Here is a 1,153,433-nt window from a genome sequence, read left to right as displayed (position 1 = left end):
GGGGGAAAATGTCTTTCAGTGACTCAGAAACTGCCAAAGATACACTTCCTGTATGTCACACTTCATTGAGTTTCATCCCTCCCGGGCTCCTGGCCCAGAGCACCCTACCAACCTGATTTCTCTTCTTACCTGTCCCATCTTGAGTTCTGGGAGTTGCTGTCTGTAAGTGACCTCAGTCTCAAGGATAGCTCTGGAGACTTGGGGCTTTTGAAGAACTACTAACATTGGTTAATGCTTTCATTCACAAAGGGAAAATGGAATTTAATTAAAGCAGATTTTGTTCCTCTTGAAGATTGATTCATAGCAAATCTTCAGAGATTCAGGCTCATTGCTATGTTTTTACTTCTTAAACTTGGGAGCAGGGGATATAAGAAGAGACACTGTGAGAAAGTTCAAGAAATATTATTTTATTATCATTTGCTTAGGTTAAAAAACCTACCTAAATTCTAAGGAAAAAATGCCATGTATTAATCAGAAAACAGGCCTCCTGGGAACAACTGTGGAAAAGGCTGAAATAAAAGGGATGAAGAATGACAGTTTTATTCCAGATATGAATCTCAACACTTCTGAACACAGGAAATGCATAACATTACTGCAGGGCAACAAGACATAATAGCTTATTTATTTCATTGAGTTGAGAGAATCATAATTTTCTTTAAGCCTCAGAGCAAAGTATAATGTATTCTAGCTCTCAAGAATACTATTTAGAGAAGCCATAGGGCAGAAAACTATTTGAATGAGAATGGTGTCCTCTGCTTATGGGGCTGGTGGAAGTGGAGGGGCGGGATGGGGTTGGAGAATGCGGGAGTTTCTGATGATTCCTTGCTCTCCACCTCTCAGACCCCTTCTCTGCTCTGTGTCCCAGCAGCAGGTCATCTCCAGCCTCTAGCACCCTAACACCTTGCCCTCTAGCATCAGGTTGGGTCCAGCTAATGGAATACACCAGCAGGGGATTGGTAGGTGGAAGGAGAAAGAGGTCAGGGTATTTATACCTCCTCCTTATGCCTCTCTTCCTCCAAGGCAGTGGTTCTCAAAGAGTGGGCAATACACCAGAGCATCTGCATCCTCTAGGAGCTTGTTAGAAATGCGAGTTCTTGGCCTTGCTCTAAACCTTCTGGGGGACCCAGCAATCTGTAGTTTAACAAGTCCGCAAAGGTAATTTTGATGCTCTGTGAAATTTGGGAACCAGTGGTGTAGGGCCACGGCCCCTGGGGGGCAGAACTTTCTCTGCAGTCCTAGCTTTTACTAGATTCCAGTAATTTTGTCCCTTTTTTTTTTTTTGTCCCTTCAGGTCTAGGAATAGAAAGAGCTTATCATAGCGAGGCCTTTAGTAGCTCATAACCTCTTGTTGGTTCCTTGCCTGTTAATGCCTTTTTACGGTCTGTAGTTAAAGGTCTGAGTGTACTGCCTGTCTCCTGCTGGGAATGTGATTGATACACAGAGGCACCAACCGTGGGCAAAGGCTGGAAACCAAACTGTTCCTGGATAACAGTAGCATGGTCACATCAAGACAGCAGAGCACGTGCAGGAGCGAGCCTCTGCTGTGTGCCAGGCATGCATTCACTGAACACTCACAAACCTCCTCGAGGATGGTGTCTTCTGTGTTTTCTAATGATTACCTGAGCCAGACCCCAGGTAGCTCCTTGGTCATAAACTGGGCTGATTTCTCTTCCTGATTAAGGAGGCTTCTGAGAATCCTGCCCCCGAAGTCCTCACACAGGTCACACCACCCCTTAATCCATCATTTAAGTTGTTGTTAGGGGCTGGTGGGGGTATGGGGGGAACTGTAGGCCACTTATGGGCTGTGTATGACGTTGGGCAAGTTGTACGGCCTCTCTGAGCCTCAGGTTCCTCATCCGCAAACAAGGGTCTTAATGCCTGTTGTGTGGTGTGTCGGGAGGATTGCATGAGGGAACATGTATGGAGCGCCTGGAACCACACCTGGCTCAGAGTAGGAGTAAACCTGAGTGCCTCTGCCTTCCCAATAAAGGTGCACCGGGGGAGAGGATGTGATTGGTTGAGTGAATCAGGTCACACTTTTTAAATAGATGTTGGTCTGGGAGCATCATATCCCCCCAGAGGAGGCATTTCTAAGAGGTGGAATCCTCAGGAAGCCAAGAGGACTTTCCTTAGTTCTGAGGAGCTTGGTCAGTTCTTGAGGCTTCATATGAGGAAGTCAGGGCTGACCCCGGTATATACAGCTTGCTTGTCTTTTGAAGTAGGTGATGCTCTGGAACTTGCCCCTCGTCTGTCTCCTGTGCTCTTCCTGCCTCCCTAACACAGTGCTGACCAGAGGAGGGCAGTGCCTGAAGGGTATTTGGAGGAGGAGTGGGTTACTAGAGTTCTCCTAATGTGACTTTGCAAGCTTGGCTCCCTCTGCTTGCAGCAATCTCCATTCTCACCCAGGCCAACTCCTGCTAACTCCTACTCTCTCCACTCAGACATCATCCTACAGACCTGTTCCCTGGCTCCTGTTGCCTCAGGAGGAGTTAGCTGCCCCTTTTCCCAGCGCCCCCCAGTTGCAATCCTGTTGCCACAGTTCCTGTGGCTCTCAGATCTGTTTCCTCCCCAGGGGCAGGCATTTGTCTTGCTCATCTTCATGATGAACAAGGTCTAGCCCAGGACCTGGCTCACGGTGCAGCTCAGGGCTCCCAGATGGCCAGTGGTGCATTTAGGAACAAGCTGTGGGAGAGGACTTGCCTCACGTAGGCCTGCTCCATCTCCCATTCTTCCCTGGTTAAAGCATATACACATTTATTCCACAAGCATTGATGGAGTACGTGCTGCGTTCCATTTGCGTTGCTGGAGATGCAGGAGTGGATTGGCTTAAGTTCTCCCGAAGCCTGCAGGCTACTAGGGAGGATGGCTGTGTGCTCGATGACACTGATACACAGCAGAAGCCCCCGGTGGCCCAAGACAGTTGCTGAGCTACGGGATTAGAGGAAGAAGGGGAGACTCCTAATTGGGACCAGGGAAGACCTCCCACACAGGTTACCTTCCTGGTGACATACTGTCTTCCGAGCAGTTATAGCCTGTTTCTGATACCGCGATAGCTGCTGTGGGTGAGGTGGGGTGATAACACACAAGAAGCCCTATCCCGTGGTCCCTTTGCTTACCTTATCTCTGGGTTTCCGTCTTCTGTCACGGCTTCTTAAGAAACAATGCCCCTCCCCACCCCAGGAGATCTCCTAGAAATTTAAAACAAATGGGTTTCAGAAATCTAAATCTTTTAGAAATCTCTGTCAAATGGGGACCCATTTTTTTCCCCTGTGTTGATTTTTTTGTGTGGGCTTTAAAAAAATTTTCTTATTTTTATGCAATTTTTATAAGTTACTTTTCATTTACAGTTATTACAAAATATTGGCTGTATTTCCCATGTTGTACAATACATCCTGTTTTACCCCTAATAGTTTGTACCTCCCATACCCTCATCCCTGTATTGCCCCCCCCACTGGTAACCACTGGTTTCTTCTCTGTATCTGTGTCTGCTGCTTTTATGTTATATTCACTAGTTTGTTGTATTTTTTTTTAGATTCCACATATAAGTGATATCATAGAGTATTTATCTTTCTCTGTCTGACTTATTTCACTTAGCATAATGCCCTCCAACTCCCCCCCAGTTGCTATAGATGGCAAAATTTCACTCTTTTTTATGGCTGAGAAGTATTCCATTGTGTGTGTTCATATATATATGTACATCTTCTTTATCCATTCATCTGCTGTTGGACACTTAGGTTGTTTCCTTGTCTTGCCTATTGTAAATAATACTACTGTAAACATTGGGGTGAATACATATTTTCTTTTTTTTTAAATATATTTTTATTGAAGTATAGTCAGTTTACAATGTTATGTCAATTTCTAGTGTACAGCACAATGCTTCAGTCATGTAGGAACATATGTATATTTGTTTTCATATTCTTTTTAACCATAAGTTACTACAAGATACTGAATATTGCTCCCTGTGCTATATAGTATAAACTTGTTTCATGCATCATTTTGAATTAGTGTTTTTGATTTGTTTTTCGGATATATACCCAGAAGTGGAATTGATGGGTCATACAGTACTTCTATTTTTAGGTTTTTGAGAAACCTCCATACTGTTTTCCACCGTGGCTGCACTAATTTACATTTCCACCAATAGTGTAACAAGGTTCAAGTGGGGACCCATTTGATTGGCACAGTGACTAGAGGATCTGCTGGCAAAGTCAGTATGTGGTCAGGGATGCTAAACATCCTGCAAATCCCGGGACAGTCTGGCTCAGTGAAAATCTGTTGTAGATTGTACATGACTCTCAAGTGCCCTGCCTGACATTCAAGTAGGTAAAAAATTTGTTTATATAATGCTTTGAGCCTAAAACTTAATTCTGTTTTACATGTAAACACAAAAGTATTTTCTGCTTGATCTTAATAAACACTGAATCTTCCAGGGGTGCAACTATTGTGTAAATCAAAGAACAATGTACTTTATTTTGTTTGAAACTTTGCCAAATGTTGTTTAAGAGGTTGGAAATCATGTCACTGTCAGACTTGATGCCCGATTGAGCTTTCCATTATCAGTCTGCATTTACAACTGTTGCACTTGTATTTGTTTAAACCTTATTTTAAAATGCTAAAAGTAAAGAAAAAGTTGACAATATATGTGCTTTAAAGCAAATATCACGGAGATTACACCAAGTGCTGAGGAGAAATGGGCGGATGGTAAGAGGATACATAACTTGAGGATGGGAGCTCTTTTAGGTAAAGAAGTTAAGGAATCCTTTCTGTGGAAGAGATATGAGGTGAAAGGTGAAGGATGACAAAGAGCCAACCATGCAAAAGCCCTGAGGTTGCAATAGCTGGACATGTCCTAGGAACTGTCAGAATCCCCATGTAACTAGAGTACAGGTGAGCAAGGAAGGAGAGTGGCAGGGATGGAGGAGGCTTAAGAAGTGGATAAGGGCCTTGAAAGCACAGTAAGGATTTTATTCTCTGAGAATCATTGAGTGGTATGAAGCAGCAGATGGCATGGTTGAAATGATCTTTTAGAAAGATCAGGCTGCAGGCCTGAGCCAGGGAAAGCACAAGATGAGCCTGGGATATTTTTAGTGTCAGAAAGCACAAAAGGGGGGAAGGGTGCAGCTCAGTGGCAGAGACAGGACAAATCAATGGAATATGGGCTCCTAGACTGGATTCTGGAGCAGAAAAAGGACATTAATGGGACAACCGGCGGAGTTTAAATTTAAATAAGGTCTGTAGATCAGTTAACGGGATAGTACACATTTCTTGGTGTTGATGGTTAGTCTATGGTTATGTAAGATGCAGAAGCTTGGTGAAAAGTACAGGGGAACTCTTTGTACCATTTCTGCAAATTTCTTTAAGTATGAAATTATCATAAAACAGTAAGTTAGACACATAATAAATAAATACATTTTAAAAATCACACATTTGTGTGCGCACACACACACAATATTGGGTTGGTTGCTGTGTGAAGAATGGGTTACAGGGGCAAGAGTAGAGACAGGAAGACAAGTTAGGAAGCTTTTGCAGGTGAATGAAAGGTGATGGTGGCCTGGATGGGAGTAGTGGTGGTGGGGATGGGGACAAGTGGAAGATAAATGTTATATACACATACATGTTAAAATTGAGATGTAATTCACATACCATAAAATCCACCATTTCGAGGTGTGCAATCCAGTGGGTTTTAGTATATTCTCAAGGTGGAGCAACCATCACCACTATCTAATTCCAGAACATTTTCATCACCTGGGTAGAAACTGCATACCCTCCCAGTTCTCCCCTCCCCCAGCCCCTAGCAACCATTAATCTATTTTCCTTCTTTAGGGACTTGCCTATTTTGGACTTTTCACATGAATGGAATCATACTGTATGTGGCCTTTTTTTCTCTGGCTTTTTCACTATGCTTAACGTTTTCAAGGCTTATCAATGTTGTAGCATCCATCTGATACTTCATTCCTTTTTATGGTTAAATAACATTGCATAGATATACCATATTTTGTTTATCCATATATTAGTTGATGCACATGTAGATTGTTTTCACTTTTTGACTATTATGAATAATGCTGCTAGAAACATGAAGTTTTAGATTTGATAAAACCCAATATATCTATTTTTACTTTGGTTCCTTGTGCTTTTGGTGTTAAATCTAAGAAACTACTGCCTAATCTTAGGTCATAAGGATTTACCTTTGTGTTTCCTCCTAAGTGTTTAATAGTTTTAGTTCTTACATTTAGGTCTTTGGTCCATTTTGAGTTAACTTTTGTGTGGGTACAGATTCATTCTTTTTTGCGTGAATATCCATTTGTCCCAGCACTATTTACAAAAAAGACTGTCTTTTCCCCTTTGAATAGGTTTGGCGTCCTATAGATGTATGGGTTTATTTCTGGACTCTCAATTGTATACCATTGATATCTATCCATCAGTCTATCTATCTGTCTGTCTGTCTATTTATCAATTTTCTTACTCCAGTTACCACATTGTCTTGTTCACTATAGCTCTGTAGTAGATTTTCAAATAGGAAAGGGTGAATCCTCTAACTAAAATTTATATTTTAAACACGAAGTCAACAAGACTTGTTTATGGATTTGATGGGGAGTATGGAAATATCACAACCTTTGGGACTTTTGCAAACTGTGTCGGCTCTCTGGGGGTCACAGAAGATAAGCCACCTCCTCCAATGGATAATTATGGGGAGAGTCACCTTTCCCTGCAGCCAGTGTGGAGAAATCACACATCTCATTCCCCTGTTGTCTAGAGAGCTTAAAGGGAGAGAGTAAGTGCTCTGTAAATATCTACTGCTGCCCCGTGTTGTTGGAAAGCAATCACAGAGAACAATGCACGGTAGTTCTGTGTTGTGGATTTGTGTAGAGCTGCGCTGTTCAGCACAGTGTCACTGGCCATGTGTGGCTAAAAATGTGGCTGGTGCAGCTGAGGAACTGAGTTTTCATTTTATTGGATTACAACTGACATTTAAAAACTGAAACTTGACTCAGTTATTAGAAAATGTTTAGGTATGTTTAGAATAATTTGATATCTCATTAATAAGGTTATATTGATTACATGTTGAACTGGTAATATTTTGGATACATTGGATCAAGTAAGGTTACTTTATTAATATTGCCAGTTCTTTTTACTTTTTAAAATGAGGCTACTAGAATATTAAAAATTATATTCTGGCTTATGTTATATTTCTAGGACAGAGCTGCTCTCGATGTTTTAATGATGAGCCCCCAAGGCCATTTTCAACCACAAAGATCATCGCACAGACAAAGAACTGTAGTGACTTCCCCGTTGAGATTTAATGTTCCAATTAAATGGAGGTTATAAATGAGATTAATGGGAAAAACAAAGGCAAAGCCAGGCCTGGGTCTTGATGGAGTGTCAGAGGGTGACATGCCCACTTCTTCCTCTTTCTGTCCTTAAGTGCCCTCCCTGCTGGCTCTTGCTGCCTTTATATAGCTTCTCTTTTCTAAGGAAAAGGGGCAAAGCTCTGCAGTTTGCTCAGCCAGGACTTCTGGCCTCCCTTTTCCTTGTCTCCTCCCTGCCTTTCCTTCTCAAGGGCTCACAGCATTTTACTATACACATCACCCATCTTCTCTGGAGAAACGTAAGACAGACACTTAACTCTAAAGCAGGGGTTGGCAGACTTTTCTGGTAAAGGGTCAGAATAAATAATTTAGGCTTTGTGACCATAGTCTCTGACACAACCGTTCAATTCTGCGTAGAGCGAAAATAGCCACAGACGATGTGTAAACAAATATTAAGGGCTGTTTCACCCCAAAATTTTATTTATGGACACTGAAGTTAGAATTTCATATAATTTCCCCGTGTCATGAAATATTCTTTTTTTGATTGAAATATAGTCAGTTTACAGTGTTGTGTCCGTTTCTGGTGTACAGTATAATGTTTCTGTTATAGTCTTCTGATTTTTTTTTAAAACTCTTTCAAAATGCAAAATCCATTCTAAACTCAAGAGCAATATGAAAACAGCTGGGTAGGATTTGGTCCTTAGGTCTTGCTTTGCTGACCCTGCCCTAAAGTGTAAGTGAAGACTCAATGTAATGAACCACTCTTTTAAGAATATTGGGGCAGAAGGATCTTTTCATTCCTTTACTGTACAGCTCAGTCCCAGCTAATTGTAAGTACTCAGTACTTCAGCCAAGTGATCAAATTTTCAGGAGCCCTGTCCAGGTAGGGGGCTTAAACACTGAGGACCATCAGAAGACATGGACAGCAGAAGGGACTTCTGTGCAGTGATCGTCCTCAGGCTTGGGAGAGAAAGCTCCCTGCTCTGCATCTTGTACTGTGAAGGGTCTGCTCTGGCCCTGGGCTGACTTTACCCTCCGTAGGGGATGAAAAATCTACAGGGCAATGGGGACATGCTCACTTGAAGACTCACCCCTTCCTCCATGTTTCAGATACTTGGGACCCCATAATTCCCTGCCCAGATGACCTCAAGTCCACTTTTATGCTGGTATGGCCTCTGCCCTGGCCCATTCTCCCATGCAGAGACCACACTGCCAGTGTGCTCACACTTGGGCCAAGGATTTGCCAAGGGGCAGCTGTTTGCACAGGGTACAGGGGTGCTTGGAAGCATGGGCTAGGGCTTGTGTGTGCCGAGGTGAGCAGGGGCAGGGGCTAGGCCTGGGATAGAGGGCCAGGGATGGCTTCTTCTGTCTGGCTGTGTTAGGCATAAAATTCTAAACTTAAACCTGACTTTCCAGGTAATTTGTCATGGCAGCAAGATAAGCTATATTTTATTTTATTTTTATCTTATTTTTTAATTTTTTAAATAGACTTTATTCTTTTAGAGCAGTTTCAGGTTCACAACAGAACTGAGCAGAAAATACAGAGTAAGATAAGGTAAGCTATATTGAATATATATATATATATATATATATAATATACATATATATAATGAACAGTTTGTTAGTTTTACTTATAACAAATATTTAGACACATGTCTATGAGCCTCCATTTGTATCTTTACCCTAAATCCTGCAAATGTTAGGGTGGGCCTGCTTCTACAATTGATTTAACTTTGAAATGGAGGTGGAAGGTAGGTGGGAGTCAGTGGTAAAGCCTGTGGTAAAGCTGGCCTGTTCTTGCTGGGGCTCGTGAGAACCCATTGTGTGTATCTGTTCCCAACTCTATGTTCAGTGATGCCATGCTGGCAGCTTGGAGTTGGCCAAGGTGGGAGTATTTATACCATGAAAATGGCAAATGCCACAAATCAGAGTTTTTGGCTTGTTTGTTTTGAGAACTGGTTGCTAAATATTAACCAGCACATCACACACTGTGTAACTGCCCACTGTCTGTGACAGACGCTAGCTTGTCCCCCCTTGCCCCATATGGAGTTTCTCCTCATTTCCTATCTGAGGAGAGCAGACCTAGAGGGTTTCTCTTCTAGAGACATGTTTGGCAGAAAAGTGAGATTGAAGTTTACTGAATCATTCACTCTTTTCTCAGAGTTTCTGAAATAAACGAAGTTCCTGGTCGTCCAGAGCCACATGCTTGAGTAGTGCCAAGCTCTGATCCTTAGAGCAGCCCCTCTATAGAGGTCCCACTTCAACTGTTGCCACTGATTTTGCCACTAACAAGACACGAACATTCCCAGTCTCACACATGATGTTTGCAGAATACTTGTCAATTCAGATAAACATGTAAAATTTTCATGGTTAAAATTCAGGCACGTCCTGATTAGTCCTTAGATTCCATTCCCTGAACGTACCGGTAATAGCAAAAGCTAGTTTCTCCTCTTAGTTTCCACGCCTGCCCTCTGATGGTGAATTGAGAGAACTACAGGCAGATTTCTATGAATGCCGTAGATTCAGGGAGATAGGTTCACAAACTCAGCCACCTGCTGGACCAAGCAGGAAGTGCAGAAGAATGAAGAGGGTAGGATGTGAGAAGAATGGGGAGTTACGGGGTGTACTGGAGAACTCAGGCCCCATCTTAAAGGGAATGACCCTACTCACTCAGGGTTAAAGGCTACCACTAAGACTATGAGTCTAGACAGAGGTCACAGCCTAGAAGCCTACAGGTCCATATCTTTTGTTGGGCCTTCCCAGTGTTGAACCACGCAGTGTTTCAAAATAGTTGCATACATTAGAAGTTTTTTATTTACAGATTTTTGGTATTTATCTGAATATTTGGAGTTAAAGTCAAAAGCAAGTGGAGACTGGTCTTGAAATTTCCCTGAGCAGACAAAACCGGTCTAGTCATTAATTTAGCTTAATTACCAATTACTATGAAGACACCGCCTTCTCACTATATGAGCTGTTTTGTAACGGTATACCCTGGAGCCTCATTCCATGTTTGGTTTGAGTGCTCCCAGTTTGCAAGCTGTCTTTTTGGTGTTGTGCACAATAATTTTCTTTTTACACCAATTACTACTTCTGAGATTCGCTGGTTTTATTTTGGCTATTTCTGAGCCTTTGGCATGGACAATCTCAAGTTCATACTGCAACATGGCAACAATCTGGTAATACGACTATTAGAAAACCTTTGAAAATGGCAATGGACACTCAAAAGCAAGTTACTGTGATTTTCCCAAAGGAAGAATTATCTCTATGACATCCCCAACAGACAAGTTTTATGCTTTAGAAATCCCAGACATAGGGAATCCATTATTTTTTATTTGCTTTTAATTTTTTATTATATATTTCATACAAACAAAACCACACACACACACACACACACACACACACACACACTATAAGGTATGTAGAATAATAAACAGCCTTCTCTCCACCATCCATCTTAAGAATCGAACATTACCAGTGCTTTTGAAAGCCACCCATAGGGGGAGGGTATAGCTCAGTGGCAGAGTGCATGGTTAGCATACATGAGGTTCCGGGTTCAATCCCCAGTACCTCTATTAAAATAAGTAAATAAGTAGACAGATAAATAGATAGATAGATAAAACTACCTCCTCACTAAACAAATAAAAAAATTTTAAGAAAGCAAGCCACCTGTGTCCTATTCCATTTAAATCTGCTCTCTCCCCACTGAAGGTAGATACTATTGTTTTCTTTACCATTCCCTTACTAAACTTAGTGATTCTGAGAATTATACTAATAATTTTATTGTCACTTTGGATTTTTCTATGTAGAGAATCATTTCTTTTGAGAAAATTAACTTATTTGTTCCTTTCCAACCCCTCTATCTGCTTCTTTTTCTCCAGTTACTGTACTGATTAGGTTCTGTGATTCAATGTTGCTAAGAAGTGGTGATAGTAGGGGCATCCTTATTTTAGCCTTGATTTAAAACAAAGTTTTTGTTTCATTATGAACTGTAATGTTTGCTGCAGGTTTTGATAGTCATGCTTAGTTAAATAAATTCCCTTCTATTCCTAATTTGCTAAGGATAGCAGTTATGAATAGCTGTTGAACATGATCAATGAGCTTTTTCTGAAACTATTAAGGTGATAATATGTTTAACTTTTTATTACAGAACATACATAAAAATAAAGAGACTGTTATAAATAATCCTCATAACGTATCATCCAAATTCAACAGTGATCAATTTCCTGCCATTCTTTTTTTCTTTTGACACATATTTGCTATTTATTTTAACTAAAGTCTACACAAATATTTGACAGTTTTCGGGATCATTCATTGTTCTAAACAGAGAATTTTAGGGAAAAATATACATTATAATTAAACAAGTATTGATATCGTTTCACACATCATTTTTGGTAAAACATGGCTTAACATTATAATAAATTCAGCCATCTTTGACTTTTGACCAAGCTGAGTTTCCTTTGAACTTCCCCAGTTTTGTTCTGCTTTGTTTTTCTTACCATGTAGAGAAGGGAAATTTGCTGGAAATTGAAGTTGCTTGTTTATAATTATTCTCCCAGGTCTTATGGGGAGGCTAAGGATTTATATGTAATTAAACACATTCAATTGTAAGGAAATCTATAGCAGTCAATGTACAGAGTGTACAACTGTTATGAATTATGGTATTTCTTAAGTGAAACTTAAGTATCTATAAAGAAACATCGCAAAGGGGCATTGTATTGACATTTGTTTTGTATGCTATGGAATTCATCCTACCTCTGCTTTCACTCCTTTTTTTCTTTTGTGTGTGTGTGTGTGTGTGTGTTTGTATTTATGTATTTTTATTGACATATAGTCTGTTTACAGTGTTGTGTCAATTTCTGGTGTACAGCACAAACTTCAGTCATATATGAACATACATATATTCATTTTCATATTCTTTTTCACTATAAGTTACTACGATATTGAATATAGTTCCCTGTGATGTACAATATGAACTTGTTGTTTCCTGCCACTCTTGTACCATCTCTTCTCCCACTTTTTTCCTGAGTATTTGAAATTCCCTGGCATCATATCATTTAATGTGTAAATACAGTAGTGTGTGTACTTCTAACAGATAGGGACTTTTAAGAAGTGTAGCCATATACTCATGAATACCACCTCCCACCCCCGTAATAATAATTCTTCTGTGTCATCTAATATCCAGGCTGAGTTCAATTTTTCCTGTTTTTCCAAACTGTTATATTTTTATTGTTGGTTTATTTGAACCAAGATGCAAAAAGGCACACATTTAACTTGGTTAATATGTTCCTTAAATCTCTTATAGGCTGTAAAACTTTTCCATTTTTAAAAAAATGCTGTTTGATGAAGAAACTAAATTGTGGTTCTATAGAATTTCTTGCCTACTATATTTATCTGATTTAATTTCTGAACTGTTATTTACATGTTATTCCATCCCTTGTATTTCTGATAATCATTAGAACCAGAGACTTGAGTAGATTTAATATCTTCCTTTTCTTTTTCTTTTTCACAACAATTTTTTTCCCAATTTTTAAAAATTGAAGTATAGTTGGTTTACAATGTTGTATTAGTTTCTGGTGTACAGCATAGTGATTTGGTTATACATATATACATATTCTTTTCCATTACAGATTACTACAAACCATTGAATATAGTTCCTTGTGCTATACAGTAGGACCTTGTTGTTTATCTATTCTGTACATAGTAGTTTTTATCTGCCAAAAATGTTGAAAAATTTTAAATATTTATTTGGCAAAATTTCTCTATAGGCGGTGCTGTGTACTTCCTACTGCATCACATCGGGAGATACATAATTATCTGCTTGTCTCATTTTTGGTGATCTTGGTATCGATCAGCTGGTTCAGATGGAGTCAGCCTATAATCCATCCATTAGAAGTCTCCCATCTACCTTTTTCACTCGATGCTTTGGGCAGCCATTGTTGATCATTATCTGTATCTGTGATTTCATTAGAGATTGCAGAATAGTGATTTTCCAAGTCATTAAGTCTTCCTACATTTATCAGTTGTAATTTTCCCGTAAAGAAGAGTTTAATCAATTATTTGGTTACCCTGAAAAGGAGTCTTAATAGGAGAGGCAAAGTAAATGCTAGATTCTTTCTTTTTATGTGTCAGTTTCAGAATGAGTTGACATCCTGGCAACCTCCAAAGACATCCAATGGTGGCTTTATAAAGTTATCATTACAAATCAATGAATTTTTATGTATTTGTTGTGTTTTATAAAGTACATTTTTACATACTTGTTTCAATGTGTTGAAATAATAATAATTATTATTTTAATTGAAGTATAGTTGAATATTGTATTAGTTCCAGGCATGTAGCAAAGGAATTCAGTTATACACATATATTTTTTCAGATTATTTTCCATTATAGGTTATTAAAGATTTTTGAATATAGTTCCCTGTGCTATACAGTAAATCCTTGTTGCTTATCTATTTTATGTATAAATAGTTTGTATCTATTAATCCCATACTTCTAATTTATCCCTCCCCCTATCACTTTCCCCTTTGGTGACTGTAAGTTTGTTTTCTATGTCTGAGTCTGTTTCTGTTTTGTATATAGATTCATTTGTATTATTTCTTAGATTCCACTTATAAGTGATGTCGTATAATATTTGTCTTTCTCTGTCTGACTTACTTCACTTAGTATATTATTCTCTAGGTCCATCCATGTTATAGCAAATGACAATATTTCATTCTTAATTATTATTTGTGATGCTCAAATTATTCCATTTTTCACTAGTGGAAGCTCCTTCTAGTTGGTTCCAAGGTACCGAGGCCCCAGGCAATCATGTAATTATGCAAGGTTACTTTCCTTTAGAGGATGGCAGGGGTCTATTAGGCAGATTACCTAACTAGTCCTGACCAATTTCTGATTAATTGGTGTAAGATTCCATTTCTGGGAGAGCCAAAATGGTAATGAAGTCTTGGTTTGGTGACATGGAGCTTAGCATAAGCAACCCTATTTTGGTCCTGTTTTCTTATTTTTAATACCACAGCATAAGGTACATCCAGAGAAGTGTAGTTTCTACCCTATCTCAGCCCATCTCTTCTCTTGTTCCCCTTTTATAAGACCATTATTATTAGGTTTTGGTTTATCTGTTCTTTGCTGCAATGACTTCTGACACTAATCACCCAGAGTTCAGCCAGACTTCATGAGTGAAGACACAGTGTTCCACAGACTGGCCTCACTTCAGATACCAGCCAAAGCTGGGGGTTTACAGGGACCACCTTGCTTCTGAATAACTGGCTATAGATTTGAAATATTTGTTCCTGGAAAGTTTGGTAGAACTCACCTGTAAATCCATCTAGTCTGGCCTGTTGTTTAATTGTGGGGAAAATTTTGAACTGCTGACTTAGTTTCTTAAATGACTATACGTTGATTTAAATTTTCTAGTTGAGTCACTTTTATCAAGTTTGACTTTTCTGGAAATTTATTCATTTCATTTATATTTTAAAATTTACTGGTATAATATTATTCACAATATTATCTTATTCCTTTATTCTTTGAGTTTATTTAAAATTTTATTTTGGAATAAATTCAAACTTACAGAAAAATTATAGGAATTATACTAAAGAAATGTATTCTTTACTTAGATTTGCCCTTTGTTTTGTTTTGTTTTAGAATGTTCTTTTCTGGGGAGGAGTTAATTAGGTTTATTTCTTTGTTTTTTGGAGGAGGTATTGGGGATTGAACCCAGAACCTCCTGCATGCTGAGCATGTGCTCTACCACTTGAGCTACACCCTTCCCTCTTACCTACTGTTAATATATTGCCATATTTACTATAGCATTTCTCTTTCTCTCGTTAAAAAAACAAAATTCAGCTGAATAATTTTAAAGATCTAATTGACTTTATTCAACAGCTCATGAATTGGGCAGTATACCATCTAGTAAATAGAAGGGCACTCTGAGGGGATATACAAAATCAAAGGGTTTTATAAGCAGGAGGAGGGAGGGGCAGGGAGGCTATTAGCAAAAGAAAACAGAGAAATGTTTCCAGGTCATCTTCTGGACAAAGGGCAAGAGTCTGTCATACAGTTCATCTCTATTTCCTTTGAGGAGCTAGAGAGGTTGGTTTCATGCGACAGATAACCTCCTTGGTGCTGACCAGAAAATTCCAGACTGGCTGATTAAGATTACATCCCTGGTGAAGGTCAATACTGCAAGTAGGTCAAGTATTAAACCTAGGTTTGATATTGTGAGCTTTAGTGCAAGTGATACCCCCCCACCCTATTTTTTATTTTTTGATCCTGAATCATTTGAGACTAAGTTGAGGATATCATGTCCCTTCAAACCTTAGTACTTCAGTATTTATTTTCTGAGAATAAGGGCACTCTTTTACATAACCACAGGAAATTTAATGAATTCAGGAAATTTAGTATTTATCTAAGTGTTAGACAATTTGGTATTATCTAAAATACAGTTCACATTCTACTTTTGCTAGTTGTCCTAATAATGTCTTCTGTAGTGAAAGGGAGAATTTCTCACCCCAAAATATGCCTCTTTGGCATAAAGATCAATTTTAGGCTAATTACTTTAAGAAACAGCAGACATAGGAAAAGCTCTAAAAATGGAGTGGAAGTTACCCTTTTGTAAGAGACATTTACATTTATAAGAGAAATCTGCATTTGTAGGGGCAACTCCTTGTCTCTTTAGACCAGAAAGAGGATGACTCTAAATCTCAGGAAACTCTTATCAATAGAGAAAGCAATGATGTAAATCTGTATAACAACTTTATAATTGTCTACTGTGCTTTTCTTGGTCACCCCCATAAGTGGCCTCTCCCCTTCCCTGTCCCAATATATTGTTTTGTCTTTAGCTAGAGATGGTATTTAAGGAGTGGCTTGGGCCATTCCTTCAGGTGTTACTCAGTTTTCCTGGATATCTTCCATGTATACATGAAATATATATTATTAAAATTCTGTTTGTTTTTTGCCTGTTAATCTGTCTTTTACTACAGAGTGTCTTAGCCATGAACCTAGAAAGGTAGAGGGGAAAATAATTTTTCCTCCCTTGTGTTACACATTGCATGTAGTTGTCATTGTTCTTAGATTTCATTTAATCTTGAATAGTCTCTTGGAGAGTCCTTGGTCCTTTGTGAAATTTACATTTTGGAAAGGACAGGATGGTTGTTCTATACATGTCTCTCATGTTGAACTTGTCTCATGTTCCTTGTGGGAGATTTGAGTTATGTATTTTTTTTTTTTGTAGGATTACTACAAAATATTGTTTGCTTCTCATTGCATAACGTCATGAGTCAATTGATGATTTATTATCTTAACTTGGGTCACTTGGTTAAGGTGATGCCCAACAGTTTCCTCCTCTGTAAAGTAACTATTTTACTTTCTGTATTAAATAAGTAATTTGTGGGAGGTACTTTGAAAAAAATGGTGGCACTATCTTTTTCCTAATCAAACTTTCACACATGAGTTGCCTGCATCAATCATTACAATGATGCTTGCAAAAGTGATTTTTCTAACACGTTCATTTCTTCTATATTTATTAGTTGGCAGTCTCTTTAAGGAAGAGTGTTCCCTTCTCCAGTTATTTATCTTAGTCCTTTCAAATCTCAGCAGCACCCTTAGTTCTGTCTTCTTTTTAATTTGTAATATTGTTTATTTGTTCTTTCTCCTTTTCTGGTCCAATCTTGCTAGGATTTTATATATTTTATTACTTTTCAAAGAACCAACTTTTTGATTTGCTGACTGCCTTAGGTTTGGTTCCCTCAGAAGCAGACAATCTGTGGCTGGCAGATAATGGTGCCGGCTAATGTGCTTAGAACAGAAAAGGCAAACACATAATCAGAATATGTGTCATTTCTGAGTAAAGATGAGTTGTTGCCCCCTCCAGGGTAGAAGAGGTCTAAGATAATGAACTTGACACCAAATGACTGCTTATGTCCCTGAGGGATGGTACCATATCAAGGGCTCAGCATTGGCCTGTACTGCTGATGGTCAGGCATTCAGCAGTGGTGGTAGTTAGATCAGCCTTGGTGAGAGGCAGTGCATCATGTCAGACCACCATGACTAGTGCATTCATTTATGAAACTCTTTGCAAGGATCGAGGTGGCTGAGGACAGAAGCTCACTGCCATTCACTGGATGAGTCATCGTATCCATCTGTTTATTCAGTGCTTCTTCTGCTACTCATGCTCTCTGGAGAGCATTGATGTGGGACAGAAAGACCCACACAATATTTGCCTATTCCCTATCTCCAAACACATGCCTGGTTCTCACACATCCTCATTCCCACTCTTCCAGTCTTGATCCTTCCAGGCCCCTGACCAAGCAGCCAAACCATTTGCCATTACCTGGAAGTCTTTTTGTATCCTTATTTCAGGCCACTTCTTCCTCCACACAAGGTAGATGACTAATTGTACTTTAAATGCTGCCCTCCAGGAGGATTTTCCCTCACCACTCCTTCTCAGGGCCATTCTGTGTAGCAGCAGTTTATTATTATGTTTACCAACATACTGTGCTGACCTAACTATTATCAGGCCTTTTTTGTAGGAGTACTCTTGTGTCAATTGGTTACAGAGAAATCCCTCAGGGGCCATTGTTGTGGGCTGATGGTAAGGCACCAGTGTAAGAGAGGGAGGGTACCTGGCACCTGGACCACCTGTTCATACAATTTTCTTGTTTCCTCCATACTGGCTTGAGTCTGATTCCAAAAGCATTCTTCTCATTGTATGACAGACTGTAATTGTGCCTGCCTCAGCTTGCGATTTAGTGGATCTGAAAACTGCTCCAGTTTATTATGTTCTATGTTCAGACATTCAGTTTCTCTTGGGGTCCAGTAATGGGCCAGAAGCTGTTTTTTGAATGGCAAATGGTTCTGTACTGTAGCATGGCCTTGCTCCAGAACCTTAGGGGTCTGGGCTGCAACTCTCATCTAAAGTCTTGCCAGAGACTCCATACTAGCACAGATGCCTCTAGCATCATTGGATCTGCCAGACCATATGCCCAAGCATTAGGGCCACTTGTACTACAGCCTGAGTCTACTGCAACACTCCCTCTTGCTCTGGGCCCCACTCAAAACTGGCAGCCTTCCATATTACCTGAAATGGGTCAGGCAGTATTCCCAAGTGCAGTACATGCTCTCTCAAAACCCAAAACAAGTGTTGTTTCTTTCTTAGTGTCAGGTGACACAAAGCACAGTAACTGGTCCTGTCCTTTGGAGGAAATGTTTGGCATATTCTAGAACATGGACTCCTAAAAACCTCAGTAGCTAGGCAGGTTTCTCAACCTTTGTTAGGATTTGTCCCCCATTACCTGGTATAAATGCTTGTTTCCAGGATATTCAGAGTACTTGTCACTTCCTAGTTTCCATCTCCAATTAATGTGATCTCATCAATGTAATGGGCCAATCTGGAATGTAAAGAGGATCAAGATTCCTTCAAGTTATATTGTGACAGAGCAGGAGAGTTAATACAGCCTAAGAGCAAAACTGTAACTGTGCACTGCTGTCCATCCCAGGTGAATGGGAAGTGATTTGATCATCCTTCCTGATGGGACCAGATCAAAAGATGCATTTCAGGTACTGGAGGCTGTGTTCATCTGCTCTAAAAAAGATATTGTATCTGGCATAGAATCTGCAAATGTGGCTGCCTATAGTTAAGTTTATGTAGTCTACTATCACCCACTGTTATCCATCTGGTTTTGCAGGGATTACATCAATGAATTAAAGGGGCATATGTATCTTTAAGTCTTTGAGAATGGCACTCATTTCTGTTATCCTACCTGGCATATTTGGGACCCCGGTATCAGTGTCAGCTCACAACTTGTTTACAACAGCACTGTAAAGGTCTGGGTATCTCACTTGCCCCAGTGTACAGCTGCTCTGATAAGTGGCTGGAGGTCCCTTTGGGGGAAGAATTGGGAGAAATGCTACTATACTTAGTGAAAATTAATAAAGGAAACCTCAGCTAAACTTGGAATCGGGAAGGCCTGTAGGGAGAGCTCTCATGCCCTATCCCTCATTATCAGTTACCTCAACAGCAATCAGTTACCCCAACAGGAAGATGTCAGGTACTGACCCCAACAGGAAGAGTGGTACCTTGCACTACCAAACAGGAAGTGCAACTACTTTACTCCCCTAGCAGGAGGAAGGAAGGCTTTTTTCTTGCCCAGCAACAAGCCCAGCCAATGGAAACGGCCACAGTTCAGCCAATGAGAAACTGTCCTCACTTGAACTTTTACTTTCCTCCAATGTACTTTCTTTTTTTTTCCTTACTGACGACCTCTTTCTCTTGTTCCAAAAGCCTGTATGTTGGGTAACTCCCTGCAGCATCTCTCTGTTTGCCAGATGAGATGTTGCTTGATTCATGAGTCATTTAATAAAGCCAATTAGATCTTCAAATATAGTCAGTTAAATTTTGTCTTTTAACAGACTGTTGTGCAGACTTCTGTGGGATCTGGTCTCCCCTTTTATGGATGGGCTCTGGGTTTGAGCAGCATCTGCCTTCTCCTTAACGGTTTTTGCTCAGTTTTGGTTACACAGTCATCCCTTGGAATCTGCAAAGGATTGGTTCCAGGACTCCTGTGGACACCAAAATCCATGGATGCTCAAATCTCTTAGTCAACCCTCCATACCTATGGATTTTGCATCTGCAGGAAGGGAGGGTTGACTGTGCTAGTGAAGTGCAGATCCTTGTTATTAGTGGTTTTCTTAATTTGTCACCTAATATAACAAAGCCAGAAATCACACAATTACTTAGCTCTCCTCCTAAATCTTAGTTTACTCTAACATTAATCACTTTCATCTGTTTCTGTTCAGTATTTTAAATCTATTTTGTATTATTATGTTAACCCCTCATTATACATTATTTATTATTCTTTAATATAACTGATACTTATTTAGATTTACTGATATATTTCCTAATTTCTTTGCTCACCATTTCTTCCAGCACATCAGTCCTTCCTCCTGGGATCACTTCCCTTCTTCCTAAAATGCATCATTTGGAAATATTTTTGTGAAAATCTGTTGGGAATCTGAGTTATCACCATTTTTATTTGTCTGACAATACCTTCACCACCTTCTTTTCTTTTCATGAACTTTTATATTGAGTGATAACGTACATACAGTAAAGTGCACAATATTAAGTATACAGCTCATGGATTGTTTCCAAGGGCAGACACCCATCCAGCTCCCCAGAAGCCTCTCTCCTGTACTCTTCTGCTATTCCTCACCCCAAAGGTAACCATTTTTCTCACTTTTATCACCAATGAGTCATTTTGGCTGTTTTTTTTATATAAATGGAATCATCCATTAGATACCATTTTGTTTCTGGCCTCCTTCATTCAACATTTATGTCCATGAGATTCATCCGTGTGATGTGTAGCGGTGATTCACTTTCTGTTTTTATTCTTTTATTCTTTCCCTGAACAGTCAGCTGTTTTTTCGTGGGTCACTATTTCACCCAAGTCAGTCAACGCCCATCTTAAGACATGGCTCCAGGCTCCAAGTGGCCTGACTAACCCACAGACCAAGGGGATATTTTTGTCTGGAGTTGGACTCGGTGGTACCTGCTTCCACAGGGCATCCGTCTTCATCATGCCGATCCTCGTGTTGAGTTTGTGGACATTCAGCTCCTTTACAGGCAGATATTTTTTCCTTAAAAACTGCTGCCTCCTTTCTTTTGTTTCTGTAGACCTGAGTGTCTGTCTTTATATTTACTCTTGCTAAAATTCACCATTGGTTTTCTTTTTGGACCACCTTTTCTTCATGGGGAGAAGCACTGAGCCTTTACTTGAGTTCCAGCCTGGGATGGAGGAGGAGCCAAGAATCAGCGGAGTCAGGTGGGCTGGGTTCCAACTTCAGTGATGTCACACAGAGAGTGTCACTGAACTTTACTGAGTCTCAGCTCCTTTGTTTATCAAATCTAAACCCCAAGGGGGTCTGTCTTGTTAATCCCAGCATCCTTAGTGCCTGGCATAGTGTCTGACACATATTAGGTGCTCAGTAAATGCTAGTTGACTATATTTATGGATGAAGGTGTTACTGAAAACTCAGGTCTGGCTGCTCACTGCTTGAAAGCCAATACAAAGAGAGGCATATGTTGGTAGAAAGGAAAGTTTTTATTCTGAAGGCTGGTAAGGAGCAGGGAGAGTGGATTTCTGTCCAAAGGCGAACTCCCCCTCCCCTGACAATCAGTGGACAAGAGCTTTTAAAGGGGAGTTTCAGGGGTGTACAGGTGAAGGGAGGGGGCTGGCCGCAGAACAGCACAGTCAGCTCTGACCGTCATCTTGAAGTTAGTCATGTGGTGTCTGATCAGCATCACCTTGGTTGTTTTAAGTGCAGTTAATCTTCAGTTCCAGGGTCAGTTTGTTCCCATCTCTTTGAGGCCAGTTCTCAGAATTGTGCCAGTTTATGTCATGGCTACAGTCTGGTCATCATGTAATTAACTTCATCCACGTGCTGGGGGTTTCAGTATCTACAAGACAGCTCAAAGGATACGGCTCAGAATGTTATCTACAGCCCCTGAGGAGGAACTAAAGGTCTTTGACTTTGTTTAATGAATAAACTATTATTATTTTGTTTTGCTTGGCTGTTTCCCTTTGTTTCTGTATTTTCTTATTTCTCTGATTAAACTTATTCTTTGGCTAAAGTTTTTCTACAGACAAGAGACAGGGGGGACATGGGGTGGGGGTGGGGTCTGTCCTGGGAAGGCCCTATAGGGTCCTGCTCTGTTTCAAACGTGATAGCACATACTTGGCAGGGGTATTGTGAGGTTTAGATAAAATACATATCAAGTGCTTAATACAGGGGCTAGGGCATGGGCGGTACTCAATCACAGGCAGATATTCTCATCAGAAAATGATTGCCTAGGCCAAGGTGCCTTGAGGGTTTCTACATTTTCCAGGCTGAAAAAGAGCATAAACCGTCATTTTGGGTTCTGGTGGATTATCAGCCTTAAACTGCCACACAGTGCACCTTAACCATGCAGTCCCTCTCTACACAGGGTACATCTCGGTTGTCAAGCACTGTGCTATCCAACATGGTAGCCATTGGCCATGTGTGCCTATTTTAATTTAAATCAATTAAAATAAAAAACTCAGTTACTCAGTCACAATCACCACTCTGAATGCCCAGTAGCCACACGTAGCTGGTGCCTGGCATTTTGGACAGTGCTCACCTAGAACATTTCCATCGTTGCAGGAAGCTTCTGTTGGGTAGAGCTGGCTGGAGTCCATGGTGGCTGAAAGTAATGTGGTAGAGTGTGGGGCAGGACCATAAATTAGGAGCTGAAATATAACTGTGACTTGACAAGCTCCTGAACCTCAGAAGATGGAGAAGGAAGGACAAGTCCTTGGGACATTTTGGAGAAAGAATGAACTTTGCAGCAGGGTGAGGAAGGTGCACAGGCTCTGGAGGTTGGCAAGGTTGAAATCCTGGCTTCGTAGCTCTGCAGCTGTGGTGAGCAGCCGCTTAATGCCTCCAAGCCATTATCTTACTTGTAAAATGGCAGTAATAGCATCGACCTCACAAAGTGGTTGGGAGCATTAAATAAAGATGAATTGATTAAGTAGAAAGGCTTAGGACAAGGAGAGTCATGAGTAGGGCACAGATGGTAGTCGTGATGTTATTAAGGTTCTGGTTTGCAGTCTGGGGGAAGTGGTGTTGATGGATAGAAGCATCTCTCACTGCACATTTCCTTTCAGGACTACCCCCTCCTCCCCCTGCCCCCAGAAACTCCAGTGCCCTCTTTCTCCAGAGGCCCCAGTGCTGTAGACCTCTGTGTGGTCTCCCTGGCAAAGTCCCAAATATTGGACTCTTTTCCAGTCAATATCAAACTTCCCTCTCTTGGGTTACACTCCCAAATCTGCAAGATGACTTACAATAATCAAGTTTTAGGTTGGAAAAGACCAAAATAGTTATGATGTCCCCTCTCCCCTCAACATGATGCTTGAAGCCATTTGACTGTAAGATTATCTAGATAATTCTAATAATAACTTCCATTGCAGAAGTTCTTCTGTTTGCTAGGACTGTGTCAGCCACTTTGCATAAGCTGTCCTGTGGCCATATGTTGTCCCCTTTTCCCAGAGGAGGACACTGGGGTTCAGTGAGATGCAGAGAGTCGTTACCCCCTCAGAGGGTAAGACATCAAAGATTTCTTCAGCTTGGTCATTTCTCTGTTAGTTTTTGTTTGTTTGTTTGCTTTGTTTTATGCTGTTCCCTGTTTTCCCTGGAATTAGATGTCAGCAGGCTTCACAGGAAGTGTGACAAGAGGGACATCCTTGCTCATGAGGTAGCCAGGCTGAGGGTGAAGGCCATAGGGCAGATAGAGGGGCAGCCAACCTCCTGGGGTCTGTAAGGAAGGGGAAGAGCGAGCAGGGAGTGGTCCTGCTGGGGCACAGTGTGGGCTCTGTGCTCCCTCATGTCTTGGACCTGCAGGAGGAGGCTGACCTTCAGCACAGGCAGTGGAGGCAGTCCTTACAGGTCTTTATGCTTTACAGGTCACACGCTGTTTTTCCACCACCCTAATTCCAATTCTCGTTATATTTCTCTTTACACAATTGATATCTTTTATTCCCCTCACTACTGTGAGTAAGATATTATTTCCTTTGTGGATGTTAAAAACAAAGCTCAGAGGAGTGAAGTGATTTTTGCACATAGTAAGTGGTGGACCTGGGATTTGAACTCATGACTTTCATATGATGCTCTCCTGATTTTTGAATGAAATTCTGACAATATTTTTTCTATAATAAGTATTACTTTAATTCAGTCTTTTGTAACTTCAAGGAAGTTCCCTGTGCCTGTTAATACATCTTTTTTTTTAAATTGAAGTATAGTCAGTTTACAAAGTATCAATTTCCGGTGTACAGCATAATAGTTCAGTCATACATATATGTACATATATTCATTTTCATATTCTTTTTCATTATAGGTTACTACAAGATATCGACTATAGTTTCCAGTGCTATACATCTTTTTAAAGATTTTCATCTTTAACATTTGGTTGAGTTAGTGGCACTGGTAATCTTGCCAGCAGGTGGCGACACAAAACCAGTAACTCAGGATCCAGATCAGTGCTGTATCTTCGGCAGGGTGGCTGTCTGGCTTTATCTTGTGATTTCTGGGCTACAGGATTCTTCACCCCTGCTACCGGGGGGCTCACCTTGGTTTCCTAAGGTCCTCAGGACAAAGTCTTCACGCCTTAACCCTGTTCAGCCCTTCCTTGTCTGATGAGTGTCTGAGTCCCTGCTTCTTTTGCCCTCTTTCTGCTCCCTGCCTCCTGGCTTAATGCGCCTCACCCACCTTGCTCTTCCACATTCCTGGCCTTTGTTCTTGCTGATCACTCTGCCTGGAGGACCCCTTCCCTCTTCCCTCATCTGGCTGGTTAATTTCTTCTCATCCTTGGGGATACAGTGCAAAGCACGCCCAGAGGAGACCCTCTCTGGCAGCTCCTCCCCCAACCCACTCAGGCTGGGTGAGGCCTGGTCACCATGCATCTGCCTGTCCCAGCACTGGTGTCCCCAGGTCCTACTCTTTTCTGCTTGGCTGCCTTCCTCCGAGATAGCCCCCTTGAGGGTAGGCACTGTGTCTATCCATCTTGGTTTTTTCCTAGTGCCAGGCATGGAGAAGAAAATTGTTGATGGATAAATGAACAAATGAGTGTTAACGGAGAGGGCTAGTGACCTGTCCTGGGAAGTTCTGTCTTTGTGGAGCCCCAAAGGGCCAGATCACAGAGAGCCATGACCAGGGAGGGCGGCCCTCCCTGGCCTGCAGGGCAGGGTATTTGTGTTTCCTGTGTGGGGCATTTCTTGTTTCATCTTAACAGCCTCTTTGATTCTCCTTAAATACCTCCAAGGAAGGAGGCATTTTCTCAAGACACCAAAAAGAGTAATTTAAATAAGTGGAAGGAAAATGCATTTTAATTGTATTATTATACTAATTTATGTTTCCTGCCCCCCTCGAAAAAGTGCTTTTTCACAGTGTGGAAGCCCATTAGGACTGAGAGCTGAGACTAATTGTTTCAGATGGCTGCTGAGAGACAATGGGCTTTATTTTTATAGCTCTCAAAGCAGGTGGGTAAACAGGTCTGTTTCACTTCCTCTGCGAGGCCAGATCAAGGTTTCAGGACTCAAGGATCAGAGCTGCAGCGTCAGCCCTCCTAGCACTGTGTCTGGCACATAGTAGGTGCTCAAGAAGTCTTTGCTTAGTGGATACACAAGTGGATAATAGAGAGGGGTGGGGCTGGATGCAAGATGAGGATTCAAGGAGGTTGGGTCTCCTCCCAGTGAAGTTCCTTGGGTCCTGGTTGTAGGGAGAGGAGGAAATTAGCGCATCTGCTGGACTCCTGTGTGCAGCCACTGCCCGCTTCGTCTCTTAATTTTCACCCCATGAGGTGAGCCCAGTTTACAGATCAGCAAGTTGAGGTGCATACGCCTTAAATAACTTACCCGAGGTCTCAGTGTCAAAGAGGGTCAGAGTCAGGATGGGGACCTGGTGTGTGTGATTCCAGCCTTCAGGCTCTTTCCTCCTCCCAAGTCAGGCCCTTTTAAAGGATTAGCTACCACATGTTGAGCACCTACTATGTGCAAACACTAAATGAAGCATCTCTCTGTCTCTTCCTGGTGTCAAGTAATGGCACTAATCACTGTTAATAAGGATCCTCACAAAATCCTTTTGAAGGAGGCATTGTTGCTTCCATGGAGTAATAAAATGCAGATCCTGGTTGGTAGTTCTTGGTGAGGGGGTCTGAGATCCTGCGTGTCTATCAAGCTTGATTGTATGGGTCCGGGTAGCCCTGAATAGAGGGATGTAGGTAACAGAGCTGAGGTAGGACACCCTGCTGTTGAGAGCTCAGAGGCCTCTTGGTCCCCAAGTCAGGTCCCCCACCCTGTGGGTAGACCTCTGGGGCTGTGCTCTCATGGTGGTCAGGACATTGTGCATGGGGGCCAGCTGGGACCAGCTCAGGGTGCCTGGGCCAGGCCCATGTCTGGAGTGGACTCCAGGGCCCTCCCAGTGTGAGCTGGTGCTCCAGGCCAAGTCCATCCATCAACCCAACCAGCTTTTTTGTTTTTGTCTGGTGTTGTCTTCCATTATGTCACCATTGTTTGGTGTTTGGTAACATTTTTATTGAGATATAATTCACATACCATATAATTTATGCATCTAAACTGTACAAGTCAATGGTTTTTTTTTTTTAGTATATTCATGGAGTTGTGCAACTTTTTTTTGTATTTTTTAAAATTGAGGTATAGTTGGTATACAATATGTTACAGGTGTATAGTATAATGATTCACAAGTTAAAAATTTTTTTCTGTTTATACTTACTGTGAAATATTGACTATATTCCCCATGTTGTACAGCATATCTGTTAGAGCAGGCAGATAGCTAGATATGATGTCCTTGTAGCTTATTTTATACCTAATAGTTTGTGCCTCTTACTCCCCTATCCTACATTGCCCCTCCTCCCTTCCCTTCCCACTGGTCACCACTAGTTTGTTCTCTGTATCTGTGAGACCACAGTCGATTTTGGAACATTCTCATCACCCCCAAAAGAAATCCTACACCCTGTAGCTGTTATCTTCCAATCCTTCCAGCCCTAAGGAACCACTGTTCTATCTCTGCAGATTTACTTATTCTGGACATGTCATATAAGTGGAATTGTACATGATTTTTTGTGACTGGTTTCTTTAACGTAGCCCAATGTTCCCAAGGTTCACCCATGTTGTAGCACCAGTACTTCATTCTTCTTTAGGCTGGATAATGTTGCATTGTATGGATATATCACAAATGTCAGTTAATGGACATTGGGGTTGTTTCTACTTTTTAGTTGTTATGAATAATGCTGCTATGAACCTTTGCATTCAAGTTTTGTGTGGACATGTTTTCATTCTCTCGGATTTCTGGGTCAAATGATAATGCTATGTTTAATTTCTTGACAAACTGCCACACTGTTTTCCAAAATGGCTCCACCATTTGACATTCCCACCAGCCATGAATGAAGGTTCTGGTTTCCCTGAATCTTTGCCAACCCTTGCTGTCATCTGACTTTTTGATTCTGATCATCCTCTTGGCGTGAAGTGGATGTCATAGCATCTCAACTTTTGGGAGGTCAAAATAACCTTTTACTGTATCTGCCCTCCGGCTATGTTGATGTCCCCTTCTTTCCAGATGACAGTAGCTGTCCCCTTATCAACCTCTGGACCAGATTATACAACTTTTCAGCTACTTCTCGTTATTAGAATTGTCTCATTCTAGTATTCAAGACTAAATACTACTTGCTTAAAAAATGCAATATCATGTCTGTCTCAAGATTTTCTCTCCCTCCCAGAACTATGTCTCTAAATGTTATTTTTGGGGTGAGATGGCTGTGTCATCAGCCATTATACCCCGTCTTCTTTTCTGATCTACGTTCCGGCTTCTCTGCTGGGCAAATGAGAGGACACCTGTCTCCCCATCTGGTGGGAAGACTGCAGGTCTCTTGTGGTCAGTGCTGCTACTCCAGTCAATGCAACTGGCTCTTAGTGCCCTCTGTGTGGAGACCACCCAAATGAAGGCTGTCTTGAGGGGTGGTGTATTGCTGAGTTCTTCGGGGGGCCAGTCAGGGACCTCCTCACTGCACAGCTCTCTGATACTGGAGACCTGGCTCTGTCTGACGTCTTTTCCCAGCAACCTGAGACCCTGCGCAGGCAGCCCACTTCACAGCCCCTCCAGTCCAGTTCTCCATGTTGAATGTCCACTCTGAATGGAGTCCTCCCTTGATCTCACAGGGGAGGTGAGCTCTAGGGCTGGGATGGGAATAGCCTCTCTCTGGTCACTCCATGCCTCTACAGGCTGAGGACCCCATGCCTTTCATTCATTCCTCTTCCATCTCTTGGACGTTCTGAACTGAAAACAAGGTGGAATTTATCACCTTTTCTCCACAACTTTGGGCCTCAAAAGAAAAAGGAAAGAATCCCATGGTACCTGTGACTTCCTGTTGTGTGGGGCAGGGAGGAGGAGGGCTTCCGGTGCACCTGGCTGGGGTGAGGAAGAGCCTCTTCTCCAGAAACTTGGACTAGGCAAACAATCCAGGACCTCCACGGTTATAAATTCAAATGACATTCAAGTGGAAATGTATGAAAAGCGTTTCCAAGCTGTGAGTCATGAGGGTGGAAGCGGATGCAGAGCGTGGGTCTGGGGGGTTAAGAAAGCCCTCCAGAGCAGCCTCAGCACGTCATACCAGCACCTTCTCAGCACCTGCACCCCCAGCCTGGACAGGATCAGTTTGCCTTTGCTGTTGTCTATGCTGTTTCTCAGGGTCCCAGCACGGTGGCTAAGAGCACTGTAACCGGGTTCAGGCCGCTTGGCTTCCGATCCCTACTGTGGCTTTATTAGCTGTGCACCTGGAGAGAGTCGCTGAGCATTTCTAAGCTTTGGGGTCCCCATCTGTAAAATGGGAGTATTAATACTGTCTACCTCATAGGCTTGTGGGAACTAAACAAAAAAATGCATGTGTGTCTTAGTCTGTCAGGCTGCAATAAAGGAATACCATTGACTGGGTAGACAACAGAAATGTGCTTCTAACAGTTCTGGAGTCCAAAAGTCCACAGTCAGAGTGTTGGCAGATTAGATGTTTGGTGAGAGCTCTCCTACTGGTTCACAGATGGCCAGTTCTTACCATTTTTTTTTTAATGGAGGTTCTGGGGATTGAACTCAGGACCTTGTGCATGCTAAGCATGTGCTCTACCACTGAGCTATACCCTCCTCCCACCCCTTAGATGTCCATTTCTTGTGTCCTCACATGGCAGAAGGGGTAAGGGAGTTCTCTGGGGTCTCTTTTAAGGGCATTCATCCCATTCATGAGGGCTTCACCATCATGACCCAGTCACCTCCCCGTACCATCCTAATACCATCACACTGAGGGTTAGGATTTAACATTTGAGTTTTGGGAGGAAACAACCATTCAGGAGCAATGTGCCTTATTTGGAGTGTGTACAAATTAAGGACTCAGTTCTTCCTCCGCAACTCTAACACAATTTGCTCTCAATGAATAATTTAATATCTGAATTTAAAACAGTGCCTTCTCTAATTGCAGAATGAAAACTTATTTATTGGTATAGGGCAACCTGGTCAGCAGCGGAGGAGAGAGGCTGTGTGGAGGGGTATGAGGATTACCCTCAGAAGCTTCTCCGCCTGGCATCCTGTCTGCCTCTCCCTCCACCCACGACCTCTGCCCGATCACGTAGACACAGGGTGGAGTAGGGATGTGAGAGGAGGTCTTGTGCTTGAAGATGCCTGGTCCAGAGCTGTACTACAAAATTCAAATCTAGCTCGATTCAGGTGATAGACTAGGAACAAGAAGGAAATAGTTTTAAAAGCTCTTCAGTGTGTTAGGCCGAGAAAATAGTGAAAGCACTTTTGATTTTGTTTAAATTTATTATAAACTTCTTCAGAAGGAAAATCAAATTATAATTGTCCATTGCAAAAATGAAGACTGCTGGGGTTTTGTTTTGCAAAACCCAAAGAGGCAGGAAAAGAATTTTAAAATGTTCATTTTGACTTCATGTCTCAACATCTCCATTTATGATAAGTCATAAATATAGTTAATGATCTGTATCTCCTACTCTTATCAAGTTTTATGATGATTCCACAATTTTCTTAAATAAGTGTCACACTTAGACATCTATACAAACAGTGGGCTATCATTTAGATGAGTGGAGATAAGCTCTGTGACATGAAAATAACACGCAAGAGGGAATCTGGCCCCTAAAGACAGAGCAGAGGTAGTTGTGTCTCGTCTTAGTTGGCACCCTTCCCTTCTGTTAATCAACCAGCAAACCTAAAGCTCTTTGCTTAATTCAAGCCCTGAATATTCAGTTTTCTTATCATTTTACAGAAAGCATCTTAGTTTTAAAAGTACTTCTGGGGCCTAGGAAATGGTTCCATAGTTTCCTCTTAGAAAGCGCTGATTTTATTATTAGTGGCAGAGTTCTCACTTGTTGGATCTGCCTTGTCCTAGTACCATCCCAGGGGGCCATTGCAAGCTCTCCACAACCAGCGTGCAGCCCTCACTTCTGGAATCTGGGAGAGGGCACCTGAAGGATTCTGGCTGCTTTTCAACTAAGGCCTGGAGTCTCAGTTGCCTCAGTGACAAGACGAACAGTGCCTCCTGCATCCCCAGCCCTCTGTGGTTTATCCCCATGCCCACCTGCCTGCATTGCTTGGGGTAGCAGGCTTCTTTGTCATCTTCACTCTACAAGAGGGCAGGGAGTGAGGAATTATTCTCCAGCCTGTTGCCTGGGCCTGTCCTTTACCCCATACCTCAGCTTACCAGCTCCTTCTTGGCAGTGCCTGGCTCTGTCCCTATTCTTACTTACTTTTGTTTCTCTGCCCCTTGAAACAATTTGAGTTGATCCTGAGTCTCTCGTACCCCACTTACATGGCTGCTTATTGTCTCTGAAGCCACACACCCCTTTACCACGATATGGTTAATTATGAGTGTCTGGCCTCAAAGGGGACAGGTTCACCAAATGGACAATATTACTAACATCACATAGTTCATGTATAAAGCATTCTTGTGCTCTGTCTTTGTCCACACACACACACAATCTTAAAAATAAAATATTATAAATAAATGACAAATACAATAAGCCTAGTTGCTTTTTGTATTTTCTGTATCTGTTTAATTTCTTTCATCTTTAGTGGTTTTTTTTTTTCAATTTGTTTTCAAGTTGGGTCTGAAGTGGTAAACTCCGTCCTTGTTTGTTTGAAATAACTTCCCTGGGAAATACTAGTCTAGCTGAAATGGGTATTATAGGTTAACAGCTGTATCCTCTCAGCACTTATAAGATATTTTCCCATAGACTTTTGTCCTTCATTGAAGCTGTTGTTGAGATCGTACCAGTTTAATATTTTTTCCAAGTTTAATACTGTTTTGTAGGAACTCTGTTATTGTGAAGTCTCTATGAGTCTGGTTGTTATTACTTGGTTGGATGCTTGCCCTTGTCTCTTGCTGCTTGTAAGATTTTCTTGGGTGATATGTCTAGGTTTAGATTGATTTAGATTTATTTTCTTCACGCTCATTATGGTCCTTAAATCTGAGAAGCTTTCTCTTCATCAGTTCTGGAATTCTCAGCCATTATTTCTTATAATTTCTTCAAGTGTTACTTCCCTCATTTGTTCTGTCTTCTTCTGGAAATTATATTAGATAGAGATTAACACTATCATTTTAGCCTCAGCTCCCTCAAATGCTCTTTAATATTTTTACATCTTTCTATCTATTTGTGCCGAGTCCATGGAATATCCTCAAGTTCATCTCCCAGTTCATTACTTCTCTACTTCTCATTACTTGCCTAGGAGTATTTTGCTAAACCTGTCTTAAGTTTTTTAAACATTATTTCAATGGTTGAATTAAAAAAAAATCTTCATTGCAATGTAGTTCACATACCATACAATTCAGCCAATTAAAGTGTAGAATTCAAAGATTTTTTTTTGGTATAAATGGCTGAATTTTTAATGTCCAGGAATTGCATTTGCTTATTCAAGAAATTTGCCTGCTTAAAAAAATGCTTTGTTCTCCTCATATGATCCCAGTTCCTTTATTTTGTTTTATTATTTTAAACACATTTATTTATGATCTCTCTTATGTTGTCCTATTAGCTAAAGCTCCCTTGAGTGTAAGTATCCCTTTTTCCTCTTAAATTGTGTATGTTTGCTGACTCTCACTCAAGGTGGGTTTGTCCCTCATTTGCTTTTGAATTTTGAACTTATGTTCAGTGGACATCTATCTATTGGAATCATCCACAGTGGGGGATGAAATTGTGTCCTTCTACAATGGTTATTCATTTACTTCTGTCAGGGGCTCTAGGAATATTACCAGCTTTGTAACAGATTTCTGTGTTAATTCATCAACTTGGGATTTTTCTGAGATATACTGATAGTGTAAATTTAACTTTAAAGCTATGTGAAATATGGGGCTGTGATCATAAGTTCCCAGAGGACGATTTTTTTCCCCCATCCAGATCTCAGACAGAGGCATACAAGTGTCCTTTTTTTCCTCTCTGTACTTATGGGTAGATTTTCTTTTCCTAGTCTACACTGTCACCGAGAGTATAGTCCTTTGATGGTCCTGGCTTCATGTGGGCTTCTAAGTGTCATTTCCTTACTTTGCTTGGGCTGATGGTCTCATCTCACAGTGTCCCTAGATGAGCATTAAACCCAAATCCTGCATGTATTCACCAGAAGACATACAGGAGTGTTCATAGAAACTTTATTCATCATAGTTCCAAACGGGAAACAACTCACATGCCCATCAACAGTAGAACTGATAAACGAGAAGTGGATTTTTGTGATGGAATACTACACAGTAATGAAAAATAGCAAATTGCTGTTACATGTGACAACATGAATGAATGTTACATTCTGTTGAATAAAAGACCAAAAAAAGGACAGCCAATGTACGATTCCATTCTTACAGAATTTTAGAACAGGCAAAAGCTAATCTTTGGTGATGAGTCACAATAGTAGTTACACTTGAGGGGAGATACTGACTGAGTGGGGCATGAGGCAGCCTTCTGTGGAAATAGTCTAAATCCTGATCTGGGTGGAGGTTACATATGTAAAAATTCATTAAGCTCTGCACTTAAGAATTGCACATTTTACTATATGCTGATTATACCTCAATTAAAAAGTAAACAAACAAAAACTCAGATTCCCCAAAGTGGTCATAAGGTAGCAAACATGTTTGCCTCTCTGGTTTTGAGTTCCTTTGTATTTCTGGCCCTGGAAATTTCCTTTTCTTTTTTTGTGAGTTCAGTTGAGAAGATAAAAGGATATTTGTGATATGTTTCCCAGGATTCCTGCTGGTTCTTTGAGGATGGCTCACAAGAGGCCACCATCTTGCTGATCTAGAAGTCTTAGATCTCTTCTGTCTTAAATCACTTTTGCATGTAGCCGGTGCATCCAACAGAATATGACATACTTTTAGCATAGGTGTTTCTCTATCTAGTGTTCATGACAAATCACTTTGAGGTAGATTCGTGTTCAGGAAGAGCCCCTGGTGTGGGCCCTTGTAGTTATGTAAGTGTAAATCCTCCAGGACCTGGTAAAGGACAGAATAGGGCCTGATGTGGCCAATGGAGATGAGCCCTATCAATGTTCTTCTATTCAGAGGTGATGTGGGGAGAAGAGGTGTGCAAATTTGTATAGGGGCCAAGGAGTCTCCTGTGGGTACTGAGATATCGCCTCCATAGAGACATTCAGCTGTGTCAGACCTTCTCTGATGGATTGGGATGATCTAGTCTGAGTTCTTCCAGTAAGAAAACAGACATCCTCTGGGGACAGGTGGGGTCTAAAGGGTCATGGAGGGGCCATTTCTGACAGAGGGAGTGGCTGAGGCGAGAAGCCTTTTATGACATGGCCTCCTTTCCACTAGAGTTATACTTGAGGCCTGCTGTTGTGCGTGTGAGTGTAGCCTGAGTACCTGCAACATGAGAATCAAGCATGTGAGTCGTTATGGCCTGTACAGTGAACTGGAACCATGACAGCATTGCCTCTGTGGAGGACCAGTCGTTAACAGCAGTGCTGCAAGGCAGACAGACACTCAGTGACAGGTGACAACTTAGGCTTCCTTGTGGACAGATCAGACTTTCCAGTTCTCACTCCACCTGGACTTCAGAATTGGAGCTGAAACCCTTAGGTTGAATAAACTATAGAGCATGAAAAGTGAACTTACTCAACTTCCCAGCTTCCCTTGCAGCTAGGGGTGGTCAAGTGACTGAATTCTAGCCAATAGGAGAGCCAATATGATGTAGGCAGAATTCCCATCCCAAGTGAAAAGAAAAAAAATAGTTTTCACCCTTTGCTCTTCCTCCTTCTTCTTTCCTGGAGGCACAGCCACTGTCCTTTGAAAGGACAAGAATGAATCATAAACTAAGGATGCTGAGCCAGGAGCCTGGATCTTGGAGGACATACTTGAGCAGTGGTCCAGCCTTGGGCTGCCTAACTCTGGATTTCTTCTGATGGGAGGGAAACAGACCCTGTCTGTGTATGCCACAGTCAGTTGGGCTTCCAGTGTTTACAGTGGAACCCAATCTTAAGTGCCACTAGGGAGAGACCTAAGAGGGCAGATGCTGTATTGCTTACTAACAAAGGCTTGCAGCTGCTTGAGTGATTAATGGGGAAAATGAAAGAAACGTGCTCGTGTTTGTAACCTCAGTTGGTGATGTGGATCATGTGGTTTTTGGCATTATCTCATCATTCCCAAAATAGGACTATGACAGAAGCAAGGCAGATGCAAGCCACACTTGATACCCTTGGAGACTAGAGCCCAGAGATATTCAATGAGGGATTTTCTATTTATGAAAGTGATATAGGTTCATTGTATGAACAGTGGAAATTATAGCAAAGTGTAAAGAAGGAATTACTTGAAAATCCCTACTAAGGAACATTTTGATGCATTTGATGGTCCTCTTCCTTTGTGCAAGCACACATCCATACTCACATTTTTTGACTTTTTGTTTTCTTAAGTGACTTTCCAAAGATTGCACCAATCACCAGGTGGAGACCAAGAGGGATGCTGGGATTACAGTGTGCAGAACTCAGAACACCCATTTTGTTTCATAGGTAGCAGACTGTGGAGTAACTGCTTAGCTTCTGCTTTTCAAAGAAAGAGGAGAGAGGATGCAGATTTGGCCTGGAAAGGCCATTCAAGGACTTTGGTGAGGGAAGGGCTGCCCTCTTCTGTCTCCTCTGGTTCTCACTCAGAACTTTCTCCACTGTGACCTGTCCTTAGTGCAGCACAGTGACCTGTGCACAAAGATTGTCTTGTTCTCGGGGATGAGTCAGTGGTCAAGGTCTCTTGACAGGACTCAGAGGGATAGTCAGCATTCAGGGTGGGGACACCTGTATCCCTTCCTGCCAACTGGAGTCCAGGGGCCCCAGAAGGCTTGGAGGAGAAGGAAAGAGGAGGAAGAAAGAGATGTAGAAGGGGGCAGAAGAAGGAAGGAGAGAAAGGAATAACAGTAATGGAAAAGGCAGAGCTCAGTAGATCCAGATGGCTGGGTGTCTCCCATCCCTGCACAACCAGCCCTGCTCTCCTGGGCCTGTGTTTCTGTCCCCACATGGTATTAGCTAAACACACACAGATCTGGCCCCAGATTTTGTGTCTGTTTCTTACTGACTGTGACTTTGGCAAGTTCTTTAAATTCCTCGAGATTCTGTTCTCTTTTGTGTATCCTGGGATGACTGATGAGGGCACCAGAGCTGCTAGCTGGGGGTGGGGTGGTGGTAAGAATCTGACACTCGATTCTCCACAGAGCTGGATAGGGACACCTGGTGGGAAGCATGGAAGTGTGTCCTTGCTTTACTCAGATCTACGCAGGGGTGGTCTAATTGGCTGAGTTCTTCACTGATTCTGTCTTCTGACCTGCTTGGCATAATTCCCGTGGATGAAGGGATAAATCTCTCTACCACTCTCATTTCCATGCAAAGGTTGGTGGAGGAGAGAAGAAGGAAGACCAGCAGTTCAGATCCTCCCACAGTTCTTGCTGCTCAAAGGCAGGAGGCAGAGAGATAGGGGAACGTGGCTGGGCTCCCAGAACTCTGAAACACGCATCTCGGATGTTGCCATGACTCCCTCTCTCTCTTCATCTCTTGTTATTTCTTTTCTTGGCTCCTCTTTGTAAAGAGGCTTGTTTCCCTGCCTGCAAAATGACTTTCTTCACTTGCTGAAACATGGTAGCCAGCACCTCCAGAGAGTTACATGTTACAGCCTCAGTGACCGGAGGGGCTGACCTGATCACCTTTCTGGTCCCAATTCCAAAAATCCTAGCAAAGGGTCTCTGGCTGAGTGTGGATTTGACGACCACATCTTGACCAATCACCTGGGGTCATGTAAGAACTCTGCAGCTCCCCCAGGATACATATGGATGGATAGGGGAGCGGGGATTTAGAATAAAACGTGCTGGGAGGAAATTCTACAAGTGTCCACCAGGGGAATTCACATGTGAAGAGTGTTTTGAAGGAAAGGTGGGAGCCTCCAGAGAAAAATGGACAGTGAGAAACCCCCAGAGGCTCCTGAACAAAGGATATGATGAGCAGGGATGTCTGGTTGTCAGTGTTTTTTTTTTTTTTTTTTAACCTTTGTATTATTTGAGTTATTAATTTAGATACATGCATATATATGTATTTTTTACTGAGGTGTAGTTGATATACAATATTATATATGTTTTAGGTTTACAACATATAGATTCACAATTTTTAAAGGTTATACTCCATTTATAGTTATTATAAAATATTAGCCATATTCTTTGTGTTGTACAATATATCCTTGTAGCTTATTTATTTCGTATGTAGTAGTTTGTACCTTTTAATCCCCCTGATAGTCAATCTGAAGCTGTTTGCTTTGCTGGCATGGAAAACTACTCTGAATCCCCAGATGTACTGCAAAGCCTGCCACACACTTTGTAATGCCTTTTTGTGAGTGATTTGGGTGAAATGCAAGGATCTGCGTTTTATATCTTGCTTGGTGCCCAGCAGATGGGGGAGTTAAGTTGCAGGTGGTGGGTGTGGTGAGGTGAGTCTGTTTGGAACTGGAATTTTGCCTCAAGAATGTGAACACCCTAGGAATTTTTTAAAATCTTGAAAATAGCATTAGGTTTTCCACACAATGAGGGGAGCTGCTTAAGCCAACTTTAAGTATCAGTAAATACTAGGGATTTCAGCTGATGTTTGTATTAGTGTGCAAAATGGGGGTAGACCCTATATCACAAATGAGAAATAAATGATGGGATACAAATACAGAGCTCAGTGTTCGATGAACATGCAGTAAACAATAGTTCCTGCCTCCCTCACTCGTCTCATTGCCAGTGTTCAGGGACATGATTTTAAATGCTTCCTGGGATTTACTTTTGTGCAAAAGAAAATAGTTTTGAAAGGGTAATGTTTTTTGGAGATAGACAGACCTAGATTTTCATTCAATTTTACCTCTCACTCTTTGAGTAGCTTCTGCAATTTGCTTAACCTCTCAGACAGCAGTTTCTGCATCTGCATCGTGGGGGTAATGGTGCTCACCTCAGGGCAAGGGTGTAAAGTTAGGTGAGAGAAGGCATAAAAAAACCCCCAGTGCCCGATGCACACTTTGGTTCATGCTAAACAGTGATTCACCCACTTCCTGTGTGTCTCATTTCTTTAATTTTGACACAAACTCCTTGAGGGCAAAAGCCATGTTTAGTAGTAACATTTGTCTTTCTAAGATACTATAGCATTTGCAAAGTTTTTTTCAGCCCACAATTCTCATTTGATTCTCATAATGGTCTTGTGAAGCAGGCAGAACAGAATTTTTTCTCCCACTTTAAGGAGAAGCTGACTGAGATGTGCTTAGCACAGAGCCTGGCGCACGTCAGATGCTTAATGTTTGTTGTGTAAATGCTGAATGAGTTCCGCGTGTGTAGACACTCTGATGACTTACTGAATCCATCCATTTGTTTATTCATTCAGCAGACACTTATTGAGCACATACTATTGTGTATCTGTGAACAACAACAAAAATCCTTGCCCTCGTGGTGCTCACCTTGTAGGGAAAGGAATGAATAAAGTAGGACCAAATGGACTGAGAAGAAGAGGAGTTGCTGCTTAGATACCAGTTGCTATCGGCTGAATGCTTGTGTTCCCTCAAAATTCATATGTTGCAGCTTTATCCCCACTATGATGGTTTAGGAGATGGGGGGCTTTGGTGATTCAGTTATAAGGATGGAGCCTTCATGAATGGGATTAGTGCCCTTATAAAAGAAACCCCTGCTCCTTCTGCCCTGCGAGGACACAGAGAGAAATGGCTACTGAACCAGGAAAAGAGCTCTCACCAGACGACAAATCTGCTGGCACCTTGATCTTGGACTTCCCAGCCTCCAGAACCGTGAGAAGTAAATGTTTATTGTTCAGGGTGCTCAATCTATGGTAGGTTGTTATAGTGTCCTGAAAGGACTAAGACACCAGTCCTGAATATTTTCTTTCTGACCTTTGAAAAAGGAATAGTTGTAGAACTTTAGAATGACAGATGTAGAAAGGACCTCGCGGAACAGCTAGTCCTATGGAATACACTTTTTTAAAGCCTGAGAACACGGTGTTCAAATGAGAACTTACTCCAGACAGCCAATTTATAAAGCAGATAAAAGAAATGCTTCTTTTATCTCTCTCCAGTTCCTTAAAAATGCTCTTTGCCCATGAATCTCTGTCCAACTGCTATTTCACTTCTCCACTTGCCTCACAAAACTTGAAAGGGTGTGTCCACATTCTGTCTCCACGCTCTGGGCTCCCACTTGCTCTCCAGCCACCCCTGTCCGGATGTTACCCTTATCCTCCATCAAAACTGCTCTTGGCAAAGTTCTCCAACACCTCCGTCTGGCCAGATTCAGTGCACTCTTCTGTTCACGTTGTTCTTGACCTCTCAGCAGCTTGGACACACTGCCTCCTCTTCCTCGAAACACTCTCCCCTTTGCTGTCTGTACAGTCATTCTCTCCCACTTTCCCTCCTATTTGTCTGATCATCTTCTTCCATCTCTTTGTTGGCTCTCCTCTTCCATCTCTGTGTCCTGAGTTTCCTATGACTGCGTCTTAGGTCTTCTCATTTATCCCCGTAGTCACTCCCTAAGTAATCTCATTGATGCCCTCACTTTTAAATCTCTTCTATATTTCGATATATTCTAAATTTCTATCGCTGGCCCAAATTTCTGATGAACCCCACACTTAAATATCCAAATGCCTGCTTAACATTTTGCTATCTCATAGTCAGCTCAAAATTAGTTACAAAGCTGCGCTCTCTGTCTCCGTCATATTCAGATACTTTAGCTCCAGTGCGCCCTCTCTCAGTAAATGGCCCCACCATTCAGCCACCTACTCTGGGCAGGGACTCCCCTGTGATTCTTCCCTCTCCCTCAAACCACAAGCCCTGCCTTTTTCCTCCTCCCAAATGCCTTTCTCGTCTTTCCAGTTTTTCCATTCCCACTGCAGCTGCTATAATTTCAGCCACATCAACTTTTGCTGGATTACTACAGTCGAAGCCTTGGAGCTGTTGAGAACAAAGCTAGTGAAGTGGAAATGAGGCTGAGTGTGAGGGAGACCTGATGGTGACCCCGTCATGGGCAGCTCACTGAGCACGCTCAGTCCTGGAATGACCGATCACATTAGCTCACTATCCCAGACACTTCCCGTCCTTGACACACACCCTCACGGAAATCTCGGATATCGAGAAGCAAGCTTCTTCTGGATGAGTGTTAAAATCTTCTAGTTCATTATTATTTTTTTTTTCTTTGAGCTGCTGGGAGACCTTCTTCTTCATTACCAGTGTCACACAGAGAGCTAGTATGCCGCGGGCTTTGATCTAAAACTGTTGAATGTGAAAGCAGCTGCTTTTGCTGAGCAGTCTCACCCTGGGTCTCAGGAGAACACAATTGGATAATGAAATGCAAATGGTTTGACCAGGGCTCTGGGGATGAAGGATGCCCTGCCTCAGCAAACAGCAGCTGTCTAAAGCCTGCTCTTCAAGACTTCTCTGAATGGTCTTTCCTGTCTCCAGCCGCCCGCTCCCAGCTGTTCCAAGCATCTGAGAACTCGAGTGTCCACAGGAACTTGAATTTTTTCCCTCATTGCTACCTGGGTTTAAGCCATCACTGGCATCTCACTTTCTCATTATGTCCGTCCCCTTTGCGGTGGCTCAGGAGTGCCCAGTGCCTCCTAGCCCCCCCCGCCCCCACCGGTAATTGCCGCTCCAGTGACTGACTTATGTCTTCCAAGCTCCAGTTCCTCATCCTCTCTAACCAGTCATCTAGTCTCAGCAGCCTTCTGTCACACTGAGCACTACCAGCTCTAAGGAAGAGTCATTCTGCCACCTCCCCAGTTCTTCATCCAGCCTCTTTATTTCTTGCAGCGCCCCATCCTTCTGTCCTAATCCCACTCTCTGACCTTCAGATTCATCTTGACCCTTCTCTTTAACTCGCTTTGCAAATCCAGACAGTCACCAGTCCTGGTGATTTATTGATTGATGGTTTCATCCAACCCAATTACCAAAGACTCTCAGGCAGGTCTTTTGTAGGTGCCAGGGAGACAGCAAATAGAGTTGCTGTCTCCTGGTCTGTTGGTTGGACCACTGAGGCAGAACAGCTGTGCCTCTCATCCAAGGCCAGATTAAAGCTCCCTAAACTGCTTTTTTTTTTTTGTTCATTTCGCTCCTCTGGGAAAAATCCATCATGGCTGTCAGTTGTCTGTAGAGTGAAGTCCAAGTTTAGTCTGGAGCTATGCTGTCCAGTGTGGCAGTCACTGGCCACGTGTAGCTACTGGGCACCTAAGATGTGTCCACTCTGAATTGAGATGTGTGGTAAGTGTACAATACATACAGAATTTCAAAGACCTAGCACAAAAGAAAGAAAATAAGACCATGAAATGCCTCATTAGGTTTTTAATTAATGATGTTAAAATTATGTTTTGAATATGTAGAGTTAAATAAAGAATGAATTATGTTGATAATGTTTACTTAAATTTTTTAATGGGGCTGTTAGAAAATCTAACATTAATATGTGGCTTGCATTGTATTTTTATTGTCAGCACAGGTCCTAAATATAAAGTTTCCCATAATCTGCCTCCTACTGACTTAACATATTATTTCCTGTTATCTTCACAATAAGCAGAGGTGGTTCATATCTTTACACTGTTTTACTGATGAGAAGACTGAGGTTCAGAGAGGAATGAGGGACTAGAAATGGATGTGAAGGTCAGCACTTTAGGTCCCACAAGCCTCAGGAGAGCCCTGCGTAGCATCACATCCATGATTCCTGCATGCCACTGTCCTGTTGTCCCCCATCCTCCGTTCCCCGGTAGACAAGATATGGAAGCGGAACAGTGAAATCATGAAAGCCGTGACTGGACAGACCTGACGCTGGAGGACTGACTGTAATTATGTACACAGAATCCTGTGTTAGGTGAGCTTAAGAAGAGAATCTAGTTGAGGTCCATCTGTTGTGGGTATCACTTGGTTAAACCCCCACTGTGAGTGGCCACCATTGTGAACAAACAAAGTAAGCTTTGATCTTAACCCAAGCTGGAGGTCTTTGGTGGCTGATTTCTTTGGCTTTGTTTCAGAAGCTTCCGGCAGCTACCACCAGGGGGAGCAGCCGAGCCGGTCGAGAGTGGTCCCAGGGGTTGCAGGAGGCAGGGGGAAGCAAGACTGCGCAGCTTGGGAGGATCTCCTGACAAGCAGAGGACTTGTTGCAGTAAACCAGCTGTTAGGAGGTGGAGCTGGGATCCCAACCTCAGTGTCTATGCTGGATTCTAACCACCACACCGCACTGCCTCCCAGAGGACACCTCACACCTTCTGTGAAGCTTTGTGTCAAGGATACTTCTGTTCACGCCATGGGGCTCTGTGTACATCAGGGAGTTTAAGTTTTACCTGAAGACGCGAGGAGCCATTGGAGAGTTCTGAGCAGGGGAGTCAGGTAGGGAGATGTATAGCCAGAGTCTAAACAAGAAATTAAGCATGCCTGGAACAAGTTTGGAACAGGCCTGCCAAAAGCCCGTTTGCATGATGCCTTTGGAGGTTGTTGAACAAATTTGTCTAAGAAAGAAGGAGCCAGCATGCTGAGCTGTGCCCTTGGCGTCTGGAAGAATAGAGTAATTCCTGTCCATCAAGTTCTCTCTCACTCATTCCAGGGGAGATGCAGTGCCTGGCAAGCCTACTTGTGTTGAGTTGGTTGTCAGATGCCCAGCAAAGGACGGCTGGCAGGTAGCTGGGGGATGTGTGCGGGGCAGCAGTGGTGTCTGCCAGTAGTCAGCTACCTCTGGCGTTGGAGGGCACAGATACAGCCCCTGGGAGAACCACACTGGGTGAGGGGAACTGCAAGGGACTGGAGTTTCTGTACGAGCAGGCCGGGGTGGACAGGAGCCAGTGAAGGTTGAGGCATATCTGTTCATGCGGTTCCATCTGCCCCCACAGGCCCAGGGAATTGGAGGATGTGGGGTTTCCTGTGCTTGGAGCACCCTTAGTTGTTTACTGATGTCTGGGAGTGGTGGGAAGGGAGCGTGGCTCCTCAGTGTGTCTGGTGGCTAATTTCCTCTAGAAACCTGTGGAGAGATTCATAGTGGTTCTAGGAGTTGCTCAGGGAGCCTTTCAGGGCCTTTTTCCCTTTCTCTGATCACTGGGCAGCTTCTCAGCTTTGACAGATATGTGTATTCAAAGAACCGCCTCTTTGGAATTAATCTCTGAATTTGCCTTGTATCAGAGGCCCTGGCTCCCTCTGTTGTATGAGCATCTTGGTGGCACAGCTCCCAGGAACTGATAAATGCTAGCCAGGGCCTAACAGCTTCATAGTTAACTGAGTGTAACTTTTGTTTGTTTGTTTCATCTGAGACAAAAATGGAGTGGCATTGGGCGGTACTAACTCGGTGATGTGTGTCTTTGTTCTCTTTGTTAAGGAGGCTCCCATCCAGTCTCTCACCCACCCAACCACTCGCTCCAAACACTTTGGCTTATCTCTAGGGGCTGGTGGAGAGCGAGTAATGCTGGTTACTCTTCTCTAGTCCATCTTTGAACTGGAAACACTTAGAGCAGACAGAGATCTCTGAGACCCTCTGGTCCTATACCCATACATTTGGAGAAACAGGTTCTGGGAGGGGACGTGACCTGTGTAATGGAGAGCTCCTAGCAGGGGCTGGGGCCAGGGCTCAGGTGGGTGCTCATTGGCCCCCTATATAGGCATTTGGCTCATAGAGGGATATCTGGACCCCTTCTGACCTGCCTTAGTGAGTCTTGGTCCTGCATTCCATTTGACTCCTTTTTTTCTTTTTCTTCCGGTGGTGGAAGGAGGAAATTGGGTTTGTTTGTTTGTTTATTTTAGAGGAGGTACTGGGGATTGAACCCAAGACCTCGTACATGCTAAGCATGCACTCTGGCACTTTGAGCTATACCCTCCCCCCTCATTTGACTCTTGTCACCAGGGCAAGCATCACAGTGACATGGGAAAGGCTCTGCCCTGGGCATCAGGGTTGCTGGGCTCCAGACCTCTCTGCATCTCACCGGGCTGAGTGGCCTGGGCCACACTGTCTGATACCAGCCCTGTACTTTCGTTGCTGCTTTACAGAGTTTGGATAAGATGTCTCTTGAGTGTGAAACACAAAAAGTCCCAAATGATCCAAAGCTTGCACGCACTAATTAATATGTGCTTTCTTGGCCAGTTTGGTTTGCTGTGACGGAGTCCCACAGATGGGGAGTCTTAAACAACGGATACTTATTTTTCACAGTTCTGGCAAGTTCACGGTCAGGGTGCTGGCAGATTTGATTCCTGGGGAGAGCCCTCTTCCTGGCTTGCAGGCAGCTCTGTTCTCACATAGTGGAGAGAGGGAGTTCTGGTCTCTCTTCTTCTTATAAGGACACTTCTCCTATCGTGGGGGCGCTACTCTCGTGACCTCGTTTAAACTTTACCTCCCAGAGGCCCCATCTCCAGATGCCATCACATTGGGGATGGATTTCAACATATGAACTTTGAGGGAATACAGACATTTAGTCCATAACGCATGCATTCATAAGGCAATTGTTAAGACCCACTGTGTGCTCAGCACAAGGAATATAGAGATGGAAGATGTGCTCCCTCTCTGCAGGGAGTTTCCAGGGGAACAGGCGACAGCCATGGAAATGGCATCATCTCACTTGGCCAATATGTGGGTTTCCTGAGCCCAGCTGGGGGCCAAGAAAGAAGGCATGGTGCCTCAGGGTAGAGATCTGAGGGGCAGGAGACAGACTCAGAAACCCTCTCTTCTTGCCTGCTGACCAAAGGGGTCTGAGATGCACAGGGGGAATTAGTTTCTGTCTCTCAAAGACACCTGGGAAGATGCAAATGCTGTGGGGAGGGGACATTTTAATTTTTGTCAGCCATCAATATTGAGTACCCGGAAGCAGCAAGGGGAAGGGAGCCAGGGCTGAGGTTGGGCTCAGAGGGAGGTTGGATACAGGAGAATATCCCGTGCTGACCACCTTGCTGGGAGAGTAAGTGCATCGTTTCCCACTTCCATGGGACAGGCTGTTTCCTCCACACTTTCCCCACTCTCTCTCTTCTCTTTCTCCCCTTTCTCATTTACAAACCTTTTCTGTGGAAGGAAGTCATTTTTTGAAAAGAACCTATGATGTGGATTCACCCAGTTCTCCTGACTGGTCATTACACTCCACCATTTTTACCCTCAAATGATTTTAACTTTGTTCCGTGAACTGTCAACCTCATTTTCTCTTCCTCTTAAGGATTTAGCTAGTGTTGAATCAAGGCGCACTCACTGGGCCACCTGCTGTGACAGGGTGCTGCAATTCTTTTGGTGTTAGTCTGTCATATAATTGAGAATGTAAGATTAAATATAAATCACACATTCAATATTAGGCTAAAAGTATATTGTTCCCATCCCCCTGACTTACTACATTCCTTTATTATACCTCTCTCTTGCTTATTGGGAAGCCAGTGTGAGTGATTCCACTATTTTCATAACATTTTGATGATTCCCCAAACACCTAAAGTGGTGCTGTTTACCTGGGTAATAGCGCTGCAGTATCCCCACTTTCGAGTTCTGTATTATTGCTATTTTTAGTTACAGCTTTATTGAGGTGTAATTCGCATACCATATAACTCACTCAGAAGTGCACAGTTCTGCGACTTTTAGTATATTCACAGATTTGTGCACCCATTACCATAGTCAGTTTTAGAACATCTTCCTCACCACAAAAAGAAACCTCACATCCATTAGCAGTCACCCATTAGTAACCCCCTCATCCCCTGGCAAGGATGAAACTACTTTCTGCATACCTTGGACATTTCATATAAATGGAATCATACAGTATGTGATCTTTTGTGACTGGCTTTTTTCACTTACCTTAATGTTTTCAAGGTTCATCCATGTATCAGTATTTAATTTCTTTTTATTACTTTTACTATTCCATTGCATGGAGACACCACATTTTATTTATCCATTCACCAGCTGATGGACATTTGGTCATTTACACTTTCTGACTGTTATCTACAAAGCTGTTGTTAATATTTGCATACAAGTTTGATATGAACATATGTTTTCAGTTCTCTTGGGGATATACTAGGAGTGAGCTGCTGGGTCATATGGTAACTCTGTGTTTAACCTTTCAAGGAACTGCCAGACTGTTTTCCAAAGTGGTTGCACCATTTTACATTCCCTCAGTGTGAGGGTTCTGATTCTCTGATTTCACTGTTTATCTTTTTGATTTTAGCTATCTTAGTGCATATGAACTGGTATCTCACTGTGGTTTAGATTTGAATTTCCCTGATGGCTAATGATGCCAAACTGTTTTCTTATGCTTATTAGCTACTGTTGTATATTCTTTGATGAAGTGTCTATTGATATTTTTGGTCCATTTAGGATTTTTTTCTTTTTGTTGTTGAATTAGAGAGATATATATCTATCTTCTAGATACACGTCTCTTGTCAGATATGTAATTTGCAATATTTTTCTCCCATTCTGTGAGGTTTTTTACTTTCTTGGTAGTGTTCTTTGAATCACAATTTTTATTTTTAATTTATCTTTTCTTTGTTGCTTGTGCATTTGTTTTTTTTCTAAGAAATCATTGCCTAATCCAGGGTCATAAAGATTTACGCCTTTGTTTTCTTGTAAGACTTTAATAGTTTTAGCTCTTACATGTAGGTCTTTGATACAATTTGAGTTAATATTTGCATAAGGGGTGAAGTAGGAGTTAAAAGAACTAACTTTGGAATTTATTTTTTAGGTCTGGTTTTATCTTTTTAAATTTAATTTCAGTTTTTTAATCTTTAATAACCTGACTTTTTGCTTTCTTTACATTTCTTTTGTTTTTTATTTTTAAAAATTTTACATGAGACCCTTAATTCATTTACTTTGATTTTTATAGTCTATTTGTGTAATAATTTGAATATTTGATTATTGCTCTGAGTGCTATTTTATTTCTGTCACTTAAGTGCTGAGCTATAAAGACTATACATTTTTGTTTTCTAGAAATTCTGAAAATTCGGTTTTCATTTCCTCTTTGAATCAGGGGTTAAGAGTTAAATTCTTTTTTTCCACATCTCTTGTTTTCTGATATTGCTCTTAATTTCTAGTTTTGTCATGCTGTGATCAGAGAATATTGTCTGTTTCTTTCTACGTGTTAGAGATGTGTTACTCTCAAATGATTTTAACTTTGTTGTTCAGGGACATCTCAATCCCATTTTCTTTCCCCCTTGAGAATCATCTCTAGCCTTGAGGATTAAATCTAAGCTCACTCCTTGGGCCACCTTCTGTGACAAGGAAGCAAAATTATTTTAGTATTAGCTTGAGTCATGTAATGGAGAATGTAAGATTTTTAAAAAATCAGTCTTTTTGTGATTCAAATTCTGGTTGGTACTCATGTGTATTCCAAGAGCATTCCAGGGTATATATATATCAATCTTACTGCACATTTATGTTATTTAGGTCATCTATATACTGATTTAATATTTTTATCTACTTGATCTGTCATAGATTGAGAGAGGAACTAAAATTGCCCTACCACTTTTTTTTTTAAACATGTTTCTCCTTGCAGGTGCTGTAAGTACTGTTTCTTGATGCTGCTTCCGTGTGTCTTGCTGTGTAGATATTCGTAACTTACATATTCACTGTGAGCTGCACCCTTTAGCCTTATAAACAGCACTTTCCTTTGTATTGTTTAATGCCTTATGCTCTGAACTTTAACCTCGTCTGATATTTAGGTTATGTCTTCTACTTGTTGTTTGTTTTTTCCTGTTATACCTTGGCCCATTCTTTTATTTTCAGCTGTTCTGAATCACTTTGTTTTTGTGTATCCCTTGTATATAACTTGGAGTGTAGCTTTGCTTTCTTATCTTATGTGAAATATATTTTTAAACAGATAAGTCAATTTACATTTATTAATGTGACAAATATTAATATTAAATTTCTTACGGTGTATTATTTTATGCTATGTTTCGCTTATACTGTTTATCAGCAAGTTGTTACAAAATGAATTTCCTTTGTTTTAAATGAACAATTGCATTTCTGATATTCAGCAGGATTTGTGTTTTTGATCTCATGGTTACCTTTGTAATAGCTTTCTATAAGATTGCGAGTGCTCTGTTTCTCTGGACATAATTGATTGGTTCTTTTGTATGAATAATGATAAAATTAATATGCTTCGTGTTCCTACCCTCTCTTCCTTCAACCACTCTTAGTTATCTTAGTGTATACCACTGTCTTGTAAAGTGTTTACACATAATTACTTGGTTTTTCAGCTTTGAATCATATTCTTTGGCCCCCACGAGTACAAGTGCCACAAGCTGCAAACTTACTCTGCTTTTTGTCTTCCCTACCCCTTCCCCTTTCCATTTTTTATTACTTGTATCATTTATACAAGACGTATAACATTTCAATTCTGTCACTTCAATCTCCAGCTTTGTTTAATTAATTAATTTTTATTTTTTATTGAGGTATTGACACATAGCATTATATTAGTTTCAGGGGTACAACATAATGATACGTTACTTGTAAATACTGCAAAAGGATCCCTGCACTCGATCTAGTTAACATCCGATGTTTAGTCTTAATTTTGCGGTTGTGGTACGTAGCGCTCTTCACTTGCTCTTTTGCTGTGGTTTGTTTCCTCCATGATCTTCTGGTTGGCTGATGATTGATCTCTTGTAGATTCCTCAGGAAGGGTTCATGGGACAATATTCCATAAGGTCTAAGATTTCAAAACTGTCAGCTTTGTTTGCTTTTGGAAGGACATTCTTTGCTGGGTATAAAAACCCTTGGCACACAAGTCCTCTCTGGCTATCCTGCAGATGATAACTGTGTTAACTTCCTGTTTTAAATGTGGCTTTGGAGACATCTGAGACCTGTCTGCATTTCTCCCCGTTTAAAAGCTTATCTCTTTGCCTGGATGCCAAGGGGACACTTTCCCTTCCTTCACACCCTGCTCCCTCACTTTCCCCTTCTGCTCTCCTGCCTCTCCTCTTCCTCTCTCTTTTTCATGCTCCAGCCCTGCAGGATATGTCTCATGGCTGACTGTTTTCATTCAGTTTTTCCTAGTCCATGGAATACCCTTCTGATATGGAGAGTCAGGTCTTCTTTTATTTATTCAGTTTCATCGCTTCTGTTTTCTTCCTTATGGACTCTGATTTTGTGTATGATGGATCTCCTTTGTCTGCCACAGCTATCATCCCCTTTGAGTCTATCTTTATTTCACTGAATCTCGGTTGTGTTTCTTGTATCTGTCCTTTATATCCTTTCATGGCTTTTCTACAGTGTATAGTCTCTCTTGTAAACTTTCCAATTTCATTTTCATTTTTCTGACGGCTTTTTAAACTTTTTGTCAATCACTTTACAGAGTTCTGCTAGCTTGCAGTTCATTTCCTCCTGTTTTCTTGCCATGACTTCCCTGAATTCTGTCATTTCCATTTTGTGGTATTCTTTTAGAGGGATGGTTGCTTTATTAATTTTTAAAATACCATGGTGAAATATTTATGTACTTTTTTTTTTGCTTTACAGCAACATTTTTTTGATGAATATTGTTTATATGTTGGTAAATTTTACTGCTCTTTAAGTTTTTACCTTATGTTAACTTTGTACAAATGTGATGCTAGTTCATCTTAAAAAATTGCTTATCATTAAATGTGTTGTTTTTTAGTTCCAGCTATTTACATATGGTGTCTGATACAGTGCTTCGCAAATCAAAGCTTTCTCTTTCTTTGTTCTTCCTGAAAAAAGACTGACTGATGTTAATACAGTTTGACTGTGCCATCCTTTGTGTGGCCTCCCTTCCTCTCTGAACCCCCAGGGGAACCCTCCTGTGCTCTCTGCTTCCCTCAGTGCCTGCATCTGGCTGCAAATAAGGTGGTGGCTCACATACTTTGTGGTCAGTTGCCTGCCTTGAGGAGTTTTATTTCCTCTGACACTTTTAAGATCTGCCATCATTAAGTTCTCTTACAACTTGAATTTTCTTTTTCCCTCCTTTCTTCCCATGTGGTTTCTGTCTGATTTCAGTCACTTTTGTCAACCCTTAAGCATTTTTTTGGAGTGGGCAGATTATATTTGGCTTCTAGTTTCACTGAAAATGGAATTTGTGGATTAAAAAAAACTCCTTGCTCCTTTCACATGATTTTATGGAGAGGGTGGACAAATAAGCTGAACTAGGCAGCCGTGTTCATACTAGAAGCCCTTACAATAACTTTAAGGTTGTCTCCCATCACGGGTTTTTCTGGTTGTGAAACACTGGAGAACTGAGGTCTGCGAGCCTTTGGAAGAGTCCCCTCCTCTGTTCCCGACTTAAGCAGGAGAGGTGATTACAGATTTTTAAAAAAATCTCATGACCTTGGCTATCCAGTAAGTTAAGGAACACATCCTTTTAGCTAAATCTGAGTTAACACTTCAAGCACTAGAATTTTCCACTTGAGCCATTTTAGAAGGAAATCTTTCTAAATACTGACATACTTCTTAGAACTTAAAGAACCTACTTTATGTAGATGATTGGATACTAGGGGTTCCTATGACTATATTGTAGTGAAACATGGTTATTCCATTGAAGGAGTGTATGGGGTTGGCTTCTGTAAGAAGAGGCTCCATAATGTATGTTTGGAGTTTTTGTCATACATAGTACCCCCTCCCCCTTTATTTCTGGTGAGTCAATTTTCTATAGATGCCCTTTCTTGTAGCTGTTACTGTGTTTGCCTGTTATAATCCTTCTTCTTTGAATTTGATGAAGGCTCAGCCTTCAGACAACAAAGATTGCTGGAATTACATGTAAAGTAAAAGTAAATTCACTTTGGGTGTGACATGAGGGATTCCCATGAGTGAAGTGACACTCAGTGCACAGACCTGGTAACATCTGCTTTAGTTGCTTGCGGGCACCCTGCCTAGACGAAGAGAATCCCCATGGCAACAGCTCATCAAAATGGCAGGTGTAACAGTGAAGAACACACTGCAGCTAAATAGGCAGATGCTTAGGCTACGTGGGAAGGTCATTTGACCAGATTATGCCAGGTAGTTTGTGTGTGTAGCTACTGCTGGGACCAAAGTTTGTTTGCTGACATTTGGCAGGGACATAAAACAAAAGGGAAAGGAAGCTGAATAGTTACATTTCTGGCACATCAGGTCTTTCTGTGGCTTTGATTTCGTATAGGCTTAGTGATTCTGTTGTCATTGAACATTGTAATTCAGAACACCACTGCCATATAGTCTCTTTTCTCTGGAAATGCCACAGAAAAGCTAAAGAAAACATTTGCCGTAGCATTCTGTTACCTTGCAGAGAAGGGTGTTTTTGTGTTCTCAGTGCCCTGTTGTCCCAGCGCTGGGGGAGGGGCGATGTTTGCTATGCAGGCCAAGTGCGCAGGGAAGGTTCTAAAGTTGTTAAGTGCAAGCTGCAAGATTCTAAGATTAATTGTGCTTCACTCTCCAGTGAGATTGGTGTATTATAAATCATAGAGGCATATCCCATCAATCTGGTGTCTGGATGCAGGGAACATGATAACCCCTAACTCAGCAGAAACATACCTTCCATCCATTACAGCTTCTCTCCTGGAATGAACCATGCGCGCCTAAGATAGGGCCAGGGCAACAGACAGCATTTTAAAGACATCTTTGAGATACTTCCCTTCTTTTACAACAGGGAAACCATTTCTATGGCTCCTTGGTTTTATTCTACCATAACTTTATAGGAGACAGTTTTAAAGAAGTATTTTCTGGCTTAGTTTTGTTCAGCCCTTGGGTAAGTTCTCTGAGAGGTTCAAAAGAGAAAAAAATAATATGATCCCTACCTTTGATGAGCCACTGTTTAGTTATGGAGAAAAACCATATTAATTCTGACTATGTGATGTTAATGCTAATTGCTAATCTAGTACTTACTAGCATACCAGTGGAATATACTCAGAAATTATTCATAGAACATATTTCAGAATAAATGCTGACAAGATCAGAGAAAGGAGAGATACGTATTGGCTGGACTAGTCAAGGTCCTTAGAGAAGGTAGGCCTGTGCTGGGTCTTGTCCGTGGGAAGGCATTAGTGGGGTAAGACAGGCTGCATGTCCCAGTGTGAGGGTACGGACTGCAAGAGAGAGTAAGGTTAAATAGGCGGTGATGAGCCCAAGAAGAGGCTTGCAGGTGGCCAGCAGAACCACAGCACATGCAAGTCTCTTGCTCTGCATCTCTTTGCCCTTCCACATTCCCTCCATTATCAGAGTCAACTCCATCCTATTTGGAGCACCCGGCCTAGAGGAAGAGAATTCCCAGGGGAACGTCTCATCAGCATGGCAGATGGAAAAGTGACTGCACTACAGCTAGACAGGCAGCTGCTGTGGGCTACATTCGAAGGTCTTTGGACCAGACTATGCCAGCTTGGTTGTGTGTGTAGATGCTGCTAAGGCCGAAGTTAGTTTGCTGGCACTTGGCAGGGACATTAAACAAGACTTCCCCACTTCTTCCCTCTTCTCTCCCTCCTTCCCATCCTCCTTTCTTATTATGAATATTTCAGGCTTATCACTCTGTCCCTGCTCCTTTTAATGCACCCTCTTCCTTGATGTCAAGCTCAGTCCCTCAGCTTCAAGGCCATGGCCACACTCTGCTCATTCTACTTGATTCATCTACTCATTCAACAAGTGCTTACTGAGAGTTCCATATGCATCTTCAGAAAATATACAATCTTACAAAGAAGACAATTAAGACACAATTATAATATGTGACAACTACCTTGACATGAGAATGCTATGGGAGCAGATGGCAAGAGTACTTAATTTTATTAAGGGGAGGAAGGTGTCAGAAAAGAAGTGACATAAAAACTGAGAACTAAAAGTATGAGTGGTGATATTCTAAACTCTCCCTAGAGCTGTTGGGTACCCTGTCTGATCTGGGGAGCTGCCAGGCACTTAAGTTCTTAGTTGCCTTTGGTGGCCACCACCATCACACACAGGAAATGAATTGTTTATTTTATTAATAAATATTTCTTGAACAATTCTATGGTCTAAACAGTGTCCTAGACTCTGTAAACCAAACAGCTGTAAACAAAACGAGCAAAGGACCTGATCTCTTAGAGCTTACATTCCAGCAAGGATGAGCAGACAATGAAAAAAGAAATAAAAATAACATGATATTTTGGGTGTTATGGAAAAAGAAGAAACAGAGTCAGATGATACAGTGTAGGTACTTGTGTATGTGTGTGAGTATGTACTATTTTAAATAGGTTAGTTGGGGCTTTCTGTTAAGGTGATATTTAAGCCAGAACTGATGAATTGAAGGAGAGAGTCTGCTGGGGTGGTGGGATGCGGAGTGAGGGGGGGACAGCATTCTGCGCAGAGGGAGCAATAACTAGCGCAGAGTCTTCCTGGAGGATGTGTGCTAGGCGTGTTGCGTTGGGGAAACTATAGAAAGACCAGATGAAAAAAAAGAAAAGAAAAGAAAAGAAAAACCAGGTGACGAGAGCTCTAGGAAGAGAGTGGAGGTGGATGAGGTTGTGAAGGTATCTATGGGCCTGATAAGGTAGGGTCTTGTCCCATGTAAGATTTACATTTAAGAGGATCCCTTTGGCTGCGGTGTGGAGATCCGACAGTAGAGTAGCAAGAGTGGAAATGGGAGATCAGGTGGGAGCCTGCTGCAATGGTCCAGGCAGGAGATGACAGCAGCTGGCCACGGTGGAAGAGGGAGAGTGGTGGGATTCCGAGTACTCCTAAAAGGTAGACCTGACAGCTTTGCTGCTGATTTGGATGGGCGTGTGAGAGAAGAAAGGGATCAATGATGACTCCTCGGATTTTGGTAAACTGGATTTGCCATTAACTGGGACGGGTAAGACCACAGAAGAACAGGTTTAGGGGAGCAAAGATATGTTAAGTTTGTTATGCCTGGCCACCATCCAAGTGGAGATTTTATGTAGGCAGATTGTTCTACAATATCAAGGGAGAGTTTGGGAAGTTGTCATTTAAAGCCATGAGACAGGTTGGGATCACCAAGTGGGTGATCCTAGAAAGAGAAGAAAATGAGGTCTGAGAGCTGAGCCTTAGCGGGGACTCGATTGTTTAGAGGCTGAAGAGATAGGAAAGATACAGCAAGAGATGAAGAGGGAGCAGCCGACCAGGCAGAATAGCCAAGGAGCCTGTGCTGCCCAAGTAAAGAAAGAGTTTCAAACAGGATGGAGTGACCACCTCTGTCAGACGCTGCAGAGAAGTCCGTGGAGATGGGGTCCAGAGGTCACTGGGGAGGGCAGCGGGTGTGATGGAGTGGTGGGGGCAAAGGCCTGATGGAGTGGGCTCAAGAGAGGATGAGAGGAGGAAAGTGGAAACAGTGACTAGAGTCAGCTCTTTCATGGAATTTTGCTGCAAAGGTGTGGGGGCAGAGAAATGAGGCTGGGGGGACGTGGGGTCAAGAGAGGATATTTCCAAGTGGGAGAAAAGCATCAAGTTTGTGTGCTTGTGGAAATGATCCAGTAGAGAGGAAAAATGATGATTCAGGAGAGTGTCGACCTCAGGAGCAATGTTGAGCAGGTGGGAGGGTGTGGAATCCAGCAACCAATGGACAGGAGCAGGGGCAGCTCGTTCCTGCAGCAGGGGGGCAGGTCAGTTGGGGGCTGGGCGGGGGGGGGTGAATTCTCTTCTGATAGCCTTTGTTTTCTCAGTGAAATGAGAAGCTGAATTCTCTGCTGAGAGTGAGGATGGGGAAGAGATGTCAGAGGTGTGGGGAGAGAGGAGAAGAGGAGGTGGCTGTCTAGGAGACTGGGAGAGCATGGACTGGGGCAGGATACGTGACTGTGTGGCAGCACTGAGGGCCCCCTTGAGGGAGATAGTTATGAAATAAAAAAATGGCCCAGGCAGAATGGGTCAGGACAGCATTTAACTGGGTGAATCAGATCTTGGGCTTATTAAACCTTTGCAGTGGACATTTTTGAAGAAAGTTTCTCAAGGTGGTATATACTCAGCAGGTGACCGACCCCTGGCCACAGCCCTGCAAGCCAGGCACAGGCTAAGGGGACTTCACATGGGCAGGCAGGACCCCAAATGATGGCCATGCAGGATGATCACGTGATTCCTCTCTACTTCCTTTTACTATTGGTGGATGCATGCTGGAAGATTATGGGAAAGTCACACAAGCCTTGTGAAGTTTGTTAAGATTGACACATAGGGATTTGGGGCAGAGATATACCAGCTGACACATGGGAGGTCTTCAGTGCACAAGGAGGGAGCCAGGCAGAGAGACTGCATGGTCAAAAGCTTCGTGGGGAAGCATGGAGGGAAATGGGCACTGAGGACCTGGAAGTTGTTTGAAAATGCTGGATTGTAGGTGCCCCAGACAGCTGTCCTCCTCACTGTCTTCCATCCTGCCATGCTTATTTCAACCTTTAGTCCATGCTGGCTTCCCTGCCAGGAATGCCTTTCATCTCTCGGGGTCGTTGGGTTGTACAACTCCAGGGGGTGCCATTAACATTGTCCTTTATGTTTCCTTACTGAGTCAGCTCAACCTCTGTCTCTTCTAGGACAGTCCCTTTGGCTCCAAGCCACACTCACTCTCCTTTCTGTGAATTCCTATATCTAGAGGGTAGGGTTGCCAGATTTAGCTAACAAAAACACAGAATGTCAGTTAAATATGACACGGGACATACTTATACTAAAAAGTTATTAATTGTTTATCTGAAATTCAAGTATAACTAGGCATCCTGCATTTTATCTGGCAACCCAACCAGAATGGAAAACACATGGTTAAGCATTCATTCAACCAACCTTTGTAGAGATGGAACTTGCCCTCTACTGGGACTGGAGAGAGTAAAGCATCCAGCCTGGACCCTGCCCTCTGGGCTAGGAGGCACCAAACATGTATTAGGTCACCAGCCAAGTAGGGTCTCAGAAAACACATTGCAAAAGGTTCAGGTTGAATAACTGCTCCAGAATTTTGCAATCATAATATCTAAAGAAAAGCTATTTTAATTTCAGTATATATGAAAATGTTGTGACTTATTTTCACTTAGTACTATAATTTTTAATTTTAATGACATATAGTTATGGAGGCATCTGTATCTGTTCAATGCTTTGGACATCACAAAGTGTCCATTAAGACTTGTCTGCCTGCGAGCAGTTTGTCATTTGCTATTATCATCTTCACCATCATTGCCTTTAGCATTGATCAGAAGTGGCAGTTGCTGTGCAGAGGCAGGGTGACCCGGGCTGGGAATGTGTACCCCTGCTGTGCCTTTTACTACCTGTGAGATCTCGGGAAGACACGTGATCTCTGTGCCAGTTTGCCCATCTGTACGATGAGATACAATACTAATATGGACCTCAGAGGATTGGTGAGAAGATTGAAGAGTTAAAAACCTGTGAAATGCTTGGAACAGTGCTTAGGGCATATGTCCTAGATAAATGTGGATTAATATAACTTAAAAATTATTGAAACACATAAGCGGGGAGGGGCAGAGTACTCCTGAATTGTGAAGTGACTCTCTTGGCATTGGTCTTTATTTTCCTTTAAACCTCCTTGAAGGTGAGAATCACTCTTGCCCCACCCTGCTATGTTGTATCCAACCCTCCCCTCCTCTCAGCTGCCCCTACACTGGTTTGGTAGAGGCTCTGAAAATATTTGTGGGTGGGTCTATTAACGCTATTGGCAGCCTAAAGAAATGGTAATGACATTCATGGGTGATGTTTCTCCAAGGTCACTGAGTTCCAAGATACTCTAAGTCCCTATAATTTCGCCATTCCTGATTTATTTGTGAAAACCAAGGCAAACGTATTTAATTTAGGGCATCCCAGGTGAACTTTATAGGTACCCTAGGAATGACAGCAAGTTGGAAACTCATTTACCATTCACATCCAAGTATACGCTAGTTTACAAGAATAAGTTTCAGTTGATGAAGTATTTAATAAATGGCCAACATTGTTTTAACCATTTATCACCCATTATCTAACTGAATTCCCCAAACCTCTCCGAGAGTTAGGTATTATTAACCCCACGTTACACACAAGGAAGTGGAGGTATGGAGCAGATAAGAAATTGCCTAAAGTCACCTAAATAATAATTAGTTGACACTGAATTCAAGTTCAGGATTGTCAAATTTCAAAGCCCGTGTTCAAAATGAATAAGCATATTTTTCAACCTAAAAAGCTCGTGGAGAGCAGAGAAGAGGCCTGAGACCATTCATTCACTCATTCATTCATTCGTTTGTATGTTCATTCCAGTGTGGAGCTTGCAGAGGGGTGAAGGACAAGGCCCTGCCCTCGAGAAGGTCACAGTCACACAGAGCTGGGTACAGAGACTATGGTAAGTGCTCTAGCAGAGGCAGGGCAGTGTGAAGTGCCAGGGTCACACAAAAGAGGCAGAGCTAATGGTGCCTAAGAATGGGTGGTGGCTGGGGAAGGCATGGGGGAGGAGGCGCCATTTTGCTGGACTGTGCAGACTGAGTCCGAGGAGAGTGCTTATTTAGGTCTCACTCGGGATTTAAGATTTGCAATTAATGCCACATCATAAGGAAACAAGTATTTTTGAAAGTCTGCTTGGTACAAAGTCCTGTGCTAGGCATTTTTATGGATAGAAGTTAGCTTCTGGACAGCCATCTCAGGTAGGTACCCTAATCTCTGTTATACAGGTAAAGAAACTGAGGCTCAGAGTGGTTGAGATTTGCCCAAAGTGGGAAGTTATTACTTATTCAACAAATTCAGTTATCTGTTTATTCATTTACCAAGCATTAGTTGAACACCTGCTTCAGGTGATGTGGTTGGTGCTGAATAACAATGGTGAACCAAGGAGGGCCAGACGCCCCCATGGAGATACTGTCCTGTGGGGGAGACAGACATGAACTAACTCTCTATACATGTTTTCCATTTGTATGGAAAACAATACATCCTTTGAAAAGAAGTTTGGAGAGAGTGATTGGAGAACCCCTAGGACAATTTAGCTTGTCCTCCACCTCTCCACATGCATGCTTGTGCCCAGGTTTCAGGGGGAAGGTACCCTCAGTCAAAACCCCCAGTGCAGCTCCACTGAGCACACAGGACTGCTGTGCCCTGTGTCTGCAGGGAGCATCACAGGGAACCTGAGGAGACAGGAGCACATGGTGGGCTCTGAAGGGTGACTGAGGAGACATTCACGTGCCCGTGTGAGACACCCTTGGGGGTGCTGGGAAGGGAGGTTGGATGGCTACAGTTGTGAAGGGGAGAAAAATCTGCCCTGAGAAATGCAGTTTTGTGCTCTAATTCTGATAATAATTTTACTTTTGTTTTTTACAAAGGTCAGCGTTAGGGCGAGCTGGGCCGCCATGTTGATTCATACCATGGTACCCCGAGTGTGCAGAGTATGTCCTTGTGGCCACGTGCTGGTTCTGGGTGGGTGTGGTGCAGGACGTGCAACATGGTGGGGAGCGACTGGGGAAAGCACTGGGCATCAGGAAGGCTCAAGGACAGACTCAGTATTCCCTAAGACCAACTTTTTCCCCTTACCACTTTGAGAAGGGCTGATGCCGAGAGGCGTGTTATTCAGAGTGATGATTTCATCATCAGTTTTAGGTTTTGATGCAAACAACAGAAACAGAGCCTGTCTAATGTAACTAATTGATTGAGAAATCTCGATTCACTGAGATATAAACATTAAGTGTTTTATTTCATCCAACTATACCTGTGATTCTCAAAGTTTAACATGCATATGAATCACCTGAGGCTCATGTAAAATGCAGACTCTGGTTTAGCAGGTTTGGGCTAAGAGCAGAAATTCTGCTTTCCTGACAAGCCAATGCTGCCAGTCTGTGGACCACACTTGGAGTGTCAAAGAAATCTACTTTATGGAATGCCCCTTGCCCCTTTGTGGTTCTGGAAACATGGTCTTTGTCTTATTCTAACACTCTGCAACACTTGCAGGTTCTACTCATTCTGAAAGTCAAAGCTTTTCCTCCTATTCATTATTTAAAAAACTTAAGAATTTGTTGGACTCAAACTTTCAGGACAAATTCTTCTCTCTCTCCAATGTAGGCTAGAGCTGTGGCTCTGCCTTCTTAGATTGGGGAGAAGGTGTGAGGTCTGGTCCTGAGGTTACCCCCTTTTCCTGCAAGTGCATCTCATCAGGAGTCTGGAGACAGGGAGTTGAGGTGAAGTGAAGGCTCTCTCCTTCGCTTCCTCCAGAGGAGGCGCAGGGTCACAGACGTACTCCGCTTCAGGTGGGCTCCAGCCATCACTGGGGGCCTTTGCTGGTTTCTCCATGATGATGCTGTGTGGGGTTTTGAGGCAGTGTTCACCGTGGCCCCTCCATCTCTTGGGAACATGACAGAGGGGCAGGCTCACCTCCCTTTGGCTCCTGGAGGTATATCCCAGCGACCCTTTCTCCGGGCTGGGGATCTCTGCTCCTCCTCGTTCGACAGACAGCCTTTCTCCAGGCTGGGCATCCTCTCACGTGGCCCTGAAACCACCTATTCCTGTGGATCATCTGTGTCTGGTGCTGGGTCCTGGCTGTGGGGGTGCTTTAGGGGAGTGGCCATTCTCGCTTCTCCCACTCATGCAGAAACCCTTCGAGGGGATATGGTACTTGGGTCTGATGTCAGGCCATTGGGCATCCCACAGCAGCGGCCCAGGACTAGGTGGGAAGTGGGCTGAGGCTCCTCATAAAACTCCACCTGTCCCCCTCCATGCCTGGAAGCCAGTCTCTCCCCTCTGCTTCCGGGAACCACCACTCTTGAAATTCGATCAACCCTTCTGACTTAAGGCTTGTGCTTCTCTTTGGAAGCTTTTTGTCCCAGATGAGCCCCTCGCAGGGAAAAGAGGGGAAGGAAGAGGTGAGTCTCACAATACAGTCCTCACCATGTCCGCGCTGATGGCTTTCTCTTGCAGGTGGCCCACAGTGGGCTGGATATTTGGACGTAAGTCTCTCCATAGCCTAAGTCACTGCGTTGTACCGAGTAGTGATGCTCCCTGCCTCCTGGTTCCCCGTGGGCAGAGTCCTGGCTGCTGGGCAGAGCAGCTCACCGAGGAAGGCATTTTTGACACCCCCAGGTGTTTGGGGCTGTCAGCTGTGCTCATGCCACAGGATCTGGCCTCCTGCTTGTCACCATCGTCCCTCAACAGGAAACTCTCACACATTCATCCAGAGAGACCGCAAACCTGAGCCATTAAAAAGCAGACAGGTCTTTGTATTTGTGAAAGCTCCTAATTACTATTTCATGGAGAAAGGATTAATAAAACATCATGCAATTAGCTGCTTCCCTTCAGCAGTCACATCTCATTAAGGGCGGCACAAGGCAGCCCACAGGACTCCTGAGCAAGCAGCTGGCTCCAGCCCTGGCTTGCAGGGCAGGCCTGCTGGTTCAGGGGAGCGACAGCCCTGCTTCTGCCTTGTCTGGAGAAGCATTTTCTCCGGTAAGTGATGTGGTAAATGGGCTTGGCCCTCAGCAGGACAGCTTTCGGCAGCCAAACCTTTATCTGTATCTCAAAATCTTCCCTTTGTTTACTCATTTATTCATGTACTGTCTTCTGTATGCTAGGTGCTGGGCTCGGTGCTGGGAAAGGAGCAGTGGTCAGTTATCTCCACTTACAAAGCCCCTGCCCAATCCCATCAAAGACTCTGCTCTTCCCTCCACACCCCTTCCTGTCTGGCGCGCCCCACATTCCTCCTGCCCTGCTGCTCCCCCCGCTTGGCTCTCATCTTCCATCCCGTGGCAACCCCGACAGGTTCATTCCACACTTTGCGCCTTTTCTCTCGTCCTGTCGGGAGCCCCATCCGAGGCTTCCTTCCTTGGACCCCAAAGCTGTACAAAGAGAACCACCCCCGCCCCCCAACTTCATGGAGAACAACTTGGAAAAGGCACTGATGGGGACCATTAGAACCCGGTTTTAACGTCTCCTTCTTACCCGGGCTAAGAAAAATCACCTGAACCTGTCCTTTCTTGCCTGAGTCTTTGTTTCCTCTTCAGTCATATTTTCTTTTCTCTGGAGTAGAATGGTTAGGAGAGGAAAATATGTTTGAATGTGAATCTCGGGTCCTACGAGGGTAGCAGGTAGCCTCGGGCAGGTGCCCACGCTGTGGGAAGGAGAGGACGGTACCGACCGCACGGTGTGGCGGAAGGATGCACGATCTACACTTTGTGGAAGGGGAGCCGCGATGGTTACAGTCTGGGTAGTGCTGGGTAGGCCCCATCCAAAGGTGCTTGGCTGAGTGGTCAGCGCTCAGCCCCTAGGGGACAGGTCTATCCCCTGATGCAGGGCACTGGCATTTTTCTGCATCTTGTTGCCATCTTTAAATGGTGACACTGTCTCTGCTTCCAGCCTGATATCCCTGTGTTAGGCTGTGGCCTTGGTCTGGGTTCAGCATGTTGATATGGTCCCGAGCCCCAGGGACAGGAGCAGACAGCACCTTCTGACTCCATCTGACTGCATCAGCTCCTCCCGAGAAGGCTGTGGTGGCGATGAAGCCCAATTAGACATGTGGAATCAAGAGCATCGGGCTGCAGTGTCACGCCTGGCAGCCTCATGGTCCATCCATGTGTCAGGCCACCTTCTCTGAGCCCTGTAGGCTGGAGGCAAGAAAACAGGGCTTCAGTGACAGCATCTTCAGAGCCAAGTGACAGAGAAGGGGATGCACTCATAGCTTGGTTTGATCAACACTTACAGGCAGTTTGGATCGCTGTAAAATGAACAGATTAGGAAATGCAATTATCTGGATGATTGCTTCTGTTCACTAGCCTCCTTCACCTCTGTGGATGAGAGAGAGAAGGAGGGGGAGAGGGAGAGCAGGGCGAAGAGGGAGGGGGAGGGGAGAGAGAGGGGGGAATCAGGAAGGTTGATTTGATTTAGACTAGGCTGTGGTGGTCTCACAAGAAGATGGAGAGTTTGAGCTCTGTGCCCCTACCCCAGCCTAGCACAGGTGGAATCATGCAAAATGATTGAAAGCAGATGAGTTTGTTGGGAAAGTCATTGAAGGTCATGGTTGTGGACGCTGTTGCTGCCTAGCCCAAATCTTTTTCATGTTGGTGCCATCTCCCAGTTTCTGAGTGTTTGCTACTAATAGCTCACGGCTGTCCCCTTTTTCTAAAGAGCTGTCCTTGTCCAAATTAAGCCACTGTGCCTGAAAAACCACATGCCCTCCCCAACCCCCCAAGTCAATGGCTGACAGTCACAGGAGGCAGTCCACTTTGCCCCAGGGTGGGACCAGCTGTGGTACAACTAGTGGCCCTGAACTTATCTGAAGTCTCAAGCTTAGACCACATCCCTACTCAGTTCCTCCCTCTGCCTCATCCTGCTTTCCCCAGCTCTGTTCTTTGAGAGCATTCCCCCAATATATCACTAGAACAAGAATCTCCATCTTAGGCTTTGCTGGGGAACCCGACCTATGCAGTCATTGTGCACAGGGCTGTGAAAACCTAGTGCTGGGACATGGGGCAGGAGGCTCTGCAATGGTTCAGGCATAAGTTGATAAGATCCTGACAAGGTAAAGTGCAATGAAATGAGAGAGGAAGAGAGGGATGCCAGAGACGTCAGGGTGGAAGGTCTACCAGGATCCCATGTCTGCCTGGGTAAGGAGGGGAAGGAGGGGGCACACGTGACTGATATTTCAAGTGGAGGTGAGTGAGGGCACATGTGGTGATGCCACTGGTTAATGGAAGGAAGAATGTTCACTTTGTCCTTTCCTATCTCTGGCTCACATCTCCCATCCTCCCTGGGCCTGTGTCTGCAGTGGCTGCTCCTGCTGGTCCTCCTCCTGGACTTGCTTTGGATGCACAGTTGTACCCTGCACGGCTGTCTCCATTCCTCACGTGCGCCACGTCTCTCCAACCAGGTGGTCATCTCTGCGGGTTCAAGGACTGTGCTTTTCTGTGCAGAACTCCATGTATGCTTTTCATATATAAAGGGAATAAGGAGATGTTTGTTGATTAATTGCTAGATTAGCTCTTAAATTTCCTCAGAACCTTGGTGAGTCCTCCCTGGCCTGGCTGAGGTTTTCACAGCTATAATGTCAGGACCTGTAGACCCTGGTTTCTGGACCATCGATTTAGTTCTATTTCTTCTCAACTTTATTGTGAAATAATTTATTTAAGATAAACCACATTCATTGAAAGTGTATGATTCAGTGAGTTTTATTCGTTATTTACATTCATAAAACCACTATCGTAATCAAGACAAAAAGCATTTTCATCATATTCCTGCCTCTTTGCATCCATCCCCCTTTATCCCTGGCCTCATGCAATCACTGATCTTTTTTTTTTTTTTTTTTTTTTTGGTCACTTAGAGAATAGTTTGTATTTTACAAAAATGGAATCAGGTAGTATGTGTTCTTTTGTGTTTGGCTTCTTTCACTCAGCATAGTGTTTTGAGAATCATTCATGTTGTTGAGTGTATTAGCAGTCCATTCCTTTTTAAAAAAAATTACACTTTTACTTTTGAGATAATTGTAGAGCCACATGCAGTTGTAAGAAATAGTACAGAGAGAGCCTGTGTGCCTTTTACCCAGTTTCCCCCAGTGGTCACATCTTACAAAAATATAGTACACCATCACCAACAGGATAGTGACATTAATAGTCATCACAGGATGGTAGTCTCTCCTGTTGCCTTTGCTAGCCACACCCCCTTCCCTCTCACCGCCACCCCCATTTTAACCCCTAGCAACCACTAATCTGTTTTCCATATGTATAATATTGTTGTTTTCAGAATGTTGTATTAATGGAATTATTTATACAATAGTATGTAACCTTTTGGGGGTGCTTAAAAAAAAAGGACTTTATTTTTTAAAGCAATTGTAGGTTCACAGCAAAATTGAGTGGAAGGTAAGAGATTTCTCATATACTCCCTGACCTCACACAAGGATATTCTCCCACAACATCCCCCACAGAGTGGTACTTTGTTACAACTGATGAACTTGTGTTGACACATCTTAATCACCCATGGTCCATAGTTTACGTGGGGGTTCACTCTTGGTGTTGTATATTCTCTGGGTTTGGATAAATGTATAATAACATCTTTCCACCATTATAGTATCATACAGGGTAGTTTCATTCTCCTTAAATCCTCTGTACTCTGCGTATTCATCTGCCACTCCCCTCTAACCCCTGGCAAACACTGATCTTTTTACTGTCTCCATAGATTGGCCTTTTCCAGAATGTCATATAGTTGGAATCATACAGTATGTAGCCATTCTGGATTGGCTTTTGTATGGTAAGAGCATGTTTTGTTTTTTAAGAAACTGCTAAACTTTCAGTTAGAGGGGACAAATTCATATCCAAAATACATATCTAGTCCAGCGAGAACATGTTGCTACCTGCTCCATGACGAAATGGGTGCAATGTAATGAACTTGCCACTAGGTGGCTGTCTAATCCCCTTAGGGAATTGTGCCACACTAGGGGCTTGGGGTTGGGCTCCGCTGTTGGTGAGTTAGACTTGCAGTGGTAGCCGTAGCTTGGTGAGCCTTAGTGAGGGGAAGTTCGTGTTGTTGAGCCTGTGTATAGCTGTCATCCCTTCCAACACGCCCACTTCGTACATCATCTGTAGAGCAAACATTGTGGTGACTGATAGGCACGGAACATTTCTTGTCCATGTTGTGAATGAAGAATCTCCCCTGTAGGAGATGTCCTTGGGTGAGCATTCACCAAGAATATCTTTCCATTCTGTGCCCATTCATTCCCACGTCTTTCACAAAATTGAGTACATTTTAGGTCACTATTTCTTTAAATATTTTTTTTCTGCACCAGTCTCTTCTAATTCTGGCACTCCAGTGTCACAAATGTTAGACCTTCTGGTGTTTTTCCATGGGTTCTTGAGGCTGTACTCATTTTAAAAATCTTTTATTTCCTTCGTTGTTTGGGTCAGATAATTTCTCCTGATCTGTGTTTAAGTTTGCTGACTCTTTCCCCTGTCATCTCTATTTGGCTTTTGAGCTCATTCATTGACCTCTAAATTTCACATATTCGTATTCTCCTTTTTTGTTCTCAAATTTTCATTATAAAAATAGTTTTTATTTTTCTGCTGATGATGTCTACCTTTCCATTTATTTCTAGAGTGTTTACCTTTACCTCATGGTGCATGTTTATTTTAGTTCTTTTGAAGTATTTGTCTGATGATTCCAACATCTGGATCATCTCAGAATTGACATCTGTTGATTGTATTTTCTCTTAAGAATTGGTCACATTGCCCTGATTTTTTGTGTGCTGAGTACTTTGAAACATTATGTTGTAAATCTTTGGGTCCTGTTAAATTCTCTGCAGAATGTTGATTTTATAGTTTTAGCAGGCAATCTGATTGGGTTCACACTTCAAGTTTTTTCTTCTGTCTGTGGCAGTGGTTCCAGTGTTAATCTGAGTTTCAAAGTCTTTGTTATGCTGCTTTGGATCTGTTCCACACATGTCCTGATATGGGGCATGGGCAGTCTATGATATTGTAGTTCAGATTTCAGTCTTGGCTCTGACGCCTTGGGTTGATCTTGTGCATGGGCAACTTAGAGGTGATCGTGGGGCTTGTGATGGAATAAAGGAATCCCCTCTCCAGCCCTCTCCTCTCTAAAATTTCCTCCACACTCTTTTAGCTCCCAGGAGCCCCTTTCCCAGGCTCTCTGCTCTGGTTTTCTCTCATGTGTTTTAGGATCCCTGTCTGCTGCAAAGCTCTGCAGTGGCACTGCCTTCTGGTCAAAGTCAGAAGATAAAAGAGGGAAAAACTAGAGAACTCTTCCCTTGATATGGATCACTGTTTAGGTGTTGATTCCCTTCCCTAATCTACTTACTTTGTTAACTTTTCAGGGTCTGCGAGTAGTTGCCTTTTATACTTTGTCTGAATTTTTAGTTGTAACCAGTGGGAGAGAAGGTTGGGGTGGACTTAATTCATATTGGCTGGCACTGGAATTTCCAGGCAGTTGTGTCTTTAGAGATATTGCTAGGGCATTGGAGTATGCTGCCCAAGAGTTGAGTGTCTTTATTTGTGATTCTGAGCTAGTGAACAGAACAAGCTAGTGAGAGGGACCTAGAGAGAGTGTGTCACAGAGAAATAGAGGGGACTGATTTCCACAGAAGGCTAGAAGTGACTTTCTTTTTATTTTTTTCCCTGCCGAAGTAGGTATTTTATTTTATTTATTTTTATTGAAGTATAGATGATGTATGTTATTTTCAAGTGTACAATATAGTGACCTGACAATCAAATGCATTATAAAATAATCACCATGACAAGTCCAGTAACCATCTGTCCCCATCCAAATTATTACAGCATTACTGACAATATTTCTTATGCTATATATTTCATCCCCATAACTTATTTATTCCATAACTGGTGGTTTGTACCTCTTCTTAATCCTCTTCACCTATTTCATCCAACCCCTCACCTCTCTCCTTTCTGGCAATGACCAGTTTGCTCTCTGTATCTATGAGTCTGTTTCTGTTTTGTTTTGTTTGTGTTTTTGTTTTTTATATTCCACATGTAAGTGAGATCATATGATATTTATCTTTCTGTATTACTTATTTCACTTAGCATAGTACCCTCTAGGTCAATCCATGTGCCCTAAATGGCAAGATTTCATTATTTTTTATGATTGAGTAATGTTCCATTGTATATATATACCACATCTTTTTTATCCATTCACTGTTGGTGGACACTTAGGTTGCTTCCATCTCTTGGCTATTGTAAATAATGCTGCAGTGAACATAGGGGTTCATATATGTTTTCAAATTAGTGGTTTTTTTTTTTTCTTTTTAGTAACTACCCAGAGGTGGAATTCCTGGATTGTTTGGAAGTTCTATTTTTAAATTTTTGAGGAAACTTCATACTGTTTTCCATAGTAGCTACACCAATTTGCTCTCCCACCAACAGAGCATGAGGGTTCTCTTTTCTCTACATCCTTGCTAACACTTGTTTTTTCTTATCTTTTGGGTGATAGATATTCTGACAGGTGTGAGGTTATATATCATTGTGGTTTGATTTGCATTTCTCTGGTGATTATTGATGTTGGGCATCTTTTTATATGTCTGTTGGCCATCTGCATTTCTTCTTTGGAGAAATGTCTATTTATGTCTCCTGCTTATTTTTTAATTGGATTGTTAGTGTTTTTTTTTTGATATTAAATTGTGTGATTTCTTTATATAATTTGCATATTAACCCCTTATCAAATATATCATTTGCAAATATTTTCTCCCATTCAGTAAGTTGCCTTTTTGTTTTGTTGATGGTTTCCTTTGCTGTGCAAGAGTTTTTAGTTTGATGTAGTCTCATTTGTTTATTTTTGCTTTCATTGCCCTTGCCTGAAGAGACAGATCCCCCCAAAATATTGCCAAGAATGATATCAAAGAGTGTACTGCCTGTTTTTTTCTAGGAGTTTTATGGTTTCAGGTCTTACATTTAAGTCTAATCTATTTTGAGTTTATTTTTGTCTATTATGTAAGAAAATGCTCTAGTTTGATTCTTCTGCATGTAGCTGTCCAGTTTTCTTAGTATCATTTATTAAAGAGGCTATCTTTTCCCCATTGTATATTCTTGCCTCCTTTGTTGAAGAGTAATTGACTATATAAGTGTGGGTTTATTTTTGGGCTTTCTATTGTATTCCATTAATCTGTGTGTCTGTTTTTGTGCCAATAGCATACTGTTTTGATTACTGTAGCTTTGTAGTGTAGTTGGAAATGATACTTCCAGCTTGTTCTTCTTTTTCAAGATTGCTTTGGCTAGATAGAGTCTTCTGTGGGTCTGTACAAATTTTAGGATTATTTGTTCTAGTTTTATGGGGTCTTTAGCTGTATCCCTCTGAATAGGTCCTGAAACTTCTGGTATGGGCATATATGATATTTCCTTTTTATAAGAGCAGGTAGCATGAATAATTTTAAATTCTTGTCCTTAAGTAAGATAGGTCAAAACCATTGGACTCTAGCTTGGAGGGTTTGCTGCATATCCACACTGGGGAGGGAGAACATTATTCTCATTTTCCTGTTTAAAGCGCCTTTGTTTAGCAATCTTATTTATTTAATCTTTTGATACTCATGTAGTTTTAATTGAAAGGAATTTGTGTTTGACTTCTGCTCCTTGACAGAAATAAAGAAAAATATTAAAGAGAAATGTGTTTTTTTTGACTCCCAAATAAGGCAAAAGGAAGTTGCAATTGGAGTTTGCCTTGAACCCACAATTTTTGCCCTTCCCCCAACTAATACACAGAATCATAACATTCAAGTCTGCCTTTTCCTGAGACAGTTTGCTTGGGCCTGTGGGGATTCAGCTGTAAGTTGCAGGCAATCCCTTTTTTACTGGCTTCAGTCAGTGAGGGAGAAATGTCAGAGCTGGAGTCAAAGACTTTTACATAAGGGAATACTCTGCTAGTTAGGGAAATGTTTGTGCAGAATGCAATCTTATTGCAAGATATTGCTTGGATTTTGTTTTTGACAGATTTAATAGGCATGTGAGACCCCTTGGCCAATCTCTGTCACCTAGGGTTTTGAAAACTTTCATTTTATCCTAATTAAAAATAATTGAAGTACCATTTAGTCCAGGGAGAGGGGCATCCTCAGGGTTGGTGGACCCTAAAGCATTAGACATATCTAAGCCTCACAAACTTTCATCCTTTCCCTGGGGTCCCTAATGAGGCAACGCTTTCTTGTGGTAATCTTTTTCACTGAGGTCTCAAGCTTAAGGAAGAGCCATAATGAGTGTTTGGAGGAGGAAGTTAAGAAAAACTGTATCCATGCCTTTTTTTCTGACTAGACTAAGCAGCTTACTAATTAGGGTCCCTGGACAGCATGGCTCAAGCCATTTGGCACAGTCTTACCTATAGATTAAATCCCACCTTTACCCCCAAATAAAAGCCAGAGTGCCAACCAGGGGGCCAGTACTGGGAGGGGGCTTCTTGTAGTGGTCTAGGGTGTCCTGAGTCAAAGCCAAAATCAACACCAAGACCATGGGGCCTCTCAGTGTTTATTTCCCTTTCTGTTTGTCATGGTTGTGGCTATAGAATTTGTTGTAAATAAACAACATTTTGAACCTGTAGCTTTCCTCATTTTATAGCTATAAGTATTACTCTAAAATATTTTATTATAAAAATAAAATGTGCTGAACGGTTAAAAAAAAAAAGCACAACTTGGAATGCACAAAAAGAAGGACATAAAAATGCACGAGTAATTGGACCACCCCAAGATAACCATGATTGGTATCTTGGTGAATTCCCTTCCTGGTATTTTGGTTGTAAATAAACAGTTGTTGAACTTGTATTTCAAGTGAGCTGACCAGGTGGTGGCTAGGTGTGAATCACATTAGCCAGGTGAGCCACCGTCTAGAGCAGAGACCTCCAGCTGGAGTGGTGATTAGAGAAAACTTCAGGCGCATTTGCCCTCAGTAGACACTTGGTTGGTGGTCCGACCTTATTTTGTCATCACCTTTGGCATGGAACACCTGATACTATTTGGACACCAGATCTGGGAAAGTAAATCCAGAATGACCCCATTAATAGAATAGCTCTATTTCTTGTGCACATCTAAGGAGGCTCACTTTCAAGTCAATGTCATTACAGTCACTCAGTGGGGGAGCATAATTCTCCAAGAATCTTCTGCCTTAAGACCTTATTACAATGATGGGTGTAAAGAAATATCCATGAGACTTGCACATCAGAGGATAACAAGAACCCCAAACCATGACGTGTCCAATGAACTGTTTAATTGGAAAGGATTTTATCGGAGACAGTGGCTGCCCTCCTGACTCTCCAACTATGATGGGAAACTATGGCGTGTCGGTCATCATCAGCGCTGCCCACAAAATGGCAGAATGAAATCATATAAATGCAAATTATGCTGTAATTAAAGAGGAAAGAGGCAAGAAGCAAAAACATTTAGCTGAGCATGGCCTTCAGAGTCCTCTGTTGCCTTTGGGAGTCCAGGAAGGCTCTGAGGGTTTGCTTTGAGATCATCCCCTTATGCGATTATCAGGGCAGGAGGTTAATGAAGAGAACTGCGGCAGTGGTTTTGAGGGAGCCAGCACAACATCATTTCAGGCTGACAGTTGCTGGGGGTGTCAGACTGATGGGATGCTGACCCCTCCTGTAGGGACAAGGGTGGGCTCCCTGTTATCTACTGTGTCTCCCCACCGCTGTCTGCCTTCCAGGGACCTAGCACTGGGGCTGATGGAAAAGGGAGAAAGGACAGGTGTGTTCTTCACATGGGGAGGCAGTGCTGACTATTTTCATGGGCTGTAATGACATCTATTTCTTAATTTAGTTTTTCAATAGTTATAAAATTCAATACTAAAACAAAATAAAATAAAACAAGCAAAACTCCCCTTTTCCACCTTTAGTCCCCTCCCAGTCCCCCCTGCCCTCCAACCTCAACCACAGGAACTGCTGTTATTAGATTTCTGGATGTCCTTCTGGAGTACTTTTGTGATTATATGTGCAAACACTAATATGTACACCAATTTTCCTCCATGTTTATGTGGAAGGTAACATGCTGTATTTTATACCTTGCTCTTTTCATTTAATATGTCATGAGCCCTTTCCATCCCAGTCCATAGAAAGTATCTCTTTCCTTTTCTACAGCAGCATATCGCTCCTTGGGTGTACCATGCTCACTGATCCTGGATTCATGAACATTTAGTTTAGTTCCATTTTTGCTACTACAAACACATGCCATTGTTTGATATGTCTGCTTTCCGTTGGGCTCTGAGCTCCACGACGACTGTGTCCCAGGCCTTATTCATAAAACATAAAATAGTCTCTAACACATAGTGAGCTCTCAGTAAATGTGAGTAGGATTCAGTTAAATCGAACACCAAAGAATCCATAGAGGCAGCCAGGGTGAACACGGCTGTCAGCCTGCCCACTGGGGTGATTTTGGTAGGCCTGGTAAGACCTTCCTTTCCTCCCCCACTCAACTCCAGATCTTTTCAGGGTCTCTGGATGATACCAGGAATCCCTGTATTCCTTTCATCCTGTTAGCTTCCTGCCCTCACTTGTTAAAGAGCAAAAGCCCCACCCTGGTGTTTGCCAGTCACTGACTTCTCCCTGGGGTCTTTAGACCTCCCCCCCTCCTGTCCACATCACACATTCTGACCATTTACCAAGCAGAGGGACAGACACCTACAACCAAGTCAAGTCATAAGTGACTTTCATTCATGCTGCCAGGTGGTCACTTTTCTGGTTGGTCCAGGGCCCCAGAACATAGACTCTGGACTCAAATCCCAGTTCTGCCACTTGCTAGTGTCTGTGGCATTGGGCAAGTCACTTCATCTCTGTGCCTTCATTTCTTTATCTGTGAGAGAGATACTTACCCTCATACCTACCTCACAGGGTTGTTAAGGGGATCAGTGAGCTGATGTATGTGGAGGACCTATGACAGCACCTGGCAGGCAGTCAGTGCTATGTAAGAGTTTGCTATCATTGTTACTGGCCCTCAGGGCAGGCAGGGGAGTAGGGGGCTGCTCTCTGCTCTAAGTCCCTGCTAGCACTCCTGGGCTCACCTCTGGGGAGGAGTGGCATGCTCCTTCCTGCTTTCCTGGGGCAGAAATTTTGGGTCACTAGTGATATCCAAGTGACACGTGTTCCTACCTCCTTTGTCACAAAGGAGGACTGCTTGCATGGACTTAACTGGTATGGCACTCTCCTTTCCTGTGCTGCATCTGCCTTGTTGGTCTCCTGGGAGTGAGCACACGGATCTTTGATGAGTTTTGCTTAAGAGCAATAAAAAGTAGCCACAGCCTATTAATTTCATCACTTTCCAAGTTAGAAGGAAAAACCATGCTATGATGATAGCATAGGGTCCCATAGGGAGATTTGATTGATGGTTTCCTGGGATGGGGAGGCAGAGGTGGTAAGATACATTCCATCAATTTCTTCTTTTTTTTTTTTTCCCAACTGAATTGACTGCTCATCTCTTTCTCTTCTTTTTCTTTTTGTTGGGGAGGGGGGTTAGGGGCGAGTGTAAATTAGGTTTATTTGTTTATTTAGTTGCGGTACTGGGGATTGAATCCAGGACCTCGTGCATGCTAAGCACTCACTCTACCACTAAGCAATACCCTCCCCATTCCATCAACTTTTTATAAAGCTGATGGTAAGAGAGACAAAAGATGTAAAAGATGCAGGCCTTGTTCCCCATGAGTTCTGATGTTTGCAGTGTGTGAAACAGCAAGAGCTAAGCATAGGCCATGTGAAACCAAGGCCAGTGGCCCCAGAATCCCTGCTGGGTTTCTGGCTACTTAACCATGTGTATTCCCTGAACGTAGGGTCCTCTGAACATAGAAGCATATTTCAATGCCTCTGTACCTTTGCTCTGAGTTTGACCTGGAATTCCTTTGCCTCCTTTGCTGGCTAACTTCTGTGTTTCTTTTGAGATTCAGTTCAGGTATCTCTTCTTCTGGGAATCACTCCTTGTGAGCTAATTGTCTCTCCTCTGTGCTCCCAGAATGCCCATGCTTGGCTCTATAAATGGAATGAAAACATTTTTCAGGATTACTTATACAGGTACCTGTCTGGTTTCCCATGCCATGTAGCACCCATTGTTTAAAGAAAGAGGAACAAGCTATCCTTATTGGGAATTGTATAGGTGCACATGGGTAGACCTTCTGCAATGCCTTCCAGACTTTCTAACAAGTGTCACTTGGGTTCTTGCTAAAATATAGATTCCTAGGCTCACTACAGAGATGATTCAGTTGATCTGGGGTTATGTATGGGAATCTGTTGTTTTACTTTGGGCCACAGGAGATTCTTATACTCTGGCTAGTCTGGGCAAGATTTGCAGAATAGTTAAGAGCTTAGGCTCTGGTCAGACTTGAATTTGAATCTAGACTCTTTTACTTATTAGCTGTATGACACTGGACAAGTTACTTTACCTGTCTAAACAGCATTCTTCTCATCAGCTAAACAGGGATTATAGTAGCACGTACCTCAAAAGATTGTTATCAGTTTAAGTGAGGAAATGGATGGGAAATAATTAGCACAGCCCCTACACGTAACACATTCTACAAGTAACAGCTTGTTTAATCCTCAGAATGACAATAAGTAGTAGGCATTATTGCATTTATCCTCATTTTGCAGATGAGAAAACTGATACACAGACAGGCTAAGAAGCTATCCAAGGTCACACAAGCAGTGAGTGGCAGAGCTAGGCTTAACATCCAAGCAGTTTCTGCTGCAGTGGCCCGTGACAGGCTTGGTGACCACCAACATTGGGAGTGAATGGAGTGAGGCTTTAGGATACAGATCTTCCATATGTGTTGACCCTTTCCTTATAATGAGTTGGGAACCTTAATGTAATAGGTAATCTATTAGGACTACAAGGTTTTCCTTAAAGACTGAAAGAGATAAATTTAGAATGGAAAAAGGCCTTTATGGACTGGAAGAAATTCAAGGAACTCATTGTTTTAGGCCAGTAATAGGAATAGTCTTAAAAGAAGTAAAATCCCACAGTAACAGACCTCTGAGAGGCCACTGAGGGTGAGTTTTGGTTGAGGTATTGGCATCATTGTGTGTGACCAAATTTCTCAGCACATGAACTTTCCTGTCATGACATCAGCCTTCTGATTTCTAGGGTTATATCCTTTCTGCTCATGTGAACTGAGCAACAGTGTCTGAGAACCTTCACCTAAGACCAATTCCAGAGTTTTCCTTGGTAATGGAAGTGGGAAGGATAAGATGGAAAAGGATGTATACAAAATTTTGCAGCAGAAATGAACAGGACAGAGGTTTTTGCTTTTGATTGGAATGGTAAAGGATGAAAAAGACGTTCACTATCACTATTAAAGAAGTCATCTGCTAAGCCACAGAATCATTCATATCTTTAAAGCTGTCAAAGAGCTGTGAGTGCAAAAAAATTTAAAAGAACTCAACTCCAGAGAGATCAGTTCTTTCCAGGTGAGCAAAGGACAGAGGAAGCTTTCAAACCTGGGGTCAGTTGCTGAGGTTGGGGCATTACTTGGCATATAATAAAACATTATGAGACACATGAAGAAGCAGAAGAATGTGAATAACAGACAAAAGAAAAAACAGTCAGTAGAAACAGACCAACAAGTGGCTCAGAGGTCAGAATTAGCAGATAGGAACTTCAAAATAGCTATAGCAAATATGTTAAAGAAGCTACAGGAAAAGATACATACAGTGAGTAAAGAGATGGGAGAATTTCAGAGAAGATGTAAAAATTATAAAAGAACCAAGTGGAAATGCTAAAATTAAAAAAAAAAATCTGAGAAACTCTTAACTGGACGGAACAACAGATTGGCACACAGCTGAAGAAAGGACTAATGAATATGAAGACATGTGAGTAAAAAGTCATCTGAACAGAAGCAGAGTTTCAAAGGGTAGAAAAATATTTAAACAGAGACTCAGTGAAATGTGAGGTAGCAGCGAGTGGTCTAAAGTACATGTAATTGCAGTTCCAGAAGGAAAGGAGAAAGAATAAGGCAGAAAAATATTTTGAAGAAGTGTTGACTGAAAAAATTTTAAAGTTGTTAAAAACAAAAACTCTCAAATCCAGGAAACTCAGCAAACTCTAAGCAAGATAGATAAAAGGAAAATCATTCTCAGACACATCATTGTCAAACTGCTGAAAAGTGAAGATAAAGAAAAAATCTTGAGGTATCTAGAGAAAGATGATTCAGTATATACAGGACAACAATGATCCAAAACTGTTGCACTGCTCAAAACGCTAAAGGGAATTCTTTAGGCTGAAGGAAAAGGAGACTAGATAGAAACTCAGATATTCAGAAAGGAATGAAAAACATTAGAATGGTAAACCTGAAAGAGGAAAAACCATTTTCCTCTTAATTAAAAGAATAGTTATGACAATTTAAAGTAAATTTATTAGCTCACGATTTTGTAGGTTTGAAGTCCAGCCTGGCTCAGATGGATTCTCTTCCTGGGGCCTCACAAGGCCAAAATCCAGGTGTTGGTTGGGCTGAGCTTGTATTTGGAAGCCTAGGAGAGAATCTACTTCTCAGCTCACATGGTTTGTTTGTGAAATTCAGTTTCTTGCAGTTGTAAGACTGAGGCCCCTATTTCTTTGCTGGCTGTCAGTTCCTAAAAGCTGTCCTTGGTACTTGGCCCTCTCCATTTTAGAGGGAGCAATGGTGCATTAAATTCCTCCTCTCACTACATATCTCTTTCCCCCTCTTTTGCCAGATAACACACTCTGTTTTTTAAAAGACTCATCTGATTGGGTCAAGCCCACCTGGATAATCTCTGTATCTTAAAGTGAACTGACTTGGAACTTTAATTACACCTGCAAAATCTCTTCACAGCAGTACCTGGATTAGTTTTTGATTTAGTAATTGGGGGATGGAAATCCTGGGGGGACCATGTTTAAAATCTGCCTACCTCAGTAGATAAACAGACCTGTATTGTTGCGAGGTTTCTACAATTTACCTGAAATGGTATGATGTTAACTCTAAGTAGACTGAAAAATTAAGGATGTGTATTGTAATCCCTATAACAAACACTAAAAAATATAATTAAAAGAGACATGGTTAGAAAGCCAAAGAAAAATTCTAAAAATTATTAAATTAATCCAAAATAAAGCAGGAAAGGAGGAGCAGAGGAAAAATAAACAGAGGACAGAAACAGAAATCACATAAAAATTGTTAATCACTATTCAAAAATAAAATGAATGAATTGATACATACAACAACATGGATAAATCTTTAAATTCACCCAGAATAATCCTCAAAAAAGAGTGCATACTGTGAATCTTTATTTTCTATTTATATCTCTGTCCATCTGTAAAATCCTATTTATATGAAGTACTAAAGTACCAAGCTGAATCTGAGTGGAAAAAAATAAGCAGTTGTTGCCTTGGTGGGAAAGGGACAGGGACTTAACTGGAAGGGCATAAGGAAATTCTCCTGGGTGATAGTTATGTTATGTCTCTTGAAAGAGATTTGAGTTGAATGTGTGTATGTATGTCAGATTCATCAGATGGTACACTTAAGATTTGTGAGTTTTACCTTTTAGGTAAAATTTTTAGAAAAAAGTAAATTAATATTGACTGTAATTATGATTCATATACTAAAGTATTTAGGGTGAAGTTTACTGATTCCTGCAACTTACTTGTATAAAAAATAAGGTGAATGATGGATAGATAGAGAGATAGTAAATATATAATAAAACAATTATAATCAAATCAATTGTAGAAGCCAGGTAGTGAATATATGGTATAATTTTTTCAAATTTCCTGTACATTGAAAGATTTTATAATGAAAAATTGGTAGAAATGAAGGTGAAACAAAATATTTTCAGATAAAAGCTGAGAAAATTTATTGCTAGCAGACCTACATTATAATATATGCTAAGAAAGTTTTTCAGGTGGAAGGGAAACGATACCAGGTGAAAATTTGAATCTCTAAGGAGGAAAGAAGAATACTGGAAATAGTAAATAGCACATACTGTTTTTCTTTATTATCTATGTTCCTTAAAGCCAATTGACTGTTTGAAGCAAAAGTGATAAATATATTGTGGCATTTAAAATATATATAGAAGTGAAATATACAACACCAATAGTACAAAGTCAGGAGGGTGTGTAAAGAGAATTATACTTTGTAAATTTCTTTATTTTAAAGAAAGTGGTGTAATATTAATTCCAGACAGACTATGATCAGGATACATATTTTAATTATGAGAGCAACCACAAAACATAAACAAAAAGAGTTATAAGTTAAATAGCCAATGGATGGAATGTAGAACTGAAAAATGCTTGATGAACCCGAATGAAAGGAGGAAAAGAGGAAGAAAGAATAGAGTAGATAAGTAGAAAAAAAGAATTACATTAAATGTAAATGGCCTAAACATACTGTTTAAAAGGCAGAGATTCTCAGGCCAGATAAGAAAGCAAGACCTAAATTTATGCTTTTTAAAAAATACACGCTTGAAATACAAAGACACAAGCAGGTTAAAGTAGAAGGAAGGAAAATATATGCCATGCAAATACTAAGCATAAGAAAACTAGTGTGGGTATATTCCTATCCCATAAAGAGCATTACCAGAAATAAAACAGATCATTTCATAGTGAGAAGCTGCATTTTGGTTTAAACATCTCTAACAAGGATTCTGAATTTCAGTCAGAATATTTGCCTAAATCAGCTGCTTTGTGTTTGAGTTCTGCATTTTTTATTTCTCTTCCTTCCACATCTCATCTAACTCCTTCCTCTCTAATGTCATTAATTTGTTATGAAGTACTTTTACCATTTTTATTTCTTGAAAAACTAATTTGCAAACATAAAATAAAAATTTAATTAATTGCCTGTTGTTTCATTCTTGTAACAATACATCTGCTTTCTTTTTATCTTGTCCCTCTGTGGTCCTGATAGCATGGATACAATTTTGTGTTCTGGTCATTCTCTTAAACCAGTAAAACACCTTGTTTATGTTGCATATAATTACAGCAAGGTTTATCAAACTTGGTGCGCTTGATATTTTCCACTTTTTTGGATATTGGATATTTCCAATTTTCAAAAAAATTGATCATTATTTGTTGTGGGGAGCTGTCCTGTGCATTGTAGGTAGCTTAGTAGCACCTCTGACCTCTAATCGGTAGATTCCAGTAGACCCCAACTTTCTAGTTGTGACAGTCAAAAATGTCTTGAGACATTGCCAAAAGTTCCCTGGGAGGTTAAAAATAACCACTAAATTCAGGGAGTCATTTTTATTCACTGCCTAACATTATATACATTTAGTTAAAGACTCATACTTCGCCAAAATATTTCCTATTAATGGACATCTATATTATTTCCAACATTTTGCCTTTCTAATTTGCACTACAAGAGGCATGCTCGTGGCCCTTTCTTTCTTCTAGGCTGTTTATTTCCTTTAGGGTAAATCCCTGGGAGTGAGGTGAGTGGGTTCAAGGGCATTTTGCTTTTGAGGATTGGAGGACAAGAGTGATCCTTAGAATGATCGAAAGCTGGGGCTTTCCATGGTTTCATGCCCTGAATTAGTCCCTTGCCAATATAAATCACCAGAATCATTTAGAACCCATCTGTGTCACTGAGAAAGGTGCTAGGTGACTTATACACTTTGGTGCGGGGTCGACAAGTTAGTTATCTGAGCTATAAATTACTACAATGATCCATAAATCAGATCTGTATTATATAAATCAAAAGACACAGACGTACGATGGGAATTTAAGAATACTAATTTATAAAACGCATTATGATAGATTGGACCATGCAATAAAGGAAAACGGTGGCACATCCATCAGTGCCTCCTCACCCGAGGAGATATTAGATGCCCAGACTGGCAGCAAGGGTGCCAGGAAGTAAAGTCGAGAGACTCTGCGTGAAAGAGGAGTAGGGGAAAATGTTAGTGGTTCCTGCAGAACAAAGAGATTGCCGATGTATATTTTAACTTTCAAGAAACTTCTAAAGTGCAGTTTTTCATTTCTGTATTTTTTTTTCCCTTCAGAGTGTCTAGTACCATTGGATTAGGGGTTGAAACCTGAGTTTAGAAAGTAGCCAAGCTTTTCCTTGCCTCTGTGTGTGCTGCTGCTCCAGCCTGGAATTCCCTCCGGAGAGTTCTCTTTCTTCTTCACTTATATTCATCCTCTGGTTCTCAGTTTAAATATCCTTTCCTCTGGAATACCTTCCCCTACACCCCCTACTGGATCAGGTCATCCTGTCAAGGGCTCCGGTTGCTCCCAGCCTCCTCATTGCTAATGTCTCCATTCCCATCCATTGTTCATGTGCACGGTTGCTTTCCTTCACTAGAGCATAAGTTCCAGAAGGAAAACAGTGTCTCGTCCTCCGCCGTATCTCCAGCGCCTAGTGCATTGCCACAGATGACACAAGCTAGTGTTGCTGGAATAAATGAATGACAGGGGAAAGGAAGGTCCCACAGCTATAGGCTCGGGGCTGGGAGATGCTGTCTCTGGCAGATTCTGGGTCAGTGATGCGTAGGGTAGTATTTTCTAAACTTCCTCACCTGTTTTATGAGAACATATTAAATATTCTAACAAAAAGAATGTTTGTGGGCAGGTAAGTTTAAAAAAGTTGCATATTTCATCCCCATTAGGAGAGTTAAGATGCTCACCATCATAAGAAAGTCTCTGCAGAGTCTTCTTGTTAAAAATGTTATATATTGTTTCACTGGGGTCAAGGTTTCCAAACAGTTGTGAGTTTTGCTGGACCCAATCACCAGCCCCTGATCAAAACAGATTTCTTAGGTGTTTCATGGGCTCCCCAACCTGGACAAGGTGATGCCAGGGACATAGGCTACACACTCCTTTCCCACCAAGAGATTGTGTCTTGTTGGGGATACACATACTTACCTACTGGAATCTTAGTCTGAACTCTCTGGGATACAAAGCAAAAATTTATTTTTTTTCCAACTACAGCCTTTAAACCTGTCTGTCTCTTTTCCCTTCTCACCTCTTGATGACAGTTCCCACAGACCCTGTGATCTTATGTTCCCTTTGGCCATGGGAACAGTCATCTTGACAGTCGAGACTCACGTTCAGACAGCAGCAAGTCCTTTCTGGTCAAGTCATCGCATCAGCCTCCTTCCCATCCAAAGCCTCTCCTTGCCCAGCTCAGCTGTGACCTGTGACTGAGGTCTTCCTTCATTCACTCTTTTTTTTTTCCTAATATATTTTCTTTTTTCAGATAGTGAAAGTTTTTTGGTTTTGTTTGTTTGTTTGTTTAATATTTAAAACCAGGATTGAACCCAGAACCTCGTGCATGGTAGGCACACACTCTACTACTGAGCTACATCCACCCCCCCCATTCACTCTTCATCTTCACCTCTGCTGGGGTGGGCAGGAGGAAGGGGGATTAAAGACAAGGGCCACAGCCTTTTTGCTTACTGGGTCTGCAGTTGTGGTCCCTTCTCGGCTCATAGGGGCTGGCCTTATATGGTCTCCAGGGACATGCTGGCTTTCTTGCAGGTAAATATGTGGACTTTTCTGAAGTCCCTCAGGAGGGAACACCTCACTGCCCAGGTCCCTGACCTCTTGTGATGCTCCTGCCCCCGACAGGCTCTTCCTGGTGGAGCCCCTTGCCCCAGCAGCCTGCCCCCTGGGGTGGTGCCAGCCCATTTCCTTCCATGGCACTGGCTTGGCCCATGGGAGGGGCATCCCTGTCCCTCCAAACTCTGTGGCTCTCTCACCTCATGGGGCTGTTGGGGGCTGCTCTGCTTAGCCCCCCACCTTCAGAGTTCTCCATGTGACTCCCAAGAGACTGGCCCCTCTCTCCCAAAGTCCAGGCAAACCATGGCCATGCCTCCCACAGACCTTCTCACCCCTTCTCCCCACCTTCTCACCAGGGCAGGCTGGAGAAAGATGTCCCGGCTCCCTTTCGACCATACCCTCCACCTTTCCAACTGGTGCCCAAGAGCCCTTCTCACCTGGCTCGGTCAGACCGGAACACCCACATCCCTCTTCACAGCCATTTCGTGCAAGGACTCCCACTCCCATCCTGACCGCCTTTGACCTTCTAGGCTGTGTATATGGAGGTGGGGTGGAGTGCTGGGATCTGGCTTTTAGGACCACTAGGTCGTTTCTTAACAAGCACCTTGGGGCTTTCTTCATAATTAGGTGCACTTAACACTGAGGATCCTCAGCCGTGGGGCTGTGATTCTGAGCTATAAGCGTAACATCTCATTTATCCTTCTGTTCATTCCCAGATGGATGGGTGGCATCAGACCGCACATGACAATGGACTTGGCTGAGGGTCTTTGCTCAAGGGATGTCCAGAGACAGGACAGGACCACAGATCTGGGTGACCAGGGACATTTCCTGAGGGAATTGGGGCCTGATCTGAGCCTCAAAGGATTTTTTTTTAACTTAAAAAATTACATTATCAAAGTTATATATGCTTCTTATAAAAAAATAACCACAAGATAAAATAAAACTCCCTTTCCTCCAGTCTCACTTTCCCAGGATAACCTCTCATAACAGTTAGCTCTGTATTGCCCCAGGCCTTTTAAAATGTATATATAAACACACACATGTGAACCACAAATAAAGCACAAGATTCATTTTCTTTAAGATCATCCCATGTGTCCTGGCTGGAAGGATTTTGAACAGCCATCCATCAGTCATCTGTGTGTAGCTGAGCCTTGGTGTGACACTGTGATAGTCACCAAAGGCAAGGAGATAAGACAGGCTAGCCAGGCTTGGAGAAACAGGGCTGCTGGGTATGGCTGTGCTGCCTGTGCTCGGTCCAAGGGCACCTGCCTGTGTCCTGTTCCCCAAGCACGTGTCCTGGCTGCGTGCATCCCCGGAAGGGGCCCTGGAGGGAGGGATGCCCTTTCCTGATTACAAAAAAGGCACTGGCTCCCTGAGAAAGGTCCAGGTTACCAGTGGAGCCAGAGATGGGAACAGACCACTCTAATGCTGGAGCAAGGCTGGAGGGGGACCCAAGGCCATGTGGGTGGGTGTACCAAGGGAGCATGAGCTGTGAGGCTGGGGACCTCCAGGGACTCAGAAGAACACTTAGCTCCTGCCTCTGGGAGCTGACAGTTTACCTGGGGTGGAACTCACGCACCTGAGATACATGGAAACAAATTGACCAAACAGACAGTGATGACGTGTTGGAGTGTGCAGTACAGTTGGTATTGTAGACCTCAGGCTTCTGAGGGGTGACACGCTCATCCAGGCTTTCTGATGGTCTGTGTTCCTCCTCTGCTCAAAACCCTTCACTGGTCTGTCTCCCATCACTTTCAGGAGAAAGAAAACCCAAACTTCTTTGCAGGGCACATAAGGGGGGCCCTTTGAGACCCAAACCCTGCCCATCACTCCAGCCCCGTTTCCTGGTCCTTGGGTGTTCCAGGACCCTCCACTCACATGGAGCCTCTCAGAGTCCCTGAAAGCACCCTGCCCTCAGAGCTCTGCTGTCTCTTGGCCTTGGCACACGCTGGTCTCTGTCTGGATGCTCTTCTGTGCCCCCCACTGCCCCTCCGTCTGTCTGGCTAACTCTTACTTGGTTCCTAACTATGGTGATGTCCATGGGGTTTGGGATTTCCTCCTTACAAAACACTGTGGATTTTTCTTTTAGTTTAAGTGGAATTAGGATCAGCCCAGCTGGTGACATACTTTCTCCTCTTCTGCCATTCATCCCTAAAACTTCCTGGCAGACAGAGAGGAGAAAGGAGGTCCAGATAACCCAGCATGGGTCTCAGAGAGGGAGGCTTGCAGGAAGACATATTGAGCCTTTGTCCAAATTAAGCTTTACAGGCAGCGACAAACCATTACACGCTCTGTTGAGGTAGAAAATGGCATTTTTCTTTAAGCTCCGTTATGTTTGAAAGTTATTTGAATAATAGTATACTCGTACATCCAGATCAACTCCTGGTTAGAATAACTCTATGCTTTTGCAACATAGCCTTCGCTGACACACATTTTTAATCTTGGTGGAATATCATTCCATCTGCTGACACCATTCAGTTTCAGTGTTCATTTGTAGCTGGAATTAACATCAATGAGCTCCTAATTGTGTTTTTGTGAATCAAAGCCTAGGAAAAAAACTTTAAAATTTTGCCTAGAAAAGAAAATAGACTTCTTATACATACAGTGTTTTCTGGGTAGCCTGGAAAGCCTGAGATTGCTTCGATCAGCTGAGCAGGTTAGGCTATTTGTGCCAGTGTTTGCTACGAGTGATGGATAGATTTTCCTTCCTGGGCATCGAGGATGGTGGATGATGAAAAATGGTGACCCCGCTGCTGGCCCAGGACCCTTCCTTCTGCCCTGCTGCACCCATCTCCTGCCTTGGGAAGTCCACCAGGTGAGACCGTTGTAATGGCTGCTCCAACCCAAACAGTGAAGACCTATCAGGGGAGCTACCTATTTGTATCCAATTGTGTTAACTTCCCATGAATGTGCTTTTTTCTGCTCTGCTCTTAACTTCCTTTGATGGATGATATAAGAAACTGATAGGCAAAGCCCTCCATGGTATTTATTGTAGCTTGTTGGTGAGGGTATTGTCCACTAAATCAGGGGACCTTGTTTGAAGAGCTGTATGAGAAATTTAAAGCTTGAGTACAAGAAAGGCATTGTTTCATCTGGAAGACTACTATGCTTTATTTTTCAAGGACAGATTCAATTTTGTAATTGATTGTCTTGCTTTGGCTGCCAGGAAACTCAGAGTCATATTTGTAGTCCAATTTTTGACCAGTAAATAACCCTGTGAACCCCATATTTATGTATGCCGTCCTTTGATTCATCTTTCTATTTTATTTCTACTTCTTTTCTGATTTTATTTGATGTATATTTATATTCATATCTCCAGCTCTGGCCCCTTCTATCAAGCATACAGAATGAGTAGGACCCAATAGTGTGCTAGCAGGAGATAAGTATTTATATGCATTAATTTTTTTCTACCACTGTCTGATCAGATCTGCTCTGTGGATTATCCTTTCTTGCACCTTGATGAAATCACTGTGAAGTTCCATAATTTTTCTTGTCACTTTGAGGGAAAAATATCTTTTGTTCACTTTCAATCACAAGAACTGTCTCATCTTAATAGTGACAATGTTCACTCCAGGAACGTAACCAAACTTCAGAACTTTCTTCCAGGTTAACCTTCTCCAGCTTTGAGCTCACTTTTAGACAGGAACCTTGTCATAGAGTTATGGACGGGGGGGTGGGGGGGTGGGGGGGGTGCAGTCAGCATCTCCTTTACCCTGAATTGCTCTTCTAACCACCCCTACCCTCTTCCTCATATTGCCTCTTGCTCCTTTTGAGTTGGATGGAAGATAAATGGCAGGGAAGCCCTTACCTGGCTGAGGTTGCCTTGTCCTGAGATAGAAAGCAGTCTTGGTCTTTCCAATACGACCCATTCCACTTCCATAATGAAGCCCAGGGATTGAGATAAAACACATTTCTCTGCCCTGCTGTTGGTGAAGGGCAGTTTGCTTCTAGGCCACTCCAAGCAAAATCCCTCATACTCTTCTTTAGACCAAGGTGTTTCACCTGTCTCTGTCACATACTAAAAGCACAGGGCAAACTCTCCACATGGTTCCTGCAGTTTCTTTTTTGGATCTTCTTGACTTTATAATTTGGATGTAGGCACTCAAAGAGGAACCTAGGAGGGTTTGGTGAAGGGTCTATGGACCCAGATACCAGCATGATGTCCCGAAGAGAGCAGGGGAGGCAGTGGTGGACTTGTGAATGATTGGCTGCTGGACAGATGTGGTGGCTAAGAGGAACCAGCCATAACCAGATGTAGGTGTGTTATGGGTGGAATTGTGTCTCCTCAAAAGATATGTAGTAACCCTCAGTATTCTGTGAATGTGACCTTAATTGGGCGACATTAATTGGGAATGGGGTCTTTATAGATGAATCAAGTTAAGATGAGGTCATCAGGGTGGGCCCTAATCCAGTATGACTGAAGACAGAGAGACAAATCCAGATCGAGAGCGGATAATGCCAGGTGAAGATGGAGGCAGAGACTGGAGCAATGCATCTACAAGCCAAGGAACACCAAGGATTGCTGACAACCACCAGAAACTAGGAGAAAAGCACGGGACATGTTCTCTCTCGAGCCCCCAGTGGGAGCCAGACCTGGCGACATCTTGATTTAGACGTCCATTCTCCAGAACTGTGACAGAATACGTTTCTGTTCTTTTAAGTCAGCCGTCTCTGGTAATCTGTTATGGCGGCCCTAGGGAACCCACACAGGGTGGGGTGGAAGAATTCCTTCAGCTCTGTTCTCCTGACTTCTCTCATGATGGTGTCTCTCACTGGACAGACCACTCCCCACCCCAAACCCCCAGCAGCCAGAGAGCAAAGGAGGGGCCCCGCAGTCACCAGTGGCCAGCCTCGGGGCACAGGGCAGGGCTGGGAGTGGAGGGAGTGTGGTTCTAGGTGGAGAATAAACACAGCCGGCCCTGCCTCTGGCTTCCATCTTGTTCAAGTTCAGAGTCAGGGGTGGCAGGGGATCAATCCCAAGGGCACTAGAGAAACAGCTGCCTTGACAATTCTTTTCTGCCCTTTGAATTTGGTTCTTTTGTGAACACAAGAAGCTGCATCTGGGATCAGAAGTTGGCTTTGCCAGGAGAATAATGTTATAAACAGGTGAGGAGCGCTAAGTACATGCTGAGGAAGGCGAGATGTGCAGGCTAAGAGGCTGGGGAACAATGAACACAAAATGCTGTTCAACCTTATTTGTAAGCCGGCAAACTCAAGTCAAAACAGCACCTAGATGAATCAATCGTCACCCTTTGGGTTGGCTGGCTCCCAGGGCCGGTAGCACTGGGGGAAGGCTGGTCCTTCACTGCTGCTTGCAGGGCTGGCTGTGGATTCCGTGAGGTGTAAAGACCCAGCACAGTGCTGGCACATAGTAGGTGCTCGGTGAATATGATTTCCTCTCTTCCTGCTCAGCCCTTTTCCCCACCTCCCCTGACTGGCGTTGTAAATAGGACATTGAACACTCAAGGTGCACCATCCGTGTGTCAGTGCGTCCGTGATGCGCAATGTTTACCTGGACTGAGGGAAACCCTTGTTGCTTTCACACCGCATGCCCTCGGCAGTACCTACTTCTGGGGCAGAGTGAGCACTGTCAGGGGAAACCTGACCAGATTCCATCACACGGGTCTCAAGGGAAGTGGAAGAGTGGAGTGAGGGCTGAGAGTTAAGAACAACATTTGCACTTGGTGACAGCTGCATCAGAATTGTAGTCCCGCTGTGGGAGCCCATAAAATTTTGGTAAGTGTAACTGCAGTGGGTGCTCCGCTCATACCTCTTCAGTTGCTTTCACCATGTCCACCTGTGCCAGCCTGACGGCCAGGAGCCAGCACCTGCGTCTTTCTTGGGGTTACCCTTGGCCTACCGGAGCCTCCTGTGTCCCTGTGCACTGCTGGCTGGAAGTGCTTATGAATTAACTTCCCCTGGGGTCAGCTCTTAACCAGCGCTGGTGAATACTGAAGCAGGAGTCTTCCAGCCCCATGGAGCTTTGGCCTGGATAATTCTGAGCCATATTTTTGTGTCGTTTTTCAGAGTTTTCCCATGAGATTATGTTTTTTTTGGGGGGGGGTTGTTAGGTTTATTTATTTATGTTGATAGAGGGACTAGGAATTGAACTCAGGACCTTGTGCATGCCTAGCACACACTCTACCACTGAGCTATGCCCTCCTCCTCCCGTGAGATGAAACTTTAGTCTTCTCTTGTGATTGTTGGCTTTAATAATGTGCCTTTACTCACGGCCTTCCCCTCCCGTCACTACTAGCCCTCTCTGCTACCCTGTTCCTTGTACTTCCTCTGCATGGTTTGTCCTCCAACGCTTGGCTCAGGGTCTGCTTCTGGGACAATCCAAACTAAGACAGATGGTAGGCTTGGCCTCCTGAGTCTGTGCCCTTCATATGCTGCCCCTTCGGGGAGTCAGGGATCAGGCTAACTTTGGCCACTTGCTTCTTGCTTTTTGTGCTGACTCATCACCAAAACTGCATTGCTCACCCCCAACCTCAACATAATGAAAACGTGTATCTAGTACTTGTTATGCGCCAGGCACTATTCTAAGCATGTGAACTAACTCATTAAATCCTTAGAAGCCCTACGGAGTAAGTAGGTGTGACTGTGGGCTCCAATGAAGAGACCTAAAAACACAGGGCAAGCTAGTGGGGCTCCAAGCCAGTCTTGTGACTTCAGATTGTGCTTTTCCCACTGTACACTCACAGTATATGAAGTGTGCTCTGAGCTTTCCTGAGAATCTGGAGTATAGTCACTGAGTCCTTTTGTGGAGGTTATTGGCCATCCATGGAGGGGTTGAGGGATAAAAGATAAGGGAAGGTGTTAAGATTGAATGTTTTGTGTTTCCTCAAACTCATATGTTGAAGCTCTAACACTCAGTATGATGGTATTTAATGGTGGGGCCTTTGGGAGGTAACTGGATTTAGGTATTTCGAGGTCATGAGGGTGGGGCCTCTGTGATGGGATTCCTGTCCTTACAAGAAGAGGAAGGACCAGAGCTCTGGCTCTTTCCACCGTGTGAGGAAACAGCGAGAAGCTGGCCATCTGTAATCCAGGAAGAGGCTCTCACCAGGAACCAGATCTGCCAGCACCTTGACCTTGGTCTTAGCCTCCAGATCTGTGAGGAAAAAAATGTCTGTTGTTTAAGCCACTCAGTGCATGATACTTTGTTAGAGCAGCCTGAACCAAGACAGAAGGGAAGAGCCAGCCAAGAGACTATATGAAAGATAAAGGGTGCTGAGAGGGAGTAAATTCCAGCACTTAAATATCCATGGGTCTCTTAGCTGCCAGGATGGGTCATGGGGTAAGGTGGCCAAGGTTTGACAACTCTGGGCTTTGGAGAAGAGGGTCATAGAAAAACCTCTCAAGAGGATCAAGTAAAGATTTCTCCAAGGCTTCCTGCATCTCATGCATTCATGGTGGTTCTGGGTGTCTGGGGCCTCTGAAGGGTCCAGAAGTAGAGTTAACCCCCTGAGCCACCACTGAGCACTGAAAGGAGGACCACCAAACCAGCTCCCTCTCTCAGGCACATTCCATTCTGCAGAGCCAGCAGAGCTACCAGTATCTTCCTGATACTGCTGGGAAGGAAGACCTGAGAATTTTCTAGCAAGGGTTGGTAGCCGTACATTATGAACAAGTAAGTACTGTTACTAGTCTCGTTGAACAATAGTGGAAAAGGGGGAACTTAGAGATAAAGTAACTTAGGAAGATGACACAGTAAGTGAAGGAGCCAGATTTCAAACCCAGGATCTGTATCCTGAGCCCTCTTTTGTAACTACCACACCATTCAGTACCCTTCCTAGGGTGGTACCTGCTCTACTGTTTTGTGTCAAGTGTATTTGCCACTATCCTGATTTTTATGTAAGTGAATATAAAAATAAGCATAAAGGTTTGGGAAGATGCAGATGGCCAAGTGAAGAGGGAGGCTAAATGGGCAGAGGTCTCTAAAGTCCTCATCCCCTTTCAACCAAGAAATTCCACATTTATATGTAGTATGTGTATGTTCTCCATAGGATACCACTGGGGTGGGGGCTGTTTGGGAACCACCCACATGGTAGGAGATGACTAGATTTGTATTTTAAGACCGAGTGGACTGAAAAGCAGAGATAGATTTTGGGGGTGAGGGTGTTGGGAGAAGGAGGATCATTAAGAGGCCGTTGGAAGAGCAGAAGATGGTGGTAGCTTGGAGCAGGGACTGGGGAAATGCAGAGAGAAGCTGGTGGATTTAAGACCTATTTTGGAATCATCAAAAGCAGAAAGTTTCATTTAAAAAAAGTGCTCCTTTGGGTCATTCTTGGCAACGTCGATATCCTCATGAATGGTCTATTCCATGCTCTGCCCCTCAGAGCCTTAGTCTCCAGACCTCAAGAAGCCTTCATCTCCTCTCCACTTGAGCCGTCTATTCCAATAGCCATCCCAAAGGCCGCACCCTTCTCACCATGTGGATCACCTCCACTCTGACATCCCCAGCTGTCATTATACTCTGACCATTGCTCTCACTGGGTTCCTCCCACAGCATCTGCTCCTTGTCCTCATTGAGATTCCTATGCCCTTGATCATTCTAATTCCTTTCTGTTTTCACCCTTCATTTTGTCACTTCCTTCTCCATCTGCCTTGGGGTCTATCACTTCCATATCTCTCTTGCTAAGATCTTCCCTCCCTTTATATCTATCCTTCATGACCATTCACACAGTGAATACCTTCCATGCTGGATCAGTCTGACTATCTACCTTCTCCAGTCCGTTGCTGGGCACTTGGCAGCCAGTACTGGTAGGCACAATTATACAACTGTGCTGATGGGGCCACCAGAAACTCATAGTTTGTGACTTGAGTTAGGTGCTCAACCCTGCATGGAAAGTTCATGTTTCCTTGGTAGTGCTCCCCTCTCTTCCTCTTCGAAGGTCATTCACACTTTCTCCTCTCTCTTCAAACCCTCCATGTCAATACCTTTCCCTTCACCCTTGAGAGCTGACTTGGACTCTCACTGAGCTGAGAAAGTAGATGCTCAGAAGAGGGTATTTGCTCTACCTCCCCAAACTACCTGCATGTCCACTCAGATTTGCCTTCTTCCTTCTGGTCTCACAGGAGAAATCTCTCTCTTCTGGCGTGGGGGCCACTTGCTCCAGCTAGGTCTCAAATTTCCTCTCCTGATGTTTGTACATTCTGTTCCCACTAGTTGACCATCACATTCTTCTCATCTTGGAAGGGTCCTTTGATCATCCTCAGCCCTCTGTTTGCCTCATTAGCTGGCAAGCTCCCTTATCGGTCGCCCTATTTTTAAGGTTCCCCAGCCCGTACGTTATATGACTTAAGAGCTCAAGGCATGAAGCCAATGGGGAGCCAGGGCTTGGTGAGAATTGGGCCTTTCCAGAACCCCCCACCCCATTTCGCTCATGCACTGTGTTGGCCCTGGCTAAATTTCTACAAGGTGCATCTTAGAAACCTGGGCACCTGAGGAGAAATTGAGTTCTGTGAATTGTCATCAACATTGACCTTGAAAATAATATCCAGTAAGAAGCCAAGAGGATTTATCTCTCAGTTTCAATCCTGTGAACTTCAGCTGGGGAATTGTGTTTAGAGAGCTGGTTCTTCATAAGCCTATTACAAAAATAATACAGCTACATAATTGCAGGGGGAAAATGAAATTTTATCCTCTTTCTGTGATGGCCTGGAGGGAAAAAGGAAGAACACAGAAAATTTTCTGCTTAGGAAAAATAACCAGAACCTCCCCCAAATGCTATGCAATTTAGTTGTGAGGTGCTTTGGGTTAAAAAGAGTCTATTTATCTTAAGCCCCTAAAGAAACATCTTCATGGAGAGATTATTCCATCGAAATTTATTTTACGGAATTATTTAAAGAACATTTGTCTTTACCACCCATTAATCAGATTTCATTTGATCTTCCTTTGATTGCTCTTTAGTTATGGGTAATTATTTTAAGACTGCTGATTGCCTGCTATAAAGGATTGGTTTTTTATGTTATAAAAACTGTTCAAATGAATGATCTATTCGCCTGAACACTGTTGGGGAGGACTGGGAAAGTTCTGGGAGGCAAATCGCTTTGAAGTCGATGGGGCTTTGTCCGGGCTGTGACAGAGAATAATGAAAACAGAGCAGCTCTTGAGGTTTGCTTCAGCGGTGGAAGGTTCCTCAGGTGTGGCTGGGGTTTTAAAGGCTGCAGCGGATTGGATGGAATCTCTGGAGATGGGCTTTGGGGGAGGCCCGAAGCCACTGCTGGCTGGAGAGGGCACCATACCTCCTACACCATGGGCTTCTCCGGGCTCCATGAAGAGCTCCAGTGGAAGGACGAATCCTTTCCCATCCCCAGTGCTTTTCCTCTGGTGGGAATCATGCCTCACATTTTCCCAAGTCCAACATCAAGGCAGACCTCAAATGTAAGCAGGCAAGATGGAGGGGACAGGCACAGGGAGAACCCAGCCAGTGTAGACAGTGGTAAGTCCTTAGTTGATGTGAATGGATGTGGTGCTGGGACTTTGGACAGTTCACCCAAATGCTCCAAGTCTCAGTTTGCTGACCTGTGCAATGGGGGAAGTAAGAATACTTGCACCTCATAGGGTTGTCGTGAGGAATCCAGACGATGCACGTAAAGCATTGGGTCCAGTGCATGGCCCATAAAAGGCACTCGCCATATGTCATTATTGTGAGGATCTGGTAAATGGGTTAATAATTGCCACCTCAGGTTGTTGTCATGATTAAATAATGTAACTTAGATGAATAACTTATAGTGTTGGACACACAACAAACACTCCATATAGGGTAGTCATTAATGTGAATACTAGTAACTGTGTCTGAGCAGGAATCTGATCAGGTCCCTGCCCACCTTCCTGAGCTCTCCTCCATCCCCTCTCTTTTTCATTCGTGGCCCTCCAGCCATGCTGGCTTCCATCTGTTCCCCCAAGTGTCCAAACCCATTCCCTCCCCTGTATTTGCACTGAGTAGCTCCTCCTTATCACTCAGGTCTCATGTCTAAAGTTATCTCTGCAGAAAGGCCTCCCTTACCCTCCCCAAGTGCAGGAGCCTCTCCTCCCCACCACAACCACTGTCCACCCTGTATGATGCAACACAGGCCAACATTTATTCAGTTATTCTCTCTCCCTTCCCTCTGGACTGGAAGTTCCACAAGAACGGGGGTCTCTCTGTCCACTGCTGTTCGCAGGGCACAGGACAAGGTCCGGCACAGATTAGGTGCTCAGAAAATACCTTCCCCAGCTTCAGTCTGTCAAAGGCCCTTTAAGGAGGCCCCATGGGGGGGATTCAGTTTGGAGTCAGCATCTTGGAGCCTTGAAAATGCTTAGTGTTCTCTGGAATAGGCGACTTAAGGAACAACACTAGATGCTAAGAACATTATGGGAAAATATTCCCTTCCCTCCAGGAAAACAGAAGCTGAATCTATAGCCTTGGCTACGTACAAAAGGGGGTTCTGTCTCCTAGGAGGGAGGTGGTGGCAGTAAGGTCCTCCTGCGGTACCCTACTTTCCAGGAGGATGGGAGAGCAAGACCCACTTACTTCCTAAGGATAAGTGCTGGGGACAGAGCTGCACACAGCCACACCATGGGGTGACCTCCAGCCAGGAGTCTGGGTCCCACGCCTGGGCTCCCTCATTGGGGAAGGGCGGTGGGAAAGGGGTAGAAACCCTACCACATCTGTGGAAGGGCAGTGCGTAGTTCCTGGAAGTGATTCAGCCCAGAAGATATGAATGGCCTCAGGGATAACACAGAAGGTATGGGAGAAGCAGGAGAAAAGGGGCAGTGGTGGTGGGGGGGGCAGACATGGTTAAAACAGAAAGAGCAGGGAGCAGCAGGCTGAATTTCAGTGTCTAACAGGTGTCGGAAATCCATCCATCCGTCCATCCATCCATCCATCCATCCAATTACTTCTCCCTCTCCCCTCTTTCCCTCCCTCCTTCTTTCTTGTCTTTCCCTTTTCCCTTTTTCTGTTCAGAAATCATCAAAGAGCAAGTCACCAGCTGGTTGCTGGGGCCACAAAGTAGTGCCCAATCCAAACTCTTAATTAAGTCACAAATTAGGGAGGGGGAGACAAGCTAGAGGGTAAGATACATTTCTAAAAAAAATTTAAAGGTGCTTTTTTTTTTTTCTAAGTAAAGGGTGCTTTTTTCTTCAAGTTCAAAAAAAATCAATACGTTTATAAATTGTTCTATAAACACTGGTGCCCATCAGTCATGCCTCTGCTGGCAGGCTGTCCTAGGGCTGCAGGCACATACACGCCCCCTCCTACTCCTGCCTGCTGAGGTGCATGTGCTGAGACCTGCCTGTCTTCCATCCTGCAGCAGCTGGCTGAATCAGGGTCCTTGAGGCTGCTGGGACTGGAAGCGCATCTCCCAGAGCAGTGAGGAGGCAAGAAAATGATGTCAGGAGAAGCCTGAGGTGCAGTTGGAACCGGGCACAGCTGCACACACAAGGGTGAGCCGGGGGTGTGTGCAAAGCTTGGCTGTACCCGTGGAGGGGTTAAGTCAGGGGTGGCTCGTGGGTGCTGTCCTGGGACCCACGTGGCGGGGGGTTCTGTGCACTCACAGGAAAGTGAGTATATGTGTAGCTCTCAATGGCATTCCTTACACGTGGTGCCCTGGTACAGGGCACAGCTGGACATCTGTAAATAGCAGCCCTGCAGACAAGTGAAGACGCATTGATGTCCACAACATGATGTACTAAGAGGTGAGCGCGAGGCCGGGGGCCTCTGGGTTCTGTGAAGAGCTTCTTGGACTGCTAGGGATGACTCCAGTTCTCTCCTTCAGCCCCCAGACCCCCACTCTGCCCCGCCTGCCTTTGTCTGCTCCTCGCCTTCCTGGCCTGTAGGAGTGGGGCCCTGGCTCTGGCCTAGTGGTTCCTCAACTCCGGAAAGGCCCCTCAACTCCTTGTGCCCCGTCCGTGGACAGGAAGCATCACACAGCTGCTCCTGCTCAGGCCTGGACACCCTGACCCCAGGTGGGCCCCGGGAGCCCAGCAAGGAGGGAGCAGCAGGGCCTGCGCCCCCAGCAGACTCCCTGTGGTTCTCCTTATGTGCTGCCTGAGGAGGCGATCGCCGCCTCCTGGAGGGACCGATGGTCTTGGGACTTGACGTGGGACAAGCTGGAATCGATGGCGTGAGCAGAACGTGGTGATTTAATAACCCTCACGCAGTAGATTGTGCCAGCACCTGCATCAACCAGCACATCACAGAACCAGCTCTTGAGGGATTCTGGAGTCATCTGTGTTTGATTTATAAAAGTTTACCTTGAAGGATGGCTTTGGGCTGGCAGTGGATTGCTGCTGCTGGATTATCTTAATGTCTTCTTGGAGAAACTTGGTGCAGGTTTTTCTTCCTGCTAGTAAGACTCTCATGTCTATTTATCTACCTGCCCAGGAGTAAAAATTCAACACTGCCAGGGCACACTGTCCTTGATGGAGAAAACCCTGTCTTTCCTGAGACGTACGCATGTGCGGTCCGGGCTGCTGGCGCATCCCTGGCGCTCTGTCTGGACTGGAGCGCAAGTCGGGCAGCTCCCCCGTGTTTGCCGTGGCTGTCTGCTGGGGACTCCGGGGTCTTCACGGCTGACGGAGATTCAATTGCATGAGCCCTCTTTCCACCCACACATCAGGGCTTGCTATTTTCTAACCCTTTCAAACAGTAGTTTAATCCGCACAGGCACGTATATCAGAAAGTGGAATTGGGTAGTGGGAAAAAACCAAACCAAACCCTAAACGTGGATTCTGACGCTGAGACCGAGGTTTGAGTCCTGGAAGTATTCGCCCTGGTAGCTGTGTGGTCATTGCAGTAGACAGAATAATGGCCCTTTAAAGAATCTATATTCTAATTCCTGGAACCTCTGCATATGTTACCTCACAGGGCAGAAGACACTTTGTAGGTGTGATTGAGAATCTTGAGGTGGGGAAATTATCTTGGATGGTCTGGGCGGGCCCAAAGTCATCACAAGCATCCTTGTAAGAGGGTTGTAGAGTCAGAAGGAGATGTGATGATGGAAGCAGGGGAGAGAGAGAGAGAGAGACAGAGACCCAGAGAGAAAGAGACAGAACGAGAGAGGGACAGAGAGAGAGATCACACTGGAAGATGTTACTCTTCAAATGTGACACATTGGAAGATGAGCCAAGGGCTGCAGGAAGCCATTAAAAGCTGGGAAAGGCAAGGAAAAGGATCCCCCTTAGAGCCTCTGAGGGAACGTGGCCTTGCTGACACCTTGATTTTAGCTTACGGAAACCCATGTAGACCCTCTGACCTCCACAACTGCACAATAATCCATGTGTGTAGTTTTCAGCCGCTGTTTGTGGTACTCTGTTATGGCAGCAACAGGAAGCTGACCCTGGCCTGCTGCTTCCCTCTCTTAGTTCCCATTAGCTCATTTCTGTTAGAAGAGAAGGCAGGCTGGCAACTCCTTTCCCGTAAGGTTGCTGTGTGGGTGAATGAAGCCATGAGTTAGCGGAGGTCAGGGAGGTGGGGAAAGGGGAGAAGGAAGCGGGGGGAGGCCTTTGGCATCAGCACTTTGGGTAGCGCTTCTCACATTGTAGGTGCTGAAGGGCCCTCTCCCCCACTTTTTAATAAATTTCAATCCATTGTGGATCAATACTTTTATAAAATACAATAAAATGATCATTAGAAAAAATGAAATAGAAGACATACAAAATCCAAGCCTCACTCTTTTATTATTAAATTCAGCAGTCCTAAATGTGTTCTGCATAGTTGCTCTAAAAGTTTCTCAACACTCTCACTTTCTGTCCTCGTGTCACTTTCTGTCCTCATGTCACTTTCTGTGGGTGGGGAACAGACAGTTGGTGCTCGGTCCCTGCCCACTCTCTGAGCCTGCTGTTATCTGGAGGTGAGGATAAGTTGCAGCCAAGGCCTGGGGCAGTCAGACTGCTTTACAGATGAGGTGATGGTCAGAGTGAGTTTTGAGGTTTGAGGAGGGATTTATCAAGAAGAAAAGAGCAAAGACAGAGCAGAGGGAACAGCATTTTGAAGGGCACAGAGGTGAGGAGAGCATCGGATCTCAAACATGAATTTATTTGCTGGTGTCTTTGAAGGATAGCAGGCTGAAATTTTTTTTGATATGCATTTTTTTAGACTTTTTATTTTTTATTGAAGTATAATTGATTTACAGTGTGTTAGTTTTAAGGGTACAGCAAAGTGATTCAGTTACACATACATATATATATGTGTGTGTGTATATATATATATATATATATATATATATGTATGTGTGTGTGTGTATATATATATATATATATATATATATATTCTTTTTCAGATTCTTTTCCATTATGAGTTATTACAAGATACTGAGTGTAGTTCCCTGTGCTATACAGTAGGACATTATTGGTTATCTATTTTATATATAGTAGTGTGTATACGTTAGTCCCAGACTCCTAATTTATCCCTCCCCTCCCTTCCCCTTTGGTAACTGTAGTTTGTTTTCTATGTTCGTGGGTCTATTTCTATTTTGTAAATAAGTTCATTTGTATCTTTTTTTTTTTAGATTCCACATATAAACTATGTCATATGACATTTATCTTTGTCTGACTTACTTCATTTAGAATGATAATCTCTAGGTCCACCTGTGTCGCCAGCAGGCTGAAATTGACCTGTTCTGGGACCTTGATAAAGAGGAGATTACAGCATGGTACAGTGTTAATGATGGGGACATGACCTCTCAGCTTAAAGCCTCTCAGAAACTTCCCCCTGCCCTTGGGGTCAAGTGACAGCTCTCACTGGACCTCTGGTGCTGCCCCTTGATCCATCCTCACCTGCACCAACCCTGTGCTCCAGGCCCACGGGACTCCCTGCCCATGCTTCCAGGAAAAACCTTCCCCAGGACCGTGTCATGGTGTTCTGCCTTTTCCTTGCCTGCCTCCGAACTCTACCTGCCCTTCTGGTCTTAGCTTGAACATTTCCTCGGGGGACCTTCTCTTACCTCCCAGCCTTTGTCTGTTACAGGTTTCAGTGAGCGCCTAAGGCAGGGTTTTGCCTGTCTCAGTGCTCCATGAGTATCTAGGGGTTGAACGAATAAACACGCTGTATTTCTCTCTCCCTGGCACCTACCACAGTTCCAGTGAAAATTTTTATGTACTTTTCTGTTTAATGTTAATATTCCCACTAAACTATAACTCTGTGAGGTTAGGGATCATGTCGTTTCACCCTTCACAATGCCTGGCACACAGCAGATGCTCAGATACACATTGAATGAATATGTGAGTGTTGACTGAGAGCATGAATGATGGGAGTTGGGTGGGATTGATGGGTAAGCCCCAGGGGAAGAGTTTGATTGTCTTCCTTGCAGTTGCCTGAGGGTGGGGGCACCAAACGCTGACAGTCAGAGGGCTCCCTCACCCTAAAGTCTCCTGCTGTAGTCAATGGTGAGACCCAATGATCACAAGAAATGAAGGAGGTGAATGTGAGGTGAAGATAGCATTTTCTAGAGAAACAAAGTCATATCTTTTGCAATGCACCCAACTTATTCATGCTGAAGGATTTTATTTTAGGAATGTCTTGGACATTTTCTTCAGATAGCCATAGAACAACCACATTTGCTAAGGCTCTGTTCTATAATAGTAAAACAGCAAGTAAACAAAACCCACAATAAAAATCAATAATAGCAACAAAACAACCAAACAACCCAACTGTGCAAAACAATTAAGCTCCTTTTGTAACAACCCTCTCCTGGGACACGTGTTACACGGAGGAGCCGGTTCTCGCATCTATTAAGTGCTCTATATATGATAGTGGATGTGACTTGTTTTCTTAGATGCAGACGGCATTCCATGGTCTTCTTGACTTGGCGGGATCTGTGGTTTCTTGGAGCAGATTTAAGAGCTGTAGGTCCTTGGGGAGATGGGGTTGAGTTGGGATTGCAACTGTGTGATGTGCCTGGCTTGATGAGACGTGCCATGATGGGTATGAAGACCGAGGAGGAGCACCTGGCCACCTCCCAGGTGTCCCCCTGAAGCTGTCTGCTCTGGCTTTCCAGATGGAAGGTAGACTTCCAGCCAAGAGTGCACAGTGACAGCCTCTTCCTCTGTTTAGCGATAAGCATGGCTTCCTTGGAGTGAGAATTCTCAGGTGCAGTGGGCAGTCTTCTCTTTTGAGCCTCCATGGTCTTTAAGACAAGGTCAGCACTCGGTTGTGCCCTTTAAAGACTTACTGACAGGTGATTCCCTGTAGACACCAGTTCATAATCCCGGAGAGGAAAAATGATCTTGTGGAAAGAAGCTAACAGGTAGGGAGTGGGGAGAGCTGGGATCTAGTCCTGGATCCATGATCTCTCTGGGCCTCCATGGATCTCACGCACGGAGCTGATTTCCTGGGGTTGTGAGAATCAGCTGAGTTGATGGCCATGGCTCTGGGGAGGAAAGTCCCAAAGTCCTTACAGGTAAAGGTGGCTCACTGGTTGTGTGGGCGGCATGCATGACACTGTCCATCACCGCGACATGAATCTGGTCGTTGACAGGAGTTTTGCTTTCTGATCTGAGACCTTTATGTAGAAAAAGGAGTGCCTTCTTTGGAGTCATAGAAACTTGAGTGTAATTTTCTGCTTTTACATATTTGAGTGCTGACTATCTGCTAGGTACCATGTTAAGCACTTTACTTTATCTCATATAATTCTTACAATAGCCTGATGAGTTGATTTGCCCAAGATCACCAAGGGGGTATGTACTGGCTTAGAGAGGGCAGCTCAATGATAAAGAGTTGGGCTCTGAAGTGGGACTAGCTGGGGTTATGTCCCTGATCTGCAGCTGTGTGATCCTGAACAAGGAGTTATTTTCTCTGTCAGAGTTCCAGTTTTCCCATCTGTAAATTGAAGGACTGAGAGCCAAAGGGCCTTTCCCAGACTGGCCCGGCAATGTGTCAGGACACTTGGTTGACCTGAAGGGGTTAAGGCCCTATTTCCTCTTATTGGCAGCATTGATATGATTTGATTTGATTTGATTAAAAAATTTTAAATTGTGGTAAAATACACATAATGTAAAATTTACCATCTTAACTATTTTTTTTTTAGTGTGGGAGTTCTTCATATGTGATTTTATTTATTGGACTTTCTTGCAGTCCAAACCAAATTTATCTGAATCTGAAAGTAAAGAAACCTTCATTTCTCCAAGTGTCATAAAACAATTTCACATTTTCTGTACAAGGATTATCTCATTTAGTCTTTTTAAAAATTTTTAAACTTTTTTATTGAAGTATAGTTGATTTTTAATGCTGTGTTAGTTTCTGGAGTACAGCAAAGTGATTTAGTTATATATATTCTTTTCCATTATAGTTTATTACAGGGTATTGAATATAGTTCCCTATGCTATACAGTAAATCCTTATTGTGGATGAGATCTCAGTATCTGAATGACATATTCTGTACCCTCTGGGTGGCCTGGTTGTCTGCCCTTTGACATCAACCAGATCTTCTTCCTGTCTTTTGCCAAAAGACACTTTGATTTGACCCAAGTTTATGAGCTTTGACTTAGACCAGACTGGAGGCTAGGTACTAGGAACCAGAGATTCATTCATTCATTCCACAAATATTTGCTGAGCACCTACTGGGTTTCAGTCATTAAACCAGATTCTGAAATTTCCAAGATAAATAAGACTCAGTTCCTTTCAGGTTGCTAGTACTCAGTGGGGAGACAGACACAAAAGACACCCATAATGGTTAACTTTGTGTGTCAACTTGACCTGAGCACAGGGTGCCTGACATCTGGCCAAAGATCATTCTGGGTGTTTCTGTTAGTGTGTTTCTGAATGAGATTAACATTTGAATTAGTAGTCGGGGTAAAGCAGGGTGCCCTCCCTAATACGGGTGGGGCTTGTTTAATCAGTTGAAGATCTGGAAAAGGATGAGGGAGAGGAAACTCTTCCTGCCTGATTTTGAGTGAGACATTTTTTTTCCCTGTCTTTGGACTTAAACTGACACATCAGCTCTTCCTAGATATTGAGCCTGATGGCTTTTGGACTAGAACTTTCACCATCTGCTCCCCTGTTCTTTGGCCTTTGTGCTTAGACTGAAACTACACCACTGACTCTCCTGGGTCTCCAGCTTGCCAACTGTAAATCTTAGGACTTGTCAGCCTCCAAATGACATGGGCCAATTTCTAGCAATAAATTTCTCCCTCTCTTTCTCTTTTCCTACACACACACACCATTGATTTTATTTCTCTGGGAACCCTGACTAATACAGCACAATTATAGAGTGATCAGCATGGAGGTCTATATGCTCTGTCACAAAGAATCTACCAAGACAGGAAAGTGGACCTTTGATCCCATTGTTTGGGAGTCCTGGGGGCACATGAACCCCTCCCCAGCACCAGGGCAGGCTGCCATTCTGGGGCCTTGACTTCCATAGGGTCCAAAGCTTTGAGGGGTCCTGGCAGATGCACGGAATTGTTCATTCAGCAATTGTGCATCCAGCATCCTTTATGGGATGGACCTTTTCCTAGGAATACAGTCATGAAGAATGCAGATGTACAAGTCTCCCCTCTTCTGGGGCTTATGGTACAGCAGGGATGGGAGAGGAGACAGTAAGGAAGTAATGACATTGCGTGAAGACAATTAGGCATCGTGTTGGCTTCTTGAGGCAGTAACATTAAGTAAGAAGCGTATTCCAAGCAGAGGGAAGAGCAAAGGTGAGTGCAGAAAGGGGGATGATGGGGCTGGGGCTGGTGAGCACGACAGGGTGGTCTTCGGTGAGACTGGAGGGCTGGGCTGGGGCCCCAGCAGATGGGGCCTAGAGACCATGGAAAAGAGCTTAGACTTACTCCAGGTGGGAAGACGACTCTTTGGAGGGTCTCGAGTAGGGGACATTGTGATCTGATTTATCATGGAAGCCAGCACCCCTCTGTTCCGGTTGTCCAGGTGAGAGTTGATGGTGGCCCGGGCTGGGGTGGTGGCAGAGAGCAGAGATAGGCGTGGGAGGCGGGGTATATTTTGGAGGCCGAGGCAACAGGCATTGCTGATGAATTTGCAGGGAGGGGTACAGAAGAAAGGGATTCAGGAAAGATGCCCTGATTTACTAGGAAGTAGTGGTCTGGCGATCTCTGAGTCCAGCAGAGGCCCGAGCCTGGGGTCAGCAATGTCACCTGCCACAGAGAGGTCAAGGCCAGCAGGTTTTGAGCTGAGGCCTTTCTGGCCACTCTCTTCAACTCACCTGAGCATGGGGTTAATGCTCTCTAACCTTGTCCTTAGTGGTCCCCCTAGCTGGCCAGAGCTATCTCCTAAGCACTTCAGGTCACTCAGGAAACACAGGCTACCCCCTGCTTCTCTCATCTTCAGGCCCGCCTCCCATTCACGGCACCCCTGCCTCCCAGGACCCCTCCCAGGGCAGGGATGCTTCTCAGTCTGGGCCTCTCGGGAGCCGGGCAGAGGCCACTGCATGCCTCTGGGTGAGCGTGGGCAGGCGGCGGCTGCCCCCTCAGCGTGCCAGGCTCCCACTTATGCCCCGTTCGTGCCTGGAAGGCCCTCTCCTGAGAACTAATCTTGCTCATTCTTAGAGCCTTTATTTGACAGCCTTTCCTACCTCAGGCCTCTTCTCTGAATGCCCACAGCCCCTTGGTTAAAGTTAATTGTTTCTTTCCTTGAGGGTCAGCCTTCATGAGTCGGCGAATTCTTTGAGGGCAGGGACCATGTCTCACTCACATTCCCAGTCTCCGGCCCAGCGGGCTCAGTCCCTGTTTGGATTGAAGCAGCCTATGAATCCATCACCGGCCACAGCAGCAATGGGCTGGGGAGAGAAACTGGCCTTTTCCGGGAGTGTCTGGCTTCTCTTCCACAGACTTCACACACCGGCAGGACGATCATCGTAGACTCCAGCTGTATTTTCATTTCCCTAACTAAGAAGATCTACTTTTGAGTTCAGGTTGTAAATGAGGTGCTGTGATTGTTTCTGGTATAAAAGACCAAAATTTGCTTAAACTTAAGTGATCAGTATTCTGCTTTTCTGACCTGTTTGGCATTAGGTTCAAAGCAGGACACATCAGACGTTCTGGTGAGACAGGCTCGATGTTGGGCTCAAATTCAAATCTACTCACACTAATGGGAAAAACTCTGGAGGCTTTAATCACAGCCTGTGATTCAGTCTGATTGACAGTGTTTCCATTTTTTAAACTCCCTGTTTTTCATGTGGAATGAATGACTCCTTTTTCATTTTGCTTCTGTAATAGGAAATGTTCTCATTGTGGAGGGAAATCTCTACAAGCAGCCCATTAAATAGTAAAATGTTACTGCTGCACCTGAGTGGGATTATCATCCACGGTCCCCAGGGGGGCCGTACTGGGGGGGGGGTTGCCCAAGTTGCTGAGCTTGGAGGCACCTTGTTCATCATTTGGGGGATCATGCATTCAACATCAGGGTCCTTCCTCTCCTCCCCAAAACCTTGGTCTGGATGTCAGCTCTGGAAACTCCACTCTGTCGCCTTCAGGTGAAAAAGGACTTGGTTGGAAGCATCTCGGGGTGTGTTGCTGAATCCAGCCTCTGAGGTAAAGCCAGGCAGCAGGACCAAAGCTGGCCCGACGGTGGTTCCAACCTGGGAGTCTTTTCTCTGTGTCCCTTCTTCAGGCTCCTGTCTTTACCCTTCTGTTCAGCTGCTATCCGTCCTTCTCTGTTTCCCAGTTCTCATGGTGGGACCTGGTCATCACTGCTAGCTCCCAAATTTGTGGGCTACATACTAGCCACCCAGAGGTAGCCTGACCTCTTTCCCAAATGCAGTGCCCTCCCCTGAACCATCCACGGTAAACAGGGGGTGGTCAAGTCATCAGGTGGAGCTTCTACCACAACCCTATGGATGGTGGACGGAGTGGGGAGGGTCAGTTCCTAGAAAAGCAACAGCAGGAAGATAATCCAGTAGTCGTCTGCCATATGGAATTCAAGTTCTGACAATGAAACCCATAAACATCTGCTTATGACAAAGGGGTTGTGATTCTATATAAAGCGGTGAGGAGACCCAAGCCCCTGGCTCTTGCCGCCTCATTCAGAGAGTTTGTGTTGTTGATTTAGTCTTGGTAGGGTGGGAATGGGTGGGTGCCACCCCTCTCCCCAAACGTGGTTCCCCTTCCCTCCTCAGACTAGCTCCTCACTCAGTACCATCCACCACGAACCAGGAGCTCCCAGCCACACTGATGAAGCTGCTGTGTCTCATAAACCTTGTTTCTGTGCATTAGCATAGCCCCCAGCACCCCCACCTTACAGAGGTGGAACTGAGGCTCACAGAGGGAGGGGCCTGTGAAGGTCACATAGGTAACGAAGAAGGGGAACTGGGCAGGCAGTCCCATGTTAGTGGTTCTAAAGTTTATTTTGTAACATGCACTAATAACACCATCTCAAGACCAGGTTGTTAGCAAGGAGAAAACAGAGAAAGAGTCGACAAGAAAATGAGCCCATGGTGGGAAAGGATGCAGAAGTGCACGGCTGGACCAGACAGGATTCCTGGCCACGAGGACCTCAGACGGGCTTATAACCCAGTGAACGTCTTGCAGAAGCTCGTGGCCCTCCTCTGAATGTTGTGAACTTCAGGTCCCCTTGTCACCCAGGTTCCTGGGCCTTGGGGTGCTTCCTCCATGTGACCTAGCCTTGACCCAGACGTGAAAACACATTGTTTTTCTTAGGTTACAACACCCTGAGCCTAAGTAAAACCTAGTCACACACAGTTTTCTTTCATGTAAACATACTAGCCTTCCTTGAGGATTTGGAAGGGGGTAGAAGGTAAGTTTCCAGCCCAAGATCCAGATAGTCTAAGGTTTGACATTTGTCACTCCCACTCTGATGTATGGTGACCACACCAAGGACATTTCCACACACTCTCCCATGGAGTCCCCTAGCCTCTCACCATCTGCAGAACTCCCCCCTCCCTTTTTCCTGCTCTCAAGTTTCAGAGTCAAACACCGGGTTCTCCATTTTCTTCTGCCGAGTAGTTGCTGCATGCAAATCCTCTCCTTCTCCCCAGCCCGTTTCCCAGTCCCTGGGTAGAATCAGGCCTCTACCCATCGAGAGCTCCCCTCCCCCCGCCCCTGTCCCTGTCTCCCAGGTCCAACCTTGCCTGTCCACCTGGAGCTGCAGCTGCTGTTTGCAGGCGCTCCCATCAGTGTCTGCTGTTGGAAGTCATTTTTCTCTGACAACACAGCACTAGTTGGCTCTCCCTGCCTAGAGCCTCTAGGAGCAGCCATCCTTGAGAGAGGGAAGGCATTTCCTGCAAGTGAAGCAGCCAAGAAAAAAATGCAGTGGCAGGATGGAGCACGGATGTCCAAGGAACAGTGGGGAGAGGGGCAGAGCATGGGGTTGGAGGAGGGCGGTGGAGGAGGAGGCAGGGCTCTTCCAGCCTGGGAGAGGGCTTTTTGTTTCCTCTAAAAAAAAGACAAACAAACTTATTTACAAAACAGAAACAGACTCACAGACATAGAAAACAAACTTATGGTTACCAGGTTGGGGGAAGGGGGTGGGAAGGGATAAATTGGGAGTTAGAGATTTGCAGATACTAGCTAATATATATATAAAATAGATAAACAACAAGTTCATACTGTATAGCACATGGAACTGTATTCAATATCTTGTAGTAACTTATGGTGAAAAAGAATATGAAAACCCAATATGTGTATGTTCCTATATGTCTGAAGCACTGTGCTGTACACCAGAAATTGACACAACATTGTAAACTGACTGTACTTCAATAAAAATACATTAAAACAAAACAAAACAAAACTCTTCCAAATAGAGATCCTTATGGCCACAAGGTGGAACTATTGTTCTGGCCAAAGACCACAGAGCCTGTTGGCAGGACCACATTGCTTGCAACTTTGAGTAGCATCCGAACTCCTCCAACCTATCTGTCAGACTCTAATCTCAACATAGTGATATATTCTAATCCTGTAACAAGGGGCTTAACAGCACCACTGTAGCTAATTTGAATTGAGAAAATCTGTTTCAGAAAGCAAGTTCCAAGACAAGTCCCTCCCTCAGCTGGCTGAGAAGGTAGGAGCAGGTTCTGCACAGGCTGGTGGATATGCCTGCGGGCTGAGCCGCTCACACAGAACTGCAGCATTCCCCGAGCCCCCAGCCCCCGTGCACCATCTTGGTGGCTGTCACAGAGGCAGCTGGGGACAGATGGAGGAAGGGTCCTCGACCTAAATGCTCATCACTCCTTCCCTTTGCACCAAGCTCTTGGTGTCAGACACCCTTCTACTCTTCTTCTCATCCTACCTTTCTTCAAAGACCAGTTCTCAAAGAGTCCTTTTGTGTGCCTCCTGCCCACAAGGACTCCTCTGAATTCTGGAAGCTCTTCTGACTCAGCGAACACTGGATGACTGGGACCCACCTTTTCCTGTAACCTGTTGTTTCTTTTTCTTTTTTTTTTTATTTTTAACATTTTTTATTGATTTATAATCATTTTACAATGTTGTGTCAAATTCCAGTGTAGAGCACAATTTTTCAATCATACATGAACATATATATATTCATTGTCACATTTTTTTCTCTGTGAGCTACTGTAAGATCTTGTGTATATTTCCCTGTGCTATACAGTATAATCTTGTTTATCTATTTTACAATTTTGAAATCCCATCTATCCCTTCCCATCCTCCAGCCCCTTGGCAACCACAAGTTTGTATTCTATGTCTATGAGTCTGTTTCTGTTTTGTATTTGTGCTTTGTTTGTTTGTTTTGGTTTTTGGTTTTTTTTAGATTCCACATATGAGTGATCTCATATGGTATTTTTCTTTCTCTTTCTGGCTTACTTCACTTAGAATGACATTCTCCAGGAGCATCCATGTTGCTGCAAATGGCGTTATGTTGTCGGTTTTTATGGCTGAGTAGTATTCCATTGTATAAATATACCACATCTTCTTTATCCAGACAGTTCTCAAAGATTCCCTTTGTGTCCCTCCTGCCCCAAGGACTTCTCTGAATTCTGGAAGCTTTTCTGACTCAGTGAACACTGGATGACTGGGACCCACCTTCTCCTGTGACCTGTTGTTTCTTGACTCCACATTGAGGTGGTAATTCCCTTGGGGCCACACTCCAGACTCAAGCTTGTTTCCTTCCCACAATAAGGACTTGGTTGATATTTGCGGATGTTGAAGAGTGAAGTAAAACATTACTCCCATATTCAAGGAGCTGGGAGATGTTTAATAGTAAAACATAAAAAGAGCGAGTTCTGTGGGCCATTACTCTTTTTGTTTTCCTTTTTCAATTAGAATTATTATAGTTTGAGTGCAAGTATACATTATATTTCATGTAAATATGTATATAAAATATACTGCACGTATTTTTTAGTTTACATATATGTACTGATCATTGTTTCTAAGAACAGTTTAGAGCTTTAGCTTTTTAAACTTACATAGTTATCAAAGGAGTAAAGCCAACCACAAAGAATCAACAGAATGCAGTAATCCAATCATAAAGGACAGTCAAATGTGCTTACACATATTCAAGAAATCAGTCATCTAAGTTATAAACAATAAGTAGTTCGTTTGTGTCCTTTTTTTTTTTTTGCGATTCCACATATAAATGATATCGTATGGCATTTTTTTCTCTTTCTGTGTGGGCCATTACTCTTGTGCTAAGATAGCTATAGACTGCAATCTTAGATCATAATCTATAAACCAGCAATGTGACTTTGTATTAATACTATTATAAATAACATTAGGAACAGGTGCATATATTGAGTTCCTGATATGTAGCAGTCACTGTGCTAGGCCTTTTACGTATGTACTTCATTAACTTTTCCCAATAATCTCAGAGGCATTATTTCCAGTTTCCACATGAGAAAAAGTAAGGTTCAGGAAGATTGCTACCTGCTCCAGTTTCTAAGTCAGTGCTGGCCAAGCTCTGTGGGGTTGACTAAAGTGTTGGAAAACTTAAGTCACTTTCCTGGGCTCTTGTCCAGAGGGACTGGGCCCCACAGTCCCTATGGGACTCACAGGGACTCGTATGCTGGGGTCATGCGTGGCTACACTTAATCAGATCTGACTCTCGAAGGACCCCCCTGCCCCCGCCCCCGGGCACAGAAAGCATCATGGCTGGAGGAGTGGCCTGGTGGAGGCCAGAACAGTGCATCTTGGGGACCTTGATTGATGTGAATCCCTCAGACTGCCCTTCAGTAAGAACCAGACGAGGCCCAAAGGGTAATGCACATGCCCAGCAGCATGTGTGCAAAGGTGTCTCATTGCCTACTTGGTATGATCTAGGGGCCACCAGGGAGACCTCCCTGCTGCCAGGTATCTCCCTCTCTGGCCTGTTATGATGCCCCAGATGTCGCCATTAGTTCTTATTTCCTTTAAGTTTGAAATGTTTTTCAGTCTCTCAACATCTGCTATGATCTGTCATACCTGACAAAGGATGAATTGAGAGCCATTTAGGGGGAGGGTGGGTGCTTGGAAGTGACAGGAGGCTGAAGGCAGCTTTGGTTTACTGCTTTTATGGCCAGGCATGAGGACCACAGGCAGGCAGAAGGTCACTGACAGAGCCTTTGTAAGGCAGGAGAACCCTGCTTTTGGATTTGGACCACAGAATCTTCAGGACTTTGCTTTTCACCCATTCTCAATCCCCTGGCTCCGCAAGGCTGTCACTCCTGCAGCTGGAGTTCCAGATACAATGATTTGTTAGACAAGCATGGCAGGTGTTGCTGGTGATCAGAGATGGAGGGGAGGAAGACAAGTGTTCTCCAGAATCTTCATTCAGCTGAAGATGCCTGCAATGGAAATGCATTTTCTAGGGTAGAGAAGTCTCTGGCTTAACACAGTATTTCCTTGTTGGAAAAAATGCTAAGAGGGCCTCACTGGCTGCCTGCATGAGCAGAAGGAAGCCCCCAATTGGTCTCTGATGCTGGAAATTCCTTTTGCAGATGGTAAGGCCTTTCATCTACTATTAAAAATTAGGCTCAGACCGCATACCTTGGCAGAGTAAACTGATACCCTTTTCCCCTGAGAGTCCATTACTCTGGAGGAGGGGCGGGAGAGGACTGAAATGTGAGGTCGCTGAGCACCTGGGGAGAGCAGGCAGGTGGGGCGAGGCAGGCTGGGGTGTCAGGGATGTCTTTCACTCGCTGGTTTCATGAGTGCACTGTGGGTTGGTTACACAGGTCTGAAGTGTGTGCATGTGACTGACTAGGTGGTAGCCTTGACTGTTGAGTAGCTTTCTGGGTTACTTTTCTAGAGTGGCTCCAAACTTGGTTGGCTTTGTTTGGATTTAGAAAGTCCCCAAAGATACCCAGGCCCTAATCCCTGGAATCTGTAAATGTCACCTTACGCAGAAAAAGGGATTTTGCAGCTATGAGTCAGTTAAGGATCTTAAGATGGGGAAGTGATCCTGGATTATTCAGGTGGCCCCCACATGTAATCACAAGTTTCCTTCAAAGAGGAAGGGGGAGGGAGACTTGGCTATAGACAAAGAGGAGAAGGCCACGTGATGGAAGCAGAGGGAGGCAGGTCAGAGAGAGAAGATGCTGGCTTTGAGGATGAAGGAAGGGGCCGTGAGCCAAGGAGTGCAGCTGTAGAGGCTGGAAGAGGCCAGAGCAGGGATTCTCCCTAGAGTCTCTGGGAGGTACGTGCCCTGCCAACACCTGGGTTTTGGCCAGTGAGATCGTTTTTGACTTCTGACCTCCAGAACTATAAGAGAATAAATGCGTGTGGTAGTGTGGTTTTAAGCCACCAAATTTGTGCTATTTTTGTTACAGTGTCGCAGGAAGCTAATACACCGGCGGAGGTGAGAATTTGCATCCCTGGGATCCTGGCCCTTCGGGGGCTTTCAGTTTAGGAGGTGAGATGAGACCCACAGGAATCTGTGGACACTCACCAGGCACCATATGTTCTCCAGCCCCCTTAGCAGTGGAGTGGAGCCGTAGATGGGCTGAGGCTCAGAGACACGAGTCTGAGGCTGGTGTCACCATCTGTCATCTGCTCGACTTTGAGAGCATTACCTGAACCCTTGAATTCCAGTGGCAGTAAATGGAGCTAAGAATGCTGGCTGCTGTGAACACTGAATGAAGTTAGGGCTGCAGGGACATCATGGTGACTGGCCTCAGTGCCTGGCCCATTAGTCTTCCATCCTCAGCCTTCTCCCCACATGTACACAGGGCATTGATGTTCTGAGTACCAGGGGAAATGACTGCAAGTTAGTAACCCACTGAATTCTAGGCTTTTGGGAAAAAAAACCCCCATCATTTTACAGATGGGGAAACTGATGCTCAGAGAAATTCCTGGCTGTAGCTCCGGCCCTGCCAATCGAGGGCTCCTGACCGCTAGTAAGATGTTCTGTGGTGTCAACTAATGCTCCTTCCCGCCTTGTCAGTCACAAAACCCATGACAACTTCTTTGGCCTTTAGCTCTCCTCCCTCCCATAGGCACAGAATGAGAAATAAAAAAAGATTGTTCTTTTTGTTTTAAATTGAAATATAGTTGATTTACAATGTTGTATTAGTTTCAGGCCTACAGCAAAGTGATTCAGTTATACATGTAAACATATATGTATATTCTTGTTCAGATTCTTTGCCAGTATAGGTTATTACAAGATATCAAGTATAGTTCCCTGTGCCACACAGTGGGTCCTTGTTGTTTATTTTATATGGAGTAGTGAGTATGTGTTAATCTGAAACTCCTAATTTATCCCTCCTCCCCTTCCCCTTTGGTAACCACAGTTTGTTTTTCATGTCTTTGAATCTATTTCTGGTTTGTAAATAAGTTTGTATCTTTTTTTTTTTTAGATTCCACATATAAGTGATATCATATGATTTTTGTCTTTTTCTGTCTGACTGACTTCGCTTAGTGTGATAATCTCTAGGTCCATCCACATTGCTGCAGATGGCATTGTTTCATTCTAAGAAAGATTGTTCTTAGATGAGCGTGGCATGGGCTTTGCTGACATTAGGTAAGTGGATCTGGACCCTTAGTGATGCAATCTACTGTAGCATAAGAAATAATGGCATCTAAAATCAGGCTCTGATGAGGCTGAAAAGGGCAAGTGCTTCATTTTCCTTGACTACAGTTGAGTTCCTTTATGCAGACACAAAAACCAAGCCCTAAAGGATCCAAACTAGTGTGTGTAGCGTATAGGTGCAGATGTGACTGAGAGGGTGCGAGTGAGCACGTGTGTGCTGTGCCTGTGTGAGCTGGTGTGGGTCCCTGGTCCTCTGTTAGCTTGGACCAGGGAGCCTCAGAAAGCAGAGCCCAAGATAAGGGTTTGGTGCAGGGAGCTTATTCTGGCAGGTGATTCCAGGGAACAGGAGTGGGGAACTGGGAGAAGTGAAACAGAGAAGGTAGGAACGCCAATCCAAGGGCGTGTCATCAAGCTGATCACTGCTGTGCGCAGCGGGCTCAAGCCTGCTGGGACCCTCAGTGAAGGGTGCAGGATGCTCCTGGGGCTGGTCCATCAAGGGTGGGAGAGGGATTCATTGTCGGTATCAACAGCCTTTGCCCTCTCACCTGGCTAACGCTGCGGAGGGGCTGACCACGTGGCCATGCATGGTTCCCAGGCAGGGGCAGCAAGTCTGGGGGCAGGAGAGGGAGACGCACAGCTGGGGAGGCAGGTGCTGGCAGCTGGTGGCTGCCGTCATGGGGGCAGTAAATGGGCAGGCAGAGAGGATGGGAGGTGAAGCTCAAGACGTGGGTGACATTTCTTCCTCCCAGAATGTTCTTCTGTGTTGATGTTGAAACCTCAATTCTGTGTTGTTATTAAAATCATCTGCCATACATGAGAGACCACAAGTAGAGACCAGCTGGGTTTTGTCCAGGGAAATGTTTAGAACCTTTCTGAGCTAATTGACGTATCAAGTGGGTGACACTGAGCAAGAATCTGTGATGCGTCATGCCCTGTGCTAGAAAAAAGATGAGATGAATACAACATGAGTTCCTCTCCTTAAGAAGATACCACAGCTGAGGGGGTGGTGCTGGCTGGTGACAACTGAGGGGGGTTAAAATTTCAGCCCCTCAGTGGTTAGCTGTGAACCTGGGGCATCACTCGATGGTAAACTGCTTAGCATAGTCCCTGGCACGTTTTACGTACTTAAAATGGTGCTGATAAGAAGCTTAGTTTCAAGTGGGAGGATGTTGGTACAGAGGTGATGCCTGTGCATGTTCTGAGTGCAGTCTCTGTTTAAGGAAGCAGAGTGAGGGGTAAGTGAAGGCTTCCTAGGGAAGGCTATGTGAAGGTAAATATTTGAAATGATCATATAGAAAAAGATGATAGAACTTGAGTATCTTAATATAAAATGCAGTCAAAGCAATGGAGAAACCATTAAAAGTAGCAGGAAGTTCAGTCTGCGTGCTTATGTTACTTTGAAAGAGGTTACAGGAAAGAAGGTTTGAGAAAACAGACAGACCATGTTTCTAGATGGGAGGAGACGATCTTTTAGGGATGGAGGTTGTCCTCAAATTATTGTGTAAATTCAATAATTCACATTCATCGTTAGCGGGAGACTAGTGGCTCCTTCATTATTGGACAGAAATCGGCAGAATCTACCGTATCACACCTTCTGACCCAGCAATTCCGTTTTGGGGAGTCTGTCCTCCAGCAACACTTAACCGAGCACAAACATGTCCAAGTTTCACTGCATTAGTTTGTGTTGGTTGAAAATTGGAAATCATCTGACATCCTTCAGTAGGGGATGATTATATTATGAACACAGTGTAATGGCAAACGAGACTTCTGTCAGTCTGTGTGTGTGACGGGGAGGTTTTCCGAGTCTGAGGATGCTAGGTACAGCAGGCTTCCGGTTGTGTAGAAAGCAGCACGTGCGTGTGGATGAAGAAATGGGTCTGGAATGTCACCCATCTCCCCGGGAACCAGGGCAAGATTAAAGAGGGACTTAATTTTTTTCAAAGAAGGGAATACTGTGTTTGCTAATGTTAAACCAAGGTGAAAAGGAGTAAACAGATATACTTTCTTTATGGAATCGTCTCAGTACAATTTTTTGATATATAATTGTTCTGAAATTTGACTCTGAAGTGACACTCCTAATTTCGTGAAAATAGCCTAGTCATCAAGTAAAAGCCTAAATGAGGGTATTCATGTCTATTTTTCCTGACTTATGGCTCAGTATTTAAAATATAGCTTTTGGTCTTGATCATTGAATATTGATTTTTCCATTTTCTTATACTTTTAGATTAATTTCCCTATTCATGTAAAAATCAATGGCTGACTTACTAAAATTTTATGTTCTTTATTTATTCCTTGATTCCCTGTAATTTTTTTCCCTTTTACATAAATAATACTTGAATATGTTCTTGATTTTCACATTTCACTTTCCAGCCCTCTGTGCAGGTTGAGTTCGTTACTTCTGAGTTATGCCATGACATCTGCGTGTCATTGTCTTGGCTGATGAAATCTGTACTCAGATTTTGGGGCATTGATGCAAAAGGTTCCCCGCACTGTGCTCAGAGTCCCTGGTGTTCCCATAGGGCCACCTCAGGGAGGGTGTTCAGGGGCGCTCCTGCCTCCGTCTTCCCTTTCTTTCTGCCATCTCCTCTAGGGTCACACCCTCCTGGAGAGCCTGCCGGTCAACCTTGAAATCTTGTGCAGCCCAGCGGGGAACTTAGAGCTTTCGGAGTCCTCCAGGGGCCCCCCACCAGACAAGCAAATCTCTTTTTCTAGCATCAACAGCATTTCCTAGCTGTCATGGTATCAATCTCTTCTGCAGGAGAAGAGGAGGTAGAAAGAAAAGAAAGTCAAGAAAGGCAAAGCAAACATCCTTGTGCCACAGCTGATGAGAATGTAAAGCAAAGAGGAGAAGGCCTGTCATATGGAAGAGGAGGATGTGTGGTCCAGGCAGAGAAGATGGTTAGAGAGAAGGAATGATTTGGGGAGGCTGTGAACTAACCAGGGGACCCCCTTCTCACCCCACCTCTGCCTGCCTCAGCAAACGCTTCAACGAACGCCTCTCCAGGACCTTGTCAAAGATTGTAGATCTGGATAGCACAGAATTTCTCTTTCCCTCAGTTTCTTCATCTATGAAATGGGCTAAGGCTCGTGCACATCTCATAGGATTCCTGTGAAGATCTAATGAGTTGACGTTTGTAACGTGTTTAGAACAGGGCCCAGTGAGCTGTGAGGGCTGTATAAGTGTATTAGTATGATGAGCAACCTATTGCCTTTAATTTTTTTTTTTTTTTTTGCTTTTCCTTACAGATGAGTTATCTGTTTTTAAATTTTCTTTAGAAAATTTTCTTCCCCATTCATGGGGAGAAAAGAACCTGTCGATTTTGTACATTTAAACAACAAAGTGGTTTTATTTCAGAAACAGTCCCTATCATCCTGTCCTGGCCAAGTTTTTTGGTATTTGCTTTTCAGCTGGGTTCATCTGATAAAAGGTTGGCTGGCCTCTGGGTACTTGTTCTTTTTGCTGGCATTTCCTCTTGTTGGAGAATCAGTGGTGGCCCCGTGGAACCTGTTGAGAAAACTTTGTAGTGTGGAGAGCAGCGATGCCTTAGGTCCCAAATTCCCCACAATGTCCAGCCCCCTGCCTGGGCCCTGGGCAGACCTGGGTAGGTAGGGTGATGCAGAAGTGTAGGCTGCCAGCAGGGTAGGCAGATAGACAGGCCCCACGATGGGACCTTTCATGGTTAGCATTGCCGATTGCTCGAGTGTGAAGACCCTCCACTGCGGCCAATTTCAGATGGCCAACGTGAGGTCCCCGAACGCAGAGCCGGGAGAGGATGATGCCGGTGGTGTGAAGCGGCTTGCAGGCTGAGGTGAGCCGACTGGGGCCCACCACTGCCTGCCCGGGAAGGACATGGATGGAACAGAAGAACCCTTACTCCCATAGCAAAGGGGCTGGGTAGGGCTGGTAAGGTCAGGAATTTTCCTGTGGGGATTTCTTTCCAAGCAGGGAATGTTGAAAGAACCAGAAGAGAATTAACATTTGCTGAGCATCTCCTGAGTACTTTCCGACATGCTTTGCAGACATGATCTCATTTGATCTTTGTGATGACATTGTGAGTCAGCCACCGTCAACCCCATTTTCATATGAGGAGACAGAGACCCAGAGCCTTAAGTAACTTGCCCAAGGTGACGCAGTGGCAGAGCAGGATTGAAACAGTGCCGGTGAAAGCATAATGACTCCTGGGATTGAAAGCGGCGGAGAATGATGCTAATGAAGAAATTATAGGTAATTCCCTATGGGTGAATCCATTTTCATTTCACTCCATCACTCTGACATAGAAATCATGGATTTAAGACTTGGGAGGAACCTTGATTTAGCTTAACCCCTCATCAAACAGATAAGGAAATTGAGCTAAAACAGCTAAAATAGGGATAGTAGGAAGATGGTCTGTGCTCTTGGAAGAAAGATCCTACCCCCCAGGGCAAGAGGCAAGGGCATCAGTGCCCTAATTTGGGAAGAACAGAGTGATTCCTGGAACTGGGATTGTAAATAAGCCCATGGGAGGATGTCTTCTTTCTTCTCCATGGGGCCTTCCCATGGACTCCAGGGACGTGGACCCAAACCCAGAAGGGGGACACTGCTCGAGGATGCTGATGGCTTCACACCTGCAGGCCGCCCTCCAGCCGGGCACGTGCCCCACGGTCTCCATCCGAGGAGGGCTGCCTTCGTGAACAGTCCCTGGCATTGTGGCACTTCCCGGTGTGGCTTCACTTCCGTGCAGAGGAGGTGGGGAAAGCTCTGGCCCTCCCCTCACATTTCAGCCTTTGTTTATTAGGGAGGAGCTGAGGGGGGACATCTCAAACCTGCTGTCCATCCTGCTTTGATTTCCTCTGTGAATCTGATTGCTTAGCACCTGGGTCCAATGGGGCCGTGTTACTAGGGGCAGGTCTCCATGCCTTCAGCCTGTAGGTGTGCTTCCCCGTCTGTCCTGTGTCCAGGGACAGTGGGCTCCCTCTCTCGGTGGCCCACAGAGAAGCTCACCTGGGCGGAGCTGAGCCTACTCCCTCAGCTTCGGGCCACACTGCCTTTCTTCCACTCCAGATGGTTAAGTGGGTGAGATCGTCCTGATGGTGGAGGCATAAAATAGGTGCTTGGTTGAGATGAATAGACTAGTTTTGTCCCTACCATACTGTCTTGTGGGGATGTTGCATATATGCCCATAAATCTGCTGTTGTGCTACATGCGGTTCATTCACACTCATTCCTTTATGCGCCGATCAGCTGGTATTCACGTGCCAGGATGGCTGAACTCTGAAAGATTTGGTGGCAGAGCTTTTCACTTTTCTCTTACCTCCTCTGCAGGCTGTGACTCACACCTGGTTATGTGGGAGTACTTGGCAAAGAGTTATGGGGTCCCTTGCAGTTCACCCCAGGGGGTGGCCTCAAAGTCCCAGTTACAGGTTCTGAATCTGAGGTGCCGGATCACGTGTACTTCGCCCCTCACCCGCTGCAGGCATTAGATTGGACTATGAATCTCTGGGATTTCAGAAGATTCAGGTTTAATGACCCAGCTCTGGCTCATATCTATAAAAGTCAGGGAACCTTAGCGAAGCCAGTCGGCGCAGCAGGCTGGGAGACCCATGGAGAAATGGGGGCTCAGAACAGCAGTGGGAGGAGGGATGTTGGAGAGGAAAGAAGGACCCAGAGCAGGGCTGCCTCTGCTCCTGGCAGACCCTGAGGTCTGAGCTAATGCAGCAGCAGAGGGGCAGGCGAGCCGGGCCTCAGTGGTGGTGGGCCTCACTGTCTCCGTGGGCAGAGCTGGGGGCTTTACTGGATGGAGCCGGAAGCCATTTCCCTTTGCAGTGAGAGGGTAACTCGACCAAGTGGAAAGGAGAGGGGAATTATCAGCATGTGAAGTCCTTTGTTTGTTTGTTTCTTTCTTTCTTTCCTTCTTTCATTTGTTTTTTTTTCTTTCTTTCTTTCTAAAAAATTTGTAAGTGTTTTTTTAAATTAAAAAAAAATTTTTTTCTTAATGGAGTTACTGGAGATTGAACCCAGGACCTTGTGTGTGCTAAGCATGTGCTCTACCACTGAGCTCTACCCTCCCGCACCAAACCCTCAGCTTCTCAATGCAGAATATCCAGGAAACGGTTGCCTGGGGGCATCCCCGCAGTTCATCCTGATGTGAGGAGGGCCACGGGCTCGGAAGCCCACATTCCTGGGTTCACGCTCTGGCCTGGCCACTTTGTGGTTTTATGACCTTGGGAAAACACATAATCTCTCTGAACCTCAGTTACCTTTTCTTAAAAATGCGGGCAAGAACACCCCTGTAGGGTTGTTGTGAGGACTGTATAGGGTGGTACTTTTGAAAGGCCTGGCACAGAGCAGGCACTTGATAAATACTGATCTTCCTCTTCCATTCTTAATTCGCATTTATTTCTGTGGTAACTGGTCCCAAAGATGGCACCTGGTAAGCCAGGCTTCCTGGCAAGCCACGTCTTGCCTCTGGGCTGGCTTGGGACTAGCTCTTGGCCAGCAGAATGCAGTGGAGGTGCTGCTGTGTGATTTCCAAGGCTAGGTTACTAGAAGCTGAAATTTTGCTGCTTCCCCTGGGTCTCCTAGAAGCCTTGCTTTTGGGGTGTGGCTTCTCAGAACCCAGCTGCCCTCATTCTGTGGAGGGGGTGTGGGTAGGAGTTCGGGTTGACAGCCCTGGCGGCACTCCTAGGTGATGACCCGCATCAATCGCCAGCCATGCGAGCCTGCAGATGGCTCCCACCCTGGCCTCTGCCTGGGGACCCCAAGTGAGAGGCATTTCATCAACTCATCCAACCAAGAGAATGAATGAATGAATGAATGAATGAATGGGTTTGATTTGGTTTTGTTTTAAGCACTATGTTTTGCACTGGTTTGTTAAGCAGGAATAAATAACGGAAACCATCAAGCTCTAACACTGATCATTGTGTGGAAATTCGATCGTGGCTGATTTGTTTCTCTGGGTTAGATATTAAACTATCTGGAATTCTTTTAGCATGCAAGGTCCATCTTACTCCGAGTTTTACTGGGTTTAGGGTGCAGCATAGCCTGAAGCCTTGGCCATGTGGGGGAGGGAAGGGGACAGGCGGAGAGGACAGCCTGTGGATTCAAGTTGGGGGTCAAGTTTGGGGGTCAGAATGTGGCCCAGGTGGCCTGGTTCAGTTCTCAGGCTCAAGGAGGCAGCACCTTCTGCGTCACGAGTCCCTGTAGTGAGACCAATGCTGTCCAGCTGTGGTGTTAGCCCGTTTTCCTCATAGCCCTGTGAAGCAGATGTGATCTCACCCATTTTCTAGGTGAATAAACAGAGGCTCAGAGATGTGGAGATGTGACTTCACCCAAGTTCACAGAGCCAATGAGAGCAGGGTCAGGCTTTGGGTACATTTCTGCCAGAATCCAAAGCCAAGTCTTTTTAAGCTGAGACTTGGAGCATCCTTCTGGGGATAGTTCTTCCCCTATTCCACGATCTGCCCTTTAACACCAGAGACCTACCATGCACGTCTGGGTGGTGAAGGAGGGGCAGTTTCCCCTGAAGGGCCATAACCAAGGCCTGCTGTCCATCGCTTCAGAGGCCTGTGGTCCCAGAGCCAGGTCAAGGGCCCTCCCTCTGCTAAACTTCCAACCTAGTGCAAGCTGTCATTCTCCCCAGAACCCCGAGTTTCCCAGCAAGGCAGACCCAGGTCCACACAGGGGCAGGTGCCCTTGGGGCAGTTGGCTGGGGGCCGGGACTCCTGCCTCACTGTGGAGGCTCCGTCCACCGCCTTCACATGCGGCCCACTGCTGTCACCGGGATCCCATGCCGAGTCTGGGCCACTTCACCGACAAGGGAAATGAACTTGGAGAAGTTTAAAGCGGGAAATGTCTGGACACTTCCTCTCCCCAAGATAGAGATTTACATTTCCCTGCTAGCGGGCTCTCGGTGTGCCTGCTTTATCTTGAAAAAAACTGATAAAATGTGTTTCAGCCCAAACAGCTTTCAGACTAAACCTACTATCAGATGGCCTGCTGATCACTCCTCGTCCACCTGCCCAGCTTTCTGTGGAGACGGCATCTCCCTTAAATTATGGCCCAACCTCCTTCTCTGCAGTCAGGCCTATGGGCTGGGTCAGACTCGGGAAAGCTGCGGGTCACTGTGGGCAGAGCGAAGGGCCTGGCTCCCCCAGGGGCAGGGGCGGTGGCTGCCCTGTGCTGTGGGCTGCCATGTGGGTAGGGGAGCTGAGAGTCGCTGTGGAACGACGCCTCATGGGGAAGGCATGGTCCAGGTGCTGTGAATGTGAACATCGCTTCCTTTAATTCTCATGACAGCTCTGTAAGGTATTATTATCTCTGTTTATGGGGCTGGAAATTGAGGCTCAGAGATGTTAAGTGACTAAGATTCTCTTCATTCATTCACTCAGCAACTCTTTCCCATCTCAGTTGCGGTTCCCTTGAAGCAGAGCCTGATGCAGGGATCTGGGCACATGTGAGGCAGTGACGGGATGCTCTCAGGAGAATCACAGCTGCAAGTGGGGGAAGCAGCACAGTCTGGGGAAAGGGCTGAGCCAGGATGTGCTCTCAGGTGTAGTCTTGCCTTGGCCTGAACCACTGAGGGGACTCTGAAGCCTAAAGAGCACTGCAGAGTTGCCCTCCTTGAGAAAAGGGGGCTGAGCTCTTGCATCCTTGTGTCAGCTGGTCACTGCCCCCTGAGGGTGGTAGCACCACCTCCTAGTGTCCCGGGGTGAGGCACTCCTGCCATCCCAAGGCCACTCTCTGGGGATGGTCATGTGTGTAGTAGGCTCTTGATGCCAGCCAGTTCTTGCAGCAGGAGCTGGACGCCGGTGTGACTGACACTGGACGGTGACCTCACTTTGCCCAGGACTGAAGGGTTCCCAGGATGCAGGAATTTCAGGGCTAAAACCTCGGAGGTCCTGGGCAGTCTGGCACTGTGATACACTCTCCCTGGCAGCAGAGGGCTCCCAGTGGGCACCAACCATGCCTTCTGCATTGACTGAGGGTGATGTGTAAAAACTCTTCTTGGTAATGAGGAGGTAGTGGTCAGTGGTGAAAAGACATGGTTCCTGCCCTCAGGAGCCCAGAGCCTGGTTGGGGAGACCACAAAGATGACAGTGGCTGCCTGGAGTGGAAGGAAACATGGAGGGCTCAGGAAAGGAAGGGTGGAGTCTAGGAAGGAGGACAGACTGGGTTTCCCAGAGGAGGTGATACCCGGTAAGAATCTGAAAGCTAAGAGGAACTTAGCTAGGTGAAGAAGCTGGGAGAGCAAAGGAAAGGTGATATTCTACTAATGGAAGTTTCAGGTATAAAGATAGAAACCCAACTTAACTACAGAAAAAATGTGGGCTATCCAAGGGTGGACCTGGGGATGCTTCGGGTGTTAGTTACCTAATGTTGAGAAACAAATTTCCCCAACACTTAGTGACTTGAAACAACAAACATTTATTATCTCACAGTTTGTGACGGTCAGGATTTTAGTAGGGGCTTAGGTGGGTGGTCCTGGCTTCAGGTGTCTCATGCGGTTGCAGAAAAGACATTGGCTGGGGCATCCAGAGTCTTGCCAGGGCTGAAAGTTCCACTTCTGCAGTGGCTCACTTGCATGGCTATTGGCAAGGGTTGTCAGTTCCTCTCTGGCTATTGGCAAGAGGCCTTAGTTCCTGACCACATGGGTCTTTCTTTAGGGCTGCTTGAATGTCCTCTGATGTGGCAGCTGGCTTCTACCAAAGCAAATGATCTAAAAGAGAGCAAGACAGAAGCCACAGTGCCTTTACGACCTACCCTCAAAAATCTCACTCTAATTTCTACCGCGTTCTATTTATTAGAAATGACTCACTAAATCCAACCCATCCACAATTCCCCAGTTAGGCTCCCATCCCTGGGAGGACTGTCAAATCATTTGTGCACGTATTTTGTTTTATTATTATTTTTTAATGCTTTTCCTTTTTTTTTTTAATTGAAGTACCATCAGTTACAATGTGTCAGTTTCTGGTGTACAGCACAATGTCCCAGTCACGCATATACATACATATATTCGTTTTCACATTTTTTTCATTAAAGGTTATTATAAGATATTGAACATATTTCCCTGCGCTATACAGCAGAAACTTTTTAAAAATCTGTTTTTATATATAGTGGCTAACATTTGTAAATTTCAAACTCCCAAATTTATCCCTTCCCACCCCTTTTCCCCAGTAACCATAAGATTGTTTACTATGTCTGCAAGTCTGTATCTGTTTTGTAGCTGAGTTCATGGTGTCCTTTTTTTTCCTTTTTCTTTAGATTCCACATATGAGTGATATCATATGGTATTTTTATTTCTCTTTCTGGCTTACTTCACTTAAAATGATGATCTCTAGGTCCATCCATTGCTGCAAATGGCATCATTTTATTCTTTTTTATGGCTGAGTAGTATTCCATTGTATAAATATACCACAACTTCTTTATCCAGACATATTTTAAACTCACCACACTAGGTCCAACTGGATCCAGGGATGAAAATGAGGTTTGCCATTCTTTCCTTTTCCCTTTCCCTCCCTCCTTCCTTCCTTCCTTCCTTTCTTCCTTCCTTCTCTCTCTCTCTCTTTTCTTTTTTCCTTTTCTACTTTAGCCCCGCCAGCTGACAGATCTCTAGAGGCAGGAGGAAAGGATAGCTTCTGGCAGCCCCTGGTGAACATTCCTCTAGCTTCCTGGCCAAAGAGATAATAAGACTCACTCCTCTTCCTCTTCACTTAATAAAATCACAAGGGAAGGCTCTGATTTGCCTTATTTGGATAACTTGGCTATACCAGGACCAATCTTAATTCCAAGGGAAAGCTGTTCTCTGATTGGCTGAGCCTGAGTCACACGCTCATTCTTGTCTGGAAGGACTGAGTCTTGCAATCATTGTTTTCACGAGAATCACATGATAATTCCGAGGGAGGAAAGATCCACCCAGACCATGATTTCCATTAAATGTGATGGAGGCAAAGGGGACAGCTCCTGGAAAGGTGACAGATAAAGAATGTGGTATTTCCTGCCCAGCCAATTTGTGCATGTGAATTAGAATGTTGGTTGGTGACGAGGGCGCTGGAGGTAGAAGTAATAGGTGAAGCTAATGAGCCAAGAGTATGATGAAGGGAGACTTCCCATGCCACACCAAGGAACCAAAATCTACCTTGAAGCAAATGGCATTAAAACTAGTATATGACTTGATCACATCTATTGTAGAAATATTGCCCTGGCTATAATTCAGAGGCTGGATTACAGGAGGCTGATTGGAGACAAGAATACTGGTTCAGAAACCATTTCAGTGACACAGAGGGAAAAATCATTTTAATAAGAATATTTAATGTCATCACACAAGGTGGAATTTTAGTTACTCTTGTTGGGTGACTGGGAGATTACTGGACAGGAGACTTTCCCTAGCCCTTTTCACCAAAATATATGTTAGAAATGCTTTGGTTACTCCTGTTAAACCCTTTCCTTCTGTCCCTCATTTACTTAATCAGTGTTTATAAGGCACTTACACAAGTCAATGATTAAGCCAAAGGAATGAATTTCTAATGATAAATATCAGGCATCTTGGCAGATTGGTAGGGGAGATATTTTGGGATAAGAAGGATACCTATCTCCTTGTTCCATGAACAAAACTGTTTCATCCCATAATAATTAAATGTAAGGGATCACTGCTTTTCACATCTCTTCTTCACTGCACCTTCACAGCATTTACTGGCCATGTCCTCCTACAGGACTACAAGGGCCTGGCTATATGAGTGTGACCATCAGTGAAGAGCCTGTGACTTCAACACCAGTCATAGGTTTGCGGAGCTGGGCCAAATAACACCACCAGCAGTAGCCAGAATAGCAGTTTTGAAAGTTCCAGGCACTATTCTAAGTGTTCTATACGTATTATCTTGTTTGTTTCTCAAAACAGCTCCAAAATGTAAGTACTGTTAACAGTTGTCATTTTGCAGCTGGGAAAACTGAGGCTCAAAGAAGTTGAGTAAATTGTCCACAGTCACATGCTAGAAAGTGGCAGTTTTGAGCCCAGGTATCATGATTCCAACTGCACTGCTCTCTCCACTCTGCTGACTTTGGTTAACACACCACAGTCTGGGTCCACAACATGACCCTCTGGGAGGAGACTCATTAGTGTGGGCTGCATGTGGCATCTCCGTGGGTTCTATGGAGCTGGCAGATGGATACTATTGTGAACTCCCCCCACCTCCCCCCACCCATGGGGAACATTTTGTTCTCCATGTGTCTCCAGGGAAGGTCAGGATTTCAACCGCTGTCACTCCCCTGGGAAATAACTTGCAAGAAATAGCAAAGAAAAACTTGGCAACAAAAATGCAGCATATTAGAGCAGGAGAATACAGCATAACAGCAGGCGTTTTCTCTCTGCATCTTCATACAGGTGCTTTGCATTGAGAAGGGGCTCTGAAAGCATCCTTGAGCAGAATCTTGGGAAAATCCAGTCCAAGTTTGGTCATTAGGAATGCAGTTCTCCAATACTGATTTTCCTTCTCCTGGGCATGGCAAGGTCAAAGTTGCACACAGCTGCCCCTTTGAGGTCAGGTGTGGCCATATGATATGAACTGGTGAGTAGAATGAGAGTGGAGTTGACGTATCTCAATTTGAGTGGAAGCCGTGCTCCCTCCCTTTGTCGCTGGGCTGGCAAGGCTGCAGGTGGCGCAAGCTCTGTCAGCCTGGGGCTCAGAGCAGCAAAGCCCAGCCCACCTGTGTGCAGGGAGGGAGATAAACACTTTTCTTAAGCCATTGATTTTTGGAGTTGTTGGTTACTAGATCACAACCTGGCATGTCATGACTGATACATCACATCTCTCTGTTCCCTTGCTGAAGGAATTACCTTGGGTCTCTAATTGAACTTGATCTAAGGGACAGATAATGCTTTAGAGACTGCTGTAGCTGGATTTGAGATGGGCCCATTGTTGACCTCAAAGTCACGCTAATCAAAGTAGATTAAAAATAAAAAATTGAAATGAGGATCATAATGGCCCTTGATAGATGTGTGGAAATTGAATTTTTCTAAGACCTTCTACATCTATCATAATTTTTACCCAGGATAACAACAAAAACAATATGTGACAGATTCTATTTTTCAATATCTACCATCCCATTTGCTCTTCTGCAATGTGACCTTGGCTACTTTGACCAAAAGAATAAATTCAGTGGAAGTTATGCTGTGCCAGTTCTGGGAGTATCTCTTAATTAACTGCCTCTTGCCTGCTGTGTTTAGGCTCTGAGATGAGTTACCATGTGGGGAAGGATGGGAGGGGAGGAGGGAGAGAGAGAGAGAGAGAGATTGGGAGAGAGATTAAGAAGTATTATTGTGCCAGATATGTGAGAAGCATTGTAAAACTGGATTCTCCAGCCCCAGAGACCCCAGCTGATGCCAGGTAGGGTTAAGATGAAACACTCAGCTGGATCCTTCCCCAGATCCTTAACCCACATAATCATGAGCAAGATGGATGGTTGTTTTAGCCACTACGTTTTGCAGTGGTGGTATACAGCACTAGGTAACTAAAACATAAAAGCAACAGTAAAACCTGGAGGTGGGTAAGGTGTGGCTTACTTCCTTATTTTAAAGATAAGGGAACTGATGCTCGGTTACAACCACTCCTTTCCTTGGGACCACAGTGCTGCTTGGTGGAAGAGGACGGATTAGAACACACACGTTCTGATGATCAACCGAGCTCAGGGTTTTTCCGCAACAAGAGACATCCTGGCCCACAGGGTACTTGGGGTGTATCTTTCAAAGGATCGACATGAGAGGGAAATGAAGCCCAGAGACACTGTGGGCCTTGCTCAAGGTCACATGGGAAGTCTGGGCCACTGACCAGACAAGAACCCCCCATCTTCTAACTCTAGGGTCCAGTTCTCTGCCCTACAGGGTTCTGGTTTCTCTATTATCTGAAAGAAGAGCCAAATTGCTGGAACAATTAAAATGTGTCTTGTTGCCTTTGTTTCTTGGTAATATTCTGTAAAAGCAAATGATAATTCTCAGGGGAATGTTAAATAAAAAGCTATAAAAGTATCTCATTGCCACAGGCTGAACATTTGAAGGGAAATTTGCTGAGCGTGAGCCGTATCGTTAGAGCCAAGGGAACTGAGGAGAGGAGGGAGTGGTTCCCGCTGCAGGGACTCCCGCCCGACAGACAGCCTCGCTCAGACCCACCCCTGGCTGTTTGTCTTCTCGAAATAGAAAGAAAAAGATAAATATCTCAGTGACTTGCTTAATATAGAATATTTAATACTTATATATATCATAATTTATATATTACAGTTTCTAGAAAGGTGTAACCATTTTACCGAATGGTTTAAAGCCCCACTATTGTCTTCAGTATATTCTGTCAAATCTCCTTCTGTCCCTGTAATGTTACCTCTAGAAGATAGTAACTTCAGGTGTTAAAAGGTCTGGTCAATTCTGAATGCAAACTCATCTCACATCTCCCTGCTCTCTTCCTTTCAGGTTAGAATGAGCCCAGCTTCGGGCTCTCCTGTGGGAAAGGGGGGTATGATGACCTTTTCTCTCTTCCTCTCTGTCCTTCCGCATCCCTGCTGCTGGCCCCGGCTCCCTCGACTTCTGCCCCCAAAGCTATACCCACAGCCTTGTCCTGGTGGATTTCCCCACCTGGCAGACACTACTTTTGAATACGATTCCATTAGATTGCCTCAACCCACTAAGCAGATTTGTTTTTGGGCTCAGATTTGTTTCATGTGCATTCCTTCAGGGACATACCGGGAGGCAGCTTTCCTGGGGAATTACAGACGTACAAGAGAACAAACCAAACCATGCATGCACACTTCAAACCTCTGCTTATACCATGTCGACTAGTATCTCATTGACCAGAGTAAGTCCCACGACTGAGTTCAACTCCAGAGGTAGGGAGGTAGGTAGACTATGCTCACCATGGGGTCAAAACAAGTCACATGACCAAGCCCCAAATCAACGGGATGGGAAAGAACACTTCCATGGAGATGGCTGATTGGAGGGAATATTCGCTAATAGAAATATAGTTCACCACAGTCATTAAGATGGGATTCAGTTTCTGCAACTCAGCTTCTAGCTGGAGAGCAAACTGCCAGACCTCCTTCTTGCAAGCATCCTCCATCTCTCTGAGGGATTCTCTTCTTCCTGCCTTGAGCAGGTCACACCTCCCCCTCCACGGCAGAGGAAGGGAGGAGACCAGTTCTCTAATCCTACTTAATGTTTAATGAACTCTCTTTGAATGACTCATCTCCATTATATTCAGGGTGGAGTAGTGGATACTGGACTGGTTCTGCTGTCTTTCAGCAAGTCTTGCATGGCTGTGTCTAGGATTTCTCTTTGGAATTGTTATATATGTGTCTCCTTTTGTTCTCAGCTTTGGAGCTTCAGCCAACCAAAGGAAAAGTCCAATTAACTAGTCTCTTTCCACAGAATTATGCTATACTTCCTCTCAGATGATCTGTTTCTTTTTTCCCCCTTAACACCAATCAGCGGACACCTTTCCATGCCAGCACATAAACACTTCTCTCATTCCTTTTAATGACCTTAGAGTATTTTAAATTATGGAGCTATCATTATTTAAATACTCAAGCTCTTAAATGTAGCCATTTAGTTTGTTTTTATTGTTTGGTTATTTTGAACAGCTTTGCAATAAGTATCCCTGACATGCATCTTTATACACTTGTTTATTTCCACAAAATATATTTCTAATAGTGGGATTGCTGAATTAGCAATAAACTCCAAAAAATGATTTTTATTTTTTCATGGAGAAATTAAAATGTAGCATAACATTTCCATACAACATTTCTTTACAACCCCTGTTGCAGAAGGCATTACTCTTTTCAGTTTTTGTAGACTGGCAATTCTGATGTGAAAGCGGAAAGTCCTGATGGTAAATCTGATTTAGAGTTTGGAAGATAAAGGCAAGAAAAACGCTTCATTTGCCACCTTTCCTTCCTCTAAATTTTGTTGTACACACACTGACCAACAGTGCTAGACTGAAGGAGTGTCTTAAGGTCAAAGAAGAGACCAGTCTTGGGGGTTTCTAGTTCTTAGCAGGGAGTCCAGAATCTTTGTAGCAGCAGCGTTTGGTGTTTTCTGAACCAAAATAACCTGCCAAATGCAGGACTGACAAGGAGGACGTTCAAATAAACAGCCACTTAATGGGATGGGCAAGCTATAGATCATGACTGACCCAGACTCCCTGATTTCATCACATACATCACGGAACATAAACTCTTATACTGAATGGTAATAAAAGGTAATATCTCAGCTTCTGTTTTTCTTTGTTATTAGAGTAATACCATTAACATTGTAATAACTTTAAAATACTTTCAACTTATTTCTTTTCCGATTATCAAAGAAATATATTCTCTTTTGAAAGTAGAATAAAAGTGTAAAGATGAAGGAAAAGATTTACCCCATAATCCCACCACCTAGATGTTTATAGAATAAACGCTGGTGTTTGGGCTCTGACTTCAGGATTATTGCCTTGTCTGCTGAAATGGAGTATCACCCCCTGGTGGAAGCTTTGTGAATTGCGGGTCATGCAGGTGATCAATCATTTACTAAGCAAGAAACGGAGAAAAGAAAGTGATAGATTTGTTCACCTTTATTTCAAGACAAACGCTCTTGGAAGATTCAGTAAGAGGTGGGGAGACAGAATGGAAGAAGCACAGGCTTGGAATCAGAGGAGAAACACAAATATGATGGAGGAAGCTTCAAAAAAAGTTTCGTTCATTTATTCAACTCTCTTGCCGTGAAGCATCTCTTCTTGTTACTATTAAGTTTCTTCATATTTTCATTGGCTGAAGTATAGTAAGTTGAAGAAAATGTAAACCCACTGTTTTGATTGAGTAGCCGTTTGGGAGTGAATTGAAAGGTCGGCTCCCCCATTTGAAAATTTGAAAAACAGGTGAAGCTATTTAATTTTTCTGACTTTGGTTTCTATGACTTTAAGAGAGCAAGATGAAAGAAAAAGAAACAAAAACAAATAAACAAACCCAACCTAAACCTTTCTCTCTTTGTATGAGAGTCTAGGTACGGAGAACTGGCAAAGTGGCTGTGAGGAGAGTTTGTGACCCGAGGCCCCGAGAAATGGGATTTATTTGCAGGAGCTAAAAAAGGGGCCCTTGGATGTGGCATGATCCTCTTCTGTTTAAATGGTGCTCTAAAAGGTTTCCGCTTTAATTGTATTGGTCGCCACAGGAGGCCAAATGCTCAGGCATTGCCTTGGCAACCCTCTGTCACAGATGGGGGCCAGGGAAGGGCAGCTGGACCGCAGCAGGAATTTCTGACCTTGTCAAGTTTGAGGGTCTCCCTAAATGTCAAGCTATTTCTGGTGCCTCCACAGGTTGGTGATTGTGCTTTCTGAAGCCCTTTGTATATTGCATTTATTCCTTGCCACTGCAGCTTCAAGTCTGAAAAGTGCAAGCTCGCGCGTGGGATGGGTGCTGCTGTTTCCTCAGGCTGTGCTCACTGCTTGGGAAGCACGCCAATTCCCTGGGGTCTTTGGTTGCTCTGTAGCCCAACACTGGGCCTTGCTAGGCCAGGAGATCTCTGTCAGCTGTTCACAGTGGCGATGGTGGCAGGCTCCCCAAGACTGTCCTGGGAAAAAGTGCAAAGAAGCAATTTCACCCTCATCTCAGTGCAAAATTAAAAAGCTCAGAGATTGGCCTTTGAACCTGGAGCCCCCGGACTCCTGCAGGCCAGGACACGGAGGTGGGATTAGGGGCTGCCGAGCTGCATTGAAATCCTGTGCGAAATCTTGTGTGTATGTGCTTTTTGCCAAGGTCTGTCGTCCTCTAGATTCTCAAAGACAGTCTAGTAATTTGGAAAGACTTCAGAACTGCTCTGCCTTACAAGAGGCAGGTCACGTTAAGACAGCTGAATAAAATGATGACCATTGTGTGGATTTTCATTGCAATTGTAGGAACAAATCCCAATTCCTGGGCATCTGCCATGGTCTAGTGCTGTGCTTGAGACCATGGGGACGTATTCTCACTCTTTCCCCCTTGGTCATGACCATCCTTCCCAGTGGGTGGTATACAGTCTTCTTTCCCTGAGTGAAGCTCTGAGGCTCAGAAAGTGTCAACACCTTGACAGGGTCCTGCAGAGATAGAATGGCAGAGACGGGACAGGGACCCAGGTCTGGTACCTCGATGATGGTGTCTCTCTGGGGAATCATCCTGGGAAGGTGACATTGCTCAGATGTGGGTTTTTTTTTTTAAACAAAAATACAGGAGAACAAATCCACATTTTTATTTATTTGCTTTTCAATAAATTTAAATCCTTGAGGTGAAACCGCATCACACGGATTCTGGGTCCAATGGCCTTGGCAGGAATGTTGATGAAGAGATACAAAAGGAGAGGTCAGGGAAGGTCCTGAGTTCAGGAGCTTCTGTCCCTGTGGAATTGGGGTGCAGCCCCTCCCAGTACATGGATGTATTCACGAGCCCAGAAACTCCTAGAACCTGGGATTTCCAGGGTTTCATCACGGAGGCATGACTGATTGTTAACTCATGTCCAGACCCTCTCCCCTCTCTGAAGGGTGGGGGCTGGGGATGAAAATTCCAAGTTTCCAATCATGACTTAAGTTTGTGGTGACCAACCGCCACTGAGGAGCCACTTAGGAGCCCACCTAGAATCATCTCATTAGAACAGAAGATGTGCCTAATGCTCCTATCACTTAGGAGATGACAAGGGCTTTCGGAGCGCTGCGTCGGGAACCAGGACCAGAGGCTCCATGTTAGAACAAAGGATCCTCCTAGCACTCCTATTTACAAGGGTTTTATTAATTTTTGTGTGTGTGTTTGTGTGTGGAGGAAGGTAATTAGGTTTATTTATTTATTTTTAATAGAGGAACTGGGGATTGAACCCAGGAACTTCTGCAGGCTGTACCCTCCCCCTCCTACAAGGGTTCTGGAAGCTCTGTGTCAGGAACCAAGGGCAGAGACCAATACATACACTTTGTTTCATTTCACACTCGTCCAGCTTCTGCACCTTCGTCAGTGCTGTTCTCCTGCCTACAATGCCCACTCCTCGCTTCTCTGCTCCCTTAATTCCCTTCAAATTTCATGACCCCAGGGATGGTCCACTCCTGCCATGGAGCCTGGTCTGGACACAGAGCCCACGTAGGAGTGGACTTGGCTTTCTCCCACCGCCTCACGTGTGGATGCCCGTGGAAGGCAGAGCCTCCTCAGTTCGCTCCACGTGCCCAGGCCCAGGCTGGTGCAGCCCTTGGTCAGTTTTTATGGAGTGAATGTATTGTCCACTTTGGTGCTCGGAGAGAAACTTCCTATGCCTAGGTTTTATTGAGATGAAAGACTTCCTTTATCTTGATTTTCTTGGAAGGAAAAAAAAATCAAAGAAATAAACCCTGAAACAGCTACAGTTTTATATAGAAAGCATTATTTCTGAGAGAAATGATTTTTTTTTCCTTCCTGAAGGAAAATTTAGAAATTGTAGCTCCTGGTGGAATTAAAGGAATGAAAATGAAGTCATGCATAGATTCATGGCATCTGAAGAACTCTGTTTGGGACTCTATTTTGCTAACTTCTACAGTTTGGGATAAAAAATTCAAGCTTATGGGCCCAGTTCAGCTTTGCAGTCACCCATATCCCTTGGGCTTCTCCCCAAATTGCATTTTTTTTCCCTTAGATTCAGTCAATTATTTGCCTTGGAGCAGATTTGCTTTTCTGAGAATTTCTGCACAACGTGACTCTTCCAGTGGTTTGCTGGCAAAGAAACCCTTTGATTTCAACCCAAAATGTCTTCACAGATCATTTGGAAACCAGAGTGACAGGGAGATATCTCGCCTCATCCCTTCCATCATGTCAGCCCCTCCTAATTTATCCTTCCTCCCCCTTTTCCTTTTGGTAACTGTAAGTTTGTTTTCTACGTCTTTGAGTCTATTTCTGTTTTGTAAATGAGTTCATTTGTCTTATTTTTTTTGATCCCACATATAAGTGATATCATGTGATATTTCTTTCTCTTTCTGACTTACTTCATTTAGTATCATAATCTCTAGGTCCAACCATGTTACTGCAAATGGCATTATTCCTTTCTTTTTTATGGCTGAGTATTATTCCTTGTATGTATTCCTTTATATATATATATATAATATACATATATACCACATCTACTTTATCGATTTATCTGTTGATGGACATTTAAGAACCGTGCCTCTTTGATCTAGCCCTTCGCATCTCAAGGCAAGTCCCTATTGGTTCAGGAAGTTTTCACTGACCTTGGAATGGCTAACATCCGAAGCAGTGAGTGTGGAGTGTGTGTGTGCATGTGACACAGCCGGGTGAGTGCGCCTGGGTACTGGTGCTGCTTGCAGCAGGAAGACATGGCAGTGGGCAGAATAGGGATACTTGTGTGTATCAGTGCTCCTACCACTTTGGGATGCATCTTATCTCTTTATTCCCTGTGTATACCCTGTTATTTATCTGGGAGTAGAGCGGCTGTCAAAATGATACCATTAGTTTAAATGATACCCTATTTTCCCATGTACCCCATTTCTCATTATCTTCCAAAGCAAAAAGGTGAGATACAGTGCATATGGTAAACTCAGTATTTAACAACTCAAACCATGAGCATTTTCTGTGCCCGGTTCCTCCTTCATTCCTGTCTCCCCGCCCTTTTGCAAGCCATCCTCGTGGTGGCTTTTCCTCTGGCCTGTGCCTTATCCAATTCCTGCCCATTCTTCAAAGGCTCATTCTGGTCCTATGACAGCCAGGAACCATCTTCCAACAACTCAGGCCACCATCTAGTGGGCCCCAAATGCTTGCTGGTCTGGGAAAGGGCTGTTCCCCACGATCACTCAGAGGCTTTTAGAAAACACCAATGTCCAGGGTCCTGTGCCTCATAATCTGATCAGTAGCTCTAGGGTGGCACCTGGGCATCTGTATTTTTAGAAAACTCCACAGGTGATTCCAATGCTCACTTAGGGGCGGGGGCCCATAGCTCCAGAGGCAAAGGGTTATATTCAGTGTCCGGCTGCTTTCTGGTTGGCCTTGTGGTCAGGAAGCCACTGAAGACAGGAACTGGCTTCATGTCTCTCTGGTCTGCCCTGAAGAGCCTAGCTGAGTTTGGGACAATCGATCTCAGGAGTGTCCTAGAAAAATCACAGAGTCACATCCACTGATGACTCTCGAGTTTGTGTCCCCAGCCCAGGCTTATCCTTTGGGTCCTACTCTTACATAACTCTGCCAAGTATTAAGCTGGTGTCTTGCAGCCCCAATCCCTTCTTTCTGGTCTTGGTCGCTGATGCTGAGGCTGGGGCTCTGCAGACAGCGTTCCCTTTCCTTTCCCCCCTCCTTTCCCTTCCCTTCCCTTCCCTTTTCCTTTGGCCAGCTGGCTCCGCTAGGCTCTGCTAGCAGAGGCACCAGAGGAAGCCCCAGACTGGAAGCCTGGGAGGGGAAAAGAAAAGAGCCTCTTTCCGCCTTGCTCCTTCTTCTGGGCGGCATCACTGCAGCAGTGGTCCGTCCTAGGCTATGGCAGTTTGGCCATTGCTATCAGCGTTCAGCTTTCTTCCCCTCCACTCCTAGAACCGACCCCTGAAACACTGCCAGAGACACCAGCACCAGCCTGGCAGTGACTCTTGCTCAGAGATCTGGGTCCCAGCTCAGCAGGGCTCCTCCTCTGAACCTCTGGTTCTGTAAACCCCAACCTCTTCCCTTCATTCCCCCCGTCTCAGGGGTGACAGTGGCTCCTGGGATGATAGTTGCCACCTCTGTGTTATCCCAGTGTCCCTTTTCTGTCCTCAGTCCTCCAGCATCTGTTGAACCAATCCTGTATTGAGTTCTCGCTGGTAAAATGACTGGTGTGGTTTCCGTTTTCCGGACTGAATCAGACTGATACAACCCCCACCTGCCACTAACTGATTCCACTCACTAGTGCCTCAGGCATCTTCAGTCATCCAAGGCAGAGCTCTGATGTTTCCCCAAAACTCGTCTATTCTCCCCGTTTGGATCTATCATCCACCCCCAGCGCTCAGTCCAGAATCTTTGACACCATCCTGATTATTCTCTCCTGCTCACCCCGACACACCCCACTGGTCAGAAAGGCTCTTGATTCACCCTTGCATCTGTGCCCCCAGCCCGGGTACCACACTTGTGCTAATCATCCTCTTGTCTTTTCACTTGGCTCCCCACAACACACTTCCCACACGGAACCAAAAACTATACTACTCAAATATAAAGAGGGTTGTGCCTGGCTTACAGCTTCCTGAGATGCATGCCCTCTGTGATGGCCCACAAGTTCTGCCAAGGCCATTTACCCACCCTTCTCTCCACCTTGTTTCCTGCAATCCAGCCCCTGGGCTGTGTTCCTGTTTTTTTGTTTTTTTTTTTCCTGCCTCAGGGCCTTGGCACCTGCTGCTGCTCTGTTTGAAATGCTTTCCCCCTCTGCTTGTCACATGGCTGCTTCCTCCCCATTCTTAAGGAGACAGCTTTAAATTCACCTCTCTCAGGGAGCCCTTTACTGACAGCCTCTGTCCGTTTGGGTGGTTATAGCAAAGTATCACAGACTGGGTGTCTTATAACAACAGAAATTTATTTCCCACAGTTCTAGAGGCTGGAAATGCAAGATCAGGATGCCAGCCTGGTCAGGTTCTGGTCAGCCCTTGTCTGGGGTGTGGAAAGGGAGTGAGCTAGCTCTCCGACCTCATCTTGTAAGAGCACTAATCCCACTCACAAGGGCCCCACCCTCAAAACATAATACCTCCCAAGGCCAACCTCCAAATACCATCACGTTGGGATTAGGGTTTCAGCATATGCATTTGGGAGGACACAGCATTCAGTCCACTGCACCTTCTTTAGAATTGATCCCTCCCAGCTCCATGCCCCTTTCCTTCCCAGCACTTTTCACCATGTCCAGTCATCTATATATTGTCTTTATCAGTCTTCTTCATTAGACTGTAAAATATGTGGGGCAGGGACCATGTCTGTTTAATTCCCCACTGTGTTCCCATAACCTTGCACCTAAGTCTCATTATAGACGCGTTAAATGAAGGAATCTAGAGTGAATATCAAATAGAAAGAGAGAAAGAAAGAAAGAAAGAAAGAAAGAAAGAAAGAAAGAAAGAAAGAAAGAAAGAAAGAAAGAAAGAAAGGAAGAAAGAAGGGAAGAAAGAAGAGGGGAGGTACAAAAAACTACCATTTCCACCTATTTATGGGACAGGGAACTATATTCAATATCTTATAATAACCTATACTGGAAAAGAATCTGAAAAAGAATCTGAAAAAGAATATGTATTTATCTGAATCACTTTGCTATATAGCTGAACTAACACAACATTATAAATAAATAAAAAGTTGTTTTGAAAAAAATAAAATAAGATGCATTTGAAGAATAAAAAAAGGAAACTATATTTATTTAGCTGGCAACTTCACTAATATTCTACAAGCTGTTTTCAAGTAGACACTGCCACTCGTTATCTGTTCCTGCAGACATAGACCCTTCGCTAAAGGAAGACAGGTAGGGATGTTGAAATATGTAGACACACAGAGAGATGACGGCTCAACATCGTGGTGTATTTATGAATATACCAACATAGTATGTTTATGAATCTGTTGGTTATAGTTGGCATATATACATTTATGTACTACTATGCACATATGTGTTTGCACTTTATAAAACTTCATCCTCTTTGGCAGCATTTGTAACTTTGTAACATGCTTTCACGTGTATCACTCATTTGAATCTGACAACAAATCTCAGAAGCAGGGAAAGCAGCATTATTCTCATTTTATTAAAGATCCATTATAAAATATCTAGTCAAACCATATCCCATATCATCCTATAGACAAAGAAGCTGACACCCAGAGTAAAAGAGGGACTTGCTCAAGGTCACACAGTGAGCCAGTGAAGAGCTGGTGTTAAACCAGATCCGTAACTCCCTTTTTATATCTCAGGAAGGGCCCTGGGAAGGGGCACTCTGTGAATCATAACCTCAGAGACCAAATGACATGCAGGGGTTTCTGCACCAGTAAGAAGTCCCATCTTGCATTTCGAAGAACAGCTCAGCTACTGGTTAAGTGGACCTCTCGGAGAATCTCACCAACTGTCTTGGTCGCTGAATGCAAATTGACATGTTCTCTAGAGAGGCAAGATCCAAGATCAGGGTGCTGGGGCTTCTCTGATTCTTTTTTTTTTTTTTTAACATTTTTTTATTGATTTATAATCATTTTACAATATTGTGTCAAATTCCAGTGTTCAGCACAATTTTTCAGTCATACATGGACATATACACACTCATTGTCACATTTTTTTCTCTGTGAGCTACCGTAAGATTTTGTGTATATTTCCCTGTGCTATACAGTATAATCTTGTTTATCTATTCTACAATTTTGAAATCCCAGTCTATCCCTTCCCACCCTCCGCCCCCCTGGCAACCACAAGTCTGTATTCTATGTCTATGAGTCTATTTGCAGCAACATGGATGCTCCTGGAGAATGTCATTCTAAGTGAAGTAAGCCAGAAAGAGAAAGAAAAATACCATATGAGATTGCTCATATGTGTAATCTAAAAAATAAAAATAAAAACAAAAACAAACAAACAAACAAAAAAACCAAAGCGTAAATACAGGACAGAAATAGATTCTCTGATTCTTCTGATTCTGTCATCCTTCTTGGCTCTGTGAGCAGGTGTGATCATTGTAATGCAAATTTTGTATCATTTTTTTTTAGTTTAATTTCATTTTAGTTTAGCCGTAGTAAAATCCCTGCTGGCATGTCATTTAATTTGCTCCCCGTGCTAATGATGATTCTGAAGCCTTTTACAGAAATGATTATATGGTAATACCAAATCTGATGGTGGATTCAAGCCATCATTTACAGTAATAGGATCATCACGAAGCTCCCTTGGGTATTCCTTCTTATAATACTGTCGGGGGGCGGGGCAGGAATCTGCTTGGCTTCATCTCACATTATTAGAAGATCTTCACTAGGGACCTCTCACAGGGAAAGGGCCTCTTCTGGCTCTGATGCTGAGCCTCTGGGCAAAATAAAGGGTTGCAAAGACATAGTCCTATGCATGAAGCGAGATGGGCCGGCCACACCTGCCAGCGGGACAGCTCATGAAAAGGATAGGATTAGAGGAGGTGGAGACCACTGACCGCCTGGCCCTTTCCATGCCCTCTCCCGCTTCTGTGTGTAGACCCTCATCATGCAAACTGGCACATGGTGGGTGGGGCTCATAGAGGGGTCATTCTGTTTGTCTTCTGGGGTAGTTCCTCTGTCCCTGGGACTAACGTGCACGGAGGTTCCCTAAGCCAGCCACTGGGACAGAATGAATGAGATGCCGTCTCTGCCCTAAAGACTGGGGACTAATGAGAGCTCCTGAGCATCATGGCCGGAAGAGATGTCTCTATGGGGGATGGGAGGGGGAGGGGGAGGGGGCTCTTAGTGAGAACCCAGGGGAGAAAGGAGGGATCACTCCCACCTGGAGAATCAGCAAAGGCTCCCAGAAGAGTGGTTGAGCTGGGTCTTAAAAGACCAGTGGTGTTTTCTAGGCAGCAGAGGGTCATTCCAGGCAGATGGGTCCTTGTCAGGCAGGAAACTCTGGGGCTTCACTTTGTCTGAAGGGCCTGGCCAACTACAGGGAGGCTGGAGCTGACACACGACTCCGCCATTCTTTCGGGCATTGCTTCAGAGGACCATAGCGGGGGCCTCCCCTCAGGCATTCTACTGCCCCTCCTTTGCTCTGGGGACTCGACGGAGTGAGGAGAACAGGAAGTGCTCTCATTCTCTGTGGCTCAGAGGCAGACCTCGACCATGGGGTTAAAGTTATGGGAAGGCAAGTTCAGGCTCAGTCATTAGGAGGAACATTCTAACAATGCTGGCCTTTTACTGTTAAAACAGACTGCACGGTGGGGGCATGAGCTCCCCATCCATCTGTGACGTGCCCCAACACCGACTGCTAGTTAGACCAGGGTAAAAGCACACACCCGGGGGCCTGACGGCAAAGAGAGTGCCCCTCTGTTTTAATCAACACCGTGGCATACAAAACACCTCAGAATTCCGAGCCGAGGGTGAGGCCTCAGCTAATGGAACAGAGCAACTGGCTGACAGTTCTGCATCTTAGTTTCAATTTAATGAACAAACAGCAAGCCACAACATCAGGCATCTCCTTTTATTAGCTCTTAGCAGACTCCTGCTGAAATGGCTCAGAGGTCCCGGGAACATCGTCTACAACCTCCTTGAAGACCGTGGTGAGAAAAATACATATACGTACGTGTGTGTCTGTATCTGCCTATTCTGTGGTGTGTCTCTGAGGCTGCTGCCTGCTCTGCGGCGGCTCAGAAGCGTTTCTGGAGGGCGGTCTGGATATTCTTCAGCAGGCCCCACTTAGCCCGGTTCTTCCCTCGCCCGTCCGGTGTCACCACCTGCAACAGAAGCAGAGAGCCATGGCACCAGCCACAGGGAGACAGCAGCTCCGGGGAGCCTGCCCCTGCTGCGGGCCGGACACCACACATCATCTCCTTTGTGTCTCATGTCGACCACCTCGGGGGCAGGGGCTGTTGACCCCATTTTATAGATGGAGAACCTGAGGCTCAGAAGGACAGGGCAGCTTTCCTAAAGTCCCACAGCTAATATGTGGTGGGGTTGGAATTTCACAGAAAAGGTCCCACTTCCCTAAGGCAGCTCATGGGACTGAGTGCTGATGACTATGTTAGGGTTGTGACCCCAGGTGGGCTTCACCAGAGAGTAGCCCCCGGGGCCTCCCCCAGGCCCTGGAAGTTGCTTCTGGCACAGCTCTTATTGTGTGTAGATTTCAGCTAGTGTGTTTGATTTTCTTACCAGACTGTGAGCACCTTGACTGGGGTGTAGGGGAAATGACAGTCTTTCATCTCTGTAATTCCAACATTATGGTAAAGACAAATTTCTTAGAAAAGTGAATGAAAGGTAAATAGAACCATAGTTTATACACCTGCCATTTGTTTCTCTTTGCGGCTTCATACTATCCCTGATCACAGTGAATAGTCAGTGCTACCTAGAACAGGCAGGTTGCAATGGGTAGCAGGACCCTCCTAGAAGTCGCACCAGCTCAGCTTAGATGTGGATCTCCACGCCTTACCTGGAAGGTGGTGGATTTCCCCACATCTCAGGTCTGCCAGCATTCCTGTTCCCTCCAATACACATTACTGAGGAGGAATTTAGGGACTGAGGTTGAGATCCAGGTATGTAAGACAGCTGCCTAGAGCAGTGAGCTCTGTCTAGATGAATCAGGCAGGACTTCGTAGGGCAGATGGGGTGGGGATGCAGTTTGGATGATGAAGAACAATGTTTGTACAAAGTCTCTATGCACAAAGCTTCTAACTTTTAATGTTTGTATTCAAAGAGAAAGGGCAAAAAATAGACACATATTACTATTATGCTCTCTAGTTTTACTAAATTTATTTTTAGTTTTAGAGAAAACAGGGCTTCATGCAAGGTAGAGATCATGTTTTATGTATGACATTGCTGGATAAAAATGGAAATAGCACATAGAGATAACCCTGGCAAGGGTGATATAAATGTGTAAGATGTACACCCAGAGCTATCGGGGGCAATGAGGAAGGGATAACAGTGTTGTGCCGGGTTGGAAATTGACTCATAAAAATAGAGATTAAAGTTCTGCTTTAAAGTATAGGCAGGATCTCCAGAGGTAAAGACTGAGTGAAACATGTGAATGGGGCAGTGGGGATTGAGGTATCTATGAACAAGAGGATCAGACTGAAACAGGACAGAAGAAACAGAGAGCAGAACTTGAGATACCAAAGAAATTGAAATGGGAGTTCTAAATCCCCTTCCCTGTCCAAAAAGCTGAGATGGTTTTCCAAATGAATTCTAACAAACTTGTAAGAAAGAGTTGTTCTAGAAAATAGGACAAGAGCAATAGTTTCCTAGCTCATTTTATCAAGCTAGTAAAATACTGATTCCAGAACCAGATAAAAACAATAGAAGCAAAGGTCTGCTTCATGTTATGATCATAGATGCAATAATCCAAAATAAAATGAGCTAACTAAAACCAAGAATATTAAAACATACTACATCATGCTCACATAGGGTTTATTCCATGAATGCAAATAGAGTTTAACATCAGAAAAATCAATGTAATTTATTTCATTAATGCCTAAAGGAGAAAAATCATGATTATCTCAAATAATACAAAAAATCCATAAGGTTGCATAAGTTCTCAGAAATTTAGTAGAAGGAAGTTTCCTTAATTTAATAAGGATTATACATCAGAAAAACTAGATTAAAAAATTATCATAGCTCAATGGGGAAACATTAGGATCAGGAATAAGAAAAGGATATCAACTCTCACAGCCACCATTTTTGTAGCACCAGTAGCCCTGGCCAAAGCTATAAGGAAAGAAAAAGAAAGAGAGGTTCAAGAATTGTAAGAAAAGAGATGAAACTGTCATTATTTATAGATGAAAGGATCACGTGCCCAGAAAACCAAGCAGAATCAACAGAGAGACTCTCAGAATAGCTGAGTTTATTGAGATTGCTGGAATCAAAATTAACCTATGAACACCAGTCGTTCTTATTCTAAACCAGCAATACATTAGAAAATATAATAAAATATAAAATAACGTTAATAATATCAACTAAGTTTGTAAAATGCCTGGTTTAACTAGGAACCTAGAGTGCCTCTATGAGAAGGACTTAAAAGACCTAGTAAAGCACACAGGAGATGATCTGAGTAAAAGCCAGACATATTCCAAAAACGTTGTCTCCAAATTAGAAACTCAGTGCCTCAGTGTCTGGAATTTTTTAAAGGAATTCCACTTACTTACTCCAAAATTTACAGGAGGGAATACATTTCTATGATTAAATAAACCTTAAAAAAGAAAGAGGGGTAATGGGTAGGCTTACCTTAGCAGTTCATTAAGACATAGCACAAAGCTGAGGTTAAACAACAATAAAACTGGTGTGGTTTTGACATAAGAACAGACAGACCAGTGGGCTACAACAGAGCTTAGAGACACACCCCTAAATATATAGCAATTTAATACAAGGTCAGAGTGGCACCTTTATTATATTCTAACGGAGAGGACACTGCTTGGGAGATGATGTTGGGAAAACCTACCCACTAGATGGCCAAAAAAGTCCATCTCTACTTAGCACTACATACAAAGGCAGACTCTGGATGGATTTAAGTTCTAAATTTGAAGGTGAAACTAAAGTTTATGAAAGAATATGTGGAAGATTATCTCTGTGATCTAAGCCTAAGGAAGGACTTTTTAAACAAAACTTTTAGAGGTAAAACCATGAAAAAAAAATAAACTGATGGCTTTGATCACATCAAAATTGAAGCCTTCTCCTATTTCATGAAGTACATGATGAACAAAGTTAACAGACAAATGTCAGAATAGAGACGATATTAGCGATGTCTAAAACCATTATCTAGAATATATAAGGTCATTCTGCAAATCTCCTAGAAAAAGAAAAATGCAATTGAAAAATGGGCAAAAGATATTTAGCAGGCTATTTACAGAAGAGAAAAATCCTGAAAACTAACAAGCATATGAAATGAAATTTTAAACAATGAGGAGATAGCCCTTTATACCTGTTGGGCTAGCGAAAAAGTAGAAAGCTGGATCATGCCAAATGCAGGCAGGGCTGAGGATAGAGGCCCTCATTCGTTCCTTATGTAAGTGTACACGCATGCAGTCAGAACAAGCACGCACACACTCTGCCACCCAGCAGTTTCACTCATGGTATGTATCTGACGAGGGCTAACCTGTGTCCTCCCAAAATTCAAGTGCTGAAATCCTATTCCCAGTACTTCAGAATGGACCTTTAAAGAGGTGATTAAGTTAAAATCAGGTCATTAGGGTGGGCCCCAATCCAACCTGTCTGTTGTCCTTATAAGAAGAGGAAATTTGGACACAGAGAGACACAACAGAGATGCGCTCGGGTGAGAAATAGCCATGCGAGGACACAGGGAATAGGCAGACGTTTGCAAGCCAAGGGGAGAGGCCTCAAAAGAAAGCAGACCCACAATACCTTGATCTTGGACTCCTGGCCTCCAAACCTGTGAGAAAACAAATGTTTGTTGTTCAAGCTGCCTACTCTGTAGCATCTTGATGGGCAGCCCTAGCAAACTAACACAGTGTCCCAGAGAGATTCCCACACACCTCCCACCCACAAAATGTCATGAGTGAGGCATTCACTGCAGCATTATTGGAGGTCACGTGGGTGTCCACACTGGCTGAGCAGACAGGTAAAATGTGGCGGGCAGATGCACGCTGGAAAGGATGAGGCGGCATTAGGAGTAAGGGACCACATGTGCCTAACAACATGGATGGATCATAAAAACGCAGTGTTCAGGGAAAGCAGATAAGACATAAAGTAAGTTATGTAACACAATACTATTGGTGAGGATTAATTATCACATTCAAAATGATACATACTATGTAGGAACACATAAAAGCAACACGATACAAATAAAACATACTAGACTGGAGACCTAGGGAGGAATGCTCACAAAGGAGGACAAACATATAGCCACAAAAAGGGCCTTGCATAGACCAATGTTGGTCATTAGTCAGACCTGAGGTGTCTAATTCAACCTTCAGTGTATGAGGTCCAGCTTGAGCTTAAATTATATTCACTCCAGGGTTCAAACCTACCTACAGGGCAAGTAGGAAGGCACCTAGGGTTCTACTTACATGAAGGATCAAGGAGCCCTTTGGAAAAGAATGAATTCTAAGGAGTGAGAGAGAATGCAAGCCATTTTGATTTTGTTTCAGGGCAGGGGGTCACTGTGAGTTTGTGGGTGGGTGTCCAGTTAGGTGTGTGGTAGTTATTCTGAATGTAGAATAGTGTCGGTCACTCAGATGGTCCTCTAACCCCAACCCCTGAAGATGCATGTCTCTGACTAAGGCAGAGTGTCTGCAGTAGGGACAGAATTAAAACCAGTAGGGGGATTTCATGAAACCATGGTAAGATGCCTGAGCAGGAAGGGGGCGCAGCTGCAGATGCTCAGGGTAGCTGGCAAGACTACTTCCAGAGCACACGTGAGACACACCCTTGGGCGGTGGGACCCAGTACAGATGGAGAAGGAATTTGAGAGGATGGGTGGGGGGCAAGGCTTGGTGCATTTCCTGAAGAGCTATAGAGAAAGACCCAGAATGGTACCAGTTTGTGACTATTCTGGGGCCTGAATATTTACCTCCAGATCTGCTGTACCCTGGGACATCTGGTTTATAAATTGTGGTAGGCAGAATCATGGCCCCCCAAAGATGTCCATGTCCTAATCCCAGGAACCTGTGAATACGTTATGTTACATGGCAGAGGGGAATTAAGTTGCTAGTCAGCTGCCTTTAAGATAGGGAGAGTCTTCCGAGTCATCAGATGGACCCAATGTAGTCACAAGAGTCCTTCCGAGTGGAACAGGGAGGCCGAAGAGAACCAAGGAGATGACGGTGTGAGGACTCAGCCTAATGCTGCTGGCTTTGAACACGGAGGAAGAGGCCATGAGCCAAGGAACACGGGCAGCTGCTTGAAGCAGGGAAAGGCAAGGGAATGAATTTCCCCCCTACGGCCTCCACAAAGAACACAGCTTTGCTCACACCCTGGATTTCTGATCTCCAGAATTGTAAGATAGTAAATCAGTTTGTATTGTTTAAGCTACTAATATGTTACAGCAGCAAAAGGAAACCAATGCACAGATGGAAAGTTAGATTTGACGTGGGAAGCCTTCCTGGCAGTTAGTGGAGATTTAAAGTCAAAAGGAGAACATTGAAGTCAGGAAGCTATTTTCAGAAATAGCTGGGGACGATGGCCAGCAGGTACACTGAGGACTAGAGGAAGAGCAGGAGGAGAAACTGAGGCCACAAGGTATGTGATTTGCCTAAAAACACATTTCTCCATTCCTTCCAAAATATCAGTGAGGCTCTTGGATGTTAGAAGCTCTTAGCTGGAGACCGGGAGGCAAGAGGGGTGAGTGAGGCCAGCAGGATGCCTGTCCTCACTGACCGTGCTGCCTAGTGAGGTTGGGGCTTGGACCCAAGTACCCCCGCCCAAGTCTGCTGCCCTTCCCAATGCATGATCTTGCCTCTCAAAAAAAAAAAAAAAAAAAAAAAGTCCCACTCTCACTGATACTGGCTTTGACAGTTCTCCCAGAGTGTGGTGTCAGGTCTGCAAGGCTGAGCCCACCCACCCTGCCCAGTTCTTAGCTGCATCTGATTATGGTGCAGGGGACAAAGAGCTCCTGCCTTAGATGAGACCTAGGCAGGTCAGTCAACAACTTCAGGTTACATGAGGCCAGACACCTTCCCTCTCTGAGCCTCAGTTTCCTCATCTGTAAAATGGAGGCAATAACGCCCTGCCTTCCGAGAGGCTGGGATGATCAGTGACACTGAATATACAGTGTCTGACACAGAGTCTGCCTTCAGTAAATGGGACCTTTAAAAAATGTTAAAGTTAATTTTCATGCTCTGTGTATTTTACTTCAAATGAAATCCCTTAAAAAAATCAACAAGCCACAGACTATGAAAATCAAACAGAAATGGTATTATTTTACTGCCTTTCCAAGAAAGTCTGTAAGATGGAAATATTGCATTTTGGATAAGAAATGATCCTGTTGTCTCATCATTGCATTTTAAATGAAACCTTTCAGGAATACCTACGTACAACGGATGCCAAAGGAAAAATATTTCGATTTTATAGGAAAGCGCTAAAGTCATTACTTTTATGAAGCTTTATAAATGTCATTCAGACACACCATCTTATTTTCATTTGCTATTGAAGCCTTTACTTATGCAAATCATGACAAATGTTAAGGAAAGCTGAGTTTCCTCTGGAATGCTAATATCATCACAAAGAGGGAGGAAGAATTACTTCTGAAGGAAAAATCTATATTGCAGCTCTGGGAGTCAGATAAAAATGAAGCTTCCAGAAAACCTCATTAATTAGTGCTCTGCTCATTTAGAAATTGTGTTAAAAAGCAAAGAAACTGGAATGAGTTTCCTTCCCTTATAGGGAGGGCAAACTAATCGCATAAACACAATTTCAGGGGGAATGTTATTTCTTGATTGACTGTAAAAAACACTTAACAGCTTTCAGGCATCTTATAGTACTTTGTAGTCATTAATTTTATTTATCAGTTTATTTCTTCACTCTTTAATTCAGCCATTTATTCATATATTCATTTGTTTGGTCACATTTTCACTCATGTATTCATTCAATAACCATTAAGAACCTGCTATATGCACAGTGCTGTGGTAAGCACTGTGGGAGAAAGAAAGATGAATTGGACACAAATTTTGTTTTCAAGGAGTTCAGAGTTAAACAGAGATGATAACATATTCACCTGAGAAAGGCTGACATACGTCAGTGTCTTGTAGACACCATTCTTGCCCCTAGCATCTAAAAATGACGTAAGATACAAATAAAAAAATTAGTAACAACACTGGGTACCCTTCATGGGCAAGACGTTTCTGAGGAATTTCTAAAAAATGAGACGGCAGATGGAATTAGATTGAAGGAAGAATCCATAGTCAAAAGGACATGCTGCCAAACATGGGAGCACCTGTGGGTGGTCCAGGCTCTGCAGAGAAGGGTAGCAACAGGAACTGGGCTCTGGGGTAACTGACTGCCCAGGTACCTGGCTGGGTCTAACAGGAGGAGCAGCCAGGTGGCTCTCTCATTCCACTTCCTTCCCATGTGAGCGTCTGGCCCCCGGGGAGGAGGAGGGAGTGCACGGGGTGCTGGGCCCCAGAAGCAGAGCATCAGGATGGAGTGGAGAGCCCCACCCTCACAGACCACCAGCACTATCCTGCCCCTCCCTACCCCTGCTTCCCTTTATCACTAGAGGCAGCAGCCAATTAGAGTCTCTTCTGCAGACATCTGAGCAGAGCCAAAGAATGTTAAGCTAGTCAGACTGTGTTGGTTACACAGAGGTTGGGCCAAGAACCTCCCAAACCACACACAAGCTGGATTTAGGGGAGGTAGAAATGATGCGCTAGCTGAAAATGGTGCAGAGTCAGAGAGAGGCAGAGATGGAAGGAGGGGGTGTGGGAGAGAAAGAGAGGGAGGGAGTAGAGAGAGAGACGTTGACTGAGAGACTGAGAGAAACTGATGGCCTTCCCGCCTTCTTGGGTATCAGATGGATGTCCCGTCTGGAAGCGGTCTCATGAGACTCCCCTCTCTCTGTAGCATAAATTTACCTTTTCAAAAGCTGAAATGAATGGGCTTATTCTCTTTACTTCTAAAGAATCCCCGATTAAGACATAATCTACTCTGATTCCTAAGAACACACCATCATGGTTGTACAGTAAGATAGCTCTGGACAGTCTTGATATTTTTCTTCCCTTTCTCCTTTGAATATGAAGAAAATTATACACATGAATGTACATCCCCTGGGGATATAAAGAAGAATCAGCCTTGCATCACAAAGAAGACCAGGATAATCTTGTCCCTTCTTTTTTTGGAGTCCATCCTGACTTGCTCAGTGGTTATTCCTTGACTTTCAGCTAAACAACAAATACATTTTTCTTAATATAAGTCTGTCCTAAATATTTCATGGGACATACTAACACTAAAAAACTCTTCATTGTATTTGTCTTGAATTCATATTTGTTAACTCTGATGCCCTCTCCTTGCTGTGAGTCATCATTGAGGCTAATACTTAATTCTGTTTTTGTCCTTCTCACATCACAATTATTTGTTTACTAGACCTCAAAGTCTAGTAAACAAATAATAATAAATAAAACAAATAAAAAATAAAATAGCTCCTTGAAGGCAAGAATTCCGCTGAACCTTTACATCTTAATACAATACCTGGCACAAATGTTTTTGGAATCAAACTGAACTGACGATTTTCAGGCCTCATTTGCAAAGTTGGTTGAGGCCAGGGACCCTGTCTTTGGCTCTGAGTTAACAAGCTTTCTGGGATTAGGGGAGAAGTCATATGGTGGGTTCCATGATCTTGTGATCATCCTAACAGAGCTGCATCCAGAGCTGATCAAGAAAATGTGTCTAAGAAACAGCACGCACGGTACCTTGCAGACGTCACTCCATTGTCCAGGACCATTATCATTGATGGCTCTCACTTTAAACAGATACTCAGTGTTGGGGGTCAGGTTGTGCAGCTCCAGACTCTGCTGCATTATGTCCCGAATTTGTCCACAGAGCTCTGTCCTCACATTGTTAGGAGGGGAATTAATGAGTTCGTAGAATTCCATCTCAAAAGAGTCCACGTCTTCTGTTGGGCACGTCCAGTAAACCTAGGAAGAAATGGATGTGTCACTGGGGTACGAGCACACACCATTCAGCTTTCTTCCCCATGAAGATCTGTGTCATGACTATCTGTGAGGTGAGTTCAAACTGACTCATCCCCTCTAGCTGCTGAAGACTTTGAGTTGGACCTTGTGTGGTCTTAAAAGGCAGCATGATAAGGCCTGACCTGATGCTTGCAATGAGTTTCAAAAACAGAAGAATGCTCCTCTGGCTTCTGTTCCTGTCCATCAACATGGAGGTTCCCGCTGTCTTCCTGACACCATTGACCAAAGTGGCTGCCATTTATTGAACAGCTATTATGCAGCACATTCTGTGTCAGACAACTCATTTGGTCCTTACAGCTCCCTGGATGGAGGATTTTCTTATCCCGTTTTACAGTCTAGGCTCAGAAATTTCCATTGAGCAATTCCAATGGAACCACAGACTACTAGAGGTTGGAAAGTGTATCTATTTCAACCTTCTATTTTATACACAAGGAAGTAAGAGTCCCAAAGAGGTGAAATGACTTATCCAAGTGATGGAGAATATATGTTCACACTCAAAGCATAAAATGTCACCTCTTGGGAAAAGATAAATTAACAAGTGTCAATTGGCAGATTGTGCCTGCCATATAAATATTTTATAGTAATTACATTTTGAAACAGATGTTGAATGCTTTATTTAAATTTTAATACATTTAAATGATATTTTGTATAAAATTAATTTATAATTACTCTTATAAATATATAAAAGTTAAAGTTTGTATGGATTTATATAATTTATACTTATTTTACATATTTATACTTTCAAAACTTTATACATTTGTATGACTTATGAATAAAAATTAACATTTTTTTCCTGATTATCAAAACATACTCATTTAAAAATATATACTTGGAAAATACAAAATAAAAGGGAAGGAAGAAAATAAATACCGCTTACAATCCCACAATTCAGGTAATAATGCATTATTTGTTTCCAATTTTGGAATACACACACACACACACACACACACACACACACACACACACACACACACACACATATATATAATTTGGGTTATATTGCTTTGATTCCTGCTTTATTTCAGTTATTACATTTTATTTATTTCTCTATATCATTAAAGATTCAGTAAAGCACCATTTTAATAACTGCCCAATAACTGATTTACTCTTTCTATAGTTGAGCATTTAAGTTGTTTCTAATTCCACACTCTAATAAATAATGGTGCAACGAACACTTTTGGGCATGAATCTTCATTTGAATTTTTAATCACTTCCTTAGGAAAGATTTTTAGAAATAAAATAAAATTTTTATAAAAAACTCTTTAGGATTTTTAAGATATATAACGACAAGTTTAAGACTAACTTTAAGAATATTTCCTAGGCTAAAAGAGGGCTGTTAGTCAGCCAAAACTTGAGAGAGATGCCAAAACAAATTTCATCTTCTGTATCACTGAGCACTATGATTCCTGTGAGAATTCTGTCCCATGATCCTGAAATTGGGGTCAATGATATTTGTACATCAGATACCGCTGTTGGGCAGTAGGTTTGGTTGTTCTATCTTGAGAGTCAATGACTTGACTGGGTTTTCTGTGTAGGCTCCTTTCTTGAGCTCATCAAGGGACCATTAATAGGTGGCATAAGGTGACTGTTCTCCAAGCCCAAGTATAGAGCACATATCACCAGTCCTTCCCCCAGAGCAAAATCCTGCCCACTTCCCAAGAAGTCCGAGTTGTGTGGAGATAAGACCTAATGCCATTCCTGAGATAATGTCACATATACTGCAGGCCTGGCTGATCTGGAATCATTTGGAAATGTTGTGAGTGTCTGTTATGTGAACAGCAGTGTCTTTGTGGTGTTTGACAGCCTATGGGAGGGCATGTTCTACCTTGCAACACAACGTAATTCTTGGAGTTAATTATAGATGCCAAAACATAGATTATGATGCTTTGAGAGAAAATAAAAGTAAGGCTTGGTCAGTGTCTGCCTTTCATTTTCTTATTTTTAGACCTTTGATACTGATGTGTGGTTTGCAGCCTGCCAGTGATGCCAACACCTGGAAGTTTGTTAGAAGTGCAGAATCTCAGGCCCCGGTGAGACCCACTGAAGCAGAATCTGCATTTTGACAAGATCCCCAGGTGCATAATGTTTGAGAACCACTAGTATAAGCTTTCAGGATGCTAAAAGTCTTTGTGAGTGTTCTCAGACCATCGAGGCAAAAGATGGGATCCACTGCTTGGATGCAGGCCAAGAGCTGGCTTGGGGGATGTTACTATAGGGAACCCCAAAAGGACGAAAGAGATGCTCTAATAGAATATTTTTTCTCCTCTCTGTGAACTTTAATAAACCATTCTATAAACAATTCAATTTAGGTTGAGTTGGATTTGAAAGGAATGTTAAGGGAAGGGCCATTTGGTTATGTTAGGTCAAGAAGGTCAAGGAAGAGTCATATTCGCTGATGCTGAGTGAAGGCAGCTGTAGAGGTCTGTAAGAGAGCCACACCCCTTCACACCCCAAAAAAGCTGAATCTTGGGAGATAAGAATTGGAATTCCACTGAGGACTATCCTAATCTTTCCAAATCATGATGAGTCTGGATATTTTCTCTAGAAAAAGTAGCAATTTAGAAGAATCACAACTGATAAATAATGGAGCCTGCATTTCTAATTCCAGTTTCTGTGCTCTGTCTACTGCTACAGACTTCCTTTTGGGAAATATTACCCTCTCCAGGAGTCTCCTCAAATTAATTTCGTTCCCAAATTGTGTTCTCTTTCAAGAGAGAAGCTGCCTTTGAAGTGGAGTTGGGGCTTTCAGATGTATTTCTGTCTATGAGTTAAATACATTATTTAGTTTATGCCAATCTTGGGCAACTTAAGATTTCAGAAATGTACCCCTTTGGAATGGGCTGACCACAAAGAGTCCAGAGAAACAGATCTGAATGACCAGACCCTAGAGGTCAAAGAAGTAAGTGCAGTCTTTCCCAACTACCTACCTCCATAGCCCACACCCTCCCATCTTCCCCACGGGGCCCAGAGCCTTTCTTACCTTGGCAGCTCTTGGATACACCAGAGTCTGGTAGATAACAATTGGGCCTGGGGTCTTCACAGAGCCATCATTGAATGAGTACCAGTTGTGGAAGCTGCCACTGTTCTGCATAGGCTGGCTTTCTACCCCTGCGCTCCAGTAAGTGTAGAGGCCGTCTGTGGGTTTGGCAGGTGAGGCCGACTGGGCTCGCCCATAGGCCTCTAGACCCATCTTGGTCTTCTCACAGCCGGGGGCACTGAAGGACAACAGGGAGGAGCTTCGCTGGTATATCTGCTGGTTGCCGAAGCTGTGGGCGCTGAAAGTGACCTTCCTGGCGATCATCATTTCTGAGTGCAGGGGGTAGGGGGATGGCAGGGAGTCCCCCGAGGAGCACACCTTCTTGGGTCCTGTGGGGAAGAGCTCATGGATGGCATTGGAGAGCTCAGCAAAGTCCAGGGGCATGCAGCTCAGGGAGTGTAGCCGGAGCTGCGGGTCGGGCCTGTAGGTGCTCTGGATGCCGTCCTCGATCTGGTCCACCAGGATCTTGGCTGACTGCAGGAACGCCACTTGGCCCGTCTCCTTCAGCGCTTCCTTGGAGTAGGCGATCAGGCCATCCATCTCGTTCACTTTCAGGGTGGTGACGTACACGTATTTTTCAATCTCCTTCTGCCGGGACACTTCCAGGTTCTCTATCTGCTCCATGATGGACTTCTCTTTCTCCTGGAGAATGCTGCGCAGCTTGAGAAATCCAGTTCTGATCTCTTTTCGCTTTACCTCCTTGTCAGCTTTGAAGCTATTTTTTAAAATGTTGAATTCCATGAGGTCATTATCAATTTCGTATCTGACTGCAAAACAACCAAGTCAGTTATTTCAGTTAAATGTTTCATTTCCCTACATGTCACAGCCAGTGGCAAACTGGGGCAAACTAACTTGGGATCCAAAGATGTGGGTGGAAGGGAGGGAGGCCGCTCGTAGCTGGGCTGAAAGATGCAAGCATAGGTTTATAAAGTGAACGTGGCCTTGTTCCATACACCCCTCTCTTCCCCTGGTCTAATACCTCCCTCAGATATAACAGTCATCCTTCCCTGGCATACTTTATCTTGTAACAGTAATTCCTGTTGTGGCCTTGCGTCTAAAGTTGGAAGTTCAAGGCCACCCTGGATATTAGTTTCCACCAGACTTCATTTGTCAGCAAATTGGACTTGAGAAGAGATGATGTCACAAAGTGATGGGTTATCCCTGTGTGAAAGCTAAGCTTTGGCAGGGGTGGGAGAAAGAACTAAATTTCTGATGACTATTTCTAAATGTCCTCTTGCCTCCTTCACCAAAACCCAGCCGGTGATAACAGCGGCAAGTCAGCCAAGTTCCCCTTCTCTGGGACTGCTCTTTGACACGTACTTTAAAAAAAAAAAAAAAGAATCACATGGGAGCTTTTGAAAAACCCTCACTACTTAGCTTGTACTTCTGTGGGGATGGGATTCAGGCATCAGTTGCTAGTCAAGCTCCCCACTAGTCCCATTGAGCACCTGAGGTTGACACTGCAGCTTTAAACACCAACCCAAACTGAGTCTTCCCTCCAGGGCCCAGAGTTCCTCAAAGTGTCTTCTCAGATCACCTGCTTTTGAATTACGTGGAGATCTGTTAACAGTGCAGATTTCTAGCCCTTCCCCAGAAAGTGAATTGAATTCTTAAGAGCAAGTTTGAACCCTGGTTAAAAAAATTTTTTTTTTAACAAGAATGGACCAGCTAAATTCTTTGCCTATATCTGAATGGATATGCCATGAAGATGGCTCCTTCCCTACTGCTGGGCCCTCTGGAATTTGTACTGATGTCCCCTCACCCTGAATCAAACTTCAATGTCTGGCTTTTAGGTGTCCTGGACTTTGAGAAAACTATCCTAGGTTTCTCCTGTGTTAAAGACCCAGGCTTCCTAGGGTTGCCCGGAGCCCCCAGAAGGCTGCAGGCAACAGCCCCTTCCCCATGCTGAGGCTCTGGAGAATCCAGCCAAGCTCAGGCCATGGGTCCTCCCTTAAGAAAACCCTCTAGGAACCAGTGGGGCCTCCACTGGCCTGGCAATGTGGCTCCTGTAGGTTTTCTTCAATATAGGGGCTTCCTGGTGGTGTTCCCAAACTGAATAAATATCAACTGACAAATAAAGTTCCCAGGTTTGGGGCAATTGAGAATCAGTGTTTTCCTGAAATATTCATGCTGGTGAGAGGTCCTGGGGGACGTAGCCTCTGACCCATCTCTGTGTCCCATGGGACCTTTCTGTGCAGCTCAGGGACAGCTGCCCCTTTGTCATCTGTTCAGGCATGTCTGTATGGACACTAAACTATCTGACACGGGGGAGGCTGGGCTGATCTGGTGCACTTTGGTCACGTGACTCTAGGCCACCACTTAGAGCAATATCCTAAGCGGCGGTGGTGGTGTTATTTTTCAGTCTCTCTGTCTTCAGATTCTGGTCATTGTTTAACAGAGTAAGTTGTCAAATGAATGTTGTGGAACTAACATGGGCTTTAGAGTCAGAGAGACTGAGTCAGCCATTTACTAAAGGCCTTGTGCCAGTTACTTCTTGGAATCCCAGTTGTCTTATCCATAGAGGGAATTTTAATACCTGTACTGTAAAATTATTGAGCAGATTAGACATAATTCTTCTAAAAGGCCTAGGGCTATTCCCAGGGGCAAAGAGCCTAAAAGGATCTCTGAGATCCTCGAGTCTAACCCAGTGGATATATATACCCAGAAATTAGTTGGCTCCTTTCTGAACCCTGTAAAACATTGTTGCACTGGGTTCCATTATGGAAACTTGGGTCAGTTTCCCTTATAGAATCTACAACTGTATGGTATGTAGCCCATATAAAATAACCATGAGCACACGTGCAGAGGAAAAACAAGCTGTTGACTAGAACATTATTGGCTATTTCTGAGTTTTCTCATTATTATGTATTTGTTACTAGTTTATTTACTTTGTTGTTTGCAACTCTGGGGAAAAATCAGTTGGGGAAAATCTTAAACTGAGGTAACGTTCAACAGTGACTTAATTCCTTCCCCCTGCAAAATGGGAAGATACTGAAGAAATCCAACTTTAGTAGCAAAACACCTTAGAAAGGCTCAAAGAACTTAGGAATATAATAGGATCAAACTCTTCATTCTCCAAAGGGGAAAATGAGGACCAATGTCATAAAGATGATAACTGAGATTATGGAATCTTCATCTACTCATTATGTGCTAAGATAGTTTTTTGCATGCTCCACAGAGTAACTCATTTAATCCGTACAACCACCCAGTGAGGGAGTTACTACTCTTGTCTCCATTTTATAGATGAGAAAACTAAGGCACAGGGAGCTTAAGTGGCTGGTGGAAATTGCCAGGTGTGGATACCAGGCCACCGACTTGTGGCCTCGCTCAGTGTCTCCCAGGGCTTGGACGGTTCCACCAGGTGGAGGTAAGGCTCTCACTAAACAGAATGCCCCAAACTACCTTCCCCATCAGTTCAGGGCTGGGAGTTGTGGAGGGAGAGAAAGGGACCCCGACCTGCTTTGAACTTGGCAATGGCGCTGAAGAGCGCGGCGGCCCTCTCAGAGCAGGCATCGATGAGGCTGACGGTGTCATGGCCATTGTGGAAGGAGGTCTTGCAGAAGGTGCAGAGCAACTCGTTGTCATTCCGACAGTACTCGATGATGCGGCTGGACGGGTGGTGGATGCAGATCTTCTCGTCCTGGTCCTCGGTGCTGGTGTCCACGAACACGTGGTCCTGCATGGCCACGTCCGAGTGGAAGGTCTTGAGGCACTCGTTGCACAGGTTGAGGCGGCAGGTGATGCAGCGCTTGTAGGCGATGCGCTGGCTGCGGCAGACCTGGCAGACGATGGGCCCGCTGGTGCGGTCGAAGCGCCACTTGAGGTAGCCGTGCTGCTGCATGTAGCGCTTGGTGAGGCGGCCGCGCAGGTAGTTCTCGGGCAGCTGCATCTTGTGGCTGTAGGGCATGCAGTGCGAGCGGCTGCACACGGGGCAGATGAGGATGAAAAAGTTCTCGGTGACCTCGGCGTGTTTCTGCAGCTGCCGCAGGCACTTCTCGCACAGGCTGTGGTAGCAGGGCAGCATGAAGGAGTGCAGGCGCAGCCGGCTGCAGATGGGACACGACAAGTGGCTGACCAGGTTGCTGTTCGCCGGCATCACCTTCACCTCTTCCAGCTGCGTGTCGCTGCTCCCAATGCGCAGAGCCGTCTTGGAGCTGAAAAGGGAAGCAAATACGGGACTTAAGGAGGCAGGCCCCGTTTCTCCCTCTGAAAGGAGCCTCACTGCGGAGTGACACGGCGGAGCGATACAGCGGAGTGATGCGGCTGAGCGTGGGCTGTGCCGCGCGGAGGAGCACGGGCTGCCCCATCGCCGCCATCTTTTAGCTGGGCGACCTCGGGTAAGTTCATTAACCTCTCTCTGCCTGTCTCCTGATTTTAAAATTCGTGCTCACCTGGTAGAGTTTCTTGAGAGGACGAAAACTGAATTGAATGCCTGCAAGGCCTTAGAGCGTTCTCTCCAATATGTTAAGTGCTATACAACTACTTGTTATTTTCGAGCAAAAGAAAAACAGCCGGGACTGGCTCAGCACAGTCAGCTGGGTTTTGGGGTTCTTTTGTCCACCAATAATATCACAGAACCCCCACAGTGGACAAGGACATTCTGGGACTGTGGTGCAGCAAAGCAGAAACAAGACCACTTCATGACCTTTGAACTGAGACCAAGGCAGGAACCTTCGCCAATCGCGAAAGTGACCAGATATCCCCTGTCCTGGTTAAAGGGGGTGATTGTTGCTTTTCACCAATTACAGCATTAGGCTCCACTTTGTTCTTCCTACCTTACAGGCTAGATATGTTTAGATACCCAATAGAAGATTTTCCCCTATGTCCTCACCTAACATGAGCCTACATTTTATTATAACTTATTGATGCCTTTTTACCAAGATACCTCACACTTGTCCATGGTGTATATTCTCAGTGGTTGCAGTGGGCTAATAAATCCAATCTCCTCCAATGACAGGCGTTTTCTTGCTGGGTTTTGCCTAGAGGGTGCTGACGTCATCATTATTATAGTATGTGGAATGAAATACAGAAGAAAATGGGTAAAGTGTTCTTCTCAGGACACCAGGAAGTCTTTCCCGGAGACAAGCCTAGAACCCGTGTGTTCTGACCACCAGACCACTAGGTAAGGCTTAAGGGGCTGGACTCTAGGGGCAGGTTGCACACGATGGAATGCACCACTTTCGAAATACACGTTTGAGATAAGTTTCTTCACCTCTGTCATCCTCGTTTCCTCATCTGTAAATCAGAGCTCTCAATACTACTTCCTTCATGAGACTTTTATAGTTTCCATGAGATAACCCATGATAAGTGCTTAACTGCTGGAACATAAATAATAAGCATTCAATAAATAGCCACTGTAACGACTTCCCTCTGCTCCTAGCCCGCCCGTGTTCATAGTAGAGGAAAATGATGGTCAAGTTTGTGAGAAGCGTGTGCTTCTACTGTGTGTGTGTGTATTCAACCTTTGTTTATCTGATATCTGAGGCTGATTTCATATATTGTAAGAACTATGGATGAAGTAAATGCTTGCATATAGAATTTGAGTGTGTGTCCTGAGAAGCCACAATCAGGGCAAAAGCAGTTTATGAAAATAAATGAATTAGCCATGAGGATGGAGGTATAAAAAGATACACAGTTTGTGACTATTCACGTCTCTTCTCCTCTGTTTGTATTAGGATGTCTGGGCGCTGAGTTGACATTGTAACTGTGTTCTCTTTTGCTTTTGCCTTCTTACGGTCCCTAAATGGCCCCAGTTCCTTCCTTATTCCCTTGGCCAAGGACCCAGGTCTCAGAGCCCAGACAGTCAAAAATCAAGGTTAAGATCTTGAGGCCAAGACCTCAAGTCAAGAGTGCTGCTCAGACATGCTGGAGTGCAGTGGCCCTATAGTGACAGTGCCCCTTGTGGAATCTCAGGCACCTGGAAAACTCATCCCTTAGAGATTTGGATGCTGGTGTCCAGGCCGGCCAGCCTCAATGTTCTCAGCCTCATTCCTTGTCTGCTCTCTCAGCCTCTGATTTCTCCTGCCAGGGCCCCGCAGGGGTCACCTGGACGGACAGGGCAGTTGTAAACGTGTTAGCTGAATGGACTTCTCTAGTTCGATAAGGTGGGACTCTGAGAATCAGGGTATTGTATAAAGGGAGACAGCATGAGAAATCAGAAAGCAGGGAGGGAGGAGTTGTGGGGTAAAGAGAAAGAGAGAGCAGGGCGATTGGACAGGTGTTAATGGCCCAGGGACCTGGGGTGGAGATGTAAAAGGAAGGCAGAAAAAGAGATGAGTAAGGTGAAGAGTGATGCATGAAATCAGAGTGAGGCAGGATGTGCAAGAGGCTGAGCAGGATGCAGTGTTGAGAACAGGGGAGGCAGTGCTTCAGAAACCAGGAGAGAGACCATATGGAAGATGAGCCTCAGGGTACCTTGTGCCAACCTCCTGGCACTTGCAGTAATATCTCTGATCATCATCTGAAAGTCTGAGGCTTGCACCCTGGTATTCAGTGGCCATGGTTCCATGCCAAAACAGTTACCAGGCCCAGTAGCCTTTCCTTCTTAAGACAACTGGCCTCTGCTCCTCTGCACAGCGACTGCCTCCTCCCAAATTTAGGCCTGTTATCCTTGTACTTGGGTTCCTCTTGTATCACCTGGCAAGCCCTAGCTTTCCTCCTTGTTCCCTCCAGGCCATTCTGCACTTTAGAATTGCTTGGGGGCAAGAGAGGGTTTTACAATTCTAATGTCCAGATCATACCCCAGACCAATAAAATCAGAATGTCAGGTGATGTGGGCTAGGCGTCAGTCGTTTAAAAATACCCAGGTGATTCTAATGCAAAACAAAGTTTGGGAGCTGCTGGCCTAAGCATCTCTCAGAGCACCCATGTCATCCCTCCCCTGTTGAGATGGGCTTGGTGACTCTCCATTGCTGATGCGCAGAAAACGGGGCAGTGGAGAGGAGAGAGGAGTGTGAGTGTGGATGCTACTCGGCTGCACCTGAGAACTTCTGGACTTGCATCCATTACCCCTGGCTTCTCTATTCATGCAAACATCGCAAGAGGTCTGTGAGTGAGGATAACCTTTATTAACCATCTGCTAAGTGCTGAACCACACAAGAGATCATATTCTTCCCCTGAACTCACTGAACCTTTGCTCGCAGAATTGTTTTTCCAGCCTGGAAAGGCTTCCAAGCTGCCTTTCATTTTTCTGCCCCTCCAAACGCTGTCATCTTAGAACGCTGAGCTTTTCTGGTCTTCCCCCTGGAAGTTTGCCTCTGCTAGTCCAGACTTCCCTCACATGTGGCAATAAAGAGACCACCTTAGTCAGAGCAGGAGGAGCATACACAGTGCCTGGCACAGAGAGTTATTGCCCTAAGTGAGTAACTGAGACCCTCAGTGCCATGACTTCTGGGTGGGAACCAAGAGAAGGCTGGCAGGAGTTCACAGCCATCTGGGAACTGTTATACAGGCCATGGGGGCAAAAGCAGCCTGTAGAAGTTGTTGCTTTTCTAATAAGTGTTGCAGATATCAAGAGTCCAGAGGAAGAGGAAGAGCAATTTATATATATATATTTTTATCACATAACAGATTTCAAAGTTATATGAATCCTCATACCCACTGAATCATTACAGGTACCACACTCTCCATATTGCAGGACAGCATTTTAAAGTTAAGCACACAGACTCTGGGTTCAGATTCTGACTGCATCTTACTAGCTCTGTGATCCTGGGCATCTCAACCTCTCAAAAGCTCAGCTTCCTCACTGGTATCGTGGGCATGGGGTGAGGGTTACTTGGAGTCGTGCATGTGGTACCTGGCAAATTGCTGACGTGCTAAGTATGAGCTATTATTATTTTGTAGAGGTGAGAGAGGTGGGGGTTCAGGGGAGTGCCACACTCGCTCACAGCTCCGGGAGCTTGGATTTGGAACTCAGGTCTATACTGGTTAGTGGCTGTTTAGGACACATGCTTAATTGCTGCAAAATTCTTTTTTTTTTTTCACAGTTGAAGTAAATTTTATTACTACATTTTAAACACAAACAAAAACAAGTATTTAAAATAATAATAACACCATTGACTATATGCTTTTATTACTACATCAAGTGCAAAACAGATTATAGAACTTTTTAGTTCTTTTTTTCCTCTTGGTTTTATTGAGATATAATATAGCCCTGTATACGTTTAAGGTCTGCAGCATAATGTTTTGGTTTACAAATATCATGAAGTGATTATCACGGTAAGTTTAGTGGATACCCCTCATCTCGTATAGATACAGAATTAAAGAAATAGAAAAAATTAATTAAAAAATAAAAAATTTTCTCTCATGCTAACAACTCTTAGGATTTAGTCTCTTAACTCTCATGCAGAACCTACAGCAGTGTCAGCTATCTTTGTCATGGGGTACATGGCATCTCTAGTCTCTGTCTGTCTTATAACTGGAAGTGTGTGCCTTTGCCTGCCTTTATCCAGTTCCCCTCCTCCCACCCTCTGCCACAAATCTGGTCTTTTCCCATGAGTTGGTTTATTTATTTGTTTTTGAAGTAGAATTTACCTACAACACTATGTTAGTTCCTGTTGCAGAACACAGAGATTTGATGTTTCTGTACATTTTGAAAACGATCACCACGATGTCTAGTTACCATCTGTCACCATACAGTGACTATGCGATGTCTTTGCATGGGGACGTTGTAGCTAGACTTAATTGCTACCGAATCCTTGGCCTCCTTTTTTCAGATAGAGAAATGGACCCAGGGTGGGGGCGCTGGCCTGCCCTGCCCCCACCGGCGGCAGAGCCCCTAGTTTTCCTGAGCCGCCCTGGCCCGTGTGGGGCGCGCGGCACTTACGAGGTGCGGATGCTCTTGAGGCGGCCCCTGCGGAAGGTGATGGTGGCGTTGCGGCAGCAGCGGCTCTCATAGTAGTAGCACTCGAGGTTGCTGCTGGCCGTGCAGCAGCACTTACAGTTGGGGTCATTGGCCCAGGAGCAGCAGCACCAGTGACAGTTGGGGTTCTCGGAGCAGGTGCAGTGGCAGCACTGGCAGTTCCGCTCATCCTTGTAAGGGCAGGGGAAGCAAGTGCAGTTCCGCTCGGAGGTGAAGAGGAACTTGCAGCACAGACAGGAGCATAGTCGAGGACAGCATCTCTGCCATGTACAACATGGAGAGCAGACACACATGGCGGTCTCCATGGCGCCTACATGATGGACACCCGCCCGCTGGGGCCCTTGATGCCTCCTCTACCCGAATCCTGCTGTCCCTTCTCCTGTGGAGGGGTCCCTCCTCCCCCTGATGAAGCCGTCAGCTTGGAGGTGGCAAGAGGTTGGCTGTTATGAGGCCTTCACAGGTGGTGTCTCTGCTAGGAAGCTCATGGGCTGGCATTTACATAGATCAGCCTGAAGCCATTTGCTTATGTCACAATCCCTGTCTCCCCACCATATCCCACCATACTGGGTCGGAGGGAGGGTAGGATCTGGGGGGTGGTGGCAGGTGGGCTGATAGATACTCCATGTTTCTGCAGGAGTGTCAGTGCAAAGAGCATCCTAGAAGTTTAGCTGTGCCTGGTCACTTCAGGTTATGGGGTGGATTTCAGAAGCTCTTTCTCTTTGCTTGGTGCTTTCCCTGCAACTTGGGCAAGTTGATTTCAGGGTATGTCTGAAAGGCCTGGGTGTAAATTAATTGGAAAAGTGGACATGATGTTCTTCTTCTTGGGCTTTTTTTTTTTTTTTTTTTTTTGCATTAGTACAACTCTTAAGCTGATGAACAAAGCACAGTGTTTACAAATAATAATGCCATATATAAAAGGAATTACTATTTGGAGAAAGAAATAAAGGGAAAGAGAGATATAGGTTTTTTAAGGCAGTTTTTAGTAGTCATTGAGTTTGTCCGTTACTGCATAGTCACTGCTGATTTTCACAAGGCTTCAGGCATTAGTCATTGACTATTTCTTGGCATTTTTTGCAGCCTCCTGAGGTTTGGGTGAGGCTCAAGCTCCATTTCCTCCCACCTTCCCACCTCCCCTCCCATCCCACTGTATCCCTTTTATCAAGAGGCTGGAACTCTACATGAGCATCTTTAACTCTTCTTTCAGTGCATGCTCAGTATGTCTAGAAATGACCTTCTATTTCAGGGCAGAATTTTGCTTTCTATTTTGTACAGCTTGCAAAGCTTAAAAGAACAGACATTTCATAATCATACCATAATATGGCATAAACACTGTCTTATTTTTTTCCAAAAAGAAGCAGAAGTGGGAGCTGATTTTGGCTGCAGGAATTTATTGCCTAATATATTATCTTTCCCTATGATTATCACCTTTATAATAAGAAAGAACATTTGCTGAGTGCTAACTGTTCCAGCCACATGTTGGTTTTAGATCCCTACAAATGAAAATTCTGGATTGTAGGCTTAAGTGCTTTATTTATTTATTTATTTATTTGTAATTACTAAATTGCTTACTTAAATAAATATGCCGTTTCATACTGACACCAATGCTGTATGAGAGACACTTCCCCGCCACATGTTTTTCCAAACTGAGTTTTATTGAGATTATTCTCTATTCTGCATGCACAGAGTTTTTTGAGTTTCATTCCTGAATGTATTTTCATCATTAATCTGTGCAAGTCTTCCTCTTTTTAAAAAAAATTAAAATTTTTATTGAGATATAGTCACTAACCATTAAACTTACTGTTTTAAAGTGAATAATTCAGTGGTTTTTAGTGTGTTCACAAGATGGTGGAACTCTCACCACTATCTAATTCCAGAACATTTTCATCACTCCAGAAAGCCATCTGTACTCAGTAGCTGTCACTCTCTATACTTCTTCCCCACAGCCCCTGGCAACTATTAATTGACTTTCTGTGTCTATAGATTGTCTATTCTGGACATTTCATATAAATGGAATTATATAATATGTAGTCTTTTGAATCTGGTTTGTTTCACTTAGCATAATGTTTTCAAGGTTCGTGCATGCATCAATATTTTGCTTTTTTATGGCTGAATAATATTGTATGGATATACCTCATTTTGTTTCTCCATTATCCATTGATGAACATTTGGATTGTTTCCACTTTTTGGCTAATATGAATGATGTTGCTGTGAACATTTGTGTACAAGCTATTGTTTGAACACATGTTTTAAATTCTCTTGAGTATATACCTAGGAGTGGAATTGCTGGGTCACATGGTAGCTCTGTTTAACTTTTTGAGGAAATGCCAGACTGTTTCTGAAACAGCTGCACCATTTTACATTTTTGCATTCCTACCAACAATGTTATGAGGGTTACAGTTTCTCGACATCCTTACCAAAACTTGTTTTTTAGAAAAAAATTATTAGAGCCATCTAATAAGTGGTTTAGACTTGAATTTCCCTGAAGACTAAGGATGTTGAGAACCTTTTGATGTGCTTATTGACCATTTATAGATCTTCTTTGGAGAAATGTCTATTGGAATGCTTTGTCCATTTAAAAATTGAGTTATATGTCTTTTTTATTGTTGAGTTGTAAAGTGCTTTGTATAATATGGAAACTACACCCTTATCAGATATATCATTGGCAAATATTTTTTTCCATTCTGTGGTTAGTCCTTTCACTTTTTTTTGACAGTGTCCTTTGAAATACAAAAATTTTAATTTTGATGAAATCGATTTATCTATATTTTTGTTGTTATTGCTTGCTATGTTGGTGTCATTTAAGAAACCTTTGCCTAATCCAGGATCGTGGAGATTTATACCTGTGTTCTCTCCTAATACTTTATAGTTTGAGCTATTAGATCTTTGATCCATTTTTAATTTTTTTTATTTCATGTGAGAAAATCAGTTGATTGTAGATGTATAGCTTACTACTAGACTCTATTCTAGTCCTTTGATCTACATATCTATTCTTCTGTCAAACACAGTATCTTCATACTACAGCTTTGTAGTAATTTTTAAAATTTGGGAATGTGTGTTCTCTACTTTTTTTCTTATAAAGTGTATCTTGGACATTCTGAGCCTCTTGTATTTCAATATAACTTTTAGGATCAGCTCTTCTGTTTTTTCACAAAAGGCCATTAGAATCGTAATAGGGGTTGCATTAAATCTATAAATCATGTTGGGGAGTATGCTATCTTAACAGTATTAAGTTTTCCAATCCATGAGCAAAAGATACCCTTCCATTTATTTAGGTCTTTTAAAATTTATGTCAATAATGTTTTTTAATTTTCAGTGCACAAATCTGGCACTTCTATGGTTAAATTTATTCCTAAATTTGTTTTTTTGGATACTGTTGTAAAAAAACGTTTCTTATTATTTTTTGAATTATTCATTGTTGGTATATAGAAATATAACTGATTTTGCTATATTGGTCTTTTATCCTGCAACTTTGATGAACTCATTATTAGCTCTAAGCTTTTTTTTAATTTTAAAAGGAGGTAGATATATGCATATAAAAGGGTGTATGTATGTATACATACATATATACATATATATAAAACTTTATGTAATCTGTGAATAGAGATCCTTTTATATGATTTTGTTTTTCTTTGGATATGACACCAAAAGAACAGGCAACAAAAGCAGAAATAGACAAATGGGACTACACCAAACTAAAAAGCTTCTGCACAGCAAAGTAAACAGTCAATAGAGTGAAGAAGCAATCTATGAAATGGGAGAAAATATTTGCAAGCCGTATATTTGATAAGGGGTTAATTTCTAAAGTATCTGAAGAACTTGTACAACTCAAGAGCAAAAAACCAGATAATCCAACTATAAAATGGGCAAAAGACCTGAATAGACATTTTTTTTTTCAAAGAAGACATACAAATGGTCTACAGGTACACAGAAAGGTGCTCAGCATCACTGATTATCAGGGAAAGGCAAATTAAATCCACAATGAGATGTCACCTTACATCGGTTAGAATGGTTGTTGTCGAAAAGACAAGAGATAACAACTGTTGTGTAGGACGTGGTGAAAGTGTACAGCACTGTTGATGGGAATGCAAAATGATATAGCCACTGGGGAAACAGTATGGAAGTTGCTAAAAAAACTAAAAATAGAACACATGATCCAGAAATCCCACTTCTAGATTTATGGCTGAAGGAAATTAAATCAGTATCTTGAAGAGATGTCTGCAATCCCATGTTCACTGCAGCATTATTCACAATAGTCAAGATGTGGAAACAACTTAAGTGCCCATCGACAGATGAGTGGATAAAGAAAATGTCATACACACACACAGACACGCAAACCCCCCCACACTGACTCTCACAATGGAATAGCATTCAGCCATAAAAAAGGAAATCCTGCCATTTGTGTAACAACATGGGCAAATCTTCAGGACATTATGCTAAGTGAAATAAGAGACAGAGAAGAATAGTTATTGTATGATTTCACTTATATGTGGAATCTAAAAAAAAAAGACCAAGTCATAGAAAACAGCAGAATAGTGGTTTCCAGGGACTGGGGTGGGGTGGGGGATATGGGCAGATGTTGACTAGGAGTACAACTTCTTTTTATGAGATGTATAAGTTCTGGGGCTCTAATGTAGAGTATAGTGACTATAGTTAATAATGTTGTATTATATACTTGAAATTTGCTAAGAGAGTAGATCTCTAACATTCTCATCACACCAAAGATTATGGGTGTATTAATTAACTGGATTATAGTCATCATTTCACAGTTTTTATGTGTATCAAGTCATCACGTTGTATACTTCAAAAATACTCAATTTTACTTCTCAATTATTCCTCAGTGTAGTTGGATAAAAAAACAAATTCAACATACAAAAATCAATGACCTTCATATAAACAAACAAAAACAGATGTAAAAGTAAAGAATACCCAATTTACATTCACAAACACAAGCAAAAAACAAAGAAAATACATAGATATAAACTTGACCAGGAAAGTTCAAAGCCTCTATCAGGAAAGCTCTAAAACACCCTTGAAAGATTTAAATATAGACTTGAGCAAAAGGAAATATGTACCATAATTATGAATAGGAAAACAGCATCACAAAGATGCCAGTTTCCCTAAGTTAATTAACAAATTCAAAGCAATTCTAATAAAGATATCAGATTTCTTTCTGAAGCTAGGAATGTTGATTATATTGTTTATTTGAAAGAACAAATAAGCAAGAACAGCCAGGAAAACTCTGATGGAGAATAGACATAAAGAGGTCTACTTGTACTAAATATTTTAAAGATATTTTAAGGCCTCTATAATTGAAACAGTATTAGTGCTGATGAAGAAATTGACTGACACTGAAAGAGAAATAGAAAAATCCAAATAGACCAAATTGCATGTAGAAATTTAATATGTACCGGAGGTACCATCTCAGGTCAATGGGGAAAAGACAAGGTATTTAAAATATGTGGTTAGGAGGACTGGATAGTCTTATGTAAAAATATAAAATTGAATCCATTCCTCACATCAAAGTAAATGCTGAATGGATCAGAGATTTAAATGTGGTGAAAAATGAAGTTATACAAATATTAAAAGAAAATATGAATTAATAGTGTTATAACTTGGGAGTGGGGAAAACCTTCCTGAATGTGACAAAAATGAACAAGCAACAAAGGAAAAAAATTGATAAATGTGATTCCATGAATAAAAATATTTTAAAGGATTAAAAGAAAATACAAACAAAAAAATAAAACAAAATCCCCGCAAAAATACCAAACCCATCAACCATGAGCAAAATAGAAAGACAATGACAGATTGAAAACAATGTGTAACCTATGGGCAAAGATTTGATACCCTAAACATCTAAAGAGCTTCTAAAAATTTTAGATGGAAAATATCGTTTCCTTCAGAAAAATGAGCTAAAAATATAAAGTTTATAGAAAAAATGTTAATAGCCTTTAATTATATATAAAATTTCTTACTTTTGCTCATAATAAGTGAAATGCAAAGTAAGTCAACACTGAGATACCATTTCCATCCATCAGGTTACCAGAATCCCCAGAAATTGAGAACATACTCTCTTAGCAAAGCTCTTGGGGGAACAGGAGCTCTCAAATATTATTGGTGGGAATGGTATAAATGACACGGACACTGTGGAGGGGAATTGGACATAACTCTCAAAATTAAATTTACCTCTTGACTCAGCAATTCCAGTTCTAAGACTCTCTCCCAAAGATATACTGACAAAAATACAAAAAAGATTCGTTCACGGTGTTATTACAGCACTATTTGTAATAGCACAAAAATGTCCATCAACAGGGAACTGATTATAAAATAAAATACATCCACACAATGGTGTCTAATGCAGTTACATAAAAAAATAAGGAAGACTTCGGTTGACTGTTTCAAAATGATTTCTAAAATATATTATTGAGTGCAAAATCCAGGTGTAGAAATGTACATATAATATGCTACCATTCATCTCAGAAAAGGCCTTAAGTCATTGGGTTATCTTGATATATGAGACAGAAAGAAAAACCCAAAGTTTAGATTTCAGGGAAATCTAGGGACGAAGTTGAGGGGGACTGTATATCTTAGTTTATAGGGCTGATTTAGAAACCACTTAAATACTTTACATAATTATAAAACAAAATTAAACTAAAAAGAGAAATCCTAAAACTTAAGGCGAAAAGAAAAAAACAACCTGTGACTTGAGTTGGTGGCACAACCATACAAAGAGGAATTGTTTTAAGTTAGTTTAAAACATGGTAATTTGATTGTCCATCCCTAGTGGGTTTTATCCCCAAGTAGAAACAAAACAAAACAAAACAAACAAAAAGAAATCTTATATTCTTTCAGTAATCCTGCTGTTAATGATCTTGTTGATATTGTCATTCTGGAAGTGTTGTGTGTATATTTTTCAATAAAATAAATGAGGAATTATGTTGATGTTAATGAGAATCACAATTTTGGGCATGGGAGAAACACAGATGGATGACTGCTAAAGTTAAGAAAATGTGGTATTCCTGATTTGAATTAAAAATATCAGTATCAACTCATGATGTATTTTACCTGAAAAAAATGTTTTTTAACTCTAACCACTGAAAAGGCCCAGAAATCATGACTTACCCAGTAATAGTGAGCCCCTTGTCTCCTAGACTGTGGTGTCTGAGTATCAGCAAAAAGAACCAGGGCTCTTGGGAGAAATGGGGGATCCCAGGTCTAGGGCAGGAAAGGTACAAGACAAATGTGGGTTTAGATCTACATTTTTCAAAACTCAACAGTTTATTTAGCTTTGCTAGAGGATATAGGACAAAAAGAAGAGCATGCCAGGGAGGGGTGGGGCAGGTGTGATGGCTCAGGTGTGCAGGAATGAGACCAAATGTGTGCATTTGGTGATGCTGTGGTGCACCGCCCAGGTGTCCTTGTAAGGACTGAGAGAGTTGTTCCTTCAGTTGTCTGGACTGTTGGTGACTCACAGTTCACACCTGAATCTTTCTCTGGGAATTTCTGTCAGTGGAGGGGAGCTGCCTTGCCCAAGATTACACTTATTCAGGGAGCAGTTCTGCCAAAATCGGGACTACTTTAAAGGGCCATCCAAGCTACTGAGGAAGTCCTACTGGATTGGCTGAGGTTTACAATTACAACTGTATTGTAGTTTAGCTTTTCCAGCTGCACCGTCCTTTTCCCCTCACTCCCAGAGAGCCCTTCCCGGTAAACCTCTTGTGCATAAATCTCCATCTCATAGTCTGTTTCCTGGGAAATCCAGCCCACGTGAATGGGTGTGGGAGTCATTAGGGCTTATAAGTTCCATTCCCCATATAAGCCAGTATGTTTTATTTCCTCCCACGGGAATAGCTTCCAGGGGTCCCAGCAAGGGACATGCACAGTTACAAGAATGCACTGCATTCAGAGAAGCTCAAACCATGCATCTCTGCCTAGATATTTATAGTTAATTCACAGTCCTCCCAGGCCAGGTGTAGTTTACTAATTGGAAGTCATTTTTATCACAAGCAGTGTTGCCTGGTAACACGGTCGACATTTCACCTTTATTATGTTTCCAGGGGAACAGAGAAAGAAAGTTAAGGTCATTTTTTCCCCATGGAGAAAGAATGCATTTGTTAATCCTTTATTTACATTTAAAAACCTATGAATTTATAAAGATGCAAAACAAATATCCCCAAACCACTCATTTAGAGGATACTAGGAAACTAACTTGTTATTTTGAAACCTGGTAAATAAAAGGAGAGAATAATTTGTCTAGACTTTGTATGAACTGTGCTTCAAGACAATGAGTTGTTAAGGGTAATTTTCTCTGATAGATGTATCCCAGCTGATAAATGAAGAAGGATGGGATTGAGATAGCATCCGTTTGCAGCTCCTACTGAAGAGATAAATCGAGGCAGTGTCATTAGGGACTGCTCAGGGTGCCAAAGAGAGACAGCCAGACATGGTGAGGCCCGGATGGAAGTGTGCAGCCCCACCTGTAAAGCATTCTTGCAAAAGTTCTTACCTGTATCTGATCTGACTTCTAGCTCTGAGTACCAGTTGTTGGGGACAGTTGATATTGTGGTGAAGCAGTTTGCAAAATGCAGACTGTGGAAAACTGTACAGTACGAATGACCTGGTTTCTTCAACAAAGATATTGCAAGGGAGACATACACACATACACAGCTATAAAGGGGGAAATTTGTAAATTAAAAGAGATCTAAGACACTTATTGACCAATTCAAATGTTGAATCTTATTAAGATCCTGATTTGAACAAACTGTAAAACTATTTATGATTCAGTGGAAGGATTTGAACACTGCCTGAGATTGGATGGTAAGAAGAAATGATTACTTTTTCAGGTTTGATAATGTTATTGTGGTTATGTTATTTAAGAGGGTCCTCAGCTTTCAGAGATACAGATAAATACGTTTATAGATTAAGTGATAAAGTATCTAGTCCCCCCACCTCCCAAATAATCTAGATTGTGGGGAAGTGGGTAAGGGGTAAAATGAAATCAGATTGGCCATGACTTGATAACTGCTGAAGCTGGGTGATAGGTTTATGGGGATTCATTGTACTATTTCCATTACTTTTTATGTTTGAAATTTTTCTTGATAATAGGTAGAAGTATATATACATTTTCTTTTTAATGTAATCATCTTACTCCTGGGATTCTATTGGTAGATATTATCTACCTAAGGATGTTTAATATAGCAACACCAACAAAAGAAAAAATCCTGGAAAAAAATGGAATAACTAACAATGACATATGGTTAAATAAATTGTGATACCAAACAGTCATTAAAAAGAATGATTTAGAGCCAAATCAGTTCACCTGGAGGTGTTTTCAGGAATATTGTTGAATGAGAAGAGCAAGATGCACACATGAATGTATAAGATCTCAGTTTTTGGGGGGGGGTGGGGAGTGGAAAGAGGCAGAAACTCTCTATGTGCATATTTATCTACTATGTGTATATGAGTGGGGTTCAGCGGGGTGTGAACCTGAGTTCTTTGGGGTGTTTTGGGTGGAGAGGGGAGAGATGAGGCTGCTGAAAAACTCTGGTAACATTAAGAGGAAGCTGTGATGTGGTCCGTGTCTGCTGGCAGGGTGAGCTCTGTGGGTGGAGTGCGGGCTGTAGGGTTAGGCTGTGTTTTGGTCCAGCTTTGCCATTTACCAGTAGAGTCACCGTGAGAGTTTGGCAATGTATGTGGAACACATCCTGTGTGCCCAGGTGTCCTAGGATCTTGTGAGATGGCCGTGAAGATGCTGCTACTGCCCCTCGGAAGCTGCTGTGCTAATGAGGGAAGGAGGAAGGTCAAGATGCCCAAGTGTTTTAGGCACAGGTTGCTATGGGCGTAATGCTTGACTTTTATGAACCTCAGTTTCCTTATCCATAAAATGGGATTATAATGACATCTGCTTCACAGGGTTACTATGAGGGTTAAACATATGCACCATAAAGTTAACTGCACCCTCTTGGGCCACACTCTTTTCACTGTAAGGCCCTAGCAACCTGCTGTTATTGTTTCCAGGGGCAGGAAGACCAGTGCTGAGAGTCTGTAAGCAAGGGAGGGGTATTGTCCAGGGAGAGTCAGTCTGAGAGCTAAGACAGAAAAGTGAGGTAGAATTTGATGGTTTCTTGAGAACACAGAAGAAGGGAGATAAATGTGTTTCATTTATTCCTTTACTTGAAGGAATTCACTTAATGCTTACTATGTTATACATCGGTGAACAAAACAGACCAAGATCTGGGCCCTTTCAGAGGTAATCCAGAAAAGGGAGACAGACAAGAGACATTAAAGGAATAAATGAGTAAATTATGTGATACATTAATGTTCCATGGAAAAGAGGGAAAGCCAAGCAGGGAAAGTTTATTAGTTAGCTAGGGCTGCTGTAACAAAGTATCCCAGACTGGGTGGCATGAATAACAGAAATGGTTGTCTCACAGGTCTGGGATCAAGGCCATGTTCCCTCTGCAGGTTCTAGGGGAGGATCTGTTCCAGGCACCTCTCCTGGCTTCTGTTAGTTCCTTGGCTTGTGGCAGCTTAACTTCAGTCTTTACATAGCATCCTCCCTCTATGCATGTTTGTCTCAGTGTCCAAAATTACCCTTTTTATAAGGACACCAGGTGTATTGGATTAGGGGCCACCCTACTCCAGTATGGCCTCATCTTAACTAATTACATTGGCAATTACTCAATTTCCAAATAAGGTCACATTTGGATCTACTGGGGATTAGGACTTCAACATGACTTTACATAGTGGGAAAGGAGATTGAAGTGCCCAAGGGGGTGGGCAGCCTGCGGTGTTAAACAGGGAGACTTTTTGAGAAGGGGACATTGGAGAGAAGGCTTGAAGGAAGTAGGGAGTGGGCCACGTGGATATCTGGAGAAGAGTACCCCAGGGAGAGGGGACAACCAGTGTAAAGGCACCTTGGCAGGAGTGTACTTGAGATTTTCCAGGAGCAACAGGAAGGCAGTGTGGCTGCAGCAGAGAGTGTGCAGGGGTGAACCAGGAGGTGAGGTCCGGTGGGATCAGGCCCAGATCGTGAGGCCCTTGAAGGCTCGTGAAGGACTTGGGCTTTTACTTGAAGCATAACTCTCGGTGGTTCTGGGCAGTGTGGCTATGACGATAGGACACTGTGGATAGGTGGGGAGGCAGTTGGGAAGCCATGACTGTGATCCTGGTGCGAGATGACTGAGACAGGGGAGAGTTGTTGAAACAATGTCCTGAGTAGAGAAGTGGAGATGCGTCTGGTGCAAAAGTAGAGGGATTGGCATGGGTATTGGGTCTTGGTACATATGTATAATTTAAATACTTTTCCCTTATTGCATATTTAAAGAATCTAATAAAGTACATGGTGGACAGAAGTCTCTCAATAACAGTTAGTTTCTCTTTCCTCTCCCTTCCATCCAGAGTCTGGCCTCTTCTGTGCTCACTCTACTGTTCTCCATTCCCCATCACTCATCTAGATCTCTGTTGGTTCTTTTATATATAAATATATATATAAAATAAATAAATAAATATTCTCGCTAAACGGAGGCACTGAAGATTGAACCCAGGACCCTGTGCATGCCAAGCACGTGCCTTACCACTGAGCTATACCCCCACCCCCCTCTATTGGTTCTTAAAGAGTGTGAGCTGGTATTGGTTTAAAGAAATGTTTTGAATGGTCTTCTGATGAATCCTAGGTTTTGGAGGCAGTACCCTAGGGGTCTTATGAGGGTGAAGAAAATAAAAGAAATCCTAAATGGTATGAAGAACTCCCAGGTATGAGGAACTTCCAGGTATCCCATTCCCCCTGCCCCTTCTCCATTCCCCATTTCATCCAGAAAATTCAGTAACTATGGTTTGTATAGAAAGGCTGATTAAAGAATTTTATTTAAAAGCAAGAAGATTCCTGCTTCTTAAAAATAATCCATTAGGTCTTGAAGTGTGTCTCCTGTTTGAGATATTTTAAAACCCTCTAAAACCAAAGAAATGAATCTCTAATGGTGAAATTTTAAATCTTGGTTCTGCTTTTTTATTACAGATAGATTTTCTGACTTCATCAAATAATAATGATGATAATAATGATAGCTAATATTAGTTAAGGGCTAAACTTGCCCTTATTTAAAATTCTGCTGAGGAATTATAAAGAATGGAGCTATTCATAGTCAAAATCATAGACTCATGAAGCCATTCACATTGGACCTTGGATAGCTCTTAACAATATTCTAGTTTTGACCCTCTCATTTTATTAACAAGTAACTGAAAGAAATATTGACCTGGTCAAGGTCATCCAAGAACAGCTGTGTCTAGAATCCAAGTTACCTATGTCCCAGGTCCCCAATTTTCCCATTACATCCTACTGGAAGGCAGGTGTCCTCAGACTAGGATAAGGAGTGCCATATCACAGCTGTTGAAACAAAGGGTAGACAGGAAATGTGTACTGAAGACGTTTGATGTGACATTTATCGTCCCTGGGAGTTCAGGTTTATAAGCTTCTCCACATTTAAGAGCCTTTTATAGTCTCTAATTGCTCATTTGTCTGATGTTACAAAAACAGTCTCCACAGATACAAACTGACAGGTAAATAGCTTGTTGAGAATTTAGTTAAAATGATAAACTAACATAATGCATCTTCTCTTGAGAGAATTATCAAAAGCACAGGATTGCAATACACTGTGTAGTAATATTTCTTCTGTAGTCATTATTGGCTGTGGCCTCCTAATTTTCTCAAGGAATATTTCATTACTTGATCCATGAACTACTGCACTATAAATAAACCTGCCAGTTCTCGTGGGGACAAGTGGATCAGAGCAACCTGGTGAAGGGTGAAAAAGAAAGTTTGGGGGTTGGCCAGATCTGGGTGTGGGTCCTGCCCCTGCCTCTTAGATCTGCCTTACTGGGGTAAGCACTTTAGCTCTTGATGCCTCAACTTCCTCTTTGGTAAAATGGGAATTATAATAATATCTACCTCATAGGCTGGTTGTGGGGATTAAGGGAGTAGAGTCTAGAGGGCATCTTGTGCATGCCTGGCTGTGGTAGGTGCTAAATAGTAAACCACCACTGGCAGGCAGAACCGAGATGTGCCTTGCAGGCCAAGTGTCACCCCTGGACCAGTGGCATCAGCACACCTCAGTTTGGGGGCTTTGGGGTCAGTCTGGTTGGGTTCAAATTTCAGTGTGGTTGCTAATTAGCTGTGTCGCTTTGGATGAAATCACTTTCTCAAAGTTGAGCAGTTTGTTCATCTGTGAAATGGGAAGGATGACCACAGGAGTACCTGCATTAGGGGTCATTTTTATATATCACTGAGTTGCTGCAGAGTCTCTCACCACACCTGGCTTGCAAGGAGTCACTATTAGGATTTTTTAGAGACTGCCATCCAGAAGCAGCAAGCCTGTGGTAAATAAAACTAATGTGGCATTTTAGGATAAAGAAAGATTTCTGTGCGCCTGCCTCAAAGCATAGTATTAGCTGGATCTTTGGTTTCCAGACCACAACCTACCACCCATTTGTCTCAGTACTAAATCTTATTAGTAATTTAGTACATTTTGGGAGCCTTTGGGGAAGAGGTGGGGAGAGGAGAGGAGAGGGCTGGCAGTTGGCTTGGGGCATACAATGAGAGACTCATACCAGCAGGACTGGAAGGGACTTCAGTGGTCCAGAAACACTCCCCCAACATCCCGGACTCAGTCTCCCTCAGCTTCTCCTCGTAGTCCCCTGGTGTCCGGGAGATTCTTCCTTCTGCCCGAGGAAGCCCGTTTCAGTTCAGTTTGGGAGCTCTCTAGTTGTTGGGATGCTCTTGAGTTGCGTTACTATGTAGCAAGGCTCAAGGAAACAGAGTCAATTTGGAACTGCTATAGACCGAATGTTTGTGTCCTCACCCATATCCATGTGTTGAAACCTAATCTCCAGTGTGATGGTATTTGAAGGTGGAGTCTTTGGGAGGTGATTAGGTTATGAGAGTGGAGCTCTCATGAATGGGATTACTGCCCTTAAAAAAGAGACCTCAAAGAACTCCTTGCCCCTTCTGCCACGTGAGGACACAGCAAAAGGCTGTTGTTGCTAAATGCGGAATGGATCCTCAGCAGATCCAAACTGTGTGCCTTAATCTTGGACTTCCCATCCTGCAGAGCTGTGACAGATAAATGTTTGTTGTTTAAACCTCTCTGACTGTGACATTTTTGTTATAGCAGGATGAATGGACTAAAACGGGAACTGTATCTCAGGGTTGGAAACTAGGTTCTTCAATGTATTGCTTTCTTCTTATGAAATCATTTTGGTTGATTTTTATTCATTAACCAATTTTGGAGACATTTAGACTCCCAAATTGTGAGTCGCATTTTTTTTTTCTATGACATATACACATGCTTAATTTGCAATAAAAGGTTTTTTGAATTCCACATGAAAAAAAGTAGTTTCTTGATTGAATTAAGTAAACAACCTATTTACTTTGTATTAGCTCCAAGCTATACTCAAAACCTCAGGTTTCCGTTGTGCTAATTATATGAAAGAGGACATTAACCTTATTATTCAGAACCCTCATTCTGTGACAGCCCTGAGTTAGCTTAACAATAACTGGTCTATGTCATTTACTGGAACTATCTATCTAAATCCTTGCCAGTCCTGCAAAACCTGTCTTTATTGGGTAGAGAGGACTCAATACTTGGGTTCCAGGCATTGATATTTGTGTCTGTGTGATTGCTCACTCTGCATTTTGTACCCATTTTTAGAGGTCCATCCACATACTTTCCTCCAAGATCTCCTGGTCACAAGTTCTTTTCCTTCCAAACACTGACCAGTATTAGCCAAACCATTAGCCACTGCCTGTGAATCAGTGTAGGCTCTAACATTCTGTAAGGGGATTCGTCAGGCATCTTTCTGCCTGATCTAGAGTGTTTGCAGCTATATAGATAATTTTAATTCTTTGGTAGATTTTCAACCTCTTTCCTTCCAAGGGATGCTTGATCAATTACCCATTGCCAAAAGTCCCCTAGAGTCAGAACATTGGTTACCACCTCATCTCAGTTTTCCAGTATGGTGATTACAGCAACCTTACTTCTGGTGATTCAGTTCTACCACTTGGCCTCTCTGCTGCTTCCAGGTCCTGTTATTTCCATTAAAATAATGGAACTATTAAAATGCCAGTGGTATTGTACATCCAATGTTAAATTTATTCCTAAAGGATGTTTGCTGACTGCGTTGTAATTGAAAATTTTAATTTCATTTTCCAGTTGTTTTCTTCTGTACTTGATTTTAGTATATTGAATTTGTATGCTATGAACTTGCTAAATTCACTTATCAATTTCATTGTAGATGTCTTAAGATTTTCTACACAATCACGTCATCTGTGCATAAATATTTTACTTTTTTCTTTTCATTTTTTTTCTTTCTTACTGGACTGGCTGTGACTTCTAGTGCAATGTTGAACAGAGGTCATGATAGTGGACATGCTTGCCTTGTTTTCAATCTTAGGGGGAGCACGTATTCCATCTTTTTCCCTTGAAAGTGACGTTGACTGTAGTTTTGCTGATGCTGGCTGTAGTTTTTCATTATATTCCTTTTATGAGTTCCTTCTGTTCCTTGTTTAAAAATTATTAATGGATGTTATTTCATCAAATAATTTTCTGTTTTTATTGAGACAATCAAATAGTATTCTTTAAAGATTCTTTTTTTCTTTTTAAAATATATTTATTTTAATTGAAATAGAATCACTTTACAATGTTGTGTCAGTTTCTGGTGTACAGCATAATGTTTCAGTCATACATATACATACATAACATACCTTTCCGTACTCTTTTTTCATTATAGGTTACTACATGATATTGAATACAGTTGCCTGTGATACATACTATGAATTTGTTGTTTGTCTATTTTATATATGGTAGTTAGTATCTGCAAATCTCCAACTCACGTTTTATCCTTCCCACCCTCTCTCTTCCCAGTTAAAAAATTTTTCCTAATTCACAAATAAGACCATCTGTCCTTTGAGTTTTCTTTGCAGGAAATTTTTTTTTTTATTACAAATTCAGTGTGTCTAATAGTTACAGGGCTATTCGTATTCTATATTAAATCTTGTCAGTTTTGGTAGGTTGTGTTTCTAAAAGAATTTATCTATTTTTTCTAATTCGTTGATTACATTGGCATAGTATTCATAATCTCTTATTTTTTAGTATTTACAAGATCTGTAATGATATTTGTGCTTCAATTTCTGATATGGTAATTTGCATTTGAGTCTTTTCTTGTCATTCTTAGTAGGGAATTTTAAATTTATTACTATTAAAAAACCAGCTCTTGGTTTTATTGATGTTCTTTATTATTTGTTTTCCATTTATTGATTTCTATTCTTATTTCTTGTTGTATCTTTCTTTCGAGTTGCTTTAGCTTAATTTGCTTGTCTTTTTCTAGCTTCTTAAGGAATCTTAGATTATTCATTTTAAAACTTTCATTTCTAATAATAGCATTTGAAGCTCTAACTTCCTAATAATCACTTCTTCAGCTATATCCCATGAATGTTATCTTGTATTTTCATTATTATTCAGTTTTTTAAACATTTTTTATTGAGTTATAGTCATTTTACAATGTTGTGTCAAGTTCCAGTGTAGAGCACAATTTTTCAATTATACATGAACATACATATGTTCATTGTCACATTTTTTTCACTGTAAGCTACCACAAGATCTTGTATATATTTCCCTGTGCTATACAGTATAATCTTGTTTATCTATTCTGCATATGCCTGTCAGTATCTACAAATTTTGAAATCCCAGTCTGTTCCTTCCCACCCCCTGCCCCCTTGGCAACCACAAGTTTGTATTCTAGGTCTTATGAGTCTGTTTCTGTTTTGTATTTATGTTCTTTTTTTTTTTTTCGATTCCACATATGAGCAATCTCATATGGTATTTTTCTTTCTCTTTCTGGCTTACTTTACTTAGAATGACATTCTCCAGGGACGTCCATGTTGCTGCAAATGGCATTATGTTGTCGGTTTTTATGGCTGAATAGTATTCCACTGTATAAATATACCACCTCTTCTTTATCCAGTCATCTCTTGATGGACATTTAGGCTGTTTCCATGTCTTGGCTATTGTAAATAGTGCTGCTATGAACACTGTGCAGGTGTCTTTTTGAAGTAGGATTCCTTCTGGATATATACCCACGAGCAGGATTCCTGGGTCATATGGTAAGTCTATTCCTAGTCTTTTGAGGAATCTCCATACTGTTTTCCACAGTGGCTGCACCAAACTGCCTTCCCACCAGCAGTGTAGGAGGGTTCCCTTTTCTCCACAGCCTGTCTAGCATTTGTCATTTGTGGACTTTTGAATGATGACCATTCTGACTGTGTGAGGTGATGCATCATTGTAGTTTTGATTTGCATTTCTCTGATAATTAGTGATATTGAGCATTTTTTCATGTGCTTATTGATCATTTGTACTTCTTCCTTGGAGGATTGCTTGTTTAGGTCTTCTGCACATTTTTGGATTAGGTTGTTTGTTTTTTTTTCTTATTAAGTTGTATAAGCTGCTTATATATTCTGGAGATCAAGCCTTTGTTGGTTTCATCATTTGCAAAAATTTTCTCCCATTCCGTAGGTTGTCTTTTTGTTTTACTTAAGGTTTCCTTTGCTGTGCAGAAGCTTGCAGGTTTAATTAGATCCCATTTATTTATTCTTGCTTTTATTTCTATTGGTTGGGTAGACTGCCCTAGGAGAACATTTTTGAGATGTATGTCAGATAATGTTTTGCCTATATTTTCTTCTAGGAGGTTTATTGTATCTTGTCTTATGTTTAAGTCTTTGATCCATTTTGAGTTTATTTTTGTGTATGGTGTAAGGGAGTGTTCTAGCTTCATTGATTTACATGCTGCTGTCCAGTTTTCCCAACACCATTTGCTGAAGAGACTGTCTTTATTCCATTGTATATTCTTGCCTCCTTTGTCAAAGATTAGTTGACCAAAAGTTTGTGGGTTCATTTCTGGACTCTCTATTCTGTTCCATTGGTCCATGTGTCTGTTTTTGTACCAATACCATGCTGTCTTGATTACTATAGTTCTATAGTATTGTCTGAAGTCTGGGAGAGTTATTCCTCCAGCCTCTTTCTTTTTCTTCGGTAATGTTTTGGCAATTCTAGGTCTTTTGTGGTTCCATATAAATTTTATTATGATTTCTTCTAGTTCTGTGAAATATGTCCTGGGTAATTGGATAGGGATTGCATTAAATCTGTAGATTGCCTTGGCCAGTGTGACCATTTTGACAATATTGATTCTTCCAATCCAAGAGCATGGGATATCTTTCCATTTTTTAAAGTCTTCTTTAATTTCCTTAATCTGTGTTTTATAGTTCTCCATGTGTAAGTCTTTCACCTCCTTGGTTAGATTTATTCCTAGGTATTTTATTACTTTGGTTGCTATTTTAAAGGGGATTGTTTCTTTACTTTCTTTTCCTGTTGATTCATCGTTAGTGTAAAGAAATGCAACTGATTTTTGTATGTTAATCTGCTACCTTGCTGAATTCTTCGATTATTTCCAGTAGTTTTTGTGTGGACCTTTTGGGGTTTTCTATATATAGTATCATGTCATCTGCATATAGTGACACTTTTATCTCTTCTTTTCCAATTTGGATCCCTTTTATTTCTCTCTTGCCTGACTGCTGTGGCTAGGACTTCCAAGACTATGTTGGATAGGAGTAGTGATAGTGGGCAACATATGGTCTTGATTGGAGAACATCCCATGTGAGTTCTTCACATGTCTTGTGAATATTGATTAGTCCAAGGCACTTTATAATATTCTTATTATCTGCATTTTTAGTGATTTTTTGGACTATTTCTTCTATAAATTACTCAGAGAGCTGTGTTAAAAATCCCCAACTATGATTATGTTTTAATCTATTTATTTCTTTAGTTCTGTCAGATTTTGCCTTATTTTTGAAGCTCAAATGTTAGGTACATACACATATATGATGGTTATTAGTTCCTAATTAATTGATTCTTTTATCATAATGATAGCCCTCTTTATTTCTATAATAGGTATTTTTAAATACATGATTCTGTCTTACATGAATTAACCACCATTTTTTTTTTTTATGTTCAGTATTTGGTGGAGTGTCTTTTTGCTTTTAACTTATTTTTCCCTTATGTTTAAAGTACATCTCATGTTAACAGCATATAGTTGGTTCTTGCTTTTTTATTCAGTCTGACAACCATTGACTTTTTAAAAGTTGAAGTATAGTTGATGTATAATGTTATGTAAGTTACAGGTGTACAATATAGTGGTTCACAATTTTTAAAGGTCACACTCCATTTATAGTTATTACAAAATATTGGCTATATTCCTTAGTATATATTATACAGTATATCCTTGTAGCTAATAGTTTGTACCTCACACCACAGAGTACCAAGAGTTACAACTGATGCATCCTCTGCTCATGTAGTACATGGATGGATGCTGTAGGACCCAGACAAGGGGCACCTCCCCAATCTAGTCTTTCTGAGGAGGTGACACAGGCAACATATAGCCTACATAGAAGATAGCCAGGCAAGTGGCAAGGAATATATGGGCACTCAAGACAAAGAGAATGCAGTGATCCCAGGCACAGGGATGGGTATTTATATGTCACAAAGAAGGTAGTTGAGTTTCAAAGGAGTGAAATAATAAGCCCAAGGTAACAGACAGTAGGTAGTAGAATCAAGATTTGAATCCAGGTCTTTCAGACTCCAAAGTCTGTTCTCCGCCCACTCCACTGTACCACTTACCCAAATACCATTTTCCCCTCAGTGATGTCCCGTTTCCTCATCCTCTTCATGATTTATGTGCCTGGTTATCCCACTTTCTTCTCTAGTGACAAAGCTTTTTGGTTCACACAGGAGCAAATGACTGACAGCAGTTTAAAGTCTGAGCTATTTTCTCTTCAAAGAGATCTGTATTTTAATGGGATTAGAGTCAGAAGCTAAAAGAATACAAGTCCAGCAGTGGGATTCCATTCCTTGTTTAGAGAAAGGAGTTTGGGGTCACGTAGGGGTCTTGTCAAAGCCTGAGAAGTTTCACCACTTGAAATGAGCTGAAGACTAACCTCACTCTTGGCATCATTATTTTCTCTGGTTTTCTATTCTTGGTGCTCCTTGGCTTACAGTAAATCCTGGCTCCTTTGTCCAACCCATCTCTTCTGTGACTGAAGCCACAGAAGAGCCCTGGACCTCTGGGGGGAAGGTGGGCTTCAGTGGGTGAGAACAACACTTTACTCAGTTTACAATTTTCTAAAGCTGAACCTGCTAGTTTGTTTCTTCATTTCCAGGTCTTGTGAGAACTCCTTTTTCTTCAAGTCCTGGGCCTTCCCAGTCTGAAAGTGAGGTGGGAAGCCCCATAAAAAGACCAGCAGGACCCCCAAGCAGGGCCACTCCTCTCCTGCCAGCACCATCCGGTTCCCTGGCCCAGAGGCTCTATCTCACTTTTTGCTTCTATCTCACTCTTTGCCTCTGAAACGGCTTACTTACCCCTAAAATTCTATTGGTTCCCTGAGCTCATTTCTGATTCATTATTTCCTTCACTCCTGATTGGTTATTACTCTCACTTCTGATTGGTCCATTTGTAGTACTTCATTTGCATGGAGCTCACTCCTGATTGGTTATCTCTCTCACTCCTGATGGGTCTATTTCTACAAACCTTGTTCCTGGTTGGTCAACTTTTGTTATACTTTACTTACATATGATGTTGCATTGTATAAACTGTCAGCCTATAAAGGTCTATGTAAACCCACAGACGGTGTCCAGAGCTTGGAGTGTTAACTCCTCTGGGCCCGCTGGCGTAGTAAACCTGAGTTCTCCAACTCTCCGAGTGCTGTTTGGTCTCTCGCCCGGTTCCAGGTTGCTGTCACAACTGAGCTGAAACACCGAGCTATAACACCGAGCTGTAACACATTTTTCCGCAACAAAAGTAGTTTTGAGTTGCCAAGGATGCTTAACTTATCGGTGTCAGGAGGAAGCCAGCGTCTTCGTGCCGTGGACCTCAAGCTCTGCATGAGTCTCTTTCATAAATTCGTGCTGCCTTTTCCAGCCCACACCCTCACATCCTTTTGAGGTGAGAGGCACTCTGAGGTCCTGAATCTGATCGTTCCCTTCTTCTGCAATGTGGAGGTGCATTTTTTTTATGTTTATAATCATTTAACAGATGTTCTAAACATACCTTTCACTGGGTTCCATGTGCATTTCAGGATGATGGAAGCTGAGGAGTCACCCACCAGGCAACTACGTGATTACTTGCAGTTTCCAGAAACCTGGGTACCAACCAGGAAGACTCCATAGGGAGCAATATGATCACTTAGCTAAAGAGGTTCTTTGCGAGTCTTACTCTCCTCCTAAGGACCTTCTCCAGGGTATGGATGCTCAGGTTGGGAGAAGGGAGTAGGGAGGTCCCATTGTACCTGTGCAGAGAGGCGTGCTGAGAACCCCACACTTCAGATGTAGTTTTGATGACGTGCAGGCCCAGGCCTACTAAAGACCTTCCTTTAGGTTTTGTCTATTCTCTGTTTCAGGAAGACAAGTGGCCTTGTCAAGAATCTAGTCAATGAGTGCCTTCTTGCTCACAGGCATTTTATTTTGTGGCTCAGCCTTTCATGAGCTCTGCTCCTTCGACATTGATAGGCAGTTGCATATTTACACTGGAGATTCCAAATTCCAGTGATTGTTGTTTTGAAACCCAGGGATTTCCTGACACTTGACATGAATTATTCTTGACTTTCCTTCTGTGCCCATTCATTCTGTCAGTCTAGCAGACACCACTCACACAACCTTGGGAAGTTAGGGTGTGGCTAGGATGTGCTAAGCTACCTTAGGAAATGTAGAAATACAGGTTCTTTGTTACGTCACTCAGTTTACACTTTTACCTTCACTGAATGTATTTTTCAGACTTAAAAGTAGGGTACATGGTGGGGTACTCAGGATTTTTTGTTTGGTTTGGTTTTGAAATAAAAGAATGCCTAGTCATAACCTGCTTAATCAGAAAAAAGAAAAAGGAAACTTTGTCTCATTTAACTGAACCAACCAGAGTTATAGATGGTTTCAGGCACAGCTGGATTTAAAGATTCAAACAGTGTTGTGTAAGATTCAGTTTCTCGCATCTCAGCTCTGCCTTTCTGTCTTGGCTGTAGTCTCAGGTAACATGATGGTGGCAATAACTCTCAAACTCTTTCCTCCTTACAGTTTAAATCCAGAAATGGAGACACTTGTCTCTCTCCCAGAAGCTCCAGGAGCATCTTGTATCTTACTGGGTCTGGGTGGGTCAAGCCAGTTGCTGTGGCCGGAGGAACACAGCGTACTGACCGGGTTAGCCTAAACTTATGTGTGTTCACCCCTGAGCTGGGCGTGGGCTGTGCCTACTCAGAGCACGTGGACTGGGTGTGGGAAGGGGTGGTTCCCCAGAGAAAGACGGAGATGGGTTACCAGCACGATGGGAAACGGATAGTAGGGGGCAAAAGCTACAGATATTCACCACACCTGATCTGAGCAAGAATTTTTGACCTTCCAGGCAAAACCAGATTAGAAGTATGATGCCAGTGTATGGTCATTTCTGGAACATATTTTTTTGTGTAATGACAAGCCTGTCCCAGCATATCAGTGACTTGTGGTCACTGAACTGTTATCTTAATCCTTCTGGTCTTGATAATTATTTGGTAATACCTCCCAGGGGAGACCAACAGAGAGAAAACAGCGTCTCACCCAGTCTAGATATTGTTGGCAATTTTAAGAAAGATTGTTTTGAAAACCTATTTATTATGTGTGCTGAGACCCTATAAATTGCTTTCAACATTTTCCAGAGATGTGTGAAGTGCTCTGAAGGCTGCCAACAAAATGTCAAGTTAGCCCACTGACAGAGAAGGGAAGAGAAGTCTTTGGAAAAGGCATTACTCTTTCCCATTAGCTTTCATTCCGTCTGAATCTGAGCGGCTGACCTGAGGAAGGAGGTAGGAGAGAATAAAGGGATGAAATGCTGAGTAAGCCCTTTACTAATGGTTTCAGTGGGAGAGATGCCACCTTCATCACTGTGATTCTAAGGGAAACACGCATAGCTTCAAAGATACTTGTGTGTCTCTGCTTGCAGAGCAGAACTTTATAGTATGGTAAAGAGACTGCAGCACAAATTTTTGGGGGCATCTTTTATTAACAAACCAAGCTAACCAACTGATTCCCCCAACGCTCATCAGATTTCCAAGAAGACAAGCAAAATTATTAATCATGAAATATTAATTATTACCATTGCTCATATTTTAGAGGGAACACAGGACAGCAAACTTGTCCCAGGACAGTGATCTGATAGTGTTGAGGAGAGAGAAATGTGCTGCATATACCAGAAAACAGGGCAGTGGGAGGAATGGATATGGGTGGGTAGAAGCCATTCAGTTTGGGAGCTTCTCTGAGAAACTTCCATTCCAGGAGAGGAAGGGTCTCAGTAGAGGGAGGGTCTCTGGTAGAGGGAGGCTAGAGGAAGTATTTGGGCAAACTCATTACAGGTGAAACTCAGGTGAGGGAAGTCATTACAACAGCGCCAGGAGTGGCAACGGAGGACACACAACTAACTCCCTCACTTCTTCAGGGGATGGAGAAGCTCAGGATGGGCCTCTTCTGTTGTCAGTGTGGAGAGGCTTCCTTTGTGAGTTCAGTGGAATCAAAATGAGAGGAGTTTGTGGTGGCACTGGATTTTAAGCTATTTTAGGAATGTGCAAATGGTTCATGATGCTGGGGTATAATTATGAACATCAGCAAAGTAACACCTCTGAAGAGACAGGATTGACAGTGCAACAGATCACCTGAACTGTGTAGTTTGACAGTTTGTAGCTTTGGATCTAATCAAGGACACGGCTGCTTTTTTTCCTAATCTGTGGAAGGGCTCCATGGAAGCACCTGGGATCCCATGTCTGTCCCTTACTAGTCTGTCTCAGGGGCTTAAATTTCATTTAAAACTGAAACTTTTTTATTTTTTGTCTGTAAGATGCAGGTTCCTGGGCTTTGTTGATCATATGCTTCAACTCAAGGCATGCTATTGTTTCTTGTTTGGTGCATGGACCCTCTTTCATTTATTTTATTTCTGTTTTTCTCTTTTATCCCACAAGTCCACTTTGAGAATATTTTATATGCATCCATTCAATCCCCCTTCCATGTGTTTATTCAGATAAATCTCTTCTTAAAAAATGAATAGTGTGGTGTGTTTTAATTTATGTCAGTGGCTCTGTGCTATAGATCTCACTTTGTGGTTTACTTTTTCTAGTCAATATGTTTCATAGATTTATTCATATTGCTGTGTTAAAATCAAATCTATTACTTCCTCCTTCTGCATAGCATTTTATCATAGGTAGGTTCCACCATTATTTATCCAGAGGGACAGTTAGGTTGCTTTCTTCTCTTTGCTGTCACAAATAAATGAGTGGTAAACATATTTGCATATTTCTCCTTATACGTGGATTCGTGTAAGAGTTTCTTCCAGAAAAGCATCAAGGTATGGGGCTGCTGCTTGTCACTCAGACCTGCCAGATTGCCCTCAAACATAGTAGCACCAGCTACTCCTCCCAGACAGGCACTAGATAGTAATGGCTTAATTTTTGTCAATAATTGGGTGTTTTTGGGGGGGAAGGGAATGTAGGTTTATTTATTTCTTTTAATGGAGGTACTGGGGATTGAACCCAGGACCTCATGCATGCTAAGCATGTGCTCTACCACTGAGCTACACCCTCCCCCCTCAATAACTGGGTGTTTTATCGTGGCATCAACTCTTGTGTTCCACTGAGAGGGAAGCAACCAGAACTTGTGGTTGTTGAGATCACTGGGTAAGACGTGGTGTTTTCTTATTTTAAAGTGTAATTCTCTGGTTACCAGTGAGATTGAGAATTTCTTCTCTTCAGCAGTTTGGGGTTCCCTTCTTGTGATTTTACCTATATCGTTTGTCTGTATTTTTTAGGTTTCTTACCGTTTTATTGCTCTATCATATGATAGAGAAAATAAGGGAGAGGGTATGCGTAAACCACCATTTGTTTAACAATTGTCGTATTGACGTATGGTCATTTCCAGTTTAGGATAAAGCAGCAGGCTGGTTTGTTATGTTAAATATCTCAATATAATTTACCATAGTAACAAACACAAAAAAATTATTCATCATAATAGGTACAGAAAAAAACATTTGACAAAATTACAACACATGATAAAAACATTTAGAAAACTGGGAATAAATGGAATTTTCTAAACATGATAGAGAACTTAATGAAAAAAAACTAACATCATACTCAGTGGTGAGAGATTGAATGGTTTCCCCCCTAAGTTTGGGAAACAAAGGAAGCATGACCACTCTTACCATGTCTTTTTAACGTACTAGAAGTCAGAGCCAGTACAATAAGGCAGAAAGAGAAATAAGAAGCACACAGACTGGGAAAGAAGTAAAACTGTCTTTATTCACAGATAAACATAATTCTCTCCATAGAAAATGTTAAGAAATCTATTTTTAAAAACTATTAAACTACTAAGTGATTTTATAGGCTTACAGGACACAAGGTCAACATACAAGAATAAATTGCATTTCTATGTATTAGCAACAAAAGTATCAGAAGTGAAGTAAAAAATGCTATTTAAAATAGCATTAAAAACAAAATTATTTAGGGAAAATATGAAATAGCGAGGGGAAAATTAAAAAAAAACAAAATCTGTGTATACTGAATATATTTTCAGCTATGCTGAAAAATTATTGCTGGGAAAACATTTGGAAGACTTAAGAGACTTCTAGTTTCTGGTTCTGCATGTAAGGAGCTTAGAAGTCACCATTCCATCCTAACAACAAGCAAAAAGGTGAACAGACTGAAAAACCAACCACTCTTCTTGAATCAGTAAGAGAGGAAAGGAGTCAAAGCAAACTGCTGCCCCCAAGATTGAAGAGATAGGGGGATGCAGGGCATCATGCCTCACTGGAGCAGAGACCCACGAGCAGAAGCTGCCAAGGAAACCAGTGCTGAGCTAGGAAGATTCCAACTGTAACTGACTAATTGCTGGAGGCTCAGTGTGGACAAGTCTGTGAGTTAGAAACTCTAGAAGAACCGAGTCGTAGGGGGAACCTCGAAATATTGTGAGATTTACTTCCAGGAGCTTGACCAGCTTCCCACAGTAACTATCAGAGAAAATTTCCTTGTGTTTCCTGGAGGAGGAGGGGAAAGGAAACTATTCTGAAATCTGCCAGAGCGTTCTGTTCTTCTTACCAAGGCTTGCACTCAGGGGAAAGTATTTAACCAGAGCTTAAGCTGCTGGGGTGTTTTCAGAGTTTTACTGACTTGGGGGAAGAAATCACAAAGTCAGGCTAGTTCTAGCCCATCCTGTCCCACGTAAGTGGGGAGAAAAAAGCTGAGAAACTCTTTTGATGTTCACAGTCCAGAGATACAGCCTCCCTAAAAGACTGAGACCTAATTATGGGACCACAAAACACTTCCCCTTCCCCCACACCTTCACACCACATCACTAAACGCCTGTTTACTAGAGTTCCTTCTACCCAGTAAATCATGTCCTGTTATCAGGAAAAAGAATCACAAGGCATACAAAAAGGACAAAAAACACAATTTGAAGAGAAAGAGCCAGCCTCAGAACCAGGCATGGCAGGGATGTTGGAATGATCAGACTGGGAATTTAAAACAACTATGACCAATGTACTAAGGGCTCTAATGGAAAAAGTAGATAGCATTAAAGAACAATGGGCCATGTATGCAGAGACGGAAATCCTAAGAAAGAGCCAAAAATAAATGCCAGAGATTAAAACCACTGCAACAAAATGTAGGATGCCTTTGACAGGCTTATTAGTAGACTGGACACGACCGAGGAAAGAATCTCTGAGCTAGAGGATATGTCAATAGAATCCCTGAAAACTGAAAAGCAAAGAGAAGAAAACCTGGAAAAGACAGAACAGAATATCCAAGGACTCCGGGACAACTACAAAAGGTGTAGCATATGTGTAGTGGGAATACTTGAAAGAGAAGAGAAGAGGGAACATAAAGAGATATTTGAAACAATAATGACCAGAATTTCCCCAGATTCATGTCAGACACCAAACCATAGATCCAGAAAGCTCAGAGAACAAAATTACACGTCGACATACCATTTTCAAACTATCCCCCCCCCAAAAAAAAATCATGAAAAATATCCTGAAAGAAGCCAGAGGGCGGAAAAAAATGTTACCTATAGAGGAACATAGACAAGGAATTACATCTAACTTCTCAGAAGCCATGAAAGAAATAAGAGAGTGGAGAGAAATATTTAAAGTATTGAGAAAAAACCCACCAAACTAGAATTTTGTACCCTGTGAAATTATCCTGCAAAAATGAAGAAGAAATTAAGCCCTTCTCAGACAAATAAAAATTAGTAGAATTTGTAGCCAGTAGTAGACCTACCTTGCAAGAAATGTTAAAAGAAGTTCTTAGAGAGAATACACATAATATAGATCAGTAGCTTGGGTCTACATAAAGTAAGGAGGAGTGTTGAAGAAGGAATACATGAAGGTAAAATAAAAACTTTTATTTTTCTTATTCTTAATATAATAGGTAACAGTTTATGTGAAGTAATACCAACAATATATTTGATTATATATGTTTATGTATGTATCTTATGTGTATATATATGCTTACATATGCTTTAAAAAGACATAAGGAATAGTAGATCTGAAGACCCAATATTGTTAAGATATCAGTTCTCCTGAAATTGATCTATAGATCCAAAAAATCCCAATTGAAATCCTAGCAGGTGCTTTACAGCTTCTTTGAGAAACCGATTGTACAATTTTTATAGAAATGCAAGGAACCTAGAATAGGTTCCTAAATTCCATCTGGTGAAGGCTTAGTGGGCCCAAGAGGAGTTTAAGGAAGTGAAAGGAAAAATAATAATGTTGCTGTGGTGGGGAGAGGACAGGGATCAGGCCAGGCCAGCACCTGCTTCTCTGATTTGGGCTTTCCCTCTTTTGATGGACTAACTGATTCAGTCATGGCTGGCTGAGCACTTTTCAGAACCCTCTGTGATCCAGCAGGGCTCCATTGGGGACTCCCATTGGTCCCTCATTTCAAGATTCTCACAGCCTAGGACGAAAGGCAGACATGGGCACAGATAATGATCATATTGCATTTGGCAGGTGCTATGATGGAAAGATATATTCAGGGGAGCACAGGGGCTGGGACTCTTGTACCGTAACACGTTTGCCTATTAAATGCGGGTACTAACAATAGCAGCCTCCCAAGATCATTGTGAGAAATTAACAAAATACCTAAAAAACCTTTTCAAACCATACATTGTGCATGTGTTATCATGAAGCTGCGTTATCATGAAGCTGCGTTCACAGCATGTTTCTGATCTCTACTAGACCCGGCTGGCTTAAGGCCCATCGTTACCAAATGGAATATGGCTACTATCTGGATAAACTAATCGTAGTAATAGCTACCAGGTGCTATGCAAAAGTTATACAATTTAATCCTCATAAACATCATGCAGGATCTGTACCACTAGCCCCATTTTACCAAGGAGAAAAGCGAGGTTCCTGAAAGTTATAGACTTGTCAAGTCTCCCAGCCAGTGAGCTTTGACTGGTGCAAAGGGCAGTTAGGAAGGCAGGACACTGTGTCTTTTTTTCCTCTTAATTAGTCGTATCTTGTCTTGGTTACCCTCGTGTTGTCATCAAAGATCACAAACCCAAATGCCTTCAGGAGCCAGGTAGGTAAGTGATGTCGAAGAGGGAGACAGCTAGGTGTCAGACTGTTATAAAGGATGGAGTCACGGGGAACACGCCCCATCTAAAGGACCAGCAGCTTCTCAGCTCCAGCCAAGATCTGCCAAGCAGAGGGGGCAGCTCCATGGGGCCAGCTCCTGTGATTTCCCAACAGAAGCAGAAATCTGAATTTAAAGGGAATCTTAAAAGTGAACTATCCTGATTTCTAATTGTTAGTTTGAAAATTAAAAACAATTTTTTTGTGGGCCTAACTAAACATGCTGTGGGTTAGATTTGGCCCCGAGTTTTGCAACATCTGGTCTATATAATTTTCTTTTAATCTAAGATTAAGAACCAAAAAAGGAATTTTGCCATATGCTGTATTCAAAGATCTGGAATAGTGGATTGAATTTTTGAAGAACATGCTACTTTAAACCATCTTAGCTGGTGTATTAGTCAGGATTTTCCAGAGAAACAGAACCAATAGGATGTATGTATATATATGTGTGTGAGTGTGTGTGTGTGTGTGTGTGTGTGTGTGTGTGTGTGTGTACTTATATATATGGAAAGAGAGATTGAGAGAGATCTTTATTTTAAGGAATTGGCTCATATGATTATGGAGACTCAGAGAAGAACCTATGTTTCAGTTCAAGTCTGAAGGCCATCTGCTGCAGGATTCCTTCTTGCTGGGAAAGGTCAGTCTTTTGTTCCATGCTGGCCTTCAACTGATTGGATGAGGCCCACCGCACCATAGAGGACATTGTGCTTTACTCAGAGTTGACTGATTTAAATGTTACCCTCATCCAAAAACACTCTCACCAAAATATACAGGATGATATTTGGCCAGATATCTGGGTACCATGGCCCAGCCAAGCTGACACAAAATTAACCATCACAGTTGGTAACATGGATAAAGGAGAAGCAATTTTGACAGATAGGGTGGGGCTTCCTTTGAGGTCTGGAGCAGGGATTGATTTGGGCTGTGATCAGCTCTCTTACATTTAGGAACTATGTTCCATACAAGTTGTCTTTAGCACATGACCCGAAAAAAACCTAGGAAGCTGGGAAACAGGGATGACAGAGTGTCATCTAAATGCCTCTGCAGCCTCAATACAATACCTTTCAAGGGAAAGTCTGAAGTCCAGCGTTTGCTGCTACTTGGAACAACTTCATTAATCTATATAGGCCTCAAGGTTAAAACCCAAGAAGCTGAAGAAATTGAAGGCTAATACTTCGGAGTCACTGAGTTCCTGCAAGTCTGTTGGAGATGCTTGGCCAGTGGACAGAATGCTTTGATTTGCATGTGTATTATAAGCCAAAGAATCCTTCATTTATTAATTCAGTCTTCAAATGGAAAAAGTAGTTGCCTGGAGAGGTACAGTGATGTGGGAGGGCAAGTCACAGGGCCAGGTTTGGACCCAACCACTAGTGCTCAGAATCTGAGCTGTGTCCCTGTGTGCAGTGTGCAGTGTGCAGATGTCTCTGCTAGATTAGGGACAGGGGCCTGTGCTGAGGGGTTGGAGGTCCAGCTTCCAGCTCTGACCAGTTTCTTAGGTGTTGGGGACATGCAGCAACCGCTCTGGCCCTCAGCATCCTCATCTCATAAATAGGAGATTTTCCTGAGCTTATGTCTGTACAGTTTTGGCTACATACTCTTTGATGGCCTTCTCATATGTCAATAATTTTGTAATACTGTTTACACAGTGAATAAATAGTAATTTAGTCTTTCCTCTAGCATGGTTGATCCAGATTTGCTTTTTAATGCTGACAATTTTAGAAATATTTCTTTCGGTTGAAGGCTTCATTTTTGGAAACATCATGTAAATTTTTAGGGTTGTTGTCACAATTGGGAAATCCAGTTTTTTTTTTTCATATATGTCTCATCTAATGACATATATGCTTAAATATTTTTGCATAATATCACAAAATTGGACAGTTTGGTCCTTTATGAAATTTCTACATTGTTTGAGGCATCTTTTTTAATGTTGTCTTCTTTAATATTTCAAAGAGTTTTACTAAGTCAAATTGATATGCCCTTAGAGGAATTGACTAAAGCATCCTTAAAATGCTTAAAAATAGACAAAAGAGAAAAATAATGAAAAAATGCTTTAAAGGAGCTGCGCAGACTGCATTGACTGTGAAGAGCTATACATGTGCTAGATCCCTGCCTACCAAAGATGCTCGTTCAGGGGGCTTGCCTGCCTTGGTCAGCTGTGGCTGGCTTGATGGGAGAAGCTACATGGCTAAACTGTGCTCTGTGCTCCAATCTGAGTGCTTCAGAGGCTTCCGTGGGTGACTAGGGAATTGGATCTCTGTGACCTAATGCCTGCCTATCCTTTGGCTCTAACACCGTAGAAATGGTATTGAGGGTGGGAGCAAGAAAGAGCTTGCAGTAGGGTCCTGTATCCCGGAGTTCTGTTTGGAAATGCTTCTCTTTACCAACTCGTACACTTCTGTGTTATGGAAACAATGCTTAGTATACTGAATGTATTTCTCTTTTTTGCTTTAAATGTTTGGAAGCTCCTATCAAACCAGGTGACCTTATGTGGTAGGGTACAGCTCAGTGGTAGAGCGCTTGCTTAGCATGCACGAGGTCCTGGGTTCAATCCCCAGTACCTCCATTAAAATAAGTAAGTAAATAAATAAACCTAAATATCCACCCCTGCAACAAAACAAAACAAAAAGTTTGCAAAACCAGGTGACCTTAATAAATATGAAGGACTCTGTGATGTATATTTTTAGGAATTTTGGCTTCAGTGCTTTATGCTAATAGTAGCTAATCAATTTCTCATTTTTGTCTATTTTATACAGATTTGAAAGGTACCACAAATCCTATTTAGAAAAGTAATAGAGGTATGAATAAAAGAAGGATGAGGTTTTGGAGAGAGAATGGTTGACATGGAATTGAACAAGAGGGGCTATGAATAAAAAAGCTGAGGTCATGAGGGAGATGGGTTTATAATATTGAAGAAACGTGGAAAATGGAATTGGGGAGGAATAGAAAGTTACAGGCAGGATCAAGATCGAGAGGTATTATTAGCAAAGGCAGTGCGCTGAGACAGGAGCAGTGAGGATGGCTCAGGAAGAGCGAGGGGCGCGCCCAGCAAACCCAGGGCAGTCTGATTGTCACATCTTGTTTAGTTAGGAATCTTTCTTTTTTTTTTTTTTTGGTCTGGGTATTTTAAGGATTTTTCACTTTATCTTTTTCACGATAATATGCCTACTTTTTTGGATTAATTTGTGTTTATCTTGCTTTGTGTTCAGAGCAAACTTTTAATTTGCAAACTTACGTGTCTCTTAAATCCTGGGAGCATTCTACTTTTCTCTCTCAAATATTACTTCTTCATTACCCTCCATGTCTCTTAACTGCTCTGATAATTATCTCTGTTAGGTTATTCTCCAGGTCATTTTCTCTGAGAATCCTTTTTATTTTTCTTTTTGAAATTGCAGTTGAAATACAACATTATATCAGTTTTAGGTGTAAATATAGTGATTCAACATTTATATACATTATATATTGATGACCGCAATAAGTCTAATAACCATCTGTCACCATACAAAGTTATTACAATATTATTGAATATATTCTCTATGCTGTAATACATCCCCATGACTTATTTATTTTCCCTCTGAGTCAGTTCCTATATTGTGCCCAGTGTAGAGTGTACTTATATGGAGTTTATTTCAATAAATATATATTTAGGTTTCAAGATTTCAAATTTGTTTTTCAATGGTTTACTATTATTTTAACTTCTGCCTGACTTTACCTCATAATTTCTATCCCTTTTATTGATATTTCTTGTCACTGAGGCTTCTAAACATTTATTTAAATTCATTGTCAGGCCATCTATAATTTTACTTTCATCTGGAATGAATTCATGTTTAATTATTCATTAGTTTGTTTTGTTTTCTGTCTTGTATTGCATTTGATTTCCTCGTGTGTTTTGGAATTTCTGTTTGCAGACTCATCTTAAGAGGGAGGTCTTGTCCCATCTCCTGTGCACACACACACATACCCTATTTCATTTGTGTGAATTCATACCCTATCGCATACCCTAGGATGCATTTGACTTCATGTAAGAGGAGATCCAAACAACATTGGTTAAGCCATATGACATTTATTATTTACTTCAGAAGTACAGAGGCTGGGTGGTCCAGGGTTCACTGAGTGGTCCAGCAATATCAGGATTCCAGGTCATCTCCTTTTCCTCAATAGATGCAAGAGGCTGTTTCAACTTCAGACATCCTGTCTTTGCACAGTAACATCCCAGGTGGGATGGGAGATGTAGACAGAAAATGAAAACTTTTTCCCATGAGTGCTTTATTTGGAAGAAACTTTTTCCTAAGAGTCCTGAGCAGTGAGCTGGCTCGGGTCACTTACATGGTGTTAACACATATACTTCCCACTCAATCTGTAAGAATGAAACCCTCAGACATCCCAGACTAACCCAGAGTTTAGCAGGACAGCAGTTCTAGCTTCTACTTACTGCTTTGGATTTCTCTTCTGTTTCACACTGATAGAGTCATCCCGATTTTGAACGTGGCTATGGTTTTAGCAGTTTCTTTTTATATTTCATCTGTCATTATTGAATGCTAAGATTGGAGGGAAAAAAGAAGGCTCACAATTCTACCTTGATCCAAGTCCCACTCTTCTTTCTGTTTTAAATTATGGGATGGAAACATGTGTTGGGTATGTGATCAAATTCACACAACTTTAATGGAGATAAAGTTTACTTGATTGGAAGGATGTGGGCTGGAGGGGTAAGGAGGGGGCCAGCTTGTGTAACCCTTCTGGATGTGTGAGGCACAGGTGAAGCTCAGAACAAGACACAAGCAAAGAGCCTCCACAACATACTTACTTGAAAGAGGATATAGCTCAGTGGTAGAGCTCATGCTTAACATACATGAGGTCTTAGGTTCAATCCCCAGAACCTCCAATAAAAAAAAAGATACTTACCTGGAAAGGACACTGCTGCTTATTCAGCTTATTAATACTTGAGGGCAGAGTTTGAGTCCAGATATACTTTCCATGTGAACCTAAACTCCAGAACCAGCCACCAAAGCCAGAATTTTTGTTCCTTAAAACTTGAATTAGCTACACTATGGCAGTTGTGGAGAGTATTGATATTTAGTCTAGGTTAATTTTCATTGGAATGTGATTTACTCTTTGGAAATGACAGGGGTCAGATATCAACCCTTGACCCATAAATCCTTCTTCCCTGCCCAAGGGGGTCTTCATATCTACTGCACAAGGCCTAGGGTGGGGAGAGGGTTGGCAGGTGGAGGGAACTGGAGGGTCTCTTCTGTAACTTTCCCCTGGGAGGACATCTTTTACAGATTAAGTTAAAACAGCAAGCAAATAACACTTTCAGTTTTACCTGCACTGATTTGTTTATTATTGGCTTTCCTAGACTGGCTGGGCCAGATCAGGAACAGAGGTAGGGTCGTTTCAAAGACTTTCTTTCAAAGGTCTTATTCTCAGAACTCATTTTCCCCTCTTTCTCTCAAAGGAAAAAAAAAGGTAGCTCTGTATAGTTTATTTACTAGCAGCTTTTCCAAGGGGATTGAAGTTCAGCATTTCAAAGACCTTGTTTTCAGGATTTTTTTCTTTCTACTTTTTTTTTTTTCCCCCAAAGATAAAAGGTTAGATCTATACAGTTTACTAATGAAGCTTTTCTAAGGAGACTTGAGGGCAGCTTCTGATAGGGCTCTCTGAAGTGTCCATTGCTGGAATTTTCCCAGCTCCTGGTCTGCTGTGTTCAGGCAGACGGGCTTCGGCTGCGACTTTGCGGGACTGCACCTGCCATCTCTTTACTCCGTCCTCACAACCTGGGCTCCAGCTTCACAGCCGCTCAGCTTCTGACTGCTGCTCAGGCCCCAGCTCAGAGTCTGACCATTTCCACCTTCATGTTCACATCCTGCTGGCCTTGGGGCTGGTTTGGGACCAGCCAAGGGCTGCCTCGGCCCCACACCTCCTCCTCTGTGAGCTCAGTGTGGCACGCCCCGCCTCCTCGCCCCGCCAGCTGGGACTACGCCTTTGAAGCCATCTCTGCGGGATCTGACTCTCTGATGAGTTGAACCACAGCCCAAAGCTCTAAGGCTCTGTCTCCTGCTGCACCTCATCATCTCCCAGCCTTCCCACTTCCCTTGCCCACTTGTTAGGAGTTCCTGAGGTCTGCAGCCCCTCCGCTGCTGCTCAGGTGAGGGGATGTTTGTGCTCATGCATGTAAACGACAGACCTCACACAGATGGTGGGGAAAACAAACCGGCAGTTTACTTTGCTTTAAGGATGTAGGTACAGGAGGGTAAGAAGTGGCATGTCAGGGTTCTGCAACCACAAGAGTGTCTTTGTCAGAGCAGGGAGCCTGCTGTAGTTTAGGGCAGGGGTTTACGAAATACAGATCATGGGCCAAATTCAGCTTGCCACCTGTTCTCGTAAATGACTGTGATACAGGAAAATGGGGCACGAGAGGATGGTTGTGTCCCACATCTCCTGTGAATCCCTGGGACATGCCCCCGCCAAATGAGAGTCCTTGGCTTTTCACAGGAAAGAATTCAAGACCATGTCATAATTATGTAAAAGTATATTTATTCAGAGATGCACATTCCACAGACAGTGTAGGCCGCCTCTGAAGGCCAGAGAAGCCATGAGGCATGGGGGGTGTTTAGTTTAAAGTGAAAATAGATACACATTCCATAGAGTGTGGGCTATCTCAGAAGGAGAGAGAGAGAGACAGAGAGTGAGAGGCTGTGGAGCGTGGTGGTGTTAGGTTTTATGGGTTTGGTAACTTCATATGCTAACAAGTAGGAGGATTATTCCAGCTACTTTGGGGAAGGGGCTGGGACTCGCAGGAATTGGACCACCATGCACTTTCTTGACCTTTTATGGTCAACCTTGGAGCTGTAATGGCACCTGTGAGTGTGTCATTCACCATGCTAATGTATTACAGTGAGCGTCTAATGAAACTCAAAGTCTACTGGGAGTCAGATCTTCAATTGCTGTGTCATTCCTTTAATGGCTGTGCCCTACCCCCTTTCCTCTGTCTCAGCTGAACCACAGCCCCAGGCATTTATTTACTTGTGTCTTTCACTACTTTCACACCCACGTCAAATAGTTGCAACAGAGATCATATGGCTCACATTTACTATCTGACCCTTTGCACCAAAAGTTTGCCAACTGCTTGTCTTCAGTCTGTTGAGAAGAAACTTGAGGCTTCCACCAAAGCCATGAGAGATTCAGGAAGGCTTCTGGAAGGCCGTCTGGCACCGCATGGTAAGTAAGTGTTCTGGATGTGTGAGGCATGAGTGATGCTTGGCCGTGTACCAAGATAAATCCAACTGCGTGTAACTCTGCCTGTGTACGACAGCCTGAGTGAGGTTCCTGGTTTACGTGTGCCCACCGATCCCCTCTAAGGGATGTTATGTTCATAGGAAAGGACAGAACTAAAGAAGGTACTGTAATATTAGGAACAAAAATATTTGTGATTACTTGCATCTTTGTGAAGGTTTTGGGGTGTTACAGTATTTGCCTGGTGACACCATACTAGATATAAATATAATATCTATAATATATTCTATTATAATATGTTATATAATTATGTCAGATATAATGATATGATACCACATGATGATTAGGTATTATATAATTATATAAAAACTACATTCTATAATTAATATAATACATATTTTATATAACATAATAAATATCAAAGGCCATAAATCTTTTGACTACTCATCCAAACCCATTTGCATGAGCTCAAACCCCCTTGCTGACCTCAAGGTCAAGGAGCACAGCAGAGCTGTGGGCTGCCAGAGTCTGAGACAATTTACCAAAGCCACCAGCTCGGGAGAATGAGCTGTGCCTTCCTCCTTGTTGGGGTTTCTGCTCATTCATCCCCGGCCGGGGTGGAACAGCTGAGGCAACACGGTGCACAAAACTGGTGGTTTATTTACACTGGGCGACCACACCAGCGGGAGTGTCACCAGGTCTATGGTACCTAAGAAGTTCCTGAGCACGCAGATTCAGGACACAGTTTTCCTTTACAACCCAAGACTGTTCTCCACGATTGTGGTGTAGCCCTCAGACGGTGAAGAAAATTTACTTGAAGCTTGAAAATAAGGCCAAAATGTAGGATGTTCTTTTAATAGCTAACAGGCTCAACCAAGGATTACTTAATTATTTACAAGACTGTTCCTGTGTTTGACCTTGCTATTTACTCTTTGTTAGGGTGGAGACATGGCAAAATTGCATGCTGACTTGTAATCCTGTGTGATGGAGGACTGCTCCCCCCTCCCAAATTGTGGTTTTATTGCTATGAAAACAGTAACTAGTTTTAGATCTGTCATAGCAATTGTCTTTAAAAAAATTTTTTCCCCCTAGCAATCTCATTTCCAGCACTCTTTTTTAAAAAGCCTTATTGCTGATGGACTATACAAACCCTGTTCTTCACATACTCTTGGAAGCAGCTCTACCATTTTACTGGCGTGTAGTTATGGTGAAAGGCATGCCCAAGCCTGTAATTTCAAGCCCCTCCTCCCTTAATGCACTCTTAACATCCCACTGGCCAGAGCAAATCTCATCAAACAAGTATCTAACCTATTATGATGGTTAATTTTATGTATCAACTCCACTGGGCCTTGAGATGCCCAGATTGCTGGTTACACATGGTTTCTGGATGTGTCGACGAGGGTGTTTCTGGATGAGTGTAGCTTCTGAATTGGAGGCCTCCTGTAAAGCAGGTGGCTCTTCCCCCAGTGTGAGTGGGCATCATCCAATCTGTCAAGGGCCTGAATAGAGCAGAAAGGTGCAGGAGGGTTGAGTCCTCTCTCTGCTTGACTGTTGGAGCTGGATGATGATCTTCTGCCCTGGGGCCCCTGGTTCTCAGACCTTTAGGCTGGAACTATAACCTACACCATTGGCTCTCAGGCTCATAGGCTTTTGAACTACACCGCTGGTCTTCCTGGCTTCTCCAGGTTGCTGATGGCCGACTGTGGGACATCTCAGCCTCCGTAATTGCATGAGCCAGTATCATACATCTATCTGGATCTCTGTCAGTATCTGGATCTGTATCTTTCTATATGTCTCCTATTGGATCTGCTTCTCTGGAGAACACTAATATACCTACCACAGGGGATAAACTGGGCATTTCATTAGCAGAACTCATTGCAGTGCACTCATAGATTGTCAGATTCTTAGAACAAATAAAAATGATCACATACGATATAAAATATAAAAGCAGGCAAACTGGTTTCTGAGCAAAAGTGCTGACTGCAAATTGCACCCCCATGAATGCGTATCACAGACTTTGTTGGAGCATATTGGAGATAGTAAGTAAATCCAACCAATTCAAACACTGTAATTCTATAATCCTGCACTAGTATCATGTACAGACATTTCCTTTTTTTTTTAAAGAGTGCCGATTGTCACAACTTGGTGGGTAAACAGATATAGCTGATAAAAGCATGTTCATAAAAGGCCAAGGTTACACCCATTGCAAAAACAACTAAGACGGTGAAGAAAATTTGAATTAGAGGTGGGAGACTCTACAGCCCACGGGGCCAATCTAGCCCACCCCCTAGTTTTGTAAATAAAATTTTATTGGAACACTGTTCTGAGCATTCCTTAACATGTGCTCTCATGACTGCTTTTGTGTGACAAGGGTATGGTTGAATATTTGCAGTGGAGACACAGGGCCTACAAAATCTAAAATGTTTACCCTTTGGTCCCCTATAGGAAACATTTGCTGACCTTTGATCTAGCATAACACAGGTGTGATTTTTGCCTCTTCTTGAGCTGCCTCTGGATATACCTCGGTCTGTACACCAGCAAGGAAACAGCAAGGTCAGCACGGCAAACATCGCTAACCCGCCAGCCCCAGAGAACCAGAGCCGCCTCGGAGCTGTGGGGACAGTGGCTGCTAGGGGACCTGTTGAAAGCTTCTCCCTCCCTGCTCGTTTTCGGGCTTTCTAGAAAAAACAAATTCTGAAGGGAAAAATGTTCTGGGTCTCATCATCCCTCAAAGACTGAAAGGTTTACCTCTCTCATACACCTTGAGCAGAAAACAAGAGATATTTATTTGAAACATGGAAAACTCAATTTGCAGCAGTAGCTACAGTCACGTGCGGTGTCAGGCTGCTCTCTCCCCACTGACATTGCCAGGATTAAAAATAGCCGTTCTGTTTGTCCTTCAGCCCTGTATCGAACCAGAGCCTCTGAGCTGAGTTCTCCTTAGCTTCATGCTTAATGAAGCATAATTTGTATTAATAGCAGCTATTAAATCTAGAGTGCTTAATAAGAATTTAGAGAGGAGGTCCTGAGTCACCAGGCTCCTGAGACACGATCCCCAGAGAGCTGAGCTCAGGCTAGGATGCTGGTGGTGATGAGTCTTGGAGCTGGTGAGGTGAAGCAGCTATGGGCCAGCAGGAGAGAAATAAGGCTCCAGTCTCTCAAATCTCCCATCAGCTGTGGGTTTTCTCAGGTCCCAGGTCCTGTGTGGTGGTCCCTCCATCAGACAGCAGCTGCATTCTAGAACTTGGCGATTTTACAGACCTGCATTCAGATTTGGGTTCTGCTGTGTTGCCTGGCTCTGGTCTCTTAACCTCTCTGAACCTTATTTTTTTGGTTTTTTTTTAACCTGAGAAATCGAGATGATTGAATGGGAATAATATAATAGAATGGGAGTTGCTATGAAGAATAATAGGGAAAGACAGATAGAAATGAAGATTTGATGCTGCTTCTGTACCTCTCTGTTTTCCCATCCTTCTTTAAAACCAGCTCCATCTGAAATGTCACATGGAAGTATTTCTGTAGAAAATGAGTGTGGGAAGCAAAATAGCTCCTTTTTAGACTTGCTTTTGCAAACATTTCCTTACTTGGCCAGCCTTCCATCCATTAACACGCGTTGTGTTTGTATTTTCACTGTTGTAAATCCCCTGCTCAAAGGTGTGTGTCCCTGTGCCCACCACCTCCTGCCCCCTTGAGCTCCTTGAAGGCAGTAGGAGGAGAATATGGTCCTTCCCATCTTGGACCCTCCTGGCATTGCCTTAGCACAGGGTCTGGTCCCAAGTAGGTGCGGTTGCTGTCATCACTGTTACTGTACAATTAAGAAAACCATGTTAAGCACAGGGTCTAAGTGTCCTTTGTAATATTATTACAAGCTGTTTGCCCTTGGGCAAATCACTTAGTCCATCTGGGCCTCAATTTCCACATCTGCAATATGAGGTGGATAATAGTACAACTTCCCAGGTTGTTGAGATGATTAATTACAAAAAAAATAAAGCATTTAGGTTGTGCTAGTGCCCTGTCAGGGTTATTGTTTCACTAGAGGTGCCGCATAGTTATTTCTATCAGAGCAGAAAAGGCTGGGGAGCCTTCAGTATGTAGTTTTTTCTGATAGATGCATGCTCGATATGAATGTCCTTTCCTGCCCTGGCTGTGGGGTTGGTCCACAAGGTGGAGGCCTGGTTCCCAGCCCAGCTTTTGCTCAGCCCTTGGGTAGGTGGGAGAAAGCAGCAGAATGGGAACCTTCAAAGGAATGATCAAGTTGGCAGCCTCCCTTCAGAAGGCAGTGATTGAAGCAAGTCATTGCAACAGTGTCCCGGGGCCATTTACAAGTACCCAGGAGAAAACGCCTTTAACAGTCTTCTGAAGCCCTGACGCAGGAGGAATCGTAACAGCTCTGGGCTTGGACTCAGGCAGCCAAGAGGAAAACGGCTGTGAAGACCTGGCCAGATGGGAGCCTGAGCATCCTCCCTGAGCAGCCCTTTCTGAGGCGCCCACAGTAGAAGAGGAGGAGGCTGCTCGCTGCTCTGCTGTTTTAGAGATCAGTGAGAAGCTCTCAGTTTCACGAACCTATAACTGTCCACCAAGTGGGAACATGCTCTAGGGGATTGTATTTCAGGGGATTATTTATTTCTGTAACGTTAGCGTAACTTCAATGACCCAATCACAGAGATGGGACTCTGCTAGACCTTGTAGACTGTGGAGTGCAGGCTGCTTCTGCAGGGTTGATGAGCTGGCAGGAGTCTTGGCAGATCACCCAGCTCCAGATAATTCAGCCCTTGGGACAAGAAGGGATTCCACATTTGCAGAGGAATAAACTGTGGCAAGACTTGGGGAGTCACAGGGGTAGGGAAGTAGTAATAGAACCAGCTTACAAGCTTGTGCTTCTTTTCTTCACTGGGCAAGTGCTGAGGTGCCAGGCACAAGCTAAGACAGTGGATATGAGGCAGGCTGGGACCTGGGACCTGGGACCCAGGACCCTTCAATGCAGTGCTTGCACTTGGACAAACATCTCCTTGAGCAACAGAATACAAAGAAACTGTAAGAGACTAAATATAACTGTATGCATGCTGCAGCACGAGTCCCACTAAAGCCTTGCCAGAATTCCTCGTTTGGCCTCTTATCAATTTTTATTTTTATTGAAGTATAGTTGATTTACAATGTTGTGTTAATTTCTGTTGCATAGTGATCCAGTTACACACACACATACAGACACATATATTCTTTTTCAATATAGGTTGTTCCAAAATATTGAATGTAGTTCCCTGTGCTATACAGTAGAATTTTGTTGTTTATCTATTTTATATATAGTAGTTTGTATTTTCTTATCCAAGACTCCTAATTCATCCCTCCCAACCCCTTTCCCCTTGTAACCATAGGTTTGTTTTCTATGTGTGTGAGTCTCTTTCTGTTTTGTAAATAAATTCATTTATGTTATTTTTTTTTAGATTCTATATGTAAGTGGTATCATAACGATACCTGTCTTTGTCTGTCTTACTTCACTTAGTATGACAATCTTTAGGTCTATCCATGTTGCTGCAAATGGCATTATTAAATTCTTTTTCATGGCTGAGTAGTATTCCATTGTATAAATATACCACAACTTCTTTATCCAGTCATCTGTCAATGGACATTTAGGTTGTTTCCGTGTCTTGGCTATTGTAAATAGTGCTGCTGTGAACATTGGGGTTCATGTATCTTTTTGAGTTAGAATTTTCTCTGGATATGTGCCCAGGAGTGGGGTTGCTGGATCATAGGGTAACTTTATTTTTAATTTTTAAAGCAATCTCCATGTTGTTTTCTATAGTGGCTGCACCAAATTACAGTCCCACCAAAAAAAGTCCAAGGATCCAGGTCAGTATTAAGGGGGTTCCCCCATCAGAGAGTGGACTCAACTTCTGCTTGCTCTTTATTGATCATGACTACAAAATGAGTAGATATTTACTTACAATAAGAAAGAAATTATATCAAATTTCATATGTTTAAAAGCTGACAAGACCAGAAAAATAATATTGTGCTTGAATCAACAGTCAGACACAGCTCTATAACTGTGTTAATATTTTACTAACTTATTTTGATAACTTATTCTTTGATCATCTCTTCATGTGGTAACAATTTTATGTTATCTTCTAGGGAGGGCAGAGAGATGTTTCAGTCATTCCTTTTGCATAGTTTGTCCAAAATTGCTTTGTATTATTTGTAGATGAGGAAAGTTTCTTTCATCCTCATGTATCTTCAGAGTAATGTGAGAATTGTAAATCTGGAAAAAACTTCTCTCTCCAGTATGTAGATCATATATTCTTTTCTTCTTGCTCTTTTGTTTCTTGTTTGGTAGTGTCTGATTCTCATAATCTCTTTCATCTCTCCTGTTGTTTCATTATCTATACTTTTTAGCTAATATGATTCCTTCCTTATCTTCGCCTGGATGAGCAGCATTTTAGTCTAGTGTGATGTAAGAGGTTTAGACATTTGGAAGCCTTTATTAGTCTGTTGTTCAGTTGATATTTTTGGCTTCCCCTAGGATAATTTCCTCCTGTCGTATTTTAGTTTTAGAATGATCATTAATTCTGAAAATTATACAAAATTGATCTACAATTAAGAATTATACAAAGGAAATTCACATATCCTTTTGAATGCCAGTACTTTGTATTCAATTGCATAACTGTGAAATCACAATTCACAAAACACACAATTACGAAATTTCAACAGACAGATTTCTTCAGATCATTTTCCTGCATCAGTGGTAATTTGTATACAGTTTTATCTGAAACTTCCAGATTTTTTGGAGGACAAATTGCATCAGCTGCACTCAGCTATGTCCTGATACATGGGGCATTTAAAACACGCTATTTCCCACACAGACATATTCTCTGTTTGCAGTATTGCTACAGGTTTGTGCTCTATAGCATAAGAATCATGATCAAGTTTACTGTTCCAGAGATATGGATGTACGTACAGTCCAGGGACGCACAAGTAGTTTGAGCTGAAGCTCAGAGTATCAGGAGAGGAGTGGAGAGAAAAGAGCCTCAATAAAGACGCAGAGATGTGGTCACAAAGGGCCTGGAGTACCATGCTAAAAGGACTCTGCCCTGGCTGATGGGGAAGCCAAAGCGGCAGGTGAGATCTGCTTTTTGAAAGTTCACTTGAAGCCATGTTGAATTAGATAGGAGTGGGGGTAATTAAGATGGGAGCTGGTGCAGCAGTATGGCTAAGAGTAGCTGTCTGTGAGAAGAGAGAAGGTCCAGATATTGGGGGAAAAATAAGAAATAGAGAAAAAAAGGACTGCATGAATGGAGATTTTCAGGGATCATGCTTCAGGTGTCTGGGTTGGTGTGATGTTGAGAGAGGGGACAGAGGAAGAGAAGCAGGTTTGTTGGGGAGGGATAAGCTGTTTGAGGTTCTGGCAGGACATCTCAGTGCCGATGTGCCGTGAAGGGGACCAGATGCATCCATGGTGCTGGAGAGGGATCTGCCATAGAAGAGACTTTTGGAAGTCAGTGAAGCCACAGGCATGCACGAGCTCTTCAAAGGAGAGAGCATGACATGGAAAGAGTTGAGGACATAGCACCAAACTGTGAAATGTAACACTGAAGGCAAGAAGTGGAGGAATATGCATAGGACATGGTGAAGAAATGGTCAAAATGTAGAAGGCAGATCAGTCTCCAGGGACGTTTTCCTAAATTTGGGCATGATCCTAGAACAGGCTAGGATCAGACAGAGCTTCCAAGGAACCTCTGATTGTTGGGGAAGCCTCCAAAATGGCAAGCATGATTTCCTTTTTACAGTTCCAGGTAATTTTTCCACTTTGGCATCATCTGGCTATTGTAGTAGTAATTTGAAGGAGAAAACAACTTCCACTTTATTTTAATTTTTCCTCAGGGGGACTGGAGGAAATATAAAACCATTGGGTTCTCAGTATTTGAGATAGATATTCCATGCAATTAGTAGAGAATGTAGACAAATACAAGATAATTGATTTTGTGTTGCATTCTATTTAGATGAATACAGTTATTCCTTCTTTCAGTTAGTTACCCAGAATAATGCTATGTAGCTTAACACAAGAAAGGCTTATTTCCCACTCATACTTCATGTCCACCATGGGCCAGTGGGAGTTCTGCTCCACACGGTTACTTGGGATCCAGGCTGACAGAGTCTACCATCTTGAAGCTACACCATCTAGAACATTTGGCTTCTGCAGTCACTTTAGCAGGGAAGAAGAGAGCTGATTTGTCATGTGCTGGCTTTCCAGTGCTTTGCCCTAGAAGCAATATGAACCGCTTTGATTCACAGCCCTGATTCGTGCAGCCCCATCTAACTGCATGGGCTTTAGGAATGCAGAGGAGTACATCTCTACAGTATGGTGCCCAGTACCTGTCTCTGCCCGTGCTCAACACTGTACTCATCCGAAGTCCCCAGAGTGAATTTATGTCATGAAATACAAGCAAAACAATAATAAAATACCTGACAATTGATATTAACAAGTATCAGTGAAACACTTTTATTGAAAATTGTCTAGACAAATATAAATGGAAATGCATCTATGTGTGGTTTCACTGGTAGCAATTTACTTTTTAAAAACCCTCATTGTTTAGATGTTGACATATACTTGTAACATTATGACACTGATACTACGTTTATATATTTTCCAGTATTAACTTAATTAAGAGTAGCTAGAGTATTTTTTACTATGGTTGTTTTTATATGAAGATAAGTATAGGAAATTCAAAAAATTATAGTCATGAAAAGTCTTAGCTATTTTGCCTTTGCTGTAAAACCTAATCTCTGTATGATTTAAATGTGCCATGATATGTTTCTATCTTTGCTTTCTGTAGTAAGTGCTCAAATACTACAGAGATAAAACACACAGTCACTTGTAAAGAATTGAGTGCCAACAAAAACTTAATTCACCAATAGATTTTCTTTTCATCTCAATTTATAAGAAAATTATTAGATTATGAAATGTTAGATTTCCCTGTTTTATTTTCCAGTATATTTGGAACTAAAAGCACTCAATACAAAGTTCCCAAGTTTGGGATTCCCAGTTATTTGGAGAAGATAAAGCTCATATGTAAGATTTTTTTTTTTTTTTTTTAAGAAAAGTCAAGGGATATATTCATTTCCTTTTCTTGTCCTGGACACCACCATTTCGTAGGCCAAGATTGAAAGTAACACTTTTTCTTCATTTTTTAAAAAAGCAGTTTTTAGCCTTGTGTAAAGAAAAATACTCTCCGTTTCCCCTTTACTCAAACACTCACCATACTTCTGACAACAGATAAGTGGGTTTTCCACGCAGCAAGCAACTTTCTGTGACACCAGTTGGATGTCCTTTAATTCACTTCAATTCTGACACAGTCTACCTGGATTCAGCATCAGAGCCACAAATTAAGGGTTCAGTTCCATGAGACTGCCCCACTTCAGGCGTCGAACGCAAAGTCTCAGGTTGTGGCCTGTACTTCTGACTGATCGGGCAGAAACTGGGATTCTCACAACCCCTTCCTTGGGCCCCATAATTTGCTGGAATGGCACACAGAACTCAGGGAAACACTTCTGTTCACTGGTTTATTATAAGGAATATAACTATAAAGGATGTAAATGAAAAGATACAGGGTCTGGAAGGATCCTGAACATAGGAGCTCCTATCCCCATGGGGTTAGGGTGTGCTCCCCTCCCGGCATATTAGAGGTGTTTACCAACCCAGAAGCTCTCTGAAGCTCATACTATTGGGACTTTTATGGAGGCTTCATCACATAGGCAAGATCAATCATTAACTCAGTCTCCAGCCTCTCTCCCCTTCCCAGAAGATAGGGATGGGGTGGGGTTAAAAGTTCCAAGCATCTAATCACAGCATGATCTCTCTGGTGACTGGCCCTCATCCTGGAGCCCACCAAGAGTCACCTCATTAGAACAAAAGACACTCCTGTATCCCAGGAAATATCAAGGGTCTTAGGAGCCCTATGTCAGGAACCAGGGGCAGAGACCAATATATATATATATTGGTCTCTATTATTTTTTCTATTATTTCACACCTTGAAGAAATTATATTATTTTATGTTTATCTTAAGCTCATCTTATTATATCTCAAAATAATTTTGGAATGTTACCAGTTTTCATAGCATATAAATCACTTTCTTATTGAAAGGTTATATTTAAAAATAAAATTAGTAATTAAAACGAATTTAATTATAATAACATCTTATTTTTTGATTTGAATTTACCTTGAAATTTATAGAAGTTATTTGCAGCTCTTTATAAACACTTGCATATATGTCATTTTTTTTTTCTGGTCAGAACATATTTATTTCTGAAGAAGACATTTTAAAAGAAGTTTTTAAAAAACAATTTTATAAATGGGGTTTTAGATTTTCAATTACGTTTTTTATATTGGATATTTAAGAAACATCTTTACTTACCAGATAATTTCTCTCTCTCTTTCTCACTCTTTCTCTCTGAGACTTCCAATGTATGAATATCATTTTTAAAGCTATAAATTACTTTACAGAATATTTGTATAAATTTATAGAACCCTAAGTTCACCACTCTTCTTTCTAAAGACCAAAGTCTTCATATTTGAAAATGAGAAGAAAGATGAATATATGGTATCAGGAATCCATTTGTTTGCAAATAAGAGAAACCCAACAAACTTCGGCTTAACAGCTAATTGGGGTGGGGAAGAGGCGGGAGGGGTCCAGGATGTTACTCTGGCTTAGCGAAGCCGCCAGGAGCCCTTTGCATCTCCCTGCAGTGTCACCCTCAGCACGCCTACCTTCTGCCTCCGGCTTATTGTCAGATGGTTACGAGGTGGCTGCTGCTCCTTCCTGTCCTCTCATCCATGTTCCTGGCAGGAATAAGGAAGAAGAGGGAGGGCAAAGGCTACCTCCTAACAAAGCCTTGCCTTTCAATTCAGGCAAGAACATCTCCCTCAGCGTCTCCCACCTACTTATTGGCCAGAGCTGAGTGAAGTGGCCAGGCTTAGCTGCAAGGGCACCAGGAGACTCGTAGCTGTAACTGTTCTGTTCATAAGCAGGAAGTGGGAATAGATACTGAACAGGCCATTATCAGGGTTTGCTGAAATCACCTGGGTTAAAATAAAGGCACTTATGTATTTAAATACTTAACATGTACATGTTTATTTGACAAGTGGATGAGTAACACTCAACATTATTTGTAATTGGCCTCCCTTTACGATTTCCTTCCTGTAAAGAGCATCTTCTCAGAGCATTTCTCAGCTCCATTCTTATAACCTTCTGTGTCTGACACCTGGGCATTTACCCCTTTTTTGTTTTTAAATAAAAGGATCTTTGGTTATTTTAAAAATAAAGTGAGGAGGACTCTTTTGGTTAATTCATGAGCTAACCAAGCCAACGGAAACCTAAGTAAGGAAATGCTAGAAGCTTTAACACACAAACCAAATGTATATGATTACCAGACTGTGATATGCCACATTTCCCAGCTTTCTTCTACAGTGTGCTCTGATTCCTTTTGAACTTGCCTCACGTAAAGTCCAGGGCAAGTGTTCCTGATCAGCGGGCATCTCTGCCTTAAGTGGCCCATCTGCTGGTCCTGCCGTCATTGACCATTGCTCCCAAGGATACACGTTGACCTGTGCCCAAAGTCAGTAGGGAAAGAGCCTGGAGGACTGACTGTTTATAGGAAGTTTCTAAGGTCAGGCTTGGAGTGACTGCTGTCACTTCCATGCACGTGCCATTGGCTAGAATGTCATCACAGGACCACGCCCAGTGTAGCCCTGTAGCAAGGAGGAGGCCTGGGAATTGCTCGCCAGGAAGAAAAGCAAGGGAATTTGAGAAAGAGAGAGCTGGTCCCCGCCATGCGGCTGGTTTGGCTGTTCAGCAATTACCCTGGGGCCAGTCCTAGTTGAATCTGGTAATCAGAGGTTGGTGGGGCTGTATTTCTCCTCTCCACAGTTTTACTGCAGAAGAACAGCAGAAACATGTTCTAAATTCAATTCTGAGAAAGGTACAAGAAGTCACAAAACAGTTGCACGAACTCTGCTTGTAGACAAGGAAGTCCTCACTCCATCCTGAGTGACTGCTATGAATGCCTTGAATGAAAGGTTCACTCCCGGGCAGACCCAAAGCTATTCAAGGCATTCTGATCGTAGGACCAGCCAGCTATAAAGCTGGGGGATGGATGGATGTGGGGGCTCCCAGGGCCAGTGGAGCTCCAGACCCCAGTGTTAGTCTGATGGAAGCAGGCTGCCATGATTGCTTTTTTCTTGTTCTTAATACAAGAGCCATGGAGACCCCAGCCATCTCTGCAGGCAACCACATATCCTGAACCACCCCGCATTTCATCAATTCAAATTATTTTATTGTTATTATTAGTGGTAGTACTAATCTGGACCTCAGGTGGAAGAAACTTGACTCAGTGAACCCTTCATGTCATGCTGTCATCATTGGTCTTTGTTCAAGGCCCCCTTCCCGCTCCTGCTCTGTCCTCCCTTGCATGGGTAATCCATGTCATGTAGGTTCTTTTATCTGTAGGTGTTCTTGAAAAAGTGTATAGTTTTGTGTCCATCCCTTGTTAATTTATATTGATTCTATTGGGCTACAGATCTCACTCTGTGACTTTTTTTTTCCTTTCATTATCACTGCTTTTATATGATCTACTCATGTTCCTATGTGTGTTAGGTTGGATTTCTCAGGAAACAGACTCTGAGATAGAGATTAGCATGAAGGAAGTTTACTGGGAATGTTCTGTGCTTCAGGATCAACCCCGGAGAGAGAGGGAGGGGACGAGGGAGAGAAGCAGGACTGGGCAGTGGCAGAAACTGCCCTGTAATGCGGATGACAGGGACCTCATAGGGAGCCCTGGAGCTGGGGCAGCCAGTGTTGTCCTGATTTAGGGCAATGGGCCTGGCTTCAAGGCATCAACCATTTATTGGACATGGGCTTCCCTGGAACTGTGACTGGGGTGAGGACTTGCTCTGACTGAGAGCAATTCTTGGAGAGGGGTGTAGGTAAGAGCTCAGTGGCCAACAGTTCCGGGGGCTGGAGGAATAATGCTTCCGTTCTGACGGGGTGGGGAGCACACACTACTACCTGCTACTCAACGCCTTAAGTCCCATCTTCTGTTTCTCAGCCCTGCTTCACATCCCACTGCGTTTACTTACATGTCTTTAGATGGCCTCAACTCCTGGGTACCACAGATGATGTTGCAACAAACATCCCACTTACCTGGTGGATCCAAGAGAGCTTCTCTGCGGATTGTCAGAATGGAGGCCTGGGTCCTGGGTGGTGGAGCTGCTTGCTCTCCAGAGGGGCTGTCTCTGCCTGTGTTCCCACCAGCGGTGCACGAGGGTGTTTGGGCTCCAGTAACTTTTGATACTATCCAGCTCTCTAATTTTTGCCAGTTTGATATCTGATTTTGGTTCAAATTTGCATTTCTATCAGTGCTAATGGGTTTGAGAATATTTTTATATGCATTTTAGCCACTTGAGTTTCCTCTTCTTTGAATTGTCTGTTCATATTCTTTGTCCATTTTCCTCTTGGGTTCTGAAAAATATTTATGATCTTTCTTTAGTTAGTAAACAAACCTCCTGTATAGATTTTAATACTGATATCTAAAGAATTTAAACACCCCTCCCTGGAGTGCAGATTCCTGTTCAGAATATTTCCAGTGTTAACCATTCTTTCTCTCTCTGTTTCTCTCTGTCGCACACACACACACAAACACGCACACACACACAATGCTGTTTATTATGAAGTATTTTTGAAGAAATTATCGCTTCAATTATGATTATATAACAATTGTCTAGTTATTTTTAACTGAGGATTTCTTTGGCATAGCTGATTATGTGTGTTTTTTTTTTAATGCCTACTATTAATCCTTTGACATCTAAATCTACAAAAACTTATAATATTTTCTGCCATTTTGGGGCTAGAACTCATCTTACAGTCAGTGGAATCTATAAAGGAGCCGAGGGGTAGAAAGGCTGATTTTCTTACTTCTCCCTCCCTCCCTCCCTCCTAATGTCCCTCCCTTTCTCCTCTCTCTTTCTCAGGTGTATTAGTCAAAACAAGAGTCCTGGAAGCCCTGAGTTCTATGACTTTGGAGATGTTTTTAAGGTGCATGATTTTGTCTAAAACAGAATAGCCCATTTGAGGGAAATGCTTTTCATCCAGAAGAATATAAATCCCTCATAGCCATGTGATGTGCACACGAGCTGTGCCACCATCCTGGGCGCGCACGTCCCAGGCCTCTCCTTCCATACCTCCCCTCTCTCCCGGGACAGAAACGCCCTCAGGCTGGTCTGCTTTAGCTTTCCCTGGGGGAAGTTTATGTCAGTGGAAGGTTACATTCACACCGACCTATGTCGAATATACAGTTTCACTGTGTACAGACTGAATCCTCCTGGGGTCCTTACTGCAGAAACCCAGGTTGCCATCCAGATGGGCTGAAGGTGCGGAATGAGCGTGTTACCCTACCCTCGGGAAAATTCAGAGGTTCCACACCAGCTAGCGCACAGTTCCGAAACTGGTACCTTAAGTTTATTTTCTCAGCTAGAAGCGGCTATTCTTCAATGCACTTCATTGACACCACCTTTATCCTTGTGCCTGGATACCATATTTCCTCTTGTGTGAAGGAGTTGGGGAACACTGGCAGCACAGCTGGTGTAGGTAAGCTAGACATGCAGCCAAGTTGCCCATCTCTGAAAACCCTCGCAAGAGTTCCTGGTGGTGCGCAGACTGTCCCACTGCCCCTCTGTCAGACCCGCTCTAAGCCTGAGATACCTGATAGTGAAAGAAGCCTGTTTCAGAATCTGCTAGAACCAGACTGTTTTCTGGAGGGGGGAGCGGTGAGGGGAGGAGGTAATTAGGTTTGTTTGTTTTTTGTTTATACAGGCACTGGGGGTTGAACCCAGGACCTCCTGCATGCTAAGCATGCGCTCTACTTCTGGCCCCCTCCCTCCCCCCGCGCCCCCCACCCCCACCCCCGACTTTCATGCTAACTATCCAGCTATTGTTGAGAGATGGAGAAGCACCAGCGGGCCTTTTTAATCAAAGTGCTCTCCCGCCTAGTGACAGAGTTGACATATTTTTGTAAAGTGAAGAGTTACTTTATCATTTATTCACAGAAGGAAATGAGACAATGCAGTTTTTCAATTTTCAAGCAGGTCATGTCTGAGAGGGCTTGCCGCTGTCCATCGCCAGGGTTGCAGATAAATAGCCACTTTTTCAGAAAGCAGCCTGCTCCTTGAGATCACTGCAGGATCCCCAGCCACCTTACCCCATGCTGAGCTAAGTCTGATGGGCACGTGGATGAGTTCTGGACTGCAGGATTTCGCACAGGAGGAGTGGTGAGGGTGTGTCTGTTATAAGTAAGTAGGTGGTGGCCAGCTGATTAACCATATCATGAGCCATGCAGCGGTTTCACTCTGTCTTGAGGTTATAGGAGTCTCTTGGTGGATTTTGAGCAACGGGAGTAGCATAATCTTAATGGACAAAATCTGAGCCCATTTGGATTAGAGAAGCCCCGTGCCTACTCTACTCACTGACTCTCCATCAGGGTGTGCATCCTGGCTGAGATGTGGTGTTTCAGGAAGTGGAACCACAGGGAGTTTTGGAGTGAGTCCTAGGGGAGGAAATGGAGAGAGAAAAGCAAGATGGAAAGCCTTCCAGATCCTCAGCCCATATCTGTGCTCAGGCCTCGGTTCATTTCTGCTGGGGAAGGCACTACTGGGAGGTGTTTCTGGAAGCTCAGATTCTCTCATCTTCCCAATGTTCATAAATGTCTGCTGCCTTCAATTACCTAAAGGTTAACTTCCTCATTTGCAGCTAAGAACCTTGACCAGTACACTTCCCATTTCTGCCTCTTCTATCAACTTAATCATCACTTCTTTAGGGAATATTTGGCCTTCTGATGATGGCAATTCACTCTATTATAGATACTCTTAGCTCCAGAGGTACCTCCTTTGCAGTGCTTGTAAGTGCAATTGTATCCTTATCTATGGGGTGATTTAATAATTATTTCTGTCCTCCACTCGACTAGACACTGAGCAAAGGTGGGGAGCTGGTATTGCTGTTGACCCGGTGCCTTGCACAGTGTATGGCTCACAAGAGGCACTGAGTAAGGACTGTGGAACATCTTTGGGCAACGAATAGACAAATGAATGAATGAAGACTCCAGGTTGCTCTCAGGATCATCACAGATTCCAGGACACAGAGGTCAACAGAGACCTGGGGGATGACTTGCTGGCGTTATTGCTCTGGGAGAGGAGACCCATTTGCCCTTGTTTCTAAGTTTGTATTTCCACATGGTTTGCTCTCCTGTTGACTTTTAGACTCTCCCTGGTTTATATGATTTTTTAGCACGCATTTTATTTTTGGAACTGTAGTTGTCCGACCAGGATTTCACAGTACCTATCTGCTGTGTGCTTTGGGATTGGTTGTAGCCCAAGGCACTAAAAAGGAAAACAGTATTTGTCACTGGGCTCTGGAACCGGCACACTTATGTTGTTTCTTCAAAGGCAGCGTTTCACTCTTGAAGGCTGGTTATTTCCTAGCCATGTGGGCAGACGCTTGGTTCAGTAGCACAAGCACCGTGTTCAGAATCCCACATCGGTGAGGCTCTGCCGCTCACCAGCTGTATGACCTTGACAGGAGACAATCTCTCTTGAACTCAGTTCCTTTATTTATAAAATGAAGATGAAGATGTTCTCCACAAGGGACAGCTGGCAGGATTAAGTTAGAAAAGGCCAGTGAAGGAAGTGCCTGGCCAAAGCAAGCGTCTCCCTGCTCTTTCCCCTTCCCCTCTTTCTGAAAACCCCACATTGAGGAGATAACAAGGAGGCCACCCATGGAGAGTGTTGTCCAGGCTGGACCCCAGAACCGCTGAATGAGTGAGTGAGTGAGTGAGTGGATGAAGGAAGGACTGGATGAATGGGGAGGGGGGACACTATGACTAGTGGGTATTGGTCGTAGCTGTGTTGACACTGATTATTTAGTGAATGCCTAAAGGACTGGGCATGGTGGCAGACTCTTTATGGAAATTATCTCATTTAATTATCACAAGAGTCCTTTAAGAAAGGTACCATGATCACCATTTCATGAATGAGGAAGTGAGAGCTCAGGGAGATGCTCACGTAACAGTGGAACCGTGACTAGTAAGTGGTTTTACAAGGCATCGTGAGAATGTGTGTGTGCATAGGGGTATGTGCAGGTGTGTGTAGTGTTTAACTTCATCCCAAGAAAGTGGTAGGCGCTTATGACTTGATTGTGCAGCTATTAAGTGACTGTAATCATTTGTGGTAATTAAAAGGGGAAAGGCAGATAAAGTGAAGAGTAGAACAGGAATAATGGTTTGACAATGTGACCTTGAAGAAGGGAACTCAAGGTCAATTCACAGAAGTCTTCTGGGGCTACCTTCCTGGCTTTTAGAGAGGAGAGAACTGGGCTGAAGGCCCTGACTGAGGTCAGAGGACTGTGTCTGTAGAACTTGGGAGCCAAGGCCGAGGGCCTATGTCCAGCAAAGGTACTGGTGAAGTTCACAGGCACGTAGGGAAGTCTTTGCAATGTGACCAATGTGTGTTAGCACCCAATCTTGCCCTCATAAAGTTCTCCAAGTAGCTCTGTGGTTGTAATTATGCTGGGACCCACTTTGGGACTGATATATGAGTTAAAAGCACCAGTTTGAGCCTGGGCAATCCTGAACTTGGGCATCACGTTGCCTCAGATAATTCACTTAGCCTTTTTGCACTTTGTAAATGGAGATATAAATCTAATAAAAATTTTGTGAGGTTAAAATAAAATAATGCATCTAAAGCACATCACAGTTCCAGGCACCTAGTTAGTACTTAATAAAATACATGTATTAATAGTGATTCCCCTGACAAAATTTGTTAAAAGGGAAAAGATTTTTAGATTTTAACATTTCTTAAACATTTTAAGATCATGACAGAGACCCAGAGAGGCTCTTTGGAAGGTTTGTCCCTTGGTTTGCTTTGCTAAATGTTCTGGCCCCAGCTGGATGGGATGGACCCAGAGTGAGTTTCAAGCCAGGCTGTTAACTCAGTGAATAACCAGCAGAGAGGAGAAGGTTTCCCGGGGATGCCATGCGCCGCCCATGGTACTCGGCTTGGAAGACAACGTTGGACCCTTTATCTTTTCCACTTCCCTTTGGCAACCCAGCCTCTCAGTGTGCAGGACAGCAGCCAGCTCCAGCCTGTAGGTGTCACCACTCTGCTGGCCAGTCACTGAGGGCATCACACCCACGCTCTGGCGCCCTCTGTCTGGGGCCGTCTCTGCATGCTTGGGCGCCACCGCTTTTCTTGGCCTTGGAAGATGGCTGAACCTCTGAGGTCTTGCCTTTGTGCCCAAGATCATGGGGAGACAAACCGGAAACTGAAGGCGTGATACTAAGTGGGCCGTTGGACTGGATGGGCCTAGAGCGAAATGGAGCAGGGTCTCAGAAGTGTCACGCCTAGGATGAAGTTAACTGCTTGGTTCGAGAGGGTTCTTCTGGAAGAGGCACTAACAAAGTGCCTTTAAAAAAAGACATTAAAAACCATTCATTTTTATTAATTAATGTATATTAAGTACACATATATTCTAAATAAAGCCTTTCAAAGTCCACTGTATGATCCCCAATCAAAATACAGATTACAAGCATTCAGAAACATTCTTGTTCTTCTGATACAAGGATACAAGAATTGTGGTTTCTATAGCTTACAAAACTGAGGCTGATCATTTAGTAAACATGGACGTAAATTAATTTTATGACCTTTTAGTGAAAGGTTACCTATACTTTTCTTGGATATCTGTGAAAAGATTTATTTTTTAACCATATCAACTAATATTCATGACTTCTATCTATTGCTGTTATGAAGATACATCATGACTTTAATAAACTACAAGCTTTTTATCCTTAAAAAGAGGCTCCAGGTTCTTATCTCAGACTGAGGCGAACATTTCCCAAAGTGAATGCTGGTCACAAGGATGCTTTATGAGGTCAAGTGTACCATAGTCAGATCAGCCTGAGAAACACTCTTTTCCTATATTCTCTTCTAGATGGTTCCCAACGCATGTTCTGAAAATTCCTGGCCCACCCAAGTTCATGGGTGAAGGTGCTCCTGGGTTGCTCTTGGTAGCCGACCTGTGAACAGTGGTGTGCCAGAGCTGGCTGGAAAAAGCCCGCTGGCAGCATGTCTTCCCAACTCGGAGTTCACTGACGTCACATTGGTGGCTTAAAATCAGCCATGTGGGAGTATTTCCATCCTGGGAATCAGCAAATGCTACAAATTAGACCTCCTCCCCCCAAAGCTGCTTGTTAGCCATTCACTAAGGCACCGCTGCCCAGCAGCCTGCTCCCCCTGGTCATGCCTTTGAATACCGACGTGGCTGACCTCTGCTCCTCTCAGCTCTGCTCCCTCTGCCGCCCTCGCAGTGCCGTTTGTGAGCAGCCAGGACCCACAGGACCAAACCATCTGAATCCAGGGTGTTATGATCATCTCGCTTTTATGATTAGTCAGGCTCACCTGGTCCACACTCATACAGTCTAGGGCAGAGGTCACAAAACGGCCACCTGTGCGCTGAAGTCAGCCTGCTGGTTCGTTTTTGGGGGAGTCCACACGGCATTTGGTAAAACATATGAATTAGTTGCCAGGATTTAAAATCTGGTAGATTTCACATGAAAACCCGGGATTTCTGACTGTGTTGAAAGACAAATCAGAAGATCTGGCAAATAATGGGCAAACATCCTTGCACTGAAACACTTGGCTGGGGCAGCTGCCCCCCTGGACTTGCCTGCGTTTTTCTTTTCACCCAAAGCCCCATCCAGGTAGCTGTGCTCACTTACACTACCCGCTTTACCTCCGTGGGCATTCGAGTTCGGCTTAGAGCAAGCCTTGTGCCCTGTTCCTCCCACCGCCCGCTTGGGGCACTTCACAGCAGGGCAGGCCCTGCTCCAGGAAGATGGTAGGACTACATTCCACTGGGGAAATCAGGGATGGCACCCCTGATCAAGAGCTCTGGAGCTCAGGAGTGGAACTTCCTATGAGAGAGAAGACTTCCAGGGTCTCAGGTACGAGAGGAGGGAGGCATTCCAGGTAGCAGGGCCAGTAGAGCAAAAGCATGGCGATGGGAGTGTTCACCACGTGCTTTGGGAATACCAAGACCTAGGATTCATGCCAAGCAGTGGAGCAATGTAAGGGTGAACATCTACACCCTTATGTTGCTACCTGGGCCGGGCCATTGAGCATCTTGGATTTGAGGTTGAATTCAGTTCAGTTGCATAAATTCTCTCTGACCCCTTTGTATCCCAGGTTCTCCACTAGAGCATGAACACAGGTATGATTAAGATGAAACCTCTGCCCGGCACTTTTATCAATAGTTTGGTCATTTATAACTTCGTTTTGGTTGGTGTTTGTTACTTTTTGCCATGGACCTAATGTAAAACCCTATATTCAAACCTGATAAACCAGGACTTTTCCAGGTTAAAGAATCTAGCTCATTTGCTCCAAGGGGCTGGGGAATCCCTGAGATCCAGGGGCCTTGTATGTGAACGGTGAGTTCCTGAAAGTCTCTGGAGGCTGTCAGCCTGGAAGGGCACCTCCCAGAGGAGCTTCCGCCTTGTAGTGGGCACAGAGCCAGAGAGGGAGGCCGGGAGAAGGCCACTATGGAGGCTGAGTGATGAGGGGATGCTTTTGAAAGAGAGGAGAGGGAAGAGGCACAGAAAGAAAATGAAGAATCTATTTATCGGACAGCAAGAACATGAGCCTGATTGTTTGGGGAAGAAGGGAATGGTGAGACCTGTCAGGGATCTGCTATGCTGGGCTCCAGAGAAAGCCAAGGATATGTGTGTGTGTGTGTGTGTGTGTGTGTGTGTATGTGTGTGTGTGTGTGTGTGTGTGTGTGTGTGTGTGTGTGTAAGTTATCAAGGTGAAGACGGAAAGACCCCCAGACAAAGACTTCTTGGGCTGCCTCTCGCCTCTCTGAGAAATGATAGAAAAAATATAGTTCTGTGTGATAAACATGCTGTCTTAACATCAGGCAGAACAACCCCTCTTCCAGTGTGAAGGATCTGCCTTTGGGAGACGATCATGATGAACTGCCTGAAGTAGAAGAGTGGGCGTGGGTTTTGGCTGGAAACCAGTGAATGAAGAAAACATGACAAAGCTTCTCTTCAAAGAGAAAAAGAAGGGAGTTTTTTTTTTTTTTTTTTTTTTTTTTTTTACCTCCGAGATGGGGACAGATGAGCAGGGGGAGGGAAGGAAAGGGTAGAGAGGGCAGGCAGAGGGCCCGCGGCAGGGGAGGGGAGCCAGAGGAGTTTAAATAATGACAACACCTATATGTGGCGTTTGCTGTGTGCCATGCACTGCTATCCCCTCCATGACCCCAGAGCTTCCAAGGATACTTTGAATTTTCCCTACTTCTCCCTGGAAGCAAAAGGTAAAACTTAACCCCTGGATGGGTCCAATATGAATCAAGAGGGAATAGAAGCTGTATCTGCAGCTCACAGATGCCCAGGGCAGTGCTTGGATCTCCACTCGCTTTGGATGGGGAGGCAGCCCATCTTCAGTGGGCTTCAGGGGCAAGGTGGCCCCGGGTGGCACCTGGGTGTGGGGGAAGGCCAGTGTGGAAGAGCAGGAAGGAACAGGTGAGGAGAGAGACCTGTGCTCAGTGGCCCCACCCTCCACAGTGCCCCCAGCTCCTCCAGGTGTCATCTTCTTCATCTTAATTAAAATCACACACATCGTACGTGCTCAGTAAATGCATTAGGATTGCCTTTATATCGGTCTCCAGCAACAGTGCTGCTGAGTTCAGCCCCGGGGGTAACAGGATGCCCTGATGGAGGCCTGAGAGGGGTCAGTTTGCCATGCCACCACTTCTCACATCCTTCATCCCTCTCTTCTCCTTGCATGGGTTTAGGACAGAGCCCCAGAGAATATTGACCCAGCCGAAGCTGTTCTTGGTGTCTCACCTCATCAAATAGTCTGAAAGAATAAAAAACTCTCCAAGGTCGACTTTACTGTGAAATTCTAAAATCGTATTTATTCACCAATTCACCGGAAGTGCCGTAATGACCACCAACATGAATTGGTTTGTAGGCATTTACAGGCCAAGGCTGAAAATAAATATCTGTGTTAAATCAGCATTTAACACATTACTTGGAAACCGCAAGAATCTTAGTTGTTAGAAATTTACAGTTTGTGATTCAAAGATGGGTAAGATCACAGTCATGGCAAGAAGCCCAGCAGATTCCTATGATGGTCACCTTCTTCCTATAGCTTTATATACATACAGGTTCTTGGTGCCGCTCACTCTGTCAGCCTGGAGTGGCTGGGACAGCACAATCAGGCAGGGGAGGGGTGCTGAGAGAGGGTAGGGGGAGGTGAAAGGGCATTTTCTCTGCATCCCTGTGACTGGGCAACCTCGTTTGTTGAGCAAGATGACAGTGTGCTCTCCTGCAATTAGATTCAACATCCTGTAAATGTACCCCATCCTTCTAATGAGAGAGTCCAGAGTTTGCGTTGTATCACACTCACACACACACAGTAGTATCTTTAGCAAATAAACACATTTTCTGAATTAAAGGAACTCACTCTGTGGCAACTGGAAGATCTCAGAAATCTGACACGTGTCAGGTGCACACTGGCCCACCTGCGGAGATGCAGTTGGCCGCCGCCAGAGGCGTTCTGGCCAGCCCAGCAGTAACTGCCCAGACAGTAACAGTGATCGAAGGTGATTCCATAAAATGACACTGCTGGTCCTTTGTCCGTAGTGTCAACACTGCAGAGATTTTGAGGAGAGAAAGCTCACCGGACCTTTCCCCTTGTCACTGAGGTTGAGTAGCTGGGAATAAACAGCCATCTAAGGCTCTAAACGGTGGTGACAGCTCCTGATAAGAGAGAAGGGAAAGTCTGGGAGAAGAAATCGCTAGACCTTTTGGACCAGCTGAGCCCCAGATCTGTACATTTATTTCCAAGACTGCCTAAAGTTGGCCAAGTTCAACAGCACTTCACCGAGGGTTCAGGAAACGGCAGAAGCCGTAGGAGGGGGGCCCCCAGCCCTGTTCCCTGTAGAAATAGCTTGCTGGGAGGTTTAACAGATACAGTTTAAGTGGTACCAATTCACTGAATGCAACATCCCACCACTGATCACCACCAGAGAGCCAGTCCCAGGACCTGCGGTTGGCTGAACTCAGCACTGAAGCTGTGAATTCACAAAGGCTTCTCCTCAGCCGATTGTGATGATCTACCGGGGGTGGGGGTGTGTGTGTGGCTGACCTGCTTCTCTGCAGCTCATTTCACTTGGGGTATAGTGACATGACTGGGTGTCTACCTAGAGGTGACAAGCTGGACCTTCAGTTTCTCAGTGCTTCCAAGTTCCTACTATGTGCCAGGCACTCTTCCCAGTGCTTTGAGGGCTAGAAGTAAACAAGAAGAAAAAGTGTAACATCCAAACCAGTGCTTGCGAGGAATTTAAAATGTGCCAGGACCATAGACATCTTCATTCTCTGTCTCACTTATTTCTGTATTATAGATATGTATGTGACACCTATATTTAGCTGTCCTTAGCTGCTTGTCTCTGATCATTTATATTTAGCACATTAATTTTCCAAATGCATGTCCCACCAAATCATTCTGGCCCTTGCCTTACTGACATTGCAATGTCCTGGCCAATAACATAACACACCCACTTTCATACCTACTGACTTCTTTGAAAACAGGCCATTTCTTTTCCAAACCCACCGTCTGTTTTTTTCAATCTCCTTTCAAGCCTGCCCAGCTCAGGCCACCAACAACCCGTTCCGGAAGCCACTGAGCTCAGGTGGATTGATCCATCACCACTGGTTCACTCAAGAACTGAAGTCACCTTCAAAGAGCTCTGACTTTGGAAGCTATTGATTTGCCTGCCTCTGTGGTCACATGACCAGACTCACCCATAGTCGGCTGACACCTGGATACAGCTCTCAACACAGAACAGTCCTCTGGCTTCCCAAGTGAGGGCTGCCCCTATTACTGTCCCTCCTACCCAGCCTCACCTCTTCCCTCTCCAACTCTGAGTCACCTTTCCCCTCAGTCTCTTCTCTTGCTTTTTAAGTGATCAGCCCTGGGTACCAGGTCTAGCTTCCTGACCTCCAAAAAGCTTCTGCTCTATTTCCACCACTTGAAATTGACTAGTGAAGGCGGGCATGACCTCTTCCGAACCTCACATGTCAGCATTCCCTCTGTAGCCGTGTAAGGGAGCTGGGCGTGGGGGGTGGGCTCCGGATCCTCGATTTCCCTGTCGACAAGGACCAATGCAGTTTTGTCTCTGGGGGTGGATGTGCACTTTATGTTCACATCTGTGGCCCCCAGGCATGAGCGGGACCCTCATCACAGTGCTGTTAAAGAACCCTTCCCAAGGGTCGGTGTTTCCTCATCCCCTTCACTGCCTTTTCCATCGGGGGCTGGTGCCTGTAGCTGAGACGTGTGGTCGATTCTCTGCTTCTGCAAATAGACACAATCTGTGGGCTCGTTTCTCTGATAGCTGTTTCCTTTGGGGAAAAGAACCCTCCACATTTGTGTGTGCGCGTGTGTGTCCCATTTCTGTTCTGAAATGCTCAGGAAAAAGGGTCTGGGCAGAAGATAAAAGCGAACAGACATTAGAGCCGACGTGTTTCTGTTGCCTGTGATTAATACACACCGTCTGCATTTTTGCTCTTCTCACGTCTGTTGCCCTCTTTTCATTAGTCTGTTGGGAACTGAGCTTCATCTTGATGAATCTCCTCTGCACTGAATCTGATAAAAGAGACTGGAGAGCAGCACAGGGCTGGGGGTGCCAGCAGAGCGGGGCTCCCTCTTCTCAGCTGGGACGCTGCCTGTGACCTCTGCGGTGGAGCACATGGGCTCACCGATGCCCACCTGCGCCTGCTCCTGGCCTAGGGGCTCGTTTTACTGGTTGTAGCTGGGAGAGGGTCCCTCTCCAAACAACCTCACTCTCTTCTTTTTCCACTGGGGGCAGCAAGAGTATTGTACTGCTGCACTTCCACTCCTCCTGCAGCTGGTTTTATAAAAGACCTCAACTTCTCCATTAAGAGAAAAGATAGAAGCTGTCTTCCTCCATTGGAGCATCCTAATTTTTCAACCCCCACGTGTTCATGGAGGTTAAGTGATCTCTGGTGTTCCATTTACTTCAGCATTTAGGGAGCGCGTGCTGTGGGCCAGGCGCTGTGCTGGACACCCAGGGTGCTGTGATAGGTGAGCTACTCTTCTTGGCTTCGGGAGGAGGCCTCTGACAGCACAGGAGGCAAGAGTTGGGGCCTAGCTTCACACAATGATGTTTTCCAGGGTCCTGGTCAGACACCCAGTCAGGGGCCTGGGAAGTGAGGGCTGTGGTCCTTTTCACTCAACTGCAAGTTCCCACGGAGTGGAACCCTGACTCTGGAGATGTGTCACCCCGGTGGTCCAGAGGTACCAGCTCCTCCCTGCTCCTCAGAATGGGAGGAACTAGCCCGTGTTGGGACACGGTTCTCTTGTTTCTGACAAGCGTTAAGTGGTTGGTGTGTCCTGCCCAGTGACACACTGTGTCTCACCTGTGCCCAGGTTTCCCAGCTAGCACGCCCCCTTATGCACTCACTTTACACAGAGCTCCTCACCCTGAGTCCGTAACGTGTCCCTGTCCTGCTTGACTGGACACAGGTCCGGGCCTGTCAGCGAGAACGAAGCCCACCCTGTTTCCAGAACAAAGGCCTCTCCATCCCCTTTCTGCCATCCCATTCCTTGTCCTTTGGTCCCACAGAAGCATTTGTGCTAAGTGACTAACCTTAGGGAAACACATAAAATTGCCTTAAGGTCTTGGGAGAGAAGTGCTTCAGAAGATAATTTACAAAGAGAGGCCAGGCTGTAAAGAAGAGCTCTTCTGGATCTAAGGGACTTGAAGAAACCTTGGCCTTACCCGCCGGGGTCTGTCCGGTTCTCCCCACTCTGTCTCCCCAGCACGCAGCTGGCCAGCCTTAGTTGTTCTTGTTAGTTGATTCTAATCTATTAGAGGTGAGTTATTCCCGATATGATCTTTGTGGTCTCAGGAGACTGCATTTAATCAGAAGACCTTTTCCAAGCTGGGCTGGAGATACAGGTGTGTCCTGTAGGGCATTTGGGAGGACTCAGCCAGGAGAGGACCAGGATGTATCTGGTCAGGAGGCGACTGGAGTTTGTAGGAACTGAAAAGCAGGTGCTGGATCACCCAGGACATATTTCTGGGCTCCTTTCCAGCCCATTTCTCCTCTGTGCTTCCACCCCAAGGCCCAGCACCCCAGTCCTCTGACTCCCGGTCTCAGAAATCCTTATATGAGAACAGATTCTGTACCCCACAGCTAGGTGTAAATGATTGATAGGACACCAACTAGTTCCTTCCAAAGATTTGTAGACCTTCACAGAGTTTAAGCCATAGATCAAAAAGCAAAATCAATCTTGGACCTCAGGGATCAGGTTGATGGAGAAAAAGGGCACTGGTGGAGCCTGGCACCTTTGTGGGTCTTAGAAATTTGAGGGCCAAGACACTGTCTCTAGGAAGGCTGCAGGTTTGTTTCTGGTTTTGGTTTTCTACTTTCAGGAACATCCAGAGTGAGTTACTGCCCTTTCAAGAAAAGCCATTCATTCCCCCATCCAGTTTAGTGCCTGCATTGTGACGCTGCGGGCCCCATCCCATTACAAATGGAGCGATGCTGCAGTAACCTGGCAACGCCCTTAAATGACCTGGCTCTGCTCTCTCCCGTGCCCCGGGCGGCTCCACCGGCATCGAGGCTGTGTGGAGACCAGTCCTCCTGAAGCTGCAGGGCCACTGCTGCAGGTCAATTGCCTCCTCTTAAAATACAGCCATGGAAGAGGCTGCTCACTTTATAGGAGCCTGGAAGATGGCCTCCCAAAGGATGTGTGGCCTCACTCCAGCTTCTCCGGGGCTGTGTCTTTCTCCAGGATGATCCAGAACAGACCAGCAGGAAGTGGCTCATGCCCGAGAGAAGGAGTGGAATTGGGACTAGGACCAGGGTTCCCTGAAACCACTGCTTCAGGGAGTGTGGGTGGGAGCCTGGAGGGCCTGGGAGTTGGGTGGGGCAGTCTGCTTTTGCCCGCTCTCATCATGACACAATTATTTTTGATTATGTCTTGTTAACAGTCATCTCCTCCCAATGCCAGCTTAAATCCTGCTCCTCATCCTCTACATCAGCAGTTCTCAGACTCTGGACCCCGCCCAAAGTTCCTGGTTCAGCAGGTCATAGGTGGGGCCCGAGAATTTGCATTTCTCACTTGTCTCCAGGTGATGCGGCTGCTCTGGTCCAAGGACACTTGAGAAGCTGGGCTCCACAGGGTCGGGTGTGAATCTGCGGCAGGTCCTCCAGAGTCAGCCCTTCCTCCCTCTTCAGCTCCGACCCAGGGCCTCCCAGGGGTTCTTTTTACATCAGGCTGTCCTGTGGCTGTGGGCCTTGGCTCATGTTGGCCCCTGGACCTGGGTTACCCTTTCTAACTTCCGACGTCTGGCTGTCTGTTGTTTATAATTAAGAACTTGCTTTGGCTGGTTTCCACTGAATCTCAGCCATCCGCCATGTTATTTCTGCCCACTAGGCAGGGTGATGGGCTTCTATCTACAAGGGAACTGGGGTGGAATGAGAAACATGTAGAGAAGCATTGCCTGCTTCCCTAGAGATCTCTCCACGTGGCCTCAGAAATGTGTGGCAGGGCTCCCAGAATCACACCTACCACCTGACTTAGAGCAGAGAGCTGCCCAATGAAGTTATCCCCCCACTCCCAACCCCAGACTTCTGCCCCCACAGTCCTGACTGCTCATGGACAGCCTCCAACAGGGCAAAGGAAACATCCCAGCAGCTTGCAAGACCAGGAGATATTCACGGGCAGGGCCACGTCTCATCCATCCTCCCTCTCCTGTTCCTGGCACGAGGCCTGGTACACCACGGGCGCTGAGCAAGGGTTTGCTGCATTCCATGGAACAGAGCTGCAAACACAGAATCCCATCTGTTCACGAATGGCATACAGGGGGTGTCTGATTGCTTTCTGGGGCGCTGGTGGTGGTAACATTTTCTGTCTCTTTTTGTCTCTCCGGGAGAGCCAAGTTTGGCTTCTAACCCATAGCCCTTAGCAAGCCAACTCTTCTTTCCAGTTGGTGCCAAAGGAAAACTAGAGCCAGATCTATAAAGAAGGCGCAGAATGAATTTATAAAGTAAAGCAAATCAAAGCAGGGAAATGAAGGTGCTGGAGTAGACTTCAAAACTTTCATTACACATTTCCCTTGCCTACAGCTGGACAACAGAAAGTGGTTACATGAAAATTAAATTGTGCCCAGGGCTTTGGCTTGTCAGCCTCGATAAATGTCCGATGCAGATAGAGGATGGTGGAGTATCTATAGCCTACCAGAGCACATCGCAGGAGGCTTTCGGGATCCCCCAAAGGCCTCAGAATGATCTTACCTGAGAAGCATCTACTTTGCACCAAATTCTTTCAAAGGATTAGACCAGCTCCCTTACTTTTTTTTTTCTTGGTAAAATCGATTTGGTTAATTTAAATGAGGGAATGGTTAAAAAGAAAGTCCTCTTCTTCCTCTGGCTAACGTTGAATCGCATGGCCAAGGAGATTGCTAATTTTGAAGTATGCGGGGTCGGGCTTTCTACTGATTACGTTGCTATCGATTCAAACAGTCACAAGTCTTTATGATCATTTTTAGAGCAGCGGCATGAGCAGGACTGAATGGAAATCAGTCTGAGATAATGAACGTTCCTGCTTAGAAATCATTACGGGCTGAGGTATTGGGGGCCAGTGTGAGCCCTGGGAGCTGGCCCTCAGCTCAGTGGCGTTTGTGCTCAGTGATCAGCCAGTTCCTCGACCCAAGGCTTTTAGCTCTTGAAGAATGCTTGCCTGCATTTGAGTCAATTCAGCAAGGGACAAAGATTTTGGGGGGTTTTGTTTCTGTTTTCCACTTTGAACATAGATTTTTAAAACAGTTTAATTAAGCACTGTGGAGTTGTTTGCTGTTCATTTGGGAGGCAAAGACCACTGGGTTGTGGATGAGCGGGCCTACGGTAGTAATCTGCTTTCCCTTGTCAGATAGAAGGCTGCTTTCCACGCATGCATGGTTGAGAGGTGCAAACTGTAGCCCACAGGCCAGCTCTGGTCGGCTGCTAGTTTTTGTAAGTCCTGTGGGCTCAGAAAGGTTTCTCTGTTTTTAAATGCCTGAAAATAAAAATCAGAAGAATAATAACATTTTGTGACATGTGACAATAATCTGAATTTGAATTGCCTGCTTTTTTTAAGTGGTCATGAATAAAGTTTTGAGGGGATGCAGCCATACCCATTTATTTAAGTATATTGTCTGCGGCTGGTTTCATGCTGCAGTGGTCAAGTCAAATACTTGCAAGAGACCACGTGGTCTGCAAAGGCCCTCTGCAGGTGAAGTTTGCCAGTCCCTGAGCCCTGCCATATGTGTAGGAATGGAGGACGCTGCCTTCCCTCCAGGAGCCCTCTCCCTGCAGAGTCCGGGGCCACCGGGCACAGCCCTTGCTACATGCAAAGAAGTGTGGGCTAAGCCCTGCTTGATAGGATGATTGCTTACGTTCAAGAAAGAGCTAGTGAAATCAGAACCCACTGACATCACATTTTTGGTAACTAGATGAATTGGGGCGTTGCTCAGATTTATAGCATTTGATTAAGCCTACAAGAATACACTTGTAGTATTTCTTTAAGACAGATAACCAACTAGCTGATTGCTTTCCTCCACTAGGGCAACTCATTCTGTCCTGATCTTCTCCATCTCCTCCTCCTCTTTCTCTTCCTCCCGGTCACCTGAGTCATGTGAGAGATTTCAGCCTATCTATTTCAGCCTGCAGAGAGCAGGATCTGGTCATCCACTTGGCAAGATAAGCAATGGTCTGGCCTGCGGCCAAACCGATCAGCTGTGCCTCCCGGGTACAAATCTGCATCTGCTGCTGCTGCTGTCTAGGTGAGAGACCACTGGGTATCTGGCCATGTGGGGAATTTTGGTTCCCAGATACCAGCAGATGGAGCCTGGAAAACATTGGGCTGATTAATGACGTTTTTCACCTGTGGTTAGAATCCCCGCTAGAGAGCAAGTGACATTACTCACTGCTCACCTGGAGGCTCCCCCAAAGCTTCTGCTACTTGTGCATCACCGCCCCTTCTTGTTCTCACCCACAGTGATGAGGAGGCTGTTGGAACACTCTACGTGCCCACTGACCCAGCAGCAACATTTCAAGTGCTTCGTCCTCGGGGCTGGCATGCAGAGTGACCACCCTGGCAGGAGCTGATGGGGAGGGCTCTGACTTGACTCCGTTGTCTCTCTATGTATGAGTCCAGTCACAAATGAGGCAACTCTGCTGTCCTGGCCACATGCCACTGCCACCTGCTCCCTACCCCCTCCAAACCCCCACAACATAAAATGATTTCACATGCCCCAAACAGCTCACTCAGCCGTGACTGTGATGCAGCCGTCGGAGGCAGCAGAGGGCTCGAGGACCACTTCCCATGCCCAGCCAAACCGAAAGAAAGACCTAGCAGAAGAAAAATCTCTCATGCATACCAGACTTAAATATTTTAAATCAAAATCCAACTCAAAAAGAATTGGCTTTTAAACATATAAAGAAAATATTCATTTTACTGCCATAATTTTGGGAGAATTCTGGATTTTGATTTAAAATATTTAAGTCAGTCTAAATGACTGAAGAATCTCTTTTTATTTAACTAAGGGGATTGTGAGGACTAAAAATTCAAGATTTTCTCCTTGTAAATGTGCAGACACAGCCTGAGAGAAAAGAGCTATTTGATTGGGAAAATTCACAAAAGTGTCTATTTCCATTCAATGGATATGAAACCCCAAACTTCAGCTGGTGTTTTTTCTTAAGAAGGGGAAAGTAAGAGCATGGGTTGGGATTGTGAACAGATCCCCTTTCTTCCTGTGACCTCTCCTCTCTCTCCCTCAGCATCTGTCTCTTGTATAATTTCTATGCCTGATCGTTTCTCCTCGGCAACTAGCAAGTCCCCTTGCCCACAGCTGCTGGTAGAGCGCTTAGCACATAGTAGGTCTTCAGCAATACCTGTGAGCTGCATGAATAGGAAAGTAGGTAGATTCAGGCTGGTGGGCCCTGGGCCAGGAGTGGATGGTGGGGAGTCTGGTCTTGTCTATACCTTGGAATGACTCTGATCAAGATGTTGAATCTTTAGCCTCAGTTGACTCATCATAACAGTAGATGTCCCAGCTACCTCACGGGATTATTGTGAGGCTCAAAGGAACGAATGGGGCAAATAACACTTCAGGTGATGGAAAAAGCTGCACAAGGTGGTCTCCTCGAATCAGAAGGCTGCAAAGGCCTGTCGTGGATGCTCATTTGGTGGAGATCAGACCAGAGGACATTGACAGCAGTCCCCCTGCTTAAGGTCTCACTGATTCAGTGACTCAGGGAGTAGAATGAACTGATTCTGAACTTTCTTTTGAATCTGAATGCCTGGGACCAGCTCTGTGCCTGTGTGGAGCCAATGTGGGAGGGGCTCGGACAGACCATACATCCTGAGGACAAAGCCCAAGACATTCGAAACAAAGATGTTCTTGGCGCCTCATGGGAGCCCTATAGTGGCCCTAATTCTTGCCTGCTATTCTCTTGACCACAAAAGACCACAGACCAGTTACCATAGCAACAATTCTCCTCCCGAAGTATCCATGTTAAGATGGAGATGGAAAAGATTTCCTTACTAAAAAAGAAGAAAGGAAGGAAAGAAGGAAGGAAGGAAGGAAAGAAGGAAGAAAGGAAGAAACTAGGTTTTTGGATATATTTACCCTCCACTCAAAGCATTGCTCCTTTTATGAGAAGAGGAAGCTGTTATGGCAAATATGCTTCTAATGTCTAGCAGTTAAATCTCCAAACTCATTATCTTAGACTCGTCGAAGTTCACACTTATTTCGATACATCCGAGAGGAATGTATCTTCTCAAGAAGCAAAACTGTGAAACGGGGGATGAAAGACCCAGCCTTGTCAGCCCCGGAACCGCCCTCTGGTCCTGGGGACACCCAGCCATCCCTGTCACCCAGTCTGCCACGGAGCCTGGCCGTGTCATGCCATCAGCCTCTCCTTCTGATCCCTGGCTGTCAGTTTGTCAGGGCTACGGCCCTGGGCAGCGTCTGTGTGGAGTGCTTCCTGGCCCCCGTGGTGTCATGGGGTGGGAGCCCCCAGCAGGGCAGCCACACGGGTCTCAGCCGCTGCCAGGAAGGCAGGTTCTCAGAGAGCTTTGGCCAGAACCAGGCCCTGCTGTAGCCAAGGACCTAGTCTTGGTTTTGGACTTTTCATATAAGCTTCTGTGGCCTCAGAAAGACAAAGGGAAAGGCTCTCCAAGATGGGAGAGTGCGTGCGTGAGTGTGTGTGCGTGCGTGCATGTGTGCGTGTGTGTGTGTATAGCCCACGTGAACCTTCCCCTGTAAACAGGTCTGCCTTGGTAAGGTCATTCTTTTGAAGTGCTGAGGATGTGGACCTGCGTGTGTGGAGTCTGACCACCCTGCCTGTAGGAAGCAGCCTGGAGAGCCAGGTAAGGAGGACCTGGCGGTCTGTGGGGAGAGGTGACTGAGTCAGGTGCACACACAGTGGGTTGGAACCTAAGGGCCTGGGAATGTGGAGCCTGGGCAGGCGAGCGACAGAAAGGCTGACCTTCTCCCCCGCAGGGAGGAGCGAAGGCAGAACTCCACAGATCTGCTGCCACGATGCTGGGTGAGCCCAGGGCAGGAGAAGTGGGGGCTACAGGACGAAGTCCACCCTGAAGTCCCCACCGATGCTGCCGCTGGGCTTCTTGGAACCACCCCAGGGCTGGGACACGGGGTATGCCCACGGCATTAAGGGTGGGCCCCAGGACACTGGGGAGGGCCTGCCCAGACCTGTCACAGAAATCAGAGGCGATTATGTGATAGACAGACATCGGGGTGGGGCTTACAAAAGGGACAGGTGGGTGGGCGCAGACGCCGGGCACTAGTAGGGGAGGGTGGAGTCGTCCCACTCCAGCTGGGCTTGCCTGGCTCCGCTCTGCCCGCGTCTGCCCCTGCCCACCCCTTCCTCCTCCTCCTCCTCGTCGCTGTCGTCAGAGTCGCTGCTACCGGAGCTCACGTCTTCCTCTACTTCCTCCTCCTCCTCCTCAGTCTCCTCGTCCCCACGCCCTGGGGCTCCGTGTTTCTGGATGTCAGGGAGAGAAGGGGGGCGTTCATCAGGGGCCAAGCAGGGGCCACTTGGGAGTTTATGCTTCTCCCCCATGAAGGAAACATTTAGGGCCCCGGGGAACTCCTTCCCTTAATGCTAAGCCCTTGGGCCGGGAGATGGGCTTTCTGGAAGAGAAGTCCTCCAGTGAGAGACAAATCAGAGGGCTAAGGACAGAGAAAAGAAATAGCAAATTCCAAGACACGAACTTAAGGCAAATTGCTGTGTTTTAAATACTGGATATTGAAGCCATCCCCATCCATCATCCAGTGGGCCTCTCAGGCCAAGGCTTTGTTCTCTGGCATTTCTGGAACCTGTCTATATGGCACTTTCCCAGCCTTAAGTGAGTTGCTTCTCAGTGAGGGAAAAGGCATTTAAGCTTGTCCCCTTTTCCAGGGGGAGAATGACATCTTTGGGGAGCAGAAGGTCTTCTCAGCCAAGACTCAAGTGTGCTGCCCCTCAGATTATTCCTTTGGGAAGCACACAGTTCATGGTCCTCATTTTGCATACCTGTTCCTCACCCCCGACTTATGTCCTTAAACTCTTCTTCATGCTTTTCCAGTCCCTTCCCCTCACGCCAGCTTTCTGATGATTCCGGCCAAATCGTATTTCTGGATTTATGTTTTGAGTCGATGAATCAGCCATAAAAGATGTGTGCCCACGCTTGGCTGCGTGCCCTCTGTGGAGTGTTTTCTCTTCTACCTTTGCCTCCCCCAAATCCTACCCATTCTTCAAGGCCTCCCTTAGGTAACAAGAAATCTTCCCCAGACACTCCAGCCCCAAAGGCTCTCCCTGCTCCTGCTTCCCTGACCTCTGGCATCACCAGGTGAGCCCTCAGTAGGCACACTCTGGCCAGGTACACAGACCACTCCAAGCACCACAATCTTGCTTCCCACACCCAAGGCTCAGCAGTTTGAGGGTGGAAATTCTGGAGTCCCCACAGTGGTGTGCTCAGCACTATACCTACAGCAGAGGGTGGGAGGAACTGAGATGCCTCCACATGCTGGCTCTGAAATGGGAGCATGGGGCCAGGTGAGGGCTGGGGATTGGCTGGGATAATCTTCTTGTCATTCCTCAGTGGCGCCTCCTGCTGGCCAATGTCCCTTTGCTTTCCTGGTCCTGCCCCTACTTACCCCAGCACCCATGGGCGGACCAAAGGGCAAGATGGAAGTGGCTTTCTTGATATTTGTATGTCCAGATCAGGGGTCTTGGACACTCATGGGTGGATCTGGGCGGCTGGTGGCTAACTGGGAAGATAAGAACTTTGGAATCAGACAGCCATGAGTTTGGATATCGGTGCTGCCACTACCAGCTACATAAGTTTGAACACATTACTTTCCCTCTCTGAGCTGGCCCTGCCTTGGTACATGAGGGTGGTGACTCCCACTTCACAGGTTGCTGAGAAGATCAAATGAGGTGGTGTATACTGAGCATCCTGGGCGGCCTGGCATAATGGGGGCTCAAGAAATGGCACGTGTTACTTCTGTATTTTTGTATTAACCTATCCTGAGCCTTTAAGTGAGCTCCGCACGCAGACGGAGCAAAGCCATCTCATTTATACTGTTAGTTAATCAAAAATTCAATAGCGAGTCCCTAAGTGTGAGTCAGCTCTGAGCTAAATCCAACGGGGGAGGCAAGGGACAGACACCACATGGCTGCTTGACTTAAGAAATGTTTGGTTCTGTTTGTTGGGTGAGAGCAATTCACACATTTTTAATCTGTGAATGCAGTTGGTGGGAAAGAATGATCCATTCAGGTTGAGAGGGCTAGAGGAGCCCAGGGGAGGGAGGGAAGGAGCGGTGGGGCTGGGCTAGCTGGGCAGGGCTTCCGGCACAGGAAGGATGGAGCCAAGTGGAGGAGAGGCATCCCGTGTCAAGCTCCCAGCCCCTGCGGGAGGATCACCTCCATGGGGTTGACTGTGATAGTGAGCGCAGAGTCGTCCCAATCCATCTCGGCTTCCTTGGCAGCCTCAGCCTCCTGGGTGAAGTGCTGGTGGGCGATCCGGACCCGGTACACTCCCATGGCCACGACAAACACTAGCATGCACACGGAGATGATGATGACCACTGTGGCGATGCTTGGGACCACTGGAACGAGAAAGGAATTCACATGATGTGGTGAGCAAAGGACTCGCTCACTTGGGATGGAGCATGCATGAAACATCCACGTGTAGGTTAACATCTGCCCTACACTTCCCAGCTGGAGAACTCTGGGTCAGCGCCTTCCTCTGTCGGGGCTCCACTCTTGTCACCTATATAATAGACTTAATCGTTCCTATCCCATGGGTAGTTGTGAGTAAATGAAATCATCTATGTGAATTTCCCCAAAGGCACATAGTAGGTGCTCAATAAATGCACAATTTTTATCTCTTGCTTTTTTCATCAAAGTATGAAAAGCTTTGCCCCTCTCACTCCCCCCTCCACAAGAGTTCCCTCCACTCCTCCGAGAACCAGGAACTGTGAAGTCCAGTCAGGACAGACAGAAGTGCCTGCCAGACAGTAAGACAACATGGCAAGTGCTGGAACAGAAGTAAAGGTAGGAGGCTGCCATACGGTGCATATGAGTGTGTGAGCATCTGTGAGGGGTTCGGCTCCGTACAGCATGGAGCTTTGAGTCGGGCCTAAAACGACTTGCAAAATTTTACCCCAGCCCTTTGTACGACCATCTGTTATTATGTACTGCCTGTAACTTCCCATGGACTTGACTGGCTCCCTCCCTAGGCTGTGATTGCCTCAGAGCCAGGCTTGCCTGGCACCTCCCTCAGTCCTGGGCCCCTATGGCTCCTGCACCCTAATTGTTTAGTGGATGGTCTTGAGTCACAGTGACCATCTGACGTCCTGAGGTCCCTCCTTCCAGGTGACCTACCTGAACTACGCTGGATGTTACTCTGGGATTCGGGGTGGTGGACCGACTGGAGGAAGGGTGGCTGCACGATAAGGTGGCTGACGTGTTCCTTGTCTGAGACTCTGACCTCATGGAGGACGCCAACCTGGGAAGAGCAGGGAGAGGTGCCGTTGACCGGGAGCGGCAGGGGGACCCGTGGCGGCAATCCTCCTGCATAAATGAGGGAAGGAATGGGTGAGCCGGGGCTTCCCTTGCAACCTCAGGGCTCACTCACCTCCACGTTGAACTCATTGCTGGTGTAGCGCCCGTTGAGTTCCGAGCACTTGATCCTGAACCGCCGGGCCTCGAGGGCAGCCGGACGCCAGTTGCGGTAGCGGATGTGATGCAGCACCTGCTCATAGCGGCTCATGGAGCCCACACCTGTGCCAAGAGACCACACCTGCCATAAGAAGGCAGAAGAGGAGGAGGGGAAACAGGCTGCTGGGGCTTGTGGGTCTCCTGAATTCGGCCAGGGCGAGAGCTCAAGGTGTTTAGACAATACGCCGAGGCAGAAGTCCTAAGGAGCCAGTTAAACTGATGCACAGAATTTTCACATAGATTGAGCTCTGACCAGGATGTTTGGCCTCAATCTGCCAAATGTTGCTGTAGTACTAGCTGAGATCAAACATAAGAGCAGGCATCCACTTCGTTTCTACAGACGATTTGCCCAGGAGTGGAACAGAAGCCAAGTCCTCAGGATGCAGGAACAGCTCACCAAAAGAGGGGCTAGAGGCCCATGCTTCGAGGTCAACGGTTCCCTCCTGACCCACCTCCATGGGAGATGGGGCTGCCGTCACACTCCTGATGCCCTGGGTGCGACCACAACGAGAGAGGACCACCGGGTGGAGGGCTGAGCACGGCCTTACCATAGATGGAGTAGCCCGCGGTGGAGTTGGTGGCGTCCAGGTGTCGCTGGTGGAGCTCACTGTGGTTGAGCTCCAGGCACTCCTGTCTTGGGTCCAAGTCCCCTCCCAGCACTAAAATGTCACAGAAATCTAAGTTGTGAAGCATTTCTTCTAAAACTGCTGATCTGGGGGCTGCGGGAAGACAGACACGTGGGAAATGCAGGCGTGAGGACAGCTCAGATGGTGGCCCTGGTCCATCCTCCTCCTCCTGTGTGATTGCACCCCAGGTTCAGGGGGAGTCAGGAGAAGAGGCTGTGCGACCCCAAATATCACCTCCACTGCTGGGATGGGTGTGCAGGCATGGGCGGCATGGTTTGTGTGAAAAACGTGAACAGAGTGGTCAGAAGATGTAAATCTGAATACCAGCGCTGCTATGAGAAGCCATATAGTATTCGAGACGCTCCCTACCCATCGATTCCCTCATCCAGACAGAGGTCAAGGGTATTGGGAGGATGGAAAACAGGCCCGTTAACAGGTGCTCAACAAGCAATAGCTCTCATTTGGGACCAGAAATGAGCGCTCTCCTAGCTTTCCCCACGTCGGAGTGGTCTGTGCATCTGTCGCCCGAGCAGACCCTGAGCTTCTCAAGGGCAGAAGTGCCCTTTTAATGACCGACTCCTCAGTATCTGACCCAGGGGCTGGCCTGGAGCAGTATCACTCCACATTGCTCAAGCGGAGCTGCATAGTTGACATAATTAAAGAATTATGTAAATTCGTTGGTCTAGTTGGCAAGCTGTTGGTTAGTCTAGCTGTCCTTGCCTAATATAATGACCCCAAATTTCCCAAAGGAATATCTGAGTATTTGAATGCTGGCCAGATTGGCAGTCCTAAATTAAAATCCTACCTTAAAATAAAAATGACTGGTGTTTATGGGGTCCTTGTGATGTGCCAGGCACACAGCAACTGAAACCCTAACAGACAGATACCACAGAGGGTGCTATCATTACTCCGTTTTACTGATGGGGGAGTGGAAGGTCCGAGGGGTGGGGTGGGTTGCCGAGGGTTACGCAGACAGCAGCGGAGGACCTGGGACAGCAACCATGACTTTCTGATTCCACAGTGTGTGAAATCTCAACCTCTGGGCCAGTGGTCTTCAAACGGATCTTCCAGCCCTTTATTAAAACATTTGTGAACTGAGATCATAGACATAAGTATATTTATTTATAAAGTGGACGGGTGTATTTTGTGCATAACAAAACATTTATGAAAGCAGAAATTTAAAAAGGATTGACAAAAGATGAGAGCCCTTTTAAATAATTATTTTATTTCGTTCAAGTTTTTAGTGATACCAAAAATATTTTTTGCTCTCACTAGAGATAGGTTGTGATAAATAATTTTGTGTGCTTAATTTTTAAAAGCTTGCCAATGTCAATGGCTTTGTGCATTATTGGCAAAATCTGAGAGCACATTAGTATACAATGAACCAGATCTGTCATTAATAATGGTGTATTCAAATGGCCTGGTAGTTTCTGAGTTTTTCGGAGTCATATTCTTGTCAAGTCAGGTTGGGTCATCCTTGCTCCCATGTCCCGAAGTGGCTGACTGATTACTCACACAGGGACAGGGCATGTCAACCCTACCATTTTCCCCTTATTCTCTCTTGCTTACGTCATGGGCAATGTCTTCTACCTGCAGTTCCCCTGATTCCCACTGGGCTGAGGGGGCTGTACCGGGCTCAGGGACACAGAGGCAAATCCACCATAGCTGAGCCCTGGAGAAGCTCCTGGTCTGGTTTAATAAGCAGATAATCACCACCGAGGGCCAGCCAGTGTGTGTTACAGGGAGCGCTGGTGTGGTTGGAGGTATACAGTACCAGTCTGGGGCCAGGGGGACTGGGGGACAATTCCTTCTGGAGGAATTGTTGAAAGTAGATTTCTGTCAGCAATAATGGGGAACGAGATGGAGAGGGACCTTCCTGGCAGAGGGGAGAGCGTGAGCAAGGGTGTAAACTAACACAGAAGTGTGAGGGAGAGAGGGGTCTGCACGTCATTGGTGCTGAAACAGCCCAAAGAGTGAGTCAACGGGGGGAGGGCAGAAGATGATGCTGGAGAGGGTCCCTGGTGCCAAAAGCCATCAGCCTGCTTGTTGAAGTTTAGAATAATCTTCACGCATCATGATGATGATTCTAACAACGATAAGAGTAAAAATTTAAAAATACCGATAATAGCTCTGGACCCTTGGCTGTGTACATGCACCTCTCACAAACAGAAGGTGACATATGAACCCAGATAATTGCTTATCCCTGAGTTGTCTGTATACTGATGTCTGCCCTCACAAATCCAGACGCTCTCAGCTCTGGCCTCAATCCCCGCAGTTAGAGGCCCTTCCTTTTTCTGTCTGACTTTAGCCACAAATGCGGGAAAGAGGGACAATGACACGACCTAGTGCACTTTGGAGTGTGACTGGGAGACCTCCCTGCCCGGACAGGTGCAACAACACCACCTTGCCGGGCACCCCAGTCGCTGGGGACCAGCGTGGTTCAAGGCAGTGGGTGATTAGGATTATTACAGAAGCAGCCCACAGGGACTCAGGCCCCTGGGCACAGCACATCATTAGCAGCTGCTTTTGGAGGCGGAGAGGGAGAGTGAATGTATTGGTTTAGAGGAGGCAGCAAAGGACAGTTCTCAAACTGGTATTCTGCCATGGATTTGGGCCCCAGGTTTGACCACCCTCCTTCTTTAGCCTTCCGTCCCTCTCCCCCAGGCCAGCTGAATATCCTGTAGCTTTCAGTGTGACTGTATTTCTTCCTGGCAGATAATTCGAATTACTTTTACTGAACAGCCCTCTCCCCAGTCAAACTGTTGGAAAGAACAGCTGTCAAGTTTCCTGAGAGTTGAGGGTAACATTACCGCATGAGACTTTTACAATGTGTATATTGAGACGCAGCTGTATTTTTTCCCTAGTGCTTCTGTAGCTTTTCTTCTGATTATCCAGATAATGCATGCTCACTCTAGAACATATTGCAGTTGTACAAAAGTGAAGGGGAGCAGAAACAAATTGGCTCCTTCCCTGCTCCTCAAAGAATATCACTGTTAGCATTAAGTATGTTTACTTCCTGGCATTTTTCTATGTTTTTTTTTTTCTTTCCAGAATTGAGATCACTCTTCGTGGAGATACTCTGTAATTTGCTTTTCGTTTTTTTTTTTTTTCTAACTTACCATTTAGCATAAGTGCCTTCGCTCCAAGATCGTCTCTTTTACATGGGCGTACTGCCGTTTGCTAAGCCACTCGCTCCCTTCTATTATACATCTGCCTTGTTTGCAGGAGTTTTTGTTCTGCCATTATAAATTACCCTGCTATGGTGAATGAGACTGTTATCCTGAAGTGTGATGTGTCAAGAATCATACTTTATGGAGAAACTTAAGGCCCTCCCCGCCGCCCCGCTCAGCAGGCACCTGTACCTGTGGTCTTCAAGTCACCTGGGGCCTCGGCTTTGGCGATGGTGCTCACGATCTTGATGTCGGGGAAGAGGATCACCCCTCTGGCGCTTTCAAACTGGGCAGCAGGCCTCCAGAAGCGGTCCGTGCCACGGAGGGTGATCTGGGGCTCGATGGCCTGCAGCACCATCACGTAGGCGTCCACGTCGGGGATGCTGATGCACACGTCTTCTCCAAAGCACCTGGGAAAACAGCAGTCACTGAAGAGCAAACCCTGGAATCATCCGTCATCCAGCTGTGGACAAGGAACATCCAGCCGCCTCTAGTCCTCAATGAGACATCCTGGCTGCCCAGGAGTCTCTGAGGATGTCAACAGACATTCAAATTTAAAGCCATGCTGTAGTATAACTACTAGTAATCTAGGGACTTAAAAAGATTGGCTTCTGGGAGAAGTAGGAATTTTCTATACTAGCAACACTAACCATTAAATCTTTCATTATCCTTTAACAGAGTCATCAATGGCCATGTTAATTAGACAGCCACTGCTTGCTATGTGCATAATGATTTGGTAAACAAATTGTTGTCTCACCGGTGAGTTACAGCCATCTGACTCAGTGAGACCCAGGGCTAAACTCTCCTGCCGCAGCAGAGTGTGTGTTCTCTCTCTGTGATGGTGTCACCCAAGTGCACCTGTGCCAGGTTTGCCAGCGGACTGCTACTGTGATCACGCTCTTTTTTCCTCATACACTGCCACAAAAGTATCTGGGAGGCAGAATGGTGTGACAACAAGAGCAAAGCCTGGGAAGTTAGACAAACTAGGGTCCACGCCTGGCTCTGCCACTCCTGGGCTGGGAGGCTCTGGGCACAGTGCTTGACTCCTGTGAAACTCAGTCTCTTCATCTATACCGTGGGGATGACCATAGTTAATTACCTTATAATAGAAAGGCTTAAACACAGATGACACACAGAAAAGAAGTTGCTCCAGGGCCTGCATCTCGGTTCAAACTCAGTGAGTGTTGACAAGTCTGATGCTTTCCTCAGACCTCATCAGGCATGTGTATCACTGGAACGCTCTGCTGGTCATTTAGACCGAAGACCAAGGCTACAATGGAGAGCCCTAGGGTCTAGATGGATGCTCTGGGAATGATGGGTGTACTCCAGCTTGTGGCAGCCATCAACTTGCATCCCTTGGCAAAGTCCCTGGAGGAAGGGTAGGCTGTGGGGACTCCACACCAAGCCACTCCGTCCTCTTCTCCAGGCTTGGTGAGGTGTGGAAGTAGTGGTAAGCTCCTGCTCCCAGCTTCCTTTGGCCTTTACGGCACCAGCCTCACCATTTATAGAGGACAGCCCTCCCCTTCCTAGTTTATGGACACCTGGTCCCCAAGCTGGAGGCTGGTCAGTCTGGAGACTCAGTCTGGTCCCTCTTCTTCACTGCAGTATGGAGCTGAGCTGGAAGTGTCTCCTCTCTACTGCAGGCTCCCAGGGGTGGCCTTTAGTGTGGAGGTGGGAGCACTTTCTGCATCACTAGAGGTACTGAATATAATTGCTATCTGTGGGTTTTATCCTGGCATCTGTCCCAGGCCCCAGCAACATGGCAGTCAGCAGACCCACCTTTCCTGTCCTTGTTCCTGTCTTTCTGGGTCCTTTTTCTGGCTCCAGGTGCCAGTGACTCCCTTTCTGCTTCTCAGGAATTTTTCTGGGGACCCCTTCCTAGCAGCCATCCCAGGCAGATGTTTGGCTGAGAAACTATTTGATAGGCCAATAAAGGAGTTATCAAAAGGTCGCAGTGATTGTCTGATCTCTTTAATTTAACCCTGATCCTTGGAGACTATCCATGCCCTCCCTTTCTCTTGCATACTCATAGTATTTAGGAGCTCTATCAATGTTCGGTTGGTTAATTTAATTTAATTTAATTAATAAACATTTGCTAAGTTTGATACTATATGTAGAAAACCTTAAAGATGCTACCAAAACACTATTAGAACTAATAAATGAGTTCAGTAAATTTTGGGATACAAAATTAATATACAGAAATCTGTTGAATTTTTATACACTGATAACAAATTATCAGAAAGAGAAATTAAGAAAACCCATTTACAATTGCATCAAAAAGAATAAATTACCTAGGAATGAATCTAATCAAGGAGGTAGAAGACCTGTACTTGGAAAACTATGAGACATTGATGAAAGAAATTAAAGACATTACAAACAACCGGAAAGATATATCATGTTAATGGATTGGAAGATTAATATTGTTAAAATGACCATAGTACTGAAGGCAATCTATAGATTCAATGCAATCCCCACCAAAATGCCAATGGCATTTTTCACTGAACTAGAATAAATCTGAAATTTGTATGGAACCATAAAAGTCCTCAAATAGCCAAAACAATCTTGAGAAAAATCAAAGCTGAAGGTACCATACTCCTTGACTTCAGACTATGCTACAAAGCTAGAGTAATCCAAACAGTATGGTACTGGCACAAAAACAGACACATAGATTAGTGGAACAGAATAGAGAGCCTGGAACTAAACCCATGCATATACAATCAATTAATTTATGACAAAATAAACAAGAATATACAATGCAGAAAAGACAGCTTCTTCAATAAATGATGCTGGGGAAACTGGACAGCTACATCCAAAAGAATCAATCTGGATTACTTTCTCACAGTATATACAAAAATAGCCCCAAATCAATTAACAAGTTAATTGTAAGACCTGAAACCATAAAATCCCTAGGAGAAAACATAGGCAGTATGCACTTTGACATCGGTCTTAGCAATATATATATACATATATATATGATCTGTCTTCTTAGGCAAGGGAAACAAAAGCAAAAATAAACACAAGGAACTACATCCAACTCAAAAGTTTTTGTACAGTGAAGGAAACTATCAATGGTATAAAAAGGCAGCCCAATGACTGAGAGAAGAGATTTGCAGATGACCTATATAGTAAGGGATTGATATCCAAAATACACAAAGAACTCATACAACTCAATGTCAAAAAACAGCCAACCCAATTAAAAGATGGGCAAAGGACATGAATAAACATTTTCCCAAAGAAGACATACAGATGGCCAACAGACACATAAAAAGATGTTCAGCATCACTAATGGGAATCAAAACCACAATGAGGCACCACTTCACCCCTGTCAGAAAGACTAACATCAAAAAGAAAACAAATAACAAGTGTTGGCAAAGGTGTGGAGAAAGGGAAACCCCAATGCACTGTTGGTGGGAAGGTAAACTGGTGCAGCCACTATGCAGAACAGCATGGAAGTTCCTCAAAAAATTAAAAATAGAACTGCCATATAATCCAGCAAATTCACTTCTGGGTATTTACCTGCAGAAAATAAAAACATTAATTTGATAAGATACAGGAAAACATTAATTTGATAAGATACCAATGTTCACTGCAGCATTATTTACATTAGGCAAGATACGGAAGTAACCTAACTGTCCAAGGATAGATGGATGATTGTGGGGTGTGTGTGTGTGTGTGTCACACACACAATAGAATATTACTCAGTCATAAGAAAAAAATGAAATCTGGCAATTTGCAACAAAATGGATAGATCTAGAGGGTGTTATGCTAAGTGAAACATGTCAGAAAAAGACTGTGATTTCACTTATATGTGGAATCTAAAAAACGAAACAAAAACAGACTCATAGATACACAGAGCAAATAGGTGATTGCCAGAAGGGAGGGGGATGGGGGTGGGTGAAATAGGTGAAGGAGATTAAGCAGTAAAGACCTCCAGTTATAAAATAAAAACTCCACAGGGATGTAGTATAGTGTAAGGAATATGATCAATAATGTAGTGACTGTATGGGGACAGATGGTTACCAGACTTACCATGATGATCATTTCATAATGTGTGCAAATGTCACATCACTACGAAGTATACCTGAAACTAACATGATATTGTATGTCAGCTATATTTCATGTGGAAAAAAATAGAAGAAAACAAAAGTAGACCACAAATCCATTGGGACGTCCTCACAGGGACAATGGAGAAGCTGCCAACAGTTGAAGAAGAGGTGAATCCTGTTTTGCAAGAGAACATTCCCCAGGGATCATCCCCAACGCCTTGGCTGGGACCCAGGCTGACCAGCATCTACTCACTGGACTTTGGAAGAGACTTTCAAGCGCCGCACACCTGCGGTTGGGAACTGCCTGGAGTTGATGTAGGAGACCTTCTGGAGGGCATGGTTGATGTTCCCAATGTCGTCACCTTCCATCACCAGGACGGACTGCGAGGGGTTGAAATGATACTGGAAGACAGAAAGGGGTATCATAGGAGCAAATGATCAGTGACATAAGCAGTCCCATGGAGCCCCTCCATCTCCATGAAAAGGCCACCAAGGCCAGCACAGGTATCTCCAAGGCACCTGCAAGTGCAGCATCTGTGTGCCCAGATGACTGTTTCAACCCCTCAAGCAATCCCTGCTTGAGGGGGTGACTGGTGGGCTTCGGGATCCTCCTCTGTAAGATTCCCAGGAATTATAAACTCCTGGTAATACCAACCTGAGCCACAGGATGGAATTCTGAATTCGCATCCTCTGGGCTACTGTGGGGTCCTGCCCAGAAGCTTTCAGCCCTTGGACTGCCCACCCCCTCAGCTGACACCCTGGAAACTTAGGGCTTTGGTTCCTTTTGCTGTCTTGTCTTTGGTCTTGAACTGCTCCTTCATTCACCGTGCACTCCACTTCCTGACTCCTGACCCAATTTTTAACATCCAACCTTAAAGCTCATTTTTCAGTTAATGGCTTTCCTTCTCTTAGCTCTGATTCTCAGTCTTGCCCGCTTGTTGCTAAACTCTGGTTTCCCATAGGTTTTCCTCACTTGCTGTTTTTACACCTGCCGGCTGTCTTAGTTTTGTTACCTATGCACCGCATCCTGAGTCCCTGCTACCCCGTGCTTGGTGAAGGCCCGGGGACTACGATGCTCCCCACTGAGTCACCTGGGTCCCCAAACCAGATAAACTAGATACAGACTTCTCTCCCATGATGTTCCCAGTAGTTACTCTTTGAATGGCGCATGGAGAATCGCGTTTGCACTGCTCTGAGTTACTGACCTTGACACACTTCTAAGAATTATTAGGAACTGCTATCAATAAAATGTCAGGAACTTATGTGTGGATTCAGGTTATGCATCCAATACTCATGTCATGGGAAAGAGAGACACGGATACATTTTTATGTAGCTACTTGCCAACAATTATTTATTTTTTTTGAATAACACGTGTACATGGTTCAGCTATATATGTGTGCTAGTGTCCACCCCATTCTTCTCTCCTGTTGAACTAATTTCCCCAATCCCATTCCACAAGTAATCACTGTTCCATTAATTTCTAGTGACAGATTACATTATTGTTCATAATTAGTTGCTCCCTTCCTACCCTCACCCAGTGAGAGGCTTATACATGTCTGCACTCTTGTCAACAGGCTCGATCACGTGACTTCTGTACCTTTCCCTGCAGGGTATACATTTTTGCCCTGTTGCATTCAACAGCGGTCATGTGACTTGCCAACAAAATGGGGACAGAATTATTGTTTGGTTCATAACCATGTGGGAGATTTAACAGCCAGTTCATAGTTTGCCATGTCACTTTCCCTCTCATGAAACATGCAAAGCCTGGGTCTCACAGTGAAGGGGTTATGGGTAAGAGCTGCCACCAAACTATGGTTACCAGGGGGAAAGGGGGAGGGGGAGGGGGAGGGATAGATTAAGAGTTTGAGATTAACAGATACATATTACTATATATTAGAACAGATAAACAACAAGGACCTACTATGTAGCACAAGGAACTATATTCAATTTATTATAATGAGCCATAATGGAAAAGAAACTGAAAATACATATATGTACATACCTATATGTATAACTGAATCGCTTTGCTGTACTCCTGAAACTAACACAGTAAACTGACTACACTTCAATAAAAAATAAGAATTAAAAAAACACATAATGAGAAAAAGAGCTGCAGCCAATCTTTAATGACTTGAAGTGTTATCAATAAAAAAAAATTTCTGTATAATCTACAGAAATTTTAAAGTCATTTGTTACTGCAGCATAACCTCACCTATCCTGACAGTTGCTACTTAAGCATTTTATGAATATATAATCAATAAATATAGATTCCCATTTTTCTCCTTTCTTACAGCAAAGATAGCTTATTACATACTATACTGTACTTTGCTTTTTTCCATTTAGCTTGTGTCTTGGAGATCTTTTCTTTTTTTTTTTAAAGTTGTATGATACAATTTAACATTAAATCAATTATTTAACCAGTCTCCTAATATGAAGACTTGGGTTGTTTCCAATCTTCTACTAATAATGCTTCAATGAATAACCTGTACATATAATATTTCATTAACATTTCATAAATGTGTAAATGTATCTGTAGAATAAAGCCCTACAAGTGAAATTGTTAGGTCAAAGAGTGTATGCCCTTTAAATTTTGACAAATGTTGCCAAATTTCTCATTGCTAGGGATTACATCAATATATACTCCCTCTCACAGTGTATGATAAAGCTTCTTTTCTCAAGACCTCAACAACAGAGCATGCTATCAAACTTTGGGATTTTTGTCAATCTGACAGGTGATAATACTATCTTAATGTAGTTTTATTTTACATTTCTCTTTCCATGAAGTAGGTTGAGTATGCTTTCAAGAGTTTAAGAAAAAATCTATCTATATTGGCTTTTCTCTGCTATGACTCAGATGTCTTTATAAGAGTTCCTTGTTCTGTGTCTGGACCCTATCAGGAGGTGGGTGTCTCACGAGCACTGTGGTGCCATTGTCCCATGTAATAATCCCTTGTATTGTGGCCCTTAGTCAACTTTTAGCTCAATCTTTGTCTCTCTTAACTATCATGTGAGCATTTCACTGTTACCTCTTCCAAGCCTCCCCAGTTTCCCTCACTTAGGTCCCCAATGAGCTCCTACAGTGCTTATGCAATGGTAGTATAATTATTACAGTGCAGTGACCATGAACTCCCTGAGGACAGGGGCTCCAACTCTTATCCCTGAATCCCAGAACTTCATCCTAGGGCTCTGGAAGCCCCTGTTTGATGAATGACTGAGTGGTCCCCCAGCCCACATTTTACTCAGTATCATCTCCTGTTATTCCCCCAAAGGACTCTTTCTTTCAGTCATGTCTTTTCAGTCAAGCTTTGGTGTGAGTCATTATCAGTGCTCACAAAACCCTGTTCTCCTGTCCTTCCTAGGCTTCCTGGAGATAACGTATCCACATGGTTCAACTATATATGTGTGCTAAGTGTCCACGCCATTTTCCAGCTGCCTTGATCTACCTGTGGGTGGGTCATGTGGCTGCATCCAGCCAATGGGATATGAGAGGAAGTGATACTGGTGCTCTAGGCTGAAGCAGTGAAGGGCCCTGCTGGACACACCACCCTTTTTTCTTTGCCCTAGTGGTCTGTGGCATTCCTCACTTCCCCAGCTTAGTGTGAGAGAGAAATAAACTTGTAAGCATTAAGCAATAGACATTTTGGGGTCATTGGCTATTGCAATTGCTTGGACCACTGGAAGAATTCAACCTTTCCTTCCTGGGCATGAGTCTCACTTCCCCAAATCTATGTAGCATCTCTGAAAGGCTGTGTGGACTGCCACAACCCAGTCCCAGCACAAGCTACAGAGTACGGCTTTGGACAATTTCCTTTCTCTTTCTGGACTTTATTTCCTCATTTAAAATAACGGAGATATTAATATCTACCTGTCTGGAGCTTAAATGAGATAATGTATATAAAGTCTCTAGCACTTAAAAAGGTGTTCAATCTATAATCGCTTTTATTATCACTCTTAATAATGTAATTACTTCTGCGCCAAGTCTTTGCCTGTGCTGGGAACACTGCCTTGGCTGTTCTTCTTTCCCTGCAGTTCAGTTCCCTCCTGTCCTCAAAGCCGAAGCAGGGTCTCTCTGAGCTGTGACGTCTGGTCACAAGCACTGTCCCCCGCGCTGGATTCAGGAGCCCCTGGGCACATGCACAGGTGATGCCACAGTCGGCCTCTGGTTGGCTTAGCTTCTCTCCTGCTGTGGCTGACTCACTAGCTAAGCATGTCTGTCTGTCTGCCCCCTCCCCCAATAGATTGTGAGGAGCCTGAGGACAGCATTACCACGGGGTCCAGCACATGACAAGCATGAGGTAAGATGGTGCCCCCTGCCGAGAAGGCCGATCTCTGAGCTCTGCATGAGGGCTGAACAGAAAAACCAAGCGGTTCTCCCAGAGGGACTGATTGGCAGCAAGCCGTGGCATGCCCACTGCAGCCCCTAGGGAGAGGATGGGTTAGAGAATGTGTCGGATCTGTAGTGAATACCCTAGTCTGCTTGCCAGAGCATCCCCAAATGGCCACAGTGCTTGAGGTGAGCACTGGCTTAGCCATCAATATAGTACCTGCAGGATCAATAAAATCCTTCACTAAAGTAGGTTTTGTTTGTATGGTTGTTTTTTTTGTGTGTGTGTGTGTAGCGGGGCATCGACTGACGGTCGGTCTCTGGTATTGCAGGATACAGGGTGGTACTGGCATGACCACAGGGGCAGGAGATGGCTTCCTGGGGACCTGGCAAAGGGTGACAGTATTCATTCTCCCTGGGAAGCCACCACAGTGGTTCCTTTCTCTGAGCCAAGAAGCAGTTAGACAGATGGCCTTTGCAGAATGGTCAGCACTGTTGGAGGGTCGGCCAATGTCGCCAGCCACCTACCAGGCTGAGACATCGGTGAGGCCCCTGCCCAAGGCCCTGGCTTGTTCTTCGAGGACCAGCTGGCTATGTCACCCCAGGCCCCTTGCCCTTCCTTTGGACACCTGCTAGCCCCTCTGGGCTGGGCCAGATGAAGATTTGCCACAATAGAGGCTCTTCTGTCACAACTGTCACCCAGGCTTACTTTTCAAAAAAGAAGTGGCAGCAGCAATGCCAAGTGCAAGGTCAGCCCAGCAGGAGAAGGGAACTGTGATTTGTTGAGAGCCTGTTTTCTAGGGGAGATCTGTACCTATATCCATCTGTATGCATATATATCATCTATATCTTTATCTGCACATCTGTCTATGTGAATGCATATCTTTGCTATATCTGATATATAAATATATATGAGGATGTATAAAAATATATATAATTCAATTCTTACATAACTACAAAGTAATATTAAGTCCTTTTTACACATGAGGGAACTGGGGCTTAAAAGATTAAAGTATGTTGCCCAAGGTCACCCAACTCATACACATCCGTACTGTGCTTTGAACCTAGGAGTGTTTTGTTCCCAGTGTCTTGCTCTTTCCCACCCTTTCCGCACCGTGGAGGTTGGCGGGGATCGTCCTATAAAAATCAGAAGTGGGCATTCCTCAGGAATGTGGCTGTTCCACCACGTCTGGTGTGGATACATAACCATAACCACCTGGACCATTTAATGACTCCAGACGTGCTGGAGAAGTATCCAGAAATACGCAGGACCCAGGGGGAAACAAGGGAGAAGAGGACCTCGTGTGGGGCCCTGTGAGGGGGTGCAACGCTTCTGCAGTCATGAGAGGCCCTCAGTTCTCTGCACCAGCCAGAGAGGATGGAGAAGGCCAGGAGCCAGTGGAGAAACTGCTAGTCATCATTCAAAAACGAAATGAGGGCTAGAGGAGGGAGGCGGGGGAGGAAGTGGTTTTAACAGTATTCAAGAATGCCTTCTCATCTGAGTTGCTAGCACAGAGGAAAGAGCATAGACTTATTTTGGACAAGTCCCTGGGCCCCGATCTCCTTATTTCTGAAATGGGGTCATGATATTTAATTCGTTGTGAGGAGTGGGGATAATGAACTTAAAATAGCCCCCAGTGGGTGCACCGCAAATTGTGTGTCTTATCATTAACTTCTCACTCTGCGGTCTGGTTCTTGCCAGCCGCGCCCTCAGGATGGAAAAGGATCATTTGCAGAGCCTGGTTATGAGCAGGTGGTATCCTAAAAAGTCAGATTAGCTTCCTCCACCCCCCACCGCTTTCGGGGCCACTTGATTTCGCGCTTCCTCTTTCACAGGCTAGGACTGCTATGTAGGAATTGCTGTGGTTCTTAATTTATAATTCTAAGAACGTGTGGCTTTTCAGTTCAGCATCTTTGGTTTATTTGTTCTATAGGGCTTGGAATCCTGAAGCTGTGGCCCCGTGAGATGGTCCAGGGCAGAGGAGATCCATTTAGAGACAGGGGGCAAATCCAGAATCAGATAGGGGAGGGTTAGAAGGACAAATTTCTGCATCGCTGGTGTGGCAAAACACTAAGGAAACAGTACAAACAGTAGGTCAAGGACCAAACCTCAGGCTCTGCTCGTGACGGTATCTGTATAAAATGTGCCAAGAGGGGCTTCCGTGGGCCAGCTGCCATGAAAAAGACTGGTGGAAAGCCCGCCTTTCCAATAGAGACAGTGTTGTGAGTTTCCTTCAGTGACAGGTGGTTAGCTATTGAGAGTACCTGGGTGTATGTAGGTGTGTGTATGTGTGTGTATGTTTGTGCATGTGTGTGTGTTTCACGCATGTTAAACAAGGCTCTGGAAAGCCATTCTTGCTTTACCCTGACTTTGTAATCCTCTCATCTTCCCCATCTGACCCAGGCTCCATTCGGAACCCCACAGCTGTCTAGATCATGCTCCCTTGCAATGGAGCCCTTTAATGCTGCTTGTTGCCAACAGAAAACAAAACAAAACAAAACAAAACAGTAAACACCTAGACATTAACAAGGCCCTGGACATGGCTTTTGCCTCCTGCCTCTCTGGTCACACTTTCTACTTTTCCTTCTGCAGTTTGGGCACTTGTCACACTGGCCTTCTGCCTAGAGTGACTGCCTTGCCCTGACCCCCGCCACTGCCTGTCTTCTTGCTGGTTGGTTCTTACCCTGAAACATTCTGCTCAGACTCTGCCTCCTCCAAAGAGCCTTCCCTGAACTACTGTTCCCCAGGTTCTGAAGCTCTGAACTGACTGGGTTCACATTCTGGCTCCATTCATTACCATCTTTGGGATCCTTGGCAAGTTTCCTTTCTTTTCCAGGCTTCAATTCCTCATGAGCAAAATGGGAATATTCATGGTCCTTTTATCATAGGGTTGTTCTGGGGCTTAAATGAGTTAAACTCTTAGAACACTTTTAGAACAGTGCCTGGCACGTGGGAGACTCTCAGTAAATGTTCATGCTCGTAATCATTGTAGCAGTTACTGCGCTGGATTACAGGCATCTGCTTGGGCCACTGGGTTCCCCAAAGACAATAAGCCTGGAATATTCATTCTGTGCCCCTCTACTCAGCCCAGAACTGAATTACATGGCTGTCCATGGAATGTATGTGGAAGTGATTGTGACTTAAAGAAAAGCATGATGTGTCCAGATCACTGGCCCCTCCAAGGCTACCCAAGGTCAGAGCCCCACAAGCTTCTGACAGCATAAACAAGAGGGCTCTCTGTTGGAGGGGTGACTCCCCATCCTGGGGCTGGGGCTGGGGCAGGGAGGCAGGGGGAGCTCCATGGGCAGCACTGAGTGTGGACGGGAGGCGGTGGGAAACCTCTGTTCTGGTCATTCCCTCCTTGGGAAAACTTCACAGCCGCTGGACCCTCACGGGTCTGTCCAGTGTTCCTGGAGGCAGAGGGTGGGCCGCCCTGACTTCCAGAGAGGAGGCCTCGGGGCTGCCTGTTCTCGGTGGGGTCCACGATGATTGAGCGGAGGCTGCAGCGATGCTTACCTTGCTCTTTGCTCAGGACCCCGAGGCCTTGGTCCAGGTGAGGCCAGAGCCATCCCTGCCAGTCAGGGAGGTGCTTGATGAGGCCATCACCCACATCCTGCCCCCTCCAGAGGAGCTTTTCTCAAAATGTAGCTTGGATTCCCTTGGATGACTGGAATATTTTTATTTTGCATGGATGATAAAAATAATAAATCCGCTCATAGTCCCTTTGACTGCAGACACTGCCTGGAGCCCAGTCTGTGCCTCAGTGTCACCACGTCAGACCCAGGGACCTCCGCATCTGCTTTCTAATTCCACCCTACCCCGGGTTGGTCTTTTCTGATTAGCATTTTCCACGGTCCAAACTTTTAATTCTACTTTTTTGTATTTGTGAAATGTGTTCTTGGGCGCTACTTCAATTCCTTTAGGCCAGTAGACAACAGATCACCCTCCCAACCCAGGAAAAAAAATGAAATATAACAGCTCCCTCCAGGTAGACACTGAGCACGTGCCTGCTTTTGTGCACTGAACTCATTATACACAAGGGCTTCATCTGGGAATTTGAGGAGATGCACAAGTCTGTCGTGGAGTCACAGTCACGAATCTCCCTGCTGTAGCAGCACCTGTGTGGTGGTACCAGCCTTGTGCGACGTGGCGGGAAATGACTCCACTGCCAGGAGGCCACTGGGCGCTGGGCAGCCACTGACTCATGAAGCAACGTCTGACTGGGGGCCATGCCGGCTCCTTCCTTACCTTTATTCCTTGGCCCAGGCTCTCCAGGGAGTTGATATCCAGCCCTTCCTTGCAGGCCTGCAGGCAGGAAATCACCTTCTGACTGTCCATTTTCCCCGGACGGATGGTGAGGCTGGCCAGGCTGCCGTGGAAGAATTGAGCAAAGCGCGGTTTGGTGACTTCTCCTCCTACAAGACAGAGACACACCATTATTTGCCCTGCGGAGACTGGGTGGGAAACACCACTTCCAGGCGCCATCTGGTGGGAGGCAAGAACACAGTGGCTGCGTCCCCTAGACCCGAGCTTCTCCTTGCAGAGCTGCGGGGCCAGAATCTCAAGAGGATGTTATTTGCCGCCAAGACCTTGGCACTCCCCAGCTGCACCCATTTAGGAATCTGGGCTTCTTGAATTTTAAAACATTTACTTTCAGAGGCACAAACTGTCTTAGAAGACAGGGAGGGCCTACAGGGTAAAAGCAGGAGAGAGAAAGACGCTACCAGTGCTGAAAGCTGTGCTGTGTGCCACGCTGACTGCTGGGGACTTCATCTGAGTGAGCCTGCAAAGAAGGGGTCATTGTTTCCAAGGGACAGATGATGAGGAACCCTGGGACTCAGAAAGGTTGAGGGACTTGCCTCAGGACACACAGCTAAAAGCAGAGCTGGGGCTCTAGTCCAGGTCTGTCTGGCTGTAGAGCTGGCATTTGCTCTCTTGTATTCCTCTGAGGGGCTGGCATGCAGTTGAGGGGACCTGGAAACGCCATGTCCGTGGGCTCTGGCTCTCTCGTGGTGAGTTGATTTTACATCCACTCAAATTCAGGTTCTTTGTCATGCAAGGGCTTCCTCGATTCTGTTCTACCTTGGACTTTCTTCTTATCTCCTTCTCATCAGCAGTTTTCTACTGTTCGCTCTGCTGGCTGAGCTGAGTCTGTCTGAGCCCGACTTGGCTTTTCCGCTTGTGAAATTGTTCGACGTGACTCCTGTGGCAAGGCCAGACTGAAAGCCACCTCCTCTCATTTTCTCCCTCATTTACTTAAAATAAAAGCTCCCCCAAGGTCCACTGGATGCCTCACCTCCACCAGGAGGCCTTCCCCACTGACTTTATGAGCACAGACCCCTTCCATCCCTGGGCAGCCTACGTCGTCAATCCTAGCCTTGATCTTGCACTTCTGTTTGTACAGAGAGGTATACAGGGAAGATGGACCTGGGTGGAACTCTAGCTTTGCTAATCCCCTGGAGGGGTTTTGGAGCCTCTCTGAGCCTCTGCTTGCTTGTAGGGGACACTCCTGGGTCTTGCCTCCTTGCTTTCCTGGCTCTTAGCAGCTTCCCCAGTGGCCAGCTCCCACGGGCACAGCCGGCACCTACCCCTGCAGTGTGCTGCATGAGAACCCCACCCCGTGAACCACTTTCCCCAGCATCCTGGAGGGCAGTTTTCTGGCAGGTTCTGCCAAAGTAAAAACAACTGTGACTTCTCTGCTCTTCAGTGAGCCACACTGTGTCGACTAAGTCTGGACCCCAGCCTGGGGGGCAGAGGGCTCTCCATGGGGTGCTCTGTTTCAGCTTTGGGGGAGAAGATGTTCCTGACTCTGCATTCCTATAGTCTTCTGAGTTCCCCTGATTTAGTCACTAATCCTTTATTATCCCAATCCTCTGTGATAGTATTGTTTTATATTTCCTTGTTTAAATTACTGTTGTTTCTCTCTCCTGATTGGGTCCAGAACTGATACACCCTCTATGTTTGCACACACACCTTTGCTCACACCCATTCCTCCTCACACTGAGATACCAGATCAAGCAGATCCCACTGGTCCTTCGAGGGCCCTTAAGCACCCTGCCCACTGTTCCTTCTTCCTGCCCTGAGCCTTGGAAAGAAGATAGTTTTTTTTAAAGTGCCCCTCACAACTTGGCATTGTTGGGTGATGGTTTACATGTATGTGTTTTCTGTCTTCAGTAGCCTAGAATGGGTGATACTCAACCTTGGCTGCATATTTTAATCACTGGGGGAGTCTTTAAAAAATAAACTGATCCTGGTGCTGGCTGGGTCCCACGCAGAGAGATTGTGACCTAACTGGTCTGGGGAGTTTTAAGAACTCCTTTGGGTGAATCAAACATGAAGTCAAGGTGAAGAACCCCTAGGCTGTGAAATTTCTAGCCAGGCTTCTGCATACTCCTTACGTGATCTCTCTCCTTTACGACAGACACCTGCAGGTTTAGCTTGCCTCTCTTTGCAGGCTGCTGGAATTTATTTGTTGAAGTCTGTCTGCTGCATGGCAGGGAGCACACATGCATGATTCATTTCAGTGAAGACAATACTGAGCAGGTATTAGGGGCTGAGGGCTGCCCCAGGCATCTTGCATAAGCTGGCTCATTTATCCCTCTCAACAATGCCGGCCCCTGCCCCTGTGTCATGGGACATCCTCCACCCTGCCTGGCACACAGCAGACACTTCATAACTGTTTGCTGAATTGTAGGAGATGATCCAGCAGAGTCGTGGACACTGTGTCTCTGACATCTACCTCACTCCTGCCTTCTTGCAAGGCAGCCCTGAGGTTTGGGGGGGTTGACCTGAGTTCCAGGGATGGACTCTATTTAGTCAAAGCTAATGAGGTGATCCTGTCTCCAGGGCTCCAGTGACTGAAGCAGCCATGGACTTGGGACCCCGTACCAGGATGAAGTCACCCGGCACCTGGCATCCAAAAAGCCACAGGGGTTGGTCCAGGGATAATCATGAGACCAAATTCAGGCCGATGAAATGAGCGGAGAAATTGACATGCAGCCTCTGGGAAAAGAGCTTCTATTTTCTCTGTAGAAAGTTTCTGGAACCTACTCTTGCTCTCTTTCCCTGGAGACCATTATGTGAAGGTAGAAGGCTCGGGGCTGTGGTAGTCACCCTGCAAGCAGACCGAGGACGACCGGGCAATGCCTGGAGGAGGGCGGGGCCAGGGGAGCACAGCTGGCTGAGCGACCCCTGAGTGGCCGGCCTCCCTGCTTTCCAGCGGGACATCCTCAGCTGTGGGAGCCAATCAGCCACCTTTACGGTTCAAGTCGTTTTGCCTCACACTGTTGTTACTTGCCCTTCAAAGCATCCTCACATGGAAGAAATAAAAGGAGAAGGCTCTATGGAAGTGCTCAGTCCACAGATGTGGCTTCGAGAGGTAATCTGAGGTTGCCATGGCTTTGGGTAGCCAATATGGAACCTTTGGATTTTGGCCTTTAAAGCCCTCATGGTTAAGGTGCCTCTCACAGCCATTAGCATGCTCCTACTCTAGCAAATGGACACTCCAGCTGACCTGCAATAAGAAGGGTGTGAGCCTGGGTCTGGATGGTGGAGCTGCCACCCTCCAGGGCATCCTGGTGCTCATCTCTCCCATGCCTGGTCCCCGACTTAGAGCAGGAGATCCAACAACAACTCTCATTTGCTGGGCTTGAACTATGAGCCCAGCACTGTGTCATGCCCTCAACATACGCCATCTTACTGAATCTTCATCAAACACTTAGGAGGTAGGTACTTACTCTCTAGTAACAGAAGAGCAAACTCAGGCTTAGGGATAAGAAAGTGACCAAGGCACACGAGTATGAAGTAGTGCAATGTGCGCTTCTGCAGAGTGAGGGCGTCCATCCGTGCCCAGGACCTGCTGGGCATCTGAGTGGTCCTGGGCAGCCCAGCCTAGAGCCCAGCTGAGAGGGGCCACTGTGTTCTGTGGTCCAGGCCCTTTCAGCTGCTCCCTCAGCAGCTCCACCCTTAAAGGCCACACCTTATGACTCTCCCGGATGCCGGGATGTTTTCCTACACACTCTTTTCGCTCAGCAGAACATCTATATTTTGTATTTTTGACTCAGGAATTCCAGATCTGTGACACCCTCTATTCGCGATGCAGCTCCAGGGAAGAAATTCAATTAGCATTTTGCAATAGGAGGCCAGCAAAGATTTGAAATATATTTGCACTAGAAGTGGTTGTGATGCAGGATTTAGAAAAATAATGGAAATCTCTTTCTTTTAATATCTAGGATGTCTGCGTATGCCACACGGCTCCTCTGTTAACTTTCAGACATACACATGCTCACAAATTATTTTAGGTAAAAAAAAAAAAAAAAAAACAACCACCATGATTTCTAACACAAAGAACCTTCTCTAAATATTTGCAAACACAATTTTGGATTCCTGAGGCTAGATCTGTGCACATTTTTAAAGTGTTTGCTGTATGCCTAGCCTTCTGTTTGATTCAATTGATCGTTAAGATGTGGACCGTGCTCTTCAGGAGTTTACATTTAGTTGGTAGAATAAAATATAGACATTGGAAAAGTAAAATAAAAATGTAAGAGTAAATTGCCAGTACAATAGTATTTTAAGGCAGTGCCTGATTAATTTCCAAAACGAATGATACAGATAATATGTCCTATTGATCAAAGGGGAAAAAATAATAGCCATGATTTACTAGGTCCTTAAAACCTGGCAAATTCTTTCATATGCTATTTAATTTAATGTGTAAGTGGCAGGATCATACTTTTGAGATCTTAACTTCTCCTCTTACCCTCCGTTTAAACACCTCTGGCTTGTGCTCATTGCCGTGAGGGTTGTGATGGGGGGAGAGCAGATGGGGCTTGAAGCCAGTCTCTTCCTTAGTTTTCTTTCCAGAATCCTAAACCTTTAGGAGGGTGGGGAGGATGTGGGTATCTTCACCATGTGGGGAAAACATCGAGGAAGAAAACCTGGCTTCCCCTAGCTTAGGAAGTGATACCCCAGACTGGAGGGGAGGGTGACAGAGAAAAGGTTGGGGAATCAGATGACAGAGATGCAGAATGAGGGCACCTGAAGCCTGCCGTCTGGGCTGAGTCCTGGAAGGGGTGTGTGATGCCGGGCAGAATGCCAGCCTGGCACATCTGGACAGATGGACCATGGATGGTCCTATACAGAGCATGAAATGCAGCAGAGGTATTTCTGTGCCCCTAAGGCAAGGAAATACTGACTGCACTGATGGCTCTGAAGGACCATTAATGACTAAAGAGGTGAGCACCATTTCAGTGGAAAGATGACTGGAGGCCCCCTCAAAACCCTAGCACCATATACACCCCCCAGAAATCAGCTGGCACTCTAAAGAAATGGGAGAATTCCACATTTGCTGGGGTTAATCTCTCCACTCAGATGGAGGAGGAGCTTGACATGAAACTGAGATGGATGTGGAAAAACTACTTGTTAAAAGCTACTTTTGTGAATGCAGATTCTCACCTGCTAAATGTCCAACTCTTTTTCACAGATGATGTTTTCAAAGTTGGATGACCTGCCCAAGGCCCCACAGGCAGAAACGCGCGAAGCCCAAATTCAAATGCAGGTCTTGTTTGCTCCCAAGCCTTTGACCTGCAAGCCATACAATGAGATGTGGCTGGGAGGGTTCAAGGAGGCGTTCTTGCAGGATGTCAAAACTGGGCTGCTTCATAAAGATGGGAGCAGGTTGGGACTGACACAGCGCTGGGGGAGAATGTCCAATTATCCTGGGTTGTGTAGACATGGAACTCCCAATGATTTGTGTCAAGATTGCTGGGGAACACAGTTGTCTTGCAAAATAACAGTATTTGGCAAATGTGGTTTAACGTAGCCTGTGTTATTCTGAGCCTAAATTTGCATTGGGAATAAATCCTCCCTCAGCTTTCTTTCCACTGAGAGGTGGGGCCCACTCACTATACACATAGCTTTCAAGTCAATAATGTTCACTTTCCTTTGAGAAAAGATCTGTGTTGTGTGAATGTACTAAGTCTCTTCCCTTTGCAAAGTGAGTGCGGGATGCTGCTGGTCTCCCCCCCCCGCCCCCCGCTGTCATTCTCACAGCTATTTAGTCTGAAAAACACATGGAAAGGAGTGGGGGCCACATTCCCTCTGGCCTGAGTTGGATGCTGCTCTGTGCCTGGCTTGCTGATGGGGACGCCCCTCAGTAAACACAATTTCATGGATGGCTGGGTATCAGTTTTGAGCAATGCAAATGGTGAGACTGTCTGAAATCTTGCTTTCTCTCATTTCTTCATTTCAGTGATGGAGACACCCACGGAAAGCAAAGACTGAGTGAAATATGTAATAGACCCCCATTGGCTGTGCCTTTAAAACTGGCCACCACCGAACCCCAGGGGGGTGAGCTACGGTTGCAGGGACTGGTGGACAAGGATGCTCAGCCACCAGGGCTGGTCCTGACACATTCTCAGCAGGCTACCTCTACCCTTCAGTTTTTACATATTTATCTCTCCAGCTTTTCCTAAAGATGTTTACATGGCATGTTCTAAGTGAGCAAAACATATGACTGATGGGATGACCCCAAAAGTCAGTACTCTGGAGTTGGGGACTGAAATTCATCAAGCTAGAAGGGCCTTCATATGTCACCCAGAACGGCCCCTCCATTCTCCAGGAGAACAGAGGCAAGACACTGTCTTCATTCTTTTTTGAGTGGGGGAGGTAATTAGGTTTATTTACTTAGAGGAGGTAATGGGGCTTGAACCCAGGACCTTGTGCCTGCTAAGCATGCACTCTACCACTGAGCTACACTCTCCCCTGACACTGTCTTCAAAGACCCAGAGCAGATAAGCAGCAGCAGCAAGGGTCTGGAATTCTCCTCTGACTCCAAACTCAGCCCTCCCGTTAAACCATGATGCTCAGCAGGCTGGTGGTTATCTTTGGCCTCAGCATGATTTTGTCTGATCAGTGAGAAAAATGCCCCGGGAATTTGGGCAAATGATTTGACCCCAGATTCCAGAATCCTCTGGTCTTTTTTATTGGCTGTGAAAGGCCATCTGGCTTTACATGTCTCTAGAAGCAGAGGTAGTGTATCAGTGTCATTAAGGTTGAGGGCTCTGGGTGGCACAGACCTGGGGGCACATCAGGGGTCTCGGTGACCCTTACCAAGACACCTATCTTCTCTGAGTCTCAGTTTCCTCATCTGCAAAATGGGGATGATAATCACACCCATTCCGCAGGGTTGTTAAAGAGAAGACAAGCCAGAGCCCAGCACAGGAACTCAAAACTGGCAGCTAGTTCTGGTGACAGCAAGAACCAAGGAGATCTGAGATGGGATGACGTCATGTGAGTTTGCTCTGTCTCTTTCTTCAGTGGCCTCTTTCTTTTTTTTTCTTTCCCCGGTATATCCCTCAGAGAAACTAAAATGATACTGTTTTTGCTCTAAGACCCTTCTCAAATTTTCTAATGAATATAATTTTCAGAATAAAATTCAAAGTTAAAATTATAATTCAGTTATATTGTGTTTTCACATATAAATCAGTGAATCTTAAAGCTGATTTCATCTGTGTTGTCTTTAAACCAATATATCCTCATGTTAAATTAACACCAGGGCTTAGAATCATCTTTTCTGGATTCTTTAATACAGATAATGCTAAGAGACACCCTGTGTCAGATCATGAACCATATATGCCTTTGTCCAGACAGATTCAAAAATGGGATATAATTCAACAAACATTAATTATTGACCTTCTCTGGGACACAGAGTAGGGGGGATGGGAGAGGAGGGGAGGAGACTCTTTGAGAGCAGATAGTCTTTGCCTTCTGCAAACTCATGCCCTAGTCGGGGATGGAGGCCTGCATTCATAACTCCAATGAGAGGTTTCCCAAACACTGCCCCAGGAACACTGTTTCACAACGAGTGAGTTCTATAGTGAAATAAGATTGAGAAATGAGTTAAGGAACGCCAAACTGACTGTTTTCTTGGTGGGCTTTTGAGAGCTTTTAATAAGTGAATGTGCACTGTGACTCTCCAGTGTGGTGCTGTGAGGATGCTTTATGCGGCTTCCCGAACTTGACCTTGGCCTGACGGTGGGAGAGGCATCCCGTGGGACTGAGCTTCATGAAGTCTCCTTGGGGAACACCACTCGCATAGAAGGCAGACTACACTAGCACGTGCCTGCTTCTCTCAGCAGCAGAGACCCCAGGGATGCAGAATAATTTCAACACAGACTTTATTAAGAGAATTTATACTAAATTAGACCAAGCTTATTAAGTGAAGGCACGTACTCCAAGTCTCTGCACTAATTTAATGTCTGGCAAAAAAAAAAAAAAAAAATGACCTGAAAAAGTACAGCAGATCTCAGGACCACATGTGATTTCAGTTTCCCTCTGTCTGAGGATCAGATGCTGTTGATTCCTGTAACCCTCAGGCTTATTTCTGCTTTTCTATTCTTTTTTTTTTTTTTGACCATTCCTATTCTTTGCTTTGGATCCTCTCAAAAGCCACAAATGGGGGTTCTGTGTCTGTCCCTTAATGGGTTCTAATTTTTAGAACCATCCCCTTCTCAACTTGCTGCAGCTTTATTTGGTAAGTAGAGGGTAGGACTGAGCGAGACCAGGAGCTAGGGTAGAAAGACCTAGCTCCCAAGACCAGGCGGACGCCACTGCCAGGAGCAGGCGAGGCTGCACACTCTGGCAAGGCCAAGGTCCAGAGCACCAGAGGAGAGTCCCCAGCAGAGGCAGGGATGAGGCGGTCGCTGGAGACGGAGCCAGGTAAGGAAGCCTGTGACAAGCTCCACCAAGAGCAGGTGAGGCTCAGGCAGGGAGCAGGGCAGCTCCTTCTTGGGTGAGTATCTCATGCTTCTTCAAACATGTTTAGCCAACTCTTGCCCCGATAGCATATGAAATAGGTAAAACAGAGCTGCCCTGATTATAGTGTTGGGGGAGAGGTGTCCTGGTGTGTCATCTGCTGGGGCATCTCCCTGAAGTCCCGGGCACATCCTAGGGCCCTGGTCTGCCACCATCAGCAGCCTTCCTGACTCACTTCCACAACAGCTGGGTTACAGGCCCTGGGTAAGCTGGGCCCCGTGTAGAGGTCCAGGGGCAAAGATGTGAGTGTATAATTTTTTATCATATATGAGTGGAACTTGAGGTTTTGTTGTTAGAAATGGATGAGTAGGAACTCTAAGGAAAAGGACAAATTAATTAGGCTTTTAAATGATCTTATCCCATGGCATGACCCAGAGAGAGACAAAGGACCTGGTCTTTGTCTAAAGGTAGCAGTTTGAGTCAGCACAGACTGAGCTTGGCCATGAGAGAGGGTCTGATTCCACCCTGAGAACATTGCCACTGAGCACAGAGGTGATGGCAAGGCGGTGTGCATCGGTCACATAAAGGAAGGAGGACTCTTTTGAGATGCAAGGTCCATCCTGACTTCAGCTGTTCTCTAGAACGAAGATACTTGCCTGCTCTAGGCAGTACTGGCAACGTTTCTTACGTGTAAATGAAGTCTCAATATTCTTCTTTTAATTACTGGAAAAAAATACCAATGAAAATGAAATTCCACTGATTACTTTGGCTTTCAGATTCACTAAGTGGACACGGTAGGCTAACTGGGGCTGCAGAGCACTGCCCAGCAACAGTGCTGGAGCCAGTTCCCAGCAAGCAGCTGCCGTCACATCATTTTCTATCCCCATTGTTAAACCGCAATTGGAAATTTCACAAATGGGAACGAGTTCCCTTGCCAACCTCCAAAACTCCCTGCCATTACAGGCCCAAAGGCAATTAGAGGTTCACACAGCGGGCTTATAATATGTATACAAGTGGACTTTGGCGGGTTTAGAAACATACTGAGAGGAGGGCTGCACTGTAGACCATCAATTTCACAGCACCATGTTCGACTGAAAGGCCTTCTGATCTGTCCTTCCAAGACAAAAACATGGCTCCAGGGAGGATGTAAATATTCAGGAGACTCCAAGCTCCTGACAAGGCAGCATGGCATCCTATGGTCTGGTGTCAACTCCTTTTCTCAGCCTCCTCCCCACTCTTTCCACTGGTCCAAGTACCTTCCAGCAATGGGGCACCCCGAGCATGCCTATGTCACGCTTCTCTGCCATGCCATACGCTGTTGCCTTCCTTATCTTCCTAGTGAACTCTTACTCATCCCAGAAAGCCCAATTTAAAAGATTTGTAAAGGATTTTCTCCTATGCTGAAAATTCACCAGTGGGTTGCAGAGTGTGTGTGGTATTTTGATTCCAGACTTGTCAGATATCTCAGAAGGTAAAGGGTTTATAATGTTTGTTTCAATACACATCAGCTCCTGCCTTTTCCCAAACACATAATCACATTGACAAGATGACCAACTAACTGGCAGTAGGGGCAGTGAGGCACAGTGGAAGGAGAACAGGCTTTGAAGAGCTGGGGTTGGGCAGATCTGACTGGGATACCTTGGGTGGGCTACCTCACCTCTCAGAGTCTCTGTTTCTTTTCTACTAGTTGGGACCACTAGTGCTTTTTTACCCCATGGATGTAAAGGGCCTCCTTGCAACACTGGCTCTTAAAGTTCTCTCCAGGAAATGATATGAAGAACTTCCACTCACATTTAATTGTTGAAGCAAGTTATGTGACCACACTCTACTCCAGTAAAGAGTGGTCCTAGCATCTGTCTTGGAAGAGGACAGAAACACTCGAACTCCCCAGTAGCCATTCTTTCTCCCACACTCTTTTAAAATAAATATATGCTTTAGTTTAAAAAGCATTTTTGTGGAATTTCTTTTTAATACATTGTAATCATATATAATATTAGAGCTTCTATTTATAAAGTGACAAGGCCATCTTCAGTTGTGGCTTAGGGGGATACTGGAGAAGGAGACACCCCCCCAGAGAACGGCATCAAGGGCCACAAAGAGGCCCCCCCACCCTAGGGTAGGGGGCCTTATAGCATCTGCCCAGAGGGATTTCAGGGTTGCTGTGAACCAAAGATTGTTGTGTTTCTCTAATTCTTCCTTTTACCTAGTAGAAATACTTTTTGCTTATTCTGCCTCATTCCACTGTGTGTGTGTGTGTGTGTGTGTGTGTGTGTGTGCACATATGTATGGAGAGGATGATGGTTGTGGTGGTAGCAAATACTTCTTCCTGTTAGGGTACAGGTTTCCAGATCAAGTGGAGCCACATCTGGGCCTGACAGAGAGCCTCCTGTGCATCTCAAGCCTGATGAAGAGAGCCTCAGGAATCATTCAGGGAACAGGTACACTGGGCTTGGAGCCAGTAACAGGTGGGACTTTTGGGTTGCCTCATTTACAGAAGTGTGGTTGCATTTTTGATGTGGAAAGGGCAGTCAAGCAAATATTGTTGACTAAGTGGATAGACCATGGTGTTCATCAATGTTGTTTACACAGTCGTTTTCAGTTTTTTTCCCAGACGCATGGTAGATTTCACTTCCTGGTCTTGTTGGAGTTAGGTGTGCCCATATGACTTGCTTTGGCCAATAAAATGTGAGTAGAGATGATTGGTGTCACTTGTAGGTGGAAGCTTTAAGGGCTCGGGCACCATCCATCACATTTTTGTTTCCTTCTTTCTCAGTATCCAGCAATGTGGCTGCTCTGTCTTCTTGGGAAGAGCAGAGAGGAGCCCCCATTTTTTGTACTGAATATGAAGTGAGAATTCTTTGAAGTAACTGAGATATGGGGCTTGATTGTCACTGCAGCACAAACTAGCCTATTCTAACTATTCAAATAGATCAATTTGATTCTTCTAAAATCACTTTTTATTTTGGTGGGACTGTTCTACCCAGTTGGCATGTAACTGGAAAACAGTGGTTCCAGCTGGCCTTCTAGAGTTGGGGGCAGTTTTCCATTGCCGACTGGGGTGACAGGGATCTAGAGGTGATCTCTGAGAGTCTCTAGGAAAGAGTCATGGTAATGTTCATGGTGAGATCAGGACTAGGGACTCCTTATCTCACAGGCAGTATTCAAGCTATATTTCAAATAGCTACAGGCTGGCTGTGGTGTCCAGCTGGGACACTGAGCCACACGAGAGGGCCTTCACTCTTGCACAGCTGTGTTCGGTGATTAATGATTCCTGTGCAGCCTTGGAGTCTGTGCCTTGCTACACTAATTAGTTTCATAGACTCTCATCGGATGACACAGTCTTCCTTTCCTGATATCCTGAAGAATTCTGCAATACTGAGGAAACTCTCATCAAGTTCTACTGAAATGTTTGATAAACCTTTTAATATTGTGTGACATACGTCAGATTTCATGTAGGTGACTTCTGCTCAAAAATACACTCTCTTCTGTTGCCCCACAACTGCTTTATTTTCTTCCTGGGTTCTGCGTCCCCAGTGCTCCCACGGCTGCACTATAGGCACTCCTTTCCATCTTCTCTTGCATGGAGCTGCCCAGAACGCTTTCTTTGTCCCAACCCAGAGGGGTCCGTGTCTCCCCTAGTTTACCCTTCAGTCTGCTGGTCCTTTGCAGGCATATTCTTCTAGCCTACCTCTTCCCTCAGCCCCCTATGGTGAAAGGTCAAGGTCACAGATCTTACTAACTTCCAAGGAATCCATCAACACAAGGTTGGGTCATCTCAAAGTGTGAATCTGCTTATTTGGGGAGCATTTTACTTCCCCTCTGCTCTCTCCTTGGTACTTCAAAGCACCCCAGCCATTAGGGGAGCAAAAACAAAGATGCCAACAGATCTGAGTGGGGGAACAGAAAGGTTATATGCATACACAGAGAGCTTGTTTTCCTGTTTCCAAAGAGGTCATTAATCTGGGTCTGGGGACTGGAGGAGAAGCAGCAGCAGAGGAAATGAGATGGGAGCAGAAGCCTTCGAGTGAAAAGGCAATGAGGAGCCTCTGTCCCTGAGGAGCAGGGAAGGGGCTCAGAGCTGAGCCAAATTTGAGAGTGGCCTCCTATGGCCTGGCGCCTATGGACAATCCACCCTCCATAGCTCACATTTTTGTGAGCTCCCGGAACAGAGGGTTGGGGTTCTGAACAATTTGTTGGGGATAAAAGGAGATCTTTGGCTCCTGACCAGTGTGAGTGATCAGCTACATAAGTTAAATAAGGTCCCAGAACAATAAAAGGCATTAGCAACTCAGAGATAAACGTGAAATTGCTCATGTTGATCTAAAATAAAAATCTGGTCTCCAGCCAAGTGCGTAACTATTATGCAAGCTTAGTGCCTGGATTAGTCCTTGTTTCCATGTCTTGTTTTATTACTAAGGGCTAGCAGATTTTCTTGGCTGATTCTGTACGAATTGCTTTGCCCTTTTCTCTGTCAGTCCCTTTCATGGACTGTCCACAGATGGGCCAGGGAGAAGGGTGTGACTTAGGGTTACCTTGCCAACAAGCGCCGACCGTCAGTTGCATGGCTATGTGAGATGGATGAATGGGCCAATCGTTGGTCACCAGGTATGGTTCATATGTTGCTCCATCCATGTATAAGGTAACCACAGGAAACTCCACATTGATGACATAGTAATGCCATTCTTTGTCACAAATCTAGTGAAAAGAAAGAGAAGCAATACTTAAAATTGAATAGGCAATGAAATACCAAACAGACTTTTCTAATTATGAAAGGGAGGAGACATTTGGGGGTCAACAGTTTTTATTGCAAAGAACTCAATGAACACAATGGTTGATGGGCACTGAGGTTATAGCAGCTCACATGAAACATGATGGGGCAAACCAGCGGGTAGAGGAACACCTGAGAATCCGATCATTAGGCAAATATTTGACTAAGGGCAGATTATCTTGGTCCCATAATTACCAGCTGTCTAGGCTGGCAAGTGCTTGGTGGACAGGTGGGAATGTCAGCTTAAATTTGCTCTGTAGGAAACTTTTCTTAGTTCTTTAATAGAGAAACAGTTAAATTGAAATGCTTTCTCTAAGTTTGGGGAGAGATGGAGCTATGAAAAGAAAGATGCTAGTTTGAAAGTAGAAATGATGAAGACAAAGAAGAGGAGGAGGAAAGGAAAGAGAAAGAAGCAAAAGGGAAAGATGAAAAAAAAATGGAGTTAGAAGGGAGTAAGAGGGAAAGCATGAAGATGGGAAGGGGAAGAATGATGAGGTTCAGAAGAGTAGGAACCCCCAGTTCTTTTGTCTCTATATTAAGCTTGTCCCAGGACCTGCTGTGGTCTCAAGCTCCCTTCAACTCAAGCCAAAGCAATTCTGAGAGACACAGTCATCCCAAGAGGACTCATCTTCATCCCTCCTTGGAGTCCCTGGGGAGGCAGACGAGGACCACAAATGGGTCCTCCTGGCTGGACTCAGTGAAGAGCACTGTTACACACGTGTTCCCTCACAACTTTGCACCTAAGATTACTAGTCTTGGACCTGGGAACTAAAATCTAACCTTAATGGATGGAGACATTGGGGCCAGGATAAAGTCACAATTTCTGACCTCAAGATACTGAACTCCCATGGCATTATCCAAAATAGAAGCCAATATGGTACATCTTGGGAGAGGAGATGGGAAACATAAAAGGTGGCAAGGCTGGAGAACAGCGCCCCCTCTCTCCGATCCCCTAAGCAAGTGTCTTGGATGTCACGTGAGACACTCTCTCCTCCAGACTCCCCCTCCCTCAAATCCCACTGCACCCTGCGGCATCCACATCGGACATGTCTCTCATCGGTGTCCTCTGGTCTCCACTGCCCCCGCCCTGTGTGGCAGCGGAGACAGATGAGTTCTGCATGCAGGTGACCCCCAGGTGAGGACATCAGAGCCCTCCCAACAGCCCACTCAGGATTCAATGTGCTGATTCTCATGAACAGGTAACACCAACGGGGATGCTAAATGAGCTTTTCCCTTTCATTTTGGAGTAAGATTTTTTCCCCTTAATGTTCTTTTTATATTGTCCTGTCTCATGTCTCAGAAAATTGCTCCTTTTGCAGCCCATTAACCTGATAAAGCCTGATGAATACTTTAGGGGCCCTTGGAAGGTAAGCAGGAGGGGTCAAGGCAAATGTCTCCAGAATCCAGTTACACTCCTCTGAGTGGACAGCTCAGTGCCTGTTACATCTCACTAGAGGCCCTAACCTGACTTACACCCCTTCTTGCTCGATGCCTGAGACTGGATGCTGGGCTGGGTGCTGGCTCTTGGGATGGGTCTGTGACCCAGGTGAGGCTGGCCAGGGGTGTAGGTGTGGAATAAAGGAAGAGCTGGAGACAGAGTCCAGGGGTCACTAAGGAGAAGAGTGGGAACTAAGGAGAGTTTTGAATGGGGAAGCATCCAATCTAAGGAGCCCCAGTGCACCCTGGACTAGGGGTTTCTAATCAGGGATGGCCAGTCAGAACAATCCGGGGATATTCTCTGAGATATCAGGAAACCTCTGGCCGGTCCCAGGATGGAGAGGGAGCGGGTGACAGTGCCGTGACCCTGTTCACACCCTAGGTCTTTTGAAACATAGACAGAGCATGAGAGTCAACTAAGCAGCACCAGGGGCTCCCCCGTCCAGACCACCATCCCCACCCTTCCAGGGGCCGTCCTCTCGGGCCTGACTGCCAGGCTGACTCCATGTGCTGGCCGACTCTCCAGCCCTCCATGTCTGCCAAAGCCGGATGGTCCTCTGTTTTGCTTTCTTTCACAACACTTACAGCATTTTTGGACAGTACGAGACAGTTCCAAGGAAGAAGTAAAATCAGTCCATAACTCAGCAGAAGCAGCAACCCCTGTCAACGTTACAGTCTTTCCTGGAGCATCCTCCCCCCCAGCCCCCAGCTTTCCTGAAGCCTGCTCCACAGACAGCAGCCCTTGTGATGTCCCGCACAAAAACAGTGACACTGAACACTAAGCCTTGGTTTTTGTTCCTGTTTTTCGATTTCCCATTTCATCCCAAGCATATCCAAGGCTTCCGGCAGCCTCAAAGTATATGCCTATAAGAACTTTTCAACATTTTTGGAAAATGGAATTTTTCTATTTACAGCATCACTAATAAACATCCTGTGAGACTACAGCTGGGAAAGGTCTATTTGGATTACACTGTACATACGACTTAAAAGTCTGCTTGTTTCACTTAATATCAGAATTCAAATGCCTTTACCAACTTCACTGTAGATGGCTGTACAATATGGATACACTATACTATACTGTATATTATAATTAATTATTACCAGGCACTAATTGTGCACCAGCAATTGTAACTGACACTGTGATGAATTTCTTTTTGCATAAATATTTATCTGCATTTCTGATTGTATCCTAGGAAGAGATTCCTAGAGTGGAATTATCGGGTCAAAGGTTGGAGGTATTTTGAAGGCTCCTGACACATTTTGTCAAATTTTTTCCTGCAATAGTTTGTTCTTATTTATACCCCTGCCTGCAGAGTAGGAGAGTGCTTGCGCCCTGTACCCTTACTACATTGAGTATTAAAAAAAAAAAAGGAAAGAAAAGAAAAGAAAAGAAAAAGAAAATCCTGGCAATTTGAAAGGGGAATACATTTTGCCTATTTTAATATGGGTCACAAAAGATGGTAAGGTGTACATTTTCCGAGGTCAGAAGGCAGGGCCTTCTGGGAGTGGGGAGCAGCCTGGGCTGACTCAGAGGTGGAAAAGATGGGGAGCTTCCCCAGAGAGCTTTAACAGGGCATCCAAACCGGCTTTCAGCCGAGACTAGGCTTAAGCCTGCAGATTTCTCACACCCAGTAATCTATGAAGCAGCTGAAGGAAATGCCTAATTAGGGTTTCATAAATGTGGGTCTATGGCCAGGAAGAGCCCCGCAGTAGCCCTTGGCTACAAATGCGGGGACAAACTGTAACTGAGAAATGATCAAGCCAGGAGGCAGCAAAAATAAATGTGTCAAGGCAATGGCTCCACAATGAAGGAAGGAAATTAGGCAAAGTGACCTTTTCTGGGGAGAGAGAGGAACTTTAATTCCTGGCCGTTGGTGAATCACTGGGGCGCCCAGCTGGCATCAGGCATATCCAATGCTACCCCAGAGATGATGCCCAAGGCCTCAGCTGGACTGAAGATGCTTTGCCCTCTGGAAACCTGCAGGTGTGTTCCCAACGGGGCTGCCACAGCTGCCATTTGGTTGGCGAGTGAATCAGAGACAGAGGCCCAGGGACCAATGTTGAAGGAGGGTTGGGAGCAGGGACAATGCCAAGGAGGTCTGAGTTGGGAGCAGGCTGGTGAGGGAGTCAGGAGCTAGGGAAGCCTCCTATGAGGGTACAGGAGAAGATCAGGCTGCCCACGAGTTGGTCCAGATGTCCTGTAGAGGGCCACCCTGGATGTTCTGAGCTGGTATTCCCAGGACATTTTTGAACGCAGTTATGCAGTGTGACATACATTTACCTACGAACCAACGTACTAGGGAGCATGCTGGGAGCTGCACAGGATGAAGAACTTATCAGATATGTGCTTTGCCTTCAAGATTTTCAATCCAAAGTGTGGTTGGGGGAGGGGTTAGGTATCAATGTAGAAGACTTGAATGCACTGGGAACTGAGGTAAGTCTTACAGACCAGGCGCAAAGCACTGTGAGCTCCCAGGGAGTGGGGAGCTGACTTCGGATGGGAGAAGTGGATATTTTGGGTGGGTAGAACTGTTAAGAGTTCATTAGGAATGGGTAGCAAGGAAAACATTTCAGGCAAATGGAGTTGAAACCTTTTATTCTTTCATTCATCTGTCCTTTTCATGGCCAAGGAAGGTCCTAGGTTTGGGGCAAACGGAGAGTCCCTCATTCACTCACTGCTACAGACATGTACCAAATGCACACCCTGTTTTGTGAACAAAAGAAAGCATCTGTCCTCGTGGAGCTTCCAGTCCAGACACAGAATCAACAGAAAGGCTCATAGCAGGTTGTGACTCACGCCCACAGACCTGTGCCAGGTGATGCGGTGGAGGGGAGCAGGGTGTCTGATTGCACTGGGAGGAGGGAAGGAAAAAAGACACCGCACTGGGAGGGGCCATGGTGGTTTGGGGAAGGTGAGGAGAGGGAGATGAGGCTGTGAGGATAGTTTGGAATGGAGGTCCGGAGGCCTGAGGGCTTGGATAGCCTTTCTTCTGTGGGCAGCATGAGGTATGGGCATTTGGGGGCCGGAGGAGGGTGGTAGCTATAGCAACCACCCGTCATGAAAAATGCTTCTCAATTTTAAAGCAGCTTTTCCTATTCCTTATACTGTTTAGTCCTCACTGCAACCCTGTAAAGCAGGAGGGCCAGTTCTGTCTTAGGCACCTCTAGAAAAGGGAAAGAGATACTGTGGCTGCTAATCTCAAGGAGTTTATACTGGGAGTTAGGTGCACCACCCCCTACTCCCCATGGTGAGCGTCCACGCTAGGCCTCTTGTCTTTCCATCCCACACACAACCAGTGGCTCAGAGTCACACGCTCACTGCCAAATCAGGATCCTGAGCAGACACTGGTCTCCTGAGTGATGGCTTCACAGATCGGATGGCTCCTGAATGGCCCACTAAGTGTTCTACAGACACTTCAAACTCATCACGTCCAGGATTGAGCTCTATGCCCCCCAGCTCCTGCCTCACTTGTTCCCTTGCCTGTGTTTCCTGCCTCAGCAAATGCTCCCTCCTCCGATCTGCTTGCTGTCCAAGCCGGGACACAAGGCATCGCTTTAGACTTGCTCCCCCTTTCCATCCCTCCAGCTAAGTTACAGCCACGTCCTGATGATGCAATGCTGCTGCTCTCATCCACTCTCCCCTCACTCCTACTCACAATGTTACAATATGGACCAGAGAAGGGAAAGACTGAGAAATGTGTCTGGGACAGGTTATTGTAAGACGGAAAACATTTCAGCAGGGGAGAGGTTCCAGTGTATCAGGGGAAGGGTGAGAAAGCCCTGGTATGAGTGTGGGTCGGACAGGGAGGGGCTGCCCTGGGGCTGAGATGGCCACAGAAGGCAGTGGGCAGGGCAGCCAAGGCGGGGGCGGAGGGCGTCCATGCAAGCGGAGCCTAGGTCATGGCTTGGGTGGTCACACCTGCTTTAGGAATTTCTGGGAACTCATATTCTGGACTTTGGTAAAAATAATTAAAGCCCCCTAAACCTTAACGCCTTCATTTGTAGAGTGAAGACAGTCATAGAATCTGCATCATAGGGTTATTGTGTGACTCAAGATAAAACAAAGCATCTACGATGCTTAGAGCAGATTTTCAGCCTGAGCAGATATGGAAACTCCTTTCCTTTTCCAAAGACATTGAGATGCTGCATAAAAACAATCACAAAACAGAACAAAAGTAAGAGAGCTAGAAAGGCCCAGCCTATCAGCCGTGGTTTCAAAGCCCATGGGAGGAATGACTCAGAGAAAACTCGAGCTGGCATGTCTGCATAAAGCCTGGGACTATTTGAAGCCTGGGCCCTGGGACCCCTGCCGCCATTGACCTAGGAATGCAGGGAGGAAGCCAGCCGGCCACTCTGGAGCAAGTGTCCCCTGAGGTGTTACATCCCTAAGCCTGCTCTGAGCACATGCATGGGCTCCAAGTCCACAGCCCACATGGGGTGGAAATCCAAACTCAGACGCTATCTTAAAATGGCATCGGCCTTCAGCAAAGACATACTCCAAACCTCTGGACAAAGATGTGCCCACAGCCCGGGGCACGAGCAGGACAATCCCTGCCAGAGGCGAGCTCAGCGTGAAAACTTACAAAAGGAAGAGGAAACCATCCTTTGCGTGTGTGAGGAAAAGCAGACAAGACATACGATTGAACCCGCATTCCAGGAACGAGAGGAAAGGGAGCAACTGGAGGGGGTAGGGGAAGGCAAGTTTGACAAAGAACCAACTAGAAATTCCAGACGTAAAAGACATAAAATAAAAATAAACCAAGAGAACTGACAAGAGAGTTAGTGAATTGGAAGAGAGATGAGGTTAGAGCAAAATGAAAAATCTGATAAAGCAGCTACTGAGAGAGATGGGTTCCATGCACAATGGAAGGGTGTATATTCCAACCAACGTCTGGTCAGACGTGCGTGGCCAGAGGTGAGGCTGGAGAGAGGAGGCTGGGATCCTGAGACGTTCGTACCCCATGCTAAGGAGTCTTACTTTAGTGCCTTCTGTTCTAGAAAGCCATTCTTTACTTCAACAGCTTTCTCACGTGTTAAATTCAGGTAACAGTGGATACAGAGACCTACATAAGCCCCTGGCCCACAGGACATATTTGGAGGGTAGGTCAAAACAACTTTGTTCCCTGAAATCCAGAGCTATTGAACCAGGAAGGTTAAAACCATGCAAATCAGGGTCATGCCGCGGACTTGCATAGGCCCTTTGGCCTCAGGCCACTGTTTCAGAACGTTTGAAAGAGAAGTTTTGGTTAGGGCCAAAATCCACCTCATGCCACAAGCAAAGATGCCAGTCTTATTTGCAAATCTGTTTAAGATCTCCCCGGGCGGTCGTCGGCACTTCTGAACTGGCCGGGAGAAGCACGGTGTGTTTTCCGCGGAAGGTGGTTATGACAGCTCAGAAAGCACCCGCTGGGCCTTCTGTCAGAAAGCGATTGCTGAGTCAGGGAGCGCAGCACAGGGGAGCAGGGAACATGAAAGGCAGCCTGTGTCAGAGGGACCACCCCCTTTTTGCAATTTGGTTGAGGAACATTTGGGCAGATCCTCCAAACCAGCCTGGAAAACCGTCCTTGCCTTTTGTGCTTGGAGAGTGTAAATCAAGAATTGCTAACCATAGTTGGTTTTCTATGTCTGTGGGTCTGCTTTTGGTTTGTATATAGAATTGGCACCTTTTTTTTTTTTTTTTTTTAAGATTCCCCTATGGTTACCAAAGGGGAAAGCGTGGGGAGGTATAAAGTAGGGGTTGGGGATTATCAGACACAAGTTACTATATATAAAATAGATACACAGCAAGGACCTACTGTAGCACAGGGAGCTATATTCAATTTCCTGTAATAACATATAATAGAAAAGAATCTGAGAAGGGAAAAAAATATATATATGCATATGTATAACTGAATCACTTTGCTCTCTACCTGAAACAAACATTATATATCAACTACGCTTCAATAAAAAATTAAAAAAAAGAGAGAATTGCTTGCATTTAAGATTTAAACTCATCCGTGGGAAGAGAAACACACCTTTATTATGCACTGATGATCTGCCTGGTACCCTGGCACCATGCTATATGGTTTTTGCCTTCGGAATTAGCTTACTGGACCAGCTGGTTTATTCGTTGCCACCGCACTCCTGCATGACACCCTGGGAAGATCACTTAACTTCTAGGACTTCCCGACAATCTCATTTTCATGTATGAAAAAGTCTGTCCAGGCCAAAGCCCAGCCTGGGGCTGATCTTCAAATTCTGCAGATTTGGGGGCTGACACAGGAGCTAGCGATTAGGGCAGGAAAACCTGTTCTCAATGAAGTGGGGACTGCACAGGAGTGAGGAAGAGGGGTGGGACCAGCCAGCGGAGATGCGGCCCCTCATTAACCATCACTGGGGAAAATTATCCTCCTTAGATTTCTTCCCAACTGAACTTTCTAGAATGCTGTCCTGCAAAAGGTACCATGAAAAATGGCGTCCAGGAACAAGAATGCTTTGGCAAAGCCTCATTTCACACAGTAAAACAGATTCTCTTAGCAGGATGACTCAGAGCAGCGCTTCTCCACGTGCAGTCCCTGGACCAATAGCATCAGCATCACCGAGTGTTATAAACGGAATGTCTGTATCCCCTCGAGAATCACACGTGGAAGGCCTAACCCCTGATGTGATGGCGTTTGCAGGAGACACCTCTAGGAGATAATTAGGTTTAGATGAGGTCATGAGGGTGGGGCCCCCACGGTAGGATTAGCGTCCTTATTAGAAAACGGAGAAAGACCAGAGCCCCCTCCTTTTCTCTCTGCCCTGAGAAGACACAGGGAGAGGGCAGCCACCTGCAGCCTGGGCAGTGGGCCTTCGCCAGGACCAGATCTGCAGGCACCTTGATCTTGGGCTTCCTAGCCTCCAGAACTGTGAGAAAATAAGCACCTGTTGTTGAGACGGCAGGTCTACGGTATTTTGTTACAGCAGCCTGAGCTAAGGCACTTGGGAACTTGTTAGACATGCAGATTCTCGGGCTCCACCCCAGACTCACTGAACAGAAACTGGGAGTGGGACCTGGCAGCCTGTGTTTTAACAGGCCCTCCAGGTGATTTGGACAAGTGAAGTCTGAAAACCTCTCACTCAGAGAACTTAATATGCTGATGTGGGGAGAGAAGAGCCAGGTTGTCAAAATTTCTGACCGCGTTTATTTTGTTTTCTTGTACGGCACCTATGAACATCACTTGGAACAAAAAAATCTCAGATGACACATGCTGTGAGATTCATTCAGTTCATTCAACACATGTTGATGGAGTGCCCACTATGCCCCAGACATTTCCTGGTTATTGGGAACATGAGAGTGAATAAAACAGGAAGATTTCCAGTGCCTTCCCACTGTCCACCATATGCCATTGCCTCACCCCACCCCCACGTCCCCCCCCGCCTCTCCTGAAGCTCCCCCTCCTCTGATCACACGTCCCTCTAGCACCCCGCCTTGAGTACTAGGACTCCCTTGTGCCCCCAAAACAAAAAGCCCTTAAGCTTTTTCTCTCCTCCCCATTTTTTTTTTTTTTTTTTGCTTTCAGGACGTGACATGGAATTCATCTGCAGATAACTTCCTCCTGAATTTCCTGAACAGCTGACATCTGTCAGGGACCCAGGGGTGCAGACTGGAGCCTTGGAGGCACGGCCTGCTTGTTGTAGGTTGTAAGCACCCGTGTCCAGAGCGAGTTTCATATTTTCACAGGCTGGGAAGCACATGTCTTCCATTTGACAATTAGGAAAGAGACAATTTCTCCTCTGGGGTTCTTCCCCTGATCACAGTCAACTGCCCAAAGACCGAGCATATCGCTCGGCTCAAAAAAGGAGCTGTCTTGAAAGCGAGTCACTTTAGGAGGAGCTTGAGGTGGTTAGAGGCCTGTCCTGTGAGTGTGACCCCTTCCCACGGAAGACTTCGAGTTTCTCAAGGTTCAATATAAGGGAAAGGATGGCCACTTCACAATTAGCATTTACAGACTGAATGAAAGAATGAATGAAGGAATGAATGAATGATGACAGTGAAGGCCAGCAACAGTGGGAACGGTTCCTCTAGAAAAGGGGGACATAAATCCGGCTCTGGAAACTGCAGCAGGCTGGTGGGGATGAGGCCGTATCTGGGTCAAATCCTTGAAATTCTGGGGACCTCTCCAGGCTGGCAGTCCAAGAGGAAGAGTTGAGAAGGTCCAGCGGACATGGAGGATTCTGGATAGAAGATGGGAGCCTTATGGGGTGAAGGAAGGAGGGTGGAGGTCATCAGATATGGGTGAGTCCAAGTAAGATCCTGGCCAGAAAAGGGCCCATGCCTTTTGTGAGGCTTCCCACTGGCCTCTGGCTTCAACGTCCATCCTGGGGACATCGCACCTCCTAGCAGTCCCAGTGGGAGGCAGCGGCTTTGCGGTGAGCCAGCTCAGGGGAAGTTTCTGCTCTGCCCTCTTACCTGGACTGGGACCTGCAGCAAGTTTCTTAGACTTGCTGAGTGCCAGTTTCTTCATCTGTGCAATGCACAGAACACTTGTGTCACAGGAAGATTTGATTATTTATTCCATGGAAATTTATTGATAGTAATTATGGGTCAGGCATGATGCTAGGTGTGGAGTGTATAAAGTGAGCAAAAATAGACACAGTTCCTTCCCTAGGAAAAGGAAATGCTCACATAAATAAATGCAGCATTATATCTGAGAGAAATCCCACGAAGGGGACTTACAAGATGCCATATTGTTGCTGGAACTTGGGGCCAGCTGGCTGCTCAAAAGCCAGTACAAAGAGAGGCATGTGTAGGTAGAAAAGAAATTTTGCTTTATTCCAGAGGCTGGCATCCAGAGTGGGTAGGGGGAGGGCAGACTCCTGTCCAAAGGCCAATTCCCTCTCCCCTGACAATCAGGGCCAAGAGCTTTTAAAGGGGAGTTTCAGGGATGTACAGGTGGAGGGAGGGGGCTCCACGCAGAATGGCACAGTCAACTCTGACCGTCATCTTGAAGTTAGCCACGTGGTGTCTGATCAGCATCATCTTGGTTAATCTTGGTTCAGTGCAGTTAATCTTCAGTTCCAGGGTCGGTTTGTTCCTTCTCTCTGAGGCCAGTTCTTAGAATTGTGGCAGATTATGTCATGGCTGTGGTCTCGTCTCATGTAGTTAAGTTCTTCCACCTGCTGGGGGTTTCAGTATCTACAAGACGGCTCAAAGGCTCAGAATAGTATCTATAGCCAGTGAGGAGGAACTAAAGGTCCTTGACTTTGTTTAATGACTAAACTACTATCATTGTTTTTTGTTTGATCGTTTCCCTTTGTTTCTGTATCTTCTTATTTCTCTGATTAAACTTCTTCTTCGACTCAAGTTTTTCTACAGACAGAAGGCAGGTGGAGGGCATGGCAGTGAGGGGTTGGGGTGTCTGTGCTGGAGAGGCCCCATAGGGTCTGGGTTTTGTTCCATTTCAATATGAGCCCATAACTGGGAGGTTTGCCTGGTCATGGAGATTGGACTTGATGGTGAAGGAAAGGGGGCAGGTGAGGGGGCCCGTGGGGATAAGGACATCAAGGCAGAGGGAGCGGCACAGGCAGTGGCCCTGTGGCTGGGGCTCAGAGCGGGAGGAGAGGGCGTGTGCCGCGGTGGCCAGAGAACCTGGCGAAGCAGCCGCTGTGGAAGCGTCCATCTCTGCCCTTCCCCCAACACATCCTCGGGTTGCCCCAAACTCCTTGCCCCCAGATTAGCCTCCTTGTCTCCTCACTCTGGGCTCTATGCTGCCCCAGATCCGTGGGGATGCCCATTCTTCACCAAGTGCCCACTAGTCAGCCCCACCTCAAGAGGGGTTACAGCAAGTTCAAGGCCAAGGCTCTGCAGCCAGGCTGATTGGACCGCTTTCTGGCTATGTGAGAGCACAGGGCGACAGGCAAGTCACATGCCCTCTGTGTGCCTCAGGGTCTTCGTCTATAAAACAGAAATGATAGCAATAGTAACCACTTCATGAGTAAGTACCTCGCTTATGTGACTTAGTACATCTAAAACACTTGGAACAGCGCCTTAAAAAAAGTAGGTGTCACTATTGGTGTTTGCCTGCCCCTCATTACCCTCAGCTGCTTCCACTGCTCCTGGCATGAGCTCTCTGCCCTCCCCGCACTCGGTCCAGGACGTGCCCAAAAGTCCTTGTGCTGCCTTGCCCCTCACCCCACGACCTGGGCTACTCTGTGCCAGCCCACAGCATCCCCGCCCTCCTCCACCCTCCCAAGTCCCCCTCAACATTCAAGGCACATCTGTCATTCCACATTTTCTAGTAGCTGCATTAAAAAACTAAAAGAGAAAAAAGAGAATGAACTTTAATAAAAGGCTCTGTTTAATCAGATATATCCATTCATCATTGCAACATGTACTCAATATTAAAACTTAGTAAGATATTTTATGTTCTACCTTTCTTACTAAGCCTTTGGCATTCATTGTGTATGTTGTACTAAGAGCATATTTCAGTTCAGACAAGCCATGTTTCAAGCACTCCACCATCACAGATGGCTGGTGGCTATGCCTGTTGGTCAGGCCAGCCCTTGATTCTGAGATCCGTGAGGGCAAGGACCACAGGTGTCTCCATGTGCACCGTAGGTTCTTGGTAAATGCGGACTGTGTAAGTCAAAGTAGGGATGGATGGGTGAACAGCTGTCATGCTCTACAAAGCCCTGTCTGCTCTCCCCTGAGTCCTCTTCCTCTGGTACTAGGCATACAACCTTTCAGCCATGACCTATGGGTACCAAATCCTGGGTACCAAGTGCCCAGCAACCTTTCCAAAGAGAAGGTGAGGAATGCACTTACATGACCTGGCGGCCCAGAGAGCACTGTAAGGAGGGATGTGCGAAGGAGAGACAGGTGGTGAAGATTCAAGGAAGACAGGCCACAATCTAGGGAGCCCTCAGCCCCCTGCCTTCAGGCAGAGGAGACATAGACAGAAGGAGGGAGGTGTCTCCCAAAGGGGCTCTCAGTCTCTTAGGGACTCGGCAGGAGAAGCAAGGATTGGCAGGAGGAATGGAGGGAGGGAGTACTTTGGGGCAAAAATGTTTCTTTCTCTGCTTAATTTCTCCTCTTGCTACTTATCAGCAGATAAATAGCTGTGAGCTGTCCCACATCACTCTCTCCAGCCTCAGGGAGGCTGACATTTGGGGGCAGTTGCAGAAGAGTGGGTGGGAGGGTCCCCTTCAGGGACCAGCCTTCGGGTCCAGAGAGCACCGGGGACTCGTTCAAGGTGAAACAGCCTGTTAATAGCAGGGCTGGAGAAAGAACTCCTGTTTCCTCGTGCTTTTGGATGTTATCTCTCGGCAAAGATGAGGATCGTAGGCTCTTTGAAGAGGACCCTAATATACAGGCTGCCGAGACGCAGCTAACTCTTCGTGTATTTGAAGAAAATTAATTTTTCATTCTACCACTATTCTACCAAAATTCTTATTGAGGCTGGCTATCTGTAAATACACAGTCTGACTCCCCCTTGCAAGTTTAAAAAAGAAAAGGTGGAACCTCAGTGGGTATCTTTAGAGAAGTAGAATTATAATTTAGTTGACCTATATCTTGGTGCTGGTGAATAAATCGCCCTTGAATGATTCAAATAATAAGTTTGGCCCTCTTTGGAAAATTGAGCTGACCACGGATGGAAGTGGTTAAGTGTTTCCATCTCCAAATACACAGCATATGCCAGCGTGTCTTGCATCTCAAATCTCGCAGGGTTGTCCTCAGGTGTTGTGGGAGCAGCAACTTGGGTTAACAAACTTTGATATTGTAGTGATTGCTTTTACCAAATCATATTCTCACCTTTGTGTATTCTCACCTTTATGTAAACACGTAAGAAAGGTATAATCAAAACCAATGCTTTCTATATTTGTCATTATACTGCTACTTCAAAGAAAAACGTCTAAGAGCATAAGACACAAAACTCGCAATTCCAGTCACCACCTTATCTATGGAACTGAGCTCAGTTGCCTTGAAGCTGCTTTGCTAGCAGGAATCTGCTACGAACTGTCTCCTTGCTGTAAAAAGCAGAGATATGCTTTGTTCGCTTTGCTTAGTTCGAGGTCATAGACTCAGGGCTGCTTGTGCTTATATAAAACCATAACTCGTCCGCTGCCCTAACCGGCAGGACATGCTTCGCTCATCAGGCGCAGGTGGATTGTGTAGGCTGCTCCTGCTCACAGAAGACTGTGACTTAGCCCTTAGCTGGGGACAGCTGGGCTGCTTCACATGCTTAGACGATTTCTGATCATTGTATGGAGACTCTGTGGTGGTCTGGGTTTTCATTATCAATTATTCGGAACACTGTAACCTTGCTCATGATTGTTTGAGGTTTAAAATAACCATCTGTACTATCAATATTGTAACCTTCTCTCTAAGTATAAATTAAGATTATAATGTTCCCGTTTTTCACGAACTGAAACTGCTGACCTGCATCCCTGCACGTATACCATGCCCCTTACTCATTTCAGTGACATATTTCACTTCGACTCTTTGTTTGACTATTCTCAATAAATACAAGAGCTCTGGAGGAGCTCGGGGAGGCGGTCTCCGGCTCCCTCTCACTCTCTTGACCTAATAAAGTCTTGAATAATCTCGTTCTGCTGCACTGGGACTTGCTGGACAAAACCTACGATGACCAGAACCCACAGGTACTGGCTCCATAAACAAGGCTCTGTGTGGCTAACCTGTCTTGCCTTCCACCACGTGCCCGCCTGCTGAGTGTCAGCGGTGCAGCTGAGACGAGTGTGCCTTCCACATGGAGCGGCTGGGTCTCGGCACAGACCCTCCGCCACGCGGGCTCCCCACACTGACCTTGCTCTGGTGGCATTCGCAGTACCTGATTATAATGAAAGGCTATCAGCGGGCTTTGGCCACACGCATCCCATGGTTGCCCCCATCCTAGCCACACGGGGATCACTTGGTCCTCCCCATCCCACTCTCCCGCAGAGATTTCTGGGGAGAGACAGGCTGATTTGCATATCACAGGGGCCTCCAGGGAAGGCATGTGAACAGGTTGCCTCTGCCTGGAATTCCATGAAAAGAAATTGGGTACTTTGTTTGAACAGTCAGTCCATTCAGCTTGGGAGAATTTGTAGAAATCTTTAGGGAACAGTTATGGTTTTAAATCCATTAGCACCTCCAAGATCTTAAGCCCAGCCAGTCAGGGAGATTGGCCCTGGGGAGTTTTCTGGGTTTTGGTCCCTACAAAGCTTTGGGAACAGATCCAGCAGTACCTCTTCTCCCTCCCCAGACCCCCTGCCCTGCCCCCGAAACACCCAAACAAGCATAAAAACCTGCCGGCACCAACCTTCCCTCGCTCTTGAGAGAAGGCCGGTGCGCTGACCAGCTCTACACCCAGGTTAGTTACTTGGCGTGGATTTCCAAGTGCAAAGCACCTGCTAGGTCCAAGCTTCAGTCTGATTGTAGCTGTCAGAAAATCCAACAGGGCCTCCACATTAGCTGAGAGAAGTGTGGCTCATTCATCCTGACTTCCATCCAAGCTACATTGTTCGAAGCCAAAGTTTGACAAAGCCTTCTAACAAAACTGGGAGGGCCTAAGTCCCCGACTCCACATTGGCCTTTGTGTTAGGCTGCTAGGGATGCTGCGCGGAAGGACCGCCCACTAGTGGCCTAAAACAGTAAGAACTATTGGCCTCACAGTTCTGCAGGCTAGAAGTCTGAGACCAAGGTGTCCGTGGGGTTGGTCCTTCTTAGGGTTCCAAGGGAGAATTGGCTCCATGCCTCTGAGTTTAGGAAGCCATGGGCACTCATGGGCTCACAGACGCATCCTCCCAATCCCCTGTCTTCACATGGCTGTCTTCTTATAAGGACACCAGTCATATTGGCTTAGAGGCCACCCTACTCCAGTATGACCTCATCTCAACTAATTCCATTTGCAACAACCTTATTTGCAAATAAGGTCACATTCTGAGGTACTGGAGGTTAGGACTTTACCGTCTGCTTTGGTGGGACCCAAATCAATCCATAACAGCTTTCCTACCATGTTCCCAAAGTGCACGGTGAGGGACAGAAGGCCTTCACAGCATTCCATCCTGTCACCCACCAGGACAGCAACAGCAAGTGGCTATACAGGTCACCACTGGTTTTTTGTATGAGGAAAGAAGATTCTTTGAATCCTGTATAATAATGGTGAGCTGTGAGAGGTTATAGCTGTTCAGGGAGTGTACATAAAAGGGGAATGCCTAATTAAATAATTTAATCCCACTAAAAGGTATGTACACTGTAGTCATTAATTCATCCATTCATTCATTCATCTATTCAATCAATATGCATGCAGCCTGCCATGTGCTAGGCACCCTGCCTCGTGTGGAAGAGGCTGAGGTCCTGCTGGTGAGCCGGAGCCTTGGCTCTGCTGGGCCAGGTCTCTGAGGCTCCCTCTCCAGCAATCTGGCAGAAGCGGGAAGATGCTCAGCCTTAAGATCACTTCCTAGAGCATTTATTCTTATGCCTGAGTGTGAGATAATAAGAAACATATGTGTGTATATATAATATATATAACATACTATATATGATATAAAATATATAATATAATATTACATAATATAAAATATAATACATATAACATTATATAATACAAATATATAATTTAATTATATAATATAACTATAATATACGATAGTAAGAAACCTATGTATATATCATATGCCATATTATATAATATATAATATGGTGTATAGTATGTATTATATAACATAACATAATATATTACATAATAATAATAAATATATATATATAAGATTGGGCTTAACCTCTGGTTCCTGACCTTAAATTTTTTGTAAATAGGGGTGCTAGGAGAATCTTTTGTTCTAACATTTAGCCTTTGACCCCAATTCCTGACACAGAGCTCCCAAGACCCTGAGTCAATCTCCTGAGTGGTAGAAGCATCTGACCCCAAGCTCATAAACCCCTTGGAATCTGCTGTGTGATAGAAATGAGGAAAGTGGGCTCCTGGATGAGCGCCAGTCACCAGAAAGGCCAAGCCACCACTGAAGGCTTGGAACTTTAGTCCTACCCACCGTTCTCCAGGTAGGAGAGAGGGGAGAGGGACTGGAGATAGAGTTAAGGATCTATCATGCCTGTGTGGTGAAACCGTCATAAAAATCTCAGTAGAATGGGGTTCAGGGAACTTCTGGGTTGGGGAACACTTCTGTGTACTTGGAGGGTAACACCCCAGTTCCATGAAGACAGAAGCTCCCGTGTGGGCCACTCTGGACCTCGCCCTACGTATCTCTTCATCTGGCTGCTCGTCTGTATCCTTTATTTGTGTATTTTATTACATAATAAACTGGTAAACCTGAGTAAGTGTTCCCCTGAATTCTGTGAGCTGGCCCAGCAAATGATCAAATCCAAGGAGGGGGCCATGGGAACCTCCGATGTGTGGCCGAGCTGGACAGAAGCGGTGGGCGACCTGGGGACCTACGACTTGTGACTGGCATCTGAAGTGGGGGCAGTCTCATGCGAGGGAGCCCCTAATCTCCGGGGTCTGTGCTAACTCCAGTTAGCATCAGAATTGAACTGAATTGTCGGACACCCAGCTGGTGTTGGAGAAAATTGCTTGGTGTGGAAAGATGAAAAAACAAACAAAAAAAACAACACACCTGGGATCAGAAGAGCTGTGCATGTGGTACAGGGTGAGAGTAAAGGAGAAACATGCAGGAGAGATTTCTACACTAAGGGTCTAAGGGAGGTTTTGCAACTCTCTGGTAAGGGGAGGGGGCTGAAGAGAGGGAGAGAAGACTGAGGGCAGCAGGCTCTCCCAGGTCCTCGCGGCCTGCAGGCTGCCTTGCCTCTCCTGTGGCTCTCCCTTGGAGATCCCGGATAAAAGCAACTCTACCCGATGCCACGTATGACCCTGGGCCCTCAGTCCTTGTGTGAGGGGGACATTCTCCTTCCAAACCTGCTAATATAGCTGGGTCACGAAAAGGTCTTTTTCCCTCTGTCCCAAACTCTTGGATGAACTTTTTGTTTTCTTTTTAAGGAACTTCCTTAATAAATTGCATTTCCCACAAAATCCTGGGAGACAGACACATTTAAGTCACCCCCAAAATGTAGGCAGAATACCGGCCCCTATGGATATCTAAACCCTAAGCCCTGAGATCTGTGACTGTGTTACTTTCCATTGCAAAGGGACTTTTCAGAGGTGATTAAGTGAAGGGTTTTGAGATGAGAAATTGGCCTGGGTTATCTAGATAAACCTAATGTAATCTCCAGGGTCCTTGTAGTAAGTTAAGGGAGGTAGGAGAGTCAGAGCTTTCAGGATGAAGTGGAGGTCTGTGTGCTGTGACCGCTGACTTTAAAGGCAGAGGAAGGGGCTGTGAGCCAAGGAATGAGGTCAGCCTCCAGCAGCTGGGAAGGGCAAGGAAACCCATTCTCCCCTAGAGCTTTCCGAAAGAGCACAGCCCTTCCAACACCTTGATTTCAGCCCAGATTTCAGACTTCTATAAGATAATCTCCAAACCGCAAGATAATAAATATGTGTTGTTTGATGCTATGGAGTGTGTGGCAACTTGTAAAGTAACAATAGGAAACAAACACAACCATCTCACCCAACTCGTAATCCCTGCTTCTCCAAACACACGGGTTTCCTCACTGTTGTCTCCTCGCACTAGGCTCCATTCTGGCACCCCACTTTCGTTGCTCACCCCTCCTTCCCCTCCTTTTCCCACCCGGGTTGGCCCGCCCAGGCCAGCTCCCACCCCTCCACACCCCACTCCCCACACGGCTCCCACCTCCCCACCCCAGTCCCCAAATCCTCCGCTAATACCAGGCACAGCGGCTGTGACCTGTGAATCCCTTTAATATTTTGAAGAGTGCTTCTCATCACGTGTAACCAATGACCACTTTAGACAACAAACAAACAAGAATCTCATCTACCTAAAGACATTTAAACGGGTGAGGCTGGCCACACACAACACGGCTGGAGACCTATGGAATCTCCCCAAAGCCACGTTTCCCCACGAGCTCCATGCTGTGTAATAGGGGCTTGTTTTCCTGAAATGCCCGCGGATGCCTTCTGCATGGAAATGGCACGCAGGGATGTGGAGAGCCCGGCGGCTGGCGCTGGTCCACCCCTTATGTGCACACAGGTCTCTGCACCTCCAACTGCTCCTTCTGTCCAAGAGGTGTTCATTTGCTCCCAGTCCTTCCGTTTGGAGGTGTGGAATTGGTTGGCCTTGGTTCCAGGCAGTGCTAAGCCGAAAAGGCGTGCTTTTCGACATCTCTGAAATGTCTCCCCAGGGAAATGTGCACTTTGAAGGCTCCCACTTCGTCATCCTGCCATCACCACTGACCCCCATTATGTGAGTAGCGCCCTCTCTCACCCACTTTGTGCCACTTGCTGGGCTAAGAACTTTGCATGCGGTGCCTTATTCCGTTCTCCCAACAACTCTTGGAGACAGTACTATTATTCTTCTCATTTTCCAGATCCATGGAGGCTCAGAGGGGTTAAGTAACTTGCCCAAGGTCACACAGTGAGTTTGTCTAGAGCCAGGCTGGAAAGCCTCGCTGAGCAAAGTGTGAGCCGTCAGTCAGCAGCAGCCTCTGCTAGAAACTAGAATCCCCGACCCCACCCCAACCTCCTGAAGCAGAATCTGCATCCTAACAAGATTAAAGCTGAGAAGCTCTGCTCTAAACCACTATGTGGTACTATCACTCAAGAAAGAAAAAACAACCAGTGATTGGATATGAATTTGAATAGTGGGTCTGGTAGGGATTCTTGCAGGACAAGGGGAAGTGGGCACTGTGGGATGCTGGAGGGCCTTGGAGAGGAGGTGAGGCTGCCTCAGGAAGCACCTCTTTTCCTCCCTAAACACTGAGCTGCGGGGCGCCTTCCTCCCTGCACCTAGCCCCCAGGCCGGGCAGGGGTGGGCTGCTCCTACAGGCCGGGGGAGAACTGACAGCCGCTGTTTGTCCTTGCATGCGTGGTAGCTGCGGGCTGAAGACATGCGAAGGCTGTTAAGACTGTAAGAGTGATGGGGACTGCTCTTGCTAACACCTCTGTCTGGACTGCGTTTTCAGACCCCTAGCTGAAGGAGAAAAGGATAGAAATTCAAGCAAGCTAGCTACAGAGAAGGAGAGAGGGGGGGGGGGGGAGAGAGAGAGAGAGAGAGAGAGAGAGAGAGAGAGAGAGAGAGAGAACACAAGCGAGGCGGGGGAGGGGATGGATTGCTCTGGGAGGGGAGGTGCCTTGTGCAGCAAATGTGCTGCTTGCAGGGCTGGTTTTCTCCAAACCAGACTCACTCCATTAGGCAGGGCAGGGGGTCCTCTCCACCCGCCAACACTCACCTAGAAGTGAGGGGAGCCAGGCTGGTACTCAACGACCACCATTACTGCTTTTAAACGCATCCATTTAGATCTCATTTATGTATTGATACCCACATCTTTCTTCATCAGATTTAGGATTAATTTGTTTTAATAATAGATGCTTAATAACCATCATTAATGGTAACAGCACTCATCATTTTCCATTAATGAAATAAAACCTTATCATTTTCAAAGAACTCGCAATCTTATCCCACTTTCTCCTCAGAGTCCCTGGGAGGACGAATGGGGGAGTGTTACGTGCGTTCTGCAAATAAGAAAAGTCAGGCCTGCGGAGGCACCCCGATTCCATCAGAGGTAGTTTATGAGGGGGAAGGGAACACCTGATTCTAGAAGGCATGGCTTCCTTGGTGTTTCCTCCCACGCACTAAACACACATGCGGCCGAATCAGCAGCAGCAACACTAGTCCAATGCAGGCAGAGAAATGGCAGACCCCCTCCCTCCACTGATTCAGGACTGGTGACCCCAGTTCTGCAGCCTCTGAACACAGGTCATGTTGTAGATTCAGGACTGGAGACTCCTGCTTGGATGGTTTGCTTTGGTTCCCTGGTGAGATCCCCGTATCTATTATGAAGTTTCTCTCTCCTTCACCAGTGGAAGCGTATTCCTAATTTTTAAATATGCTTTTCTTCTGTGGTCATCCACACATGTATACATGCTGCTTGGTTTGTTTTCTCAACTCCCCGATATATTTTCTGTGTCCTTAAACCATTACCAGTGAGGCTGGTTTGGGGACCAGCCCCTGATAGTCAATGAGAAGAAAGGCCTTAGTGTCATGCTGGGTGGAAGGAGGGGATATTTATGACCAGAATCCTTGGGGATCATGGGCTGACTTTGAATTCCTGAACCCCAACTTGGGGGCCCCTAACCTGGACCTTCCTGGCTCCCCATGCAGTATCCTGATATCCACACCTTGCCCTCTTCTCAATGAGAACATTTGCCTTTTTTTTTTTTTTTTTACAGGAGTCTTAGGTATGTGGACCCCATGAATGAAGAGGGATGGAACTTCAGGCACCTGACAGGCTGATCGGAGACACTCCCTGAGAAATATCTGGAGATGGAGGGGTAGTACCCTTCCCCACACTGAAGGTGCTCCTGCCAGTGAGCAGAGCTGTCTGGCACAAAGACCAGCTCCCTACCCGACCCCTCCACCATCTCTAAATGCTGCTCCAGCCACCCAAGCTGTAGGGCAACTCTGCCCCAGTTTGTGGGGCTGGTATCCTCCCACGTGCTTGGCTGACCATTTAATTACAGGGTCCAACCAAACTGATTACACTTTTGGGACCTTGCAGACATCAGGTAATTAAAGGCCACCTCACTGCTGAGCTCTGGAGAGGGAGAGTCTTCTCAGTGCCATCAGTACACGGGGCTGTCCATCATGCAGTGAAAAGGAAACCTTGAGACCAAGGGAATTAAAAAAGAGAAACATCTGGAGATGGCAGACTCCCTAAGGGCTCAGTATTGGGTTGACATTTTCAAAGTCAGAGAGGTAGTACATAATTTTTTTTTCTAGCAAAATCCATCATCACAGAAATCCAGTTTTGTCATCAGATTATATGACTGAGCCACAGCTGGTAAGAGCTGAGTTACATGAAGATTAACAACATAAACCAGCTAGTGCAGTGTTGGGCACATAGTAAGTGCTCAATAAATGGTTATTATTATTATATGATCATTGTTAAGTATTTGAGTTAGTGCAAAAACATTCATCAAATGCCCACAGTGTCAGGCACAGCACTCAGCATTGGGGACTCTGAGGAATGCTGTCCTTGTAGGTTCTTGGGATTTTCAATGACAAATGGAACCAAGGCTGAGAGGAGATGCTTCCAGAACCCAAGCCTTACACATGGTATGAGATGTGAGTTGAAGGCCACCTGCTGGTGTGAGAAGAGGCGATGACAACGGCCTGGCGGCTGCACTGGGTCAGCCTCAAGCACCCACGTTAGCCACTCTTGGGGGGACAGAGGAGGGCGGCCCCAAGGCTATGACTCTTACTGGAGAGACTGGATTAGTGCACAGCAAAGATTGTTGAGTTGTATTTATACCCTGGCCCATCCTGAAGCAGACTGTGTGTGGCTTATGAGGATAAAAGTCAATACTTAAAAAATCAGTCAGAAAACAGGAAGAAGCCATGGAAGGGAGAATGTGGGAAGGAGAGCCTGTCCGACACCTCCCTGGGCCACCTCAGGTCTCAGCACCTTCTCTGCAGGAGGCAGGGAGGGTCACGACCACACTTGGTTCCAGCTGCCACTGTGGCAAGTACATCTCTGCATGGTCCGCCCAGCTGCTGCCCAGTGACGGGCTTCTCAAGCCGCAGCCCAGCAGCCCCTCAGCCTGCCGGGGGCTCCCCAGCCACCTCTGAGCCCTGAGACACAGCAGGACTCCTGTCACCCACACATACTGGGGTGTGAACGCTCCTGGGGCAACTGGGAGACGGGTGTCAGTGGACAAGTTCTTCTCCCTTTCTCTCCTCACATAAGACACGGTGGTCAGTTATTCATAGTTAATAACTACTTTGGAAGAGCAATCAGCCGAACTTGGTCACAAGCAGTGCCCAAGCTTGGGAACGCCACCTCTTTATGTATCTTCCTCATCCCCCGCCTCACGCTCCCCTCCCTCTCATCTCCCTGGGCTTAGCCTCCTTACTGTAAAGGAGACACTCATCAGTTTTGGCCCCAGGCTTGGCTTTCTAGGACACCAGCTAAGACAGAAAGTTAAGATGAAGCTTTGGAGGGAGTCTCTGTGGTTTGTCCCCTAAATGTGTGCTGAAAGGGTCTACATTCCTTAGCAGAAGGGCTGCCAGCTTGTTCCACACTTTATAGACGCCGATGCTCTGAGCCAGCATGAGTCGTGTTGCTGTATCCCGCCCAGCAAATGAAGCAGAGCTCCCTCTTAGTGTGTCCAGACACTAGTCTTTCTTGTGGGTTCCCAAAAGGAGACGTCATGTGATGTAGAGATCACTGTTCTCAACATCACCCTTTCTTAATCCAATAGTGAGTTCAGGAGGCTGGTTCTTACAACACCCTTCAACGTGGTCTGAAAGTTTAACATCAAGGTCTACTCCAGTAAGCACACGGAGCTAGCAAGACGGTGTAGTGCACAATTGCCAACAAGGGCTTTGAAGTGGCACGGGCTTAGGTGTGATTTCCAGATCTGCCACTGACCACCTGCATGACCCGGGGCCAATTAAACTCCCTAAGCCTCAGTCTTCTTCATCTGTAAAATGGGTTATGGTAAGGACAAATAAGATAATGCATAAAACCTGCTCAATTCAACACTCAGCACACAGTAAGTAGTCAGTAGAAATTGCTATTGATAAAACTGTTCTGAGAGGGGCCCTGGGATGAAGTCCAGGTACAATGTGGTTCTCAGATGGTCTGTCTTAATTCAAGGGGTAAGTGGAGTGGATTTTGAGTTGTAGATCCCATTTTTTCCCCAAATAATCATACAAACAACCATATATTTTAAATTGTGAAATGCTTGGAAGGAATTGCTTAGGAAGGGACAGAGTTTTAATAGGGGGTTCTGTAGTCTAGGAGTTTGGAGAAGGCTTGTTGAAAAGCCTAGGACCATGCCTCCCTCCCCCGACTGGTGTGACGGACAATGTGATTCACAGCTGTGGGCAAGGGCAGCCTTCACGGATGGTTGGCCCCTCAGCTGCCTCAGGAGGCAGTGCGCTGTAGTGGAAAGAACACAGGTTTGTAGGGAGACCAACTAAGGGGCTGTGTGGCTTAAAACCAGCCACTTCACTGCTCTGAGCCTCAGGTCTCCCATCTGTGAAATGGGGGTAATGGTTCTTCTTTGCAGACTGTTGTGACGATTAAAAGAGTGAATGTAGGCAAAGCACCTGGAGCAGATCCCAACACAGAAAGGCTCAGTAACGTTCAGTCCTTCAAACCCCTTCTTCCTCCTGTGGAATTACGACCAGGTACTGTCATCTAGCCCCCGGTATGACACAGCAGGGGTTTTGCCAAGCATGTCTTTGTGACCCCACAGAAGCCAGCTTAATGACTAGTATAAAGCAGGTAGACACAGTAGGCACTGCTCACAACATATCTGACTGAAGAAGCAAACTTGTCACATTGCCCTTAGGGTCCACGGCTAATGCTACAGCTGTAAGAACAGCACGACTGAGATTCCACACAAACCCTGTAATGCATGCAAATGATTCTCCACCATCCTAAATAATAACACAGATTTAATTAAAAACACTTTGAAACATCCTTTCAAAGCCTCCCTCCATCCCTCTGTTCCTTTATCAGACTCTCAATTTGCTGACTAGAGTGTGATTTTTGCTGAAACCTTTGAATGGCAAATCACATTTTCATCCCAAAGTGTCAGAGATAAAGCCATGTAACAGAATAAGATAATGAAAGGCCAAAGAGGTAAACCCAGCCTGGAGTGCAGCAGGAAGACATAAGCGGGCCCGTGATGTTCATGGGCTTCTTTTTTGTTTTTTTTTCTTTTGCTGATTAAACCAAAGGTCTTTGCTGTAAATTAGAACCATGTTCTCCTGAAATATTAATCTATATTTCAAGTTAAAAAAAAAAAGTCCATGGTTGATTATAACAATTCAAACTGCCGGTGAGTGTCCTTGGTCAAGATGAGCAGGAATCAAACTTTTTGTGGAACATTCCTTACATGGTGGGAGGCGCCTACCTCCCGTGGGAGCAGAGTTTACCTACAGACTTCTGACCTCCTCTCATCTATGTTCATTTCAGCCATCCACCCACCCACTCATCCATCCATCCACCCACCCACCCATCCATCTAGCCACCCACTCATCCATCCATCCATCTACCCACCCACCCATTTATCCATCTACCTACCCATCCATATAGTCACCTAGTCACCCACCCATCCACCCACCCACTCATCCATCCATCCTTGCATCGTGCATATACTCACTAAGCCCCTACTATGAGCCAAGTGCTGCTTCAGTTTTAGGGACACAGCAAGAAATAAGACAGATGAAGTTCCTGCCCTCATGAAGAGAGACTACATAATTACATAAACACATAGTTACACAGTTTAAACCAGGGTTGTCCATATTCATATTCATTCAACCAAATTTCCTCCAGCAAAGTGCAAAAGGCTGATATCCTGGTTGCTGAGGGAGCAACCATGTTTTCCTGGGAGGGTAAGGGCCCTCTCTGATTTAGCCCTGCAGTCTCAGTTTCTAGCACGAAACCCAGAACACAGTACACACTCAGGAAAAGTGTGTTCAACAAGAGAATGTACTCTGGGGCTACTCAAGGACAGAGACACCGTCTTATCTGCCTCTGCATAGAACACTCTAGATAGGTCTTAATTCATTCAACTAGCATTTTCTGAGACCCATTCATCTCCCAAATATTGAACATGTGTTTAGTGAACATACGCATGTGTTTCTGCTGGGCAGACCACTAGGAATGAAAGTCTGGGAGTACCAGGAGAGCTGCTAGGACAGAGCAGGGGATGGCTGGCAAACAGTTTTCCAAAGTGGTTGTACCAACTGACATTCTCAAGCAGTACCAAAGAGTTCCAGCTGTTTTACATTCCTGCCAAATCTTGGTTTTGTCTCCCCCGCCTTTTCTTCTCTCTTTTCTTTCTCTTACTATAACTCACTGTGGATTTAATTTGCAGTTCCCTGATGTCTAATGATGTTGAGTCCCTTTTCAAGTGTCTACTGGCCATTTGGATAACTTCTGTGAAGCACTTGTGTGCGTGTTCTGGGGGTCTAGGGTTTCTGTCTGCCTTGTTCACTGTGGGCCCTCAGGCTCCAGAAAACTCCTGCCACATACCAGGTGCGCCAAGGATGTATCTGTTAAATAACTGTGCAAGTTCACATAACTTTTCTACTTTCATTTTCTTCATATTTTTAAAAGTCAGCTCATTATTGCTTAAATAAACTGACTTAAAAAGTAATTTATATCATTTCATAGCTCTGAAATCATGGTTGTAAATTGCAAATTACACTTTGGCTCTTAAACATTAAAATAAATGGGCAACAATTTTTAAAAACTCCATTCGTGTATTGCTAATTTCTCCCCCTTAATGCCACTGATGATACTCTAATATCTCCCAAATGAAATGAGCTGATTCCCATGACACATGTAAGTGCCCTTACACGTTGGCTGTGACTAGCTTTCCTCACACCAGCTCCATGTGAACCACACCCGGGGCAAGGGTGGACCGTGTGCTCAGGAACTGTGTGTCAGTCAGGCAGGGGGACTGCTGTCCCTGGGATGTCTTTAAAAAGACGGCCAAGGCCAGGGAGCAGACTGGACTGAAGACTGGAGGGGCCAGACGAGTGAGACCCGTGGAGACACAGAAAGACAAATTAACACTTAATTCTGGTTGTGATGTAAAGCATGTTTTTCAAGATTTTAAGTGACCAATTGTGCTTTACTCTATGGATAAAAAGCCTTGAGTCTATTAGGGATAAATGGCTTGCAGGGGATTGAGACTGTGCTCAAATCTTATTAGACGAACAGGCTTTAAATGTTCTGCCTCTCTCCCTAGATAAGTGGCTGTTAGATAGAGTACAGAGATGGTGCAGCCTCCGGTAATAAAGTGTAACGAGGAAGCCTTCTCAGCTTCTTTAACTGACCACGTGTGAGCCTGCCCTGATGTCACAGCCAGGAAGGCTGGGCTGTGGGACCTTTGCAAGATGTGGGGTCTGCCCCATGGTGACTGAGGGGGTGAAGACATTGCCCTTAAGTGAAAGATGGAAAATCACAGAATCCTGTTCTCAGAAGCCAAGTCTGCTCAGGACATAGTCTTAGGGGATGTGCCACATTCTGAAGTGGTCCAGGGCAGTTTAAGCAGTGAGGATGAATGACAGCCTTCTCTGTGGCTCAGCCTTAGGGACCTGGAGTGAAAGTCAGTGGGAAATCCCTAGGTTGTGGGTCAAATGATTCTGCACCGTTGCCCATTAGCTGCTTCTTCTAGGGATGAGTGTGTGACACACAGGCATTGAAGGGCACTTGTGTCCAGCCCTGGCACCAGGAGGAAGGGATCCTTCCTTCGTAAGGAGATTTAAAAGCTGCCTCCCATCTCCGTGGAGATGGAGACAGGCACAGAGGAGAGTAACTGATATGGACCCCATCCGGTCCACAGAGCAGAGACCTAGGCTACCATGCCCTCCAATGGGCTCAGCAGGAGAAGGAAGCAAAGACTTGAAGCTTTCACATCTCTGGGCTGCATGAGTCAGTGCTTAAGCAAATGTGAGAACCTCTGCAATGGGAACAGGAATTGAGAAACCCCAGGGTAGCCTGTGGTGCCCAGGGAAGGCGCCGGTCAGACCGAGAGGGAGGCAGAAAGCTACACTTCATGCAATGTGCTGTGTCACCACATTTAGTCCTCCCAACCCTATGGAGGGTTATTTTATCCCCATTTTACAGATGGGGAAACCGAGACACCATGAAGGTATTAACTTTCTCAAGTTTACACATGGGAGAGCTGGGATTCAAACCCAGGAAGTCAAGTTCCAAAATCTAAACACTTATCCACAAAGCCAAGCTACCATTCACAGCCAAGTCCATGAGAGGGCACAGTCTCTTGTTTTCATAAAGACTGGAATTCCAGAATCCTCCAGGGTGCTTTCAAACTGGTTAAGCCAAGCCTCTGATCTCTAGTATGGGCAAAGCAAAGTAAAAATAAGGACAATGATAAAACAATATCATTTATTATCATCTGGCATGAATCAGGGGCTCTATGCAGATATCTAATGCTCATTAACCCATTTTTCAAATGAGGACATGGGAGTGTGGAGGGCTTAAGTAATATTCCTAAGTTCCCACTGCTAAAGGATGGCCACAGTGAGATGTGAACCTGAGGTTTTCTGCTCAAACACCACGCTCTCACTTCTGTGTGCTTCCTTCTGCCCTCTGAGGCCATGCATCTTCTCCAAGTGAAACGCACACACAACTGGTCTTCCTCTTTCAGGCGCCCTGGGAAGGTCAAGCCTCATCTGCCACCCGAGCAAGTGGCTGCAGGCAGACGCACACCTGCCCTGCAGCATTCACGTGACGTCCCCTCACTCTGCTTGTGTTCTTATTAAAACAGAAAGCTGTATTACCATGCTGTTTTACTTGGTAAAAATTTTAACGTTTATCATTTGTGCTTTTCTGTTGCCAACCCCTTCAACTCCTGGCCTGCCCAGCCCACTGCCATAGACATACCAGTCGTATCCGTCAGGGAACCTAGATACACGACTTTCCTGGCGAAAGAGTGTAGGTTTGGTTCAGTTCTCAGCTCTTCTATTTACTAGCCAGTTGATGAGGGCAAGTTGTTCTATTTCCTGTCTAAGCCTCAGTTACCTCCCATCTGAGTAATGGGACAATACTCAACTCTAAGCTCCTTCAGGACCAGGATAGAACTTCACTCACTGCTGCAGCACCTGGCAATGTACCCCGCACACAGCAGCCTTCCCTCAACACATGCTGCTTCCTTTTAAAGTTGCTTTTTTTATTCTACCATAAAACAAGATGCTGAAAGGCATACAAAACAAGCTTAGAGCTTAATTCTAGACTGAATTTCCTTCCAGCCACTGACTAGGCTGAGAAAGAACTTTACAGCTCCCAGGAGCCCATCCTGGGTCCCACCACAGTCACAACCCCTTTCCTCCTCCCGAGAGGATCCAATGCCCTGACTTTTACAGTCTTCACTTCTACAGTTTTATCACTCAAATCTGTATCCCTAGACACTGCATTTTAGTTTTTCCCATAAAGAACCTAATCTGTTACTCTTTAAAGTCCTTTTTAATCTATAGATTTCTCCTCCATTGCTTTCTTTTCCCACAGTTTATCTGCTGAAGAACGTGGGACATTTGACCTGTGGAATTTCCCAGTCTGGATTTTGTTAATTGCACACCCACACGCAGTTCAAAATGTTGCTCTGTCCCAGCATTTCCTGCCAATAGGCAACCAGATTCAGGCTCATCTCGCTCATTTTCCACCTCAAACTTGGAATTAGCTATTTCTTCAAGAAAACCTAGTTTCTCCTAATGCAAATGATAATACTAAGTTCACAATCTGGATAATGAGAGCAGAGACCCCCCAAAGTTCTGATCACCAGATCACTGCCTGATAGGGAGTAACTGCTGAAAAAAAATATGTGTTAAATGAACTTAGAAGTAGAGAGCACTTATTCTACCTACAGTTTACCATCTATCTATCATCTGTCTACCGACTTATTTAACCATATGTCTATGGTGAGGTGCTGGCCCTACACCACACTTCCGTGGGTCAAGTGTTGTGCTGCCATTCTCCTCACCAACCTTCCTTTACAGTCATTATACCATTTAATCCTCACGACCACCCGTGAGGTGCTTACAGTTATCCTCATTTCACAGAACTGAGGCTCAGAGAAGTGAAGTGACTCACCAAGGTCACACAGCTAATAAAGGCAGAGCTCAACCACACACTCAAGTCTGACAGACTCCAAAGTCTGCATGCCTTTCACTGCTCCTCCATGGATATTTTCCCCCAAAATGCATTTGTTCATTTGAAACTTTAATCTCAGTTGAGATTTGCTATAATTCAGAGAGTGAATAAATGCCTGACTTCACGGGGCCGAGTGTAGACACAGCCTGGCTTTGCACTCTGCCTGTGAAAGAATCTTTTCTTTCCTTATTTTCTTTTTGGTTCCCAATGTGACATGTTTTTTTTTGCTAGATATGCAGAGGGATATTTTGAATATTCTGGGATAAGCCTGAAGGTATATTTTACTCTTGGTTTGTGAGGCTCATTTTATTCATATGTTTACAGATGTAAAAAAAGTGGATGATATCAGATACTTCTTCAACTTATTTAAGTCTCAGTTCACATGTATATGCCAATTATGGGCTCATGTTTGGTTTGAGTCTAGATAACAGGTCTAAGGGTTTCTCTTTGCTTTGTGCCCACAGAGCTAAAGCCTCATTGCCCCCTTATATTTGTGATGGGAATGAAATCTTTGTTGTGCTTGATGGAAGGGTATGTGACCCTTTTAATAGAAGCAGACCACATTACAAAGCTGAAACTGAGCTCTGTTTCCAGGGCAACCTAAATAGAAGGACAAAGGGTGCAATCTAACATTTCATGTAATATCACAAAGGCAGATATTAGATTTTGCTATTGGGAGAGGAAAGAGTTCTCTTTCCCACGAGCACATGGAAAGTTACCACTTACTCACCAAAGAGAAGAAGGCAATGAACCCATGGGGTCAAGCACAGGAATGGCTCTAGCACTGTCCTGTCTTCATCTTGGGCAATGGAGTCAGGACAGTGTTAGGAGGAATAATTTATCCCTCCTGATAAAGAGGAGGGAAGGCCAAATATGTCTGCACCTTGAATTAGCCTGGAAGATTGTAAGGAAATTGACTGCAGAGCCTCCGCCAGTCTGTTCTTGGAAGCTGGTGTGGCTCTTGATGGCAAAATGGCCACAAGACCTGGAAGGGAGAGATGAGGACTCAAAGTAACGCCAAGGACCTTTGGGAGACTCCGGATGCAAAAGAGGGATCGTTTCTGAGATCTTTGTGGACACCCCAGTTCATAAATACCACTTATAATTTCCGATTTAACCTCTCACTTGTGGCTAAAATCGTGACTTTTTCAGACCTCTGCACTTTACTCACTTGCATGACCAGCAGAGACAATTTGAACGAAGAGTGACGTTTCTGCTTAAAAAAAGAAAAAAGGACACTTATTCGATCCTATGGATGCTGATTATCAGAAGACACACCCAGGCCTCTAGGCTCTGATGGGTCTCAGATACACAGCTGTAAAATGCACCCGAGTTTGTTTTAATCAGGTATGGTAAGGTACACACACGAAGGAAGAAGTTTTTATACCATGATCCCTAGAAACGGGAGGCATGGCGTACCCTGCAGGGCCACACACGGAGCACCAGGGATGGTCAGGAGGCAGAGAGGGTGAGAGGAACTGCAGGTGAGAGGCTTCTTTGTGGCTTTTGCAGGAAGAAATGAGAGAAGCAAGGATAGCAATCCGAACAAGTTTAATATTGGGTGGCTAGAGTATGCTCAGTGGGCTCTGGGCTATAAGGGTGGTTCCTAGTTGTCCAGTATCGGCCCTGGAATACTTTTTAGAGCAGGTGGATAGTGTCCTGATCTGCAGGAGTCCAATCAAGGGACACAGGTTGGGGTATGGACTCAGGATTGGTTGGCTTTCATAGAAAAGCTGTGCTGGCAGGCAAGTCATTTAGTAGCTCTAGGAATGAACTAACTTTGGGAGAGGCAATTCCTCCCTGAGTCCACAAGGCCCCAGAACCTCAAAGCATCAAAATACAGGAGAAAAACCTATGGCTGATACACACAGAGACAAGGCTGACACCCGTGCTTGTAGCCGCGAGAGCAGCCAAGTCCACCTTGCTCTGTATCCCCACACTCCTAGGTCATTTTCCAAATCCCTTAAAATTACTCCTGCTGGTTTTCTTCTGTACTTTCTGAAAACCTCAGAATTTTCTCTCTAGGCCCTCTACAACCATGTATCATGGTAAGCAAACAACATATTTTTTTAAATATTGTGCTCAATTCCAATTCAGGGTTGGGAGATCAGATTGGGCCCCCCTTCATCATTCATACCACCTCCTGAGCACCCTCCTTAAGCACGGTCTAAAAATCCCAGGTTCAATTTCTCCATTCCTGTTGTGACCCATGCACCATCAACTATTCTTTTCCATTGTCACCACCTTTGTCCATTTGTTTGTCTGCTTCAAGAAATCCATAACATCCCAAGCTTGTATTTTTTTGTGAGCCTCCCTTTAATCTCATGGTATCCACTTTAAAGTAGGCCTTCCTTCATATGCAGCTTTAGCTTATCAAAGTACACTTAGAGCTAACATTACAACACTTTTGAGAACCATGCAACAGTATAACTCCATTCACCTCCCTCACCATTTGTTCCATTGTGTTTATGTATTTTACATCCATGTGCATAGTAAGCCCACAACACACTGCTGTAATTGTTGCACTAAAAGCCATGGTCATTTAAAGAAATTAAGAAGGAAGGAAAGGTGGTCTTTTATATTTACTGCCATATTTGCCATTTCTAGTTCTCTTTTTTCCTTCCCATAGATGTTTTTCCATCTAGTACCATTTCCTTTCTATCCTGAAAACCTGCTTTGTCATCCCATTGTCTTTGGGGCTCCTTCATTACCAGTAAAATATCTGCTGCAATCCATACTGTTGTTCTCTCGTATGAAATTTTCCTTTTCTTTTTCTCTGTATGCTGTCAAATTTTTCTCTTCGTTTTTCACTTTCAGTAGGTTGAGGACAATGTGATTAGGTGTGATTTTCTTTGTATTTATCCAGTTTGGAGCTTTCTTATCTTAATCAAACTTTAAAATACTGTTCTGCACCACATTTTGAAAATTTTTTGAACTTCTTTTTAATTAATTCTTTTATGGTCCATTCACTTACTCTTGTCCTTTGGTCCTTTTGAGACCTTTCTCCTCCTCTCTCCCTCCTCCCTCTCTGGTTCTGATTTTAAGAAATTCTTCTCCTCTCCTCTTTGTTTTTCACATTGTACAATTGCTTTTGATCTCTCTTCCTCTTCATTGACTCTCTCTTCTTCTATCTCCAACCTGCTGCTAAATCCACCCTTTCACTTTCCATGTTAGATTTTACATTTCTTTGCTAGTATTCCCTATCTGTTCACTCACTGTGACAATATTTACCTTAAAGCTTTAAAACACTTAAAATAACTGCTTTAAAATTACTTTCTGCAAATTCCATTATGTCTGTCATCTCAGAGTCTGTTTCTCTTGAATGATTTTACTCTGGACCTTAGGCCACATTTTCCTGTTTCCTCGCATGTCTAGTAATTTATATTTCATACTGAGAACTGTAGATTGTACATAGAAGGAACTCTGGATTCTGTTCTTACTCTGAGATTGTTGATTTTTATTAAATTACTGGATTAATTACAAAGGTATCATTACTATTTAACTTCAAGATAATTAAATTACCTTGTACCTGTAAAGTTTGGTTTTATACTACATAAGGGTATTTCTGTTTGGGTTTACTCTTAATCATGGACAAGTCCCTTAATCCTGACATATAATCTTTATTTTTAATATGTGTCTCTTCTGATATTTCATTGGAAAACTCTAGGTCTTTACTTAGTCCTTCTAACTTGGAGGAATTCCAAACTTTGTTTCATTTGCAGAAGACAGTAGTTAAAAATCTCTGATTCACTTTTTCATCTTTCTTGCTATTGCTTTTCACTGGTTTTCCAAATTCTCCTCCATGTGTACACAGTTTAGTGGTCAGCCAAGGATTTCAGGGAAGTTTATAGTTAGAGTTTGAGATCTTTACCTGTATATCCCCCTCTTTCTGGTATTAAACTTCCAGGAACTCCAGCATTGATGAACTTCATCCTATAACACCTGAGACTCAAAGAACTATGGCTTGCTTTCTTTGTTCCTTCTTTCTTTCTTTCTTCCCTTCATTTTTTTTACATTTTTCTTTACCTTTTTTTTCAATTCTTATTTTTAATATCTTTATTGAATAGCTTTATCTGTGAAGTTTATTTTATATGTCATAAAAGTCACTCATTATAAGTGTACAAATCAATAATTTTTTAATAAATTTATAGACTTGTGAAACAATATCACAATCTGGTTTTAGAACACTTCCATCACCCCAGTATGGCTGTGCTCATTTACAGTTGACTCCTACTCTGACCTTAGCCCTAGGAAACTACTGATCTGTTTTCTGTCTCAAAATTGCCTTTTGTGGACAGTTCATGTAAATAAAGTCATGGAATATGTAGTCTTTGTCATCTAGTTTTTAGCCTAATGTTCTTGAAATTCATCCATGTTGTGTAAATCAACAGGTTATTCCTTTGCGTTGCTGAACAGCATTCCAAGTATGGATACACAATAGATTATTTATCCATTCACCTATTAAAGAACATCTTGGATTTGTTTTGTTTTATTTTGGAAGCTTTTTTCCAATGTTCCCCAGATGATACTTACATAGCCAGATGCTACTTGTAGGTCTATGGACCAGTGTTTGGGAATCACAGTGAAGAAGATCAGAATATGACATTCAGGTAAGGACTCATTTTTAAAATTTAAGAAGAACTTTTTGGATACATATTTGTGTTAGACACTGTGTTAAAGATTAAAGAGATGAATAAGACATGAGATCCCAGTGTAGTGGAAAAAAATGAACCAACAAACAAATAAGTGTAATAAAGTGTGGAAAATGATGTGATAAAATTCTGGAGCCCACATGGAGTTAAGGTCAATTCTCTATGGGAGAAGGAATAACAGGAAAGTCTTTTTCAAGGATGTGAGCCTTGAGTCTTGAAAGAAGGTCTTGAAAGATGAACAGGTAATCGGCCAGTCAGTTAGTGGAAATAATTTGACTGCTCATGACACATTCTCTTTTATTCTTAAAAGCCAGATAGGGGCATACAAAGTGTTGTCGAATCAGCCTGTGCCTCAGAATTGTATGGAAGAAAATTATTCCTATGAGTGTCTGCTGAGATCAACGGATGGAGAAATATGGTGAAAACTTGGCAGATATCCCATTCTGCCAAGCTATGTAAATACTTCTCAACAAGATAAACACATAATGGAAAAGAACATGAAGCTTTGGAGAATGGTGGACTTGATCCAACACCTTAGGCAAATTACTTAATCTGTCACAGCCTCAATTTCAGTATCTATAAAATGGAGTGAAGAAATAACTTCAAAAGTAACTGTGCAATTTAGACTTAATGTATGCAAATCAATGAATTTAGGGATTGGCACACAATAACCTCCAAAAAATAGTAGTTTTCCTTCTTTTCCTCACATATAATGTTATTGACTGTTTGCTTTTCTTGCACCTAAGGCTACAAGAAGTTAATGCAATCACAAGGCTTATTTGTTTACCTTTTGATTCCAATTTCCATTGTTTCAAGAAAGCTACCATCTTCTAAGTAACCAAGGGATGCAGTTGCTGTCTCATAATGAGGTCTTGCTTCCTTCTAAATATGCATTAATTGTCAAGGTGATGGAGGAGGTTCATTACTTAAAAGCATAATTAAAGGGCACTTTCTTTAGCTAAACTAATGAGCAGAAAGTGCAGCAATATTTGCATGTTTACACATTAAGGATGGAAACAGATGACTCATAGGAGAATGGGAGGAAGGCGGGAAGATAAGGCAAATTAATCTCACTGCCCAGGGCCTCTAGGGTTACTGCTTTGCAAGATGTCCTCAGCGAAGTGGTCTTCCGCAGGAAATCAGCTCCACTGACTTCTCTTGTTTTAGGGGATGAACAGCCCTCTCGCCACTGCACCTCAGGAACAGGCTGATGCTTATTTCAAAAGACGCTAAAACATGACTCCTGATAAGCTGAGCTTGGAATCTGTTTCTCACTGGACATCCATGTCCTGTTCTAAACATTCGGGTATCAGCAAGGATATTGATCCACTCTTGTCACCTCGTGTATTCACTAAGGTAAATTCTCCCAAGTCAATAACAGCACTTTTCACTCTTTAGGTGTGTATGTGCTTTGAGGTCATATTCAAGGTCCTTCCATTTACTAGACAAGATGTAGTAAGCACCCCAATCTGCCTCCTATTTGTCATCCTTAACCTGGTTGTTATGCCTGAACTGCAAGACTTTTGTTAGAATTAAAAGAAAGTGTCTGGCACAAAGTAAGAATGGAAATAATGTTCAGTTCAATTCTCCTCACTATACAGGGAATTCACAGTGATCAGTGTCTCTGCCTCGTGTCTCCTAAATGAGGGGGTTAGCATTAGAATGTGTGATTTTATATTAGGCTTCAATTTTGCCAATTTCTTGTCTTTCTACACTGTGAAAGTGACAGAGAGAAAAAATATATTTCACGTAACAAATGCAGACACTTGGGTTTGATGCCAAGGAGGAGTCTCCTTCCCCTCCCATTGGCACTCAAATCCCCAAAGCAGTCTAGAAAGACAGGAGCAAGGCACAGCCAGTGTGGTGACCGAGTTAAAGCTGCTTCCACTGGGACCACCTCAAGACTTGAGCATCTTATTAGTGAAACAGTGATTCGATTTACTAAGTATTTATAATTGTGTTGACATTGTTTTCTTCTTTTTAACAGTAAAATGAGAGACACTGGTTTTAAATATGTATTACAGGATGCCTACTGGAAAAAAAAAAGTGCATGTGTTGCCTCTGGGCAGATGTACAGGCTAAGACACAAATAATGATTTCACGGGAGCAAAAGGAATTACTTAGCAGATGCTCATTTGGGAAAAAGAAAACAGAGAGGAGCCAGGGCTGCCAGCACAGGGAGAAAGGTTAGAACAATCAGCATCTTTGATTTGTTTAAATCTACCAGTGGCAGAGCCTTCTCTTTCAAGTCAGAATGAGAGAGCGGGAGAAGCCAGTGAAATTGCAACAGAGAATGATATTCCTGCAGCTCTCTCTTCACCAGGAGTCTGGATTCTCCCTTAGCACAGGCTTTTCAGAAGAAAAAGTAAGGAAGATCCTTTGAGTAATAATGGAAGTCCAACAGAGACTTGAGAAGCCAGCTCTTCAAGCAAATGTCTCAGGACGTATTGATAAGCAAGGCTCGGGAAACCCTCAGTGGGTTTGTGGAAACTATGCCCCCAGTATGACACAAATGGAATTATCTATTTGTCATGGGATATATTTTTTTATTGAAGTATAATTAATTTACAGTGTTGTGTTAGTTTTTATATTCAATAGCTTGTCATAACCTATAATGAAAAAGAATATGGAAAAGAATACATGTATATGTATAACCGAATCGCTGTGCGTCACGCATGAAACTAGCACGACACCGTCGTGGGGTCTTACTGCTGGTTAGGTATGTGATCAGCCGCACTCACAGCCAGCAGCACTCATCTGTACCTCGCTAAACCTCTCTTTCTTCCCTTTACTCTCTGCACTTTTGTCTCTTGGCAGTTTCCCCCTTTTAGTCATGGGCCTGCCCCTGGAACTCTACAGGAGGCCCTTTCTTCTCAATAATAGTAGCAGTGGCTGTTTGCTAACTGCACACTGTAGATCAAAAACTCTGCCTGTGCTCTTGGGGCAAATCAGAACAGAGGGTTCATTGTGTGCTGGTTCCAGGGAGGAGGAAAGAGGAAGTGGGAGTGAGAGTCAGGGAAGGAGAACGAATCAGTACAAGGGGGAGGTTGTCAACGTCATGGCTGCGGCAGGGGCGTGTGGGGCGGGGAGGGGGTGTGGAGGGGGCTGGCTTCCCCCAGGACTCCTGAGAGGAGTACAAGGGGGAGCTGCCCAGAAATGCTCCCCACCTCCATGCCCATTGGCTGCTCCCGTGCCCTCTGGGTGAGGGGCGCTCCCAGGGCAGTCAGGCTGCTGCTCCTGGACTGTGCTCCCTGGAGCCAGCAGACTCCTCTTGCCTAGAAGCAAGCCCTGGGGCAGAAAGCTGAGAGCCCAGTGAGGTGTGAACTCGAGGGGAGACCTTCCAGTGAAGCAGCTTCTGTGCTTCAGGGGAAGGACAGGTATTATCTAGAGAATCTCATTCGCATATCCACTTGGTCAATTTTGAAGCTTCCAGGTGAGGCTCTGTCAAGAGAAAGAGGATTTTCTAAGTTGGTGTTAGCATTTTCAGAACCAAGCATAAAGGATTCAGTGTTTCTTCCCTAAAGGCAGAGAGCGATCTTTTCCACTTACCATGGCTGGTGATGGGGCTCGCACCACCTTCGGCTGGAAAAAGAATATGTCTTAGGGAAGAGGGAAAGGCTAAATCTGCCCCCTGGGATCCTAGACCAGAGGCTTGTGAGGAGGGAGTCTTGGTGAAAAGCAGAGCAGGCAGTGATGGGAGGTGCCAGAATTAGTGCCTCTTGCGCCCTCCCTCCTAGGGCCACATCTCCTTGGGAAGCGGCTGTGTAGAGATTGAAGCAGAGGTTCCCCATGCTGGGGTACAAAAGAGTCTCTGATCCATTCTGGAAATCTTGGCCCAGGGTCACCTCAGAACCATGTAGGGAGGAGGCAGCCTGAGGCAGCTCCAGGCCTCCCCAAGGCTCATGAATGATGTCTGTATTTCCTATTGCTGCTGTAAGAAATAATCTCCAACTTTGTGGCATAAAACAACACAGATTTCTTATCTTACAGGTTTGGAGGTCAAAAATCTGAAATGAGTCTTGCTGGGCTGCAGTCAACGTGTCGGCCGGGCTGCCTTCCTTGTGAAGACTGGAATGGGCAAGCTGTTTCTTCCTCTTTGTTTCCAGCTCATAGAGGCCCCCAGGCTGCCATTCTTTGACTGGTGGCCCCATATCACTCTGACCTCTGCTTCCTGTCACATCTTCTCTGACCCTAACCCTCCTGCCTCCCTCCGATAAGGACCCTTGTAGTTACACTGGATCCACCTGGATAACCCAGGGTAATCTCCCCAGATTAGGATCTTTAATTTAATCACATCTGTCAAGACCCTTTGCCATGTAAGGTGACATAGGCACAGATTTCAGGGATTCGGAGGTGGACATCTTTGGAGTTCATTGGTCTGTCTACCACAGATGGCTGGCTGGGGACCCTGAGGAACCCAGGTGAGGTGTTGGGGTGTGGAGGTCACCAGTCAGCAGAGATGGGACAGGATGAAAGGCTGTCAGGGATGGAGCTTTGAGGTGGAGGGAACACGGCTCAGGCAATGGGTGAAGTGGTGGGTTTTGGTATGCTGGTGCATTCTCTCAAGACAACAGACTGACCATGGGGCTGACCATGGCAGCAGTCACATTTCCAGAGAGCAAGAAATCCAATCACTGCCTAGTCCCGACCTGAGAGGACTGAGGGTGTCCTAGGTTGGTCTGAAGACCCTGCTCTGCCAACACCATGAAGCCACAGAAGCCACCTCTCTCCAAATGTCTAGAAGCTCTTGGACACGGAAGAGGCAGGGAGAGGGACTCTGAGAGAAGTAGGGGCTTGTCAGGGGCCCTTACATATTACAGAGAAATGCAGAAGTGAGAGTCACTGTATTTCTGACTCTCCCCACATCCATTTTCCATTCAGAAAAACTCTGCAAGTTGGCATCTTAGAAAAAGTCATTTGGGATTCTGCGTAAAGGAGAGGCAAAAGAGGTTCCTGAGATTCTGCCACCCCTCTGTGTGGGACACATGTTCCTAAAGGAAGGCAGGTCTCGCTGAAGGCCGGTGTACAGGGCAGCACGGTGAGCGGGGTGGCATCACTGTGTTAGGAGAAACACGGCCAGCACATCCAAGAGTTAGTCTTGAACTGCGGAATTAGAGTACTGACAATGCCTAATTATTTTGCTCACTAAGAGGACTGGTCTGGACTGGACTGACCATTCTCCAATTAACTCCTCGGCGCTTGGCTATAACAGTGATTGAAAGAACCCATCTGACTCCCGGTGTGGCTGGAAGAGCAGATCCGGGTAAGCTGATTTCCATCATTCTAACACGCTTTCCTCATCAGGAATAAAGGATTTAGCCTCTTCCAGGAGCTTGAGGATTCTGTGCAAGTAGAAGGGACTTAATGGGCAAAAGCGTTGGCCTGACAAATGTGAGTATTTGGCTCAAATCCTGGCTCTGCCATTTGCTTCTGGGGGAGCGTGGGCCTGTGACTTACTCTCTCCTTTCTGTGGGGGGAAGGAAGACCACCCGGGGAAGGGCCCCTGCTCCACTCGTGCCCGTCCTTCCCTCTGGGTGTGGTGAGGGGCCACCGCGGACCAGACCTGCTCCCTGCTCCCTTGCCACTGGGCATCCAGCATCCTTCACGGGGTGGGGAGCAGGGGGCTGGGACAGGAAGGGCTTAGAAAGGACAAGAGGGCCTCACTGAAGAAGAGCCACACTTCTCACACGGTCTTGTTATGGTGTGGCTTTCCTGTGTCCCCATGATAGTGGGGTTTTCTTTGTTTTGTTTTGTTTTGTTTTGTTTTTGTTTTTTATCAGCGACCAGAGTATAAAGAACAGAACATTTGTTTGGTCTGATGATGTATGTTTTTAAATGAGAAAATCTTAAAAAGTGGAAGATCTCCTATAAAAACCCGATTTCCCACTTCTGAACACTTGGAAGTGCAGCATCAGGTCTGGATTCAGGGTGGCCTGGGGTGGCGTGGTGCTGAGTCTGAACGAGAATCCGCCTCACCCAGCCAGGCAGCCGCACTCACTTCGGCTGCTTCTCCCGTCCATAATTATTAGAGTTTGAGACTCTCGCAGGAGAATGCTCCCCAGGGCCCCCAAACTAGGGGGCCATGGGCTCCTGGGGCTCCTGGGGCAGGGTCGTTTGTGTCTTTCTTCTCTTGCCCTGGTGAGAAGTTACAGGTTCTGGCTCAGAAAAGGCACTGGTCAGCAGGCTGGATCTCACTTCCGCTCCCTATGCTCCTGGAGATTTTTCAGAGACGCCTTCTTTCCCTTGTCAGAGCTTGGGGTGCCTGTCCTCTTGCCGGTCCTTTAAGGCTGTCACATCAGCTGTGTCTTCCAATCCGTGAACATGCTAGAAAACATCAGCGGGTCCCCCTCCCAGCACCAGCAAGTCCAAAGGGAAGATCATTAGAATTCGTGATGCTGAGTCAACCATATCCAGATAATATTAAAGTCGGGAGGGGCTGCCAATTAATAAACCTTTCCTGTGTGAGCTGGCAGCTGGGCCTTCTCCTCCGCTCCTGTCTGGGTTTGCACATGACTTAACCGCAGGCTTGAGGGATTTGCATTAGCAGATCATAAGTAAATACCTCATTAAAACAACAATCTCCTCACTGTTACGATCCCTTTTCAAGAGGTGCACTGGATTGCCGGGGCATTTCTTGGGGTTGCCCGGAAATGGATTTTGGAAATGGATTTACCCGGCAGACCGTGTGCCCTGGCAAAGGCCTTCTGAGGTGTGGGGCAGAGGGGTGGGGCTTTGGAGGCACGCAGCTCCTCTGTGACAACCGTCACACCCCCGGGGCACACACCTGAAGTGCGATGTGGTGCCATCCCGCCTGTCAGGCCCTAGTTTCTCTGCATGCAAGCCATATCTGTCAGGTGCTAGATCTGCTGGCTGTGCAGAGAGGAAGGGGGAGACCCTGATTCACTCTCAGTCCCTGCTACTGGCCCCATCTAAGCAGCCTGGTCCCATTTGCTTAAATGATGCATTTTATGAACATCATACTAGCATTCCTTACATTTATATCACTAAAATTCTCAGTCTTCTATTGTGTAACAAAACGCTTTGATTGTGGCCCATTCTTCTGGGAATAAATTACCAACTCAATAACATGCTGTAAAAAGCTTCCTGGTATTTAATTCCTACCTGCTCCTCTACACTGGGGTCCTAACACCTGCTAAAACCATATACAAGCTCCTGAGTCCCTGTCTTTGGAAGCAGAAGACTTTCACTTTAGTCTCCTTCGCCTCCTGAGTCTCAAAAAAGCTGGCTCAAGAGTGAATGATTAGGAGTAAACCAGAAAGAGAAAGAAAAATACCATATGATAATACCATATATGTGGAATCTAAAAAAAAAAAAAAAAAAGAAAGATAAAAAGGATACTATGAACTCATCTACAAAACAGAAATAGACTTGCAGACATAGTAAACAATCTTATGGTTACTGGGGAAAAGGGGTGGGAAAGGATAAATTTGGGAGCTTGAGATTTGCAAATGCCAGCCACTATGTATAAAAATAGATAAAAACCAAATTGCTTCTGTATAGCACAGGGAACTATATTCAATATCTTATAGTAACCTTTAATAAAAAAGAATATGAAAACGAATATATACATGTATATGTATATGTATGACTGGGACATTGCGCTGTTCACCAGAAATTGACACACTGTAACTGACAATACTTGAATTAAAAATTTTTTTTTTTAAAGAGTGAATGATCAGGGAAGGTGAAGATGTAGAAACAAAGACTAGCGATTGGCCTGGGAAACTGAAAACAATTGAGACTCTGAACCAGCCACAGAGCATAGTCACCGAACTCCCAGTTTCCTGAAAGACCTAGATAAAAGTCTGACACACATTCCTAAGTTGCTTTTACAGGAGTCAGATCCCCCAGATGAAAACTGCTGACCAAAAGCATGCAGACCCCAGACTGGTTGAAACCAGAAGATTGGTGATACTTGAAATTTCACCTTGAGGCAAACCAATCTGAAAATTGTGCACAAGCTGATCACGCATCCTAAAGACCCCTCCCCCTGCCTTTAAAAACCTTTCCCTGAAAGCCTTCCAGGGGTTCAGGTCTTTTGAGCATGAACTGCCCATTCTCCTGTTTGGTGCCCTGCAATAAACGCTGCACTTTCTTTCACCACAACCAGGTGTCAGTAGACTGGCCTTACTGCACGTGGGTGAGTGGACCCAAGTCCATGCTCAGTAACACTGTCGAAGTCTTCCCTTTCCACCCCATCTTGTGCCCTGACACACGGAAAGCTGACAGTCCCTTGAAGATGGCCCTCCTGCCCGTTCTCTGCCTGCTTGGCTGCCTGGCTCCACACCTCCGGGCCCTCTCATCCCCTCCCAGAGGCTTTCCCAGGCCCTTACCCTTCGGCCTATGGCAGGTGGCCCTGGAATGGGCTCCCACTGCCTCCACCCGACCCCCCACCTTCTGCCCCAACACATATCACATAGGATTGTCTGACTATGTGTTTGTCTGTCCCATGATTGCAGATACGCCCAGAGAGCAGAGGTTTTATCTTAGCTGCTGATCCCTGGTACCCAGCACAGAGCTTTGCACATAGTTTGTGATCAGGATAAATGAGGTTCAAGTTGTGGTCAGGATAAATGAGGTTCCATCAGGCAGTATGCATACAGAATATGTATTATGCTTCTGGAATCCCTGAAGTGGGCCAGGAATTTTAATACACACCGTACATTAGACTGGCTTGAGCCCTTTCTGGCCAAGGCCAGAAAGTTTTGTAATAGTTACAAAGGTACTGGTGGTAAATTCAGCAAGATCTTTGCTATAATACAAGAAGATCAAAGCTGAACGTTTGAGATCCAGAGAGTAAAAAAATGACAAAATTTTAGAATTTTAAAATGCTCCCTAAAAATGAATCAAAAGATCAATTAATCACCAGGAGGTCTTAAAAGATCTCTGATTTTTCTTCTCTTCTTCCTTTTTTTCCCTTGCTCACTTCATCTCTCCTTTCTTTTGATCTCAGCACCCGTTCATTGTCATGCAAACATTTACTGGGTACCAACTGTGTGCCCAGGACTGTCATGTGCATTGAGGAGTTGGAGAAAGTAGGACCCAGTCCTGCCCTCCAGGACCTCAGCACAAAGTGAGCAGGAAGGCAGGACAAATGGGTAACCAGGGTACAGTAAGTACTGGGATGGACTCTGCATGGAGTGTGGGGAGCACAGGGGAGAGGCAGACTACTCAGGGAGTGATCCAGGATGGTTTCCTGAAGGAGGAGGCTTTATCAGGTATCCCCAGTTTGGGGATTAAGTGATTTATACCCGAGAAACTTCTGGTTAAGTTTCTGTCTACACAGGAAGCTGAATAGGGGACAGAGGAATCTGGGCTGCCCTATATATACCACTGGATTGCTAGCATGAATGTGGTGGAGGTTTCCTACATCCTAGCCCCTGTGGCTCCTTCCAGAAGGAGGGCAACTGTCCAAGTGAGCTGGCGCTTCTGATCATCAACAGGCAGCCTTTACAATTTTTAAAACTTAATTCCTTTAGTAGAGGAATGCTATAGACTGAATTATGTCCCCACAAAACGCTCATGTTGAAGCCCTAACCCCAACAAGGCTCTATTTGGAGACAGGGCCTCTAGGAGGTAATGAAGGTTAAATGAGGTCCTAAGGGTGAGGCCCTAACCCAATAGGGCTTGTGCCTTATAAGAAGAGAAAAAGGCACCCAAGCTTGCTCTCTCCATCACGTGAGGACACAGTGAGAAGGTCAATGTCTACAGCCAGGAACAGGGCCCTCACTGGGGGCTGGAATTGGCCAGCACCCTGATCTTGGATTCCCAGCCTCTAGAACTGTGGGAAATAAATGTCTCTTGTTTAAGCCACTTGGTTATGGCAAACCAAGCTAAGACAAGGAAGACAGGGCTTAAACAAAGTGAAGATGTGACAATTTCATAAAGTTTCATTTATGAAGACCATAAACATTTTGCTTGTTGCATAATTCTGATCTCTAAATTAAAATTTTTCAATTTAAAGATGAAACCATTTCAAATTTTCATTAGCACGCTCGCCAAAGATGCAGCATAGCATAATGGAAAAGGCAGGTCCTAGGCATGATTTGCTGTGTGATCGTGTGTAAGTTACTGGGCTGTGGTCTCCGGCTTCATATCATCCACCAGGCAGGACTGGGGCTGAGGGGAGGGTGAGCCCACTCACACAGACTGCCTGGCACAGAGCAGGCATCCAGGAATGGTAGTAAATGAGACCAGAGTAGTTTGGAAGGCACTCAGTGACTCTCAGTCCCTCCTTAAATTCACCACGTTGGGAACAGATTTCAGAAGCCATAGATTCACTGTATCTTTATCTGCAGAACCAGAATTCCTTCTTCCCCTCTTTTACATTCCAAACCCTGTGACTTCATTTGCCTGCATCACTGCTTCTCAATCCCATCTTAGAAAATGCTGCAGGGCATCTATAAGGATCTCAGCCAGTGTCGCAATGTTTTTATTAAAAACCCACACACTCTGGAATTTATTTTAATTTACCTCAATTCATGTTATATATTTTAAAACATCCCATCTAAGCCATATGGCACTTTAAAAGGTAGCTGAAAGATTGCTGGGAAATCAAAGAAACAATGTCAAGATAACATAATTTCTGCAAGACCCAGAATTCCTAATTCAGAGGAACATATATTGATCTGGATGCCACGTTTCCCAAACCCCAGGGTCCATGAGGGTCAGATTTACTGGGAACGGACTAGGCAGTTGCCCCTAGGCTTCCTCAAACACCTTTCCCATCAGCCTGGCTTCCTTGACCTTGTCACATTGCCTGATGTTCCACCATTGAGACATTCCCTGAGGTTAATGAATCTCTCTTTTAAAGAGCACATGTCTATTCTTCTGCATGGAGGAAAGAGGGTAGCAATCATTCTCAACTCAGCGGAAATGAGTTCGTTCTGGCAAGCTTCCAGTAACACATGCTGAGATCAACCCTACTGGGGGCCTGGGGGCTTAAGTGGTAAAGGGGGATGGTGGGGTAGACACAGGTAATGGGCAGAGAGAAGGGAAAAGATTGTGAAATATTCAGCTCTAGATGAGGTGAGGCAGGTAGCACACACAGGGGCTCTTGGAGAGAGAAAAGAAGACTGAGGGTCCTAGAAGCTCTCAGAATATGGATTGGGTAGAAAGAAAACAAAAAGAGATGCTGGGGCCCCAAGCAGTAGAATGAGCATCGCTTCATCTGCTTCATTAAGCAGGACCCGTTCTCCAACTCTCTTCTCTGCCTGCTGCTGCTCTCCCTTTAGAAAACGTAAAACCACTGAACAAAATTGGCGCAGCCCTCCTCAAATCTAAGCAGGGGCCAACCCTTGGCTTGCTGCACTGATGCTTCTTCAGTGGCACAGCCACCCAGAGAAGTGCCACCTCCCCACAATCTCAGCGCAGCACAGCTCTCGAAACAGACACTTCAAAGCTTTTGATTCAGACTAGACACTTCATCTGTCATTGACAAGTGCGACACAGTGGCCCTTGTGATCACAAGCCATGATGCTCTGGAGTGAGTCATAGATTTTCCCACTTCGGAAAAGAGCAGGCACTGCTCACAGGGCACTGGGTCACTGTTGACTTCAAAGTCCTCGGGCCCCTGTTCTCAATCTGTGTCACCAAAAGAGAGGCTGCACTGTCACCCAAAGGAGATAGTAGGGCCTCAGAGAGAAGACACGGAGCATTTATGACATAAAGATCATAAACTGGAGCAGGGGATCAAGAGGGTCGTTTTCCCAGCAGCTCCACGCGGAGCAAGTCGACCAAATGCATGCAGGCTGGCAGGTCCACTGATGGGGGTATCATCCCAGCAGGGAAGCATGGCCCTCCCCACCTTCTACTGGGCTTTAAGGAGGCAGTGTCCATCCTGACTTTAAGATGCTGTGTGTCTCCCTGAGCTGATTTTCCCCTAAACCAGTAAGTGACCAGAACCTTGAGGTGCCCACCCACTGCCATGACCACTGGACCACACGCCCATCACTGCACCACACCCCCATCACTGCACGGAGGTGAGCGGCGGCAGGCGCGCGGTAGGGTTCCTACCTGGTCCAGCTTCCAGTGGAACTCCGCAGGGCGGAAGGTGTCAGCCTGGTCGAAATCCTTGCGCAAGAGAAAGACGAGGCGGCAGTTGTGCACGTACAGGGCATAGTGATGCCGGTTCATTTCTGAAAAGCAGAGAGAAAATTTGAAGGGAGGCAGAATCCCTTTGCCAGTCTCCACCAGAAGAGACTTCCCACTCCATCATGTTGTGCACCTCAAAGGCCAAACAGGCATTCTAGTTTCCTCTTTTACAACTGGATCTAATGAATGTTCTAGAACACTCATGGTGGAGCTCTCTGAAATGGAAGAGGATGATTCAAGAAAGTTCAAAGAAAAACTTCTGCTGAGAAGCCATCTGGGCTTTAAATACCAACCTAACTTAGATACTGCATCAGGCCCTGGTTCGCAGGCTCTTTGTGTGTGCGTGTGTGTGCGTGTGTGTGCGCGTGCATATGCTTCTGGGAGGGTCAAGGGGCCTCTCTGACAATCACATCAGCCACTTTAGGTCCTGTAACATAGTTGGCTTCTCCCAGAGTTCTGGACTTTTATTTCATCAGGCTTGACAGTGATAACCACAAAGCACATTTCCTTCTTTACCTAATCTGTGTTCAGCTGAGGGGAGCTGCCTTACTTTTAGTTGCTGGGAGGAGGGGACAAATTGATTTTTTTCAGCATTGGATATAGCTCCCTGACTTTCCAAAGTAAGGAATAAATACCTCTTTCCCCATACACAGACAACAGATGGGGACTTTTTCTCCCCTTATTAAAAAAAAAAAAAAACCCAAACCAAAGAAACAAAAATTGCCTTTCCTACTTAGAAAATCTCATAGGTCCCAATCATGATGTCCTGTAAGCACAAGACAGCAGCCACTGGGAGGGGAGGAGCAGCTAGTTGACCAGTACCCAGAGAAGTCACGTTGAATACACAGTAGCACACAGCGAAATCTAACACGAAGCACATGTTCCATAAATATTGGGTGAATGAGCCGGTGACCAGGTACAGCAGAAAAAGCATGGGCCCTAGATCCAGACAGACTTGGATGCTGAGCGCTGTATCTCTGGATGATGCTGGGAAAGTTATTTCGCCTCTCAGCTTCCTGAACTGCATCATGACGAGGATGCTGGATTATCCTAATATCTCATGAGAATGGGATATTGTGACTAAGTCTTGTATGTTTTGCACAAACCTTGCTCGTGAGTGGGAGGGATCAACACCAATCCCACTTCGAGGCACGGGCTCTGATTGGCTTCGGCCAAATAGGCTCACGTAAACCCTCCTGCCACAGTGACTGGTTTGGGACCCAGGCCCGAGCCCAGGAGTGCAGGCCATTCTGGCCTTGGGCCTTCTGCCAAGAAAGTGACTCAGTTCAGGCCGATGACTCTGGAGCTTTTCTGAATGGTTCTGGGGAAGAACTCTATTTCAGCAGGAAGCAAATAGAAGAGACTCCCCCCTCTCTCTAGAAGCTGTAGTATATAACTGGGAGCCGCTGCAGTCATATTTACTAACATGAAACTGATATAATATATATATATGGTGGCAGATCTGAAAAATTGTAGAGAAAAGGCTCTAAGACCTTGATCACTCTTTACCTGGAGCTGTCATAGCTCTGGACATTTTTAGTTATAAGAACCCCACATTCCCTTTATTATTTTTGTTCTAATCATCTGATATCAGTTTGATCTGTATTTCCTGTTCCTTGTAACTGAAAGCATCTTAATTGATACAATGAGGAAATGTGTGTAAAGCATCTGCCCAGAGCAGATGCTCAACGACTGTTAGTTATTATAAGGACTATTACACTGCCTCGTGACCATGACAACATAACTAAGTAGTGTCAGATGCTGTTTTCACAAAAGCATCATGTTCTTCAAGATGCAAGGAAAAGATGGAAGGAAGGAGAGTGGTCAGTTGCCAAGTATGGCAGGGTTGGCCAAGGCCAATGTTCAGGTGACCACTCAGCCTTTGCATTGATGAAACACCCGGGTCTGGTTATGGAGGTTTTGCTAAATATTTCCAGTCTCCCTCACTATTGCCTAATTGATTCCCTATAGTTTCTGTTGATAACTGTCAGGAAGATATAGAGAGAAGACTTCTCCCTTTTAGTTTCCTTTGGAGTCAGGAGAAGTTGTGGTGAGGAGGCAGAGGAAGAATGAAAGGACAAGGGGGGAGGGTATAGCTCAAGTTGTAGAGGGCATGCTTAGCATGCATGAGGTCCTGGGTTCAATCCCCAGTACCTCTTCTAAGAATAAATCAATGAATACACCTTAATACCTCCCCCTACCAAAAAAAAAAAAAATAGAATGAGAAGACAGACCTCATGAGACATCTTGAGCATCTTCTGGCCTCCCTCCCCTGTCTTCTGTTAGCTGGATGCCTGTGGTCATCACCCACACCAGAGTAACTGGTTCTTCATTGGGCTGGTGACACGATACGCTCAGGAATCAGCTCCGCTTCTTTTCCTGTCCTTCAGTGTTGTCCCTGGCAGCTCCCCTCTCTCTCTTAGCCCAAGTCTCAGGCAGATTCTAAAGTCTTCCAGTCACTTGCAGATATTAAACTAGTCTGGAAGGGTTCTCCCCAAATTAAATACTAGTGTCTTATCAGTTAAAAGATCTCCCCTCTTCTCCACTCAGCCTTGACCCATGGCTTGGTGGCCACTGGTGGAGAAAGGATGAGGAAGGTTTGTTCTTTACTCCTTTCGTTCCTCAGTCTCACCCCCCAACCTCCTCCCAGCTCCAGTCATGGTCAGAGGCAGAGGAAGGCAGATAAGAAGAAAAGAGCCATTAGAGTTTGTCATTTTCCCAGGAATGTCAAATGTCCTCTGCCACAGTGGTGTCTATGTACAGGCTCCTTCATGAGTGCATTGGCTGACTTTTGGAGAGGCTCTGCAGAGACCACTCATGGCCACAGAAATGGGTCTGGGCCCTTGTAAAATATATTTTCAGCCCTTTCCTCCTCCCCTTACCACCCTCAACCCCCGCACCCTCAGTAAAAAAGGATCTGTTATAATCTTTACATAGGAATTGATCTGATAAGTGACACAGTCCCTTTCAGGATGGCTGGGACATGTGCCAGCTCCAGTCCCACGTGGTTGGCTCTTGCCCCTCCACACATCGTGTGAATGATTTTTTTACTAGTCGGCATTTCACGTTTCCCTTCAGCTCCTGCTTTCTCAGTAATTTCTCTTCCCCTACATCTGCTTCTCCTGCCAGGTCCCCCCTTCCTGGCATGCAGCCCTCTTGGTTCTAACCTTGACCATTTCTGAACACCCATTTGATTCACAGGAATAAGAATGGAAACAACTGTGTTCTGCCAAACTGTAGTAGGGCACCCCTTCCCCCTGCCGCCCCCTCCCCTCACCCCACCATTGAGGCAGCCCCCATCAGCCTCTTGGCTTCAGACTCACTGGGCAAGAGTCAGGCCCAGCTTTCACGTACCCTAAACTCCTGGGACATAAGTCAGACCTCCCCAGAGCTCTCCTGCACCAGTCTGGAGCGGATCTAAGAGTGTTTGCAGCTCAGCCCACAGGCAGCTGGGAGTGAGGTTCCCACCTCCTCTCTACCTCAGACAACCTCAGTCCCTCTGAGTGGTCTTCCGGGCAGCTCTGGAAACGTGGGAGCACCCCCTCCTTTCCCAGCAGGCTGGGGGACCAGGCTGGCACCTCTGCCTTTATCACTTGGTGGTTGCCGGACCAGGCTGGCCCCTTTCTCTTGGAAATCACTGTATCAAAGTAGCTAGCACTGCACGTGGTACGTACCATTCAGTGCTCTCAGATGAAACTCAGAGATCGCAAGAGGGCTGTGTGCCAGGAAGTGGGGATCCCACAGGAGGAACAGATGTGTGTGGGGAGAGGAGTTTCTGAGAGTGGGCAGGAAGGAACATCACTCACACCAGGAAAGAAGAGATAAGGGCTAACAAAGGTGGGCTTGGAGGGGGCACAAGTGCCCCATGCAGCATCCTTGCGGTAGAGCCATCGCTATGTTTATGTTGGTTATGTTCACCTAACCTTGTTTCCTTTGCTCCTAGACACACAGCTTAACTCATATCACTGTTTCCCTCATGGTTAGGTGGGGACTAGTGATCAAATTCTGGCCAAAAAGGTGTGACTGGGTGAGGCATGGAGCTTTCTGGTCTAGCTAATAAAACCCTTCAGTGTTCAAGTGTCTATTCTAACTTTTGTTCTGTGGTTGAAAATGGCAGAGACAAATGATGGAAGGATCTTGGGTCCCTGAACGTCTGAGCAAAGCTGAGCATCCTTATCCCCTAGCCCCACCTGGGGCTGCCAGACAATGGCACGTGAAAAAAAAACAAAAAACAAAAAAACTGATGAAAGAGTGTTAGTCACCGAGACAGTTTTTTGTGGTGGTGGTGGTGATAGTGGCTTTCTTTCTTACTTTTTTTTAAAACTACAATTAGCCCTTGATGGCTAATCAATTCTGTTATCCAACTATTTATAAATTACTTCATAAGAGGCCAGCATTGGTAAGTTTTACTTAGTGGACAAGACCAAAACCAGTGCAATCTTCACCAAGGGCGATTTGGTAATAGCCAATCAACAGCCTTCCTAACATTTATATTCTTTGACGCAGTAACTCAGCTTCTGGTCAGGAAATAATCAGAAATATCCATACAAGAATGCCTACTAGGTGTTTACAAGACTGCCTATTGCAGCATTGTTTCATTTGCATTTAAAAGGAGACAATCTAAATGCCTAACAAAAGTGAGCCAGTTAAATAAAGGATAATAAAGTCTCATGACAAAAGACGGTCACGTAATTCATATTTTTAAGAGTATTTTATCACATAGAGAAATGATCTGGATACATGTAATGTTACTTAAGAGAAACATAACAATAGTATCACATGTGTCATAAACAATAGATTAAAATTGTAAGGACAATCTACATACACATGGAAATAAAAATAAGATTTCTTTTTTTTTTTAAATAAGATTTCATTCGGTAGTGAAATACACAAACTGTTATCAGAAAATATCTCCAAATATTAGGATTTTAGGTGGTGTGTGTATTCTTTTATTTCTTTGTGTGTTTTTTAGGTTGCCTGCTTTAAACACGGGTTGCTTTTATAACTTGAAAAAAATGTTTCTGATATATAAAAGCCCTAATTAAGCTTTAACTTATTCCTGATAATTTTTTATTTAGGATAAGGAGATATTTATAGGTATTTTTTTTTAAGTCAGAGGAATTAGAGAAAAATCTTCCCCATCTTTTTTTGTGCCAATGCTGAGCCGATTTGCAAGTGTTACTTTATGCTGAGGCCAAAGTGGAACAGAGCCAGGTCTTGCTTGTTTCAGGTGCCCAGGTTGGTGTTGGGGGCGCTGTTCTGATGGAAGTGAGGCATCATCGTCTAAGGTGGAGTTTTCAGCCGTGACTGCACAAAAGAATCCCCCAGACTCTGACTTACTGAGCTGGGGCGGGGCACTGGCATCTGGGTATTTTCACAGGGTCACCACGTTGTTCTAGTGCACAGCAGGGTTCAAAGCCGCTGATCCAGTAGCACGAGCCTGGAATGCGAGCTAGAGGACTAAGCCTGGAATGCGGGCTAGAGGACCTGGCCTGTTTCTTTGGTAATCGCTTGTGTTTTCCTGGGCCAGTCGGTCAATCTTTCACATTCTAATTTCCTCCTCTGTAAGACGGAACCTTTATATTGGTCTGACCTGCCTCCCAGGGGTATTTGATACATTTCCGAAAGGACTACATGTGTGTGACCGCTAACACCAGCTGGGGCCGCTTTGCGTTTTCGTATGTTTGCTGCTAAGCCTTGTCTCCTTGATGCTGGCTCTTGGATCACGATGGGAGCGTCCCGCCAGGCACTGCAAAGATGGAGCCACAGAGTGATTTCTGGGGTCCTGGACTGAGCTCTGAACCCAGTCCCAAACCTCAGGGAGGTCTGCAGGGTCCTTCCTGTATGAAGGACCCAGGAAATCAATCCTTGGCCCTGGCTCTGACATAGACTTGCCGTGTGACTAGGAAAAGCAAGGCAATTCCCTCTGTCTCGGTTTCTACATCCGGAAAATACATTAACATTTATTTCAAAGATTGATTGAAACAGGAGGATAATGTGGAATAAAACCAGGAATAATAATAATAACAACATCGGGTAGATTAGTGGAGCATTGGTTTTATATCTGATGCTAAGTGATTTCATACATTATTTCATGTGTATTTCCCCCATTTTATATATGGGGAAACTGAGTCTCAGTGAGATTAGCAATTCCTCCAAAGCCACATCTTAAATAGTGGCAAAGCGGAGATGCGAACTTCGGCTGTCCAGCAGCGGAGCTGAGCCGTCAGCCTTTCTTCTATCCTGTCTTCTCACTGCAGTATCTGCTGTGGTGATCATTTATTTGGAGGTTTAACAAGAGTAGCATTTGAAATGGGAAATTGTGGAATTATAATTTAAGAGAATTGTAAAAATCTGCATAAGATGTCAGAGTATTTGTGTGTGTGTGTGTGTGTGTGTGTGTGTGTGTGTGTGTGTGTGTTTGCCTGTGGGGTGTAGTGGGCAGAGTGTAGGGTTGGAGTTAGCTGGATCTCAGCTTACATTCCAATCTTGTACTTGCTGGTGATAACTTGGGACTAGTTACTTATCTGTGCTCTCAGGGATGTTTCCTTATCCTTAAGACAGGAAATAACAATGCCTTGATAAAACTGTAGAGATGTGAGGCATTGTTTGAAATAGGAAGAACTAACGCATATTGTACTTCCTGTGTGCCAGGTACTGTTCTAAAACCCTATCCCTGCATTAAGTCATTTGATCCTGATAAAAACCCTACGAGGTAGGCAATTCTGTAATGTCTGATATAGGAAAGTGAGGCCCAGAGAAGTTAACCAACTTGCCCAAGGTCACACAGCCAATAAGTGTGTGTGTTGGGGGAGTGCTTTTAACCACAAAGCTGTTATCAACTTTAAAAAAAATGCACAACATGAGAGCTGCGAGTTGAGTTTCATTGGGGGCAAAATGAGGACTATAGTTTGGGAGAAAGCTTCTCAGCTCTGAGGAACTGCTCCAAAGAGAGGAGGGGAGGTATATATATATATATGATTTTAGTAAAGGCGGGGATACATGCAGTCAAGCACACATTTTGGCAGAAGGTTGCTGCTAGTCACGAGGAGCAGATGTCTGTTAATGATTTTAGTGCTTTTCTAGACACGAGAAAATGCAAGAATTTGGGCTCATAAAATCTTCTGAAAGTATCTAACTATGTGAAGGTCTGTTCTGCCAGTTTTCCCAGAGCACAGAGGGCCTCATTCCTGATCTCCGCCCCGAGCTCCTTTCAGGGTGTGTTAAAGTCAGTGACTGCAGCGAACGGCTCGTGACTTCATTCTCGTAGAGGCAGATGGTGAGTGACGATTTTCAGCTGGCACCGTGACCTGCCTTACACAGGCTCGCATGCTGAAAATGCCTAGCAAAGCTTAGCTATCATTGCTACACACGGCAGTGATTTTCAGGCTACTGTGGTAGATGAGCAGGACACTTTTTGTCGAAAATAAACTTTTGGAAATCTATATATAAATACAGTGAAGACGGAGCGGCTTTACTTGAAGTAAGGATGAAGCCTCCTCCCCCGCCCCCACCTCACATAGAGCAGCCCCAAGGTACTTCTGGGGAGGCTGGGGTTCTGAAGCATCCAGCCTGAAAATCACCAATCCTAGCTTTTGCGTTCTTTGTGTCTGAGCCTCTACCCCTGTCTCTTGGTCCTGCTGTTCCCCAAGCCCAGAAAATCAAAAGCCAGAAAACCAGAGACCAGAATATTTTCCCAGGGCTCCTCTCAAGCTCCTGCTTTTGTCCCATGCCCTCAGTGGCCGTGGCCATGCCCAACCTGCTGGGACATAATGGGAAGCTGCCAGGAGGGCTGGATGCGAGACTCACCAGTTTTATCCGAGTTGCAGAGGATGGTTTCCTTCTCCGCTCTCACGCCAGTGCTAGGGCCGTGCTTCATCCACATGGTGATGGTGAACTGGTCCGTCAGGTTCTTGGGCACAACCCCGTCCGGGATCTTCGCGCCCTGCCTGCCGTCAAATTTGAAGATCATCTCGCTGCTGTCCACCAGCAGTCCTGCAGTCCAGTTGGTGGCTGCGCTGGGGGACGGCAAGAGGTCGATGATGCCAGATGAGGCTCCTGTGGGGGATGCGGACAGAAAGAACAAAGGGTCATTCCTCCAGGGTGGCTGTCCTCACCTGTCTTCTGCTCCTGGGTCACAATGAACTGCTAGGTGTACTTAACACAGAACTAGGTGCTCAACCCTGAGCTCGGTGACTTGTGAAAAAGAGGATTAAATACCATCATTGCCCAAGTTGCTTATGATCGGCCTGGGGAGGCATCAGTAACTTATAGACAAGAGAGCTGCATGGGGCAGGACAGTACAATTAGCTACGGTGCAAGAAAAAAGTGCTGGAGGGATTTAGAGAAATGAGATTACCCTGGAGGCTTTGATAAGCGGGCCAGGGTTTGATTTGGATCAATGGATTCATTCATGTGCTCATCCATCCATTAACCTGTCAGCCATTTTCTGAGCACCGGCCAGGTGCCAAGACCCCTGCTGGGCACCGGTGAGGTAAAGATGAATCAGTGCAGTCCCTGACCTGGGGGAGCTCAGACCCAACAAACTGACAGACAGCGGGGATGCACTGTGATCAGGGCTGTGGTTGGGGAAAGTTCTAGGTCCGGATCCCAGGAGAAGGAGTGTGAGTCACTTTGCACTCACCACACTTTTTTCAAACCATCTGTTTAGGCCAAAGTGTACAGTGGTTGAGAACATGGGTTCTGAAGTCAGCAGAACTTGAATTTGATGCCTGGAGGCAGCCTGACTTGCTGGCCTTGTGACTGTGTGACTGTGACCAGTGACTTCACCTTTCCGACTCCTCAGCCCCTTCTCTGCTGTCTACCTCCCCCAGTTTTGTGGGGCCCGAGTGAGAGACCGCACCAGCGCTTGCCACACGGTGAACGGGGCTCACTCCGTGTTCCCCATAACTTTGTCACCATTACTACAGTTGTTATTTTTCCTGCTACCACGGTGATTCCAGGCTAAGATGTGAGCACTTTTACCTGAAGCAGTGGGAGTGTCATAGGCAGATCTATGCCTTGGGGGAGTCACACCAACAGCTTTGTGGAGAGTGGGGCTGTGGTGAACAGGAGCAGCTGGCCCAGGAGACAGGACAGCCCAGCTGGGAGGGTCTTTGGGCCACATGCACTGAAGTTCTGGTGCTACCAGCGGAGTTCTCCACATCCTTAGGGAGTCTAAGTTCTCCACATCCTCTACAGGGCTCGGCTGCTCAAGGGAGGAGAATGGCTAGGGGCTTCCTGATGCCAGGGAATAAGAACCAGGGAGTCCAAGGTGTGCCCGGTGCCGCGGGCCAAGTGTGTGGGGGCTCCCTCACGGCAGTGCCCTGACCAGGCGGCCATAAGTGGGTTTAATGGACAGCGGTGTGTGAATTACCTGCCATTGGTCAGGGATTGCTGGCCTTCTGAATTCTGTATATCAGAGCCTCAGCTCACCGAGAGACTACGATCCAAAGTCACCCACCACAAACATCTCCTACAGTTTAAACGACCCTTAAAAATCCCTTAAGAAGGTGCCATATTGGAAACCAATGTACGTCTTTGAAAATGTTTCCAGATTTCCCTCTAGCCTTGGTACAAATGCCCATTGGTTTGCAGTTGGAGGTTGGCTGTGTGATAAATATATATCCTTAGAACCAGATGCTCTGCTTAGCACTGTGAGAGGCTCGCCCTGGGAGAGGCCTCCAGGAACTGCAGTGTCTGAGAGGGTGGGAGACTCTGGTCTCTTAGATCGTGGTCACCCTGCAGCCTATGCTCATCCAGGGGAAGTGTGGGCAGTGCTGACTGCATTATTTACATGCATTTTTCTCGGGGTTTTTCCTGGTAGCATGCCTGACACATAGGGGGCACTTCAGTAATGTTTATAACTACCTTTCCTTCTACCCAGTGTCTCCAAGAGAGGCTTCTGGCCACCTACCCAGTGCTCACATGGGCCTAACCATCCAGCCTCTAGCCCATGCCCTGCACCTCTCATCAATATTTACTTGTTCTCATCCGATGCTCCTGGAGCTTTATTTGATAACCGTTTTACTTATCTGATAAGCTAATTCACACTAATGGTTTAATTACTAACAAAGCCTGAAGAGTAATCACCCTCCAGAGGCATTTGAAAGAATCTATCAAGGTGGTAGCAGGTAGAGATCTGAGGGTGGTTTGGGAGTGGGAGATACATGGTCTTTGGAATAAGTTCATCTTCCCAGAATCCCCGAGAACAATGTGGCCTGGCAACAGCTTCTTTGACCCATAAGTGAATTGCCTCTGACACCGGGGTTTGTCCAGCATGACAACAGCCAGTGATTAGGGCACACACAAAGTGTGTGTCTGTTCCTGAAATTTTAGGTGGCCAGAGAGATGCAACTGAGCACACAGGACTCCTGACTTCTAGCTCAAGCTAATGCTGCCAACACGCTCCAGCAGAGCCCAGTACATAGGTGACTGGCGGCTGCTGAGGCCAGCTTCTCCACCACACAGAGCAGACAGGCCCGCACACGGCAGAATCAGGGCAGCCTTGACAGGCTCAGAACTTCACCCCTTGAGGGTCCTTTTTGACTATGGACCTTGCTGTTGTTAAGGAGCAAATGTTCTTATAGAATTCACACTGCAATTAACACCTCAGACTAGTGAAGGAGCTGATTGAAAATTTCCTTCAAAACAAGCCTGGATGGAGGGAGAGAGGCAAGTACCAGTGGGAGGTGATGGAGAGAAGACATAAGGAGGTTAGGAGGCAAAAATGGTTACATTTCATTCAAGGCCATCCTTGGTCAGGGTTATTTGATGCACACATATTTATGGAGCTTTATTTTTCAGCGTAACAGACCATTATTATTATTTTCCTTGGAACATTTTATTGGGCACTGAGTGAGCGCCAGACCCGAATTAAGTACTTCAATGTTTTTTCTTAGTTACTTATGTGTGGTGAATACTATTATGATTCCAATTTACAGATAAGAAACCTGAGGCTCAGTGAACCCAGAATCACAACCAGCCAGTGAGTAGATCCGTCATCAGGACTTGCGAGCTTCAAAGCCCACAACGCCCACTGCACCACCTCAATCAACCTGGAGGGAGATCTTGCAACCTCCTGCACATTTTGCAAATATGGAGACTGAGGGTCAGATAGGGGAGACTTGACCAAGGTCACATAGCCACAAACCAGCTAGAGGCAAGCGCTGCTCTCAGACACCCAGTAGTGTTCTTTCTACCACACAGTAGAGTGTGCTGCCCAGCCCAGCCCAGTTCCCAGGACCCCGCCTCCCTGTACAGCTGGCTCTCCACAGAGAGGCATGTTGAAGACAGCATGTGCCCTGGCAAGGCCATCGATGTGAAGTTCCCATGTCTTCCCTGGTGAGGGGAGCGGCATGCCACCCTGCCCAGCCTACAGATGTTGCCTCCCGGAAAGCATCACGCTACATTTAACCAGATGGTGCAGACATCCCCAGACTTAACAGATTGTATTTCATTTTTTGGTGCACTTAAATAAACTGAGAGAGATTTACTTTCTCCCCAAGTTCTCTCTTCTCCCCAAGGGATGCCGTGGAAAACAGTGGGTAAACAGGATGCATAATTCGCAAAGATGATGAGGCATCGTCTGTACATCACAGCGTATCTCAGACATCCTTTGGAATCCTCGTGAAGGTCCCTGGGACCCACCAGGCTGTTGGGAGTTCACACTGGTCTGGAGCACGGCAGCTGCGGCTGGAGTGGAGGGGGCTCAGAACCAAAGGTGAGGTCTGATTGAGGTCCCTGAGCCCTATTAGGATGGGGAAACCTCTGTGAACCAGCAAGTAGATAAAGACAGAGGTGAATGAGGCAGATTTCAGAACACACTGGGGTGGGAGAGCCCCCATGGAGCCTTGGGGCAGTGGCCACTGCCTGGACTTCTTAATTGCAGGGTTTGCATTCTGCTCTGGATGGCCCTGGTGAGGGCAAAGAGTCCTGAGCACTTCACGGGGGTCCTTGGCAATGGTGACAGACAGGGAGCCTCAGTTGTGCCTCCTCATCGTCCACTGTGGGGCATGGGAAGGGAGGGGGAGAAGGGGAGGGTCTCCGGGGAGAGGAACCATGGTCTTCAAGGACACAAGCCTCATTCTGTAGCATATTCTTACGATTAGCAATAGCAACTCCACATTATTTCATTAAATGTTTCTGTAATGTCTAAGCCACACCAGGCACTGTGGTGAGAATGCAGCAGTGAACTAGACAGAAATGAGACCTGGCTGAAAGTCTCTTATTTTTGGTGGGTGGAACAGTTCACTGATAGAGAGTCTCAGGGGAAGCCAGGGACAAAGGAAGCCTCTTGACAAAGGCCATACTTGAACCACATGACGATAGGAAGCACTCTGTTTTCAGCATGCCTCTCTGACCCACTGATTGTACTAGGCCATGTGACTTGCTCTGACCAGTGAAATGTGAGTGCAAGTGACCTGTGTCATCTTAGGGCAGAAGCTTTATGAGCCAGTCCATGGTTCACTACGGGTCTTTTCTTTTCTTTTAAACACTTTTTTTTTATTGAGTTATAGTCATTTTACAATGTTGTGCACCATGGGTCTTTTCCATCTGTCATGAGATCAATAACATTCTAGATAGAGGCTGTTCTGTCAGCCTGGATTCCAGCGGAAAACCAATGGAACAGAGCCGCATTCAACCCAAGAAGGAATGGTAGGAATGATAAATAAACCTTTGTTATTTTAAGCCAAGAGATTTTGGGGTCATTTGTTACTGCAGCATAACTTGCCTTATCCTGACTCATAATCCATGTAAGTGATTGACATCAGCAGCTAAAATTCCCATTTCTCTATCTGCATGTGGAGGACTTTCTGATGTCCTTTAAGGAGCTCACACTCTGCTGATCCTACCAACAGACTATCATTCCATTTCTGGGATCCTAGACAAGAGGGACTCCTCCAAGGGCTTGGCACGTCCAGGTGAAGCAAGCTGGGCTTTGGCTGAGGGTGCTCAGCCAAGCTCTTGGGGCAGGGCAATGGATACCCAGTTGCTGACCAGTCAGGGCAAGCCCACCACAGGCAGACAGCTTCTCCCTAGAACAGGAGGGCATGCTGTGTGGTAGCTGCTTAACTGGCCTCAAAGAAATCAGCATATCCAGGGAGAAGCCCACTGCTCACTGTCATCATCCATGGGTCGGGGTGGGCAGCCCTTGCTGATGTATAAGCAGTGATTTAATCGGATTCCCAACAGGTGTGCACTGCTTTTCTTAAAGTCAGAGGCCCATTTCAGCTCTTGGAGAATGGATGGGGGACAGACTATGACTGAGGGACTGATACTGGTTCCCCCAGAAACTCCAGCAATTTAGGAGCATCTTGGAGGAACTGCTGGTGGCTTCCTGTAGTTGAGGAATATATACCGAGGGTATAAAAGCCTTTGACTGGGATTCTCAGTGAGGAAGAGCTCTGTTAGGCTCCACAGTGTAGGAGAAAACCACAGACTTAACTTTTTTTTTTAAAAAAGATATTTGTCTTCCCCAGGAGACTGAATTGTTAAGTGGTCTTATTAACTTCTAGATACCCTAAAGAGTTAGAGTATTTGGATACGTTGAATGAATAAACCCACGAATGAATGAATGAATGAATGAATCCTCTACGAAAACCTCCTGGCCTCACAAGTGTATAAATCCCGAGAATGAATTACTGTCTGGCAACCTGAACTGGTCTAACAGATCAAGTCCTTGATTTAACAGCACGCTAATGCTCTGGCCTTTCCTTCAACAAGACATGTCCTTGGAGTTCTTGACTCCACATATAAAGCATCTGATCCAGGCATCATATGGGAGGGGCCAGCCAGCTGCTAGGAGCCTGTGAGCCCTGGGAGGGCAGCCCTGGCCTTGGGGCTTTGAAGGACATGTATGTCACAAACTGTTTTGCTATTTATTGTAATATGCAGTGACTCAAGGGCATCGAAGCAGGCTTTTTCTTGGGCTGTGGTTAACGTCAAATTTAATTTGGCCAAGAGGTCTCATCGGGGCTCCATTGTGCATTTCATACTCAAGGCTGTTCTGTGACACTTCACTTCGGGAAGGCCTAGGACTGAGATGGCTGAGCCCTTCATCTTGAATCTCTGAATCCAGAGGAAGTGGTTAGTAGCTTTTCAACTGCCCTGGGAGGCCTGGCTTCATGTAAAGCAAGGGCAGAGGGGCACCACGTTAGGCTAAGCCTGATCCTACAAGCTGAAAGGGACCCGGGTTCAGGGCCCTGCATCGTCTTTGTTTCAAGGTGGAATGACAGTGTCTCAGCGTACAAACCTCAGGCAGCGATATGCCCGGTGTCCAGCGCTTCACTGGAAACAGAGAAGCTATTTCTGGTGCTGCTGCACCTGCCAGGTATTTCCCGACAGTAGGCTTTGCCGGGCTATTGTCTGACACCCCCTTACACAGGATTCCGTCACTGCTCTTCCTGGAGCGATGTTGCAAGAGGAGGAAGCAAGCATGCAGTGAGAGGACATCCACAAGGCGCCTCTGGGAGACACCTTTGCCTGGGTCACTGCACAACTGCAGTGTCACAGAAGAGACACCACAAAGGCACCAGAAAGCATCCCAAGACTGCTCCAACCGGTGAGCACAGAAGGAAGGAGAATATTGATTGATGGGAAGGGTTTGGACCAGTGCAGGAGAGAGAGATTCTATTGGGAAGGAAACACAAAACAAAGGCTTAGGGATGAGAATGAGCTGGGGGCGAGGACGATCTGGAGTACCCTGGCCAAGGAGAGGCAGCGCAGCGGGAAGAAATGGGCTGTAAGGAGGGATCAGCGGGATGGCGGTGGGTCCCCAGGAGGGTGGAGACTCGGGCTAGAACTGGGTGCCCACTTCGGGATGTTCCCCAGGTACCTGTCATCATTGTCCCCTAGATCTTCTCCTGCCCTGAATTTCTAGTTGTGGTTGGTGGCACTCTTGTCCAGTTAGATGCTCACCTTACAGTCTCCTAAGATTCCTTCTTTTTCACTGCTGACAGCTAATCAATTACTGCCTCTTGCTGATTTTGCCTTCTAAATCTGTCTTAAATTCATCCCTACTGCCACTCCCCTGGTTCAGAAATCATTATCTCTTGCTTAGACTATGGCAATAACATCCTAATTGGTCTCCCCGTTTCCATCCAAAGTCAATAAAGATTTGTAGAATGAAAAATGCATGAATGCTGCGGCTTCAAGTGTCATGGCAGTTCCCGAGCTGGGTAACTGCACCAGCAACTTGCCGACCATCCACTGCAAACACACAGAAGCTCAGAAGCTCGGGCAGAACCTAAGGGGCCCCGCAGGAGTCAGGAATTACAACCCAGACTCCGCTTTCCTTCGAAGCGATCCAGCCTGCGGTTCCCTCCTGGTCTGGAGAGAGCACAGAGCCTGACGAGCCGCCTTGTCCAGAAGCCGACTCCAGCACCGGATGTACGTGTCTCACTCGTTTGCTTCTGCCCTTTCTTCCTGAACTTTCCCTCAGTGGATTCAAGATTCAGACTCCTAATATGGAGACAGAAGTGGTCCTACCTGTCAGCCTCACTCAGACAGAGTTCCCAGAAGTGCGGCGGGCGGGTGCCACTGCTGCGAAGGTGACCAGAAAGATGCTCAGACTTCTCTTAACAAAGAGTCACTCCCAGCACTTGATAAGCTCACCTCTCGAGGGGAAGCCGCCTTCCTGACTGAATTAACCTGCCTTCCTGCCAGGCGAGGCTGGTAGCCCAGAAGGGATGAGCTTTGTTAGCAACCAGATGCAATTTTGCTCCAAAGTTTCTTCCCTCAGAAAATCCTTCTCGCTCCCCATTTCTCCTTGTCTCTTCCCAGCAATATTTGAAATCAAATCACAAGGGTGCGCCCTTGGGCCCATCTGTCTTTAACAAGCTGATTCCATCATCCCCTTCCAACCTGGAGGAGTTTCAGAAATGACTGTAGCCCATGGTTGCGTGAGGTTGAGCTGATTTATAATTCAGGTGCACAGGGAACGAAATGGGATATTCATTCAAAGTAAGATATTGTCTGAGATGGCTTCTCAGCACGCGGAGTGGAGGAGAGGACCAGAGGCGATTTTCTCAAGACTGCGGGCCCCTGATACCCATTTTCGCAAGAGCCATTTGGAATATAGAGGTTGTGATGCCTTCCCCGATCTATGGCAACATTCTGGAGAAGCCTGCATCCCCACAGGCCCTCCTGGCCAGCCTGGTGATATGATAAATGGGACATGGTGATACCCAAGCAGGGTGTACGTCACATTCAGTTCTAAAATTGTCACTTGGTCCTTTGGGCAGGAGTAGTGTGGGTGAAGGTGTGTGTGTGCGTGTGCGTGCGTGCATGCGTGTGTGTGTGTGTGTGATGCTAGATGGTGTGCTCAGGAACCTCCTTTTCCTTTTGTGGAGATGGAGTGACCCCCAAGTACAAGCCTGGTCTGAAAGTAAGCCCTTTCCTAGCTCCTCACAGCTCGGCTAGAGAGCCAGGGCGAGTGCCTGAGTATCCATGGACAGAACAGGGAAGAAATGAAGTGTATGCAGGTGAGGGGGAAGGAGGCCCATCAGCTCATCCGCAGTCTGGTTTACCACGCCCGTGGGCCGTCCCCACTGTGCCGGGTGTCTTAGTCCACAGCTGACGTGGGAGGTTTACGTTCTAGCTCCAGAGGCCTGGTCCGGCAGCATCCCAGATCTGAGCTAAATAGCCCTTCCTCCCCCTAGACCTGCCTTACCATCTGGCTCTGTCGCTTTCTCTGTGTGACCTTGGACAAGTCCTTCTTCCTCTCTGGACCTCAAAATTTTCCATCTTTAAAACTGGATGGAGGCACCCTTCTTAGCGTGGATGGAGGGGATGAAACAGGGTGCACGTGGAGTCTGGCAGGGTGCAGGCAGGGTGTAGGCAAAAGCTAAGCTTTCCTGGGTTGCACCCTCCACCAGCCAGTCTCCCGGTTCCAGCCTGCTCCTTTCTTGGGGCGCCATCTCACAGCCAGTGGACAGCCAGCTCTCTGCCCCCTACGTAAACCCTTCACTTACCCACCTTGCCCTCACCCCCAGCTCTTCTCTGACATGGGCAGCCAGGCGTGTGACCTGAGTGTCCCACGGAGCCCCCAGCTTGGTTTAATGCTTCGCTGTTGGCTGTCTTATATTTCTTGGTCATTTCTGAACAAGGGTCCGGCCCTTCCACGGGTACTAAGTAGTCTGCACGTCCGGCAGCTGGCCCTGTGGGGAGGAGACCCACCTCTCCCCGCATGGCTGATGCTACCCTGGGCAGGCACCTTTCTATAAACCAGCGCAAGGGAAGGGAGCCCATGCCAGGTGCTCCTCAACACAAGGCGTCACAGATCGCTACTTTACTGATGAGGAGTAAGGGCTTTGTGATGTCCCTTGCCCACAGCCATACGGCTGGTAAATGGAGTCTGATCAGGAGTGTCTGATGCCAAGTGCTGCGCCCTCTGACCTTTTACCCATAACGAGTAATTTAACACTCATCCAGGAGTTACACAGACCAGTGCAGGGGGGAGAGGCTGATTCTTCCATAATGTAAGAAGATATGCTTTGTGTATATTATTTAAAAGCAATTCATTGAGAGAAATTCCAGCAGGAAAAAAACCTACCACATAATTTCTGAAGGGATTTCTCCGAGTAGGTCTCCCGGTCACAGCCCTTCCCGATGTAGTTGGTCTGCAGCTCAGTGGTGATCTGGATGGAGGACACGGCCCCGTCGCATGTCTCCAGGTGGATGTCAGGAAACAGGGGGATGCTCCCCGAGCCCGGCTGGTACTCAATCCTCTTGGTCCAGTCTGAGCGAACAAGGAAAGGATGACGGTAGGTCAGGTGCAGCCGGTCCTGTGGTCATACTTGTTTTGGACACGTGAATTTGTTCCAACACAATGGGTAAGTGAGGGAACAGTTTGAGGGTAATGGGAACTTCTCATTTGTTTAGGCAAGGTTTTCTCCTTGGGAAATATCATGTGAATGCAGAAACCTGCACCCAGCTGAGCTGAGCCAGGTAGGAATGTATAAAACAACCACATGTTCAGACCAAACATCTATCAGTAACAGGTTCACCGTGTGTGATGAGCCACCTGCCCCCCACAGCCACCTGCAGTTATCACATTCCGTCCCATTCAGAAAATCCCCTTAGTAACCCATAATGAGAAAGAATATGAAAAGGAATATATATATGGATGACTGCTGTGCACCAGAAATTGATGCGACATTGGAAACAGACTGTCCTTCAACAAAAAACAAATAAACAAACAAATAAATATTGACATTAAAAAAAAAGAAAGAAAAGAAAAAGAGAGCCCTCATCACGATAATTGCGCCTGTTGCAATCCTGTTCACTTCTGAAAGCAAACCTCCGGTCTCTTCACGGTCAAGTGCTGCATTTATGGTAGCACTTACGTATCTCTTAACCATTTAACCCGTGTAAAACTGCGCCAGTGTTCTCTCACTCTCTCTCTCTCCCTCACGCATCATTGATGATGCTTTTGAGGGTTGAGCCCCTCGCCTCATTTTCCCCATTTTGTCCAGCAAGGTGAGTTTTAGGAACACATACATCTTGTCACAAAACAAAAGAGGACACGGTAGTTCAGGATTACATGAGGCCACGAGGTGAGGTGCAAGGATTCTTTCCCAAACATGAAGGACTGTGACCTACTTAAGTAAGGTTGGTGGTCTTATCCCTGCTTTTTAGCGGAAAAATAATTTAGAGATGATAAGACGTTGGAGATGAATAAAAGCACAATCGAAATGGCACCACACAAAACGGAGCAACCAACAAAAATGAACACTGAGAGCGTGTATGCGTGAATTTATTGAAACAACAACAGCAGAGGTTGAAAGTCAGAGCGCGTCAAGGCAACGGCATGGTGACTGGTAACGGTGCTGGCTGGCAAGAACAAATGCCTGAGAGGTCCGTGCCACCCCGAGCCATCGGTTTGAATCACCAAGGAACATGAGCTGTGGGTACTATTAGTTTATGACTCTCGAACATGTGTCACATAGAACATTGCTAGATGGAATCCTTTTGCTGAAGGAGAAATGAAAAGCTGTGGAACTGCCTGTCCTCACCTATGAGAAACTCAGAAAGTCCCGCATTTATGGTCAGTCTGCAGCCACCAGGGGGCTCCCCACAGATGCCCTGTGGGCCACTGGCCATCACCTTGAACAAACCAGTGGAGCGGAGGGGCTGGGCTTAGGGACTGCCAGATGGCTTCGTTCAGTGAGCAACCATTTGTTTGGGGTTTCTGTGTACTAGGCGCTCCTTGGAGCATCACACAGGGCAGTAGAGGAGTCAGGAATGGTCCCTGCCTTGTGCAGCCCAAGCCGTCCTATCAGAAAAGATAAGTACCCTGAAGGGAAGAGCGGTGACTGAGAGGGACTCTTTAGATGGAGACAGCTTCTGTCTGAGCTGAGGCCTGAGCATCACAGATGATGCCCGTGGAGAGACTCAGAGAGGCTTATTCACGTGATTCAGCAACGATCTTGGCCTGACTCTGTCAGGGCTGAAAGTTCAGGTCAGTGAAGGTCTCCACACCTCTCATATCTCATCAGCCAAGTAGGGACCACAGTGCTAACCTTTCAGTGTTGGGATGAGGACTGATCAGATGCAACAATGTGGGTCTGGCAGCAGTAGGGCTCCCATCGAAGTTGTTCCTTCCCCAGACAGGAAGGGGGATGGCCAGTCCACAGAGGGCAACATCCCCCTGCACTGTGACCCTGCCATGCTGCAGATAACCACGTCACCTGGGTTTAGTTCTGAACCCTGATGTTAACCAGCCTCCCTTTAAGGGGTGTCTCAGAGCATGCCGTGAACAAAGATTGCACACCATGTTGTGAAGTTCATCACCAGGGAACTTGCCAGGGGAGGATGTTTAGGTGACAGTGGCTGCAAGTGAATACACTCAATTACATGTTCATCCTCAGAGCTCCCAGGATCTGTGTCTGGAATGGTCCATCACCTCCTGGAGGATGAGATCATGGAACTGCTATGGCCCACGCTCCAGAGGCCCCAAGTTCAATCTAAAGGACACATCACTGGAGGACAGGAGGGCTTTTTGTCAGGTGTATCTGAAAGTCACAGTGCTGTAAGCAGCTGTCCACACATGACTAGTCTTGTTGTGCCCAAGTTACAAAATGTTTCATGTCACCATGCACCTGATCATGCCATTTCTTCTGTATGGAGTTCCTTTTCTATCCCTTTCTGTCTGTCACCTCTTCCATGCAGCCTTCCAGGATTTCTCCAGTCTGGGTAGAAACCCTCTTCTGTGCCCTCACAGCATCCTTGACATTAGACTACAGCCTTAGACTCCAAGCTTATAGTTACTCTGAATCTCCATCATTCTGCACAATGCCTGGCACAGAGGAGATGCTCACTAGATAGTGGTAAAAAGTGTGAATGAATCCTACAAGATATCATCTTGGAATTAATTATTCATTTGTGTGCCTGCTTAGCCCTCTAACTTGGAACTCTTTAAAGGCGAGGATTGTGTTTATTTTTGATCCCTCCACCCCTGGATCTGAGCAAAGCAAATCTTTGCCAGGTGGGCCTGGGGAGTCCCAGAGACCTAACTTTGATTATGGCCATGACAGCCCTTCTTGAGTCACAGACAGAGCCCGTAGCCTCTTTGCAGCTTCTCTGGTACTGCCCCTCTCTGCCCCTACCCTCAGTCCTGCAGAACCATCCATCCCAAGAGCAGCCCACCACATGTTTGGTTCTCTTTGTTCTCAGCAAGGCAATTGGTACAGAATTGATAATAGAGGAATCTCTTCCCAATAACAAGACATGGTAGCAAGGAGGAGGCCTTTTTCCTTCCCCTCCTCACTCCTCTCTCTCTGAAGCCTTTTTCTTTAGAGATGCAGACCAAAAAAAAAAAAAAAAAAAAAGCAGAGAAGATGGTTTTATTTGGGGGGGGGGGGTGCTTGGTGCCCTCCACCACCAATTCTTGAGTCTGTCCTTCTGTTGGCGGGTAAGAAGTCTCCCACAGCACCTCCTTCTAGAAGCCTCCTCTGTTGGAGAAACCCAAGACGTCCTTGGTTAGATTCCCTTCATTCTGTGGAGCCTGCGGGCATCTCTTTCTCATCCAGCTATTTTAGAGGTTATCACTGACCTCCAGTCAGTGAGAAGAAATTCCACCTCAAGTCCCTTTTAGAAGGAGTGTAAATAAAGAATCAAACAAGTAGCGGAGGGAAAGCCCGTGGAGGTACAGCGCTAGCAGAGTTTTCATTCCTTTCGCCACCTCTGGTTGTGGGGGCAAGGCCCTCTCCGGGGAGTAATTAGGCACAAAACAGTTTTAAGAACATCACGCCTGCCAGTTGCTTCAGTCACCTCATGAGGCTTATTGTTGATGGTTTGTGAAGAGCAGGCAAAATTGCAACCATAGAGTGAAAGAAATCAATGACGCTTTCAGAGTGTAGCATCCTTGAGAGAGTGAGAGGCTCACACACACATCTTTCATTTTCCAAGAAGGAGCTGGCATGGGGATTTAAAGAGCAAACTGCAAGTCGTCCAATTCAGTTTTTGCCACAGGAAATACGTATTCCTCTTCATTTCCTTGAGGGTTGGATGGCCCAAAGAGCCTCAGCTTTCTCTTCTGTAAAGGTCGTATCTACCACCCAGAGTCGGATGGATTAAATGCCCAGTCTTTTCAGCCCCAAACACAAGGGACATGTTCAATAGATAGGTTATTATAAATTATCATCTATTCAATACCATTTATTACAAGAAATAGGAGGATGTGCAATTATTAAGCATCTACAAGGTGCTAAAAACTTTTATACCTGTTCCTTCATTGAATCCTCCCAGCGACCCAGTGGGGGGTTACTATGTGAGTGGGTGTTACTATCTTAATTGTGCAGATGAGAAAACCATGGCTGAGAGCTGGTGTGACTTGCCCAAGGCCACCCGGCCCTTTTACAATAGCTCCTCCATGATTCTGAGGCTTTGCCAGAACTGAGAATGGTGATTTTCACAGATTCATTTGTGAGCATGCAATTTACACAGGCATAGAAAAAATAAACAGATGATAATCTCTGATGTTGACAAAGGATCAAGGAGTGCTGTCAGTTTCATCACTGCTTGACCTCGAGGGCTGGTCATGGGGGCCGAGGTGTTGTTCTGACACTGAAGACTGGGAAGACCTGGACTTGAATCTGCTCTCCCCCAGATGTGGGTCACGTGACCTTTGCAAAGCAGTTGTCATCTCCGGGCCTCCACTGCCTCACCTGTAGCTTTGAGACAGTTACGCCTCCTCACGGGCTTGTCGTGAGCATTTAAGGGGAAGGGCCCAACACAATCACCTTCCCGCTGAAGCCTCATGGTAGAAATATCTTACTTCTTGTTTCACAAGCTTTCTAAATTTCTCTGAACTGCCCTGCTTGGAAACGAAATCTTTTCAATTTATAATGGGTCTAGGATTAATTTAAGAATTGTGTTTCAATTTCTTTTTAAAAGAAGAGAAAAAAAGTCAACTGCCTGTTGTTTTAATAATCAGGCTCAGTGACCCCCACACATATTTCTGAAAAGACTAACCCGGGAATGCCTTCAGGAATCAAATTCCTTCTCCGTGGATTGGGGATTTAGAAACATGATGATTGTATTATAACTCTTGCTGAATTTGGGAAACATATATTTTCTTATCAGGAGACTATTAGCCACTTGGAATGCTTTTATTAGACGCCTGGAGGTGGAAAAAAGCTAATCTGAGACTTCTAGACAGCTCAGGTTTGAGGGCTCTTCTAATCCAAGACACTCAGTTCCGTTGTTCCAACTCTGCTCTCAGAAGTGATGCAGGGGGATGAAAGAGAAAGATACAGGTGTGTCAGAGCACTCTTCCTTCCTTAAACTGTGCATGTTCAGGGGCTTCCGGTGCTTCCTGGTCTCAGCTTTTAGCAGCTGAAGAAGCATCAGTTTCTCTAAGAAATCGCTGGATTCATATGAGATGAATGACTGGATGTGGGGATACTGGGAGTGGGAGGGCTAGAAGGAGGTCCCCCTGATCAGGGAGTGTTCAGGCAGCTGACATTCTAACCTATCTTTGCAGGCATCCACCACCTGATATCTTTTAACCACCTGGACTTTCTCCTAGAGATGGGCGACTTTGATTTGGGTACCAAAGGACTTCTTTTCCTACCAGGAGAAGTTAGGGAGGTACCTATGCTTAACGGGGAGCATCTTTATCTCCACTGATCATCCAGGGCATCTGAGTTGGGGATGGGTGAAGAGGCAGAGATGGGTTGGAGGGGTAAGTGAAGGTCAGATGATAAATGCTGGCTAAGAGGTTTGGGTGTCATCTTAGGGCATGAAAGATCCAGACTGTGCTTTGGAAAGGTCATTTGGCAGCTGGATTAGGCCTGGGGTTCATTTTCAGAACACCAGGACACACCTGATTGTCACTTCTTAATCAATCCACACGAAGGTCATCTCTGACAGGGTCACATGGTAAGGAATTAACTTCAATTTAATTGAACTAAATTCAAGAGTCTTAACTCTTTAGCTGGACAGGCTCAGGTTTGAACCCTGATGCTTCCACTTCTTAGCTGTGTGGCCTTGGGGAAATCACAGAACTTCTCTGAGCTTTGTTTTCTCATCTGTAGAATGAAGATAACCCAAAGCTAACTTTCAGAGTTGCTTTGGGAATCAGAGAAAAGGTACCCAAAGCACCAGGAACAGAAGGCCACTGCTGCAACTACTATCATCAGACTTGTATCATTCTTACTATTATTCTAGATGCCATGTATTTACTGAGCACCTATTATATGCCAGACAGAGCCCTAGGCATGGAAGGCAGAGAAGTGTGACTCATAACCTCTAACTCAATGGCGCTGATGGTCAGGGCAGTGGCAGACACACAGCCAGCTTGAAGGCAGGCAGAGGGACAAAACGCAGACCCCAGAGAACAAAGAGGAAGAGGTAAGTTATATCGACTAGGGGCAATCACAGGAGGCTTCCTGGGGGAAGTGACCAGGGCTTTGTTTTAATATAGGTTGTATTAATTATTTAAGTGTGAAAGACCAAAAGATCAGGGTATTATTGTCATTGAAAAGAGGATATTATTGCCCCTTGGCATGTGGATGCCCACAGTCTGCACTTTTTTTTGGCAAAAAAAACTCCACACCACACTATTTCAACTTTATTCACAAGTCCCAAAGAGAGGCGACCCCACACTACTGGGAGCATATGGAGAAGCACTGGGGTCAAGAGCCTTTACTGTGGTTTCCATGGGACAGAAGAGGCTGGGCAGGGTAAGCAGCCTCAGCACTGTCCAGTTGGTATAATTGCAGTGACCTCTGCGGCAGTGGGGTGATTAGGCAGGTGAATGGTGGCAGGGTTGTGTGAGCCCGCCCAATAAAAGACGGATGGGGTTGCGGATTCTGAATGGCTTGGTTTGCATTTGAAAGGCAGAAGTGTAAGCTGTTGCTCTCTCTAGGCGTTGGCTAAGCCTGAGAAGGGCAGGCCGTCCAGGCTCAGCAAGGCCCCAGGTGTCAGAGCATCAGGACACAGACAGCAGGAGGCATGGCTAACACAGCACTGTTAGAAGGAGGGGCTTGTGGGGCCAGAGAGAACCCCAGGGTGTCTCCTCATGGCCTTGGAGCTGGACAACGTTAGAGGGCTATTTAGATGGAAAATGATGTGAATAGTGTCCCCTACTCAGCAGCCTGGCAGCGCTCAGAAAGTGTAGACAAATGTGAGGCTGGGGGTGGGTCTCTAGCAGGCCAGGTAGGAGGTGGGCCAGAAGGGAACTCTGGGGCCAGGTTACAAGGGACATGAGTGCTGGGCCAGGGAGTGGGCTTTGTGTAAAAGGGAGTGACAGGAGCCAACTTCTGAGACTCGCCTTCCGTCTCCTCTCCCCACGCAGCTCCTAGAGTGAATTCCTCAGGATCTCAGCCTGACTGTGGGTAGGGCCATGACGACAGTCAAGACGACAGAGTATAGAGATGAGGGTTGAGACCTCAGAGCCCTGCCTCCTCTGCTCACCAGCTAGTGCACCTCAATTTCCTCATCTGTAAAATGGGGAGAAATGACAACTGCATCTCAAGGGGATGGTGTGAAGATTAGGTAAGTTGCTCTGTGCAGTAGAGCCAGAACTCAGGCCAGGACTGTGTGACTCCAAAGCCAACCCCTTAAAAGGATTCCTTGCTTTTCTGAATTCATTTTCTTTTTACATTTCTTCTACCGCTTTTGTGGGCCTACGACCGTGGGGTGGGACATTCAGCAGGAAGGAGGCGGGAGGTGGTGAGGAGTCAGAGGCTAGGCATCCAGTCCTGGTTCCAAGACCAGCTTCAGGCAGAGAAGGGCCTCATTCTTGGTTTAACATCGCTGTCTTGAACATCTTAATAAATTTAAAGCAAGAGGCTTTTCATTTTCATTTTGAACTGAAGACCCACAAATTACATAGCTGCCTTTCCCAATGAGCAACCTTGGGCATGTTCCTTCATGGTTATGAGCCTCAGTTTCTTCATGTGTAGAATGGGAATATTCATTAACTACCCGCAAAGGGAGGAGCCTAGGCTTCAGTGTCAGACCCAGGTGTGAATCCCTGCTCTGCCACTCAGTACCATGTACTGGAAGCCAGTCAGTGCCTTCCCCTCCTGGGTTTACACACACAAACACTGGTGATGTTAGCACCTACTTCAGAGCAGGGATAGGGTTTAGCTCAGATAACAGACGCAAACCACTCAGCCTGTGTCCTACACGTAAAAGACACATCTATTTTTCAGCATTAAATTACATGGCTTTCCCTTCCCCAGTGAAAAAAATTACACGCAGGCACATTTTAAAAGGAAACAAAACACAAACTCTCTGAACTCAGTTACAAATATAAGGAATCCTCTCCCTTTTTTATTTCTGACCCCTTGCCATTGACTGTATTTCATCTTCACAAGAGTTGCCTTTTAATTCTTGCTGAAAAGAGAGATCTTAATTAACTACAAAAGAGAAAGAGGGAGAGAGAATTATAACCCCAGGCCCAGATCAGACTGTACAAGTCAGGTCAGCCCTCTGCCTGGTGCTCAGTCCCTCTCCTTCCAGAGGCTGGTCCTTCTCTTCCTCCAGGTGCCACCCCACACCTGGCCATCTGGGCCTCACCTTGATGACGAGTCCCCTGCCTCCACCCAACCCCTGCCTGGCCTTCCCTCCCAAGAATTATTTACTTATTTGTTTATTGTCCATTCCATCTCTGGAGCATAATTTGTACATCACTCTGCAGGGCCTGGCACATAATAGTTGCTCAATAAATATCTATGAAATGAGTGAGTGATTAGATGTATGAAAATTCACATACACACACACACACACACACACACACACAATCACTCCACTTTTGGCTTCTAAAGGTGAAGAAGGTGATCACTGGGAACCCAGGGTGCCTGGACTGCCAGGCATTAGTATGGGAAGAGTTCAAGAAGTGGCTGCTCTGTGTGTGTGTGTGTGTGTGTGTGTGTGTGTGTGTGTGCACATATGTACAACCCTCAGCCTCACTTTGAGCATCTGCAGGCAAGTGTGTATGATGATAAAATTGCATTTATCTGTGACTCCAATTTTGGAAACCGCCATTTATTTGCAACCTTTTTAGTCTCCTGAAAGTCTCAATAAATGTCAGATGAAACAACCAGTAATTTGTCCTCAAATTTTGTTCTGCCTGTGAAGTTCGCTCCAGATTCCTGATGACAGAAGGGGTTTAATTTTGCCCCAAATCACCACCGTGAATACTGACTCCTCGGCCTGAGCAAACCCTCCCACCTTCACCTGGGCGATTTCGGAGTTGTGCATGTGGGTGGACACGTTCAGGCCTTATTCTAGGAGCACGTGGGAGACGGCAGACAGTTTCCTGCCCAACAGCTTCCCACAAAGCCCAAGGCTTCTATCATCCCCTTCTCCCTGCCCTGTCACTGTCGACCAGGAGACCCAGTGCCACCAGGTGAGGACCATGTAAAGATGGCTTGCTGGTCAGACTAACTGGAAAGATAATCCAAGACTAAACTGTTTGACTTTGTGGAGGGGAAAGACCAGGGCAAGGATGGGCTCTGGAACAACGCTCCTCACTGTGGCCGGCAGACCGGTGGGGTCTCTGAACTGCCTGTTACAAGCCTGCCGTGAGCTACATATAGAAATCAGAGTAGCATTTAGAAACCTTTCTAGCAATTTGACAGAGTAATTTTATATTTGTTGAATCTAATAATGCTTTAAACATTGGCTTATATTTTGAATGTCTTGGCTATTTATTGCATTTTTCTTGAAATTTGTTTCTACTATATTTTTACAAAATCATGGTCCATGACTGATTGGGAAAATACTGGTCCTTTACCACAAATGATTTGAGAAGCACTGCTCTAGATTAATAATCTATTTCCTAAAACTTACATCCAGAGGCTTCAAATCTGGAAGGCATGACTTTAGAGCACTGTAACATTTTACCCTATATATCCACAGGGCCATTAAAGCCTTCTGCTTCTGAATTTTAGATGATTCCCAAGATCAAACTCTCTTCCCTCTAGTCTTCTGGCCATCATCACTTCTCACCTGGACCAATCACTATGACAACTTCCTACCTTACCTCCCTCTGTCCTTCTAATCTACAGTGGTCACCATTGCCCCATGGCAACACATCTAATTCCTTTTCCAGGAAGTCCTCCAAGATTGCTCCAACCTAGACTGCGCTCTCTCCTCCCCAGTTCACAGGTCTTGCAATCTACATCATCTATGTGGGGCTCACACTGTGCTCCCCAAATTCCTGTCTATAGACAGATGTAGAGTCAGGGCCAGCCGCAGGAGAATCGTCTGTAAAACTTCTCAAAGCACTAATTTCTGAGCTCTACCTTGGGAGATTCCAGTAGAAGATTTTGAGGAGGGTGGCCCTGGAAACTGTCATTTTAACCAACACCCTCCCCCCCAAATAAATGATCTGGTTGCATGTACAGACTTGGAAACCATCAGCCCAAACAAGATTGGGTATTAAACTCCCACTCCTTCTCCCACCCCACTCGTGAGTGCCGGCAATCAGGGGAGGGGGCCGAGAAGGGATTTCTGCTCCCTACGCAGGATGCTCAGTTTGCTGCCTGAAAACTGACCCAGCAGGGTAGGACTTCACACCAAATGAGCTTAGAAACTTTCTTTCGAGGTCAGACGAGATAGGGCACGTTCAGGTGGTAGTGCCGTAGAATTCTTCACGTTGTGCAGGACTCAGCGCGGGCTGCATTCCCAGAAGAACCGCAGAGGCAGGAACAGGGTCCTCCGTGGAGAGACAGCCACTTCCCGTTGTGGGGCATTAGGTTGTACCTCCTGACTGTGCCCTCCTCCCAGTGAGAGTAGTTCACATCCCTCCCCGGTGACTGCGGGCTTGGCCGTGTGTCTGGCTTTGAGCAGTAGACTAAACTATTCATTCACTTCTGTGATCTGTGATTGTTTTTCATCTGCAACATTCAAAATCCTGTACCCCATCTGCACCCACCATCACCAATTCCACAAGAGCAAGGACGGTGTCTGTTTTGTTCAGTTTTTAAATCTCCAGTGCCTGGTGCAGTTCCTGGAATATCACAGGTTCTCATTAAATGTCTGGGGAATAAATGACAAGGATGCTTCTGGAAGATGCCTGTGCCCAGGTTCTGGGCTCCAGGAATTCCCCCTGGCCTTCTTGCTCTGATCAGACTTTCCTCCTGTTGCCTCCCTCGTGGATTTTCCTGCTTGTTCCAGGGAACTGAAGATGAATTGAATTGAAGACCTTGTTGCTGTTCCGCAGAACTGGGTTTGGAATTCACTCTGTGTGCTGCCTGTCCAGGGCCTGCAGATTCACACACAGCCCTTGGGTGAGTTCTGCTCTGCCCCCATGCCTGGCCCAAGCCCCTGGACATGGCACCCCGATCTGGCCAGGCCCTGTCCATCCAAGAGCTACGAGGGGGTCCATTCACTTCAGCTTGGTTGTCTGATGCTGGGAGCACCTTAGTTTTCCAACAAGCCTCTGAGCCTGCTGGTGTGGGCACCACCTCTTTAAAGCCTGGGCCTCCGCTTTCACCCTGGCTCCTCGCTCTCTGGCGCTGTCAGGGTAGCAGCCCGGGGTGGGGAGAGATATCCTTCACACAGCTGGGGGCAGCGTGAGCCATCACAGACCATTAGAGAGATGATGTATCTCGGGCCTCAAAATGCCCATACACTTTGGCTCAGGTAATACACTCCTGAGAAAGCAATCCAAAATACAGACAAAGATGTTTGCACAGATACTCACTGATGCACAAAAAAGAAAAACAGAACCAAGCTAAAACCAGACAGTCATAGCATCTTATCTCACTGCAAGGACCCAGTCAAACACATCTGGTCTTACTGGAGGGAAAGTTCTGCTGCTGCTGAAAGGGTGGTGAGGTTTTGATGACAATACAATGTGGCACAAAGTTAAGTGAAAAAACCACAAAATTCAAATGACTCTGGATGAAGGGAGAAAAGTATCCTCCGATATTGATCATATTGCATGACTTGGATCATGGGGAATTTTTATTGTGATAAGTATCCTTTAGAAAATTATTTTCAAATTGAGCATAAAACACTTTATAATTTAAAAAAAAATGTTTACTTTTAAAAGTCATGGTGGCCCGGTTGCTCCTTATTGCACAGAACCTGTGAATGTTGCCTGAGAACCATCCTTCTCCCATGCCTGCTGGTACCCACCCGGGCAGGCAGACAAACTGCCTCTTCCCTTTGCCACAAAGGGCTCCTGTTGGCATGTCTGAGTCTCACCCACACACAGTACGGTGTCTTGTCTTCGGTAATGAGGGGTGTTATAGATCCACGGGGGCTGAGAGCCTGAGAAGCAAAAATCTTGGTGGCTGGGACGACATGCTGTCACTATTTGCTTCTGGGCCTGGAACCTGGAAGAAGGGAGGCGATTCAGCCCACGTGAGGCTGTCGTCAGCCAAGCCTCCCAGCAGGTGGGTGGGTCCCGCTCCTCTCCAATGTTCTGCCTGTGTGCCACTGGCTTCCATCACCCAGGGATGCAGTCTTGGGCCGGAGACACACCGCCACTGAGAGACGCAGAGGGACTCCTGGCCTCTGGCAAATGCCTCGTTACTGACACAAGGCTAAACAAACAACCTACTTGTCTCAAACTGTGGCTGAAAATGGTCATATTTAACTCAAAATACTAACCTCCACCAACCAGGTTATCAGAAATTCGTCATCCTCAGAGTGGACTGGTTTCTAGAGGCCCCAGACAGGTTTCCCACATTAACCCACCATCTGATAGGGTAGCCTCAGGCCCCACAGTCCACAAAGGCCCCCTGAGCTTCCGCTTCACCCAGTGCCCATGTGCCTGTTGCTCCAGTGGGAGGCCTTGCCCTGCCCCGCCTGACCAGGGAAACCAGCCTCCTGGATGAAGGTACCAATTGCGGATGCTCTGAAGGCCCCCAGACCACAGTGGCTGAGGTTGGCTGGGCTCCATGGAAGGGATGGAGAAGGGACCCTCCCTGCTGAGGCCCACCGTGCTCCTCTGGGCCAGGTGACCTCTGGTTACGCCCACTGCCTTACGTACGGAATCTCTCTGGAAAGTTCTGTCTACTTAATTCACTGTCCGCATTGAAAAACTTACGGCATCTGCCATGAAAACAAGCAAGGCAACGTTCACTAGTCCATCTGCCTCCGCTGAGTTTTCTCCACTCCCTTCTCTGAAACTCAGACTCTTGTCTCCTGTCAGCCATAAAGCAAAAGATGCTGAGCAGGACACGGGACGCAAACTGCTGGCTGGAAGCTCAGTGCTACTGTGTCTCTGAAGCCTTTCCACAGGGTCAGGTCCCTCTGCTCTCTGCTCTCCCAGCCCCTGGATCCTCTGGTCGCAGCCCTGACTTCCCTGGATTGGAATCATGTATTCAGGAGCCGGTCACCTGTTGGCCCTCACCGAGTGGCTCCAGATTACGGTCCCCCAGGGCTCAGCGCCCACCTGACACAGAGTAGGCCCTGGGGGGGTGGGTGGGAATGGAAGCTTTGAGAGCCTGTCTTCTGTGCTGGCACCACGGCTGTCCCTCTGCGTGGTTCGAGTGGGGTCAGTGCTCCAGGCCCCCGGTCCTGGCATTTCCAGGGACATGATAGCCCCATAGTGCGAATGCAGGGCTGACTCCAGCCTGTCGCTCCATCCACCAAGAGCCATGTGATGTGGATGTGGGGAGGAGGGGCACTATTCTGCCCACTTCAGTGTTGAAGATGAGCATGGCAAAGGGAGGTGGGTGGCTCACAGTGTCACATTCATCACGAGAAAGCAAGTGTCTGGCTGACGTGCAGATGACGACACTGGTGTCTCGGGTGACTCCACTCAGGAGTGCAGAGAGCGAGAAGGTAACCACCATTTAATGGACTCTTGGCTGGGCCGCTTATCTGTGTTATCAGTCTGCATGGCATCCGTCTGAGGAAGGGAGCAGTAGGAGGACCATTTCACAGATGGGGCAACTGAGGCTGTGACCTGCCTAAAGTCACATGGCCAGCAAATGGCACCGAAAAGCTGGCCTGACTCCTAAATCCAATTTAGAGGCTTCTGTTTCTTCTCCTTAGTTTCCCTCATTGGTCCCACGTAATTGTTCCTGTATGCCAGGCACAGTTCTGCTCAGGACAACCATCTGAGACAGGTACTGTGAAAAGCCTCATTTTGCAGAAGCCATATCTGAGGGCCCAGAGAGGTAAGTGGCCTGCCCCATGTCCCTGAGCCAAGGCGTGACTGGAACCGGATTTGAACCCTGATCTTTCTGGCTTTGGAACCAGCTCTCTGAAGCCCCACTCTCTGTTGACTCCCCACAGGGAGAAATTATAGCCTCCTGCAAATATAAACTTAAAAGAACTGTGGAAGAGGGAGTAGGCTGATGCCCTGTGGCTCCAGGGCAGACCCAGGTCCACGGAAAGATGGAGGAGAGCCTGGGGTTCTGACTCTAGAGAACTGATACCAGCTGTGGTTCTGCGTTTCAGCACCTGTGCCTCCTTGGGCAAGCGTGTCCCCTTCTCAGTCATCTAAGAAGGCGGAGAGACGGCCCTGCCACTCTGAACAGAGGCAGGCACCAGCAGTCAGTTTGTGTGGCAGGAGTGGTACCCACTCCTGCCATGATCCCACAAGCTACCATCCTCTCTCGTGGTGCCCTTTTTCTCAGTGACACGTTTTCTTTATAACAAGAGGGAAGCGTTCTAACTGCAGGATTTTCCCCCAAACAGCTTTCCTCTAATGATCTCACCAGGAGGCCAGTGTCCTCCTTTGCTCTGAGACCCACTGCAATAAATGAACAGGAGCCCCATGTCTGCAGGCAGGCAGGACTGGGGTGGCCGGCTGGTCCTGGCTGTTACCAGCTGCGTGGCAAGTGTCTTAACCTCCGTGTCTTTATTTGCAAAATAGGAAAATGACAGCTTTCAGGGTGTGGTGAAGAGTAAGTGAGTACACGAGCACCTCAGACAGGGCTTGGCACACAGGAGATGCTCGGGCAGCACTGACTGTTACTGTGGCTGAGTGCTGTTTGGGATGAGCTTGGTCCTCCCACGCCCCTCCCCTATGAGGGCTGAGGTTATGGACCCAGAAACCTCAGGGCCCATTTCACCCCAGGCTCACATGCAGCCACAGGGGAGCCACAGGGCTTCATTGTGGACGCGTTTACCCTGCAGGTCTTTAAGTGCATTAAGAGCCACCGAGTAGGTAGATCAGCATCCTGCTCAGAGCCATTGGCTGCACCTTAATGATCGACTGGGTCAGCGATGTCACAACAGGCTGTTTTTCATGGAGCAGAGCCCCATGAGGCCTCGCCGGAACTGCGGATGCTCGCCTGGCAGACGGGAGCTGACCCGAGAGCAGCTGCCCTGGGTCATGGCCACGGGTGTTAGTGGAATTCAATTACTGGGGTTGGGTATGTGTGCGGGGGAAGCTCCACTGTGATTTTTAATACTGGAACAAAGAGAATTAAAAAGAGCTGCTGTTCATCGGGCCATGCCCTGTATGGATCTGAGGGCGGCGAGGCACCCGCAGTCTTTCATTTCCTCCTCACTTGGGGGAGCTGGGCCAGGCAGGAGCCACTTTCCCGAGGCTGCAGACTGGGTCGGAGCCGAGTTGGGACTTGGCCTGCGTTCTCAGCCCCCAAGACTCTGCTCTTCCCACTCCAGCCCAGTTTCCTGTTGGTCCCAGTCTTAGGCTCCAAAATCAAGGACGTGATGCTCAAGCCACACAGCCTTTCCCAGTTCCATGGATCTCAGGGTGTGTGTGCGTGTGCGCGTGTGTGCATGCGTGTGTGTGTGTGTGCGCGCGTGTGTGTGCGCGTGTGTGTGTTCCTTTGTATGGCAGTGCCTATTTTACCAATGTTGATCATAACACTATTTGCACAACAATTTAAATTTTGCAAAGCACTTCCACACAGAGAGAGTCTCCTATGGTCTTCTTAGCAATCCTATAAAATAATTAGGCCAAGGATCGTGATTCTTGCTTTACCATTGAGGAAACCCAAGCTCAGCCAAGGAAGCGGTTTCAGCAAAGCCTGTGACCATATCATGGCGAAGCTAAGTGCTGATTCGAGCCCTTCTCAGCCCCACCCAGCTCCATCTTCACTGGTTTGTACCTGACTCCTGCACCTCTGGGCCCCCGCCACCTTCCCCAGTGCTGGAGTCAGAGCCCTACCTGGGAAAGTTGTGGGGAGGAATCAGAGGAAGGATGAAGGAGGAGAGGAAGGTGGAGAATGGGGACACTGGGAGGAGAGAATTCTGATAAAGAGGAGAGTCAAGAGGACAGGAGGAGAATGAGGGAAGGGCCCAGGGGACAAAGGACCTGAGCCCCTGGGAGGAACCTCAAATAAAGACAGGTTCTGTCCTGTTGATAGAAGGATAGATGCTGGGTGATTTCACATTCATTTTTCTCTTACAGGAGAAGGTGGTCTTCCTGCTCTGGTGTGAGGAGACTGGCATCTTTGGGTCTGAAGCAGAGCACCCAGGTCCCAGGCTCACATTGGGTTTCTCTTGTCTGTGAGATCACCAGAAGCAACTTTAGGTTCAGACACATAGTGTCCTAGAGATGGACAGTCTGCAAGGGCTGATTTTCAAATGAGTGGTAATCTCAAGGGGACAGTGCACTAGACCAGGGTCAATCAAGGTCTGGGCGACGGATGGAGGAGACAGAGGAAGAATACTGGGCATCTTTTAGGCGCTACCTATATGTTGCTTCATTGAACTCCAGCTACCCTTTCAAGGTAAGTCTCATCACCATTTTGTAGGTAAGGTGCTGGAGAGGTTAAATATGTTTCCTAAGAGCACACAGGTTGTGTTGCTTCTGAAGAGCTTTCCGAGATGCCTTTTTATAAAGCTGGTTATGTTTCCCTTTGGAAATTACCCAACCTCCTTGTTCTACCCTCCTTCCTCATGACACCGCAGTGCCCTCTGGGATAGACCGATATGAATTTGAATTCCATATCTGCCATTTACTAGCTGTGAGGTTCTGGGCAAGTCACTCAATCTCTCTTGGTCTCGGTTTTCCTCAAAATGGGCTAGAATTGCTTCTCTCACAGGGTCATTCCTGTCCCCTGTGTGGTGAACCTTGCTTTGGACTTTCATACTCTTTTGCCTCTGCCTAAATGTGTCCATTTGATGTTCCACTTTTTTCTAGGTTGTCCTAGGTACTCTGATAAACTACTCCCCACTAAGCTGTCCATGGACAATAATAGCTTCATGCAAGTGTCAGCAAATATTTTCTGGGAAGGGCCAGACAATAAATATTTAGGCGTTGAGGGCCATCTGGTTTCTAAGAAACAACTCAGCTCTGTCGTTATAGTGTGGAACCTGCCATGATATAATATATAAATGAATGAGTGTGTTGTGTGCCAAAAAGGCCTTTTATTTATGGGCACTAAAATGTGAATCTCATGTAATTTTCATGTACCACAAAATATTACTCATCTTTTGATTTTTTCCGACCATTTAAGGTGTACAAACCACTTTGTAGCTCACATTTTCACAAAAACAGGCCAACTAGATTTGGCTTATGGGCCACACTTTGCTGACCCTTGCCTTAACAGTGACTCCTCAAAGAGGCATTTGCAATTTAAGTGGGGATTTTCCTGTTAAAGAAGAAAATCACAGGCACAAAATGGTGTCACTTGTGCTAAAGCCCATGATACTAAACCTGCATTTAATACCTGACCTGATTGCAGTTTCAACCTTCCCCAGAAATGTAATCTTAATCGACCAGTCTGGACTTTTCTAGTCAGCACCAAGGAGGTCATCTGCCATGCGGGCCCTCTCCATCCCCTCAAGGGATGACCTGGCCTGGAACCAGTCTTTCTATTCTTTTGCTAATAACTTCCTTGCCCCACCCTCCTATAAAAAATCCTCAATTTTGTACAGCCCCTCAGAGCACCTGTCTATTTGGTAGATGGAAGGCTGCCTGAATCATGAATTACTGAATAAAGTCAATTAGATCTTCACATTTACTCAGCTGAATCATTTTCTAACAGATTTGGTGGCAGCGGTGGGATTGAAGCAAACCTCCAATGGCACTTGAGGACAACAGGAAACACAGGCGTGATGCCCCATGAGCACTTCTGAGTTCACTGCTGTTCTCACTGGTTCCAAGGGCCATTGGTAAGTTCCTCCCAGTGTGAGCACCATCCTCTTTGCTTTCAAGCTCCCTATATAATTGGCTTTCCTTTACAGGGCAGGTCAGCTTGAACTGGTAAATGATTCTGCCCAGAGCCAATTGAGCTGACAGATGATCCTGCCCAGAGCCAACCCCTTAGACGTTCAGGCTGCAATTTCCAGATTTTTTTAATAGAAACCCCCAGCCCTTGATTCTGTTCCCAGATTCGACATTGGGAACTGATGAAGGCTTAGTGTGCCATTCCCCATTTGTTTGGAATCCTCCCCCAGATTCCACGTTGGGAACTGTTGGTGGCAGCTGCGGCTCTCCATTTTGTTTGGAATCAGTCCTCAGTCCTCATTCCGTGGGGTTTGCTGGTTCAATCCTTTCCCCAGTCCAGGGCTCCGTGGGAATTGGTGCTGGTGCATGCTAGGATGAAGTAACATCTCTCGGTTACTGCCGATATGTTAAGGTGCACGTGCTTGTCTTGTTTTGTGTAGAGAAAGGCCAATCATTGCTAATGAGATCCTCTATATCCAAAACTTGAATGCAGCACCTTCCAGAACACCTCCTTATTTTATGTCTCAGAAACTGTGATTCCAGAAGCTGTCAGCATTGACAAAAATGGCAAGATCTTGCTAAGCTTGTTTTGTGTCCTGAGAGCTTGGCTTGATAGCCATCAGATTGGGAGTCCCACAATATGGGCAAGTAAAAATGTGAGTTACACTCCATTTGTGGCTAGACGTGGCTGGATAGAACTATGGGTTAAACTCCATTTGCAGCCAGGGACCTACCAAACTGCTGTCAGCCTTCAGAAGAGTTACAATGGCCATTATGAGGAATAGTCCAAATAGATAAGATCACTTAAAGAGTGTACTTAAAAGCAAGGGCTCCCAAATCATACAAACAGGATGGGATACCTATTTTAATTAGTATGCAGAAGTCTTCAAAAGTGTTCCAAATTCCAGGACAGCTTCATTGAAAGATTTATTGCAAAAGCCTAATGAAAAAAAATTAAAGACATAAAAGGCATCTAAAACAAAAGCTACAACCCAACTTTTGGGGGAATTGGAAACAACTGTCTTTGTCTTGCAAAGCTCTGCAGGGCCAAAGGTACGACTCTAGAAGCTCAAAGTTCACCTGCCTCCTTCCCCCCAACTCCCAATTCTTACCTATTTCTCCTAAACCTAGCCTATTTCTCTCAAAATACTTTAAAAAAAAAAATCAGGATATTGGAAACAGAATTGTCCTGCACTTAATCTGTGCCTTTGTGATGTAAATTTCCTACCTCATCTTCCTTAGGACCAAAGAGCCATTCTTTGAAATGCAAACATAATAGAGGAGCTTCTCACCAGGAAAAAAAGAGAGAGAGAGAGAGAGAGAGCCCGTGAAGAGGTATTTGGAAATTGGGCTAAGGAGAAATCTTACAAATCTTTTCCACTAATAAAAGTTCTCTGCAGCTACATGTTCGTGTGTGTCGATATTTGTATGTTGTAGATGTGTTATGTTTCTCCACCTTCGGAGGGTATTGCCAAAGTTAATTTGTGAAAAAGCTCTGTTTAGTTGCTTTACAGGCCAGCACTTGTATGGACTGGGCATTCTAAAGTTCTCACAAATATAACAGAATCTAACTCAAATACTTTTCAAGTTCATGTGATTTGGGATAATCCTCAGTAAATAAAAGCTAGTTTAAGTTTGTTGGTTACATTAAAACAGACATGTTTTTAAGGTCATTGCCACTGAATATAATACAGGTAAACAACTTTTATTCTACCAGGGTTTCCTAGTCAAATTCATATTTCTCTGTTGCAAAATTTGTCAGCAAGAAATAAAATAACTTAGAATGATGGCTGATTTTGTCTAATGTCTCACGCGGTTTGCACAGGTAATTCAGGCATAACTGATGGCAGCAGGTAATTTAGATAGATGTAAATGGGATAAGAATTTATGTATCAACTTTTCAGCAGCAATTATATCTTACGGTATATGTACTTAAAAATAGCCTCCAAAGCTTTTTGGTAACTTGAACCTTTTGCGTTTTCTTAAGTTAAAAGACAGAAATGTATTCAATATCTAGCTCATTTATAAATTAGGAAGTTGTGAAACATTCATTACAGAGCATAGGTATGTCTACTTTTGGCTTCCTCTTGCAGAGAAGCTCAAGATAAATTTGGCTCTATTATTAAACATGTTTTGTGTCACAGTGGAAGATTATACTTTGAAGAAACACACATTTCTAGAGCTTATGAAAGGTATTCATAAATTTGTCAATCTAAAAAAAATGCTAGTTTGACATGTGGTTCACATTTGCTTACATCTTAGTTTTCACTAGAAATTAAGATTTTTAAAGGTTAAGGATTCTAATTAACATGTGTAATTAAAGCTATTAGTAATAATAAGGGACACAACTTTGCATGCAAGGGAAGTAGGATGTGTTTCTTGGTTAAGAAAAGAGATGAGGGATGGAAATGCATTCTAGTTAAGGGAAATGAGAGTAATTTTATCTAAACTAGAACTTCTGGTGGTGAAGGACAAATGAAATGTATACAAAAAGTTGAAGAGAGAGAAAAAGAGGAAATTTTACCTTGTGTAATCAAGCTGGCTAAAATTGAATTGATATGATAAGAGTGTTAAAAATACACTTTAATATCAGTAATATACTTATGTAAACCTAAAACTTGGGTTTCCTTCATCTGCTAAAATGACAAAGGAGATTCTCTTCCCACAAGTGCTAAAAACCTGACTGACCCCTGGGTTGAGCAAGTAAATGCAGGGGAAAAAAATCCACCCCTGATTAGAAATAAATACAAATGAGATATAATCAGAAATCTCTCCTTTACTCATGGAGACATTGAAGATTCTTTTGCAAAAGCACTAGCTACCCAGCAAGGATTCTTAGACTCTCTGGTCAAGGCTGTTCTTGATGATGAAATAGTCCTCAATTATCGTTTAGCCGAGCAAGGTGTCTGCTGTGGCCAACACCACCTGCTCTACCTAGATTGAAACTCAGTTACCGAACAAGCCATTTAGCTTTAAAGGGTATCTCCTTCAGTGGGGTCTTCGATTGCTTTGGGTCTTGGGGACCACAGCTCTGAAGTGCACTCTGAACATTTAGAAGTTTCCTGCTTATTATAATTGTAACAGTAACCCTGGTGCATCATATTCTCTCAAAAGCCTTAAATGTATGTTTGCAGTCGCTAACCGCCAAGCAAATGATCTCCCTAAGACTAGAATATCAGGGAAAAAAAAACGAAGAGAATGATAGATTTAAGGATTATGAGCCTAGAACCACTCTGTGAATGTCACAGGGATTAAGCAAAAACCTGATGACTTGCGGCTACCACACCAACCCTCAGCAAAGCCTCCAGAACTGTGGACAAGCAGTAGGCGAGAGTGGTGTTAATGCCTCAAGGTTTGATCACATCTCTCAGTTTGGTAGAAAGTTTGGCCAACAGAGGGGACTTGTAAAAGAGAAAACCACAGGCCCGAAAGGGCACTACTTGTGCTAAAGTCCAGGATACCAAACCTGGACTTAATACCTGACCTAAATGGGGCTTTGGCCTTCCCCAGGGGTGTAATCCTTAATTAATTAATATGGAAGTGAGACAGGAAGGGGGCAGGGCACAGCCATTCAAGGACTAACACAGCAATTAACACCAGAATGGTGAAAGGTTCAACCCTCAGTAGGCCTTGAGGCTCAAGATGGTGGGAGATTTGACTTCCAGCAGGCCTTGAGCTTCGTTATATGCTCACTGTAACATATTAGCATGGTGAATAACACGCCCACAGGAGCCATGGCAGTCCCAAGGCTAGCCACAAAAGGTCAAAGGGTGGGAAATGGCCAACTTCCTGAGGATCCCAGCCCCTTCCCCAGGCTAGTTAGACTGGTCCTTCCACTTATTAGCATATGGAGCCACTGATCCCATAAAAACTGGCAACATGACACCTCGTGGCCACCCTCTCTCCCTTCGGAGATGGCCCACACTGTCTATGGAGTGTGTACCTACTTCTGCTCTAATCTGGGCACCCAACCCCCACACCCACTTTTCTCTTGCCTTTCGACGTATCTCTCTAAATAAATCTACCTTTACTCAGCAGTGGCTCGCTCTTGAATGCTTTCCTGTGTGAAGCCAAGGACCCACGCTTGGCGGGGCACATCCCAGGGGCTCAACTGAAGCCTGGGACACAGCCCTCCTCACGCCCCATGTCAGTTTTCCTGCATCAGAACTATAGTTGATTTACAATATTATCTTAGTTTCAAGTGTACAACACAGTCGGGGATGTGATCTTAATCAGCCAGTCTGGAATTTTCTGGTTGGCCCCAATGAGGTCTCCTGTCACCTGGGCTCTCAATGCCCCTCAAAGGAAGAAGAGATCACTTGCATGGTAGACCCCTGCCCTTCCCCACAAAGGTGACCTGGCCTGGAACATCCTTTCTTTTCTTTTGCTAATAACTTCCTTGCCCCCACCCTCCTTCTATAAACACCCTCCATTTTGTACAACTTCTTGGAATTCCAGGTGGAATGCTGCCCCATTCATGAATTACTGAATAAAGCCTATTAGATCTTCAAACTTACTACGTTGAATTTTGTTTTTTTTTTTTAAACAATCCTTTAGAACAAAAAGTTGGTACCCCAATGATGGAATCTTGCACACACTGGCAGGACAGCAAAGGAGGAAACTGAGGGCAAGGAGCCATCCTTTACCATCTTTCTGTCAATAATTGATCTGACTTTTGGAAGGAGCAGAATGAAGCCGGCTGACCCCTGGGGCCTGGGCTTTTTTTGTCCCTGGCAGGGTGGCAGGCAAGTGGACAGCTGCAGAGGGGATGGGACATGGATACTTGACAAGGCTTAGCAGGGGTCTCTTCTGCCCCACACCTCCCTGACTGCCAACTTTGTCCCTTACGGGGCGGGGCTGGGGGAGGGTCTCATGGGACTGGCCTGAAAAATCTAACCTCCTTTGCTGCCTAGTACTTTGAACTGGTTTTGGAATAAATACATGACTTCAGATACTTTTCCAGAAATGCTCCACTTAGTACCCTCAGGAATATTCAGCTTTTTCAGCTGATCTCCCTGCCCCAATTTCTGCATCCCGGTCACCATCTATCTGGTTTGCCAAGCAGCCCTTCTTGTTCGAGATCCCCCTCACCACGCCAGGGCATGAAAGCCTCGGGGCTCCCCACTGCCCTTGGGGTACCACAGGAGGCCTCCCTCCTGGTCTGGTCCCCATTGGCCTGTCCAGTTTTCTCCCCCATGCCCTGGCCACATCATGCTCTCTCCCACCTTCCTGACAGCTGCTCCCTAGTCTGGAATACTCTTCTCGGAGCCAGAACAATTATCCTTCAAGATTTAGCCCAGTACTTCTCCCATAAGGCCCCTGAGAGGTTAAGTGTCTCTCCTTTGTGTCCACAGGGTTCCCTCCACCAGCACTAGCATCCTCCACGTTGCCATCATCTCCTGCTATACTATGAGTCCTGGTAGGTCGTTTTTCCTCTGTATCCCCAGCCTTCAGCACACAGGGGGCCTTCAGTAAAGGGTGAATGAATTCACTCCAGAGTATGTCCCACCATGTAATGTGTATGTCAACTTCAGTTATCTCACAATGCAAAAAACTAAGGGAAAATTAATCTCACCCAGCAGCTTTCAGGCTGCTTTTCAACATGAAAATCTTGGATACACCCTAGTTGTACAGTGATATTTTCTGTGTGACCTTCTTATTCCAAGGGAAAGCCGTGGGCCAGGAACTTCCAGACCCACTCCAGACTTACTAAGTTAGAATCTGGGTTTTCCAAAGCCTGCCAGGTGCTCAGGTGCACATTCAGATTCGAGAAGCACTCCACTAAAAGACACCCACTTCCTTCCTAATGAAGGTTTGATGTGTGGCATGGTGGAAACACCAAGGCAATTTGACACACCTGGAGAATTATTCAAGCCCGAAAGAACAGAGCTGGAATGGTTCATTATGTGGCTGCATCTCTGTTTCTTTCCAGAGTAAATAGGACACCTTGCTGTGAAGGTAAAAGGAGCAGGAATTGGGCCTGAGGGGGAAATTCGGGGAGCTGGCAGTGTGGGGTGCACTGATGCTGGGTGGGGTGTAATTGACCATGCTGGGATCACGCTCAGGGATGAGGTGGGCACTCGGAGATGGGATTCTGTTGGGGGCTGGAGTCTGGAAAGCGGATTTGATATGGAAACTTCAGATCCAGAATGGCAGGCTGTCTGGTCAGCAACATGTCTGGGAAAGACACGGGAAGGGCCAGCAGGAGAGTCCGCAGCAGTTCTGTCTGGAGGGGAACTGTTTCGCTTAAAGGGAGAGTGACAGACTGAACTTTGGGGTCTCAGCTGGCAGAAGCAGGTGAGAAATACTGAGAAATACCAAATCTGACTTGCAACAATGAAAGGGAAAATGTACTACATAAGTGTGGTGCAGACAATGTTTTCAGCTTGACACATAGAAAGAGCTGGGCCAAGGGTTTATAAAGACCAATAAAGGAAGGGATAAAGAAAAAAAATAAAAATTTTTTGAAAAGGAAGGGATAAAGAGGGATATGTTTCTCAATATAACATATAACATAACGTAAAAACTACACAAACAAAAACCTCAAACCAGCAACTGAATTGCAAACGCTGCTCTAGAACGCGGTGAGTGGCCCCTGTAAGGACGGGACCGCAGTGCCATATCTGACTGTGTCCACCACTGTTACTGCCCTGTGCCCCTGAGAGCCTCTGAGGCCGCTGCATCCTCTGTGGTGCTCTGATCCATGGATGGACACAGATTCTTCCCAAAGTCCTCAGAGTACACGCCGCCCAGGCGTGGCCATGTATAACCCCTTGGCAGGAGGGAAACGGACACTAAGAACACAGCAAATCCAGATGCCCAGCATGAAAGGCACAAGCTCTTCTTTAGCACGTGACCTGCCGCAGGTGCGCCTTTATCCTGGTTCCTGACAGAGTCTTCCATCCCATCTCCAAGAATAAGATACCACGAGTGCTCAGAGCTCAGGACAAAATAGAGTTAGTCCTCCCTTCCACTCACACGGGCCTAGTGGGTGCTTTGAGGACCATCTTCTTCTCTGAGCAGCTGAGAAAGGGAGTGACTTTCCCTTAGGTAAATCTCCTCCTACCCCTGCGGAGTATTCACCTGACCGCCTATTCAGAATCACAATCTCAGAATGCACTGGAGAAGACAAGACTCATGTCAGAGCAGGATGCATGTGCCTGGTACCCTGGGGTCATTTTCCGGATGCAAAACCTTCCTCCCCTTGCTGCCAGCTGAGCCTCTGATAAACCCGGCTCTGCCACTGATGAGTGATGGTGGTAGGCAAGTTTATGCTTAGGTGAAGGACAGAAAGTTCAGTGAATGCCAAGGGCTGTGAGAAGTATGGTTCTGCCCAGGGGTGGGGAGTTGGGGGGGCATATCATTTCTAGGAAGACAAGATTCAGCCACAGAAAAAAAGACAGAGAATGAAATAGCATAGCCTGAGTAGATGATGCCTTGGCCAAGGTCTGAAAGGCAGGTGGCAGCAGAGCCAGGGTGTGGATGTCCTTTGTGTGCAGCTCAGTATGGCCAGCATCACCTTGGCAGAAGCTGCAGTCCTGCACTCCTGGAAGGGGCTATTGTGATGGAAAATAGGGCCAATGCCCAGAGCATCACTGGAGTCTGGGAACAGTCCCTGGTCGGGCCCTGGGAAAGAAGGGAGGGCTGTAGCTGTGAGCAGGGTCCTTTGCTCCTCCAGGACAGCTCCCTGGGGAGAGGTTGGCTGCAGCAAGGGCTGGAGACGGTGCTGATTGGGAGGGAGCACTCCAGTGGGGCAGGAAGCTCCTGAGCGTGATGGATTGCTTTCACTCTGCTGCAATCCCCTCCTGCCTGGAGGGAAATGACTTAGAACAGGTACAAGATTTTGAACTGCCAAACTGCGCTTACTTGCTGACTCCTGTTGCTTGTGAGAAGCCAGCTAGGGGAGAAGCCTCTGTTCTCCTGGGCAATTCTGCCTGGCACGTGCCTGTAGACCCCCATTCACAGCTGGGTCTGAGGGTTTGGGGATCACTGTAGGTTGGAAATCTTCACTGCCAATCCTCCCCTCCCCCCAACCCCTCCAAGCTTGCTCCCTGTTTCTCCCCAGTCCCCACTCCCTCTGCAAGCCACATCGGCTTCCTGAGATTGTTCACCATGTCCCAAATGGCCTCACCTCTCCCTGCTTCCCTCCCATTCTTCACCCCACATCTGCTTCAAGAAGAGCCAACCCTGTCCCTTAGGAACCTGATGGCCTCTCCCAGAAAGGGACAGCCTGCTTTATCTGCAGTTAGCAAAAACAAAAACAAAAAACGAAACTCAGTAAAACGTGGCTCACTCCAGTTTGCTCTACAAAGCTGGGGGAGGGTGGCGGACAGGAGACACATCTAGGACCAGTGGTTATGCTCTTCCATGGAGAAAGGTGCCTGCCCAGCTCTGAGGCTGCAGCCTTGGCTGGAGTAGAAGATAGAACAGGACCTGAGATGGATTGGTCAGAGGTGGGGGTTACCCAAGTGGAGGAGTAAAGTGGACCAGTATGGTGCAAGGAGGGGAAATTCCTCTCTAGGTCTGGGAGTGGGGACAGGAATGCCAGGAAGGCACTTTGACCATCACCACACATATCAGAGAACCCAAGGGACCTGGTTGTGATCTGAAAGCCTGCTGGGACGATGGCCGGGGAGAGAGACCTGGCTGTCTACAAGAAGTGAGCTGGAGGGAGGAGGGATGTGACGCACAATCCAGTGTCAGCTTCTGCCACCCAAGGCTGGCCGACTTAGGCAGGGAGCCACCCTACAGTAGTTGGTCCTGATGTTACATGTGCTTTGACTGACACCATGAACTGATGCAGGGAGTTGCTGCTTCCCTCTTGTCTTTGTTACACAGAAAGGTACATTTTTCACCGTTCGTTTGTCTATTCAACACCTGCCCGTCACCTGCACTGTGCCTGGCCCTGGACTGGGCGCTGGAGACACACCAACAAATGGACAGCAGCCTTGCCTTTAGAAGCTCACTAGCTAGAGCTGAAAATAGCACCAGACCCCGAGTTAGAGGCTCCACGCATCTTCACACACAGAATGAAACATTATTATCATGTTTTCCTTTGCATATATTTAACACTGAAACAAATACAAACTCCCTTAGGAAATTACATTTAAATGCAGGTACAGAAAAGTGGTCTTGAATCTGAGGTGCCTCATTTATCAAAGACAAAAAAGATTGGGATCATTCTCCAGGTATGGCTGTGTGTTTGTGAGCACGTTCCATGCTTAGAAAGGTTTTATATTCTTTCCAGGCTTTCTTTTCAAAAGCTATGCTTTCATTGGGGCCAGTCGTTACAGGTTAAAATAAAACAAGGTGAGTTCTTTACTCCCATAGCTTTTCATTCACCCATCTGCTCATCCATCCATCCATTCATTCAATGACTATTTCTTAAGTACCGACTACTGGGGCTGGACGTGTGCTAAGCCTGAGAAATTCAGTGGTGAACAAGAGAGACAGAATCCTACCTTCAGGGGCCTTAGGGTCTGGTGAATTACACTCACCAGACTTCAGGCTCCCCACGGTTGGGAACGCACAGTTCCCCACTCTGGCTTGTTCCTTTTCCTCTGTCTCTTGCTTGATCCTAAATAGACTGATATGTCTTGTACATCTGACCTGTGTCTCCTCTTCTGAGCATTTCATCTAGTCTACTTTGTTCAAAGGCGTACGATTCTGGCTCACCCCAGAGGTGCATTTAATTACCCCCTCCCATCTTCCCAGTTGAAAGATTAAGGAAGATAAAATTGTGCAGGGGACAGCCTGAGGGCAGTGACCCAGGCGGGACCTCAGGTGTCCTTGCTTTGCACCACAAGGTCCTGCCAGTCTGGCCCTGATGAACCGCGTTAGGAATGAATGCCTGACTAAAAGGTAACCATTCATAATCTGACCAGTGACCTATACAGCATCAGTCTTCCCGACATGACCATGAATGACCAACACAGCTGATCACGCCCTCTCCAGGGGAGTTTAAAAATGAAAGATGCAGGGAGAGAAAGAAAGAGAGAGAGAGAAAGAGGTAGAATATAACAAGGACCCTAAAGCTTCAACAGGGGCCCTGAAGCTTAAAGACATACTAAGGGAAGGCAGGAGACAGAAACCACAGAGGGAGAAGTCCGCGGGGCACCATGAGTTATGAGTAAGCAGAAGCTGGCAGCAACATCAACGTGTGAAGCAGAACCTGGAGCAGCAGAGCAACCAAAATGGTGGCACAGAGATAACTACAGCCTCCCTGCTCCACCACCAGGACTAGTGATGCCACCACTAAAGCTCCTGTTACTCCATGCACCATCCAGTCCTGTGAGCTGCATCTCTGCAGCTGGCCCTGCCCTTCTCATTTCCCTTCAGCTCAGTGCCACTCCTCCATCATCTAAGGGTAGCCAGAACCTTCTGCCTTTGCATCCTAAAAGATCTCAACTAGCAAAAAAAACCCCATCTCCATCTAAGGCCATTGCTTCTTAGGGCCAACATTTTAGAAACCCCCTTATGCAGAGGCTGGATTCTGGATGTCCAGCCTCTGCCTGTATACCCTCTGTGCAAGCCCAAGGGCCAAGACAACCTTCCCCAGGTGTTGAGCAATGATCAAAAGCTGAAGTGGACCAGCAGGACAGGGTACCTTTACATAAAGTGAACAAGCATGCTGGCACTTTCTCCTGAGAGCCGTGGGGTAATTACTATTGATTCAAAGATGTCATGAGATTTGAGAAAGGATGCATTGAACGCACTGAGCATGTGTGTCCAATGAATCGCCTTGGACATTCGCAGCTGTAAAATGGGGGTAATATATCAGCGAGGAGCTGTGAGAATAAACAGGCTACTCTATTTCTTGCAGCAGAGTGACTGCACTTTAAAAACTCCTCCAGTTGTGTGATGCAATGATTTGAGGGCAGGTCCAGCCACTCCCATACACCCAGCCAGCCAAGCTGCCTTCACTCTACAGGACTGACAAGAGCAGGCCTACCTTGCCAGCCGGGCTTGCAAACTGGCTTCACATCCACCTGCACCAGGGTGTCCTGAGCTGCGGGCTTCTGTCCACAGTCGTAGGCGGTCACCAGGATCTCATACTGGTGTTGCTTGTCATAGCTCAGTTTCTCCGTGTTCCTGATGTTGCCTGAGGACATGGGGACATTGAAAATCATTTCAGATCAAGTAAACCACATTGCAGTGCTTCAGAATCCCTTCTGCATGCCTCCAACCTTCACCAGAACAAAATGCCCCCTTCCTCTAACTCTTTGTGAAAACAAGGGCAAGTAGGGGTACTGGCTGGATTCATGCCAGCTGTGGAATGGAACAGCCAGGGGATTCTGAGCACACATCTGCAATCCAACTGGTTGTGCTTCTAAGGACAGAGTTGTCAGAAAACAACCCTAAAGTGCGCCCACATGGCTGAGTCCCAGATGTAGGGTGCCCGGCGCTCATTCACACGAAATCTCTGGGAAAAAGATGGAATTCAGAAATGTCCTGACGCTTCTTTTTAAAAAAACATCTGGGCTCATCGCCAGGAATGTTCACTGCCTCTTCTCACATTATTTTGCTACCAAACAGGAAGTAAAATTGATAAGAAAATGTGTGACTTCCCTTCTGAAAGCCACACAGAATAACAGATGTCTTGCCCTGGCGGCAAAGACATTTTTCTTCTCCAAGAGAGACCAGACATTGTTTCTGAGCCATTTGTGTGTTTTTGTTCCCGGGGGTTCGATATTATGATTCTGAAATAAACATCTGACAATCAACGAGTGAAATTTTAATTGACTGTTTTTGCTGAAATATAATTTTGCTGTCAAAAAATGAATCAAGGCCTGACGTGTGTTTTATACTTTTTGATTCCCAGAGATAAAAATCTTCCTTTTCTATATATAGATACTCTATATTATATACAATATGAGATATTTTACATATATATTTATTGAGATTACATAGGGATATAGAGATTATATATTAAGGGATTTCTATGATGTAACTAGAAAAATAGATACTTAATGAAGGTGTATACAGCTGACCCTTAAACAGGACTGGTTTGAAATATGCAAGTTCAATTTTATGCAGAGTTTTTTTTTGATAATGATCATAGTTGTTGTTGGTTGAATCTGGGGATGCAGAGGAACCATGGACATGAGGGCCCCACTATACATTATACATGATTTTAGGAAAGTCTTCCTTTGTCGAGAATGATTTCATTCTTGCTTTTTTTCCCCAGTGGTGGAGCTGACAGCAAATTAGAACTCAAATGGTATTATCATCCTTTACCAGAAGTGAAACCAAGAAAATGGAAATTAAAAAAAAAAAAAATCAACAAGCAAATAAAGACAACAGGGGGTGGCTGACTCAGATTTATGTTTATATTTCATCAAAACTAAAGGAAAACTCCCTAATGACTCCTAAGTATTTTAAAGGTGGGAAAAGTTGAGCCACTCATCATTCAATATTAGTAGAACAGTACTCAGTACTGGGCCATGAGCAGGTGCTTGGAGCATCTGTGAAGGTGCGGAGGGGGCGGGCTCAGAGATGAGTGGTAGTGAGGGGAGGGTGTACAGAGTTTCCCAAGACATTGTACCAAGAATTAGACTCACTTATCCTGCTATTGCTCTGGACTGTTTCTAAAAATGTAACTGTAATCACAGATTTGAAGTCAAGTTTCTTTTAGCAAAGCCAATCAAGTTGTGGTATATTTATATAATGGAATACTACTCAGTCATAAAAAATGAAATAATGCCATTTGCAGCAACACGGACAGACCTAGAGATTATCATTCTAAGTGAAGTAAGCCAGAAAGAGAAAGAAAAATACCCTATGATATCACTCATATGTGGAATCTTAAAAAAAAAAGAGGAAGGAAAAAAAGGACACGATAAACTCACTTACAAAACAGAAACAGACTCGCAGACATAGTAAACAATCTTATGGTTACCAGAGAAAGGGGCTGGGAAGGGATAATGGGAGTTTGAGATTTGCAAATGTTAGCCATTATATATAAAAATAGATTTTTAAAAATTTCTTCTATATAGCACAGGGAACTATGTTCAATACCTTAACCTTTAATGAAAAAGAATATGAAAACGAATATATGCATGTATACGCAAGACTGGGACATTGTGCTGTACACCAGGAATTGACACATTGTAACTGACTATATTTCAATTAAAAAAAAAAGAATCTCTGAATAAAAATAGGTTTGCTGTCTCTTTGGCCTTGTGGCTGGTGTGCAGAATCCCTTTCCTTTTTCTCCAAATATTTGTTTCCATCTCAGCTTGGTGCCCCATGCAGGTCTGGAACGGCTCAGGATGGAGTTGGTAACATTCCCTGTGGGTTCCGTTAACAAACTTGTTTGTGGTTACAGCCATCACAGGGGAAGACTTCTGTCAGGCAGAAGCACTGTCAATAACCATGAGAAGTCCTGTCTCAGCAACACGGAATTGAATTTTGAATAAAAAGGTTTAACTTTCTCTTTCTTTGAAGCTAAATGGCTCTCAAAAGGTATACCTCTTAGAAGAGGGTGGCTCAGAGTTTACAATCTGTGTGACGTTAAGCAGACCAAACACTATTGATTGTGGTAGAAAAGCACATGAGCCTGCAATCCTTGGCTCAATTTGCTGCAGCTCCACTCCTGTAACAAGTCTTAATGAAATTGTCTGCGAAACTAATTTACTTTCTCCACCACCACCGACTTCATGCATGGGAGAATGGGTTTCAGAGCACAGAATTTGAAGTGTTAGGTAAAATTGAGAGTATAATATTGTTGCCCGCAGTTATATGAGGGGGAGGCTCATGTTTGGATAAATCACCCATCTAAAAAATTTTTGAAAGATCGGAAAAAGCCATTGGTTTTGCTTTTTGTTGCAATTGTATTATTTCCCCCCACATTTGAATGATTTGTCCTTGTAATGCCTTCTCAGGAGACCTGAGTCCACAGTTAGCTCAGGCAAGTTCCGTTCCCTGGACTTACTTCTCTGTTCCCAATTCTCAAAGAAGTATCAGCACCTACTTTGTGTAAGAAACTCAAGTGGGGCGGGGGGTGCAACGAGACAACATGCTGACCTGCACCCTCCTTCTGATGGAACTGAAATGGGAGAGGCCCTTTTGGAAAGCTACGCAGGCCGGGCACTTTGCAACTCTTCAAACCTTTTGAGCATGCAAGTCCACATCTAAAAATCGACCCCCGGAAAATGATAGAAATTGCAGACAAAGGTGCAAATAGGTTCACCTAAGCATTATTTATTACACTGAAAAACAGTAAAGAAACTGGATGCCCCAGAGCAAGAGACAAGCTGAGCATGAATCGGTGCTTAGGTGGAACACGGCTGAGCACTAACGGTGGTCAGGATGAAGCATTTCTACGGATAGAAAAAAAATCCACATAATCGAGTGTTAAGTGAAAAAGGGAAGATAAAGAAAAGCAAGGAAAGCGTGGCCTTATGTTTGTTTAAAAACTCCACAGAAAAAGTGCAGGCAAAACAGTGGTGGTTATCTTTGGTGGGGTGACAGGTGACTTACTTCCTTCTCAGTGCCTTTCTAGGCTTCTCAAGTTTCCCACAAAAGGCCTGTATTACTTTGTGATTCAGATGGAAGAGAAGTGCTTTCATTTACTTGGAGAATAAGCAGACTTGAGGACACACGTTACCCACAGGCGTCCAGGGTCCGTTACTCACCTGGGCAGCCTGCCCACGGAGAGGGCTCAGTGGAGGCTGCGTGAAATTAGTGACTGCTTGGATGGCAGAAAGGTCTGCCGAGTGGAGACTGGGCATCACTGGGAGCCCTCTGCTCCCTCCGTGGCCGTTCCCACACCTGGCTGGGTGCCTTTGGGCACCGACACTCTGGTGACTGCTTTGTTTGCAGTATGTTGCCCTCTTACACAGGCATGAGATTTAATTCCCAATTTACAAGGAGGATCTAAGGCCAGGTTTAAGTAACTTTGTCAAAGATATCTCCCCACCCCGCCCCACACACACAGTGGTGGGCATAAGATTAAGACACAACCTTGTATTTTTGACCTTAAATATCAGTGCCATGCTTTCCCGTCAGACGCCGCTGAGCACAGTGATAACATCACTGGTGGAAAAACCTTGGGGCCAACACTCAGGGGATCTGGCTCCAGTCCCCACTCTGCCACTGTGCGGACTGTATGGCCAGCTCTTTATGCTCTGGGAATCAGTTTTTCCATCAATTCAATAGATGTGAGGATCTAGGCCCTACCGATCTCAGGGATATCAGCTGAGTGCTAGAAAATGGGGACCCAGAAGCCACCTGAAATGGATCCAAAACTTCCCAAGAGGGGATCAATGCCACCAGTTCAGTTACCTGCTCATGATTTCAGCCTGGAACTCTATGGGGAGTGAATAGCCGTCATGTCCTGGTCACCCAGGTGGATGGAACACTCTATATGCCAAGGGCCCTGTGGACATCCTCCCAGGTACTGCCTCACCCTGAGGCCTCGGCACCCCACAATGGGGCAGAGACTGTCACTGCCATGGTTCACAGGGGAGGAAGTCAAGGGAAGGGAGGCCAAGGACCTCTGGTTGGAAGCGGCTGAATCTTGTGTCAAGATGGGTCAAGCTGACTCCGTGTCCCGTCCCCTAGCCTCCTGATGCCCTGCTCCCCTTACTTCCCCCACAAGCAGGGAGCCTGGCAGTGGGGAGGGGCCAGAGGCCATCTACCGAAAGTCATGGGGCCTGAATGACTGGACCCCCAACTCAGCAGTGCTTTTTGTGATGTGCACGCAAATAACTTCTTCAAGGACCTGGGAAGGTCGCCCAGAGAAGTGATGGATAAGGGCCAACTGGGAAGCTCATTAGAATGAAAACCGCTTCTGCGTCTGCCCTTAGGTCCTGCCTTCATTACTGGGAGAACTGCTTTGTAAACCTCATGGTCGGGGCCCACGCTCCCTGGGAGTTTCCTCTGCATCTCCTGTTGTAAACCAGTGTTGGAGGCACAGGCCTGGCAAAGGATCATGACTCACTTTTAATGAGACAGCTAGGGAAATAAATTGGCATATATTTAGTGAAATGGCTCATCAAGGTGAGTAATTATCTTCCTGACCTGGGCAGTTTACCCTCGGATGAAGGAATTTGCATCTCATTCCTCCGGGGGCTGTGGCTCTCCAGACTAAGGCAGGAGGCCAAGGGGACCACTGGTCATAGACACCTCCTCCTGTCCAGGCTCGCTCTTTGGCAAGGACTTGTCACTCCCCAGATTCCAAAGCTCCTGTGGACATAGACTGCACAGCTGATCATAGGGGATCAGAAACATACAATGCAGGTGTTTCATCTTTTGTTGATTCGGGGGCGTGTGTGTGTGTGTGTGTGTGTGTGTGTGTGAGATGTGTGTCTCTGTGGTGGGGACAGGCCAGCCACTTCACAAGGCCTGCGGGAAAAGCTATAGGGAGCAGTTCTGATAGGCTCTCTACTAATTGAAATTACTGCTTCTTAGTCCTGAACCAAACTTTAATTAAAGTCCAGTATTTTTTCCTTTATGTTCCTGTGCATTGATTTTGTGTCCTACACAATTAGCATTTAGTGATGTCCAGGTGTGTTACTGTCATGCACCATGTGTTTTAGCCTCTTACAAGGAAACTCCCTTTTTAATGTTTTGTCTGTTTTATGAATATTGCTTTCATCTTCCAAGACAGATTGTAAACTCCTTTAGGTCAGGGATGAGGATGTCTCCTTGGTTTCCATCCTGTGGAATCTGCTGCAGATCTCAGGATGCAGGAAGACTCCGTCTTAGGGTAAGTTTCTCCCTGATCTCAACATCAAGAAGCATGGGAAGCACCAAAGATTTGTGAGCAAGTGACTGAGGGTACTTCCCTTTAGGCATTGGCTACCAGGAGGCTCAGGGTTAACACCACGCTTAATTTAACCCTGGTTCATGGCATGCTTTGTGCACCAAACCCGCCCTGGATGCTGCCTGACTTCCTACTTTTTCTTTTCACTAGATGGTAAGCTCCATGTGGGCAGGGCCATATCTGTTTTGACTTCCCCTCTATCTTCACTCCCAGTCCCCAGCACTGTGCCCAGCATCACTTAAACCTTTATGGAGTAGATGGACTTGAGCTTTTGCAACTTTTGCACTTTTGCACAGTACTTAAATCCTCTTTGAAACAAAGGGAGTGCAATATACATATACTCACATACTCATGCTAATAATGAAACAATATACTTGGCAAATAATTATCATTTGATTAATATCAAGTTATTGAGAATTATAGTTAAAGTGGGATGGGTTGATTGGAACTCTGGCTGTGGTGTTTATACTACAATGAGTTTTTAAATAATGGTGATGGGGAAATATCTCAATGGCTTTCTAGGACTGTTTTCAGTTCAGCAAGTTCAATTTGAGATCAAAGTGTGGTAGGAGGGTTTTTCATTCTTCACTCTCACTGGGGTAGAAATTCTTAAAAAATGTTGAGAAAAGCTTTAAAAATTCCTAAATGGAGCTATAGCTTAGAAGATGTTTCAGAAATCTCCACCTTCTCTTTCAGCATCTCTTTGTCTGGGAGCAGTCAGCAGATTGTGGTGGTGGGGGATGATCTTACCACTTGTGATATAGGAAACTCAGATTTGGCTGAGTTGACAGCATGGCTCACATCTGGATGGCAACAGGAAAATTCTACCCAAAACCCCACCCATCTTCAATACCTAGATGCGTGGCACTGTGAGTTCTAGAGAATATTCACTGGGTAGGTTTCCAAGGTACTGTGGAGTGTGTTAGATAGGCCTGGGGTGCTGATTCTGTAAGGTCATCCCTTCTAGTGCAAGAGTGAGTTCTGGGAGACATAGCCCAGATCAGGGGTGGCAAGGGAGACATCACTTGTCCAGTACATTCAGAGTCCACACTCGGCCTTCAGTCTGGGAGCAGTGGCGCCATTTCCCTGCCCCCACCCACCAGGGTCCTCTCAGGACACTCACCGTTTCTGTCGATGGCAAAAGGCACATCAGTGGTGACAATTTCGTAGTTGCAGATCTGACTGTACTGGGGGGAGCAGTCCTCGTCGACGGCCTCCACCTGCAGGATGCTGTCGTAGATCTTGCCCTCCGTCACGACGGCCCTGTAGGCTGGCTCTTTGAAGGCAGGAGCGAACTCATTGACGTCCTTCACCTGGATATGGACCACAGCCCTGGGAGCATGCGCAGGAAAGAAGTGGTGGTAAGGAAAGAATCACACCATCTTCCCACACCCCTAATGGGCACTGACTCGGTTTCTAAGGATTAGGGAGTGGAGAAACCACAAGCCAGTTGGGCGGCTGTGGTCTGAGTGCTCTGTCCTCCCTCCCATGGAGACCCCTCCACCTATCCGTGCCCCATTCTCTGAGATGAGCCCACCCCAGAGAGATGCCTCCCCTTCTTCGACCTTCCTTGTCACCTGGCTTTAGGCAACAAATTGCCTCCAGATCAGCTCCCTGTTCCTCTTTCACTCCTCGCCTACTCATTCACTCCTCCATCCAGCAAGAACCGAACCGCTCTTACTCTGGGCTAGGTGCTGAGCCAAACTCTATATGGGAGAGGGTTACAACCCAAAATGAAAGTGCTGTGACATAGAGAAGCAGGTGGCCTGGCAATGACCCCGGGGGCAAAGGCCCCAACCAGGTCTGCAGGGATGGGCTGGCTCATGGAAGGCTTCCTGGAGGAAGTGACACCTGAACTCAGTCCTGATGGTAAAATAGGAGTATCTTCACATGACACAGAGGGGTAGAGTATTCCAGGTGTAGAAAGTGGCCCAGGCTGATGCTGGCAGGGCCTGGCAAGCAGTCGGGCAGGCTACAGCAGCCTGGTATGACCACTGGGCATGCATATCTAAAGAGCAGCATGTGAACGGAGATGAGCGGGCAAGCGGGGAGGGGTCCATGGAGCTCAGTCAGGCTACTCACTTGTGCGACTTCTTCCAGGCCGTCTCCCGGGGCCCCGCACCGCAGTCATAGGCCTGGATGATGAACGTGTACTCCTTCTGCAGCTCACAGTCTATGGGGCTCTTGGCGCGGAGCCGGCCCTCTCCTGATGTCTTGTTGAGCACCACAGCCTCGAAGGGCAGCTCCTGGCCATGGATCTTGAATGCGCAAATTTCCCCTGCAGAAGGATGGAGTACAGACAGGGGGATCTTGAGAACTGCCAGACTGAACAGAGAGCTTCGAATGGACCCGATTTGCAAACCCAACATCCCCAGGCCATCTCTTTCACGTAGACAACCATCAAACCAGAAGTGGCCTCCGGAGACCCAGAACGACATGTTCATTTCCTGGATGGTAAAATCGAAATGTCACCATCAGGTGTACCCGGCAGGAAAAAGAGGGAGTTATTATGTAGGGGAGCTGGCTGGTTATCCCAGTTTGCCACTTTCCCTAGCAGGTTTCCTGATTGCCCTCTAGCCAGGCTGAGATTAAGGAATTTGCCCCCAGTGAAAAGCCAAATCACTGCAGAGGAAAAGAGAAAAAGGCCAAAGCTTTTCACGGTCTTTTGATAGAGCATGACAGCATCCTTGCTACTTCAAAGTGTGCTCTGTGAAGCAGCAGCCTGGGCATCCCCTGGGAGCTTGCTAGGAATACAGACTCCCAGGTCCCGCCCACACCGCCTGAGGTGGGATCTGCATCTTAACGGGGTCCCCAGGTGATCTGTTTGCTCAGTGGGTGCAAGCAGCCCTGCTCTGCTCTGTCCTTTACTCCTGGTTTACACCCCACTTCGCTGCAGCCCCCTCCCCCTGTGCTCCCCCCAACCCCATTCATGTCTCTCACCCACCACTTCTCTGTGCAGAGGGGGATGCCACTCAGAGTTGCTACTTTCTCTCCAAACAGTTGGGGGTGAGTCTATGTGAGTTCCAGAGTCCCCGCAGAGCCTGAAAAGCTTAAAGGGCCAGACATGTGAAATGAATGCATCTCTCTCCCTCACCTGGGTTGATGTGTATTATAACAATTTCTCTGCATTCAAATGAAAAGTCTATGAAAATATGTTCTTTTTCTCAACTGTTGGATGTTTATTTCTTGAACCCCAATGGTAAACCCTGTAGTACGTGCCCTGGGAAGAATTGAGACACATTGTTTTCCTGGGTTGAGGGAGCTTACAGACTTGTTGGGGAGACGATGGGTAGATGTCCAGAAAGATCATTCATGGTGCAAAGGGGTGATGTGGGCAGCAGGGGTTCAGCTATAGGCAGTGGGGGAGTGAAACTCAGGCCAAGGGCCTGAGTCACGTTGTTCCAGGTTCACCACTTACTCACTGATTCAGTCAAATTATATTGACTCTCCAGGTTTTAATTGTCACCTGTGAAGAGGCCCAGAAGATGGCATTGTGCAGACAATGTCTACCTGATACGCCCCAACCCTGGTCTGACACTGCCCCCGCTGCACTGCTGGGACCAGGGTGAGGTGTCTACAGAGTACAGTTCAGGGGGTCCTCATTCTCAAGGTGACCAGGCACCTGCCCAGCTGTTCCAAAGAATGACCACCGTGAGGAGAAAGGAGGACATGACTGCATGCCACTCTGGGTCAGGCATCAAGCTTTGTACCTCCACCCACATGGTCTCATTTAATCTTCACAACAAACCTGCAAGGCAGATGTTTTATACCAATTTGTACAGATTTAAAAAAAAAAAAAGTATCAGAGGCGTTATTACTTGCTCAAGGTCACAGAGTTAAAGTTGGCATAAAAACCCCGGGTGTAATTGACTCCTAACTCCATGTCCCTCCCCTGCTGCACCATCTCCAAGCAGCCTCAGAACGTATAAGGGGCCCACCCCGGGGACTGCTTCCAGGAGCATTCAGTATTTCCGCTCAAGTCTCGCTCGAGAGAGAAAGCCCCCATTTTACATATAGGAAGTGTGTCCTGATCTTTTACTAACAATGTTTTCTGAGATGGTCAATCAATACCAATTTTACCTTTAGGCTTTTGTTTTTTATTATTTCATCGATCCTCAGTTTCATTATGAACACTCCATTTTCACTACATCCCCTCCTGGCCATTTCTCAAATGTGGTTGAGGAATTATGGACAAGACAGCCAGGCTGTGGGCCAGGCTCTAACAAGAAGGCTGGTTCTCGTTCTGCCGCCGCTGCTCAGGGCTGTCTGTACAGCCTCTCGGACACGGCTAGCTCTGCAGCCTTCAGGGCAGGGGAACGGCTTTCATCCCATCCTCAAGTTTCCTTTCTGCTCTGAATTGGCTGGGGTTGAGGGCATGAACTTCTGAAGTGCCTGCCTCATGATTCTATCCCGAGATCAATGCCGATATGGGAATATTAGCAGCGAAGGTGTTCAGACTGGTTCTGGGGTGTTCTCTCGAGGTCCCTAAGATTGCCGTGATTCTAAGACGAGCCAGGCCATTTCTTTTTGAAGAATCCGGTTAAACCAAAAGTAAATGAGGGTTATTTTTCTGTTGGAGACATTTGATCACCACTAAAGCAATTCTCAAGACTCAGAAATCCTGAACAAGAGGAAAGGAGAGGAAAAAAAGAAAAGGAAAAGGAGGAAGGAGAAGAGGAAACACCAGAGGAGGGTGAGCTAAAGTAAAACTTAGGGCGACATATTTTTATTAAGCTAAATCCAGCTCAATCAACTCAACAGTACCAGTATTCTTCGAGAGTAGAATAAATGTGAGGTGATGTGCTGGGGCCAGAAACACAAAGGAAATGACCTGGATTCCTCAAGACATAAGGATACCCAATCCTCGAGTGTTCATTACCGTCTAGAAGAGACAGTGAAATGAACAAGGGGATGCCATGCTCACTTGGTTTGCACCAGCTCAAACTGAGATCAGATCTAGTCCCTGTGAATAAAAACTAGAGCACACGTCACCTTTATTTATTCCAGCTCTTCACCTGACACTTGTGTTCTAGTTGAAAAAGAATCCGTTCGTTTATTCACCCATTCACTCACCTTATAAATATTTATTAGGGACTATGGGCCCAGCACTGGTGAAACAGTGATGAACAAAATCGACCCAGTCCTGGCCTATGAGCTGCTGACCGTCCAGTGGGGGAGGGAAGTAAGCAGTCAATCACCCACCTTCATGAAGGATGGCAACTGTGTTACTTAACGTGGAGGGAGGGCTACTTGGTATGAGGAGAATTTCAACCTGGTCAGGCAGGGTGGGGAGGTCTAACCTCAGGATGTGATGGCTGAGCTGAGATCACAGGAAGAGACAGAGGGAGACATCCAGGTCCCGCGGGAAGGAACTGAGGGGTAGCACACCATAGTGCCCTCCAGCAGGAAGGGACAAGGGACTACAGAGGCCTGTGTGGCAGGAGTAGAGACAATGGAGCAGGACCAGCTTTATGGATGCGCAACCAGGGAGCCACATGGAACCTCGTGCTCAAGAGGGCTCTGCTGTCGTCATGTTGAAATTCTTAATAATTTCATCTTTGAACTTGGGTTTTGTAAATGAAGTCCGATGGGACAATGGAACATGTCCTGGGCATAGGAGTTGGGTGTAATATGCACGCCTCCCTGTTCCTCGCTCCCCGTTTACACCTAGTGTTCAGGATATGTCAAGAGCACAGCACTCCTGTGGACCCGGGGTGTGGGGGAGGTCAGAGGGACTCCGTGAGAAGCACGTGACTTCCACGACTGAGTAATTGAGTAAGCGGGGAGCTGACAGCCCTGACAGAGGCTACCTGTCCTGTTTGAACCAAACTGTTTTGAACACAGAAAAAAGGTAAGGGGGTCTAAAGAATCATGATCAACCAACCAAAGAACCTCGTCGTATCCTTTCTTACTCATGTTACTTCTCTGTAGTAGCCAGCCACCTGTGCTGAAAACAGACAGAGAGGAAAAGGAAAGATAAAACCACCCATCCTGCCTTTTCTTTTTGCACCGTCCTTACTATCAGCAAGCTAAAGGCAGAGAACATTGGTAGAAGATGCGCGTGTCAGGAAGTGAAATGGAAACAGTTGAGTACGGTTTGTGTGGCATTCTCGATGCTTTGGTAAAAAATTAAATGCATATGCATACGTGAGCTATGGCGACATGCAAATTCTGTCGTTTTCAGAGATTCTGCACAGCACTTAATGGCTCCTCTACTTGCACTGAAAACTGGCATTGCATGGTATACAGATAAATGGTAAAATCCCTGCTAATAATTAAAAATTTTAGTTTTTCTTTACTTAGAATGACATAAAATAGCAAATGAAAAACACAGCAAGTTGAGAGAGAGATGACAGAGGAAATGTCTTGGTATGGGGTCTGGAGGAGGAAGGAGATTTCAAACTTGCAGTTCCCAGCGTCCGTGTGTGACACATTTGGCTGTCTCGATTTTTCGTGAGGACTGTCACTAGAATTTGTGATTACTAGTAAAGCACTGCAGTGGGAGGGTGATGTACTTAAAAGTAAATGACCAGACCTAATAGTTTCCATATAAAAATATCACTTTTAAAATCTTGTTCTCCAATCTGCTTTTACGGGTGGGAGAGCTGGTGTGCCAGGGACTAGGTACGGGGGTACAATGCACAGTGCACCTGCACTCTGGACCAGTACCAGGCTCTGAGGGGAAATGGGGCCAGTAGCATCTCACAGTGGCTGTGGCTTAAGATCGTGGCTTCACTATGAGCCCCCTTGACGGGCCAGACCTGCAGTGGTCCCAGCCCCTCAGTCACCCGTCTCTATCTCACAATTACCTTTTCCTCTGTAGTAACGCATCTCCCGACCCACCTGCAGAAACTGGTGTAATTGTCTCTACATTCCTCCCCTAGAATTGTGGAGGAAATGAATGACATTGATGAATGAATGAACGAAATTGACTTTGAGAATGTGTCTTGTTCCTACCCTTGAACAACAGACTGTGTTGATTCTATTTGTCAGATTAGGAAACTGAGTCTCAGAGAGATTAAGTGGTTCACTCAAGGTCGCTTTGATAGGAAGGCACAGATCGAGGACTGGTATCTAGACTCTTTGAATCTAAATCCAGGGCCTTCTTTGTTCTTTCGTGTGGCTCATCACTGTGATGTTCTAAGAGAGGGGTTCTCAGAGTGTGGTCTGTAGACCCCTGACATCCCCAAGACCCTTTCTGTGGGTCCACAGAGTCAGAGTTATCATCATCTTAACATTAAGCTGTTATTTGCCCCTTTCATTGCGTTGATCTTTGCACTGATGGTATAAAAGCAACAATGACTGGAAGGGCTGGTGCCTTTATATTCTACGCGACATACAGTCACAGTAAAAATAGAGAAAGAAGTAAGGCCAGTTTCACTTGAGAGAGGCTTTAATGATGCAGTAAACGTTACCAGTTTTATTAAAGCTCAATCCTTGAGTACATATATTTTCATACTTTGTGACAAAATAAAAAATACACATAAAGCATCGTTGTGTAGCAAATGTATGCTGGTTTGTCTCTAGGCAAAGCATTTGTGTCATTTAAGTTGAGTGGGAGCTGTGCTAGGACCTTTTTGTAGGGGATGCTGTTTTTACTTGAAAGAGCGATTGACAGACAAACTACGTTTATTCAAACTTGAGTGTGTGGCAGACATTCTTTTAAAGTAAGCCTGTCAACTTGAAGGAAAAGAACTAGTAGTATTTGTTGCCAGTGATACATTTGAGACTTCAGTTTTGGAAAATCTGTGTCTGCCACAGCGAGTCTGACAATGTACCAAGGCTTTAAATACTTTCCCGATGAGATGAGTCATGATATTAATGAACGTGACTGTTTGATATTGTATAATGAAATAGGTGAACTTCTGAAAGATCTGCTTAACAATAAATTGGTATCTTCCAAATGATTAATGCATACAGTTATGCAGAACATATGGGTAACAGATTCATTCAAAGTGTGAAATGGATCAATGGATTTTGATGTAAGAGTGGAGAATAAGTTTATCAATGTGCTTTCAGATTGTTGTAGCTAAACTTTAAGAAACGATTACTTATGGAGTTCTTGTGTCGTATCAGAGAAGGATAGCTGAAATTATCTGAAAAACTTAAAAGATTCCTCCTTTTTCCAATGATACACCTGGGGGAGGCTGTATTTTTTATTCACCTACTTTGACCTAAACAACATATCACAACAGATTGAGGGCAGAGAAGCTATGAGGTTCTAGCTGTCCTCTGTTAGACACTGAAGAGATTACAAAAGTGTACATAATGCCACTCTTCATACTAATTTTGTCTCGGAAAATTATTTTTGGTTAAATTACGTGATATGTAACATGTAGTGAATTTACTATGGTGATTTTAAAATAAATTAATAAATAAGCATTTGCAAGTTTCTCAGTTTTACTTTCTAACACAGTAAATATTGATGGATAGCACCCACCTAGCCAAAAGCTCTTGAGGGTCCTTAAGAATGTTTAAGAGCATAAAGGGGTCATGAAACCCAAAAGCTTATAATATAGTTTCCACCCAGATCATGATTCCATACCCTGTCCCTGATACTCGAAATCACCCATCACCTCTCAGAATACTTCCAATCTCAGAGCAACACAATTTTCTCTGTATCGCACAGCTGGGGCATTTGTGGTGCGGGTAACTAGGCAGAGTTTGATGTCCACAGAGTGCTGGGGTCTGGGAACTTCATTTCCGCATCTGCATCCAAGCACGGATGCTTCACATCTGGCTCTGGAGTCAGACTGGACTTGAATTCTACCTCTATCAACTAGCTGTGGGACCTTGGGAAACTCACTTATCTCTCCACTTCTACTTTTTCATCCACAAAATGGGGTGATACTGTAATAGTTACCTCATAGTATTATTGACTGTTGAGATTAAATGAGCCTATACATGCAAAGCACTTATCAATGCCTGGCATGAAGTTAAGTACTATGTAAGCATTAGCTCTTATCATTGCCATTATATTGAAGAAAACTCACATACTTCTGGCAAACTCCCTCTCATGTGTGAGAATGGAAGAGGCCGAATGTGGAGATCATTTCACCACCAGAAATATTTTGAACGTATGTCACATGCGTCATTAAAAACCAGCCTGGCTCCTCGAAGTACCTTACACTTCAGCCACGCTTACACATCTTTATTTTCCTGACTATCGTTGCCTAAAGACCGCATCTTGTGCGTTTACAAAGTCTCGGCCAGTACTGCCTCATGGGTAGAGCTTTTGGGGGGCAGGGGTGTTGTCTGTCTGTTTGACTTTGCTCCTCACAGTGAGCAGAGGTTGCTGATGGCCATTATTGGGCTAGAGTCAAGGGTACAAATCAGTCTTATATACCAAGAACCATGAAATGAATGTAGCTTCCCCTTGAGAAAAACTCTATCCCAAGCTGCAGCTAGTCTTGTTGGAGCCAACAGCGGGCCAGGTTCTTGACTCCAGGTTTGAGGAAAATGATAGGTCTTGTAAAGGCTTCTCCACCAGATTGGTGAGGTCCTTCCAGAGGGAGGGTGGTACCACCTGCTCTCAGCTGCACACCCTGTCCTCCCAGCACACACACCTGCAGGCAGTGAACACTGAGCACACCGCCGGAGGGCTGGGCAGGTGAGTTTCTTAAAGTGTACACCTCTGCATGGAGTCCTCTCTAGTCACTTCGGGTGCAATATAATGGGAAAGGGCAAATGTAAGTCACATCAAGAGGTAATCATGTCCACAATATCAAATTAGGGCTGAACTGAGAAATCAATATTTACAAAAAAAAAAAAATTGATTTTAAGCCCCCCCACTTCAGTTAAAAACTTGAACCTCTAAAAGTAGAAAGTAAAGGGAAATATTCAATGGAGCGTCCTTGAACTTGGCTGCTCCGTCATGTGTCTGGATGCCAGGGAGATCTCAGACAGGCCAATCAAGGCAAGCAAATGGCCTTGGTCTGAGTCCCAGCTCTGCTCTTCTCAGCTGTATGACCCTGGGCAGCTCCCAAGTTCCTTTTCATTACAACTGGGATATAGCCATGCCTAATCCCCAAAGTACCGTGAGGCCACAATGACACACTAAATGTGGAAGAACTTTGGAAAACGTAAAGGTCTATCTACTTTGTATTATTGCAATGATAATAAATCCTGCCGGCGAGTTACTAGATGCATATTGGCAATGTACTTTTTTCTGTTAGAAACCAAAGTGGGGGGTGGGGGTGTTACCATTTATAGCTTTCTGTCTACTTAGTACTGAGTAAAAATAAAACATACTCTTTGATTTAAAAAGTTGTTTTCCTGAAGCTTTGTGCTGAGATCAAAAACCCCTCCTTTTGGAAGATTAACATAGCACGGTTACTTTGTTGCTTAAAAAAATCCCCAATGAAGACAAAGCATGTTATTTCTTCTTTGGTGACATTTGTTGAAACAATAAATGACGTAGCAACTAAAGTATATGCTGAGAGATCTGGAGAGGTCCCCAGGGCTCAGCTGGTCCCAACGGGATCAAAAAAAGCCTGAAGAGATGTTGGGAGGTCATTTGGTCTGGCTGGGGCCCACGGTCTGGAAGTGAAGGACTCCAGGTATAAAAATGTGCTGTGTTCATTATTCTCTCAGCAAACCTTCCCGGGGCATAAAAAAAAATAGTAAGAAGAAAATGAATATATAATTAATAAAATTATAAATTAATTAATTTATTAATATGTAATTAATAAAATTCACTGTAGCTCACATTTATTGGGCATTTACAATGAAGCAGACATTTATTTAGGGCTACAGTGAAAACAAGTAGCTTGCTTCGCTGTATGCGGTGACATGCCTGGCCAGGGGTGGGTGGTTTGGATGAACCAGAGATCAGCTCTGTCTTCGTGGAGCAGAGAAGGAGGCAGATGCACAGAGCTGAGTCAATACAGTACTGCCTGCCAAGGCTGCAGTAGGTGTCTGTTTGGGGGGTTGTGATGATGGACCAGTCAAACTCGCTCCTAAATCCTTCCAGAATCAGTTGTGGCTGTCCTGTAGCCAACACAGAGGAATGCTGTAGCTGCAAGGAAGAAAGTCTTTCAGCTTAAATAACTGCTGAGATGAGACCATGTCCTCTGAATACTACCCTTTCTCTTTTTCTTTTTTATTCAAGATAGTCAGTTTACAATGTTGGGTTGATTTCTGGTGTACAGCATAATGTTTTAGTCATTCATATACATACATATATTCCTTTTCATGTTCTTTTTCATTGGAGGTTACTACAAGATATTGAATATAGTTCCCTGTGCTATACAGTAGAAACTTGTTGTTTATCTATTTTATATATAGTAGTTAGTATTTGCAAATCTCAAACTCCCAATTTACCCCTTCCCACATCCTTTCCCCCTGGTAACCACAGATTTGTTTTCTATGTCTCTGAGTCTGTCTCTGTTTTGTAAATAAGTTCATTTGTGTCCTTTTTCTTCTTTTTTATAGATTTCACATAAAAGTGGTATCATATGGTATTTTTCTTTCTCTTTCTGGCTCACTTCACAGTCTCCAGATCCATTCATGTTCCTGCAAATGACATTATTTTATTCTTTTTTATGGCTGAGTAGTATTCCATTGTGCAGGCATGTGTGTGTGTGTGTGTGTGTATCTCACAACTTCTTTCTTCATGTCTTTCTCTTTACAATAGTGTTTCATGCTTCTATTCATAGCAGGAGGGTAGTATAGGTCAGAGCCTAAGAATCACATAAACCTCGATTCAAACCTTGATTCTTCACTTGTCTTCTCTGAAACTTTAATAAAGTTCATCTTTTCCACACTTCCGTTTGCCCATTTTTGAAATGGGGACAAAGCCATCTCCCTGTGGTCATCATATTATAATCAGAGTGGTACTTTTTTCTTTCTTAAACTGAGAATTTGCTATGGCATCAACTGGGTTGAGTGATTTGTGTAAAGCTCTATAATTTAACTCTCACCATAGCTGTATGAGGCAGTCAGCAGAAAGTGATGGCAGGCCAGACCAGATGGGCTCTTTCCTACTTCCACTGTTGTGCCCTTGCTAGTGTCAGTGACTTCCAGCCCTCCTGCTGACCTCACTGGTTGGTCCTGAGGTGTCCATCATTCTGCTTAGGTGTGCAGGGGATAGGAGAAGGAGGGAGCAAGGAAACTGCACTGACCAGGACAGTGATGGTGTCTTTAATATTTGACAAAAGAGTGCTTTAAACCCTGTGTCTCAAAAATTACTGGCCCAGATACAATTATCAGATGGGGATAAATACCTGGCACACTGCCAAGCAGGAACGGGGACCTGTCAAATAGGGGTAGAGAATCTGATTAAAAAATGAAGGTGTAAACTGACTATACTTCAACTAAAAAAAAAAAAAAGCTCTGAAATAAAAAAACAAAACAAAACAAAACAAAACAATTACAACACAAAATAACAAGGATTTACTGTATAGCACAGGAATCATATTCAATATCTTATAATAAACTATAATGAGAAAGAATGGAAAAAATGATACATATATATACATATATATGTATAACTGAATCAGTTGGCACCTGAAACTAACACAATATTCTAAATCAATTGTCCTTCATTAAGAAAAAGAGAAAACATTATAACACGCACACATACACACAAACACACACACACACAAATAAAGGGGTCTTGTTTGCCCATAGCTGTTGGATACAGGTGAGGCAGATCCACTTCTCAGTCATTACCTGGAATCTAGCTCAGCTAACTCCTTCCTGTCTTTTAGGGGGAAATGACAGATGTCGAAGCTTCCTGGAGAGTGAAAAAGTCCCAAACAAATATACTGGCCCTTTACTGCTGTCCCATTACCTCCATCGACAAAAGTGCTGAAAGAATCTGCTTCCTGCAGGGAGGGAATCTTACTAGGTGCTGAGGTCCCCAGAAGCCTAAGACTCTGTCCTTACTCTCCTGGAGCTCTCAACTGGGTCTCAGAAATAGAAGCTACACATTGGATCAAATAACTAAAGGTGTTTGAGTTTAATGAGTTCTCAAGATACAGGGGCTGAATAGTGCGGCCTCCTCAATTAACCATGACTATTCACCTAGAGTCGGTATCAATCAAGCTGACAGCTAAACCCTTTGGAATCTCTTCCTGTCCCTTTTTTCTCCATGTCCAGAGGTCTCTTATACAGCATCAAGACTGAACCAGTCAGAGGTTTAAACCCAGTTTTTTTTTTTAATTTGTTTTTTTCCTCTACTTTATTCTGAATTCTTCTCATCTACAGTGTTTTACGGACTTGGATAGACACGGAATGAAAGTTTCTCTTCAAAGAATGACATGTTGAATGCTCTGCCTTGTACTTTTCAATGTGTAAGTTATTACCCACAGTGTGATTCTTGAATGCTTGAAATGTGGCTGGTAGGGCCAAGGAACTGGATTTTTAATTTGATCTAATTTTTATCATTTTAAATGCAAATTTAAGGGCAGATACGCAATACAGTTACTGGAAAATTTGTTAAGTCTGGCTGGATATGAATTGAAAAGACTTTTAAAAATGAAAAATAGAATGTAAAATTTCTCCTTGATAATTTCCTATTTGATAAAATATTGAAATGATAATGTTGGCTATTTTGGGTTATATAACATATACTAATAAAAATCAATTTCACCTGTTTCTTTTTACTTTTTGAGTGAGGCTACTAGAAAATATATTTTATACATGTGCTTTAACTCTGTTTCTGTTAGACACTTATGCACTACATTATTAATAACATTAATAATGATTATTAATATTAATAATACATGAACATCATTAAAGGCTAATTTTCCCCTAGAAACAAACATAAAGTAGAGAGGATGCATTCCACACTAACTATAGAATTGTTCTGATTTAATGCTGATTTTTATTTCTTAGCATGATTCCTAACGTTTAGGAGAAGGCTCCCTCTTAAAAAACAGCCCATCTTTGGATGATTAAGCCAAATTTAGCTCAAGTTCCCAAAGTGCTGATTGTCAGGCTCTGAATTAGATTTGTCTCTTAATGACTGCTTGGATGGCATTGATATTATAGGACAAAAAATATCTTGAAATTTTAATGACATTGAATATTTAAATACTAGCCCACTGGTCACACTACAAATTGAGATGTATGTGCTGACAAATGGCTTTTATTAATTACCAGCTAAGGTAGAAGTCTTTTGGCAATAGGATTCCAATTTAGAATCACTTAATCACCAGAACTGAAAATGTGTAATCCTTTATAAAGAAAATGTTATCTTTATGAAAGAAATTTAATATTACATTAGTGTTATGTTAATAATAAAATAATAATTTTTAAAAATAATAATTATATATTGCATACCATCACATCACGTCAATATACTTATTGTTCTTTTTCTCCCATCCAAGTACTAACCAGGCCTGACCCTGCTTAGCTTTGGAGATCAGATGAGCTCGGGCACATTCAGGGTGGTATGGCCATAGATTAACTGTTCTTTTTCTAATGAGAATAATTCAGATTCACACAAAATGTAATGCACTGTGCTTATTTCCTTACAAATGGAGGATAGAAAACTTGAGGTTGTAACAGGTACAAGGAAAAGGACCTGGGGGTTCTGCTTCTGCAGGGGATGAGCAGGCTCCTAACACACAGACTCTTTCACAGTAACACCCATATCCTTGGAAAATACCACCCCTCGCTCAGAAGAAAAAGAAAAAGAAAAAGAAAAAGAAAAAGAAAAAGAAAAAAAACCCTAAGGATCTAGAGAGTGATTAAAAATAGGCAGATTTTTGGAGGGGAGTAGAAAATTAGAGGAAGCTACTAGCACTGGGCAACTTTTCTGTTTATAAATCATTTTTTAAAAAATTGTGGCAAAATACATATAAATAAAATTTAATATCTTAACCATTTTTTCAGTGTGCATTTCAGTATTACTAAGTACATCCATGAATTTTCTGTTTTGCTTCTTTGCCTTGAGGGCAGCTGTGGCCCTGGTGGGGCAGTGAGGTTAAAACTGATAGAAAGCCGGTTGTATCTCTGGCCAGGGACACAGGACTGCTGGAGTGTGAGGGAGGAATCTTACAGAGGAGTGAGCCAGGGAAATGGAAGCCCAAACTCTATGTTTAGACTCTAGGTTGGCCCCAGAATGATGCACGTGGGGGACAGACTGAAAGCCGTCTACACGGAGATCTGAACTGCTCTCCACAGCAGGCAAGAGAGAGTTTATAGTTTGGGTTGAGTTAATTGCCTATTGAAGCAAAACATCAATGATTTTTGAAGGGGCACAATAATCCAGAGTTTTCTCAATATACCATTCAAAACGTCCAGGATGCGATCCAAACTTACTTGCTACATAAACAATCAGGAAAATGTGACCCTTTCTCAAAAACAGGGGCCCACCTCAAGAGACCTCAGATACTTGCACTCTCAAACAAATATATTAAAAATGTTCTTACAAGGTGTGTAAGGCTATAAAAGAAAATATACTTGTAATGAATAAAAAGATATAAATTACATCAGACAAATAAAGAAAAAAGAATCAAGTACAAATAACTAAAAGGGATAATATTTGAAATAAAATATTCACTGGATGGACTTAATGGTAGAATGCAGATGACAGAAGGACAGGTCAGTGAATGTAGGACAGATCAATGAAAAAGAAGCCAATCTGAAGAAAAGAGAGAACAAAGATTGAAAGGGAACAAACAGAGCTTTTGTGACCTGTGAGAAATCTGAAGTAGAAAGAGAAAAAATACTAGAGAGAAATATAACCTCAGGGACCTGCAGGTTGATATTAAAAAGTCCAACATAGCAGGTAATTGGGGTCACAGGAAAGAGGAGAGAGGGAGAATGAGGCAAAAATAATATTCAGAGAAATAATGGCTGAAAACTTTCCACATTTGGTCAATGACAGATACTTACATGTTCAAGTAGCCAGGAAAGGACATTTTACAACTATAAAAGGCAGAGATAGTGATCATAAAAGCATATGTACCTAATTAGAGATCCTCAAAACACATGAAGCAAAAATGGACAGAATTAAATGGAGAAACAGACAACTCCACAACCACAGTAGGAGAATTTCAGTAACTGCTAGAACAAGGTAAAAAACGATCCATAAAGTCATAGGTAATTTAAACAACACTATCAACCACTTTGCCCTAAGTGATATTTATACAGCAATACATCTAACTGCAGGACACACATTCACTGCGGCCTCACATGACAAGTTTACAAAGACCATCTGCTGACCATACAATGACCCAATCGATGAAGAGGGCTAAATCCTCGCGTCCCTTCTCTGACCGCAGTGGGATTAACTTGGAAACCACTAACATTTAATAACAAGGGATCTAGAGAAATCCCAGATATTAGGAAATTAAACAAAGCACATTTAAACAGTATACGAATCAAAGAAGAAATGGAAAGGGATATTAGTAAATAACTGGAACAGAAGATAATACAAAAACAACATATCAAAATGTGTGGGGATGCAGATAAATCATTGTTTAGAAAGAAATTTATAGCCTATGTGCATATACTATAAAAGAAAAAGATCTAATATCAAGAAGCTAGGAAAAGAAGAGTAAGGTAAATCGAAAGTAAATATATTTTTAAAACCCTGTTGGTTATGATCATATTTAAATCAAATATTAATTTGACATTTTTATGAAAACATCTTCCCATAAAGAAAACTCCAGTCCTAGATTGTTTCATTAGTAAATTCTATCACACATCCAAAGAAGAAATCACACCAATCTACATAACTGGTTTTTAGAAAACAGAGGAGGAGGTAACACTTTCTCTTTTAAATAGGCTGGTGTTAACCTAATACCAAAACCGGACACAGACATTAACAGACATTATAAGTAAAGGAAATTACAGACCTCTACCTGTCGTGAACATAGAGACAAAAATTCTTTACAATATACTAGCAAATGTAGTCCAACTTTATAAAAAGGATTATGATGAAGTAGAACTTAAACCAGAAATGCAAGATTCAATCAGTGTAATTCACCACATTGACAGGATAAAGGAGAAAAACCGCATGGTCATTTCAAGAGACATAAAAAAGAATTTGCCAAAATTCAGCATCCATACATAATAAAATCTCCCAGGAGACTAGAAATAGAGGAAATTGGTTCAAACTGCTAAAGGTTATCTATGGTAAACCCACAGTTATCATCCTACAAACGCTGAAGTATCAAATCCTTCCTTCCTAAAATCAGGAACAAGGTGGGAGGCCTCCTCCTACCACTTAATAGTTCTTGAGTGCTGCTTATGTGCCAGGTACGGTGCCAGTGGCTTTAGAGCCACTCTTGGTGCAAGCAGAAATGCGAGGACTGGAGCACAGAGAGGTTAGGAAACTTCCTCAGCATCACGGAGTAACCATAATCGAACATTTGCATTCAGATCTCCCTGACTTGAGAGATCACCTCCGATCACAACTGTCTTCCCAGCAGTATAATAATCACTGTTAACTATTATAGGAATCTAGAGGTGGGGGAAAGCCTCTGTGTCTGGCTTCTTCACACTTTCCCCTCCCACAGGTTGAGAGGCAAAAATAACTGCTCACACTCGTCCACCAGGGACAAAGCAGACGCAGGCTAAAAGGTAAGTGGTTTCCAGGAGACGCTCGAGAGAGCTGTCGCCTGATTCACACATCTCCATCAAAGACGCCACGCTATCAATCAACAGCAATATTCAAATTACAATGGTATTTTGCTACTAAAAGTGAGTCTAATTTGCTCATTTTCATTATTTAGAGGCAGTTAATTAAAAACGCAGCCGATATTTATTTTTCTCCCTTCACATCAACAGTGATTTCTTGCTGCCGTGCTTTCCCAGCATTACAGTTTTATGACCTGACGCAGCCTATAGTGGATTTCTTATGGTTGTGTCTCCCATTATTTTAATTTCAAGCAAGACATTAAACTGCTGTAAGAATTCAGCCATCGTTGGTGAAGCGTGAGGAACAACTGTGGTGCACATCTTAATGAAAGAGCTGGCTTATACACCAGGAAATAGACCTTGGTCCCTTCTACTAGGAGAGTGGGGGTGGTTTGGCTTTGGGGCAAGCAAAGGATTGATGGCAAGTGTTATACTGGCCAGAAACCGACAAGCTTAATCCTAAGCGCATTGAGCAGTTTCATTATCACCTGATGATGGAGAAGGAATTGCTGTGCCAAAAAGTGGCCCATGTCTGCTGTGATGTTTCTAACAAAGCTAATGTCATCTTTCTTAAAAGTCATGCTAACTTTGCAATTCATGCTATAAAATATCTAAGTATCTTTGAATATGAAATTATTGTTGTTTATCCTTGCATCTTTGAGTAGAATTAACATTCTGAGAAAATACATCATGCTCATCGGCGACTCCATACCTGCTTGGCGAGGGCTCCTTCAGGTAGAGAGAAGCCCTGCTCTGAAACTGCTGTTTGAAGGTCAGAATTTCAGGAAGCCAAATGGCACCTAATGCATGAGAATTTTCATCCGGAAATTAAGGAGGAGCAGAAAACACCCTAACAAGCAGGCTTTTGCTGTTTATCTGCAAACAGGAAATGGTGGCAACAGAAAAGCTTGCCAGCTGCTCAACTGAGAGGTTAGCATGCAGCTGATAGTAACACCAGCAGCCTTTGTCCCTAAGAAAATGAGTCATCCTAGTTGCTCTTGTCAGCTAACAAAGAACTCTCCCTTATGCGTAGCTATCGGGAGAACTCCTACACAAACTTCAAAACACAGTTGTAAGCATTATTTCTGTTGAGAAGCCTACTCTGGCTTCTCAAGCTGAGATGGGCACCACCTCCTTGGCACCCTCTCCAATGCCCCATGCTTCTCTGCCTCCCTCCCCTTTTCCTCCTGCATTGTCAATTGTTTCCACACATCCTTTTTCCCTTTAGAGCTCTCAGAGGCAAGAATCTGTACTTGTCTTCCTGACTCTACTGCCTGGCTTAAGGCCTGACTTAATATAGGTGTTCAGGGAATGTTTGTTGGATGTCAAAGTCTCAACAAATTCAAAGGAAGAATGGTATGATGGTTAAAACCAGAGTCTTTGGAATCAGAATGACTTGGCTTCAAGCACCAGCTCCAGCATTCCTCACTCTGTGAACATGACCAAAATGCATTAACTTCTCCAGATGTCAATCTTTTCATCCACACAATGGGAATAATAACAGATTCTACTATATTGGGCCACTGTGGAGGATAAATCAACAAGGCAAAGTGCATAAAGCACTTTGCATGATGCTGGCGTGGAGAAAGTACATGGTGAGTGTTGCTAATTGCTGACATCAGTGGTAGTGCCTTCATGCTGAAGCCGAAACTTATCTTCTGATTTTGACCTCCCAGGAGAGAAAGAGCCTCAGACAAGGTCAGCATCTGATGTCAGAAAGATTCCAGCGAGGCCATCACGAGGACCCTGTCTCCAGGTTTCTCTTTGCCAGTTGTCAAGTCTCCTCCTCCTTCAACCAGTCATTTCAAGGTCTGCTGAGCTTCTGCCCCAGGCCCCAGCATGCTTCTGAGGCTCCGTGCTGTGGGCCATCTCTGGTGGGCTGCTGTCCCAGGTGCCAGGGCTCCCCTAATGTCTGATGCCCGCCCTGAGCTCACCCCGTGGCTTACTTCTTCTGAGCTGGATACACTGCTCCATCCTTCCCAAATTTACCGCTGGGCACTGAGCACACATGACCTCACTTTACCCACAACCCCACCACCAGTAAGTATTCACTCCATTTGACAGATGAATCAACCGAGGTGCAGAGCAGCTGAATGACCTGTTCAAGGTCACAGTGGGATCTGACCTTGGGCTTCGGTGCTCAGACTCTCCACCAAGCTGCTTCCTGGATGGCATGGCCTCTGAAATTGATAAACAACGGCAGGTGTACGAGGCCACACATTATACCTCTTGACAAGTTTTGCCCATAACCCATACCTTGTACTGAAGTTCTCAAATGTTCGAGTGGGGAACCCCAAAGGGGCAGAGGCATATTTTAAGTGTTTAATTTAAGTTAAGGCAAGTGTCAGGAAAATCCATATTTCCAGCTGCAGAAGAAAGAGAAATGGCAGCCCGATCAATATTACAGAAGTATATGGACTCTTTTACTGCTCTATCAATGCCTGGAGCTAATAAGTCAGCCTCTCAGGGGACAGCTTCCTAGTCTAAAACCAAAGTTCAGAGGCTGCTGCCTGTCAGGCACGACTCCAGCTTTCATTCTGATCAAGGTGAGTGGGAAACCAAGGGTCTTCTTACACGAGGACCAGACGACCCCCGGGGCACCTCTCATCAAGACCAGGGCGGCTCGGCTGTTAACAAGCACATCCGACGTGGTCATCAATAGCGTCTGCGAAGCCCCCACAGAAGGCAGGCAGGGAGATTAAAATGTTCAATCAAACTCAGAAGAGAAATTTGAAAATCAATTTGAGGTTCCTGAGGAACAGGCCAGGGAGGATAATTAAGACTCATAACTCCCAACTTCAGCTGCTTCTGTTTCTAATTCTGGGGCAAAATAAAACCACCATTTTCCAAGGAATCAGAGGGAGCAGGGATGCAGTGGTAGGTCCTGGCGTGCTCCCCAGGCTGAGAGCCACGGTGGTGGCCAAGGCGTCCCCAGTTCACAGACAGGACGTGCACCCCAGTGAACCAGCGTTTCAGCAAGCTGACTTGAAAGGATTCTCTCATTTCCTTTCCATGTTCCCTTTTTTTCCCTGGCAATGGAAAGCTGATGCAAATGCGAAAGGTTGGCTGCTTCCAAGTTTACAGTAAATAACTTGAAAGAGCTGTAGATTGCCTGGGTCCTGGGTGTCAGGAGCTAATGCATTCTAAATGTAACCCATTTCCAGCACAGCCAAACTCTGCTTTGACATTTTCCTGTGCAGCACAGGGATATTTGTTTTATCGGTGCTTTGCTATGGCTCTAATTTGCCTATTGTGATTCACACAGACCAGCAATGCTAATCGGATGCTTCATTTCCCCCTTGGGCAAATGCAAGATCAACTACAGCTTCATGATCCATCTCCCTATATGATAAATACCCTTGTGCTTCTTCTTACTCTCCATGCAAAACATACGTAGGTGCAGTTTACTTTTTAAGCTACTGAGCAATAGAAAGAGAGGGGGAATTCCTCTCTATGTAGGGCGTATTTGTAGAAGACTCAGGAGAACTTAATTCCCTGGCTCCCAGCAGCAAAGGTCACATAATTATACTATCTCCCATGAGATCCAAAATTTTGCATACCCCAGAAAACAATTGACAGAAGGAGTCATTTCTGCAGCTACTCAGAATTGCCTGTTTTTATCGATTAGGAAGTCTGCATCACACATTTTCACACAAATTTATCAGCAGTAGTTTTTCATCCCACTCTTGCTTGGCGAACGGCATTTGGCCTAGAATTTCCATGATAAACTTAGAGTTCAACTACTTATATATTTTGTCACCTGTTATTCTCCCAGACAATCATTCTCATGCATGGGATATTATGAATAATTAACGAGCATCTATTATATGCCAGACACTGCAGAGGAGGCAAAGGAAACAGAACTGTAAGCTGACATCTTCCTAGGAAGAGGAGCACATAGCAACACGAGGTTTTAGACCAAAGAAAGATTCAGAGCTTTTACTCTACTGTTTTTCAGCCTCAGTTTTTCAAGGACCGCCTTCATGATTTTGGCTATAATCCATGAAGACTTATAACATTTTTCCTTCATTATTTGAACTAGATTTGCTTGTTTTTACCTCAACTTATTTATAAAGAAGATCTTTACTACTACTGTAGTTCGAAAAACAACACAATAGTTCACTGTTTAGGTACTATTTCCGGTTGGACAGTGTTACCCTCACAGTCAGAAGACAGACATGTGTCCATGTAATTAATATAGAGTATGGTAAGTACAACGGAGAGAGGAGCTAGCCTTCTTTAGGGCTAGTGGAAGACTTCCTGGAGGAGGGGACATCTACGTGGGGCTTGGAAGGATGATTAGGAGTTCATTAGGAAGACAAGAAAAACTTTCATATTCCCTTGTTGTCTTCCTTGTGATTCTGGCACCAGCAAAAATGTCTTGGTGTTGATTTACCTGCTGTCCTCTCTGGAACAATGGAGAGACAGTAAATTGCTGACTGTCTAACATGGACATCAAAGTTGATTTGCACCAGCAAACCTTTCAAACTGCTTAGGCAGTTGGAGTTACATGGTCTGATTATGTCTTTAATGAAACAACTCTACAGTGTTGTCTGTTCTCACACTCAGCATCTCTCATTTGTTTTGATTGTTATGATTGATTTTAAAGACCACATTGTTGGCTACTCTTACTTCCTCCAGTTTGTGATTCTCTGTTAGAGTCAGAAGCCCAATCTCTCTAGCTTGCCACGAATGTCGCAGATCTCAAAGTGCACTGAGTTGAATGATGCCTGGAAATTTGGATGTGGTGACATCCCTGAGCTGGAGAATCCAATTCTTGGTCACTTGATTGTCATATAGGGGAAAATCCCCCAAACCTTTTAGTTGGATTTCCTTCATTGCTCCTCCTTAGGGCACAGAATCATCTCCCATTTCACAGAATAGGAAGAGGCTGAGGTGCAGCAGAGTTGTGTGATTTCCAAGGCTACACACTTACTGGGTGGCTGAGTCAGCTGTAGACACTGCTGAAGGTTGAATTGTGTCCTCCCCACTCCCCGCCACCTCCACCAAAAAAAAAAAAAAGCAAGTTGAAGTCCTAACTTCAGATGGGAACCGGATTTGTCACTAGAGTCTTTCATCAAGTTACAATGATGTCATTAGGATGGACTCCAATCTAATATGACGGTGTCCTTATAAAAAGGGGAGAATTTGAGGTGGAGACAGACATGCCCAGAAGGAAGACGATGTGAACACACAGGGAGAAGAGGACCATGTGACTGAAGTGTGTATCCACAAGCCAAGGAAAAGACTGGCAGGTGGAAGAGACAAGAATCCTCCCCCAGAGCCTTCAGAGTGAGTGTGTCCTGCTGACACCAGACTTCAGATGGCCAACCTCCAGAACCATGAGACAGCAAGTTTCTGTTGTTATAAGCCACCCAGCTTGCGGCATTTTGCCCTTGGAAACTAATACAGAAACCAAACCTGAGGCTGAGACATTCTGCTTCCTAAGCTGCAAATCCCATGGACACATTTGTCCTCGGCTGCCTTTCAAGTCCACTTGGTCCTGTGCAGGAGCCATGGGGAGGCAGAGGGAGAGAAGGTCCCGGAAAGATACGCAATCCAGCTATGGATTGTCACTGATGTGTCCTGTTCGGCTCCACCAGCCCCCCGTGAGCAGGCGGGGTTCCAGCACCCAGTGCACTCAGCCTGAGCTTGTTATATAAATGAGGAACTATGCCTCAGAGACAGTGGGGCATGGACAGGGGGCAGTTTTGGGCAGGGGATGGGAGCCTGAGTTCAGCAGGACAGACTCTCCAGAGTTGGCTGAAGGTGCTTAACTGTGCTTCATGCCTCCGACCAGATTTTTCTCCAGAGGAAATGAAAATAATTTTGTCAGTGTTTCCTAAATTTGGAGAAATTGCAAACTTGAAAAAAGAAATTGTCAAGTACTTCAATAAAAGGGCTATACATAAACTTGTTATTTCATTGTTATGTGTTGGCCCTTGAAGGGGCCGATCTGATAAGCATCCAGTTTGCACCTGCCTGGACAAGCCTCGGAACATGCTGGACACAGCTTTTGCTCTTCTCAGGAAACAGGGCCAGGCCACTTCAGGGACCCTCCTGACCCTCCACTGGGGACTCTCAATGGGGGTTCATTCTGATGGGTTTGCCTGGCTCTGTGTCAGGCACGCACTCCCAGGTGCTCCTCACAGACATTTCTGGCTGATCTCAAAGCCCAGAACTGTTAGAGGGGGCTCCATGGTCAGTTACATAGACCACTGTCTGGGCAGGGTCACTGAACAGGCACAAGATGGCTCTCATTCCAACAAACATAGACCTGGTGGTGCTTACAATTCTATCAGTAGACTCCATTTCTTTAGGCTGGTATCTCTTGGTTTTATTTTTGTTTCATTTTAAATTTTATCTTTATGCTTGGTGGATAAAATTTAGAAATATAATAAAGAATGGTAATCCTAATTCTGGAAAGCAATCAACAGTAACTTTGACTTTCTTTTGGTAAATGTTTTTTAAACAGTAGAGATTATGTTTTATGTACAGTTCTGTATCCTGTATCTTTGTTTCATATTATGAGAGCATTTTCCTAGCATATTAAAGACTCCTTTGCAGGCATTACTTTTCATGGCTGCATAATAGTCCATCATACAGATATGGTAAGCATATGAACCTGTATCCAAATGGTTGAAATATAGGTTGTTTCCAAGTTCTTACAACCGTAAATAGTACTGGATACACAGTTTGATATCTTTGAAAAATATCATTGGCAAAGTGATGAATTCTAGGAAGTGGAAATACTGAGTCAAAGGGCATGGCTATTTTAAAATTTCTGCTTATGTTTCACTATTTTAATTAGAAAAGCAGCCTCCCAGCCCCCTTCCAGTAGAAGAATGCATTTTATCACCAACATTCCACTACTCCAACATCAGCCTCCTAGGAAACACAGCCAGCCTTTCCATTTGTGGGGTGGACTCTGGCTGAATGACTGTACCCCCAGCAAGACTCAGCCAATGAGCTACTCTGAAGTCACTGTCCTCCTCTTCTCTGGGATGGGTTGTCTTTGGTATCCTGGGAACACATCCCTCTCAATGTGGTCCAGAGATTGCCTGCTTGTTTTTTAACCAGGCTGGTACCTGAGACAGTTGGTGAGAAACATCAGGCTCCTGCCTGCTAGATAAGGTGGTCTCAGCTCCGGCTGGTAGACACCCAGCAGCAACTAAAGGGAAAAGTGACTCATCTTTGCCTCTTTATTTCCCCAGAATGTGGGGCCTTTTGGGGATTTTCAGTTAGCACTTCTCCCTCTAGAAGGTAGGGTGGGAATGTAGTGGGATGCAGCAGAATGAGCTCTTGCAGGGGAAGCCAGCTGCTGAGCTAAGGCTGACAGCCAGCAAAGACTGCTGAAAACTTCAGGCCTCCAGCATATCTCAGCAGGTAGCCAGCAGGCTCAGGCTGATTTACAACACACTGATTGCAATGGGGAGGGAGCTGGGGAAGGGTAATGCCATCTATAAGTGAGCATACACTATACATCAAACACTGGATGTGACATTTCACGCATATCCACACACTTAATTCTGTCTACACTCTCGACAGATAATTATTTTATCAAATTTTGGAAAAAATGAAACTGGAGCTCAGAGAGGTTATGTAACTCACCCAAAGCCACACAGCCAGGGAGTGACTCTCAGCCTTCAGACACAATCTGTCTGATTCCCATGCTCCTGTGCCTTCTGGGTACCAGCCTCTAAGGAAGGCCTTCTTGGTGGAGCCTCAAGGCTTCCCTGCTGCCTTCCCCAAAGCCAGATTCATATGGATGATGGGGTCCATGTGCCCTTGAGAAAGTCTAGGTCTCAGGTCTCAGGTCTCGTATAGCCGCAATAATCAATAAATAGATTATCCATCTACGTAGATACGTAGATATTACCTAGGGTCATTGCATTTCAACCTCTACCTTTCCGAGTTCCAGCAGGGAACGCTTAGTCTTTGGAAAGACTCCATGAAGTCAGGAAGGTTGTAGGCACTAGCCGTACAGGCTAAGTATGTACGGTGTCTGGAACAAAATAGATAATAGATATGTACAAATAATAGTTCTCTTTCTCCATTAGGGCCTGGTGGCTTTGCAGTTCATTCATCAGATGCTGACTGAGCACCTACTATATGCCATCCAGGGTGATTCCTGCATGGATCTGCTACCAGGAGAAAGAAATAACGGCATGCTCACAGCAAGACATATTCTTTCCCTCAAGTGTACCTGGCAGGAGTGTGGTTCTTGTTAGCTTTAAGACCTCCTCAAGAAATGTTTTTAGAAGAATGAGCCCAAACCCAGCTCATGGAATTTTTTCATCATGCTTCCTTCCAAGGAGTCTTATGAAATAAGACTACAAATAACATGGTGGCTTATTTCAATTAAATCGAGAGAGACACTGCTCTCCTGCTGGGAAAGCTTACCAAATGTCCTGGGATGGACAGCACAAGTCCTCACAAGGATAGTATAAAATGTTTTGAGAAAGGACAACTTTATTCCTGCACTTAAATGCAAAATCCATATAGTTTAGCTCTCTGGAGGGGGATTTGGAATTTTGGCCAGTTGTCTACTGGGTTATTCAACTAAGTATTGAATTGAATACTTAGTTGAATAAAGAAGAGGTAGAGGGATGATGGAGAAAGGGGGCGGAGATGTGGGAGGAGACTGTGATGCTGCAGAGAGATCATTTGGAGGGAGAAGAGCATCCGGCCTCTCTCCCTTCCCTCCATCATGGCCCTTGGGTTGGGAACCTACTGGCTGCAGCGCAGAAAGTCCAGCCTTGAGTATACTTGCTGTCATTCCAATGGCGGAAGCAGGAGGAGATGGAGTGAAAGATGGAAGCTGCAAACTGAGCCAAGCTGGAGTGCCGCATCAGATCCGCCCTTCCTGGTATTTGGAATGAAGTGACGGTGACTGAGTCAGTTGGATGGCGGTAGACTCTGGACGCTAAGGCATGCAAACTTGAGCTGGGTAGTTAGGCTGGGCCTTGGGAAAGCAGACCTCGACTACTCAGAGAAAGAGAGGAGCAGAGGGGGAGAAACAAGGGACCCCAGAGTGAGAGGCAGATGGAGAATGTAGTTGTTGATGGTAAGTTTCTGTGTCTAAGGAGGCCTGAATATCTTTGATTTCTCTGGTAGGTGCCTGTACCTGCCAATAAGCCATCACCTATGGAGACAGCATGAGTGACTTGCTGTTTCTGGCCACCCCAGATGTCCTTTCTGAGACACCGGACAACCCTCCCAACTGGTTCCTTCATGACTTTGCCTCAAACTTGCCATTTGGTAATTAAAGAGCATAAAAGACAATCAAGTAACAGTAGGCTTTCAAGAACAGCAAAAGAAGATGAATCAAGGCAAAAGCCATTAAAAACAGCTTGAAAGGCAAATAACAAGGCTAAAATAAAAACGAACAACATAAAACTCAGGCTCAAAATAAAAGTTGAATATGATGAGAGAACTAGTTGATAAAATACAAGCCAGGGATAGAGGTACAAGGGAGATAAAAAGTCATTAAATCGTACATCAACTGAGAACAATTAAAATACAAGAAACAACAGAGCAAAGTGAATACTGAAAGAATATAATCTACAAACAATAAAACTAGGATAATCGGGCAATAAAACAAAATGGATAAGAAGATAGGGCTCATCTGGGCCCAGGGCATACACCAAAGCCTTGTGTCTCCAGCGAACAAAGACCTTTGGGGCCTCTCCAGCCAAGTTAGTTGCCGCGGGGGCACTGTCTTCTTCCCACAGAAAGGGGTCCCCCAGCAAACGTCATCTGGCCAGAGAGCCCCAGGGTCAGAGCAGGATGTTCGTCTTCTCCTTTTCCCTTTTTCCCCTCTCTCTTTCCACATGTGCCTCCTCCCCATGCCGGCGTCTTCAATGCCCCAAGTGAAGTCTGAAACAGAGCAGCCGCTCTCCAACAGTCCCTCGACTGCATTTCATAAGCCGCAAAGACCAGGGCCGGTTCATGCATTCTGTGAGAATCTAAACGTCAAGATCCAGAACTGCCAGAGGTGGCGAAAAAGGAGCCCTTGTGCACCGTTGGTGGGAATGGAAACTGGTGCAGCCACTATGGAAAACAGTATGGAGGTTCCTCAGAAAATGAAAAATGGAACTTCCATATAAGCCAGCAATACCACTTCTGGGTAGTTTTCCAAAGAAAACAAAAACATGAATTTGAAAAGATATATGCACCCCTATGTTCTTGCAGCATTATTTGCAATAGCCAAGATATTTAAGCAACCTAAGTGTCCATCAATAGATAAATGGATAAAGAAGATGTATGATATAATATATATAATATTCCACTTTATATATATATATTCATATATACATATGAATATTACTCAGCCATAAAAAAGAACAAAATCTTTCCATTTGTGACAGCATGAATGGGCCAGGCGGGTACCCGGCTAAGTCAAGTAAGTCAGACAGAGAAAGACAAATACCATATGATGTCATTAATATGTGGACTTTAAAAAACAAAATGAAAAACATAAAACAGAAACAGACTCACAGATAAAGAGAACAAAGGTGGTTTGCAGAAGGGAGAGAGGTGGCGGGGCATGAGTGAACTAGGTGAAGGAGATTAAGAGGTACAAACTTTCAGATGCAGAATAAATGCATCACAGGTATGAAATGTACCGTGTGGGGAGGACAATAACTAACTGCATAAAATCTTTGTATGGTAGCAGATGGTAACTAGACTTATTGTGGTGATCATTTTGTAATGTTTAGAAATATTGAATCTCTATTTTGTGCACCTGAAGCTAATATAGTGTTGTAGGTCAATTATACTTCAATTAAAAAAGAAAGATTGAGAACTACCACCCTGGCTCCTAGATGTGCAGAAGGGGATAGAAGGCTAAAAGCCTTGTCTGGCTGAAGTTCTACAAAAGGCTCTGGGTTGGACTGCTATGGCCAGAGGAAATCACTGGGGCAACAGAGTTGTCCGTGAGCAGCTGGCCTCGTTCTCCCAACCCTCACCTGGGAACTGAAAAGGGTCTGGCAGCTAGCCTCAGTCAGGAGTTACTGACATGTATTCTGATACTATCAAGGAGTTATCAGGGAGCTCCCAGCATGATCAAAGGGAATGGGCACCTGACTATGAAAATTATTGGTTCCATTTATTTAAGGGTTATTTGGGGGTAGCGGGGAGGGATGAATTAGGAGACTGAGATTAGCAGATACTAACTACTATATATAAAATGGATAAACAACAAGGTCCTATGGTACAGCACAGGGAACTCTATTCAAAACCTTGTAATAACCTATAACAAAAAAATACGAAAAGGAATATGTATATATATAAGTATGACTGAATCACTATGCTCTACACAAGAAACTAACACAATATTGTAAATCAATTGTACTTTGATTAAAAAAAAAGAATACAGAATACATTTTAAAAAAGTTATCAGGTCACTTAGGTTTTCCATTCTTTCTTTCATCAGTTTGAAAAGCTTTATAAGAAATTTGTTTACATCAGTTAAATTTTCAAATTTACTGTCATAGTCGTTTTTAATACCATTGATTATCATTTACCATCTGATGTCCTCTCTTTTCATTCTTGCCAAAGATTATGTCTTCTTTCTTTTTAACTTGATCAACCTTAATAGAGGTTTATCAGTCTTATCAGTGTTTTCAAAGAACCGGCAAATCCAAAGACTGGCAATTAATGAAATAACCAAGAAAAAGAATAGAGAGGCTCATTTGGGCAAAAAAAAAAAAGGTATCCATAAAAGACAGCAAACAACACATGAGAAGTAGGCTAACGCTACAAGTGTGTTTAGTGAGTCCCCTGGGAGATCACTCTGTGACGACACACCAGGCAGAATGGGAAACTTCAGGTGGGTTGTGATGAACGGCAGTATTTGCACAGTCTAAGGAGCAGGAGGAGAACGAGGAGGAGGAGCAGGAGGAGGGAAAGGTCTAAGCAAAGGCCTGGAACAGACAGGTTGATTGACTGGGTTTCACTTGTAGGATTTAAGTTTCCAGAGTTACAGAGCAAATAAGGGCCAGATCACAAAGGGCTATGATGTGAGAGCCAGTGGGCAGGGGTTTGTGGCACATCCTGAAGGTGTCTGGCGGATGAAGGATGCAGTGGGTCCTCCCTATAGGAGGAAGAGCAGAGGGGAAAGCAGCTGGACAGGGAGACCGTTAGCAGGCAGTGGAGGCTGTCCAGGCCCAGAGACGGGGTCCAGCAGCGGGAAGGCTGCAGAGAAGATGGAGGGAAGGGTCTAGAGCCCCAGCAGTCAGGAAGGGAAAAGAGCTGGGGTGGGGGGTCCAGCAGCGGGAAGGCTGCAGAGAAGATGGAGGGAAGGGTCTAGAGCCCCAGCAGTCAGGAAGGGAAAAGAGCTGGGGGCGTGGGAGATACCCAGTCCACGAGGGAGGGCTCCAGAGACTTCTAGAAGGGATGAGTGGCCCCTTGTAGGGCTCCCGTGCTGACGGGGAGCCTCCAGCCTCTTTGCTCTGACCCCTTTCCCGCCTGCAGATTGGGAAGACAGACTCCACCTCGTTGTTCAAAGAGGCGATTACATCTTCCCGACGCTGCTGCTGTCAGAGCCTTGCACGCAATGGTGTATGTAGGTCAGAGTGATTGCTCCTTCGCCCTAACATCAAATTCACTCCCTCCTGAGCCAACAGTCCTGACTGCCTGTGCCTTGAGAGCTTAGAGAGCTCTTTTCCCTAAAGACGGGCTCCCCACCCTGGCTGCGCCGCCCACAGCCTGAAACAAAAAGGAAGTGAGAGATGCTTTCTGAGCTCTCAGTCTCTGATTCCCCTGCTCAACGTGACAGACAGCACGTAAGGGAGCAGCACTCAGAACGGACCTTTTGCGGGAGCGCAGCGAAGCAGAAAGCTGATCATTTTCCATTTGAAAATGTAGTTGCTAACACTGTCTATGCTTTTATGCCTGGCGGTCACTCTAGGAGTAGGGAGGGGAAGAGGTCATATTCCCTGATGGCTGCGCTAAACTTCTCCCAAGAAAAAGGAACAACAGTTCTAAAATTCCAATGAGATCATCTCTCATATTATCAAAATTCAAATAGTGTTATGACCACATCTGCTAGAGTTCTGCATTTTTTAAGTGGATATTGTACACACTCATATTTCCTTTTATGGCTACCTATGTTAGAAAATTGCTGAGTTAAAACAGGTTTCTTAACTGCATGACTTCTCAGAGCCTTTAATATGCTAATTTGTATTGTGGATTTCCAAGAGACCTGGTGTTCCCCAGACCACGCATTCTCAGAACCACCTTTTTGCAGAGCATCTCATGAAACTGGAGCTTCACGGGGAACCTTTAGGGAAGATTGGATATCATCCTGGAAACTATGAGGAGCATGATGGCTGGGGACAAAGGCATGTGTGTTTACGTGTGGAATTCCAGGCAGAGCAATAGTAATTTGAGTTCCTGTTATTCCCTCCCCACTCTGGATTTCCCGGGCTGGGGACATCCCCACCTGCTGCACCCTCTTCTCCAGATTCATCCTGCACCCTTGCAGCTGCTCCTGCTCCACTCAGATCCCCCGTTTACAAACTCTGCTGACGTGCAGCAGTCACCCTCTCGGGCCACCCAAGGCCCACCACAGAGCAGCAGTGTATTACAAGAGCTCCATGTCAGCCCAGGAAGGGTGAGATGGATGTCACGGGTGTCCATCTAGAGTTAGAAGAGGACAGCATGCACACTGACCGGCAGTGCCACTGTTTAATGTGAAGCTCCCTGGCCCCAGGTTGGCTGAGCATATGATACTCAGCCAAGGTACCAGAACTGTTTTGATGGAGAAACCTCCAAATGAATGAATGTGCAGCCCTAGGCGAGTCCTATAATCTACTGAGTTACAGTTATTCAGCTGACAGTAAAGGTAGAATTTCCTTCTCAGGCTTTCTTTAGGAAGGATCACATTGGGTGATGGACGTTGAGGCTCTAGTCTGAGCTTAGACTGGACTCGACATGCTGAGATGTAGGAGGCCCACTGGAGGGCAGGTATCGGGGATGCTTTGCAAGAAGGTTCCAGGGCAGCCTCTTGGCAGCCCCCATGCAAGTCAGGCTTGGATACTGTATTTGTTTGCCCAGGTTGTACCACAAACTGGGTGACTTAAACAACAGAAATTTAGTCTCGCCATTCTGGAAGCTAGATGGCTGACAGCAAGATGTTGGCAGAGTTGGTTTCTTCTGAGGATTGTGAGAGAGACTCTGCCCATCCCTCTCTCTGAGCTTTTGCTGCTTTGAGGGCATCACCCCATCTCTGCCTTCACCTTCATGTGGTGTTCTCCCTGTGCGCATGTCTGTGTCCGAAGTTCCCCTTCTTATAAGGACACCAGTCCTATTGGACTAGGGGCTCACCCTACTCCAGTATGGCCTCATCTTAACTCATCATATCAGCAAAGGCCCTATCCCCACATAAGCCACTGAGGGACTAGGAATTAGGGCTTCAGTAAAAGCATTTTGGAGGGGCACAATTCAACACCATCGGGGGAAATGTGGGATGACCCCGTAAGTTCATACAACACCTGGGAACTGCAGCACTTGGCGTGGTCTGCAGCCTGCACCCTGCCGGTGCTGCCGACAGCCTGCATGTTGTGAACATGTACGTTGATGGTATGTTACCAGTTACTGGTGTGGAAGTCCCATTCACACCAAAGATTGACGAGGCCTGGGGAAACTAGCTTATGTACAAAATGCCTGACATGTGTCTGGTCCTTAGTGTGTGACTGTGCTTTTTCTCCCACCCCATAACTCCCCATGTTCCAGCTGAGCAAGTTTTCTTCTGAATCCTCTGTAGATTTGGGGGGGGGGGTAATTAGGTTTGTTTGTTTGTTTATTTATTTATTTTTAGAGGAGGTACTGGGGATTGAACCCAGAATCTTGCACATGCTAAGCATGTGCTCTATCACTTGAACTATATCCTCCTTTACTATACATTTTTTTGCAGCAACCTTCCAGAGCCAGGTCTCCCAGACCCAGCCACTCCTGATTTCAAAGCTCAACCCACATACTTCCTGTGGCTGAACCCCTTTGCTTCCCAAACCCCTGTCAGATCGCTGCCTCCAAAGGTACCTTCTGGGACTCCTAGAGGGACCACTGTGCCTGGCCCCCTCTATCTTTTAGCAGCCTCGGTGCCAGGGGAATTGCGGGGTGAAATATGTCACCTCTGAGAAGTGAGAAAATTCCTGCAGAAGGTGTTTGCCAGAAAGACAGCAAAAGGTGTTGTTTTCACTTAGCAGGTGTTTAAATTTTTATGAGACGCACAGACTTGTGGAGATCACTAACTTTCAGATGGGTGTTTGAGATCTAGAGTCACCACACTTTCCCCGCCAAGTCGCTGGAGGTGGTCTGGTACATGTGTTTGGTTGGACTGGAATGGTACTGGGGTTCTGGTGGAAGAAATAGCATGCGTTTACAGGTCCAGCATGGCCCTGGCTGGGAGCAGGCATCAGAAAAAGTCATTCAGCTCCCAGAAATCAACTCAGCTTTGAAATGTGTATTTATTCTTCTGTAAGCGTTAATGACACTCTTTTTTCAGCTATGTGTCCTTCCCGCTTGAGCTCGACTCCAGACAGCCCAGGGTGAAGGCATGCTAAATAAATACATTTCTCTCAGGCTAGTGGAGTTATACAGGGATCTCTTTTTTTTTCTTCAAACCTAACGCAACAACCATATTCTAGAACTACAAAATTGGTACCAAGCCAGGTCATAAGTTTTCCATGACAGTTCCTTCCCTCCCTTTCTGCTTTCCTCCCATAAGCGTACACTGGGCACCTGCCATGTGCCAGGCACTGTGTTGGGTGAAGGATACAGAGCAAGCACCAAGGTCTGGTGGGGCAGGCAGAGCCCCCAGACTTTCAATCCAGGATTGTATTTCCGTCCCCTGATTATTGACCTTAAGAAGTCAGACTTCCTTGAGACCAGCGATTCTCCACCTTGACTGCCCGTAAGAATCACCAGGGGAGATTTTATCTACCCTGGTCCCAGGCCTCCCCTGAGAGCAGCTGAATCAGACTGCATTTTAACACGGAGCCAGGGCCACCCAAGGGCCCCTTTAGATAATCTGTTCACACATCCTGTCCCTGTCACTCACCTTGGTTAGTTCCCATGACCGACAGGGGTGTTTCTGGACAAGATATGGAAGTCAACCCTCCTGGAAGACATGATCCCACAATCCTAGGGCAGTCATCCTTATTCATTCCCAGGGTAAGTATGCAATTTCACATTTTGACACACGAGACACACCGGTAACATAAAATGACCCCCAGAAACGACTTACAGGGGCCAGGTGCTACTCAGGTGAGGCATGTGTGTCCATCTACATACAGCCTTGATCTTCCACCATCTGCAGTTGAGGATTTCAACTCCTGGTAACACCAGGCTGGGTAACAGAAGTGATGAAGCAGGCCGAGTTTACGGATGACTGGCGGCAATGGGAGTTTGGCCACGGGAGCGCAGATGCTGGGTCCAAAGTGGGTGGGCTCCCACAGACTGTGGCCAAGCAGAAGTTGAGGACCCAGGTCAGCATCTTCGGATGCTTTTGCGGGTTTTTATGAGAAATCTCCAGATTTTCAAATATTAAAAGCCAATCGATTTTTTAATATATTAAAAACAAGCAAGCAGGGTGAGGGGATAGCTCAGTGGTAGAGCGCATGCCTAGCATGCCTGAGGTCCTGGGTTCAATCCCTAGCACCTTCAGTAAAAAAAAATGAGTAACCTAATTACCTCCCCTCAAAAATGATGAATAAAAAATAAATACTTTTTTTAAAAGATGGACAAAACAATTAAAAAATAAAATAAATTAAAAAAAAAGCAAAAAAACACAGTGGGCAATGCAAGTCAGAAGTCAGACACGTGAGCAGATTCGGTTTCCGGACCAAAAGGACAGCAAGTGCACTGGCCAAGCAGGGCCCTGTCCATGAGCAGGCTGTCCGTGGTGAATCACCGCTGTTAGCTTCTTCTGGCCCCAGGTTTAATCAGTGATGTTAGCGGCAGGAAAGCCTGTTACGTAGTGTCCCTCTGCTGCCTGCTATGAAATGCAGGTATGAGGTTCACGGAGACCCGTGACATGCAGATCTCTCCCACTGACTCGGTGCTGACTTATAATGGCAGCAGGTGAATGTTACAATAGACAGCCAAAGAGGAAGCGATAACAGGTGAAGTGCCTAGAATCCAACTGATGGATTTGCTAATTCTTCTTCCTCATCTCAGCGACTGGCCTTAGATGCTGCCGGGTAACAGAGCAGCCAGGACCTCACCAGAAATTCATTCGTTTACTTAAAAACCACTGTTACACAACCTCTGCTTGAGGCGGACACTGTGACCCAGGAGGGATGGTGGTCCTGGCCCTCAAGGTCCACACTGTCCTAGAGGAGGAAGATAACTGTCCTTTTAAACGCCTCCATCGTGAGCTGGCTGTGAGGGAGGCGGGCTAACCCGGTTATGGTAGAGGAAAGCTTCATCTCTCTTTCTTTCTAACTACTTTTTCAGATTGTTTTCATTAAAAGGTTGTATGGGACACTGGAAGAAAATCAATGAATGATGGAGCTATTAAAAAATCTGAAATTTTCTCAGCACACGAATAGCAGGCAGTGGACACTCGGGAGAGAGGGCAACTTCTCTGCTCTCTCGGTCCAGGCAAGACAGAGGGAGGGAGGGCAGAGGCAGAACTTACAGACCTGGGTCTGTCTGGGTGCTGGTATGGCTTTTTGGGCCCAGATAGGAGTAATGACATCCCTGGGCACGCGCTGTGTCCAAGTCCTGCACTCAGACCTGACAAGCTGACCTAATTCACTGAACATCCTAGGAGGTGGTTACACCATTCCAGTTTGACAAATAAGGAGGGTGAGTTTCCCGGGGCAACGCATTTACTAAGTGATAGAGCCAGGGTTGGGGTGAGAACTTCAGGAGTTTTGTGCATTAAAAATTTAAAAAGGCACTCACAACCTTCCCAATCCAAAATATAAATAACACAAAACGTTGACACAAAACTAATGCAGATGATGGAAGTCAAATAGTTCCTAAGTTTTATAATTCTGAAGTTCTGGGGGCATTTCTCTGAAGGGGACCTTTTCTCCCTTTTGTGTGTCCCCCTCCTTTGCTGGTGCCTAAAGCACCCCTCAGTGTCCCTGCTGGGTCACCCGGCCCTAGGTGAGAAGGCTGGAATCTGGGTGGTGGGCTAGGCACCCATGATCTTATCCACCAGGCTCACTGCCAGGCCACCACGGCAAGCACTCCTTTGAGTGCAGGGTGGCCTAGAATATTTCTGCCTGGCTGCGAGTGACCACAGCAGTCATGTGAGTTTGGCATTGCCTTCCCTCCTGCAGACCCTGCCCAGGCCCCACTCACCATGGGCATTTTCTACTCCAGACACCCAACCTTTGACATCATGATGGCTCAGTAATTCAGGATCACCCAAAGTGGGTGATGCTCTTTCTGAAGAATCATCAGAAGGTCAGTTGTAGCTACGTCACAATGCCTACGTCATTCATTACACTTCATCTCATCACATGAGCATTTTATCACCTCACACCATCACAAGAAGGAGGGTGAGTATAGTACAGTAAGATATTTTGAGAGAGAGAGAGATAGAGACCATATTCACATAACTTTCATTACAGTATATTGTTATAATTGTTCTATTTCATTATGAGTTATTTTTGTCACTCATATTATGCCTAATTTATAGATCAAACTTTACATATACTCTGCATTCAAAGCCTTTATCAAACTTATGATTTGCAAATAATTTCTCAAAGTCTATGGCCTGTCTTTTCATATTCTTAATGATGTCTTTTGAAGCACAGAAGTTTTTAATTTTGATGAAGTCCAATTTATCCATTTTTTTCCATGGGTCATGCTTCTAGTGTCATATCTAAGAATTCCTTGCCCAGTTTAAGTTCATGAAGAATTTCTCCTGATTTCGTCTAAAGGTTGATAGTTTTACCTCTTACATTTAAGTTAATTAGTGATCTATTTTGACTTAAGTTTTAGTGTATATTGTGAAGTTAGCCTATATTCATCATTTTGCATGAAGATATCCAACTTTCCTAGCACCATCTGCTGAAGAGACAACCTTTTCCCCCACTGAATTAACATGGTGTCTGTGTTGAAAATCACTTGATACAAATGTAAGGGCTTATTTCCAGACTCTCAATTTTGTTCCATTGACTTATATTCCTACCCTCCCATCAATTCCACCCCTACAACTCCAGCTTTGATTACTGTAGATTTAGGATAAGTTTTGAAATCACAAAGTCTAGGTCTTCCAACTCTGTTCTTCCTTTTCAAAATTGTTTTGGCTATTCTGGGTCCTTTGCATTTCCAGGACTAGCTTGTCAATTTCTGCAGAAACGTCTGCTGAAATTTTGAAAGGGATTACACTGAATACATGGACCATTTGTGGAGAATTGTCACTATAATAATAGTGATCTCCCAATCCATGAACTTGGAATATCTTTCCATTTATTTAGATATTTCTTATTTTCTTCTCATCAATATTTTTTATAATTTTCAGTGAACAAATCTAGCACTCCTTTTGTTAAATTTGTTCCTAGGCATTTTATTATTTTTGATGCTATTTAAATGGACTTGTTCTCTTAATTTCATTTTTGGATTGTTCATTGCTAGTATATAAAAATACAATTGATTTTTTATATTGATCGTGTATCTGTGACTTGCTAAACTTGCTCATTAGTTCTAATAGAACTTTATTGATTCTGTAGGGTTTTCTACATCCAGGTTCATGTCGTCTGTATATAAAGACGATTTTTACTTCTTTTCCAATCAGAATGTCTTTAATATCTTTTTGTTGTTGTTGTCTTATTTAATAGACTTAGAAACATCAGTTCAATGTTTCATAGAAGTACTGAGAAGTGGACATTCTTACCTTACTTCTATTTTATGGGGAAAGCTTTCAGTCTTTCATCATTAAATATAATATTAGCTGTAGATTTTGTGTGTGTGTGAATTTCCTTTATTTGGTCCAAGAAGTTTCTCTATTTTTAGTTCGAGTGGGTGTTGAATTTTTTTTCACATGCTTTTTTGATATCTATTAAGATGGTCATATGATTTTTGTCCTTGCTAATTTTGCCCATTCTAAAAAGATGGTGTAGGGCTTTCTCACTCCCTCCTCTTCGGAGATGGCCCACACTCTGTCTATGGAGTGTGTATCTACTTTTACTTTAACCTGAGCACCCTACCCCCTACACCTCATGGCCTTTCTATTGCCTTCTGAAACAGCCTACACTCTATGCAGTATGTATATCTCTAAATAAATATAACTTTACTCAAAAATAAATAAATAAATAAATACATAAATAAATAAATAAAAAGATGGTGCAGTACATTAATTGATTTTTGTTTGTTAACCTGGCCTTTGATTCCTCAGACAAATTCCACTTGATCATGATGTACAATCTTTTTAGTATATTACTGTATTTGATTTGTCAGTATTTTGAGAATTTTTGCATCTATGTTCACAAGAGACGTCGGTCTGTAGTCTTCTAACGATGTCTTTATTTGACTTTGGTACCAGGATAATACTGGCCTCATAAAATGAATTAGGTAATTCCTCCTCCTTTAGTTCCTGAAGCGTTTGTGAAGGATTGGTGTTATTTCTTCTTTAAATATGTGACAGAATTCACCTGGGCTTTCTTTGTGGGAAGATTTTTAATTATTAATTCAGTTTATTTGCTTGTTATAAGTCTATCCAGACTTTCTATGTCTTTTTGAGCCAGTTTTCATTATATCTTTTTAGGGATTTTTTCCCCCATCATTGAAGTTGTCTAGTTTATTAGCACAAACTTGTTTACAATATTCCCCCAGTTTGTTGTTTGGTTTTGGTCAATTTTTAGCGCCTGGAAATAATGGGATATATATATATATATATATATATATATATATATGCACATAAATAAATGTTTTATTGTCCTTTTTTGAGGAGAGTGTTTACCAAGCTCCTCACTCCACTATTCCATAAGTCACACCCTTCTCTCCTGGCTCTGATACCATATCCTCATTTCTCAGTGGAGGACTTGGTGTGGGTGACTACGTCAAACATCTGAGTTTCTATTCAAATGTCAGCTCCTCTGAGAGGCCTCTCCTGGTCACTCTCCTCTCAAATGCCTCTTCACCTCCCCCTCCCCCCAGCACTTATGATCACTCAGCCAGCTGTAATTTACCCCAGCACTAATCACTGTCAGAATTTATTCTATTTATTTGGTCATTTTCTAGTTGTTTGAGGTCTGTTTTTTGCTCCATGCCTCCTGCAAGCCTCCCTGCCCAAACATCCGTGCCAGGAGATCAGAGGCTGCCCTCAACTCTACCTCCAGCGGCACAGCACATTGAGGAGCCTGACAGACACCTGCTGATGCATGCGGGGATGGAGGAATAAAGAAAGGATGGGCTACGGGAGGAGGAAGGCTTCAGACCTGGGCCACTTGATTTCCAGACCCTGGTTTTCTGGTCCTCTGTTCTTCCTTCCTAAATTATAAATATGTTCCCAGGGAATGGGGAAAACTAATGTGCACAGAGCTGTACTGACCAGGAGAGGTATTAGACATTTACTGCACATTTTTAAGCCTCCCTTGCAGTTAGGTTGGGGCCAAGTGACTAGTTCTGGCCAGTAGAACAGAACTGGAAGTGAGCATGTTCTAGCTCGACGGTCATAACTCAGAAAGAAGATAGGTATTTAAAGATGAGGCAGCCGAGTGACCAGAGGTTAAGCAATGTGACTAGACTCACCCAACCAATAAGAAGCGAAGCCAGCCTTCTTTTTAAACCTAGTTTAGTTTGAGACCCTTCTGCATTTTCATTATTTCAAGCAACCTACATGGGAGTAATTATGTCATTAAGTTATTATAAACAATTAACACCATAAATGGTTTATTGTGAGTTAGGCAGAGAGTCAAAAGCCCCATTTCTTCTTCCTTTTCCTTCCTTAATGTGAATACACATAATGTTTAGCATCAGCACAGCCCTGGCTAACTATCAAAATGATTTTTACAGTGACTTAATTAAAATTTAGGACAGAAGAGCTAGTTGAGTGCAGAAATGGCTTCATTAGATGATGTTCGTGGTTTACATTTAAGCCTCTGCTTGGGCACTTCAAATGCTTTTGTTCATTCACTCAATCACTTACTCACTCACCCACCAAACATTTTTTCTGGTTTGACTTCCTCAATCAGGGGATGCAGAGATGAGGACACTCAGCCTCTTCCCTGAAGGGCTGAGTCCAGAGGTTGAGCGGAAAGAACAATGGGCTGCTTTTTCCCACAAACACTGGCAGATAAACAGACATCTCCCGCCTCTGCATGAATTCTCAGGGCCGCATTCACAGCCGATGTAGTGGGGTGACTGCAGACTTGGAGATGACATCTTTGATTGACATGATCGTTGCTCTTGGCTAGATGCCTGGATGTCAGGTTTGATGGCCAGCGCTGCCTGGGAGGGCCATTTGGCTGCAGCCTCTGCACTTGGGTTTTTTCCTGCCTCCTGGGGACTGCCTCCGTGTGTGCCTGCGCAGGGAGCCCCACTACACCCGGACTCACTGCATCAGCGCCTACAAAACCAAGGGCCTGACCAACGAACTTCTCCCTTCCCAGGTACACAGCATCTGTGGCATTTAAAACCACCCATGCCAGCCCCAGACTAACAGGGAAATACGGAGTTGGGGGATTGGAGTGAGGGCGTGGGAGGTGAAGGTGGCGGATTGATACCTCTTCTTCTTAAAAAGCTTTAGGGCACAGCAACCAGCTGTCAGGTATGGGAACTAGAATAATATTAGTCTAGAATAATCTTTTGGGTCCCTTCCAGCTCTGTTTCAAGGTTCGAATATGCGAGACATGATCTAAGAAAAGGTCACAGTCTCGAATCATTTCCATGGCTGAAGGGCATTCCTAAAGCCCTGCCTTTGGTATTGCCTTCTGTTTTCCTAAGTGCTTTCATATTCATTAAGGGAATGATCTTAAATACTAATAATACAGGAAGATAGGTTATTTTTAGGCACTTTACAGATGAAAAATTTAACAGATTAAAACATTGCCCTCAAAAGGACAGTTCAGAGTCTCTTCTAAGGTCACCAGTTGTTTAGCCACATACTGGGACCAGAACCCAGCCAGGCCATGGGCCCCCAGCCCAGAGCAGGCTCTAGGAGCTCTCATTGCTCCTTAAATCCAGGAAGCTTTTGGAAAGTTTTACCAAGAGGAGGTAGAAGGCGTTGGCCATGTCTCCCCGACATTGTGAGAGACCGGGGAGCCAGGCTTCACAGGATCCGGAGTGGAGAAGCACCTTTGATGGGCCACCTTCTGACTCAGCACGGGGAGCTCCTGTGGTCTGATGCCAGCCGTCAGGTCTGATGGGGAACCAAAGACATCTTAACCCCGATGCCAATGTGGCAAGAGCAGCCTCCCTCAGCGTCAGCCTGGCTCATGCAGTAACAGGAAGAGACATTCTCTCTAGGGCACTTCATACTTAACCCCTTGCTACTGGCTAATGGGCTGTCAGCATCCATAAAAAAAAGCCGTCATTTCTGCCATGTAATCCAGAAATGCATTATACTTTCCTCAGTATTAAGTCACCAAGGCTGGTCAGCTCAGTCCTGGATTTAATGGCTCAGACAGCGAAGTCAGAGCTCCTGGGGCACCCTGGTGACCCTTGGCCAGGCTGAAAATGATGACCCCAAACCACAGTCCTCTGTGTTCTACATGATACAGTTCAGGTCCCAAATATCCCCTTTTCCAGATCTCATTCTAAAGGCACGTGGAGAAAGTACAAAATGAGATTGAGCACAGAATCTCCACTAAGCTCTGACCCCTGCAGGCAGCATCTTTCACTGCCTCTTCTCTGCTCCAGTTCTGGGTCCTCTTGACTCCCTCACATAAAGGGAACATCTTGGGTCAACCAGGCAATAATAAACAACTCTGTGCCTGGGGGATCCATACCCCAGGCACACAGCCCAATCTAAAGCCAGGAAGGCTTCTTGGAGATGTCCAAGCAGCAGGAATGACACAGGAGGTACTCCATGATGACTGGCAGGGATGGGAGGAGTCATGCAGCTGTATGACATCCTCTTGGTGAAGCCTTGCCCTGCTCCTGCAGGTGTCCATGGACTTTCCTGCTGTCTTTAGGACAGGATGAGTTATCTCATATCACTGCAGCGTCCAGGGTGGGATGACAGGCCAGCCCCAACTAGGACCTGAAATTCTCATACCCGAGGGAGGCAGGGTAATATATGTGGGGTCTTCTGGGCCACCCCCAGGACTGGGCCTCAGGAGTCTCTGGGGTTCTGGGGCTCTGTGCTCAGACCAGATCTGCTCTCTTTTAGGTCCTTCTGGTTTTGCCAGAACCTTCTGAGCCCTGAGAACATCTGTCAGAGTGCGCAGGAGGGTTGGCAGGGCCCTTTCTTGCCACATTCATCTTCAGTCAAGGGCTGTCGTGACTGTAAGCAGTGGGATGCCCTGGGAAGTTGGAGCCATTGTCATGGAGACGCTGGCCCACCACACTCCAAAGAAGGTTCTCCACCTTTCCATCCACAGCTAGACTTCTGGAGAGCTGCTCCACTGGGGTGTGAGGAAAGAGGGGCACTCCAGGCTGTGGCAGCCTCTCCCGGCAGGCCTCTGTGTGTCTGCCCTCACATCTGTGCATCTGGACATGAGAGTGACTGTGTCCACGGGAAAGCGTGTCTGGAGTGCGAGCCCATGGAGGTGGCGCTGATGTTGCTGGTTTGGGCCAGCGTTCAGACACGTAGGGTCAGGTAATCTTTCTGGCCCCACTGGCAGGGCAGTCTGTAACCATCTGATGTAATATCGGTCAGAGAGTAACCAATGCTGCCACTTTAGAAGATGCATGTGACTGAGTGAATTTAACTGGTAACATTTCAAGCAATTTAACAAAAACGAAGATCCGTTAGACACCTACTACATTCCTGTCTCTCTGCTAGGAACTTTAACATCAGATATCTCATTTCATCTCCATTGTCCAGATTAAAGTGCAGGGAGAGAGTTGCCCAAAACCCCACAGCTACTACGTGGCTGATCTGAGGTCTAAGCCTGGATCCGTTTTGCTTCGTACTGACTGTGTGGCCTGGGCCATGTTCCTCTGTAAGCTTGCTTCCTTGTGGACTGAAACAGCCCATGTAATGTGGCTTACAGAGTAACTGGCACCCAGTTGGTGTTAATTTCCAATTTCCTGTCCTCTTTTCATCGTGTGAAATGATAATGGGGACATTAGTGCAAAATGATTTAAAGTTTTCTTTTTAATGGTGGACAACTGCTTTCCTAGGTATTACCAATCTCGGATCCATAGGGAAGAGCCTTCGATCTTGCCTTAGCTCATGGGGAGTTTTGTCAGTTGCAGAGGCTTTGGGTCAAGCATTCCTTCAGGGACCTGCTTTGTGGATCCACTCCTGAGCTGTCCATGGGGAGCGACCTCTGGCTCTGCAGACTCCCAGCTCACTTCCTGCTCCCTCTGGTGATGGTTTATATCCATGTTCGTCTTCTCTTTCAATTCCCATATTTATTGAGGTATGGGTCCAAAGCAGTTTGGGCTGCTGGCCACCATCTCTTCTCCAGAGGAGCTCACAGTCAGTAGGAGAAACAAATGATCAGAATTCAGCATGGCAGGTCCTGGAGGACCAGGCACTGAGAAGGGTGGGAGGGGCCCGCAGGACCCAGAAAGACTTCTGGAAGGACACGGTGATGTCCGAGCTATATCTTCACTAACGCGCATTTTATTAGATGCTCAAAAAATATTTATGATCACCTTTTCATTCATTCTTAGTCAAAGACAAAAGACATTTGAGACGGCAACAAACAGATGTTCACCTACTGAGGAAATAAGTGTAGCCCTCAAGTGAAATAAAACCTCTCCTTGTAACAGTCTGGATACGACCTTCCATCCCCGCTCTTCCTGGGAGGAGGAGGGGCTGCTAGTGGGAGACAGGAAGTGGGGCCACCCCAGCCTGCCTTCTGTCCCCTGCATCACGCATCATACTAGGCCAGGCAACCTCTCATCCCTCCAGCCCACAGGGTACAGACAACACCCTCCTTCTCCAAGACACTTCTGAGGCTGCACCAACCCACACTGACCCTTCACCCCGGAAACTTGGCAGCACCTCCTGGATGCCCCAGCATTGTGTCTGATGAACCCACACTGTTGACAGCTTCCTGCCTACTGACCCATTCACTCCTGTGCTAAATGCTAAGTGGATTTTCTCATTTTGCAACCATTCTCTGAGATTGATATTAGTATTCCCATTTTACAGATGCAGAAAGAGAGGCTCAGATCATCAAAACAAGCATGTGAAACAGCAGACGAATTCCCTGAGTCAACCTATTGACTTAGGAGAGTGAAGTTTCATCTTTAAGTTTAAAAAAAATAAATAAGAGGTGTCTGTTTTCAAATTAAAAGTGCCATTCTAAGAAAGGTAAGCTTTATAAGCACACAGTTTAGTAGCAAAACCACTCCTTTGTGTAGAGCTCCTCAGACTTAAGTGTTAGTGGATCTGCTTTTCCCCCCACCCCTTTAACGGAGATACTGGGGATTGAACCCAGGATGTCGTGCATGCCAAGCACACGCTCTCCTACTGAGCTATACCCCCAGCTCCCTGATCTGCATCTCTGATAACATGATGAGAGTCGAGTGTGCATCCTCTCCCTGCTAACTCACTCGGGATCTCACAAAGACAGGCGGCGAGCAGGCCTGTGCTCCCTCAGACACCTTCCAGAGTGTGGCTGGAGCATGTGACGGGGTCTGAAGAGACACGCACCCTGAGGAGCACCTGCTGGGGAGCAGGCCACCTGTGCAGAGGGTCAGGGGCCCTCTTCTGGAAGTGCAGCCTAGCGAGGGTCAAAGGGAGGATGCTGAGGAAGATGAGCCAGGGGAAGTGGTGAGAAAGCAAAGTCTCTCTGTGAGTCTCTCTCTCACTGAAGGGAGTGAAAAGGGGTGACTTTATGAGCTTGAGTCCCACCAACCATGGGCTACTCCAGATTCACCCCTTCCATGTGCCTGTAGTCACAGCACAGGCTGGAGCTGCATGGTTTGGAAGTGGACGCTCACAGGGTCTCAGGAGATGCCTGAGTGGCTGGGTGGGGTGAGGGAGTCAGGGGGGACTGTGCAATGGGCAGAAATCCTCTTCACCCAGCAGTGCCACTTAAAGTGCTAGGACAGTGGCCAGTGTGGGCCAATTTGAGTGCAATCACAAATGAAGTAACACAGAAATGAGCTGACACGTTACGAAGGATGGCAACATGGTGGATGGAAAGGTGCACTGACTGACAAAGGCTGTGAAATGTCTGCATAACTAAAGGGCATCAAGTGCCTGTAACCACATAAGGTATAAAATCGTACAAAGACAGGTAGGCAAACACTCCCAGATGGACGTCCAGTGTCCAGTGGGGCCCGAAGTTCTGCCCCAATCCGTGCAGCTAGGGTGACATCATCACGTGGAGGCTGGGCACTGTCAGGTGTGGGAAGGTCCACTTGCCATTTTCAAGAGGGTCTTTCCTAACTGTTTCCAGCCTCATCTCCTTCCTCTCTCCTAGACAGCATGGCTGTGTGCCCAGCTACTTTCTAAATACAAGGAGCCACTGCAGATCAAGCCAGCATACTCCCGAGTGGTCGTGTGTGATGGATGAACAGGAGACTGATGGCCCAGGCTGACCACTTCCCAGGAGGCTCAGGCTTCAGATCCACCTTAGGTCCACTCTTGGAGGTCAGAGTCTGCAGTCTTAGGTGGACTCAGGGCTCGCAGCTGTCCCTCTGGGCTGGCTAACCAGGCAGCCGGTTTGTTTGAATCCAGGCAAAGATGGACAGCACTGTGTGACAGCTGTATCATTACTCTGACAGTATTATTATTGAGAAGTGAAAAAGAGATACATAAATGGCCCAGAGTAAACACTTTACCATCATTATTTATTAATGTTTCATTGTGGCCATTGAGTAAGCTTGAAGGCTGCTAACAGAGTGCAGATATTACTAGCCACCTGAGTGAGACGGAGGCAGCTCCCTGAAGAGAAGGGGCGTGGCTGAGGATGCAGAGAGGTTGGGTGGAGAGAGATGAATTCCTCAGCTCTGAAGGAGATAATTGATCCCAATTAGAAAAAAAATCTAATCATAGGTACAATTTTAGAGTGGCTGTGAGTAAGCATGGGACACTGCTGACAGGACCGTAAGTGAACGGGGCTGCTGTATTTCTTGGAGACTCTCTTAGGGCCTTAATGAATGGGAAGGAATCACTCAATTAGCACATTCATTGTCAGAATGCAAATGTGGCTGCTAACCTAGGAGCTTTGCTAAAAGTACAGGAACTGTGTCTTTGTTTAAAAGGTAATTGTATATATATATACCAGTTAGCGTCTACAAATCTCGAACTCCCGATTTATCCCTTCCATATAAAATAGATAAACCAGTTTATACTGTATAGCACAGGGAACTATATTTGGTATCTTGTAGTAGCTTACAGTGAAAAAGAATATGAAAAGGAATATATGTATATTCATGTATGACTGAAGCATTGTGCTATACACCAGAAATTGACACAACATTGTAAACTGACTGTACTCAAAAAAAAAAAAAAAAAAAAAAAAAAAAAGATTAAAAAAAGGTAATTGTCCCCAGAGCCCTTGCTGTTTATAAACTGCTATTGGGGATGGCGGTGAGGAGGTTCTGAGGAGGTTCTAAGGAGTTTCGGGAAACCCTGGGCCTCAGAGCCCAGCTGCATATTGAAGGGAAAGATTGAGTCGGTCTTAAGACCAAACCTCAGATACCAAAGACCTTAAATGGTAAGAAAAGGAGCAATAGGACTTTTCATGACGCCTTCATGATCCCAGCACCCACCCTTTCCAACAAAGGATTGTGGATTCAACTGTAGCCCTAGGACCTCCCATTGGCTTTGATTAGTAAAGAATATTAATGATGATTTCACAATGAAAAGCTATCACTTGTGGAGTCCTGGGAAAGCATCATCTCTTTTAACCGTCACAGCAGCCCTCGGGTGGGTCCAGTATTATCCTTGTGTTTGAAGCAGGAAAACTGAGGTTTAGTGAGATTAGCTCAGCCCTTGCAGCTCACTCATTGGGGTTAGAACCAGGTCTGGCTCACTTTCTCGCCCAGGTGTATTACTCAGGTACACATACTGCTACAGGTAAAACAATGGCTGATTTCCGCCCTTAATTTACCCAGCTTTATTCCTCTTCATGCAGCTCACACATTGGTGCGCCACGAATTTTTGCTTGCTTATAGCTCCCCAGATGCAATGTGTGAGCTCACGTCCAATGCCTTCGCACTTGCTGCTTCCTTTACTTGAAATTAAGAAAAAAAAAAAAGCCAAAATTTGGAAATAAACAATGAGTATGTGACCCTTTAAGGTCTTGCTGGAGTAGACGCTGCAGCTTGTGGACCAAATCTAGCTAACCACTTGCTTTTGTAAATAAAGTTTTATTGAAACACAGCCACATATTTTGAAACATGGGTGAAGGCAGATTTTGTGCTGTGACAGCAGAACTGAGTGGTTATCATAGACACCTTATGGCCCACGAGGTCTGAAATGTTTACTATCTGGGCCTTTATAAGTATAGTCTGCTGACCCCTGCTTGAGGGGGACTTGGCTGTTTCTATTTTTAGAAATGTTTACTATTGATTAGGACCCCTGTGTTTTTCCTCCTGCTTACTATTGATTAGAACCCAGAAATTTGTATTCTGTAAAGGTTAGAGGTTAACATGTAGAAAACATCAGTTTTCTGATAAGGAAGAGAGGTTGGTAGAAAAGAATCTTAAACGTTATAGTTTCATTGCCCTGCAGGAGTCACCCAGCTTTGCAGCTAATTTATCTGTCTCTTCTCAGCATTCCTTTTTGTCCCACAGACTAGGTAAAATCCCAGTTCTCACAGTCTCTTTTGTGCTGGTCTTGTCATCTTGCTGCTTCCTTCATTGAAAAGTTAAATGAAACTGCTACGTTCTCTCTCTCTCTCTCCCTTCTTATTTTAAGAAATGTATTTTGACAAGCTCTTCCATCCACTTCTAATTATGTTTCAATACTTAAATACTTCTCTGAGTTGTCCCTGTCTCTGGACAGTCTTCCCTCATCCCATCCTGGTTACTGGCCCCTCTCTCTGCCCTTTAAGCATCCTCGGTACCATTTCCCCAGCACTAATTCTCTTAGGTTGGGAGTGAAACAATAGAGTTAAGGTTGGGCCAATAGGACTAAGCTTTCTGTGGAGTCTGAGAGAAGAAACTGCTCAGGTGTTGGCAGAAGAGGGTGGGTGGGGATAGGCGTTGACAGGTCCAGGATTTGTGAAACACCTGATTGGTCTTTTGATAACTTTACTCAATGACTTTTTCCACCTCAAGCAGCTAATCTCTAACTCAGCAGAACTACTGAGAGCCCCAGGCTTCAGTAACCTGGAGGCCAATGCAGAAAGTCATTGATTACCTGGATCAAAGAAGAAACCAAAGTAAGTGCCTCATTCTGTGCCTACCATCCGCAAAAGGCTAACATGAACTTGAAAGTATCCTGGGAAAGTATCTGGGAAGAGAGAACCCAAGAAGTTTCTAGCAAGCAAGGATTAAATGGGTAAATGGAACAGAATCACACACAGCACCCGCTGTCACCACTTTGAGACAGTGCTATATCACCGAGACGCTCATTATTTAATGTGTCCTTAGGTCTTTTAGAAATATAAAACACGTGGAGGGGCTCTCACAAGTCACACCCATTCCTACCACGCGTCCCATTTTCTGCATTAGATCTGGTCCCTCCCAACGGGACTTTGAGGAACCCAACAGCCACAGCAAAACTTTGTGCTGAGCGTCGAAATCTGTAGCTGGCTTTAGCTTCCACATAATACTGCATTTGCAAGTTCGTTTCGCATGAGTGAAACTCCCCTAGCTGTTACTACCTTCTAACATGAGTGTAGGTTTCTAACAGGTAGTGTTGTTGGCATCGCTAAAGAAAGGTTTGCTTTTCTGAGATGCGCACCTTTCAGCTCTCCAAAGTTATTAACTTTCTTCCTGTCCACCCCCACCCTAAGCTGCCACCAAGCCAAGAGGCAGAGCCACACTTGCTATTGCAGCCAGCTCACTTTCCCTGGGGATTGCAAGGTGCATGTGTGTAGAAAGAGGTTCATTATCCCTCAGTCGCTGCCTGACTCTTGGCTCTCCTTCCTAGACTTCTGGCAAAGTTTCAGAAACTGTCATCGAACTGACGCTCTCAGTCTTATGGGAGACGTCAGTGAGGTGAGAGGCAGGGACAGTCAGAGAAGGCTTTGGAGAGAGATTCTGAGATGCAGGATGCTTGTCTGTGATGGATGGGAAGACGTGGGACTGCTCACTCCTCCTTACCCTATGTATCTGTAGAGTCTGGTTAGAGAGAGAAATGTGTGCATGGAACCAAGGTGGGAGAGTAGCAAGCAGAGGGGACATGAGTACTTGCTGCTTCAACTCTGGGTCCTGTTGTCTTGCAATTAGTTTCAAACACCTCTCCTTTCAAACGTCTGAGCAACCATTTCAAAGACTTCAGTCTCCAAGATTTCAGATCTGGCCATTCCCGGTCCTCACAGCACAGTCACTACTGCCGCCAGAGATGGGATGCCCACAGGAGTGCCACCCACTATCTCCCTGGTGAATCTATGGAATTACACAACAAGCGACCAACAAATGTTTCTTGAATTAATAAATGGATTATTCCAATTGCAAGAGGCTTTTCATTTGACAGAAGGGAACGTGGGCTTTCTTCTCCACGTTGAATTCCTTCAATGCATGCTAAAAGTAATTAGATTCAGACCCAGTGATAAATTAGAGCGTGTGTTTGTGGAGCAGAGTGAGGAAAACGCAGTCAGCCACAATCACGGCTGACGATCAGTCTCGGCAAAGTCACTGGGAGCCTATTTGTGCCGTGGTGGGGAGGAGGTGGTCTGGGGTAGCCTGGCTGGAGTTCTGGGACACAGGGAATTTCCCTGTGTGTGTGTGTGACTGACACAGTGGAATCTTTTTTTTTTTTTAAATAGAGGTACTGGGGACCCAGGACCTCATGCATGCTGAGCACGCACTCTACCACTGAGCTGTAACCTCCCCTCGACAGTGGACTCTTTAGAGGAGTTCACTCCAGCATAGGTCATTCAGCAGCAGAGCTGGCCTCTTGTATCAGGCACATTAGGCCAAGATGTGTGGTGTGACTTTGAACCTAATATAAAGGCCATCCTGTCCCCCATCTGCTATTGTGGCTATGGCCAGCCTTCTTGTTAACAGAAGTCTTCCATTTCTCAGAGAAATTTCAAACTCTGATTCTCTGAGAGAAAGAAAACAGCAAAAGTCATGCTGAGATGGAAATGACTAATGGCGCATCTTTTCTTTATTTCTTTTTTTAATTCTTTTTTTTTTTATTGAAGTGTAGTCGATTTACAATGTTAGTTTCAGGTATGCAGCAAAGTGATTCAGTTATACACTCTATGTATGTGTGTGTGTATACACACACACACGTAAATACATAAAGACAGAGAGACGTATATTTTCAGGTTCTTTTTCATTACAGTTCATTATAAGAACACAGCACATCCTTTCTTGATGCTTGGCTGGCAGGAGAGGTACGCCAACTGACACAGACACAGGGACAGACGGGGGAGAGTGCAAGGCAATTGTAGATGGTCTTTGCTGATTGACCCTAAGTAGGCGCATGCATATAAAGGTGACCAGAGAAGGGACAAGCCCTTTTCATTTGAAACAGAAGTTTTAAAAGTTAAAATTTTTGCTTTGGGCTCCAGTGCTCCAGAAATGAAATGACAAAGTGCAGTTCTACCTATCCAAGCCTGTGGGATTAGACTGAATGATTTCACTCCCGCCCGCCCGAGAGTTTGAAGCCAAAGGACTACAGCTACATCTCATTTTGGTAACTCTACCATTTCAAGAGGAATTTTCTAAGGGCCAGGGCTTTATAACTTGACCAGAATTGGTTCACTTTGCAAGTATAGGAGGTGGACCCATTACACAACCCCTGTGCCATGCTCTTCCTTTCTACCCAAGTGACAGTCAATGCTAATTCATCACAGCACCCTCTGTTCTGAGTTAATATTAAGCATCAGAATCCTTCTCAACCCAGCTCTCCACGCTGCCAGAATGAGTTGATCAGACTTGGCTCTTGGGTCAAAAGCCATTTTTTTTTTTTCCTTCATCAAAAGAAATGAAGAGGTTCCACACAGAAATTCTTCAAAAGTTCCACCTCTATGCTTTTTTTTCCCTGAAGAAGCAATTCTGTATAAGGCATTCTAGTAGAGATGCAATAGATCTATGAGCTTTTGATGAAAACTGCTGTGAAAACAAGCACCTACAACTAACCCCTTTAACAACAATTCCTGAGAGGCAGATCGAAGGAGATGTTACCTGGAGATCATAAAAGTCTATTTGCTATGACTGCTAACTCTCCTTTGCTTTAAGAGGAGAAATGATTCACTGAGGTCTTATCTACACAGAGCTCCAGCCATGCTCAGCGATAAAGAGGGGTAGAAATCTGTGTTTTAGTGATTAATCGGATGTTTGCTTCACCAAAAACCAGAGGAACCATGACGAGATAATAAATCCATTCCAGGTGACTCACCTTTGCTCACTCTCTGGTTTGAGACTCCAGGAAAATGACTGGAGCCCACCAATATGGTGGACTCTGAGGCACCATCTTGTAAATAGCATGAGACCAAACCACACTGGGCTCAAGATTTTGCAAAACCTCCTTGGGATCTTCAACCCCCTCAGATTGCGTGTCACTGAAATGACTTAATCTCTCCTATTCAACAAGGAAAACTTCAATAGCAAAATGGGGTTTGTTTTTGATTTGGTTTTTAGTCTACTAGGAGACTCCAAATAAGACATTCTACTCAATGTTTCCATCAATGGTGTTTTGTAAGAAAAGTAACAAGAAAATGAGTCTGTTCAAAACATGTATGTATGATTCTCAGAAGAAAACAGAATCTGAGCTCCCTTCAAGAAAATGAAACAAAACTTTAGTAAAGCTGTGAAACCCCTCCCAGGAGAGAAAGGTTGTAAAAAATGACGTTAGGTAAGATATTCTTCCCATGTTTACTATGTATTAGAAGAAAAGAAAATATGGTGGCCTAAGGGACTAGTACAGGGAATCTGTGCCACTACCTTAGTCAGGTTAAGTGGGTTGGTAGATGCAGAGACCCAATATTAACCATTATTTCAGATTCTGGATCATCTTCCGAGGGCCATAAGCATTTCATTATCTATTACCCGTCATCCTCACAGCCACATTCAAGGTTGTCATTATCTCAGTTTTGCAGATGAGCACCATAAAATGCTGCAGGATAAAGTGATTGGCTAAGAGTCATTGGGGAAAGTGAGAGAATGACTGTATAAAGATACTCAAAGAAAATTTTCAGCCCCAGTTTGAGATAAGTAGGGACTGAAAAGGGCTCAGTTCAGAATTTCTGCATATTTGACTCTTGTTCCTAAACTTACTTAATTCTCTTAATTCAAACCTACAAGCTTATTGAATAACTCCTCCATGCCAAGCACTGGTGCTAGCAGGGGATACTGCCTAGAAGATCTGAATGGGCAGAACTGGGAACATGGGCAGGCAAAGCACAGCATGGGGCTGTGGATACATAGAGGGGATCGAACGGGAGCAGCCAGCAGACAGGGTCACTGAAAACAACAGGGAGGTGCACCTGCCCCATAAGCTGTTGTAACAACTCCCTGTAGCCTGTCTTGAAACGAGAATACCCAAAAGAACTTGTTCTGGCTATTATATGCAAGGTAGCTGCATGGACTTGGCTAATAGGAAATTCTAAACTTGAATAAACAATGTGGTATCTTGTCTATGACAGCCAACTCACACATGGAATAAACAACTTTGAGATGGTGAGACTCATCTGAATATTTGCACACCTAGGGAAATTAGAAATGGCACAAGAAGAGAGAGCAGGGTTTGGGGCTCTGCCATTCCCTGCCATCTCTCATATTCTGTGTATTGATTTGGAAGAGGCTTTTTGAACGTCTCCACTTACTTCTTTGGATGAAGACCCAACCTGGGAAGCCATGCGTGGTTTCAGAAGGCTGAGATGATGGGCTGTGATAGCTCAGAGTACCATACTGAACCGGCAAACACAGATAATTGAGTTACCTGCAAATTGATCATAGTGAAAGGCTTTGGATTTCTTTAAATGAGGAGCAGCTGTGACTTTAAAGTACCGTCCGGCAAACATATTCATTCCCATTTGCAGCCCTGTTCTGAAGAATCTGAAGTGGGTTGAAAGCAGCCTGCATGTCTGTCCCCTCCACCCTCCTTATTGCATCTGGAAAATTCCAAACGGAGATGAGTGGCAGCCACATATGTTGCTGTCTTTAACTACATGCATGGCTTTCTGCTCCACATTCCCAGCCCCACCCCCTTTGCTGAGAAAATCAACACAGGAACACTAATGACAAATCAGTGACAGATCCTGCATAAAACAGCCTGTATCTACCCATTGCCTCCTTGCCTCGAATCCTCCAAGACTACTACGTGGGGAGAAAACTGGCAGCTAATCAGACCTACTCCTCATCTGAGTCAAGACAGGAGGTAACAAATTCAAAACGGGCAAGTGAGGATCTGATGCCCTCCAGAACAGAACCTAAGCCATGGTCTACACTGATTTCCCAGTCTCCACATGCCTCAGAAGCAGATGGCATTTGTTGGACACACTCAGATGTGCCCAGACAGCTCAGATGGGTTCATTCCAAATGGTCCTCCCACTTGGACAAGTCGAAACCCCAGTTCTATCTGTGCTTCCCCAGAGCTGTCAGTGTAGAGATATCACAACCCCCTCACCTAATGCCACAAACACGGCATGCATTTGCTCTTCAAAACCTTTGAGCCTGTGCTGCATGCCAAGGAAAGAATGGTGCTGGGATGCACCCGGTACTCATGGTATGGTGGGGGTGACAGAGACCAACAGACACATCCACTTGGTGTAGTATGTGCAGAATGTTATAGGAACCTAGATGAGAGTCCAGGAACCTAAGTGTGTTATCAGGGAAGATGTCTCAGAGGAGGTGGCTCCTGCCTGGAATCTCAAAATGTAAGTATGAAAGAATGAGCCAGGGAGTGTGGTAATTTGACCTCCAAGGGTCAGGTCCAGCGGATGGTTTACCAAAGGCCCAGAGGCCAGAAAGAGCATGACACTTGTAAAAGAAGTACTGGGTGAGCTAGATTAGATCACTGCTCAGGAAATATTCAAGCACTCTCCCCCTGCCTCCATGGAGGAGTCTACTGGTATGTATCTTGACTTTGGGCAGAAAACATGACTTGTTTTGGCCATTGGTATGTTATTAGACATGATGTAAGCAGAGGCTTAAAATACACTTGCGCAGTCAAATTTACTCTTTTGGGCTCCTGACTTTTGCAATAAGAACATATTTCAGGCCCAACAATGAGATATGCGTAGAGCAGACCTGAACCTTATCTCATCTGAGCTCAACTCAAATCAGCCAAACTCTGGATGATGACAGACAAGTAAGTAGTAAATAAATGCTTATTTTTGTATGCCAACAAGAAGTGGGCTAGCTTGTTATGCAGCATTACTGAAAACATAGCAGACTGATACCCCAGGCAAGGCAAAGAATGGGAATGAGGCCGGAGAAGCAAGAATATGCTAATCATAACCAACTGGAAATGAACACAGCAGAGAAACAAAGGAAGCAAGAAGCAGCCCTGAGACTTGAGGGCAGGGTCTGCCTTCTTTTGGATGGTCATCCATGCCTGACACTTAGCATATGTCTGAGCACATAGCAGTAAAGACAATAGAATGATCAAACCAGTGAGTCTTCGGCCAGGAACAAACAACGCGCTGCACATACATGAGTGATGATAGACTTCTTGTAGCAAGGGCTCAAAACTATCACAGGCAAAAATTTAGCTATATAGCTATGCCACAGCCTAGAAACTCAAGTTAACAGAATAATCATATGAACTTATTCAGTGTAACCAGAATTTGCATGAGGATTAAAGAGGAGCAAAACTTCATCTATTCATATTTTATCTAGAACTTCCAGGCTCAAAGAAAATCTCACAATCCACTAAAATAACAATACTGAATATAATAAAATACCCAGTCACTGAGATCAGAAACATTTATTCAGTAAACTCTTATTAAGAAGTCAGTGTCTGTACTACACATTTGTAGATAGAGTCTGGAAGACACAAGTTGACTTCTTAAGACAGTCTCTCAAAAGCAAAGATTTATGTGAAATCTTATTTCAAGTACATCAGTCCCCAAATTCTTTATTGAGCTAACCTCATAGTAACCAATGCTGTGGTTTTGCCTTAAAAATAGCATTTACAACTTCTAGAATTGAGACTTCTAGAATTGAGAACCAAAAGGTTCTCAGAGTCACTGGAGATATTCATAGGGAATAAAACAAAGAAAACCCCAGTATCATCCTTTTCTAGCAGACTTATAGGGTAATTTCAACTCAGTCTCTTTGATTATGGGGGAGCCTCTGTGGTGAATGGGAGCAGAGAGCCTCAGAAAAGAGAGTCAGGTGTCAGGACCCAGGGGATGGGGTGAGGGAAACATACTCCACAGAAAGACAAGTCAGGGAGGGACTGGGGCAGTGACCACAGCAAGAGCTCCTACCCGGGTGTTCTTTGTACAATGTGACTTCGACACTCCTCCCATTCGGGAGTGCTTCTGACCAGAGTGGAGGCTTTGTCTTGTTGAGTTCCAAAGCTTGGTCATAAAAGACAACCTAGTTTCCACCAGGTTCTCTTGTCACCTTTGGCAGCCCGAGACACCACGTTATCATATGCGTGCCCTGAGGCCACCATGTTGTGAGGAAGCCCAGAACACATGGAGAGGCCATGAGTAGATGTTCTGGCCACAGCCCCAGATTAGTTCTAGATGACAGCCAGCATCACCTGCCGGGCATGTGAGAGAAGACAGCTTTGGATGATTCTGAGCCCCGGGTGTCAAGTCCCTCCCAACCTTCGAATCTTCCGACTGAGGGCCTCAGACATCAAGGACAGGGATGAGCCATCTCTGCTGTGCCCCTCCTAAAGTCCACAGAATCCAGAAATGGTTGCTGCTTTACTGCACCGAGTTTGGGGTGCTTTGTTACACAGCAACAGGTAACTGGAACAGGAACAGTGATGGAGACTGCCTCCCAGGTTTCCCCTTCCACCCTCTTCAGTTAACAGCTAGCAAGTCATCCTCCCTACACAGGAAGTGCCTGTATCTACCAGTCCTCAAGCAGGAACACAAGCATATCCCAGGGTGTCCCTGTGTTCCACTGTACAGTCCCTAGACAGATACCCATCCCTACAGAATAGCTGAGGGTGGTTTCCCCTCAGGGGACACGGGCCAATGTATCTTAAGTGCTCAGGACAGTCTCTACAGCAAAGAATGATTCTGTCCACAGTGTCGATGGTGCCGAGGTGGAGAAGCTCTGTGTTAGACAAGAGAAGCCACTCAGAGCTGTGAAATTTGCTGAGAACGTTCCACATCACAGAGAAATGCTGCCTAGGCCAGGAAGACAGGCTAAGACAAGGCATGATCGAAGACTCTTTTCTTCTCTTTTAGGTGTTAAATAAAAGAAGCGCCACCCCCAGGCCACCCATCCCAGGATACTCAGTCCCCGCGATGACATTTCTGAGCCTTGCCTTCTGCACCAGCCTCCCTTTAAAGCAGAGCAATTAGACCCCTGCTCTCAGACTCACTCTGGAGATCTGTTTCTTTTGAAAAGCAGAGAAACAAACAAAACCCCCGGAAAAACAAGGATGGCTGCTGTGGGTGGCCAAAAAACTATTACCATAGGAAAAAGCTGTCTGATTTCAAAGCATCACTCTCGTTCGCTGCTTTGACAAAAAGCCAAGGACAAGAGGAGGACTCATCGATTCCCACTGAGAATAGGACACAATGTGCCCAGCCTGGCAAAGGGGGCTGGGGGTTTTTGAGAGGACAGAGGTGTGAAACAGATTGTCTTCCAAGCTACAGGGGTGTTTTCAGGTGGCTAGATGAGAACTTCTCCTTCAGCAAGATTTATGCCCTTGCCCTGTCTACCTTGGGCAGCAAGGATAAAATGCGGTGGAAAGTCCTCTTCACTTTTACAGTGAGGGCCAGGCTCCTGGCTGATTTATGGGCCTGCTCGTGTGGCACCATTGGAAGCTGCGCTGCCTGATACACCCTCCATAAGGCCAGAGGTGGGGGCTGAGGTCGAGTCACACTTAGCAGGGACCACGGCTCTAACCAGACCAACCACCTGCAGAGACTTCTGGAGGAGCCCTGTGCCGTCACGTGAAAATCAAGCCAAAACAACATAGAAAGAAAGGACAAAAGTCTGATAAGACTGTCCACTTTTTTTTTCCAAATGAAAATATCTTTTTTCCCCTCCTTGATTATCAAAGTTGATATTCATAGAAAGAAAAAGAAAACTTCAGATAATACAGAACAATAAATAAAAGAGTCTAGTATGGGAAAGGGGGATGGGTAGAGATAACAACATTTATGGTGGAGAAACCTGACTATCATGACCTAAGCCTGGTGACCAAGGTCAACATCTAGAGCTGCAAGTCAAGTTGACTGCATGTGCCCTTCATGTGATGTGATGGAAACAGTCCTCGACTTCTGTGATCTTCCTCCCCAGAACTCATAGCCCCAGACTAATCATGAGAAAACCCTGAGACAAATCCCAATCAAGGGACATTCTTCAGCATGCCTGATCAGTATAGCTCAAAGCTGTCAAGGGTCATCAAAAACAAGGGCAGGCTGAGATGCAGTCCCGGCCAAGAGGAACCTGAGGAGACAGGAGGACCGAATGGAATGAGATATGCTGGATGGGGTCCTAGGACCAGAAAAGGACAAGAGGGAAACAGTAAGAAAATCTGAATAAAGTGTGGAATCAATATTGGTTCATTAATTGTCACAAATGTACCATATTAATGTGAGATGTTAATGATAAGAGAAAATGAGAATTGGCTGTAGGGGAATTCTCTGTACTATCATTTGAAAATTTTCTGTAAATCTAAAACTACTCTAAAAAACAAAGTTTATTAAAAAACAAAAAGGAAATGAAAATCCTTTATAATTGCACCTTCCAGACAAAACAACTGTTAATACTATGCTTTATAGACTTCTCTTTGCATATACAAATCATTCCATATATATATAGTTATTACTTTCATTTTAACTTTTTTACAAAAATTGGGGTCGTTCTATAAGCTTTTAACCCCATTTATTCACTCTCTGGCGCTCATTTGCAAATCTAGTCCGCGTGGATTATTACAATGTTCCATATGCAGACGGAGGTGAAATATATGTGAGAAGTACATTAGAGCTCTTTAAAGTCAGGTCTGCTTCCCAAGTTAGCTTGGGCCAAGAGGAAATGCATGCTTTAGAAAGACATCTGCTGGGCAAGGACTTGTTTCAATAAGATCATAAAGGGGCACATTTGACCTAAATCTGAGGGAGTCGGGGAAGAACCCTGGTGGTCTTTTATGCACCGCTCATTTCACAATAACCATCTCTGTTAATTCCCATGGAAACTCTGCAAGGTCAACCTGGTTGCCCAGAGGAAGCTAGGGGACCCTTGTACCCTGCCCAAGGCCATACAGTTTGTAAGTGGTGGGGCCAGTGTCTGAACCAAGTCCAACCCCAAAACTTGGGCTCTGCCTCCTGCATAATGCAGTGCTGTGGCTTGGACCAGGTCTAACTTCCAGAGATTAGGAAACTAAGGCCAGATGGGTGTACGGCCAACTATAGTGCAGCTGCCAGCATAATGTCCGTTAAGTAACATATCCTCCAAGTGCTTGTTTTGAATAGTTTGGAGACCTGAGTAGTATAGGGGTTCTACTCTATGTGTGCCTTGGGGAACCACAGGGCACATGCAATTCAGCTAAGGATGAAAACTTCTAAGCCTCTATTTCAAGTCCCCTGTGGCTCTGAGGAGGCACAATGCAAAGATTTATGGGCCGCGGTCCCAAGGATCTCATTCAGTAGGTTTAGTTTATGACCTGGGAATTGGTATCTTTTTAAAGTTCCCCAGATGATGCTGACGTGCGCCAGATTTGGAAATCACTGAGCCGTATGGTCCCTTCCAGCTTTAAGATTCTGGGAGCAACTGATTAGCAAACTACATGCCTGTAATTACTCTTCATCTCACTGTCATTCCAAAGGGTCTCTTCTGGTCATCTTGGTACCTTGTCCTTGGAGAAGGGGGAAGGAGAGAGGGTGAGCACCATAGTTATCAGTGTTCTTCTTTTCTCTAAACAGAACATTGGTCAGGGCTCTTCTTGGGATTTCAAAAAAGCACCAATAGTCCAAATGGAAAAAAAGCATCCTTGAGATGCTTCAATTCAGACAAGGTACCACATGGTACAGACAAGGTACCAACGTTCCAAGGGTCACATTCAAACCCGGACTGCCCACCTCAAACCCATACTCGACCACTGTCCAAGAAGCAGATGGTGTGGTGCTGCTGGTCACGGCTGCTGACACGGGGCAGCTCTGCTGAGAGAAGCCACTGCATAGTGTGACCCACCCCCCCCTCTTCTAATAGAGCAGCATATGTGGGTCTGTATCAGGCGGCCAGAACCCTCATCTCTGCCCCCACCTCGTTAGCTAAGAGCCTGCAATGCCCACCCTACTATCTGTTTGGATAAAGCAGACAAGCACCATGCACACAAGAATAAGAGAGCATCTGGCCAGGCTGAGGATGGGGAGGATGCTGCACCTGGACACTGAGAACCTTCAAGCCTGGAGGAAGAATGGTCCACACTTCCCTCGTCTGTTCTACAAGGTGTGTGTTCTCCCAGGGTCCCGGGCGGGAAAAGCCCCTCAGAAACTAGTGCCAGGCCTGTGCAGTAAAGTGCACCAACACATCCTTCTAGGTCCCCTCAAACAAGAGCTCTCCGATGAGCCTTACAGTTCCTAAGGTGCACTTATCATGAAAGCCGCCTCTTGCTGTGCGCCCCCTAGGGGCCAGGAGTGGAACTGGACTGTTACATGCATTGCCATGGTCCATCCTGGCTAACACCCTTGTGGAAGAGATGATATTATTTCTGCTTTATATGTGAGTCTCAGAGGGACTAAAATACTTGCTCCATTGGCAGAGCTGGGACATAAACCCAGGTGTGAGCAGGGTTGGCTCCTGGAGGACCTGTGGCATGGCCATGTTATGGATGGAGTTTTATTCTAAGCTACGGGCTCACATGGCACTAGGTTTGCACTGCAAATAGATTCCTCGGGCTAATGTGTGAAGAGAATGAAGTGGGCACATACGGAAACCCATCACTGAGTCCTGAAGGGAAAGAGACAGCAGTTAGAGAAGTGGGAGGAAAACCAGGATGCTCACTCTTGCTACTCCAAGGCCTGCAGATCTACGACCCTACCTGACAAAGTTATTTCAGTGGAAACAGGAGGACACTGTTTATCAAAGTGCAAACCATGGACCCTGCATCAGAATCACTACAGTCACTACAGGGGCTCTTAAAATTCAGATTCCTGGGCTCCATTTCAGATTTGCTAAATCAGAAGCTCTGGGCTGGGCACAGAGAGCTTAGAAATCCACATAATCGAGAATGTAGGGTTAAGGACTCAGGCCCTGGAGTCAGAGTGCCTGAGTTTTCATTCCACTTCTGTCACTTCAGTGAGTCCAGGAAAGCTACCTGCTGTCTGTAAAACGAGTCTCTTGCTCGTATCCACCTCACATAGAAAAGATCAGTTAACACATATAAGCCCCTTACACTAGTTTGACACCAAGAGTAAGAGCTCAATTAGTGTCCAACAACCTCTGAAAAGGATAATGCAAATGAAACGTCAGCTGGTGGAGGCTCAGGCTCTGTTCACCCCCAGCAGAGACGCTTTCTTCATGGGCTTGTCCTGGGCTCAAGATCTCAGAGTGAAGAGGATTATATTCTCCATCTCAGGTGCAGGCAGTCCCACCCCTGAATGTACCTCCATCAGTGGAGGCAGCCAACATATTCATTTTCCCCACGCAGATTCAGACACAAGGGCAGCATCTCAGCTATTTCGGGTTGATTGTGTTCCCCTCAAAGATGTTGAAGGGTCCTAACCCCTGGTATCTGTGAATGTGAGTGACCTCATTTGGAAATAGGGTCTTTTCAGATGCTCAAGTTAAAGTGAGGTCATTAGGATGGGCCCTAGTCCAACATGACTGTGTCCTTAATAAAAGGGGAAATTTGGACACAGAGTTAGACATGTACAGAGGGAAGATGATGTGAAGGTACAGGGAGACCACCATCTACAAACCAAGGAATGCCTGAGGCCACCAGAAACCAGGGAAAGACTTAGAACAGATTCTCCTACACAGCCTTCAACAGGAACCCACCTGCCAACCCCTTGATTTCAGGCTCCTCATCTCCAGAACTGAGAGACAGTAAATTTCTGTTGTTTATGTCATTTGGTCTGTGTTTGTTATAGCGGCCCTTGGAAATGAACCCATCTGCCAGCACAGTCTGGGCAGCCCCTGCGCCTTAGAGGTAAATGTAGAGCTGAGTGACAGCTCCCACAGAAACAGCCCCACGTTCCTGAATTTGGATCCTGGATCTGGCCTGCTGAGCCCCAACGGGCAACGGCCCCTTCCGGAGACAGCAACGTTGCTGCTGATTGGGAAGAGGCAGCTGCCCCACGCTGTCCTTAGAGGTTCATCTCCAAGAGGGTGGTGGAGGCTGACAATTGCCGGGATCACTAGCCCCTTCCTCACCCGTGAGGCTGTACAATTTGGTTCATGATGACAGGGTGCACTTAGCAACCCCCTGAGCCCACTGTCCAGAGAATGTTGCCGATTGAAGCCTCTGGCAGCAGGTTCTCTGCTGTGCAGTTCACACAGGGCAGTGGGAACTGTCCTGTAAAGAAAACACAAATCTCCCCCTGCCCAGGACCTCAGCTTCTAATACACTGGAAGCAGTTGGCTTTTAGCAAAATCTTGGCATGCCTGCACTGGCTCTGACAGGCTGATGAAAGCTGGGGTGGCTGTGCACTTGGCAGAGAGTCCATTCCCAACCCCACCCCATTAGGCAGGGGGCTCTGTGTCTAAGAATCCAAGCCCTGAGTGGTGGGAGAGCTCCGCCATTCTGCGGGGCTTGTCCACAATTCTGGGGATGCCCAGGGGAGGCCTGTGCACAGGCGGAGCCTGGCAAACTAGAAAGAAGGAAGGCCAAGCCCCTAGAGTGATGCTCAAGACCCTTCCTGACTGGTCTCCAGCTGCAGCCCGGTCTCACCTCCCTCCTCCCCTCAAACCCCAGGCTCCAGAGAGGCTGAACAATGGATTATGCCCAGACTCAAATTCTGTCTCCTTCGTGTACCTGCTTTGGGAGCTTGGATATGATACTGAGCCTCAGTTTCTACCTCTGTAAAATGGGGAGACAAATATCTACTCTTTCTGATTCTTATGCCATGTGCCAAACACACAGCCAGCACTCGGGAGCAGCTGTTATTGGCCATCATAAACTCAGGCATAGTGACCTAATCCAACAGCATTCAACCTGCAGATAACTCGGCTGACTGACAACAGAATTCCCAATATCAAAAAGCAGCAACTGACTCTCTGTGGCTTCCAAAGGCCCAACCATGACACTGTGGAAGAGGAAAGAGTAGTTTTCCAGAATCTAGTGTCTAACTTAGACTCTGGTGTGACCTGGAGCTGCAATTCTGAGGGAGGGGGAGGGGTTCTGAGAGCAGTAAAGACACTTATACCCTCCTGAACACATCCAGCCCTCCTGGATGCTCAGGCCCTGCCCCCGCCTGCCCACGAGGCAGCGATGTCTGGTAACAATGATGGCACATTCCTGAGGCTCTGGGGGAAAGAAAAGGTTGACTTCCAGGGACAGCTTCCCAGAATGCTGGCTTGGTTTTATGCTTGCCTGCCAGCAGATTCCCACACTTTCCCTCCAACTTCTGTCTGTTGTTGACATTCAGCCCAAAAGCAAGGCTCCTCTCCCCTGCCACCTACTGGTTCCTCTTCCCCTTCAGCAAACGCTTTACCCAACCTGTAAGACTCCTCTTAAATGCTACCTCCTCTGGGAACCTTTCTGGATTCCTCTGGATGATTCAGTGACCGCCTCTCTTGGCCCTTCATTCTGTCACTGAGCAGAATATACTGCACTTGCTTTCAGCGCAGGCCTCCCCATGTGGCTTCGAGGCAGGGCCCTTGTCCTTCCATTCTTGCCTCCACAGCCTAGCCCTGGGCCTGGCACAGAGCAAGTCTTCAGCAAATGCCATCATGCACTCACTGAATGAACGTGGAATAGTAAACGTATGAGTAACACAGAGCAGAGACTTTCAGTGGGGTGGTGACAAAACAAATGAGGCCACCACGCTGTTTTTGCATATTCATATTTTAGAGCTGCTGCACTCCCTCCATTTATTCAGGTCACAACCACAAGGATGAGTCATTTCTCAGAGGCTGGGGCTGATGACTGCTTTTGCTCATTCTATAAAGCCTTTCTGGAATGGGTGATAAGCAATGACTTCAGATACTGCTTGTTCCCTTTGGGGTAGCCTGGGATGTTTTTCCCAATGCACCTTTGTATGCAAGGTCTCCATCAGGGTGTGACACCCTCCAGGGAGAGGAGCACCTTCATCTGGCAGATGAAGAAACCGAGACCCAAGAAGTTCAGCCTCTAGACTCAAGGGCACGTGGTGAGCCAAGATAAAGCTGACGTGATGCTTTGACCCCCACCTTCTTCTGTTCCACTATCCACAACTCCTGTCTGCCCATCCTTGATCAAAGTGACACATCCAGACATAAAATCCATGTGTAATTTTTGTCTGATCTGCTCATAACAGCCTCAACAGCAGACTGACTTTGGAGTTGCAAGGACTTCTGCGGCCAGTATTTCTGTCTCAACAACTGTGTAGATGATCTGGTCTAGTGAACTCACCAATCATATCTCTGATTATCAGCTCAGGCTTTCCTTATCTTTCCCTCAGTAATACTCATAATAAAATTTCAATTTAACTCAGCAGAAAAGTATTATTATATGTCTCCTCTCTGCTCAATACTGTTAGTCACTGTAATGAAACAGAACGAGTGACGGGGAGAGACATAGTGTGATTGGGGTTCAAGGTGGTGGTGGAGAATTCCACTGGGTGAGAAGGCAAGGGACTGGATAGTGTGAGAGAGAAACCCAGGGATGGCACGAGTAAACTGTACTCAGACCATGGGGGTGGGGGCCGTTGGGAGAGCTTACAGGCGATGCTAAGGCCTTTGGGTTTTATTTCCTGGACAGTGCACGGCTGTGAAATCATAGCACCACATAACGTTCGAGCTGGGAGGACTAGGAAATGATCTGGTCTTCTCATCCATTTTACAGATAGACACATTGAGGCCCAGGGATGGAATGTGACTTGCCAAAAGTCATATGTAGAATAACTGACAAAGAATGTGCAGATTCAGAGCTCTGATTCAAGAGGTCCTCACTGGTGGCAGCATGGAAGTAGATTAACCCATGTAGAGAAGGATGCGTTGGATGCTGCTGTCACATCTTGGCATAGAGCTCATGTATTTACAGAAAGGGAAGCTGAGAGAAGTGGAAAGAGGCCCATAAAGGACGGGCAGGTGGAGAGGAACCAGCTGACATCTGATGAACTCCATATGGGGTCACCCTCAGGGTCAGGCTCTGCACCAGCCACCCTGGATTAACTCCTTTAATTGTCTAAACAGCTCAGTGAGGGAAGGACTATGAACTTCCTTGAGGAGGAGAATTGAGGTTCAGAGAAGTTTGATAACTTGCCTGAGCTTGAACCTGGCTTTCACTAAATGTCACTAAGACAGAAAGATCCCCAAGCTCTTTCTGCTTAACCGAGCCTCCTGAAATTTTACAGGTACTGCTAAGATCTTGTGCAAACAAATAGGGATGGAACCTCTCCACCCAGCCCACTGCCAACCCCCTGCCTGCCTCTTTTCTTGCTCCTGTCTCATGCCTAGTTCTGGAAGAAGAGCAAGGAGACACTTCCTGTAGACTTTCTCACCAGAAAAGACAATGAAATCCCCCCCAGGAGATGTGCAGACCAGAACACCCAGTGTGTGAAAGGGATGGGGACTGGTAGACATATCAAGCCTCTGACCTTCCTGACTCACCACCTTCCAAGCTGAGAAGACCAAGTCCACAAGCACGACATTTCTCATCCCCTCACTACAGCCCAGTGTGCATCCCGGCCCAATGAACTCCGACTCCTCATGGCTTCCCATCCAAGATTTTGGGGAAAAATCAATTGAATTTCTTCTATCTGCAAAATATAAGCAAGGGTGAAGCTGTTGCTGAGGACATTTCTTGTCTCCTCCTCCTTGAACTTGCCCTTCTGTCTTGGAATGCCCTCCACATCTCCCACCCTCCACCTTGACCTAGTGTTAAGACAGCTTGGGTTATCTGTCACTGACTCTGCCCTAGGCTGTGGGAGGGTCCCCTCGTGCTCCCAGAGCCTCTGTGCATTCCTCTGTCCCTGGACCCACCCATTAACCGTTCTATCTCTGTCTGCCTATTTGTCCCTCCCCAGGATAGGGGTTGGATCGCTTCAGATCTGCAGACTCAGGGTCAAGCCCATGATTAGAAAACATGGAATACATTCTTGAAGAATAAACATATGAAGACATGAACAGATAGACGAATCCCAATAAGTACTGTAGTGATCTTGGAAGCTTCCTAGAATGAGGGAAAGCTTGAAGAACAAACACTGGAGAACGTGGGAGGAACCTTAAGGTGAAGAGTGAGGGGGAAAGTCAGCATTAGCCAAGGAAAGATGCAGAAATAAAAACGTCATATGGGGCATGGGAGAGAGACTGCCTTGGCTAACATGTTAGGTTGGCAGATAAAAGTAGTCAGACATAGGGCAGAGTCCCTAGTGACTGAGGACCACAGCTGGCCTGTAGGACACCTCTGTGTGAAATGGAAAATGGTACCTTCTTAGTGAAGATGCCAACCCAGAACCACAGGGCCTGGAGAATGAATGGTCAATATCTTTGTGTTAAAAAACACGAGCCTTTTATTTTGGTGGATGCAGCCCAGCCCTTGAGGGTGTGGCCCGGTGAGCAGGACAAGGGCCAAATTTCAAACTTCTGCCTTAGGTGTCCTTGTGCAATGCCCGACCTACACAACCGTACACAGTGGCCTGACCTTGACAGTCTAGGTAAAAACAAGAAGCACAACTGAAGCCAATTCTTTTCCTAGAACCTGACTTTTTGAGCTACTTGGTCTTTTTGTAGTTCCCAAGCCTCAAAGTTCCTTCTTTTTCCAGAAATCTTCCCCATCCTGTGAGCTTGTGTTTTGACGTGGGGCACCCTGAAAGCAGAGCCTGAGACAAGGACTTGGGCCAAGGAATTTACTTGGGAGATGTCTCAGAAAGGCAGAGTGAGGAGGCAAGGAAAGCAAGACAAGGAAACTTGGAAAGGTGCAGAATTGGGCTAATTATTGCTGTGGGCAAAAACGGGGCTTGATCCATCTGGATACCCTTTGGTCTCTGCCCTATGTCTGACTACTTTTATCTGCCAACCTAACATGTTAGCCAAGGCAGTCTCTCTCCCATGCCCCATATGACAAATCATGCAGGATGCACGTCGAGATTGTCCTTCTAAAGTACAAGCCACTGGGAGGTTTACTGACCCCTCCACCCTCCACCTCCCATTGTGGGTGGTTATTACTGGGAACATGACCTTTCCCACACTTCTGGGGAGTGCCTGAGTGTGAGGTGAGGGCCGCAGTGGATGTGCAGATTCTGACAGCATGCACTGAATCATCTATTGTGACTGCACTGAAACCAGATAGACTGAGGGGGCAGGACATAGGGCACAAAAAGTATCTGCCTCAGAGTATCCTTAGGTCAAATCAGAAACTGGGAATCCTCCCTCTACTTGAAGACGTGAGGAAGAGGAGCAGCCCCTCTGCCCTCTCTCTCCCAGGAGAAGCCAAAAATGTCAGGTGCAGACCTGGCTCTCTGCCATTCATTTCCTGCAGCATCCAGCATCATGGGACCCTAAGAAAGGCAGCCTGTAGCCATGAACAATAAAGATGCAAGTACTCACGAGAACTCGGGGCCAGGCAGGGTTCTCAGGACTATTCCTCCCTGAAGAGGGGAAGAAAAAGGCACCAGCTTGCCTCTGGCCCTTGGGTAACATTAAATTACTTACATTTAATATTTTATGGCAGGTGTAATGATATAAGCTTCATTCTTCAGCATCCATTAGAAATGAAGGAACATTTATATTTTAGTGGCACCAGGCCATAGATTCCCCAATGCCTGCTTTTCTGGGGCCATGCCATGAATACAGGAAGCAGATGAGAAGACATCGATCAGAGCTTGAATCTTAACCCCATAAATATGACCTGAAGTGCTTACTCCTATAAAATCAAAGGAAGAGGCCGATTTTTTATGAGGTTGGGCTGAATTTCTTTTCTAATTCAAGGGGTATCACATGTATTTATAAGCCCAAATCACAATCCTTTTAGGAAAGGATTGAAGATTGTTCTGTGAATACCGAGTACTTAGCATAGAACACAGACATGGAAAGGAAGTATGAAGCAGGGGGCTGGCTGGCCATGAGATCCCTGGACCAGCCATTTCTGCCATGTCAAGCAGAAAGTCATAAAGTCAAAAGATATAAAAGATACCTCACACCCACTAGGATGGTCACTATTACAAACCCCCCAGAACCTAGAATATAAGAAGTGCTATGAGAATGTAGAGAAATTGGAACCCTTCTGCACTGTTGGTAGGAATGTAAAATGGTGCAGCTTCTCATAAAAACAGTCTTGTGGGTCCTCAAGAAATTAAAAATAGAATTACCATATGATACAGCAACTCCACTTCTGGGTATGTACCCAAAATAATTGAAAGCAAGGACTCAAAGAGATATTTGTACATTCATGTTCATAGCACTATTCACAGTAGCCAAAAGGTGGAAGTAACCCAAATGTTCATCAGTGGATGAATGGATAAACAAAATTTGGTAGACACATGCATTGGAATATTATTCAGACTTAAACAAGAAGGAAATTCTAACATGTGCTACAGTGTGGAGGAAACTTAGGAATGTTATGCTAAGTCAAATAAGCCAGTCACAAAAGGACAAATATTACATTATCTAGAGTACTGAAAATCCTAGAGTCAGAAAGTAGAATAGTGGTTGCCCAGGGCTGGGAGAAGGAGGGAATGAGGAGCTAAATTGTTTAATGGGTACAGAGTTTCAGCTTTGCAAGATGAAAAGAGTTTTAGAGATGGATGGTGTGATGGTTGCACAACAGTGTGAATGTCCTTAATATTACTGAACTGTGCACTTAAAAATGGTTCAGATAGTAAATATTATGTTATGTATAGTTTATCATAGTTAAACATTTTTAAAAAGATAGATATAGGAGAGGAGATAAAGATGGCGGAGTGGGGGGATGTGGAGCTCACCTCCCCTCATGAATATATCAAAATACATTTATGTGTGGAGCGATTCTTGCTAAAAATAAGTCAGAAAGTCTTATCTACAACTAAGACTGTATAGAATGATCTACACAAAGTTGGGTAGTAAGAGAGGATAAATGATCAGATCAGGACCCTGATCCCTAATAGGGGATACAGAGAAGGAAGGGGATATAACAGTCTTGGAGATCTTCCTTGGGGAGTGAAGGGTTTGAACCATATAGTGGGCACCCCAGCCCTGGGATCTAACACTGGGAAGATGAGTCCTCTTAGTTGGTTGAAAAACCAGTGGGCCTTACTGGAGGGCTGTAAGAAACCAAGACTGCTCAGGAAGAGTGTGCACACACACTGGCTTAAGGTGGAGGAAGCAGACTGAAAATGGCCTGGGGTTCTGGACAGTTTCCTGAGACTGCCCCAGTATGCACCCCAGCCTGCATGGGGTACCTACTCCAGCCCCTCTTGCTTTGGTGAAGCTCTACACTAGGGCAAAGGCTGTCATTGCCAAAGAGAGTGCACGCTTGGGGAGACGAAATCAGCTTGGACTTGGCCCTGCATCTGAATGGGGTGAGGCTGGCTGTTGCTGGTGAGTGCTTAGAAGCAGTAAATTGTAAACAAACTGGGGCTCTTACTGGCTTTCTGGGACTGTCCCAGCCAAAACCTCGACCTGCATCCTCCAGTAGGGTGAAGGTGCCATTGTTGGGGGTGGAGGGAGATTGCACAATTAGAGGGAATGGCACTGGCTTAGACCTGACCCTCATGGCTTCAGCACCTTGGATGCTACCCTTGCCTCCAATAGGTTGGCGACAGCCATTAAGCATAGGAGAAGCCCCAGCTCACACCTCATGCTGGCTCTAGCCCCTCCATCTCCAGCCCTACCTCCCACCAAGGTGGTAGCCGCCAGCACACTCGGAGGAAATATGTGATCTATGCTCATTTCAGATCCAGCTCACCCAACAAAGCTAATGGGCACACAAAGACTGCACTGTGATAATCCCACACAAGGATGCATCTTTGAGATCAGGACAAGTAACTGTTTCACGCAACTTCATAGAGGCAGAGAAAATCAAACAAAATGAGAAGACAGAGCAATTTGTTTCAAATGAAAGAACAAGAAAAAAAAAACCTGAAAAAAACAACTAATGGAACAGAGTAAATAATTTACCACATAAAGAATTCAAAGCATTAGTAATAAGAATGCTAACTGAACTTGGTAAAAGAATAGATGAACACAGCAAAAATTTTGACAAGGAGCCAGAAAATGTAAAAAAAAAAAATCAGTTATAACAGAAGAATACAATAACTGAAACGAAAACATACTAGAAGGAATTAACAACAGACTAGGTGACACAGGAGAATGCATAAGCAATCCAGGAGATAAAATAATGGAAATCACCCACTCAGAACAGCAGAAAGAAAAGCAAATTTAAAAATAAGGCTAGTTTAAGGGGCCTCTGGGACAATATCAAGCATACTAACATTTGCACTGTAAAGGTCCCGGAAGAAGAGAGAGAAAGGGGTAGAAATGTATTTGATGAAATTATGGCTGAAAACTTCCTGAACCTGATGAAGAAAATAGATTTCCAGGTTCAAGAAGCACAGGGAGTCCTACACAAGATGAACCCAAAGAGACTCACACCTGGAATATAATTAAAATGGGAAAATTATAGAGAGAATTTTAAAGGTGGTAAGAGAAAAACAGAGTCACATACAAAGGACCCCCATAAGGCTATCAGCTGATTCTTCTGAAGAAACTTTATAAGCTAGAAGGGAGTGGAATATATATTTAAAGATTTGAAAGGGAAAAGCTTACAACAATGAAAAGTTAGCATTCAGAATTGAAGGAGACATAAAGAACATCTCAGACAAGCAAAAACCAAAAGAATTCATTAATGTTAAACGACATTAAAAGAAATGTTAAACAGTCTTCTCTCAGTGGAAAAGAAGAGGCTACAACAAGAAGTAAGAATTTATAAGAATGGAAAAATTCTACTAATAAAGGCAAACATATGGGAAAGGCTGTGGGTCAACCTTAAATAGGCAAATACAAAGATTAAAAGACAAAAATTGTAAAATCAACTATAACTACAATAATCAGCTAAGGGACAGACAAAAAGATGTAAAATCTGACATGAAAAACACAAAATGTGGAGGAAGGGAGTAATAAATGTATATCTTACATATATCATTTAGAATGTGTTTGAACTTAAATGACAATCAGTTTAAAACAAGTAGATATAGTTACAAATCACCAGATGTGAACCCCATGGTAACTACAAATCAAAAACCCACAATAGCTACACAAACTAGAGAGAAAGGAACACAAGTATACCACTAAAGGAAATCATCAAACCACTAGGGGGAAAAAAAAAACTGAAAAAAAAAAAAAAAAAGAAGAAAAGAACAGAGAAGAACTACAAAAACAACCAGAAAACAATTAACAAAGTGGCACTAAGTACATACCTACCCATAATGACTTTAAATGTCAATGGACTAAATGCTCCAACCAAAAGACACAGGGTGGCTGATTGGATTAAAACCCCCAGAAAACCAAGACCAATGTATATGCTGCCTACAAAGGACTCATTTCAGATCTAAAGACACACATAGACTGAAAGTGAGAGAATAGAAAAAAAAATTTCATACAAATGGAAGCAAAAAGAAAGCTGGAGAAGCAATACTCATACCAGATAAAGTAGACTTTAAAACAAAGTCTATAATAAAAGACAAAGAAGGGCATTATATAACAATATAGGGATCAATAAAAGAAGAGGATATAACACTCATTAATACATAGACACCTATTGTATATAAAACAAATATTAACAGACATAAAAGGGGAAATTGACAATAATACAATAATAGTAGGGGACTTTCAACACTCCACTTACATCAGTGGGCAAATGATGCAGACAGAAAATCAATAAGGAAACAGTAGCCTTAAATGATATATTAGACCAGGTGGACTTAATAGATATCTACAGGACATCCCACCCAGGAGCAGCAGAATACACATTTGTTTCAAGTGCACGTGGAATATTCTCCTGGATAGTTCACATGCTAGGACACAAAGTAAGTCTCAACTTAGTTAAGAGAATAGAAACTATATCAAGCATTTTTTTTTTCTCCTGACCACAACAGTAAGGAAGTAGAAATCAATTACAGGAATAAAAAATGGAAAAACACAAACACATGGAGACTAAACAACATGCTACTAAAAAAAAAAGTATCAATGGAGAAATCAGAAAATACCTTGAGACAAATTAAAATAAAAACACAACTTGCCAAAATCTATGAGACAAAGCAAAAACTGTTCTAAGAGGGAAGTTATAGTGATACAGGTCTACTTCAAGAAATAAGAAAAATTTCAAATAAACACCTAATCCATCACCTAACAGAATTAGAAAAAAAGAAAGGAAAAAAAAAAAGCACAAAGTCAGCAAAATGAAGGAAATAATGAAGATCAGAGAGGAAATAAATAAAATAGAGACCAAAAACAATAGAAAAGAGCAATGAAACAAAGATATTTCAAGATAACTGCTGTTCATGGATTAGAAGAATTAATATTGTTAAAATGTCCATACTACCCGAAGCAATCTACATATTTAATGTAATCTCTATCAAGATATCCATGACATATTTCACAGTACTAAGACAAATAATCCTACAATGTATATAGGAACACAAAAGACTTGAATAGCTAAAGCAATCTTGAGAAAAAAGAAGAAAGCTGGAGTTATCATGCTCCCTGAATTCACACTACACCTCAAATTTACAGCCATCCAACCAGTATAGTGCTGATACAAAAACAAGCACATAGATCAATGGAATGGTATAGAGAGCCTAGAAACAATTCATAGACATATGGTCAATTAATCTATGACAAAAGAGGCAAAGATAGACATGGGGAAAAGATAGCCTTTTAAATAAGTGGTGCTGGGAAAATTGGACAGCTACATGTAAAAGGATTAAATTAGAATGTTTCTCACACTGTATCAAAAAAAAAAAAGTAAAAATGGATTAAAGACCTAAATGTAAGACTGGAAAACATAAAACTCTTAGAAGAAAACATAGGCAGAACACTCTTTCACATAAGTTGTAGCATTATTTTTAAAATTAGTCTCCTCAGGCAAAAGAAACAAAAGCAAAAATAAACAAATGGGACCTAATTAAACTTAAAAGCTTCTACACAGCAAAGAAAACCATTGACAAAACAAAAAGACAACCTACTTAATGGGAGAAAATATTTGCAAATGATGTGTCCAATTAATCCAAAATATATAAATAGCTCATATAAGTCAATATAATAAAAACAAACAACCCAATTGAAAAATGGGCTGAAAACCCAAACAGACACTCTTCTAAAGAGGACATACAGGTGATCGATAGGCACATGAACAGATGCTCAACACTGCTAATAATCAGAGAAATGAAAATCAAAACCACAGTGGGATATCATCCACACCTGTCAGAATGGCTATCATCAAAAAGACCACAAACAACAAATGTTGGCAAGGCTATAGAGAAATGGAACCCTAGTACACTATTGACAGGAATGGAAACTGGTGCAGCCATTATGGAAAACAGCATGGAGGTTCCTCAGAAAAATAAAAGTAGAACTACAGTATGATCAAGCAATTCCACTCCTGGGTATGTATCTGAAGAAAACAAAAACACTAACTCTTAAAGATACATGCACTCCATTGTTCATAGCAGGATTATTTACAATAGTCAAGATATGGAAGAAACTTAAGTGTCCAGTGGTTACTTAGTGGTTATCAGTAGGGAGAAGAAAGGGTGATGGGAAAATAGGAGTAGGGGGCTAAGAAATCTAAGAGATACAAACTACTATGTATGAAATAAATAAGATACAAGAGTATACTCTACAGCACAGGGGAAATAGCCAATATTTTTATAATAACTTTAAATGCAGTATAATCTTTAAAAATATTCAATCACTATGTTATACATCTGAAACTAATATAATATTGCAAATCAATTCTACTTTACTCAAACAAATAAATAAAAGATATAGATGATAGAAAAAGTTCTTGTAGACAATCTATTTCAACCCACTGATGATACAACTGGGAGAACCTGAGGCCCAAAGAACACAGGTGACTTGATTAAAATCACACATCAAATTGATGGAGGACTCAAGACTAGAATTTAGATCCTGACTCTCAATTCATACCCTTCTAACAATCCCGTATGAACTTGCTTCATAATAAAGCACTGTGCAAAGTGTCAATGAGAAGTTTATGGACCACTTACTAGATGCCAAGCACTATTCTGAGGTCTTGAATGCTTACAACAACCCTGTGAGGAAAAAAACTATTATTTCAATTTTACTCGTGAAGAAACTGAGGCAGGGCAAGGTTAGATAAAGCTACCTGGTGACAGAGCTAGAGTTTGAACCTAGACTGTTCAAATCCAGAGTCCACTGTCTTAGCCATTCTACTTCTATACCACTTCTCATTAGAATTCCTCATATCCTGTATTTCAAGGAAGCCTCCCCAACTACAAACAATATAAAGAGCTGTACTGTGAGGAAGTGTCTTAGTTCTCTTCTATCCATCATGCGTGTGCTGAGCTCCCTAGAGTTCCTAGTTTAGGCAAATCTGTGAGAAACAGAAGAGTGAAAATCATTGGAAAATAGCCAACATATATGATTCCCCCCAAATCACAGATGTTTTACAATCCAATGAGAAGGTCACTGAAAAAGGAGTCTGTGTTGGGGAAGCTCAGTGAAACTTCTCAGTAGAGGATGAGTCTGCCCTGAGTTTTAAAGAATGAACAGGACTTGGCTTAAGAGTATGAAGGTATGGTCTATGTTCCTAATATCTGATGTGCAGTCCCATACTGGGAACTATGGGCAAGATAAAAACATAGATGCCATTTATTTACTTTTCAGGATGCCAGGAAATATCTGTTTGCACTGGTTTGGTTGGAAACAGGGTCCATCTCCTGAAACTTTCTAGTTAAGGGCTAGAGAAGACCCCTAATTCCTTTCTGAAGAAGTTAAAATAGTTGCAAGGCCAGTGTAAGTGAAAATTAGCCACAATGAGTGCCCAGAAAAATTGATAAACAATCCTCCTGTGATTCCCATGGGCTTCTGGGACTCCCTCAGAGTACTGAGATTGAAGTTCAATTGGCCTGAGGTGCTGGGACTCCAGGTCTCCCACCCCCATAGCTTAGATTTTAATCACTTTACATTTTATGTTTCTAAGTACAATTTCACTAAACAAAGAAGCCTGTGACTAAATCTATCTAAAAAACTACACTAAGAAATTAACATGCTACACTGAATTCTCAGATCCTACAGTATTCTATGGATTGGTAAGTAAACTAACATTTGTTGAGTGCACGGTACTAATTTCAATTAATCCTCACAAAAACACTAGGGGGTAGGTTTTATAGACATGCCCATTTTATAGATTAGAAATCTGAGGTGAAACAAAGGTGGAGGGACTGCCCAAGACCATGCAGCTGTTTATCAGTAGAGCCAATAAATGAACAGAGAGCTGTCTGACCCCAAAGCCCAGATTCCCTCAAGTACACCAAGAAACTTGTCCAAAGTTTTCCCTGACTCAATCTTGTGAAGTTTAAGGTGAGGCATGAGGGAGGTCTAGCTATCAGAACTCAGAAGACTTATACCCAAAATTTGAGATCAGCAGCACACAGATTCTATGTGAATTCAAAGAGGCTTTCAGCCCCTCTCCCGAATGAAGTTACCTCATAAATTGCCCCTGTTACCATCTGTTACCATAGTGCATGGTAAAGCATCAGATTTTGACTGGGTACCAGAATGCCTGGTTTCAATTCTAATGATTCTCAGTTTCCCCTGTAAGAATGAGCCCTGGCTCATTCAGGGATGAGACAAGATAAACTCATCCTCTTTGTGATGTGCCTTGTGGTATTGCTTTAATGATACTGACCTGTTTGCCAAGAGCTACATACACAATCACTTTAATGAGGTATTATTTTTTCTATGCAATAGATAATCTTGTTTGACTGCATTTGTAGTTATTCTTCAGGGCAAACACTTTGTATTAATCTTAGCAATGATGGATAAAATATCATGTGTAAAATATTTCGCATCCAGAAAGTCAACCTTTCACTCTTAAAATTGATGTCTAAAGCAAATATGGTTGTAGAGAGCACTTTGGAGAAATGTCACACCAAATTGCACAGGTCACTGAGAGAGTTTTGCCTGAAGGTGCAGAGGCAAAAGGAAGCTGCAGATTCTAACAAGGATCTAAGCTTTCATTTCTTTGGTCCCTCAAAATTGGCATACGGTCACGGCCTTCAGTACCACGGACAGCACCATGGCATATTCTGCCTGAATAAAGCTGGCAGATGGTCAGAAAGGGTGGCAGCTTTTGGAGAATTCTGTCTCTCAGGCTCTTGACTCCTCCCCAGAATCTGCCATGTATTATTAACATGCAAATTCCCAAATTCCTTAGCTAATCAGAGCCGATTTTCTTCTGAAAATGAAGAAAAGCTGGGATGATGAAATGATACCGTGTATGGGAAATGCTCGACAGAGTCTAGGTTCTCTGTTCCTCAGTCTCATGGAAGATTTAGGTCATTCACAGCCTGAGATGATGGCAACAGCCAATGGAAACATGGTCTCTGGAAGCTTTAGGCACAACACTTGCAATATTGTGAAGATCTTGCCTTTTGGGACCTATTTCCTCCTCTTGTCTTTCCTCTCCAACTTCACATCTAGAAGCTTTCCTTTCTGATGGTCAGCTACTAATCCATGAGATGCTCTGACAGTAACATAAAGCTTTATCTATCCCAGGGTAAAAGCATTGTTTGGGGAGCCTTAAGAAATGAGGGGCTATTCAAGTCTCAAAAGAGTAAAGCAATGACGGTGGCATTTCAGGTACGGTACCAAGCAGCAGGGGAGAATCTGAAGATGATGTGTAGGGGGTGGAATTCTGACATACCTAGTGTTTGTTACAATGCATTAAAATGGTACTTCTTTCCATGGCTAACAGTTCATTGTGGGGTAGGACTGTAAGGAGGAAAAGTACACATTTTGTTTCTTAAAAGCTTTGATCCAGTAATAAGTTATGGGCCAGGCATCTGGGGAAGGAGGGTTCTTCATGAGCAGTTCACCCAGGGTGAACTGCACTGTCCACTTAGATATCAAACTGGTTCTCAGAAATGAGCTCTTTCTGATCCATCTCATCAAACTTCTTGTCTTGGTGACAGCTTCATCTCTTTAATCTCCTTGTAATCAAAATAAATGTCTTAATAAAGATGCATGCCAATCCTCTTTAATGTGTCACAGATATTAACTGTGGTTTCCCAAGTTTTCAGCATTTTCATGACACATTTGCAGCCCCAGAAGCAACTTCTAACCTGCATTTCTGTGGTCACCATCATCACAATATCACTTCGAGTTTATATAACCTGTTCTCAGGGCAAAGAGGTCCTCTCCCTCATCTCTCACTTGTTTCAATAAATCTGTTAAAAATGCATGAGATGCAGAGACTTTCCCACACAGTCTGGGCTGCCTTTTCACATTGATTTGGACAGAATAAAGAGATATAAATATACATGCAGATCCATGCCAAGAAAGCATTCTCTGTGGTCAGGCTAAGCGCCATTATTTTTTAAAATTCTTTCTTTCTCTGTTTAAAGAATAAACAGGTGAATTATAGAAATTTTGAACATTGTAGGGGAAAAAAAAAGAAAATTAATCAATCAGGCTTCCACATTCTAGAAAAATCACTGTCAACATTTTGGTCTGATTCCTTCCAGAGGATTTTTTCCTATACATATTTTTATTTTATATATATGTTTACATTCATTAGTGAGAACAATGTGTTATGTATACATTTTTATTCTACTATACATTACATAGAATTTTTATATGTCATCTAACATCATTAATACTTCAGAATTAGAGGGGTGCATTATTTATTATTAAACCACTCCTCTATTGTTAAATAATTACCTTGTTTCCTTTTCTTTCTATTAGAAATTATACCACAGTTGACAGCTTTCTACGCAAAGGATAAATATTGTAAGCATGAAGTTTTTTGAATAACTGAGAGCTCCATTAACTGTTTTTGATGAGTACCAACACTTTAGTGGAAGCCTAATGTGTGCACAGTTCTTTTCCACATGGTATGGGAGAGATTTGACAGTGTGAAATCATGTCCCTAGCTTTGAGGCTTATTTGAAGATGGATGGCCAAGGCTTTATCTGGCTGCTCCTCAGAGATCGACATATTTTCCTTGTTGGTAGGTTTCCTAGTCTTTAGATATGAGGAGGACATACCCTTATGGGTATGGCCTGTGAACATTGTTGAGTGGGGATGTGATGCTGGAAAATGCTGCAGCCACCTTTGAAGAAAAGCAAAGGACCACTCTTAGGTTGGAAGCCAACACTGGACCTTGGATGTTTGGTGATATCATTGAGTTGATACCCAATTCAACTTGGTGCTGTCCTGACCCCGGAACTTCTTATTACATGAAAAATATATTTGCCTCCTCCTAGATTTTTTCTAATTGAGTTGAACTTCTTATTAAGTGCAGCTGAAAGCATCCTTACTGATAAAATAAAATCAACACCTGTCATAACGATGGCGACCATTTCTGAACTTATTTTGCAAACTTCACCTTTAATTGAACAATAATTCTCTTCACTGAACAGATAAAGAGACTGAATATCAGAGAAGCTATGCAACTTGCCCCAAATCACAGAGCTGGGATTTGAATCCATATTCGTGTGAGTCTGGAGCCTTGTTGATGGAGAGCTCAGAGAAGTGAGGACCATCAAGCAGGTTGTTCACGAGGGTGAAGAGGAAGCAGGCAGGTTTTCCTGAGCTTCTGTGCCCTTTGTTGAAATGTGCATGTGTGGAATTCACTGCTTCATAAAATATTTTTGCATCTATTTATTTATTTTATCCTCCCCCAGATATCCTGTGGAAGAGGAGACAGGTCTACTTAGGTTTAAGCGCTCCTGTCCCAAGGCACAATGCTAGCCGGTTTCAGGGGCTGCACAGGCAGCTAAGTTCCCTGACCAGTGAGTGGTCCAGACCCCCCTCCACTAGAGCCCACTGCTGGGGAAGACTGCTCAAGGGAAGAATCCCATCCCCCTTCCTGGTTTTCTCTCTTTAGTACCCACCATTTTTTTTCAAGCACAGTATCTACCCTGTGGCGCTATTAACAAATATAATACATCAGAGAGAGAATTACAAATATTTATGGCTGTAATAACTTCCCACCCAAAAAAGGGGCATGGATCAGATCACTAGAAGAAAATCAACCCAGCATGAGGTGTGCTTTTCATTTCTTCCTTAGATTTGAATTCAGAGAGTGTGCATGGTTTTCTAGGGGACAGAAACTTCGGGCTCAGGGAAATAAGACTTGGCCTGACAGGGGTGCTGATTTGCAAATAGGGGATTTAGTTTTTGATTCACTGATTCCATCAGAACTTTGTAACCCAGACATCCCTTAGAGGTTTTCCGACCGGGACACAGAGATTCCAAGAGTGACAGCATTTTGGTGGATGAATGAATTTGAGATACACTTTGCCTGCTCTCTTACACGCTCTGTGTCTTTCAAAACATGCATTTGGGAAAATCTTTTTGTTAGTTTGCTTTTAAGGTTCAACAAGAAGTAATAAGAGGGTTCACCCTCAAAGACTCATTTCACTGCTCTAGAAAATTTCCCTTTCTCCACCCTCAGGCTGGCTTGGGGCTCCTCCTCCACTCTCCTGCAATCCCTGGAGATGATCCCCACTTGGCATCTGCCACTCTGCATCCCAATTGGCTGTCTTCTCATCCATCTCTCCCACAAGACTCTGAAGTCCTTTAAGCGGAAACTGTACTTTGCTTGTGTCTGTGTTGCCAGCCCCCAGCATGGAGCTTGCCACGGGGACAGGTGCTCAACATATTCTTTACTCCATCACTCCTGAAGGACGCACAGGAGCATGACTCAGTCTGGGTTCACATGTCAGTGTTCAGGCTGGAGAGTTGGAGCCAGGCTCTCTCAGCCTGATGGAGGCAACAATGTAAGGCACAGTCCAGGGTAGCCTCACCTCTCCCCAGCACTAAATTTTTGTCCCTTTCTCCTCATCATAAAGTCCTTGTTCGTTCTGGGAACTTACCCCTGACTAAGGGTATTACCCACGTGGAGGTAGGGTCTACCCAGCTCTCAGGGACACTGCCAGCCTGACTTCATGTGGCCAGGCCTGAGGTGTCCACTTAATGCAGACAGTGTGCCCTGGAACATAGAACACCTGCATCTGAAATCACCAAATCAATTCATCACCCCATCATTTTCCAGCAAGCCCATCACACTCTCTTTCTTTCCTTTGAGAGAAGGTGATAGAGCTGTTAATTTCATTCTTGGACCCATGACTGGGACTCTGTTTCCTGTGTTTCCTCTTAGCTGGTTTCCCCATTCTCTACCTGGAAACTACAAACGAGGGTGAATTCTGACAAGGTTCCCCCCAGTACCAGATCTGTGATGCTCTCCAGGTCGGAGGTTGTCCTGGCAACCCTGTTCTTCTGCCTGTCCTCAGGATCACTTGGCTAGCTTGCACCGTGCGGGGCTCCTACAGGGAACCCAATAATAAGAACTGTCAGAGCAGCTGGGCTGAGGAAAGATGTGATGCATGGTTGCCTGTGGTCAGACCTGGGACGTACATCACGCTCTGAGATGACACTTCAGATGAGAGTGCATTTCATGGCGGGACAAGGACGTTTGTTTAGCGTTCAGAGACGGTTGGGAATGCACTTGCAATAAAGTATAAAAGCCATAAAGTAGCAGCCAAGTGTTTGCAGTGAGAGTGGCCTTTTCTCAGAGGGGAAGTGGCTGAGTTGCCACTTCTCCAAAGCATCAGCGTAGCGCTGTGCCCAGGGCATGTTTCAAAAGAGCAAAGCGATTAGTATTTGAAACAGATAGAAATTCCTAGAAGGGTTTGTGCCTTTGCTTATTACTAAAGTGATCTACAATCACGCTAAGGTGCAAGCTCAGAACTTCCCATGTGTCAGCTCTTTAGTCTTCGTGACAAACCTCAATCGTGGTCCTGTGGTGGATACACTTGTGGACTGCCTTCCCAGCTTCCTTCTCCTCACCCTCCTTCCTAATTAGATCCTGATTTGATGTGTAGCCAGGTTGCCCACAGGGGCAGCCTGGTTACTTAAGCAGCAAATCAGTGCATGGCATTTCTCTGGCCATTGTCCCTCGCCTGGGAGGGGACTCATGACCATGACCAAGACAGACAACCTAAGGACACATGGGGCATGGTTGGGGAACTGACTCTCTCTCTCTTGCTCTCCTATGGGGTGAGAACAGCCCTAGTTGCCACTGGCAGCCACCTTGTGGTATCAGGGAACCACCCATAGCATGATACCCATGCTGAGGACAGCAGAGCCGAGGGACAGGAGACAGGGTCCCTGATACCACCACTGAGCTGCTGGTTCTGTCCCCTCCACCTCCAGGCTTCCTATAGTGTGAAACAAGACATTTCCTTAATTCCTGACTCAAGGTGAGGTAGAATTACTCCTGCACTTGGAAAAGCCCTCATTGATCGAGGACTATTATTATTCTCATTTTGCTGATAAAGAAGCTGAGGCTGTTAACTTTCCTAAGGTCACATAGCTAGTAAACAGTGTGAAATCCAAAAATAATTTGACTCCAAAGTCCAGACTCTTAATGACTGTTACATATGGGCTCTTAGAATAAAATGTGAAAATTTTACAGTGCACCTTTATTGAAAGGAAGAAAAGTATGTTAAGTCAATCTTGTTCCCCCATCCCTCCTGCCTGCCAAGAAATCAGAGCATAAACTGTTTTGCAGGGAGAGTTGCTTTTAAAAACTTTTTTAAAGTTCACATCTTCCACTTTATTCTTTTTCCCATTTCCTCCTCAGCTAGGTACAGAGCAGGCACTCAGTATGTGTTTGTTAAATGACATACCTCAGCTACCCCAAGTAGGGAATGGTGGCTCCGAGGGGGGCCTTGGTCCATGGATTCTCTTTTGCATCAACAGTAATTCCCTGCAACTCCAGCATGTGGAGACATTCATGCCAGTGTGAAGAACATGTTCAGCTTTCAGCAGTAGCAACGTTGTCACAATTAATCCTTAATATGTAGGTCACAGCCCGAGGCCTGAGGGGGCCCTTGATAATCTCCTAGGAATGGGCATCCCGGAGGGGCTGTTCAGTAACTGCTCTGCCCTGCTGGGTACCATTCGTCGGTTTCTGCAGAAACCCAGCACCCTGACACCATCCTTTTTGGAAAACATGGATTTCTGATCCACCTCCTCTGCCTCTGCTGAAACTGACCCCACCCTCCGCTCTCCCCCAACACGTTTGGGTGTCATCTCGCCACTTAGCCTCGAAGCCCTCTCCTTGCCCCTTCTGTCAAATGGCCTTGGCAGGTCACTGGCCCACATGTCTGCTTCTGTCCAAGGCACCTGGGATTTGCCTGAGAAGCACCATTCCCAGGAGACTTCCTGAGAGATGACACAGCACATGTGTTAAGGGCCTGGCCTCGGGAGCCAGTCCACAAGGCTCTATCACTCACAAAGTGAGTGACCTTGGAGAGGTCACTTCATTTCCCTGTGGCTCGCTGTCCTCATGTAATACAGGAGTTGTAACAGCCCCTGCCCCCTGTAGCTAATATGCACTGCCCACGGTCACGATGTAATGAGCTGCCCAGCTCTGGAGGGTGTTACCGGCGTGCACAGCCTGCATAGAAGCACCAAGTGGTCCTGACTCGCATGTGGCAAGCAGTTAATATATGTTTCATATTATTTATCAGTATTACTTTTATTAATGAAACTCCCTGGGATCCTCCCTGCCACCCACATCATCCCAGTGGCCCTGGCTGCCATGCCCCTGCAGAAGCGGACAGAGTGGGCGCGAGTCCCTCAGTGTTGTGTCTGGCATGGATTGTTCTGTCACCGCGCGGGTGCCGTCTCCAGAAGCCCTGATCACAAGAGGAACAAAACTGCCAGGCTTCCTAGGGAGCTAACAAGCCTGGCACTAAGTGTGAGGGAGGACACAGCTGCATCTTTAATAAAAATTTCAGCATTTCTCATTTTTCTAACAACTGAACATTGAGTCGGGTATCCTTAACAAGCCCTCAGAGTACCCGGGGGACGAGTTAGTTTCCAAGGCATCACATACGCTGTCTCACTGGAGCCTTGGAGTCCCCGAGAGAAAATCAAGGCAGAGAGATTTCCTATTTCGCATGTGAGGAAAAGACAAACCCTGAAGCAGTCGTGACTCCTGACATAGCAGGTCACTGGCAGGTCTGATACTGGAATTAGGAGCCTGAGGCCACAGGGCTGTGGGCTCCTCCACGTGGACTGGGGCAGGCTGGCTGGGAGGCTTCCAGCAGATGTCTCTGGCCTGTGAAGCCTCAACCCTCAGTTCCAGTTGCATCAGATACTGACTGGTATATATAAGACAGATAAACAAGTTCATATTGTATAGCACAGTATTCGATATCTTGTAGTAGCTTATGGTGAAAAAGAATATGAAAACGAATATATGTATGTATATGTATGACTGAAGCATTGTGCTGTACACCAGAAATTGACACAACATTGTAAACTGACTATACTTCAATTAAAAAAAAAAAAGATTAAAAAAAAAAGGAAAGAAAAGAAAAAAAAAGAAAACCATGAAGCTGCGGCATCCCTTCACTGAGGTGACTTATTAGACGCACCCTCCCAGAAGACTCCTTAAACTTTACCACCTGCTCTTGCCAAGGATGATGCAAAGAGCAACCATCCTGTTGATAATTGAGCCATCTGGTCCACTCAACACTTCTTTGGGATAATCCATGGAGATTGTTTTGTTTGTTTATTTCGTAAAGACTCGGCTTCATTACAAAGAAGCATTGTTCACAGAGGAGCTACTAATGGGGGAAATCACCCAAACTCTCACGTGGAAACACCTCTGATAATTCACTTTATCATGACTGTGACTAACAGGAAGAACTTATTTTCTTGGTTTCCTCGAGTTATCTCTAAAGGGAGACAATTTTCCCCTCGGCATGCTGGCAGCCTCCTCTGCATTATTCTGTGGCGGTCTTTATTTGCATTCACAGTGAGTTCAAAACTTGGAGTAGTTTGATGAGATTAGTATGAGGTGTCTCTTCAAAAGTTGAGTGGTATAACAATTTAGCGATGCCTCCACTATGTGAAATGAAATATTAACTTCCCAAATGCAGTGACAGATGGGAACATCATTCCCCTCCCAGGCAGTGACAGCTTTGGATCATACATCCTTGCCACCCCTGGGAAATGCGTGAGCCCCTCTGTCAATCAGTTCCCCAACCGGCATTCACTGAGCCCCTGCTTGTGGCCCATGCAGCTCTGGGAGACCTGAGACATAGTCCCCAGCGTTAGGGAGCTGACACTTTAGCAGAACTAACCAATGATGAAAATGATGAGCGATGGAGAGGTAAAATGGGAGGCACAGACACCAGGAGATGTTGAAAAAAGAAGACAGTGTGGGTTGAAGGAGAGGGTCCCTGGGAAAGACATTAAGTCACTCCAAGAGCATAGGCATCATTGAAACAGACACACAGACATAGTAAACAAACTTAAGGTTACCGAGGGGAAAGGGAGTGGGAAGGGATAAGGGATAAATTGGCAGTTCAAGATTTGCAGATACTAACTATTATATATAAGATAGATAAAAAACAAATCTCTTGCATGTAGCACAGGGAACTATCTATCTTCAGTATCTTGTAGTAACCTATGATGAAAAAGGACATATAGTACATATATGTATGACTGAAATATGCTGTACACCAGAAATTGACACACTGTAACTGACTATACTTCAATTAAAAAAAAAAATGCTACTTGCATCATACCTGGGGCCTGACACAGGCTGTTGAACTTGATCACAGCTCTGTAAGTCTGAGGCTCACCCAACCTCAAACAGCTGTCACTACTGCAGCTGGCATGGCCTTGGTTCCCCTTCAGGACCTAAGATTTGGGGTCATGAATCAGGCCGGGTGAGAACCCATTCCCCACTGCTGCTCTTGGAAAGGGCTTCTCTCCTCAACAGCACTGCTCATATTGACTTGTAATCGTATGTTAATTTGTCTGTCCCCAGACAGGGCTGTGAGGCTCATGGCTGGGTTTCATGTATCACCACACCCTTGGCACCTCAGCACAGAGCCTGACACACAGCTGGAACTCAGCAAGTGTTCAGGAATGGGGTAAGTGAGTCAAAAGATGTCCAAATCCTCTAGAGCTGGGGTAGCCTGCACGCCCCTTTGCAAGCCTATCCTGTCTCTTTCTCCCTCTGCCAAGCCCCCCTCCTCCCTAGCCCATTGCCTTTATGAGATAGAAAGCATCCTGGAGACAGTGATTAGACACTCTCCACTTTGGATCCTGTCTGCCCTCCACCCCAGACCCTGTACCATGCTGAGGCCATGGTGCAGCCTCTGAAAACTGACTTGGGTTTTGACTTTGCTGAAAGACAGCAGCTCTGACTTGAGACTTCAGCTCAGATGGATGCAGCAGCTGGGTCCCCCGGAAGGCAAGTTGCGAGGAGGAGCCCCCCCCCATTCAGAAACCCCCTCTCTGGATCCTCCCCAGGATGCTGGAAACTTTTAATTGCCCTTTACTAACTGAACACCAGTTTGACAGCTAAAGGACAAGTTTGATAACTTAACGAGGACTAAAGCAAGGGAACTATGGATGGTCTGACATTTGGCACACTCAAAAGGCAAAAAAGCAGTGACGGCTAACCGTAGCCACGTGAACAAATAAACGTTTTCATTGCCTACTAATTAAAATGGCAAATACAATCAAATCCAATTAACGCAGATTGGTCTGTGGGGCTTTAAATCAGAGGAGCCCGGCTGATTGTTCTGGAGTCACCCATCAGGCCTGACGTGACTTCTCCCAGGCACATCCTCTTGGCAGGCACCTTTCCCAGTTACCGGATTCATGATCGGCTGGGAAATCACAGGGGTGATTCATAGCTGGACTTTTGCAGGGGCCTGTTTCAAGGGTTTCACTCACGTAGTTCAGGGAAGGCTTTCCCGGCTTCTGAACCTGGCTGGTGCCTGTGGTGGTTCTGGGGTCCGAGGCAGGATCAGGGTGATAGTGAAGCCTGACCCCTTCCCCCTGGTCTCCCTGCCTTCCCTTGTCAACAGTGCCTTTTCCCGGCCACATCCTGCCCTCAGCAGGAGGAGCGTGCAACTTTCGGGCCACCTTACTCTTCCCTTGGCCTGGGCTGGAAAGTGCGGTAACTCTCTCGTCTGACTGAGGTGCACAGAAACTTAGTTCAATGACAGGTCCCTGAAGGATATTTTGCCTTGTGCAAGAGGGTGGCCGTGAGTGAGCAGAGACCCTGCCCTGAGGAGCACAGGTGTGTTTACTTTGGGGAGACAGACATTGTCAGAGGAAGTTACTCCAGTGTCCCTAGGGGCCAGGTCTGGCACGAAAGCAAGACGTGGGCCTAGTGTAAGAAAAATAGGGAGGGGGGTACTATGGCAGACGGGAGAGCAAAAGCTCTGCCTAAGTGGGTGGCCACTACTAACTCAAAATCATGGCTTCCTGTCGGGGATATGTGCCCCAGTTCCTAGACGTGCTGGGTTTACTCAACAGTTAGAAATCCAGCCAGAAAGAGAAAGAAAAATATCATATGATATCACTTCCATGTGGAAAATAAAACAAAGACACAAATGAACTCATTTACAAAACAGAAACAGACAGAGAACACAAAATTACAGTTACTAGGGAAGAAAGGAGGTGGAAAGGGATAAATTGGGAGCCCGAGATTTGCAGATACATAATACTATATATAAAATAGATAAATGGCAAGGACCTACTGTATAGCACAGGGAACTATATTCAATACCTTGTAGCAACCTATAATGACTAAGGAATGTATGTATGTATATGTATGACTGAAACATTATACTGTACACTAGAAATTGATGCAACATGTAAACTGACTCTACTTCAATAAAAAAAAATAGAAAAAAAGGAGTTTCTTCAAAAAGGGTCTTCATATGATTTAAAAAAAAAAGGTTAGAAAACCAGATCTTTAGGCAAGAATCTCTGGGTTTTTTTGTTTGTTTAGTTTTTCTAAATTAGCTTATTAAACAACACCTACAACACTGGAACATGGAAGCTTGGGCTCCTGCAGGGTAGCTCGGAGGCAGAGAGGAGAGCATCCCCTCCCCGCCACGGGCAGTCCTGGGAGAGCTCAGAGAACAGCCACGTGGGTTAGGTCTCCGCAACAAGCAGCTCTTCTCCAGATTAAGGAGGCGAGCACAGGGAGGCGGCATAAGAAAGAACACCTGCAAAGGGCACATGGTTCCAAGGGATAACCTACTCCCTGCCCCACCCCAGGGGTCTTGCCTGTGAACAGCCACCCCAGGAGCAATGCCAAGGCAGCAGCTAAGGGAACCTCTGAGCCAGGAAGCTGCTGGCTTTTCTTGAATGGTGAACAAGTTCAGGGCTTTGAATTAAACTCATAGGTTTCCTTTTTTTGCCCAGCCTCTCCTAAAAGCTTGGCTTTGAGGATAGCTATTTAATTCTTCTGCAGAATGCACCTCATGGCACGGTGGCAGGTATTCCATGAGACCATACACAGGAAATGACCAGGAACTGTCACCGGGTGATGTGTGCCCTACAGGCGACGGCATTGATTGCTGTCAAAACTGCCAGTGGTCCAAAGCATTCCCTTTCCTTGAACCAGGCTGTACCGTACACTGTAGTCCCTTGGCCCTGTGGCCATGCAAGGACTGGATGGAGGTGGCTCAAAGGACCAAGGGGGTGACCTCAGAAGGTGGGTCCTGTTTCTGCTCCCATTTTGAGCTGCTCTCCATATTCCCAAACTGGCAGAGGTCAACTTCCAAAAGGCCTGAGGGCCAGCGGCAGAGAAAAGCGGCAGTGAATCTCCTGTGATTTGGAGATGGGGGCATTGTACTTTGTGTCCCCAAACCGTTATGATGTCTAGACTTTCAACCAATGACACACTTCACGTTGTGCGTCTAGGAGTCTCTGAGTAGCTGGTACCAATGCACTTGAAAACTATAAAAGCCTCCCTGTCAATCTCTGAGTCATCTCACTCCTGGAATCATCCTGCCCCTTTGCTACAACTTTATAACCCATTTGTGCTTCTTCTAAAGCACTGACCGCAGCTGCTGCCTCCTCCAGGCGTTCTCAGTTCGCCTCTGCTCTCAGCCTCTCTCAGCGGTAATTTGTCATATAATTCAAAATGACACTGTGCTCCACTGAACTGTCATCTCTTCTGTGGAGTTTTAGTGAGGTCCCTCCCCTGGCAGAGAGGATCTGGCCTCCCCATAGGGCCCAGGGGCTGCACTGGAGAACGGGGAAGGAGCATGGACTTCTGAGTTAGAAATCCCAGCATACACCGCTCCCCTACCATGCTACCCTGAGCCTCGGTTTCCTTAGCTGTAAAAAGAATGAACAGTCCCTCATTTGCAGGGCTATTGTGAAGATTAAGCAAAGAGAAATGCATAATGCATGCCGTCTGACATATAAAGGGAGTCAGTGACAAGCCGTAAAATGATTTGTTGCTCTTGTTTTTCTGCCTCTTCTGCTGGAGGACAAGTTTCCAGATAGTGGTAACTGTGACTGATTCATCCATCTTTATAACCCCAGCGCCTACCCCATTATTAGATACACTCAATGTAATTGCCTGCACTCTTTCCCCCAGAGGACTTGCATTGCTTCTTTCAAATGTTTTCTTTATGTTAAAAAAAATTAACACATGTACCAATAACAATACCAATAACATAAAATAGAAGTTGCCTGTGATTAGGGTGGAGACCTTTGGGGAGAAGAGAACAAATAATCCAACTGCTGCAAATGTCAACCCTTAAGAGATTTTGCTCTCAATTTTTAAAACAAATGCAAATTCCCAGCTCTCTTTCTTCCATGGACCTGTTGTCAGACTCTAAGACCAAAGCAAACCAAATGGAGTTCCTCTGAAAACCCCTCCCCCATTTTTCCCTTGACCCCAATTAATTACAATTTCATTCACTGGGGACTGCAACTTACTGGCTTATCCTGCCTCTTGACAATGCTCACAACGTGAGAGGAGGAGAGCCCCAGAAGGTGTTCAGCTTTCATAGTTCTCATTATTTGAAAATAGAGCCTGGGATTGTCTTGCATGCCTCCAATATAGAGCGATGGCTTCAAACAAGCTTACGGTTCAAACCTAAAGAAAGAGTTGTAGACCGAAGGTGATAACCAGGGCTGTCAAAACAGTTTGCCTATTTCCCTGGGGGAAAATGACTTGAAAGGAAAATGAAGAGGAGGAAAGTCAAACTCCTCACATGCAGCAGGGATACAGCAGGTCAGGGGTCCAGCACGGAGAAGAGAGTGGCTGAGCGACAGCTCCCCTCCAGGCCAGCTGGAAGGAGGAAGGTCACAGTGCCTAGAACACACCGCCCGTCAGAAGGGAGGAAACTGTATATTTCTGTGTAAATGGGATCCCGATTTGTAAAGTAATGCCCACCAAGCGATCTGAAACCATCTCCTTGTTAGCAAAACTAGCACAGAGCAAACAGCTAGCAGAGGATCTCAGATTCCCATCCTAATGAAACTTTTGGCCTTCTAATTAAAAATAAATGTCTACCTTGCTTCCAAGCATTCGGGGAAGACAGGCACAGACTGCAGGGGAGAAAGCAAAGCGCCGTGGGTCCGGGTGAACCGCAGAAAGCAGAACCAGGCTTAATTGGATTACCTCTAATTAGGTGCCTCTAATGAGAACTGGAGAACATTAAGGAAGCATGTGCAGAGAAGTAACTGGAATAATCTTCATAATTGGAAATACGACTTTAGATAAGGCTTTTCATTCCCTGGGTGGTTTGTTAGGACAAACTTCTCTTCCCATCCACCCAGAGCCCAGGATCTGGGCCCCGTGTCTGGGCAGAAATCCTGGCCCATGCTCACTAGCTGTGGGTCTTGGGCAAGTTCCTTAACTCCCTGTGTCTCTCTTTCCTCATCAGCTGGATGCAAATGATTAAAATAGCGCTTACCTCATAGGGTTCTCACGGGGCTGGTACGAGTTATTACATATAAAACCCTTAGGATCCTGTCTAGAATGTAGTAAGGATTCAAAAACCTTGACTGTTGTTATAATGCACATTTCACTCACCCTCTATTTATTCAAACAGCCAGACCAGCGAGGGCCTGTGTACCAGCCCGAGAGTTCGCTGACGGCTTTAGAGTGAACGGCCAGATGTGGGTTTCATAAATGTATCTCTGGCTGCAGCACTGCTTTTAATGGGATGGGACCAGGCGGGAGACAAAGAGAAAAGCTGGGAGACCTGTCTAGCAGTTCAGGGGACAGATGTTCAGGCCTGAGCTCCCGCAGCTCTAGCAGTCAGGGGAGGAAGGCCAAGTTAGAAGGAGGAGGAAGTGGTGCAGGAGGAGGAGGGGGAAAGAGAACATGGAAGGTTAGAACCCCCAGACCAGACCTTCCCTGGGGGTGGGAGAGGGAGGTCAGGGCAGAGGGGGCCCGCAGGACGACCGTGCCACAAACAGCAACAGTCAGAAGCTTCAGTCCTGCTCAAACTCCCAGGCTTCTGTCCTGGAAGAATTGGGTACGTCTGTTTGCATGTGCGTGGTGGGAGGGGAAGCGAGCAGAACCCAGGCCTGAGAAAATGGCAGGACAGGGCCAAGTGTCAAAGCACTATGCAGACATTCAGAATGCTGAGGCCCCAGAGTAAGGGGAGGGAGAAAAGGGCCTAAGGAAGGACTTCGTCACCAGGGGATAATTTCTGGTAGGGCATGTGGGTGATTCCTGTGGCTGCCTGGCTCCTGCAGCTGTGACCAGAAACCCTTGACTGATCATGGGGGGACCCTAGTCTGCCCGACAGGTCTGCTGGAATCCCCAGGCCTTGCATCCGTCCTCTGGCCTGCCTACCTTGCCACCAGCTAGGCCCTGCTCAGGAGAGGACCAGCCCTCCACAGTATTGTGACATCTCTGGTAAGACTAGTCCTCAGAGCTCTGCCCCACCCGACTCCACCCACCAAGGTCCTCTGGGCCACCCCACCTCCTTGCCCTCTTCAGACACCCAGTATCCAGGGTCTTCTGCTGTCTGAAACAGCCCCAAAGCCAGTTCACAAGTGCAGACGGCAGTCCTGCTCAGGGCCTGCCAGGCTTGTGTAACCTGGTGCTGCCTCTCACCAGCCCCACTTGGGACCACCCTCCTGTGGAAGAAGCAGGCGGACCAGACATCCTCCTGGTACCTATATGTCCTGAGCATCTTGCCATCCTGGGCCCTTCACAGATGTGTCCATTGCCGCCCTGCCCCCACCTCCTACTCAGGTTTCAGTTTGGGCCTAAATGGGCCTTTCTCAGAGAAGCCTACCCTTGGAGCCTCGGTTATAGGCTCCCAGTACCTGGTACTTGGCAAGATTACAACTCAAATCATCAGTTGCTACTATATATAAAATAGATAAACAGCAAGGTCCTACTGTATAGCACAGGGGACTATATCCAATACCTTGTAATAGCTTATAATGAAAAAGAATATGAAAAGGAACATACACATGTATAACGAAATCACTGTGCTGTACACCAGAAACTAACACGACATTGCAAACACACTATACTTCAGTAAAAACAAACAAACAAATAATAAGTTGCTTAAGCATGGGCTTGGTGTCTGACTCTTTTACCCGACTCTAAGTTCAAGGAGAGCAGGGACCAGGCTGTATCCCTGGTGCTTAAAATAGAGCCAAGCACATAGCATGTGCTCAATTCATATTTGTTGAATAGACATGAATGAATAACCAATGTAACCATGGCTCAAAGATCACACAGCCAGTCAAAGGTAAATCAGGATGCAAACCATCTAATCTGCTTATGCTTGGGGCCAATCTAGTTAGGAACTTCTTTTCTGTGGAGAATTTACCCTTAGATCTGCATGGGGGTGGTACTTAGGGAACCAGAGTGATGGGAGAGGGAGACTGGGGATCTGACATGAATGCTGATTTTCTGAGAAGACTAGGTGGCTCAACATAAAACTGGAGTGAGGATCGTGCTTCTGAAATGTTAAACGCTGTTTAATAATTTGGTGCCGTGTGATGAGGAGTTTCTGTCAACACGGAACATGCGGCACTCCAGCTGGTGGAGAAATGAGCAGGGCGGTTTTGAAAAATTCGCCAGGTCCCTTGGGAAAGGCCAACTCATCCGATGTTAACACCTCACACAATGATGTGGGATCGCGTTCGTTCACTGCAAAAATGTGCTTGCTGGAATTCACTAGGTAGGCTCTCCCAGAGGAGATGCAGGCTCCTCCAACACCACCACATTTAATTATCAGAATGCAGCGTGCGTTCCTGGAGGGATAGCGGAGGATTTATACCCATCGGGCTCATTTATGGCGAAGCTATGACGTGCTGGCCCTGTGCAGGCATCCTTCACCCACTTTTCCTTTCTTAGTGTCGGGCAGCGCTCTCTGAATGGGTGATCCTGACCGATGTGGTGGTAAGTGACTTGCCTGGGCCCCTGAGGCCCTCTGTCTCGAGCCCGTGCTCCTTCTCCAGTTCTGTCTGATCTGGTTCCTGACTTGATATTGGTGCTGTCAGTGTTCCAGAACTGAGGGGTCTGTAGCCTTCCACTGATGCCAAAAGCTGACTCCATGTGAATGGCCACCCCCGGCATATTTTTCCAAAAGGCCCAAGATGGAGTTGACAGGCTCAAAGTTCAGTAAATGTGGGGGGGTGTCTATCATGGGGGTCCTTTGGTCCACTCCTCACCTTTAAGAACAGCCTCCTGTTGAGGCTTGGTGTTTGGTCTGCATAGTTCTACCTGCAGACGGTGTTAAAGGAATCCAACAGACTTCAAAGCAAGCCTTCACCATATGACTCTAACTGTTCAATGTAAACGTTTAAATGCACCATGGTGTTTCTAATTGGCTTGGCATTGCTCTATTTTTCAATATACCAGAAGCTTCAAAAAGTAGAAATGGCTGAGACCCCTCTGCTCCCACGAACAAAATGCACAAACTAGGGTCTGGCCATTTTAGGGAAGTTGATCTCAGTGAGACAGAGGGGATGTTGGGAAGGATGAAGAAACAAGACACAATGAACTGATTTTAAAAAACAAGCATTCAGTCAACAAACATTTAACAGGCACTCACCCCGTGCCTGGCCCGGAATCAGGCGTGGTCCCATGGATGTGACTCAGCACGACTGAGCACTCACTGTATACCCCACACCATATGCCAGATCCTGAGGGGACTATTTAAAGACAATTTTTCTCTTTGTACAGCATGGGGGAAGTAAGGCATGGACGTGGGGTTGTCAGAGGCACAGTCTATGCCCTGCCAAAGGGTCAGGGAAACACAGGGGGCAGGTGTCCCCAAGAGGAAGAGCAAGTAAGGCAGGAGGAGGGGCAGTGCTGCATCCTGCGGGCTGGGTCACGATTGGCTCGTTGGAGAGGACTGGGGAGGTGTCCCCAGGCTGAAGGATTCTGAGTGATTTAGTGTTGCTGGTGTAGAAATAACAGAAATGAAAAAGTAAATTAACAACAACAAAAAATAAAAAATAAAAATGGATCCCAGAACACCAGAAATCTGATGGGGGCGAAACAAAGTGCCCTGAGTAAGTAGAAAACCACTTCAGCGACTGAGACATACATTTGCTGGAAAATAGGACTGGGAGTCTGGAACAGGCAGAGTGACCCGAGAAAACCCAGCCCCTGAAGCAGAGCAAGAGTAGCGCACAGATGGGGAGGGGGCCACAAATGTGCAGGGCAGGCATTGTTCTCCACACACTCGTCTCCTCTCACCCTCCAGTCCTGCAAAGCACATTCTGCTGTTTGTGTCCATTTGACAGAGGTGGAAATGGAGACTCATAGTTTCAGCAATTTGCCGGAGACCACTGAGATGTGGAATCAGGAGCCGTGGTGATGAGCCGTGGGCAGTAAACCCTGTGGCTCTCTTCCCTGAACGTGCTGCTGTCCTCTTAGAGGTGTGAGGCTGTGGAGAAGAACTCTATCTTCTAATGGGGGAGGTCATGGTGAGTGTTTGTAAAAAGAGAAACAATTAGAACAGGAGCAATTCTCCACAGTGTGTGGGTCATTGATTCAGACAATTGCTGAGCGCCGGCTGTGGGTCCAGGGGTGTCCCGGGTGCTCTGTGTTCATCACTACCACGATGGGAGTCCCATGAAACCAAGGCGGTGCACAGAACGCGTGCTGTGAGAGTGTTCAGCAAGGGCAATGGCGGGGAGACTGGGTCTTGAAAGATGACTAGGATCTGGATTTGCGTAGGAAGGAGGAGAACTTGCTGTGGTGGGGAAGGGGCAGCACCAGCAGCTGCCGGCGGTGGGTACGACTGCTGTCGATGTCATCCATTCTTAGTCAAAGCAGAGAGATGGACACTTCAAAACACCATTCCCTCACTGATTGTGGAAGTAACATATGCTCACTGCAAAAATCTTTGGAAGTACAGAGAAGAATAAAGAAAAATCTAAAAGGTCATCCATCAGTTTTTGGTGTCTATCCTGCCAGGCTTTTAAAAAACAAAAACCAAAAAAAATAATCCATGATCAGACTGTACATACAATCCCCTGGCTTGCTTTTTTTAACTTAACAAAATATTGGAAGTATTTCATTCTCCTAAAATATTTTCCAAGAATCTGGGTTTCCATGGCTGCACAGGCTTGATTTGGGGCCTCCAGTATTCTTCTTTGGCCCTGCAAGCATGTCGCCCTGCACTGGCTGATGAGGACGTGGCACCTGGAACGGCGGGGCTGGTTCACCAAAGCCTCCTCTGGCTCCTCCTGGGGCACTTCCCAAGGGCCCGCTCACTGTTGCACCATGACCCTGCTCCTGACCGTGATCCCCGTCCCTTCTCATCCTAGGGTATCTGGCCCACCCAGGGGTGATATAAAGCGAACTAGAGGAAGAGTCTACTTTCCTTTCCAAGAGCCCTGAAATGCCTTCACCCCACCACACTTGCAAACACAGTGAGCAAAGGATTTTAGCAGATATTCTCTAAGGAAGATAGAGTTTAAAGGGACCTGGTTCAGGTTTCTGGAAGTATTAAGAGATGTGATTTCTAATTGAATTCCTATTAGATATGAGTGTATCAGGCTATTACTATACAAATAAAGCCCCTCTGACCCTGTCTTGTGCAGTGACAGGTTGAACCCATTTACAAGGTCCTCAGCACAGAGCAGAGGCTTCCTGGTGATCAGTACCGGAAGTGGGAAGGAAGGGGGCATCTCACCATGTGTGTGTGTGTGTTTGTGTGTGTGCATGCATGTATGTGTGTGTGCCTGACAGCTCACCTGATTCTGTCTTCCAGGGAGAAGTGGAGAGCTATTATTCATAGCTTACTACCTACATGACATGCAGGGTATTAGGCACTTGATACAGATAATTTTTCTTTGGATTTATAACAATAGGCACAGAAAGAACATTGTCAGCTTTTCTTACGGAAGGAGGCAGAGAAGTTGAGCCTCTTGTCCACCTACATAGATGACACACCTACGAAGTCGTAGGGTTGGGGTGGGGACTCAGATCTGCCTGTATGCAAAGGTGGCTTTCTTTCCATAACACACTCCTCCCCCTGCGCTGGCTCAAGAAGGTTAGAGGCCTCCTCCGTCTCCATCCATCCCAGCCCCAGAGAGCCAGAAGCTGCGTCCAAACTTCTAACAGGGGCTCAGGTCAGAGCCCCACCATCAGCAAAGGACTCCATTTGAAACTGGACCCAGCATTTTGGAAGATGATCCAGGATGAAGAAAGAAACATGAAGGGCTTTGAGGTTAGCCACGGTTAGCAGAAGATTCAAAGCAATGAAGTTTCATGCAGTTACAGTCTGGAGTTATTTAATCTTCCCACTGTCAAGTTCTGCGGTAATCCCCTCACTCACACATATCCTTTTCTGAGTATTACATATGTCGGCCTTTTTATCCATACAATTCCCCTAATGAGTAGGGTTTCAGATCACCATTTCAAAGATAAAGAAAAGGAGCCTCAGAGAAAGAAGTAACTCACTTAAAATCGAAGAGAAAAAGAGGCATGTACTGCTGTGGACTTCATTTTCCCCAAGATTCTGGGTTCTTACAGTGCCAAGTCCACAAGTCCTCCCTGGGAAGGTGACCCCATGTAAGACCAGAGCAGGGTTCTTGGCTGTGGCTGGTCTTCTCACCTGTGCAGCCAGAGGGGTTGACACCTCCTAGGACACAGGAGTGGTGCTGCCTCCTTTGAAACATCTTGGGTCCTGAAGCCAGGTTGCAATGGTCAAGGGCCAGGCTGGGAGCCTGAGCGGCCTCTTTAGGCTCATGTTTGCTCTGACAGCGTTTGCAGACATCTCCAGAGACCTACTTTGTCTGCCCCAATTGACTTTCAACTGAAATTTTAAAATTTGGAAGTAAATGTGTTTTGTAGAAAGCTCTGTGGTGGGAGGATGTTATTATAATTACACTTAGAAAAAATCCTGGAAGATTATTTAGAGATTATCCCTCTTTCATAAGTGAAAAATTGTCCAAAGGTGCTAAATGACTTGTCAAAAATGGCAAGGCTGGGTGACAGCAGAGCTAAGACCGGAGCTTTCTTTTGGATTCAAGTCAGTGAAATAATTGAGCATCTACCATGTACTCAGTGTCTTACCAGGCACATGGGAGAAGAAGATGCCAGACTCTGCATATGAGGGAGCACAGCTGATCTCTGGTTCCCCAAGCCTAATGGTGTACTTGGCACCAAAAATGCACTTAAGAAATATCTGCTGAACCTAAATGTCCATCAACAGATGGCTGGATAAAGAAGATGTGGTGTACACACGCGCGCACACACACACACACACACACACACACACACACACACACACACACACAATGGAATATTACTCAGCCATAAAAAGGAATGAAATAATGCCAGTTGCAGCAACATGGATGGACCTAGAGACTATCATATTAAGTGAAGTAAGTCACAAAGACAAATACATGATATCACTTATACATGGAATCCAAAAAAATGATACAAATCTTTTTACAAACCAAAAACAGACTCACAGACATAGAAAACAAACTATGGTTACCAAAGGGGAGGGATAAATTAGGAGTTTGGGATTAACAGATACACATTATGATATATAAAATAGATAAGCAGCAAGGACCTACTACATAGCACAAAGAACTATATTCAATTTCTTGTAATAACATATAATGGAAAAGATTCTGAAAAAAATTTATGTATGTATATGTATAACTGAATCACTTTGCTGTACAACTGAAACTAACACTGTAAATCAACTGCACTTCAATAAAAAGCAAAATTAAAAAGAAGAAAAATCTTTTTTAGAGAAAAAAAAGAAATATCTGCTGAATGAATAGCTGAACTCAGATGTTCACACTCTTGTTTCCTTTTGTGAACATTTAGATCCTAAACTGCCTCCCTGAGGCCTTAATCTGTCCAAGAATGCCTCTGATTTTCCTGTCATCATTGCCCCTGTGCTCACTTGCATCCCCAGCAAGGTGGCATACTCTTCAAGGGCGGAGACCCTCACCTTGCTCTTGCCTCCCCTGCTGTGTGCATTGCAGGGCTGGCCACAGCTCAGGGACTCAGCAATGGCTGAGGAATCACAGTCCTGCACCATCTGTGGGACTGACAGCCTCACTAAGGCAGGCACTCACTTGGCTCACACCAGAATGCTAGCATCCTCATTTGAAACCTAGCCCACCTGGCTCCACACTGTGCCCACACCATCCCCCGCACAAGCCCCCATTTCCACCCCCTTCCACCACCACCCGGCCTCCCATAAGGGAACACTCCCTAGTCTGCTCTACACACCTGCCTGGCCCCCCAGCTGGATGGGGGGGCACAGTGGGGGCACACTTTCTACCTCTGATCACCCCAACATCTAGATCAGGTTTTTCACGTGGCAGGTGCTCAGTAAGCTTGTGTTAAACACAGAAAACATTGTGGCCACATGTCTCTGGCTTGTTTTCAGGGAAGGTTTGCTGGCCTTTGAGGGTAAACACTTTGAAGACCATATTTTTCAAAGAGCTCCTATGCGAACCCAGAATTAATAAGCATCTAAATTACAAATCTCACCATGTAGAACAAATTGGATTTCTTTTCATTAATAGCAAGGAAGCAGAAAACAAGCCCAATCCCAAGGGAGCCAAAGGAATACTGTTATTCACTGTTTTCTCTGGCATCCTTTTTTCCACCTCTGAACCCATCTTTATTCAATTATGTAGCTTATAAATATGGCCCCTGGATGTCAGCACAGCTAACAAGTGGTCTCCAGCGTCAGGGGCCTTCTGACAGCTCACCCAGCCTTGCAATAACAGAGTCATGGCTCTCAGTATGGGATTCTTTCTTTCCTTTTTTTCCCCTCTCTCTCTTTTGGAGGTGGGGGAAAAAAGCCAACAACAAAACTAGCAAAAGCCACCCAAGCCTCAAATGATCACAATGTTCCAAACATTAAGATGTGGGCCTAGTGGCTTTTTAATCAAATAAATGTAAATTTTGTTCTATATAACAGCATCGAAACTCTGTTACGGATGAAAAACAAAGGCCAGTCCACACATAGGACTGCCTTGTTACAAATATATTTGCTTTAAGAACAGGCCTCTTTTGCGCTCTGAGCAGGCCAATAGCAAAGGCTCTTCTCCAAACAATTACTGTAAGAGTTGGAGGAAATTCTACCTCTGTGCTAGGGTGGCTCCTGGGCATTTCCCATTTGCCCTACTGGGCAGGGGGCGAAGGTCACCTCCAGGAAAAGCACTTGGTCCCCTGCCTGCACAGCGAAAGCCCAGTGCCTAGCAAGTTAGCCCATCATACATCCTTGAGCTTCTTGTCTCCAAAACAGAAATTCTCAAAGTACTATCCAGGGATGCCTGGGGTTCCCTGTGACCCTTTAGAGGAAGAACCCATGAACTCAAAACTGCTGTCTTTTTTTTTTTCCTCTTTTTTTAGAATTGAAGTATAGTTGATTTACAATGCTGTGTTAGTTTCAGGTGTACAGCATGGGGATTCATTTACACATATATATGTATATGTATATACACACACAAATTATAGGTTACTACAAGATACTGGATTAGTTTCCTGTGCTGTACAGTGGGCCCTTGTTGTGTATCTATTTTATATACTTTTTACATACAGCAGTCAAAACTAGTTTCATGATTTCATAAAGATATTTTTATCTTTTTCACTTTTATTAACTCATGAGTATGCAGTGGAATTTTACAAAAGCCACAGAAGGTATAAAATCATAACACATCGAATGAAAAAGCAGCGATGAGAATGCTGCTGTCTTCTATTAAGCTGGATCTTAAAGAGATTCGCCATAATGTAAGGCAGTGTCACTCTTCCCGCAGGATTCACTTTGTTTTAGACAATGCAGTTGTTGTTAGAAAAGATCTTATTATTAAAAAAAAAAAGAAAAGATGTTATTTATGTTAACACATAATAGGTTGATTATTGTTGAATTAATAAATAATTCTAAAATATGTGAGTCAAGTGTTTTTTAATTTTTTTCTAATACACAAAACATATGTAGAGTTTATTTACATCATACCTTCATAACTTTTCAACTATCTTTCATTTTTTTGCCTTTTTTCCAACATATTCCCCATCCCGTTTTTTTTAAAGCAATACTGCATTATTCATTTTAAAACTTTTTGTTTTCCTCTTTTCTATCTTGGGAACTACTACTTATTCTTAAAAGTCCAGTTCAGATATAAGTCAGTGCCTTAAAGTAGCGCCTATCTGTAAATGCAGTAGACCTATTACAGAACCTGCATGAGTAAGTTCTTGGGGTCCTTGATAATTTTAAAGAGTATAAAGAGGTCCCAGGGTCAAAGAGCATGAGGGCCCCTGTCCATGAATCCCCCTCTGCTCTGCATGGGCCTGCTCAGCTCCTACTCATCCTGCAGACCCATTTCCAACACAGCTGCTCTGGAAAAGCCACTTCAGGGCCCCCACGCCGCAGGCGAGCCGCGGCTGGCCTCTACAATCACATCGATTACCTAATACTGCATTCATAGATTTCCTAGTCTGTACTTCCCAATGCCCTCTCTGCAAGGCAGAACTGGGGGATTTTCATTCCTGTGTTCTTGGTACTCAGAAAAAAATCTAGTAAATGCTAAAGGAAGGAAGAAAGGGAGGCAGGCGAGAGAGCCCTTGTAGGGATCTGGGTCTGAATCAACACCAAAGATCCAGTAAGGCCCATAAAACTCTCAACCGCAATATTTCACCGAGAGCCTAATCTTGGCGCAGCCCTGTGTCAAGGTCTATGTTTCTATATATGATGCATAAAGATACCTTGATGTATTTACTAAACTGTTGATTTGGGGGCCCTCTCCCCAGAGAGAATCAGCAAATCCTACAGAGCTGGGGAGGGATGGAGGGGTGGCGGGAGGGGGCTGTTTTCTGGGCAGTAGCTCCCAGTGAGGAAGCCAAAACTGTAGTTTTCTGAGCAACAAGAGGAAACACTTGCAAGTTGTTCGCAATTTGGAAGTCCTATCAAAAGGCAAGGCTGTACACAATACCGTCATCCCATGTAGCATGCTTCCAACCACGAACAGAATCATTATCATCACAGAAGAGGAGACAGAAAACTTTCCCTGACAACTCCAGCATGCAAGTTTGCATAATTCCTACCAAGTTCTAGAATCGCAAATGTCCGTGTAGACCAAATTAGAGGGAAATTGCCAGTGTGAAGGAACATGGCAACGGTCGACAGAGACAGACTTCTCTGCAAGCCACATTCCAGTCCTCATACAAGCAGCGTCCTTCATGACACAGCGAGGTGGGATGTAGGGCGGCGTGGGGCCCAGACAAAGCTCTAAGGCTGACACAAAGGCACAGTGAGAGAAGACAAGGAAGGGGATCTAGACAGGGCCTGTTTGCACACACCTCCCTATACCTGGCTCAGGGTCTCATCACTTCTCTGATGAGCAAGAATAGTAGGTAATACAAGTCCAACATGACAGGTGGACTTAAAGGTGAATGCTTTCTGTGAATTAGTATGCAGTTACCTACATACATGCCTGCTATGATTACAATAGTGGTTTAGTAAACAGAGTAGAATTTACTGTATAATGTAGTTTCATTATAAACGAATCCTTCAAACAAATGTTTTGATTAAGGACTCCTGTAGGTTTGGTTAAGGAAGAGGGGGTGCCTATGTCATTACTCAAGTCAGGATTTGGGGAGCAGGTGGCTGTCCAGAGACACAGCCCCTTCCAATGATGTGGCTGCCAAGATAGGGCCTGTTCCCACTCGATGAAGCCATGTACTACAGTTATTGGAAACTTTGTCCTGGAGTAATTTAGGAGGGCTTCCTGCAGGAGGAAGCATTTGACACTGGCTATTAGGGACCTGCAGTGTTAGACTGAGTGGAGGGGAAAAAGTGGGTACCTCAGCCTCTGGAGAGTCTGGGCAGTCGTGAGGTGCTGAGGCCAAGGAGGAGGGGGAAGGTTGGAGGCCAACCTTGAACTGGGTGTTTACCATGTGTCCATGGTGGGGCACTTCAGAGTCTCTTTATTATAAAGGGACTGCAGATATTTCTGTCCAGCTCATGGCCAGGTCTCACATCCCCAGCCCAACTTGTGTTTAGGCTGGAAGTGCCTCCCTCACCTCTTCAAATCTCTTTGTCCCCCCAGCCTGGCTCTGATGCCCTGCCTCTCCTCATGCTGACCAGCTGGGTGTTTGCCCTCCTGCCCCTTCACTCCAACTGCAGCTCTTTGGGTCACACCTTATAGTCTGGATCACCCCATGGCCACCCCGCTGTTGTCCCAACAGACAATGGACGTTGTCAGGAAGTACATTGCCCTTGGCCAGTCCAATAAAGGTTTCCTGAATGAATGAATCAAGAGCTGAATGGGTCTCCTTGTGTGATCCTGGACGAGCGATTTTCCCTCCCTGGGCTTTGTCCTCCCCATCCAGGGAAACTGGAGGTTGACTGTGGCCTCCCCAGTGGGAGGTAGGCAGGTGTCCAGCCAGAGCTTCTTGATTTCTGAGTGCTTCCTGCTCCTTCAGCACAGTCTGACCCTGGCACAAAGCCTCCTCACCCCACCAGATACAGCACAAGCAGCTTCTCCCTGCTGACCTCTCTGCAGCCCCTCCATGTCCTCAGCATTTCTTACTCCAGTGCACTACAGCTATGCGTTTCTAAGCTTGTATCTTTCTTTAGATGACAAGATCCTTGAGGGTTCATAGGCCAATGTAAATTACAGGTATTTTTATCATTACTGTTATTGTTAGCTTTCATTTACTGGGCACCATATTCCAGGCATTGTGCTAAAGACATTTACATAGATGATTTCCTTAACTATTTACAACAATCCAGTTAGCTAATATATGTATTTTACAGGTGAACCACTCTGTGCCCATTTTAAAGATGAGAAAACTGAGGCTCCGAGATGTTAAGTGGATCCCAAGGTCACATGGCATGGATGAGGCAGGGCCAGGAACTGTGTGCAGACCTGTCTAAATAAAAGCCAGAACTTTAATGACTATTCTTTACATTATCCCACCCTCGAGCATGAGGCTAGCACAGAATATATGCTTAGTAAATTGTTGGTAATGGATGAATGAATGAATGACCATTAGATGGAGCCATCATTATTCAACTTGAGAGCCCGACATACTATCCTCTACGCTCAGGGAAAGATGATTCACATAGAGTCACATCGCTTCTCTGGGCCTCAGTTTCGCCATCTAGTGACTAGTCATAACACTATATGTTGGGGGTGGCCCCTCAGGCCAAGCTCAGCACTGTGCCCACTTTTGTGCAGCGTGCAAGCTAAGAATGGTTTCTATATTTTTAAATGAAAAATGTGAAAATGACTGTAAGCTTTCAAGAAAATGGTTGCTCAGTTTTGCTCTTTGCCCTGCAAAGCCTAAAAATATTTACTATCTAGCCCTTTACTGAAAAAAGTTTGCAAAGCCCTTCTCCTCTGTAGTAATTGCTTCATACTTCATTGTGAGAATCAAATGAATGCTGTTGGAGGAAATCTTCTGAAAAGGAAGTTGCAGAAGCAAAGGCACTCATATGAATAATAACTATTAATAACGACTGACTAAGTTACAGTTTCAATGCTGGAGGTGGCCACCTTTCGCAAGTCCTTTGCGCCTGTTTAAAAACCATGGGCGTGAGAGTCCATCTCCCTCAGCTCTCTGAGTGTCCGTGTGATTTCTGTGCAAGACTGATTCTTAAAGTCAATTCAGGGATCACTTCAAAGACTGAGGCTGACTGACTAAATTCCAAACTGGCCAAAATAGTTGGCAAACAATCAAATCAGAGGAGCCCAAATGTTTCCTAGTTAGTCAATATATTAGTAAGAAGTTAATTACTCTAAATAATGCCCAGAGAACTCCGCATAGAGGAACAGTTGGGGGGTGGGGGAGGTGTCTAAATTTCACCTGAAGGAATTGGAACTCTCCTGAGTTCCAGCCCTTGTCTGTCCATCCATCTGTCTGTCTGCCCAGCAGACTGGCAGCTCCTGCTGGCTACATCCCATCTTGATTCTGCGTCTCTCCTGAACCTCTGGTTCTAAATTTGAACATTAACTCAAATGACCCCTTTTTTCCCTACCTAACAGGGCAGTTATGAGGAACTAATGAAAAAATGGATGTGACAGTGTAGCCTTTGCCATGATCAGAAATAATACAACACAGCCCTCCCAAGAGAGATGGTCAGAGCCAGAAACCATAAAGACAATATTGGTAGATCTGACTTTATTGATTCAACATTCAACTAATACATATTTATGTGTCAGGTACACATAAAAATTCACAAACTTCTATAGGGAAAACAAACGTAAATGTCAAATAAATTTTTTAAATGTTTGCATTGTATATGACAGACAAAGGGTTGGTATCATTAATTTATAAAGAGCTCTTACAAACCAGTTAGAAAATGATGGGCATCCCAATTAAATTATGGAAGAGTGTGAATTAGACAATCCATAAAAAAATAAGACAAGCGAGCCGTAAACATCTGAAAACATCAGCCTTCCTAGTAACCAAAGCAATGCAAATTGAAATGGCAACAGGGTGTCATAGTCCATTCCAGCAATGAGGCAAGAAAAAAGTGCCCGATGTGGGCGGAGGCACGAGGGGATGGTGCGAATGTAAATTAGCTCAAACTTCCCAGAGGGCAACTTACCGGGATGTATCAACGTCTTCAATCTACATGCCCTGCCTCTACCAACTTTCCCACAGGATGGTTTTTAGGGAAATGACACTGCGGTTCTAAAGATTCTAAAGATCACCTTCAAGAATAAACAAGTGAAGACAGCCAGGGGACTTCAGAATAGGTCTTTCCAGATCCGAAGACAGTTAAAGGTAGAAAGCTGTGGGACGGAGGCACAAGAATAGATAAATGGATCAGGAGAGGAGCATGGAGAATTCATAAACAAATCTGGTAGAAAAGCTGCCCTGGAAATGAGGGTAGGAGAGAAGCAGAGATGACTATTCAACAGAGAACGGTTGGAGCAGTTGTGTAACTCTTCAGGGGTAAAAAAAAGCTAAATCGTTACATTATTTTTTTAAACCAAAATAAATTTCAGGTAGATCAAAGATCTATATGTAAATAATACAAGTACCTAAATATTGAACAAAAATGTGGGTAAATCCTTTTATAATTTTTTACAAGCTTTTCTGTAAAGGAGAAACTATGATAAAATTAAAAGATAAATTTAAAAGCTAGGGGGGATATTTTAACTTATGTGATGGATAAAAGGCTAACATCCCTAATATACAAACCGATTCCAAAGCCATAAGGAAGAGTTTAATACCTTCCCCCCAAAATGGACAGAGAGCACAAATAGGCAATTTGCAGGGAAAATATAAATAGTCAATAAACACATGAAAATGTGATCATAGGCACATTCTTGCTTATGATAAATTAAATATAAAGGAAGACAAGGTATTTTTTCCTAGAAAATTGGCAAAACAATATATACAAAGCTAAGTATTGATAGAAAATTTTAAAGAGAAGGGAGGAAAGGAGAGAGAAGATGAATGCTCACTGGTGGCAGGGTTTGATACACTCACACTTCGTGGATGGGGATGAAAACCGGTCCCCAGCCTCATGGAGTCCCTGCTTCCCCATTGGTTAAAAGTGAAAATGACAATAGCTACCCGCAAGCGCTATTCCTAGTTGAAATATATGGCACTGAAAGTACTCTGTGATTTTATAAAGCACAGGGCATATACCTTATTGGGCACAGCTCACTCAGCCACCCTGTGAATGATAGATCTTTAGTCTCATCCTGATGATGAAATTGAGCCTGAGAGAGGTTAAGTAACTTGCTTAATGTCACTTGACTAAGAAAGACTGAAAAATGGATTTACATCCGAGTCTTTGGACTCTGCATCCTGCCTGATTCTCTTCTCTGCACAGCACCTGTTCTAACAGGCAGTCAGGAATGCTGGGGCAAGAAGAGGTCAAGGCTGCAGCATGTGGGCAGAAGTGTCTATTGGTTCATTCCTCAACAAAGGTTTGTGAAGGAGTTGGTGCATGGCCAGCTCAGGCCACAGTTGTGCTCAATAATGTTCTTGCACGCAGTGGGGCTCTATTTCAGTGGGGCAGATAGAAAAGAAACAAATATCAACGGCATAGCTAACTGGGTGAATCAGACGAGGCTTCATTGAGGAGGAGATGTTTGGGCTAAGATGCTCACAATGGTGTGGAAGCAGAGGAAAGCCGTGAATCCCAGGGACGGAGCAGCAAGTGTAAAGACCCAGTCTGTTGGAGGAACGGAGAGAGGCCACAGGGTGTGTTTCCCAAGCAAGGGCAAGAGCAGTGGGAGAAGGGGGACAATGTGGCCGTGGATGTGGATGGGCAGGGAAGACTTAGCGATGATCGTGAGTCTCAGTGGTTGGGAGCTCCTGCTGCAGATGGAGAGGACTGGGGAACGACCATCTGAGGTAGGAGGAGGGGACAGGGCTCTGCTTTTGACATTGGATTCAAGGTGCTGGTGAGACGGGGGAGCAGAGATGACAAGTAACCAGGGGAACATGCAGGCCTGGGGGTCACGAGAGGTCTGGCTTGGAGAGGGTGGACAGGTAAAAACAGTGCATAAAAGACTCTCCAGTATTTGGCTATCTAGTGGAAGAAGGGGAGGCCACAAAGGGACTGAGGAGGAACTTTCCAGTGACAGCATGGAATCCCAGAGTCCAAGGAAGTGTCTCAAAAAGGAGAGGGCAGTGATTATTGATTGATGTGAGGTCCAGCGGGGAGCAGACAGGGGAGACTGCATCTGATTGAACTTCATGCCTAGTGCTAGTGACCTTGACAAAAGCAATTTCAGCTGCACGTTAGGGAGGGAGGACATGTGGGAGGGAGTGAGGAGTAATAAGGTGAGGCGGTGGGGCATGAATGCAGGCAACTTGCTGGAGATTAGTAACGGCTAACCAGCAGTGCAAACCCATCCTGGGGCAGGCCCTTTCAGATTCACTGATTCAATTTTTCAACAACCTTCTAGGATGATTATTCATCATAGCCCCCTTTTATAGATGAGGAGACTGGGGTGTAGAGAGTTGAACAGAGATGGCTGGAAAGGGTGGAAGAGATCTTTGGATGCAGCTGAAGGTAAAGATAGGGATTTAATGTTTTGCTTTTCCCTTAATATCAGGTAGTTGAGACTGTGTGCTGATGGGAGTGGTCCCTTAGCAAGGGGCATGAAAAAAGTACCTCTGCAGGACTGGCCCTGAGAGGAACGAGGTCTCACCTCCACTGAAGGCTGGGAAGGTGAGGGAGCTGTCTCCTGATGGCTTCTATTTTCACGATGACATGTGGAGCAGGGTCAACAGCTAGAGGAGTAAAGACTAAAGGTGGTTTGAGGACGGAGGAGAAAGTGTGGATCGAGCACACTTGCATTATGCATGCTACTCTCCAAAGTGGAGGGTGAGCCTGGACCCTGCCAGGATCTCAGTAGGGCAAGAGCCTTCCCTGCACCATTGGTTGGCTGCACTATGGTTGGATGTGTTTGGGTCTGTTTCCTGCCATGGACCAGGAACTTCTGAGAAGGAGACATAGGGATGCCCCTTTCTTCCCTCCTCCTCCTCCTCCTCATTTGCAACAATCTCCACCTGTCCTTCAACCTCACCTCAAATGCCAGCCCTCCAAAAGCACAGAACTGGTTTTCTGCGGTCCAAGTCAAAGAACTCCTCTGGCTGGATGCTCTGCCGCACCTTGCAGACATGTCCTGCTGTAGTAGTGTGCTCAGCTATGGGAAGCTCTGTGAAGGCAGGACTCTATTCTCTTGGTCACCTCAAAAGCTCCCTCCATTACCGGGCCCCCAGGTCCCGACCTGGGGCCGACTGCAGTGCCTGAACCGTGGGGAATGGCTCGGTAAATGACTGCAAGATGAACTCAATCCCATTCCAAACCAGACTCAAAAAAATTCCTGAAGTGGGAGTTCTGAGACAATTCCAGAATCCGTCATTATCTTAAACATGCAAAAAGATCATGAAAGCTTCTTCCGATGCCTACTGGCAAAATTAGAGCACTGGAGGGACTTTTGATCTTTACTTCTCCACCTTTTACATAAAGTCTGGTTTTAAAAGCCTTAAAAACGTCTGTTCAGCATCTAGTAGTCTGGGCAAAGAGGCTTCAGAGACTATTTTACATGCCTCACAAGCCCTGTTTCTAAGCCGAAAAGACAACTTCGCCTGACTCAGTATGAAAATTTGTCATCATTTAGCATATAGGAGATCCTGATAAAATCCTATGTTTTCGGTCCTTAAATCTTTCTGATGTATAAGAAACTGACACATGAGACTGTTGATGGGATTATGTTTTTTAGTTCATGAGCACGTTGGCAGGGATGTGAATCTAGAAAGGTATGCTGTCCTCATACAGGTGTGTCTTTTAGTGCATGCACGTGCTCATTTGTACATTCATTCATTCTTCATTCAAAAAATGTCACCTAGGATAAGCCAGTCTTGTCTGTTAAAGAAGGAAGGGAGTAAAGGTTTGATCAGGTGTTTGATCTTGACTCTGAAGGCAGTGAGGAGTTATGAGAGGGTTTGAAATAGGATAGAGGACTGGTCAGCATTGTGCCACAGCTGGGATTATGCTATGAAATTAGGCTATGATCTCTGTATGTGCTATTCCTTCAGCTTAAGTTTTTGACCAGTTGCAAACAGATATTAACTAGGTACCTGAAGAAAGACCTCAGTTTCTAAAAGTACAACTCAGTGATTGCCAATAAACTTTGAAATCAGATTCTGAACCAGGCTTTTTGGGTTTGGATCCCAGCATCTCTCTTTCCTAGCTGTGTGACCCTCAACAAGTAACTAAACTGTCCTGTGTCTCAGTTTCCCCATCTATATAATGGGCATGATACCACAACTCATCTCACAGAGTTCTGAAGAATACAGGATTGAAAGCAGGTAAAGCCTTTGGAACCATGCCCAGCACACAGTAAACACTTGGTTTGGCTATCTTGGGGCCACTGTGTGTTGGGTCATGTGGGCACAAAGGGAATTACTATGGTCCTCCTCCTGAAGAAGCAACCAGTGGGGATCCCAGAGAACTTGAGCAGTGTGATCAAGGCACTAGTGCAATAGTGGCAGCATGGCCCAGGTGAGGAGGAGCAGGTGAGGGGGAGGAGAGGTGTCTGGGGAGGCTCCAGGGGTGGGGGAGTTTATGAAGGATGTATACAAAGAACCCAGCTATTCAGGGGGCTGTGGAGAATGCCCTGGCCTGCTCAGAAGTGACTGCATTTTCCCCACTAATAGATTAATTCATTAGTGCCCAAGCCTAGTTCACGGTCATTTTCATATAAATCCCTTGGACGGAGTTAATAGGACCTTCCAGGGCATTGATGATGGCATTGCAAGCGATAATTAGTCAATGCTGTTGGTGGGGAGCAGGAGCTGCTAACTGGAGCCTAGTGAGAAGAAGGGAAATCAAAACAATCGATCAGCATTTCCTCAATCCAATACACGAACCTCAGAAATGAGATTCTGGACTGGGGAGGCTGAATTCCACGAAAAACCTCAGGGAATCCGAATACCCTGATCCATTGCGCTTTTTCTCAGCCAGCACTGAAGACTCTTCCAAAACATTCTGGAAATGGTGTTCAGTGATTGCAATAGAATCTTGTTCCAAAGAGCTGGGTCTCTGAGAGGACCCTAGGGAGTTGGTGTGATCATCATTTCTTACCGCTGGGGGTCTTGGGTGAGAAGGGGAAAGGCCAGGAGAATGAGTTGGCTGTGCATTGATTTTGACATATGTCCGGAAGTAGAGACCTCCCTCCATCTCTTCCTTTCTCTCGCCCTCCTTCCTTCTGCCTTTCTTTCCACTCTTCTTTCTTTCCTCAAATTTTCACTTCTGTTTTTGTTTACATGATTTGTGTTCATGATTAAACATTCAAAGATGACAGTAGGTATATAGACGACACGTAATTTGCCCACATCCATTAATGACCTTCCTGTTTCCTGTTCTGCTGACCGCTTTTCACATGAAGGTTATGCCTTGTCTACTGAGAAGAGGAAATGATTAGTAACCAGCTGTTGGGTTAAAAATTTGGGCTAAAGCCACCTTGGTAATCATAAGGAAGGATACCCCCTTCCCCTGCCGATCCATACCTATTCTGAAAGATGAGATGCCAAGTCTTTGAAGGTTTTGGAAGTGCTGTTTGGCTCAATGGTTCATTCCTATCCTCCTGAGCACTGGGGATGCTCTCACAATGGGAATCCAGACATTCCTTTGTATCCACTTTTCTCCCTGTGCATCTTGCACTGTACTCAACCCCTAATCTCATCCCCTGGAATCAACAAGCCTTTGTCTCGGGCTTGGCTTTCTGGGGCAGGGATGGGAGGTGAGGGTGGCAGGCCAGGACAGGGAGCTGCCTGGATGGAGATCATCCTGATTCCAGCTGTCCGCTGGGCCCCAGCTCTGTCCATCCCTCTGTACCCAATGTCCGGCCGAGATGGCTAAGCTTGTGCTGGGCTGCCGGCAGCCCGGCAAACACAGACTATTGACCAAGGAAAGTCTTCACACTGAGAAATGTGACCTGAAGTTTGCTGGAGAACAGACACTCTGGAATGAACCATTTTGGACAGATGTTTGCATTGACTTTGAGAGGATTTGTGCTGCTGGAGCACCTCTTTCCACAGAACGTGGGCACACCTGGGAGGAGCAGCTCTTGAGCTGGGAAATTCACAGTGACAACAGACACCCCTGATTTGAGAACTTGATCCCCACAACCCTCGGCAGTGGGTGAATAATACGATTTTCTTGGGAAAAAAATCACTCAGATTGTTTTTGTCTCCATCTATATTATACAGGTGGAACAGCCCTACAATTGCTGTTACCTTAAAGACTGGTTAAAGGTGATGGTGTCTTGATGTGTTTTCAATTCAGTTCAATTTGACAAGCATTTAGTGAATAATTATTGTATGCCTAATATATGCTTTTTAGCTCAACAATAAATTAGAAGCCCAATCTATTCTTTCATTCAAAAAAATCTGATAGCATTTAGATTTTATTAGACATAATTCTTCATTTTGACAAAAACCTGACTGGTTTTCATATATCATTACTGCATCTTTGGTAGAGGCTTGATTTCAACAATAAATATCTTACTGCTTTCTCTTAAAAAAAAAAAAAGATATGTTCTTTTGGTTGACAATTTTATTTGATCAATAATTGCATCAATTCCTGCCAAAAGAACATACAAGTTGCCCAAGGTGAAACTTACCAGCTTCCAATTTTTAATTAGCCTGTACTTCCTTTACAGTTGGAGCTTCTAACAGAGAATTAGAGCAAAGAAACCCACGGAAGAAAGGCAAGTCATGCAGAAAATGCCAATATTAATTTCCTAAACAAGTCATAACTTAAATGTTACCTACCCAGCTCCCAGCCCTCAGCTTTAAAGAAAGGAGCAATCAAAAGAAACTGATTGGGCAGGGAACATTATCAATTAATGAGAGAAGTTAAAAGGGAAAAAGAATGTGTTACATAAATTGGAAAAACAAATTTCAACAGAGGCTTGCTATTTTCAATCTGAGGAGAAATGACTTTTCTGTTTCGACTCACGCACCTTTGTCTGTGACTGAGTGACCCAGAGCAAAGCAGAGACCCTGCTGTGGCTGGGAGCTGGGAGGGGGCCCCAGGGCCAGGCGGAGGAGGCCCGGGTGCAGGTCTGGCTCTGCCATCTGGGAGATTCGTGCCCATCTCCCACTCTCTCTTGAAGTCCTTATTCCTCCTTCAAAAATTGAGGGTAATGCCATCAGCCCACTGAGCCCACAGGCTCACGGAAGAGACCAGATAAGATCTGGGGCAGAAAGTGAGGCAGGAATCACCTGTCAGGAAAAATAGAAACTCTGTGTGGATGTGGGTGTGGGTGCACGCATGTGTGTGTGCACATGCGGTGCACATGGGTGACTGTACGGGTGTACAGTATCCATGTATGGGTGAATGTAACCTAATAAAGTACATAGACTGTGGCTCTCAGAAAGATGGAGGAATGCATGAAAATGATAAACAGCAACTTCCTGCTGTGAAATCTGGAAGAGCTGGTCAGAGAGGAGCACACAGGGCTTCACCGGAACTGGTGATGTTTTATTTCTTAAGCTGGATGGTAGGAAAACAGTGCTTTCCTGTATTAGTCTTTGGAACTATGTTTTATAAAATAAATCTATTTCTCTATCTCTCTATCCACCTACCTATCAATCATATCTATCTATCTAAAGAACAAAGAGATAAACCTCCACTTGCGTTAGGAAAATAGATCTAACACAGGGACTTAGGGATGGTACCTAATCCCCAGCTCTGCTGATCATTTCTGTATGTCATTTCTGGGGGAGATAACAGCTCAGTTTTAGGGGAGGAAATCATTTTGAAGAGTGATCATCACTTTCCCCCTGGACACAGCAACTCAGAAGACTCTTTTGCAAAGGAACCCCGCCTCAGCTTGGTGAGGATGGGTTCCAAATGATAAGAGTCGAGATGCCTGAAATGTTAAAGTAATACACAGCTGAACACCAGGACAGTGAGAGAAGTGTGACTCCCTTTTAACTCAGACCTAGTTGCAAAATTCAGTTCCTCTGGCCACCCGCTCTGGGAACTTCAGCAAATCACCACACCACCCTGTAAGTTGGTTTCCTCGGTGTGCACAGGATAGTAATAACCCTCCAAGCAGATGGAGACCACACATGGAGAAGGAGACAGGGGAGAAGAAGGAATTTTGGACAAAAAAAAAAAAAAAAGAAAAAGAAAAAAAGGTCACAGGCAAGGTTCTTTGGTCCATAGAGTGTTTTAAAAAATTGAATTAGTTATCCATATTTTATACTTGGAAGATTTCACAAGCAGCCCCAGTTTCCAGCTTCTTGAAAAATCAAAAGTTCTTTGTCACCCATGCTGAAGGAAGCTACAGTTCTGTGGGCCCCACACGCTCCTCGGCTCACCCCAGCCCCCGCGGGCCCACTGCAACCACTGCGCCACCTGTCTGCACTTGCGCACTTGGAGAGAGGCTCTCTGTGATGCTTGGGGGAATGTGTATGAGGGGCTTGCTCAGCAATGCACCCCCACCATCCTTTGCCAACTGGGATATACAGTTTCCGGCTGGTGTGCTGATTACTGCCTATGCAATCCCACTGTTGAGCAGATTTCTCTGGGGTTGGGATGGCCAGTTGCCTGCTTCCTGTAGGAAGCATCCCTGTCCCCACGCCCCTGTTCTCTCTGGACCAGTTAGCTAATCCGATGCAGCGGCTTGTGCGTAGAGGGCTGGTGGATGAGGGGGAGGACAGTGCCTCTAAGGCTGGAGTGTCATTGGTTTTGTGTTCCCCTTCCTGCTTGTGGATTCCAGGCTCAGCTCTGGCTGCCTCTGAGATAGCTTCTTTTCTAATCTTGATCAGAAGACTCCCTCTGAGATGCTCCATTCCTCACTCCCAATCTCAAAACGTGCACTTCGAATCAGCTGTGGATTACAGAATTGTACTATCAAGCTTTTAAAATCAAAGACCCTTTTCCCATAAAATCTTGAGGAGTGGACTGTGAATGGGGGCCTGGGAGCATTTCTCAGAGTAAACTGATTGGGTAACTGAAAATGTTCCCCTTCCCCTTCTCCTAATGTTTCTGATTAGGAGAGACAGGCAAACGAGCGGTGACTGCAGAACCCCAAGCCCTGCGCCACCTGCAGTGGGCAGCTCCCGAGATACTCTTTCTCTACACCAGTTACCCTGAGACGGATGTGATCAGGGTGAGCTTAATGTGTTTGTTTTATGTTTTCATTTCTGAAACCTCCTCAGAGTCCACAAGCTCACTGAGGGCAGGAACAGCATCCCGCTGGTCCCTCCCACAGTGCCTGCCACATTCTTGGCATGGAATCAATATTTATTAAAAAGAAAAAAATTTGTGCCTATATAGTCCAGTATTCAAGGCAGCCATATGTATTTATTTAAGAATTCACTGAAAAGCACTTACAAGTTTCCTATTCTATAGGAATTGCTCTTTGCATGGGATTTTAAATATTTAAATACACCCCCACCTTGTGAGGCTGTATCTACCACACACCTGGACTCACACTCACACTTCGACCTTGAGCCTTGGAAGGGACCTTAGGGAAACTCTAAACCACGGCCACCATGCTCTCCGTGGCGTCCAGGACAGACACTGCTAGTCAATTACGTCAGTCATGTCACCCTTTCTTACTGAGTCCAGATCCTACCTCCATATCCTTCTCAGTACACCCTCCTGGAAGACTCTACCAATAATTTTAATTAACGGGCTTTTCAATGAATGAAAGTTATTTACCATCCCAAATCAAGTTCGGTGAACCAAAGCCCTCGTTTTACCAAGACTGGGGCAATCCCAGACAGGTTAGGTCACGAACACCAATTCTCCAAGCTCCCCCGACGCAGCCCTGGCTCTCCCCGCACCAGTGCACCTCACCTGCATCCCCCAGGTGTGTCACTGCAGGTGAAGTCAGTATAAAGTGGCCTGCCCACAGCCCACATTCCATCACAGCCCACTGGGAGATGCTCCAGTTCTATGCTCGAAATGACTGAGCAGAAATGCAAGTCTCTCCTGAGCTGTCTCAGCGTCCGTCCAAGGAGAGTTCATCCATAATGTACAGCAAAGCATTCTGAACATTCTCTTTCTCACAGGCTGTTTCCCAATTACTTTCCTCACCCTCCTAACTCAAAAATCCTCCAGCACCGGCCTTCCCCACCTCTGGCCAGCTCCTCTGCTGGTGCCTTCCGGGGGATATCACCTACTCTCTGCCATCAGCCATTGTACGCCCTTTTCAATACAAATAAATCCAGACCCTCAATTTTCTCACTTACCTATTACTGTGGTTCTGCTCCAAAAAGCTCAGGACCTGATGTGACTGAGTCAGCATCCCACTAACAGGGCAGGGGATGGGTAGAGAACGTGGATATCAAACTGGGAATATTTCTTTCTGTTTGCACACATGTTATTACATACAGTTCAGGAATCTCAGGATATCGCCTCCTTTGGACATTCCTTCTTCCTTGCTAATACTTCCCTTTCTTTGAGAGAGGACATGAGTACTTTAGTTTGATGTCCTCACGACTCCCTGAGCTCACTTCACTGGTTCAACCCCAGGCGGGGCTGCAGGCACAGAGGTGAACAGAGTAGGGACCTGGCTCTGGGAGCAGACAGACTGCCTGGGGTCTGCAAGAATGTGCAGCAAGCCCCAGGATGGGTTAACTCTTGGGGGATGGCCTGCTGTGCTCCGGCAAGGCCTGCTCTCCTCTGGGGACAAGTCAGGAGGGCACTGCTGGGTGTGGATCTCCAGGGGAAGGAGGCCTGATCATCACAACAAAGGTATTTGAAGGAGCAACAGGTAGGACTATTTGCCCATTGTTTCCCCTCCTTTGTTCCTTTGGCAGCAACTTTACTGATCATGTGCTGTCTACCTGGCATCTGCTAGGTGCTAGGGACACAGGGATATATAACCTTGAGAGGCTCAACTCCACTGCAGTTAAGCAGATGCCACCTGCTCTCCTGAATTTGCCCATATCGGGCCTGAGCAGAGACAGGGTGGCATTGCTACAGTGATCAGGGAGGCAAGTCAGTGACTTGGCAGAGCAAATCAGGGGTTTCCTGAGAGCACGGCCATCTGCCCACACCCATCATGACAGCTCTGTCCTCTTCTGTGCATCTCCTGGCCCATCTCCTAGGAGTACATGCTGGATGGTCTCTTCTCAAAGAACCAGCGCCATTGGCAGCTCCAGCCCATGGACACGAGCCTGGTCACCCAGCAGTGACCTGACCACCGTCCCCATGCCCTGAGCTCTGACACTGAGTCCACAGCAGCTGGCAGGAGCCCTGTCTGCAGCCCTGGGCTCCTCCCTGTCCTCCCCCAGTCAGGGGTCCCCTATAGACATCTGAATAGGGGAGCCCTGCAGGGAACGAGCTCAGGGCACGTAAAATACCATCAGGATGAGCCTCACAGACACAACGTCGTGGGAAAGGAGCCAGCCCCAAGTGTACCTACTGTGTGATTCTATTTCTATTAAGGCTGGCAACAGGCAAACTGACCCATGTGATAAAAATCAGAAGAGTCATTACCCTGGGGATGGGAGGCAAAAGGGGTCTTTCTGGGATGCTGGAAATGTTTCAGACCTTTATCTCTATAGTAGCTACATGCTTATGCAGATGTGTAAAACATAATCCTTTACACCATACACAAAAATAAACTCAAAATGGATCAAAGACTTAAACATAAGACAAGATACAATAAACCTCCTAGAAGAAAATATAGGCAAAACATTATCTGACATACATCTCAAAAATATTCTCCTAGAACAGTCTACCCAAGAAATAGAAATAAAAGCAAGAGTAAACAAATGGGACCTAATGAAACTTACAAGCATCTGCACAACAAAGGAAACCTTAAGTAAAACAAAAAGAGAACCTATGGAATGGGAGAAAATTTTTGCAAATGCAACTGACAAAGGCTTGATCTCCAGAATATATAAGCAGCTCATACGACTTAATAAGAAAAAAAACAAACAACCCAATCCAAAAATGGGCAGAAGACCTAAACAAGAAATTCTCCAAGGAAGACATACAAATGATCAATAGGCACATGAAAAAATGCTCAATATCACTAATTATCAGAGAAATGCAAATCAAAACTACAATGAGGTATCACCTCACATCAGTCAGAATGGCCATCATTCAAAAATCCACAAATGACAAATGCTGGAGAGGCTATGGAGAAAAGGGAACCCTCCTACACTGCTGATAGGAATGCAGTTTGGTGCAGCCACTGTGGAAAACAGTATGGAGATTCCTCAAAAGACTAGGAATAGACTTACCGTATGACCCAGGAATCCCACTCCTGGGCATATATCCAGAAGGAACCCTACTTCAAAAAGACACCTGCACCCCAATGTTCATAGCAGCACTATTTACAATAGCTAAGACATGGAAACAGCCTAAATGTCCATCAACAGATGACTGGATAAAGAAGCTGTGGTATATTTATACAATGGAATACTACTCAGCCATAAAAACCAACAACATAACGCCATTTGCAGCAACATGGATGCTCCTGGAGAATGCCATTCTAAGTGAAGTAAGCCAGAAAGAGAAAGAAAAATACCATATGAGATCGCTCATATGTGGAATCTAAAAAAAAAAACAAAAAAAACAAAAAACAAACAAACAAACAAAGCATAAATACAAAACAGAAATAGACTCACAGACATAGAATACAAACTTGTGGTTGCCAAGGGGGTAGGGGGTGGGAAGAGATAGACTGGGATTTCAAAATTGTAGAATAGATAAACAAGATTATACTGTATAGCACAGGGAAATATATACAAGATCTTATGGTAGCTCACAGAGAAAAAAATGTGACAATGAATATATATATGTTCATGTATAACTGAAAAATTGTGCTCTACATTGGAATTTGATACAACATTGTAAAATGATTATAAATCAATAAAAAATGTTTAAAAAAAACCCAAAAAACAAAGCATAATCCTCTGTGTCTGTAAGATGAGTGAACTTTCTATCAATTATACCTCAATTGAAAAAAAACGCCTTTCAGGTTGTTAGCAGAGAGGTCACTGTAAATATTCGCAGATAAGCATCATGGAGTCAGTGGAGCTCCTGGCACTGCTCTGTGCCGTGCTCCGTATGGGGTCCCAGACAGTGATAAGGAGGCTCAGGGCCGATCCTTGCAAAGCTCGCGACTGGCCGGGAGTCAGCCGTGTGCCACTGGGAGAGGAGGCAGCCACAGGCCAGTCCTGCAGGGCGAGCAGCTATCAGCCCTGAAGGAGGAGAGTCAGGGTTTCGGAGGTGAGGGGTGGCCTGAGAGTAGGCGAGGGGAGGTGAGGGGTTTGCATGGAGGCCAGAGCTCTGAGAGGGAGGGAGGCAGGAAGGACAGAGCCCAGACCTAATAGTAACACCTGTGAGCACCTGAGTCGGCTCCACTTTTCTAACCCATTCTTCAGGCCAAGACTATCCAGGGATCTGGAGAATGACTTACTATAATCCAATTCAAGTCCATCTTGAATACCAATTAGTGCAGAAGCTCAGGGAAGGGCCATCTCAAACTACCCAGAGCACGCTCTCCACCTTATTTCAGCCTCCGCCTTATGTCAGCAGGCCACAGACAGGTCAGCAGGGGCCAGATTTCCAGTGGGGCTGGCCTCAGACCTGATGTCTCCCAGCACTGGCAGGGACAGCCTTGGCTGCTTGTTTAAGATGCAAGTCAATCCTTCCTCTGAAAGCACCGTTGTCACAGCCAACAAAGAATTATGACTTGTCTACAAGTATTGTTTATTTCCTCTTTCAATAAAGCCTCATGGAACACAGATATTCCTTCATTTCCATTTCTATTAATTGCAGTGTCTTTGAGGTGAATAATAAGGCTGGGCAATCAATAGTAATGATGGAACCACTGAACACAAACAATATCTCCTCCACAGTCTCTCCTCCAGCATCTATCTCTTTTATTAAGTAGCAAAGGGTATTATTATTTTTTTTAAAGTACACCGGTAGGGGAAACAAATCTACAAATGATTATTTAAAAAAATTAACCAGTGGTATAATTCAATTATGCAGCATGCAATGCAGGAAAGTTCTCTTAATTACAATGGAATTGAACAGAACATTCCTCAGCCTTAACCTTGTTATTTTTCAAGGTGAGCTATTACTAACTCAATTCAAGGATGGCTTTCAATAGTGTTTCTCTGCAGCAGCCAGCCATCTGCAGAACTAACTATTCAGAAGGAATGTGTCTCAGATTGGATGCAGCTGGTGATGGATGGAGGATAAACAGATGACTGGATACCGGGTGAAAGGCAAGGGCGTGGGCTCTGTGGCTGGACCCACCTCACCACTGGAACAGAGCCAGTGACCTTGGGGGAAGCAGCTTAGCTCCTCAGACCTGCCACTGGCCTTGTCACTCCTCCCTTGCAGAGTGCCATACCTGAGATCGCAGGCACCTGCACTGACCTTAATGATGCTTCCGCACATATTCCCCTGGCCCACATCTGAGTTCACCTGCAGCTCCATGGACAGTTCAGTGTATGTTGACAGCTTCTCACCCCAAGGGCCAGCATCTCCCTGCTTCTCTGCCTGAGGGCTTTCTCTGGTGCCACGATAGCTTGCTCAGTGGCTTAAGAGGGGAAGCCCAGAAGTGCAGATCCCCAGAGACAACGCTCAACCGATGAGGGACTTGTGTCGATAAATACTCCAGTCTCTCCATCCTCAGGTGCACGTTCTCATGATACCAGAGACCACCCTGATCTGCTAGGGGCTGAGGGGATTCCCAGGGTGCTGGACTTCCGGTGCTAACACAGGGGCAGGCTGGCAGCCTGGATGCTTGGTCTTCCTAATTATCTCTGAGGGCCCCCAGGGGTAGAGCCCAGCTGGCCACAGCAGGAGCCCATGCTCGATGCTCCATTCACTAGCTTTCCTCCCTTCTGTCCCATGTTCCCCTCTCTTGTACTTGAGTTTCCTGGGGTCACCACCGCAATAAATCACCTACATCCTTGTCTCAGGGGAAACCCAGACTGAGGTCACACTCAGCTGCAAAGTGGTTCTCTTCCCTCCACTCTTGCTCTTTCATTCACTCCAGACCCTTTCGTGTAACTAGGCTGAGTGTGGGCTTGTTGAGTGAGCTGGGAGGATGTGGTAATAAAACCGTGGAGGACAGGCTGCCTGCTGGAAGTTGAGAGTCCCAGGGCCTTCTTGCTGGGCATGCTGAGGGGACCCACATCCCACCACATCCTCAGGGACCTGTGAATGGTTCCAGTGCTGTCAGCTGGCCCGTTCTCCAGGCACGAGGGCCAGCTTCCACCCTGGACATCCCCACTGTTCCTATGCCCGTGGAGCTACGCTGGGTGGGGAAGAGAAAGGTGCATCCTTGCTCTCTGAGTGGAATAGGAAAGACAGGTCCCTGGTTTATATCCAGGTTCTTGGCCCTGCGGCCGAGCCTCCCTTGTCTCTGGTCTCTAGTTCCCTAGCACCGGCCGCAGCCCCTGAATGTTGGCTTATGGGTCCCCCTGCTTATGTCCTCCCTTGGCCTCACTAACTCCTTCCCTTCAAAACTAAGTGTAAGCCCATATCATCCAGGAAGCTCCCCTCAAATGGTCACAGCCCACACCGACCTCAATCTCCCCACAATTATCTGCACCACTTTCTATGTACCCACTGTGGTTTGTGTGCTGCTCTGCTGTGTCCCCTGCTAGAGGTGCATGCCAAAAGGGGGCAGGATCCGAGCAGGAGGCAGTGGACTGCACGGGGCACAACGGAGAGCTCAGAACCTGCTGTGAGGGGACGGTTCACTCAGGACATGAGTCAGGTGGTCTCCTGAGAAAGAGACCCTAAAATGCAGGTTCTTGTGTAAGTGATTCATTCAGACATCCTCCCAAGGGAGACCTGTAAGGATGTGGGGTTGGCCAGACAGGGGAGGGAGGAAGTCAGGGAAGGATGAGATTTTAGACAGAGTCCCACTGGGGTGGCTTCCCTTGGATCCTGCTGCAGGGCTCTGGAGGGTAAAATACAGCTCAGAACTGTCCTGACCTGAGGCAAGAGGGCTGGACTTTCATATGTCGTTGGACAGTCACTGGTTCAGGTTGCCCTGGGGCGAGGTGTATGGATTCCTCAGGCACTTCCATCTCCCTACTGACAGCAGAGAGCTTCTGGGAGCTGACCACTGAGAGCCGAAGCCAAGGAAGGTCCCTGCTGCCCACTCTGGCTACTTGGGCACACGAGCCTCCACGCTCTACACGAGTGGCTGCCTCACAGAGGGAAGTATCTGGAACGTCCCCAGTTCCCAGCCTAAATTCTTTTTTAAATTGAAGTATGGTCAGTTACAATGCATCAATTTCTGGTGTACAGCACAATGTCCCCGTCATGCATATACATATATTCTTTTTCATATTCTTTTTCATTAAGGGTTATTAAGGTATGGAATATAGTTCCCTGTGCTATGTAGAAGAAATTTATTTTTTAAATCTATTTTTATATATAGTGGCTAACATTTGCAAATCTCAAACCAGCCTAAATTCTGACCCACCTGCCCTAGCTCATCCTGCCCTCCGCTTTGCCATCCCTGCCTGTCCTTTGCCCTCCGACCCCTGATAGTTTTGGCTCCTCAAATCTGATAAGACTGCAGTCTCAAAGGCCCAGACCTCTGACTTGCCTCCTTGAAGGTGAGCACACTCCTCCCTGAGTGAGCAACTTCTGGTGGCTCTGGGAACTGTCCACGCTGCATCCCATCCCAGGACCTGGGTGCAGAGGTGCCTGACGGACACACCCTGGCTCAACTCTCGCAACATCCTGGCTATCCAGGCATTTCAGAACAGGTGAATCTACCTCTGTCCGCCTTTCTGTCCTATTGCTGTGTGGAGATGCTGGCCCATGCTTGGCAGTTTTACAGAGTCATTCCTAATACGGCCAATTGACACGAATGATTACTATCGAAATTGGTTGAATGGACAGAGCTGGGGTGGTGCCAGGCTGACGCTGGGAGCTGACTCAGCCTCCCTCACAGGCAGTAGGAGCTGTGTCTAGGTTACTTTGGGTCAGAGTTCTCATTGCTCAGGAGAAGCAGAGCCAAAGCCCTTTGTCCCCGTGATGTTCCATATCTAGGAGGACAGCCTCGTGTTAACCTGCTCGGCTTCTCCTTGGTGCACATACGGTTTGTGCTCTGACTTGTCCATGAGGGGCCTGCGGGAGGGGCCCAGAGGCTCCTGAGCTGTGTGTGTTCAGCTCCACGTCAACCAGCAAGTGCTGCACGACAAGGGTCCCCAAGATGAGGTGTGTGGGCCGCTCTTACCAGCTCCGACCCTGCAGACAGAGGGGGCTGCACTACAGCCTCCGCTCGGCACATGTCCCCGGAGTGTCCCTGGTCTCACTTCCGTGAGTTCAACCATCAGATATCCCCTGAGGCTTGGTGGGCTGCCCCAGTCCTGACTCCTTTTGGAATTAATCCAGACCCCTGCGCTGATGGGAGAGAGTGGGGCGGCTACATCGTATTTACAAAACACCTTCCTATAATGAAATAGTCAGACTTCAATGTGTGGTCAGAGCCAATGCTCTGACGCCACCGCCAGGAGTCAGGAGAGTGGGAGAGTTATCCCGAGGGATGGCTTCCATGCTTTCCAAGGAGGGCCTGGCTGGGGTGCGGACAGGAACCCCACAGTGACGGTCTGTTAGGAACTGACTTGACACCAGGCCTGGGGCCCCAGCATGGCAGCTCATTTAATTCTCATGACAGCATGCACAGATTTTTTCCCTCTGCTCCTTAATATTGTTATCCCTACTTGTTTATAAAATAAATTTATAAAAATATCATCTGTATTTCTATGTGATATCATAAAAATATGAATTTTGGAGTCATCCCAAGACCCCATATACCTGCAAGGCTTCTGTTCCCTCAGCCATAACATTGCTGTGAAAGTTAATTGAATTAACATGAGTCTAGGACCTTCCAGCATCATGGGTGATCGAGATTTTTAAGGAAATGAGAGAAGTGAGTATATTTTCCAACCAGCAGGAGTTCAAAGATGGGGAGTTTGATTTCAAAAGTACAGTCAATGAACTTATTTACAAAACAGAAACAGACTCACAGACACAGAAAGCAAACTTATGGTTACCAGAGGGGGAAGAGGTGGGGAGGGATAAATTAGGCATTCAAGATTTGCAGGTACTAACTACTGTGTATAAAATAGATAAACAAGGTCCTACTGTATAGCACAGGGAAGTATATTCAATATCCTCTAATAACCTATAATGAAGCAGAATATGAAAAGAAATATATATTTATAACTGAATCACTATGCTGTACGCTGGAAACTAACACAACATTGTAAATCGACTATACTTCAGTTAAAAATTTAAAAACAAACAAAGGTACATTCATTGTTTAGGAAGTATGCCCTCAAAATGTGAGCTCATTCCCTCGTCTTGGGGATGCCTTGTCCTCACAGAATATGTCATGCATGACAGTGGACTGAGAGATGCAAGGAAGACGTGGGAGTGGGGGGGGTGAACCCCAAAGAACTGGGTCCGTGTGTATAAGAGGTTTTCCCTCAGGTTCCCCAAACTGAACCAAGACCGAAAGGAACATTGCCCATCACAACCTTTCTAAAACATTCTATGATTTTCCCATCTAGTCATCAGCACCATGACATGCAAAAAACTGAATATTGCACTTGAAATAGTTATTCCGATTATAATGATCGTATTGATTGGCCATCGTGTTCTGGGACAGCACACCCCTTCCCCTACAGGATCTGATTCCTTTGTATGCTCACCCCAAGAGGTCTTAATTGCTGAGATTATTCATGCCCTATGCATATTGATTCAATTGTCACTGTTTCAGATCAGAGGGGAGGATACTGAGGCCAGCAACATTAGGTAACTCCCCCAAGGTCACTCAGCTAGACTTGGAGGAGCTGGGATGTGACTCTGGATTTAACTTGCTCTAAAACCTCTTAAGTTTTCTTTTCCCACATCACTCCACAGGCTTCTTTGGATCTAGGTGTGAGCAAAACAAAAGCAGGGTAGCACTGTGCTAGCAGCATAAGGGGCCAGGAAAGGAGGTTGGAAAATGAAGAGTCTCTTTCTGTTTGTACTTTTAGTCCAGAAGCTAAGTGTTCACCGGTTTGAGTAAACACATCTCACCTCAGCTGGGAACCCACCCACACTCATGTGTTGGCATTACACCGGCACGCTGAGTTTGAATTTCACAAGCTTTCCTTCTTTTGAAACTAGTCAGGCCTAGGGAGCAGCTTCATATATGACTAAACAAGCAGATCTTTTGATGAAATAAGTGGTCAACCTGGAGGGGAGGCGAGCAGGCAGAAGCACCCCCAGCGACCTGCCACTTGCCCCTTCTTGCTCGGACATCAGCTGGCATCCGGGCTTCTGTCCTCTTGAGTGTCCAGGGCCCTGGTGAGCAGAGGTCACCTCCGAGAGATTCGGGGATAAATGATTACAGAAGGCAATGGCGCTCTAAATCCATATGACTGGGGGCAATGGTGCACCGCGCCATCAGCTGTTTGGTGAGCCAGTGCAAAGTGATTATACTGCTCCCCGGGAAGGAAATCACCCAGAGATGCTGGGAAAGAATTATCTGGCATGGGGATGTTACAGAGCCATTTCTCTTAAATTATGACTTTGGTGCAAGACTATCTGATGGTGCTAAACTGTCTCCGTGCTGGGATGAGAGGTCAAAGGCAGACGTCTTACTGGGTCTATTGGAGAGGCATGACACTGGGGAAGGAGTTATAAGCTCTCCCTTGGGACCACTCTGGACTGCAGTTTCCAGAACTGTGCTATTGATGGCCAGGTGATCATGCAAGTGCTTTTCAAGTAAAGTGAAGCTCCAACCATTCTGAAGGCCATAATGAGATCATCTGGAAATGCTGAGTGTTTTCGTGGTACCTGCCACCTCTGGACCAGGGTTTTCAATCATAGATCCACAGACCCATGAGATGGACAAGGTGAATCCCTGCACCACTCGAGCATCCCTGCCCCTCCTACACTCACACAACCTGGCCTCACAGTGGAGGGTCATGTTCTTTACCACCCAATGTGTGAGTCATTTGGGTGGAGGACACTGGGGTTGATACAGAATTGACAGAGGGTCACATGTGTACTTCCATTCTTCGATTTGGAATTCTGTCCTCACAACCAGACCACAGATGCATCCCAGGCAAGGATCTTGTCTCATTTTGCCACAAGGATGGATGACAGAGAAAATGGTGGCTGCCATTTTCTGTTTAGCCTCCTCCTTCCTGTGGACACCCCCAGGCAGAGTGGAGCCAGGTGCCTCTGGGTGCGAGTTCAGCTCTGGCATGAACTCTTACCCTTGACTGCTCTGAGTCTCCATCTCCTCCATCTCCTCACCTGTGTCAGGTGGCTCCAGTACTGCAGGTCAGTGACTGAGGCAATGAATGAACAGACTCTAGTAGAGGCCACAAAGTTTGTCCTTTCAGCAAATGAGGGCCATTAAATCCTCACTTGCTAGACATCTAAGCAGTTCTAGAATTTTCTCTTTTCCAGTTTTCTTAGCACGTTTATCTGTGAAGATGAGCTTAATAACTTGCACCGCATACATTGGCTTATCAAGTTGGGCTCATCCCAGGGGCATAAGGATGGTTCAACATACACAAATCAGTCAACGTGATACACCACATCAAGAGAAAGGACAAAAACCACATGATCATCTCAATAGATGCAGAAAAAGCATTTGATAAAATTCAACACCCATTTATGATAAAAACTCTAACCAAAGTGGGTATAGAGGGAACATATCTCAACATAGTAAAAGCTATTCATGACAAATCTACAGCCAGCATAATACTCAATGGTGAAAAGCCAAAAGCCTTCCCACTAAAATCTGGAACAAGACAAGGATGCTCACTCTCACCACTTCCATTCAGTACTGGAAGTCCTAGCCATAGCAATTAGACAAGAAAAAGAAATAAAAGAAATCCAAATTGGAAGAGAAGAGGTAAAACTGTCATTATATGTGGATGACATGATGCTATATATAGAATACCCTAAAGGCTCCACACAAAAACTCCTGGAGCTAATAAAAGAATTCGGCAAGGTAGCAGGACACAAGATTGACATACAGAAATCAGTGGCATTTCTTTACAGAAATCAGTGGCATTTCTTTACACCAACAATGAAATATCAGAAAAGGAAAGTAAAGAAACAATCACTTTTAAAATTGCATCCAAAAATAAAATACTTAGGAATAAATCTTACAAAGGAAGTGAAAGACTTACATGCAGAGTACTACAAAACATTGATTAAGAAAATTAAAGATGACTTAAAGAAATGGAAAGATACGTTCTTGGATTGGAAGAATTAATATTGTTAGAATGGTCATACTACCCAAACAATCTACAGATTTAATGTGATCTGTATCAAATTATCCAGGATGTTTTTCACGGAACTAGAACAAATAATCCTAAAATTTATATGGAGTCATGAAAGACTCAGAATTGCCAAGGCTTTGAGGTTTAAATGTGCCCCTGTCTGCAAAGATAGGGGCCCAGTAAGGAGCATTTACTTGAGAAACCATCCAGCATTTCCTCCCCTTTGTTCTCCATCTTTCTATCTTCACCAATTTGAACTCATCAAGTCATCACAAAACCCCTCTGAGATACGTACATTTATTATTGCCATTTTACAAATGAAGAAACGGAGACTCAGAGAGGTTAAGTAACTTTCATGGGATCACACAGCTAGTGAGTGATAGGGCTGGGATATGAGTGCAGGAGTAAGCCCCCCTCTCTTAACACTACCCCAAGTTCCCATGCGGCCAGAAGCTCACTAGGGACACAGGTCAGGAGATGCATGTCATCTGGTCCTAATTTCCTACCACACTTGGTCTGATATTCTATCGGTTAAAGAATTGCACTTATGCACACAGAATTTAACTCAACAATAACGAAAACTTTCCCTTCCAGCAGGGTCCACTATTTAATTACCTCCATTTCTGTGAACGCGCTGCAGGCTTGGGCCACTCTGCCCCGCAAGAGTGTCGATCATTAGATTCCCGTTAATTAATACGGAGTTTAATCTTCTTTGATTACAAACATTGATTGTTGCTGATCTTTCAGCCATCCCTGCCAGCGGGTATGTACTGAGTTCCAAAATATTCAGGCACCATCATGCCAGGAGAAAGGTGAAATAAAACATTACGCTGGGTTTATGGTCAATTTAATTAATGCAAATGCTGAGCTCGGTTCATTTCGCCCAATAATGCTTTCCAATCAAGCTATTGGGAACCAACATTTCTTGACTGTTTATTTTCTATGTCCTTTAAACAAAATTCTTTCTGCAAAAACTACACAAATTATGGCCTAAAGGACACTGGTAAGTTGTATCCAGTTCTATGACTCCATGGAAAACTTGCCCCTTGACTAAAATCTTGAAAACAAAGATAAGGATCTCTTGGCAAAGAGAGTAAATCTGTGAACCCGCAGGGCTGATGGTAGAAGGTGGGTGTGAGTGTGAGGGAGAGACAGAGAGAGTTGAGGGGGAGGGAAAGAGAGAGAGAAAAACAGAGAAGCAAGAAGAGAAGAGGTTGGCGAATGTAAGGTTGACTTACTAGCAGATTTGTAAAGATTTCCCTGGTCAATTAATCAATAGGCAGATCGCTACTGAATAACAATATTTAACATCTGTGTAGAGCCTTCTACGGCCCAGGGCGCCAGCACACACATTAACACACAAACAACAATCAAGGTAGGTACATATTATGGTTTCCATCCTGCACATATAGACAATGAGACTCTGAGAGGTCACATGGGCTGCTTAAGGTTACACAGCATCAAAGTCAGGACATGGGCTGTGTGCTTCTAGCCCACTGCCACCAGGGTGCTGTGTACAGTTGTGCAGGCTGCACACTGCACAAGAGTACTTGGGTTCCCAGGCTAAGTCAACAGTATAGCTGGGGACAGACTCAGTCAGAAGACTGGACTCCTCACAATTTTCATGACACCTCCGTTTGCCAAGCCACATGCCTGTGGGTGGCATCTGTCCAGAAGAGATGTCATTCTCTAAAGTGCCCCAAAGTGCCTCATAGAGTAGCCAGTCCAATCTGCCCATGCCCATCAGGTCTATCTCAGTGCCCGTAACACTGAAATGTGCACATGTTTCTCTACATGCACTCCCTGAGCTTCCTGAGGGGGAGAACAGAACTTCGCTCATCTCTGTGCCTCCAGCGCCCAGCACGGGATTTGTAAACACAGACGAAAGACTGGTCAAAGGACCTAGGGAATAAATGCACGAATGCATGTCCAGTGCCCCTTTCACTGCACATTCACTGCACAGCCCTCTGCTAGGTGATCCCCACTTCCTCTGCAGACTCAGAGCCCCAGATCCCTCCCTGTTGGGTCTAAGGTCATTGTGCTCTTACTAAACAGTAAGCTCTGTGAGGGCAGCTTCAAGGCATACTGCCGATAAGCCTTTTCCGTACAAAGCTCAAACCTTGGCATTACATATTATTTCCCTCCCCTTTCCTCTGCCTCCAATTCATTCCTCATTCGTATGTAATCTGTTTCTTAAAGACAAATGATATGCAGATGTGACAGGAACTAATGGATGTCAATATGGGTTTAATTTCATTTCACAGACTCAATCAGCGTCCAAGAAGAGCTATGCCTTCCAGGAATCCAGTCTTCTGAGATGCTCTCTCGAGGCCTTTATCCACATAATTCTGTCCCAATGCTGAGGCTTGGGAGCCACATCAGAATTCTTATTCTTTCAAAGCTCAGTGCAGTATGAAGCTGAGGTACCAAAAAGATGGCAAAGCTGTTCCTTAGGCCAATCAAACCAGAAATCACTGAGGTTTTCCCCTGTGCTTTCAAAAGCTTGCTAGTCTACAAGCCCAGGGTATGGCCGACCACCCAGATTCCTGCCTGAAGGAAGCAGCACAGGGGTCTTAAGCGGCTTGCACCTCGGGAATGTAGGTACCATCCCATCTGGCAAAGGATGTGTCCACCCACCGTCAACTTCCTTTGGTAATTGCCCTTGCTTGACTTTTTCTGTTTCAGCGAGATGTAGCTTTTCTGCCTGACCATCATTGTCTCTTTAATACCTACAGGCTTTCATCTTGCTCTGAAACCCAGAAATGTACAGCAGCCCTGGGGATTGGAACCTGTGGATAGAGATGGTGAGGCCAGGGCAGAGGCATTCTTCATCAGAGAACACTTACAGAGCAGCATGGGCCTGGGTCTGCTCCAAATCTCATTTATGTAGAATTGCTGCTTAGATAGCATTCCTCCTTCTTAAGAAAGGATCTGAGGTTTCTAGAGAGTAACACATGCTCAGAAGAGCCTTGGTGAGCTGACAAGGGGACCCAAGTGTTGTAACATCAGGAAAGTACACAATCCTCCGACTACACACTCAGCTTAATGGGCCTAGGAGGTACCTGGTCCATCCTCCACCCTGCCAAGATTTCCAGGTATAGTTGGTTTCCAAATGTTGCAGCTCTAATCCAGGAATGAAAAACAAGGGTCTCACAATTCCTGATTCTCTCCACTTGCATGCATGGTAGACACTGCTAATTGATCATGATGCTGTTCCCTACTGAGCCCATGTCAGCCTTGGAATTCTCTCCAACCAATGCTCCAGACAATAAGTAACAATCAGAGTTGGCACATGAAAAGCCACAGCTCTCTTCATGGTCTCCACAGAGCTAAAGACAAATCAGTGTAACACCCACAGCCAAGCAGAACAACCATGGACCTACGAACTGGGTCTACTTACACTCAGTGTGAAGGACGATCACTTGTTAGACTAACCAACAGCCTATGCGGTGACCCTTAGCCCAATACTAAATTGTCAGAGCTTTAATTGCCTGCCACAAACCAGACAGATGAAACGAAAACATAGCAGTGGAAATCCGGACACATTTTCATGTATTCAGCCTCCACTCAAGGCAGAACAATGTACATAAAAGAAATGATGAGTTTGAGCAATCAGTATGTAAACAGGGTACCAACAGATACATGTCTGAATTGCTCTCCAGGAGCTGAGAACAGGGAATGTTCCTTAGGCATTATGCACACATGTGGGCAAAGCCAAGCATTTCTTACACTTATAAGAAGACCAAAACTACTTTCTTATAAATGAACTCAATACCTTTCCAAGTTTGCTGTGGTTGTTTTGGATCTCACTGTTAGGTTTCGATGTCCAATGTTGTCTTTCTCCCTCCCTCCCTCCCTTCCTTCCCCCCTCCTTTCCTCCCTTCCTTCCTTCCCCTCTCCTTCCCTCCTTCCCCTCTCCTTCCCTCCTCTCTTCCGCCCATTTACACTTCTATTGGTTCCATTCACCTATAAGATTAAGAATTTAGGGGCATCTGCTCAGGGAGCCCCACTTTCTCTTTGGTCCCTCTGGAGACGGGGAAAATTAAAGGAGAAAAGGCTTGGGGGTGGGGGGGGCGGGGCAGCAAGCCAATACTAGGGACAGAGAGAGGGATCAGACAGTAGGATGATGGATAAAGGCACCCTCAGCAATCCAGCACCCCTGGGTCTGGCATTAGGCTCTTGAAGGGTGTCTGGTGTGGTCCTGGAAGGTTTCTTTGGAATGCCCATGAATCTCAGTGGGTCTGTTGTAGCCGGCTGAGCAGGGGCAATACAATATTGATGTCTGTGCCAGCCATGCCCACCTAGCCAGGGGCCCAGGAACCCCAGAGCCTAGTTTTCCCAGCGCAGCAGTGCTTTCTGAATTGATTGCTGTGGACCACAGGAGGGAAACTCAGATGGGCACAGATGCCCGTCTAATTTTCCTGAGCCTCTAACCCTGACGATCTCTTTGATGTGTAACATTCTTGCTGACTTACAAACTTCCCTCCTCAGAGCTCTGTGTGGGAGTGGGAAGCATGAAGAAAATCTAGTCCTTACCTACAAAACCCAAAACACTGATGGTTTTTTTTTCTTCCAGAGAAAACTGGCTTTTATTTCGTATCTGCAGCAGGAGACTCACTTTTAAAAGTGAGTGCCGATGGAAAGTACATTCAAACTGCACTTAATCACTCTCAACGGGGACAGGCTAGCCCAAGCAATTGCCTTTTTTTGGGGGGGACAAAAGCTTGTTTTCTTGACGGTTGGTTTCCAGGGCCTTGGGTGGCCCACACACAGCTTACAACTTTGACCCCCTGGAGACGGTGTGGTGCCCCTGCTTCTCTGAGCCCTGTCGGCTCTGCTGAGAAGCTGTTAGTTCACATTTTCTTTTTCATACTACTGTCTGAGCCTTCGGAGGGGACACTGGCCTAGGGCTCCTCCTCTGGGCTGCCTCAGCCCTTGTGAGCATCAGCAGCAGAGAGCATCTCCAGCCTGGAGCTGTCTCTGCTTCCAGATCTGTCCCCCAGCAAGGAAGGCTAGTGCAGAATCATGGTTGAGGGCCTGAGAGTCTTCAGCTCCACCCTTTGGACCTGATTCCTGGCTGTGCAAGTTGTCTAACTTCAGGTACTTCTTCTAAAAAGTGACATTAATAACAGTACCTCCTCATAGAGTCACTGTGGGGATGAAATGGACTACAAATGTGCTCGACGATGCCCAGCATACACCCAGCACTCTCTAAGTGTTGGGGGTGGAGAGGCAGGAATCAAAGATATGACCTCCTCGGGGGCAGGGCTTTCAGCCACCTCTGTGATCTCAGTATCAAGTCTTGTAATAGAAAAGAACAAATCTGACTCCATATTAGATCTGTTCCTTTGACTTTAACCCTGTGCTCTGTTTCCTGGGCTTAGTCTTGTTGATTCTTCACATTTTGTAAAAGAACGTTGCCTAGAGCCTTAAGTATACAGGACAGCATATTCTCAAGGCTCTGACCTTTAAGGGTCTTAACACTTTCCATTCATATAAAGATAAGTTGCAGAATAGAAAATAATGTTTGTTTTGTTGGGGGTTTATAGGGACACCATGATCTGACCCACATGGACAGCTGCAAGAACAAAGGATTCCAAGAACAAATAATTTCTACACCAAGAAGTTTGCAACAACCAAGCACACCCCCTCCCCTTTTTAGTATAAAAGGAGCCTGAATTCTGACTTGGGGAAGATGGTTCTCCAGGACACTAATCTGCCATCTTTTCTATCCACCAGCTTTCAGAATAAAGTTGCTATTCCTTGCCCCAACACCTTGTCTCCTGATTTACTGGCCTGTCGTGCGGCGAGCAGGACAAGTTTGGATTTGGTAACAGTCTGACACAGAGAAGGCTCTCAATAAGCGTGTGTGGAAGCATGCCCGTACGCTCAGGTCTGTCCCACTGGCTGCTTTCCCTGTGAACAGCCATTGTTGAACGAGAATCACCAGTTCTTCCGTCGCCTGCAAAATCTCTGACAAGTTCTTACTTTCTTCTCTTTCTGTCTGATGATCCTGGGGTGCTTCCCTAACAGGCTAGAGAGGATCTCTTGCTGGCAGGTCAATGGAAGGCAGTGCAAGGAAATCATTCTCGAAGGGGATCATCATCAACCGTAGTTGATTCTCACTATTTGCAGGAGTTATAGTCACCACAAATACTGAATTGGTAAATACTGAATCATTGTCCTCAGGGGAAACCCAGGGTTAGGTTCCTGAGATTCTCTGGTTATAACATTTTCATCCACTGATAAATATGTAAACTTGTTTTAGATATGTTTTGGCCAGACACCTTATTTAATATATTGACATTGTTAATCATTGATTAATATTGACCTCATGGCCAACAGCACTAGACCTTGTACCTCAAAGAAGTTCATCCAACAAAAGTGTTTTGTCTATAAGGCACATCACAGCTGCCTTGTGTTTAAGAGCACTAGACAGCATTTCAACACCATGCTTGGAGGCCATTTTAAATAGCAGAACCACCAACAAAAAGCACACACACACACAAAACCCCAAAAAACTCCACAGCACTAAATCGACCATGAAAAGGAAACATGTTTACAGGATGAGCTGAAACAAGAAGGCAGAGCATTGCCTTGTTCTGCCTGAGCTGGAAACGAGTGCATTGGGCAACTCAAATTTTTGTCACTTTGCACACACTACAAATGGCCATGAAAGCACTTTGAGTATTGATGTTGGGATTGCAAATACTTTTTAGCAAGTAGGTGAACTCACAAATATGGAATCTGTGTGAATGATGAGGATAGACTATATATGATCATAAAATATGGAAGGAAAATGCTCAGTTTGGCATTTGTAACAAATGCCTGTAAACTGTGGCTTCAAGTGTTCTCAGGCTGTCAAGTTCAGCTTTAAATTTTCTTCTAGTGATGTTTCTCTTTCTTAGAATCATCAGTGAATAGATAATATGAATGTTTCATTGTTCTAATAAGGGATGGAAAGAGGTGTCTTTCTTCATCTCAAAGGCCAGCCCCACCACTCACATGCTGAGTCTGGTCACCATTTGCCTCCATCCCAGCCATCAGCCCCTCGTGCTGCCACGTTATATGTTTTTCATACTTTGCTGGATCATTTCCAATGGCAAATAAACATGCACAGAAACAGAGTATATATATAAACACAATTATCCCACAAAATTTTGACTATAATCTCCATTTTATAAATCAAGAAACCGAACCTCAGAGAGGTTAAGAAACTTACTGAGGTCACAAAGCTAATCAGGCAGAACAAGGCAACTCTCAACGCTACAGTTTTTATATAACATGATGTTAATTAGCTTGGGTGTAGGGTTGACCTTGAGAAAATACTCAATATCAATGAAAACCAGCAGCGCAAGCTCTAAAGACGTTCTGATGGCTAAGATGAGCCATAAAAGATACATGGAATTAATACACAATTACCAAAGGGATTGACCCAAATGTGAGTCAATAGTATGGCATAGACACCACATTTGTGAGGTTATTCATTTACTGCCAAGGACACGTCTGCATGTTGCTTAGTGCTTCCCTACATAAACAGTCATGGTGTTACATGCATATCATGACTTTCATCAATGAGAAAGCCGATACTGTGAGCAGGTTTTGAAAATAAAGATAATTACACAGAAGACCCTTCTTAAGCACTCCTTGTCATCAGACAGCTTCTAGTAATCACATGGCAAATGTCAGAATAATGGAAATTTCCAGCATTCTGTTAAAACCCAAAGAGGTCTTGCACCCCATAGAAAACTCAAAGCTCAAAGATATTAAGATGGAAGTTTCCACAAAAGACATTAACAGAATTTTTTAAAAAAATGATGAATAGAGAGGAAGTAATGGAATTTAACTGTAAGTAGAAAAATTCATCCTCACTTCAGGTTTGAAAAGAACACATACCACAGCAGCGAATGGGAAATGACAAACTTCCCATCAGAAACATGACTTTTCATTCTCATTGTGGTGCATTTACAGCTTTTCCAAGGATTTGACTAAAGAGGGACAGACGAGGAAAAAAGGAAAAGACAAATGAATTGGAAATGACCTCATCTATTATCTATGGAGAAAATAATGCCTTCCCAAAGCTGGGCCATGGATTAGCTGTCAAATAAAAAACCTGTATATAAATACTTGACCTTAGCACACAGCATTAAAGTAATTTCAGCTACATACATCCATGGGGAAGTCCCTGCTTAGGTGGAATAAGCAAGTGGGTAGAAGACAGAGGTCTCCCACTGGCCTTTCTTTTCCTGATCTCAAGCTCTGTTTAAATAACTTTACCAAAGGGAGCCTGACACAATAAAAGGAGGCTGGAAACTATGAACAGAGAATGTGTAAAAGAAGAAATTAAAAATGTGGTTAAGCTCCATCCATACTTAAAGAATAACAAATTAAAACAAAGATGAGATCATTTTGTGACCAACAAAGGGAAAAATATATAATAATATCCAGTGCTGGCAGAATCTGTGAAAGGGAGAGCACCTGAACACTGTGAGTGCGAACGAGAAATGACAAATCTGGAAAGAACACACGTGGAGAGTCTTAGAAATGTATGTGTCCTTTGATCCAGCAATTTGTCTACTGGGACTTCATCTGAAGGAAAGAATCTGAAATGGAGGGTGATATTTCGGCACAAAAGTGATGACTGTAATACTCTTAAAAATATTTATGTTTATATCTGCAAAGATTTGGAAACCATTTACGTGCTCAACAGCAGGAGGGTTGTTAATTAAATTGTGACATGTCTATATGTCAGAACAGTTTGCAGCCATTTAAGAACACATTTTCAAGACATTTTTAATGGCTTGGGAATATTTAATATTATATGGGAAAATCATTTTGTACATAGAATGTGATCTCATAGCAAACACACACACACACACACACACACACACACACACACACACACACACACTGCCACACACAAAGCACTGGAAAGAAATAGGCTGTAACACCAACAGTGCTGGCCAGCCCATGCCAGCGAGACAACCAGCGATTTTAATTTTCTTCTTCATAAACAACTGAGCAATAACAGATTTAAAATACAAGAAGATATTCTCATGACACTTATGATCTATAGTAAATCCTTCCTATCATTTCTCCAAGTAACATAAGGCCTTTCTCATTACACAGGCAGACCATGTTACTGTTGATTATGTCTCGTCCACTGGATCATGGTTTTGTACTTATCACCTCAACACCTTCCCCCATTAAATCATTTTCATCCCCTAAGTGATCCCCCAAGACTCTTCCTGCAGTGTGCACTGAGGCCTATGTTCTGGAGCATATGCTGAACTCTTATAGAGCCTTTCCTTAGTTTGATGCATCTTTAGTTTCAAAGTTTGAAACTGATCCTCTACAGCCTTTGTCAGCGATTTGAATTAGGGAACATTGAATTCAGTTTCATGAATACATTCATTTATTTCAAAAATATTTACTAAGCACCCACTCCATGCCTTTCTACATCACACATATTGCTCTCAAAAGCTCCCTGTGCATTAAGCTCATCACCCCAGCCACACCCGGGAGTGTGAAGTCCAACTTCCTGTACAGAGCATGGAGTTAGGCATAGAGCAAAAACATGCCTGGTGTGTGCTTGCTTGGAGAGACATCCACTTTCTACATCAGAATGCAAATTAAAAGCTAACAAACAGTGCATTACAAATGTCATGCAATGGCTCTGATATTTTAGTTAATGCTATTTATTTGGCTGGTTTTCTGTTGGACTGGATGGAATAGAAGCCTTAAACAATCAAAAATTTTTAACAGAGCGCAGCCAAATTCTAAAAAGAAGCACTGCTAAGTCCTTAGAAACACTTCTTTCCTAGAATGTCAGATCCAACACATGTTCTTCTAGGATGTAAAACAGGGAAGACAGAGAATGGACAGTCCAACCTAAAACTCTTACTGAGGGATGCCAAGGCAAATAACCACTTCTGTGCTCCTACTTGGGCCCCAGCAGAGTGATGGCACTTTCTCATTTCATGTCATTTCATCTGCACAAATAACCCAGTGATACTGATGTGATGATACTCTTTTGACTGAGCTCAGAGAGGTGAAGTGTCAGACTTCCATTCACATGTTGGAACAGGTTGCAACCATTCCAGTACATATTTCCCTTTAGGAACCAGTTTGATCGTGAATTAAAAACAGCATCCTGAAGCAAGATGGAGGAGTAGAAGGACACTTGTAGCTCACCCTCTCCCACAAATTCACCAAAACTCACATCTACGGACCTACTCAGCCAACCAGAGCACCTGCTGAACTCCAAAAGAACATCGCCCTTGTCAAAAGACAAAGACGCCAAAAATCTGGTAGGAGAAAAGGAAAAAAGAAGGAAGAAAAAGCAAAACAGTGCAGGACCAATTCCGTGGGGAGGGAGCGGCAAAGGAAGACTGGTGCTCGTTCGCTGGGTCTCCCCTCTCCAACAGAGAGGCCAGCGGGACGGTGGGAGAGACTCCGAGGCTCAGATCTGCCCTGAGCACCCCTTGACTGACAGAACTGAGTTAAATGGGCACAAAGGGTCCCTGTGACACCCAGCCCAAGACGCGAGCCAGCAGCTGCGGATGGGACAGGCCGCCCGAGCCAGGTGGAGGATGGGGGTGGCTGCATTGAGGCAGCCCTGGGGGCCTGCAGGGTGCTGCGCACTGTGGCTGGGAGGAGATACGGAGCAGAACAACCTCAGTCCCCCATAAATTGCGAAAAAAGCAAAGCAACACAGCTGGTGTGCCCTGGGGGGAGGGGCGCCATAGCCTTTGTCTCCTCAGACCTGCACCGCCATTACTGGTGCTTCTTGCGAGAAGAGATGCGGGGTGCAGCCACAGCCACCATCTCCTCCTGTGCAGCACCCGGGCAAGGGCAGGGCTGGGGCTGAGCCCTGAATCCGCGCCCGGGGGCTCAGCAACCTCCTGGGCAGGACTGAGACTTGTTTACAGCCCAAGGCAGACAAGATCTTTCTGCCCTGGCACCTCAGAGAACTCGCACTGCCAAGACAAACAAGAAGCTGAGATTTGGCACAGAGCAGGGTGGGGCCGTTCCATGGTCTTCCATGTACCCGCCTTTGGAGTGCTGACCCAAGGTGGAGTCGGCAGCTGCATAGAGCAGTGGAGCAACCGGCGCCTGGAGAGGGCAGGTAGCCACTCGCCTTCCTGGCAGGAATGCAGCACCTGACCATGGTGTTGGGATGGGGCGTGACCTGCTAGCCAACAGCCACTGGGAGCAGCACAGACGAGGGTGCCAACAGAGGGCCTCAGGAAACAGCAAGCTGAGTTGGCGAAATAGGGCGAAGGCACAAAGACCTCTCAATAAAATCATTAAGAGCACACCACCTCCAGGAGAACTAGATAACTGATACTCCTTAAGCCACAGTGCCAGAGAGATATGAGCAATATGAAGAAGCAGAAGAACCACTCCCAATTAAAAGATCAAGAGAAATCCCCTGAAAGCATGATCAAGGAAATAGAAATTGATGGCCTACTAGATCAAGATTTCAAAAAAGGAGTGATCAAAGTACTGAAGGAACTAAAAGAAATAGTGTTTAGAGATATAAAATATGTCAAAAATGAAATAGAAGCTATAAAGAAGAAACAAGTAGAATTAGTAAACTCATTTGCTGAGATGAGAGATGACCTAAAGGCTGTACAAAGCAGGCTAGCTAATGCAGAGGAAAGAATAAGTGACCTAGAAGACAGGACAACAGAAAGCACCCAATCAGAACAGCTGAGAGAAAAACAAATAAAAAACAATGAAAACAATATAAGGGGCCTATGGGATAATATAAAGCATGCCAATCTACGCATAACAGGGGGTCCAGAAGGGGAAGAAAGAACAAAGGGGATTGAAAAGGTATTTGAAGAAATCATGACTGAAGACTTCCCAAACCCAAAGAAGGAATCAGATATCCAAGTACAGGAGGCTCAGAGGGTCCCGAACAGGAAGAACCCAAACAGACTCACACCAAGACATATCATAATCAAGATGGCCAGAGTCAAGGATAAAGAAATGATCCTAAAGGCAGCAAGAGAAAAACAAAGAGTGAGTTACAAGGGAACTCCCATAAGGCTTTCAGCTGATTTCTCTACACAAACACTACAGGCCAGAAGGGAGTGGCAAGATATATTCAAAGTCCTGAATGAAAAAAAGATGCAGCCTAGGATACTTTATCCAGCAAGGCTATCCTTTAGAATAGAAGGAGAGGTAAAGAACTTCACAGACAAGCAAAAACTAAGAGTTTAGCAACACTAAACCCATGCTAAAAGAAATATTGACAGGCCTACTCTAAATAGAAAAGAAGCAAGATGCTACAAAAATGAGAAACTCACAACTGGAAAGGAGATAACTGCCATGAATTACAAAAAGAATAAACACAAAATTGTAAAAGAAGACATCTAAATCATTAAGAGTGGGAGAGGGAAACAAGGAAAGCCACTGTGGAAAACAGTATGGATATTCCTCAAAAGACTAGGAATAGACTTACCATATGACCCAGGAATCCCACTCTTGGGCATATATCCAGAAGGAACCCTACTTCAAAGACACCTGCACCCCAATGTTCATAGCAGTGCTATTTACAATAGCCAAGACATGGAAACAGCCTAAATATCCATCAACAGATGACTGAATAAAGAAGATGTGGTATATTTATACGGTGGAATACTATTCAGCCACAAAAACTGACAACAGCCACAAAAAACGACAACATAATGCCATTTGCAGCAACATGGATGTCATTCTAAGTGAAATAAGCCAGAAAGAGAGAGAAAACTACCATATGAGATCACTCATATGAGGAATCTAAAAAAAAAAAAAAAATACAGAACAGAAACAGACTCATAGACACAGAATACAAACTTGTGGTTGCCAAGGGGGCGGGGGGTGGGAAGGGACAGACTGGGATTTTAAAATGCAGAATAGATAAACAAGATTATACTGTATAGCACAGGGAAATATATGCAAGATCTTGTGGTAGCTCATAGCGAAAAAAAATGTGACAATGAATATATATATGTTCATGTATAACTGAAACATTGTGCTCTACGCTAGAATTTGACACAACATTGTAAAATGACTATTACTCAATAAAAAAATGTAATAAAAAAAACCAGCATCCTTATGGCTGCTTTTTGGAGCAGCATGGGGCAAAATGAAGTTTAAGGTCCACCTTCCTTGAAAAAGGGGTAGATACCTGCATTTTTGAAATGAGAGGTCCCAGTGCCTAGGATAGGACTGGGCAAGGAGGCTCTTGTGGATATATTTGGGGAAAGGTCTCTCTTGTCTTCAGCCGTTATACCAAGGGTTAACTTTGACCTAGAAAAAGACTTGTCATCTCATAAGACATCACATCAGCAAAATGTGGAGAAAGGGAATATTTGAGTTGGCAGAGATCTGACTCATATGCACTGAAATCAGGTTTCCAGATTCAGACTTTAAGAATCTTAAAGGTTTCCAAATGTCCAAATGTCCTGGGTTCTCTGGCTCCAGTAATTTCTGTTCTTCAAGTTTGTGCTGTAGTTGAAAAAAGAGGAGTCAAATCCCTGGTTATGTGTCAAGTTTCTGAGAACCAATAAGCACATGGCCAGTGAGAGCTGAACATTTCTATGTCCCAGTTTTCTCACGATAAACTGGGGATAATGGTCTCTGCCTCATTCACAAGGATGACATGAGGACCACATGGGATCTATCTGAAGGCTCTTCATAAACTTAGAGACATGAAAATACTCTATGTTCTTAAGCTATTTTAAATCACAGTCTTTGCAATTTTATGAATGACAAGGATCTGCTTCCCATAAAAATGTACAAATGCACACATACAAAAATTGTAACCACAATTACTTCAGACAGTTCACGGAATTCCTGCAGCCACGATGAGTCCTAGATTGAGAACCTTTCTTGTAAATTAGTTATGGGAAACTCTCATAAAATTCCTCCTCGTGGGGCCCAAGAGCTCATCACCCCTTTATACAATAATTTTTCCTTCTTGCAGGAAGCCAAGAAGATTATTCCCACCTCTTAAACAAGGTTTCCAAGGATCTGCATCTCTTCTCAAAGTTGTCACATATTTGTCACAAGTGGTGAGAACACAGGAAGTCTACAAATACCTTGTGAAGAGTCCCTCCTTACTCATTTTAGGATTTCTAGAAAAGAGTGGAGAGAGATGTGCCCAAACTGAGTAAGGGACCCACAATTTCTTCCCCAAGGATAGTTCCAAAGGAGGTGGAACAAGGCTCCCTGACTGCTGTGAAAAGTTACCCAGCTGCCCCCAGCAAAGGCCTACCCATGCCTCTGAGCAGAACTGACAGCCTACTGCCAACACCAAGCATGGGGGCTCTGATCCCAGAAGTGTCGATCACTCAGTCAAGGATTCCCACATCTGTCAGGGAGACGACATGGCAACAGTTGTGTCTAGATGATGCCTTACCCATGAGAAAATAATGAAGACTGAAACCCTGGGTAGGTCCTTGTCTTCCAGGATCCTGAACTTTCTACCTCCTTGTAATGAAAAGAATTCAGCTGAGGTCTGTCCTGGAGAAAGGAGCCATCCCGTGTTCTGGCTGATCTGACAACAGCCTCTCCACTTCCTGGTCCTGGCCGTGTTCTCTCTTAGTCCGTACACCCTTCCCTGGGAGGAAAGGCTGGAATGCTGCGCTATCAGAGGCCCCTGCTCACACTCTCCCTGCCCACGCTGCGCTCTTTTGAAATTTTTAAGTGAGTTATAAAAGAGCAATTATACACATCTGATTATGTAACATCATAAACAAATGTAGCTGCTGCCAACACTAATTAGGAACATCAACTTCTCAGGCGCCACGTACATGGCGCCCTTGAGCTCAGAGAGGCTGACAACAGGCTTCCTGGGTGTGGGGACAGCTCCTGTACCCATGGAGGTAACCCCTGTGCTGCGCCCTCTCAGCCACTGAGGAACCTGGCAGCGGCCACAGCCGAGTTCAAGTGCTGAACTTGACTAGCCCCCATCTTACTCCCACGTTTTGCCCATGATCAAGACTTGCCGACTCTGTCTTTGCAACTGTAACTTTGTCATCTCCCATCTGTCTTTTGCTCTTTATCCCTCTGCCTTGACCTTGGGTAGGGCTCCCACTGACCCTTGCCTGGTGGACCTGGACTGTACAGGGAGTAGGAAGGATCTCAGCGATCAAACTCGCATGTGTGTGAAAAGTCTGAGGCAGGAATGCACATCTGGCCAACAGTGAGATAGTTTAGACTGGGGCTGGGGGGAGAGCCAGGGATTGATGTTAACCTGGCACGGTGGCCTGGTCTCCCTGGCTCCCCCAGAGACACATGGCCAGCAGATCCAGCCATCACTGGCTTTCATACAATGGGCTGGGTCAAGGCTGAAGAGATGCCTGCTGGCTTCCTCAGCTGCCTACATATCCCTTCAAGTCTCTGAGCCCCCATTGCTACTCCCTTGAACAGCACAAGTCATCAGCTCAACAAGACACATCTGGGCAACACACTGTCCTAACTTGCTTACACCTTCTAGAATTGTGTTCCTCCTTCTCACAATCCTCTGCAGGCATGCTTCTCAAACTTGCACGTAATCCAGATGACCCAGAGAGCTTAATAAGCAGATTCTGACTCAGTAGGTCTGGGTGGGGCTGAGGCGCCGCATTTCCAACAAGCCCCCAGGTGAAGCCAGTGTTGCTGGTCTGTGGACCACACTTTGACTAGTGAGGGTCTCTGAGCACTGGTTTGGGATCTCCGGCAAGAGTGGACCCCTCACATCTTTACTCAGGATGGGTTTCAAGCCTTGGGTTCCATTCTAGAAGTTGCTCTGTCTTTTCCCCCACAGTCCACTACGCCTTCCTCTTAGTCTCCTTGTCTCTGATCCACTCTCATCCATCCCTGCTCCTCTCGATTCTGTTTCCAAGGTTTTCTTTACATATAAAAGCCATGTCTCATTCCCTTGCTTAAGATTCTTCCATACCTCTCCACTGTGTTTAGAAACCATTTTCTTAGTGTGGCATCTGGGGCTCATTATAACCTAGGCTGGGGGCCCCCACTGTGTTCTACATTGAAACCTCCTCTTTCCAGCCTCCCCATCTCCACCAGAGCAACTCTTACTCCTTCCCAGCACATCTCCACTGCCTCAGAGTGCTACGTCTGTTCCTTCGTGTTGTCTGCTTACTTCTTTGTTTCCCTCACTTGACAGAGCTCCATGAATGCGGGAGCTGGGTGTCCTTTCCATCAGGTACACAGGGTACTGTTGACAGCACAGATCACGGGGCTTGGCTCAAAGAAGGTGCTCAGTAACTCTTTGAGGAGGGAGGGAGGAAAGAAGGAAGGAAGGGAGGGAGGGAGGGAGCAGCTGTCCTTGGTGCCTTTCCCCTTGCCGCCTAGTCAGCAGGTGTCAGTCACCAGGCTAGAGTAAAGACGTTATCTCCAAATTTCATGAAACATTTTTAGCTTTTCCTGCCAAAACTTTAAAGAAAGCAAATTAGGTCTTCAGACTCCTAGTCGCAAAATAGTCATTTAATAACTAGGCAAATGACCAAAGCATTGAAGCAGGTCCTGAATAAATAATAGAGGCCAATGCAAATTTTAATGGAAGAATAATACTTAGGATTATTCTTTCTAAAAAAATTTTTATAAATGTCAAACTCAATGGCCTTGCCCCAGAGGAGATGCCAAATTTTAGAACTGAGATCGAGGAAGTTATCTTCTGGTAATGTCACTCATTTATTCCTTCCTTCCCTCCTTCTCTAGACAGCGCCTGAGTGCCTACCAAGCTGGACTCAGAGAAAGCCAGCCAGAAAAGAAGTGGCACTGGCACTCACAGAGGGGACCACACACCCACACATCCCCGCACGTGTGCAGCCCGCAGGAGTCACAGCCAACAGATTCCTGGCACAAATGCCACAGTGTGGACACCGTCTGCCACCCCGAGAACCAGTCAGTGGGGAAAAGGCTCTTCTCGGAATTCGGCTGCTTTAAGAAATCTTTTATAATTCCATATTGTCAGCTCTGGATTTATTAAAGGTCACCAAAAAAGTAACATTCTTTTCCACTGAAAAACCAGGCTTTGAATTAAGGTCTGCCTAAAACCACATTTCACATTAATGAAGACTATATTATGAAAATAGATTTGAATTTTAGTGTTTTACCCTCAAGTTTGGGGGGAAAAAAGTGATTAAAGAGAAGGCTTTCCTTTCTTTTCTCCCACTGTGTGGGTTTTCACACCCATTCGGCCTAATTATCCCTGGCTGGGGGCCCATCCCGCGGCAGCTGAGTGCAGCCTGGCTCTCCCCGTGCGGAGGGAGGAGAGTCTGGCTGCAGCCCCAGGGGCGGAGGCACTTGCGGGGACGGCGGCTCTGGTGCCCCTCCAGGGATGCCCAGAACAAGCAGCACTACATCAAATGATTATGTAAATTTGACTTCTAAAATGTAATTAAAATAGATTTTCCTCATTTTTTCCCTATGAAAACTTCATGAAGCATGAGACATAGCCGCCCAAGAAGGCACAGCCAAACAGTTGTGAGTCCCAGCTGGAACAGTCTGACATGGAAATACTCAAACCACTGACCCCCTCCCTGCCTCTGCCACCATCAGAGTTTGGAGTGCTCTCTGGAGGGCCCTGGAGAAGTGCAGGCTCCTGGAAAGCAGAACCAGATCTGGCTCACTCAGTGTTCCCAGATCCTGGTACAGGGCTGGGCACTGCATGGGCTGAGTGAACGTATGGTGGGGGAACGCATGATCACTCAGACACGTTTGTTGCCCACATTGAGTGTCTGGTTGCCAGATCATGTCTCTCTTCCCTGTATGTTGTCTGTTAGTCTTGTGTTTTTTTTATATCAAATTTTTAATTTAATTTGTTATTTTTAATTTTTTATTGAAGTGTAGTTAATTTACCATGTTAGTGTCAGGTGTCCAGCAAAGTGGTTCAGTTTGCACGTGCGTACTATATGTTTTTTCTTTTCAGATTCTTTTCCATTAGACGTTATTACAAGAAATTGAATATAGCTCCCTGCGCTATACACTAGGTCCTTCCGTTAGACTTGTTTTGATATATCCCACCAAGAGCACAGACTATTCCCACGTTTCTAATAAAAAAAAAAAAATGAAGCAGGCTCTTTGCTAAGCCAACTTCGTTGATCTCTGAAAATCGATCGCTGTTCGCTTGATCCAGAAAATCCCACAAAATCATGAAAATCAAGAGGTTCAAATGTTTGTGGCCACTCTACAAACACCCATGTAATTGCCCAGGCCATTAGGTTGCATATCCGATAAGCCACTAAGTATATGAAAGATGCCATTCTGCCTCTGAATGGTGGAGCTGGTGGATGCATCCAAGTGAAACAGTGGGGCTGGACACAGAGTCATTGGCCCAAAGGAGTGCTGTTTTTTGCTGCACATGCTTAAAAATGCAGAGTAATGATAAACTTAAGGGTTTGGATAAAGATTCTCTGGCCATTGAGCACATCCAGGTGAACAAAGCCACTGTGTTTATCGAACTAGTGGTCGGATTATCTCTACATGAGCTCCGCCTGTCACATTAAGATGATCTTAACTAAAGAAGAACAGAGTTCCTAAACCCCAAAAGGAGGTTGCATACAAGAAAAAGATCCCCCAGAAGAAACTGCAGAAACAAAAACTTGTAGCCCAGAAATAAATTCAGCATAAAATAAATGCAAATAAAAGTTTAAAAAAGATTAAGCAGGTACCTTTTGAAAGGGGTTGTTACTATTTCTTAAATTGACATGATTCCTGGCCAGCGTCAGAGGTCACACTGCTATCTTTCTGGACTCCTCCTGCCGGCTGCAGGCCATAAGCAAGGATGAGTGGCCGGGTTGGTACTGATGCTGCTGCCAGACTGTTAGCCTGCTGCATGAGGCTCTCTGGTGACTGCCCTAACCTTCTGCTTTTCCAAGCCCCTCCCTGATATCTCTAACCTCCTGCACTCCCAAGCTCTCTTAGCTGGGACCCATGAGTTAAGGCAGTTTCCAAGAATGCTGAGTGAAATGAGGATATCTAGGCTTTACTACATAATAGAGGAAAGAAAATAGGCTTTCATGTCAGACCACCTGCGGCACAGAGTAACTCTTCCCTTAAGAACCCCCAAAGCCTTAATTTTCTCATCTATAAAATGGAGCTAATAATGCCCTAATGTTTGAAAGACAATTAAATTGGATAAAATCTGCAAAGTGCCAACACTGTATCTGGAATATTATAGGTGCCCAACATTGAAGTCATTTGCTGTTACCTCCCTAGCCCAGGTCATGTCAGTGAGTTAGATCAGAATCCACAACCCTTGACTCCCCCAGACCATTTCCTCCTGAGAGTTCCAGCCCTCAGAGTAATTTGGTGCCAGATAAGCCCCCTGTAGCACGGTTGCTCAACCCTCAGCCTTGCTAGACTTTGCAGACAACTGGCTGGGCACGTGGACTGAATGTTCTTGTGTGAGCTGTAGGGCAACTGCTCTGGCTAAAACATCTGTCTGCATCAATTTATCTTCCTCTAAGCTCAGATTTTCAGCCTGGCTTGTTTGTACAGAGAAATAACTTTGGAGGCAGGACAGTCTCTCTTATGGTTCTGTCTGTTGAAGTAACATCTTAACAGAAGTAGGGCTTGACTTGCACCAAGCCGGCGGGCATCTCAGCTCCTCTGTGGCTCCAGGAGTTGTAGGCACGTGCTTAGGAGAAGCAGGGAGAGAGGGAGGGACTGTGGCTGGTAGCAAGGAATCAAAGACCCCACAGAAAAACTCCTCCTCCAGGCCCCCTCTCTCTTTCCACAGATACGTGGTGGCTAATTTTGTATGTCACCTTGACCAGCCACGGGGTTTCCAGATTAAACATTATTTCTGGGTGTGTCTGCGAGGATGCTTTCAGATGAGATGGGCATTTGAACTGGTGGACTTAGTACAGTAGATTGCCTTCCCCAGCGTGGGTGGGCCTCACCCAACCCTTTAGGATCCGAATAGACCAAAAGGCAGAGGAAGAATGAAGTCATCCCTCTTTTTTCCTGCCTCACTGCTGAGCTGGGACGTCTCACCTCATCCTCTCCGACCCTTGGACCGGGATTTATGCCGCTAGCGCCTCTGGCCCTCAGACTTTCAGACTTGGACCAAATGAAACCACCAGCTTTCCTGGGTCTTCAGCTCACAGGCAGCAGATGCTAGGACTTCTCAGCCTCCACCTCTGCAAGAACCAATTCACACGCACACACGCGCATGCACACACACACACACACACACAGGTTCTCTTTCTCTGGAGAACCCTGACTAATACAGACACTGGGCTAAAAAGGTGGGAATGCCTAAAGTGTCAGTGCTAAGAAGTCCCCTAGAAAGCATCTGATCCACATCCCTTCTCAAAGTCGGGCCCCCGGAGGCCCAAGGTAGGAAGGTGATTTGTCCTGGGTCAACAGTCGCTTGGTGGGCATGGGAGGACCGAGATGGAAACCTGACTTCCAAATCTGCGGAGCGTAGTTCCTTCTATCTCCTGTGCGTAGACAAACATTTTAGAATAAAATATGAATTCCTTCATATTTTTGAAGACTATATTCCTATTCCTCAGTTGGAGGAATTCTAGAGGGATGCCTTTTGGTCACATGCATATCCTGCCCCAGGGTGAACAGGTGGGATGGCTGTAGTTGGACCTCAGTCCCTAGAGATGTGTGATTACCGAGCACCTGCGTGCCCCCCGTGCTTCAGCCCCTGCCTCATATCCTAGCACTTCAGCCACGCCTCTTCTGATGCTGACAGGTGCCTTCCCAGGTGCTACCGCTCCAAGTTCTCAGAGCGAGTCTCCCACGTGCCCGAGAGCAAGGCCACTGAACACGTCGCGGTCCAGTGGAGGCCGGCTGCCCGCAGCATTTGAGGAAGATCCTTATTCTCCTCCACCTCTGCCCAAACAAGCCACCTCCCCCTCCTTCTCCTCTTCCCCTGGGCTTGGGGCTGCTGCCACTCTGCGGACCCAGCCACGGATGCCTGCAGGAATCAGGATAAGGTGCCTTATTCCTGATGGGTGGCACCCCCTGTGGGGGCCCCTGGGCAGTACAGCTTGTGTCCCCACTTCAAAATGGCCCCTTCAGCATCCCCTACACCCTGTTCTCATGGGGGATGTCAAATCAAATGCTTTGTGCTGGCCAGAGAATGGACATCATCGCCTCTCATCTCCTCCCAGACACCCACAGACAGGTCTCTGAAGTTCACTTCTCACCTGCCCATTAATTTGTGCCTTCAGATGCCTGGGAGGTAGAGGCTCTGAAATGTGCTGACGTCTGGAATCCCCTACTGCTCATATATCCTGTTTGATTAGAAATGTGATTTCAATCCTGGCAGCATGTTAGGATCACCTAAGAGAGATTTTTAAGGAGTCCCGATGCCCGGCCCAATATGGGATTAACTAGATCAGAGTCTCTGAGGGTGTGGCCTAGGAATCAGCATATCTGCGAAACTCTGGAAGGCAGGAGAATTGGTCCCGTAGGGTACTAACTGGGCTGGGGCATGGGGGAGCCTGGGGAGTGCTGGGGCTGCTCTATGTCTTCACCTCCTGCCACATAATGGGGACAAAGTGCTGTCTAGGGGGGAGCTGAGGGGCGGAGGTGTCTCCCAGTCCATGTACCCCACAGCCCTCCACACACCGAAATGCCTGCACGTCCCACTCAAATGATACCCTTTCAAAAAAACAAGCAAGCACACCGAAAACCATCAGGAGGGGATGACTGCAGCAAAGGGAATCAATCCCATCATTTTGTTTTACTTTAGGGATTCTGGTGTTCCGGATTCTCATGCTTTTTTTTAAATGAGAGAATGTGTCTAACACGTGGGTTTGAAGTTGATATTTTTTGAGGCTTAGGAAAAAAAGTGACAACACAAATGTAGTTCCATGCACTGTAAGGATGCAGGGCTTTCCAAAGGTCACCTCTTGTCTGTAGGGTGACAAGGAGGGACATGAGCCATTGAGTTTGCCTGGAACTAGTTTCCCAGGGTGCAGGACTTTTACTGCTAAAACTCAGAAAGTCTTAAGAAAACCTAACAAGTTGATCACCTTACTAAGAGTTCGGTCCTAACTGCTGAGTGGCTGGGTTCTCAACATGGCCACGAAGGAGATGGTGGGGTTAAGAGTGGACTCTCATGGAACAGAAATCACAGACAGCCAAGTCATGGCTCCAAGGTGTAGGTCAAGGACCTTTCATGACCTTTAGCTCACTTTTCTGAAAACCAACCAGAATCTCAGTAGCATTTATCCCTGATTAGAAGAGGAATCTTCATAAGCCCACCACGGTGGATGTGTTCCCCACCTTATGCTTTCTGCTATCAGTGCATGACTATGGTCCCCAGGTATTTGGCACCAAGAATCTTGATGGTTTTTTCATCCATCAGTATGCATAGTCCTCACAATAACTGAAAAATAGCATTATTATTCCCATTTTAATAACCCCAGGATTGGATCCCATCTGGATCCTACCTGAATTTACAGCCCATGCCATTTTTACTTTGTTTGCTGCCTCTCAGAGACAAGTATATATCCCCCAGGACCTAAGCAGCTCCCCTGGAGAGCTGCTAAGGAGCCCAACACCGCCTCCTAGAATTCCTCCAGATTTGCCAGCCTATCTGCCCAGAGGTGCACCTGTCATTCTCCACCTAGCTCCTCCTTGGACTGATTTATCAGTTTGAGAGTCCCCATTTTTATTGAGATTTCAATAAAACAATAATAATAATAATAATAATAATAATAATAATAATAATAATAATAATAATATCATCATTATCATCACAAAAATACCACCAACAGCAGTGCTAAGTGCACTTACTGTGTGCTCGGCATCTTGCAATGCATTTTACAACATGTTTCATGGAATCCTCCTTCTCTGAGGTGGGTATCATGCCCAGTGTTCAGCTGAGGAAACCCAGGCTTAGAGAGATGAAATACACCATCAAGGTGTGCACAGCTACCTGGTGGTATGGCTGGGTTTCAATTAACATGAGTCTGATTCCTTCTCCTGGCTCAGACAGGTAGGGATGGGCAGGTAGGGCATCTGGAATGATGCTTTGAACACATGGCAGCAAAAGTTCCCCCAGGAGCAACTGCCCACTCAGAACCACAATTATTTACCAGGAAGATCCTCTGATTGAAGGGGCAGGAGGTGCATTCAATTAACATTTCATGCAGAGTCAAAATTCATGACTCTCCTGGGGAAAATAATAAAACGTCACCTTAATCATAATTAAAAATGATACTCAGCTTCCGTCTGATATGCATCTAAATCTATTTCAGTGTTATTAGTGTGGAAACAGATTCTCCATCAGTGTCATTCCTGGCTCATAAATAAACTAAAGTTAAAGCAAAATAAATTTTAAGTTGGAAATATCAACGTAAACGCATTTTTACAAGTTGTCTTATTTACAGTCACAGATTCACAGTTTATTGATTGCAAACTTAAAAAAAATAGCTACACATATCTGTACTGCATAATAAGAAGACTTTAAGTAAATAAGAATATGGCAGATACACATGCCCTCAGGAGGTGCCATCAGCTGTGCATTGGAGCAGGACCCTCGCTCTACAGCAACCTCCCTCAGTTCCAGGAGAACGGCAATTAAGTGGGAGTTCACAAAGGGTGAGGCCACTGTTCAAAGCCATCAATGATCCCTGAAGTCAGGAAGTGTGGCACTTCCTGAATCAGAGGGAGACCATGTCCCTGCAGAGCTGCACAGCCTCTGGAGAAGGATCGAAATATATATTCTAACCAAGGACATCTTCAACTCCAACTGCTGTCAGTCGTTACATTTCCCTTTTTGGAAGTTACTTGTCTCTGGTGCATGGCATTGTGTTTCCCCCAAGGTTTGGAAGCCCTCGACCAGTCCGGTATACTGGACCCTCTCCCTGCACTGCCCTCCCCTCTCCTTGTCAACCTGGTGACCTCACTGTTATCCTTCCAAAACCCATCACACTGGTAAAGAATTCAACATTCCTCTTCCTTTGTGACCTTCAACCCTCCTATATCCATTGTTCATTCCACGTATCCACAGATGGGCTACTTCTTTATTTAAATACCTGTCTCTCCTTCAAGCCTTTGAGCTTCTAGAGGAGGTAGCTGAGTTTCCTGCATGTCTGTATTCACCCCGCCTAGCACAGTGCCTGGCACAGAAGTGATTACCTATATGTTTTACTGCTTTCGATTAGAACTAAATTGATGGACACAGAAAACGAATTTATGGTTACTAAAGGGAAAAGGGGGGAGGGATAAATTAGGAGTTTGGGATTAGCAGATACAGACTACTATAAACAGAATAGATAAACAACAAGGTCCTACTGTACAGCACAGGGAACTATATTCAGTAGCCTGTAATAACCTATAATGAAAAAGAATATGAAAAGGGATATATACATATATATGAATCACTATTCTGTACACCAGAAACTAACACAACATTGTAAGTCAACTATACTTCAATTAAAAAAAAAGAACTAAATTGATGGGATATATTTTACCCTGGAACTTACATGTATTTGACTGTCTCACAGGCATACTTAAATCCAGTAATTTATTCATTCAACAGACATTCTCTAAATACTCACTATGTCCTCAGCCTTGAGGACTAAAAGCCAAGTACAAAACATTTTGCCAGCCTTTAACGTGTGGTTGTCAGGTTAGGAGACAAATGACACGCATAGTAGGACAACTAGATCGGAGCTTCCCAAAGTGTGTTCTGAAAACCCAAGATGCTCTGTGAGGAAGGGGATCCATGGTGAAGTCAGTGTGGGAATTCTCACAGCCCTGCTTCCTGGGGCACCGCGCCGGATGTCAGCACAGCCCAGGTCTCAAAAGTCCTGCAGCAAGACACACCATTGCATTTTTAAAACCCTGACATTTCAGAATTTATTGGGCCACAGAACTATTTAAAATACAAGAGAAAATAAACATTCTGTAGGAGCAAGGAGAACAAATCACAATTTATATCAAATCAAAACTACCATGAGGTATCACCTCACACTGGTCAGAATGCCCATCATCAAAAAGTCTACAAGAAATAAATGCTGGAGAGGGTGCAGAGAAAAGAGAATTTCCCTACACTGTTGGTGGTAACGTAAATTTGTGGAGTCTCTATGGAGGACAGTATGGAGGTACTTGAAAAACTAAAAATAGAGTTACCGCATGATCCAGCAACACCAATCCTGGATCCAGAAAAGACAAAAACTCTAATTTGAAAAGATACATGGACCCCCAATGTTCACACCAGCACTATTTACAACAGCCAAGACATGGCAGCAACCTAAGTGTCCATTGACAGATGACTGGATAAAGAAGATGTGACATATATAATGGAATATTACTCAGCCATAAAAAGAATGAAATAATGCCAACTGCAGCAACATGAATGGATCTAGAGATTATCATACTAAGTGAAGTAGGTCAGACAGAGAAAGACAAATATATGCTATCACTTATAGGTGGAGCCTAAAAAAATGATACAAATGAGTTTACTTACAAATCAGAGACAGACTCACAGACACAGAAAACAAACATGGTTACCCAAGGATAAAGGGGCAGGGTGATAAACTAGGAATTTTGGATTAACAGATACATACTACTACGTATAAAATAGATAAACAACAGGGACCTACTGTATAGCACAGAGAACCAAATTCAATATCTTGTAATAAGCTATAATAGAAAAGAATCTGAAAAAGAATAGATGTATGTATAACTGAGTCACTTTTCTGTGCACCTGAAATATTATAAATCTACTACACCTCATTAAAAAGTTACAAAAATGCCTAATGAAATACAAACGCAAATAAAAAAGAAAATCTGTTTGGGAAGGAGGAGTTGAATAGAACCAGCTTCTCCTTCAGATAAGTGAGGCCTTGGTCCTGGGGGAAGGCCTTCCTTTATTTTCTTGCTGCAGTTAAATTTGCATCAATAAAATTGCATTAAGCAGCTACGTGTGCCAGGCACGTGCTTAGGGGCCAGGGCTACAGAGACAGCCAGACACTGGACCGAGTGTGAAGCCTGTGCCTGGTGCTGTGAGTATGTGTATGCGTGTGTGAGAAAGTCTGTGTGACTGTGTGTATGTTTATGTGAGTGTGTATGTGTGTGACGCCTAAGGCAGGGACCCTGCCCACAAAGCGTAGCCCACTAGTTAGATGTAGAATAAAGGAAAGAAAGGAGAGATGGCCCTTCCTGGCAGTGTGGGGTGGGGTCGCCTACGATAAAGAGTCCTGTACGGCTGTGATGTGAGCACAAAACCCAGCCCCTGTTGGGCAGCCCCACTCTGCAGCCATTTCATCCCCTGCCACATCCGTCAGGCATGTGCTCCCACAGGGCCACCCCCAGGTGTCGGCAGTGCTGGGAAGTCAGGTGTGTGGCTATATAATTCCTCCCTGAGGACTCTGCTGCTCTGGGCCACAGCCGAGTTCAGACGCTCATGCTTCTCCCTGACGGGCAACACAGACCACTTGCCTCTCCCCTCTTGGGAGCCCCAGCATTTTGACAGACAGATCTGGCACCTTATAGGAGAGAGAGGCTGCAGGGTGGGTAGGAGAGACGTGGGCCTAGGCCTGGGCTGCACCAAGGAGGGCCCAGGTGTGCTCTGAGTTTTAGCAGGGCTGGGTGTGGTCCCAGCTCCGAAACATGCTGGCAAAGGAGACTTGCTCTGAATCTGCTTTCTCGCCTGTCAGGCAAGGAGATCAGCTTTAAGCATGTGCCTCTCAAACACTGACGTGCTTATGAATCACTTGGATGTTATCTTAAGATGTAGACTGACTCAGTACATCTGGGGACCTGAGATTCTGCACATCCATAAACTCCCGGGTGATGCTGTTGCTGCTGGTCTGTGGACCACTCATTGAGAAGCAAGACTTTAAGCTCCCTTTCCTCTCCCAGAGTCTACAGTCCTAGTTCTAAGCACTCTCTGTAAAGGCTAAGACCATGGAACCCATGGAGGCCTTGCACGTATACAGTGGAGATCATTACCTGTGTGTCTCAGCCACACACAGCCCAAATGGGGGACTTTTAATCTGTACTGACAAGCAAATGGGGAACAAACAGGTTATCCACACAGGATGCACTACTTTGCAGTCAGCACACATATGTACATGTGCCACATGTCCTCTGTCTTCTCCACCCTGTGTTCACCAAAACCTCCCTCCATCCTTTAATTGCAGACAGATGAGAGCATCCTTACCCAGGATGCTTGAGGACATCTTCACGACCTGCTTGTGGGAAGCACTGCACTAGCTGATAGTTCACCCATTGATGGTCTTCCTTCTAAAGTCTGGGTCAAAATATGGAGTACCACCATGCGCCTCTGGAGACTGAGCAATCCCACCCTGAGTTTGGAAGGGAAGACAAGGCACACTGCTGTTCCGGTCCAGCCTTGGGGACTTTGTTGCATCTGCCGCCCATGTCGCTAGCCCTGTGCTGCTCTCTAACATGATGGAGATGGGCTGGGACCCGACAAGTCCTCTGCCTCCAGAGCGTGGTTTAGAAAATGGAACTGAAGCAGTCAGCAAGCATGTGCTTCTGAGGATCAAGGAAGGAAGAAAGCACAATGAGCTGCAGAGGCTTGGCAAGGGTTCTAGATGAATCAGAGCTAAACAACGAGTCAGGGAGAAGAGAAAGAAGGGGATGTTGATAAAAAACAAAAACACAAAAAATACAGATAACCCTGGCAGTGTATGTGTACTCCTGCGTGAGTCCAGGATGGGGAGACATGGGTCAGTTCCGACGCTTCATGCAGGAGGGATGGTAGTGATGCAATCTTCCTCCGGGAGGGAATCGCCTGGGGAACAAGCACTTCTCCTCCACAGGCTGCTGGGCAGTGAAGACTCCGTCAGGCCCCAGCGCCTCTGTGAATGCCAGTCATGGCAGCCTGGGGAGTGGGAGTCGTGTCCTCTCATAAAGCCCAGAGCCCCGTGAGCTCTCGCGGCTTGTAAGTTTCCCTGTGGGATGGTGATGGCTGAGTGTCAAAACCCCTCCAGGTCCATAAAAACCCTGTAGTTTCCAGCCAAGTGGGAAGACACCGTGGAGGAGAATGAGTCTCTGTCTCATGTAGAGAAAAGTTCACTTCCCTGGTTTCTGGGAGGCCAGAGTACAGAGAATGGACATTTGGAATACGGCATGCCAGGCTTCCAAAATGTAAACTAGATTTAAGAAATACTGAGAGTAGTACTTCTCAGAAACTCAGAATTTGGCCCACGGTGGACTCATGGTCACCTTTTCCAAGATTGTATTTCAAATATTCCTAATATTTCTGCTCATGTGTCCATAGACAGGTTTTCCTGGAAACTATTAAAGATGCATCTTAAAATGACAACATTTTTCTCAAGGAAACTTTCACCGATTCCTGGAACAGGCCAAGTTCCCCCATTTTTATGTATTCATAATATACTATACAGGTCCTCTCTTCTGTAGCACATAAGGGAGCTGTGTTAAGTGTCACACTGCTTGCTGAAGGCCTGTCCTCCTTTCTGATAGCAGGACTCCATCTGTCTTGTTCACTGATATATCCCCAGATCCCAGCACAGTTCCTGACCACAATAAGCACCCAATCAAAATCTGCTAAGCAAGTGAACGACAGACTGAATGCATGCACAGTCTAATGACTTGTGCCAGAAGAGTCTAGGACAGTAGGATTAGGGCAAGATGCCTAAGAACAGTTATAGGACGTTAATATCAAGATAGGAACTATGTGCAGGATCAGCTCCCTCCTCAGTCCATCCCTAAATGTTTATTCTAAGGAACAGATCTGAATGAGTGGCCTGGACTACAGGCCAGAGTCAGTGGATGCATAGATCCATTCTCCTCTCCTGCATCCATGGCAGATACTAGAATTTAAGTCCTCACAGAACACTTACTTGCTGAACATGGACAAGGTCTGAGAATATTTCACAGTAGAGCATTCCCAGTGGTCACTCCCCATTGCTTGGAGATGGCAGGAGATATAAAACCTATTTACTACCCTAACCGTAGGCGACAGGGATGGACAGGCACAATTTGACAAAATGGATATAAGTCACACCATGAGAGAGTACTCTTAATATTCCCTTTTAAAAAAACTATCTTGCTAAAAATATGGAGAGGCAGAACACTTAGAATGATAACTTACAAATCATAATTTCTACAGCTGGTGTCATGCATTATCATTTCTCATGTTCTGTTACATTGTCAGCAGTTACAATTCCTCATCTCCTAGGATGTCAGTACATTAGAACCTCACGAGGGGGGATGAATACCACTTCCCCTACTCTGAGCCTCCTAGATGATGGTCAACAAGTCATGCAGGAAGAGGAAGCTTCTTTGATGGAGAGGGTGAGCATAGAGGTAGGGAACCTAGTAATGCCACATACAACTTTGGCTTCCTCTTTTACCCCAGCTTCAGAACTCCCCTTACCCCACGGTCAGTCTTTGTTGCTTCAGTCACTAAGCTGGCTCTCTAGCTCTCTATTCGGCTGCTTTGCTAAGAGCCAAGTTAAGGATCATTGACCACGAGCAAAGGCCCCACCTCCTGGCCTGCTGGACGTGTGTCAGCACACTGGCAGTATAAGTGAGACTCATGTGTGTATTATTTGACATCTGTATAAATGTTATCTGCCCTTTCAACAAACTTGTCACGTTCGTATTACTGCACTGTCATTTTTAGCTGAGGAAATGAAGCTCAGGGAGGGCATGTAACTTAGGCAAGTTCTCATAAATATTATAGCTCAGTGGGGCTCAAGTCTTATCTTTTTGTTTCTAAATCTTGTCCTTTTCCCACAATGTCACACAGTCTCCAGTGCTTATTTTCTTTGTTCATGATAATTTGCTCTGTAGGTGCTACCATAAAAAGAGCAGGACATCCTGGTACGATTAAGGTGGAGCTCTATAGTCAGGCTGAGGCCAGGGATTGGAGAAATGCGAAGTCCAGAGGTAAGTGCACAGACGGAATATCTGTGCCTGGAAAAGGTAAAGATGTATCCTATTCTGTGGAGTGAGATTCTACAAGATAGGAAATATTTTTCTTTTATAAATGTTTATATGTGTGTGTGTGTGTGTGTATACACATATATAATACATATATAATTTCATCTCTTCTAAGAATATTTTTCCATATTTCACCATCATTGAAACCAGGACTATAATGAATTGTAATTACATTGATATCATTGATTATAATCAATGAATCAAAGGCATCTCTCAGTTTCTGGCCAGGCTGGAGCCATGATGTAGTTGTCATTGCCAGTGTGGACACATCAAAATTTGCAGAATGGCTTTTAGCACTTGGAGAAAGTCCTGGACACAGTAATGGAGCACTTTTTAAAAATGCTGCATTAGCAATGGTCTAACAGCACACAGGATAATATTGCATGGAAAACCTGGGGACTGGACAACCCTGAATCACAGGTGATTAGAAAATTCAGCCTGTAAATATGAAGATAATTTGAAGACACTTCAACCATTCAGTTCTATCTATGCTATGTTATCACCTTGTAATATGCGTGGGAGTGATGACAGTCTTCTGCTTGTCTTAAAAAAGTATGTTATTAAGTATAAAATAAGACTTTTTTTCCTAAGTGTTAAGAAAACACGTGTCATAATTTAGCTGGCAGTGCTTTTCCTTTCTTAGTGGTACAAATGATGGTGCATCTTACATTTGATGGCATCTTGGCATCAATAAACACAGCCCAATAAATACAGCTCACGTACGTGTTGTGTGTGTATTCATATGTGCATGCGTCTATTCTGCAACCTTAAAGGAAAATTGAGTTGTAGGTCTGAATTGAATTAAAATCGTGACATTATCTCATTTTGGTTTTCATGCCACCAGCCACCCTGCCTCATCCTTACAGCCAGTATTTGGGGAGACTGGTGGCAAAAACAAATTATTAAGGCCTTCCTGCAACCCTGATGTGGCAAAGATTGCTCAGATAGATGATGAGGGGCAGAGTACATTTAAGAAATGTACAGACATGTTTTTCCATGTGTCATGTGATTTCTCCCCCCAAATGAACGCTTTCAGTTCAGTTGGGTGATCTGACTTCCCTTTGCGATCCACATACATTGTACTTTACAGCATGAATGCTAAGTTAAAACTCTGGAATTCAAGTCCCTTCTTGCCTTAGTCATTCTATTATTTCAATGCATCACAAATTTCTTTGTAGCTAAACCCAAGGCTCTCAGGCATTCTTGAAATAGCCCTTTTAAAGCTGACATTTTTTAATCACCCCTAACTCAGATGAAAATGGTTTTGACATGGTGTTCTGAGAAGGCACAGCACTTAATAGCAAACACTTCTCATGTATTGAGCAGGATTAGTCAGCCTAATTCTAAAAAAGATGTCATAATGAGTATGCTGCAATAGCTGTTTTAAAACTTGGGCCAAATTTTTTTTTCCTTTTAATGTCTTGGAACAAAAAGGGAAAGTTCCACTTCTGAAAATGAAGAGAAATCTCTTATTACCAATTACAAAATATGATGCGAGAAAAATGGATGAGGTTCAGACTGCTTATTTCTTTTTCCTAGTAAAAGTAAAATATATCAAAAGTAGTTGCTTCTGGACTGTATGGATTTTTTGTTTACACTCTGTGCAGAAAATATGCTTAAAATAGACCACAGAGAAATCTACCTAGCTGAAAACCATGCATAATTCAGCATAGAGAGTGAACTATAATCCCTTTACTCTGATTGGGTAAATGGTTTGTGCTCTGAAAACAGGAATTTTTCCAGATAGCAGGGAAAAGTCAGATTATATTTCTCTTCAGTACAAGAACCTGTCACAAATGGAGGCTCTGGCAATCTATCCTGTTGCCGCAAAGGGTCAAGAGAAATGTCTTCAGTCCTCAGATCTGAGACAGGATGCAAACACAGCGTTGGGACTGATGCTTGGAGAAGCACCCATGCTTAGCTCTAACCACATGCACAAGAATGGGCCTGTTCCTTTGAATGCTGGATGGATTTGTGTAAAAACACACGTTGATTTCCTTCTTCTGTAATTGGGAAATCCCAAATTATCATTTGTAAGGATTTTGACTTGATTGACAGATAGACATTTAAGACAGTAGAACTTAGAATTCAAGAACACAACTTCAAGTTTCTGGCTCCTCCAATTGTTAACCATGAGAGCTTGGGCAAATTCCTCAACCTCTTGGTGTCTCAGTTTCACCATCTATGAAACAAGGATAAAAATAATATCTAATAGGACTTCCACTCCCCACCAGGATGGAAAAATAGGAACCTACTGCTTTTAAAAACCAGGACGCTGGGAGAATGTAGAAAATAATGGCTTTCAGATATTGTACAACAGGAGGCACAGCCCAGTGATCTCCGAGAGAAGAAAAATATGAGAAAACTACCAAGGCTGGGGAAAGAACTGCTGAAACAAGGCAGGCAGAACAATCCCTGGAGCTCACACAGTGCTAGGAATAGTCTGTGTTCCCACCACTCAGTGAGGAAAAACCTTGTAACGCATGAGGCACGGAAGAACGCCTCAGGAGTGAGGACAAATTACCCCTAGACTGACAGCTGATCTGATCCCACCTAATGATGCTTAAAAGCAAGGTTTAAAAAGCTAAGACTGATTCCAAGTAATTTAACTGCATTCCAGAATGAAGTCCCAAAATACTTAAAGGTATAAAAAAAAATCCCACAACTCGACACCATAAAATTCACAAGGTCCAGTATCCAATAACATTTGCCAGGCATCCAAAATCAGAAAAATACATAAGGATTATAACTAGTTGATAAAAACAGACTCAGAAGTGGCGCAGATGATAAAACTAGTAGTCAAGGATGTTAAAACAACTGTTACAAATATATTTCATATGTTTAACAAGTGAAAGAAAAGAAAGCATTGGCAGATAAGGAAAATTAGATGGATAGATAGATAGATAGACAGAGGTATACTATTACAGCTATTTTCCTACCTATAATAGATCTTCTAGAGATAAATTAAAAATACTATCTGAGGTTTAAAACATACTGAATGGGATTAACATTAGATTAAGCTCTGTAGGAGCAAGAGTAGTAAAATTGAAGGCACAAGAACAGGAACTATCCAAAATGAAAAAAAGAGAGAAAAAAGATTGAAAATGAACAGAGCATCAGTGTGCTATGGGGCAATATAAAGCAGCCTAATATACACATATAATTTTAATCCCAGAAAAATGGAAGAGGAGATATGAAAAATGTTTGATGAAATAACGGTTGTAAACTTAACAAATTTGATGAAAAGCATAAACCCACAAAAAGCTCAATGAACCTCAAACAGAAGAAATGAAGAAAACACATAAGGCACATCTTGCTGAAACCAGTATGGAAAAGTAAAACATTTTAATTAGTCAGAAAAAAAAAAGATAAATTATACATAGAAACAAAGATAACTTTGACAGCAGACTTCTCATCAGAAACAATAGTAATAAGAAGATGGTTGAGCATCAACTTTAAAGTAAAGTTTTAAAAAAAAAAGGAGTTAGTTCAAGGCTGTGTTAAGGTTTACAGGAGGCAATGTTTTTATCTTTAAATCTTTAGACTAGCCAAAATAGGTACTATTTAAATATTTGGTAAATTAAAACAAAATAGAACAGTTGTACGCTTCCTTTCCCAAACGACCCCAGAATTTTAGGTATGTGGAGAGACCCTTAGAAATCATCAAATCCAAATCAATGATTTATAGAATTGATCCCTGAGGCGCACAGTGAGGATGACCTTCGGCCAAGGGCACACGATGAGCTGCGGGCAGAGGCATCACCGGACGCCAGCAGCTCATGGGCCCTCTTGACATCACCTGCCACAGTCATGATCGACGAGCAACTCCTGGATGTTTTCCAGCTTCATTCCCACTGTTGGTCTTCACTGCCACCTCCTCTTCATAGCTGTGGCTTTTCTCTAGAAATTGTTTTTCTCAGAATTTGTTTTTCCCAAGCATTTTTTTTTTTCATTCCCTTCCTTCCAGTAAATAAAGTGTATTCACCTTCTTTAATCATTTCACTCAAAGCAGGGTGTAAGCCTTGGAGAAGGCAAGGACCGCACTCACTTACAGTTTGGGAAGTCATTGTTCTACTCACTAGAAGGGGGCTTTGGACCCCCAAAGATGTTCTAATTCTTCCCTTTGGGGCCCCTGCCTCTCCCAGCTCCACTGGCAAAACAGCGCTGGAGCCTGTTGGCACAGAAAAGATAGACACAATGGTTCCTTACCACAGCACAGTGGAAAGGTAAGACCAGCCCTCTGTCAGTCACAGCAAACTACAAGATTAATTAAAGCCACTCAGACCAACAGGTGGGTCCCCAGAACTGCATGACACTGGACAGATCTTAGGCCCTGATTTATCACTTACCAATGTGTTCAGTAAACATGCATTTAAATGTCTCTTCGAACAGACTGGTCCATTTCTGCTCCCAGAAGCACTTGGGTGGTCCTCTATCACTACCTTTCTTCTTGGGGTTGGTGCGGGAGGTTGTAACATGCTAATCTGGAAAGTCTTCAGGAAAAGGAAAGGGCAGAAAGAGCTGATGTGGGGCTGTCAGGACCCCCATCTGGCCCTCAGAGGCCAGTCACTGGGAGCAGCACTGCTGTCTGGGGCAATGAACATTAATCAGCCCATGTGCCCAGTTATGTGCAAAGAGCCATGTGTTAACAGCATGGAGGAAAAAATGAATATATTTTGAACCTACTATGTGCAAGAAGCATTTATTAAATTATGGTTAATCCTCACAACAACCTTGAAAGGTAAATATTATTCTTATCTTGTAGTTGACAAAATTGAGGGTTGAAGAGGTTGAAGAAGTCTTACAGATAAATGAAGGCTGAGGAGACGAGTCTCCTTTACAGTGCCATTGTCTGTCCTGCGGCCTCATGAGCTCTGGGAAAGGGGACAGCACTGTGGGTGGGGACCACAGTCATAGGTGGCTTCCTGCAGGAAGTGGCACAGTGGCTGGTCTTTGAGAAACAGGCTGAGAGGAGGCATGAGAGAATGTGAGCTTAGGGGAACATCATGTTAAAGCAAAAGTGCAAGAATGATCAGGGCAATGTGCAGGGCATACCTGCTCCGGTTCACATCATTGAGCAGAAAGATGAGGACACAAGGTGGATGACAACAGAATGGATGAAGGGTGCCAGCCTTGAATGTCTCATATGGGTGCTGAGATATACAGAAGCTATCATGGAATAAGAAAGTTTTAGGAATCTGGATGTTCCTAGATAGGTAGGCTACCTTTGGAGAAGGAACCCCCAAATCCAGATCTCCTTGGAATTTCTTGCTACAGGGAACACAACTGAACAAGATCATAACAGCTAACATTTATTAAGCATTTTGAATAAACCAAATACTGTGGTAAGAGCTTTCCATGTCCCATCTACTCCCCACTATAACCTTGGTAGTTGGATGTTGCTTTCATGGAGCACATTTCACAGAGGAGGAAACTGAAGCCCAGAGGGTTGAGTACCTTACCTGCTCCAGGTCACACTATTGAGCAGTGAGCCAGCTGTCAGCATGGGCAGTGAGATTCCCGAACCTGTGCTCCGTGTCCTCACAGCTCAAAGTGTGGGCTGCAGAGCAGTGCATGGGCCTCACCTGGGAGCAGTAACACTTGTTATTTGAAGATCTTTTCCTTAATGAATATGAAAGTACTTAGAAAAACATAAAGCATTATCACAGGGAAGGTATTAGGAATGCCTTTCAGCCATGGAAATTGGATTTAAGACCATGACCCTTTCTTGGGTTATGCCTTGCTTATTTGATTCTCAGCACAGACCTGAATGGGCCCAGATGCTCTAAAGCAGACATAAGCTCTAAAGCAGACATCAGCAAACCTTTTTTATTTTTTTTTTGTTAAAGGACAAGGGAGTAAATATTTTAGGCTTTGCAGGCCATATGGTCTCTGTCATGACTACTCAACTGTGCCACTGTGGCATGAAAGCAGTCATAAACAGCACTCCACAAACGAGGGTGGCTGAGTTCCAATAAAACTTTATTTACAAAAACAGATGGTGAGCAAAATTTGGCCTCAGGCTATAGTTTGTCATCCCTATTTTAGAGCACCGAATATTACCCTCTGAAAGAAGGGAGAGGAAGGTGAGGAAATATGTTTTAAGGTGAAGGAACTTTCTACTAACCACCTGGATGCAAGACATCTCCATGAGGGCAAGAAATCTTTGGATTCTGGGTGTCTGGGAGGAACATCACAACCACTAGCAGGGTGGAGAAGATATCAGACTGTTTATGGCAGGAGACTTTTTGCCCCTTTATATCAAACCTTGGTTGGATGAGCTCTATAGAGTGGAAGGAAATGTCAGTTAGCATCCATCAATTCTTTTTTATTCATTTATCTATACAGCATGACTATTATAAGCCACATAGTATAAATAAACACAGGATAAATTGTGCACTGTCCCTGTTCTCACAGAGTTCATAGCCCAATGGCGGAGGAAGATGTAAACAGGCAGCCCACTCATGTGGTCCAAGCTAGCATGGAGATAGCCACAGAGCACTGCATGAGCTTGGAGGAGTGCACCTTACCCAGACCAGGAGAAGGGGATCAGAGAAGCTTTCTGGAAGAAGGTAAGCCTCTGTTGATACTTGAAGGCTTGCAGGATGTAGAGTCAACTAAGTGAAGGAAGAGGGGCAGAGTGAACAATTTGCAAAGGCTAGAGGCAGGAGGAAGCACAGGAGCAGTCTGAGTGTGGAACCAGACAATGAGTCTGAAAAGGGAATGGGGGTCATGGGTGAGAGAGACTCTGGGGCCAGATTATCAAAGACCTGTGCACCATCTGAAGGAGGTGGGCTCCATTCTTAGGGCCATGAGGTCCATTGAAGCCTTTTATATCGTAAAGAAGTAATGCCTGGATTTCTGTTTTGAGAATCTAGAGAAATTTTACTAAGGTTTCACAACAGAGAATGGATGGACTGGCGGAGAGTGCTGGGGATAGGGTGCAATACAGAGGAGAGGTTAATCAGGAAGCTTGGGCAGTGACAGGGGTCAGAGAGGAGGGGCTAGTATTAGAAGGAAGAACTATACAAGGGGAGCAGATAAAGCTTAGTAAGTGTTGAACTGTCAGTGGCAACAGAGAGTGAAAGACACTCAAGTTTCTTCGGAGCAACTAGGTGGATGTTGGTATCACTTACTACAACATTCAGTACAGTAGGAAGGTCAGGTTTGGAGGAGAGGTAGTGATATCTGCTTTTGACTCTGAGTGTCTGTGGAACTGACCAGTGAAGATGTTCAGTAGGTACATATATGGGATTGGAACTTAGGGGAAAGAAATGAGCAGAAGGTAGGTATTTGAACATCAGCCTGCAGAGATTGTGATCAAAGGCATGGCAGAGAGGAGATCACACAAAGAGAGTGCATTGAATGAGAGCAGAAGACCTAGGAGGGATCCCAAGGGAGGAATGATTAGAGTCAGGAGACCATGAGGGAGAAGGGAAAGGACACCCATGATGAGGGCAAGAGGACCAGGAGCGAGTGGCATAACATTCTTGTCAAGGATGGTACGTGGATTATCTCCGCTATTGCTTCCAACGCCCGTATGGCTGGGTCTGATCATTTTTATTTTACAGATAAGAGAACTGGGAATCCAAGGGGGAAAGTAACTTGACTAAGTTTGCAGTAAGATTTGAAGGTGGGATTGAAACAAGTTTGTCTTTTAATTTGAAGCTTATGTACTTCTATCCCACCAAGTTACACTACAGCTTTCAATAATAAAACAAATGACATTTATTTGTATGTACTTTGCTTTAGACACTGTTATAAACATTTAAAGTATTTTCACTCATTTACCTCTCATGATAATCCAATGATACCCAGCACCAACCATCCAGGACCATTATTATCCTCATTTTTCAAATAAGAAAACTGAACCACAAATTTGCCCAAGGTCACACAGCTAGAGAATGGCAGATCTGGAATTTGAACATAGGAAGTCTGACTCTCAAGTCTGTGCTCCTAACCACTACACTACACAACTTGAATCAATCTGAAACCTTTCATTCAGCAAAGGCTAACGGAGTGACTGTATCATCCCAGGCCCTGTGTTTGATGTTGCGGTTCAAAAATGTGCTCAAACATTACAATTCCTACCCAGATGGATCTTACAGTCTGGTACCTCCTAGAATTGATTCTCAGTTTTATCTAAAATAGACTAACAATGAAGAGACAATAGAATTGAGTGACAGAATGTGGAGGAAACTTGAGTTGGGGACCAGTTGAGAGAAATTCAGGCTTTTATTGAATACCTCAGTGTGCAGTACCTTTCTAGATCTGAGATGAGCTATAATGGGTAAACTAGTTTAAGGGCACAGTCACTTAGGGATATTTCAGACTTGTTTTGACCTAAATTTGTCTTCCTTTGTGTTTTCCTGTAGAACGTATTTTTGTGATGATTAATTCACTGCTCATGAGATGGTCTGAACTTTTTTTTTTAATCATGATGCTTTTTTCAATCCCTCTTTTGTGACAGGAATAGATTTAGGCATTTAGAGTTTAGGAGGTTGGGATTTTTGAAATCATGGAGTGCTGGATGATAGAGAGTGTGGACTAAGAATGATGCTGGCTGTATCAGTAAACAAAGGATGCTGCAGCCATCAAGCCATCAGCCACTGCAGCCACCTCCCAAATGGTGCACCCTGAGGGGACTAAGGATAGGATAGAATAGGATACTGGTCCTAGATGGCTAACATGTATATCAAAGGAATGATTTCAATGAGTCCAGATTTTTGCATCTTCCCATACACAGAAAAGTCCTTACAAAAAAAAGTGTTAAATTTCTTAACTTGAGATACTTTGTTTTCCTTAATTAACAGTAATCTTTTGATGTTCTGACTACCTGGTGTTTGCTGCAAAAACTCATATATCCTGGCTCCTCCCTTACCTCTTCTGAACAGTCCCTCAGAGCTATCTGAGAGGCTATCTCCTGGGCTTGAAGTCCTCAGAAAGTCTGCCAAATAAAAGATAATTCTAAACTTTTAGGTTATGCATTACTTTTTTCAGTCAACAGGAGGATGTTAACAACTCTGAAGACAGGAGGGGAGTGTTTACTTCAAGTGGGAAGGACTCTTGGGTGACATCACCCAAGATAGTGGGAGCCTCCCAAAAGAAGCCAAGAACTTTATTGCTTCTTAATAATGGTCCCTTCTATCTCTTGATAGTATCTCCCTTCCTAATACTCACCATAGGATTTGATTTTTAGGGAGATGAGAAAGGTCTGAATTAGGAGGGGTCTACTATAGATGTTTCATTGTGGAGAAACAGAAGTTGACTTACAAAAATTAACAAGCAATTCTCCAAGGAAGAAATACAAATGATCAATAGGCACATGAAAAAATGCTCAATATCACTAATTATCAGAGAAATGCAAATCAAAACTACAATGAGGTATCACCTCACACCAGTCAGAATGGCCATCATTCAAAAATCCACAAATGACAAATGCTGGAGAGGCTGTGGAGAAAAGGGAACCCTCCTACACTGCTGGTGGGAATGCAGTTTGGTGCAGCCACTGTGGAAAACAGTATGGAGATTCCTCAAAAGACTAGGAATAGACTTACCGTATGACCCAGGAATCCCACTCCTGGGCATAAATCCAGAAGGAACCCTACTTCAAAATGACACCTGCACCCCAATGTTCATAGCAGCACTATTTACAATAGCCAAGACATGGAAACAGCCTAAATGTCCATCAACAGATGACTGGATAAAGAAGCTGTGGTATACAACAAACAAAATAGAAATACAGAATATCATATGAGAATATTATGAAAAACTATATGGAACCAAACTGGATAACCTAGAGGAGATGGACAAGTTTCTGGAAACATACTGTCCACCAAAACTGAATCAAGAAGAATCTGAACACTTGAACAATCTGATCACTAGAAAGGAAATAGAAATAGCAATTAAAAACCTCCCTACAAATAAAAGTCCAGGACCGGACAGCTTCACTGGGGAGTTCTACCAAACATACAAAGAAAAACTCATACCAGTCCTTCTCCAACTCTTCCAGACAATTGAAAAGGAAGGAATACTCCCAAACTCATTCTATGAAGCCACCATCACCCTGATACCAAAACCAGGCAAAGACACTACAAAAAAAGAGAATTATAGGGCAATATCACTGATGAACATAGACGCCAAAATCCTCACCAAAATTTTAGCAAATAGAATCCAACAACACATAAAAAAGATTATACATCATGACCAAGTGGGGTTCATCCCAGGGACACAAGGCTGGTTCAACATACGCAAATCAATCAATGTAATACATCACATCAACAAGAGAAAGGACAAAAACCACATGATCATCTCAATCGATGCAGAAAAAGCATTTGATAAAATTCAACACCCATTTATGATAAAAACTCTCGCCAAAGTGGGTATAGAGGGAACATATCTCAACATAATAAAAGCTATATATGACAAACCTACAGCCAGCATAGTACTCAACGGTGAAAAACTCAAAAGCTTCCCACTAAAATCTGGGACAAGACAAGGATGCCCACTATCACCACTCCTATTCAACATAGTCCTGGAAATCCTAGCCACAGCAGTCAGGCAAGAGAAAGAAATAAAAGGGATCCAAATTGGAAAAGAAGAGGTAAAAGTGTCATTATATGCTGATGACATGTTACTATATATAGAAAACCCCAAAAGGTCCACACAAAAGCTACTAGAGCTGATCGAAGAATTCAGCAAGGTAGCAGGTTACAAAATTAACGTTCAAAAATCAGTTGCATTTCTTTACACTAACGATAAATCAACAGAAGAAGAAAGTAAAGAAACAATCCCCTTTAAAATAGCACCCAAAGTAATAAAATATCTGGGAATAAATCTAACCAAGGAGGTGAAAGAATTATACACAGAAAACTATAAACCATTGATGAAGGAAATTAAAGAAGACTTTAAAAAATGGAAAGATATTCCATGCTCTTGGATTGGAAGAATCAATATTGTTAAAATGGTCACACTGCCCAAGGCAATCTACAGATTTAATGCAATCCCTATCCAATTACCCAGGACATATTTCACAGAACTAGAACAAATCATAATAAAATTTATATGGAACCATCAAAGACCTAGAATTGCCAAAGCATTACTGAAGAGAAAGAAAGAGGCTGGAGGAATAACTCTCCCAGACTTCAGACAATACTATAGAGCTACAGTCATCAAGACAGCATGGTATTGGTACCAAAACAGACATATAGACCAATGGAACAGAATAGAGAGCCCAGAAATGAACCCAAAAACTTTTGGTCAACTCATCTTCGACAAAGGATGCAAGAATATACAATGGAATAAAGACAGTCTCTTCAGCAAATGGTGTTGGGAAAACTGGACAGCAGCATGTAAAACAATGAAGCTAGAACACTCCCTTACACCATATACAAAAATCAACTCAAAATGGATTAAAGACTTAAACATAAGACAAGATACAATAAACCTCCTAGAGGAAAACATAGGCAAAACATTATCTGACATACATTTAAAAAATTTTCTCCTAGAAGAAATAAAAGCAAGAATAAACAAATGGGACCTAATGAAACTTACAAGCTTCTGCACAGCAAAGGAAACCAGAAGTAAAACAAGAAGAAAACCTACAGAATGGGAGAAAATTTTTGCAAGTGAAACCGACAAAGGCTTGATCTCCAGAATATATAAGCAGCTCATATGACTCAATAAGAAAAAAATAAACAACCCAATCCAAAAATGGGCAGAAGACCTAAACAAGCAATTCTCCAAGGAAGACATACAAATGATCAAAAAGCACATGAAAAAATGCTCAATATCACTAATTATCAGAGAAATGCAAATCAAAACTACAATGAGGTATCACCTCACACCAGTCAGAATGGCCATCATTCAAAAATCCACAAATGACAAATGCTGGAGAGGCTGTGGAGAAAGGGGAACCCTCCTACACTGCTGGTGGGAATGCAGTTTGGTGCAGCCACTATGGAAAACAGTGTGGAGATTCCTCAAAAGACTAGGAATAGACTTACCATATGACCCAGAAATCCCACTCCTGGGCTTGTATCCAGAAGGAAATCTACTTCAGGATGACACCTGCACCCCAATGTTCATAGCAGCACTATTTACAATAGCCAAAACATGGAAACAGCCTAAATGTCCATGAACAGGTGACTGGATAAAGAAGAGGTGGTATATTTATACAATGGAATACTACTCAGCCATAAAAACCGACAACATAATGCCATTTGCAGCAACATGGATGTTCCTGGAGAATGTCATTCTAAGTGAAGTAAGCCAGAAAGAGAAAGAAAAATACCATATGAGATCGCTCATATGTGGAATCTAAAACAAACAAACAAACAAAACATAAATACAAAACAGAAACAGACTCATAGACATAGAATACAAACTTGTGGCTGCCAAGGGGCCGGGGGTGGGAAGGGACAGACTGGGATTTCAAAATGTAGAACAGATAAACAAGATTATACTGTATAGCACAGGGAAATATATACAAGATGTTGTGGTAGCTCACAGAGAAAAAAAATGTGACAATGAATATATATATATATTCATGTATAACTGAAAAATTGTGCTCTACATTGGAATTTGACACAACATTGTAAAATGATTATAAATCAATAAAAATGTTAAAAAAATTGACAAAAATTGAATCTTTCCCTTCTTTATTAAAAACCAAGTTTGACCTATCTCATTGCCTTTAGGAATTCCCAAACTGACCTGCCAATGAAGTCTCCTGAGAAACTATAAGGCTCCTTGTCCACATCACCTGAGACTCCAGGGAGACTACAATATCCTGAGGGTGGTTTGGGAGGGATTCCCTTACCGATATGCAAGGGCAGTTTCTGAAATGGCTGTATTTACTGTTTGCGGCATGCTTCTGGGACTAGACCAGCTCTATTCATTGAGGGTATTATAGGTAGGTCTAAAATACCCACAGGTTTGACATATTCATTTGCACTTGGGCTACCTGCTTGTTGGATGACCCTATACCACTATGTGTAACTTTCCCAGGAAATACATTTACTTCATGTCACTGCTGTCAGGATATATTGCTCCATACATCAGAAATCAATGCCAAAAGTAACTCCTGCCCCTGTTCACTGAGGCCTGATATTTCATCAGTGCCCCATCCATCCATCCATCCATCTATCCATCCCAGTCATCAAGAACACTGGATGCGTGTTTACTTTACTGAGCCTTACCCTGTGGGTAAGGAGATGAATCAGACACATAATTCAAGCTGCTCACAGACTATTAGAGAAGACAGATGGGAAAGCAATAATTTCAATATAGCGTGATAGATTCTATAAAAGTTGTATATCAAAAAAAATTGACTGAGCTCCCATCTCACGTCCTATTCAGAGTGACAATCATGAGAGAGAGCACAAGTATGAGAGAACTAGCCAGCAGAAGTCTATGTCTATGTCCCCCTAAGGCAGAAAGAAATTCTTCATTGTTAGAGCTTTACTTTTTAGTGAGCAAGAGCTTAATCTGCTTTTGTAAGAGAAGATCTTAATAAGGAAAAGGCTGGAAAGCTGGGTCTACAGGATCCCTAGAGGAATCTGTGGCGACGGCAATAGTGGGTATGTATTTCAAGGGGACTAGAGAGAGCATGGCCACTTCCCCACTTCCTCCTTCATTTCCTTGTTTACCTACTTCTTCACCTGCCTGAATCATCTTCAGCTCTCTTGAATAACCATATGAGGAGCACAAGTATGCTTTTGCTTTATTAAAGAAAGACAACTCAGGATGTTAGAGAACAAGATGGTGAAATGGGAACCCTCCTTTACCATGAAGACACTGATCCAGCAACAGTACATGAATGAATTCCCTTTGTGAGAAAACCAGAAGCCGGTTAGAAGGATCCTGCAGCCCAAGTGAGTGCAAAACCAGCTATTATAACTCCAAGATGTTTTATGTATGCCCCATGGTAACCACAAAGAAAATACCTACAGAGGATACACAAAAGAAAATGAGAAAGGAATCAAAGCATGTCCCTACAAAAAATCAACAAAACACAAAGGAAGATTGCAAAAGAAAAACAGAGGGACAAAGTTGTTATAAGACAGACAGAAAAACAATGAAGAAAATAGCAAGTCCTTCCCTATTAGTAATTACTTTAAATGTAAATGATTTAAACTCCCTAATATAAAGCCATAGAATGGCTGAATGGTTTAAAAACAAAACAAAACAAATAAGATCCCATTATATGCTGTTTACAAGAGATTCACTTTAGATTTAAGGACCCATAGAGGCTGAAAATGAAAGGATGGAAAAAGATATTCCACATAAATGTCAATCAAAAGAGAGCAAGGATGGCCATACTTCCATCAGACAAAATAGACTTTACATCAAAACTGTCACAAGAGATAAAGAAGGACATTATATAATGATAAAAGGGCAATTCATAGAGAGGATATAACAATTATAAATATATATGAACCCAAAAACAGAGCACTCAAATATATGAAGCAAACATTGACAGAATTGAAGGAAGAAATAGACAGTAAGACAATAATAGTAGGAGACTTCAATACCCTCCTTTAGATAATGAATAGAACATCCAGACAGAAGATCAATAAAGAAACAGCAGACTCGAACAACATTATAGACCAAGGGGGGCCTAACACACATATAAAGAACACTCCATCCAACAGAAGCAGATTACATATTCTCAAATGCACACAAAACATTCTCCAGGATATATTGTTTTATATCATAAAAAGTCTTAACAAATTTAAGAAGACTGAAGTCATACCAAGTATCTTTTCTGACCACAATGTAATAAAACTAGAAATCAATAGTAGAAGACTGAATAATTCACAAATATGTGGAAAGTAAACAACACACTCTTAAACAACCAGTGGGCCAAAGAAGAGAAAAGGAAGATTAGAAAATATCTTGAGACAAGCGAAAATAAAAACACAGCACACAAAAACATACAAGATGCAGCAAAAGCCGTCCTAACAGGGAAGGTTGTAATAGTAAACACATAACATTAAAAAAAGAAGAAAAGTCTCATATAAACAACAGAAATTTACATTTCAAGGGACTAGAAAAAGAAGACTAAGCCCAAAGCTAGAAGACAGAAGGAAATATTAGAGATCAGTACAGAAATAAATGAAATAAAAAATAGAAAGGCAATAGAAAAAAAATCAATGAAACTGAGAGTTGGCTTTTTGAAAAGATCAACAAAACTGACAAACCTTTAGCTAGACTAAGAAGAAAAAAGACTCAAACAAAATTTGAAAGAGGAGATATTTCAACGGATGCCACAGAAATAAAACAAACAATAAGAGACTGCTATAAATAAGTATGCATCCAAAATGGGATAGCCTAGAAGAAATAGATAAATTTATAGAAACATACAACCTACCAAGACTGAATTATGAAGACCTAGATAACATAAACAGACCTGTGTAGTAAGGAGATTGAACCAGTAATCAAAAACCTCCCAATAAACAAAATCACAAGATGGCTTCACTCGAGAATTCTCCCAAACGTTTAAAGAAGAATTTATGCCAATCCTTCTCAAACGTTTCCAAAAATTGAAAAAGACGGAACACTTCCAAACTCATTTTTTGAGGCTAGCATTATCCTGATATGAAAGTCAGACAAAGACACTACAAGAAAAGAAAACTACAGGCCAATATCTCTGATGAATATAAATGCAAAAATCCTCAACAATATACTGGCAAATTGAATTCAGCAACACATTAAAAAGATCATACACGAAACCCAAGAGAGATTTATCCTGGGATGCAGGGATGTTTCAACACATTAAAGTCAATAGATGAGATACCACTTTAACAGAATGAAGTATAAAAAAAATCACATGAATCGTCTCAATAGATGCAGGAAAAGCATTTGAAAAAATTCAACATCTTTTCATGGTAAAACACTCAACAAACTAGGAATAGAAGGAAATTACTCAACATAATAAAGGCCATATATGAAAATACCACAACTAACATCATAATCAAAGGCAAAAAACCTGACAGCTTCTTCTCTAAGATCAGGAGCAAGACAAGGATGCCCACTCTCACCACTTCTATTCAGTGCAGTATTGGAAGTCCTAGCCAGGGCAATTAGGTAAGAAAAGTGAATAAAAGGCATCCAAAGCTGATAGGCAGAAGTAGAATCGTCCCTATTTGCAAACAGCATGGTCTTATGTATAGAAAGCCCTAATTATTCCACAAAAGACTGTTAGAATTAATAAACAAATTCAGTAAATTTGCAGGATACAAATCAATATGCAAATATCATTTGTGTTTCTATACACTAACAATAAACTATCTGAAAAGAAAATTGAGTAAACAATCCCATTTACGATAGCACCAAAAAGAATAAAATGCTGAGGAGTTAATTGAGGAAGTGAAAGATTGGAACACTAAAAACAACAAAACACTGATGAGAGAAAGTAAGGAAGACACAAACAAATGGAAAGACATCCGGTATTCATGGATTGGAAGACTTACTATTAAAATGTCTATACTATTTAGGCAATCTGTGGATTCAATACAGTCTCTATTAAAATTTCAATTTTTTTTTTTTGCAAAAATAGAAAAAAGTCCTAAAATTCATATGGAACCATAAAAGACCCTGAATAGTCAAAATAATCTTGAGAAAGAAGAAAAAGCTGGAAGCTTCACACTTCCTGACTTCAAAGCATTATGATGCTACAGCAATCAAAATTGAATTGTACTATCATAAAGACAGATATATATATAGGGAGAGAGACAGAGCCGATAAATAGGGAGTGAAACAGAAGAAAGAGCCCAGAAATAACTTATGCATATGTAATCAAAGGATCTTTGACAAGGGTGCCAAGACTAGAAAATAGGGAAAGAATAGTCTCTTCAACAAATGGTGCTGGAAAAACTGGATATCCACATGCACTCACAAATAATTGGACCCTTACCTTACACAATAAACAAAATCAACTCAAAATGTATTAAAAACTTAAACATAAGACCAGAAATTATAAAACTCCTAGAAGAAAATGTAGGGGAATAGCTTCACAACACGGCTCTTCACAATGATTTCTCACATACAACACCAAAAGCACAGGCAACAAAAGAAAAGTTAGACAAGTAGGACTACCCTAAACTAAAAAGCTTTTGTGTGGCAAAGGAAACAATCAGCAGAGTGAAAGGTAACCTATGGAAACTGGGTCATGTGGCCGCTAGAATGTGGAGAGGTGACATCTCAGACCCTTCAATAGCTCCAGCCTGTGAGTGGCTGAGTTCGAACAGAGATACCGAGTGGACCAGTGGACCATTGCTGGACTTTATTACTTTGATTATGAAGCAAGAGCATGCCCATTGTTGGCAGGCAGTTGGAACTCAATTTTGACCAATTGTCTTTATACATTTACAAATACACATTATCATGATTTGCTCCTATATGCATCTTTAGCTCCTGGGTACCCTGGGTAGCTGGCTCCTGCCTGGGGCTATCCAGATACCTGCACTCCTGGAACTCATGCCAAGGTTCATGGCTCTGCTCTGCAGAATTCATCCTGCACAGCTCCACGGTGGGGCTGAGGCCTCCTTCTCTGGCTATTGGGAGGACCAAGGAGAAGCCTCTATGATCTGAACCCCCAGTGTCTTGCCTCAGGGACCTCCTTCCTTCCTCCTTTACATACAGAATGGGCGCGTGTTCTTCTCTCTATGCAGGGAGACACATGGTCTGCTTTGATGTTGAGCACTGTGTACTTGAATCTTGTCCTCTACCTGTTCTCCATTAGCCCATTGCTCTCATTTCCAATGTTTTTTCAACATATCATGATGAAAATTTTTGAACATGGAAAAAAGTTGAAAGAACTGTACAGTGGATATCCACAGTCATTTGTACAATACCCAACTGTACCCTGAATCCACCTTCATCACATATCTACACATCTATCTCATCATCAATCCATCTTATTTTCTAATGTACTCTTTTTACTTATTTTTGCCTTTTTTCAAAATTGAAGTATAGTCAGTTTAAAACATTGTGTCAATTCCTGGCATACAGCATAATGTTTGAGTCATACATATACATGTATATATTCCAATGTGCTTTTTAAATTAAGCTTTCTATTTTGAGATAATTATAGATTCACATGCAGTTGTAAGAAATCATGTGTACTCTCTACTGAGTTTTTCCCAATAATAGCACCTTGCAAAACTATAGTATAATATCACAACCAGGATACTGACAAAGATTCTACAGGCAAGATATAGAACCTTTCCAGCACCACAAGGATCCCTCATGTGACCCTTTTATAGCCATAACTGCCGTCTTCCTTTCCTCACCTCCTCCTTAATCCCTGGCAACCACTAAGGTGCTCTCCATTTCAATAATTTTGCAATTCAAAAATGTTATATAAATGGAATCATGCAGTTGTAGCCTTCTGGGATTGGCTTTTTCACTCAGCATCATGCTCTGGAGACTCAGTTAAGTGTCTACAGTTCATTCCCAACGTGTTTCCAAAGACATTTTCACACCCAGGGGAAGTTCTTCATGAGCTTGTGTCAATATCAGTCAATAAAATCCCTTGCAATGTTGTGGAAGGAAACATATTCTTTAGAGTCTTTCCTTTTTGAAAACAACCACCTTATGGAGGTTTTGACACTTTGCGATATTGGTCACAAAGGTTTTGAAAAGTTTTCATTGTGATTTTTGTGTGTGAGAACTTGAAAAGGGAATAAAAATGTCAGTGGCCATATTCATCTTGCATAAAATATTTGAACTTCATGCTGCTCTAAAAGAATAAATTGTCTCTGTAATAAGACATGGGTAATTAAACAAGCAAGAGAAGCAATTGGTGTAGCTGGAGTTGAACAGAAGCAGTCCAACTGAAGTAATGTAATCACACCCTAGGAACCCGGGGAGGGGGTATGCCTGGGAGAGGTGACTAGTTTATGCTTCTTTATATAATGTATAGGGGAAGTGTAATTTAATTTGCAAACAGCAATCTTTAGAAATCAATTAGGAGTTTATTCCAAAGAGAGCAAACACCAGTCAGTGATTTGTAGACTTCTCTACAAGAGGAGGGACGTTTAGCATTTAGTTCTCAAGTCTTGCCCTCCACCTCTTGCAAGGACTGACTCCTGGTGGGGTGGGGTAAGGATGTGGTGAGGCCACAAGGAGAGGAGTCCCTCTTTGCAAGTAGCCCTTGTTCGGGCTCCTTGGTGGAAGAACATACCCTGGTACTTCTCACTATAGTGTGGACTTGCTTTTTCAGTCGTCTTGAGTCAGCATTTTCCTTCATGTCTCACTCAGAACATAGAAAACAGGCAGTCAGCCTAATAGGAATTAGCAGGTAAAGATTTCACAGTCATGTGAGTTTGGGGAATGCTGGTTTAATCAAAGTTAAGCAGGCATCTTTACCTCAGGACTGCTCAGACCCTCTGATATGAGACTGCACAGGAGATCTACAGATTATTATAAGCAAGAGTATACAGATTATTATAAGCAAGAGTATACAGTTATAATGACCGATTATAAGATTATAATCAGGTTTTTTTTTTTAACTTATGTGACCAAAGGGCTTAGTTTTCTCGTGAAGCTTCACCCAGACAAAAGTGCTCTGGGTCCCACTCTGAGCAGGGCTGACCTGCTTGGCTCTGACTGTGGGGCCTGTTGCATATGAACACAAAAAGATACTCTCCACGCTGGGGGAAGGGGGCTTCCCATTGTGTTCTCCAGTGTATCTCCACTCCCTAGGACACTGCCTGGCTCTTAAGACAGTGCTCATGGAATGCTGGTTGAATGACTAAAAATAATAACCGTTATCGCTTAAAGTCCAGGAATTATGGTAAACTTTTTTCACGTATTATCTCTTTTAACTCTCAGAACAGAAAGAGAAGTATCATATGATATCATTTATATGTGAAATGTAAAAAATGATATAAATGAACTTATTTACCAAACAGAAACAGACTCAGCATAGAAAACAAACTTATGGTTACCAAAGGGGAAAAGGGGGGAAGGGATAAACTAGGAGTTTGGGATTGGCAGACACAGACTACTATATATAAAAGAGATAAACAGCAAGGTCCTACTGTATAGCACAGGGAACCATATTCAATATCTTGTAATAAACTATGATGGAAAAGAATCTAAAAAAGATATGTATGTAACTGAGTCCATTTGCTGCACACTGGAAACAAACACAACATTGTAAACCGACTATACTTCAATCTAAAAAAAAAAAAAAAAAGCAACCCTGATATGGAGAACTAGGTCTCAATTACTCCCTTCTATAGATGAGAAAACTGAGGGTTATGATGGTTCAATAATCTGCCCAAGTTCACACAGATAGGAAGGGGCAGGCAGGCGTTGAATCCAGGTTATATGACCCCACAGCCCACACTGGTAACTGTTCCTCTGCATTGCTTCTAGGAAGGAACAGATACATAAAGAAATGAATATACAAAACCCATCCAGGTATCACTCACAGGAAGGGAGCTAGCCCAAGTGGCCCCGCCAAAACACCCCACTCTTCTGAGCTAACTCCTCCGTGGCAGTGGCCTTCCAGAGTCCTCAGGGACAACACACATTTCCGGAACCTTTCTGGCTGCAGAGACTGGCACACATGCCGGTGAGAACTGCATCATCATCAAGAACCAAAGTCACTGGAAATTCTTGGTTTGACCTTCATTTAGTTACATGTGGTTCTCTTCAAAAGAGTCCACACTGAAGAAAAGGGAACCCTCCTACACTTTAGGTGAGACTATAGTTTGGTGGAGCCATTATGGAAAACAGTACAGAGATTCCTTAAAAACCTGAAAACAGACTTACCCTATGATCCAACAGTCCCACTTCTGGGTATATATCTGGAGAGAACTCTAATTCAAAAAGATACAGGCACCCCCATGTTCATAGCAGCACTATTTACAATAGCCAAGACGTGGAAACAACTTAAATGTCCATCAACAGATGACTGGATAAAGAAACTGTGGTATATTTATACAATGGAATACTACTCAGCCATAAAAAATAAAATAATGCCATTTGCATCAACATGGATGGATCTAGATATCATCATACTAAGTGAAGTTAGACAAAGACAAATATACATATACATGGAATTTTTAAAAAAAGATACAAATGAACTTATTTACAAAACAGAGACAGAATCACAGACATAGAAAACAAACATGGTTATGGGGAGGAGAAAGGTGGGGAGGGAGAAATTAGGAGTTCAGGATTTGCAGATATACACTACTATATAAAAATAGATAAACAGCAAGGTCCTACCGTATAGCACAAGGAACTATATTCAAGACATTGTAAAGGTCTATAATGAAAAAGCATATGAAAAGGAATATGTGTATATATATATATGTGTGTAACTGAATCACTATGCTGTACACCAGAAATTAACACAATATTGTAAATCGACTATACTTCAGTTAAAAAAAAAGAGTTCACACTGAACACTGAGGCATTTGGAATCAAAGAGTCATGGGAACACAGGTTACAGGGTCGGGGATGAAGGCCTTGGAAGCAATTAAATAATCACTAAGGCTTCCAAACAGGATTAGGAGTATTTATTTTAGCATAGTAGATGGACCCAGGAGAGAAGATGGCTCAACCTCTCGACGATCCCAGGATGTCTACGGGGCACTTCCTTGCGGCCCCATGGCAGACAGGGCATAATGAGCTCACCCAGGAAGGTGGGCGCTGATGAGGTAAAAAGCCAAGCACCGAGAGGCATTCTGCGGAGGATTCCTCTTTGGAGTTGGGAAGTGCCTCTCTCAGAGAGTGCTGAGTTAGTGCCCCAGTACTCAAGGGTCCCTTCAGCTGTCCAAAGGCCAGCCCAGGTGGTGGTGGGGGGGCTCACTTTTGCTTCATCCTGTTGATGGCTTCTCCATGCATCTTATGTTGACTCCAGGTAAGAAGTCAGCTCTGACCCAGGGAGAGATGGCCATTTGGGTGAGTAAGACTTTTCTTGGTCAACCTGACTGCAACTCAGCAGTGGACAGTGGTTAAGAAGAAAGATTTTCAAGCCAGACTCCCTGAGCTTGATTCTTAACCCTGCTACTTCTTAAGTGTGTCTGCTTTGAGTAAGTTATTTCCTTTCTCTGGGTCTCGGTGTTCCCATCTCTACAACTGGGATAAAAACAGCCGCATCTCTTAAGATTAATCTCGGCAAGGATGAATACAAAAGCGATGTGAGGCAGTTACATGTAAGATCTGGTATGTGAGTGTTGGCCACAGCCATTGTCATTCCAGGTCTACATTTCCTATCCAAAATCTCTGAAGCCAAATGAGAAACAAAATTCAGATTTTTCTGGTGTTTAGGAAGGTAACATGATGTACCCAATTTATATTATGTTGCACTTCCTGTGGGATTGAGGGCAGTATCTTACCAATGAAACATGTTAACATTTCTGTAGCTAAATATAGAAACATTTACATTAAGTGAGATAAATAAATATTATAAATACCTTTATATCATTTTAGTAGGATTTTTCCATCCAATGAGTTTTGGCATCAAACTTATGAAATGACTTCCAGTTTTCAAAGCTCTGTTGGGTTTCGGATAAAGATGGGTTGACTTGTCTCCCCGGTACTACTGCAATGGCTTGCCAGTCTAAACCAGTCATGGCCCCTGCTTAACAGTTGGTCCCCTGGACAGAGTGCTTCCTCTGAGTCATGTGGGCAGCCTGATGCAGTCATGGACCAACACGGGGGATGTAGTGAAAAGTGGTTCAAGAAATATCTTCTCAAGGCTCTGAAGTCCAGAGACGTGCTGGCAGCTGAGCAAGGCTGGGTGGGCTTCACATCCGTCCACTCACTTAGTAAACATTTACTGTGGACCTATGGTGTGCCAGGCCCCCTATGGCCAGAAGTCCACAGAGTCACAATGATCTAGAGTTGACAAGTGATGGCACACTTGGAGCCAGGCCAAGTGTTGTGCTGTGCACTTGACCTGTTCAGCAGACCGGATTCCTCCTTCCCTCCCTCCTGAGGCCTATGGAGGCTGCCCTGACTCTTTACCCAGGCCCAGGATTCCAGCTCTTAAAGTCTGAGAAATAACCCCTATAGGTTTCCTCATGCTCCATGAAAGAATATTTATCCTCAGCCCATAAAAGCATCAAGCAGGGTTACCTGCCAGCCCTAACGTTAGCTAGACTGGGACGCAGCTGCTCACTTGTCAGCATCTGCTCCCCCAAACTACGTGAAAATGCCACCAAGATGTCATTCTTTGCAGTAGAAGACTGAATGGACCAAGACCTGCCTATCCAGGACCACTTATTAAGCCTGCCCAGGGAGGCCTGGAGTCCTTGGGCCGTCATTGTGTTAAACAGAGGCCCAGAAGGTGGGCTTCTCCCCTGGGACCTCCTGTGGATATGGGGATCAGTGCCCACCCAGCATTGTGTCCTCCCCTCCTGAGCACAATCCTGTCATTCAAGACGTGCTCTGAGTTCTAGCTGCTGAGGAAGGAGCAGAAGAGGGGAGAGCCCACGGGAGACACTAAAGGCTGTGCTTGCGATCACAGTGACCTCCAGAATGGCCCTATTTTGGAGCCCCGAACTGTCCTGCTGTTTACTCTTAACTTCTGAAACTGATGCTACTTTGCTGTATCACACATAAGGGAACTGGGAAGTGGAGAGGGAAAGCAATGACCATGGTGGCCTAGGCTGTGATCCGGATCTACGAGAGACCCAGGCTTTAGACAAGAGACACAAGCCGGCATCCTTACACTCTGAGCCCCACGCTACTGGAGGCAGTGCACGCTGCTAAGATCAGAGGCACAAAAGGTCCTGTAATAGTGAAATACTTCCTGAGCCACCAACCTGGCTAAAGCCTTTTCTCATGAAAAGCACGAGCCAAACTGCACAACATTGTAAATCAACCATACTTCAATTAAAAAAAAAAAGAATGACCCAACCTGAAGACACAGCACTATCCACTGAAGAAACAAGCAGGGGAGAGGGTGCCCCGCTCCAGAATGTCCTGTCCAGGCCCTGTGAATGGTCTGGCCTTGCAGTGAAGATGGACACAACAAAATTTTAAAACGAATAAAAATAATAAAGTTGTGAGCTGTCTACCTTTTACTCCAAACTCTAACCTTGAATACACAATGGTCTGATTATATTTTTGCTTTTTTAAGAAGAAGACTCACTAGTCAGGTAAACATAGGCACACAGTCTTCTGTGTGTCTTGCTGGCCTTCTGGTTTTCACATCATCCTTGGTGTGTTCAGTGCGGTGAGGCAGCCTCTCGGTGTTGCACCGACTTCAGGGCACTGATAAATCCGAGTTTGGGGAGCTGCAGGGCAGGGGTCCCAGACCTGGCTGCTCTGTGAGTCTTGTAGACCCTGGATCCTAAGTCTCACCCAGGTGCCAGCCAACCTTCAGCACAGTTCAACATCAACCTCCTGCGGGGTGTAGGTGTCACTGGAATTCCCACGGTCTGCTAGTATTGGAATGAGACCCTCAGGGGCTCCAAATCTAGCCTCCTGGCATTCCATGTCTCAAGCATTTGCCCACATTCTGATGGGTTGTTTAGTTCTTAGCTGTAGACATACTCTGAGGAGTGTCTAGAGTGATACTTGAGAATTGAAGTCATAGGCAAATACTTAAGGATGGTAATCGTGAGCTTAAATTTACTATGCTTCTGAGTATCTATCATGTTTCAAGCCCATAAGAGCCCTCAAATGATATTATTAATTCATTCTTTCAGTAATAGAAAACACTTTTCAGCAACTGGTAAAGGCCCAACATTGTAGAGGTACAAAGAACGAGGCTGGGCCTGTGGTTTCTGCTTTCTCTTTTAACTGAAGAATAGTTGATTTACAATGTTGTGTTAATGTCTGGTGTACAGCATAGTGATTCAGATATGTATATATATTCCTTTTCATTGTAGGTCATTACAAAATATTGATTATAGTTCCCTGTGCTATACAGTAAGACCTTGTTATTTATCTATTTTATATATAATAGTTAGTTATCTACAAATGCCAAACTCCCAATTTATCCCTTCCCATCCTCTTTCTCCCCTAGTAACCAAGTCTATCTCTGTTTTGTAAATAAGTTCATTTGTGTCATTTTTTTAAAATATTCTGCATATAGGTGATAATAATGTGGTATTTTTCTCTCTCTTTTTGGCTCACTTCATTTAGTATAACAATCTCCTGGTCTATTCATGTTGCTGCAAATGACATTATGTTATTCTTTTTTATGGTTGAGTAGTATTCCACCATAAAAATATACCACAATTTTTTTATCCAGTCTTCTGTTGACAGACATTTAGGCTGTTTCCATGTCTTGGCTATTGTAAATAGTGCTGCTATGAACATTGGGGTGTGAGTGCTTTTTAGAACTATAGTTTCCTCTGGATATACACCCAGGAGTAGGATTGCTGGATCATAGGGTGAGCCTATTTCCAGTTTTTTAAGGAATCATCATACTGTTTTCCATAATGGCTGCACCAAACTACATTCTCACCAGCAGTGTAGGAGGGTTCCTTTTTCCCGACATCCTCTCCAGCATTTATGGTTTGTGGAGTTTTTAATGATGGCCATTCTGACTGGTGTGAAGTGACCCACGGTTTCTGCTTTGATGGGTTGTAACTTTGAAGTCAGACCCAGTATCGCATTAGGCTCATGTGTGTCCAGAGCCTGGCTAACTCCTCAACTGCCCCCTACTCTCCATCTGCTCTCAGTCTGGTCCCCTTACAGACCCTAACCAGCCAGTGCCTCTGTTTACTTTCTGCCCTTCCTGGCCCCAAGGGCCAAATCTATTAATGCCGATAATAATACTGAATTCACCGGCTGGTTTTGAGGAGCCAAGGATACAGTGGAGGTGAACGTGCTGGGCATGCAGTCCTGGGCACCCAGAGGCATCTGTAAATATCATTCTTTTCCCCTTCCCTGGATGGAAACTGCCTCATCTCCATCACAAATCAGCACAAAATGATACTTGGTCTTGTTCTGTTCTTCCTCTTCTCTGAGTTCATGCATCAACTTTTGCTTTTGGATTTTCAATTAGCTGGAAAGCCTTATGGAAGCAGGCACCAGTGCTGCTCATGTGTCTTTGTGATGTATTTCTACTGAAGACATTTCTACAGAGCTGAATGGAAATGGCTCTTGGCAAATTTGCCTCTGAATCTTCATGAGTGATGGAGTTAATGGTAATAGACAAGGGAGGGGTGCCTGCTATTTTTCCTGGGCAAGGAGGCTTGGTTCCAAAGCTAAAGACATCTAGACCAATTTAAAGCTCGAATTGGAAACTGTAAACTAATAACCATGGGGCTCAGGTGGGAAGACCACAGGCCAGATTCCACAAGTGGTCCTGATAATGTCCACAGTTCTGTTCTCCCAGGAAACCTGCGCTCCCTGCTCCCACCAGTGGTATAGGCTAGTGACCAACTACATCGTGACACTGAGGTACAGTATGATGAGCATGGTGAGATGGCGCCTGGAAGGTGGGTCCACCAGGGGGCGCTGTGGGCAGGCAAGCCTGAAGGCCTCTAAAGACTCCTGCGATAGGACTAAGGACTCCTACGACAAGGTCTGTGCCTGTGCGGTGCTTAAAGCTGAACTGATGCAGTTGACTTTTTTCATCTGGATGTTATTTTCCTGGAGGCGGGGAAACCCTGAGAGGCAGGATACCACAGCGTCCAGAGCCCGACTGCCTGGTTCTAACACTAACAGATGTTGACAACATATCTGAGCGCTCTTGTCTTCCATTCTCCTATCTACAGAATGAGGGCAATAAAAGTGCACGCTTCCCCGGGTTGGAGTGATGCAGGATGAGTAAATATGGCCAAAGCTCTCGAACAGTGTGGAGCACAGAGTAAGTGGGAGGAGTGATAGTGACGATGCCATCTTTCGGAGACATTCCTATATCCCACTGCCTGACATGGCATGTCTCCAGGGAGGTGTTGAGGTCAGCCAGGAAGCTTGGGAGAAGCCAGGCTTCCAAGCAGGTGCCTTCTTGCTGGCTGACTTCACCAAATAGATGTGTGGGAGCCCGGCTGCCCTGGTGCCAGAGCTGGGTATACTGGCCAGTCTGGAAGCCTGGGCGCTGCTTTGCCATCAAGGCATCACAGAGCTCCTTTCAGCAGTATTACCAGTCTCCAGGACACCAAGCTAGGACTTGCTCTGAATGAGGAGTGTGCAGCTCCATAAAACATGAGAAAACACATCAAGAAAGAGAATCCTAGAAACCAGATCGTTCTGAGATAAAAAGCCACCTTGTTTTCTTAAGGAGCTCTGAACTCTCTGAATTAAGGAACTGTGGTTTGAAAGGTTACCTGTGGGAATCCTGGAGCTTTTAAAGCTCTGAGCTTTAATTAAAACTCACTCATGTGCAACTAATGTGTGAGCGCAGAGGTCCCCTGCGTGTTCGCTGGGAAGGCCGGCCAGAGAAGGGCTTTGATGAGACGAGATGCTCCCAAGTCCTTGGCACGCATGGGAGGCCTGTGGGCCCCTGTCCATTCCCACTCTTTAGGAAAGGCTGTGCACAGCACTCTTCAAGGATGAATGCACCTGGGCACCTGAGCATCCATCATTCCTGCCGTTCATGTATGGTGGTTGCTGTGCTGGCACCCAGATGGGTCAGCGCATGGTTGGAGTTGACACTCTAATAATATTTATTTTTATTTTGATTTTTAAAATTAAAAAAAAAAAGATCCATGCACCATCTACCATAATCTTGTGTGTGACCCAAACTCTGCCAATTGGGGTGTCTTGCTTTATTCCTCTCTTTTCACTCCATCACCTCTGCTCATGTTGTTCACTGAGATGGTTCAAATGATTATACCATTTAATCCTGCCTCACACGACCGTGCTTGTGAAGGCTGTTTCTATGTCCCTGTCCCACTGGGGACTCCACATACTCCGTTATTAGAAACAAACTCAAGTCATCATTTTCCTCAGTGGATCCACCCCAAACACTATCTTTGCTCCAGGATTCAGGGGGCTTGGGGTATTTTGTAAAGTGGCCACCTGCCTTGAAACCTTTGGGGAGAAAGCTCCTAGGGGCTAAATTTGACCTACCCAGGGTTTTAAAAATTGTGAACTGGTTGCTGGTTTTTAAAATTCAGGAATGTTTTATGCATCAACTCAGACTCCTCTCAAAAATCAGGAGAGCTAGCAATCTGGGTCAACAATCCAACCAGGCAACAACTGCTGGGCCCTGCTTTCAGTCAGAGCAGGCCCTCTCCAGCTCACCCCGATCCCAGTGCCCTGCTAGCTTATACTCTGTCTCCTCACTCGTGTTCACATCCTGTTTGGTACTGGGGTGGGTCTCTCCAACTCAAAAAGTAAGCACCAAATAAGTGAGCAAAGGTTTCTGAGTGCCTGGATTGCACTGAGAGCATCACCCCAGATCCCTAACGGCTTTGCAGCTAAGAGGATGCGTGAGGTTGCATCTGTGCTTACATAGCATGGATGAATACAGGCCAAACAGTAGCGAGTGCAATGAATCTGGAGAGTTTTGCTTCCAAATACTGGAATCTCTCAGCTGATAGGGGTGGCCATTTTTCCGACAAGAGCTGGGAAATTTCTGCTGATAGGAGCTTCAGTACATAGACATGTTTTCCAAAATAATAACTGTTATGTTTCTTATCAACATTTATTTAATTTTGCTTTTTCAAAATTTTTATAAATTTTTTAATTAAAGTATAGTCAGTTTACAATGTTGCATCAATTTCTGGGGTACAGCACAATGCTTCAGTCATACATGAACATACATGTATTCGTTTTCATATTCTTTTTCACCATAAGTTACTACAAGATATTGAATATGGTTTCCTGTGCTATATAGTATGAACTTGTTTATCTATTTTGTACCTATTAGACAATATCTATTTAGTTTTGCTTTTATTTCCTGATTTCCAGCTCCCTTGATGAGCTCTTGAAAAATGACCACAGGTCCTCTTCCTGGTCATCCCTCTGCTGGGGCAGATAGAAAGTGGATTAGTTCACATGTGCTGAGTCATTTATTAAGACTTTGGGGAAGATCTGCTTCCAGGGCCACACGAGTTGCTATGTGCTTTGGAGCTGAAGCAGAATATGGTTTGGTTTCATCCTTCCTTTCTGCTTTAGAGAACTTTTAAAATTTGAAAGCATAATTTCCAAGCTTCCTCTGCACTTGACATTTCTTAGTTTCATTTTCTAATCCAACAGTGAACTTGCTTTCTAAGACAAATACAGTTTTTTTTTTTCCTCTACAAGCAGCTGACTGGGAGAAAGCAAAGGTGAGAGAAGGATATCAGAAGAAATATGTCATGTGCCACCTACAAGTCCAAGGGCCACAACCCTCTCTCAAGACATCAACCATTTCTATTCCTTCCAGATCTTGAAAAGGTGCAGAAAATATCATAATCACATTGCAGAGCAAGGTTTATTTTTCTTTTTTGTATTTTCCTATTTTTAAAAAATTTTTGCATGTACAAAGTAATTAACAAAACTGTTTTTTAATGGTGATGATTGAATGATGGTCAGTCTTTCTTGGATCTCAGTAAACCATGGAAAAGGTACCACTGTGGACCTGAATGAGGATGGAGTCTTAACTAAAAAAGTCAGTTCTCAGGGCAAGTTGTAAATCTTCTCCATGGACAGCCATCCTTGGGCAAAGTGGCTTAGTTTGCCTGGTCAAATTATTTTTGACAGAAGAAAGCATCCCCAGCCTTGGCGCAGAATTGAGTTTAGAAGAGTGAAATCACAACCTGTCCTTTTTAAAGGAACCTTTTCTCTGAGGACATAGAAACCAAACTGGCAGCTGTAACAGACCCTCTGCTCCAGCTAGAGCCAGCTCCTGGGGAATTGTGAAGTCAGCCAACTCTGACTTACACATCCCCTCCTTCCTTTGTAACCTGGTAATTAAGAAATTGCCCCCTGGAGTCAAACTGTTGGGATGCAAATCATGGCTTGACCATTTACTAGCAGTGTGACCTTGGGCAAATTACTTAACTTCTCTGGACCATGATTTCCTGACAGCACCTCCTGCATGGGTTTTTGTAAAGATTAAATGAGTTGGCACATGTAAATAAAGCCTTTATAATGAAGCCTGGCACATGGTAAACTCTTAAATGTGTCAAATTATCTGTCGATGTCCTTTCTTACACTCCACCGTCAGTTGGTTACTCAGATTTTCTGACCTGGTGTTGGATTCATTGTCTGGGCATATCCCTCCCACTTCACTCCCATTACCATCAAAATTTAATATCTGCATGGAACGTTGAAATTTATAAGATGCTCTTACAGCCTAAACCTCACATACGCTTCATCTCAACCTGGGGTATCATCCTCGTTCTGCCTGGCTGTCTTGGACAACTTAGCATCACTTTCTTTCCTCTATGTTTTGTCCTGTATCACAGTCCTGGGAACTAGATTTCCTAGAATTCTAACAAGCGGTTGACAGATTTCTATCTTTGTGAGAGTATCAGTAGAGAAAGGCACACCTGGGAGAGTTTGAAGGTGGAGGAGAAGCAGAGCCCTATTGCTCCTGAAGCCGTAGGGCAGCCACGCAGGCTCTCCAGCAGAGAGCAGATGGATGGAGTGATGCCAGAAGCACTGGGCATCCTCCGCTGGCACTGTGATTCCTGACTTCCTGAATGCTAGTGATGGCTTTCCCCCTCCTTCACCCTGCAGCTTCTCTAAAGACCTTATATCCTCTAATCCCCTCTATGAAATCCCTTCCTTTTGGAAATTGAGTGTTTCCCATTTTCCTGACCAAACCCAGACTGATGTACCTGCTTTACATTAGATAACACATATTAAGTATATACTACATACCCAGCACTGCTTTAAGCTTTTCATACAAATTACCTATTAAATCATACAACAATGCAGTTTGAAAAGCAGTGCTATTTTCCTGATTTTTCAAATATAAAAAAGTGGGGCACAGAGAGGTCACACTGCTTCTGCATGATTATTACTAAGCTCTCCTGACTCTTAGCGTACAGCATGTTTACTCTGTGCCTGGCATTGTTCTGAACGCCTACCTGAACAGTGGGTCTCAGGTTTCCCAAGGTAACACAGGTAGTTAAAAGCCAAGCAGGGATCTGTATGCCTTCCCACATCCAGTGTTTCTTTCTCTCAAACCTCTGATACCTCTTGCATGGAGACAACTTTATCAAGGTGATAAGGGCTGATAAACCATTATGGTTAAAGGCTAAGTTCTGCAGCTAAGAACGAGTGGCCTGCCTCCTGTTCTACATGGTCCTTAGATTTTTGTCATGGAAATGGTTTTATTCAAAAAAAATGTGCCTGTAATGGCGAGTCTGGAGGCCCAGGGAGAGTTTGTTATTGTCATACAAGGAAGAAGTCAGGGGAAATGAGAGAAGGAGAGAGGGAGTGAATGTGTAAGAGGGGTGAAGAGTAAGGGGAGGACGAGGTCAGAGGAGGAAGAGGGAGGAAGAAGGAAGGCAAAGTGATGGGCAGCTTTTCTGAACATCATGCCTACTAGCCACACAGAAGAGCCAGGGCAGAGAAGAGCATCTTCCTACTCCCTATTACTACCAGGGGATCCAAGTCCCCGTCCCTGCAAGGGCTAAGTGCAGTCACTAAAATATTCATCCCTCTGCCCTAGATTTACATCATAATGTGCAACCCATAAGTGTTAGTTATTTTGGTTGCTTGATAAAACTTTGATACATTCTGATTAACACACATATAATAAATAGTCTAATTTATTACATTGTATAAAGACTTACAAAATATATGGCGTCTGTGCTTTTTCAAAGTGTAAGAAAACAGATAAGGCTTCAGACAGTCAATGAAAGATGGCTTTCATTAAGTTATGCAGTTATTGAATTTCTCTCCCTGTGCTGTACTCTCCCTGGTCTCAAAGCTGTCTGCCACATGAGCAATCACTTGGGGTGGGAATTCTTCCTCAATCTCTGGATGTGATCCTTGAAAATACGACTTGAATAATTGGGAAATTCTTTATTGAAGGCCTGCAAGCAATGACGATAGGTGAGATAGAGGTCAGAGGAGCTGGTAAATGTTGTGCCGAGGCTATATGGAGAGGATGCCAACTTTGCCTCCCTGGGGCAGCTTGAAGCTAAAGAATATTAATCACCTACCCTGTGCTGGGCACTTTGAAAACCCTTTGGTTGGCATGTTAATCCTTCCTTTTTTTTTTTTTAAATAATAGATGAGAAGGTTAAGGCTTGGACAACATTATCTAAGACAGACTTAGAATGGTTGTTTTTGGGGATGCCTTAAAGTCATTGTTCTACATTTTAGATTAGAACCATAAACCAAGCTGCCAGGCCAAATGAACTCTCCAGATCATTGAATTTTGAATGGATTGGCTCAAGGATGGGAATTAAACCTAGACCTTCAACCTCCTCTGGGGTCTGTGAGTTCCCTCTGTTCTCATATTCTTCTGGTAAATCCTCTTCTGTTTCAGTTAGCAGGATCTGTTTCTGTTGCTTGCAACCAAAGCATTCTGGCTAATACAGAACAGGACTGGGTTTAAGCCCTGATCTTCGTGAAGCCAACAATAACTCTTGAAGTGAAGGGAATGAGACTCTCCCCTCCTGCTCATCCCACTAGGGACCCTATATTCACATCACGAGGTCAGACCTTGGACTAGGTGGACAAGAGTAGACGAGGCATTCTCCTGGACCAAACAGAGAACAGCTATGCCCCAGGACAGTGCACCTGTCCCGTATTCAGGGCAGCTCTGGGTCTGCCTGCCTAAGCCCAAGGGGCCAGGTGCTCCTCACCTTACCCTGATAAGAATCAGCAGGCATCCCTAATCCCTAGTTTCCTTATAATTGGCTTCCTGCACAGCTCACACCAAGCAAAATGGTCTGGGGGAGAGATTATGCTCTCTGTCCCCTTGGTGCACTGGCCTTTTTTTTCTAAGGGCACTCAGCATCCTCTTGTTGCCCTCTGTGCCTGCCCAGATCTGCATTCCAGGAGAACAGGTCTCACGCAAGGTCATCCCAGTGCCCATTCCCAGTCTGATCCAAATCTACTCCTGCCTCCTCTTTCCTTGGGGCCAGAAGCTAAGCAGATACTAGACATTAACAGAAGTATGGTGGTAAGATAAAGGGAGAGGACTATCCCATGGAGCCCAGGGATGGTCAGGCTTTATCTAGTGTGCTGCATGCCCTCCTAAGAGTGACACTTTGAGAGAGGATTTTCCAAACTGGGTGCATTAGGAGGCTGCCTGATGTTCATAGGGTCTAGAAACCAAATGCAAAGACTCTGACAAAAGATTAAGAAGAATTGTTAATGGGAGACACGCCAGTTCCCATCACACATTCACAGGGCAAGTGTGGGGAGGAGGAGAAGGTATACTTTGTGGTTGAGTTTCCCGTGGACAAAAGTAGGAAAGAAGGGTGGGAATTAAAAGGGGGAAGATTTTGGTTCACTGTGGGAACAAATGCTCTAATTAGGGTTGCCTTCCCTGGTACTAAGCATTCTGTTCCTTTAAGTATCTGAGCAAGGGAGAGAGAGGTCAGCACACGGATACTGTTGGAAGGACTCCAGGCTCCAGAGGAGAAGACACGATCATGTGGTCCCTAAAGTCCCTCTCTCTTGAACATTCCAGGATTATAGTGTACTTAACTGTTGATGGACAATGGGGGAGTAACTAAATAAACTGTTCTATCCACATTCAGAAATCTTGACAAACTCTAAAAAGAATGAATCAGAGCTAAGTGTGCTAACACAGGACCAAATTTACAACCTATTGTAAATTTGAAAAAGCAAGCTGCAAAGAGGTATTTCCATATAACATAGTACATTTTGGAGGGTATGTGGGTACATGAATACAAACATGCAAACACACACACACACGCAGAGGTCAGGAAAAATAACACAAAATATAGGGGAGGAGCCTGGGACTGGAACTGGTTGTAAGAGAGTTTAGCCTCATTCACCATGTTTCTCTTCTTTCTTCTTTTTATTTGTTTAAACAAGGAGACTATATTAATGTGCTGCTTCTGGTATTAAAAATGAAAGGAAAAGTGCTGATGGTTATGAGGCTATTTCTCCCTGGTAGGGAATCTGAAGTTTAATGTTGACTGATGGTTGATTCATTCATTCATCGATAGCCTTTGAGTGCCCCCTGTGCACCCTCACTGTAAGGAGACGGGGTGGTGGAAAGACAGACAGAGTTCTCCCCCTTAAAGTGGGGGTAGAGGAACCAACCGGGGACTGCAATAGAGCAGAGTGTGAGGAGCACACAGTCCAGGCAGGAAGCATCAGGAGAAGCTTCCCAGAGCCCGAGGGCTGAGGCCAGGGGCGGGGGATCTTAGAGTCGGGGATGAGAATTCTCGGCACAAGCCGTGTAGAAGGGTGGCCTATTTGAGAACATGAAACAAGTGTGTTATAGCTGCTGGGGTGGTGGGGGGTGGGAGGGACAGAGATAGATGAAGCTAAAGATAGAGGCAGAAGGCAGATCCTAGAAGGACTTAGGGGTCATGTTCCAGAGTTTAGACTTCAGCCTAAATCCGTAGGGAGTCATTGAAAAATTATAAGCAGATGAGAGGTTAACTTCAGGCTAGTTAAAGGAAGTTTCCGGGCTGGGTGGCTCTGGGTGGTCTTCAGAACACCACACATAAGCTTTCTACTTCCATACACCACAGTTCTGATTTCAAAGAGGCACAACCGAATCAACTTGTAATTATCTATATGCAGATGAATTGCTTTGTGGATTACCTGTGGCAAATGAAAAATGTTAACCCGTAACTAATGTTCCATTCTTGCACAGGACACTGTTGGCTGCCTTCCCATCCTCAGTCACCAACTCCCCTAGGCCTGCAAACTCATTTTAATGCTGGATGGAGCCAAACCAAATCCAGAAGGAAAATCTCTGTGGAAAATGATGAAAATAATGCATAAGAAAGCCAAATGTAAATGGCAGCTCATTCAGGGAACCACACACAGCAGGGACCCATTCGTTCCTGACAACTCCAATGTCCACAGCTGAGTCCCAGCAGCCATAGGAAGGGGGCTGGGGAAGGGGAAGGGAAGGGGCTTGGCCATTGGTGGGACTACACCTGAGTCCTGTCTCCTCACTGGGTCCCTGATGTTTGGCAGGTCACTTCATCCCTGGGCATCAGTCTCTTCATCTGGTATCTAACATGGATGACACAGGGAAAGGCTATGCAGGTTTAGGGTCAAGCATGGTGAGACTGGAAATCAAGCACAGTCAAAACTGCACTTGAAAAATAGAACAACGGACCCTTAAGTCCTCTTTGAATTGTGAACACCAGACACTTGGAAGCCTCAAAGTTTCCATTTATTTTATTTTTTCTTTTTCATTCCCCATATTTTCCTGATTCACTGAAGGTGAAGGTCTGGCTTAAAAGGCTGAGGGAGAGATGGGAGCAGGGTGAGGGGCAGGGGATGCAGAGGTGAGATCCATGGAGGCTTCTCCCGCACTCTCCACACCAGCTCGGCCCCACTGTACCACTGTAACTACCACAACTGCCTAAATGGTTTTTGTTGTGGGGGTTAAATAGATAGATATGAATTACCCAGTGTCTATCATGTGGTTTGGGGCCTCCCCTTCTGTCTACTGGTCATGGGTAATTGACAACAGATTGCTCAGCCCTGGAACCAATCACTCTAGAATGGATCGTACATAATAGAGCTGAAAGTTTCTTTAAAATAATCTCAACTAAATTGCTGAATTTATGGAGGAGGAAACTGAGGCCGGGGAGGGTAATGAGCTACCAGAGCCGCGCTGCTAGTGTGTGGCAGGGCTGGGACGGGGTCCCCACCCTCCTGACAGTCCTCATCTCCTTCCGTCCACCACAGGTAGCGTCCACAGGAGCCTGGCTCTTGTCTGTGCAGGGAATGAAGCAAAGCCCTCCAGTCCTAAGCTCACAAAAACTTTTCTTAAAAATCATGCTCTCCTAAACGTGGCGAGCAGAGTCTTTGTTTACTACTGATCAAACACTCGGGTGTAGGAGATGGGGTATTATGAATTCAGAGACTTGGGACTTCCTCGGAAGCTGAGGAGAGGCTGCATTATCCTTGGTTTTGTGGAGAAAAAATACTGCAAACCATATCAGTAAACAAAGAATGCTGAAACCAAGTCATCAGTGGCTGCCACACCCTCCACCCCCCAAGGCAAAGAAGACAAGCCTGCAGCCCGGCCTCTGCAGCCACTCACAATGGTGCACTCTGAGAGGACTCAGAATAAGAAAGGACAGGATACTGGCCCTAGAGAGCCAGGTGCTTGTCAAAGGAATGAATTCAATGAGCCTGAATGTTTCCTCCCTTCCATACATAGAAAAGCACTAAATTCTTTAACTTGAGATGTCTGGTTTTCTTCAGTTAACAAGTAATCTTTTAATGTTCTAACTACCTGGTCTTTGTTGTAAAACTCCTATATGTCTTGGTCCCTCCCCTACCTCCCCTACCTCTTCGGAGCAGTCTGAGAGCAATCTGGGAGGCTGTCATCCAGGGCTGAGTCCTCAGAATGGTCCAGTAAATAAAACATAACTCAACTTTTAGGTTGTGCATTTATTTCAGTTGACAGCTTCTTAAGTATTTGTGATAAACCTTCCCTGTCCCCAAATTCTACCCCAATTATTATAAATAGGTCTGTTCTGCAGATTTCTATAAAAACCCTCCTCCCTCCTCCCTCAAGCCCAAGCATGGGCAGAACCCGCCAAGATCTACCCAGGATAAACCATCTGGGCAAGTGCCCTCCCCTCTCGGGAATGGTGCAAAGGTTGGTCAGGACACAGGTGGCTTCCCTGTGATGAGGAGGTATTCAACAAAAGAGAAGCAGCTTGATGTTTTCTTGAGCCTCCATGGCCTCAGCTCAGGCTGGTGCCTGACTTCCCTGAGGATTACAAGAGCAAAACTGAAAATTTCTCTCAGACTTCAAGAGTCTGTATTCCAGGAGGGAATCCTCTTTCCTGCTGGGTGTGTGTCATGTCGGATGACTGGCCCACTGATGCCAAACACCCGCCTGGAAGTGTGTGATCCTGCCAGATGTTTCTTTGCATCCAGCTGTAAAGCAACTTGAACACTGCATCTCTGGTTTGAGAGCCGCATCCTTGCAAACATATTCTGATCATTCACGGGATGTGGGAATCGGTGGATTTAGGAAGCGTAAGGTTGGGGCTTTAGTGTCAGGCAAACAGGGTAAGTCCTGGCCCTCCACTGACACAACCTGCAAGTTCCTTGTGCCCCAATTCCTCCTTTGTGAAACGGGAACAACCGCAGCAGCCTCCCAGAGTCATCACACAGGTGTGGTGATGCAGGTAAGCCTCCTCATAAATGAAGGTGACACGGGGGTGTGCAGTGAGGAGCAGATTTTCTCAGAGGAGACAGCGAAGGTTCTATCTTGTTCACCACTGTATCCCCAGCCCTTAGCCCAGGGCAGGTGCTTGATACACATGAATAAGGAGAGAATGAATGAGAACCTGAATGGCCTCTGATTTGCAGCCTTGTAGGTACTTAGCAAAGGCCTTGACTACACTTGTAGCAAGAACTTGATTAATTAAGGCTCCAACTTACACTTAATAAGTCAGAACCACTTCAGAGATGAACCACTGCAAAGCCGTCTTCCACCAGCACCTGAACTAAGAGTTCACTCCCTCTCATCCTACTGGCCTCTTTGTGCCACCTGTCCTTTCCAGCTTCTAGCCCACAGCGGGGAGTGGGGTGCAGGGGCCCTGTTACCTTCTCAGCCACTAAATACCAGGCGTTCTCCTCACTCCCTCCCCTAGAGAGCTGCAGGTTCAGATAGCAATGTAGATGCCACTGCACGAGGATCCACACTCTGGAAGGGTCCGTGGTGAGCAGCAGCTGATGCAGCCTCCCTTGGTGCCTCGCGGCAGTACGTACAAAGGCACAGCAAGGACCACCACTCACACGAGCACCAAAATCTGGCTCTGGTAGTTAACCTACTGCCAGAATTGAGGGGAAAATGCTATCTCCCATCAACAAAATGAAAATGAAAAAAATCCACTCATGGCCACCAAAGCTTCTGAGGCTGAAAGGAAGCAAACCTGTTGACCTGAGAGACCATTCATCCCCTTACATACTCTGCGATCCAGAAGTCAGTACTGACCCAAATACTGAGCCATCTTTTTCCTCCTAAACAGGTCCTGGTTTGATCAGGCAAAATGCTGACCTCCAAGCAACATCCCCAACTCTCCATCCCCACTCCTGCTGACAACAATCAAGATACACACATCATGGCTTTTATTCTATAGATAGTCCCTAAATTTCAAAAATCTGAGAGCAAATGGATGTGGAGGACATGAAATGGCAGTGACATGTTTTTCCTAAATACATGGTTTTCATAAGAAGTTGCTGTAATGGTGACCAAGATATGAAGAAACTCAGAGGCTTTTCAAATGGAGAATTGTCATTTTCTATCCATTGTATCCTTTCAGAGTGTAAAATCACCAGAAGGTGATAGTGGGCATTATTAATAACAATAGATAAGATTAACTGAATCCTTTCGTGCCAGGCATGGTTACAAGCTCTCCATGACTATTGATTCATTGTATTCTCCCAGTTACCTGCTGAAAAGTACAGAGAAGTTACACAGCTCACTTAAAGTCACAAGGCCTTTAGATGCAGAACTAGGTTAAAAGACAACAAATAACGTGAAAACCCAACAGAATTCATTAAAACGAGATGAGTGAAATAAAAAAGGATCACAACAGAACTCAAAAATGCAGCATCAGAATGAAAATTTGCATTGGTAGCACACAAAAGCAAAATGAACACAGGAAAACTGAGTCAGTGATGAAAAAGTAAAATAAGATGTCTAAGAAGGCAGGTAAATGCGAAAGTAACAAATGACAATATCAGAACACGTAATACGCACAGAAGGCAGAGATTCTAATCACCATCTGTATTTGTGGGGAACAGGATCAGTAAACAAAGCTATTGTAAATATCTCTTATTTCTCTTGGTAAAATTTTAAAAAAGGAAAAAAAAGCTAAAATCAAACAATTAAAAAAGATTAATCATAATTGTAAGATTAAAAGATCTTATCATATTCCATAAAAAGAAAGTCAATGGGAAAAAACCCTTTTCCTAGATATACCTAGCTAAATTAACTAATTAACTAATAATTGTATTAAGGATGAATACATTTATTAAGACAATTAGTAAAATAATTTTACTCATAAAAAATTAAGTTAGAATCTCACCTCCAATCCCACATCAAAACAACTTTCAAATACAGGTATTCCTGCTTCTCAAAAGTTTACTTTATGTTTCTTTGTTTTTTCCAAAGACCTACATTAGTACCTGTTTTCACTAACTGAAAGAAATCCAAAGAGGATTTTCCCTTTAAAAAAAAAAAAAGATGAAAAGCAAAAATAGCGTTGGGTGCTTGTTTTGCAGCAAGCCATTAAGCACCCCAACCAGAATGGTGCTGCCAGGCTCCTCCCCAGAAACTACACCCAGCATCTCAACATCAGGACTCCATGGCTTTGAACTGTGTCTGTGAGCATGTGTGCTTTGTCCTGATTTATTCTGTGCATCCGCTAGCAAGATGTGGCCTCAGGTAATTGCTCTTTGCTTTATGCCATTTCAGCTTATGAAAGGCTTCATAGGAACGCTCTACTTTTGGATTGCGGGGGACACCTGTAGAGTTAATTTAAAATGAGCCACGTATAACCTTAAGGAAAAAAAACTTCATTAGTATTATTTGCATTTTTGGATGAAGAACCTTTTTCTTTTTGCTTAGAGCATAAAGTAATGGGAAAAAATCACAAAAGAAAACATCAATGGATTTGACTAATACAGTTTAAAATTTATACCCAAAACAACCTAATCAAAATTTGAAAGCACAAGAGAGTAATATTTCTTACCAAAAAATGTAGTAATGGATTACTATTAAAAAGAGGAAACTAGAGATAGATATTTTGCATTTTAATTGGGAAGCAATAATCACTTCAATTACAAATATATGTGAGTATAAAACGTACAAAACAAAAAACATATACCCATAAACATTTTGGAAATGTTCACATTTCCCAGTAATTGACAAAATGCAAAATAAAAGGTGGCTGCAGTTTTGATTATTAAGTGAGCAAAACAAAGGATAGAGCAGTTGGTTTTTAACTGCTGGTAAGTCAGTTCCTTTCTGGAAGCCATTTCTGCACTGGGTACCAAGAATGCTAACAGTGTATACATTGGACCCGTCAATTCAACTCCTAGGAATGTACCTCTCTCACCAATAAAACAAGTACGTGAGGGAATATACAGGAAGACTTCACCAACCCCAAGATGCTCCACGACCCTGTTCTAGATTATTTTAAAAATTGCCATCAACATCAGTCCTCATGGGTGTTTTGACTTTCTGAATTTGTGGAGCACGTTCCCAAATGTCATCTTATTTAATTTTTGAAACAACTCCCTGAGGAAGGCATTATTATCATTATCCCCGCTTGAAGACACTGGAAGACAAAAATGGACAGGTCAATGTAGCCTGATTTAAAGGTCACAGAAAGTTATCTCTTTTGGCTGAAATCATGCCACCAAGACACGAAAACATGACAGAATGGGAAGGGTGGATCATCTAGACCAACTCCTTTCTCTTACAAGTTAAAGAGTTGGCATATAGAGAGGGGAAGATTCTTACTGAGGTTCACGTGGTGATTGAGGAACACTCTCTTGCACTAACTCATTGTAAAGCACAAACATTCCAGGGAAGGAAGACCTGCTCTCAAACTCTTCTCTTTGCTGTTTGTTAGCTTATTAGCTAAAACACAGGCACCTGAGATGTTGGAAGTGGGACATGTGATGTGTCAGTTGTGATGGAGAAATAGGAAGTTAGGGAAAATCTGAAAAAAGTCCCACACTCACCAGGTAGGGCTCTGGTCACACAGTGATCCTGGGGATAGGTTCAGAAGTAGGAACAGGAGAAAGAGAGAACCAATCCCAGCTGCCTACTGTACTGCTCAGGCCAGGATAGGCTCTGCTATCTCCTGGCACAAGGAATTCCTGGTTCAGGCAGCTGTGTTAAGGACCACATCTACCTTTTCAGGCCAACCAGGCGCCTAGGACCCCTGAGATTTCTCAGGAAGGACCCCGGACAGCGCTCCACTGGCATTCTATAGAGAAAAACCAATCAGACCTTCCTTGAACAGAGATCCTAACCAGGAATGTACAGGAGAGTCCACGAGGAGCTTCCCTGGGAGATTCTAACCCTGGTTTCAGCCTCTCTCCTCGGCTGCTCTGAATCCACTTGGTAGTACGTTTATCAGATACTTCACTATTTAAAAGGAGAAGCCCAGACGAGTTGGTTTGGGGAGCTTTTTCAGGTCTGCAAAATAAGAATTGGGTTTGACTTTTATGTGTCAGGTGTCTTCATATTTGACAAGAGCAGATGGATATTAACGAAGCCAGAACCCACCTGGAGCCTTTCAAGATCATTTCCTGCTGGCTGGGGCCGCGATTCCTCCATCAGCTCCTTTAGGGCTACTTTGCCAAATCCCTGCCCTGCCACTCATTCTCAGCTTCCGCCTTGGCCTCTGCTCCCAGAATGGGGGAGGCCAGCCCCAGCTGCAGAGTGTACCTTTCCCTCCAGACCTCTGCCTCCAGCTGAGCCCAGGTGTTCACTCTAGAGAAGGGGAAGATGTCCTGTGGGTCCCCTCCCTGCCTCTCTCAACTCCCTGACTCCACTACCTGATAACCTGCCCTCCCTCCTCCCTCCCATCCCCCTGTAGTAAACAGACTAATTTGGAATTGTTTACAGCTATGGATCTCAGCAGCAGTATTTCCACAGGCAATTTGTTACTAATAAAAGCAAACGTTCTGAAGTTTGTGAATGATTTCCTCTTTACTTTTTTTAAATAGGAGCAGATTCAAGGTTATATTGGTAATAAAATCTCTTATTCTTGTGCATTCTGGTGCATTGTCTTCAGGGATGGAAGACGGAGCTTCTAGTCCCCAGGGGCACAGTGCATACTCCACCCACCCTGTGCGGTGCCCTGGGGCTGATCCGTGGGCACTGCTGATTTGGAGCTTTGTGAGGCTTGGCTGTTTGCACTGCTCAGGGATTAAGAGCTCCTTAGGGCAGGGACCTTGCCTTATTGTCCTCTGGGCTCCAGCCCCACACACAGTGCCTGCATATTGTAGGTGCTCAGTCATGGTGGAGTGGCAGAAGGCGGTGTTTTGACTGATGAGCTTGTTGACTAACTGAGATCTGCATCGTGAACATGTGTAGAATGTGGCTGTGTGGGGTCAGGTCTGAGCAGCAACGATACCCAATCCTCAGTCTCCTCATCCCGGCTCTGTGGATTTCCTCACCTTGTCAGCTTTCCAACCTCAATTTAATGTCTCTGATAGACTCACCTTTTGTGACCCAGGAGGTGCTTAGAATTGTCTTTCTCTGAACCCCATTTCATGATTCGGCTAATCTGGTCAGAGAACATTTATGGGATGTTCAGGTGCTCGGTAAGCATGTCCTGCCCTCTGGCCTACACTGAGCGCTCCTCATGGGTGGGCATGTCTTCTGCCTCTGCATATATTCCCCCCTTCCAGCATCGAGGACTACCTGTGAGCTCCATCAGCAATTTGAACTGAGTTGAAACACACAGGGGCATGATGATAAAGAAATTTTAAAAATTTGGCTGTCAGAGGGACCTGGGTTCAGATCACAACAAATCCCTTCAGATGCTGTGTGATCTTTGGCAATTTACATAACCTCTCTGACTCTCACTTTTCTCAACTTTAAGATGCGCACAATAGAGCATCCATTACAATGACAAGTCGTGCCCTTGTTAAGGTCAGGAAGAACCACATCTTAGAGAAACTGCCCACCTTTTTTTTCACTTGAATCCTGATTCCTCCACTCCCCACCATGTTTTGAGTCCCTAAGAGTCATTAGCAGGTCAGTAGTGCCATGAGGCCACCAATGCATTGTCATTAGGGACTGCCAGTCCTTTCCAATGGCCTCACAGAACCAGAACAGGGACAGGCAAGCCTAACCAGCCACCAGCAGCACTGCAGCCTGGCTGCCTGGGGGCAGTGACCAGGGCGACAGGCCCCCTGGCCACCGCAGGGACCTCAAGGTGGCTCATGTTGCCCTTCAGATGTTGGGGAGGGGGCTCTCAGCACATCCGGCTCCCCGAGGAAGAGACATTTGCACATACCTGGAGTGACAGATATGCTAAGCATCACACTTACCCTTAGTTCCAGATCCTTTGCCCCCACCCCCAAGTTCTGCCCAGGCGCCTCGTTAACGGCAACCAGCCAGCCAAGGAATGTGCCTTTCCCCAAATTAACACACAACCACACAAACACACGTGCAAGTAATTCTAAGAGCTAGTTCACCAAGAAGTCATGATGTGCCAGACACTGTTTTCCATGTACTCATTCATTAATACTTCCCTCAAGTCTGAGACATAGGTATCGTGAGGATGAGGAAAGGGAGGCACAGAGAGATCAGGAACCTGTGCAAGGGCCAGATGATGGCCCATCAGTCCAGCCTCTCTAAGCCATCGTGTCTTCCGCAATGGTCCCACACACCAACAGCCACCATGCGTAGACCCCTGCCACATTCCAGAAGCTATTTTAGATGTTACGATTTCTATACTCTGAAAGGGGAAATTGAAATTTTGAAAAGTTAAGTGACTTACCCAAGATCACACAGGCAGAAAGTGACTATAAGGCCGAGCCTTGCTAACATGCACTGCATCCCAAAAGACACTTTCCTTTGGAGAATGGGGAGCAGAAGGAAAGGGAGCTCCACGGAGAGTAACTGAAAAGGAAGCCTCCTTATAGGGTGATCCTCGCTGGGTCCGAGACCTGGAAGAGACACCTTTCTCTCCTGTCTTTGTTCCGTCCTCCAGCACCTGTCAGTTAGGTCGAACCTGGGAGTTTATTTCCTTCCCACATTAAGTTCAGGTTCCACGTTAAGTAAAATCCTTGTGGCCTTGACCTGTTGCTCCTCCTCCTCGTCTTCCTCCTCCGCCTTTGAGCCTAATGCTATTATTACCATCCCTGGAACCTCTCCAAGACAAGCACTGCCAAGAGAAGCCATTGTCTTGTCAGGAAAGTCCATTAAGGCTGTCAGGCTCCCTAACAAATCAATCAGGCACCAAGAGGTCTTTCAAAATGGTATCATTTGCTATTCAGGCAGAAACAGATAACTATGCCGGGTGAGCAGCAGAGGCACGGGCCTTGGGCCAAGTGGCACCGTGGCCTCAAGAAAAGAGCTGACATTCTCCACCAACAAATAGCGTGGGGTGTGCTTCCTTCTCCCATATTAAACAAAACAAAACAGCCCTTTTCTTGACTCCCCCTTTCCCATCAGCTAGTATCCCATTGGTAATTGTCTGTGTCTCGTTCTCAACTCTCTGGGATGTGAGCTTTACTAGGGCACAGAACTCTTTTTGGTTTGCTGATTTGTATCCTAAGCTTTTAGAACAGAGCTTAGCACATAGTAGGTGCTATTTTTGCATTAATAATTAGTCTTTCCCACCACCAAACTTTATTGCATATTCACAGTTAACCCTGGTAGCTGTCAAGACGTGCCACTTAGATCTCCCACGCCATCCAGTCCCATCAAAAACCTTCCTGGCCCCCCGCTGAGTACAAACTCCCAGGCCGGCAGTGAATGTGCCCCACATTTTTGTCCCCTTGCTCTGTCCTCGCTGTGACTCCCACCTCCTCCGTACACGAGGCCTGTGTGCCGGGAAAAGGGACTGACCGCATCTTTCTCCCACTGGGTCGCTGCTCCTGGCTTCCCTTCTTTTGAATGAAGCCTCTGGGACCCAACTGTCTCTCACTGGCCATTTCAAGAATCCCTTCCCACACCAATACTGCACTGAGGCCACACTGGTCTTGAAAGGCCACAGTGGACTTGACAGTGCCTCTCATGTCAGCTAACTCACTGAGTAAATGTTTAGAGATATTCACTTCAGGCAACAAGAAGAGGACTTTAAAGCCATTTATCTACTTTTCACTTAACAGATGTTTTTGCTCTGTTCAAGGAGCGGGGACCTAGAGGCAAGTAGGTTACCCTCCCCAACTTCAGGGCGGTGCCAGTTGGGAGACGAGAGAGCTGCATGAACAAACAGTTCCAAGGTCATGCTATCAAGGTCCTGTCAAGGGAAGCATTGGGTGATATGTCAGTAGGATGGGGGGAGGGGCTGGGAAGGCTGAGAGAGGAGGGGGCTGAGCCAAGGTCTAAAGATAGGGGAGGGGTTGGAGAGAAGGGGTAGCCTCCTAGAGCAGAGACCAGTGAGGGACAGACTCAGTAATGTTTGTTCAATTCAAGTCAATCTTTTATTTGGAGGTACTGGGGATTGAACCCAGGACCGCATGCATGCTAAGCAAAGGCTTTACCACTGAGCTGTATCCTCCCCTTCAAGTCAATCTTTGTGAAAACTTCTGTCTTTGATGCTCTTGCAAACATTTCATGATATACACACAATGCTTTCATTAACTAAAGAAAAACTCAGATGCCTTAGAACTAGACATGCTTTTTGAAACTAATAGCAGGATCTTGGATTTCAAAACAGCCTTTTTAACATTTCCAGATGATTTCATATCCGTGATACATTTGAGTTTTTGTTTCTCACATCTGTCTTGTAGATATAAAGAACATGGCATTAGCACTCCCATTTCACAGATTTGGAAATAAACTTGGGAATGTTGTATGGCTTGCTAACATACACAAGCTGTTTTAAACACCGATCCCTTCTCTCCCCCTCCTAAGACTTTCTGCTCCATTGGGAGGTCATTTCCCAGAGTCTAAGGATGAAGTAGTTTAGGGGCTCCATGCAGCCCTTAAAACCTATTGAAATTTGCCAAGCATTTTTCAGGGCATTAAGTTCTGTATCTTTCATTATATATCACAGGGACTGAGATTTTAAAATGTGTACAAAACCACTGCATCATACGACAACTAAGGCCACTTAGGAAAAACAGACATCTTGGCTTTCATGATGTCCTTGACCAAGGACAAACTTGGAACTGGTTTATACAGCTCCTACCTAGAACAAAGTTTCTGGGGGAAGCAGCATGAGGCTACGTGTATAGTACAGACTCCTCTGAGCTGAACTGCCTTCATGCCTGCACTAAAGGTCTCCTAGGAAGTACCTGAAAATAGCCACCAGCTGCTCTGATTCTAGCATAGCTAATGCCCTCCAACCAGAATTTGAACTCTATTTGTGCACAGTGTTTGGGTTCAGTGCCACTAAATTTAAAAGACCTTAGCAATGTCTAACACCCACCGTCTGATTTGGGTTAAATATCATTAAAGTCTAATGAAGTGATTGCTAGAGGGGAGCTCTACTGAGGCCACCTGACGGCCAGATGCACGCACTAGTCTGTTCATCCCAGTGGGTCTTTGGAGGACAACCTCAGAGAACATCAGATTCACCTGCGGTGCTTATTAGCTGTCTAGCTGTCCAGAGCTAGACCCACTGAGCCCATCTCTGGGAAGGCCAGCTGCAGGCAAGTGTGGGGACGCTGGGATGGAAGGAGACTGGGAGGAAGGATGTCCAGTGTGTCCCAATCATCCCAGGTGACAATAACCACCTGGGCAGGGGCCTGAGAGGCTCCAAGTTTGACAAGCACCCAGCCAGTAGGAAGCACTGATTTATTTGGTAGTTTCCGAATCTGGCCCTACATCAGAATTGCCTAGAAAGTCTCAAAACAATTCTGATCCCCAGATCCACTTCAGAACAACTGAGTTGAATTCTTTAGGGATGAAACCCGTGACTGTGATTTTTAGATTCGTGGGTGATTCTGATGTTCGGGCAAAGAAGAGGATGATCAGAGAAGTGTTGCTCTGACAGAGTAACTCTGGACATCCACAAAGACCACATGACTTGTATGTGGTGGATTGATTTCTCACCTCTGGGCCTGTCGCCCTTGTGGGGATTTGAGAGAAAGCGGGGTAGTCAGCACTCAGACGGAAGATGAGTAGATGATACATCCCTGCACACGTGGGTTCCGATCAGGCCTTGGAGAACCAGACCTGGGCACCAGAATCAGACCTATGAGGGTGCAGACTGTACCTGGCAAGTCATCTGAAGGCCCTGTTTATTCATCTCTAAAGTGGAGATAATATTAATTTCAGCCTAATGAGATTGTTCAGAGCAGGGATGGGCACATTACACCCAAGGGCTAAATTCAGCCATCCAGTTTTTATTTTTTTTCATAGTCTGCAGACTAAGAATGGCTCTTATATCTTTAAATAGTTACATTTTAAATTATTATGTTAAGATGTTACCTCTTGACTTGCAAAGCCTAAATTATTTACTATCGGGCCTTATTGTAAGAAAGTTTGCTGACCCCAGGTTTAGAGGGTTAAAAGAAATAATCTATGTGAAGTGCCTAGCATATATTACACGTTATTAACTTTCCAAGAGCTTTTGGGATCTGAGATCATCCTTTTCCAGCAGCCAGAACGAAAGCAGGGACAGCAGTCCTACAGCCACAAGAAGCTGAATTCTGCCAACAACCAGGGGTCCTGGAGGAAGATCCCCAGCTCCAGGTGAGAATGCAGCCCTGTTGACACCTTGGCTTCTGCTGGGTGAGACCCTGAGCAGAGGACCCAGCCACACTGTGCCCAGTCTCCTGATTCTCCAAAACTGCTATTATAAAACAGATTTTGTTTTAAGCCACTGAATGTGTGGCACTTTGTTAAGCAGCACGAGAAAACTCAGACAAGCCTTCAGACACCAAAAAGCTGACCATTCTTTCCAGGAAAAGGCACCCCGACTTTCCCCTCATGCTCTATAAGTCACCCACCTACTTTTTTGGGTTATTCTTTTTTTTCAATTAAAAAATTTTTTTTTTATTGAAGTGTATTTGATTTACAATGTTAGTTCCAGGTGTACAGCGAAGTAATTCAGTTACACTTTGTTAGACATATACATACATATATATTTTTTCTTTTCAGATTCTTTTCCATTATATGTTATTATAAGACATTGAATACAATTCTCTATGCTATGCAGTAGGTCCTTGTTGTTTATCTATTTTATATATGGTAACATGGGTCTGTTCCCTGCATCATCTTTCAGATTCCCTGCAATCCATGGAGGCCTATGTGACTATCCCTTGCCCTCAGGGAGTTTGTAGTCCTTGGAACACAGGCCCTTGGGAGTGCCACTCGGCTGTGCATGAATCTGTCCACTCCTGGGGCTCGGGGCAAGGGATGTTGACATGAACAAGCCAAAGCTCCTGACTTCAATGTGTGGCTAGTTCAAGTAGAGCAGGGTATGGGAATGCCTTCAAGGCAGCATACAGGGAGCATGAGAGAGAACGGTTCTGGGTCTGTTATGCTTAGCAGTGTCCACTGAGGCCTTTGTGTGCCTGACACTCTGCTCTGCTCTGATGATGCGAAGTAATTCAGCTCGCAAGCAGCTCACCCAGTCCTGGGACTCTGGTCCAGCCTCACAGCATCTACATCTTCAGCAGTGCCATTTACCTTCAACCCAGCTCTAACATGCCTCCCATCAAGAGATTGCCAGGTCCTTTAAGGCAGGAACTGAATCATGCCCATGCCTACATTCCACCCCATGACTCACAGAGAGGTGAGAATTTAATTTACCAATTTAATTTACTAATTCTCAAGGCCCTCTTCTCGAAAATGTAAGCAAATTCCTAAGCAAATTTCCACCTGTTTTCCTTCCACTGACCTTCACAAAAGCATGGGCATTGAATCTTCAATACACTGAAGGTCTGTTCTCCACAATTATAAAACAGTGACATTAAATCCTCATAAAATAAACACAAGTGAAGTGGATGAAAGGTTTAATCCTTTGCCAAAGGTGTGGGTTAATCCATGTGCATGTAGGTGTGTGTGTGTGGTGTGTGATATGTTGGCAAAAGCAGTCATTTTTGGCCTTTGAGTAATTTTTTTCCTTTGACCTCCACTGGCTGGCTGAGCCAGTCGAGGAGAACGGAGTCACAGTAAGGCTTCTGTACTCTGCCCATGCCGAGAGCTCAGCTGCTCCTGTGGCTGCCAGGATCTGTGTGCCCTTAATACAAATAATCATTAGTAGCACAAAAATCTTAGTCCCACTTTAGCTGATCTGCCTTCCCCAAAGGCACCAATACACCATGAAATATGTACCTGGCCAGCTCATGGAGACACAATCATTGGCTGGTCCAGGATGGGCAACTTCATTACGGTAAGAAGTCAAAATTAAACAGGACCATCAGCTAAGCCCCAGATACAAGGTGAAGACATTTCCACGCTACATAGTGTGTTGACACTATTCAACAACTCTCCCTTTTTTTGCCCGAAGTCTCAGTACATTTTATAGACATTTTCGAGACCACTTCAAGGGCCACAAATGAAATTCTAAAGCTTCTCAGGATCAGCAGGGTGTGAAAGCTGGAAAATACCTCAGCAATAATCCAGTCTCACTGCCTATCTTCTTGATTTACACATGAGAAAACTGAGGCTTAAAGACAGAAGGTCATTTTTCTAAAGTTACATTCTGAACTAGATGCAAAATAGAAACTAAAACTGAAGACTTCAGCCTCCCAGACCAGAGTTTCTCATTCTCGACACTACTGATGTTTGGGGTCAGGTAGTTGTTCGATGTGGGGAGCTGTCATGTGTACCATAGGATGTTTAGCAGTATCCATGGTCTCTACCCACTAGATGCCATAGAAACCCCCCACCCTACTAAGGAAAATCAAAAAAAGTCTCCGAACATTGTTGACTGTCTTCTAGGGGGCAAAAATCACCCCTTTTAAGAACCAGTGACCTGAATGAATAATGCCAGTCTATGTGAATTCTGGCTCTAAGAAGTACCTGGTTGTGTGATCTCAGCAAGTCCCTTAACCTTTCTGAGCCTGAGTCTCCTTATCTTTAAAGTAAAAATAGTGCCAGCTTTATAAGCTCACGTGATTGGTGAATATAAATGAAGTTACGTATGGAAGTCCATCGTAAAGTACCAGGCACACAGTAGGCGGGCAGTGGCTATTATTTTTAAATCATTTTTCTGAGATGTGATAGTTTGATGCCAGTCTATTTCCAGCAAACTCTTTCTCCTCGCTGCAGTTTGCTGGAAATGCCACTGAACAATCATTTCATAGTGGGGACGGCTACCTTGGCAGCAGTGAGCTGAGCCGGTGGCCTTCTCACATTTGGAGGAAAGAGGAGGGGTGCCTGAAAGTCAGACAGGGCTGTCCTGGTTGTGCAGGAAGACAAACTATGTGCTGTTTGTTTGTTTTTGTCATGTCTTTAAGCCTCCTTATCTCCAGCTGCAGGATTCGGCAAAATAAAATTCAATTAGTTATTTATCATCCTTTTCCTAGCTGAGTAAGTCAACTCCTTTTATTGCTGAAACTCATAAAAAATGTGGAATTGCAAAGACCTCTGAAGATTTCAAGGTTTTGAGATGGAAAGGCCTTAGCATAAGAGGGGAGAAGTAATTTTTTTCATAACAAAATAACCATGCTGCTGTTGTGATCACAGATAATGTTCAGATATGAACATAAACAGAAAGTTCAGTGCTGGGGTTTACAAACTTTGGCTTCACCACGAAATCTGCATGTGCAGAAACAATACCGTACAATACTTGAGAGTGGGACAGCTTTTGCTGTTCAGGCTGCCTCTCCCTGCTTCCATCCCATCACAGGTGTTTATGCTGGTTGGGATTTCAGGGGACTTGAAGACACATAAGCGTCTTCAGAGTCAGGACTGATCATCTCATATCCACCCTGATAACCACAGGGTCAAAGGAATGTGTGCTGGTGACTTCTTGGGTTCACCCCTGTCTCCTTTCTACCCTGGAGAATGGCAGTGGTTCCCATTCCACTCCAGCCCCTGCTTTGACCAAGCAAGTGTGTGCTGAGATAGCTGCCCTTGACCTTCACTCCCATCTCCAGGATCTGTCCATCCACACAATGACATCTCATGCCCCAACCCTACATCCAGATGTCAGCCCCCCAATTTCCTTGGCTTTTGTTAGTGTGACTCTGATTTTTTTTTCCCCAAACCATCATGAGGTTTGGGAGAGCTCTGCTGTCTCTGATCATGGCCAGCTTCCAGGTCAGGGTTCCAGGTCAGGGGACTCTGATGTAGCTAGGAGGCACCTGTTGTCTTTCATCTGTCATGGGAGCCAGTGGCGCTGCCCTGAGGTATTCCTCTTAGATGATGTGAAAGATGACTTTGGATTCCTTAGGAAGTCCACTAGGACTAACCATCAGAAAGACAGCCCAACTAAGGAGCTTCGCAAAGAGTCACATCTATTCCTGAAAATCTATTCTCCATCATGATACCCACCATAGAAGGGTGTGTTTTGTTTGTTCATGTAAGCTCCGCACTGAGAAGTCCTTATCTGTCTCATTCCTGTAATTCACACATAATAGACACTCAAAAATTTTTTTGTAAATGAATAAACGAACAAATGTGGGATAGGGCAAACATCCTCTTAGGCAGTGTGCAGACCTCCAAGTGTACTAAACCCACAGTCCTTCATCCCTCATTGCCTGGGTAGCTTAAACCAGAGGTCATAAGCTGGTGGCCTGGGGCAAAATTCAGCCACCAGTGTTGTTACATCCATAGATTGTCCACACACGTGCTTTATAGATGAAACTGAATTATTCACGTTTTAAAAAAAAAATTGGAAATTTCACACAAAGTTCTGGATTTCTGGCTCCTTTTGGAAAATGGCAAGACCTAAGTAGACTTGGGGTTACATTTATAAATGAAAAAAATTAGACTTTTACCTATTCTTCCCACTAAACACAACTATAAACCCTGGAGAAGATGTAAGACAAACATAGGAAGACTCTGATAGTTGGACAGAAGAAGGCAAGCCAGTTAGGGAGCTCAGGACCTGAGAAACGGCACAGTGGTTAAGTTCCCTGGGTTTTCTTTCTGTCTCATATGTTTCTAAACTCAGAGCCAAAGAATGCTGCAACTCAGAAATGCCAACAGACACAGCAAAGAAACAGCAAAACCCCAAACAAAAGGACCAGAAAAAGAGCTGCCTAGCAAAACAGATACCTTTCAGATAATTGCTACGCTACTCAGATAAACATTACCTAAAAAGCTGTGACCTCACACAGCGCCACAGAAGCCTGAGTAGGGATCCTAGACCTCCATTCTCATGAGGCTGTAATGAGGTATCCCAACATCCTGGCTGAAGTGCTATCACAGAAGATCAAGTAGGAGTGGAGATTTCATCCCCAACAGCCAGTAATGAGGACCATCCTACCATGTCAGTGAAGACTATCTGGGGAGCCTGGGCGGCCACCTCCAGGCGGCAGTAATGAGGAGCCCTCCCCATCCCCACTGGGGCGGTGTCAGGAGAGGCTTAGGAGAAAGTCAGGACTTTCACCACTGCCCGGCTATAATAAGGCCATCTGCACTGCAGTATCACTGGAGACCACGTGGGAAACTGGAATCCTCACTCCAATCCAGCAGTAATGAGAAAGCCCCCCTCAGGTATCAATGAATGCCAAGTAGAGAACCTCGGCCTCCAGCTGGCAGTAAGGAAGTGGTGCCCCGCCTTTCCTTGCTGGAACAGTGTTAGAAAGGACCAATTAAAACAGATGGTTTAAATAAGATCTAGAGTCTCAGAGACTAATATAAAATTTGTCAGGTTTCAATAGAAAAATCACTCATTATACCAAAAACTAAGATCTCAAACTAAATGAAAAACAGAGCATCAGTAGATGGCACTGCTATTATAAAAGGGATAAGAGAATTACCTGACAAAGATTTTAAAGCAGTCATGATAAAAACACTTGAATGGTCAACTGTGAACATGTATGAATCAAAATAAAATAGAGAGCCTAGGCAAGGAATTAGGAAACTTCAGTAAAGAAACAGAAGTTATAAAGAACCAAATGGAAATTTCAGAAGGGAAAAACACAATGACTTAAACTAAAAGCTTAGTGAATGAACTTGTCAGCACAATGGAGGAAACAATCAGTGCACTAGAAGAGAGAAAAACTGAAATACCCAATCTGAGCAACAGAGGGAAAATTAACTAAAAAGAGAGAGAGAGCAAGAGAGAGAGTGCCAAGGAGCTTCAGAGACCTGTGGGACTATAACAAAAGATCTAACATTCATGTCATTGGAGTCCTAGACAAGAAGAAAAAGAGAGCAGTGCTGAAATAATATTCAAAAAGCAATTTCATTCTAAGTGAGGTAGGCCAGACAGAGAAAGAAAAATACCATATGATATTGCTTATATGTGGAATCTAAACAAAAAAAGGACACAAATGAACTTATCTACAAAATGGAAACAGCCTCACAGACATAGAGAACAAACTTATGGTTACTTACCAGGGGTTTAAGGGGGTTGGAAGGGATAAATTTGGAATTCAAAAATTGCACCTCTTGGGGAGTGATGGAAATGTTAGCTATCTTGATTGTCATGGTGGTTTCATGGGTGTATACATCTATCAAAATTCATCAAATTGTACATCTGAAATATGTGTAGTTTACTGCACAGGAACCATACCACAATAAAGATGTTTTTAAAAATGGCTGAAAACTCCCCCTTTTGACAAGAGACACAAATCTATAGATTTAAGAAGTTGAGTGAATGTCAAACAGGATAAACTCAAAGAAGTTCAAGCCAAGGTGACATAATTAAACTGAAAATATGAGACAGAAAAAAAATACTGAAAACAACCAGTAAAACACTTTACCTACAGGGGGAAAGCAGTTAGAATTATGGCATTTTTAACCAGAAACCAAGGCAGTCAAAAGAAAGAAGCATAATATTTTTCAAGTGCTTAAAGAAAATAATTTTCAACCGATAACTCTATACCCAGGAAAAATATGCTTCATGAATGAAGGGAAAATCAAGGCATTGAAAGGTGAAGGAAAACTGAGAAAATTGGTCTTAGAAGACCTATTCTGAAAGAATAGCTAAAGGAAGTTTTTGAAACAGAAAAGAAACTGTAAAAGAAAATTTGGAACATGAGGGAAATAGAAAGAACATGATAAACAAAAATACAGGTAAATATGGGTCCTTTCTTCCCCTCCTGATTTTGCTAAATTACATTTGACAATTGAAGTAAAAATCATAATGCTGTCTGATGTCTAGATGCATGTAGAAAAAATGTTTCAGACAATTGTAAACAGGGGAGCATAAAGGGACATAAATGGAGATAAGGAAGGTTTCAACATGTTATTTGAGCTGACAAAATAATGACACCAGTAGACTGGTAAGTTATGTGTATATAACATCCAGAGCAACCACTGAAAATTTATACAAAAAGATACACTCAAAAACACTATTGATAAATCAAAATGAATTCTGAAACATATTCAAGTAACTAACTGGAAGGCAGGACAAAGACAACAGAAATACAAAAAAAAAAATGAGGGAACACAGAAAACAAATAAAATGGCAGACTTAAACCCTAATAATATCAATAATTACATTAAATGTAAATGGTTTGAATATACCAATTAAAAGACAGGTTGGCAGAGTAAATTAAAAACAAGACCTAACATGTCTATGAGAAACTTACTTCAAATATAATGAAAAAATGAAGACTGAAAGTAAAATCACAGAAAAAGCTATAGCATGCAAACACTAATCAAAAGGAAGCAGAGTGGCTATATTAATATCAGATAAAGTAAACTTAAGAGCAACAAAAATTACTGGAGGCAGAGAGTGACACTATATAATGATTAAACGGTCAAACCACCAAGAAGACATAGCAATTATAAATGTATATGCACTAGACAACAGAGCTGCAAGATAATGTGAAGCAAAAACTGATAAATCTGAAAGAAAAAAATAGAGAAGTTCATAATTATAGTTGAAGTTTTCAACAGCCCTATCTCCACAATTGAAAGAACTGGACAGAAAATCAGATAGGATATAGAAAAAAATCAACAACACTGTCAAACAACAGAATCCAATTGACATTTTTAGAACACTTCACTCAACAATAGCAGAATGTATGTTCCTTTCAGTTGCCCAGAGAACATATACAGAGATAGATCCTGAGCCACAAAAAAGCCTCAAAAAATGGAAAAGAATTGAAATCATGCAAAATTTGCTTTCCAACCACAAAGGAACCAAAATAGAAACTAACAATGGAAAGATAACAGAAAAATCTCCAATCATTTGGAAATTTAGCAACGTACTTCTAAACAATTCATGGCTCAAAGAGGAGGTATCAATGGAAGTATTAGTTATACATTGAACTAATATACTAAACTAAATACTATGCATCAAAATTTGTAGGGCATAGGTAAAGCCGTGCTGAGAGGAAAATAGATAACATTTAATGCATTCATTAGAAAGGGGAAGACACCTCAAATCAATCATCTCTGCTCTTACTTCAAAAGCCGAGCTAAAGAATAGAAAAACAAACCTAAACAAGTCGGTGAAGGAAATAATAAAGACAGAAACAAAAATCAATAAAATTAAAAAAATAGAAAAACAACAGAGAAAAATCAGTGAAATAAGGAGTCGGTTCTTCAAAAAGGTCAATAAAATTGGCAAAACTCTAGCAAGTCTGACAGGGAAAACAGAGTAAAGACATAAATTTTCAGCATCAAGAAGGAAATAGTATCATTACAGGTCCTTGCAGATAGGAGTCGGTTTTAGCCTCTACACTGTGCAACGCAGGCAGCATGAGATTTCTCTGAACACCAGCATCCCCCATCCCTACCCTCACACTGCTTAGCAGTAGGTTGTAAGCCACTTGGTCCTTTCAACTCAAATCAGCACATATTTACTGAGAACCTCTAAGCTAGATTGTGCGCCAGGACATAAGGATGAACAAGCCCACTCTGGCACAAGGATCAGACAATAAAAGAGATTGCATTGAAAGTGCAGCAGAATCTGGGCTAAGCCCAGGAGCAAATATGTCCAAAGCAATAAGAGAAGATAATAGGTCAATTTAAACATGTGATGTAATATCATTCTGTCATTCATTCTTTCCACAGAATTTAACTCAATACCTACTCAGTGTTAGGTGCCAGGGACACAGAATGGATTCAGACACAATCAATCAAGACCAGTAAAAAGGCAGGCTCATGAACAGACAATCACAGCCCATTGTGGCAAGTGCCGTGGCACAGGAGATAATGGCATGAGTTGGGGGCCATGAGGATGCCACTCAGAAGATAAGAGTCTATTTCACATGATGTAGGAGTCCTGGCAGGGGCTGGAGGGTGGAGGTATAAACCCAATATGGGGCATGTGGAATAATATGGCCCCTCTCACCATTCCCTTGCTATCTTGCTATCTGGCTATCTGGCTGCACACACTGAACTGCATTTGGCTCAGGACCTTAATTTTTTTTTAAACATTTTTTTTTATTGAGTTATAGTCATTTTACATTTTTGTGTCAAATTCCAGTGTAGAGCACAATTTTTCAGTTATACATGAACATACATATATTCATTGTCAGGACCTTAATTTTTAAATTAAGTTCAGACATTTAGAGTCATGTCTGATGGAGTGGATGTGGGCATCTCATGGGGTGAGCGGGGAGGCCCAGCAGAAACCAGACAGCAGGCAGGAATACGTGAGCTTGTGAGAGGAAAGAAAAACATTACAAATGAGAAAGAACTCAGATGGCAGAGGGCAGAATCAGCAGCAGGGGCTTGAATGGAAGGTTAGGTACCACAGCATGGCTCTGGCCTGCTTGTGAACCCATCCCACATACCTAAACCTTGGGAGCACCCATCCATTTCCAGGAAGGGAGGAGTTTGTGGTAAATTGGAAAAAAACTGTAAACACTAGGACTCCAAGCAATGTTTCTTTGGAAAAATCCCAGAGCAAGAGTGGGCCAGAAGAGGAGAAAGACCATTTCCTCCTGGGCTAGGAGAGAGGTGATGAAGGGAGATGAGGAAGCCTGGATCAGTGCCCTACCCTATGGGCTGTCAGCATCATGGTGGACCTGAGGACAGCATTGGAGTAACAAGCATCCATGGGTGGGCAGTGATGGAGCGCCCACTGGTAGAGACTGAGATGGACTACACCCCATCTGGTACGGCCAGCCTACCACATGTGACGCTGGGACCAGCACCTGGCAGCCCAGAGCAGGAGCTACAGGCAATGGGGAACAGAGCCAAAAGGGATGGCCCAAGGATCACCAAGGTGGAGGGAAAGCAGAGGGACAGGCTGCAGTGAGTGTTATATCTGGCATTTTACCTCTTTAGGACTCAAAGAGAGACACAAAAAAGGAAAGGGCCAAGGGGTGCTCCTGGGCGTTGGATTTGGGTTTTCATCTTGTAACCCCACAGCAAAATGGGCCAGGAAGGGGCTTTGTGGATATGCCACACTTTCCAAATTATTTTTTTCTCTGACCTTGAAAATTTGAAATTTTGAAAGAATGTGCAGAAAGAATTCCTGCCACACTTTTCTACTAAACAAACAAACAAACAAACAAAAACTAAGTACCATATTTTAATGAAGTCCACAGTCACCCCAGCCGACCATTGCCAGAGTTATCATTTGCCATGGCACTGAGCTGGAACTTAGATAAATAATAATAATTTTTAAAGTTTGTAGATCATATTGAACTTGGCTTAATAGGCCCTCTCTCCAAACCCCTGAAAGGATGGCTCATAAAAAACTAATTAGTTTATACAGACTGTCAAGGTTCATGGGGGACAGCTGGCCTTTGATGCCTCATCTGTGATTACAGGCAGCTACAAGATAATAAAATGGAGCTCTGAACTCACGCCAAGGTATTCGGTGATCTCAAGCTGGACACTGTGCCAACTAGAAGAACTAAACTATAAATGACTGTTTGTACTCCTGTTCTTTGGTTTGGAATCTCAAAACAAGCTAGACATTGAGGACTTGCATTCATAGGCCCCAAATTCCTATTAAAGTAAAACTGCTGACCTTACAAATTCGTGTTCATAATTAATATTTTTGATGGGGCCCGATTGCAGGCCTATTCAATATGGCTACTGTCATAAGCCTCAGACACAGCTTCTAGAGAGGGGATCTGAATCAATATTAACTTTTCTAAGCTTGGCTATTATACAGTCCAATTACTGACAGTTGGAGCTGGTTTTCGGTTATCACTGATTTACCGTGATGATCACTGGTTATGGCTTTTTAAGAGGATTTCTTCAGGGTTTTCAACTTCCCAGTTCATTCATCTCTATGCTGTCCCCTTATGTGAATCTCCCTGGGCTCTGTTCGCTCCCATTGATCTCCATAGAGAAAAACCACATTGACAGGTGGGTTTTAGTTGGCTTCTTTGGTTACCAGGGACAGAGATATACTATGTCATCTCAGGACAGAGAGTAGAGACACAAGTGCAGCAGGACACCAGGACACCAGGACACCAGGACTGCTTGAGAACTGAGCCCACAGTTCACATCAGGGGCCAGTTAGACCCTGTCCCCTCTGGGCACATCTGTCTCTTTCTGGGACCAGCTGCCTCCTCTCAGTCAGCTGACCAAGCATTCATACTGTGATCTGCTTGTGTCATAGAAGCTTTATCTGCAACTTCCATCCTCTGACATGGCCCCTCAGTACTCAAACTGGAAGCCAGTCGGCCTACATGTTTTTCTTCTAACCAAGTAGCAAGTCACAAGCTGTAACTAGCTGGCTTATTGGCCACCTGGAGTCAGGTGCCCACCCCTCGTCCAACCATAGTCAAGCAAGGAGGCTGGGTCACATGGCCTGGAATTTGGCCACCAGGGACAGTGATATGAAAGTACCATAAACATGTTAGCATCAAACTTGTCAATAAAGTTGTAGATTGGGAGTCTTCTATGCCCTGGGATGTCTTTGAGCTTAGAGCTTAATGGGTGCCTGTGCCTTCTGAATCATTTCTTCAGCCTTCAGAAACAAAGGCTTTGTTTTTGTTTTTTTGTGTGTGTTTCCTGATTTATTATATAAAGAGCCCCTGACTTTGGAGTTAGGTTTGGCCCATTGTCTTTGGGTGAAGCTGGACAGAGTTGGGGACACCAATGTGGAGATAAATGAAGCTAAGAGTATCCCAGGGACTGAGGCCAGGACTTTGACCTCGGGGGCACTGTGCCCACTCCAGCTGAGTTATGGGATGGAGCAGAACTGAATGACGGCAAAAAAGAACAGTGGTTAACAGGGAGCAGCAGAGTACAGTTGACTGGGGAGCCCTCCTACAAAACAAAATCACCCTCAAAATGGGGGAACTTGGCAGTATTTTTCTGGCAGGAATATCAGGATTGCTACAGGCAAGTCCAGTGACTGCTGTTTGCCTCCCATTTCCCCCCTTTTTGAATCAGAGTTTATTGAGGTTTCTGTTTCCCTGGAGGGTGTGTGGGTGAAGAAAACTTATCTTTCTGGTTTACAGGTCTCTGGATCATGAGGAGCTGCATCCAGGCCTGATGAAGATCACAAAATCTTGGTCTTCGATGCCATGACTGGATACCACTTTTGGGAGTCCTAGGATGAGGTGAGTATTTTGCATGAGGAAGGGATGTGAATAATTGTGGCCCAAGAGCAGTGACAGAATGACAGCACTGATGACCCTAACTTGTCACCTCTCTGTGCCCTTTGGTATTCTGCTCCTACTCTGGGCTTGGCCGTGCGACTTGTTTAGCCAGTAGGATAGTAACAAACTCATCCCAAGTGACTGCTTGCAAAAATCTTTGTATATTTCTGAGCTTAAAAGTTTCTCTGCATTCAGCATTGGAATGTATATGCTCTGGCTAGCTTGCTGACGTGCCTGAGCTAGTACATGGGGGAGAATGGTGCCATCCCAGCCAAGGCCACTCTAGACCAGTCAGCCTACAGCCTACCTGCCAGCTGCCTGTGGACACCTGAATGAGATCAGCTAAGACTGATCCAGATTAGCAGACTACCCAATAGGTAGACTCATGAGAAAGAATTAATGGCTCTTGTTTGATGCTCCTAAGTTTCATAGCATTTGTTGCACAGCAGTACTTAACTGAGACATCAATGTCACCATTTGGAATTACAATTTCATCATTACTTCTGTGTTTTGAGCAAATTATACAATCCGGTTTAACTTCAGTCTTTCCTTCTGTAAAATAGGGATGATGAGAATGTCTTTTTCAGCAGGTTATTGTAAAAATTAAATGATGTAGTGTGTGTAAAATACCCACTACAGTGCCTAGTATGTAGTATGTGCTCAATAAATGTTAATTTCATACAATAAACTGCACCTTTTGAAAAAGTGCAATTCAGTGACTTTTGACATATGAATATACTTATGGAATCAACACCATGATCATGATATAGAGTATATCCATCACCTCCAAAAGATTTCTCCTTCCCTTCTGCTGTCAGTCCCTGTCCCTTGTGTAGCTTTGGGCAACCACTGATCTGCTTTCTGTTGCTCCACATTAGTTTGCATTTTCTAGAATTTTGTTGCAATGTTTTGTCTGTCTTCCTGCACTCAGCATTTGGAGATTCATCCACACTGTTGCATGTATCAGTAGTTCCTTCCTTTTTATTGCTGAGTGGCATTTCGCCATAGGGGTATATCACATTTTTAATTCATTGACTTGTTGATGGACTCTTTTTTTTTTTTTCCAGTTCTTGGTTGTCATGAATAAAGCTCTGTGAATATTTATGTACACACTTAAAAAATGTTCATTTTAAGTATTGTGTGCAAGTTGTTACCTATACAAGGATATATGATCAAGGGGACAATCAAGGGCTGAAATCCACCCTTTCTCCACTTGCCAAGCCACGTGCTCTGGTGCAGGACAGTGTCTGTCTGAAAGACGGGGCAGCTGTTTCTAATGGGCACAGTTACCATACGGACTGGCAGCAGCCCTTCTACTATTATTCATTTTATTGTTCACTTTTCATTTTCATTTACTATAGTATTGTCTTTAATTCAAAATCCCAGGAGACTTGAAACTCCTACTTTCAAGGATTTCTCTCAAACTCTCTCCAAGGGCCAGCCCTCAAATTTTCCAACCTGGGACTCCACATGCCCACTGTTGGGGTGACTCACTTGTTCTACTTTACTGGGACCTTCTCAGTTTGGGTACTGAAAGGAAACTCTTAGTCCTAGGTAAACCAGCATGATTTTCCTCCCTCAGTGTCCCTTACTCTTCATCTTATTGATGGAGAAGGCCGCAAGTATCCACTGATTCCCCCTTAAACATTAGTGTTACCTGGAGCACGACTTCACCAGAGTCTTCTCATTGAGAAGGTCAGAGTCACTAGTGAATAGCTTCCTACCTCCAGTCAGACCATGAAGCCCAGTCCCTGTTGTGGGTTAACAGGGACCCTCACCATCTTCTTTCTTCTTGACTGACCACCCCTTGCTACTGAGCTCCTTCCCCTGTACCCTGGCTCTAGCCCCTCCTCCAGCCATCCTCAGGGGCATCCCCTTAGTGCCCGCCTCTGACCGCTCAGTCCAGGAGGAGCCTGTGTGACCACACTCACAGGGTCTCCAGCTGTTGCCAAGGAACCCCGTCCACCCAGGCTTCCATGGAGAGGCCTGGGACTCCAGGATTAAGGATAGAACGTGATGGAGATGTGAACAGTAGAATCTTCCAGATGAGATGGACCATCCTAAATTTACCAAAGCTGAGCTGCCACGCAGCAGAACTACACATGGCCTGCAACAGGAGAGAAATTAAAACCACCACCAATGACAAAAGGCTGCATGGTAGGGAATACACGGACAGACATCTTCAGGAACACTAAGAGCCAGTTTGGGGTGGAAAAAGAAAGAGCATAATTAATGAGAACAAAGATCTGGGAGGATCTGTTACAGCTAAGAGAAAAAATTCAGGGCAAAGTCCCCAAACTTGTGGGCAGCAGAGAACCAGAGATGCTCCTTATGCTCCCTCCAGCAGAGCAGCTCCACCCAGGAAAGGCGTGGAAGGAGAGGTGCTCTATTCTAAGCAAGGCGAGGCCTTTGTGCCCCAGGCTCTCGGAGCCCCAGGATTATGTGATGGCCCTTGTCCGCCCTAGTAGAGCTGAGATCTGCCTTCTGAGCTGCTTGGCCCTCAGCAGACAGGAGGGAGATATAAAACACGGGAAAGGGGAAAATTAGAGCGAATGCAGTGCCCATGAAGGGATAACCAAGAAAGGACCCCAAATATGTCCCCAATTCCATAGCAATCACGGTCAAGGCTGATAGCTGCCAAGCCGGCAGAAGAAAGAGAAGCAAGGAGCAGAGATAATCAGCACTTTAATTCCAGAGTGATGGATACATCAGGCCTTTCTCTCTTCCACTCTTCCTGGCAGACCCTCAGCACCAGCGGAATCAGGACCATAGCTGCTGCTGGGAACCACAAATGTCCCTTTTCGTTGTCATCCTCTCAGAAATCACAAGCATCGACCAGACCAGCTATTCTGGCTTATTTACTGGTTGCTGTGCCCTCACCCCTCAATTTTTTTTCAAGAGTTCTCAAATCACATCTTGCCTACAGCTGGAAATCCTTAGATCACAGACGCTATAGTGAGGGGGAGAATTCGCCACAGGGATGGAGGCATGAAACTTGCAAAGATGGGGACAGAGGGCTCTGCCACAGGCTGTACACAGGTGTGGGAGTCCAGTCCAGGCCTCACTTCCCTGTCTAATCTGAACCCTGACATCTGCTCAAAAATTGGGCCATCACAGATCATATCAGCAAAAACATTTGACAACACAATCTCAGTCTGTCACTGAAAATAGAACACATCTGTTTTTTCTCAATTCACTATCTATGAACTAAACCATAAACATAAAATCCTGACTCCTATGTTTATAGCAAAAGGTATTTCAAGCAAAGTTGCCCAAGGCAGTGTTATTTTTTTTTAAATGGGAAAACATTGTAAACAACTCAAAGATGCAAAAACAGTAGAATGGTTAAGCAAACCATGATATGGTTATATGATATATAGTTCTGCCTACACTGAAGTATTATTTTTGAGTATGTTTCAATCCACTTGGAAAACGTTCTGTGAAGAGAAAAAACACGAAGACTCTGAACTGTGCATACTATGATCCAAATGAATAAGAACCATGTATCTATATATGAATTTTAAAAGTCTAGCAGTGTGGGTAATTTTAGCAGTGTGGGTAATTCTGTTTTATTCTTTATTCTTTTTAGTAATTTTCACATGTACTTGAATGAATGCTTGTCCATCTCTTTCTGCTTCCTGTTTATTCTAGATTTGGACTCTGTGAGGTCCAAGGCATAGCCCACATTGCAGATTCCAGAGCTCAGTCCAAACCCCATTCTTTGCAGGGACTGCCACACACTGACCTCTGGCTGACGCCAAGTTTATGCACAGAGAGCAGCACGGGACACCAGCCTCTGGTCCTCAGGAATGACCACATCCTCAACACAACTTGGGACATAAAGGCACATCTATGGTGAGGCTAATATCGATGGCTCTCTGCTGCCAGGACCAGAGCCCAGAGAGCCATGGGGCAGGGCAGACTGAAGATGGCTCTGTCCAGTGTGGGAGAGCCTGAGGCTGCTGGATGGGGCAGTGAGGCCCGAAGGTAGCTGTTCCACAGTGTCCCACGTGGTATTCAGCCAAAGACCTCTTGTGGGGTTTGCCGCTACCATAAACTACCTAAATATGTATTTACTTACATATTTTTCTTGAAATTGGGGTTAAAAAAAACTTCAGTGAATTTACTTAAAAAGAAATCTGAAAAGCCAGTAATACATGCCTGAAATAGAGCGTAACCTAAATAAAATACAAACAGAATGTTATTAAAATTCTAGCTAGATGCTGTTGCCTATGGAGAGCTAGGAGATAGAGCTTGCTCCGTCTTTGTCCAAAAGAGATATTAGCAAGTGTTTGAGAGGTGCTGAAGACATCTTGAGCCTCCCAAACTGTACCTTTCTCCTTGACATAATCAGAAAGATTTGAAAAAAGAACTTCAAAGGGATGTGACTTAGCTTTCTTTAACACTATGTCCAGGTCCCATGGAAATCTTCTACTGCAAAAGAGATCAATCTCACACACTGCACAACCGACAGAGGGGAAAGAAGGCAGGACTTGGAGTCAGTCTGAGGGTCTGACATTGAGTGACAGGGCTGGTCCATCCTCAGCTTGGTAACCTGGAAGAGTTACTTAATTTCTCTAAGTCTCAATGCCCTTATTTGCAAGACAGAAGCATAATAGCTGACCTACTTGTTCCACAGGGTTGGTGTGAAGCTTGGCTGTAATTTTGTGTGTGTAGCACCTGGCACACATATGTGTCTGTGTGTGTGTGTGCATGTTTATAACAAAAGGGCACACAGCTCGCAGCAATCTAAAAGTATATCCTGCAACGAATAGGTTACTCCACAGGAATAAGTGATAGGTAGAATGTAAGGACATTTATTTCCAACTAATATTTACAGAGTTCTGCACGATTCACAACTCCTTTCCCCTGCATTGTTTAACTGATTGCCCCCACACTGCCACATAACCAGTCTAGGCAACATAGCTTGATGGTGAGTGATGGCATCAAGCCTTTAGAACAAACTCCAAACTTACCCTTCTCCTTTCTTTAACATCATTGTCACAGATTGTAATCACACCCTTGTAGTCAGCCTCAAATGAATAAAACGCTTCGGGCTTATTGACGCTAATGAGAAGTAGTATTATTCTGATTACTCTCATTACTACCATTGCCAGTATTGTCAGGACTGTGATCTACTGGACATCTCTTGGCTGCCAGTCTTCTTCTTTTTTTTATTGAAGTATAGTCAGTTACAATGTGTCAATTTCTGGTGTACAGCATAATGTCCCAGTCATGCGTGTGTGTGTGTGTATGTGTATATATACACACACACATGCATACATACACATACATACACATATATATTCATTTTCATATTCTTTTTCATTAAAATTTATTACAATATATTGAATATGGTTCCCTGTGTTATACAGAAGAAATTTGGTTTTTTATCTATTTTTATATGCTGTTAACATTTGCAAATCTCTTTACGTTAGGATCTTATTTAATCCATATATTAACCCAGGAGTAGGTACTGTGTTTACCCCCATTTTAAATGAGACCCCTCAAAGGAGCTGAGTATGTTATCTGAGACCATAGAGCTGGTCAGTGGAGAGCCTAACTGTGAAACCATGTGTGTCTGCCCAGAGCCTGAGACACTTCACAACCAGGGTTCCCTTCCTGCCATAAGATGCCAGTGCTGTACAAGCCCCGGGGGAGGGTCTGTGCCACTGGGAAGCTGTGGGGCCCAAAGCATGAACAAAGGCCCTGGGCGGGTCCAAACACAAGCAGGCAGATAGATGGGCAGAGGCCAAGCAGAATAAAGAGGACCAAGGGAGATAACCACAGAAGGAAAAATGCCTTCTGCAACAACCAGCTAATCAAACCAGGCCAAATCATGTCCCAGGCAATTTTCAGGGCAGCCTTCAGAGGGTCACCCAGGCTGAGAAGCCAGCCAATTATGCCTGATCATTCTCTGCAGCCCTGTCCTTACAAAAGACAAGTCCAGACTGGCCCAATGTAGACAAATGAGCAGTACTATTACCTCTGAAAGGCAATCTAATTCCTTTCAAATTTAGAAGTCTCCACTGTTTCCTAACAGGCCTCCGTGGGGCTCAAGTAGAAATTAATAAGCTCACGGCATGCTCAGCTTGCTTTCCTTTTTGTTTTTTTTGCCTTGCACTGGACAGGATTTTCATTATGACTCAAGGATTTTTATGCATCTGATTCTCCAAGAAGATCATGTCTGCTGGGCTCAGACACCAGGCTGAGAGCTGAATCAGGTCTAATGGACCTGACTGAGGTGGGAGGGAGGTTTCACTGACTGAGAGTCAGCATGTGTACTAATCAGCTGGGGCAGGGATCAAAGGGAAATATCACAGGGAACGAGAACTCCCAGCAAGGAGGAAAAGCCCTGGGCTCCAATCCCAGCCCTGAGGATGTCCTGCTCTGGGACACCAAGCAATTGTCTCGGGCTCCCTGCGAGTTAGTTATCTCCTCTATGAAAGAAGCAGAGAGAAGGGTCACGGAAAGGAAATTAGAATTTTTGAAACTTCTACTGTCTCTTGAATCACTGAGACATGCATCCTAGACATTCTTTAATCAATACAACAACCCTGGAAACCTTATATATTATTTCACAAACAAAGGGAGTGAGACTACTGTAACTGGTGATTCCATCTTATGGCCATGAAACCACACCATGAATGAGCCATATGGGGCCAGGGAATGAGAGACTCGTGTGACTGCCACTGCAAACCCATACGATTTTTCTGGAAAGCAATTTAACATGTTTCAGGAACATTAACATAGCTGACCAATTAATTCGAATTCTGAAATCCATCCAAATGATAGACTCAGAAATACAGACACATGTTATAATAAAGTAAGCTACTAGGATATATTGTACAACACAGAGAATAGAGCCAATATTTTATATCTATAAGTGGAGTCTAACCTTTAGAAGTTGTAAATCACTGCATTGAACATCATCTATATGTCAATCAAAAAAAAATGAAATAGACAGATTTCCCATCATTTCATACCTGTTAGAATGCCCAGCATCAAGAAGAGATAACAAGCATTGCAGGATGTGGAGAAAAGAGAATTCTTGTGTACAAACACTATGGAAAACAGTATGTGAAGTTTCCTTAAAAAATTAAAAATAGAACTACCATACAATCCAGCAGTCTCACTTCTGGATATATATCTGAAGGAAATGAAATCAGGATCTTGAAGAGATATCCACACTCCCACGCTTAAAGCAGCATTATTTACAATGGCCAAGATACGGAAACTACCTAAGTGTCTGTTCATAGATGAATGGATAAAGAAGATACATATACATATACATACATACATACATACAAACATACATATATATATATATATATATAATATTATTCAACCACGAGAAAGAAGGAAATCCTGCCATTTGTGACAACATGGAGGGACCTTGAGGGCAGCATGCTAAGTGAAATAAGTTAGAGAATGACAAATACTGTGTGATATCACTTACACGTGGAATGTAAAAGAGCTGAATTCATAGAAACAGAGTAGAATGGTGGTTACCAGGGGTTGGGGGTGGGGAAATGGGAGATGTTAATCGGAGGGTACAAACTTCCAGTTATACAAGTTGGGGGACTCTAAAGTACAGTATGGTGATTATAGTTAATAATACTATAATTGAAATACAGTATTACAATTGAATACTGAACTTGACAATTGCTAAGAGAGTAGACCTTAAATGTCCTCACCTCAAAAAAGAAGTGGTAATTATGTGAGGAGACGGAGCTGTTAGCTAACATTATGTGGTGGTAATCATTTTGCAGTACACAAGTGCATCCAGTCAACACGTTGTGTACCTTAAACACAATTTTATATGTCAATCATATCTGAATAAAGCTGGAAAAAATAAAGGAATGGTAAACTATGGAATATTCATTGAATAGGAAATCATGCAACCATTTAATCAGTTGCAGAACAGCAATAAAATGGTGTATATTCATTAAGTCAGTGGGGAAAAATAAGTTATAGTATTGACTATGGACTGGGATCACAATTGTTGGATAAAAACAGAGCAGAAAAATGACTGGAATGAAATACACTAAAATATTGACAGAGGCTCTCTCTAGGGGTAGGAAATTCTCACATTTTCCATATTAAACACATAATTATCATAATCAGGAGATATACCATAAAACCTATTTCATATCCCTGAATTTTGTATTTCTATGCAAAATGCAATCATGATTTTATTTAAATGAATGATATTTTATGTAGAAATTCTTCTTAAAAATTTTTTTCAAGGAGGGCAATCACAAGAGAAACAGGACAGAACAAAAGTGATGTGAATGGAACCATGCCCCAGGAAGCTTATAGCTCAACTCATAGGCTGAGTTGGAAATAAAGACCCCTGGGACAAGGGTGGGAAAACTGACACACGATGCCAGAGCAGTTGATAAGGGGGGACCAAAAGCTGCAGTTGACTTCGAAAAGCGATGGAGCCGGCAGATAGAAATTTTTCAATTTTATGAGAATGATAGGGATCTGAAATAAATCTTCAGTATTTTCTTTTTAAGATAAATGTTTTAAAATAAATGCCTGCAGCATGGATGGATGGCTAGTGCCTGTGTCCTGTCTTGGGGCTGATGATAAATAACACTGAGAAAAATAGCTTTGACCATTCTAAAAAGCATCTTTAGTTTTTACTCTTAAGAGCTTGGAAGATTATATTTTGATACATTAAGCTAGATTTCTTTTTTAATGCACTTGCAAATATCAAGAGGAGTATAGAAACTGTCTTCAGATAGAAACAACTACTCAGGGCTTTGCTTAAAAGCAAACCTTAGTTTCAAAAGGTGTCAGAAAAGTCTGTGGTCACATCTAATGGTCAGAATACAAATTCAAGTTTGAAAGTATTTTATGAATTTATAATTTAAGCAAATCCTTCAGGTGAAATTATTAATTGTCCTTCAGGCTGACAACCAAGTAATTGCTTATAAATCCACACTTTCAAATATCAGATTTCCTTGAAATTATTTTTCCATTTTGGTCTTTACATTAAGGAGTTTATAACTTTACCGTAGAACAGCTTATTCAACAGCCTTAGGTTCCAAGTTCATTACTGGATGAGAACAAGTCTACTCTGAGGCAGACATGATCAATAATCAGACACATCCCTCATCTTTTAAAGTGTTAGCCTCACTACACTACTGTGACTTAATGGCATCCGTTTACTTCCCATTTGATATGTCACTAATTTTTTCTCTGACGTTTCAAAGATGGGTCACACACTCAGATGGAAAGATGAATAAAGGACCCATGTGATGGAAGGACCTTTGCTATGAGAGAGGGGCTGACGGAAGCCAGGACTCAGCTCTGTATTTTAGATCGAATTCATCAAGATAAACCAGAATCCTACAATTTTATGCCAAATCTCCCAACTTCTAAATGTTGTCTCTGTTTCATTTTTTTAAAGCACACAGTACAAGCCAATCCAAGCATTTCCATGACCTGAACATTTTTGCTAGTGTTTATTTTAAAATCTCATTTCCAGGAGGTTGGTGAGAATTGCTGATTAACCCCAATATGGTTTAGTTATGTCCAAGAAGGGGATGAGCTGGAATATTCCTGGACTGGGAAAGAAGGTCTGGGGAAGACACTTCGTCTTTTGTGGAAAAGACAGCATGGGATTTACACTGCCAAGTGGCATTAGGATGAGCTGGGACCCCCGAGGATGGCTGGAAGATGTATGGAAATGTCCCCACTCTAAACACTATGGAAGTCACATTAAGGTACCCTTGGTGGTTATGACTCTACATAAAATAAAGATAAAGCCTTCTTCTGAGAGTCAAGAGTAGTTCCCTCATGCTCTGCAAGAATGCTTACGGGTTTATCTTCACATAAGGCTGAAATTCCCCATTTAACCCCGCTCCTTACTTTTATAATGTACTGTAATGGAAAAAAGGCCTTCACAGAGCTTATCTCTTAGAAGTATCAAAGAGCCAATTTTTTTCTGTCCAAGTAGCTCATAACGTAGCAGACAAACTGTCAGAAAAGATAGACTTCATCATGGTGAAAACCTCAGCCTGGCACCCATCTATCATAAAGCAATCTTCCAGAAATCTTGAAAACCTTCATTAAATTTCCTGTCTTTCTCCTGACAGTTATAAAATGCTAACAATATTACTCATGATACAGGCATCTTCAGAAATTCTTTGTCCGATCCCTCCTCCCCCTGCCATCACCCATCCCCTTTTCTTCGCCAAAATCTATGGAAACATGAGACATAGCCATCTTCTTTGCGCATCCCTCCTAGGACCTGGCCCTTGCAGGAGGTTGGAGGAGGGAGACGTGTAGTCTTGAAGACAAAGATAAGGCTCTCTAGCCACAAGCTGCAAGGGCAAAATGGCACTGCCTCCAGATTCCTCCTCCCAAAGCTGCACCCACTTCGAAGCTTAAGGGCATGACCCTGTCCCACCCTTAGCAAATAACATTTGATCCTTTTTCTTTCCCTTTTCTCTTGTCCATCTACAAAGTTACAACTTCTCACCTGTCCATGATATGTGGGTAGTGGGGACAGTGGGTCACACATCTCATGTCTATGGATCATTTTTCTAGAGAGAAAATTCCCCTACGGACCTTGCTGGCTCAACTTTTCCAATTCCAGGGACCACTTCAGCGATATACCATCTCTCAAAAGAAGAAGATATAAGGGTCTCGCATTGGAAGCAACACCAAGGAGAAAAACCTTAGGGTGATATAGAAACCACACCAGCAATCAGGAGAGGCGTACAGCTTTGAGATCACAGGCTGATCTGTGAGAGACACAGGTGGTGGCAATAGCAATAAAGCCCATCCCTGGGCTTCAAGACGGTTTCCCAACACATCTCCCAAGTGAGCGGAGCCCAACCACGTGGAGCCATCACCTTACCTGCAAAAGGAACCGGTGCATCTTTATCCAGGGCGACCAACGGTGGGTCCAAAATGACCGTGTCATTGTTCTCCGTGATGACTCCATGATACGAAGTCTCAATCCATGGTTTGTGCTTGTTCACTAGAAAACAATGGGAAAAAAAAAAAAAAAACAGAAAGATTGACTTTGAAGATCATCATTTGAATAACTAATCCATAACGATATTATTAATATTGTACATTTGCACACCCATAGGCTCTCATCCAACCTCACATGAGGGATATAGAGTACGTTCATCCTATTTCACACCCAGGGTGGCTTCAGAGATGTGCTCAGAGAGGTTCAACAATTCACTCAAGGCGCACAGAAAGTAAGGGCGGCGCTAGGACTCAGTTACACTTTTAGTTCTAAGACCGTGGCTCTCTCACCTTACCAAAATCCCATTATTTCTATTTCTTGATGCCCAATATCAAGAGATATTTTTAAGACATCAATCAAAAGCTTTAATTCTCAACTGCTACCATCTATTAATAGATGTTTCAGAGTTAAAGCCTCTTATCAATCAACAAACTAGCAGACTGCCGCTGTGTGCTGGGATTTCTGACCTCAGCCTAATCTGATCCATCATTAGGAGCTGTTACCGCATTTTATATACAGATACACATGTAAGGACCAATATATGTGGAAGCGTACAACAAATGTTTGAATATTTTCTGATCATTTAAGGTTGTGTCTGTCTAAATGGTCTAGATTATCTAGTATTTTAAGTTGCTCTTCAATAATTTGACCAGCTGAACAATATACTATATAATGTACAATTAATACACTTAAAATGCATATCAAATATATGTTACTAGTTTAAGCGTGTCCCCGAAAAAAAGATTTGGAGTCCTAACCTCCTGAATCTTGGAATGTGACCTTATCTGAAGATAGGGTCTTTATAGAAGTAATCAAGTTAAAATGAGGTCATTAGGGTTGGCCCTAATCCAAAATGACTGGTGTCCTCATAAAAAGGGGAAATTTGGACACAGAGACAGACATACACACAAGGAGAAGGTTGTGCTGCCACAAGCCAAGGAACCACCAAGAGCTATAAGACAGACCTTCAGAGCAAGCATGGTCCTGCTGACAATTCGACCTCAGACTTTTGGCTTCCAGAACTGTGAGACAGTAAGTTTCTGTTGTTCTAAGCCACCCAGTTTGTGGTACTTTGTTAGAAGCAAATGAATACAAGATAATGTAAAGTCAGTCAGTACCAAGACTTGTGCCAGGATTGGTGTAAGAGTCCCATGTGACGATCTGATCTGGTGAATACCCTATTCCTGTCAATTCCACCTATGTAAATAGCTACATGGCCTCCGGATTGGTCTTCCAGTAAGAAGTCTTGTCCCCACTCCAGTCCATCCTCAACACTGGCATTAAGAGTGATTTTTCTAAAATATTAATCTAATTCTTCCACTGTGAGCTCCTTGGTTTGCCTTTTTATTCCCCCACATATCCTCACAGAAGTCTGGGTGCAGAGTAGTTAGCAACCAAACAACAGATAAGAGGGAGCCCTAGAGCAATCAGAGGTGTCCCAGTGCCAATCCTCACACTTGGCTTCACAGTTTCAGAGATGTTGTCACATACGTGATGCTCCCCACTGCAACTTGCAAAGTAAGTGTGATCATTATGAAAATGATAAAAGAAACTACTTTCACAAGGTGTGACTTCCCCAAGATGGCCACAAGGTTAACAACTAATCATTGTGAAAACCAAAACCTTTTTCATACACTGTGATATTCAAAAAGTGCACACACACATAATACATGTTATGTACATTATACTACATAACTCACATTATAATATATTTTATATACACAATGCATGTGACATATTTTTTCAATAGCCATGGCAAAACAAGAGTTTATACACAGATTTAAGAACAGCTCAGTTGCAGCTTTCCCCTTCCCACTCCATCACGCTTCAAAATGTCAGTGAAGAGCTGTTCCAGGATTGGTGGTGGGCTCCACCTGGGCTGCCATTTTGCTCTCTGTCTCCCATTCCACAGCAACCACGAACTAACTGAGAGGCAGTTTAGTGGGGCAGGGACATATGCATTGCTGTTCTCAGGTCTTGGCTTCTGAGACCTATTCTGGTGATTGAATCACACCCAGGGCAGAGAGCTGCTCTGCCTAGAGCAGGTATTAACGGGCTGCAGGCGCATCCATGCTCACTTGTTGGCATTCAAACCAGTGCTTCATTATGGACTGTGGAAGAATTACAGCCACTCTGGGCTGTCCCCACACTCCTGTGCTCTTTTATTAGCCATCAACACAAATGCAATGTAAATAATTTGCAACTGTTGGGAGAAACAATTAATCTTTTTTTTCCCTTTAATTAAACCTAGGGGCCTATTCAATTAGAAATGTGTACAGAGGATATGCCAGGAACTCATCTAGTGTTTCAGATTCATGTGCCACTTGGCTCAGTGGCAGACAACGGAATCTAGAGTCACAGCGCTGGACTTCAGTGTCTTGGCCACTTCAGGGCTGGTCCTATACGAGTCAGCTGGCCTCAGTATCTCAACTCTGCCACCTGTAAAATGGGGAAGAAGGGGTTGCCATGGGGTTGTCGTGTCATTCAGATGTCCTGGTCAGAGCACATAGCCTCTGACATTTCATTACCCAGACTCACCCCCTGCTCTCTGGGCAGTAACAGTGTCTGAAGGAGAAGTGCTTTGTTGCCCCTAAAGTTGAGAAGTCAAGATTTCTCCCTCATTAGTGGGGATGGGTTTATTTCCTTCTACCCACAGGCCTGCCTCCCTTTTCTCCTCTCTATTACTACTACAGTTAGTTGAGTACTTATTGCATATTAGGCATTTGAAATACATTAATTAATCCTCCCAACAAACCCACCAGATTAGACTTTGTATCTCATTGTGCAGGTGAGGAACTGAGTCTCAGAGGGGTTTAGATGCACCCTTTTTGGAAAATAAGATGGTTCATATCCCTAAAATTTCTTCATTTCTCTCCCACTTTTTAACTTTCTTTAGATCTATCTCAAGTTTTGTTTTGTCAAGGTTGATAAACATTTGCATTTTGATGAGTAATTAACTTAAAAACTAAATCTTTGCTTTGAGTATAGATCAGATCCTCAGGGTTGCAAACTAATGACTTACACTGACATAATTTTGACCATGAGGATACCATTCATGGCTGAGCCAAGTATTGTGTCAAGGATTACTTTTCCTTCTTAGTGGTCCAACAGTCATTTCAAGAACACCATTCCTTGTATTCAAACCAATTGGATTCTTGATTCTTTCATACCATCTAAAAGCTGAATCATACTCCATTTTTACTTGCATCATATATGGAACTAGCCTTCTTTGTATATTATTTGTTTTCTGAACTTAATGATTGTCTTTTGATTTCCGTTGAGTAATGAAACATAGGACTTCTTCCTCACATCCCAACAATATTATAGCTTTTTAATCATTCCATCTATTACTCATTCTTTATTTGTAAAGTGGAGATACTTACTTCATAGGAATATTGTGAAAACTGTGTGATCATTTAGGCAAATCTACTACCCCTGATGTGACAAGGCATTCAAGTACCCTTAAGTCCCCCTAGCTCATCATGCTTCTGAGTGGTTGAAGTGTGGCCTTACACTCTCAGGGGATGCAGCCCAGCTTCACTCATTCAACAAGTATTTATGGAGTACCTAAAAACATAGTCTGAGCATTGGCATTAAAAGGGGGTTAAAATGTCCCTGAAAAAAGCATTTGACAAAATTCAACATCCATTCACAATTAAAACTATCAGTGAATGAGGAGTAGAAGGAAACTTCCCCAATCAGACAAAGAACTTTTATAAAAAATCTATAGCTAACATCATACTTAGTGACTAAAGAGTGAATTTTTTCCTACTCAGATTGGAAATGAAAAAGTAAAATTGTCTTTATTTGCAGAGAACATGATCATCAATAAGCAAATTCTATGAAATCTACAAAAGTACTACTAGAACTAATAAATAATTTTATTTATTATCTATGTGTAGAAAGTCAATATATAAGAATCAATTGTATTTCTATGTTCTAGAAATAAATAATTGGAAATTTAAATTTTAAGATATTAATATATCTTGAAAAAGCATGAAACATTTAGGAATGACTTTCACAAAATACATGCAAGATCTGTACACTGAAAACTCTTAAGATATTGCTGAGAGAATTTAATGAAGACCTGGAGAGGTCTTAGTGGAGAGATAGACACTTTTCATGATTTGGTAGGTTCTATATGGTTAAAATACGAATTTTCCTTTAATCAATCTATAGCATTAATGCAACCCAAGTCAAAATAATAGCAAAACTGTTTAAATGGATAAGCTAATTCTAAAATTTGTATGAAAATGAAAAAGACCTGATATAGCTAAGACAATTCTGAAAAAGAAGAGCAAAGTTTGAGGACTTATACTACCTGATGGTAAGACTTGTTGTAAAGCTACACTAATCAGGATAGTATAATATTAACATAAAGATAGACATATAGATCAATAGAAAGAATGAGAGTGTAGAAATAGACACACAAAGAAATGGTCAATTCATTTCTGACAAAGGTTCCAAGATAATTCAATGGGGGGAAAATAGTCCTTTCATTTAATGCTGCTGGAAAAATTGGATATACATATTTAAAAAGAAAAACTTCAATCTTACTGCACATCATACACAAAAAAAGGTCTCTAAATAGATCATAGTCCTAAATGTAGGAGTTAAGATTATAAACCCTTTAAAAGAAAGCATAGGGAAAAAAAACCCTGAGTAGTTAGGCAAGGATTTATTAGAAAAGACCAAAAGAGCATGAACCATAAAAGATAAAGTTGATTCATCAAACTTTACAAAAATTATAAATTTCTATTCTCAGAAAACATTCCTAAGAAAATATTTTTTAAAAGCCACAGACTGGGAGAAAGTTTTCAAAAACATATAGAGGAATTGTTCCTCAAAAGACTAAAAATAGAATTATCATATGACCCAGCAATCCCACTCCTGGGCATATAATCAGAAGGAACCCTAATTCAAAAAGACACCTGCACCCCCAATATTCATAGCAGCACTATTTACAATAGCCAAGACATGGAAACAACCTAAATGTCCATCAACAGATGACTGGATAAAGAAGTTGTGATATATTTATACAATGGAATACTATTCAGCCATAAAAATGACAACATAATGCCATTTGTAGCAAAAGGGATGTCCCTGGAAAATGTCATTCTATGTGAAGTAAGTCAGAAAGAGAAAGAAAAATACCATATGATATCACTCAATATGTGAAACCTTAAAAAAAAAAAGACAAATGAACTTAAGTATAGAAGAGAAACAGACTCACAGACATAGAATACAAACTTGTAGTTACCAGGGGGTAGGGGGTTGGGAAGGGACATACTGTGAGTTTGAGATTTGTACATGCTGACAGGTATAAATAGAATAGGTAAACAGGTTTATACTGTATAGCACAGGAAAATATATTCAAGATCTTATAGTAACTCATGGTGAAAAAGAATATGAAAATGAATATATGTATATTCATGTATGACTGAAAAATTGTGCTATACACCAGAAATTGACACATTGTAAACTGACTATCTCTATAAAAAATTTTAAAATAAAAAATAAAATAAATAAATACTAAAAATATATATAAAGAACTCTTGCAACACAAAAAGACAATTTGTTAAAAAAAAAAGGAAAAATTTGAACACACCCTTCACTAAAATGAATATATGAGAATAAATAAGGACAAGAAAAAGTGTTCAACATTAATCGTTGTGGGAGACGTATAAATTAAAACCACTGTGGGATATTACCAAATCACCGCTAGAATGGACAAAATAAGACTGACAATACCAAGTTCTAATGAAGATGTGAAGCAACTGAAAGTCTCATCTATTGCGGGTAAGAATGTAAAATGATACAGTCACTTCAGAAACAGTAATTTCTTTTAAAATGACTCAGCAATTCCATTCCTAGGTTTTACCCAAGAGAAATGAAAACATAAATTACACAAAAATACTTGTAGGTAAATGTTCATAGAATCTTTATTCAGAATAGTGCCAAAGTGGAATGGCCATTGACCAGTGAATAGATAAACAAATTGCAGTATATCCATATAATGGACACCTACTCAGCAATGAAAAGAAATCAACAACTGATCCGTACAACAGAATGGATGCAGCTCCAAAGTATTTCACTGGTGAAGTGAAAGAAGTCAGACACAAAGGACTATATGCTCTTTGCTATTTGGGGTCGGGGGATAGCTCAAGTGGTAGAGCACATGCTTAGCATGCATGAGGTCCAGGGTTCAATCCCCGGGATCTCTATTTAAATAAATAGATTAAAAAAACCCCAAAAACTAGATGCTGTTTGATGCCATTCATATGACATTCAAGAAACTGTCAAAGTTGAAGGATGGATAACCGGTCAGGAATTGCTAGGGTCTGGGGCTAAGATGCCGTTTGCTTGCAAAAGGGCACAAGGGAACTTTCTGGGATGATGGGACTGTTCTGTATCTTGATGGTGGTGATGGTTACACCTCCATGTGCCTTTGCTAAAATTTACCAATCTGCACATTTAAAAAGAGTGAATTGTATTGTGTGTAAATTATACTTCAATAAATATGGGACAAGGACCAAGTCCTCATCCTCAAGGGATTCTCAGGCTAGATCCCCAATTCTAGGGATCCATGAGAACCAGTATAGTAAGAGGCAGGCAAGAAGAGGAAAAGCGGAGTTCTATGGAAAATGATGAGAAGCACCAACCCAGCCATGGTAATCCAGGACTGCTTCCTGGAGAAAGGAGTTTCTAAGTCATGAGCAGTAGGAATTAAACAGGGATACAAGATACGGAGGGTCCCAGGCAGAGGAACACTGTCCCACAATCAAAGCATCTGGAACTCCATGGGGGGAATGGGAATAGTTAGGTTTGGTTAGAGAACATAGTTTGAAGTGCAAGGCCAGCCAAGGGGCTGGACTGATGGGTATCTTCTACATCAACCAGGGAGTATTGGCTTGTACAGAATCATCCAGGAGCCGCTTCCAAACCCTGGCTTCAAAAGACACTAGAGAACCATCACCTTTTCAGAAAGAAGCAATAGGTGTTGATGCTTGTGGCTTGGCTGTAATTTCTTATTTAATCTCTTCCCTTCCCTGTCAAATGTTTTGTCTTTTTGTTCCAATAGACCGAGGCCAATCAGCTCATACTTTGCTCCATTTGGTTGTAACTTTAGAAGAACTGATTTTTATCAGTTCTTCACAAGATAATGTCCATGTTTACTGTAAAATTCCTCTCGAGGCTGAGCTGTCTCATCATGCCCTCTTAGGACTGCTTCTTGACTCCATCTTGTCTCCTTTCCATGATGTTTCAGCATCTGGAAAATGCCTGTGTCTTTGCACTCATATAGAAGAAACACCAGTGTGTGATATTTCTGCTCCATTTACAGAGAAATTAGGTCTTGCCACCCAATGCGCCTTTAACTAGAACACAGATGTGAGCACTCCTTGGTTCTCTTTGCTTCCACTTACGAAAAAAATGCATTAACACTCAATCCTAGCAGCAGGGACAAGTGGCTGATGACTCACCCTTTCAATCTTTCTGCTTACATCCTACAGTTGACCCTCTGGCCATTGCTAGCTCCTCAAGCCTCAGAACTCCAATACTTCTTCCCGGATAAAAGTGAGTCTTGAGTAGAAATGTACCATACTGATTGCAAAATGCTCCAGTGAGGTTAACTACACCCTAGTGAACAGGTCATTCTAGCTGTCAGACTGTTCTTTTGCCTGTCATGGCCAATTTCCCCTCCTGACTCAATCCTCTGGTAGAGCTACCGAGACCAGGGTGGACATCCAACTCCTGGGGGAAATCCATACGTGGAGCAGGCTGGGCCAATTGATTGGATCCTTGAGCTTTGATTTAAGAGGCCCACAAACTACAATGATTTGGAGGTGGGCACTTGAGCTGAAAGTTCAGAAGCAGTTGGGGCTGGCGTTCATGCAACGATCAGGCAACGCTGAGGAGGGAGTAGGAAGCTATTAAAACCAGAGAAAGCTAATCTGCCAGGAGACAGAGGATTTTGAAGCCAGCATGCAGAGAGAAGAAAAGCACCCCGAGCAGCTATGGAGGATACAGAGGCTGGCCCCCACCCCTGTTCTCTAGTCCAGACCCTGCTCACCCTTCCCAGCCTTGCCAGCCTGCCATGGGGTGTCTGGGGCTGCCAAGTGAAGCCTTTCAGTAGTTCTTCCCCCAACCACCATTTTTGCAAATTTGTACTAGTTTGAGTGGATGTCTGTTCTTGCAATAAAATGATTCCTAACTACAATAATTGTAATAGCATTCTTTAAAGTATTTTTATTCCCTGTTTGGGAGTGCAGGTGAGATAGGATCCAGGTCTATGTGGAGGTAAGCCTGCCTAAGGGCAAGTCTGGTCCTTTGCTTGCCTGCCTCCCAACCACAAGACCAACAAAGCCACCCAAAGACCCCAGTCCCCTCCATCACCCAGGCCTTTGCGCTCATTGTGCTATCTACCCTTCTCCTCACACTCCCTTCTCCTGGCTCCTGCCTATTCATCCTTTCAGATGCAGCCCCAGCCCCACCTCCTCCAGTGGTCCTCCTCTGCACCCCTCATCACCCTCCACTGCCGGCTCTCATGCTATAGGTCCACTGTGTTGCCATTAGCTGTTTCCTTGTCCTTCCTTCCCCCTCTTCCGGGAGAGGGAGCACCCTAGTCACAATGATGCCCACAGGTCCTGACAGAGTGCCTCATGGATAAATGAGGTGATCACACCTTTGCCTTGCTGGCACTTTCAGTGCCTTGCTGGCACTTTCAATTAGCAGCGCTTTGATTCCTATGAGCAGATATTCCTACATCACCCAAATAGAAAGAGGGCGTGCCTCACAAAACAGAGGGTGACATTTGCCATCACTTAATTAGAGGCAATATATATATCTCTTGCTAGAAGTACCAATTAGAGAGTTTTAAATGCAAATCCCATGTGTGTGACTCACACATGCAAAGATTCACAGAAGATGAGGGTTACATTATATTGTTTTAATTGGGTTGAAAAAGCATTTCAGGAAAAAGCTGGCTGAATCATTAATCCTTAACTTCATGATGGCTGCTTTCAGTGAGGGTGGACCAGGGCTTACCTTCCCTCCTCCCTCCTTTCCTGCTATCCATCTATCTATCCATTTATCTACCATTCCTTTTTTTTTTTTTTTTAATTTCCTTCCATCTGCCATTTTCCAACCAAAAATACTCAATTGTTTAGAGTGTGGGTTCTCTCAAAGTCATTAACTCAATTTCCCCAGCCTGGGGTGAACCATATGCCATTATCCCATTGGGTACTGGCACGTGGGCCAGGAGCAAGGCTACAAAAAAACTGTGCACTGGGGTATTGTGTAATCTTACAGAAGTGAGATTTTTCTGTTGTCTCTACACAAGCTTTCCAGATAAAGCCAACTGCCCAAAGCTTGCCTTAAGACAGACCCCGAGATTAGGTGCAAGGGGTACTAGGTTTAATGTAATAGTTCTGACACTGTGTAACCAACAAGGCATCTTGGCCAAGTCTTTAAATCTTCCCAGACCCCTGCTCACTCTCCTTTAGAAAATGGAGTAATACCAACCCCACAGAGTTACTAGGAGGAAGATAAAATGGGATTCTGAGTCAGAGCTGACTCAGTGCTGATGAGCACTGCATGTGTCCCCAGTAAAGGCCCTTGGTTTGATTCTGAATCTCAACACCCAGAGCCCGTGGTCAGGACCCAGCTGGGACCCAGTGTGCCCCAGATAGACAGTGCCCAAGTCATGCAAGGAATCTATTGGTGGGCTGGGAAAATCAGATTAAGTCTGTGAAAAAGACTGGGAGCCAAAATCTTTTAGAATAGAAGAGGGAAAAACGACTGTGATGGTTTAATGCTCCCATTCAGTTGCTAGAGCCAACTTTTTTCCACACAAAATGCCTAACCTACTGAACAACATTATTGGACTGAAGTGTGCACTAAATTGTTATATCTGTAATTCCCCAAGATTGTTATGACTTCAATATCTCATCCTTCACTGCATTTTAAACATCTTTAACCCCCTAAAACCAGCTGGTAACTTACTTCGGAATTTAGGCAACTAGATGTAATTGTTCACAATTCTTTCTGCAATTGCAACCACAACCACGACGTAGCTAATCAGGAACTGCCACTCCTGAGGGTCTACTGTGTGGTGGTCTCTACGGTTGTGATCGCATTAACTTTTCACAACTGCCCCCGTGGGAAGGTTAGGTGGGCTCCATTTCCTCATAGAGGTCATGGAGGCTCAGGGAGCTTCAGGAAATCATACAAGGTCATGGTCTTTTATGGAAGAAGTGAGGTTCCCACCCGACTGGGTCATTCCTCCCCCTAATCAGAGATCAGTGGAGTAGCACACATTTGCTTCCATCTCCTGTAGGTCAAGCCTTGGACTGAGTGCTCTGAGTGGGCACAGGGAGACCAGAGAGCCAAGATTGAACCAACTGGAGAACAGTCAGAGTTCTCAAGGGGAACAGAACCAAAGGAGAGAGACACAGACATAGACATAGACATGGACATATATGTATGTATATATGTGTGTGTGTCTGTAAATATATATAAAAGGAATTGGCTCACACCATTGTGAGGGCTGGCTAATCTGAAATCTGTAGGGCAGCCCTGCAATTTGGAAGCTCAGGAAGGAGTTTGATGCTGCAGTCTTGAGGTAGAATTTCTTCTTTTCTGGGAAAACTCCCTTTTGCTCTTTATTAAAACCTTTCAACTGATTGGGTGAAGCCCACTCACATTATTGAGGGTAATCTCCCTTACCTAAAGTCAGCCGCCTGCAGATGTTAACCACATCTCCAAAATGCCTTCACAGCAATACCTAGATTAGTGTTGAATAACTAGATACTACAACCTAGATAAACGGACACATAAAACTAACCATCACACTCACTGGAGAATTTTTTTAAATGCTATATTCAAAATGAGTGAGAAGATTGGATGTGACAGTATGAATTCCTTTTAACTTCAGACAGAAACACCAAGCTTTTGTTTCTTTACTGGCAAACTAAGAAATAAAGCCTTCGTGGCTTTTGCTATCAACTTTGTTTGACAGGGTAGCAAATGCACGATACATTTTTATTGCAAATTCCATTTCATGCCTTAGATCCCCAGATGTACAGAACAATGAGTGGCAATTATCTGGTTTACAGTAAATTCACTGCAAAAGGCTCACCTGCTTCTTAAGGCTTCGAGAAGAAAGCACTGGCAGGCCAATTTCACTTCTTATTTATATGGACTGCTTTCTGCATTTCTCCAGCTCTGGCTTCTTCTTGGGAGGTTGTGGGATATCAGAGGTAGAGGGTAGGCAAGGAAAGCCTCCCCTCCACTAGCACCAAACACACAATCATAATAAAGCTGTAATCCGAATACCCGGCATCACCCTCCTGATCAGCCCTGAGTATCAGGGTATCAGACAAGACGGTTCCATTTCCATTCAAATGGAATTGACTGCACCCCCACCTGCTCCGCTCAGCTCAGCTTAGGCACCACTGACTCAGGGAAGCCTTCTCCAACCCTCCTTCCTCCCCTCCCCTAAAGACATCCCCTGGGCTGAATCAGGTCTCTCTCCTTGTCCTCCCACAGCCCCCTGCCTATCCTTAGCCCATCAAGGACAAAACTGGGCCGTACATATCTTTTCAGTCTTTTCATTATCAGATGGTGGGCAAAGATGCCGCGTCTTTCATGCCTGTATCTCTAACCCTAGCACAACAGCTCTCAAAGTATGTCCCAGGAACCCTCTGGAGTCCCTGAGACCCTTTGAGAGTTTCACAAGGTCAAACTTATTTTCATGAAAGTACTAAGATACTCTGCTTTCTTGGTTCTCATTCTCTCTAGAGGAGTTTTCCCGAGGCTATATGAGAGGTACCACCATAGACTGACTCCAGAAACAGACATGAGAATTCAGCTGTCTTCTATTAAGCCAGACATTTGCAAAAATGTAAAACAATGGCACTCTCCTCATTATTTTAAAATTTTGGATACCATAGTTATTTTTAATTAAAAAGTATGTTATTTTTGTCAATATGTGACAGATTTCTTATTATTCTTCACTGAATTAATAAATATATATTAGATTTTGTCATTAATGCAATAAATGGCAATAGATATTATCCACAAAAACAAAAGCTCAGAGGTCACTAACAATATTTAAGGGCGGTAAATTGTTTTGAGACGGAAAAGTTTGCTGTGTGACCTGGCAAAGAACTATAGTACGCTCTATTCATATAGGAATAAAGAGAAAAGGTGCAAGCAGAGGAACAGAGTGGAGAGAGAACAGAGAGGCAGAGCTGAGGGAGAAAAGAAAGGATGTCTGAAGTCGTCAAGGCCAGGCTCACAGAATCAATGCTTAGCTTCAGCTCAGTTGGGGGAAGTCCATCAACGCAGTGAGAAGATCAGCCCTTTCTCTGGTTCTGGTTGTGACAGAAAAGCTGCTGGTTGACCGAGTAGCCAGCACACCAATTGTTGTGTTAGCATATAGGTAACAGGGCCTGTGACTTTTCTGGAAAAAGGAAGAGGAGCATCCTCTCATGCTGTAGGAACTTGAGTGCACGCTGTCAAGAGAATAATCGTCTGAAATCACACTCCTTATATCACTTGCAACCTGGTTGGAGGAAACGCCATAAAAAGAAACAAACTTCATAAATCATTCCTGCAAAAGGCACCAGAGGTTAAAAGCATCGTGATGAATTTCTGAAATAAATCTGGACTCGGAATTTTCTGAGTGTTTGGCAGGCAACTATTGTATCTCAACAGAGGAATCATGATCTTGACAATTTTAGAGGGTAAATCCATGCTTAAGGGATCAATTTCTCCTAGAGGTAAATAGAACAGGTATTTGGCAGCTGGAAGAGTCAGTGCATTAGGCATCCTTCCCCCACTCCACTGCCAAATGCATGGGATCCCTGATCTGACAATCTAAGCACTCTGGAGCCTGGCACGTGGCAGGTGCTCAACAAGTGTGGTTAGAAGATCAGTGAATAAATATGCTCTTATTGCTTGTGTCAATGATCTGTAAAGACCTATATAGAGTGAATCCTCCCCAAATATAAATTCTCTTAACCGATTTCTGGTTTGGACACATTTACTTCTGAATAACTCTGGTTGATCAAGAGAATGTTGGTCTCCACATATACTAACACTACTTCTGGGGATTACTGAACAAGGAAGAAACAAAGGAATAAAAAGAAGAGGATGGATGGACAGATAGATAAAGGAAACAGATAAAGGAAACTGGCAGGAGATAAACACCTGCCTGAAACCATTCAGCCTGGAAAGAGAATTCCATGGATTTCCATGGAACTGAAAAGGTCCCAGGAGGAAAAGTGCCTCCTGACTCATGGAATCAGATTGTCACAGGACATTTGGTGGGGAACAAGACATGCATATTATCTGTAACAGAGCACACAAATGTACTAGCAATTAACTGATTTAGGGTTGGGAAAGTCTAAAAGATTCTTATGAGCACAGAAAGATAAATGGAATTAATTGTGCAGAGCTCATTACATTAAATTTAAGATGGGTACCGTGCTATTGATAGTGTATTATTTGGTGCGCTGCATATTAGTGAAAGTGGAGATATTTACAAAAACTGTTACATGTTAATTCTCAGTATCATTTTCTCATTTCTTTTTTTTTAAATGAGGATTGAATTTCTCAACAGTGATGCCTCCTCCCATTGTGCATTTCCAAGAATTCAATCCACATCACAAAGGGCATGGGCAAGACCTCCCCTGCTGTCCCGCTGGCATCTGGTAGGATTAATATAGCCTTTGTCCCTTTGAGGTTAGCAAGGTGTGCTAGCCCAGGTTCTTCAAGAAGCAGATAACAAGACCCAGGCTGGGATTAAACGTGCAAGAATTTTACAAGGGAAAATGCAGATTAGACCTTGGTGCAAATGTAATTCCAGGAGAGAGAAAGAAAAGGTTGGGTAAAAAAGCTTCAAACTGTCATGCAGTCCACGTGGGTCTCTACAAAGCCAAAGCCCTCAGGCCTCCTCAAACTCAAGTCAGCAGTCAGAGCAGTCCCCTGTCCCCCAGGAGCGAGTCTGCCTTGGTGCCCCCAGGACCCCCATACTCCACAGGAACAGCCCGTGGAACGTATGGTCTCCGAGCCCAGATGTTTCAAGTCCCAGCCCCTGGCTTTGTGAGAAAGAAGGGCAAGGATGTTCAGTGTTTGAATCTGAATTACCTGCTCTTTTTTTAAAGATGAGTCCCTGACCGGGTATAACCTTCCATCCCCATTCAAATGCTCAGGGAACGCTCACCTCTGCCTGCCACTTGGGAACAGGAAGCAACTTTGGATTTCCTCCCTGGACTTGCTCCTCACCTCAAGGGCACCATCTCAGAAAACGGCACCAATATTACTGCTGAAGCAAAAACCTCAGGAGGCAGCTTGATTCCTGCTTTTTCCAAACCAACAGTCCTTTCCCATCCACACAATCCATCACAGCTTCTGTCATTTCTACATCAACAGAGTAGAATGCAGCTGCCTTCCACCTGCCAACATCCTACCTCCAGCCAATACCATCTCTTGCCTGAACCCTTGGAAGAACCCTCAAAATTGCCTTACTGTTTTCTCCTACAATCCCTTTTCCACAGAGCTTCTGGAGTGATGGTTTCAAAAACAAAATCTGATCATAAAGCTGGCGGTGGCCATTTCTGCTTAGACCCTCTCAAGGTGGCCCGCCATGCTTAGAATAAAGTTCAAATTTCTTCTCATAGTCTATAAGGCCCCCTCCTGACTCATCTCCCACCACTTCCATCCCCCATGCCCCAGTCACACTGGTTTCCTTTTTATTCCTCAAATTCACCGAACTGAGTCCTACCTGAGGTCCTCGCACTAACTGTTCCACTGTGTGGAATGCCTTTCCCCTGTGGCATGACTACTTGCTTCTCATCACTCGACCCTCGGCTCAGACTTCAGATCCCTTTCTTGAAGACCTCATCTCAACTCTCCCTGCCCCCATAACCCAGCTTCTCTTCTTTTCATCACAGTGATCACACCCGAAATGACCTTTCGTAAGTCTTGACTCAGTAATTGTGTCTCTGGCTCCTCCAAATGGAAGCCCTGTCTGTTCTGTCCGTCACCATTTCTCCAGGGCTGAGACAGTGCCAGGCCCATGGTAGGCACCCATAACACATACATGTTCAATCAGTGAGTGGGCTGGCACCCAACGTGACTGTGAGCGAGCTCAGGGAAGTGTCTCTCTGGCATTCGGCCCCTCTTTTAGAGCCCTTTCCTGGCTCAGCTCAGCTTCCTCTGGAAGCCTCACTCCCAGACGCTGCTCTTGCTCCCCTCCCCGGGCTGCCATCGCAGCCCCCTGCTCGGCCTCCCCACTGCCCCCCGGGCAGCCAAGGTGAATGATGCTCAGACTCTTTCTATGTCAAGTTTCTCATTTTCATCCAAAGAGAATCTCAGAGCCCCTAAGGCCTTTTAACTTCAAAAGGATGGAGCTCTCAGAGAAGGAGAGCAGGGGCAAGGTGACGATTTTTAAGAATGGCTTCTTTGATTCACCTGTGCCTTGATTTCCTTTTTAACCCTGACCCCCAAACACTGGGGTGCACCAGCCCTCATAGCTCTTTCCACAGCACCCACTGCTTGAGCTGACGGAGACCACTGAGCAGGGCTCGCCCCATCACCGAAGGGGCAGCCCTGCTCCGCCCTATGGCTGAGCAGCATGCCAAAGCCCCCAGCCAGAGCTCTGGCCACATTCCCACCACAGGTAGGTGGCGCCAGCTCTGAGGAGTGACACAATCAAGGGCAGAGCACTCCCCCGCTTCTGAGGAGCATGACTTTAGATTGTAACTGCCTGGCAGCCCCTTGTCGTCCCTGTGCCAATGGGTGCACCTGCTCCTCCACCCCTACATCTCTATAAAGCAGCCTCTGTCTGCACGGTCTGAGCAACAGGGTCCAGATTTAAAGCTGAGAGGAGCCATGCAGGTACCAGAGTGCCAGGAACCGCTTTCAACAGTGGAGGCTGAAACGTCGTCTCCTCTACAGGAGTCTAACAAGCCTCACACCATGTCCTGGCACGCAACTCTGAAACCCTCCCAAACCAAGCTCTGGGAGACGCCGTGCACACCAGGCAGGCTCCCAAGCTCCGCAGCCAGTGCGGCCCCGGTCACAGGTGGGTCAGGCTTCTTGGGGAACATTCGAGTTGAAGTCAGTGTCCGGGAGGCCAGTCCTTGGCCCCAGGGCCTGTCTCTAGGGTTTGGACATGCCAGGCTCTCTTTTAGTATCTCTTGGATTCGTGAAGCATTTATGCTTGGATGGATATGCAGATTGTCTCCAACTCCACTGAGCATGGAGCAGGAGAAAACGGGATTTCCCACAACGCAAGGGAAGGGAACTAGCTGTAAAGCGTAGCCTTATGATGTGAGGGCTGCTTCATCCTGGGGGTTGAAAGGGACAGGAGTTTCATCTCCCTGAAAATAACTTTCAAAAGGGCTTCCACCCACACACGGGGCCGGACTAATGGAATGTTAACACCAATGGCCCGTGCATACCGTGTAATCCCACTAGCAACGGTTTTATTCAATAAATGTGTATTTAATAGAGTCACTTGTAAGTGGGAGGAATGATGCTAGGTGTTGGAGGTACAGCACTAAGCAATCACACTGGTTATTAAAGTGGGACCAGTGCTGAGACGGGGAAGTGTGAGGTCCTATGAGGATGACCTTTCTGAGGCTGTTGGAGGGACCAGTCTTCAAAAGTGACAGGTGAGCTGGGACCTGACAGCTGAGAGAGACTGAAGAATGTTCCCAGGAGAGAGAAATGCATGGGGAAAAACTCGGAGAGAGGCACAGCGTGGTCCATTTGAGAAGGAACTACAAAGAGACAAGGAAGTGTGTGTGCAGAGGAAGACAAGGGACGGCCTCTGCTGGGAGAAGCTCCCAGTAACATAAGAAAATGAGAACAGGATTCAGAATTCTAACGCTGTGATTGGGTAGCTCAGATGTAATTTTGTAGGAACTTCAGAGGAAGGGGAGGTCGATAATGACCTTCAGGAGGTCAGGGCTGGACCACAGCTGGGTCTTGCATGATAAGCTGGTTAGACAGAGAGATGAAGGAAGGTCAAAAACCTGGGTATCCACCTCCACGTCTCCCTTCTATCTCATCTGTTAGTACACTTTTACCATATATATTGTATAGAACGACCCTCATAGAAACATCTCCTGTGTCTGCTTTCCATCCCCACTGCAGGCCACTGCCCTGGAGTGTTACAACTGTCTCTCGTGTTGTACCCACCAAGGCATCCTCTCTACTGCAGACAGGGTGGCCTGTAAAATTCAGGTTGGATCACACCACCCCTGTCCCTTCCTTCTAGGATCACACTCCCTAGCCTGGCACACGAGCCTCTCATTGTGATCTCCACTTGCCTCTGACACCCTGAGCTACTTCCCATTTCCTGGGTGAGACCTGTTCTCCCTCCAGCCCTGCCCTCACTCCAGCCCTGCCTGAGCCCAGAGCTTCTCTCCCACCCATTCCCAGGGTCTCTGGGGGATCCATGACTCTTCCTACATGACCTTATTTCATGGACCAAGAGTCTCCCCAAGCTCCACACTTTCCTGCTGCAACCACTCATGTGTCTCTTCCACACACACTTAGAAGAGAACCCTCCTGAAGCTACTTAAATCTGTAAATGACTGTCCTCTAGAAGTTTGTCGTTCCATCTGATCTTCTGAGGTCAAGCAGCTAAATGTTGCTGAAGCATTTTTTGAGCACCTGCTCTGTTTCCAGGCCCATGTCAGCCACCAAGAGAGGCACAGGGGCAGGCATGGACCTTGTGTGGATCACAGTCTAATGTCATGACATCACTGCAAGCAAGGAAGCCCTTTCTAAGGTGCAGGAGCCACCATGTAAAGCTAGGTCAGTGTTGTGCATTTGACTCTGCTGTTGCCATTCTTTGGTTGTCATCAAGGTTTTCCACGGGTGGAGCAGCTATCCTATGTGCCAGGAACTGTACCAGGTTGTGGCAGGTGGGGCTCCCTGGGAAGCAGACACTAAGGCAGAGTTTTAGTGTGCAGGATGTTTTGTTCGGTGTGGCCCTGGGATCACAGCTGTGGATGAGAAAAAACAGAAGGAAGAAGGGCAGAGGGAGAAGTTAGCAGGGCCCATGAGCCCTGGCAATGCTTTAGAATGTGAATGGCCCTTTCCCCACTGTCTTGGGTTGAGCTGAGATGGACAGGCCTTCACTCTCTTGCATTCATCAGGCACTGGATGGGAGCCACCCCAGGGAGGGATTTAACTTCGGGCAATGTGACTCTTTACAGCTGAGGCAGGGCCTGAAGGGGCTGACTGCTGACAGCTATTTCTCCCAACGGTTCTCCCAGCACCTGGGGTAACAAGTACTTTACTGAAGGGGGATCTGAGTGGAACATCTCAGGGTTCACCACACAGCTGTGTTCCATGTCTCACCTTGGAAATCCACAACAACTCAAGAAGTAGATATCACATCCATTTTACAGATGAGAAGCTGAGGCATAGAGAGAATATCTCTTGACCAAAGTTCTACAGTTGGATTTGAACTCAGTTCTGATTTCACAGCTTATGCTTCTGTTACCGTGCAATGTTCATTCCTCCCTAACAAGTGGGTAGGGGCTCAAAGTACGCCCCCTCCCCTATGCCAGCCTGGGCATACAGTGGACCATTAGTATAGCCTCCTCACTGAAATAACCAGGAGGACAGAAGCAGAAGCAGTACATTCAAGTCAGTCCAGACATACGTGGAGCGGACCACCATGTCTGCTCATCTGTACCTCTGTTGTGGGGACGGGGTCTCATCTAAGCCACATTCAGGACCCCAGAAGTCGGTACCAAGACCTGGACTCATGGGTGAGGTTGTCCAACTTAAAGAAAAATACAGGAAGCCCAGTTAAGTTTGAGTTTCAGATAGATAACAAACAATTGGTTTAGCATCAGTATGTCCATGAAATATCTGGGACACGCTTCTACTAAAAAGCCATTTGCTTTTTATCTAACATTCAAATTAACTTTGCCCAGTATTTGACCTGTTAACCTTACTTACGGGTGAAGTGGGAGGCATCCCCCTATCCTTGAGATGATTTCAGTGATACGAAAGCTTCCTCAGACCAAGCTCTCTTCCAACCTGAAATCCATTTTCCTGCACCCATAGTCTTTCATTGCACAGTCAAAGCTAATGCACCCCTGGGAGAGGGGACCCATGAGCTACACTCATTCACCCTCGAGGTATCACTGAGAGCAGGTGTCGGGGCACACACACAAGAGAACGCAGATGGGAAGGAGGGAAGCCAGGAGTGGGCATCACTCGGGTGAAGGGCTCAGGATAAGAGAAGAGGTTGATGGTGTGCGGGGCAGCCTAGGGAGCATCTCCATTTTTCTCAGTTGGGCTCCCTGAGCAGAGGTCCCAGTCTTTTAGGATTGTTCAACGGTTCCATAGGCTGTCCTCTCTCTAGCTTGGTACTCTAGCTTCTCTCTCACAATAAACCCCTGCCCACCAGCAACCAGCTGCACCCATGGCCTGCTTAGGGGCCACCAAGAGTCCTATGGCCTGACACAGTCCCCATGGCACCTGACACAGACCCGGGTGATGCAAACCCCCCGGCTTCTGGCTCAGCATCTCCCCATCCTGCCCTTGGCCTAGAACTTGATGTTTCTTAGCAGTTCTGTGATAAAGAAACCGTGTGTAGACAATCAAAAATGCCATCGCAAGTGACCTGAACATCTTTCTTTTCTTCCAACTTTCCAGACAAGCCATTCCCTTTTATTATCCAGAGATTCATAAAAATGCGTAAGTGAAGGCAACAGCTTAAATAGTTTTCTTTTAGGAGTTTGGCACTAAGTGTATTAAATGAATTCCCTCAGTCTTTGGACAAGAAGCCATTAGATATGGACTATTACTTGCATTATCATTACATTAGAGGGTCATTATGAAAAATAAAAGTTCTAATCAGCATGAACATTTATAAATTGTCACGATGGGGAATATGCCAGGCCGGGCTGTCTCAAATATCCAGACTAACCACAGTGAATAATGACTTTGAACAAAAAGAGGTTGAACACAAAGAACCACTGTAACAAATCCCACTCAAAGTTGTTAGTAATTAAAGGCTTTAAGAAAAAGGGGGAGGTCCACCCACACCTCTCCAGCTAAGCAAGAGAGAGTTCTCTCAGCTCTCCTTGGTGACTTGTGACAACACTCATTGTCTTTACCCTCCTACCTAGCCTCCAGCTAGAAGAAGCAGACCCTACGTGATCCTCATAAGGTCCCAGGCAGCCCCGGGGTCCCTCAGAGGTAGCTCAGGGCCCACCGTGGGCAGTAAGGTGAGCAGTGTAGTGGGTTCTCCACCTCTCTTTAGCCTTGTCCTTTCTCAGTCATCTGTTTGTTTCTAATATGATCCTCTTTACAAGTCCTAGATGATTCTAGAATGAGCTACATTTACTGCCCCTAACACAGGATGATTTCAAAGGGACCAAGCCACCCACTTGCTGCAGGAGCCCTTGTCACATCCACGGGAAGTCTGGGTCAATCCTAGGGACCAGACATGGGGGAGGGTCCTTGACCAAAGGCTGGATGCAGTGGGTTGGCCAGAGTGGCCAGAAACAGACTGCATGAGTGGGCAAGGGGCAAACCATGCAAGCAATTGGGCCAAGGATCCCTTGGAGAAGCTGAACCGTTCCTGGATGTGATGGCTCTCTAAAAGGAGGGGGGGGTCTGCATTTGTGACTACAGGCAAGGAACCAGGTGGCCCTGAGACAGGAGGGTCTTCTTTGAAGGCTTTGCCTTCAGGACTCCTTCCACCCTCCTCTGGAACATCGATTTCCCAGGGTGAGTAACCCCTTCTCCAGGGCACCTACTGGTCCTTTCCAGACTCCTATTTGAGTATACAGAATTTTGAAGTAGGGTTCCTTCTGGATATATGCCCAGGAGCGGGATTCCCAGGTCATACGGTAAGTCTATTCCTAGTCTTTTGAGGAATCTCCATACTGTTTTCCACAGTGGCTGCACCAAACTGCATTCCCACCAGCAGTGTAGGAGGGCTCCCTTTTCTCCACAGCCTCTCCAGGATTTGTCATTTGTGGACTTTTGAATGATGGCCATTCTGACTGGTGTGAGGTGATACCTCATTGTAGTTCTGATTTGCATTTCTCTGATAATTAGTGATATTGAGCATTTTTTTCATGTGTCTATTGATCATTTGTATGTCTTCCTAGGAGAATTGCTTGTTTAATAGTCTTTTTGACTTCCTTGTTTCCATCTATTAGACTGTGGCCTCTGCTAGGGAGGGGAGCATCCAGATGCCCTCACTCATCCATCCATCCATCCATCTATCTGTCCAGTAGCTCATTCAATCATGACTTCACCCATCAGATTCCAGTCAACAAGCTCCTTTCATAGGGCCATGTGCTTACCTTGTCTCTATTCATGCAGCACCTGAAACAGAGCCTGGCACACAGTAGGTACTAAGTAAGTGTTGATCAGTAAGTGCATAGGTGGCTGAGGACTTGTTTGGCAAAGGGGGCTGCATTCCCAGGTGGCCCAATTGCTGGAGGGATGGAGGAGATGGAAGAGGATGCTGGCACTGTGGTTAAAGTCTCAGATTCCAGACTGATGTAAAATCATCCCAACTGACTAGCCACATCTCCCTCTCTGGTCCCTCCCAGCACACAGAAACTCATTTATTCCCAGCACCACTACTCTTTTGGATTAAGACATTTTCTTCTGTGTGCTGCCAGTGAAATGTCTCCTAGATTTCTTTTGCCACTTTGAAGGTGCAATGCAATTCCTTTCGAATTTTCGTTTCCCCCAATTGCACTTCCTCTGAATGACCCACCCCCTTTATTTAGCAAAACCTCAAGGAAACTCTGAGGAGGAGAAGTACTCTCCATTTGTCTCGGCAGCACTGCCTACTCCACGAAACCCTTTCATTTCATTTCCCTGGGCGCTGGGGCTCAACTTCTTGCCTTGTCTGAGCTATCTCGTCCTTTTCAACGCTTTGCTGAGCTTTTGCAATTTCTACAATACGCTTTTCCTAATAAAAACAACCTGTGTTGCACATTGCATTTTAATGACAGTTAAATTCCTCCTCCCTTAGTGCGTTCAGCAACTTTAGGGCAGCCCAGCTATTGTAAGTTATTATATGCTTAGTTGAACTTATTGCATTCTACTTGTCTCCAGTTTTGTTTATTTTCTCTTCTGTCATGGATTCTGTGTTCCTTGGTATATTCTTTTCAAAAGGCTTTCTAAGCCAGCAGGGGTCACAGGGAATTATACCTCACAGGGAAGTGACCAGTGGGCTCAGGGGGTCCTGGGGAAAAGTCTTCCCAGAGTCTGCAGTATGGCTCCAAGCACTCTGGCATTACATGTCCAAGTCCCTCCAACCAATTCTTAGAAACAAAGCAGGCTTCTTGCGTAAAAGCGTTTGGAAATGGCAGGCCGTCATGAAGGCTGGGCAATCTCATTCACGGGCAATGATTTTCATTGGACAGAATGTTCTGTAATGCCATCTGTCCCACATGGGTGGGATGTGTCAGAAAGATCATTCTGCCAGCTCCAGGAATTATATTCTTCGAACCTAAGAAACCCTCCTGTGTTTGGAAGAGGCCCTGGAATCTTGCCTGGAACTTGTTTAACTGCAGAAGGCTGAACAGAGCACACAGACGAAGCTGAAAATGTGTCAGAATTTGCCACCGGGGCTCTGCGGCTAGGGGGCTGGGGGCTGGGGCAGCCCCTGGTAAGGTGCTGTTTGAGTAGGAGAGTGGCTAGTGGAAAGCAAAGTTACACACACATCAGCATCTGCTGTGACAGTGAGAGAGATTTCCGCTACGTAGCTCCTTGGGAGCTTATGTACTTATTCCAGTGATTCAGCCTTGCTGGAACCATTTGGAGAGCTTCTCTCTGAGAACTGCCTTGCGAAGCTATGATCCTTTCAGCAAATGCTCTGTGCAGCCTGGATTTGCTGTGCAGAGCACCTGACCCATGCCATGGATTTCTCCTAGAGACCCCATGTCTTTAGGAATCATTTTCTCTTTCATACGGATCAGGAGACATTCAGCTCAGAGACACTGAGGATGTCCTCATGCCTCCTCGGCTCCTGTGGGTCAGGAAGGAATCTGAAATCAAGGCTGTCTCATGTCATAGCCTGAACTCTTCCCAACTACTCACGCTTCTTTCTGACTGTCAAGAGTTCTGAATAAACATTTCCTGAGGTGACACCACGTGCTGGATGCTCTGCTGGAGGCCAGGTTACAGACATTTAATAAAGATGTAGCCTCTGATCTAAAAAGAAATCACAGTGTAGGGAACAAGGCCGTAACTCAATTCTTCCAAGATGACAAAACTGCCAAGGAGTGGACAAGGAGCAGCAGGGTGCAGGGGCAGGAAATTGGGGGAAAATTGGAGGTTCACAACCTCATTCATGGAAGATGCAAGTTGAAATGACTCTTCAAGGATGACAAGGAGTTATCCAGCCCCAAAAGAAAGGGAAGTTGTTTCAGACAAAAAAAAAAAAAAAAAAAAAAAAAATCACACGCAAAGGCCCAGAGGCAGGCGAACATGCAGCCTGTTGCGTGAACAAAAATGGTTTAGTGCAATGCAAGGTAGTGTGGTTTTAAACCCCAAGTAGCGTGGGGCTCAGGATGAAACAGGAGCCCAGTGCATCTTCCTTATCTGTTATTATTCAGCCTTAAAAAAAAAGGAAAATCCTGCTATTTGTGATACCACGAATGAATCTGGTAGACATTATGCTAAGTGAAATAAGCCAGTTACAGAAGGGCAAATCCTGCATGATTCTACTTATATAAAGTATCTAAATTAGTTAAACTCGTAGAAGGAAAACATAGAATGGTGGGTGCAAGGGGCTGCAAGGAAGGGGAATGGAGAATTGTTTTTCAGTGGGGAGAAAATTTCTGTTACGCAAGATGAGTACGTTTCAGATTGTACAACATAATACCTAGAGTTAACAAAACAGGATTGCACACTTTAAAACATGTTGAGGATGGATCTCGTGTTAAGCATTCTTACCACCCCCCCAAAAAAGAAACCCACAAAAGAACACAGAATAGATACATTTAGTACCTTGGTTGTGATGATGGTATCATGGGGGTGGGTGTAGGCATATGTCCAAACTCTTCAGATGTATAATTAAATGCGTGCAATTATTTCTCTTTTTTCTCTTTTTTTAATGGAGATACTGGGGATTGAACCCAGGAACTTGTGTATGCTAAGCATGCGCTCTACCACTGAGCTATAGCCATCTCCACCATGTGCAATTTTTTTTGTATATCAGTTATATCTCAATTAAGCTTAAAGAAATAAAAGAGCTTAGCATCACTAACTTTCAGAACAAAGAGCACTTTGAGCCTAATCTGGCCAACCTGAGTGCATGAATTTGGGATTTGGGGTTTTCTGGATTCTGAAAACAATTTTTCTTCTAAAAGAAAAGAGAAGACATTTTAAGTACTTTCAATGTAATCTGAGTAAGTGTGCCATCTTTTAAGGGGACGACTTTTACATCATTTTACATCATTTTAACGTCAACCTGATTTGGAGGTCTGCTCACATTGACAAGAGTCAGATTTCTCTCCAGCCCTCACAATGTTTACCTGCCATCAGCATGACCTGTGAAAGCATCAGTTCTCAAGCAAGTCGGCCAACAGCGTAGTGACAAACATCCAAGCCCCTTAATCCTCCATCGGACTGAGTTCCACGCCTTTCACATGAGTAGGGAAGCTCTCGCTAACACATCTCGCTCCCAAGCCTCAGCCTGAAAAGAACGGTCTTGGAGGCTTCTGTTAATTGTATCTGGCTGGAGCACTGAGGAGCCCGTTCAGCTCAAAAAGACATCTATTAAGTTGTCAGCCCTGATATCATTTGTCTTAACAGTGTTTAGGATCTACCAAGCGGAAGCTGACAGACGGCACAAAATCACCCTGGGAGGGAGACCACATGCTAATTAGCACAGTGCCCTCCACGTGCCTTCACAGGGTGGGGAAGCCGGCATCATAACACGTCTTTCTGCACGCTTCCTGCAGAGTTTTCCAGCAAGGAAGAGATTGGGAGTTGGCTGTCAGAGCCTCCTAAATGCCTATACAAATGATTAGGCAGGCTTTCTGACTGGAGTCTGTCCTGCACTGCGTGGTGGTGGGTATAGCCAGCACTCAGAAACATCTTCCCCAAACTGACAGAATGGGGTGAAATACAGAGAGAGTGAGCCATGGAGCTCTAGAAAATGCTCTTCAATCCAGGGCCCGGGAAGGCTTAGCAAGGCTGGTTCTAGACTGAACAGAGGTACTGAGAACCACTGTAGTGAAAGAGAAACAGAAGGGCATTCCATGAAAGAACTGGGTCTACCTGGCAAAAATGTCTGCACTCATATCCACGAAGGCTGTCATCAATCTGGTGATTATTATCATTATAACAGCAGCTGCTGTTTTGGGTTTCTAACCAACATGCCAGGCACTTGTTAGATGCTGTACACACAGTATCTTTTTTTTTTTTATTGAAGTATAGTCAGTTTACAATGTTGTGTCAATTGTGTACAGCACAATGCTTCAGTCATGGAGTAACATACATACATTCGTTTTCATATTCTTTTTCACCATAAGTTACTACAAGATATTGAATATAGTTCCCTATGCTATACAGTACGAACTTGTTGCTTATCTATTTTATGTATATTAGTATCTGCAAATCTCAAACTTTCAATTTATCCCACATTAATTTAATTCACAGCAGCTCAACAGTCTTGTTGCAAAGAGGGGATTATTATCTTTGTCAGACAGATGAAAAAATGGGGCTCTTGAGAGCTCACTGGTCACAATGTCAGCAAAGACTTTAAGGTTGTAGAGTTTAAAGTTGCCTGCAACATCCCAGTGCCCTTTCAAATGTATCATCACCTCTGATGTCCCATGAGGTGAATGGGACAAGTTTTATTATTCCCATTTTACTGCTGGGTTATGCTGAAGCCCAAAGAGATAAGGTACACATTACCTGAGATCACCATGGGCTAAACCAAGATCAGGCTGCTACCTCCTGCCCCTCAGGACTTCTCTCTAGGTCACACAGGGATCCAACAGCATTAGGCCAGTCATTATTTGAGTCAAAATGTCCAGACGCAAAACAGAATAATTCTCCACACATGAAAGGGGGTTTGGAAATGAAAAAAAAAAAAAAAAAACCTATCACAGAAATTCAAGTGTATCACTTGGTCAGTCACAATACTTCCTTGACTTTATGGAACCTGAGAGTCTCTGGCATGTGGTGTGGGTTTGGTTGGGGGTACCCAGCTCTGCACAATTCCTCGGCTTTTGTCAAGGACATCCAGCTGCCTCATACCCCTGGGGCAGGGCGTTCTCACTAGGAGGTCTTCCCCAGCCTGGGCAGCCTCAACGGGCCTATGGTCCTTGAGCCTCAACTCAGGTTGAGGGTCCTCTGCCAGCAGCCTTCATGCTCTCAGATGTCCCTTGTCCCCAGCAACTACCTCCATCCATACTGATGGCATTATCAATGAAACCATGAACTGTGTCTTCAGTGTCCACACACAGGAAGTAACATGAACGAGGTTGGGATGCTATCACACCTAGATGCCAAGATTTACTAAAGGATGTGTACCCCTAACCTATCTACCTCCTCAGGCAAATCACACAAGACTCTATTAGCCAGACAAATGAGGCAATGGAGGCCAAGAAGAATGAAGCAAGCTGTCCAAAACCTCAGGGTTATCAGGTGGGCTTCTGAACCTGGGGCCCATCTTGTTCTACCCCCAGGGACCAGCTCTTCTGTGCTTTGGTTTCTCCATTGATCAAGGGAGGCAAGGTTGGAAACTACTTAGGACCAGACCTCCTTCTTGGGGTAAGCACGGCTCTTGGAGCAACAGAACTCACACCAGGGAGTCCAGAGAAGGTCCTTTGTGACAGCAGAGCTGGATGGAGCATAGATGCTGCTCCTCACCCCCAGGGGGTGCAGGTGGGGCCCCGTCAGCTGTGCACTGAGTATATGCTATGTGAGGGGCACTTGCCAGGTCTGAGAAGGGCAGTAGACTTTTGGGACCGTACAGACACTCTAGCCTGGCAACCATCTCCAGGAGGTCCTGGGGGATTCTGTTAGCAGGCCAGAGGCTTGTCCCATGCCCATGTGTTATTACTACCATTATTCTCCTAAGACAGGCAGCTTCCTGGAAACTCAAACATAGTGACTTCCAGAAGACACAGCCATAGCCATGTCCCTCTAAAGCAGCCCTGGGATGAGCCTGTCCCTGTCACTCATGATGTGTCTTCCCCGGGGAAGCCCCAGTGTGGTCCCTGGCACTGTCCAGTTCTGCTGATGGCAAACAGGGTCCACCTGGTCAAAGCACAAGGCAGAGCATGACCGCGTGGCAGAGAGGGACCCCAGCATCAGGACTGCCCCGGAGGCATGAGGCAGGATTTGGGACACAGTCCAGGAACCAGGAATTAAACTGGAGCAGAGACCCCATGTCCTCGCAGGCTCACTCTAAGACCGAAGTCACAACTGAAGTGGGGGGTGGAACCCAGAACCCTGTGTCTTTCAAGGATCACTTTGCCTCTTCTTTCTCCAAGAGCTTTTCCTGACCCCTGCAGCCCACAGCCCTCCTCGCCTCTGGCCAGCTCCGCAGGAGATGTTCTGTGGAAAGGAGCCTTTGGGCCCTGGGTCACCGGCCATCTCCTACTGCTGTTGCCTTGCTGCATATCTAGAGTGGCCCTCTGAGTTTCCTTCCTTGATGGAGACCATGAGAAGGTTTGAAGTGAATTAGGGAGGGGTCTCTTGTCACTTCCACGGTACCTGGAACATGGTTGAGATTATTGCAGGAACCCAATGATTGCCTGTCAGGAGGCAGAGTGGTCCATGGAGAGCGGCGGGTTTGGGAGTCAGGCAGTCCTGAGTTCAATTCCTGACCTTGCCACATAAAAGGTGTGCCTCTTAACCAGTTGCTCAGCTCTCTAAGCTCTCTGAAATGGAGGTGGTCATGCCTACTCATGGAGTTTTGGGAGATTCGAGGTAAATAAAAAAAATCTAAGCTGCCTAGACCAGAGGTTCTCAAAGTGTGGTCCTTGGTGATGCAATACATCACTGGGGAACTTGTCAGAAATGTAAATGCTTAACCCTACCTGAAGCCCACTGACTCAGAACCCTGGGGACCGCACCCAGCCACCTGGGTTATAGCAAGTCCTTCGGGTAATTTTGATGCACCTAAAAATTTAAGAACCTTTTTTAGGTACTCCGTAAACAGTCTGTCCCCAGCCAGAGATGAAGGAATGACCTTCATCTGTACTGACTTTCAGATACAGAGCTGAAGTAAGAAAGTGGCCAGTGGCCAAAGCAGTCATGACACAACCCTGATCATTTGGGACAAGTCATTGGGTACAGGAAAAGAGTGTGATTCCAGTGACTTAAACATGAGTCAAGAGTACGTCCAATTTGATCTAATCCAATAAGAATGTGAGTGGTTGCTATTACACAGAGTAATGAACTCGCCTTAAAAGCAGGCACTCAGTTCATGCTGACAAAGTTAGAGCCAGTTAAATATGGCTGCCACGTGTATTTCTTTAGATCTGCTTCCCCCCAAAGCAGAAGTTTTCACCCTTTGCCACACAGTAGAATCACCTGAGGAGTTTTGAAAAGTACAGATGCCCAGGCTGTATCCCCAGCCAATCACTTCAACATTTCTGGGAGGTGGTGAGACCCATGCATGAGTAGTTTTGAAAACTCCCCAAGTGATTGCAATGTGCGGTGCAAGCTGCAAACCACTGAACCAGGTGGGTCAGCCTGCGATGCTGGTGACCCGCAGGCAGGTAGAAAGCAGAGGCCAGCCCTTCGTCTTCCTCATCCCCACCCCTCCATCCTCTTGGTCACCACTCTCAGGTAACAGACTCAGCCATTCTCACTGCAGAGGCAGTAAGTCATGAGTTGGAAGAAGTCACTTGGACTTTGGAGATGGGAAGGGCAAATGTTATTAGCTCAATTTTCTGAATTAAAATAAACATCACCCCTGGGAGACGTGCTCAGCAGTTTGCCTGAGTTGCAGGGTCGTCAGAACTGAGCTGGGACTTGACCCCTGGCCGTGGTCTTCTACATCCCAGGAGTCCACTCTACCATGACATGCTCTCTCCCACCTCCCACCTAGAAAGCTGCCAATAAACTAAGCACCGACTACGTGGTAGACATGACATCATCCCTAATCCTCAGTAACCACACTGCCGGAAAAGGTACGATTATTTATATTCTATAAAGAGAAAATCCAGGTGTAGGAAAGTAATGAACTTGCCCAATATCATACTGATAGTAAATGATGGAGCTGAAATTGAACCTGGATCTTTTTCGTTCTAACTACAGTGCTCTTTCCACTGTAACACACTGCCTTTCTGGGAGAGAGGACATGAGAAAATGGAAACACAACCTCTCAAAATGGACTTGATTTGGAGCCATTACAACAAAGAACCAGAATGAGGCACAACTATTTTTCTTCTCTTGCACATCCCTCTACCTTTTCTACAAGTCCTGGATGAACCAGGGGCAGAGAAAGACCTCAGGTGGCCATACTGACCTTGGTGAGAGTTGAGGGTAGCCTAAGGATTGAATGGTTCAAAGAGAGAGCCATTCAGAGCAAGTGTCCACGTGCTCCCAGGAGTTGCCAAGCCCTGGGACAAGGTGTTGACACATCTTCCAATGCCCCACAAGGTGAACTTATTGTACAGGTTCAAGGTTCAGACTGAGGTTCCACCTCTCCCTGGCTTCACTCAGCCTTGATCTTGGCACGCCATACACCCTCTACCCCCAGCCATGCTGCCTCAAGGCATTTGGATGGTGCACCCACCTCAGGGGATTCTGACCCAGGAAGGATGGTCCACCTAAGCAATGTCCCTGTGCCTGCAAGGGGTCCCCACTTTGCTGGACAAGAGCCAGACAGGTGGTCTAACACAGCAAAGACTCCACGGCAAACAGCACAGCTGGGCTTTCAGGAGAAATCTGCTATCTGCCATTTGGGGTATTTGCAATATTCACAACTCAAGCCTTACTGTATCATGTGAGACTTTTGTCCCTGTGGAGAGTTGTCAGGTCTCAGGAAATTAGGCAGAAAAAAGTAATTTAGGGGAAGGAGAGCTGCTGGCTGGGGAACTCTTTACGGAAGAGCCCGTCACTTGCTGCACTGGCCACTGGACTTTGCATTCGTATGTGCATATGTCCTATGTGTGTGTCCTTTCCGTGGGACTTCTGTTAAGCAAGAAAATTGACAAGCAAATTCTGGTAATAGAGAAAACAGAAGGATTTTGAATCACACAGACCCGGATTTGAATTCCAGCCCTGACATGGCACAGCTTACACAATCAGTCCTTATCTATTCCTCATCTGCAGGGCAGGGAATGGGGAGGCAGAGACTCCTCTACAGAAGTTGTCTGCCTCATGGGGCTGGATGGGAATTCAGTGAGGAAAGACCAAGGCTGTGCTTTGTAAACAGCAAAGCTTTATGTAAATATTAGCAGAGTTGTAATAACAGCTACCATTATTATGACTCCTGGTGATTTACAGTATGGCAAGCCACACACGTTCAAATCACACCATGCTTGCCCTAACATATTACAAACCCTGTGCTAGGTACAGTCTTGGCCATCAAGACCCTATGGTCTAGGAGGAAGAGGTTCCCAGCCAGAGGACACTGAGTAGGGGTTGCTAAAGTAGTGGGAAAGGAGCATAGGGAACACAGGTTCCAGAAGAGGGGCACCTAGTTTAGGCTGTGGTCCAAGAAGGCTTCATGGAGGAGGTGACCGTTGAGCTTTGCCCGGGAGGAGGTATAAAAGCGATGCAAGTTGGGAGGCTGCGGATGGTGGGAACTTTCCAAGCAAGCAGAGAAAGAGCGTGCACAGTGAAACAGAGAGAAGAACAAGTATACTACATTTGGGGCTTCAGTAATTTGATATCTGCAAAGGTCCCCAGCTCTGTGCCTAAGTGATTTCATATCACTGGGCTCCTGAGCCCTGTTGAGGCTGGGACAGGAGGAAGATGAATTTTCCCTTGCCCCTGATTACAGAGCTAGCCCTCATCAATGATTCTTTCTTCAGAATAAATCAATGTACCCCCAGTACCTAGCCCAAATACCGACACATTGTTGGTTCTCAATAAATATTTGTTGAATAAATGCATCTTCAATGTCCAATAGAATCTAAATGTAGCAGGCTGTGATTATGATGAAAAATAACCAGAGAGTATCAAACAGTCCTACATTTTTTATAGCCATTTCATTTATAAACTGATTTCAGCTAACCCTTCAGTGATCAGCCATATTTTCTGCCACCCAATCTCCACAATCCATATCTGACATTAAACCCAGCTACCCTGGTTCTCTCCACCCACAACTCCCCCTCCTCAAAGAGCAGAGTAAGAAAAGCAGTCATGTATCAACCACCTGCTCCCCGCCAGGACTCTGCTCACAGGGTTCCCTAAGTTTTCCCAACCAATTCCCCCACCAACCCTTCAGGGCAATTGAGAGTCACCACGTTTTACAGATGGACACACTGAAGCTCCGAGAGGCCAAGTGATTCTCCTAAAGACACAGCTGGGGAATAAATACCGATTCACAATTCCAGCGCAAGTCCCATCGCGTACCCCCTGTCATCTTATTTCCCGCATATAACAATTCCCTCAAGATAAATACCATTGTCCCCATTTGACAGATGTGGATCTTGTCGTTCAGAAAGGTTAAGTAACTTGCTCTAAGGCATAGCTATTAAATTGTGGCATTAGGTCAGCCTAACTCCAAAGGCTGTTCTCTTACCTCGATACCCTTCTGGTGCCAACTACAAACACAGCAAGACTCGAGGGGGAGATCTGTCTATTTTCAATAGGAACCTAAGATCCTATTGGGGCTTGATGGCTAAGGGTGATATATATTTTTAATTACTAGAGCTCTGTTATCCATCCAAATCATTTCAGGGAAGCTTGGATGACAGGCATAGTCAGCCTCACTACTTAATAAAGCACTGAAGGAACTGCTCATTAAGAATGACAGTGACCCTCACTCTGCCTTCCTGGATCTAAAGCCTTCAAATCTTCTTAAGTCCAAGATAAATAATGACTAACCCATATTGATGATCCAAGATAGAGACCTAAATCTCCCAAGCTTATGCCTGCATTCACCAGCGCTCTCAGGGTGAAGAGCAGAAACATAACTTGGTTTAGGGTTATAAGATTTTAGATATTAGGGTTTAAGCCAGATTCCTAAAATGCAGGGGCTCCACACAGGAAGAGACTCAAAGAACACAGGCCATTTCTTTTACAAGCTGATACATACTCCACCAGGTTAACACATCCATTTGTCAAAAAGCCAGATCTCACTGTTCCACATGTGACTGTGGCTGCTGTGCCATGGCTCTGCTCTCAGGGTACAATAAGGCAGTGCCACAGGCTGTCTATATGGTCCTGTAATATCTGCTTTCATTTCTCCCTTTCAGATCCCTTTCTTTGATGTTCCCAGAAGTTTAGGGATCATGACTCTCTCCCACCCGAACTCATCTATGTTTAGAGAATGTGAGATGACAAACAACATCAGAAAGGACACGTCAGGTCAACCTAATTCTCCATTCAACTTCAGATCCCACCACTGAGGATGGCCACGAGGATTACACTGTAGAAAAGTGAGATGGAAACTCTCCAGGGTTTCCCAAGTGTGTACCACAAGGGAGGGGAGGAGTGTGATTAGGGACATCAAAAAGGTTTCAGAATCCGTAAGTTTGGGAAACACTGAATGAAACAAAATTAAACAAGTAACTACAGATCTCAGTCTTTTATATGCAAATAGGCATTGCATAACTCCAAAGGATGACTATGATACCTGGTATATCTCTAACAGATCTGATCCTTTTAAAAGCATCATCTTAGACTGTTGTTATTACAGGGAATACCTTCTTGGAAATGCTGTCTAAACCTCTTTCGAACCCATTTCTGTTTGCAAAATGCTCACATCCTGGGACAAGACATTCTACGTGTTCTCCATTCTAAAGTGTCCTTATATACATCTTTCAACCTTCTCTTTACAACCCAGCTTGGGAAACTGGCCATCATCTAGGGGTTTGCTGCATGTATTTATGTGTTTTAGAGCTCTTGATGAATATGATGTTCCCTGATGGATTAGTGGAATGACAGTGCATGCATCTTGGGCACTAAGTGACAGCCGCTCCCTCCCTCTCCCCTCCTTGCCCCAGCCCAGCTCCGCAATGATGATCTGCATTGTCTGGTGTGTTGCTTGCTGGCCTCCACACTGCAGTGGGAGAAATCCATAAAGACGATGTTCAGCAAGTATCAAACTATCTTCTCCTAAGCTGAAGCCCAAGTGATAATTCCCTCTGCCTGATTAAAGACCCAAGATTTCTCAGGTTTAGCAGAGGCCAGGTTTCTGTGAATACATTATTTTAAAGGGAATATTTTGATTCAGCTCTCCAGACCTTTTGGGTGGTCTTATGAGTCCCGTGCATGGTTGCTTTTCCCAAGAAAAGCCTGGGGTGGTGGCTGGGACTGTGCTGATTCACAGAGATGAGCCCTGCTGTCTGATGTTGGTCAGAGACCAGAAAGCCATCCAAGCAGGAGACAGGCAGACTCGGGCTGTGAGAGCTCTGTAACTCTAGTGGAAAGACTTCTACAACCAGAAGGGAAACAGCCAGCTCAGAGTACAAGCATACAAGCAAGAGGGAAAAACAAAGGCATCTTCAGTGCTCACCACTAGATGATAACTTGAGGAAAGTGAGATTCAGAGGCAGCTGGCTTATATCCTGGAGCCATCACAAGTAAGTGATGGAGATGGGGCTCTGAGCCAGGTTAATTTTGAGTCAGTAGCTCCTTCCACTCTAACTGCAACCAGCTACCCAAGGACCAAAGCTCTGATGGGGTATCCATCAAAGCTTTGACCTCCTAGGGTCCAAATTGCAGCCAAAAGTGCCCTATGGCCTCCACAGTGGGCTGTGGTTATTCTAGTAAGGACAGACACTATTCCCTCATTTCCAGGGAGAATAACCCAGGTTTTCTATGCTGCACTGAATGCCTTGCCTGGAGTATCTGTATTCCTACCTCCTAAGCTTTTTCAGTACCATGCAGTATGTTTGGCCTCCCAGTAACATCTGTGTATGTTCTCCAACCTGGCAGTGAAGGCAGGCTCCTACCTGCTCCACCTTTGCCACTTTCCAGGGGTCAACCTTCAGGTGTTGTGGAGTAACCTGGGCCTTTCAAAACATGATCTTGGACATGCTTCTACCCAGTCCCTGGTTATTGATTTACTAAGTATCAGTTGCCTCCAGATCTCTCTGGAAAAACCTTGACTATAAACACAGTGGCCTATGCATGGATGCATGGATCAAGACCTTGTCTGTGATTCCACTGAAGAATCAGAAATCTATGTGGTTTCCAGGTCAGCAGATAGATGCTGGCTCCATTAAGCAAACGTTTTAAGAATGTATCCCATCTCCATTTTAAAATCCTTTAAAATGATGACAAAAGTCTACCGTGTTCCAAAGACACTGAACATACCTTTCAATACAGATGTTCAAAATAGGACATCCCTCGGGGGCACTAAGGGGCTTTGCTGTCCACCTGTAAGGACACGAATGCAATTACAAGGGACTAATTCTTTTCTAGCTGTTGAGTTGAGTTGCTCTTGTAAGAACTGTTTTGATGTCTTTTGCTATTAATAATGTATTTCAACTTTAAAAAAATATAAAAATGTTTTAAAAGAACTCACTTCTCCGGAGCACCTATTTTGGGCTATACTTTCACGTGTCATCTCATTCAATCCACATGACACCCCATTGTGCTCAACATCCAGCCAGGAAACTGAGTTTCAGACACACTAAACAACTGCCCAAACCTAGGGAGAGATAGATCTAGGACCAGAAATTGGGTCTACCAAAGCCCACCGCCAGCCCGGGCACTTTTCCTGCCCTATGCTTCCTCTCCTCTATACTGGAGAATTATTTTTCCTTCTTTTCCTGCATAGGGAGATGAAGTTGGTTTACAAGGTATTTTTAGATGATTTATGCATACCTGTATTAGCTTGGGAAAAAAAAAAGAAGGAAGGAACATATGGATCTATTTATTACTCACTTTCAAATACAGTAAAAAAAAAATAATTATTTAATAAGTGCTACCAGTAAAAATTCTAGAAATCAGAGGGAGGCATTTCCCCTTAAAGTGAGGAGTCTTTTACATTCTTTCCTTCTGTTAAACTTCAACCAACATGATGAGTTATGCGAGCCCGCCATGCAGAATAGCGATATGTATCATAATGGCAGCTCTCCATGTGAGCTACCTATCAGAAACCTTAATGTAATTGCCAGACTGAATCTTAATTCATTTCTGAGAGAAGCTTATTACTTTGGGGGTGTTGGATCACCTGCTTTTAAATCACACACAAGTATAGCCGCAATGATCTATTTAGTCTTCAATGTTTTAAACGTTTCTGCCTATGTCTACATTAATTCCCCATCTGCTAGCCAATTCAGACAAGACACTGGGAAATCATAGGGCAATTTTAGGGCTCTCTCTGTGCCAGTGTTCTTACCTCTGTGTTTTCCCTTCCAGTTTGTCCTCTTCTACACAAATGATAGAGTGAGCTTCCTAAAATACAAAACTGCCTGGACCACATCCTGCACAAAATGTACCTCATCAACAGGACACAAGGCCTCTCACCACCCAGCTGCCGCCTGCCCCTCTCCCCTCACCTCACACCTCCACCACCTTTAAGCAGGAGCAGAATTAAAGACAACACTGGAAGTAGTTAACATCAGACTAGAAATCACGAAAGGGAGCCAGGCCTGCCTGTTGCCTCTAAGGGGCTAGGTATATTCTGGCTGTGAGCCACAAACCTGATAACTTCTCTTAGAATACAGAAAGAAAGGACAAGAGGGCAAAATTTAAGATGGAGACAAGGATAAATACAGATGACAAGCATCAAACATACATGTAACTTGTCTTCCAGAAGAAAACACCAGTACCGTATCTCTGCAGAAGCAACAAATAAAGATGTAAAAAAAGAAAACATTCACTGAGCCCAAAAACGACCTAAGAGGATCAGTCCATTAAAAAACAAACAGTTCCTTGAAGAAACTCGCTCTTAGCAACCCGAGAAAATTTGGATTTGAAAGGACAAAATATGGTCCAAATAAGTACCCGAGAAAAACTTACAAAATGAATTTGCTGCCAAAGAAAGACAGTCAGGTGTCCCAGACGTCTCCTCTGGGACATTGCCAGTCCCAGATCTACCAAGTTGTGAGGGACAAAGTGGTTGTGACCCCACCGAGAAAGAGTAGCCACGTTGTGCTTCATGTATGAAGGAAATGGAAAGATTGCCTTTGGTCCATAAAGGCTCAGAAAGCCTGCCCTTGGTGTACGCTTCCCTGGAAAGATGGTCCATGGAAATGAACTTAGTCCAGTCAAATCAATGAGAAGTAGAGGGGGAGGTATAGCTCAGAGGCAGAGCACATGCTTAGCATGCATGAGGCCCTGGGTTCTTTCCCCAGTACCTCCATTAAATAAACAAACAAACAAACAAATTAATTAATTAATTAACCCCCCCAAAAAAATCAATGAGAAGTAAAATTGAGAGCTCAAGAATAGGGAGCTATGGTGTAAAAGGACTGTTTGTGCTAAAAACATTTAAACATGGGATCCAAACATTGCTTTCAATTGGGCTACAAAACTGCAAATGCCAAAACTTCTTGTGAACAAGGATACAAAATATAAAATCTGCATCTACCCACAGAAGAGTCTGGGCTTCCCTCGTCTCCTGTAGGCTGGGTCAGGACCCCTCCTCCCAGCCCTGTGCTTCCCTCTCTCTGACAGCATCATCCCCCATCATGCTTTAAATTTGTTTCCTATTTTCTTGGCCATTAGAAGAACATGAGCGCCTAAAAAGCAGGAGCTATTTTATTTGTGTCCCCCTCACTAACCCCGGCAATGTGGCATAGAGTTTGCAACTGTGAATGTTTATTGAAAGAATGAATAGGGAAAGACAAGAATGTTTATTCATTTTACCCCAGGCAACCTTCCCTAAGGACATGATCTCTGATTCCTGGCAGGGCTTTAGTGAGGGTTTCATGGTATGTGCATCTAATACCTCCTCTAACCATCAGCGGAGCTTCCCTCAATGTCGCCCTAAAAAAGCAGTGAGGTGCTCCTCACAGGGCAAGCCACACAGTGGCTGTGTTAGAGTGTAGGTGCAGGGGCCCGCCAGATGCTGTGGTGCTCTCCAGCACCCTGGGAGTCTGTTACTGCCACTCCTAGGAGACGAAAACAGCTCACAGGGGTTGTGTGATATTTCCAAGTGCTCATCGTGAGGGGCGCAAGGGAGCTGACTGTGCCTCTCTGGCTATGAAGTCCCTGCTCTCCCTCCATCTCTTGCCCTGGTCCTCCTCTCAAAATCCGTGTTAGACACGATCACATTATGACACACAGGACTTTTATCTCCTGAATGTCAGTGCGCCAGACCCGGCCTCGGTACCCCCGGGCGCCTCTCTCTGGCTGTTCTGTATGCTGGCGAATTTGTGTTCACTGTACATTAGGCAGCTGAGTTTACCAGGAGAACACGGCGTCCCCTTGATGAATGGGGTCCAAGTTGCATTTACATGAGAGCGGGCTTCCTACGTGCGATAAGGGGCTGGGCGATGCATCACTCGCTGTGCCGGCATGCACAAGTCAGGAGTGATGAATGGGGCTCCAACATGAAGGGCTCCGGAATGCTGCCGAGCTTCAGTGCACCAGGCCCGGCTGACGTGGTGCCTGATTAGGGGTTCCAGAACGCCAACCCGCTCAAGATTCAGTCATTCATACATTCCCTCCGCTTGTCAGCAATTGACTGAGCACCTTGTCGGAGCCAGTACTTGCTAGATGCTGCAGACAGACAAGGAAGCTATAGTCCTTACTCACTAATAATGAAAGCATCAATTATTGAGCATCTACTATGTACCAGACACTGCATGTGCCTCATCTCCTTGAATCTTCACCACTTCCCTGTGATGTAGCTACAGTCCCTCGTTTAAAGAATGGGAAAACTAAGACCAAGGAGGAATCTAACAAAGTGACATAAATGAACTTATTTACAAAACAGAAGGAAACTCACAAACATAGAAAACAAACTTGTGGTTACCAAGGGGGCAAAGGGGGAGGGAGGGATAAATTGGGAGTTTGGGATTGGCAGATACAAATGTACAGAACAGATAAACAATAAGGTCCTACTATAGCACAGGGACCTATAGTCAATGGTTTGTACTAACCTGTAATGAAAAAGAATATGTGTGTGTGTGTGTGTGTCTGTGTGTGTGTATATATTTATGTATATGATTGAATCACCATGCTACAAACTAGAAACAAATACAGCATTGTAAATCAACTCTACTTCAATTTTTTTAAATGTTATAAAAGTTAAAAAATCAGACCAAGAAAGGTTAACTAAATATCCCAAGTCATCACAGCTAATTAGAGGGAAAAAACTGGTTTGTGAACTCAGGTCCACTGACTCCAGGGGTTCTCGCTAGTAGTTCTTCTGCAGAGATGCAGACAACCATAGCTATGGACAAGAAATACCTAGAATGTGGCAGGCATTATGCATGCTTTGTCCATCTTTATTTTCATGACAATCTCATGAGGTAGATATTATTTTCCCAATTTTTCAAATGAGGAAACTAGGGCTGAAAGAGGTTAAGACATTTGATGGAGGGCACACAGGTTGTTAAGAGGTTGGAAACTATATGCTAGAATCACAAATTCTCCCAAAAGCCTCACTATGCTGCCAAGGGAGTGGCTAGGAGAGCTGTTTACAGGCTTTTGGTCTACGAAGTGAATACCTCTGAATAAATACCTTCACCAAATGTGACCCTTACACAGTGGCACAAGTTCCACCTTAAAGAGTGGTAGGAATCCAGTTTTAATAATGTATTGTCACCATGGAGGAGGCTAGGAAGGGGCATACCAAATCTCTCTGTGCTAATTTTACTTCTTTTAAGTCTATAATTAGTTCAAAAGAAAAGTTTTTTTTTTTAAGTGGTAGAAATCAATTCAATTTGATAAACACTAAACACTCAAATTGGAATCAGCTCCATGCTGCTGTCAGGGGAAAATGACATGAACACTTGGTTTCTAAAATCACAAGTTTTTAGCTATAATAAGATTCACAGCCCCTAAGATGTAATGACTTTACGTTCTCAAACCTCCTAACTGCAGAAACACTTACTATCTACTTTTCCCGCTGATAATTTAACTATGCACTGTGTCTGCATTTCTAATTATCTAGTGCGTTAATGTCACATGATCCACTCAGCCCATCTCTTTCCCCTGACAAGGTCCCTGGGCTGGACATCTTCCTCCTCGCCTCCACGTGGACCTTCCCCTCTCTGCTAAGTGCTCCAGGAGGCAAATGGACCATGTTAGTGAGCTCCTGTGCCCACCCTCCTGTGGTTGGGTTCAGCAATGGGAGTCACTGCAGGGGCTGAGGAAGGGAAGGGAGGGGTTGGGGTATTTACTGCCCCCACAATCTCTCCTTATGTCCCTGCAATGTGGCCCAGTCCCTCCACTGAAAGGAAGAGCACAGGTCCTGTGTGGAGACCCTCCCTGCCCAGTTTTACCTTCAAGTTTCATAATCAGTCCCTCCCCTTCAGGCCTCAGGGTGGTCACGTGCCCCGCCCTGTCTAGACCAGGGAACCACACTATCTCTTGTTGTTCACAACATCCTGCTCACACTTTTGTAAATAATCCCTTTATTAGCCTTTTTCCGAACTACCTAATTTGAATGTGCCATCTGTTTCCTGCCAGGATGCTGTCTGATGCCAACTTTGAGAGCAGAAATCATATTTCATGCATTGTTTCACGAATTACTGTATCAACCACAGAGCAGAGTCAGGCCCACAGTGGATGGGAAATGCCTGATTGGATATCTCCTTCCTCGCCTAAAAGTTGGACTTACGGGAAATTTATTTAAATTGTTTTTTTTGCAAATGGAATTCTGTTTTAATTGGGAGAGCTCAATGTTTCCTAATCTATTTTGGGGACATGGATCTCTTTTAAAAAATGTGATGAAAGCTACAGACCTTCAACCTAGAAAAACATATGAATGCATGTTTTTGCAAATGCTTGCATAAATTTGCAGACAGTTCATAAACCCCTGCAAATGTATCTATTATTTATTAAAGCAAAGATCCTGTTGGAATGTGTATACTTTGCTTCCTAATTTGAAGACACAGTCAATTCTAAATGCTTTATCATCATCATCATCATCATCATCATCATCATTATTATTAAATTGGGGATGGCACTTGGATTTACAAGTCAGTGTGGTATTCCCAGGATCTGGGGTAAAACACAAAAATTCTAGACTCTTTTAAATGACAGAAGAGAAAAATGACTACAGGAACACTTAGACAGCCCTTACTCTGTGCACTGTCCTAACTGCTTTATGATTACTAACTCATTTAATGTCCACAATAACTCAATAGGCAGTCCTGTTCTTATTCTATCCTAGTCTCCTCAAGCTGTTGAGATTAGCCTGGCTCTTTCCATCCCAAAGAATCAGGGAAGTCACTTCTTGACTAGGAAATTAGACTCGGAAAGGGTCAGAGTGCCTGACAGTGGCCCTCTCTTCCTACTTCCAAAGCACTCGGTTTTTAGCATTGTCACTCCACTCAGCCATCTGCCTTATAGTCCCTTGTGTGTGCACTGCCCCCGCCAGCACACCAGTGGTTTTCAATATCTTTCCCATGGTGATGTCCTTGACCCAGAATATAGATCACAGGGTGTTAGTAACAATAATTAAACCTGGAGTGTTTTGAGACCTTACTAGGTACTAGACCAGCCCTGTCCTAAGAGTTTTATAGACACTTTAGTTATTACACTTTAGTTATTCCTCATGACAATTCTATCATTAGGAGTTTTATTATTCCCATGTTACAGACGAGGAAGCAGATGCTTGCAGAGGTTAAGCAATTTTGACTGGGTCAAATGGCTAGGAAGTCCTGGACCTGGGATTTGAACCCTGGCAGGTTTCCCCCAGATTATTACTGCCTTCTAGGGTTGAAATGTTGCTGTGGGGCACTCCCACTATCCTAGCTCACTGGTTCTAAAATCATCCTAATTTCCCCCTCTCAAGAATACATCCTGGTATTAAAATGAGGAAGAGTGACACTATTGTGATAACCTTGAATGGGCTCTGAATTTTTTGAATTCAACTATTTGCTATTTGCATTATTTTAACTATTGCCAGGAACACATAACTTGCACCTTCTGACAAATGCCAGCCTACTTGTCTGTCTTCACGCGATGTCAGGGATCCACTACATTGAGGATCTAGATATGGCCATCTCTGTGTCCCCAGCACAACTGAGGCTCCCAACATTTAAATGTATGCATGCAAGTGTACATGAATGAATAACATTGGAAAGGATGACCCTCAAGTCTTAAAGGCCAGGTAATAAGAAAAAAAAATTGCAAAAGGATTGGGAGGAGAAGCAAGTGATAAGGATACTGTACTAGCCATTTCTCCCCTCATGCCACCCAATATCCCTTCCTGATCCTCAAACCCATCTGCCAGTCCCTGTAGAACTCAGAGAATATCAAAAGCAAACACCTCAGTCACTCACTTAGGGCTCAACTTTGGATTGTTCCTTCCCCTTCCTATTCTAATGGAAACCCTGAAGCCCTTCAGGGCATTCATTTAGGATTTTCTAGTGGTAGAGACTAATTTTTCACAGGTGGAAGTGGGCAGGTGCCTTTTGGATCCCCACAGCCACTTCCAAGCCCTGTCGATGCCTTCTTCATTCAAAACCTCCGGCTCTTTTGAAGCATATCATCACACTGCTGTGATCTGTCAACTTCCTAGTCATCCTGCACCCTGCCATTCACCAATGACTTCAGGCCTGCTTCCCTGTCTTCATCTGGGGGGACCTGAACATCCATGATAATAATCTCTCCATAACCATGGCCTCTGAGCTCCTTGTCCTCCTACACCCAGTCTTTTTTCTCCTCCCATCTTGGGCATCTAATCCTAAGGCCATACATCATCACCAATTACTGAACTAACTACAAAATTTCTATTTATCATCCATTCTGACTATCACCTCCCAACTCTTCTGCTTATACACTCTGGTACAAATGCACTAACGATTCTTTAACCTTACAGGGCCTTACATTGACTGCACTGACCCTGCCACTTTGCTGCTGTCAACCATGTCTCCATGTCCTTATTTCCATCCTTATTCTGCTTCGAGTCCATTACCCAGCACTGTAATCCCTCCCTTGCACACCTCCCTGCTTAACTGTCTTGGCTCTCTCTCCTTCCTTCTCTCCTCCTCCCTTACTTCAATCCCCGTTTAACCCAAATATCTGTCTTTTCACACCCTGCACCCATGTAAATGTGTCAGAAAACATCAAGTAAATGGTGCTGGCTGGAGCCTATATATGTGAATTCAAATTTCCAGTGGTTGATCAGCACCATGGACAGTGCCACGCCATTTCCCCAGTAAATTCACTGTCTCACTCCCCATCTAATCATTCCACACCTTCCTCTCTCTGCTTAAAACTCCAATACTCCTTCCCCACTCCTAACTCTCAGTTGGTAACTTCACCTCATATTTCATAAAGAAAGCATGAAATCAGGGAACTGCTTCATATTCCCACCCCTAAATTCTCCAGCTCACAGGCATCTGTTCTCATGTACTCTGCTTCCCCTCCTATTACAGTACAAACCTCTCTACTCCTAAGGTCCACCCCCCTCCTTATGCCTTATACCTGTCCTCCTTGCCCACTCAAGGCCTTTTCTCCTGCAACTTCTCTTGTCTCCTGAATAGTTAACTTTGTTCTCACCATAAACATGCCTTGACATTGACTCTCTAAAACATTCCCCACCCTACAATTCCCTCCCTTCAGCCACTGGCCCATTTCCACGTACCTGTTCACTGCAACCTTTCTCAAGAGAGTTGACAACACTCGTGATTCCCACTTCTTCCCCCTCATCCTCCCTCCAACCACCCCAGCGGGGCTCTGTACCCACTGCTCCACTGAGGCCACTCCTCCATGGTCACAAGTCACCTCTGTCTGGCTAAATCTAATGGTCAGTTCTCCAGACTCATCTTATTCAGCCTCAGAGTAGATGACACTGGTTTTCTGAAATCATTTTCTCCTCTAGGTCTCTATGTCACCACACTCTCTTGGGATTCCTCCTACCTCAGGGCTTCTATCCCTGTCTCTTTGGCTGATTCCTGCCTCCTGAACTCAGTGTTGGCCAAGAGCTTGGTCCTCGGCCCTGCTCTCTATGGGCTCTCACTTTCTGCGTGTTCTCATCCTGCAGTAAAACGTTACGTTCTAAATGCTGATGATGACACCATTTCATCCCAGGCCTTAGTTTTCCCCTGAGCTTCAGATTTGAACATTCAACTGCAAACTCTGTCAGCATCTCCACTTGGATGTCTCACGGGGCATCTCAACATACTCAGCACTAGACCCCTGATTGCCTCCCCCAAATCTGCCCCTTACCCAGTCTTCCTCATCACAGTTATTGGCACCACTGTCCACTCAGTTGATCAGTCCAAACCCTGGGGAGTCATCCTTAAGTCTTTTTTCCTGCTGCCTACACATCTCATTCATCAGTGAAGCCTGTGGCTCTACCCTCCTATTTTTCCACTAATTCATCCACTTCTTACTACCTCTGCTGACTACTTTTCCCCTAGTACAAGTCACTATCATCCTTTGCCTGGGCTACTGTGGTGGAGAGCATCTGATCTCCCTGCTTCCATCACTGTCCATTACAGTTCACCCTTCTGCAGCAGTCTGCTTATAACCCTGGCAGCTTTGTATGGGGACATTAAAGATCAGCTATAGTGAGGCCTTCCCAGATTTGATCCTGGCTTTCCTCTCCATCTCATTGCCCACCCATCCCCAAACACCGAGCAGCCATGCAAGCCTTGTTTCTCAATACACTGAATGAGATTTTACCCAGGGTCTTTGCATGTGCTGTTCCTTCTGCCTGGGATACTTTTCCTTTATCTTTTCACAGTTGTTATCCTAGCATTCAGATTTCAGCTCAAGTGCCATCTCCTCAGAGAGACCCTCCCTGACCACCCACTCCTGGTGGCTCTCTTCTCCATTTATTTATTTTCTCTACAGCACTTAACAAACACTTATAATGCACTTACCATGCTCTGGGCACTACTTTAAGTGCATTACAATATCAACACATTTAAACCTCATACTAACCACATACTATTAATTTTATTATTATCACCATCTTACAGATGAAGAAACTGAAGCACAGAGAAATTAAGTAACCTGCCCAAGATCCTATATCTGGCACATGTCAGGGCCCAAATTAGCACTCTAGTGAAGGCATTGGAGTGTCTGCTTTCCAGGGGTCTGCTTGGTGAGGGATAATGCAGAGGTGAAGTCATTAGCATAGAAGTGAAGTGGTCTGATGTGCCCTAGGCTAGGAAGAGAAGGCATTCTAAAACCCACTGTGTGAACTTAAGTGAGCCCACCTCTCTGGGAGGGTCCGTTTCTTTATCAGTGAAATGAGGACTCTGGACTTGATGACTTCATGGGTCTTCCAACCAGAACCGTGATTGTTTGGTGGGTTTGACATAAATGGGTGGATGATCTGGGAGCCTAACTCAGGGGCTGTAGGTACTACCAGTACCACCACCACTGCGACCACTAATACTACTTATAAGATGATGATGGTGACATCTGCTAGGTTTTCTTGAATGTTTCCTGCAGTGGCCCTCTGCTTCATGGGCTCATCTAATCCCCACTACTGCCCTGTAAATTACCCTCGTTTTATAGAAAAGACAAGTGAGACTCAGAGAAGTTAACAAAATCACCCCAGGTCACACAACCCAGAATTGGTCAAGCTGGATTTTGAACAAGGTAGACCAGACCCCTCCCTTCCCCATCCAAATTCCTCCAATTCAAGTTCCTACTCTTCAATTTATATTTACTGCTTAGCACTTATCACCCTCCTACATACTTACTGTGTTTCTTCATTGTTTCTCTCTTCTCACTACAATGTGAGCTTCACAAGGACAGAGGGTCCTGTTTACTTTGTCCAGTGGCACATCCCCAGTGTCCCAGAATGGTGCCTGGCACCCAGAAAGTACTCAATGGAGAGATGCTGCCTAAGTGACTACCTTCCATGCAGGGCTCCTTCAGTGCCGCGTCCCCGACCTGCGAGGCTCATGAGCCGACTGGCTCTCCAATCTCTCTGACAAGGGTAAGCAAATTACAGCCCACGGCCACATCCAGCCCATAGCCTGGTTTTGTACAGCCCATACACTAAGAATGGTATTTGCATTTTTAAAGAGTTGTAAAAGAAGAAGAGAAAGATGAGGAGGGTGAAGAAGAAAAAGAGAAGGAGAAGAAACAGCAACAGCAACCAACAACAAGAAATATTGCATCACTATGTTGTGTGACAGGAAATAACACGGTGTTGTAGGTCAATGATACTTCAAAGACAAACTAACCAACAAAATCATAAGAAAAAGAGATCACATTTCTGACGACCAGAGGCAGTGGCTGGGAGGAACAGGGAATAGGATGAAGGTAGTCAAAATGTACAAACTTCCAGCTGTAAGATAAGTAAGTACTAAGGATGTCATGTACAATGTGATATACATATTAATGCTGCTGTATGTTACACTTGAAAGTTGTTAAGACAGTAAGTCCTAAGAGTTCTTATCACAAAGAAAAAATACTTTTTATATCTCTTTAATTTTATATCTGTACGAGATGATGGATGCTCAGTAAACCTATTGTGGCAATCATTTAAAAAAAAAAGAATGAATATGCAACAGACCATATGGGCTACAAAGCCTAAAATATCTGGCTCTTTAAAGAAAAAGTGTGTGGACTCCTGCTCTAAGGAGACCAAGGTGACCAGTGGGTGTGCCCATCCCTTAGGGGGTCCCCTAGAGAGTGCGCTGTGCCCACTGTTTGGCTATCCCTCAGACACTCTCCCCCCACATAGCATCCCCCAACATGACCCCGAGTGGTGCACAGTCTCCCTGTGCCTTAATTCATGTTTCCAGGCCATTAGGCAGACAAATGTGGCTCAGAACAGAGTGCTCAAGAGGCCCCTCCATGGGGATTTCCTAGGAATCCATTTCTTGGGAGTAAAGGTATTCTTCATTATCTAATAAAATAGTTGTACTGTGAACCAGGAGTCTAGAATTCAGCTAACGTGATCCCATTAGCAGTTACGGCCACGCCTCACCATTGGGTTTCTGCTACGCACCCAATGCTCTGCCCCTCACATCCATCCATCTAGTGTGTTTGCTGGCTTTGAAGTTAAGAGGGGCTGCTCAGGTTTGCCCCCTCATCAATGCCAGCCCTGCACAGCTAATAGAATCACACTGTTAAGGCTGCACTGACAAGCTCCTGCAGTGGGGGACAGTGTCCTCCAGCTGCATGCCCTATGCTGAAAGCTGGTGCGTGCCCAGCCCATGGAAGCCAGCACTGTAGGCACACCTAAATCTTAGGGTGGCACAAAAAGGTGTCCACTGCAGGTCAGTAGGAGACAGAACCATGGGCAGATGCCCGTGCTGGGCTTTGCTCTGCTCCTGGTTGGGTCAGAACTACAATGAATGATCTTCCATGACACTTGTGTTTTTACTCCCTTTAAAGCTGACCAATAAGGTGTCAACTTCAAATGACAGGTGTGTGTGTTTTCCCATCAATTCAGACTTGGTGAGAATTGGTTTTCTTGGGAGGGAAGGTGAGATGAGCTGCAGGCTTCCCGTGCTTGCCCACTTGTGCTGGCAGAGCTGTCCTCACCCTGAATGCCTGGGCCACAAGGAAATCGAGGCTGAAGGAGCTTTCTTCTACCCAGCACCCATGGGGCAGCTGAGGACTCCAGAGTCATGGCTCTCTTGGAGGATGCCTATGGTCCACGTAGCCCAGCAATTAACCATGCGCTAACTCACAGCTTACATGATGCCGATATTAACAATGTGCTGGCTGGTGTATACCCACTACTTCCCTGCATTGTGCCTTTTCTGGACATCTCACCAGCCTCTCTGGGGTAACAGGAGGAACCAAGGCTTCTCCTTCCTTCCACTTCTCAGTGTCTAGTGCTAGACATGCTCGCTGCCCCCTACACCTTCCAGAGCCTGCTTTTCCCCACCTGTAACACAGAGCTAGCAGTACCTTCCACCAGGTAATGGTGAGGACATCACGAGGAAAAGCGGGCAGATCCCTTGACCCAGAGCCTGCCCGGGACAACATCCATGACCGCTAGCTCCCCTGGAAAGGAGCTCATTGAAGAGGTGGGTGTCCCTCTAGGGTAGGGAGGCACAGAAGAGGTCAGCTGTCTGTAAACTACACTTATCCCTGCCCCTTCTCCTTTTAATGAAAGTTTTATTATCAACCACATTGGTCCAATGCTTTTAGCTCCCCAAAGAACTTTCATAGTCATGGATTTACAGGATGAGCAGAGCATCTCTGGATCAGGGAGGAAGGTGGAGTTATGCCTATTTTAAAAACATGAAAATCAGGGAGGTGAAGCGACTTGCCCAAAGTTACAAAGAGAACTCACGGCACACAGCGGTGCTCGCTGTTAATGACTGACTCACCCTGGGGTGACTTGATTCTGGGATTCTGCTGACTAGGGGCCATGGAATCATATCATGTCTTTCCTGCTCCTGATCCAGGAGGAAGCAGTTTGAAGAGATAAGCAATGGGAAGGGGAAGAAATGTGAGGGTGATCTATTGAAACTTTGAGCCATGACACCCCCAGCCCCACCTCCTAAGCCCACATCTTACCCCTTCTGGCCCCACAGCTAGTGGGGAGCTGGGTCCTCTCTCTCCCTCCCCTATGCCCTCCTTGGATCCCACCCAACTGCTCTGTGTGGCCTCTGGGGCTGCTGTCCACCTTCAACCCAGCACCCCCAGGGAATCAGGGACAGCACCAGAGGAACTGTTAGCCAGTGACATGATGACAATAACTGCACCACCACTGCCAGAACCTCTTCTCCACTCCAGACATGACGCTTACTTCTGTCTCAGGAGAGAACGTATTGTCCATGTAAATATGGGGAACTAGAGCCTCAAAGAGGTTACATAACTTGCCAGTGTCTGAATTCAAACTCAGGGGTATCTGAAATTGAACCACGTGCCCCTCTCCCCATGCAAACTTCCCAACAGAACTCATTCTGAGGCCCTCCACCCCTCCGTCCTTTCACCTGATCCGACTTCCAAGACATGGCCCAGACTGTTCCACTGAATTACATCCATTTTGCCTCTTCCAACCACTGTTGACACTGAGATAAAACCCATTGTTTCCTTCCTAAGCCTCAGCATTTCTGGGTCTTCAAGAGAATTCAGCTCAGAAATTCCCAGCAGTCGTGAGACCAAATGACGACTTACGGCTTTTCTCTGGAACTGGGACTTTTTTCAAGGGTTTCCATCACTCTCCTTGCCAAGATAGCCTGTTCTTTTATTTATTTATTTTCTGTCTTTCAGTTCCAACACATGGCCTGCATTAGTCAGCTCATGCAGCCATAACAAGACTGGGGAGCTTAAACAATAGAAGTGTATTTTCTTGCACTTCCGGAGGCTGGAAGTCCAGGATCCAGGTGTTGGCAGGTTTGACTTCTTCTGAGGTTATCTCCTTGGATGATGGCCATCTTTTCTCTGTGTCCCCACATGGCCATCCCTCTGTCTGTGTCCTAATTACCTCTTCTTATAAGGACACCAGTCATATGGGATTAAAACCCACCCGTAAGAGTTGGTTTTAACTAATTATCGATTTAAAGAGCCAGTCTCCTAATACAGTCAAAGTCTGAAGAACTACGGGTTAGGACTTCAACATATGAATTTGGGAAGACATGATTCAGCCCATAGCATGGCCTAAGAAGGAGGCAATTAGCAGCAGGACACCCTAATAACAAGGTTACCAAGGGGCAAAGGGACCAAATACAAGGAATATGGAACTCAGTTAGGAGACCAGAATCCCAGGTCTGACTCTGCCCTGAGCTCTCTTTGTGACTTTGGGCAAGTCACTTCACCTCCCTGACTTTCTTGTTTGCAAAATGGGCATATCCTTACCTCCTCCTCTTGCCCCAGAGCTGCTTTGCTCATCCTATAAATCCATGACTATGAAAGTTCTTTGGGGAGCTAAAAACATTGGACCAATGTGGTTAATAATAAAATTTCCATTAAAAGGAGAAGGGCAGGGATAAGCGTAGTTTACAGAGAGTGACCTCTGCAGCCCCTCCGTACCCTAGAGGGATGCTCACCTCTTCAATGAGCTCCTTTCTAGGGGAGCTAACAGTCACAGGCATTGTCCTGCACAGGCTCTGGGTCAAGGGCTCTGCCCGCTTGGCCTCATGACATCTCCATCATTAAACTGGTGGAGGTAGGTGTCGCAAGCTCTGTGTTACAGGTGGGGAAAAGCAGGCTTCAGGAGGTGTGAAGGTGGGGTGAGCACTTGGAACCACAGCTGTCTGATTCTCCAGCATGTGCTCTTGGCCCTGTGCTGGACTGAGCCCTGGCTATGGGCCCTGAGAGCCCTGAACCGTGTAAGAAGCATCTCTACCTTCAAAGGGATCTCAGGCTGCAGAGGCCACCGTGATGTGGTGCCCGGTACAGGAGAGAAGAAGCAGAGCTAGCAGGGGGTCACTCTTTGTCACGCAGTGGGCAGAGGAACACTCACCGGGGGAGTGGGGACACCTGAGCAGGGCTTTGAGGGCTGAGAAGGATGCAGGCTGAGAGAGGCCTTTCAGGCACCAGAACAGCATAGTGTACTCAGGACCATCCTAACAACACTGTTCCCTTGCCTTTGTGGGAGTCTGGAGCAGGAGGAAGAGGGGAAGACAGGAGTGCAGAAGCGATGCCAGAAGACGAACCAAAAGCAAATAGCGCCCAGCATCCGAAAGGGGCAAAACAGTAGATGCTGAAAAATCTGATAAAATCACTCAGTGCACTTATCGGTGGTATAGCAAATGGGTGATGTGTGAAGACCCAGCACAGGGTTTGGCCACAGCTAAGAGCTACCTGAGCACAAACACTCCGACTCAAACTCTTCTGATAGGGCAGGAAGTTGGAAGGAACTGGTGTCTCCAAGGCTGCGGTTGGTACTCCAGGGACAAATTCAGGTGATAAGGGGTCCTGGTGACGAGTGATGCCCACTCACAAAGGCCTGGGACCAGAGCAAGGCAAAGTGAGGGGCCCAAGGGGCAAAATTTAAGGAGGTTCTTCTCCCTCCCAGCACTGGTGCAAGTTCAGGGCCCTCCCTGGGACCGAGCACCTCCTTAATTATGTGCTGGGATCTGCACTGAACTCATCCTACTCTCAGCCCTGCTGGAAGAGAGAAAGTCAGTCTCTTTTCAGCTCAGGATCAAATCCTGACTGCTCTGTGTCTGGAAACCTGGCTGTACTCTCTCTGGCTTTGAGCAGGCCTCATGCTTACAGCCTCCCGCAAGCAACTGTGTCTAACTAGAATCTAGCACTGTTGCTTTGGTTCCACCATATTTACTTTTACAGATTTATAGCAAGTGATATTAGTTTTCTGCACATGGTCGAAATACCAAGTTTCCTTTTAAAATAAATTTGAGTAAAAAATAAGTAAGTTTCTAGGAAGAAAAATATTAAGTCAATAATAGAGCAAGGGATCTATCGATGAGGAAACCTCACGAGGTGGGACTTATGAGACTGCTGCTGGCAGACACTAGGGCTCCCCACTTCTGCTGTTCCCTGAGTGGAACAGGTTAGTCTAAGAGAGGAAAGGAAAGTTCCTACCCCTGGCATTAAGGGCCAATGCACCAGACGATGTCCACTGAACCAGAAGCCAGTCCTGCCCAAAACCACAGAACACAGACTTCTAGTCCAGCAATGGCATTAGGTTGACATTTCCCATGGGAAGGATGCATGGAGCTGGCTGCTCCCAGAAATTCTCAGCTCTCAGTCACTTTAGCGAGCTCCTCCATGCAGAAGCTTTCTGATCAAACCTGGGAAGCTACCTTTTATTTCTTGAAGAGTGACAGCTTCCGACAAGTAGCCATGCAGTGAGAACAAGAGGATGAAGACAGTTTCTCAGTAAAACTGTCCTTAACATTTCAACCCATCTCTTGGGGAATGACAACCCGATGACCAAAGAGGATACGGCTCTGGTGCCTTGACTTGAAAAGAATCCCCAACACAAAGACTTTTGTCACCGGCTGCCCCTACGGAGGGCAGAGATCAGAAGGGGGAAAGCTGATTTGGGGAGAAAATCTAATCAGAAGCAGGGACTTTTTCTGCCTGCTCTTTGCAGATGACCTTCTGTTCACATTTCCCTGCTCAATCCCTGTGCCAGTGGGAGTGAACAATGAGTGCTCTTTCTAGCTTGCTGAGCAGAGGAAGGGATGGGTGTCCAGGAAATATGTGACTCCCTCCCTCCCCCCCAAAAAAAGCAAGGAATGAGGCTTCCCATCTTAAAGGGCAGACAGCCCCTTTCTCTCACAGGGCTTACTGTGTCAGATGTGCAATCTTAGCCCAAGTTCATCTAGCATTGGCTTAGAACCCAACACTTCCCCTGGTCTGATGCATCCGTGAGAAGCCAGAGGTGAGAGTGACTGCAGCTCTCAGATGCATCTGCATTTGACAAAGGAATGACTAACTCTTTCCCACTTACTGAGTTTCCAAGGGAGAATTGTGGCATTGCGTGGAACACACAGCACACGGCTGTCTGCACCTCCACTACCTGTTCCTTGAAATTTGCCCATGAAGATGCCCTCCTGTGACTTACAAGGCTCCATACTGTTGTGGGTTTTAGAAATGTGTATGTTACACCGAGAAATTTAGGGGGAAAGTAATTATTTGGAGGGTAGTGAAAAGCGCACTTTTAATACTTGCTCCTCTTCCCTGCAACCTCATTTCATCCATGATTTCAAAAGCAAAATAAGCTTGAAAAATACCAGTGTTCCTGAAATCAACCAGAAGACAAGCCGTTAAAGGAAGCTTTCTCTATTCTTTGCCCTCCCAGCCCCTGAACAGAAGTGAACATTCCATCAAGATAGCTCTCTCTTCTTCTTAAGCAGGAAATGAAAGCAGATTCTATTTTGAAGAAAGACGTTGGATTCAACCAACTAAAGAATTCCTTTCATTTCTTCCACTGGGGTTTTGATTTTGAGCTGAGCCATGCCAGGGACACTTGGCATCTTTACAACTATGCTCTGCACACGCTTTTGGATTGTGAAGGTTAATCCTCACAGTACTTGGCGAGGATGTGGCGAAAAGGAAAGAAACCTTCATACACTGTTGGTGGGAATGTCAATTTGTGCATCCACTGTGGAAAATAGTATGGAGATTCCTTAAAACATTATAAATAGAACTACCATATGACCCAACAATCACACTCCTGGGTATACATCTGAAAAAAACAAAATCACGAATTCAAAAAGATACATACATCCCGATGTTCATAGCAGCACTATTTGCAACTGCCAAGATATGGAAGCAACCCTAGTGGCCATCGACAGGTAAATAGATCAAGAAGATGTGATGCATACATACACAACGGAATACTATAAAAAAAGAATGAAGTTTGCAGAAACATGGATGGACTTGGAGGGCACTATGCTGAGTGAAATAAGTCAGACAGAGAAAGACAAATGTTGCATGAGATCACTTATATGTGGAATCTAAAAAATATAACAAACTAGTAAATATAACAAAAAAGAAGCAGACTCACATATACAGAGGACAAACTAGTGGTCACTAGTGGGGAAAGGGAGGGAGAGGGGCAGCATAGAGGGAGGGGAGGGAAAGGTACAAATTATTAGCTGTAATAAATAAACAAATAAATACAGTAAATAAGCTGTAAGGATTTTTGTACAACATGGGGAGTAGAGCCAATATTCTATAATAACGATAAACTGAGCATAACCTTTAGAACTGTGAATCACTATATTATACACCTGTGACTTATATACTATTACAGCAACTATACTTCAATGTTTAAAAGATACTTAAAAAAAAAAAAAAAAAGCACAGGCTTCGGGGTCAGACTTTGGGTTTGAAGCCCAGTTTTGCAGCCCACGAGTTGTGTGGCCTCGGGCAAGTCCCTTGTGCTCCCTAAACCTCACTTTCCTCATCTGTAGAGGAATGTTCCAGGGATGTTGTGAGGATTAAATGAGACAGGGCATCTCAGGCCCTCAGCACAGTGGCTGCTGGTAAAGGGCGGGCGCTCCATAAATGATGCTGCTCTCCAGCTGCCCCTGTACGTGTCCCTGGACTTTCAGCTCTACTTTCACTGCTTGAAAGGATGGGCTGTTTTTCCTGTGGAGCCCACAAGAAACCCACAGAGTGTAAGTGCTAAGCAAGGTCTTGCAGACTGATGTGTTGTTGAGTCAGGAGGTGGGGGCAAGAGGAAAGAGAGCTGGGCCAAGGTAAGAAGAAAGCCCTCAGGGAGGAAAAAGGCTGTCTTCTCTGTGGAGGTGGTGGCACTTTGCTAAGCTGAGACATTCTGGCTCAGACCTAAGCAGGGACCCTGCTTCTCTACCTCGTGGCTTCAGACTTTCTCAAGGTAGCCTCTGCTTAAGGGACCTCCCCAGGTCCCTGGTGACTCACATCTCCACTGGGGAGATCACCTCTCTCTCATGACCAACAAAGATGGGGTCTTTCCAAGCCCACGTCCATGAGCTCTTCACCGTGGACTCGGGGGATCTGGCCAGAGGAACAATGAAATACAGTCTCCAATGGAGAGGACAGGGCAAGAAGAACTGACACAGGGGTAGGATGGGGACTGTGTCTGTTGGGATGGGATAAATATAAAGCATAAAAAGACAGATGTCATCCCTGGGCACAGGACTCCTTCAGACCATCCAGTAGAATCACTGTCCCTCCTTGGAACAGTGAGCTCAACACAGCCCATGAGAGGGGAAGCAGGGTGATAGATGCTAATAAGCCTTGAATGTGCAGCTATATTCCCTGAGGACAATGGGAGAATGGGGCTGAGAAGCCCAGGACCCCTCTGGAGCACAGTCAGAAACTGGACAATTGCTCTGTCCAACTAGCCTGCTTTTCTTTACTGAGATCCATTTCTAGCCTGGGGGTTAAGAAGGGAGCAAGAGGAGAAGCCATCACCCAGCCCTCCAGAGGCTTAATGTCTGGCTGGGCTCCCATGCACCCAGCCAGAGTCACTCCAGAGGTTGAGGGGCAGCAGAGAGGACTTAGGACTGAGAGTTAGAAAGTCAAGTCTCTGCATGACTGAGATCAATGAACCCTGAGGAAACTTGGCTTTCCTAGAACCGCCACAGAAACCATCATCATCATCACCACCACCACCATCATCATCCCAGTGTTTGCATCAACATATTTACCCTCCAAGGGAATTATTTTAGGACATTCATAGTTAGCTTCTTTATTTTTCTATAATAATAAAGAACAAATAAAAGCATTTGAAGGATCAGCAAAATTAAAAATCCTGACCTTAGAATCAAAGTTCTCTCTTCTCTACAAAAGTGCAGAAATGAAGTTCTTCATTCAATAACACGGTGCCCCATAGTGTTTAATGTTTACGTTTCCCGCTTTGCTTACTGCCAAGATATTACTGTGCAAATACGCTCTGAGGTGACTCTTGCAAAGTGGCCCATTCCCTGATCCTCTGCGTTTTCTGTATTAATGTTCGGGGAGTGGGCAGCTCCTTAAGAAAGATGTTGGTCATCTTACTATTCATTTGGAATTCAAGAAGTTCATGCTGATTAAAAAGCCCAAGGAAACACACACCCATCTACGTACCATGCTTTTCAAAACAAAAGGATTGAGAAATTCAGTGTAAAACCTGAATATTAAGGTGGAATTATTCTGGTATTTGCAGATTTTAAAATCAGTGATGATAGTGACTTGAAATTGCCAGTCCTTTAACATAAAGAAATATTTTAGCAAAATCTGGTGTAAAATTGGCACATGCAAATCTGAGAATCATGGTTCTGGGAAACCTGATGAAGGTTAGCATTCCAGGAGAGATGAAGGGAAGACTGCGACTAAATGGTCAAATTGGAAGGAAACCTGGAAACCTTTAAGAGATTCCTGTTAATTATTGCAGAAGAAAAGGAGCCCCAGAGATGACTGTGGCTTCTCTAGGTCATCTGGGTGTTGACTGCAAAGCCAGAACCGGAGCATGGCCTTGTGATGAGCTCACGTGGAACCCAAGTCCTCACTGTCACTTCTGCTCCCTGCGCTGCCTTCACATTCTTCTGGAAATAGCAGGCCTGTCTACCAACCTGGGAACTTCCTTGGTTCTGACTCTTCCCAGCCCTTCTGAAGAGCTGCCTCGGGCCCGTGCTTTAATAGAGCACAGTCACCATGAGGACTTTCCTAAACTCAATAGCCCTGGAAAGACCAACAAGCAGACTTTTCAAAAAAGGCTCATGGCTCCACTACACCCATCGCTGGCATCCAGAGCCAACAGGAAGGAGCCTCTCCACGCACCTCACCCTGAGCCTGAGCCAGTTACCCCCTTGATCAGACCAGAGCCTTTTTCCCAGTGAGAGCAAATCCAGGCTCCTCGGGGCACGGGTCCAGCTAAGGCTTTCCCCAAGCATAAGAACCAGATTTCCCCAGAAAGCAGTCAGAGACAGCCTGCCAGGAGGGGACGTGATCTTTCTCAGAAGCACCTGGATTTCTGGGACAGCAGAGAGTGCCCCTCAGACTAGGGGAGGGGCTGTGGTGCAGGCGGTCTCCTCCTGTTCTGTTTGGGCAAAGAAGAGAAAGGAGCCATTTCCATATGCAACGTGCTGAGACCCAAGAAGGGCCCACGTGCCCAGAACTAAGGCCCTTAGCCATGAACCCCAGCGCCTGGGGTTCTACCACTGGAATTCTTTCTGCCCCAGTTGTTTGTGTTCACATCTGAGCTTTACCACTTCATAGCTGCCTGGCTTAAGCAAGTTACCTGACTCCTCTGAGGCACACTTTCACCACCTTTGAAATGGGATCATGGTCCCCAGCTCAGAGAGCGGTCCCCAGGATGAAAGGATGTAAGGGGAGCTCTCCCTGGCACCTAGCAGGCGTACAGTGAATACTGGTCCCTTCCTCTCCCTTTGGCTGAAGGGCCTCCCTCTCTGGGCGCATCTTCTATAGTGAGTATGCCCAAAGAGGGAACACAGTGAGTGTGTTGAGATGTGTGCTCCTTGTAGGAAGAGATAAGACTCCTACCTGCAGGCACAGCGTTGGGCTCGCAAGAGAAAGAAGTGTCTGGAAAAGGGAAGCTGGAGAGAGGCAGAGCGGGGTGGCTTAGCCTAACTGTCACCGTGACAGCTGCTAGATGCCACTGGCTCCAGGAATCCCTAAAGAACTTTCTCCCTAAGGCAAGTATGATGGAGCTTTGATTTCTAAGTAGTTGTGCATCATACAGTATTAAGTACTGAGATTTACAACTTTAAAGAGCAAGCATGGTTTATGCCAAACATACTCCAATTTCATGCCAGCTACGACTGAAGGTTTGAGGTGGCCCGTGTAAACCTCTGACTTGTTGAGATGGTGGTTCCACCCACTTTTGCATAATTACTAGAAGAGTCAACATTAAAATTTCAGAAGAAGATCCCGTCTGGAGAACTCATTTCTGTATTTCCTGCCAACTGGAGAGGGACAGCCGATGCCTGCAATGCACCAGGCCACTCTCTCGAGGAGCTTCCTTATGGACCCTTCACTGCAGGGCAATGAGAGCAGTGGGCTCTGCTCCCTTTGAAGTCCTCTGATGCTACTGGCTGTCTTGCCTTGGGGAAGTCCCTTAATTTTTTGAACTTTCGTTTTCTTAACCATCAAGTTGGGAGATGGACACCTATGTCCCTGCAGTCTGGTGAGGATTAACAGATTGAGGAGAAAAAAAATCTTAAAAAAAATCATTAATCCCAAATAGAATGTCTCGAGGTAAGAAGGTGAGCAGCCTCAAACGGTATTCTGGCTCCCGCATCCTTCTTGTATGCTCCTGCATCCTGCATCCTGCATCCTGCTCTTCCAACCCAAGGTGGAGAGGTGAGGAACCAAGCCCTGCCCTGCCCTTAGACTGCAGCGACGCCACCTGAAGAGGGAGCCACTGGCTGCTGAGACAAGCAGGGAGGTTTCCTTCCACTGGCGCGTTTAGATACAGATGTACTCAGAATATTACTGTCGTCCTTGAGAGATGAATACGCAGGTGTCTGATCCAGCAGTCCCTGCTTAATGGACCAGGAGAGTCTGTACTCACACTGGGAATGAGATGCCAGGGACCCCCCCCCCCCCGAAAACTCGCCCTACAAGACTCTTCCTTGGAGCTGTTCTTGGATGTCGCAGAACAAGAGGGACACCAGGAGCTCCTCCTGTCCAAAGGAGGGTGACTTGGGAAGAGCTAGGGGAAGAGGGCAGGTCCAGGGAAAGAGCTGCCTCCTCGCGTTAGGGAAAAGGGGTCAAGAAGAATCTGAGAAGAGGGTGAAGAGTCAGAATCAAAGAGCAAGCTACTTCTTGGGAACCAGGGCACGACAGAACGTGGGGGCCCTCCAGGCAGACGCCATCACCGAAGACAGAATCACTGTGGCAGTTCCCTGAGGGCCATGCAGAAATTCTAGTGTGTTATTGTCGGCCTTTTCCCAGCTAGCTGTCCCAGCACTCGGCAAGAGAACTCATCCAGATCACTAGTCCTCTTAAAGACAAATCTTTCTCATCAATACCCCGACAGCGAAAATGCGTAAAAAAGGAAAAGTCACATAATTAATTGAACGATCACTTACAAAGTGAATTCCTGATCAGATGTCCCCCCTGCAGCTTAACAATGGTGTTGGGGAAAAACACTCAACACGACTTAGCATGAAGTAGCGCACAGGTGCAGTTGTAACAGCGTTTTTGTTAAATATAAGATAAAATTAACATGTTTTATACCTTTTATTTTTCATGACAGTGTTCTAAAAATCTATTATGAAATTTTGTTCTCTTGGTTTTATGAAGAGTCATTTTGCAAGTGGCCTTTCTTCTACGTAAATTATGTGTGAAGAACAAGGGCCTTGTGCACTGTCCACCATGGTGTGGTGGCTTGGAGAGACTTAACTGACTCTCCCATTTCCTTGTGGGCCATCCTGGAGAGGGACCTTGTCTTCTGGAAAGGACCACTGCCTAGAATTCCAGGCAGGAACTGGCATGTGGTGCTGTGACCAGTGTCCCCTCAGGGACAAGGGGAAGGACATGGGACCCTGGGAGAACTGAGGGCGGGCCTCCTGCTCCTTCCTGAGTGTTGAGGAGGCCACCCCCTGGGATCCTGGGATGATGGCCAGTGGGCATCCGGTCTACAGGGTCCAGGTGGAGGACCAGGACGCAATTTTGTGTTCACCTTGCCAGTGGGAAGAAATACGTTTCTGATCAAATCTGTCCCTCCCAGGGAAAATTCTGGGATGCTCTGTGGAGGTTTCCTGGGATTTGGTTCTCAGGAGGAAGCACATTTTAGGGACAATGTAGGTGATGGGGGCCAAGGGGCTCTCTCCAGAGCAGAAGTGGGCCTGGTCATCCATCACTCAGAGAATCTGTCTGTCTGTGTTGCTCAGAGTCAGACTATGTTAAAAGAAAGAGGAAGAACAGGCAGGGGCTCTAAAGATCAGATCTGACACTGTAAGGCAGTCTCAAATGTCTGCCATATATGCAGCCATTTGAAAAAGATGGACCCTCACTGGTCTTCCCCATGGAAGTGACTGTGCTCTGCAGGTGACACCAGGCTCCTAGAGACTTAGAGGGGAGGGAGGGTTGCACTGAAGGAGACTGGACTCAGGCACCACCACTCTTAGGTCACCAAGCATGACCTATGCTCAAAGGGGATCCTATGTGCTGCATGACAGCAGATGGACCCACCACGGCCCTCGGTCTGGGAAGGTACAGATGCCAGGGAACCAGGGAAAGCAGGTCCTATCCAAGGACACGAGGTGCAATGCTAGGTGTCGCCGAGGCTTCTACATCTTCCAGGCTTGGGCTACCTGTACCCAAGGTGCCAGGGGTCTGATCAAACAGCATCCACATTGCCTCTACTCCCGCAGTAGGCATCTGCCTCAGAGAAGGAGCCTGGAACAGAGTAGATGCTCAGTAAATGTTTGATGAATGACTCTATGAAATCTGCCTGGTGTCAATGCCAGAGTCGGCAGTCACACTTTCCACTGTGTTTTGAGGAGGGGAGAGGACTGAAGCTCAGGAGCTTGGGAGAAGTGTAACGTGTGCTCTCCTGGAGATCACAGGCACAGAAAAGGAGGAACGGTGGGGACTGTCCAGTTCCTAGCTCTTACCAAAATTAACTAAAGTATGTGTCATGTGTGGACCCTTTAAATGTCTGGGTTGAGAGTTTAGAGCTGTCTTAGGATATAATGCCTTCATTCCGGGGACTGTTCATACTTGGGGCATGAGCCTTGATGAAAGCCTGATGTTCAGCCAGGGTTTGTCATGAGCCTGGTTATTAACAGGCACGAGTGCACTCTGTCAATAGCTTTAGTACAACAGCTCAGTCAGAAGGATCTGAGTATTTAAAGATGATGCATCTTGAGAAGATGAATTTAAAAATATAAGCCTCTGAATAAACTCGGTACTTATCTCTTAGTAGAATTAGTCACTGCTTAACCTAAACCTAGAAATATCTCATGACTTGAACAGAACACTTCTTCCTAAGCCACCCTGAGTCCTTGTCCTGGAATAAGATTCCTTCCATGTTACCACGAGAAATTCAGGTTTTGTCTTTTGTTTTCTGTTTCAGCAACACCTTCCCTTTTTATCCGAGCTTTAGATTTTTTTCTTAATTATGAACAGTGACTCTTTCTGGGGTAAATCAGTGGGTATTTGGTACAAGCTAGAAGAATTACATTTTGCACAGTTGCCATGGCTGTCAAGTCAGCCCAGAGAACTCGGCAGACTGTGAGGTCAGCGGGCATGGGGGTGGGAAGCAGGAAAAGTGGGGGCTTCTCTTGGCCGGACATTACTTAGTTGGTAAGACAGAAAGAATCCTATTTGTGCTGGGAACAGAAAAGAAACGGCTGCTGCTGGCAGCTCTTGCTTGGAGAACAGTGATCTTCCAAGTGTGGGTGGCAGACTTCAGAGACTTGATCTCTTTCTCCTGTGCCCTGAGCCCGCTGCTCTGTAAAGCAGAGGGCAGGAGGGAGGAACTGTCTTTGGAAGAATCCAGGTTATCCTTTGAAGAGGGCCATTCGACCATTATCACCATTGGAGTCAACAGCGGAGAAAGATATCTTTACCAGCCACGTGAGAGTGAATTGTTCGAGTTGGCGATATTCTGATTAGGGCTGTACAATTCCTTCCATCCCAGCTCAAATGATCAGCCTTTAATGTGAACAAGTATCTCCTTGTTCCCTGAGAAGAACAAGGTGAAGATAAAGTTCTAATCAGCTTTCGCAGTTCCCTCTACCGTCTCCATCAATCATGCCCCAGTTCTCTAGAGATCAGAATGCCCGTTTTTCAATAGGTGGCAGGTATTTTGTTCTCTACTGTTGCACGACTCTGGTATTGTAAAGGCTTTTTTCTTGTGTTTATTGTCCCTCCAGAACTAGTTCAAAAACTCCTTGAGAGCCGAACTGGGGCTCAGTATACAGTAGGTGCTGTATAAAGGCCTACCCCATTAGATGTGATTCTCCAATACTTCAGCAAAGCTATAGCAAACAAGAGGAAAATGATATACCCCCCCACCCCCAGGAATTTTGCTTTTCATTTTATTTTTGACAGTCTAGACGTGCCTGAGCATACTACCCGGTTCAGATTTAATTGGATGTCTTGAGACTAGGGCTCTGAGATCACAGATAAAGTGCTTTCTTCAAAAGGACCCTGAAACATACATGAATGCATCGCTCACTCTTCCATGCTGCTGATGGAAAGATAAATGTATCATCTCTAAATGATACTGTGATGATGGAATTGGAGGCATGAAGGCAGGTGTGGGAGGTAGAGAGAAAATTGTGAATAGAGGTGTCCGGTCTCCCCTGAAAGCTCACCGTGGAGGGTGTGGCCACCCCTTCTCCACTCACAGTAGGCCAGCTGTGCATTGATCATTCAGCTCTGCAGCTTGGAGTGCAGGAGGCAATGTGAAGGCAATGAAGATGGTAGCCACCCCTGGGTGGGCTAAAGGTACAGGCCAGCATCTTGTCAAAAGGAGATTTCTCCATGTGTTCCATCCAGCTGCTGCAGCCCCACAGACCGAGCTGTAACTGATGCCTGGGCCCCGTGAGCACAGTCAGGCCCAGGAGAGGTCCTCACTCAGAGGAGGACTAAGTAAGGCTAGCTGCCACCTTTAATTGAGCACCTACTTTCCTCCGGGCAACAAGCGATGTGATTTTCATACTTCATTTCAAATGTTCCCAACAAAAATAGATATTAACATCCCTGTCTGACAGGTGAGCAAGCTGAGGGTCAGAGGAGATGAGCCCATTGTTTATCACACGGCGCATGTCAGACCTTAGGTCGGGGCCCCCAGTGCTCTTTCGGCTACTGCTCATCCTGTAACTACTCTACCTACTAATTCTAGTTTATTGCCTATGTCTCAGTTCTAAATCCCACCATTAGGTTCTTTTTCCAGGTGTTACTTCCATCCCCAGGGGAGTGAAGCCGAGGTTTCTGTTTTCCCAGCTCCTAACAGCAGGATCATTAATAACGTGAAATAACTCAGGAGCCATCTGGGTCACGGAAGACATGGGTCTCCAGTTGAGACTGAATTGTCTCTATGAGCAAGTTACTTCCTGCTTACAGGAAATCTTGCTAGGCAATGTCCAGTGAGATTTTTAAAGTTTCTACTTAGATTTAGAGGCATGATTCTCTGAAGTACGTTTCTTGACCTTTGCCCTGCCCTGCTTCCCAAGGGCCTGCAGTTGGCTGCTTGGTCACCATAGAGACCTCTGTGTGACAGGTGTGGTCTGGCTTGAAGTGACTGAAGAAAAAGCAGTGCCCATGGAAACTCTGGGTTGGCTGAAAAGATACCTGAGCATAACAGTTTTCTTGCTCCCAAATCATTGGGCTCTTAGTCCTAGATGGTCCCCGGGAGATCAGGCCAAGACCCTTGATAAAACTTCTGTTGGGAAACACCAGCTCCACCCAACATCTCTGTCTTAGAGGACAGGTTTCTAACACAGCCCTGGCCAAGGGGGCAGCAGACCACGTGACTATGGCCCTCTAATCACAAATGACCATTCCAAGGGTGGGCAGCTGTTTATAGGAAGCCCTTTGGCTGGCCAGCAACCTCTGTATAACACATGTGATCTGGCTTGAAATGAGGTCCTGGAAAAATAGCTTCTTTCATTGAGAATTTCAACTAAGAAGTCCTCAGGGAAGATATCAGGGGGCTGCAGACGCTAGGTATGAAAGACATCACAGACCCAGAGCATGGCAGAGACAGCTCCTGTTCACGGCTGCCCGTGTGCTCACCTCCCTGTCCCGGCCTCCTTCACAGAGTAGCTGTTGCTGCGTGAACTCACTCTGGCCAATGGACTCTGAGCAGGACCGAGCAGTGTCACTTCTGGGCCAAAGCAGTTAAAGCAGTTGTGCCTTTTCTATCATGCTGCCCCCTTCCTTGGCCACATGTCCCAGATGGCACAGCTATACATGGAGCTAGGCTGAATCCCTAGACAATCCCCCAGGAGAAAGCGCATGGACACTGGCACATCAGAATAGCTCAGCAAACACGACTGCTACTATTTGGTGACTGACTGATAACATGGCAACCAAGGTCAGTCTGCAGCCAGCTTGAGGCAGTGCAGTCCACGGGGGAAAGGAGAAAACAGGAACTCACACTTACCAAGTAAAGGCTTACTGTGTATCAGCAACATTGTCTCATTTGATTCTTATTAAAATTCTAATAATAAAGTAGATATTAACCGGGGGGACAGAATAGTTCAGTGGTAGAGTGTGTGCTTAGCATGCACAAAGTCCCGGGTTCAATCTCCAGTCCCTCCATTAAAAATAAATAAAATAGATAAATAAATAAGCCTAATTACCTTCCCCCCAAAATTTAGAAAAACATTAAAAAATAAAGTAGGTATTAGCTACCCCATTTTACAAATTAAATAGTGTCCAACATCAGGTTTGACTCCTGCGCACCTGCTACCGTCTTCCTAACATGACCCCTACAATACTGCCTTTCCCCTTGCAGCACAGGGAACTGCAGTGATACATCTTGACCACAATGGGCATCATAAGAGGTAACAGTGGAGACTGTCTTGGCATCCTCTCCAAGAGCGCCTGGGACACAAGATGAGAGAAGAAGGGTTCACTGTAATCACACATGGGCAGGGGGCCAACAGGAAGCATCACTTCAGGGCTAATGGTATTCTTACAACTCTCTATGGCAACCCAGTGGCCCAGTGATGCCTCTCCCATCCTATCTGAGGGGAAGCCTCCGGGCCCACCTCCACTGCGCATGTGTAGGAAATCATCCCTGGCCCACAGATAGGTCTGTGTCCGCGTCCCCATGCTCAGCCTGCACCCTTGGTGGTATACTGGGCTGTGTGGGAGGCTGTGTCATCAGGACATTTAAGAAAGAAAAGGAAAAAAAAAAAAAAAACAACCTTCCATGACTGCAGATTCATATTTTCCTATCTCAATGTCATGTTTTAAAGAGAATTTAAGAGAATTTCATAGCTTCCAGTCCTTTATCTTTAGAGTTGAGAAGTGACTATTAAAAGCACCATTTTAAGTCATTTTCTTTTGCTGAAGAAGAAGGTGCCCACCTTGATCACTGTTGGAGGTTAGTAGCTGGAGGATGAAGTGCATTGCCTTAGGGTGGCAGATGGTTATTTTAATACTGCAGTACAGTCCCCAAACAGCCAAGGGCCTTGAGGGGGGTGCCACCTCCACATCACGTGAGGGGAGGAGAGAAATAACAGAAAATCGCCCCACGTCAAGTCAAGAAGGGAGATGAATTCAGAGCCAAGGATGAGAGGAGTCATCAGGGTAAATAAAGAGGGCTAGGGCTTTCCAAAGAGTTCAGAAAACTTGCATGGTTAAAAAAAAAAAAAAAAGAAAGAAAGGAAGGAAGAAAAGAAAAGAAAGAAATGCAATTTACAGAGGAAGGTGATGGCAGACTTTAGAAAGAGCTGTTCTGCATGCGTATGCAAACCTATGTTTCTATGGGAGACAGGAGGGAAAACCTTTGTGTAACCCCCAGGAGGAAGCAAAGCCCAACACTGCTAGCCTTTACACAGGTCTCTGCAAGAGCTGATTATCAATCGTCAAAGAAATGAGGAGCAAGACTAGCATTCTACCGCCTTGAGAATGTCTCCCCACAAGGTGGCCCAGAGCCTGGCCAATGGAAACTGCCCCAGGCTCATCGATCCACGTTTGGTTCCTGTGTTCATCTTACCCCTTAACCTGAGAAGGCCATTTTCCCCAGGGCTGGCAAATAGATTTCACCTACTCTGCCAGCTCTAACTGAACCCGCGGCATCACACCGACAGGACTTCACAGCAGAAACGCATCCAGCTAAAAATGCACATCTGGACGGAGGACCTAGTTCTTGCCAATGAGATGGAAGCAACCGTCTGGTAGGTGTAGTGGGTGGCACAGTGGCCCCAAAAGATATGTCCAGATCTAGGACCCTGTGAATGTGACCTTATTTAGAAAAAGGATCTTTGCAGATTTAATTGAGTTAAGGGATCTAGACATGAGACAATCCTGAATTATCCAAGTGGGGCTTAATCTAATGACAAGTGTCCTTATTAGGAGACACCAAGGTGAGGCACACGGAGAAGAGAAGACCAGATTAAGATGGAGTCAGGGGGATGTGGCCACAAGCCAAGGAATGCCTGGAGCCACCAGAAGCTGAAAGAGGCAAGAAAAGATTGTCCCTTAGAGCCTTGATTGTCCCTTAGAGGCTAGAGGGATAGAAACACCTTGATTTCAGACTTCTAGCCTCTAGGCTGCAAGAGAACAAATGTCTGTAGAGCCAAGCTCGGGATGACTCGTTACAGCAGCCTGGGGCTTGCGGGATCACTCCTTCAAAGCTTGCAGTCACTCTTTCAACCTTTTGTTCATTAATCCGCCCCAGGGGAGAAGGTTGCTCTTGGATAAGATTGTTTGGGCCGCATGCGGACCAGCAGATTCTTGTGTCCTTCCCTGGGCTGTGGCATCCAGCATACCCTTCTTTTGGCTAATTGTCCCTACATGTGACTTTTATTGCCTTAAGTGTCCACAAATGATTTTGACTCTAAGTATGGTTTGAACATGTGGTTTAGTCCTAGATTTATGACCTGGGCTGGAAAGTGTTGGCTCTTTTCTTTTGGGCATGGCAGTCCAGTGAGTGAATTTTACCTCTCCCCCCTGCTTCTGAGTGGGCACTCAAATTCCTAATGCTTTGCATAAAATAATAATAATAATAATAATAATAATAATAATAATAATAATAATAATAATAATAATAATAATAATAATAATAATAGTAGTAGTAGTAGTAGAGTAGTTTTAGGAGCACAGAGTCTATAGCTCAGTAATTTAGGACCATGGAAAAAGTTGTTTGGAAGCCAGATAGGAAGGAACAAGGGATTTCATGTCTACTACAAAACAATGAACGGCATCCAAGGACGATTACATGTTTTTGAGTGTTTTGTAATTGCTTCCAAAGCCAGGGGAATGAATAAAATCTCCAGCCAAAAAAAAAAAATTTTTTTTACTGCCTTCAAAATTGTAAATATGCATGTCTATACATTTCCAAACAAACATATTTTGATTAAGTCATTAATGTCACTTTATAGCTCTTTCTCTCTCTCCTTCAGTCTTGCTGAAGGACTGAACATCAAGCAATTCAACAGTGACAGCTGGCGAGAAATCAGCTTTGAGATTTCTCATTAAAAGTAATGCTGTGTTAGTAGCCAAATACTTGGAAAAGTGAAATGTTAAAATTTAATGGTGTGGAAAAGGCTTATTCTAACTTTGCAAATTGTACCATCTTTGAGGAAGTTGGCAGAAAACATCAGCTTGGATTGTGGAAGGCCGAGCACGGCTGTAAAAACAACAGGAGTTTGCAGAAGTAGGTATCCACCAAGCTGCAATCCTTACTGTGGTTTGTTCTGTGAAGTTCTTGAAACCTCTGACTGGCTCTCACCCTTGCACAGAATAAAGTTTCCCATTGCTTCCTTGCTCTACACTCTCACCATTAAGCTGATTAGGCAAATATATTCAGCTTATATTATCTTCCCAGTGCTGTTTTCAGAAATGTTCTGCCCAATGTCTTATATCACTGCACTGCACTAAGCATTTACAAAATTCATTTCTCTAAGAGGAATGGCAGGAAATAAAGTTTCATTGTATTTTAGATGGAGAACAAAAATACGAGGACTCACGTCCAATGTAATCAAAGCCGCCCATTTGCATTTTGGGGAAATAATTACATTCTTTATCTCCTGGTCTTAAATCACTTCTTGAAAACCTCCAACACCTGAAACAATGAAAATGTACAACTACACAAATTAGTCAATGAATCCCATCCATAGGCTTTAATAACAGCACCTTCCAGCCCTGTAGATGCACTAGAATTCAGGATAGTTGGGAAGAGGAGATATGTGTGGACTCTCTGGCCCACTCCATATATTTCTTTCGTAGAATTTGAAAGCACGTGTGTAACTATGTATCATTTCAAATAATCTGTATGGTTTTATCTGCGTAGGTCATATTAGCATGCCTTAACTCCTCAACTGGACTGTAAGCTATTCAAGGACATATAGAAAATGCTGAAGAATTTTAGTTGCTATGATTATTATTATGATGCTGGTTATCCCAAGAGTAATAGTAGCCCCTAAGTAAGGTTAGGCAAAGAAGCCCCTAAGCCAAAACTCAGAAAGTCTAAATCTGTATCTTTCCAGTTTAAGGATAGAATGGAGACAGGGAAGGACTGCTGGACTTGGAGACAGGCAGAGCCAAGCCCCAGCCCCAGAACTTCCACTCTGTAATCCTGGATAAGTCACCCAAAAAACTTGTGACACTGAAAATGTACAACTACACACAGTAAACGATCTTACGGTTACCGGGGGAAGGAGGGTGGGAAGGAATAAATTTGGGAGTTCGAGATTTCCAAATATTAACTACTATATATAAAAATAGATTTAAAAAGATTTCTTCTGTATAGCACAGGGAACTATATTCAATATCCTGTAATAACCTTTAATGGAAAAGAATATGAAAAGGAATATAAGTATATATATGCATGACTGGGACATTTTGTTGTACACCAGAAACTGATGCATTGTAACGGATGATACTTCAGTCAAAAAAAAAAAAAAAAAAAAGAAGAAGAAAGAAGTAGAAAATGTACAACTACACAAATTAGTCACTGAATCCCATCCGTAGACTTTAATCTATTGGCATCTTCATGTATAAAGCGAAGGTAATAATAAAGTTATTATTATTACACATGTAATAATATATATTTAATACTATTTTAATAGTGTAGTTGTTATCATATTAGACAAATATATGTAGAGTTCCTGGCACATTATAAGTACTCAGAAAGAGTCTACTCACTTAAAATGATAAACTTATAACATTATATCCAATATTGGAGCTGGAAGAAGTCTGAGAGCTCAGCTAGTCCAAACTCCCACCTTATAAATGAAGAAAGCAAGGCTCAGAGAAAGGAGTTGGACCACTCAGGTTTAACCAGGAACTAGTCTACTCAGGGCTAATGGCAGAGCAAAGGCTAGAACCCCAGTGTCCTGCACCCAGATGCTGGCTCTATTTCCCCCTGCCTACTGCCCCTCTCATTTTATGCGTCTTCAAACAGAACACCAAGTCCAAGAGGATTAGAACTGTCCCCTCTCTTGTTTTCCCCACAGCACAGCAGACCAGTCCCAGCTAAGAGACCACAGGTCCCTTGAGAAATGAAACAAGACCAACTCTGAATCAAGAGCCTGGGTCCCCTGCCCAGTGTGCAACATGGGCCGTATCCATCTCTGGGCAATTTCGAAGGAGGCTTTGATGGCTCTCCAGCCACGCTGAAGCACACGCCAGCTCATGGCCCTAGCTGATACGGTCCTGGGTCATGACTTAGAAGACATCCCCACAGCCAGTCATCGCAAGATGAAGCCACAGGAATAGGGGCCAGTCATTCAGCCAAAGAGCAGAATACCAGGAGAGCATTCCTGCCCGAGACCTCTCCCAGCCCCTACCGGCAGTGCCACAGTCTGCCGTCAGGGCTTCACCACTTCCAGCTGTGACAGCCATCCTCTGGCACGTCGCAACTGCTTTGGGGAGATGACATGTTCTAAAAGCCATTAACATCAACTGGAATATCAGAGACCTTCCACTGGGAAAGCTGGGAAACTTCTGAGTAAAACATGATTTTCATTAGATAGCACTGGCTTGAGAGGAAAAGGGGCAGAAGTTAGAAGCAGAATTAGTTATGTCCTCAGCTATTCAGGGAGCTGGGGACAGCAGGAAACCACTGGACACCAGAGGGAAAATGAGATTTCAGGAGCAGGAAGGCAGGAGGAAATATGATGCAGTCTGAGAACTCGGATGCTGGATGTTGAAGTCATTTGGTAAAATCAAATTACCTTCCCTTAGAATCTATTCTCTGAGAAAGGCACTTTTGTTTTTCCAAGAAACTGACTAAATTGTCATCCGGTGTCCTTAAATTTCCTCGTCTACCCATTGTGCTTTCTCTCCGAGGAGAGCAGCTTGACAAAACTGCACAAGCATTAGAAACAAGCCCATCACAGACAAATAAACAGCAACCCACTCACCAACAGCGTGGGTGCCAGCTTGTCGTTCAATTACTTCCAAGTCCTAAAGCTAATTTACAGGGTTTGGAGCGGCTGTCACTGTCCTTGGAAAACACAGCACTAAAGAGTCACAGATGTTTGTCTCTGCTCACTGACATGGTCCCCAGCCCCAAGGTGTTCTCTCTCAGCCACTCACCCTTCTTCTCCCAACCTGAAGAAATTTGACAATTGCGTGACCAATATTCATAATGAAGATACCGGGCAAAGTCTCTCAACACATTCGGAGACGTGGGGGTGTTTGTAGCTGAAGTGGAATGCTATTAATAATTATGCCAAAGCCTGATGCTAATTACTGTGTAAGTCAGAAAATGCATGTCACCATTCTCCATCAGCTGACATTTCAGGAGTGGAATGGTTGTAAACAGCTCACTGGGTCTGCCATTTCCCCAGTGGCACTGGACTTCCACATCCACACAGAATGTCCCTGTTAGCAGGAGATATGTAACATCTAAGGAATTTTCCATTTTTGATGTTTGGCTTGAGGGCATCAGGGAGCATGGTCAAGTAACCTGGAATGCCAAAATAAGGGACAGGGCCATGTGACAAGACAGTTTCAGAGCCCGTCCTCCCTACGTGGTGGTAATTCATGGAGAACCTTCAGGACCAAAGGCAATGTTGCAAGTCCATTTATTCTACCAGTGCGTTTATATTCACTCCACCATTATTGCTCACAACCCCAAAGAGTCTTGATATGTGAGTGGCTCTGGTGTGGTATTGGGAGGGGGACAGAATTCATCAGAAACGGATAGAGAAATGTAGCTCACAAAATCTTGGTGAAAGTCTCTTGTTAGGATTGAGGACATCACCTGCCTCCCATAATGTGGGGGCATCATGCAGTCAACAAAATCTGCTTGAGGTTCTGGAATTAGTCTTGGTCTTAACTGAAGGTACTTCAAGACACCTCAAAAGGGCATCGATATTCCCACTGGTCCCAGCAATGATTCTGAAGTCCTCGCTGCAGTAGAATCATTGACGAATTAAAACATTGTTCATGCCAAGTTAGTTGGTATATGTGAAATCGGCCACATGAAGACAGTATATTCAGGAACCTCAGAACATGGCCAATTTCCATATTCAAAGGGAGCTTCTTGACGGTGTAACTTGGGGACACAGACATTGTTGGGGAGGGGACTTTTCTGGCTTTTTCCCAATGTTTGTTACCACTGCAGCTACAGACTGAAGGATACAGTATTAATATTGCACAGCACACTAGCCGCTTAATTTGGGCACTTATGATGTTGCCTTTCTAAATTAGAAAGAGTTTGGAGCGCCGAACATTTCATCTGCTAATATGTTTTTCCTTTCTTCCTTACAGAGGCTCCTGCACCATTTGAAATAAAAATTTATTTCCTTGAATACATGGAATTGATGCTAATTAAAATGCCTGTGAGAGTTGAAGGAAACAGCCAGCCCCAGGAAAAGAGAAGGTCAACTTTATTTTTCAAAGGGCACGGACAGAAATTAAAATACCCTTAATTCAAGTCATAGATTTCGTGGAGTTTGAAGAGACTTTACAGCTCCTCTAGGAAAGTAAGAGAAAGAGCAGGGGCTCTGAAGTTAGACAGACGCCAGTTGGACCCATGGCTGTGCCTCAGCCTGAGTCTATGACCTTCGACGAGGTCCTCCGCGCCCACCCCACTGGATTAGGAAGAGGTTTTAGGTGTGACTGTCAAGTCCATGCAGCATGTGCTTCTGGTCTACCTTGGTGTTGGGGATTGGGAGCTGGTGTCTCTCTTATAACAAGGAGGATACTAGTGATGGAAAATGGAGTCAAAGTTCTTTTAATGGGAAGAACTTGAATTTCTCCTATGCAGCAGGTGGGCTGGCTTCAGAAGGAACTCGACCCTCTTAGGTGTGAGGTCCTTGACTGTGGATCCCCTGGGCAGTGTCTCCTACATCTCAGCCACCCCCACATTCCCTGCTCGGGTCCTGACCTATCTGGACACTGTTTGTACTTTTATTAACTCCTTCTTATTATTTACTTGACTTTGAATAAACTCACTTTATTGAGTTATCCTCGTCTTAAGACATTATTACTTCTACCTGAGAAATGATAGGTTTGATATGTTCATTGCATATATTTTAATACCCAATGAAATAAATACAGACCTATAAACCAGCCACATTCACCCTCGCCATTCAGAATTCTTTGGCACACTGCTCATTGGGAAATACTTCTCGAGAGCAGAGTGAGCGTGGAAGATCACCATGGTTTCTCCCCACTCCATCTTTCAAATGATCAGATCTACGCCATCTCCCTCCCTGCCCCCTATGGACGCTGAGTCAGAGCTCACCCTGTGCTCCGCCAACCCTCAGCCACTGGCCTTGGGCGACACTGAAACTTCTCACCTGAGTATATGAAATGCGTACCATCCAGAGGAGTAGAAGGGAACGTCACTGGACTCCATTATTTAAGGATGAGAGGGGGAAGAAGGAGGGAGGGCGATTAGGGGCCAGGGGGAGAGAGGTTAAAAGAAGAGAATAAAAAGAGGGAAGCAGGAATGCAGAGAGGACACCTCCAGACACAGGTGGGCGTGAAGTAGAGTTGGGCCACCTCCCGGCTGGATGGTCTGGCGCCATTAATTCTGACTCCAGCTCTCACTGACTTTAAGTAGACGTTGGCTTTTACTTAGACTTAAGTAATAATAATATCTGTGAAATAACTATTCAGGGAGCAACCACAGGAGGCAATGCCCCTGCTCCCCTGACCTGAAGAATCTGGCTGCGATGTGGTTCAGTGAGTATGCGAGCAGAATGGACCTTTATTCATTCTCTGTCTGTCTGTCTGTCTGTATCTTCCTCTCTCTCTCTCTCTCTATTCAGCTCTTAGCTCACATCTGAACACCTTGGGTTAAATATTCCTAGGATCCCAGACGGTGGGGAAGGGCAGATGGACCTGGTGGCTTCCAGGAGAGCAGAGCGACACCCATCCACCCCTCGCCCCTGGGCTGGCTTGCTCAGGGAGGGGGACCCCCTGCTAGGAGGAGCACCCACCACCGGCCAGGGAGCACCCAGCTCACTCTTCTGAAGCGGTCAGAGACACGCTGGGGAGCAGAGTTGGGCGGGGGTGGGTGGAGGCTCTCTGGGGATTATCTTTGCTCCAACCCAGCTCTGTATCCCTGAGGACAGTAAGCACGGAGTGAGCTCACAGCCAGCAGAGCTTCTGCTGGGAGAAAAACCCCCTCGTATAGTCATTAACTCCTTTGAAGCCACAGAAGCAGGAATCAGACATCAGTCATCTGACCCCTAGCCCACTGCTTTCTGCAAAGGGACTTCATCTCCATCTCCTGACCCTACCAGCAGGGAGCACTGCAGTGCCTGTGAGCACAGACCCCCCTGGATGAGACATTCTCAGTGGGACACCCAGTCTGCCTCCCAGCTTGGAGACCTCAGGCAAGATCCTCAGCCTCTTGAAAACTTGATTCCCCGTGAGAAAAATAATGACACTGCCCTCAAAGGCTCCTGTCAGGAGTAAAGAAATAGCATTTGTAAACACCAAACACATGCTAAGTGCAGGCCAGCTTCATGCCATGAACTGTTCGCTACTGCGCACCCGGAGCTAATCAGGGCATCAGTGTCATCCTCGTCCTCTTACTGAGGTGCACTTTCTTCCTGCAGGATTACTCAGCTCGTCCAAAAGTATGTTCCCAGGGGACAGTTCTGGGGAGATTCCTCAGTGAATCAGACAGCGAGATCACATCTCAGGCCTAAACATTTCCAAATAGGGCCAGGAGGTTTGAGGGGCACACACTCAGTGACACAGATTCTGAATCACTGCCCCAGCAGCCCCTGCTGGTCAGACAGCAGGTGGGAACCCAGGGTGTGCTCTCTTTAAAAGTCCTGTGGGTATAAATTGGGAACTCAAGATTTGCAGATACTAACTACTATACATAAAGTAGATAAACATCACGTTTATATGTATAGCACAGGGAACTATATTCAATACCTTATAGTCACCTATAATGAAAAAGAATCTGAAAACGAATATATATGTATATGTATGACTGAAACATTATGCTGTACACCAGAAATTGACACAACATTGCGAACTGACTGTACTTCAATTAAAAAAAAAAAAAGGAGAAAAAAAGTCCTGTGGGTAAGAGTGAGGCACAGCCAGGCTGGAATAATTGCATCACTAGTTATTTAACCAACATTTACTGAGCACCTACTATGTGCTGGGCACTGACTGGAGACAGAGGATACCATGATAAACTGAGGAACTCAGACAAAGCAAAGGCAAATCTCATGATTGTGTGATGAGGCATCAGGGTGAACAGGGGGTGTGGTCCCTACTCGTAATGGAACTCGAAAACACCACGGAACTTTTAAGTGCATCGTCAACAGAATCCATAATGGGATATCTTTCCTTTGTGTTTGTTTCTGAGGCTTTGTGCTTGGCTCAGAGGAACCACAGAAAGCTTAAAGTCGTGGATGGCCCAGGCCTGTTGCATTTCGACAACAAAAAGTGAAGAAATGTTTTCATTTACTGAGCAATTTAGGGAAATGATTTTGTAGGGAAGTGCAGCAAGTCACCAAAAACATTTTTTGAAATATCTTCCAACTGTAAACAGCTTTTGGTAATGAGATGCTCTCAGTTTCTTTCCTTGACTGTCACATGCTGCCCAGGCAGGTCGGGGTGTTCACCAGGAACCCCTTCCCCCAAGGAGAGCTGGGAGCTGACACAGTGGGTGAAACAGGGGAAACCCTGATCACTGGCGTAGCTCCTGGGAAGCCAGCCTCCTGAGTACACTCGGGGAGTAGATCTCCTTTTGTCTCTAGATTCTGCACCACTGTTTTTCAAGCTAAAGAGCTTCTCCTCAGGTCTTATCAAGAAGGTGTGTTCCTGAACCGTGCCTTGTAGGTCCCTGGGTCTGTCTGGTTCCCTCGCCCGCAGCCAGAACTCATGACTGGTATTTATGGTCATAGGATAGTTAACTATCTTTTGGGCACCGTGCCCTACCTGGTGTGTATCCACAGCAATCCCCACAACTGCCTCAGGGAGTCACAGTCATCAGCTCACTTTTAAAATCAAGAAATAGCATCTTAGTCAAAACGTTGCCCAAGGCACGGCAGCTGGTGATAGAGCCCTATTCTGCCCCGCCCGTCCCACTAGTAGGAGCCCAGCGTCACAGAGGTTCTTCCACCAGGGAACCCGGCCCGCATGTCTTCAATGCTCCCCACTGGTTCACGCTCCCAGCCTGGCATGTGAGGGCCTCCAACTTCCTACCACAAAGCTCTGCTCCACCCCTGACCAGCATCCTCTATTCCCCCAAAGGTGTCAGGACCTCACCCATCCTTCCCTCATATCCCCTAACACTACACTAGACACCAGGAGGCACTTGACTTGCATTTGCTCATTGTTTGATAATGGCCTTGCTTTTTCTCCTCTTTGCTCCTGGATGGAGCAGATTGATGGATATAAGGAAGCTGAAAAGGACGACCACCAAAATGGAGTAGACTTGGAAATGCAAGGCTTCACTTCTCTCTCAGTGTCTGGGGTGTTTAGAGCCTGCTGAACAGATAACATTTCTTTCTCCACTGGGCACATCAGAGGGCTGTCCTGGGACAGTGCCCTCCTGGAGAAGCCAGGGTTGGGGCCTTGACTTGAGGGCTTGCACTGAGGGGAACCACCTAAGTATTTAATCAGGGCACTCAGAATCTCTGTAATCCAAGGTCAAATCTGAACCTTGGCCAAGAAGGGAAGCCAGAGGTCGACCTCCAAAGAGCAGAAGGATAACACTCGATTTCTGAAGGGTGCACAAGGCCACATGTGGGAAAACAAACCCCAGGTAAGAATCCCAAAAGATGAGAGCAGGTGGAACAGGAGGTGAGGGGGTAAGCGGGGACCCGGGCTAGACATGTTGTGTAACTGTGTCATACACGAGTGGCCTCTAAGCTGGCGGGTCTCAGGAAACTAGGACAGAGACTAAAAAGGCTGAGAAAATAGGAGAAGAGGGCAAGGGCCGATGAAATCCCCTTTGTGGGTCTTGCCTCAGATAACCTACTGCGAGCTGTGACAGCCTCTCCAGCAGCCCAGGGAGAGCCCCAGGGAAGACACAAGACGTCACCACATCCATGGTGGCGGGTCATGTCATCCCGGTATTGAAGGTCTCCCTGGCAATGTCTTCAGAGACATTGGGGCGGAAGATTTGGGGCAGAGGAGTGATAGGAAAGGGCCAAGTGACAGTTCCATGGAGAGCTGGCTTCCTTTGTTTCCCTGCAGTTATAATTCTGTGAAGGTCAGTTCAAATTACCTTGAATGTCAGTGTAGACTTGGTGGACGTAAATGTGAAATAGGGTGGGGGTGCGGGCTCAGCTGTATTCTGGATTAAAAATATAAGACTTTCAGAAAAATGTCTCCCCCAACAAGTTATGGCGTGTCCAGGTGTCACATAAAAGTCAACCTTGATATATGTGTTCTGCGCAAGAATAAAGGAGCCTCTGGCTTATAAACTGTGTCTGGAACTCATTGGCCATTATCAGAACAAATCCTATTCTCAGATAATGGACATCTGTTAAATCTTCCACTGTTAATAGAAAATGTTGCCTGTGGGACAGAGACGTTTACGATAGCATAATCTCTTCTGTGATAGAAGTGTTCTAAATCTTATTTTAACCGAGTGATTGTATTTGCATCTGGTTTTCTTAGGGGGAAAAGAAGAATGGGCCACAAAGAACCCAACGTGTCAGAGATGTCACAGCCCAATAAAGGGCTGGTGAGATACCAGACTCTCCTGCCTTCAGCCTTTCATCCGGCCCACAGAGATCACTAGCTCCAATCTCCTGAAAATCCAGACTGCTTAACCGGGGCTGTGAGACCCATAGGGATGTGGCCTGAGTCTCGCTCCATGGTACTACCATTCTTGCAATGTATACTCTAATCATGCCAATATTTTGAAATTTCTGAATATTCCGGGTATTACCATATCTCCCTGCTTGTCCCAGGCTGCTTTCTTGAACTCTTTCTCATGCTACAAAGAACTCACCTCACCTGGTTAACCCCAAACTCACTTCTTCTGACACTCTCCCATCTCTGGTTGGGTTAGGTGTTACTTTTGGAGACCCCATGGAACTTAATGATGATCTTTATGTAAGCCTCATCTTATTGTGCAGGTGCATTTGCTTTTTTTTTGTTTTCTTTGAAAGTACGTTCTTCAAAAACAGGGGTCTGTCTTCTTCACTCCTTTACCCATAACACAACCACCCAGCTCAGGGATGACTGTTTGGATGAAGTCTTGGGCAGGTATAAGGGTGGACTCATGCTGAGAGAACGATTCTCGGAGGTAGAATGATTCTTCCAATGCAGGACACTGGGAGTCAGCTATAAAGGCAAGGGATATTATAAATTTACCTAGAATCCTCAAAATATAAATTAAGTTAAAAGCATGACCATAATCTATATTTTTAATTGCTAATGGGCTCATTTGCCTGATCTTTGACCTTACGCCTATCTGGATTCTGTCTTCATCTCAATGACCTGTCCCTTAACCTCCTGGAGGAACTTAATCTAATGTCTAAGTCTTCTTTCTACCTCCTTCTCTTAAACTCTACAAAGGTAAAATGGATATATCACAACTCCAATGTGCTTAATTTTCAATGACCCTGATTCCTGATCCCGAACTTTACTCCAGCTCCCAAATCCTGTCTCAGACATCAGCAGTGATCCTCTTCCTTCTGTTAAAAAATTTTTCTCCACCAGACAAAAGGTCTCCAAACTACCTTTCACAAGAGCAATGATAGGGGTTCAAATTCAGGTTGTGCCATTTGCTGAGCAATCTCAGGCAAGATATTCAAGTTCTCTAAACCATAGAGATATTTTTAAGTCTCTAAGCTATCCAAGTATTCTCGTTTGTAAAATGGAGGTGATCACAGTGCCGACCTGAAAAGGTGGTCCTGAGGAGTAAATGAGAGAATGAGTCAGAAGCTCTTAGAACTGCACGTGATATACAATGCCACTTACTCTGTCCCCAGGATCTGTCAGAGACAGCTGTGCAGTAACAAAGAAATGAGAGAAATGCCTAAAGATCAGGCCCTGGCAAAAGTCTTGAATTGTAGGAAATGAGAAGCCATGGATCCAAAAAATACATAAGATACACAGTGATATCCAAGAAAACATCTTAAAGAGATTGTTTATAAGTCCTTAGAAAATAAAACAGTAATCCTGAAGACCCAAAATGGACTCATTAACGGCAAATACACCAAGTTAACCTTAATTTTTTATTGGATTGGTGGTCAGAGGTATGCATTAATAATTACAATAATAGCAAATACTTACAGTGTGTTTTCTATGTGCCCAGGAACCAGTCAAAATGCTTTACACATTTGATTCAGTTCATGGGAAAGCCCTATGAGGTAGGTGCTGTCAGTCTCTTCAATTTACTGATGAAGATACTGAGGCACAGAGGGTTTAAGTAAGTTGCCTAAGATCACACAACTATAGGAAGTATCAGACCTAGGATCTGAACTGAGGAAGTGCAGCTCCAGACCCTGTGTTCCATGCACTACACTAACCTGGCAGACACAGTATCATTTTACTATCACATTCCCATAGCAGACATCACTAATCAATCCCAGCATTCAGCATCACTGAACAGAGATACAGCCTCAACATTCCTCTTAAGATAGTAGTTTAGAGGGACCACACCTAACCAGAGGGCATGGTCACACCAGAATAAATCCCTTTGCCATTCCTGCCATTGGCATACCATATCCAAGTGTCCACAGGATACTCAGCAAAGTCTATCAAGATAGTCTTATGAATTAAGTGAGGGAAAAGCCCCAAGACAGATTTGCAGTTGGTTGAACACATCTAAAAACTTCATACATATCACTAGTGGGTCAATGCTCACCTCACGGGATCTCCAGGTGTTACCAACAAATGATCTTTAACTGGTTCTACACAACATGACTGATCAAGGACTTGTACAAAGGGCAAAAGCACAGGATCTGGCAAATACACAGTGAGTCACACAGGAGATCATAGTTCAAAACCCCCTCTGAGGCTGAAAATCCTAGGGTGTCCGTAGGAGCCAAGTTTTCAGTCTCTAGACATAGTTCTATTAAGCCTATATCCACCCAGGCTTGTGTGAGATCCTGAGAGCAGCAATGGAGGGAGGAGCCCAAGATGGAGCAGAGTCAGGATGCTGACAGCCAGGTGTATCGAAGTGACACCTGAGACTGGCCAGTTGGACCCCAGCACCCAGCCAGAGACCACTGGTCATGTTAACTCTCTGGGTATGTTGCCCCCAGAGAACTTGGATTCTTGTGAAAGGTGTTCACAGCCCAACTGACTCTTCCCCACTTCAAGGTGAGGGTGATCCCAGGAGGTAGGATGGTGAGCCACGTCCCTAGAGTGTGGTGAGAACATCAGCTCATCCCACAGCCCAACCTGCATAGATGTGATAAGGAAAGTAAGTGGATCTAATGCTGGTCAGAAGGACCATGCCTGGGAGATAGGGATGCTTCCCAGGAACTGGCAGGAAAAGGCTCCTTGTGCAAAGAGCAAAACAAAATGCTCTGATCCACCATTTTTCTCTCAGTGCAACAATGCAACAGCAGTGACACCCATCTGTTTGTTGATTTCTTTTCTGTAAGGCAGGAAATTATGTGTCCACAGAGACCCTGGATGAATAATGTATAACATTTGCAAATAGAATCAACCCTCAATTAACTATACTGGATGGAGGGAGGCTGCAAGAATCCAAAATATCTGACAATCCAAGAAAAATTCTGTTCCTCTTTGGAAATGCTAGAGAGGTAAATGGTGGGAGATTTAGCCACACACTCTGGAAGCAAACTTGTGGATTACACACACTGTGTATAATTGCACTCACACTCACATATACATACCTATATGCATGCATATGTGTACACACACACACACACACACATACGCACACACAAAGAGGTTGGTTGAGTCCCAATTCAAAGAGTAACAGAGCTTCATCAGGAGGGTACTTCATTCCCTGTCATTGGAGGCAGGTAGGCAGGGGTGGTATTGCTGATGTTGGAGGGGGAATTCAAGGATTTGATGGGAGGACTGCCTTTAGGTTTCCCTAAAGCCCCTAAAACTTCTGCATCTGGAATTTGCTCCAGTTCTGCAATAGCTTGTATCTTCCAACAGTGTGCCCTGCCCCTGCACTGTGTAGTGTATCAGAGAACCCTCAAATACTGTCTCCTTGAACCTGTGATTTGGGTAAAAGAACCATAAAACAGCAGCATATTCTACTGCAGTTGTCTGTAGGCTTTGTTTCTGACAGACGTTGGCAGACTCTCAGCTCCTGCAGGAAATGAGATTTTTGTCAGACTGCTGGACTGCATATGAATGCATATTCATCCACGTACACCCCTACTCCTCACCTTAGCGAATGCCCCCCTACTGCTCACCTTAGCAAAAGCCCACAGATATTACAGGACTTGCCAGGGCTCACAGAACTGGTTAAGGGCTTCGCTGAACAGACACCCCATCTTTCCATTTCCTTTCTGATACTCCAGCCACTTCCTTGGGCTGGCAAGAAAGGAGGCTGTGCTTATTTATTTAATAGGATCCTGACCCCAGACACATACCTCTCCATCTTTTGGTCACTAGCACAGGGCAGTGGTGCGGCAAGCATGTATTCGTGCCTCTTGGAAGGCAGACAGGAAGATGCACACATGCCCAGTTTGCCACAAGAAAGGCAAGGAGCACAGTAGATACACGGACTCACTGGTGTTTGGCCTCCCATTCCTCCGGGGTTCCACATAGCATCAGGAAATGTCTACAGTCCCAGACCAAGGGAGCCTATTTCTCCTCTTTGGTAAGAGCCTTCTAAAGGTAACGACGAGTGTCTCCTACTGATCTCTAGTTCATGTGTCACTTCAAGAACATAAGTATCAAGAGTTCATCTTTGATGGTTAGTAAATGGAGGCAGAGGATCAAAGTCCACTATTAAAAAAGGAAGAAAGAGAGAGAGAGAAAGGAAGGAAGGAAGAAAAAGAAACAGAGAGAGAGAGGAAGGAAGGAAGGGAGGGAGGAAGGAAGGAAGGAAGGAAGAAAGGAAGAAAGGAAGAAAGAAAAGGAATCTTCAAGAATGATCACTGAGCTCAGACTCGCAGACGCTGATATGTTTTTCCTCCTGTTTATTACCCATGGCTGTGTCCTGCACACAGATGCCTCTTAGGCAGTGTGGCCACCAGAACTGGGTAGCATCACTGTGCTGAGGGAGGACTCCTGAGGACAGCTGGGCTAAAACCAAGCGGATGGGAAATCCTACACTGAAAACACAAACTCATCATGTACTACTCAACACAAGAGCCAGGGTCTGCCCACAGAGATACAAAGACACTCAGGATCAAGGGGTTCAGGGGTGAGGGAAAATTGGAGGGACCAAGCATTGGCTATAGGTTGGAGTGGAAAAGAAAGGAAGCTATCTGGAGGTCTCTGAATGGCCAGGGTTGCTGTTTCAAAAGGTCTGATTTAATTCTTTCAATCATTAATTCATCCAACCATCTATTAATTCATTCATCCATTCATCCATCTTTTCAGCCATTTATCTGACACAAATTAATCAAATAGCAACATAGTAGATTTGCCAGGATGCTAGGTCCTGGGCATAGGGTGGTGATCAAATTAGAGCTTACAATCTTGAAAAGGAGACACAAAGCTTACCACAGAGCTTACAATCTTGAAAAGGAGACACAAAATAGTCAAATCCTCCATCACATAAGCAGATCAGTAAAAACTGTGATAAATGCTATGACAGAAGAATTTGAGAAGTCACAAGTGCTTATAAAAATGACTCCGATATAATGTTCAGTGATCAAAAGGATTTCCTGTGGAAGTAAAATTATAGCTAAGACCTAATGGAGTTTAATAGTCCAAAGGAGGGAAAAGACTGATCCAGGAAGAGGAAATAGCATGTGCAAAGGCCCTAGGGTGGAAACAAATATGTTGTCCAAATGCTACACCAGTTTTGGAAAATGCACCCATTTCCTGCATGCTCCTGATGGCAAGCCCTGTGCCTGCTACTGAGACAAATACGGGGAATGCATAGAAGATATAGCCTGGGTGTAAGTTCACTGCGACCAGGGGGCCATGTCCAGTTCTCCCTCTTATCTCCATCACCTAACATAGCCCCTGGCAAAGGTCAAGCCCCAGAATGAGTAATCAGTAGAAAGATACGGTAGATCATGAGAAGGTTCACGGATTGAGTTAAAGCGATTAGAAGTAGTGCAGAAGACTGACAACAGCACTTTGGAAAGAGGATGGTGGCAAGGCTTAAAGGCAGTCACACAGGTGAGGTAGGATAGGGGCCAGGAAGCCACTTGTCTACCTGGAGTTGGGTGTGTAGACGCATTAGACTGCAATGAGAGGCTTGAAAAAGTAAACAGGGGTCAAGTTCTGGAGGATCTTAAGATCCAGGGTGAACCTAATTCATTCTGATCCCAGAGAGGAAGCAGAATGGAGATGCCCATTTCAAGGATGCACTTCCCAGACACTGTCTGCCACCTGCAAAGCCAAGCCTGGAAGGATAGTCCACCCCAACCCCACCCTCCTTTCTCAATAGGTAAGCCCCAGTGCGAAAAGCAATGCCCATCCCCATCATTCCCCCTGCCAGCCCTCCAGATACTGCACACAGCCCTCTGAAGTCAAGGAGTAGGAGAAAAGGCAAAGAAAAATCAGCCACAGGAGAGGAGCGTACAACCATCAAATAAGGAGAAAGATCACAGTCAAGGATTAACATTCCTGCATTACTCACCCACTCTTGGGCACAGAACAATGCTCGCAGGCCTCTCCCTAGACACCCACCTGCAGGGAGTCTGGCCTGTACTTGGCCCCCACCTGCTGCTCCAGTTAAAGAGCTTTCTTCTAATAGGCTTTTTGTCTCCAAACAGCTAGGGAGAAATGCCCTGCATGACACCAACTCCAGGCAGGTCAATAGTGGTGAGCAACAGAGGGAGTTCCAGTTAGCTAAATGAATCCACCAGTAGATAGTTTTATCTGCATTTTCTATAAAAAAAAAATAATAATAAACAAGTAAGCTAAATCCAGAGGGGTTTAGCAACTTGCTGAAAGTCAAATGGCTATTAAGTTGCAGAGCTTGATCATTTACCTCCAAGCACTCTTTGATCTTTAGAGCAGAATGATGGTTAAATCCAGAAGATCAAAATGAGCAAAGCTCTTATCTCTATACAGTCTTGGAGGCTTCCTCTCTGAAGTGTTCAGAAGTGCTGCTATAGGAGGTAGGGGGTGGCATGGTATTGGGGCAGCTTGGAAAAGGGAAGGGGAAAGAGAGAGGTGACTCGAAGGGGAGTGGGGGAGGCGGAGGGGGCCAGGGAAGGGGGCTGAGGAATTCACTGGTGTGACCTACCAGTGCCTGGGGCTGCAGCTCAAAGCCTCACAATTTCCTCTCCCCATTCCCTCTTAAATTAAATCAATGTCTCTGCCTCCCGTCACAGTTTGCATTTTCAATCTGATTCATGGGGAAAGCATTGGCAGGTAATCTTTATCTATTTCAAGTGTTTAACTTTTCACGCAGAATACTAATGGCAAACAAGAGAAAGGAGAAACATCAACCTTGGCGCCAAGAAACTAATCTTTCAAAACAAAGGAACAAATGAAACGTCCCCACGCTTTCAATACTTTCATATTCTCTATCTTTTTTTTAGTGTTCATTTTAAGTACTATCTTGACATCAGTGAGGGATTTGCCCTAAGGAAGGAAAATAAACCCAAACTGACAAATGCCCTTATGGTATAAAACTTCCCCCTCTGAATGTCCCTGTTCTTGCTGAGCCATCACTTTCTCACACAGCTTCACCTTTTGTTCTATCCTGTTATCAACAGAAGCATCTCCTTTTCTCTGGGAGGTCCTTTTTCCGCTGAGAAATAGCGTGTTTATCACATCCCTAGGATCGCTGTGTATGTTGTGGAGTTGCAGATGTGAGAGGTCAGCCAGCCACCACCTCCACTTCAGTGACTCTTTTCCATACATAGCATCCTCGTCATGCTGGAATCAAATCTGTGCTTCGGTAAATTTACTCTGCAATAAATACCTTTAGCCCTATTGTAGAGATGAGGTTCAAAGAATTAGGTGTCCCATAGCTAATAAAGGACAGAAGTGGACTGAAATCTCCTCCATTATGTCACCGTGAAACCAAGCAAGACCCTGTGGGGCCTTTCCAGGTACAAAAGCTTTTCCTTGTCCCCCATTTCTTATTTGTAAGAAAAAGGCTTCAGCCTCCTAGATCTGAGTTCCAAAGGATAGATTCAAACAGTTACCCATTAGGGAAGTGAGGGAAGACAGAAACAAAAGAAAAGCAGTCAAGAAGCAGTGATAAATCAGGGTCCTGATTTCTCCTCAAAGGATAAACATTACAATATATCTGAGTTCTTCTACAGGAACTAAGGCTGAGCACAAGAACCCTGGAATCACCGCCCTGTTACCTCACCACCAACCAATCAGAAGAAAGTCACACCCCTGCAGCCCTCTCCACAAATTTTGCCTAATAAAAACTCTCTCCTGAAAACCATCGCAGAGTCTGGGTCTTTGAGCACAAGCTGCCGTACTCCTTACTTGGCCTTTGCAGTAAACCTTTCTCTGCTCCAAACTCAGATGTTTGGGTTTATTTGACCTCACTGTGCATTGGCACATAAACTTGGGTTTGACAGCAACTGCATTTAATCCACCTTGCACTCATTTACCTTATTCTTGTGGCAAACCTTGGATGTCACCTTGCACCTGTGTGGACTTACTTACAGAGCTCCAGCCTCTGGGAGAGCAATGCTTTGAGGGTGTCTGGAGCAATGGCTTCATTGATGGGGGATAAGCAGACACAGCCAAGAACTCAAGCTGTAGGTGGAGTGGTACAAGGCTATGAAGGTGGCAGCACTTTGGACAGAGTGGGAACAACTAGAGGAAAGCTGTGGTTGGGGAAGCTGAGGGTCCTAGGAGACCACAGGAGTCTTGGGCTGGGAGGGCTTTAGTCTTGATGAACAAAGACCCACGGAACAGGGAAAGAAGGTTGAGATGGGATGAGCATGAGCCCAAACAGGTTCCTGAAGAGATGCAGCTAAGAACCACTGTGGCTCAAAGGAAAAGACTTGGGGCTGGACACCCAGGTGCCATCTTCCAACGTTCATACAGATAACGTGTCCTAGGCACCCATGGGTACCAGCCTATGGATACCAGTCACCCATAGGAAGGTCCTGGAGGTTCAGAGCTAAAGAGCAGTTGCACAGTTTGCAGTTTGGGAATTCACTCTAAAGACTAGTGAAGAGACGTACACCCTACATACAGTGAGTTAAGTGGAGTGATCGCAGAGACCCGACTGTGTCAGAGCAGGTAAGGAAGGGCACCACTGGGTCTGGGCGGCGAAGAATGTTCAAAGATGATTTTCCAGGTGCCAGTATCCTCTCCCTCGTATGAGGCAGCGGGAAGACCATGAGACTGGAGTGAGAACCCTGGCCTCACTCCAGCTGTGCACACTTGAACCTACAGTAAATATTTTGTTCTCAGTCTCCTCATCTGTAAGATGTGGGTAAGATGCCTCATCTCACTGAATTGTAAAGATAATGTATATGAACACACCTGCTGCAAAGTAGATAGTCATTCTTCTCTACCAAATAATCAAGAATAATTAAACTTATATGCCCTGGACCATTGAAAACGTGAAACAGGAAAACCAATATACATTCCTCGGAATTTTTTCTAGTTTTTTTTAAAAGTAACTATTTGAACCTCATTTTGGAAAAAAATCTATATATAGACTCATTCCTCCTTTCCATCCCCCCAGGTAATCTTTTCTATGTCGTCCATGAGTCTGAGCCTTCCGCCTCTACTTGGGTATTTCCAAGGCTTATTATTATCCTTTGCAGGGACTTTCTATCTTTTACAGACTTGACCTCACTCCTTAAAATTGATACAAATGTGATTATTGTTCATCGACAGACTCAAAAAGTCGAATACATCACACAATTCTTTCTTGGCCTGTGGCTCAGAGGCCATTGGACTGTGTGGCTACAGTGAAGTCGATTCCAAGATGGTGATGGCATCAGCAAACCACAGCCATGGTTTATCTGCTGAGCAGCTGCTTCCTACCGGGAGCTGTGTTAGACACCTTTACAAATACGGGTGATGCTATCTGAGCCTCATAACCACCCTGGCTAGGGAGATACACTTAATCCTGTTTTACAGATGATGGAATTGGCCAGTGGTCATAAAGCTAATAACAGGCAGAACCAGGACTCAAAAACAGGTCTTTCTATCATCAAAGATCACATTCTGCCCCCAGCATCCCCAGAATAGCTCCTCTGTCTGCATATGCATTCATTTCTCAGTTCTCCTTTTCAGAGACCATGAAAATTCTAGCTTTATTTGACCCAACAGGGCTGCCGTGTCTACCGGAATGTTGGATTTCTTTCCCCCTGAATTTTCTTCAGCTTATAAACTAAAAGGAAAAACTATCAAGTTCATAACCAGTTCAATAAAAACCATCCTAGAAATAAATGATTGCATTTATTATCATGACTCTGCTAATACCATTGATTCCACACTCCCCAACCCCGGCACCATTTCCTTTTTCTTAGCTCTCTTTATAGACCACTAGCAGCAGGAAAGCTCACTGTTAACCCCACAGACAGCACTAATAGATCACTGTGCTGTCACTCTCGCCCTCTTTTGTGATGGAGCATAATCATTCCAGGCTGCGGCATAGCTTTTCACCTATCAGTCATCAAGGCCCCCTATTGGAGACAATATACTCATTACACAGAGCTCCTCGAGCTGCTGTCGGCTTGCAACTCTGGACTGAAAAGTCACTTCTAATTTTCTAATGCCCCAGCAGTATATTGTATCACATTTTGGTTCCATGTTGGCAAAAATACGGGTCAGTTCTATCTCAACCGTCTCCCAGAGACCACAGTGACAGACACTGTGCATTGGACAGCTCAACATTCTAATTCCCAGTTCTTCAGTCAACCAATCAACCAGCAGATGCTAGTTCAGTGCCTCTGTGCCTACCACCTCACTGAGAAAATAAGATATCAGTCACAGGAGGGCTGGTCTGAGCTCCTCTTAACCTGGATCCACAGGAGGACCTGGAGGAGGGGAGGGCCCCTGTCGTCTTCCCTCCTTCCCCTCCACCCCTACAACTCCAAATTAAGGTCCTCAGCTGAGGCTTTGCAGGGGAATTTCTCCACCAATCCTAGCAACTTCTCACAGTTGATTTATTCCCCCTTTAGTTTCAACCACTTCCTCTGAGATGGAGCTACCACCTTTCATAATCACAGTCCAATCTGGACTGGATTCCAGGAGAGTCCGCATTACATCATCAAACAGTTAAATTCTGGCAGAGGAGCAAGACAGTGGTTCCAAATGCCGGCAGCTGCAGCTAGGCGGGCACTTGCTATTGGGTGGAAAGACACAGAAGGAAAGGGCTGTGTGGGCTTTTGCTGGAAGGCCCTTCTAGCTCAGGACATTATTAGCAGGGTCTGCTCCCACTGAGAAGAGAGTGCCTGCCATGTCTCTTACATTTGAAAACTTCTGCATGGTACCAACAAAAACAGAAATGACTAGAGCAACAGGAACACTGGTGGAACTCATAGGCTCTTGAAGAACTTTGTTTTAAGGAAGGAAACTTGGCCAGGTCCTGACAGAAGAAAGAAAGAACCTGATGACGTGCAGGGGAGTTCTCTGATGGGAAACTAGACAATCAGCCCAGGATGGCCTGGAACAGATCAGAGGGGAGGACGTGCTGGCAAAGGATGAACGAAGAGTCAGCAGTTACCAGAGAGCTGCTAGGACAGAACAGGCCAGAGCGAGGACCAGGAACTCAGCTCCGGCCGTGAATGTCCGAGAGAACTTCCGGCTGGCACTGAGGATCCCTTAGGCATCATATGCAGTTGATCAGAATGCACTTTCCACTTAAGTTTGCTTCTAATAAGTTTGCTTCTAATAAGTTTGCTATGCTTTCCATTGCATTGAGAGAATTTGGCCTTTTCCAGTCATCTTAGAGTTCGTTGTCCTTGTAAGTGCAGATGTGGAAAAGGTAATTCAAGCATTAAGTACTGGGGAGCCAGAGTGGAGAGAAAGGAGGCGTGACCAGCAGCTCCAGAGTATGGTGCCTGGCTGGGCCTGGCTGGCTGGGCAGAGCATTGCCCTGGAAAGCAGCTCTGTGCAAGGCAGTGTTCAGAGCCATGAACCCACAGATGCAGAAACTATGGTCTCCATTTTCATGGTGTTCTCCCCTTTCAAGATGTCCCTGGTTAAATTGAGAGCTATAAAAATACAGAAAACAATTCACATTGCATAATCTGTTAAGTGTCAAATAAATCATGCAGGCATTCACTGCTGCTGATCACAAGAAGTACAAGGGGCTCAGGGAAGACTTCGGAGAGAAGCCTGGCCTGAAAGGGTGGAGAAGCCATCACTGATGAGAGGACAGTCACTGACCACACAGTGCAGGTCCACAAAAGCCCCATGAGAACAGGGATGTTAACCTGCTTCACTCACTGAGGTATCCCTAATGCCTAGAAGAGCCCCCAGAACATAGCACTCCATAAATATCTGTTAAGTGCATGAATGAAATAATACTTACTGAGCTCCCACTAGGTCCCAGGCATTGGAGTTGTAAAGATTAAAAAGAATCCTTCCACTCAAGTGGCTTCCATTCCAGTGGAAGAGATGGGAGAGGAAGCAAATGATTCCAATTTAGAGTGTCAGGTGCCACCCTGAAGCTGTGCTCAGGCCATGCATAACCACCGGGCCTGGGAGTATTCATCTAGTTTGTCTGTTACATTACATATTGGGAATAAAAGACAGAGACCCTTCACATTTGAACCATGTGAGTGAGAGCATAATGGGTTCAGTTCAAGTGGAACGCTCTTAGGCAAAGCAGATCAAAAGCATTAAAAAGAAGGGCCTAGCATGGAATCCAGTAATTCTCTTTTTTAAAAATTTATTTTTATTGAAGTATAGTTGATTTACAATGTTGTGTTAGTGTCAGGTCCCTCCTGCCCCATACACATAATGATTCCGTTTATATATATATGAATATGATATCTATTCGTTTCCACATTCTTTTCCATTATAGGTTATTACAGGATATTGAATATAGTTCCCTGTCCTATACAGTAGGTTCTTGTTGAATCCAATAATTCTTCTAGGGATTTATCCCAGGGTTAGAAAGATTAAAGGTGTATATATCAAATTAACTCTAAGGTTGTTTATTGCAACACTGTTTATAGCAGAAAGAAAAAGAACCCAACAATATAATACTGGTTAAATAAATGCAGTACATTCAGACAATGAAATACAATGCAGCCATCAACACACTATATCAGAATATTTATTGACACAGAAATATATCTCCAAAATACAGTTACTTGTAAATGTAAGATTCAAAGAAAATGCACACAGTAAGATTCATTTTTTACAAGTGTATGTTTTCCTTGAGAAGTCTGAAAAATGCACAAGAAAGTGAAAGTGATGATCCGTGAGTGATGAAATTTTAGGAGATTTATCCAGAGTGAACATACATTGCTTCTGTATAAGGGAAAAACTTATTTTAATAAAAAATGAACAGTCCCTCCTGCCCATACACACTCTAAACAAGCACCACAAACTAAACTGGCCATGGAGCTCACGTCAAAAGAGTGAAGATCCCAAGGCATGCAGGGCCATCTTCCCTAGGGACAGCCCTGGAACCAGCTGACCCGAGTCTGTCCTAGCTCTTGGCCAATTGTGAATTCAGCATTTAACTTGCCATTTAAAGATTTTTAAAGAATTGACACCTGGCAGGTTAAACCCCTAACACTCAAAATATCTGGACCATATCACCTCTGCATTTCTCCTTAAAGAACTTACCCTCTCACTACTTCAAGCTTAAATGATCTCATTATAGAACAGAAAGCTCTAGAAACTCCCAAGTTTATTTATTATTTATTGATGAGCTCTGGAAAGGACATGTTCAGGAGCAAATTCTCTCTCTGGCTGCCTTGAGTAATTTGACAGCAAAGAGATTACCTCCAGGAGGGCAGAGAAAAAACATGCTGGGGGACAACACAATAATGAAAACTTGTGTGCCAAATAATGACCAGAGTCCCCATTTTTCTCCTTAATATTTGCTAAGGATGAACCACCCAGATGGGCTTGTTTAATGGTGGAATCATAAAGGAGCCGCTTGCCAGCAGGTCTGCCTGTCAAGTGGGGCGTGGGAGGCAGGCACTGACATCCATCTACTGCTCAAATGACACGCCACTCACAACCCCAGGCAGGGCCTTCCCTCAAGCGATTTTTGCATTTTTATAACTCGTTTTTTGCTACTCTGACTGTAGGAGCATTTCTCCTTTCCTGGGAGGGCTGAAATGAGGAGAACCAGTGACCAGAGCATGAGTTTCTCGAAAGTCACCCAGAAAGTCTGCAGGGAGCATTTTAATTAGCGAACATGAGCACAAGGCAGCAAGTAAAAGGGTAGCTGCAGGGCAGCAGGAGCCAGGCCCACCTGAGTGATGATGGCGTGGATTCCCCCATCCCTCTGCCAACACTAAAGCCCTCACTTGTTCCCTTCCCCAGTGACTATGAAATGGAGAGGAGGTGGAGGCAGAGCTGAGCCTCAGGATCAGGGAGAGCTGGGTTTGACTGGACCACACTCCTCCTGCTGCCTCCACAACTCCAGCTCACACAATAGCTGCACGACACCGGACGAAGTCTTCAACCTCGATGTCTTCATTTGTGAAACGGAGACACCGACACGGCCTGAGCCGGGAGGGTGGGAGAAGATGTGAACACAGTGTCGGGAGGAATAACCGGGTGGGGGTTCTGTCTGGATGTAAGAGTATTAGTATTTAAGGAGAAATCCATCATCAAAAGATAAAGCCAAAGAATTCCCCTATTTATCTGAAAGTTAAGAAGCACACTTCTAAACAACCCATGAGTCAAAAAAGAAATTATGATACGAACAGAAAACATTTCGAATTCAATGACATAAAAAATATACACATCGACACAAGGAGGGATCGGCTAAAGGAGTATTCTCAGAGGAAAATGCACAGCCCCAAGTGAGGAAAGGACAAATATGAATGAGCTAAAACGTCCATCTTCCTAAACTGAAAAAGATGAGCAAAATTAAATCACGGAAGTAGAAGAAAGATGATAATAAAGACTAAAGCCACTACTGATAAAATAATCAGTGTAATTTAGAGAGGGTCGAGAAAGCCATTGGCAGGTTCTTTGAAAAAGCAAATAAAAATGATCAACTTCTGATGCAGTTGATGAGAAAGGAGGAGGAAGTAACCAGCACTGGAATTACTAGTGGAGGCATTTTGCTGGGCAGGACTGGTGCTTCCAGAGTTGGCGTCTACCTTAGGATGCAGACAATGCCAGGCAGAGCCAAGACGTGGGTCCAGGAAAAGGGCCAGAAAGAGATGTGGGCCAAGAGAGGGCTCCAGGCAGGAGGTTCAGTGGAGAGAGAGGCCCCGATTGGGAAGCTGGAGAAGTTACTCCAACGGGGTTAGAGGAGAACCCCTGCTCGTTTCTACAAGGAGAGACTTTAATGCCAAAGGAACTCAAATAATCCGAAAGAAGACTACATCTCATACTGGCCACAAATGCAGGTTCAGGAGTCAACTGGGACTGTGGTGACATTTGCAATCAACTCGCTTTGCGACCTTGTGCATATCCCTTAACCGCTCTGGGCCTCTATTTCCTCATCTGTAAACTGAGAGTAATACGAGTACCTCCCTCACAAGGTTGTCGTGAGCATTAGAAGAGGTTGGTACAAGTACATGCTCAGGTGCATTGAATATTACGATGAATATTAGTATTGTTTTTATATCTCTATGAACCTAGTTTAATGTACCAATCTGGGCAGGCAGGCAAACTGGACTTCTGTGGACAGGCCCACACAACCGGGGACCCTGCGCCCCTTCATGTCCTCAGCAGTCATCCATGAAGCAACTCCTATGTGCCAAGAACAGATACCATCTTCACCAGGTGGTCCAGGAGCTGCCCAGAGGGGAGGGGCAGCTCCAGTCACTGCCCAGGCCAATGCACACCCCAAACTGGACCTCCTGTGCAAAACCCTCACGGGCAGGAGTTAGGTAAGGTGAGGAAATCTCTCTCAGATACTAAATGGCCAAAGAATCAAGACAAATATGGATGATAATAGCCCTGAGCAGAAAAGGGCAGTTTTTTAAAAATACACTTTTTACCTAAGGAAAAATCAAAGGTCAAATGGCAGATGGAAAAAACAAAAAACAAAAAACAAAAAACCCAGCAGCAAGTTGTAGCTTTGACCTCAGTTTTTATGCCAAGAGCTTTGGAGCAGGTGTTCTCAGAGCCAAAAATGGAGGAGGATGGCCTGCCTGGCCAGTTGCCCCAGGGCAGCATCACCAGCTTCTGGGTCTCCTCTCACAAGGACATGCTGCCTGTGCCTTCCTGGAGCCTCCAGAGAGCGGGGTGAGGCAGGAGAGGACTGCGTTCAGAGCTTTGCAGAGGAGTTCTGCCAGACCCAGGGACCATAAATCCCAGAAATGGAAAACAGGAGTGAGAAATAAAACCCTTGGCTTCCCGCGAACTGCCAGCCACTTTCTTGGGGCTGTAAATAACCATAGTTAAACCAAGCACCCTTTGCACTTCTTGGCAGGGAAGTGCATGAAAACATCTAATGTAAAGATTTTAAATACTTAAATGCTCTCTGCCAACATCTACTTAACCGCCCCGAGTTGCGTGGTCCAGATCTTTGAAGGCAGCCTGATGCACCTCTCCCCACCCTCCTCCGCTGCCCGTGACCACTGCCTTAGGGGACCCTGACTGGTGGAGCTCATGGCATCGTGAGTGAGGAGCGGGGATCAGTCAGGCCTGGCAGAAGGCGGTGAGTGGCCCCGAGCCGTGAACCCAGCTGCCCACAGTGCCACTTTGGCACTCACCATTCTGCAAGCCCCAAATTAGTCAGCTGGAAAGTAAGAGGCACAGCCCACATCAGAATCCATGTTGTCCTGGCTCCAAAGCTCAGGCATGGTTTCAAAGACAAATCCCAGGCTGCCAGGAAATACACCCTGGGGGGGTGACTGTGACTACGACTTTGGGGCTGGGACTCCTTTTTCTCCCCTCACCCCTCACTTCCAGCTCCTCTGAACTCCGATTCCACCATAGCATAGTGAGCCTGTAGTCAGACGTGGTGATTCTGCATGTTCATTTCGAGGGTATCTCCTAAGTCAATGAGTCAGAGCCACGTTTTGGACCATGTGGACGGCTATCGTTTAATCAAGAGCTGCCCAAAGATGCAGCACCATCATCTGTGCTGCAGTCACTGCAAATGAAGATCAAACGACATCGTGGCTGTCTGTGGGAATAAAAATTTCAAAGTAACTTGAAAAGAGAAAAGTGAAGGGTGGAAATTGAATCCTCTGGTAGAAAGGCAGGACCAGAACTCAAAACACGCCCTCCGCAGCCGTCTGTGGGTGTATGCGCATGCGCCGTGCCTCGACTCATTAGCAAAAAGCACCACAGTCAATACCCCAGGAAGAATGTTTCTGGTCTCAGTTCCAGCGATAATTAGATTCCTGACTATTTAACATACATTTCAATAAGCTAACATACTAACTTTATCTTCAAATAAACTGGCTGGCTTCACGGGATTCTCAGCGATAGCTCATTAAAACTGGCATTTGAAGGTTTTGATTAATCATGGATCTGAGTAGCCTGAACTAACGAATGAAACCTAAATGAATTTATATAATTTAAAAGCCTATTTATGTAAGCAGGCCTTCCTTTCATTAGTATTACAGAACTTAAAGTATAGATTTTAATACATAAAACTGAATCCATGTCAATACAACCCTGTTGGTAACACAACATCCACCCTTCAGTTTCAGCAGAATATATGCATCTTATAAACTTGATAGTGTTAACTTGAATTTTATTGGTTTTGTATTTGTCTGTATATAATTTATACATGTTTTGGATTTATAGGGTTATAAGAAATATAAACTTTGAGGTTTACACTTAGTTCAATAGTTCCACATTTTAGAGAAAACTCATAATAAAAATAATTACATTCAACAGAATGGGTTTCTGAGAATTCCTTTTTTCCTTGAATGGAATGAATGCATTACTCAGGTATGAGAAACACTGACACAATGAAACCTTAATGATGGGTGTCTAGGTCGTTTCCTATTATGTTACTAATACGAACAATGTGCAATTAATCTCTTTTTCCAAGTATCTCTGTGTTTGAGTATGCCTGTAGGATAAACTTCTAAATGTGCAACACGTGTCAAAGTGTAGATGAATTTACATGTTCATAAGAGCAGTCAAATTACCCTCCAGCGAGACTGCAATTGCTCTTTCCAAGCTATGTATGCAAATGTCTGTTTCCACACACCCTTGACCCTTTTTATATCTTTGCCAATCTGCTCACCTGACAGGTAAATTAAGATACATCAGAGTTGTTTTAGTTTACACTTCTTTAATCAGGGGAAGAATGAGCATTTTCCATATGTTTATTTGGTATTTTTGATTTCTTTGTTGTCTATGTGTGAACTGCTTATTGATGCTCTTTGCTGATTAGATTGTTTTATTATTTTCTCATTGATTTGTTGGCACTCTTTGCTTACAATATCTGTCTCTTGTGTTGAGGATACTTTGTCTTGTTTTTCAAGTGTCTTTTGCCTTCACCATAGTAAATTTACTAAGCAGCCTTTACAAAAATTCTCAAGTAAAATATATCAACCTGTCTTTTGTACCTTTGTTTCCTTTTAGCCTTTTTATGATTACATTGATTATCATTATTATTATTTATTATTATTATTATTTGTTGGGGGGAGGTAACTAGGTTTATTTTATATAGTTTTAGAGGAGGTACTGAGGATTGAACCCAGAACCTCACGCATGCTAAGCATGCATTCTACCACTTGAGCTATACCCTCCCCCCTCCATTGATTATTATTAAATATTGTATTCATCTAAAATTTCTTTCACATAAGACATAACGAAAGTATTGAGATTTTTCTTCCTTTTCTAGATATCAACCTAGTCTATTGAATAGTCCATCTTTTCCTGCTCATTTGAAATGTTACCTTATACTAGATATAAATTCTCCCAATGCTTGGACCTGTTTCTGCACTCTTCCATTGCATTGAACAATTTTCTATTCATCTACCAATACCAAACTGATTGAAGCAGTGTGTATTTATAAAACATTTTGAAATTTGGTAAGGCTAGTCTGAACATATAAATCTTTCCTTATGTTTTTGTGGCTGTTTTCATGTATTTAACTTTCTGGGTGAGAAGTCTGCAAACTAAGAGACAGGCAGTAAATATTGTAGGCTTTTTGTGGACCATACAGTCTCTAAGTAGTAACTACTCAACTCTGTCTTTGTAGCTGGAAAACAGCCACAGGTCACCTGTAAACAAATTTTGAGTGTGGCTGTGTTCCAATAAAACTTTACTTACAAAAACAGCTATGGGCTGGATTTCCATGAGCCATTGTTTGCCAACCTCTGTTCTAAATGAACTCTAGTATCATTTTTGAAAGTTATTCCATCTAAACAACCAAACTGATTTTGGTCTATTGGTTGGGATTGTTTAGAATTTAATGATGAATAGTGGGAGAATTTACATTTTTAAATGTTGACTCTTACCATCCAAGAACACTTTCTATCCATCCGTTTATTCACAGCTTCATTTTTGCTGTCAATAAGATTGTGATGTTTTCTCATAGCTACTGCACATTTCTTAAGTTTAGTGTAAGGTATTTTATCTGTTTTTATGTTTGTTTATTACTGCACATGAAATTGTTTGTACCATTGACTTTTGTTCAACCCACTAGTTTAATGCAAGGTTTATCACCAGATTTTAGACTTTTCTGGAACTGATGGAGAACTCTCATGAGGCCTAGATACCCTCTGAAGTGGTATGCAACACTTGGGAAGTACACTGTTCTGGGGAGAAGGTCTATAGCTTTCACCGGAATCTCAAGATCACTATCCATTCCTGTGTCCCAAATATGAGATGCCCTGACTCAAGGAGAGTAAAGGCCAGGGCTTTGGTATTGAAGTGGAACCCCACTAGAGGTTACCAGGAACATACTGGGTGCAGGGTCAGGGAGAGTGAGAGCCATGCATCTGCCCCGGCTATTTGAGGGTAGGAGTGACAGCCAGGTTTACCAGCACTTTCCCACCACTGTGCACGTGGGCAGTGCTGCCTGGGGCCGAGGCATCCCAGGGGGCCTGTGCTCAGCAATCTAGCCCACACCCACACCTCCTTGACTCTCAGGTGTCCTCTTAGTATAGCCCCATCTCACCTCCTTCCTACGGAGCTCTGCTCAACCTAACTGCTTCCTGGGATCATGAGCTGTCTGTTGCCAGTTGCTCCCTAGTCCCTTGCCGGGATCCTCCCCTGACCCTCTGTGGGCTCTGGAGTCCTATCGCCCTGGAAAGGCAGCATGGGTAGAGGAGGAGCACAGACGAAAGGGTCCAACAAACCCAAGTTCACATCTTGCCTTTGCTGACACGTGCTGTAAGGCAGGATGTAACCTTCCCTGACCTCAGAGAAGTACAGGGCCACATGCACACCTCCCGGCATGGCTATAGGGATAGAGAGAGAGACCGCAGGAGGGCTGAAAGCCACTCCTCCCACGGAACTTGTTATTCAGCAACGGGATGGTCTTCACTCACTTCTCACACAGCCAACTGGCATCAGTCAGGCTCAGTCTCTGCCCGTGAGACCTATGGAGACTCTGTGAACTCTGCCCTTCCCCACCGGCAGGGTGTGCCTCCTGTGGGGGTACCGGAAGTCTGCACTGAAGAGAGATCTACCACGGCCCTGCCGTTAACCTGATGTCTCAGTGCCATGATGTACCCAGGACGCCCCCATCTCATAGGTATCCCTCCCAACCACTGAGAGGCTTCTGTCCTGACATTGCTAGGTCTGAACCAAACATGAGTACAGGACAATTCTGAGAAACAGAATTAGATCTCAGGCAAGATTTAAGGCTAGGTTTACACTTGGGTTTTCCTCATAGAAGAGGAAGACTCACTGTTACTTCCCAAGTCATGGTTTCCTTATCTGGATAAAAATAAGGGCAACTAAATGTTAATGGACACTGACTATGTGGCAGGAGATAATTCTGCCCCCAAACCCTATGACAGAGATTCTGTTATCATCACAGAGACACACGGTGATTAAGTCACATGCTTAAAGCAGAAAAAAAATTAAATTTGAACCAGGTACTATGATGTGAGAACCCAGACTCTTAATCGCTGTCATCTACATGCCAATCTCATGGAGGGCTTTAAATCACATATAATTCATACATCCCTGCACTGGGTTGGATCCATAGTAGATGTTCAATACATGATAGTTGACCTTTCTTGAGGCAGAAATTGGCCCACACACCAGGAACTGGCCTCTTACCAACTGGCCATCACATTAGGAATTGGCCAAATCTTCAAACACTGTAGCCACTCCATCAAGAGTTCAACATCCCACCAGAAGTTGGTCATTATTAGAAATTGGTCATTCCCTTAAGACAACTCAAAAACCATGGTCCAGCTAAAGCCTGCCCAGGAAGCCAAGTACCAAAATGTGAATGAAAAATATTGCCAGCTGTATCAGTAAACAAAGGATGCTGTGGCCATCAAGTCATCAGCCACTACCACCACCCCTGACAGTGAGAAGAGGGATCTCAGGATGCAGACAAGTAGGCAGCCTGGCCTTGGCAGCCACCCCTAATGGTACACCCAGATGGGACTCAGGATGTGGAGGAACAGAGTACTGGCCCTAGATGGCGAAGGTGCATATTAAAGGAATGATTTCAATGAGCCCAGACTTTTGCACCTTCCCATACATAGCTTGAGGTATCTGGTTTTCTTTAATTAGCAGTAATCTTTTAATGTTCCGACTACCTTGTCTTTGTTGCAGAAACTCCTGTGTATCCTGACTGCCTCTTTGGAGCAGTCCCTCAGAGCGATCTGAGAGGCTGTCAGCCTGGGCTTAAGACCTCAGAAATGTCCACCCAATAAAACATAACTCTCAACTTTTAGGTTGTGCACTTTTTCAGCCAACAACAAGGTAGCCTTCAATTCAACAAATACAGATTGTTCCTCACTGGAAAGAGAAATGAAACACATTACTGCCAAATGCATCTAAAATCCAAGTACTCAGGGACTGTGAAAGTCCATCTGGAGGAGAAGAAGAAGGAAAAGAGATAAACTCGAGGGGAGCAGTCTGTGGACCTGAGGGGAACCTGCCATGTTCCAGGCACTGTGCCGAGAACCACCAGCTGTCAGTTTATCTGCCCCTGAACTCTGAAAGGGCCCCTTGGATCTATTTGTAGATGAAGATTCTGAGACCCAGGGAGGTGAAGTGAATCATCTGGATTCCCGGAGCTTACAAAAGGTAGACCTGCATGCAAAAGCAGGTGGCCCTAGGCCCTCTCCTGCAAACTTCAGGGCCACCCTCCACCTGACTGTAATGGGTCCCTACAGAAAGAGTGGTGTCTGCCCAGGACAAACACTGCCTCTTGCATAACGAAACTGAGGCTGGCCCTGCACTGGACTAGACTCTCCCTCACTTCAAATCATCGCTTGAGGAGTATCTGGTTGTAAGCGTCTGCTGTGGCTTGGGAGCCCTAGAGAGAGAGAGCTATGTCCAGAGTGCCTGGCACAGAGCCTGGAATAGAACCTAACAAGTCTCGCACATATGGTGCCCAGACCATACAGACACAACCTCTGCCAAGAGCGTAGAATCTCCATGTCAATCAGAGAGAAGGAAATCAAACGTGCATCACTAATTTTTATCCTTTTTAGGCAGGTGGCAGGATGATGAAATGAGGAGACTGGTTATTTTAAGAACTCCATTTCCGGAAGTCAGCGAGGCAAATATACCAACATCAAAACAGTGGAAGCAGCCCCATTTCTCCCAGGAAAGTGCCCTTCTTCACGTGGCCACCCACAGGGGAGTCCTTGTGATCGGGGGGATGACAGTGTCTGCACTCGTCAGGCACACTCTAAATAACATCCCTCTTGACTACGTGTGATCACTGGGAAATCATTTCACCTTCCTGAGACTCCATCTTTTCCTCTCTAAAATGGACATAATGCCTACCTTTCTGGACTTTCTGGAGGTTCAACTGAGATCGTTTATGTAACATGCTTGGCACAAAGAGGGTCTCGATGTGGTGGTTTTTGCCTCAGGACTGAAGCATCAACAACACAAGACTGCAGAGACCCAGGGACGTGAATCTGTCTGAAACTATGGGAAGCAGATGAAATCTGTGCATTACCCTGTCAACAGAGCTGCACAGCTGAACAAGAATTTGATAGTCACACAGAATGACAGCAATAACTTCTAAAAACAAGAATTGAGAGAGGTAAGAAAACTAAGGCTGTGCAGCCCCAACCATGTGCTGGCCCTGTGCTAGAAGCTTTACTCAAGGATCTTCAGAACCACCCTGCAAGTAGGCCACAGTGTCCCCAGTTTAGAGAGGAGGAGGCTGAAGCCCAGTGAGCTTCTGTAACATCATCGCATCCCTCTCTGAGCTAGTAAGACACCTTCCCGTTACCCTACATAACTTTGTATCATCCATCATGGAATCACACAGGCTGGGGGTGCAGGGAGGGCCAGGGGTCAAACCTCTCCTCCCTCAAGATTGATGAAATTCACTCCGGGCATCTCTTGCTCTGATTAAAATATACAGATGATAAATTACCAAACTTCTTGACACAGAAATGTGAGTGATTGGAGTGCTGCTGACAACTGGTCCAGGGTGATCGTTACAGAGGGGAAAGAATAGCCATGCACAGCTTACCTCCTTGCCATCCTTTTCTGGCTCCTAAGCATCTGTGAGTGTCTGTGGGTGAAGGGCAGTGAAGGTGATACATGAGAACATAGTGGTCATAGATGAATGTAAATCAACAACCTACTGCTTTGGTTTAACGTAACAGGAACCTAAGTAGAGGGTTATTTCTCCCAAGGTGGTAGCAAGGCTATAAAATGGAGTCTGTCTTGGCAATCATCAGCCTCTCCTGTTTGTTCCTATTCCTTTTTTTGGGGGGGGGGTAATTCAGAATTTATTTTATTTTATTTTATTTTTGGAGGGATGGAAGATTGAATCCAGGACCTAAGCACGCGCCCTACCACTGGGCTGTATCCTCCCCCGACTCCCACGCCCATTCCTTTCTCATAGAACATCCCTGCATAAAAGTTTTGGTACCTTCAGCCCTGATCACTTTCCTGTCTAGCCCTTCTTCCAGGAAAGCATCTCCTAGAAATCAGTCACACTTTTAAGTTCATATATATCCACTTGTCTTCTTTCAAAGGATCATTTTCTCCTTTGGCCTTTTTTCTCATTATAGAACAAAAGTTTGCTGCCCTCAAACAATATTTCAGGCATCAGAGAAAGACTAGAGAGAGAGTCTTGGAAAAATACCAGGACAGAGGCTGTGAAGCCTCCTTGTAGAAGTAGAAAGTGAAAGACTGCTTCTCTACCTTCCATCTGTTCTTGCAGACAAACAGGCTGCTATATGGACCCAACAGGCACCATTGAGAATAAGATAGAACATTCCAGAAAATATTCATTCTGGGCTTGCACATACCTGGAAAATTGCAGAATGATGGAGTAGAAAACTCACGGACCTTAGAATCAAGCTGTAAATCTCCTCTCTGCCACTTTCAAGCTGAAAGACCATTGGTCAGTTATTTAATTTCTTCATTTACCCATTCTGTTGAATGTGGATCAAAATATTTCCATGTCAGTTGGTGACGGTTAGCGTTGTGTGGAATAGTGAATGTAAAATGGGGGGAAATCATAGGAACTTGACAACCATTAGTTCCCTTCTCTCTCTACAATGGTTGAGCAGATCATGTAAGATGAATTCTTCTGTGGGATAATAAAACTAGTTAATGAAAAACTAATATACCCATGCAGCATTTTATCACTCATGGGTCTGGTACTCCCACTCCCAGGGCTGTATTTGCCAACATTCAACATCGTACTTTAAATGAATGAAGCAAAGCATGATGCATTCAATGGTTCCTGGGAATTGAGTCTTTAAAAATCCCAACATCTTCTGACCTTCTGGTTTTAGAGAGACTCTATGGAGAGTCTGGAAGGCCAGTTAAGGCTAGATGGTGACCCAGAGAGAAAGACGAACTTGCTTCCCAGGGTATCTCCTTCTTACCCCCAGCCCTCTTGGCAACCTCTCTCAGGATCACACATTCAAGCCCATGGGAAGCATCTGAAGTCTTGAAGTTATCAAAACAGAGGCTTGTAGGAATCAACTTCTTGACCATGATGAGGGTAGCTCTTTGCCCCAAGTTACTGTTAACATTGCAACAGTACAAGTGCTCAAACTTTTCAAAACCCTTTCCCATTGACAGTCACAGAACTCAGGGATGAGTAGGTAGTGAGGGGCTATCTCCCAGGATTACAATCAAGATAAAGAAAGGCAGGGCCCAGATGGCCAGATCTGAGCCTCAAAGACAGACACTGTGGATTGGTCTCCAGGTCCAATCTGTCTCGGGCCCTAGGCAGGCTCACCTGTCCTCACTCCCACACACCTGCCCTTGGCCTTGACCACCTGACTTCATTCTGATCTCCCTGTGCCTTTGACCATGTCCTGCTCATCCATTCACCTGCTCCAGTAAAACCCCAACTCAGCCTGTCTTGACCCTTCTCTGAAATTCATTTCTATTTTTCTCTTGAAACTTCATTAAACATTTTAAGTTGCTCCCATGGCTATTAACAAGTTAACCTTTTTGAGTCAAATCTGATAATACACCTTTTCTCCAAATGCTGTACATTTTAGAAGCTTCTCAATATCTTAGCTTAGAGCTGTACATATTATGCTCTTGTAATTTGATTTAATCTCTTCCATATTCATGGTTATAGTCCCTTTCTTATCTTTAATCTTGGATATTTGTACTTTCTCTTTCATTTTCTTGATTATGTCTAAGATGTGCATGTCTATTTTATTGGTTTCTTCAAAGAATCAGCTTTTAGACTCACTTATAAATTCTAATGTTTTTCTATTTTCTAATACATTAATTTCTATCATATTTGTGGTATATTGCTTCCTAATTTCCTCAGATTTCTCCTTTTTTAACTTCTTATGTTGACTGCTCTATTTATTTTCATTCTTCGTCATTGATTATTAAGCAATTTAAGGCTATGGATTTGCTTCTAAGTACAGCTTTGGTCACATGCCATAAATTTTATAGTATATAGTGTTTCTCTATTAATAGCTTGTAATTGTGGTTTTGATTTTCATTTGTACCCAAAAGTCATTTAAGAAAGTTCCATTTTTTCCTTTCATATGATTAGGTTTTATTTTGCTTTGATTTTCCCTGTTAAGTACTATAGCATGATTCTCCACGGGCAGGGAAGACATTCTTATTCCACTTTTCAAAGAAGAAGAACCTGAAGCATGGTGAGGTTAAACAACCAGCCTGAGGCTTTGGAGATAATAAGCAATAAAGCCAGAAAAGGAGAAATGAGAATCAAATTTTTTGCATAAAGAGGTAATCTCCAAGCTCCTTATTCAGCAACAGGGAATGCACAACTGTCAGTGGACTTTCCTAGGGCTAGGGAGGGGCGTGAAGCGTTTTCAGGAGCTAGAGCAAGGCCTCTAACAGGGCACGGAGGTCCTCCCTCAGTGATGCTCAGAGGACACCTCCCAGGGTGCTGTGCTTGTTCACGCCCCATCACTGGGCAGGGTGTAAGGTGGTGGGTAGTGAGGACTCCATCTTCCGGACCCGGTCCAGGGTAGCTGGAGCAAAGGGCCTGGAGAGTCTTTGTACACAAGCAGTCCAGATGCAAGGCTTACAGCACACAGAGGCCCCAGCTGGCCTTGTCCAAATGGGGCCAGTGCCCACGCCACTCAGGGTGTACTACTGCCTCCTTGTGCTGGTTATTTAATCCTAAGTAGTTCTCAGCCCCCTTCACTGACAAAGAAACCAAGGCTCAGAGAGATTAAGGAACATATTCCAGGGCAGAGTTGATGGTGCAAAATGGCACTTCCTCAGAGGGTGACAAGACATTGCAGGAGAACATGGTGATGGTGGTTGAGACGTTCTGATTTCAGAGCAGGCTTCTGGTAGGACTAAGTATGGACCTGTGGAGTTCAGCAAGGGTTTTGAACCTCTGTTTATATATTTGACTTTTAAATGATTTATCCCCAACTTTCCTTTCCTATACACTTCATTTTCCCCTCAGATGAGGGAGGACTTTACCCAGTCCTGGGGACTAGAGGTTTAGGGTGGCACCCAGCACATGGCAGGTGCTCAGTTAACATGGTGTTGGGGAGGCTCCTTTACCCCTTTCTCCCTCTAGCTTGGGGCTTGGGCTATCTTTTGCAGAGTCTGACACCAGTAAAGCCCTAGGACAGAAAGAGCCCAGAGAGCCCAGAGAGCCCATGAAGTTCAGGGGTTCACTCCTAGAGGTCATGGGTACAATATCAGAGGTACATAAAATTTGGATAGGAAACACTTACACCTTTATCTTCACAAATCTTACAGTAATTCAGGATTTCCTTCATTATGCATGTAGGCAGCAGACACAGCAGTCCTGGCTGTGGACCAGTAGAAATCACAGGTGCTTTCATGACACATCACAGTTATCACAGATGTCTCAGAATATCAACTACATCATCTACATCCATCACTACCTCAGAGCTAGGGTAGTGATTATACTCACAACTAGGTTTTGTCACTTAATGTTAATAACTAAGCATTTAAGTAACACTATCAAAATTTATCAATCTTTTGATAGCTATTTCAATATACCTAGTTCTATTTATAATCCAATGTATTTTATTTTACTAATTAAAAATAAGATTCTAAAAAAAAAAAAAAATGTTTCACCAGACTGCTACAGAGTTCTGCAAGACAAAAACTCATTTAAGAATCCTGGTTGGTTGTTTGTATTAGAGAAATGCAAATCAAAACCACAATGAGGTATTACCTCACATCAGTCAGAATGACTGTCATTAAAAAGTCTACAAATAGCAAAGGCTGGAGAGGGTGTGGAGAAAAGAGAACCCTCCTGCACTGTCAGTGGGAATGTAAATTGGTGCAGCCACTATGGAGAACACTATGGAGAACACTATGGAGGTTCCTTAGAAAACTAAAAGTAGAGCTACCACGTAGTCCAGCAGTCCCACCCCTGGGCTTGTATCTGGAAAAGATACACAGGTAAGGCTACAGAAAGAACTGGTGCACAAGGCAAATCCAACATGCAGGTACCAAGGTGAGAAGGTCAAGTCAAGGGACCAGACTGACCATTCCCATATCTCCCAAGTTCTCCACTCAATTCTACTGCTAAACCCAGCTGTGAGCTGTGGACACCACCTGGGAGCTGGAGCTGCTCTTTCCATTAAACCAGGAGCCTTCTTTGTCATGGGAGCATGGAGAGAACCCATGTCTCCAGGCTTGGCCCTGCACATGCCTGACAGAGCATGCCTGACAAGTGTGAACTCTGATTTTGCTGAAAGTTGTTTTCCTACATGATTCAGGCTAATGATGAGACTCAACTCATGTACGTCTCAACCAGACTCCACGTAGTTATTCCTTTGAACCATCAGTTGACCATTAGTATGAGTCTTAACTCTGACTAGAATTTAAAGTCTCTGTATCATCACAGTGTAACTTCCATTGCCTTTACCCTTCCTTTGTTTTCTATTTAAATTGGAAAATAAAGATAGTTAAATACTGAACAACAACAACATGTTCACAGAAGCACTATTTACAATAGCTAAGACAAGGAAGCAACCCAAGTGCCCATCAACAGATGACTGATTTAAGAAAATGTGGTACATACATACAATGGAATACTACTCAGCCATAATAAAGAAGAAAATAATGCCATTTACAGCAACATCAATGGACCTAGAGATTGTCATACTTGAAGTAAGTCAGACAGAGAAAGACATATATCATATGATATTACTTATATATGTAGTCTAAAAATAATATAAATGAATCAACATACAAAACAGAAACAGACTCACAGATGTAGAAAACAAACTTAGGGTTGCCAAAGGGAAAAGGGAGAAGGGGAGAGAGATAAAGGATTAACAGATTAGGGATATAGGATTAACAGATACAAACTACTATACATAGAACAGATAAGCATCAAAGATTTACTATATAGCACAAAGAACTATATTAAATATCTTATAATAACCTATAATGGAAAATAATCTGAAAAAATTGTGTGTATGTATATGTGTGTGTATGTATATATATAAATATATATATATATAAAACTGAATCAATTTGCTGTATACTTGAAACTAACATAACATTGTAAATCAGCTAAACTTCAAATTAAAACAACAACAACAAACAAAACCTTGTTATAGACAAGGACATAGACCCAGAGAGAAGAAGTGATCCACCCAAGGTCACACAGTGGAGTTGGGACCAGATCCCATCTTCCAACCCCACCAGCATAGGATGAGTATACTAAAAGGGGGACACGGGGCCATGGGTAGTGAGCACACAGCTGACTCGAGACAGCTGTGGGAGGGAGGGTGAGGCTGAGTGAAGGCAGAGCCAGGGAAAGTGAAAGGCCAGCCTGCACAGTCCACAGCCCTGCCTGCTGAGCTAAGGAGGCCCTCAAAGCAGCAATTACAAGTATTTATTATGTGTTTTCCTGAAGTCTGCTCACATGGAACCAAGTGATAGATTAAATGATCCTTCAGTGGCCACATGAGAGGGTGGTGAGGCTTGATTTGTCTCTGCAGTTAAAACCCATATCACGTACGTGTGATCTTTATAACTGTATCTAAGCAGCGAGGAACAGAATATGATCCCTCAGTATAACATCTCACAAGGGTGGGCGTGCTTGTCTGTAAACCAGGAAGCCCTTCATGTGGAGAACAGTCCTTTTCCCTGCTACCAAAGATTTGCTGAGGTCAGTAATTTGGAGTCAGAAAGAAGATGCTTCTCAATGCAGGGTGTTCTCATGTTTGAGGAGGACTAAGGCACTGCACCCAGAATTTTGTGACCTGAGCTTGGGAGTCCCGGCATACACCCACCGTTCTCCTGGCCTTCCCTGAATACTTGACTCATCTCACTCATGCTGAGCCCGCACTTAGAATTCCTTCTCTACATTTCATCACTACCATTATTAATAATAATAATTATTATTATCAATTTATTAATTTATGTTATCATATAATTATATAGTATATATAATTATAATAATGTTATAATATTGATGATATTATAATATTGGTTTATTATTATTATTATTATTATTATTATTATTATTATTATTGTTATTATTATTATTATTATGTAGCAATTGCTACAGCTTGGAGACTGTTAGAAGGCAGGAATTGTTAGTCTGTAAAGGAGGCTGCTGCATAAACAATTATTTTAAATACTGTGTAATCAACATTGGGAGCAGTGAGCACAGGCTTCTGGGCACTTAGCTGAGTCTCAAAAAAGCAACCTAGGTGCCAAAGGAGTTCTAGGCAGAAAGAACAGCACATGCAAAGGCACTGTGGCATAAAACAGCATGGTGCATTCTGGCCTCAGCAGGACTTTCCATCTGCCTGGTGTAGAAAGCAACCCAGTAGGCTGCAACAGTCTGGATGGAGTTTCTTGGAAAGGCAGATTTTACTTTAGTCTTCCAGCCTGGCAGGAGTTCTGATAAGACAGGAAAGGTGTGGAGAGGGTTCCAGCCTGGAAGAGTTGTGCAGGGGTCTTCCCACCTCCAGCTCTAGGATAACACCTGCCCCAGATCTAGAGAGAAGCCGGACTGGTGGGGTGAGTGTCAGCCAGCTTCCTGTGTGCTGTCCACGGGCATAGAACCCTGCAGGATAAGCTAGAGAAATCCACTACCTATGATGTCAGGAGTGTCACAAAGGGAGTGTGCAAACTGAGTATCTGCAGTGAGCTTCTCAGTCTCACATGGTTACAGAACATGGGAGGTTGAATGGATTTGTGGACCTGCATTAGCAACTGACTGATACTCCAGATAAAGGAAACTGTCCATTCACATGCATTGATCTGCCTGCCTTTTAATTTCTCTCATATATATATATATTTTTTTAATTGAGTTATAGTCAGTTGTGTCAATTTCTGGTGTACCTATTGCACTGGTTACAAAATAGAATTTGATCCAGAAAAGCTCACTCTGAGAAAATGATTAACATTATTATTTCCATGTGAATTGAGAAGGCTGGAGTCTTGGGGAAAAGCCAAGGGGAATCTTCCTTCTTGGCCCCCAGGCTGCGTAAGTGGTGTCTCCTTCTACTCCCCTCTGCTCAGGGCTTCCCTCTGCCAGAGTACTGGTCCAGTGTCCAGTCCTGGTTTGTCTACTCCTCTGTAAATTCACTGAGAGCAGTAAATTCACCCCTTCCAGGTTCCCCTGGCACAGAGATGCTCAGAAAATGCTGAATGAGTGACAGGAATAGCACACCCATGAAACTCAGATCCAGAATTCAGTATGTCCATCTGTGAAGCCCAGATGTTTCCCTGCATTGTCTACCACTACGGTTAACCAGTTACCGCATTGACCACAAGCCTAGTAACCCCCAGTCCCACGTTAGGACGCCCCCTGCTGATGGGCCCAGACTCTAAGAGGTTGCTCTAACAGCCAGATGTGGAGCCCTTCCTCTGGCCTGGAGTCCATGGGCTACTATCACATCAGTCATCCCATCTGGCCCTCCCATTGCAAGGCTCAGGTCACTCAGACAGCCAGCAGGTGGCAGAGCTGGGATCCCTGGGATCCGGGGCTTCTGCGCATCTGGGAAAGCCGAGGCTGCCCCTGCCCTGGCTGAGATCACGTCTAAGAGGACTTTGAGGATGGTGTCAAGGCTGTTTCTTGTCAATTTGTCAAGTTGGCAGTGGGGCAGCCTTGGTTATAGATGTAAAAAGCATTCCTCCCCTGACCCCCTCCCTTCCCAGTAATATCACACCTGACCCTCACTGCCAACTTTATTCTTCTTATCTAGAGGACTAGCCTTTCCGCTTTCACAACAGTACATATATTACTCCCTTGAAGCCGAGCTATCTACAGAAATAAGGAATAATCATAGAAGAAAGAAGGATAACCACCCTTTATTGAACTCCTCCTGTATGTCAAGAACATGGCTGAGTTACTTATAAATATGTTATTTAGTTCTCCTAACAGTTGTGAAAGGAGTCTCATTATGGTCATTTTACGGATGAGGAAACCGAGGCTTAGCAAGATGAAGCAGTTTGTCAAAAGCCGCAGAGCTGGTCAGTGGCAGGGCTCAGGCACGATGCCTGTTCCTCCCGAAATCTGCCCGTGGCGCTGTTATTCTTAACCCCATCGCTGAGTAAAACCACTCCGATCCTGAATGAGCTCTTGCTACATGACTAAGAGCCCCTCATTTTTGTTGTTTAAAATGGGTACTCTCTTTGGACATTTTGTTTTCTTAGTAAACCAAATGCTTCTGTTGCAGTTTGGGAAATCAGAGATTTGAGCATTCATGGAAGCAGCGCGGGGTGGGAAGACACGGGACCAAGGAACAGGCCCACTCAGCTGCCTCCAAGTGAGTATCTTAAAAGGGCCAGTTTCTTCACTGCCCAGACCCCAGTCTCACCTGAGAAATGAGGGTAATCATATCCATCCCACCATGCTCAGAGGAGGCCACTGGCAGGACTGGACACAACATGATGGTGAGTGTGCAAGGGCTGGACACATGGGCCTGAGGAGGCCAGGGTGGGGTCTTGTGGTCCCCTGGGGCCCTCGTGTCACCCTCACTAGTCTCCCTGCTCATGATCATACCTATCTCTAGCAAGAGTGTGCCTGTGTCCTAGTTCCTGGCACATGACCTTGAGCCATCCATTCAGCACTGAACACATATTTTGGGAGCCCCTATTGTGTCCTGAGCATGGCTCCAGGCCCTGGGGAGACGGCAATGCACCAGTACTGAAGCCCTGCCCACATGAGCTGCCAGCCTCCCAGGGATAAGAGCCCAGGCTCCCAAGGCATCCACTGTGGCAGGTACCTGGCACATCTTTGGCCACTTAATACTCACCCACAAAACTCTGAGGGAGGAGCCAATATTACAGCTAAGGAAACCGAGACATGGAAGGTTAGGTAATTTGTGCGAGCAGGAAGCAGCAGAGCTGGATTTGAACTTGACAGCCTGGCGCCAGAGCTCACACACCACCATCACTCTCTGCTGCCACGTGTCTCTACCTACTTTCCCTCTGATACCAAACCCTTTCCCCTCTCCTCCACAGCTTCTCCAGTTCTCCTTTCTGGTAGCCCCCTTCCCCTGGCCCAGGCCCTTGTCTGTTCTTCTGGAAGCACAGCAGCCTCCCTCTGGCCTTCTTGCCTCTTCCAGCCTCTGTCCAGCTCCCACTTAGCCCCTCTCACCTCTATGCCATCCTGCCTCCAACCCCAGCTGAGTCCCAAATGGTCCAGGTGTATAATACTGGCTATGAGAAACTAATTCGAAAAGATATGCGCACCCCAATGTTCACAGTAGCCCTATTTACAATAGCCAAGACATGGAAACAACCTAAATGTCCATCAACAGATGACTAAATAAAGTTGTGGTATATTTATACAATGAAATACTACTCAGCCATAAAAAAGAAACATAGCGAGAACTAGAGACTGTCATACTAAGTGAAATAAGCCAGACAGAAAACAAACACCATATGATATCATTTATATATGTGATCTTAAAAAATTATGTAAATGAACTTATTTACAAAACAGAAACAGACTCACAGACATAGAAAACAAACTTATGGTTACCAAGGGGGAAGAGGGGTGGAGGGATAAATTGAGAGTTCAGGATTTGCAAATATTAACTACTGTACATAAAATAGATAAACAGCAAGGTCCTACTGTATAGCACAGGGGATATATTCAATACCTTGTTTGCCCCCACAGTTTGTTCTAACATCCATTTCTGCATTTCACAAAAACTGTCCTCCAGGCCAGTGAGTCTAAACTTTTAGAGGGAGTCATTGGCCTTTTTGAGAAGCTAATGAAAGTTAGAAACTATCCCTCCTCAGGAAAATGAACACGTGCAGACTCTTCCCAAAGTCAGCACATGCCTTCTGAATTGTCATGATGTCAGCATGAAGACCCCAGCGATGGACACACAAATCTTATTATTGGTCCTCAGTTCCTTAAACATCTGTCTTTCCATCTGTCAGCATTTTCTCCCACCCTAGATGCTCCCTCCATTCCTCTTTCCATCTAATGAAATCCTTGTGGCCCATCAAAACCCAGCTCCAATGTTACGAGTCCAGACAAGAGCTCTCCCTTGATGCTCGCACCCCCAGCTCCCCTCATGGGATCTCAGCACTCCTTGCCTGGAATTGGGGACCACACTTCATTTCCACCTACCCCAAGGACCCCTCGAGGTCAAGGATACTGGCTCTGTCATCTCACAATTCTTCACCTCGCCTAGTACAGGGCTCTGTAGATGACAGGCAGTGTCCAGTCCCTAAAAAACTGAAAAATGGAAGCAGCCATCCTTATTTCCAAATAGAAGATTCTAAGATGCTAATGAAATTGTCATTTCATCATCTCTGTCCCAATAATAAGGCCCCTCCAAGGGTGGACTTCTGGAAAATTTCACCAGACATAAGCCTAGGAAAATTATCTCTTGTCTCTGCTGTCTGTTAAAAATATAAACGTTTCATATCCATTCCTCACTGTCATTCTTGAATTCCTACTTGAATCTCTATTTCTTTACTAATAGTAACCTAGTTTACAGGAATCTATGACTTCGAAATAAGGTCAGATCCTGGTAATTAGCTGTGATCCATATTTTGTACATGATAATTAGCTTATAGCTGCAGTGGAAATTGGGCCTTACATTTTTGGGGAGGTGGATATTTTAAGAAAGCAAGGTATTCTTCATGTGCTCTGATCTTCCCTGCTTTGTAAAAGGTTGTTAAAGTAAGAACCATAACCTGGGAGGAAAATGAATACACTGGCTCTCAAGATGCAATTAAAATGGAATGCAAATATGACTAATGAGACGATTAACTTTCCTAGAAATATTATGCAGGAAAAGCAATTCCTGGGATGTAATGTTTCCACGCTAAAGAATTCAGTTTGATGGCATCAGTGACCAAAGGGATCTGGGAAGACACTGCTACTGTAAGGGAGGGCATGAAAAGCTCCCATTTCTTTCCAGCTTGATCTGCCAGGTAGGAAACATCTGCTATTGCAAATGCTCCCATGTGGCTCCTGCCTGTGTGCTGCCGCGAGCAATTCTTTCCCAACATGCCACCGCTAGAATGGCCTTAACTCAGGAGTCCAGAGCACTTGGTTCAAATCTCAGCACCACCAGTTACAGCTAAGTGGCCTTGGATGGTCCATGTCATTGCTCTGGGCCTCGATGTCTTCCTCCGCGAAATGGAGTTGGTGACTCCTGTCTCATGAATTGTGGGGATTCCATGAACTTTGCATGTAAAGTGCTCAGTGTGGAGATGAGCAGGCCAGTGTGTCTTGGGGAAATTGCTCTGGAACCTGCAGAGTTGGGAGGGCATAGAAATCCACTGTTCCAAGAAGCAGCTCTGGCATGAGGCAAGGATTCTAGCAAGAAGGATTCAAGAGTCAGCATCCACCCTGCCCTTCAAGTTCAAGCCAAGTAACCTTGGGCATTGGTGTCATGCTCTCAACATCTGTAAAATAGCAGCATTTCCCTAAGTCATTTCCAAGGTGCTGATCTAGCAACGCAGCACTGTTCAATGCTACAAAATAGTTCACATTTTTTCACCAAATACTCTGTTACTAAGTAGCCTGAATTTCTCCAAATATGATCTATTTTCCACTTGCTTGGGTTTAGGTCCATAGCTTAGTTAATTACACTGAAGTTAAACAGTCCAATTTGTAGTCCTTAAGGGCCTTCAACTTCTGCAAACTTCCCCCTCCCCTCTTTCTCTGCACCCTCCCCTCTTTCTCTGCACCCTCCCCTTCCAACCCCATTTCATGGGTCCAGCTGAGGATACAGAGCACAGTCCTGTCCTCACAAAGACTGGAGTCCAGTGTTGGTGGTGGGTCAGAGACAAAGCTAACCCTTTGAGGCATGGTCTGCAGCAGAGAGTGAACTGGAGGCCCTGCAGGCAGAGGGGGGTTGGCAGGATTAGGAAAGGCTTCCTGGAGGAGGTGATACCCCAGCTGAGCCTTGGCCACTCAACCAGACATTTATTTATTGAGCACCTACTGTGTACAAACACTGTGCTCGATGTTGAGGCACATCAAGCCCTGAATGTTACCATGTCACTTCCAATCTCAAGAACCCACAGTGGCTTGCTCGCTCTAGTCACCCGTTGTTGTGCTCATTCAATACATTTCTGCCTCACTGATATGACTTCCCCAATGTGGCCTGTCTCTCCTCTTCCGCTGGCGAGCAAGCATCTTTCTTCCCAGAATACTCCTCCATTCTAGATGCCCTCCCCCCATCCAAATTCAGCCCAAAGCCATCAGCGCTCCCCAGGTCAGCCTCTTTCCTGGCCTTCCTTCTATATCGATGGCAGGTACCACCGTGCACATCTTCTCCTGATGAGACAGGCATGAGGGGCACCCCAGAGATTTCACTGCCACTCATACTCCTCAGCCTCCTTTGAGGCGGGGAAACATTTCCTTCTTCTTTTACTTTACTGTACCAACGACAACTCCAGATGCCAAGCAGACAGGAGGACTGATAAACGAGGTGCTGAAAATGAGATGTTTCCTCTCACTTGTTACCACCTTTCTAAGATAAGCACCAAACCAGAGTGTGCTGTGTTTTCTTGCTCAAGGAGTCGGAAGGGGAAAAGGCATCATTCACTGAGGATCTAGTCTGTGCTGGATGCTGTAGTTTTACCCATCTTTTAATCTCCACCATCACCCTGAAAGGAAGCATTTTTATTTCTTCATTGCATGTACAGAAACCAAGGCTTAAGGAGATAGGTTAACCTGCTTGGTCTCACCACTAGGAAGAGGCAAAACTGGGATTTAAACACAGCTAGGTGATTCTGAAATCTAAGCTCGTCTTCCTCTGCCAAGCTCTTTCTCAAGAACACATGCCCTTTTCTACTTCCAAAGACTCGCTAAATGCTGCAATCTGGAAAGATAAACAGAGCGTGTTTGCTGTATGGTGGTGGCTCGAAATCAGGTGAAAATCCAGGACCTCCTCAAGGGAGAGCTGGGCCCCTCCGAGCCCGGGTTTAAACAAACAAGATAAGCAGAATAAGAAAATGGTTTCTGGACACTGCCATCCATCTCTGGGAAGCCTTCGATAGGAGGCAGCTAGTGATGAAGTGGAATGAAATTCGGAGGGAAAAAAAGATGAAAATGGAGGTTTACACATCACTGAGCTGCCTTCCAATCTAGAGGGAAAATCCAACATTAATAAAACAGAAAACCTTCAACAAAATCAAAGCCAATTTTTCTGTCAAGTTCAGAAACAACAGTGCATAAAGCTGCAGGCGTTTCCCAGGTGTGTTCCAGAAATAGCCATGCTTCTGAGTTGGGTGGAAATCAAATCTGGGGTAAGCTGGTCCCTGCTACCCAGGCAGGGAGAGCTGCCTCTGTGGCTGCAGGATGGAATAGGACATCAGCTTTAAGTTTTCCTCCTAAACGCCCTTCCCAGGGCCATCCTTGATAGGGAGTGAGCCGTAGTCAACAAAGGCTTAATTACATAGGGAAGCTTGGTGAATCAGCCTCTCCTAATAGAAGAACACACACACACACACACACACACACACACACACACACACACACACACACACACACACACACACACAGTGTGCAGGGGCCCCCAGCCAGACCCACTTTTGTTCTATTAGTCAAATGGGGATGCTTTTGTCTCCTCATCTGGTACCAGAGACAGCGGGCAGGTAGGTGTCAGTGGTGTGAGAAGTGGTTACAAAGAAAATTTATGTGTCAGACAGATCTAGTTTAGGGGGAGGGGGAGGTAGTTAGGCTTATTTATTTATTTTTAATTTTTTTTTTAATGGAGGTACTGGGGATTGAACCCAGGACCTCGTGCATGCCAAGCATGTGCTCTACCACTGAGCTATACCCTCCCCCTTGCTTTTGAAAGTCATTCCCACCACCAGTAAGTGTGTGGTCTTGAATTTGTGCATCTTATATTCCTTACCTGGCCCCTTGGGGTGCAATCTCATTGTCTCAGTGTCTTAGCACCCGTCAAGGAGGGAAGAGCATGCCTAGTTCTTGGCTTAAAGTAAGAACTACACAAAATGCCAGTTTGTAAAGTTCTTGGTATAGGGAGGGTGCTTGATAAATGCCTAGCCTCCTAGCTCTGCTCACTCTCCCTAGATTTTGCCTGTTCCTTTTTGTTTTCTTTTTATTAGAGTTGATTTACAATGTTGTGTTAGTTTCTGGTGTACGGCATAGTGGTTCAGTTACACAAATACATACATATATTCTATTCATATTCTTTTCCATTATAGGTTATTACAAGATATTGAATACAGTTCCTTTTGCTGTACAGTAGGACCTTGTTGTTTATTTCTTTTATACACAGTAATGTGTTATCTGTTAATCCCAAACTCCCAATTTATCCCTCCACCCTAACTTTCCCCTTTGGTAACCATAAGTTTATTTGCTGTCTGTGATAGTCCATTCTTAAAGGCCCAGCTCACCCTCACCTCCTCCAGGAAGCCTGCCCTGACTATTCAGGTCCCCAAGGACCTCTCCTTTCCATGAGCTCTGTGGTACTATTGGTCACCACCAGCCCCTCATGGCCACTCACCATCTTGCCCCGTGAGGGAGAAGGGTATGTGTGTACTGGGAATTCCCAGCCAGACTGAGTTGCCTGAGAACCAACAGTGGTAACCCATCAGGATTGGGCCCAAGCCTCACTCTGAGTAAGCAGTTAGTAAAAATGTATCCACAGCTAAGGCATTCAATCATCCAAGAAGGGTTTTCAATGACAGAGAGGTTCCTCACACGCACTGAGTCCCGACCATGTGCCAGGCACTCGACAGTAACCATCTTGTTCCATCCTACAACAGCCCTTGGAGACATGTATTAACAAGTCCGTTTCACAGATGAAGAAACTGAGGCTCATGGAAGTAAGCTAGTTGTTTCCCCCAAGCCAAGAGGCTCAGAGGGGCGGGAATTGAGGAAGGAAGGGAAGGTGAGATGGGTTATGGCGAGTGATGAAGACGGACGCAGACACGAAGGGCTCTTCTCTATTGAGCCCCGTGGTGAGTGGCTCTGAGCTGGCCTCACACACATCCCTTCCCTGAGGGCTCCCCACCACATTGGAGGTGTCTGGTGCTCTTGGGATTTGCTGTACGCTTCTGTTTATCATGCCTGGTGAAAGCTAGTGAGAGAGTTACTGTGGCCCTGACCTCTGTCCTCGCCCAGCTGACCAGTCAGTTTATCCTCAGATACAATCCAGTAACTCCAGAGAACTAGAATTGGAACTAGATTGCTTTCCTCTAATAAAATTTACAGTGTATACAAATTCAATTACATCATTGTGGGTGCCAACAGCGGCTGAGAGGCCAGGGTCACTTACACACATCCATCACCAGGGTGCAGAGAGTCAGGGGTGTGAAATTACCTCCCACCCAGAGCCCAGAGGCTGACGGAGGCACAGCGGGGGCACAGCGGGGCTGCTGACTAGGAGGGCTGGCTTCTTGGGCAGGGGGCTGCTTGTGCTCAGGGATCACCCTGCAGCAGGAGTGGCAGGGAGCCTACCCAGATGCACTGGGCACCCTGCCTGCCAGCACCACCCATGGGAGGAGAGTGTGCTCACCCCTGGGGGCCCCTGGTTGGCTGTGTTTTCCTGATGGCAGCTGTGTCTGTCCCTACCACATGGCCCGGGGGAGGGAGAAACAATGTGGTGTGCCCAAATCCAAGGCATGCTATTTAATCGTCCCAAAATCCTCATTGTACAGAAGTGAGGCTGTCAGAGAAGGAAAGTGGGCTCAGAGAGGTTAGGTAACCTGTCCAAGGCCACACAGCCTGTAAATTGACAAGCTGTGCCTGGAACCCAGGTTTGTTGGGCTCTAAGCCCACACCAAGGGTTTTCCAAGCTGGAGGAAGAAAGAGCTTCATTTTAAAAGGGAAGCTCAGGGAGGCCAATGCTTCCCTTAGAGGGTATTTCCAAACCCACTTCATGGTGGTGGGAGATACAGCTGGCTAGAAATAAGTATTTTAAACAAGTGCTTCCCTTCTCCCCTCCCTCCAGGGAGTCTTATGATCTGGCAAGTCTAGTAAACATAGACTTACAAGAGTAAACTTAGAATGGGGTTGGGAGCAGGTTTAGATCCTGTGATAGTTTGATACCAGAAATATTTGAAGAAAGTATTGGCCCTCTGCATGGGCCCAGCCAGCCAGGCCTGGAGAGGGATAAACAGACTTCAGTTCTCCATCCACTGAGGGTCATTTGACCTCAAGCAAATCATTTAAACCCTCTGAGCCTCAGTTTTCACTCAGGCAGTGGCTTTAGAGAGTGGTCCCCCGACAAGTAGGACCAGAAGCACCCAGGAACTTGAGAGAAATGGGAATTTTCAGTCCCCACCCCCGACCTACTGCATCAGCAGCTCTAAGGTAGGGCCCCACCATCTGTGTTTCCAGCCGTCCAGGGAATACTGGTGCAGTGGCCCTCACACTGGAGTCACCTGGGGAATTTCTACAACAGTCCTGGAACCCAGGCCACACTCCCGACCAATGACATCACCATCTCTGGTGTAAATGAGGTGAGCCTGGGTCTCACTACTCTGTTGAAGCTCCCCAGGTGATGCCAGGTGTGCCGTTCTCTGGAGATGGTCACACAGTCCTTGCAGGAAGTGGAGAGCTGGGACTGAGAGCACAGATGGAAAAACACGAGTGTGAACGAGGCCTCCTTATGGCCCCTGCTCCTCCCTCCCTTGTCCTCTGCCTGTTGGGCAAGGCCCAGCGAGCATGCCGGTGGGGTGTGGATGACAATGAGGGAGCTTCTTACAAGACGCACAGTGTCCATGGAGGATGGTCAGAAACTGGCCAAAGTCAGGGAGGGTTTTCAACTTTGACTGTAACAGGGCTCCATAAAAGTCTGTGATATTTCATTCAGGATGGATTGTTTGCCATTCATCAGGAAAAGTCCAGAAGGTCTACAAATGTGTGCAAATCCCACTGGCCCTAAGACTGATGGCTTCTCTTGACAGCCTCTCCCAGAGCAATTTGCCATTTAAAGCCCAGTTCTACCAAAGACCTTGAAGCTGTTCCCACCAGCAGCCTGGCCTGGGCTTTGAACAGGTATCAGATGCCGTGTTTCCTGCTCCCTTGGCCTCAGGTCCCAGCCAGGGAATGCTGGAAACTGTGCAAGCCAGGGCAACCTCCGAAGGCTGCTCTGTGGGGGCTTCTCTTGTGGTTGGTCCAGTGCTGTGTTTCTTTCTTTGATGTTACTGAACGTTTGCATCCCTGTTCACCCCTGCTTGGCTCCCTTGCCCTCTTGTTGGGTTGGGTTTAACCAAAGGGAGGTACAGGAGGAAACTGAAATGGCAGGAGGAGTGAGAGGTGGGGGTGCTCGTTCCTCTGGCTCCCCTTCATTGGTCCTGGTGTGGGCCCTGCTCCTCTACAGAGGGGCTCAGCTACTGCAGGCTGGCCTCTCTTCCACTGGGCAGGGCCCAGTTACAGCTCCTGCTAACTGCTCTCGCCCCTCCTCACTCAGCCGGGGGTGCTAGCAGCCGCGGTGCTGCTAGGCCTGGGCTCCACTCTCCCTTAAGGGTGTCCCTTCAACTTACCCACAGTTGTTTTTTGGCTTTTGGGTTTTCTTGACAATAGGTTGTTTATCTGGGAAATGATCCCAGGAAACATTGTAACAAATTGGGAAAGTGAGATAGGGAAGAAAAGGAGCCAATAAAGGTATATTATTTTTACAGTTGTCACTGTGGGTGAGTGAAGCTTAACTCCACTTGGGAACCTTGATGGCCAATGTAGGACATGCCCATAGTTATCCGACTTCCATCATTTACTGGCTGAGGGCTGCTGGGTGGAAACTAATTTCTCTGGCACTTTTTTTTATTGTCATTTTTAAAAAATTACATTACAGTCGATTTACACTGTTGTGTTAATTTCTGGTGTACAGCATTCAGTTATACATACATATATATATTCCTTGTCATATTCTTTTTCATTATAGGCTACCAAAAAGTATTAAATATAGTTACCTGTTGTTTATCTATTTTACACATAGTCGTTTGTATCTGCTAATCCCAAACTCCTACTTTATCCCTCCCCTCCCCTTTTCCCTCCTGGTAACCATAAGTTTGTTTTCTATGTCTGTTGAGTCTTTTCTGTTTTGTAAGTAAATTCATTTGTGTCATTTTTTAGATTCCACATATAAGTGACAACATATGATATTTGTCTTTTTCTGTCTGACCTACTTCAGTTAGTATGATAATATCTAGGTCCAACCATGTTGCTGCAAATGGCATTGTTTCATTCTTTTTATGGCTGAATAGTATTCCATTGTGTATATATACCACCACTTCTCTATCCAGCCAAATGTCAATGGACACTTAGGCTGCTTCCATGTCTTGGCTGTTGTAAATAATGCTGCTGTGAACACTGGGGTAACACTGCCCACATTTTTGAACCACTTGAAACTGCTGTGTCTATAGATCAAAAATGGCCAAATCGCTGGTGATTCCACATGGTCCATCTAGCAAAGAGTCCATTCCTTAACTCTCTGCAGTTAGTCCTTCAAAGTGAGCCTTCGTGTCCTGCTCAACCCCCACAGCAGGCCTGGGTTAGCCTCCGTTCACAGAGGGGAACAGAGACTCAAAGGTCTTCACTGACTGGTCCCAGGTCATCTAGTATGAGGCTGCGAAAATAACATGGTTGAGAGTCTACCGTGTGTCAGTCATGCACTAACAGTTCATACAGGTGACCTCGTGTAACGCCCAAAACCGTGAGCAGAGACTGTTACTCTACCCATTTTACCAGGAGGGACATCGAGGCCTGGCTAAGTTAAGAGCAGCCTTCCCTGGTGCATAACCCACGTAACTGCTTTGGTCAAACTCAGCCAGAAGCGAGAGGGAATGGAGCTGGGATGAAGCAGTATCTACAGAGGTCGTGCCTGCCGCCCCCCGCCCAGGGCACAGGCCGGAACAGAGGCGGTGGAGACGGGCCTGCAGGGACAGGAGCGAAATTAATGAGTCCCCATGGTTTGGGTTCACGCTGGGTGGGTGGCCTCACTGCAGACCCTTAATCACAGCCCCGGTGGATCCCTTAAGCCTGTCGCTGCTTCTGCCAAGTTCCTTCCCACTGGACTACCTTTTTTCCCCATTTTATTTTATTTTTTAATTTTTTAAATTGAAGTATAATAGGCTTACAGTGTGTGCTAGTTTCTGGTGGACAGCGCAGTGATTGGGTTATACACACATACACACACACACTCTTTCTCATTATATTCCTGCACGCTACTGAAGGGACTATCCTACCATTCACTGTCTGCAGTCTCCCTGCTCCCTCTTACCAGGGGACCCCGACATACTTAGTACAAGGTTCGGTACAGCTTTAGGGGGCAACGGAACCACAGTTGAGAGCGATTAAGTCTGGAGAAAGCCAAGTGAGTGGGCCCACCGTCCCAGGGGTCATCAGGGTTACCACTCTCTTGAGGTTTTGCACTGGGGCACAGCCCGCCTCACCTTCCTATGACACTTTTATGTCCAGCCACTGGGACCCCACTGTGCTTTTCCCAAAATGATGCAACTGACAGGAAGCTCTGGAGACACAGAGACCACAGCTCAGCACGGGCATCTCCTAACTCTGTGCCCTGGACTACCCCTCTGCTCCCCTGCAGGCAGCATCCTCCCCTTCAGGGAGGTAAGGCTCCCCTCAGAGAGACTGAGAAGATGAAATAAGATAGTAAAGGTAAAATGTGCGGTCCTGATAAGCATTTGACAAATGGCTGGTTCTGTTCCCTCTTTCTGAAAATAATAATTCTAGTCTGGAGATTATAATTGCTGGTTTAAGAGGAGAGGCTACAATTGTTTATCACACATTGATTTTATGCACTTGGGATTAGAAAACTTGCCTTGAAAGATGGTTTTCTTGGTTTTACTGTTAAATTTCAGGATTTCCTTGGCAACGGCCTTCCAGAAGACAGAGAAGTCAGTCAAAAGCCACCCAGAGAGGGGAGAGGTGAAGGCGATTCGTTCCTCTTCAGAGCTGGCCTTCTGCAGGGCGTGCTGGTCACTGTGTGCTCCGTGGAAATGCCTTCCATGCCTTGGTCAGAATTAACTCCCTGCTTCCTGGGCTGCCAGGTCCCTTTGATTGAGTTCTAGCCAGTGTCACCTGCGTGGTCTTCCCCAGGAGAGGAGGCCTAGTGTGCAAGGACCAACACAGTGAGGGCTCACCAGTGCCAGCCAGGCAGGCACAGCTGGTCAGATGAGGAGGGAACAGAGATGGAGCTCAGGAGATGAAAATCTGGGTGATCTGGAGCTGTGGGCAGGATCTGAGTCTAGCCTTTGCCCTTGGGTGTTGTAGGGCTAGGGGGCTGATGCAGCTGGGGGCTTATGGCCTCAGTAGGAGTGGACACAGAGTTCTCCGGCTCTCCCTCTAGCATGTGCTGAGGCCTTGAACATAGGACCACCCCCAGAGGAGCGGCTCACAGGGCCCCTCCAGCTGGGGACAGAGGCCCAATGGGGTGGAGGGAAAGATCCCGGAGCCTGAAGTCACCCTCCCCAAGTTCACATCTAGCTCTTCTACTCACCAGTGGTGTGGCCCTAGGCAACCTGTTTAAATTCTCTTTGCCTCAGTTTCCTTATCTGTACAATGGGGAGGATAATAAGAGTCTTTATCTAATAGGGCTATTGTGAGAAATAAATTAACATATAAAAAGTCTGTGGAACAGCACTGGCTCCTGTAAATGCTGCATCGGGTCAGTGGCCATCCTCTTAGCAGGACAGGGGCCAAGTCTGATGGCCATTCTGTGTGCAGGCAGGACTTGAGGAAAGCCTTCAGCTCACCGCCGGGCTGTGGGCATGATGCCTGAAATTCCACTGCAGACCACTCATTACTGCATGCATTCGTGCATCCGTTCATTCAACTCTGAACTAAGCCGTAGTTCCCAAAGTATGCTCCATGTACAACCGTGGTACATGAATGGACCAGGGGTTACACTGGAGAGTGTTGTTTTAATGTTGCTAGCCATGTGTATTTTTAATTTCCTTACTGCAACTTTAAGGCAAGAAATGTCAGCTTTCCATTTAAGTAAATAACGCTAATATCTGAGATAAATGTATGTCCCTTCAGAGCGTGATTCCTAGGCATGTGCCCTCCTCTTCCTGTCTCTTCTCAGTCACCATGGGAACAGTATCCTTCTGGTCAATTTTTTATACTTTATACTTCAATTTTAATAGCCATGCCTTTATTTCCTTATAACATCATTTAAGGCAAGGAATAATCATTTCCCATGTATTGGGGTGACAGGAAATTTCCTTTTTAAATTAATTTCCATAAGAAGTGAGTTAGTTAAAGGAAAATATTACATAAGTAAAAAGCACAGGTGGAAGAGTATATGGCTTAGAAAGAATGAACTACTACTATCTGTATCAACACAGAGAGAGAGGTGAGACACAGCCGAGATGAAAAGAATGTCATAGACTCAACGTACACTTTGTGGCATCGTTCATGGAAAACTTAAAATACACCCACAAGACGACTGCTGGTATTTTTCATGACTACATGTCTATAACTGTAGTGATATGCAAAATTGACTGAAAGGATGGTATTTCCCACGGAAGGGGAAGGGCAAAGAGAAGCAGACGTATAGCCAAGATTAATGGTTGTGGGGGAGGATACGGCTCAGTGGTAGAGCGCATGCTTAGCATGCACAATGTCGTGGGTTCAATCCCCTGACCCTCCATTAAAATAAATAAACCTAATTATCCCCCATCTCAGAAAGAAAAAGAGAATATAAAATTAAAAATAAGATTAATGGTCAAAGGGGACATAAATTATTAAAAGTTTTCATTCCTTTTACTTAAGGAGAGAGAAAGAGACTTGAAGGAAAACTAACACGATGCTGGTAATCTGGATGGAAGCAACACAGATGCTTACCAGGTATTCTTGCCTTTTCCTTTATTTTATAAATCTCTCAACGTAAATAACATAGAGCGGATGCAGATGCACAAAAAATCACTCAGGAGTGACAGGCTGACCAAGCTAGGCTGGCTGCCAAGGTCCAAGGATGCAGAAATGACAGGTGAGTCCTGGCTCTCTCAGTGTCATATTTGAGTGGTAGATGCAGAAAGGAAACTGTCCCAAATCTGTGACAGGCATGCCAGGGAAGGCCTCCTGGAGGAGGCGACCCCAGAGCCATCGTTAAGAAATGGGGTTGGTGTTTGCAGCAACATGGATGGACCTAGAGAGGCTTATACTAAGTGATCTAAGTCCAACAGAGAAAGACAAATATCACATGATATCACCTATACATGGACTCTAAAAAGACAATACAAATGAACTTATTTACAAAACAGAAAAAGACTCACAGACATAGAAAACAAACTTGTGGTTACCAAAGGGGAAAGGCGGGGAGGGATAAATTAGGAGTTTAGGATTAACAGATACACATTACTCTATGTAGAATAAATAAGGACCTACTTCACAGCACAGGAAACTATATTCAATGCCTTGTAATAACCTATAATGGAAAAAATCTGGAAAAGAATATACATATATATATCCTATATCTATATTCTGAAACACTGTTAATCAACTGTACTTCAATTAAAAAAAGAAAGAAAGAATTGGGTTTGGGACCCACGGACCGATGAGCAGATAAATAAAATGTGGTACATCCACACAATGGAATGTCACTTGGCAACAAAAAGGACTGAGGGTCTGAGACATCCCATGACACAGATGAACCTGAGCAACACTGGGGTAAATGAAAGAAGCCAGACACAAAAGGCCACAGATCATACAGATTATATGATTCGATTTTTATGAAATGGCCAGAATAGACAAAATCCATTAACAAAGAAAGTCGCTTAGTGATTGAGGGAGCTGGGGGAGAGGGAGGCTGGGGAACTAGGGAGTGACTGCTAATGGGCACAGGGTTTTGTTGATGGAAATGTTCTAAAGCTGATGGTGGTGATGGTTGTACAATGTGGTAACTAGACTAAAAATCACTTGAAACCACTCTAAAGGGGTGGATTCTATGACATGTGAATTCAATTTCAATAAAGCTTTTATACTAAAATAAAGACTCAAGGCTAGGGTGTGGACTGAGCAGGAGGGATCATGACCGAACACAGCTCAGCCCCTTCTCCCTCCTCCTGCAAAGGTTTCTCTCTCCCACTCAGTGTGATCTACGCTGAGACACGGCGGAGACCCAAGCAGACAGGTTCTTGCCTGCTGAGCTGAGAGAAGCAATGGCACTGATGGTCTAAAATGACACAGGTGTGCTTTAAAACCTTTGTGGGAGATGGTCAGATCCAGCAGGTGGGGAAGCACCATTCAGGCAGAGGGAATGACGTGTGCAAACGTGTGGAAGCAAGAGAGACTGAGGCTTTGCAAGAAGTTTGTGCCAGATGTCAGCATTGAAAGGAGATGGATCTAAAGAGGCAGGCAGGGGTAGCAGAGCCATGGGCCCACACGTGACAATGCGGCCCCACTTACTCCTCTCCACAATGTGTGAAAGCAACACTGCATTTCCTCCGGTGCTGTCCTCTACAAGCATCTAAGATTATGCTGAGTTCTTCTGTTGGCTCCTGACCTCCTGGACTTGGAGAGACCAGGGCCTGCCTAGAATCTTCTTCCACTGACCCCTCTGGTTTCTGGAAAATGTGCTCTGTGTGTGTGAACCAGTCATTTGTGCAGAGTGGATGGCCATGTCAACCATGAGCTAGCTCTCCATGGCCAAGTGACCCTCAAAGACAGTTCTTACATGGCCTTGGGAGGTGACTCTAAATAAACTTGCTTTGAGTCAGTTAATTGAAGTCCCGACCGCATCTTGTCTATCTCAGGATGATAAAAATGAGCTGTTAGGACTCCTGGGCGCTCTCTGGATTTCACGAGATAGATGGCAGGGCTCATACGTTGTATAGAGAGCTCACGGAAGCACCCGTGGAAGGTATCTCCGATCTTTATTACACTGCCTCTTCTCCACGCCGGCTGCCTGATTTGGAGGGTGCTTGTTTCTTTCATTTATCATGGCTATTGGCAACAGGAGTTGGATGCCAAAGCCCCATTTTCCTCCCTCGCCCCCTGCATCATGCTAGGCATGACTGATTCACTGCTGGGCCTGCCTGACAGCCAGATCCGCACACGCCACCTTGTAATCATGAAAAATACTCTCTCCCCTTCGACAGAACTGTCACTTGCACCGCATTATCCACAGCCTCCAAGCCAAGACTTTATATTCTTTTTCTCTTGCCACTGAGTTCAAACGAAATAAGAAACAAAAGCACATTTCTAAAGAAGTGGTCCATTTTCTTCAATCTCTTCAAATTGCTTGGCCACTCGAACTTACTTTTTGCCCAGGGGAAAAGACACCGGCGCTGAATGAGACATTCAGACCCCTGGCAGCATCCGGATAAGGTCGGATCCGGTTGCTTGGTGAGGAATACTAACTCGTGCAAGTGTGGGGACATTAGTCACTGGCCTTCCTCTGTCCACCTCCCGGGCACAGAGACAGCATATGAGAACTGAACCTGGGGTGAAGATCCGCTCCTGCAAAGAACACACCTTGTAACTGTTCTGTTCAATGAGTTAATTGTATTTAACCTACACAATGCATGCTCTGGCTCCTTGAAAAGTTTCAGGCTGTTCCTTTCTTTGCACATTAGCACCCAGGGGTGTCAATTAAAACTTCTATGATGTATTTCTACGATCAATGGTACAGAGGAGTCGGGAAGCACATGGATTAAGGAATGCAGTCTGCCTCGAGGTGAGGACTGCCTCAGCTTTGTGCGGCAGGGCACTGCTTAAGAGAGCGTCACACTAAGTGAAGTAAGTCAGACCGAGAAAGACAGGGATCAGATGATATCACTAATATGTGGAATCTATGAAACAGTACAAATGCATTTATTTACAAAACAGAAACAGACTCATAGGCATAGAAAACAAATGTATGGTTACAAAAGGGAAAGCAGGGAGAGGGATAAATTGGGAGTACTGGATTAACAGATGCACACTACCATATATAAAATAGATAAACAACAAGGTCCTACTGTATAGCCCAGGGAACTATATTCAATATCCTGTAATAAACTATCATGGAAAAGAATCAAAAAAGAATATAGTATATACACATATTTATATATAACTGAATCACTTTGCCATATACCTGAAACCAACACGATATTGTAAATCACCTACGCTTCAATAAAAAATAAAAATAAAAAGACACCAAACCAGACAGGATGAGAAAAAGGGAGGCACAGCTACGGAAAAGAGCTGATGTGCAAGTCACAGGAGAATCAGACCAGGTGAGCTCAAAATACGGCAGTTTTAGAAACTTAGCAAGCAGTGGGATGAAGAGTGTAAGCTCACCTGATACAATGCCTGGTTTACAGGAGATGAACAATGAATTTTATTGTACATAGGGATACTGAATACTGGAACTTTGATTTCTTAAAACAGCTTTATACAAAAGGAAGGGGAGCTCCAATTTATCTAGTCAACAACATGTTTGATACTTAGAAGATGTTACTGTTGTCTTTTAATCTAGCTAATATTGTTTACTTTATCTGTTCATACTTTAATGTCAGATATATATATATTTACTTTACATACATACATATATATATATATATATGTACACACATACATATAAACAATATACATCTACCCATAAAAGGGAATTTTCCCCTAGAACTTAGAACCCCAGCCCTCAAATTGTTTTCAGCCCCATAAATTACCTGGTGGCAGGGAAGAGAGATAAGACACTGTTTTGGAGAAGGAAATCAATAGTGTTTTTAAGACAGGCCCTAAATCTGCATTAGCTATAGGAATGTCATGAACGTTTATAAAATAAACTGACAACTCTAATTCATTTACAAATTGTTCAGCATACTTTTTAATATTGTTTATATTAATAACACAAGTATTAACATGCAGGAGATAGAAGTACAAACTAGAAATATCCATGTGACTAGAAAAAAAGAATTTGACCAAAAACCTAACAGTGACCAGTGGTGGGAGCAGGGGAGGAAAGCGAACTGGCAAATGTCCCAAAAAGCCTTAAAAGGTCTCTGCTCCTTGACCCAGAAATTCCACATTTTAGGAATTTATCTTAAGGACATCATCAGAAATACACAACAAAGGTTCATATTCAAATATGTTCACCACAGCCATATCCACAAGAGAGAAAACTTGGTATCAAAGTGTCCAGGAAGAGGAAATGGATTAAATAAATTACGGTGAATACAAGTGACAGACTTGTGGCCATTACACAATGAATGAATGGATGAAAGAAATTCCAAATGAAGCCCGGAAACCCTTAAGAGGAGAAGAGCAGTGGGGAGGGACTCGCCTCATCAGATATCGAGGAATAAGGGTCTCAGATGGTCAGGCTCGATGAAGTTAAGTGAAGACAAACTCACTGGGCCGGATCAGCTTGGACTCATAATGTATGTTCTCTAAAAACAAGTTCAACCATGAGAAATTGCCAATAGCAGATCACTTTAATCAACAGCACGACAAGCTCATATAGTTTAGCCAAATACATTTTCCCAAGGTCTGGCTGATGAAAGACTGAAAACAATGAAACACCCAGCCGCAATGGCACCCCTACTACCTAAAAAAAGACATTTTCCCGTAAAAGGAACAAAGACTCCTTAGAGAGATGGCTAATTCTAGGTCTGGGACAGAAGCTAATTAAGATGAGCCACGTGCAGCCTGTGCATCTTGCCACGACAGAAAGCGAGGATGCCATCAAAGACCACAGAAGTGTGTCTTAGAGAACACAGGGGCCACCCTGAAGAGGCTTCCACTGACCACCGATGAGACAATTTGAGTATCAATCATAATGTTAACTGAAACATTATTATATGAGTAATAACTGAAAAGCACATCAAATGTGCTTCCATCCATGTTTTCGCAAAACACAAAACACATATTAGTTACCTTCTTGTAAGAAAGTTAAGGAACTGACTCCTTATTTTAAAATCTGCTAAGCAAATAGTTAATGAAGGGAAGTTTATCTTAATAAAAGTATTTCAGCTAATAAATGCAGACAGAATGATAAATTGGAATATCACTAGTCCACAGGCCCCCGTGAAATAATTACTTAGGCAATAATCATTAATGACTACAACACCATAAAAGGAAGGACAGTCAGACATTCTGTACCATCTGATGGAAACATGCTACACCACACATAAGGTCATCTTGCCAGGACTTCAAACCAGAACTTAGCAAAGTTTTAGAGCTATCAACTCACAGGAAACACAGAGAAGAGAGAACATGTTATAAGGACACCACAGGGACATAACTTCAGATTGTGGGAAACTCTAAGAAAAAAAATTAACATGTAAACTGCAAGAAAAAGAGAGAGAGAGAGAGTGTGTGTGTGTGTGTCTGTGTGTGTGCATGCATGCATTCATGCACAGGGGAACTTGTAAACTAAAAGACACTTTTGGGACATATCAGCCAATTGCAGTTTGGGGGCTTTATTTGGACCTTATTCAAACAAACTGTAAAAATCTTTTATAAGCCAATTGGGGAATTTTGAACAGTGACTAAATGTTTTATGATAATAAGGAATTACTATTAATTTTTGGTGAGATGATGATACTGTGGGTATGTATTTAATAAAATAAGCCCATATCTTTTAGAGATCCAGGCTCACGTATTTATGAGTGAAATGGTATGATAGTTAAGAGGTCCTTCCAATTACCTCCATGGCAGATGAATCGAAAGTGTTGAAGCTGGGGGTGGGGTACATGAAGGTTTATAACAGTGGTGTTTCTTGTCATATGCGTTTGAAACTTTCCAGGCTCACAATTTCTTAAAAGTTTGAAAATAATAATTAAGATTGTTAAAATGTGTCCTTAATGTATTCATTTTCAAAAAAAGGATGTTACAAAATTGCATCTACTGTATGATTCCAATTTGGTATATAATATATATATATAAGACCAGGAAAAAGACTAAAATTACATACTCCAAAATGCAAACTGTAATTTATCTTAGGGTACAGGGATTATGTAAGACTTTTTTATATACATTTCTGTATTTCATGCTTCTTTATACTTGCCACATACATTTTAATCAAAAAAGTATTATTGTTCTTTATATCTAACAGCATACATAATGTTGAAGAATTAGGTAAAATATATCCTCATCTATAAATAAATCTAATCTAAAATGTAGGTCAAAACTAATGACAACATGCTAAATATTAGAAACATTCTGATGAATGACAGAATGCCTTGCATTTTATCTGATGTTTAGCCTCCTGTAAAAACAAATCTAGCTTCCTCACTGATTAGCACAATAGGGAGATTAATATTGTGTCTACTTCATGCACAATTGGGAAGGAAAGTGGAATCTTAAAGTGAAAATCCAAATGTTTCCAAATGTTCTGAGTTGTGTCCAGATTTGGACTTTTTACTGACATATTTGTATTATAGGACAGCACCCCAGGATACTGTTAGTTTCCACTTACTTCAAAGACAGGTATCAGCAAGCAAAGGAACAGATGCATAAAGCCATCTGATTCTGCAGAGCGACCCCTCGACAAGGCCATGGGGCTCTTCTAGACTTGAGCCCAGCTGTCTCTGGCCTGGTCCTAATTAAAAGCAGCATCCATCACTCTGTGGATTTGGGGCTGGGCTGTAAGTGTTTTAGATACAAGCATATCTCAGAGATACTGCAGTTTTGGTTCCAGACCACCTCATTAAAGCGAACATCACAGCAAAGCAGGTCATGAGGATGTTTTGGTTTCTCGATGCATATAATTATTATGTTTACACTATACCATGTGTCTAAAAAATGTACATACCTTAATTTAAACTATTTTTTGTTAAAAAAATGCTAACCATCTTCTGAGTCTTCAGCAAGGTGTAGTAGTCACAACCAAGAGACATGAAGTGAGCAAATGCTGTTGGAAAAATGGTGCTGATAGATTTGCTTGACACAGGATTGCCACAAACCTTCTATTTGTTGAAAGAAAGAAAGAAAGAAAGAAAGAAAGAAAGAAAGAAAGAAAGAAAGAAAGAAAGAAAGAAAGAAAGAAAGAAAGAAAGAAAGAAAGAAGAAAGAAAGAAAGAGAGAGAGAAAGAGAGAGAGAAAGAGAGAGAGAGAGAAAGAAAGAAAGAAAGAAAGAAAGAAAGAAAGAAAGAAAGAAAGAAAGAAAGAAAGAAAGAAAGAAAGAAAGAAAGAAAGAAAAGGAGGGAGGAAGGAAGTGAGGGAGGGAGGAAGGAAGGAAAGAAAGGAAGAGAGAAAGAAAGGAAAGAAAGAAAGAAAGAAAGAAAGAAAGAAAGAAAGAAGAAAGAAAGAAAGAAAGAAAGAAAGAAAGAAAGAAAGAAAGGAAGGAAGGAAGGAAGGAAGGAAGGAAGGAAGGAAGGAAGGAAGGAAGGAAGGAAGAGGGAAAGAAAAAGAATAGTATCTGTGAACTACAATAAAGCAGAATCCGATAAAAAGAAGCATGCCTGGAAAGGAATGGAAATAGTTCTGAAAAGTGAAACAAAACACAAGGAGAACGTATGTGCTGACAGGGGCTTCAGAAGGCAAACATTCACCCACTTTGTCCCAGATTCTACCCATCATCTGGCTGGTGGCGAACCCCAAGCCAGGCACTGGGAAACAAAACAGGCAAATGAACCTGCCCCCTGGCCTCGCCGAGCTCACAGTTCACTGGGAGAGACAGCTTTTTTATCAAACAAAAACACAAGTGTGTATAATTACAAGTGGTGATAAACGCCAAGAGGCCAAAGAACAGGCTACTTTGCGAGCCTAGGACAGGAGCCTGGTCCAGGGGCTGGTGCTCACAGCAGGCTGCTTCCAGTGGATCTGGAAAGACGTAAAAGCAGTATGTGTCACCGTCGCAACTGGCGGGGTGAGCAGGGGAGAAGATGCATGAAGCAAAAAAGAGCTGTCTTAGGGACAAAAAGAAAACCAGTATGACTGGACCCCAGGCAAGGAGCTCAGGATGAGGTTGGCGAGGCTGGAAGAAGGCATGGGATTCTCTCATTTAATCCTCTTAACAGCCCTGGGAGGCAGGTACTATTACTATCTGGTATGGAGCAAGTTCCCACAGCCAGTAAGATTTAAAGCTGGGACGTGAAGCCCAGCATTCAAACCCTAACTCCAAAGTCCTCCTCTCGCCACTCTGCTCTGTTGCCCTCTGTGCTTGCAGGACCTCTGTGTTGGGAATGGCCGGCAGGGGCGGGGTGGGAAGGAAGATCTAGGGGGCTATCACAGTCTTCCGTTTCCTATCAGCCTGTATACGTCACAGAAAGCTTACAGCACACTGAAGAAAGACACTCCAACTAATGGGCCATCACTGTGCACTTAGGATTCCCTTGACAGGGTGTCACTGGGATCTCCAGGCCCTCTTCCAGTCTTGTGATGGATCAGAATTCCAAAGGAGGCAGAGATTCAGTAACAATTCCTTAGCTGACATAGGCCATAGGGCTAGCATCCAGGCTGGCCAGAATTTAAAACTCCCCAGAGAAAAAAATTTTTCCAGAAAAATTCCAATGTGTATGATTAGGCAGAAAACAGGGTCCTTCATGTGTCAATCACTCCTAAACCAGGCAAGGGTAGGTTCCCAAAAATTCCCATAAAGGCCACTAGGGGCATTAGAGGGTCCAAGAATGGGACCACAAAGCCCAGAGAAGGAGGGTTTTTGTGGATAGATGGATTTCTTGCCCAGATGCAGTAACACTCCTTCAGTCCTAACTTCTATTGTAGACCCACTTGGTACCTGGGCTTTGCTTTATTAACATGCCCAAGAGCCATCCTGTGAGGGAGGCATTAAAATCCCCACTCTGTGAGTGAGAAATGTGCATTTGGATCTAGGTCTATTTGACTTCAAGTCTCTACCCCTAGGATAAATGAATTACTGAATGAAGAGGTTGCAAGAAAAAAAGTTGATTGCTATCAATGGATCTCAAGCTCCAAAAATACCCCCCTCCATGCCCCTGACTCTCTTGGACCTCCAGAGGCTGGAATTCCAGCTGAAGGAGATGTTCTGATGAAGGAGAGGAAGGCAGGGCAGGCTCCCCTAAACTTGCAAGCTCCCTGGGATCAGCATTTGCAGGCACACCCCCACATGGAATGCCTTAGGGCAGGACGGGGATCATTCTCAAGGAAACAGCACAGAGCACTTCTGTAGGGAGCACAAGCCCCATTTCAAACTTTGATTCCAATTTGGCAACTGAAACTCCTGTGGCCTCTGGGATTTTTAGTCCCCCTTTCTCTGACAGGATGGTGACATCCTGGTACTAGGTTAATGACTAAAATATGAGAATGCCTATTAGATGCTTCCCCATAGCACCCCCCCGCCCACTTCTAGAGACAACCTCTATAAAAATCATTTGCCCCTTTCCACACTGCATAGGCTTGGATTTAACCATTCATTCACTTGCCTCAGGCTGTCCCCAAGAAAATTACTTATTAATTTCTATGCACTGCAGAACTATCTCTAAAACAAATAGAGTTGACTTGGGATTGTCAGTGTCAACCCCCATGCTCTGGCTTGGTGCTTTCTGTCAGAGCCTAGAACTGTCTCTCATAGAGAGTCATATACATTTGATCACATTTACAAAATGCAAATTTACTCCATGTTAATTGAAAACGTTCATCGGTGAAGTCTTGAAAGTTTGCACCCTTTCAAGCTGTTAAAGGGCTAATGAGAGACGTTTTCTCCCATCTATTATGATGCAACTAATTATTTCAACCTCCTCCTGTCAAAAAAAATAACTCCTCAGAAGATTAATAGGCCACAACCTTTTGATCTTCAGCCCTTTAAGAATATGAAGAGTGCTGTGAACCCTCTCCCCCTAAAACGCACCATTTCACCCAGTTACGCACACACACACACACACACACAAAGGTAATTTTGCACAGACATGAAACACGATTTCAGACATTCCGTGGCTCACCTAAGATCCCAGGAACCCTGAAGAATATTCTGCCTCTCTCCTTTTTTCAGTCTACTCAACTGTTTATTAAACTGATGGCTGCCTGTTTCATTAGTGGTATCGGCACCGAAGGAAGGAGGCTTGCAGAATGATAAGTGGTATTTGTGTTTATTTCTCTGCCCCCACACTAAATGGTTAGATGTTCTGCATGCACTTTAAGAATGTGTGCGTGGCTTCTAGAGAAGATAGATAAATGAACCGTTGGAATGGGGGGGAAGTGTCATGCCTGGCATCCCAGGGAATTTACAGCACAAGAGGAAGGCTCTTTTCTGAAGCCCAGCACCAGCACAAGGTAGGCTGTTCAATAAAACTGTTTTGGCCGTCACTGTAAGCCACGGTCTTTGAGCACACAGAGACGGATTCCTGCCTGTCCCTGCTGCATTCAGGCTGACCCTGCCACCACGCTGTGTCCCTTTGGTCTACACAGGAGGTCTTTGCAGCATCAGTGTTCTCTTAAGATGTGTCCCAGAGCATACTGCAATTGTTACACAGCTACCACGCGCCAGGCCTCCTAGTTCTTTTTTAATATTGAAACAACGCTCTGAAGTAGAGGGTCATGATTCCAATCTTACAAATAAAGAAAGCGAGGCTTAGAGGGGTGAAGGCACTCAGGTTGGCTTACTGGCTGATTCCACTGGACCCATCTGACCCCAATGTCCTTGCTCTACCCCGGGGGCCAGGCTGCGTCTCCCGTCTCTAAAGCACTTTTCACTCTGCTCACACGCCAACTCATTTCTCAAAAACAGACCCAGAGGAGTATTCTGTCGCCCTCAATTTGGTAAATGGGGAAGTTGAGGGGCAGTGAGACCAAGTGACTTGCCCAAGGCCACGCAGATGGCAAACAGTGGAGGCAGGACCAGGAGCCAGGTCCTGGGTCTCGGGCCACCGCAGACCCTGCCCCACGCCTGATGCCCATCTGGCAGGAAGCAGGAAGGCATGCACACACTCCTGCAGCCCTGAACCTTCTGTGGACCACCCAGAAATGGTACTCACTGGCCCTGGAACCTAAGCTTGGTGGGAGCAAAGACAGAGCAGGAGCTTGAGAATAAATCTGAGGCAGATTCATAAAAAGGCCACATGTCAAATATATTTATAACAAATTAATTTTCCCCTGAGCATATTTATGGGCCCGTTCTCCCCAGCAAGCCTATTCACTTTGCAGACATAATTTTCATGGCAAGCTCTATGCAATATGTCCAGGGCAGCACCCTCCTTTTGTCTGGGTCTGGGGCAGGGGGAGAAGGAGGTCACAGGGTTCCTCCCACCTACCTGTGCTTGATCTGGGGGCAGAGCAGAGTGCCACAGTATCCCCTATAGAATGCCAGGACTGCTGAGTGGTTTGGAGGTCCTGGAGTCTAACCTCCCCATTTTACAGAGGGGCCCTGAAGTCCAGAAAGAGGAAGGACTTGCCCAAGGTCATCAGTCAATTATGCAGTGGCCGCAGGCACAGTCAATAGATCCAGACTGCCCAGCTTGAATGTCAGCTTTGCCTCTTACTAACCCTGTGACTTTGGACAGACAGTTCAGGCTGAGCACGGTTACTTGAAGACACGGGAATCTCCCCCAGCACATCTCAGATTATGCAAGTGGCCAGCCACCTGATTTCTTCCCAAGGCCAGCTTTGGAGGACACCACCTCATTTTGTTGTAGCAACGGAGACCCAGCTCTAACAGACCAACAGCTTCTGAGTCTGTGTGCTCTCCATCACACCAAGTTCCAAGCCTCACATGCCATCCTTGATGTCAAGATATGCTTGGAATAAGGCAACTACAAATAACCCTCGATCTTCAAACCTAGACTCTTGGAGGCTCCTCCCAGATATAGAAGCATACTTAATTATCTGAATTGACTTGCTTCCTGAAAGTTGGATAGCAAAACAGCAAGAGTTTGGATAGCAAGGGACACCTGCTCTGTTTCAAAACATTTCTCCAAACTTAGGATTAACCTCCTAAGTTGGGACAGCAAGAGTTCAGGTAGTCAGGGATGCCTCCTTGGGAACCTTCCAGGTGACCACCAGGAGTCAGACAGCCAACACCTCCACCACCCCAGGGAGATGGTGGTTATGCTCCTGGCACCCGTTGAGAACTGTGTGTTGCTCCTCATTAGTAAAGTGCCGAGAATGACCAAAAAAGGCTCTTCCTCTTCCTAGTCCAAGGATGCCTTTCTTCCATGTGGCACAAGGAAAGCCAGTTTGATTTACAACACAGAAGCAAAGCACGGCTCCCCAGTGGCTTCCGAGGAATTCCAGTCTTTTACCTGGATTTATTTGAAGCCCTTAAAAAAACATCAGGTGTACCCATTGAGGTCTTTGGCAGAAGGGCATCCTAGCCTTTTGACACGGTGCTGTCAAGATGTTCCAAGATGAATAAAAGCAAGAAGAGGCAGCGTCAAGCTGACGTCTCCCCAACGGATGAGCTGACACGAGAAAGGAAGGAAACGCGCCCACCCACTCGTGCAGACTCCTCTTCCCTCGGCCTAGTTTACGCCACAGAGCCCTTCCACTGTTCCTCTGACTAACATCATGTCCCCCCGAGGGGACTTCAAGGTGGAAGATGCAGTTCATCTGCCATATGGGGGGCTTCGAAAAATGCTGTTGGCCATGCATTTTTTCAATGAACAATTCCAAAGGTGTATTAAGGAGTTTTGAATTCGGTCAAATAACCTCCAGGGAAGTGACAAGACCATTTTTCTTATAAAAATACTGAAGAGAGGTATGAAAGAGCATTGGGTGGCAGGTCCCTAGCTAGCCCTGTGTTCTCCCACCCTCGGGCTGTTGCTTCAAGGGGAGAATGTGGGGGACACAGCCCCCTTCAGCGCCGTGTTCTCTGAGTCTCCCACCTGTCTGGTGAGAGGAGACCTGCTGGACCCATTAGAAGACGGGGAAAATGGAGGCTGCAAGAGGGAACCACACCCCCCCGTCCTGGCTACTTCCTGGCCTCCCAGTGATGCAGGTGAGTATCGGGGAAAGAAGAAAGAGCAGGTGGGCAGCCATGCTGGGGCATGTATTCTGCTTCTAACCAGAGGTCTAACACTGGGGAAGTGGCCTCACTCTTCATTTCCATCTCTGGAATGGGTATAATATTATCTACCCAACAAGAGGATTATGTGACTCGAGCTACGTCAAGCAGTTGGTATGAGCCTGGCACTTTGCAAGCCCTCCAGACAGGAGGAAGTGGTGACTTGGCCAAGGTCCTGTTGCTGCCCCCGCTCTGCTGTTTTTGTCGGCACTCAGCTCCCGATAATGCTTGGGGCTGCCAAATGCAGTGGTAGACAGCGTGCTTTCTCACTAAACAACAACAACAACAGAAAGAAAATGCAGGGCCAGGGTGAAAAGCTAAGAGAACCAGCTGAAGCTGTGCCCTCTCAGAAATAGTTCTGGCATCTCTGAACTCAGCCTTTGGTAACACTACTGGGGCATCTGCTGTATTCCAGTAACTTTGAAATCCCTGGAGGTCTCCAGCTGGGGTCTTTGGAGAGCTCAGCGTTAGACTAACCAGATGAGGCAGAGGGATAAGCAGATGGGGAGCAGACATAAGGAGGAATTCTAGAAGAATCAAAGGATAATGATCCCAACACAAGAGATGAAAATAACCCGAACGCCAAAGCTCTGGAGAAAATTTCATTTCAAAACGTACAATATTTAGGTATCGGCAATGGAGCATGGCCCATCTCTGTGTTATATCTGCACATTCCTCACATGCAGATATTCCCAAGCCTCAGTTCCCTACTGAGTTCTTAATTCATTGAGTCAGATAGTTTGGGTAAGATTATTCCAAAGGCTTGGCAATGTTTTTTGGAAATTGACTTCACGTTTCAAACAGTAAAGTTGAAAGTCAACACGTGGGGCCCAGGCCTTGCACGTGTGGCCCTGACTTCCTCATTGGTGTCCTGTCCCCCCATCCCGGGTACACTTTCCAGATCTAAGTTCAGCTGTGAATGCAACAGCCCATACATACCATATGGACCCCAGACTTTTCATTACAGAACTCATTATTTTTGCCATGTTTAAGATGTAAAAATGTAAGGGAAGAAAACAACAGAGGAGAGAATTCATTTCCCTTCCAAATTTAATGTCTCCTTCCTCCCTTTACTGCAGACCATCTCCGCTCTTACTCCGGACAGATGGAGAGAAACGTCTAGAAAAGCTTGAGAGAATGGGCTCGATTCTTAGAACAAGAATGTCCCAGATCCTGGGAGAGTCTGGGGAGGAGGCAGAGAAAAGAGGAAATGGGGACAGTTTCAAAAGGAAACTGCATGAATATGGAAGTGACCCACTGAACGCATCGCACAGTTTCAGAAGGAAGGACCCGACGTTGTACACCATACTGGCGGGTGGTACTTTCTGAACATAAAATGGGAGCCCCACCAATCACCCTGCTGGGCCGTGCTCTCCTTAACCAGAGTTTCTGGTAGGGCTAATTCTCCGTGTCGGCTTGACTGGACCCCAGGGTGCCCAGAGAGCTGGCAAGACCTTATTTCTGAGTGTGTCTGGGAGGATGTTTCCAGATGAGCTGAGCATTGAATCAGTGAACTGAGAAGCGGATCCCTGCCCCAGGGCCAGCAGGCATCACCACTCCGCCGAGGGCCTGAGAGGAACAAGGAGGCAGAGGAAGGTGGGATCGGTCCCTTCCTGCCGGACTGCTCAGGCTGGGACAAGCCTCCTCCTCTCTGAGCTCCTGGTTCTCAAGCCTTCAGACTCTTGACTCAACACAACTTGGACTGTGGGGCTTCTCAGGCTCCATCGTTCATGAGCCAACGCCTCGTAACAAATCTTGCATGTGTGTGTGTGTGTGCACATCTTACTGGCTCTCTTTCTCTGGAGAACTCTGACTAATACAGCTTTTGAGACAGAAGATCCAGTCTGGAACATTCTCATTTTCTCAAACTCAACTCCCTGGCTAAACCCCCATACCCCATCTCCCCATCTGCCCTCTTCAAAGAGGCAGGCCCGGGACCAACCCCTCTCTACCCATCCAGGGCCGTGGAACAAACCACACACAGGGCGGCTGAAAGACAGAAACATATCCTCTCTCAGCTCTAGAGGCCAGAAGTCCAGAATCAAGTTTGTCGGGGCCGTGTTCCCTCTGCAGCCCCTAGGGAAGGGCTCTTCTCGCCTATTCCCGCTTCTAGACACCAGTGGTTGGATTTGGGGCCCAATTTAACACAGTACGAACCTCACTGTAACTAGTTACACCTGCAAAGACCCTATTTCCAAACAAGGCCACCTTCCGAGGTTCTGGGTGGACATGAATTGGGATGGACACGAGTGGACCCACATCTAAGGCCAAGCCCTTTCTCCGGCTCCTCCACCCGTCCCGCTCCATCAGTTTGGCTCTGACAAAGCCTCCAAGCTGACAACTGCAAGAGAAAGACTGACACTTGTTTTTCAAAGCTCTCTGGACATCCACAGCTGCAGGGGCGATACCACCACTAGCCCTGAATCTAATTTGTGATGCCGTCGGCAGTAATTCCTGGAGTTCCGTTCAGTGGAGGGACAGTCATCCCTGCATGCATGGCTGTGTGATGGAGCTCCCTGGTCACTCTCACACCGCTGGGTCGGGAACCTGGGCTCTCAGCCAGAAGGGAGGGTGGTGCCCGGGGCATAGGCAGTGTGGATGCAAGGGACCTCACCTCTCCTCTGAGGGCCCCTGTCCCCATCTGTAAAACCAAGAGCCAGCTTTAAAGCCCAGACACTCCCGCTAGGGAACAGTGAGCTGATAGACAAAGGAGGGCCTCGGGGACAGAGGTCCCATGCTGAGCCCACCCAGCCCTGGAGTGTCACCTTGCAGTGGGGGACTGAGAGCCCTGGGAGGCTGTCACTTCGACTCCAGCCCCCTCCTGTGTCTGTGACCAACCTTAACAAGAAAACAAGTGGCAGTTCCATTCCTCAAATGCCACAGCCCTCTGTGACAGAGAGAGGAAGCTGAGGAAAGATGGCCCTTTATGGGAAGGAAATTTTTTCATCTGTTTAGTTTTTTTCTGCTTTCTGAGCCCTGGGACACATTTTGCACACACACCCCACACAGTACATAAAGGGCATGCTGATGTATTTGCAAGCACTTCCGTATACTATTTATTTTACCTCCTGAAATATCATTTCTGTCTGGGAAAGATATTGGGTATGGTCGGCTTTCATGCTCTCAGCACTTTCCCCTCTAACAAAACCCTCCCCTATAAATCTGCGGTCCACAGCCTGACTTCAGAAAACACTTTAATAGTTCCCAACTCCAATATTTTCCATAGCGATCTATCCTCATGTTAAGAATACTGAAGAGGGGAGGCTTGAATTCATCCAGGAGAGCCAGTGGGGTTAGGGCCCCAGTTTCCTCCTGTCCCGCTGGAGGGGATGCAGGGGGTGAGGGGAGATGCTGCAGAGGGGATGGACCTGCACACACTACCCATCACGCCCCCTCTAGGAAGCAAGACTAGGCCAGCTGGACCAAGGGGAAGGACACCCTTTACTAGTATCAACAGCAACCACGGCCATTGTCCTGGATCCGGTGTAACTCCGCGAGTGGCACTTCTGCCGTTCCCAGGCGTGCCCAGGCCGGGCAGTCCATCATTTCCTTGCATGACCTGTGAGCTGCATCCCACACGCCACTGGAGGCAGGAGTCCACTCCATAAGGATATCGGGACACCTTTATCCCGGTAAAGCAAACCCAGCCTCAGGTAGGGCACCCAGCAAGATGGCTATTACTGAAGATCTCAGAGAGGACTACATCCTATATCACACCAAACACATCTTTTAACTCTTCCTCGGACATCTCTTCAGCCTCATGGCTCTCTCCTCCTCCTGCTTTGCTCATGAAGAGCAATTTAACCCCTCCTATTAACCCCCCCCCCCCAATATCCATTTGGAGGGAGAGGGAGATGAAAAATAACCACCTGTAATGTTAGCGATAACCAGACCCCTGTACGGCTGTGCTGTTTGTTTTCATCTCGGATGGGGAAGCTGAGGCTCAGAGAGGATGAGGACCTTGCTGAAGTCACACGGCTGGACGAGGAGCAGAGTTAGGAGCCAAACCCCAACCTCCGCTTTACAAAGTAAACACCTGGAGAAAAGCGAGTCCCCTTTCTGTACGGCCGTCATTTTGTGGGTCTATTTCAAGGCCTACCGCTGATGCACACATCTTTGGTTTGGGTCAGCATACCTACGAATAACATTTTGCTGAGCAAAATTGGAATGGACCCAAAACAGTAAATGGAAAAAAAAAACTACTCGGGGAACATCGTGGTCACTTTCAAAGTTCCTGTTTAGCAACAAATAATATGCAGCTGAAGGGAAAGAATTTGAGAAACAGCAAGGTTCCCGACCAGGGAGAGCCTATACGAGGTACTAGCTCTCCCTGGACCTTAAATTTTCATCCATCAAATGCAAGAAGTTGACTATGATTCCTTCTGGCTTTAAAATTCTTTGCCTAGTTCACATAATTGTGTAAGTGATCACTGAAGTTTATTCTAAAGGGCCAAATCCCCGGCGTTGGGCAGATTCATTTACCAAAAATAGCAACTGCTATTTCTTGAGCAGCAAATATGTGCCAGATGCTTTATAGGCAGCCTCTTGAGTCTGAAAACAATTCTGCAAGATAAAGATTATTACTCCCATTTTATGGATGACAAAACTGAGGCTCAGAAAGCCCAAGTGACTCTCTTGAGGCTACAGAACTGAGATTTGGGTCTGTGCAGCTCACGTCCGAAGTTTCCTTCACCCACAGGACCACCGTGAGACAGAAAACGGGCAATCTGTAGTGACAAGATGCTGTCATGCAGACCCAGCTGTGTGAGGCGTGGGGGTCATCCATCCCCAGGCTGCTGTCTGAACCACAGGGTATCTGCTCATGACCAACCTTCCACTGGGGCAGGGCCCAGGCTGCCCAGAGGGCTGCAGAAAACTCATTTAAACCTCAGTGATCTCCAGGGAAAAGAAAGCCTCACTTCACGGGAAAAAGAACACCTAGCTGAGGTGGGCCCTGACTCCCCAGGCTGTCCACATGTGTGAGGGACAGACACAAGGGAAGACAAGAGTAAGCAACTAGGCAGGAGGCCCCCTGTGCTGTGGGAGGCCCACATGTGGAACACTCCACCTCCACGCTCGGATTTTATACCGCTTATGAGGAAATGGCCACAAAGCAGCTGGAGTTTAATGAGTGCTAACGCTGCATCAGGAAGTGTGCTAAGAGCGTTACATAGACTCCCTCAGTGAATCCTCATCTTTTCAGTGGAAGGTATCTTGACTTATACCCATTTTGCAGATGAGGAAACTGAGATCCAGACTGGCTGCAGTGAGTGGAGCTGGGATTCGAACCCAGGAACTCTGGCTTCAGAATCTGAGTGTTTAACCTCTGCTGACTGCCTCCAATCCCCCTACAGGATTCTGTCTGCCACTGAGGAGGGCAGCACTGAGACCCAGAGCAGGGCCTAGAACCCCAGGTCTGGTGCCAGGTGGAGGCGACACCCAGGCTCCGCCATCCCAGCCTGAGCTGTCTCCCTTTGGGACCAGACTCCTGCCAAGAAGCAGCAGTGCCCAAGGGGAGCGGAGCAGGGGCAATAGCGGGGAGACAGCATCCCGGGAGAGCCGCCTGGTAAACAAGGAGTCAGCTCAGAGCTCCCGGGGGCCCCGTCACCACGAAGGCTCCCCGGTGCCCAGCTCCAGGCCCCCTGTGGCAGCAGATTCAGCTCAGGGCACTAGAAGCTGAGCAGCTGCCCCTCTGCCTGTGAAGCTGCAGCCAGGGCCGGGACACTGGGTGCAGGGCAGCGCCCCCACAGAGCTGATCTGGGCAGAGGTGTTGCGCACAGGCCCAGAACTGCTGAGGGAATGGGGGCATGAGGTGCCCCCACAACGGGGAGGCCAGCACCCCAGAGTGTCAGGGATACAGAGTAGCCCCACCCTCGAGGGCCCATCCAGTCTGCTCTCTGTATTACAAACGGGGACACAGCCTCAGAGAAAGGGCTGATCCAGGGCCAAAGGGCAATTTTTCTTTAAGACTCAAGAAAATGAGGCCAAGTTTCCTCCTTTCGAGAGATTTCCACCTGCCTCTTCAATGTATTTGCATTTCGGGAACAGAACCAGTCCCAAGCCAAGAAGGCAGGGACCGGAGGCAGCCCAGTTCTCAGGTCAGGTGTGTAGGATGGAGGGGAGTGACCTTGAGTCTTGGTCTAGGTCCTCTCCAAATTACCGAGGTTCTTCCCAGCCTCTTCCTCACCTCCTGACTCCCAGCTCTGCCCATATTGAGGAAGAAACCTAAGACTCACAGAGGACGGGCCTCTGGGCTTCTCCATCAAGGCGTGTATCCTGGTAGGAATTAAATCACTTTCGTGGGATCTGTTCACTCCCCATCTCCCTCATCCCTCAGTCACTCCAGAAAGGCCAGGGTGGCTCTGAGGTAGTCACCCGTGACTCCCCAGTGCCAGGCAGAGCTGGCACACAGAAGGCGTCCCCTAAATATTTTTTGAATAAAAGAGACAATTTCACAACCATACCAGAAATATATCTCACAAACCAGTGGTACTTCAAGGGAGACCCCTTCTGAGACTGTGATTTTCTTCCAGTGACTCTCAGCACAGCCTGGAGTTCCTCTTAGGGGCCAACTTCCTGGGCCACCCCTGCCCCTGTCCATGCCACCAGCATCACGTGCCTGGTCGGCAGGCTCTGCAGCACTCTGTGAGGCCTCCCTCCTTGTAGGTGATCAGGTGACCTTTACCCGCAGGACAGACTCTCCTCTTGCTGTCCCGGGCCTGGTTCCCTTCTCCTGGGGGTGAGATCTGTGAAATTCTTTTTTTTTTTAATTGAAGTATAGTTGATTGACAATGTTATGTTAGTTTCTGCACAGCAGAGTGATTCAGTTATATACATTATATGTGTATATGTATGTATTATTTTTCATATTCTTTTTCATTGTCGGTAATTCTGTGTCTGCTCACTGACCCATTGATCTTGGACAAGTGGTGGGGTCCGGGAGCCAAGAAGGGATGACCAGCGGGCTGGGGGGAGGGGCCTCCCAGGACACACAACTCCCCATGAAGGTCAGAGGTCACTGCGGAAGGCTGAACCGTGTTCCTCCCAATTCTGCATTACCTTCCTCACCTACCCAGCACCTTTCCTATACTGGAGGGGTCACAGTGGGCTCTTGAGGGCACCAGCCCTGGGAAGGACCCATGCAGCAGAAGGGGGCTCTTCATTTCATAGGTCTTATTCTCTGAAGGGCCTACTTCTGGGCCCGTCTGCCGAGGTCCCTGACCTAACTCCCATGGGGCTAAGCATCGCATTTATGGTAAAAGCATCTAATTAATATTCCACAAGTCACACCAGCACCTGCCTACTTTACGCAGGGTCTGGCACTGTTAGGGACGCCGAACTGCCACCTCCAAATCCATCCCATTCCCCCCACAGTGGCACCGCGGGTCCTTCTGCAGGGACGTCGCTCCCCTGCACGAGCCTTCAGCATTCCCTGGGACCTCCAGGCTGACGGGCAAGGGGCACTCTTTCCAAACAGCCCTTGCCTGATTTACTGTTGGCCTCCCCGCCCCGACCTCCATGTCTCCTACTGTCCATCTCAGCCTCAGAACCCCTGCATCTGCCTGCACGCCAGGCCATGTGCCGTCCGGGGCTCTGCACACAGCTCCCCTGGTTCTCTGCTCAGCTGGCCCCTCTCCCGGGTCACCTGCCTCCATCTCCAGGTGGGGCTCACCTCTCTTTCTGCAGATCCTTCCTTCCCATTGTACATAGGTCTGCCCTCGCACCTACTGTGACACTGTGTGACTCTGCCTGTCTGTGCCTCCCGACTGTCCGTCCTCTAGGAGGGGGAGGGGGAGGGGACCCTGTGCCCAGTTCAGCTCTGATGCTACCAGAAGGGCCAGGGCACGAGGACAAACTGAGCTTCATAAATGCATGGGGCTTTGTAAAATATATAAAAGGCACAAGAACATCTCTCACCTTTCTTGTCGATGCTCCTGGATTTGCCCACATTTAATCATTTGATTTATTAAAAAATCTTATTTAGAAATGAAGATGTTTTCATTCTGAGCCCTTTTTGCTGAGAGGTCACACATGGATCATCATGTCAGTCCAGGGGAAGCAACACAACTGCCTGCAAAAGCTGATCAGCCCACTTAGGAGCTGGGTGGGACTTCTAGCAGCAGGGCGGGTAGGGGAGCCCTGGGAGGGTGACTCAGAGCTCAGTGGAGCCATATGGACGGGGAGGCAGACCAAAGAGACAACACATGATTAACGTAGGAGATGCGGCTCATGTGCACACAGGGGTGGCTCAGGCCTCTGTGCTCCTTCCCACTCACCCAGCAGGCTGCTCCTTCTAGAGTCAGCCGGGAGGGTGAGGGACACACATGGGCAGAGCAGAGAGGACCTCTGTCCTTCTCTTATCTTGGGCATCCAGACTGCACCCCAGCCACAGGCTCCGCCCCAATCCCACTGCCTCCCGGGGCCCCCCAACCCTGGAGAGACTCAGACTTCCTGGTATAATCTTCCACTTTCACCCATCACAACAGCCTGGTGGGCACCCCATTCCCTCAGCACCCCTCTGGGCTACTTGTCTTCAGAAGAGTGATGCCCTGGTCCCAGCTCCGGGCTACGGGAACTGTCTGCTCTGGTCTTTGTGCTTCTACCCTGGAAGTGTGTTGGATGGCGTGATCTCGTGGTTAACATTCAACAGCTCCACACTCTAATCTGAACTAACGCATTAACAAGGGAGAATGGCTCCATTCTGGATATTAACGGGGTCTTCTTGCCTTAAATCCCAAAGAAATGCATCCTTACGGATGGGATGGCGGGTACAGAGGCGTGTGGATCAGTAAAGATGTTTAGAAGGGACATCATGGCACCCCCTCGGATTATCCCCAAGGAGTCACATGTACTTCCTTTGTGCTCCTGGAACATGAATTAAAAACTAGCCCCTACAGGTGGGGAAGGGTAGAGTGTGTGCTTAGCATGCACAAGGTCCTGGGTTAAATCCCCAGTACCTCCATGTTATAAATAAATAAATAAATAAACCTAATTACCTCCCTCTTCCCCCCAAAAATTTTTTTAAAAAATAGGCCCAATGTATAGAGACACACTCGTGTACACACAGCCTGCCCAGACCGCATTAGAACTTCAGGTACACACCCGTGGCTCTAACTCTGATGGAGAATTTTCCAGCAGAACAAGGCTTGCGAGTATCTCGGAGCCAAGTGTAGAGGGAAACAAGCCTGGCTCCTGGCAAGGCTGCGGGTAAACCGCATCACTGACTCACCCGGGTTGACCTGACACTCCTGACCTGCCCCTCACTGGCACACACCCACCATTAGAATCCACTTTCTGTCAGGGCTCCGTGCTGGAGTTAAGCTCTTCTGGAAGCTTCCAGTCCCTTCAGCCCACAGGAGCATTCGTGAGTGCAGGGGCAGTAACTCAGAGTACTTAAGAGTATGCAATAACATCATGGCACTTAAGAGGCAGGGGACTGTCTGCGTAGCTAAAAACGATGATTCCCCCGTGGAGAGAGACCCCGGGAAACCGTGGTTCCAGGCAGCACTGGGGGCATCAGATGGGAGAAGCTCGGAGCCCCACGTCATAAAAGTTATGATCTCGCAGGAGAGTAGTTTTTTCTCCTATGTGTATCTAAATATGAGGTAGAAATGAGTGCCAGGTGGAGAAGGGAGCACACGAGCGTTTAAGTCATTTAGAGTTTACATTTTTACTGCACAGCAGAGATCGGCATCCGTTTTCCATCTGCAATTAGAAGACGGAGCAGGCTGCCAAGTCTCCGTGTAAATTGTGCCTATTAAAGGAGTCTACGCCTTGCGATGATTGATCAACATCGAGGATTTATTCACTGAGCTAACCGTGGTTTTACTTGTGCCATTACCCAGGGTGATCCATAACAATTTAGATAATGCACCCGGACAGATACATTTATAACCCTGGTGTCAGAGTCCTGCCTCAGAAGCCGGTCAGCCTCGGGAGGAGGGACGCGGTTCCTGGTCACACCAGAAAGCTCGGAGCCTGTTGGCCTTGGATCTGTCATCCCTGGCGGGACACGGCCCACAGGGCATCAGTTATTCATAGATGCATGTGTGTACACGCATGAGGTTTCTACCTGAGTACACAAGTGCTCACACACGGAAAGCCCCCCTCCCCTTTCCCCTCCATCACAAGCCGGACACCGCCTCCCTCTAGGGTGGGGACTCAGAGTCTTTTTCTATTTGTTTTTCTTGGCTGGCACCAGATGGTGTTCAACACCTTTGCTGAGTTATGGTGGCAGGTACTGAATGTCTCCGCTCAGCATTAACCTACCCTTTGTGTGGGGCCCCTGGGTGAAGACCCAGGCTGGGTGCGTCCCCAGCAAGGCACTCAGATAGCTCTCCCATGGGAATGATGCTCTGTGGCAAACACGGACAAGCTCCACACATTCCACAGGGTTTCAACCCCACCTCCCAACGAGTTGTGACATCTCTCAGATCTATGCTCCTTGGGCACCTCCCTCAGGATAAGGGAGCACAATTCGACCTGCCCCCCTAGAAAACTCAGCACCTTCCCCTACCCATGCTCCAGCCCAATTCTCCTTCTTCTGTACCGTCAGGCACTGGCATCCCCAGGGTACCCAGGAACCAGACCCACTCAGACACTCTCCCTCATCCCCCGTGAAATGGGTTCTGATTCCTCTTAGTACCTCTGGCTAAATATCTCCCCACTCTGGACCTCCTCTCCATCCCCACTTCTACTGCCAAATTTGTCATTTCCCACTTGGATAAGTACACTGGTCCCCCAACTCCCAGTCTCCCCACCCACCATCTGACCCTCCTCAGCATCCTTCCATTAATAGATCCAATCATATCCTTCTGCTTAAACTCTTCAGTGACTCCCATCAAAATCAGGGTGAAGCTCAAACTGCTTTGCCTGGGAATGTGTCTGACAAATATTTCTTTAAAAGGCTGGACCATGCCCTCTGTATTCGTCAGGGTTCTCCAGAGAAACAGAACCAATAAGGTGTGTGTGTGTGTGAGTGTGTGTGTGTGTATGGATGGATGGATAGATAGATAGATAGATAGACAGACAGACAGATAGATAGATAGGGACAGACAGACAGACAGACAGACAGAGATTTTCAGGAACTGGCTAATGAGAATTCAGAGACTGGCAAGCCCAAAATCTGGAAGGTAAGCCAGCAGGCTGGAGTCCCAGGGAAGCACCAGTTCAGTTCTGCAGGCCATCTGCTACAGAATTCCTTCTTGTTCAGGGGAAGTCACACTTTTGTTCAATGCAGGCCATCACCAGACTGGATGAGGCCCGCCACACTACAGCAGGCCATCTGCTTTACTCAAAGTCCACCAACATAAATGCCAACCTCATCCAAAACACCCTCACAGAAACATCCAGAATATGGTTTGATCAAACCTCTGGCCACTGTGGTCCCATCAAGTTGACACATAAAATTAACTGTCACACTGTCCCTCTTCTGTAATGACAGGTTGAGGCTTAGGGAAGCAAGCAGGGCTGATCTTTCTCCTGCATGACCAGGGAAGAGTCCCCTGAGGGGCTCTACACAGAGGAAACCAAACCCTCAAAGATGGAGAGACCCTCCCCACCCAGGATCATCTGATCAGGTCCCTCATTCGCAGTGGGAAGAGAAGTGCCCGCGAGGATCAAGGTCTCACAGACGGGTGACAACCCATTAACTGGGACACAGGCTATCCATTGACTTGGTGAGCACTTAAAACACGAGTAACATAAAAGAGCCTGGAAATTGAGGGTCCCCTACAATGGGGTAATCATCCCCGAGTGCTCATTGTTGAGCAGTGCCCAGGACCTGTGAAGAGCTAGGCTCTGTGCCGTGTGTGCACAGTGGGTGTGGGAGTTCCTACAAGGCAGGGGTTCAGGACAGCCACCCAGTGGGAAGGGGAGGATGAGGGTAGCAGGACCTGCCCTGAAGCTGCGTCTCCATCACCATCACACACTTTCTACTCAGGTGTCTCCTTATCTGGAGTGACGTGGGGCTGACCAAGGAGCGAGCCCCTAAGTCCCCTCCCCAGCCTGAAAGTGCTGTTCTTCACACACGGACGGGGGCCTCCCCGCAGAGGAGGCCCACCAGGCACAGGCACGGGCGGCCACGAGCCCTGAACCTGAGGTGCCCCGCAGACCCTCTTTCTTCTACCCATCCCTCCACACTCCTGCCCACAAGGCCACCAAAGAGCACTGATTCTCCGGGACCCACAGATCCCCGAGGGAGCCGGGGCTTCACGCTGCCCGTAGAGGAGGCTGCAGCCCTGGAAACGGACACTCCTTTAACTGACTCCAATCAGACACCCTCCCAGCTTCTTATTACAGCCAACTCCCCACCCCACTTCCCCCAGGAGGGACGTCCTTCAGGAAAGTCTGCTATGAACACTACGGTTACCGTAGTTACCACCAGACGTGTCCACCTCAGACCTGAGGTCGCGTGGAGGGAAGCGTCACATCACACCTGCAAGTGGACTTTCACCTGGGGGTTGGGCGAATGTGAGTGGAGGCGTCAAGCCAGATGAGAAGCATCTTCCAGACACACATTCGAAGGGAACACAGCCACTCGCTCAAATGGTGTTGGGAAAACTGGACAGCACCATGTAAAACAATGAAGCTAAAACACTCCCTTACACCATATACAGAAATCAACTCAAAATGGATCAAAGACTTAAACAGCCGCTACAATGGGATGGATGGAAAGAAAGACAACTGTTTTTCTTTAAAAATGTGGGAAAAGAGATGCCCCGAGGTTATACTTTATAATCATAAATCAATTGCTCAGCCTCAAAAGCACAAACCACTCTATTCCTTCCTTTCTTAGAGAAGAAAACAAGCCAAAACAAAGCAAAAACCAAACACACACTGTGTATATACAGTAATATATATACCAGTTGGTATGCAGAGGCACCAAGAGGAGCCTCTCCCTCCTCAGTTGGGGTCATTTGGGAAAAGCAATCTCTGACATAGACGTTGTGCTCATAAATACTCCGGGATGAGGCAGTAAAGCTGTTCCCAGGCCCTGGCACCAGCCCCTCAGTGGGACACTTGTCCAAATCACTGGCAGGCAGCTCGTGCAGATGGCTCAAACAATGAAGAAAATCACATTCCAGGTCTCCTCCGCACTTTGCTGCCTCTGGAACGCCGCCTCCCTCCTCCAGCCTGGGAATGAGCTCTTCACTCCACTACCTGTCCAGGGAGCCCTCCCCGCTGCGGCCCTGGGATAACGGCCTGAGTCCCCCAGACCGCACACGTCGTCAGTGCATCCTCCCAGACACCCTTCCTCCTAGGCTGGCACACAGCCCGGCAGGTGCCAGGTGGGGAACCGAAAGGGAAAGTCCACCTCAATGGCTCAAGCAGACAAGTGGCCGGAAAAGCGGAGCAGCGGCCGAAAGCATCTTCTGCCTGGAGTCCTCCTTCCTGACGAAATGGCGACGCAGACAGGGCAGATCAATGGGCCCAGCTCCCACAGTCTTGCTTTCTGAGCCGTTTACTCAGAGGCAAATCACACTCATTACGCCCAGAACTTCTGATCTTTCCAACCATGCTTGCTCTCCCAGCATGTGCCCCAGTTTGGCAGACAGAGATTCCACCCTTCCTGGCTCAGCCCCCAAACCTTGGAGTCCTCCTCACCCCTTTCTTCTCTCACAGCCCTCAGCCGATCTGTCAGGAAATCGAGTGGCTTTGCCTGCAGTGAACACCCAGAATTTAGCTTTTATTTTCCACCACCTACACCGGTGTGATCCCATCCGAACACCATCATCAGGCCACTGCAACAGGCTCTGGAGGGGGCGCCCGGCATTGCTGCCTCCTTCTGGTTGGTTTACTGTCACCACAGAGCTGGGGGCGGTCGTTCTCTGGGACATTTCCATGTGCCCTGGGCTACCTCTTTGAGGACGTTTGTACACAAACAGCCTTGGAAGATAAAGATAGTATCTCCTTCCTAGACAGAGGGCAGACTGTCTCCCGAACAAGTTAACAAAGGTACTGTCTTGCTCCAGGACAAACTTGGGACAGTTCTGCCAACAGCCCCGTATAAGACTGGGGTCCCTAAGTTCAGGGGTTCCTCCGCTGTGATACAGACCTACTGTGTGCACGGCATCCACCTGGGCTGCTCCGAATGGCCCCCAGAGGGCTCGGGGACCAAGCAGGTGGATATGAACAAGAAGCTGGGGCCGTGCTGCCTGCTGTGCTGTGAGTAATAAGACCCTTCATCTCCAACCAGGAGTCTCGTGTCTGCCGACGTCTATGAGACGGTGGCAGATGAACTCATTAGCTTGGAAGTGGACCCTTCACAATTCGTGACACACAGCAAGCAGCCCAAGTACTCATTTAATATCCAAGCAGGTCATGTCACTCCTCTACTCAAACTCCTGCACTGCGAAGTCCCTACAATGGCTGCAAGGCCCTGCAGGAGCCCACCTCCCACCCCCATCCCCCATCCAGGCTCTGACTTCATCTCATCTCCTCCCCCATCCTTCACTCTCCTCCAGTCACAACAGCCTCCTCGCCCTCCCTCAGACGCAGCCACGCCAGGCACATGGCCTACTGTGGACCTTTGTACTTACTGTCCCATTAGCTGGATGCTCTTTCCCTGCATCCATGTGGCTCCCTCCCTCCCCCACCTCCATCACATCTTTGCTCGATGTCAGCATCTCACTGAGACCATCCTGAACCCCCTATTAAAATGCATCCTCCCTCCCATCACAGGCCCTCAATGCTGCCACCCTACCCCCTGGATCCCCAAAGGGCCACCTGCTCCCCACCCCTACCCCGCCCCGCACAGGCCCCTCTCCGAGTGTGGCTTTCTTGGGTCAGTTTACCAAGTCTCACCACCAACCTTGCCCCAGATAGAACTGACCCAATCATAGCCCCACCCTGACGATGCCTGATGATACAGGAGGGCACCATGTGGGATGGGAAAGGGCACCAGGGACAGAACAGCAGAGAAAAGGAAGCAGCTCTCCACTCAGCAAAAGTGCAGAGTGCTTGGCTGGTCCTGGAGGCTGGCAGAGGAAGCGAGGGGTGACCAGCACTGGCGGGTATAAATATCTGCATCCCCAGAGCTGCAGAAATACGTGGGGAAGAAGACCTGGCCCAGGCTGCGCTCCGGCCAGGCATCTGGAAGGAGGCTCGGGCTACAGTGATTCAGGGATTCCAGGTACACATGGACCTGCCCGCCCACCTGCAGCACAGGCTGGGGACATCTGGAAGACTCAGCTTACTTCTCCAACTGGTCCACTTTGGACAGCATCTCATACTCTTTCCAGTTACAGTTTTGAGTTTGGTGATGATGACAGGTCTGCTCTGCTATTTATGTTTCCGATTATTTTTAGTGCTTTGCAATTAAATTTTCTGAAATTAAAACTTTAGGCCCAAGCATCATTGTCTGTCACGTACCGCAGTGTGCTCATAGATGCAGTTTATACACATTTGGGTGGCAAAAGCTTCAGGAAAAAAAAAAAGACATTTCAGTTGCTGGCACCCAAACCCCTTGCTTCCATATCTCCCACCCGCTTCCACGTACTTCTTTCTATTCCCACACTTGGCGACGCCCTCCAGATCCTTGTGAGCCACAACAAAGAGCTGGGAGAAGTAGTGAGGCCCTCGTTCAAAGCCACTGGAACTCTGCTGCCTTTTCCCAGCACCTCAGCAGCTCCCATGGGCTGGGTCCACAGACAGCACAGCCTGCGGACTCTGCCCTCAGCCTCAGGGCCCCGGAGCTGCAGCCCCTTCCAGTGTTCTCCCTCACCCAGAATTAGATTCATCAATTCCCAGCAAGGCTGTGGTTTACCTCCTGACTCCCCAGTATGCTCTACTGAGGCAGCTCCCCTTCTACAGCCGCACCTGGACTGTCCATACACTGGGCAGGCCCTGCTCCCTGGGCCTCCACCAGGCTGTGCTGCCGTGACAGTCCCCTGGATTTTCTCCCTCCTGCCACATTCACCCATCCCTGTGAGGTTGTGACAGGCACCTCCACGTCCCCATCTCTGGTTCTAACTCCAGGCTGCATTCCCAGTGCCAGCTCTGCTTGTATCCAGAGGCACCTTGGAATTTCGGGCTCATCAGTTTCCCTCTAAAGTGCCTCCTGTCTCCTAACCACCCAGCCTGCAGCCATTCAGTCGCCCAGGAGAAGCCCGTGGGAGCAAGGGCACTGGTTGTCACTCAGCCTACACCTTCCCCAGCCCTCCTGACTTGCTTGCCCCATCACAGAGGCTGCAGGAGCTGACAACCAACCTTTCTCACAGCAGGAAGTGGTCACGAGACACCATTCTGTCCAATGAGTTAGAAACAGACACCTGCTGGGGTCTCTGAGAAAGCTTTTGCTTTCCTGAAAATACAGACCAATGCACTGGTTACCCCTCCTCCTGTCAGCTTCCCTGTACCCCACCTCCCACCCAACACTGATGTGGCTATGGCAGCCCTGAGGCCCCGGGGGACAGCAAATATTTGGCCAAGAGCCAAAGGGAGGAAGAGAATGCAAATACCGGGGACACTGGTGGCATGGCCAAGTCGTCCCTCAAGCTCCGGACAGTGTCTCTCCAAATTGCTTATCCTGAGGGAGAAAGAGAGATTTGCACTGTGTTTTCTGTTGCATCTTCACTAACACACGTAGTTCATTCTTATTTCTTCTCTCTGCACTTCACTTCTCACTCTCCAAAGATCTTCTCAGTCAATCACTCTCTCCGTTTTTTCTCTCTCTTCCTCCTTCCCATCTTCTTGTCTCTCGTCATTGTTTCCCAAGCAAGTGCTTTTTGAGCACTCACTCTGGCCAGGCTCTGTGCTGTGTACTGGAGAGGCAGCCACATCCTCAGTGCAGGGCGACGCACAGGCCACATGACACCTAGGTTCCCTTGTGCACCTTCTGCAATGCTGAGCCTCGTTGTCTCCTGTCACACGTTCCTCTGCAGTGTCTTCAAGGCCCTCCTGCACATCCCCAGCAAAAGCAGCATTTCAGGTTTCCTCCGTTGACTTACCGCAATGACCCTCAGCTTTCCCAGAGGCATCTCTGGTCTCACCCTCCTGACTAGGATGGTTCTGCGCCCTAGAGCTGGGGTCCTCTCCCTCACAGCCCCTGATCTCAAGCCACACCCACAGTCCCAGTCACCAGAGCTCTGGGCTCTGCACTTAGACCACCCTCGCCCCAGATACTCAGCCCTTCTGCAGGAACCCTGATGTGAGGGCAGCAGTGGCCAGGGGTTTAGGAAGGGCCAGGGTTACACTCTGGCACATCATCCAGAGCCAGACAGTACTGTGGGATTCATCGGAAGGACCCAGCCAGGAGATAATGAGCATTAAGTCAACATACACTCTGTGCTAAACCCTGGGCCAGGTGGCATCCATCCCCATGTATTGTCTCATTTTTTTATTGTTGTTGAAGTATAATTGATTTACAATGTTGTGTTAGTTTCAGGTGTACAGCAAAGTGATTCAGATATATATATATTTTTTTCTTTTTCAGATTCTTTTCCATTATAGGCTATGAAAAGCTAGTGAATTGTTTCCTGTGCTATACAGTAGGTCCTTGTTGTTTATCTATTTTATATATAGTAGTGCATATCTGCTAATTCCAAACTCCCGACTTATCCCTCCTCCTCCTCTTTCTCCTTTGGTAACCATAAGTTTGTCTTCTATGTCTGTGAGTCTGTTTCTGTTTTGTAAACAAATTCATTTGTATCATTTTTCTTAGATTCCACAAATAAGTGTATGTTTGTCTCTCTCTGTCTGACTTAACTTCACTTAGTATAACAATCTCTAGGTCCATCCATGTTGCTGCAAATGGGATTATTTCATTCTTTTTTATGGCTGAGTAATATTCAAAAGTCTATAAATAATAAATATGAGAGAAGGTGTGGAGAAAAAGGAACCCTCCTACACTGTTGGTGGGAATGTAACTTGGTGCAGCCCCTATGGAGAACAGTATGGAGGTTCCTTAGAAAACTAAAGCTAGACTTCCCATATGATTCAGAAATCCCACTCCTGGGCACATATCCGGAAAAGACAAAAACTCTAATTCAAAAAGATACCTGCACTGAAATGTTCACAGCAGCACTATTTACAATAGCCAAGACATGGCAACAACCTAAATGTCCACTGATGGATGGATAAAGAAGATGTGGTGTATTACCCCATTATAAAGTGCACAATTGGGATAGTTTTACAGAGAATGGATTCCAAGGTTCAGAGAAATTCAGCAGTGGGTCTGAAGTCATACAGCAAACAATGGGTAGGTCAGTGGTCTGAGGTAAAGAGGAATGGAGGTGAGGGGGCTTGAGGTCTGCAGGTCAAGGTTGCAGGCAGGCATGTCCTGGAGAAGAGGATAGCCCTTCCCCTGTGTTCTGTCACTGGCTCTGCTGAGACCCCTTCTTAAAACCAAAACACCACAAAATGCCAACAGAGTAGCTGTAACTGACCTGACTCTAACACGACTTTGCCTCCAATCAAGGGATTATAGATTCCTGGCAATGTTGAGACCTAATCAGCTGCCATGTTACCAGCACTGTGGCCCCAGCCCAGAGAAGGTCCCTGGGTTTGTGCAAAAGGGTCTGTGGAAGCAGCCTGCCTGCCAGGGCAGCTCTCGCTCTAACTGGGGGAAGACGGCCCTGGGCAGGTGGGGAGGGGGCCTGGTTCGCTGAGCTCAGACCACTCCTCTCATTGACACCTCTATAACCTCTGGGACCCACAGGCCACACAGCAGCACCGTGGGGTAAAGACAAAGGGGTTTCCAAATCTACACTATAAGAAGCCTTATTTTTTCCAAATTGGTTTATAAACGCCAAAGTGCTTTCATGTCCATCATTTCAGCGGGTCCTCACAACAATCAAGCCAGCATTGTTTTTCCACTTTTCTACATGAACAGCATCAACAACCACAGAGCAAGGCCCCTGGAGGTCTGACGTGCCGAGGACCGCCCAACAGAGTGCGGTGGACAGTGGTTAGCAGTCAACTTCGTCTTCCTGTCTTTCCTTCTGGTTTCCTGTGGGACCCAGGGGCCCAGAAGACTCCACCTCCTTGGACACAACAGCTGGTTCAGGGAAGGGCCGGTGACCCTAGTCAGGCCACTCAGAATCGTCTGTCCGTGTTTGATGGAATATTCAGGATAGCGCAAGATTTACACCTGGGGCAACTGAGCACCACCACCCTCCGCAGAAGAACACCTGCCAGAGAATGAGGCCAGGTTATGGGAAGGCCAGTCCTAGAAATGGGAAGATGAATTTCTGGGAAGCATCACCCAAGATCCAGCCACACAAATCCGGCCATGCCTGAAGCCATCCCAATGCTGGAATTTTCATGGATGTGCATCAATACTTTCGCATCTTAATTAAGACAAAAGAGTCTCTACGCCAACACAGAGTAAGACGGAGGCTGCCCAGCTGGTGGCAGAGCACAGAAATCTCCCAAAAGACAGGCGTGAAAATCAAAGAAAAGCATTAGACAACCACAGACAGTTACTTTTACTTATTCAACAAACATTTATGGGCCAAGCACCACGCTAATTGATTAGAAAGACAGTGGTGAGCCCAATAGACAGGATGCCTGTCTTCAGAGATCTTAATAGGACAGGAGAAGTGCAGACACCAAGAGAGGTCTGCACCGCTGGGGGTGGCAGCAGGGATAATACAAAACCATTTTGATGGACAGTCAGAAAAGACTTTCTGAGAACGTCACATTTAAATTGAAACTGAAGGACAAACAAATGCAAACCTCATGAAGCAAAGTCTGGGCAGGCGCGACAGCACAGGTGAAAACCCATTGCTGAGACAGTAATTTCATCACCAGCGACTCGTGGATATTGGGGCCTTTTTGTTGGAGAGGGGAGAGAGAAGGGAATTCTATGCCTTCTTTTATAATTTGGATGTAAATATATATGAAAATCTTTCCAAAAGAATCGGATAAGTATGCCAAGAAATGTTTATAAGGACCTTTGTTGCAGCAAATGTTTCTAACAACAGAAGCCTATAATAATTAAAGCTTAGAAATAACAGAAAGTGTCAATATGCCTTACAACTGAAAAATATTTAAAAAGACAATGCAAACACACATTTATTGACTTGGAAAGATGTACACAAAATAAGTCAGTCTCCAAGAATATATATAGGAAGATTTCATGTACTGAGTACAAAAAAGGAATTCAATAAATATTTATGGAATGAATGGCAAATAAATACATCTGAACAGATAAACATCAAACAAAATATTTGCAGTCATTATTTCTGGGTGATGGAATTTATTGGTGATTTTAAATTGCTTTCTATATCTGCTTATCTGAACTAATTTTTTTGTACAGTGAACATGAATTACAGGCACAATAAAAAGGAATAAAAAGAAATCTTTCCAAAGCAAGCAATGACTTGGCAAGGTCAGTTTTAAGATCGAGATGTGTAATTAGGAAATGAGACCTTAAGAAAACAGAAAATAATGTGGCTGGATAATAGATAAGAAATAGAATAACAGATGCAGGATAATAGGATAAAGGATAATGGGTAAGAAAATATTCCTCCTCTAAACACTGGAGAGAAATAAACCTTTCTTCAGTGTCATGGCTAGAATTTGTTTAGCAGAAACCCATTCCATATTTCACATTAATTCTGCTATCTGTAACATAGCACATTAGTTAAATAATAAGAAAAACATTTACACGGATGCAAAAACGAAGTCAACAGGCTTACGTTAGTATGATGCCAACAAAATCACATTAAAAAAAAAAAGTCTATGTAAGCCAACATCTAAATATTTGGGCAAATCTGCAAAACAAATGCCATTTGGATCAATTTCTGAGGTGACTGATTGCATCATCCATGTTTCTCCCAGATGTTTTAGCAGAATGGAGAATGCGGCCTTAGACAGCCAAGCCAGTGGCTGGGCAGAATCACAGCCAGCTACACTGTCGCCATCCCTCATAGCACATTCTGGGCAAGTAACACTACCCACTCTCTGATGTCCTTTTTGCCGCCAAATTGTAATCCTCTGATTGTTCATATCATTAGGAAAATTCTGTTAACTTTGAAACTCTGGAGGTCCTGATGGAGGCAAAGCATTGGCTCTGATCCTGGCAGATTTGAAGAAAGCAGACAGCAGGTGTTATGGAGAGCTGGCCAATTAGGGGGGCTCTGAGCCCCAGGGACCCCTATAAACTGTAAGAAAAGCTACCTATCTCTTACATGGCTCCCAGGCTCCACTAACTTCTTGGAGTGCCTCACCCACCAAGCTGCACCTCCTCACTCAGCACAGCACAGAAGGAGTTCAAAGGAGACCGAAGTTGTCCGGAGAGGCATCCTGCAGGAGCAGGAAGTGAGCTGAGCCTTGGAATACTAGCCATGGGGAAAGGATCCCAGGACCGAGGTGACAAGGGCATGGTACACCAGCCACTGCAAAGATCTAGGTTGTAGCTCCTGGGATGGCTAGACAACTCATAGCTGCTCCCTTAAAGAGGCACAGGACACTCGTGAGGCAAACTCAAGGACCCGGAAAAGAAGAAGGCCATCACCCCACAGAATCATGCCCCCAACACTATTTACCCCATGCTAGAACCAGCTGTTTACACGTGATCACTCTCCACTGGAACATGAACTCCTAAAGGTAAGGTCGTATCCTACTAGGCTTGGCATCCGTGAGGCTTACGCAATATCTGAGCAAGGGTTTCATTCAGTAACTCCTGGCAGTTAAAGAAGTGAGCAGATGAATGCCTCAAATAAAAATTGCATCTCCCCAATGGCTAGGTTCTAAGTTAGCAGGTGTTATGAAAATTGTGGATGGCCAGGCAGGTACGGCTCTGTATGCAAGTCCTGATGAGCAGAGGGTGAAAGATCTAAGAGGCTGATTGGTCTATTTTGGGCAGCCCGAGGAAATGAGCCAGAAGTTGGATAAACCGAAATTCCCTTAAATTGCCCAGATGGTATATAGAACCAGCCAGCATCTTTCCTCTACTCCTGGACAAGGTCACTGGTTCTTCTGTTGAAAGCCAGAGGATGTGGTTATCTGACTCACAGAGTTACAAGGGTGCACAGTCTTACATATGTGCACACACGTGCAAACACACACACACACACAGGTGCACAAACCCAAGGACACATCCAGCACTGCAAGGTCTCACAACACGGGGAGTACACAGGATCCTAGGCCAGGATGAGCTTCCTGCTGCCCCTAGGCCTGCTCCCTCGTGGGCCCACCTGCTCAGAGTGGACAGGTCAAATCGTCAGCATCTTCACAACCGTGAACTTTTTTTACAAAATCGCCAGAAGCACAAATAAATGAGGGAGGTGAATTCATACATGATGGGACTCAACTATACTCCTCTACTTGGATTACCATACGCTCAAAAAGAACCTGAGATGAGATGGGATGTGATGCGGAAGGGGGAAGGGGGAAGGGGAAAGGCTGCCTCCTGAGATGGCAGCCCTGGCCAGCAGCCCCATGGGCAGCACTCATGGGCTATGCTCACTATGCCGGCTCCCAGAACACCTGCCTCTCCTCTCCTCTCTGTCCTATTTTCATATCTGTCTAATCACCCCTGGCCGGGCCGACACCCAAACTATTCAGTCCCAACTCAGGCCTGGACACATCCAGGTCTTCCTGAATGCTATCTCTTCAGCAAGCCCAACAGCTCAGGGAAACCATCCTGCAAGATGAACAAGCCTCCCCCTCAACCACTTCATTTTCAGATCCCTAGGGGGTGAAAAGGCATAGAAGCGTCACCATGAACCAAACAGGAATCAAAAGGCAGGGGCAGGCAAGGATGTGTAGTTACAGATCACTGCCAGTGTCGTGCCGAGCCATCCTGGAGCCAACAGGAAAAGTCCGTGACACTGATCTTACACATTTATTTAAAATTTTATCTTTTTTTCATCATGGATTTTTGCATTACTCTTGATTTTCTCAAATGTTGCATTAAAATATTTATTTTTATTTCTGAGGTTTTGTGTGTGTCTCTGTGCCCCCTTAAGTTTTAGCCCTGAGTTGAGTACCTCACTCATTTCCCCCTAGTCCTTACTGATAAAGCTACTATTTATTGAGTGTCAATAGTAGACCAGACACTTAAAAATTATATATAAGCTTCACAATACACCTATCACTACTTAGGAACATTCCCATTTGACAAATGGGGAAACAGAGGCACAAAAAATTACCAGCATATAAAGTGTCACACACCTGGTAAGAGGTAGTGGGGACACAAATGCAGGAGGCAGTCGACTGGACTGTGCTTGATCAGAAAACACCAACCTACTGTGAAGCCAGAGAGATTTAGAGGAGATCCCATGGTGCCTGCAGAGGTTCAAGATTCTTGGAGACCAACGTTTTCCATGAACATTTGCGTAAGGACTAAGGAAAGGCTTCTTAGCGAGACGATTCACATACTGAAGAAAGTCTGGTATTTTTTTTTTTTTTTTGAGCTAAGCTTTGAATTTTTCATAAGATTATTTTAGATTTGTGGGAGGAAGATGATTATAAATTCTGTGGCCAAAAGCATTTTTCCTGCAACTGAAATTTTTCAGAAAGAATAAAACAAAATATCTCACAGGAAAAATGTCTAATCTGATTTCAAGCCATTGGTCAGCCTTCTTTATCTGCTCACAAATACCACATTCTCATTAACGTCCAGGGAGTCTTGGAAACCCCACTGAGAAACCATGAAACCTCCACGTAGATTTTAACTGAGAGCTGCTTTTCTGAGAATGTATATGTTCTATTGAATATCAGTATATCAACTCTGGCTCCTGAGCCCTAAATTTGCTAATATGAGCAGTAGCGTGAATGAACTTAGATATCGTTAATTCTAGATTAGATCCAACAGACGGTATCGCTCAGACTTAGCTGTCAACAGCAGAGGCTGTGAGTTACCACCATTCTGGCATGTGGGGGTTGGCACCCCTGCATCTCTATTTATCATTTCATTTCTTCTGTCATTATTGTTTGTCAGACACCTTGCCAGTTGGTGATGACATTGGCCAAAGTCCAAAAGTGGAGGGGCAGGGGGACACACATCTTAGGTCAAGATCTACTTCTTCTCCTCCTTCAAACTACGTTAACTTCTCTCTCATCAGATTTCCTCTAGCACTTCTCAGCACCACACCCCTGAACACATCATTAAATAGTCCCATCTTGTTAGGAACTGAGAAGCCTTTGTCTCCTCAGGTAGAATGTAGCTGTTCAGCAGCAGGAATTTTGTTTTACTTCCTCGCACAGCACTCGGCGCAGGCATGAGCAGGTAATAGGCTACCAGTTGAAAGGCTTACTGGGGCCATAAGGAGGCACAAAGGAAGGCAGGGAGGCTCTGTGTGCAAGTCCTGTTGGCCAGAGGGTGAGAGAAGGCCGAGGAGCCTGGCGGACTATTTGGGCAGCCAGAGGCTGGATTAACACCAAAACCAGATTAACACCAAAACTGGATTAACACCAGGCAGCAAGGCCAAGGTCATCATAGGGAGAGAACCAACAGGAGATACTATGATCAGGGGAACCCACGATCACAACATAAGCTGGGAGGATCCGAAGTGAGGAGGGGGACAAAAAACAGCTCATGCACATGCCTTAGGACTAAGACCATGCCTGACACGGGGATGCGGGAGGTCGCCCTGAAAGTAGAGGAGTCATGGGACACAGTCCTTCTCACAGCTGCCCTGCCAAGAACTACCACCATCCCCAGGGCAGTGTCTGTAGGGCTTAGCTCCTCTACCCTTGGGTTCTGGGTCCCAGTCATGGTGATATCCAGGGCTAGCCCCTGGTTACCATTCTCTCTTCCTTAGCCTTCTCCAAGGGCCATAGGAGTTGGAGGCAACCAGATGTAATGATACTTATTTGTGAATCAAACTGGTTCCAATGGACCAATAGAAGGGGTATATAGAAGGGAGAAGAGTTTTAGGTTTCAACACTTCACTCAGCACTCAATAAAAACCACCGAGCTTCCACAACTCACTCCAGTGGGTCTTTTATGAATTGGCCAAAGGTCATAACCAAATTATTACAAGAAGCCCTTCATACTCAGTTTTACTTGTATTAGTTGAAGGGGCTAGAAACTAGATCTTCTTGACTAGAGATTTATTTCTTTTTCCAATTTAGACATCTTCCTCCATCCTGACTCCCAGATGAAAAGCTTCATTATGCTAATGAATTGCTGGAGGGCTATGAAGGCAAGAAACTTGGACCCTGAGAGGGCCTCAGCCTCAGAGAAAGTCTGTCAAGAAAGATCTCCCAAATAGTTGTAAAGCTTCACCCTCCCTGCTGCCCCTGTGAATGGCTCTTGGTGCTGACTGCTAGATGGGATTTCCCTGTTGGGATCCAGATGGCCAGGGGTGGATTTACACAGGCTTTTCCCACATCCTACCTCGTCAGTGTCTATCCTCCCCTGGAGGGCTCTCCAGATGGTACCCGTCATAAATGGAAATCAAGGCCAGATTAGTCATCTGCTTACACTACGGAAGCCACCTTCCAACTGATTGACTACCTCTCTCTTTGTCTTTAATTATGTGAATAAACAAAAGGACTGCATATTAATGAAGGTACTTGTTTAATTAATAAGTATAAGAGAAACTGCAGCTTCATCCTTGCAGTGAGGAAGACTGCCTGACTCTGGATACCTCAAAGAGGTGCTGAGCATTGGTAGGTGTGTAACATGGGTGTGCACATTTTATTAGATTGAAGTCATCATTTTCTCACCCTACATCCCTAACACAAAGAAGAAGGAGCCCTCTCTGGTTGAAAATAATATTAGAGCTTCTACAGCGTTTTTATATTCAATGACCAGCATACAACAAAAAATTACAGGGCATAGGAAGAGGCCAGAAAATTTGACCAATAATCAAGGGAAGAAATAGCATAGAAATAGACTCACCTAATTTCCCAATATTTGAGTTAGCAGACAAGGACTTGAAAGTAATTGTGATTAACATGTTGAAAAGAGAAGAAAAGAGGAACAAAATGAAAAAATGGAAGACTGCAGCAGAAGTTGGAATGTGTAAGAAAGAATTTTAAAAGATATTTTAAGGGGGGAGGGTGTAGCTCAGTGGTAGAGTGCATGCCTGTCTTATCAGCGTGGAAGACAGAGAGGGATGCAGACTCATAGAGTGGGTTTTCCTGTCTCCCAGGCACAAGGAGAGGGGACAGAATGGGAAAGTGAAGAAGGGAAAGGTAACGTAGGTCAGGGAAGAGCAAGGTGAGAAACCTTGGCTGCTCTGGCCGAGCAAGCGCCCTCCCTTCCCAGGCCCCAGCAATCACGTGGAAACAGCTCAGCTCTTAGAGACACTCGGCATTGCCATTATCCAGTGATGACCACTGAGATGGGACAGTCTACAGACCCCACGGAACATGGCTCCTCTGGGCCCTGACACTCTGTTAAAGTCTCTTTTCTGACTCCCTCCATTTGGTCAACCCCTGTTTCACAAATCAAGACACAGATAAAATGAGACAATAATTCCAATACTCAGTAACATTATTCACAATTGTATTAATTATTTTTTGTATATATATATTTTTATTGAAGTATAGTCAGTTTACAATGTTGCGTCAATTTCTGATGCACAGCATACATGAACGTACATACATTCGTTTTCATATTCTTTTTCATTGTAAGTGACTACAAGATATTGAACATAGTTCCCTGTGCTATACAGTATGAACTTGTTTCATACTTTAAAAAAAAGACAAGTGAATTTATTTACAACAAAGAAACAGACTCACAGACATAGAAAACAAACCTGTGGTTACCAGAGGGGGAAAAGGGTGGGAAGGGATAAATTAGGAGTTCAGGATTTGCAGGTACTAACTACTATATATAAAATAGATAAACAACAAGTTCATACTGTATTAATTATTGATTATTATAATTTACTGTGCATTATCTCATTTATAGCTAGTGTTTAATGAGTGCATACTATGTGTCAGTCTTAACATTTCACATGTATATTAACGCATTTATCACAACAGCCTTCTAAGATGAGTACTAACTAAATACCTTCCTCAAGGTCACCCAGCTAATGAGGTCAACTCTTACACACTACCCGAGGGATGGGCAATGTCTGGTGAGTGCCACTGTATGTCAGGCACCTTTTATACTTGGGAGGATTGAATCCAAACAGCAACCTCTGGGGCCCAGGTCCTCATCTCATCGGCAATGCAGTTATGCTGTTAACCATCGCTACTCCGCAGCATTGCTGCGAAGCTTAAAGGAGATGATTATGTAAAGTGCCCATCAGAGTGATCAGCACCTTGTCAACACTCGTTAGACGTGCTGTCTCTTACCTTTCATTTGTATGACAACAGAGATCTCAGAAAAAAGGGAAGATCCAGATTTTAAAAGTTTCACACAGATAATTCACACAGAAAATGAAAGTTATGATCGCCTACTTCTCTTGTTGTGCTTTTTCATGTATTTAATGGAAGTGAAATAAAGGACAAATGTGTCTGTCTCTGATTTGGTTTTGGGCTGTCAGCCGCTGCATCGGAGCTTACTGGGCTAGATCAGAAACACTACGTTCGCAGGCCACATCCCCGTTAGGCACATCTGAGATCCATTTCAGGTTCCCAGCGCAGCTGACCTTCTCTGACCAAGCAGATAACCACAGGGACCCCGATCAAGGTTCAGATTCCTCCTTAAAGAGCCGCACAGGTGGAGGAACAGCCCTGCGGCCCAAAGCAGGCAGGTATGGGATGCAGGATTTATTGCCCTTTCCCAGATCCCCCAAGAGTGAGGATCAGAAGGCTTCAGGCACCTCGGGCCATCACCACAGAGACTGCCCCAAGTGGCTGCTGCCTGGAGACAGCTCCCCTCCAAAGGGCGGGCACAGCCATGGGTGTGCCCCCGGCAGGGCAGGCCCTGGGGACAGGCAAACATAATGGGGCCACTGGAGGCTTTGGAACAATGAAAATCACAAGGTCCAGGTAGAAGAGGAGAAGCTGAGTCTGGAGCTCCTTCTCTTCCCATCAGAGGTAATCTCATTTTAAACTTGGCCTCAAGGTTTCCAGAAACCTATTTAGATATTGTGTGGCTTCTGTGTGTGACTAGAATGTAAGTTAGAACTTTGCTGAGGAAATGGGGCTGTCAGCTCTGAGACCAGTCTGGGCCGGGGCAGGGTAAGGCAGGGCAGGTGACGGGAAGGGCCCCTGCAGTTCCTGAAGCTGAAGGGAGACGGTCAATGTCCTGGCCTGGCTGCTATTCAGGGAAGGGCACCACTCTTTACTGACCTCCCATCTGGCACGAAGCACCAAACACTGAACTGCACGCCTTAAAGAACCTTCAGAGCCCTGTGTTATGGTACTACTATCCTCAGTTTCAGTAAAGGACACTGAGGTCAGGAGATGTGAGGTCCCTGCTCCAGGCCTCCTAGTCAGTAGGTGCAAGGATGCAAAGCCAGGTCTGGGTGATTCCTAAGCTCAGGGAGCATCGTTTCCTGGCAGCATGCTCTGTTTCCATTATTGAGGTATCGCCCTGGACCAGACACAGCACCAGACACTCTACAGACATGGTTACATCTTAATTCTCACAACCCCCCTGGGAGCCAGAAAGAAAACTTTTTAGCCAGATGTCCATGATTTTTTTTTTTTTTTTTTTTTTAATATAAGACCACACAAACCTCCGACTGGCAAGAAGAAAGAAGGTGGCACTACTGTCAAAACACGTGCCTGGTCATTCCAGGGCTCTATGAAAACTCTCATCTCCTGGTTTCCCCCTCATGGAGAGATATACCACATTCATGGAAAGGATGTTTCAATCATTAGAGAAATGGCAGCATTTCCAAATCTGGTCTATAAATTTAATGTAACTCCATTCAGAAACAAAAGCGGGACTTGAGAAATTGACTCTAAATGTGTATTGAAGAGAAACAGACAAAGCACAGCCCCACCACCTCTGCAGAAGAACAAAGTAAAGGACTAACCTTACCAGATACAAAAACTACACAGACTAAATATAGAGGTGTGGTAATTAATACAGAAGGGTGTTGGTATAGGACTAGAAAAAACGACTAATGAACCAGAATAGAGAGCCCAAGAAGACATCTTCACGTAAGTGGAACTTTAATATTTGAAAGAGACAGCATGATCATCACAGGGGAAAAGAGAGGGTAATTCAATCCATGGAGCTGGGAAGTGTGGTTCTCCATGTGTAAAAACTGAAATTGGATCTCTAACTCATCATTCACAAAAATCAACTGATGCTGTGTGTTTATCTGTCATCTATCTTTCTGTCTTTGGAATAAGAAACGAATTCCTAAGCAAGATTAAGAAAGTTCTAGCACTGAAACAAAAGATTGATACATTAAGTTTCATCAAAATTAAAACCTTTTGTTCATCAAAAGATGACTCAAAGAAAGAAAAAGGACAAGCCACAACCCAGAGAAGGTATCTGTGGAATAGACGACCAATAAAGAATTAGTATCAAAACTATGAAAAACACCTATAAAAAATAAGAAAAACACAAACAATCCAATAGGAAAATTAGCAACATACATTACCAGGTACTTCCACAGAATCAAAAACACTTATAGACAATAACATATGAAGAAATGCTAAGCCTTAGTAGCAACCAGGAAATTGGAAATCAAGATCACAAGACTTCATTGTACATTCATTCAACTGGAAAAATAAGAAGGCTGAAAATACTCAGTGTTTGAGAGAATGCAGTTTAATGTGGATACTTTACCCATCACCAGTAGGAATATAAAATGATACAAGTATTTTGAAAAGTAATTTGGCATCATCTTGTAAATCTGGACAGTCACCCATTCAAAGCCCCATCAACAGCAGAATGAATAAATGAAGTGTGTATATTTCACACACTGGAATATTAAACAGATACAGTAACATCTTAAAGTTGGCAGGTAAAAAAGTCCCAGAAGATAATATCCAGTAAGGTACTTTTTAAAAATAAAGTTCAATACAAGTAAAACTAAACAATTTGAGTTTTAGGTATCATGTGTGATTTTTGAAAAACTTAAAAAAGAAACAAGGGAATAATAATCTTAACATTCAGAATCACAGTCATGTCTCTGGGGTATGGGGGGGATAGAACTGGGATGAGGGACGAGCACATGGGGAGATGCAAATTATTGATAATATACAATTCTTGGTTTGAGTTGTGAGTTCACAGTGTGTCTTATATTTTTAATAAATAAAAGAGGCCCAATGAGAAGAGTGTGTCATGAAAAGAACTATGATTAATCCAATTCTGTATATCTAAGGTCCAATTTGAAAAATCTGGGATACAGGTGAAATGGATTATTGGCAGTTGCCAAACACTGCCATTATAAAGTACCTGTCCATCGTCCACATTGCTGCAGGTGGGAAATCTGTAGCCAGAGGTTTTCCATCCCCCCCTTTATACCTGAACACAGAGAGCAGGAACGACTACTTATCCTTGTCATGCCCATGACAGACATCAATAATGGATCTGCTGAGACTTCACGCTCCTTCTCTACACAGCTCTCCCCACAGCCATTTGGGATGGAGCATGAGGAAAAGTGGCTGAGTTCTGTACAAAGAAGCCCAATCAGGATGTCAGAACTACAGACAAATCAGAGAAGAGTTCAAAGGATCACAAGTAAGAGAAAGGAGAAAAGTTAGCTGGTGGAGCAGGATTCAAAGTCCCCAAAACTGCCATGTGGCTCCCTGGTTGACAAAGCCCTGGGCACAAGACGCTGGCTGCTTGGTTCCCAAGAGGAAGGGAAAATCAGGAAAGACAACAGTGTATTTAACTTGACATGTAGGAAATATGCTATTCTGTGAGGTGTGGAGGCTGGAAATGAAAACCAATTTCCCAAAGAAATATCTCTGTTCATGGGTGACTGGGTCATTTGGGGTCCTGGAGGGAAAATTGGATGCTCAGAGCTCAGTAAAGAAATGTGATTCCTCTAACACATCCCTGGATGTTCACCGCCAAGCAGGACCTCAGCAGGGACAGACGGATGCTAAGGAAGACCCAGGGATATGGCTGATGTCACCAGCCTTCAACTCTCCAAATGCCCCCAAAGCATCTCAAAGTCAGAACCACAGCTCAGAACAGGCACCCCACAAACTTCAGAGAGATAAAGGTCAGACACCAATGATGCATGGTTTTCTTTTGATTAAAAGCCAAAAGCTTTTGAGCCTGAGACCTGAACCATTTAGGAAGGATATCAGGATTCTAAGGAAGGAAAGAAGGGGAAGAAATTATAAGGACCATCTCTCTCTTGTAAACTCCTTAGTGGCAAGGGAAACATCTCATAATTCCTACAGCACTTCCACTTCCTAGCAGTGTATGGGGCAGACTATATTCTCACTAAATGCTGTTGATCGCCTAATTGATGTCTCCAATCTAAGAGTTTCAGGTAAGCAATAGGAAATCGGTACAGGAAGGATGCACCTGGTGTTAATATCATATACGCACTGAATAGGAGCAGAGGCTGGAGGAGGGAGTAGTTGGTGGCGGGAAAGGCAAAGGGAACCAGTCTTCTCAAGGGCACTGCGCATTCGGAAAGGTTTGCTTACAGTTCAGGATCTCAACTAGGGCAGAATAATAAAAGCATTCAGACCTCACAAAAAATCATCTCTGTGTAGGAATAATAAAGACAGAATGCCTGATGTGGTGACTCAGAGCAATAGAGTAGGCATGAGGTCAGAAATTAAGATATCGGAAGTGAGACATCACGTCTCCGTTTCCTCATCTGCCAAATGATATAACACCTACCAAGATGGTGTAAGGATTAAGTAATATGGATGTGAAAGTATGACAGAGAGTATAGAACATTACAGAAACACAAGGAAAGGTCACTGGCAGTTTCTAAGCCAACTCAAAGATGAGACTGGGTAAAGGCAAGTTGAAATTTCTTGGAGGCAAACGCACTTCGGGCCAGGAAGACACAGTGCTCAAAACCAAGACTTGGATGGTTCAGGCACAGCACAAAAGTGCCGGGTCTGCCTAAAAATCTGTGAGTGATCATTGCTGTCCACCCCTGACCCTGGTGGGGAGGAAGGGCAGACAGGCCAGCATCCCTGGACTGAGCCAGGCTAAGTCAGCACTTCAGTGGACCCTCCCTAAATCCTGGTGATGACCTCACTGCAAATGTCCTGTAGCTTAGACAACAGCAAGCAATGGGGTTGCCCAGGAAGGACCCAGCAAGCAGCTTGTGGGGACCAGCCCCACCTCTACAGATTCACAGACTGGTCACAAGTCTCTCTGGGCAGCAGCCTGCCACTTACCACTCAGTCATCACACACTTTTGTCAGTCTCTCCCAACCCGACTAGGTAAGTATTTTTATCCCCATTTGACAAATGAGTAAGCTAAGACTTAAAATCAAGACTTAAATTGGCCCAACATCATATAACTGGTTTGTTGCAAAATCAGGATCTAAATCAAGATATATTTGCCCACAAAGCCCACACTTGGGTCCACTGTTTGGGTTGTGTTAATAAATTGATCAGTGTTAATAAATTAACACTCAGGAAAGTGCTGGTACAGTATATGAGTTTTTGGAGGGGAAGTAGGAGAAGTAGGGACATACTCTTTGGATGGGGTTTTGGAAGATTAAGGTGAGGTCTTGGTGCCCACTTGCTCATTATCCATAGACCCAGGATTAGCTGGATGCTGGCATAACTCACCCCCCATCTCCCTTGCAGGTCAGGGAAGGAAGCAGTGGTAATGGGGAAGCAAAAGGCCCCCTGGGGTCTCCCAGCACAGGGGTCTGTGACATAGGCTGAGTTGGGACATAAGGCAGAGGCCACATGGCTCTACAGCCACTTGGATCTGTATCTTGGAATCAGTGTGTTCCAGAACCTCTGCAGGTAGGAACAGAAAGAGAAGGAGAGACCACCAGGCCCAGAAAAAGGGTGTGGCCTAAATTACCCACAAGAAGTATTCTTGGAAAAGAAGGAAAGGCCAGGCTAGATCTCTCTAGAGAAAGAAGGCCTGCACCCCAGATTTACACCAGTTGTTGCTGCCACTCCTCCCCAACCACACCTATGCCAGGAACTGTGGCCCAATTAAGATTTCAGGTGCTGGCCAACCTGCCCTCCTCCCTTGTAGAGGAATTGAAGATGGGCTGGGGAAGAGAGGCAGGACTACAAGTAGAGAACATGAAACTATTAACTCCCTGTTCATCCCAATAGGGTGCAAGAGAGGGGAACTCAAAGGGTGCATGAGCACCCTGAGACAGAGTAGCAAGCAACAGGGGAAGTGGGAGAGGAGAAATGACTTTTCTACACCACATGCAGTCTTGAACCCTAATAGATGCTAGTGTGCCTCGCAGCGTCCTCTCCCAAGTGAAGCTCATGTAGTTAGGGGCTACCATGGGGAGAGAACCTTGGAGAGTAAAGAAGAAAGCAGAGCTGAGAGATGGAGGAAGCCATGTCCTAATATCGCCTGAGCACCTGGATTCAGCCATGCCTGAACTCCACACCTAGACTTTTCACATATGGACCTATATAAATCCTTTGTCTGTTTGTTTGCACTAGTTTGAGTTAGGTTTTCTATTATTTGCTCCTGAAACAATCTTGGCTCATATAAACATCACCACAGAGACCTAACAGAGCATGGCACATAGTGGACATTCCATAAATAAATTCAATCCAACAACTCTGTGGCAGTCTATTTAAACCCTGGCCTTCAAAAGTACAACTTAACATCTCCCTATGCCTTCTAGGGAAAAAGAAAATACCCCTGTTCTATTCTGACTTCTGATCTCATTGCAACATCACTTTGGTTCCTCGGGAACAGCTATGGGGAGCAGCTTATTGTCTTCTAACTTTTGGAAGAGGACTTCTAATTAAGGCAATATTAAACAGTAATAACTGTCTTATAATTTTATGGCAATGCCTATGATCACATAAATAAGCATTTTATATCCAATTAGCATTTTATATTTATTCAATCCTAAAACAATCTAGCTTTTTTATTAATCAAATAAAATAGCATTTAATAGATATGGTTGTTTAGCTTCTGAAATTAGCCACATATAAAATAGTAGTACATCCAATTATGCGATATATTGCCCCAAAAGAACAATACGTGCTTGCCTGCATTTCCATCAACATGACACCCATATTTAACTAAACAAGCTAAAATCAACATTTTCCAAACTTCCATCGCTTTCATAATTCTCTCACGATTTCTGCTATTGCAATGCACCACCTGTAGTAGTACTTACTTAAAGTATTTCTTTACATAGACCTATATTGTTCATTGAAATAATTTTATTTTAAAAAGGTAACTTTATATCATGAGTTTGATAAGCTAGCTAGGCTTTAAGACAATATTAAAATAAAGACATAGCTATTAACATAAAAATGGTTTATCTCTATACCCATTTTTAAAGCCATTCTGGGTGCCAACAATGGTAGTTATGGTACCTTTGGGAGAAATGTGAGTTAAACCACTCCACTGAGAACTCCAAGGGCATCCTGTCTGGCACCTCCCTGAGCCTACCTGTGTCACACAGTAGCTACCTGTCTGGCTCTCACACACGCAGGTGGGCTTCCACCTTGGGCCCTGTGGTGAGCCCTCTCCTTTTTATTAAGCATTTAGTTACTTAATTATTGACAGACCAGGAACTTGGCAGTAAAAAGTTAGGATCACCTTTTACATGATGCGTGACTGCTTTGATTCTGCAGGACAATTGCATTTTAAGCAAAGGGTGCATTTCTGAAGGTGTCAGACAATTTAAAACAGCCACATTTCCAGACCTACGGAAAAGTACAAAGTAAGGGAGATGAAACCTGCAAGCACATAAATCTGCAAATACTCTTGCATATTTTATTTTATTTTATTTTAAAATTTTTTATTGAAGTGTAGTTGATTTATAATGTTAGTTTCAGGTGTACAGCAAAGTGACTCAGTTATATATATACATACATATATGTGTTTTTTCTTTTCAGATTCTTTTCCATTATACATTAGAATAAGAAATTGAATATAGTTCCCTGTGCTACATAGTAGGTCCTTGTTGTTTATCTATTTTATATATGGTAACGTGTATCTCTTAATCGCCAACCCCTAATTTATCCTACATATTTTATTTTAAAGCTGCTTTTTATTTTTTCAGCACTGGTCCACATATTCCACAGAGTCCTCGCCCCTATGTTACTGGACAGCATATCATGGCAGTGGCCTGGCCTCCTCCTGGTATTTCATCAGGTCCAAACTTATTGACATTCAGATGCAATTTTCAGGACAAGTAATGATTCTTAATGAACACATGAATGATATTTATACCCTTACAGGGTATTAAAAAAAGGATTCCGATGATAATAATTAAAGTCACAGCCCAGTGGTTACCAAAACGCCTAGCAGCCTGCCAATGCATGCAAGCAACAAAAGGATGCCCAGGATGTGGACCAAAAATGGGGTCTTTCTGCTTACCAGTTCAAGGGTGAGCGCAGTTTACAGTTCAGCCAGCTGGCTTTGCAATCGTGCAATTTGTAAGGAAAAAAATAAGGGAGAGCCAAATGCGTTCCAAATTTTTGCATAAAGCGATACTTCTAAAACTTTCATATCACTCTTGTCAAATCTGCTAACTCACTGCACGTGGATTACACCTTTGCTGGCAGGGACTTTAGAAGGGAGGACATTGGAGAGTACTGTGGACTGCAAGGTGGGTGGGAGAAGTCTTGCGGTGGTAGGTTAGCCCAATGTGGGGCGGGAGAAGGAGCTTGTCACTTGTCAGCACCCCAGATGCAGTAGGCTCAGTGCAGAACTGTTGAACACATGATCCCAATTGATTCTCACCACCCGTCTCTTTTAAAGCTAAGAAATCGGAGGGCTCAGGGAGGTTCTGGGATGTGTCTACTGGTGCAGGTTCTGAGAACTCTCCAGAAAGCAGCCTTTACTTCCGGCGTGGAGAAATGAAGGCAGGCAGAGCGCAAAGGGAGATGGAGGAGTGGAGAGTGGGAGAGCTCAGTGACAGGCCATGCGGCGGTAAGGGGCACAGCCTCATGCAGAGGGCGCTGGCGTTCTGCAAGTGGGGAGCAGAAACCCACGCAGGAGTGAAAACTCTCCCAAAGGCGGGGGGAGATGAAAACCACAGCCCCGGAGCACGGGAGAAAAGTGAGCAGGAGAGGATGCGGAGGAGGGGCATCCTGACCCTGCAGCGTGGGGCCCTAGGGGGCTGCAAAGGTGCCTGTGAGGCCCACACCACACCTGCAGCCAAGACAGGCAGAGGACGAGGGTGCTGGTAGGCGCTGCCACATCAGAGCTGGAACCCCAGAGAGGCCCTGGACCCAACATTTTTCACCGGTGTGACCTGGGCTGGCTATCATTTCTGTCCTCAATGGCGTCTGTGAGGATGGACTAAGTAAAAGCAGTCCAAGTGCTCCCTACGTTGAAAAGCAAATGACGGGGCCTGTCCCAGGGCAGCGGGCTTTCCCTGCACCTGCTGAGGACGGAGTGTGGCTGGACTCCTTTCCATATTAAACACACGAGATGACACGTGTCTATCATATTCTGTCCTTGAACTTACCAAGGGTGACTAAGTAATTGCCATGCAAATCCATCTGTGTTGCAAGCCCCAGACCCCTGATTTTTATTCATATAAAAATTTCCATGGAGTATAGGTCAGTGGTAGAGCATACGCTTAGCATGTGCGAGGTTCTGTGTTCAATCCCCAATACCTCCATAAAAAAATAATCTCCAAATCCAGAAGACTTATTTGCACAGGGATAACACTTAGCTCCCCAGTAGCTAAGCCCTGCCATGCTCTCTGGTGACTTCTTGAACTTTCTCTGCTTGAGCATCCTCCCCATGCCTTGCCCCCCCTACAGTATCACCTTGCCTCATCCAGGAAGCCTGCCTAATCCCACAGAGAGTCCAGGTTAGCAGCCCCTCCTCATGCTCCCAGAGCCTCCAGATGTCTGTTCACATCTTGGTCTCCCCATGAAGACTATGAAACCCTGGGGGTAAGGGTTATCTCTTCTTCATCCTTGCATCTCACAATCTAGCAGAGCAACCAGCACATCACAGATGCTTAATAGACATCTGAGGAGTAGAAACTGACTATGTCCTGATGCTGCACAAATATTATGGGATATAGACCAAGGAGTCACTGTATTTGAGGGTTCTTTTCATTATGTTGGGACTTTGCTCTCAACACCATACTTTAAAATTCCACCCAGTTGAAGGTTGCCCATCTTTGTGAAGACTAGCATGATTTCTTTTTTCTTTTTTTCTCTTGTTTCTTTGTTGTTTTAATGCATGAAAATCAAAGGGAGGGTCTAACTGGGCCCAATGAGGTGAAGGGAATGTTTGTCACGCCAACTGGTGGCTCTAAGTCAGCGCTTCCCTGAGAGGAAAACATGGCGCAGGGCGGCGAAGGCAGGAGCTACAACAGCTCCATCTTGCTCAGCAAGTGTCCCTGGGTCCCCAAAGCAGCATTCCCATTAAGGTGTCTTTAGAAAGTGCCAGCTGTATGACGCTAAGACAACTAGAAAAGCCGGGAGAGAGCGGGCCCGCCTCCCAGTGCTAAGTTGGAATCTAGACCATTCTCACTCCTCTGAGAATTCAGACAGAACCTCCTCTTTCCCTGTCAGAGACGCTGCCTGCTTCCTCTCTCATCACTGACTGGAGTTGTCAGGACCAACTGAAGCTGCCACACAGGTAGGACAGGTTTCCAAACACAAAATCAAAAGCCACCTGCTCAAGGTATTCCAGCTCCTACAGCTCAGAAGCTGAACTCAGAGGGGTTTGGTGCTTCTAAGTTTTTTGTTTTTTTTTTACTCAAGGTGTGCAATTTGTTTTTTTGTGTGTCTGGTGCCTCAACAGGCCTCACCAGAAGGACCCAGAGCCCTGAAGGCAGGAGACCTGGACACCTTCCCCTGCACGTGGTGGACAAATCCCACTACCAGCAGTGGTGTCACTGTGCTGCTGGCTGGCTTGCAGAAAAGGAGTCCTAAGGAAGCGCTCTTCCTTTTCTACCATATTTCCATTATCTATAAAGTAGAAGCTCCAAACCAAAGACATCATGGCAAGCAGCCCTTGGAAGGAGACCCTGGCTGATGAGAAAGGTGGGGCCCCTTGGGGGTTGAGCTAAAATATGAGTGTGATGAGCTTCACTGGCTGTTTTCAGTGGTTCCACTTGCCATCCGCGGTTTGCTGCCATTGGGTCATGCCATCATTAACATTTTCAATATAAGTTTTTGTCCATTTCTCATATTCTTTCCCTAGGGTAAATTTCCAGGACTCTAATTACTGCGTGAGGGTATTAACACTTCAAGAATCAGTTAATACGTGTTGCCAAAGCACCACGCCACCAGTGGTCTGCAGGGTCCCAGCATGGCCATTGCTTAAGATCTTTTCAAATGGTGTAAGCAGAAAGGAAAAGGTAGTTATACTTCCAGTTTTCTTTAACTGGATTATTAAAAATAGTTGACTCTCCAAAAGATAGAAGAACTAACATCAATAAGGATGCTTCCCTTTTCTAGGACGTCTGTGCCAAGGGGGATCTTTTAAACAGCATCAAGCTAGATAACAGGTGTGTATGATCCATCCTTAAGCCAAGCAGAGAACCCGAGAACAGTCACTGAGGATGAGCAAGTGTATCTTCTTTGTAGATACCCAGCCCTTACAGCAACCCTGTGTCTCAGGCATCTCTGCATCTTTCAAATATGGTCCAGGAACACCAGCCCATAACCAGCCCCCAGGTGTGTGATGGATGCTGCCGATAAACCCAGCTCTCTGGCGCTCTGTGTTCTGGTGCCAGAGCTGCATTAATCCACCCCAAGACTTACCTCTCCTAACAGCCAGGAGAGAACACAGCAACAACGACCTGTCGCTAAGGGCAGAGCTGAGCTTGATCAAGAAACACGGGAAGGCACAATTCCAGAAAGAAAAGCAGGACAGGGGAGACCCGCCCAGAGCAACAGAGAACATTTAAGTTAGGGTCTCAACAGTCTGGGCTGAAGGGGAGGGGAAAACAGAATCTCTGCTACTAGACTTAACAGAAAGCTACCTGTGCTCCACAGACGAGGGCAGCAGGGGTGGACAGAGCAAATCCCCTCCTCAGAGAATGCTGGACCCTGTGTCAAGTGAAGGGATGTAGGGGCTGGGGGCTGCCTGCTGGAAACTGAAGGTTAGACGCCCAGCTTTGCCACTTACAAAGGGCAAGATCTGAGCCCCTCGAGGCCCTCCGATCATACTCCCTCAAAGGGCTGGGGTGAAAAGTAATGAGATAACACAGCGCAATACCCAGTAGCACACAAGCATGCAATAAAGACAGGCAATAAAGGGTAGCTATTATTTTCAATAATTACAGTCACGATTCACAACAAAAACCTTTATGCACATGAGATAACTTACTTTAAAATTTTCAACATACTCTAGAACTTGCTTTATAAAAGTTCAGTTCTATTTCTAAAAACTCAGCCAAAACATGCAAATATGATTGTGTTTCCTCATTAATATCATAGAGGAACACATATCTAATCTACCTTCCTGAGTTAGGACGACATGAGACGAGAGATGTTGAGGAGTTGGAAGCCCGGAAGTGCTAAATTAGAGGTGATTCATTTATGTCTATTACACTTGGACAACAAGGCTTAAGGTTGTACTGTTCAATGTAGTAGCCACTAGCCATGTGTGGCTATTTTAATTTAAATTAATTAAAATTAGACAAGTTTAAAAATACAATTCCTTGGTTGCACTAGTCACATTTCAAGCGTGCACGTTACTGGAAGCTGCCATACTGCATAGCGCAATATAGAACATTCCCTTAACTTCAGGAAGTCCTACTGGACCACACTGCAGCCTGGATAACACAACCTGGAACTCAGGGCACCAGGCCCTAAGCACGGACCCCCGTAGGAATCTCAGAGCAACCAAGATTCCTTTACCTTTCCTCCCTCAATTTTATCTCTAAGTCACTATATTTAAATAAGCTATTTTTCGTGGCAGCTATAGACCTTTTTGAGAAGCTGATAAAAGCAATGGATTCTCTCCCCAGGAAAAACAATGCACGTGGGAACACAAACACACAATGACACACACACAATTTTGCAAACAGTGTCAGAGTTTCAGGAAGTACACACCCTTGGACCCCCGATTAGGAACCTTGGTCTAGAGAACAATCCAGAAGGCTTATTTATCAAATAGCTGACTGATTTAAAGCTGGGAGGAATATTGAAGAGGTTTTCTGAGAAACAAAGCTCAAAAAGCTCTATTTCTATTCCAGACCACTTTATTTGGGGCGTTCCTTCCTGTGTCCTTATTTAGACAGAAATGCTCAGCTCCTCGCTGCTAAGTTCGGTACACTCCACTCTGCCCTTGTGGGTCTCCTACATCACAAATGAGTCTAGCTTTTAGGCAGAGTGCAGTGGGCAGCCAGTGGAGAGTTTTGAGCAGCAATGTGATATGACCTTGTTTTTTTAAAAAAAATCCGTTGAGTGGATAATTGCCTGTGGATAATGGATTGTTGAGAGGGTGTGGAAATCAGAAGCAGGAGACCAGGGAACAGGTGAAGTAGGCAAAAGCAGCAGACAATGGTGGCTTGTACTTGGTTGTGGCAACGGAGATGGAGAGAAGTGGGCAGACCTGGGACACATTTTGGAGGCAAAGGTGATGGCATTGTTGCTGGTTTGGATGTAATGGGCAAATAAAAGGTTTTTTGGCTGGAGGAAGCATGTGGTGCAAATATGAAAAGGAAAAGTTTTGACATTGGGGATGGAGACTAGGTGAACAAGAGTTTTGCTGACCTTTGAGATACTCAACTGGGACCCAAGTGGAAAGATCAAGCAAAGAATTAGAGACAGAAGGCTGGAGTTAGAGGTGCAGCTTCTGGAAACTTTCATGTTATGATTGTATTTAAGACATCCCATCATGAGAATGACAGGGTCCCCTAGGGGGAGGTGCAGGGAGGGCTGAGAAGAGCACCTTGGACACAGCCCAAGGAAAAGCCAACAGGAAATGGTCAGAGGTGTTGGAAAGGGGCAAGGCAATCGGGATGGAGTAGTGTGTGTGTAGTGGAGAGGAATGCAGAGTCTGGGGGCCCAGCAGGCAATGTTTCAGGGAGGAAGAGGTAGTCACCTATCATAAATGCTGCTGTGAGGTCCAGTGATAGAATAATGGAGAAGGGCCCACTGGAATGGGTCGTAGACAGAGAACAGTCTCAATGGTACACGACTAGAGCAACCAGGTTGGGATGGGGTGAAGGGGGAACGGGAGCAGAGAGGCTGGCTACAAGCATCTCCTTCTGTCTCTTCGGGAGATGATGCTTTACTCTGTTGGAGCAGCGTCTCTCATGATACTCCTTGTTTTGGAGGGGCACTGACCACCTATAGCCTCCATAACCATGGGTTGCCCTGGAGAAGGGTTCCTGGAGTAAGAATCTGGGCTCTTGGGTAAAATCAGAGTATATTAGTTTCCCCAGTTGCCATGCAGTGGGTACCTGCAACCCCTCATCTCCACTGCTTCCTCAAACCCGTTTCCCCACCAGTTCCCTCTGGCTCCCCACTCAACTCTGATGACGAGTATTTTTGACCATGCCATTGTTGTAAGTAACCACGGCTTGGCTCACTGAAGAGGTCGATCAATTTACGGAGGGGCTCCAGTGAGCTTTACTTTCGGTTCTGAATGGCAACCAGAAAGAAAAAAAGAAATGTAACAAAGAAAGACCACTTAGGGAGGCTGAATCAAATTACAAATGATTAAGAAATAATACTGCTTCACACATTCATTTTCAGGAGCATTACACTGCTGGGTTTTAATTTCATGCTATTATAAATAAGCAAAGGTAATAGCATGCTATTGATTGGGTAAACGCCCATTTAAAATGTGAAGCACTTTGCACCAAACAAAACAAAATATAAAGTGTCTGCTAAATAACCTGGGAGTTGTCTGCAAAGTAGATTAAAAATTATGTACTAAATTATTACAGAGTTTAATACTATAATGCAGTGAAAGAAAAGTGGCATTTTGATTCCCCAAGAAATTTAAATCACACAGGTATTTAAAGATTTAATAAAAATGGGCTCTACACATAAAATTCTGTATTTTTGAAAACCCAAAGGGTAACAGTCTTAGTGATATGCAATAATTTCATCTGTTCCTGAAGTTCATAATATAACGGCACGTGGATTTTCATGGCTGTAGAGTTAAAACACGGGATTATTTCAAGGCCTTGGAATGAACATGTGAACCAAATTATGATAGCAAATTAAGAAAAAAGCTCATTTCTCTCTTAGGAGTGCTTCCAGCCATATTTCTCCAGATGAGACCCACCGCTTAAAACTTCTTTCCTAATTAAGATTTTAATGTGGTTAGATTATATTAATTCAGATAAAAGCCACCCCTCCCATCTTCTTTTTTCCAGTCCACACTTTCTGTAAACAGCTTTCCACATGAGTGGCTGCTTATGAAAGGTGAGTAACACATTCACAATCAAGTCTCACTGACCAAAACCTGCGGAGAGTACACGCCAAAACCAACCCCACGTCCTTCCAGTAATATTGGGGGAAATACCAGATTAGAGGCAGACTTTTCACACAGGAAAGAGCACATCTCTGAGGTTTTTATCCGTTGCTTTTGTTTCTAAAGTGTCAGTGACTACTGAGTACCATTTGTTGTGAGATCCACTGAAATTTTCTTTAAACTAATGCCTGGAATCATCTAAAAGCAACATTAGTCGACTTATCTCCATAATAGCTGGTTATGTCTAGGTCCTATTAACTTTTACTGAGTCCTTAACGATTTTTTTCTCTTGTACCCTGGTTGTACACACATTTCTTCTTCCCAGGATGCAGCAAAATCTGGTTTTCAACTTTAGCCATTATGTGAATACATCGCAGGAGGATTTTAGTAGTAATGCAATGGAAGTACAGATGGACGTGTACTCACAAACAGGGGAGGTTCTGGGTCTGCCACCCAGCTGTGGGGCAGGGCTGGCAAGTCTCTGCCCTGCTGCATGACTTTTTCTCACATCTACGAAAGCTTGTTAAGTTGCAGATGCTAAATAAAGAAGCCCCTCCAAGCATTGTTAAAAGACCTCCCAGCATTTCAAACTATGAACAATTCAGCAGAAATTAAACCCCCACAGAAGCATTTAAATACCAAGGATATTACATTCGCTTAGGACTCCAAGAAAATTTTGTAACTGAAAAACACCTTTAAGATGTTTTAATATTATTATGATATCATTCACAAGTATAAACATATTAAAAACTAATACCAAAAAACCTCTCTACAGGGTAACTGGAGCATGTGATAAGTTCATTTGGCCACTCGTAATCTAAAAGTAAATTAAAAAAATGATCATACCCTCCAAATACAAAAACTCAACTGGAAACAAACACAAAAAGAGACAAGAAACTAGCAGTCTATTTTCATTTGCTAACGAACATTGAATTTGGTTGGGAAAAGTGGCCCACCTTGCACTTGGTTTCTCCTAAATTATGATTGGCTAAATTAGCAAGCTCCTTGTCACTCAGGTCTGTTCTTTGTTCTGCCAACAGAGGGAAGGAGAAACACAAATCAAGGCAACTCTCCCACTAGCCGTGTTTGAATACTGAGGACAGATATTGACCAGCTAGAGAGGGAGGGGCCAGGGTGCAGCAGCCTTGGAAATGGAATTGCCTTCTCCACCTGCGAGTCCTAGCCTGGAAACCTGTTTTACCTGCTTACCTTGCAGCATGAGCCCAAGGGAGACAGAGGCTCTCAGGGCCATTAAGTGGCCCAAAGTCAACATGGGTAAGTGGGAAGAGCAAAGGTTCTCTCGGAAAAGGCAACCATCTTGCTTCACAAAGCAGCCACACATCTTCCTGCAGCTAACTAAAATTAATTTAGCAAATGCAGGGACACAGTATGGAAGCTTGGACTCTTTTTGTTCCTTTGATTTAGTCTGCCTAATCTCTCTTACCATTTAATTCTAATTAGATACAGCCAGAAAATTGAGTTGGTAGGAACAATGAGTGACATTTAATTAACGTCTGGTACTCCATTTGTTGAAGAAGAAAGTCCAAGCAATGGAACCTTAATGTGGCCATGAAGCGCAGGCAATGATGAAAGTTACATGAGGTGTCTATACTTTCAAAGGGTACTAATACACACATAAGCGTACGCTCTTTTCTGTGAGTCACTCTTGCCCCTGCAAAGAGGCTAACTCTATCTTTACTTTCCAGAATCGAACTAGGAATATAGCAGATGCTCAAAAATATTTGTTAAATATCACCACATTTTTCACAAAAAGGGCAGTCTGGGCATGGGGGCTGCATCACTCCTGTGGACGCAGCCAAATCTTCTCTAAAAGTCAATCGAGAGAATGACACTTTCCAAAAAGCTTGAGAGAAAAGAGGGGATGCCACTGAGTGGCATCAATAAAATTCCAGTATGTACAGGTGGCCCAGAGTCAGAGATGACTTTGATCTGCCCAGTCAGACAGACACATAAAGGTTTCTCAACGGCAGGGCATTCTCTGCTCCATTCTCTGCCCCACCCTCCGAAATACCACACACAATAAATTCCAGACATCCAGGCAAGAGTTACAAGAGGAAACTAAGAAGGCAGTATACTACCTCCACAATTGCTGTTGGAAGTCAGTGTGGGCCAATCCCTGAGGTCACATGACTCTCCCCGGTGTGACAAATTGATGCAGGCACAAGTCTGGCATCTCTATGTCCTACAGTTCCTGGAAGTGCTCTGCCTGTAGTGGGTCCACAGTTTATTCACTGGGGTAATCCGTAGATATCTACCAAGTGTCTACCGTGTGATAGCACTGTTCCAGGGCTACGGATGTACCAGGGGATCGAGATGGCAAATGTGCTTATGGTGATTTGAGTCAAAGGGGGAATATATGTAAACAGATATATTTATAACAGTGTAGAAACGTCCACTTCTATGAAGAACTATAAAGCAGGAAAAAGGGAGAGGCAGTGACATGGAGGAGAAGGGCTGCCATTTTATGTAAGACAGTCATGGAAGTCTGGTCTGATGAGCTTATGTTTAAGCAGAGACCTATCTGAAACAAAGGCATGTGGATAATCTGGGGGAAGAGTTAGCAGGGAACTGCAAGTGCAAAGCCCTGAGGCAGGCACAAGCTTGATGTGGTCAAGGAACCTTCAGAAGGGCAGTGTGGCTGCAGCAGAGGAGCTGGGGACAGAATGATGGGAAATGAAGCTGGTCAGTTGGGCAGATGATGCAGAATCTCACTAATGATCCTTAGGACTTTAGGTTCTGCTCCAGGTGCCCCTAGAAGGCCTTTTAAGGAGTTTTAAGATTTCCCTTTTAAGATCCAAAGTGGGAGGAGAGAAATGTCAGAAGACTACTACAGTAGGCCAGGTGAGGGATGACAATGGCCCGGGCTAGGGTGGTAACTGGATGGGTAGAGAAACAGATGAATCATGGATGTATTTCTCAAAGTAGTTCTTGAAGATTCCCTGATGGATGTGATGCGGAGTGAGAGAAAGAGACAGGAGTCAAAGACGACCTGAAGAAGTGGGTAAACAGAAATGCCACTTGATGACACGATGATGACAACAATGGTGATGACCATGGTGATGTAGTTGAACACAGAGTGAAGAGCTCGTTTTGATTCCCCGAAGTTAAAAATCAGCCCTCGCAGAACCAAGCAAGAGACCCAGGCGGAGCTTTCTGTAGGAACCTGGTCTTCAGATACTTGCCTGATGAGAAAGAACTGAACCAGTTATTTCAAGTTCCATGGGCAAGGAAATGGAAATGGAAAATGACAACAGAATTGCCCATATTCCCTCTGCATGCCCCCAGAGACGAAGTGACAAATCTCAAGAGCTTTGTGGAGCTGGGCAGGGGGCAGTGGTCCTTGCCAATTAGGTTCTCACTGAGGAAGCAGGGAGCACCAGCCATCACCATGGGTCATTTATCTAGATCAGAGGTCACTGCTGGACAGGCCTCAGAAGTCAGGGCATTCACACCTGCTGCCTCCGAAGTGGGTGGACACATCCTGGGGCGTGGGCGAGGGGTCCACGAGTATTATATACCCGTTTTTGACATTTTCTTTTAAAAAAAAAGTGACTACTTTTTATCAAAGTCCTACACACGCATAGGTAAGAATCAACTTGTTCTATTGGGCTTGTTACAAAACAGCAGTTATCTTCAATCTTCCCGCTGCCCCATTTCCCACTAACCAGAAGCAACCGCTTTTAACAGGGTGTTAGCTGCTTCTCTCATTATTTACCTCCGTATCTCTAAATAAACACGTTTGTGCTGCTACCTCATTTTTCACCTCTAGGGATTGTCTACTGACTCTCCACTTTGGAAGAAGAAGATTTAGCTCTTTGTTCTCTCTCTACTCCCTACACCTAAACATCCACACACACACACACACACAAACACACACACACACGCGCATATATAAAAATATATACACTGTTGGGATGTAAATTCATGCAGCCACTATGGAGAACAGTATGGAAGTTCCTTAAAAAAAACTAAAAATAGATTTACTGTGTGATCCAGCAATCCCACTCCTTGGCATATATCCAGAGAAAAATAAAATTGGAAAAGACACATGCACCCCAATGTTCACAGCAGCCCTATTTACAACAGCCAAGACATGGAAACAACCTCAATGTCCATCAACAGATGACTGGATAAAGAAGATGTGGTATGTGTGTATACACACACACACACACACATACACACAACACACACAAACAATGGAATACTACCCAGCCATAAAAAAGAATGAAATAATGCCATTTCTTGGCTGGACCTAGAGATTATCATACTCAGTGACGTAAGACACAGAAAGACAAATACCCTATGATGCTGCTTATATGTGGAATGTAAAAAAAAAATACAAATTTTATTTACAAACCATAAATAGGCTCACAGACATAGAAAACAAACTGGTTACCAGGGGGAAGGGGAGGGGAGGGAGTGATAGATGAGGAGTTTGGGATTAAGAGAAACATATTGCTGTATATAAAAGAGATAAACAACAAGGACCTACTATGTAGCACAGGGAACTATATTCAATTTCCTGTAATGAGCTGTAATGGAAAAGAAACTGAAATTATATATATGTAGGTATGTACCTGTATATGTATAACTGAGCCACTTTGCTGGTACACCTGAAACTAACATTGTAAATCAACTACACTTCAATAAAAAATAAGATTAAAAATATGTATATACATGTGCATACACATGTGTACACACACATGCACACACCACCCGCCACCTTCCCAACAGAGTTAGCTGTGTTATACTCTGGTTACAGCCCAATATTCCGGTTTACACGATTACGATCATATAAATGGCATTCCTAGCTCAATCCTACAGATGCCTACAGTCACCCTTCCTTCTCTGTTCAACATTTCATATTTTCAAGATGTAATAACTATCTTGATTTTTGCCTTTCATGTTTCCTGTGAACTTTTTATATATTACCAAGCAGAATCTAAACCTGGTAACTTGAAGTTTGTAAGTTCGCTCTCTCTGACTCTGTACCTCCTGCACTCAACAGCAGGGAATTTTTAGTGAGAAGGAGATAGTATCCTCAGAGCCACATTTCAAAAACAAACCCCTAAGTATCCCCTGAGAAAAGAGCTTTACACACAGGAGTGTGGGAAAGGCTGGGCACAGCACCTGACGGCAGCAGGTGTTGGGTTTCGTTGGACCCAAGTGTTTTGAACAATCGAATCGATGAGCTCAGAGGGTCCCTTGCTTTTCTCTGCTTGCCAGCTCCGCTGAGACAGAGTGTCCCTTTTGGTCCTCCCTCAACTTTGCACCAGCCCTTTCTCTGGTGTTTGAACTTGGCCCATCGCTCTCCAGAAACTAGTGCTACTTTTGGGGGGTATTCCTCAGAACCAGCCCCCTCCCACTGTCCAAATGAGAAACATCAGGGTCCTTCCTGTCTCCACGTGTCACGGAAACAGGCCAGCAAGGGAAACATTAGGAACGTGCTGAGCAGGGAGTATGGGAAAATAACCTCGGTTCCAAAGTTATCTTTTTCTCAGCAGGTGAAGAATAAAAAATAATGCGACTGACCTCTTCCCTGGCCGGTGCTCAGAAGCAACCGCAGGTCTGTTCTGTGCTGGGCGGCGGCTTTCCTGCCATACCCAGGCTGCCTGGTCAGGGGCATGGCTCCCAGGCTCCGGGCCAAACAGACCTGGTAAAAAGCCAGCACAAGGAAAGGAGGGCCCCTGAAATGCTGCAAAGCCAGAGAATGAGAAGGATGCCCGTGGAGACTCAGTAATCCTGATGCCAGGGTACCCAACCCAGCAGGCTCTCCAGAGACCCCCAGGTGAGGAGGGAGAGGCACAGGCATAAAAATGCACTCCAGCTGATGCTGTTGACGGTTAATGCCATCACCTTGCTCAAGACCAACGTGGGACTCTAGGAGGAAGAAGAGAGGGGCAGGGGCAGACAGTGAGTCTCAGGAGGTCTTGTGGTGGCGGGGGCCACAGGGCCTCATTCATGGGGTTCTCCCCACTGGGAACTGCTTTTCTCAGTGGTCCCTTCCTCCTTTGGTCCCTCTCCCAACCCTGTCAAGCCTCCAGTGGGCTTGCCCGCGGGCTCTGCAGCACTGCCCAGCCCTCTGGTTAAAGAAATGCTGTGCGAGGAGACATCGGAAATGGAGAAAACAGCAGGAGTGACACCAACTCCCATTCTCACCTAAAAATCACATGTCAGTGCCGCCAGCCAGGCCCTGGAGGCTCGGAGGTTTTGTCCTCTCTCTCCCACTGATTCCTATTTGCAAGCGGCTGTTGGCCATTCCCAGGCCGGGCCCAGGAGGCAAGTGGCTGGCACAGGAAGAAGAGGCAGATGGAGGGGGCGGGCACCTCACTACCTGAGGTCTCCAAAGGAGCAGACAGAAAAGATCTGCAACCTAGGAAGGATGGTTGCTGGGGACAGTTGTAGGTTTCTAACCTGCCAGCGCACATGCGGGTACATGTATACTCATGTCGATACACACGTAGCCCCCAGTCATCACCCCTCGGCATGTTTAGCCTTCTTACTCTACAGACGGGGAAGAAGAGGCTTAGCCAGGTGAGATGACTTGTTCAAGGTAGTCTGCCTGCTCGGCCAGGACCCAGGTCCCTCATTCTTTCTTCCGCCCCAGCCATCTGCCTGCTGGGTGAATCCGTCACAGGCCTGCTGGTAGGTCCACCGGGGTGGGGGTGGGTGGGAAAGGCAGGGACTTTAGGCTCAGGCAGACTCCCTTTGAATCCTGGCTCTATCACTCTTGGCTGAGTGGCCTTGGACAAATTGTTTAAGCCCCAAGCCTCAGTCTCCTTCATCTATACACTGAGGGGAGTTATTACCTCCCCTTTGCACTGTTTCAAGGCTTCTGTGAGATTCCACGTGTGCAGCACCTGGCCCAGTGCCTGGAGCACAGCAGCTGTTCCCTGAAGTGGCAGCTGTTAGTAATTCTCACCTTAATATTCAGATTTGTGGCAAATTTAGATGGCTTGGTGCATCATCGCTGAGCCTGAATCTCTGGGCGGTCCCAGGGAAAGGAGTCAGGGTGCACCAGGGAGGAAGCAAAGGGCACTGTCAACCTAGGGAGGCTCTTGACCCCAGGGTACAGTCTTGGACGGAATCTGAAATATCAGTATCTCACACACAGGGGCCATTTGGTTGGTTGTATTCCTCAGAGTTTTGATTTGAACTCACTCCATGGAAAAGTCAGCTTAATGCTACCCCAAGCCTTAGTCTCTGCATCCGAGTACCTGCCTCCTAACTGAGTTATGAGAATTATGTGGAGTGAGGTGTCAAAAGCTCTCAGCAAGTGCCTGACATGCTGTGAGGGCTCGATGAGGACTTCTCATCACAGTAGCTCTTGTGCTGTGATTCAGCCGGCTCCCCAGAGACCAGGGAGGAGGGTCTGCACATGTGGTGGAGACCCTTTGATTCACTGAGGATGCACTCCTGCAGAAAGATGATGGGGACTGGTCTACTCATCCATCCACTCACTGGACAAGCACTCAGAGAGCCCTACTCTGTGTCAGTCTGGCCTGGATGCTGGACCCATGCATGAATAATCCGTGGTCTTCATGACATGCTTTGAGAACCCTGAAGCTTCTCACTCCTATCACCGTGTAAGGACTAGATGTCACAGGTCCGTTCTTATAACCAAGATCTCCTTATTTTGTAATGTCTCCATCTGTCCCCTAGTCCTGATTAAGTTGAATGACCTCTCCCCCTGGTATTACTTCATACTTGCAATTAATACTGGGAAATAGCAGTATCACTCTTTGGTTCATTAACACTTAATGAGCACCCACTCTGTACTCTCCAGAGCCAGTGGGCCTTTGACAGCTGCGGTTTCTGCCCTGAGGGATTACACAGTCAAGCACAGCCCTCCCCTCTCCCCATCCCAGCACCTGGTTCCCTTGGGTCCCCTCCTTTGCCGGGGTGCTGCCCAGCAGATTTCCTCAGCCCCACCTCCTGCTCCTGCACCTCCTGCTCTGGGGGCTGTGCCTTCCCCCTCCCTCCATTAAAGCTCCAGAAAGCTCCAGCTCTCGCAGCTCGACCCAGGCCAAGGAGGGTACCACTCCCAGTCTGTCTCTAACGGGCTGAGATGCATTTCAGGAGCCCACTTCCTTCCTTACCCAGAATCTCGGCTTCTTCCTCTGCAGTGACTCTGTGTCCTGGGGATTAAATGAGATAAAACAGGAGCTGTGCCCTGTGCTCAGGGCCAGGCAGCACTCACCTTCTCCTTAGAGCCCTGGCACCCTTGGGCTGCTGAACCCCTGTGCCCAGCACACCCTCTGAGCACCCCCTCCTCAGCTCGCCTCTCTAACACAAATATCCCAGACCTCTGGCCCTGGCCTGAGCACAGCCGCAGGCAACCTGCCTTGGGCCTGATCTCCTAGAATAAATTATACCACAAGAAGTTAGGCTCATTAGCAGGGAACCAGCCACTGATTTTACATATAACTTGGAAAGAGGAGAATATTATTGCACTTTGTTTTCCTATAGCTTTATCCCCATAAGAGCTCATTTCTACTTCTTAACAGGGTTTACTTGGACTGATGAATTGGTTAAAAACCTTCTTGTTCAATTTCAATTTATCCAGTGCAATACATGCTGTAAAACATTTAGTAAGAGTGTAAATCTGGCCAGTGCAGCTCCCTGAAGGACGCTGCTGCTCCTCCACCGACATCCCCTCTCCGCGTCGTAGGGCCCTTTGGAGATCATACAGTGACCCAGGGGCAGGGCAGCAGGGTCCAAATAGCTCAGTATGTCACTTTGCCTGGAGCAGGACAGCTGACACCGTCTCCAGGACCATATCTAGACATGGGCAGGAGTGCAGAGAAGAATCCTGTGGCTGAAGGTAACAGCTACCAAGGTGGCTGTGGCTGGAAATCAACGCTTAGGAGGTCCCGACACCTGCCTGCTTCTCAGCCACATGCCTTCCTCGAAGCCAGTCACAGGGAGGTGGCTCCTGGGGAATAAAGGACACCTGGCAGAGGTGTGGGGATGGCTCTGGGCAGACTATGCCCTGTCAGAGCCCACCTCAGGGCTGCAGCCTCTGGATCAAGAGACCCTGCCTTCAAGGCCCCACCCTGGGCATCCATCAGGGAAGCCAAGCCCTCAGTGCCCAGCTCACAGTGAGCACCGAATAAACATGGGTTCCCTTTCCCACCAGCCTGATCAAGAACCCAATTATGCAGCATCTCACTCCTATGTAAAACTCTGCAGGAATCTTTTCTTTTTCAAGGTAGAATAAAGGGGCAGTTGATTTCTAATAAAGATAGATGTGCAGACAAAATTCCTAGCAAAAAACACCAGAGGGCCAGTTCTGCTTTTTTCATTCATCCAGTCATTCATTCAATAAACACTAATGAGCGCTAACTCTGGGCCAAGGCAGGAGAAAGCAGTGGTTCTGTAATCCTCAGGCCCTTTGTCCTGGTCAGAGGCAGTGTGTGTGGTGGGGGGGGCACCTCCGGCATCGCCCCGGCACCCCTAGCCTGCATCCTCTGCATGTGGGAACTGTCATGGTGTAACAGATGTTACTGACCACAACTTACCAAGAGTTAGCAATGGCGGTGCCTTCTGCTAAGGGCTTTCTCATGGAATCCTCACAAGCCTCGAATAAGTGGGATTACCCTCACTGTACCAAGGAAAAAGTGAGGCTCTGAGAAGGAGCTGGGTGGTGCTGTCAGCAAGAGGTGGGGCTGACTGTGCAGCCCACTGTCAGGATCCATAGCCCATGCTCTTTCCTCTCCGCTAGACTTAGCACCTACAGAGAACGCAAATCCTCAGAGATGCTCATAGTAACATCCTTACTTCCTTCTTCATGCAGCCCCTGCCTGCTGCAGCCTGGGGGAAAGGCAGAGGGCTGAAATGCTTTTAGGAGGACCAAAAGAAGAATAGAGGAGGACCTTCCAACTTGTGCAACCTACACCCCTCAAGACCCCATCCAGCTCTTTCCTCCAGGAAGCCTCTGCAGACGCAGAGTCTCTCTGACCCTCCTCTGCACCTACGGTGAGGGATTCAGAGACTATCAGAAGCTGCACTGGCTGATGGTGACACTGGAGCCCAGGGGGCCTCAACGGCGGATGTTATACACAGGCACGAAGCAGAGCTGATGGAGGCAAGTCCTGCCAAGCACTCCAAATGCGGGGCGGGCCTGGTCTGCACTCCACAGCCACGTGTGGGCTCAGTACCCAGTGTATCTGCAGTGCCGCATCCCTGGCTAAGTCCGGCTCACCTGGACGGAGACCCCTTACTCGGTTCAACAACTCCTTAGTGGCGTAAACCCCCTCCTTCAAGCCTGGCTGAGGCCACACCTCCTCCAGGAAGTCTGTGCTCTCTCCTGCACTTCTCCCCGACAGCTGGTGATCTCTCCACGGACAGCGACTGCATCTCTCCAGGCCTCAGCCCAGGGCCTGGTGCAGGGGAGCACTCAATAAATGATTGTTGAATAAATTTTGTTGAATACATCAGAAATGATACAATAGCCTCTGGCTGAAACAGATATTTCATTATCTGGTGAGGAATTGAAAGATGCCAACTCATCTTTAAAATAATTGACTGCTCTTTTATGAGGCCTCTCCTTTCATTCCTCTCCAGCCCTGCAGAGCGCTGAGGCTCCTCAGCACCCCTCCTCATTAGAGGTGCATTTATTCCATAAGCATTCCATTTAATGGTACTGAGATTCCAAGTCTTCAGTGGTCATTCCTTTTCTTTGGCTTCAGAAAGGACTACTAATAGCTATTCAGTCTTCAGAAGAGCAAATGAATTCCAAGAAGAAAGCCTGATCATTCTAAACCATAATTTTCCCCTAGATTGATGCCCTCAAGGCAAAAATTCGCCATTAAAGGCAGCGTTGACTACCCAGGGTTTTACAAAGACCATCAGCCTCCTATAACTTTGTGCAACGCAGCTGACATGGGGCAAGGGGCAGGCACACAATGGATCTTGTCGGCATTCTTTTAGCTTTTCCAGAAGCCAAGTCCTATCATTACATTTAAGAGCTCCTTCTCAAATGTGGGTCCTCTCCCAGCCACTGGCCCAACACAACCTGGTGAAGAGAGAGGCCGCCATGCCCCGTGGAAACAGCATCAGCGCTTAGTCAGTATCTCCCGAGTGGGACTGCGGGAGGCGGCCTTGGGTCAGAATCCTGCAGGGGCAGGGGCAGGGACAGGGACAGGCCCGCACGGCCAACTGCAGCTGTGTTCACAGTGAGCCTCGCAAGGCGGTTCCTAGGCCACCTTTGGAATATTAGCACCCAAATGGTCCCCAAAGGCTATTGACACCTCACACTGCTCTCACAAAGCACATACTTGTCTTAGGTTTTATACTTTAGAACAGGGCTTCAAGCCCCGCCCTGTTCAGGGCGTGGTGTGAGGTGCTGTGGAGGCTTCGGCATCGGATCATAACTGTAATGACCCCGTTTATGGTCAGCATATGGAGACACCCCCCGCACCAGATGCTTTACACACCCTGTCGGATACGGTGCCAGGGACTCTGGGCGGGAGGTGTTTTATCTGAGAGTAAGTTCTAGCCTATCTGCTCAGGCAGGTTAAATCCATGACTCTCCAACTATGCTGCTCATCAGAATCGTCCATGGACCTTTTAGGATTCTAATGCCCAGCCACACCCAAGCCCAAATCATGGGACAATCTGTAAGAGCGGGATGTAGACCTCATTTTTTGAAGCCCTGCAGGGAACTCCAGCAATGGCCTCATGACCAGCTGACATTCCCACGGCTGGTTACAGGGGAACAGGCTGACTTGGACTCAGATGGATCTAACTCCAAAGCCAGAGTCCCATCCTTTCTGTCACTCTATCTGTAGGTCCCTGCCTTCAAAGTGCTCACAGACTCTATACAGGGAATAAGGCCAGTCTACAGTGTCACAAGAGAAAGTCAGTCAGTGCCATGATGTGGGTGCAAAGGGTTAAGAGTTCAAGGCAGGAGAGATCCCTGAATTGGGGACCAGGGGATGATGGCTTCTTTGGGAAAGTCTCATTTGAAAGGGGCCCAGAGGCAGAGATCCATAGAGCGGTGGTGGGGGTGGTACAGCATGCATGACGCAGGGAGGCAGGGGGCAGGCAGGACCCAAGTGAGGACACTCACTCAGTTAGGTTGGAGCTCAGAGGCCTACCAGAGAGAAGGCAGAGGCAGGGCAGAAAGACAGCTGGGTGTGGGGAGGACATGATGACTTATGCAGCTGACTATGGGAAACCCCCAAAGCTTCTCCAATGGCAGTGGAGATGCTCTTGGAAGTCATCTGGCTGTGGCACAGGGGAGGCACTCAAGGTCCATGCAGAACAAGAAAATGACTGAGAGGTCAGCTGGGTTGGGATGGAGACCAGCTAGGAGGAGGATGCAGCCTTCCCAAGAATTGCTACCTGACCCAGGCTAAGGGGTGAGGTGGGAAGGAGTGAGAACCACCCCAGGGCGGAATGGACAAGACTTGGCCCGTGCATTTGGGAGGCTGTGCTTTTGGTAGCAGCCTTGACATTTACTAGTTAGGTGACCTTGGGCAAGTCACTTAACTCTCCATGTCTTGGTCCCCAGATCTGAATGGGATAATCAAACCCTCTCTGCCCATCTCCCAGGCAGGTTGTGAGTCTGACATAAGAAAATGCATCCAAACACATTTGGAGGAGTGAACAAGCATCATATACAAAGCCCTAGACAATTTCCTAATGGCATTAACACTCTGTGTGTTCTCTTTACTTTTCTCAAGCTCTTCAGCTTGAAGGCTCTGCTACCATACGAGGAAAAAAAGTGTTAATCATGATCTCTTTTATAGCTCAAAGTTATGAACAAATAAAAAGAGTTTATGTCTTTTGCTGCTACTAGACAGCAGACTTACCAACATGAATCTGAATTAAAATGTCAATAATTTTTCATTTGAGTTTCTTAAAGTACAGTTAATTTCTTTTTACATTTTCCCCCTTATTTTATGCAGCAATATATTCTACATATTGAGTTTCTGGAATATCCCAAGATCCAAACTAACCAGAACACAAAGTCATAAAAAGTGACCGTCTGTCTTTAGTGTAAGAAAAAGAGAAATGAAATGCATTATTGGCGCTCTCAGAAGACGGTGGTCATGAAGGTCATTATGTTTATGCCAAGAGTTCATAATCAGTTCTAGTTCTTGGAATTTGGTGACACACGAAAGGGACTGCAAAAGAGAACAAATCTAAAGATTAATTCTGCATTACCTTCAGAAGTCCATTAACTAGTATTCCACAGTTCTAAGGGACCCAGGCCTTGCAGCTGTGAAATTCTAGTTAACTCTGGCCTCCAGTTTACTCCGTGGCTTCTAGTTAATTCTTTGGCCCCAGTGACCTCCAGTGTGAATGCTAAATTCTCCACAGATTTCACATGTTCAAGAAGGCATACAATGCCATCCAAGTGGAGAATCTCATTTGGGTTTCTTCACCTATTCAAACCAAATAACCAATCACTGAGTATTTTAATTATGCCAAATATTTAATGTTTGCTGCCATACAGATATATATGTGGATAGACAGATAGATGGATACTTAGATATACACACATCCTTATTTTATCTTCACAACAAACTAGAATTATTGTTGCCCATTTTGCAGAAGAGGGTATACAACGTGCCAAGGGGACATGGCATGGATTCTGTGTTACAAAATATTTCAGCAGATCCAACACCTTACATTAACTCTCCCATTTCCAGAGAACCTGAACATGAGACCAGGGACCCCAGAGGTGCGAACTATCTCATGTGGTTCTCTTCATGCCAACAGAACCAGCAGGGCCACTTGGCAAATTGGCCACCTGAGAAATGGCAGTGTCTGCATGCATGTCATCATGTGTAAATATTAGCAGAGATGTGTAAAAGCAAGGAACAGGTTCATCATCTTTCAATTACTATTTGCCATTACTTCAAGACATCCAAAGCAGTAGTTTATTTATTACTCCCAGTAGGAGTAGTTTATTCCTAGGAAACTGGGAGTTCTCATTTTCAGACAAAGAATAAATTGGCAACCACTTTTCATAACAAAACAGCTTTTTCTAAAGCAGGAGGAAGGACAGAAAGGCACCCACAGTCTTGGAAACAAAACTATACAAGAAAGCACAGTTAGGCTCCCAGAGAATGTATGGGACTTTGTCCTGTAGCCGTCTTGAGTCCCATGTGCCAAATTCTTAAAGGACAAACATGAGTGACGGCCGTGACCATTCTCTGAGGGTCCTTCCTTAGAAGCCTGGGCGTTGCTAAGGTGCAGATGGAAGACGACAGTGACACTGATGACAACTTATCTGACCCTGATGCCCAGAAGATCAGGTAAAGGCATAACCAACCAAATTAATCACATCCTAATGGGTACAGCTTTAGAAGACAGCCCACTATGAACATTGGGGTACATGTATCTTTTTTCTGTATATACGTATCTTTATTAAAGTATAGTCAGTTTACAATGTTGTGTCAATTTCTGGTGTACAACACAATGCTTCAGACATACATGAACATACATACACTTGTATTTATAGTCTTTTTCACCATAAGCTACTACAAGATATTGAATATAGTTTCCTGTGCTACATAGTATGAACCTGTTTATGACATGCACCTCAACGTTCATAGCAGCACTATTTACAATAACCCAGACATGGAAACAACCTAAATGTCCATCAACATATGACTGGATAAAGAAGTTGTGGTATATTTATACAAAGGAGTACTACCTAGCCATAAAAAAGAATAAAATAATGTCATTTGCAGCAACATGGATGGACCTGGAGATTGTCATTATAAATGAAGTAAGTCAGAAAGAGGAAGACAAATATCATATGATATCATTCATATGTGGAACCAAAAAGAAAGGAAAAAAAAAGAAAAAAAAACTTATTTACAAAACAGAAACAGACTCACAGACATAGAAAACAAACTTACAGTTACCAGAGGGGAAGGGGGTGGGAAGGGATAGATTGGGAGTTCAAGATTTGCAGACACTAACGAATATATATAAAATAGATAAACAACAAGTTCATACTGTATAGCACAGGGAGCTATATTCAATATCTTGTAGCAACTTATAGAGAAAAGGAATATGAAAATGAATATATGTATGTTCATATGTGATTGAAGCATTATGCTGTACACCAGAAATTGATACAACATTGTAAACTAACAATACTTCAAAATATATATTTATTTATTGAAGTATTATTTATTTATATATATACAAAAAAGACAAGGCCGCCTTGCAGGGTGCCGTTGGACCAGGCATAGAAGACAGAAGAGTGGCAGGAGGCCTCCCATCCACAAGATCCCTCAAGAGGAGCTCTTACTCCACTACTCCTGAACTCCATCCCATTCTCCATCATCCCTGCATCTTCTAGCCAGTGCCTCACTCCTGCCATGATCAGGGCAGGTGGTCAGGAACACTGGCATGGATACCAGCGCCACCAAGGCCACTACCAGGGATGGCGGCAATGATCAGGCTAAAGCTCAAAGAGCTGCAGGCTTCCTCCACCCTCAACACATTTACACACGTCTATGCTGCTACACATTTTCTTCTCCTGATCTGCACTCCGGTTTCCCAGTGGGGACAGCCTAGGAGCCTGGCCGCATGGCAAGGCGCTGACTCCCTGCCTCACTCTTACTAGTGACTTTTCTCCTCAGTCCCCCACCTCTGGCAGGCCCCAAGCACACACAGACCCAAAGAAGTCTGAGCCACAGGCCTGACTCTGAGCATCTCCCTTCACTCATTCAGTCCATCAACAAACACAGATGTGCCTATGAGAATGGCATTCATTGACTTCAATGATCCCATGCTTTGATGGTGGAGACAAATTAATAAATAAACCACAAGAGCACAGTGTGGCCCATGCTCCAAGGGACAGCACGGTGCTTTGAACGCTCAGAGAGGATGCTCCAACCCCAACCTGGGAGAGCTTTGTGGAGGAGGTGAGGCCAGACCTGGTTAGTCTGAAAAGATGAATAGGAATTAGTGGGCAATTTGAGTGGGGAGAGAACAAATGGCCGCTTCAGGCAGAAGAAACAGCATCAGCAAAGCAGGAGATAAGAGCAGTCCTGGTGTAGATGTGGGAACAACCACCACAGGGCCCAGTGTTAGGCTGGGGTTGGATCATAAAGGACCACAGATGCAGGCAAGGAGCTTGGCTCCATCCTCGATGTGGCTGAAGGATTTAAATAAGAGCAGCATATTTAAGATCTGGTTTGAGGACGATGTTTCCGGCCGCAGAGAAGATGAAGGGTTATAGATCGTGGGCAGCTAGCAGGAGCCGTGGCCTGAGCAGGAACTGCTGCGGTCACCTGAGACACAGAGCTGAGACTGGAATTCGGTGCCATCCCGCACCCACAACCAAGACCTACTTGGAGGACAACACTGGCCCTTCACAGCCTAGGTCTTCCTCTGTCATTTGGTAACAGTGAGTCAGAGCCCTGGGCACCCCATCCATCAGCTGGTCCATTCTCCTGGCCCTGCCCCAGTTCCTCCAGCAACCTCCCTGTCTGTCCTCCAGGGACCAGCATCTTCCAGGGGTAAACAGCAGAATGCTAACTCAGTGGGCCAACCATCAAACCACCATCAGGTTGTCAGGGCCAGTTGATTTTGAAAGTAAGCAGCAAGGGAAGGGCATGGGTTTTGGAAATGGTGAGTGGACGGGCGGGCGGCAGAACACTGCGGGCATCCTGGGGCTTCAGGGGGACTCGGAAGGCCGCTGGAGAAAGCAGGAGGCAGTGGGAGGGCTCTGGGCCCCTGCCAGGAGGAGGGCAGGTCCCCGAATGGAAGTAAGCTAGGCTCTGGTGTCTTACCTGATTCTCAAGAGGGCTGACCCAGCCCTGAGAAATGAACGTGTTTGCCTCCCTGTCTTGAGACCATATAACGGAGCTGGCCACCCTGCCTCACATCGGCTGGAGCAGTGCCATTGACCCGCCCATCTTCTCCCTGAGGACTCATCAGAGCTGAGGCCCTAAGATCAGAAGCCTGGGCCCCAGGTGTGGAGAACGCTCTTCCCACCCCACGTGGAGCCCACGGTTCACTCTCAAGTCCAATGTCCCCTTCCTGCCCTTCTGCCTCCCTTCTGGGCCATGACACAGGTTGTGAGAGGTATCACCCCACATCCCAAGTCAGAGAGGTGGGTTCAGGCAGTGCTGTTGTCAAAGGATCGATCACCGCCTTCCCTGCAGAACCACTGCCAACAACAGACTTGGGCAAATGATAGAGCCTCTCATTCATTCTTTTCAACAGCATTTGAACAGAACTGCAGAAAAGCATCTTCTTTACCCAATGGCACCATGTGAACTCTCCAGGGACCAAGGGAAGGGGGCACTGAAATCAAAAGCACGCACAATAAAATCACTGAAGAAAACTCTCAAAGTGTAAATTCTCCACCATGGTGGTGTTGTCTGAAGCCTGCCATCAAGATGGATGGAGGGGCCTGGGAGAAACATCAGATGGCATTTGTCAACTTGCTGTTCTGAAGGACAGAGCAGGTCACTCCCAACAGAAGAGAAGGGAGAGGCGTCTGCATCAGGCAGGAGATGCGTGGCCGGGAGGTAGAGTCAAACCTCCTGGAAAGAGCCATTTGTAACACTGGCAAAATGCATTTCTCTCTTGTTTAAGTAAAAATGAAGAATGAGAGAAGACAAATCATCTCAGGAAAGATGTGGGGCTGCACAGCCCGCAGGACTGGGGAGAAAACACAAGCGTCAGCCCTTCAGCGCCTGAGCCCGCATCTCACGCCCTATTAGAAAGGCATCCCAGCCCAGAAATGCAGATGGTCCCTCAATTCCACAGCCTCCCCTGAGCCTCCTTGGGTGGCTTGGCCCCTTCTCCCTGAATGCTCTCTCCAGCTCATGCTGGAGGACCAAGCTCTGGTGTCCCCTCCCCAGGATAAGTCATGTGATAGCTGGCTTCCTCTGGCTCTGCAGGTGGGGTCAGACCTGTGTCTGCACCATGTCTCTGCCTACCTTTCTCATCCTGCACTCTCTCAGATGAAATGGGCTCTTCACATGCCATGCAGGGCACCTGCCCCAACCCCCAACCCCGCCACTCCCCGCAGGGCACAGACCAGGTTATGTGATGACCCTTCTCTCCCTAGACTAGGAGACCCCGAGAGCACTTTCTGTGGGCTCCATCCCCAAGACAAAGGACACTGTTGTAGCGGGGAGGTATAGTTTAGTGGCAGAGCGTGTGCTTAGCATGCACGAGATCCTGGGTCCAATCCCCAGTATCTCTGTTAAAATAATTAAATAAACCTAATTATCTCCCATCTCCCAAAAAGAAAAAAAGTTTAAAAAGAGGACACTCTCAGTATCCAACCGATGCTGAGGTGAGCTGAGGGAGGACACTGACATGAGGGCCACGGTTCCCAAACTCTGTGTCGAGGCACCCCAGGGAGCCACAGCAGACTCGCAGAGCCGCCACCCACTGGCGTCTTAGATTTTTGAGGGAAATGCAGTGACACCTGCCAGGCGCCATGCAAATGACTAGCTCACTCGGGGTAGCTCAGTTTCAACATCAGGTGGCTGCCTTCCTTTCATGATGCCTCCCCTGTGAACTTTGGTTTTCAGGATTGTTGTGATAAAAGGCAAGAACCGAGTTAAAAAAGCCAATGTGGAATAAGATGTGAGGATGGCAGGGTCCAATGTGACTCCACGGGCTGAGACATCGTGCAGTGCCTCATAGGCACTATGTTGTTACAGCATAAATAGTTGTTGCTTTCAGGGACCAACTGATTTCATAAGCAGAAGTGCTGGGTGTTTCTTTCAGCCTTGGGGCACTGTAAAAACAAACTTCCTGAGACATAGGTAAAGGGTGCTGTAAGCTGAGAAAGTTGGGGAACCTCAGCCCTGGTGATACCATCCAAGCCGGCCTGCAATGTTACTCATTCCAGTAGCCTCAGAGTGGCCTAGCGTGTGCCAAGCATGTGCCAAGCATGTGCCAGATATGGGCCACGCAGACAGGCTTCTCCAGGGGAGGTCCTGCTCCATCCAGCACCTGGCTCAAAATGCTGCCCAGGAAGAGTTCCTTGACACACTGTACTGGGACACACACCTTGGCCAGCGGCCCTCCCACAGGCCAGAATGTGAAGCCAAAAGCAACGGCTTCCTGGATCTGACTGCAGTTCCCAAACAAGGAAACAGACCCCAAACTGACAGTCCTCAGAACTCAACCAAAGACCTTACAGGGTGCATCAGAAACTTCTCTCCTTATGATCAACGTGGTGAGTGGCTCAGAGAAGACTCAGAGAAGAACGAGGACAGACTAGCACAGAGACAACCTCCGCCCATCTTCCTGGCTCCAAGTAAACCCAGAGAGGCTGGGGTGCAGGGCCCCGGGACAGGCCCTGTGAGAGCTGGCATCCTTGTGCTGCCACAGTGGGCAAAGGGAATGGTCCTAGTGTGCATCTCATGGCATAATGTGCTCCCAGGATGAAGAGTGGGAGAGGGGGCCAGGCCCTTTCAGCCACAGCAAGCCCCTCTGCAGAGCGTGGGAGTTCACGTTTGCAGGACCAGTGGAATAAGAATGAATGTGTCACACCACTCAGAGGACGAAGATGACCTCCCCCTTTCTCCTGCCATCTCAAGGCCTAGCCCAGTCCCTCAAAGAGATTTGCACTCCGTCAAGTCACTTCCTGTTAGCTGGGAACTGGGCAGGCTTCCCCAAATCTCTGAGTCTCAGAAAAATGGAGATAAATCTAGCCCACCTGCTTGTTACGAGCGTTCGAGGTCATGGTGTATGGAACATTTCTCAAACAAGAAATGCAGTTCCTCTCTTCTACTGACGCTCTCTGAACCACGCTACCTGATCTTTTATATTTTATCTTGCATTGTTTTCTCATGTTCGCCACACGCTTCAGGAAACCTGCTCTGATTGCCCAAAGTAAGCATGTTTGATCACTCCATCTTCTGACTACTGAGGACACTTAGTTTTTCCCTTATTATGTAAATTTGTGCATTCATTTGCTCAACAATTACTTACTGAATGTCTTTTTCTGCCCAGGATGGCAAGCAAGAAAGTCCAGTCTGCCTTCATGGAGTTCCCATGAAGTCAGGAGGGTTGCTTCCACAGTCCCCTACTCGCCACCTCCACCCCCATGCTTCATACTAGGAAGGATACTGAGTGTAAAAAAGGAAAAGGAGGCGATGTGATTGGCAGGGGATTAAGTCATTTCATCCTAAAGGATTGTAAAGAGAGACAGAGTTGAATCCAAGCAGGACACTCCAATCAAGGACATGAGTCTATTCTTCCAAGGAAAATGGGGAGGGGTCTGGAGGTATCATGAGCAGAGACAGGGCTGCCGACCTAGTACGAGATGTAGGGGTTTAGAAAACACTGTGCACAGAGCATCCCCCTTGGTCACTCTGCTGAATACCTAAAAGAGTGACAGGAAGGGGGTCTCTGCCCTCTCCTCTCTTCTCCTCCTCCCTGACCTCAACTTCGATCAGAGAATCAGTGCAATGTTCAATGAGACAATTAATTTAATCATGATAACGATTACTATTATCATCACTATACCGCATCATTGTTTTGCCTTAAGAGTTGATTACTACTAACAAGAGGCCAGTTAGTTAAACATACAACTACCACATAACTCACCCCTACCATTCCCAGGTATTTACCCAAGAGGAATTCAAGCATATGTTCATGAATGTTCACCGCAGCTTTATTTGGAGACAACCCAGATGTCCATGAGCTGAATGGATAAACTAATCTGGGTCCATCCATACAATGGGATACTCCTCAGCAATAAAAAGTAATGAACTATTAATACATGCTACAACAGATGACTCTGAAAATAGTTATGCTGAGTGAAAACAGCCAGGCCAAAAGAAGATTGGATTTTGAATAATCCTAGAAAATGCCAACTAACCTAGAATGACAAGGAGCAAAACAGAGGTTATTTGTGGAGTGGGAGGGAGGTGGGGAGCAGTGCAAAGGGGCAGGAGGAAAATTACGAAGGCAATAACTTTGTCCATCATCTGGGCTGTCACTATGGCTTCATGGGTGTGTACGTATGTCAGAACGCACCAAATTGTACACTTGAAATATGTGCAGTTTACTGTATATTAACTACCCTGTTAAGAAAATGATGCTATAGGATAGAGAAATAAAGGGATATAAACCCATGGACCCCTCTTGGAAAGCAGTTTGGCAAAATGTGACAGAGACCTTAAAATGTTCTTATCCGTGGGTACCTCTTCTAGAACTATATCCTAAGGACATAAAAAGAGAGAGAGAATTTTCACTGCAGAATTATTTAAAATGGAAAAAAAAAAAAGAAACCACTAATATATCTGACAAAATGCTCCAATAAATTACGGTACACTCACATACTGAAACAGTCCGTAGCCATTAAAGGCAATGTTTACGAGGGGTGTTTAATAACCTGGAAAAATGCTTATGTGATAACGTTAAGTGAAAAAAAAGCAAGATATAAATTGTATATATGTTATGCATTAAATTATGTAAAAATATGCATTGAAAAATCTCAGGAATACCTCTAGGATTATCTCTAAGTGATGGGAAATATGGTAATTTTTAATCTTTTCATGCAAATTTGTGAACGTTGTTACTATATTTTATGCTTTTCCTTAATTTTGTACAGGAAGAATGCATTTTTTAATTATGAAATAAAATAATATTCAAGGAAACCCTCCAGTCCTTCTTGTTCCCTGAAAAAGCAAGTCCTGCTATAAGGATGAGAACCAGACTGCATTTCTCTAATTTTTGCATCTGAAAATGTAGACATGTCTTTACGACAAATTGCCATTCTGTAACTTCAATCCGTGTTCCTTTCTTTACTTTTAGAAAACCTAGAGAAGCAATTGATAAACACCATATGTCATCACCTAATTTTATTCTATATTCTGTTAAAGTTCCACTTCTATCCATATTTTGAAGATAAGCCCTTTGAAGACAGAGGTGGGGCCTTTTCCTTGGTTTATGCCTCCCCTGTCACCCCCACCCAACTGTGCCATAATAGCCAGGAAAGAGCCAGAGGGCAGAGACACACATATACACACGATAACATAAATGAATAATAATTTCACATCCTGTTCTTATGGAGTCAGCGTTTCAGAGTCATCTCCTATTTCAATCCAAACCCCAACAGAACAAAAGCCCCAGGAGGTGGGTGGTAGGGTTGATGGGATTTTGGCTCCATGTTATAAAGAGGAAGCTGAGACCAAAGCTCAAACTAACTTTGGCTGAGACTCATTCTGGGAGTCTTGCCCTAACTCCTCTCTGTGAACAGTAGACAGAAGCACCAGGACTCCACCCTCACTCACGAGCCTGTGAGCTACCACCATGCCCTGTTCTCCTCTGGATCTCCACTGCCCAACCCAGAGAGGCATTTCACCAATTCTCATTATTTCCAGAAGAAAGGGTTAGCCATTAGGCAAAGGGATGGCTGTGCATTTGAACCCATTTTCTCTTGTGTATCATATATATCCAAGAGAATCTTCAAGTTTTCAAGAACCGTTTAATAATTTTCCAAAGGATATGACCCTCTAAACTGTGATTTATTTCCTAAAATCTTTGCAGCAGCCCAAAATGACTGACAGACACACAGAGGTCTGGCCTCTATCCCAGCCCCACTCCCAGCCCCAGATGTAAAGGTGACTCACTATCACATAGCCCACCGAGCAAGTACTGTAAGATGGCTGAATGCCTAAAGCAGGTAAATAACAGAAGGTACAGAAGGAAAAGGAAGGTAAAATGTCAAGGGGGTCAGCAGGTGGGTCCTGGCTCAAGACCAGGGTTAGGGCTGGGAGGACAGCTAAGGGTGGAGAGATGGTCGTTTCCCCCAGAATCAAGGCCAAGGAGACTCTGTCTCTGGTACTCTTCTAAACAATGGGAGACTCCCAAAGCTTTTCAGTTAGAGGTTGATATGCTCCAGTCTGGGAAGGGGGAAGAGACTGGAAACACAATGAGAAGACCTATCAACAGGGGCTCGAACTCAGCTGACAAGGAGAAGATGAGAATAAGATGATGGATGCAGAGGAGGGGTGTGGCTCACACAGCTCACAAGAACTGAGTGTGCGCATCACTTCCCGAGTCCATGTTCAGTGACGTCACAGTGGTAACTTGGAATCACAGCCGTGATGGGAGTATGAGCAAATGCTACAATCAGAGTTTTTTCTCCCCCCAGGATTTCTAGTAGTTAAACATTTACACATACCACTGGATATAGAGTTTGGAAACTAGCGGGACTGGGGAGGTAAAGTGAAGGGAAGAGGCCAGGAGGACCCCCTGATGTTTCTAGTCTGGATCTCGGGAGGGATGAGGCTCCGTCCCTTGAGACAGTGAACACAGGAGGATGAGTTGGTCTGGGGTCAGGGTGGAGAAGGTGAGTGCAGCCAAGGACACTTTGAGTTTGTGAGATCTGTTAAAACGACCCAGAGAACATGGCTAGAGGATAGTGGAATTCTGAGGCTAAAGCTCGGGAGACAGTTTCACGCTACAGAGAGGCTGCATTTAAAGCCATGGGTGTAAGCAAGTGAAGTGAAGACAAGGGCAGAAGGGTGACCCTGGATTCTGCAGAACCTAACATTTAAGGAAGTTGTAGAAGAGATGACCAGGCAAAGAAGATGGAGGAAATTCACAAGGCAAGAGAAAGAAGGGGTGGATGTCCCAGGAAAAAAGGAAAGAGAGAGATTCAACAAATGGGGATGCTACACTGCCAAGTGCTGCACCCTCAAAGCATCTTCTGAGGTTGGCAGCACAGCGGCCGTTGGTGACCTTAACTTTACCAGATTCAGTGGAGATCTGGGGAAGAGAAGTAATGACCTCTCCATGTTTAATCTTGCGATGCTGTATCTTTGGATCAGTCAGGATCTCACCAGGAAAACAGTGACCACTCTAAGTACTTCAAAGAGAGGAATTTTAATGCAAAGAACCAGCTATCCAAGTGATGGAAAACAAGGAAATAGCAAATGACAAGACAGGAAGCCACCACCACCCAGGGCTGAAGGGACAAAGGGAGGAGGCAGGGCCACCAGAGCCCAGGAGGTGAGCCACATGGCAGAGCCTGGATCTTGGCAGGGGCAGTAGATGTGTGGCAGCAGTGAGATGGCCCAGGACAGAAAGGAGAGAGAGAAATACTTTGACTTCTCCCTGCTCCCCACTCTCCAGTCTTCCACCAGTGCCTCCAATGGGTTGTACCCAGGCAGAGGCGATCAGGGAACTGGGGAGCTGGGGAACGTAGTGCCCTTCCCTACAGAGCCAAGCAACAGAAGGGTAGGGACAGATCTGATGGCAAACAGTCAAAGGAGTGACCCAGCTATTTATCACATTTCATTATATATGACACCATCCATTATATGATGCATCTTGATTTCAGAGATGCTAACATTTGAAAGAACAATCATCATCCCAGAATTGATGAAATAGGATAGACCCGACAAGTATAGGAGGACATGATGCTTCATAAAGTATCTAGTTTCCCAAACATGTTGGGTGTCCTTTGCTGGACACTATCGTCTAATCCTGACTCTACAAGGACACACACTGACCCCTTAGAAGGAGTATGAAGTCGCCAGCTGTGTTTCTCTGCAGGTTCCCCAGTACTTGGTCCCCCAGCCCACCAGGTATATCAGGACCAGCTGTGTCTTAAAATTCATCATGTCAACCTGGGCAGAATTCACATGTATTCTTTTATCCATTGATGCCCTGCTGCATTCTACAATAGACTGAAGTCTTTTGTACAGAAATGTATGTTGTGCCAAAGGAAAACAGGAATGACTGAGGCAGAAGAAGAAGAAATACAGACGGCAGAAGGATAAAGTTAGGAAAGAATGTGCTCACATCACTGACTCCCATAATTCCTGGATGAGTGCTGGAGGTGAGGCACATACACCATGTGGCCAACAAGCCCTCCCAAGAGTGGACCAGCAATATTCTCCATCCTCATTGACAGTCCTCACCTCCAGGCTCCTAGGAGACATTGCTATGGAGCAAGGGCTCTGGTGGCCATTATCCTGCCCAGGGACAACAAGGCATCTAGGAAACAAATCATGCAGGGGCAGGTGTTTGCTCTGACCAGCCTTCTGAGTGACAGTTGGCCCCAGACGCTCCTTGTGAAGGCGCATGAGCAGCCTGGGTGTGCCCTGGCTAAGCCCTGTTTCTGCACAGCCCGGCTGCATCAGCAGTGTGGATCAATACCAAACACGGGGTCCTCAGCGGGCAAGTGGACAGCGGCTTTCTCACAGGCAGTGACTCAGCAGGAAAAACGAATCAGAAAAACAAGCAAAAGTGCTTGTCTTTGAAGAATCTGACACGTGGACTCCCGGGGCAGTCCTGCAACCCACGAGTGCCTGAGAACATTTCCCAAGCTAGTCCAGCCCCCCTAGCTCAGGGCGGTGAGGCTCAGCATTAGAAAGGGGGTCTCCATTCTCCCCAGGCCTTCAGATGACAGCCTATGGCAAATAGGCTGGTCTCAGCTGGTGCCCAGCACCGCACATGCGCTCTGACATCATTTGCCCTCTCCAGAACCCTCTTGAGTCCCAAAGCATCCCATTGAATCAACAGTCATTTATTCCTTTGTCCACTTTGCGAATTATCAGGTACTGGGGAACAGGGATGAATGAAGACATGAGCAATGCTCCTTGACAGAACTCACTACCTGGCAGGCAAGTCCAGCTTTTTAAATTAAAATTAAAAAGTAAGGCTTGCGTGAACTCTATTTGAGGTATATATAGGTTCGAGTCAGGACACAGTTGTGGGAGGAGAAAGAAAAGTCATAGAAAAGTCCCCGATGACGAGACTTGATCTCTCTCCATCACCGGAGATATGGGATGGAGGCTGTGGGTAGGCAGAAGGTGAGGGCACCGCAGGTCCTTCAGGGAGAGGGAGTGGTGCTCCATGGAGGGGGAAAGACCTGGTTCCTTCTCGGAGCTCTAAGTGCCAGATCCTGACCAGAGCTGAGGCTGGAGAGCTGGGCGGCCCCAAGGCACGGAGGGCCTCCTGCTCAGAGCGGTCATCCCCTCCCCTCGTCACCTTCACCAGCCCTGACTCTCCAGCCTATTTCAATGCCCATGTTGCCCTCCTACCCAGAAGCATCATTAATATTTTAATCTGTCAGCCTGCTGGTTTCCCCATCAAAACTTAGACCTTCTTGTGTCTCTCCGATCGACAGCATTCACCGAAGTCCTCTGTACTCCAGCCTGCTCAACCAGGGAAAGGAGCTGGAGGTGCGGGGTCACGGCACAAGCAGACCCGGCCTGGGTGAGACGAAGTGTAGGAAGAGCAATATTCTAGTTCCTAAGGCAAAAGGACACTTACCAGCAAAGATAAATTACGGGATTTTTTTTTTTTAATTAAGATCTTGAGGTTTTCGGGGAATCTTATTACTGGTGATTGACAATCAGCATTGTGCTCAGGTATTTGTCATGTAAATTCTGCATCTATCCAGCAGCTTTAACCTGTCAGAGCCATTCATAATATTCTTTGGAGGGTTTTCTTTCTGTTTGCTTCATGGTTATTGCTTTTAACCTGAAAACAGGAAAAAAAAGAAAAGAGAGAGGGAGGGTCCCATCCCTGTTCCGAATGGGACACCCCTTTAGTAGACCTTCGCCATTGCAACTTCAAAGCCAATACGTCAACAATAAACAAGAGTAAAATTTCCTTTGGAGACTAGGACATGAACAACAATGCCTTCCCTGCTCTCAGCTCACTAGAGCCCAGCTGGTGGGGCTCACGAGACAGAGGAGGGATGGGGGCCTCTCCGCCTGGCCCCAGTGCCACTTTCTGAGGGACTCCCAAGCGCCCAGGCGGGGGATGTAAGAGAAGAAGACGTACTCTTGCTCTCAGTGAGAACAATATGGCATCAGGGGAGAAGATTAATGCACGATAAATAGAGAACAAAATACGGAAAGGTGTCACCGAGAGAGAGGCTGCCTACCGGAGCGATACTAAGAGCACAGACTCAAGTCACAGATGTGGCTTCAGGTCCCAAGACCTTCACTTACGGACTTACTAAGAGCTCGCGGGGAGTCTGATTCTTCAACTATCAAATGGGGACGTTATCAGGCCCACCTCACAGAGTCCCTGTGAAGATGACCTGAGCTGATGGGTGTAAAGTCTCCAGGACGGGGTAACTATGCTCAGGGTCTGACCACGCCACCACCCCCTTTCCCTCCAGCCTTTGGGTCACACCTTTGTTGGGGACCCATCTTTCCTCTAGAGGTCCCACTGTGCATGCTGCCCGCCTCCTGGCATGTGCTCTCGGCCTGCTGCCCAGGAAATGAGTGTCCTCCATCCTTTCTCTCTCGAGGCATCAGAGAGTAGAGACCACTCCAGCTAAGGCCAAGGTCAAGGATAAATAGAGTCAAGGAGAAAATGCAAGTCATCCTCTAGCAAGAAAGACCCCCGAGGTGAGCAGGGTCTGCTCCCAGATGTCCTAGGAGGGGGATCCTCCAACTGGGCCCACAAGAGGCCTTGCAGCAAGAAGTACGAACATCCTGAGGTCTTCATGCAAGGAGGAGGCTGAACCACACGCAGAGGCCACGTGCAGCCTCCGGTCAGCAGCCCCAGTGGAGCACAGTCCTTGAGTCATCCCAGCCCAGGCATCAGACATGGGGGTGAAGAAGCTTCCAGATAATCCCAGCCAACCCCCGATCACTCAAGGCCACAGGCATCACAGAGCAGGGACAACTCATCCTCCCGCCCGTCTGTCTAAATGCCCGAGCCACAGGCTCCGTGAGCATAAGAAAATGGTTGCTGCTTTACATTGAGAAGTGGGGGGGTGGTTTGCTCGGTAGCAATAGATAACCAGAACCGCCGCGTCTTTGATGCCAAGTTTTTTACATCCTTGGGCTTACTTTATCTTTCTAACAGTGTCTTGAGATAGGATTTAATACACTCACCTGAAAGATGAGAAATCTGACTCTCAGAGAAGTTATGTAACTTTTTCAAGATACCACAGCTTCTCAGTGGAATAATCAGGACCCACACACTGAATCAAGATTCATGTGCCATTCACACACCAAGCATCAGTCAGCCACCCCGAATTAAGAGAACTTTTAAAATAAATCAGGTGTTGTCCTCAGTACCTGAAATGGCCTATTTACATATATTTTATATGCTGATAACACTCACCTCTGAAATAAAGTCATTTGGCTGTCAAAAAAATTTTAAGAATACCAAATCCTAGCCACCAGAGCTGGGCCATGTGACTGAAGCTAAGCTGGACTAATTCACCTCAGCCCGCTCAGCTGACAGTGGCTCGGCGCACTAAGTCTCTCAGAGAAAGGGCAGAATTTGTACCTGTGGGATTTTTCACTGCCTCACCTGAAATGACAGAAGGGCTATAGTAACTCAGACGCCTCGGTAAACTGGGGTGGGTGGAGGGGAGAGATTTCCAGTTCCCCCGATGTTCCCACACCAGTGAAGGAAGCACTGCAGACAGAGGTAACTGCTTTGCAAATTCACTTATAGGTGCTTTGGGAAAATGCTGAAAATAGACACTGGAGAAATCTGGCTGCGATCAGAGGCACCAGATGTGGTCCCAGACACGTGGATGATGTATGCTGGAGGCATCAGCCTAATTTAACACATTCCCCCACCCCGGGGGTTGGGGGGGGCAGGCACCTACTTCAGTCCAGATCTTGAGGAAGGAGCTAGGGCAACCCTGCCCTCAAGGGACCTTCAGAGTTCTGGGCCCCAAGGAACAGTCCCTCAGCCCCAACAGGCCCGGGGCTGCAGGGCTGCAGGACCCTGCACAGTGCCTTGTTTCAGGCAAGCCCTCTCAGCCAGGGTGGGTGTGAAGGCCAGGATAAGGGCCCCACAGAAGGTCTCCAAGTTCAGCAAAGGGAGACACCTGTCACAGGTATCAGAGTCCTCCAAATGCCCTGCAAGATGTCACAGCTGCCAAGCGAGTCTGAATATGCAAAGGTATTCCAGCATTCAGATCCCGAAATATCAGGTTTCCTATAGAGAGGGGCAGCATGAGAGCCCAGGGATAGTGCATGTGCTCTCTATAAAATACTTTGTCTTGTTTGCTCCTTCTATCTGTTTGGGCTCCCTTGGGAGCAGGCCCCACCTGAGACAAGGATTTGAGTGCAGGTGTTTTATCTGGGAGGTGATCTCAGGAAAGACCAGCAGAGGAAAGGGTAAGTGACTCAGGAACAAAGGGTGGAAACTGTGGGTGAATAGAGGCCAGACCTGGGGGGACCCCTAGAGGACTATGTAAAAGGCTGCGATGTTCTCCCACCTGAGGGACGAGGGAGTGGGGGTACTGATCCACCAACTCCTGTCAGTCATGGGTGTAGGACCTGGGGGTGTTAATTCCCTAGGTCTTCTGACCTGGCACACACACACAGGCAGAGAGGGCTCTCATGGCCAGAGAGAGCTCACAAACAAAGGGCCACTAGTGCCAGAAGTTGGGCCAGAATCCATGAAAATAGCAGGAGCAGAGGGAAGGTGGGCAGGGCACCCTCTATGGCCACACAAATCCCCCCAAACACACACACCCTCATGGCTACTGACTAATCTCTATCCAGGCTGCATCGTATTGAGTCTGCTGACAATGTATGCTGGAGAGGGGGTCAAGACCTGCTATAAGGCCAACCTGGAGTTCACATCCACTCTGGGGAGGAGGCCTCTAATTCTAAGCCACTGGTAGCAGGTGCCACCTAGCTGGATAGCTGTTCTATTTCCCTAGTCCAGCAGAACAGGGTAGATGGGGAAAAGAGCCGGCCCCTCCCCTTCTTTGAGGGATTATAGGTAGAAGAGAGATCTGGTTTTATGACCACTCTCTGGTGTAGAGAGGTCTGCCCTTGAGCCTCCTGGCAAAAAAAAAAAAAAAAAAAAAAAAAGAGGTGGGGCGAATAGGCATGAGAGCTCTAATGGGGGTATTAGAAATATTTTAAAACTGATTTATGATGACAGTTGCACCATTTGGTAAATTTATTCTGAAGATCACTGAAATGTATACTTGAAATAGGTGATTTTTATGATGTATAAAATTTGCCTCCATTGGTTACAAAAATTGTGGTTTTTTAATAAATAAATAAATAAAAATTTAAAAACCACAGTATTCCACTGCATCCTAGGACTGCCTGAGTGTAACCCCTGACCTTAATTGCTGCCTGAGAGTGGCGTATCGGGGACTTGAGAGACTCCATCTAGGGCATTTTTTCCCTTGGAGAGTGAGCCGATGCTGAAATAAGAAACAAACATAGAGAAGTTCTGAAGCATCCTGAAATGCCCACAAGATACTAGAACGCCATGCCGCGGACATCTGTTTCACTCCCCAAATCTTGTCAGAAACACTTTTGTCTGGCTGTTAGAGGTATTTCGTACAACCTCAGGCTTTTCCTGCCATGATTTCCCCTTTCCCAAGTTCAGCTATTTCAGATGACTCAGGATGTAAATTTCCCAAGAAGTTAAAAAAGATTCCACTTTCTAAAAAAATCCCCAAGGAACCCGTGTAGGGAGGGATAAACCAAAGCAGTCTCGTCTCGGAGGAGGAGGCATTTTAGTTTGCTAAGTTGGAAGGGTGGGCGTGAGAACCTTCCCTCCCACCCAAGCCTCCTCCTTATTCCACACAAGCTGGGTCTGTTTGGGAGTTTGCAGGGAAAGCGCTTTTAAATGCGAGGCCCATCGTCCATTATAATTGAAAATATGGTGACGCATAAGAGATTATGTTGATTTTAGAATCAGAATGTCAACCGGGTCTTCTCATTTCCGAAATACATACATCCCTGAGAGCCCTGAAGTTACTGTTGAGCTGAAATTTTTATAAACTCAACCCCAAGTCAAATATTATAGAACTACCAAATGTCACTGAACTACTTATTAAGGGGATATACCATTTCCCATTAAATCAAAATATTAAAATGCACTTTCATCTCAAAATTGCTGAACTCTCGTTGGCAATTCAGTCTCTCTTAGTAACACCTCAAGCTTATGTGAAGGGAGAAAAAACAAACAGAACTTAAGGATTAATTACAAAATACAAACCCTCATTCCTCTAAATTATCAATGAGAACACTAAGGAAGAATTTCCTACCCAAGAGAACAGTGTTTTATCTCTGAAATATCAGTATTGACCATAATAAATAATATAGCCAGTTTGTTAGCATTTACTCCATCTGGATATAAACATAAAATGCTGTTTTTTTTGCCCCCCACAGGACTGGGCCACGTTCTCCCTTCTCAGTGGACGACAACTGCCTTAAAGATAGTCCTGCCCAATTCTACAGCTTTTCATTCTATTACTTAGAGTCAATCCAATTCATTTTTAAACTCCAGTCTCCTATCTGATCCAAAGATCTGCTCCTCCCACAAAGGCAAAGCACTCCAAAGTCTCCTGAAGGAGGGGCCCAGTGTGGTCTGCTCTCTCCCCGTCACCTCCACCCTATTCTTCTGCTTGTGAAAGAGAGAAGCAAGAGAGGAGAAAGCAAGCCACGTCTCCATACTTAACCAGGCAAAGGTGTGGTCCTCTCTTCCGCTGATCTAAGTGATGCTCCAGCACATGGCTTATGGGCTCAATGTGGTCTTCCAACCTGCCCCCAGGAACGCCTTATTCTTCAGGTGTGAAATAGGACAATCTCTTTCAGCTGTCCACCAGCTGGTGGCATTTTCCCTTTTACCCCAGAAGGTCCCCAGAAAGACTACAGTTTCAGAATCTGTCTACCTTTCAAGGCAATTTCACCTGCAAGTACATATAGGATCCAGCTTTGGTACCTCTTAGAAGCAGGAACTTAGGAGTCAGGGTGTGTGTGTGTGTGTGTGTGCGCGTGTGTGTGCGCGTGCATGCGTGTGCATGTGTAAGCATTGGGGGTGTATCCTCCAGGCACCTCTCAGCCTGAGCATCCCCCAGCACACCATCTAGAGTGCCATAGTTCTCTTCCTTATACTAATGGCACTCAAATGAGTCAGCCAAATAGTCTTTGTGTAGCTTTAATAAACCCCAAGTTTCTCAGGAATGCAATCATCCTTTGAATTAAGGCCAGAGTGTACTTTGTCTTGTTCAGAACTTCACCGGAAGTATTTCATTTCTTAACAGCACCCCAAGACTGACCGTGATATTTGATCTGATGATATAAACACATTGATCCACCTGCATTTGTCACTGTGGAATTGAGCAAGCATCTCATTCACTACTTCCTCTAGTATAGTTGGGCGCAAGCATTACCTGCCATTTTATTGTACATTATTTTCCTTTTAGTTCCTGTATATTTCAGTTAAGGCATTACACTGATTTGTTATGGTACATATACAAGCAAGCAATAACATCGGCAAATTTCATTTCAGGATAATAGTGGGGGCACTACAAAATATTTGCTGTGAAAAGGAACCAGTGGTACTGAAGAAATGCAAACTGGTGGTCTAGATTCATGATCCTTTCTGTTTATTTCTCTGTTGTGAACCCTGAGCCTTCAGCCAAACCCTGTTGGGCCCAAGCTCTAGCCTTGATACCTAAAGGGAAATGTTGTTCCCACTTGAGCCAGAGTTACGGGAAGCAGGCAGCTCTGTCCTGTCAGGGCCACTGCCCCAGCCCAGGTAGGGAGCAGCAGCATAATCTACAGGAAAACTCCTGCCTCAAGGAGAAGGGGGGCTTTAGGGTCAGAGACAGGGTTGTTTGCCACCAGCCCCACATCCCCCTGCAGAGCGCACAACCCCCAGAAGCCTCCCTCCCAACACCAGCCTCAGAAGTTCTGGCTTTGGGTTTGGATGGAGGTGATGTTTCCCTGTGCACAGTGTCAAAGCTTTAACACTCAGAGCTGAACCAGCATCTCCTTAGATCCAGAAGTAAATGTTTTGACTTTGAAGGATGCCCATTTGCTCATTTTGGGGGGACTATGTACACAGTCTGGGAATCTCAGAGCAGCCAGAAGTCGGCACCTGTTTCTGCCCACCTGTGTCCCTAGCTGGGGTGGGAGAGCTCCAAGAGCCTCATCACATGTGGTCATCTCACTCCAACTGATAACAAAGCTGTTCCAGCTAAAAATCTCATCCTTGCTTCTTCATCTACATGCGATATCACAAGCTGTAAATCACTTTTTCCTTATTTTATTTTATTTTATTTTATTTTATTTTATTTTATTTTATTTTATTTTATTTTATTTTATTGTTTTTGCAAATCACTTTTAATGACTTGTTTGGAAAAGGAGACATGCTTTAGACAAGTAGAATTTCTACAATCTGGGGTTGAAGTGGATGCAAGGAGGATCTGCAGAAAGACCGGGGTGAGTGAACCCAGCAGAGCATTAGACCCGCAACAACCGATGGTTACAATTTAGTTCTCATCAGCGCTGTGACAGAAGATGTTCTCCCAAATAGGTGGTATTCAGTGCTACAGATTAAAGAGGGAGCTTGTGACTAGGCTTTTTTATTGATGGGAAAGTTAATTTACATTAATTATCCCGGAAGGATGTACACTCAGGAAATGGCCCCAGAAATCATCAGCCTCAGAGGTTCAAGGCCCTGAGCCATCTAACCTCCCAGTCCCTAACTTGTCTCACCCACAACGTGTCATGTGCCCCCAGCCTGGCTCCATCTCCCCATCTCTAAATGCTCCAGCTCATGATAGCCAGCGCCCAGCCCACGATGCTGACCTTCCTAACTGAATCCTCCTACTCCACAAGCCCTACTCTGGTGGGCTTGCACTGGGAAGATGGGCACTGGGGACCCAGGGGGATAAAGGAGAAAGAGGAATCAAGGGAAACTCCATCCCATCCCCACAAGGCAATAAGCTGGGTTCTAGGGAACTCCAGCCATCCCACACCCTGGGCGAGACCCTGTGCGAGACCCTAACCTTCTGGGGACACAGAATGAGGATGTCACAGACTCTGACCTCAACGGTCAGACAGGTTAAAAAAAAAAAAAGGATCAGGCAGTTTAGTGAGGATCCAGCAGGTGGGCAGGGGGCAAGCTGGTAAGCTGCACCATAGAGGTCCATATATGAGCCATGGAATGGCGGCAGTGGGTAAAAATACCTCTTGGGGCTGCCCAAGGATGGATCCCAGAAGAGGCTGCCAGGCAAGGCAAAAGCAGAAGGGGCAGGAGCTGGATGTGCAGAGTCACAAGAAGGCCCAAACAGCCGGGAACGGGGATCCTTCATGAGTCAGGGTGAAGCATGAGGATGAAGCGTGGAGAGAGGATTCGCTCATTCGGTGGCTCGGGCACTGTGCTGAGTGCTGGGCTCTGCTTACATGAGCTCACCTTCAAGCCCAGTGACACGTGGGCAACAACTAAGGGCCTTCTGTGATACGCCAAGGACTTTATCCTGAAATGAAGCAACACAGAGGAATTCTGAGCAGGGAGTGACCAATGGAGTGTGTGTGTTTGGAAGTTCCACCAAGGGTTGCGTAGCATTGGATTGAAGAGGGATCAGCCCATCAGCTGGTGGGGTGAAGAGGTATAGTCAGGCAAGGGGAATCCAAGCGACCACATGCTCTCTGAGCAGGGAGGCCCCTGCCTCTGCATCCCTGGTCCCCTGCACTGAGCTGGCTGCAGTAGAAAGACAAGAGTCAGGGGTATAGAGCCTGCCACAAGAAGCAAGGACCAGAAACAAGAATATCCCAGGACGCTGAAGAACACACTCAGAACAAGAGACAGAGCAGGACCAGTGTCCTACAGACTGCTGAGTCAGGCGTGCTGGGCGCCGCTCCGGAGAAGCCCTGCCCTGCCTTTAAGCAGATGCCATCAAGCTGGAGAACCACGTGCGTCCTTGTGGTTAACGGAGGAGACATGCTGAGCTGGGTGTCCGTATCCAGGCAGTGCTTCTGTGGCTGGGTCTGAGCACCGCCAGTCTGCACACCCAAGGCTCTTGCACTACAGTGGACGGCGATCCCCTCCCCCTTGCCTCTTGGGATGCCTCCTTAGATGCTCAGGTGGCTTGGCTGAGGATTACAGGGCTCAAGGTCCCCAGAAATCAAGGCTGCTTTGGTTCTGGGGACAGAGGTTGTCCAAGTGCACATCTGCACCCACAGCCACAGAAGACATCCACACCAATAACTAGGTTGTCTCAATGTCAGGACCCAAGAGTGAAAAGACACTCAGGACCCACCAGAGCCAGCAGTCAGCAGGAGCAGAAGCCCAGCTTCCTAAGGATCTATAGTCAGCCACTGCCAGCTTTTAGATGACAGTAGGTGCCTCACATAGACTCAACCCTGGAGGACCTCCACAATTTGGGCACAGGAGCTAATACCATTCTAATATGGGTTGAATGTCATGACAGAGACCCATCTGTCTCATACGCCCCCCCCAATGCCTTCCAGACAGCTTGTCATGTTGCCCAAAATGCCACCAGTGTGCAAAGGCTTAACCCTATGGGTTGAGCAGTGCCCTCTCTTTCTAAATGCAAACATGGCCAAATGAGATCATGCATCGTGTCCCTTTACCTTAGTTTACAGAGAAGTCAGAGTGTTTCCTCTCTGATAAGAAGACAGAAGTAGAGGACTAGGGCACCGTGTCCTGTAGACTTGAGGCAGGGGCAGCTCCAGATTTCCTCAAATGGAGCCCATTTGGTTGTAAGTGCGAATGAGGTGACTTGTTTCAAAGCTGTGGCTGCCTAGAGAGCCCTCCATCTTCCGTAAGATTAGGTGACTCTGATCAATAGAAGTAGCAAAGTTTTCTCAAGAAGCTTCTAATCACATTTCCCATTGGACAGAGAAAACAAATTGTGAGAGCAGGATGATGACGATTCTCACCATTATTAGTAGCATTTTAAGGAGTGACTTCCAGGGAGCAGCCACACCCCACCTCCCAAAGGTCTTGAGAGAGATCCTGGAGGAAACAGGGGAGCAGGAAGAGACACTGCATGAGGGGAGACAGTGGATGAGAAGGAAGCTGAAGGTGGCCCAGCAGTTCAGTCAGCCCTTCCCTTCTCCCTCGTGAGCTCCGGGACAAGAGATGGGACACATCTAAAAGGAAAACTCCACCTTCAAGCCAAGATTCTTGGCTGGTCTGACCTGAGTTCCTTCACATAAGAGGACTGGAATGTAACTACTGGGAGACTAGGGTAAATAGGAGGCAGGGGGTTGCTCAAGAGGAAAAAGATGCAAGTTCCAGTTTTAAAAAAAAATGCCTTCCTCATGACCGCTAATGAAAAGAAGAGTAAATCACCAAAACATCTTAAACATCATTTTAAAATTAATAAACAAGATACAAGCATCTTGATATTTCTGACGATGATGCAATAAAGTCAAAAGAATTGGTTTTCTTTTGGAGAAAAAAATAACCAACAAAAAGAAAGTGAAATCTAGGTCTTGAATGTGGAATTCTTTTTACTCTGATTATAAATGCTTTTAGGCTTTTCTCCTGCTCCAAAGGACCGCACACCTTCCTACAAACAAACAAAAACACACAAGAAAGGGAGAGGAAGGAAGGGAGGGAGGGAGGGAGGGAGGAAGGAAGGAAGGAAAGAAGGAAGGAAGGAAGGAAGGAAGGAAGGAAGGAAGGAAGGAAGGAAGGAAGGAAGGAAGGAAGGAAGGAAGGAAGGAAGGAAAGAAGGAAGGAAGGAAGGAACGAAGGAAGGAAGGAAACTCTTAAAATACCATGAACTGCAAACTCAGTATTTTCTCTCATTCCCCAGCATTTCTGTGAGTCTCCTGAGTGTGATGGCTTGTCTTTTAGTTCTTGGCTCTAAGCCCTGATTCTTAAGCCCTCCCATACAGGGTCTGGAAGAAAGAATTTGGAGCATTCTGCAGCAGACAAGGGTGCCAGAAGTGCTGGCAGAGCACACCGAACTGAGATTCCAGGACTGTGTGGGCTTAAACTGTCCTTACCTGACGACTTGGAACATCAGAGTAAGTGGTCTTCTAACTCCAGAAGCAGAGAAGACTCCCCACCTTCCCAAACTGTTCTCCTACATCCTAGTTCACGTCTAAATACTAGGGATGTGCTCCTTTGGGTTAACATTACCCTTGGTAGGTTTGGAACCATCACCTACAGGGCAGACTATTATCTGAAACACACTGCATTTCAAAGGGTTTGTGGAATATACTGAACATCTGTCCCTAGGAGAGCACCTGTGGGTTGGAGAACTTGAAGGAGCAGAAAGAGTTGCAAAAATAAACATTCAGAAACTCAAACCACTAAACACACATCCAATCAAGCTAGAGAAATTCTTACGGGGTCTCCTCCCCTGATTCTTCATAAGCTTCTGTAATGAAAAGCCTGCCTTCCTGTCCCCTGGGCGCACGTGCCAGGGGGCAATGACAGTAAGTCTTGCAAACAGGCATGGCTCCCAAAGGAGACCAACCAGGCGTTCCTGGGGACAAGCTGCTGGAGAAGCCCCATCCCTCACTCAGGAAACTCCTTGAGAAGCAGGCTTCCAGCTAGATGGGGAGCAACTCCTTCCTCTCTCAGGGCTTCACTCTCCATCCCAGCAGGTAAAGGGACAGCGGTCTCGGCCCCCATTTCAGGCAGGCCCCAACAGAGACCCCAGATGAAGACGTAAGGCCCCATCCCCATCTCCCTGGCCCTCCGTGTTTTTTCTCCGGTCAGCCTCCAAAGGGCTTGTTCACCGGCTTGTTCTCAGTGTCCAGACGGTCAAGTGCAGGGAGGGAAAGGAGGAGCAGCCGGCCCAGAGGAAGAGGACCCTCTGGAAACGCCAGTGGAGCACTGAGCACCCATCACCCACACTCACTTGGGGATGCCCTGCCCACAGCCAGACCCAGGGCTGCCGGGGTACATTCTGTGAAATGAAGCAGACGTTTCCTTAAAGCACTGGGCCTGAGCATCGGGTAGTGTTTCCTGACAGCACGAGGGAGCCTGTCTCCCCACCTGTGTTCTCCAGCTACAGAAGTCCAGGGTAAACCGTCCTGCTGCAGAGAAAGTCGTAAATAATGCATCTTAAGACCCAGACTTCAATATTTTTGAAGGGTTTCATTTCTCCTCCCTTCCAACTTTGATATATGTACTTACTTAATAAGGGTCTGGGGAGGGTTAATTGAATTAATATATGTAAAGTGCTTAGAGTTTGAAGAGAATACGCAATATAAATGGAAGTGTCACTAAAAAGGTTAATCGAATTTACATCTAACACTTTCAGTTCATGGTGTTAATGAACTATATCCTTTTAGAGAGTGATTAATTTATAGAAATGTGATTATTTGTCCTAATGCTATATATGGGTTGGCTTCTCCTATTTCTGTAGCTAACTTTATAGGAGAATTCAGCATTTTATAAATTAAAATAATAAATCAAATACCCCCATAATGGTTATATTTCATTAATTATAAGGAGACATGAATTAGATTAACATTTATCTGTTTTAATTAATTTGCTGCAATGCAGTTATCCATGCAAATTGGAAAACGACACATCAACTTGACATAATATTAACAGTTTTGACTGGTTCTTCCCTGAAAATTTATGTCCCTGCAGCTGCTGCCTCCCTGGTGTAACCACGGTGACCACCCCCCCGTGTGACACACACAGGCCTTATATCAAAGGACTGGGAAGGGCTTTAATGCTAAATTCAGGCTTCTCCTGAAAATATCATTAATTAAATTGGTAAGACAGTATAAACCCAGAAGGATGTAGTGTTTTGTTTGGGGGGTTTGAGTCCTGAATTCTCCAAACAAATTTCTTACATCTGATTGCCTTATTTTCTTAGGGACTTTATCCTTCCAAAGGCGTTCAGAGCCGCTTGCACATGAATACTCAGAACTTTCTTGAGCAGAGGAGGGAGGTGCCCCCGTGTCCTTTCTGCTTGGGGAAAAGCAGATCCCAGAGGGCAGAGTGATTTGCCCCGAGACTCACACTCATCAGTGGATCCAAGTCACGTGACCTGGAGACCATGCCTTTTCTTCCTTCTCCACCACAATTTCCTTGTCAGATTTCTTTGAAAACTGCAGATTTGTTTAACTATATAATACAACAGACATCACAGAAATGCAGCGACAGAAAGTCACAAAAATGATGTGTGGTATTTTTTTTTAAATCAGCAAAATTTAAGTTAAATTTCAGCTAATTAAGCATTTTTAGAAGCAATGACAGTGGCATCTGTGGCTTTTCTCAGTGACAGTTCCTGTGGCCTCTGCTGGACCTGACTCCTTCCCACATTTTGTTCTCCCAGCTCATCTGCAGAACTGAGTGTTTCCAACCTTTACAAAATGAATGCTGTAATTGGTTTGGAAGGAGAGTCAGCTACCTAAAGGGGAGAGGTCCAATGTGTAGTTCTTACCAGTGACCAAAGGCAGGGAGTGGCCCTGACTGGGAGAAGTGTGCAAGGGCAGCAGCGTGGGTGGCATCGTCCTGGCATACAGCCACTCCCTCAACACCCAGCCTTCACTCTGGACCTTGGATAGTGCTGGGCACTGGTCCCACAGAGGTAAGCAGGATGCTTCCCCCTTAAGGGGCTCACAGTCTGCCTGGGGAGACAGAGAGACAACAGGCACTTTGATGGGGGCAACTAGAGGTGGTGAAATAAAAAGGGACAAGGCCCCCACCCCAGGAGCAACCCGTGCAAAGAAATGAAGCATTCCCTAGGGAACTGTCAGCCATCGGGATGGGGTTGGGGTGCCCTTCTCAACCTTGGCTGGGCTTCAGAAACACCTGAGAGCTTTAGACAAAATCCCAGGTCCTAGCCTAGAGTGATGACATCAGCATCTCTGCAGGTGGGGTCTAGACATCCATGTTATTTTAAGTTTCTCAAGTGGATTGACTGTGCATCCAGAGTTGAATCACTGACACAGTGGATAAGAGAGTAGTCTCCAAAACTGGACCTTGTCCGTTCTAATCCCAGCTCTACTGTTTTGCTAGGTGAGTGAACTGGGTAAATAGCTTAACCTGCCTGGCCTCAGTTTCCTCACCTGTACAACGGGGATAGTAAAAGCACACACCAGACTGAGCAGCTGAAGGGTTGAATGAGGATTTTTTTAAGTATACTTGATTTACAATGTTGTGTTAGTTTCAGGTGTGCAGCATGGTGATTCAGTTACTTATATACATATATACGTACTTTTTCAGATTCTTTTCCATCATAGGTTATTACAAGATATTGCATATAGTTCCCTGCACTATACAGTAGGTCCTTGTTGTTTATCTATTTCCTATGCAGTAGTGTATACCTGTTAATCCCAGGCTCCTAATTTATCCTTCCTTCTTCTGCCCCCCAAATGAGTATTAATATCTATAAAGCACTCAGAACAGCACCTGGCACACAGTAAGGTCTTGATAGATGACAGTACTTACTACCTGGAATCTACTGGAAAGTTCACCAAGGGAAGAGGAGGCCAGATGAGAAGTGAGGGGAAAAAATCATCAACAGACTTTTATGTGAGGTTGGAGAGTTTGGATCTGTCTTGAGATGGCTGGGATTTGTCATCAGGGATGAGGCTCTCTGTTCTAAGAAGGTAACTAAGCCCCTGAGCATCCTGGCTTCAGAGCAGGCTTGGGTTGCAAGGGCGAAGGCAGAAGTTCTCCGCAGTACTTGGTGCCCAGGCCTTTGCTCTATGAATGCCTGAGCCCCGTGAAGGGGTTAGGGTAGGGATGGGAGAGGGGGAAGGTGGGAGGAGGACTGGTTTCATCCAGGTGGCCTGTTCCAGCTCTGATCCCCACAGCACCCCCGGGGCAGTGGCTCCGAACTGTCATGTGAGGATTGGACTTCAGGCGCTGAAGCCCCAGTGGCAGCAAAGATTCTGCTGCCTGTGGAAGTAGTCAGCCTGGGACATCACGAGGCCATGCTTTTCAGACAAAGAGCATCACAAGGCGAACCTGTGAGGGGTGGAAACTGGAGGCAATTTCAAGAGTGTTACGCTATTCTCAAAATCCTGGGACCCTATCAGACCCTAGCATGGATGGTGAAGTTTGGAATTCATGATGACTGGGATGGAATTTCTCATGGGCCTGGTGGGACTGGGGCTCATGCCATCCATCCTGGCTGCAGTGTGAGGGATGGGATGAGGAAGAGATTTTGAATAAGGCAGTAGCAATGGGCATGGAGGGCAGTGGGAAGGCTCTAGGTCTTTATGGGCAGGGCAAACTGGACACGACGAGGGGTGGGTAATGACGGAAGAGGAGAGCTAGGAGTGCTGGAGGACTCCGGGCTCTGGCTTTGGTGAGTGTGTGGGTCTTTACCTTTCACCCAAATAGAGGCCACAGAGCCAGCAGCAGACTCCTGGAGGGAAGATGAGAGGCTGGGTTGGTGCTAGTGGGGCTGGTGGTGCCCCAGGGCATCCTAGAGGGACAGACATTGAGTGGACCTCTGAGCGGGGCTCAAGATGAGCTAGGAGAAAAGAGATGGCCCTGGTGAGGACTCATGTGAGCTAGGGACAAGCAAGGTCTTGAGAAAGTACTGGAGACAAGTGCCTGTTCTGAAGATTAGAAAAACCACCAAGGAGTGGCTTCAGGTGACATGACCCAAGATATCTCCCTGGTGCAGGATTAAAACCAACTGCAAGCAGCCTGACCCCTTGGTCTGATTCCCGGCTCTGCTGCTACATGCCCTACGGTGTTCATATACCAACCTATAAAATGGGTGTTTGTGAAAAAGACAATTGACATATATAAAATAGTGCAAAAGGTGGCCTTACAAGCAGTCAGATCGCTGCTACTCCACCTATGCCATCTCCTTCCACCCTTGCCACGCTCACCGTTCAGCATCCCCTCCTCATTCTCCCCAGGGACCGGGCTTCAAGTACATCTAATACACTTGTGAGTGTTTGTGGTAGCTACTTAAAAAAAAGGAGTCAGAGAAGGGCTATGTTTAACCCAAATGATGACGGCTGGGAGGTCTTCCTGGAGCAGGAGAGCCCTCCAAGCACGTCTAGGACCATGCAATGCAGACAGCTGCCCTTTCTGTTTGAGGCCAGGCAGATGGGAGGTGAGGAAGGCTTCCAGCTGCCTAGACAAGAAGAGAGAGGTCATGCTCATTCCTGATGGAGAAGTGAATCAGACAGTGAAGTGTCCCGAGAAGCTGGTTCTTTCAGCAATTTTGGAGTGAAATCCAAATGTTCTCAGAAAGTGACGAGATGCCTCCCGGGGCAGAAGAGTGTCTCTGGCCCCACTCAGAGCCTTCCTCGAGCAGACAACACATCACTCTGCCAGGAAAGCCCGTGCAGTGTGGGAAATCCACGTCTCCCACACTGTTCTGGGTTCAAATCTCAGTTCCACTGTCTCTAAGGTATGAGACCACGGGCAAGTTACTTTCCTTCTCTGGGCCTCAGTTTTCTCCTCTGTAAGGATGGGATAGTAATTCTACCCGCATCATAGGTAGATCAGACCAACTGGAGCTAGATCAAACCAACTGACACATGCAAAGTGCTTAAAATAGTGCCTGGCACTCAGTATGCATTCAGTAAACATCCACTCTTATTAGCTCTGTAATCTGTATGCACAAATACATTTGTCCAGGGCCGAGCTCCCTCCTCACTCCAGCCTGTGTACCAACCATAGGCATTCTTACCTTGCATTACCTGTCCTGCCGCCCCCACCATCTGCTTACCTAATGCCCACTCACCCATCAAGACCCTTTTCCTTTTCCCCATAAATCTTTCCTGGCTTCTCCTATCCTTGTCAATGTTTGCCTTTCCTACAAGACTTCTTTGGGATCTTTAATGCGCAATCTACCCTTTCCTCATAAGCTATCAAGTTCTCCAATAGCTTGTGTCATGTGTGACGCTTGCCCTAGACAGAGTGTGAGCTCTTTGATATCTGAAATTTGTTTTATCTTTTTGTTCCTCTCACAGAGAATAACAGGAGACTCAGAAATAGCTAGCTGTTGGCTGATAAGGCAGGAAGCACGTTTGGTTTGGCCTCTCACCCCAGGCATCCTCCTCTGACTAGTGCCCTCTCCTGCCTTCTGCCTGTTGCTCCCCCAAAGCTCACAGCCTGACTGTTGTGGATGTTTGTGTTCCCCCAGAATTCATATATTGAAACCCTACTCCCAATGTGATGGTATTAGAAGGCAGGGCCTCTGGGAGAACCTCTCCTTATAACCCAAATCACAGCACATTAGGATTAGAAGAGGTCATAAGGGTGGAACCCTCATGAATGGGATTAGTGCCTTTATAAGAGTCGAGAGAGAGCTTGCCTCCTCCCCCTGCACGCCACGCATAAGGGCACAGTAAGTCGGCAACCCAGAAGAGAGCTCTCACCAAAACCCAATCATGCTGGCACCCTGACCTTGGACTTCATCCTTTAGAACCGTAGAAATCAATGTCTGTTGCTTATAAGCCACCCAATCTACAGCATTTTTGTTACCATAGCCCCAGCTGATGAAGATGGTGAACTTCTGTTCTATTCCAGGCCAATGTCTTCAGCTCAGCACTCCTCCCCCAGCTCAGTCCTCTCATGGTCCATCCGCAAACCCACCATTCCAATGAAACCATTTCCACTGGGTCCCAACAGTGGTGGGCTAGCTAACAAATAATACAATAACCTTCTGTCTCAAGCTGTCATTTGGTTATCGCAGCTTCAGTTACCCCCTTTCCACAGAAACACGCATCATCCCCACAGAGGTTGCCGGTGTCTTAAGCAAAAAAAAAAAAAAAAAAAAAGCCTCTCTGCTTCCCGGGATAGCAGAGCTGGAAGGAAAAGCTCACTGGTCAGGGTTCTCCTTACAACCCAGATCACAGCAATAAAGCTCTTCTTCCAGAGACCAGTACCGCACACCTTCAGCACTGACACATAGGAACATGTATTTATATAGATAGCACGCAATCCTGAGTCCTTCCTCAGGACTGGCCCTGCATTAAGTGGCAGGGATTTGGAGATGAATGAGACAGGGGTCCTGGCCTCGAAGGCATTCAAAGAATCAGATGTTTTCACAATTCAAGCCAAATGTCTCTCTGTGCGTGTATGTCTTTATATATGATTACGTCCACACATATGCACATACAGAGAGAACAGAGTTTGAACAGAGGGAAGGTATGAACAAAGCTATTGAACTGCCAAGAGCTCAGTCAGAAAAGGAGAATGCCACCAAATTTCAGATGCTAGAACCAGTGTTTAAACCATCAGTAATTAGTCACTGTGTATTTAGTGCTGTTACAAGCCATGAACTAGGCTAAGTGATTTCTAAACACTATTCCTGACAACCACTTGGCAAGGTAGATCTTTGTATCCCCATTTTATAGATAAGGAAACTGAGGCACAAAGGGATTAACTAATTGGCCCAAGATTATGTAGCTAGGAATCAGCAGGGCCAGGATTGGAACCCAGGTTTGTCTGGCTACTAAGCCCAAATTTTACTTCCTATAGGACAAGAGAAAACATTTAAACTATCTATGCCAAGAAACAATAGGATCACAACAGCAAACAGGTGGATTCAGTAAGCCAGTCATTACTGACTGCTCAGCTCACATCCGGAGGCCAAGCAGCAGGGTGGCCTTGGAGATGCAGGGAGAATCAGGATGAGAGTCCAGCCCTCAGAGCTTACAGGGCAATGCTGGAGCCAGACAGGGAGCACAGGTGCCCCAGAGTGAGAGCCACAGCCTGAGGGACCAGCCTGGGGACCAGTCGGGGTAGGCTCCCAGGTGAGACCATGTCCACACCTGGTGGTGTCTTGAGTCACAGAAGAAATTAGGCTGAGGAAGGCAGCCTTCTAGCCTGAAGACATAGCCCAAAGGGCCCAGGGCAGGAGCAAGCACATCCTGGTCCAGGAACCACAGGTGCTTCCGGGTAAGTGTAGGTCAGAGTGCACCCTCTGGCGCAGGGCTGAGAGCTTTTTGCCATTTGCACTTTAGTTGTTGGGGAAGTAACTGTCACACTCCTAGGAGACACATGCTATTTCCCCAGAGGTGAAATGGGACAGTTATCATAACAATTCCATACCACCTTCAGCCCTGCAGGAGGTTCTGCGTGTGCACTTTGGAATATGTAAGGATGGTTTGTGAATCTGTGAGAGGGAGGATGCTTGAAGCAAGAACACAGGTTTCCATGGATGAGAGAAATGCCCACTCCTCTCACCTCCCAACAGGTCCCTTTAAACAACAGCCCTGGACTCCCCCTACCACAGGGGCTCCTGGGGATGTCAGAGATACAGTCGTCTTCCCTGTAGTCGAAGATCTGCCCTTCAAACCAAAGGGGAGACTATCTGATGAACTGTCAGGGGGCACTAGGCATGGTGACCCTTCTCATTCTCACGCCAGTGTCACATCCTCCACTGGAGGTCCTGGCAAGTCATTTACCCTCTCTCTGACTTAGTTTCTTCATCTGTGAAGCAGGCAACCAATACCAGCCCTGCGTAGGCTGTAAAATTTAGAGACAGATCAGGTAAAGGAATTATTAGCGCAGTGCCTGTTACACACTAAGGAGAGGTTCCACAATCTGCAATTACTACAAGTATATCATGCTATACAAATATACTGTTACAGTTCTGCTCTCTTACCTCCCTATGACCAAATGCTGCTCTCGCAAGCCCTCTTCCTACCCCCCATACCATAGTACTATGCTTGGCACAAACTCTGCCTGCTGTCATTCTCTTAAAATGTCCACATTAAAGACAAAAAATCTTGTCCAGCTAAATCAAATCTCTCAAAGAAAGGTAGTAGTGAAATGGGAATGGGACGGGGGGCGGTCTTCCTATATTTGCTAAGAATGCTCCAGGGCACTGAGCCAGGCTCTGGGCACACAGGGGGGCACCACCTCAGTTGTTACTGGTAGTCTATACTCAGGTACCATCCTGAACACCCTGTGCCTGGATGCTGAGAACTGAAAAAGGTTTGTGTACCAGGTCCTTAAGACCTGAGACCACTGATATGTCACCAAATGTAGCACAAATCTTAAGATGTTTGTCTACATTGTATTGCCTTTTTTCCTTCTGGATGTGACACATCATTCTCTGCTTCAGAGGCTCCTTGGGTCCACACAACACCTTCCTAGCTTTGCTCATAAAACATGTGCACAGAATCTGGTCTTTTCAAGGCATTCAGGAGATGCTTTGTTTGTCTGTTGTGAATAGCCAAGATACAGGAGAATAAAGGTAAGAGGTTATAATAACTGCCTAGCCACCGCATTATTTCTGAAGTTGGGATTATGTTTGCACCAAAAGTGCAGTGATTCTGTGAAAACCTCAAACAGTTCCTGGGGATTGGCTGCTCGGTTCCCTACCACAAGAAGTAAAAAACACAAAGGCAGAACCAGCTGTGTGCCACAAACACGACATCATACACCAGCCCAAGCCGGGAGGATGCGCTTCCAGACAGTTGTCTGGAGGGTGCATTGAAGTCAGCCAGGCAGCTCGACGCCACACTCCCAATTTTCCTCTACACATTAATACAGAATTGTATGGAAGAAGAAAGCTATAATTCGTTCAATCTTCTTTGCATGCCGTTCTGACTTTTCTCCTTTTTAGTGATGGGAATAATAACCACACGAACCTTAGAAACGGCCAAGTCGTTGCAGGATGTGTCATCCAGGAAGCATCCCTTCAGTATCTCCAGTGCTCCTCAGAGATGATGTGAAATTTGGAAACATAAAACGCATGTGCATTGTAACAAGGAAAGTAAGTCCTGTAAATACCAACTAAAGTGTCATAGTAAATGTCTCTGTTTTGATCAAATACTACACATTTGTCTTTAAAAAAAAAAAATGGAGCTGACAGCGCCCTTTGCCGCCCCCTACTGGGTGGAAAGGGAAAGGAAAAAAGAATGCGGTGGATTCAGACAGCAACTTACATTCCTCAGAGCCAATCAACTTTTTACATTAGAAAGACAAATGGGTTGTTTTCACCACGAAATGAATATGTTCTGAGTAGGGAAGATGAAAGTCTTGGTTAAAATGCACATAATTATTCATATAAAAGTGAATCATTGAGAGCCTGGATTTTTTTTTTTTTCTTCTCAATCTTTCTCTTATCTCTACCAAGCTTTCAATTTCTTCCTAGGAACTCAATGGTGCACACAAGCACACCAGGTCTTCTTCCTAAACGAGTTTTCCCCTTTCTTCATTTGCTGTGAGCAACACCCCCCTCCCCGTTTGTAGACATCTGCTCATACATACACCATTTGCTCTGCTACCAAACGACGGAAAAAATCTTCAAAAACATGTCATCTGCCTGTCTAACGAAGTGTCTATATATTGGGCAGGAAAGAAAAAGGTTTGGAAGTTCATTGTTTTTTATTCTTATTTTCACCAAAACAACAGTCTCTCGGACCAATCAGCGACTCCTTTCCACATTCGTTTACCTTTGCCACATGTTTGAGACATTTTCATAATCAGTTTTTCTTTGTCTTCCCCAAAAAGAAACTACCTCTCAAGGATACAGAGGTGGGGGAGGTGGCGGGGGTAGGGGTGGTGAATTGCTGAAAAGAAATAAGATGTGCTTATAAAATAATGTCACCAAAAACTAATGTCTCGTATTCTTCTCAATTGTATCACTCTCAAGTTGCGGGAGAGGAATTTCCGAGGTCCAGAGAAGGTCAACTGTCTGCCTCGCACTCTCCCCACCCACCAAGAGTAATTAAACATAGTATACATTCCCTCCTGAGCCACGGGTAAGTTACAGTTCAAAGGCAGCGTGCAAATCAGGTTGCCTTTAATAGTGGGCCTCTTAATCTACAAGCGCAAACTCCTCCGTCCTCTGATGAGGGTCAGACAACATGCCAGTGACCACGTTCCTCCCCCAGCTGGTTACCGGGAAGATTTGACCACAGAGCTTAAACCAAGCGCACGCCCTCCTAGTCAATTGCGCAGAGAATCAACAAGTTATCACTGAGCTGGGAGCTCCAGCCCAGAACAGCCACTGCTTCCGCAGCGTCGACCGCCACCCACCGCCACCCACCATAGTCTCTGCTCTACCCTGGCCTCTCCTCTCACGGTCCAGCAAGCACGTGACCCTCAGTTTCAGATCCGCCCTCCTGGCGTCCCGACCCCAGCGCTCCTCCCCGCGCTCCTAGGCAGCAGTCAAATTCCGTGGCTCGCCTAGCCAGCCTACAGTCTCCCGACAGCTCCAGGCGTTCACCAGGATCTTGCTTCCTCCCGCGCAGGAGGAGTGGGGAAGGTCAAGAACTCCAGACTAATAGGGTTGAGGGGACGGAGGTCACCAGATTCGGCGTCTCTGCGCTCGGGTACTGAAGCAGAGTCGGAGAGGCTGTGCGGAGCGTCACATCCCGCACTTCTTCCGGGCTCCATGGCCCACCCGTGGAGGGCGTGCGTTCCCAGGGGAGCCATAGCCGCCCTGGGGGAGCCTGAGGTCAGCCAAGAAGGCCTCCCCTGGAGCCCCTAAGTTTCCACCCCATCCTCTATCTGGGAGACGAGCCTGCTCCCCTCTTTGAAGGCTCTGCCGCTAATCCCTCCCTCCCAGCAAGAGCAGGCAACTGCCTCTCCGTGCCGCGCCAGCGCCCTGCTCCAGCCGTTCCCCGGCGGAAGCCACTATGCCCCCACTCCGGCGCAGACAGCCCCCAAAGTTGTCCGGACTCCCCAGACCTCGCCCTCTCCTCGGTCCCTGGAACCCTCCAAAGGGATGGACCAGCGTCCGCATGTGGAACCTCTCTGGTCCAGGGCGCTCACTTCGGGGATCCCGGGCGCACTGAGGTCGGGAAAGCTGTGGCGAGGGAGGTTGTGCAAATCCAGAGTCAGCCTGAGTCCCCACAGCTTGCACCCTAAGCTCTCCCTGCCTCCCTCCTCGGAGACGAGGAAACTTCCCCAGCACCCACCTTTAGCCGCGAGGAGGCGGCGCTGCGGGCTGCCCCCGCCGCCGCCGCCGCTGCCGCTCCCCACGCCCAGCGCCAGCAGGAGCGGCACCCAGCACAGCCTCCCAGTCAGCATCCTCGACACCGCCGCCGCCGCCGCCGCCGCCGCCGCCGCCACCGCCACTTCCAACGAGCTGCCGCCGCCGCCTACTCCCCGCGTCGGCTCGCCTCCCGCTGTCCGCCGGGCTGCGGGCAGCCTCGCCCTTCCGCTGGGTGCGTTTCGGGCGCCGCCGCGCTCGGCCTCCGGTGTCCGCCGCCGCGCCGCTCGCTCGCCAGCAGCAGCCGCGCTTACTGGCGCGGACCCCGAGCGGCTCCGGCGCTCACCCCGGGACGGCCCGTGACGTCACGGAAGGAGGGAGGTGGCTCCTGCATATTAATGAGACGCGGACACTGGCAGCGGCTTCTGCGCTCGCGGCTTCGCGGCCCCGACCCCCAACTTTCCTCCGCCGTCCTCGAGCTCCTGGGCGCTTCTGCTCCACTCCTCCTACTCCAGGCGGGACTCCGTTCCCAGAGGATCCGGGGAGCGGCTACCGGGAGCCCTCCGGCCCTGCGGCCCCGCTCCGGCTCTCAGTGGGTGGCTGGCTCGCTCAGAAGTCACCTGGGGCCTGAGCGTCGTCTGCAGGGACGCAGGACACCGTGCCCCGCCACGCCCTTGGAGCTGACAGCGGTGCGGAGGGGCGGGCGGGCGTTGCTGCGGGTCCTGCCCTTGGCCGGGTCTCTGGAAATTCTATGCCGCCTGGTCTGGGGAGGGCGCCATGCACACGCTCGAGTTGGAAAGCGCGAGTTCTGCTCTGAGTTGCGGAGCCGGGTAAATCACCAAGGACCCGGAGGGCAATGGCAATGGCGGGACTCTGCACCATCGTGGAGGCTGGTGGACCAGATCACAAAAGGCAGACTTGGGTGTGCTGGGCCTGACAAGGCTACAGTGGGACAGAAACTTCCCTGCAGTGTGGTGCCAGGCAAGAAGTTACCATCTTTCTGTTCACTCCACGTATCTTAAGACCAAGCCACCTGACGTCATGCCTCGTAACACCTCATGCCATTGAGTAATTGTCAGTTTCCCGAGTGCAAGGGCTGTGAACTCTTGACGGCCCCTCACCACCCCCAGGCCACACAAGGTTCATCGAGCTACTCCATAAACATTAACTAATAAATCCTTGACCATATTTGCATATACTTACATGCAGTGCCAATATCACACACAGGTCAGGGTTCACAAGGAATAGATAAGGAAACAGAGAAACATAGAAACAAACGAAAGTTATTTATTCATTGATTCAACACGTTTATTGAGCATCTAGACAGAGTGTGTCATCCTGCCACGGGCCACTAAATTAGACACTAGAGGTCCAAAAGACTAAGGAAAGTTTTCTGTCCTCTCCTCAAAGCCTTTGTTCCTGAGAAGCCGGCGATGGCAGTAAAAAGCAATTACAATGCTTTGTAAGTGTTATGGCCGTGCACATTCTTTATGTTGCTAGATATGAGCCTATACAAATCAATTAACAAAATGTATATGTTACAATGGTGTCTAAACAGCATCCTATAATTAATAGCTGTAGTTTGGGGTACTCAACAAAGCCATAAAATCCATTAACAGCCCTTGTGCTGCTCAGCAGCTCTGCACTGCCCTGGCAGCTTACCCGGAGCCGGAGCCGCTGCAGTTGTGCAGACTGACTTTTCTGCATTTCTAGGCACCGAGAGGTGCTTGGGGTATAGCCATGAATCCTGGTGGCTGCAGGGAGGTTCAGCCTGGGCAGGGTGCTTCACCTGCAGATCTCCTTTAATGCACAAAACCAATATCTGTGCTGTTGTCATTTCACACAGGAGCAGACCGGGAGGCTCACGGAAGTTATGTGACTTCCTTGCCCAAGGTCAAAGGACTAATAAATGCCTCAGGCCAGCAAGAGGCTCTTGCCTTCTTCAGACTTCAGGTCAGGATCTGGAAAGGATGGCATGGAGAAGGGGAAGCTGACACAGGCAAGATCACGGACATCAGCAAATAGAGGAGAAATATAAATCTGTCTCATTTTCTTCCATTTATGCTCCATCCAATTACGTATCTGCCTCCCCTTGATTTTCCAATAAGCAGACTTACCTTACTAACTTAGCTGCACTGTCCCTTGAGGTCATTCTACTGAGTTCCTTTAAGACCATCTGGTTAGTGCCAAGAATTTTACGTGAAATTTCAAATGCAGACCAAACAATGAGAAAGAAGGAAATACAGCTGATTGGAAAGCATCCCCACCCCAAGTAGATCAACACAAAACACAGCACAGAAAAACACCAGGGGGCAGGCCAGTGACCAAGAAGCACAGCATTGCTAGCTTCCATCTCCTCCTCCACCAATGGGGGTAATAACAGTGCCTATCGTGGAAGATAAAGCACACTAATGGCCCCTATTTGTTCATGTCCCCCCGGAATTCATCCCCTTTAGATGTACTCTGCCCCCCAGCTCAGAGCTTGACCATGTGCCTTGCTCTGGCCAGTGAGACAGTAAGTGCATGTTTCCTCTTCCTCTCTTGGACCCCTCCCACCATGGCGAGAAGAAGCCCCGGAAAACCTGCAGGAAGGTGAGAGGAGACCACGTGGAGTAGAGCTGAGCTGTCTAGCCAGCCAAGGCCGTCCCGGGTGGTCACCCAATGACCACCTCCCTCAGCTGAACATAGACACATGAACAAGCCCAGCCCATACCAGCCAAGCCTGACCCACATCAGAGCTGCCCAGCTGACTCATGAGAAATAATAAATGGTTGTTGCATTAGGCCACTTTCTTTTGGGGTGGTTAATAAGGAGCATTACACCTACTTCATATGGGCATTACAAGAAGGAAAGGAGAAAATGTATTGGAAACACTCAACATGGTGCCTGGCACATAGTCATTGTTCAGTAAACATAAAAACGTCTCCCTTTCATCCCTACTTCCCAAGTCTCTGAAGTGCCAGTCAGAACCCTGACTTGTGTTGCTTGAGAGAAAGTCTTCTGTATGGAACACTGCTGCGCCCTCCGCTTGTGCTGGGCCATTGCAGATGCAGAAATGCCTAAAGCAACCCAAGAGTTAATGGGCCCCCATTCACTTGGTGCCAGGCTTTGCAATGGGGGTTTTGCATTCCATACATCATTTAATCCTTGCAATAACAGGTGTTATTTTCCCCAGATTACTGCCAAAGAAAGGTTGAGTAGCATCCACATTCACCTAATTGTACAGAATATGAATTCATGCCTGCCTAATTCCAAATTCCATCTTTCTCCCACACATCATGGTTTTGAGAGAAGTATGGAGGATAAGTGAGCAACAAAAAATAGTTTGAAATCAGAAGAGGCAGCTTTGGGAATTCAATTTTTTAAAAATTGTTACCCACCATCACTTAAGAATGATGACCATTTAAATAACTAAGTGGCACCAAAGTAGTGATACAGATCTCTGAATTTGCTGAGGCTGCACCCTTCATTCTTGACTCACTATTGGGGTGTGTTCCTTTACATGACCTTTCTCCAAAATTGGTGAACAGGATGATATAAGGCATTGGTCACTTTAAGCTCCCAGCCCAGGGCCCCACCTGGTGATGCAGTAATGAATCTCAGACAATTTATTTGGGTCAATAATTTTTAATAAATAAATAACTCTCCCATTTCAGAAAAGAGAATCTAACAGGCATGGACCTGATAGAAACACAGCCATTCCCTCTCATTTTCACCAGGGTCATTAATGCCTTGCCCAATTAAGCACCAAAACACCGCCTCTGAATTATTTAAACTGGATAAATGGAGAAAATAAATAAATGATGCCAGCTGATGGAAACTTATTTTTAAAAAGAAAATTAAACTGAGGCTTGCTACATGACCTAAATTTAATTTCACTGAAAATACTTGACTTTAAAAGAAGGATGGAAAACCTGATTCTTGAAGAACTGGAGTCATTTATTGCTCATGTTCCCCATCTTCGCTGGCAAAGCTGGGTCTCTGTGACCCACGAGGAACTGGACAGGTTACAGAATTTTCAACATCTCTCATATGTTTTGGTGCTAGTGCAGACGCTGCTGCTGCCAGAGGAGCTTTTTAAAGTTTGGGCATTTATCTTGAAGAAAAAGCGAGACAAGCTTGTTCACAACCACATCCAGTTCATGTTCGACATTGTTTAGACATGAGTGTTCTATGTTTGGCGAGGCAGAGTGCCTGACTGAAAACAAAGATGTCATTGATTATAGCAAGGAATTATTCTGGTACACTCTCCTGCACTTTCCTTGGACCTTTATACCCTGTGATTTAAAACAAACAAACAAACAAACAACAACAACAACAAAAACCAGCCATAACATTCAATGACCTTTCTCCCATTGAGGAATGGCCTCTATCTTTTCTCCCCTTGAATCTGAGCAGGCTTGTGACTGCTTCTACCCAAAGAATCTGACAGAAGCAATGTTGTGTGACTTTCCAGACTAAATCAAAAAGGCAGTGTGGCTCTGCCTTGTGCACCGGGATGCTCACTTTCGGAGCCCAGAGCAAAGTTCAGCTACCCAGAGGCCACCATGCTGTGAGGATCCCAGGCCATGGGAGGCCACATGTAGATGGGCTGACAGCCCCAGCTGAGTCCAACATTGGAGTCACCCCAGAACTTCCAGATAATTCCATTTCCTAGCTGCTAAATCATCACCAGCTGTTTGGATCTTCCCAACTAAGGCCTCAGACAACATGGAACAGAGTCAAACCATTCCCACTGTGACTTGCCTGAATTCCTCACCTTCAGAATCCACGAGTGTCGCAGAAGGGTTGTGTAGCAGCACATAAAATACTGACCAGTTTAAACTGGTTTTGCTTCCTTAAACAGGTTGTTAATTAATCAAGCCTTGAGTTATTTTACAGAGATAGCACTGTGCAGGTGTGAGACAGGAACCCATGTCGCTAGCATGACCCTGGAACCAAGAATCCTTAGTCTAGAGAACTTAGAATCGAAATATTGCCACTGAAGCCCTCTATGAAGCAAGAAATCCTTCCAGAAGGAAAATCTGACTTCTGGCAGCCGAGTAGCTTATATGCACTAATTCAAGGCTGATCAAACAGCTTTCAAGTTTGACATTCCCTTAACCCCTTAAATTTCACCCTGAACCCTGTATCAGGGAGATAGATTTGAGAGCCTTGCCTTTTGTCTCCTTGCTGGTTGACCTCTCAATAAAGCTCTTTCTTTTCTCAGAAACCAGTGCCATAGTATTGGCTTCTATGTGTGTCAGGCAGGGAGCTTTTGCTCAATAACAGGTGTTGATGCCACTAAGTTTGGAGGTAGTTTGTGATGCACCAAGAGTAACTTGAGCACTTATTCTAATTTGTTCCCTACAACCAAGAACAAGAAAAGAGAAATATGGTGATGTAAGTCATCTGTGTAATGTGTAATTAGTCCCATTTCGTAGCTCAAATGTTGAGACTTGTAGAGTTCAAGAAAGGGAACCAGTGGGGTTTAGTGGAAAGAGAATGACCTCTAGAATCAGGCAAACCTAGGTTCCAAACCCAGCTCTACCATTTTCTAAGTAAGTACGACTCAAGAAAGCTACTTATTCTATTTGAACCTGAACTTCCTCATCTACACATCAGGATGTAGTATGTAACCTAATATAACAAGGTTGTTTTTAGGGTTAAATGAATAGTAAAGAGGTGAATCCTTTCCCTGCCAAGTGGTAGAGAGGCAGTAAATAAAGCCATCGATAGTGATGGCAGATACTCAGAGGGCCACACCTGCTGATGGTGGCTTTTTTCTGACTCTTAGTTCAGCATTTGTTTTCTATGCAGGAAAAGCATGAACACATGGACACACATGGGACCATCCCAGCTCCAGCCCCACTGGCAGCTTTGCCAACACAGCTGCAAGAAGCAGCCAGAGCCAGCCAGATGTTCTGTGAGTATCTAAATCTGCTGTGTCAGTCCAGGGCTTTGTTCCACTAAGGTGGGATGAGAAGGAATCTGCCATTTATTGAGCACCTACTATGAGCCAGACTCATTTGGTCCTCCAACATCCCTGGAAGGTGACTTATTATTCCCATTAGTCACCTAGAGAAATTAAGGCTCAAAGACATGAAGTCACACTGTGTGTAAGGGTTCTTCAGAGATAGATAGATAGATGGCTAAAGACAGAGAGATAGATACTGAGAAATAGATATGGATATAATCATATATATTTCTATCTCTATTTCAATCATTAGATAGATAGATGGATAGATAGATAGATAGATAGATAGATAGATAGATAGATAGATAGATATGGAGGGAGAGAAGGAGAGAGATTTATTATAAGGAATTGGCGCATGCAATTACAGAGGCTGACAAGTCCCAAGATCTGGGCCCTGGACACCCAAGAGAGCCAATGGTGTAGTTCCGAGTCCGAAGGCCTGAGAACCAGAAGAACCAATGGCATAGTTCCAGTCCAAAGGCTGGCAGCCTAGAGATTCAGAAAGAGCCAATATTTCGATTCTCTTACTCTGGGAGGATCAACCTTTTTGTTCCACTCAGGCCTTCAGCTGATTGGGTGAGGACCACCACAGGAGGGAGGGCCATCTTCTTTACAGATCCAAATGTTAATCTCATCCAGACACACCCTCACAGACACACCCAAGTCTGGGCACCCTGTGACCCAGTCAAGTTGACACAGAAAACTCACCATCACACACAGCTATAAATGAAGGAGTGAGATTTGAACTAAGGTCTGTGTCTGTCACTGAAGTCATATTTTTCCATCTGAGTGAGACACGTTGTCCAGCTTCCATCACGGCTGTAGGTGCAGGGTTCGGATAGAGACCAGGAGGGCTGCCTGGAGTCACCTTGACTGTGATACCAGCACAAGTTTCGCACAGCAGTCTTTGCCTTTCAGTGTGCCTGCACGGCTTCCTGGGACCTGGTCCTGCCTCCCTGCTGTCTAAATCATAAGTTCTTCTGCCAGACATTCCTGCCTTCTTTCCTTTCTCTGGGGCCTGACTTGAATCCCAGGCCCTAAGTTGCCCTCTGTCCCCATCCTATCCTGCATGGTCTTTATCTAACCTGCTGCCTAACCATCCATACCAGCTCCCCCTCACTGCTCAGATACTCTCTAAGGCTCCCCATGACGATAGCTGAAGGTCAAAATTCCTTCACCAGGATCCAAGACACTCAGCAGCCTGGCCTCTACTACCGATAACTTGACTTCCTGTGACTCCATCATGTATAAACTATGTTCCAGGCTGCTGCCTTCCATCTGTGCAAAGGCGCCCTGGCAGCCCTGCTTCTGCACCTTTGCTCACACTGTATCTTCTACCATCATGGCTTGAATTGCATCCCCCCCAAATTCATATATTGAAGTCCTACCCCTAGCACCTCAGACTGTGATTATATTCAGATATAACAGGATCTTTTAGGAGGTAATTAAGTTAAAATGAGGTCATTAGGGTGGCCAATATGACTGGTGTCCTAAGAAAAGGAAATTTGGACACACACCCGGAAGGCCATGTAAAGACACAGGGAGAAGACAGTCATGTACAAGCCAAGGAGAGAGGCCTCTGCAGAAATCAACCTTGCCAACAACTTGATCTCAGACTTCCAGCCTCCCATATTATGAGAAAGTTAATTATTTAAGCCCATCAGTCTATGTTCCTTTGTTATGGCAGCCCTAGCAAACTAACAGACGACCGGCAGTCTCTCCCTCTTTCCCCACCTCATCACTCAGTCCTTCCTCCAATAATCCTACCTTCTCCTAACTCCCCAGCCCCGGTTAATCTTCACACCAAAGGCTTCCCAGCACACTTACAATAAAAGAAGAACATTTTTGTCTAACTCACAAAACCCTGCTTGATCTGCTCCCACCTGCATCTTAGACTGTTCTCTCCTGGTCCACTGGCCTTCGGTCCTTTGAACATATCAAGCTCTTCTCTGCCTTAGGATTGAATGACCTCCTGAAATTTTAGTTCTTTCTGACTATCAGGTGACATTCAGGTCTCATCTTAAATGTCACCTCCCCAGAGAGTCCACCAAGTTACTGTCTACTCTCTTTTAATTCTCTGCAGTCACTCTTTGCTGGTATTTTCTTGTGAATTTACCTGCTTATTTCCCCCCTTGTCTCTTCCCAATAGAAGACAGACTTTAGGAGAGGAGAGACACATGTGGCCGGCAGGTGGGTGCTAGATACTTACTTGTTGAATGAATGAACAAGTGGTTAGCCTTCTCTGAGCAGAGCATTTTTTTTCTGCATCACTCTTTTTTGACTATTTCACCAAACATCATATTGCAAAACCACTTTAATGTCCACTCTCCTTATAAAAATCTAGAAGTTATATTTTCATGTAGCTTGAGCATCAAGCTGGAAAATTAAAAAAATTCTTACTGATGGGGATGGTGGTAAAGAGTAAGAGAGTATCTTGATGAGTGGGTGGTGAGAGTATTGTTTTCATTTTATACGTGATGTAGTGGAAGCACAGAGAGGTTACATCGTGGGCTTAAAGTCACACAGCCTGGGCTAGATTCTAGTTCTTTTGTTGCCTGACCCAAAGCTCTTTCTCTAGATGGTGTCCAGTTACATAATGGGGGTTAAGAGGTATACAAACATCAGTGCTTAAAATGCCTGGAGCTGACCAGACTAGGAGCCAGGAAATGCCCTTCACACCAACAGCCCAATGGAGAGGTTCCCTTGAGAGAAAAGCGAAAGGGTAAGTATTTCTCTGCTTTCCCAGTTCAGAGAAAGAGGCTACCCATGCCTGCTCGTTCTCTTTCACAGTCTTCCATGTTTGCTAGACTGCTCCAAGGATATCATTTCACCTAAGTAATTTTAAAGTTTTATGTCTTTCATATTTCTCAATATTTAAGAAATTCTTTTCCAGGTTGGCATGGTAATGTGTAGTGAATCATGTGTCCAAAGGGGACAGGATATATAATAGCACCTTCACATGATGTTCTACAACATCTGGGAATATCAGAAAGCGGTGTCGTGTGGTGGCACATGACAAACGGTGTGTATTTGCCAGCAGAGGAATTGAAGGCCATTAAAAACCCGACGCCTTCCCTCAAATGGCAGAGTGTGCCTTCCTTCCTGCTTTAGTTCACGAGCAACTGAATATTGGAAGCTGACTTTATTGGAAAAAAATACCAAACTATTTTTTAGATTTAGAGTTTAGGGATGAATACTCTTAAATCAGACTACTGAAATCCAAAGTAAATTCATTTTCCTAAAATTGGTCTAAAGGTTGATTTAATACTGCAGCTACCTAGGATAAAGAGAGAGAAGGAGGGAGAGAGAGAGAGAGAAAGAGGATTTTTCAAAGAGCAAGTGAGCAAACAATGATTAAGCATTTTAAGAATTTATATAATACAATTCATATACACGAATATGAAACTTTGTACTTTACAAAAAGAGATTAAGGCTTCTTTTAAACCCTTTATAGAAACTGATCAGATGCCTGTATCTTCAAAGTGCTTAAAACATGCCTGTAATTAATAAATTCTTTAAATAGCTGAGCTGTTATTGAGGAGTAAATATGCCACAAAGACACTTTGAGACACCCACTGCTAGTTCACCAACAGGTCCTCATGGAAGAAAACTCTAAGATGGAAGAAGAAATAAGAAATAGTGAACAATAAAAAATATGTGCATAGATCTAAATGAGATTTAAGCAATACAACAAAATAATACAACAGAAATAATAGCCAAAATAATGAGTACCCTGAGTGTCATATAAACAAAATAGCAACAAAATACTGGGCAAAAATAGCCTGAACACTAGGAGGGAAAGATCTTAATTAAAATAGTCTTTGTTTACAAGTATGCTTGCTTAAACATTCAGGGTAAGCAATTAAATATGATATAGAACAAATATCAAAACAGAAACAGATTCACAGACATAGAGAGCAGACTAACGGTTACCCGGGGGTAACAAGGGTGGAAAGAGATAAATTGGGAGTTCAAAATTTGCACCTCTTGGGGAATGATGGAAATGTTACCTGTCTTGATTGTGGAGGTGGTTTCATTGGTGTATACATCTATCAAAATTCATCAAATTGCAATGTGCGTAGTTTACTGTTCTGAAATATGTGTAGTTTACTGTTCAGGAATCATACCGTAATACTGAGGTGGGAAGCCCCATAAAAAGACCGGCAGGACCCCCAGGCAGGGCCACTACTCTCCTGCCATCACCATCTGGTTCCCTGGCCCAGAGGCTCTATCTCACTTTTTCCTCTGAAACGGCTTATTTACCCCTAAAATTCTATTGGTTCCCTGAACTCATTTCTGATTGGTTGTTTCCTTCACTCCTGATTGGTTATTTCTCTCACTCCTGATTGGTCCTTTTCCTTCATTCCTGATTGGTTATTTCTCTCCCCGACTGATCTAGTTCTACAAAGCTTGTTCCTAATTGGTCAACTTTTGTTATACTTTATTTGCATATGATGTTGCAAAGTGTAAACTGGCAGCCTATAAAAGCCTGTGTAAACCTATAGACGCCATCCAGAGTTTGGAGTGTTAACTCTTGTGGGCCCGGTGGCGTAATAAACCTGCGTTCTTCAACTGTCCGAGCGCTGCTTCGTCTCTCCCTGGATCCAGGTTTCTGTCACAGCTGAGCTGTAACACGGAGCTGTAACACTGAGCTATAACGCTGAGCTGTAACACATTTTTCCACAACAATGCAGGTGTTTAAAAACCTATAGAACATATAATTTCAAATAATTAAGGAGGAAAGAAGGTGGAAGAAAATGTGATCAAACAAATGACAGTAAAGGAATAAAAAAATTAGCATAGAAAAGTGAATTTATTAGAACAAAATTAATTGATATGAAAAATCCAAATACACCATTACTAAATATGAAAGGACTAAATTTACCTATTAATAGAGATTCAAAATTAGGTATTTTTAAAATGCTACCATAAACTGTTTACAAGTGAACTGCCTTAAAAAATTGAAAACTACATTGTGTGTACTTATATGTGTGTATAAAAAAGTACTACTACAATTCATGGAGGTCATTAAATATAGAATATTAAATTTGCCAGGAAGATTTAGTAGTTCTAATCTTCCATTTACTTAATAAAAAAATCTCAAAATGTGTAAAGTAAAAATGTATGTAATTACGAGAATATCCATGAACTTACAATCATAATAAAATATGCTAATGCACTTCATTTTGTAAGTTGTATGTCACATCTATAAGGTTTTAGCAAGAATAGAGAAAATTTGAACAATACCATGAGAAATTCTGCTCTAATGGACAAATTTAAACCCAGCAATGAACAATTAAAGAATACAATTTAATTTTCAATTACAAATTGGATATTTACAAAGCAAATATCATCAAGTACCAAGAAATCTCTATCATCTAGAGGATATTTTTATTACCATTATACTAAAATACAACTGAGAGCAAAAGATGTTATTAACTGCTCACATTTGGAAATAAAAGTGATAAATTTCTAAATGATTAATGGGCCAAAGAGAAAATTGAAACTAAGAAACATTTAGAAGCTGAAAAATAGCGAAATACTACATATTAACACTTAGAGAATGAAGATAATTTGGTATTTAGAAAGAATATTCTTTAATGTTCATCTTGGAAAAGATGAATATCTGAAGATTTTTCAGTTAAGCATCCAACTCAAAAAGTTAGAAAATGGACAACAACAGTACTTAGGACTGTGGGAAGCAACGGACAGAGAATTGGACCAGCAGTCAGAGCCCAGAAATAGATGAATACATATATAAAAACTTAATACGTGCTTAGAAGTCAATGGGGGAAAGGTTAGACTACTCAATCAGTGACTATAAAAGAAATCCAGATGGAACAAAGGTTTCATTCTAAAACTGCAAAATTATAAATTTTAAAAGAAATTTTAGGAGAATATATGTGTGACTTAAAAGTCTAGAAGAATTTCCTAAGCACAAAACAAAAAGCACAAATCATGGAGAAAAGTATTTGATATGATCAGTACATCGAAATTAAGAACTTTGGTCATTAAAAGACACCATAAAAAATAAAATGTGAAACCATGGGGTGAAAATTGGTATTTGCAATCCCTATAACTAACAAAGGATTGGTATCAGAATATAGGAAGAACTTCTACGAATCAATACAAATAAACTAAGCAATTAAGAAACCAGGGGAAATTTATAAACTGGCAGTTTATAGGAAAATAAATCTGAAAGGCAAACAAACACACAAAGAGATACTCAATATCACAGGTCATCAGGGCAATAGAAATTAAAAATGATAAAAAGATACTGCTGTGATCTGAATATTTGTATCCCCCCCAAATTAGTATTGCAACGTAACCCTCACGTTGATGGTTTTAGGACTTGGGGTCTTTGGGAAGTGAGTGGGTTATCATTAGGTGATTAGGCTCCGACTTCAAGATTGGGGTTAGTTTCCTTAGAAACGACATCCCGCAGAGATTCCTTGCTCCTTTGGCCATGTCGAGGAGTGGGCAGCCCAGCAGAAAGCCCTCATCTGACCATGCTGGTACCCTGACTTTGGATTTCCAGCCTCCAGAGCAGTGAGAGATAACATCCTATTGTGTGGACGCTACCCAGACTGCGCTATTTTGCTATAGCAGCCCAGACGGACTAAAACAGACACCATTTCATACTTATCAAAATAAAAGAGTTGTGAAAGCCTAATAAAACCATACTTCGGTGAGAAGGAAGAGCATTGGTAAAATTCATACACTGATCGTGGGAATGTAACTGACAGAAGCACGTTGGAAAGCACTAGGTAGAATCTACCAGAACTAATTATGCACATACACTGCACCATCCAGAGTGGTTTCATAGGGCTACAGTAACCAACTACCCCAAGCTGGCTGACTTAAAAAAACACATTTATTCTCTCACAGTTCTGGAGGCCAGAATATGAAATCACAGTGTCCGCTGTGCTGTGCTCTGTCTGAAGACTTTAGGGGAAGATCCTGTCAGTTTCCGCTAGCCCTGTTCCTTGGCTGTGGCAGCATGACTCTAATCTCTGCCTCTGTCTTCACATGACATTCTCTCTGGGTCTCTATGTCTTCATACAGCTGTCTTCTTGTAAGGACACCAGTCATAGTGGACAAGGAGCCCACCCTACTCATAGGACTTCATCTTAACAGAACCAATTATATCTGCAAGGACTCTATTTCCAAATAAGGTCATATTCTGAGTACTGGGAGTAAGGGAGACTTTCTGAGGAGGCGTATAATTCTATCCATAATACCTAGTCATAGCTATTAGCTATAGATTTTAAAAATATACACATGAACATGAAAATGTGTGTGTGTGTGTGTGTGTATATATATATATATATATATTATATATATATATTCATTACAGCATTTTTAATAATTATGAAAAAAGAAAAATACAAATATCCATCAACTGGAAATGTGTTCATCAATTATGATATATTCATGTAATGGAATATTACACAGCAGTTAAATTAAATTAAATAGGACTCATATCAAATGGGGAAACCAAATACATGGTAAGAAGAATAAAATGCAAATTGAAAGTTTCTACTTCCAACAATGTGATAGATTAGTTATTAAAAAAAAAAAAAGACAAAACAGGAAAGTTTTAAATACATTGCTGATCTGACACAAAAATAAGGATTCTGCAAAATGAAAAATTAAGTGAAACTTGAAACCCTGGGAAGCATGTGAACAACAAAGCTGGCTCTGCCCTGAGTGATTTTGCCAGCCCTGTAGACCTTGAGCTTCACCTTTAATGTCTGCCTAGCATGTGATGTTCAGAACCTAAAGTCTACACTCCACTTTAAGAGCTTACACCTTTCCTATGAGAATGAGGAATAAACCTCATCACACAGAAAGGGACAGCAGGGACCCTTGTCTGCTGAAACCCTAGCCCTGGGTAAATGAAAAAATCTCCAGAGCATCCATAGATATAAACCAGCCATTTCATGTGATTGTGGTCTTAAATAAAAAATGTTATCTGTGCATTGTACAAATCCAAGCAGGAAATTGAAATTAAAGTCCCAAAGTGGTAGCACCTATAGGTGGCAAAAACAAATGTATACACTGAGGAATAAAACTTTGTGTAGCCCTCGAAGAATTACCACAGGTACATTTTGGAGTAATACAAACAGCACAAATTCAAAAACTACATACATGTATATGATTACAAACCAGCAAACAGAGCAAAAACAGACACACTAAGACATCAGGTATCAGAATTTAGAGACATAAAAATTTAAACAAATATGTTTAATATACCTGAAGAAATATAAAAGAATCTTGAAAAAAATCAACAGAAGAAACCATTAATGAAGCAGATTTTGGAAAGAACAAAATACAACTTCACAAATAAAAATATATAATTATTAAAATAAAAAATGAACAAATTAATCAACAAATTATACGGATCTGAAGAGAAAAATTTGGAACTGCAAAATAGATCCAAATAATTACTCAAAATTCAGGCCAGAGAGATTGAGTTTAAAAAATATAAAAGAAAAGTCAAAAGACATGAGAGCTAGATGGAGAATTCACTATAATTGGAATTCCAGAAGAGGCCAAGAGAGAGAATGGGAAGAAACAATACAAAAGTAAACAGCTCCTGGGAACATGCCGGAACTGTTGAGAGTCACCAAGTCTCCAATTCAGAAATTCTAACAAATTCAAAAAAGGGTAAATGTATTTTTAAAATCCACACAAAATACATCAAAGTGAAGCCTGAGAACACTACAGCAAAGAGAAGTACTTAAAGCAACCTACAAACAAAGAGCGATTTGATGCTGACTGTTCTGTAGCAACAGTGGGAACCAGGACACAAGATGCTGAAAGAAAAGTATTGTCGAAATCGTCTTTCCATGATAAAAATAAAATAATGCCATTTCAGACCAAAAAAAAAAAAATTGTCAACAAAATTGCTGTCATTAACATAAATTGCAGAAGAATAGGGAAATAAACCCAGGTGGAAACTCTGAGTTACAAGAATTGTCGTGGTAGGCAGGGTAATGCCCCTGAAGATGTCCACATCCTAATCCTTGGAATCTGTAAATATATTACCTTACATGGCAAAGGAGAATTCAGGTAGCAGATGGAATTAAAGTTGTCAATCAGCTGATCTTAAAATAAGGCAATTACCCTGGATTATCTGAGTGGGCACAGTGTAATCACAATGGTCCTTAAATGTGGAAGAGGGAGGCAAAAGAGGAGGTCAGGGAAAGGACAGCAAGAGGAAAAGTTGGCCCAACGTGCTGACACTGAAGGCAGAGGGAGAGGGGAATGTGGGCCCCTTTCAGAAGCTGAGAAGGGCAAGGAAATGGATTGTCCCCAGAGCTTCCAGAAAAGAATGTCGCTCTGTCAACACCTTGACGTGGGTCCAATGAGACCCATTTTGGACTTCTGGACTACAGAACTGTAAAATGATAAATTTGTGTTATTCTGAGACACAAAGTTTGCAGAGTTTGTTACATCAGCAACATGAGACTAATACAAATAGGGAGCAAATGTATTAATAAATATCAGTTTGAATATATACAAAAATTCACATTGTAAAGTAATAGGAGCAGTGTCTATTTCAAAGGAGACAGGATAGGACTAAAATATTGGGCAATAATAGCAAATATGTTTTAGAAAATGTATTAGTCAGAATTCTGTCAGGAGATAGAATCCCCTCAGTGACTTGAACACAGAAAATGTGATACAAAGAATAGTTAACTGGAAACTGGAGTAATACGGAATTGGCTGCTGAGCGTGAAAGAAAATTACAAAGATTACAGGAATAGTCCATATAAGAAACCACCACTGTCCCGTAGGTAAGTTAGAGTACCCAGGGAAGAGTTCTCCACACCTTCCCTTGGACTGAGACCCAAACATCACTGGAAAGGGGGAGGGTATAGTTCAGCAGTAGAGCACGTGCTTAGCATGCATGAGGTCCTGGGTTCACTCCCCAGGACCTCCATTTAAAAATAAAAAAGAGAAAGAAAAAAAAACTTCACAAACATCACTGGAAAGAGCAACGCTTGGCTCACTGGACCAAGCAGAAAAGTCACTGATGTGCAGCACTGGTGGGACCTATAAGGATCTATCCTCTGGTGTGACAGTAGAAGCCACAATCAGGTAGATATCAAGCCTCAGAATTTGGGAGGTGCTAGAGGAATCTGTTGGCTGCTGCTGGAAGGAGGGATTGGAAAGGCCATTCTCTGTAGTGGACTTCTGCATGCAGCTTGGATCAGTGTGGTTCCAGCCAGTTGTGGGAGCTGAAGATCGCTAGAGAGGTCACTAGATATTGCCATAATTTGTTAGGTATGCATGCTAAAATAGCAGTTCAGCCGCTGAAAGAGTAAACACAGAAGATATAACTGCCCCAAAAAAGATACTGAAAAAAAAAAATGAAATGAGAAGAAAAACCACACTAGCAATAACAATCAATCCAAAGAAGACAAGAAAAGAGGAGAGGAGAAGAGAAACAGAAAAAGTGGGACAAATGGAAAGTACATAGTTAGCAGGGAGAGATAAGTATATATTTTAAAAAATGCAAATGGAATAACTCTTCAATTAAAAGACAAAACTTGTCTGATTGGGGGAAAAAATCTTACTATGTGTTGATTATTGAATAACCAAGATGGCAGAGTAGGAAGACCCGAAGCTCACCTCCTCTTATGGGCACATCAAAATTACAGCTATTTACAGAGCAACTATCTCTAAATGACCTGAAGACTAGCAGGAAAGATTTTCCATAGCTAAAGATACGAAGAAGGAACCAAACAAGATGACAGGAGGAGTGGAGGCACAGTGTAGTCAAGACCCACACCCCCAGGTAAGCCACCCACAAATGGGAAGATGATCACAGCTGCAGAGGTTCTCCCCACGGGGTGGGGTTTCTGAGCCCCATCAGGCTCCTCAGCCCCAGGGTCTTGCGCCAGGAGTTCAAGCCCCCAGAACATCTGGTTCTGAAGGCCAGTGGAGCTTCACGGGAGAGCTGGAGGGCTATAGGAAAAAGAGGCTTTGCTCTTAAAGGGTGCACACAAAATCTCACAAAAGAGACTTTAAAACAAAGACTGTAACAAGAGACAAAGAAGGACATTACATAATGATAAAAAGAGCAAACCAACAAGGAGAGTTAAATTGTAAATATATATGTACCCAAATATTTAGCAGCACCTAAATACATAAAGCAAATATTAACAAAAATAAAGGGAGAAATTGAAAGTAACATGATAATAGTAGGCGTCTTAAACACCCCATGTATGTCATCAGACAGATCAACCAAACAGAAAATGAGTAAGGAAACACTGGCCTTAAACAATAGATTAAATCAGATGCCCTTAACAAATATATAGAGAGCATTCCATCTAAAAGAGCATTTTCCAAAGAAGACATACAGATGGCCAACAGGCACAAGAAAAGATGCTCGGAGTGGGGAGGGTATAGCTCAAATGGTAGAGCACTTGCTTAGCGTGCACAAGGTCCTGGGTTCAATCCCCAGTACCTCCATTAAAAAAAAAAAAAAACTAGTAAGAAATAAATAAATTGAATGCATATATATTCATATATGACTGAAGCATTGTGCTATACACCAGAATTGACACAACATTGTAAACTGACTATAACTCAATAAAAAAAAAAGAAAGAAAAGAAATTACGCTCAACATCACTAATCTTCCAGGAAATGCAAATCAAAACCATAGTAAATGAAAATCAACCTCATAAGAGAGGTCAGAACAGCTATCATCAAAAATACAATCCATAACGAGTACTGGCAAGGATGTGGAAAAGAGGGCACCATCCTGCACTGTTGGTGGGATTGTAAATAGGTGCAGATATTATGAAAAACAGTACAGCATTTCCTCAAAAAATTAAAAATAGAACTGCCATATGAGGAATTTCACTTCTGGGTATTTGCCCAAAACAAAAACAAAAACATTAATTCAAAAATATATATGCACTCCAATGTTCACTGCAGCATTATTTACAATAGCCAAGATATGAAAACAATCTATGTGTCCATCCAAAATGAATGGAGAGGGGGAGGGTACAGCTCAGTGGTAGAGCGCATGCTTAGCATTCATGAGGTCCTGGGCTCAATCCCCAGTTCCTCCACTAAGAATAAATCAATCAATAAGTTAAAACCAAATTACCTCCCCCTACCAAAAAATAAATAAATAAAATAAGCAATCTAGTTTTTAAAAAATGAATGGATAACGAAGTTATGTGTATATATATACACACATATATACACCATATATACACACACACACACAAAATGAAATATTACTCAGCCATAAAACAGAAAGAAATCTTGCCATTTGCAACAACATGGACGGACTAGAGGGTATTATGCTAAGTGAAAAAAGTCAGATGGAGAAAGGCAAATACCATATGATCTCACTTATATGTGGAATCTAGGAAAACAAAACAAACAAAAATGAGAACAGACTCATAGATACAGAGAACAGACAGGTGGTTGCCAGAAGGTAGTGGGGTAGACAGAGTGGGTGAAATAGATACAGGGGATTACGAGGTACAAACTCCCAGTCATACAAAGAATAAGGCACAGGAATGTAGTGCACAGCATAGGGAATACAGTTAGTAGTGTTGTAATAACTTTGTAAAGGAACAGATAGTTACTAGACTGATTGTGGTGATCATTTCATAGTGTACTCAAATGTCAAGTCATTATGAAGTACATCTAAAACTAACATAATGTTGTACCTCAACTATATTTCAACTTAAACAAAAGAAAATATTATTGAAACAGGCAAAACTCTGGCATGATTAGTTCAGAAAAAAGGGAGAAAGCACACATGAACAATATTAAGAATGCAAAAGAGAACAAAACCGCATGTGTTACAGACATTAAAAAGATAATAGATGATATTATGAACTATTTATGCTGATAAGTTTGAAAACTCTGAAATAAATTCTTAAAAAACTGAAACTTGTCATCAAAATGTCAATGTTATGATAGATATATATTTTTTAACAGGCTTGGGAATTATTCTTGTGTACAGGAAACTAAGGAGAAATGCAAAGAGAAACATAACATTTTCTTGGAGTCTAGGTCAACAAATTTTTTTTAAAAACCTATAAATGACACTATTGGAGCATTAGGAGAAATATGAATATAGATTGCATGTTAGTTGAGACAGTAATACCAATGGCAAATTACCTGAGAATGGTAGTTGGAAAACACTACACAATGAAATACTTAAGAGTGAAATATTACATCTACAACTAACCCTTAAATGACACAGAAAAAAACATGAATTGTGTATATATATTTCTGTATGTGTCTGTGAGTGAGAGATGGAGTCAGTGAGAGAGAGTAAGGAAGCAGGAAAGGACAAATGTGCCGAAACAGCAATGTCAGTGTCTAGGTAAAGTGTATGAATTGTCACTGAGGTATCGTTGAAACTTTCAAAAGGTTTGAAAGCTTAAAAATGATTTAAATACACATTAACAATGTAAACATCATATACAATAAAAATATAATAAAAACACAATTAAGAATATTGACCCACTTTTCAACCATAAAAAAGAATGAAATAATGCCATTTGGGGCAACATGGTTGGACCTAGGTCTGACCACACTAAGTGAAGTCAGTCGGACAGAGAAAGACAAATATCGTATATCACTTATATGTGGAATCTAAAAAAATGAGACAAATGAACTTATTTACAAAACAGAAGACAGACTTACAGACATAGAAAACAAACTTACAGTTACCAAAGGGGAAAAGGGAGGGGTAAATTAAGAATCTGGGAGTAGCAGATACAAACTACTATATATAAAATAGATAAACAACAAGGTCTTACTGTATAGAACAGAGAACTGTATTCAGTATCCTGTAATAAACTATAACGGAAGAGAATATGAAAAAGAAAAAACTGAATCACTTTGCTGTACACCAGAAAAATAACACAAGAGTGTAAATCAACTATACTTCAATAAAAAATTACTTTAAAGAATATTGATTCAAACAATATACAAAGTGATCGAATAATTTAAATTTTCTCTTGTAAAAAGCACTAGGCTAACATTTTAATAAACTTTTAAGGAACCCGTAATTCCAATCTTAAATAAAATTTTCTTAATCATAGAAAAAGTAAGAACAGCTCCAAATTCATTCACAAGTTTACATCATCCTGATGCCCAAATTTGACAAGGACAGTACAGAAATACAGAAAATTTCAAGACAAACCCCTTCATGAATACAAGATGCAAATATTCCCTGTCCCCAGAAAAGAAAATTATCAAGCTGACCTAACAGAGTATTTAAAATTGGGACTTATTTCAGAAAAACAACTTTCATTTAATTTTAGAAAATAGAGTAATGTAATTCACACATTAACATTTTTAAAGAAATAAATGGAATGCTAATTTAAAAGATGCAGAAAGGTGTTTTTAAAATTCAATATATATTCATGATTTTTAAAAAGTCTCAGAAAAGGATAAGTAGATGGAAACTGCCTCATCTTTTAAAATGAATGTACGTGTATCTGTATACATATCTCTATATGTGTAAATTAATATTATGTTATAATAATATATATATTAATCTTATGTCAAAAGTCATATTTAATTTTTAAACTTTGAAAGCGTCCCCTTCTGTGACTAAGGTGAGTATGCTACTCTTATCTCTTTTGTTCAATTTTGCCCTGGAGGATTTAGTGAGCATGATTAAAAAAGAAAGAAAGAAAAAAGAAGGTATAAAGATTTGGGGGAAAAGGAAACAAACTATTACTGTTAGCAGATTATAAGACTGTGAATGTGGAAAGTAAAAAACTCTGCATAAAAGTCATTTGAATCAATAAGACCCTCTAGCAAGATTATTGGATACAAAAATAATATGCAAAAATCATTTGTCTTTCTATATATGAGCCATAAATAATAAAAACATTAAAGAGAAACATCAAAAATAACAAAAATGATTACAATAAAAGACCTCTACAGAGAATACTATAAGACATTATCAAGAGACAATAAACAGACCTAAATAAATGTCAAGACATACCAAGTGAGATATAAATTATTTTTTTATTTTAAAGATGTCATTTCTCTCCAAAAATAACATATCAATTCAATGCAATCCCAGTAAGAACTTACAAATGCTGAATAATAATTTTTCACTTTATATATAATATATATATATATATATGTATATGTATATATCACATCTTTTTTATCTATTCATCCACTGATGGACTCTTAGGTTGTATCCTAATTTCATAATTAATTTATTATGAGACATATAACCACCAGATTGTTCAAAATTAAAAGCTTGATCATACCTAACATTGATGACAATGTGGAGCAACAGGAACTATCTTATTCTCTTGGTGGGGATGAAAAGCACTACAATTCTTGGACAAATTGTTTCATAGTAGAATTTAAGGTACCCATCCAGTGATCCAGGAGTACCATTCCCACTCCCAGACATTTACCCTAGAGAAATTCTTGCACACGTGGACCCAGGAGACATATGCAAGAGTGTTTATTGCTGCATTGTTTGTGACAGTTTCAAACTGGAAAGAGCCCAAATGTCAATCCACAGTAGAAAGGATAAATACATTGTGACATCTTAGGGGAAAGGCGGGGGAGGGAGTTTGGGATTAACAGATACATGTTACTATATATAAAATAGATAAACAACAAGGACCTACTGTGTAGCACAGCGAATTATATTCAATTTCTTGTAATAACATATAATAGAAAAGAATCTGAAAAGAAAATGTATACGTATGTGTATGTATAACTGAATCGCTTTGCTGACACCAGAAACTACATTGTAAATCAACTTCAACTGCACTTCAATAAAAAATAAAATTAAAAAAATTTTTCAAGCCTAGGCAAAAGGAAGTTATATGTCTTATGAATGGATTCAAGTGTGGTAAAACTGCAAAGCAAAGCACAGAAGTGATTATGACAGAAACCAGGATTGGCTTCCAACCTTTGGTGCTACGAGCCCCCTGAAGCCAGGAGCCAAGTCTTTTCATCTTTATCCTCAGCCTCTAGCACGGGCCAGACACACAGTTGGCACTCAAGACATTTTTATTTTCATTTGATGCTATGGTATCTACAATATAAGTTATTAAAGTTGAATTGTTAAACATCCTTATGGTCTAATCTTGCCTCCATTCCAGGCCACAGGTCCCAGACAGGATAATCAGAGAACCATCCCTGCTGGTCACGGCGCCCTTAGGTAGTGTTTATTGAGAGCCTGTAAGAGCTTCCTCAAAGGCTCTCACATCATGAAGGGGAGGCAGCTGAGAATAGACAATGACAAAAGAGTGTAGGACAGGAAAGCTTTGCTGAGGATTAAATATGTTACATCTCTGGGGAAATAAGTTGCCTTTAACAGAGGTCTTCCAACCTTTGAACAGGCACTCCCCAAAGGATGTTGGCATGAGATAATTTGGCCATTGAGGAGGGAGGGGAATAGAGATTTGCTGGTATCCCAAATCTTACCACCTCCACTTACGTCTACCGCTTGCTGCTTCCTGCTTCTAGAAGGAAATGTGCTGATTTCACCCTCCCCCCACCTCCCACCTTCTACCACTCAGTATTGCAGGAGCGGCTGGGAACATGTGTTAGATTTTGATAATGAAGTTTGAGAGCCTGGAAATCTGAGAAGGGGAGTGAGGGGCATCATCCCTGGAAGCAGATGGTCACCTGACAAGATACTGTATCTTGGAAGGAGGACTTGGGACTGAAGAGGGGCAGCATTCCTAGAAGGGTCTGAAGTTGAGGGGTCTGGATGTGCTGGCCAGAGCGGTAGGTGGAGTTGGCCTCTGGCTATGGGAGGTGGCCCAGGAGGCCTCCCATAGGACCTCCGCTGGATGGAGCTGCCAGTTACCATGTGTAATTCCCTAGCGTTATCTGGGAGCTTGCAGTGGAGTCTGGGTTAAATATTCCTGCCTGTTGCCATGTGCTGCCCACAGGAAAATAAGCAAAAAGCTGCAAGTCATTAGGATTTAGAAGGGGAGGCCACCGTGGTGATGGCAGTAGAGACTCGCCAGGAGTCCCCACGGAGACACTGAACATCTGAAGACAGGAATCAGGGCTTCTGGACCCAGCCCCTCCCCAGCCAGGCCCATGGGACAGATCCCAGTTATTAAGTTCATTAAGAGAGTCAGCAGGTTCCGCTTTGCCTGGGCAGCTGACTTTGGGTCAGTGCAGGGTGGCAGAGGGACTCTCTGTTTCTCACCAGGAGTCTGCAGTTCCCCAGGAAGCAGGAGGACCAGGAGGGCGTTGGAGTAAGTTGCTCAGTGGGTGATCACGAAGCAGGACAGATGGGGCTGGTGAAAATCTCTCTTCCAAATATATCTTAAAGGGTATTTGAGACAACTGTTGGGGACTCCCCAAGACACAGGTGTGGAGAACTGTTCTAAAAAGCCAACCTCTCTCTGACGCCTAATTTGTCCCTCTCAGATCAAGGAGCAAGTGTAGGCATGTTCCTGATTTAGTCTCCACCTTGTCACTTTCCAAGGGACAAAGAGATTTCCCAAGTCCCGCAGATCCCCCTGTTGTGTTTTCACAGCTGTGTGCTGTGTTGCTGTCACGAGTTCATAGAAGAGAGGCTTCCAGGATAGACAGGACTCTTGGAAGAACAGAGAACTAGCTGAGTCCCCAGATAAGGTTTTAGAGGCAAAACCAAACAAACTACTCAGATAGAGAATCTGGGGCTGGACCTATTGCTGCCCAGGCTGACTCAGAAGATACATTCCTTCCAGACTCCAAGATTCCATACCCCAGGGGCTAATGTCCTGGAATCAGGCTCAACATGTAATCAAGGCTATGAAAAAGGAGATCATCTCTGCCTGCCAGTTTTAATTAAATTGTGGGGAAATAATGATTAACTAGAGCCCAAGACAGACAGTTTCTTAAAACACCAAGGACAGCAGCCGCATGCCATTCAGAGGGACGCTGCTGCTATCAGAGCAGGAACAAAGGCACGTCAGATGTGGCTCCCTGTATACAGATCCTAGATCTCCTCCTGCCAGTCGGGTTTTCAGTCCAAGAATTCACAGCGAGGCATTGAGATTCCAATTCCGGATTATCCCTGCAAAGCACAGCCTCTCCAACTTCATCTGATCCAACTGTAAAGTGGGGTCTTAGGAAAACAAATGGTCTTATAAATCTGGAAATATCCAAAGCGGCACATTGTTTTCAGACATCTCATTGCAATTCTGCTGAAACTCTCAGTTTATTTCTACCTGGGATTTTTGCACAGGAAAGATGAAATCTGCGGGGGGAAGGTGGAAGCTTCTCCAGGTGCTGTTGAGATGGATGGAGCGGGTATTGAGAAAATCCATGAAGCGACTTGATTTATTCATGCCAAGACCCCTCTCTCCAGATCACATCTACTCCTGCTAGAGCGGAGATGGCCCCAGCTGGTGAGAAAACTCCAAATCTCACACCTATCCAAAGACTAAAAGAGGAAAATACACTTCCATGAATGAAAAATGCACTGGAGAGAGGCACAGAATTTTCACTTTCAATCAGAATAAAATTGGACTGCTGTTGAGGGAAATGAAAATGGACTTCTGAAAAGAAATACTTTTGGTACGTGGTCTGGTGGGTTTCACAGAACAGGGCACATATCCTGTAAAAACAGGTAACTCACAAAAAGAGATGGGAATTCTGGACAAGCTGTGGACAGAGATCTCCAAATTAAACTGGTTAGATGCTGGCCATGCTTGAGGAGTGCCTGGTTTGGCCATTTCCACCCAAGCCCTTGGTGGTAGGCAGTTTGGAACCCACAATGTGCCTCTGTCCTCTGACTGTGATGTGCTTTGCAGGCCATTGGATGCCTCCATTTGCCAAATGCCTCCATTTGCCAAATGCCTCCTGGCCTGGTCTGGCAGAGTACTCTCTTGCCACGTTCTTTGCCAAGGTCTAGGCTCTCTGCCCTCCCAACTGTGGAGTCCTGACTGCCCTAGTGCCCAGTGCTCTACCCATGCCACTGGCAGTGTGGAAAGTCCACAGATCAGCAGTGGGGACAGCTGGCCTCCTCCTCTACCTGAAGATGCCAGTTATGGCTAATGCAGTTCACTCCAAAGGAAGCTAAAGATGACATATATTGGAAATCTTTCCTCTTCTTGCAAATCTTATTCCTCTTATTGCTTTTCAAAAGAAATTTAAAATTAAGGAGACAGAATTACTAGTGTCTGTTCTAGGAAGTAGCAAGATGACCATTGATCAGGTACTGAAGAGAGCATCACATCTCAGATCTTGCAGTCTTAGACTTATATCCACAAAAAACTCCCAAAGAATTGTGTTCTCCCAGAGAAGTTAATCCCTTTAGCCTCGAAATACTCAGCATGCAAACATGCACACACACACACACACACAGTTTTTTTCCAGGATACACAAACCTTATAAAAACTGAGATTTGATTCACTGATGTGGAAATAAACATGACTCAATCCTGCTTCTGAAGAGAGTGCCACCTGTGAAAATGGCTTCAATGGGGAAAATAAAGGTATTCTGATGATTTTTTTTCTTGTATTAATCTTCTGGGTCTCGTGGGGAGCTTACCCTCCCTGGACTCTGGGAGGCAGAAGCAGTGGACCTCTTACACAAAACACCCCTTCTGAGAATGGCTGGAACATCCCCCAGCAGGCTGGGCAACAAATCACAGGTTCCCTGCTTGCAGGATGGTTTTCAATTGAATTCAGCAAGTATTTATCAAGCTTCTTGCTGTGCCCCAGGCCTGAGCTAGGCTAAGCTGTGCGCAGGATAAAAGATGGAGAAGTGCCTCCCCCTCCCCTGTCCCAGGGTCCAGGTGGATGGATGGCTCCAGCTTGAGAGAAGGGTGGGCCAGGCTGTGGGGAGATGTCTCTGAACTCAGCAAGGTCAGCCTCTGGGATGTATCAGTCTTTAGGGTTCGTTTCCACATTCTTCACCCAGAGTCGCCAGCAAGTGACATCAGAGGAACTTGTGGGAGGCAGCATCAAAGGAGAGAGCAGTTCAGTGCCCCACCCTGAGTCCAGAGGCAGAGGGAAAGGGAGAGGTGAGATGTGGCTGGACTGGGTCTGAGGAGGAGTCCTGCTGGTAGCCCGGGGGTTAGGTGGGGTAGGGGCAGACAGCGGGTGGGGAGGTTGGGGAGCGGGGGGTGGGGGGGAGTTGTTAGAAGTGCACTCAGCTGGCTCCTAACTTTTGAAGGCCAAGCAGGGAAAGCCCCTGAGCCCACCCGTTCACCCATGTTTTATTTCCAGAGAGCAACCGTGGGACAGTGGCCCTGGGGATCCCGGCTCTCTTCCCCGTGGTAGTGGGCAACTGCATTAATGACAAAGAACACAAGCTCCAGGGTATACGTGCTTGGGATTAAATTCTGGCTCTGACGCTTAAACTTCTAAACCCTCATTGCCTCGCCTCTAGAGGAGGAGAAGACTGATAATGCATCCCAGACAGGGATGCCATGAGGACCAAGGGCATCATTCAAATCAAGTATGTGCAGGGCCAGGTTCACGTGGCCTATTGTTTCGTTCATTTCTTCAGCAAACATCCACGAAGTGTCTACCGAGACTGTGCCAAGCCTTGTCCTTTGGGCCTCACAGAAGCAAACCCACCAGAATCACCGTCCCGAGGGGATACTGAAGACGTGAGGGAAGAGAAGACAGTTACGGTGCAGGTGGCAAATGCTATGAGAATGGAAGTCGGGAAGGGGTTGGGACGTGAAGGAAGGTCCCCTGACCCAGCCTGAGGTTGAGCCAGGCTTCTCAGAGGGTTCATTCCCAGTTTGCCTTAAAACGGGAATAGAACTAACTCGCTGTAGAGAAATATGGAGAATCAGAAGGGCCCTTCAGAAAGGTATTATTGACAAGATCCCAACATACAAAGCCAAATAATCCAGGTCAGTGGTAACGAGAACTGGACTGATGGCTGTGGAGCCCAGAAATATTTAGGAAGTAAAATTGACCCAACTCAGAGGTTGTTTAGATATAGGCTGTGGAGGGGGAGACCCAGACCTGGCTTTTAGTGTGGGAAGCTGAGTGGATGGTGTTGCCAGTGTCTACCAGGAGAAGGGCAGGTTTGGGATGGGAAGGGAAGGAGCTTGGGTCTGGGGTAAGTTGGACTGGGCTGGCTTACAGGATCAGAGATAAGGCAGTCAGGAAGTAGGGTGAGGTGACCACGAAGATGAGGGCTGAAGGGGGTGGCTGGGCAGACAGAGGACCCTAGTGGGAAGGGTTGAAGTCTGCTCCTCTCAGGACTCCTGAGGCAAACCTCACCCTCTGCCATCCTGCCCTGGCCCCAGCTGTGGCCGCCCGCAGCAAAGTGAGGGCATCCTGACTTTTCTATTACTTGCAGATGACCTATGAAAACTCCCTCTTCTCTGGTCCTCTTGCCTCCCACCCCTACCCTCAAATACATCCTCCTCTTCTCTGTCCCTGCAGACTGACTTTTCTGAAAGACTATGCAAACCAGTTTACTTCCTTGCTTAATCACCTTAGGTAGCTCCCCGTTGCCTTACGATGCAAGCATATCCCTTCAGCAGGGTGGTTTAATAACTGTCCATATAGTGTCTACATGGTTTTCAAACAACTCAGCAAAAAAAGGAACACGTGTAATCAGCTACCTGGATATTTCAGAACAGGGAGAGATAGTTTCAGAATACTTCAGTATCTTTAGTCCTTCCATTCCACTGGGAAGTGCCCCAGCCCCCAACATTGCCAAGCACTAGAGTGTCTTAGAATTCCAGCAATGGGAAGGCTCTCAGATGCCAGAGAATTCCTCACCTCCTGCAAGGCCTTCATGCTGTGGCCCCTGTGCCGCCACTCCCCACCCTTCTCCCTCTCCAAGCCCACAACTGTTCCCAGGGGAATGCACATGAGCTGTGGGTCTCCAGTGCCACCCTTCCTCATATTGCACTTCTACACATGCTTTCACTCTTTTCCTCCACCCCTCATGCCCTTTCATCAAACCCCCTCCCACTTTTTGTGAGCAGACTAATTACTACTCATTATTTAGGACTCAACTTAAAATTCCCCTCCTTTAATGTGATACACACACACACACACACACACACACATATATACACACACAATGGAGTACTACTCAGCTATAAAAAAGAAATTTTGCCATTTGCAGCAACATGGATGGACTTGAAGGGTATTATGCCAAGTGAAATAAGTCAGACAAAGACAAATATGATCTCACTTATATGTGTAATCTAAAAAATACAATAAACTAGTGACTTTAACAAAAAAGAAACAGACTCACAGATACACAGAACAAACTAGTGGTTACCAGTGGGGAGAGGGAAGGTGGCACAAAATAGGGGTTGGGGAGTAAGAGGTACAAATTATTAGGTGTAAAATAAACTACAAGAATATATTGTACAACATGGGAAATATAGTTAATATTTTATGATAATTATAAATGGAGTATAACCTTTGAAAGTTGCAAATCACTATACTGTACATCTGCAATTTATATAATACTGCACAGCAACTATACTTCAATTAAAATATAAAAAAAATTGTAAACCTATTATTACCTCATAAAAAAAAATCACCTCCTTCAGAATCCTTCCAGAAATCTTCTCTGATGCCTCAGGCAGATAGTGTCTATTCTCTGAACTCCCACGCAGGGTCTTCCTTCCCTCCACCACGTCACATCCCACACTGCTGTCCTTGCTGCCTCCTCCTCCAGATGGTGAGCTCCTTAAAGCCAGAGACTGCATTCTGTCCACCTTTATATCACCACTACCTGGCACAGTACCCAGCGTGGACTAAGGATCCAGAATAGATGAACTGATTTCTCTTAAAAACACATGACTAAGTTTGTTTCCTTGTTGTAAGTTTCATCCAGATGCCAGACAACGGCTCAGCCCTTGCCTCCCCCCAATAGTCAGCAAGGTCTGGAGTAGCATCCGTTTCTAGGCATAAAAACTCATTAACACACCAAGCAGGAAGTTGCTGTAGGAAGAATTATCTGCTGTAATGTGACAGGACCGGGATTATAAACTGGAGCAAGGAGCCTTTGGGGAGTGGCACCATTTAATTGTTTTATCTTGTCTTCTCCATTATTCTGAGCAGCTGGGGTGGACCATGAATATTAGACAGCCCCCAAAGAAAACAGTTCCATAACTTCTCTTTTAGACAGTGTCTACATGGTTCTTAAACAGGATGGAAGAATAGAAAGTTAAGCCCCTTGCTAGGCTATCTTAGACTGGGTAGGGATGGTCTCAGAATCCTCCAGCATCTTCAGCCCTTTTGTTCAGATGAGTGACACTCTGGCCCCATCCAGCTCAATACTCCAGAGAGTCCTTCCTAGCATTTTAGAACTGCAAAATAATATTGAAGACCATACAATCCTACAGCCTGATTATAAAGATCAAAAGAACTAATTCCCAGATACACTTAGAAATATGTGTGTACCATGTGTGCTCCATCCAATTAACTGCACATCTAGTGCACATCAAGAAACTGGAGAGTTATTCCATGGTCAGAGGATTAAAAACGTGTTCTTCTAGGAGTTTTGAGAATGAGGTCCCTTCCTCAGGGAGCTCAAAGTCTGGTGAGGAAGCAGATAATTTAAATGGGAAATGATAAGCAAAGGTAGAAGAATTAGGGTAAACACTGGCAGGAGGGGGCAGTTAAGCCAGAACAAGAAAATCATCGCTAGCCTCTTACAGATGGAAATATCTGGACTGAGACCTCATGTATGAGTTAGCCAGGTGGAAAGGGGGGTGGTGGCTGAGTAGCACCGTGTCCTAGGGCTTCAAGAAAGAGAGAGTGATTGACAGTGCAAATGCTGCTAAGAGATGAACATCAAGACTGAGATTAGTTACTGGATTTGGCAACACAGAGGTCATGGATCTCATCAAGAGTGGGATTTGGAAAGTGGTGAAGACAAAAGCTATTTTAGGTGGACTCAAAAAAAATGGGTGGTGAGGTAGCAAAGACAGTGAGTTACTATATACTCTTCCAAAGAGCTTTGCTGCAGAGCGGTAGAGAGGAATACGGGGTCAAGGAAGGTTTTGTTATTAAGATTGCAGCACGCTTGCATGCTGATGAGAATGAGTCAATAGGGAAGGGGATTTTGATATTTCAAGAAAGAGAGTGGAAAGGTCTAGGAGAAAAATTCATGTACTGGTGGAATGGTTGGCTTTAGACAGGCGCAAGAGGAGTGCCTCTGTTGTCAGAAAGGGGAAGGCAGAGCATTTGCAGGCAAAAGATTAGTGGGTGGATACTTGGTGGGAAACTGAAGCCACTTTCTTCTCATTTATTCTATTTTATCAGTGAAGGTAGAAGCAAGATTACAAGCTAAGGATAAGAAGACGCTTTTGAGGAAAGAGGACAAGTGTGAAACATTGTCTAGATCTGGGGACCCACCTGAGAACTGTGATGGTAAATTCAAAATGAGATCTGATGTTTTTCCCCAGCCGTATTTAGCTTCTTAGATGCAGCTGTAGAATGGATGGAAAGTTGGCTTTAATCAACCGGATTCAGGGTTTTTTCAAGAACATGCATTGAGAAGAAAGAGAAGGAAGGGTGTATTCAAGAGTAAATCGTGATGAAATTTAAGTTTGAAAATAAGGGAAACAGGGGTGAAGAGTAGTGAAAATGTGTCTGAGCTCATTGTAAGGACCCCAGGGAGTCAAAGAATTGCTGGAGTGAAGGCACTGAAAGAAACAGATTAGAAAGCTGACAAGGGTCAGAGTTTGCTATGCTTTAGGTTAAGACTTTGAAGTTACAGTAATTACCAACGAGAAGTCTTCGGTGTGTCCATGGGAGGGGAACATGAGGTGGAATGGAGGGAGATCTCACTGGAGGTGAGGCAGTTAAGCAATTGAGAGGTCAAGGAGTTGGACACCTCATTCCATGAATGCCAAAGTGATCGCAAAAAATGATGGCAGGAGTAGGGCAGGAGAGAAATACAGTGAATCAGGTATAAAAATCTTTGATGATTGATACCTGAAGAAGAGTGAGTACAAGGACAGTATATAATTGCAGAAAAAACAGGGCTGAACCGCATACAGTCCAATGATAGGCAAGGCGAACCAGAAGAAGGAAGAAAGGCTTGTTGGGACATGGCAGGCAGGAGCAGGGAGGACACCTACCTCAAGTCTGGGCTCTGAAGGAGGAAACAGCCTCCACTTGAGAAGGCTGCCAAGGAAGCCAAGTCTCTGGGAGGAAGTCAGGTGTGCAAGTCAGGAGGCGAAGGGATCATTCAGAGAAGAGGTCTTTCCAGAGGCTCAAGGGACATGTGGAGGGTATTGGCCAATGAGGAGTGGGCCACCCAGGGCTGTGTGGATGGGAAAAGGGACCCAGTTAATGGGGACCACAGTGATGGAAGACCTGATGGATTAATCCTGATTGTCCCTTTGGACGGCTGTGTCACAAGTCCTCTTGAGGGTGTGCTGAACTTGAGAAGCCAGCAGAATATCGAGGACACACTGATGTCCAGGGGGTGGTGGGCATTACAGATCAGAGACAGAAAAGAGAGTGCCAGGCTAGAGGTACAGACTTGGGAATTGGCAGCCGGCAGATGGTTGTTGAAGCCATGGGAATGCCTGAGACCATCCAGGGGTGGGGACACAGCAAGAAGAAAAGACGACCTGGCTCAAAATTCCCAGCAACGCCAACACTGAGAGACAGCAGGGATTAGGAAAGTCACGCAGGAGATGGAAGGAGCCTCCAGAGGAGCTGGAGGAAAACTCACAAGCCGTGCTGCCGCGGAAGCTGGGAGAAGATGCCTGTGGCACACGCTGCACAGAGGTCAGCCGAGGTAAGGAGAGAAAACTTTCCATTGCGTTTAGCAACAGTCACTGGTGCCCGGGTAGAGAGCCACTGCGGTGGCTCCAGGGAGGAGGAGGCTGGGCTGTCATGGGCGGGAGCGGAGGTGGGGAGAGGTAGGGAAATTCCTCCCTTCCCTGCCCCTCAGTCACGTCCAAGCTGTGGCACCTTGAACAACTTTCTTGACCTCTCTGAACCTCCATTTTTAAACCTGGAAATAGGGGAATTAATACTAATTGTATGTAGTTGTTTTGATTAAGTAAAATTCGGTAAAACAGTGGTTTGACAAACAGTAGGTGTGTGATTATGATAAACATGACGCAGATTATTTCTTCCTCTTGGCTATATAGGATTTGAGAAGTATGAGCAAGAATGGGATGTGGAGTTAATAGGTTTATTTTTGTTCTTTAACATGGAATAGATTCACTGGAGCATGTCCAGAGATGGAAAATATAGCTGTCAAAAGTGAAGAAGACTGCCCCTTGTTGAAATGAACCCATGACCTTGGCTGTATCAGTTCCATTATGAGGAACAGAGCCGACTAGGAAATTCTCAAATATGTTTGGGAAAACCACCAGGGTTCCCAGAAAGGGTAGTTATTTGGAAACCTCAGGAAATGCCATCCACAGTTTCAAATAGGCTTTATCATTCCATCTATAATATGCTTTCTGGAATGAAATGTTGATTATACAACCTGGCTATGATTTTCTGATTTGTGCAAGAATATCTCTCTGGAAGGAAGATAGATTGTCATGCACTGAATTCCTAATCCAGTGCCTAATTTTGTCCAAGGTACTGTAAATCTTGATGTGTTACCTGAAGGAAAAACTTCGATTTCTAAAAAATGAATATTACAGAGCTTTCTATGACCCAAAGGGACTTGTGCAGCAGGCATGAGCCGCACAGTATGGATTTTTGCCAGCTGCGTTAAGGTGCTGAATAGAGAAAACAGCAAATGCAGATCCTGACCAGCCATCACTCTGTGTCTGGTGGCCCCTCACCTTCAGCAGACTTAGTTGTTGAAAGTCTGAATTAGCATCAGAAATAAATGAGGAGACAAGGCTGCTCTTTAGTGAACATAGTACAGAAGGGTTAATTATTCATGCAAGTGTCACTGGGGTACTTTTGGTCTATCTAAAGGGTCTGCAGGAGAACCATCCAAACTTCAGTCACCTCTCCAAGTCTGTGAAGAGAGGAAAGGTGAGGTCAGAAGACTAGAAAGGCAGCTTAAGATGGGTTGCCAGGAAACAAACTCGACCATCATTTGCAAACTTAACTCATTTTTACCTCTTCCAGGAAGTCCTCCATGATATTCTTAAGCTTAGGAGTCTGCTCTGGGTTCCCACGGTCTCCAGGGCTTACACTATCAAAGCTCTTATTTACTGAAGGCTCCAGAAGCCTCTACAAGAATGGGTTAAGGGGCTTCTCTGGTGAGCAAAAGCTACTTGAAGCTCTAATTCCCCATCCTTTTACAGAGGATTGAGGAAATACCAATTCTCCATGTCTAGTTTTAGGGAAGGGTCCACATAGATATTAAGGAAAACCTTAGGAATTGGCACATGCTTGCAAATTATAAGTACTCAGGAAGAGTTTATTGAAATTATTTAATTAATGGAATGTTTTATTTGTGGTCTGAATCACCCCTTGTCCCTTGGTTCTTTGAGCTCATGCTCCTGTGTATTTCCCTCCCTGCCGTGGCCCTTTGCCCACTGCTCTGAGAAGCTCTGGAGGAAGAGAGAGCAGGCTGAATTAAAAAGAAGTGTGAGATTCTAAACTGGTCTCTAAGAAAAAGCTAAGATTTCTGAGAGTAGATGAGGGGAGAGCATTGTAAGCTGTAAAAGAAGTCGGAGCACAAAGAGGAGAGGAGGGGTTGGGGAGAGGTCTGATGTGACTGCAGTGCGAGGTAGGACAGAGAGTGGACGGGAACCTCGGACCATAGCCTGAGGGGTCTGAGTGCAGCTCCAGGACTGTGAATATAATGCAGCAGGTAATGGGGACCAGGGAAGGCTCGGGAGCAGAGGATTCTAACCAAAACTATTACTTACAAGATGTGGCTGCCTGAAGGTCCATGAAATGATAACTTTCTTAAGTAACTATTATTTAAATACTAAACCCCTTTCAGAATAATCACTGTTTCTTGAAAAATATTATTGATGCACGTGGTTCTCTTTCATAGATCACATCAATAAGGTCGTGTGGGTAGATCTTCCAGTGGGACGAGTCCATTTATTTGACAAATTTGGAATTGAATCCCTACTGCCCACGTCACACTGCATCGGGCGCTGTGTGAGTACAAAGTTGTGTAGAGTCAGATTCCTGCCCTCCAGAAGCTTGACACTCAGAGGAAATCAGGTAACGTGATCAACAGCACAAGTATTAAATCAAATCAGACTCATGTAACGGAAACCTACGCAAATTAGCCAGACTAGTTACAGATGTTAGCCAGGGGAATGTTCATGATAAGGATACAGATGTGACCCAGGGACCCGGGAAAGGGCAGAGCGGCTGGGCCTCCCCAAGGGCTGGCGCAAAAGACCAGCCCTCATTGCTCTATTGTGTAGCCCAGGTCACACGGCAGCCCCATGTGCCTGGGATCCAGCCACCCCCACCAAAACACTGCTTGAAATCAATGCCTTTCAGGCCCAAAGCAGGATTCCCAGAACAGAAAGCCCAGGGGACCTGACTTGGGTCAAATGTCAGGCCTGGTCCAGTCAGCGGTGGGGAGGTCTCGTGGAGACAGGCCACGTGGTGTAACCAGGCCTCCTCCCTTGTGGCAGTGGGGTGGCAACTTGGTCAAAAATGAGGCAATTGTGAGGTGGACAGACACCCCCAAACACGCCTCCCTTGCCAGTGGAATCACAGCTTAGAGGGCAAGTGGTCTGGGGGTTCAGAGGAAGATACGATCACTCACAGCTGAACGACTTGGTTCCTTCCTGCCCTCAAGGATCAAGGACCTCCAGGAGGGGAAGAACCCACTGGAAATGTAGACTGGGGAGGAGGGCACTTCACGCCACATTCGGCGGGTACAGCTTTATCTCTGCATGAAGGACTGAAATATCATTCTGTTCACATGAAGTCTGCCAATTTCTGCAAATAAAATTAAAAGAGGTGGAAACCAGAAAATGACTTCATGATTTATAGATTTCACACCAGGCTCTCTGCATCCTTGCCCTGGGAGGAAGGACAAATATCTCCAGGACAGAAGCCATCTAGCAGGCTTTCCAGCACAAGATGACTGGCTGCAGTGCATTCCTTGGAGATGACCACACAGAAGGGAGGGCCCTGCAGGGGCAGCCTGGCCCTAAGGCCTTGGTGCAACGATGGGCGGTCAGCACCGGTAGTCCCTGCTCTGCCCAGGACTAGTTCCAGCACAGAGGAGAGGCAGCTGAGTGTCAAACACTGTCCCCACAGCTGGTGATTCCAGAAAGCTGGAGCAGGTTCTTACAGACCTGAAGACACCTGAGAGGTAGTTGAGGGTTGGGATCTAGAAAAGACCATAGGCAGCCTCCAGTTCAACCACAGGAACCAAAAGAACCAGAGCCCTGGTCATGTTGTCCTGGGCAGAAAGGAAGACTCAAAGGTGGTTCCAAGGTTTCTGGGAAGGCAGGAAGGTGCTGTGTTCTGGAGGTGTTAGGTAGTTAGATAAGTGGGGGCACCGGGCAGACAGGTGGAGGAGAGGGAGGATGGTCCAGAAGATGGCGATGTGCCTGCCTCCAGCATAAAGGGACTTTACTTCTTCTAAATGAGTACCTGCAAGAAACCGCTTAGAACCCAACAACCATGACTCCACGGTAGCAGAAAGAACTTAGCCAGACATGACCCAATGTTCATCGTAATACGGTTTGGCCCCCCTCCCATGGGTTCTTCTGCATAAACCATAGGTAAGGACATGTGCAAAGGGGCCAAACGTGTCTAAGATTTCCAGGGACAAGAGCCATCAATCAATCAAGAGAGCACCTCTAAGCAAGGGTATGAGAGAAAGGGGAGACAAAACCTGCCGCTTCTCCTCCCTTGCGTCAGCCTGCCTCCCATTCTTGGAGGTGGACTTTTCTTTTTTTAAATAAATTTTTAAAAATCTTTCTCTACACAATGCACCATCTCCTAATTGTAAACTTATCTTTCGAACATGACAAGAACTGAAATCTTTACCTTTTGGGGTAACAGAAGGAATGATTAAGAATTCCAGTTTGAAAGGGTAAGGCTTGACATGTCTTTGAGCTTTCTAGGTACAGTCAGGTTTGGGCAAAACCAGAGTGCAGAGGAGAGCTCTGGGCTGAATCATGCATTTATTTAACAGCAGGGAGGAGCCCCTCAAGTAAATTTAAATAAAGTAGGATTTGTTACAAGGATTCAGAGGAATCTCCCCAAACCTGAGGGCACAAATTACAGGCAGGCCTCCCAGGGAGCTGCAACCACCAAGCCTTGCAGATGCGGACAGATGCCAGGAACCCACTGTTTTTCTGCCTCTGTACCTTTGTGGACTCCTACGGCCTCGCTGAGTCTGGGACTCCTGTCTACCTTTCTGTCCCTCTTTCTCTATGCCTGCTATGCATGTCTCTGTGTTTTTCTCCACATCTGCCTGTTTGCCTCTGTGTGTCTGTCTCCCCATCACTCTCAATGTGCAGCTCTTCGTGTGGCTGTGTGCCTCTCCCTGTGTCTGTCACTTCCATGATTATTTCTCTCCTTTTCTCTCTTTGTGTCTTTACAAGTTATCTGTGGGCTTCTGTCTCTGTCCATCCATCTGTCTTTGTTGGTCTGTCTCTCTCAGACTGCACTGTCTCTTAAGTTGCTTCCTTTGACTTGCTTGTTTCCATCTCTCTGTGTGTGCAAATGACCAGACGTGGCTGCCTCCAGGCAAGGTTTTTACACCATTTTCTGATTCACCTCCTCACAGAGACTGACCACTAACTCTGAATCCCAATTTCCAAATTCCTGGGGGAGAGGATCTGATTGGCTCAGCTTGGGTCAGATGTTAATTTCTGGTTCAATTCATCTGTGGCCGGGAAGGCTTGAAGCTGGGACAGGGAGGTGTCAGGTGTGATCAAAATGATTGTGTGTTCCTGAGCAACAGAGCACGAAGGTCCTGGCCGATAGAAAAGAGAAAGGGGAAAAAAGACTTTGGAACAAGGATGAAAATGCTCATTGTCTGGAAATATTATAAACATCTAACTAGAAACACCAGCAAAATCGAACAGTATAAGAGAGCTTGGCAAAACTGCTGGATTAAAGGGCAGCAGGCCTGAAAAATCAGTATCATTTCTTTATATCAGTAATAACCAATTAGCAAATACATTTTTTAATAAGACATAGTTCACAATGGCAGAAAAGTCTATAAAAGATAAGAATAAAAAAAGACCTAGAGGGAGTAAAATTTTAAATTCTAATAAATAAAAATATACATATATATGATCTAAATAAATGGAGATCCATTCCAAGGTCATGAATGGGACAACTTAATATTATAAGAGTATCAATTCTCCCTAAATTGGTCCATAAATTCAAGGCAATTGTAACCAGTTTTCCAAATGGTGTTTTAAAGGAACTTTATAAATGTACTGTATACTTTACATGGAAAAAGGAGACCTGACAGAATTCCCTGTGAGGCATCTGGTCCTTGGCAAGCAATGGCTGCTGTCTGCTGGGGATGGAGCGGGAGGCCTGAAAACCTTGTGGGGCACCCTGAGCCTCACCAGGCCCACGGCAGTGGCCCTCCACAAACTGGAGCAGGACAGCAGGGCTGAGTGAGGTCTTCTAAGGCACAGAGACAGCATGGGAATGGAAGCCAACCTGAACGCCCCACAGCAGAGAGAGCTCCCGTGGCTCAGAAAACTGGCAGTTGAACAGTAAAGTATAGGAAGTTATCCAGAGCCTGGATTCCCATCCCTCCTGAAAGGAAAGTCTTGATGCCACTCTCAAAATATTTAAAGCCAGTGGAGAAATTGAATAAAATTAAAGGTGCAAGAAAGCCACAGACTCAGCTCGTCTAGAGGTTGGATTGACTCAGCCCCCTGTGAGCAGCCTGACAGAAGGACCACGCCTCCTCCTGGAGGATAGACCGACTCACCTCAGTCTCTGCTATTCTTCCTCATATCACATCTGCCATGCAATTGTTAAGATTATGAGACATTAGAGCAATCAATGTGATGCATGGTCAAGAGAGGAAACAGTCAGATTCATTTATTTAAAAACCAAACCAAACCAAAAAAAAAAAAAAAAAAAACCTCTCAACAAACTAGGTACTGAAGATATATTAATCCTCCTATTGCTGCTGTAACAAATGACCCCAAACGGAACTCCTTAAAAACAACACAAGTTTATTACCTTACAGTTTTGGAGGTCAGAAGTGCAAAATGAGGTCTCCCTGGACTAAAATCCAGGTGTTGGCAGGGCTGCATTCCTTTCTGGAGGTTCTGAAGAAGAATTTGTTTACTCACATTTTTCCAGCTTTTAGAGGGCACCCACATTCTTTGGCTCAAGGCCAGAAATGTTAGATCTCCCTGATCATTTTCTGCAGTCAGTCCCCATGTGACACTCTTCTTTTGCCTCCTTCTTCTTTTCTAAAGGTGCCTTGCAATTACATTAGGCCCATCCAGATGATCCAGAATAATCTGCTATCTTAAGGTCAGGTGACTGGCAACTTCAATTCCATCAGCAACATTAATTCCCCTTTGCCGTGTATTTGAACATACTTGTATGTTTCTGGAATTAGGATGTGGACATCTTTAGGGGATCATTATTCTGCCCACCATAGAACAGAATTTTTTTGATCTAATATAAGGCATCTGTGAAAAATACACAGTTAACAATCACATTTGATAGTGAAACACTGAACACTATTTCCTAAGATTGGGAATGTCTCAAAGATTTCTTCTCTCACCAATTCTGTAGAACATTGTACTAAAAGTCCTACCTAGTTCAGTAAGTCAGGGGGAAAAAGGCATAAAAATCAGAAAGGAAAAAAGAAAAGTGTCCTTATTGTAAAGGGACAGAATTTTGTATAGAAAAAAACTGTGGAATTTCTGAAATTTAATAAGTGACTTTAGCAAGGTTACAAGATATGAGAACAATGTTCAAAAATTAACTGTATTTTAATATATTAGTTATGAACAATTGGAAAATGAAATTTTAAAAAACATCTATAATAGCATCAAGTAAACCAAACACCTAGGATGAATCTAACAAAAGACAGGCGAGACCTCTGTATTGAAAGTTATACAACATTTCTGGGACAATTTAAAGACAACACAAATGAATAAAAAGATATACCAAATACGTGGATTTGAATATTCAAGATTGATAAATAGTTCATTCTCTCTAAATTGACCTACAGATTTAGTACAATCCCAATCAAAATCTCAAAAGAATTTTTTAAATTGAAAAGGTGATTCTAAAAATGTACATAGCAGTGTAAAGGATTTAGAGTAGCCAAAACAATTTTCAAAAAAAGAACAAAATTGGAGAACTTACACTATCTGATTTTAAAACTTACTATACAGCTACAGTAATCACGACAGTCGGTTATTGGCATAAAACAAGTAGATCATTGGGTCAGAATAGAAAACCCAAAAATACACCCACAGTGTGTATTGATTTTTAAAATCTTTTTAACAGGATATGTTGTAACAACTTGATGCTTCTATGAGGGGGAAAAATTGATTCTTGATATCTATCACAATCTATATACACAAAAAATAATTTGAGATTTTAGACCTAAATGTAAAAACTAGAAACATAAATTTCCCTGAATAAAATAAAACATAGGATAATATTTTTGTGACCATGAGTGGGAAAAGATTTTTTCAATCAGAACTCAAAAGGAACTAACCATAAGAGAAAAAGAAGATAAATTAGGCATCCATAAAATTAAAATTTTTTTACTCACTAAAAGTAACCATTAAGAAAATGAAAAGGCAAGCCAAAAACTGGAAAAAGATTCATAATATATTTATTTGACAAAAGACATGTCCAACAGATTGAAGCGGAGAGGATGTGTCAAGAACTATTACAAGTCAACAATAAAAAAAATAAATAATTCAAGGAAAAAATGGGCAAAGGACATGAAGGCTCACTTCACAAGAGATTAGCCAATAAGCACACATAAAGATGGTCAACATCATTAGTCATCAGGGAAATGGAAATTAAAATTACAGTGCGATACATTTCATTCCCACTGGAATAACTTCTATCTAAAATTGATAATACCAAATGTCAGTGAGGATGCGGAGCAACTAGAACTCTCAGACATTGCTGGTGGAATGTAAAATGCTACAATTATTCTGAAGGATAGTTTAGCAATGCTTGAAAAGCTAGATATAAGCCTACATGAAGACTCAGCAATTCTTCTCCTAGATATCTACCAAAGAGAAGTGAAAACCTATGTCTACAAAAAAGACTTCAACAATAATGGTTATAATGACCTATTACGTAATATATACATATTGGTAACAATCCAAATGTCTACCAAAAGCCAAATGGAAAACAAATCTACTCGGCAATTAAAAAAAGGAATAAAATGCTAATATATACAATGACAGTAATGAGTATAAAAACTAGCTACAAAAGAATATGGACTGTCTAATTCCATTTATATCTAAGTCATATAAAACTAATCAATGGTAATAGTGAACAGAAATTAATCATGAGGTTAAGACTAACAGAAGGGTACAAGGAAAATTTCTGGGATGGTAAAAATAATCTATCTAATAAGATTTTCTTAGCTAATTCTGGAATTTTGTGCTTTCATATGAATTACTGAGATATAATTTTACACGTAACACACATGGGACTCCTAAGTATTTATTTAAATGGATTTTGAAAGTTATATATAAATGTTGATGCATACAAGTTATACCACAATAATTCTATGGAAGAAATAAAAATCTGTTATTAAATAGGACAATCTTAATAAAAAACGGGAACGAGGAGAAACCTGCTTTATCAGACAATAAAATAGTCTATAAAGCATAGTAGTAAAAGCAGTCTGGTATTGTTTTACAAACAGTTTATGGACCAATAGACCAGAGAGCCAGGACAGACCATTATCATACCTCTTGTAACAAAATAACACTATACAATAAAGAAAATATTGGTTTAATAACAGAGTTGAAAAAACTGAAACACAAGAAAAAGCTCAATTCCTACTTAAATATAACTTTATTCCAAATGGATAAAATATCTCAATATCTAAGATATCGTTGCAACATAGAGGTATGAAAGCAATTCCTAAGCAATACTTCAAAAGCACAAACCACACAGCAAAAATTAGATGGATTTGACCATATCAAAATTAAGTATTTTTACATTCAATGAAAGACATTTAGGAAAGTTAGTAGATGACACAATGAAAAAAACATATTTGTGGCATTTAATATCAGCAAGGAATTCATTATTTAGAGTATGCAAGAAACTCTTGTAAATCAAAAGGAATATAGATAGAAACCCCCCATTAAAAATGTTCAAAGAGAACATTTAGCAATTTATAGAAAAGGAAACTCAAAATGCTTAAATGCATGATTAATTGGGGAAATGCTAATTGACAAAGAACCATCTCTTTATGCTTATCAGACTGATAAAATTGGAAAGCTGTATAATGTTAAGTGCTGGAAGGGATGTGGGGTACAGAACTTTCTATGCACTACCGGTGGGAGGGGTGCAGCCATTCTGGAAAAGGCCCGTGAGTACTCAGTTAAATTAGGCATAGAAATACCTATGACCCAAACACCCTGCTCCTTGGGTATATATCTCAAGAAATTCTCACACAGTCCAAGGGGCACAAGTAAAAGAATGTCAAGTTGTAGCAGGAGCTTGAAAAAGTGGCTGGGTATATCGTAAAGGATTCACATCACGGCATATGTGCCAGACGGCAGTTAGTAGCGATGGATCGAATATGTATATTGCAAGAAGGACGGATCTGGAAAAGACAGAGCTTAGTAAAATAAGAATGAGAACAAAATATATGATACAACACCATTTAGGTACATTTAAAATACATGCACATAAAATGACAATATGCTGTTTGCAGAAGGCATTGCATTAAACACTTTAGAATGAATGATTGGCTGAGGGTGAAAGGAAAGGAGAATGGAGAATGAAGTAAATAAAACAACAGAGGGACCTCCCATGGACCGTGATGATTATAGGCCACACACTGTTCAAGAGGATTAACTCAAGCCTCTATACTTGCAGTTTGAAACTAGTTGCAGGACATCCTTCCCAGAGGAAGGAGGACAATTATCTGGAAGGGAGAGTAGGGGCTATGAAGTCAATAGGTTACTGAGAGCCCAGAGTGAACCAAACAATTACAAGGGACGTGTCTCATCCTTGATTTTTTAAAGAAGAAATTCAAGTTCGGAGAGGCTACACAATTAGCCCAAGGTCTCAGTTTGTAAGGAGCAGTACCAGAATTCAGACTCAGTGTCAAAAGGAGTCATCACTTGACTGTTACTGCCCTGACTCAAGCTGACATGGCACTCACCAGTACTGCTACCCTAGCCTCCTCTCTGGCCTCCCTGCTCCCACCCATGCCCCTATGGTCTACTCCACACAGCATCCAGAGCATCCCTGTAGAAATGTAACTCAGATCATGTCACTTCCCAGCTCAGAACCCTGCAAAGCTGTCCCAGTCTCACATCATTCAGAATGAAATCCAAAATGCCTACATGTCCGACGAGCTCCCAGATGGCCTGGCCCCGCCAAGCTTTCCAGTCCCACCTATGATCACTCTGCATCTGGCTCTTTCAGCTCAGCCACGCTGACCTTCTTGCTGTTCCTTAAGCACTGCCAGGGCATTCTAGCCTCAGGACTTGGCACCCACCTTTCCCCCAGTTCTCTTATTCATCACTTCACTCAGGTCTCTGATCAGATGTTACTGCCAAGAAAACCTTCCCTGACCACCTTATCTCTAATGCACCATCTTCTACTCATCATTTTTAATGCTTTGCTTCTACCACTTATCCCTACCTGACAGCACATTATCTACATTTTTGTTGGTTGGTTTATTTTTATCTTCCACGTTAGGATGAGGGAAGATACTGCTCTGAATCATGTGCCTGTGCAATCCCTGGCCCGTGGCAAGCTTTCATTCAATGCATGTGGATGACTGTTTGGATGTCTGCGCCCAGACCTATGTTCTTTCCATTGGGGCACCACTCATGACTCATAAACAAAGCCTGGGGAAGGGAGTGTGGTGAAAATAGGAACAGACACAAAGGTCCAGGTGGCCCTTTGCTAGGAAGCAGGGGAGTGGGTCAGAGAGAGGAAATTCCTGCTGGGGCTGAACAAAGTAGGGGCAAGAAGAGGAACCAGAAGGCACTAAGATTTTAGGATTTTAACCTCTCTGATCTTTCTGCTTCCAGAAAAGATGAAAACCAAACTGACCCACCAGTTCTCCCACCCCCAAATCAGCCAATGCCTTAGTCGGCTCTCATGAGCCTCAGGGGAGAGAAATTTCACAAATGCCCTACAAAATCCGTTTCCCAAGTCTAATGACCATCACAATAAGAAATCCATCCTTATTACAGGCCTTAATTTCTCTTGCTGCAATTTAATCCTATTTCCTCCAAGAAATATAGTGTGTAATTGAGAAATAAACAAGGGAGTAAATTGCTGTGGCAATCTAACATCATTTACACAAGTCGCATAAAAGATTTTCCTCTGGATTATAATTATATCTCTGTTGTTAATCCCAGCTAGCTCTCAGAACCTAGTTCTTAGGGCTGAGCTCGGCAATCAGCTTCCGTAAAGATGCCACTTACTGTATGTCTTTCCTAAGGGACACACTATTGACAGGACCATTAAAAGGAGAGATCCTTGGTGGGAGGAGAGAAAACTCTTTTCTCAAACAATTCATTGCCCTTCTGCTAAAAGCACATTCACTTTTCATTCTCACCCACACTAAATGGTGTTCTTAGGAGCCCTAGAAAAATTCTGGTCTGTCTACAAAACACACTCTGGCCCTTAAAAGGAGATCAGGCTGTCCTCCCTCCAGTACCACCTGAAATGCCATCCTTATGGATTCACTCCTTTGAGTTAAGAATTGCCCTCTGCAAGTCCTGCATCTAAAATGTCAACAGCTAAACATGAGAGAGACAAGCCCTTAATATCTCAGTGTAATGGTCATTTGTTGCTTCTGCTGCATGTGTTCAGCCATCCTTCTTCTGACAGCTGCACCCATCCCATACTCACATCCCAGTTTTCTTGCAGTCATCAGTTGTATCAATTGGTTTTTGCTGTAGTAATGCTGCATAACAAACAGTAACAAAACCCTAGTGTTCACAGAAATAAGCATTCATTGTTCATCTGTCTGGAATAGTTGGGAGTTTATCTTGTCTGGGCTTGCTCACGCTTCTGGAGACCACCTGGCTGTATGCTATTCCAGGGTAACCAAAGTTATTTTACTCTGTTCCATGAGCCTCTCACATGCCTGGATATGTTCTCCTGTTGATACCAGATGTACAAGAGAGCATGCAAAACATTCAAGGTCACTTGAAGCCTTGACTCAGAAATGGCAAAGTCTCGCCAGCTATTGAACAAATGCAAACTTAAATACAAGGTATCTTTGACACTTATCTGGAAACTGGAAAGATGAAACAAATGTTGAGGCACAGGGTTGGTGAAATGGAATTGAATGTTCTCATACTTGATAGAGAAAGAATCAACTGGTAAATCTCTCCATATGATGATTTGGCAAATGTTCTGTCCCTTTGATCTGGACACAGTACCTCCTGGGGTTTATCCTAAGCAAACAGAGAGGTGCACAAAGATGGGTGTACAAGTACATCCAGTGTGATACAAAAAAACTGAGACAAGTTCAATATCCAGCATTAGGAGATGGATGAACCAAAGTATAGTACTTACATGCAATGGGATATCATATATATTATATAAGGTACAATATACATGGCATTATATATGTTAAGAGACACTCTGCAGTTAGGTGAGTATTACATGTATGCTTCTGCTTTTGTTAAGAAACCACACATATACGTAGATACATAGTCACTGAAAAAAAGTTTAATGGAAATATCAGAATGTTTATTGCAATTATCTGTCTCTGGGTGGAGAATTATGAGGTTTTTTTTTTTTTTTTTTTTTTTTTTTTTTTTTTTTTTTTGCTTGTCTATGTCTTCTCATTTTTCTTCAGTGGACCTGTATTATTCATTTAATTTAAATCTTATTAAAATGTGTCTGGATGTCCATTCTGCTGAAGCTCTCTCTAGCTTGTGACTTTTTCAGGAGTGTTTTGCCCACAGTAGACTCTAAACTCCCCTATCCTCTTGACCTGACTCTGCTCACCAGGGCTGGCATCATAACCCTAACCCCATGCAGTTTCTTCACTACAGTGGGCTTATAACCTTGCAACCATCTAACTAGGGGGTAGGAACTGCAGAGCGCCAGTGGGCCCTGGCTCTTTAGTGCCACCCGGAGTGTGCAGCCTGGTGGTAACACTTACCCCAGGGCTTTGGTTCCATTCCCAGCTGCAGGGACTAACTAGGCTCCTTTCTGCAAGAAACAAAGTATACCAAGTGAGGAGTCCCTTCCTCTGAAAGTATTCCCAGCCCCAAGGCGGCTGCTGACTACATACACCTTGGGAACAGGAGCCCTGCCCAGAAAGCACTGAGGAGCTCATTACTCAAATATGCCCGGTGGCAAACCATTTGCAAAGGGAGCAAGCTGTTTGTAGAGTGAATAATCGCACGAGCACTTGAGTTTCACTCATAAGGAATGTTAACAGCATATTGTAAACATCATTCACTTTAATATTGTTTTTTTTCAATCCTTCATTTTCAGAGTGAAACCTTCCTTCATCTGTTCCTGATCCAAAACTGATATATACTTGCACAAATGTATCTGGTTAGCAAACAATGTGTTTCAATTTGTATTCTAATGTCTGTATTGGCTTTGATTTGGCCTTAAAGACCTGGCTGACCTTCCTAGACTGCGGGGTGACAGATTCTTTTATAAACACAAGGATGAGCTGAAGGCAAAGCTCAAATCTGAGGCGCATATGATCTTCCCTGAGGAGTCCCTGGAGGTGAATGGAAATAGGCTCCATGACCCCAAAACCTCTCTCCTCCCTCCCTGTTCCATCTCTGTCTTAATCTATTTGACTACTACAACAAAGGTACCATAGATGGGGGAGCTCAAACAGTACACATTTGTTTCTCATTGTTTTCAAGGCCAAGAAGTCCAAGATCCAAGATCAAGGCAAGGGAGGAGAGAGGAACCTCCAGGGTATCTTTTGCAAGGGCATTAATCACATTCATGAAGGTTTTGCCCTCGTGACCTAATCACCTCCCAAAGGTCCCACTTCCACACATGACCAATTTGGGGATTAGGTTTCAATATATCAATGTGGAGGGGACACAAACGTTCAGTCTAAAGCATTGTGCCTCTGTGCATGGGGCTCAAGGGCCCAGAGCCTCTGACTAATTTTTGTTTTCTCAATCCATCAGTTTGTGACAGCTTGGTATTAATACCTCCCACTAGGACCATGGATTGTCCACTTCTCCTTGTAATCCTGCCTATTTTTAGGCCATGTTATTAGGCGTATAAGGTCATAATTATTATATCTTGATGAATTTATAATGTAGCATCTTAACGCTTTTCAATTTTGTCTAATAGAATACTTTTTTTTTTTTTTGGCTAGCATTTGCATGATAGGCTATTTCTATCCTTTATTTTTGAGCTTTCCATATTCATTTTATTTGTGACACTTATAAGCAGCAAATAAATGGATTTTAAAACTTTGTTTTGACTTTTAGTCAACATGATATTCCCTGCATTTTAATAAGTTAGTTGAATATATTTACATCTGGATTACTAATTTTTTTAATTGTTTACCATGGTTTTCCTGTCAATTTTTTCCTCTTTTCCAAACTTCTCTTTTCCCACTGATTTGATTATAGTTTGCTTCTCTTAATCCCCCTCTTTTTCCTTTGTTGGTTTGATGGTTATAATACCTGTTTATATTATTTTAGCCCCCCCAAAATTAATATGTATCTTTAATTTGTATCTATTTTCTAACAGAATTTAAAGTTTGTGGGTACTATACCCTGCTTCCTTCCTCTGAACCATGTGGAATCATCTTCACTGTCAATACTGTTTAGAATGTCAGTTCTACCTCTGTAGAGGAGGAAGGAGAGAGGAAAGAAACAGGAGGTAGAGGGTAAGCCCCTGACTCTAGGAACAGTAATATTACTCATTCACATTTTTTTTTGTTTGTTTTCCACAATTAAAATCACTTTACTGCATCTTTCATGATTTTTTTTTTTAGAATATATGTTTATTGTAAAACATTTTCAAACAATACAGAAAAGTATAAGGGGAAAATAAAAATCACCCAAAATACCTCTACCTTCAGATAACTAGATTTGGGTGACCATCCACTCATGTATCTCTGTATGCATGTACTCTATCTGTATGTACATTTCCATATGTAACATTTTCATAAATGGATTTAAAGATTCACTTTTAAAGGCAGAATACTGCTTTCATAGAACTGTTTGAGTTTTGCTTACCTCTCCCCTACTCTAATACACACATTTTCTATAACCAATGTATTAACCACTTATCTAAATATCCTATCCTAGCTTTTTCCTGGTTCATTTAATTATAGATAGATTAATGAGAGAAAGAGCGAAAGAAAAAAGAAAGAAAGAGAGAAGGGGAAGGAGGGAGGGAAGGGAAAGAAAGAGAGAGAAGATGGGCAGGCAGACAAATATATGAAATTTCAGTCTTTTGTTTATTTTATAAAACTAGGATTATGTTACTTATACTTCTCTGAAGTTTGCTTTTCCCACCTTATAATTCATCATGTAAATCCTCTGCAGTCAGCTCCAACAGACTTAGATCATTTTTTGTAGGTTTTTATTATGGCAATTTTCATACATACACAAAAGAAGTGGGAAAAGTATAATGAACTCTCATGTACCCATCACCCAACTTCAACGATGATCAATATTTACATTTTGCCAATCTTGTTTCATTAATCCTCCCCATAGGAGACAGAATAATGGCTCCCCCCAAAGATATTCAGATTCTGTCCTCTAGGAGTCTGTTACCCTACATGGTAAAAGGGATTTTCCAGATGTGATTAAGTCAAGTCCTCTGAGATAAGGAGATTTTCCTAAATTATTTAGGTGGGCCTGACCTATTCATGTGAATCCTTCAAATCTGAGCATCTTTTTTGACTGTAGCTGGAGGAGATGTAGCCAGGCAAAAATGATACGAGAAATGCAACCTTGCTGGCTTTGAAGATAGAGGCAGAGGGCCTCCAACCAGGACCCCTAGAATCTGGAAAAGGCAAGGGAACAGATTCCCTGCTAGAGCCTCCAGAAAGAAACGGTCCTGCAACTCCTTGACTTTAGCTTCATAAGAGCCATGTTAGGTTGCTAATCCACAGACCTGCAAGGAAATACATGTGTGAGGGTGTTTTGGCTACCAAGTTTGTGGCAATTTGTTACGGCGACAATAAACCTACTATGCCTTCCTTTCTTCATCCCCCTTCCCACTTTGCCTCCCTCCCTCCTTCCTTCTTTCCTTCCATCCTTCCTTTCTCTCTAGTGAGGGCTGCAGTGTTTTTTAGCAAATTTCAAACATCATCACATTTTACCTGTAAATACTTCACCACATATTTTAACAGCTGAGGGTTTAAAAAATCATCACACCTAATACATCTTACAGAATGAGTAATTGTTTAATATCATCCAATAATCTGCCTTTAGATTTTCCTTTTTGTATTTTTTAAAAAGTCTTTTTTTTATACCTGATTTGTTTAATCAGATTCTAAAGAAGGTCCTTAAGTTACATTTCATTGATATTTCTCTTATGTCAATTTTAATTTTTAATAGTTTCCCCTTCTTCTCTTTTAAACAGGCCATTTTTGGGGTAAGGAAACCTGATTGTTTGCTCAGCAAAATTTACCACATTCTGAATTAAGGTGACCACATCTTCAAAGCATCAATTAGCATGATCCTCTAGTCCCTGTATTTCTTGTAAACTGGCAGTTAGCACTAGAGGCTTGATGAAATTCAGATTCTACTTTTTTGGCTTCCTGTTGCATTACATCCAGGCTTTCCACTCTGGGTGAAATTGAGATGTATTGGTGGCTGAGCTGTTGTCATTCTGTCTATCCATTATAAAGTTTCTTAAACACTTTCTACCTTGAGATATTGGGAGTCAGTTGACTAAATCTATTATTTCATTAACATTGTTTAAGTATCATTAAAACTCATTTGCATATATTTGATATATTTTAATATTTTGCAACTTTTAAAAATTATTCCTGTTTTTCCCAACTTTAGCCAACAAAACCCCCCATGATTGGCTCCTCTGATCTTTCAACATGCCCTATCAGCCTTTGATAGCTTCTTTTTGGTATAAACTGCCCCTTGGAGACCACAACCAAAGAGATGAGGGTTAACTCACTCTTTTTAAAGCCTGAATGATGCTTCATGACATGAGTGGCAGCTGTTGCAGCTGAGCGCACTCAGCATCATTCTAAACCTGTTGGAGTGTGTCTTACTACATTTCAAAGACTATATCTCCTGCCTCATAGACTTGCAATCTTCATTTGACCTCGGTTCTGCCAAATGGGCACTTGAGAGAGATTTGGAAGTCAGAAGCGTGGAAAGATTTTCCTTTGGCTGCTTCTCTTAGCTCAGCTGCAGTCAGGTAGGCTGCGGCACAAGTGCTGGACTGGGAACCCCAGGGACTGGTGCCCAGCCTCAAAGATAGCAAGAGTCAGGGTGCAGGGCAGCTATTCTGCTGCTTTAGATGACTGCTGCAGTGTATCTGGGATCCAGCAATTAGAGCTGTAGCTTCCTGAATTTCTAGCTTTACTAGTTAGCTTTTGCTAGGTTACACTGCTTAGGAAAAAAAAAAAAAAAAACTTAGTAGCTAGTGACAAAGGATGATTTCTCCCAGATGTTGCACATTGACTGTGAGTTTGGTTTGACTTTACCCCAGTGTCTTCATTATTTTAGGATCTAGGCTGACGGAGTAGCCCCTATCTAGGACATTCTGTTGTTGTGACAGACTGAAAAGAGAGACAGCAGAACCATGCAAAGGCACTGAAAGCTTTTATTTGGAACTGACATGTATGACTCCTACTGACATTTCATTGGTTAAAGCAAGTCACATGGCCAAGCTTTGTTAATGAGATGGAGAAGTATAATCTCTTACAAGGAAGAGGAGCAAATAATTGAGAATAATACAACCTACGATATAATAAGATCTGTATAGAATATTGTTGCTATCTCCATGTGACAAAGAGAGCAGCAACCTTGGTGAGCCACGTCTGTGCTTGTGCCTGAGAGTCATCCTTGGAAACTCAACCTAGACCCTGTTCCTCCAGCCCTCCCAAGGACTGTGTTCCTGCCTAATTCCCCACATCAACTCACTTTCTCTTCAAATTTTCTACAACTGAATTCTGCACCACAGTATGGATGCATCAGTTTATTTATTCCACATTGATAAGTAATCGTTTCGTTTCCAGGTTTAAAACAATTTTTGTTACTAAATATAATGCAAAACCCTTTAAAAATATATATTCAAATGTTATATCTTTATTCCAGTGGGATAGATTTTTAGGTGCGGGATGACAGAGCCACAGAATATAGATGTTTTGAATTATAATAGTTATTTTTAAATTTCTTTATAAAAAAGCTAAAATAATTATCCCAATTTTTTCTACCTATTTACCAGGGGTATATAATCTAGCTCTTTAATATTTTGTCATCTGATGGGTGGCCAGTGTTATTTCTTAGGTCTTTTAATATGCATTTCTCTGACCACTAGTGAAGCTAGGCATTTTACTTCTTCTTTTTTTTAAAGACTGATAAGGTATAAATTACATATCATAAGATTTTTATCCATGAGAACTATACGATCGAATGATTCTCAGTAAATTTACAGAGTTGTACAACCAACACCATAACCTAATTTTAAAATGTTTTCTTCCCCTCTAAAAATTTCTTCATGCTTGTTTGTCATCAATTCCAGCTTTTACCCCAGCTCCCGACAACCACTGATCTGATGCTTAAGGTTTTCCCTTTGACAGCATTTTACACAAGTGGAATCATATAATGTACAGTCTTGTGGCTTCTTCCACTTAGCAGAGTATTCTCAGGTTCGTCCATATTGTGGAATCCATCAGTAGTACTTTCCTTTTTATTGTTAAATACTATTTTCTTGTTCAGATATACCCTATACTATTTATGCATTCACCAGTCGATATACGTTTTGATTACTTCCGCTTTGGGCTATTGTAAATAATGTTGCTAGGAAAATCTATGTGCAGGTCTTTGTGGGGAATATCTTTGCATTTCTCTTAGTCAGATACCTGAGTGGAACTGCAAAATCATGTGGTAAGTTTATGTTTAACTTTTTAAAAAAGTGTCAAACTTTCCCAAAGTGGCTGTACCAATCTACTTTCCCACCAGCAATGTACCAACACATGAGGAGCTGTTTCTCCACAACTGTTGCTCAGAGCCATTCTAGCGGGTGTATCATGATGACCCACTGCGGTTTAAACTGCCCTTCCCTAGTGATTGATGATGTTGGGCACCTTTTCACCTGCTCGTTAGCCATTTGTATACTTCTTTTGCTGCAATGTCTGCTCAAATCTTTTGCCCGCTTTTAAAGTGGATTGTTTATCTTCTTATTATTGAGTTATAAGTCCTCTTTATGTATTTCAATACAAATCATTTATATGTATGATCTACAAGTATTTTTCCCAGCTGTGATTAAGCCGGCTGGTGTTTCCACCCCTACCCACCCTGGTAGAACCACTCGGACAAATTTAGAGGGAGGGAAATAATGAGGAGTAAGAGCAGTCCCTGATGAGAATGCCAGACCTCCCTGTTCATACCTGAAGCTCAGCAGATTTGCATGAATACACACTTCTCAATATGTTGTTTGCCTCTGATCAATTTCTAAAATGGTTCTTTGGGCAATGTTCCCCCTGAAAGTTTAGCTGTGTGTGAGGAGAGGAGTCACCAATCATAAACATAAAAAGGGTTACAGGAAGCTGCTAGGCAACCCTTTTTATGTTTATGCAAATTTGGAGTTGGGCTCTTTCTCAACAGCCTCAGCAAGTGCCAAGGCTGTGCTTTATTGTCTTGAATTGGGATTGGGTCCTCCAGCCATCCGTGAGCCACTCACAGTGGCCAGGGGAATGCAGCGCTGTGATTGGCCACGCCTGAGTTCCCTGCCCAGCCCAAGTCCAAGGGGGAATGAATTCCCACAGCATCAAGCCTGAGGGTGCAGAGGGCTGGTCCTCTGGAAGTGAGTTGGAGTGATTGTCCTTGAAAGAGAGCATGATGCTAGGTGGCAAAAACAGTCACCATTCACTATAGACTCCCTTCAGAGTTGATTCTCAGTGTGAAGCCCTTACATCACAGGCCTGGAAACACCTACAATGTCTTGTTGGCTTCAGGGAGACCTTGCCTGACCACGTGTCCTTGCTGAGTTCTTAATGATACCAGACAGACAAAGCCTCCCACGATTCAGGCACAGAAATCTGGCTTCGGATGGGAGCAGATTTCTGGGCCTTCTAAGCTCTCCTCCAGCCCTAGAGTTCTACATTTGTTTTGTTTTACAGTGTATTTTTTCTCATGTTTCCTTTTAGTCTCTTGTACCTTCTTTTCAGCAATGTTCTATTTAAACATCCTTAAGCTTCTCATTCTAAATACTTCCCTGTTCTCGCTGCTTCTGTCTGGCATTCTCTGCTGCTCGGTCTCTCTCCTGGTCTCCCTCTCCTTCTCTTTCCATTATCAACATCTATTTATCGAACACCCACAACAGTCAGGCAGTGTGCACAGCTACAATGGCACAAAAACCAAGATGTATTAGTTACCATCCCTTCCCTCAAGTTTACAGTGTCTTTGCCAGAAAGAACCTATCATTCATGGTGAAGCTTAAGGCAGAAATATAACAGTAAGTGCGACATGAGGGGCTGACAGTGCAGCCTCTGCCTCCTCCCAAGGCTGGCCTCGTGCACAGACAGCTCTTAGCTGAAAGCCTCTGTAACTACAAAAAGGCACCTAAGCCCCAGAATACTTTACTCTTCTCGGGGCTTGAAATTCCTCACTTCACCTCTAAACACTCCTGAAAATTTCCCATTACTCAAGAGTCACTAGGATGCTGGATGCCAGGCATTTATAGTGGAAGATGAATTCATTCCAAAAGGTAGATTGTGTCTTAAGATGGCCAGTGCCAACTTAAATGCATGATGGTAGTTTGAATGTGTTGGGGAGGGATTCGGAAGCAGGGATCCGTGTTGGGGAGGTGGGCTTACACGGGTATCCCTCTGCAGAGGGTATCATGTGCCTGCGATGCAGGATACAGTGGACGGAGGAAGAATGAGGACCCGGAGAGGGAGGGAGCTGCCACGAGTTGATTCCATAGACCTCACTTCTGTGTCAAGGACAACTCAGAAGTCCATCTGTTATGCCTTGTTTAATTTTCTTCCTCCTTTCTTTTCCTTTCTCATTCAACTGCCAGTTGGTGGCCAGTAGTTTATATGTGATGTAGAGCTCAGCGACCTAGACAAGGCATTTTGACTTCTGTTGAAGTTTAAACATTGTGCAATCCATGTGATCCAGGGCTGCTAATGTCACAGGCTGGTGAGTAACTGTGAAGAAAAGCAAAATCTTCCATTCCGTCAAGGGCTCCTTGCCACTATCATGAATTATCACAAGGGCAAGCCAAGTGCAGAAACACCTCTTTGGGGAGGGCAAAATGGAGAGGATTATTCATGCTATGGAAATTTTGAGGGGCTGAAAAAATAGACCCTGGAAAGGAGGTAGGGGGGTGGGGAATCACATAATAAGAAGGGAGAAAACACTACCTCACCTCTGAGTGTGAAATTAGTTTACCTTCGTTAAGACTCCTCTCCTATGAAAACTATAAATACCGCATCCTGATTATTTAAGAGAAAAACGCTAATTTTCAAGTTTGTGCTATTTCTAGCGATTCCAATCTGCTGTGCAGGAAGTGTGAGAGTGCTGATAATTAAGGAACACTATGCTAGGCGATGATAACACACCGCCTCTGGATCCCAGCTCACGGTACCTTGTAAATGTGACAAAATCAGATTCGATACTGCTAAAATGTCAGGGATACACGATAGCAATTCTCTTATTTCAGTACAATTCAGTGATGCTTAACTTCGCTCTGTAATCCTTGTGTCAGTGTTCCTTGTCATAGGTAATGTGAATTCAAGATAATTATTACAAGGAAATATCAAAAAGCCACAAGCTGAAGTAATTTACAAATCACTTCTCCCCCCCTCCCCCGGCTTTCTGTCACCGACCTGTGTAAGTTGTACAATCTGTGGTCATGAGGATGAGTGGAGTTGATGGGCTTCGGGACTGTGAAACAGAAAATGAACTCGTGACTATCTTCACTCACTCAAACATCCCTAGACTTGGTTGATAAGCCCCTAGCAGCCACCCAAGCCCCATCCTGGCTGTGTTTCCAGATTCCTCCTCTTCTCATACAAGCTCACTAAATCCTATCAAGTTTACCTGCTTCTTCAACCTCAGGTTCTGTTTCAGATCTTTCCCATCTCTTGAAGTCACCCCCTGTCTCTGGGTCCAAGCCCTCCACCTTGCTGCTTGAGCGAGGTATCCAAAAACACAAATCTAACGGTGCCTTGCTTGAAAACCCTGAAGTGGTCCTTTCTGTACCCCTAGGTTGAGGTTCCAGTTCTTTGGCGTGCCTACATGGTGCTCGGGGATCTGACTCACCCACTCCTCTGACCAGATGTCCCTGACCCCTGCTACCTGCACCTTGTACTTCCTGCCCAAATGAGAAACACCCAAACCATGGTGAGGTTCCACTCACCCCATGCTGTGCTGGCTCCAGGCTCTTGTTCAAGCCAGCCTCACCGACCACCTTCACCAGGAGAGCTGTACTCATCCTTTAAGACTCTGTGCAGAAGGCATTGCCTCCAGAAAGTCTTCCTTGAGCCCACAGAGAGGAATACATAGATAAATGTGCTTTCTTGGGCTCTCCCATCCCTCTGTCTGTCCCATTATATTGCTGTTTGCTTTTCCTCCAGCCCTCATGGCTGGGAGGTCCCTCAGGACAGGGGCCAGATCTCATTCATCTTCCTATGCCCAGCACAGAACAGCAGCACAGGGATGCTGTATGCATCCTGTGTATTTTCTGAAATTTGAATCTGATCATGGGTTTAATTAAGTCATTGGTGAAAACTGTACAAATTCAGATTCAGTGAGGGGGGGAAAACCACTTCCATCGATCCCTGTGATTCCTGTATTAAAGAAGCAGTGATTGGATTGAAGCATTTATTCAAGTACGTCATAAAATTATGAAACCATGGACTGTGTATTTATTCATCTACAATATATATTGTTCTATGTTCTAGAACTTACATAAAAGTCTCATTCTTTGTTTTGAGATGCATCTGCTTTTTTCACTTAATAATGCATTTTTTTGATTTGTCAGTGTTGATATATTTGAGATCTGGCTTGTTCATTTTCATTGCTCTCATGTATTTCTTTGTATGACTATATCATGGCATATGTGTTCATGATTGTTATATTTTCTCGCTGGAATATTTGATCAATAGGTAGGGCTTCTTTTTGTTTCTAATAACACTTTCTCCATTAAATTCAGTTTTCTTCTATATTGGAAAAGCCACAGAAATTTCTTTTGATTTGTGTTTGTAGGTATAGCTGGCTCATCTCTTTATTTGCAACTATTCTCTATGATTTTGTATTAGGGACGTTTTAACGAAAAACAAAAGGTTTGATTTTTATCATTTGTAATCAGTCAGTTGTTTTTCTCTTAATAGGTGATTTTAAACTTTTGAATGCTGATATATTTAGACTTAGATATTACCAGGTAATTTTTTTAATTTACTTGCTTCTTTCAATTTCCTTTCTTGATTCCCTTGCCTTCTATTAAATTACTCAAATTTTCTTTTCTCCTTTCTCCTCTTAACTGGCTTAAAAGCTATAAAGTATTTTTTTAACTCTATTTGTATTTACTTTTAATTTTTTTAATAAAAATTTTTCGAGATATAATTCATATACAATTCACCCATTCAAAATGTACAGCTCAATGGTTCATAATGTATCTTTGGAGTTGTGCAGCCACCACCTCAACATCCCAATACAGTTTAGAACATTTCATCACCCCCAAAAGAAACCCCATAAGCATTAGCAGTTGCTCCCCATTTCCCCCAGACCCCTCCCAGCTCCAAGCAATCTCAGTCTACTTTCTGTCTCTAGGGACTTGCCTATCCTGGACATTTCTTATAAATGGAATCACATAATACGTGGTCTTTTGCGACTGGCTCCTTTTACTTAGCATTATGTTTTCAAGGTTCATTGATGCTATAGTGTGTATCAGTACTTCATTCCTTTTTATGCCAAGTAATACTTCATTATATGGATATGCCACACTTTGTTTATTCCTTGATCAATTGATGAACATTTGTGTTGTGTCTACTTTGGGGCCATGATGAGTAATGCTGCTCCACACATTCAGGTACAAGTTATTGGGTAGATGTATGCTTTTATTTCTGTATTTCTAGCAGAGGAATTTCTAGATCACATGGTAAATCTATATTTACCTCACTGAGGAATTGCTGGACTGTTTTGCAAACCAGCATTTTACATTGCCACCAGCAGTGTATGAGGGCTCCAATTTCTCCATATTCTCACAATATTTGTTACCCGATTTTTTAAGTCTAGCCATCCTAGTGAATATGAAGTGATGTCTCATTGTGGTTTGGATTTGCATTTCCCTGATGGCTAGTGTTGTTGAGCATCTTATCAAGTGCTTTTGGTAAATTGTGTATCTTCCTTGAACAGATGTCTATTTGGATCTTTACCCATGTTAAATTGGGTTATTTATCTTTATATTATTGAGCTGTAGGAGTTCTTTATATACTCCAGACCCAAGCCTCTTATCACATATATAACTGGCAAAAATATGCCCTCTATCTGTATTGCTTTTCATTTTCTTGATGGTGTCCTCTGCAGATCAAAGGTTTTTAAGTTTGGTAATTTTCACTTTACCAATTTTTCCCTTTTGTTGCTTGTGCTTTTGGTGTCATATAAGAAACTACTGCCTAATCCAAGGTCATGAAGATTTATACCTATGCTTTCTTCTTTCAGTTTTTAAGATGCATACTTAATTGTGCCACCATTTCCTGTATTCTTTTTTTTTTATGAAAATCTATTTAACACACTTTAAAGTCTCTCCATATCTCGTAACTGATTTTTTAAAATTTTAATCTTTTTATGCCATGTTCCAAATTAATTCATGTCTACCATCTTCCAATTTTTTCAGCTTCCAATCTAAAGTTGAGATACACAAAACATATATAAAATACGATAGCAGAACCAGTAATAGTGAGGGGAGGAGAGTACAAATTTAGGGTACTAAAAATATATTTGGAAAAAAGAGGTTAGCATCTTAAAGCAATCACATATATATACAGAATGCTATAGCAAAACCTTACGGTATAAAAATAAAAATAATAAATTAAATTAAATTAAAATTTTTAAAAAACCTTGTGGTAACTGTAATAGATATACTCACAAAAAAGAAAAAGGAATCCTAACATAACACTGAAGTTGATTCCATTAATATTTTAATTTTAAAACCCCATTTGTCTATTTTTCCAGGATTTCAAATTGTTATTTTTCCTATCTGCTGGTTCTGTTTCCTTCTGCCTATTTAGTTTCATAAAAGTCTATTTTATTCATAGAGGTCATTTCTTTATCTATGAGGACCCTAAATATGCCTTTTTAAAAGTAATTTTCACATTACCATTTTTATTTCACCTGGAGTGGATTTAGCTCACAATTGTCAGCCTTTCTCAGCATTAGAATTTGTCTTAAGTTTTGGAATTTTTTTGTTTACAAGCTCACCTTGAGTAGGGAGGTTTATTTTTTTAAACCTTGGTCTCTGAACTCAAGACACACAATAATTGCTCACAGTCCCTCTCCAAGGGTGACATTTTGGATATTTCCAAACACACAGGCAGCAAATGTCAGCTTGGCCGGGACCTCCGTGCGTCTTCATCCCTGAGCCTCTCCTCCAGGGCAAGGCAGCTTCTCATCAGCCTTTGCTCCAAGCAGCAGGACTTTATATACCAAATTTCTTTTTTCCTAACTGACAAGAAGACCCAGGCTCAGAGACATTATGAAGCTAAGGCAAGGTCACACAGCTGATAAGTTGTGAGACCAGGGTTCAAATTTAGTTCTCTGACTCCATAGCGCAGACTCTTCCTACTGTGCCCTGCTGCTCAGAAGGAGGATGGCAGCCAGCGATCTTCCCGCAGCCCCCAGGGTCCTGATTAAACACCCATGGCCCGAGGAAACAGGCCTGCCCCTGAGGAAGGTTTCACATACATTTTCCTTTGTTTGAACAAATCACTGGTTACCACTCCCTTGAGTAGCTTGATGAGGCCTGGAGACTCTAAAGTGAGTGAGTGGGTACACAAGTTCCAGTCCCAACTCTGCCACTTACTTACTTTCAGGGTAACCTAGATTCTCCCCCATCTCTGAGCCTCTGTCCTTAGCTGCAAGTAGGGACAGTGATGCTTATCTTCACAGTTCGTTACAAGGATTCTGCCAGCAGGCTCACAGAGGAGGCAGTCAGTCATGGTGGTTTCCATTTCCTTTTCTGTGGACAGAGTCAATTTTGCACAGGGGCCCAGGTGTTGCTGATTTGCTAGTATTATTACATTTTCTCCTTCTGTCCCTAGAATCTGGAAAAAGCACATGCCAGGACAATCCAAGGCACAGTGCATTAGACTTTAACCTACCTCCTGCTATGAGATACATGTCCCTACTGATCAGGACCACAGGGGTGGGCTGGAGGGGGCAGCAGAGAAAGGCAAGACCTATGAAGGCCCCGTTCTAGTCCTCATGAGAGAACACTCTCCTTTGATAACCTGGAATAGAACAGAGCCTCTGGGAGGCAATAATTCTAGGTGACAGCGCTAGAGGCTGATGCAGACTATGAAGCAAGTCTCAAGAGGATGCTTTTGTTTCAGAGAAAATAGGAGTAAATCAGAGACTTGGGATTTTCCCTGAATAATGCATTTGAGCTTCAATTCTGGACGGGCTCGAACACCAGAAACTCCTTAAAATAAGACTTTTGCCTTGGGTTAGGCAAATATTTCTTTGATATGACACCAAAAGCACAGTCTATAAAAGAAAAAATTAATAAATTGGACTTCATCAAGGAAAAAGTCTGCCGACATTGTTAACAGAATTAAAAGACAAGCAAAGCCTGGGGAAAGAACATTTGCAAACCATACAGCTGATAAAGAATATGCGTCTATAATATATAAAGTAAGAAGAAAATAAACAATACAAATTTTAAATGGACAAAAGATTTTAACAGGCACTTCACCAAAAAGGATATACAAATGTCTAAGAAATACATGAAAAAGAAGTCAACATCATTTGTCACTGAGGAAATGCATATTAAAATCACAAAGAAATGCTGCTACACATCTATTAAAAGGGCTAAAATGAAACATGTTCACTGTGGCAAGTATTGGTAAAGAACTAGAATTTTCATGCATTGCTGGTAGGAATGTAAATAGAAGAATCATTTAGAAATGATTCTGGTTTAAGGGGGAGGGTATAGCTCAGTGGTAGAGTGCATGCCTAGCATGCATGAGGGCCTGGGTTCAATCCCCATCACCTCTATTAAAATAATCATTAAATAAACCTAATTACTTCCCTTCCCCACCCTCAAAAAAAAAAAATGATCCTGGTTTTAAAAAACACTTTGGCAAGAAGTCAAACTTAACTCATCGTGTGATCCAGACATTGGATTCTTAGACATTTATCCAAGAGAAAAGAGTGCATGTGCTCATCCAATGTTCATAGTAGCTTTATTCATTATAGCCTCAAACTAGAAATGACCCAAATGCCCATTAATAGGTGAATGGATAGCAAATTATGGTCTATCCATATAATGGAATACTAGTCAGCAATAAAATGGAATGAACATTTGGTATGTACAATATGAAAGACTCTCACAATAGTTTTGCTGATTGAGAGAACCCATACAAACAAAGAGTACATACTGCATGACTCAACTTGTATAAAACTCTAGTAATGTAAACTAACATGCAATGACAGCATGAGGACCAGTGACTGCCTGGAGCTGGGTGGGCAGCGTAAGGAAACTCTCGGGATTGACTGTGGTGATGCTTTCATGGTTGTGTGCATATGGCAGGACTTGCCATTTTTTACATTTTAAATGTGTAGTTTATTGTCTGCCAATTATATCTCAATAAAGCCATTAGGAGAATGAAAAAGGCAGAGGAGAATGAGCCCTATGTTCAATGATTCTCAGCTGTTGACCAGTCCCTCCAAGACTAGCAAAAGTTCCAAAATAAAGGAATACTTTCTCAAATTTGGGAATTGCTTTTGGAAACTCAAGATCTTATAAGGTCTTTATAAGTTTAAAGGGTTTTTGAAAGTTGATGCTTAGAAAGTATTTTTTTACATGGAGCTGTTATCTTTATAAGTTTAAGGAGTTTGAAAATTGATGCTTAGAAACTGTTTTTTAAGAATATGAAAACGAATATATGTACGTATATACATGACTGAGACATTGTGCTATATGCCAGAAATTGACACATTGTAACTGACTATACTTCAATTTTTAAAAAGTTTTTTTTACATGAAACTTAACCCATCCTTTGGAGTTTTTGATGGAACTACCATTCAATCTCCCCTCCATCTTTTTCTGGTCCCAGTCATTTTCCTAGTCACCTTGCTGCATACATAGCAAATGTGGTTCTCAGCTTCCTGATAGTTGTTATTGCAGACACTCCCACCTCCACTCCAGCCAGCTCCTTTCAGTGCCTGACCTTGCAATCTTCTCTCTGCCCACCATTCTTGGCCTGCTCCTGCCCTCTTCGCTGCTGAATAAATTTGGCTTTCTATCCTTAATTTATCCTCTGTCCTCTGGCCCACTAATCCTGGTCATCCATGTAGGTCCTTGGCCCTAGCCGTGGTCATTCAGAATTCAAACACTGACCAGACACCCCTGGCGCCTCTGTGTAGGGGCCAAGGGCAGACTTGTGGGGAGGTTGTTCCGACTCTCTTCAGCTGGATAGTTCTCTGACCTGCAAATAACAATCACAGGTCCCCTCAGCAAAGTACAGACAGTCACTTCCCCAGGTGGCTCAGAGCATCTCCATGGAAATGTTCCTGACTCCTGTCCTGGGCTGGGCTGAGTGTCCCTCCTCTCCTCTGGGATCCCATGTTTCCCTTCATCGTTTCATTTACTTGGTTTTCTTTGTATTTTCTTGCCATTCCCCAGTTCATATCCTTTTCCCAATATGGGAAACTCTTGAGAAAAGGAATTTGTGTCTTAAACATCTCAGTATTCTCAGCACAAAGCATAGATCCTGGCACAAAGCAGACAAACAGCTAAACAGCTCATTTAACTTAGAACAGTGGTACCAACAGGACCTGAGCTGATTGGTCCTGGAGACCATCTGTTTGCTTCAGCTTCCTTTACAAATGTGGTTCCTTGACTTTCGATTTTTATCAGTGTGCTTTGGAAAGAAGCATTTACCCTGTTCTCTGATAAACTTGAAAGATTGTCTAAGCCTTAAAGACATATAAACGCTAAAGAAGAATTGATTTATTCTTCCCAGATGAACTCCAACCTGCTTTCCAAATATATTACATTTCTCAGTCCTATCCAGCAATGAGAAAACTATATTAGTTACATTCCTTGAAAAGAGAGATGGCCAAGATTCGCATCCTAAATCTCTGGCCAGTCTACTTCCCACATGTTCCTGAGAAGTCCTCCAAGCAGAATAGCAGAGCGACCACTCCAGGGACATTCACTTCTGAAAATCCTGCTCGCCACCTACTCTCCTGCCTGGGGAGCGGGCTAGAGAGTGAGTATCATCTGGCGCCACTCCTACCCCTGTGGTCTGAGGTCTATACCAGGAGCCCAACCAGTGGTCCTATTCCTGCCCCAATTCCCTCTGGTTCCTGCTTGGATAATGTCCACTGAGCAGGAGGCACTGTGGGCAGACCTGTGGGTCCACCCTGAGCCCTTATTTCTGATGCCCTCTATCACCGAATCCCCTGCAGCAGTAACTCAACGAGAAAGCAAGAATGACAGTGCGGATGGGAGTAGCCCTCATGATGAATCGTTAAGAGGAGCCAACACGTGCCTGAGGTTTCAGGTCCCAAGGGACTGGACGGTGGTCAACCTCTGTTCCATGGGATCTGCTTCTGTCACCTGAAGGACATGGGATCCAGGGACAAGGGAAGAGGGGTCCTTTCTGGCCAAGCCTGGGTGAAGACATCTGACCACCCAGCAGCATGCGCAGACCCAAGACACCAAGCTGAGAGTGTCCAAAGGCACAGAGAGAGTGACATTGTGCCTCTGGGAAAACCACAGTCCTTCATGTCCTCCTCCTTGCCCTCCAGTCCTCTGATCCACTGTTTGTAAGACCCTCAGCCTGACCTGCTGCTGTGCTGGAGGGAGCCATGCGCGGACACAGGGTGGAATGAACGGGTGCAAGACCTTGAAGAGGGACCAAGCAAAGAGCAGACCTCTTCCCAGTGAGGAGCTTCAGTGAAAGAAACAGAAGGAAAAATGAAAGAAAAGTTTGGAGAAACTGCATAAAGCTGTGCAACTGGAAAATACAAAGGAGCTTGGGTACATTTTTTTTTAAATCTGAATTTTAAAAATGCAGTTGCAGAATTAAAAATTAGGATTGATTCAAATGAAAACTGAATACTAATTTAGCTGACTAAATCTAAAACATCCAGTAGAAGAACAATCTTACTACACAAGAGCAGAAGTTACAAAGGAAAAAAGTGAAAAGAACATGAGATGTGGAGGATAGACCCAGGAGACCTCACATTCAAAATGCAGCTTCAGAAGGAGATAAATGGACAGACCTAGGAGAAGCAAACGTGTAAAAAAGAAAAAAGAAAAACTCTGAATTGGAAAAGATATAAGTTTTTAAACAGAAATGAAGAAATAATGAAAAAAAGATACATATCTAATAACATTTCTAACCTCTGAGGATGAAGATTTGCTTACAGGCTCCCAAACCTGGTGAAGAGGTTGATTTCAAAGGCAAGAGAATCAGAGCACAATAGATTTCTCATCTGCAACTTTGGACACTAGAAGACAGTGGAACAATATATATTTAGCTTTTCAAGAAAAGCATTGTGATCCAAGAATCTTACACTAGCCAGTAAAATATTCATAAGGGAAGGGAAAGATTTTTTTCAGTTTAAGAAAACTCATAATGAACACCACCAAAATATACTTCTAAGTACTTGAGGGAGTACTGTAATTTTTTAAAAGTTAGGGAAAAAAATCTCAAGGTGAAATATTCAAAGAGTATGAGTTTGTAAAAAAAAAAAAAATTATTAAGTCTCTCTCTTGTTCCAGGATAGAGTGGGGAACAAGACAGAGCCCTGCTCTCCTGAAGCTGCTAGTCTTGTCCAAAGCGTCATGAAGAACTTGTGGGGAGATGCAGAAGATGCTTATATGCTGGTGCTGCTGTGGCAGAATTGGGGATGGCATTCAAGTTGAGAAATGCAGGTAAGGAGAAGGCAAGCTTGCATACTTATGGAAGAAGAGCATTCTGAGCAGAAGAAACAGTCTCTGTGAAGAAAATAGCCACAGTGTGTTCTGTTCATTAAGAAAGAACGAGTGGCTGGGCATGGGGAACATGGGCAGGCATGGAGGAAGATCAAGTCAGGGAGGCAGCATTGCAGAGACCACCGCCAACCCCCTGAAATCCAGGTTCTTTTTATTCCAGGACATGCTGCTAGGGCAACTCCTCAACCTCCTGGGAAAGTGTGTGTGACCACGAGATTTCCAGCCATTGCAGTGTGAACAGAGGTGATATTCAATTGTGCCCTATCACAACCACCCATATGCACTTCTCCCTGCTTATATTCCCCTTCCAGCCAGTTAGAATGAAAATGACCCCCAGGGTGACTTTGAAAGAGAGACACAAGTATCTTTGAATTTTACCAATCAGTGCTGGTATATGAGCAAGAAACAGACATCTACATGGTTTGAGCCTTTGCTGAGTATTGGGTAAGTTTGTTCCAAGAGCTCGCATGCTCTGACCATCACAGGCAGGCAGGACCTTGTGGGACCATAGAACAGGGTTTAATTTGCTCTCCAAGTACAATGAGAAGGGCTAGGGGTGTAATGGGAATAGGAGGGGAAGAAGTTCAGGTAGGAAGTGACGCAATCAAACATATACTCTAGGTTCTGGGGGCAGGGCTCCTTCCTCATCAATCAAGAGGCCATTGCCAAAGTCTTGGAGAGAGATCATTGTGGCTGGGAGTGGAGCTTTAGAAACTGAGAGGTTTTATATATATATATAAAATATTTATATTTATATATATATATAAATATATATATATATATTTATCAACTATATTTCAACTAGAAAAAAAGGTAATTGAGGGGCTATCATGTGATTCTGTTAGGAGAAATTTTGGAGGTAACTTTGATATTTTGGATGTGAGTTATATGAGAAGGAGAAATAAAGGATGATTCGTGAGTTTGAGGTAACTTATTGAGGTGTGGACAATGATGATAGAAAGCAAATTTGAGGACTAATGGGAAATTCAGAGTTCTGTCTGTTCCTGTTAAATCTGAGATGTCTACTAGACATCCGAGGGGGATGTGAATCTGGCATTTCACGCAGTAAAGGTTGAGGGAAAGCATCAGTGAGAAGCATGAGTGTCTATATTTTTCTGAAGCCTGGGCTCTCTTAGGGGAGAGTCTTTATAGAGAAGAGTCTGGGACCCAGAGTTCTGGTTGACAAGGGGGAGTCACAGTGGAGACTGAGACAGAGTGCCATTGAGGTAGAAGAAAATCTGCCAAATGTGGATTCCCAGTAACGTGATGAGATTTTTCCCAGCAATATTCTTCAGCTGCCTGGGTCCAAGTGAGGAATAAGCAGATAGTCAGTTTTAAGTTATTCAGGGATTTTCCAATCAAATATTTAAGCAGAATGTAGGAGGTTCCTAGGGCTGCCAGAACAATATGTTGGCTTAAGGGAATAGAAATGTATTCTTTCACAGTTCCAAGGGCTAGAAGTCTGAAATTAAGGTGGTGACAGTGTTGGTTGGATCCTTCCGGAGTCTCTGAAAGAGAATTCACTCTACGCCTTTATCCTGTTTCTGGTGGCTGCTGGCAATCCTCGGCAATTCTTGGCTTTCTTTGGCTTGTAGAAACATCACTCCAATTTCTGCCTCTGTCTTCTAACTGTGTATTTCTGTGTCTGTTTCCTCTTCTCTTATAAATAGCACTTGTCATTGGATTAAAACCTGCCTGAATCCAGAATGATCTCATCTCAAGGTCCTTAATTATGTCAGCAAAATCCCTTTTTTCCAAATAAGGTCACATTTAAAGATTCCTAGTGGGTGTACATTTTGGGGGGCTACTATTCCACTCACTACAAGGAGTAAAGGGCAAGTGAGTGAAAAAGATTTGCCAGGGGGCATGGGGCTGCATCATGGAACCCAAGCTGGATGAGGAGGGAAGGAAGATATGAGAGGGTCATGGAGAGTAAAGATTGGTGAGATCAAGAAGGAGAGAGGCTGAGCAGAACCAGACAAGGGAGCTGGGGAGGCCGGATGAAAGGGAGGAATGACATCACGATTGCTGGCAGAATTTGGTTATTGGTGATGGCAAAGTCTGGAGCATGGGCACCTGATGGAGTGACTGCAGTGGCATCTGAGAAAATTCCATTGGAAAGGAGAGCATGGGACTCAGAAACTCTTGGTTGGGTCACCAACCTGGTGGATGAAGCCCTCAGAATGATGTCAGGAGTGGAGAAGGGGGATCGATAAGCCAGGTACCAAAGCATCAGTGAGTGAAGGACAAGAGATGAGGACAGCAATTAGGAGGACTGAGCAGGTGACAGCTATGGCTCAAGCAGAATAGATGACTGCAAGGGGATGGCCAACTGCAAGATAAGGGTTTGAAAGATACAGGATATTCTATCAAAATGAAAAAACAAAATCTGGGAATCAACATTCCAAAGGATTCCACCAAAACCCAGGAGTTGGCAGGGGAGGAACAGAGACGATGGCGAAGTAAACCCATACCAACAGCTTCATTTTGTTGTGGGATGTGTGGCTGGAATTGAATTGGATAAAACTATACTAAAAAGTCTTCTCTTGGGAAATTGGGACAGTTAGTATATTGATGAATACAGATTTGAATACACTCTTCAAAATATACATATATATACCCACTAAAAAATAAACCCCTAGAAAAGCATCCAGATCACCAGGAACCAAAATAGTGACTAAAAATAAAAACTATCAATGAAGTAAAAATTGGTTAGGGGAAAAAACAGGAACAAATAATATATACTAGCACAAAAAGTACACAATAAGTAAAGCAAGGCCAAATATGTCCTTTTTAAAGTTATGGCCATTGTGGTTAATGTCTCTATTGAAAATAATGATAAAAAATTATTAGTGGTTATTAAAAACAATCATTGGGGTGATTATTTCATGGGTGTAAAAATGTACACTTTAAATATGCACAGTTTCTTGTGTATCAATCATACTTCAATAAAGTTGTTTTTGAAAAACAGTGAAGACTCTAAGATTGGGTGAAAAAACGAATTCTAACTTTATGTTTTAGGCATATACTTAAAAAGCAGAGAAAGGTTGAAAAGAGGGGTTACAGGGCAGCAAGAAAACAGGGATGGAAATATTACATAAAGTGGATTTTGAGGCTAAAAATATGGTAGAACAATATAGGTATATTTTAAGGATAAATGGTAAAATCCACAAAGATATTCTAACAGCCAAAAGCTTTAATGCACCAATAACCTAACTGAAATATATAAAGCACTAACTCCTAGAAATACAACAGATAGGCAAGTCCAAAATCATATTAAGAAATCCTAATACACCTTAATACACTGCTCTCAGAACTTAACAAAATTCAGTAGATAAATACAAATATAAAGGACTTTAATAATTAACAAATAACACACACAGACATGGAACTTACACTCAATAAATAGAAAATGTATATTCTTTTCAAACACCTTAAAACTTCAATTATATATCAGGACACACAGTAAATCTCAGCTCCTTACATGACAATTAGAAATCATAAACTAAAACTAGAAAATGTCCAGAAAAACTCAGCCCATTGAAAGTAAACAAACAAAAATCCACTTGAAAATTTTGAAACGTCTTTTCTAAATCATCTTCAATGAAAGAAGAAATCAAAACTGGAATTTTAATTAGAAAAAGAATTGAGAAGATTACATGTTAAAACCTATGGGGATCAGCTAAATAGTGATATTTAGTAGAAAATATGTAGCCTTAATGCTATGTGTTAGGAAACAAGAAAAAATTTAAATAATGAACCAAACATCTAATTCAAGAAAATGCAAAGAATCCAGAATAAGACTAAATGAGATAGAAGGAAATAATAAAAATAAAAACAGAAATTATTGAAATAGAAAACAAAAAGAAAACTCTATGGTCATAAATAATGAAATTAAAAAGTTGGTTCTTGGGGAAAGGTTTAAAACAACGGAGAGGCTGTGCCTTTGATAAGAGAAAAGGCAATAAATCTATCAGGAATGATTAAAAAAGACAAAATTGCAAACAATAAAAGTGTTTTAAAACTTTTAAGAGAATGCATTATAATTACTTCAAAAATCAAAATGTGGATGATTTTCTAAGAAAATACAGATTTCCAAAACTGACTCAAAAAGTAGAAACAGTCCAAAAAAACCAGAAAAGATTAAGTCGCCAAATATGTCTCTTTAAAAAATGCTTATATACAGACATAGAAAAATGATATCATACACATGAAACTTCTGCGCGGTTGTAAACCAATCTTACCTCAATAAAAACAAAAGCAAAAGCAAACCCAGAATATTTCCTGTACCTTACAAAAAAATGTTTGGCACATTTATAATTCACAGCACTGTAGAGACTGCGTATTAATCCTTCCTCTGACACTTATTAATTGTGTCACTTTAGTATGGGTGCCAGATTTAGCAAATAAAACTACAGTCCGCCAAGTTAAATTTGAGTTTCGGATAAGCGACAAATAATTTTCAGTGTCAACATTCCCATTGGTCAGTTGGAGCTTTTCCCATTTTAGATTTTACAACCTGCGGCTTTGTTCAGGTGACCTTACCCTCTCAGCTTCACTAATGTAAAACATGCATTTAAAGAAGACAACAGATGTACGTCAGGGTCTGTCGTACCACACGGACTATTCACTTTTTCTTCCACAGAAAGCATTGCTGTGACAGTCAAGCCTTGGGTTGGTTTTGCCTGCATAGGTTTTTCCCTGGAGTGAATTTTTATGTGTGCTGTTCTCTGATGCCGAGCAGTAGTGAAGACAGAGGGAGACTTTGCCCGGTCTCTGCTTCTGTCTCCCGTGCTTGTACCATTTCCCTTGGTGGCAGGTCTCAGAAACCACACCTGGAGCACCACCTGTTCCCCCAAATCATGCCCCGCCCCTCCCGGACCCAACTTAGCGCCTCAGCCAGGCTGTTCTCCCAGGTACCAGCTGCCCAGGTACCTGCTGCCCAGGTACCCCCACCTGTCCTCCCTCCAGTTCCAGGCATACCCCACCCTGGGCATTTCTGCTTGGCCTGTCTCCGTCGCTGGACGGCAAAGCCCTTTGGGGGCTGTTCTGATGATGAAGTGTCCCCACATCCTTAGCCACCACCTGCTTCCCCGCACACTGGCCCCTGCATCTGCTCACTGGAGTGTGTGGTGCTCCCACCCAGGGCTCCATGCCTTCCTCAGGTATCTTCTGTTTACACTTTACAGTGGCTGCTTTGATCATGGAAGGAGAGGCTTTATTTCTACTCCAAGAAAAGGAGAAAAGTAATATAGCTGAGTTCCTACTCGGTGCCAGACACCAGGCTAATGTATTTTCACATTACATCTATTTTTGTGAAACGTATTTTTCTCTTGTAATTTTCTAATGATGTCATTAAAGAGATGTCAGTATCTCCATTTTACAAAGTCAAAAACACAGGTTCAGAGAGTTTAACTGTCTTGACCAAGGTTACGCACAAGTCACGGGCAGAGCTTGAATTTAAATTCAGGTCTCTCTGACTCTCTTTTCCACTATCCCACACTGATTGCCACCCGGTAGAAAATTTGCTTTAATAGATATGTGTTAGTGTTAAGATTTCTAAAATGGCATCTAGATCTGGGTCAGTTCTGTTTTCTCTTGGTCTCCTGGTCTCCTTCTCATTCTCGGTTATGGGTTTGTGGTTTTGCCTTTCTGTCTATTCAGTCCATCCTCAGCCAGCTCAGACAGGAGATCGTGAGCTAAGGAAAGGCAAGGTCACAGCTACTCTCGCTGCTGTGATGAAATAAATCCCTGAATAAAAGCCCGAATCTCCAGGCAGCGTCTGGCCTGAAAGCACAGACCCTTACAGAGTGGGAGGCAGCCAGGCTGGGAGGCACCCGGGCCTTGCCCTCTGCTCTCTGCACCCGTCAGCCACCAGGGTCACGTCTGCATGCTTTCCAGCCCCCCAGCCTGTCTTCTCTTTGATTTCATTTCTCTCCCCTCTTCCCTCCCTCCTCTGTCTCTTAGTTGCTAGGGCTGCCATGACAAAGTAACACGGACTAGCTGGCTTAAACAACAGAAACTTATTTTTTCACAATTCTGGGGGCGAGAAGTCCAAGATCAAGATGTTGGCAGTGATATTTCTTCTGAGGCCTCTCTCCTTGGCTTGTAGGTGGCCGTCTTCTCCCGGAGTCTTCACATGATCTTCCCTCTGTGTGTCTGTCTCCTAATCTCTCCTTATAAGGTCATTAAGCCAGTCACACTGGGTCAGGGCCCATTCCAATAACCTGGTTTAATCACCCCCTTTAAAGATCCTATCTCCAAATACAGTTACATTCTGAGGCGCTAGCAGTTAGGACTTCAATATATGAATTTTAAGGGACAAAGAGCCCATAACACATACTCTCTCTCACTCAGACACACACACACACAAATACACACCTAGTAATACTAGGTTAAGACTGAGGCCACACTTACCTCACTGGGGATTCCTGTCTCCCAGGTTTCCTTTGCTTTTTTTCTTTTTTTTAAATTGAAGTATAGCTGATTTACAATGTTGTGTTAGTTTCAGGTGTACAGCAGAGAGATTCAGTGATACATATATATGCCTTTTCAGATTATTTTCCATTATGGGTTATTGCAAGATGTTGAATATAGTTCCCTGAACCATACTGTAGGTCCTTGGTTTTTTTAGCTCTTTTATGTATAGTAGTGTGTATATGTTAATCCTAAACCCCTAAGTATCCCAGGCTTTCTCAGGAAGAGAAACTCAGTGCCTCAGCCCCCTGCTCCTTATTCCTAAGGAGGAGGAGTGACAGGTGCTGGCCAAGGACTGGGGATGGGGAGGGTTTCCGTGGGTGTAGAGGGCTTGCAAAGGCCCCTGGAGATTTCAGGGAGGGGCTCCTGGACCGGATGCATTTCTCAGTCGTGAGTGTGAAAAGGTTATGAAGAACAGGGTAGGAGAGTTGGGACCCATGGCTGAGCAGTTTCAATAACTGGAGTTTATGGTCATAGTCAGAGTCTTCAAATACTCAACAAGGGGAATTTATAAAATTTGTGTTTTCCTTTGAATGATCATCTAAGAACATTAACATAAGTAGATCTTAAAATATCAAGATGACCACCCAGATGCAAGGACTGCCATTTCAGCGCCTACATCTGTTCATTTCTATCATTGTGTTAGTGCCAAAGAACACTGTTCTAAGTGCTCAGAGCCGAAGACAAAAGAACATATTTGAATCTATGCATAAGTATAGGGTTTATGTGAAGTGAAAGCCAAATAATGGCACAGCACGTGCTATAAATTGGAGTTTAAGTTCTTTATTTGCTGGAAGAGAGAAAAGAGGAGAACTGAATTGTCATGTAGCACAATTAAAAACCTGAAGTTAGGAGGTAGTCACATATCTTAATCTGTCACTCATTATATTAAATTAACAATAATTAATGTTACTGGTTTTGCTTTTCGTCAAATTGGTTAAATTTGTTAACCAAATTTTTAATTGGTTTAAATCTCTTAATTTGTTTTGATTTTTATTTGTATAGCCTATTGAAATAAGAATTTGAATATAGTTTTATGTGGATACATATTTATTAAATTTAAGTCCAGACTTAACACTTCTCATTAAGCTAGAGTAGATTGTATCAGACTAATTCTCTGGCTAAGAAAAACTGTAAGAGGTAGATAACAGCTGTCTGATGGCATCAGAGAATAAACAGTTTCCAAGACTTGGGGGAAATGCTTTGTGTTAAGCCCTGCATTCTACAGTTTTTTTACTCAATTTCTGACATGGAGCATAAAGGTGGGGTGGAGGGGGGAAGCAGTGATCTAGCTCATACAGCAGTCTCTCTAGGCTAGACAGAAAAAACTTGGAGCTCAAGCTTCAAACAAACCAGGACTTGGAACCCAAGATCCTGTAGAAAGAAGCAGCACAGAGAAATAAAGCTGATATTCAACCTCAGTTTCCCCTTGAGTCATTTTATGATTTCCAAGCTACATGTTGGATGAGACACAGAGAAACCAAGTGGAAAGAGATTGCCGAGACAGTTAAAATCTAAGCATGAAATGTTGTCACCTCTTGGTGCTGGCGAGACAAATAATGGGGTTTGGCATCTGCCATGAGTAAGGCCCTAGTAAACACTCAGGGGTTCAGTTGAGATCCTAGAAAAGCTGTCTTAGGAGTAAGAACAAACCAGAAACAGAAAAGCCTCCACTGAATCAAGATGCTCTTGCCATATCCTCTCTGCTTGCAAGAAGATTTATTCTCTTTCTGCTTCCAGCCTGGCCAGAGGAAGTTGGGGTGATATGAAGCTGCTCCCACTCGACCTGCTGAGCTCACACCTGCAGAGGGTGGGGCCCCGAGGCTTCTCCCCGCACCTCCAGGCCGCCAAGGTCTGGACCCACACTGAGAAGTTCAACCCCGGCTTTGTGGCACATATGATGCCTAAGGTGGAGTGGGCGGCACTTCCGGAGACAGCCAATATCCTGCAGCTGGTCAGGGTGCCCCAAGGGCCAATCCCTGGTGTGAGCGTGGTAAGAAATTTCTGAGGAAGATGCGTCACAAACCTCAGGAGGCAGATGTGTTGGAGGGAACCCTGCCATGTCCAGGGTCTGGGTGTCTGTTCCCCACCAGTGGTGGGATTCCCAGCATGCAGCTGGGTGATGAGGAAACAGACTCAACCATGCCAGGCACCAGTTTTTCATCCTGTGTCCATGTGTGACTTTTGTTTATATGTATCCTGGTTTCTGACTCTATCATGGGCATCCCTAACCCTTGACCCAAAAACTTGCCAAACACATTTTCTTGAGCTTAATATCGATATATGTTTTATCATTAAAGGTTCAAAAAGAAGGAAGAAGAAGATGATGATGATTATGACAAGTTATTCTTCTCTGGAGGAAGAAAACATCATCTCAAGTCTCTAAAACTTTTTAAATAAAATATCCAGAATTAGATAAAAAAAAAATTACCAGTTATGCCAGGAAACAAGACCAAACCAGTGAAATCCAAAAGAAAAATAGTCGATGTCAATAAGCACACAGGTGATCTGGATATTGAAGTTATCAAACATATACTTTATTATTTTTTAATAGACTTTATTCTCTTAGAGAAGTTTCAGGTTCACTACAGAACTGAGCAGAAAATACAGAGAGTTTGCACATAGCTCTCCCAGACATATGCTTTATATAATTATTATCAGACACATAATTCTTATGTTCAAAAATGTATAAAAATATATAGACCATTTTACCAGAGAATTATAGTTTAAGGGAAAAAAAATGAGAATGTTGTACCACCAGCCTTTCAATAGTTTAGTCTAACAACCTAGGTCTTCATTTTATTTTATTTTTTGTTTTTTTAACCATTTTTAAAAATTGAAGCACAATTTACAATGCTGTATTAGTTTCAGGTGTACAGCAAAGTGTTATACATATATGTATAACATATATATATTCTTTTTCAGATTCTTTTCCATTATAGATTATTATAGGATATTGAATATAGTTCCCTGTGCTATACAGTAGGTCCTTGTTGCTTATCTATTTTATAGATAGTAGTGTGTATATGTTAATCCCATACTTCTAATTTGTCCCTCCCCCCGTCCCACTTTCCCCTTTGGTAGCTCTAAGTTTGTGTAGGAACCTAGGTCTTATTTTTGATTCCTTCTTCTCCCTCACCTGTGAACACACCTCTGCTTCACTCACCATTTGCTACTGTCACTTCCCTAATTAAGGCCAACCTCACATCTCATGTCCACACTCCACACCACAGAATGAGCTTCCTCTGTTGGAAATCTGACCTCGCCTCTTCATAAACTCATTCAGTGGCTCCCCTCTTGTCTTCAGAATAAACTCCAAGCCCCTTCCGGTGTTCCACCAGGCCATGCCTTCCCCGACCCTGGCTTTCCTGTCTAGTGTGTCTCTTGCCTCTTCACCACTCCAGACCCCCACAGGCACTTGTCCTTCAACTAGAGTCAGTTAATTTCAGTTACCAAATGCACCCTGCTTTCTCCACCTCCTGAAAAGTGCAGTACTGTTTCTCGTTCGTGACACCTTTTCTCTCTCTTCGCTTAGTTAATTCCCACTCACCCTTCAGAAACTTTGTCTTCCAAGAGGCTCTCTGTGATCCCTTGGGGACTCTTTAGCCACCCCCTCTGCTAACGAGCTCCCTATCAGAGCATTTATCACTCTGAACGGTAATTAACTATCTGCATGCGCATCTCCCCCACCAGATTACAAATTCTTTCATGGCAGGAACCGTGGCTCCCTGAGAGTTTGCATTACAACTAACATTTTATAGATAAGCCTGAAGATTGGTGGCTGGGAGATGGCAATGCAACTGGGGTCCTGAGGACAGAAGCTTGGCATTGTTTTAAAAAGGATTCAGCCCACCCAGGACCCAAGTAATGCCCTTGAGAGTATGGCTGTTTGCCTCCACCTACATGAGTCCCTGGGGAAAGGCCGGTCTCCATGGAGAGCTGGTAATTACAAGCAAGCCCAGAGCCTCTGGAGCCGGCACCTCTTCACCCCAGCCCAGGGACAGCGAGATGCCAGTGTTCCATTTCCAAACCCCGTGAAGGTCATGAGTCGAAGGAACACGCTCCCCAAGGGCCCGCCTTCAAACCGCAGGCAGAGACTACAGCTAGCTGTTCTCTGCCTGCGGCTGCTTTCCAAATGGCTTATAAATGTCGACATTCTTCCCCAAAGTGATCTTTTCTCTTAAAGCCTATGTGGGTAATCAGTTCTCTCCTATCCACCAACTGGAGTAAGGAATGTGTGTTTGGGAAAGTTCTTTCAGAATGACTATGCAAACAGAAGGAGCAGCTAATACCCTTCGGTGGTTGTTGCACAGACCAGAATCAATGGGGCTGTTCTCATCCACAGTGAATGTGATGGTCTTCATGGCCCTGGTCTTACAGCCACACACACTGATCGCCGGCACAGCCACAGTGCCGTGAGCCTCTTCCAAGGTGGCAGCTTTAGAAACAGCCAAAATAGTAATAATACTAGCAGATCACCTCTGTGAACATTTTTATATGGCCTACATTTTCATCTTTACAACCAGCCTCTAGGCTGAGCTTTTGTATCTCCATTTTAGGGGTAGGGAAAATGAAACAGAGAGGCTGAGGAACTTCTCTGAGGTCACGTAGCCACATTCCACCTGCATTCGAACTCAGGTGAATCTTGACAGATGCACATAGCTGACGATTCTTTCCCCTTACGTGGAAATAACTCTTCCAGGTACGAGTCACTTCTGTTCTTCTGGGGTGCTCAGCACTCCACACCACTGGCAAATGACGTACCTGGGAAGAGGCAAATGCAGCTTTGAATTCTAAACTTGTAAACTGAAACTAAAAAAGTTGTGAAATCAGAATAGGTCAAGGGTCAAAGCCATTATAACTCAAGGATACTGTCTGCCAGGCAAGAATCTGTTTCCACCCCTTTTAAGGTCTCTCTTTTCAAGAGCATCTCTGCTGTCTGGATGACATTTATACGGAGCAAACTCCCTCATGTAAGGAGCCCCAGGGCTCCCCCGAGACAGGTAAACCAAATATTTGTGTGCCTGAAATCTCCTTCCAAGGAACACAGGCCCTCCTGTTCCTCTGATTACACTTGATGGTACAAGATAAAGTAAAAAAGAAAGCTTCGTAATGATGATGCATTCCTTCCATAAGGAATGAAAAACTCACGGCTTCCTAATTCACAAGACAGCCGGCAACGGCCCAAGTTCATCCCAAGGTAGAGACATTATTAACATGTGATCCAGCCTAGGAGCCAGGCAGCCATGAAATGTTTCAGTTACAAAACAAAAAAAGAGAAAGAAAGAAAGAAAGAAAGTAAAAACCTACAGAACATATTGCTGGTAAAATGTTTACACTCAGTTTAACAAATTTTATAGTAATGATGCTTTAAAAATGTGTTTCTCATGAATGCTTTGCAATACTGAATGCAAATAAAGAAATAATGAGTTTGGAATTGCAAACAGATTACCTCTGCCCTGGAGCTGATGGTATCAGCATATGACCCACCCCAGCCAAACCATGAGCATGGATTTGCCATGTGACTCCAGGAAGAGCCTATAAATTGCATTTTGGCCATCTTGTCGAGTTACACAGTTACCGCTAGAATGTTCTGTATGGATGTAGGCATTGTGGCAACAGACCAGACTCTTCTAACCAAAAAATATAACCAAAAATCCTAGGTATTTGGTAAGCTGGCCGTGTGAGCCCCATGGAAACAAGAAAAAACTGAGGAAAGTGATACAACTCCGAGACCAACCTCAGAATATTTGGGTTGGAATAAATCTGAAACAGAGAGAAATGCTAGTTTTGCACAGAAGCAGCAGAGAGGTGATTTTGACCCAAAGAAACACAGCACGTCTAAGCATGATGGGGCTGGATGCGGCAGCGAGACCCAGGGCACACCTAAACCAGCCTTTCAGGCAAGACCCGCAGCCCCTAGGGAGCACCCGTGTCTGGGACGCTTTCTGTCCCCAGAACCTCTGACAAGCAGAAAGGAAAAAGCTCAGTGTAATTATTTATGATAACTGAAATTCACAGTTTTCTCAGGCAAGTGTCATTCCACAGCCTGCTCAGGCCTCAGCTGCTGGCCGGTGGGGAGGGTGAGGAGGTAAAAGGGTGACCTTAGAGTGAGCAGAGAACTCTCATCGGGGTGCAGAGAACACAGCCGCTGGAATGAAGGGAGAGCCAGGGCACTAGGTAGGGTGATCAACATGTTCCGGTCGTAAGGAACTTTCCCCATTTTATCACTTTAAGTCCCTGTCCCAGGAAAACCCTCAGTTCCCAGCAAACCTTAGCACCAGGGCACTCTTTTAGAGACAAGCAGAACCTGTAGCCTCAGTAGATGTTCCTGAGTTAAACCCAAGGTGAATCATGCAAAGTTCAGGAGAAAGCTGCAAAGCCTCCCCAGAGTCCGTGCTCATAATGAACGCGGAGGGCTCGCAGAAACAAAGACCAGGTGCTGGGCACCGAACGTCTGGAGGGAAAAGTGCAGGCAGCTCTGGGGCACAGGGACACACAGTCATGAACAGGAGTGGCTGGAAGAGGACAAGTCCAGGCTGGCACGCCGGCTCTCCAAAATTCCTTGCAAGACTTGAAAACGGTGATCAGAACCTACCACATTATCTCTTACAGTTTACATATATGACAAGGGTGTTTATTTCTCCTCTCTAGTGTGGGCTGGGCACAGTCGTGTTCCATACATTTTTCTGTCCACCTCACCAAGTCCTTAATTAAAGAACTCTTCTGAATAGACTCACAGACATAGAAAACAACCTCACAGTTACCAAAGGGGAAAGGGTAGCGGCGGGGAGGAGATAAATTAGGAGTTCGGGGTTTGCAGATACACACTACTATATATAGAGCAGATAAACAACAAAGACCTACTATATAGCACAGGGAACTATATTCAATTTCTTGTAATAATATATAATGGGAAAAAATCTGAAGAAGAATATATATGTGTATGTATACGTACAACTGAGTCACTATGCTGTAACCTGAAACTAACACAACATTGTAAATCAACTATACTTCAAAATTAATTAATTAATTAATTAACAAAGAACCCTTCTGGGATCATGTCGCAGGTGAGCATGCTCGGCCCAGCTATTGGAATAACATTCTGGTTCAAATTCTACTGTAATCTCCCCTGCTTTATCCCCCACCTCCACATCTCTCTTATCCAGTACTGTCCTGATGGGGGTCCTGCAGTCTCAGTGCGTTCCCTATTATACAAATAGAATTTCACAACCTGGGCAGTGATAGGTTCAGAGGTCAGAGTGGTTCCTCTAATGGGTCTGAGCGAAGGTTTCCACATCATTCATCCCTGACAGAGGCCACCATATAAAACTACTTTTTAAAAAGTGAAAAAAAAATTATTCATTTTTTAAATGGGTACTGGGGACTGAACCCAGGACCTAGTACATGCTAAGCATGCACTCTACCACTCTACCTCCCCCTCTAAAAAAGGTTTTGAAACCACAAGACCCCATGTTGTTATTAATATAAGGAACAAATATTATTAATTAGTATTATTGTTAGAGATTAGAGTGGAGTTTGAGCCATTTTTCCTCTCATACCCTCCTGCCCTTTGAGGCCCTGGCAGACAGAACATCACAAGAGATGCTAGCTAGCAAGGGACCTGTGGATGCTGCCACTAACCCCCAAGGAGCAAGAGACCCATGGACAAACAGGCCAGAGACAATGCTTTTCCTCACTGCTGTCCTGAGACTTGAAGATCACAGGCTCTGAGAAGCTGAACAGGAGAGCTGTGGTTTGGGCTGCGCCTCAAGAGGTAGACTTCACCTCATGACCCCTGCCCAAGTGGAGACTTTCAAATGCAAGTGCCCTAGTGACCGGGGGTTGGCCGGTGTGAGAAAGGAAAGGGTATGCAGGGCAGCTGTGTGTGGTGGTGCAGGTTGTGCACTGCACAAGAGCACTCCCTGAGGGGGCAGGCAGGAACCACAGTCTAGCCCCAGCTCTGCTCCAAAGCAAAAGGGGTACATTTGTCTTTGCACAAACATGTCATCTATTCACTAACCTATGTTTGTAACCAGCCCTGGCTCCCCAGATGGGGCATCATTTTCAAATTTACAAAGAGGCACGTTGGGTTAGTCCTGCTGTATGTGAGCTGTACTTGTAACGTTCCTACTCTGCTTCCTGGCCAAGGGGTGTCCCTCTGAATGTTAGCAGCTCTGCTGTCCTTGGGGCAACTGAGTCAGCAGAGGGCAGGAGGAGGCCTTTTCTTCGTGGACACAGGAGGCAGGTGGGATGGGGATGCTGTCCTAACTGCGCCCAGCGTTGGCCCACTTCAGTCAGCCCAGGGACACCTGTCCCTGCAGGGGCGGAGGCCAGCAGAGGAGCTGAGACCTCACAACTTCCGGCCACACAATGCATCAGCACCCGGGGGCCTGTGGGATGAGCAGTTCAGCTGTTACCCTAGAAGCCTCTAAAATGGTCAGAACAGGGTAGTAAATAAAATCACTCCAAGTCCTCCACTGCACCCTAGGCCAAAAATTCACCCCGATTGTGTTTCCCATCTCAAATTTCAAGCCACACTGTCCAATATAGCTCAGCAAAGGAAGCCACACCACAAACACCACATGACAGCATAAAAATACCCCAAGGATAAATTTAAAAATACCCTGAACTTGAGCTCTGTGGAGCCCTCTCCATTATTAAATTCTACAAGAGAAATCAAAGTTCAAATCTGGAGTTCCCATCCTTTTGCAAATTAACCCCAAGAAATAAAAGACCTTCCCTCCCAGATTTGAATTCCCCCAGTGGAGCTCCCCTAGCTGGAGTCTGAGTGTCTCCTCCAGGAGCAGCTGCTCTCTGCCTGCCTTGTCTACCCAGAATGGGTGTGTCCCTCGGCGACAAGGAGGTCAGATTTATCCAATCCCAAATTGCTCATGTGTCCCGCTTTTCAAAGAGTTTGAAAGTCCATAGGGCCCACAAGAATATCTCAGCCACAGCCCCATCCCCACCAAATTTAGCCAAGCAACACGATGTTCCCAGGACCCACGTTTCTGCTGCCAGCCTGGGGATGAAGCAGATGCTTAGTGACATCTGGGAAAAAGGAGTTTAGAAAAAACAAATGTGAGACAGAAAGAAAATATTTGGGGTTTCAGACTCACCAGAATTGCCGGGAAGACTGGCCTTCGCTGTAGTGCAGCCCCTGCCTCCTGGTCTACCTTGAGTTTCCATCTCCTCTGCACCCAGCCTGTGTTTATAAAACCTCCAAATTCCCATCACCTTGTCGATTCTTCTGTTCCTGCCAGTCCTGGGGCTGCCTCACATGATCAGTCCCACCTGCCCCTTCCCTGCTGTGAGCCCCAGCTGAGCATGGGTGCCTCTGCTGTGCTCACACCCTTCTCCACTCTGGGACTGTCACCTGCATCCTGGGTATTTCCTGCCCTGCCTTGTATTCTTCCTCCGGCGCAGGCCTGGTAAAACCCGTCTATTAGGGCCTTTTCCTTGTCCCTAGTTTTTGACTCAGCTGCAGGAACACCAGGAACCGAAGCTGCTGTGAGGCTTCTGGAGAAGACCATCTCTTGGTTCCACGGGTTCCTGAAAACCTCACCTCTTCTCATCTCCCGAGGTTTCCTTCCTGCTGCCTCCTTTCCCGTGGCAGTGGGAGAGCCCGCTGGTGTTCCATCTCCTTCTGGGGCTCCCTGACTTCTTTCAGGCCAAGTTTTTAAATGTACAACCTGCCTCTTCAGGTTGCCCCTTTCCTCTCGACCATGTGTAGGGCTCGTGTTGTTTCTGGGTCCTGGTGTTTCCTTTATTTTCCTAAGTCTTTGTTTTCAGGCCCAGGTGTCTGTGGTCCTGGTCGACTCCTGGGTTGTCAGGTATGGCCCCACGCAGCAGGAGAGAAAACCAGAGTCAGAGGCAAAAGTATCCCTCACCCAAACACAGCCTGCCCGTTTTGCCACCTCCTCTTTGAGAAGCAGAAGTCCACCAGGATAAATCTTCTCAACAGTCATTCAAACAACAAACATCTCGGGAGGCCCTGCTCTGTGCTAGGAACTATCCTGGATGCCAGAATACGGCCAAGAACAAGGCAGACTCCCTGCCCTCCAAGGGCTCACACTCAGGAGCCCAGTCCACCATCCAACGTGGACCTCACTCAGCCATGACTTTCCTACCTGGCCCCCCTGGCTTCCCTCCCAAACGTAATTCCACATGTTTTCTAACACATTTCTTCAAAACTTGTGCCAAGCACCCTCTCCCACGCGTGATAAGTATCTCATCGTGAAATTTGCCTCTATATGCTGGAATCGTTCACCCAGGGTCACTCTCATCTTTCCACTCAAATCTACGCAAACTTTCTTTAACCCATCCCAGTCTTCAAGCAGAGGTTCCCCAACTGCTTTTAGCACGAACTCTTTCCAACTAAAGCTTCCAATTCCTTTCTTAGGCATAAGATTTGTAATAATTCCATTTAATTTTTGGTACCTCAATCCAAAAAAGTGGCACACGCCTTGTATAACTGAATCCTCACACTTCTTTGTCCACTCACAGATTAAAAATTGTCTGCTTCTCTAAGGAAACCCCCACATTTCAGGTCCCTGCATCCAGAATCCAAGTGCCAGATACTGGACTAGGTGCTGGATATGTAAAGACTTCTTACACCTGAGAAAATAGGAAGCACACATACCCATTAGGGAAATAGAAACTACTCTCCATATTTCAAGAGGGAGAGATTTATTGCAGGAGATTCAATATTTATAAAACTGATGGAAGATGTGGAAAAGCAATGATAATGGAAAACTGATGCTGGCTTTCAGGAAATGAGGAATTAAAGGAACTACCCAAAGCAGCCATCTGCCATTCCTGGGAGTAAATAAGGACTTGCCCCTTTATTTTGACTTCTAAATCACAGGCACCAGCCTCTCATTTAAAGAACTTAAACTGGAACTCTGCTGTCAAGGGACTCTAGGTAATATAGTTTCCAGACTTCCAGCCTCTGAGATGTAGGAAAGCCTCTGAGCCTAGAAAGCCAGGGGGATGGGAGGTATTGAGTGTCAGTGGACAACTGGTGGCACAGCACGCTAGTTCTAACCAGAAGGGTCAAGAAAAGTCTCCTGCAGGGTAACATCAGGGGAGTCTTGAAATAAGAAAGGTGGCTGTTCCAGAGGGAGTGATGTGAATAAAAACAGAATGGCAGAGTCTCCTAAGGAATGTTAAGTTCCTCAGAGGATGGAGTGTTAGGAAATGGGTCTGGGTTGAGGCCAGACAAGGTAAGCAGACAAGATTCTGGAAGGCACAGTGTGCCGGCTAGGGACCCTGGATTTTATCTCAATAATTGAAAACCATTGGAGGTCTTTTAAGGAAAAAAGTGACAGAATCAGTTGAGTATGTTTAAAAGATCCCTTTGTCAGTGTTGGAGAAAGTCTGAGAAGGAATAGGAGACCAATGAGAATGCTTTGCTGTCATCCAAGTACCAGATGATGGTGACTGGAGCAGCGGTGATGGGGGATGAGGACCAGGGGCTGGTCTGAGAGGCAATACAGAGGGGAATGACTCATGGGCTGTGGGTATGAGGGAGAGGGAAGGGTCGGCCAGGCTTCTGGCTTGAGTGATTAGAGGATGGTGAGACCATTCACTGTGGCGGGAGCTTGGGAGAAGGAGTGTGTTTAAGGAGTCAGGTAGATGGGGATTGCTGAGTTTAGTTCTGCTCAAGTTGAGTTTGAAAGGAAGGAAACGATGATACAGCAATAAGGTGTGGACCAACATCCTGCCAGAGGCCAGGCCCTCTGCTCAGGGGCAGGAGCACATGGGAATCCCTGTCTTGGAGGAGCTCTGAATTCAACCCATCCAGAGGAGCTGGACAATGAAAATCTTTGGGAAATATTCAAACCTCACTTGAGGCAAATGTTTTCGACTCCCCAATATCTGCAAGTAAAGTTTCCCTGGAGACTTTCAAAAGCACACTGGAAATGGGTGCTCACTCTCGGTCCTCTGGGCCCCAGGGTAGACCAGGAATCACAGGAGGGGAGGAGAAAGCTCTTCTGCCATTTGATCTTGATGAAATCCCCAACCTCTCAGAGTTCTAGTTTATATATCAAACAAAATGGGTTTAAGACAAAAGAACATTTTTAACTAGGCTCAGGGTGATTTAAAGATGAGTAAGACAAGGCTGAAGCCTTGAACAGCCAGTCCACTCTGTGTGGCTGAGTTGAGGGTTCACAGGGGCTAAATTAGAAGTCAGATTCTACTGAGGCACTGGTGTGGGCTACAGTGATCATTTGCCCACATTTTCCTCGGTTGTAGGTGTGAATCGCCCATGTCCTGGGAGCCTCTGCAGCCCAGACAACCCGGGACAACTGGTCACCTTAGGCAGGGAGAAGGTGCTTCTCCAGGCTTCCTCAGTGAAGTTCCCCATGAGGACTGGGGACAAGGTCTCAAAACATCCTGGAGCAATTTCAGCCACTCCCCCTAGACCTATCTACCAAACTCCTGTTAACCAGGAGAGTGAAAAATCAACTAAAGCAATGTTGAATCCACTCCTCAGGGAACACCCGTCTGACTGCCTCATTCATTGTGTGGTACCCCCCCCCCCAACTCTTAGTCATCTTTCTCCTGCTTCATTTAAAAACAATTTATTCCATGACATTTTTCACCTTCTGTCATACCAGGTAATGTGTGTAATTATTGTGTTTACAACTTATTGCCTGTTTCACCTACTAGAGTGTAAACTTCCTGAGGGCAAGAATCATTCATGGTCTTTGATTCTTGATAAGTCCCATTGGTCTGGAACATCATAAACACTTAATCTACATTTGTGGACTGAATGAATGAGTTAAATGTGCCCTCCATCTATAATATTTTAGACAGAACACAGACCAATCTTGACTTTTTTTTAATGCAAATGAAACTAAGGAGACATTTGCATTATTTCATATTCAAAGCCGACTGTTGACACATTTAATCTTGCTAAACTCACCAAGTGTGGCAGCTTTCTCCTGCCAGCGGGTTACATAATCTTCCAGGCACACATTGGAGGCATCAATCTAACCTTCGCGCATGGCAGCTGTGGAGTGGTAATTGCGAGGGGGTGTCTCTTAAGGGCTGGAGAAGGCAGACCATCTGCTGTAGCGTCAGGGACAGTCAGGGACGAGGATGCCCAGCCTCCCGTGGTGCCTCGTCTGCCAATTAGCTCTCCCCACGCCAGCTGAGTGCAGGCAACAGACTCAGCTGGCCAGAGCCATGGATGAGACAGAAGGTCCCAGCATAGGGGCCCGTCAGCCCACCTGTGCTGGATCCCACACGGGACTGGGTAGATGTCGGCATATTCTCTGTAAGTGGGCAGGAAGCTGTTTCCCTAGTCCCATTCCACAAGCATGAGGAGGGGAAGGACTGAGATGTTTGTGGGAGCCGTCATTCGGGCTAGCATGGAGCTGCCTGGTTCCTTGAGTCTTACCTCTGTGCTTTGTACTTTGTGATGGGGATCTCAGTGTCTGCCATGCCTCTCTCCCAGGGGTGGAGGCAGCCTGGTGAACATGTTTCACCTTCAAATCTCTGCAAAAACCTCACCTCTTCTATGTGATCTTTACTGTCCAACTGCCAACAAAATCAGTCACTCCTTAATCTGAGCTACTTCAGTAATGATAATAATATCAGCTGCAGCTGCCAGCATGAGTCACTGTGAAGTGCCTTACACGTGGCACTACCCTTCCTGTCTCTCACGTCTCTGTCTTTGCTTGGTGGCAGGGTGTCTCCCCACTGACTCTCATTCCTCTGGGTCTCAGCTCCCAGAAGACAGGGCCTATGTCTCTTCGATTCATCTCTATAGCAGCACATGGCATGTAGTGGGTGCTCAGAAAGCATTTCCTAATAAAATAATAATACAGGTAAAGAGCTGGCACTGTTGGCACTGGTTGACCCAAATTGATCTCACTAATTAGGTTAATTAGGAGTATCTGGAAATTATCATGGGCTTGAATCTGCATCTACCAAGTGAACTTGCATTTTCTTAGTTTCCTGGGATGTTACGTATCTGGGAGAATGGCCCAGCCTTCCCAGGAGGAAGGATGCTAACAGCTACTGCAGCCCCAACCCTCTGAGGCTCCTCAGTGCCCTGTGATGCCCAGGGCTGTGTGCAGAGTGGGAGTCAGGCATTCAAGGGCTGCCCACAGAAGCTGGCAGTTGGGTTGTAGATGTACATAATGTAGATGCTGCTGAAAGAATGTCCCAGGAAGTCCAGATCTATGTGGGAGCCCAGCTCAGGGCAGTAGGGACTCAAGCAGTGAGGATGGGAGTACACGCTGCTACATCAAGGGCGAGTTCCCTTTCCCTACATTTCCTCATCACATGCCCTGTCCACAGGGCATCAAACCATCCAAATAAGAACCAGAGGGTGCTAGGAGAGAGTGATATAGGTAAAACAGCAGGGCACCAGAAGATGGCCATGTCCCAGGTCCCAGGCGAGTCCCGATATGCACCCCATCAAGTGAGGATCCTTGGCTTCATGCAGGAAAGAACTCAAGAATGAGCCACGATTGAGTACAAGTAGATTCATTCAGAGAGATACATACTCCATGGACAGAGTGTAGGCCGTTTCAGAAGGCAAGAGAAAGGCCTAGGAGTTACACATTCCATAAGCAGAATGTGGGCCATCTTACTCAGAAGGGCAAGGGTTGGGGGGAGCTGGGGGTGGAGTTGGGGAGGAGGCTCAGAGCACGGGGGCAGCTAGGAAAAATGAGATCAGCCCAGAGGTGTGGGGGCTACTAGTTTTTATGGGCTCAGTAACTTCACATGCTAACAGGTAGGGGGATTATTCCAACTCCTTTGGGGAGGGGGCTGTGGTTCCCAGGAACTGGGCCGTCACCCACTTTTTGACCTTTCATGGTCAGCCTTGAAACTGTTATGATGCCTGTGGGAGGACCATTTAGCAGCTATTGTATTTCAATGAGCGTATACTGAAGCTCAGCGTCTACCGGGAGTTGAATCTTCCACCATCTTGGTGCTAATTGCTGAGTCATTCTTTTAATGGCTGTGCCCTGCCGCCTTCCCTCCTGTCTCAAGAGGAACATTAAAAGATGAAACCTGACTGTCAGCTCTGTGAACCATTCAGTCCTTCCCCTTCAGATGCAAGGAATGTCAGAGAATCCTCCTTTCTTCTTGTTATTGAAAATAACATCCAGCCTGGCCCACCATCAGCGCCATGAGTGGCCTGTATCCTGGGATGCTGGGAAATACTGGAAGTGGCCTGGCAGGGAGAAGGCATCTCACCTGTGCTTGGCCTGGGCTCCTGGCTGCTCTCTCTGGTGGCCAAGGTCTGGTTTCCCAGAGGAGCCAGAACAGGGGAGTACAGATGGCACCTGCTGCTCTGCTTCTTCTGGGAACCCACCTGCTCTCCAATAAGACATGTTCCCCCACACATGGCTGGAGATGGATGCCACCACCCTGACAATAAGACTGTGATAATAATCATATTCATTAGCACCTACCCTGTCCTGGGCACTGCTCTAAGCATTTTATACACAGTAACTCATTGAAAACTCACCACGACCCCTGCAGATTGTATGTATTATTCAACCCATATTATAGATGATGAAACTGAGCAATAGATGAGGTACAGAGAGGCTAAATACCCACAATGTCACCTAAGGGCTCTAGGAAGATACCGAACTCAAAACACCTCTTCCACTAATAGCCAGTTTTATCATTAGTACCTCCCTTTGCAGAACAAAAATTAGAGCTCTTTTGCAATAAAATGTCCCCAGCAAAAAAAGCCCAGGTTAACCACTACATGGGTAAGAGAAGTGCTTAATACTCTAGACTCAAGAATTTATTGCCTTTCCCACAGTACATCAGCTGTTTAACTCTGGGCAAGTTGCTGTCTCTGAGCCTCAATTTCTCTTCATGTAAAATGGAGATAGAATTGAGTCACTGCAAGGATAAAATGAGACCCATCCCTGTACAATGCTAGTACACCAAGAATATTAAGTAAGGTTGGCTGGTGTCTTTATTATTGACATTGGTATTCCCTTGTTGAGAATGTGTTTCTCTGTTCCTTCCTCAGTTTTTCTAGCAGAGATCAAGGTCTTGCCGGGGCGGGAGGGAGGCAGTTTTTAATGAGAGGTGAGCTAGTAGAAATAATTTCACAGTCTTGGTTTCTGTCCTAGGAGGCCTGAAGTGAAACAGGGACTGAGAGAGGGGTCCCGTGAGGACACAGCACCGGAGAGAGCAGGATGCCACAGAACGTGGTGGGATGGTCCAGACAGAGAAGCTTGGCCAGACTCAGAGGTGTGCAGTCGTGTCTGGGCTTTCTGAGAAATGGAGGCACCTTCAGCAGACTCCAGCACTGCCAGCTTTTTGCTTCAAGACAAGCTGCCTGCACGGACAGAATTACCCCACCTCGGCTGCACCGGGGGCCTGAAACGGCGGCCCCCACCAGAGAACTCTGCTCCCGCTTCCAGGGCTCTGGGAGATGTTTTTCTCTCCGTTGGGAGAGATGTTCTTCCAAGAGATGGTTGGGCCATGAGGCCAGAGAGGAGGCGGGTTTGACCAGATGGCGCTGTCTCTTTGTTCCTGCCGGTTCTTATGTAAGGTGACACATAACACATTTCCTCCTAGAATTATGAGCCAGGGATGGAGAGAGTGCCTGCTAGGCACCCTGCTTACAATAACTGCCTTCATTTTACAGATAAGAAACCTCTTGCTCGAAGAAGCTAATGTCTTGTCCAGTGTCACACCTGGATCGTAGGTCTTTGTCTCTAAGGCACTTTTTCCCCTCCAGTACCGCACATCGCTCCACTTCCAGAGATACTTCCTTCTGTGCGCTTGTCTTTTTGAGGTGCAGAGATAAGCAAATGCACTTCCCTTTTTTCTAGGAGTGCCATGAGTTTGAGCTAAATGTAGAGATCACTATCTCTTGTTCTGATTTCCTGATGCAATTTCCTCCTTTCCTTCTTTTATGTCCTTTCAGCAAGGCCTTTAAAAAATCTTTTCTCTTAACTGCCCTAATTCATGGGTAAGCTGCCTCAGATCCCTACTGGGAATACATCTAGAATAAATACCAATTTAAAAATATTTACACTTAAATATCGTGTCTACACAGCCCCCCTTACAGAAAATGTGTGTTTGGGAAGAAAGATGTTCTGATTAATAGGATATTCTGACGGTTGGAGAGATGGGCAGAGCTTGTTCACAAGTGGAGCAGGAGGCTGGCGCTCGCGTGGTGTGATGTGAGGGGTGTGTAGAGGCTGGATGTGTCAAGGAGAATACATCCCCCACGTCTGGCTGACGCCTGATAAACCACAGTGAGAGTTTCATCTTCCAGCTTACCATTTTCATCACCTGTTAAACTTGAAATCCTTCAGGAAATGTGGAAGGTGAGAAGGAGGATCATGTGCTAACTGGTTTCAGGCATGGCCATCTTGGTGCACTTCTGCTAATCAGATCCTCTCCCGGGCGGGAGGTTGGCTGGGGGGAGCATGGTTTACAGGGGATGGGGCTATCCTGTATGGGTCACCGAGGCACCATGCCCACACTATGCCATCTGCCAGCACCACCCCAAGAACACACCTTGCCTTGCTAATGGCCACAGTGTTACTTCTCAACTCGTGGCCCTGCTGCCCCTCCTCCACCTCCAGCTGCTATCATCCCCCTAGTTTCTGACCCCATTACTCAGGCTGCCATTCCTGGCACCATCAAGTTGGTGATACCTGCCCTTCCCCACCCCAGTTTCCTGGTGCTGGGGCCCTCTTTTCCATGACAGCAGCTTTCCTGTCCCCCAAAAGCCCCATGCCTGCCTTTGAGATTCCCCAGAAGTGTCCCTCCCTCCTCAAGCTGCCTTCAGAGCTGCACCAGGCTCCAGAATCCTCCTCCCTTCACCCTCCTTCCAGCACCATCTTGGGTTTTCCACACTCCACTTGCAGGAAGCTGATGGAAAGGGAAATTATGTGATGGCCTACAGCACACTAGCAAGTGGATGGTGGCTGACACCTGACACAAAGTTCCTGGGGAAGGAGGGTGGATAAGGGACTGGAGGCGGCAGAATGGCTCCCATCCCCACTCTGACCCCTACCCCAACACAATCGAATTCCCACCTTCACCAGACATCCTTCTTGGGAAGGGACACCTTCTTCCACCCAGTTGGTCAAGTCAAAACTGAGGGACTTTCTCTGCTTCTTCCTTCAAATCACAGCCTGTGTCTAATCCATTACCCTGTCCAGCTCTTTCCACAGGCTCCCTCCCTCCACCCTTTTCCATCTGTCTACACAGCCTCCCTCCCAGCCCAGCCTCCATCCTCTCTCACCTGGACACCCACAAGGGCCTCCTAACCCTTCTCTTGCTTCCCCCTTGGCGTGGCACGGTCAGTTCTCCACACAAGAGCGAGAATATTTTAAAAGCACCATTAGAGCACATGACACCCCCTGACCCAGTCCCTCCCAAGGCCTCCCATCAGCCTTAAAAAACACACAAGACCTTTATCCCATGAACAAGAAGACCTTACTTGATCTGGCCCTTGCTTCCTTTTCTAATCCATCTCCCACTCCCACTTTATTCCAAACCCACTGGATCTTCTTCTGTTCTTTTGACTCATTAAGTTTATTCCCACCTCAAGGCCATTGCACATCCTATTCCCCCTGCCATTGACTGGCTTCTTCTTGATACCGAGTCTTCATTTTGGCGTCTCTTCCCAGGGATCTCTTTGCTGAACACCACTCTTCCCAGGTCCCCATCACACCACCCTGGTGCATTGTCATCAGAGCACTTATGCTTCCTAATATTGTCCTGTGTGTTTGTTGCCTGTATCCCTGACCAGAATGCAAGGTCCATATTATGGGCCTTTTCCACAGTTGTGTCCTCAGTGCCCAGTGGCCGCTCATGTACAATGTGTGTAATAGAAAGAAATAGGCTTTGGGTTAGATAGACTTAGGTTTAAATCCTAGCATCCCATTTATAATCTCAGAACCCTTCCAACAAGCAGTCATCTTTCTCTTTCTCTTCCTGTTCCTTCACAGGATTTGGGGGCTGTCAGCTGTAGACCCAGTTACCCAGAGAAACTGCATGACTCGATGAACTGGAGCAGAGAACCAAATCTGGTTAATGGAATTACAGGTTTTTAGGGGGCTGAAGAATGTCCCCAAAATTCATGTTCACCTGGAATCTCAGAATGTGACCTTATTTAGAAACAGGGCCTCTGTGGGTATAATTAAGGTAAGGATCAAGATGAGATCATGCTGAATTAGAGTGGGCACTAAACCCAATGAGTGTCTTTGTCAGAAACAGAAAGGGGCACACAGAAATGCAGAGAAGACACTGATGTGAAGACAGAGACAGAGATTGGAGGGGTGCATTTCTAAGCCAGAGAACACCAAAGGTTGTTGGCAACCACCAGAAACTGGGAGAGGCAAGGAAGAGTTCTCCCTCAGAGTCTGTAGAGGGAACCAACACTGCTGACACCTAGACTTCAGACTTCTGGTCTCCTGAACTGTCAGATGATAAGTTCTGTTGTTTTAAGCCACTCAGTCTGTTGTACTTGTTACGGCTGCCCTAGGAAAGATCAGAGAGGGCCAAGTATGTGTGCAAAGGAAGAGCACATTTACTTTTGCAGAAGACTTATAACTCTTGGACCACTGTTACTGCATGGTCCTACTAGGCCCTTAGAGCATCCACGATTCCTCCCATTTTGCAGGCGAAGCCCTGAGAGGCTACCTGACTTACTCCAGGGCACACAGCTGTCAGGGTAGGGTAGGAGAGGAAGAATTGCTTTGTTTTGTCTCTTAGTCCCATGTTTTGACTCAGCAGTGAGGAGGTGAAGTTTACATATTCACTCAACAAACATCCATGGACTACCCCCTGGTTCACTAGCTCGCATGCTGGGTGTTCCAGGAGAGAAGGGAAGACAGCCTGCTTTCACAGCACCCTCTCTGAAGGTGGTGATGCAGGGGTAAACACCAGGCTGCAGTGGACTGGGCTAAAAGGCTGGCAGTTAGGCTGCTTCATGATCAGAGGTGTGGGAAGACTTACAGTGCCTGGGGGTGGCACGTGGAGATGACATTGATTGTCTGTGGGACCACAGGCCTGCCATGACCGCTCTTGGGGTCCCAGCAGTATAAGAATCAAGTTGAAATTAGCATCTCGGAAGCCCTCCCAGTTTAGAACATTCTCTGATTTTCTAAAGTTACTGTACTCAGGGCTGAGGTTCAGCTTGGAACACGTTAATGGTACCCACCCCATCTCATGTCTCCAGACTATACAGCACTGTATCCCACCCCACACTTCTGAATCCCAGTGTGACAGCACTCTAGAAGGCGGCTCACAAGAGCATCGAAACCCAGCTTTGAAGCATTTCTGTTGCCTGGAAACCCAGGCCCCATTCCCTGTGGCTAATTCCTCTACCAGCTGAAGAGGTAGGTAGATTGAGGTCCTGGAACTGTTATTGCAGCAGGCTCCCGGGAAGGCCCTTCCAGCAGAGAGCCTGGAGCCTCATCCCCTGACTGGCACCTTGTAAGTGGGAGCAATGGGGAAGGTGGCTGGTCTGAGAAGGAGTGGGGAAGGGACCTCCTCTCATCCTGCTGCTCTAAGCCATCACTTCACCTGCATCTGCAGAGCAGCCCTCAGGCTCAGTTCCACACCTTCTCCCAGCAGATGAACATCCTTCATGGACTCAGCCAATCTCTGCCACTGTAAACAGGTGATTGTTTCCACTCTGCCTCCACCAGGTAGGAGACATGAGCAAGTCTCTTCTAGGCCTTCTTGCCAAGAGTTGGTGGGTACAGAAGAAGAAGGTGTTTCCTTCTAGGTCATTGCCACCCCTCTACATGTCAAGGCCGTCTCTCCTCTCTGGCCCGTGGAGAACACAGTGTTAGCCTGGGGTGGGTAAGATGGGAATTTAGCAAAGCTTCAGGGCCCAAGAGAGCATTCCTCCTGGTAATTCACCCACCCTGACCTGGTGACTGATGTTGAAGGGTGATCTCCTTGCTGCATCTTAAAGGATAACAAGCGCTGCTCCTCACTCCTCGGCTAGGGCGGTGTCCCCTGTTCATCAACAGAAAGGCCAATAGCTTTCCTGGGGTCACTGATGGCCCTAGTCAGACAGGGCTCCACGCACGAGATTCTTCTTGCTGATTTGGGGATAGCTTCACAGGGCCTCCTCTTTGGAATCTTTGTCTAGTTTTAGGGTGTGTGTGTGTGTGTGTGTGTGTGTGTGTGTGTGTGTGTGTGTTTGCGTGGGGTGGTGTGTATTTTAGGCTGAATAGGAAGTGGAATGAAACTTCATGGACCACAAAGCTTGCCTTTTTTGTCTGGGCCTGACTTCTGAATTCTACAACCAAGAGCTTGATATCTTTGTTCTGCTTTGTACTCTGAGGTCCTTCTTTTCCAGGGCAGTGCAATTCCAGTCTGGTTGCCTGAACTGGGGCAAAAGCCTCAGGCTTCAGAGAAATCAGGTTAGGATACAGTTGGTTAAAACAAAATGTTATTTTAACACAATCTGAAGTTAACATGCATAATTCACTACGTTACAAGGCATGACTAATTAATACAGAAACATTTATTGAGCATATACTATATACATTATGCCAAGTAATACGCAGAAGTCGTGGGGGAATGGGGAGAGATGGCATAAAGATAAATAAGACAATTTCTACTCTCAATTTACTAAAGGCAATAAAATACACAGACATTATAATAACTCAAGACAGGATATAAAGGCAATGAGATAAATTATAGAGTGCTTGGTGGGGAAAATAAAAGCATTAAAGGGAAGAGCCTTTTAAATACACTAGGGAAGACAATCTGATTCCCTACCTAGAAAACCCAAGACAGTGCACTGAAGAGCCATAAAAACCGACAAAGTAGCGTGGGAAGGTGATTGGATGTAAGACCATACAACAACCAGGGGCTTCCTCTACACCAGCAACAGCCAGTTACCAAATGTCATGGGAGGAAATACCTTATTCACGTCCACAGCCAAGACTGTAATAAGTCCAGGAATAAATCTAACAAGAAATGCGCAAGACCTGCTTGAATAAAGCCGTAAAACTTTACCAAAGGACATGAAAAGGAATTGAGTAAATGGAGAGCAATCCCAAGCTGTTACACAGAAAGATTTGCTACTGCAAAGATGAAATTCTCCTCAAATTAATTTGCTATTCAATATAGTCCAATCAAAAGTCCAATAGATTTCTTTTTGGAATTTGGTGAGTAGATTTCAGGTTTATCCTGTGAAAGAAAATATGTAAGAACCACCAAGAAAAATGTTAAGAAAAGGAGAAGGAGAAAGAAGGGAAGTTTTTTGCCGTATGTTATCCTCCGAAGCTAAAGTAATTAAAGCAACCAGATAGTCATGCAGGAGCAGATAAACAGATTAAATTGGGGAGAAAAAGATATTCCAGAAACACACCCACATATGTGGGATTTAATATGTGATAAAGGAGGCGTTTCACTAGCAGAAAGAATGAACTGCTCCAACGAACGATATCATCCTTGAGTCCATTCTTTCTCCCTGGAGAAAGGCATTGTGTAGAGTGGGGAGACTTCTGCCCTGGCTTGGGAGTCAGAGAAGCCTGGATTTGAATCCCAGCTCTCCCAGTTAAAGCTACATCACATTGAACATGCTTCTTCAACTCCCTAAGCATTCTTTTAAAAATGGGAAATCCATTCCTGTCTATCTACATCACAGGATTGTGATGCCAAATGAAACCATCTGTATATATAAATGGAGCTTGTGTGTTGTAATTCTCAGGACTCTAGGAATGAAGGTCCTGGGGTTAAACCAAATCAAGCAAAAAACAACAACAGGGAGGAGGGTATAGCTCAAGTCAGGGGGTGGGGAGGGTATAGTTCAAGTGATAGAGCGCATGCCCAGCGTGCATGAGGTCCTGGGTTCAATCCCCAGCACCTCCATTAAAATAAATAAATGAACCTAATTACCTCCCCCCACAAAAAAAAAACAAAACAAAAACCCCAAAAAACAAAAAGGAAAAAAACAACAACCAAAAAACCCTCATGTATCTAAAGCCTGAAATGTCACCGTTGAAACATCTTTCCTTATTTCATGGCCTTGGTCCATGTTATATAAACTCCCCAAGAGGCAGCCCTTTAAACTATTGCCAGCCACGGACATCTAGAGGAAAGAAAAGCGCTGAGAGGAGGCTTAAATGAAGAAGACGGAGTGAAATAATCAGTGGAGGACAAGCCCAGGGGCAAAAAGTCCGGGAAGAGCAAAGACCGTCTTGATCAACTTCCCAGGACCACAGCAGGTCGGCTCTTCAGTCCTTATGGGGAAAAGTGGTCTTGTGTCCATTCCCTTCTCTTTTCCTTCTCTACTTTATGATGCAAATCTGCATTTCCCAGGCCCCCTTGCTAACATACTCCCACGTAGGTTCAGCTAATGGAAGACACTAATGGAAGACTGGAGAGCGGGGGAAAATGTTGCCAGTGGTTAGGTTCTTGTCTCATCACAGAAAGAATTCAGAGACAAGACACAGAGGTCAAGAAAGTAAAGTGAAGATTTATGAAGCTGTAGGTAGGACACTTTCAAGGGGAGAGCGGGCAGGCTCAGATGAGCAGCTGAGCTGAGTTTCTCTGGCAAGTTGGTTACATAGGGTGTAAAAAAGAATGGGAGGAATATTCACTGGGGAGGGAGTGTTTGGGGTCATATTCCCTGATATTCATTCCAGCTCTACCTTCCTGAGGGGAGGAGGGATTTTTGTCCTCGTTTAGTATGGATCTGAAGTGTCATGGCGTTGGTGCATCATGGGTACTTCTTATCTGCAAGGCTAATTTTATTGTAATGAGGGCATAATGAACAAAAGTTTACATTGGGACACTGGAGATTCCTGCCTTTTCCCACCTTTCTTCGCTTGCCTCCAGGACACTTGTCACCCCAAAAGTTATGATCTCTTATCGGTCTCAAGATTCTTGCCTTTCTCTGTCTGCCCATGGACCCCTGTTGTTCACAAGATGTATGGTTTCCTGCCATTTGATACCCCCTTTGTCTACTCAAATCTAGCTGTCTGCCTGCTCTAACAGAATGAAGAAATCAGCGTATTACTTCTTGTCTGCATTACCTCTGGTGATTTTTCTTAGCAAGGGCTAGAAGTAATGGCTACTCTTCTCCTTTGACCCCAGAGAGACAGATCATTCCTTTATTGTCCCACTTGTCACTGTACAGACCCCACTGACAGCAGTTTCCTGTTGTGGCTAACCTCTAGGAGTCCCTGCCATCCCATGGTTTGGCTTCTCAGCTCTTCTATTATTTACAACACCAATTCCCTGTGTTAAATTCCTGTATTTGAAAGATCTAGAGTGGTTTCTGTTTTTTTCTGAATGATAAGAAGAGTCCTGGAGAAAATAATAAATACTTACAGTAACATGAATACCAATAGCAATCAAATTTATTGAGTACCTATATATGCCAAGCATTGTGCTAAGGGCTTGAGATTGTTTTATTTATTCCTCACATCAACTCCATGAGGTAGGCACGTTGTTACCCTGATATGACAGATTATACAAACTGAGGCTTACATATTTTTTTAATTTTATTTTTTATCTATTTTTTTACTGAAGTATAGTCAGTTACAAGGTGTCAACTTCTGGTGCATATATACATATATTTGTTTTCATATTTTTTTCATTAAAGGTTATTACAAGATAATGAATATCGTTCCCTATGTTTATTTTATCTATTTTTATTTATAGTGGGTATGGTTTGCAAATCTCAAACTCCCAAATTTATCCCTCCCCTTTCTCACAGTAACCATAAGGTTGTTTACTATGTCTGTTTCTGTTTTTGAAATGAGCTCATTAGTGTCCTCTTTTTTCTTTGTTTTTTTTTTTTCAGATTCCACATATGATTGATATCATATGGTATTTTGCTTTCTTTTTCTGGCTTACTTCTCTTAGAACAACGATCTAGGTACATGTTGCTGCAAATGGCATTATTTTATCCCTTTCATGGCTGAGTGGTATTCCATTGTATAAATGTGTCACAACTTCTTTATCCAGTCATCTGCTTGCTGATGGACATTTAGGTTGCTTCCATGTCTTGGCTATTGTAAATAGTGCTTCTGTGAACACTGGGATGCATATATCTTTTTGAATTAGAGTTCCCTCTGGATATATGCCCAGGAGTGGGATTGCTGGATCATATGGTAAGTCTATTTTTAGTTTTTTGAGGAAGCTCCATACTGTTTTCCATAATGGCTGTACTGAGGCTTACATTTGAAATTGAAATCCTTCCTTTCTCAGGAAATATTTCTTATTTGGGAATGGCCAGCTGATTCAGAGAGAGGAGAGATCTGCATCAACCCACAAAACCCTGTACCCCATAACCCTGTCTTTCATGTTTCAGGAGGCTCTGTAGTGGTTTGTGCCCCCTTCTGAGCCCCCATGTTGTTAGGTTCATCCTTAGTTACAACCCCCTGGAGCCTCCATGTGTGGCTGCAGGCACTCTCTGGCTGTCTCATCCACTCAAGTGGACACTGGTTCTGGCCAGTGACCTTTTGTCCAGTTCCTCTCCAAGCAGGAAAGCATGTCTATGACCAGTGACAGTCATCTGTCCTCCTTGAACAAACATCTGTGTGGTGACTTTGATGAAGAGGACTCAGGCTGACACCTCAGACACTTCCAACCATGCAATCTTTCATCACCAGCCCAGAGCCTTTGCTGAAGGCCTTTTCTTTCCTGAATCTTGTCTTTGATCATTTTTCACAGAAAATAGGAGGTGTTATTCAGAACACACAGAAAAGCCTGCAGATTGCTCTTCTCTGTCCTAATGCTTCTCAGAACCATCATTTTCCCCACCGCTCCCCTCCCCATCTCCTTCCTCCATCACCACCACCTATTTCCTTTATACCCTTCAAAGTTAACTGCATTGAAAACCCATGAAGGCTGACTTCTGAGAGGTCTTCTCTCTGCCCCAGCTCTCTCCTTCCAATTCGAAGAAGGCAAGTATTATTTTCTCATACACTCCTAGACATCTCTCTCCTCTTTATCACCTCTTGAGATCAAGAATTCTTGGACTCAACACACAAAACTTCAGTAGAACTTTTTCCTAACTTATATGCCTATCCCCTTCCAGAGAATTCTATATCTTACCTGCTCAGTGGAATTACTTAATTCACTTCCGTTGATTAAATATTGAAAAGATAGATAACAAAGCACGTTCATGAGGACCAATTTTCCCCAGATTCCAGCTCTGGGAGAATACAAAGAAACCACAGAGCAACAGCAGGGTGTGCCTGATTTTTGTTTTGAATTTTTGTTTTGTTTTGCTTTCTGGGAGGAGGTCCCCAATGTGCTCTACAACTGGCTTTAATAACAAGAGACTAAGCAACCAAAAGTTTTTCTTTTGTTCAGAACAGACACTTCCCTTTTCCCATTACCCTTGGTGCCTAATGGAAACTAGATGAGACACTAGTTTATCATTCAGAAACTTATAAACTAGGAGTCACTCGTATCTGCTTATAAGAGGATCCAGCTGGAGAGCAGATTCCGCTTTTACAGCTCTTCCCTTCTCGAGTTCTAGTCACTTTTAGAAGCAATTAAGCAGAGCAATTTGAATAGTGTAAGCAATCACTTTAAACTAGTGTATCTTGTTATCATTTCAAGGGATCTATTTTCTAAATGAAGAAAGTTGCCAGTGAGAAATCAGAAATGTAAGGCCATCTCATCATCCATCCATCAATCCACCTCTAAGTTCAGGTGTGAGCATCAACTCTAAACTAGGCCCTGGGAGGGGGCAGGAAGTAGCTGACCCAGCACCTGTACTCCCTGGATCTACCTTAAGTTTGGGAAGACATGGTTAGTAAGAGTCACACCTTTATCCTAAAATGTGCTCCCTTTAAAGTAGTCAGGAGGGCAGCTGGGCTGTGCTCAGTTGGGGGACATTTACATGACGGACCAGGAAGCCTCCTAGGGAATATGGCAAAACATACAAGTTTGCTTGCAGGTTAATGAGCTGGGGAAGAGTAGGTGAGTAACTCTGAGCATTTCCTGGCTCCAAATTCCAGTTTCTGTAGTGGAGAAAACTCACTCAGATGCCTAGGTAGAGAGGACTAGGGGGAGGGGGTGGGGGAAAAGGAAAGGTATAAGTTAAAGGAGGGGTTCTATCATGTTTATTAGGACTCTTTGGTTGCAAGTAACAGAAACTGGCCGAGGCTGGATTAAACAGAAAGTGAGAATTTATTTTAAAGGTGTGTGTCAGCACTCAAGGATCAGAAGGCAACTGGAAACCAGAAAGGCCTACAACCAGGAATGGAAAACTAGCAAGAGTCCAAGAGCACTGCTTCTCTTCTGTTTTCTCTGCTTCTCTTTGCTCATGGAGGACCTGTTTCCCAGAAAGCTGTGATTTTGCTATTAGAATGTAACCTCAAAGATGGAGAAACTGGCACATAATGAATGGCAGAGTAGAAGAAAATTCTACAGAAACACTGAGTCAGAACCATGATGAACTTCACCGACCAGTGGACGTTTTTACTAATGTGATCCATGAAATCCCCTTTATTTTATAAGCCAGTTTACATTGACTTTTTCATGAATTGCAACCTAAAGCACCCTAACAAATACAGAGCCCTGTCCTCCAGGAAATGTTATTAGTTCCTTACATCTGGGCATCTCCTGAGCTCTTACCTCATGTGTCTTCCCAACAAGTGTCTAGAAGCAGCTTGGTGACTTTGGTGACTTTGGTGACTTTGTCTTTACTCCGTCTTATGTTGAGGAGGAAGAGTGGTTGAGTTTACTGGGGTTTTTTATTGCGGTGAAATATATATAACATGAAACTTACCATTTTGACCATTTTGAAGTGGCATTAAGTGCAGTTATGTTGTTGTGCAACCATCACCTGTTACTGCCATCCCATCACCAGAATACTTTCATCTTTCCCAACTTAAACGGTGCTCATTAAACTAAAACTCCCCACTTGCCCCTCCCCCCAGCCCCTGGCAACCACCATTCTACTTTCTGTCTCTATGAATTTGGCTACTTTAAGAGCCCCGTATAAGTGAAATCATTCAATATTTGTCCTTTTGTGACTGATTTCTCCCACTTAGCACGATGTCTTCAAAGATCACCCATGCTGTATCATGTGTCAGAATTTTCTTCCTTTTGAAGACTGCATAACATTCCACCGTACATAAATGCCACATTTTGTTTATCCATTCATTTGTTGGTAGACACTTGCTTCCACCTTTTGGCTATTGTGAAAATGCTGTTTTGGATGTGGGTATACACACATCTGTTTGAACCCCTGCTTTCAAGACTTTGGTGTATATACCCATAAGTGGAGTTGCTGGTTCATATAGTAATTCTATGTATAATTTTGTGGGGAAACAGCCATACCACGCTCCACCTAGCTGCACCATTCTACATTCCCACCAGCAATGCAAAAGCATTCCAATTTCTCCACATCCTCACCAACATGTATTTTGTCTTGCTCGTTTTTGTTTTATAACAACCATCCTAATGGATGTGAAGTGTGTATTGCTTTTGCATCCTTGATAGCCCACCCACCAGCCAGGCAGGTGCACCTAGGAGATGTCACACCTTAGGTATCAGTTAAGAGATGTCACACCTTAGGTATCAGTTAAGAGATGTCACACCTTAGGTATCAGTTGATGATGCTATGGGAAAACAAAGATGGGATCTCTAACTGAGCATGGATCAAACAAATAGGAGTTGCTCAGTAAATAATTGTTAAAAGAGTGAGTGGGTAAGCAGCTTATTTGAAGTGAACCACCACACCCCACCAAAAAAAAAAAAAAAAAACCCCAGAAAACTCTACCAAGGGGCTAGGAATGTAGAATGAGAGGCTAATGGCAGGAGGTATAATATGGGGTACCAAAGTGAGGGGTGAGGGCAAAAACAAGGGGTGAGGACAAGCTCCCTGGAAGACTTTCTAAGGACACCTGTTCCTGGCCTCCCAATCCCCTTAGTATTCCTGCAGTCAGTGACGGCCTTGTTTTACACCAGCAATATGTGTTGTTGTGAGCACTTAATTTGGGTGTCCCTTTTCAATCCATATCCTCTCAAACTTTTAGCAGGAGAAAGTTTCTACAGGCACCTAAATCTCAACAAACTTGCCTGAAGACAGCTGTGGAGATTTGTCCTTAGGATATGAGACTAGTGTTGATCAAATCAATATTGTTTCCATTGGGAAGATCCTGGGGGGTTAAAGACTAAGAAGTTTCAGTAGCATCAGGAACACTTCATAGCGTCTGGAAGTGTTGCCTCACCAAGCCTGTAAAAGCAATCAGATATTTCTCTAAAGCTTGTCCAAACCACTTTGGTCTGGACACGAGGTTGGAAATCTCCTGAGAAGGAGCTTCTTTCTAAAGCTTGCTTTTTCTCTTTCCAGGGAGGATGAACACAGCAAACAAACAGCAATGCGACCTTGACGATGTGATTTTCTCCCGTAAACAGGCCGTGAGGAGGTTGGAGGCATGCTGTTTTCCCATTTTCTGGGCTCTGCTCTGGAAGCCTGGAATGCCATTTCTCTGACATTTTACTCCTCCACTGTGTCTTCCCTGAGTCACTGAGGAATCTCCATCCTTCCCTCTTCCCCTGCCCCGCCCTGCACATTCTGATCCACAACCCAGCCAGCAGCAGCTGGGGGGTCTCTCAGGGATATACGGACACCCCAGTCCCTTCTCAGTGAGGGAAGAAAGAGCAAAGGGATTCTTGCACCTTCAGTCAAAGTATCCAAAATAGCCGGTGAATTCCTTTTCTCTAAGATACACTGTTCTGTCCCAGAGGGTTTCACTGGAGGATGCTACCAAACATTTTAGGAAGAAACAATATCAGTTACACAAATTCTTCCAGAAAATAGAAGAGGCAGCAATAAAAAGGAAGAAACTACTGATACATGCAACAACACACATGAATTTGAAAAGCATTATGCTGAGTGATAGTGATAAAGTCAGGCACAAAAAGCCCCATAGTGCCTGATTCAATTTATATAGCATTCTGAAGAAGACACAATTATAGGGAAAGATGCAAGATCAGTGGTTTCCAGAGGCTGGAGGTGGGAGGAGGAGATCGGACGAAAAGGGGCACACAAGACCTTTCTGGGGTGATGGAGTTGTTCTATATATTGATTGTAGTGGTGGTTATGACAGTATTCATTTATCAAAATTGAGCTGTACATTTAAAATGGGTGGATTTCACTGTATTAAATTATACCTCAAAAATGCTGACTTAAAAAAAAAGAAAATCCTGGCTTTCAAAGCATTAAATATCAATGTATTTAAAGCTAGCTTTAAAAAAACACATTTGCATTTATTATGAAGTATGTATGTATGTGTGTGTATATGTACACATCTGCATACATATATATGTTTACATTTACATGTTTTGTTTTCTTCTCGTGCTGCCATGTTACTGTACCAGCCCCGATGTCAGGAAGAACAGCTTCTCTGCTGGGCTCACTGTCTCCAGTTGCACTTGCTCTCAACAGTCTCCTTTGTCTTAGGGAAGTGGATCTTGCCTAAGCTCAGCTTTGTGCATAGACATAGCAACCGCTCAGCCAGAGCCAGGGTTTGGTCCTGCGCTCAGGAAACTCACAGCTTGGCAGGCCCTGAGGGGATCGATGCTATAGATAGGGAACAGGCTTGTTAGTTACGTTGTCCTCCTAAAGTACTAGGGATCCTGTGAGGACTCAAGTGAGAAAATGCATGTGAAGAGCTGAGCACTAAGGAGACCCCCTCCCCCAAAATATAAACCATCACTGATACTTTTATCACCATTTCTATTCTTTATATTCTATCATCAGGCTCCATTTGACTTTTCTGCTATTAGGTACCATTTTCTGGAAACAAATTAACCCTGTCCTAGTCATTGCCCCACCTGCAAACATGAGTGAGGTGTGAGAGTGAATCTTACATTATATGTTGAAACATGAGGACCCTCAAGTGATAGTCAATTAATTCTTCTGACATGGGTTCTGGCCTCATCTCCACTGTGTCTAGGTCCAGGAAATGCCAGCGTTAGCCTTATATGTTTTGATTATTCAACAAATATTTATTGAGCACCCAAGATATGCCAAACATTCTTCCATGTACTGTGGATACAGGAGTAAACAAAACAGGCAAGGCTGCCTGCCCCATGGAGCCTGCTTTTTCATGCTAATTCAAAGTGACCTAATATAAAAAGAAACACTGTCTTCACACCAACAGTCACTCTGCTGAAAGAAGAGGTAAAGGGCTATAGGACATCTTCTTACCCTTGACTTTAAAAGTTTTCCAGTATGAGATAGAGAAGGATCTTAGAAGTATAGAGGAGCAAACCTACGAGAAATGTCCAAATGGAACAATGAGATAAAACTAAGTAATAGTTGAACAAGCTCAGAGCAGAAGTGAAATGCTTATGCATATACACCTTTCAAAATCCAACTCAGTTTTTAGGAGGGACATAGACTAACTTTTTTGTGTGTGGAACATAACAATGAACAAACAGGGAAAAGGACTCAAAATAATGTCCCATGAGGAATAGATGGAGTTGAGCCCAGAACTGAGCAATGTGTTTTCCCCCCTCAAGTACTTGAAGGTCCAATTCTGGAAGCAAGGTGAGGCTTATTCTATATAGCTCTAGAATGTAGAAGATACAGGGAGAGGTGCTTGGGCTCAAAATGAAGAGAAAGCCTTTTGCTATTACACTAGCCTTAATACAGAAATGGATACCTCAGTTTGGAGTGAGTTCCCCATCCCCGGAGGTGTTGAAGCAGGGACTGTGAAATTATTTCTTGGGAATGCTGTTTTACCTTGAGTGAGAGGCTCATTAAACATCAACTTATTAACATGCAGTTTGTATCTACCATGTTCCAGGCCAGATGATCCTGACCCTCAAGGACATCTGGGTCCAGTGAAGGAGGCACAGTCACCCAACTCTGTGATCAGTCATCAGTGTAGTGATAAAAATAAGCACAGAGCTCAGGGAGCACAGCCCGTAACTCAGCATAGGGATAAGGGAGAGCTTCCTGTGGGAGGTGAACTGAACTTAGTTTCAAATGATAAAAAGGAACTAACTAAGTATTCAGGGGCCAGGAAAGGATTTGACTAAAAGTAGTGGTTTCCAGGCTTGCACCATGGACTTATAGGGCATCTACACAGACCCTTGAAGGGCTTCGTGGGGATAAGACCATGTGGCCAAAGTTTCAGATACTTTCCTCACTTCAACAAAAGCAGGGAATTTTAACCTCTTGTATATCTTGGGCTCAATTTAAGATTTTCAATCTACATTTAAAATCAAATCAAAAGATAGTAAAAGATAACCCAGAGTCTGTGCCTCCTCAGTTGAGGTGTGCTTCATGGAGTTTGTGGCTCCATTTTGGAAGCATGGAGGCAGCTGGTGAGGGGAAGAGGTCCCACGGAGCCCCAGACTCAAGCAGGGACTCTTTGTTTCTGTCATTCAGCCATGCTGTTGGGTGCTGGAATAATGCAGTGAGATCAGGACAAACTGAATTAATTTCTTTTTCCAGAGGAGGCCTGTGACTTTAGAAGAGAAATAAGGACCCAACTTATCCAAGGAGCTAAGCCATGACATAGTTTTCTGCACCCTCCCTCTTCACTCTGGGGGAAAAAACTGTTTCAGCACCAAGGACAGTACCAACATGTTTCCACTCTGGGCTGTTCATCTCAAGGGAGATCCAGCAGAAGAATCCAGCTTCAGGCTCTCCACTCCTCTACCCATATGAGAGCTGTGCCTGCCTGCATCTCTCCAGTACATGAAAATCCTGGTTCTACATTTGGACTTCTTTGGGGTCCCATCTTACTAGAAAATCAGACTCTGCTGCACTTAATCATTTCCCATCTAATTTGAACAATCTCCTTTGATTCAGAGTTATAATTAGCCTTAATAGCATGCTAAATATAAAGGTACAACACTCACCTCCAGGACATGACAAATGAAAAGAGAGCTGAGGGAGGAACCCTAATATTTTCTGTTTTCTACTAAATGCTAATAGAGCAGCCAATAAACCACAGTTGGGGGTAATGGGTTTTTGAATGTAAGAGGGGGAAGTTTTGCAGAGGAAATCACCTCACATGTCAAGGTGAAAGTTTACCCCTACAGCACAAGAAGCATGGGAGGAAAAAGGACACATTCTCCTTTGTCATAGGAGATAGTAAGGAGTGAGTGAGAAATCAGTCTGACTCTGGTTTTCCAGGACACAGGATGGTTGGTCAGAAGCACGAGCACTGAGTACCTGGTCTACCCCTTAAGGGAAGCATGGGTCAGAGGCTTATCCTTGATAACCTTTACTTTCCCATCTCTTGAAGAGACACTATGAAACAGTGTGATGGGCACTTGGATCTGGCCTCAAACATTCTTCAGTATGAGTCCTAGCCATATCCCCCTTAGCCGGTCACTTCAATTCTCCAAACCACAGTTATTTCCCTAAGTAAAATGAACAAAATATCCTCCCTTTATTCATAAGATCACTAGGAGGGTGAAATGAGAAGCCTTGTGTGAAAATACCCAGCACAGGGCTAGATGTATAGAAGGTATTGGAAATATTATATTCTGTCCTGCACACTTGGAAGAAATTGGTTCTCTCCAGGGTGGATTGATACGGTTTCTAAGTGGCTTATTAATGACTGTCCAGAAAGCACAAGCCTCTCCCTCCATCTGTTCACTTTCTGCAAAGGTAGGCAAACAGGTTTGTGCCAGGTTCTCAGCCCAGTCTTATCTAAACTGGCCCTTGGCAGCATCAACTCCACATGCCCAGCGAAGTCAGAAACAGGTCAGTAAGTTTTGCGTAGGGATCCAAGATGGCTCTTCCAAATAACTGGTTTCTCGATTGCAAAGGAAATGAGCCTGAAAAATGTCTATAGCTTAATCATTAAAGGTGCTTTTGCTGAGAGCCAAAATCCATACTTTCACTCCTTAACTAGAAAGTGATGACTAAGCATTTACTACATTAAGTATTGTGCTTAGTCCATTCTGGAATGCTTTGCATTCATTACCCACTCTGTGCTGAGCACGGCTCCTACAGGACTTGGCGTGCAATACTCCTTGTTCTTAGAGACTCATCTCAGGTGTCCCCTCCTCCAGGGAGCCTTCACTGCCTCAAGATGACCTGGGGACCCCCTCTCTGTGGCCTCTGTCTTGTCTCCCTCACTTCACCAAGCTCTCCAAGGACAGGGCTTGAACCTGAAGTTCTTTGTGGCCCCAGTGCTTGCTTCAAGGCCTGAGATAGAATTAGCTGCAGAGGATCTGTTGGAGACTGAAGGAACATGCTTGAGATTTCCTAGATTAAAAATACCCAAAGTCTATTCCCTAGAAGCCTGGTTCCATGGATTCTTTGCAGCTATTATATGAAGAAAGGATTTTTGTGGTCAATTCAGTTTGTGAAAAGGCAATGTTGAAGACTTCCTTGTTGCAGAATTCTGAGAACTATACAACGTGCTGCTGTCCTAGACTTGCAGGCAGGTGGTGGCACGTCATAAATTTAAGAATCTAAAAGATGAAGCAAAGCTTGCTGTCCCCAGGAAAGATGGCATCTGGGGAGGTGGGAGAGTTGGGCCATGCATCCCAGCCAGCCCTGCTCTACTGGAATAACAAAACACAGTCCCTTCTGTAACAGGAGCTGTAACCAGGGAGCTGGGTTTCTTCTGCCTACAAGTGAGTCTGGGTTTCCCTTGCTCCTGCTTCCCTGGAATGCAAATTGAGAGCAGCGGGCAAGCCCCTGTCAGCTGCTGGGCAGCCTAATTGCCCTACAGTCTCCTTACCAGGAAAATGCCTATGGAGGCATTTAAGCCTTCTATGAAAACTCCTAATTAGAAAAATGCATCATTGTTTAGAGGGAGTGTTTGGGAAGGGAAACTCAGGTATGGAAGTGTGGCCGTGGTGTCTCTGTTGTCATTCCTGCTTTCTTGTCCATCTCCCTAGACTCTGCACATCTGCCCTGTGACCTTTTGTTACCTCTGGGCCAATTGCATTTGTATCCTCCAGGCAACGACCTACAGGGAAGCTGCTGATGGACTAGCTCACAACCATCCCCCTTGCTGGGCCAGCTCTTCATTTCCTGCTGCCTCCGTCAGGGCTCTTGGCACCCTATCAACAAATCCCTCCTGGATCAAGGGTTGATCCCTGGTCCAACCAGCAACTATGCCTTCCCCCAGCTTCTGGAGGTGCAACAGCACATTGCTGCTTCTGCTAGGAGTAGGGCAGAGCCTCACTGGCTGGAGAAGGATTCTGACCACGCAGACACCAAGATGGGCAGGTCCAGGACAAATCCCCTCTGACAAATCCTCAGGTTGCATCAATGGGGATGATACAGGCAGAGTCACGTTACGCGTCTTTCACAGTAACACAGAATGAAGCCACACACGACATCCCTCGGAAGACCTCTGTGTGTGCTCACAAATGGAGAGTCGGGCTTGAGTGCACAGAGTTTGCAATAAACGCCAGTGCTGACATCTGCTACACAGACACCCTAGAGTGAGTTACTTAGCCTCCCTGTCCCTCAACCTTCTTATCCACAAAATGGAATCACTATTAGCCTGATTCAATCAGTTAAGGCTCAGAAACAACCCCTTAGCTCACCTTCTTCTGGCTGCTGTGACTTAAAGATGCAGATGAAAAGGTGAGATGGCTGGACACAGGACAGAGCCCATCCTCAGGTATGGAGCACCTGCCACAGCAGGACCCATTATTGGCTGCTCTTTGGGTCCTGGGGCCCCCTGGGGCCTCAGGTGCTAACTGATCCTCCGCTGCCTGGTAGAGGCAGCCTGCCCAGCTTCACTTAAGAAGACTTGTTAATCACAATGCTTGGAGGAAGTTATTCAAAATGGGTGTTCATACATCTGAAGGATGGATCTGAAAGGAAACCACTTCTATTGCTCCCTCAGGTGGTTTCCTCTCTGCACCCCCATGGTTTGGTTCTTTGCAGTAGCCTCCTTGCTGGTCTTGGCCATTGATCTTATACCCCACTTCTCCTCCAGCACCCACATTGGTGTTGTTTCTAACTCTCCAGTGGCCTAGCATTGAAGCCCAAATTCTTGATCATGAGGACCATGAGGACTGCAGGCTTGTTCAACCCCTCACCTGCTCCCCATTTCTAATAGCCCCTTACACTCACCTCTGCAAGTTCCCCGACAGCCCCCAAACCTGTATTTGCAGTTTCTCTCCCTTCATCAAGCTTCAGAGCCTGTGTTTCTCCACATTCTGCCTATGTCTATTACAGTTGTAACCAATTACTACAAACTTAGTGGCTTCAACATTTCAATTCTTTTCTTACAGTTCTGGAGACCAGAAGTCCTAAAATCAAGGTATTATCAGGGAAACATTTCCCTTGGAGACTCTAGAGGAGAATCCATTTTCCTTGCTTTTTCTGACTTCTAGTGGCCATCTAAATCCCTTAGCTTGTGGCCTCTTCCTCTACATTCAAAGCCAGAAGCATAGCATCTTCCAGTCTCTTTCTCTCTGCTCCTATGATCACATCACTTTTTCCAATTCTGATCTTCCTACTTCCGTCTTATCATCCTTATGCTTACCTTGATCCCACCCAGATAATCCAGGATAATCTCCTCATCTCTAGATCCTTAACTTAATCACGTCTGCAAAGTCCCCTTTGCAGAAATAACCTAAAATATTCCCAGGTTCTAGGCACTAGGACATGAACACTTTGAGGAACCATTTTTTCTGGCTACTACACAGCTCCACTTCAAATTCTTCTATACTCAAGAGATGTCCATCTCAATTATTTTTGGTACAGAAAAATGACTCAGTGTAATCCAAGGGCATTTTTCTTCTAGAGCCTTGCCTTTTGGGCATCTCATGGGTATGCTCCAACCCAACCCCTTAGAAACAACTGCTCCATCCATTCAGACCTTGAGGAGCTCATGCAATCCGGAGAGCTGAGCACTCATCTTCCATTATGCATTTACTTAACATTTACTGACTGCTCTGGGCTGGACCCTGTGACATCCCTAAGATACAGAGATAAAGTAAAACAGAGAGTCCTTGCCCTGAGAGATTTACAGTCTCCATATTTGCCCTGTGTCTTGTTCATATCTTTTTCCTGATTCCATCTCTTGCCTGTGGATGGCACGGGTTCAGTAGAGTTGAGCTGAAATGATCTGAGATGTCACTCAGCAACATCAACCTCCCATAAATTCTCTTTGCCGCTCTCTTCCTGCTCTCACCATCCTCCAGAGCACTCATGGTTCATGGCGAGAAGTGCCTCCCACTAGACTGGAGAGACTGGAGCCCCAGCTGAGGGCAGACGATTTGGGCAGAGTGTGTGTGTGTGTGTGTGTGTGTGTGTGTGTGTGTGTGTGTGTGTGTTTGCTCTACTCGAAGCCAGGTGTCTGATGGCTGGAGACTGCTCTCCCACATGATGCTCCACAGTGAAACGCCTAGGCCATTGCACTATGTGATTCGGATCCATGATTACTTGTTGCATAAAGCAAGTGCCTGCCTGATTGTGCAGACACAGGAGGGACTCTGAAAGCACTAAAGGAAAGTGATTCTGCAGCTAAAGTCACATTAGTGGGGAGAGAAATAGCTCAGTGGTAGGGTGTATGCTTAGCATGCACGAGGTCCTGGGTTCAATCCCCAGGACCCTTGCTAAAAAAAAAGTCATGTTAAATATTTATGTCTGAGAAACTATCTTTAAGAAGTTGGGAGCAAACTCTAGAATGGCTCTATCATGAACAACAACAACAAAAGTGGCACAAACAGCGTCCAGAACCATGCTTGGGCAATGAAGGGGTTCAGAGAACCATTTTTTTTTTCAACAAGTGACTGAGGATCTGCACCATGCCAGGCACTGTTGTAGGCACCAGGAGACTGGCAGTGAATGAGCCAGTCAAAATCTCTGCCCTTCCAGAGCCTGCTTTCTGGTAATAACTGACATTTACTGGATGCTAACTACGTGCCAGGCAGCGTTCTAAGTGCTTTACCTGTGTTAACTTCTCCTGGCCTGGCCTTCTAGGGACAGTTATTTTCAGTCCTGCTTCACAAAGAGGGAAACTGAGCACAAAACAGTCAATTAACCTGCCTGAGATCACAAAGCTCCAGGGTGGACAAGTTGGGATTTGGTCCCAGGCATCCCTGTGCTGTGAATCCTAGACTGAACAGTTTCTTGGCTTTCTTCTCATCTTAGAGAAGGAGAATTTAGGAAAAAGTCCTAGCCTTCCAAGAGTTAGAGCAGAGAGAGACAGACTCTGGCCTCTGGGATTTGGGAATTGAGAGGAAAGAAGAGAAACTGAAAATAAGAAGGAAAAGGAAATGGTCTTAGGCCCCCTACCAGCCTCTATAATGCCTGAAGTCCGATCTTTAAAGTTTCCATTTCTCTAGACAAAACATCACCATGGTCTGTGTTAAGGGGCCTTAGTATGAATGGAGCTAATGTCTTATGAGCTTCTTCCAAAGGTCAAGAAGGCAACAGACACTTTGTATAATATATCTTATTTAATCTTTTAATCAACTGTTTAAGGTCATTATAACACAATTCACCAAAGGGTAAAATCAGGTTAGGCTGTTGGATACGGCAGGTTTCAAATCCAGGCACGGGCAAAGCCCTGTCTAACGCTCTTTCCAAGACCTACGCTTCCTTGTTCAGTCTGCAGCATCAGTATTATTTAAAACATTCAATCCTCTTAACCCAGAAAATCTACTTCTAAATATCTCTCCTTAGAAACTGGTCAGATGGGAATAAAAATGCTCATCATAGTCGTATTTACAATAGCAAATTTTAAAAGTGGGAGGAGGGAATAACAGAAATACCCAGTAATGAAAAACTGAATAAATAGTGTGAGTCATTTAATAAAATCCATGTAATACTTTCATAAAAGATTTATTTAAACATGGAGAATTGTTCCAGAGATATTAGGCAAAAATATGCAGGCTTTGAAATAAATGAAGCTTATATGAATATATCTGTACGAGATAGAACCATTGAAACTGCCACTTTGTAAACCCAAAATGATTGAATATTGGCAATTTCATGCAGTTCAACCTAATAGGGAAACAAATCTGATGGATGTACACAAAAATGCTTGTTGCAGATCTCTTATTGGTGCTTTCAAAAAGATTTTCATTGTGCTTTTTTATAGTTAAATTTCTTCCACACATGCATACATTGCTCTTGATCAGAAAAACCTATTAAAATAAATGCAAATAATTAGTAGCATTAAAAGTACTATTTGACATTATTATTAAGGAGGATGCTTGGTCTCTCAGATGTTATGATCTGAGAATGGATGTTTTTTAATGATCTAGTTCCAGTGGTTAAATTGAGGACTCATGACAAAAAAATTGAACAGTTGGGGAAACTGATTTGTGAAATGACTTTTTTCTTTTTGGAAACGTTTGAGCTCTAAGTTATCAATCAAACAGTGTGCAATCTTTAAGGTAGTGAAATCACTGGACCGTTTTAAAATGCCATGAGATGGATACAGCATCAGATTTAAAGTTAAACCTTTGCCGTGAAGAATTTGCAACTGGCTGAATTAACTGCAAGGCAGTTAACCTGCAGTGCTATAAGGATCTAGTAGTTCAAGGTTGGGATGATGAGCCAATGCATGTCTCCAGCAGAAATGATCACAATACTTGAAAGTCAGAATTTTGTTTCTGTTTCCCCTGGGAAGGTCAGTCATTTATTAGCTTAAGTGAGACTTCAAACTTTGAACCCCAAGAAAATGCAGGTGGACCTGGAATCTTGGCTGGGAAAGACAAGACAGTGTGCATTACACAGTACACCATACACGTTGGCAATAATGATTCTAATATAAGGGAGATAGATGATTCCCTTGACAACGGAACGTCAAGGAAACCCCAGTAAACAGTTTCCCTGATGGTACGTGCTTCCATGTTGCAAACTTACGGTGTGCTTTTTAGCCAGGACACTGAGACCACTAACAGTTTTGACTCTTAATTCTAAACTCTAGTCCATGCTTCCCCAGAGAACTGAGAAGAGGCCTCCAGAACTCTGCTCGCCCTTTTGAGTGTAATCATTAGATTTGGCTCTTGGTTTTCCTTACGCGTTAGGTGGGTTTTTTTTTTTTTTAATTTTAAGTTCTTTCTTCCTTTGCTAATTGTGAACTCCTCAAGGAAATAAAACATTATTGACACAATTCTATGCACACTGCACAGTCACACATGCTGGTAGATAAAATAAGAAAAACAGAGTTAATATTCAGAAAACATTAAACTAATGTGCGTTTCACCCTTTCCTGCATAAACCATGTTTCTCAGCATCCAGCCAGCCATTATGATAAGAGAAAAGGCAGGAACAGAAATGGCAGGTGGGAAACTCCCTTTAAACAGGAGTGAGAGGGGCAAAGAGCTGGGAGGATGGCTCCCAGACAGCCAAGAAGGCATGGAAAGATTCCTGGGAACAGGGAGCTCTCAGCTGGGTATGAAAACTGTACCATTAGGGAGGAGATTCTGTACTATTCTCCAGGAATATTCTGGGTTCACCATTTCATTTCTCACTAGCTTCTGCCCTGTGCTGTTTGTAACTGTTCACAGTTTTTAAATAATGCAACTCCCACTACTGCTCACCAGAAGCATGCCATATGAGGTTGCCTGCATGGGAAGCAGTTCAGTCACAGATCAATCTGTCTACCTGGAAAGACCTGCACTTGGGATTTTTGACTTGAGGGTGCATGTTGGGAACTTAGGTCTGCTTTCTGGGACCATGTGTTAATAGACAGGCCATGTGTCCTAACTTGAAGATCAAAACTACCTCTTTTATATTTTGCAATAACAGATAAGCACAGGGAAACTTGGTTTCATTTATATGAATTCTGTCTGTGCATCAGGAGCTCCCCATGGTATAGGAGAATTTCCACCACCAGTAGGGGTTTTACCTACAGCCACCAGAGACAGCATGGTCAGCGTCAAGAACTAGATCTGCTCTCCCAAGGACCCACCTTCAAAGCCAAGTAAGAAAATGGTAGAAAGAGGAGAATGAACCTCCAGGTCACAGCCAATGGTATGGGGAGGCAGAAAACAGCAGGTGTGAGAAATAGGTCAATGCAAACTCTAAAGCTATAAATGCTGAGAACATGACTCAATATTACAGATGGTTCAACAAAAATACCTGAAATGCCTAATAAAAAATGTGTCAGTTTCAAAATACATGTATACCTGATTTAGGATGTTTATTGACAAAAAACATTACCCACTTTTACTTTGTATAGTATGAATGACTTTTAAGCATTCTTTTTTCTCCGATTTTACCTAGAAAATGTCAATCCTAAAGAGAAAAAAAATGGTATCAAGAAGACCCATAAACCCTTCATCCATAACCAAAGTATATTTTTGCCACATAATTTCATCAAGTTTACCCACTCTCTCTCTCAAATAGTTTGGCTTAAGTATTTAAGATAAAGCATGGAGGGAGGGTTCAAAATGGCGGTACAGGAAGATCCTGAACTCACCTCCACCCATGGGCAAAACAAACCTACAGCTGCATATGGAATAAATACCTTTGAAAACTGGATGAAAAGAGTTTCCATAACAAAGGGTAGAAGGACAGCATCAAGACAGGTCGAAGACACAGAGATACAGACTCGTCAAGGAAAAAAACCATGCCCCAAGCATGGAGATCCACAATCCAGAAGGAGCACAAAGATATGGATCTTTTCAATGATGAGTGAGAGATGCCTCCACACCAGGCACCCAATCCTCAGATCCTGCACAGGAGAGGCAAGCCCCACAACACTTGGCTTTAGAAACCAATGGGAAATACATCCAAAATAACTATAGAACTGTAGGAAACCAAAGACCTACTCTTAAAGGGCTTGTGTGCAGACTCACTCAACTCATAAAACACTGCAAAACCTCCAGATTGAAAGGCTAATAGACATAGAAGGGGACCCACCTACTAATCTCGAAGTGTCTTCCAGAGAGGTAGAAACCAGTTAGGACTCTCTCTGGGGACTGAGACACTGGTGGAAGCCATTTTTGCAATCTCAGGCTACCGTGCTAATGGAAATGCTGGTGGGCATCATTTTGGAAATCTCTCTGTACCTGTTAGCATCAGTGGGCACGTCCTGCCAAGGGCCCCATTCACCCCTGTGCATCCACTGGGACTCACACTTGGACAGGTGATAACCCCACCCCCCAACACCTCACAGCAGCCATGATGAGGGCCAGCAGCTGTTCTGGGAGCCAGCCTTGCCCACCAGCACACCACACCAGCAAATCACAGCAACAGCCAAGGCCCCAACACAATAAGAATGTATGTGCAGTCTACACAGTGGACACCCCTTGAGTGCCTGGCTCCAGTGGCCAGGAAGGACTGTGCTTCTGAGCCCCACAGGGCATCTTCTACCTAGACCACTCCTTCAAGACAGAGAGGTAGTTGATTTAACTCATACATAGAAACAAACACAGAGAATAAGGCAAAATGGGGAGACATAGAATATGTCCCAAATAAAAGAATAAGACAGAATCTCAGAAAAAGAACTAAATACAACAGAGATAAGCAATCTACCTGATAAAGAGTTCAAAATCATGGTTATAAAAATTCTCACCAAATTTGGGACACAGTGAGAAGTTCAACAAAGAGATGGAAAATATAAGAAAATAACAAACAGAAGTTATAACAGAACCCAAAAACACACTAGATGGGTTCCACAGTAGATTGGATGAGATAAAAGAACAAATCAACAAACTGGAAGACAAAGCAATGGAACCTACCAGACAGAAGTGAGAGGGCCAGTCTTAGGAAGGCCAGCCGCAGCTACACCTGGGGTCCGGAAAGGAGGAGCAGGGGACCCGGGAGTGTTGGGGAGTCCAGTTCAGACGCTCAGGCCAGGGGTACCCTCCTGCTGGGGGACTGGTCGCTTTCAGGAAGCTTCTGCTGAGGCAGATGGGCAGCATCTTCTTGATCAGTGCTTCAGCGGTGGAGCAAACACCGCTGGACCTGACAAGGCTCCTGGAAGCCCAACAGAGTGTTTGAACACCCCCAGACTCCTGAGTCCAGCTCTGTGTTAGAAAGAAAGAGCCGTGGCTAGGACCCTAGCCTGGGCCCGCCCCAGCTGCCCACCTCTTCTAAAGGTCACCGAGATTGGGCAGAGGGGCTGTCCCAGCCCAATCACACCATCCCTCCAGGCCCCGCCCCAAGCCCTATGTGGGCAGCCCCACCGAGCAGGAAGATTCCTCTTGCTGGGGTTGGAGACCCACCTAAACTGATCTGACACAAAGCAGCCCCAGCAGCTCCCAGGGCCCCTTTCCCTAGGCTCACGGCCCAGTATTGACCTGCAGGGCTTTCTTATTGCCCCCTTAGTCAGGGCCACTGGCCTAAGCCATGTGCCCCTTGACCCCTGCATGAGTCACACGTGAGTTGGTTCCTCCATGGCTTTTCACTGGGAGGCAAAGACAGGTGCATCCTCCCAAGCCGAGGGGACTCTGGGCTCCCCTGACCCACCAGCCAAACAGAAAAGAGGACTTAGCAGGTGAGGGAAAGCCAGAGAGAGAGAGAGAGAGAGAAATGCCTCAAGCAAACCAGAGCCCTGAAAGTCTGTGTCCATCACAGCAAAGCTCCATGCCTAGTACCTAAGTCCTTAATACCCTCCTCTCGGTGGAGTGACCCTCCACAGGGGCCTGTCTGACCCTCTAAACGTTGCCCTCCTGCCCCTCTACCTGCTCTGATCTCAGGGAATGGAGGCCCCTCCATCAGACAGCTCCAGCTGGGTGCTCCAACAGCAGGAATCTATATTCTCACTGTTCTGGAGGCTGGAAATCCATGATCAAGGCATCGGCAGGTTTGGTGTCTCCTGAGGCCTCTCTCCAGGGCTTGCAGGTGAACGTCTTCTCTGTATCCTCGCAAGGTCTTTCCTCCAAGTGCGCACACCCTGGTGTCTCTTCCTCTTATTACAAGGACACCAGTCCCAGGGGATTAGGGGCCCACATTTATGAACTCACTTTACCTGAATTACCTCCTCAAAGGCCTCATCTCCATGTGCAGTCACATTGGGGTTTAGGGCCTCAGCATGAATTTTGAGGGAACACAATTCAGTGCTTATCAGTTACATCTTCTTGCCTTTCCTGACTGCCCCATTCCCATCCTGCCTCAGCCTTTTGATAACGCAGGATGCAGGTCTCTGAATGCACATGCTTACCCCCTCCCCATGCCCAGCCCGGCCACGCGTGTAAGAGAAACAGCAGCCAGACCACGTCTGCATCTCCTCCCTCTGGGACAGCTCCACTCGGAGCCTGGGGCTTCCCAAAGCCAGGTTTTTGTTTCTCTCTCCCATTTAATTAAGGAGTGAGGCAGAAGAGTGCTTTTTCAAGTTTAATGACTGTTCTTAGTTAGCACCATCCAGCAAATGACTTCTTAAATTGAGGACCAGAAAGCACTCAGTTTTCTGGATATTTACTGTCACATCTACAGCAACACAGCTGCCACCGAGCGTGTGATTCCCAAGACTCACTCTGAGACTGGAGGTGACGCCAGTCTCCCAGCCCTGAGACCTCCAAACGAAAATAGCAACTGTCTATCCGTCTCAGGGTTGGCAAGACCACGGTCTTCCTCCCAGACCTTCCTGCATGCATTTCAGGGGTGGCTGATCCTCGAGACACCACCAGGCGCAGCTGCCTGCCCAGAGAGGCGGGAGAAAGGCATCTGATCCAGGTGCAGAGCCCACACTCACCTCTTTCCAGTCAAACGCCCAGCGTGAGGCCCTGCCCTAGTTCCAGCCCTGTCCTGAGAAGAAGTAAGACGGTTCCTTGTAGGTGAAATCCGAGGGTGGTGCATTTGAGACACAGCGTCAGTGTTTCTTCCAAGGAGGGAGGCTCCGGGTAGAGAATAAATAGCTGAGTTCAGAAGTTAGACTGTGTATCCGCCTAGAAACCCTTGTCTGGCTTCTGCATTCCTGGATAGCTGGTGGGAGAGACAGGGAGAGTTCTGATGGCATCTCTGCTGCTGGAGTGAGGAGTCAGCATCATCTCCTCTGGGTTGCTTTGAATTATCTCCTCCCTCCTCTATGTGGCACAAAGCAAAAGCATTTTCTCCAGTAATCGAGGAAGGTCTGAAACCCCAGAATGCCTGGTCTGGAGCCACAGCTCTGGGAGGGAGTACCATTCGCCCCTGCTCTGGGAACCTGACATCTGGTATTTCAGCCTCACGCTGACCAGGCTGCCTCCTGCCCAGTGGGCTCCAGGGAGTCTGCCGGGATGACGGCTCACATGCCAGGAAAAGCACATCAGGGCTGTGCTGGCCTTGCACCAACAGCAAAGCCAGGGTGCCTGCCCTCCACCCACATCCACTCCCCGTGGTCATTCCTGTATCCAGAGCGCTTCCGCAGCACCTCTGGTGTGACTCACGGCCGCAGGAGATGTGCTGGCCACTCAGCCTACTCCAGGTGCCACGTTTCCTCCACAGCAGCTCTCACCCACCGGGATGCTTCAGCCCCTTCAGGGCTGTGGTGCTTGCCACGAGCTGTTCCCTTGGCCTAGAAGTCCTCCCTCTTCCTCTCGTCCCCTGTCGACCAGCAAACTATTGCTTTGGGAACCTGCTGTTTCAGGAACCCACTGGGAGCCTTTGAAGAGAAGAACTACATCTTATGTGTCTACTCCCCAACACGGTGCCTAACACTGTGCCAGCTGGCGTTTGCTTAGTAAACACTTGTCACAAACACAAATATCAACCCATTAGTTGCTATTGCTGCATGAACAAATTACTACAGCTTGAGCAACTTAAAGCAACACGCATGTATTACCTCTTGGTTTCTGTGGCTTGGGAATCTGGGCACAGCTGCAAAGGAACCTCTGCTCAGGGTCTCACAAGCCTGAAATCGGGCCATCAGCCAGGCTGTGCTCCCCTCTGGAGCTGCGTTCTCTACCAAGCTCACGTGGTTGTGCAGAATTCAGTTCCTGCGCTTGTAGGACTGAGGTTCTCAGCTCCTAGAGGCTGCTCGCATGTCCCTGCCATGTTAGAGAGCTACCATCATAGCAGAGCCCACCTTCACAGCTGGCAAGAGAGTTTAAGAGAGTTTCTTTCTCTCTCTAGTTGGCTAAAAAGGAGTCTCACATAACATAACGTGACCGGGGGTGCATATCCCAACGCACGTGCTGTGCACTGTAACCTAATCGAGCAAGAGACGTTCCATCAGTTTTGCCATATTCTGCTGGAAAGACAGATTCCACCTGCACAAGGTGGGTGGGGGGGGGTGTTTCTCCAGGACATGACTCATTGGAGGTCACCTTGGGGTAGTCTGCCCCAATCAACAACTCAAAAAATGACAAATAATTTTTTTTAAAAAGCTAACATTTACTGAGCTCTCACTCTGTGCCAGGCACTGTTCTCAGCCCTCTCTAAGCAATGAATGAATGAAGTACAGAACCCGGTGAATGAATGAAGGATAGGGAGAGCCTGGATACCCTGTCTGGATACCATGATGTGGGACAGAAGAACCAGGAGAGGAGTGAAAAAGCAATGACTCCCCCCGAAAAATTCCATCTCCCCCCACTAGGTCATACAGCGACTCAGCTCCAAATCAGCTAATCATCTATCTTTGCACGTATTCTAGAACTGGGATCCCTGCTAAGACCAAGCCCCAAGCTATGATCCAAGTCCCCTCTACCTACCCTCTAGACTCCAAGTGCCAGCCTGTCTGCCGAGCAGAAGTGTGCTACCTAACCCATCCCCACCACCCCTTTCTCTGAGGTTGTGGACACTGGAGACCATGCCCTCCTTGGCCCTCTGTCCCCCTGCTCCTGGTTCCTTTCCTCTCTCTCCTTCTCTCTGTTGGTCCTCTTTGGCCAGTCCTTGACTCTTGCTAGTGCCCAGGGATCCACTTCCAGTCCAGTGGTGCTCTTGTCCAAGACCCCTCCCCTATCCTCTACCCTCTGTGGGCATAGCTGACCCCACAGCTTTAACCTCCACTGCCTGCTGATAACCCACACACCAGTCTGTACACCCTAGTTACCAGGTGGATCTTCGAGCCCACAGTTCCAGCTACCACCGTGGGATATCCTGCAGGCTTCGCAGCTCAATATGGTAAAAGGAATTCACCAGCTTTTCCCCAAACCCGCTCCTCCTATGTCCCCCTCCTGATTACCACGCACAGAACTCTGGCTCAGTTCTCCCTCTCCCCCTCTCCCCACACCTTGTCCTGCTGATGCTGCCTGCATAACAATCCTCATCCTTCTCCCCACTTCTGCCTCACGTTGTCCCTCACGATCTGTGCCAGTGTACTCCTGAGGTGCACATCTCGCCACCTCCCCTTTTCCCCTAGAACCCTGCCCTCTGGCTGTACTAAGCTGATTTCAGTTTCCTGAAGGAAGGATCTTTCTCTCCTTTCCAGGATTTCACTCTCCGTTCCCCTTCCACCTGGTCAGTCTCCCTCTGCATACTCTTCTTTAACTAATAACTTCTATTTGTCTTTCAGGACTCCACGTAGATGCCACCTCATCCAGGAAGCCTTCTGGGACTTCTTCAGGCAGATTAGGCTGCTCTCTGGGACTCTCAAACCCCTCGTGCTGTCTCTACCAGAGACAGAGTTATCATCACGTGCTGTCAGCATCTCCAGAGACCTCATCACACGGTACCAGCCTCTTCCATTCCCTCATCTGGTCTGTGAATTCCTCAAAGGCAGGGTCCCTGTGTCCTCAGGACCTGGCCAGAGCCTGGCGCAGAGTGAACAGTGACAAATGCGGGCTGACAGTGGTAACAAATGACTCACCTGCCATTCGCTTGCATCGCCAGCTGTCACCTGTCCGTTTCGCCTGCACACTCACCCCCATCAGGTTTGTTCTCAGGCTGTGCCCTGCTATTTCTGACCAGGACCTGAGGCTATGGACCCTGCTTGCCCAACTCCATGTCAAAGATACAGATTTCACTGGGCTCCAGCGGTGTTTTACATGGGGAATTTGGGGTAAGGGGCCAAATAAACAAAGCTCTCTTTTCCCACCCCCACCTGACACATAGTTGTTTATTTTGCCCAGAATGCCCCGCCTCCTTTTCCAGCTACCTAATCTCCATCATCCTCCAAGACTCGAGTAAGCTGCCACCTGTGCCAGGAAGCCTTTCTCGATCCCCAAGCTGGACTGGGCACCCCACCAGTGTGCTCACACAACCCCCATGCTCCCCGCTGCAGTGCACTCTGTCCCCCGTATTTCAATTTCCTGTTTACGCTTTGGCTCTCCCACTGGCTGGGAGCTGCTCTGGGACCAGACAAGAGTATGCAGAACCCAGTGTGCTGGCCAGAGCGGTCTGGGCTCTCCGGAAAGGGAGCCCATTGTGGGAGCTGGCGCCGTGGGGTAGCAAATGAAAGAGAAAGAGAGCTTCATTCTGGCTGCTTTTAACAGCTCCCTTTAATGGCTAAAAGGAAGATTCACTTGATGAACTCTGGGCCTGAAGATGCTTAAAAGATAAATATTTTTGAAACAGAGAAGCGACCCTTTCTACCCTGGATTTGGAACACTCAAAGCCTTTTTTTCATGTCAGTTTAAAAGATTTATGAGACCTGCTCCTTGCTGTGTCTCTGGGTAGATGTTCCCTACGAATGCATTAATGAGTAGTAGAGAAACGTCACAGTGGCCGTGGTGCGGATGTGCCACCAGAGTGTGTATCTCATTGTGACCCTTGCCAGGAGCGGGGGCTGATTTCCAGGGCCATCACTCACAAAATCAGCCCCTTCAGAGCTTTTGTATGAGCTTCAGCAGCAGCATCTTAATAAGCCCTGTGCTTGGAGTCGGGGGAGACGTGATCATGGGCCTCCGGTGTGCTCGCAACCCCGCGCGTTACCAGCCACTTGGACACCAGTGTCAGGAACCCAACTCAAACTGGCTGAAGCACAAAAGGGACTCCACGGTCTCCCAGCACTGCGAAATCCAGCGGTACGTCTGCCTGCAGACCAGACCTGACTGGACTCAGGAGCTCAACCCAGGCCTACAGGACCTGGCTCTGCATTCCACGGCCATACTCCTCCATGCAGCCATCACCGTCCCTTGGACTCCCCGGACAAGGGTGCCCCCAGAACCCCTGACTTCCTTCCTACCAGTCCAGCAGCCCTGGAAGAAAAGAGGGCCCTCTTCTTCCAGCGAGTCTCAGCACAAATTCCAGGACAAATTCTGATTAGCCAGCTTGGGGTCATGTGATAACCCCCAAGGCAGGAAGGGAGGGTCAGCTCAAGGCTCACCACATGACCTGAGGGCTAAAATCACAGCATTACCACTTTATAAAAGAGGAGTAGGGCCCAGGCCAGCAAAAGCATCAGATGTCCACTGTGCCCCCCGGGGACTCGGTTTCCTCATCTACGATCCAGGGGATTGGCCTCATCTAGGAAATTTCTAAAATCCTTTCCAACACCCAAAGAATGATTTAAGCTGAAAGTTGAGATGGATTTTTTAAAAAAGTTTTAGTGGCTCAGATCTGATGTTTACCTGGATGTTTAGGTATCAGGAAAGAGGGAGAGAGGTCATTGGGGACAATCATGCCCCCTCAACACACACACACACACACACACACACACACACACACACACACAAAGAGCCAGATCCAGTCTGAATGGTGACCTCTGGGGCTAAGTAGTCTCTGGTTCCCTCCTCACCTGCTGCCCAGGCACCCCATGAGCTCTGCCCCAACTCAGCACCTCTGGGCCTAGAGCAGGTGGTTCTCGCTGGGGATGCTTTTGCTCCTTTCACCCCAAGACATTCAACAGTGTTTGGAGGCGTTTTTGATTGTCATGGATATACCAAGGCAAGGAGGGGGCTGCTGGCATCGGGTAGACAGAGGCAAAATATCTAGATATTTAGGTGTTGAGATGCTGCTAAACAGCCTACGGTGCACAGGACCACCTCCTAAAACCAACAGTTACCTGGCCCTACGTGTCAATAGTGCTGAGGCTGAGAAACCTGTGTCTGGAGGGAACAGTTCTGGAGCACCTGCTATGATTGCCTAGACCTTTACTCTGCACAGCTGGGAATCAGTGCATCGACTTACCTGGGGTTGTCATCAGGGAGAACCCCTGCAGGCTGCAGTGTGGAGAATGGTTGAAGATGAGGCAAGAGAAGAGGGTCAGGAAGGCAATTTGGAGGCAGTTGCCATAGTCCAGGTGAGAGCAAGGCCGGCCTCGTGGGCCTGTGACCTGTGCAGTCACATAGGTCCCCATGCTTAGGAAGGACCGCGTTTGGTTTACTGCTCTGCTGCCACCGTCTTGAAATTCTTAATCACTGTTGAACAAGGGGCTCTGCATTTTCATTTTGCACTGGGTCCTGCAAACCGTGGAGCCAGTCCTGGGGGAGAGATAACTGGGTCTGAACCAGGGTGATGGCCATGAGAACAGCAGGGTCACCCTTCTCTTTGGGAAAGCACCACCCACCTTTTTGACACCTCAAAGTTCCAGGCACTGGCTATGAACAGGGGCTGGGGGTTGCAGAGAATTGATTGTGGCAGGTCCAGTACAAGACAAGGGCAACTGAGCAAAGGGATCCAGAGGCCAAAGACATGCATGGCCTTCCTCCAGCCAGGCAGGGACAACACACCCAACCAAGAGGGGACGCATCTCATCCACTTGGCCTACATTGAGAGAGAGAGAGAAACAGCCCGGGCAGTGCCTGTAAGCAATGAGGAGGCATCTGGAGGTCTAGCATCAAGGAATAAGAACACATTTCTCCCCCAGAAGCCGTACTGTATGCTGGGCCGCAGCCCCAGAGCTGCTCCGTGAAGGCAGGCTGGCGCCAGGACTTGAGTGGGCCCAACCATCTCAGATTTTCCGGGGAGCCCACGGGGTAGTCATCATGGGTACAAACTCCAGAGTCAAGGGCATCTGTGTGCCCATTCACACCATCACTATTAGCTCTGTGACTCTAAGTCATTTACTTAACCTCTCTGAGCCCCCGTTTCTATCAAATGGAAAGCCAATAGCACCAACTGCATGATAGGCTGGGTCAGTCAGATAAGATATTGTACTTGTCAAATCCTTAGCCCAGTGCCCGACCTGGAGAAAGTTACTTAACTTCCCTAAGCCTCAGTCCACTCAGCCATAACACAGGGAGATGACATTGCCCCTATGTCACCGTGTTGCCCTGAGGATTAGAGCAGATGATTCACAGAGTGTTTGTTCTCCTGCTCTGACCATTGCTTGGGCTCTGCAACTCAGAACTGTGTGCCCTGACACTGATCTCCACGATGAAGCTGAGCCTCAGGAGAATCCCACCTCCAGCCCAGACCCCGGAAGGAAGCTGTGTTCCTCCATCTCTGCCTCCGTATGAGGAAACACGTGGCTTCCTAGTATTTCCCTCGGTGATACCCAAAGGAACCCCCAGCCCATATTGACATCCCTCTTTTTCATAGTGCAGTCAGCATCCTGACTCTGTAGTGTCTGGGAGCTGGGGGTATATGTGTGTGTGTGCGCACATTTACGTGGGTTAAGGAGAGATTCTTTTTTTTATTGAAATATAGTTGATTTACAATGTTGTATTAGTTTCAGATGTACAGCAAAGTGATTCAGTTATATATATCATTTTTCAGGTTCTTTTCCATTCTAGGTTATTTATTACTAGATATTGAATATAGTTCCTGTGCTGTATAGTAGGTCCTTGTTGTTTATCTATTTTATATTATATATATAGTAGTGTGTCTCTGTTAATCCCAAACTCCTAATTTATCCCTCCCCCTCTTTCCCCTTTGGTAACTGTAAGTTTGTTTTCTATGTCTGTGAGCCTGTTTCTGTTTTATAAATAAGTTCATTTGTATCATTTTCTCAGATTCCACATAAAAGTGGTACCATATGATATTTGTCTTTCTCTGTTGGACTTACTTCACTTAGCATGATAATCTCTAGGTCCAACCATGTTGCTGCAAATGGCATTATTTCATTCTTTTTTATGGCTGAGTAGTATTCCATTGTGTATATACCACATCTTCTGTATTCATTCATCTGTTGGTGGACATTTAAGTTGCTTCCATGTCTTGGCTATTGTAAATACTGCTGCTATGAACATTGGGGTGCATATATCTTTTCAAGTTAGAGTTTTCTCTGGATATATGTCCAGGAGTGCTGGATCATATGGTGACTCTATTTTTAGTTTTCTAAGGAACTTCCATACTGTTTTCCATAGTGGCTGCACCAATTTACATTCCCACCAATAGAGTAGGATGTTTCATTTTTCTCTACACCTTCTCCAGCATTTATCTGTAAACTTTTTGATGATGGCCATTCTGACTGGTGTGAGATAATACCTCATTGCAGTTTCGATTTGCATTTATCTAATAATTAGCAATGCTGAGCATCTTTACATGTGCCTGTAGGCACAGCTGTATGCCAACATCGTATGTCTTCTTTAGAGAAATGCCTATTTAGTTCTTCTGCCCATTTTTTGATTGTTTTTTTGTTATTGAACTACATAAGCTATGTATTTTGGAAATTAATCCCTTATTGGTCTCATTGTTTGCAAATATTTTCTCCCATTCCATAGGTTGTATTTTCGTTTTATTTACGGTTTCCTTTGCTGTGCAAAAACATTTAAGTTTAATTAGAAGGGGGCGAGTTTCTTTAAATGACCAAGGGGTGATCAAACAGATTCCCTGGAAGCTTCTGTCCCCGCAGACGCCCACGAAGGAGGCCTGTGCTCTCTCCCACTCCCACAGTGACCAGCGGGATTTCTAACCATGCATTTTCCTTTAGACATGGGCCATCTTCAATATGTTTATGAAACTTTGTGCTAAATAGTGTGAAATACCAAACTGCCCTCTGGCAGCTGCAGGGGTCATCATTTAACTGCAACAGCATTTTTCAAATGTACTCACCAGGGAGGTAGGTAAAGATATAAATTGCTGGCAGGAAGGAGACAGCAATGGGGGAGCAGCCTGGGAGTTCTCCACCCCAGTCCTTCCAGAGTCGCTTCTGCCCATCCTCAGACAAAGCCTGGAAAACCAGCTGGTGACATTGTCATTCAAATGATTTCAACCAGAGCCACTGTTTCTAAGCACCTACTGTGTGCACTGGGCATCATGCCACATCAAAAGTGCCCTTGTCCTATGTGATTCTTGGATCAGTGCCACGGCTGAGTGAAGCAGAGAGAACACAGGCTATGGAGGTAGGCAGCCTGAGTCAGAGTTGATGCTCTGCCTTTATCACCCAGGGGAGCTTACACAGGTCAGTTGAGCCTGAGACTCAGTTTCTGCACCCACAGAACTGGGATGATGGTGCACCTCCCTCCATGCTAGATACCAGCTCTCCCAGTTTATCAGAGCTGACTGTGCACCTCTCTTCCCAGCTCTGGGTTTAGTGATGACAAGCTGGCACGTTGAAATTAACCAAGGTGAAAATATTTGCACCACAAAAATAGGCAAACTACACATCAAGCCTTGCTCTTTTTAGAGACCCACTTACCAGCATGCCACTGCCTACTTCATATGCACAGAGACTTAGAAAAATAATGTCTTTACAGTGCTAGGCATAGTCTCTGGTACATCACAAGTGCTCCAAAGTTGATAACTATGATCACAATTCACACTTCCATAGAATGAAACTGATACTCAGAACAGCTGTATAACCTGCCCTTGGCCACAGAACTGATGCAGGGCAGAGACTGTCTGGTTCTGTCTGGTACCACGGCTTTTCCCACTACTCCACACAGCCCCTCAGACAAGGTACAGCGATAGCGTCAGAGACTGGATGAAACCACGCTGACCCACTTGGGGACTCCTGGATGGAGAGGCAGGGATGGGAGCGGGAAGAGAAGGTTTGAGCAGATCTGGAAGAATAATGGGAATGAAATGAGCTGATGCACGTGATGGGAATGATGTGACCTGTGGGCAGAGTGAGGGGACTGTGGGCTCTGCCTCCCTCCTGCATAAGGACTCAACCAAGCCAAACTCAGACCCCTTCACAGTGCTCTCAGTAGCTTTGGGGCCCGCAGCATCTGCCCTTGGATTTGCACCGCCCTCCACGTGGCAGTGCTGTCCTCCTAAAAGTACTGCAGTCTGCTCATCCTTCTCATAGTCTCTCAGACAAACAGCTCCAATGGTTCCCAACTGATCCTGCATGTTCCATATTGCATCATTCAATTACAATGTGTTTAGAATTCAATAAAATGTTACCCAATTATATTTAAAGGTAAGTAGTAACTTTATTTTAAAATCATCATTGTCCTTAGTCATAGTAGCACATTTTTGGAGCATCCCTGTCAAATTGTTTAATTCTCCTCTTGAGGTTGGTATTATCATGCCCACTTGACAGATGAGGAAAATTGAGGCTCAAATTCAGTGACTTGACCCAAGGAACCTCTACTGGGAGACGGTTGTTGGCAGGACTCAAACCCAAGTCTGTCTGACGCCAAAATCCCTACTCTTCACATCAAGTCACATTTGTTTTTCTGTGGGCTGTTTCCTTACACATTCTGCCCCCCGGCACCAGTCTCTGCCACTGCTTTCTTCCAGGAAAGTTGCAAAAACCCGGAGTGCACATTCTGATCAGGTGTTGCTCAAAACAATAGCTGCTTTTGGAAGGCACTCCAGGGACTGCAGAGTCTCCCCAGAATGAGACGCTGCAGACAGGAGGACATCACCTGCTCTTGCTCGTTGGGTGGGGATGACTCAGTCGCAGTGAACATGGAGGAGTGCGCTCCGAAAGCTGGCAGCTCCAAGCAGTGCCCCAGTGATTCGTGATTCGGAGATGCAGGCTGGCCAGGGCGGGGGTCCCAGGCTTTCCGCCGCAGAGTCACTCCAGATAAACAATCAGAGGGCGAGGGCTGGGAGATAACGAGCAGATGCCCACAGGCTCCTTCTGTTGCCAGGCAGCTGGGCCTAATGGAAAAGCCACGTGCCTGGAATTGGGAGTTGCGTTCGCACCCTGACTGCTAATGCCAGGGAGTGACCTTCAGCTAGGCACGTACCCACCTGTCTCAGGCTCCCCCACTGCCAAGGGGGAAGAGTAAGCCCACCGGATCCACCTCGGGCAGCGGCGCTGAGCGTTTTACGCAGAGTCTTTCTCAATACTCAGCAATTTCAGGAAGCATCTCCTGATGACTTCAGGCCAATGTTCCATCCTTTCTCTGGAATGCTAAAGAAATTGCTCAGATGCGCTGGTGAAAAACATGGTATATGATCATTGCAGAAAATTTGGAAAATGCATGAAAGAAAAAAGCTTAAAATTACTCATAGTCCCACCATGCATCGACAGGTATTTTTAAATTTTGTTTCTCACATCATGTATATATATATATATATATATATATATATATATATATATATATATATATATATATATATATATATATATATGGTGACAATAGTTCTCTACCCTTTTGCATTTTTCATGTAATGCTATATCAAAAGAATTTCATACCACTAAAAAAAAACCTTCATAAATATCACTTTACATTCTGTAAAATATTCCATTGTAGGAGGGGTCACTTGATTTAATCCTTCCTTGAACTCTTAAAAGGCTTCCAGTATTTCAATATTATAAGTATTGCACAAACATCCTTGTTCATAAAGGTTTTTCTTCTCCACTTCTGATCATTCCCTTAGACAGATTTCTAGAAGTGACACCATCTGGTCAAAAGGTAGCAGCATTTTGAAGGCTCCTGTGGCATACAGAAATGTCGCAGCAATGTTCCTAGCCATCAGCAGAGTGAGACAGGGCCAAGTTCCCACTGCCTTTCCATCATTTGATTATTTTCCTTTTAAAAAGTCTTGCTATTCTGATCCAGAAAAAAAAATGGATTCTCACTGCTGTTTCATTCAGACTTTTTAAATTACTTGTTAGGTGTTCTGCTCATTTTTGGAGCAGGTTTAATTCTGTCTGGCAGATTTGTTCATTTGTTTTCCGTCACATAAACCTGTTTCTTACATCTCATCTCCTGCAAGACAGGTCTGAACCCACAGTGGGGTACTGAACCAAAATTCCTTCCCTGGCCCTTGTTTTAATGTTTCAATATGTCCCCGTTATTTTCCCACCTTGGTCCCACTCGCTTGTGGCTGCCTCTGGCTTCTCCTTTTACTGACTCAGGACCTTAGGAGGCCTCCAGGAGAGCATCACACATCAGGTCTGGCAACCAGGATGGAGAGTGCGATGGCACAAGTCTCCTCCCTTGCTAGACAGTAAGCTCTTTGAGGGGCTCTCTGTATCTTTGACCCAAAATAGGAACATCCAACCCCAAACTCTGGCCAGAAGTACCACTTACACATGTATGTCCCTCCTCCATTCCCAGTCACTCCTGCCAGCCTGTGAGATGGACGGACTGGCAAGCAGGGCTGGGCACATCAAGCCATCCTCTAGAGGCTCCCTGGTGGGGCTGCCTGCCCTCCAGGTGCCCGTCCTTCTCCACATCCCAGAGTACAAGGTGACCCCACCCAGGCAAGGCTCCTCCCCTGTGGCTGGTGTTGGCATCAGCATAGTTCAGGGGAGATGAGGAGCAAGAAGACCCCAAATGATCTCAGATGCAAAATGAGCTCTCTCTGCCGCCCAGCCTCACCCTCCAGAAGCTGGTGCTTACATCCCTCCCTAACTCCTGGGTAACATACGCCTTACACACCCAGAATCACCAAGAGAAGGAGAGAGAAACTCTGGGCACCCCAGATTCTGCAACACCCACAAAGGAGGTCTGGTATACAGGGAAAGGCTGTACCAGTGGTCTGTCCACCCTTTCCTAAAACTTGGTAAGAGTACTCTGGAATTAAGAAATAAATCATTTCTAAAATCTATAAAATTGACTTTTTCTCTTAGACCATTGTTTCCCACATCTGTTTCTAGTTTCTATGAGCTATGACTGGGATACACATGTAAAACACATTCTGTGATCAGTTTCTATTGGAGAAACAGTGCTGAACAAATTAAGGAACACAGGACTCCTCAGAGCTTTAATATACCAGTACATGTTGTACCGCTTCAAGAGGAGGCTAAGGAATGTGTTTCTCAAGCATCTTTGACTTCCAAATCCTCTGTCTGGGGGCACCTTACAGGACTAGGAGTCTGCAGAACATGCCTTGGACAACCTGCATCATGTAGCCCTGGGTGGGCCTCCGCCAGATGTTTCTGGGATTTCCCAGGAAAAGGAGCTCCTTCTCAGAAGGGAAGCACTGACCCCATCTCCCCCTGAACGAATCCCCTCCTATCCAAGCCCCAACATACGATTGGTACCAAGTCTGCCTAAATGGTCAGGGAAGAGGTAAGCAAACTTTTTCTATAAAGGGCTGGACTGTCGATGTTTCAGGTTTGACAGCCGTGTAGTATCTGTTGCAACTGCTCTGCTCTGCTGTCACAACAGGAAAGCAGCCGCAGACAATACGTAAACAAATGGGCACAGCTGTGTTCTAATAAAACTTTATTTACAAAAATAGGTGATGGGCCACATTTGGCCTAGGGGCTATAATTTTCTCTCTTTTTGTTGCTGTTGTTTTTTAACTGAAGTATTTACAATATTGTGAGAATTTCTGGTGTACAGCATACTGATTCTCTGCAAGGCGCAGTGAAACAAGTTATGGCTGTGCTTCAAAGGGAGCTCACCTCCCTTTCGTAAAAACTTACTCCTTCTCTTGTGTTTCCTATTTTTCAAGTTCATCAAGCCAGAGAGCTGCGAGTCAGCAAAACTCCACCATCTGCTGCATCCATTCAGCCGGTAGCCAAACTTGACGACACCCTGAAAGATTTGGTACTCACTCCCCTCCGTCCAGTTCATTGCTACAGACCCTTGTCAGGTATGTATATTACTTTTCACATTCTTTTTCATTATAGACTATTACAAGGTATTGAATACAGTTCCCTGAGCTAAACAGTAGGACCTTGTTGTTTATCTATTTTACATATCTGCAAATCCTGAACTCCCAATTTATCCCTCCACACCCACTCTTCCCCACCCCTGGTAACCGTAAGTTTGTTCCTAGGTCTGTGAGTCTGTCTCTGGGCCATGGATTTCTGACTCTCGGTGTGAGGCATCTCAGACCAGGGAGAAGGGCCTCTGGGTATTGACCATGAGGAGTTAGTCCGAAAGAGTAAATTCATGACAAACCTCCAGAGGGGAACTCATTCTCAGATGAGGAGGCTTCACCTACACCGGCCATACTTCAACTGATGGGGAAACGCCCTGTGCCCTCCCAGCTCGGAAGGTGTAGCCAGTATCCTAGCACCCAGTGCTGCCACCGCGTGATCATACAAAGTCTCTGAAACTCAAAAGCCCCAGGGGAAACTTCGTGAGGCCTGTGTGAAGCCCCGGCATGCCTGAAGAAGTGGATGTATGTAGGTGAACTGGGGGTCAGTGGCCTTGTCTGAACCCCAATGCTTAACTGCAGAACAGCTGCTGCAGATTTTGGGGCAGGAGAGCGGGGCTGAATGTCTGTCCACATTCCATCGTGGTGCTCCTCTCCTGGCCTGGCTGCAGGGGAATGCATCGGGAATCCGAGGACTGTCAGCAATGCAAACCCCAGAGCATGGGGCCACACGGGCTGGACAGGCTTCAGAGACACCAAAACAAGCCCCCTTCTCTCTGTAAGCTGAGTCCTCATCCTCCAGCCTGTGATGGAGGGAACCTTGTAGCCTTGTCATTCAGAATCAAAGGCTTTGTCAGCAGGGTGAGAGACCGGACAGGGAGGAGCAGACACAACCAGCTTAGAAAGTATGACTCAGAAATATAGCACTAGCTGACTACTGAGAGCCTACGAGACATCAGGCATCTTATTTACAACAGCACAGATTCTTCTCTGCAGCGTCAACATTACCCCATCTTACACAAGAAAACCAAAACTCAGAAAATGGACGTGAGTTGTCAAAGTTCACATAGCTTGTGAGAGGGATGGACCTGGGATCCCATCCCAGATCTGTGCGACCTTATTGGTTCCCCCAAGATGCCAATCTTCCCTCCTTCCTTAGCCCTCTCCATCTTCTAAACCCAACTGGTCTGAGGTCCATGGTCCTGAGTTGGGTTGGGGACACCCCACACCTCTATCCATTCCTACCCATACCGTCTAAGTCATTGCTGGCCTTGGAAAGGCTGGTCCTGGTGGTCTGATTTAGAGTATGTGAGGTTTTCCCAAGATCGAGATGTCTGTGTACAGATGTCACATAGATCATGATAAGAAGTGGGTGGCAAACATAGCTCTCAGAGTCATCATGGTGACCTTTACCAAGTAGCAGGGCTGATAGCTCAACACACATGGGTGCAGCTTGTAAGAATGGGACACATTTCCCAGGTGCTTGCTGGGCTACAGTCAGTGCTAAGACATTTGCATACATGATCATGTTTCATCTTCCCAACTACCTGCTGATTTAGGTACAATTATCATGCCCATTTTTATAGATGAGGAAATTGAGGCTCAGAGGTTAAGTAATTTGTCCTGATCACATATCTAACACAACCTCCTTGATAGTGGCTCCCATGCCTTCCCCAGTATGCTATGCTCTCCTGACTATACCATGCTCTAAACCCACTTCCCTTCTAGCTTGTAACTTCAATCCAGGCAATCGGTTTCATATCCTGCAGATAGGGGGACACCAAGGACCCCAGTAATCAGCCCCATGTACCTGCCCCAGAGCTGGACCCCCACCACTTCTTTTGGGGATCTCCACCGGAGCCCATTGAACAACGGCTTGTCCACACAGAGCTCATCCTGACAGCACACTCTAGATTTGCCTGGGAAGTCCAGACTTCAAATGTCCTGCCTCATTTTACCATGAGTCCTAATCTGTAACTCAGAAAATGCACAGCAATGACTATATTTAGAGAAATAAATACAGTAACCTAAGAATTTGGGAGGGAGTTCTACACAGAAGAGGCTGCTTGAGAGGCTCAGGTTGGAAGATGCTGAAATACTGCTCTCTGGGCTGTAAGCTGCCTGAAGGCATCCACAGGGACTTCCTTTGTTCATTGTCTCAGCCCAGGGTCCAGCAAGAGGCAGATGCCCAATAACAACTGTTTGGCTAGCGGCCTTGCATCGCGCTACTGTTTTGCAAGGCTGGGGCATTCGTCCACCCTCCGCCATTCCTCCCAGATGTTTACTGTGTGCCAGGCCCCAGCCAGGATCTGGGTGCAGCAGGACAGGTGGGACATCTGGAGCGCACCTTCCAGCTCATATGTGGGTGTTGGGCTTATGAGCACCAAGACCTGGAGACACGACCCTTTGGAATTTCAAAGGTTGAAACATGCTAACCTTTGAGCCTCACCCAGGGACAGACAGGAACTTTCATTCTAAGGCAAGATCATGATTCCAACCCCCCGTGATGCTCCCTCTTCTCCCTGGTGGTTTGGGCAGATCTGTGGTTATGCTGGGAAGATGGTGAATGGGGGAGAAGCAGCAAGTTTAGCTCACAATAACTCGGTGAAATGCTCTTTTTCTCTGTCAGGTTTGGACAAGAGCTTGCTTGACCCCCGGGGCACTTCTAAGATAAATTTTCCCAAGCTTCTTCTTGCTTAACAGTTCATTCTCATTTTAAGCTGCCCCAGACCTCCACCACCTCCCCCCCAGGTCCACGTGGTGTCCCGCAGTGCCGCCTATGCAAGTCATCTTATTATTGGGGGAGGGTGTAGCTCAGTGGTAAAGTGCACGCTCAGCGTGCACAAGGCCTCGGGTTCAATCCCCAGTACCTCCATTAAAATAAGTAAATAAATAAAGTTAGCTTTATTTTAAAAAATAGAAAAATAAGTAAATAAATAAATAAAACACCATCCTTCCTCACATAACCCGTGGCTTTGGACCACCTTGGCCTAAACAATCTCAGTTCTTCCAGAACCAGAGGTGAAGCATCATGGTTAAGCCTGAAATGGAGAAACAAAGGAAGCAGCACCTCTCTCCCCAGGGAGGGGCAGGGCTGGGCAGCTGGGAAGGGGAGACTTGGCAGAGCAGGGGAACCCTGGTGGGCGTAGGTGTGCGTGCAAGCACTCCCACCCTCCAGGATCAGTACCCCAGAGAAGCTGGCTGCTGAGGCCGCTAGGGGGACAAATCCACAGCAGCTAAGAAATGTGAGAGAGCACAGAGCGTCGGGCATTGGACCAGCCTCGGACGCCTCGCCAAGGCTGGCCCTCTGGGAAGGCAGTGGAGGCAGGATAGGGGAGCCATGGGGCCCCCCTCTTACCAAAAACCTGTCTCTCTGGCCTGCCTCAGAGCCCCAAACCGCCCTACATGTCCCTCTGGGCCAGGGCTCCCTGGGCCTTTGTTCGGACATCACAGGGCACACGGTGGGAAGTCATTACTTCCTCCGGTAAGCCAGGGCTGCCTCACGCCGGCTGCACAGCAGACACACCTAGGGAGATTCTTACAATCCGGACCCAGACCACACCAGGCGTTGCCGGGACAGGGACTCAGACATGAGTGTTTTAACTCCCCAGGCAGTTCGAGTGTGTGCTCAGGTGAAACCCCTCCATCCACAGCTCGGTGGGCATGAACTTCTCAGGTAAACCCGGTCTGAGAGCAAGGAGAGGGCACACAGGTGTTGAGGAACCAGCAGGTGCCGTACTGACGTGGTCCAGCCTCATCCTGACCCCAACGGCTGACACCTGCAGGCACTTTGTCATCCTCAGCTCTGTGACAAGAGGTCCAGAGCTCGGGGAAGTGAAGTGGCAGAGCACGAGCCAACACCAGTGGGACCCCAGGGCATTCTTTCTTCTCAAGATTCCGAGCAAGTAACTGGGGACACCTGGGGACACTGTAGCTGTCCTGCTATCGGGGTGTGTGCAGTACAGGTGTGCTGCCGAGGGGCTCTGGCCAGGCTGGACATGGCACGTCTACAACCTAACAAACAGGGAGAGCAGCAGTGTGTCTTCTGCCTCAGAAATGTCATGATTTTTCTGGAAGCTCTCTGTGCACCCTGTGCACTTGTCTTAGGCAACTCTGACCACCAAGACCAGCTTTTACACAGGCAGAGTAGGTGACCTCCTAAACTTTGCAATCCGAGAGGCATGAAAAGGACAGCTAAACGCCACCTGCATCCTCCTTCCCCACCATCCAAGGCCTTCCAGGTTAAACCACTGGCTCCCAAGCCTGCTGCACATTAGAAGCACTCGGGGAGCTTTTAAAACTCCCAATCCTCAGGTCACACTCCCTATCAACTCAATCAGAGCGTCTGGAGGTGGGAGTCAGGCGTCGGCAGTTTTTAAAGGTCTCTGGGTGATTCCAACGGGTGATGAAGTTGGAGGGTCACTGGATCAGGCACTGCTCTGGGCAAGCCCCTCAGTCAGTGCAGAGGGTAGGGGACCCTTCACTGCCTCCCTGCTCCACCCTGCCGCCCCCGCCCGGGAACCAGTGTCATCCAGCTTGTTAGCTCTTTTCTCTCCTGCCCAGGAAACCTGTCACTGTGCATGTTGCCAGTGAATAGGTTCTTGTCTCATGCAGGAAAGAATTCAAAAACGAGCAATAGTAAAGTGAAGGTAGATTCACTCAGGGAGATACACACTCCATAGACAGAGTGTGGGCTGTCTCAGAAGGCACGAGAGGCGGCCCCAGGGTATTAGGTTGTTATTTTTTATGGGCTGGGTAATTTCATGTGCTCACAAGTGGGTGGATTATTCTGTTCTGGGAAAGGGGTGGGGATTTCCAGGAGTTGTCCTTTTATGGTCAGCCTGGGAACGGTCACGGCACCTGCGGGTGTGTGGTTTAGCGTGCTTATGTATTACAACGAGCCTCGATGGGGCTCAAGGTCTGCTGGGAGTAGAATCTTCCGCCATCTTGGTCTGCACTGGTTCTAACCAGTTTATGGTGTATCCTCAATGGCTGTGTCGTTCTTTTAATGGTTGTACCCTGCCTCTTTCCCTCCTGTCTCACTCACAGCACAGTTTTCTCCCTCATCACTGAGCAGAGGCCAGATCTGAAAATGCTCAGTGGGGTGATAAATATGTCTCTTTCCCCTCTCTTGAGCATGGTTTTCAAATTTGAGCAAACATCAGAAGCCCCTGGAGGGCTTGTTAAACCCAGATCCCTGGGCCCCAGCCCCCAGAGTTTCTGATTCGGTGTATCTTGGGCTGGGGCCTGAGAATTTGCATTTCTAAAAATTCCCAGAGGCTGCTACTCCTGCTGCTGGTCGACAGACTGCACATTGAGAATGACTGATCAGAAGAAAGGAAGGGAGATGGGTTATCCAAAAAGTTAACAGAGATGGGGAGGGTATAGCTCAGTGGTAGAGCACATGCTTAGCATTTACAAGGTCCTGGATTCAATCCCCAGTACTTTCTGGTAAAATAAATAAATAAATAAACCTAATTGCCTCCCCCCCAAAAGGAAAAAAACAGAAATAATAATAAAATTAAATTAAACCCATCTTGAACAGTGTTGGTTTATAGGAAATGGTACTTTTTTTTTTCTTAAGTTAACAGAACAGTAGTTGGCAGGAGTTTGACACAGGAGACCCCCCCAGGGTACTCAGAGAAATGCAAAATGATTCTTAATGAAAAGAAACCTCATCTCTCCAGCTCCTTCAAAATCCATGAGAAGGAGAGACTGAAAAGAGGCGCTAAGGGAGGGATGGCGTTCAGGGCAGGTCTGATTTGGCCATGTTTCGTGGCTCCACTTGATACGGCACAGGGAGGGGCCCCCGCAGGGTGTGAGGGTCTGAATTTTAGACCCCTTCTGTCCAGAGCGCAGAATCAGTGTAAATCTAGTCTTCCCGGAAGAGGACTTGCATTAAGCAAGCATTTCTTTAATTTCCTCTCTGAAGGCAGAGTCTCACTTGTATGATCAGTTTCGTTCTCTATCACTCAGAGAGACAGCAGTGAAATAGTGCTCAGAAACATTACACTCCCAGCAATTTCAGAGCATGCCTGGCTCATGAAGTGTGCCCGTAATTGCTACTTCATAAAAGTTTGATAAATGAGATGCCAAATATACAGCTTCTTCCTCTGAACATTGTAAGGGGCCTTATTCCAGGGGTCATTTTAGAGAATGAAAAACACAACTAGTGAGTTTGATTAAAGAAATCATTAATGTTAGAGAAGGTTTAGAAACCCTAAAACAAGCCTCTTGTCCTGGGAGTGCTGAGCAAGTCACATCAGCTCAAAGCCTGACTGATTTCAGGGGAACTGGCTTCTGGCCTCTGTTCACATACCGGTGACCTTCCTGGATGACCTTGGGCAAATCCCAGAGCCTCTTTCTGCCTCAGTTTCCCAAGCGGGGGAGCAGAGAATATTACCCTTGATTCTTAGACACTGGTTCTGGGCACAGAGTTTCCTGCAAAACCAATTCCTTGGGTTTGAGCCATCAAGAGCCTGCTGCCCAGGAGGCTTCTCAGGATGAAATTAGTGGCAACAGGTGACTTTCCATCCAGATATCTGGTTTCAGAACCCAGTGGAAAGTGGGAGGGCAAAGCTCAGTGGTAGCATGTGTGCTTAGCAAGTATAAGGTCCTGGGTTCAATCCCCAGTCCCTCCGTTAAACCAATAAACAAACAAACAAACAAACAAACAAACAAACCTAATTACCACCCCCGACAAAATTTTTTTTAAGTGCAAATGAACCCAGTGGAGAGGGTAGCGTTGGGAAAAATAGAATAAGCTTCCATCTCAGATGACCATTTCAAACATCTTTAATGATGAAGAATGATATAAGTGTATGCGTTTATTCAAACCTGGGCGGGAGTGTGCCCGTGTGTCTGTGAGAGTGTGTTTTATGAGTGTGTATGGTAAGGATGCATGGGAATGTGGGATTATGGATGTGAGTGTGTGTGCCTGGGTCTACATGTATTCATAGGGATGTGAGTGTGTATATGAATGAATGTGAGTGTTCAGAAGTGTGTGCATGTGTGAGCAGGTAGAGCGTGTTTATACGTGTGCACACGTGTGTGTGTGTGCATGTGAGCATGCACATGCGTGAATCTGTGTACCAGTTTGTGCTTATCCCCCTGGCACTCTCCTCACAGTAACCCCAAGGGGCAGTTCAATAACACAGGCTAAGGTGCGTGTGGAGCAATCTGCAACAGCCTTTACCAGCAAATTGCTTTAAGCAGAAGACTACAGCATTATAATAGCAGTATGATGCCCAATCCGCTCAGATGTCATGGAACAAAGAGCAGGTTCTGAGACAAGGCAAGCCGTGGCCCAGAACTAAAGACGCTGTCAGCTGGGCGAAAACAGAGAAGAGCTTATATTTAGAAAAGGGCCAATTATTTTCAGGCCACAAACAGCTACATTTTTAATGCTTAACCCATGAAAGCTTTCATTTAAAAAAATGCCCAAGTATTTTATGAAGACCTGAATATATTTGACCTGAGTCCATTCAAGATTTAACTACAAGAAATAAACAGATGTTTTCAGCAGGATGAACCGAGCACACGTGACGCAAGGCATCCAGTGTTCTCCTTACATCTGAACAAATGTTTACAAACATGAACCAGTCCTCACCACCTGCCCAGGTTTCAACACACCCTTATAGAAGGAGAAATCAGTGTCTGGGTCTGAGAATGGACAGGTCATATAGGAAAGTTCCAGGCAGATAAGGAAAGAGGTCCATGGGCTCAGAGGAAGAAGGGAAACTCCCTCAGTTCCAGTTTCCAACGTGGTGCAGTAGATGCACAAAAAACTTTCATAAATTAAGTGAACACATGAATAGATGAATCAATCAATCAGTCAGTCAAATAATGCTAAGGAAGAAAAACAATGAGCCCCTTCGTGGCTTACAATACGAACTTTTATTAAAATGAGTCTTACCAAATGATGTTTTTATCCTTAAGCCTGCATGATCCCCAGAAATGATAGGTTTTCCAAGGGAAATTCTAATAGCAAAATAAATGATTTTTCAAATACCAATGTCTTTGCCAGCCAGAGGGACCAAATGCTCTGGTTAAGTCTGATGTAAATGTAGTAGTTCTATTGCTACAACGACTGCTCATTGTAAAGATGTCAAAAACATTTTGAAACAATTCAACGAATTTTTATTGAGTAGCAAATGTTGTACTAGAGACTCAGCAACCACATTACCTACCAGGAAAACCAGACCCACTCCTTACTATAGAGCTCCCTGGGTCCTTTCTCAGAACCTGTAAACTCTTAGTTAACACACAATCTTTGTAAGCTGGGAGATCTGCATTCCAAAGCACAGACTCAGCACTTTAAGGTAGAAGGTAGATTGCCAGAGGCAGCGGGAGTGATACTGACAAGAGGTGGTATCATATATAAAAAGGAAGGAGTAAGTCCATATATTACTATGGAGACATCTCTAAGATACATTAAGTGCAAAAAGGAAGGTAGAGAAAAGGCATAGTGTGCTACCAATTAGCTACAAAAAGAGGATTGATAAATATATAAAACATGTTTGCTTCTATTAAAAGTAATAGAACTTCTGAGCTGGGGGAGGGTGTAGCTCAGTGGTACAGAGCATGCTTAGCATGCACAAGGTCCTGTGTTCAATTCCCAGCACCTCCATTAAAAATAAACAAATAAACCTAACTACCTCTCCCCCCAAACAAACAAAAAACAACAACAACAAAAAAGCATACATTCAAAAAGTAAGACAGAGCTAGATTTCTTTAACTATCTATACCTTGCTTTATAGATTCAGTTTTGGAACCATGTAAATATTTTACCTAAATATAAAATAAAATTGAATTTTCAAAAAGTAGTCCTTTAAAATCAAAAGCAAACTGAAATAAGTGAACTTAACTCTGTACTCAGTTGGCAGAATAACCACACAGAAAGGGATTACTCCATCCGATTTTATAACATAGCAATTTGACTCTCCATCCATTCCTTGTGGAATATATCCTAAGGACAAAAAGAACCGCATAAAATTCTAAAACCCACGTTTGATGTTTGAATTATAATGTTAAAGGTGATATTTGTAATGTTATTCTTAGACTATTGTGTGTATGTTGTACAATAAAGCAAATGAGTCATTATCTGGTGACCTTGAGAAATGATATTTTTAATATAAGAGAAAAAGCATATAGATGTAAGATCAATGAGGTTAAATAAAATTCCATAATCCTAAACCTGATTTGATAGCAGCAGCATTATCTCATAGTATTTTATTTTAAATCTATATACATGCATTTTTGTCCTATCTCTGTCCACTAAACAAGGACTAAACCAGCAACATTAAGCACCCCTCAAGCCCATTTCCTACAAAAAGAAACTAAGAATCCTTGGGGAAATTTTTAATTAACAGTCTGGGGCCGGGATTGCTGAAGATGAGGCCAGGACATCTTGTAGGGACGCGATCACATTCTTCTAGGGCCAGGTCAAAAGCCCTCAGGAGCAAACTCAAAAAAGCTCCCACTGGCCCAGGGGAGGCAATCTGAACTTTAGTACTGATAATGACTGGGAGAGATTCAGAGACATCAAATACACTTCAATCCAAATCAAAAATAAATGATTTAGTCATCATTGGAAGGCACAGATGAACGATTAATTATCTTAAAAACTGGTGAGGGGAGTGGGGGTGGAAATCAAACGTTAACTTGCTCCTCCTGAATGAACTATCCCTTGGGGTAACTGCAGAATTGACGAAGAGAAGCATCTACTTATAGACATTACCAGTTAATAAACAAAGACAGCATCATAGAATTGGTGTATCACCATTTTGCCGCTGCTGATGAGTTAATGGTGAAAGCAGTGAGCATCACTGTCACCGAGAGAGACAGCCAGGCACCACGTGCCCCCTGATGGAGCACGCAGCCCACCTATGAAGTGCTTATAAATGCTGTACCTGAATATATCAAGCCTCTACACCCAATTGCCAATTTACAAGAAATACAGGCAACAGAGGAACCATTAAACTCTACCACACAAATACAATCAGCAAAATCTACTGTGCGAGAAACTTTCCAGGACAAATGATTCAGACCAGTCTTTCTAACAAATAAATTGCAAGGCAACAAATATAAGGAAATCTATAGATTAGAAGAGGCTCAAGAGTTACATCAGCCCATCACAATATACGGACCTTATTTCTATCATGATTCAAATGAACTATTAAAAATATGTATGGAGCTTTCAGGGAGATTTCAGCACGGATTGGTTATTTGATGAAATTAAGGAATTACTGCTAATTTTTTCGATAGGATAATGGTATCGTGTCTATGATTTTTTAAAGAGCTTTCACTTTATAGAGGTATAACCTGAAATATTTAGCAAAGAAATGATACAAAGCTAGAATTCACTCTAAAATAACCTGGAGTGGGATGGGAAGAATGTGGGTAGAGAGAGTATAAAGGAAAAAGGACTAGCTATGAGTTGATAGCTATTAAAGCCGGATGACGGATAAATGGAGTGCATTATACCATGTTCTCTACTTTTGTGTATGTTTTAAATTTTCCGTAAGGAAAAATACAAGGAAAAAAAAGGCAGCTGACAGTCTCATAGTGAAAGAAGCAAGAAGACAAATAAATAAAACAACAAAATAGCAACAAACAGCAGGCAGCATCTAAGAAGGCAGAGGCGAGGAATAGATTGTAAAGAGCCTTCTGGATAAAAGAAGGAACCAGAAAACCCACATAAATTCCACCTACCTGAAAAAATTCATCTGGGGAAGACTGCAGCCTCTAACACCATACATGGAACAGCACCAAATTTGTATTTATTCTAAAAATGCCGTATATATTTATGACCTGCCCTAGGTCTTGTGCAACTTCAAGTGCTCTCTAGTTTCATGCTCCCAACGTCCCTGTGATGATGTCATTACTCCTCTTATTGTGCAGGTGAGAATGCTGAGCCTCAGAGATGCTGAACGACTTATCCAAGGCTGCACAGCTGGTCAGCCCTGGAGCTGGGACCACAGCCTGGGGCTCACCTGCCCTGCTGGTAGGTTGGGCTTCCACCTCTCTACGTTTGCTCCCTTCTGGGGAGGACACCAGTGGCCTTTGATGTACCCACCAGGTCTCTCCCTTGGCAGAGTGACACCCCGCTCTCCAAAATCACATATTCTGCCTGAAGCAAGCAAACCTTCCACAATCCATTGACTCTCACGTTCCCAGGGCGCCCCCTTTTTCATTCAACATGCCACATTGCTGTTCAGTTTTGTCTAATCACATTATTAATGTTGAAGGATATTTTCATTAGTGTTTTAGGCTTCATATGCTCCTTATATAGAAATACTTATTTGCAGGTGGCAGCTGTCAGCCTCTAAGGAGGGTTGCTGCATCTCAGCGCACTGAACGCGGTGCCGTGGGGCCTCTTTTCTGCGGTGGCAGCTGTGAGATGCGCTCCATGTGCCTTGAGTAAGAACCCCTCCTCTGGCCATCACTCCCTGGGAAGGAAGACCTCCCTCTGTTTAGTGGACACTGGAGCTGGAGAATTTGTACCAAAGACAGCCAAACTGACTCAGCTCCTTGATGCGGAGCACAGAGACAGGCCATCCGTTGAGAAGGTCAGTGATGCCATGTCACCTTATCTGCCCAGTGATGTGACATGGGGGTCCCTGTCAGGCAGGAGTTGGGGGGTTTGTGTGGTGCTCTGAGTCTGTCCCTTCACCCTCCAGCCTTCACAGTCCTCATCTCAAAGACAAGGGTGATGATTCCCATCGAACCTAACACTGTGGGAGGAGAGAAATCCATCTATATGGGTGTCCTGGGATCCCTGATGTCACCACACCACTGGAATGTCTGGGATCAGCCGGCTTTCAGAGCAGGGACGCCGGTATAACAGCCTGCATTCAGCTAGTGCTGGCTGCTTCCTCATAGCTCATCCTCACAGAGACCCTGTACGGAAGGTGGTACTATGATCCCCATTTACAGATGTGGACACTGAGACACAGAAGGGAAGGAAATTATCCAGTCACCCAAGGAGCATGTGACAGAGCTGGGGTTAGACCCCAAGTATTGCTGATGCAAAAGCCATGCCCTTAGCCTCTTGCTTCTCTGCCTTTGTACCTTTGAGTCTTAGAACAAGGGTAACACGTGCCAAATACCCAATGAATATTTTAAGTGAATAAATGAATAAATAAAGAACAACTCAGTTGTAGCCCCCAGCCCCAGAGAGAACGTTATTCAGGCTCAGGGGGACGTGATTGTTCAGCCTACTGTATTGAAATTGCGTCTCATGTCCTGTCGTGCTGGAGAGGCCCAGGATTTTGTAAATAACATTTTTCTGCTTATAATTGTAATAATACATGTTTGCAGTAGAAAATTAGGGAAGTGCAGAGAAGTATAAAGAAGATAATAAAGCTCATCCATAATCCACCCTTCGAAAGGTAGGTGCTGCTGACACTTCGGTGTATTTCGCCCCAGGAAGAGAGAGAATCTCAAACAGACCAAGGGAGGCAGCCCCTCCTGTCTCCACGTGTGTCCTGATACACTCCAGTCAAGGGGTTTGGCAGAATTTCAATGCCCCACCCCTGCCAACAGTAATAATAATAAGCATTTCTGTACCACCTAACACGTTGCAGATATTATTCTAAACACTTCACATATTAACTCATTTAACAGCAGGAGACAGAGCCATTTTATAGGGTAAATTTCAAGGTTTTACAGCATCGTAAAACTCAGCCAATAACCTTAAACTCTCCTCTCTTCTTTTCCCCTGCCACTCACAAAGGGAAAAATAATCTTTTTTAGTTAATACATGAGCAATGACTTCTCAAGCACCTGCTCTTACCAAAGGAGCACGAAGCAAGATTCCCAATAAAGTCCCTTTGCCCCATAAGCTCTTACTGGGTCATAAAGGAAATGGCATAGGCCCACTGAGCAGTAATGATCACTTTAGACCAGAAAGAAGCATCAGCAGCATGAGAACTTGTCAGAAATGCAAATTCTTCAGCACCCCCATCCAGACCTACTGAATCAGAGGGCTGGGACCGAGTGGGCTATGGTTCAACATGCCTTCTGGGTGATGTGGCACACGCCCAGTTTGGGGAACTCTGCTTTGAGATATCCTAGTCCTGGCATGAAAGGGTTGATGCCAAACACACCTGATGTCTGATTTGAAGAGGAAAACCACTGTGGGCTGGAGCAGTCAGGGAAGCCTTTCTGGAGGAGGTGATCCTTTCCTGCTACTCAAAGATGGTCTCTTTAGAAGGAGGAGAAATGGAAGGTGAGGGAACGCTGGGCTTTCAGATTTAGACAAGAGACGATTCAGACACCTCACCTTGCTGCATCAGAGGCAGCACAGACAGAAGGAAATTGTTCACTCCCTCACCTTCAGATTTTAGCCCTGTCACCACAAGTCAATAGCCGTCAATGGTGATTACTGTGAAGACAGGAAAATGCTGACTGGGCAGAAAGGGAGTGAGAGGTGTGGGCAGCGAGGAGTCCAGAGGTGGTGAGGGGTGAGACCTGGAGCTCAAGGGCCAGAACTCATTGATCATCCTTCCCCTGGGAGTCACCCCCCCATATCCTCTCTTACCACCAGCCTGCTGGGCCAGCACACCAGGACCCCATGGCCCCCAAAGATGGCCCCCAAGGACCAGAGCACAAGAGTCAGGGTGTCCATCAGTCCACGGCAGCATACCCATGGAGGGCCTGTCATTTGAGCAGCCTTAGACTGAGGGTGGGGGGCAGGGCTCACAAAACAGGCCCACACTCGTCTTGCTGCTTCTGCAACTGGTTTCCCTTGGATCCATTACTTCCTCTTCCCTGATTCTGCTCTGTGAGACAGGGAAGCAGCCTCTGAAGGCTGCATTTCCCAAGCTCCAAGATCGGCCAGTATCCACCTGGCTCAGCCAATGAGGAAGGCAGGAGGAAGAGAAGCCAGGCTGTTTAGCCCTCGTTCTTTGATCCAGGCCACATGGCCCCCTGGGACGGCACAGCCTCTGTGGTTCTAGCGCCCCGTGTGCAGCGCCCATCACAGGCTGGCAAGCTTCTTCCCTTTGACCGCACCCCCACCTCCCCAGCACCTGTAGCTGCCACTGCCGCCAAACGTGTAGCCGTATCCAATTTCCTCCTCCGACAGGGTGTGGGCTCTTTCTCCACTGGACCAGCTGCCCCAGTGCCCGCCCACCCTAGCCACCTCTGCCAGCCTATCCCCACAATACCCCAGAGTGTTCAGAGATCTCCTGAGGCTCTCTGTTCCCACAAAAGCCCAGGCTCCTCAGCAGGCCCCAGACCACCGCCCACTCCAGCTACGTCTCCTTCTGCTCTCCTCTGGCCAAAGAGAAAACCTGGCCAGTCTTAGCCTCATCTTGTGCCCTTAAGCTTTGCCTTTCCTGGTGCCTTACCCTGGCCCGCTTCACCTTACCGGGATTGACCTCTCGGACCCTTCTCCTTCCTTCAGTGCTCAGCGTGAATGCCCCCTCCTTCAGGAAGCCCCCCTGCTTGCATAACCCCTCTCTCTTCTGGAGGTCTCTTCTGCCCCCTCCCCTGGCCTTCCTCACCTATAGCATTAGAACGTCTACTGGGGATTTGCCCAGGTCTGGTCCCCAGCTCTGCAAGGGCAGCATCAAAATATTCCAAGCCTCTTTCCCCATAGCACCCAGCATAGAACCTTCCACAGGATAGAGTCCTCTCTGACAGCCTCCAGCCTTGCCACCTTTCCCATCCAGTGGTCTTTCTCAAATTCTCATTTTAACTGCCTGGCCCTTCTGTAAACCCTGCAAGAGCCTTCCTGCCCCCAGAATAGTCTGCATTCCTCCGCATGACCTGCAGGTCCTCCTTGATGTGGCTGGGGCTGTGGTGGGTGTCCCAGACCACCTGTTGACTGGGCCTTCTCCTCCTTCTGACCTGGTCCCTCCCCCACCTGCCCCATCCCTGTTCAGCCCCAGACACTCAGGTGGCAGGTGGCAGATGTATAGTAAACCAAATATAATTCTCAGTGGATTTGTTAACCTGACCTAGTAAGTCCCATGGATTCCAGCAATGCTTTAAGTTCTTTCCAACTTGCAGGTGGTTGTTAAGAACATGGGACAGAGATTGAGGCAGACCCAGACTTGAATCCAGGCTCCACCACTCACCAGCCCTCACCTCTCCAAGGTCCATCTTCCCTTGTCTGCCATGTCATGGTGCCTCCCTCAAAGGACAGCAAAATTATCAGTAAGGGCGTTCCTAGCACTCTGCTCGTCCGGGGCCTGGGAAGCAGTGGGTAGTGCATTTGTACCGACCAAGACACCCCTCCCACCTGAATCTCTTTGCCCTCTGGGGAGTTTGGATCTATCCTTCTCGTAGGGAAAGAGGTCCTTATCCCGCATGTGTTCTGGTGGGGCTGGAGTCTCTGCTGTTCTCTGTCAGGCCCCCCTGTTTTAAACCGTCCTGCTTTCTTCTTCCCCAAATAGCACGAAGACAGTCAGCCCTCCACCCAGGCCCACAGCTCAGCATTAATCTCATACTCTGCAGATTAGAGCCTGGAGAGTGGAAAGTGTAGTCCTTCCTGGTGGCACTCTAGAAACATCTGTGCTTTGGGAAATTTGGGGGATTCATCCCCAGGGGTCAGAAGTGTCTCTTCAGCAGAAACCTCTATTCAGATTGACAAATATTTAGGGAATGGCAACCATATGCCAGAAACTGGAGGAGTGAAGACTGTGGGGTTTTGAAAACAAGGTCTTTCCAACTGTGCTTCCTCTGGTCCTTGCATAGTGTCTGTGCCTGCAAAGGCCTCAGGGAATCAAAGGGGAAAGAAAGGAAAAGAGGGAGGAGGAAGCAGAGTTCCTTGTGTGCACCAGGATCTGGGATCCAGAGATGGACAAGGAGTGGTCCCGACCCCTGCTGGACCGGGAGCATCCTGGTTCCTCAGACATGACAGCCCTTGAGATGGTCCATCTCCCGTCTCATCACTTGGTTCTCTGAAGGCAAGATCTCCTATCGATTCTTCTCAGAGTTGGGCCAGGAGTGCACCTGGGAGTCTAGAGGCCACCTAAGAGAGACCCAAGGGAATAAGGAAGCAGCCAAGCGGGAGGCCTTGACCGCCAGGGCTCCTGCACCCCCAGATGGAAAGGAAGGTACTCACACAACAGATAAAGCAACAGTGACATCCTGAAGGATGAGGTGGGTTTATCTTCATGGAGAGGAGGAACAGGAGCACGTGAGCAGACAGACAGGGCAGGAAGACACATGAGTGCATAAGGGAACACAGAGCGGGGAAGTTGCTTTAGCCAACCAGTATACCACGGAGGTTCCGCAAAGAAAAGTGTCAGTACCGACATGACAGTCAGCACAAACTGACAGCACGGTTGCCTTTAGCTGGTTATCACTTGCTCTCACGCGCAGCTTCCTTCAGTTGTCCCAGCCAGCCTCTTAGCCACCATTTGGCCACCCCTGGGCAACGGCTTCTGATGTTCTCCTCGTCGATCGTTCCACGCCTTTCCCACAGTCTTTAAGTTCCTACCGTCTCCCCATGCCCCTTGCTCTCCACCCGTGACCTGTGGCCTGCTTCACACCAAAATGGAGACCTTCTAAGAAAGTTCCTCCATCACCTCCCAACCTGGGATAGATGTTCACAGCCATGAAGCCCCAGCACAAACTCCTGTTCATGGGGCTGCCTTTCCTGCTAGACTGGGAGTTCCTTGACAGCCTGTCTTATTTATCCCCCCTCTCCTGGGCCCAGCACACCACCTGGACCAGAGTAAGTACCCAAGAAATATTTGCTGAAAGAATGAGTGACATACTTACTTCCGGGGTGGGCATCATTTTCTCCATTTAGTTGAGGGATAGCTGGTCAGAGAAATTAATCAAACTGTCTGAGGTTCCCCTGGGATCCAGTGAAAGGCAGAACTGACCCCTACCTGCACCCAGCACTCCTGATCCCAGAGTTGGCACTCTTCAGACCCTGAGATTGTGAAGAGAGGAGCCAGCGAGTGCCCCTGACGTGGGTCAGCCTTCCCACCTGGCCAAGCAGCTGCCAGCTACACAGGCAGCGGAGATGGGGGCCCCCGTGACAGCAGTCGCGGTAGAGTTGATGCATCTGCCCATTTCTGATCCTATGTGTGCTTCCCTGCCACTCATCCGCCGACGGCGCTGGGTGAATGGCCGGCTTCTGAAGGAGCTGCATGGGTGGAGCGTGGCCAGCATACGGCTCCCGTGCCTTCCTGTTGACGGTGTTGATGCTTTCCCCTCACCGTGTGCTGAGCTTGTATCTTCTGTTTGTTTTGAAGTTGGGATAATTAGTGAACTAGGCTCAACTTCTCTCTCTGTGCCAGCTCTTGGCTCACTTGGAATGAAACGGTTCCATTAGAGGCTTTTCCTGGGATATGTATCAATGCTGGGATACCATTTGTCCTTCCAGGGACGTGCCGACTGACAGCCACGTACCACCCAGAGAGGGCGATGTCGAGGCAATGGCAGCAGAAAGGACAAGATGCCGTGCTTTCCCTCATTTCAACCTCTCTCCACAGCTACAGTTGCCAGGGCACAGGGTGCCAAAAAGGATGTTTTTAGGGGCCTTCCAGCACACACAGGTGCCAGTGCTTCAGTGACTCTGCCACCTCTTTGTATAAAACCCCTCAAAGACTCCCTGCCCCATCCTGTAAGGCCGTTCGGAAGCACCCTTCATCCAGATTCGTTGCCTTCCAGCCCTGCCCCACACTTACCTGCACACCCAGCTCTCTAGCTCTCCTGGAGCGCTAGGTCTGCAGTACCACTCACCTGTGCCCTCACTGCTCCCCACGCCTGGAATGCCTTCCCTGCTCCACCCGTAGGTGATCACATGTGACACTGCGTATTGAGAACTGTTGTTACATTACTGCGAAGTATGGCTTATTGTACCCATTCTACAGATGAAGAAACCGAGGTATAGAAAAGTTGAGTAACTTCTTTATGGTCACTCAGCTAGCAAGTGGCAGAGCTAGGATTTTGATCTGAGATCTCTTTCAGCACCTACTCTATGCTTTTAAAAACTTGATGCTTCAATGCTTCAACTCTCATCTCTCAGGGTTCAGTTCCTGCTTCCTCTGAGGTCTCTCCTGATTCCTGTTTACACTGCCAGAAGTTTCTCTGCCTCCCTCCACACAACCCCTCCAGGCAGACTCAAGCCGGGCACATGAAATGCTGCACAGCCCGTGGTCACTGTCTCCCCACTGGACCGGGAGTTCACAGGTGGGGACGGGCTCACAGCCTGCCAGTGTCCCCTGGCACTTGTGAAGCACACGGACACACATGTAGGTGGTTTTATTTTTTGATTTTACTTCATTATTTTATTTTTGTTTTTTAAGTTTAACTTTTTTGTTGTTTTTTTAATTTTTATTTTTTCTTAATTTTTACAAATTTTTATACAATTTTTAAAGGTTATTTTCCATTTACACTTATTACAAAATATAGGCTATATTCCCCATGTTGTACAAAACATCCCTGAGCCTGTTTTATACCCAATAGTTTATACCTCCCACCCACCCCACCCCCAGCACTACATTGTTTTAAAATGAGCTAAGTAATGGGTGACAATACGTATAAGTGCAAAGGGCAGCAATAAATAAAACATGTTCTCCCCAGAGGGACACATCCCTCTCTCATCATTACAGTACATAAAGTACTGACATACTTTTGGAGACTACAGGTTTTCTACTCAAAAAGCTACCAGCTCCCTCTTGGACAGTGTTCCTGCACTCCCGCACTGCCCCTGGCGGAGGCTGGCTGATGGTTCCCTGGGCACATGGCTAGCCCACGTCTCCTGCCCTCTCCTGCAGTGACTGACATGTGGCCGTGAGGTGCTCCCTTCCAAGGCTGCAAACACTTCTTTAAATATTGATTCTTATAGAGTGACTTTTTCAGAAAATAGAGTGGAGTTCCCTGCCTTGCTCATCAGTGCCGACCTGCATGATGCTGAGAGGAGGTCCGGAACCCTTCTCTGTCCCCGCCTCAACACAGCTCCTTCACCTGCAAGCCGAACTCCCTGCACTTTCTCCACCTCCACACCAAGCTCGGCAGCCACCCTGAAAGTGACAGAGGGACCCTTGCAAGTCCGTCCACATTCGATGTGCTGTGACGCTGCCAGCCCCAAGTCAGAACACCTTCCATTTGCCCCCTCCCCGAGACACCATGGGGCGCCCACCCTCCCTGTGGCCATACCCAGGCCCTCCTGGTAGTCAGAGGATGACAGCACAGCATGGGACTCCTCCAAGCCACGCAAGCCGGTCACCACCCAGAGCAGGGCAGGGGTGGAAGGGGGAGGCCAAGCAGGGCCCGGGATGCTGGGAGAGAAGCCTCCCAGGGAGAGGGAACAGGCTGCTGAGAATCTGTCCCAGTGAAGCAGGGAGGCCGCAAAAGGTGGCACCAAATGTGAGCTGAGGGTCAGCCTTGGGTGCCTGCTCCATTGTTCCCTGTATCCATGCCTTTTGCTTACAGAATGCAAATTCAAAGACGAGTTATTATGAATTTCATAATGGCAACCACAGAGCAGTGAACTCTAAGTCTGGGGCCCTTCTAAATGCAGGGCCCTGTGTGACGGCACTGGTTGTGCACCCATGAAGCAGGCCTCGGTTAGATGGAGGGTCAGCAGCCTTCTAAAGGGTCAAGAAAAGAAGAGCAGGGGAAACAGGTAGCCAGAGCAAACACTAGGAGAGGGTGAAACTCAGTCTCACTACAAAGCCTGGGGAGACATGAGTGGGCAGAGCGGGCAGAGAGGACAAGAGAGGCTCTCACAGCCCATCCTGGGCTGGATGTAGGAGCAAAAGGGTCCAGCCTTTGTTCTACACCCTGGTTTTCAAAGTGTGGTCCCCAGCCAAGCAACATCGGCACCACCTGGTAACTTGTTAGAAGCGGACACTCTCAGGTCTCACCCCAGGCCCACCGAGAACCCAAACTCTAGGGTGGGACACAGTAAGCTGCGTTACAATGAGCCCTCTGGGTGATGGGAGAAGCCCGGGTCTAGCCAGCAGCGCATGTAGACCATGAACTCTCACAGTGGTCCCACCCACAGCAGAGGCAGCACACAGCAGTGACTCAGAACAGGGGCTCTGAGGCCAGACTGCTCAGGGTTGAGCCTCAGCCCGGCCACTTGCCTAGCTGTGGGACCTTGGGGGATGCGGTTAACCTCTCTGTGTCTCCACCCCCATCTGTAAGAGGACAAGGATTCCACCTAATAGTGTTGTCTGGGTGATCAAATGACTTGAGACTTGTAAAGTGCTCAGAATAGTACTTAGCTCATAATAGTTGCTCTGTACCTGTTTATTAAAATAAATAAAATAATGATGGGAGTTTATATCGATCCAACACGTATTATACACCTGGCACTCGGCTCTGCTTGTGCTGATGATTTTATTTGACTCTTACACACTTTGTTGCTTCTCTTCTCATCCCATTTTGCAATAAACGAAGCTTGGGGAGTGAGTCCCCGAGGCCAAGAGAAATTGAATTCTGGGTCCACTGCTCCCTGGCCCCACTGTAGTGAGCATCACTTTGGTCCTCTCTGGAGAGGAAATGAAAACACCTGCCTGATTTGCATGCAGTGAGGATTAAAATAATTTCTGAAATGAAGCTGGTGCGTAGTAGGTCCCTATCACGTGCTGGGTCTTTCGCAGTAACAGGTATTCTGTGCATTCTGCGGGAACTGCTCGTCCCCCAGCTGCGGTGTTATTTGCCGGAGGAGGTTTCTCTACCGTTTTCCTCCGGCTCTTAATTGCCACATCTCTCAAAGCCCCACTAATAAGAGAGAAAGCTCGCTCCCATCCTTTCCAAACCTTGCCCTTTGAAGCAGCTGGGGATGGCGGCCTGTGCTCTCTGTCTTGGCCATTTCTGCTGTTTTTCTCTTCAAAGAAGGTATATAAATATTCAGAGAATCCTGGCATTTAGATGCCCTACAATTTAAGGATCTATTTAAAATTAAGCATGCTGAATAAAAGTCCTTTATGAGGTGTTCTAAACCCTTATAAAATACCATCGCCGACACCTCAGTGAGTGGGTTATTTGCAGCTTCATAAACAGGGCAAGTTGTGGATGTCTCAGCTGCACTGGGCTCTACCTCAGTTCCTTCTCGTAAAGTGGATCAGACCCTCGGAAGACTGTTTATGAACCTCGCAGAAGGTACCCAGCCCAGCCTAAGACTGGGGATCCATTAAAGAATTATGTCCTGGGGCACGAGTGATCTCTGAAAGGAGGGGAGAAGCAAATTGAGACAGGGCTAGGGAAAGCTAGCACATGAATCTCAAGGTCTGAAATGTCCTGGTCTTCTATACCTGCTTATCGGCGTGTCTGGTGGTGAGAGCCTGGACGGTCAGGAAGCTCCCTCATGCTTCTCCTGCAGGGGCCTCCTGTGGACGGGAGGGGCCCTCGGGCCAACACCTACCGAGGGGACTTTGGGCCTTCTTCTGAAGCCCTTTCCCCTGCTGTCTCAGGTAAAATAAAGTTACGGTTCAAAGGGAGAATGACACATACACACAGTACCAACGTCATTTTCTTTGTTTCTACATTCTGCTGCAGTGACATGAGATGCAGTCATCGGGGGAATCTGAGTGAGGGGGCACAGGACCTCCTTGTACTGTCTTTGCCACTTCCTGTGAATCTATAATTATTTTTTAAAGTTAAAGACTCAAAGAGAAGCACCAGGTCTTGAAGAACTCATTCTAGACTGCTTGGTGAACGGCACACAATGTGAGGAGGCTGTTACCACTTGCCCTAGGGAGTCATTTTCAGACTGGGTTTGGGTGATTTTGGTTTTTTTGTAAACTGATCCTTTTCATTTAAACTCAACAAAGAAAATTTGATTCACTAGACATTTGTTTAAATGTCTACTAAGTATCCTGCTCTATGCTAGACTGTTGAGTTTGGTACTCAAAGGAATATGTTAATTATATTTACAGTAAACATCCATATTACATTATAGAGAGTACTGTGTTTTATACTTTACACTAAGACCTATAAATCTTCACAGGCTAGTCCCTTGGTCAGCACCTAAAATTTTCATTGATTGGTTGGCTAATTCAATAATATTCTTCCTGTATAAGTGCTGATTAATTTCAATCCAATCAATGATTCAACAAATGCCTATTGAGCACCTACTATGTAAAGTCTGGAATTCAACAAATAACTATTAAACCAACTATGTGCTCAGTGCCGTGGGATTCAAGTAGGTGATGCTAATCTTGGCCTAACTGTACTGACCTTAACAATGGTGGTCCCAGGACACTCCACATGTTGTTCATTGCAACCACTCTGTGTGGCAGGTGGTGTCACCATCATCATCATCATCATCATCATTGTCATTCCCACTTCATAAGTGAAGTAGAAAAGTGAAACAACTCACCCAAGTTCACACAGCTAGTAAGTAGAGTTGGGATTCAAACCCATAGTATGGTTGGAGAGTCTAAGTTTTTGACTCTGCACTACATTGCCTTTTTCTAAGGGACAGAACCAAAAAGTGTACAAAGTGCAATGGGATCGCCTAGGCAGGAATGAGTCACTCTAAGATGAAGGATGAGAGAAGATTTCCCAGAGGAGGAGACATCAGAGCTGAGTTCTGAAGGCTGAGTTCAGTCAGCACAGTCAGAAGACAGAGAAAATGAATCACCTGAGTGACTGAGCAGTTACTCTGATGTCCTCCTGAGCTATGTACCCCCAGCCCTGTTTCCCTTGACATTGCATGGTGATGCCTGTATGTCAAAGCCCTAGGAACTCAGGTCCTATGGGACCAGACATGTCCACTATTTGTGCAGCCTGGCTCTTGCTTTCCAAGCTCTCCAGAACTCACTTTTACCACATAAAAGGACAAGACTGTCTTTGACAGCTGCTAGCTTAGTCACCCGATTCTCTGCATTGCAAGGACTTTTTGGTGCCCAAACGTGGCAAGAATATCTTTAAGGGCTCAGATAATAATTTTTTTACTGTGGGGGGAAAAACACATATAACATGAAAACTACTTTCTTAATCAATTTTTAAGTGGACAATACAGTACTGTTCACTGTAGGTACGTTGTACGGCAGATCTCTAGAACTTTTTTATCTTATGTGACTGAAATTAGGTAAGATGGGGACTTAATTAAGCCCCAAGCATTGGATTGGGCACTGTCCAAGGTCCTAAAATACTAGTACCAGAGCAGCAGTTTCTTGGTAAGTTTTCAGAAAATGCTAGAACAAAAAGAGAACATTACCCACTGTTTCAGTCAACTAGTGCTGAGTATGAGACATAAATCAAAGTGATAAAGGCAGAAAGTGAAATGTTTTCCTTAAATAAAATAAGCTAAAAAATCATACACAAGACCACTTTGGAAACTGTAGTGTTACAGAGGTGAGTTGTCTTCCAAAGAAGACACGGTGAACCCCAGACTAATGAGCACTGGACAGGGAGTCCACTGCCTTCTAGTCAAAATTCCAGTTCTGCTCCTCAGATAGTAAGACCTCCCATTCCAAACTCACAATGATCAAAATAAAAATGAAATACTGCATGAGAGGGCACTTCTGTATCATGAAAGCATTAATACATAAGATATTGTTATTGCTAGTGTAGTAATAAACAGTGCAGTAAGCATTGCCATGTTAGACAAATTTATTCCTACAAAATAAAAATCTCTTAGGGTTCTGATTCTCTCACGATTACTATAGAATAAAGCTCTAAGTCCTCTTTTTATGGAATCAAACAAGCCTGTTCATAAAAAGGACACGAGCTCCCTTTTGAAGAACACTCATCCCTGACATAGCCCAAGTGATAAGGCAGAACATTTGACAATGACCTAATGACAGGACAAGACCTTCTCTGGAACAGATAATGAGGTGACAGAACATGCAGAGAGGTCACAGGTCAGACCCTGTGAATCTGAACCACAGGATTCAAACGTGATGCTGGGCAGAAGGTTGTGCTATCCAACTCCAAGCTAAAAACACACTCACATCACATCCAAAAGAGTCAAAACATGTTTATGCACTCCACAAACTGTGGAGGCCCTGCATTCCAGGGTCTCTGCCAACCAGTAACTTCTTGGAAAGGGTAGCAGGAGGAAGGTTATGAAGCATCTTGAGGGTTCAGCCAAAGCCTTTAAATAGCATCCCTAAAGTTTGCCTAAAAACTTTAAATAGAAGAATGGAAAGATCAGTCTTGGATTTTAGAAAGAGAGTGGGACTCTCATTGAGACAGAAAGGGCAACTAAGGGCTGGCATCTCAGCAAAAGAGAATAAATTCTAAGCTGTTAGCAAAAAGAGGTAAAGAGAAAGGTTCAGGTCCAGAAGAAATTTGATGGGAAACTCTACTGGGTTTGTGTCTGATAGGACTGGGGAAGGGATGGGAAATCTAGAACATTATCTAGATTCCAGGATTGGCACCTCGAATTGACATTGGTGCCATTCATCAGGCCACAGAACACAGGAGGCAAAGGAGTGGGCTTGGGGAGGTGGGGTGGGGAGGATGATGAATTCTGCTTGGCATATGGTAAGTTTGGAGGCCGTATGGGCAGAGGCAGTCCTTGGTGGAGATAAGTCTGGAGACATTCAGAGCTCTCAGCTGGACTGAGAGTTGTCACCAAGTGGATAGTAGTTAAAAATCAAGGTGTGTGAGCTTGGCCAGGCAACAGATAGACAGTGGAGAGACCACAGATCCAAGGACAGAACCTCAGGGAAGCCAGGCACCACTGAAGCAGAGAAGATGTCGTGGGAGACCAAGAAGGACCAACCAAAGAAGTGAGAGGAAACCCAGGACAGAGTGATGTCAAGTGATGCCCTGCAGAGCCAGAATCCCAGAGGTAGGATTTCAGTCAAATGTGCCCAGAATGAGTGACACCAGCTCTTCAAGTCAATGCTCTGAAATTCCAAAACAAATAAAGAGTAGAATATTCATTGAGTGCCAGTCCTTTCCTAAAAGTCTGCTGAGGAACCAGAGAATCATAAGACACAATTCCTGTCCTCAAAGCACCTCAGTCCAGGGTGTGGACCCTGAGAGCTATGAGGAGTCAAAGGAGGTTCAGGGGCCATGGCAGTACTTAGGAAGGCTTTGTGCAGAGTTTGACACTAGAAAGGTGCGGAAGCATTGGAATATAGACTGGGGTCCACGAAATAGAAACAAAGAGCAGCATGGAAAGGAACAAAGCCTCTGTAGATTACATCTTGCCTAAAATGGACACTGTTTTTACCTACACTCTGCCTTGCAGCCACATTAAATGACATGCAATTCCTCCAAAACTCCAAGCTCTATCTGCCTCCAGGACTTTGCATCTTCTATGTCCACTGTCTGTGCTGCCTTACACCCCTTTTACGATGCACACCCTGCCCCAGACTGATCAGCAGACTGAACTCCTTGAGGGCAGAAACTCGGTCTTATATCTATCTATCTATCTATCTATCTATCTATCTATCTATCTATCTATAGGTCTAAAGTAATGTTATTAAATTCAACTATCACATTTGTTAGCTAAATAAATGAATGCTAAGAAGCAGCAGGAAGTAGGCTGGAAGAGGCAGGGAAGATGCTCTGCGAAGCAATGCGGTTTTTAACTGATTCACCAGGTGTCTGAGTGGTGAATTATTATTCACCATTATTATTATTTACATTATTCCAATGTGAGACGAACTGACAGATCAATAGATTTTATAATGGCAGTGTGAGGCTTGAATTAGATTTGGGGAGAAGCAGACATTATCTCCAGATATAGAATTTTTTTTCAGCCTATCAACTTTTTAACCACAAAATGAATTTTAAGCCAAAGCAGTCTGGGTAATCACTTCTGAAATACTGCAGCATATCAGTAACACATCCCTTGGAGTCTGGGAGCTCAGCTTTACGGAAAGATAAATGTTGCTCCCTTTGACCTTTTAATATTCAAAGAGTTCTTGGCTTGGGAGAATTGTGGTTGACCAGTTGCCACCTCCTACTGTGCTAGACTGAGCCAGCCCAGCTATCCAGCCCTGTTCTGAGAGTGTTGATAGCAAATGGCTTCCAAGAAGCACCAGGCTCAGCAACTTACTTCTTTACCTCCTTGCTGGAATCACTGATCTTTCCTCCACTCGTCCTGCCTCATCATGGTGAAGAGTGCAGCCTCTGCAGCCGGACTGCTTGGGTTCCAAACCTGTTGGCTGTACTTTCTAGCTAAAGGATCCTGGGGAGTCAGTCAACCTTCCTGAGACTCAATTTCCTCACTTATAAAGTAGAGATTATAATTGCCTACCTCATAGGGCAGCTGTCCTCAACTGTAAGCAGTCGTGCCACAAGGGGACATTTGAGAGTGTCTGGAGACATTTTTGATCGTCACGATTGGTGAGGAATGCTTTTGGCATCTGGTAAATAAAGGCCAGGGATGCTACTAAACATCCTACAGCGCACAGGACAGCTCCCCCAACAAAGAATGGTCCAGGCCGAACTGTCAACAGCACAGCGATTCAGAAACACTGCTCACAGGGTTATTATGAAGCATTTGACTAATGTCACCTCCTCCCAGACTCATCACCAAAATCCCATCTTTCCCCTTGGCCTCTAGCTCCTTGTTCAAAATCCTCCCCTCATCTTTTCCTCCCCGCATGACCACCACAAATACACTGATGAAAGCCCACATCTTTCCACACGTGAAATCTTATATCCCCTAATTTACCTTCCTTGGCTCCCATCGTGGAGCAAATCTCCCTCGTGAAACTATGGTGCCTCACGGCCAGGCTTGGTATTTTCCTCTGTGTGTCTTCAGCGCCAATCGCAATAGCTGGCATGTGATTGTGGACGGTGCCAAGTGGGTGTTTGCTGGACCAGCTGGAGACCCACATCTTGGTGAACTACCAGATCATCTGTTCTAATACTCCCCTAGGCACTAACCCCCAAAAAGCTGCTCAAAGACAAAATGTAAACATCTTAGCTATCTCCCCCCAAAGTCCCAACCTCCACTCATGACTTCATTTCCCACTACCTTACACGCACCTTTTTTTCAAGCCACACTGTCATGTTTACTGACTACAAAGCATATCTTATCTAGTCATGTTTCTGTACGTTTGCTCAGTGTCCCCTACCTTGGTTCCTTCTCCTTTCTTTTCACATAATCAAATGCTAACCACCCTTCAAATCAAAACTCAAGCCCACCTCCTCCCAAAAGCTTTCCAGACAACCCCAATCCATCAACCTCTGTCTCTTTCTCTTTTTCTTTCTCTGCACATGGTCACCTTGGGCATGATGCTTCTCTTTCTGAGACTCAGTTTCCTTAACTGTGAACCAGGCATTGACGGAGTCTTTTATGCAGCCCTAAATCCACAAATTTTCTCCAACTGAATATTGAAACCATGGAGAAACTGGGCAAAATTTGAAAGAAAACTGCTGTCTATATCTGTAGATGTTATTACTACTATTTGAGTATATCCCCTAGTTTTTTCTTGAGTTTTTCTTGATTTAAATTGTCCAATCCTTCTTAAGGTAAGAAGGAGAGATCATTTTTTAATGATTTGGGGGAGGGAGGGATCAAGAAAAACCAAACAGTTATTAAAATCCTTATCTCTTGCCTCCCTGTACTCCTCAGCCCCAGGCTCTCAGAGTGGAAAGTTGACCATATGTTCCAATAAGCTTCACCCTCGGAAGCTTTTGGCTTCCATTAATAAATGTAATTGAGAGCAATGAAACATTTGGATCTCACTTTAATAAGTCAACACAATGTAAATGAAGACTGGCTGGCAGGAGGCTCTTGTCCTGGAAAAGGAAGTATCTCTTCCCCCTGCAGCCAGCTGTTTAGGGGCTCAGGAAGGAATATGAGACTGGCTGGGTCGGTGTGAAAAGGGAGGTCATGATGTATACCTAAATCAAAAGCAACCCAACATGTTTTGTTAAATTAAGAAAGCAAGATGCATGATCGTGTGTCGGAAAAAATACTATTCTCAGTATCTGTCTATGTTTGTAAATGCACAACCCGTGGAAGGACACACAAGGAACTGGTGATGGTGGTCGGACCTGGGAGAAGAACTGGGTGGAAGAGGAGGTAGAAGCATGGCTTACTCTTCTTTGTGTTTTCTATTTTTGTCTTTTTGAATGTATGTCAAATGTGTGTTTGCAAAGAATAAGCAAATTTACAAAAGGAAAGAAAAGCAAGGGTTTTGTATGAGGGTATGAATCCCTTCCACCACCTACCAGCTGTGTACGTGGAGGGGGCTGTCTAACCTTGCTGAGCTTTGGTTTCCTCAGTTTCTAGGCAGGGATAATATTATCTCCCATATCAGATTATCATGAGGACTGGAGGAGACAGTGGCCAACACTAGAGGCTCAGTCAGTGGTACCCTCAGCCAGCAGCATCCCAGTCACTGATACCACAGTGAGTAAAGAGCCCCAAAGAATGCCAGCCAAAAAGACTGGTTCAGTGCCTGCATCAGAAGATGCTCTTTCTCTCTCCTTGGCTGCAGTCTGATCCTTAACTCTGACCCCAAGACTGACCATGGCCTTGAACTAAATCCTGTTGGAATAACTCCTTATTCATGACCCTAGTCATGACCAAGGCAGGGTGTTGGCCTAAGTGGAGCCTGCAAGAGAGCCAGAAAAACAGTGGGAGTCAGGCTAGAGGTGTGGCCAGGACAATCTTGGTTTAGAAGCTCTCCGTTATAACAGCCCTCACTGCTGGCAGGAGTGTAAATTGGTCCAACACTTTACAAAACTGTTAGGCAGTACTGACTAAAGCTAAACATAAAACTACCCTATAACCAGCAATTCCATTTCTCGATATATACGCAACAGAAATGAGCACATATGTCCGCACAAAGACTGGCCCAAGAATATATGTTCACAGAAGCTTTATTTATAATAGTCACGAAACAATAACAACCAAAATGTCCACCATCGGAAGACTGGATAAACAAATTGTGGCATATTCGTGCAATGGAATACCACCCGGCCTTGGGAAAGAATAAATTACTTGTGCTCAACATAATGTGGACAAATCATACATTATATTATATTGGGTTAAAAAAATCCAGACACAAATGTAAACGTACTGTACATAGTCAAACAACTGGCAAAATTTATGAATGATAACAAGTCAAATGAATCTTTATCATGGGAGAGTAGGTACTGAGTGGGAAAAGGCTCAAAGGAAACTTCTTGGGTGCTAGAAATGTTCAATATCTTGATCTGGATGGTGTCACATGGGCGTCTACAGAGGCAAAAAACCATCAAGCTGTGCACTCAAGACTTGTGCGTTCTATACATTTTATGATGTGTATATCATATCTCGACCAAAAAGGAAAAAATGTAATACAAAAAAAAAATACATCTCATAAATTTTCCCACCTGTCCCTGTGCTGACCCACCTCGCTGGCCAGCAAGTCTGCCCTGTTATCTAAGTTGTCATCCTTCCCAGGTGGGGCCAAGCCTCTCCCCCCGGCTCCATTCACATTGTCCTGGAAAACTTTATCTTCCAGAATGGACTCCTTGAGCGGCCACCTTGTCCCTCAAGTGTCTAGGGGTGGCAGCCCCACACCGCATCCTTCCACCGTGGGGACAGCGGCTCCCACTCCCCAGGGCTTCTATACACCGGGCTTGGGGGGAGGGGGGAGGATTCATCAGCGCGGAGGAGCAGGTGAGCGGACTGCTCACCTTAAAGCGGCAGGGCTGCCTCCACACCGCCTGAAGCAGGAGGCGCCTCTCATCAGCTGAGGAGCATAAATCCACCTGCAGCTTCAAGGAGGGGTCCTTTGTTATTTGTTTGGTGTCAACAACGCAGAGAAACAGATGGAAATCAGAATTGCTAATACTCTCGGCTGAGGTCTTTTGAGACAGTTGGCTTCCACGCCAGGCTCCCTCTGCTGGTTCTTTGGGAAATGCATCTGTTTGGCCAGGATCCTTACTCCGGATGGAACTGGCCGCAGCCAGGGTACTCCATGCTGGAAAGCCCCTTTCACATGTCTTTCTCCTTCCCCATCTTTTCTCCGGAGTCCCCGGGGTGACCATTGTGGATATCCCAATCAGCCTCAAGGCAGGAGAGCCAGGAGGCCAAGGGAAGCAGGGGTGTGGCCTTGAGCCAGTTGATAATTTTGGTATCCCCGCTGCTCCCAACACACATATAGGCACACGCACAAGCACACGTACACACCACGGGTGACTCTTGCTGGCTTCCTTCCTTCCTTCCTTTCTTTTCAGATACTTAAGAGGACACATGGATGTTTCTGATAACTTTGGTTCCTCAGGGAGAAACTGGGAATTTCACTCCCAGAATAGATTTCCCCAAGAATATGGAAAACTACCCAAGTCTGTCTCTCTTCCAAGCCCTAATTTACATAGAAATTTGAAGGGTAGAGAAGAGGTGGTCTTAGAGGCCAGGGTTCCAAGCTACTTAAAATAAATGCATCTATTTCCATCTCTGGGCCCCCTCCAGGGACTCTTGTCCCTCAGGAATTCTCAGGACTGTTTTTATCTGGAGAAAGCTAGGAGATTTGTGAACTATGCCCAACTGAACACAGGCCTCTGCTTTTGTTCCAACCTAGGGCTTCAGAATTCCCTCCTGTGTCATTAAAACCACTTGAGGTGTAATTATAGCTCTTTTGCCCACTGACCCTTGGGAGTGGGGGGGCAGGAGGTGAGAAATGGAATGCACTCTTTTTAGACACTTCAGCTCTTTTCCAGTAACCGCTATTTAAAGCCCTGTCAAGCTAACCAATTGCTGCAATCTTGTCAGAAAGATGTCTGTCTTTTTATTTTCATCTTTTGAGTTCCAAGATGAGATTGGATGTAGGTAAAACTTAGCTTTCAAGTCCTAAATGAATGTTCGAAGTGACAAAGAAAATAAGAGCATCAAGACACTGTGCAAAGCTTCCCTCTGCTCTGGTTTCTGTTTGGGCCGGCGTTTCCAGCACCTTCGGTATTGCAGAGCGCATTTGTTCAGATCCACAGGGCCTGGTAGGACCGAGTGTAAATATCACAATAGCCTGGATTCTGAGGCAATAGATTTGGAAACATCTGGTTGATTGTTTAAAATCTTATCCAAGTAATAATCCCTACCATTTGTCCAAAGCAGCTGGGCTTCCTATCGTATGCACTTGGATCACATGACGGATGAGAGTTAATTGGGTGCCGCACTCCCAGGGGCTTCCCTGGGCCACGCATGATTCCCTTTCCGACTCCACTCTGAGCCATCGCCATCCTCTCCACTCAAGGAAGCAATCTTGCCGAGCAGGGGAGTGAGCACGATGCTGTTAAGGGACAGCAAAGTATCTGCTCTAATCTGTTCCAAAAGTGAATCTGTCACAAACAAGGATTTTTAGGGACAGTCTGTGTTGGATCTTGGGCAGTCGGGAACACACTGGCTGAGTTCCTCCAGAGTCCCTTCACAAACATCATCCACCCAGTATGCCCCTTCAGCTCCAGGTTAGTACTGGTCAGCCCCGACCCATTCACGATGCTGGTGATGGCTGGGAAAAGGGCATGGTAGGCTTGACTTTCTGGCAGATGCTGTGTGGCCCCGGGGCAGGACAGGAACTGGCAAGAGGAAGCAGAGGAGGACTCTTGGGCAGAAGTGCCAACTGAGGAAGGAGCTGCTGTCTGGGAGGAGAACACAGCCAGGAAGGGGACTGAGCAGGAGAATGGACAACTGCTTGACAGGCTGCCAGCAGCAGTGGTGCCCAACACCCATCTATCCAGGGCACCAGGTTGTCAATAGTTGCTATGCCCGGGAGAAAGAAGGTTTCAGTGACCAAAGAAGTCTGGGAAATGTTTGATCAAAATTAAATGGGTTTCTTTTCAGCAAGACTTCTAAGAGTCTTTAATGTGCAAATGATGAGGGTTATAGTTTGTGGTACTTATACAGCCTGTTAGATCTCAGACTGCCTTTCTTTTATTTCCAGAGCATCTCGAAGGGTTAATTCTTTAGTCACCTGGGTCAAGTGGGAAGCTATGTTACCCAGAAACCACTCCTCTCCAGGGTTCCAAGTTCAAGCTGGCTAAAAGCGGAATTTGCATGAGATTCAGGAAGTGGAAATGAAGCAGTAACCACTTCCCTCTGAAGGTTTCTGAGTTCAAAGAAGGGTACGGGTGGACACGGAGGTGCCTGATGGATTCCAACTTGCTGTGTTCTATCACTCTGTATCTGGCTCTTCATCCTGGTCTCTAACCCTGATCACCAACAGTGGCCCCAGGCTCACCACTGGATTCTTAGTAACAGAGCAGGCAGCTGGAGAGGCAGCAACTTCCCACAGAGCTCTCCGGGGGCTCCCCGTTCACATGCCCACTTCAGCAGCCCGACCTGCTTAGATTCTCAGATTTGCCCTGCCGGATCCAACTGTCCATCTACCCCAGGGCTATAGGAAGACGGATTGTAACTTTATTGGTCCTCTGGCCTCCCTTCCAGAGTATAGTAGTTTGCTCGGGCTGCCTCCCATAACAAAGTATCTCAGGCTGGTGAGTCAAATGACCAGAATTTGTTGTCTCATTGTCCTGGAGGCTGGAAGTCTGAGATCAACATATCTGCCAGTCTGGTTTCTTCTGAGGCCCCTCTCCTTGGCTTGTAGATGGTGGACCTCTCGCTGTGTCTTCACGTGGTCTTCCCCCACGTGTGGGTTTGTGTCCTAATCTCCTCTTCTTATAAGGACACCAGTCAGATTGGATTAGGACCCACTCTAGTGACCTCGTTTAATTTTAATTATCTCTTTAAAGACCCTATCTCCAAACATAGCCATATTTTGAGGTACTGGGGGTTAGGGCTTCAAAATATGAATTTGGGGCGGGGGACACAGTTCAGCCCATAACACAGACCTCTTTCCAGCTCCTCCCCCAACTGTGGAAAGTCTGGTTCCTATCATACACCCCTTATTCCATGACATGCACGGTGGCTCCACTTCTTAAGTCCTGATCGGCAATAGGAGTGGGATGCTGTTGTAAAAGAAAGTGAAAACAATAGACATTGGCTTTGGGACCAGAAGGCAGTGGCTGCAGGAGTAGTAGGATCAGGGGGTGCCCCAATCTGTAACTTGCCTTCAGCCTGCGGAGAGACGGCAGAGGGCTCTGGCTGGTGGTGGGCTGGAGGCCCTCAGGGCCAGGGGATTCAGGTGATTATCCCAGACCATGATTTCTGAAGCCTCCCTGCCAACCCAGCCATGACTCACTGTGCTGATGGCTGAACCTAGAATATGAAGAGGTAGCCTGTGTCAAGGATGTCCAGCTTGGTCCTGCTGCCAAGCAGAGCACCAGACAGAAGCCTCCAACCCCAGGGAAACAGCCATCTTCTCCAGATGACCAGGCAGACATGGGAAGCATTTAGAGAACCACTTAAGACTAGCTATAATTCACTGTCTATATTATGCCACAGACCAGCATGTCCCTCCTCTCCCCTACATTATGCTCCAGCCAAACCAAACCACTCACAGCTTTCTGAAATGTCAGGCTATTTCACGCCTCGAGGCCTTTGTGCTAATGCTCTCTCCCAGCCGGAGCCTCCCCTCCACCCACCCAGTGTAGGTGTCTGGTAAACATCTATCCATTTTTCAAGCATTACCTTTTCTATGAAGCCTTTTCTTTTGGTTCCCCAGCGGGGGCTGTCATTTACTAAGGACTTGCCATGTGCCCAAAAATGTGCAAGGTACTTCATTTCATCTTCTTGATGGCCCTATGAAATAGGTATTTTTAGCACCCCCTGCTATTGACTGGTGATAAAACTAAGATTCTGAGAAATTAAATTATTTACCAAGTTCATCCAGCTTATAGGAGATGCAACTAGGCTTCAAACTCAAACCATTGTGATCTAAGTCTGGCTTTACACACACTCATACATGCAGTAGAGACTGCTGCTCTGAAGACAGGTTTGAGCCAGAGACTGAGGCCATCCTGGGGTCTTTATTAGTATTCTGTTGTGTATTAACTACAGTTCTGGAGGTCAGAAATCCCATCTGAGAACAACCCTTTCTAAGTATGGCACCCATCAGTGTCCAGATCTCACCTGAACCCCCTGGACTTCACACAAAAATGCCACTCAGCATCAGGAGGCTCACCCTCTGCCAAGGGGCAGCTCCTATATGGCAACTTTCTAGATGACCTAAGTGACACCACAGATAATGGGAGAAGGAAAGATTTGTCTAGTCAGTGATGCTAGGAAACTGGCTTGCCATGAAGAGGAAAAGAAAGCCACATTGTCACTTCATGCCAAAAGATTCCGAATAGAACAAACACCTAAGCATGGAAAGTAAAACTATAAACTTCATAGAAGAAAATATAGATGGATATCTATAATCAAATACCCCAAAGCACAAACCATAAGGCTAAAATAACAAAAATCAGTAGGTATCTCAACTTGGTAGTCATGGGGTTTAACAAAGAGCACCACAGATAAAATCAACATATCAGTGACAGACAGGGAGAAGATATTACAATATCTAATACCATTAATGGATTAATATCTACTCTAGACTTTACCAGGGACTCCAAGTCATCAAGAAAAAAACCAATTTTTTTTAAGGGGCAAGGATATGAATCAAGGATATAAATCTGTGAATTCACAGAAAAATGAACAATGAGCTGATGTTTTTACTCCCTAGTAATCAAACATATGCAAATTAAATCATGAAGAAGAGTGCTTTACAGCCATCAGAGTAGCAGAAATTAGAAAAGTGGGTAAATCGAGTTGAGGTGAGGAAGTGAGGAGATAGGAATATTTGGGCACTTCTTGCTGGGAGTTTCCAGTTGGTACAGCTGCTTTGGAAAGCAATCTAACAGAATTTAGTAAAATTATGGGTATTTATGGCCTATGAACTGGCAATTCCATTCCTGTTTTTACAACCCAGAGATTTGCTACAGATCTAATAAGAGAATCAATATGAGGGTATTTGTCGACAGTGTTATTATTTCTAATGGCAGAAATTTAAACTTGGGGGTCCATCACTGGAGGGATAATTAAGTGAAATTTGCTGGAGAATAAAATCCCAGGCAGCAGTGAAGAGCTGTGGACTAGATGCATATAAATCAACATGGAGAGATCTTAAAAGCATAGATTTGAATGGGAAAAGTCAGAAACAGAATGGGATTTATGGCACAATACTCTTTTAAATCAATTAAAGCCAAGCATGCATAAAACAACTCCAGATATTTTATAAGCAGATATGCATATTTAAGATTTTTACATAAAACTCATTAGCGTAAGAGCTTATGGGGAGTTAGGGCGAGACAGATGTGGAGATCAGAGGTGGGGGAAATAAACAGCTAGGTGGTAAACAAACAAACAGATCCAGAGAGGGGTCCTGCATGGATGGGTGGCAATGGTGAGGTATGAACGGAAGGGTATGGGGACCTCCACCTTGGGAGTAGAGTGCCGATCAGAGGAGGAAAGAACATGGGAGAGAAAGCACAGGCGCAAAAGAAGCATTTCCCCGGCAATGGCTCTGGAGTAAATTGCCTGGCTTTTAATCCTGGTTCTGCTACTTAATAGATTTGAGCTTGAGCTAGTTTCTTCACTGGACTCTTCGTCACTCTCTTCAGCTGTAAAATAGAAATGCTCACAGTACCTATGTCAAAGGAGCATAAGTAGCCGAGGCTCTGTGAACAGTAGCCACAATTGTTCCTAAATCAAGTCCGTGCTCAGCACTAACGTCTAGGACTTTAAAGTGACGGGACGATGAGGACACGCACAGAGTCTTTTAATTAGCCATTGCACAGATCATTGCATTCTACCAGCGGGATATTCATTCCACCCTGGACCTTGTCACAACCACCTTTTCCCTAGAAACCACAGTGGCCTCCACTGCTACCTCTTTTGTACCAGACAGGATCCAGGCAATGCTGCTGAGAGCTGGACAGGAGAATGAGAAGGGCATGTCTCTGGAGTCAGAAACCTTCCTGGTTTCATGTCCTGAATCTTCCCACACTCTGTTCCTTAAGCTCTCTGTGTCTTATTGTCTTCATCCACAAATACAGATAAAAATAGCGTCCCCACAGAGTTGTGGTGAGTGTTAACTACGATGACGTGCAAGCTTCTAGCATGTGGCAAATGCTTTGTAAATAATAGTTACTATTACCAGTGCTGGGGAAGAGCTTGGACCTTCCGGATTAGGTGAGAACACCCTAGTAAAGATCAAAGAGGAAGAAAGAGTCTGTAAAGCCTACAAGGAGCCCTTAGCACTGCTCTAGTTACTAGCTAAGGGTTTGTGCTGGGCTTCCACTGCTCAAAGACCCCAGTGCTTAAAGGAAGGGGTCTGTTAGCAAAACAGAGCCCTGGGAGTTAGCACCTGCTTCATAGTTGAGCCTGCTGGGACGTAGACCCTGTCAGACCATGCAAATGATTTTACTATTCTTATAAATGATTATTCTACTTCCCTGGGAGCTCAAGAGGAGCTTAGAAGAGAGAAACTCAGCTTCCCAATGACCGGGCTGTTTTCAAATCAGAGTTGGCATTTGCATCAGTTTTGCTGAGGGTGAGCAATTCTTTTTTTCCTCACTCCAGCTTGATGGAGTGGGATAAAAGAGTTGGGTTTCTTGTACGAGAGGAAAATATGTCTGAGACTGCTGCCCTGGGGAAAAGATGAAGGGTTGTTGGCTCCGCCAATGTGATGGGAAAGATGGCTGTGATGAGAAACACAGTGTGGGTCTGATAGGGTCCAACAAGATAAAGTCAACTGGCCGCTTTGAACAGAGCTCCTTGGCCTTCTCTCCAAAGCCTTGCTGGGGGAGGGAGGGAAGGCTGGGTGGAGGCCACTGTGGTCAGGGCTCCCCTGCACCCACTGGAGTGAACACCCATTTCACAACAGGGCAAGTTCCCATCAGTTTTTGCTTATACTTGATTTAGACTTTGTTCTGATTTTACTGATTTCTCCTGCCTGTGCCTCCTTTAAACCTCCCTTTCACAGATATCAGAAATTTTCCCAGGGCTCTTGTCTGCATTTGATGGCCCACGGCTTGGGCTCCTCCAGTGTTCCCCATGTCTTCAAGTTCACTTTAAATTTCCAAAGTTCTTCCTGCCTGAAGCCTACTTGTCCAAATGTAACTCTACTTTGGTTGAATTTCACTCCTTTCTTGTCTTCAAGGCCCTCCACAACCTTGCCTTTCTGACCTGGACTCCCCATGGATTCACAGACTCTCTGCAGACCTCCCCTCCATCCCCGCGGCCACAATTCTGTCCACCCTGAGATGCCCTCTCCACTCCTTCCCTCCTCTCATCAACACCTCCGTTCAGCCCAAGTTCACAGAGCTCTACCCTGGGCAGGCCACAGAAGACAAGGGCAGAGTTTCTGCTCTCCCAGAGCTAGTGATGGGGGGAGACGAGGGGGAGAGACAAGCCACGGAGACGGGGAACTAAGCATCATCAGCAAAACAGTAAGAGAGAGCGCAGGGCACAGTGGGGGGCCCCAGTGGGAGAACGATCACAGGAGGCCCCGGCGGCCCCCTTTCAAGTGCCAATGCTGGCTCCATCCACCACCTCCAGGAAGCCTCCCTGACCTTGCTAGCATGACCTCTCTAAGTATCATCTGAGTATCAGAGAGGCAGTCAGTGCAGCAGTTAGGAGTCTGCACTTTGAAGCCTGGCTGCCTGAGTTTTGAATCCCAGCTCTGTCACCTACTAGCTGTGTGACCTTGGGCTAGTTACTTAACCTCTCTGAGATGTAGTTTCCTTATCTGTAAAATGAAGATAATAATAGTACAGACCTACCAGTGTGCTTATAAGGTTTAAATGCTATAAATATGTAAAGCACTACTTAAAACATTGTCTGACACAGTGTTAGTGCTAAGAAAGTTTTCTGCTATTGTTTGGGGCCCTCCTACTACACTGCCTATGGGTCTTCCCTCTCGAAGGCCAGAGCTGCCCCATAAACACTGTTGGAAGGTGGCATTCAGCAAGAGATTGACTTTCATCTCCATAAATTCACTTATGTTACTGGAGCACTCTGCCTTTATCTCCGTAATGACAAATCTGCTGTTGATCATAATCTACCTCCTTGGCTCACATGATATCCGTGGACTCCCAAAGACTGTTAATAACATGACATTTCGATTGGCATTTTTTAATAATAATAATAATAATAAAAGAAACTTCTGTCTTGAATGCCCAAGAATAGATTCCGCATAAGTCTTCCAGCTTCAGGCCTGGGACAGAATTGGAAAAGGAAGTGATCATTTGTCATCTTTCTTTATAGGCTGCATTTCTGGCATCACTTCGATGCTAAATGGGACTTTTTAAAAATAGTCTTAACAAGCATTTTGACAGACTCCATTCTGGATACCAGAGAATGTAGTCATGGAGAGTCAGCATGTGTGAAATCTGACCCGGCCCTGGCCAAACGGCCAGTGACTGCTGTCCTCTCCTGGGGGATGTATCTGGTGGCAGCAGGGACACTGACTTAAGAGGACCATTTGGGAATATTGAGTTTGACACTACAGCCCTAGTTGCATCCCTCCCACAGCTGACACTCATTCCCAGGAGGGTGAGGCAGGTTACCCCCCTGCCCAGGGCCCACCCCTCTGCTGGGATCTGTGAAGGACACCCTTGGGGGACACACCCCAGAGCGAGTCTTTTTGGAGCCTTGTCTCTTCAGTATCAAGTCCAGGTCAAACCTAAAATGTCGGCAAAGTGGTGGATGTGGTGGGAGGAAAGAGGGAAGAGCCCAGCCCTTGTCACCGCAGCGCAGCCTTGCGGGGCGGGAGGAGTGGGGTCTGCAGAGTCACGTGCTCCTGGGGGCTGTCCTAGTCCCTGTGCCCTCAGCTCCCCCATCTGTAAAGCGGGGGTCATAATAGTTGCCTCGTAAGGATATGGTAAGGAATTGCAGTGCTTGATGCTGAAAATATAAAAGAGTGACTACTAGCAGTATGATGTCAGCGGACGAAAAGCCCCTGTAGCGGCCGGATAAGTCAGCAAACACAGAGGCAGGTGAGCAGGTGCTTCATTCTGGGGAGAATGACAGGGACCTGCTGCCAGCCAGGGTCCCAGAGTAGTCACTGCCAACTGCCACGACATCCACCCAAAGTGGCTCAAGGATAGCTGGCTGAGGGCCACACCTTTATGCCTGCTCTTGCCGCTGCCTCTCCTCGAATCCCTCATCACATGTTGCTGCCAATTCCAGACCCTGTGCTCTACGTTTCCTGCTTTCACCACTGGGGCTTTTCTTCCTCCTCCCCTTCCTCTTTTTTCCCTCCTCTTCCTCTTCCTCCCCCTCTTCTCCACCTTCTCTTCCCCATCTCCCTCCCAATCCCCCTTCCCCCTCTTCCTCCTCCCCTATCTGCTCTAATCACATTGCTCTGTTTTTTCATCTTTTCTTCTTTTGGCCAGAGGGCAAGTGAAAAGTCAAGTTGGGACTAGAAGGGAAAAAAGCCACCCATGAACATCCTTGACTCGAGCAAGTGTGACCACCTGCAGAGCTAGGGCCCAAGGCCGCGATCTAGGTGGGCTCCCAGGTGGAAACGTGCTGATAGAAGAAAACAGGGAGTCCCCGGAACCCAGCTGAAATTAGTACACATAGGAAAACGCTAGCCCAGAGAGGAAACAAGATGTAAACCTTTGAAAGCTTGTGACAGAGCTCATATTCCAGACCCCAATCAGTATCTTTCCCCTAGACTCAATCTCATGGTGTCCAGGCTACAAGGCATCTTTGAGACCTGACCTCCAGCCCCTTCTTTCACAGATGGGCAGCTGAGACCCAGAACCCAAACCACAGGCCAGGTATCAGCTGAGCAGAATGAAAATGCAGGTCCCTCCATTCCTCACAGTGCCCTTCCCCTTCCCCCTCCCCACTCACTTGCCTATCATCTTCACAAGGACTGGAGAGGTATGAACAACTCCCTTCCAAACACCCCAACACCCGCGCTCTTGTGCTCCCTCCCTTCCCCTTCCCCCATCCTCGCTCTCTCCTGCAGGCACACACACATACCACCTGTGGATAGTGGAGGGTGTAGAGAGGATTGCTTCTCTATTCCGTCTTTGCATTTCAAAAGACTTTTTTTACTGAAGTATAGTTGATTTACAATGTGTTAGTTTCTAGTGTACAGCATAGTGATTCACTTATACATTACATATATATTCTTTTTCATATTCTTTTTCATTATAGGTTATTACAAGCTATTGAATGTAGTTCCCTGTGCTGTACAGAAAGATCTTATTGGTCATCTGTTTTATATATAGTAGTCTGTATTTGCTAATCTCAAACTCCTAATTTATCCCTCCCCCCTTACCCCTTTGGTAACCATAAGTTTGTTTTCTATGTCTGCGAGTCTGTTTTCTGTTTTGCAAATAAGTCCATCTGTGTCATATTTTTTAGATTCCACCATTTGAAAGTCCACAAACTTTAAATACTGGAGAGGATGTGAAGAAAAGGGAACCCTCCTACGCTGTTGGCGGGAATGTAATTTGGTGCAGCCTCTATGGAAAACAGTATGGCGATTCGTTAAAAAACTGAAAATAGACTTACCCTGTGATCCAGCAATCCCACTCCTGGGTACAGATCCAGAGAAAACTCTAATTTGAAAAGATATATGCACCCCTATGTTCATAGCAGCACTATTTACAATAGCCAAGACATGGGATCAACCTAAATACCCATCAACAGATGAATGGATAAAGAAGATGTGGCATATATACATACACAATGGAATACTACTCAACCATAAAAAAGAATGAAATAATACCATTTGCAGCAACATGGATGGATCTAGAGATTATTGTACTAAGTGAAGTAAGTCAGACATAGAAAGACAAAAATCACATGATATCAAAAGACATTTATCAATTTATCAGTATGTACCAATCAACCAACAATCAAACTCCCTGGTGCTGGGCACTGTGTTTACTCCAACTGGATAACCAAGGCAGAAGGTACAAAATTTACCCTTATGGAACTCACAATCCAGGTGCAAGAGACTGGCCTAATACCTAACACGAGCCCCAGGAGCGTGGATGAGCCCTTGCTGGGGAGAAGCCCTGGGTGAATTTAGTGGGAAGGAGGCTGTAGAGTCAGGGCAGGCTGCAGATAGTTGCCCCTTTCAGATTTTTTTGACAGTTTTACTGACATATAATTCACATACCATACAATTCACCCACTTAAGTATGAAATTCAATGATTTTTGGCCTATTCACAAACTTGTGCAAACATCATCACAATCAATTTTCCAACATCTTCATCACTCCAGAGAAAAACCTGGTACCCACTACCAGTTACTTGCTACTCTCCTAGGCAACCACCAGTCTATTTTGTCTCTATAAATTTGCCTACCTTGGTTATTTACTATAAATGAAATCACACAATGTGTGGTCTTTCGTGACTGTCTTCTTTCATTTAGCATCATGTTTCATGCTGTAGCACCTATCCATACTTCATTCCTTTTTATGGCCAAATAATATTCATTGTGTGGATATACCACATTTTGTTTATCCACTTATCAGCTGATGCACGTATGGGTTGTTTCCACTTTTTGCTATTATAAATAATGCTGCTGTGAGCATGGAGTGAAAGGTTTTGTATGGACCTATTTCCATTTGTCTTGGAGAAATATCTAGAAGTAGAATAGCTAGGTCATATGGTAACTCTATGTTTAACATTGTGAATAATTGCCAGATGGTTTCCAAAGGGGCTGTACTATCTTGTATTCTGACCATCAGTATATGAGGGTTTCAATTTCTCCGCATCCTTGCTAACATTTATTACCTGTCTTTCTGATTATAGCCATTCTAGAGGGTGTGAAGTGGCATGTCATTGTGGTTTTGATTTGCTTTTTTCCTAATGGCTAATTATATTGAACACCTTTTCACGTGCTTCTTGGACACTTGTATATCTTCTTTGGGAAACTGTCTATTTGGATTCTTTACCCGTTTTTAAGTTAGGTCATTTGCCTGCTTGGATTTTAACCCTTTCTCTATTAAATGGATTGACTTTCAATTATGTTAGGATTAGTAAATATTTTAATCTAGTCAGATCTAGAAATACTCATCTTAAAATGTTTTTGACTCCCATGCCCTAAATTGTATCATTATTTTTTACATTATTTCAAAATTAAGATGGAAGGAAAAAAACAGATCATCAGATAGCTAGAGGGACAGACATGAACTGTTAGGAAGACACATTTAAGCTTCTATCCTGCAAACCAGAGTTTTTGAACTCTCATTTCTTACCAGACATGAGAGGGGCATCAATGCTGGTCATCTTTCTTAAAGCCATGCAAGCAGAGTGGGAACTGGCCTGAGATAGAGAAGATGCAGCATCCACCTGCATAGTCACCCAGCTACCTTAAGGAGGTCAGTGATACACGCAAGAGCAGATCCCAGACTATGTCCTGATCACCATGAGAAGCATCCTCTGAGCAGCTACCAAGTGCCAGGTTCTGGACTGGGCACCACAGTCTTCAGCAAAGCATTCCCTGACTTTAGTTAATCACAGTCTGGTAGGGAAGCAGGTAGTTTCTATGCCATGAGATTCACACTTCTATTGAGTGAGGTTTGGGGCAGAGTGGAAGGGCTTGGATCAACCCGGATTTCCTGAGAGGCTCCCTGGAAGAGGAATCCTGGGCTGGCTGTTAATGATTTAATAGATGTCATTCAGGCATCCTTGGCTCAGGACACAGCCAATACATACCCCAGGAGGAGGGGAAACCACTATGACTTCAAGTTCAAGTTTATTTGATCAATAATGCTCAAAATAAGTGAACATCTGTACTCGATATTTTTCTTCTTCATTTGTTTGTAAATGTAATAGATCTTGGTCAAAGAAAAAGGACAAAACCCCTATCTATAAGAAATTCCCCAATTACAGGCACTTTCTTTGCCTTCTCTGAATTGTATTGCATCCAACTCCAGATTTAAACAGATGTCTTTTATGTTCACAGATGGACTATTGCTTTCTCGAAAGCAGGAGCCATTTAGCAGGGATAAGATAGAGAACTCCCAGAGGTCAGATACTGCATCTTTTCTACCTGTGTCTGAATCCCCTGTTCTGAGAACAGAGTGTGGCACACAGAAAGGATCCTATTAGCCCTGGAAGGTGGAGGGCAGCTTCCAGGCTGAGCGAGCAGGGCAAGCCTGAGCCCCAGGTCATGGACTCTTTAAGAGCAGGGCCAGGTATTGGATAAAGAAGACGTGGTATATTCATACCATGGAATATTAATCAGCCATAAAAAAAACGACAACACAATGCCATTTGCAGCAACATGGATGTCACTGGAGAATGCCATTCTAAGTGAAATAAGCCAGAAAGAGAAAGAAAAATACCATATGACATCGCTCATATGTGGAATCTAAAAAAAGAACATAAATACAAAACAGAAACAGGCTCATAGACATAGAAGGCAAACTTGTGGTTGCCAAGGGGGAGAGGGGTGGGAAGGGATAGACTGGGAGTTCAAAATTTGTAGATACTGACAGGCATATGTAGAATAGATAAACAAGATTATACAGTATAGCACAGGGAAATATACACAAGATCTTGTGGTAGCTCACAGTGAAAAAAAAATGTGACAATGAATATATGTATGTTCATGTATAACTGAAAAATTGTGCTCTACACTGCAATTTGACACAACATTGTAAACTGACTATAACTCAATAAAATAATTTTTTTTAAAAAATGAGCAGGGCCAGGTATTACCTATTTAGTAGCCGGAATCCCTCAAACACTCACATACTCATTCCGAGGTCCCACTCGCACACAGCCTTGCACAGTCCCCTGTACATAGTTGATGTTCAATGCATGGCTATTGAATGTGGCTGGAACTTTTTGAATAATCAAATACAACCAAATACTGCACCATTTTGACAGAATGATGGCCTTCTTTTTAGATGACTTTGGGGGAGCTGGCAGGGGGCCGGTAAGAGTGCTCTGGAGACACTCTGTCCCACCAAAATGAGCAGTCCACCTGTTGCCGCCTTCCTGTCCCTACCCTGAGCTCTGAGCGGAGCTCTGCCAACTGAGAGAGACTGAGCTTTCCCCTGAAACAAGTGCTTCTGCTCCTCAGGGGAACTGGCCCAACCAGTGCGATGGTTTCCTGGGCCAAGGGAGATGTCCTTCTGTCAAGGAGGCTTGCAGGACAGAAACTTGGGCACGGGGGCAGGTGAGAGAAGGTGGACAGATTTTTTTTTTAAACATATTCACGCTAGGGCTCTTGGCCAAACAAGCACAAAGCTTTATGAGAAAATTCACTTTAAAACTTTTTAAATGGAAGAGGAAGTACTTCATGCACCAAGCAATGCAAAAGGGTAAGTGTCAATATGCACAGCACCAGGTAAAGCCGAGCAGGAATGATTTGATTCAAGAGACGTCATTAGTTGGATTTTAGCAATGAGTTCATTCTTTTTCTTTTTTTATGCATGTAGAATAATACAATGCATGGTGTTAAGCAATGACTAATGCCATACAGTTTACGATGACAAACAGCATGCCTACATTTGTATTCGTAATTCTTTTTCTTAGAGGTTCCCCAAATTGTGTAAGTTTCAGGCACCACAACATCTGGATCTGTCCCCTCATCAGCATTTATACCCCAGTCCTGCTCCTCAGAGGAAAGGCATTCCAACCCTTCTGCCTGTTTTTTTTTTTTTTTTTTTTTCTGGTCTGTATCTTCATCTTGCTAAGTAAGACACTCATGAGGCCAGTCCTAGCTCTGTTCTAGGTAAGATCCACCAACTTTTATTATAAAAGGTGAGGAGGGGGCCCCCCACCTCCGTCCCACGACCTCTACTCTCCAACCGCCCAGTAGAATCACATCACAATTTTTGGATGAATTACTATAGTGTCCATTTCTAGAACCATATAAATAGGGTTCATGATGGAACCAAATAGTGTGTTGTCTTTACATTTATTTTCTTGTATACATTTTACATTTTTCCTAAAGTTGAGATTGCCTCACCTTTTCTGGGCACCAATCACTAAGTCATGCTAAACTTGGACCTAGCTGTAAAACAACTCTCCTTACAGCTGAATACCACATTCCACTTTTTCTTTTTCTGGTGACACCGCTCCTGGGCCCCTCCATCCTCCTACCACAGTCTGCAAAGCTGTTCCCGTCACCCAGGACATCCTTTGACACCAGCTGGCCAATCCCCTTCACCTCTCTCTGTGTTGGCTCCTCTGTCTCCTAGATCTTGCGGGGTTTGTTTTGTTCTGTTTTTGCTTTCTTGGACTCCATTTTTGTAGAGGCTACCCTTCTAAAATACGGGTGCATGAGAGGTCATTGTTTCATCCTTGACAGTTTGCCCATGCAGAGAATTCTAGCCTGGAAAACATTTCCCCTAAGGATTTTGAAGAATTGCTCTTTATCTGCCAGCATCCTGGGTTCCTGTTAAGAAGTCTGATGCCGTTTTGATTCCCACTTATTTTTATATGATTCATTCCCTCTCCCTCTCCCTCCCTCATCTCTCTCTGAACGTTTTTAGGATCTTTGCTCCATCTCTGGTACTATGGCCTTGGTATGGGTCATTTTTCACCCACTGTGCTGGGCATGTGACAGGCCCTTTGTCTTTGAAACTCAAGTCCTTCAGTTTGAGAAATGTACTTTTATTATGTCTTTGATAATTTCCTCCCACCAATCTTTTCTGCTCTCCCTTTCTGGAACTCCTATTAGTTAGATTTAGACCTTGTAGATTGAGTCCATAATTTTCTTTTCCTTTTTTTTTTTCCTTTTTGGTCTTATTTCTACTTTTTTGTTCTCCATCCTAGAATACTTCTCTTGACTTCTACATGTGGGTGATAAACTAGACAGTCACCATTCTGGTGGGAGCTGAGTGATAAAAGAAGCTGGGCTCTCCCTCATCAGTTCCAAACTTTGACTTGACTCCTCTGTCTCAACGCCATTCCCAGAGCCCCTCTGCTCTGTGTTGGAAGTCCTGCCTGTTTCAGAGCCATCCCTCATCACCAGCCAAGGAAGAGAAGGTCTGGGGTTCTACCTACTCCTTCCACAGACTTGTATTCTACCAACCTGTCTTGGGACTTACCCTGTGTTCACAGCTACCCAGTCATGTGCATTTCAGCATCTCCACCACCAGCACCCCATCTTCCCAACCTTGTTGACCCATTGCCTTCTTTACTCCTAATCAGTTTGTCTTGGCAGATTTATACCATTTTTATTCCTTTTTTCATTTTATTGGTGTCTCAGGAGGGAAGAGGGATACATGCATGTGTGCAAAGCATCTTGTTTAAGTCCGAGTCTCTGCTTTTATTTCTTTTGTTTCAAAAATCGCAATTTTATATTGTTTCCTACCAAACAGAACTGTGATGTGTATTTCACAATTTAAATTGCCAAATTTCTTACTTTTGACAGTTGAAACACATTTTCTAGAGCCTTAAAAACTTCTGGGAATTTCAAGAAAGAATAAATTCACCCCACTTCAAACTCTATATGTCTGCTTAGGAGCCAATCATCAAGTACTCAGCGGGAGTTGACTGAATTATTACTACATTATTAAACTGGATACTCAGCTCTCTGTAAGATCTAGAGGTGGTGGCAGCACTCACAGAAGGACAGGTTCCAGACAGGTGGGGAAGGGAGACCCCTTGGGGCAGCCTGGACAGGAGGTGGGGGAAAGAAAGGAGAGGGAAGGTCTGGAGGGACATGAGGGTACCACCCTTCTGTTGTCACCCTAACTTCACTGTGCAGTTGGACCACTGGGTGGGTCAGCCACACCTCTGGGGCACAGGTGAAGCACACAGAATTGCTGAACTTGGCCTCTCCAACTGGACAGTGCAGGGAGGAAGTGGGCCTTCACTCCAGAAAGATGTGGAAGGAGTGAAATGAGATGATAAATCTGAAAGCTCTTGGAAAATAAAAGGGCTATATAAATGCACAGGGTCATTACCGGATCTCGTGCGGCTGTGACAAGTCTGGCCCTAACTCATTGTAACATTATGGGGCAAGTATATTACAATAATCTGTGGTGGAGATAGAACTATCCTTTGTACATGGCAAATGTCTAGAAGGCCTGTGAGGAAATGCAGTATTTATTAAAGAAATTAAACCAGGGCGTCCAAGGTGGACTCAAGAAGAGATCTGCTCCCTCCCTGAGATCTCAGAGGAATGTGTGTTAAGATGGTGGCCTCCCAAAATGGAGGGAGTCTGGGCCCCTGAGTCACCAGGTCGGAGCCAGCTTTTACTGACCCGTATCACACCTGATTTAAGTGAGAAATAAATGACTGTGCTAAGCCACTGGGATTAGGGGATTTCTTTGTTACCACAATAGAACCTGACCCCCATGTCTAAGAAGCTTAGCCCGAGATGGACGCTGCCCCCACGCTGGGACAGTGATGAGAAGAGAGAGGATACAAAGGTGTTCCCCGCAGGCCCAGAGGTGGAGCTGAGACCAGAAGCGAACCCTTTATTCAGCATTCTGGGGTAAGTCAACCAGAAGTGGCTGGACTGGAAACAGTTCACCTGACCAGACTTTACTTGTTCATCTTCCATATGGAGTCTCCCACAGAGCGCCTCCCTCTGTCTCCTGTGCACCCCCTACGTGGTAGCCCCACAGGGCCATGTCACAGCCTACTATGGAACCAGTCTGCCTCACCTGTTTCAAGGCACGTGTTAGCCATGGTCTCCCTCACTACAGAGGCCCTGCCGTTCCTCAGAGGCAAGGGTCTCCCCTTCACGTGGGACCTCCTTTCAGAACTCCCTTGCAGAATCGCACAGTCACCCTACCTTGGGTCTCTGCTGCAGGAGCAGGTGCAGGAAGGGTGGCTTCTTACCAACCCTCCCCATTCATGGTGAAATACAAGGATGCCTTGGTTCCAACTAAAATGATAAACTAGAAATCCCTTCAACAGTCTGTATTTCAATAGCCCTGAATATCCAGGGTCATGTGCCCCTGTAAGGATTGGATGAAATCAGAAAAGCAAATACACATGCGAGTAACAAAATGCTGAGTGTGGATTCAGAACTGCCTGCAAAGCTGCACACAGGGAGGACAGCTGCTGTGTAGAAGCCAGCAGAGACCGCAGAGAACTCTTAGATGGGGCTCTGCTTCCATTTGAGAACTTGAAACTGAGGTTGCAGGGTAAGAACACAAGCTCCACCATCCGCTATTTTGTTTGAAGCCCTGTGAGTTTCAGAACACACACATCCATATTCACACATAAGAATAAACACCAAACAAACCAAAAACAGAAAGATTGTTGGATGGCGTACCACTTTGGAATATCCACCTGTGTCTGTCCCATCCAGAACTGCTCACTGTTGTGTGTCAAGGGCTGACTGCCATGAAGTCTAATTAAAGGGAGAAATGGAAAAAAATGTGAATCGTGAACACAAATCTTGCACACCCCTCTAAGGAAAGATGTGTGTTTTCAAGTTTGCCTTAAACACCACTGAATTGTTTCATTCCTCACAGACCAGAAGCCAGCCTTCCTTTCCGGGTTAGAAATTGTGCAAACATGGCACATCTTCAGCATGCCTTGCTAACCACAGATTCCATTATGTGTTTAATAATTGACTATTCAATAGAGCATTGATGCATTTTTGTCTGGAACTAATTCACCTTTGTCTGCGCCTCGGCACGAATGTTCGGTGAATCACAGATGGGATCTTCGGGTGCCGCTGCCCAGCACAGAGACACATCGTTGGATTATTCCTGTCAGGACCTGTGCTCAGAGATGTTCTCGCATGCTAAAGCCACCTGAAAATGTGATTTATGAAAGCCGCCGAGGACGGGACTACACCTTTTCCCTTCTAATGAGAGCTAACAAATCACAGTCTGCAGGCCGCTTACACCAGGGTAGAAATTGTCGGCTGCAAAATTAACAAAAAATGAACATCCTTCCAGCCCATTAGGACCGTGGAGCGACCCAGCTGGAAATCGGGCTGAGATCTGTTAGTTGGGGAAGTAAGTATTAATACACGCGTACGTCTGGACTTCCCTGCGGTGAAAAGAAAATCCCTGCTCCCTCCTAAAGAACTTCTGCCTTGGCTTTATTGGTTGGGACTGATGAATCTGAACAGCGCCACAAACAGCACCAACGGTGTATAATTTTGTGATGAACTGGGCTCACCATCCTGCAGGGAGCTTTCCTAGGAAGGACCAGCCCTGTATCTAGGCTCGGACACTGATCGGGGTTGGCGTGGCATGAAAGCTACAGATTTAAAAAGGGGAGGGGAAGAATGTATTCCCAAACTGTTCTTATCCATTGCAATTACCTTGGCTACTTTTACACCAGAAGCAAAGCACTAGCTGGAGCGGAGGTGCCCTCCAGCAGGAGCAGGCCCAGATGCCTCTGCCCGGCCGTGAAACAGTGTTCTAGGATGAGGGAAGTATTTCTTTTAGTCTTTTGTAAAAGCTGGGTATATGATTTGATAGCTAGCGTATTGTTTCATAAAATTATCCATTCATTTAAAAAGTCCAGCAACAGCAGTCAATGGCAAGATTGCCTTCTTGCTGTAGCTTGAATTTACCAATGGAATTTCCATTGCTTGGAAATGTAAGATCAATTTTTTTAATAATATATTTTTAATTTTATTTATTTATTTTGTTATTATTATTTTTAATGGAGGTACTGGGGATTGAACCCAGGACCTCGTACCTGCTAAGCGCGTGCTCTACCACTAAGCTATTACCCTCCCCAGGATCTACTTTTTATTTTAGTGGTTGTCCTAAAGTAACGGGTGATTAAATTCATTTACTCCATTACAGGGCTCTACCCTTCTGTTCATCTCAGGGAGGAAAAATATTACCCGACTCTCTCTGCCATCCTTGTTGCTTTAACTTATTTCATTCTGTTAACTTGAGTACAGACCTGCACAGTAACATGGCCCAGAGGCCAAGGACCACCTGTGCTTCCAGGGGCAGCCAGAGCCTGTGATTTAAGCCACAGCTATAATCAAGTCTGCAACTGGGCCAAGATTGGAAAATTTGGCTTGCTGATCAATTATTTTTTTCACTAATCAGCAGAGTTGTTAAAATACCCTCAAAACCATGGCCCAGACCTCAGAGCCTCTTCAATGAACAGGACCCAGCTACTGTTTTCCCTTTATTATCTTTTTCAGAAGTCTAGCTAGAGAATAAGCCCCCAATATTTTTAGCTATAATAACAACTTCAACTTAATAGAGCCCTTACTCAAATGCAGGCTCTGTTGTATGTGTTGTACCTATTAATTTATTTAATTACAGTAATCATATAAGTAAAAATATGGAAACGAAGGCACAGAGAGGTTTACAATTTACTCAAGATCACACAGCCAGTAGCAGAACCAGGTTCGGAACTCAGTCCATCCGGTGCCACAGTTTATGCACTAAATCACAGTGTTTGCTGCCTCACGTGGAATAAAAATGCAGAATGTGATTGTATCATTGATATTTTTTGCTGTAAATTTCTTCATTCAAAGCACAGCATTGTAATAAACCTTAAAGGCGATAGGTGATTCTACCAGAGAGGAAGGGTTACTGGCCAGACACTGGCCTGCCTGGTTTCCTGCCCCGCATTCTCTCCAATCCCCACACTTGGGGAAAAGAATGAGGCACTGTTACCCCAAAAGAAGAAGACCTCGGTTCTTGTCACACCTGAAAGATAAGTTTACAGTTGGGAGACAGTGTGTTGTACAGCGGTAGATTTTTAAAAATTTATTTAGAATAGGACAAGTACATCTTCAAGAATGGGAGGCGGGCTGACGCAAGGGAGGAAAAGCAGCGGATTTTGTCTCTTTCTCTTATACCCTTGCTTACAGGTGGTCTCTTGATTGATTGACAGCTCTTGTCCCGGGAATGCTTAGTCATGGTTGGCCCCTTTGCACGTGTCCTTACTCATGGTGCACACAGAAAAACCCAGTGGGGTGGGGGGGGGGGGTGCCTAAACCACAATGTTAACTGTAATACAATGAGCATTGGGTTGTGTCTGCTTAAGTCCTTTCTGCTACCACGCAGTCGTGGCTGTCAGGTTCTAACCGGTTTCTTGCTGGCACTCATTTAGAAGAAGTAAAGTCCCTTTATGCTGGAGGCAGGCATAACACCATCTTCCACACCATCCTCCCTCTCCTCCACCTGTCTGCCTGGTGCCCCCACTTATCTAACTACCTAGCAGTACCATTTGCTGACAGTCCAAATGGGCCAGACACTGGCTTGAAATTTACCCCTATGAGGTAGGTGTCAGAATTCCCACTGATACAGATAACCCTTAAGTGTGAGAAGCCAGCCCACAGCTCTACAGTCCCTAAATGACAGAATTAGGATTTGAGGCCATCAGTCACTCCCTGGGCCAGTCTGACTCACTCTTCCCGCTGCAGCTGGCTTATAGGCTGCTTCCTGCCCAGCCTGCCTCTCCAGCCTCACCTTCTCCATTCTTGCTCTCCCTGAATTATTTCTATCCCCCAGGTGTCATTGGGCCAGTGCCCAGGCTCCTCTAAATCCCACCTCAGTCTGTCTAGCGCTTCTCAAAGCTCAGCTCAGATGCTGTTTCTTCAAGAAGGCTTTCCTGGACATCCTCCAACTCCATTCCCCACCCCCACCACCAAGGCTGAGCGCCCTCTGGGCTCCCTTGGCACCTAAGCTTACCTCTATCATGGCCCACCAATCAATGTCATTGTCCTTGACTTCTCTGTACCCCTTGAGGCCAGAGCTGGGTCAGATTCATTCTCTAGCTCAGAGCCAAGACCATGACCTGGCCCAATCAGGACTCAAGAATTATTTGTGGGAAGAAAGGAAGGGAGAGAGAGAGCGAGGAATTCTGTCCCCTACAGATCTGCCATACCTCCCTTCCAGCCCTACCTGGTCTGACCTCCCATTATCACCTGACTTTCAGATCTGACAAGGATGCTGATTTCTCTATCCCCAGATCAGGGCACAAGTTCCCAGGCTAGGGCGGTAAACTGACCCTGCAGTCAATTTTTAGTCTTCCCGAAGGGCACGATTTGTTGGCTGGTGATCCGCAGTGAATTTTTAATCACAGATCAGCTGCTGCCCCCCTGCCCCACCATCCCTGCCAAGTCTCAGTGCCGCCTGTGCTGAGGGGCCCGGGAGTCTGTTTGGCTAGAATCTGCAGTGAAACTAATCAGGAAGGAGGATTGCTGCTTAAGCCTCTGCACTGGCTGCTGAGCCTCCTACAAACATTTTCACATGGTAAAGTCCTCTCAGTTCTTGGGACAGCTCAGAGCTGAGAGATTAAGAGTTGTAAGGGTAGTTTTCTTATCCCAGCTTATAAGGGTCATCATTACTGGGGGGAGGGGGGTGGAAGTTGGTGAAATAAAATATGTTAATAAGGACCAGTGTGGATCTAGGCTTCCCAAGTCATAAAGACTTTAATTTCTGTGAACTCCATGAATTTTCACAATGACAACATAGGAGGACAGGTCATTAAAGCTATTATTTGACTGGGTGCTTCTGAGAAGCCAGGTCCTAGACACACTTGCTTTATAAACACTGTTTCGTTTATGCCCACAGAATCTGTAGCGTTCTTATTTCACAGGTGGAACCCAGGGATATTAAATCTCTTGCCTAAAGTCATACAGCTAGGAGATGGGAGGGCTGGAGCTTGAAATTCAGGTCTGTCTGATAACAAAGGCTGTGCACGTGACCACTGTAACAAAAGCAACATGCCCATTTTGCAGATGAGAAATAAATCCACAGTAGACCCAGGCCAGGATTTAAGAAAAGCTGCGGAGGAATGAACACGGGCTCCAGAGAGAATGGGATGGACATCTCGGCTCTGCCACTCACAAGAGGTGTGGCCTAGGGCAGGTTGCCTTGTCTCTGTCTCCTCATTTGCAAAATAGGGAAATAGCACCTGTCTCGCAAGATTATTTGCTGCAAAGCTTCTCAAGGTGCTGCTCTGAGAAAAATCAAAAGATTCTCGCTTTGGCCATCTTCTAGACTCTGGGAGCCTGAGCCGTAAGTCTTCTGAAAGCAATGAGTCACTGCAGGCTCAGGCTTTCTGTGTTAAATGTTCATTCATTCAATGACCACAGGGTGGAAGGAATCATGACTATTGTTGGGTCCTGACAGTGATTCAAACTCTGTTCTGGGCATTCTTGCATGTTTGCGACAGGACTGCAAGGCAGGTATTTTTAGACATTTTATAGATGAGGATACTGAGGCACAGAGAGGTGAGGTGAGGGTCTCAAGGTCCGGTCTGGGACAGAGATCAGGTGGCCTGGCCCCACCAACTTTGCTGGCTCATCCTGCCTGTGATTTGTCACAGCTGTCAGTCACCTCCAGGAAACCACCTTCCCTTGTCCACCTGAACTTTGATGAAGAAACAAGACCATCTCACCTAGATAGGTTTGGTTGAATTGTAGACAGCACAGCTCTACCAGGCTAAGAATTTAGTTATTTGGTTATTTATTTATTTATTTATTTATTTATTTATTTATTTATTTATTTATTTTTGCTTTTCAAAAGAAAATGCATTCATCACGTGGGCAAGAGCTTTTTCCTCCTGTCTGCAAATAATATTGTTTCTTCTTCTTGGTACCAAAGGGAATTTACTTAAAAGTAAAAAAAACAAAAAAAAAAACCAAAAACAGGAAAAAGAGAGAAAAAGAAAGGAAGAAATTACCGTGAATAGAAGACCTAGGGGACATAATTACAGAAATACTGCAGGTTCTGCATTAGCTAGAAAATTGCAGCCATTTCATTGTGGGAGTAAAGCTATTTTCTTTTATTTTAAAGTGGATCCTTCACCTTCCAAAGGGCTAATTATGGTGCTGCTTACATGTTGTGCTCATAGGCTCCAATTTCATCTTTTCATTAACCACAATGGCAAATAACAAAATTGCGCCTGCACTCTGGAAGCATCTTCGTGCCGGTGGCTCCCGGAACAGGCAGGAGGGACCCAGCAATCACTCATCTCGTGACTCAGGCCATGTTTTCCATAATTGAGCCCACCAAGGACCTTGTCAGAGGGCCCTCCCCGAGCTCAGTCGGGAAGAATTCATAAAATAAAGCGGGTGGGCGGACGGAGGCGGGAGAAGGTCCAGGGAGGGTGAGCAGAGAGAAAGCAACACAATAGCTGTTAAAAAGGAAATGCCCTAAAATGATGTTTGTGGAGAGTTTTTAATGATGTGAGAGACTGGAATATAATGCTTAGGAGAAAAGGCAGGATATACAATATGTGGACAGTATGATTTCAACTGTGTTGAATATCTATATCTCAATATATAGCTATCATGATATTTGACTCTATTTGATAGTTTATACATCTCAATCACCAGACTTTTTTAAATATCCAAATACTCACCTCAATCTCACAGAAATGCAGAGATTCAAAACCTCCTCCTTGAGATTTCAAGGATCCCTGTGGATTTCATTTTTCTAGAGATTGCTCCTCACCTCTTATTCCAAACCCTCCTCTTGGCTCCCTCGGCACAGTTCCACAGCACCTGGCTCCTCCTCAAGCCACGTCATCCCTCTCAGGACAAGGACCCACCTCCTGCATTCCCCCAAGAGCCCAGCAGCATCAGGCTGTTTTGTGAAACAGACTTTTATCCTAAAGGTTTGAGGTTGAGGTCGATGCACGGCAGAGGGTGGAGCAGTGCTGAGAGCTGAAAATCATGCTTTAGTCTCTGAAGTCCACTGCACATGCTGGGTCCCAATCAAGCAAAATCAGCTTGACTTCTTGTCTGAAAAAGCAGGCTAATGCTGGTGTCGCTGGGTTTCATGTTGCCTCTGTGTGTGTGTGTTCCTGTTCCTCTCCGGCTCTCTGTGTGTCCCTCTCTGTGTCTTTCTATGCCCCCTACTCTGCATTCCATCCTTCTGTGTCATTTTCTCTCTCTGGCTGTCCTTCACTGTCTCCCTATGTGTATCTCTGTCTTAGGCTTCCCACTGTGTTTGAGGCAGGCTGGGACCTGGGACCGTTTACTGCAGTGCTTACACCTGGGCAAATGTCTCCTCAAGCGAAAGAATACAAAAAAAAAAACTGTAAATGACCAAAAATAACTGTGTACATGCACAGTTGGGGCAAATCACGAACAACAAGATACAAAAAGGCCAAAACCCAGCTGCCGCTTCTGAGGTGTCTGAGGCAAAAGCAGGGACTACGCACGATCCCTGCACACAGCACCACCAAGGGGGTGGGCCGCCACCTAAGCCACCCCTCCTGTCCTGACCCACTGCTCCGCCGGTACCCTCAGCCCATTTAAGGGACCAGCTCACCCCGACTCAGGGAGAAAGCAAAGGAACCTGTTACTTCTTCTTGCTCCCTTGGGCTGTAGCACGAGTTCCAATAAAGCCTTGCCTGAATTTCTTGTCTGGCCTCTTATCAATTTCTATTGATTGATTCCAAGAACCCTGGCCAGTAACATGTTCACATCCTTTCTTTCCTAATTTCCGGAGCCCCCCAAAATAGAACCCCCCTTCCTCTCTGCTTTCAACAGACAACTAAAAATCTTCTGTCTGATTAGCATGCAGACAATCCAGAAAACTTTTCTTTCAACGTTTTCCATCCAGACTAGCCAGGGAGGGTAAGGGATGGGAGATAATAAACCCCATTAAGGTGTCTTCCCAAACAAATGTCTTCCTTGTCCTTCTGCCCAAACCCAGAAACAGCTGCAGCTTTAAAAATAGCTTGCTTTCATCTTTTGAAGGAAATATGCCAAAATTTTAACACTGTCTTTGGGTGGCAAGAAATGCTTTAATGTTATTTATTTCTTCCTATTATTCTGAGTTTTCCAAATTGTCCAAGGCAAGCCTGAACTACTTTATCATAATAAAATCTCCCATGTATTAGGCACCTGCCAGATATCTGCTTTAATCTTCACAACAGTCCTAGATATTAATAGGTCCATTTAGAAGTTCAGAAAGGTCAGGCAACTTGCTCAAGTTCACACAAGCAGAGGTGACGATCAAACTAGATGTTAGGTCCCCAGCCACTAAATCACATGGCTCATAGAGGCCTATCCTCAGCTTTACCTGCAGGTGCAGAGGCTTTTACACACCCAAAAGCTCACTGGATCCACTAGATCATCTGAGCTGCCTTGCCCCCCTCCTCACTGTAAACGCAAGTGGTCCTGTAGGTTATGATTCACCATATTAGCCTTCCCCAGGGGAGAATTCTACCTTACCGCATCAGACCTGTGACTTGTGGGAGGACTAGACATCCTGAGCCTGTTGAACTTGGAAGTGGCATATGACTTGCTTGGCTTAATAACACATGAATAGAAAGGCCATATCACCAGCCAGCTTATGGTTCTCTGTGTCTTTCTCCCTTTGGCCACAAGGCCACACCCCCACCAAGAAGGTCCAGGTGTAAACAGGGAACAGAGCTATAGTGGGCCGGGGATGGACATGTAGCTTGAGCAAGAAATAGATCATCATTTATGTAAGCCATTGAGAGGCAAGGGTTGTTGGCTACCACAGCATCACTTAGCCTTAGCTGACTGACTCAGTTTATACAAAACTGCAAATGCACAGGGAGTCACTAATGCGTTTCCTACTTCCTCTTCGTGGAACGGAAATATAGGGGGAGTCTCGACCAAAGCAGCAGTGTGAAGTTCCACCTGTCTTTCCAAAAATGATCTTGGGAAAATGATCTCTTCCTCTAGGGTGTATTTCTGCAGCACATTCTCTTGATGGGGCCAAGCTGTCTAAACCAGTCCCAGTTACAGGCTCAGGAACTGCGCAAGGGACACAGGCCAATGAGCACCTGGCTGAAGGTCATAGAGGACCACACGGAAGGGAGCACTCTACCCACTGTCCTCCCCTCAAGGGGCACTAAGCCCCCATTAACTGCAGCCACAAATGGAGGCTCCAGGCTCAGGTGCCATCTGGGCAAAGGGGGAACAATAAAAATGGACAGAGGGAAGGCTCAGGGTAGTGCAGGCAATTACCTGCTATGGGCTGAGATCCAGAGAGTAACACAGCCTTCACAGGCAGCCTGTGCTCTTTGTGCTTTTAGCAAAGCTGCCTTCGAGGAAAGAATGGTGACTTAACCTCAAAGCTGAAGGCACAGAGGAAAAAGATTTGCTGTCATTACTGATGAATAGGCAGGAGAGAGAGCAGACACTGCTTCTGCCCCTGGATGGAGCAGTCTAGTAATTTTTCATAGAATCCTAGTGGTGAGCAGGATGGGGTAGTGGTGGGTGGATGCAATCATCTTACCCCTATGTGACTCTATTGGTAGTTCTGTTGCTAAAGTATCTTTATTCAATTTTCTCTTTTCTTGGGCTGTTTCATCCTTCCTGCATTCTTTTATCTGGCTCATCATCCTTTCCTTCACTCATGCCATAATGCATTCATTCTTTCACTCATTCAGCCAGTGGGACCTCTGAGTGCAGCACTGTTCCCAGACATCAGCAGCCTGAGTGGCATGCAGAGGAGGTGTGGGCAAGGTGACAGGGCAGGGACCAGGAGAGCCAAGATTCATGGCTGAGCTTTTACTCCTTGGGTACAAGAACTCAGTGGTGAGGATTTCAGTTCAAGCTGTTATTTCAGAGTCTGAGATAGGAACAAAACCTTTCTCTTGCTACAGACACAGCACTCACCTCTGCCTCACTTTGCCAGAAAATTTGGCCCAGAGCCATGAACTGTGTGGGGACGTAGGCCAGTCTGTGAGCTCCCATAGACAAAGACTGGTTGGTAGGAGGTATGGCAGACATGGAGATGCCTGGCTTAGATCCACCTTCCAAAAGACTGGCTTCCCTAGTGGGAGGGGTGTGGCTTCCTGACAGCCTCTGGCTGGTAGCTTTTTCAGGGTCTGCCCCAGATTCTAACCCAAAGTTTACTGCAAGGACATGGATCATGGAGGGCTGCATGGAGGAGGAGGGATATCTGAGACTTGAAGAGGGAGCTCCCTGAGGACACAGGTACAAACCAAAGCCCATGGCGTACTCTACACACATGTATTTAGAAATCTTAGTGAAGAACAAGGTATCACTCAGGCCTCTCTGGGCACCAGCAACAGAAACTGATTCTGGATAATGCAAAAGAAAAGATTTACATGGAGGCCACAGAGAAGCTAAAGAACCAGGGAAGGGACAGACAGAAACCTGGCAGCTCTGGGGCCCTGTGTTGTAGGAGCTCTTCAACAGTTCCACTGTGGCACTGCCATGAAAATGGAAAAAGGCCACTATTTCAGTAAACTAGTTTCTCTGATCACCATTCAACTTCTAGGGAGAAATAGAGTGTCGTCCCATTAACTAGAATATGGTCTGATGCCTTGATTAGTAGACTTGGCAAGACAGGATGCATATGGTGAGAAGAGAACCAGGAGGATATGAGGGCACAGAGCCAAGGGAGAAATTTCTATGAAGGCAGTGGCCAACATTGTCAAAGGCAGCACACAGGACCAGGCAAATGAGGACAAAGATCTACCTGCAAGAATTAGCAATTAGCAGAATGGTTTTAGTGTGAGAGCAGAGATGGAAGCTAGACGCTCTGGGTTGAGGAGTCAATGGGAAGAGAGAAGATGTGGACACACCACTCCTTTGAGGAGTCTGGATAAGAAGAGAAGGTTGTTAGGCCATTGGTCAAGGGTGTATTCTTCTTAGGGTAGGGGAGACTTGAGACTCTTTATAAGCTAAGACAAAGGAGCAGAGAAGCAACAAAGGTCAAGAGACAAAGGAGAATGGTAGTACAGTCAGAGCCCGGGGATGGGAGGATGGCACAGGGGCCTGGACTGAAGGGCTGGCCTTGGAACTCTGTCTTTGCCATTGTCATCTGTTCTTTACTGCTCAGAATGTCTTTATTATACATCACGGGTTCTTGCTGTCTACTTGCTTTAGAGCATTGTTTTAATTTCAATTCGGCCATCCGCTTCGTAAAAGCGGGAATCGTGTCTCTGTAAGTAGGACAGGAAAGGTGCTGCACAGGAGATGGAGAGACCAGAGTTTTAGGCCCAATTTGTCTTATCAGACTGTGCAAAGCTGTGTGTTCCTGATACCCAGCTATAGTGGCCTGGCCAGATAGGTTTTTAATTTTCTTACAAATTAAGAATTCAGCAGGTAAGCAGTTCCCAGCTGGTGCAGCAGCCCCATGTTGTTTTTAGGATATCAGAGTTTTTCTATTTATCCACTCAGCCAGTGGATAAATAACCTTAGCAAGCGACTTTGGAGTTCATGCTTGTCACCTCGTAGACTCAAGATGGCTGCTTGGCCTCCAGGCTCAGGTTCACATTCCAAGACAGAAGAAGGAAGGAGGAGAAGGGCAGGGAGCTCCTGTGTCTGGAAAGCACCACCTTCCTACTAATCCCAAGCAAACTCCCATTTGCTTCTCATCACCACGCTGTCTCCCACTTTAAACAAAATCAGCATTTCATTGTATCTGGGCTTCTCTGCATCCCTGGCTTACTCCTAACAGCATCTTTGGGGTTCCTTTTGGGGATTTGCCTCTCTCCACCATGAAAGCCTTAGCAGAAGAGTAAGTTCAGGCACTTTCTTCTTCAATAACCAAAGTTGAAGGGGCTTGCCAACATTTGCCCCAGGACAGCCAAGGGAGCGTGTCCTAATCTCGGCCACTGAGAGGGTCCCTCCCAGAACCTTGGCTCACACATGAGTGCAGTAAAGACAGAAGAAGTGGCTACAATTTAATCACCTCTCCCTGCCGTGACTTCCTGACTAGACCATTTCTGCTAAGAGATAATTCCTAGGGATTTCACTTTCTAGCTTTTCAGAAGTGCTTTCTTTCCATCCCTTTCTAAGCCTGGGTTTTCAACCTTCCTGTAAATTCTGAAAGCTCAATCCTACCAACAAATTCTCTTCTACTCAGTTAGCAGAGACTTTCTGTTGTTTATAACACCAACAAAAAAATCCTGGTGATTCTCCAACCCCATCTCTGACCAGCTACATGTGATCATAAGAAAACCATTTAACCTCTTTGGGTACACTCTCCTCTACGAAAACAATGGGTTATTCCTAAAGTGCTTTCTGATGTGAGACATCATGATTTTGACCTCTTTCAGAAGGCCTGCTTTATAACCAAGTGGGCCCAGATGGACAGCACAACCTGGATTAGAGTTTTTGTTTCTTTTTTTTTTTTTTTTTTTTTGGAGAGGGAGTGTAATTAGGTTTGTTTGTTTATTTATTTATTTATTTATTTATTTATTTATTTATTTTAATGGCGGCACTGGGGTCTGAACCCAGGACCTCATGCATGCTAAGCACACACCCCTACTCTACCACTGAGCTATACCCTCCCCTTGCATTAGAGTTTTAGCAACAGGGGTAGACGATAAAAGCTCCATTAGGAAAAATAATTTATAGCATTGGGGAGCTGCTATCAGCACACTCCTTAGACAATTAAGCCTAGGTGGATGCTCAACAAAATCACTCCACTGCTGGTGACACCAGAGTGCAACGTTTTCCTTAGCAAATAGGCACTATTTTGTGTCATCCTGCTGTGAATTTTAAAGACCCACTGTCCAATTCTATGGTTTCAACTGTTCTTGATTCTAAGACTGCTTCATTGCATCAGTGTAAAACCTGTTTTTTAGGGAGTCTTTGTTTTCACTTTAAAGTCTCTTCTGCAGCAGACATACATCTGTTTTACAAGATTTCAGAATACAGGACAGAGGACTCTGTAAATTCATAGGTCATACCTTTAAGGAAAAATTACTTTGTTAGCACAGCAAAGTGGCCTCAGTTTGGCCTTCTGTTCTAGCAAAAGCTCATTGCTTAGCTGCATTTAATAATCCATGAGACATTTCTATTAACTTTGGTGGGTGAATTGTGTGCCTGCAGAATGGGTTAAAAAAAAAAGTGGGAAGCAGGAATAAAAAATATGAAGAAAATGAAAATAAGTGAGATCTTAAATATTTGATCAAGGCCTCTATTTTCAGGTAAGCAGTTACCATCTTGGGCCCTCAAATGGTAACAGAAGCCACAGAACACCATTCTGAATTATTTAAATGACTAGGGGAAACTTTTTTCTTCTTACTACTTTTAAATGAGTATGTAGTCTTTCAAGCTAAACTTCGCTTAAATATTTAACACAGACATTGGGACAAATGTAAAATAGCAAAAGTTCTCAGTCTACTCACCTGTAATTAAGAATCAGATTATGTAAAGCATCTCAACCAGTCCTTTTTATTTTTTCTCTCTCTGCTCCCACAATTCTTCCCAGTTTCAGAGGAATCCAATCTGGATTACTTGTGTCAGCTGAAAAAGTGCACAATCTAAAAGTTGAGAGTTATGTTTTATTTGGCTGACATTTCTGGGGTCTTAAGCCTGGGATGACAGCTTCTCAGATTGCTCTGAGGGAAACTGCTCCAAAGAGGCAGGGGAGGAGTCAAGATATACAGGAATTTTTGCGACAAAGACCAGGCAGTCAAAATACCAAAAAATTTAATTTTTTAAAAAATTTCTGGGTTTTTTAAAAAAATAGAGTTTTTAAAAAGGAGGAAAAATTATCCCCGTACATATAGATATGAAGCCGCTTACTGCTTCCCAAAATACTGTTACCTCCAATTTCAGAGAAGGATCCTGAGGCTTGGAGAAGTGACTTTGCCCAAGGTCACCATGTGGAGCCGCACTTCACACCTGAAGGGAGTTACTCCTGATTCTCAGGAGCTGAACTTGGGAGGAAGGGCAGTGAGCAGGAGAGACGGGAGGCAGAGCAGAGGAAGGGGAAGGGCTGAACTCTCTGAGGAGAGAAGGGATGTCAGGGAGGGTCCAGACACTGCTTCTTCCATCTGAGTAAGAAGCGGGGACCAGCCCCTACATCTGTGCGCATATTGGGTGCTAGCTATGTACTCCCTGGGCTAATACAAGAGGGGCAAGTACAGACCCTCCTAAAAATGGGGACACTATGCCTGTCCAGCCAGCCTCATGGGAGCACTGTGAAGATCTGGTGACCAGGCAGGGGCTGTGAATCTCAGAGTCAGCTTTACAAAACACTCCATGCTAAGAACCTATCACCAATACCTGGAAAAGCTGGGAATTAGGTGTGCAGCAATCATAAAACCCTGACATCAACCTTGATGTCTCTTTTTTGCACACTTTGGTTCACTCCATTAGGAAATCCTATTGGCAGAAACTGATGCATCCTCACTTTCACAGCGCCCCCCACCCAGGGGGAGGGGGGAGAGTTATGAAGGTTCTGGGTGGGCAGAGGAAGCCAGGCCACTCTGGGGAAGCAAATTCAGGAAATAAATTACCTGCGAAGATCTCAGAGGATACGGACCTGAATCTCCAAAGGCCCCAGGATTTTGTTGTGATTGCTTTTTTGATTCTAAATAAATTTTCACTCTCGAGCCTTGAATCTGTAGGGCTTTCTAAAACAGTCTTCCTCTCCCCCTCCCTCCACAGTTGTATAAGCTTCAGGCCCCAGAAAACCTTCATCTGCTCCTGGTTTGAGGTCTCAGAGCTCACCAGGGTAGAACTTGAGAACAGAGGTGTAAATTTGTCAGGAGAAGGGAGGCAGGGGCACAGTAAGAGAGTAAATCCTCATCTAACATGGCAGAAAGTCAATAGATAAATCAAGAAACCGCCATGTAAGCTTATTTTTTAGCGACAAGGGGGTAACCACTAAAAGAACTCAGCGGAGGAACGGATATAAAGGGCTGTATGTGAGGCACAAGGGAGAGGGCCCTGTTTTCATTATAGGAACATCTCGATAATTTTATTTTGTAAAAAGCGCTCATGCATTACTTTGATATATTTTTTAATTCGAGCTTTTAAAAAAGGAAGTACAGTTAAATAAAAATAAGAAATAAAATGGAATAAAAAATGTAGAAATTAAATGCAAACTGGCACATGGCACAAAAATGCCCGGAGTGAAAGGGGGGCGGGTAATAGGCGGGGCTTGGAGCAAAGGGGCGGAGCACAGACCAGGTTTCCTTAGGGCCCGCCCCCAGTGAGGGATCCCGGCGCAGGCTGTTTCCCTCTGACTCCGCCCACCGCGGGGAGCCCCGTTAGCGCGGGGTCAAGTTCGTCCTTGCCCCGCCCCCCAGCGTTGGGGCGGGGCGGACAGGTCTCGGGCTGCCCCACCGAAAAGGGCGGTGCGTGCGGAGGCCTGGCGCGGTCCCCGCTGGGCCTTGGGTGCTGGGCCGGGCACGGGCGGAGAGAGAGCCCGGGTTCGGCGCGGCCAAGTCCCCAGTCCTCTGCAGTCCCCCGAGGCTCACCGAGCGCCTCTGTGGAGTCCCGCGACGCGCAGGTAAGCGCCGCCAGGGCCGGGCCTAGTCAGCCCGCCTTTCCCCTCACGAGACCTGGCCGGCGCCAGGGCGACAGGTGGCGTCCGGGCGCGGAGCTCGGTAGCCTGTCCTGGGTCGGGTGGACCCCAGAACGGCCCCCTCTACCGCCGCCGGTACTCGCCACAGCGTTATCAACCTAACCCCAGCGCCCCTGTGGCTCAGGCCCGAGCCTCGCCGAGTGAGTTCGGACCCCACCTTCAGCGCCCTTGCGGTGCACTCAACAGATACAGATAAGTATCCAACAAGTCCTGCGTGCGGCTGAGTGCCCGCCACTGGGCTCAGTGTGGGGATACAGTGGCGGGCCAACGGAAGGTGCCCGTCGCCGTGGAGCTCGGAGCCTGGTGGGAGAGACCCACAGCAAATAGGTAGTCTCCACACGTAAGTGTAGAAGTTCAAACTCTGAAAGGGCTGTGAAGGTGTGGGGTGCAGGGTCCCGGGAGTGCGTTCAGCCTGTGGTGCCCGACTGTAAAGGATGCTGGAGCTCACACTTCAGTTTGAATGGCAGGGTTCCCAGGTGGAGACCCACAGAGCAGACACACTTTGTTGGAGAGAATGTGGCTTATCTGAGGAAAGGAAGGTCAGTGGGGCCGGCCCACAGAGGGCTGGGAGGAAAGCAAGTACCTTAACTTCCTCTGTAAAACAGGACTGTTCTTTCCCAGTGGTGTTTGAGAGGTTGAATGTAAATGACTTTAGTGGTGTTCCAAGCATGTAATAAGTGAAGTAAAAGTGGAGATGTTCCTGGACGGAGCAGCTTGTTGATCTGGGCTGAACACAGTGTGTGGCCTCTGGGCAAACTCACTTGCCCTCTCCTGGAGTCCTGTTTCCTCGTCTGAGTAGAATCTCTCAACTTGTTCTCTGAAATGATGACTGCTTTAGTCATTCATTCTTGAAATATTTACCTGGTGCCCACTTAACACTGGCCTAGCCCTCCTGGAGCTGGTATGGGGTGCGCCAGGTGAAGTACACTGACAGTTCCAGCCTGGTGGGTGTGGTGCTCCAGGAGCCCAGAGTAAACGGTCTGACCCTCTGGACTTGCCAGGGAAAACCCCCCTGCTTCCGGCCAGGACCAGGTATGCATTTCCCAGAAAGCCTCACCTGTTGCTGCCAGCTCCACGAGCCCCCTGAGAACATAAGGCTCACACTCTTCAGCTGAGCATCAGTTACTTCCTTACTTTCATTGGTGGCATCACCCTGTAAATCTGGCCAGAAAACTCCCAAGAGGCAGCAATCCTGCTCGTCCCTCGCTCAGGACCCCCAGGGATTTAGAAGAGATTTGCAGGCTTCAGAAAACACCTGGCTGGCATCTGCTTGGTGTATTTTATTGGCTTTAATGATGCCAATTCCTTCTTTGGCTCGGTTTATACTGTTGGTGTAGCTTGGAAATTTGAAACATGAAATTGGATGGAAACATGGATTCTCCATGAAAAGAGGCAGGGAGACCCAGAGAGTGGGAGAACATAGTTGAAAGGAGTTTGGCAATGTTTGTGGGGAGGGGTAAAAAAAAAACAGGACAGGTGTTAACAGAAAGTGCTGGAGGGAGAGAAGGAGAGGGCAGGCTTTGTGCAGCCACTCCATTTCAGCTGGCAGACCATGCACCTGCAGAGAGCAGCAGGGAGCCCTAGGCTGGGCTGTCACAGATCTGGGTTCAGATCCTTATTTGTTACTTCCCAGCTCTGTACCTGAGCCTAGGCAGGTCACTTCTTACCTGACTGTGCAGGCTGTAGACAGTACTTGGCCTCTAGTTGGCCCTAAAGAAATATTACCTCCCTCCCTCTTCCTCTAAATGAATTAAAATAGGAGTAATAATAGTGCCTACATCAGAGCATTATTATGGGGACTTAATGAGTTAATGTACCTAAAATACACAGAGCAGTGCCTGCCTTGTAGAAGTCACTGCTGCTGCTGCTGCTGCTGCTACTGCTGCTATTATTCCTTATTCTGGGCAAAAATTGGTGAAATGAGGCAGGCAGAGGGTGGGAGGTGGGGTGAGGGGGTGGTTCTGAGGGCCTGTGCAGGGTGATTAGTGGGAGAGTTGGGTTATCTGTTGTAGTGGTTTCACCAGAAATCATCAGCCCTGGCGGGAGAGAGGGGTGTGCTGCATGATAAAGGGCCTCTCAGGAAGCCAAGCTGTCAAAAGGCCTGAAAATTCAGGCTAAAGAAAACACGGCAAAAGCATGGGGGGAGGGGAACTAGGGTGGCAAATGATCTACAATTGTCTTGTTCAGGTTGTCTTTAACCCACAGATGGGTGTGGGCTCCCTGTGAGGGGCTGCTCCTGCCCCCATGCTGACCCCTGCCCTCCTTTGGGTATGGTAATTGCCTGAGACTGGTCCAGGAGCTGTGGAATCCAATTCTGTAAACCCTGTACCCAGCAGAATACTGGGTCCATAGTGGATGAATGAACCTCAGGGCAAACATCCCTGTGTGTAAGGGTGCTGTTCAAAGACAGGAGTAGGAAGATAGGGAAAGATAACTAATGTTTTTAAGCCCTTGCTAGGGGCCAAGCGTTTTCACGTATGTGTCAGCTTAGTGGTGAACATTGCAGCATTGGAGTCAGATGAAATTGTGTGTGACCTCACAGAAACCCTCTGAAGCTCAGTTTTGCATCTGCAAGATGAGAATCATTGTACCTAACTCATAGGGCTGTATTGAGCATTAAGTAATGATCATATATGTATGTATATGGAATGCTGTCCTCAGTGCACTGCTCGAGTTATGGTAAGTACTTGATCAATGATAGCTGCTGTTATGATTACTTATTTATTAATCCTCCCAATGCTATCCACTGTGATGAGGAAACCGAAGGCCACAGACACAGATGGGTGGTGTTGATTCTGAACTCAGTCCCATCTGGAAGCAGAGGCGCTCTGCAGACACTAACCAGACAGCTTTATGTGCATTTCATTCACTACTTAAGGCACTTGACTCTGAAATCTTGAAAGGAAAAAAAACTGTAAAATTATAATTTATGTGCCTTTCTAGTTCAGGTATTTTATCATCTAGATAAATCTTCCTTGCATCTATGTTAAACCACTTTGGGCTGTTGAAGCTTTTAAATAAAGTGGCTCATCCTGACCAGTGTCTGTCTTTGCTCGTTTATCATAGTTCCCTGGTAAAGACAGACATCCCATTTTGCAGGGCAGGCCTCAGGACGGCGGCTCCTGCCCCACTGTTTAGCCGTGCAGTTCTGCACGGTGTGTTTAACAAACCACAGTGGACTCATGATTCCCTCATCACGTGCACATAGACCCACAGCGCCAATCCAGGAACTAGGAATAGAAAGGCATTCTGTCCCTAGTGTGAATCTGGGGAAATCTCAGTTTCTCAGTACTGGGTTTTTGGGTGAAAGTGCCTTGGATGAAGATGGGATGTCTTCTAGAAGTCAGAGCCGTCTGCCCTTTCCACCCAGGAGCACCATCCCTGGGTCTGACCTGCCCAGTAAAAGTCTGATCTGTATCCCTGTGCCTCCCTGCTGTCCCTGCCTCTGACCAGAACTGCTCCTAAAGCCAGAATCCCTGCATCACCTGCCTCTTGCAGGGAAGCCTATCTGAATCGACCCTGCATTCCCATAGTCCCAGTGGGCACCTCTGCCAGGCATCCCTTCTCCAGCTGCCCTGGAATTACCTTCTTTACGAGACTGTAAGCCCTTCCACAGCTATTAGACCAAGCATCCCTAGTACCCAGCACTGTACTTGGCTCATTATCCTCCCTCCTTCTCCCCCTTTCTTCCTTCTATATGTTCTTCAGGCAGTGTCCTGGGGATTAAAATGCTGAGACAAATGACACAGTGTTGACCCTCATTAACCCCAAAGACATCACAAGACAGATTATTAATAAAGATGGAATTAAGCACATGAACACTCACACAGCATCAAATTAGAAACTGGATTAACTGCCATGAAGGCGAAGCCCAGCATGTCACAAGAATGTGTAGAGGTGGGACAGATACAGAAATGTAGTCAGTATCAGTCTAGATAGAGTGGGCCCCTAAACGTTGGTTAGAGGCTTAGACTCAATTATAAATATACCTTTCAAGACCATTGGATGTTATTTTTCTATAAATGCTGGCAAACAATGTTTCATGTGGCCAAGGTAATCTTAAAAGAATGTGTGCTTTGAAAAGTCATCATGCTTTGGCTTCAGAAAGGGAGAATAATGCTCACGCTCCAATTTCCTGACCCTTTAGAGTTACAGAGCCCCTCCTCGGCTGGTGTCCCATTGGATGCTCTAGTTCTCAGCATCCTACTTCTCATGCTGGGTGCTGGCCGTAAATGGGCGTCCAGCTCACCTGAAAGTAGATCTGGTGCCATGGACATCGAAGCTCCCTCCCTTCTGAGTGACAGGTCCACTGAGAACCTGTTTTTTTTTTTTCTCCTTTGACACCCCTGGGTACACCAGACTGCAGTTCCAGCACGGATCTCATCACATTGCATCCAGTGACCATTCAGGGGGAAAGAAGGGCAGAGCTCACTTCTGCCATCCAGGCTGGGGGGACCACTGGTCTGCACACAGCTGAGGCAGGGCGAGATGGCAGCGACCTACCCCAGCAGAGCCATGCCGTCCCTGTGAGGTCCCTCGTGAGGAACCAGCATCCTCCAGGGGGACACCACACCTGCTTGCAAGCCCATTCACTTCCTCTGAAAACAAGGAGAAAGTAATACTAAAGTCCAGTTTTAAATAAGACATGATCCAAACAGCCCCAGGAAGCATTCTGTCTCCATGACTGAATGTTATTGGAGAGTTATTTTATTCATCTGGCCAGTGCTAATGACAGAATACCTCTTCTGTCCCCACCTGCCTCAGAGGTAGACCTTATTACGAAAGGTGAGCTTCCACCTTCCCCGGAGCAAAGGAAGGAAACTCGCATCGCGGAGCAGACATTGAGAAGGCCTCGTGCCGGTCTAGGTGGGGTGGGGCTGATTGCTGTATTCTCAGGGTACGGCTCTAATAAGGTTGTAATCGTGTGGCTCTGAGCCATGGAGAAAAGAAGTGGCTCTGAAAATCTCCCTCGCATAAGGCTGACACGCAGCAATGGTATTTATGCCTCTTGGAAGTGCATGTTAAGTGGTAGGTATTTATGAAAAGGGTTCTGAGGAGTAAATGTGCCCATCCGTCAGCCTGGAACTCTTTAGAGCTCCTAAGATGGTTTTAAATTAGAGCCAATCTTCCTACCTGCCTTCCGCCTTCTGTCAGCACCCCCCTCCCTTTGCTTCCTGTTATAGAAATGAACTGTCAGGGCAGGACATAGCCCAGGTAGGAGTGTGGGAACCAACTTGCAGGCTTAATGTATTAAAGGCAGATGTGTGAGGGGTTAGTGTCTGGAATCCTGTCCTTCCCACCTAGTCACAGTGTCTGGAAGAGAGGCATGGGGAGCAAGCCTGACCAACAGGTTCAGCCTAACTGCCCCCTGCCACAGCCATCAGCGGCTCTGCTGTCAGCCAGTCTGCTCACTGAAAAAGGTTTGCAATTGGAGGCATTTGAGGGCGCGGGGAAAAATGATGAAAACAAGTGAAGCAAACTAAGCCAAATTTGGGCTCAGTAAGTGGCATATGGGAGAGAATGAATGTCAGTGTCAGTAAGGGAATCCCACCAGGCCAGGTAAACAGTAGGCTTCAAAAGGTTAGAAGTTTCTCTCTGAGCAGGTGATCATTAGGACAGAATGCCTGTTGCATGAATTAGCATGCAGGAGTCTAACTTGAAATTCTTACTGACTTTAAAATGTTCATTTTAAAGATCTGAAGTAGGTGTTGATTGCATAGACCCTATACTTAGTATTAAAGACTGCTTTGCTTTTTAATTCTCCCATCTGGCCTTCTTCTGTGTAGTAACATACACACACACTCACACACACTCACACACACACACACACACACACACATATGTACACATACTCCCTCCCTCCCTATTGGTCAATATTATCTCTTGTTTTGTATATATATATATATATTTTTAATTGAAGTATAGTCAGTTTACAATGTTGTGTCGATTTCTGGTGTACAGCATAAATCTTGTCTTAATATATTTTTTGTAAGGAAAAGGATGCCAGTGTCCATTACCTACTTTATATTTTGTGAGTAACCAAAGACAATAGGGGGTTTCCTGTTTCAGGTGTCACTGAATTGCCACTACCTTTTGGCTGCTTCTGGAATTCTGTCTTAAGAAAATAATTTGAAAAGTGGAAAATGCCACTGTATAAAGATACGTTTTTATTTATAATGGTGAAAACTTAGAAGTGACTAGAATATAGAATAAAGGAGGAGAGTCAAATTACAGAACACCATGTTGGTGGAATATTATGCAGTATTTAAACATATAAAGATTAGTAATGCAGGAAGTTACTACTTGCTCAGTGAACAGAATACCATTTCATGAAAGATGTGTTCAGGAAAGTAGGCTGTAAAGGATGCCCCAAAGGGATAAGAATCGCATTTGAAGAGTAGAACAATGAATAACTTTTTTCATATTTTAAACTTTCTATGTTGTTTTACTATTCCTATAACTTTTTTTAAATCCTAAAATGAGGCAAGTTAAGTAATGATCTTTATGCTGTGTTTGCAGTTTTGAGGTCACTGCATTCGAAACCTTATCCTGATTAAATCTTTTTTGTTTGTTTGATTGCCTTTTTTTTTTTTTTTTAAATGGAGGTACTGGAGATTGAACCCAGGACCCTGTGCATGCTAAGCATGTGCTCTACCACTGAGCTATACCCATGCCCCTCTGATTAAATCTTTCTCTAAACAATTTTTAACACCGGGCTTGGCTCCCGACCTCCGTGTCTCTGATCAGGGGTCCACTGGCTGAGTTGCCCACAGATAGGCTCCCTCTGGCCCTGAAGACTCCAATTCTCAGAGTTTTTACGTTAGAGAAAGCTCCTCCCCTCCCTGCCCTGTAGCCTCAGGACCCTCTGCCAGTCTCTTTCGTCCTTGTTCCCTACCTGGTCCTCACTGGTGGGGTGGGGATGGGGAGTTTGGGTTTGCAACCTTTGGGGCCTCATTTGGTTGTTTCAAACTCTGCCCCCATCTCACACACATGCATACGCATGCACACGCACACACATGCACGCACGCACACGCTCCTTAGATCAGCACTGGCCTCGGGCAGCCCTACATCACTGGGGCTTCTTGTCCTGCTCAGGCCTTGGTACTCCAGCACCTCGGGGACTAGAGTTTACATTCTTAATACCAGCCCCTCCCTGACTCAGCCCTGTCCCCATGCATCCTCTGCTGCTCAGTGCTGGCAGGGGCCTAGTGTGTGGCCAATGGCACATCCTAAAGCAGCAGTTCTTGAACACGATTACCATACATTGGGAAATCACGACACGTGTCCTTATTTGAGACAAGGATTCCAGTCTGCGTGATTTATTTGGGAGGAGATCCCACATAAAGAAGTAGGGAAATGAGCCAGAGAAGCACATCATCCAGCAGGTCACCAGTGTGGACCACCAGAGTTTAAACCTGCTGGGGGTCTCCAGCAGCCAGCATAGAGCACCCATCCCAGAATTAACCTTTCATGGGGATTGGTGGCTGGGTATATATACACCATTGCTCATTAGGGGGCAATGAATTCTCTGGAATTCTCTGGCAGCCTCCAGTCACCAGGTAAAAAAAAACAAAAACAAAAACAAAAAAAACATCAGGGCAAAGGGATGAAGATGTCCACACACAGAAGTCAAGCCGGCTTGGTCTAAAACGATGAGTCCTGAGAACTCAGGGCACAGCATTGACAGCATCTTCCCTAAACACCATAAACATCATCAGTGCACTAAACTGGGAATAACCAAGTCCCTGATTCTGTGCTGAGTCGGAGACCCGTTTGTGTTCAATTGAAAATTACATTAAGTAGTAACCAACCACAAAAGTTAATGTAAAATTATGGGAAGAAAACTTCTTTGAGTTAAGAACATTACCGTATTTTCCCCCGTGAACTGGGCTAGACTACCCGTATTTGTCTGAAGTGGCAGAACACTAGTGTTCTGCAGCCGTGCACTTTGAAACCCAGTGCTCTAAGAGAGCCTGAGTATATAAGATGTATCTTTATCATGGCAATGCTTCCCCCTCTGTTGTAGCTTGATTTTTTTTCTGTTATTTTGCAAGTACATGAAGATGATCCTAAAAGAAAAACTCACTGGGAAAAAACATCTAACCTCATTTGTTTTTGTTTTTGTTTTGTTTTAAAACATTTTTTATTGATTTATAATCATTTTACAATGTTGTGTCAAATTCCAGTGTCGAGCAAAATTTTTCAGTTATACATGAACATATACATATTCATTGTCACATTTTTTCTCTGTGAGCTACCGCAAGATCTTGTATATATTTCCCTTTGCTATACAGTATAATCTTGTTTATCTATTCTACATTTTAAAATCCCAGTCTGTCCCTTCCCACCCCCCGCCCTCTTGGCAACCACAAGTTTGTATTCTATGTCTATGAGTCTGTTTCTGTTTTGTATAACCTCATCTGTATCAACCCATGATTATGTCTTCAATGCCATGTTTTAATATTAATACCGGATTCACCACACTGATACTAATACCAGAGGATGGGGGAGAATGTACTTCCAGCTTTAGGCACTGTGATAAATGTTTTGTGGTCATTGCCTTTATATACAAACACTCCATCTCCAATTAAAGATCTAGTAAGCTCTTTATCAAAATATCTGTTAACAATCGAGGCGTACAATTTGGTTGTGCTGACATTTCAACTTAATTCACTCTGTAGTTGGAGTCGCAGTCCATTTTATTTGCTTGTTTTTTCTATGCATGCAGGAGAAATAATGGCAGAAATCTGGGGGCATAGTGCAGATTCTAGAAACATTTCCCTGTATTTATTGTTATTGTCTGTTGGCATACTTGTCACTACAAATGAAGGCCTTACTCCAAGAGGTGATTTAAAATTGTTCCAGTAGCATGCTCAGTAAGATTTAGTGGTGAAATTTCATAAGCTTTGAGTTATGGGCATTTTAGTATTTACATAGAAAGGATTCAAGATCCCGGTATTTTAGAGAAATAAGGCCATTTCCCTTTAAGGTATGGTTCAGTATGCATACCATAAAGACATAGATGGCGAATGCTCGGTGTCAGTGCCAAATTCCTGGGTCCTGTGCTCACAGCAGACATCACTCCCTGATACCCAAGCCTGCATCCTCCTGTACAACGTGCTTCTGGCAGCCACTGCCTTACATCAGTACCGGCTCACTACATGAAGCCGGTAGACTCCCCGATGCTGTTGCACACTTCTTTACCCAGCCTTGCTACTGGTCTGAATGGTCAGCAAAGGAATCTTCCACAATCTCTCTCTCTCAAAAAAAAAAAAAGAGAGATGTATTCAAGAGGCAGTTGGTTTTATCAGCTCGTGCCTTTTTAGTCACCTCTTTGTCATGCAGACAGTAGTTATTCAATTTGTCAGTGTTTGTCTCCCCTCCTTTTTTCCTTCTATTTTGTGCATTTTTATTTTTTCCTTTCTTCCTGTTGTTCCTCTAATGTTGCTCAGAAGAAAAAACAGGGAGCCTTGAATTATTTGCTCTTTGACCTCATCAAGTTTGGCTGAAGTGACTTGTATTGATGGGAATGCACTGATATTTCCATTTTTTCCCACCCCTTCAGGATGACTATAAGTAGGTCACCAGTGACCTCTGCGTTGCCACGTCTTCTGGGCTCTCTGTATCTTCGCTGCAAAATCTGACACCTCTTGTATTCTTCTTTCTTGCGTTTTCTTCCTCCCTCCCTGATGATGATTGTTTGACTTCTTCCTGCTCCCTTTCTTCTGCTGGCCTTCTCAGCGGGGGCATCCCCAGGGCTCTTACCTTGGGGTCTTGTCCGTCCACTCCATGTGGATGATTTCATCCCCCTCCCCCACCCCCTGGGTTTTAACTACCACCTTTACGTAGATGCCTCCTGCATCCTCATCTCCATCACATCCCCTCTCTGGAGCCCAGACCTTGATATCAGCAGCCTGCTACATGGTGCCTCTTGTGGTCCCCCTAGGCACCCAGAGTCATGTGTTTTGTTTGTTTGGACTATTCCTACTTTCACAGGGCCAACTAAATACCTGGCCCCTGCCCCCACCCTGGGCAGTTTCTGTTCCCTCCTTGGGGTTTTAGGTAAACTGTTCTAAGAATGTCAGAAAGCTTCCATTTTGAAAATTCAGTGTAAGACAAGGGCACAAACCAAGAACTGCTCCTCATCACTTAGGGGCTTGGAAGAAAACAGTTATTTGATTGTTGTCTCTCCCAGTTCTGGGGCTTGACTGGGCTCAGAGAGGCAGGTCCTCCCACCCCAGGGCTCTCATCCAGTGGCAGTTAGTTGGTGGCTGGGGCTGGAGCCGTCTCAGAAGCCCCTCGCTCAGGGCCTGGCGGCTGGACCTCGACTAGGCTGTTGGCTGGAATGCCTTGTCATGGCTTCGGTTCCTCATGGCATGACAGCTAGACTCTAGGAACAGGCATCCCAAGAGGACTGGGTGGAAGCTTCGTCACCTCTCATGACACATCCTCAGAAGTCTCATAGCATCACTTCTGCCGTATTTACTGGCCTGCCCGGCTGCAGAGGGATGCAACATAGACCTGCTTCTCAATGGAATGCACATCAGTGTCACATTGTAACCATGCTGGAAATGCATCTAGCCACAGTCCCCAAACATGTCTAACCATCCCTCTGTGAACTACCCTAAATGTCACAGGAGCTTTACATTTTATTAAAAAAAATTTTTTTGAAGACGTAACATATTTACATGAATGGAAAGTTAAGAAAAAATAAAATGTTATGTACGACTGGGACATTGTTCTGTACACCAGAGATTGACACATTGTAACTGATGGTACCTCAATTAAAAATAAGTAAGTAAGTAAATAAATAAATAAATAAATAAATAAATAAATAAATAAATAAAATGAAAAATAAAATGTGTACAATGAAAATGGTCTTTCTCATCCCATATCCCATACCCCTACCTCCCCATAGACAACCACTATTATGTTTCTTTATATCCTTTTAGAGTTTATAGCTATTTTTACATTTCACCCTTCTTATACAAAACATAGTATTCTATACTCACTGTTCTGCTCTTTGCTTTTTGTTTTTTCTTAACAATATGTCTGAGAGAGATTTCCTTATCAGTACATAGAGCGTTCTCTCCCTCCTCTCCCTTCCCCCTCCCACCTTCTTTCTCTCCTCTCCCTCCTCCCTTCCCCCCATTCTCTTACAAATGCACAGTATTCCACTGAGCAACTTTACCCGGGTTTACTCCACCAGCTCTGTATGGGTGGACACCGGGCTGTTCGTAGTCTTTCGCTGTGACAGATGTCCCTGCAGTGCGTGACATCCACACGCCGTCCTTCACGTGGGACAGTAGACTAGCAAGCCTCCTTGAGAGCTCTCACTCGTTACATGTATCCTCTTCCCACAGGGCCTTACATCTCCTTCCATCATGCACTTACCTGCCTCCTCTCATTGGAGGTGGGCTCCCACAGGTCATGGGCTGTCGCGGTGAAGCTCGTTTCCCCACTGCCTGGCGCAGGGATCTCGGTATCCACGCTGTGCAGAGGAGGCCTGTGCTGAGGAGGGAGAAGAGCAGGGGAGGGTGACTGAGAACAGGTTCCTGGATAGCCTGTGTTCCACCTCCTCTAATTTCGTTTGTAGCCTTATCTCTCTGTGGCAGTTACCACTTGAGGTCTAAGGGGGTCCTCCCTCAGTCTGTCACTGAAACTGTCACCCTGTCCTGCCATGGGTGTACGTCAGGAGGCCAAAGGCCAAAGCCCAGTTTTCATGGAATCTCCTGGTCAGCCCAGGAACCCTCTCTGACACTCAGCCTCATGCCTTGGGCTGCCTTTATGGCCTAGAGGTGATGACTCCCTCCCTTGGGGCAGCAGTGGAACTTCGTGAGCTCCTTACGGCCCAGCAGTGTGCTAGGCGCTCTGTGACAGAGCCTGTGTCACTGACCCTTTCCGTTTTCATGACAGCCCTCTGAGGCAGGCCTAATTTCCCATATTACAGAGGAGCAAACAGAGGCCCCAAAAGCCCAGGCATCTTGCTCTGGGTCAGTTTGTCAGTGGGAGAGCCAGTGTAGTCAGTGACCACAGCTAGGATCGTCTGACTCCAGATCCAGCCTCCTGGACAAGACTGGTCACTGGGTGGGAGAAGGCTGACTGGAGGGGTTTTGGATGCAATGGAACTTTGGGAGCGAGGTGCCTGAAGTCTCCAAAAGGAGGCCCTCACTCGAGGGGATGCCCCTCCGCCCTCCTACACCTCTGAGAATGATGGAGCCCCCATGTGGGACGAGTTCGGCCCATCTGCTTCCTGGGGGCCTTGTGGGGGCATTCACATCTGCTCTCTCTCTTTCCATAGACATATGCTGACATTTAGACTGGTATTAGATGATACTGAGGACTTTTTGTTAATTGTAAATATTGTCAGGTGTGAACATGGTGTTATGAATAAGTAAGAAAGTGTCCTTGCTTTAGAAAGTGTCCTTTATTTTTGAAGTGTTTAGAGGTGAAGTGTCATGGTGTTTATAATATGTGTACTTCAGTATACTTCCAGGGGAAAAAAGGTTAAATAAACATGGAAATGTGTTAATGATCATTTGGAGACTGCTGCATTGCAGTCCATGACACTATTTCTTCTACTTTCCGTATGATGTAATTTTTTATAATAAAGTTTTTTTTTAAGTCATTCACTGAGGTCTTAGATTGTACTCGGTCTTAGGCTGAATTAGACAGCTCTGCACTCAAAAGACCCACAAAGAAAGAGCTTGGGAGGGAGAGGCGGAGGGGCGTGGCAGGGGCGGTCCTCCGAGGGGGCGGGCTCCCAGAGGAAGTCACGCAGTTGCCTGGATTCTGGCTTTCCCAGTTGTAGTTGCTCCTGCCCAGCTATTTGTAGTTAGTCCCCAGTCAGGTAACTACGAGGCAGCTGGAGTCTTTTTTGATGTCTCATTATGGAGAGAGTCCTCGCAGTGTGTGACTGTCCTCAGGCGGGCTGATTTGTCCTTCGCAGTGGCATTACTCCTCTGTGTTATATGATACGAGAAAACGACCGTGGTGTTTTGTCCAACATCTCCCGATACATACACTTAATAGGAATTCCATTTGTTGCTGCTGACTCCTTAGCACATTTTCTTTGGCAAATCCTGTAATCTCTTTGTTTGTATGTGAAAATTCCATTTTTCAAACTTAGCATTGGAAGAGATAATCAGATTCCCTGATCTTCCATTAGCCTCTTTTTTTTTTTTTCCCTTCTAGTAGCCTCCTCTTTCTTTGCATTTTTCCTTATCAAAATAACCAGCTGGTGAAGAGAAGCAACCCTTAGAGTGTTTGTTCTTACCTTATCTTTTCAATATTTTCAGAGTCTTTGCCAAATCTGTAGAACTGGGCTGAGCATCTTTTAATACAGACATCACTGGCAGCCAAGAGGCCAGACTTGGCTATGTACTGGCTTAGCTCTCTAAATGCAATGTTATTCTTCCACTAACCCTCTTTTTCTTCCCTTTTAGACTTTGGACATTGGAATGCATAATAGGTGACCTCTGAGTGGTAATTTCATAAATTCCAGGTGAAATGAATTGTATCAGATCAATATACCTGTAGACTCATCACATTTTTTGAGCTGCGAGGGACTCTAAGATGAATCCGGTACAGCTCTGTTAGTGGAGGAAACATTCATTTTAACTGCATAGTCAATTCTCAATTAACAAGGGTAATGGAGTGGAAGGAGGTCAGTGATAATCAAAAATCATGGTGAAAATAAAATTACAGTCAACAGTGGATTTTCTAGGGGCTGGTTTGTGTATTAATTGAGGTTAAGACACAGTGGACCCTAGGATGTCATCGCCTTGGTAATTGGTCAGCAGCTGCTCACCACCTGGCCTCCATACTCCCTCTCTGTCCCAGAGAGGAGAAGGGCTTTCCAGAGGCTGGATCAGGCAGAGCTGACTGACTTTGGCCAGGTAGGTACCATGATGGCACAGACTTCAGTCTTGGGAGCTAAATGAAGGCTGCTTTTAGAATTTGTGGCCCTCGCCCCTTGAGAAGTGGTTCTCAAACTTGAGCAGTGTCAGGCACATCTGGAGGGCTTGTGAAGCTCCAGACTGCTGGGCCCAGCCCCAGTTTCTGACTCAGTAGGTCTGGAGGGGGGCCTAAGGATTTGCACGTCCTACAAACGTCCAGGTGATGTGATACCCGCCAGCCCAGGAACCACGCTTGGAGGCTTTCCAAGCTGTTCTTGTCAGCCCAGCTGCACATTAGAATCACCTGGGGAGCTTTTTCAACCTATGGATGCCTGGATACACCTTGGCCAGTTATGCAAGAGGCTCTGGAGGTGGCGACCCAGGCATCAGTGTTTTTAAAGCTCCCAGGTGATTTGAATGTGTATCCAGGATTGCATACAAATCTCATGATTTTTTTCCCTATCTTTACCCCATGTATATTTAATATTTCTTTAAAGGTTTTTTCTTTTTTCTTTTTTTTTTTTTTAGTAAATAAACTTATTTAAAAAGCAACTATGAGGGGAGGGTATAGCTCAGTGGTAGAGCTCATGCTTAGCATGCATGAGGTCATGGGTTCAATCGCCAGTACCTCCATTAAATTAAAATAATAATAATAATAATAAATAAGTAAACCTAATAACCTCTCCCCCCAAAAAAAATTTTTTTAAAGCAACTATATATCCTCTTCATGTAGGGAATCTAGTTTCACAGGCCAGATACGGAACACACCTGTAAAAACAAACATATTAAAGTTGTGGCATTCCCTCACATTTTATGAGTCTCTAGAGCTGTGCTTTTCCTGGGGCGATAGGATGTTCTGTGTCTTGGTAGGGGATGGAGTAACATGGGTGCATGCATCTGTCAAAATTCATTGACTGGTACCCTCAAGATTTGTGCATTTCATTCTATGTTCCAAAAAAAAGGAAAAAGAACACTAAACCAATACTGAACTCCAGTCAGTGGTATGCGTGCTGAAGCATTCAGGGAGAAGTGTGCTGCTGTCTTCAGCTTACTTTGAAAGGTATCAAAAAAAGTAAGCTGGATTGACGAATGGAGGGAGAGCTAGATATATGATAAAACATAAAACAGACATAATAAAATATGAATGTTAGAGCCCAGGTGGGAAATATCCTGGTGTTCATTTTTAAATTCTTTCAACTTTGTGGTATGTTTGAACATCTTTCCTTTTAAAGATTGAGGGGAAAATGGCATCTACATTCAAAACAGCAAACAAGTACTTCCCGCACATGCCTGAGCCCTCTGGCATCTGCCATTCCAATGGCTCCTATGGTCGATTGGAGGGCTGAGCCAGGCGTGGAAGGGCAGGGTCCTTAAGAGAGGCTGCTGCTCTGGGAGAGAGGACTGTGGCTCCCTGTGCTGGTCCCCCTGCAAGAGGAGAAAGCCAAGGGCACTCCCTCCTCTCACGGCGCTGTGTCCTGAGTGTTCCCTGGGAGGGGCTGTGTGGAGGCTGTGTCAGATGTGACCTGAAAATAGCATCTGGACCCTGCCACTGAAAGGCAGGTGTGAGTGGGTGAGGAAGAAAGGGGCTTCCCGGGCTCCTCGAACCAGCAGAACTCCAGAACATGCCACCCCAGTGTCTCCCTGGGCATCCGGAGCCTGGGGATGTGGTGGGGGAGGTGGGGTGCTGAGGCATAAGCTTCCCATCATGGGGACCAGGCAGGTGCAGTGGGCAAGAGTGGCCTTCTCAGGCCTGGTCTCGGGCCGTCTAGGGTGCCCCACAGCACTGACCAGGGACCTGAGGCAGCTCTCTAGCTGCAGGGTCCTCCCAGTACTCCGCACACCCCCACAGTGCACCCCCCAACAGTGCACCCCACGATACACCCCCATACCCACGATACACCTCCACAGCACAACACCACAAGACATCTGGAAAGAGACTTGGGGGAAAATGTACGATGTAAGTGCTGTGAGTTGAGTTTATTCAGTGTCTTCCTGACACTGACACTTCCCAGGAGACGTCTTCTCAGAGAGCTCTGAGGAACTGTTTCAAAGAGGTAAGGGGTGAGACCAATGTGTATGTGATTTTTGGCCAAGGGTTCATGTAATCAGGCACACATCTCAGTAGAAGGTTGCTGCCAGACACAAGGAATAGACATCTTGGTTGATGGTTTCAGTGCTTTTCTCCATGTGGGATGATGCAAGATTGGGGTTCATAAAATTTTCTCCTGAAAACTGGCCTGTTCTGCCAGTCTTCCCAGAGCACAGCGTGCCTCATGCCTGATCTCCGCCCTGAGCTCCTTTCAGGGAGTGTTAAGGTCAGTGACTGTAGTGGCTGGTGACCTAATCCTTGTGGAGGCAGATGGTGACACATCCCAACTGCAACCCGAGAGCAGACCCCCACTGCACCCCCCCATGATACATCCCACAGTGCAACTGCACAGCACCCTCCACATCACCCTCTAACAGCACACCCCACAGCAGAGCTCTCAAGAACCCCCCTCCAGTGCACACAGGGCTTCATAGCTCCTCTGTCACCTGCCCTTGACTTCCCCATATCCACCGTACACCTCCCATGAGACACCTCAGAGACCCATCCTCCATCAGACCCCTCCATGACACCATGACACACAACCCAACACAGCCACAGCACACTCCCCACTGCATGAACTTGCGCACACACACCCTGCCAGACTTTGGAGTCCCCGTTACCTTTGCTATTGAGGGTAGAGTTAACGTGCTCTCACCTTTCCTTACTCACGCAAGGATCTTGAGATTCCCAGAAAGGCGAACCATTTACTCTTGAGGGAAGGATTTATAACTAAAGGATGGTTAATGTGCTGATTACAGCTATTGTTTCCTGCCAAAATGAATGAGCCCGTCTTGAATACCAAAGAGCCCAGGGCTTGGGTGGAGGGGCGGTCTGGTCCCCTGCTGGCTTCTGCACCTCTAAGGAAGTGGGGAGTGAAATGACCCGGTCTCTGTGCTCAGAGAGGAGCCTTGCTCTGCATCTCCAGGGACCTTAACTTTGGATGAGCCCTGAGCTTCAGCAGCCCTGTCAGAAACAAAATGATCACACGTACTTCTCTGCACAATGTTTGCAAAGATTACAGATAACACAAAGGACGGTGTAGTCACATGCACGGTGTCGGTGCTGCCAAAACAAACTACAAAGTGCCTACTGCACAGTACACTGAGTAACTTCGAGCTGTGGGCATTATTCGTATTATTGATTTATGATGATTGTGATTTATTATTGTCATCCATGAGGGTTTAAAATGTGAAGAGAGCGTTTAGAGCTTCCACAGCTACGATGATGAGTCTTTGCTTTGACCACAGCTGTCACTTTGAACATTTAAGTAGCTGCTTGTTATTTTTTCCATGTCTGACCACCTACGCGAGATCAGGGACTGGGTCCTCCGTGACCTCATCCCCAGGACTGAGCACAGTCCCACATGGAAGATGTTAGGAATTAGGATGGTTGGCACAGTTTCTTGATGAGCAAGTCATCCCAATAATGAAACTATGTAGCTCATCAGAGCTGAGCTTTCAAAACAAAGCCACCACCATCACCTTTCAACGCCACGAAGCCATGGCCATGTTCTCATTTACATGCTACTCTGTCAATTAATGTTACGTGCCAATTAAATGGGACATTAAGCTGCCAATGGGCACACAACTCTGCACACTAACATCCTCTCCATTTCACTTAGTGACCTGAATTCCTTCCCTCCCATCCATTCCCAAGGCCTTCCTCACCCGCATCCCAGCCAGCCTCCACCCGACCTGGCCCTGTGCTGGTCTCCTTTGGAAGAGGGGTTCGTGACAACAGTTAACCTGGCTAGACCCTTGTGGGATTCCAACCAGAATATGACCAAATGTTTTAGTTGCTGGGGTGCATCTGAATTAGCGACGATCCCATCCTAAAAAATTCCTCCCAGAGACCGAAAAAGCAAGAGTCAATACCTAAGAGCGCAACGGACCCACCTACTCCGTAAAGTAGCCAGTTTTCAGGGAGCCGTTCTGCTGCCAGCCCAGCTTTTCCTGGTTTGCTGCAGACCAGGCCGTGTTTTAGGTAAACTGATCACGGTGAGCAAACGCACCTGTTCAGAAAGCCAGATCTGACACAGCCCATAAGCTGGCATGCCATTTTTCAAACCCTTACTATTATGTTGCTATTGGCAAAAGATGCGGCAGTGCTTAATTCTTCCCTCCTTCTGTGGCTCGGGCACTTTAGTCACTTAAAAGCACTTCTTTTCCTTCTTCCTCTAGAGAAGTAAAAATAATTAAAATAGAAAATGGGTAATTTGCAGCTACAATGCCAGGCTGATAATCAAAAACTTGTAAAAGGAAACATGAGCATATGTTTATCACTTCTTGATATTAGAATGCAATAGAAGGTAACTGTGGCCTCAAAGAGAGGGCGTTGTGGAAGGGGAAGCAGGCTGAGTTGTTTGTTGGAGACGTGCCTGCTAATGAGGCTTGTAAGTTGCTGTTGTCTCAGGATCAGCGAATAAAGGAAGGTGTCCCTGGGGCTGCTCAGCTGTTCAGGAGACCCTCAGGTAGTCACGCGTGGATTGATCACCCTGTGTAAAGCCATGCAGGGGCTCACCAGCCCCTACCATCGGGATCAAGTTTGACCTTGTCAACATAGAACACAAGGCCTTGGCAACCAGGCCCTGAATATCCCTGTCATCTCCCCCACCACCCCTACATCCCCCTCCACCAACCTTAGCTACTCTCTTGACCCCTTTGCATCCCTGACATGCCCCATGGCCTCCCACTTTCAGGCTTTACAAACAGTTTTCTCTTCCGAACTCATTCACCTGCCCAACTCCTATTCATCCTTCAAAACCCAAAGCACCTATTACTTCCTCTTGGAACCCTTCCATACCCCTTTTGCACACTCTCTACCTGGCTGGCAGGAGACCCTCTTCTGTGCACTCAGGCTCCCTCTATTTCCATCTATGCCAGTTTCAATATGCATTTTGAACATCAGGTATCCCATCTGCCCCCCATCAGCCCAGTCAGGTGAGCCCTGCAGGCAAGAATATGGCTTACGCTTCTGACTCCCTGGTTCCTGGCATACTGCCTGACACAGAGTAGATGCTGATTGATATTTGCTGAATGAAGGGATTATTAATGGCTGTGAAGGAGTTGGAAACAATTTTAAAGTTTGTCTTTAAAACACAGCACATTGATCAAATAAATCCATAATGCTTTCCACAGCCAACTGAGAGATGTAGATCCTCTGTGTCCACGTTTCGTTTTGTGATGAACTGTCAGGTGGATCATGAGGTAGGCCAGCCCAGTTTTCAAGTCAAAAGCAAAACCGACCCAAGAGACATCAGTGGTTTTGCTTGTGTCTTAAATTCCATGTGCCTCAGTATCATAATGAGGACTGAAGTAAGCTTACTGCTTTGCATCTTATTTTTGTAATATTATAGGAAGTATTGAAGGGCACACAAATGCTTTCAGTGGGAAAAGAAGGTCAGTCTTATAAATGAAGCATTTGTGAGCCCAGGAAGCAACTTTTTCTCCACTTATGCCCTTGTTCTGCTGTAACCCAGCGTCTAGCGCTCTCTCTGCCTGCCGTCGGCCCTCGGCTGACTTTCTCATCACTGCCCTTATTCTGAGCCGGTTCCAGGCTCATGGGCTATAGGGATGCAACGTTTACATGGAAATCAGCCCCCTGGTTTAAAGTTGACTTCAAGGTTACCTTGCTGAAGGCTCACTTTCCAGCTAGTTACCTCTCATGCCCCAAGCCACAGGGAAGAAGGGAGTAAGGTGTGATTCCTGCCCAAAGGATCTTGCCTATAAGACGCTCATATAGAGTGGGGATGTTCCAGAGCCATTCTTGGCCTGGGGCTGTACCATCATGGGACTCTATGTGTGCTGTGTGCTCTCCCAGCTTCTGGGACCCAGGGGACGAGAGAGGAAAGGAATCTGGACTGGGAAGTGGGAGGCCCTGCGTGCCCAACTGGATCCCCTGGCTGGTCTCCATCTTCCTGACCCGTGAACCATGCAGCTGCACTAGCGAGTATCTCTGGTCCCTTGTATCCTCATCTGGCTCTGAGATGCGCTCACACCCTGGGTCTGAGTTAGAACTCGGTGTTGTCCTCTATGTGACTCTGGCAGTGAGTCCAAGTAGGGAGAGGAGGGGGTGTCTCGGCCACCTGGTTTGGTCAAGGAGGTTCTGGAGCCAGGGTAGGGCTGGTCTATGGGGAGGCTCATTTCTCCATTCAGCCAGCATCTCCTAAGCCCAGGTTATGTTCCAGTCCCATGCTAGACACAGAGATCCTCAAGGGCACGAGCTGAGCCAGGCTCTTCTCATGTGGAGTGCATAGTCCAGTGGGGCAGGCAGGCCACGCTATGCGCACATGCCCACTGGCCCACGGTTCCCACCCCCAGGGCTCAGCCAAGCCCCATGCACGCAGTCTCCCGGCCCACGTCATGCACGAGGTGCTTACTGGTCAGTTGTGTTTGTCTTCAAACGTGTTGCTGCTCATTGTACTTGTCAGTAAATCCAATACGTTATTAAATATTACCTAAACTGATGGGTTATGAGGATAAAAGAAAGAAGGTTTTTTGAGGAATGAATTGAATCCATGAAAAGACTCAAAAAGGTGAGAGTGGCTGACCTCCCCCGACCGCCATCCCCGTAGGTGTTGGTGAAAGAACTAGACCATGAGACTGGGGTGGAGGGGAGCAGGGGAACCGGGGAAACTGAGACAGATCCCTGTCTTTGTCTTTAGGTTCCCTCCCCACTCGAAAGAAGCTGGCCTGGGGAACTGTTGCTGATGGGTGGGGTTTGTGAAAGCTCCAAGCCCCGCTCTGAAAACAAAGCCTTGGTCCCACATCAGACCACTTACTTGTATAGGTTTAATTTAAAGATAAAGTTCGCCTGGACATTTTTTGAGTGAACCAGTCTTTGACCATTCCTTTCTGCTGTAGCGGCCAGCCAAGGTGGGGTAAGGGCTTCTGCAGCAGCTGGGGTGGGACCGGGGGCTGACTGCTAGGAGCTGAGTCCTCTGGGGTCAGCAAAAGCCACGTCACGGACCACCTCTCTGCCTTGTCAACGTGCTTGGCTCCATCCTGAGCGCGGAGGGGAGCAGGGGAGGGAGGGGCTCAGTGTGTATTCAGGAGAGGCTTGATAGGGCAGCAGGGAGCCAGGGAGCCATGCGATGGCCCCATTGGCCCCATGGACAGGAGGAAGCCCAGGGCCAGCCATTACAGGGGGATGGAGAAGAAAGGAGGTCAGAGAGAGATCTGGGAAGTGGAGTGAACAGGATTCGGTGACGGATGAATTGAGAGGAGGGTGGTGGTGGGAGGAAACTGGAGGGCCCAGAATCCCTCCCACACAACTGCCTGGATGGTGGTGCTGTTCATTTACGGAAAATTGGAGAAGGTGGGAGAGAGAAACTGAGTGGAGGAGGGCATTCCAGGTGGAGAGAAGAGCTCAAAGGAAGGCAAGGAAGGCAAGGAAGCAAGGGGCTCCCGGCAAGATGATTAAACACCATCCATGTACCAGGTTGAAGGCCAGGAATGCTAGGAACAAGCAGGTGGGTCTCAGACACAGAGGAGAAAGGGCCAACCTGGGAGGTGCTTGGCTGCTTGGTGGGCAGCAAGGTGTGAGGGTTCCACCCACAGGGCCATCCACAGGGTCAGTGATGTGGGAGGAGGGACCACTCTTGTGGAAAACAGTGAGTCATGACCAGTTGAGTTCTGGGAGGTGGTGAGCGGGCTGTGGGCGGGGGCAGTGTGCTGGGCCCTGGACGGAGGCCAGAAACTCAACTTAGGAAGTGGAGGAGAGGGAGCAGAGGGAGAGGTCAGCAATTTATAGTTTTCTATTATTTTTTCATTAAACCAGTTTTTTAAAAAATCCTTTTTATGAGGTTTTTAACAATATCACTTACCTTTTACATCATTCCATGACACATTAAGAGATGTGAGGTTTTGTGCATCAGAATTTTTTTTTAAAAAAACCATCTCTGAGTCTGGTTTTATTTGCAGAATGACCGCACAGGAACCTTTTAATCCAGGCATAAATCTTTTTATAAACTGGAGTTGACACAGGAAATGACAGAATAACACCAATAAGGTGACATTTATGAAACCAGGATTCCTTAAACTGACCATCTTGCATTTTTTTCTCCCTTTATTCATCTGTTCCTCTAACATTTTAACTCCGTTGTTTCAATAAAATAGGGGTAAGATGCTTATCATGAAACCCTGTTTTGTACTTTGAATTTGAATGTTTTTAATCTTCTATTGAGTGAGTGGGCATCTTCATGGTTAAGAGCCCAAAGGTCAAGTTTTTCTTTTCTTGCATTTCTTCTGGACTTCTAGAGTTACAGCCAAGGCTGTTCATTCTCGGAGAAGCGGGCTGTGTTTGGTTCTCCAGTGGTTCCTGGCCTGTCTAGGGAGGGAAGGGACAGGGGTTTACAGCCTCCCCATCCCCTTTCCCAGGGGGAGAGGCTGTAGGGCATCTGTTCACTCTTGCTTTCAAAATTAAAATGAATTTATGTTTGAGAATTTTGAAGTTCCGCTTAAACATTGTGCTGTTGGGGACCTGGGACCCAGGCTGTGAAGTCCCCCAAGCGTGCACTCACAGATCCACGCTGTTGTCACCTGGTTCACACCCAGGAGACAGCTGGAGAGCCAGTGGTGTGGGGTCAGATCCCAGCTCACGCCTCCTTGCTGTGTAACCATGAACAATTAGGTCACTTCTCCGAGCCCCAGTTTCCTCATCCGCAAAGGGGAGATAATAGCATCTAATTGAAATAATATGTGTCAGCAGCTAGCAGCAGTGCCCCATAAATAGTTAGTGACAGTGTTCTCTAGCTCAGATGCTAACTCCTCCGCTCATCCACTCGGAGCCACTTCGCCTCATTTCTGGGCTCCCTTGCATTTTGTGGGCACCCACACTTCACTGGATTGTGGGTGTTGACTCACAGGGCTCTTACACCAGCCGTGGGCTGCCTCCAGGCTGAGATGCTGCTGAATCTCCCCTGGTACCCCTCACCTGGCCTGGGCACTGGCTGGCTGAGGACAGATCCCAGGGTGCAAGTCCTCCCCAGGCCTGTGTCCTCCAAGCATCACCTCCAGCCTGGGCTCTAGGTGAGGACCAAGACCTTTCCCTCTCAGGCCTGAAGCTGGGTGGAAGATGAGGACTGGACACAGATCAAGGAGTGGGCCCCAGATACTTCATCAGTGGATGGGAGAGTCCTGAACACCTTGGGGAGGGGGATGGAGTTCAGAGTGTTTGTTCTCAGACCTGCCAGCTCCGCACACAGGCAGCCAGCTGGTACTGTGTCACAGGCTTGGACCACCTTAACTCCGGCCGCTGCCTTTGAGATGCACCCCTTGCTTCTCGGGAGACTGGAATCTCATCATCTGATGGAAAAGCGGTTCAAAGCGGTTGGCGTTGGGTCAGCGATACCATCTTCAGATAAAGTGCCACACATTATTAGCTTCCGCTTTCTTAATCTCACGGATGTTAGGCAGACTTCCTTCTCCCAGAATAACCTCTGGCTTTTGACTCATTTGGCATGAATATATGTGGAATCATTGATGAAGTTTTTAATCAAAAATTTTTCCCCTTCAGATTACTTAGAAATGTACTTTCTCCAGCTAAAGCACAGTACAAAAACTGCTTTGCAAAAAAATGGGATGCCTTACAAAACTTAAGAGATAAAAATCATACAGTGGGAACCACTGCATAGTTTCTAACTCAGGAGCTTCCCTGTTACAAGTGTATTATGCTCTGCAGGTCTATGTTATCACTTCTGTCAGGGGTCTTCATACAACCAGACCCGAGTGAGCCTCTTACATTCTTACAGATTCGTACAGAAATCTTAGTTCAGGTGTCAGGACAACTCCATACTTCTTATTTTCCAAAATGTTGTTCTTTTCCAGTAGAAATGTTCACACTGGGTTAAATTAGGAAGTGATTTTAAATAATCACTTCTGAGGTATCGGGGTGAAGAAAGTCTTATATTTTCTATGTGGTGGTTTTCTGTGGTTATTTCTTGGATTCTATTGTTGTGAGGAAATCAGATACTCCTTTTTGTAAGTGGAGTTATGAAATCTTCTCTGAAGGGTTTTAGAAATAAGATAGCTACTTCTCCCCTGAAACGATGTCAGCGACTTCTGCCTCCAGGAAAGGAAGTGGAGTAGAGAGTCCCTCCAGGTCCTTTCCCACCTCATATTTCTCTGAATTTATTACCTGTGCTAAAGGGGACTTCCACATGCCCCCACTTTTGTTCCAAAGTACCAGTCTCATTAGGTCTAGTGATGAGGATTATATGTCAGGATGCAGTCCTTGGATAAAACTTAAAAATCTCCATAACCAAAGAGCTTGGCTTATAACCCAGTGTCACAATGTGATAGAAGCCCCAGCCCAAGCTCTGATTCTGACTCTGTTACTACTTTACTGTGTGACCTTGGATCAGCAACTTTGCCTCTCTGGTCATCAGTTTCCTCAACTGTAAAACAGGGAGTTTGGACCAGATGTTCAAATTCTGAAAATGGAAGCACCAAACCACCAGGGCTCAATATTTTGATTACACATAAGCCTTCTAGATACACTAGCCCCTGTGCTTAAGGAAAAATCTAGCTCCCAATCTTTGTTTTGGGGACAATTTCATTAAAAAATAGGAGATGAAAGTCCTTTTTTGAACTTTATAATAAGGAATCATAAAATGTCATGACTTTTTAGGATTTGCAGCAAATCTTGGAGATACACACTTTGAAAAATAAACACTTCATATGATACAGGGGAGAGAGATGATTGGTTCTTTTCATTTCACAAAAAGCAATAATTTCCCAAAGAGCCATCACTGCAGAAGTGTTTGCAGAGACTTGTTACCTTCAAAGCACCGTTATCATGTGGCGTGTGTTTGAGATAGAAGTGACCCGCACCCCTGCTTTTATCCAAAAGGGAATTGAGTTCGTAGTTTCTTATTGTCCAGAAATCTCATCTCTGCTTTGGCATCCCGGGGCACACTCCCATCATCTCTTTGGCGTCCTTGAATTGAATGGTGGGAGGTCAATGCCTATATGCCCCAGCTATATTAATGTCTTTTTGGTGCACAGTTGATCAACCCAATTGTACATTAATCCAAGAGTGTTTCCAGTGGGTAAGTAACTGGGGGACTCTTGATCCAAGAACCCTGCTTTCCTACATGGTGGAGTGTGGTTGGGGTGCACTTTGAGGTATGCTCCAAGGAAGCAGGCTGAGGGGTCCTTTTCCAAGGCATAGGCTCCTGTCCTGCTGGGCAGCCCACCAGCAGGAAGAGGGCTGTGCTCAGACAGTTCTGCTTGCCAGTGAGAAAAACCACCCTTCAAGGGGGCGAAGTAACCTTTAAAAACATCCTCATGTAGAATTAACTCCTCAGGAGGAAAGTGCTCCCAAGACAGATTTTCCTTAACTTCGGTGTGAAATGGTTGAGCTGATGAATAGAGACTTTGCCCCGCTCCTGTGGAACAGACAGTAGACACACTTGCCTGGGACTGTGATCTACTGACTGTGCCTTTTTTTCCTTTATAAATAAAAATATGGCAGCAGCACCACGAGGGAGCGTGCTGTAAAAGCCAAGGTCTTTGCCTCCAGCGCTGCGACATTAGCTGGCTTACAGGCAACCTCAAGAAGCCACAGACAGTCTCTAAAGACCACTGGCTGCCCAGTCCTTCCTCAGGCCACAGTTTACCTGGCACCATACTACACAATGTTTTCACGGCGTATCTTTATTGCATGTCCATCTTTTTTTTTCTTAAAACTACAGAAAGTGTACACACTTAAGGAAAAGGCTCATTTATGTAAGGTAAGAAGTCCAAGTCCATCCACTCTTACTGCCATCCCCCCAACAACCTCCCGCCTTTCCTTGACTTACGTTTGATGAGTATCCGCCCAGTGGATCTATACATATATATAGGTGTATATACCATGCAATGTTCATGTATATTACAACAACATAGGTGGCTTCATTCAAGCAACATGAGATAATACTATAGTACTGTCTGCATCGTGCTTTTTTCTCCCTCAACATTTACTCATTAATAACCTCCCATGTCAGTATTTATATAGAAATGTTACTTTTTGATAGCTGCATGGTACAGTATGGGGTTTAACCATTCCCCTGTTGGTAGACATTTGAGTCTCTAATTTTTCACTATTCCAGATGTACCTTCAGAGAACAGCCTTGTAACATATGCTCGCAGGCATCTGGCCATGTTTGTTAATAATTACACCCATTTATTTGAAGATATGCTCCCCCAGCGTGCACACACGCACACACACACACACACACACACACACAACCTACATAGCCCTATCTGAGCTATGAGTTTAATTTATGGGAATTTTCTTAAATCCTTGGTATCTCCATCATACTTACCTATTCAGATAATAGCTTTAAGGACTATTCATGTTTTCTTCAAGCACTCAGCCCCCTGCTTCAGGAGGGGAATTGCCCAGAGAACCCAGGAGGTTCCCAAGGACCCAGGAGCATGGCTGCCTGCTTTTCTTACCCTGTGCTTCACGGATCTGGATGCCCTGCATTCACCCCTCTCACATCCCACTTGCTCAGAAGCAAGAAGATGAATTCTGCCAAATACCATCAAAAGAACCACAGACTGTTTGGGGTGGTTTTGTACAAACCCTCCCCTGTAGCACCTCTATGGGTGTATTAGTTTCCTGAGGCTGCTATAACAAAAGACCACAAACTTGGTGATTTAAAACAATAGAAATTTATTCTCTCAGAGTTCTGGAGGCCAAAAGTCTGCAATTAGTATCACTGAGCCAAAATCAAGGTGTCAGCAGGGCCACATGCCCTTTGGAGGTTCTGGGAGTGTGTGTAAGAAGGAGGCAGGGTCTGTTTCTTGCCTCTTCCAGCTTCTAGGAGCTGCTAGCATTCCTTAGCTTGTGGCTGCACCACTCCAGTTGTCAAGGCCAGCATCTCCAGATTTCTCTGTTTCATCTTCACATGGCCTTTTGTCTCTGTGTGTGTCAAATCTCTCTTTCCCTCCTTACAAGGATACATGTGACTGCATTTAGGGCCCTCTGAGTAATTCAGAGTAGCCTCCTCATCTCAAGATCCATAACTTAATCACATCTGCAAAAACTCTGTTACTAAATAAGGTCATATTGATAGGTTCAGGGATTAGGACCTGATACACTTGGGGACACCATTCAGCCTACTACTGTGGGATCAGCAGCCTCTTTCCCATCATACTTTAACTTACTGCTGGGGCACACTTAGTGTTTCGTTTGAACTTCAGAAGAGTGTATTTTCATTCATAGGGAAGACAGAGAGATATTGTTTTGCTCTGTGCATTGAAAACTGGGCTAGAAAGTCAAGGTCAGATAAAATCTCTGGCTGACGAGCTCTTTAAACTGGAGACTACACGGCATGAACTGCATGTACAGCTGCTAGGAGTTAAATTACAAAATGTCTGTCTTCCCTTTTTAATTTGGAACTATTTAGCCGTATGATAGTTTGCATGCCCCAGCTAGAAGGAGACGAGAAGCCGTCTGTTCTACCTTCCCTCCTGCAGATTAAACCATGAAATTCATCTTTTAAACCTGCCCAGAGGACGTGCATACAAGTGTTCTACTGTTGTGAAAACAACAGGAGACGTTGGGCAATATTAAGAGCATAAGACCAGGAGAAGCACATACCTCTCAGGTGGGTGGTGGCGTCAAAATACAAGGATGCGGTTCGTGAGCGCACATTTAACTGACAGAGTGTTGGCTCCTTCAAAGTCTCCAGTGTGAAAGGCCTATTACAGTTTTGGACTTGGCCCTGCCCTTGCCATGTGAATGCTAATATCTTGTACTTCCATTTCCCAATTTCACAGCAGACCTGCATGCTCATAAATTAAACTGCATCGCTCAGCATTATCGTGTGCGTTTTAGGATTTAGTCTAAAATGGCCCAAACTACTGCCTATTTCAGCAGAACTCCCTTTGGCCACCGCCTGTTAATATAGAGACATTAGTACAGCGATTTGAGACTGCAGAGCAGGCAGGTAGAGAACACACTTCCTGCACAGAGATCTGCCAGCAGACGGGAGACCCAAGGGGATGAGCGTAGGGAGATGCTGGCTGCCGCCTTTCAGACAGAGTGTGGGGCTCAGGAGGACTTGCCCCACCAGAAACAATCTGCCTTCGTGTAAAGAATCTTGAATGTAAATGGCTAGAGTTTTTTTAAAAAAATCAATTTAAAGAAGTGAAATAAAGCCTGGAATTAGGCTGGGTTTTGTCCCTCTCTAAGCCAGTGAGGGGAATTAAAAAACACCGTTGAACCAGGTTGTCGAGGATAAAGGAAATAGAGTGATGCTTTGCTTCCCAATATAATAGACTAAACACTGATACTTTTGTAATCAAAATAATGTGAGCACATGATATTTTAAAAATTCAACTAATTCAGAAGGACTTTTAATAAAAAGAGCTCTACCACTACCCCCTTGCCTGCCTCCCAAAGGTAGCACCTCTTTAGTCTTTTTGCATTATTTTGGGGGTTCAGTGCAAAACTCTGAATTGTATCCTGGTAAGAGAGCCACTGAGTCCCATTGTGAAAGATTAATTTCACTCGTTTATACTCTGCACCCTACCCTTCCTCCTTCCTCTCATTTTGGATGATTCTATCAATTTTAATTCTTTTATTGGTTATCTTTTTACTTCAAATAATATACTTTCTATTTCTTGCCACAGAATTGCTTTCTCAATATCCATCCCTCTTCCTTTCTTGCAAACCGAGTTTTGTTGAAAGCAGCAGTGTGCCATCTAAAAAAAAAAAATACTACACTTTTCAGTTTTCCTTGTCATAGGGGCAATTATATCACTGTGTTCTGGCCACTAAGAAGTAAGCAGTTGTTGTATGAAGTTTCAGGAAAGCTTTTAATTAGGGGGCTGACCCAGCAGGTAGGCCTCTTTTGCCCTTCTCCTCCTTCCTCCTTCTTACTTGGAACACAGATATGATGGTTGGAGCTGCAGCAGCCATCCTGTGACCCTGAGGCAATCTTGAGGGTAGATTAGAGTCATGTTCCAAGAATGACAGAGAAATCTAGAGAGATCCCGAGATGCTGATGACATCAGAGCTGTTGCCCTGTCCCTGAACCGCGCACCTTTCTGGCTTGATTTTATAGGTGAGAAGTATGCCCTGTCTTATTTAAAGCACTACTTTCCCCATATCTGTTACTCACAGCCAAATCTCTTGTTTCTTATTCATAAACTGTAATCAGTATCTAGACTGTCTATGAGGTAACACGATAAACTGGAGCTTCTCCTGTTTGTCCCATTATCCTTTCCCTGACCACTTCCCTTGTGGTAACTTTATTCTAACGTTGCCAAGGGTGTTAACATTGTCTTTCTATTCTGCATTCACAATTGAGTCTTCCGTACCTTTCACTAGACTGACTATAAAAGTTGAAAACCATTACATAGCATTTAAATCATTTGGATTGCATGAATGTTCACTCCAGGGTCAGGTAGCCCTGGACCACTCAAAGGGAAATTCCTAATATCAGAATCAAATGAATTTTGTTTTCTCAGATTCCATCAAGGGCTTAAAATTGTATCACATTTTAATTTACATTATATTATTATATAGGATTTTGTTTTACTTGAACTTTTTTTTTTCCAGTTATAGTTGAGAGAGAAATACTCTCACTGTAAACTCAGTTTATCCAGCCTCTCGGCGTGCACCTTTTTCTTAGAGGCCCACCTTTTCCTGTTCTGCCCTGGGCTGTGCTCCGCTGCCAATTCAACTCTCATGCTAGCTTCACCAGTCTCTGAGGTTGGATCCTTTGCCCTCTGCTTTATTGTTTTTCTCCCTGGTTTTGCTGAAACACACTCTTAAAGAACTTCTTGAGAAAGAGTGCCTGAGAGGAAAACTTTGAGTCCATTCAAGTCTAAAATGTATTTACTCTGTCTTTTTATACTTAAATGATAGTCTAGCCGTTTAGAGAATTCCAGATTCAAAGTCATCTTCTCCCAGAAGCCTGCAGCCATGGCTCATTATCTTTTGCATCTAATGTTGCAAAGGAGAGGTCAGATACCAGTCTTATTTTCATTCCTTTGTGAGCTTTCTTATTCCCTAAAAATCTTTAGCATCTTTTCTTTATCCTTGGTGTTCTGCTATTTCAGATCAAGTGCATTAGCAATTAGAGTGATTTTGGTTGAAGTAACAAGACACCAGCTCAAACTTGCTTAATAAAGAGGATTTATTGGCTCACATAATCAAATGCCCTAGATAGGACTGACTTTAGAAGTTCAGTCAGGGCTCTGGCTCTATTTCTCTGTGATTCTTTTGGTTTAAGAACAGGGTAGGTCTGATAGAACAGAAAACAAGGAAGCAAGGCAGAGGTTAATGGGCAATGCAGCACAGTCAGAGCCTGGCAGCAGAGAAGGCTCACCAAAGGAAACCTTTTACTTTAAAGTTGTAATCTTGGTAAAATACACAAAACATAAAATGTACCATCTTAACCATTTAACCAAGTATATAGTTCAGGAGCGTTAAGTGCATTCACACCATTATACACCATCTTCAAAACTCTTCATCTTGCAAAACGGAAACTATACCCCACTACACAACTCCTCTTTCCCTCCAGCCAACCCCTGGGCACCGCCTGTTCTGCTGCCTGTCTCTATGACTCTTTGACTGCTCTAGGTCCCTCATGTAAGTGGAATCATTCAGTATTTGTCTTTTCCTGATGCTTTTTTCATTCAGCAATGCCCTGGAGGTTTATCCATGTTGTAGCATGTTACAGAATTTCCTTCCTTTTGAAGACCGAATAATAGTCCATTGTATGTATAGACCACATTTTACTTATCTGTTCATCCATCAATGAACACTTGGGTCGCTTCCACATTTTAGTTATTGTGAATCATTCTGCTGTGAACATGCACGTACAAATATCTCTTTGAGACTCTGCCTTCAATACTTTTGGGTTTTACCCAGGGGTAGAATTGATGCGTTATATGGAAATTATATTTTTAATTTTTTGAGGAACCTCCATACTGTTTTTCACAGTAGCTGCACCATTTTGCATTCCCACCAGTAGTGCACAAGGGTTCCAGTTTCTCCACCTCCTCACCAGCACTTGTTATTTTCTGTGTTTTTGATAGTAGCCATCCTTATGGGTATGAGGTAGGATCTTATTGTAGTTTTGATTTGCATTTCCCTAGTGATTAGTGACATTGAGCATTTTTTCACGTGCTTGTTGGCCACTTGTATGTCTTCTTTGGAGAAATGTCTATTCAAGTCCTTTTTCAATGGGGTTATTTGTTTCGGTTGTTGTTAAGGCGACCTTTTATGTGGGCCTAATATATGATGAGTGCTGGGGAGCAAAGTTTAATAGGTAGAAATGGGTAGAAAGGGGATTCTAGGCAGAGAGACCAGCAGGAGCAGAGGCACAGAGATGACAGTGTGGATGTGTTCAGGCTTCCTTGAGTCACCAGGACCATTCGGCCAAAGGCACAGATAGGCAAGCAGCCAGCACTGAAGCAGGAAGGGCAGAGCTGTCCCCGCCTGTGGAGAGCTGAAGTGAGGAGGGTGTTCTCCTTAGGAGCCATCAAAGATGCAAAGACAGTCCCACCAGATACAGAGGTTCCCCAGGAGGTCCCTGCCAGGGACATGGGGACAGTGGGTGAATGCAGTTCAGAGGGTCTGTTAAGAGCCTTAGCAGGCAGCTTCCCCTGAGATTAGGTTATGAGGGCCCAGTGTCAACCAAAACTCATGTTTGTTCAAAACAGTCCCTTGAAAGTCCCAGTACAGTGCCACACTGGGGTTCAACATACCAGCCTTCCCTGGGTCCCACAAAGCAGAATGTCCTCAAGCACAGGGGCAGTCTCTCTTCAGCTTGCAACCCAGATGACTTGGCCACCTTGACTTCAGGGACCATGTCATGCAGAAGGTGTTCACTCTGGAATCACACTCGGCCTGTGGATGTGTACACACTGTGAGGGGGAGGCAAGAACCAAGGCCTCCTGAGGTGTATCTGTGTGGATACCTTGGTCCACTGAAGCCTGACCGGCAGCAGCTGTAGCAATAAAGGTATTTTAGGAGCTCGCGTAATAAAGCCTAGAGAGACGTAGGACTAGGTTAATTCAGTGACTTGATGAGATCAGGTCTCTGGGTGGCCTTTGCTCTCTGCTACACTCTAGGCCTTCCCTTCCGGGGCAGCAGGAGAGCTGAGGCAGCCCCGAGTGTCACATCCCTACACCCCAGTGTCCAGGGCAGGAAAGGGCAGAGAAAGAGACTTCCTGTCACTGCTCTTTCATGGGGTGAGGACATCTTTCCCTGAGGCCTCCAGGCCCTTCCTCTCGCATCTCATTGGCTGGGACCAGGTCACGTGCCCACACCTGACCAATCACCCAAGGGGACAGACTACCCAGGTGGGCATGATGCCGTGGTTCCAGTCTGGATCCGTGCTTCTTGTCTCTGAACAAAATCGGGGTTTGTTAGCAAGGGGAGCTGGCAATCACTATGCCACAGGAAGGACCAGCCAAATCTCTGCCACATCTCACTCCTTCTGGAACATCTGCTCATGGAAGACAGTGAGCTTAAATTATTTCATTTTTGTTCCATTTCCTTTTGCACTTAAGTTGTTATTTTGTTGATTTAGCGAGGCCAGCACGTGCAGGAGAATTTACATGAGCCAGAAGCCTGTGGGATGAAGCTTCACTGTCATAATTTTGAAGGTGATACCTCCAGATGTCTGTGTCTGGCTTTACCCTAGCTGCTGGGTGTGGGGTGCTCTGTAATTCTTCCGGCCTGACTGAATTCTAGCTCTGCTCATTACCCGTGAGGTCCCAGGATGTTCTTGTTCCCCAAGGACCCTTCTTGCCCTGGGAGCCTCTGGGCATCCTCTCCTTTCCAGCTCCTAGGAACCCCGTGCAATGGCACGTACACTCACAGATCACTGTGTATCACAATGGTCTATAAAAAAATGCCAGCAGCCGGAGTGAACCAGTTAAATGCATTTAGTTCTTCAGAACTCATGGGAGCAAATTAATGTCTTGGCTAGTTTTTTAATTCATGCATAGTAAAGAAAGATAGCAAGTACTGACTTTGTGGGAGCGAGCCTGGTACAGGTCACCCAGAGTGCTGTATGTGACGTGCTGGTGGATATGTTGGGCCTCTGACTCTCCCAGCCTAGGCCCGAGTCGGCTGGAACACTAGCTTCATTAAATCCCTGATTCTGTGCATCAGGGCTGGTGTCCTCAGACAAATAGTGGCTTCATTTGGTCTGCTCTGGCAAGAGCAGGTTGAATCTGTCATGGACAGTGGTGTCTTTACCTAGGGTTGGCACGTGTGAATCCTGTTCCCTAACTTCGTTACAGAAGACTTCCTCCTCTTGAAGCCGTGTAGGAGGCCTGGTGCTAATGCGTCTCTTAAGTTCATCATCATGGCGCCCCCACGGATCATGGGTGTGGGGTTATCCTCACTTTCTGGAGGACTGAGGGCTTATTTGGGGTCACAGAGCTTGGAACGAAAAACCAAGTTTTTTCCATTTCAGAGGCCCCTCAAGTGCCAGCACAGGCAGCCTCAGTTCAAGGCCAGAGGAAGTGCCCCATGGCCTTCAGTGTTGGCGTGTTCACGTCCTTGTGCATACGAGGAATGTTGTCTTGTGTGTGAGCTTTGGTGGGGACATGGACAGGGCCTGTGCTGCCAGTCCTACTGGATTCTGAAGGAGGAACTGGGGGAAGAAACAAGACAAGTTTTGTCTGTTAAAGACTCACAGAGACGGCAGTTGTTCCTATGAACTGCCCACCGTTTGGGCCTCATTTCCGGCCAACAGTGATTATGCATAACATTAAATATATGTTGGATGAACTCAGCTAAAAATTTTAATTCATCACAGCCCCAAACCTGGCTCAGGTCTGATCTGACTTCGTAGATCACTGCACAGATTTGCAGTTATCTGCTTATGGCCATCGCGTTCTGCTTATAGCACAATAAAGAAGGGAAGATGGGCGGCTTGGCTTAAAATTTCTAGAGGAAATTATATTACATGAGATAGGAAAGGATTGCTCTGGACTTGCTTATATTATGTCCAGTGAAATTCTCCTATCCTTTAGCAGCAAGACTTGCCTGCATCTCCCCTGCTGTGGGTCACTGGGCCTCCACTGGCCTGGCCTGCCTTCACGGAGGGCCCGGCCAGCTCCTCGCCTTTCCAGGCATTTCAGGAGCTCCCTGTCATCCTCCTGTTGCCTGGAGGAGCTTGATAGCAGTGGCAACTTGTTTTCTTTTCTAATGAGTGAATGAGCAAACGAGCTAAACAAGATTGCCTTCTTTGTTAGAATTTTTACATTTGATTTTAAGGCTGATCCTAAATTTCAATCCAAGGGGACCTGGGATGGAATGGAAAGCAGTTTGATGGATCAAGCACAGAGAAGGGTTGGCACATAAGTGATAAGACTGGTGAAACAGGTCATGACTGGATTATAAGGACCAATGGATGCCATGCTAAGGAGTCTCAGCGTTATCCAGGATGCGACTGGGTGGCAGGGGATTAAGCAGGGACCAGATATGTGTGTTAAAAGGTCCCTTGGGCAGCTGAGCCGAAGATGGATCAGAGGTGAGACTGGAGACAAGAGACAGGTTAAGAGTTCACTCAGGTCCAATTGAGAAGAAATAATGAGCCCCAATCTAAGGCAGCAACTGTGGAATTTGAGAGAGGGCTGGAAAATAAAGATATTACAGCATTGTAACTGACAGGCTGTCAAGGCCAGGGAGAGGGAAGAGCCCAGATGGCTGCCAGTTTTGTGGCTTGGGCACTAGCAGGGTTTGGGCACATCCCCTGCCATCGTTATGATCGTGAAAAGTTCTGCATTTTGCTGCCATATAGGAAAACCCCCAGGGCTATGGAGAGTGTGAATCTTCTTTCCCAGCACTCACTGTGGCTCACTGCCCCCTGCCAGACTAGAGTGGGGCCCTGGGCACGCACCCTGGACAAGGCACGGGCAGAGACAGGGAGAGGAATCAAATTATGCCCTTGAGGTGGGAGTCAGGAATCAGGATCCTGGGTGGGGCCCAGTCAAGGCAACAGACACAATTCATGGGGTGAGTGCAAAATTCCAGTCAGGAAAGGAGCTGACAGCCCAGATGGCGAGACAGAAGTTTGCACGGGGTAAAATAAAGCCAACTGGGGACCAGGAAGACTTGGGTGTTGGAAGCGAGAAGCAAGATGGGAGGGTGGATGAGCCTGGGGCTCTGCTGCTCTGGTTTAGGGGATGTTTCCTCCTCAGTGACTTCTGCCTGCTTCAGCCAAGACCATGCCATGAAGTGGCCAGTGCTCCCTGGCTCTCATTTTGATCTACTTTTCATTTTTATCTTGTCCCCCAGTGAATAAGGTGAACATTCCTTGTCTGCCTTCCTGTCTGCATTAGAACCCTCAGGGATTTACAGTGGGCTAGGTGAGAAGAGTGAGGGGGCCGGACGATATTCAAGACTGACAGCTTGAAGAGGTCAAGGAGGAAACACTGACATCCAGGCAGGCCACTGGGGGGAGCTGTGTGGGAGGGTTGACATGGAAGAGACCATTCTAGCTCCAGGAAGTGGCATCAACAGAGGCCTCAGAAGCAGGAAGATTCAGAAGGCACAGCAGAGCTTGGCAGGCAGGTGGTCTCATCTTGGTGAGGATGTGGAGCACTTGTAGGGGCCGAAGCGGGTCGCTGGGAGACAGTTAGGAGAGGTCGGAGGAGGCCAGAGCCGCCGAAGTTCTACACCAGTGAAGGACATGGGCAGTGGAGAACAAGTTACTGAAGACTTCGTCACTGGCTTAGCATAAAGGCCCAGATTTTATACAGTGCTTGGTGCATGGTAAACACTCGACAGTTTATCACATCAGTTTGAGTGATTGAAGCCAAACTTTAAAACTGGTTAATCTGTTCAGCATATTGAAAAAAGGCTGGATTGGGGCCAAATTGGTAGTGGGGATGAGATTCCAGAGTTTCTCCCACTTTACCAAATGTGGAAGCCATCCCCAGGGGGCAAGATCGAGGCTGTCCAGCCCACATCAACTGCCTTTCCCTGGGATCAGCACTGTCCACTGGTGTGAGCCCCAGTGACCATGTCTGTACCATGGGACCCTGTCCAGGCTGGGACCATGGCACTGCCCTGTCTCCTGTCCACCCTGAGATCTCCTGTTCAGCTCTTCCTTTATTCCGAGTGATGGCCTGGTGGCCTTCAGATAATTCCATGCTCCTTCACTGCTTTGCCTTTGGTGGGGAAGGGAACTAAGATAACCAAAGCTCATTTCTCATTTGCAGTTTCCCTAAGTGATACAAGAAAGTGATGAAATCCTATAGTAGGGAGGGTCTCAGTCGTGATGGAAGGTGAGGACCTTATGCAGAGAATATTGGCCGTACCTGGAGACTAGTTGTATTGGGGAGACATGATGAAGGATGGAGAGATGTCATAGCTAACTGGCAGGTTTTGGTCACGGGTGACTAGAACACAGTGGAATCTTTTTCAGGTGAGGGGTATGGGCAGCCAGAAGCATCTGTGGGAGGTGGTGAGTTCTGTTTTGAACACAAAGAAAGGTTAAAGGAGGTAATATTTCTGGAGAAAGTCATATGGGCCAGGCACTGGCCTACACAGTGAACTGTGATAACCTCCTTCACAATCTGAGGGGTATGTGTAATAATCTCCATTTTCTGTGTGGCTCAGAGTGGTTGGCTAGCTCACAGGCACAGGGCTGTTCACCAAATATCTCTGGGTCTCCACCTTCAGGACACAGAGTCAGGTTGTATTTTCCAGCTCACCAAAGGTGAGTGGGGTTGTTGGAAGCAATATGTGGCCATTTGAGGTCAAGCAACCTTCCAGAGCCTCCTGGAAGTGACTGACTATATTCCAGGTGGAGACTTCACTAGCTTGAGTCCTGGATTGAGAGACAAAGATGAGGCAGAGCAGTGCCCCCAGCCAGCATGGACTGGGCAGATAAAGGTACATGAAATAAACCTTCATTGTTTTAAGCTACTGAGACTTGGGGGTTATTTGTTAATGCACCTCGCCTGTCTTCTCCTGACTGATACACCCAAGGTCATTCAGTTAGGAAATGCTAATTGGCTTTGAATCCATGTCTGTCTGCCTTGTTATCGAGCCAGTGCCAGGTGACTACTCATGGACTTGTAGGGGCCATCAGCAAGGTCAGGACTAGAGCAGTAGATTCGGGTGTCATCTCCACAGATGGGATATGGAGCAGAGATGAAGGGCTAAGGAATTAGTGTATAGACTTTGGCGTGAGGCTCATTTCTCTCCCTCATGTTCTTTTTCTCTCGAGGGTTTGTGGTCTGCTCCACATGCTGCTTAAGTAGGACATCTCTTCTGCCTGCTGGGTCTGGTAGTTCAGAGATGTTGGCTTGAGCTTGTCGACAGCTGCACACTCATAACATTGCTAAAAACTTCATAAACTCTGAAGCCTGGAAATAGCCCATGCGATTTGAGGTTTTGCTCACTTGTAAATGTTTGAGTATTGTGTCCACAAATTGCAAATTGAGTAACTCAATTTTGAGGCACAGCTGTTATTTGGAAAAGACCCATCTAGGAACGCAAACTCCTTGCAAAATGATTGGGCTTCATTTTTGTCAAGTATCAGAAAACTATTAAACTGCCAAGCCATATGGCAAATGCCCACTTGAAGCAGAGTGTGACAATGCACCATAATGAATCTGTTTTGGGGGAAAGGAGATAGGACAGAGTCTGGCTTTTGTGATCTACAGAAAAGCAGATTCTCCGCTGCGTGTTTCAGCCTTGTAGAGTCCTGAGTAAGGACTTTTCCTCCCATGAAAAATTCGTATAAAAAACTAAGTCTGGTAGAATTTTTCTCTTAGGTGTATTTTCCCTTTGAAACCATATCCATTTGAGTTTCTGCATGTAAAACAGGTTTAACTGGGGCAATAGAAACTTCTAAAAGTTCACTCACTTTTCATTCCTTTATATCCTAAGTCAGTTAACATTCATTAGGTATCAGTATACCAGTTAGAATTAGGTTGAGCTGCATATCACAGACAATAGAAAATAGTGGTGGCTTAGGAGATTATTTCTCCCCCTAGTAAAAGAAACCTGGGGATCGGCAGTCTGGGTCATCAGGGTCCTGGCTTTCTCTTGGTTTATTCTCTACCAAACCTGGGTGGTCCTTATCCTTAGGGTCCAATCTAGCTGCCATACTCCAGCAATCACATTCTAGACAGCAAGAGTGGAAAAGAGGGAAAAGGCCTGCAGCTTCCCTTTTAAAGAGGGTTCCTGGAAGTCTCACCCAACACTCTTATACACAGATCCCTGGCCAGGCCTTAGTCACATGGCCTCATCCTGCTGCAGAGGAGACTGGGGAATGTAGCAACATGCCCAGCCAAAGATGGGGAGAGTGGATGTTGGGAGCTCACCAGTAGACTCTGCCCTACCTGATGTCCTCGATGTCTGTTCTTCCTGTGAGACTGTGACCCTCTCGAGGACAGGGGCCAGATTTCATTTATCCCTGTACTTCCAAGGCACTAGCACAAGAGCCAGTCGGTTGTGATTTTAATTGTCTGCTATTTTGCACTCCTCACAGCAGACCCCAGGTGCTTCTTCTCACCTTCTACCCCCTCTTCTACCTTCTTTGTTCCAAGTTGGCAAGTTGGCTGTGATTTGGGGCTTATTTCTTCTTCATCTTCAGAAGATCTTATTTCTACCAGAATGACATTAAACTACCCATTCCTCTGTTTCTCACTTAACTCTTAACTCAATTCTGGGGATAAGTGATGCTTATTGCTGATGGTTTTGGTGGAAGCCAGACAGAAACCACAGCAGTGGTGTGTGGAAGTGGCCTTTATGGAAGCACTCTTCTGTGAAGACATCTCAAGCTGGTCTGAGTGAGCTGCCTCCCAGGAAGGGGATGCTGATGTGGTCCTAAAGCCTGCCAGGTTTTAATTGCCTGTAGCGGCAAAACGGTGGAGCTTTTTCACACATGGTAAACAGGTATATGGAAGCAGATGTGGGGATGATAAATTCTGTTTTAAGTATAATGAAAAGAAAGAAAAAAGAGCTAATATTTCTGAAGAACCCCCTATGGGTTCTGTGCTAGGTGGGTCAACTCCCGTAACCCTCCAGACAGCCCTAGGAGGTACGTGTAGTTACCCGCATTTTCCATGTGGTTCGATGCGGCTCGGAGAAGTTGCAAGCACCAGCCCTGGCTTCCAGGTGAGGTGAAAGAGTCAGCGCCGATGTGTATGATGAGCACAGCTCCTAGCCTATCACTCGATGAACGCAGTAGTGTTACTCCCTCCTGTGGCCGTTGAAATCAGTCCCAGCTCCCGAACGTGGGGTTGCAAGAGACCTCGTTCCATTTCTTGGGCTCCTCCAGATCTTTCGAAAGTTCTCAGAACTGAAGAGCCAGGCTGCCTGCTTTCCTGCGAGTCTCATAATTAGGACAAGCACTTAATTGGCATGTTTGTTTCCTCCAAGGGGTGGCTGGCAGAGGATCCTCACGTGACAGAGGAGGCTGGCTCTGCTTTTGTTCTTAGCAGCACCACGTGCCCGTAGCAACAGCGGGTGAATCTAGCAAAGTCAAAAAGAAAAAGTGCCCAGAGTCTGTGTGAAGGTTGATTGCCCCGGAGAAGTTAGCACACTCACACGGATGGAAACGATGTCCCCAGATCCTGAAAAATGGGCTCATCAACCCCACAAATATAAACTGCGTCTCTTGTTTTCTTTAAGATGAGGAGTCCAGTCAAGAGGTCTGCGTAATGAAAGATGTTTGTGGAATCCATTTCCATTCTGCCCGAAGCCATCTGCTTTATGTCTATAATAAACAGGGCTGTTTTCAGCCACTTTCCCGGGCCAGGTCCCGTTAGAGGCACTCACTGCGGGGAAAGGTAAATTGACTGTCTCCCAAGCAATGAGCATTAGTACATTACATCTGCAGTGACGGCACTTAACCTTCCCAGCTCGCCTTTCCTTTCTGTGTCTCTGCGATGGCCTGTGACAAATGGGCCGAGGGGCACGCACTTAGTTAGAATTTAGTGCGTGGGGGGCACTGGCCAGCATCACATTCCCTGGTGATTGAGGTGAAATGTAGGCAGCAGGAAAGGCCATCTTCTGGGAAGCTGGGGACTGCCTGACCTTCACCAGGCAGAGGGGTCCCAGGGGTAACCATCCTGGAGCTTCCTGATGCACCATCCTGGGAGCACTTGGGAGCTCTTTTTTTTTTTTTCCCCAATTCTTATTTTTTATTGAAGTGTAGTTGATTTACAACGCTACTTTCAGGTGTACAGCAAAGCAATTCAGTTACACATATACATACATATATATGTGTATGTGTATATATATATATTCAGATTCTTTTCCATTATTGGTTGTTACAGGATACTGAATATAGTTCCCTGTGCTATAAGTAGGTCCTTGTTGTGTATCTACTTTATATACAGTATTGTGTATATTTTAATCCCAAACCCCTAATTGAGAGCTCTTTCTGAAACAGAAAAATGAGTAAATCACACCCCTGTTTAAAATCCTTCAGCAGGTCCTCATTGCTTGTAGGATGAAATCTAGACTCCACAGACCCCTGCGGGTCCTGCGTGATCCTTACACCGTAAGGATCCCTCATCTTGGGCCACCCGCACGTGAGCTCACATCAACATGCTGTTAGCTCATCGCCCACCTCCAGTGGCGGTTTCTGAACCTCTGTAGTGCTTTTCCCTGGGCCTGACACACGTCCACATCCTCACCAGCTCAACCCCTGTGCCTTTCCTGCCCCAGCTGGAAGGCCTCTTCAGAAAGCCTGCCCCTAAATAGGCGAGTGTCTGAGTTTCCTATGTCTGCTGTAATAGTCACAATCATTAGCTTCAAAATTGTCACAAATCATTAGCTTCAAACCACACAATTTTATTTTCTTCTAGTTCTGGAGGTCGGAAGTCTGAAATCAGAGTGTCTGCAGGGCTGCACTCCTTCTGGAGGCTCCCAGGAGAATCCATTTCCTTGCTAATTCCAGCTTCTAGAGGCCACTTGCACTGCTCAGTCATGGCCCTTCCCTCCAGCTTCAAAGCCAGCAGCAGAGCATCTTTCCTCTGGGTCACTGCTTCAGTCCGTATGTCTTTATCTATCTGACCCTCCTGCCTCCCTCTTAGTAGGACCCTAATCATGTTAAAATCAGGCCCGCCTGGATCATCCAGGATACCCTCCCCATTTCTGACTCTTAATCACATCTGCAAAGTCCCTTTGCCAAGCAAAGCTGCAACTGATGACCCCTAGTTCTCTGGGGTGGAGGAATGACCTTGGTGTCAGTGTGCAGGAGGCCGTGGTGTACCCATGTTGATGGGATCCTGGCATCTAAGGTGGCACACCAGGGCAGGAATACTTTGTTTGATTTCGGTCTGAATTGGATGGAACAGGGACTCGGGGAAGGGTCTTACGTGACTCTCAGAAGTTGGAAGGGTCAGTTTATATCCCTGGAAGTCCCAGTCCATGGACTTCATAGGATAGAACCAAAGAGAGGATGTCACCGTCCGAGAAGGAGGATGCTTGGTTGGAGACATTCACTCCTCTCATTCATGCTACACGCATTTCTAATCACCTGCACCAGGCACACTGCAGGAGTGGAGGGGCCTAGAGGAATGAGAAACCCCCAGGAGGAGTTCCCCTTCTGCTTGGGGAAGAGTAATGTGGAAACAAAGCAATGACAGGTCTGCGGTGGAGGAAGGAAGAGGATGATACAATGTGTAACAGTACGGTTAGCACGGGGTCGGGGTTGGCGGGGAGTAAGGGGAGGCTTGGGTAGCAACCCCAAGGAGAAAACCTTGAAGGCAGGAGTGAGGAGGGCATTTCAGGTGGTGGGAAAGCGTTTACAAAAGCCAAGAGAAAGGAAGCTGCATGTTGTGTTTGAGAAGCCGGATGAAATGCCGTCGGGACGGCTGTAAGCGGGAGGCAGTAAACTGGAGAGGGGACAGGTTAGAGGTTGACTCTTTTGGCCCTGACTCCAGTTTAATGATAAATTCCAAGAACGCCGTATGTCACCTTCTCAACGTGTTAAATCCTTCAGTGGCAGCGGCAGCTCACTCTGAGGACCCCGTTCAGTGCTTACTGATGAGGAGCCTTTCCCAGGAGCAGGAGTCCCCCGTGCTTGCTTCGTCTCGCTGGATGCCATGGCATGACAGGGCAGATGACTCACTTGTATGGCATGCATCTGGCCTTGTGTCTGATGAGACTTGCGCTCAGATCAGAACCTGGTTTATCCTCCCGGTGGACACCTGGAGGGAGTCCATTTCAGCCCTATTATATTTCTGTGAGTTTGGGCTTGGGAGGGTGTTTAACTGAAGCAAGTTGGAGTGTACAGATGATGCGGTTGCACTGACCTCGGTTCTGAGCCTGGGAACGTGCACCCACGGCAGCCTCCTGCCTGCGATGCGACTGGGGTAGGGTAAGTCACTGTAGAGCAGCGTGGCTCGGTGTGCCCACGCGAGGAAGAAGACAGACAGACACTTCCTAAATGTTGTTTACTCTCCTTCCCAACATCACACTGCACCGCCACTGATGCCCCCATACAAACTAATGTTCTGATTTACAATTTCTGGGAACTTTGGGGAAAATAGATCAAAACTCCAGGTTACCTGAGATGCTACAGTTACATGTTTTAAGGGCTCTAAAAAAATGATATTTTGCCAAAATGAAATAGAATTTCGAAAGGCTTCCTAACAGTGGTGGAAAACAGCCACCTCTTTGGATACACTCATCACAAGGCTGCCCTGGCGAGTAGCTCCGCACACCCTGCACATACTATCTCTCTAAAGCATCCCCCTCCCTGAGAAAGCACCAGCAGGCTGCTTTCTTCTCCATGCTGCCTCAGAGTAGGCGGGAAGAAACTACAGCCCGCCTGGGTTGAGAGTTCTTTATCTTCACGCCATTTCTCGGAACATACCCAGGACAACTTCTCTATGGACCTGAGGAGGTGCTTAGGGCTTGCCAGTACCAGGATACAGGTCCACTCCCCAGCTGACCAGTGCCCTGTTCAGTCTCCACCCAGCCCTCCTCTGGGCCAGGCTCTGTGCTTAAATCATAGAGGCAAGTTACTAGGTCCAGCCCCTGCTCAATGGGAGGGGTCTACAGGGGACTACTAGGAGGTGAGAATCACCGGGAGCCTTTTTTGAAGCTGCTGATCACAAGCACACTGCCACCATCTTTTTCCTCTACCCTCCTTACTCTGATCATCAGTAGCAGCAGCTTTTCCCTCATTGTGTCATCATCACCACAGCCACAGTGATTATTTATTAGATGCTCCTTGTGCACCAGACACTTTCCACACACAGCTCACTTATTCTCACAACACCCCTGTAAGTGTAAGTCATATTATCCCCATCTTGCACATGAGGAAACTGAGGCTCAGAGAGGGACTGTGATTTGCCCTAGGCCACACAGCCAGTAAGAGATAGAACTAGGAGTCAAAGCAAGGCCTGACTCCACCAGAGCTCTTCACCACCACTCCAGGAGGCAGCGCCTCAGGGGAAGGGGGCTGGCCTGCCCTGGAGCCCAGGCTGTTTTCTAGCTTTATGCTCACCTCGCCCTGGTGCTGAAAGCTAGAGGGAGGAGACAAGAGGGTGGGCTGGGCCCTCCCAAGATGCTTAGTCCCTGATAAAGGACAAAAAGATGTGTAGATTAGATAATAGTCGTCTAGCAATGTTGATTTTCTGATTTTAATCATTGCTCTGCAGTTATATAAGGAAATGTCTTTGCTCTTAGAAAATACACACTGAAGTATTTAGAGGTGAAGAGATATTATGTCTACAACCTATTCTCACACATTTCAGAAGAAAATTCTTACAGGTGCATACAGATCTGCATGTGTGCGTGTGTATGGAAAGAGAGAATGAATGATGTAGCAAATGTGGTAAAAGGTTAACATTTAGGGAATCTGGGTAAAGGTATATAGGAATTCTTTGTACAAATTTTGCTACTTATTTGTAAGTCTGAAATTATTTTAAAATCCGTTTTTAAAAAGTACCAGTCCTTTCTGGAACCTTGTGACTTCTACTTGGCTATCAGCGATGACATTTTGGAGGTCTCATATAACTCCTTTTGACCCCAAGGTGGCCCATCAGGGCACAGGGAGGGTGTCGAGGTTATGAGCAGAGCATGGTCTCTGGGTCTGGCCGCCCAGGTTCCAGTCCTGGCCTTGCAGCTTCCGAAGCCCCTGAGCTGTGTAAGTAACCGCTCAGGATTGAGCTGAAAGGATTTGGTGAGATGGGGGCTTCCCTTGGCGTAGTGCTTGGCACAGTTCCTGGCCTGTGGTGAGCCCCCCGTAAAGGCTGTTATTCTTGCCTCCTCGACCATCTTACGACTGAGAAGTAATGACCTATATGTGTTTTAGAGACACTGATCTGGACACTTGTCTTAGCATCACCTCCCTGACATGAGTGTTTGTCCCCTTGAAGGCAGGGTGGCTGCTGCAGCAGGTGTCGATGTGCCTGACGAGATGAAGAGCCGGATCCCTGTGGTGCTCCTGGCCTGTGGCTCCTTCAACCCCATCACCAACATGCACCTCCGCTTGTTCGAGGTTGCCAGGGACCACCTTCACCAAACAGGTCAGTCAGAAGGCCCGGGTCCACTGGAAGAACTAGTTGGTTGGACCTCATGGGGCTTTGTTGACTGCCTTCATTATCCCCATTATTAAAACTGCTCAGGTGGGGAGGATATAGCTTAACTGGTAGAGCGCATGGCTAGCATGCACAAGGTCCTGGGTTCAATCCCCAGTACCTCCTCCAAAAATAAGTAAATAAATAAACCTAATCTCCCCCCACAAAAAAAAGTAAAAAATAAAATAAAATAAAACTGCTCAACTTATTCATTCACATTTCCTTCATCATAATCAGAGAACTAACACTCTTAGCCACGTTACATGTGTACAAGTCATATCCCTGGCCATAGAGTTGAAATGCTTCTCAGGATCCACTTCCCCTCTGTTCACTTCACATAGTCCGTGAATGCTTAAAAAAAAAAAAAAAAAACACTGGACACATTTTAGAACCTGTGTCTCCATCAGAGCATCCTTCCTGGGGCTCCAGGAAGCATTTACCCACACATTCAGGTGAGTAGGTAGCCTGTGCCTCTGAGAACTGCAACTCTTCAGTGGGTAAGCAAATGTTCTATAATGGAGATTTTGACATTTTCTCCTCTGAAAGAATAGATCTTAGACAATTACAAATTAACAGCCTTGTATATAGGGCATTTCTAATACAGATGGCATGGCTTTGCCAGAAATATTTAATCAGCTGAAAACATTTAATCTGGGAATGTTTCATCTCCTTGACTTTCAACTTCATTATTAAGAGAGTAAAATGGCATTTGGAATCTGCATGATTATTTCTAGAAAATGCAAGTCATTTATTTGTTGGTGTCAGATAACTATGAAAGTTTTATTCATTATGTATTTATGTATATTTTAGGTATTCATATATGTATTTTGTGTTTTTATATTCATCAAAAATGCCCTTTAAGGGCATGGGTTTTTTTACACCACAATCAATTTCTATTTACTTTTAATGTAGAAAAAAGCATTTGAATAACATGTAAATTATCTCTTCAAAGAAATTACATACAAATGTCAATTTATTTTATAGAAATATCTTTGTTTACAAAACATTTTTTATTATTCAAAAAGTGAAAACAGGAGTTTATTCTTTGTAAATAAATAGCTCTTACATAGGAATAAAAAAATCCAAACAACCCAGTTAAAACTGGTCAGTGAACATTATTAGGCAGTATACCAAAGAAGAATCTAAACAGATGATAAACTTGAGAAAAGCTGCTCAGCATCACTAATAATCAATGCAAATGCAAGTAAAACATAAACACCACAGGGTGATAAGCACCACGAGGGCAGCTGCTGTGGCTGCTTGAGCACCACAGAGTTGCCATCATCTGTCACTGGGCTTATGATTGATGCTCAATAAACAGCTGTTGTGGAGGGAAGTCACATTAGCCCATGAAGCTGGCAAAGATGAAAGACTGTCGACATTCAGTACTGGAGGGACAGGGAGGGGAGCATTCTCATGTACTGGTAGTGATGGGGTGAATGATAAAACATTTTTGGAAGACAAGTTGGTTTTCTGTGGGGAAAAAAAAAAAGTTAAAGTCTGTACTCATATCTGTAATGAGAGGAAAACTGGACCAGAACTGATATAGATGTTAGAATTAGCAGACAGAGACGTTGAAAGTTACTCTAGTTATGTTCAGAAATTAAGCAGAGACATGGAAAACATAAAAAAGGACTCAAATCAAATATCTAGAGATGAACACTACAGTATGTGAAATGAGATACTGGATAGGATTAACAACAGATTAGACACTGCAGAAGAAAAGATTAGTGAACTTGAAGATAACAGCAGTCTATCCAAACTGAAACAATCCAAGATGAAACAGAAAAAAGGGATTTTTAAAAAGAAAGAAAAGAATATCAGTGAGATGTGGGATAATTTAAATCATCTTAATATACTTGTAACTGAAATCCTAGAGGGGAAAAAAAAAAACCAAAGGAAGGACAGGAAAGAATATTTGAAGAAATAATCACTGAAATGTTTTTAAATTTGATGAAAATTTTATCAAGTAGCCTGACAAACCACAAGCACAAGAAACATGAAGAAAACAACACCAAGGTATATGATAATCAGATTTCTCAAAACCAAGAATAAAGAGAAAATCTTAAAGGCAGCTACAGAAGAACAAATAAGGAAGATAACAGATGTCTTGTTTCTGAATTTAGCAAAAGGGAATTTCAGTGGAACAAATCTTTAAAGTACTGAAAGAAAAAACTGTCTATATCTGACAAAAATATCTTTCAAAAACAAAAGCAAAATAAAGACATTTTCAGATCTACAAAAGCTGAACGATTTCACCACCAACAAACCGGTACCACCAGAAATGCTAATGTCCTTTAGGAAGAAAGAAAATTATACCAAATGGGAAAATGGATCTACACAAAGGAATACAGAGCATTGATAACCACATGGCCAGCTATATAAGGTTTTCTTATTATTTAAATAACTTTAAAAGATAATTCACCATTTAAACAAAAATAATAATAATATATTGTGGAGTTTATAACACATGTGGAAGTAAAATCTATGACAACAGTGTCAAAAAGACTGGAAGGGGAAAAACAGAAGAATACTATTGTAAGGTTTTTATACTGTGCATGAAGTGGTATAATATCACTTAGAGATAGACTGTGATAAATTAAAGATAACTATTATGAACCCTGATGTAACCACTAAAATAAAAAAGTAAACAATTATAACTAATAAGCAAACAAAGGAGATAAAATGGAATAGGAATATATTCAGTTAATCCAAGAAGGAAGAAAAAGAGGAAAGGGGGACCAAAGAATAGATGGGACAAATAGAAGGCAAATTAAAAAATGATACACTTAAACCTAATCATCACATTAAATCACATTAAATATAAATAGTCTAACAGCTTCTGCTAAAAGGCATGCATTGTCAGACTGGATAAAATAAGCAAGACCCAACTACAATTATTTGATGCCTTTAAGAAATGCACCAAATATAAAGGCACAATTAGGTTCAATGTAAATGAATAGAAAACTATCCCATGCTAACACTAATTAAAAGAAAGCTGAAATAGTTCTAGTATCAGAGAAAGGAGGTTTTGGAGGTAAGACTATTTCTAGGGATAAAGGGGGTCATTTCATAATCATAAAGGCCAGTCAGTTCTTTAAGAGGAAATAATAATCCTAAACCTTTTTTAAAATTTAATTATAGAATATTAAAATACAAAAGAAACAAAAACTTACAGAATTCCTTATCAGTAATCAGTAATTACCTTAACTGTAAATGTTTATCAGTAATCAGTAATTACCTTAACTGTAAATGTATTAAACTCTCCAGTCAGAAGATGAGAGAGGCTGTGGAGAAAAGGGAACCCTCCTACACTGCTGGTGGGAATGCAGTTTGGTGCAGCCACTGTGGAAAACAGTATGGAGATTCCTCAAAAGACTAGGAATAGACTTACCATATGACCCAGGAATCCCGCTCCTGGGTATATATCCAGAAGGAACCCTACTTCAAAAAGACACCTGCACCCCAATGTTCATAGCAGCACTATTTACAATAGCCAAGACATGGAAACAGCCTAAATGTCCATCAACAGATGGCTGGATAAAGAAGATGTGGTGTATTTATACAATGAAATACTATTCACCCATAAAAACTGACAACATAACACCATTTGCAGCAACATGGCTGTTCCTGGAGAATGTCATTCTAAGTGAATTAAGCCAGAAAGAGAAAGAAAAATACCATATGAGATCATTCATATTTGGAATCTAAAAAACAAACAAACAAATAAAACAGAAACAGACTAATAGACATAGAATACGAACTTGTGGTTGCCAAGGGGGTAGGGGATGGGAAGGGACAGACTGGGATTTCAAAATGTAGAATAGATAAACAAGACTATACTGTATAGCACAGGGAAATCTATACAAGATCTTGTGGTAGCTCACAGTGAAAAAAAAATGTGACAATGAATATATGTATGTTCATGTATAACTGAAAAATTGTGCTCTACACTGAAATTTGACACAACATTGTAAAATGACTATAACTCAATAAAAAAAGTTAGAAAAAATAATAAAGATGAGGATGTCCATTCTTACCACTTCTATTCAACATTATACTGAAGGTTCTAGCCAGAACAATAGCAAGAAAAAGAAATAAAAGATATCCATATTGGAGTAGGAAAAAAATGATTTGTAGACGATATAATCGTCTATGGGAAAAATACATAGAAATCTACCAAAAAATTTCTTAGAACTCATAAGTGAGTTTAGAAAGGTTGCTAGATATAAGATCAATATATAAAAATCAATTGCATTTCTATATATAAGCAACAAAGGATCATAAATTAAAATTTTAAAATAATACCAATTTACAATAGCATAAAAAAAGAAATAGGAATAAATCTGGCAAAAGTGTGCAAGACCTATCTGCTAAAAACTACAAAATGTTGAGATGAATTAAAGACAACCTAATTAAAATGGAGAGATATACCTTGTTTCATGAGTTATAAGACTCAACAGTGTTAAGATTTCACTTCTCCCCAAGTTTAACTGTAGATTCAACTCAATCTCAATAAGCTTTTTGGTAGAAATTGATAAGCTGATTCTAAAATTTTTTATGGAAATGCAAATGAGCTAGGATAGCCAGAGTAGCCTTGAAAAAGTAGAAGAAAGTGGAAGATCAACACTATTTGATTTCAAGACTGATTATAAAGCTGCAGTGCTTGTTACAGTGTGGTATTGGTGTGGAATAATTAAGTAGATCAATGGGACAGGATAGGGAGGACCAAATTTGACCCCCGCTTACCTAGACAACTGATTTTTGACGAAAGTGCAAAGGCAATGCGGAAGAGATAGGATAGTCTTTTTTAAAAATGGTACTAGAACAATAGAATGTCTGTTTCCCACCCCCAGCCCCCCCAACAAAGCACTCAGCCAAAGCTTGCACCGTATACAAAAACTAACTCAAAATGGATTATAAACTTTAATGTAAAACCTAAAACTATGAAATTTCTAGAAGAAAATCTTTGTGACCTTAAATTAGATAAAGATGTCTTAGGTAAGACACCACCGAAAGCATGATCCAAAATCGAGGGAAAAAAAAAAAACGAGGGAGAGACAAATTAGACTTCACCAAAATTAACAGCTTCTGTTCTTCAAAAGACACTAAGAGAATAAAAGACAAGCCGCAACCTGGGAGAAAGGATTTGCAAAGCATTTATCTGTTAAAGGACTTGTATCCAGAATATATAAGGACATCTCAATTCAGTAATTTTTTTAAAAACCCAAATAACCCAATAAAAATTGAAAAAATATATGAAGAGACTCTTCACCAAAGAAGGTACATAGATGGCGAAGAAGCACATGGAAAGATGCCTAATTGCATAAGGGAAGTGCAGACTAAGACCACAGTGAGATACCACTGCACCACTATTAGAACCGCTAAAACTAATGACTATTTAGCTATAGGTAGAGGGGCCCCACATGTGACCTCAAGCACCATCTTGCCTTTATTCTCAGCCATTCCTCCATGGAAAATGCTTGGCCATTTCTGAAAGTCCAGAACGGATTCTGCTGCCTGTGTCTTTGAGTGTAAGACAACAGATTGATACCTTTCAATGTTCCATAGATATTTACTGCACCTTCTCCAAGCCAGGCACTGGTCGCTGGAAATAGAGTTGATTAAATTCCATCTCCTGCCCAAAAGGGATGCACACTGTAGGTGGCGAGAGACGCATGGCAGCAAGTGATTGTGGCACTATGTTCTGAGGAGGGGATGTCTCCCACCTGGCAGTTGGGGAAAGCTTTTGGAAGAGGTGACACCAAATCTTGAAGAACATGAAAGACTTAGCCAAGCACAGTTTAGGGAGCATGATAGGCAGAGAAAGCAGCGTGAGTGAAACACGGAGAGGGAAGAGAATCACAGTCCAGCACGCCAGAGAGAGGGGAGGCTGATAAGGTAGGGAGGACCCAGGTCATGGAGAGGGGTGTGTGGTGTGTTTCCCTTTCCCGCACAGCTGGGCTCTGTCTCCCCCTACCCACAGCCCCCATCACCGGCTGCAGCCTCCCTCAGCCGGTAGATCTGTGCACCAAGCCGTCACCCAACCCCTCGTCTCTCCAGGGACAAATTTTAAACCAAGCCTTTTCCCTCACTCAGAATCAGCTCACAGTTAAGTCTGGATAAAAATCTGGCCTCACAGCTGACTTTCTTTTTTTCCATGAAGAAAATGCAAACTCCCTTCTGTTAATGTATTTTCACTAAAACAACTCACAATTTTAATTCGATATCGCGTGCATATAAATTGAACTAAACAAGCTGAAGCAATTTGTTTAGTACCTTTAAGTAGAAATTAATAGTGTCTTCCTGGTTTCCTGCCGCAGCTCTAGTTACTTTCTGGTGCTGAGCACTTCCCCCTTTCCCAAGCATCCCTAATTCAGACTGCAGCTGTCCTCCCTTCCTTTTACTCCTGAAACAACAGCAAAGCCTTAAAAACTGACAAGGCCCTATAACATGTCCAAACTTTTCACCATCTTTAGTCCTGTGACAACGCACCCCTTGACAGTGAAAAAATTACACATTGGGTGAAAACTTAGATCTGAAGGTGTTTATCATTAATAGAGTGACAAAAGATTGTTAATACACATGCTCAGAGGATGAGGTGTTGAGCCAGCTGTATTGTTTTACCCTCCTGTACTTGAAATCACGTTGAGGAATACGACGCGGGCTGGTAGGAGGGTGTGGTAAGTGTGGATTTTCTGTGTTTTATAGCATCATCCTCTAACCGTGGGGGCTTTCTGGCCTTGTGTTGTGTGCCGTGCGAGGACTCTCAAAGAAGGTTCTCAAAGGCTTGTTGGATGAATTCATGTAGTGGGTGTGGGAGCTTCGAAAAAGTTCATTTGGGATTTTTATTCTTCGATTGCTGATTTGTGATGGAAATGATTCAGCCCAACATACGGCTCATCAGTAGCATCAGATGCACCTAAAGTTCCCGTTGAATAGATTAGGAATTCGAGCCCACATTTCTCTTAAGGTGTTGGATGTCTTCCCAGTTGTAAGTAGTTGTTTTTCCAACATGTAGTCACAAACTTAACTAATGGAGGTTAAATTGAAATTTAAATCCTGTTTTCTGTTATTTAGACAGTCTGTTATTTCTAGTCAACAGAATTTGGCCATTGGCCTATATTCCAACAACAGTCCACTTGTTTTTCTTTTTGAAAATCAGATTTTCTGTCAGCTTAATTAATACTTATTCATGTAATGGCTATTTAGCACCTATACGTTTTATATACTTAACAAACATACTTCATCCCTACTATCTGTCAGGCAGTATTCTGGGGGCACTGCGTGCATGAACTCATTGAATCTTCATAACAGCTTTGTGAGGAGGGTGCCATCACTCTCCCTGTTTTACAGAGCGGGGAGCTGAAGCTCAGAGAGATAGGGTAACTTGCCAGAGATCACACAGCCAGTCAGTAGTGGAGCCAGTCCCCCCCAGGCTCTGTGCTCGTAGCCACCACACCGCCTCCAGTCACTCAGCAGACGGCCAGTGCTGGGAACCGTGTTAGAAGCAGGCAACACCAGAGCAAAAGCGGACCCTGTGCTCCCGGGGGAGAGCCTTGGTCCATTTAGGCTGCTAAAAGCAAAAGTGCCATAGACAGGTAGCTTGTAAACCAGAGAAGTTTATTTCTCCCTGTCTGGAGGCTGAAAGTCTGAGATCAGGGTGCCAGCATGGCTGGGGTCTGGGGAGAGCCCTCGTCAGAGATGCAGACTCCGACTTCTCATTATGTCCTCATGTGGAGGAGAGCAGAGGGAGGAAGCAAGCTCTCTCATGACTCTTGGACACAAATCCCGTTCACAAGGGCTCCACCCTCATGACCTTGACTAACCCCAGTCACCTCCAAAGGCCGCATCTCCAAATACCATCGCATCAGGGGTAGGGTCTCAGCACATGAACTTGGGAGGACACAAGCATTCCGTCCATAACAGGGAGGCAGACATTAATCACATCCCACAGAGGTGAATGACTCAGGTGACACATGCCCCCGAGGGGAGGTTCCGATACTATCAGGGTGGACAGTGAGACAGTTTGACAGAGACAGATAGTCCAGGGAAAGTGTTTCTGAAAACGTAAGGACTGAGCTGGAGAAGAATAGTGAGGCACATTTTAGTTTAAAAGTGATGTTGGCCAGCGGATGCAGGGAAAGAGCAGTCTTGGGCTGGGAAAGCACGTGTACAAAGGCCCTGTGGGGGAAGAGGACATGGCCTCAAGGGATGGACAGGTGTAATGACCAGAAAGCAGGAACAGAGGGGAGCACTGCGGGAGGGAAAGGAGCGGGGGCAGACCATGAGGACCTTCCCGGCCACTGTTAAGGAATCTGTTTTTCATCCTAAGAGCTGTGAGAAGAGCTGCATTTCCTCCCTCCCTTCCATACCTTCCCCGCCTGCACCCCCACTAAAGAGCCCAGGGAAGGAAGCCAGTCATGGGGCTTTTTGAATTGAAAGGGGGAGGATATAGCTCAGTGGTAGAGAATATGCTTAGCATGCACGAGGTCCTGGGTTCAATGCCCAGTACCTCCATTAAAATAAATGCATACATATATACATACATAAATAAATAAAAAGAGGCAATTGAGGCAATACTTCTGATGAGAGGGTGACAAGGCAATGAAAAGAAGTTGGCAGATGGGGAAGGTCATTAGAAGGCAAAGCTGACCTGATAACAGATTGGGTCTGAGTGGGGGAAGGAGAGAGTCTGGAGGTGGAGCTGACTTGGGCCAGGGCCAAGTTCAGTTTCAGACCTGTTGACTTTGAGAGACCCGTGAAACGTCTAAGAGCAGGTGGTGGCTAGAGCTCAGAGAAGACAGACCTGGAGATGGACGTTTGCAGGTCCCCTGTAGACAATAAATGAAGATGTCCATGGGGGTAAGTAGAACCCCAGAGAGTGCCGTAGGAGGTGAGCCCTGGGGAGCCCCACAAAGGAGGATGGGCTTGCACAGGGGTCCAAGGAGTAGGAAGGAACCAGAGCAGGTTTTTTTCACAGAACAGAAAAGACCAAGCATCCCAGCATTTAACGTGACTAAGCGGTCAAGTTGGAGGAAGACTGAAAAATCACATCTGTGGGGTTGGCAGCATGGAGCTGGTTCCCTGTGAGAAAACTTCTACTGCAGCGGTGGACTGATGACCAGGTTGGAGGGAATGACAGAAAGGGAAAGGAGGCCCTAGAGGTGACAGCCCTTCTGGGAATGGCATGGGTCCGGGTGATGCGGGGTTCGAAAGTGCAAGAGCACGGAGGCATTATTTGCAGAGAGGCAGAGAGAGCAAACAGACCGCAGCCCTGGGGCAGCGCATGTGCCCGGTCCTGCCCTGTCCAAAGGGGGCAAGAGCCATTCTGACTTCTCAAGAGAAGCTGCAAGTATGAATTTTCATGTTTAAAAGGTTGTTGATTGCTGCATTGTTTGTGATCGCAAAATATGGGAAATAAAACATTCAAGTGTAAACAAATATTCAACCCTAATAAGTAGGTTTCTTTCTCCCTGAGTTACGGGCTAGCAATCCTGAAACTACTTTCTGTGTATCCTAGGATTAAGCAATAATTAAATATCCTGTGGACAATGAAAGTCAGGTTTCTCACTGTTGGACAAGGGAGTTACAGATATGGACAGAGGGAGCTTAGAAATATCCCAGTGATGTGAGATTGGAATTGAAGGTATTAGTGTGAATTCATGGATAGTTAAGATAGATTAGATAGATAGATAGATAGATAGATAGATAGATAGATAGATAGATAGATAGATAGATAGATAAAGATGGATGGATGGATAGACAGACAGACAGACAACATGTCTGTCAGTATGCATACACACACACATACATCTATATCTTACCCCTAATCTACTGAGAGGCTCTAGAAATTACTATACCCCAGTACAATAGAACAACCTAGCATTCTAATCTTGGTTTCTTAACACCATTCTGTATGAAAAGGGCTCCTTGGAAAAATGGTCGGTTCTGGGGCTGGGGCAGGGCAAGTAGAAGATGAAGTTGGAACATCTTGTGGTGCCAGAAAATAAGGAAGTACTCAAATAGTGGGGACACCAAAATATCCATAGTGCACAGGAGCCAGCTTGAAGGGGTTCCCACTGATAAAATATGGGACAATTTGAGCCTAAAAATAAATAACGAAGTTAAGGATTACATATGACTCATTGAATAAAGTAACAATCCATAAGCCTAAGCTGATATAAATCAATTTATTAGTTAATTAAATGAACAAGTGGATAAATGGGAGAGAAAGGAAACTGTTTCTTACAGTAGAATGCCAGCAGGAGGAGCGGTGGAGTTAGAAAATCACCATTTGGCAACTATAAAGTTATTGATTCATGCAAGAACCATGAATGGATTCTAAAGCTAGCAGGTTGAAATAACAAGTAACTCCTGATAAGAAACTCAGTAATTAGAAAGGAAAAAAATGATTACAGTGGAGAAACCTGGCAGACACTACCTTAATCAAACGACCAAAGCCAACACCACCGGTCTGGGACATAATGACACCCGGTGTTTCCTGCTCCGGTGTGCTGAGAAGGGCACACCATCACTCCTGTGTCTTTCCCACTGGAAGTGCTCACCCTGAATCTCTCCTGAGGAAACAGCAGACAGACCTAAAGCATGAGACAGTCTACAAGATAACTGGCCTGGATGAATGTCAGTGTCATGAAAGACAGACTAAAGAGCTATTCCAGATGAGAGAAGAGCTAAAGAGACATGACAACTGAATGCAATCCATGATCATGGACCAACTTATTTATGTATTATTGCTGTAATAGACATCAGTGGAAAAATTGGTAAAATATGAGTTAGGTCTGTACGTTAGATAATAGTATTGTATCAATGTTCTTCATTTGGATCATTTTACTGTAGCTATATAAAAGAACGATTTTGTTAAAGGAAACATACTGAATTATTTAGGAATAAAGGGGCATCATGTCTATAATTTACTCAACTGGTTCAAAAAAAATACACGGGCATACCCCCAAGATGATAAGGGTTCAGTTCCAGCCCACCCCAGTAAAGCAAATAACAATAAAGCAAGTCATACGAATTTTTTGGTTTCCCAGTGCATATAAAAGTTATGTTTACACTCTACTATGGTGTACTAAGTGTGCAATTGAATTATATCTTAAAAAATGTATATACCTTAATTTTAAAATATTTTATTGCTAAAAAAATGTTAACCGTCTTCTGAGCCTTCAGCAAGTAGTAACCTTGCCTGGAGGTTGATGGATGCTGACTGATAAGGACGGTGGTTGCTGCAGGTTGGGGTGGCTGTGTTAATTTCTTAAACTAAGACAATGAAGTTTGCCGCATTGATTGGTTCTTCCTTTCATGAATGATTTCTCTCACTATGCGATGTTGTTGATAGCATTTTACCCACAGTAGAACTTGTTTCAAAATTAGAGTCAGCCTCTCAAATCCTGCCACTGCTTTTCAACTAAGTTTGTGTAATATTCTAAGTCCTTTGTTGTCATTTCAACCACCTTCACAGTATCTTGACCAGGAGTAGATTCCATCATAAGAAACCAATCTCTTTGCTCATCATTAAGAAGCAACTCGTCATCTGTTAAAGTTCTGTTGTGAGGCTGCAGCCGTTCAGTCCCATCTTCAGGCTCCACTTCCAGTTCTAGTTGTCTTGCTGTTTCCACCACAATTGCAGTTACTTCCTCCACTGAAATCTTAAACTCCTCAAAGTCATCCATGAGAGCTGGAATCAACTTCTTCCAAACTCCTGTTCATGTTGACATTTTGACCTCGTCCCATGAATCACAAGTGTTTTTAATGTTTCCTTTCCAGAAGGTTTTCAGTTGTCTTTGCCCAGATCCATCAGAGGAATCACTGTCTATAGCAGCTATAACCTTGCAAAATGTATTGCTTAACTAAAAAAACTTGAAGGTCAAAATTACTCTTTGATCCATGGGCTGCAGAATGGACGCTGTGTTCAGCAGGCATGAAGACAACGTGAATCTCTCTGTCCATCTCCACAAGAGCTCTTGGGTGACCAGGTGCACTGTCAAGGGGCAGTCATATTTTGAAAGGAATCATTTTCTCTGAGCAGTAGTTCTCAACAGTGGCTTAAAATATTCAGGAAACCATGTTGTAAACAGATGTTCTGTTATCCAGGCCTTGTTTTTGCATTTCTAGAGCACACACAGAGTAGGTCGAGCATAATTCTTAAGGGCCGTCAGACTGTCAGAATGGTAAATGAGCATTGGCTTCAGCTTAAAGTCATCAGCTCCGCTAGCCCCTAACAAGAGAGTCAGTCTGTCCTTTGAAGCATTGAAGCCAGGCACTGATTTCTCCTCTCTAGCTATGAGAGTCCTAGATGGCATCTTCTTCCAATATAAGGCTGTTTGTTTTGTGTACATTGAAAGTCTGTTGCTCAGTGCAGACACCTTCATGAACGATCTGAGCTAGATCTCCTGGAGAACTTGCTGCAGCTTCTCCACCAGGACTTGCCTCTTGACCTTGCACTTTTATGTTATAGAAACAGCTTCTTTCCTTAAACCTCATGAACCCGCCTCTGCTAGCTTCAGACTTTTCTTCTGCACCTTCCTCACCTCTCTCAGCCTTCACAGAATTGCAGAGAGTTCTGGCCTTGCTGTGGATTAGGCTTTGACTTAAGGGAATGTTGCGTCTGATTTGATCTTCTATCCAAACCGCTAAAACTGTCTCCAAATTAACAAGGCTGTTTTGCTTCCTTGTCATTTGTGTGTTCACTGGAGCAGCACTTTCCATTTCCTTCAAGAACTTTTCCTTTGCGTTCACAGTTTGGCTCACTGTTCGGTGCAGGAGGCCTATCTTGGCTTTCGACATAGCTTCCTCACTAAGCTGAATCATTTCTAGCTCTCGGTGTAAGGTGAGTGACATGCAACCCTTCCTTTCACTTGAACACTCAGAGGCCGTTGCAGGGCTATTAATTGGCCCAATTTCAATGTTGTCATATCTCAGGGAATAGGGAGGCCCACGGAGAGGGAGAGAGAGCAGTCAGAACACACACATTTATCGGTCAAGTTCGCTGTCTTGTATGGGCATGGTTCGTGTCACCCCACACAATTCCAGTAGCAGCATCAAAGATTACTGACCACAGATCACCAAACAAATATAATCAATAATGTGGCAGTGTGAAATATTGGGAGAATTACCCAGATGTGACACAGAGACATGAAGTGAGCAAACTCTGTCGGAGAAATGTCGCCAATAGACTTGCTCCATGCAGAGTGGCCACAAACCTCCAATTTGTAAAAAACGCAATTTGTAGTACGTCCAATAAAGTGAAGGGCAATAAAACAATGTGTGTGTGTGTGTGTGTGTGTGTGTGTGTGTGTGTGTGTGTGTGTGTAGAGAAAGAGAGAAGGATAAAGCAAATGTAGTCTGTGTTACCATTCAGGGAATCTGGGTGAAGTGTACATGAAAATTCTTCATACTATTCTTGCCACTTTTCCTTAAGCCTGAAGTTTTATCAAAATAAAAAGTATTTTTTTAGAAAGCTCCAAAATATTACATGTTGGGTCATTAAAAAATAAAAAACAATTACACAGCATGGACCAAGTCAGGCACTCCTGCCATGGGCAGCTTCAGGCTGCAGCTGACTGTGTTTGGCCTCCATAGTATCGTTCCGTGGAGTCCAGAGGGGCTGGGAACCCAGGTGCACGAATGGCCCCAGGCTACTGCTCTGCTTTTCCTGGCAGGCGGACGGGCTGGACAAGGAGGGATGTTGGTCAGTGGTGTTTGGCTGCAGGGAGATGGGGATGCTCTCTTGTATGGCTTCTCTTGTCCTTGGAGGTAGGTGGCACAGTCCCCAGCTGAGAGTGAGGGTTGCTGGGAGCTCAGAGGCTTGAGGAAGGAAGATATTGGATGTGCTGTGGGGACCAGATGCAGGGCAATGTGGCTAGTCTCTCTGGGGTCAGTGCTGCCATAGTCCCCATGAGGTGGCTTTTCCCAGTGGCTTTTGGCTGCTGCAGGGCAACTACAGAGAAAGGGGGTAGCTAGGTTCAACCAGAAAAGAGTTTGCTGGTTGAGTGTGATGGAAGCATGGAGAAGCATGGGACTTCGGGTACCACCATGAGCATCCTGCAAAGGAGTGACCTGGGATCCCAGGTGGATGAAAAGTACAGTGCAGGAGGAGAGACTGGGTGGGCTGGGCAGGGTCATCACAGGCTGGAGGCCCCAGCATCGTCGTAGAAGCACAGTCTTGTCAGAAGTGGTGGAATGAGTGACTGTGAAGAGCTGGAGGGACAAGGATCAGTGACTCTGGAGCAGTTTGAGGGGTGACAGCATCCAGTGTGTAATGGAACCATTGGATGTCTTCAGGGTGCCAGGGGAAGCCCTCAGAGGTGAGGGGGCAGAGAACAGATGTGTTAGAAAGGTTGTCGGTGTGGACTTGGAAATTGCCCCAGGTAGTGGGAAGATTGCAGGTGGAGAGGCTCACGGTGTACAAGTGCTAACACCAAGTGTGACCATGGTTTTGTGGCTCAGTAGATAGAGGGTAAGGGGGTGATGGAGCTCTCAGTGAAGGAGGTACAGGAGGGTGGGCAGCTGAGTCAGGGCGGGGAACTACAGAACCTTGTGAAAATGACCATCGGGTAGGAGATAAGAGCCTGATCATGTGCAAACCACCAAATGCAGAAGGGTTTTACTAAGATAAAGGTACTTCTAGTCCTACTGTGGAGAACCTTTGAATCAAATGGGACAAGGGGAGCGGTCAGGACGAGAAGGAAAACTTTGAGCACAAGAGTAACAGCAACGTGCAAGAGACCATCACAAGGGCTGTAATGATTAAAGGAGACCATGTAAGTGCAAGACTGGAGCACCTCGCATGTTCAGGGTCCAGAGATGGTATGGTCCCTACCTTTACAGACAGGGAAACCAAGGCTTGGAGAGGTTGTCACTTACACAGCTAATACGCGGGGAGCTGGGGAACCCAGGCCTCGGGCCCCCAGGCCAGCATTCTTCTCGCTGCCCTGTGCCGCACAGACGCACCAGCAGACCCTTGTGAGGCCTCCCGAGTGTGCGAGTCCCAAAGACAGCTTTGGTGAGAGCAGAGTCCTGGGGGGCTAGCAGAAAGTGGGGAAGTGGCCAGGGCTTGATGCTGGAGTCTGAAGTGCTAGGTAAGGAGTGTAGACTTTAGGCGAAGGGGATTCACTGAAAGCCTTTAACCAGCTGCCCCGCCAGATGCCCAGCAGGTGAGGTTTCCGCCCTGGAAGGAGCCTTGGTCCAGGGGTCCTCAGATGGCCTCGGAAGAGCACCTGCCAGAGTACTCTCTGCAGCCTGTACCCGGCTAGCCCAGACCCCAGCCAGATCCAGGACTGGCTGGCTCAGAGGTCAGGCCCTCTTCCCCAGAGCAAGCAGGACTTGGCCTCGGGGGCAAGCACACGGCCCTGGACAGCTCCTCCTGCCTGCAGCTGGGCCCAGTTGCAAGGTGACCTTGTGAGACCTTGGTAAATGCCCAGATAAGGTTCTGCCTTCATGGCTGTTACGTTCCTGCCCATCTGAAAACTCTACCAAATACGGAAATGACTTGTTCTTGGTGAACTCTTACCAACTCTGAACAGTCAACATTTTTTTCTAAGTGCTCAGAAGCTGTCAGTTTCAGACTCTGTTCCTGATTTTGCTCTGGTTTGCATTCTGGGTCCCAAACTATAGTCTCCAGAATTTATTCTTTATAGTTACTCTATAATCAATGCAACAGATACCTTCAGAAAAAAAGAAGAGTATCAACTTACTAGACTCACAGAGCCAAAGTGGGCACAGATCTGCTCACAGCCAAATCTCTGTCCCAGCCCAGGCAGGATCCCGGAGGCCGTGTCTCTGCCTGGCAGCCTGCCAGCACCCCGCCCAGCCACGCTCGGCTCTGACTTAGTTGCTCATGGGTCCTGAGAGTCTCACCTCGGTTTCTGCTTTCCCTTGGATGCCACACCCCACAGAAGAAAGAATCTCAGAATGCTGAACCGTAGAAAGGACACTCTCCCCTCCCTGTGACCGTGAGGTCCCAGGAAGAGCAGCGGCTCTGAAGACAGCCTTGGGGTCCAACCCACCTGCTAGTCCATGACCCTGAGCAATTTACTTCGCCCCTCCAATGTGTGTTTCCTCAACTGCAACATGGGAAAAATATTTCCCAACCTTACAAGGTCATTTATAATAAGGCCTAAAAGAGATGATGTCCATGAAGGGTCTAATCTGTGCGAGAAATCCAGTACATGTTTGGTCTCTCCACTTCCACCATGAGCAGGCTTTTCCCAGCGCCGGCTCAGAGCACCCCTGGTCCCGTGGCCACGACCAGACTGCTTAACACAATAGTCTCACATCTATGCATGAGAGCGGGAAAACCGCAAAACAGTTCCTTCTGTTTTCTTTAGCCCTTTCCTGATGCTTTATGATGTTGTTCCCTAACAATCCTGCCCCCACGTGTTTGTGGCATCCCAGATTAAATTGCATCGTAAAGATAACAACCCAGTTGAAAGCCTTGTCCTTTTTTTCCCTTTGGACAACCTTGAGGAGGGGAAAGGCATTTTTATGGCTCCCAGGTTTTCCTCTCAGCAACTTGCATTTTAAATGGAAACATATTTATTGCAATATCATCTACACCAGCAGTTTTCTGTGTTAAAGAAAAATGTCTAGTCAGTGTCCAGCATGAAGCACGTCACTTTTGTTACCCCTGTGACTTTAATTTTGATTCTCTATTACACCCTGAATATAGAGAGAATTAAATGCACCGTGATATGGTGGTGCAGTACAATCTGATATAAGGGGGAAAATTAAGCTGTAATAATTCTCTTTAAGGTAGTGACAGCCCCAGTTCCAGGTCTTCTGGGCTTTAGTAGATAGCATCAGAGCGTGAGTAAATATTGTATAAGCTCAGCATGTTACTTTAATCTTGGGCCGACACGGACATTTATTAATCAAATAGAGTGATTTTAATATATATTCATGGGCAATCCTCCAGCCTGGTCTGAAAAACCGTTCATTTTCACATTTCTAATTTAAGAGATTTTTCTGGAGAAGATAGATTTAAGAATATTGGATAACTCCAGCAATTGTTTGGAATTTGTTCCTTATCTTGCGAGGCTCCAAGGGTTTGAGGCTGTGCAAGTGTAACATTCCAAATTCTTTTGAAAGGAGGTGCTTTTCTGATTTAATAACAAATCAGCATTTTCCTCATCCTTCTATGTCTACCTTGAGATGTGGCTTAAAGGAAACAGATGCCGGTCTGGCAGGAGCTGAAGGGGAGGCAGTTTCTTCAGCATGAACTCTTGCCCCAGACTCAGCTGCGCCAGGTTAGGGAGTGAACAAAACCTCACCCGAGAGTATGCATCATAGCGAGACCCTCAGATACTTGGTGAGCCCCCTGCATCCTAGTCTCCATCTGCCTCACCACAGCTCATACACACACGCTGTGAAAAATGGGAGCCATTGCTCGTGTCCTCATAAACTATAAGATGCCAGCCACCTTTTCCCCTTGTTTCCCACCCTCTTCTCCTTTCCCCCAACCACATGGTTTTTGTTGAATTTTTTTTGCTGTTTTATTCCTCAAAAAGAGTTGAAATTGCAAACCACATATCCAACAAAAAAAATAGTCCTCGACTGTTTTGTCTACTTTTTTGATGTTTTAGAATCGTATGTCACGCAGCGCTCGACTGTGTATGGCGGTTCCTAAGAAAATTAAAAATAGAACTGCCATGTGATCCAGCTATTCTACTTCAGGGTATTTATCCAAAGAATATGAAAACACTGATTCAAAAAAGGGTGATACATGCACCCCTATGTTCATTGCAGCATTATTTACAATAGTCAAGATACGGACACAACCAAAGTGCCCATCAACGAATGAATGGTGAAAATGTATAGATATATAATGGAATACTACTCAGCCATTAAAAAGAAGGAAATCTTGCCAACTTCGACAACATGGATGGACTTTGAGCATATTATGCTTAGTGAAATAATCCAGACAGAGAAAGACAAATACCATGATTTCACTTATACATACAATCTAAAACACACCAAAAAATGAACAAACAAAGCAAAAACAAACTCATAGACACAGAGATCACATTAGTGGTTAACAGGGAGGAATGGGTTGGGGGATGAAAAATGGGAAAGGGCATCAATTGTATGGTGGTGGATGGGAACTAGACTTGTTATGTTGATCCCTTTGTAGTGTGTACAAATATCAAATTATTGTGTTGTACACCCGAAACTAATATAATGTTATATACCCATTTTACCTCAATTAAAAAAAAAGAATTCTCAAAACTTAATAAAAACACAAACACCCCCTTAAGGAAATGGGCAAAAGACACAAAGGGACATTTCACTGAAGAGGATACACAGATGGCAAGTAAGCACATGAAAAAGGTATTTGACAACATTAGTCATTAGGGAAATGCAACTTTAAAAACATAACAAGGTATTACCATATACCTATCAAAATGGCTAAAATAAAAAATAATGACGACACTAAATGCTTGAAAGGATGCAGAGAAACAGAACCATTCATAATTGCTGGTGGGAACATAAAATGGCTCCGCCACTCAGGAAAACAGTTTGGTGGTTTCTTGTAAAACTAAAAGTGCAACTACCGTATAACCTAGCAACTGCACTCATGGGCATTTATCCCAGAGAAATGAAAACTTACGTTCACACAAAAACCTGTACTCAAATGTTCATTACAGCTCCATTTATAATAACTAAAAACTGGAGACAATCCAGATGTCCTTCAAAGGGTGAACAATTAAACTGGGATATATCCATACCATAGAGTAGACTCAGTAGTAAGTAGCGAACTATACACACAACAACTTTGATAACTCTCCAGGGAGTAATACTAAGTGGAAAAAGCCAATCCTAAAAGGTTACATATTAAATGATTCCATTTATATAACATTCCTGAAATGACAAATTTACATAAATAATAAACTGGTGATTGCCAGGGGTTAGGATGAGAGTTGGGGGGCAACAGGAGGGAAGTGGATGTGGTTATAAAAAGACAACACGAGGGGTCCTTGTGGTGAAGGGACCATTATGTAGTTTGCTATTGATGGTAGATACATGAACAGGAGAGAAACAAATTTCATAGAACTAAACACACACACACACACGAGCAAGTAAGTACATGTGAAATGTGAAATCTGAATAGGATCGGTGGATTCTATCTGTCTCAGTGTCCTGGGTGTGATATCATAGTATCACACTTAGGTCACCACTAGGGGACACTGGGTGAAGGCACATGGGATCGCTCTGTATCACTTCTTACAACTGCATAAAAATCTACATCTCAAAAAGTTAATTTAAAAAACAAAAGAAAAAATTGAAACAATATATTTTATGAATATAAGGATGAAAGGATGAAGTGGGGCAGTTTCCTTTAGTGGACCTCTTCCATGCCAAGGGTTTTCCTTTTTTTTCTGTTTTTTTTAATTGAAGTAGAGTCAGTTTACAATGTTGTGTCAATTTCTGGCAACAGCATAATGTTTCAGTCATACATATACATACATATATTCCTTTTCATATTCTTTTTTATTATAGGTTACTACAGATATTGAATATAGTTCCCTGTGCTATACAGTAGAATCTTGTTTATCTATTTTATATATAGTAGTTAGAATCTGCAAATCTCAAACTTCCAATTTATCCCTTCCCACCTCCTTTCCTCCCTGGTAACCATAAGTTTGTTTTCTATGTCCATGAGTCTATTTCTGTTTTGTAAATAAGTTCATTTGTGTCTTTTTTTCTTAGATTCCACATATGAGTGATGTCATACGGTATTTTTCTTTCTCTTTTTGTCTTACTTCACTTAGAATGACAATCTCCAGGTCCATCCATGTTGCTGCAAATGGTATTATTTTATTCTTTTTTATGGCTGAATAGTATTGCTATATATATATCTCACATCTTATTTATCCCATCATCTTTCGATGGACATTTAGGTTGGGTTTTCACATAGAGTTCTGTCATCCTCAAAACAGTCCTATGAGTATTAATATTCCCATTTTACAGGTATAAGGAAACTTGAGGCCTGGTGAGGTGACACATTTTACATGAGACCTCCCCGGCAAGTAAAAGATAAAGCCTCAGTCTCTCAGAATACAAAGCCAGTGCTCTTGTCATCTCTCCATGGGGGCCCCCCTCTCCTGAGCACACCATGCTGTCCCTACCTGCTGCTGCTGCCACCACCCCAGCCAGTTAGGTGAACCTTCAACTCCCTGAGGAGACAGCTCCAGAGTTAATATGCCAGGACTTGCAACCTTCTCTGTCTTCCAAATGGGAAGCAAAAGATCATTCAGAATCAGTCACCAGCATTTGGCTGCTTGCTAAGCAGATCATAAAGAGAACTCATGCAACAGCACTCAGAAAACCCCGGCCAACATCAGATAAAACAGTCAGCGAAGTAACACTCCCAACAGCACAAAGGGCATTAATTAAGACGAATTGAAAAGATGTGTCTGTATAAATACTTCTAAAGATGAGGTTGTCAAGAAAGAGTTCGACCTTGGGAAGATTGATGAGTTCTGATAATTATAGGGAAAATAAATCTTGGGAGGACAAAATCATTTAAAAATGGATTTTATAAGCTGATGAGATTGGTTCTTTCCAGTGGGTGGATGGGAACAGAGTGGAAGAAATGTGAGGATGGGAACCGGGTAGAAACAAGAATGAGGGAGGAGACAGCCTTCTCTGAGTTCACCTCTGTTTTTAGTCTGACTCTTAGAACCGTGGAATCTCATACCACTCCCCCTCAAAAAACTATATAATTAAGGTCAACCAGGATGTGAAGGGAACCCAAGCTGTAGTAAAACAGTAACAAATGAGCCTGTCTCTATAACAAATGAAGACATAACCACACTGAAGTCAGTGGGAAAGGAAAAAACCAACCCTCAGTAACTTGGAAAGCAGCATTATGACCGGATCCTGCAAGGCCAAAGACAAAAAAAAAAAAAAAAATGTACATAAATACGGTTCTCTAGTTAGCAAATGTGTTTTCCACAGGAGTATAGGTGAGCAATTTTGAAACTGCTTTTATATAAATACTAGAATCAAGCAAATGAGTAAATTATTGTGAACAATAGAGCCAGATTTCTCACTGTGGAAGAAAGAAGTTACAAAAAAGGAAAGGAGGGGAAGCCCAGAATGAACTCTGTGGTGTTGGAAGAGAATTGGAGGTATCAGTATGAACTCATGGTTTTTAATATATATCCAGATGGGCAGCTATAGAAATAAATATGGTGAGGTGGGTATACACATGTGTAAGTATGTATGTGTATATAATTTCCTAGCTCTGTCTTCTAAGAGGTGCCTAGAAACCACAAAACCCCAATAGCAATGAGCACAGCTGGCTCTCTTGGTTTCTAAATACCATTCTCCAATAAAAGAAGCAAGTGCTTCTTGGAGAAATGGTTGATTCCAGAGCTGGAGCTGGGGCAGAGAAAATACAGGATAAGCCTGAATATCCTGTGGTCCTGGAAAACAAGGGAATGCTCAATAAATGATGGGAGCTTGTCGCAAAGGCATAAGAGCCGATTTAAAGGAGATTCCATTGGGCAAATCTGAGATAATCTGAGAAACAAAATAAATGATGATAATGGATCCCACCCCCTATAGAATAAAATAAATATTCATGAGTCCATATTGATGTAAATAAGTGATTGAATGAATAAGTAAATGCAGGAAAAGGGACATTTCTTCCTTCCAGTAGAATTCTAATTCTTTCTACAAAGAATGTTGGAAATAGAATCACCATTTGGCCAACATCATAGTAATGAATGTTGCACACCAAAATCCTCAATGGATGCTAAAATTAGGGGGGCAAAGTATAATATTTGCATAGTCTCAAAGTATTTTCCCATGAAATTCTTACTAATTACAGATACACAGGAGAAAATAGTAATTTCACAATAGAGAAATCTGGCAGACACTACCTCAACCAAGCATCACTGATCAGAACAAATCAACACCGATATGATGCACCTGAGAAGGGCACAAGGTCATTTCTGAGACTTTCTTGGCTGAGGTTCATAAGCTCAATCTAATCATGAGAAAACATCAGACAAACCAAACTAAGGGATGTTCCTCAAAATAACTGGGCACTAATTTTCTGAAATGTCCAGGTCATGAAACACTTAGGAGCTGTTCCCAGTTAGAGGGGATGAAGGAGACAAGACAGTTACATGCAATGTGGGATCCTGGATCAGACCCTACATTAGAAAAAAAAAAGCCATCGTGAGACAATAGGGGAAATATGAACAATGTAGATTAGTGAATGGTGGTAATGTTATATCGTGGTTTACATCACTGTACCATGCTTATGTAAGATGGTTAACATTAGCAGAAGCTGAGTGAAGATACATGGGAAGTCTTGGTACTGTCTTTTTTTTTTTAATTGAAGTATAGTTGATTTACAATGTAGTGTTAGTTTCAGATGTACAGCAAAGTGATTCAGTTATATATACATATAGATACACAAATATAAATATATATATATGTATTCTTTTTCAGATTCTTTTCCATTATAGGTTCTTACAAGATATTGAATATAGTTCCCTGTGTTATACAGTAGGTCCTTATTGTTTATCTATTTTATATATAGTAGTGTTGTACTATCTTTGTTAAGTCTAAAATTATTTCTAAATTAAAAGTTAAAAGATATAAAATTACCAAGGAAGCCAATAATTATATTGTGAAATCCTTATCTAGATAACTAAGCAAATTTGTTATATAGTAAAAAATATTTAATCTTATTGCTTGAATTCAAAATAATAATAATAATATTACATTTGAATGTCTTCTTGCATTTTATAAAATGTTTTTATGTACATTCTGTTATTTAATCCCCCAAACAAACCCGTAAGATAGCATTATTTCCCCCCACTTTAGAAATGAAGAATCTTAATCTAAGAGTTACTTGATATGGTTAAAACAAGCACAAAGCATGTAAACAAGCAAAACTTCAGAGCCAGACAAATGGACCTGCTTTCAGACCCCAGCATTGCCATTTCCATCCTATGCAACCTTGGCCAAGACAGTTAAGAAAGCTTTGGGGATTTTGAGATTATTGTGAGGATCTAAACCCTATAAGCACTCTGTCCAGAGCCTGGCACACCCTGGGCACTTGATAAGAAAGAGACAATGAGGGTGGTGGTGATGATTTCTTAGGCTGAGGGTGCCTTCAAGTTCAGCTCAGCAACCTCCCCTGCTACAGGTGCCAGAGCATCCCTGACAATGGTCTAGGCCACGCTGTAGACACTCAGAGTGGGGCACAGCTTAACGCTATTTGAAGGAGTCCATTTCTTTTTTTTAAAAAATCTACCTAGATGTATCTGTTTACATGTAGACGTAAGTCTGCACATATATGTATATCTTTAAGAGTAAGTAGGTACCTTTGCAAAGTGACCATTTCTAATATCAAGATGTCTAAGGAACAAACTAGGGTGAGGAGGAAGGATGACGGTAACTTGGCAGGCACCCTCTGCACTGCCCTCAGAATTATCCCCTATCTGCTGCTACTGTCTTCCAGTGCCTGGAAAACTTCCCAACTATTCAAACCTAGGATATCTTTTCCTGAGAATGCTCAGAACTTCAACACACACAAGCTATGGGATAAGGATCAGGGCTTTGGCACTGCCTCGCCCAGTGCCCTGCACACCGCAGCCCCTCATCACATACTTATTATATGAATTATGAGAACTTTGCCTAGAGAGAAACTGTCTCTCTACCATTGTATTTTGCACTGAATTGATTTGCACTTAGTGGTCTTTCGTGTCTCTTCTACCACTTAGGATTTAGTGGATTTACATCTCCTCTGGGTCTAGGCTCAAAAATAAGCACATGAGACAAATCACACATCATCAACAATACCCTCGAACACCCCTTAAATCACTCCATGCAGGATGATGTGTGTACAGCTGATGTTATACACTGCATATGGGATAGGCAGTGTGCAGACTGTGCATTAACAGCTTAGAGTTTCGGCTAAGACCATCCCTGGAACTAGACTACCTAGGTTAACACCTCAGTGCTGCAGTGAATCTGCTTTGTGACCTTGGGCCAGCCACTTAATGTCTGTGATTCAGTTTGTTCATCAGGAAAATGGGAATGACAATCACAATCACAATCCTCCTTTCATAGAGGAGTGTGAGGGTTAACGAGACGGTATATGTAAAGCCTTTGGCACAGTTCCCAACACTTTGCTAGCAGTCAATATGTGCCACCCATGACAGATCCTTCTCCTCTTACAATTGGTTACATCCTGATAAACCCACTGTAAGTTGCAAACGTTGAAAGTCAAAAGTGCATTTAAGACACTTAACCTACCAAACATCATAGCTTAGCTTAGCCCACCTTAAGTGTGCTCAGAACAATTACACTTACGTTAGCCTACTCTTGGGCAAAATTCTTTAACACAAAGCCTATTTTATAATAAAGGGTTGATAGTATCATGCAATTTATGGAATACCATTCTGAAAGTGAAAAACAAAATGGTTGTATGTATACAGAATGTCTGTAAGCGTATAGATTGATCCTGGTGATCACGTGACCAAGACAGCGCTGTGTCTGCCGCTGCCCAGCATCACGAGAGAGTATATACTGCATGTCACCAGCCCGGGGAATGTCAAACTTCAAAATTCAAAGTGTGGTTTCTACTGAATGCATATCACCTTTGCACCATCATAAAGTCAGGGACTGTCCAGATTATTATAATTATCATTACCCACTTATATATGTACAGTAGATACAGTGGCGTGTACATAACGTATAACTTGAAAGTAATTTAATTACATAAGCTAGAGCATATATAGTTGGGTAAATTCTTTTTTGCTGTGACCCCCAGGACTGGCTCCTCAAGGAGCAGCAGGCTTCATTTTGTGCTGGGTGTGAAGCCCTCCACGGTTACCACATGGCTAGCACAGGGACTGTTCCCCAACAACTCAATGAAGTCCAGCTTCCACATTTCTGAAAGCAGATTGAGGCTGCATCTTCCCATCAGCTGAGCTGGCATGGCAGCCCTGTGTGGCATTTTTCATTCTTGTCACAGAGGTCACTGAGGGACTCTGGCCTTGGATCGAGATTATGTTTGGACTCTAGACTTTAGATTCTGCTGGGACACCGTGTCAGGTTCTGTTTGGTGGTTATTGAGGTGACACAGTGATGAGGGATAAACACATGCAATTATATCTAGCCTTCCAACTGTTGAGTGCAACCTGGAAGAAGAACATTGCTTTTGCTCTTCAGACTGGACGTAGGAAAGATGATGGCAACAGTGGGGCAGTGGCGGTAGCTGCTCTGACAGAGTTCTGGTGGCTGCGGTGGTGGGGATGGCTGCACTAGTGGCTGTGGTCATGTAGATCACAGTAGAGTAATGGTAGTGGCGTTGGTTGCTCATAGTGTGGTGGTGGTGGTGGTAGTGATGGTTGGTGTGGTGTTGGTAATGGTGATGGCAGTGGTATTGTTGGTCATTGAATGGTGGTGGCAGCCCTATCAGTGTGATGGTAATGGTAGGGATTGTGGGGCTGGTCAGAAAAGCTGATCATGATGGTGGCTGTGAGTACTGGTGATTCCCAGGTAGACTGTAATTCCCAAATTAGATCAGTGCTTAAACTTGGATGTCGAGAGTGGGAGGTTTGTGCTGGAGGGAGCTCCCCTGTGATCTGACATACACCCCCAGCTGTAGAACACTCTCCTAGGTCTGGGTCTTAAGGGCAGCACATTGGAGTGAAAGCAGCCTGATTTCCCTCCTATAGTTTGCCAGTGGGTTAAACTGAATATTTTACAACTTGTGGTCCTCTGAACGCTCATCTAGCAGAATGTTTCATGAAAGCTAAAGGAGCTTGGCAAACTCTAAGATTTCTGTCCCCTTCTTGGAGAGTTGCTGGGCACATCCACATATTAGGGGCTCTCAGAGGATCTGCAGTCTACAGTAAAAACCTCTTTCATTTTGTCTGCCCCAGCATTTTCCAAGCTTTTTGGATCACGGAATGCTTTTTCTTTCAGGGAGCTGCTAGGTGCCTAGTAACCATTACACAGAACAACTACAGAAGCACTAATCTAAACAACACTTGAAATGAAAAGAAAAAGAACACTTTAAGAAAAATGTTCCCCCCAGAGGGATTAATTTTTTTAGTGCTTTCTGAGAATGGTTAGCTTTAGGTTAGTTTTGCAACTCTAAATTATGTCCTATTTTGCAAGTGAGCAAGATCATCTATAATTTACATAAATCAGAATTGACTGATGAATATGTTAGACACGTAAAGTAAGGGTATTATTGGAAACTAACCTCAAAAATGAAATTTCATTAAACTCTAAAACATTTACAACCTAAGAACTCCTTTTCTTTTTAATGAAATATTTTTGTTGAGATATAATTAACTTTATCCTCTTAGTCCATATGCATAAAATTGGTAATTTGGTCATTATAGAAGAGTGGTCCTTCTTTACCACAGAGCCCGATGCTGGGTCAATCAAAGAACCTTGGATAACTGAACGTAAGTGATCCCTCTATGGCCAGGGCTGACCCACAGTTCTCCACTGGCACGTAAGAATCACCTGGGATGCTTGGGAAAAAATGAAAGTTCATAAGCCTCTCTGCCAGAGAGCATGTCTGGGTGCAGCGTGGAATATGCATTTTTCACAGTAACATGAATGCAGACCTCACTTTGAGAAGGACCAGAAAAGTACTGATGTTAAAACATCGTCATATCTCTCATTCCTCCCAATGTCGATCTTGGGGGAAATTCCAGTTGCAGGCTCCTTCTCCCAAAGCAGTTTTAGGAGCAGCCCCAGTGGTGGAAGTGGGCTAGTGGGCTGCTCTGGTCTCTTCCCTGATGTAAGGTCTGTTAACCTCAAGGGCAAAGTCCACAACCTCACCAGATGTGCTTAAAGAACAGGAAGATGGCATCCAGATTCCTACCTTGATCTCTTCCCATCTACTGAGCAATCGTTAGTCTTAACACTATTAATGCAAAAAGGCAGCTAAGCAATTTAAATTTTATCCATAAAATTAAGCCCTAGGTTTCGCCACAGCATTTAACTCCATGACCTATTTCATTGAATCCCTTAGCAGATCTTGGACAGTTTCCTTGAGTGTAAATTACCATGAAGGTAAATTGAAAATGTATCAAGAAATGGGCAAGGATATTAGTGCAGAATCAAAAAGTCATCAAGCTTCAGTTGTTCTGAGGATTTTTTTAAAGTCTCTTTTCAATACAGTGAAAATGGAAAGAATTGATTTGATTAACAAGACTTACCTTTCACAGGTCACCGTCTGCCTTCTGCATGGTGGATGACTCAGTTTAGATGTCCTCTCCTCCAGAAAATCTACTCCACCCCTTCAGAGTCTCTGCGGGGCTCCCAGTGCACCTCAGCCCCACATTAGCCACCCCACAGTGACAGTCTGTCTCCCCAGGGTTAAACCCCCATGAGGGCAGGGCTGCCCCATATTTATTTCAGATTTACAGTGCTGGTGTGCCACCCAGCTTAAAGTGCCTGCCAAGCTGGCCCTTCTTGCCTTAAGAAGAGAAATGGTGTTTGTAGTGAAAACGAGAGAGAAGTATGGGGAAATTCAAATTCAGCTGATACTTCTAGCATGTTCTCCATCCACGCGTTCGCCCTGAACTTGTCTCTGTCTCCTGCATTAGCTCATTTGATTCTGGTGAAGAGAATGGGGAAAGAGAGGCCAAGTGATTTGCCCCAGGTCGTACAGCCCAGCAGCTACAGAGCTGTGTCTCAAGCTCAGGTGAGCCTCTGCCTGCTAATCCTCAAGTTCCTGCCCCTACAAAGCCTGTCTTGAGAGGACAGTTGAAGGGACTGATTACCCAGGACCAGTTATCCGTTACTCAGAAACAAGGCTGCTTTGCATAGATTCCACACGCAGAGGTTGCTGGGAGCAGCGATCCGGCAGCTTTACAGTCACCCTTTCAGCAGATTATACACCGAGCCAGAACTGCCCCTACTGCCTTTCTTCCTGTGTGATGTTCCTGCCGGATATAAGGCCCCAGCGAGTCGGTAACAAGTTTCTGAGGAGCCATGAGACCCTAGTATCTGGGAGTTCTGGTGAGTTCTTTTTAAAACCCACCTCCTCTGAAAGGACACTCATTCCGTTCAGCAGGCAGAGACGCAGTTACTGGGAGTTAAGTAATGGAAAACAGGGGCATGCAAAAGAAAGAGGTTCTGATACTCTGAAAACACATTGGACCCCGAGGAGCCAGCCACCTCATTGGAGGCTTTGTCAGGGCTCAGACAGATTGAAGGCACTGCCAATGGACCAGCACCAAGTGCCTGAGGCTCTGGGAGATTGTAGAGAATGGGATGGGAGAGGGGGAAACCAAAAAGTCCTTTCTATCCAGGACCAGAGGGAAATTTAAACCCTCTGAAATGTTGCCACTTTGTTGTTTACTCTGCCAAGTTTTTAAGAAATTGCACACAAAACCAGGCATTTGGATATGAAAGAAAGAGAAGCCTCAAGCTGACAAGCTCAGGCATTGAAAGACTCTGGAGACCAGAGAGGGCTTTGTGTTTTGAAAGAGTCTTTGCACAGAAAGAAGTGAGGGAAGTGGAGGGCAGACAGAAGAGGCGCACACTCCAAGGGAGGGCACTGAAGAGGGAGGGAGGATGATTGCACTTCTAGCAATGGCCACTAAGGTCCCAGCCGGCCCACGGTACTTCCAGAGGGCCGCCGCACTGCTGGGGTAATGGGAACACTGGATCCCTTCTTCCCACCGCTGCAGACTCCCTGGTCCAGGCCCACAGTGGACATCAAAATTGATGGGAGCTTCTGGCCAGTGGCGCACAGAGCAGAGCACTAAATAGGCAAGCTCAGAGCTAAGAGCAATCCTGCTGAAGAAACAAACAAACCACCACAACAAGAAGAAAGGAGCAAAAGTTGTTAAATAAGCTCTAGGGCTGATGGGAAAAATAGAGAAAAGGGGCCTAAATGGCCTCAAAACTTCAACCGCCTTAGCCAGGTCTTGTTTGCTAGGCTTAGGTTGGAGGCCCAGGCAATCACGCCAACTGCTTTTATAAAGCAGGTAGATCCGTTTAGTTGAGAGCGTGGTCTCTTTTTAATTTTTTCCCTTCAACCTGCTTATCATCCCTCCAGCTTCTTTTCCTTGTTTACTTGATTCCTAACAGCGCTTTTGCAACAATTGCTCCTGATATTTCTTAAAGGATTCCTGCCTGCCAGGGCCTGGTTCCCAGGGTGCTTTTCAGCAACAACAAAAGAAGGAAGAAAATGGACACTAGGGTCCATGAAGTGGGTTCAGGTGGGACTGAGCCTATGCCCAGTGGACACCGAGCCTCTCCCAGCAAAAGCCCCAGAATTGGAGGTGGTCACATTATCTAAACTTTTCTCAGCTGTTTCGACCACTGTAGTTTTGTTTTAAATATGTACAGTAATTCTTAATAGAACGCTGGTAAATGTGCCAAGGCATGCTCCGTGGAAATAATGAAGTCTTTACAGTTTGGAATTCTATTAAGTCCTTGCTTCATGGTTTGTGAGGCTGCTGGCATTTTGAGCAGCAGTAATATTTTACTGTAGCCCAGTCTTGCTGGGAGAGATGGTCTCGTCTGTCAGGTCAGCTCTGGAGGGTGCGGAATCTCTGTCATTCGCCCAAGGGATCTGATCTGGGGATACCCACAAACAAAGGTGGGGCTACTTAGCGTTACCCTTCTAGGCCTGACTGGCTTAGGGGTTCCCAGCCTCAGTGTCAGAAAAAGTACAGGCAGACCCATGATCAACAGAAAAAGTACAGGCAACAGAAAAAGTACAGGCAGACCCATGTTCAAATCACAGTCCTCATGGAAACAACCAAAATGTCCATCAACAGATGACTGGATAGAGAAGTTGTGGTATATTTATACAATGGAATACTACTTAGCCATAAAAAAATAGTAAAATAATGCCATTTGCTGCAACAGGGATGGGCCTGGAGATTGTTCTAAATGAAGTAAGCCAGAGAGAGAAAGAAAAATACCATATGATATCACTCATATGTGGAATCTAAAAAAAAGACAAGTGACCTTATTTACAAAACAGAAACTGACTCACAGACATAAAAACAAACTTATGGTTTCTAGCGGGGAAGGTACTGGGAAGGGATAAATTGGGAGTTTTGAGATTTGCAGATACTAACTACTATATATATAAAATAAGTTTCTACTGTATAGCACAGGGAACTTTACTCAATATCTTATAGTAACCTATAATGAAAAAGAATATGAAAATGAACATATGTATGTTCATGTGTTGACTGAACTATTACACTGTACACCAGAAATTGACACAACATTGTAAACTGATGATGCTTCAATAATAATAATAATAATAATAATAATAAAAAGATCCTGAAATCACAGTCCTGCCAGTTCCTGTTAGTAGAACCGTGGGAAAAATCACATAACCTTTCTGAATCTCTGCTCCTGTTCTAGTTATTATTACTATTAACAAACCACCACAACCTTAGTGGTGTAAGTTGACATTTTGTGATGCTCAGAGTACCATGGGGATGACTTTTCTCTGCTCCAGGATATTTGTGAGCTCAGCTGGGAAGACTCAAAGACTGGGAGAACACAATGCCGTAAACTGACTATACTTCAATAAAAATATATATATACAAAAAAATGCACACTACAGAAAACACTTTTGAAATATTTACAATTCATGTTGCATACTTTCTTTCTTTCACTTTGTCATACAGGCTAGAAATGCAGAATATCACCAAAATAATTTTATCTTTTGAAATGCCAAAGTTTCATTAACGTCATGGCAATGAATCTATGCGCAGTTTACTTATTTTGTTTATTAATAGTTTTATAATTAACAACAAAAAAAGACTGGGAGAGTGTGGACGGGGGGAGCAGGGATTGTCTGGAGACTTCTTCACTCACATGTCTGGCAGTTGATACTGGGTCCCGGTGGGGACTCAGATGGGACGTTGACATTGACTTTATTCATGTATTCACAGCTGAGCTTTGGGGACTCTCTGCGTAGGCTAGTTGGGGCTTTCACAGCCTGGTAGCTGGGTTCTAAGACCAAGTGTCCCCAGATCACAAGGTGGAAGTGGATGCACTTTAATGACCCAGCCTTGAAAGTCATACAGTCTCACTTCTGCCACAAGCAGAGGTGCCCGGCCAGGTCCTCCTCTCGATGGAAGACTGGCCAGGTCTAGAAGAGCACTCCGGCTGGGAGATAATGAGCTGACCATCTTTGGAAAATACAATCTGCCACAGTTCCCTCCCCTGCTGACCCACCAGCCCAGGGAGTCACAATGGCTGAGCACCAGCCCGGCGCCATGAAGTGTTCGCATGCTATCACATTCCTACCAGCATAAAGCATTTAAATAACTCTGGGGTCCAGGAGAACACAAGGAGCAGTGGCTACCTCGTGTACTCGCTCTCACAGGGGAGACACAGGCACAGTATGGGCACCAAGCAAGCAAGTTTTAAGTCTCTGATCACGTCGCATCTGCTAATATCCCATTTGGCCAAAGGAAGTCTCCAGCCAAGCCCAAAGCCAAGGGGCAGGGAAGTATGTTCTGCCCTAGGGAGGCTGCAGAGGTGTGGGTGTGCAATATCATAATGGCAGAGTGAGGAATTAAGACGAATAATTCAATCTACCACAGCCATTTTGGAGAACAAAGAAAATTGGATCAGGATATTGTGGCATTACAGCTAGTGTTTAACAATATAATCTTGGATGCAAAATACCCATATAAAGTAGTAGGTTATCAAATTGCTACTAAAAGAATAATTCAACATGACCAGTAGCATGTATCCTAGTCTTCAAGGCCAGTATACCATAAAGATATCTATTAATATATCTCATTACTGAGACAATATATTTTTATGAAACCTAAATCATCATCTCAGTACACACTTAAAAGTCATTCAATAAAAGCCAGCACCTACTCAGGGATTTTTTTTAAAAGCTCTTAGTAAATTAGAACTAGAAGGATAGTTACCTAGCACAATGCATGGTGGCACTCCCACAGAAGCAAGGAAATAGAAAAGTGTGCCTACTCACCACTGTTACTTTCTGATGGCATCAGTCATAAATAAGATATATGGTTATAGAAAGGAGACTCAGTTTTCATTATTGCAGGTGGTGTTAGTGTAACCTTAGAAAATCCAGGAGTGGCATTTGAAACACTGTTAGAACTAATAAGCTCAGTAACATAGCCCAGATTCAAAATAAACAAAGTACAGAGTTTTCTATGTAACAGTTGCAATACAACATAATGAAAACGTGTGTGTGTGTGTAAAATAAACTATGAGGGAAAAAAAGATTCACTCACAAGAGCTCAGGACACCTGTTCTTGGGGCTAACGTGAACCAGAAAACGTGAGGGGCGCTGAAGGCAGAGGCTCTGCCCCCTGCTGAAAGATTTGACCAAGTGAAATATGACCAGCTCCTTGGGGGAATGGGCGTTCATTGATTGACTTTTCAGTGAACATGCCACTGGGTATGTTTCTCTCTTTTTTTTAATTAAAAAATATTTATTGAAGTATAGTTGATTTATAATGTGTTAGTTTCTGGTGCACAGCAAAGTGAATTTTATATATATATTCTTTTTCAGATACTGTTCCATTATAGGTTTTTACAAGCTATTGAATATAGTTCCCTATGCTATGTAGGAGGCCCTTGTTGTTTATCTGTTTTATATTCAGTAGCATGTATCTGTTAATCCCAAAATTCTAATTTATCCCTCCTCCTCTTTCCCCTTTGGTAACTATAAGTTTGCTTTCTATGTGCGTGAGTTTATTTCTGGTTTGTAAATAAGTTCATTTGTACTGTTTTTTTAGCAATGGATATTTTCCTCTATTTGAGAACCAGTATCCCAGGTTTCTCATGGAAGACTAAACTGGTGCTCAGAAAGCTCTCTCAGACATTAAAATGTGATTTTTTTTTTAAAAAAAGTGATTAAATGAGTGTAATAGTGACTCAGGACAGCACAACGATACATAAAGTCTATGTGAAAAGATAATATAAGACAAGGGAAAAACAAAATGTCAATGGTGGGGGGTACAAATTATTTAATTAAAGGAAACAGACAGTCACCTAAGTATTTGAAGAAAAAAATCCATTTTTTCCTACCTTGTACATTTCAGTCAGTAAAATACTATAGGTAAAACTTAGAAGTGGCGAATATCCTGTCAATGGCTGTTTCCTTTGACCTGTACCTTGAAATATTTCTAAGACGCAAAGAAAAATTACAATAAACCTAAATGTTGCCTTTATCCTTTAGCTGTGAACAAAATAATTAAACGAGGACCTACCCAGACTCTGACAGGGCTGCCCACCCTTCCATACTGGACAGATGGACCTTTCTGGAGGCAATTGACTGGCTGGAGAGAAGTCAGGGGTCATCTGAGAAGGAACTACACTTCCAAAGATGCCCCCAGCCTGCAGGTTTAGGCCACGTGACCCTCCATTTGAGATAAAATTTTAAAATCTCTGGTTCTCGTGAGAGACAAGAGGAGAATGTGATAAAGCTAAGAGCAGCCCGTCGGGGGAAAGGAGCAGTCTGAGGACAGGGAAGGGCTTTTGGGATGAAAAATGTCGTCGCCACATTAGAGCTCAGTGGAGACAGGTGGCAGAGGCTATTTCTGGCAACTGAACAGAGAATCAGGACACCAGTCCAGACAATTCTCCCAGAGCACAAGAAAAAGGATATGGATATGAAATGATATGGACAAGAATAAGGATATGAACATTATGAGACGAGACAGAGGATGGGTTCGAGAGGATACAGCAGAGGAGCAGCAGCAAAAAACAAATGACAGAACAAAGTACAGATGGCCCCTGACCTGTTAACATTTCTCTACTTGACGTTGATGTGAAAGAGATATGCATTCTGTAGACACTGGACTTCCAAGTTTGAACTTTGCTCTTTTCCGGGGCTAGCGGTATCCGTATGGTCCTCTCTTGTGATGCCAGCCCAGGGCAGCCAGCCGCAGCTCCCAGTCTGCCCACAGCCACGAGGGTAACAACCCATACACTTACAACTGCTCTGTCTTTCACTTTCAGTACAGTATTCAATCAAGTACACAAACAAGTCAAAACTTTATTATAAAATAAAATAAACGGGCTTTGTGTTATAGGATTTTCCCCAACTGTAGGCTAATGTAAGTGTTCTGAGCACATTTAAGGTCGTCTAGGCTAAGCTGTGATGTTCAGTAGTTTAGGCATATTAAATGCATTTTGGACTTAGCGTATTTTCAACTTTATGATGGGTTTGTATGGACTAGCCCTGTTGTAAGTCGAGGAAGATCTGTATCCCTGAGATGAAGACTTGAGGCTTTATTACACATGGATGTGGGGAATTTTATCTGGGCCAATACCTGGACCTAATTCCTAGCCACCAGACAGGAGTCAGTGAAGGTCCATGATTTTGAGTAGAATCCTCTCCATATGTTTGCCAACAGACCCAACAGGCAAACATTTAACATGCTTGTTTTCAAACAGTTCATACAGGTCAATAGATAAACAAGCAACAAATCTGAGCAGGGGTTCACAAAGGAGAACTGTAAGTAATAAATAATAAAAATCACATGAGTAATTTAAGTGCAATGTTTAAACCACAAAAAAAATTCCCTACAAATTGGCCCATGTTTTTAACTGAGCAGTCCCAGTACTGGCCAGTATGGGGTGAGATGAACCCTCTCAGGCTCTTGCTGGTGGTTCTCTCCCCTTCTTCAGAATTTCTGGAAAGAAGTTTAGCAAGATGTAACAAAAGCACCCAAAATGATAAAGCCAGTCGTTTTCCTTTCTAATAATTCATCTTAAAAATTCACCCAGATTTTGCAACCAAGACCTACAAAGATGGTCATAATTTATCGATTCTAGCACAAAAATTTTTTACTATTACAATGCTGCCATTGCAAATGGTGTTTTCAGACTACTAATGGCCAAGACGAGTGCTTATGATATTGTCTAAACAAAGAAGATACAAAATTGAATTCATACTATGTGAAAAATAGAAGAAAAAGACAAAGAAATTTAATCAAAAATTAACCAAAATATAAACAGGATTAACCTCTTTGTTAATTTTCGATTCTTTATACTTTTCAGTATACTAAAGTATTTCTACCAAATGCATTAATTTTTAAATTTACTTTATATATTTATAGACATATATATAATAAAAGTTAAGTCACTATAAAGTTTATAGTAGTATTTGTTCCATCCTTCGCCATGTCTGATTCTTGGTTCCCAGAGCAATCGCTTTTGACTTTTTTAGCTGTTTTCTGTGGTATTTGACTCCCTATTTCTAAATAATAAGCTTATACTGTTACTTCTTGATTTTTCAGATTTAGGCATTATCTGCTGGCTTCCAGTTATGAAAGAGGAGAATTTAGCTGTCACACCTCCACCCTCACTCTCACACTTAGCCTCCACCACATGTTCCCAAACTGATTAGCTCACAACTTTGGGTTAAATTAATATTTATTGTTTACATTTATGTCTGTGTAAATAATATTAACAAAACCATGTGTTACATTAAGATTTCATTGCCTCTCACATAAACTTCGGTTTTTCCTAGAGCTAATAATTGCTTCATTTATTTGTTTCCTTAGGCTTCTTAGACCTACCACTAATTCAGTCCCAAATTTTCAAAAAAAAAAAAAACTGTAAAATCTTCGAAGTACAAGCAAACTCACAATAATCTGTTCCACTTTGCTTCTGCTCATATCCTTCCTGGAGTCCTCCAGCTCCTCTCTGGACGGCTAGCACCCTATGCCTGCTGCGCCACTGTCAGCTGGGATTTCCCATCACTGTTTGCCTGGTGATTTTTGCCTATTTCCTGATCTAGAATCCTTGTGTCTTGGATCCCATGCCTCCTGCTTGTTTTGGTTTACTCTCTTATTTAGGTGGAGTGCATCCTGTAGCATCTTTCTGTGAAAGACTCCATGGGAGATAAATTTTCTGAGATCTTCCATATATGAACACAAGTTTACTCCACACTCCAATTCACAGGTCCATAAACCACAGCCCATGATTCAGATCTGGTCCATAGCCTGTTTTCTTGCTTTCTGGGAGTTAAGAATGATATTTTTACACTTTAAAAGTGTTGTTTCAAAAAAAACAAAAGGGAATATGCGACAAAGACCATACACAACCCACAAAGCCTAAACTATTTAATATCTGTCCCTTAATAGAAAAAGTTTGCTGACCCCATCCTGATTGGTTGTTTGGAGAAATACAGAGTTCCATGCTGGAAATAATTTTCTTTTAATGTTTGGAGGGCCTGCTTCACCATCTTCTAGTTCCCCGAATTGGTGTCAGAAAAGCCAATGCTCTCCTGGTTCTGTGTATTCAATCTCTTATCTTCTCTCTGGGAACTTTTAAACCTGGGTGTCTGAAAAGTTATAATGGTTTGCAAGTGTGTGGACTTTCTTTTATTCAAAGTGCTAAGTACTCAGAGGGCCTCTGACTCTGAAGACTTATGTCCTTCTAGTCTGGAAAGATATTTGTATCATTTCTTTGATGTTTTCCTCCCTCTGTTCTCTCTTTCAGGGATGTCTGTGAGTTATTTCTGGGACCTCCCAGATCAGTCCTCTTAAGTTTATCTTCTTTTTAGCGTATGATTGCCTCGAATGTATCTTCTGGATCTTCTCCTAACGTATTTTGCTGCTGCTCTCATCCAGCAGTGTTAGTTCCTTGAGGACAAGAGTCGGTCCACTCTATCACTGCTGTGTTTCCCCAGTCCCCAGCACAGCCCCTCACATGTCATAGGCAACTGATGAATGTTGTCAAGTGAACAAGTTATCTTTCATTTTCCAAGAGCTTCATCCTGTTTTCCGATAGTTCCTTTATGGAACGTTCCAGTCATGTTTCATGGATAGGATATCATGTCTTACTTCCTGAAAATATTATCTGGAGATTTTTGAAGCTGCCTTTTGCTTTCTGCCTTGTCTGTGTGTCCTCCCAGTTCCTTTTCTCCTCCTGGTCATTTTGCTCTCTATCTTTCATGGTCAGCACCTGTCTAAAACTGGTCTCTTCCTGGGCTGTCCACTCCCATCTGCAGGTCAGGCCCTCAGTGTCATCTGGAAGCTCTGGGTGTGTGGGTGAGGCTGGTGGGGCTCACAGTGTGTGCCCAGCCCCAAGGTCCAAGACCTCTGAATGTGGGGGTCTGTAGGTGTCCGGAGAGACAGCTCCAACCTGGTATTCGGGGAACCAAACTTAACCCTCCTGTCTTAAAGATAGCACTTCCTCCTCCCCTCAGCTGTGCCTGGGAATCAAGGGTCTCTCTGGTCCAATCTCGGCAGAAAGCAGAAATCTGGCCTTCTGCAAGGATGGGAGAATAAGTTAGATCCAAGGGCTCCTCAGACAAACCTTCAAGTAGTACCCCTGCCTTCAGGTCCTCTGGCATCCGCACTGGAAGGTTGCTGGCCCCTCCAGGTCCCAATCCCCTCTGGGCTTCTGCCATGCATGGCAACACGCCTCTGCCTGCCTCTCCTACCTGCAGACTACTGGCTCTGGTACCACTGTTCGTCAACTCTCCAGCTTCCAAACTTGTGTTGACCTTTCCCATCTACTGCTGCCTCCTTTCCCACTCTCTTTGCCCTTGTCATTTCGTACTTCCTTTATTCCTTTATTGCCATTTTATTAGAGTTTTCAGAGGGGGTGGAGATAAACAAGGAATTCTGTCTGCCGTGTTAAACACACACAGCCACGTGTTGCCATGACAACCCCTAGGTAAGGGTGGTATAGCTTCATACTAAGCGATGTGCTGGATGTTACCCACAATGAAAAGATAGGTTCACTTCCTCAAAGAGCTACCAGCCTCAAAGGAAAGGCAAAGGTAAAGACTTCAATATCGTGCAAGTCCTGTAACGGAGGTGTACCTGGGCCACAGAGGGGTCACCAGAGAAGGACCTCCCTCTAACAAGAGGGAGAAGGGGTCACGTAAGAGATAACACTGGGATTGTAGGATTGTGGGGAAGGAGAAAGACTTAAGCTTGTGACCATTTGGAGGGCAAGAAGGAATTTGCTCAAATTGTTATTTTCATTGACTCTCCTCTCCCGGGAACTATAACAAAGTATTGATTTCTCAGTGTACAACTCGACCTCCCCTGTCAAAATGAGCTAAACCTTCGCAGATGACATCTGAGTATCCAAGATGCCCAGCAGAGCTGCCCGGAGGAGCCCCTGACCCCCACCCCCAGTTTCCTCCTGTAAAACAAGAGATTAACAGGAAGGTTAAATGTATGTAAATTTCCCAAGAGGGTTGGCACCCACAAGGAGTTAGTCCTCCTAGCCCCTATCTCTTTTAAAGAAGAAAAGAGAAAGAACTAACATCTTCCATGTATAGCATGGGACTCACATGTGCAGAAGTATAACTTCTTTTGCTTTCTTTGCTCTTAAGCCACCATTTTCTTGAATGGTGAAAAAAATTGCCACTTTAAGGTAACTACTTTCTGATTTTAAGCTTATTCTCTTATAGGTTAGTTTGCAGTCAAGTTTATCTTTTCCTGCTCACTTCCCCGAGAGTGAGTTAAGCATCCTAAGTGGCTTATTGCCCTGGCATCTGAGAAGGTGCATCTGGCCCTTAGTGCCCTCCAGTTGAGGACAGGGGGCAGAGGCATTTTTTTAAAGAGATAATAACTAGGAATTTTCCAGCTGTAATCAAAGATACCACTCCACAGATTTAAGAGACCCAGTGATCCCAAAACAAGATACACTTCCCTATGTAGATGAAGAAGGAATTGAAAGCCACCAGAGAAATACAGATTACCTTCCCAGGAATAGCTGTTAGATTATAGCTGACTTTCCAACATCATCAATTAAAGTCAGAAAACAGTAGAACCATAACTTCAAAATACTAAAGAAAAATGATTGCCAAACAATGGTTTCATACCCAGTGAAAATAGATTTTGAGAACAAGGGTGTAATATCTTGAAAATGTCTTCCAAGGACTAAGTCAGTAACTTAAGGAAATTCTACAGGATATATTTAGCCAGAAGGAGTGATTCCCAGATAGCAGGTCTGATGTGCAAGAAGAAATGGAGTGCAAAGAGAGTGGCAAATAGGTGGGTAAATTTCAATGAGCATTGTTTGTATAAAACAGAATAATAAGGTCTAGTAGGGTTAAGGGGAAAAATAGGCTTAAAATACGTACAAGACTAGAGCTCTCCTGTCCCCATGTTTTTGAGGAAGAGGGGAAAGGTCTACATTTACTTTGGATGTGAGACTATGTACAATTCCACTCTGAGACACAGGAAAATAAAGTAAAGTGCGAACATAGGCAGGACAAGAGAAAAAAAACATAAACTTGTGTGATAAGAAAGAAAATACTATATAAGATGGAAGCTTTAAACTTAAATCTACGAGCATTCACATTAAACGTAAGTGAACTTAATGTTCAAATTAAGAGTCAATAATTGTCAAACTTGACCAAAAAAAATTTTTTTTAATCCAGCTATAGGCTATTTACAAAAGCTTTGCCTAAAACAAAAGTACAGAAACATTAAAAGGGTAGAAAAAATATGACATACATCTAATCAAAATAAAAGCATTAAGGCTGTGTTAATATCAGGCATATAGAGTTTAAGTAAAAAGTATGACTAGAGAGTAGAGAGAAAGAGGCTTGATTCAAAGGAAGATATGTAAGAATCATAAATATGTAGGCACTTAAATAACATATCCTTAAATATATGAAACAAAAGTTGAAAGAACTAAAAGGAAAATTAGAAAAATTCACAATCACAGTGGGAGGTTTTAACATGCCTCTCTTAGTACCTAATACAAAAGCAGCAAAAAAAAAATCAGTGAGAACATAGATTTAAACAAAACAATTTAGCAATATTGAGTAAATGGACAGAACATCACACCCAACAGTCATAGAATACACATTTCTTTTTAATCACACATGGAACATTTACTGAAACTGGCCATATCCTGGGACATGAAGCAAGTACCAACACATTTCAAGTGATTGAAATCAATATAGAGTATGTTCTCTGGCCACAGTGCAACTAAGCTAGAAGTCAGTAACAAAAAGATCACCAAAAACCTCAATATGTTTGGTAATTCAGAAAAATACTTCTAAATAACTTATGGATCAAAAAAGGCATAATAATAAAAAATTAGAAAGTATTTTGAACTGAATGATCATGAAAACACTACATATCAAAACTTGTAGGATGCAAGTGAAGTCATCCTTAGAGGGAAATTTTACAGCCAGAACTGTGTATATTAGAAAATAAAACAAACTGCTAATTAGCTAGCCAAGCATCCATCACCAGAAGTTAGAAAAAGAACAGCAAAATAGCACAAAGAAAGTAGGAGGATAGAATTAATAAAATTAAGAACAGAAATTGCTGAAATGGAAAACAAACATTCTGTAGAGAAGATCAGTAAAGCCAAAAGCTGGTTCTTTGAAAAGACTGGTAAGACTGCAAACCTCGAGCAAGACTGAACAAGGGAAAACATGGAAACACAACCAACATTAGGAGTGAAAACAACATCACTGCAGGTGGTGCCGACACTAAACAGATCAGAGAATATCGGGAACAGCCTTCTGCCAATATGTTTCAAAATTTAGATATAATGGACAGAATCCTGGAAAAATGTCAATTGCCAAAAATTATAATGAAGAAATAAAAATCTGAATCGTTTCATAGCCATTAAAGAAATTAAGTCCGTAGTCCAAAAATTACACACAAATTAAAACTTCAGCCTCGTAAGACTTCACTGGTGAGTTCTACCAAACACCCAAGGTAGCGGGGGAATGTTATTTCAATCCTACACAAGCTCTTTTAGAGCGTAGGAAAAGAGGGAACTCCCAGCACTCGTTATGAGCCTAGCATGACCTTGATACCAAAACCTGATTGGGACATTTAGAGAAAAGAAAATTGTAGACTTCTCTTACTTCCTAAAAAGAAAATTAGCAAAGCAAATCCATCAACACATTGAAAAGATAATATATCTTGACCAAACAGAGTTTATCTCAGGAGTGCAATATTAAAGATTAGAAAGTTAATCAATGCAATGCACTATATTAACTGATTGAAGGAGAAAAACCACACAATCATTTCCAAGAATTGCAGAGAAGTCATTTATGACAAAAGCTCTTAAACTAGGAATAGCTGGGAATGTCTCTCTTTTTTTAATTTTACTGAGGCAACATTGATTTATAACACTGTGTAAGTTTCTTGTGTACAACGTTATATTTCTACTTCTGGATACCATAACCATGTGCTCACTACCAACAATTTAGTTTCCACCTGTCACCATACCATTGATCTCCTTTACCTTTTTCACCCTCGCCCACACCTCCGCATCTGGTAACCACTGCTGTTTTCTGTATGTACATGTTTGTGTTCATGTTTGGTTTTGTTTGTTTTGTTTATTCATTGGGATTTTTTTTTGGTTTATTAGTTTCTTTATATTCCACATATGCTTGAAGTCATTTGGTATTTGTCTTTCTTCATCTGGCTTATTTTGCTTAGCATAATACCCTCAAGATCCATCCGTGTCATCACAAATGGCAAGATTTCATCTTTTTATGACTGAGTAGTATTCCACTGTATGTATACGTGTGTGTGTGTGTGTATATGGTATATACATAGTATGTATATATTTGTGTACATATATATGTGTGTATATGTGTGTATATGTGTGATATATATATACACACACACATATATACACACACACCACAGCTTCTTTATCCAGTCATCTGTTGACGGACTCTTAGGTTGCTTTCATATCTTGGCTATTGTAAATAGTGCTGCAGTGGACATAGGGGTGCATATATCTTTTCAGATTAGTATTTTCATATTATTTGGATAAATATCCAGAAGTGAGATAGTTGAATTGAATGATGATTTTATTCTTAATTTTTTGAGGAATCCATACTGTCTTCCTCAGTGGCTGCACCAATTTGCATTTCCACCAACAGTGCAAGAGTGTTCTTTTTTTTTTTTTCACATTCTCACCAACATTTTTTATTTCTTATCTTTTTGATAATAGCCATTCTGACATGTGTGAGGTGGTATCCCATTGTAATTTTGACTTCCATTTCGCTGATGTTTAGTGATGTTGAGCGTCTTTTCATGGGCCTGTTGTGTCCTCTTTGGAAAAATGTCTATTCAGCTCCTCTGCCCATTTTAAAATCAGGGTGTTTGTTTTTTTATTGTTGAGTTGTATACATTCTTTATATATTTTGGATATTAAACGTCTCTTAAATAACACATATGTCAGGCTAGACCAGGATAGGCTGCAATAAGAAATCCCCCAACTTGAGGAGCTTAACACTTACATGAAGTTTACCTCTCATCAGATAAATCCCACATAGGCTCAGAAGGTCTACAGGGCATTTCCCTTCCAAGCTGTCTCGGGGATCCCAGTAGACCCCATTTATGGCTTTGCTATCTTAATTGTAGCTTTCAGATTCACCATGAAGAGCTGGAAGGTCGTGCAAGAATTCTTATGGCCAAGTCTAGATGAAGCATACATCCCTTCCACCCACATCCCATTGACTATAATTTAGTCGAATCACATAAACCCAACCTAATTTCGAGAGAAACAGAAGTGTTCGTTTTCTGTATGCCCAGAAAGGGGAAAAATAAAAATGAGTCTTAATGAACACATGGCATGGTCTCTGCCACCACTGAAAAAGGGTATCTGTGGAAAACTTGCAGCAAACATCATATGTAATAATGAAACTTGAAAATTTTTCTTCTGATCGTGGGAATAACACAAGGATGCCTGGTAACACCATCTCTATTCAGCATTATACTACAGGTCTTAAACAATACAACAGGTCTTAAACAATATAACAAGAAAAAAGTGTAAAAGGACTGAAAATGAAGCAGCAAAACTGTCAGTATTTTCGGATGGTATTATTTTAGACATAGAAGATTCAAAAGACTCTACAGATAAACTGTTAGAATTAATGAGAGAGTTCAGCAGGTTTACAAGATACATATTCAGGATACCTAGATCAATTCTATTGCTACATATCAACAATAGGGAAAATATTTTTAAAACACCGTGTATAATAGCATCAAAAAAAATCAAATATCTAGGAATAAATCTTACAAAAGATATATAATTGCTCTACAAGAAAAATTGGAAGACTTTTTTTAGAAACATTTAAGAAGACCTAAATAAATGAAAAGATATACCATGCTTGTGGATTGGAAGGCTCAGTGTTGTAAAGATGTCAGTTCTCCCTAAATTGAATTATAGATTTGATTCAATTCCTATCAGAATTTCAGCAAGTTTTTTGTTTGTTTGTTTGTTTTTATTTGGGGGACTGTTTCATTTTTGTGGAACTTGACAAGTGCTTTCTAAAATTTATACAAAAAATGCCAAAAGTCAAGAATTGCCAAGATACTGTTGAAGAACAAAGCAGAAGGATTTGCTTAACCAGACATCAAGATGTGTACCAAAGCTCTGTTAATCAAGGCAATGTGGCGTTGTACAGGGATGGTAGACGGGGCCACAGAACAGAACATAGAGTGGAGGAACAGCCCGGTGCACAGATGGACACCAGGTGTTCCGCACGGGTGACAAAGCACAGCATCGGGGCGGAGGAATCTTTTTGGTAAACGATGCTGGAATAATTGGCTCACCAAATGCAAAATAATTTAATAGGACTCACATCATGCACAAAGACACAAATGTGAAAAACAAAACTATAAAGCTTTTATTAGATAATATAGAAAAATTTCTTCATGACACAAAATGCACTAGCCGTAAAAGAAAAACCTGACCACTCAATTACATAAAAATTATGAACATTTGTTTTCCAAGGATCCCATCAGAAGAACAGTAAGACAAGCCATCAGGTGAGAGAAGGCATTTGTGACACATAATAACCAGCCAACAAAGGACTAATATTTGGAATATGTGAAGAACTCTACAAATCGATAAAAAGGCAGATAACCCAAAATACGGGCAAATGATTTGAACAGGCACTTCACAAAAATAATTAAGCTTGAATATTTAATAATATCTATGAATAAATGTGCAGGCTCCTTGATAAGCAGGAAAATGAACATAAAAACCACAATAAGGTATAACTACACGTCTATCAGATGGGAAAATCCTGACAGTAACCCTGTCTGGTTATTTGCTCGATGGTGCAGAACAAATGAAACTCTCAAACACTGCTGGTTGGAAGGTTAATATATACAACCACTTTAGAAATTGCTTGGCATCATCTGGTAAAGCTGCAAACACATCTACCAAATGGCTCAGCAGTTCCACCCTTAGGTACGTATCCTAAGAAATAGATGCCTGTGTGCACAGGGCGACTTGTGTGAGGATTTTCATAGCAGCATTGTCTGTGATTGTCTAAAGCCATAATCAAACCAAGTCCAGTAAGAATGAGATGAATCAATCATTTGGTATAGAATCACACAATAGAACATTATGCAGCAATGAAACTGGTTGGACTACATTAATTTTACTAACAAAGTGAAAAAATTTTAACAAAAGAATATGTTCAGTATGATTCCATTTATAAAAGTTTCCGAAGCAGGTGAAATGAATCTGTTTTTTAACGTTGTATAAATACATGGTAAAGCTATAAAGGAAAGCAAGAGAATTAATATTATAAAAGTAAGAACAGTGATTAGCTTCCATCAGAGTGTGGGGGCTGTGATAGGGAACTTCTGTATCATAATCTAGGTGATGATTAAAAGAGGATATACTTTATAATTTATAACTCTTTGTCAAACCCATATGTGTTTTATCCCCTTTTATGTGCATGTTAAATTTTATAATACAATTTTTAATATATCATATACTAAGTCAAAATATTATCTCACCACATAAACATTATCTAATTTCATCTTTAACATAAGGTCCTGCGAAGCAGTTATTAACCCATTTTACAGATAAGCAAACTGAACTTCAAATGGCTAAACGTTTTATTTTTTCCAATAGTTTGGTAATTTACCTGAGGCATCCTAGTGAGGGATGGAACTAGAGCTTCCACCCGAGGCCCACTCCATATCTCTCTGAGTCCCATTCCTACTCTTTCCGTGATGATTCTCTGTAGCTTCTACAGTTCACTGGAGCTCTAAGCCTAAAATGCCTCATTCTCCAGCTCCTGAGCCATGAGCATCGCCTATCAGACAGCCCACGTCCTTTCCAGAGTAGGCCTTCTGTCCCCTGAGCAGCACAGTCCTCCGGAGCCCACAGTGGGCCTGTGCAGTGGGTCACATTACCCATCCACATGGTTCAGGCTAAATCCCATCCTTCCATCTTTGATCCATGAAATCCCCTATCTGGGCTGAGATGTGTAACTCTTGCCCCGCACATGATTAGAGGACAGCAGGGCCCTGTAAGTCCCACACAGCGGGGAGCCATCATGTTCTTCCAACATATTCCGACCCTAATTGTCTGCACTGCTGTCTGGGAGCCTTGACTGGGCTCCACCCTCACAGCCTCTTCTCGGCTCCCCTGGGTTGTAGAAGTCTCTGGAGGAGAGGCACATGGTTCCTGAAGTGCATTTACCAGGCCCACAAGAGCTGGCCCACCCAGGAAAGAATTCCAGGGTCTGCTCCCACTTGGGATGAGGCCCAGAGATTGTTAGCACCTGGCTGAATTCCCGCTGCCAGGTGGCGAGCCTGTACCAGAACACCACTGCTCTCCCCGCCTAGGAAGGTACCAGGTGATCGGGGGTATCATCTCTCCGGTCAACGACCACTACGGGAAGAAAGACCTCGCCGCTGCCCGGCACCGGGTGGCCATGGCCCGGCTGGCCCTGCAGACGTCCGACTGGATCCGAGTAGACCCCTGGGAGAGCGAGCAGACGCAGTGGATGGAGACGGTCAAGGTGCTGAGGTACCGGTGGGCACGTGCTCATGGGATAAGCAGGGGCCACGGTCACATCTGCAGAGCCCGCGGGGTGGAGGGCAGGGATGGACTGTCGAGGGGGCTTCAGCCAGACCTCACCCAAATCTGAAAAGTGTTTCCCCTTAAAGGAGGAGAGACCAACAGATTCACATTCTCAAGGAGGTCCTGAGTGAAAACAATCTCAAACCACTGCCCTTCAGGGTTCACTTTGTGAAAACACCCAATCTTGTTTTAAAGGGCTGCAGGAACCGGGCTCCAGGGCCACCACCTAGTAGCGGTGTGACATTAGGTGCATGACAGCTTCTCAGGGACACAGTTGTCACTTGCAGAATGGGGACAATACAACCTAATGAGGATTAAGAAAATGTAAATCACTTTTCTGACCCAGAACCACTTAGTCGTATTTAGTGAGACCTTTTGTTATGGTCATAACTGACTAGATTGAAACCTGTATTTACATAATAGGCCATCTTTTCTAATTGTACACATTCTGGGTTCTATAAATCTCGACTTAGAAAAACAGACTATGAATCTAGAAGTAGTTACACAGGATTTTTTTTTTTTTCTCTTGAAATTACTATCAGCATTCGGCTTAAGTACAGTAGCTGTTTAAAAGCCCCGGCCAGCCCTGTATGTTAGACCAGTGGGTCACTGACTTGTGTCTGGGAAACTTTACTGGGAGTTTTCTAGAAAAGCAGGAAGTCCCACCTGTCCTGGCTGTCAGAGGGGATTGTGAGGGGGGCCTGCCTGTCGCTAATGACAGCCAGCTCTGCTCAAGGGATTGCAAACTCTCGGCTGTGCCTTTATCTGTATGAAAGCACTAGGATTGTCAGGGAAGAGGAGACACAAGTGACGAGGTTGAATAACTGGCAGGCCTGCCCATAATTTGTTTGGGTTTTCATTTTTTATTTATCTTCACAGTCACGTGGGAGAAAAATATTTACCTGTTTAGAAAAGGCAAACATTTAGTTTCCATATCCTGGTTCTTATTCCTTACCCTTTGCAAGGGAAGAAACAGCTAGAAGCATTCAGCACTTACAGTGCAACTTCAAAACCTGTTGCCAAATTAAAGGGGAGCAAATATGAAATAATTGTTAGGGTGTTTGCTCTTTTTTTTTAACATAAGGGATAAATTTACACCCAAATTGTCCTTTCAGAATAAGCAATCTGTATAGTCAGCTCCCATTTATCTAGGCTGATAGGAGTGGAAACAAAACAGGTAACCCAGCAAATCATTTAGCTTTAACACATAGTTAGAAACAAACCAACACTCTCCTTCTCTGCCCCGTGGAGGTAGTGTGGCCTGGGGCCCAGATCTTGGAGCCAAATTTACTAGCGAAGTGACTTGATGTGAGTGAGTTAGCCTCTTTGAGTCTCAGTTCCTCACCTAATAAGATGGGGATGACACCGCCTACTTCACTGGCATACTGTGTGAATTAAGTGAGATGATGTAGGAAAAACCTGGTTTATAGTAGGTGCTTAATCACGTTAGCTACCTTCCCTGCATCACTAACCCTGGCCCGTAATTTATCCTCAGAACAGATAAGCCATTCACGGATAAACAGGATTTGACCACAGTACCACATAATCAATATTCTGTTGCAAAATGCAGGCCTAAGATTTTCCTGGACACATTCTTTTTCTTCTTTTACTGTATCCCTTAGCCTGGTGCTTTTCAGCCCTGGCTGTGCATTGAATCAACTAGGCAGCTTTCAGAAGCACTGAAGCCTGAGTCTTACCCCAGAGGCTGGGATGTCCTTGGTCCAGCATGGAGCATTAGGATTTTTAAGAGCTCCCTGGTGATTCTAATGCGTGGCCAGGGTTGAGCCCCCCAGCCTCAGTCACCAAGTGTGTGAACCGTGCTTATGATTAATACCAGTGGTCTCAGTCCTGGGAAATTTTGCAAATGCTCCACCTTCCCTACCCCAGGATTATGGTTTTCCTGGGGCAGGGTCTAGATGTGACTATTTTTTTAAAGATCTCCAAATAATTTATTTTGTGCAGCTAAGGTTGTGAATCCAGTGATACAGTCGACACCATTTTAGCAGATAGCTGATTATGATTTTTTTTTCAATATTTGTAGTGGGCTTCATTACTTATGTTTTCCTAAAATTACCAAAAGCATTTTTTTAAGGTTGAAAAGCCAGTTGAAACTGTAAAGTTGGGTGATTCTAGCAGCACAGCAGAAACCCACCGCACCCTTTGCTCCATTTAGTGTCTTCTTGGTGGAGTCAGCAGTGGCTCCACATCATGGTGACAGTGATGTATGTCACTATGAACTAAATTCACTCTAGGGTTTATTGAATATTCTTCTCTTTGTCAGATTGCTTCTTTTTACTCTATTTTTTTTTTTAATATGAGCCAGCTTTCGTGCTTTTCGGGCATTTAGGAACTTCTTTCGCTCTCCTTTTCCCCATGTTTGGGGGGAGATCCTTTGTCACGATGCCATTTGATGTGGTCAAATCAGCAGCAGCATCTCATGTACCCCTTTGCAAACATGATCATGTTCCCATTTTACAGATGAGGAAACTGAGGCTCAGAGAGTTAATCACAGTCACACAACAAATAAGCTCATGGTGGAACCCCAGGCTGTTGGACTCTGAAGCCACTCTTAGGGCCATCTTCAAAACCAGTCATCTTACTGGTGGGAACACAGTGTGGCTGACATTGCTCCTGCCACAATGACTCTCTGATTGAGCATCCCTGGAGCACAGGGGCTGCTGAGGACACAGAGAACATGCTTCCAGGGTCAGTCATCAGGCCCAGGGTACCACTCAGGCAGGCAACGAGAGGAAGCAGTGACTACTGCCCCACAAAGGCAGAGTGGAAGTCTGGGAGGAAGATGTATTTGGCACAGAAAGTAATCATTTGTACACCAGCGTTCAGAGCTCCAGCTAATAAACAAAGTAGGGTCGACTTGAACTAGGGGCTTCAAGGTAAATAAAATTAAATGATAGTACCACCTTTTATTGATCACCTACTATGTGTGTCAGGTGTATAAAATCTGGTCAGCTCAGCAACTCTGAGCAATTGGTGGGTTTGACTGCATTACACAGATGAGGGAATGGAGGCTCTAAAGGGGTCAGCAACATACTCAAAGTCCTACAGTTAGAAAGTGGAGGTGAGACTCAGACCTACTTCAGTCCAATGCGAGATTCCAGACTAACCCGGGACTGAATCCTCAGAGATGACATTTACCAAAACCAAAGCAATAGGACAATAACGGAAACACAGACGAATCCAGCGAGGCCCTAAGAAGACTCAGCTGAGTCTCTGACAGCATCAGGAAGGATTTTGGACCAGAATGAAATATATTTATTTATCCACCCCTTCTACCATTCCTGAATTCCGCTGACTTTAGGTAAGCAGTTTTCTCAGGACCAAGAATATAAGGATGAATTAAACGAGCTCCCTGTTCACCGTCTGGTAGGGAAGATAGACTGAGAGTAATGATGCTAATAACAGCTAGTGTTGATTTGGCACACTCTGTGCGGGGGATGTGCTAAGCTCTTTAATATATATTTTTTTATTGAAGTATAGCCAGTTTACGAGTTGTGTCAATTTCTTGTATACAGCAGAATGCTTCAGTCATACATGAACATACATAGATTTGTTTTTTTAATATATATATTTTTACTGAATTATAGTCAGTTTACAAGCTAAGCTCTTTAATTCACCCTCACAACAGCTCTCTGGAGTGGTCCTGTATCATCCCCCATTCTACAGATAAGGAAACTGGAGGCAGATTGCCCGTGGAACACCAAGATTCCACAACTGCTAGTTGGAACCAGAATTCCAGGCCATTTCATTCTAGAACATGACCTTTCCACTGCACCTTCTCCCAGTGACAGTCAGCATCAGCCACTTGCCCAGCCAGGAAGAAGCACTTCTCCTCCATGGTCTTGTGATCCCAGTGTAGGCAAGGCGGGCATTAACTTTCCTGACCAATTAACAGAGGTCAAGGAGGCTCTGAGAGTGTTAGTGATTCACCCAGAGTCATACAAGCAGGGGAGCCTAAACTTGAACCTGGCCACTCTGGCTACAAAGCACCTGCTGTTCATACCAGGCACTACTCCCTCCCAAACACAGCTCCAGTAAATGCATGTTACAGCTGGTGGAAGATTGAAGATCAAATTGATACAAGACGTAATGATTATCTGTGCTTGATTAAAAAAAAAGAAGGCACGGGTACCTCTTGATTTGCAGAAGACAGATTACTGAAAGAGCCAGGCCTGCCAAATTGGTGTAAGTCAGATCATATTTGAACTGCTAACACGTAATGAGATTTGCTCTGTGCTGCACGTCGTTTCGTGCACGTTGCATGTGTAACTCCTTTCATCTTCATAACCACCCATTGGAGGCAGGCACTGTCATCATTCCTCACTTTGCAGGTGCTGGGACCGGAAACCACCCACCCAGTGTCCCACATTTGGCTGGTGGGGGAGCTGGGATTCAACCCAGACAGCCTGGCCCCAAGCCAGGCTCTGAGCCATCACCCTGTCAAGTTCTGAAGTACTAGCTTCCAATAAGAGCGAGCATCCTTTTGGAGCAGCAACTGTAGGCCATGCACTGTGCCAGTGCTTCCTGTGTGGTAGCTCATTTACTATCACAAAAGTCTAAAAAGTAGGTGTATTATCCCAGCTTTACAAATGAGCTCAGGTCCATCTGATTCTAGTAGCCCAGGTCCTTAATCCCTATTCAGCTTTTTTTTTTTTTAAGTGAGATACTGAAAGGAAATACTGAAAGAGTAGAAATATGCCCATTTCCTTCCCTCCGCAGGGCTCAGGGAAGGCAGTGAGCTGTCAGATAGGGCCCTCTGTGAGCTCCCAGCCCTGTCTGCTTTAGGTCCCAGCCCTGGGCATAGGGCCTGGCCCACAGTAGGCACTCAACAAATATTTGTGGAATGAGCTGCCTAAAATGGACAAAAGCAGGTTGAGGCTTAAAATCAGAGACCCGCCCTGGGTGGCTTTGGGGGACTGTAGGTGGCACGGACACACCCTGAGCCCCTCTGCTTACAACACAGGCATCATCGCAGCGAACTGCTCAGATCTCTGCCCAAGACAGAAGGCGCAGACCAAGGCAGGGCCGCCTCCCCGGCCCCCGCAGGTGGGTGCTGACCCCCTCATCCGTGGGAGGGTGAGATGTCATGGTTCCCGGCGAGAACAGATGGGAGTCACAGCCCCCTGGACACAGATAAAAGTTTTTGAGACCTGCTTGGCTTCTCGTGTTAGAAGTTCAAAATAAGCAATCTGCCACCATCCCTTGTAAATTGTTACATTAATTTGGGATTTTCTGCCCCCAAGGGAGTTTACCTCCCCTTGTGATTTGTGCTTATGACCTGGATTACAGTCAGGGATAAAATGCGGGGTTCTGCTGGGCTGCTTTGGAAAACCTCAGCTTTTTCGAATACAAAAAGTGCCATTATAACCCTTAAATCGAGAGGCTAATACTTCAGAGCAGTGTTACTCAATGTTTTACTCAGAAAAGGAAACTTATTTTTAAGGGATTTAAAGTCAATTTGGATTATCCTTCTAATTTGTAGTCCTGAGTTTCTACCCTGTTGTCAGCTGCCGGTGTTTGACAGAACCGTGTCAGCTGTGATTTGCGGGTGCCTCCCTTCTGCACGCCAGCTCTGGTACCCAGGGTCAGATGCACAGCCCCTCGTGCAGATACACAGGAGCACCAGCGATGGGAGGCAGGATGCGTGCGGGCAAGGAATCACTGGTCCCACTGGGCTGAAATTCTGGCCGGCTCATCTGCAGGGTTTCCTAAAGCAGCTCTCCCAACTTTGGTTAGTGGGACACTATTTCCAGATCAGAAGGGCTCTGGAATTTCACAATTAAACAAACTTAAAGTGGCGTCTTTACTGCAAAACTTTTCAGAGCCTTTACTGTGTTCATGTGTACTGTGACTCTGTAAGAAAGGGGAATAGGTCTCAGGCATTCTTACCACTTTTTAACCACAGGACTCTTTTTAATGCATTGTTAGTATTTCTCAGAACTGGTGCTCCCCAGAACACAGACTGGGAAATGCTTTTCTAAAAGGGTTTGAAAAGAGGGGAAGGTATAGCTTGGTGGTAGAGTGCATGCTTAGCATGCATGAGGTCCTGCATTCAATCTCCTGTACCTCCATTAAATTATTATTACTATTATTATTATTATTATTATTATTATTATTATTATTATTATTATTATTATTATTATTTTAAAACAAAATAAAAAATAAAAAGGACTTGAATATCCCACCAGGCCCTAAAGGATATACTGAATGCTGGTCAAAGGATCGCTCACAGCAGAATCACTTGCAAGGCTGGTTAAAAACACTAATTCCCAGGCCACGCCCCAGACCTCCTGAGCAGGGAACGGGGCCTGGGAGTCTGGATGTTTAATAGGCAGTCCTGGGATTTGCTCTATCGCCAGTCTGGGGAGTGATACTGGAGGAGGAACCTAAGGAAGGAGGAGTTACAGAGTGTCCTATATAATCAGTGCATGCAGTCTTCATTACACGCCTCTGGTCTCCCTGTCCGCCCCTCGGTTGTCTGCGTGGGCTCCTCCCTGCCTGTCCCCAGGTCATGAGCACAGCACAGTGTTCATGCTCAGTCCTTGCCTTCTGTCTGAATCACCTCTGGCTCCACATCACACCTAAGAGTGTTCTAGAGATGCTGGCTGAGAACAGAGATGGCCTGCCCCAGCCCTGCCCTGAGCCGGGGACAGACTGTGAATGGTGGTGAGTCCAGGCATGGATCAGGGAGGCCGTCTGGAGGAGGAGACCCTGCATCGCGGTGCAGACTCATCTGGGGTTGGGATGTTTGGGGCAGAGGAGCAGCTGAGTGAGGCACACAGGGGCTGGGCATTCCGTGCCAGTGGGGGAATGCTGGAGCCTCCAGAGGGAGTGGAGCGGAAAGGAGCTGGCAGCCAGCGAAGTGGGAGGAATGCCGCTCTGTTGCTCCCAGCTTCTTACACCTCACCTCTCTGCAGATGCTTCCAGAATCCCTGCCTTTTGTCCTGGCCTACCCCTCATCCCCCTTCCCTTCTTGGCTCCTCTATTGAAAACCTGTCTGTCCTGTGAGGCCCAGTTTGGAACCCACCTTCCCTGTGAAACCAGCCCCTCCCTCCGCCAAAGCTCACCCCACATTCTTTTTAGATTTCTTTTTCCAGGGGCTACTAGCCTGCTCTGCTTGGCCCTGTGATGTTAGGGGTTTATTCCTTACCCCCTTTCTCTCCGTTCAGACCCTAAATCCCACTCGTCTTGCCCTCATCCGAAGTAACTGTTAAAAACGGAAGTTTTAGAAAGTGGGCTTTTTAATTTACCAAAATACATCAGGGGTTTGAAAAATGTCTGCGCCCTTTGCTTGAGAAATTCCCCTTCTAGGAATCTGGCTGAGGAGGTAATTAGAAATTGGGACAAAGATTTATGCAGAAAGATATTGATCACAGCCAATTTTATAATGGCAGATAAAAGCATCCTCAGTGTTTAAATATAAGGAAATGTGTAAGTAAGTTATATTGTATATATCCAATGAAGAATCTACCGAAGAAGGTTTTCATGATAGGGAGAAACACTTAGGAGGTAAGTGGAAAACAATCAGTATACAATTACTGTATAATCTCAAGTACATAAAAAATGTGTAAATATACTTTCATATCTATTTGCATGTCTAAATAGAAAAGACTAAAGAAATACACTAAAATATTGAGTTTTTTGTAGAAAGCAGAACTGTTGTTATTTTCCACTTTAAATACGTAAATATTTTCCATACATTCCATAATTGACACAGATTTTTTTTGTAGTCAGAAAAAGAAAAAAACTAGAGCAACTAAGAATAGGAAGGTGGAGTTTTTCTCACCGTAAGTTTGGCATTTGACGAGGTTGCTTGTATGTTCCTAGTGACATGTTCCTAAGGGCCATTTTGTGTGCTGTGTGTTTTGCTGCCTGCTATCCTACTCTGGGACTGCAAACCAGCAGCTGAGCTCAGCATTTTGGGCTGCCAGAGCCCGGCTTTGCCCATCACTCCTGTGATCTGCAGTCCTCCTTGGACTCACCCAGAGCATCACACTGTGGGATGGATGATGGCTCAGTCCTTTCACACCCCGACTCTGTCTCCTGTGAAGGTGGTCCCTGCCTTGGCTGATGAGGCCGAGCAACCTTCAGAAGATTCTCCTTTCATACAACCAGAGCAGACACTCCACCAGTTTCCAGGTGGCCTTGTGTGGTTAATTTGGGTGCCGCCCTTCAGATTTGTCAATGCCTGGCTTCATCTCGGGTGTCCTGTGTGGACCCAGAAGTCCCACACTCCACACACCTCTCTCCGTGCCTGTGTTCATCTCCTGCTCTAAGCGGGAAATTTCCATTGCATTCTCTCCATCACTCAGCTCCCATAACTTCCAAAGGAGGCTTTATCATCCCCACCTAACAGGTCCATCAGCCGTAACTATCCCAGGGCCCTTGCAGATCTGAAATTTGAACCTAGGGCTGACTGACCTCAGGGTTGGTGCTCTTTGATGGCAAAGAGTTGGGACAGCTGGACATTCAAAGGGAAAGGTCCTGGTGGCCCTTCTCCCACTTTCTATGTTAATCTCTGCTTCATCTGCTTTCTAAAGCCTGCAGCTATTCAAAGACAGAGCACACTGTCCTAAAACACCCACGGACATCTATTTATGTCACTGTATCACCATTAGGACAAATGCAATTGGCAGCCTTTATTCAAAACCTCAGAGTTACAGTCTTTGGACTTGGACAGTCAGAGTCACTCAGTTTGCAGATTTTATAGCAGTGATGTGGATGGATTTGAAAGGGAAATGTAGGTGCCTCTGGAGGGCCTGATGACGGGACTGCACAGAGTTGGGGTCTGAGACACGTGCTGCATCGATCCAGCCCCACAGACATGCCTTTGACTTGGGGGAAGGGGGCAGGGGTGGGTACTTATCCCTTCCGAGAAAGGGCTCAGAGTGAATCATTTGTAATCAATCAAACAGTATCTAATATTGAAGCAAACTTGTGGAAGTCATCCCCACAAAAATCCACCAGGAGAAGAGGAACCTTTGACCTGTGGGAACAGAGGGGTGTGCCCCAGGCTCCAGGAGACCCTGGAATTCAGTGCACAGCACTTAACCTCCCCCATAGAAAGACCACAGAACTACTCAGTTGTTTGAAAGGTCTAATGCTGGTCTCTTGCTATATTACAATAGTCAAATAAATAAGAAATTAAAGTAAAACCTCGCAGATGCAGAACAACTCAAATCCCCATACATGTGGGAAGCATGGGACCAGCCCAAATCAGTGAAAAGTCTAAGTTACTGAATAATTTTTAAATGCAGTTTTACTGATATTAAAAGGCTGGGCACTGAGGAGACACTCCGCTGAGTGTTGAATGGATTGCTGGATAAGAAGGTAAATAGGTGGGTGGATGGCAGTTAACACATAGCACACTAACTTTGTTCCAAGCACTGTTCTAAGTACTTTACATTTATAAGCTCATTCAATTCGAAAATAATCCTATGAGATACGTACTGTGAATATCTTCATTTTAAACTTGAGGTTACCCAGCTGTCTGCTGGTAGAGCCAGGATTTGAATCCAAGGAGTCTGGCTCTCGAGTTTTAGTTCTTCACCGTGGAGAATTCGTGAATAAATGTTTGAATATCATTTTATTATACCAAGATTATGCTGCTCAAGAGTTTGAAGTGTGTTTCTGTAATTACATCTGTTGCTTTAAAATGAGCAAACAGGTCCAGTGCCACCATTTTACGGATGGGGAGACTGAGGCCCAGAGGAGGAAGGATCTCAGCTCCAGCCCTCCTCCTGTGCCCGATGGAGGCTGGAACTCCGACCTCCCCGTGACACCCACAACTTCTCACTTCCCAGTCCACCACTGGCCTGATGCTCCTTTGTAAACTCATCTCTCTGGTCCAGATTCCTTGGAAGGTTCCGCAGTAGGTTTCCCTCTGCGGCTGGTATCCCTGAAGCCCCTCCCAGCTGAGGTTTCACAGTGCCTGAGAGATGCCAGTGCTCTGGGAGCCCAGCCTTTGCCATTCCCTGAAGCTAGCACTGGCTTCCAGAAGGACCAGAGAGCCTGCTTGCTTACTTCTAGCGAGGACTCGGTTTTTCCTTTTCGGAGCAGCCCATTCAAAGGGGACAAGAACAGGATCGGACTGGGGAAATCCAGGCAGGGGTGGCGCATGTCCAATTCCTGCCAGTGGGTGGCGGCAGAGCCCAGAAATTTCAAATGCCCCAGCTGGAGGCTGGCTGCCTGGATTTGAATCCTGACTTTGCCTAAATGAGTGACCTCAGGCAAGCCACTTGCCTTCTCTATGCCTTGGTCTCCCCCTCCGCAAAATGGGCACACCAGTAACACCTACCTCCAATGAGATTACACACAGAGAGCACTTAGCAATAGTGCGCAGAGTAAGCAACCAATAAAAGCTCTTTTAACATCACGCTCATCATCCTCTGTTAGAACAAAGCCAGAGGCTTATCCACATTGATCAGTTGTTCTAGAGCTTTGTTTTATTGAAAACAGATGAAAAGGTCGCCAGCTGGGCTCTCAGAGACCTTTTAGCTACCCAAAGATCCTTTATAATTAACCTTTATGATGAGATTTTCCTTATGAAAGTACCACGTGTCAGGGCTGAAATAGATTTTGAGAAAGGCAGTGTGGGTTGGAGCTTATTAGTCTCAGGGATTTAAAAACCTTATCTTCTATCAGAAGACAGGGTTTTGGGTACAGCACAGCCCCCTTTGGGCCACTCTGCCGTGGGGTCCAGCAACCACAGACAGACTTGTGGTATAACCCTGAAAAAAAAAAATCCATTTTGTATTACTTGCCACTTTGCCAATATTAAACAAACGATGTATTGAGATGTATTGATTAAAGTATTACTTCTACCTGTATGTCCCTAAAGTAGCTTCAGATTCATTTATATGCTTTTTCTTTTGAAGTCATGAACACGGAGACATTGAGTTCCCAATACATCCCAAGAAAAGCAGTTTGTGAATTTTTCAAACAGAATATGATGTTATCTTTCCAGGCCCTGAGCCCTCTGTAATTTTCTTGGGATCCACCCTTGTTTTTCCAGCTGTGCCTGAGCTGAAGCTCCTGTGCGGGGCAGATGTGCTGAAGACCTTCCAGACCCCCAACCTCTGGAAAGATGCACACATCCAGGAGATAGTGGAGAAGTTCGGCTTGGTGTGCGTGGACCGGGTAGGGCATGACCCAAAGGGGTACATCTTGGGCTCGCCCATCCTGCAGAAGTACCGGGACAACATCCACCTGGCCAGGGAGCCTGTGCAGAACGAGATCAGCGCCACGTACATCAGGCGGGCCCTGGCCCAAGGGCAGAGCGTGAAGTACCTGCTCCCGGATGCCGTCATCTCCTACATCAAGGAGCACGGCCTCTACACCAGGGACACCAGCACGGAGAGGAATGAAGGTTAGATGGGCTGGACCAGCCGCTCCTCCCCAACCGAACGCCTCCTGAGGACAGGCCGGCTAAGGTCTTGGTTTTCGTTCATTTTTCCATCTTTCATTTGGTCTGTTTCAACAGCAGTTTTGTTTCTGAGGAGTCTTCTGTGCCAGGAAGAGATACCTTCTTTTGGGAGGACCAAATGTCTACCTCACAAGGAGGGACATTTATCATAGAAGTTAAAATGGTGTTGCAGGTCACTGGGGTTAGGCAAGAGCTCTCAGAACCTCTGGTTAAAGAGATCTTATTTTGTAAATGGTAGTTATGGCTGCGCACTGAAGGTTCTGCACGTGACAGGGACCGCTGAGGGTCAGATCGGAATTGCCCACAATGTGTTTTTCTAACCAGGACCAGGTGCAGCTTGCCGGTCTTGATTGGAGAGGCTTGACAGGATGCTAATTACCAAACGGCAGGCTTTGTCAATGCTTTGCTTCAACAAAATAACACTCTGTCAGGGTGTCAAGAATTTGGAAGCTGCACTTTGCTGATTTACATTGAATCTTCCTTACGAACCATTGTCTGCCTGCCTACTGGCCATCGATAGAATTTAAACTAAAGTCTTTCTAAGTAGTGATACTCAAACAATATTTTTGATACAGTATATATATTTTTTTCTAATACAGCTAATCTATGAATGCTAGCACTCCCGATTTCCAGGTTTCTAAAAAGGAACTGAGGTAAAACAGAGGCCTTGACTATTTTAGAGGATCTTCTTGAATGTTTTATGACTGCCTGCCTGTTTGAATATTGGCAAAGGGATAAATAATAAATTGACATCAAAAAGTGCTAATGAAAAGTTTCTCTTTTTTCTTTCTTTGTTATATTATTCATGCCTGATGTGCCAGCTGTTGCTCTGCTCTTCTTTTTGGCTATTCCATGAAATTTGCTAGTGTTCCAATCGAACTGGCATGAATTTGAAAGTTTCTGTTCCCGGGGATGAGCAGTGGAGGGAAGACACTGCTTTCAACACCAAGCAGACGGTTCTCTGAGCTCTGGGTCGATGGCTGTGTTCAGGTGAGCCCTGAAAGGTACAGACAGGAGCCTTGTGTGTGTTCAGGATTTGTCCTTCCACCCCCAGTTAGGAAGAGGTGGTTTTGATTGGCCGAATTCAGTTTGAGTTTACTCTTTCTACTTCCTGACCAAACGACTGAACGCGTTCAGAATTGACTTCTCCAGGATTTTACGCTGGTTCATCCTTGCTACAAATGTAATCGTGCAGAAACACAAAGGGTCAGTGGGAAGAATCTTGTATCTTCCGAAATATATCCCAGTGTTGGCAGGTGTGTCATGATGCACATGAGTGAAGCAGGAAATCATCAGGATTTCCTGCATCGAGAGTAGTGGGACCCTCCAGTGAGGGTCCCCAGACTTCCGCCCCTGCAACCTCTGAAGCTGCTGGCCATTCCCCACCCTGATGAGCTCTGCCCTTAAGAGCTCCTTAAGGACCCTGATGATTCAGGGGAATAGGGATCAAACGGCCTTGTCCAGGAGCTGCCACAGCAAGTTGACTGCCTCGCTTCCCCACCATGAGCCTTAGTTTCCCAGTCTCTAAAATGGGGATGTTTAATTAGACAGCCTCTAAATTCTCTTCCATTTTTCTAAGACTCTGAGTGCCTCTGACTTCAGCCTCTCCACCCTTCTTTGGGTCCAATACACTTCTGACCAAACTGGAAGCTCCCCAAGGGAAGGGTCTGTGTTCTGGAGGGTTATTTGCGGGGGGAGGGGGGCTTTTTTTTTTTTTTTTTTTGGCTGCTGTATCCTAAGTGCCAAGAAATTTGCTACTCCAAGTGGGCCCAGTGTTTGTCTGCTGTGGGAGCTGGTTAGAAATGCAGGCTCTCAGGCCCCACCCCAGACCTACTGACTAAGAATCTGCATTTGAATAAGCTTCCCCCACCATTCAATGCACTTGCCTAGAATAGTCCCTGTTATGATAAATATTAGTTTTGTTTTGAATAAACTGTTTGTATGAGTGAAATTGCATCGCATTTACTTTGGTGAATAGCTTCCTCCTTACTGTCTGAGCAACACTGCCCACCTGTTCTGTGCAGGGTATAGAAGGCAAAGGAGGAAAAAAAACAAAAAACAGCAAATAGCTGTAGTGCCCAGAAAAAGTAAGAGAGGGAGGCTGTGGGTTTGAGGCAAGGCTTCTCCCCTTGGGCACTACTGACTTCCGTGCCAGATAGTTCTTTGCTGTGAGGGGCTGTCCTGTGCATTGCAGGGTGCTTAGCAGTATCCCTGGCCTTGATTTGTTAGATGGTAATAGTACACGCCAGTTATAACAACAGAATGCCCCCAGGCATTGCCAGATGTCCCCTGGGCACAAAATAATCACCTTGGTCCAAGACCCATTGGGTTAAGAGCATGGCTGGGAGGTGGAGGGTAGTAGGTATGTATATGAGGAGGGGTCTCAGTTTCCCAAGAGGGAAAATTAGGAAACAGAAGCATAGAATCTTATGAAGGTCTAGTCTAGGGGTGGGGAGATACCAACCACTCACGAAGTTATTCTGAGGGACACAGTGCTGTTGACAGTAGAATTAGAAGCCACGTCCTTAACTCAGAGGTGCTCTCCCCTCAGTTTCAATCTCCCTTTGCCTCCCAGTACCCATACTGGTTTTCTCTTCCATGTTTTACAGGCTGAAGCTTCCAACGTAGCCCGCACCCTCAGTGCTGATGTTCAGGGCCTGGCCAGCGGAGACCCCCAGTGAATGGGAGCTAGCAGTTCTATGATTCTAATTATGATTCAAAGTTCAGGATTCATTTATTCAAATCCTATTTCTTGAGGACCTCTCCTGTGCCAGGCACTAAACAGTTGGAGAGCGATGGTGAGCAGGATGGACACAGTCTCTCCCCTCCAGAAGCTTCCAGGCCAGATAGGAATGGAATAATATTCACACAACTAAGCAGGATTTCTAACTGGGACGAGGGCTCCGAGGGCAAGTACACCACACACTCTGACAGCCAGAAGCAGCCAGTTCGCTGTGAAGTAAGGAGGCTTAAGCTCCAGCACCTCGCTGGCCAGGCCCTTTCCAACACACTGGAGGGACCTTAATTATGTAGATCTTTCATTTCACACTCATAATTTTTATTCTTTTTCTGGAAAGGGGCCTTCAAGATTGTACAAAGTTTAGGTCCTATAACATATCAGGGATTCACCCTGATGATAGAATGCAGATGGGGGAAGAGAGGATAGATTTGAGACCCGAAAGATGAGTTCACAAGACTTGGGGATGAGGGGAGGCCAACTGACTTTTGGGCAGAATGAACAGTACGTACAAAGGCCCTGTGGCAGGAGAGGGCAAAATGAACAACATGATGAGCTAGATTCATCATTACCTCCTGAAGAAGGGGTTGCTTATGACGCTGTGCACCTGACACCAGGCATCTTTGCTTGCCACCATCTGTCTCCCTGTCCTGCCTTTCTGTAGGCTCAGGGCACCGGCCCAGCTGGCCTAGAGGAGATGCCTTCATCTCTCTGATTCATGTCTGTATCTTGGGGCTCCCACCAGGCAAAACATTTATTTCTTAGCCTTTACATACATTGCCCCTGAAATAAAACAATCCAACAAAACCTACTATATATATACACACATACACATACACTATATGTAAATTTCTGTACTCTCACTCTGTCTCATTGATTCATGCCACCTCCCTTTTTTAGTATCAGAAGAGAAAATGTGTATCACTGCTGTGCTCCTGATTTATTGCATTGACATTGACCTGCACACCTGATTTCATATTCTTCTCCATTCCGCAGGGCCTCCTCTGCATCTCGTTTGCCAGGGTGTTTTGTTTATTTTGCAAGAACAGATAAAACAGTGGTTTGGGCTCCTGGGTAAATAGAATTTCCAACGTTAAATAAAGGTTTTCCTATAATAGCACATGCTGTCCAAATGAGCAGAGCTCTGTATCCCAGCCTGAGGAGAGGATTTTTCATTTATAATACTGTCTGTGTCACTTGGGACAGAATGATGTGAAATCCCATTTTAAACAGCAGTCCAGATTTGCAAGGTACCTGTGGTAATTGGGTTAATACATGAATATGAGTTTCTTCTCCCCACCCGCCCGCTTTCTATGCTAACAGTGCCTTTGCTTTTTGCAAGGGTCTTCTTGCATCCATGGCGTTCCCTTTCAGTCATGAAGTTATTTTCTTGGACCAAAACTCAGGATTTTAGATACGTGTGTGTGACTATGAATCTATAATAATGCACCTAGGCACACACCTCAGAATATTTTAGAATTGTTCAAATAATCCCCAAAAGGTTTGTACATGACACTAGAAGAGACCCTAAAGTTCATCTGGCCCCACCTTTTCCAAATTATCAGAACACTAAAATCCCACCAAGTCATGGGAGTGTCACTATTACTAATAATAATTATGTCTTGTGGACAAGTCTTTCTCCTGTAGGAAACGCATAATGAGTGTTTCCATGCCTTGGCAGTCTTACTTTCTATACATGCCTCCTATGCAGCCTCTTTTCTCCATCCCTCCTGTCACCTCCCAATCCAGACTACGATCGTCTCTTATCTGGACCACTGTGATGGCCTCCCCAAGTCACTGCTGGCCCCTGAAATCCATTCTCCAAGTCAAAGTCAGAGCAGTCGTGTGCACAAATCTGGGCATATCCCTCCCTTGCCCAAGCTTCTTCCAAGGGATGCCATTAAGAAAATGGAAGACACAGACTTGAAGAACACATTTGCAAAATGTATTTCTAATAAACGACTTGTGTCCAGAAGATGTAAAGAACTCTAACAATTAAAATGAGAAGAATATGCTACAGCCATTATGGAAAACAGTATGGAGATTCCTTAAAAAACTAAAAATAGACTTACCCTGTAATCCAGCAATCCCACTCCTGGGCACATGTCTGGAGAAAACTAACTTGAAAAGACACATACACCCAATGTTCATAGCAGCACTATTTACAGTAGCCAAGACATGGGAGCAAACTAAATGTCCATCAGCAGATGACTGGGTAAAGAAGATGTGGTATATTTATACAGTGGAATACTACTCAGCCATAGGAAAGAATGAAATAACGCCATTTGCTGCAACATGGATGGACCTAGATATTATCACACTAAGTGAAAGCAAAAGAAAAACTTACGGTTACCAGGAAAGGGGAGTTGGGAGGGATAAAATGGGAGTGTGGGATTTGCAGATACACACTACTATATATAAAATAGATAAACAACAAAGACCTACTGTAAAGCACAGGGAACTATATTCAATAACTTGTAATAGCCTATAATGAAAAAGAATATGGAAAGGAAGATATATATATATATATATATATATATATATATATATATATATATATATATATAACTGAATCACTATGCTGTACACCAGAAATTAACACATTATAAATCAACTATACTTCAATTTAAAATTTTTTAAATTAAATTAAAATAAAAGACAGAAAGAATAAAAACCCAGTTTAAAATAACCCAAAGATTGGACTAGACACGTGCACGGGAGGGTCAACACAGCAGCTCAGTGCTGCTCAATAGAAGGCTGGCCTTTGGCTGGCATCTGAGAAGTTGGCTTTTGGAATATTGCCTACATTGCTAACTGATAAGGCTGTTTTGTCTGCCTGGGGCACAGAATCCGGGTGTACCAGCTTGCCTAGACGGTTTGTACAAGCAGTGTGATTTATAGCAAACACCTGCTTTCCTTCTAGGAGTCTGGAATGTCAGTAATCATGGCTGGTTGTGCAGGCAGAGCGCCGACATCACCAGCCCACGATGAAAACCATGGAGCCTGAGTCTCAGGCAGGCTCCCCTGGGCAGAAACAAGGCACGGTGTTGCTGTGCTTCGCTGCTGGAGGAAGAAGCATGTTGTGTACGTCTTCCCCTCAGGAAGGAGAACTTTGGAAGCCTTCACCTGGGCTCCTCCGGGCTCCACCCCATGTGCCTTTTCCCCTGGCCAGCCCTGTTGTGCATCCTTTCACCATAATAACCCTTTGCCTCTGAGTCTTGTGAGTGCTTCAAGCAAGTCATCAAATGTGGAATCCCAGAAACAAGACACCTCACCAAAGATGACGTAAGGATGACAAATAAGCACAGAAGAGATGCTCAGCCCCGTCTGTCTTTAGAGAGCTACAGTGAGCTACCAGCTGGAATGGTTAGAATCAACCCAGCAATCCCACTCCTAGGTATCCGCCCGAGAGAGACGAACTCGTTTATCCACTCAGACTTAGCTGTGAATGTTTATGGCAGCAGTATTCATTATAACCCAAAACTGGGAAAATTCAGATACCCATCAACTGGTAAATGGATAAACAAATGTGTTACATACGTCCATGCAAGGGAATACTATTCAGCAATTAAAAGGATGAACTAGTGATAGATACTGAAACAAAGTGGATGAACCTCAAAGACATGCCAAGTGAAAGGAGCCAGGCATATAGGTTGATGTGTTACATAATTCCATTAATATGAGATTTCCAGAAAAGGCAAAACTACAGAGGCAGAAGGCGGACCAGTGGTTGCCTGAGGGTAGGAGTGGGGATTGACTGCACATGGGCACGAGGGAATTTTGGGGGGTGACAGGAATGTTTTAAAACTAGATTGCTGTGACAGTTGCACAAGTATATAAATGTACTAAAGGTCATCAAACTACACACATAAAATAGGTAGATTTTGTGGTGTTTAAATTATACCTCAATAAAGGTGTCTTTAAAAAATCCTCCTGAGCTTCGTTACATGCTTTACCAGTGAGGATCCTGCTCTTCGCATCCTCCCCCTCAACTTTCCTCCTGCCCCACCCGCCCCAGGCCCTTGGCCCTTTCACTCTGCTCCAGCCTGGCTGACTTTTTGCAGTTTCTCACACCCACCCTTCCCTGATCATCAGTGCTTCTGCATATGTGGTTCCCTCTGCCTGCAAGCTGTCTCCCTTCTCCCCTCCTTTGGGTTAATTCCCATTTCTTCTTCAGTTCTCCGCCTCAAGTCGCTTCCTCCAGGAAGTCCTCTCTGAATCCCAACTAAGTTAGACTTGCCCCCTGTACTCCTAGCTCCTTGCTCTCCTCTTTTGTAAAAGAGTTTCATCACTCTTGAAATGACTCATTTGGCAGTAACTCCAAGTTCCCTGAAAGCAAGAATTTGTTCATTGTTCATTTTCCCCAGCACAACTCCTGGCTCACAATGGGAGCTTAATAAATATTTCATAAAATAGTATCTGAATAAGCATCTTAATAGCTCTGAGAAGCCCATGATAAACACACCTGTTTAACTTTGTATAAATCAGTGTTTTTGAAGCACATGTGCACTCGGAATCCTTTTATACACACACACACTTAATAATATGAGGAACACGAACTCAAAGGAGCCATTTACAAAGCTCTTATCTAAAAAGTTTCTTTCCCAGATTTTTACTTCAGTAAACACCCTTATACATAAACCCATACAAGCCAGTGCTTTTGTGGGATAGATTCCCAGCAGTGGTACTGCTGGGTCAAATGGTATGTGTCCTTTTTATTCTAATCGATGTTACCAGATTGATTTTTTTTTTAAGTAAATTGAATTTTTTGAAAAAAGAGAATCTCATAGAGCGGCTTAAATTTTCATTTCCTTACTCCTTCGCAGGGAGGCACCTTCATTTATCTTTCATACAAGCCAAAGCAGTATCTCTCTCTTCATTTCAGTAGGTAATCTGTGAGGAAGAATTTCAGGAGCTCCGTCTCCACAGAGAGACCCAGCAGTCAGTAGGTAAACGTTATTCCCGGATTGCTGGGTGCCTTCGTCAAGGATTCTTTTTTCTTTTTGTACACAGGAACTCCTCGAAGTCACCTAAATAACATGTAAACAAGGTTCTCGAGAAACTGGAGAGAAAGAGGAAATTGACATTCCCCCACCTCCCCCCCGCCCCCTCCCCATCCCGCTCCTCCTCCTCTTCCTCTAATGCTTCCTCCCTCGCTGCCCCCTCCCCGGACTGGCTTCTAGGAGCCTCACCTGCTGCTCATCACCCAGCAGCCGCACACCTGCGTCCACGTGACCCCCCCCCCACCCTAAACCCTGCCTCAGTGTCACAAATCTAGAATTTCAGAGACTCACTGGCCCGGGATGGACTTGTCCACCTAGTCCACGTGGCAGTGATTTTTCTGCAAGGGCAGAGGGTGGTCAGGGAGGAAAGGGATGGACCCTTCCAACACCCGGGTAAGCGCCCACAGAATCCCAAAGTGACCCGGCCGTTTGGGTACGCCCCTCCTGCTCCTGCTCTGCTGAGGCCGTGCCACAGGAAGGGATGCTGGTGGGAGACACATGCTCCTGGAGGGAGAAAGGGAAGGAAGGGTGGGATGGCAGCCGGGTGTCAATCACTCCTTCTTCACTCCCCCCTCCACTGTGGGCGGATGGGCCGGGGTCAAGGGCAGGCTGAGCAGAAGCTAGATGGAGTCCACTCCACCCCGACCCCTACCCCTGCCCCAGGCCCACAGGCATGGGCTTGAGTCCTGTGGGTCTGGGAGAGCCTGGCTTCCCTGGGGAAGGCAGAGTAAGTGAGCTGCAGCTGGACTTGTGAGTCCCTTAGCGGGATCCTGCAGAGGACGCAGGTCTTCCTTCCCGAGGAGAGGCTGCATCAAGCTCGGGACATGGCGTGTCGAGCCAGGTGCAGGTCTTAGTCCCCTGCAGCAGCCCAGGGCATTGTCTGGACCCTCACAACACCCCTGGGAGCCCTAACTTGGTCAAAACCCAACTGGCTTCTTGGCAGAAGCACGGCAAGTTTGTGCAAACGGATGTTTGTGAAGTGAGGGTGGATTTCCCTGGCATCTCAAGATGTCATGTTGTCCAGAGACCTTCCTAACCTCTGCCACGACCTCCCTCCCACCAAGCCGGGGAGCGCCTCTGCTTTATAACCCTACGGCCCCTGCAAGCCCCACTGTCACAGCCCCAGCCGCCCTGGTTGCCCCCGTTTCCATGGCTGTCTCCCCACCCTGACTGCACCCTGAGCCTGCTACCGAGTCCAAGCTCATACTGCTCGCAGCACAACAGGCCAGTAAATCAAGAGACAAGGTGTTGGGGTAAGGAAGGGTGACTTTATTTGGAAAGCTATCAGACCGAGAAGATGGTGGACTAGTGCCCCAAAGAACCATCCTCCCTGAGTTAGAATTCAAGCTTCTTTTACACTAGAAGAGGCAGGGGTTAAAGTCCTGGTTGGGGGATGTGTTCATTGCTTCCTTCCTGCAGCCATTCACAAGTAAGCCTGGTCAGGAAGTTTCCTGTGAACTAAACAAAGGTATTTTAGCTTAATGCTCATTACCTGGGAGGCAGGGTTCCCAGAGATGGGCCATTATGTATAGTTTTAACTTACAGGCAACATCCCTTTAGTGATTAACTTGTAGCAAAAGCAATAGAACACAAAGGTTAAAGTAAAAGAAACAGATCCAATATGGGGTCAGATCTGTTCCTCCCTAGTGCAAGAGGACAAGGCTCAGGGTCTCACAGTGCTGGGGCCACGTGCCCCACAGATGGACATCCAGATGACCTGGTGAAGGCCTGGCGCACACTGCCCCTTCCTAACGGCACCTTGAATTCCTTTTAAGGATTTTCCTCACTGGCTTCAGTCTGGCCAGGCATATCCAGGTGCTCACTCCCCAGAATTTAAATCCGGAACACAGCTACCACTAAAAACGGCTGGGGCTGGTCTGTCCTGGTGGTCTGGTCCTAACCAGTTCCCCGCACAGGGTCCCATTTGTCTTTCCTGTCTCCTGTCCCAAGATTCTTCGTAATCCTTCCAGTAAGTTTCCTTATTTCCTAAATTCTCCATAATTTGTTTCTGTTGCTTGTAGCTAAGGGGAGAGTGGGGGAGAGGAGGAGGAGGAGGAAGGAAGGAGGCAGGGAAAAAAGGAAAACTAACTCAAACGCACAGTGAGTGAACGAGTGAGACCAGAGCACAGTCCAGCTGGAAAGCCTGGCAGCAGTGGACTGGGTGATGGTGGCAGTTATGAGCAATAGTGTCTTCCTGGAAGAGCCAGGCCAAGCCCATTCACGTCCACGTTAACACTGGGCCAGCCATGGACATGATTTCAAATCTTAGCACTTACACATGCTCACAGGGTCCTCCCATGGTGCTGATGACTAACACTACCAAGCTCCTGCTAGTAGAGGCAGGAAAGCCAAGGCCCTGCCCCCAGGTTGCTCCCAGGCTCTTGGGAGAGCCCAGTATCCAGCGCACACCCAGCATCCTCCAGTGCTGAGCCAGGGTGCAGGGAAGGGGCCAGGACAACAAAGCAGTAAAGAGGCCAGAAGTCGGGTCTTCAAAATACAGGGAGCACAAGAATCCTCTGCAGAGCCTGGTCAAAGTGCCCTTTTCTGGCCTCACCCAGACTGTGAGTCAGTAAGCTGGAGTGAGCTGGGGATCCAAGTTGTCACAAAACCCCAGGACAGAGACAAGTGGTCTCTCTTTGGGATATACTATCTGAGAGTCGGGAAAAGGAAGAAGAAATGCAGAAGGGTGTGTCCTCTGTAGAGCTTTTAGAAGATGCAGAGCATCTGCCCTTCACCCCTTCCAAGGCCATTCTTCCTAAAATTTCTTTATATGGAGCTGCTGTCCCTCTGGTATCAAGAACCGTCAGCATCCTCTCAGCACCTCACGGGAAAAGACCCAGCTCCTCAGTCAGCATTTGAGCCCCCAAGCCCAGTCACTCCATTTTGCTCCTGCCTGTCTTCTGATGGCTCATCCACGAACCCTCGCCTCTGACAGCTTCAAATCCTGTCTGCCTCTATTAACAGCCACAGGTTTCCCACTTCTGAACTTTCGTGTGGGCCGTTTCTCTAACCTGGGACACCCGGCCCGCCTCTCTAAGCCTCTCTGCACATCACTCACTCCTCAGGATCCTCTCAAGCTCCACCTCCTAGAACACCCTCCCTCCTGATCTGGTCCCCGGGGACCTCCCCTCCTCCAAGCTCTTGTTGGGACTGCTTTGTATTAGGTGACTGAGGCTGACAAGGGATTTTCTGTCCCTCTGAATCAGAGAAGGGTCAGAGTGTCAATAAGGAGAAATTCATTCAAACTGCCTGACCTGGAAAGACTGGAATGGACTGGGGGTGGTCAGGGTAGGCAGATTTCCAGACCAACTCTGAGTTGGACTGTGAGGGTCCCCTCCCCTCACCCTGCATGGATTCTCAGTGCACACGGGGCAAGTCAGCCCAATCCCAAGCCCAAAGTTGACCAGCTGTACTCCTGTTTCATTGCCCCTTTCCTCCCGGAACCTCCATCCTTGCTCTGTCTTCTCTGCCGCAAGCTGCATGGTGCCCCCTGTCCTTGGATCCAACATGGTTGCCCGGTCATCCAGAGACCCAAACACACTGGTTTCCTCAGTTCCTCAGGTGGACCCCAGACCAACAGAAAGAACTCACTGGAAGATGTGAGCTCAACAAAGATCGAAACCCACCTCACACCTCCAAGGAGGCAGCACAGAGAAATCCCTCCAGAGCAGTAACCACAGAAAAGGACACCGCCTTTGAGATTACACAGAACTGAGTTAGAACCATGCTATTTTTTGACTTAAAACTGTGTAGACTTGAGCCTTAATCTCTCCAACTTGGTTGTTTATATCTGTAAAAGAGTGATGGGAGAATACCTACCCATCATGAGGCTCAATGATTAAATCAGATCATGGTCACAAAACGTGTCACAGGAGCCCTCACACAGGGGCTGGGTTCATCGTCACCATCATCTTCATCAGGCTTTGTGGAAGGGAAGATTTCAAGCTGCTCCTTGATGCTTCTCACACCCTGTTGTCATGCAACCATCTCTCGTCTGGGGCCGCTCTACATCCGCTCAACGTCTGCTAAGGAAAATAAAGGCAAACGCCTTGGCCAGGGCCCCAGAATTCCAAATGCAGAGACAGTTCCTCCAAGCAGAGGCAAGCAAGAGTCTGAATATGCTACTCCCTTGAGTCTTTGCAGGAATGAGCCTTTAATGTGAAACAAATCAGTCTACATCTCAGTGGCTTAAAACGAGAACCATTTCTTATTTCTCACGAGTCTAGCAGTTAGCCGGGTGCTTCTGGGCCACGATCAATTGATCTTGGCTGGTCTCACTCACATGTTTGGTTCCAAAAGGTGTCTGGAGGCCTCGCCCAGACCTACTACAACATCCCTTCTGCCACAAAATCTATTGGTCAGAACAAGTCATGAGGCCACCCCAGATTCAAGGGGTGGGGAATCACCCCCCTCTCTCCATAAGTGGAGCAACAAAGTATTGTGCATTGTAGCCGCTTTTGCAGCTCCCCACAGGCCTCCAGCTTTTCTCTGCATCCTTTATAGTCCCTAGTTACGCCCTGAAGTGAGAAACTCTGTGTTAAAATGAAAATGGATGGATGGTTGGAAGGATGGACAGGAGGATGGCTGGGTGGGTAGGCAGTGCTGGCTAGGAGTGAGTGGGCAGGGAGACGGGCCAGTGGGCGGTGTGCTGGAGCGTGGGTACAAGGAGGAAGTTTAGATGGTGGAGGATTTGTGGATGGTGGGCAGATGACTTCCACATCCTGCTCTCATCCCTAGAGCCCAGGGGCGTGGCGGCACAGGAACAAGACTTGCCATTGTGCACCCCGGCGATCCTCTGGAAGGCGGGTGAGTCATTCCCTGCCCACAGCATCCACCGTATGCCCTGTTCCTCCTGGGCTGGCTGGCCTGCACAGAGGCTCATACCCAGGGCCCATTAGCATGACTGCATGTCTCTGCCATCCTCCTCTCCTTCCTGGTGACACTCTTGTACTGTACTTTTCAGTGGCTCCCCATTTCCTACAGGATAGAGGCCAAGTATCTTGCTAGGGTGTCTAAAGCTCCCCATGGCCTGGCCCCCCTTGTCTCTCCAACATTTCCTTCCACTGTGTCAAGCCATGCCATCCCTCCCACCCGCTCTGCTCCCCCTTAGCCATGCTGCAGCCACACGTCTCCCTGGAAATGCCAGGCTTTCCTACACCTCCCTGATTTTGCACGTGCTCTTCCCTCTCGGGAGTGCCCTCTCCACCCTCAGTCAGGCAAATGCCTACTTGTCCTCCAAGACTTAGTCCCTGAGCTCAACCACCATCTTGTCCTTGAAGCATCTTGTACAAGCCTCTACTTGTTACATTTATCCTTCACTAGCCTTAAGGTCCTTGGGGTTGTGTCCGTGGAAACGTGGCAGTATCTTCAGCATCCAGCCCAGTTTCAGGCACCCACAAGGCGCCCAGTGAATGTTTGCTGAAAGCATCCATCACTGGCAGCTTTGACATGTCCCCCTGTTCCCTCAGCGAGTGTCCACTGTGTGTCCAGCTCACCACCAGGTGCTGTGAGACACAGGCACTGACCACAAAGCGCTGACAGCCTCGCTGAGCTGAAGCAGGCAGGCTCACATCTTTGCATGCAATTTCCTGGAAATGAAAGCTTTGCCCGCCTGAGGCAGTGTGAACAAACGCACCAGGACTGGGAGGGCTCAGGGCGCTGGGGGCTCAGGGGGAGACCGCAGTGAGACTGGAACGTGGGGGCTTTGATGGACGAAGAGGAGGAAAAGAAGGGTATCCAGGCCAGGGATCTACAGGAGGGGGACTTGGCTGTGAGGACACAGAAGACAGAGCACAAGAGGGTGAGCTGAGGGGAAACTGGTATAGAGTTGAGAAAAGACGTTAAGGACACACAGTCAGAGGCCTCAAATGACAAAGAAGAGATGGAACCTAAAATTTATTGAGGATGTGTGGGCCACACGCTTCAAAACTACGCTATGAGTTGATGGCTCAGAGACATTCAGCTACTTACCCACGATCACACAGCTAGGAAACAGGAGGCCTGGGATTCAAAACCAGTCTGACCCTAAAACCAGCTCTTCATTCTACTGGGCTCTATCAATCCAGAGACAGTTGGCAGTTGGAGCAGGAAGGAAGGTCACAGATGAGCAGGGTATTTACTATGAAGCTTGCAATAATGCTATTTGGAGTGTGTTCTCTGTCCCTGAATCAATGAGCTCCTGGACTATTTCTTCAGTTGTTGGAAACACAAACCCACTAAAAACTGTCCACCTCCACTGCTTCTAAAGAGACAGGACAGAGACTTTGTCCTGGAGGCTAGCCCTGAGCTGAACTGGTGATCCTGGCACCCCCAGACCCCTCCCAGCCTCCCCTCCTAAGCCTTCCCCCTTGTCCAGGTCAGCACAGCCCGGATCCACATTCACTCTCTGGATGTCCCTCAGAGTCCTTGGTCATGTGCTTCCCAAAAATCAATGTATGTCTACCCAGCTGCCTCCTTTTCATCTCTTCATTGTAGAATTTGGCCCCAAGAATGCAAAAAAACATTGGTCTGGCAAGATTTGTTCTTTTTAAACCTGGCCAGAGCCTCACAAAAGTAAATTAACCTTTAACTGTTTATAGATTTTTTTCTGCCTAGAATATATGCCCTGTGCTTGCATGTCACATGGGGATTCCAGTCCTGCTCCCATATTGATAACGGCGGGGGAGACTTACATCCTCTCTAGGGTTTTCTTCTGCCGGCTTATTTATCAGAGCCAGCCTGCCAAGAGCCCCAGAGATCTCTGCTTCACTCAGGAGATAATAGGGGGTTTAGACCCTGGGTTTTGGGTCACGCAGGGCCAGACGCAAATTCAGTCCCATGTGACCTCGAGCAAGTCCCAAGCCTCTCTGAGCCTTATTGTCTTCTGAAAATGAAGACTCGAGGGAGGCATATCTTACCCAGGACAGTATCATCAGCACAAAACCCATATATGGTCATAACAATTACTTCTGAAAAGTCCTTGACTCTGCAAGGACTCCCGCCTCCTCACCCCCATCCCTCACCTTTTCCCAGTCTCCCCTTTTCTTCCAAGAGGATAGCTGCCTGCGCTTGCCCTGACCACTAACTCAGCCTTTCTGGCCACCTCCAACCCTCCCTTCCACTCCGATGAGCACCGCAAGAAGGCCTAGGATAAAATACACAAAACCACCGTCCTCCCTAAAAGGCAGGGGTGGGGGGAGTTGTGAATATGTATAATGCATTTTTTTTTCAAATTTATTACTGGCCAAAAAGATATGAGTCTCATCAAGGTGAAAAGACAAAATGTATAAATCTTGTGTTAAATGTCAGTGCCTGAAGGCCAAGTACACCAAGTACTTGAGAAAGACTACTCCAAGAGAAAGACAAGTGATTTAAAAAATGTTTAAATAAATTGGCCACTTCGACCCAGCCACTGGCCTAATGGGCTTACTGAAACCAGAGCAAGAACCACGGGGGTTAAGAATCTGCCTACATCTGTCTTCTGTCTAAAACTTGCCAAAGGCTGCTCCTCATTGGCCAGCTTCTCAGATAAACTGCCTTACCTCCCACTTTAGTCCTTTTGTGGGCATGTCCCAGGGGAGGGATGTCAGATAAATTTCCATCTTTTGGTTACTCTAATACAACCTAATTGCTAATGACATCTCACTGAAAATTTCCTTTAGTAATTGCTTCTGACCAAAACCCATTCCCACATCACTGTCATGACATGGCAAGACATGGAATCAGGACATCTCCAGTCCTTCTATCCACAGTATCTTCCATCGGATGAAATGGCCACTTAAGACCAAAAGCAGACTGAAACTCTAATAAGACTGACTTCTTCATTCCCACCACTAGGAATCTATCCCAAAGATACACTCACAAAAATATAAAAAGACTTCACCTGCTTATTGCTACACCATTTATTATAGCAAAAGCCTGGAAACAACCAACATGTCCATCAGTAGGGGATGGATTCAATAAACACGTCCACACAGTGGAGCCCTCTGCCACTGTCAAAGGGGAGGAGGAAGGTCTGCCTGTGTTGCTGTGAGTGATCTCTAGGATATTGCATTAAATTTTTTCAAAAGTATTTGGTATGCTACTATTTATCTAAGAAAGGGAAGGTACTGTAACCGAGCAGGACCCTGTGAGGTCTTCCCAGGACAGGTCCCTCCCCTCCATGTCCTCTGCCTACCTCCTGTTTGTAGAAAAGCTACAGTCTCCCAGGCTTCCCCTGAGTCACAAAAACCTGGCTCAAGAATTTATGATTCTTGTCAAGAATCAAGCAATCAACCAATCAGAATTCTGCACAAGCTGATTACATACTCTGGGACACGCCTCCCTCACCTCACATTTGAAAATACTTCCCTGAAACCCATTGAGGAGTTTGGATTTTCTGAGCATTTCAATTTTTTGAGCAACTGCCCTGGATTCCTTGTCTGGTCTGGGGCCTTAAAATAAACCCAGTGTCAATCACGCAGACAAGCAGACCCAAGTTTTGTTTTGTAAGAATATGACTATATAATATATATGTATATATTTATATTTTTTTAATGAAAGGATAAACCATAAAATAAAAGAGATATATCAGCCAATGGCAATGTTTGAAATTTGTTTGGATCTGGATTCAAACAAACAAAAAAAATTTTGAGGTAAGTGAGCATTTTCTGGACATTTGATGATATTCAGGAATTAATATTATTGGGTTTTAGTTGTGATAATGGTGTTGTGGTTTTTTTTTTTTTAATGACTCTATCTTTTAGAACTACTTCTTGAAATGTTTCCCAATGAAATGATAAGATGTCTGGTATTTGTCTCAAAATAATTTTGGAAATACAGGGTGAGTGGGGACAGAGATAAAACCAGATTGGCTGTGGGTTAATAATTGTTGAAGCCGATGATGAATCCATGGGAGGTCAGTATACAATTCTCTTTATGTTTATGGAGGTTTAAAATTGTCCATAACAAAATAGTTAAGAAAGCAAAAAGAGAGAGGAAGGCAGAAAAAGAAAGACTTCCATGCAGTGTATATCAAAATTTGTAGACATGATTGTCATGTCATGAAAGACAGCTGATCCACTCTGCAGAACCATTTTCTAGACAGAACTAAATCCCCAGGCCACTACCTCACCCCAAAGAGGGTTTAAGATTCTGGGGCTTGTAGACCTGGTGTTTCATTTGCATATTTGCATGTTCATAAATATATCCAAGAAGGGCTTCCTGGGTAGACCTCGGTGCCCCTCATCCCCTGTGGCCTCTAGATAAGCCCTCTCACTCCCAAGCATGGTAGGCATGGGGAGGCAGCTTTGCTGGGCTACCCTCATATTTTCTGACATTAACCGTACAGATGGCAGGGCGACAGGTCGGTAATTGGAGCTGGGTTATTCTCCACAACATAATTCCAGAGACTTATTTGAACACAGAAAAAGAGATTTCACAAGTCTCCAAAATAAAACTAGCCCTTGAGAAGAGAAGTGGGGATGAGGAAGATTTGTTTTATCAGCATGAGGCCACCTGTCCCCTGCTAGGAGACTCTAGTCTCTGGGTGCAGGGGACCCAGCAAAGAGGACGGGCACGAGGCTGGAAGGCACGGTCCCGTTCCTCCTCCTTGTGAGGGGCATCTTTTTGGTAGGGACGGAGCCTCAGGGTCTGTCCCAAGGATCTCTGCTCCAACCCCACTGCCCTCGGGAAGCTCTGCTTCCCCAACAGCTGGCGACACGGGGCAAGCTGCTTGACCGCTCAATGATATAGGGACAGTACTGCCCACCTCACCAGGCAATTGTAAGAGTGGCCTCAAGTGGGGTGAGTTTGCTCTCCACCTCCCATCTGGGGCATTTGGCAATGTCTGGAGACATCTTTGTGGGAGGTGCCAACTGGGATCCAGGATGTAGAAGCCAGGGATGCTGCTAGACATCCTACAATACATAGGACGGCCCCCCTCCCCCCACAAAGAATTACGTGGTTCAATGTGGCAACAGTGCCAAGGTTGAGAAACCCTAGTGTAGAGCTGGGGGGGGTAAGAGAGGCTGAAATCCAAGCCACTCCCTGGGATGAAGCTATCCCTACCCTGAAGAAGAGACATTTTATCCTAACTCAGCCAGAGGCAGTGTGAGCCCTGAGGAGGGAGGAGGTGGGGATATTGGAGCCACGGTAGTGCTGGAGGTGGAAGAGAACGTGCCTGCTGTCACCTAGGCTGTGAGTTAAGCAAAAAGCAATTTAAAAGAGATATTTAGTCTTTCACAGAGGGTCAAAAAGTCAACCCACATGATTATGTCATCTCCTTGCTGGCAAAGACAGAGGTTTTAAAGCACGATGACATACCCTCCAGGTGGGAAATGAGATGCATTCAACGATCTTCACTGCCGTACTGCTTCTAATAGTAAAGAATTGGAACGACATAAATGTCCATCAGTGGGGGACAAGCTGGGTAAACAATGGGACTTCTCACAAAGGAACGAGGATATTTCCTCTGTACAGATATGGAAAGGTCTCTGGAATATACTGAGTGGGAAAAGCGAAGTGCGGAACACTGGAGTACTGTGCTGCTGCCAGGGGAAAGGGGAGGGGAAATCAACGGTGTATTGGTAATTGCTTACATTTGCATACAGCAGTGGATCTGAAACTTCACTGGGCATCAGAACCACCCAGAGGGCCTTTTTAGCCATACTTACTTCAAGCAACATCAACCTTGCTTTCCTTCCGGGAAGGGACCTGGAGAGCGCCCCACTTTTCTTTCTCGGAGTGGAACTGCCCAGCTTTCCGGATTCTGGACCCCCACATGCCAGGCCACCAGCGCAGGGTTTAAGACAAAGGCCTATAAGTCCCTAATTACTCCAGCAAACCCAGGAGTCTTTCCCAACCCTCAAGTGGCCGCTGAATGTGAGTTCAAGCCATTTGAAGGAATCTCGCAGGAACCGAAGAGTTGGAACCGATAAAGCAAACCGCACCCCAACCCCCCATCTCATCTTCCTTCGTAGGGGAGCAAACTGAAAGTCTGAACCAGGCGGTGTCGGGCCCGGGACAACCTGGCCCTTCGACATCCCCGCCCCCACCCCCGCCCCGCTGAGTGGGGAGGAGCGATGGCTACAATGGATCCTCCTGCCGGCTTTGTGAGCGCCTGGAATCCAGCTGTCGCCGCCCCCCAGCCCCCTGCCCCCGAAGGGCGCACAGTTCCGGGCCGCCCACCACCCGGATCGCACCGCCAGCCCAGAGCTGCTCCCGCCCGTTCGGTCCCCCGTCCGGCCCCTGCCGTCCCCCGAAATGCCGGTCGACTTCACCGGGTACTGGAAGATGCTGGCTAACGAGAATTTCGAGGAGTACCTGCGCGCGCTGGGTAAGCGCTGCCGGCCGGCGCACTGGGCCCCGGGCGCCCGGCCGGGCTGCTGGGGGTGGGGGTCCCGGCGCCCTCTCGGGCTTGCCGCCCGCCCGCCTCCGCCGGGAAAGGGCAGCCACGGCCACCGCTCCAGGGGACCAGCGGGCTGCGAACTGGAGGACGGGAGTTGTTAGGGTTCACTGGTGGCCAGTGTCTGATAGTTGGCTTTCGATGTGGATAGTTCATTAGGAAAGCTGGGCATGGTTTGCTACTTTTTGTTCTGAAAGAGTTAGCACATGGGCAGAAAACTTTGTTGTTAAAAAAAAAAAAAAGGAGGGAGAGAAAGAAAAGGAAAGAAGAAAAAGAAAAAAGGCACAGACCAGCTGCACGCAGAGACCGCGCTACGTGAACAGGGAACCTCAGTGGTCTTGAGGGGGCGGGGATCGGGTTCCTGGAGCTCCCTTATCTTTTCAACGGTCCTCTGACTTTTCTGGCAACTCTCCGTCCCTCTCTGTCCTGGCACTCCCTGCAGATGTCAATGTGGCCTTGCGCAAAATCGCCAACTTGCTGAAGCCAGACAAAGAGATTGTGCAGGACGGCGACCACATGATTATCCGCACGCTGAGCACTTTCAGGAACTACATCATGGACTTCGAGGTTGGGAAGGAGTTCGAGGAGGATTTGACGGGCATAGACGACCGCAAGTGCATGGTGAGGGTTTGCGTACACGTGGGCATCTCCTGCCCAGGGTTCCTGACCAAAGGCGGGGCTAGTTCATCTGAGAGGGAAACAGGGCCCTGGTGTTCTCAGGGATGGAAGGTCTTCACATTCCCAGCCCGCAATGTAGGCGGCACCTGACTCATCAGGCATCCAAACTGGATGGGAAGTTATGAAAGCTGTGGTTTGTTGAGTCTCTGCTGCCTCCCGGCACTGAGCCTGGTGCTTTATACACTAGACATCATCTGAGCCTAACAACAACCTTGAGAGGACTCCCATTTTACAGACTCAAAGAGATAAAGCAACTGCCCAGAGTAGCACAGCTCCGGGAGGTCTGGGCTGGAATTCCAGGCAAATGTGTTGACTCTGTTCTCTGGCTGTACTGTAGGCTGGGGGGAGGGAGGAGAGAAGGGGGAAAAGCAAGAAGAAACGCAGGGAGCCCTTTTGAAGTGTAAACTTCCTACATGACCTAGCATGAAGCCACTCCAGGAAGCAAGGGCCACTGCCAGTGATCTCTGCCTTCTGACCTGCCCCTCCCCATCCTCAAACTGGGGTTTGGCTCCTGGCCATCCCCTTCCCCATCCTATCCTCCACTGCCCCCTGGGCTTCCCTTGAACATTGCAGCCAACACCTACGCTGTAGGTCAGTGCCACTGCAGCCCAGGCCAGAGGAAGCTGCAATGGGGAAGGGGAGTGAGCCGGCTGCTCCCAAGGTGGGAAGCTGGTGGCCCGGAGACCCCAATTAGAGCTGCCACTGTAGCTTCCAGCCTCCGGAAGTTCAGCCCCAGGCCTCTAGCAACATTCTCGGGTCGCCGGCAGGTCAGGGTGCTCCTGGTCTCCCTTTCACAGTCTTGGGTCCAGAGCTAGCTCAGGCCCACCCCCAGGGAGCCAGCCTGCTTACTGATGAAGTTCTCCCCCCGCCTCTCCCCCTCCCACCATTGACTGAGGGTCTGCTCCATGCCCCGCACTGTGCCAGCTATTCTCCAGCTCATCCCAGTGAGGGAAGGATTAGTAAGCTGATATTTTGCAATGATTGAGGCTCCCAGAGGCTAAGAGACTTGCCAGAGACCAGACTTTGAGGCCCACACTCCTGCTCTGGGCCAGATTCCTCTGGTAGCCTTTGCAGAAACCAGATGGCTGGGGTTTGTTAGGACTGTGGTTGAAGGAGTGCCCGTGTCTGGGAGTAAGGAACCCGAGGCCTGGGTGACTCACTCCCCACCCCGCCCTCTGCCCCTCATCACCTCCTTGTTGATCCATCTGATAGAGACCAGGAGTTATTGTCTGAGTCTGCCGGTGAAATGATGGTGGAAGAGGAGTAGCCAGCAGGGGGGATCCTGGGAGAGGCCATGAATGAGAGAAAACACTGTTACACAAAAATGTCAGGTTGTGCCTTTAAAAGCTGAGGCCTCAATCCTCTGAGAGGCTCATGGTGGGAAAGGAGCCCTTCAAATAGGGTCTGCCTTAGTGAGGAGGGTCCCTGCCTGTGGGACTACGGCCCAAGGTCTGGTCCCAGGCTCGCTGCCTGGAACTGCGTTGTAAGAACAGTCCTTGTCCTCCCACTCTTGAGGCACTTACAGGGCACAGCAAACATCTCTGTTTACTTTGGGTCACTGCAACCTCTGGAATGTTCTGGCTTGTACTTACTTGGCTAATTATCTTTGCTCTTTCATTCTGTCGCTCATCCACTAATACGGGAAACACTGATCATGTAGTAACACTAGCCAATGCAGGTAGACCTTGGACATTTTGCAGGTTCGGCCTCAGACCACTGCAATAGAACGAACATCACAAGAAAGTAAGGCACACGAAGTTTTCTGTTTCCCAGTGCTCATCAAACTTATGTTTACACTATATTATGGTCTGTTAAGTATGCAACAGCATTATGTATGAAAACCAGCAGATATCCTTGAATTAAAAACTACTTTAGAGGTGGGAGGGTACAGCTCGGTGGTACAGCGAGTGCTTAGCATGCACAAGGTCCTGGGTTCAATCCCCAGGACCGCCATTAAAGAAAAAGAAAAAGAAAAAAAGAAGAGATAATAATAATTTAAAAAACTAAAAGAGCAAAAAAATGCTAACCAACATCTGAGCCTTTGGCGAGTCGTAATCTTTTTGCAGTAGGACCCTCAAAGTTCACTGATCACAGATCGCCATAACAAATATAATGATAATGAAAAAGCTTGAAATACTGCAAGAATTACCAAACTGTGACACAAAGGCCCGAAGTGAGCACATGCTGTTGGAAAAATGGCTCCAATAAACTTGCTTAAGCAGGGTGGCCACAAAACTTCAATTTGTAAAAAACACAATACCCGCAAAGCGCAGTAAAGCCAGGTCTGCCTGCACCTCGCTTACTATGCACACAGACTGTTCACATTTTAACTCACTGAATCTTCACAACACTCCTTTTTAACCCCATTTTACAGATAAGAAAACTCAAGCAGGATTTCTTGTTATGTGACCTTGAGGGGTTAAGGAAGTGGCAGGGGAGGGTTTGAATGTGGTCTGTCTGCTCCGGAGTCCCAGCTGTTAACCACTGCACCGTGCCTACCGCATTAGGACAGTGGTAGGTGAACAGATGGGGGAACCCAGCAGCTGGGCGAGCTAGATGACATTGGACGAGAACTCATGGCCACCCTGGCTGCCCTAGGACTCCCAGCAGCCCCTCCCAAGCGGACAGCACGCACTCACCTGGCTGTTGCTTTGGGAGGGTGGTGGGGAATGGACGACCCCTCTGCTCCGGCCTTTCCTTGGCCCCTGAGCTGTCGAGAAGCCTCATCAGCTGCCCAGCTGGATGGGGGACTACAGGGAAGAGTATGGCTGGGCGGGGGTAGGATAACAGAACAATAGCAACAGTCCAGTCTGGTGCTTGTCAGTGGAGGGGAGCTGCCTGCAAGAGGCCACACTGGCCGGGGTCTCTAGGGCCCCCGGCGGTCCTGGGCAAGGTCGTTGCCAAAGATAAGGCACCACCACCCCTTCTACTCCTCGCACTCTGCACACACCAGCCAGGGGCAGCGGCCGGAGGAGGCCAGTTCTCAGCATCAGGTTGGCCTCATTCTAACACTTTCTTCCCAGCATATTACAAGGATCTCATTTTTCATCTGTTCTGTTCATTTCTTTCTTGGTCATACAAGCATTTTATGGTGCTTACTCTGTCTTTGCAGCCCTTGTGTTACTGAGATGAATCACACAATATTCCTTCCCTTGTGGAATTCAGGGCAGTGGGGACGGCAAAACAGAGCAGCCAATGATACTGGGATGGTGTGCTGGCGGGGGATGGACAGGCAGAGAAGGAGCCCTCCTACATCTGGGCGGTCAGGGAAGGTTTCCACCGGAAGTAAAGTCTCAGCCGTGGCCTCAGGGATGGGCAGGAAGTAGCCAGGCAAACAGAAAGGGGACGAGAGGATGGCCAAGGCCAAGAGAAGAGCACTTGGTGATGCTATTTCCAACCTGTCCCACAACCTGAGTCCCCCTGGGCTCAGCCTGGAGACACAGAGGCAGCAAGGCCTCCTGGAGCACTCAGGCCAGTGGAGGAGACAGACCCATCTTATAACTCAGTGTAGTGATGGAAGCACAGCTGGGAGAACAGGGCTGGGGGAGAGGGGGCAGGGGATGTGCCCAGGAAGAGAAGACAACTGAGGGGGTCCTAGAAGGACCAGTGAGAATTAGGGCAGATGAGGAGAGGAACAAGCATTCCAGGAGAGGGAACCACGTGCACAAAGGCCCGGAGGTCAGAAAAGGCCCAGATGGGGAGGGGTTCCAGAGGTGAGAATAGGGCAGTCTGCAAGACTTTATGGGGTGGAGTGCAGGGTGTGGCTGGGGAAGAGAGGAGCCCTGAGCAACCAGCGGGGAGCCTAGATGTCACCCCATGGGCCCCAGGGAGCCTTCCAGGAGAGGCATGGTCAGGCTGACATCCTCCCCAAAGGGCCTTGAGGGTTCAGAGGGCTCTGCTCCTGCCTCTTTCCATGGGAACCATGGTCGTGTTCTGGAACAGCAGCTGGAGGATGAAATCCGGCCTGCAGATGTGTTTTGTTTGGCTTGCACAATGTTGGAAAAATGTCAGAGCCATTTGCCAATGATTGTCAAAGATGATAAGATTTCACTGAAAAATCCATCTATCTGGCTGTTCTTCCCCCAACAAAATCGAGACCGCTGAACGCGCCCTTTTATTCCAGCATCGGGTAGATCTCTGGGACGCTGTCGCAGTTGCTCCCTTTAGATGGGACGTTCCCCACTTAACCCCAGTCCTCACCTTGCCCTGTGACCTGGAGCTGAGGATCAAGCAACCATTGTTTGCACTGTGGGTCCCTTAGAGCAGTGGTTCGCGGAGAAGCTGAGACCGGCTGCAGCCGCAGTGTAAGAACTTAGAAACAGATTCTCCAGCCAGACCCCCTGGCCTCCTGACTCAGAAGCTCTGGGGGTGGGGCCAGCAACCTGGGTTGCAATAAGCCCACCAAGCGGTTCTGGTGCAACTGAACCTTGAGAACCACCACTTTGGAGAAAAGAAACATCTCTCTGTACCTGCGTCTCTATAAAAAGTGGAAGGTAGTAAACTCAGGGTAGAGGGCCACGTGCCAACTGGCTCGCTTAGCCCATCATCAGACCTCTGTGGACACTGAACTCCATGCCCAGAACCACCTGGAATGGCTGTGGTCTTGCCCAGGCTGAAGGAGGAGGAGGGACCAGATCTGTGTGGCCCCGGTATCACTCAGCTCACATTTCCAGTCTTTTCTTTTCAGAGCTTTACATGACCACACCCACCCGGGGCTGTCGTTTTGGTAGAAATGTACAAAGACTGGGCTCAGTTTTTCTTCACGGCTTCATGCACGCCTTTATCCCTTAGAAAGAAATCCCAGGCCCAGTTTGAAACCAGTATTATTTGTTGAATCTAGCAGATGTAGGCTTTGGCAGGGTGGGAGACCTTCAGAAAGGGAGGTACTCCTTAACTTCAAATAGCGTTCCCCACGCCTGGGCCAGGGAGTCCTCCGGCATGAGGAATGATAATGATCCAACAGGAATCCCAGCCGGGAGCCCGGCTCTGTGTGGTGGTGGCAGAAGGGCCATTTGTCATCCCGCCGTGAATACCCGGTCAGCTTTTCCCTGGAGGAGGCAGCTTTGTTCGCTCAGGAGCCGGCACCTCCTCCCAGGCTGAGGCCTCGCCTTCGCCTTCTATCCAGCCTTGAACTCAGGATGACCCCTTCCGCAGAGTCTGCCTTCCGCTTCCAGCCCTGGCCCTCTGATGCTTTCTTTGTTTTTATTGTAAAAGGAAATTCAAATGGCACAGGAGAAAGTGGACTGAAAAGGAAAAGACCCCTTCCCCCCCTTGGCCTCGTTCCCACTCCCCAGAGGTTATCAGTGGGACTGTTTCTGGTGGGTCTGTCCGGAAAGCTTCCTCGAGTATAGACGCCATCTAGCTGTGCAGCTGTTCATCAGGTAATTGGTCAATACGATACGGCTAGCTGAAGACCAAAAAGAGTGAGAGGGAGGGAAGGAGAAAAGAAAGGAAGGAAAGGAGCGAGGGAGGAAAGAAGGAAGGAAGGAAGGAAGGAAATCTATTCCTTTGCACTTTGTTTCCTCACTCAGTGATACTCCTTAGTCATCTTTCCATATTAGCGCTTATCGATTTTCTGAATTCTTTCTTTTTTAACCATCTGTGTGTCCTTCCCTTCCCTTCCTGACCTACCTCCTTTCATCCATCCATCCATTCACCTAAGTATATATGATAATACATGAAATCTACCAAACTGTTGTTAATGCTTTGGTTTAAATTCTTGCCAGCTTTCTGATCCTATTCTTGATTGAGTAAAGAGATTTTGGGGGGGGGGGGTTCTTATTTTTAAAAAGACCACAATGTCAATGGCAGCATTAACTCCCTGGGCTGCGGAGCTGTGAATGCCTTTGGATTTGGGAGCCTTCAGAGAGCCGCCCGTACCCAGATCAGGCCCCCAGCATTTGGCTGGGTCCCTTCTGGGAAGGAAACACGGAGTCTCTTTCATGTCTTAGCTAAAGTTCTCCGACCTTTGAAATCAGTGTCAGCAGCATGCTTTTGAGGATTAAAAAAAAAGAAGAATTAGAGCAACCCAAATAACATTCACAAAGTAGCTTTCAAGAGTCACACTTGTTTGTTAGGTTTTGTTTTTTGTTAGGCGAGAACAAAGGAAAATTATATGTACTAAGTCCTTGCTGAGTGCCATGCCTGCCCCAAGTGATTTGAGCACTTTTTCTCTTTTGGTCCCGACAACAAATACTGTTCTGTAAGTACCATTATGCCCATTTCACAGATGGGAATCTGAGGCTCTAAGGTGAGAAATCTTTTTTAGCCCAAGGTCACCCAGCCAGCTGGTGGCAGAGGAAGGATTCTAACTAGTCTGTTTGTAAAGCTGTCTATTACAAGTTCTCCCATGGAGCTCTGCTGAGGGCCAGCACCTCCTTTCCTTATTTCAAGCCTCATCACAAGCTGGAATTCAGCACAGACAAAACTGACCAGGCTTAAGAGTGTGGAGAAGGAGTGCTGGTGTTAGAGTCAGACATCTGGTTGGGAATCCTCCTCTACTACCTAAGTGACAGTGACCTTAAATGACGGAGCACACTGTCTCTGTTTTCACGTCTGCAAAATGGGCATCATGACAGCTGCCTCACCTGTCTCACAGCAGATTCTGTTGCCATGGCAGCAGCACAGGAGACAGTGCCTTGTGAGGCCACAGTACTGTGTGCAACAAGGGAGCAAAGGCCTTCTGATACCCTAGTCTGGGAGCAAAGCCTCCTCGCCTGTGATGGCCAGGTGTTTACTGGGGGAGTTACAGTTGTTTGTTTTTCTACCCGATGTTGCTTCCCCATCCACCCAAAGAAGCACCTCCTTTTTTGGGTGGGAATTACCCCTACTTACCTTGTGGGTTCTGGTGGAGCTGCAGATCCCAGTACCTTGTCTCTCTGGGGATGAGCACCTTAAACCTGGGTGATGACAGCGTCCCATGGCCTGTCACACAACTGTGCATGTGACTCGCACTGGGCCAGTCATAACGTTTCTTGCAGTTTAATTCGGGGACCCTGGGAGAGAGATGGGTTCTGTTCCCTCTAAGGTTGAGAAACTTGTATGATATAAGTTTCCATGTCCCCCTCCATGGCTGCATGAGGAAATCCAACAGAAGGGAAAACTAAGATGAGGCCAGTAGAGAAGTAGAAATGAGGGACAGACAGACAGACAGGGAGAGGGGAAGCTACATCATTGGAGAGTTGCTGGAACTCCTGACACTACCGCCATTCCGAGACTTTTCATGTGTCCTTGAACCAGCCAGTAGCCCCTTTCTTTCCCCTTGAGCTCTTTGATCTGGCTTCCTGTCACATGCATCTAAAAACATCCTATGACATTCAGAGTCCACAGATCGTAGGTTAAGAACCACAGAAGTAGTTAGAGCAGTAGTTCTTGAACTTGAACTTGCCTACTTCCAGAGTTTCTGACTCAGAAGGTCTGGAGTAAGGACCCAGACCCTGTGTTTCTAACAAGTTCCTGGCAGGTGCTGATGCTGCTGGTTCCAAGGCCGTGCTTGTGCTAGACCATGGTAACTGCTAGGAAAGAGCACTGAGGACGTGGACTGGGCCATTCCCAGGTTCCTGAGATGTTCTTGTGATGATTCAGTGTAGGAAGCCTATGCTGGAGCTGAGAGTGCCCAGGTATGGGGATTGAATGAGATTGGAGAGATGCAGTCCAGTCTCTGCAGGTGGAGTCTGCCCAGGGACGCCAACCTTGCAGCAGCCCACGATGGTCTGCACCTGAGGATCCGTGTGATAGCAGCAGTGTGTGAGCTGGACATCTGTGGGGTGCAGCAGAGCAACTGCGAGCTTTGGCTTTGAGATGTACCTGGATTTGAATCTTGGGTCCACCCTCCAGCTGTGTTTCCTGGGGAAGGCACTCTACCCCTCTGGGCCTCAGTCTCCTCATTTGTCAAAAGGAGCTGGGGGTGGTACCACTGATGGGATTGCTATGAAAATTAAATGTGGTGATGAATTATTTCAAATTTGTATTGCTATGTGACAAACCACTCCAAAACTTAGGGCTCGCAAACTCCACAACAATAACAGTTGTTCATTTTCTTCATGAATGTGCTGTTTGGGCAGGGCTCCAAGGGGCTGTCGCACAGCACAACCGGGGGCGCTGGAGGGCCCACTTCCCAATGGCTCACTCATGCTCACTCTGCTGGCTGCCTGAGCTTCCCCGCAACACGGCAGCTGGGTTCTGAGAACGAGAGGGCGAAGAGGACAAGGCAGACACGCACGGCGTTCTCGTCACCTACTTAGCCTCTGAAGTCCTTAGCAAGAGTTTTGCCATACTTTGTGGGTTGAAGCAGGCACAAAGACCGCCCCCCCAACCTTCCCAGGGACGGGGACGTGGATGTGGACTCCACTTCTCAATGGGGACATGGCAAGGTCCTAGAAGAGCATGTAGAGCGGAAGATACTTTAGGAAAGTTCCATGTGCTGTGCGCTTGCTGAGCTGTTACCACAGTGCCTGGCGTGTAGGGAGTTCACAGCGGGAGCTAGAACATCATGCTCTGGCTACACCGCGAGGATCTGCCAGGGCTGAGCTCTAATTTCTTTTTTCTTTTTGATTTTTTTGGTGGGGAGGTAATTAGATTTATTTATTTATTGTTAGAGCAGGAGCTGGGGATTGAACCCAGGACCTGGTGCGTGCTAAGCACACATTCTGCCACTTGAGCTATACCCTGCCCCCCGGCTCTTATTTCTGACTAACCTTGAGTCTCGGCAGAGCCTACAAGGACTCTGTGGGGGTGGGAGGGGGCGGCGGTGCCTGGAGCTGGGCCTCTGCAGGCAGGGCGGGAACGCCACCTCCCTGGCCCTGCATGGGAAGCTGGCGTGTGGGCTTGAAGGGGGAAAGGATGGCCTGGGTGGGTTGGGAGTGGTCCAGGACTTCACCTTCAGCACTGCACCCACCTCCCAAAGCCCCAGGTAGACGGGTCTGAACAGCAGCTGAAACCACTTTCCGCATGTGTGCTCAGCGTGGGAGCCTCCTTTCTGCTGGTTTACCATCCCAGTCTCTAAGGACTCCCAGGCCCTCCCAGCGAACCCTGGCAGCACAGGGCCTGGAAGCAGGAACCCCCACCCCCACCCCAGCGCTCTCCTCCACGCACCCAGACGCTGCAAATGTGACTGCCCTTAGGGTCCCCTTTCTCCAAGGAGGTCTCCCCAGGAAACCAGAGCCTGCAGCCCAGGTCCTACTGCCCACATGTCACATGTGCTCAGGATTTGTTCATATTTGGCTTGGAGTTGACTGAAAACTCCTCTGAGAGCATGGACGGTGCTTGAGTCACAATAGCTTCCTTCCTGGGGAGCAATTTTGTGGCCGACTCTAATGTATAAATTGAGTTGTGCTGGAGCGCATGTGCGTGGAAACACACATACACACACCCCTTGTCTGAAGCTCCACCATTACAGCACATTTATTTTGGTTAAATATCCAAAGATTTCTCCTCTAATATGCAGAGGGCTAGCTGTCTTTAGACAAGAACAATAATTAGTCCTTCCTCCCTCCCTCCCCCCTTTCTTCCTTCCTCTCGTCTTTCTCTCCTGACCTAAGGATCCAAGGACAGCATAGGAGTTCTCTAGGGGGAAACTATAAAGAAGATGAGGTAGCAGTGCAAAGCTCAATGGTAGAGTGCGTGCTTAGCATGTACCAGGTCCAGGGTTCAATTCCCAGTCCCTCCATTAAAAAAATAAAGAAGTAAATCTAATTACCTCCTCCTCAAAACAAAAAAAAAGAAATTTTAAAAATGTTAAAAAAATAGTTGGACAAAACTTTTAAAAATTAAATACACTTTAAAAATATATATTAAATAAGTACTATATATAAAATAAATACATGTTTCTTCTGTATAGCACAGAGAACTATATTTAATATCTTATAGTAACCTACAGTGAAAATATGAAAACGAATAGATCTGTGTATATGTAGGACTGAAACATTATGCTGTACACCAGAAACTGATGCAACATTGTAAACTGACCGTACTTCAATTAAAACAAACAAAAAAAACCCAAAAGAACCAGGATGGGCATGAAGAGAATGAAGTCAGGGCTGGAGGAGAACCCAGACTGCAAAACCCATCTTTGCCAGGCTTACAACAGAACTGGCCCTGCCCTCAGAAAATGAGGGGGAAAAACCCCGTCTGACAATGTGCAATGAGTCAGAAAAATCATCTTACTCTTTGACTCAGAGATCCCGCTTATGGGATTATATTCCAGGAAAATCGTTCAAAAGATAAAAAGCTGTATCTATTTGTACAAAAGTGTTCATTGTTGCTGTGTGGTAATAATATTCTGCAACCCACATAAGCATGGCCACCCCCAGAGGGCTGTGAGGTGGCAGGCCCCACCCAGGTACTTCACATGTATTACGTATGTTATGTATTCAATCTTCCAACAATCCTGGAGCGGAGGGGCTACTCTCCCGTCGTACAGACAGGGACCCGAGGTCCTGCCAGGGTCACACTCCTGGTTAATCACAGTTCAGATCTGATTCAACCTCAGACCTCTCTGACTCCGGACTTTGTGTGGTTTACAGAACGAGCTGCCTCCTGCCAGTGTCCCTGAGTGCCCCATAACCACAGGCGGTTAGAATGACTATGGCTTTTTAATTCCATAGACCGCTACGTAGCCACGAAGATGATCACTGTGAAGATAAATGGAAAGCATTTACGGGCAATCAGTGCACAAGTTCCATAGATGCTGCTTTTTAGTCTCTCTCTCTTCTTTCCCCATCTTCTGAATATCTCTTGCCTGTAATAATAATAAACATCTCTTGTGCTTACTGTGTGCCAGGCTCGGTGCTTTCCATGGAGTATTTCATTTAATCACTCCAGTATCTTCACATTGATCTCCGTTCCACTATCCTTCACATTCTAAAAGGGGTACTGATCATGCTTCTCACCAGCTCAGAACCCCTAGAGGATCCCAGGGCTGGCAGGCAAAGGCCAGACGGCATTCAGGACCTCAGGACATGACAGCACCTGCCTCTCCAGCCCCTTCCCTTCCCTCACACCTTACACTTGACCCCATCCCACCATCTGCAGGTGGCTTCACTTGCCAGTCTCTTTTTTTTAAATTGAAGTAGAATTGATTTACAGTGTTGTATTAAGTTTCTGGTGTACAGCATTGTGATTCAGTTATACACATGTATATTCTTTTTCATATTTTCATTATAGGCTGTTACACGCTATTGAATATAGTTCCCTGTGTTATACAGTAGGACCTTATTGTTTGTCTATTTTGTATGTAATAGTTTATATCTGCTAATCCCAAACTCCTAATTTATCCCTCCCCACCCTTTCCCCTTTGGTAACCATAATTTTGCTTCCTATGTCTGGGAGTCTGTTTCTTTTGTAAATAAGTTCACTCGTGTCATTTTTTTAGATTGCACATATAAGTGATATCATATGACATGTGCCTTTCTCTGTCTGACTCACTTAGTATGATCATCTCTAGGTCCGTCCGTAATGCTGCAAATGGTACTATTTCATTCTTTTATGGCTGAGTAGTATTCCATCTTCTTTATCCAGTCGTCTGTCAGTGGACGTTTAGGTTACTTCCATGTCTCGGCTATTGTACTTGCCATCCTCTTTTGTGTCTCTGCTCACTTCCCTGGGATAGATAAGCCCCCTGCCTCCTCTCTCTGGGAGGATAATTACCCACTGGTCAAGACCAGCCCAGGCTTAACTGCTCCCTCAACCTTCTCCTGTCTCCCTACCCACCCTCGTCCTCTCCTTTGCCTCGCTGTCCCTCTCTGAGGGTGCTGCTCCTAGGGCACCTGTGATGCTTGTTTTAGTGCATTTGAGATTCTAGACAGAGGGGCCCACTACCTTTGTATCTCCAGTGCCTGGCGCAGTGGACTCCAGTGTGTTTGTCAAATGAGTGTTCAGTAAAAACAGCAGCACCTCAGACAGTGGAAGTGGCAGGCATTGACCATCTCACTGCAAGAGCCACTGACAAATAGCTAGTGTTCGTTGGGGATACTTCCCATGTGCTGGGAATTCTGAGCACATTCTGTGCATTAATTCTTTGAAACCTCACAATTCTGTGATGAAGATGCCAGAGTTCTTCCTAGATGATATGTGAAGAAAATGAAAGGTGAACAGGCATCACTTGTCTGAGATCAGGTAGTTGGTGGAGCCAGGATTTGGATCCTGGCCACCTGACTCTAAGTGGTTATCAGAGAAAGATGGAATCATTGATATGTTAAGGGGTCAGAGCTCTGGATTAATTTTTTTCTGAGGCTTTTGGAATCTCAAATGTAATGTCCCCCAAGGAAGTCATGGTGCCGTGGGATGGAATGGTCAGGGCAGGGGAGGGAGGTCTGGTTTTCATCTCATTCTCTGTGGCAGGGGAGGCTTCCTTGCTGGCTGAGAGCCCCAGCTCCAAGGGCTGAGGGCAGCTGTTCCTGGCCCTCCTTTAAGCTCTTGCTTGTCCATGGCCCAACTCCCTCTGAGGCAGGGCCTGGCTGTCTGGCTGAGTCATGACCCATTCAGTTCTGGAGCCAGACCATCATCTTTGGAATCCCATCTCTGCCCCTTACAAACTGGGTGCCACTAAGCAAGTCACTTTGCCTCACTGTGCCTTTACTTGTCTGTGAAATGGGCATCATTATAAAGGGATATTGGCTTCGCAGTGAGGGTTAGATGCAGGGAAGCCTACAGTCAGCTGCTCCAACAACATGAGCCCATAATTCACCTTGTAAACCATGTCCTCCAGAAGACAGATTCTGGCGGTGGCGACGTGTGGAGGGGCACTCAGCCATCCAGAGGGGAGCTCATGGAGTTATGTGTGCAGAGTGCCTCTCCACATCAGTGGAGATCAGGGTCAGGGGCAAAGGGCAAGGCCAGAAGCAGAGGGAAACCACTGCTGACTGAGTTAAGCCTTGAAATAGGTCCTTGTTTCATTCCCTCCTGATGGCTCTGTTCTGTGGCAGGACTCATTCGTCCCATTTTGCAGATGACGACCCAGCTCCAAAAAGGTGGGGATGGCTTGGAGCACAGGCCTGCCTCTATCCAAGGCCTCCTGAATGCCCGGCTCAGTCGGGCCAGCTGCTGTCTGGTGGCGGGGCCAGCCCCACGTCCTGCCAGCTACTATTCAACGGTGACAGCGTCCATGGCAGCAAGGTGTTGGTGTGGGAGCAGTGGGCAGGCTGTGGGTTCAGAGTCAAGCAGAAGGGGGTTTAAACCATGACTCATGGCCTTCCTGGCCAGGTGGCCCTGGGCACAATGACTAAGCACTCCAGGCCTCAGAAACTTGGGGCCAGTGTCACTCCAATTGTTTATAAGGAGCTAATCTGTGAAAGAATAAACAGCCACATTGCCTAGGATATTTTGTCTTTAAAAAAAAGTGTTCATTGCTGAAAAATTATAAGAGTTCCCCTAGAATGTTTTTGGCCATTCCTGCTTTCTGTCAATTCAGCAAATGGAAACGTGCATTTTCTCTGCCATAAATTCTAAGCTGGGGGCTGGTATCCTGCAGTGAATAAAAAGATCCCAGACCCCAAGAAACTTGGTCAAGAGAGCCTGACCTGCTCGCTCTTCCCTGGTTATCAGCTACCATCTCTTATCTTCTGGGAACTGTTTGTTTCTGTTCACCTTGAAAGATGAAAAAAATAGAGGCCAGAGGCTCCCGTGGAGGTGATGAGGCCTCTGGTGGACTCTGTCCTTCTGAGCCCCTCTGAGCGCCTTTGGGAGGATGGCCCCTCCCTTACTGCATCCCCGCTGCAGGTGGGCCCGATACTGGGCTGACTCCGCGCACTTGCCCTAGGAGCAGAGCCAGCTGCGCCTGCCAGAGAAGCCTGCATCGGGTTTTCTATTGCACCAGGTTTGGCTGGTTGGAACCACAACGGTGTGAAGTGAGGAAGGAGAGATGCTAGTAAATTCTGGGGGGTTGGTGGTACAAGGTCAGACTCCACGGGGAGGGTCGTGCCGAGAGAGGCCAGCTGGCCAAAGCCCATTTAGAAGCCTCACTGATGCAGCCCCTGACCTCCCTGTGTCTGTCCAGGGTGTCCCCTCTGCCTGGGGTTCCCTGATTCCTCTCTTCCAACTTCTACTTCTTTACCTCACTCTCATGATGTTTTTCAGTGTCGATTCCAGCATCACCTCCTCCAGAAAGCCTAACCTGATGGCCTCTGTCCCCACTTCAGAGGCTGATGAGGCAGGCGCCTCCCCACTTCCATACTTGCCATCACCTGCCTCGACCCAGCACTTGCCGTTCTGCTGCAATTTTCTGTCTGCTTGTCTTCGTCTCCATTAGTCCATGAACTCTTGGAGCAGAATCCTCAGCTGACCTGCCTCTGTTTCTTGTGCGAGGCTGGTGACAGGTGTGGAGCCCACCTTTGCTGAATGTTGTTTCCTCACATAGAGCCACGCTGCAAACTCCTACTGCTCATTCAGGGTTGGGTTAGATCAGCAGCTGCAGGGCCCAGCAACCAAGACCACGGGCCCTACAGTCAAATCTCATCTCCCCACTTCATGGCTAAGTGACTTTAAAGCCTCAGTCTCCAAATCTGTTAACTGGGGAGAAGTGTACCTGGTCCAGGAGGTTTAATGAATCAATTTGATATGACCCACGCTTTAATACCCTGTGCAGCAGATAGTATTCAGTGCGTGCTATTAGGGTGATGATGGTGCTGGTGATCGTTGACAGTGATGCTATTACTTCCAGCAGGAAGCCTTCCCTGACCCCCAGGCTGGGTTGGGTACCCATCCCACATCCACGCACACAGCACACGGGTGGCATCAATGCCAGTTTACACATCTGCCTTCCCTCCAGGCTGAGCTGCTCCACGGCAGAGCCTAGGCCCAGCCCAGCCTCAGGGCACCCTCGGTGCTGGGCCCCTAGAGTGACTGAGCCCAGTCCCACGGCAGCCCTGTGACCTCCTCCAGCCTCACTCCCTCCTGCCCATCCAGAACCTTGGCCTCATGGGGCCCTGAGCTCTCTGGCGGTTTGTTGTTTTAAAATGAATCCTGGGGGCGCTTTCTGGAATGTTTAAGGAATTTAAAAAATGACTTGTCAAGATTAGTCTTACCATTTTATCATTTTGTTTGTCCTAAGAATCGTGTTCGCATTGGCTCTTCGCTTCTTCGTGGTATTGGAATCACAGTCGCCTGTGCCTGCTAAGGCCTGCTGTGGTCTTACTGGTCTGTAGCTGTTGCTTGTAACAGCTTTTCTGTGTCTAGTTACCCGTTCATGTTTTAAGGCCTTGTTAGTTTTGTTTTAATCTGCTTTCAGCGTGACTTGCCCCCGGAATGTGCTGCTTTTAGGTCACTGGCAGCCCCCTGGGAACAGATCAGAAAAGGAACAAGCCCTCTGCTCACCCAGCCTGGCCTCCCAGGTGGGGCGGGCTTCTCAGCCAGAAAGAGCAGAGTTCAAGTCAGGGCTCAGCCAGGGTGGCTTGGGCTGGTTACTTAACTAAGCCTGGTTGTGATCAGTTCCAAAGCCTGAAGTTCAAGTGAAACACAATGGCAAGCTCCCAGCACCATACCTGGCACTTGGCAGGTTCTCTGTTACCTTCCCCGCCCTTCTCATCCGCTCACGAATGAAACAGGCACCAGAGGCTGAGAACCTGCTGATTGTCCCAGGAACCCTCAAGAGGTGAAGCACATTTTAACCTTAGACTCCAGGAGGAAAGAAAAAGGCCAATTTGTATCTGTTAGCGATTCACATCACCTAGAGAAAGTGTCTAGTCATTGTCTGGTTTTGCCACATTCCCCTCAGATTTAAAGAGCACACGCTTTGGAGTCAGACCGGGATCAGTGCTGGCTCTGGCCTTGGCGGGCAGAACTACCATGGCCAAGGCCTCCTCTCTTGTGACCTGGCTCCAGAACCACAGAGACAATGAGGTTCAGTCCTAGCCCTCCAGGAGGTGGCTCCGTGGGCAGAGACCCTCCCAGAGCCGGGTGGGTGGGTGCAGAGGGACCACCCATCAATCCTTAGCCTGCTCGTGGGAGTGGATGCTTTGGTGGGCATTTGGGTTCTTTCAGGAATGTCACCACTTCCTGGCCGCCATGTTGAATCCCACCCTTTGTGGTTCATGCCGGGTCACAGTCAAGAGACGAGTCCATTTGGTGGGAATGGTCTGTCACTCCCAGTGTAGGTTGTTCATCCAGGGTGAGGGGCCTCGAGACTTCCTTGGACCAAACTTCCTCAGGCTGCCTGTGGGAACTGAGTTTTCTGGGTCACCTCCGTGCCAGCCGGAGCTTCTAAGTGGTCAGGGAAACAGGATAATGGCTTTTGAAGTGACAGTCCCCTGTCAGAGTGACGCAAAGCTGTCTTCATTCATCTTGGTGCATGTGTTTCTGGGAAAGCTGCTGACAAGACCAAAGTGTTGGAGGTTATTAGTTTTTAATAGAAAAGTTAGACCAGCCTTGCTTTAAAACCAGCTGCCCTGGGCTCCTGCTCGTCTGCAGATTCAGACAGTCTGTGTGGTGAGAATTACTCTTAGGAGTGGAGCTGAAGGTGGCCATACATTCCCCCTTGTCCTTGGGTTTGTCTGGGCTTCATTTCCGAGGTGGAGTCCCAGAGCCCATGGTGGGGGTGGAGGCAGCACTGCCCATCCCCATGGTTTGCACCGTCCACCTGATTCCCCATGGGCATCTGCCTTCCCATACCATGGGAAAAGCATGGGGAGCATCCTCTTGCCTGAAAGTCTCCCATTAGACCCTGATTAAATGGATTAAGCAGTGGTGAGTGCCCAGGCTGGGAAACCTCTTAGAGATCCTTTCAGATCTGCATTCACAGGACAAGCTGTGCCTTGTCCCTGACTTGTCCCTGGTCTGGCAAAGGTGGCTGGCTGCTCACCACAGAGGGAGGTCACAGAAGGCGTCCATCCTTGGATTCCAAGAAAGGTTGTTATCAGAAGCTATGTTCTGTGTCACAGGAAAACCAGTGACCATTGCGTGTTATCCATTCCCCTCCCAGCATTACTTCTTTCCTTTTTACCTCTCATTCATTTGTAGGTGATCGTCCTCCTCCCTGACGCCCCACCTGCCTTTCTGTTCTTAGGACAAACCTGATCCTCTGGGAAATTGCTGCTTTATTCCCACAGGATACAAAGCTTCAAAAGAAAAATCCCTGCCCCTTGCAAAGTGAACACAGGGTAACAAAGTGAGAGAACTGAATCACATTTTCGGAGCCATCACAGCTGTCAGTGGGGAGTCTCCAAATAGATCTTCTACTTAAACAAAGACTAATTAAATTTTAGGAGACACGGACATCACAGGGCTCCCGGGTGCCCGGCTCAGCAGGCAGCCCCTGCATGGTCTCAGATGCAAGGCTCCTGGAAAGGAAGGAGCTTCTGAAATATTTAGCCTTGGTGAATAGCAGGGCCATCACTTCCTCACAAATCTCCAACTTGGAGGGAAAAAAAAGGCTTTTGTGATTGTTCAACTTGGACAAGCAAATCCATCCTTATCTAAGCTCTAGACGTCATGATTATATCATAATAGCGCCTCGTACACCAGCTCTCCGCGTCACGTATATTTTCACGTATATTTTCTCTCATCCTCAGCGTGAACTGGTGAAGTGTGCCTTGTGGTTACCTAAAGCCGCATAACAAACCAGCCCAGAATGCAACGCATTAAAATAGCAACCGATTCCTCTCGTGACTGTGGGCTGGCTGGGTGTTCACGGCTCCGAGGGGGCTGCATTCAGCTGACGGCCCGGCTGCGGCGCCTCCATTCTCTGGCAGTAACCTCTCTTTCTCTCCTCCGGGGCTTCTCACGTGGCCTTTCTCTCCAGTAGGATGGCCTGGACTTCTAAACGCACGGCAGCTGGGTCCCGAGAGGACGAGCCCAGCAAACAAATGCTTATGAAAGTGCTGCCTGGTTTGTGCTTGCTGCTGTCCCATTGGTCAAAGCAGGCCACACAGCCAAGGCCAGAACCCATGTAGGAGGGGGCTTCACAAGGGCATGAACATTATCTGATCCACTGGGGGCCCCAATGGAACGCTTGGCCACAGTAGGTACCCTGAATCCCTCTTTTGTAGATGAGAACACTGAGGCTCAGGGAGGTTAATCCTGTTGCCTGAGGTCATCCCGCACAAGGCAGGACAGAGCGCCTGGGTCTGTTGACTCTAAGGAGCGTGTTCTTTGCAATATACTAGGTCAACCTGATCGTTACAGAGTGGGAGGGGGCAGGTACCAGGAGCCCATGTAAATGACAGCTGAGTTTCCCTGCCTCTTTAACTTAGAGCACAGCCCTGCAGACTCCCTGGCCCACTGTGCGTGCCTTCCGTGATGCTTCCACCCTGCAGATCAGAGCCATGGGACTGTGTGAGGGTATAGGCACGGTAGGGAGACGTTGAAAACAGCCTCCAGGCCACAGGCCCAGTTATGGTCTGGCTCTGTGACCCTGTCTTCCCCCAACCTGTTCCTCCCTCTCCTTTAGCCCTGACCTGCTTGTTCTTTTTTTTTTTTTTCCTTTTTATTGAAGTATAGTCAGTTTACAATGTTGTATCAATTGCTGGTGTACAGCACAAAGCTTCAGTCATACATATACATACATATATTCCTTTTCATATTCTTTTTCATTATAGGTTACTACAAGATATTGAATATAGTTCCCTGTGCTGTACTGTAGAAACTTGTTTGTTTCATAGATACCGGTCAGTATCTGCAAATCTCAAACTCCCAATCTATCCCTTCCCACTCCCTTTGCCCCCAGTTAATCATAAGTTTGTTTTCTATGTCTGTGCATCTGTTTCCATTTTGTAAATCAGTTCATTTGTGACTTTTTTTTAGGTTCCACATATAAGCGGTATGTGATACTTGTCTTTTTCTGTCTGGCTTACTTCACTTAGAATGATGAACTCCAGGTCCATCCATGTTGCTACAAGTGGCATTGTTTTATTCTTTTTTTATGGCTGAGTGGTATTCCAGCATGTGTGTGTACAGTATATATATATATATACCACAACTTCTTTATCCAGTCATCTGTCAGTGGACATTTAGGTTGCTTCCATGTCTTGGCTGTTGTAAATAGTGCTTGTCCTTTCTCACCATCTGGAATGCCCACTTTAAAAAACTAGCTGTGTTTCCTATGAGAGTGAGGGGCCACCCTGGGCACCGCATCCCCTGTGCTTCCGATAACCCTAGCACCTACCACACTGGGCTGTATCCACCTGGTCCTTCTCTGTCTGCCCTTCTCTGCGGTGATTAGGGCAGGGGCTTTTAGGACCCACCTCTGGCTCCCATCACACACAGCCAGCAATGGTTAGGCTGAAATGAAGGTTGTTCCTCCTGGGGGCTGCTCAGAGTCCTGGCACAATATCCATGTTTTCTCTACAGCCCCCAAAACCTAGCAGACCTCTGCTGGGTGCCCTGCCCTGGGCTGGAAAACAAGGGGGCACTCAGCCATGCAAGGCCCATGTTCCAGCCGAAATTCTTTTCTTCATTAGCTGGGTGATGCTGAGAAAGTCACTTAACCTCTCTGAGCCCAGCCTTTCTGTATATCCAGTGCAGATGGGAATAGTCTCTTTTCTGTCCAACCTACCCAGGGTCAGAGTCAGCAGGCACTCGGGGCTGAGAAAGTGCCTCCTCTGGAAACTGACATAGCATTTCTGTGTGAAGGGCCCTTCTCTTTGAGAGGCCTGATTTGTCAGGCTCTAAGAAAGTATTCTCTGCATCCAAAGAGCCTTCCACTCCCTGAATCCCTTGATTTATCATGATGCCTGAAATTGTGCCATCCACCATTCTTTTGGTAAGGTATTTTTGATTATCTATATCCAAATGGTCCTTGTTAAAAATGTCAAATGATCTGGAAACGGTAACACATTAGCCCAGGAGCAAAGCCTGCTTTACCACTCAGGAACATTTCTGATGCTCATTCTCTGGCACCGATGTTGGAAGGCAAGCAGCTGTGAGCCTTCTGGAGATCAGGGTGGCAAGACTTAGCAGAAGCTTTAAAAATATGCTCACTCTTTCCTGCAGCAGTTCTTCCTCTGGAAATTTATTCTAAAGAAACATTGTGCTCAAAACTGTATACAAGGAAGTCTTATTTATAGTTGTACAGAAGTAACCTAAATATCTGAGAACAGGTAATGGGCTAAGTAATGCTGTGTATGTAGAATGAAATAACACTGGGACCCGCTTCATGGGCCTGTGAGCAGAGCAGCCCCACAGGGGCTGTACCCAGAGGGGCCCCTCACTTGGTTTAATGCTCTGCTGTCACTGTCTTAAAATTCCTAATCATTTTTTGCGGGGGAGGGTATAGCCCAGTGGTAGAGTGCACGCTTAGCATGTACAAGGTCCTGGGTTCAATCCTCAGTCCCTCCATTTAGATAAATAAATACATAAATACATAAATAAATAAACCTAATTACTTCCCCCCCCAAACAAACAAAATTCCTAATCTTTTTTGAAAGGAGCCCTCATTTTCATTTTGTGCTAGGCCCCACAAATTTTGTAGCCATTTCCTAAATATTGTGTAACAATTAAAATAATGCTTATGAAGAATATTTGTTGAAGTGGAAAATTGCTTCTATTAAATGAAGAAAGTAGGGTACAAAACCATAAATGATGCAATCCTGATTTTTTAAAAACAGAAATATATATATATATATTTATATTTATATATATCTGCAATTACCCACCTCCCTTCCACATGGGGCAGTTCCGTTATGAGCCCTGCCTCCCCTTGTAAGATAGATAGATAGATAGATAGATAGATAGATAGATAGATAGATAGATAGAAAGAAAGAAATACATATATAAATGTAGATATAGATATAAAGACTGGACAGAAATACACCAAAATGCTAGAATAATTATCTCTGTAGAAGCAAAATTACAGGTATTCTTTTCACTACTATGTTCTTTTCAAAGATTTCTTGCATTTTCCAGGACAAGGGTATGGATGTCCTCATTGACTCTAATATTTCCGGCAGAGGTAGAAATGTGTACATCGTACCTGAGAACCAATGATTCTTTCTTGGCCTCTAATTGAGTGGGGAGCCCTCAGGTAGAGTTCTGGATAAATACAGGAGGAGAAGTTCCATTGATGAGGAAGCCAAGTGTTCTGATGAGCTCCTCGAAGTTGAGGACCATCTGAACTCTCAGTCCGCATTTCCCTTCACAGGCCTGGCGTAGACAAGGCACCCAGTGAATGGGCATCTTGTCTTGTGGCGTGAGGTCATTAGTGGTCTTTACCCATGACACACCTCATCAGATATTAACGTCATTCTGCTTGGACTCAGAGACGGGGTCTTCTCTCTGGTTTGGGGCTGGACATGTGCCTCAAGTGATCTCTGGGCCAGGGAGAGGAGCCGCCTTCACCCCAAGTCGTCCTGGCCCTCTCTCCCTCTGGGAACAGGCTCCAAGGGCAGAGGGTGGATTGATTCCTATGCAAAGCTGGGGGAACACTGGCTCCACCTGTCACCTCTGTGCCCCCATCTCATTTCAGGCTTCATCCCAACAGCAGAGGGTGGTAGAGACCAGCAAGCCCAGGAAAGAGACTGGGGCCCAGAGGAGGGATGAACTTGCTCAGAGTCTCATAGCGAACAAGGGGCAAATGGCATTCTTACCACTACAGAGGGAGGCAGGGCTCATAATGGAACTGCCCCATGTGGAAGGGAGGTGGGTAGCTGCAGATATGGGAGATGCCCACTGCACCTGCACTCAGGTCCCTGTCTAGATCATGAGCTCCTGTCCGTAACTCTGGTGACACTGGGCACCTAGGGAGGCAGTGTAGTCCAGTGGAGAGGGGGACTTAGAGTCCCACAGATTCGTGTTCTGACCTGGCTCCACCACTGACACCTGGGTGAGCTTGGCAAGTCGCTTAGCCTGACCTGTAGAACAGAGATGCTAACCCACGTTCCACATGGACAGTCATTAGGATTCAGTCGGCACAAGGTGCCTGGAAGAGCTACTGTTTGTACTTACAGTTGGTGATTTATATCTAAGGTCATTCTCCGTGCAGTAAAAAGCTCTGTGAGGGAAGGCACGGGATATTTTTAGCATTCCAGGACTGCAGAGGTTGAAACAGTGAATGAATGAAAGAAATGAATGAATGAATGTCTGGGGATGGGCTCAGCAACTCTGAAAAGTCTGCCTCACTACCAAGATGCAGGCCAGCAACCCTCACACGCCCCCACATCTGAGGGGCTCAACCCTCAGAAGCCCCCACTCCCTTCCCAGCCCTGTTCTCTGCCCTTGTACTGACAGCCCCACCCCAGTGACTTTTCCTCTCTAATTACCAATTTAAATGAAATTTATGAAGGTTTTTGTAAATTTCAAAACTGATTTGCATGCTTAAATAAGAACACGTGATGGTCAAGAAGTATGAGGCTGCAAATTTTCTATAATGAGATTGACTTGCACCCCCCCCCCCAAGATCCTCAAGGTTGGGGCTGCCCCTCCCCCAGCCCCCAGGATCTGCTGGCTCCAGACTGACCACTGTGTTTTTTGGCTTGTCAGACCACGGTGAGCTGGGACGGGGACAAGCTCGAGTGTGTGCAGAAGGGCGAGAAGGAGGGACGTGGCTGGACCCAGTGGATTGAGGGTGATGAACTGCACCTGGTAGGTTCCAGGAGTGGGGGGGCGTGGGCCAAGCTGGTCCCCAGAGTCCCTGGTCATGTTGGGGTCCATATGGACCTTAGAAGAATTCCCTATGGCTGGGCTTTGGTTTTGCCCTGAAGTTTCTCTTCCAAGGCCCTGGAGAAGATGCCTTTAAAAACCAAGCAACATGTTTTCAAGGTCTAGGCTGACCCATTGTCCAATCAGAGGGAGGAGGTGAGACGGTGCGTCTGCTAAGCCTGAGATGGGGCGCCAAGCCCTTTGGCATCCCATATCTCTTTCTATGGTTTCAGCAGCCCTATGGGCCAGGTGCTGTCATGTTCTTATTTTGGCAACGTGGACATGGAGGCTCACATCCAAGCCACATAGCTAGAAAACAGCAGAAGGAAGATTTGCTCTCAAATGATATGTATTTTCACCACACCTAATTGTGGCAAGCCAGAACCAGGGAGAGTTCTCTAAGCTTCTCAAGACATGATCTTGTTCCCCGAAAACCGGATTCGCCTCTTGATGGGTGTCGAGCCAAAAGACACAGCCACGCCAAAGAGCGGGAGGAGGAAGGGTCATTACTTGCAGCAAGTAAGGAGAACACTGGGGGTCTTTCCCAAAGCACTTTCTCCCCTAAGAGCAAAACTGGAGAAGTTTTTTAAGCTAAGGGCACGTGCATATTCATGAAGGGGCTTAAGCAGAGGAGAATTCTGCATAGAACTGGGGCAAAGGTTGACGGAGTCCAAGTCAGAGGGTCAGAAATGTCAGTACCATCATTCCGTCCTCACCTGGGTGGGGGCCTTAGTTCCTGCAGAACTCAAAGACTGTATCTGACTGTTACGTTCATCCCCTGAGGCGGGACTGGGACTCTGTTTTATCACTGAACTATTGTTTCTTGACTGCTTTTCCTTGGTTCCTGCCTTCCCACACTGCCCCTAAGAGCATTAGTTACTGAGGCCTGTTCTAGGGCCAGGGTGGTGGCCAGGCTTAGATCACAGAATGGCTGAGGCCCCAAATGGCTTCTCTTATGTCAAGAAAGCCACACCTGGTTCTCTTTCTCTGGAGACCCCCTACCCTATCCGCTTACAGTCTCAACAATCAAGGGCCAGGGAGGAGAAGCCTTTCTTAGGTCAGCTGTGGGCCCCGCTCACCTGTCCTCCAGCCTGAGACCTCTGGTCAAAGCCACTTGCACTCCACCCACTGTGTGGGAAGAGCACACACAAATCCAGAATAGAGAACTTAGGGCTAAAGTAACTCGTGCCCTCTGAGAGGAGACCCCCCCATCACTCCTTCTGCTTCCTTGGAGCTTCCTTCTGAGAAGGGAGCCCAGTCCAGATGACCTGGGTTCTGGTTCTGACTCTCCAGGTTCATGTCAGCAGGTACCTTCCTTCCCTCCAGCTCGCCTACAAGATGCCATCCTGCCACACAGGGCTTCTGCAGAGGTCAGGGTCTGCACAAGCTTCAGGACCTGTGAGTGCCAAGAAAAGGCACAAGGGCTCCACATTCGGAAGCAGCCTAGGCGTATGCAGAGCCGGGGCTGCAGTGCCTGACCCTGAAGCAGCCTCCTTCCTGGGCCTTCACTTCCTCAGCTGCAGAGCAGTGAGGGCAGGTTACGTGAGCTCCTTTGGCCCTTTCAGCTCCAGGATTCTGAGGCTCTACGCCAGAGGTTGCAAACTGGGGGCCTCTTTTATTTGGCCATCCAGGGGCTTCCATATTTTTCAGCCAACAATTTAAAAATTAGGAGATCACAAATATTCAGATTTGCAGCCTCCCTCAAGAAAAGAAAAAGCTCAGAAGGTGTGGTGAGTCTGAGCTGTCGGTCCCGCTGGCAGCGCTCAGCAGGGGCGGCCCCGAAGGCAGGTCGTGGGCTTTCTCAGCTGCGTTTTAGGTCTACCTGGGAGCTTTTAATAATAGCAGCTCCAGGACTCCACCCTCTGAGATACTGATGTAACTGATGTAGCCCGGGACCCAGGCATTTTTCAAACTCCCCAAGTAACACCAATGGGCAACTGCAGCTTGGAACCACTGCGCTAGTTTGCAGCCCTGGTCTGCAGTGACCCACTGAGCCCTTTGCGGGTTGAGCCTTGGGTCTAGCCCTGATTTCTTCCAAGCCTGTATGCAGACCCTGACCTGGGCTCAGGCCTGACAGTCTTAAAGCTTTCTGGCTCCTTGAGGGTAGCAGGGGGAGGGAGACACCAGAGGGTCCTGTTGGTTAGCTCTGAGCCACATCGGTCGCCCGGCCAGCTCTGTCTACAGGGCGTAGCAGAACCTGAGGGCCACTGATTCAGTTCACTTGACCCTCCAAGGAACTGGTGAATTCAGACCAACTCTTGGAAGTAAAAATAGCAATCATGGAGGATTTTCTGGGTTCCTGCCCCTGGATGCCCTGAGCCCCAGGTGTGACCTTGCTTTGGCCAATGACAAGAATCTGTTTTTGTTTCAGGAAATGAGAGTGGAGGGTGTGGTCTGCAAGCAAGTATTCAAAAAGGTGAACTGAAGCCTGAGCAGACCTGAGTCTTGAGGAATGAGTGGCGAGGACGCGGGGGCCGGGGTCCCCCTCTCTGCACAACATGGGGCAGAGAGGTCCAGCCCCCAACTTGACATCTCTTAGCAGAGTCTATCTCTTGACGTTATCCTTTCCTTTTCTTCAAACGAAACCATCCTAATAAAAGTGGTTTCTACCCTCAATGTCTGTTTCAGAGAAGCTTCAAAACCCGACTGTGCTCACATTTTCTCTGAAGGCTTCTGATGCTGACTTCTCCTGAGCAGAAGGAGGAAATTCAGCCAAAGGCCTGCAGCTTTAGCCCTGACATTGCACCTGTGTGATCTCCCCCCAGGTCACAGGCTTGGGTCTGGGATGTATGGCCTGCCATTTAATGGTCCATGTATAAAGTTCATACCATGTCACATGTCCGGTCAGGGCCAAGGTGTAGTGAGTACCGGAGAAGTAGGCCAGGTTGCCCTCCACCCTGGGAACTTAGAGCCTTGTTAATGAGATCCAGCCAACAGTGACTTCATGACTGCACTTACATGCATACAGGAGATGCTCCTAAAATTGTCAATGAAATGGAACTAAATAGAATTTTAAGCTCAAAGCTTATAGGTGAACCTTAATCAAAGACAATGATCAATTGGATTTGATTTCAGAGGTGTCATAAACACATTCCTCACTGCCCCCAAACCATCCCCACCCCATTTATAGATTTAGCCTTCCTCTCTACTGCATAGATGAGACATAACTTGCCAATCCCCCTGGAAGAGGGAAAGCAGCCTCATGTTCGCACTAAAGTGTAAATGATGGCTAGCAATGCTTTTGCATAAAGAAACAGGGAAGAAAGGGTGAGTGAAGAGGTGGGAGACCATGGGTAGGGAGAACCACTGGGAAAGAGAAGACTCTCGTCGAGGACCCCCTTGTCAGGAGCACTGGGTTAGGAGTCAGATGAGCTGACTTGGAATTCCACAACCACCACTCGCCGGGCCACCACACCTGCCTGGACCTCACTGCTCTGGTCAGAAACCCACAGTAATAATCTCCCTCCCTTCCTGCACAGGTGGGTCGTGGACCTTGCCGTGCATATAAAGCTTGTGACTGCCCAGTGCTAGACAGGTGCTCTCAGACTTGGCTAAACCTTAAAACCACCTGGGGAACTTTTTTTCCCCATTTTTTTAAATTGACATGTAGTCACTTCACAATGTGTGTCAATTTCTGCACAATGTTTCAATCATACATATACATACACTTATTTACTTTCATATTTTTCATTATAGGGTACTACAAGATATTGAATATAGTTCCCTGTGCTGTACAGTAAAACTTGTTGTTTATCTATTTTATAGATAGTAGTTAGTATCTGCAAATCTTGGGCTCCCAATTTATCCCTTCCCCCTCACCTTTCCCCCTTGGTAATCATAAGTTTGTTTTCTATGTCTGTGGGTCTGTTTCTGTTTTGTAAATAAGTTCATTTGTGTCTTTTTTTTAGTTTCCTCATATAACTGATACCATATGGTATTTTTCTTACTCTCTCTGGCTTACTTCACTTAGAATGACAATCTCCAAGTCCAACCATGTTGCTGCAAGTGGCATTTTATTTTTTATGGCCAAGTAGTATTCCGTTATATAAATATATCACAGCTTCTTTATTCAGTCATTCATCAAAAGACACTTAGGTTGCTTCCATGTCTTGGCTATTGTAAATAGTGCTGCTGTGAACATTGGGGTGCAGGTGTCTTTTCGAATTAGGGTTCCCTCTGGATATATACACCTGGCAAACTTTTCAAATTTCCTGTACCCAGGCCACTTCCCAGGACCAATCACATCAGAAGATCTCAAGGTGGGACCTGGGCATCAGTTTTTTTTTTCAAGCCCCTCAGGTGATTCTAGGATGCCACTGGAGCTGAGAGTCACTGCCCTACACCAGTGTTTCTAACTTGGTAATCCAGCCCCTACCCAGGGGCATTTGGCAATGTCTGGAGACATCTTTGATTTCACAACTTGGGAGAGGGGGTCTCTCCTGGCACCTAGTTGGGTAGAGGTCAAGAACGCTGCTAAGTTTCCTTCAATGCCTAGGACAACTCCCACAACAAAGATTATCCACCCCAAGATGTCAACAGTGACAAAGTTGAGAAACCTTGCCTAGACAAAGGTAAGAAAATTTAATGTTTTTGATTACCGAGATCATTTTCTTAGCCTAGACCAAAGAAATGAGAACCCAGAATCATCTAAGATCCTGGAGACCCCTTTAGGGGTCTTTGTCCCTGAGGGCAGAGAACTCAAAGGCAAAGATTCTTGTAAAGACCATCCATTCATCACACAAATGTTTTGTTTTGTTAATTGAAGTATAGTCAGTTTACAATGTGTCCATTTCTAGTATACAGCATAATGTTTCAGTCATACATATTTACATATTTGTCTTCATATTCTTTTTCATTATAGGTTTCTACAAGATACTGAATGTAGTTTCCTGCGCTATACAGAAGTAACTTGTTGTTTATCTGTTTTGTATACAGTAGTTAATATTTGCAAATCTCAAACTCCCAATTTATCCCTTCCGACCCCCTTTTCCCCCAGGAACCATAAGTTTGTTTACTATGTCTATGAGTCTGTTTCTGTTGTTTTGTGTATGAGTTCATTAGTGTCTTCTTTTTTCTTTTTCTAGATTCCACATATGAGTGATATCATATGGTGTTTTTCTTTTCTTTCTGGCTTACTTGACTTAGAATGACAATCTCTAGATCCATCCATGTTGTTGCAAATGGCATTATTTTATTCTTTTTTATGGCTGAGTAGTATTCCATTGTGTAAATATACTAAAACTTCTTTACCAGTCATCTGTCAATGGACATTTAGGTTGCTTCCATGACTTGGCTATTGTGTATATTGCTGCTGTGAACATTGGGGTGCATGTATCTTTCCAAATTAGAGTTTCCTCTAGATAAATGCCCAGGAGTGAGATTGCTGGATGGTAAGTCTATTTTTAGTTTTTTGAGGAATCTCCATACTGTCCTCCATAATGGCTGCACCAAACTAACTATATTCCCACCAACAGTGTAGGAGGGTTCCCTTTTCTCCATACCCTCTCCAGCATTTATCATTTGTGGACTTTTGAATGATGACTATTCTGACTGGTATGAGGTGATACCTCATTGTAGTTTTGATTTGCATTTCTCTGATAATTAGCAAAATTGAGCATTTTTTTCATGTGCCTATTGGCCGTTTGTATGTCTTTGTTGGAGAATTGCTTGTTTAGGTCTTCTTCCCATTTTTGGATTGGGTTATTTGCTTTTTGTTATTAAGTTGTATGAGCTGTTTGTATATTCTGAAAATTAAACCTTTGTCAGTCACATCATTTGCAAATAATTTCTCCCATTCCATAGGTTGTGGTTTTGTTTGCTTATGATTTCCTTTGCTGTCATTACGCAAATGTTTAATGAGGTCCTATTATGTGCCAGGCACTGAGCAAGCACCACACCTGTTGGGCATCCAGGCATTTCCCCTCCCATCCCAGGCATGGAGACCCCATCAGACTCCCAATACATAAATGCCTCACCCAATAGTTAGGTTCTGGTGGGGGTCTCACTGATGTTGTTGCAGGAGAATGGGGAGGATCTCAGCTGAGTCCATAGGATACGCCCCACCAAATGAGGGTCCTTGGTTTTGACCAAAAAAGAATTCAAGAGCCAGCCATAGTAAAGTGAAAGCAAGTTTATTTAGAAAGATACACATCCCATGGACAGAATTCAGTCTGTCTCAGAAGGGAGAGCAGCTCTGGAGTGCGGGGCTGGTTAGTTTTTATGGACTGGGTAATTTCAGATGCTAGCAAGTGGGGGGATTATTCCAACTGTTTTGGGGAACGGGTGGGGATTTCCAGGAATTGAGCCACCATCCACATTTTGGCCTTTTATGGCCAGCCTCAGAACTGCCATGCAACTTTGGGTATGTCATTTAGCATGCTAATGTATCACAATGAGTCTATGATGAGACCCAAGGTCTACTGGAAGTTGAATCTTCCGCCATCTTGGGCTTAGTAGGTTCTAATCAGTATGTATCCTATCCTCAATGACTATGTCATTCTTTTAAGGGCTATGCCTTGCCCTCTTCCCTCCTGTCTCAATGTGGCCCTGCTATGTGAGTGTGCGTGTGATATGGGGGTTATGGCCCCACCCTTGGAAGCCTCTGGTCCTCTGAGGAGACTCAGCCCCACTCTGATTGAATAGCTTGAGTACCAGGACCTATCTGAGTGGGCAGTGGGAGCCATAGGAGGTTTTAGAGCAGGAGAGTGGCACGATCAGCCTTTCAACAGACCTAATCTGGCAATCATTCTCTCCATAGTAAGAAGAGAAAAGGCAAGGAATACCAGCTGAAGTTTAGCCCAGGGCAGTGACACTTAATTGAAATTTGCTTCCTGTGAGGTTAGTCTTCCCAAAGCAGTCCATGTAAAGCAGGAGGGATGGTTCTTATTGTACATAAGTCTGTAACCACAGAAACAGGCTTTGGGCTTTAACGCTGCTTTCCGTGTTCTCAGTACCGTCTCCAATAGCTTGCAGAGGGCTTGCGCCTAAATCTGCAGCAGCATGTGTCGCGGTGCTTGTTCAGCCCTCTGTGAGCATTTTAGCACCTCTCACCCCCAGTCCAAGGCGACTGATGTGGGCTTCATTTTTGGAACATTGCCACCACTTAACTGACACTGGGCTGCTGTTGTTACGGGATATAAAAAGATTTTTAATTCTAACAGCAATGACTGATAACAGGGCACTAGTAATGGAGTCACTCACTGAATTTCCAAAGCATGGCAACAATACTGTGGTGCCCACAGAACTACAAGGGAGGACGGTTGTCTATTTACCAGCTCACTTGATGCCCCAAGGCTGTGGACATAGTGTCACCCCATCTCGCACTTCCCTGGCTGGCAACTTGGAAAAATTTGAGATTTTTTTTTCTCACATTTTTCAAACCGGAGGGTTACAGTATTTCAAAAGACATTCTAAGTGAGACATTATTAATATATTTATATCACAAGACTTCAAATATTCAAAAACTAGGACTGTCACATGTAGCAACTCAGGCAGGTTGTGCTGAGGCCTGGCATCAGGCAATGACAGGCCTTTGCCGAGAAGGCAGAGGGGTGAAGTGACTGAGCGGCCAAGCTTTGGTCACATGGCCTCAGTTCGAGTCCCATTTCTGCTACTTCCTAGCTCTGTGAGGTTAAGGCAAGTCAACCTCTCTGTGCCTCAGTCTATTCATCTGTAAATCGGCGCTAACAGTTCCTCCTAGACTTCTTGTGAGGATTAAATTGATCTAATGCATGTTAGCAACTCAGAGCAGATGTATATTTTATTTACAAGGAGATTTGAGCAGTACCTGGCATATAACAAGCCACTTTTTATATGGGTTAAGAAAAAACAAAACAGAGATCTGAGTGTCACTTCAGGGGTAGAGTCCACATAACTTCATGACAACGTAGTGTAGGTGACGGAAGAGAAGGAGGAGGCAGAGCTCAGGAGGGAGGGGGTTAACAGAAGTCAGCAGGGGTGGGTCTCCTGGGCAGGCAGCCCCAGAAGCCTCAGCGGCAGAGGGAGGGGCCAGTGCAGGGCCCCCCAGAGCGCAGGAGGTCTGCCACCCTCCTCCCCGCCCCCCATACAGGCTACTGCTATGGCCCCCGGAGTTTCCAATGCAGACATGGCAACCCTCCGTCACAGGGCTGCCAGGAGGGTGGACTTCTAGCCCTAAACCCCTAAGGCCCCTGAAATGTCATTCTCTGAGCTGCCTCCAAAACCTTCCCAGAAGAACATCTTTGCACATGAACCCCAAGGAGCTCTCTGGAAGCCCTAATGTATAACCTCTGTCTCAGTTAATTAGGAGACCGTGTGGCCGTCCCTTTCAGGTGCAAATTAAACAGCTCAACACTGCACTGCAATTCAACTCCGCTTAATGCTGCGAAATGTTCCTTATTCATGCCAACACTGACAGGAGCAATCCCCACCGCAAGCCACCCCACCCCACCTGCAGACCTGAGTCCCCAGGGGCTTCACCAACTCAGCCCCAGCCCCACATCCCACCCTGAACTAGGGACCCACAGTGCTGGGTCAACAGAGGTGGTGAGGACCCACTAATCACCCACATCACAGGAATGGCTTTTATCTCAGAGAGGTGGGACAAGGAAAGGGATGGCTGTCTCTCTGGAAGAGAGAACTTATTTGCTCTGCGAAGGACACTTACACCCCCCACCCCATTTCTCTTCCAATAACAAAAACCCTATCAATCCTTCAGAGACAAGGTTGGGGTCTTTTCCCACCTCCAGAGCCCATAACCCCTGCTCCTTTGAGTTCTGGTCCTCTCAAGGCTGATCCTGGCCATTTCCCCTTTTTGAGATGCTCCTAATAGGGAAATACCAGGTCAGAATGACAGAAGTTGTGGTTTACTTCAAATGGTTGCATGTAACCAATAGTTTAGCAGACAAAACTACAATGTAATGTTGTACTGTTATGCTAATTCAAAGATCATTGCAGAACTTGTAAAGTGAATGCATTCGTGGTGAGCCTGAGGCAGTCTGGTCCAATCATGATACACAGCTTTAAAGGTGAAGAATGAACTCCCTTACTACCTCTGTGACCTTCACGTGTAACTTCATTTGGTGATAATGTCAGAAGTTGAAAGGCCCTTCATGAATTTGATGTCTGGGTCGATGGGTCCCTTTCTCCCACACAGCGGGCCCCCATTGGAGACCCCGTTGGAACTCCTAACACATAACACTCAGCCCTACCATTGTTTAGACACCCCAGGGAGCATTTGCCATATTTGTGGCTGTCTGCCATCTTGTTAACAATTCTCCCATGTTTAAGCAACCTTCTTCGTTAGGAATTCCATCTCTCCAAGGCATGAATAGAAGGAAGAGCTAGTTTTCCCAACCTGCTTGCACCCAGGCTCCAGGTATGAGAGGGGACTCCCTCAACTAGATGCCCTCAAGTGAGGAGATTTGGAAAAAGAACTATGTGAAGAAGGTTGGAGAATGCAGATTAGATTCTTTGGAAACCGTGGCAGCAGTGGGGTTGGCTTTGGGGCGGCATCAATGACAGAGCTTCTGATTCCTGGTGGCAAGTGTCATGGGCACTATCTACCCTGGCAGTGGACACAAAAGAGAGAGGCCACCAGACCTATGGGCTTCCTACACACACCACCTTTGAAGTGGTCTCTCCACAAAATCAGCTTTGAATCTGATCAAGTCTCCGATCTAACTACATATTTACAGGCAATGCAGGGGCAAAAGGACATGTTACAGGGCATTTCAGGGATGCAATCTGCAAAACCCAGACTGTGAGAAACTGCAGGAAGAACAACCTGGTTTCTCCAGCAAATGAATTACAAGGAACAAAAACAGCTTACAGAGACGGAACCTACAGTCTAAAAGAGACTCAGGAGACACATCAGCTAATCATACCAAATAGCCTTTATTTGAATCCTAGTTCAAACAAATGAACTGCAAAAACAAACACCAAAGCAAACAAGAAAGGACAGGAGATAATTAGGGAAATTTGTGCATTGACAGTATTTGATGATGTTACCAGAAACACTGCTAAGTTTTTAGGTGTGATAATGGCATTATGGTCATGTATTTTAAGAGTTCTTATCTTTTAGAGATACATACCGAAAGCTTTATAGATAAAAAGCATACTGTCTGGGAGCTGTTTCAAGATAATTGGGGAGGAGCAGAAGGGATAGAGATGAAATAAGCCTGGCTGTGACTTGATAAGTGTCAGAATTGGGTGATGGGTATGTGGAATTCATTCAACTATCCTGTCTGCTTGTTTAGATGGTTGAAATACTCCACGATAAAAACGTTTTTTAAAACTAGTTAAAATAAATACAATTCTAAACAAATAAATGATCCCGTATAAAATCAAACTCCATCTGGCATAACTGTGAGTACCCTTGCAGAGCTGATGGGCAGGGTTAGCCAGGCACTTTCCATTTTAGATCAAAGGATGGGAGGCAATCGCTTTTCTTCTGGGGGCGATGAGGGTGAAGCTGCTTGGACGGGGAGGCTGAGAGGCTGTCGTACACTTCGGCCATCTGGTCTCCTTTAGCTCATAGATGCTCTGGTATCCAGGGCTGCGTTCAGAACCATGGTGCCCTGCACCACGGCTACCATGCATCTCCACTCCATCCCAGCTACCTAACTCTACCACCCACCTCCAGCCAGATCTCTCTGCCATAAACCATCCACATAGACCTCTGTAGTCAAGAGAACATTGGAAAGTGTGTGGAGGTGGTGGTGCTTCCAGAGCCAGATTCCAGTTTAGGGGCTCTGAGAGAATTGGAGTGGGGTAAGTGTGACGGTCCTCCAACAATAGTGCAAGAGAGTGGCAGTGAGAGGCCACAGCAAGGCAGTGGGGTGGAGAAGAGGGGCAGTCACGCTTCAGTCCTCACCATCAGTGTAGTAGACCACTGACAATCTGCTTGTTCCGAGTCTGATCCCTTTTCTTCTGGTAATAACAGTCCTTGTGGTTAGAAGGACTTACCTCCTTTGCCCCCTGCCAGTTCCAGAGCTGAGCACACAACACCAGGCTGGCCAATCAAACCCACAGTCACTGGGCCTGGCACAAGGACATAACCTTGGGTTTTTAGTTTAAAGCACTGAGAAAGAGATGCTTTTTATCATTTGGGGATGCTAAAGAGTTAGAATGTCAGCCTGGAGCCACTAAGAGCCATCACATGGAGAGAGCCTTCCAGGAAGGCTTCATGGAAGAAATCCAAGGCAAGAGATGAAGAGATGCTTCATCACTGGAGAGTCAGGCTCCAGCCCTGTCTGGACTGGATCTCAATGGAAACCATGAAGGACAGCTATGCCTTGTGCCCCGAACCCCAGGAGTACGATTCATCTGCTGATGGTAAGACTTCCTTTCTTCTCTGTAGGGCTTTACAGCAGAACCCAGAGGCAGCACTGGGGTTGGCACCTGGGACTTTGTGAGGACAAAGGCTGTGCCCTTTCCATGAGGCCACATTTCAGAGTCTGGATGTCAAGGAGCTAGAAGAGCCAGAAGGAAGCTCTAAGAAGCCTCAGGTTGTTCTTTTGAATCCAACAGAAGCCAAGAATTAGAGGATAGAATAAGATGGAGTTTCTCTTATTAGTTTAATTATTTAAAACCCAATGGAGATGAAATCATACTGGATTAAGGGAATCCTAAATTTAACATGCCTATCCTTATAGGAGACAAAAAAGGGCACTCAGAAAAAAGGGCGATTTGAATATGGAAGCAGAAATTGGGGTGATGTGTTTTCACACCAGAGTGCCAACAACCACTAGGAGCTAGGAGAGAGGCACTGAGCTGATTCTTGCTCAGAACCTCCAGAAGGAACCAGCCTTGTAAGTATCTGAATTTTGAACTTCTGGCCTCTTGAAGTGAGAGACTAAATTTCGGTTGTGTTAAACCCAAACAAAAACAAAATCAAAACCCCTACCAATGTTACTAAATAAATAGTGGGGTGTTATCAGACACCAGTTTCAAAATGGCTTTAGTGAACCGAGGTGTTCCCTGACATCTTTCATTTCTCTGGATGTTGATCACCTGCTCAGCGCCAGGGCCAGGGCTGGACCGTTCACACGGAAATGTTACATCAGGGCCCAATGCACACCTCAGACGGCCCATGCTACAGGAGCTCGCCGGCACACAGAGGGCAGAGCAGGGTACAGGACTTAGAAAGACCCCCTGCAGGGGGGTGCTGAGCACACTGGGTAGATAATTGATAAGGTGAGAGGGTGGACATTTCTAGAAGGCACAGAGATGTAGTCCAGGTGATGCACTTCGAGACCTCCTTCAGATGTCCCTCCCCGGAAGCTCCCGGACACACCCTTTCTGTGTGAGCCAGGCTTGTGTCCTGAAGTGATGTGACGGCCCCTGCACTACACTAGTGTTCTTCCTGACACCCCTGAAAAAATGCCTGGTTCTTCCCTTTCTAGCGAATTTTTATGAACTTGCTCAAAAAGTCCCTCCTCCAAGAAGGCTTCTTTGACTGACTCTTCCTAAGAATTCCACGCAGTTTTGATTGGTTTGGAGCTGCTGGTACCTTGGCAGATAAGGGCCGGTCAGGTTGCTTATCTGGGAGTTCTCTCTCGTTGACCCTGCACGGCCTCCATCAGACGCCCTCCAGCAGGTGGGACCTGGTCTCACACTGTGCTCCTCTCCCTCCTCACCGCGTCCGTGTTCTCTGAGCGACTGGACTGTGCAAGGAAGTTAATGAATAGACTGAACTTCACACACTGTGTTTATCAGCCCAACCTTGTCCACGCTTTCATTTATGGCCCTTCCACAGAGACCTCCAGACCATGTGAAGAAACCTTCCTGCCACGCAGCTGTAGGTGGGGACCTTTGGCCCACAAGAAAGGCCACAGCTAAGAGGGTGCTACTCTAATGTGGCGTATCAAGATAAGGCCGGGGGATGTCTTAAGAATATCTCTACTATTTTGTACTTTGGGACTCTTACCATTTATAGCCCCTAACCGATAACCCTCAAGGGTGCTGTAATCACTACAGACCTTTCCCTCAGGCCCTAGTTATTCTTCAAGACTCAGCTGAAGGTCCTGCCCAAGCAAGACACCTTTCCCATCAGCCCTGGATGAGCTCTTTCCTAACTGACGTCGTTTTATTATTAAATTCCATTCTTTTTTGTGGCCCATTAACTCATCTGAAAAACTTTTGGTTCAAACAGCATATCAAAACTGAAACTGCTATATGTGGACTCAAGAAAATAAAACAAACAAATAGATATAACTAAACAGAAACAGACTCAAAGATACAGAGCAAACTAGTGGTTACCACTGGTAACTAGTGAGGAAAGAAGTAATGGAAAGGGGCAAGAAAGGCGAAGGAGATTAAGGGGTACAGACTACTAGGTGTAAAATAAATAAAACACAAGTCTGCAATGTACAGCACAGGGAATACAGCCAATATTTTATAATAACTTTCAATGGAGTATATGTTTTACACCTGAAACCAATATAACATCATAAATCAACTATATTTTAATTTTAAAAAGAAACTGAAATTGCAAAGTAGTTAGAAATCAAAAAAAAAAAAAGACTGCATGAGAGAAAATATTTGCACATCGCATATCTGGCAATGGACTCATATACAAAATATGTAAAGAACTCTCTGAATTCAACAGTAAGGAAGCAATCTGGATAGAAAATAGGCCAAAGACTTGAAAAGACACTTCACCAATGAAGATACAAGAGTAGCAATTAAATACATTAAAAAATATTCACCATGATTAGCCATTGAAAAATGCAAATAAATCACAATAAGATATCATGAAGTACTTGTTAGAATGACTAAAATTTAAAATCTGACCGTATCAAGTGTTGACGAAAATGCAGCTCACTCATACATTTTCGGTGGGAATATAAAATGGTCGGGCCACTCTGGAAATAAACCTGGCAGTTTCTTAAAAAGTAAAACCTACATTTATCATACACCCAGCAGTTGCATTCCTGGGTATTTTCCCCAGAGAAGTGAAACCTTATATTCACACAAAAGCCTGTGCATGAATGTTCATAGATGCTTTATTTGTGCAATCCAAAGACTAAAAAAAGCACAAATGTCCTTCAACAGATGAAAGGTTAAACAAATTGTGGTACATGCACACAATGAAATACTACTCAGCAATTAAAGACACAAACTATTGATACTTAACAATAATCTGGATGGATCTTAAGGCATGAAGCAAAGTGAAAAAGGCAACCTCAAAAGTTGCATATTATATGATCTTGTTTTTATGACACATAAATGACAAAATTATAGAGATGGGGGACATATCTGTGGCTGTGAGAGGTTAGGGAAGGGGGCAGGAGGGTGTGACTATAAAAGGGCAGCACGAGGGACTTCTTTTGTGGAGACAGAACAATTCTGTGTCTTGATTATGCCCATGGTTGTATGAGTCTATACACGTGATTGAAAATCAGAGAATTGTACAGAAAGACACACAAAAACTGAGCGCATGCAAAAAAAACAGTGAAATCTAAGATCTGTAGTCAATTGAGTTAATGGTGCCAACCAATTTCTTGGTTTTGATAATACCAAGATC

At 45.0% G+C, this 1,153,433-nt stretch overlaps 4 protein-coding genes, 1 long non-coding RNA gene, 1 other non-coding gene and 1 pseudogene across 8 annotated transcripts; 3 read left to right on the top strand and 4 right to left on the bottom strand.

Annotated features, from left to right (window-relative positions):
- Positions 1-134,038: 134,038 nt before the first annotated feature.
- On the bottom strand, positions 134,039-155,552 carry TRIM42 (tripartite motif containing 42). The gene is made up of 5 exons (XM_010976787.3): positions 155,036-155,552; positions 149,668-150,365; positions 146,155-146,978; positions 142,893-143,117; positions 134,039-134,279 (listed from the first exon to the last, which is right to left on the bottom strand). Exons 1-5 carry the CDS (start codon positions 155,374-155,376, stop codon positions 134,193-134,195), a joined length of 2,175 nt encoding a protein of 724 aa, XP_010975089.1. The 5' UTR covers positions 155,377-155,552; the 3' UTR covers positions 134,039-134,192.
- Positions 155,553-212,521: 56,969 nt separating this feature from the next.
- Positions 212,522-804,763, bottom strand: CLSTN2 (calsyntenin 2). 3 transcript variants are annotated; one of them, XM_064491596.1, is made up of 18 exons: positions 804,456-804,760; positions 579,756-579,878; positions 357,460-357,655; positions 356,501-356,709; positions 349,561-349,710; positions 320,598-320,783; positions 310,853-311,101; positions 302,966-303,087; positions 256,863-257,025; positions 243,829-243,995; positions 235,509-235,657; positions 231,402-231,619; positions 227,962-228,132; positions 227,331-227,476; positions 227,078-227,201; positions 226,115-226,299; positions 223,956-224,191; positions 212,525-220,199 (listed from the first exon to the last, which is right to left on the bottom strand). In XM_064491596.1, the coding sequence occupies exons 1-17, from the start codon at positions 804,565-804,567 to the stop codon at positions 223,991-223,993; spliced, it is 2,871 nt and encodes a 956-aa protein (XP_064347666.1). In that variant the 5' UTR covers positions 804,568-804,760; the 3' UTR covers positions 212,525-220,199; positions 223,956-223,990. The 3 variants fall into 3 exon arrangements, with proteins under 3 accessions (XP_064347668.1, XP_010975088.3, XP_064347666.1); XM_064491598.1 differs by having other exon boundaries at positions 212,522-224,191; positions 231,420-231,619; positions 804,456-804,763; XM_010976786.3 differs by having other exon boundaries at positions 212,522-224,191.
- On the top strand, positions 497,765-498,275 carry LOC105086334 (large ribosomal subunit protein uL22-like; annotated as a pseudogene).
- TRNAA-GGC (transfer RNA alanine (anticodon GGC)) lies at positions 692,472-692,544 on the bottom strand. The gene has a single exon. It is a non-coding gene; the product is annotated as a tRNA-Ala (tRNA).
- Positions 804,764-994,533: 189,770 nt separating the features above from the next.
- NMNAT3 (nicotinamide nucleotide adenylyltransferase 3) lies at positions 994,534-1,098,535 on the top strand. The gene is made up of 5 exons (XM_010976785.3): positions 994,534-994,719; positions 1,039,101-1,039,250; positions 1,084,904-1,085,087; positions 1,090,123-1,090,205; positions 1,096,174-1,098,535. The coding sequence occupies exons 2-5, from the start codon at positions 1,039,142-1,039,144 to the stop codon at positions 1,096,530-1,096,532; spliced, it is 735 nt and encodes a 244-aa protein (XP_010975087.2). The 5' UTR covers positions 994,534-994,719; positions 1,039,101-1,039,141; the 3' UTR covers positions 1,096,533-1,098,535.
- A 5,382-nt stretch (positions 1,098,536-1,103,917) lies between these two features.
- LOC116153518 (uncharacterized) lies at positions 1,103,918-1,108,345 on the bottom strand. Its single transcript, XR_010377175.1, has 2 exons — positions 1,108,144-1,108,345; positions 1,103,918-1,104,351 (listed from the first exon to the last, which is right to left on the bottom strand). It is a non-coding gene; the product is annotated as an uncharacterized LOC116153518 (long non-coding RNA).
- A 7,027-nt stretch (positions 1,108,346-1,115,372) lies between these two features.
- RBP1 (retinol binding protein 1) lies at positions 1,115,373-1,141,543 on the top strand. The gene is given in 5 exon segments (XM_010976784.3): positions 1,115,373-1,115,422; positions 1,115,424-1,115,617; positions 1,116,129-1,116,307; positions 1,138,769-1,138,870; positions 1,141,299-1,141,543. Coding segments are annotated over 5 exon segments (579 nt in total). The 3' UTR covers positions 1,141,353-1,141,543.
- Positions 1,141,544-1,153,433: the final 11,890 nt, after the last annotated feature.

The sequence above is a fragment of the Camelus dromedarius genome, chromosome 2 (assembly GCF_036321535.1).
Source record: "Camelus dromedarius isolate mCamDro1 chromosome 2, mCamDro1.pat, whole genome shotgun sequence".
Taxonomy (NCBI): Eukaryota; Metazoa; Chordata; class Mammalia; order Artiodactyla; family Camelidae; genus Camelus; species Camelus dromedarius.
Note: the sequence above shows the minus strand (reverse complement) of the source record. Positions and strands in the feature narration are given on the sequence as shown.

Bases quoted from the DNA above. Each gene is read 5' to 3' on its own strand.
- CLSTN2 (XM_010976786.3), bottom strand. From the start codon at position 804,567: ATGCTGACTGGGAGGCTGTGCTGGGTGCCGCTCCTGCTGGCGCTGGGC. The intron at 349,711-356,500 runs GTGAGTGTCCTG...CCATGTCCTCAG, and splicing joins TTTTGCCATCGACAGAAACG to GCAACATCAGGAACACGGAG. The intron at 228,133-231,401 runs GTACAGGTGCCT...GTCTTCCCGCAG, and splicing joins AGGTGACTTGAAGACCACAG to CCCCCAGATCAGCAGTTTTA.
- NMNAT3 (XM_010976785.3), top strand. From the start codon at position 1,039,142: ATGAAGAGCCGGATCCCTGTGGTGCTCCTGGCCTGTGGCTCCTTCAAC. The intron at 1,085,088-1,090,122 runs GTACCGGTGGGC...CTTACAACACAG, and splicing joins GAGACGGTCAAGGTGCTGAG to GCATCATCGCAGCGAACTGC. The intron at 1,090,206-1,096,173 runs GTGGGTGCTGAC...TTGTTTTTCCAG, and splicing joins CGCCTCCCCGGCCCCCGCAG to CTGTGCCTGAGCTGAAGCTC.
- TRIM42 (XM_010976787.3), bottom strand. From the start codon at position 155,376: ATGGAGACCGCCATGTGTGTCTGCTCTCCATGTTGTACATGGCAGAGA. The intron at 150,366-155,035 runs GTAAGTGCCGCG...TTCCCTTTTCAG, and splicing joins CTCAAGAGCATCCGCACCTC to CTCCAAGACGGCTCTGCGCA. The intron at 143,118-146,154 runs GTAAGAAAGGCT...ATTTCTTCCTAG, and splicing joins TGTATCCAAGAGCTGCCAAG to GTTTACTGGACGTGCCCAAC.